General features: G+C 43.7%; 17 protein-coding genes and 5 long non-coding RNA genes across 61 annotated transcripts; 12 read left to right on the top strand and 10 right to left on the bottom strand.

Annotated features, from left to right (window-relative positions):
• Window positions 1-14,811: 14,811 nt before the first annotated feature.
• Window positions 14,812-47,142, top strand: ADNP2 (ADNP homeobox 2). Of its 6 annotated transcripts, XM_005281425.5 has the most exons (5): window positions 14,812-15,162; window positions 16,260-16,405; window positions 21,861-21,980; window positions 27,164-27,253; window positions 41,702-47,142. In XM_005281425.5, the coding sequence occupies exons 3-5, from the start codon at window positions 21,873-21,875 to the stop codon at window positions 44,648-44,650; spliced, it is 3,147 nt and encodes a 1,048-aa protein (XP_005281482.2). In that variant the 5' UTR covers window positions 14,812-15,162; window positions 16,260-16,405; window positions 21,861-21,872; the 3' UTR covers window positions 44,651-47,142. The 6 variants fall into 6 exon arrangements, with proteins under 6 accessions (XP_005281482.2, XP_005281484.2, XP_042716398.2 ...); XM_005281427.5 differs by lacking the exon at window positions 16,260-16,405; XM_042860464.2 differs by lacking the exon at window positions 21,861-21,980.
• A 9,847-nt stretch (window positions 47,143-56,989) lies between these two features.
• BLOC1S4 (biogenesis of lysosomal organelles complex 1 subunit 4) lies at window positions 56,990-75,328 on the bottom strand. 2 transcript variants are annotated; one of them, XM_005281428.5, is made up of 5 exons: window positions 75,037-75,326; window positions 71,932-72,003; window positions 67,535-67,636; window positions 62,569-62,703; window positions 56,990-57,819 (listed from the first exon to the last, which is right to left on the bottom strand). In XM_005281428.5, exons 1-5 carry the CDS (start codon window positions 75,217-75,219, stop codon window positions 57,718-57,720), a joined length of 594 nt encoding a protein of 197 aa, XP_005281485.1. In that variant the 5' UTR covers window positions 75,220-75,326; the 3' UTR covers window positions 56,990-57,717. The 2 variants fall into 2 exon arrangements, with proteins under 2 accessions (XP_005281485.1, XP_008162670.1); XM_008164448.4 differs by lacking the exon at window positions 71,932-72,003 and having other exon boundaries at window positions 75,037-75,328.
• A 51-nt stretch (window positions 75,329-75,379) lies between these two features.
• LOC103305839 (uncharacterized) lies at window positions 75,380-115,496 on the top strand. The gene is made up of 2 exons (XR_010598792.1): window positions 75,380-77,502; window positions 115,051-115,496. It is a non-coding gene; the product is annotated as an uncharacterized LOC103305839 (long non-coding RNA).
• PARD6G (par-6 family cell polarity regulator gamma) lies at window positions 99,402-199,651 on the bottom strand. Of its 2 annotated transcripts, XM_042860467.2 has the most exons (4): window positions 199,076-199,503; window positions 178,278-178,500; window positions 115,726-115,779; window positions 99,402-101,733 (listed from the first exon to the last, which is right to left on the bottom strand). In XM_042860467.2, the coding sequence occupies exons 1-4, from the start codon at window positions 199,145-199,147 to the stop codon at window positions 100,874-100,876; spliced, it is 1,209 nt and encodes a 402-aa protein (XP_042716401.1). In that variant the 5' UTR covers window positions 199,148-199,503; the 3' UTR covers window positions 99,402-100,873. The 2 variants fall into 2 exon arrangements, with proteins under 2 accessions (XP_042716401.1, XP_005281481.1); XM_005281424.4 differs by lacking the exon at window positions 115,726-115,779 and having other exon boundaries at window positions 199,076-199,651.
• Window positions 178,386-190,847, top strand: LOC135981657 (uncharacterized). The gene is made up of 2 exons (XR_010598793.1): window positions 178,386-178,523; window positions 188,549-190,847. It is a non-coding gene; the product is annotated as an uncharacterized LOC135981657 (long non-coding RNA).
• Window positions 199,652-309,308: 109,657 nt separating the features above from the next.
• SCGN (secretagogin, EF-hand calcium binding protein) lies at window positions 309,309-356,429 on the bottom strand. The gene is made up of 11 exons (XM_005281422.4): window positions 356,122-356,429; window positions 355,121-355,191; window positions 336,015-336,107; window positions 335,683-335,772; window positions 334,086-334,142; window positions 332,462-332,539; window positions 317,199-317,254; window positions 315,233-315,278; window positions 315,074-315,133; window positions 314,449-314,517; window positions 309,309-310,007 (listed from the first exon to the last, which is right to left on the bottom strand). Exons 1-11 carry the CDS (start codon window positions 356,192-356,194, stop codon window positions 309,879-309,881), a joined length of 822 nt encoding a protein of 273 aa, XP_005281479.1. The 5' UTR covers window positions 356,195-356,429; the 3' UTR covers window positions 309,309-309,878.
• A 7,002-nt stretch (window positions 356,430-363,431) lies between these two features.
• LOC135981656 (uncharacterized) lies at window positions 363,432-365,572 on the top strand. The gene is made up of 2 exons (XM_065585101.1): window positions 363,432-364,008; window positions 365,003-365,572. The coding sequence occupies exons 1-2, from the start codon at window positions 363,432-363,434 to the stop codon at window positions 365,476-365,478; spliced, it is 1,053 nt and encodes a 350-aa protein (XP_065441173.1). The 3' UTR covers window positions 365,479-365,572.
• A 16,389-nt stretch (window positions 365,573-381,961) lies between these two features.
• On the bottom strand, window positions 381,962-742,292 carry CARMIL1 (capping protein regulator and myosin 1 linker 1). Of its 9 annotated transcripts, none has more exons than XM_065581995.1 (39): window positions 742,250-742,292; window positions 660,476-660,562; window positions 635,910-636,007; window positions 538,377-538,427; window positions 529,038-529,097; window positions 527,119-527,240; window positions 524,135-524,232; window positions 523,721-523,791; window positions 523,527-523,600; window positions 516,285-516,360; window positions 511,913-512,001; window positions 507,852-507,946; window positions 502,278-502,364; window positions 497,839-497,942; window positions 494,279-494,356; window positions 494,109-494,185; window positions 490,770-490,874; window positions 484,132-484,201; window positions 477,993-478,074; window positions 477,100-477,199; window positions 476,956-477,010; window positions 465,744-465,916; window positions 464,479-464,547; window positions 460,631-460,724; window positions 456,215-456,313; window positions 453,692-453,820; window positions 453,263-453,394; window positions 447,810-447,985; window positions 442,625-442,712; window positions 436,790-436,939; window positions 411,796-411,862; window positions 411,271-411,467; window positions 406,192-406,298; window positions 404,149-404,578; window positions 397,983-398,061; window positions 394,342-394,572; window positions 391,222-391,353; window positions 387,285-387,431; window positions 381,962-382,993 (listed from the first exon to the last, which is right to left on the bottom strand). In XM_065581995.1, the coding sequence occupies exons 6-39, from the start codon at window positions 527,205-527,207 to the stop codon at window positions 382,857-382,859; spliced, it is 3,987 nt and encodes a 1,328-aa protein (XP_065438067.1). In that variant the 5' UTR covers window positions 527,208-527,240; window positions 529,038-529,097; window positions 538,377-538,427; window positions 635,910-636,007; window positions 660,476-660,562; window positions 742,250-742,292; the 3' UTR covers window positions 381,962-382,856. The 9 variants fall into 9 exon arrangements, with proteins under 9 accessions (XP_065438067.1, XP_023957872.2, XP_065438064.1 ...); XM_024102104.3 differs by lacking the exons at window positions 660,476-660,562; window positions 742,250-742,292 and adding exons at window positions 417,764-417,781; window positions 645,654-646,314; XM_065581992.1 differs by lacking the exons at window positions 387,285-387,431; window positions 660,476-660,562; window positions 742,250-742,292 and adding exons at window positions 417,764-417,781; window positions 645,654-646,314.
• LOC135981029 (uncharacterized) lies at window positions 535,547-538,102 on the bottom strand. Its single transcript, XM_065582005.1, has 2 exons — window positions 537,111-538,102; window positions 535,547-536,116 (listed from the first exon to the last, which is right to left on the bottom strand). The coding sequence occupies exons 1-2, from the start codon at window positions 537,685-537,687 to the stop codon at window positions 535,641-535,643; spliced, it is 1,053 nt and encodes a 350-aa protein (XP_065438077.1). The 5' UTR covers window positions 537,688-538,102; the 3' UTR covers window positions 535,547-535,640.
• Window positions 714,638-895,794, top strand: RIPOR2 (RHO family interacting cell polarization regulator 2). 11 transcript variants are annotated; one of them, XM_065581998.1, is made up of 23 exons: window positions 714,709-714,878; window positions 767,811-767,972; window positions 850,129-850,255; window positions 851,465-851,620; window positions 852,319-852,397; window positions 852,882-852,905; window positions 854,030-854,083; window positions 858,069-858,218; window positions 859,209-859,272; window positions 864,627-864,670; window positions 866,485-866,610; window positions 866,721-866,869; window positions 868,390-868,519; window positions 871,323-872,006; window positions 874,809-874,993; window positions 876,738-877,017; window positions 878,662-878,797; window positions 879,743-879,904; window positions 880,882-881,040; window positions 882,475-882,677; window positions 886,731-886,814; window positions 888,951-889,041; window positions 894,903-895,794. In XM_065581998.1, exons 3-23 carry the CDS (start codon window positions 850,155-850,157, stop codon window positions 895,001-895,003), a joined length of 3,162 nt encoding a protein of 1,053 aa, XP_065438070.1. In that variant the 5' UTR covers window positions 714,709-714,878; window positions 767,811-767,972; window positions 850,129-850,154; the 3' UTR covers window positions 895,004-895,794. The 11 variants fall into 11 exon arrangements, with proteins under 11 accessions (XP_005281465.2, XP_008162675.2, XP_005281466.2 ...); XM_005281408.4 differs by lacking the exon at window positions 767,811-767,972 and having other exon boundaries at window positions 714,638-714,878; window positions 876,849-877,017; XM_008164453.4 differs by lacking the exon at window positions 767,811-767,972 and having other exon boundaries at window positions 714,651-714,878.
• LOC135981032 (uncharacterized) lies at window positions 808,000-867,330 on the bottom strand. Of its 2 annotated transcripts, XR_010597986.1 has the most exons (4): window positions 866,864-867,330; window positions 865,782-865,874; window positions 825,138-825,276; window positions 808,000-809,662 (listed from the first exon to the last, which is right to left on the bottom strand). It is a non-coding gene; the product is annotated as an uncharacterized LOC135981032 (long non-coding RNA). The 2 variants fall into 2 exon arrangements; XR_010597985.1 differs by lacking the exon at window positions 808,000-809,662 and having other exon boundaries at window positions 824,916-825,276.
• Window positions 895,795-898,039: 2,245 nt separating the features above from the next.
• Window positions 898,040-904,903, top strand: ARMH2 (armadillo like helical domain containing 2). The gene is made up of 2 exons (XM_024102137.3): window positions 898,040-898,849; window positions 904,352-904,903. The coding sequence occupies exons 1-2, from the start codon at window positions 898,648-898,650 to the stop codon at window positions 904,795-904,797; spliced, it is 648 nt and encodes a 215-aa protein (XP_023957905.3). The 5' UTR covers window positions 898,040-898,647; the 3' UTR covers window positions 904,798-904,903.
• LOC135981031 (uncharacterized) lies at window positions 901,367-903,069 on the bottom strand. The gene is made up of 2 exons (XR_010597984.1): window positions 902,760-903,069; window positions 901,367-902,055 (listed from the first exon to the last, which is right to left on the bottom strand). It is a non-coding gene; the product is annotated as an uncharacterized LOC135981031 (long non-coding RNA).
• Window positions 904,904-911,394: 6,491 nt separating the features above from the next.
• On the bottom strand, window positions 911,395-921,431 carry GMNN (geminin DNA replication inhibitor). 6 transcript variants are annotated; one of them, XM_005281410.5, is made up of 7 exons: window positions 921,291-921,431; window positions 920,281-920,349; window positions 917,331-917,426; window positions 915,374-915,509; window positions 914,237-914,319; window positions 914,051-914,161; window positions 911,395-911,909 (listed from the first exon to the last, which is right to left on the bottom strand). In XM_005281410.5, the coding sequence occupies exons 2-7, from the start codon at window positions 920,335-920,337 to the stop codon at window positions 911,715-911,717; spliced, it is 678 nt and encodes a 225-aa protein (XP_005281467.2). In that variant the 5' UTR covers window positions 920,338-920,349; window positions 921,291-921,431; the 3' UTR covers window positions 911,395-911,714. The 6 variants fall into 6 exon arrangements, with proteins under 6 accessions (XP_005281467.2, XP_023957866.2, XP_008162674.2 ...); XM_024102098.3 differs by having other exon boundaries at window positions 917,331-917,423; XM_008164452.4 differs by lacking the exon at window positions 921,291-921,431 and adding an exon at window positions 921,101-921,207 and having other exon boundaries at window positions 917,331-917,423.
• On the top strand, window positions 920,464-931,050 carry LOC135981030 (uncharacterized). Its single transcript, XM_065582008.1, has 2 exons — window positions 920,464-921,362; window positions 930,355-931,050. The coding sequence occupies exons 1-2, from the start codon at window positions 920,526-920,528 to the stop codon at window positions 930,475-930,477; spliced, it is 960 nt and encodes a 319-aa protein (XP_065438080.1). The 5' UTR covers window positions 920,464-920,525; the 3' UTR covers window positions 930,478-931,050.
• A 12,924-nt stretch (window positions 931,051-943,974) lies between these two features.
• LOC135981028 (uncharacterized) lies at window positions 943,975-950,227 on the top strand. The gene is made up of 3 exons (XR_010597983.1): window positions 943,975-944,445; window positions 945,615-945,728; window positions 950,155-950,227. It is a non-coding gene; the product is annotated as an uncharacterized LOC135981028 (long non-coding RNA).
• Window positions 950,228-991,877: 41,650 nt separating this feature from the next.
• On the top strand, window positions 991,878-1,008,093 carry C2H6orf62 (chromosome 2 C6orf62 homolog). Of its 3 annotated transcripts, none has more exons than XM_005281405.5 (5): window positions 991,878-993,997; window positions 995,950-996,126; window positions 996,873-996,998; window positions 1,002,070-1,002,204; window positions 1,006,786-1,008,093. In XM_005281405.5, the coding sequence occupies exons 1-5, from the start codon at window positions 993,869-993,871 to the stop codon at window positions 1,006,909-1,006,911; spliced, it is 693 nt and encodes a 230-aa protein (XP_005281462.1). In that variant the 5' UTR covers window positions 991,878-993,868; the 3' UTR covers window positions 1,006,912-1,008,093. The 3 variants fall into 3 exon arrangements, with proteins under 3 accessions (XP_005281462.1, XP_065438062.1, XP_065438060.1); XM_065581990.1 differs by lacking the exon at window positions 1,006,786-1,008,093 and adding an exon at window positions 1,005,303-1,005,445 and having other exon boundaries at window positions 991,889-993,997; XM_065581988.1 differs by having other exon boundaries at window positions 993,423-993,997; window positions 995,953-996,126.
• A 5,279-nt stretch (window positions 1,008,094-1,013,372) lies between these two features.
• Window positions 1,013,373-1,020,604, bottom strand: ACOT13 (acyl-CoA thioesterase 13). The gene is given in 4 exon segments (XM_005281402.5): window positions 1,013,373-1,016,574; window positions 1,016,577-1,016,599; window positions 1,017,096-1,017,280; window positions 1,020,462-1,020,604. Coding segments are annotated over 4 exon segments (423 nt in total). The 5' UTR covers window positions 1,020,546-1,020,604; the 3' UTR covers window positions 1,013,373-1,016,443.
• Window positions 1,020,605-1,020,794: 190 nt separating this feature from the next.
• TDP2 (tyrosyl-DNA phosphodiesterase 2) lies at window positions 1,020,795-1,033,922 on the top strand. Its single transcript, XM_005281404.5, has 7 exons — window positions 1,020,795-1,021,200; window positions 1,021,280-1,021,365; window positions 1,022,396-1,022,563; window positions 1,024,292-1,024,383; window positions 1,024,857-1,024,975; window positions 1,031,884-1,032,054; window positions 1,033,247-1,033,922. Exons 1-7 carry the CDS (start codon window positions 1,020,937-1,020,939, stop codon window positions 1,033,526-1,033,528), a joined length of 1,182 nt encoding a protein of 393 aa, XP_005281461.2. The 5' UTR covers window positions 1,020,795-1,020,936; the 3' UTR covers window positions 1,033,529-1,033,922.
• A 7,586-nt stretch (window positions 1,033,923-1,041,508) lies between these two features.
• KIAA0319 (KIAA0319 ortholog) lies at window positions 1,041,509-1,133,179 on the top strand. 6 transcript variants are annotated; one of them, XM_065581975.1, is made up of 21 exons: window positions 1,041,516-1,042,553; window positions 1,064,475-1,064,639; window positions 1,083,136-1,083,911; window positions 1,084,991-1,085,186; window positions 1,088,313-1,088,417; window positions 1,091,278-1,091,375; window positions 1,092,829-1,092,916; window positions 1,094,057-1,094,149; window positions 1,095,818-1,095,950; window positions 1,097,991-1,098,219; window positions 1,101,302-1,101,425; window positions 1,103,017-1,103,167; window positions 1,104,411-1,104,559; window positions 1,106,903-1,107,054; window positions 1,108,598-1,108,736; window positions 1,114,889-1,115,048; window positions 1,118,824-1,118,966; window positions 1,120,927-1,121,049; window positions 1,123,834-1,123,924; window positions 1,126,062-1,126,153; window positions 1,127,369-1,133,179. In XM_065581975.1, the coding sequence occupies exons 2-21, from the start codon at window positions 1,064,591-1,064,593 to the stop codon at window positions 1,127,545-1,127,547; spliced, it is 3,270 nt and encodes a 1,089-aa protein (XP_065438047.1). In that variant the 5' UTR covers window positions 1,041,516-1,042,553; window positions 1,064,475-1,064,590; the 3' UTR covers window positions 1,127,548-1,133,179. The 6 variants fall into 6 exon arrangements, with proteins under 6 accessions (XP_065438046.1, XP_065438049.1, XP_065438045.1 ...); XM_065581978.1 differs by having other exon boundaries at window positions 1,041,518-1,042,553; window positions 1,103,017-1,103,149; XM_065581974.1 differs by lacking the exon at window positions 1,064,475-1,064,639 and having other exon boundaries at window positions 1,041,509-1,042,553; window positions 1,126,065-1,126,153.
• Window positions 1,044,752-1,050,112, top strand: LOC135981027 (myb/SANT-like DNA-binding domain-containing protein 1). 2 transcript variants are annotated; one of them, XM_065581987.1, is made up of 3 exons: window positions 1,044,752-1,046,347; window positions 1,047,551-1,048,562; window positions 1,049,553-1,050,112. In XM_065581987.1, the coding sequence occupies exons 2-3, from the start codon at window positions 1,047,986-1,047,988 to the stop codon at window positions 1,049,666-1,049,668; spliced, it is 693 nt and encodes a 230-aa protein (XP_065438059.1). In that variant the 5' UTR covers window positions 1,044,752-1,046,347; window positions 1,047,551-1,047,985; the 3' UTR covers window positions 1,049,669-1,050,112. The 2 variants fall into 2 exon arrangements, with proteins under 2 accessions (XP_065438059.1, XP_065438058.1); XM_065581986.1 differs by lacking the exon at window positions 1,044,752-1,046,347 and having other exon boundaries at window positions 1,047,226-1,048,562.
• A 2,670-nt stretch (window positions 1,133,180-1,135,849) lies between the features above and the next one.
• On the bottom strand, window positions 1,135,850-1,151,871 carry ALDH5A1 (aldehyde dehydrogenase 5 family member A1). Its single transcript, XM_005281493.5, has 10 exons — window positions 1,151,387-1,151,871; window positions 1,148,118-1,148,201; window positions 1,147,535-1,147,705; window positions 1,146,682-1,146,798; window positions 1,146,039-1,146,182; window positions 1,144,922-1,145,065; window positions 1,142,310-1,142,468; window positions 1,139,880-1,140,049; window positions 1,138,981-1,139,039; window positions 1,135,850-1,138,784 (listed from the first exon to the last, which is right to left on the bottom strand). Exons 1-10 carry the CDS (start codon window positions 1,151,684-1,151,686, stop codon window positions 1,138,579-1,138,581), a joined length of 1,554 nt encoding a protein of 517 aa, XP_005281550.2. The 5' UTR covers window positions 1,151,687-1,151,871; the 3' UTR covers window positions 1,135,850-1,138,578.
• Between the last annotated feature and the right edge of the window lie 1,562 nt (window positions 1,151,872-1,153,433).

The following is a 1,153,433-nucleotide window of genomic DNA, read 5'->3' as shown; positions in this document are numbered from 1 at the left end:
GTGTGTTAATTTTCCACAATAACCTCCATATTTTTTGAACCATTCCTCAACGGTTGCGCACTTTGAGTACAGAAGGTGGGGACCTGCAAGGATTCTAAAAATTAATGCTGGCCACTCCAGGCTTGTATTAAACTCCCAAGATTACAGCTTTTCTCTGAGCTTGGATTGGGAGTCCATGCATTTTGCAATGTCATCCTGTAATCATTAGTCTTTAAGTGGTGTTATCATTTGATGGTTATTGTCAGGCTTCCCATCGTTATCTCCTATTTGTTGTCTCGCCTTCGGGGGTGTCTGCCTCACCTCTGAGGTCGTCAATGCTGCTAACATGTTTAGCATCGGATACAATGGATGTTTTCCGATTGTCTCCTGGTCTTTCCAAGTCTCTCACTTCTTCTTGACCATCTGGACATTTGTGATGGCTTTCACACCTTATATTTTCCTGATGTATGCATTCCTCATTCACACAAACAATCTCTTACAGAAACCTTCAAAATACAGACAGCAGTATTGTATATTCAGCAGAATACATTGTAAATCAAGCCTTGGCAAATCTTATAACTAAAACAAGTCACATTGGGGCTTCAGGCCCTCAACATTCCTCTAATCTCCTTAACATAGATACAATACAAGATCCTGTCTCTTACTTACTAAAACCTTAAAACAAAGAAATGTATATTTAACTAGAGTGCCTAATAATACATATAGGAAACCATAGTAGACAGTATAACTTATCCTAAAACAAAAGGGTGACCATAATCAGTCATAAGGATTGTTCTGGTCTGTCATTCCTTTCTGCTATTCAAAAAGGGTGGCGGACAGGATGAAATCAAATCATACATTAATTCTCATAGTACATTATAAAATCCAGCTCCTACACAGAACCCCTTTGAGAGCCCAGGAAGGCACACTTGGGAATTGCTTCCTGTGGGGTACCCTCGAGCCCTTTCACACACACACACACACACACACACACACACACACACACACACACACACACACGAAAAGCTGAGAAAGAAAAAAAAAAGGGAAAACAGCTGTTGCTACCAGCTAATTAAATAACATGTGCACAAACCTCTTAAGACACAAAAATCCAATTCTGTTCTTAAAAAAGGTAAATTTTATTAATTGAAAAAAAAAGAAAGAAAATACAGCTGGGAACTCAGGCTACTGCTAGATTTTAAAAGAGCAATTACAAGAATTAAGCACCAAGAATAGCTTTCTTGAGGTCCAGCTTAAAGGTTACAAGCAAAACAAAAGCACCTGGGGTTAGCACAGAGGAATCCACAAGCCATAACGAAATAAAAGAGATAAACCTAATCAGGTCTTCCTAGACATTTCCTGATCTACTTACATATCTGGGGTTGAAAATGAGTAGTTTCTAGATATGATACTGATGATTTTTTCATACCTGGCCCAAGTTGCTTACAGCATAGCTGCTGCCCTGTCCACCTCTCCCTGGGAGAACAACCACAGATAGACAAAGGGGGAGTCTTTTTTCAATTTAAAAAGTTCTAGCCTTCCCATTGGCTCTTTTGGCCAAGTGCCCACTCACTTCCTTTTACCTATGCATAGCAGTGAGACTTTTTAACCCTTTATGGGTAGAGCAATTAGAAAACAGCTACTAAGAGGGATTTTATAGCTACTGTCTAGCTGGGTGTCCATAAAAGGGAGCGTACCCCCGCCCTTCATTTATCACACCCCCTCCCCAAATCACAGACGGTGTTGGCCAGCCTGGTTCAGGTCGGGTCCGCACCAGCTGGCATTTCTTCCTGGAGGTTTAGGAAAACAGAGTTAATAGGATACATGCACCTCTAATTTTACTACTAATTACATGAAGAACTAAACAGTATTTTCCACATTTTAAAGACTACAATGACTTAGAATACAGTGACATTTTTACCCAGCTGATTCTGGGCAACCTTCCCGAGAGAGTGCATCAGCCTCTTTGCTAGAGGCTCCTGAAATGTGCTGTATTTCAAAATCAAAGTCTTGAAGAGCTAAACTCCACCGAAGAAGTTTTTTGTTAGTCTCTTTGACAGTGTGAAGCCACTTCAGTGCAGCATGGTCAGTCTGCAGGTGGAAACGCCGTCCCCAAATGTATGGGCGTAGCTTCTCCAGAGCATACACAATGGCGTAACATTCTTTTTCTGAGACTGACCTGTGGCTTTCCCTCTCAGAAAGTTTTTTGCTGAGAAACACGACAGGATGGAATTGTTGATCTGATCCTTCCTACATTAAAACTGCTCCTACACTACGCTCGGACGCATCTGTGGTTACGACAGAAGGTTGGTCAAAGTCCAGAGCCCTTAGTACAGGGTCAGGCGTAAGGGCTGCCTTAAGCTGGCTAAAGGCTTTCTGACACTTCTCGTTCCACTGAACTGCATTTGGCTGTTTTTTCTTGGTTAGGTCAGTCAGTAGGGTGGCAATTTGGCTGTAGTGTGGTACAAATCGTCTGTAATACCCGGCCAAGCTCAAGAAGGATTGGACCTGCTTGTTTGACTTAGGGACAGGCCAATTTTGGATAGCATTTACTTTAGCCTGTAGGGGGTTGATATTTCCTTGACCCACCTGGTGTCCAAGGTACGTTACCCTGTTTAGGCCTATTTGACATTTTTTGGCCTTAATGGTTAATCCTGCCTCCCTTATGCGCTGGAAGACAGCTTGGAGGTGTTCCAGGTGTTCTGTCCATGGATCTGAGAATATAGCCACATCATCAAGGTATGCGACTGCAAATTCCCCAAATCCAGCCAGAAGGTTATCTACCAGTCTCTGGGAAGTGGCGGGTGCATTTCGCAGTCCGAAAGGGAGCACATTAAATTCATACAGCCCTACATGGGTGATGAAGGCTGACCTTTCATTGTCTGGGTCATCTAGCGGCACTTGCCAGTACCACTTAGTTAAGTCTAAGGTGAAGATGAATTGGGCACATCCCAGTTTCTCCAATAGCTCATCTGTGCGTGGCATTGGATAGTTCTCTGGGTGAGTTACAGTATTTAGCTTAGGGTAGTCCATGCAAAAGTGGATTTCCCCATCTGATTTGGAAACCAGAACCACTGGAGAGGCCCATGCACTCTCCGAGGGGTGGATTACCCCCATCTGTAACATGTCTTTGATCTCCCTTTCTATCGCAGTTTTGGCTTGAGGAGCCATCTGGTAGGGTTGGGCTCTAATTGGGTGAGTATCACCTATGTCAATGGAGTGGTACGCCCGTTCTGTCCGTTCAGGGGTGGCTGAAAACACTGGGGTGAAACTGGTGAACAGATCCTGGATTTGCTGACACTGCTTACGCCCAAGGGTTATGGAAAGGCTCACCTCTTCTATGCCACCATTACTTTTCCCTTAGTAGACTCCTTCAGGCCACTCAGCGTTGTCTCTGTCCTGGTCTGTAAACTATAGAACCTTAATTTCTCGGGAATAAAAGGGTTTTAGAGAATTAACATTGTATACTTTAGGTTTTAGGGTAGAGTCTGGGAATGCTATGAGGTAATTAACAGCTCCCAGGCGCTCTCGGACCATAAATGACCCCTCCCACAACACTTCCATCTTATTGGCCTGGAGTGCTTTCAGGACCATGACTTGGTCACCTACTCTGAAGGAACGTTCTCTGACATGTTTATCATACCAGGCCTTTTGCTCTTGTTGAGCATCCTGTAAGTCTTCTCAAGCAAGGGTTAGAGAGTCTTTGAGGGTGTTTTGCAGGTTGGTTACAAAGTCCAAAATGTTAGTTCCTGGAGAAGATGTAACCCCCTCCCATTGCTGCTTCACCAGCTGTAATGGCCCCTTAACTTTGTGGCCATAAACAAGTTCAAAGGGTAAAAACCCCAAACTGGGATGTGATACAGTCCTGTAGGCAAAGAGCAACTGCTGCAACACTAGGTCCCAATCATTGGAGTGCTTATTCTCAAATTTACGTGTCATGACCCCCAAAGTTCCATTAAACTTCTTCACTAGGCCATTCGTTTGATGGTGGTAAGGGGTGGCAACCAAGTGGTTCACCCCATGAGCTTCCCAAAGACGTTTCATGGTCCCTGCCAGGAAGTTAGTTCCCGAATCCGTAAGGATGTCAGAGGGCCAACCTACCCTGCAAAAATGTCTGCCAATGCCTGGTTCACGCTTTTAGCCCTGGTGTTGCTTACAGCTACTGCTTCCGGCCATCGGGTGGCAAAATCCATGAAGGTCAGTATGTTCAGCTTTCCTCTGGGTATCTTCTTTGGGAAAGGACCCAGAATATCCACAGCTACACGCTGAAATGGAACCTCAATTATGGGGAGTGGCTGGAGAGGGGCCTTGGCCTGGTCTTAGGGCATTCCCATCCTCACGAGACCAGACATAGGTAGAAACATCCTTGTCCATTCCCTCCCTGTGGAATGACCTCCCCAAACGGTCTTTGGTCATATTCATTCCAGCATGGCCACTAGGGTGATCATGGACTAAGATCAAGAGCTTTTCCCTATACTTAGTTGGAACTACCAACTGTCTCTGAGGATGCCAGTCCTCCTTGTGCCCACCAGAAAGGGTTTCCTGGTATAAGATTCCTCTGTCTACAACAAACCTGAACCTATTAGAAGAACTGAGAGGCGGTGGGTCGTTCAATGCCACCGTCCAAGTTCCCTTGAGGCTTTCATCCACTTCCTGCTCTGCCTAGAACTGCTCCCTTGATGCTGGAGACATTAGTTCCTCGCTGGGTTGTGGACTTGGGCTTGGTCCCACTGGAAGCAATGCAGGTGATGGGGGTGTCTCCGTCAACTGTGAACCACTCTCCGTTGGTGCACTAGGTTGTATTTCAGGCTCTGGTTGAGCTTCCTGTGCCGGTTTAGCTGCTACTGCAGGTGCAGGCTCTGTGGCACCCTCTGGTGCTGGCTACCCTGACTTGGGGGGTGGGGGGCGTTGCAACCATGGGGTGGTGCTGACTGCTCTGCCAGTTCCGGTCCTTGGGCTGATTCTGGCTGGGTTCCAGGAACTGTATCTACAACTGCTGCCATAGACTCTGGTCTGGGGTCTGGTTCCACCACCTCTGGCTGGGTCCTCGGGCCTGTGTTATCAGGGGACACAGACTGGATCCTTGTAGGAGGCTCAGGAATGGAGTTAAGTGTGGAGGCCTGTTTAGCCTGTCTGTGGATGACCATCCACACCCTTTTTGTTAGCCTCACATGGTTGGCTAAGTCTTCTCACAGCAACATGGGAATGGGATAATCGTCTTAGACTTCAAAAGTCCATATTTCTGACCAGCCCTTGTACTGGACAGGCAACTTGCTGTAGGCAAGTTAAAAGAGTTGGTCTTAAAGGGTTGCACTGTCACTTGGGCCTCTGGGTTGATAAATTTGCGGTCCACCAGGGATTGGTGGATAGCTGACACCTGTGCTCCAGTGTCTCTCCACGCAGTAATCTTCCTTCCGGACACACTCACAGTTTCCCTTCACTCTGGGGGTATTTGCGAGGCATCTGGGACTGAAGGCTCTCAGTGGCATCCCGGGGTAATGAGTTGCAGTTGGCTGGTGCTGTTGGGGCAGTTGGCCTTCACATGCCCCAGCTCATTACATTTAAAGCATCGGCCAGCTGACTGTGGGCTGCAGCGAGGTGGTTGGTTGGAGAGTAGGGTGGTTGGATGAGAGGGCATCTGGGGTCTCCCTGGCTGTGCAGAGGGCTCCTCCTTGTGAGGTGGGGCCTTGGGATGACTCTGATGGTGGGGTGTTGTCTTGGGTTGCCCCTTCTGGTATCCCCACCAACTGCTACTAGCTTTCTTCTTCTCCACCATCTCCACCCATTTGGATCCTATCTCCCCCGCCTCGATTACAATTTTGGGCTTCCCATCTAGGATATACCTTTCTATTTCCTCAGGAACACCCTCTAAGAACTGCTCCATTTGTATTAGGAGAGACAGATCTTCCAGAGATTTAACATTTGCTCCTGATATCCAGGCATCCCAATTTTTTACAATGTGGTAGGTGTGACGGGAAAATGCCACATCTGGTTTCACCTTAGGGCTCTGAACCGCCGATGAGCATGCTTGGGTGTTAGCCCCATCCTAATTCTGGCCTTTTGTTTAAAAAGGTCGTACCTGATCATGTGTTCTTTAGGCATTTCAGCTGCTACCTCTGCTAAGGGTCCATTGAGTTGTGGTCTCAGCTCCACCATATACTGGTGTGTAGAGATGTTGTACCCAAGGCAGGCACTTTCAAAATTTCCTAAGAAGGCCTCTGTATCATCGCCTACCTTGTATGTGGAGAATTTCTTGGAATGGAGAACGGTACCTGGAGGAGGAGTGTTAGGGCTACCTGGCTGACCCAGCTCTATGCACTTCAGCTCTGTCTCTGCTTCTAAGAGCTTCACCTCCATTTCCACCGCCAAGTGCTTCGCCTCTCTTTCAAGAGCTTCTCCTCCGATCCAAGCACCTTCCAAGTGCTTCATCTGTAGGAAGAAATTCCTGTCTTCCGCAGTTAGAACTCAGTCTGGGTTAAGGGCATCCCTCCATCTTGGCACCTGGATCTCAGGTTGGGGAGGGCTGACCATTCCCTCTGGGAAATCTCCGGTCCCCCATCCCCTCCCTGCATTTCTGTCATGGAGCTGCATGTCTGGGCTTGATCTGGGTCTGCCTTCTCTGTGGTGTGCCACTTTGGGAAGACTGGTTGCTCTAGGGTTTCGGTGCCCGACCACAACCTCATGCACATGGCTGCCTTACTCTAGCCTAGCTATTTCGTTGCCACAAAGCTAGAAAAAATAAATAAATATATAAATAAACTGCTTGTTGGACTCCCTGGCTTTGCAGACTGAACCCTTTGCATGCCTGTTCCCCCTCAGGCGGAAAAGAAAAGAAAAGAAAAGAAAAGAAAAGAAAAGAAAAGAAAAGAAAAGAAAAGAAAAGAAACCTCCCTGGCTTTGCAGGCTGCCAAAAGGAAAAATGTGTCCTGAGGTCTGTGCCTCTGGTTCAAAATGATCCCACCGCTCTGCCACGTTGTCAAGGCTAATTCCCCACTCTGGCACTTTGAGTGCAGAAGTTGGGGGCCCGCAAGGATTCTAAAAATTAATACTGGCCACTCTAGGCTTGTATTATACTCCCACGGTTACAGATTTTCTCTGATCTTGGATTGGTATATACTGCCACCACCCAAGTGCAGAACCCCTTTGAGAGCCCAGGGAGGCGCACTTGGGAATTCCTTCCCGTGGGGTACCCTCAAGGCCTTTCACTCCCCCTCTGGGGAAGAGCTGAGGGGGAAAAAAAAGGAAATCAGCTGTTGTCACAAGCTAATTAAACATGTGCACACATCTCTTAAGACACAAAAATCCAATTCTGTTCTTAAAAAAGGTAAATTTTATTAATTAAAAAAAAGAAAGAAAATACAGCTGGGAACTCAGGCTACTGCTAGATTTTAAAAGAGCAACTGCAAGGATTAAGCATCAAAAATAGCTTTCTTGAGGTCCACCTTAAAGGTTACAAGTGAAACAAAAGTACCTGGGGTTAGCACAGAGGAATCCACAAGCCATAACGAAATAAAACGGATAAACCTAATCGGGTCTTCCTAGACATTTCCTGATCTACTTATATATCTGGGGTTGAAAATGAGTAGTTTCTAGGTCTGATACTGATGATTTTTTCATGCCTGGTCCAAGCTTCTTACAGCATAGCTGCTGCCCTCTCCACCTTTCTCTGGGAGAGCAACCATAGACAGACAAAAGGGGAGTCTTTTTTCAATTTTAAAAAGTTCTAGCCTTCCCATTGGCTCTTTTGGCCAGGTGCCCACTCACTTCCTGTTACCTATGCATAGAGTGAGACTTTTTAACTCTTTATAGGTAGAGCAATTAGAGAACAGCAACTAAGAGGGATTTTATAGCTACTGGCTAGCTGGGTGTCCATAAAACGGAGCTACCCCCACCTTCATTTATCACAGTCCTCTGTCGATATTGTTGCATACGTAATTAGTGTGTTAATTTTTCCACAATAACCTCCATATTTTTTGAACCATTCCTCAATGGTTGGGCTATTTTTCTTTTTCCATTGAGAAGCTACCAATACCAAGTGACTACTAGCAGGAGAGAGTTTAATTCTTCATTTCCTTTTGTGTGACCATTTCCACTAGGAAGTCCCAGAAGGATTACCAAAGGATCATTTGGTAATAAATATCCAACAATTTGTGATATTTGGTTACAGATTGCATCCCAATATTCTCTAATGACAGGACATGCCCACTATATATGCATAAAATCTCATTTTTCATCAGAATTTCTCCAACATTTATACCCATTCCATCTATAGATAGATTTTTAATCTGACTGGTGCGAGGTACCATTGAAACAGTATTTTAAAGACATTTTATTTTATTGTGCTACAGACTGAGGTTGCCGGTCCCCTTTTCCAGATCAAACCCATAATTCTGGTGGTAATTTGTCTATCCACATCCTTTTCCCAATGTGCCACATATGGACACTTTTTTGTTAGAAAAGCTGTCTGCAAAGATTGATATAAATTAGTTATAATTTTTTGTCTCCTAATTGACCACTCATTGCTTCTATTAAAGTTAGCTTTCTGTATAAAACAGGTTTTTACTAGAAATTGAGAAATATATAACCTGCCTTGAAAGTACTGGTACCAGGGAAGATTGGGCCAGTTAAAGACAGTTTTGATCTCTAAATCAGTTAGAAAAGTTTATTTACAGAATAGCTGGCCAACCATGTGTATTCCCTGGCTTTCCCCAGTCTTTGATGCTCTCTGGTTCATGATTTGGGTTAAGATCTGGCTTATTTGCTCTGGGTCTCATTGGTGAGGGAAGAGAACAGAACTTATCTCTAATTTTATCTCAAACCCAGTGTAGCCTTTATTAATGGATGTGTTAAATTTCTGGAGGGCATGACTTTTTCTTAATCCATGATAGCCTAGCAATGTTTACACTGTCTCAATATATTCTTGCTCAATAGAGACCCAGTGTCTGGCTGGGTTAGAGCACAAACTCTGAAGATCAAATATCTTTGGTAATTAGGCAAAAGGGGTCCTAGAAACGTCAAAAAAGACATAAAATGTTAATAGATTAATGACATAAGTTACAATTATTGGTAAGAGTGAAAAATAATTCTTTAGATATTAAAATGTTCAATACTGGCTTGTGCAATTTTTGTAATGTTTAATTACACACCTTTAGCTTTATACATATATTGAACTGCTTACTGTTAAATTAAATAATATAACAATGGGCCAGAACTTCCCCTGGTGCAAGCTGATGTAGTTCTACTGAATAGAGCTACAATGATTTATATTAGCTGAAGATGTGGCCAATTATTATTTTTTGTTAAGTATGCTACCGTTCTCTGTGGGTTGTGTGGTACTTTAAGATTTGTGTGGTTAAAGCACCTTTAAGGTCTGGAACAGTATGGGCTGGCATTGTTCTAAACAATTGGCAGTTGGAAGCAGTTGTGGGTGGAGCTGGGTTGGAGAGTGAATTCAAGAATGATGTGGGGCTGGATGTAACTTGTGAAGAAGACCCCCTCTCACTGTGCTAATTTGACTCAGTTTGGGTGTTAACTTATTTTTCTTGTTTCTGTTGCTCTGATTCAGTTAAACTCGTTAGAGATTATTTAAGTCATATTTGGCTTATTGGATTTTGGGACCCACTACAAGAAAATCCCAGTGGATTTCTTTGACGGGGTCCAATTTGAAACAGCCAGGTGAGCTGTGCAGCAGCAATGACGAAGAGCTCTCTGGTTTAAATGGAAGAAAAAGAAAGATAAAAATGGCATGTATGGAAAAACGGAGAATTTCCAATTGGATAAAAACAGGTGAGGATTTTGAATGCTGTTTGCAAAGGCTGCAGCAGTATTTTTATGCCAACAACTTTGAAAATATTTTGTTTTTTAAAAAGATAGATATTCCCAACCATAGTTAGCTGAAAAGAGAAATTTGAAGTCCTGAAAGACTTACGTTTCACTCATGGCCTGAGTGATATAAATTATGACTACTTGATGTATTTGGGGTAAATTGGGCTTTTAAAATACACTTCCTGGCTGAGAGGTGTCAGTTTCACTTAGTAAACAAGAGAGAAGGAGAAAATATAACTGACATCCCAGCTAGTCTCAAAAAACTGCCAGCAATCTGTTGTTTTGTTAACGCCGCAAGAATCACAAATCCAGATGTCAGCAACTGAGCACATACTACCTGGGAATTCCTATAGAAGAATGAAGCTTCACTCTGCCCCAACATGCTTCTCCAACACACATCCTATGCCAAGACTGGGGAGGTTTGTGTAAGAATGATTCTGCTGGCTTTACACCAACTGACAATTTCCCTCTACTGAGAGAATTCTCTGCTAGACAATTGTGGCCAAATTATGTTCCCTTTGCACGGCTCAAGTAGAGGAAAAGGGATAGAACTGGGGCTGAGAATCTGGCCCATAATCAAGAGGAATAAAAGCTTTAGGATGCCTCCAAATTGATGTAAAATAAACCCGTTTGTTGTTACCATCCGTTATTATAAAAGTAAGTGGTCCTTCATTAGTATAGAAAAATTGTCTTACTCCCATTTCATTCAGGTGATCAAAACAGTAGTTTGTATCTATGAAAAATCCATAGTTGATGAAGTTGGAGCCTTCCTCCCCCCTTTCTTCTTCTCTTCTTCGTCTGTCTGCAACTTTTCCCCTTACTCCCTCCTCTGCTGCTGTCCTAAAAGCAGTTTACTTTTGAGAGGGGTAATTGTGACATCACTGGTGATTTGTGGGGAAATGACCTCATAACTAAATAACTTCCCCTTTCTTCTAATCTCTGCTTTTACTCTTCCTTGTCATTCTCTTTATTTAATTGCTATTCTATTTTTTAAAGTCAAATTAATTTTAGGGCTGGGGCAGAGAAGAAGACACACAGACTTAGGCCACAATCCTGCAAAGTCTTAAGCATGTGCTAAAAGTCAATGGGATTACTCAAAGTGCATGAAGTTAAGCACATGCTTACAATCTGTACAGAATCCAAACCTTAGTGCTGATCGTACAAGGTGGTAAGCTAAGCACTTCCTGAAAGGTAATGAGTGCTAACTCCCACTATTTTAAATGGGAGTTGAGGGTGCTCAGAACACTGCAGGATTCCACATGAAAAGACAAACACAGTATAAGGATGTACCAACTAGCTATTTTATAGATAATTTTAATTAGATTCTTCGTAAATAGTCCAATTTTTGAGTGCAATAACTATAAAATATTGTCTGAAGGTTAGACAAACTCAGCAATTCAATTATAATGCCTAAAGGTGAATTTAGAAGACAACTGGGGTAATTTTTCTAATTCATTTTATAATTTAGCACAACAATTATTTGGAAAACCAGATACTATTTGTTCTATTATGCTTTGTTACAACAAAATGTATGAATATTAATTATGTGGGATGTATTGGCCATTGTGCTTTTGGAAAAGTTTGTGCTTCTAAGCAGCTACAATGTTTTACTATTGACTCTTATGGATTATTAGACTATAGTCAGTGATTTGATTATAAATATATAATGTAAATCAATTACGAAATTTCATCTTTTCTGGTATTGGCAATAACAGATTTTCTTATGCGGAATATGGTATAACTTTATCAAGTATGATACATTTTCCTTTTGTTGTTAGCTTGTCTCCTTTACACGTAAATGGTTGTTGATCTCTTTTTGTTTCTACACCATTATTGAATACATACATAATAGATGATCAATCAAAATTGCAATGTGGTAGAAATTATTAGTCTAAAAATGTTATATCAATAAGTTTTAAAACTAATAAAGTGATAGTGTACTTATTGGAACACTGAATATGAAGATCAGAAATTTCCTTTACCTGTTGTTTTTTTTATAAAAGTGACTGATAACAATTTTGGTACATAACTGAATATTTTATTAGTATTTACTTTTTAACATGAATACATTGTCTAGTTCTGTTAGACTTTGACAGCTTTTTATAGGACTTGCTCAACTGATAGATTTGTATATGGTCTGTCTATAGCTGCACTGAGTGAAAGTCCAGCCCCACTGAAATTAATGGCAGAACTCCAGTTGACTTAAATGGGGCCATAATTTCATCCATTTGGGTATATTTAAAAAAAAACCCTAATTATATTAATTCATTTGTAAAGCAGTTGAAGATGAAAGTGATACACAGTGAGTCAAAGTGTTGTTATTTCTAATAGAATAAAATCATATTTATAATTTTTTTCTTTGAGTATTTCTTGCCTTTGTTTGCTATTATCTATTGGCGCATTGATGTCTTCTCTTGTGTGTAGATATCAGAGCGCGATGTCCAAGTTCCATAACCAGAGGATGTCTTCTGTATGTGGAGAGGATAGTCATTGTAAACCGCCCTCCAGCTGTGGGTGGTGCACTCTTCTTCCACATGAGTTATTGTTTGCAACGGTGTTCCTTGGTCACAATGGGGGGAGGAAACCACGCCAAGCAAGAGCATAGTTGTAGCAACTCTGGATGAAATAGAGCGTGGCCTATTAAGCCTGGTCCAGGATCTACAATCAAATGAAAAAGGAGGCAGATGCAATGACAAACTCTTCAGTTTACTTGGTGTGTTACTCTCTTTTCCACGGAAGCTTCCTCTCTGTACAGACATAGTTTTCAGCTGCTGGTAGTGCTGATCACCCATGCATGCATCTAAAAGTGCGTGAGCTACCATAGCAAAGGGGTGTCAAGAGATCAGCCATGCTATCACACCTGGTCCACAGGAGTGGGATTCCTCCCTTGAATATCAACAGACCTTAGAGTTGGTACTGTGTGTTGTTTCCTATCTGAGAATGTGGCATCTGTTAGCTGGAGATATAATCAGCTAGTTCCATCTGTTACAGCCCTCCAAGCAACTTTAAAGTAATGACATCTCATTGAAGGTCTGGCAGAGCTATCTGCACTAGCACATACTGACTGGAGGTTAGTTTATTCTTCTGTTAGCCACTAATAATACAAATGGCTGAGTTTAGCCCCCTGTGGACAAGCTGAGTGTGACGGCACCGCTAGCCTCAGAGCAGTATTCAGCTGGAGCAAACATGAGAGCCAAAATAGATGTATGAAGGAATTAAGGGTCTGTTCCCCAGGAAGTTCCCGATAGTTTTTGTATCAAGGCAGTATAGGCAGAGATCTTTATTATCAGGTGTTTCAGGTGGGGCTGGTATGTCAGTCTAGGTCGAATTATACTCCCAAATATGTGACAACTGGAGGGAATAGCCAACCTGGGGCATAGGTCAAAATAGATTGGCAAAACAATTGTTTTGACAGAAAGTAGTTGCCATTTTCTTGGTTTCACTGAGACTTATGGCTTGTCTTCACTACCATGCTAAATCAGCGCCGCTGTGATTGATGCAGCGGTGTCAATTTAGCGCATCTGGTGAAGACGCACTACATTGATGGGAGCACGCTCTCCTGTTGATGTAGTTAATCCACCTCAACAAGAGGCGGAAGCTATGTCGGCGGTAGAGCATCTCCAGCCAACATGCGCGGTGTAGACACCACATTAAGTCGATAAGTTATGTCGCTCGGGAGAGTGTTTTTTTCACACTCCTGAGCGACATAATTTACATCAACTTCAGAGACAGTGTAGACAAGCCCTTAGTCTCCATTGCTAAAAGTCACTAGGCAGAGTATCCAGGTCTTTGCTAAGATTCCCTTCAAACCTCTGGAAGTCATTTCCAATGTCAGCAATATAGGTGACATCTGTACTGTTGATGGTGATGTAAATTCTATGTTTCAACTTCATTTAAAAAAAATCTCTTGTAATAGCAGGAAACTATAATAGTGTCTTCATAAATGTATGTCTGTATCTTATAAATAGATACTGTATATCTCTACCTCAAAAGAGATATCTATGAAGAAGATATCTTTTTCTTATAGGTCACATATTCTTCAAAAAACAAGCTTGATCATAGACTTGAGAGAAGACCATAGCTGATTCAAGAGCATACATGGACATGGGCAGGGAAAATCACCTATTTGGTTAAAATTGTTAAGTATACAAACCATCAAAGAGTAAGAATGCTGAAAATCAGCTTCCTGGCCAATTGATCTACACAATAATAGATCCCCATCTGTGCTGCCATTCACCTCTAATCACTGTATTACTACATAGTTTGATGTCTCCATCACATTGTATTCTCCTCACATTTCTTAATGTCTCCCATTAGTTTAGAATAGCCTCTTGTGAACTTTCTTTTTAATTTGCTGCAGACTTTTTATCCTGAAGTGGACTCAGCCAATCAACTTTATCCATGCTTTTTTTTGGGAGAAGGAGATGTCACATTATGAATTAGTTACACAGTATTTGCACAATGAGTTGTACTGGGGAACCACATTTTTGGGTTCCTGGTTACTAGTTCAGGCAGAGTGTAAACCATGTGTGTGGAAACATTTTCTGCTTAAAGAGCTTGGACCACTAGTTTTCTCCTCCAATGGGAAACACTGTCACTTGACATGGCATAATCCTATTGGCTGCTGGATGTGGGTGGGCATCTGATAATCCTGCAGATGCAAATGAGGCTTTACCCAACATCCCATGCAAATGAAGTCAGGGTTGCTGGGTGACCACGTGGTGTTATTGATGGAGTGAAATCAGACCCCGCCCTCTTCAGGATGACGTCACATGATCATCTCAAAACCTAGTGATAGCCACCCCTTGTGCCCACTCAGAAGGACCAGAACAGGATGGGAAGGTAAGGGAGGTAACAGGTGAGTTAGGGGGACCCATAGGGGGTTCAGCCCCCCAACATTTTGCACCTTTAGTACCTAGCCTCTCCCTAGGGAGCTGATGGAGGGAGCCAATAGGAGCCTTGGACAAACCCTCTCCCTATTGGTCTGCTGCCTGGTATGCAAATGAGTACAACGTCACTTCCTGGGATAAATCGAGCGCCATTTTCTCTTTCTGGTTTGGGCTGGATAAGGAGCCAGCGGAGGCGGATGGATGGGAGCGGGGCCCTGGGGGCTCCGCGCAGAGGCTGAGCCTGAGGCGGGCCAGGACGCTGGCGCTGCTGCTGCCGCCGTTCTGTGACTGAGAGCGGGGCGCAGCGGGCGGCCCCGGGGCCGGGAGGAGGAGCCGGCGAGGCGGGCGGCGCAGCGCGGTGCGGGGCTGGCTTTGTGAGGAGCGGGAGGCGGAGGCTGCCGCGCGGACCCACGCACCGGGGAGGCGGAGGCGGCGAGGAGCGGGCGAGCTCCCCCTACAGCCTGGCCGGGTAGGTACAGGGAGCGCCCGCCCCCAGCGCGGCAGGGCTAGTCCAAGCGCCCGAGACGGACCGCGCTGCACAGCGATTGTATCCTCGGGCAGGCTGGGCGTGCTCCCCTAGGCGCGCCGGGGCACGGGCTGGCCATGCCCTCCCAGCTGGGAGCGGCAGGCGCCCAGGAGGCGGATCGGCCCAGGCAACCTAGAGCGGACCCGAGTGTCTCTATGTATATACCCCCCTCCCAGCGCAGAGCATCCTGCCCCAGCGTACATTGTACCTGCTCCATTTACTCGTCAGCCCCCCCCCCAAACCAGTACAGTGAGGAGCCCCCCCCCCGCACAAAGCCACCCCTCTTCGCTCCAGGGCTGGGGTTGGGCAGTGGGGTGGGGGGTGTGCCCTGGTCCCAGCTCCCCTGGGGGCACAAAAGGTTTAAACTCCTTGGGACTTGCAGCGTGGGATACATCCTCCACATACTGAGTATCTGGTACCCACTGGATACCCCGCATGGAGTTGATACCAGAGAAATTCCCTAGATTCCATTGTGCATTCTTGACCTCCATTTTGAATAAGCAAGAGTCACAGCATCATTGGAAGCTGCAGGTCACGTGATATTTCTGAGCATGTGTAGTACAAAAGTAGGGAAAAGGTCAGCTGAGGTAAATAACCAAAGTAGGGGAAAGGTCAGGAGGTTGTAACTCTGAGGCAAAGAAGGACAGTGAGCATGCCTGGAATGTTGATGTGTTTGAATGTTGGTACTGAGCATGTGTGAGCATGTGCAGTAGATCTGATAGTCTAGAAAGTTCTGGAAGGTGAGGTGGAGGATGCTTCCTGGGTACCCTACCCTGCATGGAGTTAGAGTGATACAGAGGGCAGTGCGCTCTTCTTCCTGCTTCTCTCCTGCCTGTCCCCCTCCCCCGCTTTCCTGCCATGTTGCACTATAGAAAAGTGCATGGGGTGTGTAACTGTAACAAGGTAATAGAAGGGATACACAGTACCTCTAAACTCAGGGGTGTGCAGTTCTGAAAAACACTCCTGCAGGCAGTGGCAGGGTTGAGCCTCAACATACACTTGTCGCCTGATCTGTTTTTGTTTTTGTTTTAAACTCACAGTAGTTAAAACCCACATCATCCAGAGAAGGAAGAGAGGTTAAAGGGAAGATGAAAGGATTGAGTTAGTTGGCTGCCTTGTTCAGAGTGTACTGCCTCTTGTGCACATTCCATAATGACTGTGAAGTCCTCTGGCCGTCAGACTTCAGGTAACACAGATGGGAAGGACAACATCCTCATTCCAAAACCAAATCTCTTCTTTATAGGCCATGCAGATGTAGTTCCCCAACCCTAACCTGTACTTTGGTTCGGGACCGCTCTAGAATAGTGGAAGGGAGTAGGCAGAGCCCTTCTGTAAGCTTGATGGTTTCAGATACATTCTAATGACATAGTGTTGTAATGTGAAAATGAGTGGTAGCTAATGTGTAAATAAATCAGGGTTGTCTTAGGGCCTATCTATGTGGGAAATTGATAGGCATATCTGTAGTAAAATAAATATGATTCTATCTTTGGGGCTTCTCTACACAGGGAACTTGACCAGCACTGCTGTAGTGGAATAACTATCACGCTGAAGATATTCTAGAATAACTCCCCATATGGACACTCAATGGAGTGTCGATATGGCTAGTTATTCCACTATAGCAATACTGGTTGTGTAGAGAAGCCCTAAAAGTTTGTTTTTAGAACAGTCTCCTCCTCCTCCTCTTATCTGGATAGCTGCATTTTGAGCTAGGGAGAGACTTCCGTGTTTAGAATATGGCAGGAAACCAAAGTTAGTGTAATGAAACTTGTGTTGTTCTCTTTAGTTTATTATACAGAGAGTAACCCTAAGGGAATATACACTCCAGAATAACAAAGCTATAATTTTAAATAGCAGTTGTTTTGCAGGAAATTTTTAATTTGATTTCCTTTCCATGCTTCAGAACTAAAGGAACAGTTTCCAATGAATCGATTTCTTAGACTGATATGTATTCCAATAAAACATTCATCACTTACTGCTTGAGAATATAGTATAAACTGTCTTAAATTATGACTAGTTTCCAATAAAACAGCTGTTAGTATTTAAATTGTTTGCTGTTTTCCTTAGCTAAGGAAAACTGTTTTGCTCACTTGAGGGGTGTGCTTGTGAAATTACAAGTTAACTTATTTTAGCTCCTTTTTAATATTTTTATGTATTGCTTAAGTACTAAGTTAATGCTTAATTTCTTTTTTCTTCAGCTGAATAACATGCAGCTGGATAAAATTGAAGCTCAAATGTGAACTGAATCTCATGTAATTTTTAAAAAGTGCCTAATAAAGTGAAAATATATAAAATCAACTGAAAATTTCAAGTACTCTTGCATTCTAAAGCAAGAGATTGGAAAAATCTCTTTTCTTTATTTACAAATCAGGACCAAAATGCAAAGTTCTACATTTTCCTTGTGACAATTGAGTACAACAAACATGAATGTTTGACATTGTGATAGCAGTTTCAGGGTAAATGCAAAATCTTGATCTGAAGTCCTCACATGTAAAGAGAATGAGTTCTTCCCCTGATATCTTGCTTTAGAATTCAAATGTGTGTGTTAAACTCTGTAGAGTTGACATATATTCTTTCAGGTTCTAAAAAGAATGATTGAACCTTCCTTCCCCCCATTTTTTTTATTTTTCCAAAAGTCTGCTAGTTCACTCTTAGAAAATGTAGTTCATTGAAGTAATCAGACTTTGCAAACTTCAGTTATAGTTTTTGATTATCTGCTTTTTTGCTTTAAATGTGAAGGGGGGAGGTTATACAGAATAGTATTTTCTTTTGCAATTGTCACCTATACAGTAGGTGTGCTCTATCTTATTTGAGAGTCTTTATATTAGTCTGTATAAACTGGAATGGAACTTGCCACATCTATATCTCCAACAGCTCATGCTCACTTTAAAGTTGACCTGCAAAAGGACTTTTTTTTGTACAGTTGTGCATATGCCTTTTTTTGCTGTTGCTATGTTTCCCTTCTTCTGTCTTACCTTTAGAAATAAGAGGACTATCAATTCTGGTCTGTCCTGATTTTGGTGGAGGACTTGTAGAGAGTCTGAAGATGAATATTGTTAGCTGACATATTAATTGAAGGGTTGAGATGTTGAATTGTTGAAACACACTTTCTTTTTCAATATGTATGTATGTTGAAAATTTTAAATAGGTGGGGAATCTTAAAAAAAAAAAAAAAAAAAGCATCCCCATACCTTCTTTAACTGTCTGACTAAAAATTCCTTCCTCAATTTCTCAGCTCTTAGCTCTGTATGCCTTCTAGGCTAGTCAGAACCCGAATTTCCAATGTAAATGTCAAGGGGGGGGGGGGGGGGAATTGCTTAAACCATTCAGCCTTTCTCATAAATCAGAAGTGCAATTTGTTTTTTATTCTCAGGTCACCTTTTTCTTTCACGGGGTGAAATTGTTAATTTTAGCTAATTTTTTGGATTCACAGATATGGTCTTCAAGCACACTAATTTTAGTTAAGTGATTCTCTGATTCATAATGTAATATTTGAACTATGTTGCTTGGAACAGTGTTCAATAGTAAACATTGTACTGGTAGGAGGAGTCTGCAGTCTTGGTGGTGTCTTCTCTTGGTTGAAAAGCAGATCATGTTTGCATGATTTAATATGGAGAATATTACTGTTCATATGCTATAAAATAGTGGAGAAAACCTCATGCTGTACTCAGGTCCAATACAATACTGTTATGGAAGTGTTACCCTAGTCAGACAATATTTAAAGGAAAAAAGTTAATGGACAAAATACCACTAAGGGCTATGTGAATGATCTAAGGACAATTCATGTGTCAAGACTGCAAGATCAGCAATAAAGATAGCAAGTACTGTAATCTCTTATTTAATAAGATTTGTTTGGATTTTGCACTTAATAATGGAATGCTTTTGGAAACTTATGTGAATTATTAATTTTTTGGGAGCTGTTTACATCCAGAAGTAACTAAAATAAACTTTGCTTAGTAATAGTTTTTGTCACTCTGCTCCCAAACATCCAGTAGCCAAGATGGTAAGACAAACTGTCATTTTCATACAGTGTATGTTACTGAATTTGCTTTGTTGACCCAGTGTTGGCTTTGGTTGGCAAGAAGCTGGTAGTTGTTAGCAAAAGATTGGCAGTAGTTCAGGATGTAACATACGGAATGTTTTGGTTAAAGATTGAAGGCTAAAAAACCAAAACAACTAATGACATGGAAATAAAAATGGATGGATAATACACTATTCTAGCTGTGAAATACTGAATATTGTGAACTGAGAAAATGAAACTGAGGACTTAGAAAAACAAGCTCAGAAAATTGGAATTCCTGATTTATGATAGAAGAAAATGTGTTGTATATTTTAAATGGATTATCGAAGTGTAGTAGATTGATAATTTGAAATCTTGCTTCCAAGCATTGTGTTAAGTACTTGTGGAATGTACATCTCTTGGATTGAAGAACTGCATCTTGAAAATTGGAATATATAAAGCCAGCTATGTTCAAGAATATTGTTTTTTCTGGATTAATAATCCCGACCTTCAGTTTTAGAAGACATTTGATTTGTTAAAACAGGACTGAAAAGTATGGACATGGGTTATTAGTGCTGTCTTAGTAAACTGATGGTTCTATCTTGGTAGATAGTTTGCTTCTTATGGAAAGTCTTTCTTCATCTAATTGATACATTGATGCTTCTGAATGAGAAGGAAGATCACCCAAATGGTGGAAGAAATATTTCCAGTGGACTTGGAACCCGTATCTTCTTGTGGCTGAATTGATCATCGTGACATCTTATCAACTGTGTTCTTGTATAGTAGACCATGGAGTCTGGTGCATATAATCTGATACAATAGTAGCATTGGTTATAAACTAGAACTTTAAAGTGTCCAAATTTCCACTTGATCTTAATTTGGAATAAGGATTTATCTATTCCCATGGTATCCGAATGCCTTCCAGAGTTTGTTTAAAAACAAAAAACCCAAGGAGACTAGCATCTGACAAATGGGGCTCCCTTTCTGTGGGGGATGAGGAGAGGAAAATAGCAGGTGGTTTTGTGTACATAAGTTATGATGCTTATTTGTTGGAAGGATTTTAAAGGTTGAAGAAATGTGTTTTCCATCTGGACTGGGATGTAGATTGGGTTTGTGTTAGCTCATAGTTTCTGTGGGAGAGAATTCCGGTCTGGGGGTCAGACCCCAAGAAAAATCCTGTCTTCTGTAGAGGTAAGCTTTATTCTGGTAAGGGACAGCTCTCTTGTTTTGAGAAATGGAGCTGTTGAGGGCACTCGAGATTCTGAAAGGTGAAGCAGGTGGGTGTTGTTTTTTTTTTTGTTTGTTTTTTTTTTGGGTGATCTGCTCCCGGACGACTTAGATTTTGGAAATAAGGACTGAGACCTTCTCTGGATCCTCACAGAACTGCGTGTGTAAGCATATCACCCAGTTCTCTGTTCTTTTAGTAACATGTTACTGAGTAGGCATGCTGCTGTATTCTGCACCAGTTTCAGTTTCTCAGGGCTGATGCTTTGAAGCCCAAATAAGTAGCATTGTTGGAATTCAAATAGGAGTTGATGAAGGTGTGTTTTATCAAAGCTAGGCCATCAGAGATGGGATTCGGTCTTCTGGCCAGCTGGAGATGGTAGAGTTTCTCCTGGATGCGGCTGTACAAGAGGCTAGAGTTAATGGGAAGCACAGAAGAAGTCCTAAAGTGCATACTTGTCTTGATGATCAGTGGGCATGTTTCTTCAAACAGAGGGGCTTGCGGTGGTGGTGGTGGTCTCTAAGAAGTAATTCCCTCTGCCTACAGCAGAACTTCTATTTTGCTGGGATTTAACTTCAGCCAGCTTTTCCTCATACATAGGTTTACCCTTGTCTGGCTTGGGTACCTGGGTGATAGTGAGATATAGTCATCCCATAAATCTATACAATGTTAGAAATCCACACAGATTTCTGCTGAGAAGCACTACTATAGCCATACCATTATTTACAAATATTTTTAAAATTCAGCTTACATTTGCGGCTTCAGCTGTCCACCGTGGTTTTGAAGTGGTGGAGTTTTGCAGGTTGGAAAACTGCATTAGTCTTGTATTACAATGTCTGGTTCCATGTCACTTAAGCAAGGTAGTGGTTGATAGGAGCAGTTGCAGGAAATCCTGATTTCATTAACAACTGTACTTAAAAGATATCTGAGCATATACATGGCAAAAAGTACTCCCCTATACACACACACGATGCAGTTTCCTTGGAGGCAGAAATAGCATCACATTTTCACTTGCATGTTATATCTCCACTAGGTGAAGTGGTTGTTTTCTAAATATAGTCAGAAGTTAGCACAATTGAAGTATTCAGGCTTCCATGCTGAAGATCACAATATAGCTACCAAACAGGAATGAAGAATAGAAATTTGGCTACTTTTTAGTCAGGGTGGGAGGAATTTGAATTTTTTTGAAATCTTGGGTTAACATAAGAACATGCATGTTTGTTTTAGAATAAGGAAGTGATCTCATAAGATCATATACTAATGAAGAACAATTTCTTGTTCAAAGCATTTTGCTTTTCATGCTGGAAAGTAGACTTCTGAGGGAAGCATTCCCATGATATTAATATTGCTATAACACTACAAAGCATAAGTGTGCATGTACAAATGTTCCATCACATTATTTTTGTCTTTCTCTTTCAGGAAAAGTGCAAAATGTTTCAAATTCCTGTTCAAAATCTTGATAATATCAGGAAGTCTCGAAAAAAGGTGAAGGGCATTCTTGTGGATATTGGGCTTGACAGCTGCAGGGAGTTATTGCAGGTAAAGAATTGAAGTAACATAACACAAACTGCTGAAACTTGAATTTAAAATTTTTGAAAAGTCTTTCACAGTTTAGTGTATATATACTATTCATCTGTCTTAGAAATTTATAATGTGGGTGGGTCAATAAAGAACTGCATCCTTACTTGGATGATTGCCTGAATCTGGCAATCTATTATAGGCCTGGAATTAGGAGTTTCCCGCAACATAAATTATTGAAACATTTTGATTTTTAGAAAGGCATGAAATGGAGGGTGCTGCATACTCTTTACTGGTAGTATTGTGTCAAAGGAAAGCACTGTTACTTAAGGAAATGTTGCTTGTTTACTACATGAGTGCTTTCCTGTATAGGACTCTTTAATTAAAAAAAAAAAAATCAACAACCAAACCACAAACCATGAACAAATGAAGAGAAGACGTGAGCAAACACAAAGGGACTAACTGCTCTGCCTTGGCATATCAAGAAGAAATCTCTAAAGGATGTACAAACTGTCAACATTTATAAACCAAGCAAAGAGAGACAGTAATCTGTTGTAGGGTTTTAGAAACTTGACTCAAGATCACTTCGGGCGGGGGGCGGAATCAAACCGTTGTGTGGCAATTCAGTATTGCATCTCCACAAATTCAAGCAGTCCATCTAGTGCACTGAGGCAATGAAGACAAATGTGACATCATTTTGTTGAGCAGAGACTGTCATTTTCTGGGGAAAGCACTTGCATGCAACAAGCAAAGAGAATCTGCACCAACAGATTAGAAAACTTAATATCAAAAAGCTGCAAATGCAATCACTTTGACCAGTTGTTAAATATGATCTTTCATTGCCTTTTCAGTATATTTATGACTTTACTTTGTCACCAGCTGAGGACTTACATTACGTCTGTAGGCGTGACATGCTCATAGGAGAAAGAGGACTAAAGCATGATTTTGTAGGGAATCTTGCTATGTTTTTACAATGACTACTATTTGAAATTGGTCATTTAAGACTTGCACGCAAAAGAAACATGCTTTGGATCACTATGCATCACTAACCCTGGAACAGTGTTGACATTTGGTTATTCTAATTAAATCTTGTCTGAGGGACTTTAGCATTTGAATAAACTTGACAAGAGAGAACACTTATGTATTTGTCCAGTAATTTACATATTCCCTCTATTCTGATACTATATTTTAATCAGAGCATTTCTCATTCCTAAATTCTTACACCTAGATCCTTTGAAGTCCAAATCTTGGTTTGATATCAATTTCTTGCTATGGAAATTATTGTAAAAGTCAACTTTTGATTGCGCTATAGAATAAATTGAGAGAGGATTCATGACTAAGACCCTCTTCAAAGCATAAATAGGTTTTTGGGAAGCATGGTAATCATGGGGGGGAGATATGGTGAGTGTGGGTAGAAAAGGGGCACAGCAAATTGAGTTATCGGATATAAAGTCCCTTGTCAAGTTCAGTTACTGATGTTTGGCTTTCTAGATAAGCTACAGCTGTTTCTGTTAAGTATGGAAGGACTTCATCAACTGGGATGATGGTTTTTAGACTTCTTGGGTTCAGTATTCTTCCATTGCAGCATAGTGTGACTTTTAGCAATCGCTAAAGCATTTTGACCAGTGTTGATATTTAATAGGTGAGAAGTAGCTTAGTTTCTCTGTATCTAGATGAAATTTTGGAAAATCCAGTAATCCATTACCGTGATAATGTTATAGAACTAACCCGCCATGTTGAGGTAACTATGAAACAGGTCTCCTAAAAAGGAAGTTTCTAGTAAGATATAATAATTGGCATTTGTCTCTGGAGGCAAGGTACGTCTGAAGGTTGGTCTCTCTTTGTAACCGGAGACCAAAAGGGCCTGTTTGTTGGCTAACAGCTTGCACTCTCATTTGGGAGGAAGACATGGGCCTTCTGTTCCAGATTTATAGTTGGATCTGCTGTACAACCATATTAGGGTGGATTAAATCATCATTTTATTTTTTTTAAAGAATATCCTTTTTAAAATTTAAATTACTTCAAAAAAATTTAAATTTCAACATGAAATGATGACAATATATGCTAAGACCTAAACTTAATATGTATTTTTTAAAATGTAAATGATTTTTATTAGAGTTAACAATATCTATTTGCTTCCAGAGCTTTAAAGAAAATGAAACCACTAAGCAGGGGGAGGTCCCTGGCTAAGCACATGGAACCAGAGCTTGTAGAAATGCTAAACAGGCTTTTTGACAGCAGTAGCCTCTTCTGTTGGGTGCAGAGAGAATATTTTCTTTCTTTCACTTTATTCAACTGTTCACTTCAATGGCTAGTTCATCCAAAGTTAAGGAACCAACTAAGAGTAGAAAAAGCAGGGAAGCTGGCTTACTTCTTCCAATCTATGAAAAAGCTAGGTGTGAAAGGATGAGCTCTACTAGTTCTAAAATCTTGAAGGACATAGTGACCAGAAACAGACTGTTCAATTTACTAACTACAGATAACACTTTATTTGCTTAATAAATTGATTAGTTCTAAGAGCAAAACATGTTTTGATAATTTTTCCCCTTCTGTATCCATACTAAAGGTAGTTTTATTTAATTACTAGAATTCATTTAAAAAGACTTTTTTCACCCAAATAGAACTTTCCACAGATCATAACTAAAAAAAAATCGAGTGAATGAGAAATACACCATTCACCATCTTTCTAACATAATAAATGAATGTGAAAATTAAATCTGAATAAATGTATGTTAAGATAAATAATTGCTTAAATAAATGTATATAGATGCGCTATATCCTCCTGGCTAGCAGGAAGTAGTACCAAATTTGGTATCAAGGCTATATCTAGTTTCAACTTACCATTTTTATGGTTACCAATCAATGAGAATAAGATTGGCTTTAGGAAAATAACTTAAGTACCAATGCAAAACAAGATTAAAATCAATTATTTAAATGATTTCCTGCTTTTAATCACTTTGATTTAAATCCGTCTATTCTGAACAATACTATGTTAACTGCGCCTAGCGTATGATGTCCTAGATGTATTGGCAACTTATTCTAACTCTTCTCCAACAGGTTAGGATCTGCAATAGGTATTAAAACAAAGCAGAAGTCAATATTCAAGATTTTTGAGCCTAAGGCCCTTCTGGTAATTGCTTTTTATAAGTGAGGGAGCGTTTTTCATTCATGAGGTACATCAGTGTAGAAAGTAAATACTGTAAAAAGTTGCACAAATTCAAGGATAACTTGACATTCCTTAGATTCTTTTCTGACTGATTACACCAGGCTATGTAGATTCCACAAATACAAGTGCTGAGCTAGCAAAATGTTAGGTCAATATGTGTCTGACAAGCTTTTCCACTTTCTTATCCATTTAACTTTTGGGAGAAAAAACTGGGGGACTATAGGATTTCTCATGCTCTACACTCTTGGGGGGGCTATAGGATTGCTCATGCTAAGTCTTTTATCTTAAGATGCTGTCCGCAGGGATTGTGGGCTTTGGTGGGAAGCTATTGAGGAAGTTTAAGTATCAGCTTTAGAATTTCTATAGGGATTGGTGGGGAGGGGGAGGAGAAGGAGCTGTTTTATTTATTGCCCGGAGAAATTTTGCAGCTTTCCCAAGTGAGGGGGAGAGTTCTTTGCTTGTCTCTTCTAGGTTGTGGGAGACCTCTCTGGGTTTGAATTGCTCTTTTGAGTTCTCGTGAGTTATTTCCACTATCTCTGGATTTCTTATTTTGATGCGCTGTTGTAGTTTTTCCTTTTTGAAACCTGGCTAACGAAACAGATCTTTACACCAGAAACTCTGACTGTGGTGCGAGTTTGAGTATATAATTCTAAAGATGCCTTTTGGCCTTCCTTTAACTTATAGGGCAATTGGGGTAGCTGGAGGCCTGGAAAACAGATCACCTTGAGCCCCCTTTTTATCTTTGTGTCTTTGTCCACGTTGGAAATCTTCAGCTGTAAAATCTTTAATCGAGAAGAATCACTTTAGTAGCAGCTGCTTGAAATTAAGGCAGACCAAAAACTTAGGGATGGGCCCTTTTGACATCACAGAAGGGAAGAAGTATGTACAAAAATTTTCTGTGGCCATAGGCATTTGTCTGAACGTCAAAGCAGAAAACACTAGTGTGAAGTGGATGCTCTGCAAAGCAGAACATAGCATATTTTAAAAAAAAAAACTTTCATAAGGTAAATATTTAATACCATGGGCTTAAGCACAAATTTCTAAAACTTACTCTAGTACTAGTTTCTGGTACTTTTTGAATGTCAAACTGGCATGTGGGATTGGTGGATAACTTCCTTTGTGCCAAAGTCTAATGGTATATTAAGTATAGTTGCCATGTAGCAGAAGCTGCAAAAGGATTGGCGTACAGAGGTTGGGGTAGAAGATGGAGATGGGTGGTGAGGGGAAAGGAACAGAATTGAACCTATGGATGTAGAGAACAAGAGACAAATGTAAACTTAGAGGATGGGATGAATTAGTTTTGGGGTGGAGGATTCAAAGGGAATCAATGCCAAACACCCATTTAAATGAGGTAAGTTGGTCTTAATCTCGGCTACAATACTCCTTTATCCTGCTGGTGAGTTATGTTTCTTGCAGACACAATAATACATGTTCTCACAACTTGAAGGACATATAGTGCTTTATTTCAAGAAACTAGTTCCTGAATGCATGGTCTTTGCAGATTAAGTGATAAAGATGCTTTGCTGAAGAGTAAAAAGACTTGGGTCCCTTTGCAAAATGACTTCTGGAGCTGAGGAGATGGAAAGGAGGTCATGGAGAAGGAGAGGAGTGGAGGCATATGCTGAAGTGATGTGGATTAAAGGGAAAAGGGAGTTTGTTCCTTAAGATTCCTGAACTTGCATAGAAGCAAATGGAATGAAGAGTAGCCCCCAAATCATTCTGAACACTTAGGATTCTCTTCTTTAAATATTTTGTTTATATTAAATAACTTGATGTGGTAGTTCAATTAAAAATAACCTAATAAGGAACAAGTAAGATCATTTTGAAATATTGGACCCAAATTTTTTGGAACTTTGAAGTTGCTTTCTTTCATCCTGATGCACAATATTGAATTTTGGCAACCTAGACCTTTTTTCTATCAGTTTATTATAATTTGAATTTTTCCCTATGTTTTAAATACATATTTTGTATATAAACTGTTCTGTAAATAAGGTGTGTGTGTGTATATATGTATATATATTTTTCCCCTCTCTTTTAGAATCTTAAAGGTTATGATCCAGGAGAAAAATATTTTTGCAACACTTCATGGAGTGATGTGTCTCCTTGGGAGTCTGTGGGCAAAAGGAAGGTATGTATGCTTGCATCAGGTGGTCTGGGCAATTAAATTGAATGTTGTTGCAAAGGATGGGATGAGGATGGGATTCAGATAAAGTCCTAATGAGAGTGTAATACTCTTACATAGGATGAAAGGAGGTGATTTCCTGGCTTCAAAGATTCCTCTTCTCCATAATAATGAAAACCTACAGAATTTCTGCCGAAAAGCCTCTTTAAGGGGAGCTGTACGTTTGTAAGGACCAGATTCTGAGTGTCCCTACACTGATGCACAAAGTGGGGGCAGTACAGGAGCCTGACCCACCCCTGTTTCACTCCTTATATTACCCAGATACAAAGTCTGGTACTGGCTAATGACATTAGCCACCACAAAAGGATAGGGAGGAGGCAGAGACCTGACTGTATCCTCCTAAGGAGTATCCTAATAGGGCAGCCCCGTCTGGAGTGCCCTCCTGCATCAGGCCACACCATACCAGATGCACCAACCTCATTACCTTCCTTCAGAGTCCCCAGTATCTCTACATAAGCTTTCTTGTCTCATGACTACCCCTTCTTGGAGCTTATGTTTATTACAACAACGTGGCCAAATAGTCCATAACAGGACTCCTGAAACCTACTCCATTTATCACCCCTGTGCATGTAATCCTTAAAATCCCATGCCACCTGGTCAGTCAATGTAGCACATACCACAGTCTAATGTTTTCTACCTCACCTGGTCTCTTCCTCCATCTTCTCCTAGGTATTGCTTCAACATCTCTCATGACTCTTCAGCCCCCTCTGGCCCTCAGGCTTTAGCTCTCTGGCTTTGAGAGCCAATAGGCATCTCCTTTCCCGTTCTCAGCTTTCAATCCTCTCCAGCCTTCTTCAGGAGACTAGCCCCTTCTCTGGCTTCCTAGCCCTCAGCCCTTTTAAGCTTCCCAACACTTGGCTCAGGAATGTCAGCAGGCTAACCTCTCCATTGGCTTCCTGATAATTCCTCCCTCTTTTCAGAGAGGACCATTTCCTGGAGATTTCCTTCCATCTCATGATCTCTGGTAGGGGAAAGCTACCAATCTTCTGACTCCCAGGCATCTCTCATCTGGCCCTTTTCCTGACTGATTCTCTTGACTCCCAGGTGTCCTCTTTTAAGCCCTGTTTAGGTCAGCTGATGAGTCAAGGTGCACTGGCCCTGCTCCCTCTTAAAGGGTCAGTGTCCCCTGTGACAGATACCAGAGGCCATAGTCCCCTGCCCCTGCATGCCAGGAAACTCTAGATGTGCCTCCTTAATACTTCCTCCTCTCCTGCCTTTAAAGGCAGGACAGTTCTTTAAAGTCAGTTGAGCTCTTTATTGCTTGTATAAACAGAATAGTGTGATGTAACAAGAAACACAGAAGGTTATGGAGGTTGTAAAGCAGGGGTCGGCAACCTTTCAGAAGTGGTGTGCTGAGTCTTCATTTATTCACTCTAATTTAAGGTTTTGCATGCCAGTAATACATTTTAACGTTTTTAGAAGGTCTCTTTCTATAAGTCTACAATATATAGCTAAACTATTGTTGTATGTAAAGTAAATAAGGTTTTTAAAATGTGTAAGAAGCTTCATTTAAAATTAAATTAAAATGCAGACCCTCCCCGGACCAGGGGCCAGGACCCGGGCAGTGTGAGTGCCACTGAAAGTCAGCTCGTGTGCTGCCTTCGGCACGTGTGCCATAGGTTGCCTACCCCTGTTGTAAAGCAATAGAAAACATGAATGGATAGATGTAGGCAACTGAGGGAGAAGCTGAGAGAATTGTGTGTGGAATGGGCTACAGTGAAAAGCACACTGTGAAATAGCCCCCACCCTTTGTGTCTAGTTAGCAAGGCAAAGGGAATCCCTTGGAAAGAGAACAGTGGAAGTGTAGACAGGGTTGACACAAATAAAATCAAGTCCTGTTAGAGACTAAATAAATTCATCCCTATGCAATGTAAAACTACAGACATAGATGGATAGGAAAGTTCCTGGAAGAAAGGACAACCTCCTTTGAACCCCCTCAAAAGATCTAGGATTTCTTGCATTATTGTTTCAGCATTACTTGAACTGTGTTTTGGTATGGATTGCTCCTATGGATGACTCCCTCCATAATGAATGCTGCTCGTCTCCCCCTCAGAAATGGACTGTTAAAGAATGCTTCATGTGTTACTATGTGAATTGCTTTGTGGCATGTTTTCATTATGCTTAAAGGTTATTGTACTACATAGCATCGGTGGGAGAACTCTGTAGCCACCTTTTTTGGAATGCTGAACATATAGGCGTCTATGGCTATGGTGCTGATGATTTGTACTGCTTGTGATTTAATAGAAAATATAGTTGTATTGTCGTCTTACAGTTTTTGTGAAGCTCTAAATCAGTTTGTAGACCACTGAATAAAAACTAATTTTAAAGAAACATAGGCTGAGCAAGGTTGTTTTTTAGTAAAAATATATTTTAAAAAAATAATGGCTTGATACTGCTGCAAGAGTTGCCAATTGAAAATGAACAGAAACGTAATACATTTTGATTTAAATTGGAATATGTGGACTAATAATACAAACTTTATTTTAAAATCTGTTCCTCCTTCACATATTGAACAGAGAGCTGACCATCAAAAACTCCTACATACAACTTGGAGTTAGATCTGATGCAGGGAAGTGGAATTGCTGAGAAGTTCGTATTAACATGGGAGCAAGTTCTTTTCTGCATCTGACGAATCTTTGTGAGTTAGCTAGAATTTTTAAGGAGTCCAGCCCAGAAGCAGGTTCCTAGTTGTCTGACACCTCTTTTAAGTCAACAAGAGAGATATTACAGGGCCATGTGGCTGAAAGGGTTATCATATCCTTTTTGGTTCCTGAACTTTTTTCCTCTCTTCCTTCCCTCTCCATCCCTTTGTTGGAGACTGATTTTGCCTCTTTGTGCAAATACCAGAGGTAGCTCAGACTTATCTGAGACTGCTAGGGCTTGATGCCACTATTTCTGCCTGAATACTAGATTCTTTGCATCCTGCAGTGCAAACAGAGCTGTAATTCAGGGCTTCTACCTTATTTATTAGCAATCTCGCTTTTAAAGTTTTGTTTTTCGACAGCGGCAACAAGCAAACTCTCCCTCAGGGAACCATGTTTTCTGGGCTCTGTTCACTGAATGGGATCCCCTCTCTCACAACATCATGACAGGAGAAAGCTAACCTGAGTAAGCCAAAGGCCAAACAGTGATGTGATTCTATGAGGAGACCACCTTCAGGGATGTAGAAGAGAAGCTCTGCCACATCTTTTGATAGTCTCTCTGCATCTTCCTGTCCCTCACACATCAGCCAGAACTTCTGGAGACACCCTCTCAAAGGTGAAGCAGTCCTCTTCAATACTGGGAGGGTGGCAAATGGGATATTTTCTTGCTGAACAGGCATCTTCAAGGCATCTCTAAAAATCCTTTCTCCTGCACTCCTTTTCCCCCAAACCTATTCTTGCTCAATTCACCCCCCACCCCAAAAGGAAATAGAGCTCAAGGATGGTCTTCCATGTGCAAATGTGGGTGAGTGAGTCAATGGGGACAGAATCTGGCTTGCTACTTGACTTCCCATCTTCTCAGGATGTGAATTTTTAGAGAATTATCCCTACATTACCTCCTCATTTGTATATCTGAAGATGAGATACACCAAGGATCCAACCACAGGTTATTTTCTGAACTAGGAAAAGGGACAGGTCTCCTAATGGGGATGAGAATCTCCACTGTAAAAGGCCCCCCAAAAAGTCCTCTAGTTGGCCAGAAAAATGTAATGATGGAGGGCAAGAAGCAAATATATATGCCTGCTCTTTGTCCTCAGCAAGTTTCAGCTCTTATCAAAGAAGGATAACTATATTGGAACATAACCCTGAGCCAGAAAGATAGAAAATGTTCTTTCTCAGCAGACATGTTTTGAAGCAACAGGGAAGAAGTGGTGGCCATCAACAAGATCCAACTAGAAAAAAGGATGAACGAACTAAATCTAAGGGAGAAAGCTCCTATCCAGAGCAAAGGTATATTTTTGCCATCCCTCTGCATTCCTCCTAAGACATTAGGGAAAATACAGCTGCCCATTCCAGTGACATCCAAAAACTACAAACCTCTTGCAAGGGGAGGAGCTCCTTTCATTCTTACCCTCAACAAAGGTGTCGGTGAAGGGGTTAACTTTGTTCTGGGGTGTGATAGCAAGGTGTAGAAACCAAATCTCCTTCCAGTCAAAATAGTATGACTGCAGCTGTATCTACGTCTTTCCAGAAATATGTCTGGAAGTAGAATTCTCTTACTCAAGTGAACAGATCCAATCAGCTTCAGCTGGGTAGATTTCCATTCTTCAGACTGGAGATGGAGCTCTAGGGAGTGCCGCATGGATACTAAGTTCCTCCACATCTCTTTTGTTAAACTCTCTTCAACTGTGTGAGAGACACAGAAGCATTCACTTATCCTGAGATTTCACACCACCCAGAGTTAAGAGCAATCGTCTGTCCTTTAGGGGCTCAGGCCTTTACTCCCTAATTATCATAGTTTAGCCTTTTAAAATAATGTTTAGGCCAGCATAGACATCAAGAAGCTGAACAGGTTGATGAAGAGAATGTATCTTTATAATGGAGACTTTTTAGCTTCTACAATCACTGCAGTCTCTTCAGGAGACCTACTAACATTGGTGGAACTGGGAACTTATTTGCATATTCCCATAGGCCCTGTCCTTGATAATTTTCAAGTTTGCCTATGTAAATCGCCACTGTCAATACAAAACATTAATCTTTGGCCTCCACTCTGCTTGAGGTAGTCAGTGAAGGAATTGCTAGTGATAAGTAGGCTAAGGGGCTCTAGGAACTCATTGATTCTTGTTTCTAGGTAATATACTCATCAGAATCTCCTCCCCAAGGATCTTACAGGCAACAGTCTGGGACACTTTCAATGCTTCAGACACAAAGTTTTATCATAAATCCAAAGAGTTCACTGGTCTTCTTTTAGAGCATTGTCCTCCTAGGACAGTGATTTTCAACCTGTAGTCCGTGGACCCTGGGGGCCCACAGACTACGTCTAAGATTCACAAAGGGGGTCCACACCGCCATTTGACATATGTTAGGGGTCCACAAATGAAAAAAGGTTGAAAACCACTGCCGTGGGAGATGGGAACACAAGGAGAGCCGTAGTCTTTGTGACACACAGCAAAGACACTGATCTCCACAATACTTGTATTACCATATGAACTCCATTCATCTTTCCTTACAATTGCTGGGCCTAATGTCTCTAGTTGCCTGCATAGAGATCATCCCGTGGATGAATATACAGATGAGATTTCTCCTTCAGGTTTGAAATCATTCCCAGCAAGAAATGCACATGAAAAGGAAAACTCTCCCCCAACTAACTTACTCCCTCTGTGGAAGTAGGAAGCCCACACAGCAAGTTCCTTCACTCAGTCTGTACTTTAAGGTCTGATTGAAAACACTAGCCTGTCAGGTTTAGGAGCCCACTGGGATTGTGTGGTTGAGGTTTGCTTCAAAGCACCAATCTAGAAATAAGTGCACCAGCTTGCCTTCTGAGAATTTCAGGCTCAACTGAGGCAAGAGCATGTTGTCCCATCAGACAACACAGCCACATAAAATGATGAGGGGAACATATGGTTCAAATCAAAACATATACAAGCCTTGCAGATCCTACCGTGGGTGCGATAATACATGACCTCCATCAGGGTCAACCAAATACAGTAGAAACTTAGAGTTACGAACGTCTTGGGAATGGAGGTTGTTCATAACTCTGAAATATTCGTAACTCAACAAAACATTGTGGTTGTTCTTTCAAAAGTTTACAGCTGAACATTTACTTAATACAGCTTTGAAACTTTACTATGCAGAAGAAAAATGCTGCTTTTAACTGTCTTAATTTAAATGAATCAAGCACAGAAACAGTTTTCTTTCCTTGTCAAATCTTTATTTTTTTTTAAATTTCCCTTTATTTTTTTTAGTAGTTTAACACAGTATTGTGCTGTATTTGCTTTTTTGGGGGGGCAGCGGGGGGCGAGGAGAAGGGGGCCTCTGCTGCTTCCTGATTGTGTACTTCCAGTTTCAAATGAGGTGTGTGGTTGACTTGTCAGTTCGTAATTCAGGTGTTTGTAACGGAGGTTCTACTGTAAAAGGATCCTGGAATACAAAAGCAGATTGGCTAACTCATCTGTGGATAGAAAATTCAGAGTTGGCTCTGAACCAAAAAATATTTCAGCTGATAGACTATCCCAGGTGGATTTTTTCACATGCAGACAAAATGCAAAAACCAGGCCCCCCATCAGAGATCATTGGGAGCAGATGCTATGGCCCACAGATGAGCAAATCTTTTTTTTTAATACCTGAGCTCACTTGCCATGTTCCACGGCAGCCTGCTCTGGCAAAAAGAATGTTGACTGACACGTATGTGCAAAACTGCCACCTGGTCCAAATTAAAGCCCTACAGGTTCAATCTTCACTCATTTCCGGGCTGGTGCTTGGCAGAAAGTTGCTCCAAGCAGTAGTCCCAAAACAGCTTAATAGATTTTTCAGGCTGGAAGGGACCCCAGAACATCTAGTCTGAACTCCTGTGTACCACAGACAATATAATTTCACTCCTATATTGAGCTGAATAACTGGTTTGACTAAAGCAAATCTTACAGAAAGGCATCCAGTCTTGATTTGAAGGCCTCAAGAGATTTTTTCAAACGATTAATCATCCTCACTTGTGTTTAATTTTTTTTTGTCTTTATTTATAATTTGAATTTGTCTGGTTCAGATTAATGTTAATTTTAGGGATGGTGAAACCACCTTCTTCTGTTTTACTTGCCCTCCTTACTAACTCTTTCCTGGTGACTTGTGTTTCCCATATATCTCCGATTAGGGGAAAGGTCAAAGTCCAGAATGGAAAAATCATTACTAAAATTTCTTTTCTGGGACCTATTCTTGTCCAGCAGGGCAGATTGGAGTTCTCCTGAATGTGTCTCTAAGGCCTCTTCAGGCTCCATGTATACAGTTAACAGTAATACTCTACCTCATTTGTTAGAGTTTTAGGAGTTTTAGATTCTAATCTACTCGTAAGAATGTTATTTCCCTACAAGTTTGGAAATACTCATCTGTGTGGGTGGAAGGAGCAAGGCCAAGCAATGGAGCCTATGAACAAGTCTGAACAGCTTTTCATATTTGCAGGAAGATGTGCTGGCCTGAACTAGGGGAGAGGTCAGCTCTACAGAGGGAATTTATCAAGTAACAAACTTTACTTTTCTATTCTGACAAATAGCAACTATTTATGGTGGGGTAGAGGAAAGAGAGTTGAAGTCCAGTTAATTGCAAGTTACTGGGATTTAGGCTTCTAAATCACTGTTATGCACTTTTGAAAATTTTACCTTAAGTCTCCAGAACAAACAAGTGCTTAGTTAGAGGAGGCATAAAGGATTTTTCTCCCCAGTCTTACCATTGTACAGTTTGTAGTGGGGAGCATCTTGCAGGAATATGCCACTGCTATAAAGGAAGCAAAAAAGAACCTTCATTATCACAGCTTTAAAATCATGGTTAAGGGAACTATTGAGAATAATGATACAATTAATCAGCCTGGCCTGCATAATCTAAATATTGACTGCTGTGGAGAGGTTTCATTAGACTTGACAGAAAAGTTCAGGCAAGTACTAGATGAATTTGCTGGGGCAGGAAACTCCGGACCAAAATGGAGAGTAGAAATCACCTCTGGGTTTGGCCCCATCACAAGAGGAGTTGCAAGAATTTCTAAAGAGTGGTAGGACCTACCACCTGAGAAATTAATTTATTCTTTTCTCAGTTTGTGAAGGCTAGTGAAAAGCAACTAGGCCTACCATCACTGAAATGGAAGGAGGACAGTGAATCTAGTGATGAAGCAGTTCTTAAAGACACAGCAGTATTTATTTCACTAGGATGTACATTCAGTTGCTTTCAGTACCACTTCCATTACTTTTCCCATGGTCCATGTGCCCTAAGTGTGGGATGGGAAATTTCAGTCTTTGAAGAATGCTATAGTTGTCCCAATCATCACTCCTTGGTGTCTTCCCACTGTGACAGTGTACCCTATAAGGCTTTATGGGGAGGGGGTGCTTATAAATGTATGGATGACATAGCTGGAATATGTTTTGTGCTGCCTGTGCCATGTAACATATCTCCGTAAAGGTTCTGGTCTACTATATCTATTCATCCAATTTGTACATATATATCATTTTCTACTCGAGGTTAAGAATATGGGCTGTATGCTTGCTTGATTTCTAAGTAAGCTTTGTGAGGCATTTGGTCAGCTTCTTTAGGAAGGAATTCGCCAGGTTAAGTACCTGATCAGGAGACACTTAGGGAACAATGCATCTTGGAATGCTCCAATCCACATGAGAAGTCTTCCTGGAGACATGCAAGATGCCATGTGGACAATGGCATCGGCCTGCAAAGACTGAGTCATGCAGGGGCATGTGACTTGCCCAGGTGACTCCAAAACTCCATCCTGGAGCTGGACTTTGCATAGGAGGGAGGAGGGGGGTCTCCACCCACAAGAGAGAGTCTATTTAAACCTGTGGGAGACCCCTCCATTTTGTCTTCAGCTGGCTAAAGAAGGAGCCTCTCCACCCCCCCCAGGATACTTGAAGGAGACTGAAACAAAGGACAGTAACTACAGGGGGTGTGAGTGATTGCTGGACTCAGGCTAAAAGGAGCTTAGCCTGTAAAAGGGAGCACTCTGGAACTGGTGAGGAAATTATCTGTATTCAGTTTGATTAGGCATAGATCTGCGCATTTTATTTTATTTTGCTCGGTGACTTACTTTGTTCTGTCTGTTACTACTTTGAACCACTTAAATCTTACTGTCTGTATTTAATAAAATCACTTTTTATTTAGTAATTTACTCGGAGTATGTATTAATACCTGAGGGAGCAAACAACTGTGCATATCTCTCTATCAGTGTTATAGAGGGCGAACAATTTATGAGTTTGCCCTGCATAAGCTTTATGCAGGGTAAAACGGATTTATCTGGGTTTAGACCCCACTGGGAGTTGGGCATCTGAGTGCTAAAGACAAGCACTCTACTGTGAGCTGTTTTCAGGTAAACTTGCAGCTTTGGGACAAGTGATTCAGACCCTGGATCTGTGTCTGGAGCCAAACAGGAGTGTCTGGCTCAGCAAGACAGGGTGCTGGAGTCCTGAGCTGAAGAATGCTATAGTTGTCCCAATCATCACTCCTTGGTGTCTTCCCACTTCTTAGGCAAAGTTATTTAAGATAGTGACAGTCATTCCAATGAGACCTAGCCTCTATTGACTTCTTTGATCCTTTCAGTTTTGGACTTTTCCTGAAGTGACTCTAAGGCCACTAATAATCACAATAATGAAATGTCAAAACTCAAGTAGTCTTTTTCTAGTCTGTCATGAAGTGCAGCTGACCCTTTTATACGATCTATTTGGAGCTGACAGTGCAGCACTACAGTGGCTTCAGAGGGAACTTGGGGTAGTGATTGACAGCTGCCCTTTCCCAAGAGACCTTGAGGGTGAGGTTCTACAGGTATCAATGCTCTTGACACTTTTATAGTCTTGAAGGCAAGAAGGGACCATCATGATCATCTAGTCTAACCTCCTGTACATCAAAAGCCACAGAACCTCACCCACCCACTTCTATAATAGGTCCATAACCTCTGGCTCAATTACTGAAGTCCTCAAATCTTGATTTAAAGACTTCAAGTTACAGAGAATCCACCACTTACTCCAGTTCAAATCAACAAGTGACCTGAACCTCACTCTGCAGCAGAAGGCAAAAAGCCCCCAGAGTCTCTGCCTTTCTGACCTGGTGAAAAATTTCTTACTGACCCCAAATATAGCAATCAGTTAAACCATGAGCATTTGGGCAAGACCCAGCAGTCAGATATCTGGGGAAGGATTTTTGTAGTAGCTCCATCTAGTGTCCCATTTCTTGCCATAGGAGATACTTGCTAATAACAGTCACAAATGGGCCATATGCCCTTGTAGGCAACTTCATTATACCTTCTCCTTCAAAAAATTTTCAAGCTCAGTCTTGAAACAAGTTGTTTTTTGACCCCACTTTCTCCTTGGAAAGCTGTTCCAGAACTGCATTCCTCTGATGGTTAGAAACATTTAGTTTAATTTCAAGCCAAAATTATTTGTTGCCCAGTTTATATCCATTTGCTTTTGTGCCAACATTGCCCCTTAACCTGGTGGTTATCCCTCAGATGTATGTATAGAGAGCAATCGTATCTTCCCTCAGCATTCATTTTGTTAGGCTAAACAAGTCCAGCTCCTTAAGTCTCCTCTCGTAAGGTATCATCTTCATTCCTCTGATTATCCTTGTAGCCCTTCTCTGCACCTGTTCCAGTCTGAATTCATCTTTCTTAAGCATGGGGGACCATCAGTATGAACGTGACCCCTCTTGTAGGAAACTGAGATACTATGAACTCTGCTGTCATCAGTACACTGACGCCCCACTTTATATCTACTCTTCAGGATACATGCTCAATGTCACCAAGCCTTTGAGAAATTGGCTCCTGGATGAAGAGGAGCTGGGTCAGACTGAACCTTGGGAAGACCAAATTGAGGCTGGATAGAAGGGGGAAGTTTTCTGCAAAATTAGCCAAACCACTGACCTCTTCTTCATCAAAAACACTTGTTCCTATATCTTTGAGTAAAGTCATGGTATCCTATTGGACTCCTTGAGCTTGGGTGTCCAGGTAGCAAAAGTGGAGAGAAATGATTCTCTTTCTACCTCCTTGGCTCATTGGACTGTGCCCTTTCTTGTCAGAGGTCCTGAATGCTCCATGCATTAGCCACTTCCAGGCTGGAATACTTTCTCCATCAGTTTTCCCCTTACCTCCATGGGAGATTGTTGGTGCTAACAGTGGCAATTTTACCACCCCCCTCCCTTCCCCTTCACACACAGGTTGGTGAAGGGAATGGAGGAGGCTAGCAAATGAGACCGCTTCTGAAACATTCTACTCAGTATTGTAGAATGGTATCGCCTTACTTAAGAGGTGTTGAACAAGTTTAGGAAGGAGAGGATCAATGTGTAAGAGGAAAGGTGCAGTGCTTCATGAAACCCTTTGGCGATGGACGCTTCTAGCCCAAATAACATATGGCCTCTTCTGGTGAGGGGAAGAAACTGGCAAAAATCAAACCACAACAGAACAAGACTGAAAAAGGAAAAAAAATACATACAAAAATGGAAAACAGAAAAAAGTGAAGCAAGAGAAAATGGAAAACTTTAACTGTTGGGAAATGCTGTTAAAGCAAAGAGTAGAGTGCCTACTTCCCAGGCCATCTTTTGGAGAAGGTAGACATCTAACAAATGAAATTTGGGAGCCAGTGGTAGAGAGGTAACCAGGGGATTCCCTAAACCCTGGTAAATTTTAATCTTTACTTTTGGTGTACACTTAAAATCCAGATTTATTGGTGCATGTTGAAAAGAGTCACTGAACTGCATTGTGTCAGGATGATCAGATAAGGGTTGGAGTTGCATCCAGCACCTTGAATTTCATCTGAAAGTGAACTAGCACCAATGCAGAGAGTAGAGCAAGGTGTCAATATATTACTGACCAGTACCTCTCAAGGGGGCAATTACATAAGATGCTTGCAAGAGTTTTTGGGTGACTTTCAAAGTCAATCTCAGGCTCATCTTATTGTTGTAGTTAAGCCTATGGGAGACAAAGGCATAGATTATTGATTCCAGGTGCATATCTATGAGGGAAGGGGTCGAAGATGTTCAGATACGAGGGAGAGAAATGTAGACATAGTATGCCTAAATAAGAGCTTGGCCAGGTACAGATTAGTCTGGTTGTCAAAGTGATGCGGAAGCAGTATTTGCCAGAGATCTACAACAGGGTGGGGAGGGTAGCTTACTACTTAAGGTGGAGGCAGATACCTAACACCACTCTATCAACTGTGAGAACTTTGTCAGGTCCTCAGCCTTTAATCCTGGTCCCATACTCTGCCACATGGTTGAGGAGCCTGATGGAGACCATCTTTGGGCTTGAAGGGCTTAAAGGTTTATGATTGAAGGCTTCTTAACAAATGAAGCACTGTCATCAAAGACTTTTTGGCCTCTCTCTGCCCTAAGAAGATTAGCAGAGGTTTTTTCCATTTTTCTGAAGTGGATGAGGGGGGACTAAGTTACTCGATGCCATCTGGCATTGATCCACCATTCACTTTACAGTGATGTACCCTAAAAAACAGAATTTTTGAGATCTGGCAATGCTTGGCAAGGCTATTAATGTGAGAATCTGCTTTGTGTAAGGCAACAATTCCCTGCTCTCTGGAGATCAGCTGTCAAACCAGGGGAGGAACAGACATACAGATTAATTCATTCTAACTCCTGCTTCCTGCTCATGAGTTCATCTTCACAGGCTGCATGAGGAGCAGCTGATTGAATCTAATCCCCAGCCAGGTTGTGGTGATTGTGCTATGCCCCAGCTTTTAAACAGTCCCCTGGAGGTACCCTTACGTGTGCCAGACTCTCAAGGGATTACATTCTTCCTTCAAGTAAGTAATGCAGCCTTAGTGCCTCTCAGACTCCACTCCAGCACTGCTTCTCACTGTGAGTGAGCTCCCTCCAGCAAGTCGAGCTGATACAGAGTCCTGTTCAGATTCTTTTGTCCTCTTCAGGGATCAGTGCACCTCAGCAAGTATTTGCAACCACACCAGGAAGTCTTTTCAAAACAAGGTAACAATTTATTAGCCGTCTGGGATAAAGAATCTGAAAGTCCTCAGGTTATCATAGAGAAACAGAGATTTAAAAACATAGTCTATACTGCTTTGAGCCATGCTGCGCCAGGAACTATCTTGGTTTCCTTTGTCTCTGTCTCATTGTCTGTCAGTCTCAGGTCAGAGCTGCTGTGTTTCTCCAAAGGCCAGCTCTTAAACACAGCCACCTCACATCTTTTCCCTTTGTTCTTCAGCTAGGGGTCTCTGCTCTGCTTGTCTGCAGAGAGGTGGGGGGAAATCTCCTTCCTTGTTTGCTAGGTGTGAGTTTCGCAGACATTGGGGTTCCCTTTGCCTTTCTAGCTCCTCCATCTATATGGGTCAGTTTCAGCCAGTCCTTTAACGATCCATTCATACCACCCGAGATAGTTAGTGACCAGAACACCTCATGTCTTCTGATTTGCCCGAGTATTTTAACCTTTCTGCACCCACTGACTACAGTCTCAACTTATGTCAGTCACTGCCACAGTCGTATCATTCAGAAAAATATTACAGAAAATTCCCCTTTTCTTACATGGGGATCATCAGTATCATCTCTTGGGAGTCCAAGACTTCCTGTCCATCCTATTAGTCTTGTTGTAAAAGTTTGTGTTTTGAGGTCCCTTCCCAGAGCTGCGAAGTTACCTTAGGATGCTTTATGAATGCAAACTTATGACATTGACTCTGCCTGGAAGCTCTGTAGTTCTTGGAGAAATGAAGGCTCATTTCTTAGGAACTACAGGATAATTCACGAGTCCCAGTATCAAAGCCTAGAAAAATGGAAATATGTGACTAAAATGGCTCTTATAGTCTTTCGGAGACTATAACAGGATTTACTCCATTTGGGAATGAAGAGTAACTTAACTAATAAACTAACAATTTTCAGCTGAAGTGCCATTGATGGAGAAAACAAATGCAATGATTCTTGTTGGAGAGGGAATGAGTTTTGAATTTTATTTTTAGTCTGTGTCAAATTAGAGAAGAATCATATAGTCAGTTTAAATGTGCATTTTTAAAGAAAGTATTTAAAAATATTTAAAGTAAAAATATTTGGTCACCATCAATATATTTTTATTGCTCTTTCCTTGTGTTTAAAGGAGGTCTAAAAGGTTTAGCAATCTCCCCCCCCCCCCGCCCCCCACACACACACACACCCTCACCACATTTTCTTGGCTTGTTTTTACTCTTAGGAATATTAAGTGTCTGGTTTTTTTCCTAGTTTTGCTGAAAGACTTGGTTGGATTAGGGATTCTGAAAAGTGGTTTGAGAGCTTTTTCTCACCCATTTGTTGAAGGACAGGGTGTTGGAATCTTTTTGTTTTTTTTCTGTGTGTGTGTGTGGAGGGGGGGGGTGCATTAGTTTAAACTTTACTTGTATAAACAGTCTGAATGAAGAATCCCTTCTCTCGATTTTCCCAGGTTTCATTTCCTGTGTATTATGTTGTCTTAATTGTTCCAGTCTCCTTGGTGGCCCAGAGTCCTTAAGGAATTGGAGTTTCTAATTTTTTTTTAAACAGAGTGAGGAAAAAAGATCCTTTCAGGCCTTCTTTATACATTATAAAGAAGCAAAAAAGGTCACAAATCCAAATACTTTGTTTTCCCATGCATGTCATCTTTAGGTATGTCTTTGTAAAGATGTCTGAACCTGTTTCTTGGGGGTACACATCTGTTGGAGGCATTTTCTTTGGCACATGATATCAACTGGCAGTTTATAGAATCCTGGTGTATTTTTGACAAGGTGCTGTTTGAACTTTTTTTTTACTTATTTTGCAGAGATACAGAACAAAGCCGTACTGCTGTAGCCTATGCAAGTTCTCCTCAAAATTTATTACTTCATTCAAGAATCATTTGCACCGTTACCATGAAGATGAAATGGACCAAGAGCTGGTGGTTCCTTGCCCAAAATGTGCATTTGCTTCTGATTCAAAAATAGTGGGAAAACACATCCGGATGTTTCACTCTTCTAATAGGAAAATACAGAACTACACAGTGAGCATTTTAGGTGGCATGAAACAATTCAGGAGTGACATTATAAACTTCACATGTCTAAAATGTCACTTTACAGACACACTGTACTACAATATGAAGAAACATGTGCTGATGAACCATTTTCAAAATTTAATAAGCACATATTTTGGCCAGAGACCAGATGATATTGAAGAGAATTTTATTGAGCACTACTGTAAGAAATGTAATGCTTCTGCAAACAGCCAAGATTCTTTAATGTATCATGTCTTAACATCTGATATGCACAGAGATCTGGAGAATAAACTTAGATCTGTGATTTCAGAACATATTAAGAAACCAGGACTTGTGAAGCAAATGCATATTGCTCCCAAGCCTCCCACAACTATAGCTGCTCCATCTTTAATGCCCACCACTGCTCCATCAAGCTCAGTTACTACTCCAACTTGCATTCAACTTGCATTTCCTCAGAATAATCAAAAGCAAACCATGGTACAGGGGAAAGCAGTTCAAAACACAGTTAAACCTCTGACTGTTTCAAATGCCTCTGGTAGCCTTACACATACATCTCCTGCTCCAGTTGTTACTCCACCACATGTTACTCTTGTATCCAGTCCGCTCCCTGTAGGTCAGAATGTTAATCTTCAACCGCCAGTTCCACAACCTGTCTTTGTTTCCCATAGGGTCCCTCTTAATCAGCCTGTCAGGCCTGGGGTTCTCCCCCTTACTCAACCTGTTGGGACCATAAATAGACCTGTTGCTCCTGGGGTTCTTCCACTTAGTCAACCTGTCAGGCCTGGTCTTCTTCCTGTTAATCAGCCTATTGGGACCATAAATAGTCTGGTTGCACCTGGGGCTCTCCCAATAGCTCAGCCTGTTGGTCCTGTAAATAGTCATGTTGGACCTGGAGTTCTCCCACTAACTAGACCTATTGCACCTGGGGTTCTCCCTATAAATCGACCTGTTGGGAATATGAATCAACCCATTGGTCCTGGGGTTCTTCCTGTGCCCCAGACTGTTACCTCAGGGGTTCTCCAGCTTAATCAGCCTGTTACTTCAGGGATTCTCCCTGTAAATCAGCCCATCAGACCTGGAGTTTCTCAAAATACCACTTTCCTGACTGCAGGACCTATACTTAGACAGTTAATTCCAACTGGTAAGCAGGTTAATGGGATACCTACATATACCCTTGCACCAGTTTCAGTTACTTTGCCTGTACCACCTGGTGGCGGGGTAGCAACTGTTACACCACCGCAAATGCCCATTCAGCTAATGCAGTCTGGCACAGTAACTCAGATATCTCGCTCTCCAGCTAGTGCACCTTCTCCTCCTGTTGTTGTGACTTCTTCCCACAATATGTCTGCGCAGGCTTCTCCACCTGCTCCTGAAACAAGCCAAGCCCTCAAACAGGCTAAGCAATGGAAGACGTGCCCTGTTTGCAATGAGCTCTTCCCATCAAATGTCTATCAGGTCCACATGGAAGTGGCTCATAAGCACAATGCAATAAAAACAGAGGAAACCCTTGAACCTGACAAGCTTGCAGTATGTGCACCCTTTTTGAGGTGGATGAAAGAGAAGACTGTCCGGTGTTTCTCTTGTAAATGTTTCCTGTGTGAGGAAGAACTTATAAAACATCTACTGATGCATGGTTTAGCTTGTTTGTTCTGTACGTATACTTTCCGTGATCTAAAAAGCCTTGTGGAACACAATAAGACTGTGCATAATGGAAAGAAGAAGTTACATGAAGACTACAGCAACAGAGGATTTCAACTAGATAATGATGCTGATGGTGACCTTATATTTCCACATTTTGACTTCAGTACAATGTTACCCAAAGAAGAACTTGGTGAAAAGGAAGTACACTTGGCAGTACTTGCGGGGGTAAACTCGAGGACCCTTGTACCTGTCTACATCAAAGTGAAGCCTCAGACAGCTGAAGTGAACAATATGTGCAGCAAAAAGGTATTTACGTGCCCCTTTTGTTTTGGTACTTTCATTAGCAAAGAAGCCTATGAAATGCATTTGAAAGAGAGGCATCATATCATGCCAACTGTACACACAATTTTAAAGTCCCCTGCTTTCAAGTGCATCCATTGCTGTGGGGTCTACACTGGAAATATGACTCTGACAGCTATTGCTGTGCATTTGCTTCGCTGCAGAAGTGCTCCCAAAGACAGCAACTCAAGTATGAAAGTGCCGCTTGAGCGCAATGAGAAGAAAGAGCTATCACTTGTGAATGGGGAAAAGCATGACTCTGTCTCTCAATCTGCTAAAAGAAAACAATCTGATCTATGCTCTGTTGCAGAGGACCAAAGGAATAAAGAACAGCAGCCTCAGTCCTTAAATGCTGGCACAGCTCTAGCTCCAGATAAAGACGTGAATCTAGGGGTAGTGCCTGTCAAACGACAAAAGGTTGAAAGCAGGACTGAGATGAAAGGACCTCCTTCAAGTGAGGACCTCCACATTCTAGCATTAGATCCTAAACAGTATGAACACAGTTCATATGAAGCTCGAAAGCAGTTTCTGGCAGATTACTTTCACAAGAGGCCGTATCCTACAAAAAAGGAGATGGAATTACTGTCCTCAATGCTATGTGTATGGAAAATGGATGTTGCATCATTTTTTGGAAAAAAACGACATGTGTGCCTAAAGGCGATAAAAAATCGCCAGCCCTCTGTGCTTCTGGGTTTCAGTATGTCTGAACTTAAAAATGTAAAGCACAGTTTGAGTTTAAAATATAAACCGCAGGATCTGTAAAAATGCTTTATAGTTTTAAAAAGAATCATAATTGCATACTTCTCAGTTTAGCAATTTATTACTTTGGTTTAATTTCTTTTAACTTACAAACTGACCTTTGCAGCGTTACAGTAGTACACAAAGCCTCGTTCACATTTTTCTGTGTTATTGAAGAAAGCAGCAGTGATCATAGAACTGAGGAAGGTAGATCCTTCAAATTTTCAGCTCCGGAATTTGTTTTAGCTTTATTTTTCTTTTGTGGAGTAGGTTTTTCCCTGCCTGCCCCCCTCCATTAGGCTTTTATACCACATGTATTGTCTTTCCTGATTAAAATTTATTTTTTGTCAGCAATGTCAATCTCTCCCTCAAAAAAAGAAAGAAAAGAGTGGGGGGGGCATAATGTTGGTTTAAAACATCAAGACAAACTAAATGAGAAAACAGATCGAATTAAAAGTATTGGTTTAAATTTCTTTAAACTCCTAATTTTTTTTCTTTTATCCTCTAAAAAAAATGATTGTGGTATTTAACTTCCTCCTCGTAACCCACCCAAAAAAGCTAGGTTTATTTTAGCAATAATAAAATTTATGCAGCAATTTTTTCCTTAAAAGAAGAGTACATGTGCCAATTACAGTTTCAGTGATGCCCAGTAGCTAAACATCTATATATTTTTGGGAGGGAGGCAGGTTCCTCTTAAGCTACTGGAATTAGGTGATTTACACTGGCTGTGACTTTATCCCATTAAAAAATAACACTCTCTAGTTCAAAGGGATTGTTTACTGTCACTTTGTAGATATGGGACACTCTCCAGTTGCTAAATTGGTACAATTTCAAAGCCTGTTGACCACTTATTGCAAACGGTGAAGTAGTTTTAGAGAAGTATCAAATTACTTTGATGCATCTTGACCTAATGTGACTTTTTATTCACATATCCTTCCTTACCTGTTGAGATCTCAGTCCAAGCAATACTGAAGTCAATGGGAATGTGTCTATGCTAACTCGAATGTGTGTTGGTTAGGGTATTGAGTGAATACATACCCCTTTTAATAACCAATGAGAAATTTAGCTTAAACCACTCTCCTTTCATAAACAGTCAGAAAGCAGTTGAAGCTAGGAGTGGATGGAATGGTAATATGGCACCTTTCGCCTGTATGTCATTGATTCAAATGGGACTTCCATATGTGATGAGTACACATTCTTGCCATCTGACAAATAGTTAATGGTTTCTATGAAATTAATTGGTCTCAAACTAGTTTCTAGTGAACAAGCGTCTACATCACAAAAAGTACCTCCCGAACTGCCACTCTTGGTAAGTGAAAGTCAAAGGATTGAGTGGGCTTGGTGATTAAACTACCTTTAAAGTGAATTAGGGATGTGATTTGTGGCCATTTGCATTACCACTGCTATACCTACTATTTGGATAAATGGGGGGGCTTTGGTTTAATCAGATTGTCAGTTTGGCACCTTCCAAAAATCACTAAAATTACTTTGCCAAACGAGGCCAATAACAGAGGCCATCCAAAGCAAATATTACAAGTGGTCTGTCCTACCACTGAACTTGTACTGATGACTTTAAACAAAGGCAAGAAGAATAATGTGCTTGGTGTGATTAATTTAGGTAATAAAAAAGTCAGCCTTTTCCTAGTCAACAAATTGTCATCCCATACCAGAGTTTTGTGTTTATTAACTTGCATGTAAATGTAACTTTACATTGAACATTTCAAGCAGTTGTATAACCGGGCATGACTTACTGTAACCATAACTATCAAAGGAAAAGCTTGCTGCCTTCCTATTTGAGCTTCTACAAACTTTAAAATATCTGTATTTTGGATTAAAAGCGTGGTATTTTCCTGTTTTTGAAAAAACGGTGAAGTGTTCTCATATACTTACCAATCCAGTAATTTTTGTTTAAATTGTAAAATACAAAAAGAAAATCCACAATAAAATTGAACCTAGTCATGTAATGCGAAGACTGAACAAAAATCCTGTAAGGGATTATTATATTTTTGAGAGTGGGAGTTGGGGGGAGGATAGATCAACAGGACCTAAAAAAATAAGAAAAATGTGATGTGTCCTAAAAGATATTACAGGATCCTAATCTGACTTATGATTTGGCTGAGTTTAATTTGTGAACCAGTCTGGAGAGTTTAGGGGGATTTAAAAAAATACTTAGAGTTCTTGACTTGGAAAAAGAAAGTCAGGTAGGCTCTATACACTATGGGCAAGAATCATCTCCGGTGTGATACCATTCATGTCAACGGAGTTACACTAGGGATTTGACACTAGATCTACTAGACCACTTAAGATGAGTGGTTTAAGGTACTGTTTATATATTACAAATAATGTTTCTTATTGGGAGAGAACTAAGAAGTGATATTAAGAGTTGATTCTTGGTGGAGGAAACAATCTAGTTTTACCAGTTTTCTTTATTGTACGCTGTCCAGGGACAATGTTAAACATTTTATCTGTTTGGCTTTTGATTTCACAGTTTCAAATAAACCAACTTTTTAACTTTTTTTTAGGTGTGTGCATATGGATGGTTATTTTAAAAACTAGACTTTGAGAGTTTGTAATGTCTCATTAACATTCAGCATGAGAACTTGACATGAAAAATTAATAATTTGGATTCAAAATAGTTATGTCTAAGCAAAACAGAAATAAAGACCTAGATCTTCCAGTTCTTCAAAAGGGGGTAGGGGGAAGGGGAGGAAACCATTGCAAGAGAGTTTGTAATAAAAGTACATTCTACCTCATCTAGGAAATCTGATTTGAGTCCACATCCTTTCCTATAAATCTAGTGCTCCAAAGGCTTGATCATGAGCCTTTGGGTACGTCTTCACTTACCAGAGGGTCCGGCGGCAGGCAATCGATGTTCTGGGATCGATTTATCGCGTCTGGTTAAGACGCGATAAATCGATCCCGGAAGTGCTCGCCGTCGACGCCGGTACTCCAGGTCGGCGAGAGGAGTACGCGGCATCGACGGGGGAGCCTCCGTGCCGCGTCTGGACACGCGGTAAGTTCGGACTAAGGTACTTCGAATTCAGCTACGTTATTAACGTAGCTGAATTTGCGTACCTTAGTCCGAAGTGGGGGTTTAGTGAAGACCAGGCCTTTAATAGCAGTGGGAGCAGGATTAAAGCCTAAGACTTTAAAATGACTGTTTCAGTCACAGACAAATAACCAACAATTTTTTTAAAAACCAGAAGTGATTGATCTAGGGAAGATCACAACTCTTACATGTGTATCAGTATATAGGGTAAGGCTTTTTAGGGAGTAGGGGGCTTGGTTCAGGAAAAACCCAAAAAGGTTTTATTAAAACAAAAACAATGCAGGTGAGTAAGCTACCACTTTCAGCCTAAATTAGATTGTGCTGTTGCTGTCCCAAAGTGTGAGACCAGCTGCTTAGGAAAGTGCTAGTCTATATTTGAAGTTATTGCCATGTGCTGAGTATAGTCATTGTGGCTGGCTTCTGCAGAATTTCCTATTTAAACAAGTTAGCTCCTTTAGCATCTCCTTTTGGGAAAAGAAACTGGCTGCTACATCTTAAGTCACCCTGCCAGATAAGTTGCCATCTTCTATCTGCTCACGGGAGCAATTTTTATGAGCATAAAAGGATAACTAAATAGTGACTGGCTCAGGGTGAAAATACTTCATTTACTTATGAACAGGTATCTCAATTAATTACAATATGCTTTCTTTGGGTAATAGTTTAGTGTGGTATCTGTATTTTTTAAGTGAAAAGACGCAGTAGTAAATCACTAAGCATAATACAACTTGTAATCAGGAAGTGCAGTATGAAAGATTATCAGTGTAATGTAACTTGGTCACAGCGTAGGTCTTGATTTATATTAACTACTGTATGTGGAAGGATAGAAAATACTACACATATGAAATGGGTTTGTTAGTTAATGGTGCATTGGGAACTTTAACTTTTGTATTGCGTGCCTTTTTAAAAAAAAAACAAGTTGTGCCAAGTTTTCATAATGTAGTTGACAATTTATTTCCTAGGGTTTTAATCCCCTCCATAAAAAAGGAAGGGAAGTAGTAGTAATAGCTTGTGTAGTGAACATTCTTCTCCTTTCTTAGCAAAGTTTTTACTAGCTAATGTGAGACTCACCAGCCAGTAGCCTTTAAATAAGATTAAAAATGTGCACTCTGAACAAACGCCTCGGCAGTATATCTCAATATGGAAGTTAAAACTCCCAAACTTAAAAATATTTTACGGTATGTGACCATGCAATTTTCAAATGTCAAAGACTTCCAACCAGTGCTTTTTCTAAGTTGGGTATAGTTCCTCTCAGGCTATGGTGACTCATGGTTATGAAACTTGAGGAATTTCTAGCTGGGATAGCTCAATATCTTCCCATTCACTGTAACAGCCCTTCCATTGCCTTTTTCTGAATTGTACAATGGTAAGTACTTAGCGCTAGTGTTAGCTGGGTGGGGAAGCACCCCTTCCCTGTCTGACTAACCGGTACCCCACTGAGATGGAGCTGAATGCAGCACAAATTATGAGCACAGTTTTATACACAAATTCATAACCACAGTCTGTATATATTGCTCATAATGACACTAAAGTTCAGAACATTACAAGCTTGCGTATAAAACCTTACTTGATGTACTAGTTTAGTACAATAACATGGATGCTAGGGATCATTAAAAAGGGGATAGAAAATAAGACTGAGAATGTTATTGCCCTTATATAAATCGATGGTACACCCACATCTCGAATACTGCGTACAGATGTGGTCTCCTCATCTAAAAAAAGATATACTGGCACTAGAAAAGATTCAGAAAAGGGCAACTAAAATGATTAGGGGTTTGGAATGGGTCCCATATGAGGAGAGATTAAAGAGGCTAGGACTCTTCAGCTTGGAAAAGAGGAGACTAAGGGGGGATATGATAGGTATATAAAATCATGAGTGATGTGGAGAAAGTGGATAAGGAAAAGTTACTTATTCCCATCATTCAAGAAGTAGGGGTCACCAAATGAAATTAATAGGCAGCAGGTTTAAAACAAATACAAGGAAGTTCTTCACGCAACGTACAGTCAACTTGTGGAACTCCTTACCTGAGGAGGTTGTGAAGGCTAGGACTATAACAGTGTTTAAAAGAGAATGGGATACATTCATGGTGGTTAAGTCCATTAATGGCTATTAGCCAGGATGGGTAAGGAATGGTGGCCCTAGCCTCTGTTTGTCAGAGAGTGGAGATGGATGCCAGGAGAGAGATCACTTGATCATTGCCTGTTGCTCCACTCCCTCTGGGGCACCTGGCATTGGCCACTGTCGGTAGACAGGATACTGGGCTAGATGGACTTTTGGTCTGACCTGGTACGGCCCTTCTTATGAACAATCAGTTAATTCAATTGCTTATTCTTTGAGGTTCAACCCCCTGTTCTCCTTTTGGGCTGTCTGGGCCCTGATTGTCACAGAAGGTATTTAAAAAATAATAATTTTTTGAAAGTTGGGTGGGCTGCACAGAAGAGTTTGGTCTATGATGCCTCATCAGTGTCTATTACCATTGCCTCCCTTCTGCTTTCCTGGTAGGTAAAATGGCAACTGTGTATAGATGTCATATTTAGAAATTCTAGGATTCTTTTCCTTCAGCATCTGAGTTGGAACCACATATAGCAGGTGTCTGAAAGTTCTTAGTGTACCTGAAACTGCGCTTATAACCTGCACTCTCCTAGCTCCACAAAGGCCCCCTAGGTGAGCTGATGGGTAGGAGAATCCTGAGCTAGGGGGCCATGCTCCCCAAACAATGCATGTGGAGAGTTAGCTGCCTGGGAAGGATCCACAGAAGCTAGCAGAGGAGGTGGTAACCTGTCTTAAACTAGCCAGTAGTGAAATGCAGAGGAAAGGGGCTGCAGTTAGGGCCAGATCCCCCAAGGTACTTAAGAACATACCTCCTTCTTAGCATATGTGCAATGTGCCTCAGGTGGCATGTGACCAGGAGTCATCACTGATGGGCTAGAGGGAAGCATGCATCTAGGCTCAGGATGCTCAGCTGTGACCCCTCTCATGGAGTTGGGGGCTGAAGCCAGGCTAGCCACCTGTTCCCGAGAAAAATCAGAGCCAGACACACACCCTTTACAACCCCATCCCATTACAGCCAAGGGCCCAGCAGCTAAGGCACTTACCAGGGATGAGGGAGACCTGTTTTTAAATAGCTGCTCTTGGAGCAGGGACTTGTACCCAGATCTTCACCTATGATAGCACCCTGACGGTCCACCAGGCTATTGGGTATGTCACAATCACTTCTGCTGGAGCTGGGCCATGCTGTATAAATAAACAATTGTTTTTGTAATTGTTGTTCTTTGAAATATGTTGGGTATGTCCATGCCCTTAGGTGTGTGAGCACCTGGTCCCCTAATGCCTGCATTTTTCCCTAGCAGTATCCAGAGGAGTAGTAACACCTGTGCCCTGGTGCCCCTCATACGCTAAGCTGAGGGTAAAATGAGTAGCGCCACTCCCACCCCCCTCCTTCAGTTCTTTTATACGGGAATCTTATAGGACGCATTCCACTGTGTTGGGGCAGGAGAGTGGGGTGTGTAATGGACATATGCAAAACATCTTGAAAAACAGTTACGAGCAGCGAGTAACCATTTCTGTCTTTGCCTACTTGCATAGGTCCATTAACCTTAGATGATGCCAAGCTGCTTATGAAGGAGCAGAGAGACTGCAGCCGGGCACAGCAGGGGTTAAAGAACACCTGTGGGTTCAGCTAGCCCCACCCCATTATACTTGCAGCCAGTGCCAGGCCTCGAGGGGGGAGAAAAGAAGGGAGCCTGGCTCAGTCAAGGGCTGACTAGGCAGGAGCTCTCTGTATGCCTGCCTGAAGGCACAGACCAGCAACCGCTTACCAATGCAGCCACTGGAGACAAATAAATCTTTGCCAGCCAAGGGGAATTTACAGCTAAGCCCCAACTGTGGGGCAACTGGACTAGTGGGGCTATGCCCCAAACTAAAAGGACATGCAGAGGAAGCAGGCCAGGAAATTAGGCCCTAAACACCCCCTCATGGCTGGGAGAAAGATCCATCTCCCCTGTTTAGAGGTTGAGCAACACAGGACCCTGGGCCAGGACCTCAAGGAGAAGGAGGGGGTCAAGTCCCCCTACAGCCACCCTAACCAATGATCTAGCAGCTAGACTCCCTGGCTACTGAGGGCCCTATCACAGTGTTTTTGATGGTGGTAGGGTTAGGTGTAGCATTAGAAGGAGGAGTGCAGGACTGTTTGCCCACATTGTCATCATCCCTTCATGTGGTAATAAGTGTGTAAAGGCTAGAAAATGTGGCAACTGAAGCCCACATCGCTGCTCTGCAGATGGCCATCATAGGGGCACTTCCCACAAATGCTGTGGGTGCTGTCTGTATTCTGGGTTAATGGACACACACTATCTCTGGGGGAGGCATAACAAACACCCTTAGCCTCATAGCACGTGTCCATACAACTGGTGAACCATTTGGAAAGCTGGTGCACTGTGACAGGCTGCCCTGTCATTCATACTGCATAGGAGATGAAGAAACCCCAAAGCGCTTTGTTCTACCAGGTAAAAAGCCAGAGCTTGGTGAACATCCACATCATGGAGCTTTTGGTCATCTTTGGAAAGAGGCTCAGTTAAATATATTGACTGATTAAGATGGAAATCAAATACTATTTTGGTGGGAAACTGGCTGTGGCTTAAATCCCACCAATCCCAGCTAGACTATATTGTTTATATACCTCTGCAGTCATGTTCATATTTTACAGACAGAGGCCTGAGGAAGGATAATCCAGGTGTCAGGATACTCAGATGTGGATGTGGGAGATAAGGGTTCAATTCCCTGCTCCACTGGACTTAGACCCAATTTTCAAAGATATTTAGGTGCCTTGTCCACATGAAATCCTGTGTGCAGCAGCTCCTTTACCAGGGCATGTAGCTCCCCCAATCTCCTTGTTGAGCTGCTAGCCAGCTGCTCTTTATTATACCTCTTGATAGAAGTGACTTTTGTAATAATGCTAGAGGGAGGTCTATAAAGGCTGATTATACTAGATTCACATCTCTGTGTGGAGTCAGGGCTCTGATAAGTGGGATGATGCTTTCTAGGCCTTTTTATGAACCTGGCCAGGGTTGTGTAGTATAAGATGGCATCATCTGAGATCAGGATGGTGATCTATGACGGGACTGCGGAATCAGTGACAACAGTGGGAGCTTCCTTGCTATCGCGCACTGAGGTGGTGCAGTTATTGGTAGTCTGGCGCTCACACTGAGGCGAGCAAGGAAAGAAGTACCAGCCCTGAGGTCACCAGCGCCTTAACAGAACCCAACATGGGTACCAACGTGTGCGCCATGTACAATAGCCTTGTCAGAGAGCTGCTGGTCTGGATGCGTGGTGAATGGATTATCAAGTGGCTCAGCAGATTTTTTTTGCAGCGGTATAAGCCCCTGGATTGGTTGGTACTGCAATGGGCCTTTGCCCTGCCATGAGCAGGGGTGATGGCTCCACTGTTGTCCCCCAATGAAATAACTGGTCACACCATTCCTTGCCTGGGTAGCAGAGTTCAAGGGTTGTTTTCCAGGAGAGTCACTAAATGGCAGTACCGGGGAGCAGCAGGCCAAAGGGTGCACTCTACCTTCAAATACCAGAATGGCTAATCTCTCAGCACAGGAGTCCTATAGCAAGGACTTTGAGGAAGTTGAAACCTTTCTGTTCTTAGGTTTTGGAGTCCAAGTGTGTTTTGAGTGCTTATGCTTCTTCAAGACTGCGCCATTGAGGGGACTCTTGCGCTGTCTGCCAATAAAGCCAGTGAGACCACGTGGAAAGAGTGGTTGACAAATGATCTCAATCCAACTGAGCCCATGTCAAGGCTGGGCAAAGAGCAACCTCCTTTTAGATGTAGCTTGAGAGGCTTTTCTCTTTGCTTCTGTGTCTAAGTCCCAGCAAATCAGACACCTGTCCCACACATTGGTCACTGGGAGAGGGAGGCTCATTTATTGGCATTGGCCTGTGACATCCAGAACAGGGCTTGAAGCCAGGAGACTTTGGCAAAAGCTCTCCGGATACTGGGCACAGCCCAGAGTCTGCTATTGGCAATAAAAATAAAAGAAAGACAAGGACTTCCAAGAGACCAAAACAAGTACCACTAACTACAAACTAGGCTAACAACTTGCTATAAGGACAAGTTCATAGGAAGAATAAGATGAAGCACAGTATGGGCTGACCACTGATGGAAAGAAGGAACTGACGGATGTGTGGGTTGGCTCTGTCCTTTCTTCCCTTGGTTTGAGGCACGAGATGCCAGGGCGCAGGCATGGTCACCCCTACAAGTACTGCTAGGGAAAACTCTCCAGCACTGGTGCACAAGGCATACACTTAGTGTAACTGACATATGCAATCACTCAAAATAATTAAATATTCATTGGCACAGGAACGCAAACTTGGGCTGCCCACATGAGCATCATAACCACAGCATCATAGACACTCTTGTGCAATGATCAGTTCATTATTTATATAAAATGGAACAGCTTCAACAGGAGAGATTGAGAGACCCACCCCAGAATACCCCATAGCCTGGTGGTTAGGACACTCCTGGGAAGTGGGAGATCTGTGTTTTGAGTCCCTGCTCCAAATTAGGCAGAGCAGGGATTTGAAATTGGGTCCACTTCCCAGCTGAGTGCCCTAACTACAGAGCTATTGAGTATTCTGGGGGTGGATACATCTGCCAATCATGCTCTCAGAACACCTACAGGATCAGGCAAGATAGATGGGGGAATGCCCTAGAGGTTCTCAAACTGGGGGCTGGGGTGGGGAGGGAGGAGCAGAGAATATATTCTAGGGTGAGAAGCTTTAGGAAAAACCACCTTCCTGCACACATTTTACTCACAACAATTAATAACTAGCAAAGCTGATTCCTCCAGCCACAATCATAGTTTTGCTTTTATTACAATGGATCGTAGGTGCTGTGTGAAGCACTACTTTACTGTTTTTAATATTTAGCAAGAGTTGCATGTTGGGTTTTTTATGGGTATATGTATGTGTGTGGCAGGAGGGGGAGCACAAACTACTACAGACATAAAGAAGGGGGCACGATCAAATAAGTTTGAGAACCACTGCCCTAGAGAACACTGTTGGGACTGGGGTGTGAGCAAGGGCTCCACGCAATGAGCTTGCTGTGGGGCAATGTGAGGATGTAAGTGGCTTTGCACATGCCCACCAACAGACATATAGGTGCCTATGGGGATTTAGCAATTTACAGCCTTAGGTGGCAGCTGAGTGGTGATTTTGAGAACATCAGTGTGATAGTCAGCAGTGACCCCCCTTCCTTAACAATCTAGAGGCCATTATGGCTACCAACGGCCATTAGGAGTAGCAGGCACCTCACGTACACAGCTAGTCTGAACTATCTGGTCTCCCCTGCCTTGAGGCAGAGGAGACCGGCTCCAAACCGGCAACCACCACTCAAGTGTTAACACGGCAGGAGTCTTTGTCTGAGTGTGTATAAAAGTTCTGTGAAATTTGTATGACAGAGTTCTTGTACCAAGGTGCAAGGCTCTCCTTTTTTCTGCAGAATAAAGCAACCCTTCCTTATCGCTGTCTGGCTGTTATTTGCTCTCAGCTAGGTGGACCCGATATTTCAGTAACATCAGTGATACCTAGATGTTGGATGTAAGCACCTAAGGAGACAGCAAGGTGCCTAAGTATATTTGTGGATGCAGGCCCAGGTTTAGACCACCAATCCCAGATAGACAGTATTGTTTATAGACCTTTGCAGTCATGGTCATATTTTACAGACAAAGGCCTGATAATCCAGGTGTCAGGATACTCAGATGGGGATGTGGGAGACCAGGGTTCAATTCCTTGCTCCACTGAACTTAGACCCAATCTTTAAAGATAGGTAGGTGCCTAATTAGGATCTATGGCTAGATCCACAAAGGTAGATTGAGCTGAGGTGTCAACTGCATGCTTTCCAGAGCTTCAGTATCAGCTCCCCATCTCTCCCTGTCCCCTCCAAACCTAACAGCAGGAGGTGAGCTAGAAGTAAGGGACTCCTAGCTCAGCTCCTGCTGCAGCAGTACTAGACAGTCCTGCGTCTATGCTGGGGAAGGTATCTGGGGAACAGAAAAATGTACTGTCTGCAGAGAAATACCCTCTTGCTGGCTGTCCCCATTTCCCCACATTCCAGGGAAGGAGAGCCAAACAGAGCTACTACAGTGGTGTGTGTGTGTAGCAGGCAGAGTTGCCTTTCACCTACTCCTAGCTGCATAAACAAAGAACAGTAATCGCCCAGCTACCTCAGGCGCACCTGCTCCTCCAACACTCCCTCCTACCCTTATCAGAGTTGAGGACTTCAAGGGATGCTGGGGCATTGGAGAGTCATGGGTTAGGGGAGCTGATGACCTGGTTGAAATCAAAGCATGCAATGACTATCCTTGTAAGAGGCATTCAGTATTGAAAGAGACAAAATAGTGTAAACTGGAGATATCTGTAAGTGGGTAGTTAGAAAAGGAACACAAAAACACGACCAGATTCAATATACAGGAAGGGGGGATGCCAAACCATATTTAACTTAGTTAAACCAACACAGCAAAGGCGGCTGAGTTTTCCTAGATGTAGGGGTAGACTGTGCCCTGGCCTGGTGAGATAAGGGACAGAGAAGACAGGTGATGCATCCATGATTCTGCTGAGCAGTTGTCCTTGCATTCCCCAAAGTACAAAGACATGGTGAGGCTAGCAACAAGAATTAGTCACTGTTGTCCCTTCCTTCCCTTTTGGGAAGGGCTACAGGTACAGCTATTCTTTCCCTTCACACCAGACTAAATGGAAAGGCTCCATTAGCCTCACTGTAGTTGTAGAAACGCATCTATGGGTGACTTTTGATTTAAATATTCTTACTGGAGATTATGATAAGGAAGAAGGAACACACCTTGACTTTTCAGTTCCTGGGGTGCATTTCAAGGATAACTGCTAGGAATAAAAAATCCTATTTGAAAATTTGATCTGAAAGTCAATGAGGTACAAATATGGTAACATATCCTATGTATACAATTCACCTTCCATACCAGAACTGCACTTTAACTGAGCATATGGTGGGTTAGGACCTCTGCTTTGTCTCATCTGAAAGATAGGACCTCCAATGAGACAGTGGGGCATTATCAGCTTAGAGAGAGGCATATCACCTACTATATCACATGCAGCACTTAAGTTTTCTTAGCTTTCTCCAATCCCCACATACCAATGAGGTCTCACTAGCTTAACTTTGGAGATCCGACGTGATTACAGCTCAAAGCCTTAATAGGTGGAAAATTCATAGAAATGTACACAACATAGGCAATTTTTAAGCCTCATTTGATCACAAATCACAATCACTTAGAAAAATCCATACAAATAAACTACTTCAACTTTAATTACATCATTTTAATTACAAGAGCTTTGGTAATCATACAGATATAATTTTGGCATTATTTACAAAAGTCAAGGCTGTATACATGTATCAAACAGAACTTCCAAGATTAGACTTTTACCCTTGAAATCCTACAGCAGTCATCACATTCCTGTTCTCATGCTGCAGAGTTTGGTGGAGTTAGCAGTTCATAGAACTGTGGAGATCTTACTCCTATGTATTTTTATTACATGCTCTCAGGTGTTGGAGCCATTCCTTGGGGACATTAATGTAGAGAGCTTTGTCCTTCTCTCATCTCAATTACCACAGGGCTACTTAAAAAAAATAGAAACATTGTGGTATAGATGTTAATACTGGTAGCAGCACAGAAATTAAAGTTTCACAATACAAAAAAAAGGACATTTCCTATTTATCCATTTTCCTACTAGAGTGTAATTAAAGATGAAAAATCAATTGCAGGAGTGCCCTTACCAATTTCTCTCTCTCTTAACCTGAAAGTTTATAGCTTTGTTTTAGGAAGACTTCTGTAATCATATATTATACACAAATAATTGAAGACTGCTTATAATACTGTCTGAAGACAGATGGTGGCACACAGTCAGGATGGCAATCTGCCATTGAGATGCATAGAAATGCAGCAACGCTGAGCACTGCTTTTGTTCACTTGCCATTTTCTCTTCTGGATTCTTGTCAACCCAAAAGCAAAATCATGAATAAGGTGGCTCACTGAGACACGGAAAGTAGTCTTCAGTCTTGAAAAGGGCTGGAGGCTCATACAGGGTCTGATGTTGCCGTGAGGAAGATGATTTCTGTGATTAAGAAACATTTTATTTGATTTTTGCCTTGCTTTACCGCTTTTTGTTCAGTTATGTAATGAGCTACATTTGCCTAAAACATTAACCTCAAGCCTTTTGTCTCTTCATAACTGACAAGAATTCCTTCATATAAACTGCATTGTTCATATAAAAATTGCTTCCACTTTACATTGTTTCTAGTCTCTGTGTCTGGAAATAGAAACACACATTTGCCAATCTAACTGGCTAAATTAAAAGGTTGCCTTACGTTAATGAAGTCACTATAATAAAACGAAATGGGAAACTTGGTTATTTTATATTCCAAAAACATATTGCCTCTCTCACTGAGTATTTTAAACTTTTTGATCAAGTACCTGAAATGTATTTTAAAGTATAATATGAAAGCACATAATTAAAGAAAAGCAGAAATAACCTGACTAGCAGACCAGAGCAACAACGCAACTTAAAGGTAACATATAAATATTTTTGAAAAATATGAACTGTAATAAAGTGATGTCCTGAATGTTCTATATATGAAGGATGATGGGGAGACACCACTGTTCATTGACTTCTTTTACTTCCTTTAGGGCAGAAATCATGATATGACAGCTAGAGTTCCACTAAGCACTGAGCCAGCTCATCTGTAGGCTTTGCAGAATATGATTTTTATTTTTTTATTTTGTATAAGTTTGATGAAAAAAAAAATGTTTATTTTTAAGAATTTCAAAAATATTTTATCTATTTAAATTCAAAGTTGTATGAAATTATGGGGTTTAAGAATTTGTTTTCATTTTTATATCTTTTAAATTTTCACAGTTGCAAGAAGTTATGGGGGATACCAGACAATAATTATGTAATGACAGCAGACATTGCTATTCAAAGAGTTAACGCTTTATAACCATTAAAACTCAAATTGTCAACACCACATGTCAAAATATACAAAGTAAGTATCCTTAAGTCAAACTAAGTTCTCAAGCAGTATTTTTCATATTTGCCTAAATTTACATGACCATTGATGGAAATCTTTTTTGTCAGTTTGTGTGTTTATAGTGAAACCAATGTTTACTGACATTTACTGATAAAAATCAAAGCCTTCCAAGCCTATTCATATGGCTTCCTGGTTTATATTTTCCAAAGGTTAAAAGATTAAATTGCTCATTTCTTTTTCTTTTCTTTCTTTCTTTTTTTTTTTTTAAAAAAGACCATAAAATGCAAAAATGTAATAAGTGTAATGACTTTTCAATTTGCATACTCACACAAAAATAAGGAGCACTATTAAATATTGGTATTGTTAAAGTTCAAAAAAGTCGGTGCAGGTACATAAGAAGGATTTTCAAATAATTAACTTCTTTCTAAACCATTTTTAAATCGGTCAAAGGCAATTGTTTTTGCCAAAGATGAAGTCAAAGGTAAGACTGATGATGCTTTTTGTATACGCAGACAAACTTCCAAATGTTCTTAAAACATAGAAAAAAACATTTTAGTTCTGCATGTTTTGGTACCTTAAATAGCAAGACAGAATTTTACAAAAACTTTTGAAAAATTGGGCTGGACAACCTACATAATTTCGTCTTAAATAATTGAAATAAATCCAACAACAAAACCAGGGAGAATTCAGTATTTCCTTAAGCTTATCCATACTATTGTTATTGAAATGTTCTGTAGCATTGAGCAAGAATTTTGATCTAAAGTGCCATTTACCACAGGCAGTTTGACAATTTACTTTATTATACCTGTTGTAATCATTAGGATTTAAATTATTTTACCCTTTGCTTTCACATACTCATCATTTTCTCAATAAACTGGTCTCAGCCATGAAGTGAACTTTATTTGGAAAGTCTGAGGAAAATCCCTTCTGACACTTGGGTTATAAGAAAACTGAACAAAACTGTAAACTGAAAGTTGCTTATCGGCAACTCACAACATATAAAGGGGAAAATGGCAGCTTGGTATGTGGCTTGCTCCTCTATGAGAAAGTCTTAGCTAAATTTAGAAAAATATCACTTCTGTCTGAAATTGTGTTTATCTAGTAAAAAGTTAGTTAAAAGTAACACATAAGATGATTATAACTGAAAAATTCTAAAGAAGAATCTCTTTCTACTTTGTGCAGACAGTTTCCGCTGGTTGCATCAGTTTTTCCATACAGCAACATGAGAGAGAAAATATTTTAAAAACATGATTATGACCACAAAAGTTGGCAGAACTCATGAGCAGGCACAGTATCTGAAACTACTTTTTACTCTTCTTTTACACTGAGTGTCCTGCTAAGTGAATAAGTATAATTATTTTTGAGTCTGCTCAGTGAGCATTTCAAATTTTAGCAGTGTAAAAAAGCCTGCCCCCTCAGTAACCTTTGGAGGTGGGAGAACTGTACATTCTTACTCCTTGGCATGACCAGTGTCCCAATAGGAGCAAAACTTCTGGGACAGTCTTAAAATGAGACTGTGAATACATCATTTAAGAACAACCAAAACTTCTTTCACATCAAGGACTGGTTAAAAGGTAAACAAACAAACAAAAAAACTCCTGGGAAGAGAAAAAAATTGCAGCCAAAGAAGTTCAGCCAAAAAGGAATGGTTCTCAGAAAGTTGTTAGGTGAAAAAAGCTAGGACAAAAGTCCTAAGATAACTAACTATACCATTCACTCACAAATGCTTGCTATAATATGTGAATTATTGTTTACGGCCCCTATCCTGCAAACACTTAAGTACTTACCTAACTTTATGCATGTGAATAGCCTGTAGGAGAACCCCATGCATGAAACTATGTTCAGAAAAGGGCTAGGTAGAAATGGCATCTCCGTACTTAAAAGATTTGGTCTTTGTTGATTGTTAGTGAAAATATTCATACTGCTTTATATTCAGTTTAGTCATACATGGCCTGCACAGTTATTCTAGAGAGACTTGGATTCTAGTTTAGCTTGGTCATCAACAGAATTATTAAGTTTCCACTACTGAACATTTATTACACTAGTAATAAATTCATCTAGTGCATAATGTTCAAGCTAGAACACAACTGGACTTTCAGATCCCGGTGTGTGGGTACAATGCTGGCAGTTCAAAAATAACCACTTTTTAACCAATGAACTGTGAAAAATTGATAGCCACAGAGACAATCAAGCACTCCAGTGCCATTTTTACAAAGTAGAACAGCATTGTCACGGTTATGAATAAAAATTTGTAACCTTAATATTGTATAATTAAGCTTTTGCATGTAATGACTTCTGTAGCAGCACAAACAGAAGGGTTAAAGGCTACTTTTATGGGAACAAGAATACAGTGGGGTCCTGGTCCATGCCTGGGGGTTCTAGGTGCTACTGCAATACAAAAAGAAAAATTGCTAAGTGGCTTAGAAACAAGCCCTGGATTGAATGAAATATTTTTCCTCTTAAAATTGCAAAGTATTTTATCACCCCCTTCTTACAAACAAGGAAAATGAGGCACTAGGAGGATAAATAACTTGCCCACAGCTGCAGAGCTAGTGTCAGAGTTGGGAACAGGTTTTCTGAGCTCTACCCTCAGCCCTGTCTAAGAGATAATGCTAGCTCTCTAGCAATGCATTCTCCTTCACCACTCTGATGCTACAGTTTGACAGCACAACTCAAGTGACTGTCATGAACTTCAAAAGCTAAAATTAATCTAACAGATTAAGTAGCCTACTTCTCATTTTTGAACATGTAATTGGCCCATCACCACAAAGGAAAAGTAATTTTATTCTCCTGTATGAAAGCCATCTATCAAGGTGCCTTGTGATCAATTTACTGTAAGTCATGTGACCACAGCATCCTTATTTATTGTTAAAACAACATGGGGCTCAGTGACCTTTTTCTCTTTTTAACACTGCTGCTGTTCTCACATAAAGTAGCACATTGAAAAAATTCCTTGCACATTTTTAGTTTGTACAGGTTCCTCCTATCGCCTTCAGGTCAGAAATCAGTGACTTTTTATTTAAGGGTTGCTCTTTTAGTGCTTGTTTTGTAGCACTTTTCATGCCTCACACAAGTTCTCTTTGGAGCATGAACTCAGGCCCTCACAAGAATTTATTCTCTTGGTTCCTCTGTTGTAAGATTATCCTTGTGCACCATACCCAGCTTGTGCAAAAACTTCAGATTTAAGCTCAGAGATAAATTCATAGATTAATAGACTTTAAGGCCAGAAGGGACCATCATGATCATCTAGTCTGACTTGCTACACATTGCAGGCCACAGAACCTCACTCACCCAACTCCTGTAATAACCTCTGGCTGAGTTACTGAAGTCCTCAAATCTTGATTTAAGATATCAAGATACATAAAATCCACCAATTACTCTAGTTCAAACCTGCAAGTGACCCATATCCCACACAGCAGAGGAAAGTTGAAAAACCTTCAGGGCCTTTGCCAGTCTGACCTCGGGGAAAATTCTTTCCCGCCCCAAATGTAGTGGTCAGTTAGACTTGAACATGTGGGTGAGATCTACCAGCCAGACACCTGGGAAAGGATTCTCTGTAGTAACTCAGAGCCCACGCCATCTAGTGTCTCATCTCTGGCTGTTGGGAGATATTTGCCAATAGCAATCAAGGATTGGCCATGTGACACTGTAGGCACTCTTCTCATACCATCCCCTCCATAAACTTATCAAGCTCAGTCTTGAAATGAGTTAGTTTTTTTGCCCCCCACTATTCCCCTTGGAAGGCTGTTCCAGAACTTCACCGTAGCCTCATTCAAAGCCTACCATTCTCGTGAGCACATTTTAAGATACACTCACCTTGACAGAAACATACTTACATTAAGAAAGGATGGTACACTGATAGTATGTAAGAATTTTTTAAAGGTATTTGGAAAAGTTCCAAGGTCTGTTTCTGCCTTTGTGACCTGCTCCTCCAGTCCAGCCACATTATTTCCAACCATTTTTACGAAGGCCTAGTTGAAAACAAAACAAAGCTATATTTATTCATCATTATGTAAGAGCACTTCCCAACAAGAGGTCTGAAGAGGTTCAGATTATGTAGAAACTAAAATATAATTGTCAGGTAACGATCCTCAAAGAGCATAAAAAAAAAATAGTATTTTTGTGCCATCTCCATTGTTGAATCTGCCACAAATAACCCACTTGTGCAACCTTCTATATGACTGGAAACTGGTAATTTGGAAGTTGAGTAGAGTAAGACAGACCAGTTTTTTTAAGAGAATATAGAAGAATATTAACATTCGGCAGGTTGATTAATGCAGTGAGAACACATATAACAACTTTCAATTAAATAAAGCTGTACAACGTTTGTTTACATAAAGTGGGATTTTGTCTTGGGGAGCAGCAGTAAACAAAATGTTATTGTACTTTAATTTGTAAAAGGTCTTCAATTGTTTTGCATAGCACTTGCTCTGAAATGCCTTCCATATCCATGAACGTCTGTGGCTCTCTCAGATGTGGACAAGAATGAGAACTCTCGGAAAACAAACGCTGAATGTCCCCAGCCCATTTGATGTTTAAAAAATGAGAAAAAAAACAAAGGCAAAATATTTTCAATATGTTCAGTAGTTAATTAAATTAAAATTAAACACAAAAGACAGCATATAAAATACTTTTTTATTAAACAAAACAATTTTAATGTTTTGATAAGAGACGTTTATGTATCAAAACATGTTGCACATTTACAACTACATGATTTATTAAATACAGGGATTAACTGCAGTCAGTGAATTAAACAGATTATCTCAGATCAGTCTGGGAAAATGTTCAAATATAACTCAGTAAAAGAGACTGGAGCTTAAGTTCCTACTCTCATTTAAGGCCATGCCGACACTAGCAAGCTTACAGAGACACAGCTGCTCTCCCGTCGACATAATAAAACCACCTCAATGAGTGGCGATAGCTATGTTGGCGGGAAAAGCTCTCCCACTGACATAGCGTTGTGCACGCTACCACTTATGCTGCCAAAACTTATGTCGGTCAGAGGTATGTTTTTTTTTCACATCCCTGAGCGACATACGTTTTGCTGACCTAAGTGGTAGTGTAGACATGGCCTAAGTCTCTTGTAAAATCCGGCTTGGTCTACACTAAAAACTCATGTCGGTATAACTATGTTGCTCAGGTATCACACTCCTGCGTGACGTAATGATACCGACGTAACCCCCAGCGTAGACAGCGCTAGGTCAACGGGAGAGCTTCTCCTGGGAGGTGCTGTAGCTATGCTGACGGGAAAAGCTCTCCTGTTGGCGAAGGTAGTGTCTTCACTTAGCCTTACAGCAGTGCTGCTGCAGTGCTGAGAGTGTAGACAAGTCCTGAGACAGTCTCTTAAGTTACTCAGGCTCACCTACTGTGCCATACTTATAAAGATTGACCTCAAACATTAGAATGGGGAGGGGGGGAGCGGAGGGAGAGAATCTTTCTTTATAGCAGCCTTTAATTCAAAGTTTTTGATAGAGGCTCATGGATTCAGCATATTCATTTTTTATTTAAATGTTTTAAAGGATTATAAGTTTATGCCTTTACATATTTTTTAATAAATACAGATTTCATTTTAAACAGGTTTATTTTTAAAATAATACACTTATTATAACGTAATGAAGAAAATAAACAAAATTATTTAAATAAAGTCCATTTTTTAAAATCAGTGATTTTTATCCATCCTGATTAAAACTGCATGTCTGGTTAACTTTCCCCCACATATCCCATCACTTTAATTCTGTTAATAGCACTCTAGTCTATTCTGCCTTTCAGTCACCATGCTATGGCATTTACTTGTAGGGGGCAGGAGCTTGTTTTACAAAGCAAGGTTTTCAGGCTTAAAAGCAGGGGATAGGGCAAAGTCTTTGCTGTCAATTTCACAGATATGGACATACAGATTCACTTGTTGCCTAATTGTTGAATACACACTAGGAAATTAATAATTGTGTGCACTTCCAGGGCACCATGTGAACTGAACAGAGCATTCTGTTCCTTCATGCTATTGCCATCTTGGATTTTATATCAATACAGTAACATTGATTAAAGTCAAAGATATTCTGAAACAAATGTGTATGTACCCCAATAACTCCCCATTCATTTCAGTTTAGAATCATCTTTTCAGGTTTTAAAACAAATCCACTGACTTTCAGTTTTCTTCACAATCCTAGCCTCCTCTTCCCCCTTCCTCTGCACTGATCTCCTGTCCCTCCACAATGAGGTATAAGAGCTTTCTAATCCACAACTCCTAGTATCTGAAACTCTTCCTGGATCTCTATTTCAAAATCATTTCAGATCTTAGCTGTTAATATTTTTCTTCACTGCCTAGGTGGGGTAACATATTCAAAAGCACCAAAGTCATTTAAGTGCTTTCGTACCACTGACTTCCACTGAGATTTAGGTGCCTACATGCCTAAATCACTTTTGAGAATAGGATTTAGGAGCCTAGGTCATGTAGGTGCTTTTGCAAAAGTTATCCTGGATCCCAATTTTCCTCTCATTCTATTGTTTAACTCTGGATTGTTTTGGGAGACACTCTGTATGAAAGACACTATCAAAAAGTGTAAGTTGTACTATTGATTTGAGACACCAGGAAAGCTAGCTGTCTTGTTCCAAGTAGTGAGAGCCAACATAAATGAAGATATTGTTCAAGAAACCTGGTGCTTTCAGAAAATTCCAAAAAAATTTATTAATTCCCCACATTAAACCTGTATTAAGATCTGGATGTTAGTTACCTTTTATAGTTTAATTTGCAAAATTTCTCATTCTCGGAGATAAAACATTAAGTAAAACAAGTTATAATACTGTACAGAATACATGTACAATTCTCAGATGCACTGTACTGGAATACTAATGTGATGAACCATACAGATGGATGCTGCACTGATTTATAGCAGTGAACTGTTTGTGTTCCATTTATTTTAATACTGACTTGTTGAATGCATTGAGACACATACACATAAATTCAAAATTTGTTTTAATGTAAGTTATGAGAACTTCCATTAAAAATGTTTTTATTATCTACCCTGCACCAAGCGTTATGTAGAATGTCTTTCTACATAAGGCTGCTCTCAAAGACTGCTGCTACTAACCTTCTAATATAAGAGAAAGGCATTTTGTAGATGGGGTGATGTGTGTGGAAAAGGTAAATTGGAAAAAAGCAGAGAACTGTAGTTCTAAAGTTGGCAGTCCACATGATTCTCAGTGATAAGGCTAGTGAAGATGCCAAACTTAGGGGCAAAATATCAATTTGGTAATTCACTGCAGTAGCAAACCAACTAACCAAAAATCCTTAATAAGATAAAAAGCACACAAGTATTTGGGGAAGTACAGAAGAGCTACATAAAAAAAAACTTCCATGAGGTAAGTGGAAACACTTTAGCTAGGGTTACTATCCGTCCGGGTTTCCCCGGACATGTCCGGCTTTTTCAGCGTTAAATGGCTGTCCGGGGGGGATTTCTAATCAAGTAGAAATGTCCGGGATTTCCCCCTTCCCCTCATGCAGAGTACAGCTCGGCTGATTGGATGGCGGAGCCTGATTGAAAGCCGCTCGCAGCCACTGGGGCCTCTAGCAGCCAGAGTCCCTCCCCCTCCCTTCTCCCCCGCAGAGCAGCACAGAACAGTGTTTGAGTCCACGTGGAGCCCGCAGCTCTCCCTCTGCCGGATGAGTGGGGGAGCAGAGGCTGCAGGGCGAGGAGGATCAGGGCAGGCAGGGGCATAGAGGCAGGGCTGGCAGGGGGTGCAGAGGCTGCAGGGGCGGGGGGTGCAGGGGGCACAGAGGCTACAGGGGCGGGGGGGCGCAGGGGCTGCAGGGTGAGTGGGGAGCAGGGGGCACAGAGGCTGCAGGGGCGGGGGGGGTGCCGGGGCTGCAGGGTGAGTGGGGAGCAGGGGGCACAGCGGCTGCAGGGATGGGGGGGTGCGGCTGCAGGGCAAGGAGGAGCAGGGCAGGCAGAGGCATAGAGGCTGCAGGGGCAGGGCAGGCGGGGGGCGCAGAGGCTGCAGGGCGAGGAGGAGCAGGGCAGGCAGGGGCATAGAGGCTGCAGGGGCAGGGGGGTGCAGGGCAGGCGGGAGGGTGCAGGGATCACAGAGGCTGCAGGGGCGGGGGGGGTGCAGGGACTGCAGGGCGAGTGGGGATCAGGGAAGCACTTAGCAACCCCCAACCAAGATCAGAGCAGGAGGGAGGAGGGGGAATGCGGGGTGCTCAGAGGAGGGGCAGAGTTGGGGCAGGGACTTTGGGGAAGGGGTTGGAGAAGGGGCGGGGTTGGGGCAGGGCCAGGGGCGGAGTTGGGGCAGGGCCGGGGGTGGGACCGGGGCCCCGTGGAGTGTCCTCTTTTTTAAATATTTGAATATGGTAACCCTACTTTAGCTCCTCTATATTTCCACTTGCTATTGGCACTGTACTTGTCATTACTTTGCTAAGAAAATAAGACAATTGGTACCATTTTTGTTGGTCTCAAGAAGTTGTGTATGCACTTCCTGTAGAGTTCTGGCATCCAGCCAACAGCAACAGTTAAACATTTGTGACTGGCACATGCAGCCAATTAATAATGTAATAATATTGGGGTCCCACATCATTACACATACTAGATCACATCTTTTGTGTGAAAACACTAGTTCACACTTTGAAACAAAAAGGCACCTTGAGAAACTGGAAAGACAAAGAAATAAAACATTTGCTCCATTCAGCATGGGAAAATTTTTGAAGCATCTGAAAGGGGTCTGCAACTCTAGGGAAAAAATCATTAAAATATGCAGTGGTACTGTCCCCTTGAGAAAAGGAATGTAAATAACGGACATCAAAATACATACCTCTAGTTTGTCAATCTTTCTATATATCTGTCTCATTTCTGTAGCTTTTGTGTGAATCTGAGGTACACTTTCATTGACTACTTGAGAAGACTCGCTTCGAATCTAAAAACAATCCAAACAAATTACATAAAGTTGAGTGAACACTATAATGACTAAATCTGTACAATAACTTTGGTATATTCTAATACTAAAGTTAGTGACATCTAGTTAAAGCCACTGGATCTTGAAGGCTGTAAACAAACCAGTGCTGGTACTGTGCCTGTTAACATATGCAAGCATACGCTGGGCTCACTTCTTAATTATTTCCAAATGGCACAGAGGACTGCCAATAATGAAAAATAGAAGCCAAAATGTAATAACTAATAATAAAATAATAAATCTTTGCACTTTCAACTCTTTTCATTCAAAGATCACAAAACACTTTACAAAGGTTAATATTATCCCCATTTGACAGATGGGAAAACGGAGACACTGAAAAGTTATGACACCAACTCGAGATCACAAAGAGCCACTGCATCTCAAGGGCATGAAGTTCAAGTGCAATTTTTATCATAGTTTCAAGAGATTTCCACCCATTTTAAGTTTTTCCTAAGGTGCCCATGACTGTAGTATGACTCCTGCCATTCAGATAAATAAAGGGAAAACTATTTTACTAATAAGAGGTGCTATTTCTGGTAGGAAGTTTTTTGTCTTTTCTCTGACTTGCTCCTTTCTCTTTCCCTTAAGTTCAACAACCAAACAACATCTTTCCCAAACAACTGAATATGCCAAGCTGCATCAAGATTTTTTTTAATATATATACTGGAGCAACATCTTATTGCAGTTAAACTTTTCTTGGAGAAGTATATAACCAGGAAACATATTTTGCATATGTGTGGTTTTGCTCTGTCTGTGATATTACAAAAGCAATATCAAAATGTGGAAAATACCTACCTCACATTGGGCATATGAGGCTACATTACTTGTAAGGCACTTTTAATCAGAAGAAGGTGCTATGCAATCTGTCGTCTCTTCTGTGGTACAACACTGAGGATGGTTAAGAGATATCTTTAGATATTCTTTCTGTCCATGGCAGACAAGCTGCAATTACTCACTGCATGTGGTTCTCTTTTTTTGGCATTTGGTTTTATGAGTGAGGAATTTAATTCTGAAGTTGTCTTATGTCAGAGGTTCCCAAACTTTTTTTGCTGTACCCTCTCTTGAGAGATTCATGTCCCATGCATTCCCCCCTCAGCACAAGGAAAGCTGGTGCCGAGTTTGGAACTGGGGGGTGGAATCCTCACATAAACAATGAATACAGGGAGGAGGCTCACACACTCTGTGTGAATCCCAGCTGCCTGGAGTGACAACTTGTGTGCGCGCATAGTGGCTCCGCCTCCTCCTTTCATGTGTGTCCACATGCTGGGTGTGAGGCCAGAACACCTGTGCAGCGCTGCCACAATGTTGATTCCTAACTCAGCCATGGTGGGAAGGGAGGATTGTGAGAGACAGAGAGAGGGGGAAAGGGAGCGAGTTTTTACGAGGCTGTGTGGTTTCTGTGGGAATTGGCTGGCAGCAGGATTGTGGCACAGCGCTGGGTGTGCTGACTAATGCTAACGGGGATCCTAGGGGTAGGGACTCTGGGATCAGCCTCATACCCACAATGCCCCAGGGCGCATAAGGTGGAGTTGGGCACCCCAGGGAATCGGACTAGCACATACTGGCTACCCTGAAGAAACAAGAAAAAAATTCTTAACTGGTCAGGGCCTCATGCGCACCTGCTAATGCGGGAGGGAGGGGAGCAGGGAAAGGATGGGAGGTATGCCCCGGAATTTAAAAAACAAACAAACAATCTCTTATATGTTTTTGGCATACACTATCACTTCACCTAAGTATAATCCGCATTATTTATATATGGATACCTGCCAATATCCAGTTCGGAATTCTGTGATTTTTTTTATTGTTACATATTTAAAATTTTGCATCTTGCTATTTTATTAATAAAATTAATAACTACAATCAGGTTGCAAAAAAGTACTGCAAGTCTGTTTCAATACTGTAAACACACAATACAATCTTATAGTCTGAAATAAACTCTGCATCTGTTAGAAATCACTAAAAATTCAGTAATGGCTATTAGTGAAGATGGTTTGGGGGAAACCCTAAACTTCTGACTTCCAGAAGCAAAGAGGGGAAGACAGGAGGGAATCACTCCATAATTGTTCTGTTCTGTACACTCCCCCTAAAGTTCTGGTATGGGACACCATCAGCAATAGGATACTGGGCAAGATGGACCATGGTCTGACTCAGTAGGGCTGACTCTTAATGATTTATTATGATAATTGAAATTATGAACAAGATGAAGTCTGGAGATTCAAGAGTGACTGAAGTCAAACAGGAACATAAAACAATATGGTACTGTTAATTAAAGTCACATCATCAGGTTAATAAGTGATAACCTAGCTTTCCTTTATTTATTACCAAAAACAGTCTTAGATCATCAGCCTGTTAAAATTCTACTTGCCCCAAAAGACTTTTTTTCCTGGACAGGCAAACAAAATATTTTTCTTTGCAATTATTACACCTCTACCCCGATATAAGGTGACCCGATATAACATGAATTCGGATATAACGCGGTAAAGCAGTGCTCCGGGGAGGTGGGGCTGCGCACTCCGGCGGATCAAAGCAAGTTCGATATAATGCGGTTTCACCTATAACGCGGTAAGATTTTTTTGGCTCCCAAGGACAGCGTTATATCGGAGTAGAGATGTATATTAAAGGTGGATTACTATCTTTTTGTGCCTCAGCAGCAGGGCCGGCTCCAGGGTTTTGGTCACCCCAAGCAGGAAAAAAGAAAAAAAAAAAAAAAGCTGCGATCGCGATCTGCGGCGGCAATTCGGCGGGAGGTCCTTTGCTCCCAGCGGGAGTGAGGGACCGTCCGCTGAATTGCCGCCGAATACCTGGACGTGCCGCCCCTCTCCAGAGTGGCCGCCCCAAACACCTGCTTGCCAGGCTGGTGCCTGGAGCCGGCCCTGCTCAGCAGGTTAATTTTCATTAACATTTTTCAAGGCAATCTTATATTATTAGAACTGAAAAAATTAAGAATAAAATCTAATTTACTTTTCAATATTTATGCTCTTTCCTATTTGCTTCTTTCTCAATGAAAACAGGCTTTTAAATCTCATTTTTGTCAATGGGCAAATAGCAGTGAATTTCATGTTTTGGTTTTCATGCACTAGCCTAATACTGTAACATTTAGGTTGCAAAGACTGCATGGGGCATGGTGATTTTTATAAATGTCTACCCCGGGGTGGGCAAACTACGGCCCGCGGGCTGGATCCGGCCCGCGGGATTGCCACCCCCGTGGTGGCATGGGCCCTGCACCACTTCCGGAAGCAGCCAGCACCACATCCCTGTGGCCATTCGGGGGGTGAGGGGGGAAGGAGGGCAGAGGGCTCCATGCACTGCCCTCCGCTGCAGGCACCGCCACCTGCAGCTCCCATTGGCCGGGAATGGGAAACCGCGGCCAATGGGAACTTCGGGGGAGATACCCGCAGGTGAGGGCAGCGCGTGGAGCCCCCTGCCCCCCCTCCCCCAGGGGCCGCAGGGACGTGGTGCCGTCCGCTTCTGGGAGCGGAGCAGGGCCAGAGCAGGCAGGGAGCCTGTCTTAGCCCCACTGTGTGCCGCTGCCACCCTGGAGCTGCTCCAGGTAAGTGGTGCTGGGCCGGAGCCCACACCCCGAACCTCTCCTGTCCTGAGTCCCCAGCCTCCTGCCACACCCCTCCTGAACCCCAACCCTCTGCCCTGATCCCCCTCTTATACCTCATACCCCTCCTGTGCCCCAACTCCTTGCCCTGAGCCCCTTCCTGCACACCACACCACACCCCACACTCCAACCCCCTGCCCTACATTCATGGCCCTGCCTGCAACTTCCCCATCCAGATATGGCCCTTGGACCAAAAATTTGCCCAGCCCTGGTCTACCCACTAGAATTCAAAGAAACACTTCCATTAGTTTTAGGGTTTGAAAAACTTATTCTTATTAAACTTATGGGCCAAATATGACTTAGAAGTGTCCCTTCAAATATTTATCATTGTACTGGCTAATACATTTTCATAAAGGAGACTTGAGATACATGCTCAAATATACATTATCAGTTACACACCTACATTTGTGCATACATCTCACCACTGTAGGCAAACTGGATAATTTTTGGGTAAGCATGCATGGTAACTGTTTGCACACCTAGACCGCTACTTTAAAAAAAAAAAAAGTGACCCTTAATGTTAATCATATGCTGGTTATTCCCATGAAGGAAAAAAAACACCACCACCAAAACCACCCAACTTTTTCAGCGTGGCCTTCCCCACCCCCAAATTGACAGTACCCATATGGAAGTTATAGAGATCAATACATACCATGTCTAACATCCCTACAAATTCATCAACCCTGGTCAGCAAATCTTCTAGACTCTTGTCTAAACTTTCTATCTGTAAAAAATACATTCAGGTAATGAAAAATATACTTTAGCACAGCAGATCTCAAACTCTGGGTAGCGACCCCAAAGTGGCTTAGACTTGCTGGGGCCCAAAGCTTCAGACTTAGGCAGTGGGATTCAGGTTATAGGCCCCCTGCCTGGGGCAGTGGGGCTCAGGCTTCAGTCCCCTCTCCTGGGGTTATGTGGTAATTTTTGCTGTCAGAAGGGGGTCGCAGTGCAATGAAGTTTGAGAACCCTGCTATAGCAGATCACAACAATGAAAAATACATCGGAGTGAAACTCCACTATTTTGCCATTTCTTAGCAACTACCACTTACACAAATGACTAGTCACAAGTTCTGTATATTAGATCTATTCATGCATAAAGTATGTAGTATATGTCAGTACACCTCTACCTCGATCTAACGCAACCCGATATAACACAAATTCGGATATAATGCGGTAAAGCAGTGCTGGGGGGGAGGGGGGAAGGAGGGAGTTCGCACTCCGGTGCATCAAAGCACGTTCCATATAACGCGGTTTCACTCATAGCACGGTAAGATTTTTTGGCTCCTGAGGACAGCGTTATATCGAGGTAGAGGTGTATAATTATATTTAACTCTTATAGGATGAATAGCCTACTGATAAAATCACCTTGAAATCTAGTCAGTTTTAAAAACCAGAGTAAAGAGTAATGTAAGGTCCCAAAATAAAAAATTTCAAATCACATTTTTGCTGGTATTTTAAACGTTCTTCCTTCCCTTGCTACTATGTGAAAGCCCAACACAGAGAAAACTGGTTAACAGTTTGGGAGAAACAGTAAAATTGGTGAGACTAAGTGTAATCAAATAGAGTGACAACAGAGAAATAACATTTTTCTCTCCAATGTCTTGGTTACAGTACTCCTGGGGGAATTCTGCACCACTGCATGCATGCAGAATTCACGTCCCCCACAGATTTCTTAGTTTCCCTCCAGAAATTCTGACAGGAAAACAAAGGAAAGCCACAAGAGTGGTCACGTGCATTTCCCCAGCAGCGTGGGTGCGTCATTTTGGGTGCCTGGAGCAGCTGGTTGAGAGTAAATCACTATGGGGGGGAGGGGATGCTGGTGATTCCTACCCTGCCCTGGGTTGGGCAGGACAGGTCTTGCTCTTCCCTCGCAAGGAACGGCCGGGTCTGGGTCAGACCCACTCCAAGAAACCTCCCCAGCTGCAGGAAGGTCCGCATCCCCCCTCCTGCTTGCCTGTCTGCCCAATCCCCTTGAAGTGGGGTCCCCCCCATACCCAGACACCCCATTGAACCTCACCCAGGACCCCCCCACCAAGATCCCCTCATCCCCCCTGAACCTGGACCACCCCACCAAGCCTCTCACACATGGACTCCCACTCCACTGAACCCCAACCAGCTGCATCTGGACCTACACCACATCAAGCCCCACTCCCATAGCACTCAGGACCCCCTCCCCGCTGAGCCCCATCCCCCCCAGATTCAGACTCCTCCCCACTGAGCCCCAACCATCTTCACCTGGACGCTCCTGCAGAATCCCACTGTCCCTGCACCTGGAATTCTCCAACAAGCCCCCCATGCACCCAGATCCCTCCCTTGTACTCAGACCGTCCCCACTGAGCCACCCACACCCAGAACACCCCATCCAGAACCATCTCCCACCCCAACCTGGATTTCCCCACAATAAGCCTTTCCACACTTGGATCAAGCTGGGTTAAGCCTGCTTGCCCACACCTGGTGAGGAGGGGCAGGGTATTTCTGGGACAGGCCCGGCCCTTGCACTGTGTCAGGACTGGGTGCAGCCTTACCACAGAGTCCATGTCCGGGGAAGGGAGGGGGGGCGCGTGTGAGGAGAATGGGGGCTGCAGGGTAATTTCCCACCTCTGTGCAGCCAGTGGCCTGTGCTCCCCAATGCCATTCTGGAGCCTCCACATTTATTTACTGACAAATAAAATTTGCAGAATATTAAAATACTGTGCTCAGAATTTTTTGGCACAGAAGTCCCTCAGGAGTATTACAGAGATCTGAAACAGGGGTTGTGACACTAGCAATGTAAAGGTCTCTTGACAGTAACAGATGAAATGTGCCGATGTACCTTCAAGGCCAATGCTTGTTGGTTCTTAACATAGATTGTGAGTTTAAACTCTCTGAGACAGAGGCCCCATCTTTACATGTACTTCTATAAACAGCAGAACTTCAAATGAACAAACACTAATGTTACAAATGACCAGTTATACAAACCAGTCTATGGAAAAACACAAATAATCACATAATGAAAGTGAGCTGATGAAAAACAAGTCAACATCTCTTGACATTCTGATGCCTTCCAGTCACTGGCAGTCCCTTCGCCGCTGTGTGCTGAGGGGCAGTGAAAGCAACACCCTGCACTGGCAACTCCTGCACCCAGCCTACGGTGAGTCTGATGAATCCAATTTTATGAATTTCTCGGTTTTATGAACTCAATCTCTAAAGTAGTTCTTAGAATAGCGGTTCGGCGTGCAGCGCCCAGCACAACGGGCCCACCAGTAAGTAACCACTGGCTTTAGGTTTTCTATCTAAATTTTGGTTTCGACCAACTCACCCCCCCCCGCCCCAGCCTTGTTTTCCAGTGGGGACCCGCCCTGGACAGGCCCAGCTTCAGCCGAAATCCGGGTTTTCCCCACAAAATAAACAACGCGGCTTTTTAAAAAGTGAAGGGGAAAAAAAACCCAGAAGAACTCAGGATTTGAGATTTTAAAAGCTGAGACATCCTCCCTCCCCCCGTTACACTTCTGCAGCTGGCGCAGCCACGCGTGGGAAGGCTCGGCCCGCGGGCGATCAGCCCCCGGGGACACGGGCGGGCTTGGCCAGGGGCAGCAGAGGGCGAACGGCCACCTCGGAGTGGGGGTGTCCGGCCCGGGTTCCGGCCTAGGTGCCTGTCTCGGAGCCGGGAGGCCCCGGCCCGCACGCGGGTGTCAGCCCACCCCCAGCGCGGCCCCGTCGCGCGGGCAGGCCCCGGTACGGGAGCGCGCAGGGGACAACCCGCCCCGCCCCCTCTCACCTGCGCGCAGAAATCGACCCCGGCCGGGAGCAGGTAGGCGGAGTAGGCGGCGGCGGCGCGGCTGAGCAGCAGCTCCGGGGGGTCGCCCTCCTCCCCGATGCCCGACGCGCTGCTGGGGCTCTGCGAGACGTTGCCGCTGTCTCCGCTGAGCCAAGCGCCCGGCGGCTCCGCCGCCTCCTCCATCCTGCCGCACCCCCCTTCGCTCACGTGGGCAGCGGAGAGGGGTCGCAAACGGCCTCTCAGCGGCAGCCCCGCAGGGTCAAGCGCAGGGGTGAAGCGAGGGGAGGAGTCTGCGCAGGCGGCTTAGGCGTGGGCGGCGCGGAGAGCGGGGGGGGGGGGGAGCCACGTGACTAGCGCCTGGCTGATGTTGGGTGCACGGGGTGCGCTGGCTGCAGCGGAGCATGGCTAGGGCCTGGCCTTTCCCTGCTGCTCGCAGAGGAAACGGGGGCAGCCGTATAGGAGCTGGGGGCGCCTGCCTCTGCCCCATTGCCCAAGGCCTTCTGCTGCCTCGGGCTAGTTGCTTTGCCTTTAGAGGGGTTGGACGGGGAGGGTGTGGCAGTCGTTGCTGGTTTTCCTCCGCCCAGGGCTCTGGAGAAGTGCTCTGAGCCACTGGAGAAGGGTAGGCAAACTTTTTGGCCCGAGAGCCATATTGGGGAATAGAAATTGTGTGGCAGGCCATGAATGCTCACAAAATTGGGGTTGGGGTGCAGGAGGTTGTCAGGCCTCTGGTTGGGGGTGTGAACTCTGGGGTGGGGCTGGGGATGAGGCGTTTGGGGGGTAGGAGAGTGCTCTGGGCTGGGACCAAGGGGTTTGGAGGATGGGAGGAGGATCAGGGCTGGGGCAGGGGGTTGGGGCGTAGGGAGAGGCTCAGGGCGTGCAGGCTCTGAGAGTGCTTACCTCAAGCAGCTCCCGGAAGCAGTGGCATGTCCCTTCTCTGTTTTCAATGCGGAGGTTCCACTAGACAGCACAGCACACTGTCCCATCTGCAGGCACTGCCCCTGCAGCTCCCATTGGAGCACGTAGGAGCCTGAACAGGGCCATGTCACAGCTTCTGGGAGCCGCGTGACTTTGCCCCTGACCCAGTGCCCTGGCTGGAGCGGGGCTGAGCCACGTGGTATGGCCTGTGGGCCATAGTTTGTCCACACCTGCACTAGAGCTAGCTATGCATGCAGGAGAACTGCCCCATTAGACTATGAGCGTTTCAGCCTTTAACTCATGGACATGTTAGCTAGTTAGATTAGCTGGAAGAAAAAGAACAAGTAGCAGTGAGGAATTGCCATGCCACATCAGACCACTGAGTTCCCTAACATTCACAGCACGTGCATGGGAGACAATACTACAGTAGCCCTTTAAAAAAACATCTTCCAGCCTACATGGAAGTTTAAACTGGCCTTTGCTACAAAGTTAGGTGCACCTGAGCTGACTTGTGTTGAGGGAATTGCACAACAATGTACTCCAAAATTTGCCTCTCAGCAAGGGAAGCATCTTCCCCCAGCCATGCAACACTATCACCTCTCCCTGCGATATAGCGCCATCATTGATCTATTTAGCTTGACAATGGGAATGTGCAGATCTTGTGTGACTTGTATGGAGCCTAATGGTCCGCCACCAGTTGCTCTACCACAATTCCTTGGGACAGCAGCTGCAGTCACAATTTTGGACTCCACAAGCCAGACATCACAGGCCCCAGAAGCCCACCCCTTTAAAGACACCTATGTATTTTTCAAATGGCTTTTTCTAATTGTCCGTCATGGCAAGCACACATCACCTCACATTCGTTGTTTGCAGCTGACCGTTTGAACATGCTAGCCTTATGAACCCACAGCTACCAGATACCCTCCTGGCTGGGGCAGGCAAGCAGTATTGAATCTCCTGGGCCTGTATGTAAAAGAGACTGCAAGCACAGCTAAGAATAGTCACAGAAACATCAACCTCTAGAAGCAGATTGCCTGGGGAAGTTCTGGCAAAGGTGTATGAGAGGGATCAGCAGCAGTGCTGTATGAAGTCACAGGAACTATGCCAGGCATATGAGGAAGCATTTGAGGAAGCAGGGCCAGCTCTAGGTTTTTTGCTGCCCCAAGCAAAAAAACAAAACAAAAAACCCCCCTCTGAGAGCACCCAGAATGCCGCCCCGGAAATTGTGCCACCCCAAGCACGGGCTTGGTTTGCTGGTGCCTAGAGCCAGACCTGTGACAAAGACAAGAAACGTGATGCTGCTCTGATTCTTTTACAATGAATTGCATGCTGTACAGAGCAGGTATCCCACCAGCCCCCTGTATGCAAACTTTGCAGAAACCAGAGGCAGAGACCCCTGCCATAAAGAGCAAGAGGGGGAAGTGGAGGCGTGGTGTAGCAGAGGATTCAAAACATGCCATGAGGCAGGAGCTGTTTGAAGCTTCCCTGGGTTATTTCAAGACCACCTGGCACATGTAGATAAGCCCACTGGTGAAGGAGAAGCAAGCTCGGGTAAGTTTGTACAGGAATTATTCTTCATAGTAATTTTCCCGTTTTGTTCCCTGAAATCTTATCTCCCACCACCAAGGGTGCTGGAGCCATCCCAAAAGTGTGTGCGGGGGGAAGGAGGGGCTGGAAGCCTGCCACCCCCACACACCCAGGTTGGGGCCAAAAACAGCCCCCTGCCCATGTCCCCTCCTCACCCCCCAGGCTCCCTGCCCAGGGCAGATGGAGGGACCCAGGCTCCCCCTAGCTGCTTGCGCAGCTCTCCCCCACTCTGCCGGGTAGAGGGGGCCTCGGAGTCTGTGATAAAGTGGGGATATTCCCTTGTTATGTTGTATGTGAGCCTATGTGAGTTTTACTGTTTTGCATGTATACTTTGTGTGCCTCAGTTTCCCTGTGTGCTGCACTGATACCTCGGTGGTGGGAATGGGTGTGTGTGTGACTTTGGCTGAGACCTCTGGGGCAGGTTGCTCCACCTGTCTGCACGTCTGCTGTGACCGGTGCCCTTCATAACCTGAGACCCAGGAGGGGGTGCAACCAGGTGACGACCAGGTGACTCTTTGCCTGGGAAGTGTGGGGCCCAGAACTGGACACAGTACTCCAGATGAGGCCTCACCAATCTCGAATCGGGGAATGATCACGTCCCTCGATCTGCTGGCTATGCCCCTACTTATACAGCCCAAAATGCCGTTAGCCTTCTTGGCAACAAGGGCACACTGTTGACTCATATACAGCTTCTCATCCACTGTAACCCCTAGATCCTTTTCTGCAGAACTGCTGCCTAGCCATTCAGTCCCTAGTCTGTAGCAGTGCATGGGATTCTTCCATCCTAAGTGCAGGACTCTGCACTTGTCCTTGTTGAACCTCATCAGATTTCTTTTGGCCCAGTCCTCTAATTTGTCTAGGTCCCTCTGTGTCCTATCCCTACCCTCCAGTGTATCTACCACTCCTCCCAGTTTAGTGTCATCTGCAAACTTGCTGAGGGTGCAATCCACGCCATCCTCCAGATCATTAATGAAAATATTGAACAAAACTGGCCCCAGGACCGACCCTTGGGGCACTCCGCTTGATAAATAATAAACCTTCTGTTTTACTGGCTGGCTGAGAGTCACATCTGACTGTGGAGTTGGGGTTGCAGGGCCCTCTGGTTTCCCCAGGAGCCCCACCCGGGCTGAATTCTCTGAGGTCAGATCCAGGAAGGTCGAAGCTGCGTAAGCTTCTGGCCCTGGCGACGGTATGCTCAGCAAGAGGAGGCATGCTCCTCCAGCGTCCTGACTGGCTTCATATGGAATAGTTCCAGAGCATTGCCTGGTTACTCCATGACAACTGGTGGTAGCAGTGGGATAAACTGCACCCCAGGGACAGAGCATCCTGTAAGTGACTAGGCAGCAGTAAAACAAAGAGGGATTACCAAGAAAAAGACGTGCTGAAGGCTCAGAGAGGTGCGGTTCCAGGAGGCGGAGGAGCCTACGCCTTAACCCCAAGAGAGAGTGGACCCCCGAGAAGGGCTGTTGCACTGAAGGGGTTCCTCCCAGGGATCATGGGGAGCTGAGAGAGCACAGGCCTGGGAATCCACGACCACTTGGGAACAGTGTGGAGATGTTCATTGTAGAAGGACATTGTAGAGCTGTGCAAAGAAAGAGAGGGATGTGTATTGGAAAGTTCACTAAGGCACAGCTGATTGCTCAGTTGGAAGAGGAGGATCACTCTAAGGAGCTGGTTCCTGACCCAGCTGGGGGCACAAGAGTGGCTGGGAGCAGCCGGGGGTCCTGGAGACCCATGTCTCTGACCTTCAGGGGGTCTCCACCAGATTCCCCGTCGGTGGATCTGAGATGGATGGAATTGGAACTGAGATTGAAGGAGTCAGAGTGTCAGAACCCAATGACCCCCTCCCTCTGGTCCCCTGGAGAGGCAGATCACCATTGTATGTCGCTAACGCTGTTGCAAGCATCGCAAAGCATTTTGGGAAGGGTTAAAGGTGTGAGTGTGGAGTGGAAGATTCCTTTGCAGGTTGCGAGAGGCGAAAGGGGGAGAGAGGAAAAGAGCAGAGAACGGGTTAACTTGACACTTCATCTAGCTCAGTCTGAGATAAGACGCTGGCCCCGGTCCAAGGTCATGGTGAGAAGTCTGCAGCAGTATTCACATCTTACCCAACCCCAGCCAGCCATGAGGAAAGGAGGACTAAGCTGAGCAGGACTGCGAAGAGTGCAATACCAAGCGAGACGGCGAAGGCCAACAGGGCGGGACAACAAGATTGCGCGTCCCTGAAGCCAGTGTGTTTTGGGAAAGCTGAGAAGGCCACAGAAAGGCGGTTTGGACTGGTACAAAGGGCACCTGGAGTAGAGGTTCCTGAACAAAACACCCCCAAAAGAACCCAGGACTTAAGAACCCTCCCGAGAGCCAAAGCAAGTCGGAGATCACAGCAGACCCTGGACGACCCGTGCACGGGACAAGAACTCCCGTCCACCCCTCCCCCTCTTCTTCTTACATTATACCCAGGCTTGGCCAGCCTCGGGTCGTGTGTGTGTGAGTGTGAAAGTGGGTTAGGGCTGGAGTACTAATGCTTTCTTGCTTCCTTTGAGTGACATGGGAGCAGTCCCAACACTCACCGCTGTTATTTTATTAATAAAGCTTTAAAATTCAGTCACTTGGTGTGCTCCTTCATCTCCTCCCCGAAAGATCCTGCGGCCTCAGCCTGATCACCTGACGCCCCAGGCAGTTTGGTAACATAAATTTGTCATAAGAGGACCATGAGAAACAGGGAAGGCATGAAGCAGAACAGCAGGAGAGACAGCGGCAGCATGAACTGGCGATGGCTGAGCTGAGAGGCAGAAGGACCCCTCCAGGGGTGATTGGGGATGGACCCCAGGGTGCCAGTTCCTCAGGGAACCTCAATACTAAATTGCTGCCCCAGGTTAAGCAGGGGACGAGGTGGGATATAGATGCCTGTCTCACGGCCTTTGGGAAGGCTTACAGTTGGAATCAGGCTGGCCCCGTGGAAGGGCTCCGGTCTCTAGCCTCCTTCTTGGGTCCCAAGGCCATAGAGCTGTTTAGCCAGATTGAGGCCGTGGCAGACGGCTCTCACTCCTGGCCCCAGCATATATGTCTGCGTGTACTCTTCTCTGCTCAGGCCCTTCGGCCCCCCAGTAGGATTGGAAGGTGGTGGTCAATGGGGAGACATTCCTGGGGTGGCGAGATCCTGGGACGGAGAGAATTGTTGTCAGGCCCCGGTGGTGCAGACTCACCAGCTGCTGGAGGACTATGTGACCTAGGTGAAGGTCCCAGGGATGAAGCCACTTGCCCTGCCTATGGCTCAGATCCCTGTGCAGACACAGGAGTATTCGTGCTGGCTGGTAGTTGGGGGATGACTGTCTCTTTGGGACACGATCCAGGCCCTGCTCCATTAATGGCTGAGGATTTGAATTTAAATCCAGGGAACCAATCGGCTGAGACTGAAGCAGTCAGTGAAAATGCAAATGACCTGGCTGGCAATAGGGAGGAGCTGCTAAGCTCAGGATACCTGCCTGTCTGTAATCAGCTCCCTGGAGCTGAGTAGGGCAGAGAGATACTCCCTGCCTCCCTGCACATGGGGCGAGGTGGCTAACATTGGCTCTAATGCTTTGAGCCCACACAGGAACAGCAGGGGCAAAGCTGAGCCCAGGGGGATTGGAGACCCCAGCTGAGTATGGGGAACCACAGCCAGGGCTGTCTTGTCCAGAGGTGCAAAAGGCCTGGGACAAGGGTAAAGCAGTCTTGAGACACCTGCCTGTCATAGAGGAGCCTTTTCAGAAGGTGGCCATGGACCTAGTGTGGCCCCTCAGCAAGGCGACCCGGTTAGGGAAAAAATACATTCTGGTGGGGATAGATTTTGGTACCCATTAGTCAGAGGCCATGGCTCTGTCCTCTATCAAGGCAGACACTGTGGTGGATGTGCTGCTGACCGTTTTCATCAGAGTGGGGTTCCCCAAGGAGGTCCTTACAGACCAAGGGTCCAACTTCATGTCAACCCTGCTCCAGTGCTTGTAGGAGAAGTGTGGGGTCTGGCACACCTGGGCCTTGCCGTATCACCCTCAGGCCAATGGGCTGGTGGTGAGATTTTATGGAACTCTGAAGATGGCCATTAATGGTGATTTGGAATCTTGAGGCATGTAGGTAAGTATAGCAGGCCTATTGTAATTATGCAAAGTGTGGGCCATTAATGGTGATTTGGAATCTTGAGGACTCCCATTAACCAGGACAATTTACTGCAGATGGCTGTTTTACCTGTAAGTCTTCTTGTATACATGTGTGCTGGCAAGTGGGTAATGAAGTCTTACAGTGACATGTGATCATGTCACCTGAACTGGAATCCATCTTTAACCTGGTGCTTTTCTATTGAGAAGGGGTGGAGGGTGGGAACCCAGAAAGACAAAGGATTCCCGCCTTATGCAAAAGATATACAAGTGGGTGGAGCAGAGAAAAGACTTTCCTGGACCAGCATCTGCTGGACTGGGACAAGTATTTACCCCACTGTGACGTTGCACTCTATATTATTTTATAAAAATATGCTAATGTAACTGGAATATGCTTCATGCAAAAGGTCTCTTGTAAGGTATCATTACAAAACTTATAATCTACTGAGTGTGATCATCCTATTTGTATAAATGTAACACTTGTATCTGAAACTAGAAATATAACTGAGGGCCTATTAAGAACTGGAGTACTTGTGGCACCTTAAAGACTAACAAATGTATTTGAGCATAAACCTTCGTGGGCTAAAACCCACTTCATTGGATGCATAGAATGGAACACACAGAAAGAAGATATTTATACATCCAGAGAACATGAAAAGGTGGAAGTAGCCATACCAACTGTAAGAGGCCAATCAATTGAGATAAGCTATCATCAGCAGGAGAGAGAAAAAAAACCTTTGAAGTGATAATCGAGATGACCCATAGAAGGTGTGAGGATATTTTAACATGGGGAAATAGATTCAATTAGTGTAATGACCCAACCATTCCCAGTCTCTGTTCAACCTAAGTTAAATGTATCTAATTTGCATATTAATTCAAGTTCAGCAGTCTCTTTTTGGAGTCTGTTTTTGAAGTTTTTTTGTTGCAAAATTGCCACCTTCAAGTCTGTCACTGTGTGGTTAGAGAGGTTGAAGTGTTCTCCCACTGGTTTTTGAATGTTATGATTCCTGATGTCAGATTTATGTCCATTTATTCTTTTGTGGTTTAGCCAATGTATATGGCAGAGGGGCATTGCTGGCACATGCTGGCATATATCACGTTGGTAGATGTGCAGGTGAACGAGCCCCTGATGCCGTGGCTGATGTGATTAGGTCCTATGATGGTGTCACTTGAATAGATATGTGGACAGAGTTGGCATCGGGCTTTGTTGCAAGGATAGGTTCCTGGGTTAGTGTTTATGTTAGGTTGGGGGGCTGTCTGTAAGCGAGGACTGGTCTGTCTCCCAAGATCTGTGAGAGTGAGGTATCATCTTTCAGGATAGGTTGTAGATCTTTGATGATGCGCTGGAGAGGTTTTAGTTGGGGGCTGAAGGTGACGGCTAGTGGCTTTTTGTTATTTTCTTTGTTGGGCCTGTCCTGTAGTAGGTGACTTCTGGGTACTCTTCTGGCTGTGTCAATCTGTTTTTTCACTTCAGCAGGTGGGTATTGTAGTTTTTAAGAATGCTTGATAGAGATCTTGTAGGTATTTGTCTCTGTCTGAGGGATTGGAGCAAATGCAATTGTATCTTAGAGCTTGGCTGTAGACAATGGATTGTGTGGTGTGTCCTGGATGGAAGCTGGAGGCATGTAGGTAAGTATAGCGGGCCTATTGTAATTATGCAAAGTGTGGGCCATTAATGGTGATTTGGAATCTTGAGGACTCCCATTAACCAGGACAATTTACTGCAGATGGCTGTTTTACCTGTAAGTCTTCTTGTATACATGTGTGCTGGCAAGTGGGTAATGAAGTCTTACAGTGACATGTGATCATGTCACCTGAACTGGAATCCATCTTTAACCTGGTGTTTTTCTATTGAGAAGGGGTGGAGGGTGGGAACCCAGAAAGACAAAGGATTCCCGCCTTATGCAAAAGATATACAAGTGGGTGGAGCAGAGAAAAGTGGGAGCCATCATGAGGAATCCCCTAGTTACCACCTGAGCTGGAACAAGGGTTGTACCAGGGGAAAAGGATTGTGCCCAGACTAGGAAGGCGTCCAGTCTGTGAAAGAGACTTATTGAAACATTTTTCAGGGTGAGATTTTATCTGTACTCAGTTGTATTACTGTATTAGGCTTAGATTTGCATGTTTTATTTTATTTTGCTTGGTAATTCACTTTGTTCTGTCTGTTACTACTTGGAACCACTTAAATCCTACCTTTTGTATTTAATAAAATCACTTTTTACTTATTAATTAACCCAGAGTATGTATTAATACCGGGGAAGGGGGGGGGGGGTAAACAGCTGTGCATATCTCTATCAGTGTTATAGAGGGCAAACAATTTTTGAGTTTACCCTGTATAAAAAAAAAACGGATTTATTTGGAGTTTGGACCCCATTGGGAGTTGAGCATCTGAGTGTTAAAGACGGGAACACGTCTGTAAGTTGCTTTCAGTTAAGCCTACAGCTGTTAGGGGATGTGGTTCAGACCGTGGGTCTGGGTTTGCAGCAGGCTAGCGGGTCTGGCTCAAACAGGCAAGGCACTGAAGGCCTAAGCTGCTAGGGCAGGAAAGCAGGGGCAGAAGTAGTCTTGGCACATCAGGTGGCAACTCCCAGTGGGTTTCTGCGATCCAACCCATTACACCCACCTGCTGTTCGCATACAGGGAAGTGCTCCAGGAACCCATGGGGTTCTCTCCTTTGCAGTTGCTGTATGGGAAGGGAGTGAAGGGACCCCTGGGCTTGTTGAGGGATGAATTGGAAGGGAAGGCCTCCCTGAATGGAGAATCAGTGGTGAAGTATGTACTGACTTTCTGGGATAAGCTCGCTGAGCTCAGGGCCCAAGGGAGGCAGAAGGTCTGCTATGACCGCTCAGCCCAGGTGAGGGTTCTCATCCTGGTGAGGAAGAATAAGCTGCAAGCTGCCTGGGACAGGCCCTTCAAGGTCATCAAGCAGCTGAATGAGGAGAATCTGCCCAACCGGGCTCACAGGCACTGAGGGGACCAGGTCAACATAATGGAGCTATACCCTGACAGGAAGAGGCTGGTACTGGCTGTGTGTGGCCAGTGGGAAGATCCCCTGGTGGGTCTCTTCTCTGAAACAGGAGCTGGCCCCTTGCTGGAATCAATTACTTTCTCGGACCAGCTAACCCCTGGTCTGCAGGCAAAGATCAGAGAGGCACTGCATTAGTACCAACAGCTGTTTTCCAACTGGCCTGGGCTCACTAACCAAGCTGTCCACTGTGTGGAGATGGGAGCTGGCCCTCCCATCAGGTGTTCCCCATTTAGAGTAAATGGGAACACAGCCCAGGTGCTGGAGGGAGAGGTCAGAGACATGCTGGTTTTAGGGGTGATCCAGCCATCCTGGTTTTAGGGGTGATCCAGCCATCCACCAGCCGGAGGCCTCTCCTGTTGTGTTGGTCCCCAGAATAGAATCATACAATGTCAGGGTTGGAAGGGACCTCAGGAGGTCATCTAATCCAACCCCCTGCTCAAAGCAGGACCAATCCCCAGGCAAATTTTTGCCCCAAATGGCCCCCTCAAGGATTGAACTCAACCCCGGGTTTAGCAGGCCAATGCTCAAACCACTGAGCTATCCCAGATGGGTTGATCTGATTCTGTGTGGCCTATCGGAAGCTCAATGCCAAAACCATATCTGGTGCCTGCCCCATCTAGGCCTGATGAAATCCTAGACAAGTTGCAGGGGACTTGGTACCCTACGATCAGAAATCTCACCACAGGCTACTGACAAGTACCTTTGGAACCAGATGCCAGGTTGAAACCTGCTTTTGTCACCACTTCGGGGCTGTACAAATCCCTGGTCTTACCTTTTGGCCTCCAGGAGGCGCCGGTCACCTGCCAGCACCAGGTGGATCAGTTACTGACGGGGATGGAGAATTTCACCCTAGCAGACATTGATGATATTTGTGTCATTAGCCAGACCTGGGAGGACCAGGGGAAGAGGGGGTTGGGTCACCTCCAGGATGCAGGGCTGACTGTAGAAGCTGGCAAGTGCAAGGTGGGGATGGCAGAGGTGTCGTACCTGGCCACAAGGTGGGGAGCGGCTGCCTAAAGCCAGAGCCGGCCAAGGTGGAGACAATCAGAGAGTGGCCTGCTCCCCAGACTAAGAAACAGGCCCAGGCCTTTATTGGGATGGTGGGGCAGTACTAGAGGTTTGTGCCCCATTTTAGCTCTGTGTCAGCTCCCGTCACTGAGCTATGCAAGAAGGGTAAGCCAGTCAAGCTGGTCTGGACCAGGCAGTGCCAGAGGGCTCTCTGCATGCTGAAGGAGGAACCGGACAAGGGCCTGGTCCTGGGAAACCCAGACTTTGACAATCCCTTTATGGTGTTCACTGATGCCTCAGACACAGGGCTGGGTGTGGTGCTGATGCACACTGATGCAAAGGGGGAGAAACACCCCATCATGTACCTGAGCAGGAAGCTGCTGCCCCGGGAGCAGAGCTATGCAGCCATAGAGAAGGAATGCCTGGGCCTCAGGTGAGCTCTGAAAAGGCTGCAGCCGGATCTATTTGGACGCCACTTCACTGTGTGCACTGACCACTCGCCCAGCTGTGGCTGCACCAGATGCAAGGGGCCAACACCAAGTTCCTGAGGTGGACTCTGTCCCTCCAGGAGTATGAGATGGAGGTGGTCCCTGTTAAAGGGAGGGAAAATGTTAGAGCTGATGCTTTGTCCCAGAGAGGGGGGCCTGAACTTCCCCAGGCCACTGGCTAAAGTGGCCCTGCTCATTTTGGTCTCAAAGGGGGGAGAGATGTGACAAAGTGGGGATATTCCCTTGTTATGGTGTATATGAGCCTATTTGAGTCTATGTGAGTTTTACTGTTTTGCATGAATACTGTGTGTGCGCGCCTCAGTTTCCCTATGTGCTGCACTAATACCTCAGTGGTGGGAATAGGGGTGTGTGACTTTCGCTGAGACCTCTGGGGCAGGTGAGGCTGCTCCAGCCGTCTGTACATATGTGATGACTGGTGCCCTTCATAACCTGAGACCCACGAGGGGGAGCAATGGGGGTGTCTGAGGTTGGGTCACTCAAAGCTGGCAGTCTGCTTGGGGGGGACTGGAAGAGGGGAAAATCCAGGGCATCTGGTCCAGGACTCCCCAAGATGGACTTGGCTGAAAGTCACTGATTTTGTTAGCAAGTTCTGTTCTACGCTGTGTTCCTGTTGAATAATAAACCTTCTGTTTTTCTGACTGCGGAGTTGGGGTGCAGGGCCCTCTGGCTTCCCCTGGAGCCCCACTCGGGCGGACTCGCTGTGGGAAGTGCATGGTGTGGAAGGGGATGCTGAATGCTCCAAGGTCATTCAAACCAGGAAGGTTGAAGCTGTGTAAGCTGCTTGCCCTGGTGACAGTATGCTCAGTGAGAGGAGGCATATTCCCAGAGTCCTGACTGGCTTCATATGGAGTAGTTCTAGAACATCGCCTGGTGACTCGTGACAGAGCCACAGCCTGGCCCTACTCAGAGCTGCACAGGCAGCTGTGAAAAGCCGCAGCGGACCCTCCACCTGCCCATGGTGCAGGGGGCCCATTGAGAGCAGCTGCTCTCCCCCCACCTATGTCCACACACCCCGGACTCCCCACCCAGGGCAGGTGGAGGGTCCACAACTCCCCCCAACTGCCCACAGCATGGCTCTTACCATGGCTAGGCTGCGGCTCCAAGGCCCCCACCCTGCTGGAGCCAGGTCGATGTAGGGTGACCAGATGTCCTGATTTTATAGGGACAGTCCCAATATTTGGGTCTTTTTCTTATATAGGCACTGATTATCCTCCTCGCCCTGTCCCGATTTTTCACATTTTGCCATCTGGTCACCTTAGGTCTGTGAGAGCTGCGTGGGGAGCCTGGGTCCCTCCACCTGCCATGGCCAGCTTCTACATCCGTGAAGCGTCCTGAGTGATCCAGCAGTGCTTGATGTACTCAGTGACCAGGTGGTTCCAGAATATGGATGTGTGCACCATCTATTGCTCCACTGCAGTTAGGGAACCCTGTGGCTACAAATGCATGCACTATTTCCTGCACATTACCAAGAGTCACAATCCTAGGTAGCAGATGATTAATGGCTGTATACACTTGGAGGACAACTCCGAACTGATTGCCCACTGATCAGTAGCAATCCAGCATTGTAAGCTTCCAGAACACAAGCACTACTCACTTCTCCCCTGTCAATACAACTCTCATTTTGGTGTCCTTGAGCTGGGGGCAAGCTCACCGCACAGATCCAGCAATTCACCTTTTGCATGCAAAAATTCTGAAGCTACGGCTTGTTATTCCCTGCACGACTATGATATTCCACCAATCAATGCTGGTTTCTCAGGGCCAGAAGCAACAATCGACTATGGAGCAGCTCCATGACTGGCAGGAGCAACCTGGCATTTTTTGTCATAATACTATTCAGTTATTGTGCTGAAACGTCTCCCCATCATCTCCATCTTGCTTCAGCTGTGCAAATACAGGAGAATCATGCATGTCTTAGCAACACCCATGAAAATTGCACTGAGCTACAGAGACCAAAAAGTGGTGCTCAGGACTGTGGGAGTTTTTAAAAAATGGCACAAAAATTATGGGACAGAATAGGCATTATGGGATGAACCAAGTGTCATGGTGGTAATTTCACCCCTAACTTCCAGAAGTCCCTGGGTGAACCAGGGGCATCCCACAAAGCACTACAAAAATGTCCCACAAGGCATTCAGCCAGATAGCATCACAGGACACAATGGGATCTCTGCCTGCTGTGCACCACATTTTATGTTGCAACCACTCATGGTGAGGACAAGCAGCACTGATGCAAGCACCCCCGTGGAGATGCACACGAGTGACATTCTACATTTGGTTCCTATACGCCAACGTCACTTGCATTGACTGAACTTTGTCGTTTAGACATGCGGGCACTGCAATATGCTCCATCTCAGGCCAAGGTGGTTGAAAAGTAACAGAGTGGTTAGTCCGACACTGCCCTATATACCCTCGGTACAGGGCATGAGATTAGCTAGGTCACGTGCAGATCAAACAGGCACTGCTACCACAATCTCCAATCAGAGGCACGTGCACACACACGTGAAGTGGGGTACCTATAGGGACAATAGATGTTTCTTTCCAGCCCAGGTAGAGGTTTACTTATGGTTTGACATGATGGTTATATATATTTATTTTTTTAAAAACCCATTATCTAATAAGCATGGACATTCTAATTACTCATAAGTGCCTGATTCCATTTTGAATCCTACTGAACACTTCGCCTCAGTGATATTTTCAAGCAGTGGGTTCTACACACAGCACAGTATACGTTGTTTGTAGAAAAGTATTTCCTTGTTGTGGTTTTAAATCTTGCCAAATTAATGTTGGTCTTGTCTTATGACAAAAGGTAAATTAAATAGGAACAACGAGTTTGCCTTCTCTGTACGAGTCATTAGTTTGTGAGCCTCACTCATAACCCCCTCTTATATCTTCTCCAATGTAAACAATCAGTCCTATGCAGGGCTGGTTCCAGGCACCAGCTGAGCAAGCTTGTGCTTGGGGCGGCAGATTCTACGGGGCGGCATTCCGCCCAATCCTAGGGAGGTACGGCCTTTTTTTGGGGGGGTTTGCTGATCTGGCCGCCCTGTAGGGGGCAGCGGCGTGGAGGAGGGGAGTGCCCTGCTGGGAGCGGTCTGCGCACTCTGTCTGCCCCAGCTGGTGCCAGATCTGGAGCAAGCCCGGCAGGGGAGCCTGCGTCCTTCCCTCCCAGCCGACCGGAGTCCTCCCGGCAGGCGGCGCGGCGGTTGGGGCGGGGCCGCGTGGCGAGCGCCCCACTGAAGTCCTGGCAGCCCCTCTTCTCTCTCTCCCCCCTGCTAGCCAGGGCACATCTGCAGCGCAGGGAGGGCCCCTGCACCCTGGCGCCGGCCGCCCCAGAGTTTTTTTTTTTAATTATTATTTTTGCTCCTTTCCTACTTTGCCGCGCCGGCTGCGGCGCAGGTTTCTTCCCCCTCCCCCGGCTTTGCCGCTCCAGCTGTGTTGCAGGGTTTTTTTTGGTTTGCTGCTCCAGCTGCCCCGATTTTTTTTTTTTTGGCTTGGGGCAGCAAAAAAGCCAGACCCGGCCCTGGTCCTATGCCAAATCATATTCATTGCTTGTCTTTGTCTCCCTTCTATTTTTGTGATATTCCTTTTTGAGACAGTAATATCACAGCTGAAACACAGTATGGATGGTGAAGGTATTGCACTGATTCATTTATATATAAATATATAGCATTGTTTGCCATTCCATATGCATGCTAACATTTTGCAAAATAAAAGTTCTCCTGTTCTTTTGCATTAAGTTCTAAAGAAGCTCTTGCTCCTACTCCACTTTTCTAGATCTTCCAGCAAAAGAAAGGGATGGCGAACTGTCCTACTTACTAACAAATATCCTTGTTTTTTAATAAAGAACTTCAAGCCTTTATGCATCATCACACAAAAGCAAAACAAAGGGTACAAAATCAATTTTGCATATTCCATGTGATATTTATTCACAATATTTTTTTCTTCCTCACCCCACGTCTTCCTAAACTGTATTCTTTCTAGAAGGAAAAAGTAGACAAGTGTGCTCAGTTTCTCAAGTGATTTACCTCAGGGCAAAAAGGAAGCTTTTATTCAATATTGAAACTTAAGATAAGGGACAGGAACTCACGATTATTGATGGCTGATGATTCAGTCAGAATCCGCTAATATGCATATGCAATAGATTATTAATATTTTAACAGACATCAGTAACTTTGAATAGCAAGAACAAGGTCAATAGTAGAAATATCCTGATGTCACATGACATTTCAGCCAGTCCTAGCTAGGATCTTTGAATTTAAAGTCTTGTTTGAAGAGGAGTTAGGTAAATGATTAAAATATCTGACGTCCTTATTTTGTTTGCTCAGTTTACCAGGCAAAAGGATGATTTTTCTGTCACTTCTAAACTCAGCCTAATATGTGAAAAGCAAGCTGTATTGTTTCTGCCACTTCTATCAGTATTAGTTGTACAGATCATCAATTAGAATTGAACTGTCAGTTCTGCTGAGGAGTTGAAGCAGTTAGCACTGAAGATATTGTATGAATATGCAAGAGCCACTTCAATTCTAACAGAAGTAAAAAAAATCTTGTTTTAGTTAATTAAGGAGACATACGTTGAAGACATAGGGTGCAGATATGCAAAGTAACATGCTATTTTTACATAACCACATACTAAATTCTCAGTGGCTATCAAACTGAGAAGCTTCCAACTACCTAGCCTCACCCCATAGCCATCAATCTCATGCGGTATTCCAGACACACAGATGTTTCTATCCTGTCCTCAACAATTGATATGCTATCACAAAACTGTCCATGGAAAGGTCTACAAAAGCCTCACTCAACAGCTGTTAGAATAATAATAATAAAATAAAAACAAAAAAACCCCACACTATTGAAAAGATGGCTGTGATATTAGTAAAGGAGGAGAGCCTTTCCTGGCCCTAGAATTAAGACTTCTCCCCAGCAGGACATACTATTAAAGTCAAGCCAAACCTGCCCATCATCCACTGACTGGGCCACTATTAACTGAGTTTTCCTTAGAGGTCTCCCATTAGAGTAGCAACTAAGCTTAACTTTGCTAAAAGGGACATCCTCAATTTAAAGAGAAAGTCATTTCTGTCTAAAACTGTTACTTACTATTGTTACAGTTAACACCTTACACTTATATAACAGAACGTTGAGAAGTCTTCTTTCTTCTATTTTTCCAGTTTGTTTACATAGGACATTTGTTAGCATTTCACATATACAGTAGTCAGTGTCAGACTTCTTGTACATAGTCAAGAGATTTTTATTTGTGTGCATCTCTCTCGGAGCGACAGTGGAAGAGAAAAGCTATTTTAAAAAGTAACCATGACAAACTACAGACATTGGTGATGGGGTGGAACTCTGAGCAGTCATACCTGAAACTACTTTTAATTCCATTTTTGAAATGATTTCAAGCTGATAGTATCCCTCAATTGTATGCATTCACGACCCAAAATGGGAATGACAGATTCAGCTCCTAGAACCTTAATTTTATCCTGTAATGAGGTAACATGGGCTATGACTTTCTTTGTGAGAACTATGCACTACCTTCAACTAAGTTGATATGATTTTCCATCTGAGTCAATCTGGCTGGCTTCTTGTATATCCAATTTTGTGGAAGCTTCCTTGAAGGAGAAGGTAGTTATCTCTGCTGCCTCAGGCACTCTTATTTGTTAAATACTTCCATTTCTGAGGTAATAGAATCCTTTTATGCTGTACGACCACTTGCTGAAAAGATTAAATTGAAGCACACAGTCTTGGCTTGTCTGCTTTCTCTACTTGCAGAAGTTTTTTCTGGAATCAGAACCATACCAATTCATTCATCTTGAAGGAGGAATGTAAACTTAAGGTTTAGAGCAAATTGGGTACAATTAGTCTAAAGCTTTAGCACCATTCCGGGACAGGTGCCTAAAGTCCCATCTACACTAAAAATGCAAGAGTTTTGATCAAGTCAGAGACCAGCCATATAATAACTGGTGCAAATGAAGCGCAGACCTGTAGATACCTTAAAACTTTCTCTTTTTCTGGGAAGTGTCATTCTTCTCATTGAGGTGTTTGCTTGAAAGCCTGATGACAATTTAGATATCAGTTGGTGCTGAGGATCCATTTTAAAACAGAAGTATTCAGTTAGTCTGCAGTTGTAACTGGACTTCAAAGTACTTCTACTCGTGCCAATCAGTCTGCATAGAAGTTCCTGATGTAAGTTTTTAATCCAATATACATTTTAACAAGCAGGACTAATTAAGAGATTTGGGACGATTTATCCTTCATTTTAGTATTTTGTAGACAATGTAGTGAACTTTACTTATAGCATCATCTACCCTTGACAAAGTATTGTTTTACTCAGAGGGGCTTCAGGACTCCAAATGCACTTTATTTGTACTCTCATGCAGCAGTGTACACCATGGCATCATATAATACATAAGTGTCGTAGGTGTTTTCTGGGAAGTCAGAGCAACCCCATCTCTATAGGGAAAACATACCACTTGAAAACAGACCTATGGAAGACAGAGCAAGCTACTCTCCTTCCAGGGGAATCAGAACAGCAACAACTGCATCCCTTATTAAAGAAAGGTCATCTATGAGGAAAAACCCAACCCAACAGAAATCAAAACAGTCTGCTGTGGCCACATGAGCACAGAGGGTCCACTGAGGAACAGAGCAACAAAAGTACCCCCAAACACAACAAAAGTGTGACCAGAAACTAGAGTCCAACTGCTTTGACATGACTGAAGAGTCAGACGTTTCTACTGAAAGATGATGTAAGGGGGAGGAAAGAAGGTTGCAGTGCAAGTTCCAAACAAGTGCCAGCACCAGCTTTGAAGACATTTAAATTAAAAGCCATGCAGAGAGCTATCACGATTTGTGATCCATGACTAGTCACATTGCTCAACCTGTCATTATTTCATGAAGAAAATAAAACTTCAGCCAGACAGAAACCCTCTTACTCAGAGAACAGTATACCTTTAAATAAAACTACTTTTATTGATAAACTGGTCTGTGACTGAAGCACACAATGGAACTGTGAGAAACTGTCTACTGCACCAGTATCCATCAGCTAAAAAATGACTACGTCTGCCAGCATACCAATAAAGTCATTGAAAGAGATTGTTGTCACAGGATCAATGTGCCATTCTTGCTGGCCTGACCAAAATAGGTACACATCTCTAAAACTGACAGCAAACAGGAGAGAATGTTAATATATATTGTGACAGACCCAGAGCAGTGGGGTATAGGAGTCTGGTAGAGGGCAAATAACTACTCATCCAGTGACCAGTATGTCTGTTCCCTGAGTGACCAGAGCAGGAGCTGCACTAGAGTAATCAGGAATCTGCTAGAACCAGTTAAGGCAGGCAGGCTAATTAGGACACCTGGAGCCAATTAAGAAGAAGCTGCTAGAATCAATTAAGGCAGGCTAATCAGGGCACCTGGGTTTTAAAAAGGAGCTCACTTCAGTTTGTAGTGCGAGTGTGAAGAGCTGGGAGCAAGAGGCGCAAGGAGCTGAGAGTGAGAGGGTGTGCTGTTGGAGGACTGAGGAGCACAAGCGTTATCAGACACCAGGAGGAAGGTGTTTGGAGGAGGCCATGGCGAAGTAGCCCAGGGAGTTGTAGCTGTCATGCAGCTGTTACAGGAGGCACTATAGACAGCTGCAGTCCACAGGGCCCTGGGCTGGAACCTGGAGTAGAGGGCGGGCCCGGGTTCCCCCCAAACCTCCCAATTGACCTGGACTGTGGGTTCTTCCAGAGGGGAAGGTTTCTGGGCTGTTCCCCAACCCACATGGTGAATCTCTGAGGCAAGAAAATCCACCAATAAGCGCAGGATCCACCAAGATAGAGGAGGAACTCTGTCACACTGGTGTGAAGAGTGGGATCTCTTGGGGCGCACAGCGTGGCGGAAGAAGGAGGGTGATTTAACAAAAAAACAAAACAAAAAAAGAGAGGGTTTATTTTTTTTCACCACAATGGATGATGTAGTGCGGGCACTGATACAAGCTCCGGCGGCCCAGCAGGAGGCTACCCGTGTCCAGGCAGCCGCCCAACAGGAGTCAGTGAGGCTGCAGCAAGAGACTAATCGCCTGCTGATGGACCAGGCTGCTCAAGACCGAGCTATGTTGCGGGAACTGGTAAACCAGGTAAAGTCCCTTACAGAGCTGAATCGCGGCCATGATGGGACGCGGCTCATACGGGCCAGCCATTGGCTGCAGAAAATGACATGGGAGGATGATGTGGAGGCATAACTTCTGGCCTTTGAGAGGACAGCCCTACGGGAAGCCTGGCCTCGAGATCAGTGGTCTGGCATCCTTGCCCCATTCCTGTGTGGGGAGGCCCAGAAGGCCTACCATGATCTGCCTGAAGAGGCTGCGGCAGACTACCCCCAGCTGAAAGCAGAGATCCTGGCCAGATCTGGGGTAACAACAGCAGTGCGGGCCCAGCAGTATCACGGTTGGAGGTACCAGGAAGACAAAACCCCACGGTCCCAATTGTATGACCTCATCCATCTCGCACGAAAGTGGTTGCAAACAGAATCCCGGAGTCCGGAAGAGATACTAGCGGTTCTGGTCATCGACCAATACATGAGGGGACTACCACCAGACCTTCGTGCCTGGGTAAGCCAGAACGAACCCTCCACCTATGACGAGGTTGTCGCCCTGGTAGAGAGGCGAAGGACAGCGAGGGAGCTTACCCGACCAGTTAAGGAAGAGGCACCCCGGGTTAAACTAGCAGCACCAAGCCCTAAAGTTCGGGTGACTGGGCCACCAGGAGGGCCCAGGTGGAAAAAGAAAGAGAGAGGCCCCATCAGAGGCCACAAAGAGTCGGAGCACTGAGGAAGAAGAGGATCGTGATGTTAGACTGCCCAAACCAAGAGACCGGGGAACGCCTAGGGCTCCATACAGATGTTATGCCTGCGGGGAGTGGGGACACATAGCTTGCACAGTGTCCCAATGCTGAGGAGCCTATGCAGTGTAACCTGGGGAACCGGGCAGATCCATGCTCCCTAATCCACCTTGTGGGGGTCTCACTAACCCCACATATGTATACCAGACCAGTGAAACTAAATGGGGTAGGGACCACGGCACTGGTTGATTTGGGGAGTGCTATCACGCTTATCTCAGGGAAGCTCGTGAAGCGTAGTCAGCTGCTGCAGGCTAAACGTACGGGTATACTAACTGTCCCATGGACATGTTAACTACCCACCATCCCAGTAAAAATCGAGATCCAAGGGAACACTACTGAGGTAGCAGCATGTGTAGTCCCTAAACTCCCATACCCGGTGCTCATAGGGAGGGACTTCCCAGTGTTTGGAAACTTACTCCCAGTAGGGGGATTGGATAAAGATGGGGACCCTAAAATTGGTGAGGCATCCACAGCAGACTGTCAACCCCCAATCTTCTCTGAAATATCCCCAGATTTGTTCTCCACTCCCAGACAGGGTAGAAAGTCAAAAAGGGAAAGAAGGGAAGCTAAGGCCTTGGGAACCCGAATACTGACCCAAAGCCAGAGGGTTGCTCTTGTAGGTAGGTAGACCCGTGCAGCTGAAAAGGAGGCCACGCAGGAGGGAGAAGCACCCGAGTCTGACCTCCACCCTAACGCTTCTGAACCAGTAGAGGCAACAGAGACTGGGCCTCTAGATCTTGGGCAGATTAGCCCCGGGAGAGGAAATTTTGGACGGGACCAGGCAGAAGACTCAAGGTATAACAACATTAGGAAGGAGGTGACTGAAATAGATGGGGTCCCCATGGAAGGAAAAACCCAGGGACCAGGACCCTACTTCATAATGAAGAAGGATCTCTTATACTGGGTTGCACCAGTATGGGGGCAGAAGGTACAGCAGATCCTAGTACCTCTGCTGTCACACTTAATACAGAAGGCTGTATTAAGTCTTGCTCATAGTCATCTTTTTGGGGGGCATTTGGGGGTAGAGAAGACCCTGGCACGAGTCCTATGACGGTTCTTCTGGCCCGGAGTACATGAAGAAGTGCAGAGGTACTGTGCCTCCTGCCTGGAGTGTCAGCTGCACAGTCCATGTCCCCACTTGAGGGCACCTTTAGTACCCCTTCCCATCATAGAGGTCCCCTTCGAGTGAATAGCCATGGACCTAGTGGGACCCCTTGGAGAAGACGGCTCGGGGCCACCAATATATACTTGTTGTTTTGGACTATGCTACTCGCTACCCAGAAGCCATTCCCCTGCGGAACACGGCTTCTAAAACTATAGCCAAAGAGCTGGTGCGGATCTTTGCCTGAATGGGACTACCGAAGGAGATAAATGGGGTTCCTTGGTCGGTGGTTATGTCGAAGCTAATGAAGGACCTCTGTACGCTGCTCCATATACATACCCTGAGAACTTTGGTCTACCATCCGCAGACTGATGGGTTGGTAGAAAGGTTTAACCGAACCCTCCAGGTTATGATAAGGAAGGTGGTAAGTCGGGACGGGAAGGATTGGGACACCCTACTACCCTACCTTATGTTAGCTATCCGGGAGGTACCACAGGCCTCAACTGGGTTTTCCCCCGTCGAGTTATTATATGGGCGTCATCCCCGTGACATACTAGATATCGCCAAAGAGATCTGGGAAGAGGAACCTAATGAGGGGAGAAATATAATAGAGCATGTAATGCAGATGCGAGAACAGATAGCCCGGGTTACCCCTATTGTACGGGAACATTTGGAGAAGGCACAGGAGGCCCAACGAACCCATTACAATCGCCAGGCAAAAGTGTGACAGTTCCAACCAGGGGATCGGGTTATGGTGTTGGTACCCACGGCAGAAAGCAAGCTTCTGGCCCAATGGCAGGGGCCCTATGAGGTGGTTGAACCCATGGGGGAAGTAACCTACAAGGTGCGGCAGCCAGGACGCAGAAAACAAGAACAGATTTATCACGTTAACCTTCTGAAACCCTGGCATGCACAAGAGGCATGCACAACCGACCAAAAAGACCTAACTCAGGAAAACAAGCCTTCCAAACAGGTGAGGGTGTCTCCCGATTTAACACCTGACCAGAAGAATGAGGTGTCTGAGATGATCTTCCGGAACCAAGATGTGTTCTCGACAAAACCGGGTCGAACAACCGAGACATATCACCACATCGTCACAAACCCTGGGGCCAGAGTAAAAATGCTGGAGTTGGGGATCATCGAAGAATCCCAGTCAGTGGTCCAGCCCAATCGTGCTGGTGCCCAAACCTGATGGCACCACAAGATTTTGCAACGACTTCTGGCGACTAAACGAAGTATCCCAGTTCGACGCATACCCCATACCTCACATAGATGAGCTAGTGGACCGTTTGGGTAATGCCCGGTACTTGACTACCCTAGACTTGACAAAGGGGTACTGGCAGATTTCCCTTGCAGAAGACGCAAAGGAAAAGACTGCGTTCTCTACACCAGAGGGTCTTTTTCAATACACTGTCCTCCCTTTTGGACTACATGGGGCCCCAGCTACCTTCCAGCGCTTCATGGACAAGCTATTACGCCCTCATAACATTTATGCTGCTGCCTACTTGGACGATGTGGTCATTCATACCCCAGACTGGGAAACCCACCTGGAGAAGGTGGAGGCAGTCCTCGATACCTTCAGGCGAGCTGACCTTACAGCAAACCCTGCCAAGTGCGCTGTAGGGTTTACAGAGGCCAAATATCTTGTCTACATTGTGGGAAAAGGTCTGGTAAAACCCCCAAGTGAACAAGTTAGAGGCCATCCAAAATTGGCCCCGACCAAGTCGCAAGAAACAAGTCCGGGCATTCCTAGGTGTGGTGGGGTATTACCGACGAGTTATCCCCCACTTTGCCACAAGGGCAAGCCCCCTGACAGACCTAGTGAAAGCCTGTGGATCTGATCTGGTGAGATGGTCTGACATAGCAGAGGAAGCATTCACAGACCTACGGACTGCCCTCTGCAGTAACCCCGTGATAGCCCTTGATTTCACCAAGAAGTTTATCCTGCAGACGGATGCATCAGAAGTAGGGTTGGGGGCCGTTCTATCACAGATGGTCGGGGAGGAGGAACACCCAATTCTATACCTCAGTCGGAAACTCCTTCCAAGGGAACAAAAATATGCAGTGGTGGAGAGAGAATGCCTCGCTGTAAAATGGGCCATGGAAACATTGCGCTACTACCTGCTCGGGCACAGATTTGTCCTCGTGATCGACCATGCCCCTCTTCAATGGATGCAGCGAAACAAGGAGAAGAACACCAGGGTGACCAGATGGTTCTTATCCCTCCAACCTTTCCAGTTCCGTGTGCAACACAGAGCAGAGAGCCGTCATGGCAACGCCGATGGCTTGTCACGTGTGCACTGTCTGGCGTCCCAAGCTGCCCAACCCCTTGGCGTTGAGCAGGGGGAGGTATATGTGACAGACCCAGACCAGTGGGGTACAGGAGTCTGGTAGAGGGCAAATATACTGGTCACTGGATAAGTAGTTTTCTGTTTCCTGAGTGACCAGAGCAGGAGCTGCACTAGAGTAATCAGGAACCTGCTAGAACCAGTTAAGGCAGGCAGGCTAATTAGGACACCTGGAGCCAATTAAGAAGAAGCTGATAGAATCAATTAAGGCAGGCTAATCAGGGCACCTGGGTTTTAAAAAGGAGCTCACTTCAGTTTGTGGTGCGAGTGTGAGGAGCTGAGAGTGAGAGGGTGTGCTGCTGGAGGACTGAGGAGCACAAGCATTATCAGACACCAGGAGGAAGGTCCTGTGGTGAGAATAAGGAAGGTGTTTGGAGGAGGCCATGGGGAAGTAGCCCAGGGAGTTGTAGTTGTCATGCAGCTGTTACAGGAGGCACTATAGACAGCTGCAGGCCACAGGGGCCCTGGGCTGGAACCCGGAGTAGAGGGCGGGCCCGGGTTCCCCCCAAACCTCCCAATTGACCTGGACTGTGGGTTCTTCCAGAGGGGAAGGTCTCTGGGCTGTTCCCCAACCCACACGGTGAATCTCTGAGGCAAGAAAATCCGCCAATAAGCGCAGGACCCACTAAGATAGAGGATAAATCCAAAAAATTACAGATTTAATTCCATGTCCTCAAGCATATCTGGCAGTGAACAGTGTAACATTGTGTTAATAAAGTAAAAGTTGCTCATTTGTATTTTTAAAAATTAGAGTGAGAAGGAATCCACATACACCTTCCAAGTCCAGAACTGCACCTTGTTAAAACTTAAGTCGTCCAAGTTTTCAAACCCAGTGCAATATTAAAGAAATGCCCATTCCACCACATTAAAAAAAAAATCAGAAAAGCTTTAATACACAATACTACAAGGTTAAAAAAAAAAAAGAAAATGACACAGCTAAAAGTAGAAAAATACATTGTAAGACAATTATATTTGTTCCTTAAACTGTTGAAGATATTACAAAATATTTTAGATTAGACCATTTTAACAATTTGTGGCATTTTCTGGAAATGAGAAACAGAATTCGGAGCAAAATTGCTTCCATTGGGTAATGGGTCCAGGTATTGACTCCCAAGTTAGTAGCTCTTAAATCCCTAAACAACATGGCAGATCCCTCTCTGATGCATCAGTGTCTGAAATATTGAGCAAACTGTTCAGAGATAGGCTAGGAAGTCAGCCAGTATCCTTCAAATAGTGTACTATAGACAGCCAGCCTTTTGTAGCTAAAGTCTTTGTGGTTTCAAATTGCCTCTAAAACACAGCAAAAAGCTCTTTCCATCAGTGATGTAGTCTAAGACGTGGTGCTAATACGTATTTAAGTCATTCATATTTTTTGTTGCCCTTCTGGCTTGTGTTCTCTAAATTCATACTACTCATGTTACCAAGAGATGGAGACAATGAAAACAACAGTCACTAAAATTGGCAATGTTCTTGTCTAATAAATATTTAAAAAAAAAAATGCACTTTTCATGTGATGGTGCTGGAGTCAGTTTAAACTCCTCTAGGTAAATCTATTTTCCTTTTCACATACAGTAACCTAATATACAAAAATGTTATAACTCAGACAGTACTGCCACTGACCAGCAGGTGGTGCTGATCTAAAAGGAATGATGGTATCAACATCCTCCTCTATGCCTCTTACTTAAGACTTTAAAAAAAAAATTACACATATACACACATCTCATCTCATTTGGTCAAAGTTTTGTTTGGAAAGTGTAAATGCAGCGTTTCCCCAACATTGCTACCACCAGAGTGGGAAACTGCTACTTTATATAGAGCTTGTCCAGGTTAGACATAACATGGCAAATAATCTGTGTAAACAAGTTAATGGAAGACCAGTATGTAATAATAGGAGGACTGATCAATTGTCATGAACTTTTAATATTTTAAGAGAAAACTGTTTTTCTCTGACCAATTTAAAAAAAAAGACCCCAAACTGACATGTCTGTTACTATTCCCAAAAATCCACGCAAACCCAAAAGAGCACCGCTGCCATTTCCTAGCTCATGGGATTTTTTCTGAAGTTTGTGTCAACTGAAAGTAATTTTAGATTTGGTGCTTCCATTTGCTCTCTCATTTTAAAACTGGGACATAAACTATATATTTATACTATTTTTCAGAATTTGAAGTAACAGTTTTACATCTAATCCCCAAAACCATGTTTCCTAGAAAGTAACATTTTTCACACCCATGGGGTCTATACGAATGTAGGTTCTCTTGTTCTGTGCGTCAGGGGTTGCAAGAGTCCAATTTGTTCCAATTGGCACTTAAGACTGAAAACACTCAGTACAGGAACCGCCACTAAAGTGTAATCACGGTTCCATCCTCTTCAATGCCTCCTCTGGGGATAACCAAACTATGTCGGGGATCAGTTTTTAAGGAGCTTAGTATTTTGTGGATGTTGCCGTTGCTTTCTCGGCCAGAGTTACTGTTGAGAGCCAGGTCTCTCTGAAGTCTGTGGCTAAGACTGCTGCCATTGATTCGGGAGAGGCTACTAGAGGGGAAGCTGTGCAGTTTGGGAATGTGCTGTGGGTCCAAACCACCCTCAATGACAATGTCAGCTTCCTCATCACTTTCCATCTCATCAGGATGGAAGTTTTGCAGCACGTGTGAGGAAGGCAAGCTGTGGTGACTAGCTGTGCTATCTGTAGACTGGCCTGAGCTGCCAGACATCCTACTGCTTCGGCTATAATTGTTCCTTTGGTTTGCTGGCTTGACAGTGATGATAAGATTGTGGCTGTTGGCGATCATCATGTCCGTTACTTGGTCAAGGGTTTTCCCAGCCACTTCAATGCCATTAACTTCCAGGACCTCATCATTAACAGCCAGCAATCCTGTGCTCTCTGCTAAGCCGCCAGGAACCATACGAGAGATGAAAATACCAGGTACTCTTTCCAGTCCATGAGGAGTTACTCTCATACTGGTCCCATCGCGGATGTAAAATCCTAATGGTTTCTCATACCCGTGTCGATAGAGCCTCACTCTTCTGTGCGTTTCAGGAAGAATGTCCACATCAATGATGGAAGACACTGGTCTAAAATCCTGAGGCATGCTGATATTAATGTGGGGACGCCTGCGAAGGTTGTCGTTGCGGAGGGTCACCAGAGCCTTCTTTTTCCTGGTTAGTGTGTTGGCCCCAAAGTTACTATAGTCCACTTCATCTGGAAAAGAGAAGATACTGTTATATATCAATGTTATGGATTATTGGTCAATCTGGAAGGTATACCTGATAAGCAGATCTGGTTCAGTGAAGTCTCTCTCCCAATATATGAATGCCAATGAATGCCACTGCTTAGCCAAAAATCTCATTTAATTTCATGTTTGTTACCACTTCAGACAATTCACTGAATTACAATTAATACTTCCAATGGCAATCATATTTTGCAAGATTCATTTTAGATGTTCAGTCTCACTCTCTGTTTTTATAGCATGAGAATACTTGCTATTGCAAGTCTGACACACGGTTCTACTCTTACAGACAGATTTTCAATGGTAGGGATGTGTATTTTATGCACACATCTCAGGTGTGCAAATACCAGATGTCCATATGCAAATTATCCACACATGCCTAACTCTGAAATCTGAATCTTGGGAATATTTTATGTCCAGGCTACAGATTTGTAAAACTGGGTTGGTACCTGGAATGAGTGTTACTCTGTGTGAAGAATGTGTTGTGTGTACATTTTAAAAGTGGTTAAATTTCCTTTGCAGTTTTATTCCAAGAATGGGAGTGACTGACTCCAATCAGCAAAGAGATGCATAAACATGCTTGGTTATGGAGTTATATATTCTATGTAAAGAGTTAATGCGGCAACTCTGAAAAATGCTCCAAGAGCCACAGAATAACAGATGTATCTAAAATCCTTACCCTAGTTCCCAATACAAATACGGTATCATATTTTAACATGCATTCATTGGAGGGATTTCCTCAGAAGTTCAAGAGGGCTAGCACTTCTCAGACATAAGTGTTGGTTAATTCTACTGTTGGAAGACAAGCCTCTAAAGATAACAAGTGGTAAACAGTGAGAGACTAATATTTTGGTAAGTACCAGTAAGCTTTCATTCTTTCCCTCCCACAGCACCAATGGTTTGGGTGTATCAATGTGTATTTGATGAGGAGTAGTCTCTCTCTCTCTGCTGGACTTTGTCAAAACCCAAAAGTGTTTGGGAAAAAAACAAGGTTTAGAACCAAATTTTACAGAAATGCTTAATGTCTGATCCTTTCTGATCAGTTTTTCAAGAGGATTATGGAGATTTATATGATGAATAATTAGAAGATGAAGACTATCAGGATGATTTTAAAGTAAGTTATATTAAGTTATCCAGCTGTTAAAAGAAACTGAAGTTCTTGGTCAGAGAAAGATCATTTATGTTATTTTCTTCTAGTTGCATAAAACACCCCATTAATGTCCAAATTCTCTGTTGCCCTACACCCCATTTGCACGGACTATGTTAGCACAAAGTGGCCACAAAAGTAGCTGTAGGGCTCTCCCCCTCAAGAATACCTCCAGTGCAAGGGGCACCTCTTGGGCAGGTTTGCAACATTTAAGGCTTCTCCCTTTTTTCTCTCATTACAGGTCCCTCAAAGCCATACCAGCTGCTCTGCTACATTACCTTAGTATGCACCATGCTGTGGCATCGTAACTACTCCAGAGCCAACCCATAGGATAAGCATTATCATCTTCCCCCCCCCCCCTCAACCCCCCACTCAGTGCACACTGGCAAAGTTATTACCTGTTAACATCTGAAATGTTTAAATTATCCAAATATTAAAAAGTCTGAAACATTGCCAGGAAGTGGCCAGAGCCAGGATAGCGATAATGTAACGATATAACTTTCTTATTCAACAAATCAGCCCCAGGCACATTCAGAGCTGCACTTATTTTACTGACCAACAGTAAAAGAAATTTTTGGTAAGCAGAAATTAGAGACTCTTTTCTGCTTCCCTCGTTGACAGAATTCTCAACTAAATTTCATCTACAGAATCTCCATCATCGTTGAGCATTTGTGAGCCAGAAAGAACCCAGATTGTCTTCAGATTCCAGAAAGTTTGCAAGCAGTTTATTGTGAGCCCTGAAAACTGAAGAAATTTGATGTAGACTGTAATGACAAGCATAGACTCTCACTACCAAGCCCCACCTCCAAAGTCAACACTTGCCGCCTCCCCTTCTCCCCCCAACTCCACCTTGCTGGTAAAATTGTTAGAAGTGCCTGAGGGAGAGGTGGATGGGTGGAAAAGATTTAAAAAAGTTCTTCCTCAACCATAACTAAAGCATTGTGGTAGCAACACTATTTTACTTCAATGAAAAACAATGAAAGTTTAAATGACTAAATTGTGCAGATTTTGGTCAAACCCAAGATTAAGTAGCAATGTTTTAATTGATATTTAAAATAGATGAAAACCAGTTTAATTTAGAACTTCCCTCTGCAGTGTTAGAACCATCCCCCCATTATGCTAGTTCATGAGAACCAGAAAGAGATTCTGTTTCACTTTACCCATATTGCAATAAACGTACACTAGTCAGAGTACCTAACCATCCACTCACTCACAATATCGACAACATAAATGGTGAAAAGTAATGTTTTTCAAAATCACTGTTTTAATACTGGAAGGCAGACTTGCAAAATTCTACTTATCCAATTAGCTAAGAAGAATCTGATATCGTAATTTTCTTTACACGTCAGTGAGTAGACCAGTGGTTCTCAACCTATTTACCATTGTGGGCTGCATATTACCTGTATGGCCCTGAGGATGTCACATGGGCTGCAGTTCTGTGCCGATTGCGCCACAAGCGGCCCGTGGGCCACAGGCTGAGAACCACTGGAGTATACCGTGCATGGACTGATTTACATGACAATTTGCAAGATTGTTTTGAGGCAATATGAATGCCACAACTAAAGAAGAGTATACAAAGACACAGATATCCCAACATGTATAGTCATGATATCCATGCAACAAGTTCCTTTAGTTTCACAACTATAAGGGCGGGGGAAGACTGAGACCTGAATTTGTTTTGCTCTTTTGACCTTCTCACGTGCACTCAGCCTACTAATCCATCTTCTGAGATGACTGCCCACATTCCTAACCTCTGAGCAGCTTTATACAGCTACCTTTTTTAATTAAAAAAGAACCTACCACAGAAATGGTTTTTCTTTTCCTCCAAACATGGATAAAAGCAGGCTTTACATTACAAATCACACAGGCTACATTCAGTGCAGGTCCACTGACTCTTTTAGGGTTTAGTATTTCATGACCAGCTTGCACTAGAAACCAAACCAATGTCTCATGGACACACTGGGATTTCCAATTTTCTGGTAGTGTCAAACAGTAGTTTTTAGCCCTGGCCAGTCATACAATATTAGTTCTTAAAATCATACCATTTTCATTTCTAGAAAACTAAAGTTTAATTTCTGGATGTTATTACCAAATGTTGTCACTCCAAAGCCCCAGGAACTACGGCAGCCATTTGGCTTTGGAGATAGAGAGATCAAAATAAGCTACAAATTAAAGTTTTCTAGAAGAGCTCAAATACAAAATACATGATGGGCGATGACATAGCTTTTGTTGGGATGCCCTGCTATCTCGCCAACAACTATACATGCAACAATTGATCTCTGTACTGCAAATTTTTCTAAAAGGGATTATTCTTGCTTTATCCTACAGGGAAGTAGTTCCATTGAAATTTGACATCGGTTTTCATGACAGCAGAATGGTGTCAATCACACATGTGCAGGATATACCAGAAAAACAGTGATGAGGGTGGAAGTGAGGAGAGTACTTACTGGCTAAGTCAGTTCCTTTACATATAAAAGTTCTCTCTTTTCCAGTTTGCCCTAGTGTGCAAGTCTCTGTCAAACTGTGGTTTATTACTGAAAGTCAGCAATAAACTGTTCAAAAGTCAAATTGTCTGTGACACTGCACTAATTACACAGGTACACAGTTAACAGGGGTTAGGAATATAGTAGTGAATAAGTTCTTGGAGTTTCTTCATCATAAAATTTCAGGAAGTACAGTAATTCCATTTTACTTAATGGAGTGGATCATGTTTGATTACTGGTTCTTAATGAGGATGAACAATTACTGGGTGAAAACTTGTAATATTCCACACAAGGCAAGCTGGCAGAATTCTCCACCCTACTTAATCATTCTGATGTGGAATAAAATTGATCCCTCTGTGGGTCAAAGAGGTCAGTGTTTCTGTAAACTTCTGCACAATGCTGAGAACATTGTCTAGAGGTCCTGTGAGTCAGATTACATAAATAAGAAAAAAAGTGACCCCTGCATGCAGCTACAGTGTAAGAATTAAAGTAAATTAAAACGGACTGATGCTATTCACAGGTGACAGGAAGGAAGAACTAGACCAGCGGTTCTCAAATTGTGGGTCAGGACCCCATTTTATGGGGTGGCATTAGACTGACTGGGGACCCAGGGCCAAAGCTGAAGCCCGAGCCCCACCACCCAGGGCTCAGGCTTTGGCCTCCGCCCTGGGCAGCAGGGCTCAGTTTACAGGCCCTGCCCAGGGATGAAGCCATTGGGCTTTGGGCCCCCCTACTCAGGGTGGTGGGGTTTGGACTTTGGACCCCCGGCTCAGAGCAGCAGGGCTCGGGTGGGCTGAGGCTTCAGTCCCCACTCTAGGGGTCGTGTAGTAAATTTTTGTTGTCAGAAGGGCATCGCAGTGCAGTGAAGTTTGAGAACCCCTAAACTATACTTCTGGGTGCTGAATCTGAACACTGGATCGATTTCTTATCGAAGTGTTATAAAGAGACTGCTTGAAGCTCTGGCAAGCATAAAATGCAATGCTTACTGATTGATTAGAGAAGTGTCCAGGATCTGACAGATCACACTGCTATCACCGAAATACAGAAGACTCAGACATGAGTTTTAACTATGCTGACAATTTTTATTTCTTGTAAAAAATTTTAAAATGTCAGAAAGAAGGGCTCCTGAACTTGTCAGTTCCATTCCATCTAACTTCCCAACATAATGCTGCACATACAGAAATACCTTGGAATTTTTCTGTAGACACCTATTATATTATTACTGTTCCTCTTTCCCATAGGGCATTTACTTTTAGTGCATTTTGCGAAAAATTCCATTACTGAGCAGTCTGTTGGACACTTGAAATATTTTTGGCTGCCCCCTCACTTAACAATAAAGGGTTGTTTTTTTTTTTTTTTTTTTAAATAGTGAGATGTATCTCACTGTTAAAATTAAGACATCTTTTTATTAGTGAAGACGCAGTCTTGCACAGGCGTTCCTGTAGAGCACCCTTCCTCGGGCATTTGCGATTACCAGGATTTTGTTTATGTTGGTGGAACTACCTCTCCTTGTCCCACAATATTGAAACCTGGTCCAACAGCTCACTCCCAAGTCTGGAAACTTTTTCCAGCACAGCTTCTAAGTTTTGTCAACGACTTCAAGCTAAAAATACATTTTTAGCAAGGAAAGCATCATCCCAAAATACAGCATGTGCGCAAATACCCATGGCACCCATTAGTTACTCCCGTAACAAATTTGTATTCTGCCTCAGGCTGACTGCTTACAGAACATAAATATTTACCTTCCTAGTGGCCATTGGGAATATTCCCCTGGAGTCATGTAATTAATTCACAAACAAATAAATAAATATATCACAGGGGAGCATATTTAAATAGCTATTTATAAGGGAGAAGATAACTGCTTAGACCATCTGGTTTTAGCCAAAAAAGTATTGTATTTCCTTAATTTACATGAAACAAGAAATTATAGACCTTCTGAAGCAACACCAGGAGCACCACTCCCATTGCTTGGACAGCTGCTTTTCATAGGAACTGCCTGCCAGGCTGAATACCAAAGCTTAGCCAGATAAGATTATATAAACAAGCTGAATTCCACAGAGAAGCAGACTGCCAGTCTCCTATAGGAACAGTTCATTTTAGACACTACATTTTCAGAGTGTGCATACTCTTGGCTTATTATTTCCTCTGGGAACTGTGGAACATTAGTGACAGCTCTGGAAAGTACTTCAAAGACAAAATTACTTCCACTAGGGAGAGCAGCACTTCAGGCAGCTTGGGAATAAGGCCAATGACTCATTAGTAGCAATGGGTTGCCCCTCAATCCAATAGATCTCCATTACTGAATGTTAAAATAAGCAGAGGTCCTAGAACAGTTTGCGGGAGACATTATGTTTAGCCCTTCAGCCCTCCTGTACACCCACCTACAAACACTATTAATATATTTTACCATAATATGGTTTATGTAAAACACATTGACCGTGTTGATTTTAGACACACTTAGGTACACTTGCACCCTAAACTCTACAGAATGAAAACAAGAGTACACCTCTACCCCAATATAACACGACCCGATAGAACACAAATTTGGATATAACGTGGTAAAGCAGTGCTCCAGGGGGGCGGGGCTGCGCACTCTGGCAGATCAAAGCAAGTTTGATATAACCTAGTTTCACCTATAACGCGGTAAGATTTTTTGGCTCCCGAGGACAGCGTTATATTGGGGTAGAGGTTGTACTGTGACATGATCAAGCAACACAGAGGTTGGCAGGAGAAACATCTTCAGCCAAATGAGATCTGGTGCAAATAGCATGCAAAGGGATTAAAAGGAAACAGACATGAGGTGAAAGGCTTAGGTAAGTTCCTGGGTCTAGATCAGTGATGAATGAGTAATTGGGGGGGGAGGGGGGGGAGAGAGAGAGAGACTAAGCTAGTGTTCAAATGAGCCTTTTAATTATTATGCTGAAGTTAAAAAAAAAAAATCATTCTCCAGTAAGCCCCAGATAAGCTAAGTTTATGGTTTGATGAAGAACTGGTTGTACTTACTGTTCTATTTAAAGTAACTTCTCAATTTTCCCCTTTGATAATACTGTACAATGTGTTCAAAGAAACTGGACAGAATAGAGTCCTATTTTTCAGATGATGGAGTAACCTGGCTGTCTTAGCTGCGCCCCACACAGAGGAGTTTTCAAACAAAGAACAGGACAAACAAATAGTCTCATTAAGTTAATAAAACAAACAATCACAGGAGAAAGTGTTGAAATTCTTGCGTTTCTCTTATATGCTTCCAACCTCAACACATCTTACATTTTATAGGATAAAAATTGAAAACTAACGTGTTTTTAGTAGTAACAAAAACTGCAAATGCTTCAGTACGCGTGTTCTACTGTATAGAATGACAACAGAAAGGGGAAACTTTATACTTGAACAGTATGGTTGGTAGCCCCTGCTGCTGATTCTGGTCAACAGCAGTTTCTGTTAAAGACAACCTGTCATGGTGATTCAATATTAAAAAGGATTTATTCACCTTTCAAAAACATGAAATGGACATTAACATGTTTGTAGAGTTTAAAATTTGAAGAGCCACAAGTGGTGCGTCTCTCTCTTCTTCTTCTCCCCCTGCCCCCTCCCCACCCCGTTTAAGCCCTGTGAACATTCTAGTCTCTTCAGAGTGGCCAACATTTTGCTTCTTGGCCTACCAAGCTATCGAAGACAAAATGTAACTATAACTATGTTAGCCTCAAGGCTTCTCTTCCTTTTCCAGCATCATCAGCAACTGTGATATTAATAATTCCACAATTTTGGGCCTTTTTTCAAGGCTGCTTGAGAATTTTCTTGCTTACAAGTTCTGGCTGGGCTGCCTGCTGTTGGTGCAGCTGACCACCAGATGCCACTCTTCTGCTTACTGAATAATCCTGTCTGCTGCTGTGTGCCGGGCCCGGTGCTTCTTCAAATGTCTGGTCTCTGACTACCCCTGTACACGCCACTTCTCAGGGGCTGTTCAGAGTATGGCCACAGGCTGATTAAGTTGTCTGAGCTTGCCCTATGAAATTGGAGGTTTGGGGAATATGAAAAGTATGCTGCCAGGTCCCTAGTCTTGTACTTCTCAAGCTTTCTCCACCTGCCGAGCCCAATGGCTGCAAAGCACTCCTCCAGCCCAGCAGTTTGGGGCTCCCGAGGCAAGAGGAGGTATTTGACCCCTAATTTAATTTGGTATCTGGAGAGGCAGGTGGCCAGTAGAGTGGTCACTATGCAATACTTCCTCTCAACGAATGCTCACACCCAGCTGTCACAGGTGTGCAGCTGTGTAAAAAATGATTTTATGTAGTCCATTCTTTCCAGTTGTGAGAAGACATTTTCTCATTGGATAAATATTTGTCCAGAAAGCAGCTTCTGTTTAAGTTTTTCTCCCCTGGCAGTTTTCGCTATCTTTTATGAAGCAAAGATAGAGGAGTTTGCTGTTACGAATTTTTAATTCAAAGCAAGAGGTCTTTCCCTGGCCTGGATTTCACACTTCAACAATAAGTGCAAAGTAATGCACAGGGGAAAAAATAATCCCAACTACACATATACAATGATGGGGTCTAAGTTAGCTGTTTCTATCCAAGAAGGAGATCTAGGAGTCACTGTAGATAGTTCTCTGAAAACTTCAACTCAGTGAGCAGCAATGGTCAAAAAGAATGTTAGGAATTATTAGGAAAGGGATTAAAAAAAAATAACAAAAAATCTTAATGCCTCTTTAAAAATCCATGGTGCGTCCAAACCTTGAATACTGTGTCCAATTCTGGTCACCCCATCTCAAAAAGGATATGGTAGAACTGGAAAAGGTTCAGAGGTGGGCAAAGATGATTAAATGTATGGAATAGTTTCCATACAAGGAGACATTAAAAAGATTAAGACTATTCAGTTTACAAAAGAGATGACTAAGGGAAGGTATTATAGAGGTCTATAAAATCATGAACGGTTGGGGGAAAGTGTTATGTACCCTTTCCCACAATACCAAAACTAGGGGTCACCTGATGAACTTAATAGGCAACAGGTTTAATACAAACAAGAGAAAGTACTTTTTCCAAACAAAGCACAACTAACCTGTGGAACTCATTGCCATGGGATGTTGTGATGGTCAAAACTATAACTGGGTTCAAAAAAAGAACTGGATAAATTCATAGAGGCCCATCAATGGCTATTAGCTAAGATGGTCAGGGATGCAACCCTATATTTGGAATGACCTTAACCGTCTTACTACCAGAAGCTGGGTGTGAAAGACTGTTTCCTTAGAGGTTTTTAAGGCCTGGCTTGACAAAGCCTTGGCTGGGATGATTTAGTTGGCGTTGGTCCTGCTTTGAGCAGGGGACTGGACTAGATGATCTCCTGAGGTCTCTTCCAACCCTAATATTCTATGATTCTATGACGGGACAGATCATTCCATAATTGCCCTGTTCTGCACACTCCCCCTGAAACTCTGGTATGGGCCACTGTCAGCGACAGGATACTGAGCAAGATGGGCCCTGGTCTAACCCAGTATGGCAGCTCCTATGTTTTCTGCTGTTGTAAAATGTTTATTATAGGCAGGAACAACCATTCTCTCTTTAAAAAGCAACAGAGGGTCCTGTGGCACCTTTGAGACTAACAGAAGTACTGGGAGCATAAGCTTTCGTGGGTAAGAACCTCACTTCTTCAGACTTGCATCTGAAGAAGTGAGGTTCTTACCCACGAAAGCTTATGCTCCCAGTACTTCTGTTAGTCTCAAAGGTGCCACAGGACCCTCTGTTGCTTTTTACAGATTCAGACTAACACGGCTACCCCTCTGATACGTTCTCTCTTTATGGCCGTAAGATGGCCCATATAAGACCATTTTGTCAGACAACTCTAAGTTGCAACAACTGAAGCAGAGAAAGTATTTTTTAAATAAAAGCATTATTCCTGCCAGGAAAACGAGAAGTTTCAAGAGGTTATATTTCTCCCACCTCTCCAAATACAGCCTTCACAGATGTGTTACTCCATTCACAGCTGACAAAGCCAGTGCAACAAGCTGATTGCTTTGGGGGAATCCGTCACCTAGTTAGCGAGAGCAGCAGGGTTCCCACACTCAGCATTACTGAGCTGACACCTGACTGGTGCCAGTTGTAGGGCACGGAGAATCACAGCTGCAGGCAGTTCTCCAGCTGGCCAGAGCCTGACAAATGAAATTCCATACTACTATGAATGCAGGCGGCCCCCTGACATTCCAGAAAGGGGGGGGGGGGAATCCCACCTAGCTGATGGAATTAAAGGGAGAGTAGTCTAACAGGGTAGTCTAGTAGTCATTTTCAAATCAAGGTGCATTAAAAAAAACCCAGACCTATAATCCTATAATTAAGTGCAATCTCTTTTCAGTGTGTAAATAGTCAATATGGAAACTGTAGCTCTGATCTAGTCCCGCCTTTAATTATTCTGTGTCTCCCAGTGAGTCTTGATCTGGAACACAAATATACAGTATGGTGCCATTTATTCATCCAAGTCATCAACTGATCAACAGATGTACCATTTTATCCCCATCTGGACACATACAAGTGCTGCATTTCTATAAGAATATACCTTTTTGAAGAAAAAGAGTGAGGGAGGACGGTATTACTATGCTGTGAAGCAAAGCTAAAGGAGGGAATCAAACTTTAATGGTTCCCTACAACCAACTCCAGTTGTAACAAAAGTGTGAACCCTATGTATTAATGACACAGTGAACTACACGTCAGTGTCCCTTTTGTGAAAAAGCATCCTGCATTACATTTTGTTTTAAAGCTACAATTAAGGGTATGTCTACACTACCCGCAGGATTGGTGGACAGCAATCGATGCAACAGGGTTCGATTTATCGCGTCTAGTCTAGACGCGATAAATCAACCCCCGAGCGCTCTCCCGTCAACTCCTGTATGCCAGCGCCACGAGAGGCACAGGCAGAGTTGACGGGGAGCGGCAGCAGCTGACTCACCATAGTAAGTCAATCTAAGTACGTCGACTTCAGCTATGTTATTCACTGAAGTTGCGTAACTCAGATCGATCCCCCCCCGAGTGTAGACCAGGGCTAAGATTTTGTGAGAGGTAAATATAATTGTTTTTCCCAGTGTTTAAAAAAGCAGAAAATACTTGAAACAACAATTCTGAAGTTTGGAAGGGAACAACAAGATGGGTAAACAGGGTTGGTAGGTGCTGCCAGGATACTGTTGGAATAATTAATTGTGATATCTGGCATCATTCTATGATCTGCACGGAAGGCATCTTTCTTAATTTGTACTCAAACAGGGAACTCTTACTCTGTGGAGAAGGCTGATCTGGGAGAAAAACAAGATTATAGAATTTATTAATATCAGAGGGAGTTTGAAGAAGCAATTGATGATTTGCAAGGGGAGTAGAAGGCCATTGGACAGCATAGGAAGCAGAGAGAGGAAAAACAGGTAGCTCATTTGAAGAGGATTTACAGTCCTCTACAAAGGTTTAAACTGCCCCAAAGAGACAGTATTGGAATGAATCAGTACAACTTTTCTACAGACATCTACATGAAAAGTTAAAAGTGGAGCTTTTCCCTTCTTTTAATCTTTTCAACTTTTCCCAGAACTGCAAAGGTTCATCTCAATGAGACCTGCCATTGTAGTGGTACTTGCCAGGAGGAAGAGCAGCATGCCAATATCAGGCCCAATCCTTCCAGATGGTGAGGCTCCCTCAAATTCCATTCGCAACATGATCGATCTGAAGTAGATCTTTACTCTTTGGGACTGGGCTCCATAGTGTGTCACAAAGTGCTAACCCATAGATAAATGGATGAGAAAAGTTATAGACTTTCAAAGATGTTTTAAAGTTCTGTTTACTGGTAAAGTTTGTGTAGAAAGTGATATTTGCAAAGAAAGGCTGCTCCAGTGGGTAGGACACTACCTTAGGTCTTGGGAGACCAGGATTAAGTCCTCTCCCGCTGTGACGTCAGGTAAGTCACTTGGCCCCTCTGTGCCTCAGCTCCCCATCCATAAAATGGACATAATAGTTCTTCCCTACTTAAAAAGGTGTTATGAGGATTAAGGATTGTGAGGTGCTCAGATACTAAAGGTAGCGGGGCCCCACATAAGTACCAGAGACAGACACAGTAAACCAGTGTTAAAGAGAGGTTCTAGTAAACAGTATTTCTCTTAGCACAGAAAGCTGCCAGCCTCTCTGGTGCATTCCTCTGCTGAGTAACGCTTCATTCATCATGAGCTAGTTGAGACAGGCAAGATGGCAGCTTCCTGTTCCTTCAGTAGTTACTGATTTTAATGTATAGGTAGTGTTTTCTCTAAAAATTGGACATTTGTATTTAACGAATCAATAAATACTTCAAAAGGAAAACTGACATGTATCTTTTTAAACATGGAAGTTTAAAGTTTCTAAAACCAAGCCTCACCTTTTTTCAGGACGAGACACGTTTTCAAGTGGTTGTAAAAGACATCTTTAATACCACATTTTACATTTTATTCTCTCTCTCTTTAAAGAATACCAACACTACAGAACAGATACGTGTCCAATAATGGTTTGGTCAGTTTTAACTATTGTGCGAAGATGGGTGTTTCCTTCAGATGTGGTACTAACATTTACATTGTTTACATAACCCTTTTCTTGTTGTTGCCATTAGCTGGCAGATTATAACCCACATATGTATACACACTACCCCTTATCTCAGAATTAAAAGGTTCCAAATTAAGTGTGGCATAAAACATTAATTACAGCATTCTTCTCTCAAGTCCTGACCTTTGGGAGCCTCCCAAACTTTGTGGGCTGAAATTAAATTAGTCACAAGATAAACACTTGTCATGGGTCAGCCTTCTAGCCTAATGGGTCTGCACAGCTGTATCTTCTCTCTAATCAGTTCTATGCAGTTGCTGTTCAGGATACGATAGGCCTTTTAAAACTGGCAGGCTAACCCCTCCACCTGCACACCAGAGGATAAATAGCGCTGCACTCCAAACTGGCAGAAAGGTTTTGACTCATTTATCATAATCGAACAGGAACACACTGCAGTGACTTACAGGAGACAAATTCCATTTCCAATCCCTTGGCTCCCCGGATGACAGCATTACAAAGGCTGGTGGGAGTGCTCAGAATCATTCAAGAACAACTCCTCAGGCAGAATAAGGAGTGGCACTGATAAGTTCCAAGAGGGAGTCATACCCAGTCATCCGCAGTTAGGAGTATAGTTGGTAGGATCCAGTGCCTTGAAAACAGGTGTGTAGAGCGTGGGAAAACCAGCAGAGGAGGAAAGAATGCTGAGGACCAAAGCGGGGGACTCCTGGGGGAGAGGAGGGTGCCACAAAGCATTGCTTAGGCGAAGTACAAGGACCACAGAGAAGTTCCATTGCTGCTCAATGTGGCCACTTATTTAAATCGCAAGAGAAGCAAAGAAGTGGTTTAAAGGAGGGGCATTAAAATTTTAATTTTTGTAAAGTGGGTTTAGTGCCACCAAATCCAAGGTTAGTTCTCTTGGGTCTCTCTCCTGAAGAAGATATGGATTCATCTCCTCACAGGCAGAAATTTCTTTTTTTGGGGTGCAACTTTTGTCTCACACAACAGAAGAAATCAGATGGTCCTGACTGACGTCACTGGTGGCACATTCTAAAGCTATTGAACTCATTTCCTTAATGAGAAATGAATCTCGTCCTGACTAAATACAATGGTATGAAAATAGATTTTTTTCTTTCTTTTCAGGGTCCAATTATTCCTGGAGAGGCACAGCCCTGTGATGGAGACAGCGTGGAGCACTGGATTGCACTCTGCTTATTTCCTCAAATTGGAGGACGATGAGGCAGGGCCATGACACCTCCACCATCACCCCCTCAGCATAGGAGAGCATGCTGCACCCAGTAAAGGAATGTAGCAGCAGGTACACATTCCCTGTGTACTGGGGAACTCCGGTAGGCCTTCTGTCTCCAGAGACTGCAGCTGTACCTAAACTTCATGTACAGTGCAGGGGATTGTTCCTTGCATGTGTACCTCTCACATACCTGCATTAGGGATCAGGCACAACCTAGCCGTGTGTGTGTAAAATTGAAATCCTGCTGGATATAGGAGGAAACTGCACGATACACTCGTATGCTCACTTCAGAAGTGTTGTTTTTCTTTAAATATGTTTAATAAAATATTTCCACACAAAAGCTGCTAGTGTCTCCCCATCCCTACATGTATTTATGACTTGTCATCGCCTAAGGGATGTGACTGACAAGTTACAAAGTACTGCTCTTATCCTTTGCTATGACAACTGGTGCATTTGAACTGATACATATGGCGGGGGGGGAGGGTCTTGTGCATAAGGGGAGGCATCAGAAACACAAACCCTTCTTTTCCTAAGAAGTTTCACAGAAGGCTCAAGTGCAATTTTTTCACCTTTTAAATAAAGCAGCGTTCCTCTCATAACAAACACTCCCTTGGATCCTGGAGCTGAGAACAAAGTAAAAAATGTTTAACTATTTTCAAAACATTAGAATAGCAATATCCTTTCAGATTATTCACAAAAAGTTATTTCTTTATATAGAGAGAGCTCTCTGACTCCTGACCAGTTCAGCTCTTTGGATTTTGTGCCATTTCTACATAAAATTTGTGCCAATCTAGCAGAATGATCAGATCTCATACTAACTAGTTGTGTGAGATGTGCCAATATTGTCTGAATGATCACGCTAATATTTTGATACTGGAGATAAAAATGCTGCAGATGCTTTCTAAAACAGACCCTTTATCTGCTTATGTTGGCACGCATCGTAATATCTGAGCACTTTGAGGATAGATGACTGGTACTGCACATGCGAGACTATGATTTTTCAAACGCCCCACAACTGCTACAGTCACACTCACTAATTTTGGTACAGCTGCTGTGGATATTTTGTGCTTAAACCATATCCAGGCACTTCTCTCCATTCCCCACAACCTTCCAGTTTATCTTCCCAGGGACAACAACAGGCCATTTAAAAACTTGCCATCTAAATTGCTCTTTGCCCAGCTTTCAGGAGTTCCACATCCTTTAGGAAAATTATTAGAAAACCAAGATTACAGTTCTCCTGGACAACTCTCAGAATAGTCCCACTGGCTACATGGCTCACCACTCACTTGTTCACATTTTCCACTTATTCTGGATGAGCAGACAAGTGGTCTTTTCAAATCCTGATGTAGGCTCTCTAGAAAACGTTCAGTGTTGTATCTAAAGGCCGCAGAGTCAATACACTAGTCTAATGGAAAGGGTTCTGACCTATCTCCCATTTTATAAGTATGTTTTCCTTCGTTTCGTACAACAGAAAGAGCATTAGATCCTTGCCTAGACATACAAATGCAATCTCCTATTGTTAATCCAGAGCCTGAGCTTAGAAAAAACATATGGGTCCTGAAAGTATAGACAGTTTTCCAATCAAGTGCTTATAAGTCCCGGTAGGTTGCAAAATATAGGTTTAAAAAGCATCCGTCTTCTCTAATTTAAGAACTGTTTCCATAGTATATATTCAATGATTCACTAACAATACTTGGTACCTCTACAGTAGTGCATTCTCCCTCCCGTTGGAGCCCCAAGCTACTTGCTATTGTTTAGGTCACTTGCTTATATCTATTGAGGCAGTACCTAGAATCCCCAATCAAAGGTCAGGGATTCATTGAGTTAGGCTCTGTACCACAACGAAAAACAGTCCCTAACCGAGGGAGTCTAGGTGTCTGTCAAAAGACATTGAGGGTATAAGTCTACACAGCAACTAGACAGACTGTGCCAGCCGACTTGGGCTGTGGGGATGTTTTATTGCTGTGGAGACTTCTGGGCTGGGGCTGGACACTGGACTCTGGAACCCTCCCACCTAATAGGGTTCTAGAACTCAGGCTCCAGCTCGAACCCAGAAGTCTACACTGCAATGGAACAGCACCGCAGCCCAAACCTCGCAAGCCTGAGTCAGCTGGCACAGGCCAGCGGCAGGCTTTTCTTTACTGTGTAGACATACCCTAAGATGGCCTGACTGAGCCAAATGGAGAAATTGGACTTCATCCTCTCTCTAAATTTGATACCTTTTGTCCAATGCATTGGGTTACTGTAGCTATGAAGAAAGAATAAAAGGGAGATCCCAGGGTGGCATGGCTTTGACAAAGGCTCAGGCATACCTGGAATTCCTGTCACCACAAATTCCATGTGTCAGTCTTCATGCCTCTCCTATCCCGAGAGACAATACTGTAAGCCCCCAAAATTGGCTATAAATGAACTCTTTATGCTTGGGATCACCATATTGGCAGGGAAAAATATAATGACTTAAAAAAGTGTCTCCAAAGACTATATAATGTCCATTGACAAACAGATCCATCTATTCAAGGTAAGTACACAGACTATGTGGAGACATCGCTGCTTTTTCATCACAATGCGTGGGAGGGAAAGAGTCCAGCCAAACCACAAAATGTATAGATTTTGGATGAAAAGTAAATGATTTATACCATGGTAAACTCTGTAAGGAGTCACTGTAAAGAAGCATATCTGACACCAGGGGGATAATCATCTTACGTAGTAGCGCTGTGCATACGTAGATCTCCAAGTGCTAAAAAAAAAATTTACTGGGCATCAGGGATTAAGTTTGTATTGCAACAGATAAATTAGCTGAAAACTGAAGAATACACAAGTGGTTGTCTGAGATCCAAGCTCTGAACAATGCAGAAGGATTGTGGGGTTTTAAAGGCAATGTAGTACTGAGGATATAGAATGACATTGACAAATTATGCTGAATAGTTTATTTTTGTTTCCTGAATCCTCACAATCAAAGTATCTAAAACTATAAAAAGGTAAGCACTACTAACAAAACTTAATTCAGACAAACTTCAGCATACAGTTATGTCCTTGTCTAACGATGGGTCTACAGAGCAATTAAACACCCGCGGCTGGCCCGTGTCAGCCTGGTCTGACTCAGGCTCACAGGACTTCAGCTGCGGGATTGTAAAATTGCCATGTAGATGTTTGGGCTCAGACTGGAGCCTAAGCTCTGGGACTCCATGCGCCGGGTCGGATCCCAGAGACCGGGCTCCAGCTCAGCCCAAATGTATACACCACAGTTTTACAGCACAGTACCCAAGCCCTGTGAGTCTGAGTCCGCTGACACAGGCCAGGCACAGCTGTTTAACTGAAGTATAGATATATCCCACAGGTCTTCAATTCCTATCGGTAGTTTCAGATCTCCACTAATTTCTCCCCTTCCTCTTCATCTCCCTACCCTGTGGGTTCCTTCTGTGAAATTGTAAGTTTCTATCCTCCCTTCCCCCTCTTCCCCACTGCCAAAAAAACCCAAAAAACCAAAACCAAACAAAAACACCAACAAAAATTTTATTCCCTTCAGACAAAGCCAGTGTTCTTTGCCATGTCTGTCTTCACCTCACTTTCTAAATATTGTTTGACAATATCAGGAATTGCAAAATTTTTATTAAATAAGGCAGCATTACTAATTCTGTGCTAAATTCCCACAGTGGAAGCCAAACGGTGACAGATACAAGATATTTTATCTAATTACACACCAATCTTCAGCAAAATGAGATTAAGAAACACCAAAGTTAGTATATTCTGCAACTCATTTCTCCCTTTAAAATATTTTAATATACATACGCTTCACTTTTTAGTGGTGTTTTAACATACATTACTTAACATATTAATTAACATGATAATATAGTCTAGTATGCCTGAGACAAATGTTTGCTTCTGTGTGTCCTGGAAGAAGTATTTCGTGTAGCATAGTTATCATATGTTAAAAAGCAACTAAAAATTGAAGTGTAGACACTCCCTTTGGGTGTCAGATGACTTTCAGAAATGAACTGGATTGTTCCAAGATGTGCAGAGGTTGCCCTACTCTGGGCACTTCCTCCCATCTTGAGCAACAGATGAAGACAGCATAAAAACCTGTAAAACCTGTCTCTTAAAAAGCTACTGAAACACTTGCCCTTGGCTGGGGGAAACCAACAACATTTAAATCCAGACAGCTGCAATGGGAAAAAGAAAGACAGGGAGAAGAGTTTTCTGGGCCTCCATTTGCTTATGGATAAAATCCTTATTAATTTTTTTTTACACACTAATCCCCTGTAAATATCTGCATCTGTCCAGTTTTTCTTCTGGATGGGTACATCATAGCATCTAGAGCTTCATGTTAAAGTTCCAACAGAAAAGCATCTCTGTGTTCCGTCAGTTCATTTTAAATGGGTCTGGCCTTTGGCCAGGGCAATGCAAAAGTTGGGCTCAGTCGAAAGGAAATGTTTTAAACTATTAACACCGCATTTGCATGCCAAACACGAAGACTGCACTTTTAAATAAGAAAACGAAAAATAAAAGGCTCCAGCTATGAATCATCTGCTTGTCTGGACAAGAAAGTTTTACAGAGAATCTGGAAAATCCTGATTCTAGGAACTCCTGAAGTTTTTTTGAACACCTGCATGGCTCTGCTTCACAGAGCATAGATTCTGAAAATATTTGTGGGGGAGGTGGACCGTATTTATTCTGGGAGAAAACTATTCAGTCCTTGGGAAAGCACTGGAGTCCTGTTTGTTTTTATGCTTCTCCAGTCAGATCAGTCAAAGGCCACTGTAACGTAAACATGCCAGACTTCATATCTACTACCTCCCCACGTGACTGGGAAACTATTTTAGCTGAGCTCTGCTCTTTAGTTAATTTTGGATTGTTGCATTTGATTAAAACATGCCCCTGTATTACACAGCCCACAGGAAGTGAGGAGGAGATTCCTAGCCTTGTAATAATGTTAGTCAATAGCTTCCAGCACTCCCTCTCCAGTACTATGCACAGAATGAACATCACATTGTTAGTCTGACAAACCGTGGGAGGATACTGGGTTGGAGACTCATCACATTGACGAGTCAGCCATAATTCCTTCACAATAGGAGCTTTCTCTAGAAGCTGGATATCAAAAAACCCTCCCCAAAACTACAGACCAGAATAAAAGCAAGTTTCCTAAACAGAGACCCAGCTCTGCCAAATCCATCTGAAATAAAACACACACACAGGCTGGTGGCTAGAGTTACTGGAGATGGGTATGTCTCTTCCCAGTAAGGACAGACTCCTATCATAACCATCAGATGACACTTAAATGTTAGCATTGAGGTAAAATAGAAGGACTGCTATTTTGGAGGCATTATTTCAGAAGGCAAATGAATACAAGTGAGTCAAATGTACATACCTTGGTAGTAATGTGCAAGCCAATGGTGATGTTTAGAAGAAAATAATATTAGGAATAGGCAAAGTGGCAGCTGCATTTACCAGCTTAAACAAGTTTTGCTCATTGAAAATTTACAACTTAAAAGACCAGACTATGACACTTCAACTCAAATGTTATTTCCATCTTAATATGTGGGTTAGAATGCTGGAAATCCACTGAAGTTGGACAGACAGACATCTAAATGCCTTTGAAAGCAAACGCCTTAGGAAAATACTAGGTATTGAGTGGAACAAATTTATAACTACTGCAGAGCTTTGTCAGAGTTCAACAACCCCTCACCTCTAAAATTATCCAGAAAGCATGGCAATATAATATTAATAGCTAGCTCTTACATTGTGCTTTTCATCAGTAGATCTCAAAGCACTGCACACAGTCTTTAATATCCTCCCAACACCCCTATAAGGTAGGGAAGTATTATCCCCTTTTTACAGATGGAGAACTGAGGCACAGAGAGGCTAAGTGATTGCCCAAGCTCACACATGAAGTCTGTGGCAGAGCTGGAAAATGAACCCAGGTCTCCCAAGTCCTAGGCTTGAGCCATCCTTCCTCTGGGACGCGTGTTAAGAATGATACTGATGTGTCTACTCTGACAGGCATGTTACTGGGCAGCTGAAGGAACATGCCAAAGGGGCTGACCAAAAGAATCTCCCCATTGAACACTACTTCAAAGGGGAAAATTTATGGGACTTGACACAGGACATGCCCAAAGTGGCCCCCTACGGAGATGGACAGTGGAGCCTTGTTTGTGTGCTAAGCAATATCGGACGATGAAGGCAGGATTCAGATTTGGAATGAGTATTGTCCAAAGTTCTTCATACGGGGGGGGGGGGGGGGGGGGGCAAACTAAGTAAAAGGAGACATTTTCTGGGATCAGTTACTCTTCTCTACTGAATAGAATGCAAATCAAAGTGGGCTATTGGGAACATCCTAGTAAATGGGACACTGAATAATTAACAGATGTGCTCTAGAAACTATTCTGGGCAGGTACTATGGTCTGTGTTATACAGGAGGTCAGACTAGATCAGCAGTTCTCAAACTGTGGGTCAGGACCCCAAAGTGGGTCACGACCCCCTCTGAATGGGGGCGCCAGGGCTAGCTTAGACTTGCCGGGGCCCGGGGCTGAAGCCAGCCCTGGGCAGTGGGGCTCACGTTGCAGGCCCCCTGTCCGGAGCTGAAGCCCTTGAGCTTCAGCTTATGCTCTGGGCAGGGGGGGCCAAACAGCAGTGGGGCTTGGGCTTTGGGCCCCCCCCACCCAGGGCAGTGGGGCTTGGTCAGGCTCAGGCTCCTGGGGTTGTGAAGTAATTTTTGTTGTCAGAAGGGGGTCTTGGTGCAATGGAGTTTGAGAACCCCTGGACTAGATGATCCCAATGGTCCTTTCTGGCCTTAGAATCTATGCAAAACGGGGGTAAACTGGTGGCAAGTAAGAAGATTCATATTGTACAAGAATAGCTAAAGCTAGGGATCATGAGTCAGGAAGTTTGGGTTCTATTCTCAATGGAGATAGGCTTACTATTTACCCTTGAGCAAGTCTCTCATCCTCTGTACCTCAATTTCCCATCTGCAAAGCTTCTTACCTTTATGAAGAGCTTTGAGTGCTATACAGGTACAACACACATAAGGAGATTTTAACTGCTAGCAGAAACTTCACTTAGAAGAAAATTCTGAAATAGTTTAGCTTAAAATGTGTTTCCCATTTAAAGGAGTTCTAATAGAGTTGTGTAACATAGTGAACCAAGAGTTAAAGGGACCAGCACAAAAACCAAAACAGTTGCATAGTGGGGTTAGTCTGAAGGTCCAAATTATATTACAGGTGTGGCCAAACTGTGGCTCTTTTACAATTAGTGTGCAGCTCCCAGAGCCCCCCATACATGTCACCCTCCCTCCCTCCTCCACCCCTGTTCTCCACCCACAAGACTGGGTGGGGGGAACTCAGGGCTTCTGCCCCGTGGCAGGGTGGTGGGATTAGGGGCTTCTGCCCTGGGGGTGGGGGGAAGGGGAGAGGCTTTAGCCCAGCAGGGGGGGCATTGGGGCAGAAGCCCCACACCCCATCAGGTACCACCCCGCAGGGCAGGTTGTGTGTATCTTGCAGCTCTTGAACTCCTGAAGATTATTGTATGCGGCTCGGAGGGTCGGTAAATTTGGTCACTCCTGTTATGTTGGAAGCTATGAGAATACTATAAAGCAGTTATTTAAGAGAAGGCTTGTTAATTAGATGTGGTCCTTAGGTTGAGTTTCACTCTGCTAATTTATGATGGATCTGTTATTCTGAGAACATTTGAATATTTTTTGTACAGTTTGTGAAGTTCTTCAGAATCCTTCATTATAGAAGTGCAATATAAAAATAAATCCTGTGCATTCTAACAAAGAAAAACCATCTGACAATTGTAGACTCTGGTAGCAGATTTCCTAAAGGTGACATGCAAAGACAAGAGGGAGTTTGTACTCTTTACTTCTTTGATGTATAAAAAGAGACCCGTTCTTCCCCTTCTTTCCCATTCTAAAAAAAAATCCTCCTCTCTCATACCCCCAGTTTGTTTTTATGTCAGGAATATCTGGGCTGGACTTCCCTACTTGCGTTGGAGAATTTGTTTTCGGGGGGGGGGGGGGGGGGGGTCCTCTGATGTGGACTGGGAGTTCTCTCAGCCCTCCACTGAAGTGGAAGAGTTTATGAATCTTAACAAAGACTTCTCCGTTTTCTCCCCAAGTAGTCATAGAACTGAATTAAGTAGGTGTTAGAAAGAAATTAGGGGATCAAACAGTCTGACTAAAAATCACTTTCTGTCTCAGTTAGGTTTGGATTCCTTAATAGCATGACGTCTGAATTCCACCAGGTCTCCAGTGGCCCATAAAGTCATCCGAAGTAAATGAGACATACACGTCTAGTGCAGCAATCCAAGCACAATATATAGATCAAATAATCTCTCAGACTCTCTTTATAGATCAAAGTACAACACTAGGCTTTCCCACCCACTACACAGGTCACTTAATAAACACCATGTATTCTCCAGAGAGCCAAAAAAATCCTCCCGGTCATTCTCAATGCAGAGGAATTGTTACAGAACCAGTGTTTACACTTCATAATCATAGTGGTGGCCATCCTGCTAAAGAGTGACATTTATGAAAGCAGTAGAAGATTATAGAATACTGGCAGTGCTACTGGAGTAAAGAAAGGAACATTTCTTATCTCTTTCTCCATTAATTTGCACTAATTTAAGACTGCAGTAGGACCTTTTCCCTTATAATTATCTGCAAGGCCTCTGAGTTACTAAAATAAATCTATACTGTATCAACTGTTTCTTCTTGGAAATGTATTTTTTCTTTCCATGTGTCTAATGGAGCTTGGAAGTAGAATGCTTCCATTTACTGTTCTATTCATGCACCATCACCACAGCTGTCTCAGCAATACAAGAAATGTTTAACAGATTCTGGTTCTAGGATTTATACAGAGCTGCTCAGAGACCTGATCTCTCCTCTAGATAATTTCTCTCTGAGGAAACCATGCTGTTAGTTGGGTGGGGTAGGAAATCATTCCTGTTTACTATTAAGCTCAGAAATTCAGTTGGAAGTCCCCTCCCAACTAAAAGTAGCACCTGGATACCACAGTGATTGACACATCAAATGCCTGGACCAATAAATATGTTAAAGACTAGCCTAAAATTGGTTAAGAATCATTAAAGTATGCGCTAATGACCATTAATGTGAGAGGAATAGGATAGGAAAAAAATATTACCTAATATTCAGGCATATTTAAGGCAGGAAGAAACATGAGTCACCTAAACTGGTACTGGAAGATCAACGTGTTTGTGTCTTGTTAACAAGAGGATTTCCCACAAAAGCAAATAGTCATCTTGATCCGATAGGTAATGCAATGTCACGTGCTATTAGACTTTACATTTGAATTGTCAGAACCCATGGCCCACCTATATATTTACAGGGTTTCATGGTCAGCTACCTAGACTAGACACTGACAGGCAAGAGGAGCAGATGTTTTCTGTCATGCTGAAGGTACTAATTCAACACTGTCAGTAAACTTGGTGCCAGTTTAGCTAAGCTCTCCACGGTATTCAAATAAAAGTTCATTTTATGACGCTGCTTCTGTAGAATTGCCAATAAATTATTATCAAAGACCATTTGAACTGGATCTCAGAGCTTTTGGCTGGAGCATTTTCTGACAGGTGCCTCAGACATAAAACAATTGTAACCTCTGGAGCAGTAAGCTGTAAGTTACCACGATCTCCGAGCAAGCAGGAGCGGTGATCTCCTTCTTGAAAACAGTACTACAAAAGGCATAGCCCCTCCCAGATCTGAGCCACCCAACGGCCCCTGCACATAGCAGGCAAAGCTCTGCCTCTGGTGGTACCAGAGCCAGCAGGACAAGCAGGGTGACTGGTATTTCAAGGGACAGCCCCTTATTTTACAGATTTAGGTGACCATCCATCCCTTATTTTAAGATGTATTGAACTGTATTAAGCCTGATAGTAAGTACCATTTTAAACATTAAATTATGATAATTTATTGTATACCCAAAGGCAGCAGAAATGTACACTTAAGAGAAAAATACATGCTATGCTGAGAGAAATGGTGTTTCCCATTAAAATAAAATGCTGTCCATTATTTTTCATGTGGATTTCCCTTATTTCCATCCAGCAAAGGGTGGTCTCCTTAGTCCCTGGGGTACAGCAACAGGGCCCTGTGCAGTGGGCAGAATCTGTCCTAAGTGTGTCCAGCACCCCGTGAGCTAGCCCCATCCCTGGTGCGGCAGCAGCAAGTCAGTCCCTCCCTGGTGACTGAGGGAGGCAGCAAGTGCGACAGAGGGAGGAAAGGACTGGAGAGGAGGGGGGGAAAAGGGTGGAGAGGAGGGAGCCCGACAGCAACATCCAGCTGCAGCCACTGGAACTGCCACACAGCTCCCAGCCCCTCAACCAACCTCCCCAGCCTATCCCCTTGCCATAGCACCCAACCCATTCCTTCCAGAGCCTCACCCCATCCATCTCCCACTAAACCCCATCCAATCTCCTGCTACTTCATCCCCAAATACATAACCCAGCCCCCCACAAAAATTCATGCCACAGCCCCCCACCCATTCCACCTCCCCAGCACACCAACCTCCATCTTCCCAAATAAATCCACTTCCTGTCACATCCCGCCAAAAACATCCCACCAAACATGATCCTACCAACCCCCAAACCCTCCTTCCACTCCCCAAAACCCCACATCCCTACCCCCAAGCCCGATTCCCCAATTAACCCACCTCTTAAAACCTCCCCTACTCCTCACCATACCCAAACCACTTCCCTTCCCCCAACCTGCCTCTTCACCCCTTTCCACTGCTCCAGCACCTTAAGTCCATCTACCCTACAGATTAGCACAAATGGCTCCAACTCCTGGCTGCACCATCTTCCTCCCCACTTCTTCAGTTGCTCCAATCCCCTATGTCTCCCCCAGGGACTTCCCCACAGGACCTCTCACCCCTTTAGCCTTGGCATTAGCATCCCATCTTATTTTTGGAATGTTATGTGGGGCTATGCCCTTTTCCACCCTTCTCTCCTCCTCCTTGTATTCTTGGGGTAGTCAGACCACTAGTGCATCCCCCTCCACCCATTCGGAGGCACTTGCCACAGCAAATCTGTGAGTGGCAAGAGCCAACGGGCTAGAGTGGGGCCCAGGCCTTCAGAACAGGAACCACCGCTGTGGTAGAATGCAGGGCAGTCTGACTCTTCAACTCCTCCTCCCCTGGGACCTCCCCTCCAAACCAGACTGGGATAGAGGAGACAGCAACCCCGTGTCCCTCCCCCACCCCATTACACGCTGGCCAGTAGGACCTGACCATTTCACTGAGCCTAGTGCAGAATATTATCACCAGCCACCTATGACAAAAGAACTGGCAAAGTCCTATGTTGCCACTCAGAGATGAATGACCTTAGTATTACAAGGCTTTATACACGACTTGCCTCCACAACCTTAGATAGGGTTTAAACAGAGCTCTAGGAATACTCAGTCAATAACCAACTACTGGTGCAAAGCCAGTAGAGAAAGAGTAAGATAGCTGAAGAGTAAGTTTAAACAAAACAACAAGGCCAATCAGCTAAGCCACAGCTGTCACTCCACTCTTTGTGATCAAGCATGTTAAGAATCTCCAAATAGGTGATCCCAAGTAGAGGGCAATACACATATAGGCAAAACATTAAAGACTTGTATTTTGGCTAACTATTGGTGGCCTTTTCATCCAAACACAAAATTTAAGTCAAACACATCCAACATGATAATAGGACATGCCTAAATTGAGCCTTTTGGCACACTGAGTCAGTTTCTCAACACTGATCCTACACCTTGCCTGTATTAAGCCAGCTCCACCCAAAAACCCATCCTTGCATTTTGGCAACCTGCCATTCACTCTGTGATGCTCCACTCCATTGTATATACTGGCAGGATGAGGGGTAAAGGTTTTGAATAATCGTTAGTAACACTGCAGCACCAGCTGCACCTTCAACAAACACTTTGAAGCCTGCTAACCACAACACAAGGTGCAAGAGTGGCCAGGAAAAGCCATAGCAACTGGGGGGACCACGTTATAAACATATGTACAAAAAACCCCAACCCCACCCCGTGGAACTAAGGGCTTGTCTACACTACAAAATTAAGTCTACATAAGACTGCTTACATTGACCTAACTGTGGAGGTGAACACGCTGCAATGCTCCTCCTGCCGATTTAACTCTCCTGCTCCACCCAATATAATAAAACCACCTTGTTGAGAGGCATCAAGCTTTTTGTGACGAAGTTAGAGACATGCATTGTCAGTGTAGACACGGAGTTGCTTATGTCACCCGAAGTAGCCTCCAGGTGGTGTCCCACAATGCCCATCGTTACCGCTCTGGTCACCAGTTTGAACTTCGCTGCCCTGCAGTGAGGTACACAGGCATGCACCCTTCCCTCTTAGAGCCCCAGGTATTTTTGAAATTCCTCTTCCTATTTGCTCCGCGTGGAGAGCTCACATAGCAACTGCCCAGCTGACTATGCCGGCTCCCTGCCACAAATGTGCTCCTGCCTGGAATACACTGGGGGTGGCGGATCTGCTGGGACTGTGGGGAGAGGTCACAGCTCCATTGTAGCCACAGGAACTTTGATACCTACGGGCAGATTGCTCAGCATGGAGGACAAGGTGTACGATAGGGACATGCAGCAGTGCCGTGCAAAGATCAAGGAGCTGAGGCAGGTGTAACAGAAGGCAAGGGAGGCCAATAGTTGTTCTGGTGCGTTGCCAAAGGCATGCCACTTCTATAAGGAGCTGCACGCCATGCTCGACGGCAACCCCACCTCTACCACCAAGAGCCCCATGGATACTTCAGGAGGAGGGGAGATTGGAAACAGCAGCTAGTGAAGTGAATCCCGAGGACGACGTGGTGAACAAGGAAGTGGAGTTGGGGGAGCATGGGGGACAGACAACAGGAACATCTGGTGCTGTAGCATACCAGGACCCCTTTTTAACTCTGGAGGGGTCTAGCTGGTCCTAGCACTCCGGCTCTGGTGCGCTTGATGCAGGAGAGGGAAGGTCCGGTAAGTACTCATTGTGCTTCGATAGTGCAGGAAGACATGAGGTAGTGCCCTGCTTTTTTAAATTCAGGGTAGAAGAGGGATTGAAATAACCAACACAGGCACAGTTTGCATCTGCTTCTCATTCCCCTGTGCAGCTAGGCAGAGAGGGCCCTGTGGAAAAAAGTTTGTTTATGCACACCGGGATGTCCCAGGAATCATCCACAGAGATCTCTAGGAAAAACTTTCCTGGAGGCACTCTGCAGGTTTCTTGAGAGGGCTACCTTGTTTCTTCCCCGCGGTAGGAAACTTTGCCATGCCAATCAGCAATTATTTCCATAGGCACTATAGGAGCACATAGGCGAGAAGCATATGGACCCGGTCTGCAGCAGCACGCATGCAGGAGGTATCGCCCTTGCCTGTGGAAAATGGTGCCAATATTCAGAATAGTGGCCCTAGTCACTTGTAGTGATACCCCTCTGAACCCCCCCTCTGAACCCCTCTTTCCCCCTGGGCCAAACTCACCATGCTTGGGCTCTTGCCATGCTGCATGCCTGCCAATGGGAGGTGAGAAAGTGGTATTTCTAACTTGTGAGTGTACTCGCAGCCTTGGTCGAAACAATAGTGCCTCTATTGTTTCTTTAGCACGTGTAGATGTGCCCTTGAGGGTCTCCTCCTGCACACCGGCTGACAAGGAGACGAAACAAGAGGAGTAAGGAAGACATGTTCCAGGACATGCTGCAATCCTCTTGTGTTTCAGATTGCGAGCAGAGAGCATGGAGCGAGGCTATCAATGAGAAACTGTGAATCGATAGCCAGGATAGGAAACGGGCAGGAGCGGGTGATATAGGATCAAACAGACATGCTGAAATCTCTGACTGAACTTTAAGCGGAACACATCTGTGCTCGTCTCTCTCTGCAGCCCATACAGAACTACCTTCCATGCCCTCCCCACGCACGCACCCCCCCCCACACACATTCCTCGCACGTTGCTGGGCCGTCGCAGTACCCCATGCACTCCACCCTGAGGGATGTGTTTCACAATGGCAGCTGGACGTACCCCCAGCTCTGAGAGCCTCACTGGCAAATGTGCTCTTGATTTTTATGTTCCTTCAGAACATAGAAATGTTTGCATCTGCGTTTAATAAAAATGTACTTCTAAAGAGAATGAATCTTTGTCTCCTTCATACGGTGGTTGCTGGTGAAATTCATAGACAATGGTAATCGGTGCCTTTGTACTGTAAAATTAGCACACACACAAAGTAATCATTACAAAGTTCATACTACAATGCAAGAAAACAATGCCTGGCTTAATGCATTACAGAAACCCACATTACTGTGGCTCTTTGTCAAGATGCTCCGTTAGAGTCTCCTGATTTGACTAGCTCCCCATTGAGCCTCTCTAACAGCCCTGGTATCTGGCTGCTCAAAAGCAGCAGCCACACAGATCCACCTCAACACTCCACTCTTGCGGAAACATCTCCCCCTTAGTTTCACAAATGTTACGCAGAGAACTGCAGGCTGCTTTGACCATGGAAATATTTTCCTCATTGAGATCTAACCTGCCAAAAAGGCAGCACCAGCAACCCTTTAAGCAGCAAAAGGCACATTCAACAGTCATTCTGCACCTGCTGAGCATGTTGAAGCGCTCCTTGCTGCGGTCAAGGTTGCCGGTGTAAGGCTTCATGACCCACGGGAGCAAGTGGTAGGCTGGGTCTCCAAAGATCACTATTGGCATTTCCATATCCCCAATTGGAATCTTCTGGTCTGGAAAGGAAGTCCCTGCTTGCAGCTTTCTGTACAGACCAGTGTTGCTGAAGATGCAGGGCGCATGCATTTTCCTTGACCACCCTGCATTGATGTCGGTGAAACAGCCCCAATGTTCCATCAGTGCTTGCAATACCATAGAAAAATAGCCTCTCTGTTGATTTACTCTGTCGCAAGGTGGTCTGGGGCCAAAAGGCAATATCCGTGCCATCTTTTGCCCCACCGCAGTTAGGGAATCCCATTGCTGCAAAGCCATCCACTATTTCATGCACATTGCCCAGTCACAGTCTTTCATGGCAGGAGGTGATTAATGGCTCTGCACACTTGCATCACTGCAACCCCCATGGTGGACTTCCCCACTTCAAACTAGTTTGAACTGATCGGTAGAAGTCTGGAGTTGCTAGCTTTCACACAGCGATCCCCACTCACTTCTTCACCAATTATAGCAGCTGTCATTTTGGTGTCCTTGCACCAGAGGTACAACCAGAACGGACAAGGTTACCCTGGTACTATTAGAATTACTGTTGCTCTGTATTTCCTGGGGAATGTGAGGTCCAAGGGAAATGGGAGGGAAGGCGTACTTTAACAGTTCTCACCATGGAAGCAGGAAAGTATCCCCTCTGGAGTCTGGACCCTGGCCATTGTGAGAGCAAAAAGCTCAGCATTTCTTGGGGGGGGGGGGAGGGGGGGGGGGAAGGGGTTGCATGGCAAAGAGGTTCCAGGACAGGTGCCTCCAGCGTCATAAAATTTGTTGGACCACCAAAGAGTGGAGCTCCCATCATGGTCCTCTTAAATACCCACTAAGCCTGTCTACCAGGGAATTCATGACTCAGTAAGGATGTACTGCAGAGCAGGTGTTATTGTAGTGGATGCACCAGTTCCATAGTCATACCACATCCCTGCATAGTGGTGTAGGCCTTGCTCCTTCCTACTTATTTATATAATCAACAGTGGTCATGGTGTCTGATCTGGACAGGAGTATCAAATAATGGGTAGAAGTGTCTGCATGCCTTGGACAGCCCGTAGGAGACTCTAGCAGATTGATATGGGGACACATGCGGAGTCCATGAGCCTTATGCTAGGTGTTCATCCAGGGGTGCTCTCCAACCTAAGAGAGATGCATGGGTAGCGAGTGGGTTTTTGGGGGCTGGGAATGGTATGCCTTCACACACACATGCATCTTTTCCCACCATGTAAGAGATGCTCAAATTTGAAGTGGGAGGGAGACTCTAAGGATTCCATTTGTCCCAACAGCATCAGGCACAAACAAATTGTGTCTGAAATGGATTTGGGTACAGTGGTCTCTGAAGGCTAGAAACCCGTCCAGTGGTAAGTATGCTCTGGCCAGGGTTGGGCCCAGAACTGCTCCACTAAACTCTATAGTCCGTGTAGGTGTTAAGGTGGTCTTCCCTACATTTACTTGAAGCCCCAAGGCCTGGCTCAGGTCTAGTAAGGTGGTCATTGCTGTGCATATTTCTTGGTGGGACCAACCAAGAGCCAGGCATATTCTCTGTGGGAGAGCTGGCTGGAGTCTGTGTCAGAATTGACAGTGGAGGCTTAGGTGTGTGGTGTGATACTGCTGGCATTGAGGAACGTGTGTACCTTACTATCTTTGTGCCACGACTGTTTCAGAGCAACAGAAACTCCCGGTACCATCAGTGCTTGCTTGATCTCCCCATGAGCTCCATGTGAACCCTGTCCAGATTATGGAGTCTCACTTGAATCTGAGGGAAGAGGCAAAGCCGCTCACTTCTTCGAGGATTTATGAGCAGACTTCCCTGCCCTCTTGTGCCTCTCCTTACTGTGTAGTCAGTTTACTGGAGTAGCACTATTCAGAGATTCAGGCCAATGAGTTGGGGAATGGGAGGGCTTTCATCTGAGCTCAGTCTCCTGGCTAGCTCCATAAGGTGTTGGCAGAGCCGGAACTCCCAAGCCTCCCTGGTGTGAGGGGGAAACAAACAGCAAACCCCACACTTAGATTAAATGTGTGACACCGCTAACCAGTAGAGGCAGGTGTCATGAGGGTCACTCACTGGGAAGACCCAGGGGCAGGCGAGGCATGGTTTTAAACCCAGAATCTTGGGCATAAGGTGCCAGAAAATCCCCCCAAATCCACAAACTAGACTTAAGCTAATTAACTATCTAAAAGTAAGAATGAAATAACTATTGACAATTATTTACAGGTAAACATCGAGTGACGTAAGAGAATATGGACACAGGAGAACAGGAAAATCCTGTCCCAGAGCTCGAGTGGTAGGAGAGGAACTGAAGAGGCGGTCGGTCCACACCACCATTTATGCCCTTGGTTTGCTAAACGAGGAGGCATAGCACGCAGCCGGGCGTGGACCAACCAACACTGCTATTGAAGAATTTCTGGTCCTGGGTGCCTGGAGCGCATATGCACCCACAGCAAACACCCGTAGGGTACGGGCACTCCAAGAACTAAAACACCCCCCCCCCCCCCAAAAAAAAAAAAAAAGATAGATTTCTGTTGCAACTGAGCTCTAATTTTTGGCTGAATTTGTGCCAAGCTTTTCAGCTGGCTTCTCTGGCTTCCTGTGGCACAGCAGCAACCCAGGTCCTGGCAGGCCCCTGCTTGATCCCAGCAGGACTAGCAATGAAGCCAAGAAACAGCCTAAAGGGAGAACTTGCTCCTCCTATATCATTTCCTGGTTAGGATGATGGTTTTATGGCGAGCCCCTCCTGCACACATCTGCTCAGTCAGGTGCAAACTGGGATGGAGAGCAGAGCAGCTGAAGCAGCAGTCCCAGGGTAGTTACTTCCTTCAAGGCACAAGTCACTAGCCTGAGCCTGCCTCATCAGCCAGTGCTGGTGACTGTGGCTCCAGCAGTGGATCATTCTTTGTCTTCTGATGAAAAGCTATGAAGGACAAAGATCCAGCAGATCAGTGAGGCGGTGGTGCTGAGCCACATTCCGTTTACAGGGCTGGTCCTTCAAGCATTCCTCCGGCTCCTTTGACAGCTCTGCTTCAATGAGGCTGTAACTAACCGTTTCCCTGGCTACCTTAGCATGGGATAGCACAAAACTCCTTTTATTATGTAATTTCACCACTAATACCCTCCACCAGTACTGCAAGGCCTCTCTCCTCAGCACAGCCAGCAAGAACAAGAGAGTGTAGCATTTCCAGGCCAAGCCATTTTGGATATACGAGTCTCCCTCCCATCCCCCCCACCAAATTAGAAAAGCTTTCCAGTGAAGCCAGGTACATTTCATCACTTTAAAACTCCTTGTCCAATTGTCACCAACCTTCCCAGAAAAGCATGGGAGAAGAAGCAGCATGCACACGTTTAAGGAAGATCGGTTTCTTTCAGGGAAAGCTGGGGGTGGAAGCAGTTTGAAAGTCTGGCTGATAATGGGAAGTTAGCAAGTTAGGGTCAGCCTTATGTTTTGTAGCGAAGGTTGTAAATAGGTGTAAGTAGCCACTGTCACTCTAGAATACAAATCCTGAAGGGTAACAACATGGTAAGATATTTAGTGTGCTTGTCTGAACTCAATAACAAAGAATTCCAAAGGTCTGGTCCTGCAGTCCTTACATAGTAAAGACTTCCTTAACCTGCAGTCCTGACTGGAGTTCAGTGGGTGGAGGACGTAGGGCTGCTCTGCATTAATGTAGGATGTCTATATATGCTACATGTTTGTCTGACTGCTGTAAGGGATGTTATTGGCTAACTACATGGAGCTAAGTCAAAAGGGTCTGTTAAGAAAAAGAAGAAACAAAACTGATTAGTAATAAGATACCTTAATGGGTTGTACAGAAAACAATTGCTAGGCTACTAATTGGAAGGGCCTACCTGCCATAGCTTCAAAGTTTAAAGACTTAGGCCTGGTCTACACTAGAAAATTAGGTCAGTTTAATTATGTGGGTCAGGGGTGTGAAAAATCTACATCCCCTAAGCAGCATAGTTAAGCAGACCCTAAGGTCCCATGTAGACAGTGCTACTCTTATGGTATATCTTCACTTAAACCATTACAGCAGCACAGTTGCAGCATTTCAATGTAGACCCTACCACGGGAGGGGTTCTCCTGCCAGTGTGGTTAATCCACCTCCATGAGAGGTGGTAGTTAGGCTGATGGAAAAATTCTTCAGTTAACCTAGCGTTGCCTACATTGGGGGTTAGGTTAGAATAGCTACGTCTGTCTCTCAGGGGTGTGGGTTTTTCACATGCCGATACAAGTTCCCAGTGTAGACCAGCCCTTATTCTGCCAGGGGTGGGGTCCTAAAATCCAAAAGACCCCTAACAACTAAAAAGTTCTTGTCAGGTGAGGAAGGAAGGGAGGAAGCACAGTTGTCAGTGGAACAGGCTGAAACAAACAGACATTTTGAAGAAGCTGGGCTACCTGCCTAACATCAGGGGGATGGTAAGCTCTAAGTAGATATGCCTACATATAAACACTTGTGTTTTTCTTAAATCTTTGTTCTCTTACATCATGCAGTGGTCCTACTGCTAATAAACAATATCTTGTTTAGGAAGGGCTGCATGCTCACTGTCTGTATCACTGGTCACAGCTGCCTGAGGGACAAACCTACAAGTACTGAACCTAAATTGGGCTTGATCACAGTTAGTACAAAAGGGGTCTGTAAATCAGTCTCTGGGTTACAAGAGGAAGAATTGCAGGATTTCACCTCAGGGAGGTGAAAGCTTAGGGCTTGTCATCTAGGAAGGTGCATTTGGAGAGATCCAGAGAGCAGACAGCAGAGCAGCTGGCCCTGTAATCATGACAAAGGTCCCATATCATTTTAAACCATATCCTCTGCAGACAGAAAGGACAACAACAGAGAGGTTCCAGAAGTCTGTCACTGCATGGATCAGTGCAACATACTGAAAAAAGGCAGGATATTTTGTTCTGTAGGTTTCTGTCGACTAAATGCTATTCCTCTACTGTTTCACAATGTAGTTATCAGTTTGGTTGGGGGGGAGGGAAGGGGACTTAATTTTTAAGAGATCTATCCTTTCATTTGGCCAAGTTTCTGAATACATTTCACAAGTTCACATGCAGTACTAGCCTGTGATGCTAGTTTAGTCTGTTAAAAAGAAATGTAAAAAAAATAATAATCCTGATTTATTCATCTGAAAGTCATTCTGTTGTTTTTCATACCTCCCAAAAGCTTGGGAAAAAGTTCCCTCGCTCCCCTTTTACATGATCTGTTTTCATTTGGCTAACAGGGATTTTCTCCTGTAGTTTTGAGGGGAGCTCAAGTAAACAAATGGCTCTTTTGTTTAAGAACTTCTCTAACCACTTTGTCTTGACAAAACACCTTTATGTTTCTGCACCAATATCATTGACTGATGCCAGCAGAGCTGAGGTAAGTGTGTGTGAAGGAGACAAAAGTTAACCGCTGCTGCAGAGCCAGTAGAGGGAGCACAACGTTGGTTGACCCCACTAAGATTAGCAGCTATTTTTCAACACAAAGAACTTTCCCCTCAGATTGGAATGGTTAAAAAAGTAGGCCAGGAAAGCCTGAATGATCCTCAAATTGGGCTCTACTACACAGCAGTGTCAAAAGCCCAAACAAACAAGAATTCTTGGGAAGAACCCCTTCCTTTGCTGCAGTAAATGTCTACAGTACAGTGACACAGCTGCAGTGCTGAGTGCCACTGTAGCATTTCCAGTGTAGACATACCCCGAGAAAGATCTGAAGTCAAAGCATCACAGCACCCAAAAAGAACAACCATTATTCCTCCAGACGGCGTGAACCTGCACAACACAAACAGGGGCCCGTGAAGGATCATCTCCAATCATGCAGACCTTGGCTCGCAGGGTCTCTCTTTTTGTGCTGGTTGCCCGGTTCTATGTACCAATCAAGAGGGACTTAAGCCTTGGCCTTTTCTTAGCCTTTGCCACTTTTCCCTTTACAATCTTTTTACAAAGCGCAGCTAGTATTGGACCCTAGTACTCTCAGGATCCAGGGTTAAGAAGCCATACCAGCACAGAGGAGGACTGGTTGGGTCACATGCCTTGATACTAAACTACAAGCATAAACCAGAGAGAAAATTCCCTTTCTTGGTATCGACTCTGCTAACATCCTCCAGCCACTCTAGTTTCAGACAGCCATTCTCCACCACCCACCCCTTCCCCCACAGTGCAGGCAGGCAGGCACATCCTTCTCTCCACCCCAACCTTGCTGGCACTGAAAATCCCATTTCCTAGAAGACTGAAAATCTTACCTTTCATCTTTAAATCAGCGTTCTCACCAGCCAACAGCGCTTACGTGGTGTTTGGTTGCTGGGAAGTTGAAATGTTATCCATTTGTGAAAAAATGGACTCTTGTCACAGTAACATATGTTAGTACTTTCTTTACGGTTTGTGGTGCCCAGCAAGACACTTGCAGATCTAGCTTTCACTTCTGGACATACATCATCTCTCTGGTCTGACTGCAGTTACAGGGCCACATTCTCAGCTAGTGAAAGTCACCAGAGCCCCACTGAAGTCAATGGAACTTCACTGATTTACACCAGCTGAGGTTCGGCTTTGCGGACTTGAAGAGTTTTAATGTCAAAGTCCGATCTGCTGCCAAGTTGCTGAGCAATTTACTACCAGTATTTTAGAGATTTATCTACTTTTCACTAAGAAAAAGCGAACCCTGCTTTTTGCTTGTATTAGAGTTCCCAATGTCAGAACCTGGTTTTTATCATCTCCTGCAATCATCTCCCTACTAACTCCACCCCCAGCACATACCAAGGGAGCCCTTGGAGTCTCATTAGACTGTGTCTGAGCCACAGAATTCAGATCTCATCTGAAATTCTACTAATTCAGGGGTGTTTGGAGCAGAGCTGTTACTTGGCTCGGGCCAATGTCTTCCATGAAGTGACTTTATATGGTAACTGGCCTGAGCAGGCTTCATAATGATCTTCCCACAGAGTATAATCCTATGCCCACAAAAGTCACCAGCTACCTAGATACAGAGCAACAGGCTCACTCACTGTTAGGGTGCCAAGTGGTTTCTTCAAACCTCACCACCAGGCCATGAACAATAGCTTGAGGATGTGAAAAAAGCCTGCACTACCCCACACTCAAACCTGCCTCTTGAGAGAGAGTACCTCAGATCTGTAATGCTCCCTGCTGTCACAGCCTAGGAAGTCTTAAAAAGATGGAGATCCCATCCCCTCTCAAAAAGTTTCACTCTCAAAGAAGGTTTGGAGCGAGCTACCCCTTCCAGTTCTTCAAGGAAAAGGATTTTTAAGCTTCTGATGTCAGAGTTTGAATTAAGCCTTGGCAAGTGCAGCTTGAAATTACCCCTAGGAAGTTATTTCCCTTCTTAGAGAAAGCACAATGTCTAGACAATCCCTAGAGAGATGAATATTCCTCTATTGTTGCACAGCAAACATCAAGGTGGTAATTTACTACTCATATAAGACAGCACAAAGCAGTCAGCTTTTTTTGATGTAACAGAGGACTGTGGATAATCCAATAGCATTTCATAAAGCTCCTTTAATGTACAAAAAAAATAAGTACCTCGTCTGGACAGCAAGCTTCTGTAACGTCCAATTTGAAGTGACAACTACACTACAGCAGGAGACAGGAAATGCCTTTTCTAGTGGATCCACAATGTTATAGCGACTACATCCATGCACCAGGAAATGAGACCATACTGCTTCCACCTTTACAGACTTCAAAATAATTTGTGGACTCTTCACTCTTACTCCATATATCCACTTATTGTTCATTCCCTCTGCTCCTCCCATCTCAACCTCTCTTGACAATTTCTAGTTTTTGGTCATTTGTGTAGTACCCTAGTTTACATGAGCAAAAGGCATACCATAATGGGAATGATTCCTGGAAGAAAATGTGTTAAAGAGAGGAATTGAAGGATGACAAAAACAGGGGCTTGGTAGATGAGAAGAGGGAGACTGATCACCATGTAAGGGGCAGCCCATGTGAAGGTACAAAGCAGAGAGTGGGAGAAGGAGATGAGGACATGGCTTGGAGGAGGGGAGAGAAGTGATGACCAAGCACCACTCACTTATACTGTGCCAGCTATGTGGAATTTCTCTTGCTCCCCTTCCATCTGAGCCATTGTCCCTTTAAGTCTCCTCACCTCAGTCAAGTTTATGTCACATTCCTCTAAAGCATCCATTTTCTAAGATAACTTGGAAGATTCTGTACTATGACAAAGAAAACAAGTAGTGTCCAATGGAAACCAGCACCCTTTTATCATTGGAATAGTTTTCTGTAAGTCTAACGAAGATGCAAGCCATGCAATCCATCTGAAAAAATAAAAAAATAAAATGCCACAACACCTTACTCCTGACAGTAATGAAGAACAGTGAATGGATGTGGACCTACTAAATTACTGGACATCAGTGTGTCAAGCATACCGAGAACAGCTTTATCTACACCAACCTGCGAATCCTTGTTACCTTATTTTCTATAGGCAAGAGCAAGCAAGCTCATTTCATGCTCGGTTACAGATTTAATCCTGCAAGATCAATACAGGTTTGCAAAAACATCTTCTAGCCTAAGCTTGTTTAAATATAATTAAGTCAAAATATCTTACTGCAAAGATACAGTGGGAAGTATTTCAGTAGACTGACACTCACGTGGCCTAAAACATGTCTGTTCAAGTTTGGAAACAAGATACAACCCACTTGAAAAGAAAACAAAACCCTGCCATGTAATCTAAAAAAATAAAGTGCATGCCTTGTTAATAATTAGAGGAGTACTAACCAGCTATTTTACCCCTCCTCCATCACCTTCATAGCCAAAGGCTGAAGCACCTCACTCTATAAATTAAGATGCTTTCATATTTGGACACATGGATGTAACAGGTGAGTTTAATGATAACCCAAGATCCACACAAGGCCTGCAGCACACAACAGTTAGCAAAACTAGAATGACCAAACCCATGCAATTCAGGGGTACCCGAGAGGAGCTATATTTCCCTACAAGCACAGATCCTATTGTTTACTTGATGCAGAATTACTCCAGCCCCACATGAGCAGCACAGACAATCTCAACTGGTTACATTTCTGACACAGAATGGAGGCTTTTAAAATATTTCACACCTCCCAAAGAGAGAGAGACTGTCCCCCCCCCCCCCCCTCCAACCTGCTTGGGTGTAGAGGCCCTGAACGAGTGGAACTAGTATGTTTCTGCTGTGGAATATCCCTTGTATACAGGGGCTCTGGTCTACCAGCACTTCTTGCAACACAATGTCCAGGGAGCTTTGGGGGCAGGGCTGGTGAATGTGCAGTTAGCCAGATCAATGGACCATTTCCCCCTTGCAGAAACGGGGAGTACACCAGCCACCAGGGCTATTGCACTACTAGGCTCTAGTACAGGGGTCGGCAACCTTTCAGAAGTGGTGTCCAGAGTCTTCATTTATTCACTCTAATTTAAGGTTTCGCGTGCCAGTAATACATTAATGTTTTTAGAAGGTCTCTTTCTATTATTATAAGTCTATAATATATAACTAACCTATTATTGTATGTAAAGTAAATAAGGTTTTTAAAAGGTTTAATAAACTTCATTTAAAATTAAATTAAAATGCAGAGCCCCCCGGACCAGTGGCCAGGACCCGGGCAGTGTGAGTGCCACTGAAAATCAGCTCATGTGCCGCCTTCGGCACGCGTGCCATAGGTTGCCTACCCCTGCTCTAGTAGCTACAGCAGAGCTGTCCTGCTTCCCTTGTCCCCAGAAACCAGCCCAGCACAGCTGACTGGGTGCAACATAGGACTGGTGGGTTTTTTTGGAGGGGTGGGGCTGGGGCGGGGGTCAAAACTGTTTTGCCAGAAGATTAGGTTTTTGATTAAAAGCAATTTTTTGAGCTAGGTGTCTGCTATCAGCCAAAAACTTCTATGGAAAAAAGTTTTGGTCCAGTTCAAGCAGTAGGCTAGTCAGACATGTTTTCTAGGACAATGGAAAGTTAACCTATGAGCTCCAAAGTACACATGTTTTTAAAGCTGATTTAGTGTTCTTGATATGTGCTTGATTGACATGCTCGCAACTGGTCCACAGGACAAGGATGCACAGGCAACGCAGCACAAGCCTTCCCCAGGATGACTCTCCTGTACATTGAAGAACCACCCCTAGAGGTGAGATGTGAGCCACCAGACTGTTCACTTTTTGGCCTCTCACTGCGACAGCCACTAAGAATGGTAGGTTCTGAGATAGGGACACCTAGAATCTCAGCTCCATGATTCAAGCTACACGGAAGCCAGAGGCTCACCGCAACAGACTAAGAACCGGGGTACACATGTTTGGCTTATTTGGGTGTATGAATGGGATGTTCTTCACAAAAGGACAGTTGAGAGGTGAAATTATCAGGAATTCTCAGCCAGTTAGTTATCAAGAGAGCCGAAAATGGTGAGGATTGTAGGTTTAATCTCGATCCTCTGTATTCATGGAAGCAAGCTGAGCAAAATAAAAGCATTTACTATGCTTGTTTATGTTGATCAGTTCTTGGGAAATGGGCCTTTAATATCTGTTTTTCCTCCCCTTTGCCTGCCTGATGTCCTTTGGCATGTTGTTAGGCATGTCTACACTTATCAGTAGATCAGCACTGCTGCAATCGATGCAGCGAGTGTCGATTTAGCGGGTCTGGTGAAGACATGCTAAATCGATGGGAGAGCACTCGCCCATCGATTTGCATACTCTACCTCCCTGAGAAGCGTAAGGGAAATGGATGACACAGTGCAGCATAGCCACCACAGTAAGTGGATCTAATTACGTCAACTTCAGTAACATTATTCATGTAACTGAAGTTGCGTAACTTAGATCGATTTATCGCGGTAGTGTAGACCAACCCTTAGAAGAGATAATGGAGAACTCCAAAACACTGCTTCAGATGTTTTCAGTTATGCTTGGTCACCATTACCTCCCTCCTCACCACCAGCCAGCCACCTCTAATGGAGCTGTTTGCTGTACAAGCAACATCTGTCTAAGGTTTAGAGTTCATGCTTGCAACAGTCACACTCTCTCCAATTAGAGAGCTTCATCTGCTCATTTTTATTTGCCAGAGATGCTCAATGCTGATGTTCTTGTGAGACTGCAGGGACCACCGAGACTGTGGAGCTGCACAGCAGGGCCTCATCTCACTTCACTCACCTACCAGGACCAGTTTCTTGTTTGGGGATGGGGATTCTCATGGATCTTTGCCATTAGCCTCATCTGGACTCCAAATGGCTGCAATACTTCTGTAGCAAGGCCTGAATTTGTGCTTTCAATCCCCACCCCTCCTGATTCCCTTTGAGATAAACGCCATAAGACATAATAGTTATTGTTAATATTTTACCCAACACTTGGACTGAACCAGGATGACCAGTATCAAAGGCATTGTTCTAACGGCACCTTCAACATTGATGCATTTAGGGGAGGGGAGCAGTAGAGCAGTATGACCACACATACAGGGAGCAGCCACAATCTGACTAACAGCATTGGCGGAGCACAAGAAAGCCAACAGTAACAGTCCGGGGTGAAAAGTAGGCCAGTACAGCATACCAGTAACCCTTTCCCTGCCCCCCCTCCGGGGGGAGGGGGGGTGGCATGGCGCAAAAGGGGCAGCTGCCCTGAGGCCATCGATTTAAAAGGGCCTGGGGCTCCCGGCTGCCACTACCACAGCAGCGGCTGGAGTCCCAGGCCCTTTTAAATCGCCATCTGAACCCCTGGCGGCGTAGGCTAGACAGTGTGGATGGGCTGGCACGGGAAGGCTGACCCCATCCCCGCCCCTTCCGCCCAAGACCCTGCCCCTTCTGGGGGCCCGGAGCGGTAAGTGTTTAATATTACTTTCACCCCTGATAATAGTTACCACAAAAGGGAGTCTCTCTCTGAGTGGGGCCATGGTGGAGTGAGAAACCAATGGCTGCAACAGTGCAGCAAGTCCACTGCCCAGCTTGCTCACACAGCATTTCTGCCACTCCGTGCCCAATCCTTAGCCAGTGTAAGTCAACATGGTTCCAGTGAAGTCAATGGAGCTGCACTAATGCACACTGCTGAGAATCTGGCCCTTCAAGAAGTCTTAGTAATTTTCAACCTGTAGGTCTAGTCAATCCCTTAACCCGAACTAGACCACTTGGACATTTTATAAGTGAAACCAAGAAGCTAAAACTTTAATCAAATTCCCTCCGCAGATAAGAAAATGGATTAATTTAAAGCTGTAAAGCATCTCTCTCTTTAGCTGGTAGGCAGGGATAAGAAATAAAGCTATAAAAACAGTTTCAAAATAAGAGATCTAGAAAGGGTAGAGAGATTTCAGTGTCAGAAGACCTGTATGGAGAACTAAAGCAGAAGACTAAAGCCATACACCAACACCAACTATTTTCCTAACCTGGATGTCACCAGGCCTGTATAAACAGAAGTGTAGAAAAAAATCAGGGGACAAATTCAGCTGGTGGGAGGTAGAGGAAATACCGCTCTTACATTCTCAGGCTATGTCTACACTACAGCGGTAAGTCGACCTATTCTACGCAACTCCAGCTACATGAACAACATAGCTGGAGTGGATGTACCTTAGGTCAAGTTACTGCAGGATCTACACCGCAGGGGGTCGATTGGAGAAACTCTCCTGTCAACTTACCTTACTCTCCTTGTCGGGGGTAGAGTACAGCGGTCGACTGGAGAGCGATCTGCTGTTGATTTGGCAGGTCTTCACTAGACCCGCTAAATTGAACACCGGTGGATCGAACTCGGGTGTAGCATAGACATAGTTATGTCTTTTTTGTACCTCCTGCCTTCTGCCCCCTTGTGTGTATGCTACACCTTTTGCACAGACCCTGGATGCCAATCCAACGCAAGTTTTACCTCTTTACTGCTTACACCTGTTTTCTGACTGACTCACATAGTCTTTCAAGCCATCATTTATATTAGTCCAGAGACTTCCATCGGAGTTGCATCCACTGACCGAGATAAGAAAGTAGCCCTTTAAGTTTTGATGACATCACAGACCTTATGAGATTGCTGCACATAGAAACACACACACACAAAAACCAACCAAACAAACAAAAAGATTCTACCCAGCATGCTAAGGCAAAGAGAAACCAACAGGGGAAACTATGTAATAGCTTTCCACTTCCTTGCCACTTGGTGGACTTTATATTAACAGGATGTTCTATGCAAACTAAAACTGGGGCTGGAGAGCCTGGGACTAGCAAGTGGCAATAGAACATTTCTTCTGTACTGGGCTTGGTTAATCCTCAACAAGTTCTCCAGCCTGGAAGACTCCACCTTCCACTAACCAAGAACTTGGAAGTAACAAAGTTTTTTAGCCTGCGAAGCTCTTCCCCCTTCCCAGCCTCAAAGTTTTCTTGCCTTTCCATCTGCTAGGAAAGAGGAAAATTACACTCTGGTTTCTGCATGGAAAGTCCTGGCTATGAAGGAGCATTGCAGTCCAGATCAGCAGCACAAAAACAGCAGCAAAACTACTTGCTTGATCTCAACTTGCCCTACTGGTGAAGCACATGTAGTGGATGGGGAGGGAGGTGTGCTACCACAAAACTAAACTGAAATAGAGAAATGAACAGTTGGGGCAGGTTTTTTTAGTTAAAAAACAAAACAAAAAAAACACCCTAAAGAGAGACTCATTAGTAGGAGACTACCAGACCTTGACCCCACTCCCCTTTCACTTCAAAAACATTCTTTAATAAAGCCACCTTGCAAGCGATTTCAGAGGAATTGGGAGGAGGGCATACTTAATAACAGAACATGCCTGGCGGGACTTTGTTCTAGCCATGTGGGGGGTGGGGAGAATCAATAGGGAGTAAGTTTTCATTTAAAAACAAACAACCATAAAACCCTTTTTAGTTGTGGCTTTAATAAAACCTTATTCATATTTATTCTTGAGAGAGGAAGGGAGGTGGTTGATCTCCTTTTACCCATTTCTGAATCCATTTTATTGCTCCCAGCACCATTGAATGGGGACTCTGCAGGTCTCTGAGCTGATTTTGTTCCCAAAGACTGGTGGGGAACCAAGAAGTGCACTGGGTGAGGAGAGGAAAACCCCTTAATGACTAGCAGTGTTTCAGAGATCAATCTTAACATCACAAAATTAAACTGAGAATGAGCAGAAACAGGTTTTTAGTCTCCCCCACTCCCCACCCCCAACAGCATTCAGACTCTCCCTCCTCCTCCATTTTCATTTCTTATGTTCTAGCTTTAAGAGAAACAGTTACCACATGCCTGACCTTTAGGAAAGGAAAAACCCACAAGCATTCTCCACCATGGTTTTTGATAGCAGATTTAAGAGAGAACAGCCGTCCCAATAACACTAAATCCTGGTTTTGCATGGAAGGTTCACATTAATCCTTCAGATGCTTAGCTTCTCCAGGCTGTACCAGGCATCAGATCTCAACACTTCTGCTTTTTGTCAATTACCTAAAGTCTATTGGGACCTTAAGCAGAGATAACAATACCATATGCATTATATGGGATTCTTTAGGAGAATGTACTGCTTTTAATAGGCTCCACACAGCAATTATCTAAAAACTTGTATAAGATAGTTATACAATGCAACAGTCAGTGTTTCTACCCTCACTATGTTCAGAGCTTGGTATCAACACTGGTGTTCGCATTGTTCCAATGTGGATGGCAGTATTAGAGTGCACACAATTAAAAAATGAACCAGAGGAAGCATGCTGTTGAATCTGTAGCCCAAAAGTGCAGCAACAAACCACCCCTACCTCTTCTATTGATGATCCAGACATCCAAAGAGTCTGGTTTTAAGACACACTGACTGCCTTATCTTGAGAAAACCTGTCAGGGCAGAATTCATTGCAATTGCGTTATCTGCTAGTTTAGATTGAGAGTGCTACACTGTATTGCATTGAAGCATTCTGCCATATGACTGTATCAGACATTAGAGATGGAAAAGATCCCCAAGGTCTGCTAGGCTACCCCTCTGCTAGACTGTCCAACAGCCATCCCCTTATATGCTGAACTGGAACCAGTGTGTACCTCATGAATGAGTTATGGAGCTAAATTAGGCCTATAAACTCCAAGCAGGCCATCAGGTACACAGACTCTAATTAGCAAGGCTGCATGTGTTTTTCATGTGCATGGCTTTTCAGTAATAAGATTGTGAGACTGTTTTAAAGTAAGCAAAAACCCCGTGTCCTCCTGGCCAGTCCACAACAGAGCAAAATTCTGTGACATTTTATGAGTTTGGTTCTATAATATGTCCAGTGGATTGTGTGTTTTTAAAATGGTTTTTAAACTATAATTAAATAAAATTGTTCTAAAGTTTTATTATCTGAGTCTGAATTTCCATTGGCCACTAACATAGTAAAAAAAGCATCCCTCCGATTTTACAAGTAGTATATATCTTGTATTTCACACTACACCATCATGGCAAAAAACTTCACCGCTAACACCCAAGCCTTACTAATCCTTTCATCCAGCTTGCCGAAACATGCATCTGCACCCAAGGCCCTCGCAACACTTGGTCCATGAGTTGAAAAGACACTTGTAGAGCATGATGAGCTATAGAACTTTTCATCCCCTACCCACAAACGAACAGGCATCTCAGGCCAGATCCCACTGGCTCACAGATAAGGATTCAATTGTGGGTGAGAGGGAGATAGACATTTGTTTCTTTACAAGTGTAAAAGGGAAATGATGTACAGCCACCACAGATGACCATAGGGATGTAAACACCAAAACAATTTAAATGCGAGTATCCCATAGAGTAGTGGTTCTCAACCTGCGGCCCTAACAGCACACAGCTGCAGCCCATGCGACATCCTCAAGGCCATACAGGTAGTATTGGATGCACCCTACAATGGTAAATAGGTTGAGAACCACTGCCATAGAGTGACATACTGATGCTGAAGCGTTCCCCTGCTTAACCAAAAAAGACTAAACAATCAGTCAAGAGAGTCTGCTATGCATTTCTAAGGCCTTATGATCACTGATTTTGTTACACACACCTAAGAGTTGAGCTGCAGCTTCCAATATAGTCAAATTCCAGCACCATTCCCAAGTTAAAGAAATTGGACTGGACACCTAATATCTAAAACCAAGTACTTTCAAGACAATCCCGCATTTCCATGCTGCAACATGGCATGTTTGAGTGGAATCTAGTTTAGGTCTCTATCCAGGGAGATTTCCTTTCCCAGAACAGACCAATGTCCTGTTTCCCATTTGGAGATAAAGGCAGCAAAATTAAGTCTTCTGAACTTAACTTGATCCAGCATTGCTGGCATCCAAGCGCTGGTTAAAAGAGTTGGATGCAACAGGTTTCAATTGCATCTGTGTTAGGTCTCAGGAAATGGATGGCAGAACTAGAGGGAGAACTTTTTTTTTTTAAATAATCCACATACTGAAAGTACTCGATTTGCTTTATCAAAGGATGAAATCATCTCCGCTTGACAACCAGTCATGCCCACAAAAAAAAGTAAGGAGCTCTCCCCTCCTCCCACTCAATTAATTCCATAGCAAACACTTTCTCTCCTACTGGATCAGATCACAGCAGAACCAACAAATAGTTGCCAAAATTACTGCAAGAGGCAAAACCCAAAGAAAACAAGAACTCAAAGATGCTGAATTTACACTTGGTTTCCTTACGCAAGTGCCCTACAGCAGGCTAAGCTGCTGATCCAGGAAACGTTATCAGTTACCACTGAGGCCAAAGCGTTGGAGAGCTGACACACACCAGTACAAGAACTTCAAACAGGAGGGTTTAAGTTACCCAACAGCCACTAATGTATCATTCGCTCATGCTTTCAAGTTTAGTGTGCACATGTGTGGGTGAGGGGATCTGGAATGTAGAGGTAAATGGATTGCCAGTAACATTCAGAATTGCTGGCTTCACCAAGATTCAAAATATACTATCAAGGTGCTGAGCACTGTCTAGGACAGAGAAAGACATGGCCCTGAACTTCATTAGACCTGACATTTTCAGACAAATAACACACTGTACACAAAGACTTTTTTTGTTTGTTTTTGTTTTAAAGTTTTGAGGTGTTTACACTTTTGCCTAGGGTGACCAGACGCCCCGATAAAATCGGAACCATCCTGATTTTGAGCTGTTTGTCCCGCGTCCCAACTGATCTCTGGTTGGGATGCAATTTTTGTCCCGATATTTTGCGGCGCCAGCAGCACTCAGCTTTTTTTTTTTTTTTTTTTTTGGGCTCGGCCAGCCGGCAGCACTCGGCTTTCCCTCCCCCCGGTGTCCCGATATTTTCTTCATCTCATCTGATCACCCTACTTTTGCCAATGGAACAACCTTCTTGCTCAAACGAATGCTGGCACAGTTCAAACAAACCTAAATGCTCTAGGAAGTGACAGGGCTCTCGAGCGACCCAAATAACCTACACGGAAAAAAGTAACAGTAAAAACGCAAGCCAAAAATATTGATACCCAAGGAAGTCTGAGCAAATCTGTTGGGTAATGGAAGATGATAAAAACCGAGTGGTGGAACACATTATGGACATATACATGGTGACAAAATGGGCCACATGCCACAGTTGTCAATGAGGACCTAATTTGCAGACAATGGTGTTGCACAAGTAACACAGCATGATCTCCGAGAAAATAATTCCACTAGACTCAGAGCCCGGAGCTGGAGTTTGCAGAGCTGGAAGTAACAATCTGCTTGTAGACTGAGCATCTCAATGCCATTCCCCACCCTTCAGAGTACAACAGCGGTATAAACTCCACAAATTTCTGATAAAAGATACAAGATGTGCCAGTGTGGAACAAGTTACTCATCGTGGGTAAATAAAGTGTAATCGAAGAGAAACCGATTGTCTGCCTGTGAGAACTGTTACTCTGTTCTCCCCCAGGAATGGATTTCCCAGGTGTCAACGAATAGAGCAGGGAGAAGAGTCAATGCAGCTAAAAACCTAACATGCTGCTCTCCAGTTAGTAAGTGGGATAAATTTAACCATGCAGCCAACATCAAGGAAATCTGTGCACATCACACACAGCAATTGGCATACTCCTCCCCACCTCTGCAAACGACGAACTCAAATTAACAAATCCTCATGACCGAGCTGATGCTTAACCACTAGTGGATCAAGCCTCTCCAGCAGAATGCACTCCAGTGATCTGAAGTGGCAAGAAAGGCAACCCACTTTGTACAGTTATGGCCCCAATACTCCTCTGCCAATGCCCAGCATAGTCATTTACACCTGTGCGAAGTGAATGCAGAACACTACAAAGACCGGAACAGGATCATTTTACATAATCACACACACTTACACAAAATGCATGTAACTACGCAAGTTGCAAAGCAGTGGAGAATCAAGCCCCTAGTGTTTAAGATGGCACTAGCCAAACACCATTTTGCTAGTGATGAAAAATCAGTACTGCCAACTCTCATGAGTATATTGTGATTTTGTGTGTGTTTTTTATTAAAGCCTCAAATGTTGGTATCAACTGCATGAGAATATCAACTTTCATTTAAAAAAGGATCTAGTCCTCCCATATTTGTGGAGAAAAGCCTAAAAAGGCAATCCAAGTGCACCCTAAAGATAAAGCACCAAGCAAAATCAAAAGATAAGAGAACCCTATCTGATTTGGGGGCATGACTCATGATATATGAACGCTTGGGATGAGGCAGTGTTGAAATCAGAGAAAACCATCTGGTTAAAATATCCTGTGCTGAGAGCATGACACACACTTATCCAACTCTCACAAATTAAGATTTATTTTTCCCCAGGCTCCCTGAACACTAGATTTACTGCATATCTTAGTCTTCCATATATCTGCCCCAATCACCCCAGGTTTAAAAAAACAAAACAAAAAAACCCTTCCACTGGTTCTTAAATTTAAAAAGAATTTCAATTCTAAATAAGAGATATTTAGTGAAACAAGTTACAATAGAAGCTACCTGAAAAGGTAGCATACCATGGAGTGCCAACTCCACGGTGCCTCTTCAAATACATTTTCAATTGGGTATGATGAGATAAATACACCCTCTTTTCCTCTTATGAAAGAGATCCCCAAGAGCCTCTTCTATGATTTTAAATGGAAGGCTGGTTTTTGTACTCTTATGACAACTTCAAGAAAGTCAGTCTCTCCCCCTATAAAGCAGAAGCACTATTCTCTTACCTTCAGGTCCTACAGAAAGACTTATAGTTACTAACCATCTGAAGGAAACTAAGACCCATGTATGAGAAACCTATTCAACCATGCTCAAAGGTTGAGAATGTGTCCAGGCCCTGCATGCATGTACACAAGGGCACGGTGACAAGTAAGGTGGGACTCACTTGAGTGCAGTGACTGCTCCTGTGTAGTGCTAAGGATGCTAGCCACCCCACAAGGACAAGGGAAAGGCCCTGTTGACCCTATTCCCTCTTTTATTGTCCAGGAAAGCTAAGATGACAGAGCAGAGAGCACACTGCAGCTTCTGAAAGGGTGAGGCATGAGATGCAACACACCTCTCAGAGGTTGCAACACCTCAGAACTCCGGCTGCAGCACCAGAACTTCTTACTGCCCCAACTCAGAGCAGGACAAGCATCTAAATAAATCAATAGGACCACCCCTGTGCTTAGTTAAAGTGCTTTGCTGATCAGGGTCAGTACAAAAGTACAACTCAAGCCTTAATATTCTCTTTTCTTAAGAGAAAATTGCTGTTTGATTAATTATAGTGAGTTTTAGCAGACATTTGTATTCCTTCCTCCCCTCCCTATCCCTTCCCCATCCACATTAATATGGCTTAGCTAAGAGTTCTGAAGTTTGTTTAAAAGTTTTAAGGAGTTAGTCAAAACACTTCAAAGGTTTCCATTTCCAGCCTCAACCTTCCATAGAAGCTTGTACTCTTTTTCCAAACCTCTGCTCCTTCACCCAGCACAGGGGAGACTTCACTAAGAAGGGACAATGATGGCCAGTTAAAGGAAGAACTCACTGCATTTCCCATTGCAGAGGGGCATTCTGAGAACAGATTAGATATAGCGGATTGAGAGAGAGAGAGAGAGAGAGACACACACACACACACACACACACACACACACACACACACAGTTTTTCCTTCTTAAGGTAGTCTCCTAAAATAAAAATACTGAGTGGCAGGATCTTTGTGCATGTAGCAATTTCAAGAAAATATAAAAAATATTAGCCTGTGGATTGCAATTCAGAAATCCTACATTTTCGTGCCAAAATAATGCAGAACGGATTACCACACCAAGGATTGTTATGCTGTATAATGTAATACACCCTCTCCTCCACCCTCTCTTTATTGAAGAGGTTTGTAGACACATTGGCATTTGACTTTCTCCCCCAAACATGCCCTACAATTCAGTCTCCAATACAGACAGCCTGATAGGACAATGATTGATTCTGTTGAGACAGAAGATTATATACACAATGAGCAACGACCACGGTAATTTGGTTCATATGCTATATAGTCAGATTGTTTGAATTACAGCTGCTGTGCACACAAATCTACCCGATTCTATTGAGGATTATTTTCCCCTTATTGAAACTAACTTCTGCACATGCAGAAAGTTAGATTTTGGGAACATCTCTGTATTGTTTTATTGGGAATTTCATCTCTCATTTTGGTCTCCATGTTCATGAGTCATGATTAAGTACTGATGTTAGCCTACTGGAAACCACCAATTTCTTCCTATAGGATATGCATGGTATGTCATTGAGTATTACGTTAAGCTTTAAAGAGTTCTCCAGCACTACAAGGCACATGGTTGTTAGCCAATCTTAAAGTAACAGAACCAGAGTCTTTGCTGTATAAATAACTGTATTAACTATATAGTGGAAGCGTACAAGTGTGAATTTACAGTTTGCAACAAATGTGTATTATTGACAACCCCAAGTGTTCAAAAACAATCACACCCCTCCCCTCACAACAATTAGATGGCTTAAAAAAAAATCTTGAGATTTAAAAATAATTTGGGGTTCTATTTGCCTTTTGTGTTTTAAGACATTGAAGATTCTCTGTTCACGTTTTCAAGTTTTTCCCTCTGCAAACATGAAGGCCAGAAAAACTTTCATTTATTAAAAAAAAAAAAAAAAAAAAGCTGAAATTCTTCCAGCCACAGGATTTCACAAGTTGGGGCTTTAAACAAAAGATACCCACTATTGTGAGACTCTGCAAGTAGGTTACGCTTGACAATATATTTCCACTTTCTTGGGGAAACCTGCACTGTACCGTTTGGATCTGCTGTTAGGATCAGCCAAAGCCCTGATAAACGGTGCATCTCCATCCTCTTTCACTTCCTACTTCTTTGCGTTTCTTTCCTTGAAAGTCTCCCCCACCTGCATTACACTCCCACCCAACCACTCCCAAGCACTTAACTGGGACTAAATTAAGCTAAAAATTAAAGCCACTTAATTATGTGCTTGACACTACAAGACAAAATACAAGGGGTAACTGAAGAGCTTTACAATTTATTAAAACAAAGTATAGTTTAAATGTAAAAATATTTCTCCCACTTCAGAAGAGCACATTGAGTCCCTATGTTGGTTTAAACCCATCTTTCCCTAAAGTGGGGTGGTGGGGGACTTGTAAAAGCAAACAATGGTAGCAAAACTCATAGGAGGCACCAGCTGTAATTACTGAGATTGTTTGGGGTTCAAACATCCCAGGGCTACACCACCTGAGTGCCACAAACCCTTTTTTTGCCCAATCATGCATTGTTTTAACCAACTGACTCGCTCCTTGTCAAGTCTGTCTCCTGCCTCTGTCCACATGAGCAAGTGGCAAAAAACGGGAAAAAAGGCTGCTAAACTTCTGAAAGTTTCTATTGATATGCCAAGCGCTGCACCAGCACACATCAGAAAAGGCCCGTCTGGGCCATCCCTCATGTGCTGGGGATTTGATTTGTTCCTGCTTAAGTGAAAAAAAGCCACAGCCATTTAAATATAGAAAAGTCGAGTCACACAGTGTCTCAGGAAAATTCTGGCCACTTAAATCATCTCAGGGGAAGCTAACTAGAGAGCAGACTGAACTGTGTATATTTAGAGTTCTCATGGACATATCAAATGGGATACAGTGATTTTACCCCCACCCCAGCCCCAACCAATGTAACTGATTGCATACATTCAAGAGCAACTCAAATCATATTTGTTTTTATTAGAATCACACAAGACTAAAGAGAAGTCACTCACATGAAAAAATAAAGGCTAATTAGGTTCACAGATGGATACATACATCAATTAAGAGTTATGAAAGAAGGATCTTAAACACCACTTGCAACAAGTTTGTTTTCTGTGAGATGGGGAACAACAGAGTTTAGTGCATCCCCAAAAAGCAAGTCCATAATAAAATTGAATTAAGGAGTGTCAGTCACTCCTGACTCAAACTGAAGGAGGACACCATTCACAAGAGATGTTTATACCACAAATTACTTCGGTACAACTTAAGTCACTCAGGGGTGTGAATAATCCACACCCCTGAGCGACGTAAGTTATACTGACCTAAGTGCCAGCGTGGACAGCACTGCCTCTTGCGGAGGTGGAGTTATGAAGCTGACAGGAGAGCTCTCTCCCATCGGCTTAGAGCGTCTTCACCAAAAGCGCTATAGCATAGACAACCTAAGTCTCATTGGAAGAGAAAGAACAAAATGGATGTGTGTGTGTGGGGGGGGGGAGGGGCAGCAGGGGTTCCTTACAGCAGGGGTTCCCAAACTGTGCATGGTCTGCTGGTACAACTTCATTCTCCAGTCAAGCCAGGGATGGAGATTGGGGGCAAGGGGCATGTGGGGTGTGTTCCCCCCCCCCCCGCATCTTTCCACTCACCTCCCGACACTGGCCCCTCAGCACATCTCCAGGGCACACAGCCCCATCTACTTGCCCTGCCTGACAGAGCCTATGCAGGGAAAGCAGATTGGTGCTGTGCTCAAGGGCTGGAGTCAGCAGGGGGCTGGAGTCAGCAGGGGGCTGAAAAGTGAATACAAGATCAGGTTGAGCCTCACTAACACATGTTCCCAGCTGGAAAAACTGTGCACGTAGAAGCAGGCACTTCCATCCCATTAAGATGCCTCTTGGTGTGTAAGTTATTTTATATTTGTATTTACAATATGTGATTCTTTTCTAATTAGTAGAGTGTAGGGTTGGGTCTTTACTTACATAGTGTAAAAATCTGTATTTCTGTGCTAAGAAAATTGAAAACAATATACTGTTCAAAGTTGGAGAACTTTTTTCTTTTAAAAATCAAAAACACTGCAATGTTTTTAAATCAATTTTGTTAATGTTGTTGTGTTGCTTATTGTTCAGTTTTTACACAAAATTGTGTTTTCCCAGTTTGAACACCATGTTTTGCTTTCAACATTCTTTTTAAAGAGTAGTTTTAGTAAAACGGTTTGGTTGCAAAGGTCTTGAAGCATATCTTTGAGCGCCTATTGCTAGTGATCTCTATCATTACAATTGTTTCCATTAAAATGAAAAGGAAACATGTACATGCCTATTGCAGCTGCACAGGTGGGCCTCAGGGAAAAAAGTTTGGGAACCCCTGCCTTACAGCATTCTAAATAAGTGCCTGAAAACTTTTTTCCCTTCACCCATATACTTGCAGCTCATGCAATCTCTGTAGCTCAGCAGGCACTGTGATCACAGCTGGGTTCTAGCCAATCAAGAGTGCAGAACAAGGCAAATTCAGCATTAAATGTGTTCATATTTTCCCTCTGAGACAAAGATTTAACCACCGTTCTGTCTCTTATACTGCATCTTCCAAGTTAAACTTCCTGTTACTGCTCTCAAGTTAAGACATCCCTAACCACTTCCATTGATGTTTATATGAGGAAAGTGTTCAGGGACTTGGGGGGGGAGGAGGGAAGAGAGGGGAGAGACGGGGGGGGCGGGGGGGGAAGAGAAAAAGCACACTGCTGTAGACGTGTCCACTCTTCAGATTTGGCTTAGGTCCTCAGTGGCTTTCCTCCTGCGACTCAGTATACATTTACATGACACCAGTGTGGTTGCCAGAGAAAGGAGGACTGTAATTGAAACCACCAAAAATAACCATTGGCAAAGACACCAGTTATTTAGCACAGACCCCCTTCAGCAGCTCTCATGGTTGTGATTCAGCAGACACTCTGCCAGCATTCCAAAATAAGGGTTCTTTTCTCTCTCTTTCCAAAGGAAATCTCAGAGCTGTACAGAACAACCTAGGAAAGGATCTCAGCACAGGGGCTTAACTGATTTACCACCACACTGCAGCCCAATGACAATAAAAATAGCCAAGTAATTCATTCTCACACTTTATCAGTTAAATCTTCATAAAGCCTCTCCCAGAGAACACTTTCCCCATGGTGAAAATAATCTCCGTGGTTATTCCTATGAGTTGCTGAGTCAGGCAAACAACTTAATAGTTATGAAATGCTTGCTTAAGTCATGCAGTTATTATATGGGGTACGAGAGATGCCACCTCCCTAGGTAACATGATTTAAAAGGTTCTTGATAAGATAAAACTTTTTTTAAAAGTATTTTATAGGTGATCTGTGAAAGAGGGAAGAGTGTTCGTGATCATTTTTGCTTCTTTATAATACATAAAGGTAATTTGAAAGTCTCCCTCCACCCCATAAAGAGGGTGCTGTGGCTTTTGCCCATATATTTCTAGTGCAAAAACAGGGATATCAAGTTTCATCCTCTCTGCTTTGCTGGTGAACTCCTGGGAAGGCTGGAGAAGTAGAGTAGGATGTCTCTCTAAACTGAAGCTGAATGGGTGGTACAGTGCAGTCATAATCAGGGCCGGCTCTGGCTTTTTTGCCGCCCCAGGCAAAAAAGCCTCCCGCCGCCGCCCCCCACCTCCCGGTGGGGAGCGCAGCAGGGGAGGGCGCCGAGCCCGGCCGCAGCCCCACTCTCCCCGACTGGCCGGAGCGCTGGCAGGAGGGCGGCCCCGCTCTCCCTGACCGGCCGCGGCCCCGCTCTCCCCAACCAGCCAGAGCGCCAGGAGGAGGGCAGAGAGCCCGGCCGCGGCCCTGCTCTCCCCGGCCGGCCGGAGAGCCGGGGGAGGGCGGCGAGCCCGGCCGCGGCCCCGCTCTCCTCAGGTGAGCGCCGCCCCCCTCCAGGTGCCGCCCCAAGCACATGCTTGGAGGGCTGGTGCCTGGAGCCGGCCCTGGTCACAATTCTTTTGAAGACTTTGCTTCTCCAAAGTGTTTTTCAGGCACAGGAGCCAAAAAAGTGTTTAAAAAATTGCAGTTTTAAAAGCATTAGAATAAAATTTACTACCCCTCAATTGCTCAGGTTTAAGTCTTTTGACATTTGTGATGTCAGAATCAAACTAGTTCAGTTGTTCATAGATTCCTCCAGCAGACAGGTGGTTGTTTTTTTGTTGCAGATGTCGTCAGGCTCTCTTTGCAGCAACCAACCAACAAACAAACAAGCTTTCCCCCTTCATGTGCGCTGACCTCAAGCTATACACTAATAGTACGGGTTCTTTAAAGGGACTCTGAGTACTTGAATTTTTAAAAATCAGTTTTTCACATAATTTAGTTTTCAGATACTTCATCCTACAAATATTGTGCCTGGTGGGGTTTTTTTATTTTATTTTAAGTTAAGGTTTTTCTGCTCCTGTGAATCTTTGTCAGAGTTTTTTTTGTTGGGCCTGGAGCACCACCATTGAATTTGATTGGGCTAAACTTTTCCTTAACCCCATTTGCTGCCTACTTGAGTTGCTGTTCTTGCTAGAGCTCTGGAAGAGTGAGCACTGAGGTTCCCCACAGCAGTGCATGACAGCGATATCATTCATACTAGTACATAAAGACAGGAAACCAACTGGTCATCAAAGCAGCAGCGAAATCAAGTACATGCAAAATGCTGTCAAAATGCACCAAGAAACCCAAATGGAAAAACAGATTATTCTTAGGGGTTACTTACAACAGAAGTTAAATTGTCAGATGGCAATACGATTTCCAAGATGATGTACCTTTAAACAATGTTCACACTAGACAATGAACCAGCGCAATACAATTTAGTGATTTCCCTCCCCCCCGATTACACTAACAAATAAAATATATGGTGCATTATAAAGCAGCTTTGCAGAACTGTCAAAAAAGTGCATTGCTCACCCTTTACTGGTATGCTAAAGAGCTAGAAATTTAACTAGCATGTCACAAAAAGCTTACCTGCCTCAGGCAAATGAGAAAGTAGGATTTCGCAAGGCAGGTATAAAGTTTTTATAGGCATGGGTTTGAAATGACTACATTACTCATGAGTTGCTAGTGGCAGTGGTTCTGTGCTTCCAGACTGGTGAACGTAGCATGCATGAAATGGAGACTGTGATAGGTTGCTTCTTTTTAAAAAGAAATCAGCAGTTGTTTGAAGCAGCTCAGCAATTCAGAGTGTCAAAAGTTGTCCTCAGAGTAATGTTAGCAGGCAGATGAGGTGGCAAAAAGCTGCATGAGAAATGTAATTGTTCACATCCATACCACCCCCACACATTGTGAAGTCCTGACCCCAAGCTCCCCCCTAGGGTGGGGTGGGGGTGGGGGGGGAAGAGAGGAAAAAAAAAAAGGGCAGCAGGATTTGGATTCAGGAGATAGGATCACATGCATCCAAACACACATGCATCCACACACATTTTCATTCCTTCTTTTTCTTAGTGCTTATATCAGCAGCGACATGCTCTTGTAACAGCCAGTGATATCAACCACAGTCAACTCAATTATTCATTGACAGAATTCCTCACCTAACCTCCCTGTTGTCTTTGACACTGGAGACAGGGGTACACCTCAAAAAGCAGGTCCAACCAGGTGTCAGCCACAGTGCATGCCAATTCTCTGGGCATCTCATCAAATAGCTGCTCCAAGAACAGTTTCCCTGTAAGGCTACTAAATTGCGTTAAGCATCACACCATCCTTGCACAATGTTCTTCATGATAGCAGGCTGCCAAACGCTACATGGACATGTTTTTACTGAAAATAAGAAGCGATGCTTTTTATAAAGGGCTCCGCAGCAGAAAATAGCTACCAAACCTCACCTACGCAGTCCTGGAACGCCAGTCGCCATGGCATGTAGACATCAGTCTACAAAAAGCAGCAAGAGCAGAGTAAGAATGAAGATGTATAACAGGAGATTTTGATGGTTTCTCAATTCTCTCTCTAGCCCTCAATCCTCTCTGCCTCTCCCATGGGGCATTCATCAAGCTCTGGTCATTCTTTTCTCTACCTCTCACTTCCTTATCAACCCTGAATTGTGCCAGCTCTCTTTCTGGACACAGAGACAGGTTGGCGCTAGAAGGAGCTATGCTGCTTTCACGGTCCAGAGGGGCTGCTTTCACCTAGGACTGACAGACTGAGCTAGTTTGGCACCTCAGCATACTCTGCTGGTATGACCACCTAGTTTGCTTTAGAAAGCAGTCTGTGCACGGATGAGGGATGGAGGTTAGGGAGGAGGGTTACTTATGAGAAAGGTGCTGAAACAGCACCGCTGGAGATAAGAGTTTCCTTATTCAAAGGGGAAGTACAGCACAGTCAGCATCCATGCACACATCTCCACACCACCCTGGCACCATGGCTCTGCCCTGACATGGAAGTGCCGTCTCCAAGGGGATATTTCAGCTTTCCTCACTGCTTATTTGGGAACCGCTGCCCTACAACATGGGTAGAGTAGAGCCAGAGGACCAATACAGAAGTAGTAGAACTGAATCTGCACCACACACTACAACCATGGAACTGTTACATGAAGTAACATCTCTCTGGACACCCCCCTCCCCTCCCAATTTCACCATGACACTTTACACACAAGCTAAATAACACTCCTTGCTTAATAGGTGATGCTGACAGCAGTTCCCCCCTTTCTCCGGCACACTGTACCTAAGCCAAGCTTTCCAGTTTGTTCCCCTTACCCACCCCATCTGGTCTCAAGCCAACACACCTTGAACTGCCAAGCTACTATCCTTGCACTGTCTATAGTTGGGCTCCCACCTTGGCTACAGCTGGTGGTACAACAGTGGGAAGCTGGAAGGAAACTGCTACTTTAGTTAAGGCCTGAAAATTATCGAGTTATCTCGAAAGCTTTCTGCTTGGCTTTCCAACCCCGTTTAGTTCTGTGCACTGCTCCAACACAGAGGAAATCTTTCTGCTGACCTGGGGGACATGGAAAGCATTTCATGCCAACAACAGCATGTCGGTGCATTGAGAACCCCATCTGTTTCCTTTGAGCATGACTGTTAAGCACACTATCCTCCACAGAACTCCAAGATTAGTAAAACATGTACAACATGCAATCTGCACTCAACCTGCAGCGCAGCTGTTCTGTCTCCTCACATTAATGCTTCGTAGTGGACTCTCCTCATATTTAGGGCTCCAATCTTAAATGTGTTACAAGAACAAAGTTTAGTAGCATTTTGGGGAAGTCAGTACATGAAAAGAAAGCTATTTCAGCTTGGTATCTCTCACAGAGACAGAGACACCCTCCAAGATAAAGGCAAATATTTGTGTTTCTTTTGATGCTAACAGAGTCAGCTCCAAATCATGGGAACTAGGTGGTGATTAACCCAGACTGATCATGCCAGTAATGGTTTCTTGTTATAAGAGGAGGACATCCAACAATATAAAAGGGATTGAGGAAAGAAAACCCTGCTTAATCCTTTGCGCAAAGGAACAAGTAAGGGGACATCGTAAGGAGACTCCAGTCAGTGCCTTTCTTCTAGATCAGAGCATCACAGTCATTTCACCCGGACCTGTAACATCTATAGATTTCTTCTAATGGAAGTATTTTATGGACCTCAGATTTCATATTATGATGGGAGTCACCAGGTGGTGCAATTACAAGTTTTTTGTCACATGAACACTGTTCAGCCTTTGAAGAAATACTGCATGGTTAGCTTTGTGACGTGGATTTGCTTTGTGGTGGAGCTACTGCAAGCAGCAGGAGGGGTTTGCGCTCTGCCTGAATCCCTAGAGCCAATTCTTGGTTTTGAGTTGTACCCTGGAAACTGGCCATTGGTGTTTGGGCTGAGATTGCACATAGACTATTGTTATCTTTCTGCAGTTTGTGACCTCCTCTGTTCAAGGACTGATGTATATAGTGTAAAACAGACAAGATGCACTAAGAAAAACCCAGACTCCCATATCACGGATTTCTTCTCCAAAAAGAAACTGCCCTGCAAGGCTTGAAATCTGCAACCACTTAGAGAGGCAACAGTATAGTTATTCAAACTGCCTTGTTGGGATTAACTTTAAAGGAGGGCCCAGATCCTGCGACTTCTTGATATCAGTACTGATTGATATCAGCGGAGATCCACATGGGTCCTTGTTTGTTTTACAGTCATACAAATCCCTTGGTATCCATTGGACAAATCTACAAGGAAAGCCATAAACTCTTTCTTCATAAGATCTGCATTTACAAGCCTGCACATGTAGGAGCAGGTATTGTCACAGCCCTCTCCTTAGGCATGAAAGGTAAAACACAACAGAGTTTATGGTGCTTTCTACTTTTAAGGATTCCCTCTGCATTCGGAGTCAAAGGCAGAAGTGAACAAAAAACTGGAAACAGATTTCTTTAAGTTTCCTGTTTTTCCCTATTTAGGGCCAAGTGTGATGATAGATAAATTGAAGAGGTCACACAAAGCCAGCAGCCATACAGAATTATTAAGCTCATCAAAAACAAGAAAGAGTCAGACCAAGTGCCAGAGGCACATTTATTTATGCAATAATAGATTAAGGGTAAAAAGAGACAATCCACTATGGTGACAAGTGTTACGGGAATGATCATTTCCAGTAATCACTGCAGATTCAGAGCCCGCTAGTACACATCAGCACAGGGTTTACACTGATTATTAACTGTGTAGGGGGAACCTTTAGGACATGCCCTTTCAGGTCCAATGAGCTGAGCTGACAAAAGGAGACTTCATCTGGTTACCCACATGAAAAAATTCTCTCTCTCACGGAACTACTTAGCAGATGAAGAAGTGACCTTTCAACTATAGCATCATGGGATTCAAGTTCAGCATGACACTGGAAATGAAAGTCTGGCATTTCTGGTGAGCAGCTTAGGTCAATTAACTATTCACCGTAATGTGTTATCGGTTTAGTTTTACAAGTAATGCCCACTCAGGAACAATTCTTGTATTAGAGCTAAATACTCATATTCCACTTCGTATACACAGCACAGCGTTTCACCCCATTACTGAAACGCATCCGCCTTTGCAGTGGTATGTAAAGTTAAACTAGGTTATGTAGGTTTCCCAAGGCCAGCCTTAGGGAAAACGGCACCCTGAGAGAACTTTTATTTTGGCGCCCCCACCCCCCATCACTCCTGCCCCCTCTCCCCCCCGATTACCTCTGGGCCCTGCTGCCTCCCCCAGTGTTTAAATTTGTATTGAAAGATGCCAGAGGCTAGAGCTCAGCCTGGCACAAATTAAGCACTGTCAGGGCGGCCTGATACTGGCAGGTGCTAGCTGGGCATCCAGCTCTGAAGGCAACGCCACCGCCAGCAGCAGCGCAGAAATAAGGGTGGTGCTGTCACAAGGGGGCTGCATCTTGCCAGAGCCCACGGCTCTCCTGCAGCCCTCTGGCCACTCCTGGCTCACCCAGGGTGCCATTTCAGATTTGGCGGGGAAGGAGGAAACTTTAACCATGATTCCAGGAACTACTTAGGCACCTGAAAACTCTAAGGTTTTTGCAGATAACTTAGGAATTAGCGGACAGGAGCAGTGTATCTAATTGTTATATAAAGAAAGAAAAAAATATATAAAAACTCCAATTAAAGCCACATTTAAAGTTTAGATGTAAATTTAGAACAATTAGGAGATAATACAGCAGAATATCCCCATCCCAAGACTTGAGATATCAGTTCTGGAGTTTTAACACAGATATTGGAAACACACATTTGATACATTGTACACTATCTTTATTAGAGATAAATAAAAATAAATAAAATGTGCTTACTTTCTCTAACAGACACACCGTGTTACTACCATTATCTACTCCATTTTAGTCAATTGTTTTTCACTAAAAACATAATTTTAACATATGTGATTAAGGTTTTTTCCCCTCTTTTATTAAGAATGGGAATTTATTTTTCTAATTGTTTTGGCATTTAATTTTACTGATCACAATCATGTATGTGATTCACTAACATTTGACTCCATCATTGTTATTGGTATCATAGTTGGAACTGCATTTATTTTCATGAAAATTTTAAGTTATTTTACAGATACAACTAAAAATACAATTTGAAAATAAGTGACCTTCATCTGCCTAGTGTCTAAAGTTATATGTTAGCTAAAGTTTTTAAACTGGCACTGCTAAGCTTAGTACAAGCTAAGGATACTATTATTTTATTGTACCACAATAATGAATGACAAAGCACAATATGATAGAAGTAATAATGATAATTACTCCAGCCAGGACAGGTTAGGCCTTTTAGAACTCACTACTCAAAGAATTAAATGTCAGCCGAAGAGAGAAATAAAATTATGAAATGCACAGACCAGTCAAAAAACTAAAATAGCAGCAGTTTGAAAGAATAAAATCAGAGAATATATGTGCATTGCAGGAAATACCAACAAGTAACACCACCACCACCACCACAGAAGTGTTGGGTGGTGAGTGTGAAAGACTGTGTGAGCTTAGGGAGTGAGTTGGGGGAGCATATGAGACCGCACGCTGCCCCTTTAAGAAAAGGCACTCACCAGTCTGAAGAAAAAGCTCCTTCAGACACAGCAGCAGCCCTGCATCTCTGTCCCTCTCTTGGTGTGCCCTGTCCCCACCCCTCCACCCTGCAGAGATAGGGTACGGGGGGGCAGGGGACACCCTAACGTAAGTGGCACCTCGCCCCCCAGCAGACAGGAAGCTCCAGGGAGCAGCTGCAGGCTTGGCTCCAAGGCAGTGGGCAGGAGCCGCTGGGCTGCAGTCACCAGCAGAGCAGCAGGGGGAGGGGCACCCCTGCTCCAGAGGCACCCCCGGCCTTCACGCAGTTCGCCCCTATGTAAGGCCGGCCCTGAGGTTTCCTGTCAAGTAGCTAAAACTAAATCCAGTGGACATTACAGGAGTAGTTTAGGTAAACAGGATGCAGGTACCCAAGTTGCTAACAGCCCTAACTTTATGAAGATGCTCCAGATTCTCCTCTGAAGGAGACCATTCCAGCAGAACAGTGGTCCGGTATCAGGGATTCTCAACCTTTTTCTTTCTGAGCTCCCCCGCCTCCAATAAAAATTCCATGGCCCACCTGTGCCATAACAACTGTTCTTCTCAATATAAAAGCAAGGGCCAGCGTTAGGGGGTAGCAAGCAGGGCAAAGCTAAGTTGCACAGGCTTCAGCTTCAGCTCTGGGTGGCAGGGCTCAGGGCCCTGGGCTTCAGCTCCATGCAGTGGGGCTTCAGCTTTCTGCCCTAGGCCCCAGCAAGTCTAATGCCAGCCCTGCTTAGCAGCCCCCCAGGGGGCCCCAGACTCCTGGTTGAGAACCACTGCTGTACGCTATATAGTGGGCACTGGTTCAATGGTGACTCAGAGAGAAGCACATCATCATCAGTTCCCGTAGCACACTCCACTTTCCTTTGGAGATCCCCATCCAAGTACTGACGAGACTGGCCCTTCTTAGTGAGAGAGAGAGAGAGAGAGATAAGAAGAACATAGGCTGAAGGAACACAGATTCAGTCCTGATTAACTGCTACAATCTTAAGAGTACTAAGGTGAACACATTGTTTTCAAGTTTTGATTTAAAGGTACAGGATCAATACTACTGTAGACTGAGCGTAACATTTTTCAGAACTATGGGAATGACTTAGGTGCCTAAGTCTCACATGCTGGTGGAAATTTTAAGATGAAATTGTATTTATCTGGAAAATAAGTACAGTGGAAGCATCAGAAACGACTCTACACCGCCCAACCTAGGTGCATTCATACTGAGCGAGAGAAACTCTCAGAGGCACGACAATTCAGTGTCACTGTTCATTCAGTCCTTGACCTCGGCTAAAACTACCTACACAGATGCGGATTTTGATAATGGCTTTTGGTGATACAAAAACCTGTCCACTGGGAACAGGGCCCCATCTCACAGTCATTAATAATTTTCCATTACAACTGTCTGACCTGATTTAGTTCTGAACTAGCAACTTAAAGGACTAACGATCCCACTACCAGCCTCCCAAGCTCGCCAGTCCCTAAAGAGTGAACAAAGGAGGCAGCCCACTACCACCCTGGAATCAGTCACTACTAGGAATAGTCTTTCCCCAGTAAGTAGAGTCTTCACAACCATCAGCTCTGTCGCTGCTTTTAGTGCTGTGCTACTGAAGCCCAAGCCCCTTCCCAGTGACACAGCCTGCTGAGAGAAACAGACAGGAACGCCCACTGGCTTTCACTCTGCAGGGGGTGCCTTGGAAAAGGAGCTTTTGCTCAGTGTGGTGGCAAAGCGTTCTAACACAGCTCGTCAGCATGGTTCAAAGCTACTTACAAGCAGCAGAAAGTAGAGACGGGCAAAATAGGGGAGAGCGCTTCATAAGAGGAAAGAAATGCAGAGAAAACTGGAGGAGTGAGAGGAAAAGAAGGATGATCCAGAAGTGTACTACACTTTGTAACAAAAATTGTTCAGCATGAGTTTTGTAGGTTACTACGAAAGTTAATTTGTTCAAAGGGACAGAAAAGCAAGGAGGACAGCAAGGTTTTCTAGGTTAATGGTTTCCTTAATATTCCTGCTGGATTCTTTGCCACTCTAAACATAGCACAGAGAAAAAAAAAGATTCAGCTGGATCATCAGAAACAGGTTCAAGAAACAGTTCTCTTGCCTCTCAATAGTTTTCCTTTTGGAACATATAAAAAGAGGCACTAGTCCCTTGCTGGTTATAACATTTAAACACTTACTTAAATCTGGAAAAATTAAATCTCTTCACACTAACGTAGGCAGAGTAGTAGTATTTGAGTCATTCAAAAATGTGGTTGTAAAAAAATCCAACGTGTAAATGCCTACTACTGATATACAATACCTAGTATAAATATGCCTCACTGAGCATCCACTTTCAGTGGCTGTTGTGTAGTGTCTATTAAGCTGTCTTTCCTTCTGAATTTTGTTGAAGGTTAGCAGAGAGCCTGGAATCAGCGACAGCAGAACCTTGAGCTGCTGTATACAGCTGCCCCTCTCTAGTCTTCCCCATAACTACAGCAAGAGCTAATCTGAATTTGTGAGGACTCCTAGAAGCAGTTAGGAATGTGTCAGGAGTGATGTCTAGTGTTTCATTATGACCTGTACGCTGCATTGCTTTCCAGCAGTAAGAAAATGGAAACTGTAGCCATGCAGAACAGGCAAAATAAATAATCTAATTGTGAGGAGGAAGTAAATCCCTTGTTTTGATTGCTGGGGAAAGGAAATATAAATATTGTGGGACGGTTCTCTAATATTGGACCTTCATTAGGGTGGATTATTTGATAGATAAACCTTCCCCATCTGTTTTAAATGGACAGCATATTTTTGGAGCTATTTCACCACCTTAATAAAAGGGAAAAATCAGGTTTTGGGTTCCTCTTTCGTCTTTTTTTTTTTTTTTTTTTTTTTAAAGTACTAAATTCCCCGTCACTGTTGCCAAGATGTGCATACATTCAAGGAGAAAAAGGGGGGTGGGGGGGGGGGGGAGGCAGAACAGTTGGGGGTGGAAGGACAACAGAAGTAGATTATTTTCTCTTTATTCTTATGTGGGTGTGAGTTATGCATAGATATTTAAAAATTGACTCATGGCATTGCAGTTGCAATTCCTTAATCCAAACTGCAAGCGTTTCCATTGTAGCCAATTTTTTAATGATATTAAGTTAGATTTCTAGCTGTAACTAGACCTTTGTAATTTTTTTTACTAGTGTATCTTGCGAACATCAATAAAGTAGTATTTTATAAAACACTGTTAAACTTAAAAATAAATCCTGGGTAACTGTAAAAAAAAAAAAAATCCACTCAAATCTTTTGCCCGTGCAGAATAAGACAGACCTTTACAAATGGTTACTTGAAAGTTTTGGTATAGGCCAATAAAAAAAAAGGAGTTTCAAAAATGTACCCAGTTCAGTAAGGCAGCCTCAATGCACAAATATTAATTATAGACTTACATTAGTAATCTAGTTTTGTAACCTGCTCTTAATTTCCTCCCTCACTTAATATTTTAATTGGACCCATAACTGCAGGCAGTAAGAATGTAAACAAGAGTCCAAACTCTCCATATGGAAATACAAAATCCTTTCAGGGAGAAGGAGAGAAGCAGCCCTGTCTTAACTTTAGTCTTCTGTTCTACTCCAGTCACTGGAACAGAGGTATACCCCTAGTTATGCCAACCACAAAATCTAAAGCTGACTGACTGTTTTGTCTCTATGCCTGACAACCTGCAAAGACAATGTTATGTCTTCTAGTGGTTTAAGGACAATTATGATGTACTCCTTGTCTTTTACACAAGACTGGTAGAGCAAGAAAACTCACTGCAGTTTGTTGCCAGGTTTAAGACGAATGAACCACCATGTTATATTGATATCCAGCTCCCAATGGAGCTGAATGGTGCAAGGATTACTCGGCTTGACAAACAAAGCAACCTCCTGCTCAGTCACATGAAGACTTCGGATGAGAATTTATTGTTGGCATCTCTTAGCTCCTTAATTGTTATAGTAACCCCACACCTACCATACTTGTCACGACTAAGGAAAAGGTGTTTCTGGGGGCGGGAAGAGGGGGTTGTTTTTTTGGAAACATGTTCACATTTTAACTAATGGTTTAAAACATGTATAGACAAGGCAAAGTGTATTATAACGTGTTAGCTGGTAAAGTGAGCCCTATTGACGAGCCTAGGTTTTCACCTCAACCAGAGACGGTGTTGTAATACAACTTGCCCCATCTATAGTAAGGTTTTGAACACGTTCATGAACTTGTTTATTTAAAAACCACATTTTTCTAGTATAGACAGACCCTGAGAGAAAGGCTCATTTTCTCCATTGCAACGTGCAGGCTCATTTAGAACAAGTCACTTTATCAAGGTAGAACACAGACACATTTTGGGTTAACTCAGTATGTTAGCCATGGTGCTTAGATCTACAGCAGTTTCTCTCAACCTGGGGGTTGCAGGACAGGTTTAGGGGGGCTGTAAGTGCAGAGCTGGCATTAGGGAGCAGCAAGCAGGGCAACTGACTGGGGCCCCCACACCACAGGAGGCCCCACAAAGCTAAGTTAGATGATTCAGCCCCAGGTAGTAGGGCTCAGGCTGAGAGAGAGAGAGAGAGGCGGGGGTGTCACCATTTTCTTTTTTTAAGTCCAAAGCGGGTCACCAGCACAAAAAGGTTGAGAAACACTGATCTACAGTGATGGGAGCAGTATTAGATCCTTGAGAGAGAGAGAATTCATAGAGATGAAGTGATTGCAAGTGGGCCTCAAAACAGCGTAGGGCAAAAATCAGTCAACTCTAGAACAGTCCTATTGCTCTCACCCTGAAGCTTTCTACAAGAGCTCTTCTCAGCCATCTTGCTAGTATCCAATTCCAGTCTCTACTCTCAGCCTCAAATACACAGCACAAAGTCATTAGAAACATAGGAACAATCATAATCGGATGATGCCTGGGGCCCAAGTAGCAAGGTATCTTTGTCTCAGAAAGTGCCAGAGCCAGCAATTCTAGCACCTTCCCCTTGAGTAGAGGTCAGTTGTGGAATGAACCTGCCCAGAGGGGGAAGTTTCACATGTCATTAGTTTGTTTCTGCTCTGAATCGTAAAGTTTTTAATTCCTATCTGTTGTAACATTGGGTGCTCTCACTATCCAGAAAAAAAGAAAACACTAATCCTACAAAGCTCTTTGCCTCAATGATCATTTGGCAATGAGGTGACACAAACTTATGCTATATAAAGATAGTGTTTTCTTGCATCAGTTCTAAGTTTGTTGCCTTTCAATTTGATTAACTATTTCCCTGTTCTCATATGAGAACAGATCGATAGAAGCACTCAATTTATCTTCTCTACACTGTTAACTTTACCTCTATCCTATCCCTTCAAACTGCAAGAGCCCTTTTGAAGTGTCCACAAAGCTCAGTTCAGGAGCAGAATCTGAAGTAATTCAAGAGTAAAAACACTATCAGCTGCTGCTATAGTATCAGGACTCCGGTGCCCTTCATTACCCCATTAGGACCCTAACAATGCTCATCAGCTGAAATCTCTCCTGTTTGCTCACTGCTCTGAAGCGGATCCATTTCAACTGCTAAAGCCATTAAGCTACTGACACCGGTGGAGTTCTTAAATGGATGGGGGTCACTCAAAGACTTCTGGAGGAACCACTGGCAGGACAAGAGATATTTCTCCCCTTAAACAGCTCCAATTATACCTCATCTGCCCAGCCACCCAGTAAGCTAAATAATGCATTGGGTAGCTGGTTGTACATTTTACTTTGAAGTAGCAAGCAAAATTAAAGTCCTGCTTTCTTACATATGGGCTTTGACAACCAACCATCATTGCTGGAGATTATCTGCTTAAAACATGAAAGACCTTAAAAAGCCCACCACCAGTACGGTAGTCAGTCCTGGATTTGTTTCCCGTTAGCTTTCTTAAGTTATGAATCTGGGGATCATGCAAGCAAGGTCATTTTGAAATAAAATAGTGCTAAATAAAGGACTTTGCTGTCAGGCACATTACAATGGCTAATATCACAGAGGGTATGCAATAGCTTTTGTTGCAAGGCAGAGACAACAGTTTAACACATTTTTCACTGTATGTTGTTGGGGGCAATGGAGTATTTTGAACAGCCTGTTAAATCAAGCCAATAATCCTGGACCTAACCGAAAGCCTACTGAAGTCAGCTCCTAACCAACACTGATGTTAGATAGCAGCTCTAACCACTACATGAGGAAAATGATCAGTCATCTTTAATGGATCAGTTTACCGTTAGACAAGAGAGTGTTTAAAAAAAAAAATTGAAATCTCTCTCAACTTTACAAAAAACAAAAAAAGAAAATGTATATATAAACAAAAATACAAATTGGTTTCTAAGAATATGGTTTCACACACTAAGTACAAGTAATTTTTCAGGCTCTTAAAAAAATCCCAAAACAGTATTGGAACCGTTCTCATCTTTCAGCCAGCTAGAGTCACTAACCTGAAAAAATAAAACCTCCCAGTGTCAAGTTATGAAGCTACCTGAAGAGTCATCCTGTCATATGGCATCTCTGCAAACACACAGCAGCTGTGTGTTTGCAGCATTTCTCTTTTAAGGCTACCTTGGGGCCCATTTCCCTGATGGGACTTGTGGATGTTTGTTCTGATAGGATCTCCCTTTAATTTTTCCATTGCTCTCCCTGCAGGGATTCCTATGGGATGGATCAGAATCGGTTAACATTCCCTTCTCTCCATGTCTCCCTGCATCAACTCAGTCTGTACCCTTTGAGAGGCGTGGGACAAATAAATGGTGGTTTTACAGTGAGCTGAAAGAAGTTTTATTCATTGATTCCAATGCTCAGTGCCTGTTGCCATTACCACATTACATGGAAAGGCTTCCATTACCCACACTTGTTGCCTTTTTAGCCCTTCCCCAAAGGCAATGCATCTGGGGACACACAATGTGCCCAGCTTCCAGCCAGGACAGTGGGAATGGGTGGAGTGAACATGGAGATGGAAGAGACAAAAAGGTCAGAGACTGCCCTAGTGACCAGTACATCAAGCAAGAAGGGACATCCCATTTTGTCTTCTCAGTGTTTCTGGCGTTTCTAAGGCACCTGTCACCAGGCCAGATAAAAACCTTATAATTTAAAAGCTAAATTACCAAGTGGGAAGAAGAAGAAATGTATCATGCTCCATACTTAATGCTGTATGATGAGCCATTTGCCCCCATAGACAATTCTTGACTCTCTTGTGCATATTATGAGCAACTCTCGCCTCTTGTCTGCTTAATGGGGGGTCTCAAGTGTATGTCAACCAGGCTACTTCATAACCGTTACATAAGTTTACCGTTCTTTTCCTGCCCTATTACATGGGCCAGGTTCCCTCACAGAGTTTGCGAGAATTCTTCTGTTGGAGGCAGCTTTCAGTGGAATGAGCAGGTTTGGGCCCTGGAACCCAAGATCCAGGCTGGATTTGAGACCTCTGCCAAAAGTTGGGCACATCTACCCAAAGGCCCTGAGTCTTCAAACTGGCTCCAGGACAGCCTGCTCTAGCGCAGCTCCAATTCAGCTGTGATGCCAGGGACTCCGCACAGCGGTGAACAAGCTTTTTGGTCCGAGGGCTACATCTGGGTATAGAAGTTGTATGGCAGGCCATGAATGCTCACGAAATTGGGGTTGGGGTGCGGGAAGGGGTGAGGGCTCTGGCTGGGGGTGTGGGCTTCGGGGTGGCGCCAGAAATGAGGAGTTCAGGGTGTGGGAGGGAGCTCCGGGCTGGGGCGAGGGATCCGCCTGGGAGTGCAGGCTCTGGAGTGGGGCTGGGAATGAGGGGTTCAGAGTATGGGAGGAGGGCTCTGAGCTGGGGCAGGGAGTTGAGGTATCGGGGTGTGAAGGCTCTGGCTGGGGGTGTAGACTCTGGGGTGGGGCTAGGGATGAAGAGTTTGGGGTACAGGAGGGTGCTCCGGGCTGGGATCAAGGAGTTCAGAGGGCAGGAGAGGGATCAGGGCTGAGTTAAGGGGTTGGGGTGCAGGAGGAGCTCAGGGGTGCAGGCTCCAGGCAGCGCTTACCTCAAGCAGCTCCCGGAAGCAGTGGCATATCTCCCCTCCAGCTCCTACGTGGAGGTGCAGCCAGCCAATGGGAGCTGTGAGGGCAGTGCTTGAGGCAGGGGCAGCATGCAGAGCGGAGCCCCCTGGCTGCCCCTGTCTGTAGGAGCCGGAGGGGGGACATGCTGCTGCTTCCAGGAGCCACGCGGAGCGGATCCTGACCCTGCTCCCTGGCTGGAGTGGGACAAGCCCTAGACCCCCGCCCCCAGCGGGAGCTCGAGGGCCGGATTAAAACAGCCTGTGGGCCAGATCTGGCCCACAGCCCATAGTTTGTCCACCCTGCCTTAGTGCCTCTGTTCTTAAGGGGGTTCCTTAGTACAAAGAGGCTCTGTAGGAAAGTTAATTCAACCTCAAGCTAAGATTGGAGCTGGAGGTAGGCTATTTGCATACCACCCGGTCCTCTCCACGTGACCCCTCCCTGCAAAACGTTTTGTGCTGGCGTAGGAACAGAAAGGGACACCACCACCACCGAGGCAGCTGTTCCCCCTACTGCACATAGGTCTCTTTTACGTATGGATAAGGCTACATTTTAGTCACTGGTATTTTTAGTAGAAGTCACAGACAGGTCCACGGGCAGTAAACAAAAATTCATGGCCCTTGACCTGTCCATGACTTTTAGTAAAAATACCAGTGACTAAAACTTGAAGGGGGGGGTTGCCCAGCAGCCCCGCTGGTGCTGGGGAAGGGCAGCCCGGGTGCGGGGGGGCAGGGCACGCACGGGGGGGGGGGTCGGCCTAGGTGCTGGGGAGGGGCACGCGTGGTTGCCAGGGCCAGCACGCTCCCTACTTGACTCCGTGCCCCCCTTCTCCCACCCAGCTGCAGCAGAGTTTGGGTGTGGGAAGAGGTTGGGGCACAAGACTGGGTGAGGTAGGCTCTGCTTACCTGGGGGGCTCCCCAGAAGCGATGACATCCCCCTCGCTCAGCTGCTAGGCGGAGGCATGGCCAGGCAGCTCTGTGCGCTGCCTCCACCCAGGGCACCGCCCCCACAACTCCCATTGGCTGCCTCACCCCGTCTTGTGCCCCAACTCCCTCCCACACCCAAACTCTTCTGCCCCAGCAGCGGCCAGTACGCCTGGCACAGGGGCTGCCTGAGCTGCCCCTGAGCCAGGTGCACTGGCCGCAGCAAAAGTCATAGAGACAAACTCGCAGCCTTACGTATGGATCACTGGGATCGGGAGAGATCTAGCCACCAGTTCTGAGTTACACACCCAAATAATCACAAGTACCTCCACTGAAGTCAATGGAATTACTCTAGATTTCCACTAGTGTAACATTAGAATTAGGCCCAAGGTGCACTGAATTTACTATGTTTTCATACTGTCTTGATTAAACAGATCATCCCACATTCTCATGTTGATTTTATGCACTATTTGTTCCATGGATATATTTAGTGGGTGGATGATGTGGTAGTTTTCACTGCATTTCCTGTTTAGAGTTTCTAATTGTAATTTCTTTGGTTAAACAAACCATAGTGTATATTGGAACATCCCAAGCTACAGTTGTCTGCCAAGACATCCATTCAATCCCTGTGCCCCACTGGAAAAAGTCAGGGAAGAGTTTAGAGTGAGGCACTGGATTTATAATAGAGCTAATCCATAACTGCAGCTTCTCATTTACGGCATTGTGTTCATTTTACTTGGCTGCCATTAGAGTAACAATGCAGCTTGTTCGTGTTTGAATATATACTAGATCAGCCAACTGTACCAAGCTATTTGCAGGGGCTGGTGTGTGCGTGCATGTGTATGTAGAAGACATTAACAAAACCTCATTTGAAAGAATGTCCATTGTATAAATTTTTTTTCTATGTTTGATCAAATGGAAGGGTAATATTTCTGAGAACAATTGAATAGTAACTGATGCACTTTTAAAGTTTTTATAGTGTCAACAAGATCGGTCTGACTTTGTAGCTCACCTTTATTCATTTTTATTTTATTCAAAAGTTTAACACAAACTACAGTATTTGGGATTTCAAATCACCCACACAATAGAGAAAACTCTTATCTCTCACACATACCTTCTTTCACGTACCTCCCTAGGGCAGAGTAAGAGTTTATTTACTCTGCAATAACTGATGTCAACCATCTAAAACTTCCTGCACTGTTGTATGGTTTTTGTAACGCAGCAAACATTTGCCACAATGTGAGGAGTTTTAGATATGTTTGACAATTATTGCTGAGTAAATAGACACTTGGGACCAGAGCCTCAGCTAGCATAAAACAGCATCAAGCCACTGAAGTCAAGAGAGCTACATGGATTTACACCATCTGAGGACCTGATCCTAATGCCTTCAGATTGATCAAGTTGTGTATTTGTAACTGTTTGCCAGTTGAAAACCTGCACTTGTATTAGTCAACCACAAATCTTTTGTGGGCTGCTACAAAAAAATCATATTAGTATCAATGCTCAAGGTAAGGCTCGTATAGGAGCCTAGTGAACTAGAAGAAGCAGGACTGGTACAGTCTGCAAAATACATTACCCAAGGCCCTTTCTGCACTACTGTTCAAATCTTGAGTCCAATCCTGCATTCCGAATGCACCCCAAACTCCCTGTGACATGAGTGGGACCTTCAGCATGCCAAGAATGCTGACTGGGTTCCTTATTAGAAAGAACCTTTCTTGTTAACAAGGTACTGACAACTTGTTTCCCTGGTCAGGGACAAGCTATATTAGCATGAGTTTGTAAAGTGACTGTAGAGCAAGTTGAGGGGGTGGAAAAGAATGAGCTGACGTAGCCTCAGCAGCCAAGTGAGAAGACAAACAATTACAACATATTTGTTTTTTTTTAATCTGACCTTATTTCTTGCATTGAATTCTCATGGAAATCTAGTACAGCTTGAAACTAGAATATTAGAAATATGAAGTCCCTCTGCCCACACAAATAATTAAATTGTTTTCATGCATTAAATATGCCGAGTTGTAAATGAGGAAAACAGATAAACACAAAAGAACATAAGAATGGCCATACTGGGTCAGACCAAAGGTCCATCAAGCCCAGTATCAGGTCCTCTGACAGTGGCTAATGGCAGGTGCCCCCAAGGGAATGAACAGACAGGTGATCCATGCCCTGTCACCCATCCCAGCTTCTGGCAAACAGAGGCTAGGGACACCATCCTGCCTATCCTCGCTAATAGATTAATGGAAGATAGCCATTGATGGACCTATCTAGCTCCCTTTTGAACCCCACTATAGTATTAGCCTTCACAACCCCTCTGGCAAGGAGTTCCAGAGGTTGACAGTGCGTTGTGTGAAAAAATACCTTCTTGTGTTTGTTTTAAACCTGCTACCTATTAATTTCATTTGGTGGCCCCTTGTTCTTGTATTATGAGAAGGAGTAAATAACACTTCCTTATTTATTTTCTCTATACCACTCATGATTTTATAGACCTCTATCATCATATCCCCCCTTAGTCGCCTCTTTTACAAGCTGAAAAGTCCCAGTCTTATTAATCTCTCCTCTTATGAAAGCCATTCTATACTCCTAATCATTTTTGTTGCCCTTTTCAGAAAAGCTGTGTGTCATTTATATAGTGTATTAAACTTTTCATTTGGCTAGAAGAGGAATGATGCTGAGCTTTTAATGAATTAGGAAATCCAATTTGTTGTCATATGTCCCCCCATGACCACCTCAGACTAATATTCCCTTCTCAGGCCTCAACAGAACAAGTGTCTATCTCCCAGTCAATTAAAAAGAAGTAGTAGTGATCATCACCAAAGGGAGTCCTGATGTAGGAAAGCTGAAGTGTGGGTCCTACACTGTTAGTGCAAAAGGGGAAGAAAAAGGACTGGCCCACTGCTCTAGTATTCTAGGGTGACCAGACGTCCAGATTTTAAAATCGGGACTGTCCCCATATTTGCTTGTTTGTCCCGCGTCCCGACCAATGTTAGGTCGGGACACTGGACAAACAAGCAAGTGCTTCGGAGCCCGGAAGTGCTCGTGCCCCCCCTCCGCCCCAACTCTGCCTCCTCATTCCCCCATTGGCTCCCTCCCCAAATCCCCGCCTCTTCCCCAGGCTCGCCATTCCTCCTCCCTCCACAAGCGCTGGAGGGAGGCCCTGGAGACGCAGGGAGAGCGCGGGGCTGGGGTGAGTGAGAGTCCGGCCTGGCCCCGAGCGCAGGCAGGACTCAGTCGGACGGTACCTGGAGGGAGAGTAGGGGGGCGGCCGGCGGGGCCAGGCGGCAGCTGTTCTCCCCCACAGGCAGCGGGACTCGGGAGCAGCCGCTGCTGCAGCTCCCACTGCCGCGGGGGGAGGAAGCGGCCATAGCGCTCGGCGGCTGCAGTTCTGGCGCCCAGGCCCGAACCCGGGCCTGCTGCGGGGACCCACCAGCGCGCACCCAGCCCCTGGCCAGTCGCATCTGGGCTGGCTGCCCAGCTGGTGCAATCCCGCAGGCGGCCCCAGGGGAATGAACAGGGCTGGGCTGCCGATACCTCCGCCCCGGGGCCGCCGCAGGATTGCGCCAGCTGGGCAGCCAGCCCAGACGCGACTGGCCAGGGGCTGGGCGCAGCCTGCACGCTGCTGGGTCCCTGCAACAGGCCCGGGCTCCAGAGCTGCAGCCGCCGAGCTTGGCCATCGGCCGCTTCCTCCCCCTGCGGCAGTGGGAGCTACAACAGCAGCTGCTCCCGAGTCCCACTGCCCGGAGGGGAGAACAGCTGCCGCCTGGCCCCACGGGCCGCCCCCCTACTCTCCCTACCGCCCGACTGAGTCCTGCCTGCGCTCGGGGCCAGGCCGGACTCTCACTTACCCCGGCACTGCGCTCCTCCTGCGTCTCCGGGGTCTCCCTCCAGCGCTTGTGTGTGTGTGTGTGGGGGGGGGGGGGGGGGTTTTCTCTGCCACTTTTTTTTTGCCCCATTTCCCCCTCCTCCCCCCCCCCCCCACGCCATGCCATGCCATGCCTCCCGCATCCTGATATTTGACCTGGGTGATCTGGTCACCCTGTAGTGTTGTGTCTGTCACCGATTTCCCTCCTCCCCTCTCACACCCTGAGCTGGGAGCGCTGAAGAAAGAGCAGAAGGATGGAGGGGTTCTGCACTGCACTGCAGTGTGGGCCTCCAACTGAAAGAGCAGTATTGCTCTAAAGATAAGCAGATCCAGCCCCTCCTCAGACAGAGAGAGGAAAGGCCACCACAATGCAGGGTGTGAAAGATAGTAAGAGATAACTGAGGTAATGAAGAAAATAACACCAAAAAGGGACCTGATAACAGTCTTCAGATATGTTAAAGACTGTTAAGAAGAGAGCAGCAATCAATTGTTCTTCAAGTCCATTGAAGATAGGACAAGTAGTAATAGGCTTCATCTGCAGCAAGGGCTATTTAGGTGACATATTAGGAAAAGTTTTCTAACCATAATGATAATTAAACTCTGGAATAGGCTTCCAAGGGAGGTTGTGGAATCCCTGCCATTGGAGGTTTTTTAAGAATAGGCTGGACAAACACGTGTCAGGGATTGTCTAGATATCGTTGGTCCTGACTCAGCACCGGGGGCTGGATTAGATGACCTCTCAGCGTCTCTTAAAAGCCCAAATTTCTATGATTAAGAGGTGATATCAAGAACAGTGAAAAGACATGTCAGGAGATTTCTAAAGTATTGGCTGACATAGGGTTTCTCAAGGCTCTATCCCAGACAGAAGAGAAACTGCTCACTTGCACACAGCAAGTAGTAAGTTTCCACAAATACCAAATACCTATTATTTTATTATTAAAATATCAATATTTTAGGGTTAAAATCCCTCTATTAATACATTCTCATGTATGGAAAGGCTAAGCCAGAGTTCTCTGTGCTCACCTTAGCTTCAGTGAAAATGCACACAATGCAAACATTCAGGTCCGGCTAAACGTTAAGAGCTTATAATCAGTTTCACTGTTTCCCCTGCATAGTCAATTTCCTGTTTCCCCTGCACAGTCAATTTCCTCTTTTGCTCCTGTGGCTCTTTCACACAACAGGGCAGAGAAACACATTTAAACTAGAAAGTGCAACCGCGCAGCTACTGAAACTGGCAGACGACTCAGAAGATGGAAACTGAAACTACTTTTAATTCTTTACCAACTATACTGCAGGTTGATGGTGTCCCCTCAATAAAAGCATCCACTCACATCTCTTCGGAAGAGACAATTGACTAAGATTAGCACAGCCTGAGACTTTGCTTTTACACTGAAGAGAAGTTGAGGCATCATTTTCCCCACTTGACTACTTTTTTGATTAATAAAATCACTGGAACAGTAATGCCCTACAGATATACTGATGCGATGACCAAGTTTAGTTAGACACAGTGCTTTCAGCAGCATATATCTAAGCTAAGCAAGGACTGCTGCCCTTTGAACAGGACTGATCTAGTGATGTGTGAATAAACTTGAACTGACACAGGCATGAAAAAGCCACAGAAGTGGTTTCTTATGACTTGGCCCACCAGTGGTGTTCACATGACTGCACAGATCTAACAGTCTGGGAACCAAATTTGCATTGTAGAAGGAAGATGCAACAGATCTCCCGTCCAGCTTCAGTGATGGGGGGTAGGCAACAATCAGGAGCTCTCGCACTCACCCCTTCCCCACATTCTTATTTTACACATGTATGAACTGAAAAAAACACTCTGGTCTTGCCACTGCCTGGCTTCTAGTGTATTTATTTCCATCCATTTGAGTGAGTGTAAGTGAATATACAAGATTCTAGGTAGTGGAGAATCCGGCCCAGGGTGGCCTGAAGTCACAAAGCAAGTCAGCGACAAAGCCACAGAAGTTTTGACTTCCAACCCTGTGCTCTAAGCTACTACCTGACATTAAACGATGGGGGATGGGGGTGGCAGTCTGTTAAAGTGATATTAAATTGCCAGTTTTGAGCAAACAATGAAATCGTGTTGCAACTCAACATTTAAAGCAAGATTTGAAACTGAAGTAGAGAAGAAGTGGTTGAAGTCATACTGCTCTTGAGTTACTGGCAAAAACTGAATCTTTAAAGATCCTTTGATTTCAGTTACTGAATTCTTTTGTTTTCAGTTAAAATCCTGAAAACTTCAGTATTTTTAATATTCATTTCCCCATCAAAAAACTTGGATGAATAAAGTGCTATGTCACATTAGACTAATCTTACTCAAACACATGAAAACCATTTAGAATAACCCTGACATCATCCTGATGTTTACACAGGATGCTTGCTTGACATCTAGTAAGAGGTTAGTAAAAACACCACATCTGAAGACACACAGCAGATTACCTTAATTCAGCCATCTGCCCTTAAAGCCATGCCTACACACAGTAACTCCTCACTTAACGTTGTAGTTATGTTCCTGAAAAATGCGACTTTAAGTGAAACGATGTTAAGTGAATCCAATTTCCCCATAAGAATGAATGTAAATGGGGGGGGTTAAGTTCCAGGGAAATTTTTTTTTGCCATACAGTACAGTACTATAGTTGGGAGATGCCCCGGCCTTACCCCACACACGCACAGCCCACTGGCACTGGAGACAATGAGGCAGGCAAGGAGGCTGAAGGCGCTGTAGGCTAGGAGAAGCACGCTGTGCAGCGTCAGCTTCCCCTACTCTGCAAGCACCAGGGTTGGGGGGCTCAACCCTCCCCCTGTCCACTCCACCCCTCCCCCAAGCCCCCACCTTTAACCCGCCTCTTCTTTCTCCCCTTTACTACGCACGCCGCATCCTCACTCCTCCCCCCTCCCTCCTCTTCCTCCTGCCTGCGGCAATCAGCTGGCTTGCAGCATTCAGGAGGGAGGGGGGAGAGGAGCAAGGACACAGTGCAAAGGCTCCCACCCTCCTGCCCATGGCAATTAGCTGCCTTGCAGTGTTCGGAAGGGAGGAGCCTGCGTGTCGAGACCTCGCTCCTCGCCCCTCCCTCCTAAATGCCGCAAGCTAGCTGATTGCCGCGGGCAGGAGGCGGGGGAAGACTCTTATCCGCGGGGTCTGCTAGCAGGCAGGAGGCGCTGCGGGGGACAGGGACGTAGGGGAGCTGATAGGGGGGCTGCCAGCTGTGGACAAAGTATGCAGCCAAACGACATTATAGCGAAGCATTGCACAACTTTAAATGGAGCATGTTCTGTAATTGAGCAGGGACGCAAGATCGAAACAATTTAAGCAAGAGGATGTTAAGTGGGGAGTTACTGTATCTCAGCATGCCTTGGATTACAGTGTCAGAACTCAATCTTTCCAAAATGGATAGATGTGCACGTGTCCCTGTTCAATAAGGGCATGAAACGGCCAGCTAAAGTTAAGTCTTGAAGACACATCTGGAGATGAAGACCTAGTCATGGTACAATATTTGGGTTTCCTTTTAAATCAAAGGACTCAAGTAGTACGTTGGCACAAGATTCTGTGCCACACCCCCAAGATGTGCAATACTGAACTTGCAGCCCAGGGAGAGAGAAGGCTAAGGGGACTTTTAAACCATTTTTGCACCCTCCCATTCCGGGTGATGTTCCGGGTACTAGAGAAGCCCCTGGTGTAACTTTGAGGAGACAGACCCCCCCTCCCCCCAGGCCTGCCTAGGTTACAGCAGTCTCCTCAGATGGCCCTATGGGCCACATTGCTGTGGTCTTTCCCCCCACAGCATGCTCCTCCCACCTCTGGCCTTCCCCCATACCATGGCTTTTGAGGGGGAGGCAGCCTTATGGCCATCTCCATCATTCCTGTGCCAGGGGAAGTCATGTAGAGGAGACTTTAGGGTCCTTGTACACTACTCTGACCCTTTTATACCACCCAGCAGGGTGGAGTGTCTCACCCTTAGTGCATGTATATCCCCTTCCCAGGCCCTTAGTCTGTTTTGGACCTTTGAGATCACAAGAACCTCTGGCGTAGGGATCGTTTCCTCTATGTATGTGCAGTCCCCATCCCTCCGTGACCATTGGATGCTACTGCAATGTGATTACTACCACTAATAAAGGATTGGACAACCCAGGGCTCTGAAGACTTAATAAATGAAGATTTTACCTTGTCTTTGTATAAAAACCCTGAGCAGCGGGTTTGCACTCGAAACAGCCTTAAAGAAGTTATCATCATTATTAATAGGAAGAAGGTCCCCATGAACATCAGCATATCCAATCATCACCTCCATGCTGGATATGTGGTGGATGTGAAGAATGAGCTTGTAGAAGTCTTCAAACTTTCCTGGCTTGTAACGATCCAGAGAGAATCTTCGGAATTCTGCCCCAAACTACAATGGGAAACAGAAAGGACGTAAGTGGACGATGCTACAATTAAATAATCAGGTTGTGCGCAATTTAATAGAGCATTTGCTGTTTTCCTCTCCCCTACACTGAACATGGCTGGACTGTGTCCTTCCAAGTCTACAGTTCCCAGATTATACTCTTGTAATAGGATTTGTATTATGCTAGAACAGACTACTTTGTAAAAATTTTATCCCTAGTACGAATCAATGCTTGTTTACAAGCTTCTTAAAGGGTCGGTTTAAAAAAAAAAAATATTTTTTGTAAAAAATGGTACATTTCAACTAGAGCTAATAAAGCAAGATTCCACTAGAACTGACATTTGAATTCAACTGTTCAATAGCAGTGTCTCTGGTGTCCCTAAAATTACTCTTCTCAAACCAAAGTAGAGAAACATTCTTCATATCCAACTTCAAAAATAGTTAATCAGCTGACTGAAGTCATTTAAAAAAATCCGCAAAAAGAACGGGAGTACTTGTGGCACCTTAGAGACCAATAAGTTTGTTAGTCTCTAAGGTGCCACAAGCACTCCTGTTCTTTTTGCAGATCCAGACTAACACGGCTGCTACTCTGAAACCTTAAAAAAAAACCTTGACATTTCCCCATCAACAGCACAATGAACTTAAAAAAAAAAAAAAAACCCTCACGAGACATTTAGAGAGGTGTTGTACAGAGTACAGTCTTTCATTAAAAAGGGACAACATCAATTTCTACATGCTCTATAGCAGGGGTTCTCAAACTGAGGGTTGGGACCCTCATGGGGTCACGAGGTTATTACATGGGGGAGTCAGCCTCCACGCCAAACCCCGCTTTGCCTCCAGCATTTATAATGGTGGTAAATATATAAAAGTGTTTTTAATTTGGGGGGGATGAGGGGAGGGTCGCACTCAGAGGCCTGCTATGTGAAAGGGGTCACAGTCAGAAGTTTGAGAACCACTGCTCTATAGTTTCTTGGTATTCAAGTCCAGGAGTAAAAGTTCTTCAGATTCCAAGCGACTTGTTATAGGTTTTTGAATTCTGCCAGTCCATTAAATCAATTTTTATGGCTGGCTAAAGAGCTACAATTTTTGTGAGATATACAAAGTTTCACATGTTCTCACTCTGACCCACAGCAGCAGTTGAAAGGAATACTGTTAATTTAAGTTTGACCCAAAACAATTGCATAAAGAACAGCTGTTATAACACTTAAGACCCCAACAGAAAAATTTCCACACTTGCTTCCTAAATACCAATGAAAACAATTCTTACACAAATAAATACTCCCCGGCAGTGTCAGAAATTAAGACACTGCTAAGAACATAAAAGGGGAACTGACCAAATAAAAGTGAAACTAGTCTCACCGATTGTGAATCCAATATACTTTCACTTTTACTAATCTATGGGGTTGTTACATAGTTTAAAAAATGTTAAGTGGGATTCTTACACTTGTCCTGCACATTGGGTAAAGGGGCCGGAGTGGCATAAAGGGGTTTAAAAGAGCCATGTCCAGCTGGCAAAAATTCCTCAGAGCCTGAACTGCAGACTGCCTTCAGAGGACTCCTCACAAGCCCTGGTGTAGAGGGTGTCCTCCAGCAGGAAGGTCGTGGCCACAGCATGAGGATATTCCAGTCAGTTTTACTGCCCCTGGGCAGCTGGTTACAGACTGCTATAACTTATGCAGTCCTACAGAACTAAGTTTACACTGGCAGACATTCTGGCTCATGAACCAGTTCAGGATTGGGAAGGCACAAGGGAGGCTTAAGAAACCTTAGCCTCCCTTCCCCTGCAAATTCAGTATTAACCCCCCTTAGAGGTGCAGCACGGAATCTCACTCCCTATGTTGTAAAGTTGACAGTCACTATCCCTTATGGAATTCAATTGAGAATGAAACCTTGGTTAGACTTTTTAGTCCAATCTCTAGAATTTGAAACTAGGATTTCATTTTCCACTAAATTTTATGGGGGGGAGGAGGGGAGAAGGGGAAAGGGTTGTGGTTTTTTTTGTTTTTAAGAGTAATTTCTTGGTTTCATCTCTATTAAAATTCTATTGGATTTTCCCACAAGGATTTAGTTACCAGCAGAGTGCTATTGCATTCAATGTTTAGAGAGAGGTCAAATGGATGTCCTGGTATAGAAGACAACTTAAGTTGAAGCTGTAAGCATTAATGATCACTTCAGCCCCAGTTGCAGACAGGGCTTTGGAGCTGTGCTCCAGCTCCAGGCAAAAAACCTGCAGCTCCATTGCTCTGGAGCTGCTCCGCACTCCAGCTCCAGGCTTCGCTCCAAAGCCCTGGTTGCAGATTCATCCCTTCTCTGCCACTGCAAGAAATGTCTGACAGAGCCCTAAGGATTTAGCCTCATCTTACCTCCCGTTGCCCGCTAGGCCCACTGAAACCAGCCTCTCTTTTCGTAACATAGGTTGATCAGTAAAGCTGGCCAGAGGACAATTCCATTTCACAGCAACTTCCAAAGTTTACACGTGTTTCTGTTCCCCATTGGAACAAATACAAAACTTTTCTAATGTTTTTGCAGAAGCAAAATTGTGTCAAAACGTTGGGCTTCAGATCAAAACCTGAGCTTTTCAATTGGGGAAAGAGTGTGTGAGCACGTATGTAGCCTGGTGGGTAGGGCACCGCCTGGGATGTGGGAGATCCACATTCAAATCCCTGCTCTGCCTGACTGAGTAGAGCTCTTCATCCCTGATCACTCTGAATCAGACAGAACAGAGATTGAACCTGCTCTCCTAATATCCCAGGCCAGTGCCCTAACCACTAAGCTAAGGAGAGAGAAGGGGTAAGCAGGTGTGTCTCCTCCCCTCCCTTCCTTCCAGACAAAAACTGTTGAAATCAACATGTTTCCTTGAAACATTTTGGCTTCACCAAAACAGCACAGTTCAATTAGACTGCAGTTTCAAAAAATGAAAGTGTCTCCAAGCTTCTAACAGAGCATCGTAAAACAGACACTAAAGAAAGCATCTGCCCATTTTAATTCTGTAGGTATTAAAAGGAGCCTCAACCCTGAACTTTGGGGGAAGTTTTGATCTGCACTCAAACTCAGGCCCATCTCTAATAAGTCAAGGTTTTTCAGTCAAGTTTCTTTTTGACTATTACTGTAAACCAGAAACAATCAGTACAGGCTCAAAAAACACCCACTAAAGCAGGGGTCTCAAACTCAATTTACCTTAGGGCCAGTGCCGGTCCTCAAATCCTCCCAGCGGGCCAATAATGTCACTGAAGATGGTGTTCACACCACCTCCCAGCCCATTTCCCACCCTTTTCCCTCGCATCCTTGGCCTCATGCCGCCCTGGCTGACTCTGCCCAGCAACTAATGATGCTGCCTCCAGGGTTGACTCTGCCCAGCAACTAATGATGCTGCCTCCAGGGCTGACTCTGCCCAGCAACTAATGATGGTTTCTCTGTCCCTCTCCCCCAGCCAATGGGAACTGCGGGGGGCAGCACCTGCAGCAGACAACCAGCAGCCTGGCTGCATGGGTCTCTCTGCCACAGCTCTGCCGGCAACAGCAGGGATAGGGAACCGCTTGCAGGGAACCGAGCTGCCAGAGGTGAATGACACATTGCTGAGTGCAACCTCTGGGAGGGTCCCAAGCAGGGCCACCCCAACCCATACGCAAAGTACCCAGCTGCGTGGGGCACCGAATTTCCTTGTGCCCTGCACAGCTGCGTATTGCTCCAGCCCCTGCCCCACCTCTTCCCCATGGCCCCCGCCCCTGCTCTGCCTCAGCCCCACCTCTTCCCGCCCCTGCTCTGTCCCCACTCCACCCCTTCCCCAAAGCCTCCGCCCCTGCCCCACTCCACCCCACCCCCAAAGCCCCCACCCCTGCTCTGCCCCAGCCCCACCCCCACTCCCGAGGACTGCAGCAGGGCCAGGCCTGCACTCAGTGGTGGCAGGAAGTGCAGCAATCCGGCCCCAGCCACATCGCCAATGAGTGCTGGGGGGGTGGTTCCCTCTTGCCCCCCAAAGGCCTGGTCCTCCCCCACCACCCCCCACAGTGGGGCTGTGTAGGGCCCCAGAATAGCTAGGCATGGCCCTGGTCCCAGGAGCAGCAACAGGATGGAGAAACGTTGGGGGGAGGGGCATATGAATCTCTCCTGCCCGCTCCCCGCTTCGGCCAGCAGCCATGAGGGCCGGATGAAATAACTTTTTTAAAAGTTTCCACGAGCCACAGTGGGGAGGTTCTCGGGGCCGCAGATGGCCCACGGGCCGGGACTTTGAGACCCCTGCATTAAAGGGTCCTCCTCTACCCCATACACAATTTGTTCTTCAAAAATTCAAGAATTCTTTTTGTTTAATTAAATGAAGTTCCAGGTTAAGACAACTTGCTCTGTGCAAGTCACTCCAACCCAAACGTCTTTGTTCTATAGTTAAGACAGCCCAATGATAACATTAATGCAGGTATGAAATAATATTGTTGATCCTGAAGCAGTGGAAATTATTAACTTTGGTTGGGATTGTGCTCCTAAATTACTTAAGTGCTTTTGAAAAATCCTGTCCTTTGATCATGGCCTAGCCCTGATGCTAATTTAAATGCTTATTTAGTCCAAAAACAACAACAAATTAAGCCGCTTGTTTATAATATGAACAGCTGGGTCTAGTTTAGATTTCAATTCAGACTACCCATCCAAATGCACAAAAGCCAAAACAAAGTAGACTCAATTTCAATGGAGTCAAAACTGCTGTTCAAACTTTCCAAGTTTGAGTGGCATGTTACTTCCACTGACACGTAGTTTAAAATGTTACTCATTCTAATGAAGGTTAATACAAATGAGTACATGGCAGTGTTTTTAGTGGAAAGAAGTTGATTACACATTCTTTTCTGCTAGATTCAGATAAGTATTCCATGCCACCAGTTTAGGTGGAACGGAGTACTGACACATTAAACTCAAGTGACAAGAATAAAACATTTTCCAATTGCAATTAAAGTTAGCCACACCTTCTATTCCACAAATTCAGGATTATTTGAATCTAAAAAATAGCAGCGTAGTAGACCAACATACTGTTGATTAAGTGCCAATTGATCCAAATTTGTTTCACTATTACTTGTTAGGTACCATGTAGGTTTATGGTGCTATACAGATAAACACGGATTTCCTACTCTAAACAGATTGCAATCTAAGGTCATGATCCCACAAACTGATCCACCCATGTAGATCTTTATGCATATGCAAAGCCCGCTGATTTCAATGGAACATCAAGCAGGTATAGTAGTCCACTCTCATGGACCCAATTGCAGAATCAGGGGCATCAGGTGACTGGTCCCACTGAAGTCAAAGAGATTACTCACATGAGGTAGTAACAGAACTACTGACATAAGCATGTGAGAAACAAGGTGGGTAAGGCAATATCATTTATTGGACCAACTTCTGTTGGTGAAAGAGAAACGCTTTCGAAGTACACAGAGCTCTTCTTCAGGCAGCTGGATGTAGCTCGCAAGCTTGTCTCTTTCACCAACAGAAGTTGGTCCAATACAAGACATTCCCTCGCCCACCTGGTCTCTCATGCCCTGGGACCAACATGGCTACAACTACACTGCAGTAAGTGTAAGTCTAAATTAAGACAAGAACACCATAAGGGGATGCTGCAGGAAGGAGTAAGAGAAGGGAAGCTGCTGGGGAGAAGAACACAAGTTTTAAGAGGTAACGAAGGGTTTTTTTTTTTTTTTAAAAAAGGTTGGTGGTAGATATTATAGTAATTTGGTAGATTAAGTTACACTGGGATATACAAAGACTACAGCACGATTGCCAATGGGTTTCTTTCAGAGAAAAAGCTTCCGCAAATGATAGACTATTCATCCTCCCTAATGAAGCTGATAAACAGTATCACTGTAATAATAGATTTCACAGTAGCACACAACTTGAACACTGAATACTTCATTGTATTCAACCATGAAGACTTTTTCTAGATAGCCTTCCTTTCCCTGTGTATCTTCCAGGAACTTGAATTCTAACTGCTTTTAAAGATAGCAAAGCAGATAGTTCAAGATGACTAAGATAAAAGTAAATGTTAGAGTTAGCACATCAGACAAAGAGAAACGAGAACTGAGACTCCACTGAGAGCCACCACCAGAACAATCCTTCTTAGAGAAAACTAATCTACTTATTAGAATGTTAGTTTATTGAACAATGAATTACAGTAGTGTACTTTGACCTACTTACCTAATGCATATATTCCAACTGATATTGCAGAAGTTGAAGTGGGAGGAGGAACAAAGGGGATTAAAGATAATTTAGTCTGACAGGGCTACCACCGACTAACAAAACAGAGAGAATTGCAAATGTTTGCTTTTCAAACAATGTATCCTGTCCTAAGATCCTTCTAAAGATCAGCCAGCCATTAGCTTGACTATTTGCTATTACAAACAGCAAAAAGTACCCAAACTAAGCTACATAGGAACTCTGGTATATTTCCATAATAAAAGAATGCCAAGAACAATAAAATAACCACCAAAGTGGAAAAGGCCAAGAGCTCTGAAAATGTGTGTGTAGTTTATGGACAGAGCAATGAAAGCTCTGTTTCTGACTCACAGCTTCTTGACCCAACCGTAGGCTATTTCTCACCATGATCAACATAGGCTGCAAAAGCAAGCAACCAACCCCAACACAAACACACATATACTAGTTTAAAATGTTCCATTCAAAACATTTATGGGAGAGTGAAAAAATGAAGCACTAAGTGCTATTTCCCTACCTGACCTTAAAAGTTTATTGCTAGCTGTGAGTTTGGACAATTCTCTCTAGTAAGACTTATAACCCTTTCAAAGACCAACATTTAGCAATAAACATGAATTACGTTAACCGCCTACTTCTCATGAAGCAGGATCTCAGATACAGAAAGAAGAACAACCTGGGCTTCAGTTAACGCCGTACGCTCCACAGACAACAGCTATCAGTCAGTGATGGCCTAATTCTGCTCCCATTAAAGTCAATGGGAGTTTTATTGTGGACTTCGACAGGAGTCTGCTCCCATTGAGTTTAATGGGGGCAGAAGCTGTCCATCACTGAGCATTCTTGAAAGTCCTAGTCTTACACATATCAGAAATTAGTCCAGAGTTCAGTTTTTAAATATGCTGAACTTCACATTACCAACAGTAATGAATAGGCCCCTAAAAGGTATGTGTGCCATGATGGGCATCGTCTCTCCATGTCAAGAGAAACAGAAGAGTAACAGCGTAAAGGGTTATTTTTTAAACTATGTTCCATTCTACAAATGTTCAGAATGCTGCTTCATTCCTTAATGGCCACCTGCAATGGTGAGTCTCAAATGCTATGGTGGAACTAATCCTTTAGCTCAAGCAGTCGTGGCTCATGCTTTTGGAGGCAGCATGGCTTAGTACACAGGGCCCTACAGTCAGAACCCAGTCTCCTGACTCTGACTATTTCCAGCTCTGCCCCTAAGCTGCTGGATGACCCTGGGTAAGTCACTGCACCGGTTTCCTTTCCCAAAGTCTGTCTATTTAGGCTGTATGCTCGTCAAGGCAGGGCCAGTCTCACTGTGTCTGTGTGCAGTGCCTACGACAATGGGACCCCCAAACTTCTTTGGTTCCTTCTAGGAGCTACTGAAATACTAACATATTGAAATACAAAGCCACTCCGCTCCCATCTACACACAAAATATTTAAGAGGTTTCCTTCTCCCCCCATCCCTACAAACAGTAGAAATATGAGGCCTTCACTTCCCTCTTTACCAGAGGACCTGAAGAATAAGGTCACATAAGGTACTTAACGTACAGAACTCCAGCTCTGTTGGCCTTCAGCTGAGCAAGGAAAGAATGCTGAGAAGACTGACTTTTCCCCTTCCTCCCTCGCTGGGAGCGCTTCTCTGGCTCTAACTCCCCGAACAGAATAAATGAACATGAACTTACACAAAAATCAAAACAAAAACAAGACACCACACCCCTACTACATGCTCTACCTGGCCAAGTCTCCTTAATTTTTTCCTTATTTGACTTAACGCTGGAAGGTACGCAGATACCATGGTGACAGATACAGCATGGGAATATAAATAAGGAGACTGGCTATCTTCATATGTGCAAATTTTTAGTCTGAGTATTTAAACTATGCAAATGCATAGTCTAAATTGATTGTGTAGAAGTGGCAGCTTCATCCAAATCATTAATTGTGGCCATAAAAATCTATCAGTCTATTACCTAATAAATTACACTTACCATATTGTGGAGCTAGTGGCAAAAAATCAACTTTCAGCAAATGGCTATTTAGTGGAACGAGTTGGAGGGGCTAACAATTTTGTAGTGTCTAGTAACCAGTCTGGTAGAAATTAAATAAAATATAATTGGGGACTGGGTAAAGCCAAACCTAATGTGTACTGAGATCACTGCCTATCATGCTGACCAATACTGTCTCACTGTTTACTTGTACTCCCCCCATCTGTGTGTATCCATCTGTCGTCTTCTACTTAGACTGCAAGCTCTTTGGGGGCAGGGACTGTATTTCTGATCTATGTCTGTATAGCGCCTAGCACAATAGAGTCCTGAGCCATGACTGGGACTCTTAGACACAATACATAATAAATAAATAATTTACACTGAACAAAAGTCTTCCATTTTGCAAACAGTTCTAGTTATTGTTGCATCAAGGTGGAACGTAGGCCCTGTCCACACCAGAAGTTCAACTAGGCTTTTGTAACAAGTTGACAAATATAGTCTGAGTTGTGTTCTCATAGCAGCTCCCCTCTCTCTCTTTCAAGGGTGGCTGAACTAAGCCCAGAAAGCACTGAAACAAACAGTCAGGCAACACAAGCATGAACAGCTATGCCACACTACTTCAGTGTGGAACAGAGCAGCAGGAGGACATGCTCACAGCATGGTGCAAGAAGCATGTGGGGCGATACACTGTAGAAGTCCTGCTACACAGACAGCTCTGATGAAGAGGGCCATACATGGTTAGTGTTTTATCACCAATGCTGAACGCAAATAAAAGCCAGTTCACCAAACCAATCACAGGAAAGCAACCAAACTAGCTTAAGCCTCAAGCAGCAGCAAGACACTTAACTGACGTTTACTAACAGAGATTGAACCATGTGGATATAAGCCACCTTTAAAGCCAACCATGCCATTTGGGGCATAGGCGCAGACTTCCCCGCTGCCCGGTGGGTGCTTGACCCTCCCCCACCCTGGCCCTGCCCCAGTCCCACCCCTTCCCCAAGGTCCCCGCCCTCTTCCCTCCCCCATTCCGTGGGTGTTCCATCAGCGCCTATGACTTGGGGTATGTCTTCACTACGCAGCTAACCCTGGTGATTGGCACCCAGGCCTGAGCACCAGAATAAGCTTAGTCTGAGTGTGAAGGTTGCCTCTTACAGGTGTATCTGGGTGCATAGCCCATGGTTCTTTGTGCTGAGATGTTTTAGGATTCTTTCCCAGTCAATTGCAAGGGAACTTGTCTGTCATTTAGGGGTGAGGGGAATTGTGGGAAGGCACAGGTGGAGTCTGCATCCTCATTGCAAAATGGGTGGGATTCAGCCTGACCTAAAGTGAAGCCTGGTCTCTAATCCACCCTTGGCCCCCCAGCCATCGCAGCTAGCTAGACTTAAAGCATCTTCAAACCTGGATCAGAGGTTTTTCTGTGCAGATGGTAGGGAGATTTGAGCTAAAACCCAGGTGAGAGCCTGCAATGAAGACACACCCTAACTGGTTACAAACTCAATTAAACCCTCTTTTACACTCTACCAGAGCCTTCCCTTTTTAATCCTATGTTTATAGCACAAACAACTATCAGAGTCATTTGAGGCTCACATCTGACCAAACCTGACTGGTAATTGGGAACAACTGTGTAGGGTGGAAGCAGGAGAGATGTCTTGAGGCAGGATGGCTATGGGATCTGAGTGCCACACCCACCTTCTCTTACACATTCCTAACTTACTAAGTGAGCCTGAAGAAATTCTGCTGGGATCAGCTTTAACCCTGTATTCTGAGGTTTGCATTCAGTCAGGGGTAGTGAGCATGGAAGGTCCATTTTGTCTTTAGCATTGTTGTCCTTAATTATATTCCTAGGGCAGAATTTACATTTTTGTTTTTTAACCACAGGCTAGACGTGAGAGAGACAGATCAAGTCTGTTAAAGAGGAATTACAAGGGACCACTGAGGACGGCAAGTGTTAATTGCATGCATGAAACAAATTATCTTTGGGGCCTGTGCAGAAGAAGAGCCCTTGCATAGCTTGAAAGTTTGTCTCTGTCACCAAGAGAAGTAATGTCTTCTATTGGACCAACCTCACCCACCTTGTGTCTCCAATATCCTGGAACCAACACGGCAACACTGAACTCCCTCTGCCAGTCAAAACTTCCATCAATTTCCATGGCAGTTTTAACTGAAGGCTGCAGTAATTCAGTTCTATTTAGGCTGTAAGCAAGTTCTCAATATTAGTTTTCAGGGGCATTCTTAAAAGTCCCGCCGTTGAAGGTCCTTACTAAAGAGGTTTGTGCCAGTGTTGCAGGAAGGAGACCAGAGACTAAAAAAAGATGAATAGTGATGTGCAAGATCATCACCAGATTGGGCCCTAGATAGATGCTAGTAGGTTTAGTCTTCTAGTCCAGTGGTTCTCAACTTTTCTAGACTACTGTACTCCTTTCAGGAGACTGATTTGTCTTGCATACCAAGTTTCACCTCACTTAAAAACTACTTGCTTACAAAATCAGACATAAAAATACAAAAGTGTCACAGCACACTATTACTGAAAAATTGTTTTCCTCATTTTATCATAGAATTATAAAATAAATTGCAACCCGCCCCCCCAGGTTGAGAAACACTGATATAATACAAAGAGCAGGATTACAAACAAGTTATTGTGTGTATAAGGGCTGGTCTACACTGGGGGGGGGAGGGGTCGACGTAAGATACGCAACTTCAGCTACGGGAATAGCGTAGCTGAAGTCGACGCATCTTATTTCGACTTACATCGGGTCCTCACGGCGCGGGATCGACGGCCGCGGCTCCCCCGTCGACTCCGCTACCGCTGCTCGCCCTGGTGGAATCCTGGAATTGACGGGAGCACGTTCGGGGATCGATAGATTGCGTTTAGACGAGATGCGCTATATCGATCCCCGATAGATCGATTACTACCTGCCGAATCGGGTAGTCTGGACGTACCCTGAGATTTAGTTTGTACTGACTTTGCTAGTGTTTTTCACGTAGCCCGTTGTACAACTAGGCAAATATCTAGATGAGTGGACGTACCTCCTGGAAGACCTCTGTGTAAGGATACGTATACCTCTGTTTGAGAACCACTGTTCTAGCCAATGGGTATCCGGCAACATTTGCAGAAACTGTATTTAACATGGTAACCACATGAATTACAAGGTGCTGCCTTCATCAGCAAAAGGTTGGCACATGGCCATCTTCCAGCAACTAAATTTTCCAATATGTACTTTCCAGTGTAGTCAGGACCCTATAGTAGTTTGTCTAAATGATATGGCAAGTACTCCATCGCACATCCTGGGACAGGACATCCCAGACCACGTTGCCTCATGTGCATTTCCTGCAGGCACTGGCTGCCCAAGGTCTCCCAGAAAAAACAGTTACACAGCCCAGGGGTTTCTGTGGTGTAAGAAACGCTACTGCATGGACAATTCAACTGTGCTTGCTGTAGCCAGGTCACAGAAGCGGCTCATGACCCAATTACAAACATCACTGTACTTGGTGCTGCCCCCATCGTAGACCCTGTACATGCGAGGAAGATGGAATCTTAACAAATCTTTCAGAGTAGGAAGGGTTTGAAAGCTTGAGCTCCTTAAAGTTTTCCACAGAGTGGGTTATGGGTAAATGAATGGGACGGTGAAAGGAGAGAAGATGCAAGACATTTCTTCCCTCCGCCATCATCCTCAAATAAGTCTGTCAAACATATTTCTTTCCCTCCACCCTCCACTGAACCTGTTGCAGATGTACTGTATTTATCATTTGCTGAGTGGAATTCCTTGTCCATTGATGCTCTCCATTTAGCTCAATTACTTGGCATTTTGCTGCTTCCAAGAGTACAGGATCTAAAACAACTGACTGATTAAGGCATAAGTTTCATAGATGTGACCACTTAAAGGAACCTTCCCAGGATCAGAATGAATGCTTACAATAAAACAGGGAAGACATTACCCTATTTGCTTGGCACTGATAGCGTAGTAGGTGCTGTATAATACACAAAGACAGATAGATAGTACCTGCCCTGAAGTGCTCAAGTGTTTTTGGGGATAAACCTATTGAACCAGTTACATAAACTGCTATTTCAGCTCACATGAAAGATTAATCTTTACATGCCAAGTGTGTTTTTTGTTTTTGTTTGACTCTGCAACTGGCTTTTGTGGAAATCCAGAAATAAAATACAGCTAATCCAGAATGACTGAAGTCAATCTTGCTTTGGCATTCTGTCTTAATTTAAGATGGCAGCAACATATTGTGGTTTTCTCCAAGACACTACTACATTTGCTTTGGATACAATCACTTCTGTTTGGAAGTTTAGAACAAGAAGTTAAATGTATTCTTAGTCACATTATTTTTGACAGAGTTCATTTTAGTTTGACTCTAGTTACCAGAGATATGGTCTGACTTCAGGAAGAATTCCAAAACATTGCATAAAATCTGTGTTAACATCCTGGAGGTTCAAAGCATCACATTTTTAGTAGTGTACCTGAACATTGATTTAAAAAGGTAAAGTTTATTCTTTTAAAGACCAAGATTTTCAAGGCGTTCTCAACTGTAGAAGGACATTATAATCTAGTATAGGCTGAGCACCCACAGGAAAAAAAACGTGGGTGCTCAACACCCACCAGCCACAGCTGTTTGGCAGCCGCCCGATGAGCTAATCAGGGGCACTGCCAAAGATCTAATCAGTAGCTGCTGCCAAAACAGCTGTTTGGCTGGGGGAGGGGCTTGTGGCAGGCGGAAAGCGGTGGGCACTTTGGGGGAGAGGGTGGAGCAACTCCCTCCTCCCCCAGGAAAACTAGAAGTCAGCACCTATGTAATCTAGGATCAAGGTACAATCGATCAATCAGGCTACTGAGCATTGACCAGCACCAATTTACATACCCATCTTGCTCCCATGGAAGTCAAAAGGGAGTAAGAGCAGTCCTCTAAGATTTTCATTCTCTTTAAAGGGGATTGGTAAAGACAAATTTGTTTTTACTGGAATGCTAAAGGTTGTAAGAGAATACTACATTATACACCCGCCCAAAAAAAAAAAAAAAAAAAAAGGTTTGTGTTCAATTTCAAAATGCTTATGTGGGCACATCATATTTCAGTTGCTAAGGTGTTTGTACAGTAGTAACACTGATTTTTTGCAGCTGAGTGTCTTTTGCACAGGCACACGTTCCCATAACAAGCAGCAATGTTAGCAGGACAAACCACAAGCTGTCTGAGTGTTTCTCCACCCTAGCAATTGTTTTTAATAGGGCAAAATTGCTGGAGGACTATTTGACTTCTGCACGTGTCAGAGATCCAAAACATGCTCTTTAATCCACAGTGTTCATTGTGCAGGAGAAGAGCACTGTTTCTAAAGAGCTGTGCTCTGTATCGGAAGGCCTGACTCTGTATCATGAGCTTAATTTTTTGTGCACTGGACACATCAGAATGTCAATCTTAGAAGCATATTAAAAATCTAATTACCACCTTTGACAGAACACTGAGTAAATGAATATTGGATTTGGATGAATAGAATAGTACATATAACATAAATAGACCTACTGTATTTATTACTATTTAAATTTTATGATTGCCTGTAATAAGTGTGACTGTTTTTTGTAGCAGGATGTTAGTCAGGATTGGGTTTTAATAAAAAGGTCAATCAACTTGACAAAACAGAACATTGTCACTTTTCCTCATATTGTTAGTAACTTGTCATTGCACCTGACACACCTGACTGCAGTGCTGTTTGCAAGGGGGTGTTATCACATCCCTAACCATAATTTAAAAAATAGTTTCATTTTCTGATAAGAGGATTTGGCAATTAAGCATCTCCTGAAGAGGTTTTTCTTTTACAGTCACTTCAAAAAACAAACAAAACAAAAACACAAAGTGAATCTATATCCACTCTAGAAAGATTGAAGACCCTTCTCCAGTTACTTTTCTGCTTGTACCTTTAGTCAAGAGGAAATAAGGTAAGGCTATGGCTACACTACAACTTAAATTGATATAAATTATGTTGCTCAGGGGGGTGAATTAGCCAACCCCCGGAGCGGGAGCGATATCACACTAGCGTTTAAGTTGAAAGTGCTATGTCAGCAGGAGAGTTTCTCCCACTGACATGGCTTAATTAATGAGTGGTGGTAGCTAACACTTAGGCCTGGTCTACAGGGGGGGGGGGGGGGGGGGAGAGAAAATCGATCAAAGATACGCAACTTCAGCTACGAGAATAGCATAGCTGAAGTCGACGCATCTTAGATCACATTAAAATTACTTACTTCACTTCCTCGCGGCATGCCGCGGCTTCCCCGTCGACTCTGCTTCCGCCTCTCGACGAGCTGGAGTTCAGCAGTCAATGGGAGAGCGATCGGGGATCGATTTATTGCATCTACACTACACACGATGAATCGATCCCCAACAGATCGATCGCTACCCACCGATCCGGTGGCTAGTGTAGACGTACCCTTAGAGTGGCTACACTAGAGAGCTTACAGTGGCACAGCTGCATCAGTGCAGCTGTAAGCTCTCTAGTGTAGCCATAGCCTTGGTGTGTGAGGATGATACACGTCTCTGACTCTTAAACAGAATCTGACAAGAGACAAACTTAAAGTATTATACATCTTAAAAACAGAACCTTCAAGAGTGACAACTGAGTCAAGTAACTTCCTTCAGGTTATTACAGACATTTTAAAAACTTACAATATTCCAGAATGTCCTGCTGGATAGAAAAGAAATGGAGACTTGTGTTCTCCATACGTATCCTGCCATTTAGGTCCACATTTGAGAAATTGTGAAAATTATTGAAAAAAATCCAAACAAAATTTTCTTATTCAGTTTTGGAACAAAACAAAACCCCAACAACCTCTTATTTTAAGAAGTCTTAAGTTTTCACCCTTTAAGTGGTAATAGTGAATGAATATCTCATGGTGGATGTAGGGATTTCTCTCCAAAAGTTTGTTTTGTTTCTAGAGCATCATAGCTATGCACAGGGTTTCACACAAGAAGAAGATAATAGGTCTAGTGCTTGGGGGGATTTTTAAATCTGAATGGAGAGGAAATGCATTAAGAGTAAGGTGTATATTTGTTTTCTAAGATGGGATCTACCAGCAAGCTGGAGTTTTTAAAAACTTAGGGAAGAGGTTGGGGGGGGGGGGGGGAGTCAGGGGGAAAAAAAAGTCCTTTTAGAATTATTTCCAGAAGCCAGTAATCTGAGACAGCATCTTCAAAAGGGAAAAGGATATTCTGCTTGCTACCAACTGACAGAGGAGTGGCTATAGAATGCTAGCTGCAGGAGAGAATAGTAGTTATGATCTGGTAAGATTACTTCAGATTATGAATTTGAAATTCCTGCCTAACCCTGGAGCTCAGAAGTTTATCTTGAGCTACAGAAGTAGATACTATCTGCCTCAATAGGCTGTGGGTATTTTGGTTTTTATCCTCTAGAGAAAACCATAGAACAACAAAAAAAAGTCAATAATGTATTAATACTTCCATATCTATCTAGGGGAAGATATTAACAGGTTCCCAAACAGGTTTCCCTTCCCCCACTATCCCATCCAGCAACAGGATATAAAGCCCTTGCTAGTTTCTTTTGGGAGGTGTGGAGGGGGATAAGGAAGAGAGAAGTCAAGAAGAACTATTAAAGATTTCAGCAAACTCATCTGAGGATGCAAGTGTATAAAGACAGCTTGTTTTTTGTTTTGCCTTATTTAGCCTTTGAGAAGACATCAGATCACCATACCATGGCAAGCCATTTGCATTAGGAAATCAGTTCTGACTTGTTTTATGAGTACTTCACAGCATTCACAACATCATTCATTTTGTTAAGGGCTTTTAGCCAGAGAATCTATAGCTTTGAATATTCCCTGTGGATAAACATAGGATATTAAATATTCAGGGAATAAAGTGGCAGATGTTGAAAAATGTTCTGGGGCCAGACTCTCAGATGGCATAAGTCAGCATAGCACCACTGAAGTCAAAGGAGCTAAAATGAGTTACACCAGCTGAAAATCTGACCTTCTAGATTTCCCATAAAGCTTAGAGGTTGGCAACACTGGGGAGACGCATGGGTCTATTTTTTATATCAATATTACAAATGAGTGATAAGGCAGGAATAGTGTCTGAGAATCAGATCACTTGCTCTCAGGGGATATTAAGAATGTGAAGTGGGGCTCAAGAGTGTTTGTTTCCTTTGAGGGCAACCATAGAAATAAGCAACTTTCTCCAGGGTTCAAGACCCTTTCTTTAGCGGTAACCTGAATCTGGAGTTAAACTTTAGATTAGTCTTAGTCTGGAGCAATTCTGCCCTTAGTTTCAATCAGGACTAAATCTGAATCAAAGGTTGCAATATACTACATTGCTGGGTGTTTATATAAACAGATATCTGCTTCAGGATAGGAGGGGATGGGTCCAGAGGAAGCATAATTAAAGTTGTCATGTGTCCCATGGCAATCTTTTTGGAGCTCCTACACATCTTGGTCAGTAAAAGCCAAAGAAAATGGTTTCAGGAACTTGCACAAAGGCACCTCCCTTCTGCATACCTTCTCCATTAACAGATTCCACCCATACAAGGTCTGCCACCAGGGAACTCCTGGATCCCAAACCAATTACACATTCTAGTGAAAGATACTGTACTGTACCCACCTGACTCTCTCTCTCTCTGACAGGCCATAGCATTAGAAGATAGCTAAGAAAACAGGAGTTCTCATACTCAACTTTCTAGTTCTCGGACAGGTTTTTGACAAGCTTCATGCTTACAAAATAAAGGTGACTAGATTCTAAGTATTTAGAAGGTTGTCTCCACAGCGCTACCAGGAACAGTTGCATTGACTAGATGGCATTTAACTCGTCTTTTTTAACCATAAGAGTCCAGCCAAACCAAACCGGAGAGTAGCTGGTATTTCCAGGCAGGTCAGAGGAACTGTCATACCAGGACAAACCAACCCAGCCTGGTATCCCACCTCCAACAACTGTGAATCATAGATGATTCACTGAAAGGTAGAAAAGTCTGCATAAATGTAAAGTACCTTGCCTGGTGTGTAATATTATATGTTGGGAAACAGTTTCTTCTTGACCCTGGCTCATCAACTTACCCCTGAAGTATCAGAATTAGCTACTTCATTCCTAAGAGCTCTGTAAAAAATATAAGAGGAACTTATTTCAACAGTGACCTTGCTACAAAAACTAATCACAAGAACTTACTACATAATTAACACATAGTGTTACTACAAACAATGGATAACAGTTGGACTAATGCATCATTAAGGCTGACAATTTAAACACACAAAAGTTAGGAAATTCAAGAGTTAAGGTTTCCATCATAACATTAACCCGGATGCATTGCATGTGTAGTATTTTGGATCACTTATGGATGTATATATCTCAGGGTTTTTTTCTGTTTGTTTTGGGAGGGAGCGGGGTTTGTCTGACATTTAAAGATTCTACCTTAAGAATGAAGTAATGTAGTTTTCTGCATTTCATTTCCTTGGCTTAAAAATAACCTCTTGACATCAGCAGTGAGACCCCTCCCCTCCACCTCACCCCCAACCTTTAAAGCCCTCCTCCCACACAAATATTATTCTCACTATATCTACCCTCCTCTCCAGAAATCTACAATCATTAAAGCACACATGCAAGTATTAGATGGACTGGTGGGATAAATCTGGAGGGTTTCTGTAGGTGAGAAAGAGGCTGTCAGGTGCTTACTAGTAGTGAGATTTAAAAAACAAAACAAAACAAAAAACAAAAAAACCCCCACAGAAAATAAACATGGAAGACTAGGTTACTGCATATTACAATGGAGAGAATTGGAGTATTAGCTTGGCCAATCTGCAGATGTTAGACATGTGTTTAACAGTAGAAGGCTTGGTTTGAAAATATGGGTCAAGTGCACTGCTTAATTACCAAGTCATACATACATTCATCTCACTGGGTCTGGAGGGTTTCTTGGGGTGGGCAGAGCACTTCTGAATACATTATGCTTTCCCAGCAAGCACACCTGGAAATAGACTGCCAGGATAAGGAGATAGACACAAAAAGTTTTCCAAGCCTGCTGACACCCTTCCAATGCTACCATACTGGTTGGAGGGTAGAAAATAAAGTGTTCTAAACCTTCATTTGAGATGCCACCTCCAAAATCATAAATACCCCAGAAATTAAGGCAGCGTCTCAAGACGCTCAACCCAACCCCACAGGCAACCATTACACATTTTGTACTTTCTCAAAGGCAGAGGTACGTGCTGTCTGAATTGAATCAAACTGTCCCATTAACACCAACTGTGGTAGATGAAGAGACCAGGACACATAACCAGGTTTACCACCATCTTAACCTTAGTGGTTTTTCAGTGAATCTAGAATGCTGCATGAAGTTTTACAAGACACTAATTTTATTCCTTGTATTTTTTTTCCAGACTTGCATTGTGACTAGTCACTGAGGATGAGTCACATGATATGATCTTTTAAAATCAGATTGCTAGAGTTTTAAATATATATTTATATTTATTTATTTCAATATTTAAGTACTAAACATTTTTTCACTCAAAAGTGCCTGGCAGGATTTTGATCAAGTTTTGAACAGAAACAAACTCACCTCTTCTTGCTGAGACTAAATGGTAGGCATTTCAACCCCAAAGGATTGTTTGAGAAAGTTACAGACACTTGGAAACCGGATTTTAAAAGCTGGATAGCCAACTCAAGCTTCGACATAGCTGCTTTGTAACATTCTAATTTTGTGTGCTATGGTCTTCTAATTTACAATTCATTCTCTAACAATAATATTTAGCATTTATATAGAACCCATAGATATTGAAGTGGTTTATAATGGTGTGTGCGTATTATCCCCATTTTACAGATGGGGAAATTGAGGCACCAGCATTGAGACTTATCCAAAGTCACATAGCATGTCAATGGGAGAATTGGGAATAGAAGCTAGTTTTCTTACTCCCAGGTACTGTGGCCCTGTTTGCTAGTCTAAAGGGTCTGAGCTACCACTAGGTGTTCAATGGAAGTGTATTTGGCATCATGCACAAGACAAGAACTTAAAAAGATCCCACTGAAATCATGTTGTTTGTTTTTTTGGGGGCTCTGTTAATTTACTACTATTATTTGGGAACCGGAAGCATTTGGAATTCTGCCTCACTTCTCTCAGCATATATTTAAGATGTTTGTAATTTATGTCTCATTACCAACACACGCCCTGTCTTTGGTCAGGCTTGGTCCTAAAGCAAGACAGGCAGGCTCACTCAAGTTCAATATTCCATAGGGGACTCTTCAGAAAGCCATCAAGCTAACACACACACACACACACACACACACACTCTGTAATAGATCAAGATGCACTTAGCCAGGGTCTCATCTTTGTGGAAGAAGGATCACCAGACAAAGTACTTTTAGCAGGATCCTTAGGAACTGAGCCTTCCTCCCAACAAAGAGAAGAAATTCACTAGATAATCAGATGATTACAAAAACCCAAACAAGTTTAAACAGGATGACAGAGTTGAAGCCGTGCAACAAACATTACAGCACTGACTCAGGCTGAGATCTGTACGTGAGCCTGAAAACTTGAGACCAGAAGTTGATTAGCCGTTCCGAAGGTAAAGGGGGAGGTGGGACTGAATTCAGATTTAATTCATCGGGGGGATGGGGGGGGGGGGAGAAGAGAAAGACAGGCTGAGGTTTTCCTCTTTTCACAGCTACGTTTACCAAATTCCACAACTTCCGAACAGGTCTATAAAGCGAGACAATGGGTCGTTTTTCCTTTTAAATAAATAAATAAATAAATAAATAAATAAAACCATCTTCCAAACGTTGTGCTCTTTCTTGATTCAGACTGAAGCAACGAAAGATCAAGTTTAAACCGAGTGGGTTCTAAAGCTGCAGCATCACCCCCACCCCCCCTTCGGGATTAAGACGAGACTGATTGAACTAACGGGCTTCCACCCCGTTAAAAACCTCGGCTTTTGTGTAAACAGCCCATCGCAGATGGGGGCAAGGGGGGGGGTGTAGTTACGGACTCACAGCGAGCCAGAAACGTGCAACCCAAAATAAAGAGTTTACACTGGCCACAAAACTTGCCCGGCGAAGTCCTCCTCATGGCAAGTGCCCTAGATCTCCAGACAAGCTGCTGTGTGAGTCCTTGCTCATTGGGGATATAGGGATGAACGTCCCTACATTTCCAGCTCAATCCAGGCGAAAAAAAAATATGAGCGCTAGAGAGTTTGAGCCATGTGATCGCAGCTACATACCGAACGCAGCTCAGCCTTTTCAAAAGTTGCCACCAGGAACAACCTCTATCCTTTGCTGCAACTTAGAAAATATTTTCAATCGCAAAGAGGGGGAAGGGAGATAAGTGGGGGGGGGGGTCTTCAGTCATTTGCAAAAGAATCCGGGGGAGAGGGGGGGGGAAGCACCGGGCTGCTTCTAGATTGTGTCCAGCCGCAGTCTCCTTACCTTACTCTTCACTTCCACCGCGCTGCAATCGAAAAACCGCAGAGTCTGAGATTTATTAAAACTCCGATTCATCTTCTCGGTCCCCAGTTTATCCCCCCTTCCTCCTCCTCTTCGCCCTCGCTCAACAAGGGCTGCAGGATCCGCTGCCTCCGACTGTGGGAAAGTTTCCCCGGGCTGCGTGTTGTTGCCGCTGCTCCGACCCTGGAATGTATCTTTCTTTGGAACGTTCAGCCGCCGGAGGTTCTTTTACTTTGTCCCAACGCTCGAATCAGAGCGCCCGCCCAGCTCGCTCTCCGGGCTTCTGTTTGTAACAATCGCTCCTCCAACAGAGCTCGCAACGCGCCCGTGACTCAATGAGAGGAGGTGGCACGTACTAGACCCCGCCTCTGGCCAACCTCCCCCTGCCATCCTCGCCTCTTTCAGTTCCCGGAGAGAAAAGCTCCTCCCGCTCCAGAGAGTGTGCTTTCTGGGCTGTGATTGGCTACTGAAATCCCTAGTTAGTTAGGGGAAGTCGCACAAAAGAGTGGGAGCTGTGGACAGAAGTAACTACGGAGTCCGCATATTAGATAAGGATGCAAACCAAAACGCGGGTGGCCCGATATTCCCCCCTCTCCTCCCCTCTCCCGCAAATTTGGAGAAGTTTGCCTACAAATCTGATCGTTGTGGTGCAAACCCATCTCTGTGTAATGTATTTACAAATGATAGTAGTTTCCCTTAACAGGCACAATTGCCATGAAAAGTTAGCAACCCCTCCCCCCCCCCGTACAATATCTAGTTACCAGCCCCAGACCATAATAACCGTCAATAATATTGCCAGTTCTAAGGTTTTGATCCTGCAAACATTTCTGCCCGGGCTTAATACTACCATAAATATTTCAACTTATTTCAATTGAAATTCAATATAACTACTCACAATAAAGTTAAGCACGAGTAAAGTGTTTGCAGGGTTCAAAAATCATGATTGGGATTTTTTTTTAAATGATCGTTTGGGTTTGGAGCCTGTAGGGTTCATGTTTTCAAGCTTTTCTTTGCAACCATGAGGGTTAAAATGTACTTGATTTTAAAATGAAAGTTGATAGTCTCATCACATAACTCAAGGAATATAACTTTAAAGAAAACACCAAATATGAAACCTGTGATAAAAATCACAAGATTTGGCAACACTGTAAAAATAAAAGGAAAATAATGATAATTTTCCTTAATATTAAAAATCACTCCAGGCAGTAGAATCAGTAGAATTTTCTTAGTTTAAATATTTTTCTATCCCATTGCATGAAAAACCAACAGAAACAAGAGAAACAGACTGATTTTACAGGGGAAATCATTAAAAAGACCATACACAAAGTGCTGGCAACTCTGTAAAGTGAACAAATTGAAAATAAAGATATTTCTTTATTCTCTCATAGTATTTTATGGCCGGGTCCTGTAAAGATTTGTGCACGTTTAACTTTACACACTGTGAGCATTCCTAATGTCGTCAATTGAAGTACTCACACTGCATAAAGTTAAGCACACTTCTACATCTTTACAGGACTTTTGTACCCTTGTAGAGTCATGGGGTATGTCTACACAGCAAGTAGCAGCCCATGGTAGTGTCAGTCGCAGAGCCCAGGTCGACAGACTTGGTCTCGTAGGGCTCATGCACCTCCACCGTAGGCTTCAGAGTCAGAGCTCCAGCCCAAGCATGAATGCTGTTGCAGGCTGTGTGAACATATCCATTGAAATATAAGGCCCTGATCCTGTAAGGTGTTCTGTGGGTCTGTAGGGGTGGACCACAAAGAACTCTTTGCAGGTTCAGGGCTAGTGTTTGCAAAGTGCTTTGGGATCTTTTGAGGGGAAAATTTTCTATATAAATTCATAAATTCATAGATCTAGGACTGGAAGGGACCTCGAGAGGTCATCGAGTCCAGTCCCCTGCCCGCATGGCAGAACCAAATACTGTATAGACCATCCCTGATAGACATTTATCTAACCTACTCTTAAATATCTCCAGTGATGGAGATTCCACAACCTCCCTAGGCAATTTATTCCAGTGTTTAACCAATCTGACAGTTAGGAACTTTTTCCTAATGTCCAACCTAAACCTTCCTTGCTGCAGTTTAAGCCCATTGCTTCTTGTTCTATCCTTAGAGGCTAAGGTGAACAAGTTTTCTCCCTCCTCCTTATGACACCCTTTTAGATACCTGAAAACTGCTATCATGTCCCCTCTCAGTCTTCTCTTTTCCAAACTAAACAAACCCAATTCTTTCAGCCTTCCTTCATAGGTCATGTTCTCAAGACCTTTAATCATTCTTGTTGCTCTTCTCTGGACCCTCTCCAATTTCTCCACATCTTTCTTGAAATGCGGTGCCCAGAACTGGACACAATACTCCAGCTGAGGCCTAACCAGAGCAGAGTAGAGTGGAAGAATGACTTCTCGTGTCTTGCTCACACACACCTGTTAATACATCCCAGAATCATGTTTGCTTTTTTTGCAACAGCATCACACTGTTGACTCATATTTAGCTTGTGGTCCACTATAACCCCTAGATCCCTTTCTGCCATACTCCTTCCTAGACAGTCTCTTCCCATTCTCTATGTGTGAAACTGATTTTTTTCTTCCTAAGTGGAGCACTTTGCATTTGTCTTTGTTAAACTTCATCCTGTTTAACTCAGACCATTTCTCCAGTTTGTCCAGATCATTTTGAATTATGCCCCTGTCCTCCAAAGTAGTTGCAATCCCTCCCAGTTTGGTATCATCCGCAAACTTAATAAGCGTACTTTCTATGCCAATATCTAAGTCGTTGATGCAGATATTGAACAGAGCCGGTCCCAAAACAGACCCCTGCGGTACCCCACTCGTTATACCTTTCCAGCAGGATTGGGAACCATTAATAACAACTCTCTGAGTATGGTTATCCAGCCAGTTATGCACCCACCTTATAGTAGCCCCATCTAAGTTATATTTGCCTAGTTTATCGATAAGAATATCATGCATGACCGTATCAAATGTAAGATGATGATGACTATAGTGATTTAGAGTCTGAGGGACAGAAAGTTTAGATGGGAAAATTTCCCTCACTTCCTCCTACAAATCAGTGCTTATTGGTCTCTCTCCCTCAATTGTCACCAGTTATTACTAACTATTATAATTTATAATTTTGTATTACAATAGCACCTAGGAGCCTCAGTCATGGACCAGGACCCCATTGTGTGAAAGACTGTACAAATGTAGGTCAAAGGACAGTCCCTCCCCCAACGAACTTACAGTCTAAGGCCTGGTCTACACTACGAGTTTATCTCGAATTTAGCAGCGTTAAACTGAATTAACCCTGCATCCATCCACACAACGAAGCCCTTTATTTTGATATAAAGGGCGCTTAATATCGATATCTGTACTCCTCCCCGCTGAGGGGAGTAGCGCTGAAATCGGTATTGCCATTTCGAATTAGGTTTAGTGTGGCTGCAATTCAACGGTATTGGCCTCTGGGAGCTATCCCACAGTGCACCATTGTGACCGCTCTGGACAGCAAACTGAACTTGGATGCACTGGCCAGGTAGACAGAAAAAGCCCCACAAACTTTTGAATTTCATTTCCTGTTTGCCCAGCGTGGAGAGCTGATCAGCACAGGTGACCATGCAGAGCTCATCAGCACAGGTAACCATAACCATGCAGTCTGAGAATCGAAAAAGAGCACCATGGACTGTACAGGAGGTACTGGATCTGATCGCTATATGGGGAGAGGATTCCATGCTAGCTGAACTACGTTCCAAAAGACGAAATGCCAAAACATTTGAAAAAATCTCTAGGGGCATGATGCAGAGAGGCCACAATAGGGACTCACTACAGTGCCGCGTGAAAGTTAAGGAGCTCAGACAAGCCTACCAGAAAACCAAAGAAGCAAACGGAAGGTCCGGGGCCGGGCCGCAGACATGCCACTTCTACGCTGAGCTGCATGCAATTCTAGGGGGGGCCGCCACCACTACCCAACCCCTGACCGTGGATTCCAAGGCGGGGGTAATCTCATCAGCTACACCTGAGGATTCTGCGGATGGGGAAGAGGAGGAGGAGGAGGAGGAGGAGGAGGAGGAGCTTGCGGAGAGCACACAGCACTCCGTTCTCCCCAACAGCCAGGATCTTTTTCTCAGCCTGACTGAAGTACCCTCTCAACCCTCCCAAGGCAGTATCCCAGACCATGAAGCCATGGAAGGGACATCTGGTGAGTGTACCTTTGTAAATATAAAACACGGTTTAAAAGCAAGCGTTTTTTAATGATTAATTTGCCCTGAGGACTTGGGATGCATTCGTGGCCAGTACAGCTACAGGAAAAGTCTGTTAATGTGTCTGGGGATGGAGCGGAAATCCTCCAGGGACATCTCCATGAAGCTCTCATGGAGGTACTCCAAAAGCCTTTGCAGAAGGTTTCTGGGCAGAGCAGCCTTATTCCGTCCTCCATGGTAGGACACTTGACCACACCATGCTAGTAGCAAGTAATCTGGTATCATTGCATGACAAAGCCTGGCAGTGTATGGTCCCGGTGTTTGCTGGCATTCAAGCAACATCCGTTCTTTATCTCGCTGTGTTATCCTCAGGAGAGTGATATCGTTCATGGTAACCTGGTTGAAATACGGGAATTTAATTAAGGGGACAGAGGTGGCTGTTCCTACTGGGCTGTTTGCCTGTGGCTGAAAAGAAATCCTTCCCTGCAGTTTGCCAAGCCGGGGGGATAGGGGGGGATCATTGGCGCTGAGCTTTTCACGTTTGGCTAGCAGGGATCTTCCCTGATACCAGCCACGTGGTGGGGGGAGGGGTAAAGCAACCATCCCAGAGAATTGGAGTGGGGGGGTTAGTTTGGTTTCTGCTGCTGCACGTTAACAGGAAAACCGCAGCACTCAACGGGCTTTGCTTGGTATTTGGGAAAGGAGGTCACTGGATATATGAAGGCTGCAGAAGCCTAAAGACAATGGCTTACCATGGCCGCATACAAGCCGAATTCTGTTGCTTGGACCTGTGTCTGTGATCTCTAACACCAAAGCCACAGACACTCAATATTAAGATGCAAAATGCGACCTTGTACCGAAATCACATGTGCTATGTAATGTGAATAGTGTTGTTCACCATGAAAGAGGATAAGCATTGTTCTGTAAAATGTATCTTTTTAAATACTTGTCTCCCTTTTTTCCCTCCCTCTCGCAGCTGCAAATTTTTCAAGCCTCCCTCCTCCGTCCCGAAGGCTATCTCAGATAAGGCGGCGAAAAAAAAGGACGTGAGACAAAATGTTCTCGGAAATCATGGACTCAACCTGCAATGAAAGAGCTCATCTGAATGAGTGGAAGGTCACCCTATCCCAGTACAGGAAAGCTGCCAGTGAACGTGAGGCCATGAAGGATGAACGTGAGGAGAGGAGAGACGCTCGAGATGAGAGGTGGCAGGCTGCAATGCTGGGGCTGCTGCGTGATTGAACTGACATGTTCCGGCGTCTGGTGGAGCTTCAGGAACGGCAGCAGGATCACAGAGTGCTGCTACAGCTATAACCCCCCTCCCCCCTCACCATGTTCCATAGCCTCCTCACCCAGACGTGTAAGAACGCAGGGGCGGGGGAGGCTCCGTGCACCCTCCCACTCCACCCCAGTGGACAGCCCAAGCAAAAGACTGTCATTACTTTGAACTTTTTTAGTGGCCTTTTCCTTCCCTCCTATCCTCCTCCCAAACCCCACCCAGGCTACCTTGTCACTTCTCTCCCTCTTTTTATAATCAATTAATAAAGAATAAATGATTTTTAAATGATAGTGACTATTTCCTTAGAAAGCAAGCTGTGATCGAAGGGGGAGGGTGGGTTGCTTACAGGGAATGAGTCAATCAAGGGGGCAGGTTTTCATCAAGGAGAAACAAACAGAACTTTCACACTGTAGCCTGGCCAGTCATGAAACTGGTTTCATGAAACTGATGCGCAGCGCTTTCTGGTGTGCTCTTCTAATTGCCCTGGTGTCTGGCTGCGTGTAATCATCAGCCAGGCGATTTGCCTCAAGCCTCCCACCCCGCCATAAAGGTCTCCCCCTTACTCTCACAGAGATTGTGGAGCACACAGCAAGCAGCAATAACAATGGGAATATTGGTTTGGCTGAGGTCTGAGCGAGTCAGTAACGTGTGCCAGCGACCCTTTAAATGTCCAAATGCACATTCAACCACCATTCTGCACTTGCTCAGCCTGTAGTTGAACACCTCCTGACTCCTGTCCAGGCTGCCTGTGTATGGCTTCATGAGCCATGGCATTAAGGGGTAGGCTGGGTCCCCAAGGATAACTATAGGCATTTCAACATCCCCAACTGTTATTTTCTGGTCTGGGAAGTAAATCCCTTGCTGCAGCCATTTAAACAGAGTAGTGTTCCTGAAGACGCGAGCATCATGAACCCTTCCTGGCCATCCCACGTTGATGTTGGTGAAACATCCCTTGTGATCCACCAGTGCTTGCAGCACCATTGAAAAGTACCCCTTGCGGTTTACATACTGGCTGCCCTGGTGCTCCGGTGCCAAGATAGGGATATGGGTTCCATTTATCGCCCCACCACAGTTAGGGAATCCCATTGCAGCAAAGCCATCCACTATGACCTGCACATTTCCCAGAGTCACTACCCTTGGTAGCAGCACCTCAGTGATTGCTTTGGCTATTTGGATCACAGCAGCCCCCACAGTATATTTGCCCACTCCAAATTGATTCCCGACTGACCAGTAGCTGTCTGGCGTTGCAAGCTTCCACAGGGCTATCGCCAGTTGCTTGTGAACTGTGAGGGCTGCTCTCATCCTGGTATTCTGGTGCGTCAGGGCAGGGGAAAGCAAGTCACAAAGTTCCATGAAAGTACCCTTACGCATGCGAAAGTTCCGCAGCCACTGGGAATCATCCCACACCTGCAACACTATGCGGTCCCACCAGTCTGTGCTTGTTTCCCGGGCCCAAAATCGGCGTTGCACGGTTGGAACCTGCCCCATTAACCGCATGATCTCCAAAGCGCCAGGGCCCGTGGTTTGAGAGAATTCTTTGTCCATGTCCTCATCACTCTCATCGCTGTGCTGCCGTAGCCACCTCCTCCTCGCCTGGTTTTCCAGGTCCTGGTTCAGCATAAACTGCACAGTAATGCGCAAGGTGTTTACAATGTTCATGACTGCTGTCTTGAGCTGAGCGGGCTCCATGCTGCCTAGCACCTTGACTATATAAAGTCATATCTGTCAACTAATAGCCAGACACATTAGAATGCATTTAATCAATTATCAGTGTCCAGTCTAACAGACAGCTCATGGGGGATGAAATCCTGACCTTATCGAAGTCAAGGGGAGGTTTCCCATAGATTTCAGAGGAGACATGTTTTCACTTTGAGTGCATCCAGCCCATACGTAAGATGAGGCTCAAAACTAGACCACTGTATTCCCAAGGCAGCAACATTACCATGTAGGCCATAAAAAGAAAACTCAGGATCAAGGCAGTAGGAACTGTGCCATCAGTCTCAGCTGAAAGTAGTTCTCTGCATCTTACACTTAAGATGAGAAAACATACAACCAGGACAAATCTGAGAGGGCGTTATTTGTTGCCCGATGGTAGTGCTACTTCTCAATTGCTTGCACCCTGTCCCCATGTGGTTCCACTGGGAAGGGCATACAAGTGTCAAGAAAGTTGTACAGCTATACAGACTGAGGCCTTGTCTACACTAGCAAGTTTCTGGGCAGTAAAGCAGCTTTCTGCATTGTAACTCCCATGATGTACACACTGCCAAGCCACTTAGTTTGTACAGAATCTGCGCAGAAACTGTGCAGTTGCAGCGCTGTAAAAATAACACCCCGATGAGAGGCATACAGATTTCTGCGCCGGGGATACAGCACCGCGGTACCAGTGTAGACTACAGGTCGATTACAGAGCTGTGACTGGCCACTGGGAGGTGTCCCACAATGCCTGTTCTCGCCTCCCTGGTCATCGGTTTGAACTCTACTGTCCTGCCCACAGGTGACCAACCGTGAGCTCCACCCCTTAAATTCCTTGGGAATTTTGAAAGTCCACTTCCCGTTTGCTCGGTGATGCATGCAATGGTCTCACCGCATCTTTCCAGGTGGCCATGCCTGCTCCATGCACCAGGCAATCCCCCGCTTGGAGCAATGCTGAGCTGCTGGACCTCATCAGCATTTGGGGAGAGGAGGCTGTCCAGTCCCAGCTGTGCTCCAGCTGTAGGAATTATGATACCTATGGACAGATTTCACAATGCATGACAGAAAGGGGCCATGACCGGGACACACTGCAGTGCAGGGTCAAAGTGAAGGAGCTGTAGAATGCCTACCACAAGATGCGGGAGGCAAACCACCGCTCTGGTGCTGCGCCCATGAGCTGTTGGTTCTACAAAGAGCTGGACGTGATACTCGGTGGTGACCCCACCTCCACTGCGAAGGCCACTTGGATACTTGGTGACTCGCGTGCCAGTCGAGAGTGGACCGAGCCAGGAGGAGGAAATCTTGGAAGAGGATGTGGAGGGGGAGGAGGACCCAGAGGCATAGGATGACTCGGAGATCAGAGATGCATGCAGTCAGGAGCTCTTCTCTACCCCGGAGGAGGATAGCCAGTCACAGCTGTCGGAGCTTGGCGAAGCGCAAACTGGAGAGGAGGCCCCTGGTAAGTGGCTTTGATTTTGGAAATCGCTGAAGCAAGTTGTTGGGGGCAGGAGGGTTGCAGAAAGCAGGCTTCTGTCTGTATGATGCGGATACCACCACATGCCTAATCTGAGCAGCAGAACAGGGTGCTGATTAACTCCCTCACTTTATGGGAATCTGCCTCAGAGATCTCCATGAAACTCTCATGGAGATACTCGGCAATCCGCTGCCGCAGGTTCTTTGGCAGAGTTGCTTTGTTTCTTACCCCATTAAAGGTAACTTTCCTGCGCCACTCTGCCATCACTGGGTGTGTGGGGGTAAGGGACCATTGCTGCACACAGGCAAGAAGCATAAAAGCCAGGGCGGAAGCCACAGTCTTGGAGAAGACCCTCCCTTGATTAGCTGCTCACTCTCAGCAGCGAGATATCTTCCATAATGAACACAGCCTGTGGAAAATGTGGGGACAGGAATGATTATAAGCCCCCCCGCCCCCACAGTGCTGGCCAAGAGCCATGTCCCTAGTGTACAGTATGGACCTGGAATACTGATTTCCCCTGCTCTTGCAGTTACTCACCATTTTGGGGGTCTTGTGGCTCATGTGTGTTTGCCTGAGGTCAGTCAGTTAGAGACAGGTATGTGAATAGTGTCTGTGTTTTAAATCAGTGGTCTGTGTGTTGCAAACAATACTGTTTCTGTAAAATGTTGCATTTTGGCTTCACAGATATGATCTTGGGAGCCCAACATCCCTCTTTGTTATTGCCGGCTGAATGGCTGCGCAGAATTAGAAAGCGGCCACGAAGAACTGAAGAGGACTTTAGCGTGAGGTCATGATGAACTGCCCGGCCGAAAAACAAGAATTGAAACAGTGGCGAGACAGCGAGAAGAGGGACCAAAAGGAGAACGCGATAGGCCAGAATGAAGCCACGGAGTGGCTCTTAAACGTTATGGAGCGCCAAGTGGACACGCTCCAGGCACTGCTAGCACTGCAAACCGAGCAGCTCCGCGCCCACCCTCCTCTGCAGCCGCTGTTGCAAAACTCTTTCCCATGCACCCCACACACACTGCCAACACACTCTTATCAACCTCCTGGTTCCAGTTTATACCCGCTGAATTCCACTCCTCCCCCGTCACAGTCCAGCCCTGCGGACTCCCAGTACTCACTGCACTCAACACCCGCCCCTCTGCAGTTTAGCCCTGCTGAAGTACAGTACCCGCTGCACTGTACTCCAAAGGAGAATGTTGGATATGATACCTGGACATACACAAATCTTTAACCATCCCAGGACCCCACCTCCTCCTGGGACCCTCCCTTCCCTCATCCCCCTCAGTGCTGATGTGTTTTTTTGTTTGTCTCTCTCCTCCAGTTGTTGTTTTTAATAAAAGAATTGTGTTGGTTTGAAAGCATTCTTTATTCCATTAATTGAAAGCAAACAGAGTCCTGCAAAGCAACAGGCAATTTTCTTACACCTTCATAGTGCATCGTCTGCACCAATCACAATCACCTCCTAGCATTGCAAGCACTGCACTCCTGAGCATAGCAACAAATATTAGTGGCTTTCAGCTTCAAATTGCTGCCTCAAGGCATCCCTGATCCTTATGGCCCTGCGCTGCACCCCTCTAATAGCTCTGGTCTCTGGCTGTTCAAATTCAGCCTCCAGGCGCTGAGCCTCAGCGGTCCAACCTTGAGTTTAACTTTCTTCTCTTCACAAATATTATGGCGCCAGGGCCGGCTCTGGCTTTTTTGCCGCCCCAGGCAAAAAAGCCTCCCGCCCCGGAGCGCAGCAGGGGAGGGCACCGAGCTCGGCCATGGGCCGCTCTCCCCGACCAGCCGGAGCACTGGGGGGAGGGCGGCGAGCCCGCCGCGGCTCCGCTGGCGGCCGGAACGCTGGGGGGAGGGCAGAGAGCCCGGCCGGGGCTCCACTCTCCCCGGCGGCCAGAGCGCCAGGAGGAGGGCGGAGAGCCCGGCCGGGGCGCCGCTCGCCCCGGCGGCCAGAGCACCAGGAGGAGGGCGGCGAGCCCGCCGCAGCTCCGCTCTCCCCGGCGGCCGGAGCTGGAGCACCGCCCCGCCCTGCCCCCCTCCAGGTGCCACCCCAAGCACAAGCTTGGTGGGCTGGTGCCTGGAGTCGGCCCTGTATGGCGCGTACAGCACGCAGCTATAAGCATAGGAATATTGTCATTGGCCAGATCCAGCCTCACATATAGGCAGCGCTCCAAAAGCACACTCCACAGTCATTCTGCACTTCCTCAGCCTGTTGTTGAACCGCTCCTTGCTGCTGTCAAGGTGCCCCATGTATGGCTTCATAAGCCATGGCATTCAGGAATAGGCGGGGTCTCCCAGGATCACAATGGGCATTTCGACTTCCCCTACGGTGATCTTTTGGTCCGGGAAGAAAGTCCCTGCTTGCAGCTTCCTGAATAGGCCAGTGTTCTGAAAGATGCGTGCGTCATGCACCTTTCTGGACCAGCCTGCGTTAATGTCTGTGAAACACCCACAATGATCCACAAGCACCTGGAAAACTATAGAGAAATACCCCTTGCGATTAATGTACTCTGTGGTTAGGTGGTCTGGTGCCAGAATTGGAATATGAGTGCCATCTATCACCCCTCCGCAGTTAGGGAAGCCTATTTGTGCAAAGCCATCCACAATGTCGTGCACGTTGCCCAGAGTCACAGAGCAGGATTCGATTAATGGCCCTGCACACTTCTGTCAACACGAGTCCAACGGTCGACTTTCCCATTCCAAACTGGTTAGCGACCAATCGGTAGCCTTCTGGAGTAGCAGCTTCACCAGTGCAATCACTACATGCTTCTCCTATGGCAGGGCAGCTCTCATTCTGTCCTTGCGACGCAGGGCTGGGGTAAGCTCATCACACCATCCCATGAATGTGGCTTTCCTTATCCAAAAGTTCTGCAGCCACTGCTTGTCATCCCAGACGTGCATCACGATGTGATCCTACCACTCAGTGCTTGTTTCCCGAGCCCAAAAGTTGTGTTCCACTGTGATCAGCACCTCCATGAATGCCACAAGCAATCTCATGTCATAGCTACTAAGCGTGGTGAGATCAATGTCACACTCCTCTTGCCTTTGTAGTTTAAGGAATAACTCCACTGCCACTCGTGATGTGTTAGTGAGAGTGAGCAGCATATTGGTTAACAGTGTGGGATCCATTCCTGCAGACCGATGAGGCAGAGCAGAGCATGCAGTACAAAAACCATGGAAAGATGACGCCAAATGCAGGCGGTAGCACAGAGATTGCTGGGATGTGAAGCAATGCATCATGGGCACTGGGACAGAACCCAGGATGTCCTGCAACCCCTCCGCCTTCCCACAACTCTTAGCAGCAGAAGAAGAAGAGATATTCTATGGGATAGCTGCTCAGAGCGTACCGCTCCGAATATCACTGCAAGTGCCGCACGTGTGAACATGCTATTGCGCAGGCAGCTGAAAAATGTGAACACATAACAGCGATTTCCCTTCAGCAGTCTCTGAGTGGTGCTGTAACTGCCAGTGATGTAACTCTACCAGTATAGACATATTCTGAGTCTTGAAACCAGCATAGCTGCATGGATTCTCAAGCAGTCAAGATACTAAGGAAGCTATTGAGCAAGAGAAAGAGATGAAAGGCAGAAGAGCATAATCACTTGCTGTGATGGGGTCTGCTTACCCCGCACTAGCCCAGACAGGGTTAAAATGAGGGAGCCCAGCTCATTCTGGGCTAGATACTGCAGAGAAAGGACCTGCCTGGGAAGTTCCTGCGGAGGGTCAACCACAGTCCCTGACTGCACCGGGAATCGAAGCCATCCACGACTGGAGGAACCCTTGGAGACAACTGGCCCTGCCGAACACAGAGGACCTGACATCTCATGGGAAACCCCAACACAGACTCTGGTAGGAAGTGACCCAGGGAGGGTGATGGAGCGGTACCTCCCCCTCAGGGAAACTCAGCACGTTTTGATAGGGCCCCCCCGCTGAGTCAGTGGCAAGCCGCTATGCCACTGTTAGGGCCCTGGGTCAGGGCCCGGTGGAGTTGGGTGGGCCCGGGCCCCCCTACCGGGGCTGCCACACCCCAACGCTAAAGACTCTGGCCGCTGCACCCAAGGGCAGCGCTACAGACTCTGGCCGCTGGGCCATGCTGCCCTGCACCCAAGGGCGGCGCTACAGACTCTGGCCGCTGGGCCACGCTGCCTTTACCCGAGGGGCGTGGACCGTCACACTTGCCCTCAGTTATCTAGGGATTTGCCATTATCTGGCTATCTCCTCCTCAAGGAAAAACAAACACACATGTAATTAAAAGACAAGTGTGAAAATATTATTATTGTTTTAGTTCAAAGTAATAGAAACTGTATAAGAAAGTCAGATATGTACATAGAACTCAGATAGTAAATTACTCTGAGTCTAGTTTTACCTCTATTGAGTCCACTTATTATGAGCTTAAAATATGTTTTCTTTTAAGTTCAATTACACTTTAGGTATCTTCGGTCTCCAGAACACGGCTGAGACACATGGGTAGGGCACCCTTCGTATTATCTATACTGCACTTGTTGTGTAGGTGGAGGACTTCAGTCTGTAGTCAGTGCTTTCACTAGCAGTAGATTCATGCCCACATACAAAAACCAACCAAACATAACCTGAATTCCTGATGCACCAAGTGTCTCAGTTTTCGCCAGCAGATTGGCTCCCCAACCTACTAACATATTTCATGCACAGGAATGTCTTTGAGTAAACACTGTTAATTCACATAATCATCTCTTTAGTTGTTTTCTTGGGCTTCTGGTCATCTGCCAAGCATTTCAAATTCCTTTAATTTCACATATCTCAGTAATCTTTACCTGTCTTTGTGATCCTTAACTATTTTCATTACTTCTCCTTCAAATGTAGAGTTCATATCAACATTATTTTCCTTATATTTCAGTTACCTTTGCTTTAACTCCTCTATCTCTACCCTCTTTCCCAAGACATGCTTCCCATGCTGTAGCCAGGAAGGGGGTGGGTATATCAACCTTACACCACACAAGGATTCCCCTATGCTCTGGGATTCTAGCTGATTGCTTTCCCCCACCAGACTAGCACAAATCAACCTTACCAGGGAGAAAGATCTTGCCCATAAATCTATCACGGACGCAGCACTGTGATACCAAAACGGCATTATGTTTAGGAAGAAAATGTTCAGATATTTCTCTTTTCCTTCAGTCTCTATAACATTTATTTATCAAACCATTAAAAGGTGTTACTTCTCTACCTTGCCTATACTATTTCATTGTGATTCTTCTTGACCAAGCAAGGGGGTTTATTCCCCTCTTGATGAATGTCTTGTTAATATTAATAACAGTCACCTGGCATGCTTTGAGAGGTGAAAATACCACATAGACTTTCATCCACTGCATATCAGATTTATTTTCTCCCATTTTGAATTAAAAAATGTTACAAACTATAAATCAGGAAAGGCTGTGGGAACTGCTATATTGATGGATCATCTTCAGTTTCTGTAAGTTGAAAGCAAAATTAAATATCACATAAAGCAGTGAAGACTTGTAATATTTGGGGGTGGTGTGCTTGGGCATGCATACTGAATGATGTGCCTGCTGGAATTATGGTCTCTCACCTTAATCTACTGCAGAGGGGAATTCCAGGGAGACTAGACAGAATAATGTCATCAAATCAATGGGAGTTTCAGACACACAAGAAAGGAGACTAGACCCTAAAAATATTTCTGCTGTCTATTCTCTGTTGGTGAAAGGTCATCACTAGCTTCTAGAGAGCCAATCTCTTCCCCTCCTTTTAGAGCTTTTATATTCTTGGCCCCTCAGAGTTTTGTCTTAACATAAAGAGCAAACAGCATTTTACTCTAAAGGGATGGGGAAACCTGACGCTTCACCACTACCAGGAAGATGAAGTTTGAGGAAAACCTCCTGTATGACTTGCCTGTAGAATACCCAAATTACAAGAAAAGAGAGGTGTAGGGCCTGATCTGCCGCGGATAAAAATTGGCTTGGAACCACTGAGTCTTGCCGCAATGTTTACCAGTAAAAAAGGGTTGGAACATGTAATACTACACTTTGCAACGTTTCCTTGGAGGGAAACGTACCGTGTTATTGAAGGACTTTGTTTTTCTCAGACTCAACTAAACAACAACACCCAACACAATGATGACTTTGGCTTTGGAACCTTTAGACATTTTGGCTCCTACATTTGGTATTGCCCTTCCTTTTCCCCTTTGTGGCTGGAATGGCACTGTGCCATCACATGGAACTTAATCTGAATTCAGTGACATCTCTGCATACAGAATCTCTGAAAATCATGATTACTTTACAGCTCTGAACAGATTATACAGCTCTGTTAATAGTGTAATTTTGTATGGATGCGAACACAAGTAGAAATTATTTAGAGAGAACAGGGCAACAGAGGTATGTCAGATGAAGTACATTTTATGGCTACATTTCTTTCTTTCAGACATCAAACAAGTCTGATTAGCATAGGAGAAATTCACAAGTACCCTGTTGCATTTCTACCATGTTATAAAGTGAGTATGTTGCCTTGTACCTCACAAAAGGTGAAGTCTGTGACATTTCTCTCCCAATAACTAGATACTGGACCCAACACACCACTTGTGTAACTGGAGAAGTACATTGACTTCAGGGAGGTGCACTTGTTGTTTGACTGGTTATTTGCATGCAAGCAACACAGGAACTTATGTACAGCTGAAACTCCAGGATCCCAGTAGCTAATTTTAGAACATTATCAGATGGAGACTATATTTGGTCACCAGGATAATTGACCTCTCTCCAAATTACCCAATTGTTAAATGGGGTACGTGATAATGCTTGCATACTTTACAAAGGTGCTGAAGTTTAACAGGGCTCAGATGGGGGTGGGTGGGAAGGCAGTGATACTCTCCTAAGCTCCACCCACAAAATAAGCTCCACCTAGGTGAATCACCAGAATAAGAGACAGCTCACAGTAGATTGTTCAAATATTCAAAATAAGTTCATGCTGCCTCTTGCCTCAGCTGGGATTTGGGGCTTGAACATACCCAAGGTTGGCTCCTTGGCTTTATCTCCTTCTTGCCTGGGTGGCGGGGGGGGGGGAGGGGGGAGGAATAAGTACTGTAGTGGCATTTCCCAAACAACCGCCATCTATAGCACCAAAATGAGATGTCACTTACAGTAAATTGTGCAGATCCATGACATTCCTTCTCCCTTCCTACCTGAGGGATGAAACAGCTATCAATGTTAACATTTAATTTATCATCATGGTGCATCTGAGTTAACCTCTCACTGAGATGACCAGGGCATTTCACACCTTTCAGAGCTATTGTTCTAGGCTCTCTGCATTCTCTACATTAGTTACACTTGAGTCACATTTTTGAGGATTTTCTCCATAGCCATAACAGCTAGAGACTAAGTTAAAAGAAAAACCCAACAAGAAAGAAATCTGAGATTCTGAAGAACAAGACAGTAGCTTCAGAGAAGTGCAGTATAGCATTTGAGCCCATATCAGCTATTTCCGAGCCCTGAGTTAATGTTTGTAATGCTCTTTGAGCACCTATATACATACAAAGTATTTTAAAATGCAGTAATATTATTAACCGCTACATAACTGATTTAAAGATAAACAGAATTACTGAGCAGAGCCAAGAAACCTGGGAGCTTCTGCCAATCACACAAGCTGTACTTTGCTTGTTTCTCTACACAGTATTCCTGGTTTTACAGTAATGCTACATAACCATAAGTTGACTAGTTGGAAATTCAATTTCTTTGTGATCTAATCAATCCAATATTATCAATTTTTTGTGCAACTAATATCTTTATCTTCTCATGAACCTCTTCTAAGTGGAGCTGTGGTTTCTGTTAGGCTTGGTCATCAAAATACAGACCAATAATAGCAGTATCACTTTTTTCCAGATGTTACTAAATTATTTAAGTTGCTTACTCTAACCAGATTTCTACTGGTTAGTGAAATGCAGAGAGTAATACTAATTTATTAATACATTGTGAATTATTAGGAAACATGCTTAAATGCATCTCTCTCTCTTTTTTTTTTTGTCCAAGCACTTACATAAATTATTTATTGAACCAATATAAGGTACTATATTATCTAACGTGTCTATAGCATCTCGCTGTGATTCTTCTTGATCTTACAAGGGGGTTTATTCTCCCCTCTTGATGCAGGTTTCATTAATATTAATGACAGCTATAATTTTTGTGATCACAGGCAGGGCCACGGAGAGTGGGTTCGGGCCCCCCAGCAAGGGCGGACCAGCTAAACAGGGCCGATGGGGGGGGGGCAGGAAGCCGGGCCCCGGGCCCCCTTCCAGACCACCGAGCCCCAGTAATATGTACCGGCTTCGCTCCTCTCGTCAGCGCTGATCGCAGGTGGGTGGAGCTTGGGCCATGAGCACAGTTTGGGAGAGTACCACTTCTTTCAGTCTGACCACAGTCTACTGTTCAGAGTCAATTAGAGATCTTTCAGCATGGCATGAGATGAAATTGATCAGAAGGCTGGAGAATCCAGAATGAATTGAAAAATATAACGGTTTGTTAACTTTTTAAAAGATTACTACAAATGAATGTTTGCAGTGTTGTTATAGCCATGTTGGTCCCAGGATATGAGAGACAAGGTGGGTAAGATAATATATTTTATTGGACAAACTTCTGTTGATGAAAGAGACAAGTTTACTGTGGCAAATTGCCGGCACTACTATGATGGGTCTCGGTGCTTTCTCTTCCGGGGGGATGCGGGGGGCGGTGTGTGTGTTCAGGGTGCCATTTCTTGCCCCTGAACTGGGATATTAACTGCCCCACTCGTGTCCTAGTGGAGAGGGAGGGACCCAGGCCCACCTTCTACTCCGGGTCCCAGCCCAGGGGCCCTAAGGATAGCGGTAAACCACTTGAACTAGCGGTTTCTTCCCCTGGGCTACTTCCCTCTCCAGCCCTTCAGCTTGGGGGGGCTTCCTGCCCTCCCGCTGCACAAGCCAGGTGTCCCTTTACCGAGGGTCTTGGTCTTCTTAGCCCACCACAGCACTTCTCCAAACTCCCCTCTGCTTCCCTCCAAACTGCTCTCTGCTCCAACACCAATCCTCTCTGCTTCAACTCCTTCCCCTGTCTGATTGAAGCAGGGTTTTTTTAATCAGGTGACTGGCTTAAGGTGCTCTAATTGGCTTCAGGTGCTCTAATTAATCTATAGCAAACTTTCTTCCCTCTCCAGGGAATAAGGCTCCCTTCTAACCCTCTCCTGCTGCCCTCTGGCCATGCTGTATCACATTACTCAGAGCTACAGAAGACCGGAATAAGAGCTCTGTGTAGCTCAGAAGTTTCTCTTTCACCAACAGAAGTTGGTTCAATAAAAGATGTTCTCACCTGCCTCCTCTTTCTACAAATAAATTGTCTGAGATAAAGACCATGCTTGTCATTACTTTCCCCATGTGCATTTTTAAAATATTAAGACTATTTTACTTTTAGCTGTCTTATCTTTTGAATTGTTTCCACAAAAACAGTGTTTAACTGCCTCACTTATTAGTAAAGGAAGAATACTGAAGTTGGTTTGATTGGGTTAATGGATATTATACACAGCACTCAGTTCTCCGCTGTTCCCTTGCTTTGCATTGATTTACAATTGTGCACCAATTGGAATCTCTTTAAAAATATGACACTAAGGCTGCAAGCCTGTTAAAGTGAATTTCCAGATGACTAATTAATAGTCCTTCACAAGAACTATTGGGCATTTCTGCTTTTAAATCACAAGTCAGCTAAGCCATTTTACTTATTTATTTATTTTTCCTAGCTAAAGACATATGCTTGTAAGGAGTTACATGGTAGATTCAAAGACTTAGTCACTGCGTAACAACAACAACAACAACAAAAACCAAAAAACCCCACACACTGATTATATGGAGAGTGTCAATATATTTATTCAGCAAGAGTTTTGATACATACCAAACAATTGTCTGTGGCTATACCTGTCTGAAAGCACTTGATTTTGTCAGACTTACCAAACCCCAAAATAATTCACAGAAGACATTTTATCCATCACTGTGTGGGACTAAACAGATTTTCCCTTTCCCAACAGACTGGCAAGGACATGTGCCAAGAATCACCTTACCTCTTTAGGGAATTCTGTCAGTATAAGTACCCATGCTAAGCAGAAATCCTCATGTGGGATCCTTGCAAGGACTTCCAGATAGGGGGACAATCAGCCTCATCTGAGACTGTAAGGAGACTCTGAAAACATTGGTTTAGGGACGCATCAGCACAATTCACACTTTATTCCCATCCCAGAGGCTGAGGTGCAGATGTTCAGCTGGAAGAAATCAGCATAGCCACACTTTGACTTCAAAATGCAGCTATGCTGATTTACACAATCTGGCCCTAAGAGAGTTTCAACCTGGTGACTTTCCCCAACACCTGCCAACATCAGATCCAGTGCTGCTAGATGTGATCCAGCCTAGAGCCTGTTCTGCAATTCTTTGAGGAGTTTTGGGTGAGCAAAAATTGCAAAATCATGTCCCTAAGAAAAACTCCTCAGGTCGCTCCTGAACCTGATTCTCCAGCCTAGTGTGCTGACCGAACCACAGGACAATGACCAATGTTTACCTGTGGCTTTCAATTAAATGTATACTTATTTTTCCTTCCAGTTTTTCCATGCTCAGAATTCATGGACTTTCTTTCGCATGTTTTCTCTTTTGCAGTCTCATAAGCAAGGCCGGCTCCAGGCACCAGCGAAGGAAGCAGGTCCCTGGGGCGGCAAATAGAAAGGGGCGGCACTTCATCCGTTATGGGGGGCGGCACATCCTTCAGTCCCTCGCTTCCTCTTCGGCGGCAGCTCAATTACTCTGCTTCAGTCTTCGGCGGCAATTCGGCGGCAGGTCCTTCACTCCCTCTCTTCCTCTTCAGCAGCAGCTTACTTGGGTTTTTCTTTTTTCTCTCTCTCTTTTTTTTTCCCCCCCGCCGCTTGGGGCGGCAAAAAAGCTGGAGCCGGCCCTGCTCACAAGCTTGTGAAATAAGAATATTTCTGTGTCTTATTTTCACGCCACTTGCCATCATTTATTTCCTGTAGGTGCATGAGTGAGAATTACTCACTAGAGTAAGGTTTGCAGGATCAGGCCCATATTTCCCTTCAATACCACCAGTGGAAACAAAAGTTTCCCAGAACTAAATAATTGTATTGCATTCCAGAATCATGCGTACGACAGTGTTCTCATCTGTTCAACAGCATTTCCAGTGAACATAACTCTGCTTACAATCCACCAGCCTATGCAGCTGAGCTCGCAGTTTGAATGCTGAGGTTCCTTTCAAAACACAGCCATTGAGGCACATGTCAGAACAGCTTTAGAGGAGCTTGCTACTCAATCAAGATCTATTGTCTTTATTAGTATTTTAACTGTCAAGATCACTGCAAGGTAATGTGGTGAAACAATAATTGCTCCATAGTTTAGGTTTCAGCTGAGCTCAATTTTGGCAGCCCCTCTAAAAACCACAAAAAAAGTCATATTTACTTCAAACTGGAAGTTTGGGGTTGGGGCAAAGGAAAACATTTTCTGTAAGGTCTCAAGTGATTTGGACAAGGGGTGCCCGAACTATGACACCCAAACTATAGGGCTGTTTGCCAGATTTTTTGTTTTTAAATCTACCTTTTGTTTACTACTTTGTAGTAAAAAAGACCACAAAGAAAAGGAGAGAGAGAGAATCTAGTTTATTGGACTCTCCTACTTGAGATCTAGTGGCCTGGACCACGCTTTAGGTCAGGGGTGGACAAACTTTTTGGCCCGAGGGCCACATCTGGGCATAGAAATTGTATGGCAGGCTATGAATGCTCACAACATTGGGGTTGGGGTGTGGCAGGGGGTGAGGGCTCTAGCTGGGGGTTAGGGCTTCAGGGTGGGGCCAGAAATGAGGAATTCAGGGTGCAGGAGGGGGCTCTAGGCTGGGGGTGGGGATGAGGGGTTTGGGGTGTAGGAGGGTGCTCCAGCCTGGCACTGAGGGGTTTGAAGTGCCGGAGGGGGCTCAGGGCTGGGGCAGAGGATTGGGATGTGGGAGGGGGTGAGGACTCCAGCTGAGGGTACAGGCTCTGGGGTGGGGATGAGGGGCTTGGGATGCAGAAGGGTTCTCCAGGATGGAATCAAGGGGTTCAGAGGGCAGGAGGGGGATCAGGGCTGGGGTAAGGGGTTGGGGCATCGGAGGGGCTCAGGGGTGCAGGCTCCAGGCGGCACTTACCTCAAATAGCTCCCGGAAGCAGCAGCATGTCCCCCCTCCGGCTCCTACGTGAAGGCGCAGCCAGGCGGCTCTGCTGTGTGCTGCCCTGTCCGCAGGCACCGCCCCTGCAGTTCCCATTGGCTGTGGTTCCCGGCCAATGGGAGCTGCAGGTGGTGCTTGGGGCAGGGGCAGCGTGCAGAGCAGAGCCCCAGGCTGCCCCTTTGCATAGGAGCCAGAGGGGGGCAATGACGCTGCTTCCAGGAGCCACACGAAGTGGCATCCGACCCTGCTCCCCGGCTGGAGCGGGGCAAGCCCCAGACCCTACTCCCCAGTGGGAGTTCAAGGGCTGGATTAAAACGGCCGGTGATTATTATATAAATTTTAAACATTCACTTTTTAATTTGGAGAATCAACTCCAACAAGCTTAATGTAGCAAGCACATCAAGATAGTGCACTTAGGCTCTAATAATAAAAATTTCTTCTATAAGCTCCAGGCTTATTTGTTGGAAGTGACTGAGGAGAGAGAGACCTGGGTGTGTTGGTCAATCACAGGATGCCTATAAGCTACCAATGTGATATGGCTGCGAAAAGGCAAATACGATCCCAGGCAGGGCCGCCCAGAGCGGGGGCAAGTGGGGCAATTTGCCCCAGGCCCCGGGCCCTGCAGGGGCCCCCACGAGAATATAGTATTCTATAGTATTGCAACTTTTTTTTGTGGAAGGGGCCCCCGAAATTGCTTTGCCCCAAGCCCCCTGAATCCCAGGATGTATCAGGCGAGGCATTTCCATTAGAGACAGAGAAGTATTAATGTCACTGTACAAGGCATTGGTAAGTCCTCGTTTGGAATACCGTGTATAGTTCTAGTCATCCATGTTCAGGAAAGATGTATTCAAACTGCACCAGTGCAGAGAAGAACTACTAGGTTGAGCAGGGGATGGAAGGGCGTATCTCATGACAGGAGAATGAAAGAGCTTGGCTTGTTTAGCCTAGCAAAATGAAGGCTGAAAGGAGATATGATTTCTCTCTATAAATACAGCAGGAGGATAAACACCAGGGAGGGTGAAGAGCTATTCAAGCTCAAGGTCAATGTTGATACAAACATGGTTATAAACTGGTCATGAACAAATTCAGGCTAGAAATTAGGCATTTTCTAATGAGGACTGAAGTTCTGGAACAGCCTCCCCATAGGAATTGTGGGGGCAAACCATTAGTTTTTAAGAGAAAGTGAGACACATTTATGAGATAGCTTGACAGGGCTGCTTGCAGTGGTGGGAGGCAGGGCTCAGCAGCCCTCTGTCTCCCTTACAGTTCACATCTTAAGTTTCTAAAAATCTTATGGTTCAGGGTGTCAGCCAGTCACCTGCAGGGATCGGGAAAGGATCCTGCTGTATTCTGGGTTGTTTATTTTTTTTTATTTAGTCTCCTTCTGAAGTATCACAGATGGCCATGGCTGGAGATGGGATGCTGGATGGGTGCTTTGTGGTAGTACAGATCATTCTCTTTGCTCTGGTGTATGGCTGGCTTGTTCTTGTTCACATATCTAGGCTCTGACTGTTTGCCATAGGTGAGGCCAGGAAGAGACTTTTCCTCCAGGTAAGCTTCGCAGTGACCTTCAGGAGGGATGGGGGTGGGCGGGGTTCATCTTCCTCTGCAGCCTAGGGCAGAGGTCACTTTGCCAGAATCATCTGGGTAGCTCTCACTTTATCAGTGTGCTGCCATGGCAGAGGCCTCAGTCCCATCTGTTTTCTGCTTGTGACGCACAATAGTTTAGGCTCCTGAGGGCTAGACTGCAGTATCTGAAATCCTGATTGTTGGGTTTTGAGTGCAGATGGTGGTGGTGGGCTGTGATCACAGGAAGTCAGACTATGTGAAGCCCATCCCCCGCCACTCCCATGGCTTCAGAGCCCGAGCGACGGCCACAACTTCAAAGCACTGGCTACACAGCTAATTTTGGAGCGCCGCTAGCCTGAGTCCAGGGAAGTGGGCTGGGAGGCTCGCTCCTGCATCCTCCAAAATGCTGCGTAGACACCCCCTCACTTCTCTCATCTGTAAATCAGGACTAAATAATATGGACCTGTCTTGTGAGATGTTAATGAATGAATTCTCGTCACGCCCTTTGAAATCCTCTGCTGGAAAGGTGCAGAACATATAGTGGTTATATAAACAAGAGCAACCTCATGTATGCACTGGGCCCAGCCCAAGGGAGTCCTGCTCTCTGATAAAGGCATCTAGGAACTACCACAATACAAATAACAGAAAGCAAATATTAAAAATACCATGACTTATTTTAAATCATGTCAGACTGCTTTAAATAAGCTCTCAGATCCTCTGTTCTGTCTACAGGCAAACAAAACCCCGCTGGCTTCAACAGCACTTCCTCCTGCACAAGGACTGCCCTCCCTCCACAGCTTAGTTGGCTGTCAAGTGAGGAAGGGGTTTGGTTTTTTTGAAAGGTTTTTACATGTTTTATGACACTGCCGTCATTTAACTACCTTCTAATAAGCAGCCTAATCCCCCGTCCTATTCCCAGAACCCTTGCTGCAGGCAACTGTGAAAGGAGGGCCTGTCATTTCAAAGGACTTTTATTGATGGTGTTAAAAATACAGCAACATCATCTCTAAGTCTTTTGAACAATAGTCCCGTCCCACTACTGTCCTGGCTTTTGTTTGTTTCTTGCTGGCATTGCATGATTGATTAGGATCTGACGTCTTTTCTGACGTTGGATACCAAATAAAACATTGGCTGGAGGCTGAATAACCAGCCTCCTCAGGAATTCTGTTGCGTGGGGAGTCAGCGAAAGCATTTTTTCAGGTGTAATTATTTGATTTTGGCCAGTTCTCTATTCCAGACTGGTAATTCGTTAGAACAGTTCATAGCTGCAGAACTGGGTCCTACTTATTAGTATCTGAGGTGCCTGAGCTAACAACCCTGATTTAAACAAGGAGCTGGAGTCAGGGTTTTCTGGGTGAGGTGCTAAACTTCCTTCACCCCAGGCGGAGTGTGATGATTTCCAGTCATACTGAAGGAGAGGAAGGATAGTCCAGTGGGCAGGGTGCTAGCCTGTGATTTGGGAAACCAACCGTTTCCATTTCTTTAGGCAAGTTGCTGTCTACATCGGCATTTAGTTTGCAGCAAGCTGGAGTGTGAATCTACCCTGCCTCAGGCACTAACCTGCCACCATTGTCAGGCACTATCCATGTGGACCCTGCTGATGCACAAAATAACAGTTCATTAATTCACTTCAATCTAGTCTGTTTCACAAGAGGACTAGATCAAAGCACATTAACTAATTGTTAGTGCATATCAACAGAATCCACACGGACAGTCAGTACCTGGCAGGACAGTGAGGGGTAGATCTACATCCCATCTTGTCGCAAACTAAATGTTTGTTTACACAGTCCCTTGGCCTCTCTGCGTCTCAATTCCCCATCTATAAAATGGGGATAATAGCACTTCCCTACCTCTCAAAGGTGTTATGAGGATAAATACAGTAAAGATTATGAGTCACTTAGGTCACTTAAACAGCTGCAGGGGCAGCAATACAGCCACACGACTTAGCACTTCAGTGTAACCACTCACTACAGCAACAGGAGAGGTTCTCCCATCATTGTAGGAAATCCACCTCCCTGAGAGGCATTAGCTAGGTTGATGGAAGAATTCTTCTGTTGACCCAGTACTGTTTACACCAAGGGTCAGGTTGGTTTAACTATGTCATTCAGGGGTGTAGATTTTTTACGCCCCTCAGCGATGTAGTTGGGTCAACAACTTTTTAGTGTAGTCCTGACCACGGGTACTATGGTAAAGGAGGATATATAAGTACCTTATAGAGAAGGTAGCTCCTGGAAGATGCACCTGCTTTCCAGACCATTTCTGGGATGAAAGATGTTACAGTTTTATGTAGTGGAAGGTTCTTACATGGTCTGTCTTTGTAATGGTTTATGTATATTCAGTGCTACAGAGCTTGATGGGGCATCTGCAAAAATACATGATGCACATAGTTACTGCATTAGACCCAAACTCCTTAATAATCACACACACAAAAACTAATAAGGTTGCAAAATCAGGCATTGGATAGTTAGGAAATGCCAGAATTCAGGTGACCTGTGCAACTGTAATTCAGGACCCCGGTGCATCTGTATTATGATACAGTTTTTAATTTTATGATCATATACTTCCCCATCCCTCGCTTATTCAGTGCACAGGAAAGATCATGCTCAATTAATGAGTAGCTATTCAGTATTTTGTTTTATGCCCATTGTTCAGCGTGTGGCCCCATTACTTATTTACTGCACACTATTCAAGTACTGCTCTGAAGACAGTTATTATTTTCCTCATGGGCTTTTCTATGGTGCTTGTCACCATAGTATCTGAGTGCTTCACAAAAAAGTTATTTTTACAATCCCCCTGTGAGGTGAAGGGGTGGTATTATCCCCAGGGTACAGACGGGGAACTGAGGCACAGAGAGATTAATGTCAAAAATATTCCCTGATTTTGGGTGCCCAATTTGAGATGTGTAGGGCTTGATTTTTCAGAGTACATGGCATTATATAGTACTTTGTACGCTCAAAACACAGCTCCCATTGATTTCAATTGCAGCTAAGAGTGCCCAGAATATCTGCTAATCAGACCCTGGGGTCTCAAGTTGTGTGTTTCTCATTTTCTGGGTGCCCAATTAGTCACCCCCTCTGAAAAGTTTTAAGTGACTTGCTAAACATTACACAGGAACTCTGTGGCAGAAAGGGATAGAATCCAGTTCTCCAGGGCAGCATTCAACTGCCTCAACCATGAGATTGTTTTTTCTCTTCCTGCAATCCTCTGCCTCACTCACTAAACAGCTTCCAACATTGGTAGTAAATGAGATATGAGGCCTACAGAGCTTAGCCTCCTTCACTACACAAGCCTGTTTCCTCCACCAAACAGGTCCATTCTGTGATCTGAAGACAGTCCCAGTCTACTCCTTGTCCCCTGAGCCCAGCTCATCCTCTTCAAAGCACTGGGGTACAAGAGAGGCGTTCAAAGAATAGGTTGTCAGAATTTGTATTTAACATGGGCAAAACAACAATATTTTTCCTTAGCCTCATTCTCAGAAACCACTGAACTATTTTGGCTGAACTTTAAAACCAAAAACCAAACAAAGCCTGAGGCAGATACCCAGCATGGAAAATGTCAGACCTGAATGGGCTAGAGTTTGGCAGGGTCTAATAATGGGAAGTGTGGGTCAACCTTAATAATAGGCTGCCTACCAGCTCTACCTGTATATACTTAAGTCTTCCATAAAACCTAGCACGCAGGCAAGAGCAATGATTGGTCAGCCTGTCCAATTTTAGTCATTCATGCAGCACGTGGCAGGAGGTCTCCATTATGTATTAATGCAGGAAGCCTGTGAGCAAAAGCAGCCCCAAAGAATGTGTTTAAAATGGAACGCAGTATGGAATAGTTGAGTGTGGGCAATAATAATAATTCTACAAAGACTGAGTACAGTTTCTAAAACAATAGTAACATGGCTTCAGGCTGCACTACAACTACTGTGATGCACCACATGCAATTAGAGTACGCCAGCTCAAAGAGTTGGTAAACAAAGAACTATGTTGGGACAAATTAATCCCAGTTGTGGAGGATGGATTTGGCCAGTTGTCTTCAAGTAGAAATAACTCCTTTGAAAACGAGACAATACCAACCAACTTTAGTCAGTCGTGCTACTAAGAAAGAATACAGCCTGTGCAATCACCCAAATCAATGAACTACGCAACACTTAGATGCTAGCACATTCCTTTTGTGGAAGGAATGAGATTTATGAGATTGCTCAGCATTTTGAAGTATGTTATAAAATGCCGTCAAAAACATTTCTCAGAGGAACAGTCACTCCTGGAAAAGCATGCCAGCTGAGAATTAATATTGATAAAAAAACATTTTTCACTGTGAGGATTCCCCTGGGAAATATCTGGTACTGCAATTTCAAATTCTTTTCGGAAAATGTGCTACCAACTGTGTGTGCTTTGAAAATATATTAAGCACAAGCACAGAAGCTGGAGAGACAAAATATAAAAGTAGAAATACTGACCTTTACTTCACCATACTTCTGCTGTGTGTAATTTGAAGAATCCTACACAGTTCCATGTGTGATAAAGAATGCAGTAAGTTACCTCCTGCAAAAGCAGCAACTACCCATGATTGCTAAATAAATCAGGCTAAAAATGCATATCCAGGGGATCTACTGGGTTTGTGGGTGGACCCACAGTCTATTCAATAGGCGGGTAAACCTCAACCCCCATGGAAGAGATTTTTTTGGAGTCATTGTGGATAGTTCTTGAAAACATCTCCTCAGCGGGCAGCCACAGTCAAAAAAGCTAACAGAATGTTAGCAATGAAAGGGATAGATAAGACAGAAAATATTATAATGCCTCCGTATAAATCCATGGTACGCCTGTAAGGATAAGGCCTTTGTCTGCAGCCATATTGTAAGGCCTAAAGCCCAAGGCCTTAGTCTGCAGCCAGATTAAAAGAGCAGCCAAGCAGCAGCCATTAGCTGTGAAGCAGGAAGTCACATCCTCCTATTCCATCTAAATGACATTAAAACAATGTAATATCAGGCTGCTAAGAAGGAGACCCCGTCCTAATGGCCCCCACTATCACCAGATAAAGACACAGATCTTAAGATGGTTAAAGAAAACTTAGTTTGGTCGCATTCTGCCTGTCAAGAAATCACTTATCAATAGTTGTGTTTGTGAAATCCTCATTTCTTCATTGTTTTGTCATTATGGCCCCCACTTCCTTATTGTTTATCAGTATGGTCTCTGATTCTATAATTGTTTGTGTGTGTTACATAATTAATTTTGCTAGGTGTATATTTATTAAGGTGGTGGGGTAGGATTGGTTAAAGAATTTTGTTACACTACGTTAGAATTGGTTAGTAAAATTTTAGTACAATGATTGGTTAAGGTACATCTAAAAAGGACTCAAATTTCACTATATAAACTGGGGTCCAAAAGGAAGTTCTTTGGGAACCAACTCAGGACACAGCCCCAAAGATCAGAGCTGCCAGACCTCAACACTCTGCCAATGACACCGTGCAGAAACTGGAGTCCCCCAAATGGACCTGATCCTGACTGGTCATCAGCAGGGCCGGCTCCAGGCACCAGGCACCCAAGCACATGCTTGGGGCGGCACCTGGTAAGGGGCGGCGGGGGGAGTGCGGTGCGGCATTCCGCGGGGGGGGGGGGGCGCTCCGGCGGCGCGGCCCGGAGCTCGGCGGGGGGGGGGGGCGGGCTCCGGAGGCCCGGCGTGGGGGCGGCGCTCCAGGGGGGGTTCCGGCAGCGCTCGGCGGGCTCCGGCGGCGCGGAGCTCGGCGGGGGGGCAGCACGGGGCTCGGCGCTCGGGGGGGGTTCTGGCGGCACGGAGCTCAGTGGGTGGGGGGGCAGCACGGGGCTCGGCGCTTGGGGGGGTTCTGGCGGCGCGGAGCTGGGCGGGGGGGGCAGCACGGGGCTCGGCGCTGGGGGGGGGGTTCCGGTGGCGCGGAGCTCGGCAGGGGGGGCAGCATGGGGCTCGGCACTCGGGGGGGGGGGTGATTCCGGCGCTCAGCGGGGGGGCGGTGCGGGAGGGCGGTGCTCTGGGGGGGGTGGGCCTGCTTGGGGCAGCAAAAAAGCTAGAGCCGGCCCTGGTCATCAGGAAAAGTTCATCTGTCTTATTGGGAGTGGTGAGCACTGTATGTGTAACGTGTACAGTCCGTTTTTGGTGATTGTTAATAAATAGAAGATAAGACTATTACTGTGTAAGGCTCTTTCACTGGTAAAAGGTCCTGCAAACTCGCAGGGTTACGCCTGAGCCCTAGGAACGGGGTAAGGGTGGGTGCCTAAATTAAGAGGGTTATGCCTTGAGCCCTAGGAACTGAGTAAAGATGGGTTCCTCTAGATTGTATGAGTAACAGAGAATTTTGTGCAGGTAACATACCCACACCTCGAATACTGAGTGTAGATCTGGTTGCCCCATCTCAAAAAAATATATTGCAGTTGGAAAAGGTACAGAGAAGGGCAACTAAAATGATGAGGGGTATGGAACAGCTTCTGTATGAGAGCGATGGAAAAGACTGACATCTCTTGGAAAAGAGATGACTAAGGGGAGATATGATGGATGTCTATAAAATCTTGGCTGGTGTGAAGAAAGTGAATAAGGAAGTGTTATTTACTCCTTCACATAACACAAGAACTAGGGGTCACCAAATGAAATTAATAGGCAGCACGTTTAAAACAAACAAAAGGAAGTACTTCTTCACACAATGCACAATCTGTGGAACTCTTTGCCAGGGGATGTCGTGAAGGTCAGAACTATAACAGAGTTAAAAAAAGAACTAAGTAAGTTCATGGAGGATAAGTCCATCGATGGCTATAACTAGGAAGGGCAGGGACGTAACACCATGCTATGAGTCTCCCTAGCCTCTGTTCACCAGAAGCTGGGAGTGGACAACGGGGGATGGATCACTTGATGATTGCCTGTTCTGTGCATTCCCTCGGGGCACCTGGCATTGGCCACTGTCGGAAGACTGGGCTAGATAGATGGACCATTGCTCTGACCCAATATGGCCGTTCTTATGATCTCATGTCAGAAGAGGTTAGAAAACAATGTGCAGAAACAGGGCCTGAACAACCCACCTGGCAACGTGTGTGGATATTAACCTGCCTCTTAGAAAATAAATACAACTAGCGGGTCAGAATACCAGCAGCACCTCTATCTGACTAGGCAATTTGGCAGCTAGAATCTGAAGAAATAAAACCTGCATGAAGAAAGTACATATTTCCACAGCTTGTAACCTTTCCTTAGCAGCACAGTCATTTAAGGTTAGTTATCTGCTTTTCTATAGAGTTATGTCAAGTTGAAAACAAATGGCCAAAATCACCTCTGGTGTAACTTCACCGATGCCATGTTTATGTCACTAGACTTACACCAGAGGCTGCACATATCAGAATGAGAAGTTACATTGTAATTTACGCTTCAGTAACCCTGGTCACTTGATTCATTACTGACTCCAGTGTTTGTTGGCAAGGCAAAATAGGACAAAAACTGCAAGATTTGCTGCCACATCCTGAAAGCACTGGCTTGGAGTTGATGAATATCAAAGTTAATATTGTTTTGTGGAGTACTGCTTCATACAAAGTAGCCATTTATTTCAAAAGTTAGGAAAAGAAACTATTGATTGTCAGCTCCAGGGGGAGGAGGGGGAGAATTCAGGAAGTGAAGAGTCTACCAGGACAAAGTAGTCAATAAAAATACCATCCAGACCCAACTAAAATAACCAGGGATAAACAGGAAGCACACCTCATTCCCAGTGACTGTGGTCTAGCGGACAGACAGGGTTGGAAGGTAGGAGTTCTTGAGTTCTAAACCTGGCTTTGCTGCTGACTCACAGTACTCTTACACCCCAAATACCAGTGAAAACAGAGCGAATGAGGCAGCGACGGTAAAGGCCAACAGAAGGGAAAACAAATTCTCTAGAGCCGGAGTGTTTTGGGGCAGCCGAAAAGGCCACAGCAAGCCGATTGGGACTGGTACAAAGAGCACCAGGGGCCCTGGATGATGACACCCCCAAAGGAACCCAGGACTTAAAAACCCTTGTGAGAGCTAAAGCAATTAGAAGATTACAGCGGATTCTCCGGATGACCTGGGCCCAGGGCAAGAACTCTGGTCCACCGCTCCCAATCTTCTTCTTATGTTACACCCAGGCCTGGCCAGTCTTGGGTAGTTAGTGTGTGAGTATGAAAGTGGGTTAGGGCTTGGGGCTCTAATGCTTTCTTTTCCCCCCTGAGTGATGTAGGAGTGTTCCCAGCACTCTCTGCTGTATTTTATTATTTTATTAATAAAGCTTTAAAATGTAAACACTTGGTGTGTTAAGTCATCTCCTTCCCAAACAATCCTGCGGCATCAGCCTGATCACCTGATGCTCCAGGCAGATTGGTAACAAAAATCTGTCACAGTACAGCCTTGGGCAACTTAAATTGGGTACATTTTCCTACCTTGAGGTCAACATTTTCAGACTTGGGTGCCTCCCTGCATTCCAGGGTGGATTGATTGATTTAAAGCACAAAACCTTCATTTAAATAATCAATTGATTTTATTCTTGTTTTACATTTGCACTTTAGTTATTTTCCGAAAAAGGTTGATTCTCATTGGTTGGTAGCCATTAAGACATGTTGATTTGTAATTAAGTATAGCCTCAACACTAAATTTGGTACTTCTTTTTGCTAACCAGGATACCTACCTAATCTAAAGATGTATAGATATAAAGCAATATCTTTTTAGACCTTCCCGTGGTGGTCCCCTGGGAATCTTTTCCAGCCACAGTAACTGACAACCACCCTCATGCTTTATTATATCACTTCCACAGACCACAGCCTAGGAGTGTTATTTACATGCTGTTCACAGTCAGCTTCCCCATTTGTTTTTGGGGAAAGGTACAGTGTTAGCAGCAGCCAGTCCAACCTTCCTTCAAGCTCCCTGGCAGGTCTTTCCTCTCTGCTTATATAGTCCTAGCTGCTGGGGTTACAGCTGAGGGGCTAGTTGGGTGTAAGTATCTCTACAGAGTTAGATGGCACCCTCTACTAACTGCCTGCCATAAAGGGCTGGTCCACACTAAGCCCCAGTTCGAACTAAGATACGCAACTTCAGCTACGTGAATAACGTAGCTGAAGTCGAAGTATCTTAGTTCGAACTTAAAGGTACTTACTGCGGGTCCACACGCGGCAGGCAGGCTCCCCCGTCGACTCTGCCTACTCCTCTCGCGGAGCAGGATTACCGGCGTCGACGGCGAGCACTTCCGGGATCGATTTATCGCGTCTAGACAAGACGCGATAAATCGATCCCAGAAGATCTATTGCTTGCCGCCGAACCAGCTGGTAAGTATAGACGTACCCTTAGTCAGGTCCCAATTAACATACAGTGGTGGGGATTTGAGCGACAGGGTGCTGAGTCAGGAGCTGACTGAGCACACCCTTTTGCAGACCAACTTCTGTTGGTGGAAGAACCAAGACTTGGAGCTACATAGAGCTGTTCTTCAAGCCAAGAAGAGAATGGTGTAGTTTGAAAACTTGTAAGAAGTTGGTCCTATAAGTGATATAACCTTACCTCCCTTCTCTGTGTCTCTTTCCTGGGCCCCAACACAGCTACCACAACACTGCAAAACACATTTATTTAAGCTGTTATATAGCTCAGTCTACATTTATTCCGATTATTTTTACCTGTTTTTATTAGGTTACAAAATGGTGACTGATGCATTTCTCACTTATTAGATGATTAAGTTTTGTCCTCATGATTAGTGTCAAAGTCTATTTGGATGGAAACTGGAATTCAGTTAAAATGCATAAAGAACGAACTTGAAAGTTTTGTTGTTGTTAAATCTACTGTAAGTGTGCTTGCTAGATACATTTTTTTTAATAATTCAGTTGGTTTTGATAAACAAAGGAAGTATCTTTAGTTTATGAATTGAACTTATTGCTCCTAGTCACCATGTTCTTTAAGATTTTACAACTGATAGATCTCATCCTCTCTCAACTAGATTTTATTCATAGATTGGAAGAGGAAAACAAGCTTTCCTGCTTTTTTGACTCCTGATTTGTTTCTTAACTTTGAATGAACTATAGGCATTGCATGGAACTAGCAGAATAAACTAAAATTAACATCCCTCTGCACCTGCAGAAGAAGCTCCCGCTGTCAAACTGGCTTAGCACTTCAGCAAACGCCAGGTGCTTACCCAGTGACTTCTACCAGCTCAGTGGTTTGACTGTCTTTAAAACATTGGCAACAAACATGTACTGCTTAAAATTAATACATACATACACACATATATAAATAAATATAAATTAAGATACAGTGATTTTAATAGATTGTAGTAAAATTAGGCCTTAACGTGAGTTGTCAATTTCAAATAGGTTTATTTTTTAAAAAGAAAAAAAGTTAAAATCCTCTTTTAAAAAAAACAAAAAAACATTCATTTTTATCCAAACCTGCTATGTTCATGTTAAGGCACATAAGTCCAAGTGGCCCATTTTTCAGAGAAGCAGAACATCCAACAGCACAATGCCCTTTGCTACTCACTTCAGTGGGCACAGGATCAGGTTTCCGTTGATTAAATGGGAGTTGTGGATGCTCAGTGCCTGTGCAAATCAGGCCACTTTCATTAGGTGATTAATACTGGGTTTAGTTGCCTATCTTCAGAAATCCGCGGTTGAAGGGTTGGCCTTAACCCCATTTTGCAGAGATTATACATTTGTTTAACACCTCAAAGAAGCATTGTGAGGATTAAATAGTTAATATTTGTATAGCACTATAAAAATGCAATAGTTTATATTACTACTATATTACCAGCCAACCATGTTAGTAGGACTAGTTAGTATTAGGCAAAATATTGACTCCTAGGAGCGTTTATGATCTCTAAGGACCTCTGTTTATGATCAATGGTGTTGGGAACAATGACTATTCTGCACATCATCATAGTTGTAAGTAGAATGAGACCCATTTGTGATGTGGTGTAATATAGGATATTGTGTGCACAATAAATGAGATCAGATATCTCAGGGGGGCATTTCACTTGTTGCAACTGGCCCCACTATAAAAGGCTGATCCAGAAAGCTTTCTTTGGTTGTCCTCAAGCTCTTCACAAAGATTTTTTTTCTCCTGTCCTGTGGGTCTGTCACTCTGGCAACTTACCTCAAATTACAAAGGCTCCGGGGCCATTGCTGACAGTTAATAGCAGTTTGCAAACCAGTCAGTTGAACAGCTCAAGGAACCTCTGTGCAGAGTCTGAATTCCACTGTTTCAGGGCCTGATCCTGCTTTTGTTGGAGTCTGTCCAAACACACTCAACTTCAGTGAAAGCAAGTCCGTCAATATCACTCCAGAACCCAGTGTGGAAATATAACACAATGCTGCTAACCCACCATGCAAATTCTGTTCCTGGAAACGCTTAAATGCAGTATAAATTTAAAGGGACTTCATCAACTTGAAACAGTCAAAAGAGAATTACTGCACCTCTACCTAGGATCTCCTGATCAGAGGTGGATAATTGGGCCCTGAATGGTTATTGCCCATTGCCGGGTAGTTTAGGTCCAAAGAGTTGGTTTAGTGGGACAAACAGGTATTACAGACCCTACTTTTAATAGAATGTTTTCATGATTTGATTAAAAATTCCATCAAAAGTTCTCTTTTGGGCTTAAAATATTGTTTGGAACTGCTACAGGGGAAAACACTGAAGTGTTGTGCTAGTACATGAGAAAAAGTGGAGTGACTAGAAACAAAAGTGAAACTGACTAGCTTATTTTCATTGTCCAAAGTGAAAGCAACCAAAAAAGCCAATAAAGAGCATACATAATGTAAAGTAAATGACTGATGTCAGACTTCATACAAAAATCTTTCAGCCGAGAAAGGATACAGGGAATACTTTAGGACGTTACAGTGAAACTAGCTACCCCCCCATTCCCTCTGTTTCTCAAGCATTTGTCCTGCAATTCCTGTTTAAAAAGTAGATGAAATAAAGAAATGCCCACTGTATCCAGAGCATTGAAACAAATACAGAGTAAAATAAAGATAATGAGAACAGAACTGTGAGCTCTTGACAGTTTTTGTTTGTAGTGTGGGGGCAGAGCATTATTTCTTACACATGCCTGCCTGGTCATGATTAGGAGGAATAATGGTAAAAACACCATGTGAGATGTTAGTCTATAATCTGCAAATTTAGTGCCTTGTACTTCACAGTCCATTCAGACAACTCCCATTAAGGAGTGTACAGGGCCCTAAAGAGAGTTTGTGTAATAGGATTTGATAGCATCTTAGGAACAAAGATCTGCTTCTTAAGTGTGCCTAAACAGTATTTTCTTACTCCCTCAGAGGTCATTGTGTGGTAATAATTGCAGAATATGTTATATATATAAACTTTATGTTTTCATGTACATCTGGTTCTGCAACACTATAAATATAGGTTTACCTGAGAGATCCAATCTGTTATTCAGGGACAAGAACACCTGCATTTCAAAAAATGTTACTGCATTTCAAAATCTGAAGAAAATAAAAAAATTTGAATGGCTGACACTTTCCCCTCCTAATTTCCCCACTTTGTCCCCCTCCCTGTGACACCCTCCTGCAACACAGCAGGAACACCTACCTCAGTTTCCCCTTTCAGAGCCCCCAATAACACTATACCAGGCTCCCCTGCTTAAATAATATCCCTCCTTGGGGCTGGGGTATTATCAAGACATAGTTCAAATAATCCCCAACAGAAGTCCCCAAACATAGCCCATATCCCACACCCAGTGTATACAGTCCTGAAAATCCCACTTTTCCCAGCAGGAATCCCCAGTCTCTCTGCTAGGAGACCATATTCACCAGGAGAACATTATCCCCCTGGCCCTCTCACTGTTCCTCTGGGTCTAGTTCTCCAGCATGGAGATGTCAACAAGTAAGCCCCATCACTACTCCCCTGCCTTTCCCCTCAGCAGGCAGCACTCTCTGGTGCTCTCTGGCTGTCAGCCCTCCCTGTCAGGGAAACCAGCTGGCAAACCCCTCTTGCTGCTTTTCTGCCTTCCACCTCCTCCCAGGAATCCCATCCAGTCTTCAGGCTCGGCAGCTCTCACCTGCCAAATCTGACCTCCCTTTCCCTGGCTACCTCCCAGACAGCTCTATCTCACCAAGTCTCCAGCCTTTAGGGCCTATAGGCCCTCTTTTAAACCCAGTCGGAATGAGATGACGAGTCAAAGGTGCACTGGCCTCACTCCCTTTTAAAAGGCCGTGCCACATGTGTCCCTCAATCCTGCCAGCTACACACCCATGTTTTACTGGGGTTTCTGTGAAGAACAGCCTGCAAGCATTAGCTTTACATTTGACTCTGCTTTAGGGTTAAACCCTGCGAGTCAGTGTTACTTATGCTTTACTCAGGCAGACTGCCCAGACTCCTGAGGTAGAACTGAGTAGAAATGGAGTCAAGTTGTTCAGATGTGGCTCTCAGTGAATTTGATTGTTGAGCTGCTTCTTCCTCGGAGTTTGTCTCTGCTTTTCTCTGATCACAAAAGGCAAGACTGTGGACCCTTGTCCTATACACCTGTGCAGGGTTGAAGCAGACATACGAGGCCCCATTTGCTCCCTGTACATTCTCTCTGCATAGCAGGTCCCAGGCCTTGCCTTCACTACTAAAAAAAAAGGTGTGTTTTCTATCTCAGGGTAACAAACGCTTAGAAATGAGGAAATACATGGTGAAGAGAAGGCACTTTGGGTTTACTAGGAGATAAACTAGGTGAGGTCAGCCCCAGGCAGGTGTAGAGTGCTGCTCTGGGAGAGTTTACCTTGCTGGAAAACTAAAATGCCTTATCATCACTGCATGGTTACCTTGGGATAGCTCACGTGTGTCAGTTACCCTGAGGTAAAAACCACAGCTTTTTTTAGCAGTGGCAACAGAGTCACAGCAATGTACAGAAAGAAGCCGCTGTGGAGCCACTACTGCCACTGCCTCTCCCTCACACGTGAGCAGGGAATGGGATGGGCCAGAGGTTTCATCCCACTACCCTCAATGCACCAGCCACTGCAGCTGAGCTGGCACAGAGGGGAAGTAATCAGTGGCTTATAAAGGGCTGGTGCAGGTTATTTGCCCCCTGGAGCAAGGGAACAAGGGACCTAATTGTGTCCAATCCATTCCCTACCCTTCTACTAGGGCAGCGTAGCTACATGCTCCCCATGTACTCGCGGTGGTAGACTGTATTGTTCCAATCTAGCCTTGAGCCTCAATCCTTCCTCCAGATCTAGCACTTACTTTGCATTTTAGCAAATTAACACTAAATGGATAAACGATATTCAGATGAAAGCATATTACCTGTAAATTACTTGACTAATTATTTTCCTCCTCTTGGGATCATTATGCCTGTGAGGCTGAAACTCAATCATTCTCACAGGCACTCTCTCTCTCTCCCAGTTTTGGCAGTCAAGTTCACCCAGGGTTTTGCTAACTTTGTCTAGTGTTTATGGGCCAACAGTTCAATCCTGCAAGATTCTGAGCACTGCATCCCCGACCCAGGAAAGCAGTTAAGCAAGTGCTTTACTAGATCAGGGATAGAGTGCATGCTAAGTAAGAAGCATTTCCCTAAGTAGATACTAAATGCATCCTCTGGAGTTTCTGTTTTAGAATCATAAGAAGAAATCAAACACTATTTTTAGCAACGTCTATTTATTCTTGTATAATTTCCCTAGCTCTTCCTGTTGAAGGTCTTTCTCTATCCAGAAACACCAGCACACATCCATCTTTATTATGTGTCAAACCCGGCTTCCCCAGCCCTTGAGTATGCTGCGGAAACTCTAGAAAGCAATGGTCTTCCTGTCATTTAAACATGCAATTGCATATGTAATTCAAATAAAAGACAACAAGCAGTAATGAAGTTACCCCTGGGATTGGCCGATACTACAGCTGCTTGGATTATTCATGGGAGGGTCAATATGGCTCTACAAAATCCTGTGTCTTGTCAGAAAAAAGAAGAAAGTAAAGAAGTCTAAATTATAAATGAAGCGGGTTCTATATTTGTATGTTTCCACTTTATGACTTCTTCCTGCATGGTTCTGATTTATTCTGAACTACTGAGACTAGCATAAGAGAAGCAGTTATTCACAATTTTATAGCGCCTAGACTCAAGAAAGTTGGCGCCAAAGCTGTTGGAAATCTGTTTAGCGATATAGCCATTTTTAAACCAGAAAAAAATTATATTAAAATAGTAAAGATGCAGAAAATGCAGAGTAAAAGCTACACATCAGTTGCTATGGCACTAAACTACCACATATGTGCCTCACTAAACAAATCCAAAACAACTAACAATGCATGTGCTAGTTATCAACCTCATCACTGCTTGTATGTTATATCCCCTTCCTCTCCATTTCTGGTTTTTGTCTTTAGATTGTGAGCTCTTCCATCCAACAGTGCATATCTATACAGCACCTAGCACATTCTGGATACTACTCAATAGAAATAATGATTGGCATTTTCCTCATGCATATGATGATATGTAACCTGCTCACCCACTAGTCTTGGGACCTTTAAAACACCATATGTATGCATACTTGACCAATTTAGGCCCATAGCAGATGGGTTTGAACCATAACTTTTGGTGCTAAGAGCATAAGTTTCTGCTACTTGAGCTGAAGAACTGAAGGTCAGATGTTTAGGTATTTAAAGATGCAGATAGGTGCCTATTGAAATAAATGAGAGTTAGGCACTTTTGAAAATCCCTCTAAGCACCTATCTGCATCTTTCAGTGGCTAAATGCCTTTAAAAATCTGGCCTAAATCCATTAGCTGGAGCTGTAGAATAAACTACTATGTTAGCAGACTCATAAGCCTCTTTGTGGACCAGATGTGTGTGTGTAACCCATGTATAGTTTATATAGAATTATAAATCTGAATATAAATCTGGTACAGAAGAAGAAAAGTTAGTGATATGGCAGCACAATGTGCAATTCTCAATTTAATCACTATTCCTTCAATACTGGGCCAAATCCTTCCAAAGAGTGCTGTCTTCTGGGAAGGATGGGCTAATCAAAGTAAAGATCCCTCCCCTTCTGCAGACAATTCGGGAGCTGAAGGGTGGGAAGCAGAGATCCCTATGACTCCACCCAGCCCACCCACAACCTTTACTTTTTGTTATCTCCTCTCCTCGGTGTCCTCTCTCTCCCGGGTAGAACTGCTGTAAGGGGTCATTGCAGCCTGGTTGCCAGTAATCTTTGAGAGACCTGCTTGAGAAGGGCAGGATCCACAGAGGGATGTTTAGCAGAGGAAAGTTCATTTTCATGAGCCCTGTCCCCTAGAGCAACTCCAAGGGACTCACAGCGGTGTGGGTGTGAAAAGCCCTCCTCTGAGTTGGTGCAGTGCAACTCCGTGTCTTCTTCCACTCTGGCCTCACCATCCTCAGGACTAGTCAGACCAGTGCGGAGCCAGCGGACATGGGAGAAAAAAACAACCTTGCTCATCTCTTACTCCTGCTCAGAAGAGAATCACGATTTGACCGATTGTTCATTTAATTGCAGCTGGTTAAATACTGTAAAAAGATTCACAAACATTTCAGTAAGGATCCTTTTCCATCCACATGGACTTGAGCCCTTTACACTGTGTGAATTCAAAGCTTTGAAACTTCTCTCCAATATTTGGGTGAACACAGATATATTCAGAATCCCGTACATGTGTTCTATATGCCCAAGAATACTTGGGTGACCAGTTTGGAAGCACAAAAACCAGTGTCAACCATTTCACAATAGGGGCATCATTTGCTATGTGGGGGCCAGTTGCAAGACATCACAGGATATAATAAAACACATATAATGTTCTATACGCTGATGTAACTTTGTCCCCACCCCTGAGATTTTCTGAAATGATGCCCCTGGTTCACAAACAGTTCACAGGCTGTCCTTTGCACACTTGTAATATTCCTGAATCTTTTTTTTAAACACTAAAGAGATTTATAAATGCTTCATGAAGCCAAAATAAAAGGCATACTCTGCAGAATTTTATATTGGACACATACTATTTGACTTGATCTACCTTTCTCCATATTTTTGCAATGCTCTAGAATCTAGAGTCTAGATTAATGTTCTTGGTTCACAATATGAGCCCTCACTTTCATAGTGTGCAACTAGGATTCTTATAAAATAGTGAGTTACATGGGTCTGACATGGTAGTTAGGCAAAGATGGTATTTACTCTTTGAACCCCCACACATATTAAAGAGTTTTGCTGTTGTACAAAGGAATTTATTTTGCACATCCCTTTAAAGGTCATGAAAGAAAATAAAGAGGATCAGTAATTGCAAAACTATCACTGTAAATGTGTTCTTATCTCCCAGAAAAGAGGCAAATGTCAAAAAGTTAGCAGAGTGAGTTAAAGCAGGCTCTTGGCAGATTCAAATTCCACCACCCTCACGTAGGCAGATGTTATGAAAGGAATTCTTTCATTTGCTTGTTCCACCAGGCATTGCTTTCAAACTTCCATCAACAGTAACTCACTGTCACAGACTGGGCAGGTTCATACACATTTTACATTTTCACATCATATGCTGCCACGTTGAATAATTTCTACAAGAAAGGCAACTTCATGTGTTTAAATAATTAGCATTATACTGTTCCATATGTGTTTTTAAAATGAAAAACCTTCCCACCTCAAACACAAAACCTACATTAAAACACAGAGCCAAATTCTCCTCCCTGTTGACTCTAATGGGTATTACACCAGTGTCAGAGGAGATTTTGGCCCAGGCTGTCACCTCTATTAGTTTCAGATAACCAGCTGGACTGTGGCAAAATGTTTGAAATTAAAAGAAAGCGTGCTGCTAAATTCTCCCATTTCTTTAGCCTTTCCTGGGACCCCCTTCCTCCAGGACCAATGTTACACGCTGCTCCATCAGCTCCATACTCTTTTTGGCCCTTTCGTCACTGAAATGCACCAGGTCTTAAAGCAGTTTTCATGAAGCAGTTTTCAAAACCTGTTCTGCTCTCACAGTGCTTTTAGCCGATGCCAGCCAGCATGGATGAGGAGAAACTTTTCTACATCTACACTACGGGGGGGGTCGATTTAATAGCGTAGCTGAATTCGACGTATCGCAGCCGACTTACCCTGCTGTAGGGACGGTGGTAAAATCGACCTCTGCGGCTTCCCGTCGATGGCGCTTACTCCCACCTCCGCTGGTGGAGTAAGAGCGTCGATTCGGGGATCGATTGTCGCGTCCCGACGGGACGCGATAAATCGATCCCCGAGAGGTCGATTTCTACCCGCCGATTCAGGCGGGTAGTGTAGACCCAGCCTTTTTTAAGGGCTGTTGTGAAACTAATGGAGATTAAGAGCCAGATCATCAGAAGAGCTATGCTGATTTAGGGCAGTTTAGGATATGCCTTAAGAATGTCTCCTATACCAAGACCTGACTCTGAGTTCGCTGACTCCAGGCTTACGCTCATGTAAGGTCACTGACATCTATCAGTGTAGATGAGCTCACAATCAGGCCCTAAGGACCAAACTGACCTGTGAATGGATGCGACTCCCTTTGAAGCCAAAGTTAGTTGCACTTGACTGGACAAGGGTTAAGACTGAGCCTAAGTCCTCAGTTTACCAATGCACTTAACCACATGCATAAGTGCTATGAACTTTATTGGGACTTAAGTGCTCTGCTGATTAGGGATGGACTTAAACACATGCTTAAAGTGCTATACAGAATTGGGGCCTAAAAGAAGAAATATTAGTTACATGAAATTGCTAGTTATCTCACTGGGGGCAAAATCTTGCTCAGCTTTCATGAATAAAGGGAGCAGGATTTATTTCGTGTCCTGCAAAAGTTCAATGCACTCAAACTACAACACTGTTTTTCCCCCCACTGAACCTGTTGGTCATAATCCGTAGGCAGCATGGCTTATAGCCAGGGTACACCAGTGTGTTCTAGGAGCTCTGAATCACTTAGCAACAGAACACAGCTCTGCTGCTGAAAGCAGGAACCTTGGGGTAATTCCCAGTTGCCAGGCACTACATTGTGGGATGTGGATAGGAGGATAGGCTGAACTAGTGCAGCTGTAGTTTCTGTAGCTCCCTGTCCAGAATGGAATACCCATTGGGGGAGGGATAGCTCAGTGGTTTGCACATTGGCCTGCTAAACCCAGCATTGTGAGCTCAATCCTTGAGAGGGCTGCTTAGGGATCTGGGCAAAAATCAGTACTTGGTTCTGCTAGTGAAGGCAGGGGGCTGGACTCAATGACCTTTCAAGGTCCCTTCCAGTTCTATGAAATAGGTATATCTCCTTATATTATATTGCAGACTACGCTGGGCCAGCCTGACTTTGGCTTCAGTGACAGCACAGTGACACCCTCTTCCTTAGGCTTCAGAGCCTGGGCTCTAGCCTGAGCCGCAACTTCAAAGCGCTGTCTCCACCGCTACTCTTAGCGCACTAACACAAACCCTGCTAGCCAGAGTGCGTTGCCCCAGGCTGGGAGGCTCAATCCCCCCCAAAATGCTCCAAAATGCTGCGAAGACATACCCAGGGTTACAGCCAACCAGCACAACTGGCACTTTCAAAGCCTGTGACAGCTGGTGATAATTACCAACTAAAGAGAACCGCCCATAAGAAGAAAATGCAGTTCTGATTATGTTTGCATTTGCGTTGTGTTTTCTGGATCCAGAAAATAGCAAAAGGAAGATTTTCAAAGGCACAGAAGGCAGCTGGACTCCTAATTCTCATCTGTACCTTTGAAAACCGCATCCCAAAATACTTGCTATCGTTGTATGCCCTAGCCCCATCTTATATCACCAATATTTCAGCAACTTTTTGGAAATATGAAAAAGACACCAAATTTTGTCTGAATTTAGGTTGTAAATAGTTTGGGGGTAGGGTCCATGTTTTCTTAACTGTACAGTGAGGTACTCAGTACTGGGTGCTGTAAACATAAATATTAATCAAAATCATGATAATTGTGGTATCTGTGTAAAAACCCAGACAGTTGTCATTTATCCACTTTATCACATATAACATTGATAGACTGCCATTGAAGCAGCAGCGAAGCACTGATCTGAACCAGTTTTAAAAAATCCCAACAAAACTGATTATTTCTGAACTCCGACCCATTTTTCAGCATGCTGTGAATTTTTACAGTCAAGTTACAAACGCCTCAAAATCAGAGGCTGTGATGGGAACACCAGCAGAGCCTTCAGTTCTAATGCAGACCAAATTCTGCTCTCAGTCATGACAATGAGACCACAAAGAAGTGTGTATGTATCCCATGAAGCTGATTGTGTAGGTGTAAGTGAAAGCAGCATTTGGCACATGTTGTGATAGTGCAGCTATATTTGGCTGCTGGTGCTTAAAAAATCCTGGTAAAGGTAGAGGGTTCATCTCATAGCTTTTGAAACATTTCTTCAATCTGCAGGTCTCCTCCTCTGAAAGGTGACTTACACTACATTTAGGTTCCATCAACCTTAGGTGGTTTTGTTTCTGGACCATTATCATTGTCTCATTTGTTGATCCCGGTGCTGATTTTTAACCCACCTCATCTTCTTAGCATCTGCGCAATGTGCCTCATGTGGCATGTGACCAGGATTGATCACTGAATTTGGTCTGCTGGTTGGATCATTAACTTCCCTGGGCCGGGACAGGCACTGACAGGGAGTGCAACATGAATGCTGATCCATGCCCCCCACCCATCCCATTACTGGTGAAAATGAGACTTCCTAGTCTAGTTTCCATTACAAGAGATGGACTGCATTATTCTGCATTTATGAAGTCTCTCACTTTATGTTCACTTTCCTCCTTCACCTCTCTCCTCAGTCCCTTCTTCTGTGGCTGATCCTGCAAAATCCTGAGCACCTTCAACTCCCATTGAAGTAAATGCAACTTTGGGGTGCTGACCCTGTGGGATTGGATCTGAGAAAAGAAAGTCAGACTGCCCTTCATAGCAGCACACTTGCAGTCAAAGGCAGGGTACTCAGTGGTATCCTCTACAGCTTCCCCTTTTAACATTTCTATGTACATCATCACCTAGTGTAGTGTAGCATTGCTTTGTCTACACACACATAACAAGTGAGATACGGTGTCTGTCCTCAGTCTTCAGAAGGAAAATCAGCAGAAGGTGCAAGTCTGCTCTTATACAGCAAATTTCCATTGCATCAATGTACTGCTGCCACTGTACTAGAAATAGAGCTACTGAGCAAATAGAAGAATGATGAAGGAACTTTTTAGTACATTGTCTGAAAAGGACCGTGAGAATGATTTGGAATAGAACTGTTATATGGAGGGAGCTGTTATAAACATACAGCTAAGGGTAGCATAAAATCCCTTCTTTACCTGCAAGGGGTTAAGAAGCTTAAATAACCTGGTTGGCACTTGACCAAAAGGACCAATAAGGGAAGAAGATTTTTTTAAATGTGTGGGGGGAGGTTTTTGTTTGTGCACTTTTTGCTGTTTTTTTCCAGCTAGAGAGGGACCAGGGCAGGAAAAAAACATCTCCTAAACCCCTACCTGAAATGAGCATTTAAGATTACAAAAATTGTAAGTAAGCAAGAAATTGCATTAGATTATTTTTTGTTTTAGCTTGTGAATTTTTTTATGCTAAGAGGGAGGTTTTTTTTCTTTTTTTTGTAACTTTAAAGTTTTGCCTAGAGGAGAATTTTTTGTGTTTTAAATTTTATTACCTGGTAAAATTACCTTTTATTCTGATTTTACAGAGATGCTTTTTTTACTTTTTGTTATAATAAAATTTTGCTTTTAAAAACCTGATTAGTTTTAGTGTTCTAAAAACCCAAGGGTCTGGTTTGTGCTCACCTTGTTTACCTATTTGGTTGGTATATTATTCTCAAGCCTCCCCAGGAAAGGAGGTGAAGGTGCTTGGGGGGATATTTTGGGGAAACAGGAACTCCAAGTGGTCCTTTTCCTAAATCTTTGTCTAACTCACTTGGTGGTGGTAGCAATTCCGTTCAAGGACAAGAAAAAAATTGTGCCTTGGGAAAGTTTTTAACCTAAGCTAGTAAAAATAAGCTTAGGGTTTTTTTATGCGGGTCCCACATCTGTACCCCAGAGTTCAGAGTGGGGAGGGAACCCTGACATGGTGGCAGCATGGTGTGTTTTATATAATCAGTAGTATACCTAAAGGTGCATGTGTCTTATTAATTCTGTTTTCTCCTAAAGCTCCAGGAACAAATCACAGCCAGTGTGGAACAGGCTGTCCAGCACCGTCTGTGATTTGGGGGGGCATGTCATAACCATACAGCTAAGGGTAGCATAAAATCCCTCCTTTACCTGTAAGGGGTTAAGAAGCTCAAATAACCTGGTTGGCACCTGACCAAAAGGACCAATAAGGGAAGAAGATCCTTTCAAATTTGTGGGGGGAGGTTTTTGCTTGTGCGTTCTTTGTTGTTCTCTCCCGGCCAGAGAGGGACCAGGGCAGGGAAAAAAAAATCTCCTAAACCCCTACCTGAAATGAGCATCTAAGATTACAAAAATTGTAAGTAAGCAAGAAATTGTGTTAGATTATCTTTTGTTTTAGCTTGTGAATTTTCCCTATGCTAAGAGGGAGGTTTATTCCTGTTTTTTGGAACTCTAAAGTTTTGCCTAGAGGGGAATCCTCTGTGTTTTAAATCTTATTCCCCTGTAAAATTACCTTCCATCCTGATTTTACAGAAGTGCTTTTTTTACTTTTTTCTTTATAATAAAGTTCTGCTTTTAAAAACCTGATTAGTTTTTAGTGTTCTAAAAACCCAAGGGTCTGGTTTGTGCTCACCTTGTTTACCTATTTAGTTGGTATATTATTCTCAAGCCTCCTCAGGAAAGGGGGTGAAGAGGCTTGGGGGGATATTTTGGGGAAACGGGAACTCCAAGTGGTCCTTTTCCTAAATCTTTGTCTAACTCACTTGGTGGTGGCAGCAATACCGTCCAAGGACAAGAAAAAAATTGTGCCTTGGGAAAGTTTTTAAACTAAGCTGGTAAAAATAAGCTTAGGGGGTCTTTCATGCGGGTCCCCACATCTGTACCCCAGAGTTCAGAGTGGGGAGGGAACCCTGACAGGGGCTTATTTTTCTTTCTATGCTAGTGCATAACTTCCATCAATATTAATAGGAAGGAGCTAAATCCAGTGGGAAAGTGAAGGGGGTCTAACAATTCAGAGCAGGAGATTGGCAGGTCGGGAGCTTTGGGCTCTGTTCATGGCTCCATAAATGCCCTTGCAAAGTCTCAGTTGCCCCACTGTTATTTCTTTTATTGCTTTCACAAATGTGTTGATTGCTTCATGTTTTGAAAGTCTATACTTTTAATTAACTTTACAGTTTTATACTATGTATACTCTGCAGCTGGGAATTCTACATTGTGCTCACATTAGCAATGCTGCAGTGGAAGAAATAAGAACAAGCAGCAAATCAAACAGCAAAATATTTTTTTTTAAGTTATGAAATAAGATTTACAGCCATCTTCTGCAGAGTAAGTGAGGCATTCTGGAGAAATCTTATTTGGGATAGAAAAAGGTTGGAAAAATCTGAAGCATCCCTCACCTTGGCCCTTCTTTTTCTCCTTGACCCTAACTTTAAAGTATGCATGTATAAAAGTTACAGGAACTTGCCTTATTCCTGTCCCTTGAAAAGATTAATACAATTACTGAAATTGTGAAGTATTTCCCCTGAGGGCTCCCAGAAGTCTCCTGTGTTGCCTTCTCAGGAAGCCTGTTTATCAGGCTAAGATACATCTGGAAGTCCTCAAGGGAAAACATAACAGCCATGAATCAGAAACTCTTAGTCACTAGAGTGACCACAAAATCAAAATGTGTCAGAAAAGTGTCCATAAAAAAGGTAGTGTCCTTCAGACACTACCTGGCAGAAACTGGTACTACCAGGAATAGTGCCACTGTCATTTCTATCAGTAGTGTGGGTGATGATTTTAAAACATTACTTTTTATTATCTGTAAAGCCAGCTGTGCTCTCTTCTGTAGAATTTTAAGTAAAAAGGGGTCTGTTGAACTGACACCTGTGGTGACCTTTTCCCTGCCTCCGCCCCCCCCCCCAAGCTTCTCGAATAGTACAAACGTTTTGCTTCACCAGAACACACATTACATAAATACAATATAATAGCACCGCATTCACCAGTCAGAACCATGTGCCCAAGTTTTGTTTCAAACGAATTTGAAAGCGAGAGGGAGTGGACATCTGGAGAGCTCTCCAACATTATTGGGAAATAAGCCAAATGGGCAAAAGCTGATAAAATTATGTTGAATGTCAGGTGCTGGAAAGCAAAACGTATAGATCAGTAGATCTCAAGTTAGAAGATAAGATGGACCAAAACTAAAATCCCCAGAGCCCTCATCTCTCCGCACAACATACTAGAAGCTCTCCAGTGAAGGGGTTACTTGTATCCTGTTGGGGGGGAGGGGAAAAGAGCATTAGATTCTCCAAACTTTGGATCTCTAGCCAACCATTCTCCCCTACCTGTACAATTGGCTCATCCAACCCCCCAAATCTGACCCAACCCACATTTTGGAGAAGTATGGACCTAGACACATGTTTTATCCACTCTTCTACATGGCTCAGAAACATGGATGACCTATGTCAAGCATAGCAAAAAGACTAAACAGCTTGCATATCAGACGCTTGCGAAAAATTCTTCAAGATGGCGAGACAGGGTGGCAAATGTGAAAGTGTTCAATCGTGCTGGTATGTCATTCAGGATAACATTGATTAGTAAGAAGAGATTCAGGTGGCTTCGAGTCTGGACATGTCAAGCAAATGCCGGATTACAGGATCCTGCAGAGCATGCTGTACTCTGAAGCTTGCAAAGGGTCTAGAAAGAGAGACAACCGCTGTGCAGATTTCGGGATGTTTGCAAGGGTGACTTACTATCCTTTGGAATCTCTGTGGATGATTGGGAAAGGAGTGCAGACCGCTCTGCAGCTTGGCGTTGCGAGGCAGACTGGATCAAGCTTTGTGATGATCGGCGTCAGAGGAGGAAAGAATTTGCTGCTTGGATTCAGAGCATTGCTAGTGCGTGACTGTGCCCTACCTGTGGACAGGACTGTCACTTGCGCATTAGACTGAGCCGCCAAAGAATGCATCGGCATTCGGCACATACGCGGCGCTCTGTAAAGAGCAATGGTGCCATTGGTACTGGATCTAGAGAAGAGTGGGAGTGAAAGGCACCGTCCAAGAAGTAATTTTGTTGATTAATGACAGGCTGCATTTCCCCCCTGTCTAAACCCTTCTCTCCTCTGAAGGTGTCTCCTGTATGACAGGGCACAGCGCTCCAGCAACCTTTCTCCCCATTTTGGGCCTGCGCTAATACAGTCAAGAGCAGAAGCCAGGCTCCTACCCAAATTTAGCCAGGAGAGGCTGCTATGGTTGCAGCATGATGTATCCCCCCTCATAGTTGAGATCATGTCCTCTGCAATACTTCCACTTCTGATGGCCCAGGATGTGAAAGACCAAGAGTCATATTCAATGAACTCCATTTTTCGGCACCTAGACACTTCTGAAAAGCCCAGTAGGTGCCCACATTCTTTTAAAAATCTGGCCTTAAGTGCCTAAGTTATTTTTGCAAATGGGACTTAGGCCTTCTAACCCTGGTATTAGCTGTTGGCCAATATATTTATGAATATCCTGGGCCAATTTCTGCTGTTGGTTATATAGCTGGAAATCTGGCCTAATACCATCTGATTTCAATGGAGTTGCTCCATTGCACCTCTGTAATTACTTGCACCTGTGCAGCTGAGAGCAGAAGTTGGCCCACTACAGGTAGTATGGGAAACAGCGGGCCTGAGCCTTCTCTTGCACGAGTGTAACTCAGGTGTAAGTGTACTGGCATCATTTGAGTTTCATGGACGTTATGTAAAATCTGTGAGAGTGAGAGAAAAACCAGATCCACCAGGCCAGATTCACATTTGCCTTAGAGCCTCTTCATGCCAGCTACAAAAACATGGTAGAGTGGGCATGAGGCTGGCCCAGTGAATAGCCCTGGAGGAGGGGTCCCCTAGGCCATGTGCAGAATGAGCTTCCTTTGCTAACAGGGGTGCTGGTGATGAATAACTGGTTAATGCTTGTAAAGTGCTTAGAAGATGATGCTATGTAAGCGCTAGACATTTTTATTATACTGCAGTATATAAAAGCTTACAAATAATATGTGCCAGATTCTTAGGCTCTTACTCGGGTTCTACTCTGTCCTTACATGGGCCTGATTTGTTTTGCATGCCCAGGTCCTACCAGGGATATAAAAAAATGTATGAAGTAATTACAGCACAAGGTGCTCTGCCAAAATTTTCAGCAGTGGCCCACTGATTTTGGATGGCACAACTATTACAGGGACCAACTTGAGACAGCTTGGACCTGCTTTTCAGAAAATTCTGAGCACCTCTTGCTCCCATTGTGGTGCCCTGACCTGCATTGTAATACCTACTGTTGTTCATACACAGTAATGATGTGCCATCATGAGGCAATGTCAGGATTTCCCTGCAATTATTTTGTAGCTCTTTACCACTCCCCTAGGTGACAGGGTAGCTTTCCAGGTGGACTACCACTGGCGTCTCTGAGCTATAGGTTCATGTCCTACAATGAGGCCAGATTCTGCTCCCTTTGCTTATGCTGAATAGTCCCTTGTTCCTAGGGTAGTCCCACTGAAATCTCTTAAAAAGAGTATGGGACTAATTCACTGTGAGAAAGGGTATTGGAATCTGTCCCTTTGTAAATATGTTATTGGCTCATCACTATGTGATTCTTAGAAGATTCCCTATTTTTCAGTGTTCTACATCTTCAGAATAAACTTTAAGGGATTTATGGGTGTCCTTTATAAAGGCCTTAAATATGCAGCTCTGACTCAGGCAAAATTCTCATTAGCTTCCTGCTTGATTGGCCTCTAAGGACCAAATATAGTTCTCATTTACAATTCCCAATGACTCTGGTGGGCCATTGGTTTTCTGTTTTGCTCTTAGGCAGGTGCAAGAACCATGACATCGAGAGGCATTACACTTGTGTAGAAGAGTGCAAAATTAGCCATGAATTCATAACAAACAAAACCTTGCAAAGTTAATATAAAAATATCAGACCAGAGAATCTTTCCTCTTGTTGAACAGCACTTACAAGCTAACAAACTAAGGTACAGTTCAACAAGAGTAAAGGGGACAATGTTTTGTTCTTATGAACAGCAAATGTTTGTATAGCTATGACTGTTTAAAATTAGAAAGAGAAGCATTTTCAAGATATTGGACTGGAGTTCATATATCAGCTTTCCCATATGTCCCTTTTTAAAGTATACGGACAAATCTATCTTTAAATAACAATATTGTCTTGAGTAGTCAATTATTAAAACTTGCAAGCCTCCCTCAGGCCCATAGGTGGCATGTTCCAACTATTTGTGCTCTGGAAAAGCCACAATGAAATGAAGAACAAAATAATGTAAAAAACAAGATGAAACAAATGTTCCTAATAGACACTAAAGAATGTGAGCTCTAGCCCAAAACTCAAAGGTAGAGTAATAGCCCAGTGAAACAGATAACAGCTTTCAGATGAAACCCAGTAATGGAATCTCATCAATTACTGCTTGTTTAATGCTAGATAAGAAAAGAAAACATGATAGCACGAAGCCTTTATGTTTTCCAGTGAGAAGCAACAACAGATTGGAAAATGAAGCACAAAATGTAATGCAGGTGGGAATTACAATAAAACCCCCCACTTGCTAGACACAGCCCAGAAGAGCTGCAAATTTTATTCTATGCAGGTTCTCATACCACGCATTTCTCCAAGCTACGTGTTAGATTGACTAAACTTTCCAAAGCAGATCAGACTTGTAAGTAATATGGGTGCTGGTGAGCTGACTTCTCATACAAGAAAGGCAAGAGGAAAAACCCAAACCAAATACATTTACTGAACAGACTTGGGCCAAAACATGAACCAGTTATTGGAACTCTCAGATGTGAGGGTTCAGATAAAAGGAGCTGATCTCTGAACCACCCCAAGTTTGCCAAGCCAAAGCCTGACCAATGAAGTTTTGCAAAACCAGAATTACCCCCAGAATTTTACCTCTCTTCTTACAATATTTATTGATTTTATTCAAATTTCTGAATGTCAGAAAGTAAATTCCTTGTAAATATATTCGACTGTGCTCAAAGAATATCAATCCCTGGAAGATATGTCTGTGATGGGTTCGGTCACCTTGGGACTGTCACCTGATGTGCTGAGACTACCTGTGAGCCTGTTTTCTCTGCCAGTTTTGGCCTTCTCTGCCTTGTTGAACCAGACACACCAGTCTGCTCCAAACACAGACCCAGGATCTGAACCACATGCCCCAAAGCTGCAGACTTAACTGAAAACATCTTAAGAAGTGCTCCTGTCTCCAGCACCCTGACACCCAGCTCCCAATGGGATTCAAACCCCAAATAAATTGGTTTTACTCTGTATAAAGCTTATACATGGTAAACTCATAAATTGTCCGCTCTCTATAACACTGATATGCACTCTATAACTCTATATGCACAACTGTTTGCTCCCCCAGGTATTAATTACTTACTCTGGGTTCGATAATAAACAAAAGTGATTTTATTAAGTATAAAAAGTAGGATTTAAGTGGTTTAAAGTAATAACAGACAGAGCAAAGTAAGTTACCAAGCAAAATAAAAAAAACCCCGCAAGTCTAAGCCTAATACATTAAGAAACTGATTAGAGATAAAATTTCACCCTCAGAGATGTTCCAATAAGCTTCTTTTACAGACTGGACTCCTTCCTAGTCTGGGCCCAGTCCTTTCCACTGGTACAGTTCTTGTTAGCTCCAGCTCAGGTAACTAGGGGATTTCTCATGACTGGAACCTCCTTTGTTCTGTTCCACCCCATTACATAGCTTTGGCACAAGACAGGAATCTTTTGTCTCCCCACTCCTCCTTCTAAATGGAAAAGCACCAGGTTTAAGATGGATTCCAGTACCAGGTGACATGGTCACATGTACTGTGAGACCCCAAGCTTTCATTCTTCCTGGCCTGACTCACAGGAAGGCTTTCAAGTAAACAGAGCCATTTACAACCAATTGTCCTAGTTGATGGGCGAGATCAAGATTTCAAACCATCATTAATGGCCCACACTTTGCATAATTAGAATAGACCAGGGGTCAGCAACCTATGGCACATGTGCCAAAGACGGCATGTGACCCTATTTTTAATGGCACGCTGCTGCCTGCCAGAGTCCCGGCAGGCAGCAGTGTGCCATTAAAAATCCTGCTCGGCCCGGCCCGCTGTTCTCCACCCTCCGCCCCCTCCCATGGGGCAGGAGGCAGAAGCTTGGTCCTGCTGGCTCCCCTGCCTCTTCCCACAGTGTGCTGGGTTCCTGCCCCTCCTCCTCCTCTCTGTCCTTCCCTCCCTGCTGGCCGATCAGCTGATAGCCCTTGCAAGGGAGGGGCTGGGAGAGGAGTGGAGTCAGCGTGCTCGCTGCTCCTGGCGAAGGCAGAGAAGAAGCAGAGGCAGGGCCTTGGGGAAGGGTGGTGGTGGAATAGGGGCATATCTCCTCCATCCCTCTGCCGTGAGCACCCCACAACCCCAGCCCTCTGCCCTGACCCCCCCTCACACACCCAGCCCTCTGCCCTGAGCCCTTGAGTCCCACACCCCCCCCAGACCCGTGCCCTGAGCCCTGCGCCCCACACACCACCCAGGCCCCTGCCCTGAGCCCTGTACCCCCCTCACACACGCACCCAGCCCTCTGCCCTGACCCCCCCCACATGCACCCAGCCCTCTGCCCTGACCCCCCCCACACACACCCAGCCCTCTGTCCTGAGCCCTGCAGCCCCGCACACCCCCCAGGCCCCTGCCCTGAGCCCTGTACCTCCCTCACACATACCCAGCCCTCTTCTTGACTCCTTCACCTCCCCCCCCGACTCTGGCACTCTCACACATACCCAGGCCCCCCACACCCTATGCTTTGACACCTGCACCCCCCTCACATGCCCCCAGCCCTCTGCCCTAACTCTTGCACCCCCCACATCCCCAGCCCCCCCACACCCCATGCACCCCCCACATCCTGACTCTTGCACCCCCCACATCCCCACCCCCACCCTGAACACCAAATGGGAGCTCCTGCACTCCCCCCCACATTCCCACCTGCACCCCTCGCACCAAATGGGAGCTGCCCAGGTAAGCGCTCCACACCCAAACCTCCTGCCCCAACCTTAAGCCCCCTCCCTCATTCTAGCTCCTGGCCAGACCCTACACCCCAACCCCCAGCCTGCTCCTTCACCCCCAGCCCTGTGCTCAGTGCACTCCCACCCTCAGCTCTGTGCAGAGAGGAAAAGAATAGGCCAGAACCAGGGAGAAGGTAGGTACCCACTGTATGTGGGCAGGACTGAGACCCCTGAGCGGCAGCGGGCTGAGCCGGTCAGCCCACTGCCAGGTGGGTCCAGGCCGCTGGCCCTGCACAGCCTGCTGCTGGTCTAGGGTTCTGGCTGCCGGACCCTTGCCAGCCAGGGTCCCGGCCGCAGTCCCAGCTCAGCCCGCTGCTGGCCTAGGTGAACAGAACCCCAGACCAGCAGTGGGCTGAGCGGGCCAGCAGCGTAAGATCAACATTTTAATTTAATTTTAAATTAAGCTTCTTAAATATTTTTAAAACCTTGTTTATTTTACAATACAACAATAGTTTAGTTATATAATATATAGACTTACAGTGCGAGACCTTCTAAAAAACATTAAAATGTATTACTGGCATGTGAAACCTTAAATTAAAGTGAATAAATGAAGACTCAGCACACCACTTCTGAAAGATTGCCGACCCTTGCAATAGACCCTCAGAGTTATATTTCATGTGTCTAGTTTCAGGTACAAGAATGATACATTTATACAAATAGGATGACAACACTCAGTAGATTATAAGCTTTGTAATGATACCTTACAAGAGACCTTTTGCATGAAGCATATTCCAGTTGCATTATATTCACACTCATTAGCACATTTTCATAAAATCATATGGAGTGCAACGTCACAATGTCCATTGATAGCAAGAAACCCAGCTGTGTTGTAATTTTTTGCACAGAACGGGTAGCCAGAATTCATTTTAGGTGAGGGACAGAAATACAATTAACAATGAGTAAACTGGTCTGCCTTAGGAGGAGAGGAGAAAAGGAGCGTGCGCCCTAAAAGTAATTTACAAGTGGCCAAAGCTTCCTAATTGGCATGGTACTATCAACACTACTTTCTGCTACTGAGCCACACATATTAAAATAGGGTTACCATACGTCCGGATTTTCCCGGACATGTCCGGCTTTTTGGGCTCCAAATCCCCGTCCGGGGGGAAATCCCAAAAAGCCAGACATGTCCGGGAAAATTGGGCCGGGCCGGCGGTGTGGTGCCGGGCCGGGCCGGGGGCTCGGGGGATGGGACGGCGGTGCGGTGCCGGGGGCTCGGGGGACGGGCCGGTGGAGCGGAGCGGGGCCGGGCCGGGAGCTCGGGGGCCGGGCCGGGGGCTGGGACGGCGGAGCGGTGCCGGGCTGGGCCGGGGGCTCGGGGGACGGGCCGGCGGTGCGGTGTAGGGCCGGGGGCTCGGGGGACGGGCCGGCGGTGTAGGGCCGGGCCGGGGACTCGGGGGACGGGCCGGCGGTGCGGGGCCGGGCCGGGGACCGGCAGTGCTGGGCTGGCCGGGGGTGCTCAGCCGGGGGCCGGCACCCCAGGGCCCGAGCCGACCCAGGCTGGAGACGCCGGGGGAGCCAGACTGGGCCGCGCCTCCTCCCCCCACACCTCCCTTACCTGCTTCAGGCTTCCCGCGAATCAAATGTTCGCGGGAAGCAGGGGAGGGGGCGGAGACGTTGGGGAAGGGGCGGAGTTGAGGCGGGGCGGGGGCAGGGCTGGGGCGGGGCTGGGGGCGGGGCCAGGGCCCCGTGGAGTGTCCTCCTTTTGGAGGCACAAAATATGGTAACCCTAATTAAAAACACATTGAACGAAACAATCCAGCACAGTGCAGCCCTCAGCATTAGGCAACCCAGTTGAGGATCTGTGCAGAGTCCTTCAGTTATGTAGCTATATGCAACAGAGCAACACGCTTATACAGATCACAGCAAAGTGGACTGTATTTCTTGAGGACTCTGCAGATTTTGCTGCACTTAAGGAGAGGTTAGTACTAGTATTAGTCAGCATAGCTAATGGAACAGTCGTCAGAAATGCATTATCAGAGCTTCTCTAACAGCTTTAACCTACCTTGGGTACTCCCGTTTCACTTTTTAGTCATACCACTTCTTGATTCTGTTTTCTCCTTTGGCTCTGCCTATACAGAGCAATGCTGCAGTAATCGCTCCAAACGTGCACTGTTGCTCTTGTAAGAAGTAGTGGGTTAGACCATTACTGTAGCACTCAGGAGTATTTTCATTGTTGTAAGGGTAATGGTATGCTGCACTGTAAACAGTTATCCTAATTTGTCACATCTTTTTGTGGATTTTTGCACCTTCTGTGCTTTAAACTAAAGAGGGGCATCATACAGGCCAAAGTTTGCTATTGTCAGGGTTAAAGGTTTCTCTGTAATCTAAACTGCAATCCATCTGGATATCTGCAGCAAAGCTCAGAAAAGCTAATAAAATAAACAGCCATGATGAGACTTTATGCTGGAAATGATATCAGTACCAGCTCTAGGAAATCATCCCACATGCTAGGCTGCTTAGAGTTCATCAGAAACTGTTCTGATGATCCTTGAATAACAAAGATACTTGCATATATGAACCTAAAACAAAGGATAGCAACAGCAGATCTCAGTGAAATCCTTGAAGCTTGCCAACAATGAAAAAAAAGAGAAAATTGAGCAGGAAGAGCAGAGAATGTATTGAAAATATTGGATGGCAGAGGGTAGAGAAATGTCTAGTCAGCTTTGATGTGGAGCAGATGTACCTCTGCATTCCACAGGAAGAAACAATTCAGAGGCCCTTGAGAAAACAAAGAGGAAGGGAAAAATATCCAAAACCTCTCATTAGCTCTAATACAGAACCACTTCAGCATGTAGGATATTTTTTAAAATTCTAAGCAAAACCTTTTTTCGAGCTAAGAGAGAAAAGAGATAGTATTACACCCTCAGCTGTGCAGAGACATTCTTTCCTAAATTATTTTGGAATTCCAGGCTCTTTCCAGAATACCCTGATGTAACCTTCAAGCTGAGGAGATTTGGTTGTTTAGCTGTTCCCAGAGATAAAGTTAAAGAATCACTTTTAATAAGCTGTAAAGGGCTTAATTAGCATAATATATAGTTAGGTAATTTTTTGTGGCCATTTTTGTATATATTTAAATGGCAGAAAATGCACACCAAGGACAAAGATAATGATGGTTATTAATACTTTAAGTTGAAATGTTTTTTTTAATGATTGTTTTTCATGATAGAGATGATAAATTCAAATCTCTATGCATGGGGGTGTTTAGAGAAGTCACAGTCAGATTATTTGATAGCTAGATTACACTCAAAACATCATAAATATCACTATGATATCATATGTTAACATTCCCATTAATCTGACCTGTCTTCTTGTGTATGTAGAGATTTATGGTTGAATCTGGGCCCTCTTAAAGTCAATGGTAAAACTCCCATTGTCTTCAGTAAGGTCAGAATTTAACCCTTAACGCATATTCTCAGTGGGCTCTTTCTTTACTGGGAGAGTGCATGTCAAAGACATAGGGAGAAATTAGGGATATATATGTATGTATATACATAATATATATGTGTGTATATATGTACACGTTATATGTTTGTCCCAAACTCTTTAACATGCATTCTTTCCTTAAAACTGGATACACACACACACAGTATATTTCAGTGAGTCAGTTCTGTTATGACACCTACTAGTTCACACAATTTATTTAAAAGACAGAAAGAAATGGACATTTAAAGTTAAGATAAATTAACAGAAAGACTTAGATTAAATCTCTACTATGCATTGATTATTACATCAAGTGGGTTTTTTTACAAGTCCTTTAAGAGAGCACGCGCTACATAGCTTGCATTTTTCTTTGTTTTTTAATAGATCTGTAACCTTGTAAGTTTGTAATTTAACCTGTTGGGGAAAAAAATTATCTCCCAAAGGGGAAATTTTTTTTACACAGTAATCAACCATTAGAGTAGCAAGATAGCTGTTGTCCATAACAGGTTTCCAAGTTATGGTTCCAGTGCCTTTGATTATTATTCATGTGTGTTTTTTTGCCCTCTGTATCATTTTTGGACTTACTGTGTGCAGTTTTGCAAAAATCAATAAAGATATAATTGAACACAGATTGCCTCCAGAGAGGTGTACACAGGAAGGGCACTGTAACATCAGGAATGCTCATTAGCTGAGACTATAATACTGAGGTATGTGTGTGCGTGCATGTGTATCTGCTTGCAGTTAGAGGGTTGGAGTTACTATACCAGACTGAGTTCCGGCAGTGCAAGGAGGCCAGATGGGGTCAGTGGTTCTCAGACTAAGGCCATTTGAGCAGTAGTGGTCCACAGAACGAAAGATTTTGAGAACCAAACAGTTGGAGATTAGGGAGGCATTGGGAGGGTCGTGGGCCCATCAGAAAAATTGCCTCCACTAGGTCTGCTCATACTCCCACGGAATTTAATGACAAAACTCCCGCTGAGTACAAAAGGAGTAGAATCTGACCCTTTCTGAGGTGTCTGCCAAACTAAAAAGCTGGAGAACCGCTATAAGATTAAATGGGAGTGGCAAAATGTTAACAGAGGGGGTGCTCCATCGTTCCAAAATATGACCGGTGTTGTTTAATATATGTATAAGTAGGGCTGACAAGTGATTAAAAAAATTAATGTGATTAATCGCACAATTAATCGCATTGTTAAACAATAATAGAATACCATTTATTTAAATATTTTTGGATGTTTTCGATATTTGCAAATATAATGATTTCAATTACAACACAGAATACAAAGTGTAAAATGCTCACTTTATATTTATTTTTTATTACAAGTATTTGCACTTTCCCCGTGGCTGGGAGTGGGAGTTTCTTTTTTGGTGGTTCAGGTTCTTTAGTTTCCGCATCGGAGTGGTGCTCTTTAAGACTTTTGAAAGCATGCGCCACACTTTGTCCCTCTCAGATTTTGGAAGGCACTTCAGATTCTTAAACCTTGGGTTGAGTGCTGTAGCTATCGTTAGAAATCTCACATTGATACCTTCTTTGCGTTTTGTCAAATCTACAGTGAAAGTGTTCTTAAAATGAACAACATGTGCTGGGACATCTTCATCCGAGACTGCTATAACATGAAATGTATGGCAGAATGCGGGTAAAACAGAGCAGGGGACATACAATTCTCCCCCAAGGAGTTCATTCACAAATTTAATTAACACATTCTTTTTTTAATGAGTGTCATCAGCATGGTAGCATGTCTTCTGGAATGGTGGCCGAAACATGAAGGGGCATATGAATGTTTAGCATATCTGGCATGTAAATACCTTTCAATGCCGGCTACAAAAGTGCCATGCAAATGTCTGTTCTCCCTTTCTGGTGACATTGTAAATAAGAAGAAGGCAGCATTATCTCCTGTAAATGTGAACAAACTTGTTTGTCTGAGTGATTGGCTGAACAAGAAGTAGGACTGAGTGGACTTGTAGGCTCTGAAGTTTTACATTGTTTTGTTTTTGAGTGCAGTTATGTAACAAAAAATAAATCTACATTTGTAAATTGCACTTTCACGACAAAGAGATTGCACTACAGTACTTGTATGTAGTGAATTGAAGAATACTATTTATTTTGTTTATCATTTTTACAGTTCAAATATTTGTAATAAAAATAATATAAATTGGGAATAAATTGAACTACTCATGCATATTGCTGGATACTGGGAATATAATGCCATTAAATACATCAATGATTTCCCCTCACCTGGAGTAGTGTGTTCATTTCTGATCACCTTATCTTAAAAAACATACAGAAGAAATAGAGGGGACTCAGAGAGGCAACAAACTCAACTGGGGCATAGAGAGAGTCTTGCATATTGAAAAAATGAAAATGTTTGGAGTGGAGACAAATTAAGGGGAGATGATAGAGATACACAAAATAGTGAATGGCAGAGAAGGGGTAGCAACTATAGGCCTGTAACAAAGATGAGAGGCAGATTTTCTTCCCTAGAGAACTTACAGTCTAGAAGCTCTACCCCCGCCCCCTTCCACAGTATATAATTAGTCTTTTTACCTCATTGCTACAAGACATCATTAAGGCCAATGATTTTGTAGGATTAGAAAACCCACGTATCTAGATAACAGGATTTCAACAGACATTTATACTGATTGTAAGAATGGTCAGCTATGTTAGCTAGGGTAATGTTTTGATTTAAGAAGTGATACAAAGCCTCATATATCAGGGCATAAGCCAACCACTCTCTGATTCGTGTTAGGAAGGAACTTCCCCCATGTGGGCAAGTCATTCCATAAACATCCACTGTGGGGTGTCTTGCACTTTCTTCTGGAGCATCGGCTAATGGCTACAGTCAGAGACAGGGTACAAGACTAGATAGATGACTGACCCAGCATAGCAATTCCTACGCTGTTAGCAGTTGCACTCGAACAGCAGAAGTCCCATTCACTGCTAGCTAAACTTGCCTGAATTAACTATGAATCATTTATTCATTTGTATTGTGGTAGTGCCTAGGAGCCCTGTTCGGAGCCCTGAGTGACTGGGGTGGTGTAACAGGTTGACAGGATTCTCCTGCTGCCTTCCCCTATTTACAGGTGCTGGAATCCTTCAGAGAGCTTCAGCGTTGGGGCAACGGATTCTGCCTAAAGTGTGGGGGGGCACGAGCCCCCACTCCCTTCATGACCCCATCCCACCCTCCTCCTCCCCCTGCAGGCCCTGCCCCCTCGCCAAGTCGGAAGCTGGAGGGGGGCAGGGCGAGAGGCTAGAGCAGCCCCCGGCCTGCGTCCCCACCCCTCAAACCTCCCATTCAGCTGAAGAGCTGGAGCCAGGCCATGGTAAGAGCAGCCTGGGCAGCTGTGGGGAGCCATGGATCCTCCACCCACCCTGGGAAGGGGGCCTGGGCCAGGGGCTGCTCTCAGGCACACCCACCCTTGGCAGGTGGAGGGTCTGAAGCTCCCCACAGCTTCCCGAGCCGCTCTTACCCAGGCCAGGCTCCAGCTTCCGGCCTGGCCAAGAGGTAGGGCCTCAGAGGGAAGAGATGGGGAAGGGGGCTGAGCCCTTGGCAAAAAGTGAACAGGTCTTTCAAAAATGGGAGGTCCGTGGCCCCTTGGCCCCCCTGCTCTGGTGCCCATGCTTCAGGGGAATTACTGATGACACAGTGGGGGAGCACAGTGGGGGTCCCCTCAAGCCCCCTGCAGACTCCGCTTCAGGTCCTTATACTGTCTTACTCCCCCCCGCCACCAGCAGACACCCCGGGGGAGGGGGTGTCCTTGGAGCAAACAAACACACACCAAGTCCTCTCCCCTCTTTCTTCCCTTCGGGAGAGGGGAGTCTGTGGAAAAATAAAGAGGAGAAAGGGTGGCAAGGAATTCAGGCAGTCTTCCTGGGCCAGCTCTTTGGACTTAGTCTAAATGGAGTCTACCTCCAGCTCCTCTTCGTGGGGCATGCTGCTCCGCGACTGGCTCATGCAGTTTCCAGGGCAGTGAGGCTTGTCTCTGTCTCTGCTGTCCAAAGCAAGACAGCTCTCTTTCTGTGGCAAGTTTTCCCTTTCCAGCTCTCCTTGCTCCAGGCAGCACAAGCCTGTTAATCTCCTCTCTGTCAGTTTGAGGGCGTGTCCTCAGAAGGTGGTATGACTCCATGCTGCATGGAAGGCAGGTGGGAGTGTGCCTGTAACTGAGAGAACGAGGGCCTGGGACAGACAGGACCTAAAGCAAAAGAACCTTTGGAATAGCCAGGCCTGGGAAGGCGAAGGCTGAGAAAGGAAAAGCCCATTCTTCAGCTGGGGAGGCCAGTGAGGAAAAGAAATGAAGTATTTGGGTCAGGGGATCTGTTTTTTTAGTTCTGTGTTTGTACAGCATCTAGTACAATGGGGTCCTGGTCCATAACTGGGGACTGTAGACACTATATGGTAATACAAATAATACATAGAATAATTTTGCACTCCTTCAGCCATGACTCTTATTTAGGGTTACCATATCTATTAAATAAAAAAAGAGGACCCTCCACGGGCCCTGGCCCTGCCCATTTCCCCATCCCCATCCCCGCCCCAACTCCACCCCTTCCCCGCCCTAACTCCGCCCCCTCCTCCCTCCCACTCCCAGCCACGGGGAAAGGGCTGCCCGAGCGCTACCGGCTTCACGGTTTGCCAGGCAGCCCCCAGACCCTGCGCCCCGGGTCGGCGCTTGCCCAGCGCAGCTGGAGCCCGGGAGGGGAAGCGCCCAGCCGGGGGCGCAGGGTCTGGAGGCTGCCCGGCAAACCGTGAAGCCGGTAGCGCTTGGGCTTCGGGCAGCCCCCTTGCCTCCGGACCCTGCGCCCCCGCCGGGCACTTCCCCTCCCGGGCTCCGGCGGCGCAGGGTCCGGAGGCATGGGGGCTGCCCGAAGCTGGTAGCGCTCGGGCAGCCCGGCTCTGTTTAAGAGCCGGGCTGCCCGAGCGCTACCGGCTTCGGGCAGCCCCTATGCCCGGCTCTTAAACAGAGCCGAAGAGTCAGGGGAGGAGCAGAGCCGCAGAGGCTCTCCGCTGACTCTTCGGCTCTGTTTAAGAGCCGGGCTGCCCCAGCGCTACCGGCTTCGGGCAGCCCCATGCCCGGCTCTTAAACAGAGCCGTAGAGTCAGGGAGGAGCAGAGCCGCCGCGGCCAGAGGCTCTGCTCCTCCCCTGACTCTTCGGCTCTGTTTAAGAGCCGAGCTGCCCCAGCGCTACCGGCAGCCCCCTTGCCTCCAGACCCCAGCTGCCGGAGCCCGGGAGGGGAAGTGACCAGCCGGCGGCTGGGGTCCGGAGGCAAGGGGGCTGCCTGAAGCCCATAGCGCTCGGGCAGCTCGGCTCTTAAACAGAGCCGAAGAGTCAGGGGAGGAGCAGAGCCGCCATTTTCCTGGACATGTTCGGCTTTTTGGCAATTCCCCCCGGACGGGGGTTTGAGTGCCGAAAAGCCGGACATGTCCGGGAAAAAGAGGACGTATGGTAACCCTATATTGGAGAAGTACACATGGCCTAGTGAATTTTCAGGGCCTCATCTGGCAAAGGTTCCATGTGCAGGACTCCACAGGAATTGCAGAATTGGGCCCTTACTATGTCAGTTAAGATTTAATTTAAAACAGTATTTTCTCTGTCAATAAATTGTATAGTCAATTGCTTGGCCACACTTTGGTTCATTATGAAATATATTCAAGAGACCAAATAACCAGTATCAGTCAAGTTTAATAATAAGATACAGGAAAAAGTTTCTATATCAGTCTCTGAAGAGCAGTCCCGTGCAGTGATGTTACCTTCACCTTACACAGACGGAGTGCTCCCCAAAGTTACCCCTCTAAAGCCATCTTTTTATACCCTACTTGTTTACCAGTAAAAGATGCAGTATTTGTCATTTGAAACTAGATTCAACCAATTGGCCTTTTATCTTGTTTTTCTGATACCGTGTGTGATGGGATCCCTTGGGTACAACCTAGAACAGTGGGATCACTGTGCTTCCTTCACTCTCCAGCCTGGGCTTTCTAGCTCACACAATGCTATGCCAGTGACAAACAGCAAAACCCCTACAGGTGCTGTGATCACTCAGCCACCAGCATGTGGAGTCCTACATCCAGCTAAATTGCATGAATGCTCCATGAGCCACTCATGAATCATACAGAGAGAGGCACCAGCCAACCACCCAGCCTTGCACCCCAGAAATATGCCATCTTACACTGCTCAACACTTCCTTGGACGGTGCACGCTCATTAATTAGTCCCCATTTCTTCAAAGAAAAGTGGACATGCACCTGCCTTTATCATCTGAGCTGAGATGCCCCAAGCACTTTAACCAAAAACACACAGTTTGACCTAAAATATAAAATAGATTTATTAACTACAGCAGTGGTCCCCAAACTTTTCTGTGGGGCGGACGCCGGACAACTAGCCGCCGAGGACCGTGGCCACCAGACAAGCAGCTGCCGAAATGCCGCCGTGAAGTGGCAACATCAACAGGCGTCGCCACCAAAATGCCGCCGTGAAGCAGCGTCATCAAGAGGTGTCACTGCCGAAATGCCGCCGAAATTCGGCAGCATTTCGGCGGCAGCGCTTCTCGACGTTGCCGCTTCTCGGAGGCATTTCAGCGGCTGCTTGTCCGGCGGACAGTAGGCAGGTGCACATGGATGCCCCGGCGGGTGCCATGGCGCCCGCGGGCACCGCGTTGGGGACCCCTGAACTACAAAGATACATTTTAAATTATTATAAGTAACAGGTATAGAGATCAAAATTAGTTACCTCAGAAATAAAAATAGAAATGCAGTCTAAATTCTAACTTTAACAGACTAAGCAAGATTTGAATCAAACTGTCTCTCACCCTAATAGATGTCACAGTCAGTTTACAGTTCTCAATACTCAGACTTAACTCTCTTTCAGCCTGGGACCAATCTCCCTAATTCAAAGCCTTTGTCTTCCAGACGATCTTCTAGGTTTTGAGATGGGGGTGGAGGGGGAGGAAGAGGTCAAATGATAATGTCACTGTCCCTCTTTTATACTTTCTTCCAGCTGCTAGAAAGATCCTTGCCCTGACATGGGGGTCAGGCAGTCCCCATTGGTCAGGCAGTCCCTCATTGCATACGTGACCTCTCTAAGGAGCCTCTGGGAGAGTGGATTCTTCCTCAATGGACCATTAATGTCTGTCTGGGCAGTGATAACTGCTGCTTTGTTGCAACTGAAAGGCTGGCTGTGGGCATTTCCCAACTTCACAACGTATTTCAGTAACACAGATAGCAATATTTCTTAACTTCACATACCATGAGACATACAATCCAACAGGATATTAAGGTTCAACAGATCAATACTTTTATAATGATACCTCACAAATCATAATTATAACAGTGGTGAATATGGGGATTCCAGCGTGATACTTTGAGGTACAAGGTGTCACACCATGGTGAATCCCTTATCTTTGTTCTGAACACACCAGGCATTTCAGGTCATGATGCACCCTTATCTTTGTTCCAGGTACATGCATTCCAGGTATTAAGGGGCATGAATACACTTCCAAGGCCTGTACCAGGATAAATAGGTTTGTGAGGGTGACTCCCTTTCCATTGCTATAAGGAAACAATTATATGTCCTGATACTGACAGTTTTCCCATCTACTTAAGCCAAAACTTACCTCAGCTAATGCAAGGTGTTGTGGGATACTTAGCATAAGTGAACAGAATTCTAACAAAAGTACAGGCCAGTCTGGACTATATAACTACTATATTGATATTTAATCTTAGGTGTAGTTAATGCTTAATATATATGTATGGTAGCCAATGTATATTAGTCAACTGCCCTGTGACAGGCAAGCAACACATTATATTTTGTTTCATGCACATTGTGATGTTTGCAGCAAAGAATTCTTCAGCGACCCATGCATCTGAATAAAATTGATTGAAGTACAAAAAATAAATAGTCAGAGATATAATTGCTTTCAGAAGAAACTAATAATGAAATCCTCCACACAAGCAAAACACAACTGCAGAAGTAAAAATGTTCAGAAATGTTTGTGAAGAATTCTGAGGCAGCACCTCTGATTGCAGCAGGGACAAAAAAGACTCCTTTGGCTACTAGCCTAGTCCTATATTTTAGTTTGTAGCTTACTATGGACTTTTCAACTGGCAGCAAGTCGAGCAGAAAGGATTGACATGGTAATTACAGACGAACACAGCCATAGCAACTGCTGTTGGCTGCAAGTTTCTTAGGCATTAATTAAACATGATAAAAGATACAAAGAGCTGGTTTATTGAACCACCTGCACAGGGGGCAGTGGCTGTCACTCATGTTTGCAGGTGGTCTTGCAATAAACAGAAAGGTAGAGTTAGATTTTGGGGGGGGGGGGGGGGGCTGATTTAATACCGGAAACTTGTAGCTGATTTAACTTTTATTTTAAAACGGGGATGTTCCTACTATGTGAATTTTCATTTTTAGTTTGAGAGGAAAACATCTGTATTATATTTTCATGCAAAATAATAAATAAAGATTGAATCCACAGCTCTGGTTTGAGCCAATCTCTCTCTATTCCTCCCCACCAACTTTGGGAAGCTTGGATTCAGATCCAAATGTTGTGTCTTCAGCTAATTTTCCATAATAGTCCTAAACTGGAACCCCAGATCTAATCTCTTCAGAAATTTGGATCCAGATCCAAAATCTTGATCCCAAATTTGAGCACCCTCAAGTCACTCTGAATTCATTGCTTAGCACTTGGCATTATTAGGCCTGAAAAATGAAAGCCCTTAGCATGAGGTGGCAATGAAACTGATTTGGCCTTTGATGGGTGCCACGATACAAACAGCAAATAATTGATTAAATTCATAATATTGAAGTATTCTGTAATCTGTAAAGGATCCCAAGACACTTAGAATTATTTCTATTGTAAACAGCCAGATAAGAGTTGTCAAACTTCCACTTATCACAGTGTTCTGTCAAAGTCTGTATTGTTGTAATTTGTGTTTGGGGGTGAGCGGTGCGGGGGTGGGAGGGCGTAGAGTGCAAGGGGCAAAAAAGAGTGAGTCATCATATAAGGACTGAAATCTAAGGAGGATCTTTAATTGGGTTTTGAGGTTGTGATTTAGACCTTAAATTATAATTGGTTACAATATTAAAACATTTAACCAGCTAAGATCTGACTGCACCCCATGGCTAAAGTTCTGTAGTTGGGGTTTGTAACCAAGTGGACTGCTCCCTCATTGGATTTCTTTTTAAAATTTATAAGGATTAATTATCTAATCTGATGATATGATTGATTTAGTGATTTAATTCTAATCTAGTATTATTGCTAATTTGTTGATTTGACAATCGTATTGCTTAATTTTTAGTTTAATTTAGTAATGTTAATAATAGTAGTTCTAGTGATATGCTTTCTTGTTTTTGCTTGCTAGTGGTTTTGTTTGTTCATTAACATTAATAAAATTCATAACAAGGACACCAAGTCATATTTCTTTGAATAAGCAACATGGGTCAGAATCTGGATGGATATCAGCCAGTACTCCTAGAAGCCTAATCAGCTCCCTCTAAATTAACCTTTGGTTCTCATAGAAGTATCACAAAAATTTACACAAGTAACAGCCTAGTTGTATCATTACATAGTGTCAGGAATCAGGGCTTGCAGCAGAGCCAGTCTCAGGGCAACCTAGCAAGTGCAGCTGGCTTGTGGTAGGCTGCTTGAACGGCTGCACCGCCTGGTTGGTGGCAAGAGTCAGCAGACTAGCTCTTAAGCCCAGGAGCAGCAACATTTGGGTGACTGTTCAAAGCAGTCACCCATGGCTGCAATAGTTCCTGTGTCTGTGTATGCCCGGCCCTGCTCCTACCTTGGACCTGGCCCTCACCCAGTCTTGCCTCGCTCCAGATAACCTGGCTCTGACCCTCAGCTCCTATTCTTGACTCCTGACTTTGGTTCTTACCCTTGGCTCTGGCATTTGGCCTCTGACTCTGGTTCTGACCCTTCGCTCCAATTCCTGACTTCTGGCTCTGGTTCTAACCCAGGGCTCCTATTCCTGGCTACCAACTCCTGCTCCAACCACAAGACATGACCATGTCCTGGTTTCTGACCCACAGCAGAGTTAAGCAACTGAATACATAGGGAAAGATCCTGATACCTTTATACACCTTGACTAGATCTTTCTCCAAGAGTAGTTCAATGAGACTATTTGTGGAGCTAGTTGCTACTTGACATGTCAGCGTGTCAGAATCTAGCTCATATTAGTAATATTAGTTACAGCATTATCTGTAGAAGAGGGAACAAGTTAAAAGACATAGGCAAGGGGAAAACAGATTGGATAAAAAATATTTTCTGTAACAGCTGCAGACTGGGATTATTTTAAAGCTACCATCTGAGAAAAAAACATGGTTGTGTCTTAATTTGGAAAATGCATAAAGACGTAAGTAGAAAACCTAAAGACAAGATAAATGAAGGTGGTTATTATATTCGGTGCAACGTGGTTAAGGTAAAGCGAATGTTTCCTTGCCAAAGTGGTGCTAGAGAGAATCTTTTTCTCTTGTATAGGCTGTTTGTAATTTTGAGATGTTTCTCTGTGACAACCCTCCATGAAAATAAAAGGTGTCTGTGTTACATTTTGAACAGATAGCTGAGAAAGGGATTTAAGGGATTAAATTGAGCAGGAGTCTGAGAGTAATCATCTTTTAAGGAAGATGGGCCATCCAGCCACCCTGAAGGTAAATAACAGGTTGCTGTCATTAGCTTTAGGAGGCTGTGGGTTACACTGTAGTCTTAGTAGCTAGCATGCTCTGAGACACACGCCGACCACGCTAGGAGAACGACACCAGATTGAGGGATGCGGAGAAGGGGCAGTTTTCACACTGCTGTGGCTCAAGAGCCATGTCAAATGCAAGCTGAGATTCTGTGTGCTCCTTACGGTCACTTATTCTTTTCTCTGGAGAGGGTCAGATGGAAATGAATGTGAGGTCCCATTTCCCACTCATTTTACACATTTGCCAGTGACAAGGTAACATCTCTGTAAAATGAGGGATTTTATAGATTGTTGGTCTTCAGAAAGGCAATACACTAATTTATCCACTCAGAAGTGATCAAAGATATATGAAAAAAGTGATGAATCCATATAATGATGCAGCAGAGCTGTGGAGAAAAGCATAGTTGATCATAAGGGACACTGCTGGAAACCTGTTCCGAGCTGTTGGGCCCAATTTTCCACTGCCTTGCTCTTTGTGTCATTTACACCTGTTCAGAGCCAGTGTAAAACGTTACCATTCAGATCTGGTAGCAGTTTACACACGTATGAATCACAGAAGTGTAGGACTGGAAGGGACCTCAATAGGTCATCTAGTCCAGTGCCTGCATTCAAGGCAGGACTACATAATAACTAGACCATCCTTGACAGGTGTTTATCTAACTAATTCTTAAAAACCTCCAATGGTGGAGATTCCACAGCCTCCCTGGACAATTTGTTTTAGTGCTTAACTACCTTGACAGTTAGGAAGATTTTCCTAATGTCCAACCTAAAGCTCCCTTGCGGCAATGACTAATCAAGGGCCAGTACAGTGGAGAATCAGGCCTTATGTTCTTATCTTCATCCTTTGCAATATTGTCTTAGAAGCTTGGGAAATTATCACTTTCCCCACTAAGTTAAGTCACTTTTCTCTTCCCCATTAAAAACAAAAAAAGGTAATATTAGCTTGCTCAGCGACTGATCAGATCATCAGTTTGCTGGGTGTAAAAAACTTTGTTTGTCTCTGTAGAAGCAGAACACAACCCATGGTAGGTTTTACAGAAAGTCATTGTTGCATTTTAAAAAAATATCTTGATGACAGAACAGCAGGCAAGTCTTTTAGACATAGTCCATTTGGGTATTTCCTCTACCAATTGTTACGACAATTCTAAGGCAGGTCATTTTCAGGCCTAAACCACTTGACAATATCTGTATCTCTTTAAAGTTCCGAAATGTGGCATTATAGGTCTAACTGTGTTATGGTACATTTGGGACATTGTGACGGGTTGGATCACAGAAACCCCCGTGGGAGGTGCCACCCGATGTGCAAAGGACTACCCCTGCTCCTGTTTTCCCTGCCAGCTCAGGACTCCAGCACCCTGTCTTGCTGAGCCAGCCACTCCTGTCTGGCTCTAACACAGATCCAGGGTCTGAATCACTTGTCCCAAAGCTGCAGGTTTACTTGAAACCAGCTCACAGAAGTGTGCTTGTCTTTAGCACTCAGATGCTCAACTCCCAATGGGGTCTAAACCCAGATAAATCCGTTTTGCCCTGCATAAAGCTTATGCAGAGTAAACTCATAAATTGTTCGCCCTCTATAACACTGATAGAGAGATATGCACAGCTGTTTGCTCCCCCAGGTATTAATACATACTCTGAGTAAATTACTAAATAAAAAGTGATTTTATTAAATACAGACAGTAGGATTTAAGTGGTTCCAAGTAGTAACAGACAGAACAAAGTAAGTCACAAGCAAAATAAAATAAAATGCGCAAATCTATGCCTAATCAAACTGAATACAGATAATCTCACCCTCAGAGATGCTTCAGTAAGTTTTTCTCAGACTGGACACCTTCCAGGCCTGGGCACAATTCTTTCCCCTGGTACAGCTCTTGTTGCAGCTCAGGTGATAGCTAGGGGATTCTTCATGATGGCTCCTCCCTCCCCTTGTTCTCTTCCACCCCTTTATATATCTTTTGCATAAGGCGGGAACCCTTTGTCCCTCTGGGTTTCCATCCCCCCTCACTGGAAAAGCACCAGGTTAAAGATGGATTCCAGTTCAGGTGACATGATCACATGTCACTGCAAGACTTCATTACTCACTTGCCAGCTCACACATATACAGGAAGACTCACAGGTAAATACGGCCATCTGCAGACAATGGGAGTCATCAAGATTCCAAACCATCCTTAATGGCCCACACTTTACATAATTACAATAGGCCCTCAGAGTTATGTTTTATATTTCTAGTTTTAGATACTAGAGTGGTACATTTCTACAAATAGGATGATCACACTCAGTAGATTATGAGCTTTGTAATGATACCTTACAAGAGACCTTTTGCACGAAGCATATCCCAGTTACATTACATTCACTTATATTTTTATCTTATATTTGTATAAAACCATATAGACTGCACAACGTCACAGACATACCCTCCCAAACTATTTTTACTACCTGTATTGTTGGTGATGCTCATTTCAGGCACAGTTCTGCACAGTGCCCTCAATTCCTGTTGAGGTTAATGGGAGATGGAAGTGCTCAGCATGATTCTCGCAGAACTGCTTAACTGCTAAGTCTCCATACTAGGAGAAAATTAAATCACTAATATTTCTTCCCTTTTGGAGATGCTGAGAAAAAGATTCCAGAAGCTCAGAAGAGAGTTCCATATAGCCCAGTAAGCCACAGGAATGGAGAAAACATCCGGTCTGCTCAACAAACTGACATCAGGTTAGGGATTACTTCCCACTCTTCAGTGGTATGAAATGAAGCCAGACTTGGATTCTCGCTTCAGCTTGTCATGTTTTCTGTTTCTCTGACACCACACAATGTTTTGCGCCTTGTTTTAAATCACACGAGAAGGACACAGATTGTTAGGGTTTAATTTGCAGCGGCTCGTTCCGACTCCACTGGAAGACTACCACAAAGGAAACCCCTGAGCCTGATTCTTTGCTGCCTTGCCCCAAGTACACTCATTTACACCTGGTTGGAGTGCCCATATTTTCCAAAGGGAAAATGGGACACCGTGTGGGTCTGGCCTGAGCCTTCCCCCTGCCCCTCCTCTGCCCCCGCACAGGTAAGGCTGGGATCGCTGGTCGCTTGAACCCTGCCTGCCCCCCTATGCGAGGCTGGGATCACTGGAACCTGCCTGCCCCCCTCATGAGCCCTGTCTCCCTCCCACAAAATAAATAAAATAACTAATATATCAACCTTATTGCTCATGTGTGATGGCTTGAGATGCCTGTAGAGAAGAATCAAACATCATAACTTCCCTTAGAATTTCCTCTATTGCTTGATTCCCTCTCATGTTTAGAGTTCACAAGGAAATCTACCACTCACCCCCTCTTCTGTAATTGGGGAACACCAGGTTATTTTTTTTCTGCTCTGAGACTAGAACCACTGCACATGTCAGTGATCACCACTACCTTCCCTCAATCACAGATTACTTTGAGACATGTCCCTCCTCTATAGCTTGAGCTTCACTCCCTTCTGGCAGAGCTTTCCCTTTGGTGGTGAGGAAGAAAGAAAGAGGAGTTACTGATGTTGTAGGAGACCTTCCCCCAAATACTTATTCTTCAAGTGCACCAGGTCACAGAGCCTGGAAATACAATTTCTAATAAGTGTACTGGCTTACTGAGGGGTGCAAGTTTTTAGCACTGCCTGGGGAGAAAATCCCCTCTAATTGGCTCCTTTCCCTGCTTGCCTACCTCCTGGGGAAGAGCAGCCAATTAGGGCTTCTGCAGGAAGCCGGTAGAGCTGTCTTCCCCGTCCCTCAGCAACCTGCAGCCATTCTTACAGGAGGAGGAGGAAGGAACAGAAATAGCCCAGCAGCTCAGGGTAGCTCTGCTCCCTCCTCCCTGCTGTGAGCAATGGGAGGGCTCCTCTCTTCCTCTTCCCTCCCTACAATACATAGCCTGGGAAAGGGGATCCTACTGCAGTTCCTCTGAACCCTGGGAGAAGGAGATAAAACCCCAAGGAGCTGCAGGAGTAGCAGAGGTGTGGCTGGGGAGGCAGAACTGATGGGGCTGGAGGGGGTAGAATTGATGGGGGCTGGAGGGGCAGAAGAGATGGAGGGTAGAATTGATGTGGAGTTGGGGACAAAATTAATCTCTGAGTAAGAGGATGGGCGGATGTGGGGGTGATGATAGACACTCCTACCACACACACATTTTTCAAACCACTTTAAGTGCTGTTTATGCATTGAGTAACTGTACTAGGGACTGTGGGTTAGTTCCCTTGCGAGACAAATGAATAAGGGAAGAGTGAGTTTTGGGGTGACGAGAGTAAGCATGGGGAGGGACATTATCTGCAACACAAGTTTATTCTCTCAGGCCCTCCAGTGAATATGGTTAATATCAAAGAGGCACTATCAGGAACAGAAGAGTAACTTCTGAAACAGTGACTAACTCTTGGTAACAGATCAGATTAATCACAGAGAGACAGACAACTAAAATGGCTCCTAAAGGTGCTGTGCAGGTGGCTTTATTCACCTTGAGAAAAATCCAGTAAGGGACAAACACAAAAAGGATATTTCACATACAGATTATGAAGACTTTTGCTTAAATGGCTCTTTCCCCATCTAACAGTTAATGCTGCTAGATTAAGTCAAAAATAGAATCAAAACAACTAAAGAAGGTGTTCTACCATCTAATCAGAGCCTCTTCAGCTCTAACCAACTCTCTGAACAAAAACACCCTCTGCTGCTTTCTAAGGTCTGGTCTATACTACCCGCCTGAATCGGCGGGTAGAAATCGACCTCTCGGGGATCGATTTATCGCGTCCCGTCGGGACGCGACAATCGATCCCCAAATCGGCGCTCTAACTCCACCAGCAGAGGTGGTAGTAAGCGCCGCCGACAAAAAGCGGCAGAAGTCGATTTTGCCGCCGTCCTCACAACGGGGTAAGTCGGCTGCAATATGTCGAATTCAGCTACGCTATTCACGTAGCTGAATTTGCGTATCTTAAATCGACTCCCCGCTGTAGTGTAGATGTACCCTGTGTCCCTTCTTTGATGTAGCTCAGAACACCTGGTGGCCTACTGCTACTTTGCGTTAATTAGCCTTCAATTAGCACATTGCGGCTACACCAGTTCCACTTGCTAATCTCCTCTCCTCTCCCTTGGAACCCCCACCTTGTACAATTAATCCGGTCTGGCCCACTGCCCTCTCCATCACTAGCAGAGTTTGGGGCAACAAGTCATTATTTTAGGAAATTAGCTCTTCTATGTATTACTCCTGGACTTTTCTGTAGTGCCCATCACTGCAATATCTAAGCAGGTTCTTCATCGCCCAATCTTTCCAGTTGTTTTCTAGCAGTGTTAGACCAACATTAGTAATAGTAGGCATCCTTCAGTCTCGAGAGACCATGTGTATGAGCACCTGAGAGGTAAAGAATTTACTCAGTTGGTTTTATGCAAGCTGGCCCACAACATTTTGGCACCTGAGGCGGGGAGCTCAAATGACACCCCCATGCCCCCTCGCTTGGGCCAAAACTTTGAAAGGTCTCAATTTTGCCTTCTTCCTGTTCAGCTCCTCTCATGGTACTGCTCTGATACCTACCCCAATAAAGGAGAACTAACAACTTAAAATGCCTTGTTCAAAAATTTTAAGTAACACTTAACTTTCAAATGCCTGATCAGCAAATGTAACTTTTCTTGTCTGCATAGTAAACACTGGCATTTTTATCTGTTTGAATAATCAAAGTGGTGCTTTCTGTGCCTTCTTAGTTGCAAAGATTTGAACTGCTTCCTGAAGGTCCACAGTCTGGGCCAGCTCATGCTCTATTGAGATGGTTGGAAGGCCGACCAGCCTCTCCTGTGTCATTGTGGAGCATAGATGTGTTTTTATTAACTTCAGCTTGGAGAAGCTGCGTTCTCCACTAGCAACTGTTACAGGAAGTATTAGATGTATGCGCAGAGCAACAAAAGAATTTGGAAAGAGGGTGGTCATCTTATTTGTGCACATATATTCCAGAACAGCCTTTGGAGTTGATCCTGCTGAAATGTATCTTGAAAGGGCTTTCAGTTCATCACCTAAATCACTCGCATCAATATTACGCACGTCATCATAGATTCATAGATTCTAGGACTGGAAGGGACCTCGAGAGGTCATCGAGTCCAGTCCCCTGCCCTCATGGCAGGACCAAATACTGTCTAGACCATCCCTGATAGACAGTTATCTAACCTACTCTTAAATATCTCCAGAGATGGAGATTCCACAACCTCCCTAGGCAGTTTATTCCAGTGTTTAACCACCCTGACAGTTAGGAACTTTTTCCTAATGTCCAACCTAAACCTCCCTTGCTGCAGTTTAAGCCCATTGCTTCTTGTTCTATCCTTAGAGGCTAAGGTGAACAAGTTTTCTCCTCCTTATGACACCCTTTTAGATACCTGAAAACTGCTATCATGTCCCCTATCAGTCTTCTCTTTTCCAAACTAAACAAACCCAATTCTTTCAGCCTTCCTTCATAGGTCATGTTCTCAAGACCTTTAATCATTCTTGTTGCTCTTCTCTGGACCCTCTCCAATTTCTCCACATCTTTCTTGAAATGCGGTGCCCAGAACTGGACACAATACTCCAGTTGAGGCCTAACCAGCGCAGAGTAGAGCGGAAGAATGACTTCTCGTGTCTTGCTCACACACACCTGTTAATACATCCCAGAATCATGTTTGCTTTTTTTGCAACAGCATCACACTGTTGACTCCTATTTAGCTTGTGGTCAACTATAACCCCTAGATCCCATTCTGCCATACTCCTTCCTAGACAGTCTCTTCCCATTCTGTATGTGTGAAACTGATTGTTCCTTCCTAAGTGGAGCACTTTGCATTTGTCTTTGTTAAACTTCATCCTGTTTACCTCAGACCATTTGTCCAATTTGTCCAGATCATTTTGAATTATGACCCTGTCCTCCAAAGCAGTTGCAATCCCTCCCAGTTTGGTATCATCCGCAAACTTAATAAGCGTACTTTCTATGCCAATATATAAGTCATTAATGAAGATATTGAACAGAGCTGGTCCCAAAACAGACCCCTGCAGATCCCCACTTGTTATTCCTTTCCAGCAGGATTGGGAACCATTAATAACAACTCTCTGAGTATGGTTATCCAGCCAGTTATGCACCCACCTTATAGTAGCCCAATCTAAATTGTATTTGCCTAGTTTATCGATAAGAATATCATGCGAGACCGTATCAAATGTCTTACTAAAGTCTAGGTATGCCACATCCACAGCTTCTCCCTTATCCACAAGACTCGTTATCCTATCAAAGAAAGCTATCAGATTGGTTTGACACGATTTGTTCTTTACAAATCCATACTGGCTATTCCCTATCACCTTACCACCTTCCAAGTGTTTGCAGATGATTTCCTTAATTACTTGCTCCATTATCTTCCTTGGCACATTAGTTAAACTAACTGGTCTGTAGTTTCCTGGGTTGTTTTTATTTCCCTTTTTATAGATGGGCACTATATTTGCCCTTTTCTAGTCTTCTGGAATCTCTCCCGTCTCCCAGGATTTTCCAAAGATAATAGCTAGAGGCTCAGATACCTCCTCTATTAGCTCCTTGAGTATTCTAGGATGCATTTCATCAGGCCCTGGTGACTTGCAGGCATCTAACTTTTCTAAGTGATTTTTAACTTGTTCTTTTTTTATTTTATCTGCTAAACCTACCCCCTTTCCATTAGCATTCACTAGGTTAGGCATTCCTTCAGACTTCTCGGTGAAGACCGAAACAAAGAAATCATTAAGCATCTCTGCCATTTCCAAGTTTCCTGTTACTGTTTCTCCCTCTTCACTGAACAATGGGCCTACCCTGTCTTTGGTCTTCCTCTTGCTTCTAATGTATTGAGAAAAAGTCTTCTTGTTTCCCTTTATTCCCGTAGCTAATTTGAGCTCATTTTGTGCCTTTGCCTTTCTAATCTTGCCCCTGCATTCCTGTGTTTTTTGCCTATATTCATCCTTTGTAATCTGTCCTAGTTTCCATTTTTTAGATGACTCCTTTTTATTTTTTAGATCATGCAAGATCTCGTGGTTAAGCCAAGGTGGTCTTTTGCCACATTTTCTATCTTTCCTAACCATGTGTCAACACTGTCTCTAGTGCCCTGCATTGCTGGAGTAAGTCTTCTTCAGGTATAGTGAGGAGTTTTGGAATATTATACAACATCCCAGATATACTGCTGTGTTCCTTGAGCTGCATGAAACTTTCTTCAACTGACTGTATTGCACAATCTAGCACCTGGTTAAAGAATTCAACTTTGAATTGTTGTTTGGGGTCTCTTATGGGATTATCCCATGCCTCATAATCAAAATGTCTTCTTCTTTGGTGACTCTTGTATTCTCGAATGGCTAGGAAAATAGCTTCAGCGTCAAGTTCCTCTGCCAACTTCTGTGCACTCGTCAGAACGTTTTGAAATCCCTCATCTGACCGGTAAGACTGTAGGTATGACTTTGCTTGGTCCAGTTGTTCCATTGCTCCAGATATATCAAGGTCAACCCCTTGGAATCTCTTGTGTACAACATTTATTTCAAACAGTACGTCATGCCACAACACTAAGCCACACAGAAATGTGAAGTTATGTATGTTTCTGGTGATTCCATTTCCCTCTGCCGCTGTTCTCCCACGAACAGTTCCTGTCATAGCATTATCCTCCATAATGGCAACTATGGCATCAGCTATCTTCCCAATTTGTTGTTTGATAGGCTTTATCGCCTCCACTCGACTTTCCCATTATGTGGCACTCAGTGGTTTCAGTGTCAGAGAGGATGTTCCCAGATGTTGCTTCAAAATTTGCCATCGATGAGTTGATGCAGAGAAAAATACACAGATGCTTTGAATTACATTAAAAAATTCAGCAGCCTCACTAGAACCTGATGCTGCATCACTGACCACCACCAAGTTCAATGAATGAGAACTGCATGTGACAAAAAAAGCTCGAGGGTTTAACTCTCGGATCCGTGTCTGCACTCCTCTGTTCTTCCCTCTCATGTTGGCACCATTATCGTAGCCCTGACCTCTCATGTCAGCTATCACAATTCCCATATCTTCCAGCTTTTTAAGAAGCACATTTGTCATACCAGCTCCTGTAGTATCATCAATGTCAATAAATTCTAGAAAATGCTCTCAGGGACATTTTCACTAGGTTCTGTTGTTGCTACAAAACGCCTGATTAAAGTCATTTGTTCCGTGATGTCAGAAAAGGCTGATGTCAGGTGTGCAGTCCAGAATAACAGAGTAATATCTTGCTGACTTCAGATCTGCCACAATCTTCTGTTTGACTTTTGTTGCCAGTAACTGTATGATCTCATTTTGAATTGTTTTTCCAAAGTAGTGGTGTGTGTACATTTCTTGGGTGGTTACTCTTCTTAGATGCTCCTGAAGTACAGCATCAAACTCAGCCATCAGCTCCACAATGTTAAGGAAGTTTCCATTGTTTGGCACATACAGCTGATCTGAAGTGCCATGCAGTGCTGGGTTTTGGGTAGCAAGCATTCCCACAATGGCAATGAGCCTTTTCAGAACATTTTGCCAGTAAAGAGACTCTGATGCAATCTTCTCTTGATGCTGATCATCTCTGGTGGCCTTTAACCTTAGTCTCATCTCAAGTTCTTTCCATGTATGGAATGCTCTCTGGTGATTTGCTGCCTTCTCATGGCATGCCAGATTTCTAGCCAGATTTTTCCAGTCCTTTGTTCCTGTAGAACCAATGTGACTGGAACATTAGACTGGAAGAGTTTGCAACAAAAACAGTGTGCAGCATTCTGGGTTTTTGAGTACATAAGCCATGGCCTCTCCACTTTGTCACCATTGGGGATTTCATGCCAGTAATGTGTTGGATGGAAACTTCTATTTTCATTGTCTTTGGGGAACATGAAGTTTTTCACTTTCTGGGGCCCATGCAGTACAAGGAAGTCCCTCAGGCTACTGCTCAAGTGGGTCCACAGTCCTGGATCATCTAGACTTAAGGAACTAAACTCAGCAGCAGCTGTTTCTTGCGCCTCCACCACACTCTTCTCTGATCTACACTTTTCTTCAGGAATGGGCCTAACTGGCTCCTACTACTTCAGTCAACTGCCTGTTCTCCTCAAGTGGGTTCAGCTCCTGTTGCTTTCTGTTATTCCCTCTCACCTTTTCTCTTGCCTGCCTGTTATGTCTCTTGTGCCCTCCTTCCTCCAGCACAGCACTCCAGCTCTGTGCATCTAGAGCAGAGAGAATACATATGCACCAGCAGCAGACACAATTTTCTACACTCTGGGTCCTAGTGGCGCCTCACCCCCCCACAGTCTGGCACCTGAGGCGGCCTCCTCAGTTTGCCTCATGGTAAGGCTAGCCCTGGTTTTATGGCAGCTATGGCTGTGGCTGAAGAGACCCACTTGAGAGAGAGAATCTCTGTCGCATCTGTCACATTTAAAGGTGGTGTTTCAACCCTTTGGGTACTGCCTGCTGTGAGCTCTTTTCTCCTCTGCTAAACTGGACTGCTTTCTCTCATAACTCTGGAGAACTTTGTTAAGCTCTTGTTCACAAAGGCTGTGATCTTGAGTGTGATCTTCCCAGTTGTCCACATCTATGTCCATTTCTTTGAGGTCTTGCTTGCACACGTCCTAAATGCAATTTTGGGCATCCTTTGGGTCTTTTTCCAGATACCAATTTGCTGTCGAGGATGTCCTTTGGGATGCTCCCATCATTCATTTGGCACATATGCCCAAGCAAGTGGAGGCACCTCTGTTTGAGGAGTGTTTGCACACTGGATACACTGGCCCGCTTGAGCACCTCAGTGTTAGTGACTCTGTCCCTCCAGGAGATTCCAAAGATTCAATGAAGGCAATGCATATGAAAGTTGTTGAGCCTCTTTTCCTGATGAGAGTATAAAGTTCATGTCTTGCTCCCATACAAAGGTGTGCTGATAACACATGCACAATACACACAGATCTTTGTGTGTTCTGTCAGTTTGTTGTTCTGCCAGACCTTCTTGCTCAAGTCTAGACATTGTTCTGACAGCTTTTCCAATGTGGATGTTGTTGAGTTCCATTTCAAGTGAGAGGTTGACTGTGATAGTGAACCCCAGGTATGTAAACTCGTTCATCACTTCAAGTTCATAGTTGTTGATCTTGATGGACGGTGCTTCCTCAACTCCTGGGCACATTATGTTAGTCTTTGTTTAGGCTTATGAGAAGCCCAAAGTCTTGACAGGCTTTGGAAAAACTGTCCATAGGATTTTGAAGGTGAGCTATTGTGTGGGTGTCACTACTGCGCCTTCAGCAAAGCGGAGGTGTTGGATGAGGGCCTCACGCGTCTTGGTTTTAGTTCTGAGTCTTGCAAGATTGAACAGCTTTCCATCAGATCTTGTGTGCAAGTACATTCCCTCAGTTGAGGAACCAAAAGCTTGTTTCAGTGGCAAGGAGAAGAAGATCCCAAACAGAGTTGGGGCAAGTACACAACCTTGCTTAACTCCGCTACGGATCTGGAAAGCCTCAGAGACTGAGCCGCTGTATTGAACTGTGCCGTACATGTTTTCATAGAAGGATCGAATCATGCTTAAGAACTTGGTGGGACATGCAATCTTTTCTAGAAGTGCAAATACTTCTACTGACAATGTCAAAAGCCTTTGACAATTACATTTCTTATAATGAACCAGAGGAGTTCAAAGCTTTTGTTACAAAACCTCAAAGCACATGGAAGATTCTTGGTTTCATAAACCTTTTAAACTCACTGTGACAAAGTTCCTCCTCTACCTTGGTGGGTCCTGCGCTTATTGGCGGATTTGCTCGCTTCACAGATCCACCCTGTGGGTCAGGAAACAGTCCAGAGACCTTCCCCTCTGGTAGAAGCTATAGTCCAGGTCAATTCCTCTTGTGTTTGATCAGGAGTTGGGAGGTATGGGGGGAACCCAGGCCCACCCTCTACTCCGGGTTCCAGCCCAGGGCCTTGTGGACTGCAGCTGTCTATAGTGCCTCCTGTAACAGCTGCATGACAGCTACAACTCCCTGGGCTACTTCCCCATGGCCTCCTCCCAACACCTTCTTTGTCCTCACCACCGGACCTTCCTCCTGATGTCTGATAACGCTTGTGCTCCTCAGTCCTCCAGCAGCACACCTTTTCACTCTCAAGGGTACATCTACACTACAGCGGGGAGTCGATTTAAGATACGCAAATTCAGCTACGTGAATAGCGTAGCTGAATTCGACGTATTGCAGCCGACTTACCCCGTTGTGAGGACGGCGGCAAAATCGACTTCTGCCGCTTTTTGTCGGCGGCGCTTACTACCACCTCCGCTGGTGGAGTTAGAGCGCCGATTCGGGGATCGATTGTCGCGTCCCGACGGGACGCGATAAATCGATCCCCGAGAGGTCGATTTCTACCCGCCGATTCAGGCGGGTAGTATAGACCAGACCGCTCCTTGTGCCTCTTGCTCCCAGCTCCTCACACTCACTTCCTCTCCCCTGGCTCCCTCTGGCTTGACTGGAGTGAGCCCTTTTATAGCATCAGAGGGGCCTTAATTAGAGTCAGATGCTTAACTGCCTCACCTGACTCTTAGCAGGTTAATTGGAGTCAGGTGGTCTATTAGCCTGGAGCAGCCCCTGCTCTGGTCACTCAGGGAACAGAAAACTACTTATCCAGTGACCAGTATATCTCCCTTCTGCTACTCTGCTATTCCCAACTGGTCTGGGTCTATCACATCACTCAAAGCCTGTGAACCTTTTGAGTGAATTTGGGCTGATTTACCATGGGGGGAAACTAACTGGTTTCAACTCAGTTTTAGTCTGAGCTTGTGAACTTTGTTCAACTTTCAAACTCCGGGATTTGACTCCACATGAACTAATGCTGGAAGAAAAGCTTGCATGAAAATTTTGTCAACTAAAACCACTGAGTTTCACATAGGTTCACAGCAAACTCAATATTCTGGCTCAAAAAATTTGCTTCCTTGCATGTTGCGCAGTTGGTTCCTAGTAGGGAATACATATTCACCATTATATTTTTCCTTATTAGAAGAGCTGTATGTAGTGGATACATACCAACATAGTATGGGAACACACCGTATGCTGTGTATGCATTATATCAATATTACGAAAATACGATCAAATAGCATAGATGTGGTCTAGTCATTAGTCCATTCCATAACTAGTGAGTCCAGGTCAGGATTTACGGCCAGGGGAGACCCAGTGTTTTGCAATGAGTCAGCACAGGCTGAATTCAGTCAATCTGCAACTAGAGAACCAGGGAGAACATAAGGGCCTGTGGGTCTCCAGCTGTCTCAATTAGGAATTTGATTTATATTCATCACCACAGAGTCCTGCTGTTTAAATGTCTCTTTGAATTATACTGTGAGAAAATCTATAATAAAGTAACTTAATGAAGTCTAGACAGGGGTTCACTCTTGCAGAAAATTTCAGGTGCATGGAAAATAGAGCTAAAGTATCTGGCATTATGTCTGTGGGAACTTTAACAAATAACCATGTATGCAGGGGATGTACATAATTCAAGAGTCAAACAACATATTTAAAAGTCAGCTTTTGCCATCAGTTACTGCACCAATATTAGTTATTGCTTGTGCCTAATGTAGGCCAATACCTTGATCTCTCACACCTGAGTGTGATAACTATTTGCAAATTGTGATTTTTGTTTTAAAGTGGACTCCTCTAATAAAAAGGCCAGCTTGGGATATGCCTTTCATTTAAGAAGTATAGCTGGGATGCTCTTCTTCTGTTGGGCAGCAAGAACAACAGTAGACCAAAGTAAAAAGTTACTGGTCATATGTATGGGTAAATACTTGCCCTATATGAGAGAAGAACAGATATTGTAACCACACAGAGATAGTGTAGCGCTGCACACAGAGACCTACCAAAACAGAAAGAGTAGTACCTGGTGCAAATGGTGCTGTCACTATAGTGTAGAAAAAAATATCCAAACCAAGCCCCAAATGTTTCCTATAATTTCGAATGGGTAAAATAAAGGGATACTGATAGTGGGATTTGAACCTGGGACTTTTGGATTTAAAAAAAAACCCAACAACCACTCTACCACTGTGTACAGGTTAGCTCCTGTATTCGAGCTCTAGATACTTGCAGACAACACTACTGCAAGAGGTACTTGGTATTTTTTCATACAAACATCTCTAGTCACATTTAAATACCTCAGTCAAACGTTCACACTGGTGATAGTAGGCAGCTGTTGGTGTTAGTCTATTTAATGAGTTTGCCTAATTAAAAAAAAAAAAGAGTCTGAAAGCAAATAATTGTTTCTTAGGCTGTCCAGAAACCAGACACAGGTTGGGTAGAGTAACTAGGTAACACAGCTAGATCCCAACAGCTTCTGCTCAGGTGAGAGAGCAAACAGCTCTAGGAAAGCAAAGTCCTCACTCACATCTGCCTCATTGGCTGCAGTATGCTTTTTTTCAGCTGCTAATTGAGTTCAGCCATACATGCAGTGTACTCGAGATGGCCCAAGAAAGGAACAGCTAAATGGCCTTGAAGGCAGAATGTTCCATTTAATGTTATGCGCTGCACATTTAATGTTATCTTCCTCTGTGGGAAGATAGCAGGACTAGTTTATTATGCCTCCTGCTGTTGCACTTAAAGTGACACTTGCAACATGATGTGCCCTTCCTAGGCTGTATCTGGAATCTGGTGATTTAGCAGGAGGTCACTGTTAGAATAGCAGTGCTTGCTTCTATTAACCTCATACCTTAAGTCATAGCTAGGTACATAAAACTGTAGAAGATGCAATGGACTGGCACCATGTAAAGGATAGGTTGGTCAATATGAAACCGTCTATTTAGGATATACACTGTGCGTGAAAGTCTGACCCACTGAAGTCAATGTGAGTTTTGTCATTGAATTCAGTGGAGCTAGGATTTCACCGTAGATGTCTGTGTACCTCAAGGAGCTAAAGATGACATATGATTAGTATCAGAGATGTACCGAGTGATTCAGGTAACACTAAGATACTGCTACATTAGCTAATGCTGAATAACAGCAAAAACCTTATGGCATCCTTGTTAATGCAAAACAAGTTAATCTTGAGTTGAATATTACAATAAACAGAATGGGAATTAATTTTACAGTGTTACCAGACAAGGATCCTCAGATGGTGTCAAGTGCATGGCAATTTCAACCAGTTGAGATTCTGGCCCAGGAGTGGAAGGACGGTGAGTATTGCAAAGTGGCCAAACATAGTAATTGCTATTTGCAGTTCGATAGTTTGATATACATTCTGCCTCTGTTGAGGTTTCTGCCCTGTGCTGCTTTTAAGGGAAGCTAGCAGCTCCGGCCATTAGACTTTGGGATCCTGTGCCAATTATTTTGGATGGCTAAGGCAGTATTTCGAGCAGCCATGACGATTTAAGATCTATTTTACTGGCCATTTGATAGAGTGTGACGAAGTGGGGATTTTCCCTTGTGAGTCTTACTGTTGAGCCTATGTGAGTTTTGCTGTTTTGCATGAATACTGTGTGTGCCTCAGTTTCCATGTGTGCTGCACCAATTCCTTGGTGGTGGGAATAGGGGTTTGTGACTTTGACTGAGACCTCTGGAGCAGGTGAGGCTACTCCAGCTGTCTGTACATATGCGATGACCGGTGCCCTTCGTAACCAGAGACCCAGGAGGGGGATGCAACCAGGTGACGACCAAGTGATTCTTTGCCCAGGAAGCAAGACAAAGACAAGGAGGGGAGCAACAGGGGTGTCTGAGGTTGGATCGCTGGAAGGTGGCAGTCTGCCTGGGGGCACTGGAAGTGGGGGAGTCCATCTGGTATCTGGCCTGGGACTCCCCAAGATGGACTTGGCTGAAAGTCACTGATTTCTGACAGTCACTGAGTTCTGGTCTACACTGTGTTCCTGTTGAATAATAAACGTTCTGTTTTACTGGCTGGCTGAGAGTCACGTCTGACTGCGGAGTTGGGGTACAGGGCCCTCTGGTTTCCCCAGGAGCCCCACCCGGGTGGACTTGCTGCGGGAAGCGCACAGTGTGGAAGGGGATGCTGAATGCTCCGAGGTCAGATCCAGGAAGGTCAAAGCTGTGTAAGCTGCTTGCCCTGGTGACAGTATGCTCAGTGAGAGGAGGCATGCTCCTCCAGCATCCTGACTGGCTTCATATGAAGTAGTTCCAGAGCATCACCCAGTGACTCCATGACATAGAGAAATGTTCTTTGTTGGCAAATTCTTTTGGATGCTCTTTCTTTTCATTATGTGACTTCTGCAGGATTCAGCAGCTGGGCTGGTAAAGAATTTGTGTGGGGTGGCGGGCGGGCATCATGCAAGCTGCTCCAATCACCCTTCTGGAATTTTCAACGTATAGCCGTAAAGATGTTGCTTTTACTACATTTCAGATCCGTGCGTGATCAGTGAATTACCCCTGTAATTACTCTATAAATATTAGTGATAGCTAAACACATTGAAAACTGGTCCAGAATCTGCTGCCTTTGGAGAACTATTTGTGTCATGGGGACATTTTAGATAAACTGGCAGAAGTCTTCCTTGAGATTACATTTGCCTGCCTCCAATACCACCTCATTGGACATTGTCCTTGTCTCAGGAAGATTAACATAGTACAGGTGGCAACAACAGTTAAGCACATTTCCATCACCTATGTCAACAGATACTAGAACACCGAGGCAAACATTGCACAAATTATATTTGACTAACTTCTTTGTGCCTTTTACTGTCAGCTCAAAACTGATAGCACTCGCATAATATAGTTAGACAGCATCTTTGTGCCTTGTATTAATATGTGTGCTGGAGTAAAGATGAATAGGAAATAAACAGAGTAAGCAAAGCCTACGACATTTCCTTGTAAGAGAAAACTGCCCTTTGGTTAATGAAACAGTGTGTGGTTTTTGCTGCATGTGTAAGTTTCCATTTTATTGATTATGTGGATCAGCTGCATGTTAATGAAATTAGATTTCAGGCAGAAATAAATACACATTTTTTGAAGCAAAACAAGATCATTCTGTAAAAATGTTGTATTATAAAAACATCAGTTGCTAAATGATGTTCAAAGTGCTGGACACACCCAAATTGATTAATCCTCAGAACATTGCTCTGGGGTAAGAAAGTGCTTTCTGACGCAGACTGTTTAAGTGACTTGCCCAAGGCCACACATTGCAGTAAATCAGTGGCAGAGCACAGCTGGGATTACACTTCTAGACCCAGCTGTGGCTGAGCACATGTACATTATTCCCACTATGGGTATCCATCACAATCAGCTGGAACAGTCTGTTATCAGCATGCATGTATTCACAAACCCAGATCTATACTCGCAGCTACTCGCAAAAATATCTGTGCCTACTTCTGCCTGAACTGCCCTCGCTGAACTGGTCTGTAACACCACTACCCTCTCCTGCTTCATACCTCTTCTCAAGGGTCACATTTGCCAACAGGCCTCTAGGAAAATAGCCATTTAATAGTTGCTGGAGGGACAGATGGAGATAGCTGGCATGTTATATATTTGTAATTATCAAAATTCCCCCCCCCCCAAATGTCTATGAAAATCATATATATTTGACTGTATTTCTCTCCCTTTGTATGATCACTTGTCTCCTTACAAGCCTGATTCCTTGTTCTATATTAGATGGGGAAAGTGGCTGTTAATAAAGGTCAGAGTCTCCATTACATAACAGAAGCAAAACTTCTGGCTGCAGAATCAGGCTGGACTAGACTCCATGGCAGCCAAAACTTAGAAATTCTGCAAAAGTTCAACTGCCCAAACCATTGGAATTACATTTTGGTCTGTCGAAAGCTCTGCTAAGTCACACCAGAAATGCTAAATTACAGTGTAAAACCAACCTACCGAAAACTTGAATTGCTTAGGGAAACAATTTTACTATAGCTTCAGTTTCCTGTGTAAGTTTAAAAAAACATTCTACATTGTAAGAGATACATACACAGCCCCTCTCTTTGTTTGAGTGAAGGGTATATGCAATCAACAATTCTTACCTTATTTAAATTAAATAGACACATTTATACACTAACCACACAAAGCACATGCATAGACAAAAGCACACATGAACTTGCACAATGTACATATGTGTGTGTGTAGATAGTTATACACATGCACACACCCCCACACAATGTAAGTGCATGTAGGTGTCTGTGTGTGCGGTAAATGCAAATTGCATCCAGAATTGTTTTGTGTGTCGGGCAGCAATTAGCACCTGTCAAAGATGTGCCTGCATTTTTATGCCTACAAATGAATTGCAAAGCTTACTGATTATAGGTGTGACTACCCTCATTTGCACCCATGGGTGCAAAAATTGTGAGCAACTCTTTTATATATGTATACATGCATATAATAAAGCAGGAGAAAAATCTTAAATAGATGGGATTTATTATTGTACAGCAAAGGATTTACTATTGTACAAAAACTGTGAAACAATAAAGCTGTGGCTTTATCACGCTTTCTGTATTCCCTTCCTTCTCTTTAAAGATCTTTTTCTTGGCTTCTTTACACTTACAGCTGTACTTTGGATTATGAATCCATATACGATCATCCCCAGTGTGCTTTTGTCCCCTGAAATATTTGCATCAAGTATGATCAGTCAGATGGCATCAGTGTGGCTTCGGCAGCATTAAGATGTAGGCCCATGTCCAGGAACCCAGCGCACAGCCTGAGTGACTCAGTTGTGCTCTGCTGTTCTCCAGGTGGCAGGATGAAAAGAATTTGTCTTCCAAGTCTGCAGAGTGGCGGCTGAGCTTCTTCACAGCTGCTAATGTGGCCCTAAAGCTGCAGTAGCTCCTCTGGCATCTGCATCCCCTTCTCCAACATGTGCAATGGCTACTGAATCCAACGACTCTGTCCCCTCTTCTGTGCCACCGTTGATATGGAGCCCTGGGGAGATGAGCTTCTTGGAGTGTGGGCGGGGAGCTTGTGCAGGCTTTGCAACTACCGCCTAAGCTCCTCTGTTGATTAAAGCCCAAATTAACAGCACTTCACAGTATTCACACAAGGTGAGCAGAAAACCTCCCCACAGTGATTGAGGATGAAAATTCACCCTAACCATTCATTATAATTAGCCAAACTGGGCTCCTGGTTTTTGTTCTACCCCATTTACAGTCATGAAAAACTATAATATACCCATGATTATCACTGCTCAGCATGCTTCCAGCTACCATAAATGTAAGATTTGATTTATATTGTTCAGCTGAGCACCATTTGCAAACACGAAACAAGCACTCACATTAGCTTGTCTGAAAAAAAGACTCATGAACCGAATAGGAGAATAACATGAACTGAAATTCAGTGCCAGCTGGCGAGCCAGACTTATGACCCACTGGGCCAATTTCATCCCTGGTGACTTCACTGGAGTTACACCAAGGATGAACTTGGCCCCAGAGCAGCCTGATCCTGCAAGGTGCAGAGCAGACTTAACTGCTCTGCATCATCCTGTAGGACTGGGACTGCAGTGATGCACTGTACTATGTACAGACTATAGACACATCAGTTCCCTGGTCTGCTAGAGATCCTCCCAGTCAATTATTGGTAAACAACAACTGCCTAAATGTTCAAATAAAGGTTAACACGTGCTTTATCTCAAAGTTTTAAAATGGTAATTACCGTAACTGGTCAGATCCTCAGCTGCAAATGGGCACCGCTACTCTGAAATCAAGGGAGCTATACCAGCGTACACCAGCAGAGGATCTGGCCTCATTGAATGCTATATGATAATGTCAGATTTATGGTCTTAAATAGAAATCCAGCTAACTTTCTTTTGGAAAGCAAAGAGCTGCACAAGCCCTGAGAGCTCAAAGGGTGGAAGCCTGATGGACATGTTTCATCTGCCCTGAATATGGCCCCTAGTCATTCAAATATACTGCATCTAACATTTATTGCAGAGAACAAAGAAACAACCGCACAGCCCATTGCATACACAGAAACATGTTTTATTCAGAAGCAACCATTCCAGCAGCTGCCTTAACTGGCCAAAACTCTCTTCAAGCAGACAGGATAAATTCTCTGGATGAGATTTTCAACAGGTCTTGTTAATTGTTCTTGCATATGTTTCCTTTTGCAAAAACCCACCTTCGTGCATGGAATAGACATTTACCTGAGCAAGCTGGGTAATTGTATCTAATTACCTACCTGGTAGTTCAAATTCTTGTTTACACAAGGAGGAGTAGTGTGGGTGGGTGGCATGCGACATACATACAAACGGACACACCCAGGAATCCAGAATATTGAGTCTAAAAGGAGCAATGACAAAGTAATACAATTTTACAAGAAACTGTCAAAAATGAAGTTAAAGAAAAACACTAACTTTAAGGTGCAACAGTATTAAGTACTAATGGAAGACAAGGAGGGGAAAATGTGGAGCTATTTAATTTAGAGCTGATCAATTGTTTATCAAATACAATTAATTTTAGTTCATTAAAGTTCCATTTATATCTGTGACCTATATCTGCATATTGGTAAATAGTTAATAGATACGGTGTCAGCAGATGGTACTCAAGAATGCAATAAATAAATAAAAAACAAACCAACCTGCAGCAGCGTCTCAGAGCCCAGATCAACTGACGGGCTCACAGTACGAGGCTAATAACAGCAGTGTAAACATTCCTGCTCGGGCTGGAGCCCGGGCTCTGAAACCTTGTGAGAGAGGTGGGTTTCAGAGCCCAAGTGCCAGCCCAAGCAGGAACGCCTACACTTCGATTTTTAGGCCGGACGCCCTGTGTGACCAAGTCAGTGGACCTGGCCTGGGCTGGAGCAGGATTTGTTTGTTTTTCGCATTGTAGATGTATGCATTGTTCCCTGAGTTTTATAGAATGAATTAAACTCGAGAACTGCAAATTGCTTCCTCTGGCACCTCTTTCCATCAAAACCAAAATCCTACTAAAACAAAACACTGCGCATGTGTGCCCACACACGCACACGCCCCTACCCTTCCTGGGGAGCAGAAGAGCGAGAGAATGAACATACAACAGATGTTAGTCACATTACTTAGTGCATGACTGGAAGACGCTGGGATAATACAGCGATGAGGGCAGTAAGAGAACATATATAGAGTAGAATGGACTAGAATCAACTCATAACAACTTCCACTCTCTATACTGATGCCATTCACAATTGTAAGGTAAGCTGAGCAAGCGCCATGGAAGTGTTTCCATGAGTATTAGTTGGAATTTAAAAGAATGGCCAGCCTCATGCTCACTTCGTTTTATTTCTTGTAACACATTGAGCAATTGAATTTTACTTGCACTAATGCACATGGCAAGTGACTGTTAAGAATGCATGTGTGAGCAGTTTGGGGTAGGAAATTACACCATGGAATTAAACAAGCATTAAACAGGGATCTGACCTGATGCTGCAAAACTAGAGTTATGCAACAGAGAGTCCTGTGGCACCTTTAAGACTAACAGATGTATTGGAGCATAAGCTTTCGTGGGTGAATGCCCACTTCGTCGGATGCATGCATTTCACCCACGAAAGCTTATGCTCCAATACATCTGTTAGTCTTAAAGGTGCCACAGGACTCTCTGTTGCTTTTTACAGATCCAGACTAACACGGCTACCCCTCTGATAGTAGAGTTATGCATTTATTTATCCAATGGAAATGCTAAAAGGGGGTGTGTCCATCCACGTGCTCAAAGCATCCTTGACATAATTTAGAAACACGAGTGCAGCAAATTAGGATCACCCATCACAAATACCACTCTCCCTCGAACAATGCCCCACCCCTACAATTACAATTTATATGATTATATGCCTCATTATTTATTTAGCGGTAGTGCCTAAGGACTCCATTGTACCTGACACCGCATTAACAACACAGGCAGTACCCAGGACAGCTCACAATCTGTGGTGAGAGAAAATTAAATGGAAGCTCTTTACCCAACCACTCTACTTCACAATACTCACATTTTTTCTAAGAACAGTGCCGCAGACCTGGTTTGCATGGCCCTACAAGGAAAAGGTTTGACATTTTCTACCTCTTCCTAAGCTAACCTGTGTGATTCAAGACCACAGATGCACCATTAAACTCACCTCCTGATGATAAAATGTTAACTTTTATAAAGCAGGAGGCAAAAACAATACCATGTGATTAATGAAACAAATCAAAGTCAGCTTTAGAGTACTGAGCACTTGCAGTGAACACTCCACTGAGAGGAGAGAAAAATAAACAAAAACAAAAACCACCTTGTAAAAAACGAGTCACATAAATTCAAACAACTAGTAAATTCCTGGAAAAAAAATACAAATATCTCACAAACAACAACAACAAAAAGGGCCGGGGGTATCTAAAGTCATTGCAAGAAATTTGTTAAGCACTAGAGATACTGGGCCTGATCCCATGTCCACTGAAGTCAATGGAAAGACTGCAATTGCATTGGATTAAGTGCTTGGTCTGACTCAGTACTTCATATTTAGAGATAGAAATGAAATGAAAACTTTGGATAGGAGTCCCCCAAGGTGTGGGCGGGGGGAGGTCTGAGGTGGCCTGGCTCCCTCTCTAATGATCAAGAAAGGAAGAATATGGTGTGATATAACACCAATGTCCATTAAGTTGGCAGTTCCTATGTTTTCTTTAATTAGATTTTTTTTTAAAAAAAAAGCAAAACCTTAAACCCCTGATTAGAAAACACTGAGCACTACACAAGATTTTAATGGGTAATTATCCACAAGAATTTGACCCACACAGCACACTGACCTAGCCCATCTGTTCTCACCATTCTTTCAATAGGGTGTGACGCATTTTTGTCCCTGACCAATTCATTGCTCTCTGTCAGCTCTCATTTTACCAACAAATTTCACGATTTTGTGGATTCTGCCATCCCCCAATCTTTGGTGAACCTGTTAATCTGGCAGAGAACATAGGAACACTCCAGGTAATATCAATGGGAGTTGGATGCTCAGCACCTCTCAGCATCCCATGTGCTTTGTCACCTAAAGAAAAGAGTTTGAGATGCTCAAAGCCAAGTAGTGTGGCTGTATTTCCTAGTCAACTTTGAAATTTGAAAGGGAGTTCCCCCTTGTCCAAGATATTATATTTATTGGGCTATTTACAGATTTCAGGCCAGGTTCTTCCTTCAGTTAACTTCAGTGGGCTTGTGTGGGTTGAAATGAAGATGAATCTGGCCTGTAAAAATTATCTCTAGTGGCTGAAGGCAATTTGAAAGCCTGCATGTAAATTTCAGCAAATCAGTCAGTGTATTTATAATGTTAGTCACAGTTTAATTTGAACTATTTCTATGATCCCTGGAAGTGTTCCTGGATAGAACGTGTTGTACTTGGGTAGGATTCATCTGCTCCATTTCAGATCAAATGTACAGAATATTTCTTAGTTTGTGAAGCATTTGAAATATGTGTATCTCTATACATTTCAAGATGTTCTGCCCCAAAGTTGTCACCTAAATTGGCCTAGATTTTGTGTAGTGTTGCTGCGTGTTGTTAAATAGCTACCATATACCTCTCCAGAGGCAGCTGCAATTCAGTGATTGGTCGAGTGATTTAAGTGTGCGTGCATACCACTACATCGTAGTTGAGATTGCATTACACAGTTCAGTTCTAACAGGAGGTTTAAATCTCACTGAAATGGCTAAAAACAAAATGTAGAATATAAATGTGGCGGGGCGACGACTCACCGGCGCGGCGCGTCCTGCTGGTTGTCTTGGGAATTAGCTCTTCCAGCCCGGAGTGCCCTCTGCAGGCAGGTGTCTTGCCTGCCGCTGGCCCCCATGTCCCTCTCAGATCCCGGTGCCCCTTTATCTTGGGGTGCTGCCCCCTGGCAATACCCCCACACTCTGGGTCTCTCCTCCCAGGGGAACCCCCACCCTCTATCCCCATCTTGCCTCAGTGGCTACTGCCAATCATCATCTAGCCCTCGTTCCCTGGGGCAGACTGCAGTCTATAAACCACTCATCATTGGCAAGGGGGTTAGGACCTGCTGCCTTTGCCTATCTCTGGGCTGCCACTGGGGGCGGCTCTATGTATTTTGCCGCCCGAAGCACGGCAGTCTGGCGGCTTTCAGCAGCGCACCTGCGGGAGGTCCTATGGTAACGCAGATTCGGCGGCATGCCTGCGGGAGGTCCGTCGGTCCCGTAGCTTCGGCGTATCCGCTGCCGAATTGCCGCCGAAGCTGTGGGACTGGTGGACCTCCCGCAGGCATGCCGCCGAAGTCTCCTTGACTGCCACCCCCACAGCGACCAGCAGGCCGCCCCCCGCGGCTTGCCACCCCAGGCACGCACTTGGTGCGCTGGTGCCTGGAGCCACCCTGGCTGCCCCTCTGCAGCCCCAGTACCTATTTGGCCCCTTTGAGCAAAGCTTGTAGCTTGGGGTTTTTCCTGGCTGGAGCTCCCTAGCTCCCTCTGCCCTTTCCCAGCACTGCTCCACCTCAGGTACCCTCTCAGCTCCCAGGCAGCCAGGTCCTTCTCTCTCAAAAAGCTAGAGAGAGAATGTCTGTGCTAGCTTCTGGCCCACTGCCCTCTTATAAGGGCCAGCTGGGCCCTGATTTAGTTGGCCACAGCTGTGGCTGCTTTCCCCATCAGCCTACCTTTTCCAGCTGAACCCCTCTCCAGGGCTGCTTTAACCCCTTCAGGACTGGAGCGGTGTGACCACCCCAGCGCCAACGGCGGGGGGGCGGGGGGAAGGGAACCAGTACAAATTACCGGGACCCGGTGGTGCTGAAGGGGGCCCAGGGCCTGGCTCCCCGCCCCCCGGCCCTTGCTGGGGGGCCCAAAATTTTTTTTTCACCGGGGCCCGAACTCACTCTCGGCGGCCCTGGACCACACCACTACAATAAACTTTGAGACTATTTGAATTTTTCATGGTGGGTTGCTGAAAAATTAATTGATAGAGAGAGAGAAATGAAAGTTTAAAAATCACCCCTTTAGGGAATTTTTCGCTGGATTATCTCAATTTGTTTTCATACCTCTTTTGGAAAAATTCTAAAAGAGTGGCTGTCAACCAGAAGTACCTGTATCCCTGAGGGTACACAGAGGTCTTCCAGGGGGGACATCAATTCATCTAGATATTTGTCTAGTTTTACAACAGGTTACAGAAAAAGCACTAGTGAAGTCAGTACAGACTAAAATTTCATACAGCCAATGACTTGTTGATACTGCTCTATATACGGAAATGTAAGTACAAAATTTATATTCCAATTGATTTATTTTATAATTATATGGTAAAAATGAGAAAGTCAGCAATTTTTCAGTAATAGTGTGACACCTTTGTATTTTTATGTTGATTTTCTAAGCAAATCATTTTTAAGTGAGGTGAAAGTAGGGCATATGCAAGACAAATCAGACTCCTGAAAGGGGTACAGTAGTCTGGAAAGTTGAAAGCCAGTGATCTAAAACACCGTAGGACCAGTCCTTTGGGTTGCTCCTTACGTGCTCATTCTGAGAATATCAGTTATATATCGATACTGTTTGTCTAAAGAGCATTTTAAAAACTTTTTAGCCATAGAAGAAAATGCAAAAGGGAAAGGCAGAGTAGGACAGCTGGCTGGGTTCACCAAATACCCCTATAGACTAGGGCAAAACTCTCTGAGGAAGGAAAGCAAAGACCAGGAGTTCAACTTTCGCCTCTTTCGCAGAGCAGAGGGTGAGAGTCTGGGACAGATCTCACAGTGAGAGCTTGACTCATTAATACAAACTGTAAAGACTCATGCTTTGAGCACTGAATGTCATTGGCTCAAATCCCCAACGCTAGCCAAATGGGAGCCATATAGTTGCAGGTGTACCATGCTGACGTTTGAATGTTGACAGAGCTGCTTCATACTGACAAGGAAGGAGAAAAGAGCAATAGGTGGATTTGCTGGCAATTTTTCTCCACTCCAGTAACTCTATGGAATTCATTGGATTTGCGTCTGTAGTATTGCCAACTCTAGTGATTTTTATCACGAGTTTCATGATATTTGATAGTGCTTGCAAAACTCTACCTGCTGAAATCAAGAGATCAAAAGAAATCTTAGTTTTCATTAAAAGAAAGAAAGAAAGAAAGAAAGAAAGAAAGAAAGAAAGAAAGAAAGAAAGAAAGAAAGAAAGAAGTTTCTAGCCCTCCTGGTTGTGGAAAAAAATTTGAAACTGTGACACAAATGCAGCCTAAAGATTTGGAAGGCAAATAAAATGAATCAAAATCGTAAAAGATATTTAAAAGAAATCTAATGATTTTTAAGCCCACCTCCTGATTTTAGGAAGCCTGACTCATGATGTTTGAATGCTTGGGCTCAGATTGCTTTGAATCGCTTCTCTGAATACACCAATATGAGAGAAGAAACAGGCCCAGTGAGCCTAACTGTGAATTTCCCATTCAGAAAATAGAGAGGATATAAAGGCCTTACAGAAAATGTTTGGTAACTTACTGGAATCTAAAAGTAAAAGTCTCCAAAAGGTTTTTTTAAACTAGACAATTTCTAATTTTTAAAAAACTTAACACACCACTGTCTGAGTGACCTTAATGGTAAGCAAAGAGTCTCCATCATCCTTTATCAAAGCATAGATGAGATGGGAAAGTAAACAAGCCCAAGATTACACTAACATTAGATGACTTTTTATGGAAACTGTTAAAAGAAAACTAAAATGAGCCTTTAAATATTGGTATAATGATGTGAGACTAATTTGTTGCTCTTGTAATAAACCATACAGTATCTACATTAAGATTTCACATGGTATAATAAGAAACAAAATATCGACTTGATTTGCTTTGAATCCTCCCCTCAATAATCAGTTCCTGCAAGCCCATGCAGGTGACACTCAGGTGAGTGCTCATGAGTTGTACCCACAGTCCTGCGCTCGCGCGCGTACACACACACTTGCCCTGGACTACAGACAAAATTGCAACAATCTAAACAGACACTTATAACTGTTCTTCAATCTTTGAACCCATTACATAAAGGGGAGCAGAGCAGTCTTTCCCTGTGTGGATTTCTCTTACGAGCAGGTCAGGCAGTAGGCAAAGATTAAAAAGAATAGATCAAAAATTGTTGGGTAAAAATGCTCATGCTTCAGGGCATGAGCCAACCACTGGCTGATGGTGTTATGAAGAAACCCCCCCTGTGGGCAGGTTATTTAACAACTGTCCATTGTGAGGTTTCTAGCGTCTTCCTCTTAAGCACCTGGTGCTGGCTACTGTCTGACAGAAGACACTGGATTAGATGGATCACTGGCCTGATCCAGTTTTGATGAAAACACCATTTTCCAATGGGAAAATGTTTCATCTGAAAAATTTCAACCTGCCCTGATCAGAGGACAATGGGAAATCATGGAGACTGAGAGCACCATCAGGAGAAAAAACATGACAATATGCACTGCAGATATTGAAAAATATGGCAGCAAGATCAACCTTTGGCAAACATTACGGAAACAGCATGTAGCGTCAGGTTTACTCCCACATCGCCGACCTCCAGATACATTTTTTTCAGACTATGTTGCACACAAAAGGATGGTTTCTATGAACACACATTACCACAATTATTTCTTTTGCAAACTCCCTAACCTGTCCACTGATGACTTCCTGGAAGACAGCTGCAGTACTGGAAAATTGTTTAAGGAATCTTAGGATGAATATACTCACCTTGAATGCAATAGGAGAACTATTACTTATTCTGACTACCTCCAAACCTTCCCTCCTCCACATACCACTACCTCCACCTGACTTCTACAGCATAATTTTCTCCTTCCTGTCCTTAAATGAGTCCTCTCCAGACCTCCTAGCCACCTTTGGAACAGGGAAAACACTGGAAATCAGCTAGCTCCTGGTTTCTCATCCTCATGAGAATTAGTCAATTTCCTAAGGATTAAGGATGGTAAATAAAAAACTGCGTTTGGCCATGCTGTCAAAGTTAGGAAAATCCTAGCCAAACCGAGAGACTGACAACAATCTGTTCAAACAGCAGCTCCAATAGAAAATTCTAACCCATCAGTGTTTGCACATTCTCTCTCTCTCTCTTTCAGAGGCTTCTAGAGCAGCGGTTCTCAAACTGTGGGTCAGGACTCCAAAGTGGGTTACGACCCCATTTTAATGGGGTTGCCAGGGCTGGCTCAGACTTGGGGCCTGAGACTGGGGCCAAAGCCCAAGCCCCACTGCCCGGGACCGAAGCCAAAGTCTAAGGGCTTCAGCCTTGGTTGGGAGGGGTCAGGTTACAGGCCCTCTGCCTGGGACTGAAGCTCTTGGGCTTTGGCCACCCTGCCAGGACAGTGGGGCTCAGGCTTCGCCCCCCCCCCCCCCGCCCTTCCTCGGGTGGTGTAATAATTTTTGTTGTCAGAAGTAGGTTGCGGTGCAATGAAATTTGAGAACTTCTGTTCTAGAGTTATCAAGCCTTACACAAGATTCTGCATGGAATTCAAAACCAGGAAGTCATGTTGTCTTTATCTTCATCAACTGAAAATAAACCTGCTATTTGGGTTATAATCGTTCACCCATTTAAAAACACAGACTGGCCTAGTGAGAGACCAGATCTGGAATGCAACTTCCCCAACTTTTCAGGGATATTCAGAAATCTGGTTTTGGTTTGGGCCCGACTCCAGTTGAAAAATGGCTGCTGGGAAGGTTAGATGTGCCACTGCGAGTGAATCTGGGTGCTGCTGCTTTTTGGGCCTCTGTCCCCACTTGGTTAAAAAAACCTGCAAAAAGAATGTGAAATCAAAGCAGATCCCTATCTCCAGGGCAGAATTAAAGCTACACTCCTACCCAGTATAAAATATGTGTTTTCTCTGGAATTTCTCAACTATGACCCAGTTCTCTTTCTTGATACTGTAATACTGTTATTTTATGAAGTTGAATAACGTGGACATAACACAAATATAAATATACAGTGACAGATGTTATATTTGGGTCTGGACAGAAATTAAAAGTTCAAATAGTGTTGTCCCCAGAGAATATCTTCAATTTATTGCTAACCACCCATAATCGGCTGCAGATCCTTCCACAGACATTATTAATGTATTAATTAAAGTAGCTCTGGTGTCCAAAAAACTCAAAGACATGCAAACAGATTCACCCTAACTTGCAGCCCTTGAAGTTCTATGGTGTTGTTATATGTACCTATTATATGTATACAGTAACTAGCTCCCACATTTGATGTGGCCAATCATAACAAACAGAGTTCACCTTTCCTGAATTTGAAAACCATGTGTTGAACTGAATATATCAATTTGATATGAGCTTCCTTCTTTGAGATCTAAAGGAAAATCAAAAACAATACAGCTGATTCTCTACCAGTGATTATTTTCTCTCTTCAGTCCCAACTAAAAATCTTTCCATTGTAAATCTGCAACTGCTGAAGGTCATTTTGAGCTCAGAGCACAGATATCAGGCCTATAGACCCCTTGGTGTTTATGTTATTGAATTAATTATATGCTGTCTAGGCTGTCCCTGTTCCTGACAATCCTCTTTCTCTAGAGAAGCGCTGCATTGCTATATAGCTGCTTAATTTGGGATACCGCTATGCCAAAAATCCTGATGTAACAGAGAAAATAAAGCTCTCAGATAAGCACTGTATCATTAATGATATCAATCAGCATAAGCAGATTATTATAGTTCTGTGTGATGCTATATACAATCACCTTTATTTTGTCATGGCTAACCAACTGAACACAGATACATTATTTATGTTTGCATATAAAGGTATGCGCGTACACACACACACACACATAAAACTGTACCATACTTAGTTATACAAACTCCTTAAATACCAGCCAGGTAATTAGCAGCGCTGTAGTTCCATTCCCAAATTCTTTAGGCCAAACTAAATCCTGGTGTAACCCCATCAAAGCCAATGACGTTACATCAGGGATGAATTTAGTTCAGTTTTACTAGAAATAGATGTTTCCATCAATCTAAAACAAATTCCCACTTCATCCTGCTGTCATTACAACTAACACCTAAGATTTCTAGCTCTGAAAGAAGTTAGTGGAAAAACATATCTTGCTCTGTTTTTTCAGTTTTGTTTACTTTGTGCAGGGGAAGGAACTTTCTGTATAGTCACTTTGATTTGATTTCCTATACAGTCAGGCAGTTTCTTTTGCTGTCTGTGTGTGTTTTTGATGCATCAACAAGGTACAGAAAATAGTAAAATGTGATTGTTAAACCACCAGGAATTTCAGGGGGCAGTACAGATAGAAATTACTATCAATTCAATTTTTGAGGGCTCAAATCCTGAAAGTGAGTCTGTGTGTAGCCCTTATGACAGGGTAGGCAACCTATGGCACGCGTGCCAAAGGCGGCACATGAGCTGATTTTCAGTGGCACTCACACTGGCCACTGGTCCGGGGGGCTCTGCATTTTAATTTAATTTTAAATGAAGCTTCTTAAACATTTTAAAAATATTTTTACTTTACATACAACAATAGTTTAGTTCTATATTATAGACTTATAGAAAGAGACTTTCTAAAAACGTTAAAATGTATTACTGGCACGTGAAACCTTAAATTAATTAGAGTGAATAAATGAAGACTCGGCACACCACTTCTGAAAGGTTGCCGACCCCTGCCTTATGAGATCAATAGGTCTCCTCACTAGTGCAAAATTCTGCCTGGACAGAGCTCTTTGAAGAACTGGGGCCTTGGATTGCAAATTGGTATTGCCCCTTTAAGCTTGGTTAAAAAAATAATCAGTAATCAATTATTAAGCGTATTTTCAAACAGGGAGATCATTTCTATCCCAGAAACAGGATGCACTGTAAAATAACACTTTGTGTGAGGTAAATTCTACTGCTTCACTAAAAAATGGCTCCCTTCTTTTTCTCTCCCAATAGTTGTAACTGGTGGTCTTTTTTTGTGTTTCCAAATGCAAGCATTCCTCAGTGAGACATAATTCTCCATGGAATTACTGAAAATACAGGTGCAACTAACAGCTGGAAAATGATAGCATTTCATTATCTGTTGTTGTAACCTAATACAAAAATGGCTTTCATAGCTACTTTACCACATGTAATTACACAGCAAAGCCCCATTAAACGTTTCACTTCATAACGGCAACTTTCTTTTCCAAATCAGATTAATGCAACAGTTACCCAACCATTTTAAGAGATAATAGCTGTAATTATGGTGTTTCTCATGATGGGTTGTTATTATAATGTGGGCAGATGTTTCGATGATATACTTGTCTGCATTAGTAGCTATTGTTTTCAATAATATCAACAATATTTCACACACACACACACACACACACACACACACACACACACACACACACACACACAAAACAAAACAAAAATCAAACCAACAAACAACCAGACTAATCAAAATATTTTGTTAGGTTTTTATGTTCCTAGTTCTTTTTGAGGCTTCTGCTCAATTAATTGCTTTCAGTAACCAAAAAGGTGAAAAGCACTTTCCAAAAGAGACACTTCTGGCTTTGCCCATGTTGTTTAAAGCAATATTATAAGAACAAAGGTTATTCTTTGGTTAAAAATTTGAAAATAAAGTGCTGACAATACCAAAACGTTATGCCTCTATAAACATCTCATCTGGTTAAAGCTTCATGCAGCGAAGAGAGGCTATCAAAATGTGTCCAAAACTGGAAATGAGATGAACAGAGCTCAGTGGGGTTCATTATCCTGGAAAATGTTGAATAGGTAACGATCAAGGGACAAGATGGCACAAGAACAATTTGCAATAGGTTGGACTCATGCGTTAAATTATGCATCTCCTATGACAGATCTCCATGGTGATGGCACAGAATAAAAAGGGGGCTTGTTAAGGTACAAAATGCTGGAAGAGGAAAGATTGTGTCTTTATAACATCATTTCCAGTGAAGCCAATGGAGGCATGAATTTGAGTTAAAAGCTCCACGAACACACATGTTGCACGGGTATCAGTTTCATACAGGCAAATGAAACTGTCAGACACAGAGTCCCCCAAACACAGTGATCAGGGCAAGTCATCCAGAAAAAGATATTAAAGACTGAAAATGAGAAAAGTTGAGATGAGCACAAAGCAATGCAGGAGCCCTGAATTTGCTCTCCAAATAATTCTTAGTGGAAAGGAAAGCAAGGCAGCAGATTTGTATTAAGATAGTTCATACATTGATTTACTCATCCAGTAGTTTGCCAAAGTTACAAAACACTTATCAAGTCATATTTGGGGAAATTGTGCATATAGATTGCTACAAGTATAGTGGGAGAGAGCTAGAGAGCAAGCCTGAGGAGAATAAAACATTTAGTAGTTCAGGATTTATGCACAACCAAATCTACCTTGGAAATTTAGATAGTAAGTCTCATTGGGTACAATGTATCCATTTAACTTTAGTAAAAGCGCACATTAAAAACAACACCATCAGGAATTCCAGTTTTCTGGTGAAATAGCAAAGGGAAAAATATTAATCTCCATGAAATAATGTGAACAAGTATTTTTGCTCACTTGCAGACATAGGATGCACTGAATTATCCAACATGGCAAGATCCTACTGGTATATTTCAACATATTTACTGTAGTTAAAGCATCATAATATATATGGTCTTAAGTTTTTGTAGTTAGATTTGACAATTTGAAGGTTTTTTCATATAGTCATTCAAATATGACTTTAAATAGTCCCGCATATGCTAATATGGAAGGGAATCTAAATTCCATGTAAAAATACTCCGCATTTGAGTGATAGCAAATGGCTAAATCACCTCATGGAGCGAAGTTGGCATGCTGCCTCCATCTGTAGCTGTAGTTCTCGGGGGAGGGGGGAGAATTGCCAAAAGAACTGCAGCTGAAACTGTGACTAACTGAAATGCCTCGGGGTGCTCATCATTTTAGTAAGACTAGAAAGGAGTCTCTGCAGGGAGGCGAATGTGTTCTTTTCATGATAAAAAGAAGTATGAAAAGACCTGCTTGCCACGATATAATTTCGGCTCATTGCTTTGTTCACCAGGGGGTTAAAAGAAGAGCATATTCTGTGTACTTTTGTGAAAGACAACTCATTAACTATTGCTATTGTGAGATTTGTAATATGGTCCCAATACCGCTGCATTTTATTTCACTCTGTCTTGATTATAATGGATCTGAATATCTGTGGGGACAGAATCCTAGTGAAAATATGGATCTCTCATATGTAAAGTTTGTGTGAAGAACCTTCACAACATGTGGTTTTCTTGATTCCACCCCACTCCTACCCACCCACCCCCATATTTTGTAGTTCTTCCAGTAGCTTCCCAAGCCTTTTGCTTTCTTGCTGCCTCCATCTCTTAGCTCCCAAGCACCACTAACCAACTGATCATCTGCCCTGCATCAATCAATTCATCCTCTGCCTCCTCCCCACCAGCAAATGGAACCTCTACCTGGCCCCAGCCAATTGATCTTGTCCTTTGTCCCTTCTACCCTCCAACAAAATGACACTGGGGCCTCTCAACCTTCTGCTCCTGGCACCATGTGTCTCAGCCACACCCTGAATTCAATCTGTTCCTCCCTAAAATTACTCCCAGCCTTCCTTCCAGGCAGTGGTTCTGAGCATCTTCTCCCTACCTCCTCCCCCAGGCTGTATAGGGATAGGATCCAGCCTATATCAGGCACATCCCTTCTTGGGCACAGGCAGGGAAGATGCAGGGGGAGCACTTGCCCTGCTCGTGCTGTGACTTCATTGGTGCTCTAACAGACCAATGGGGATGCATGTGGTGCAGAAGCCACAGGAACACTTAATGTTCCCTTCCCTCATGCACTAGCAGGGGTGCAGCTGAGCAAATGCAGCAGGACAGAAGGCCTGCAAAGAGATGCCTACTGCAGAGAACTTTGGGGTTTCCAGGAAGGCAGTGAGCAGGGAGAGAGCTTCCCCCTATGAACTCCCTCCAATGACAGGCCAAGGTCAGGCACTGGACCGTGGAAGGAGACGTTGGGTGTGGGGGGAGAAGGGAGTGAGAGTGTCAGGTGGCTGGGTGAGGGGTCAGGGCTCTTGTCTCCAAGAAAGATTTTGGCAGTTGTGTGGCAAGGGGAAAAGCAGAGTGCTCATCACAGGTTAGGGCAGCGAGGGAAAGGGCAGGTCACTATTCCCTCGTCACTCCTTTGTGTGCTGGGGCTGCAGTCACTACAGCACACAGTCTTGGACTGGCTGTTCTTTATGCAACTCGCCTTGACAGCATTTTAGCTAAGACTGGCATTAGGGTTTTGGGCCGGAGCCAGAACACTATTCCAGCTTGTTTTAATTCAGTTTAACCACCTACGAGCAGGGTTGCCATCAGTGCCTGGTTTCAGGCTCACAAAGCAATACAGAATCAAAGACACTTGGAACACAGCTTTCAATAAACCCCAAATGTGATGTCTTGTCCCTTTAAATGTCTGTGCATGCCCCCATCCCCAGTGCAAAGCCTCACTTCTGTGTTGGTTTCTGTTTTGCTGCCTGAACAATAAAGGAAACCACAGCAGATGATTGTGTTTCTATCAACGCTCTCTGTGGTGGCAGCTAGCTCCTTCTCTGCTGGGTCCACATATAATATTTGGTGATGCAGGATTTTTATCCCACGAGTGTCCAGTGCTGCCTCTGACAGAAGATGAAGCAGTAAACAAATAATACGATTTAAAAAAAGGGAAAAGTTCACCTAGAGGCACAAGGTGACAGACTGCTGCTGGGGTAGTCTGAGCCATCCAGCAAGAGAGGGGAAGTAGGCAAACAACTATAGAACAAAGTAGAAGGACTCTGCAGTTACTGACAGAGCTGTTCAAACAAAAGCGGAGAGGAGGAAATTGGCAATTAATGGCAGAACACAAGAGGAGTTTTCTGCCATTGCTGCCTAGCAAGTGCAGAGACAAAGCGGGGGCGAGGAGGAACCATATTGATTGACCACATGGGCAGGCAGAGAGACAAACAGCTTAGCCTGCACTGAGGGTCTATAGCAGCAGAGGCAGTCCAAGTACAGCCAAAGGAGGAATTCTGCAGTTTGCGATGTAAACACACAGCCAACAGAGGGTGACTGATGCAGATAGTGCGGTTACAAAAAAAGGATTTCCCTGTCCCAGAGAAGACATTCAGTAGGCATGACATCCAACAGGAGAGCAGAGAATTGGCAATTTTTGTGGGCAGCATTGGTGAATTTGATGACAACCACAAATCATGGGTGGTGTACCTCAAACATTTCGAGCAAGTTGCTGCAGATGGACAATGAGTTTCCATCTTGCTGACAGTGATGGGTCGAAAGGCACGTGGACTACTGCGTGACCTGTTGTCTTCAACTGTGCCTGGAATTGCCACATACGCTGTAATTACTGCAACAATGCAGGAACAGTTTTCTCCTATCCTATCAATGGCAGCAGAACACTATCGGTTCCATCAGTGGCATCAGGAAGTGGAGAGGCAGTAGCACAGTTCATTGCTGCTCTAAGGAAGTTGTCAGAATATTGTCAATTCAGACAAATATTAAGTGATGCCTCATGTGACCAATTAGCCTCTGAATTACACAAGGACCAGGTCTGGAAGAAGTTAGGGACTGTATCAGCACGGACATGCAAGAAAGCTGTTGAAGTAGCAGTTGCAATGGAAACTGCAGAGAAGGATTCTTTGGGCTTAAGCGTGAACTGAGCAGTTCATCTCATGAATTGGTGAGACAAAGAACCATGGAAACGTAAGGAATTTCTGTGTGGCTGTTGGGCACAAACTACACTCACTGAGAAGGCTGTTGTTCAGGACACTGCCACACCACCATCACCACATTAGCCCAAGAGAGTATGAAAAAACAGTTGTGCACCTGAATTTATAAATTGTTTAATTAGTGAGTTGCTATTCCAGGGCAGAATAATCCCTTGCAACTCAAGAGTCTGCAGTAGTCCACACACAACTTTTAGTTAGGTTCTATAGTGTTTCATGTTAGTCATGTAAACAGTAATGTGTGTGTGTTTGGAAAACTTTTTGAAGGAACATGATGTCCTGTCCCTTTAAATATTTGAGGACTCTCCCCGTCCCAAGCCTCACTTTCATGTTGGTTTCAGTTTTGCTGCCTGACCAATAAAAGCTACCACAGCAGACAGCTGTTTCTATCAGCTCAGCTATGTGGGTATATGTCTACACTACGGGATTACTCCAAATTTACAGAATTTGATTTTTGGCAACTGATTGTATAAAGTCGAGTGCATGCAGCCACACTAAGCACATTAATTTGGCGTTGTGCATCCATGTACCGAGGCTAGCGTTGACTTTCGGAGCATTGCACACTGTGGGTAGCTATCCCATAGTTCCCGCAGTCTCCCCCGCCCATTGGAATTCTGGGTTGAGATCCCAATGCCTGATGGGTCCAAAAACATTGTCACGGGTGGTTCTGCGTACATTCTCCCACTCCCTCCAGGAAAGCAATGGCAGACAACCATTTCGCACCTTTTTTCCTGGGTGAACTGTGCAGACGCCATACCACGGCAAGCATGGAGCCCGCTCAGCTCAAGACAGCAGTCATGAACATTGTAAACACCTCGCGCATTATCATGCAGTTTATGCTGAACCAGAACCTGCAAAACCAGGTGAGGAGGAGGCGGCGACTGCAGCGCAGCAACGAGAGTGATGAGGACATGGACATGGACACAGAATTCTCTCAAACCACGGGTCCCGGCGCTTTGGAGATCATGTTGTTAATGGGGCAGGTTCTATCTGTGGAATGCCAATTCTGGGCCCGGGAAACAAGCACAGACTGGTGGGATCGCATAGTGTTGCAGGTGTGGGACGATTCCCAGTGGCTGCGAAACTTTCGCATGCATGAGGGTACTTTCATGGAACTTTGTGACTTGCTTTCCCCTGCCCTGAAGCGCCAGAATACCAAGATGAGAGCAGCCTTCACAGTTGAGAAGCGAGTGGCGATAGCCCTGTGGAAGCTTGCAACGCCAGACAGCTACCGGTCAGTCGGGAATCAATTTGGAGTAGGCAAATCTACTGTGCGGGCTGCTGTGATCCAAGTAGCCAAAGCAATCACTGAACTGCTGCTACCAAAAGTAGTGACTCTGGGAAATGTGCAGGTCATAGTATATGGCTTTGCTGCAATGGGATTCCCTAACTGTAGTGGGGCAATAGATGAAACCCATATCCCTATCTTGGCACCGGAGCACCAGGGCAGCGAGTACATAAACTGCAAGGGGTACTTTTCAATGGTGCTGCAAGCACTGGTGGATCACAAGGGACGTTTCACCAACATCAACGTGGGGTGGCCGGGAAGGGTTCATGATGCGTGTGTCTTCAGGAACACTAATCTGTTTAAACGGCTGCAGCAAGGGATTTACTTCCCAGACCAGAAAATAACAATTGGGGATGTTGAGATGCCTATAGTTATCCTTGGGGACTCAGCCTACCCCTTAATGCCATGGCTCATGAAGCCATACACAGGCAGCCTGGACAGTAGTCAGGACCTGTTCAACTATAGGCTGAGCAAGTGCCAAATGGTGGTGGAATGTGCATTTGGACATTTAAAAGCGCGCTGGTGCACTTTACTGACTCGCTCAGACCTCAGCCAAACCAAAATTCCCATTGTTATTGCTGCTTGCTGTGTGCTCCACAATCTCTGTGAGAGTAAAGGGGAGATGTTTATGGCAGGGTGGGAGGTTGAGGCAAATCGCCTGGCCGCTGATTACGCGCAGCCAGACACCAGGCCGATTAGAAGAGCACACGAGGAAGCGCTGCGCATCAGAGAAGCTTTGAAAACCAGTTTCATGACTGGCCAGGCTACAATGTGAAAGTTCTGTTTGTTTCTCCTTGGTGAAAACCCACCCCCTTGATTGACTCATTCCCTGTAAGCAACCCACCCTCCCCCCTTCGATCACAGCTTGCTTTCAAAGGACATAAAGTCACTGTCGTTTAAAAATCATGTGTTCTTTATTAATTGATTATAAACATAGGGAGAGAACTGACAAGGTAGCTCGGGTGGGGTTTGGGAGGAGGATAGGAGGGAAGGAAAAGGCCACTTCAAAAGTTCAAAATAATGATAGCCTTTTGCTTGGGCTGTCCACTGGGGTGGAGTGGGAGGGTGCACGGAGCCTCCCCCCCGCATTCTTGGGCGTCTGGGTGAGGAGGCTATGGAACATGGTGGGGGGGAGGATGGTTATACAGGGCCTGCAGCAGCAGTCTGTGATCCTGCTGCTGTTCCTGAAGCTCCACCAGACGCCGGAGCATGTCCGTTTGCTCACGCAGCAGCCCCAGCGTTGCATCCTGCCACCTCTCATCTCGAGCGTCCCTCCTCTCCTCATGTTCATCCCTCATGGCCTCACGTTCACTGGCAGCTTTCCTGTACTGTGATACCGTGTCCTTCCACTCATTCAGATGAGCTCTTTCATCGCGGGTCAATTGCATGATTTCTGAGAACATTTCGTCTCGCGTGCGGTTTTTTTGCCGCCTTATCTGAGATAGCCTTCGGGACGGAGGAGGGAGGCTTGAAAAATTTGCAGTGCGGGAGAGAAAAAAGGGAGAGAAGTATTTAAAAAGATACATTTTACAGAACAATGCTTATACTCTTTCACGGTGAACAACACTATTCACATTACATAGCACATGTGATTTCGGTACAAGGTCGCATTTTGCATCTTATATTGAGTGCCTGCGGCTTTGGTGTTAGAGATCACAGACGCAGGTCCGGGCAACAGAATTTGGCTTGCATGCAGCCATGGTAAGCCATTGTCTTTCGGCTTCTGCAACCTTCATAAAAGCAGCGCCCTCCTGTCCCATACCAAGCAAAGCCCGTTGAGTGCTGCGGTTTTCCTGTTAACGTGCAGCAGCAGAAACCAAACTCACGCCCCCCACCCATCCAATTCTCTGGGATGATCGCTTTATCCCTCCCCCCACTGCGTGGCTGGCATCAGGGAAGATCCCTGCTAGCCAGAAGCGAAAAGCTCAGCGCCAATGCCCCCACTCCCGCCCCCACCACTTGGCTAACTGCAGGGAAGGTTTTCTTTTCAGCCACAGGCAAACAGCCCAGTAGGAATGGCCACCTCTGTCCCTTTAATTAAATTTCCGTATTTCAACCAGGTTACCATGAACGATATCACTCTCCTGAGGATAACACAGCGAGATAAAGAACAGGTGTTGCTTGAATGCCAGCAAACACTGGTACCATACGCTGCCAGGCTTTGTCATGCAATGATACCAGATTACTTGCTACTAGCATGGTGTGGTCAAGTGTCCTACCATGGAGGACGGATTAAGGCTGCACTGCCCAGAAACCTTCTGCAAAGGCTTTTGGAGTACCTCCAGGAGAGCTTCATGGAGATGTCCCTGGAGGATTTCCGCTCCGTCCCCAGACACGTTAACAGACTTTTCCAGTAGCTGTACTGGCTGCGAATGCATCCCAAGTCCTCAGGTCAAATTAATCATTAAAAAACACTTGCTTTTAAACCATGTTTTATATTTACAAAGGTACACTCACCAGAATTCCCTTCCATGTCTTCATGGTCTGGGATACCGCCTTGGGAGGGTTGGGAGGGTACTTCAGTCAGGCTGAGAAAAAGATCCTGGCTGTTGGGGAAAATGGAGTGCTGTGAGCTCTCCGCAAGCTCGTCCTCCTCCTCCTCCTCATCTTCCCCGCCCGCAGAATCCTCAGGCATGGCTGAGATTACCCCCACCTCGGAATCCATGGTCAGGGGTGGTGTAGTGGTGGCGGCCCCCCCCTAGAATTGCATGCAGCTCAGCGTAGAAGCGGCATGTCCGCGGCTCTGACCCAGACCTTCCGTTTGCTTCTTTGGTTTTCTGGTAGGCTTGTCTGAGCTCCTTAACTTTCACGCGGCACTGATATGAGTCCCTATTGTGCCTCTCTCCATCATGCCCTTGGCGATTTTTTCAAATGTTTTGGCATTTCGTCTTTTGGAACGTAGTTCTGCTAGCACTGAATCCTCTCCCCATATAGCGATCAGATCCAGTACCTCCCATACGGTCCATGCTGGTGCTCTTTTTCGATTCTCGGACTGCATGGTTACCTGTGCTGATGAGCTCTGAGTGGTCACCTGTGCTCTCCACGCTGGGCAAACAGGAAATGAAATTCAAAAGTTCGCGGGGCTTTTCCTGTCTACCTGGCTAGTGCATCTGAGTTCAGATTGCTGTCCAGAGTGGTCACAATGGTGCACTGTGGGATAGCTCCCGGAGCCAATACCGTCGAATTTCGTCCACACTAACCTTAATTCGAACTGGCAATGTCAATTTCAGCACTACTCCCCTCGTCAGAGTGGAGTACAGAAATCGATTTTAAGAGCTCTTTATGTCGAAGTAAATGGCTTTGTTGTGTGGACGGGTGCAGGGTTAGTTCGATTTAATGCTGCTAAATTTGACCTAAACTCATAATGTAGACCAGGCCATAGTCTCCTTCTCTGCTGGATCCAGATATAACACTAAAGTCTGTATTTCTCAGTTGTACTGTGAAGCAGAGTCAGTGTCTGTGCAGCTAGCAAGAAACTCCCCACAAGGCCCAGAGTGAACAAACAACAAACAAGCAGGAAATGTCTGTAGCGTTTCAGTTTTATTTTACTTGGTGCTTGTGCAATCAAAAAGCCCAAACCTATCACAGTCTCTAACCACATTTCCTATGTGCATCTCAAACCCTTATGACCCAGGAGCAAGACTGTTTATTTACCCAAAAGAATTAAAGGGAGGATTCCTGGCCTCAATTGAATTCAATGGAAAACTCCCACTGTCTCTAAATCTTTCTATCCTAGCTTCTAGGATTTGATCCAAAGCCCACTGAAAGTCAATGGGAAGCTTTATATTAACTTCAAAGCAATTTGGATCAGGCCTTTATGCAGCACCTTCTTTGGGTATGTCTACACTGCACTGTAAACCCAGGGTTAGTAGAACTCGCGTTAGCAGACCCTGGGTTTGTTAACCTAGGGTTTGAGCATCTACATTCTTTATAACACCAGGTTAAGAATTGTTGAACCCTAGGACCCAACCTGGGGCTCCAATATCTACGGTGTATTATGTGGTTCTGAGTCCAACCACCCATATCCCAGACTTCCTAGCACCTTCCCAAAAAGTGTCTGCTCTATCCCTTTGTTTGTGGTGCAGTGTAGGAAAACTTGACTGTCCAGAGGACAGAAAGTCGGCCCATGGGATTGTGGCCAACTCCCCGAGCACAAGTCCAGTGGGACTGCATCTAAACACTACAAAGAAACAGGGCTTGAAGCCTGGGTCCTGGCTTGATTCCAGCCCAGACCCTCCACCTCCTGTGGGGTCCTCAGACCCTAGGTCCAAGCCTTGGGTTACTGCAATTTATATGTGGACAGAAGCGGGGGGTTAAACTTGAGCCTGAGTTCAAATACTGGGCTTACATTACAGTGTAGACACCCTTTCTCTCCCCAATTTCATGTGCTGAAAACATTTTAAAAAGTCATAAAAACGCTTTTCTGCTCCCAGAATAAAATCAATAAGACAAGAAATACTTTTATTTGAAGAGAAATATAGCTGTCATCGTAGATCCGTTTAGCAACTAACAGCCATTTGAAGAAAAAGAAATTTTACAGTAGAAAATATGTAATCAGCAAGGTGGACCTCTATAAAAAAAGAAAAAAATCCCACCTTTTCACATCCTCTTGTATCAGAGGGTTTTCACTGCAATAATAGGACATAGTAGGACATAGTCAATAAATAGCCCACCAGAGCCTGCAAGGATACTGAACTACTCACATTTAGAGATGACTCAGGGGTGCTGCTAAATTAGCTTTTTTTTCAGCTATGTTTCTTTGTTGAGGTCTTTATAAACTGGTCTTGTAAAGTCACTGTAACTTTAAGGTTAGTCAATACCACTTGTTTCAGAATTTTTTTTAACAGCGACTTTTTAAACCCATTTATACCAGTGTAAATCAGGAGTAATGTCAGTGGAGTTAAACTGGTATATGATCAGAATTAGCCTCCTAGCATATAAACATGTCAACAGCATCATAGAGCTGGTGTTTAACCATATAAAATAGTGCAATATCATGGTGCAGAATTATCTCTGATATCAAAGTAATGGAAAACTAGATTAAGAAAGCAATATAATACATGATAATAGAAAGACAGCCAGAAAGACAAAGAGGCAGGAGAAGAGTGAAAGGAAAGGGATCATTATTTTGGTTGATGAACCTTTTCCCCTTGGAAATATGATGGAACTGTGGTTGGTTATGTCCTGTAGAAAATTATTAAAGACTACAATAACTTACATATCATATATAGCCAGGGCCGTCCCTAGCCAATTTCGTGCCCTACGCAGCCCCCCCATGGGGGGGTTGTGTGGGGCCCCAAGCCTCTGTGGGGGGGAGTCTGGAGGGAAACCAGCCCTAGCCTGCTCCGCTCTGTTTCCCTGGCTCCCAGCCTTGGGGGGAGGAAGGAACCGCCACCCAGCACTCGCTGGCGGCGCGGCTGGGAACCAGGGGAGCGGAGCAGGATGGGGATGCATCGCTCCACTTACCATGTTCTCAGGAGAGTGGGGGCGGGGCTGGGGCAGAGCAGGGGCGGGGGCCATGGGGAAGAGGCAGAGCAGGGGCTGGAGCACTACGCAGCTGCGTAGGGCACCAGGAAATGTGGTGCCCCAAATTTCCTGGTGCCCTACGCAGCTGCGTACTTTGCACATGGGTAGGGACGTCCCCGTGTATAGCACGTTTATAGTTTTCTTAGCTATTGAGCTTTCTGTCTGTTGTCATGCAACATGAGCACAGCTTGTTCCTCAGATGAATGAATGTGTATGTGGATAACAGTGCATCTCTGTACGCGTAAGGCATGATTGCTTGTTTACTGCCTTCCATGAAACACTGTGAAAACTCAGTTATTATTGTTGTGATTCCGTGTTGTTGTCAGAATGACAACAATCAGTTTTGAGAGTTAAGGCCCTGATCTAGCAAAACACTGAAGGACACGAATAAACACATCCCTGTTCAGCAAAGTACTGAAGCATATGAGTAGTCCCATTGAAATCAATAGGACTTAACGTCGACTTATTAAAGGTCATTTTCTGTAAATATTATATGATGAAATAGAATCAGATTATTTCAGTGCTTTGCAATGTGCAAAGTGCATTGTAGATCTAGTGAACTTCCACTTACGGGGGAAATCTTGCCTCCATGGATATGGCAGATCCTCGGTGCAACAGAACTACTGAGGTTCTACTGAACATGTCTCCTCAGCTGGTTTCTCTTTGTAAATAAAGAGGGGATTATTCGAAGGGAGAGTAGACAGTGCATTGTGGGTGTGGCCAGTGGGTCGCTGACTACATGTATCCACTGGTTGGTTACCCTGAAATGGAAGATCACAGAGTGCAGCAGATGCTACGGGACTGAGGCTCCAATAGTGTCATGGAGGCCATGGAGGGAGGGATTTAGTTCCTAGTTCAGCAAAGCATGTAAACATGTGGTTAAGACCCACTGATTTAAAAGAAATAAAGTTAAAGTTGAGCAAGTGCTTTGCCGACTCTGAGCCTTAGTCTCCCTAATGGGAAACGCTGCACGAAGCCATTTTACTCAGATTTGTGTCAAAAGAAGGATTTAGCCCAGAGTGAAATCATTTTGTGCAGTAAGTGATTTCTCTGTGAGAAGTTTCCACTGTACTCTGTAGCCTGGCATATGTAAAGCCAAGGCTTGACAAATCCACTAGGGCTCATTCTACTCTAGAGCGCAGATTGTGGCAGTATTTTATGAAGGCAGTAATGGAATGGTGTTCCCCATTTTTGATCAATTGGTAGATGTGTGGATATGGACATTGTTTATAAAAAATGCACAGGCCCCACCGGTAATTTCTTCTACTGAACAATGTGAATCTTAACACTTAATGTGCTCTGTATAAATACAGTGAGATGACAGCTAGAATATACATAGTATAGTATGATTATCGAACTATGATGTATGGCTGTCCATAAATAATGCATAAGCACCAATCTTACTGTATTTCCTTAATTGCTGTTTTTATTCTTGCACAAATAAACTGCAATCCATCCAATATTATAATGCTGTACGCACAAGTAAAGCACAATGCTCATGTTTAGAAATATAGTTACTTCACATAGAAGGCAGTCATCATAAAAATCAGGCAATGAAAGCAGCTACAGTATGAGAGCACTAATCTTACAATTTTAAGGAAAGACTCATCCTACGCCAAAGAACTGATTGTGGCAGTATTTTATGAAGGAAGTAATGGAACGACATCCCCCATTTTTGATAAACTGGTATGTCTGTGGATATGGACATTATTTATAAAAAATACAGAGGCCCCACACGTAATTTCTTCTACTGAACAATGTGAATCTAGTTATTGAATTGAAAGGCCCTTCATGCATTCTCCACTTTGTGGCATCCTGGTGCAAATGCACTTTCATTACAGCAGTGAGGTGCCTATATCTTCCATGTTCAGCACTATCACACAGATTGTTAACACAGCACTGAAAGAGTTCTACCGGCAGCAGCAAGTTCTTACAAAGAAAACATTGCAAACAATAGGTGAAGCGCATTCAAATCTATGGGTTCATTTTAAGCCCAAGACACAAGGCTAATTCAGATTTTTGAATTTTTCCATCTTTGTTCACATCACAGTGATGGAGCAGAATCTGACGGAACTTATCCAGGTCCACACCACTAATGCTGGGCTGGAGACAAAAGAAAGAATCATTGTTGGGAGAGAAAATCTCTCAGTCATTTTTCTAACAACATGTGTCAATGGAAATTGCAGAATGACTGAAGCACATGAAACACATTGAGGGGGGAGATACAAATGAAATGGAGAGAAGGATGAGGGATCTTGTGGCTCTACATAGGTGCAGTGGGTTTAATTAGATTTAAGGGAGTCTAAATAAGGAAGTCTAACATAATTTCTGAATTTGGCCCAGAGCATAAGTGAGTGATAAAAAAGTAAGAACGGCCATACTGGTCAGACCAAAAGTCCATCTAGCCCAGTATCCTGTCTTCTGACAGTGGCCAATGGCAGGTGCCCCAGAGGGAATGAACAGAACCGGTAATCATCAAGTGATCCATCCCCTGTCACCCATTCCCAGCTTCTGGCAAACAGTGGCTAGGGACACCATCTCTGCCCATCTGGCTAATAGCCATTGATGGACCTATCCTCCATGAACTTATCTAGGTCTTTTTGAACCCTGTTATAGTCTTGGCCTTCACAACATCCTCTGGAGTTCCATAGGTTGACAGTGCATTGTGTGAAGAAATACTTCCTTTGGCTTGTTTTAAACCTGCTGCCTACTATTTCATTTGGTGGCCCCTAGTTCTTGTGTTATGAGAAGGAGTAAATAACACTTCCTTATTTACTTTCTCTATACCACTCATGATTTTATAGACCTCCATCATATCCCCCCTTAGTCGCCTTTTTTCCAAGCTGAAAAGTCCCAGTCTTACTAATCTCTCCTCATACGGAAGCAATTCTATACCCCTAATCATTTTTGTTGCCCTTTTCTGAACCTTTTCCAATTCCAATATATCTTTTTTGAAATGGGGCGACCACATCTGCATGCAGTATTCCAGGTGTGGGCGTACCTTGGAATTATAGAGAGGCAATATGATATTTTCTTTCTTATTATCTATCCCTTTCTTGATGACTCCCAACATTCTGTTCACTTTTTTGACTGCTGCTGCACATTGAGTGGATGATTTCAGAGAACTATCCACAATGACTCCCAGATCTTTCTTGAGTGGTAATAGCTAATTTAGACCCCCTCATTGTACATCTATAGTTAGGATTATGTTTTCCAATGTGCATTACTTTGCATTCATCAACATTAAATTTCATCTGCCATTTTGTTGCCCAGTCACCCAGTTTTGTGAGATCCTTTTGCAGCTCTTCACAGTCTGCTTGGGACTTAACTATCGTGAGTAGTTTTGTATCATCTGCAAATTTTGCCACCTTACCTTTTTCCAGATCATTTATGAATATGTTAAATAGGACTGGGCCCAGTACAGACCCCTGGGGGATACCACTATTTACCTCTCTCCATTTGTTTCCTATCTTTTAACCAGTTACCAATCCATGAGAGAACCTTCCCTCTTATCCCATGACTGCTTACTTTGCTTAAGAGCCTTTGGTGAGGGACCTTGTCAAAGGATTTCTGAAAATCTAAATACACTCTATCCACTGGATCCCCCTTGTCCACATGCTTGTTGACCCCCTCAAAGAATTCTAGTAGATTGATGAGGCATGATTTCCCTTTACAAAAACCATGTTGACTATTCCCCAACAAATTATTTTAATCTATGTGTCTGACAATTTTGTTCTTTACTATAGTTTCAACCAGTAGCCCGGTACTGAAGTCAGGCTTACCGACCTGTAATTGCCGGGTCACCTCTGGAGCCCTTTTTAAAAATTAGCATCACATTAGCTATCCTCCAGTAATTTGGTACAGAAGCTGATTTAAATGATAGGTTACAGACTACAGTTATTAGTCCCAGGGCAGGATTAAGGCAGGGACTTTAGGGGCTACAGCCCAGGGCCCCGGCTCAAGGGGGACCCTGCAAAAATAAATCACAGGCAATGATCTCCAACTCCGGGCCACTAAAAGTCCCGCGGCACAGCGGGGCTCAGGCAGGCTGCTTGCATGCCGTGGCCCACGCCATTCCTGGAAGTGGCCAGCTGCTAGCATGTCTCTGTGGCCCCTGGTGTGGGGAGGGAAGGCAGCTCCGTGCACTGCATCCGCCCCCAGCACTGTCACTGCAGCTCCCATTGGCCGGGAGCAACGGGTGCATCGCTTGTGGGTGCGGGCAGCACACAGAGACATGCTGTCCCCCTTCCCCCCCCCCCCCCGAGGGGCCGCAGAGACGTGCTAGCAGCCAGCTGCCAGCAGGAGCATCTTGAGGCTATGGCACACACGCAGGCAGCCTGAGCCTTGCTGCGCCACTGGCCGGGAGCCGTCTGTGGCAAGCGCCTCCCAGATGGATCCTACACCTCGCACACCCTCCCGCACCCCAACCCCCTGCCCCAGATCAGAATGGCCCCAGTGGTTCATTTACATCCTTTCCCTTGGGTTTACCACATGGGTCAGGAGCTCCCCCAACTCCTGGGAGGGAAGAGAGAGACAGACAGACAGGGCTTCCTTCAACCATCCACCAAAACCCAGCATATGGCTCCAAAAGCCATTCACACCTCTGGGGGCGACACATAGGACAGGAGTTCTCCAAACTCCAGGGGTGGAAAACACAGAGAGCACCAGGCCAGGCTGAACTTCCCCCCAACCACTCTCAAACAACCTTCCCTTGCTGCCAGCTAATACAGTTAGCCCTGTAGCTCAAGTAGGAGCAGTCTGTGCTGCAGTGCTGAAGGTTCAAACTCTGATGATGATTCTAAACTGGGGTAGCTCTTAGCCGCAGCATATCTCAAATGCAGTTTCACATGGGAAGCCTCTAAGGGTCCATCTGCACAACGAGTCTCAGAGTCCAGGACAACTGACTTGGGCTTGTGGGACTCGTGCTACAGGGCTAAAAATAGCAGTGTAGACATTTGGGCTTGGGCTGGAGCCTGGGCTCCAAGACCCTCCTGCCTTGTCAAGTCTCAGAGCCTGGGCTCCAGCCTGAGCCCAAACATTTACAGTGCTATTTTTAGCTCCATAGCATGAACCCAAGTCAGCTGACCTGGGCTCTGAGACTTGCTGCTGTGGGTTTTTTTGCAGTCTAGACATACTGTAAGGTTGAAGGTTGAAACTATGTTGGTCAAAATCAAAAGTTCAAATTGCACCTGGAAACTAAATGGAATACAGTGCAGTTATAGTCTCCTGGCTGTGAGAAGCACCAGTAAACAGGCAGGGCGTTGCCTGCACTAGCTGGAGAGTCCAGATGATTTTCAGGTGTAGCTCTATGCAGAACACATATGTACTAATTCAATATGGAGATGGCAAAGACATGGACAATTATGGCCAGGGCCACATCCAAAGAAAAGATTACAACTTTCCTGCCGAGCACAAATGGAAAAAGGATCTCTGAATCTCCGCTACACTTAAGTTTTTCTGGTATAGCTATGTTGGTTAGGAGAGTGAAAAAAAAATCACTCCCCTAACTAACACAGACATGTCTGCAAAAGCTCTAGTGTAGATGCAGTTACACCAGAAATAAGTGCTCTCTTTAGCTGGTATAAGCTGTGTCCCCACTACAACAGTTTGCCAGGATAGCTATATAGCAAACCCTTTTTAGTGTAGACAAGGTCTTGGCCAGAGTTGCTATCTGCACATCCAATAACACCTGAAGACTTGATTAACACTCCCCCCCCGCCCCCCCGTACTGTGAACCACAGTAATAAAAGGTGGGTAAAACCTTGTAATTGAAGGAAGTGATGCAATCTCCGCCATTTCCTCTGGTTGTTCCACCCGCCTACTACCATCACCTCAGTCTTACCTGGAGCGAATATCATTTCAAATCACCATTTGAAACATTCTGTGTGACCCAAACAAAATATTTTCATTTTATTGTTTCTGCAAGAAAAACTGAAAAAATTCAGTTTCAGTTTGAAACTAACCACTTTTATCCCCCAGATTTTTTGGTTTGTTCACCAAATCAAAAAATCAATTATTCACTCACTCTACTTATGACTTCACTGGGAACTGAGCATTCAGCACCTCATAGGATTGGACTCCTTTGCACTCATAATGGAACTGATAAGAAAAGACAGACCCAAGTACTGTCCATGCAAGATTCCCCTTTTTCCCCTTTACCCCTGACAGCTAAATCAGTGCCCTTCAATCATTGAATCCTACATGAATTTGACCAAAGAAAAAAATGTGTATATGTACCAGTCAGAGACTGAACCTTCAACTAGTGTTTGTTGAACTGCATTGTCTGTGTAATTTAGAACATAAACTATCTTAGGCCTATATTAAGAAGAAATTGCTGGTCATTTTGAATTATACCAGACTGTGTGTCTGACAGTGTTAGTGTGACATGGACAAATGTCCAACAGTGTTCATGTGGAGACCATGAAATTAATTTCTTCTTATGATGAAATTTGATTCCAGATTTTCAAAGGTTTGTGCAAATCAGGAACATATCATTCCTATGAAAAATATGGGAAACAATAAATGCAAAGAATCCTGAAGCCACCTTGACAAGCTCCATCATATCTTTGACAAACCCATCCACTTCTGGACCTTCCAGTTCTCCTGTTTTACTCTGAAAGACAGAGGAAACATTAAAGGCATTTCACCAAGTCAGAAATATAGTAATATTTTCTACCCATCAGGTCCCAAATGCCATGTATCTGTAAAATCTTATCCTCCAAACCATCGCCTGTGATTTCTCCTCTCCCCATAAACTGTGATGACATCTTCCCTCAGCTGTTTGTGAGGCTCTTTGGTGACTACCCTACAAGTCCTGTGAAGGCAGGAAATGGCACTGACGTGTCGCTTTCCAAGTGATATAGGACAATTAGGGAATTCAGTCTCTGGTGTGCCCCACTGGTCCTGCAGTCAAAAGAGCTATGAATGGGGTTTTGAAGGTGGCATTCTGGTTGATAGGGTGAAGCATGCATGTGGTGCCAAACTGTTTGACGGACACAGAGCTAAGGCCAGCACTGCTTCTGTGATTCTATAAACACTGCTTCCCCTGAGGAAAGAGACCCCTAACAATACAGCATCACCCAATGCTACATTGCATGGGAATGAATGCGAGTCCAAATCCAGATGTGCCACTTAAACTGCAGTAGAATAAAACACCCCACAGAACTCACAACATCGTAGTGTGCAAAGATTTTCTCAAAATCGTTCTTCCTTTCTTCTTTACTACAAGCCTGAGTGCAGGGGAAAAAATGATAATGGGTTGAGGCTAGGGCTGAGTTATCTCAGTGGAAAAAAGTAGAACAAATTCATTAGAAAATAGTGCTACTTACATCCATTTTAAATTGAAGGAGGAAATTTTCCTGGAGTGCCAAAATCCTAAAAGGAGAGATCTAAATTATGATCTTTTTGGTTATCGTATTAGTTCTACTTGTCCAGAAGGCAAGAAGATTGTAGGTTACAGCGGTCTTAAGAAGGAGGTACTTTCTGAGAGATCTGTGGGTGATGTAACCATAAATCCCTCTCTGTTTGTGGGGAGTTGTAGTACGAATCCCATGGCTCACTGTTCTGAAAATGAACTCCTTTATGTTCATGACCCTTACAGACATAGGCACCGACTCCGTGGGTGCTCCAGGGCTGGAGCACCCACGGGGAAAAATTGGTGGGTGCTCTGCACCCACCGACAACCAAACTCCCCCCCCGCGCCCCCCCAGCTGACCTCTACCTCTGCGTCCTCCCCTGAGCATGCCGCGTCCCCACTTCTCCCCCTAGCTCCCAGCGCTTGCTGCCACAAAACAGCTGTTTCACTGCATAATAAGCTGTGGGAGGGAGGAGGGAGGAGCAGGAATGTGGCACACTTAGGGAGGAGGTGGGGAAGAGGTGGGGCTGGGGCAGGGATTTGGGGAAGGAGTCCAATAGGGGCAGGGAGGGGGTGGAGTTGGAGCGGGGACTTTGGGGAAGGGGTTGGAATGGAGGCGAGGCGGGTCAGGGAAGGGAGGGGGCGGGTCAGGGGTGGAGTTGGTGTGGTGCTGGGGGGTTGAGCACCCACCGGCGCCAGGAGAAGTTGGTGCCTATGCTTACAGAACATTTCCAGTGCTAGGACCAGTGGAGGCGGTTAGCCTTAAAAGCAAGAGGTATTGTCCAGTTACTCCTCTGTAACTGGATTGCTGTGCTGAATTAAAGGAAATTCTCTTTCTCTCTTTAAAGTGGAATCAGTGGAATATATATATGAGAGAGAGAGAGATCTTCTCATGGATGAATTCCCTGGTTGTGAAAAAAGGACAAAATAATACTGTCTTGAACACTAACAATGTACAAATTTCCCCTTAAAGCACTATTAAAAGCCCTTCTTTCGAGCAACTATTCCAGCTCTGGGTTTCCCCTGAGCACAGAATGCCAGTCATGTCAAATTGTGCCCTCACTGAGGTTTTGTGATGTGACAAATGACAAATGTTCACTCTGAGCTGGAGGGAATCTACTAAATTCATTTTACTAAGAGTCAGCTAGCATATGTGTTATAAGCAGACCACTTACAGAGTCATATCTAAGAGGAAGCTGGAATAATGGCCTTCCTATGGTATTTTTCATTCTCTCTCTCAATGTGTGTCTCAGAAAGTAAAGTATTAAAGAATTCTGGGTTATTATTCTCAGCTAAATGTTAATGGCAAGTATTAAAGGATTCTGGGGTGCATGGACAAAGGTGAGGTAAAGGCACAACTGAATACACACCCACACACACTTTGTAGTGGCCAAGAAGGTGCTTCAAAGGAGGTAACATGGCAGCTGAGGGAAAGTATTAAAAGATTCTGGACTGTGTGTATAGAGGCATAGTCAAGGCATGGCTGAATATATTTTCTCCTCATTAAGAGACAGCTTTAAGTATGCATGTTACAAGGGGGCCACTTTATATATATCTATATGCATAGAGGTGAGGTCAAGGCACCTCTCTCTATATATTCAGTAATGCCTTGACTGCACCTCTATACACACAGTCCAGAACCTTCTAATACTTTCCATCAGCTGCCCTGTTACCTCCTTTGAAGCATCTCTTCAGCCAGTACAAAGTATTCTAGGGCATTTTAGTGAGGGGGAGGCAAATCCTGGCATTCCCTAGAGCTCTAATGCAGCAAGCACGTGGATGCTGTAGTAACGGGGCCATGCTGTAGAAACACCTAGACAGCCTGATGTCACTTGAAACGTAGGAAGAATTCAAACTCAGGCCTCCGCAGTATAAACCATCAGCTTGCCCAGGTCTGCCACTAGAAGCTGCTAAACCATAACAGTACCATTAAAAAATACCTTGCCAGGTCATTCAGATCCAATCGTCCATCTTTATTTTTGTCAAAGATCTTCATCTAAAATCAAGGAGACAAAATTGCCATAAAATAGTAACACTGAGATAGCTGGATAAGAAAATATGAACATAGAATGGCCTAGAAAAATTGCACTGCCCTTCCCACTGTAAGGAGAGCAGTGCAGAGGGAATGCAATATTGCCCAAGTCCCCAAGAAGTGTGCTGACTACCCTAGCACACCATCTATACACCTCCTATGGTGCAGCATGCTTCTACCACACCTGATCAGCAATGGGGGGAGGGAGAGGAGAATCACTACTTCTTCATACCAATCCCTTTTGTCACAACCCACAGGTCTCAAACCAGGGCCTGCAAGGTTCATGGGAGCAGACATGCTCCAACCCTCCACCTGGCAGCCTGCTGGCAATAGCTTACCTGAAACCCATGAAGCCCAGCCCCAGTGTGAGGCTCCGCCCCTGAGGTCCAAGTGTTGGAGTCCCAGAGTGGCTAATGGACCTGCTGGCCCTAAGCAAGCTAGCGTCAGGAACAGGAAGCCATCTGAACAACTGGGTTTCATCTTGGTCCAGACTGTGCCCCCTGTGCTTCCTGCTAGCTATATCTGCTCCTGCTTCCCTTGATTGATCTCCTGGCCTTCTGACCAGTGGTGCAAGTAGAAATAATTCCTTGCTGGTACTGCAGTCATGGGAGGGACACAAGGGGGGGGGGCACGTGACCTCCCCATGTGACCCTCCATGTGACTCATCCCTGCCCCAGCCCAGGGCCCCCATGCTCTCCCCATCCACCACCCCCCTTTGTATATACAAACATCAACATGCTTAACTACTCACGTTCCCCCCAGATATGTAGTATTCAGTCTGTTTATATGGAATATGGGAGTTGGGTGAGGAGCCATTTCAGCATATGTATGACTTATTAAAAGACAAATTTTAAATAGAACTGTATCCTAAACTGCTCTATGGTATTGTACCCAAACATTGCATTTCAATGGGGGCTTCAACTTCCTTTATAGGAACAGACTCCTGAAACTCTTACCAGTCCACAAAAGTGGTCCATAATCATGCATATAGTCCCATTGTCTTCAATGGGATTGATCAAATGATTAAGGGTTTACAGGATTAGGTTCCAAATTTGTAAATTGTTCTGGATGACACTGACAATACCTGAGCTGTCAGATCAGAAGGAGCTTCATTTTAATAAAGGTGGGCAGATGTGTGATAAGTCTTAGCTCCGTTGCTAAGATGTGGAACATATTTTCAGCAAAGTTCTTTCAGATTCCTGAGGCAGCTGGTTTAAGGCCATCAGTGTCCGGCATTATAATCTTCACTTATAGTTCTCTCACCCACAAAGCTGGACAATGAGGCACTTGTTTTCTTTGTTTTGCTGCTCCAGTTCCAGTTAACAAAATGAATGTTAGACTAGTTCGGCTGCAAAGAAGAATTCTATGTACACTGGGGACAACACCTGATTCCCATCAGGCTGCAGAACTGGGCTGACATCAGAATCCAAACATCCTCTGGTCAGTGCAAGCAGAGGCATTCCTCTAATGATTTGGACTTGATGTGATGCAGTATGGATGTCATGGATAATTCATACCAATGGGGAGAAACAGAATCAAAAACATTGTTTAAACACCTTCCCTCCCTCCGCCCCCCTTGAGGACTCCTGATCAACGTAACAGCACAATACATATGCTAACAAACTTAAATAAAACCTATGTTTAAGTTTGTTAGCACATGTATTGTGCTGTTAAAGCCAGATAAAGAATGAATGCCCTCCCTAGCTGCATTCTGTTCCTTTAAGGAGCAGAGTGCAGCCCCACCCCTGGAGTGGGGGCCTAGCTCCAAGTCTTCCCGGTACCCCATACCTGCTAAAAATCTCTTGCTGGTACTGCATACTGGAAGGTACCGCTCTACTTGCACTCCTGATTCTGACCCAGCTTGATCTCCTGGCATCTGACTTGTGGTTTTTGACCACCAGTTTGTCTGTCTGCTGCCTCTGACCTCCCAATATCCTGACCCAGCCGACTCTTGACTCCTGTCTCAAGACTGCGGACTCTGGCTCTGACTTCTAGGATTGGCCACCCACAACCAAGCCATGACACCTTGTTGGTAGCTAGGAGCATGTAATACTGCCCATCTAAGGTGCAGGCACCTTCCCCACTTCCTTGTGCACCCAACACAAGTGCCAGCCACAATCTGGCCTGTTTTTGTCCAGCCACCAAAAATATGAAATGAAACAAACACATAACACAACTTCTAGCCATTCACACCTGGCACAGAAGTAAATTGTGGCCCTAATAAGTTCTTCACTAAATTAAATACCAGCATCACACTATTGTCTTTGGAAAAATGTTGGCCCATGAGGAACTTTAAAACCCTCCAGTCCTGATTTCATCATTATCCTCATCAGTTGTAATGGTTATGGCACAGCCCAGGGGAAAATGCTTCATTCTGATACACAGAAATGTCAGCATTTTATATTGTCAAAGCTGGTGGGTTTATTTGGAGCAAAGCCTGGCATCAAGAACCACCAGTTTTATTCAGGAATTTCAGATGGACAGTGTCAAGGAGTTAATCCATATAAATATGGGTGACATCTTTTGCTTAATGTAGTCAGATTGTTTCCTCCTGGTGACTCACCCCCATATATTTTATTTTATTTTGGAGTTCTTTGCCTGTCTGAAGAATAAATAAGAGGTGATCACTTAAGCCAGGAGAAAAGAGGCTTGATAGATCTTAAACATAAATAATTCATGGCAAAATGGTGTAGAAAAAAAATGATTCTACTTTTTATTGCAAAAATGGTATAACATTTCATCAAGATAGGTTGCTGTTCTCTTTCCCATATTCAGTATTGGGATAACTAGAAACATTTCTTTCATTAAACTTACTCCTTTAATGGTTATAACTCTTCTAAAAATCCAAGTGATTTTATAAGTCCTTGAGAAAGCACATGTGGTCTGTCTCCTCTATTTACACCTTCTATAATAGGCACAGTGTTCAGCAGAGAGCTCAATCCATGTGACACAGAATAGGAAAGGGTGATCTCACAGTACTGCCAGGGAAACCAAGATGCTGTTTCTAAACATCTTCCAGAACTGGGGCAACTATCTCAGAATTCAGTTCAGAGCCTGATACTTACACGGACTCCCAAGAGCTCAGTAAGTAGAGAATGTGAGAAGGGGCCAGCATGTCCTGAGAAGCCTCTATATAAATGTTCAGTCCTATTGTCAAACACATCTCCTCCCTGCATATCACTTGAGACACATAGTCTGTGGTAATACTCTTTATAGTATTAGGTTTGGATAAGAACAAATAACAGTATTTTACTGAATGAATTCTTCCAAATACTTTACCCTATATATATTCAGCATAAGGTTTTTAAAGAGTTACTCAACATTGGCCCAACTTTATTCCCACCGAAATTAATTAAGAGCAGAGTTAGATCTATGCTGAAAGCTTTTGAAAATTGTGTCACCAATTCAAAGTGATCGGAATGTACAATGGATACATAAATGTGTATTACAGTTTCATTCCTGTTTCATAAAGCCTGTTTTGTGTGCATTCACAGTTTTATAAATGTTAGAACTAAGAATAACCTTGATTTTCTAATTTTCCCTCAACCTGGAGCTGGAAGAACGAGTGAAGCAAGTCTAGTGTGGTGTGAAGCAGTCTAATGTGATTGCTCCGAGTGAGATCAGGGAGTAAAAACTTAGCCTTGAACTTTTTATATGCACAAAATTAAGGTTTATTTTGGAAGCACTGTAAATAGTCACTTTCCCCTCTTGCAGTAAATCACTAATGGTAACATTTTTAAAACCCCATTCAAAGTTAATGGGACTTAGTTGCCTAAGTCACTTTTGAAAATAGGACTTAGGTGCTTTTGAAAATGTTACTGTAAGTCTCAGGTGACAAATGTGACATGCAATAGTCACAAAAATAATATGAAGAGCCACATGAAGTGAGAGTCACCACATTCTAAAAAATACAGGGCCAAATTCATCCCTGATGTAATTCCACTGCATTCTGCCTCCCTGCAAGAGACCCAAAATATGTTGAAGACACCTTCCTAATCTTTTCTTTACAAGAAGGAACACTGTGCTTCTCACTGCATTACTAAAATCATTTAACATAGTCAAGCTATTTCTAAACTACACCCATGTTCTTTTAGGTATTTCTGTTTCACTGAAATTATTCTTTTACTTTCTACCATATGTTATAAACCTCAGAAATACTCTTGTGCAGAGGTGAAAGTAAACCGGTCCGGTCCGGCGTACTGGCAAGAAAGTGCTGACCGTACTGGCAGGGCCATTGATGGGGGGAGGAAGGGGAGGGCAAAAGGGGTAGCTGCCCTGGGGCCTGGTGATTTAAAAGGGTCCCGGGGCTCCGCTGGCTATTTAAAGGGCCTGGGGCTCCCGGCTGCTACCACACCTGGGGGATTTTGGCCCCAGCCCCACTCCTTCCAGGGCCCAGAGCTGCCCCCCCCCACACCTCGCTCAGGACCCCGGCAGGCCTGCGTACCAGTACGTTATTTCAGTTACTTTCACCCCTGCTCTTGTGTCAGCAAAAATCTCAACCTCTTTCAGGGTCCTTACATTTTTAAATACAGGCCCAATAGCACAATACACTGCGATACATCAAATAGGAAACCCGTAGATCTCTTCGGGGGAATTTCAGCCTCCATGACCACTAAATCTTTGGCTTCTCTATGAGATTGAAATAAAGATACTAATTAATACCAATTGTGATGGCAATTTATGTGATAGAGACACGTGACTGTGAGCCTAAGAAGTGTATTGAGGCCAATAACTCTTTGTGCATAGGTCAAGCCAAGCCACTACTTTTTCATTCGTATGTCTCCTAAAGTCTCCTTGCCTTCCAGGATGCCCTCAAGGAGTACATAATATAAAACATAACATAATAAGAATAAAAAAACCTCCCTACTGTAGTTATTCCCTCATCTGGGCTTTCCAGTGTGTGTTGTCTACCTTACTTCTGTTTGACTTAGATGACAAGAGCTCTAGAGTAGGAAATGTCTTTTGTATGTGTGTCATCAAATAGTCATGACCTGTGTTCACGACTACTACTATGGGCTAGATTAGAATTGGTGACCTAGGCGTGAAAGGATCCCTGGCCCATTACCATTCTCCTGAGCAGTTTGGTCCCCTCCTAATTTTAATTTGGACATAACGTTTAAATTTTATTGACTTTAAATGTGTATTTTCTAACTAATCAGCATCATTTCTTTCCCTTTGCTTCCAGCTCCCCAATCTGCCTCTTTTCTCTAGGCTCTGCCTTTGCCAAACCAAGAAGAACTCTCAGGGGCAGTGCCAGCCTCTTCCTGTGTGTGTGTGTGTGTGTGTGTGTGTGTGTGTGTGTGTGTGTGTGTGTGTGTGTGTGTGTGTGTGTGTGTGTGTGTCTGATGTGGGCTAGATAGAAAAGTTCAGGGGCTGCACTTTACATCTTGTGGGCACACATATGGGAGCACTGAAGCTCCCCTGTCCCAATGCAGGGCCCAGGAAGGGGCTCTGGCCCCTTGCTGCCTCTTCATGGAAAGGGGCCTGGAGCTGACCTGGACTCCAGACCTGCAGCTTGAGGACAGCCCAGCACACCTCACACCACCTGCTGGCTTGCAGCACAGCTCAGCTCAGTGCCTGGCAAGCCTGTTGCTGGTGCCCTCAGACTGCCATATTGTCGGGACTGGACGCCTCACGGCATCTGCTGGCCCCTGCCCACCCCGCTAACAGCAGCAGTATCTCCTGGGCTCCCAACTCTGCTGCAGCCCCCTGCCCCTGTGCCACCCTTGCGGTGTGCAGTGCCCCGCACCGGGCTGCGCACTACCATTCCACCACATGCCAATCCCCTCCTTGAATGATGCCTGCTTGTCTGGAACTCCTCCCCCATCCACACTTCCTCTCTGTTTGGGACTTTCCATCCCTTGTCCATGCTCCCCATTTCCCTAACCATGCCCCCCTTCCTCTGTTGGTGTTTCCCCCTCCGCTATGCATCCTTCCCCCGTGATTCTCCTCCCTTAACCAAGCCCCACCTCCCCCCTCTGTGATCCCCCTCCCCTCGCCTAGGTCACCTTTCCCCATCTGTGATCCCCCTCTCTTATGCACACGCCTCCCAATCTCTCGCCCTGCATGCTCCCTCCTCCCATTTGTTGTTATTTCCATGCCCCCACCCCTTGCCCATGCTCGATATGCCACCCTGACTTCTCTGCTATTGCTGGTGGCAGCACTGCCTTCAGAGCTGGGTGCCAGACTAGCTGCTGCCGCTCTCTCTGCTTTGCCTTCAGAGCTGGGTGGCTAGAGAGTGGTGGCCACTACTCCTGGCAAGGCACCCAGCTCTGAAGGCAGTGCCGCTGCCAGCAGGAGCACAGGAGTAAGCGTGGCAATGCCATACCATACCACCCTTTCTTCAATGGTTGAATTTTGTGCTGGGAGGGGTGGCTACGGGAGGGTTAAGGCAAATTTTGGGGTGGCTATAGCCACTGTAAACCCTTCCCCGATCTCCCTCATCTTTTCAAATTCTACTTTGCCTATTATAGGACCAATATCCTAAATAAGATTTCCAAATACATTTAATCTTTTGTCCATTCAGGTCAACAACAACAAAAAGTCCCACCTGAAGGCCCAGGTTGTATCTTTCTGTAATAATGATTTGCACATGAAATATGGAAAACATGTACTCGATATGGAATGGCTTTCAACAAATTAGTTCAGGTACCACATCTACTAAACTAGACATAATCCCATTACTTGGACAACTGTAGCTCATGCACATCTGCAGTGTGCCGTCTCTGCATGTATTACACATCAAATGCCTGGGGATACGTTTATTAATTAAACTTGCTAATTTCAAGCATGTGTTTGATCTAATCTGATAATTGCATACACACACAAAGCATTACAGCAGGTACACCCCCATATCATGGATCTATTTGTGTACAAACACAAATGGGAGGTTTAAATAGTTGTGGGCCTGATTTTCATTTAAACCATGTTGGCAGCATAAAGATGCCTTTCAGTGGAAACAAATGAACTGTACACCCACTTTAAAGTACCTTTACATTGCCAGAGTGGTGTAAAAGAGCATTGTGTAAATGAGAATAAGGCCCAGCAGGTTTAAACAGTATTGCATTTTTATCAAAGCTCAATGAAAAATGGATTGTTGTTTGGGAAAGCTCCTTCAGGAAAGATGCTTCCTGGTGAGGTGTGCAAGTAAGTAGTTGTGCCTGAAGGGTACAGGAGTTATTTGGCCCAATTAGCTCCTGATGGGACCATTGTAGCAGATTGCCTGCTGAGAGAATTGTTTCAATTGCTAACTGCCAGAGTTCTGCAGATGAGCACAGTCCTGAACTCACTTTACAGATCACTGAGGAAAGTGTCTCAAAAGGGGCGTCAGAAGGGGAAAAGGGAACTTTATGGAATGTAGGCAGCCCTGTAACCAGTTGTCTTTGCCTACTCAGCATCTTGAGGAAGTAATGTTGTTAGCACAGGACTATCGTCATGCTGATCCCATGTGGGCAAATACCTAGGATAGAGTGGCTGATTCAGCACCTGTCCATCCAGGCAAACAGCCTGTGTCTCAAATTCTGAGAGTATACTGCCAGATGCCAGTGAATACATCTCTGTAGTACCCTAGTGGGTTCAGACACATCTGATTCCTTGTGGAAGCAGAAGTTGGTAACTGTAGGTCACCAAGACATCAGTTTTAACCTGCTGGCGGAAATTGAAGCTGTCTCTTTATGGCAGAGCCCAGTCTTTGCGTTTACAGTGGTTTTAAATCCACATCCAAACAACCAGCAGTATGTCCATGTGAACATGCAAATTACCTGGCCGACAGGAAGGAGGAAGCTTTGCCCATCGCTGACAACACAGAGCAAACAGCTGACAGGGTGCTGCTAGAAACATTTACTCCTAATGAGCAGGTAGGTTCCCTTAACCAAGGAAGCTCAAGTCTCAATCCTCCAGAAAGGGGGCCAGGAAGGACTCACCCAGAGGGTGACCCCAAGAGGGGAAGTGGGCTTTTTGCATATGCACAGCCCTGGGGTTCGGAGACAGCTCCATAAGGGGCCTGCCAGTAACTGCATCCTTACCTCACCGAACCCTAAATATCAAAGTTCCAAAGATGTGCTTGGATTAAAAATGTATACAGGACGGAACACTGTAGTAAAAGGAAAGCCAGTACCTATGTACATGCAAAGGTACAGGAAGGAATTAAAGGACACAATGGGCATTGAACAAACCAGACTATCTAAACAGAAGGTATTGTATGACAAGATACTTGTAAACGCTCATTTGTGATGAAAACTTTGATGGTAACGTTAAACCTTGTGGTGAAAAACTTGATGTTAATGTTCAGGAGCTAGTCCTCAGATGTGGCCACAAGGAGGTGCTCCAACTGTGAGTAGTAAACCCTGTGATATGGGGGTTCGCACCCTGAGCCACTAAACAACATATAAAGTGCATAAACATACTGCAGTCAGGATACATTAGTCATAAAAACAATGGTTTTCACTTCTATATGCCTTCCATCTGATGATCTTATGAACTTCACAAATATGAATGAATTAACTGGGTGTTGTGAAACTAAGTTCTTTTACATCCATTTTGCAGAGGGAAAAAGGAAGGCAAAGAGAGACTAAATAACTTGCTCAAGATCACACAGGAAGTCTGTGACAGAGCTGACAATAGAAGCAAGCCACATCTCCTGTGCTTTAAGTCTTTCCCCACCAAATTATATGGGGAGAGATTAGGGACAAAAGCCTACCCCTATTAAAGTAAATAGGAGTTTTGTCATTGACTTCAGAGGGGCTTTCACCCTAGATTCTCTCCAACCACTAATTTCCATAGAACAAATACTGTACTTCATAATTAGTTTTTATTCAGGCAAAATCCTGTTTGAATTTTTGGTCTCAGCACTCAATTAAAGCCTTTTGGTGAATCTGATGTTATCATCAGGGGGTATTCAAAAAATGAACCACAATAACTTTGCTCTGTATGTGATTATTTCAACAGCCTATGTAACTTGATTTGTAGAAGCACAAACTGGTAATGAGCTTTCCCTGCATGCAGCATTAATACATCAGGACTAACAGCTAAAGTAGTTTTGTGAACTATAAGAATGCTAAGAACAGTCAGTGCCTTTACTTACAAGGTAACTAAGGAGTGCAAGGGGCTTCTGCATAAGAATGAAAGGTTTCTGTTCGGTCTTGAAATGACTGAGTGCTATATGGTTACAGATGCAAGGATGGTGATTTCTGTGCAAGCTTAGAAAACAGATGTAAAAAGAGTCACCTGCTGCAAATGCTGATTCAATCATTAATTGGCATCGAAGCAAATCAGGTCAGGACCTTGGCATTTGGCCCATTGACAACATTATTCTAGAAAGCCTCCCTGGACTTGATTCTCCTCTGCACTGTACTCCAAGTACACCTGTGCAAAATGGGTGTAAAATGCTATCAGGTTAGAGTGGTAACAATGTACTCCCTCTCGGCACAGGTATAAGATGTAAGGCAATGGAGAATCAAGCCCAATGATGTTGTTTTATTTACAATATCTTGCTGGCTAATAAGAAATTTAAATAAAATGGTAAAAAGGATCAGAAATAAGGTGTGGGGAGGAGGCAGTGAAGAAGTACTACTAATACAGCAGGGGGGACCTAAGACAGATAAATGAGAGAGAAAGAGATGTTAACTCAAGCACAAGGTTAATTTTAGGTCTGGTTATTATTCATCCATAGACAATACCCACTAAAGTACATACATTAAGACTAGGATTCCATGCTGAGGTTCTGACAAACATATGAGCTTGAGTCTTGTGGTTTTTGTGACTTCACCAGAACCCATAAGTCCAATTGAAGCCTCATTATGTGCAGCTGGAGAGAGATTATTTCTACTATTATTTCCAATATTTTCTCTTTGTGGTGAAGCAGTAGCAGGCATCACCGCATGTGTTTTCACTGTCTTTCTCATAAGTTTAGGAAGACTGAATATTTTCAGCCTATCAGCAAAACCTCCCATTTTCTTCTCTAAACTACGGTACCTGCCTGGTCTCCCCTGGTACCCGGCTATAGTATTCCTATGGCAGGCTGCTGTTGCTAAGAGCTATGGGTAGAAAGTGCAGTGATTTGAACTCTGCCCCTGAGAATATGCCCCCCCATAATGCTTGTTCTGTGCCAACTGGAAGAACAAATTACTTCCAAACATAATTTCCCTGAATGATGGGGAATTGCAAAATGCTATGTATCTAGCTGTACGTATATGCATACATGTGTGTGAAGGCAAATATACACACACAAAAATTAAACAGGGTGAAATTCACTCCTATGCAGCCTCTAAAAAAGCCAGCCTCCACAGCACAGAAGTGCCCTTTTAGCCCTCCTGCGAATAGGAGCTTCTTTGTTAGAATAATTATACTAGAAGCCTCGCCACCATGGGCCCAGCCCTGCAAGGTACAGAGCACTGCACTTCGACTTCCCAAAGGGCCTCAATATCTCACATGATAAGCCCCACCCTCTACAATCTATGGAACAGTCCATTGGGGGTGGCCTACTCTACAGCAGAGAGGTGCAATAAGCTTTGTTTCAGCCCATAAATTGGCACAGTGATAGCAGTGGGTTGTGCTGAACTCCCATGGTCACAGGCTGCGAATTTCATCCCACAACTGCCAGTTAATCTCCCTCACTAATCCGCTGACTTGGGCTTTGTATAGGGAGGATGCTCTCACTGCATATGGTGGTTTCCACAGAACCATATAACTTAGAGATGAAAAAGACTTGTTAAATCATCTTGTTCATCTTTCTGCCAGTGAAAGATTGTGCCCTAGACTGTTCAGAACTCCCAACTGCTAGAATATAATCTCCAGTCTAATTACAAATTATTGAGCGACCATTTTCCTTGGGAAATTGTTTCACTGTCTAGTAGGCCCTACTGTTAGACATTCGTCCTGCTATTGAGCCTAAATTCTCCCTTGCTTAATTTCATCTCTTTCCTCTTCATTATATCCCTTGAACTTTGACTGTTCATTTTGGCTCAAAAGAGTGCCACCAACACTAAGAAAATAAGCATCCTGCAGTTACATCTATTTCCATCATGACTATCTCCAATGACTTTGATGCTCCTGAAGATTGTATTTTGCCTACATAACGTGCCCTATAAACACTAGTGAAAGCACTGCCCATTTTCTATCCCTGAGGGTTCACCACTTTCCATTTGTTGTTAAGCCCTGGATCACAATCAACAGTCTTTTGATGAAGGAGCAAAAAGGATGCAAAGATCATCAAGTACTGTGAAGAAATGGAATGATCTGGTAATGCATGGCTGCTAAGCAACACGCTAAATTGAAACGCATTCCTGGAGATGAGAAAAATCCACATTACCCAGGCAGGGGTGTTCAAAATGGGGAAAAGGCTCCAATTCACATTGAAAACAGATAGAGCAAAGAAACTGCCTTGGACACTGTGGGCTTGTCTACATGAACAAGTAGTTTGCAGCAAGCAGGGGAGTCATTCGACTTTATACTAATCTCCCGCAGACTAGCTGTCCATGTGAACCCTACTGACCTGTATTAACAGTTCACTAATGAGCTCTGATCTAGTCCTCTTCGAAAGAGGGCTAGCACGGGGTAGACGCACATCCCAACTTGCAGCAAACTAAACATCCATGTAGACAAGCCTTGTGTTTCACATAGATGATCTGTGTCACTTAAGGGATGGATGAATAAAGATGAGGAAGAAGAGGGGTATGTATTATGGTACGTGGAAAGTGGTGGTTAGACAGAAATAGAATTTATAAAGCAAAGCAGCGTAGAATAAACTTCAGCAAAGTTACCATGATGCCAGTGCCTATGAAAGCAATTTCCACAGTGAAAGACAAACATTCACTGCAGTCACTCTCTGGTCCATAAGATTGTCCTCCTGACCCAGAATATGTTATAAAAGTATGCAGAGGGACAAATCCTTATGACATAGGTCGCATGGCTGTAGAGGGTGGGTGGGGAGGGCTACAAGCCCTACTCCCAAATCTAATCTTTTCCATCCTAGTGCTCTGATTTTAAAATCATTTGCTTTGGAGGCAGTCTTCCAAAGACAAGCATAGTGTTCCTAATGCCCAGAGCAGTAATTAAAAGGGGCAGGGAGAGTATCTTCACTTGTTTTGTGAGGCACCTGGCCCATTTCTGGGACCTCAGAAAATAATAGCTAACTTTTGCAAAGCCTCTGATACCTTCCTTTCATCTGGGCTGCAATTAGATTAATAGGAGCAACAGTTTGCATCACTTGATCAGTCAGATACCTATCCTGTATCTTCTCTCACAAGCAAGAAGCTATAAATACCCAGCATGGGATCATAGACTGCTTCTTTTTTCATGTTGTCAAAAATAGTACACCTATCTGTATGTTCTTTATTCACTTCTTCAGAAGCACTGGGGCCCACTCATCTAGTCACTGGCTATTTGAGATGTGTGCAACCAGCCATAGGCTATATATGCCACGATGCACAGACTTTGACGTTCCTGGTGAGACTGACACATTTTTAGGTCATCACACATTTTATTGACACCATGATATTATTTATTTATTTATTTATTTTTTACTCAAGCATTTAGGACCCCAAGTGAGATTAGTGTGCCATTGTGCTAGGCACTGTACTTATTCTGGGTCTCTGCCTCAAAGACCTTACAATCTAAATAGACACAAGTGGGAGAAAAGTATAATTATTCCAATTTTACAGTCAGGGAATTGAGGCACAGAGAAATTAAGTGACTTCCTCATGGAAGTCTGTGGCAGAGCCAGGAACTGAACCCCAGGTCAGTGCAGTAGCTGCAAGACCTCTCTTTCTCTCTAGATAGACAGGATGATTAATAATAATAATCACATTTTGCACTTCTATAGTACCTTTGATTTGAGGATTTCAAAAGACTTTACAAATATTAATGAATTAATCCCACTGTACTAATGTGGAATAGCTAAGGTTTATTATCTCCATTTTACAGATGGGGAAACTGAATCCTAGAATCTAGAGATTAGAGGTATACATTAGGTTAGCTAATCTCTCTTCCTGCCAGTGCAGGTTTGTTTCCTATTATTCCCTTACTAGAACTTTGTCTGGTCTAGTTTTAAATGTGCCAAAAGATAAGGCTTCCATCATTTCCCAAGGGAGTCTATTCCACACTCTAATGATTTGCCATTTTTTCTAACGTTCAGATAAAATTTCCCCTTCTGAGTTTCATCCCATTACTCCAGGTTATATTTGCTCCCTTCTAGATATTTACACCCTTCAAATATTTGTGGACTGTTACGATGTGCCCATTAGTCATAGCACAGTCAAGCTATACATAATTAATATTTTGCATCTTTCCTAGTAAATGAATCCCTCTGGCCTACTCATCTCTGAACTCCTTCCAGTTTGTCAACAGTATTATGGTAATTTGGTGCCCAGAACACGATATTCCAGATGCAGTTGCCTGAGAATCACAGAGAGGAGGATTATCACAGTGCTCTTTTGTGACACTACACCTCTGCATATACAGCCCGAAACTGCATTGGACTTTTCCCCCTGCAATATTGCATTGCAAACTCAAGTCTAATTTGCTGTTAGATAGCACCCTAAGTTCTTCTGGCATAACTGCTTTGCAGATTTCTTCCTCCTGATGCATATTTGCATTTCAGATTATGCATCTCCAGTTACACTAAAGCAGCCATTTTTCCAAGTCTGAAGCACAGAGATGTTAAATTACTTGTCCGAGGACACACAGCAAGACAGTAGAGCATCTAAGAATAGAAACCAGATAACTTCTGAGTCCCAGCCCCATGCTTGAATCACTAGACCATGTTTCTTCTCAACTGTATTACTATCTAACTGCATCTGTTGTGTTAGTAATCATATTATGTGCAATGGCAGTTGCTGTGTCTTGGGAAATTATGGGGGAAACTCATAGGAAGGGGAAATAAGTCAGAGGCTATGAGCCAACCATTCTCTACAAATTTCAAATTGCGTACTCTCAGGAGCGCCGCCAGCTTTTCTGCCACTCTATGCAGCGGAAGGCCCGCCCCGAAATGCTGCCCCTCACAGAGGTGGCGGAAGGTCCCGCTGCCGAAATACTGCCGCGGTTGCTGCCCCCCAAATTGTAGTGTCCTAGGCGACCGCCTAGGTCGCCTAATGGGTTGCGCCGGCCCTGCTTACTCTCCAACTGTTGCTCAGAGTACTCACCAGGGAAGTAAATCTTAATGGAGCCTTGCAAAAGCTATTTGCTACCAGAAATTTCTCCTGAAACGACTTTTATGCTAATTGTGGGGATTTTTTTTTCTATTTTCAAGTTTTTTTGCTATAAAATTACTTCTGTAGTCTGATTTCATCCCTTTTTGGGGAGAGTGGAAATGTACTGTCATAAGTGGACATGTGAGATTTGACGGTAAAACAAAAAGAAGTTAAATTAGTTCTTGAGTTAGATATAAATGGTCAAATTTGAAGTCATGGGTGCTTATGAATGTGTCCACAAACTGTTTATGAAAGTAGCATTAGTTGAAGCCTTTGATGGAACTCGGATGACATCTTCCACTTCATTACCGACATCAGAAATGAACTATTTTTCTCTGAGTTTGTTTCTTATGCTCTCTCTCTCTCTCTCTTACACACACACACACACACACACACACACACACACACACACACACACACACACACACACACACACACACACACACACACACCCCGCATACAATTTTCAAATGTGGGTACCTAAGTTGTTTGCATAAAACCCACATTTGTGCAGGCAAAATGGCTGATTATGTAAGCAGATGGGTACATACGTTATGCACACAACTACCTATTTTGCATATACAAATGCTTGCTTGCAGCCACAATGTTGTGGACACATCGTAACCACCAATGATTTAAAGGATTTGTGTGTTCTTTCCTGAAGATCAGGCTTAGATTAGTGAATTTCAAAATGCTGCTGCTTACCCAAAAGGCTGTTACTAGTAGGGAAGGAGCTGGAAAGCCTGTGAGGATGTGGGGTGAAGACGGGAACTAGCAGTGCATTGTGGGTTTTGAGGAACAAGAGATCTGAAAGCCTATGTGTGGGTAGGGAGAGATGGCATCTATGCAGGGAGAGGGAGCTGAGGGTTGGGTCTAGGTTGTGTAAATATGAAGGTACCTCCTTAGCTGAACTTTTGAACAAGTTTAGACAGAGTTTGATTTGTCTAAAATTCTAGTCACAATAAATAATACAATCTTTGCTTACCATTGTATCAGTGTATTCTTCCAGCTTTGCCTCAGGAATCATCTTTCTGTGCTGCAAAAAGAGATCTCCCAGGAAGTCCTATTGACAGAAAAGAATAGAGTAATAGACTTTACCCTTTGGAGTTCAAGGAATAATATTAAAAATTGAGGCCCCAATTCACCAAGTTACTTAAACACAAGCCTAACTCTGAGTACATGAGGAGTTCCATTGGCTTCAATTTAATTTAAATTTATTTGATCTTTTATTTTTTTTAGTTTATATATAGTGTTAAAATATATTTTAAAATAATCAGATTCTCCTGTAACAGACATAATGGAACCGTGAATTAGAGGATCAGCTGTATGAGGGGACAGTGGATTTTTTTAAGTGATATTTATTACACCCCAAACACTTAACTTTCTAAATAATCTTAAATCATTTTGGCCTAAACTCAACAAAGCACTTACGACCAGACTTTTAAAGGTGTTTAATCACCTAACTCCACACTTAAGCATATGTTGAAGTCCCACAGACTTCAATGGGACTTCAGCATGTGCTTAACTTTAAACATATACTCTCTCTCAGCATATGCATAGTGTGCCCAGCCATTTGATAGCATCATCATCAGCCAGGTGAAGAGCCGGTAGCCTGCGGTTGAAGTAAGCCAGCAGGCACTCGTCAAGGATGTGCAACATAGTCTGAAGTTAACCGCATCTACATCGCAGGTTGTTAGAGAAACCCATTTGAAACATCAGGGAAGTGTGAGATGAGGTCAAAGTCATCAGTACCATAACATCCTGCCATGCTGATAGCAACATAAGTTTCTTGCAAACAGATTACATCGGTACTGTGACGAGTGGCTAAGGACTAATGACTCTGTGTTGGCTGCTGACAGACCCTCAACATTAAGCTGAAGAATTCGAAGTGCCAGTCCAATGGCTCAGAAGTCAAAAGATGGCAATACATTGGAGTTACAGTCAGATGGCATGTGACCAAGATTCATTGCCGAATTTGTTGCCCAAGTGCTTTGCAGACCAATGATAGATTTCTGAACGTGTTGAAAAGTGAAGTGTTTGATTAAGTGCTTTGCTGAATCGGACCTGGGCTGGAAAGTAAAATAAATGTTGAGCTAAATCCTGCCCCCACCTTTGCAGGCACAGAAAACCATTTATTAATAGGCACAAAAGTAATCAGCTAGTTAATAAAATGGAACTGCTGTGGCTCTGTTCTGCCGGGGCTGGAGAGGGGAGGCCGGGCTAGGGACTGTGCACATTTGTAAGATATGGAGGAGTGCTCTGGTGGTTGTCTCCACAGCAGTCCAGAGGTGAGTTTGGGTGGGGGGGGAGGAAGGGATGTAAGCCCAGGGATGGGGGGAAGGAGTGGGACACAAAGGTGAGCTCAGGTGGTCCACAAATAAGAGGATCTACTGGCCAGTTCCTCACACAACCATGCAAGAGAACCACAGATCTAGCAGCTACAATTACAGCCAATGTGTTCTCTAGTGATTGATTGCTACAGAACAATTTTAAAATGCCATTTATCAAGCTCACAAAAAGGCAGTGGAATTACTAAAGCCAGTGGAAAGACTCCCATTGATTTCAGTGAGTTATAGATCAGGCCCAAAAAGAGGGATAAAATAACTTACTTTGAGCTCGCCGGCTGAAATAAATCCACTGCTATCAGCATCATATTTGCGCCAAATCTGGAGGGGAAAAATTGGTAAGACCACATTAATTTTGCACTTAATCGTCAAATAAGTTGATTATCTCATACAGCTCTAGATCAGATCTCATTCAGTTCCATAATTTGCATGTAGCCATATTATTGAGTACTTAATTCACTATGGACAAAGTAAAATTATCCACATACAGTGTTTTTTACTCTTATTTTGATGTTGACAGAACTGTGTTTAGCATGCTGTGGAAAAAAGGAATCTGCAATCAGCTATTCATTACAGACAGACAGTCTCTTTCTATAAAGGAAAAATATAATCAGACTGAGAACCTGATCAAAATTTTGTACCTAATTTGTGCACAAAGCCATCATGGTTGCATACTCACAGTGGTAATTTGCCTGGTCATTGTGTCCACAAACACCCAGTTTACATGTTAATCAAGATTATATATTCAGTTTGGAAATCAAGCCTTTGAAGTAGAGGAATATATTTAAAAATAAAGTTTTTTTTTAATAATGGCTTTTAAAAGCTCTCACTACCCTGGAGCTTTTCCTATAGGAGTAAGTCGCTCCATGTCTATGAAGGAGTCGTGCATAATTCTGTTTGGCTATTCACCCAGGTGGGGTATTTTTGTTTTTTGTGGGCAAGTAATTTTAATGAGCAAGTTTCCATATCTTTTGTTATAACCATCATCACAATAAAGGGTAAGCAAGTACATTTTGTCTGGGCTGCTCAATTTTCATGAGTGTTGCAAGGCTGACATAGTGTTTCTGCAGCAGGCAGCAATGCCAAGAATATAGGACCAAATCCTCCCCCAGATTTGTGAATCTGTTCAAAAGCTGGTAGATCAGGCCACTTGATTTCCCCAAATGTAGGGGAGCTCCTTGGGTGGTCTAGAGTTGCCATAATGGCTCTCACTCTGCTTCCTTCCTTGCCCCCCTTGTGCAGAGGTGTGGCAAGGAAAAGGAGGCATTCCAAGGGCATCCCTATACCCCAGTGCTCCCCGACTGACAGAATTGCACTGGCGGTCCACAGCCCCACACCAGGGCCACTTAGCAAATCCCTCAATCCACTCTAAATTGTGCCTTGGAACTCGACGGACATCTTCAGAATCAGGGACGAGTGCCAGTACCAAGGTGGCTCAAAACCTTCTTTGCCAATCCCCATTGATCTTTGTCCAGTGCACAAATGATAAAGCCGAGGATCTGACCCCAGCTCTCTAAAGGGTTAAACTGTTCAGTGGGTTGCTACAGAAACCTTTCATCTCTGGAGAAAATGGACATGTATCTTTAAGGAAGTCTGCAAAGTGCAAGCATCTACTATATGCATCCCCAGCCTATCTACGGTATCTCTGTCTTTTGAGCATTCCTACCAGAATGTTCACAACTTCAACAGCTAAGAAAATGAAGCCTTCAAAAATAACACTGTTTTCCTTACTGAACATGAACTTGTACAAAATTCCACAGAGGTCCAATATACTAAACTACTTTAAATAAGAGTCTGCTTATAGGTGTCATTCAGAATAATTGACAGCAACGTACAAGGGGTGAAAGCAAAAGACACGCACCCGCATAAACTCCACACTGTTGTCCAAGGGTGTTTCCCGTCGGAAAAGCAGCAGAAAGTTCTCATCCTCTGGCAAGATCATATATGCAAGCTAAAAGAGGCAGGTAAAGATTAGAGCAAATTTACATGACTAGTGACACTATGCAGCAAATAAAAGATGACCATGTTGTTTCCATGTAAATTACACTTTGAGCAAGCAGTTTGAAATTTACACACAACCTGGCTTATCTTTGTGTCCCCATTCCCTCCCCCCACCCCCCAACATCCCAATTATGCATGATCCATTTTCTAATTTCATTGTCTTTCAAAAAAAGAGATATTTTGGGAGTTTACCTCATGTATTTGTAAACGTCCATCTGCAGTGACATCGTAGGCAGACATGAATCGCTCTTTCACCCTCTGAAGCTTTTCCTCTGTTATGGCATCCTGCCGTTTGAAAAGCCACACACACACACTCAAACAGAATCATTTAGGGCACTAGAACATCTCCTGGATGAAATTTACTGTCCCAATTGTCCCATATATGAATGTTACATCATTTAGAATTCTCAGTGTAGTGCTTCTATTGGTCCATGCACAGATGCCACATAGGGTAAGTTTTAGAATGGAGCCCTATATGTAGCTCAGTGGCCCATAAACAGTATGATGGAGACTCATTTCAGGCATCTGGAGATGCCTAAATGTTTCAATGTCATTCTCCTTAGCCAGCTGGTCCCGGGGGCGGCGGGGAGTGTGTATTACAAGAGCTAGAATGTCCATTTTACTCTTGTACTTTACGGATTAGAGCAGTTTCCTGGGAAATACATCTTTGTACTTTTTTATTAGGTCATTTGGCTTAGCAGATGTTGGTGACATTGTAGCTGGCTTGTTTCATACGGCTATTACCAATGTGAATGGAGATCTAGAACTGCTCTGAAACTAAGCCCTGGAGGTATCAGTGTTTATGATATGGAATTTTAAGCATCCTGCATTCTTTGTACTTGCATGTCCAATGACTTATTCCCCTTTCAAACAATTTCTAGGTGGTGAAGGTGAGAAGTTGAGAGTTTAACTGTTTCTATGATTTGGCAGGTATTATACTGACTTGTGGCCAATTTAACCTGGCAACATTTTTGAACAACTGGTCTGGCTGGGCTGTACCACCTGTGATACTAAAGCAGCTACACCTTATTTTGGTTAGAAAAACTCAAGCAGAGATAGGGAGAAGAAATTTAGTGATGATACGCGCAGCATCCAAAAAGAAACACACCACAGCTGACAATTAGGATTTCCAAAGGAGATATCTCCAATAATTTCAGATAAATAGCACTAGCAAGGCAGTCTGAATAGAAATACCCATTTATGTCACACCTCTCTGCTTCCCCACTTGGCTAGTTCAGAGACTCATCATTACCCCTTCTCTGCCTACTGTGGGGTTCATATGCCTTCCTCTGAAGCCTTGTGGCCACTGTCAGACAGAATAGTGGTGGACCTTAGGTCTCATCCAGTATGGTAATTCCTAGGTTCTTATGACAGATAGTCCTAGAAAAGTGAGTCCTATTAAGAGAATTGCCATGACTGCATACCACTTGATTAAGGACAAAGGAATATTAAAATCAAAATTGATTGATGTAAAGAATGAATACCAATTCTGTCTCCCGCTGCTGAGGGTGATGAAGCCGGAGATACTGAGAGCTGCGGTCCAAGCACAGGAAAAGCTGAGCACATGGGGATGTCAGACCATGGGACTAGAAGCCAGGAACTCCTGAGTTCCAGTCCAAGTGTTGACACTACCTCTTTGTGGGGTCTGGGACAAGTCACTTAACCTCTCTGCTTCAGTTACCCTACATGTAAAATGGGGATCAAAACTACTTGCTTCACAGTAGTTAATGTTTATAAAGTGTTCTGAGGATGACAAATGTGGAACTTATTCTTAATTTAACTAATTATTATTGCAGCAGGTTTCCAAGGTTTAAACAAGGCAACGACCGAAGGACTTGTCATTGGGCCCTGAGTCAGCAAAATACTTAAGCATGGGCAAAATTAGCATTTACATCCACTTTTCATTGTCAGAGGTACAAGGCCGTAGAGAATCAGGCCCTCAATCTTTCATTCCGGAACAATCTATAAACTTCTTGCAGCTAACATGGTTGTGCTGTAGGCACAATGACTAAGGCTAGCACTGTACTATCACTGTTAACTCACAAGTCGATATTTTGAAAACTTGCTCCCTGCTGAAATGAATTACAGTAAGGACACCCATGCCTCGAATCTCACAAATCTTTTTGATACCATGCAGAATAATCAGTAGTCACGTGTGACCCAGGAACCTTTTGGTGCCAACTGGCAGAGGGAAAGGGGATTCATAGGATTTTAATAGGGATCCCCTGGGTCAGATATATGCATATTAAGTTCACCAAAGTGTGGCGTGTGAGGTCTCTAGTAAGAGACAATAGCCCACTAGTCACCCCAATCATTTCAAAATGTATGGATGGATAATAATTAAGGATTTGGAGATCTATGCTGGAAATTACATTTTCAAAGACTTAGAGTTAAGGCAGATTACCAAGAGATGACATGACTTCAACAGGTTCCTTTCAAACAGGAGGTAGCAGATCCTTAGCAACAAGAATGATTAAAGGTCTTGAGAACATGACCTATGAAGGAAGGCTGAAAGAACTGGGTTTGTTTAGTTTGGAGAAGAGAAGACTGAGAGGGGACATGATAGCAGTTTTCAGGTATCTAAAAGGGTGTCATGAGGAGGAGGGAGAGAACTTGTTCACCTTAGCCTCTAAGGATAGAACCAGAAACAATGGGTTTAAACTGCAGCAAGGGAGGTCTAGGTTGGACATTAGGAAAAAGTTCCTAACTGTCAGGGTGGTTAAACACTGGAACAAATTGCCTAGGGAGGTTGTGGAATCTCCGTCTCTGGAGATATTTAAGAGTAGGTTAGATAAATGTCTATCAGGGACGGTCTAGACAGTATTTGGTCCTGCCATGCGGGCAGGGGACTGGACTCGATGACCTCTCGAGGTCCCTTCCAGTCCTATAATCTATGATTCTATGATTCTGTCTGGTCATATGTGTATTGGACATTGTATGTCTCACAATGCAGGCCTATTTGCATACTGAGCCCAATACCCACTGCAATATTTACAGGAAGAAATAAACAGCAGGAGGGGATCCTGTTTACCAGTAAAGACAATGGATTGTGGGGTATTCCTTGGAGTGCAGAGGTGCAGTCTAGATTTTTCACATAGGAGAGAAGCTGACAGTGTGGCTTGTCTCATGAAAAAGGGATCATAGCCTGTGTGGCTGGAAAGTGTTGGTAATACTTTATTAGACACGAGGGTCTTGTTAATTAAGCCTAGGTTCTAGAATATGTTATGATTTGATTTTATTTATTTTCTTTCAGTACTTCTACGTGTTATCACTCAAATCTCTCTACTTCGTTGAATTAATTTCTTTGTTTTCACTATAAACTTACCTAAGTGCTGTATGTTAAGGGGAACAGTGGTCTGAGGTGTACCTGGTAAGATGGGTTGTACTATTCCTTTGGGAGCAGTGAATCTGTGAATACTTTGAGTGTCCAGTGAACAGGGGGTGGACACTCCAGGGAGACCTCAAAGGGCTCAGGGGTTGGAGTGTGCCTATCGCTAACCTGCAGAATCAGAGTGGGGCATGCATAGTCTTAGAGGGGAGTGCTTGTGTTGCCTGTGGCCAGTGGAGGTGACACAGACAAGGCTTCCTCATGCTAAGACCAGGTGGTATCAAAGTGCCTCACAGCCCTGGTACCCACGGGGAAGCATCACAATATGATGGTACCAATTTCCAGCTGGTTCAAAAGAATACTACTGTGTAGGATTTTTTCCCTTAGAACCTCTGCCACAGTCAGCAGTAGTTACTTTAGTAGAGTAACATCAGGATTTCATAGATGAGAGAATGGAACCATGATTAGATTATGGGCTTGCCTACACTTGAAGTGCTACAGTGGTGCAGGTGCACTGCTGTAGTGCTTCCATGTAGACACTTCTTATGCCAACATGGATGGATAGACAGACAAAACAAAAAAGTGGGGCACTTTTGAACAAACACAATACTGTTTTCTTTCACCTAAAAATTATAACTCTTTCTTGTGGTATTTAAATTGGCTTCCAGAGCAGAACACTTCCCAGGCGTTAGGCAAGCGTATCAGTTACTATTTTCAATAGCCTGGCAAACTACTCTGAAATTATCCTCCTCCATGCCCAGTAGGATAAGTTATTTTTGAAACTATAATCATCACGGATATTTGAAAAAATATGCTGTGGAATTCAAACTAGTGTTTTGTTATAAAAGCTTATTGTTCAACCGTATGTCAGCTTTTAACAACTTCACTGAATTTTAGCTATGTAAGAGCATTGATAATGAGAATAAAAATAGGATTTTTTACAATTAGCTATCTTATTGGCTAAATCGCTTAAAGATGCATCATTTGGAATGTATGCAAACCATAGCACCATTAGCTTTTGGTCCAGATGTTCTTCAGTCTGACAGATATTTCAAAGTTGCCCTCCCTCTCTATGCAGCACCATTCTCTTTCTTGTAATGTAAAAGGTAATAGGAGTCTATTCCTATCACTAAGCAGATCATTTTACTTCCAGAGAGCAAAGGCAGAGTCAAAAATGCACAATCTGGGTTTTCGGAGAGGTAGGCTAGAAGTGAAGTGTTTATATATCAAATTGTACAACATCAACTTCAATCTCCAGCTTTGTTCTTTAGCGCCGTACCCAACATTTGGAAAGACAGGATCTATTCTGCTGTTGATGCAGGGCAGTCAAGAGCTGCATTTCACCCCCACATAGGGGAGTAAGAAAGCATCTTATGTGGCTACCCTGGGGCTGCTACTCTCTCCACTGTGCAGGTGGATGGGGACTAGGGCAGCCATGGTCAGCTGTTGCAGCTGAGTTGTTGCAGAGGCCAAGTAAGTTGCTCCATGAAAAGACCTGAGGCAGCTTAGTTCCCATCTGAAGGAAGGGGGAAGCAGGGGTCAAACATTGACTCTAGGAAGCTTAAACAAATCTGAATCTACTCTGGGTGCTAGGTTTTGTTTTCACATCACTGCTGTAATATTGCTACAGTGAGGCAGTGAGTCTGGAAAGATGATAGTGTTAATATCACAGTAACAAATATTGCTGATAGTTAAAACTTCAGAAGTCTTGTGCATTTGGGAGGGGCTTACCCCAGAAACAGCAGGGAAAAAAATTCTTACCCATCAACCTGGAAGCAGAATGTAAAATACTAGAGGTCGGGGTCTGAAGACAGTTTTGGGTTTTACAGTGGAAAATGTTTAAACAAATGACATACATTTTTACTATTAGTTATAGAGCTTAACATACTTACAGATCTTTATATCTTCAAAGCACAGTACAAACATCAATTACTATCACTTAACTGTATAAATTTAATTGGTTTTCTATAATTGCCATGGTTTCCACAGACAAGATTCAAATGTCCCTAAAAAAAGTGTCTTGCCCATGCACAATTAATTTACACGGTGTGGATGTGACCTGAGGATGCATTTTCTACAGTCAGAAGATACTACTGTAGTTTGAAAGGTAACTGCTAGCCCATATTAGTGCTCTCCTCCTCCCTACCCCAAATCTTGGGTAACTTGAGATTGTTCATATTACAAGGAGAAGAAGTGAGAGAGGGATCGCGCTCCAGACTGACAAACATCAACTACATAGAAACAGAGCTACCACACTGATCAGAGCCAGGTGTGACAATAACAGAAAATGTGGAAGTGGCAGAAGTGTTAAATTACTTTTATTGTTTCAGTTTTCACCAAAAAGTTTAGTAGCAATTGGACATCTAACTTAATGAATGCCAGTGAAAATGAGGTAGGATCGGAGACTAAAATAGGGAAAGAACAAGCCGGTTGAAATACATCCTACAATACTCAAGGAGCTGAGTGAGGAAATATCTGAGCCATTAGCGATTATCTTTGAAAAGTCATGGAAGGACTGGAAAAGGGCAAATATAGTGCCAATCTATAGAAAGAGGAATAAGGACAACCCAGGGAATTTCAGACCAGTCATCTTAACTTCAGCACCCAGAAAGATAATGGAGCAAATAATTAAGCAATCAATTTGCAGACACCTAGAAAATAATAAGGTGGTAAGTAACAGTCAGCATGGATTTGCCAAGAACAAATCGTGTCAAACCAACTTGATAGCTTTCTTTGACAGGGTAACAAGCCTTGTGGATGGGGGGGATAAAGCAGTAGATGTGGTATATCTTGACTTTAGTAAGGCTTTTGATACTGTCTTGCATGACCTTCTCATAAACAAACTAGGGAAATACAAGCTAGATGGAGCTACTATAAGGCCGGTGCATAACTAGTTGGAAAACTGTTCCCAGAAAGTAGTTATCAGTGGTTCACAGTCAAGTTGGAAAGACATATTGAGTGGAGTCCCACAGGGATCAGTTCTGGATCGAGTTCTGTCCAATATCCGTTTATGTTGGACATTAGCAAAAACTTCCTGTCAGGATAGTTAAGCACTGGAATAAATTGCCTAGGAAGGTTGTGTCATTGGAGATTTTTAAGAGCAGGTTAGACAAACACCTGTCAGGGATGGTCTAGATCAGGGTTTTTCGCAACAAATTTTTTGGTGGCCTCAGAGTGACCACTCTCACTGGTGGCCGCACTGACACTTTTCCCCTAAAATACTAATTAACTTTAGGAAAAACAATTAAATCTGCACAGATATACATTACAATGATTTGGGTGTGTATTTGTAGGGTTTTTTGGCAGACTCGGTAACAAAAATAATGCTGCCTCCTCCTTCGCCCCCCACCCTCACCCCATCCAGCGCTTAGTGGGTCCTGAGGCTTGCTGTGAAAAGTGATATGTGTATTTGTTAATATCACAGCTATGAAAAGTGATAAGTGATATTAACAAACATACAAGTATAATTTTTCACAAATAGCTAGTAAGTCTGCTGTGAAAAGAGATACTTGCATGTTTGTTAATATCACTTTCCTTAGCAAACCCCTGGACCCATTAAGCCCTGGATGGGGGTGACGAAGGGGAAGGCAGCAGGGGCCAGAGGTGATGATGGGATGGATGTAGGGCCGTGGGAGGCAATGGGGGTCCGGGGAAATGGGGGGATGGATGCTGGGCTGTGGGAGGCAGCAGCAGCCCGGGGCAATGGGGGGATGGATGCAAGGCCAGGAAGGCAGCAGGGTCCTGGGGCAGGGGGAGGAGGGATGGATACAGGGCTGTGGGAGGAAGTGGGGGCCAGGGGCGAGTGATGAGGCCCACTGTTGTGTGGCCAGAGCCAGGGCCTGGTGTCTGCTGCTATGTGGCCAGGGCTAGGGCTCAGTGCCACAGCCAGAACCCAGTGCTGGGGACAGGAACTGCGTGGCTGGAGCCAGGGATCGGAGCCCGCTGCCATGCAGCCGGAGCTGTGAGTCAGCACCCAGGGCCAGTGCCTGCTGCCGCAGGGCTAGAGCCTGGAGCTGGGTGCCAGAGCCCAGAGCTGGGTGCCAGAGCCCAGGAGTGCATGGCTGGAGCAAGGAGTCAGCGCCCGCTGCTGTGTGGATGGAGCCAGCGCTCTCTTCTGCGCAGCCAGGGCCAGGGGTTGGCACCCAGAGCCAGCTCCCACCACCGTGTGGCCGGAGCCAGTGTACAGAGCTGTGGGTTGGTGCCTGCTGCCTTGCAGCTGGGGCAGGGGATCAGCGCCAGGGGCTGGGACCCATGTGGCTGGAGCCTGGGGCCAGCACCGACCACCGCATGGCCAGAATTGGGGGCCAGAGGTTGACTGAAGCTCCGTGGTCAGAAGCGGGGGTCAGCGCCTGCTGCCCTGTAGCCAGAGCCAGGGGTTGGCACTTAAAGCCCCGCGGTTGGAGCCCGCTGCCATGTGGCTGGGCCTGGAGTTGGTGCCTGTGGCCAGTGTCTGCTACTGCACGGCTGAAGCCCAGGACTGGAGCCGGGAGCCAGTACCTGCTGCCATGCAGTTGGAACCAGGGGCTGGAGGCTGAAGCCCCACAGTTGGAGGCCAGGGCCGCATGGCCAGAGCTGGGGGGGGTCAGTACCAGCTGCCCTGTGGTTGGAGCCTGGGGCCGCATGGCCAGGTTCCTGAAGTCCTGCTGCTGGAGCCTGCCACCCAAACCCCTTCCCCCCAACATGGGTCAAGAACTCACCTTGCTCCTGCAGTGTTGTGCCCCTCTCTAGAGGTGGTGCAGAGAGGCGCATCCAGGAGCAATAAGGAGGGAGGAGGAGGCGCCGATGCTTCCTCCTCCCCATCATCACCCAGGAGTCTGTCGTGGCCTCATGAAAAGCCCCTGGTGGCCACATTTGAGGAACATTGGTCTAGATAATACTTAGAGCTTGTCTACACTTACATTTTATAGTGCTCTAACTTGCTGGCTCGGACGGGGTGAAAAATCACCCCCCTGAGTGCAGCAAGTCTGAGTGCTTTAAAGCACTAATATTAACAGGCTCCCAGCACTTGGAGCTAATCCCCTCGTGGAGGTGGATTACCAGGAGTGCTGGGAGAGCTCTCTCCCAGCACTGGTGCACGACCACACTCGCACTTCAAAGCGCTGCCATGGGAGGGTTCCCGCAACAGCGCTTTGAAGTTTCCAGTGTAGCCATGCCCCCAGTCCTGCCTTGAATGCAGGGAACTGGACTAGGTGACCTCTTAAGGTCCCTTCCAGTCCTATGATTTTATGTAAAGTAAGGCTGTTAAAACAACCCACCCCCACTGGAAAGAAGGTTGTGTGGTTGGTTTTTTTTAAAATTATTAACTCGCTATTCAACAAAGTTGGTGCAAACAGAAAAGGCAAAGCCTTCATATGTCTAAAGGTTACATTGGATTTGTTTCAGAGCCGTCAATTACAGTGGGCAGTAAATGCTATAGTGGCAATACAGTTCTGACCTGAAAAGTGACCCGGGAAATAGCTTGATGGGATTCTCTGCCTATTGTCTTTATAGACTGGTGGGATGATTTGACAGCAAATAAACAGCTGTAGTCAAGCATAGTCTTTCTCAAGGGTTTGTGGTGCCATTATTGTATAGTCACCATCCAGAGCAAAATGGCACTTCAAGGTTGCAGAAGCACTTCCTTCTAACTATCCTCCCACCACTATGGGCTGCAATATTCTAGACTTGTTCTGTCTGATAACTTTATTTTTGGAAAGTTTTGAGCAAAAATGGTTCAGTGCTTTCTCTGGGCACTCTCTGCTGGCAGGGATCCCATGTATTTCCAACAGCAAGCTCAACCTGCCCTCCTCTGGGGGTGGACTTCTGTGCTAACACTGCCTGCCTTCCCCAGTAGGGCATGTGTGAGAATCCTGGGGTGCAGTAGCCTTCACTGGCCTGGGTTGGAGGTGTGTGCAAGTTGCCCATTTAATGTTGCCTATAGAATACAGGAACATTTTTAGAGATGAAAAATTTTTGCAGTCAAAACTAGGGCTGCCAATTAATCGCAGTTAACTCAAGCGATTAACTCAAAAAATTAATTGCAATTAATCGGACTGTTAAACAATAGAATACAAATTGAAATATCTTAAATATTTTTGATATTTTTCTATATTTTCAAATATATCTATTTCAATTACAACACAGAATACAAAGTGTACAGTGCTCACTTTATATTGTTTTTACTACAGATATTTGCACAGTAAAAATTATAAACAAAAGAAATAGTATTTTTCAATTCACCTCATACAAATACTGTAGTGCAATCTCTTTATCATGAAAGTGCAACTTACAAATGTATTTTGTTACATAACTGCACTCAAAAACAAATCAATATAAAACTTTAGAGCCTACAAGTCCACTCAGTCCTACTTCTTTTTCAGCCAATCGTTCAGACAAACAAGTTTGTTTACATTTGCAGAAGATAATGCTGCCCGCTTCTTATTTACAGTGTCACCTGAAAGTGAGAACAGGGTGATTGCATGGCACTGTTGTAGCCGGTGTCACAAGATATTTACGTGCCAGATGCACAAAAGTTTCATATGCCTCTTCATGCTTCGGCCATCGTTTCAGAGGACATGCTTCCACAATGATGACACTTGTTAAAAAAAATGCGTTAATTAAATTTGTGAGTGAACTCCTTTGGGGGGAGAATTGTATGTCTCCTGTTCTGTTTTACCCACATTCTGCCATATATTTCATGTTATAGCTGTCTCAGATGATGACCCAGCACATGTTGTTCATTTTAAGAACACTTTCACTGCAAATTTGACAAAATGCAAAGAAGGTACCAATGTGAAATTTCTAAAGGTATCTACAGAATTCGACCCAAGGTTTAAGAATCTGAAGTGCCTTCCAAAATCTGAGAGGGATGGGGTATGGAGCGTGCTTTCAGAAGTCTTAAAAGAGCAACACTCTGATGCGGAAACTACAGAACCCGAACCACCAAAAAAGAAAATCAACCTTCTGCTGGTGGCATCTGACTCAGATGATGAAAATGAACATGCGTCGGTCCGCACTGCTTTGGATCATTATTGAGCAGAACCCGTCATCAGCATGGACGCATGTCCCCTGGAATGGTGGCTGAAGCAAGAAGGGACATATGAATCTTTAGCGCATCTGGCACGTAAATATCTTGTGACACCGGCTACAACAATGCCATGTGAACAGCCTGTTCTCACTTTCAGGTGACACTGTAAATAAGAAGCGGGCAGCATTATCTTCTAAAGTTTTACATTGTTTTATTTTTGAATGAAAGTTTTTTTTTGTACATAATTCTACATTTGTAAGTTCAACTTTCATGATAAAGAGATTGCACTACAGTACTTGTATTAGGTAAATTGAAAAATACTATTTCTTTTGTTTATTACAAATATTTGTAATAAAAATAAATATAAAGTGAGCAGTGTACACTTTGTATTTTGTGTTTAATTTACATCAATATATCTGAAAATGTAGAAAACATCCAAAAATATTTAAATAAATGATATTCTATTATTGTTTAATAGCGTGATTAATTGCACGATTAATTTTTTTAATTGCTTGACAGCCCTAGTCAAAACACAGTGTGAGTATAATGAAGGGAATTTTGCTTCCATAGAAAGGGGCAAACAGCATCAGATAAAATAAGAATTCTCCAAACTTTGCTCAAAGTTAGGCATATGGAGATTGTGGCTATTTGAGGAGGAATCAAAAATGACACCAAGTTTGCAAGCTTAGGAGCCATTGGTAGTACGATAGTTATCGGTGACAGAGAAAGGAGGAGGGGCAGATCGCTACTGTCAATTGATAGAAATGACAGGAATAAAAAGCAGTGCCTGTCTCCAGTTTTCATTTTGGAAAAAGAAAGGTCACCTTACTCAAAGAATTAAGATCTGCATTAGATTATAATGGTGACTGAACCAAGTCTGGAAGAAGGATTTTTACCCCTTAGCTATCATCATGTGAACAATAAAACTTCAAAGACACTGGCTTAAGTCCCAATCTAGCGGAGTGCTGAGTATCTCTTGAGAGCAGCTGAGCATCCTCAATGGATAACAAAGCCTATGGTAACTGAAGGCACAGCACTTTTTAGGATCAAGTCCGTAACATGTATGTTATTAGCAAACAAAAGATTATATAATTTTACTATGAAAATATAAACAGCTGTAAAAAATATGGCCCATGGCAGTTATCATAAATCACTTGATTTAAGGACAATTCTTTTTACAAGAACATTTCTTATTAAGGATAATACTCCACAAAGTTTTGCATGGGACAATTACTGTAATTCAACCCACCATAGTAAGTACATTTTCCCCTCTTCACATCTGATCCTGTCCTTTAATTTTGTGAAAAATCCTTTAAAAATATTTCACATCAGCAATGTAATCGACATATTCGTACTTCTCATTATGATGGAAACGACATGTTCACCTTTTTATCCCCACAGTGTTTAATTTCTTAAGAATGGTTGTCCATAACCTTCTGGAAACTTGACAGTAATCTCTTTCCTTTTATCACATTTTTTTCTTTTGGGTGCCCTTGCCCCCACATTCTCTCATATTTCTTTGCTTGTTAAGAGAGCTGTGCTGCTGGTAGTGATTTATTTTAATGAAAACACAGTGATGAATCATTTGTTTTGGAAAAAATAAAATGTGCAGAGAATCACGGGGATTTTAGAACTTGATGTAAGAGTAGGTCTAATTTAGGATATGCCAACCTTGAGAGTATCACTTTAATCAAGAACAGGTCATGCCATTAACAATTACCATTCTCCCCCACATGAGGAGATGGAAAATAGGATTTTCCCCTGCAATTAAGTAAGTACATCACATGTGGGGGGGGGGAGTCTAAAGCATTGGAAGATTTTTTTGTTTTTAAATTCCCAACTTCCCTTGTTCATTGGTAGAAAAGGCAGGCAGATTGCACCATTCAATTCTGTCTGCAGCTAGCTGTCAGCGTCTGCCAAATTGGAACAACAAATCCTTGGACTAATTCAGACCTCACTTAGGATCTGATCCTTTAACAGGCTGCATGCATGCAAAGCCCTGTGTTCACATGGAGCCAGATGCAGGATTGAGATCTTCGTCAATGCAACTCCCACAGAAGCCAGTGAGAACTGAACTCATGTGAGAGCCTGAATCTACCATGTGCTAAGTGCCTCCTATGCAGAGTAACTGCAATAGCCTCTTTTTAACAAAAAAAAAGCTAGCCGTCTACTTGCACCCACAAATTGTGGGCACAAATATGTGATGGTCCAATTTATTCCTCCATAAATCTTAGGCATGTATATGACCAAGTGTATTTACAATTGATTGTGGGTGGAAAATGAACCAGTAGATATGTCCACTCAAAAGAATAGTGGGCACAAAAATGGAACTAAAGTCAGGCTGGAAATCAGGACCTATATACATATGACAGAAATGGCAACTTCCAGCAGTATCCTGGATGAACACTACTGAAGTAAGTTTAAGAATTTTAGGAGTTTACTATGTTAAAAATGCAAATGCTCATGTATTATTGTTGGACTGTATGTAACTTGTTTAGAAGGGAGACATGACTAATGTAAATTTGGGGAAGTGTTACGAGCTTCAAAGGACTACTTGAAACAATGTGAACTTTTAAAGTTAAGTGGGGTTCCCAGGAAATTTCAAGGGGGAGGCGCATGCAAATGTTACCCCCTCAAGTTATGCAAGAGCTCAGCCTTTCGAAGCTCTGCCCTGAGGAGGGGACCTTTTGTCTGCTGATCGCCTGTTACATGAGGACAAGGTCAGAGGCCCAAATAGTAGGAATGACCCTGAGATTCATGGGTGCGCTTATTCTGAGCTAATAGTTGTTACGAACCTATGGCTGCATAAAACCTCCTAGATGAGGCTGGAAGGTTGGCTCGTGATTTCTGGTAAGCTTATTAGCATGGGTGTAAGTTCTTTTAATACTTTAATATATTTTCTCTAATGTTTTCACCTTAAGAATAAACATGCTTGCTTAGGAAAGCTGCATGATATCGTGGACAATTATGCTTTTTATAGCCTGTGAACCAGCTTCAATAGGCGAGAGCCCCACATCAGACTATTCCATAGCTCAGTGGTTAGAGCACTCACCTGAGAACTGGGAAAACCCACATTCAGATCTCTGCTCCACATCAAGCGGGGGAGGAGGGACATGTAACCCGGGTCTCCCACATCCAAGTGAATACGTTAGTCACTAGGCTAAAAGTTACAAGGGAAGCTGCCACCACTTCCTATTCCCACCCCATGGAGTGTTTTTCTTGCAAAACAAACCAAACAAAAACCCCAAACCAAAACGAAAAAACAACTGCTTAGGGGCCTAGCTCCAGGAGAGCTGTGAATTCCAAGCAGTGATAGCTGCCTCCCTGCAGCACCAAACTCCCTGAGAGGGGTAGGACTCAGGCCACACCCCTCTTCTTGACATTTCCTACTAGCTAAGTTAGGCAGCACCCCGCTCAAGCCATTTCTACACTACAAAATTATGCCGACCTAACTTATGTCAGCATACAGCCACCACAGTTATTAAATCGCTTGTGTGTATGTGCACACTTTGCTCCTTGTGTTGTCGGTGTTCATCCTCACCAGGACTACTTGTATCGATTGTATTGTCAGCATGGGGCATTGTGGAACAGCTGCTGAAAGTCAGTAACAGTTGATGTAAGCAATGCAGTGTCCACACTGACATTGCGTCCACCTAGTTACATCGCCCATGACTCTATGCCACACGGGGAAGCAGTCTTACTAAATTGGCATAAAGAGGCACTTACGTCAGTGGGAGTCAAATTTAAGTGAAAACACTTCCACAGCTAGATCGCCGCAACGTAGGGTGACCAGACAGCAAGTGTGAAAAATCGGGACAGGTGGTGTGTGTGTGGGGGTGGGGTAATAGAAACCTATATAAGAAAAAGACCCAAAAATCGGGACTGTCCCTATAAAATCGGGACATCTGGTCACCCTACCGCAACGCAGCTAACATCAACGTCACCCTGTAGTGTAGACCAGGCCTCAGTATGATGGTGGATCCCATTCTTTGACAGCTAACTCTTTCTCCCATACACTGGGCATGTAGGCACCTAACTCAGAGGCTGTGGATTCCACTGGGTGCAGCAAGGTGCCTAAAAGTTAGGCACTGCAACACTGAGCATTGCAATGCCTAAGTCCCTTTGTGGATCTAGTCCTTAGCCCATCAGTATAGACTGGTAATTAGACTACAGAATCCTACCATAACTCCATCAATTTACTAAAACCTTTTGCATATGTATTAGAGAGATGAAGTGAGTGAGGTAATATCTGTTACAGGACCAAATACTGTTGGCGAGCGAGACAAGCTTTTGAGCTTACACAGAGCTCTTCTTCTGGTCTGGGAAACTAACTTAACGTGTCTCTGCAAAATACAAGGTTTGAACAGATTGTTTAGCATAAGTAGGTAACAGATTTCAAGGGACCATTCAAGGTGAAGTGGCCCATTAATCTATATCTACTTGCAAATCAAAGGAGTTATGGTAGAATTGTATGACCTGATAGCTTTTCATAGTTAGATAAGGAAAGGGGGGGTTGGATCTGGGATTTGGTTTGGCCCATTATAAAGTTAGGGGGGCTTTGCAAAAGTCAGATCTTCCTTTGCTTCAAAACACCCCCAAAAGTTCAAAGATATTTAGATTCAAGACTTTGGTTTGGACCCATCTTCACTAGTGACACATTCTGAATCCTCTTTCTTGCCCAGTGCTCGTAATCCACAAATCTGATTCTCAAGTGGCTCATAGACTCTGTCTTTAATTGTTTCCCCAGCTGCTTTGATGTGCTTGCATTTAATGTCAGACAAAGATGTAGCAGAGAAGCTGGGAAAAATAACAGAGCTACAGATTACAGTGGTCATTAGGGGAAAATAATAGCTTAGAGAGCGGAGGTTGAAAAAATATAATTATGAAACTGTTCACTATTCAAGCAGAGACAACTTCGAGAGCTGATAATGTTATTTATCACTTGTATAGCACTTTGGAAATAGTAACTAATTAATCCTTGTAATGCGTCTGCAAGGTATGTCATTAAGTGTTATTGTCTCTCTGTAGCAGAGGGTAGAAGAGGCATAGAGGTTAAGTGCCCATAAAAGGAATCAGTGTCAAAACTAGGATTAAAATGCAGAGATCCTAGCTCCCATCCCTGTGCTGATATCAGTAGGCAATGTGTTTCTTTAGGGTAATGAAAAATAGTTCCAGGGGGCCCCTTGACTTTTTACACTTTGGGAAGGGGTTCTTCACACATCAGTAGGAAGCATGTACGGAATAGGTGATGTGTACAGGAAGAAAAATGGTGGGTAAACATAATGTTATATGATAATTATACAAAAATAAGTCATTCATATGTAGTGCTACGATGCTCATGATGCTTAAGAGACAAATAAGAAAAAGTCCTTTCCCTGAGGAGCTTCCAATCAAAGCACAAAATTCTACTCTCAGACTTACTCAGCCACAGTATTTCTCAGTAGCCTCAATGGGAGATCCACCCATGCAGGGAAAGCAGAATGCTGAGGCTGACTACTGCCCTATGGATTTGAGATAATTTTGCCATTAGTTAAACAATGAGAATTGAAAATAGACCATAGATTGCAAAGCCAGAAGGGACCATTGTGATCATACACAGGAGATCAGATTATAACACAGACCATAGAACTTCTCCAAAATGATTCCTGGAGCATATCTTCTAGATCAGTGGTTTTCGAACTTTTTTTCTGGTGACCCAGTTGAAGAAAATTGTTGATGCCTGTGACCCAATGGAGCTGGAGATGAGGGGTTTGGGCTGTGGGAGGGGCTTGGGGCTGGAGCAAAGGGTTGGGGTATGGAGGTGAGGGCTGCGAGGTGGGGCCAGGAATGATGGGGTCAGGGTGTGGGAGGGAGCCCTGGGCTGGGGCAGGGGATTGGGGTGTGGGAGGGGCTCCGGGCTCCGGGTGGGGGTGCAAGTTCTGGGGTGGGGCCAGAGATGAGGGGTTTGGGGTCCAGAAAGGGGCTCCGGGTTTGGGGGGGCTCAAAGTTGGGATAGGGGATTGGGGCGTGGGGTTGAGGCACGGGCTTATCTCGGGCGGCTCCCAGTCAGCAGCAAGGCAGGGGTGCTAAGGCAGGCTTCCTGCCTGTCCTGGCACCGCAGACCATGCTGCACCTCGGAAGAGCCCAGCAGCAGGTCCGGCTTCTAGGCGGAGGCATGCAAGTGGCTCCACGTGTGTCTCACACACAGGGATACCACCCCCCCTCAGCTCCTATTGGCCGGTTCCGAGCCAATGGGAGTGCGGAGCCAGTGCTCGGGGCGGGGCCAGTGTGCAGAGCCCCATAGCCCCCCACCTAGGAGCTGGACCTGCTGCTGGCCGCTTTCAGGGCACAGCGTGGTGTCAGAACAGGTTGGGACTAGCCTGCCTTAGCTGGGCAGCACCGCCGATGGGACTTTTAATGGCCCAGTCGGTGGTGCTGACCAGAGCCGCCGTGACTCAGCGCCTTATGACCTGCAGTTTGAAAACCACTGTTTTAGATAAACGTCCAATGTTGGTTTAAAAATTGTCAAGGACGGAGAATCCACTGTGACCTTAAGTAAATTGTTCCAAACTACTCTCACTATTAAAAATTTACACCTAATTTCCAGTCTGAATTTGTCTAGCTTCAACTTCCAGCTACTGGATTGTGTTATACTTTTCTCTGCTAGATCGACAAGCCTGTTATTAAATATTTGCTCTCCATGTAGGTTCTTATAGATTGTAATCAAGTCACCCCTTACACTTCTCTTTGTTATGCTAAATAGATTGAGCTCCTTGAGTCTATCAGTATAAGGCATGTTTTCTAATCCTTTAGTCATTCTTGTGGCTCTTCTCTGAAGTTTCTCCAATTTATCAACATCCTTCTTGAATTGTGGATACCAGGGGAAGGGATGCAAGGCAACGCATGATCATATTGTTTAAGGACCATATACTGGCTCCCTCGCTGTTAAGTAGCACCTTACCGCTCCCACTGATTTCACTGAGAATCCTTTGCAAAGCAAGATACTACTCTCCATATGAGTAAGTGTGGCAGAATCTGTTCCTTAAATTTAATTCAGAGGGGTTTAATTTATGTGAAACTTTTTCTTATAATAGCAACAGTAGATATAGAAAATGAGAGATGCGGAAAGGAAAAGAAGACTGATTTAAATTAAATCATTTGAACATGTAACTTTTGGCAATAATGAGAGTTGTCATTATATACCCTGTTTAACAAAGGGAAAAAATATGTTCCATTATGAACCCTGTACACACTGGGTTCTGTGCACTACTGTTTTGGTATGTAATGCCCTATTTCATGTCATGAAACAGACTTCACATAGACCTCTGTGTGTGATCACGGGAACATAGGACTTGATGTACTGCAGCAGTCTCGTGGCCCATCTAGTCCAGTACTACAGTGGCCAGCACTAGACATTTCAGAAGACGGTGCAAGAAACCCCACAGCAGGCAAACATCAGATAATCTGCACTATGAAATTCTTCTCCTAACACCTCATAATTAAAGGTTGGCTTAAACCCCAAAGCTTGAAGTCTCATATCCCTTCCAATACTTTCTTTAGCGTTGTTATAAATCTAGATAGTCTTATCTATATAAATGTTGATCCCTCTTTGAATATTGCTAGGTTCTTGGTCTTGATAACATCCTATGGCAATGAGTTCTAGTCACAATCTGCATTGTGTGAAATAACACTTTTATCAGTTTTGAATACGCCACCTTTCAGTTTAATTCAGTGCCCTTTTATCTTGTGTTATGAAGCAGGGAGAATAGAAGCTTCCAATTTTATCTCCTTTTTAAAATTAATAATCACAGTCTTTTCAACCTCTCTTCATATGAATTTTTCTATATCCATAATCATTCTCATTCCTCATCTCTGAATCCTCTCTGTCTTTATGCAATTTATATCTAAATTCTAAATAGACTTTTCTATACATGCCAGCAATATTTCATAATAAAACTATTCTTTTTGCAAATGAAACAACAGTTCCTTTTTGTTTAGAATAATTACAAACTGGAGTATGTAAGACCCCCATTCTTAATTTTGTACGTTGTAGTCAGAAATCTGTTCAGATTTAACTAGCCTGTTTTTCCTGTCTTATTATCTGTTTTTATTTAATGGAGTTGCTTCACATCACATGTATTTGCTTTGTGTCCATTTCTTCTATTTAAAGAGATGCTGACTTTTTTTTTCTTGTATTTGACCCTGTAGTGAAAACATACTTTTTTTAATGTAATCTTTGTACAAATTCTAGGACAGATTTATTCAGTGGCAGTAGTTCTCTCTGGCATATAGTGACATTCAAAGGCAAAGTATGAACTGAAGATAAGTGGGAAAGGGAGATTTTAGCAGAAAACTTTTTGTACATTTTGATTTGTGGACAGCATAAGATGAGAAGCACTGATAAATAGTATGAAATAGAGCTAAAAAAAAAAACCCCAACCCAAACCAAACAAAGATACACAAGTCTTGATCTTATGAGCAATATGTTTGACTCCTATGTTTATCCTTTAACCACTTTTAAGAATGAAGGCATAACTCTTCATAAGCACTGGTTAAAATTAATGCAGGAAGAGTTCTATGGTAATTTTATTTCCAAAGTCAATGATCATATTAACAAATCAGCACTGTTTTGAATCAAGCATAAATACTTGCTACTTTCCCCTCCAAGACTAAATTCTGTATTAAAGAATTTCAGTTCCATTTTTATTCATCTAAATGGATTTTCCTCCAAGCTTTCAAAGAGGAGATTTGGTTTGTGCCAAAATTATAACCTTGGAGTGAGTAACAGATGTTGGACTGAAAATAAACAGTTCTAATACTGGTAGAGTTATTGCACCTGTTTCTCCTAGCACCTGTTGTTGCTAGGAGAAAATAAAACCCTTTATCTTTGGTCTCACTAAGGAAACTATCAGTCACAGAGCAAAGAGTACAAAACCTTTTTAAACGTAATTGTCTTCACATGCATGGAATTTGGTAAGTACTTACAGATGTGCCCAGTTTCTTCAGTAGATGATGAAAAAAATTATCAAGCTCCTTCCCCTCTATGTAACCATTGTCTAAATACAATTAAAACATACATGATTGAACAGACATAATTATTGCTCTAACTCTAAGCACAACTTAGGTACTATAGAACCATTTTTATGTTTATAGACACTGTGCCAAGTTGGAGCAATGTTCTCTTTATTCCTAAATAAGTCTATTCATCCTTCCTATCTTATGGCACATCACTTAAAGTTGGAAGTTGTTATATTTAATTCAAATTCTTAGCATTTTCATATTTTTAATTTTTCTTTATTATATTGTAAAGATCTTGGCCAAAAGGAAAAAAAGAAGCAGTAGCAGTAACAGAGTAGACAAATATTTTGTGCTCTGAGTGCATTCTCTGCAAGGGATATTTATTGTTAAAAAAAAAATTTCCCTTATGTAGATAAGGTCAACCCTGTGAAATTCAGGATTTCCTGGAAGGACTGATTCAGCTACTTAGTGTTGGTGGATGCTCAGTAAGTACTTGATTTAAAAAAAAAACAAAACAAAAAAACCATCGTTGGTGCGCAAAGAGAACATTTGTCCTGATTTTTGCTGCACGGTGTTAACGCTATCAGCCTGCTTGCGGGCTATCCGGGGCGCAGGCAACATCTGCCACAGCTGGCAAACACAGAAGTACGTGGTAAGTCTCAGACATATATGAAGCCCCAGCCACATGTTACATAGACTCAGGCACCACACTCACGTGCATCACACAAGCACAGGGCATGCACACCTAGGGCCGCACTCAGGGGCACCACGCCCCAGCTACATCACAGGGGGAGTCCCGCATACACAGCCACCAGGTGCCGAAAGATACCCCACGCCCAGCCACAGGGACCCGTCCTCCCAGTCCCGGGACCCCTTGCCTCGCCCGACACTCAGCGCCCCCAAACCAGCGGCGCCCGGCTCGCTCCCTTCCCGCGCCAAGTTTCCCCGCGCGAGCAAACCTCCCGCACCGTCGGCGTCGAAGCGCTGCCAGATGTCCAGGAAGCCGGCGGCGTCCAGCTGCTCCAAGGGGCTGCTGTCCATGGTGCTGCTGGGGGAGAGAACTCGCCCAACTCCCGGCGGCGGCTGGAGCGCTTTGCCCGCCTGCGGTCCCTGCAGCGCGCCGGCCGCTCTGCCTGCCGCCCCCCGCCTGACTAGGGGCGGGAGGTTTTCCAAAGAGGAGCCCGCAGGGAGACACGCCCTGCGCTCGCGCGCATGGGCCCAGGTGAGAGGAAGGGCAGAGGCCGAGCCACCGGGGGGAGAGGGAGAACTCCACTGCAAAACAGCTGTCCGCAGCTGACCCCCCCACCCCCCAAGTTAAAAATCAACCCCTCATTCCCTGGGGTCTGAGAGCTGCAGGGATGCAAAGAGAGGACACCGCTAACTACATGGGGGGCTCTTAGAAACTGCCTCCCTATTGATCCCTGCTCTGCTCCATACAGGGTGGAAGGGCAACTTAGAGAGTGCTGGCTGGGGGTATTTATTTTAGCATCTCTCACAGTGGCTCTTCCCAAGCCCACCAAAGTCACCTGCCGGTCCTGTTTAGGGGGATGTGTGTGGTCTGACTGACATCTGCATATCAGCCTGCAGTAATGACCCATACCTAGCCCTTGGAGCTGTCTGTACAGTGCTGTTGAAGTCTTGGTGTATTTTTGTGCAGTGCCAATGCTTGTTTTCCCAGTCCTCTTGCGTACAGTTTTGCAAGATTGATTTGGGTTTGCACATTTTTGTATTTTATTCAAACAAGGGTAGACCTAGAAATTCAAGTACACCTAGAAGCAGGGGGAGGATTGACTTAAAACAAGAATCCTTCATGTTGGCATTGCACAGGCATCCATTTACTCTGAAAAAGACATGTACATGGGTTTTTTTTTTGGGGGGGGTTGTCCTTAAATTATATTTTGCATGGAAAATGTGAGTTTTAATTAAAAGAAAAATGTCCTACAAGACTCCAAAAAGTTCCCTAGAAACCAAAATGATAAAAAGAATGCCAGGGTATTTACTAGGATTCTCCAACTCTTCAGTGAAATTAAAGTCACACCTGTGCTGAAGTGAGAGGGAGAATTGCACTGCCAAATATCAAAAATGGGTGCCTAATGTTTGACTGTTAGGGCCTGAGCAAGAGACCATTGAAATCAATGGAAAGACTTCCACTGACTTCAATGGGCTTTGGACCAGGCCCTTAAAGAACTCATTTGTAAGTCGCAAGATTTTCAAAAGTTCTGATACCCAGAAACTCCCATTGTCTTAATTTATAAATATATATGATTTCATTGGGAGCACTGCTGGAAATCCTGCCAGTCACTTAGCCAGATACCTAGATACAGATGGAGGAGGCTAACTTTAGGCCCCTGCTTTTGAAAATCTTTGCTTGCATTTCTTCAGTAGACATTGCCGTTCACACAGAGAACACTATACCTGCAAATTACTTGCTTTTAGTGATATCACACCTATGAATTAAAAGTTTTTAATCTGTGACCAATCTGTTAGATAAATATAACATACAGATCCATAATGGACCTATTCTAAGCTACCAGAGCCCACTAACCTTTTAGGTAATTGAATAAAACCACTTGGTTGGTTTAAGTAGGGGAAGGAAAAAATAGCTGCCATAGAGTTGAGGCATTTAATTAACAGCATGAGAGCTGTTTATTATAACTATATCACAGCCAGCTGACTGGTCTCCCCACTCTATTCTAGACAAAAGGTTTCTGAGATGTTCAATGGAATGCCTAGGCTGTAAGCAGCCTCAGCCAAAGGCCCCCACCATGAAGTGGGAGCCCCCGCAACAGGAGCATTAGGCAAAAAGACAGATAAATCAGGTAGTCTGGGGGTATCCGCACAGGTACTCTCATCATCAGGACTGGACACTCCACCATTCTTTATCTGATCACTCCTTTGGGGAAGGCTGCCTCTGCTTCTCCCTTACACATCATGGACGTTGAATGGGGTTCAGCTCTCTGGAACCCCAGATCTCTAGCCATCTCTGCATAGGCCCCATGCCTCTGCACTGCTGTAGGAGCTCATGACTCTTTCCTGCCCCTGATGGACCCACAGTTCCACCAGCCATTGCTCCTGAAATGGCTTCCTGGAGCCAGCGTTCACTTACCCTCTAAATTCCCTCAGGCTGATGTAGCAGAGTGGCAGTTCCCTGGGTATGCTCCATCACGCTGCAGGGCTGAAACTTTGTAAGATATCTGATAAGGGGCTTCTGCAGGGTAAGGGGAATGATGCAGTTCGGGAGGCATTCCTCCTGTCCATGCACACCCAGCCAGGATCCCTGTTCTATCTACTCACAGAGAAGGAGCATATGGGCCTTAAACAAATATCACTAAAAGTTATTTGCTAGTTATTTATTAACTGGCTTTTAAAAGTATGGCTCTTCCATAAATGTTTGCTCAGAGGCCATTATTGGTGACCTAGGAGACTAAACTTGGTCTTTATAAACCCATTTTAGTTGATTTAAGGACAATATTACCATATTTTGTAATCCTTATGGAAAGTGTCTATAGAATTTAATAGGGACAAAGGCAAGAAGGTTCTATAGAAAGTTAATAAGGTTTAAAATTACTCTAAAACCAACAGAATTTAATACAGACAAGAGATCCTTTCTATAGGGTTTCTTAACCAATCTGTAGAATTCTATAGCATATTTATAATTCTCTAGTACATTTTATAGGACAGTGCAAAGAACTTACAGAAACTTAATAGTTTTCTATAGGATTTCTCTGTAAGGGTATTTCCTAACTTTCTCTTCTGGTCCTGTAGGCAGCAGCTTGGCTCCCTAGCTGTGACATTACAGGAGCAAGAGCAGACAGGGAATGGTAAAATCTGCTTCCTGTTACTGCTGCTGTCCTTTCAGAACCTCCCAGAGCCCCAACAAATCAGGTCCAGGCTTAGGAGGGGAGGGAGGCAAGAGGGACCCACTTGATTCGTTAACCATATAGTCAACTATGTTTTCTAACTCCATGGTCATTTGAACCTTGGCACAGTCTGTACAGTTTGAGGATGGATGGTACTCACTCTTTAGCAACATCAACCTACCCACCCTAGAGTATTATCAGTGATCTGCCTGTGGAGGAGAAAGAACATGGACTCCCCCACCCCTTCCACATCGGGACAGACAATATTAGTATAGGAAAAACAAAGTAGTAGAGGGTAAGCTCCCTTTCCCAGTCCCCACAGCTCAGTTTGGCTCAAAGATTCAGGACTACAATTTATTCCCTCCATCTCTTAAGTCTCCTCTATGTTGCCAGGATGCTATGTTAAATGTAGGAATAGGACTCAATTAAAAGAACATATTTCCTTGTTGTTTTCAATGTTATCCAATAGCTTTATCAGTTTCCACACCCCAGTTATCTGATCATAACATCAATTCATCACAGCTCTTCCTTGCCCCTCTCCTCCAACTTCTGAAAAATTACCTTTCTTTAGCTGTGCTCAAGGGCCCCATCCAGGATTACATGAGAGTAATGAGCTGGGATCTGCAAGAATAAGTCCTCTGCTGAGGGTAAGAAATGAGAGGGAGAGGTTATGACTTTTCTCCAGATTTCATAGCCCTCCTGAGACCTAGCTCAGGAGCTGCATGGTCAGTGCTACCTGTGCGCCTTGCCTTCCATTCCTGCTTGACCATCTGTTCTGCTTCCCACCCCCATAAAGTCTAACTCCTCCACCCCGGGGCTGGTCCCCTCCCGCCACCTCAGAACCATGCTTCCTTTAGCTCCTGTTTACTGGCCCAGCCCACTGCCTGAGCAGTCTGCCTGCCCCATTCCCATTGTCAAAACTTCGATCCACACACCTGTCCATTGGTCTCACTTTTGTCTGAGATTTCAGCCTCTCTACTCAATCTGGCCAGCCATACTTGCAGCCACCCCATCCCCTTGCACTTGCAGCCACTGGAGAAGGATGTGTGGTGGGTTGGCCATCATGGAGAGAGGAGGAAGAGGGGTAGAGGCTGGCCAGGTTCATTGTACCTCAAAGAAAAGAATGGGAATGTGCCACCACACAGTAGTGGAGAGAGATGCCGTTATTCCATCCTGTCCCACCTGGAGGGAGAAGAAGCTGCAGCTGGGCACAACTTATAGTAAGTATGATGAAGATTTGCTGCTTCAGACCCCGTCTTTCCTCCCACTCCCCAGGCACCCTGGTGTTTAATCATTAAGAAAGAGGGGGTGGGTGGTAATTTGGCATATGCACACACACCATCCCCAGGGCCAGTGCTGACTCTGTGTATAGGTGGCTAATATGGTGCGTCCTTTCTTTTCCATCTTTCACTTCACAGGACCTTCCTGATCTCATCTCTGGCTGTAGCACCGGCTCTTTTACTCCATGCACTCTAGCTTCAGCTGCCATCACAACAGCATGCATGAAGTTGCTCTCCTGGGAGAGGAGCACACCCTTGCATTTGTTACACCTCCCACATCTGCTGACTCAGCTGGTTAGTCTGTACAACCTCCCCCTAAAATATTGTCCATAAAAACTGAAAAACATGATGAAGGCTCTAGGAATATCTGAGGCTGCACCTCAAAGAAACTAATTCAAGAGAAACTAACTAAAATTGAATGGACCCATAATCCTTAAAAGCATAAACAAATCCTAATATACTGTGCAGTGCCATCAGGAGATAATTTTGTTGGCCTCGTATTTTCCCTCACATATAATGATGACACCATGCACACTGGTAAAGTAGTTAAAACTTTCCTGAACAACAAAGAGGAGGCGGCAACCCTTAAAATCAAGGCTTGCTCTGTGAAATGAGCTTGGCAGTTTTAGGGCCTGATCCAAAGCCCTCTGGAGTTTTTTCAGTAACTTTCAATGAGCTTCGCTTCAATCCCGTGGTTCAATTCCCAGTGTGAAAGCTTCCACATCATAAACCACACCACCACCACCGGCCCTACGTGGCAGCCTCATCTCAAAGAGTATGAAGGAGTACTCAATATGAACTAACCTCTCTCTCGTGGAGATAGCCCCTGTGGATCAGAGCTCAGGCCCATTGGCAGGGCAGTATGAGCATGCTGGTACTGCCACTCACTCTGCTGTACCTGTTCAGTGGTAAATACGGGATACCAGTCTCCAGAGCTGTCAAACAGAAGCAGTAAAGTAACAAATACACACACAAAGGATCATCACTTGGACAGCCTGCACTCCAGACACAAATGTACTTAGGCACGTAAAGATGACAAAGACACTCCAGGAAGGTTGAGAGGGTAAAGGGAAGCAGGGGCGGCTCTATGTTTTTTGCTGCCCCAAGCATGGCAGTCAGGCGGCCTTTGGCGGCACGCCTGTGGGCGGTCTGCTGGTCACGTGGATTCGGCGGCATTTCTGCGGGTGATCTGCCGGTCCCGTGCCTTCAGCGTACCCGCCGCCGAATTGCCACCGCGGCTTGCCACCCCAGGCATGCACTTGCTGGAGCCGCCCTGGAAGGGAAGATACACAAGAGATTTGGGAAAATATCCCACAGCAATTTCTTAAGATCTGTAATATCATGGAAGACCACATGTCAGTCATTGCAAAAACCCAAGTACTAAAGATGCTGAACAATGTATAGTGATATCAACTATAAAACTATGCTCTTCATTTAAGGTGTAATTGTACAATGATTAATCCATTTGGTATAGGCTACTCAATAAGGCATGGAGTAGGAGGCCTGAAGTATTTCTTTGGGGCCAGATTCTGATACCCTTTCTCATGATGAGTAGCCACTTATTACCTGAGTAATCTCATTGATGTCAATGGGGAGGGGAGTACTTGTGGAGTAAGTTACTACTTGCTGCAAGGAAGGCTCTCAGAATGTGGCTCTTCATTTATAGCACTATTAAACACGTATTCTAAGAGGTATGCAGTAAGGCCCAAATGATCTTCTTACCACTCTGCCAGGATAATGCTGGTGGGCACCAGGGAATTCAATGTTGCCCCATTGAAGTGTCTTCCCCGTAACCAATGGAGTGGACTCTGTGTCCTTACTTATTGGGAAGGAAGCAGCTGAAGGGTCAGAGGGTGTGTATAGGAGCAGATCTGCCAGCCATCCCCTGGCCCCAGCCCTAAAGAGCCTTAGCATTCAAGAGTGGGGGACCTTTCACATAGACTTTTAACATTGTGCCCTAAAACTTACACAGCAGAACATCAGTGGTTCTAAAGTGTGTGGAGTTATATGGACCAAAATAGAGGGACTCCCAACTAGTTGCATTATTTCAGCAGGGTGCTCCTCAGAATACAATATATTTGAAGAATAAAGTGAAATGTGGATTTACCACCACCAGACTTAAAACAACATTAGTACATCTGCCGTATATTCTGTTTTCTTAATAAAGTAGGTTTTTCTTGGAGTGATTGTTTCTATGTGCAAAGCACTTCAGGTTGTGCATTCACTCCATGTACTCAGGACCAGAGAACCTCTTTAGTAGTGTCTGTGTGGTATGCACATGTGCCCTTGCCCTGCCCTGAGGGAATACAAGGGGCTGCTGGACAACCATGGTCAGCTTCGGTGCTTGTATTGACTGTCTCAGCTTCTCTCTGTAAATAGTTTTAAAACATTTTATAGGTAGCTTTAGGGATTTGTTTCATATCACTTCCATATCAGCCAAAGTATCCATCTACCTGTGATTTACCATATGCCTCAATGTAGCTGGGAAGATTCGGCACGGCATTCACTTGACATGTGTAAGTCTCTTGCCTTTAACCTGCAAAGAATGAAATCATTTCAGAAGTTCCTTAGGCTCGGTCTCATTCATGGAACGTATGAAAGGAGAGGCCATCTCCTCACGGAGGCTATTGAAATGCATCTCAGTGTGCATCCTACTTCTGCTACAAGATGAACAATGTCTCGTTGATAGCCACGTGCAAATGCAGTCAACTTTTGCTCAGGCAGCATGGGTAGCTTCCCTTAGGCCTGGTCTACACTAGGCGTTTATGTCGAAGTTAGCGCCGTTACATCGAATTAACCCTGCACCCGTCCACACTGCGATGCTATTTAGTTCGACATAGAGGTCTCTTTAATTCGACTTCTGTACTCCTCCCCGACGAGGGGAGTAGCGCTAAATTCGACATGGCCATGTCGAATTAGGCTAGGTGTGGATGGAAATCGACGCTAATAGCTCCGGGAGCTATCCCACAGTGCACCACTCTGTTGACGCTCTGGACAGCAGTGCGAGCTCGGATGCTCTGACCAGCCACACAGGAAAAGCCCCGGGAAAATTTGAATTTGAATTCCTTTTCCTGTCTGGCCAGTTTGAATCTCATTTCCTGTCTGGACATCGTGGCGAGCACAGCAGCACTGGCAACGATGCAGAGCTCTCCAGCAGTGATGGCCGTGCAGTCTGTGAATAGAAAGAGAGCCCCAGCATGGACTGATCGTGAAGTCTTGGATCTCATCGCTGTGTGGGGCGATGAGTCCGTGCTTTCCGAGCTGCGATCCAAAAGAAGGAATGCAAAGATCTACGAGAAGATCTCTAAAGACATGGCAGAGAGAGGATACAGCCGGGATGCAACGCAGTGCCGCGTGAAAATCAAGGAGCTGAGACAAGGCTACCAGAAGACCAAAGAGGCAAACGGACGCTCCGGATCCCATCCCCAGACATCCCGTTTCTACGAGGCACTGCATTCCATCCTCGGTGCGGCCGCCACCACTACCCCACCAGTGACCGTGGACTCTGAGGATGGGATACTGTCCACGGCCGGTTCCTCGGACATGTTAGGGGACGGGGAAGATGAGGAAGGAGATGAGGAGGGCGAGGCAGTCGGCAGCTCTCACAACGCTGATTTCCCCGACAGCCAGGATCTCTTCATCACCCTTACAGAGATCCCCTACGAAGCGTCCCCAGCCGTTACCTCGGACACAGAATCTGGTGAAGGATCAGCCAGTAAGTGTTGTAAACATCTAAACATTTATTTTTAACAAAACAGGAATATTAACAATTAAAAGAATGGGTTGTTCATGATTAGTGTGCCCTAGGCGCTTAACGGTTTAGTAAGGGGCAGTGCAAGTTTTGAAAAGAAATCTAGCAATGTCCGGTTTTCAGTGATTGTCCTGCACAAGCCGCTCTACTGTTTATTCCCTGCTACTGCAGCTACAGTAAAATGCGGTCTATGTGTCCGGGGATAGAGCAGTAATCCTCCTGGGACATCTCGATGAAGCTCTCCTGGAGGTAACTTGAAAGCCGTTGCATGAGGTTCTTGGGGAGAGCGGCCTTATTGGGTCCTCCGAAGTACGACACGTTGCCGCGCCACGAGATTATCAAGTACTCCGGGATCATTGCTCTGCACAGCAGGGCGGCATACGGCCCTGGTCTTTGGAGGCTTTCCCGGAGCATTCTCTCTTTGTCGCTCTCGGAGATCCTCATCAGGGTGATGTCGGCCATGGTGACCTGCTTTTAATTAGGTAGGGGAATGTTAGTGTTGGGACTGCTTTCCCGTTCCTTTACAGAACTGTAACCGCTGGTTTGCAGCCACGCGGTGGAGGCGGGAGAGGGGCAGCCGAAAGGGATCGTTCCCGGGGACAGCCGCGAGGGGGTGGGACAGGGGCAGAGTTCCCGCTTGCCGGATTGCTGGCAGCAGGGACTGACATTGATTTAAATGTGAAATGAGGCCAGTGGTAATATAAAAGTTTTAAACTGCCACAAGTGTACGGCTTACCATGTCTGCCTGCAACAGAAATTCCGTTGTGCTGCCTTGCTTCTCAAATGTGCTGTTCAAGACCCCAGGCACTGAATGCGAAGGCCGAGAATTCGACCTTGTGCTGAGTGCGCATGTGAAAGGTGCTGTGCATGGTCTTGTTCACAGAGAAAGACTATGTTCTTTGTTCACAACTACATTTATCTTTCTTAGGAATTCACTCCCTTTTTCCCATTTCCACAGCCCCGTCTGCGACTGTCTCACAACCTAGCCTGGAATCACACTCCCAGAGGCTAGCGCGGATTAGGCGTAGGAAGAAGAGGACACGGGAGGACATGTTCTCTGAGCTTATGGCCTGTTCCCAAGCCCAGGCAGCACAGCAGACCCAGTGGCGGGAGAACTTGACACGAATGCACCAAGCCAACATGGATCGGGAGGAGAGGTGGCGGCAGGAAGACCAGCAGGCGACTCAAAGGCTGCTTGGATTACTGAGGGAGCAAACGGACACGCTCCGGCGCCTTGTGGATGTTCTGCAGGAACGGAGGCAGGAGGACAGAGCCCCGCTGCAGTCCATCTCTAACCGCCCTCCCCCGCCACCAAGTCCCATACCCACCTCACCCAAAGTGCAAAGAAGGAGAGGCGGCAGAGTCCCTGCTAAGTCTCACTCCACCCCTGCAGAGAGCTCTAGTAGCAGAAGGCTCTCATTTCCCAAAATTTGAAAAGTTCTTTCCTTCCCGCCTGACAGAAGCCCACGTCCAAGTTTCACCTCCCAATGCCATGTGTAGTTGATAATAAAAAATTCGTTTCTGTTAACTACTGTTTCAATCATGTTCTTTTGGAGGAGGAGGGGAAAGGGGGTTGGTAATTGGACAGGACAGTCTCCTTTGGCAGGGTACATAGTCGGGGGCAGGCACAGCAGCAGGGCACATACACAGTGCAGTGATGCAGTGACTAGTTACCCCGGTTAGTCTGGGAGGTTGTTTTGATGTAATGTTGGGGGGGGGGGGTTGCTCTGTGACTTTGTGGCGGGGGAGGGCAGTTACAGATCTTAAGCGCCGGTCCTTAGGCAGGATCACAGAGCCACACAGCATGGGATCTGTAACCGTCCTCCCCCTGCCACAAAGTCAAATAGACCCCCCATACACACAGTCCCGATCAGGAGGGTTGACAGGCTCCGTTGAAACAAGCATCCCACCGCAGCGGAGCCTGTCAATCCTTGAGTTTAGAAGCTGCATTCGCGTCACAACACTACACCCGCTCCGCACCACAGTCTGCGTCCCAGTTTTAAAAAATTCCTGCGAAAACAGTTTTAAAGAATACGGTGTGCTTTAACAAAGTAGAACTATTTTTATTTCGACACGTGTGTTGGAGGGGGGGTGAAGGGGGTATGTAACTGGATAGGATAGTCAACATTACCTGGGTAAAGAAACGGGGGCAGGTTTAGCTTCTCAGTACACAAACTATAAAGTCACAGGTTACCCTGCTCACTCAGGAACTTTGCTTTCAAAGCCTCCCGGATGCACAGCGCTTCCCGCTGGTCTCTTCTAATCGCCCGGCTGTCTGGCTGTGAGTAATCACCAGCCAGGCTATTTTCCTCAACCTCCCACCCCGCCATAAAGGTCTCCCCCTTGCTCTCACAGAGATTGTGGAGCACACAGCAAGCTGCTATAACAATGGGGATATTGGTTTCGCTGAGATCACAGCGAGTCAGTAAGCTTCTCCATCTCCCCTTGAGACGGCCAAAAGCACACTCCACCACCATTCTGCACTTGCTCAGCCGGTAGTTGAAGAGTTCTTTTTCAGTGTCCAGGGCGCCAGTATAGGGCTTCATGAGCCAGGGCATTAGCGGGTAGGCTGGGTCCCCGAGGGTGACTATAGGCATCTCCACATCCCCAACAGTTATTTTGTGGTCCGGGAAGTAAATACCTTGTTGCAGACGTCTAAACAGACCAGAGTTCCTGAAAACACGAGCGTCATGAACCTTGCCTGGCCATCCCACGTAGATGTTGGTAAAACGTCCCCTGTGGTCCACCAGTGCTTGCAGCACCATGGAAAAGTAGCCCTTTCGGTTAATGTACTGGGTGGCCTGGTGGTCCGGTGCCAGGATAGGGATGTGAGTTCCATCTATGGCCCCACCGCAGTTTGGGAATCCCATCGCTGCGAAACCATCTATGATCGCCTCCACGTTTCCCAGGGTCACTACCTTTGGCAGCAGTACATCAACGATTGCCTTCGCTACTTGCATCACAACAACCCCCACGGTAGATTTGCCCACCCCAAACTGGTTCGCGACTGACCGGTAGCTGTCTGGCGTTGCAAGCTTCCAGAGGGCTATGGCCACTCGCTTCTGTACACTCAGTGCAGCTCGCAACCGGGTGTCACTGCGCTTCAGGGCAGGGGACAGCAACTCACAAAGTTCCAGGAAAGTTCCCTTCCGCATGCGAAAGTTTCGCAGCCACTGGGATTCATCCCAGACCTGCAGCACTATGCGGTCCCACCACTCAGTGCTTGTTTCCCGTGCCCAGAATCGCCGTTCCACGGCATCAACATGACCCATTGCCACTGTGATGTCCTCGGCGCTGGGTCGCCTGCTTTCTGACAGGTCTGTGCTACTCTCAGACTTCAGGACATCACCGCGGTGCCGTAGCCTCCTCGCCTGACTTTTCTGCATCTGCCTCAGGGAAACCTTTATGATAAGCTGCGAGACGTTGAGAGCGGCCACAACTGCAGCGATGGTCGCAGCGGGCTCCATGCTCGGAGTACAGTGGCGTCCGCGCTGTCAATGACTGGAAAAGCGCGCGAACTGTTTTCCCGCCGGCGCTTTCAGGGAGGGAGGGCGGGAGTGATGGACGGATGACGACAGTTTCCCAAAAGCACCCTCGACTCATTTTGTTACCCAGAAGGCATTGCCGGCTACACCCAGAATTCCAATGGGCAGAGGGGACTGCGGGAACTGTGGGATAGCTGACCACAGTGCACCGCTTCGAATGTCGACGCTTTCTCCGTTAGTGTGGACGCACAAAGTCGAATTACTGTCCTTAGTGTGGACACACACGTTCGACTTTGCAATATCGATTACAAAAATTCGATGCAAGTAAAATCGAACTACTCTCGTAGTGTAGACAAGGCCTTAGAGAGGTCTCTATTACGGACATCTGCAGAGCGGCAACTTGGAGTTCCATACATGCCTATACTAGATACTATGCACTAGTGCAAGCGGCTGCTTCTGATGCCTCTCTACGCAGGGCAATTCTGCAATCTGTTGTGTCATAGGACTCCAGGCATCTGCTTCCTTCAAGAAACACCACTTGTGAGTCACCTGACATGCACAACACAGGGACAATCACTCCTCAAAGAACGAAAGGTTACTCACCTTGTAGTAAAGTGAGTTCAAGATGTGTTGCCCCATATGTCCACTACCCATTCTCCTTTCCCCACTGCCTGGTTTCCCCTTGCTGGGAACTGCAGTAGACAAGGAATTAAGATAGTGGCAGTCTGCAGCCCCTTTTTTGCCCCCTCAGTGGGGAGCACAAGGAGAGTGGGGGGTATAGACAGATACTGCTAAGGAAAATTCTCTGTTCCGGGGTGCATGCGCATCCTGAAGTACGCTACACATAGGGACAACACATCTTAAAGAACTCCAGTCACTGTAAGGTGTGTAACCCATCCTTTTTGTCTTACATTTATTTTAGACATTAACTGAAGCCATAGGATTAAAGATTTACAGCATTTGAAACAAAACTAGGATTATTTTAGATTAAAATATTGCTCCTATAAACCTTTTTTGTGTGGTGCCATAATCTTAAAACAAAAAGGTCGTGTCCTGTCTGTGGATTACATCATAGTTGTAGAGATAAAGGATTTCAAAATAGTTGTTACTAAAACTAAGCCCAAAGGACTTGAAATAACTACATTTCATCCCATTGCATCATACTGATATATTTCTAATATTTTGAAATTACACCATTTTTTATTCAGAAATAGATGGAAAGATAATCTAATAATATTTAGCAGTATGAGATTTTTCCATTAAGTCTTCGTGAAGGCAGATTGTTAGTTCAGATGTTTCTTTTATTGGTTTATTTTCAAATTATGGCAATTAAACTTCAAATCACAAAGAGCCTTTTTGGTTCTTACATAGTTCTGGGATCTATTCTCATTTTGACCATATAGAACAAAAGTATTTTTATGTAACCACAATTATCATTAACTTTGGAAGACCACTGCAAAAACATATGTCATATCTGTTTTACTTAAAACTGTGAATATAAATTAATTATAAATTAATTACTAATAACATTAATGACCAGGGGTAATGAAACAATTAACTAAGGTGACAGCTTCCTCTGAATCGCCTATCTTGTTTTGTAGTCAAAACTGTAAACTCTCCGTAACAGACTCTCAACCTTGTGGACTGCAAATGTTTTGTTCGCAACCATGTTTGCAAGAAGAGAAAGTGCCTCAAATACACAGTGACTTCAGTAGGGCTTGGATCAGGCCCCATGCCTGAATAATTATGCTGGAAGTGTTTGCTAGCTGTCTTGAAATCTTTGTGGGAATGGGAGTCTTCCAATCAGGGAACAGAAGCAATCCCATGTAACTTAGGTGACCAGTCACAAAGCGCAATAGTGAATTACCAATAGCAAATTGTCAGAGTAATAATTACAGTAAATAATTTGTGAGCAACCCATAGGCTAAAATGTGTCTATTTAAAAGATTCATCAAGTAATTGCAGAAGACAAAATGTGCATAAAAATCCAGGTCTGTCTGTGGATAATTTTCAAACAGAATAAGGGGCTACATTTAAATAAATTGTTATTGGGCAATAGGACCCCCAGCTGTAACTATCAGCTTCATATTTTTGTGTCTCCAGAAGGAGAATTAGGGCCATCTTCAGCACATAGATTTGAGGCCAGAATTTGGCCCTTTGCTTTGCACAGAGTACCTGAAAGACAGTAAAAGTTGCAGATGTATGAATGAGATTAGCTTCCCAAACAAATAATTTCAGCAGCTACCCTCAGTCTTGCAATGGTTAAAGACAATAATGATGATGCTAGCATAGATACTCCTCAGCATAGTTGATTTTGCCTCCCCAATGAGCGTGCAGTGATTGCTGGTAATTTTTGTCACGTGCACATCTACCTACTCTGTGTGTATTAATATCATAAGGAGCATGAGTTTTAATTCCCAGCACTAATCGCCTCACATCATATGATTTAAATTAGAGCGGTCAGAAGTGTTTATGCCAAATGAACTGTTCCAAGCAGCTGGAGTTAGAGATGGTATGAACAAAGCATTGCAGCCTGGTAAGGGGTCTTTGAGAGTTGCAGAAAAGTAAATGCTGGCGAAGTAGATAAAAGACATACTGAAAGGGGAACTAAATCAAAATAACAGATTAAATGCACCCCCCATGAAAATCAATTTGGAGAGAAAGCTCTAGCCTGAAAAAAAGATGCTCTTTCCCCACCCCACTCTCCCCCAAAATCTAAGATGGGCACAAGCTTATTTGCAATCCTTGAGTCCCACCCTGAGTCCTGTTGTCCCCCTCCAGCACAGCTCCCAATAACACAGCTTGGGTGGGCATTTTATTTGTTTGTTTAAATGTATTATATTGAAGGTAGACATCCAGGTACTTGGGGATGGTGACCAATACAAACCTCTAAATCATGTGCATGAAGGGTGGAATGGAAGGGGTGATTGGGCTAATTAGTAAAAAGAAATGATGATCCCATTTTGACTGTAGCCACAACTTCAGTTCCAGCAAAGGATCATCCACATATCATGTGCAGTCAACAGCATTTCCAGACATCAATTTTAATCCGCTCCACTAGGCTTTTGGACCTTCCATCCATTGGATTGTATTACACCTTTCTCTGCTAGATTAAAAAGCCCTTTATTAAATATTTGTTCCCCACGTAGACACTTATAGCCTATAATCAAGCCATCCCTTAACCTTCTCTTTGTTAAACTCAATCGATCGAGCTTTTGATTCTACCACTATAAGGCATGTTTTCTAATCCTTTAATCTTTCTCATGGTTCTTTTCTGAACCCTCTCCAATTTATCAACAACCTTCTTGAATTGTGGGCATTAGAACTGGACACAGGATTCTAGCAGTGGTCGCACCAGTGCCAAATATGAGGTACAATAACCTCTCTATTTCTACTCGTGATTCCCCTGTTTATGTGTCCCAGGATCGCATTAGCTTTTTTGATCACACTGGGAGCTCACATTCAACTCTTCAGGTTAAAGTATGGGCGATCTCCCCTCCCTCTCACTGGCTTGTGGTTAGCAGCAACCCCCTCTCATCCTGGTTAGTGTGGGGAGGACTCACCAGGCAGGGAAACCTGCAGAGAGAGTCAGGGCCATCCCTAGTCATTTGGGTGCCCTACGCAGTCCCCTAGGCCTCCCCTCCAGGGCCTGGGAGGCAGGAGCTGTGGAGGGCCATGTTTGGGGGCCCCACAGGCCCAGAGAATTAGTGGGGGGCCGGGAGCAGCCTGCGCCGCTTCCCTTGCCCCGGCCCCAGCCATGTCGCTCGGGGGAGGATGCCTGGGGGAAGGGCTCCACACACCCCCACCACCACTCACCGGCAGCGGCGGGAAGTCGAGCAGCCTGGCCCCAGCCCGCTCTACTCCGCCAGCTCCCAGCCGCGGTGCTCCATTTCCCGCCGCAGGTGAGAGCCAGGGCCAGTCCTTTCCCCAACCCGAGCAACATGGCTGGGGCCAGGGAAAGGGAAGCGAAGCGGGCTGGGCTGTGTCTCTCGGCTTCCCACCGCCAGTGAGTGCAGGGGGCAATCCTTTCCCTGTATTCACCAGCGGCGGGAAGTGGGGCACCGCAGCTGGGAGCTGGCAGAGTAGAGTGGGCTGGGACCGGGTTGCTCCGCTTCCCACCACTGCCGGGAAGAGGTGGAATGGGGGCGGGCAGGGCCGGCTCCAGGCACCAGCCGACCAAGCACGTGCTTGGGGTGGCACCTTGTAAGGCGCAGCCAATCTTCGGGTGGTGGGGCGGCACTCGGGGTTTTTTGGGTTTTTTTTGGTTGGGCAGGGCGGCGCTCGAGGTTTTTTTTTTAATTTGTTTCAGCGGGGCAGGGCGGCCTTGGGGGAGTTGTTTCGGTGGCGCAGCACTATGCTTCGGGGGGAGGGGGGGGAGTTTGTTTCGGCCAGGCAGGGCGGCGCTGGGGGGGGCGGGTGTTATTTCAGCGGGGCAGGGCAGCGCTCGGGGGGGTTGTTTCAGCGGGGCAGGGCGGTGCTTGGGCCGGAGGTTGTTTCGGCGGAGCAGCACTGCTTTTTTTTTTTTTTGCTTGGGGCGGCAAAAAAGTTAGAGCCAGCTCTGGGGGCAGGCCAGGGTGGAGCAGGGGGGAAGGGTAAGAAGCAGGGCGGAGGGAGTTGTACAGGGCCCCACCCCTCCCTAGGGACGGCCCTGCCCCTTGCAGGGGGGGGGCTGGCCCAGGGACAGGGCTGGTCGCTAGGGCTGGTGCTGCCGTGTATGCAGTACGTAGCTGCCTAGGGCACCATGAAATTTGGGGCAATTTGGTGCCCCAAATTTCTTGGTGCCCCAAATTTCATGGTGCCCCAAATTTCATGGTGCCCTGCACAGCTGCGTATGCCTAAGGGCGGCCCTAGAGAGAGCAGAAGGAGAAGCTTGTCTCTGACTGAGGAGTTTCTGGGACTCCCAGTTTTGTACCTGAACCATGAGCAGCACCTGATGAGGAAGTATAGGTAGCCCAACTGAGAGTCTCCTAAATCACCTCCTTTTCTATTTTGGAAAAATCTGTCCCCTATACCCAACCATCTACCCTGGGGGAGGAGTTCCCTTCCATCACCAACAGCTCCCCCTCCCCTGGTTACTTTCTGCCCAGGTTCTTGAACTTTTTGCTGTTACACTTAGGCAACTTGCAAAGCTGCAGAAAGTTGTGGGCAGTTAAGGGAGCAAAAATCAAAAATCTTTTTGCTGACCATATGCTGATTTTTGTTACTCAGCCAAGGGCTGCCCTCACAGTTATTCTTAATGACACTAATTATTTCAGCAACCTGCTAGGCTTTAACATTCATTTTAATAAGGTGGAAGCTGAAAACTTTCCATATGGTTCTCCTGCACCAACCTCTGAGTCTGTTCCATTTAAACAAGCTAAAAAAAAAAGAAAAGCCTTTAATGTTTGGCCTCTCTGTAACATCGTCTTTCAGCAGAGATTAGAGAGTTAACTTCACTCCTCTTCTAAATTAAAACAAATTGGATTTGGCTAGGCAGCAGTCCTTTCCTGGGCAGTATCAATTTAATTAAAATGATCATTCTCCCATGCAGCTTTTATCCTCTTCAACTCAACTTGCCAAGGGGGGGGGGGGGGGGGGAAAGACTTTAAAGATTTAGTGGCTGGGGTCAGGTGTTAGGGTTCATCAGATAGGAGTAAAACTCGACACTATCATTTAGGTAATATCTCTGCTAAGGAGAAAGGGAAGACTGGAGTGCCTAATCTTTATTGTCTTGGTTGGGTTTATCAAATGCATACTCTCATAATAAGGTCCCCAGGATATTTAATGTAGAGATGTCAAAGTTGACCTCTCTGATACTTTATTGACAAAAATTCCTTTCATGTTGGAATACAGTTCTTGTATTTGCTGGCACATCTGACTCTCTTTGCTGTGGGATATGGAATGAGACACAAGGGTAGTAGGAGCTCAGGTCCTGCTACCTTGCCTAAAAGGTGCATCTTTCCTTAGCTCCCGTAAGAGGTGACTTGGAGTGGTCTTTCCCCTGTTGGAAATGTAGGGGGATGGTATTGGTGGCACAGCACTTTGGTGAAAATTGGTGATTGTTCCTGGAGCGCACACAGAAAAAAATTAATGGGTGCTTAGCACCCACTGGCAGCTAAGCTCCCCCCCTACCCCCCAGAGCCCCTGTCCACTGGCAGTCCTGCTGATCACCTCCTCCCGCTCCCTCCCAGTGCCTCCTGCATGCTGCAGAACAGTTGTCCCATGGCATGCAGGAAAAGCTGGGAGGAGGCACGGGTACGGGGCACATTTGCGGGACGGGGTGGGAAGAGGCGGGGCAGGGGTAGAGTGGGGGCACGGCCGGGGTGGAGCAGGGGCAGGAAGAGGTAGGGTGGAGTCTTGGGGGAAGGGGTTGAATGGGGGCAGGGCTGGGGCAGAGCAGGAGCGGGAATAGGTGGGGCAGGGGGGCTTGGAGGAAGGGGTGGGGGGGGGGGTTGAAGTCGGCACCTGCTAGAGCTCTACAGTGCTAGGTTTTGTACATCCACATGGAGAGTCCCTGCCTAGGAACACTTACAATTTAGACAAGACAGATCAAAGATGGGACATTTTACAGCTGGGGAACTGAGGCACAGTTAGATTAAGTGACTTGCCCAAGGTCATACACTGTGGCACAGCAGGACAGCTCACATGAGTCCAGGCCAGTGTTTTAACCCTCAGACCATCCTTCCTCTATTATTAAGCACTGGACACAGAAAACAACATGGTCTCTGGCTGTTGGAATTTTACATTGAGACTGACAGAAAACACAAAGCACAGGGAGACTCAGATGAAGGTGGATTTTCCACCCTCCCCTAATTTTGTCTCTCCCTTTGCTTTAATATTATGGGTGGCAGTGGTCAGCATTTGATTACTTTGTGGAAGAAGGGACCTTTGTGGATGGATGTGGATGAAGAGAAGCCAGTGCCTGAAACACTGGGATTGAGAAGAGATTCCCATGTAGACTCCTTTAGTGACAAAAGAAATATAACATTCCCCCAAGCCCACATTTCTTTGCCTTTTCTACAGTGCAGGAATTTCTGAAATGGAAGAAGCCTCCCAGTCATTTGTCCCATTGATCAGCCTCTCTCTACTGAGAATAAGTCAGCTTCATAGTTTATGTGGGGTGTCAGAGTTCTCCAGAAAACCTCTGAAGCAAAATCTAAGGCTTGGGAAAAGGACCATCATGTTAATTAATCTATACATGACTGAAGAGGTAGGCACATAGGTGTTGCTTTATTGGCTCAGACTAGTATCTTGTGATAAATGACAGCACCAGCTATTCAGGGGAAAGTGAAGAAACCCCAGAATTGGCAATATTATACTAACCTCTTCCATGGTAGTAGCTATTTCTGAACTGCCATAAGTTGACTGACCTATGCCCGGAAGTATGAGTGTTTATATCCTTTATAGAAAAATATTCCATGCCACTTGCTTACTTTGCTGTGCATTTCAAAAAGCACAATATGAATATATAGATAAGGGCCCAACTTTCCCCTCATGCAATCCCAATAAGTCAATGAAGATAATACTGAGAGTGGTTAGGCTCATGCCCACCAGATATGTCTAACCACTGCAGTCTTCTTTCATAAGCCATCAAACACCATTCTCATGATTCTCAAATACTCTGCCATCATTAAATGGAAAAAGTCTCTCTGGAGTAGAGCTGGTTGGGAATTTTTTGACAAAATGCATTTTCATCAGAAAATGCTGATTAATTAAAACTGATATTGTTCACGGGAAAGGGTCTGTTTTCACAAATTTCCTGTTTCAGAAAAAAATTGGAAAAAGTTGCAAAATTGACAACACCTCATATTCTGATATTTTCAAAATGAAAAAAACTTCTGTTTTCCAAGGTAAACAACTTTTCATTTCCAATTTTAAGTTCATTTACAGGTTAAAAATGTAAAAAAGGGGGCAATTTTTTTTTTTTTTTTTTAGATTATAGGAATGAAATCTTTTGATTGACTCCTCCTCCCCCTCCCCCCTCTTCACTTTTCGGTTTGTCAAAATTTGAGATTTTGACTTTTTGTCTCAATTCAGGATGGGAAATTTTTTTGAAATCTCAAATTCTCAGGGACAGGATAACTGTTTCCCATCCAGCTCTCTCTTGAGCTGCTGCTACAGCAAGCAGGACTAGCAGAATATGGGCAGGCAGAAAGTAGAAACCAGGAGTCCAATAACAGGGTCCCAGATGAGGAATCTGATTTGGGTTGGGTAAGAAAGGAAGGAAGAACAAAGAGAGAGAGAGCAAACTCAGGCTCCACCTCCATTTCTATTATTTTTATTAAAATATATGCATACAGTACTGTAATTGTACATGCTCTGTACAGAGTAAGACACATTCCCTGCTCCAAAGAACTTACCAAGACAGAGGCAGAAGACAATATAGAGGAAAATAGTTCAGGTTATTAAGTGGCTGGAAAGATTGTTGGTGAAAACAAGCTAAGGAAGATTCCTTGAAGAACAGAGTTCTAAGAGATGTATGTTCAAATGCTGCTGTGACAGTCCCTATCTCAGCCAAACACATGGGGTTTGAACTGGGGACTTTCAAAGCTAAAAGCTTGAGCTCAAGGGCAGGGCCGGCTCCAGGGTTTTGGCTGCCCCAAGCAGCCAAAAAAAAAAAAAAAAAGCCGCGATCATGATCTGCGGCGGCAATTCGGCAGGAGGTCCTTCGCTCAGAGCGGAGTGAGGGACTGTCCGCCGAATTGCCGCCAAATAGCTGGACGTGCCACCCCTCTCCGGAGCAGCCGCCCCAAGCACCTGCTTGCCAGGCTGGTGCCTGGAGCCGGCCCTGCTCAAGGGCCACAGCTTTCCAGTTGGAGTGGTAAATTCTCATGTTCTGCTGATCAGGCTCAGAGGGAGACCTATCTCACACACTCCCCAGTGGGTTATGCTACCAGACAGCGACACAATACATCAGAGATACAGTGTAGTAATAAAACATTTAGCACTCATCCTCTTCCTAAACCCTATAGAAGCAATGGTGGCCTGAGCATAATATTAGGATCCAGGCTCTGATAGACTCTAAGGCCAGAAAGGACCATCATGATCATCTAGTCTGACCTCCTGCACATTGCAGGCCACAGAACCTCACCCACCCACTCCTGTAACAGACCCTTAACCTCTGGCAGAGTTACTGAAGTCCTCAAATCATGATTTAAAGACTTTATGTTACAGACAATCCACCGTTCATACTAGTTTAAACCTGCAAGTGACTCTGTGCAGGATGGGGCATGGAAGGCCAAAAAACTAAACAGAACTCCTCACTGAAGTCCCTGCAGGCTACACCTACAACCTTAGACTGTTTAAGACTTCACAGAAACTACTTTTTCAACATCTTTAACATCTGCAGAAGAGTGCTGACAATAAACCTTTGAATATTGCACAAAATAACCCTAAGCATGCTCTCTGACACAAACCACCTGATTTTCACCTTGTTGTAACATCACTCTAGCTGCAGGAGGAACTGCAAGCCAAAAAGTTAGCCTTCAAGTATTTTACCAGACCAGCTAAGGTTAGGTTCTGGTGCCATTCTTTTTCAGATCTGGGTCAGTCTTTCACCCACTGCCTATAACAAACTACCAATGATGAGTTTGCCAGCTGCAGATGTATACATCTACCCTCCCTGCTCAATTCTGTTTCTGCTCTGTTCTCATATGCAGGAAGCCATGTGAAAATTTACCAAACTTCTGCACTGTAAGCTGGCCTGGGGACCACAGGATATTCTCTGCACTATCATGCAGGAGAATGCATTCAGCAACTGCTGGTTTCTTGTTCTCATAAGGAGAAGAGAGTGTTGCCACGTATTGCACAGTCAAAGCCATCAACAAAACTGACCTGCTCAGAAGAGTGCTACACTACAAATAGGTTTGGAAGGATCAGATTTGTCAGCAAATGTTATTTTTTCATTGGTTTGTGAGTATACGATAAAATCATTTCCCTCTATAATAAGAAGAATGTACAGATACACAAAGTAAGAAAAATGCTTGAGAACTTGCTAGAGTTTGATTTAAGGATATTTACCATGTATACTTTGACATGTGATATTGACAATTTTGGGTTTTAATAGTTGGAAAGCTTTAACGTTTTGAATCACAACATCTGTCATTAAATAATTGTCCGACCCCCATAATTTTCCAGAACAGTGAAAATGTACAATCAGTAAAAAATGAAAAAAATGAAAAAAGCAATCTAGAACTTTGCACAACTACGAACACTTAAATGCATGGAAATAAAAAATTGCTTAAAAATATTATCCATAAAAATGTTTAAAAAATAAAAATTGAATTTTGTCAGGCCTAACTATACCCCATCCTTGGCTGGAGAATGCACTGAAGGAGTTAAAGATTTTACTAGAGGAAAAGAAGATTCCCACCTGCAGTGAGCACAGTGTTTTAACCTGCTAGTATCGAACAGTGCCTACTTAAGTAACAATGCATACATGGCCTTAAGAGCAGGAATGCCTGGCTGCTTTGATGAGCTTATACTTCTTGGCTAGAAATAACTTACTGCATCCCCTCTCCTGTAATTCACTGTGGGAAGTTAGCTACAGGTTAGGTGTTTCTTCCGGAGGTTCAGAGGTATTGCGACTAGTGAGAAGGGCAGGAGATGGCAATGAGATGGAGAGAGAGAAAAGAGTAAGGGGGAAAAGAAGCACAGGGATGCAGAAAGATGGGGTTTCCAATAATACGAGGTGAGATGAGGAAAATCATAAAAGGAGAGGAGGACTTTTGATCTACTGAAATATGGGTTAAAATGCTGAAGTGACCATAAAAGCAGAGTTAGTGGGTGTTAATGGACACACACACACAGACACGGGTGAAGGTATTATAAGCAATTATCCAAGTATTGTGGCCTACAAATTTGTCATCCTGCAGACCAACTGGCAACACCATTTGGGCATTTAACTGGGTTTAGGTTGCTTTTATTCAGACATAGCCACACTGTACCTCCCGTGCTCTGTTGAACTTAATCTCGGCCCAGAAGTTTGGGATTTCTTTTTTTCATATACATGGTACAATTTAAAACGGTATTAGGACTGAAGAATAACTGCATGAAGTAAATAGTCAAGGGCATTGTTTTTGACAATATTTACATTCTAAGCAAAGAGAAAAAACTATTATCCAATTTGTACAGAAATTTTCATCCAGAAGAAACCCAAATAATTTAGCAGACTCTTCATAGGGAGCATTCAATTACCATATCACTGAAATACAGCTGCTTTCTGTGGGGTGTAAAGGACTGTCAATCCAACACTGTACATAAGCATGAGAGACTAAAGTCTTCTGTACAGCCACATAATGGCAATGGCAGTGCAAGTTTTCCCGCCCTGCCTCACCCCTGAACAACAGGGGTTCACTCACCAGGGACAAGATGGTTTCTTTGGTCTCCATGCCCATTCAATCTTTGGCCAGTATACTGAGACTGCTAGCAAGAGTGTAATTAGCCTGTTGCATTGGTGGTTTGTGACCTCGCAAGTTATTGGCCACTGAACCACTGTTAGCTGGTGACAACTTCTGGTCACTACTCACCTGGGCTGTATTTGTCGGTAACAATCTGTGCCACAAGTTTTTCCCTTAGGAGAAGGGAAGAACAGCTTCACTATTTAAAAGCACAGGATACATTTTAGATAGGCAGAGTGTAATTACCAATGCCGGACTATAGTATCCCAGGGTTAACACTTCTGGTCATGTGAAAAATATTATGGAAGCTTTAATGACCAGAACTGGTCAGGACCACACTTTTATGCCTCATCTGAAAAACATTCCCAGTCTAGCAGAACTTTTGTGATGTTTTCTTGCAAAATTCTATTCAGTAGGTACTGTGCGTGTAACAGGAAACAAAAATTGGATAATCTCATCAGCATTATTCAATTAAATGGAGAAATAAAACAGCTCTCAGTGACAGCAAGGGCTTGTGATGTGAAAGGGGCACTCAGGCAAAGTAGAAGATTTATGTCTAAGGGGCCAAATTAATCCCTGGTTCATTCTGGGATAGTGGTTTTGTGGGTCAACCAGCCTAAAAATAGGATTTCCAAATGGTCGCAGTTCTCCTTTTAGAAAGCAGATATTCACCACCGAGATCCCATCCTACATATGGGAATGTTTCAAAACACTAACAATTTATCATCTAATCTCTAACCTACTGTTTTGGGGGGCAGATCATTGAGAAAATGGTGTTGAAGCAATTCAAGTCACATCTTGATCTGATAGGTATGTTTGATCCCTGTGTTTTCAGATAGGGAGATGTTCTTGTTATCTGTGATCTCCGTCTAGTGATGGACACATGAATAGTGTCATTGCTGATGGTTAGACCAATCAGCAGCTTTTGCTAGCATTGACAATATGTTTTTGTTGACTTTTTTGTAGAGCCTTTAAAGAATGGATTTTGGGAAGGGATCCGTAAGTGGGCTCAGTCCATCCACTTTGACAGGTCTACTCAAATCATAAATGCTAAGATCACCCCTACTAATTCTATCCACTGGCTCCCTCCTTCTCTACTACATCAAAGATGAGCTTCTTGGGCTTATCTTTAAAGCCCTTCACAACTTACCCGTTCCCTACTTGTCTGCCTCTATCCTAGCATGTCACCCTCTCCCCTTTTCTACTCCGCCAGATTCCAGCATCCATCACCTACCTGTTTCCACTCACACCTTCTCCCTTTCTTCCATGTCCCCACTTATGCAGAGAACACCCTCCCAAAATCCCTCCCTAGAGCCTCTGCCCTCTTGAAGACCCACTTGTACTTCTACTATTATATTTTCACAATAAATCACCAGCTCTTCATTATTTCTGAATTATAGTTTAAAAAATTCTTTTGCCTTGAAATGCACACAGTCACGTTGCAACCACATGTTCCAATCACTGTGACCCTCATCTATGGTCAATCTCCCCTCCAGCTATTTATTACATCTTTATGTTGCATATTGGGTTAGATTGTAAACTCTTCAGGACCAGAACTTTCTTTTAATAGGTGTCTATACAGCACCCAGCATGATTCTTATTAGGACCTGTGCACACTTTTTAATAGTTGAGAGGCAGTGTGGCCTAGTGGATAGGGTACTGGACTTGGAGTCAGGAAACTTGAGTTCTAATTCTGGATCTGCCACTAACCTATTGTGCAACCTAGGGCACATCATAGAGCAGGGGTGGGCAAACTATGGCCCGCGGGGCACATCTGGCCCTCCAGCCGATTTAATCCGGCCCTCAAGCTCCTGCTGCTGCGCTCCAGCCAGGAGTGGGGTCAGGGGCCACTCCATGTGCATGTGCCCCGGCTCCCGGTAGCAGCAGCATGTCCCCCCTCTAGCTCCTACATTTAAGGGAAGCCGGGGGCTCCACACGCTGCCCCCACAGCTCCCATTAGCCAGGAACTGTGGCCAATGAGAGCTGCAGGGGCGGCGCCTGCGGATGGGGCAGTGCACAGAGCCACCTGGTTGCGCCTCCACGTAGGAGCTGCAGGGGGGACATGCTGCTGCTTCCGGGAGCTGCTTGAGGTAAGCGCCACCCGAAGCCTGCCCCCCTGCCCCCCTCCCATGCCCCTGCACCAGCCCTGATCCCCCTCCTGCCCTCCGAACCTCTCAGTCCCAGTCCGGTGCACCCTCCTGCAGCCCAAACCCCTCATCCCCAGCCCCATCCCAGGGCCTGCACCCCCAATTGGAGCTCTCACCGCCCCCCGTGCCCCAACCCCCTGCCCCAGCTCTGATCCCCCTCCTGCACCCTGAACTCCTCATTTCTGGCCCCACCCCAGATCCCGCACCTCCAGCCAGAGCCCTCACCCCCTCCTGCACCCCAACCCCAATTTTGTGAGCATTCCTGGCCACCCATACAATTTCCAAACTCAGATGTGGCCCTCAGGCCAAAAAGTTTGCCTACCCTATTATAGAGTCATAGAAATTGAAGGTCAGAAGGGACCACTTGATCAACCAGTCTGACCTCCTGTGTACCACAGGCCACAAACATCACCCAGCACCTGCATACTAATCCAGGGCCATGGAGAATCAGGCCCCCTGGAAATACAAAATATGCGCCCAATCTTACAAACACACAGGTGAGTGACTTTACTCATTGAAGCAGCCACAGGGAAGTCAGTGGAATTACTCATGTGAGTAAAGTTGCTCACATGCTTAATTCTTTGTAGAATTCAGGCCCTCTGCTTGTAATGCAGTTCAGAGTACACAAACTGGATGTAACTGGAGGCTATTTGCCTGTGTGAAAGATGATTTACCTGAAGGTCATGAGCAAAGCCATCAATGTATGTGTCCTCAAACAGTTTTATAAAGAAAACTATGAAGCATTTCATGTCCATCCGCAACAGGAAGATGTGTGTTACTATGGACATTTTAAAGCATTTTTTTAAAATTGTAAGCCTTGTCTATAATGACACACTAACATCATTCAAACATATGAACCGAAATATGATAAATAAAATAGCTTTATACCTAAAAACAGAGACTGATATTTCAGTTGTAAAATCATTTTTATTGGTACAAATATACATATGAATAAAATCGCTTCAACCTGTAATGCAAGTGAATGTCTGTGAAATATGCAAAAACAAGCAGAATTGTTTTTACAGGCATCAAATTATCTTTCTCTTAGAATTACACATTAAAAGTAAGCTAATATGCAGACAGAACTTAAGAAGGCCTCTAGAAAACACCAATATTAATAAAATGTCAATTGCTCTCATTCCAATCAACTATATACATTAATGTATGAATGCGGAAGCATAAGATTTCATTCAGATTCTTCTGTGTTGTGCTTTCTGACAGTACACAAATGTAAGCATTTGAGTTTTATGTACAACACAACAGGAAGAAAGAAGGTCCCTAGGGGAGAATTTAAAAACCATACTCAAGCATCTAATATATATTATTTATACAAATTATTTGATTAGTGTGCTCTGTTAATATAAATTACAATGTGCAATTTCATACCGCAAGAATATATTTATAGGTAAGTCACGTGCAGATTTGACACATTTCCATTCAGCAGTACAACACATTACCTGCTGTACAGTGTATTAGTGTAAGACAGTGTCCAGTTATTTGCTTTGTTTCTAAAGGCCCTAATGCAGGGTGTTCTTTATAGCTGCTTCAGAGAAATTCAAGTAGAGTACATGATATAATTGCTGGCTTTAGCAAAGGCATGGAAGGGGAGGTCTGAAATCATACATAACAGAAGTTAAAGACCAAATCAATGCATACTGAGTGTACTGTAAATCATGATCATTTAGGTGTATACACGAAAATGCATCCAGGGTTAAACAATGGCTGGTAAGTAGAAGGGTCATTGATTGTTGTACCCAGATTGTTATGAAGGATCTTGCACTACCAAGCATTTGTACTGATAACTAAACAAAAATAAATTCTTTATCTGCTTCTTCTCCAGAGTCACTGGACTTGCTTCCCTGCTGGCCATCTTTACTTAAGGACCTCTGTTTTAGTTCTTGGTATTCATGGGTCTGGTGTCCAGGGCTTCTTTTTGGAGCTGTATAAAATATGGAAGCAGGTCTTACTAATGATTTCACAAGGGGAAAAAAAACATTAGCACACTTGGGTCCTGCTCCTACTCCCAGTGAACTCAATAGAAGCTTTACCATTTCCCTCCAGTGTGACTGGTGTGTGCCCTTTGTTATTAAAACTAGAAAGGGGAGGGAGGAAGAAAAGGAAAGGAACTTTGTACCAGTGTCAGTCTGCAAACAGGGAAGGTTTGGTTTGAGATCTAAAACAAAGCACTGTGCTGTATACAATTAAAATGATGATTTGGATAAAAGTTTCCTAAATTTTATAATTGAAACACTTAACAAGTCAATGTCATTTCAAGATTAGCACTTTCTCCAGGTGTACATGTGTCTGGTACGATGTACCCACAAGTTCTCAGGGACACTCACAATAACCCCCAAATCAGTAGTTTGCATTATCTATCTATATAAATAAATTTGCCCTTCTGTTGTGTCATTGGATGACTGTATTTGCTTTCCAGTGATTCAACAGCATGAATGCATCCGAGAACAGAATTTGGCCATTAGCACTGAAGTTTAAATATCATACCATACCCAATGGAAAATATGAAGGACAAAGTTGGAGTGAAGAAGGAAGAGTGGTAAAACTAGCATACTAGATCTAGCAAAATTAGATTGAAAAGTACAACTGCTGAACTACAGCATATTGTCAATTAAGTGGTAGTGAAATCACCACCTATTTAAATGGGCACTAAATGACCTCAGCCCAGCATTCTAACATCTTAAGGAGTCAGAAGTATTTCTCACAATGTATAAACAGTGAAACTGGTTTGAAAAGAACTTTTTTAATGCTAGTGAAGATTTCTGATCTGACCGTTAACTAAAATGGCTGTTGAAATGAATGGGAGTTTTACCATTGACCTTAAGGGGAGTGGAACTGGGGCAATGCTGAGCACTTGAAGAAAATGCCACACTTCACTTTAAAATGACATTTTAAACATTTAGGAGACCCATGGGGATGACTCCCTTTGTTGCAAGTCATCTCCTCCCACCCTATTAAACAAAACATTTTAGTTAAAATAGCTTCTACTCTTAGCATCATCAAATCTGTACATCTTGCTTATCATTTAGGTTGCTTACATTTGCTGTGAAATGTACCAAGGCACCATCATCTAGCATAACCTGAAGTCTTCCCACACATTATTCATCTAAAGCCTTATCTGAAAAATTGCCCACTTTGTCTGTACCGGTGCAGTCCCATCTGTAGTAGAGCTAGTGTAGACAAGGCACTGGTAGCTGTTCGAGTCTCCCACTCCCATGTTGTACAGACCTGCTGTGAGTAGATTTGGCCAGCAGTGCTTAAAATGCTAACAGCTGCCTGCCTACACTAGTTTTGCCAGCACTACTAGTGGGGACGGAGCTGTATAGCCATTAGCAGCAGTGGAGAAGTTTTCAGAAAGAAGCCTAGTGTAGACAGGATGACATATGCAGAAGTGTTAAATAAATAAATTTAAATAAATTTTAAATTAATGGAGATATCCCATCTCCTAGAACTGAAAGGGACCTTGAAAGGTCATCTAGTCCAGACCCCTGCCTTCACTAGCAGGACCAAGTAAATTCCAACTCCATTCAAAGATTGTATTCTCTCCAAAGCTTTCCATGAATACCTTCCACATGATCAAACTGACCATAACAATTTGTACTCCTATTGTTTGAATGGCACCTAGGGCATGGAATCTGGGCCTAATTCACCACACTGTCCAAGCTTCATTTGGAACAGGAGTGTACAGGGGGCAAAGGTGCCTTTTAAGAAATGTTTTGCCTCCCCGTATTTTGAGGTTATCTGGGACCGGTTCACCCCTGGTGTAGCCTCAAGTCTGCTCTAAATTGTGCCAGTTTTTAAACGGCTACACTGGTTTGCTACACTGACCAATAACACCTACAGTGCAATGTGCTCCTCTTCAGTGGGACTAGGTGGTGCAGAGCTGTCCTGCTAACCCCAGCAGAGGTATTCCCTGAGGTCTGATTCTGCTAGACATACAGCCCCTTTACACTGCCACCAAGGTGCAAAGGGGTAACAGCACAACACAGAAGCTGGCCTCATGTCCTTATTCTCTCTATAAAGTTCCATGCTATAGGGTTATATAAAAATGCTAACAAATAATGACATTATTGCTACTGTACAAGTTTTATTTAGACCACCAATAGCACATTTCTGGATCTCTAGTGTGAGGGAAATTAAAAAAAATAAATACCCTGCACCACTAGGGACAACTGCACGTATCTCACACAATTCCACTTACACATGCAGTGCATCTTGCCTGCCCCGCTATCAGTGTGACACTCCAAACGATGCTATCCAAAATATGGAAATAAAAGTAAGTAGCAATTATGCAGCAATTTTCATCCACAGGGCAAACATAGTCATCCCACGTTTGCAGATGGGGAAGTGAGGCAAAAAGAGACTAAGTGCCTTGCACATGGTCACACAGCGAGTCGGTGGCAGAGTTGTTATAAAATCCAAGCCTCCAACTCCCAGACTCATGATCAATCCACTAGTGCGCAGACTTCAGTAGCTGAAAAAGTCTGTTATAAAGAAATGGGCACTATGTCCCTTATTACTGTATTTCTTTTAAGACTCCAAGAACTGTCAGACTGCAAACATAAAAGTATCTCTTGATTTGCCAAATCTTGCAACATCCTGCTCTCTCATGTAGCAAATGTCATGCTAAACTGATATATAACAGTGGCTAAGTCCCATTTTCAAAAGCAACTTAAATGAGACTTATGCTTCTAAGTTTCTTTTGAAAATTGGACTTAGGCACTGTTGAAAGTTTTACCCAGACATATCCTCTCTCCTACTGTGCACTCACACCTTTGCCAAAGGCTGAAACTCAGCTTACCGTAGCAGCTATTTTATTCTGTGCCATAACATTATGGGACTGGGAAATTTATCCAGAATGGTGCTGACATATTGCACTGGACATGTAAACCCGGATTCTGCAATCAGATTTGTACAGGCAGATCCCTGCACCCTTGCAGAGTGCCACTGAAGTCAAGTCAATGTGGCTCTGCAGTGACACAGGGATACACTTGCACAGATCCCATTGCATGACTGGGCCTTGGATATTCACCATCTAAGATAACCATCTTAAAGCTGGACCTAATATCAAGAATGTGGAGAATGCAAGTTTGATTATGATGGGGACAAAAAAAATATGACTCACCTAAAGGGGAAGTCTCAAATTCAAGTACATTAAGTTTGATTCCTCCCAAGAGAAAAGATCAATTTGCATGGTAAGACAGAAAAAAAGTCTATTTTCTTTAAAGAAAGAAAGAAAATAGCACAAGTAGTGAAAGAAATACAGACAGGGTATGAAATGATCACACGAGATGTAGCTAAAAAAATGTAGATGAATGAAATTGTACATTAGTGTCAAAATACCTTCTTAAACCAAGTCATTTTGAATCACTTATATTAATCAGTTATGAGAGGTAATGAGAAGCACACATTTTGAGAACAATAGTTACTATAAGGTATTTTAGAAATAAACTATTTTCATAACTTGCTTGAAAGCATGTATTTCAATAATTTTACAGTAAATTAAAGCTACTCCTCAGTAAAATCTTAAGCACGGAGCAGAGTTTGTTTTTCAGTTTAAGAACCAATACTCCAGTAATTCTAATAAGGTTCTGTATCCAAATAAACAGACTACGCTCTCAAAAGGTTCAGTGAGTGATGTGCTAAAACTGGCACTAACAACATTCCATCTAAACTGGGCACAGCCATGGCTAGCCTGGGTCAGCTGACCTGGGATTGCAGGGCTCGGGCTGTGGGAGTATAAAATAGCAGTGTAAACTTTCAGGCTTGGGCTACAGCTCAGGCTGAGACCATGCAAGGGGCAGGGACTCAGAGCCCGAACCTGAATGTCTACTCTGCTACATTTACGCCACAGCCTGAGCCCTGCAAGCCCAGTCAGCTGAGCAAGGCTTAGATGCTTGGTGCTGTGGGTTTTTTAATTGCAGTGTAATCCTCTCAGTCAGAGAGCTTCAATGTGCATTGTGATAGCTTTCAGTGCTTGTCAATGTGGAGAGAGAATGCACACACTTTGGATAACATCTGCCTTTAGAGAAAGAGGTTCCAGTGGGAGCACAGAAATGATGGATGTCCCATTAGATTTAGCCCTCTCATTTTTTGGTGGCAAACCAAAACACCTATCAGTTTACCTGCTGTTATTTTCTATATGCATCTTTACCTTTGTTAGTGCCAGTTGTTAAGCACTGTGCCAGTGAAAAATGAGAATGGAAGGTTCTAACCAGTTGTTGGCTGTGACTTCCTGTGCCCAAGTGCATTCACCTCCTCTTCTGCACTGGTAGAGTACTGCCTTGAAGCTCTTTTCCCTCCACTGGCTGGCTTGTCAGAGTCATGATCTGTATCTCTTTTGTTATAGTCTCCTGTTTGCTCTAGCAGGGAAAAGGGATTAATTTATATCCCCCAAACGTTATGTATAAGCCACATATGGAAGGTAATGGTTAATAAAAAGACAATTTTATCTTATCCACTCCATATAATCAGTAATATGCTCTGTAGTATGTTACTCCAAGGTAGTAGTCTACAGAGTCTGATGCATGTTTAACTTAATTGGCACAGTTATCTGCATTTGTTGATATTACAGAATTCAGCAGCTAATCTATGGAAATGCAATGTAAAAAGAGGTGTATTTTGTGATTACCCCAAATAGTGTAGTTATGTTAATGAATACAAGAGGATTTTATAATCTAAGTAATTTCTACCTGCCTTCTCAATGGATATAATCATGTTTACCAAGCAACAATTTGGGCAGATTTGCAGCGATTTACCAGTTTAAGGAATTAGTTAAGCATGCTAGTCTGAAAAGAGGCACAGAATAAAGAAACAGGAGTAACTGACATGAACAAGTACCGTAGTAATAAATGAAAAAGATAACTGGATAAAAAACCAAACAGAAACATAATTTTCTATGTTCCCCAGGCAATTCTAATTTAAATAACTGATAAATGGTCTATTTTGTGTGAGAGATAAATCACAGACTTAAGGACCGGGAAATCCTATTTTTGCAATCACAAATTATTTGTGAACAATGTTCTCAGTCTTCCATAGTTGCAATAAAAACCGTCTATTAGATCATGTCTCTTGTGGAGTCAACATATAAGACAGCAAGGAGTGGCGAAATCATCAGCATGGCTGACTCCCTTTAAGAACAAGAATTTGTGGACTATTTTAAATAACCCTACTTATTGACATACACAAACATACAGTAATTCAAAAACTTGACAACTGCCTTAGATAACTAAACTTTATTTAATAGTTGTAATCCTCTAGGTCTTCACTATACAGGAGTAAGTAAATACGGGGGTAACTGTATCTATTTATCTGAAGCAGAACTGGTGAGATTTTAAGGGGCACCACTGTATCTCTCAATGTTAACTTCTCTTTCTCCATATCCAAAGCCCACAGAAGTTAAGGGAAAGAGTCTCATTGACTCCATCAGGACCCATATGCATATTCCAGCACTATCAAAATGGTCAACTCAGATCCCGCTGGGTTGAGAGAAGCAGTACCTTACAATTGCCTGCTGATGTAGATAGCCAGGCACTTCTGGAGTGCAGGAGCACTCCAGACACAATCGCTTCTCTTCACTTCTCTAACATGCCCCCTTTGCTGAGTGGGGTTGGCAAAGGAGCAGGGTATTCAGACTTCACATGAACTGGGAGCTGTCCCACATCTTCTTACCCGATGTTATTGCTACATATATGTGGTAACAAGCTAGGGTTACATTTTCTGGCCACTTTCTCATCAATTTGTAAGCTAAAGCCTCTGTTTTATCAGGAAGTAACGCAGAGACTATCTCTACTTTCCAGTGTGAGGCAGGGACCATGATAAGCATTTCCAGGTCCCAATCCTTGGGTCCAGCGAAGCTGGTCTCAGTGCAAGACCCATGGAGTATGGGGGTAGGAAGGAAGTTTTCACTATGCTACCTTTGCAATCTCCCAATTCCCAGAGCTGATGGGGGCCGATTTGGCCCTGGAGACAGTTAGAGCAGCTCCCTAGGGTCCATTACACTGCTCATGGATTGTTGCATGCTCTGGCCATGCTCCCAGCATAACGCCAACATAGAAGGAGCGCAGGGTGGGGATGTAAAGCTAGCTACGCCAGCTTTACACAACTCAGGGACTCCCCAGTTGCCCCACTGGGACAGCTTTATGGTTCCTTTGGGCTGCCAGTGTGGCACATAAGGGCTCAAGTGTGAGTCAAGATCTGGATAGAGACCCTTTATACTGGTGATATTCTGTTTTCCTGAGCAGTGCAATATTGTGTTTAGTCCACGAGCCTCCACAAGCTATGACTGACACAAGGACATCCAGACAGCCTGGGCGGCACCTCTAGGAGGCACAACACAGAACTTACAGCCAAGGGGGATGGCGGGGAGTGGAAAAGTGATTTTAAGCCACCTTTATGTCCTCTTGATCCTGCGCTGCTTCTGGGGTTGAAACAGCACCTGGAGTATTTCAGACAGCCCTGGGGGGCCTAAGCTATGGGCATTGTTCACAATCTCCATAGTACTGCCATGCCCCCTCCGGCACAACCTCTATGCCAGGATTCGTAAGGGGGTCCTTGGAAGACAGCCTGGCTGTCTTCTGCAGTGCCTGTGCCAGAGGAATTCTCTCTTAGCTGGAACTCTTGAGCCCTTTTACACTGCTCTGGCCCTTTTATCTGATTTAAAGGTATGACTTCTGCACTGTTTCAAAGACCCTGGTTTGTATTAGCTGGTGATCTCCACAAAGATAATGAGAGTTGCATGCAATTTACTGTGCTGAGCTGGATTTCTATGGATATGTCTACACTGAGACGTAAGCCTGTGCTTGAGTGCAGCTCAAACCCAACAGCCCTTGCATCTACACTGCAACTGCACTAACTCGGGTCTCAGATCCAGGGTCCCAGTAACCTGCAGGGCTGAAGAGTCCAAGCTCAAATTAAGCCAGGACCGAGGGTCTGACCCTATCACTTTGCAGTGTAGACACAGCCCCTCTTGATTAGACTCCTGGAAGTCAACCAGAAGTATCACACAATTCCCTGGGAAAACTTCCTTAGTCCTGTCTCAACAACATGCAATCTACTCTGCTGAAAATGGCAGCCAACCCCCTTTTGCGAACAGCAGCAGCTCAGGTCAATGTTAACCCATTCTCTTCTGATCACCGATCTGCAAGCACACTATCAGAGAGCCTTCTGGGCTTGGAACGGAGAGCAAACCAACCAAGCCTTTTGCAAAGTGAATGTGCAGGACTGGCAGTAAAGTTTTCCCACAGTGCACCATGGGCTAGAGCAGCCACATTTCAGGGATGTGATGGGGAATGTTAGGGACTCTGGGATATGGTTACTTTGACTCAGATCCGCGCACTGCAGTGTGGACACCAAAGCCCTAAGTTCGAGCACAGGTTAGAAAAGGCTTAATATAGGGTTAAAATATAATGTACTCAAGCCCAGGGTTCGCTAACACGGATCAGTTCTCCAACACAGTTCTCGAACACTGCCCCGGGCTTACATTGCAGTGCAGACATACCCTGTAACTCCCTTGTCTCCCTACTCCCAGCTCCTCTAAGAGGAAGCCAATTCAGTGCGACACACACAGCACAGCACAGCAGCAACAGCTGGAATCCAAAATGTGAGGAAAAGAGAAGAAAGTGGTTTACGGAATCCCCTAGAAACTCGGAATGTTCAGAGTTCTTGCCCAAGCACCCTGACATACTGAGCATGTGTTTGACATGAACTCAACAGAGTGCAATGATCCCAGAGGGAAGACAGAGCCACCAAGCAGACTAGAGAAAGAAATTTAACCACTCCAACCAGCTCACCAAGGTAGCCACATTTACCTTTTTGTGAGCCTGATTTTAACTGACCAAAATATAATGTAGATGACACAGTGTCACTTACTTCCTGTTTCTATTGCTGTGGTTTCACTGTGAAATGGCTACATTATATTATATTAATATTGACATTGGATTTATTTCTTCTCTTTTGATAAAACTGTATGAAATAAGACAGGAGGGAAAATACTGACCCATGAGTTATCACACACCATTTTCCTGTTTCCTATCCCAAAGTACAAAGCAAAGAAACCAGGAAATCATGTTTGGTTTATTTTGAAGAGGTACTCATTAACCGAGTCAGGCCAGGCAAAGGATATTGGGAAAGTGACTATATCAACAATCTTACCGTCTTGAGAAAATGATCTGATAGCGGGCTGGGGGCTGCTTTGACCATCTTTTTCTTTCTCAGAAGGAACTTTCTTTAGCACAGGTGGAAGCAGAGCAACTTTAGGGGAACCAGGAGACTCTGGGATGTCCTCTGTGGAAATACCACACACACAAGCAGATACATTATATTTCTTGCTAGACAGCTTTCAAGAATACCATCCCCATAGCAGACAATTCTAATGAACGATTTAAAAAAACAATACACAACTAACATGCAGGATATATTCAGTGTTTTAGCTATGCTAGAATTTGGGGCAAACAGGAAAAAATGTTTAGGAAGTCTAAGACTCATAGATTCTAAGGCCAGAAGGGACCATCTTACAAGGATAAGAGAGAATCCTTGATGGTACTCAACCCTTCTGGAAGAATTTTACTAGCTAGCAAGTTTAATCAGGAGGTATAAATTAGTGAAACTATCCACTAATATACTGTAGTTAATTGTTTTGCTACAGCTGTTGATTATCTTGTAGACCTGAATTTCAACTCCTAATGTGTTGATTTATTATTGAAGCACAAATAAAAATCTGAAAAGACCAACCTAAATTTATTGTAGGGCTAGAAGAGAATTATGCAATTAATAAAGAAAAGTTAAAGAAAATTATTCAGAAATTTCTTTCAAAATTGTTTTGTCACACTGATATTTTTAATCATCTTGACAATGTGACAAACTAATGAAGTTTAAATTACAAAAATAAAAGCAAACAACTTTCATAAGTAGTCTACAGAATTCTATAGTTCTGAAGGGAATACTATAGCTTCTTCAATACACCTCTTTAAAAAAAAAATCATTTCTGTTTTGAACTTTGAAGAAATCTCCAGGTATTTTTAATTATTTTAAGCAATTGGATAACTGACAGACACTCTCTCAGTGGTCTGATGTGCATTATACATGCCATATAAACACAACAGTGATGTTTTGTATGTAGACCCCATACAGATACAATGTCTGTCATGAACTAGGTACCTTTCATTTGTTTGGTAGTGAAGTACTATATAACGGCACTGTTTAGAGTCAGTATGCTTATGAAAAACACCCAATGAAGGAAATGGTGCATTGGTGGAGGTGGGAGAAGTAAGTTCTTAGGAAACATTGACTGATATCATGTGTATGTTTAGAACATGAGTTCATTGAAACAAGTATTGGAAAAGAATGGGGTTTTGTCTTACCAATGAGTGGCCATCACAAAGGAAACTGCAATTTTGGTCTAGACTAAGGAATGAGATAATCCTCCAAATGCTACTTAACATTTGAACTGACAAAGCTTGTGGGCTGTAGGTATCCCAGGGCCTTCTCTACACTAACATTTCTAGGCAAAAATTGACCCAGCCTCACCAGTGGTAGCGATGGTCGAGCACAAGTGTAAACAGGGCTCTGGTTATTGCATTACCACAACGGGGTGGTAAAAATGCCAAGAATTGCTGAAGCCTGCTATACATTAACTCTCACATTTCTGCTACCACTAGAGGATCTGAAACAGTGGTAGCAAAGATGGGGAATATCTGCTCCCCTTCAGGGCACAGCCTGGGACATACATCTTTTGTAGGAAACATGAGCTAGGAGGAACAGACAGCTTTGGAGCTGCAGGTAGGTTCAGACCTTCCTCCTTTTCAGATATCTTAAATTCTACTTTAAACTTAAGCAGAAGACTACACAAGTGATGCCTTCCTGTTGTACACATCTAGTGGTGTTTACTTGAAGGCATATCTTACTTTATGACTGACTATAAAATAACCAATACAAATATATTAAGACAACCTAAAGGCTGGATTCAAAGTAGCAGCTGTGTTAGTCTGTATCCGCAAAAAGAACAGGAATATTTGTGGCACCTTAGAGACTAACAAATTTATTTGAGCAAAAGCTTTTGTGGCTGTAGCCCACGAGAGCTTATGCTCAAATAAATTTGTTAGTCTCCAAGGTGCCACAAGTACTTCTGTTCTTTTTGAAAGGTTGGATGGTGATCTGGTACCTGCGAGAGAGGGAGAAAGTAAGTCCTAACCACTGGTGAGGCAGGAACAGGACTAGGCAGGTAATGGACAGAGTACGCAATCAAGGGCAAGGAAGAGGCTGCAATTTCCCTCTGCAAATGGTTCTTCTCTAGGGCCAGCAGGTACCAATGCGAGCATGGGAAGAGCCTAAAGATTTGAAAGGCATTAGGGGTGGTTACAAACATGCTTTCTAGGCATTAGTAAAAAGAGTGTTTGTCATAGCTGCCAGGCGAGTCAGAGTTTCCACAGTTTAATTCTTTTCACTCTCAATGTCCATAACTTTTTGGGCAGTTGCATGCTAGTGGATAGGCAGGTAAACATGTAGGAGACTAGCTGAATCATTAAACTTTATCTCCATTTATAGTCTTGAGATAATACCTGAACAAGAGGTTAGCAGAGAGTAGACATTATCAGTGGCTCAAGGAGCAACTCTTCATGATTATGAAAGACCAAACCAATGGATTTGGAGTGAGAATAATAATTCCTCCAGTCAATACAGGGCAAGAAAGGAAAAAGAGATAGTGGCACACGGCTTCGTAACATTTAGGAAAACAATCCAAAGACAAAAATGAAGAATCTAAGTACAGAAGAGGTTTATGTATATTATATGGTGTGATGGCTAATTGCTGAAAGGGCTGAGAGAAGCCTACAAAAGATCAAAAAATTAAACATTTTTGTATTTAGAGTCAGGGGTTTTGAGTTTAGAGAAAATACAAAGGTAATTGGTTTAGTCAGCGCCTAACACAATGGGGCTTCCATCCCCAAGTAGGGTCTCTGGATACTTTTATAATAAAATAATATCTAGCATAAAATAGCTCTGTGACTTTCTATAATCTGTCATTATTTCTATTATTTCTTCTCAGAATTTACCATTACAAATCACAGTTCTGGTCATTAAAAAAAAAAAGAAGTTAGGATTAGAGGGGGGCGGGGGAGGGGAAAGCAATTCAAGAGCAAATGACAGAAAAATCTCTCTCTTTGTGTCCAATTTCTCTCCAGGATTTAGTTATTAGCATTTCCTTTATACTTCACACACAAACCCTGTTCACACATTTTCTTCCAATGGGATCAACGAGCCAGAACAGCTCCTCACCGTTGCGAGAGGCAGAGCGTGGCTTCTGTGGAACTGTGGGACGTCCCGTCGGGCTGGGCTTTGACTGCACTGGGGGTTTTGGACTCGTGGGCGTATTGGAAGAACATCTAGCCCTTGCACCAGCTTCAGCCTTTGGTTCAGTTTTTGGATTTTTTTCCAAGGACGCCATGACAGAGTCACCTTTACTCAAGGCAAAACGATTCTCTGGGAGGGTCTGGTGGAGTTTAGGCACTAAAATAATAATAATAGTAACAACAACAACAACAATAATAAATAAAATGTCCTACACAAAGCAGAAAGCATGCTGTAGCAGTATCCCCACAGGGCAAAGCCTATCGTTGGCAGAAATTCACACACAGTAGAAAGGTAGTGATGGGAGAACTCTCAAGACCTGGAGTTCAGCAGTGGTTCAATGAGCAGCCAACAATGTGTTTGTCAGGCTGTATAACTCACTCATGAACAGGCCTGGCTGTCACCACCTTCTTGGGGTACTGGGGAGGTGGCTAGCTCGCCCCACTGTCCCTCCATTGTCGGCAGGAGCTGGTGATGTGGGTTGCCACAGCCCCACTTTGATGGGATATTTTCTCACACTTTCTAATCCAAAGGTTTTCTTTCAGTCCTTCCCTTTGATATCCCCCATTCCTCTCTGGCAGCTATCAAATCTTCGCCTTTCCCCAGGTATCTCACCCGCTCCTGTGGTCCCTTTCATTTGCTCCCTTGGATGTCTCTGTCTCTCTTTCCCCCTTCTCTCTTGCCCTAAGGGTGGAATAAAGCCACGGGCCAGTGGGGGGTGGGTGGGGACTGAGGCTACCATCTCTTTCCGTGACTCACTCTTGCACTGACATGCAGAGATGGGATTTCAGCAGGGGATCATTGCACAACAGAAGAGGAGCAGCAAAACAGGCAGTCTCTGGCTGTCCAGCATCATTGAGAACAGCGCTTCTAAGGGCCAAAGCTGAAAATCGCTGCCAGGTGTTTTTTTTCCTGCTAAAGACTAACAGTGGAATCCAGGACACAGGGAAAAAATCCTGAACTGATGGTGAGTATATGTGCATGTTGCTGTTTTTTTGTTTTTAGCCCTTTTAGATCAGATTTGAAATCTGTTAGCAATGGCAGCCCTATTTATGCGACTCTTTATTTAGTAACTCTGCATATAGAATACACTGTTACACATTTATTAGCAAGCTTGCCAGCACATTATTTATACCAAGCAAAGACTGAATGCATTTGCACACAAATCTCACTTGCTTCCCAGGATTTAAATCGAATACAGCTAGAGCCAGCTGTGCAAGCTGGTATAAAGCTTGCAGGACACTAGTTTGCAAATAAGCAAACTGCCTGCCCTAATTTCCTTCCTTCCTCCAAACCGTGGGAGGACTCCAGGAGGCTTATATGCACATGGTTGTGCAATCAATCTTTGGATTTGTATGCGTACTGGGTGACAGCATTCTTCACCTTTAGTGATTAACAATTTGTATGCTAGGGTTGCACATAATTCTTGTTTCACCTAAATTTAGGCTGCCTTGGCTTTCTGACAAGGCAAAACATGTGCCCACAGATGCTGACTTGGCCTAGCTAACTGCTATTCCAGTTCAGAAAACCTACTTGTTACAGTAGTGCTGAGCACAGGAATTCTAAGTGCAGTGTGTGGGGAGGAAGAATGTTGATATAGTCAGTTGCAGGCCAATCTCCAAAATGTTTTTCCAGCTTACGTAGTTGTTTTTCAGCTCCGCTGGATTTGAGTTGTGGGCTAACCAAAAGGATTGCGGTGCATGCATGTGTGTGCAATAAATCTTTGCACTGTAAGCAAAACAGCAGAAGGGTTTCCACACTTTTCTCCCCACACTTGTATGCGTGTGTGTGAGAAAGGGAGAGACTGGCTAACACTCAGACAGCAGTTTCTGACATGAACTAAGAGAGGAAAATATTCTGTCTCTGAATCATACACGGTCTTCTGTTTTCTCAGTAACATCCAGCAATTTCCCTTTAACTCCATTACTTGCCTTTCTAACCTCAGGCCTGTTAATATTATTAGAACACAGTAAGTTGATATAAATTAAGCAAAACAATGACAAACTAGAACTGCAACAGGAGCAGCCGGAGGGAGTTCCTTACAGCGGTGAAATGAGAACTGACAGTTAGAGGCAGGAGGGGCTGCTGTGCACACACTGCACTGGGGTTGGGGAGGGGGAAATGTGTCATTTACAGGAGTGAGCAGCAAGGAAAAATGGAGATCAACCGCCCGTTAGCTCTCAGTGTGCCCACTTTCCATGGTCCTCCAACCTCAGATCTGTCTATCTTACTGGAACAGAGACAGCAAAAAAGGTTCCTCCTCCAAAAGATATTAGACTGTGATGCCAGGATGATTTAAAAGCATTGTTTCATGGGGCTCTCTCGTACAATCTCTCTCTACACCAGCTTCTACACCACATTTAGGAATGGTTTGGAAACCATAAACCGGTTTTCAACACGACTGGTCAGCCAATGTTTTTTCGAACATGGTTTGTGAATTCTTTTCACACACTTTGGCCACACTGTATTTTATACACCTGAAATTCCCAGAATCACTGTCCAAGAATTAAAACTGGATTCTTTAGCATACGCAGAGACTTCTTCAATATTGGTTTCAGTCCAGTTCCTAGCAGAGTCTTCACATCATCTAAAACACCATCAAAACTGGCACCAGCTGGCACCCATTTTAACAGTCTCAGCAGAAAGTCCAAGAACTGTACAGGTGTGGAGACTAAATAACCCCCTCTACCATGGTGACCAGGCATGTTTCAGGCACGGTGGCAGAGCAGTGTGGGGAACCTTGAACCGCCGCTGCCTGTGATGGATCTGCTCAGTGGATTAAGCACTTCCCTTCCATGGCTATCAATCCAGCACTTTCTTGTGAGCACTATAAACCAGTGGTTCTCAACCAGAGGTAGAAGTCTTCCAGGGGGTACGTCAACTCAGTTAGATCAGGGTTTCCCAACCTAGGGTCCATGAGTCCCAGGGGAGTCACAGGATGGGATTAAGGGGGTTGCTAGTGAAGGGCTGGTGTTAGGGGGTGGCAAGCAGGGCAACTGCCCAGGGCCTCATGCCATGGGGGGCCCCATGAGGCTAAGTGACCTGCTTGAGACCTGAGTGGCGGGGCTCAGGTTTCCGACTCCTGAAAGGGGTAACAATAGTCTGGAAAGATGAGAACCACTGCCATAAACTCTGCAAAATGAACTCCTGGTTTATGACAGGAGAAAACATCCTTTTCTCTCCATGCACATTGTACTTGCTGCCTCCTGATCTTCAGTTTCAGCTTTGCTGCCACGGTTACCAGTGAACACCCTCTTAAAGGGCCTGGGGAAGAACGTGTACACGAGTTGTCACCCCACCCACACAGAACAGTGTCTGAGTGAAACAACTGGCCATCAACCCAGCACTGAAACTGACTATACATGAAGTGCTGTCAAGTGCAGAAAGTAAATGAACTAGAAAAATGGCTCTCTCCTCTAATCACTTTTCAGTTATGCTAATCTTAACGGGTTGCTTATAAAATAGTAGCCACACAACATGCAGCTGGAAGTGTGATTTCAGGCTGAGAGTGTTCAATTTATTGGCATTACAGGAAGTGCTGTACGCAAGGAAACTCAAAACAACTGTACCTGTACCACTGCCATCCAGCCGTTCAGAGCTCACTGTGGTATCGTGAGAATCCCTGGGAGCCACTTCGTTCCCGAGTCTCTAAAAAAGAGAAAGAGAATCCCTCAAAATTATCTATAAATCACAAAACTCAGTGGTTCATTACAAAGAAGCTTATATCCAGAAGTTAAAAATTGCAGAAAGAAGCTCTAGTAATTATGCCTGGATGTGTTTTTATGTTTCTGGTTGCAGTTTTGGAAATCTCCTCTGTGGGAAGGAGACCACAGCGATTTTGGTTACCAGTAAGGCCATAGAGCTGGCTGAGTCATGACAACATGCTCATTAAGTGACAAACCTGCCAAGGAATAATGAGAGTTGGAATCGGACAGTCCAGTTAGAAACTGTTCTTTTCCACTCAGGATGACCAAATGTATTATTGGCGTTAAATGAAATAAAACGCTGGATAAAATTAAAGAGTTTATCTGCTCTGGGCAGAAACAGAGACACCTTTCTAAAGATCCAAATTTTGAAGCAAAGATTGCTGAACTGGTCTTAGTTTAGTTAATATGAAAACCTATGTGCACGGGGGGAAATGTCTTGGAAATCTGAGCTGAATCCAATAAGTGCCAGTTCCTTCAATATTTACAGACTGAGGTTTTTAAAAAGTTAGACTTCATAAGAGCTGCTGGGTGCTCAAAACCTTTGAAATATCAGATCACTTATTTAGGTGCCAAAGTATGGATCCTGAACCTAACTTCATGCACACATTATTAAAAATCTTAACCATGATATCTTTGCCTCAAGGGGAAAAAAGTTATAAGAGATAAATCTGTAAATTATTTGACCCATATTATTGTCTAGAGGCCAAGTGCACTAGGAATATGCATATATCCCTTTTCGAGAGGATCCTGTTTATACAGTGGTACAAAAATCAGTCTCTGGGATTATACTGTTCCTTTCAATACCCTCCTCACTCATATGAATAGAGCAAAGAGACCAGAAGAACCATACAGAGCACACAAGTTACCTGCAAACCAGCACCAAATAGGAAGGCTGGTACGCAGAAGACTAGGCGTAAAGTGTGAATCTTAAATTAAAAAATAAAATACATTTTGCAGGTAGCTCTGATCTTGGTTTAAATTTGCCATTTGAAGATAACTCTGAAAAGCAAACAAATGCTTTGCATAGTTATTACTATTTTCAGCATTATAAAACTGCCACATTCATGACATCCTATTGTCATCAGGACACCAATGTGGTATGACTGGCACTGAGATGATCCTGTCTTTACAGTAGCGTCCAGAGGTCCCAACCAGACACTGTACAAACACATACTGAAGACAAACACTGTCCCAAAGAAATAACAATCTAAATGAAGACCTGATGCATCATTTAGGTAGGAGAGACATAGGAGGAAAACGGAGGAAGGAAGACAAGGGTAACAGTGATAAGAACAGATAGGGAGGCTTATTCTAGCTATATGAAAATTAGTGGGTTTAAAGTAAAAAACAAACCAAAACACAGTATTTTAGGTATAAATAAATAAACAAACAAAAACTATTAATATCAGTTATCCCTGAAGGCCACCATGTCTTGCCATTGTCAGGTGCAACTTACTATAGGTATCATGATAGACTTGGCTGCTTATGAGAGCTATAAAAGACAGTACAGTGGGCTTCATGGATTAATTGGTACTTCCATTTTGCTGATGCTCGAGTCTAATGGCTCCCAAAACATTTTAATGAGGAAGTGTCTCATATATTGTATACAAAGGAATGGAATTATTCAACATTTACTCCACCTATTTAAGAACTGGCATGGTCATTGCATTTCCCCACATTTCCACAGAGGGCTTGCCAACACACAGTTTTTGGTTTAGAAACTGATCTAGTTAAAGCAGCACAATCCTTTAGTGAGGATACGATATATTAGTACAACTGCATCCACAATAGGGGGTTTTACGCTGCAACTATATCAGTATAAATTCACTCCCTGGCTGAAATAGTTAAATCAGTTAAAAAATTGTGCGTAGAGCAGGCCTAACCATGGACTGGTTCCAAGTGCACAAGTCCCATATAAGCTAAAAGGTCATTAAAAAAAAAGCGAAAGCCAGCCCACTGATGTAGAAGTGTTGTGCTTTGTAGCACTGTATAAGAGATCCAGGTTCATTTTCCACTCCTAGTTCTCTTGATCCATGGTCTATTTTGACTAAATTCTCCCCCAAGCCACATTCTTCTGTCAACGAGCCCTAAGGGTGTCTCTCTCTCTCTTTTTAAAAGGGAAAAAAACTCACCAAATTTGTGGGAAAAATTAATTTTCTTAATGTAGGCAAAGTCACTTTGCATTCAAGAATATAATTTGCTTTTTCACCATGGATTGTGAATTTTCATTCATACTTACAAAAATATTCATTTTTCTTTGCAAGTATTGATGAGGTAAAAAAAATTGTGCATAGCTGTGTAAATGTATTATTAGATTTTGTTTTACCCTTTAGATTGATGTTTGGAGTTCACAAAGAAATCCACTTTTATGTCTTGAAATAATATATAGATTTATTAACCTAACTGAAACAAATACAAATATTTCCAAGTGGTCATTTTAATGTGTTGGTGGTCTCATTGTTTATCACCGTTTCTATGGTAACAGCACCATTTGACAGGTCCACATTATAGCTCATATTAAAGTAGACATAATAATCTTTCAAATGATGTATCATGTGCATGTGTATAGAGAGGGTACATTAAGTTAACCAAATCAGCAGCATCTGTCTGGTGCTTACTAGGAGGGGCCGACAAATATACGAAGCATCGTTTGCACCAGAGCTATGCTAGTCTTGCTGCAATCTAGGTCTGTCCATGACTAATTACATGAATATGTCATATGTAAAATATTTACTGCACTACACACACAAATATTTATTTGGCTCCATAAAAAAGGAGGGCAAGACAGGAAAATGTAGCATTTGCACCTGAGAGTGCAAGAATTCTAATAAAAGCCTTGATAAATAAACAGGGCTGTTAAAGAGCTTGGTTGCCTGCATATCTTGCTAAAAGATATTTAAATATTCAGTTCTGCAAACACTAGATGGAGCTAGATGATCTTTATATCTGGAGAAAACCTCGAAAAAACACTGATTTCAACTCATTTATCTTGTGACATTAGTGCCAATTCACACATCAAATTCACAGCAAAAGAAAACAAAAAAGCTTTTGCCATCTTTTCATCTACTGTGCACCTGCTCATCATTTGTAACTGTAATAAGACTGTAGAAGGTCATGAATGAAGTAGTAAATTCCTTATGGCTTTGTTTACACTTTGGATAGATCTGAATTTAAAAAACCATCTGTATCTTTAAGAAAAAATTAATTCACTAACATCAGAATCCTGATATATCTGAAAACTTTAAGGGAACTGGTGATCCATCATTTAAGTTATGAATAAAAATGAGAGATGGATTCTCCCATAACAAAACTAGTAGAGATCTCCTGGATTACTCCGAGTATTCAACTTTTGGTCAAAATGAAAACAAAGCTATTACATATTTCAACCCTGCATAATATACATGAACATTAACCTTCTGAGCATTAACCGTTCCTTTTTTGTGCAACACAGTACAAAGACTTATTAATCTTAAACAAAGATAACTGAATTTCTTTTTTTGTACAGAAATCCTATTTTAATTCAGCTTTCTGACCACCACTTTAAAAAAAAACATTGCCAGGTCAAAAATGGCCCTACGGGTTATGTCCACACTGCAATTAGACACCTGTGCCCATCCTATGCCAGCTGACTCAGGCTTATAGGACTCGGGCTAAGGGGCTGTTTAAATTGCAGTGTGGACTTCAAGTTCATGGGCTGGTGCCTGGGCTCTAGGTGGGAGGGTCCCAGAGCTCAAGGAAGTTTACACTGCAAAGAGACAGCCCTGTAGCCCAACCCCTGGAAGTCCTAGTCAGCTGGCACAGGCTAGTCACAGGTTTTTATTTGCAGTGTAGACATACAAAATGTAAAGTTGGTAAAACCCTAGCTCTTACAAAAATCTAAAACCAATACAAAAGTTTCAGCATTTTTTTTTTTTTTTGAAAATTCCAATGTAAATATTCCCTCCTAGTCCCCAACGTCTCTCTGCAGTATTTACACCATTGGGCAAGTGAATGGAAACTAGAAAATAATTACAAACAAACTGAGTAGTCTATTTTCTTTTCCAAGCTGAGAGAAATACAAAAAGAGTAAAGAAGCAGCATAGCTGAAAGTAAATAAAAATGTTAGTACAAAAGGTGATGACCTACTCTTTGTTCAATTTTTCAACCAATGCTACCTGTGTTAACCCACTGACATGAGAAGTGCTGTTACCTAACAATTTTTCAAAAAATTACAACATGCTGGTATTCCATGACTATAATCTTTAGATTATAAAACCACTGAAGCAAAGATTCTGTTTTCAACAGCACCAAGCACACTGCTGAATTGAACAATTAACTAATAGCACCGTGGGTTATGAAAGGTTAAGGGCCAGAATGTGATATTCTGACTCACATTCTATAGTACCTTACTCCTCAAACAGTCCCTCAGAAATCAATGGAACTAGTCACAGTACAGTAAACCCTTATATAAAGAACATTTATACAGACATTTTTGACATAATGCAGTTTTCCTTTAGTGACCCATTTTTATGTTGCGCGCACTATTCTTATATAGTGTGCGCGTTCACGGGAGGGAGTTTGGGCACGGGAGGGTGCTCGGGGTGCCGGATCCAGAGGGCGCTCACCTCAGTTGGCTCCCCGTGCCTGCTGTTCCTGGCAGAGGTGGAGGCATGGCCAGGTGATTCCCCCACAGTCAGCGCTTGGGGAGGGACGGGGGCAGCACACGGAGCCTCCTAGCTGTGCATCTGCCAGGAACAGCAGGCACAGGAAGCTGCTTGTGGGGAGGCGCCCAAGGTGAGTGCCCCCCGGATCCGGCACCCCGAGCCTCCTCCCACGCCCCAACCCTCTGCCCTGAGCACCCTCCAACATGTACAACTTTGTGATGTCTGGGAACTTAACCCTATTTTTCCCATTCATTCTTCAGTTCATATAACGTTCTTTATATTACACACGATTTTCTAGGGACATAACTACTGTGTTATATAAGGGTTTACTGTACTACTCAATATGAGTCAGGATGCCAGGATCTGGCCCTAGATGGGAAAGGAAATTTCTTTTGTAAAAAAATATAAGATTTTTAACTTGAGTGTCCCTTTAACAGCCCTTGGCTATTAGTGCTACAGGAATGCCTATAGATTAATGCAGAATGGCCTCATCTGACAGGCTAAGAAGAGTGTTCAATGCATTATAGTTTAAATCCGAAGAAGAAAGGCAGTTTTAAAACTATTGCGCTCAGTGACAAAACTAGGTTTATATGGGACATACTTATAGGAAGGTTACATGTTAAGCTATACAAAGACACTGCTCCCTGAACAGTACTGAGAGCAGGGTTCTTTGTTCAATTCAATATACTGTGCTATTTGCTCACTAAAAAATAGAGCTGAAATCCACATTGTGACCAAATAGATAGTTTCCATCTCTTGTTTCTATGATTATTTGTATTTTAAAGGCATAAAGATAGAATAGGAATGATTAGATGTGGTACAAAAGAGTTTGTAATAGGAGTAAAGGGATGCAATTAAACAAAAGAAAATTGAAACCGAATGTCAGCAAATATTGTCTGAAAGGGAGAATTATTCCCCTGCACAAAGTAATTCATTTATAGTACAGTGCAAATGGTGGAAGAACCATTCCTTAACAGACCCATCCCCCCTAAACAGAGGGGGCCCACCCATCTACCAACCTGGCTAACTCGTAAACTCACCCCTGACTGTAGGAAACAATCCTGCATAGGCAGGGGATAGGGACTAACTGATCTTTCCCAGCTTTAATTCTATGATACAGATTTCATTTACGTGCCAGTGAGTCACCCATCACATATAACGTATGACACCTGAAGAAGAGCTCTGTGTAAGCGCAAAAGCTTACTTTCTCACCAACAGAAATTGGTCCAATAAAAGTTATCATCTCACCCACATTGTCTTTCTAATATAACATAGCTGATATGTTAAATGTTAACCTCTTACCCTTCTGTGCCTTTATGGGGCATAGTACTTTCCTACTTTTCATCAATTAGAGTCACCACAAATCAAAAATAAGTCACCCTCACCTTCTGTGAAGAAGCTGCTCTCCTTTCCTGCTTGGCTTTCATTTCTGCTAGGAGTCCACTGCCCATCACTTGCACCCCATACCTACGCCCTCCCTGTGGGCTGCCTTTGTTGTCACCCCTCTCCGCTTTTGCAGCATCCTCTGGTTGTATCTCCTCTAGAGAGTCTGGTGTTTTTAGTTCCTCGGCTCGCTCTGTGCTGCCGTTCTGTTCAGCTGATTTTAGCTCTTTCTTAGTAGTGTCCACAGCGGGACTTTTGACAGCACCCTTGGGTGACGAGGGCTCTTCTGCCACCAATACAGTCTGAGGACGTTCAGATTTGGATCGAGATTTGATTAAGTTGAGAAACCCACTTTTCCGAGAATCTCTTTTTTTCCTTTCATCACCCACTTCACTGGACTCATTGGTGTCTGAACGTTTCATTGACGATCTCCTAATAAAACAGACACACAGACAAATGTTCATATGTTCTTTGTTTTTTTCCTGGAAAAATACCTGTTTTTAATAGTTTCAAAGATTTCTCTTGGGCAAAGCTAACCGTTTGCATCATCAGGAAGTTGCTCTGTGCCCAGTTATTATCCACTGCTTATACATTAGAGATTAGTTACTATGATTGATGCTATTGGCCAAACTCCATTAAAGTCACTAAGAACTGTAGGGCTAGCATTACTCATTGTGCCACAGAGGCAGGTCAGCCACTTAGGACACATATTTCATTCATTTATTTTTAGGGATATCTCTGGCCTGACTACTCCTACCCCTAAACTGCAAGTCGCACCAGAGTGGCTCTAATTCAGTTATTCCTCCAAGCATAATTTCAATGTGTCTGCTCTTTTAAGGATATCCTCACCCCCAACAAATAGCTTGTAGTTACTGCATCATGACCCAGGTACTGGACAAAACACAGCTTTGGGGAGCTGCCCCTTTTAGAACTCCAGAACTCTGCATCAACAACCAATGCAATTCTGATCAGCCACGCTCCCAAACCTACCCAATTCACAGCTTTTCTGGGAGAATGGTACTTCAGGTGGAAACATATGCTTGCCCTGAAAAACTGTAAAATACTGATATGTTGCTGCCCTCCATAAAACGAAATCACTGGTAATACAAGAAAAGTTGAAAGGTATACATAATTTGTATAAAAATCCCATAAATACTGCGGATAACAGTTTTTCAAAACATTTCTTTTTTTAGCTAACATGATTTCACAGCTACTTACTGGATGTCATGTATGGTTTCATATTTGCAATCGTGAATTACTGCCATCTGCTTGTCATTTCTTATATTTAACACTTCCTTTCCCTCTCTCCTCCAGCCATTTACCAATTTACACTTACTATTTACTTAAACATTTTACTTTTATTTACTTAATGTCAAATATAGCAAATAGGTCATTTTAGGTAGTCTCGAACAAGCTTTTGTTTGTACATTCACACTAAAAAAATCAGAACGTCTTACTGTTGGCTCTATAAAATATCCATCTAGTTTACACCCTTGTAGGCTGGATTTCTTGCGACGTGAGATGTAGAAGGCAGACCTTTCGGATTGAGTCATACACAAACACAGAACATTGCAATTTTGTAAAGCAAGTGTTTAATTTATATGTATCAATAAACATAAATGACTTCCCCATGTCATTTATGGAGGATAACAGTCTTGACTAAACACACAATAAAAATTCAGGGCCAGACCCTGAGCCAGTGTGAATTGGTATAGCTCCAGTGATGTCATAATAAGTGATGTCATTTAAGGGTATGAAGAAGTCAGTGGAGCTATGTTAACATACATCAGATGATAATCTGGTTCATAGTGTATATTAAAAGCAATTTATTTCAAAGTAAGCTTTTTAAAATGAGTAATCAAATTCACTGATATACTGGGCTATTATGATATAGTCTGGTTTTGACAGTAGCTATACAAATTGGAGACCTGAATATTAGAAAAAGAAGTCAAATACAATGTATTAACTATAAATATTCTACCCTCAGAAACTATCAGTAAGAAAACATGGTCTTTACCTTGACTCATTAGAGGATTTGAACTTACTTTGAATCCATTTTTGTCACTTTCTTGGTGAAAAATTCATCAACACCTTCATCCACTCTACCCATGAGGCCATTCTGTTCTCCTTCCTGAGGTGTTGACCCACACACCTGATAAAACAAACGTAACATAAGCAACACAGCATGGCAGTAAGAAATCTCACTTTTCAAAGATGCTGTAAGGCACAAGGATAAATATGAAATTAAAGAATAGAGAGTTATCTTAACAGTGGTTAAGGAAATATATAAGTTGTAAAGAAAGGCCCCGACTAACAAGGAGAAGGAAGGCCTTGAAAATAATAAATTATAAGGCCATAAGGAATGAAGAAGTGAGGATGTTTGGTTCAAAAGATTAACTAATGAGATAAGGGCAAGTTTCTAAAAAGAAGGCCTCTGACCAATACAGGTGATTGCAGATGGGCTTAAAAGAACCAGTCTTAGAATGAGCCAACCTGGCCCTTCCCAACCCATACACCAGAGTTAAAACCTTTGTGAACTCAAGTGCAATGGAAAAAACAGACAGCAAGAAGGAGGGGAAGAAAGGCCTTGGGAAGAAAGGAGGTTGTAAATCTTCCCTGGATTAAGACTGGAAATAAGGGTGAACTGTCTCCAACTGGTTTTTAGCTCCAGTCAGTCATTGGCAATGTCATCACTTGTTTGTTCAAGGGTATGAAAAAGTAAAACTCTTATAGGGTTCATTGCTAATACCTGCCTGATCATGTTGGAGCCAACCAATGTGGATCTAAGCACCCCTGGGTGTAGCTCATTTGTAAGTATCTTGATCAAAAACGTATACATGTTTTGTTAGCGTTTGGATGTAGTAAGTTGCTTTTTAGGCATGTTTATAGAGCAATTGTACAGTTATCATTTGGCCTTTGGATTTAATAAAGACATTTATGGTTAAATTAGTGTCTGGTGGTTTCCCATATTAATATTAATAATTTCACATATTATTAATAATTCCAACAAGGCCAAAGCTCAAATGCCTTTAAATTGTGTAAAAAGAGCAGTTATTTAGTATTCAAGCACACTTTTTTGTTAGCAGTTTTTCCAAATGGCACTCCTGATTTGTGTATTTACTGTAGATACTGGTAGAGACAGAATCTTTGTCAGCTGTTGTTCATCTGGTTTAGAGAGAGGTGTGAATTCTAGTGGTCTGAACACAAAATTAGGAGCCAGAACTCCAGTGTACTAATTATGCCGCTAACAGACTGCCTCTGTGGCCTTAGGCAAGGCACTTTAGACCAAAACTTCCAAACTGAGTACCAGATTTAGATGACTAACTTTAGGCACCCAGCACTGACTTTCATTGAGAGCTGAGGTCCAACTCCTCTTTGTGCCTTTGAAAAGTAGATCTTAAAGCCAAAGCCAAAAGGGAGAGATTATCCAACTTGGGTGACTCTGTCACTGGAGTATTGTACAGATCAGTTAGTGTTTGTACAGCTCTCTGAAGATGAAACACACTAAATATTATGGGAGGGATTCTCTCCCTGGCCTGGCCCCTGTATGCGGCTCTTCCGTAATCCCTTTCTGCTGCCAAAGTTCCTTATGCAGGAGGGGGAGGATACCCCCAATTTAAACACTGCATAAAGCCTCTTTAGATGGCTCTAAAGAGGATCCTGCAACAACCCCAGTATAGGGTTTGTTCTTGGCAGTGCCACCACCCACAAGGCAGTGCCAGGAAGTTGCCTTAACTTAGATGGTCTCCCTAGGAGGTCTAAATTACATCAGGGAATGCTCCAGCCCCAAAATCTGGAAAACATAAAAGGTGGCACAAAGCCACCTTAGTCCCTCTGCACCTGAGATCCAGGTTCTGTGTTTCTAAGGGGCCAGGACAGATTTTCATCTTACATGTATGAGAGAACAATTACTGTTAATATCAAACCCTTCCTTATTAAGACAAATAAGACAGCAGCTTGAATATGAACTAATGTATTGATACATACATGAAACTTTCTGGTTCCTGAGTTGCTGAGTCATGTGATGAGCTTATTGTTAATCTTATTAGATTACAAAGACAGTAACTAGAGCACTTATATACCTCTGCTGTGGTACTGTATTCCTCATTTGAAAATATAAGTCCTTTTGGTAAAACTGCATTGTTTCCACTTAAAACAGAATGTGTTCTTTTTTAATAAGGGAAACATCTTTTTCAAAGTAGCACAGTGATGACTGTTCTTTTTCTGAGAAGAATTTGTCTAATTGGAAATGTCAGAATGTATGTAACAATACATATACTGACATCTGTTTTTGGACAACATCAATTTTTATTGTCTCTGGATGTAAATATTAACTCATCAGTCAAAAAAATCTTGATATTGACTTCAAGAGAAGTCAGAATCCATTTAATGTTGGCACTGAAACTCTCCAGAGAATAAGAACAAATATTTAAGTATCAAAGCCAAGAGCGTTTCCTGAAGGAGGCAGGGATGTAACATTCTGAAAAAGAGGTAATTAATGTGGGGGGCTGGCTCTATCTGACATTGAGTCTGTCTGGTAAACTGCCAGCAGAAGACACACACGAAAACCCCCCAAACCACAAGCCTGCAGGTGTGCACTGACAAAGACAGTGAATTGCTCAAAACAGCTCGTTATATGGCAACAAAAGTCATGGCAGAGGTAAACATAAACAGAGGCAGAGGATTTAGCAGGGAAATTAGAGGGCAATTATTGGGCCCTGACCAAGACCAGAACTGCCCACCTAGGGAGGGGAAGGGCTGATGATTACAATAAAGGGGAAACGCAAAAGGATTTCGATGCTCACTTCTCAGGATGTGGGGGAGGGAATGAGTGTGGTACAGCTATGCTTCTGCAGGGTGTAGTTGAGCTTCTGCTACAATAAACAGACAACTGTAACTGAAAACTCCAGTCTCCATGTATCCCTGTGTGTCCGTTGGTCGTGTCTGAAGACATAGGATACCCTAATGCATGTCCATCTGTCGTGTCTGAAGGCATGCCCCAACAACTAAAATTCCACTGAATACACTGATTGGATCACTAACAATATACAAACCACAGGGCCTAATCACCATCAAAATAACCAAGGCACAGAACGATTTTACAGATGCATACTGTAATGCCAGTTATTGTTCAATACTGCAATAATACATTGATTTCTGCATATTTTATACTTTACTCATCTAATGCTGAGAAAATTGCATCCAATATGTAAAATATGTTCAGCAGAGAAAGTGGTCTTAGACTTGTTGGCTTGTTCTTTAACACCTATAACTACAATGCCTCAGAAAAACTTGGGAGAAAAGACGTTTTTGTTAAAAATTTAGCACTCTCACCCTTTCAGGTAAGGGGGAGGGACTGCTTACACATACAAGGCTTCAGATTCTTCTAGTAAAACCAGGGAAACGCAGACCTGTCACTCCTAATATAACTGGGGTAAACAAGCAGGAAACAGAAAACCACACTTTTCTCTAAGAACACCTGAAAGGTGTGATGTGTCCGTCCCCACCCTCTAATATACAGCGTAAAATAATAAATAATGGCAACAAAGTATCCCCTCCTCTTTTGCCGGGTTTGTGCAAGTAAGAAAAAACAAATGCCTGGTCATCCAAATGTGGTCAATGTTCTCAGAAATACTGTATTGACATAAGGAATAACACTTTCTTGTTCTTCATACACAGTGATCAAAGCTTTTCAAATACAAGATACTATCTATGCTGCGTTTCACATTTCCATGCCAGGTAACACTGCACTAAAAAACCTCAATCCATCCTTCTCCCCTTCCCCCCCCGCCCCCCCAACTAGACAGCAGGGTCCTCCAATTCTGAAAATATATGACTGTATGGAAGCAGAAGATAATGGAACTTGACTCTGCCTGGAAATAGTGTCTACGCTTAGTTTTCCATAACAGCAGGTATATTCTCAGTACCAGATGAACTCAATTACCCAGATGTCACAGGACACATTAAATAAGTTGAGACGACTGGCGGAAGTTTAGCAAGTGGGAGAATATGACTCAGTTTAGTATGACAGATTTGGAAAAACAAGGCTGTAGTGTACTACAGTTGAAGGGCCAGCTAAATTTCTGTCCCCTCTGCACTGCTCTGTCAATGCAAAAGAGATGGCAAGTTGGCTTAAAAAAGACCCAAACAGCTGGCTGTGGTTTCTTGTGGCACAGGGGAACTCCTGAGTGGCATAAAATTCTACACTATCCACTCTTGGCCCTTCCCAGCATAGGGAGTATTTGGTCACAGTGATTTCTGCTCTGGAAATCCCAGACCAGTGGAAGGGTCTCTAGGAGCCTGTTACCAAGTAGTATAATTTGGAGCAGCTATGAGGCTGCTCCAAGTTGCAGCAGGGGCCAAATTGGCCCCTGGGCTGCCTCTTGGATTAGGGGTGCTGACAAGTGGTATAACACCATCTCTGCCCTCCTCAAGGATCTAGCCGTATAGCCTTAGATGCAAATTCTGTCTGTAGAGAGACATGCCAGAGAAAAAGCAGAAATGGGGATGTTTACTGAGCAAAAAGACCCACAGAGACCCCATGTGTGTGTTTAACTGTGCTCCAGAGGAGCTCTATTGGCAGCAGTGAAGTAGGTTGTATTTTTAGGTGCGGTCAATGCCACAGTGCGTGATCTGTTATTATTCAGATCCACTGGCTTAACCCCCGTCTTGAGTACGGGGTCACAAGTGGCTGCAGAGGTTATGGAATGGTTCTACTGAGAGCTGCTGGAGACAGGAATACATGCCAGTTTACTCAGGCTTTGTGCAGAAAAAGAAGGATTTCAGTGTCGCCAAGTCTCACGATATTTAGTGTTTTTCCTGGAGCAATGTGATTATGTGAGAATCTCAGCTTTCATTTAAAAATCAAAAGAAGATTTTTATCCCTCATGTTACAGAGAAAAGCTTGAAAAGGTAACCTGAGTGCACCCTAAAGGCTAAAAAACAGAGGCAAAGAAAAAATATATTTTTAAATCTCAAGATTTTAAAGACACTCTGATAATTGGGTAGAGAAGGGGGGGCTGACATGCTTTTTGAGTGCTTGGGGTTGGCAAAAGTGGGATTTAATCTTTATTGTAAGAAACAGCCAAGTACTTAGATCCTCAGCAATCTTAATTGTCACTCACTGATGCTTGGCTGGGCTGTTGTTTTTTATTCCTTTTAGGCCTTAATTTTGTAAAGTGCTCCAGTTTTCTCCCTTCCTCGGATGGCAGCTCTGAGATGAATCCAGAAGTTCGTTTATCCGGTCTGCTGGAAAGGAATGGAGGGTCTTCTATATGGATAGGTACTTCTTCCAGTGCTTTATCCAGGTCAAATTCCATTTCTAAGAGCAATCAAAACCTTTAATGAGGACTTAATATGGTATTTTAAACAGAAAGTAATGACATCATTTGCTTTAGGGCGGTAGCATGTTTGTGAAAAAGGTGGACTATACCTAATAAATGTTTATTTCTGAAGTGTCTCACCATAGAAACTTCAAAAAACAAAATAAATTCGTGGGACCACAAACTGCAGTCCAGAGTGAGAGTCTTCTGCATTTTCAAATACAGGAACACTTTTCTCACCTTCTGAATGTAAGGAAGTGGTTTTAGTAAATTATAAAAAAAAAAAAAAAGAAGGAAAAAAAAAGAAAAGAAAAGAAATCCACTTACCAAAAGCCCTAGATACAGGCCGGAGCATTCTACTGTGGATGCTTTTCCTTTTAGACTTAGGAGTCATCTATGAATAAAATAAAATAAAATAAAGAGGTGCCTATTTGGATAGAAGAAATAGTTCAGTGTAATTCCTACCTTTAAAACCAACAAATCAGTTCACAAGGCATGTTTGCCTTGTAAATACAGGGAGGAACAGATTTTTTTTCTTCCTAAATACTTAAAAAAAGAAATCTGACATTTCACTGATATGAACTGATTGTACACCAATGAGGCAGGGCTAGCACTGAGCCTAAAACATCCAATTGATTTCAAGCTTGACATATAAGTATCCCTAAACTTTACAAACATTAGTAAAGTGATCCTCGGCACAAGTGAGGCAACTTTATCTCAGTTTTACATTTGGGGAAAGTGAAGAACAAGGAGTTAATTGAGTTATCCACTACTCCACAGTAAGTCCGTGGCAAAGCCAGAAATAGATTCCAGTTGTTCTGACTTCTGTTGCAACCACAAAACCATGCTTTCGCAGTTCACTTATCAATGATACCTTATTGAAACCAATCAAAAAAAATTAGGCATATAGGTCTTTTGTCATCACCCTAAGGTTCTCCATGTCCCTTACTACCACAAAAGAGTGTCTCTTTTAAAGCCAATTTCACTTCCTCGTCAGCCAGATGAATTGCTGAGTGTACTGCAGTTTTTTGTTTAGTTTGTTAAAAGCAATTATTTTTTCCTGATAGCTAAATGCTCTATTTGCACACAGCACTTTTGACATTTAGTTGCTTAATTACTACTCTGGATTATACACTGGCTTGGCAGAATTCAATTTTTGTTTTTCTAATTTCAGTGATTAATCTTGATTTTTGTTTTTATTGTTACAATTGCTGGAAACTGAGGAGTGTTGTAGGGTTGGGGTTAAGGCTGCACTGAAAGCAAGGCTCCCAGAACTGACAGAGGGGCTTCTGCATGGCTGAGGGGCCCAAGACACTGGGGTACAAGATGCAGGAGAAGCTGCATTCCTGACCCCGCAGAACAGAGACCCCCAGCCAGGACTGCGAGGACAATGACGAGCTCCATCCATGGGGTGCTGCTGAACAGTTTCGGCCCAGGGATGGCTCCCATACTCCTGGCTGATAAGGGAGCACGGCTGTCAGAGTGGGGATGCAGAGGAGACCCCCAGCTAGGACTATGAGAAGAACAATGAGCACCCTGCAGCAGGGAGTAGGGGGTACCCGCAGCTGAACGTCTCCTGCTTAGGGATGGAGTCAGTCAGAAGTATGGTGGCCTCCCTCACAGCCAGGGACTTGTTCTCCTCCTCACAGCTCTGGCCAGGGGTCTCTGCTCTGCCCTGACAGGACTGCAGCCTTTCCCACACCTTGTGCCTGCAGGGATTGGGTGTCACCGGCCCTGCAGCAGCAGTACAGGGTGCTCTCTCCAACCCTGCTGGTCACAAACCCACTTCTTCATTCACCATCCAGGAGCGTGGAAGACATCCCTGGGTGGGATGCCCTTCAGCACTGGGGGTGGCCTCCCCCGTGGCCAGGGACTTGACTGCCTTGTGGCCCTTGCCAGGCATCTCTGCTCCACTGGGCCAGGACCACAGCCTTCCCCACACCTGCCAGGATTAGGTGTCACCTGCCCTGCGGCAGCACAGGGAGCCCTCTGCAGCTCTGCTGTCACGGACCTGCTCTCTCTCTCACTCCAGTGACAGCAGGACTGCAGAGGGCTCCCTGTGTTGCTGCAGGGCTGGTGGTACCTGATCCCGGCAGGTGCAGGTGGGGGTAGGGAGAGGCTGCGCTCTTACCAATTATATATTTTTTCTTGTCGATTTCAGTGTATCAGGAAATTGAATCCTGCCAAGCCCAGTTCCGGATTCCCCAAGAATATGTAGTACTATTAGAAGATATAACACCGGGACTTCTTTAAAAAGTGGAAACCTGCTTTTATCAGCTATATCTCTGGCAATGTCATGGTTTCCACAAGTATGGGTTATAGTCACAGAATATAAATTCAAAAATGTATTTATTGAATGTATACATTATTATTAGATTACTTCTTCACTCCTGGATTAAAGAAAATGTTGTGTTAAGGAAACAACTGCCAGACTTAACACTTCACGTTGTTCATTGAAAGAAAGCCACATTTATTTTGCTCTATGAAGTATCCTGAAAGTTCATATGGTAAGAAAGGCTTTTTGCAATGGATAAGGCATGTATCAGCAATTCTGAGCCTCTCATGTAATTTAATGTGGATAAAGAAACTAAACTATAAAGTGTGCTTATCTTCTGAGAAGTCACTAAAAAAATGACAACTTCTTACTCACAAATCTGTTTTCATTGAGTGTCATCTGCTTGCTTTAGTGGCATACATACATTTCTTCTACTTTTTACTCCTGTGAATAGTAGAATATCTACACAGCTGAGAGCGAGTCAGCAAGCTGGATTCTATTCTGGCTCATGCACAATCAACAGAATTGTTAATGAATTGTTAATCAGGTTCTAGGTTCAGAAATCTTTAGACGATGCTTGAGCCAGAGAGGGCGTTACCTAGGCACCAAGACTTCAGAATGAGTTTGCAACTCCTTAAAAAAAGTTTTCTAGCTTTTTAATTATAGGAAATTTAGTGAAAAATATAATTAGATAAAATAAGGACAATTCAAATGATTTATAGATGTGTGCATGCAATATATATGCACACACATACTTCAGTTGTCTGCATTAGTATTTCCATCTGAACGGCTGTAATTTTGTACTATTCAGACCTGGACAAAATTATAAGAGATTTTCATATTAGCATTAAGTGGTTTACCTACCTCCACTTGATCAAAAAATAAAAGGAGAGGCCAGAGTATATAGTAGTCTGATTGTATCTTTTGAGCAACAGAGATGTTTTCCAACTATTATTATATAAAGTATTGTCTGAAGCCAACGTGCCTTTATGTGGCAGGGAGTTTCCAATTCCAGAGGATGTCATATTTGACACACATCAATAAATAGTATAGTTTCATAAGCAACCAGGAAGAAGTCATCAGCAACACCTTTTCCCTTGTCATCTGAGCACATTTAGCATTTAAGTCATGGAGTAACAATAAACGTGAAGCCCCAGAGTGCTGTTTTATTTCTGACACTTTTCAGAGTACAGCTGCACTTCAAATTGAAAAGTGCTTCTGTAATGCACCATAATACAGAGCAAGTGGAAAGAACAAGCCAGGAGCTCAGACACTACAGTGATGAGCACTATAAAATGGCTATCAATAAAATAAATACAATTTTTATATCAAGATTCATCAGCCAGGCACAGGCTCCATCAGCAGCTTGATGAAACTGTACAGAACTGCTCAGCTAAACATGTAGTAGACAAGAGTGAATGCAATTAGTGGACCAATGGACATCCCCACAGTCGTACACCAGAACAGCTGCTTGTCCACTCCAGCAGAATCTGAATGACAAGCAACATCTGCATCCAAACCTGAAATGGTAAAAGGCATTTCAACTCTAATGAGCAGCTGAAGCCAGTTTAGCATTGAGTGGGGTCAGCAATTAGATCACTATTCCTAGTTCCTGGTTGTATTTGCAATTGCAGCCTATTCCTCACAATAATGTATCTGTGTGTATTCTGGTCTGATTGCTGTTCTTTGTGGTGATGTAATTGGAAATCGGATCCCCAAAACTGATGAGTTCATGCACTGAAGATCAGAAACAGTGACAAAAAAACAGGTTGGTAGGGGATTATCCAACATCTCATCAACTGACATTTGCATTCACGAGGAACGACAGACACTATTTCAGTTTGAACAGATCTTCTTGGAATAATAGTTGGGCTCTACAAGAGCTGCATAGCACTAGAATGCCAAATCGGGGCACCGATACATAGCTGCATAGGACAAGCACTAATATTCTTGCACGGATGCTCCCAGCCAGGCACTGGATGTCATCTTCACCGAGATGTCATTGGAAGGGGAGACTATGACCCATGATCAGTCTCAGGCTGGTGATCATGTGTCAATCTGTGGACATGAACCATCACTAAAAGTTCTTTGTCAGCTAAGCAGGACCCACCAACCGCAGTGTTGCCAGGGCTGGAGGTGGAAGCGACAGCATGAGGAGTGGCTATACATACAATTTTATTTGAAAACTTTTAAGTTGTCTAAACCATTTACATTTTGTACAAGTAACAAGATGGGCTTCTTACCAAGTGACCTTTCTGGATCACATGCGCAGCAAAATGGGTCAAAGCGTTGTTTTAAACATGCCAGTGTGCTCTTTTTAGAGGTTATTATAAGACTTAATCTCAACCAGTGTGCGATATCCTCTGGCAGTCCAGGATGTTTCATTACTACTGAGGACATGTGAACTTCCGGATCGTGAGCTCTCTCCCAGCCTGAGACGGTGGGCTTGCATCCTATTTCCTAACCAGAGGCTGTTGAGACTTCCCTATGGTCAGGCCCCTTCTACCTTCTCTCAACAATTCTCTGCCTCTGGCAATGCAAACAGAGGAGCGACTCAGTTCTTCTGCCTCCTGTTACAATCCTGGCTTTTACAGCCAAATTTTGGGGCTGCAGTGAGTGACATTTCCTCCCCAGATTTTACTTGAATGGGCAAATGCACTGAGCTTTTTCTGGCTCTCTCCACCCTCGCCCACTCTTCCCAAGTATGGTGCAGGTGGCTGAATGGAACAGACAAAAGGCTAAGGGTCGCTCTGTCTATGAGGAGACCCACATAGAAGCCACACACAGAGAGTTTTGCTACACTTACTCCCAAGTCCACAAACCCTTGCTCCACCAGGGACAGGGGCTCAGAATCTAGATAGCATGTTCAGGTCTCTGTGTCCACCCACACCAGTTATTTCCCCTGTGGAGGTGTCCCCATATAAGTGGGTCAGCCCTCTTCAGTGCAGGGACCCAACAAACTAAACCATGCTCACTGATTAAGGACTCTTTAATGGGAGGGTCAGATATTCCCATGAAGCTCCCCTGGTCCAACCTGCCTCTGAACTTCCAAGTCCCATGCCATTTTCTGAAGTAACTGAGTTACTTTACCAGATCCCTTGCCTTCTGACTCTAATTCTTCCCCTTCTGGAATCACTTGGGGCTATCCCCCTACATTTCCTTTCCAATTATATAACTAAATGTGGAGGAATGCTAGGGCTTGGGGGAAAAACAACTAGAACCACATATAAACACTCAGGGCACTTTTCTAGGTTTTAGAAAACAATGTGTGGTAAGCAGCAGAATGTTTTAATCTTTATAAAATAGTCATGTAGATTAGAACAACTGACATAACTCCCAATCAGGATACAGCACTTTCCAAATTTCCCCCGCCCCTCCAAAAGTTTTCAAATTTGATCTTGTTCCAACCACAGAAGCCCAGTGATTTGCCCTCTCTCCCTTCATGCCCATTTTACTTTTCAAAAATGTGTTTAAAAAACCCACAAAACACCTACATATGCATTTCCCACTTGCGAAGAAGCAGAGAAAGAGACAGTGTAGGAAGTTAATTGTGAGACCAGCATTCATAAACTAGGTACTATTCAACGTAACAAAGGAAAACAAACCAGCCAAAACACGATGACCTAACGGGTCTCTTCAATCTCAGATTTCTATGACTGGAAAATCTCAATTTCTGCTCACTGTAAGATGTCATTTCATTAAGATGGACTTGGTTTCAATACCAAACTGAATGAACAGAGTTTTCTTGAGCAGTAACATTTTTGTTTGTACCTCTTTCATCAGCATTCTGCTTCATTTAGTCTTAAAGTCCAGGGCTGTTTTAAATTCATCAGATGTTATGTTATCTCAACCTTCTTGTAAAACCTAATCTCATCTCTAAATTGCTGCGTATTTCATTCAGTAACTGAAGATGGATGACACTACAATCTCCCAGGAGACTAGGAAGGCAGCACAGAAGCAAATGGAGCACAAAAACATAAACAAGTAGGCCAGAAAAAGCAGAGCTAAAAAAATACTTACACTTGTACAGCAGAGAGTCTCCATGCAGCAAAAAAAAGAAAGAAAAACAGAATATGAATGGAGGGAAGACAAAGCAACAGCAGTTCCCAGGGAGAGAGGCAAACTAAAAGTCACCAAAAGTAAAGAAAACTACAGCTGAAACTCTTACAAGTCTTAGCAGGAAAGGTGATTTGCAAAAATGAGATAAAATCCCTTCACACAGAGAGGCATGGCAATAGCTTTCTCTTCTCCATATTTGGATGGGATAGTTAACCAGGGATGTGATCTCTGGCTAAATTAAGACCTGTAATTTTCAACCAATGCAGCTCCCCCAATGATAGCAACACCTGCACTCTGTCTATGCTCAGGCTTCCCCTGTTGCTACTACTAGTGGAGTTTTACTCGTGGCAAACTGAAAATCTGATTTTTCCTCGTGTGAACAAGGCTTCCAAATTAAAGCCTTTAACTTTATCACAGAGAGCAGCAGAGCAAAGAAAACACACAGATTCCCTTAAACGATGTCATGACTACCGCGTGAATTGGATTTAAGTGAGGGAAAGCTGTGCAGAGTCACCCTCACTCTCTCGTCCAGGCCTGTCTGAATCCAGTGGCACGCCAATGTCAAGAATGTTTGGAGACAAGTTTGGATGTATGGATGGCCATCAGGTCCTACTGCACTCGAACTTATGGCCTAGGCTGTCCACACAGCTCTTGCCATCCACTTTCACAGTTGGGGAGATGGGCATATCTGCTTGGCCACCTGGTCCACCAGAGAGGACTTTCCAGAGGGAGTCAGGAATAGCTGTCCACTCTGGCCAACAGTCACAGGTAGTACTATCTACTGTTACTTACGGTAGAAGGCGTAGCCTGACCTGTCTTGAAAAGCTTGGACCACGCTTAGTCTGGAACCTCACCTCAGACCTGTTTGTCAAGGGTGGCCCTACCAGGAGTACAAGACTCTGGACGATGTAGTTCTGAGGGTCATTGGGACGGACAAGCCTCTCTACCACAACAAGGTAACAGTCCAATGAGAGGATGGGATGTAAATTAGGTTCACCTTAGTCTTAAATATGGACACTAACATGCAGAGTAGAGATCCAGAAGTAACAGTTCCATAAGAGAGTTTAGAGTAAGGAAAAAGTTTCCATTTAATACCACCATGTCTTCAATTTTCACAAGAACTTCTGCTGTAATAAAGTGCCACAGATATTTTCATCTTCTTCAGACTGAAAAGTTAATACCTTCAAGTATCCTGTTTAACTGTACTGTGATGAGTATTGCTTTATAATGGTTAATATGCTGTCCTTTAGCTTGCCAAGAAAAGGCGAGCCCCGCAACAGAACGCTGTATTCTTAGTAATGTGAAGTTCATTGTTTAGGTTTTCAATGGACAGAAAGGCAATTATATTATTTTTCTTTGTGTTTTTATATTTTCTGCAGTAATCATCCCCTTGTCAGGCAGTTAATTTCCTTGAAGTTACCATCAGCTACATGTCTCAAAGACAGAAGTGCTTCTGAAGGACAAGAACAAAATCCTCACATAAGCACCATGTCTTTTATCTCCTCGCTTGACTCAGAAATCCCATTTGACTGCAGTGCATGCAATCTTAGTTTTATCCTCAGCTGAATTCTTCTCCAATATTTGTCTGGGCAAACCTGCCTGTTATGATGGCTGCAACATTGGTTTTGTATGCCAGTCCTCCACACTTCTGCTGGAATCCTCTTCTGTACTTTCATTTCATCTCATCTTGACGGACTACTTTAACTTCATTCTGTAGAGTTACCCCAAAGTCCTGGTTGTCCAGAATCTACCAGGGGCAGAATCCCTCCTTCTCAGACATATATGGCTACCCCACACTTATCCTGAAACATCTCCTCTGGGCACCAAATCATTTCACGATCCAGGTCAAACTGCCCCCCCCTTTCTTTTGTGAAAGTGTCCATAAAACTTGCGGCCCCCCCCTCACCTCCCATCCTGTTTCTTGAGCCATCTCTCTCTATTCCCCTAAATTCCCTCTGCCGGGGATTCATCTTTGTCCCTTATTAGGGTTTGTGGTGGTGGGAAAGCCTGCTCTCCCATAGTTCCTGCCTTCTGGAACAGTCTTCCTGTTCCTCTCCAAAGCACCTCTTTAAAACTCCTCTGGAAACTTGTATTTTCATAGATGACATGGGAAACATTTTAGGCTGGGGATCATGACTTGCCTTAGCTCTATAGGGTGCTAATTATTTAAGAGACTTTAGTGCACTGCTATAGGTGCTAGGCTGTTCAGTGAAGTGCTACTGTGTTAGACCTCCTTAGTGGAATGTTAACTATGTGGTCTGGGGTGCAGATGCCATGCCGCACATGGAGCCTTAAACTGGAGGATCTGGTCCATTATATTAATAGTTGTGAATAGCGCACAGAATTGGGATGGAAGTAAAAGTTTTCTGATTGCTTTCCTCTTTTTCTTACTAATCTGTTGAAGTAATGAAAGTGCTGTTTTAAAGCATATTTATTTTATTTTCATAGATGCTAGAACGGAAAACACCCTCGCGCTTTTCCATTGTCTGTTAAATACATATTGAGTGCCTTCATTTTGCACAGACATTACCCATCACTTGTTCTGTCTGTGGTTTGACGCTAACTTGAAAAACAACATTAGAAATGCCCTACCCCCTTAACTTTTTTCAATATTTTGTTTTTTTGGCTAAAAAAATCCCCAATGAATATTATGTAGTTCGGGCCCAAAATGTTACCTGCCTTGAAAGTGTAGAATCTTTTGAGAAACATTTTTCCAAAACTAAAGACCTCTTTCAATAAATCTCCCACAGTGGCATTTAGAAATCAAACTACAACAAAACCCTTCTTTATAGCCACTATTCCTGGTAATGCTCTGGTACTGCCGCATAGGTACCTAGAGCAATCAGCTGAGATTAGCACCTCAGGAAGAGACAGCTTTCAAAGAGCCTGCAATCTAAGGCCCTGGGTCCAACAAAGACTTATGCAAATACTTAACTTTCAAGGTTTGAGTACTCCCATTAAAGTCGACAGGACTACTCACACACTTAAAGTTACAGTGTACTTAACAGCTTTGCTGGATTGGGGTCTAAAGAGACAAAGCAGATAAAAAGGAGACATTATAATCCTCATTTGACATATGGGGAACCAAGGCACAGAGACTTGCCCAAGGTCATGGAGGAAATTGATTGCAGAACTAGGGACTGACTCCAGATCTAGAGTCCCCTGTAAAATGCCTCCCTCTTCATCTGTCAAAATAAGTACAAGTTAAAGTAACCCAACTCCCAGAGTAAGTGGAGTCACCATTACTGAAGATAGAGCACAAAAGAGCATGTAAACCTCAAGGAGCTTCATTGAAAATGAGAGTGGGAAGGAGGAGAGGGGAAATTGCCAAATGGGAATAAACTGGCAGAGAGAGAAGATTTATTTTCAAGGATTTAAGATGTTATAAACAGTCAGTGAAATAACATGCATTTTTTAAAAAGGGGTTGGCAACGTCCTTTTAACAGCTTATGCAAAAGAAAAGTTTAGTAAAGCATTTTACCAAAATCCCTGCACAATTCCAGTGCCCTAGGGAAATGACCTTCAAGGCTGCAACACCATTCCATCAATCACCATTTTCCACACTTACATTATTCTCAAAAGAGCACAATGGTTAGAGACATTACACCTCTGTAAATCATGAAAAGCGTATCAGTACTCATTGGGTTGAGTAGTAAATAACTATCCTTCCTTGGACCACTGAGTCTTTGGGTGGGTAGGTGGCTAACCCATCCCTATAGAAGAATCCAGAAACAAGACAAAAACAGAGTGGTGGCTAATACTTTCAACTGCCAACAATTTATATCGTATTTTAAAGAGGTAAATTCTTAGCACAAAGTGCAGGGATTTAGCCAAGCATTTCCCATTTACACTGATCATAATCCTTAAAGTCGACCCTGGAGTACCATTATCCTTGAAAGTAAAATGGAATATTACAATACATAACCGTTAACTAAATATCTGGCATAACATTCAACAGCAAAGACACTAATGCATTGTTTAGACATCAAGAGCCAGGTCCTCAGCTGGTGTAAACTGGCATAGCTCCACTGAATTCAGTGGAGTTATGCTAATTAATACCAACTCAGGATCCAGCTAATTAATACCAGTTCAGGATACAACATCAAAGTCACTTCTTGTATTTCACAACATATTTGCTCTCTATACATAGGGTAGAATGGGTTTTATGTTTGCAAAATGATATGTGTATTACAAATGTAAGGAATGTATTTGTTTTATTTTTTTCAAGAAGTCAAATTATTCTGGTGAAAGTACACGATTCGTTCATTTTAGACTCCTCTAAACTGGGTTGACTTTTAGAATTATTTTGTATAACAATGGCCTCCAAAATAAAAGCATAGCAATGTAATAAGATAAACTTAGCAGATATGTCCTTGAGTTTAATTTAATTTTACTAACCAAGAAACCTTCACTTTGTTACTTGCCGAGATATGGCTCAAATGAACACTAAGAAATTTCAACAAAATGATAGATATATTTTAACTAGTAATACTGCTTCTACATCTTTACTTTAAGCCACATAATGCCAGCTATTAAAGTACGTAAAGGGAAAAATGCCAAAGTTTCTGTTACAAGGAAGAAAAAGCCTGTATGGAATAAATTTAACAGTTCCTGAAAGTATTTATAAGCTGACAGTTCTTCATCTTGCGTAATTATCCCAAGGAACCACGTGTGTAGAACAATTTGCATCTGGTTCAGAGCATACATCCAGTCTCATCTATTTTGTAAGGGAAAAATAGATACTGAAAAAAAAATCCTGAAATCTCCATTTTCTACAGAATTATTCAGAAGTTTGAAATCCAGGGTGGGGCTAAGAGCCTCTTGTACAGCAGTCACCCTTCCTCACATAAAAGACGGTTACTCACCGTTGTAACTGTTGTTCTTCGAGATGTGTTGCTCATATCCATTCCAATCAGGTGTGCGCGCGCTGCGTGCACGATCGTCGGAGAATTTTCTACCCTAGCAACACCCGGCGGGTCGGCTGTGGAGCCCCCTAGAGTGGCGCCTTCATGGCGCTGGATATATACCCCAGCCGACCCGGCGCCCCCTCAGTTCCTTCTTGCCGGCTACTCCGACAGTGGGGAAGGGGGGCGGGTTTGGAATGGATATGAGCAACACATCTCGAAGAACAACAGTTACAACGGTGAGTAACCGTCTTTTCTTCTTCGAGTGCTTGCTCATATCGATTCCAATCAGGTGACTCCCAAGCCTTACCTAGGTGGTGGGGTCGGAGTGAGACATTGCTGTGAGCAAAACCGCTGATCCGAATGCAGCATCGTCCCTGGACTGCTGTACCAGTGCGTAGTGAGCTGCAAATGTGTGGACTGATGACCAAACTGCAGCTCTACAAATGTCCTGGATCGGAACTTGAGCCAGGAAGGCAGTCGAGGAAGCTTGGGCCCTCGTTGAGTGAGCGGTGAGGTGCGGCGTCGAGACATCGGCCAGGTCATAGCAAGTCCGGATGCAAGACGTGATCCAGGAGGACAGGCATTGTGAGGAGACCGGTAAGCCTTTCATCCGGTCGGCCACTGCAACAAAGAGTTGCGTCGTCTTTCTAAACTGCTTTGTGCGGTCAATATAGAAAGCCAGGGCCCTGCGTACATCCAAAGAATGCAAACGCTGGTCTTGGCGAGTAGCATGTGGTTTAGGATGGAAGACTGGGAGAAATATATCCTGATTCACGTGAAACGGTGAGACCACCTTAGGAAGAAAGGCAGGATGTGGACGAAGCTGCACTTTGTCCTTATGGAAAACCGTGTATGGGGGCTCGGATATTAGCGCCCTGAGTTCAGAAACGCGCCTTGCTGAGGTGATGGCTACGAGGAAGGCTGTCTTCCAGGATAGGTACAGGAGTGAACAGGTGGCCAGTGGCTCGAATGGAGGCCCTGTGAGCTTGGAGAGAACCAGGTTGAGATCCCACGTCGGAACGGGCTGACGTTGTTGTGGGTACATCCGGTCTAAGCCCTTGAGGAATCTAACGACCATCGGGTTAGAGAATACCGAGGACGCGAGTTCCCCTGGGTGGAAGGCCGATATAGCGGCCAGGTGAACCCTAATTGAAGATATCGCCAAGCCCTGCTGTTTTAGGGATAGGAGATATTCCAATATGAGAGGAATAGGTGCCTGTAACGGGGACTTGGCTCGTTGTTCGCACCAACAGGAGAACCGCTTCCACTTGGCCAAGTACGTGGTCCGTGTCGAAGGCTTCCTACTGCCCAGCAGAATCTGCTGGACAGAGTGCGAGCATTGTCGCTCTGCCTGGTTCAACCATGGAGCAACCACGCCGTGAGGTGGAGTGATTGTAGGTCGGGGTGACATAGTCGGCCGTGGTCCTGAGAGATGAGATCTGGACACAACGGAAGCGGGATCGGTGTTTGAACCGAGAGCTCCAACAGTGTGGTGTACCAGTGTTGCCTCGGCCACGCTGGAGCGACTAGAATTACTTGTGCCTGGTCTCTGCGCAGTTTGAGCAGCACCTTGTGGACCAGAGGAAATGGAGGGAAAGCGTAAAACAGGTGGTCTTTCCAAGGTAGAATAAACGCGTCCGATAGAGAGCCCAGAGCTCGCCCTTGTAGGGAGCAGAACGCGTGGCACTTCCTGTTGGCTCGAGATGCAAACAGGTCTACCTGGGGAAATCCCCACCTCTGGAAAACGGAATAGATGATGTCCAGACGAATTGACCACTCGTGCGTCTGAAAGGACCTGCTGAGTCGGTCCGCTAGTGTGTTCTGGACTCCAGGAAGAAACGATGCCGTGAGATGGATCGAGTGGGCGATGCAGAAGTCCCACAGGCGAATGGCCTCTTGGCATAGAATCGACGAAAGTGCTCCTCCTTGCTTGTTGATGTAAAACATGGCCGTGGTGTTGTCGGTGAGAACTAACACACAGCAGCCACGTAGGAGATTGAGAAATGCCTGGCAAGCCAGGCGCACCGCCATCAGCTCTCGAACATTGATGTGCAGGGCTAGTTGGGGTGCGGTCCACAGGCCCTGGGTATGGTGTTCGCCGAGATGGGCACCCCAACCCAGAGATGAAGCGTCTGTGACCAGGTGCAGGGAGGGTTGCGGGGCGTGAAACGGCACTCCCTCGCAAACCACACTGTGATCCAACCACCAGGTGAGGGAGGTCAAGACCGAGTTCGGAACAGTGATCACCTTCTGCTTATTCTTACTCTAAATGTTACCCAATTTCTGTTATTTTCATTTAAATTCAGTATTCTAGTCCCCTTTTTCCTTTCCAATGCATATTAATTTTTATATGGATTCTGCCACATTTACTCACATGAAGCAACATCATACTGCACCAATACCCCCACCTTTTCTAACGGGACTATACATGGAGTAAGGTTCTTCTCAACCTGAATAAGGGTGGAAGAAATGGAATATTAGCTGTTCCTGGTTTTCCTCTCTATATACACATGACTTTGTTTTAATAGAATCATGTTAATTCACCTCCACTTTAAAAAATGGCTAATTTCTTCCTCCCATTATAGACATCCTCTTTTTCCTCTTTCCCTCCTCCTCATGTGAGCCACTATTCTCTGCCCACACTGAAAAAAAGAATCAGACATCCTCCTCTCATTCCTGGCAAAGCACAATTTAAGGTAGAAAGCAAAGTGAGTTCACATGGACTACTAGGAGTAGGATAGAATTGTGTGTCTCCTATTTTTAAAAGGTACCATAGAAATCTGGGGCCAACTAGGTTGCCTTGAACAAACCAGATATATAATCTGCGCCAAAAAAATCAAGTGAGACACTAAAGGAGTTAAAAAGATGTGAAAAGGCCCATGCTGCAAATCAGTACAGAAAGCTCCTCAACCACTAGAAGAGGGAGAGCTTGCTAGACCAGTGGTTCTCAACCTTTTCAGACTACTGTACCCCTTTCAGGAGTCTGATTTGTCTTGCCTACTCCCAAGTTTCACCTCACTTAAAAACTACTTTCTTACAAAATCAGACATAAAAATACAAAAGTGTCACAGCACACTATTACTGAAAAATTACTCACTTTCTTGTTTTTACCATATAATTATAAAATAAACCAACTGGACTATAAATATTGTACTTACATTTCAGTGCATAGCATATAGAGCAGTATGAACAAGTCATTGTCTGTATGAAATTTTAGTTTGTACTGACTTCGCTAGGGCTTTTTATGCAGCCTGTCGTAAAACTAGGCAAATATCTAGATGAGTTGACGTACCCCCAGAAGACCTCTGAGTGCCCCCAGGGATACGCGCACCCTTTGCTGAGAACCAATGTGTCAGACATTAGTTGAATCAGAATGTCCTAACTTATGAGTAAAACCCTCCACTCGAAAATATGCAGTGCAGTAAAAATCCCACAAGGAGTGAGCCAATGATGATGATCATTGGACTCGCTTAAAAAACCCACAAGAATGAGCCAACAATCAAACTGGCAATAAGTGACAGGAAGTCAATATTAATAAGCTAGATACCACCATAAAACAGACAACTACACATTCTTCTATTACAAACCTGAGCTTTCTGGGGAAAAAGAAAGGATCAGACCTGAGGGATCACGGGCAAAGCTCATGACACTGAAGTGCCTTAAGGTAAAAAATATCTAATATCAGCACTACACGATTCATGTTCTAGACAGAAAACTGGAGGCACTTTTTTCATCAGGTGTAATTGATTATTACTGAAAACAGTTTCTTGCATTCTGACTTTATTTTATGACAGGCGAATAAGTAGCATAGATCAAGACAAGTAAGGTAGAATCTGACATAGAAATTTGAGCTAGATTTAGGAAAGCAAACAGTACCGCTGTGTACCTGAATTGTCCAATACTACGATTTTAGTGTTTCTTCTCTCAACCCCATAGAGACTGAGAACAAGATTTTAACAAGTCTTGTAACTTTGGGCTCCCAACACCTTAAAGGAGCCTGATTTTCAGAGGCTGGGTATGCAACACTTAAAGTCAGGTCTCTTTAAAGTTTCTCACGTTCGAAACCCGAAGTCATTAGTGACTTTTGAAAATTATAGCCTAAAAATGTAATGGGTATGCAGGTCCAGCTTTAGCTGTTTTGCCCCTGAGGGTGGAAAATATTTTCAGTGCCCAACCCACACAGCAGCAGGACCAAAATAAATAAATAAATAAAGGCTGGCCAATCAGAAGAGAGAGAAAAATAGCACAGCAGGATGGTGGTGCACTCTGGAAGTTGGCAACCAGGACCACCTTGCTTGCCCACCCTGTGGGTATGTGTGGCACTCTGTACCTCAAAGAAGCACCTTGGAACCCCCATATTCACCACTGTCACATATAATTATGATGTGTTTTGTACAAAGTATGCCTTGTGAGGTATCATTTTACAATCTGATCTGTTGAACAGGAATATCCTGTTGGATTGTATGTGCTATCATTGTATGTGCAGTTATGAAGTTTTGCTATGGGTGTGCTACTGAAATATATTGTGAGGTTGGGAACACCCACAGCCAGCCTTTCAGGTGCAACAATGGAGTAGCCAGACGCACTGATGGACCATTAAAGGGAATCCACTCTCCCAGTGACCATCTCAGAAGACTTCTCAGAGAAAGCACACAGAAAATGGAGTCTCCTTGACCCACGCCATAGCAAAAGATCTTTCCAGCAAGCTGGAAGAAACTATAAAGAGGTGAAGTGACATCATGACTTGGCCTCACTCTCCCCACAACTCAACACCTAGAAACACATCTGGAGGACAAAGACTTTGAACTGGGGAGGGAGGTCCCAGGCTGGAAGGCAGTTCCAGCCTGTGTATTGAAGATCTGTGACCTGTTTGTACCATCTATCAGGTGAGACACTGCTTGATTCAAATCCTATTTTGTTTGTAGAACTCAGACTGGAAATTTACTTTTATTTCTTAGGTAACCATTTTGATTTCTACACTTACTACTTATAATCACTTAAAATCTGTCTCTCTGTAGTTAATAAATCTGTTTTATATTTTACCTAAAACAGTGAATTTTGGTTAAAATGCTTGCGAAATCTCAGCTCAGTTTACAAAGGCTACTGTTTGTCCTTTCCAAATCAAGGGAGAGGCGGACTGGGTAATGAACTTACACTGATCAGGCTTCTGACCAGGGCAAGACGGTATAGTGCTGGGGTGTAAGGCTGGGGAACTAGGGGGAACTGACTGGAGCCTCTCTATTGTTGGTTCATGAGTGGCTGCAAAGTATTCATGTAACTCAGTTGGGTGTATCCCTGCCTGTGAACGTCTGTGTAAGTGCAGTACTTGCCAGAGGTTTGTAGCCTGGCAACAGCATCACAGAGTGAGAGGGAGCCCAGGTTGGTGGGACAGATGGCTCAGCAGCCCACACTGCACCCCGGGAAAAACCGTCACAATATGTATTGGATAATCACTGACAGAAGTCTTGTAACCACTGGTGGAGTCAGAGTGCAAAGCTATATACAATGGCATCCAGTAAAAAGTAACATTAGCATAGCAGTTGCATAAAATTTATATTAGCATATTCCTAACGTTTGAAAATGAATGGGACATCTACAGGATTCTGCAAAACTGTCAACTTTCCTGCAAATTCCGACTGTCTTTTGATTTCTCAGATGGCACTGTATACCAGGGAAAAAAGCTTATAGACACAGAATCATGGATCATGAGTCCCAGGAGTGTCTCCAGAAGTTGTCCTGAATGTGGGGGAGGCAGAGGTATCATTAGCCTGCCTGCATTGTTTACATTGATCTTCCTGTGAAGTAGATTTGCTCTATCAATTGTGATCGATCCTCCCTGGATTCCAGGAATGCCCTCATATGCCACTGTGCCAGATTCTAAAGTGACTTCTTTAAAGTGCTCTGGGAATCAGCACACAGGATTCTTGGGTGTATGTGCAGGGGACTACTTGTGAGGGACTATGGGTTCACAATGTGAGAAAGATTGAGAACCCCTGGATTTAGAGTCAGTGGAAAAGTTAACCAATCCAGGACCCATAAGGAGTGGTACAAAATAATGCCATGAGACAATATACACTTTTTAAGCTTTTCTTTATCTGCGCAACTCCTTTTCAATCTGGAGAAACTGCAGAGCCAAAAGTCTCTTGCTTGAACTATACCGCCACCAAAAAAGCTAGATCTGCAATGCCTAAGCTAGAACTGGATGCACATTACCTCCTCTAGATAGTAGTGCTCGCAAGAAGCTCCACTTTATAAAAATAGTCTGCCTAATAGTTTTCCAAAAATTAAAATCTCAAAATCCTTCAAAACCATGCAGCCATAACCTCCAGAACAGACAATAAGGTGGGTGATAGAAATAAATGAGGGCTTGAAGCAAAGTACTAATGATGTGATAGATGCCAGATCTCATCACTGCTAGCGTATACAAGCAGTAATACCATTCATTATTTCTATTGCAGTGGTACACAAGGATCCCAAGCAAGAATTAGGACTCCACTGCACAAACAGCAAAGAAAGTCCCTGTTCCAGAGAGCTCCCAATGTAGGATTCAGTCAATCACTCAGCAGGTGAATAAGCAAACAAATGGGAAGTGAGAAGCCAGGGGTGTGGGAGGACAGGTTATCAGTGAAGAGTCACGGTAAACACATTGACAGTCACTAGCTTTGTTCTTATCTGCCCCAATCAACATGGCATCACAGCACTTTCCAAAATTGTACAAGATATATTGCTCATTCTTTTCCTTCCACAGTCAGAAAGGGCTGGATTTTTTATTTTTGGTGCTTTGTGAATGTTTTATTTAAATGTGTCATTGTGGGAAATGTAGATTAAAGACGTGTGTTTTATATTTGGCTCTAAAAGCAGAGAAATATACGTTTGTCTTATCTTCCAAGACTTCCAAGATCACAGGTCTGTTGCTGAGCGCTGAACCTATATGCTAGATCTGGGTCACAATTGCTCTTTAGCAGGGCCGGCTCCAGCATTTCTGCCCCCCAAGCGAAAAAAAAAAAAAAAAAAAAAAGCCGCGATTGGCAGCGGCAGTTCAGCGGCAGGTCCTTCGCTCCTAAAGGGAGTGCAGGACCTGCTGCCCCTGAATTGCCGCAGGTGCCGCCCCTCTCCCTTGGCCGCCCCAAGCACCTGCTTGTTAAGCCGGCCCTGCTCTTTAGCATATCCCAAAGCAAGTGCTATCTTTCCCCTAGTCTTCTGTTCCTTTATAGAAATTGTTCTTTATCTTGCAGTGTCACTGAAAGACTACAATATTAAGCTATTGCTTACATTTCATTGAAGTTTCCTACCCGTCCTTCATTTTCCTATAGAGCCACCATTGTATATTTATAGTATTAAAAAAGCAGATTTGATATTCATTGAGGCAGGCCATTTTTATTAGCTGTGAATGTAACCATTTATCAGCAGGCGGGATTGAACCTGGGACCTCTGAACCTTAGCGCATTAGTCTCTACTGCATGAGCTAAAAGCCACACAGCTCTTGGCTAAGGCTGTAGCAGACTCATAAATCTCTAATTGGTCTAGGTGTCACTAGAGGGGGACAGAGCACCACACCCAGCAGGCATGGGTTACACAAACAGTGAATTAATAATTCACAGCCCAAATATTTCAGTCTTTCACAGGAACATTATTAAAAGGATTTCACAAACAGATACATATGCTACAACCTGCACTTCTTTGAAATTTTTTGAAATAATTTCCTATTAATCATTATTATTACTATTATACCTGAGGAATGTAAATAAACAGAAAGTTTCCCCAGAGAAAAGCAGACAATCTTACACTGGCCTTACACTCTGTATTACTGAGAGTAACACTGCTATGTTGTTGGAATGGGTATTTTCAAGATCACTAACATGTGATAGTCTTCTAGTACAGGATATATTCCACTCATAACTTCTCTGCTTTTTAAATAATAGCTCAAAAATGGTAATTTCTTAATATTCTAGGGACAAAAAATATTCAAATAGCTCAATAATTTTCTTTGAAATATAGCTATATTTTGTCCATTCTAAAGAAGATCAGCTTTCAAGCATCCTTTAAAAACCCCAGTCCTGAGGAAGAATAACTCCTGTGTTGAAAGAATAAAGGATGAACAAACAATGTACATACTGTATTTTCTGGCGTATAAGACTACTTTTTAACCCAGGAAAATCTTCTCAAAAGTCGGGGGTCGTCTTATACGCCGGGTGTCGTCTTATAGGGCGGGTGCTGAAACTTCCGAGCCGAACTGGAGAATCTGCGGTCGCCGCATATGGTGGGGGGAGCTCAAAAACGGCCGCGGCCGCATCCCCACCCGATGACGAGGTGAGGGGGCGCTTCACCGGGAAGGTGTAAGTGAAGGGCGGAGCAAGCTGCAGGCGTCCGGGACGCCCGGGGTACGGAAAAAAGAGATAGAGCGGCGCTGTGCCCAGAAAAACACGCCTCTTTCACCCGTCTGGCCCGCCCTTGTATCCTATTACCGTACCTCCTTCTCTGCCTCTCAGATCTCGCTCCTGAGGACTGCAGTGAAGCGGCACAGGCGCGCATGTGCGAGATCTGAGAGGCAGAGAAGGAGGTAATAGGATACAAGGGCGGGCCAGACGGGTGAAAGAGGCGTGTTTGCGCTACCGCTCTGATAGTCTTGGAGACAGGGAGGGCTGGGCAGGCAGGGAGAGCTGACCAATCCAAGCAGGCTTTGTATACAACAACCAGCCAATCGCCGGTAAGGTACATCGCTTGCCGTGATTGGTTGGTTGTTGTATATTGGGTACCACATACAGTACAGCACCAGTATCTGTACCTGTTCATACAGTATAGCACCAGTACATACAGTACAGTATACAAATGTCCAACAGTCAAAACCCCATCATGTCTCCACCAGCAAGAAGAAAGAAATATGAAGCCAGTTTCAAACTTAAAGTTGTAAACTTTGCCATGGAACATAATAACTGAGCTGCTGCAAGACAATATGGAGTAACAGAAAAGATGGTTCGGGACTGGAAAGCAAATGAAAAAGCATTAAAGAGTATGCCAAGGGGTAAGTGTGCATTGAGAAGAGGCACTCCACATTGGCCAGAACTCGAAAAACATGTAGCAGACATGGTGAATGAGCATCGCCAAAACGGTTATGTAGTGACACGAAATAAAATACATTTGTTTGCACTTCAGTGGGCCAAATCTAACCCAGATCACAGCAACAGATTTAAGGCCACTGTATCCTGGTGTACTAGATTCATGGGAAGGCATAATATGGTACTGAGGCAAAAGATGAAAATTGCCCCAAAATTACCTGCAGATCTTGATAGCAAAGTAAATAGTTTCCATCGATACGTAATACAACAGCGCACTAAACATGGCTATGCGTTAAGTAGTATTGGAAATATGGATGAAACTCCAATGAATTTTGATATGGTTGGAAATAAAACTGTCCATCAAAAAGGTGAAAAAACAATTTTAATTAAAACAACAGGACATGAGAAGTCCAGTTTTACAGTGGTACTAGGATGCACAGCTGATGGCGCCAAACTGAGACCAATGATTATTTTTAAAAGAAAAACAATGCCGAAATTCAAGTTCCCTGTTGGTTGTTTTGTACATGTGAATGAAAAAGGCTGGATGGATGAAGAAGGGGTAAAGCTATGGCTTGATAATGTATGGAGCAGGCGACCAGGTGGACTTATTCAAAAATGTAGTCTACTGGTGTGGGATATGTTCAGGGCTCATTTAACTCCCAGCACCAAGCAAATGCTTGCAAGACTAAACACAGATGCGGCAGTTATTCCTGCAGGATTGACATCGTTGGTACAGCCACTGGATGTGTGCCTAAACAAGCCATTTAAAGATCGCATTCAAGAACAGTGGAATGAATGGATGGTTAGCGGCGAAAAGTCATTCACAAAAGGAGGAAACATGCGTGCTCCACAGTTGGATGTTTTGTGCAAGTTTGTCATAAAAGCCTGGAATGATATTGATGCAGAAACAGTAATCAAGTCTTTCAAGAAGTGTGGCATATCAAATTCATTAGATGGTATGGAGGACGACTACTTGTGGCAAGATGAAGAGGAAGCCGAAGCTGAGACCACACCATCTGATACGGAATTCGATCCATACGATGACTGCCTTACAAATGTATCACAAGATGTCATTGATGTACTTATGATATCAGATGACGAACAGGAGGATTTTGAAGGCTTTTAAAGGGAAACTGTCACGCCAGCAAAACCTGTAAAAATACCGTAGCTTGCAGTTATGATGGGCGTTGCTAACTCGCCAGGGACTTGCCCGGCATTTGCTCTCTCTCTCTTGTTTGTTATCTTCCTCCTATCATCATCAGTTCCAGTTTGGTTGACAGCTTAGAAAACAAACAGCATGGCAGCTCCGATGGGTTTATTGTCTTATCCTTCCTTTCAGCTTTAGAGTGAATTAGGAAAAGTTTAATCCACTTGCACTGTTTTATGTTTACATGTTTGATGACAAACAGCCTTATGTTTATAAGTGACAGTTTTCCTGCTAAGTACCTGCATGTCATAAGCATTTGAATTAAAATTACCATATTGAAATCAAATCTGATGTTTTTTTAATTTTTTTTTGGTGTGCGTTGGAAGAGGGATAGTCTTATACGGCGAGTATATCCCAAACTCTATATTTTAACTGGAAAAGTTGGGGGTCGTCTTATACGCCCAGTCGTCTTATACGCCGGAAAATACGGTAGTTGCCTTTTGTAGGGAAAGTTAATCAGTCAGTCTGCTGAAAAAATTAGATATGCAGATATGCTTGATATTCTACTTAGGTTAAAATGGGTGATTTATTTTAAGCCAGTGGTAAAATGCATCATTGCTTAAAAAGTGTCAATTTTGTCTCACACTTCTAGAAAATTTGAGAAAACGTATAATTTTATTAAGTTAAGTCAACCTTCATTACTGACTCAAATCTTTCAAAAAGTTTGTGCCTATTCCTTTCATCTGAGCAGACTAAGTGGCCTTTTGCATAAAACAACAAAGCTGTCACATTCAATCTTACTTACACACAACTTTGATCATAATAGGCCTTTAGATAAATACAGATCTAATTAAATTTAGACAGCTATGATAGTTGCAGATCAGGGTAGCATCAACTTACTATCTTGCAACTCAGGGAGATCAGAAACTCCCAGGTCAATAATGATCAAGCTAGCCTGTTCTGTATTGGACCATTCAATCATTCCCAATGTTCTCCAGAATATAGTGGCAAATTCTCCTGCGGCTGACAAGTCATTCAAATTATTGGTTTGTGGCCATAATGACATGTTGGCTAGGAATCAAGTCTGAATAGCTTCTGTAGCATTGTAAATGTACAGTATTAAACACTTTCTAATTCTTTACAGGCAGATACTGAAAATAAAACTCAAATCTCTATTTTTAATAGTCATTTTCAAAGCCACATTCCTTGCACTCCTTTCTATTCTGTTGTCTGATACAGAAAGTTCATAGATGAATAGCAACTCTCTTCTCTGGACTGGGCTGGTGGAGATCTCTCCTCATCCAACCACCTTCCCTCATCCTGATTGTATCTAAATATATATCTCACAGGACTGCCTAAACACAGCAGGGTCCCATTTACAGATGGACGTCAATTAGCCCCTCTAGAACATTGGCGGTTTCAAGTTCAACACTTATATTTCCCTCTCCAACAATTCCTTGGCCTCCTCTATCACAGGTGTCTTTGGAGCTCCTTGGGGAAAAGGGATAGATGTTAGTGAAAGCCTGGGCTGAGATTCAGACTGAACACCAAACCCAAATTCAGCATGAATGAGTTTGAGATCTGAAGAGAGTATTTCACACAGCTCTGGTCTGTTGGAGCATTTAGGCTGTCAGCATAAAAAAAACTACTTTAAATAGATGTTTAAGGGACTAACGAGCTAATGATCTATATAATTAACAAAGTTTTAGAAGTTGGGGTTAAGCAACTATTTCTCATTCAATGCTAATAAAATAAACTAAGTTATGGTTCACAAATCATGTGCATTTTTTATTCCCTCTTAGAACCTTTCATTAATATATTTGTTTCTTGCATTGACTAATTTCCAAAGTTTCATTGATGCATATAAAAAAGGGTCCCACAGGATGAACTTTTCTAAACTAAACATAAATGGCTTTGGGAAAACTATGAAACTGTAATATAATGGAAACTTTTCTTTCACCACATTCTATATCCAAATTTTTTCAAGGGCCATGTCTGAAATATATACAGAATTCATACAGCTAAAATAGACCCATCTGGAACCAGCCATGATATAAGCTAACCTGGATGGAATGAGAAGCTAAGATATCTATTCTTAGGACACTTACAACAACATCAACAAACTGACACCAGCACTATGCAAGGCTGGTATGCCCACATTACTGAGTTTGTATAAGAAGTGGCCCTGAGAGACAAGTGCAATCAATACCGCAATGCACAATGAAGGCACCTGGTTTGCAAAAACAGCCCTTATATGAATTTCCCAGCTCAGGAATATATATCTGAAACTTGATACATTAATTTTTGAACAAATGGAGTTTTTAGCACCATGGGAGATCAGAGCTCCTGTATACAGTGTATTTATTTGAAATATAATTTCATTCCCCTCAGAAAGTGGATGTCAATGAGAAGCAGAACCACAAAAGGGGTTCAGCCATGTGATTAAGTTGTATGAATGGAGAGGAAGACAGGGATATTAAATACTCTTCAAAACAGCTGCTCTAGGTAAGGTGCAAACAGTTAATATTCAATATGTGACTTCATATTTTCCTTTTTTTTTTTTTACATGAGTAAAGAAAAAGATAAAAGACTAGCATGGTCCCCTTACATAAATTGTACGATGACAGAAACAAAGGCAATGTTTGCTTTAAAAAACCCTACCCGGAAAGCATTTTCATACTGAAAGCACAATTCTAAGAGCAGATATTTCAATTACCATAGATTTCTGCATACTAATCTGATACGTTTAAGTTCATTTACAGGCACAATCAATATTGTGCTAAAGTGTGACGTGTCTTATGACGCTGGCCCTCAGGGCCACCATTAAGTGCAATCGTTAAACACCTAAACTGATGGTTGGCTGCAGAACGCTTCTGGAATTCAAGAGGATTGGTGATGAGAATCTTTGATGACTCTTTTAAAGGCCAATGCCCCAAAGGGAGGAAAATGGGATTTGTTGGTGTTTGAGATACATGCTGCCTCAAAGCAAACTTTGGTTAGGTGCCAGGCATGGGAGCGAATACTATAATTAATTTAAGTTGCTGCTTCCAACGGATGTCACCTCTACAGCAAACACCACACTGAGCAAAAAAATGTCCACAATGAGTTGGAAAAGAAATAGGGTAAAGAATATCAATTACAGTTTGCAGCCTACTGAAGTGCATCTGTGAAGATTCAAGATATGGCATGGAGACTAGAGGTAATTTATTTAAAATGTTTATGCAAACACTATATAAAAAGCTTCAAAGTGATTTACCAGCACTAGTGCCATTGCATTTCAATGAGATGCAGGTGCATCTTAACTTAACTCTTAACTCATGCAGGTGCTTTTGAAAATCTCACCCAACACCATCATTAGTTCTACACCCTTTGTAGTCCTATTACATGTGCAAGAGCTTCAGACTTCATCCATATATATAAAAATCATCTGCAGTTCATGGCCATCAGCATAACAGAGGCAGAGAGAAGCATGTTGTGACAGGAAATAGTGTGCCAAAGTAGCATAGTCTGATTTATCGCTGCCATCACGGCGCCATATACCAGCACCTCTGCAGAAGAGGTATCTGTTATATTAGCAGTATTGTATGAACATGGGCAAGTGATGTTATCTTGTAAGAGAAAATCTCTGAATATGAAAATAAATATGAATATGAATAAGAAAATGGATAATGGAACAAAGAAAAGGAAAGATTTTTCCTTCCACTCATCTATACCTGGTTTGGATAATGTTTTGTTCTGCCTACTACAATTATTTATTTTTATTGAGCCAAATTCCTAATTTCATTCCCCTGATATAATAAAAACTGCCCACTGAAATTTGCATAAGGACCTTTTCAGATTAGATTTTTAACCAATGGACTGAAGAAAAGTGTCTTACCATACAAGTGTCTAGATCCTCCAAACGTTCTATCTCAGTCAAATCCTCTACTGTGATGGTGGAGCGCTTAGTTGGTTTCTCTTCAGCTAATTCAATCTCCAGTGACTCCTGATTTGGAAGTGTCTTACCACGTCTGGTCAAATGGTCAGCCTAGACAACAAGGATCAAGAGATGAAACTACTGATCAGAAGTCTTGAGGGGGAAAAAAAACAAACCCCACAACAACTAGCAGAATGGTTGTGCACTGCAGGTGATGATAGGTGGTGAACAATGGGTAAGCTCAACTCTGCATCTGGGCCCCAGCCTCCCCATCTCCCTGCAGAACTATCCCCTCATCACATAACACTGGATAGTGGGGAAGGAGGAGGGGAGAAAAGAGGGCTAATAGAGAATCACACAGTAAGAGACTCTGCTTATCTGGACTATGGAAATAAAAACACCCAAAGGAGAGAAAAAACCTCATACCATATTGAACATTTTAAAGCCATTTCATTTAAAAGCTACTGTAACAAATGTACAAATTGCTAGTATACTCAACCAATGAAAAAAAGTAGGATTAAATGATTTTCACTAATAAATGTAGGAATCACAAGTGCTGCCTCTTTTCTAATATAAAAAAAATTTGCAGGCAAAATGGGGTAATTATTTTGGACCTCATTATGATGGATAATGATGAATAAATCACTGGACTGGAAGCTAGTGGCTGCCTACGGCTCAGTGATCATGATCTGATTACATTCAATATGGGCAAAACAGAGGACAACACTTGGTGTTTTAAAAGGGCTAATGTCTCACGGCTGAGGAAAATCATGAGCAAAAATGATTGGGATGCTCTTTAAGAAGAATTCTTTAAGAAGAGTTTATTAGATGGCCAAACGGCCATGATTCTATAATCAAGAAAAAGGACAACTTTGGGTAAATGTAAATATTATATCTTTATAATAAATAATGATATCTAATAAATATTATATCTAATTGATGCCTTCACTTCTCCGCTGAACCAGGATGGCATTTACTCAAAGTTATCCTGTTTTTCTTTTAAACAAATGGAAAAAAGGGGAACTAGATAGCAATCAGTATAAATTAGAAATTATGAAGTGTAGAAAATTAATAAGGGAAGCTAAAGACATCAGGGATAAATCTATGTCTGGCAGGGCTAAGGAGGAGTTTTTAAAAAAAGTATACTAGGAAGAATTATTATTATTATTATGGAGATATCCTATCTCCTAGAACTGGAAGGGACCTTGAAAGGTCGAGTCCAGCCACCTGCCTTCACTAGCAGGACCAAGTACTGATTTTGCCTCAGATCCCTAAGTGGCCCCCTCAAGGATTGAACTCACAACCCTGGGTTTAGCAGGCCAATGCTCAATCCACTGAGCTATCCTTCCCCCCCAAAATAAAGAAAATAAATCTAAAAATGGTGTAAGCCCATTACTAGAAGGAGATATTAAAATGGTTAATGATGCAGAAAAAGCAGAAGTGTTCAATAAATATTCCTGTTCTATATTTGGAAAGAAGTAGGATGATGGACTCATATGACATGAGGATGATGAAGTACTTTCCAGTCCATTAGTAACAAAGGAGGATGTTAAACAGCACCCATTCAGGATACATATTTTTAAATCAGTAGGCCAGGATCACTTGAGCCCAAGAATTCTAAGAGAGTTGGCTAAGAAGATCTCTGGCCCACTGAGGTTCAATTTTTAATGAATCTTGGAATACCAGGGAAATTCCAAAACACTGGAAGAGTATTAACATTGTGCCAATATTCAAAAAGGGTAAGTGGGACTACCAGAGTAACTATAGGCCAGCTAACCGGACATTTATCCTAGGCAAAACAATGGAAAACTTGATATGAAATTAAATTAATAACGAATCAAAGAATGGGAATATAATTAATGCCAGTCAATACGGTTTTGAGGAAAATACATCTTGTCAACCAAACCTGAATTCGTTTTTTGATGAGATGACAAGCTAAGTTGATAAAGGTAACTGCATAAAAGTAACAAATACTTAAATGAACAGGGCAATCATACAGAGCAATCCACTCTGAGCCCATTCAAATAAAAGACATTTTACTACAGACAAATGCAAAGTCATATATTAAGGAACAAAGAGTGCTGGCAATATCTACAGAATGAGAAACTCTACCCTGGAAAATTGACTCTGAAAAGGACTTATGGTTCAAAATGAACATGCAATTGAACATGAGCTCCCATTGTGATGCTGTGACAAAAAGGGTTAATGACATCCTTAGCGACGTAAACAGGGAAGAAGTGAGTAGGAATACAGAGCAGATTTTACCTTTGTCTACAGCATTGGTGAGACCGATACTGGAATACTGTCCACATTTTAAAAAGATGTTGACAAATTAGAGAGGATGCAGAAGAGATACATAAATACGAGGACTGCAGAGCAGTGCTTCTCAAAGTTGGGCCGCCACTTGTTCAGGGAAAGCCCCTGGCGGTCCGGGCCGGTTTGTTTACCTGCCGTGTCCGCAGGTTCGGCTGATCGCGGCTCCCACTGGCCGTGGTTCGCTGTTCCAGGCCAATGGGAGCTACGGGAAGGGCGGCCAGCACATCCCTTGGCCCGCGCCGCTTCCCGCAGCCCCCATTGCCCTGGAACAGCGAACCGCGGCCAGTGGGAGCCGCTATCGGCCGAACCTGCGGACACGGCAGGTAAACAAACCGGCCCGGACCGCCAGGGGCTTTCCCTGAACAAGCAGCGACCCGACTTTGAGAAGCACTGCTGTAGAAAACTCCTTACAGGGACTCTGGCATGGTCTATACTCGAAACTTACATCAGGATAGCTATATTGATCAGGGGTGTGAAACCTGCAGTGTAGATGCACCTGTGCTGACAGAAGAGTGCTTCTATCAGTATAGCTAACTTTGTTTGGGGAGGTGATATTCCTACATTGGCAGAAAAACTCCTTCTGTCAGTGTAAGCTGCGTTTATATTAAGGGTCTATACTCGCATGGGGTCTATAGTATAGACATAGCCTTAATCAGCTCAGTCTATTTTATCTAAAAGAAGATGGAAAACAGACTTGATTACAATATAAAAGTACCTTCAGGGGGAGAAAATACTGTGTTTTAAAGGGCTTTTTAGTTTTACAGAGAAAGGCATAACAAGAACCTGGAAGCTGAAGTCAGACAAATTCAAATTAGGCACAAATTTTCAACAGTGGGGGCGATTAACCATTGGAAAAAACTACCAAGGCAAACGGTAAATTCTCCATGTCTTCAAGTCAAGATTGGATGCCTTTCTGGAAGATATGCTTTAGTCAAACACAAATCATTGGGCTCAGTACAGGGGTAACGGTCTCTGAAATACAGCAAGTCAGATTAGATGATCCAATGGTCACTGTTGGCCTTAAAATGTATGAAACATAGTGCTCAAAATGTTGACCTGAAAACGTTCCCTGCTAATGTTAACACTGGGAGAAAAGTATGCGTTACAAGCAATATAAACCACAGAGGTGTATCCGTTTAAGATGTTTGTCAATACAGGATCTTATTTTGGATTTGCCTTATGATGAATTGTCAATAGAAAATGTCTAAAGTTAACATTTTAAAGATTGTGAGCACATTCATATGGGAAGCATGACAAGAAGATGAGGGTGTGAAGGGAGAACACTGAACTCCGTTTCAGTCCAGGATCAGAATGGAAACTGTGTGGGTATACTCTGCCTACAAGATTCCCACCAGTTGATTGCATAGGTTTTTTTAGGATTGTCTTTTTCTGTGTGCTTTGCATGCAGTGGCACCTTTCCCTACTAAGAACTGATCCAATATATTTTTCTGAACCAAGCTGTCTGATTGCTGGCCCAACAATGTTCACAAACATCAGTGCAGCCATCTGGGAACTGAGAGGCTGCAGTGACCAGCGCATGCTGTCACTGATGGTGCTGAATCTTCTTTCACGTTCAGCTGTGGAATAGGAATCATTCCCATTCCATCTGCAGTCGCCTTGGGTTCCTCTGATTGGCATCTGCTGACTGGTTTCCAATCAGGCTCTCACACAGGGTCTCTTCAGTTCAGATTTAGGGGCTTTTATCTGCTCCAAGGTCTTGTGTTGGGTTTATCTGGCAGGTCTCAGGTCTGGGGTTTCTGCTGTGGTCCTCCTCCTGCTTCTCAATTCAACCCAGCCGAGAGCTGTTGCTGGTTATTTTCTAAACAGTCAGTCCTCATGCAGTAATGGTGACTCTGGCCCCTTTGGGGTAGCAGTAATGGTCCTCCTTGGGGCAACAGTCTGGTAAGAAATCAGATCTCTCTCGTGCTTCTGTCTCTGGATCCTGCCTTGGGCTTAGAAGAACTTTCAGGATGCTGCTGATGTTTGAATTTGGCAGCAAAGATCCCTGATTGGTCACTGATGCAACAGAGTCATTTGCTGACAGGCTGGCCCAAGATAGTGGCCAGCAAGTGATTAAAAAAACATTTGTGACATGTTGTATGCCCACTAAATACCATAATCAGAGACCTGGTTTCAATGTAAAATGAAATGTCACACTACACTTAGTATTGTGTATGATTTTAAAGCTCTAACATAGAATGGGAGATAGATTGACCTTGGGCTTAATTCGGGTTAGGGCCATTTGAATTTGTTTGTTCCTAAAGCATTCACACTTGAAACAAAAGTTTCTGTTTGAGACTAGCCTTTCGTAATCTCAGAAGGGACTCTACATGAATCCTCAGCTGTTTTTAATAATACTTGGTATAAAATTTCCCCTACATGTAACATTTGTTGCATATTTAATAAGCCTTAAAATTAACGTTTTTAATGTTATTCTCTCTCTTAACATGCCAGTGATATAGAAAACAAGGTAGACCGAAATCTAACTGGATAGTTCCCATGTGGAACTACTGCGTGTTTCTTCAGATGTCTGTACATTCGATAGCTTTATACTTTGAGCTACAAAGGAGGCATTTCACAACAGCAGGAGCACCAATAATAGTAAAGCAAATCTGTCTTCTATTGATAATGATGCAATCTATTTCCCTGACAAAAAATATGGATGAGCAAAACAAAGCAGTGACAAAGATGCTGCCAATGCTGCTCCTACGCTTGGAATGTTGACTCACAGTGGAACTTCTGGAAAGTTTTGGAAATTTGTTTTTTTTGCTATTGCTGCCACTCTTTTTATACAACCCTGCACAATCCAGCATTAGCTCCTCTCACCCTCATCAAACTTGGGTCTGAGTCCAATAATCTACTTCGCTCTCCACTAAAAATAACAATTAATGTACAGGAGCCCATAAGCTGATCTGTAGACATACAGCAGTATATCTTCTTTAATCTTCAGGAAGCAGGTACATCTACAGTAAGTGGTTGACAGCAGAACATCTTCCAGTAAATAGCTGAACATTTTTATCTTCTACATAGATACACCTTCCAGTCCAAGACCTCACATTTCTGAAGTAGCCTCAGAATATGCACAGGTTTGGGAAGTAAGGTCTCTACAGCTTGCTCCACAGTCTCCTAAAGAATGAAATCTGACTTTATTTCAATTGCAACGCCTAATGTCTCACTACGACAGCCAGTAGTTGTCTCCTTAACTAGTGAATATATGTTCTTGCAAAGCCGTTTTTGGTTTCAGATCTGATAATTCATGCAAGAGATAGTAAGGCAGCTAAGTAATGCAGCCTCTTCTGTGGCTGTTTTCTCCTTAAACCAGGACTATTCACCCTATGACCATGTTTCAAATGATGCTGCTGATGAAAATTAGGCAGATTTAGAAATGTAGCTGTGAGAAGAAGAAAGTGAGCAAGTCATGAATGCTGTGGTGGTGGTGGTAAGACACCCTGAACTACTCAGAACTGTGCAAAAACTCACCAGTTTATGATGACAATGTGAAAGTGCATCCAGGATTTCATCCACAATTCGGTCAGATAGGAAAGAGGCCACAGTCAGCTTCACTTCACTGTGTGAACATTGAAAATGAGAACAGAGTAACTTTCAATTCACACAAGAGAACTCTGCCATCCCTTACAGCACTAGTTCTATGGTGTGAAGATTACCTGTGAGCCTGCTACTGTCTTTGAGAATGAAACACAAGAAGGTGCAAGTAGAAGGACTGAACCCTTCAGAAATAACTCTCAGATCCTGCAATACACACAAGAATTTCTGGACCATTTTCAACCTGCTTCTAACATTTTTCTAATGGCAGAAACAAAAACATCTGGCTAAGGGACAACTTAATAAGAACCATATGGTCAGACTTGCTTAGGAACAATACATGCGTTGATGTTAGAGAAGACAAATCTGGTTTGGAGTGAATTCAGACAGTCTTACCTGTTTAAGGCTTGTTTTACCTAACTATTAATCTTGCTCTGTCTCCTTTTTGTACCCTTCTGTCAGCTAAATGGCAACTGTATTGTTTCTGCAACCTGCCATCACCATTCCTGGGCTGCAAATTGTCTGTGCTTTTGCTTTAAATAACTAGTTCCTGCCTTACAAATTTTGTTTCAGCCAGTCCATGTATTTAGCATTCAACAAGAAGGTGTGGAACACAGACTCGCTACTAGATGTAACACGACATCAGCACTGTGTACACTGGGCTTGCCCCTTCACTGCAACATGTATGAGTGACTATACTCGAGTTACCCCACTCGGGCATGCTTAGCTCAAGTTAGAGCAGCCACGCTGCAAAAACACACTCAAGTCACACATAGTTTGTCTACCCTGCAGCTGGGAATGAGCCTCCCAGGCCAGGTAGACAGACTTGAGCTGGCACGGCTCAAGCTACCGCACTAAATATAGTGGCGTGGACACTGTGGCTCAGATGGCAGCTCTGGCTCTCACACCTAACCGAACCCCTGGAACTGAGCTCAGGTGGCTAGGCTGAGTCTCCGTAGGAGCCACAGCGTCCACACTGCTAGTTTTAGCATGCTAGCTCAAGCCCCTCTAGTGAGCGTCTGTTCGCCCAGGCGGGGAGACTCACTCCCAGCTGCAGTGTAGATATACCCATAGAGTGACTTGATTAGTACAGTGATTGGATTAGCAGTTGAGCTAACCTGAGCTGCAGCTGCATCCCCAATCCATTACTGGCTTGTGTGTCAGCATCCTGTCAGCTTCAAACCACCCCCGCCCCCAGCAATGGGCCAGCTAACAAGAATTTAAAACACCACTTCATTCGACTTAGAAATGTGTGTTTGTGGATGGGAATTGGGTTGTGGGCTTGTTATACCTCAAGCTAAAACTGCAGTGAAGACAAGCCCACAGAAACCAACATTACATTAGATTTGTACTTGGTGTTGTGGTTTACCACTGCCTCTTCATGGAAATGAAACTTTTTTTTTCAGCTTTGACTGTCATCACACATCTTTAGATGGTGACCATTATGTCTACACACACACAGAGAAATGTTTCACTATTTGTTTTGATGTTAGTAGCAGTAAGTATTCCCAGAGTGCAGAAGTCCCCAGAATTATACTAATTAATGGAGCCAAATCTTGAAACAAACTCTAGGTAACCAACCAACATGCTGTGGGCAAAACACATGTACATCGTCCCTTTCGTAGATATTAAATGATTAACCCTTTGATGGCTTGAGTCACAATTTCCCTAGGTTAAAGGTCTCACAAAATGCAGAATTTAAAATTGCCTGCAGCAAAGATTTATTTGATCTCTTACTCCCTTTATTTTCTTCCTTATTTTCAAGAAGAAATCTCACAGGGAGGAAGAAATACAAATTTTCTATTGTGATTAAATTTGTTTTCTGGCATGTCCTAGGTTCATTTTTACAATATAGTAATACCCTACTAAATAGAGAGATCGGATTACAATATTTACTGTATAATATTTCCTCTAACAAAAGCTCACTGTTGTAATGATTACAACTTGGTCTCTGATATATTAACATAGCAATGATTTGTAAACCTGTTAAACTTCCTAAATGAATAAATAGATTTAAAAAAAGTTTTCTGGTTGCTTTTGGTAGGTCTTGTTTACACTTAAAAATTGTATCGCTTTAACTGTGCCAGCATAGTTAAAGAGTTAACACACATCCCACTCCCTTGTGAGGATGCAGTTTAACTCATATAAAAATGCTTATTCTAATATTGCTTATTCTGGTTCGGCAAAACAAAATAAGTTATACCAGTATAAAGTGCCTTATAGCAGTATAGCTGCATCTACACTAGGGCTTTACTGGCATAATGATGTCAACTTAAAAAAAAAATCACCTCCTACCCGCATCTGACAGTTATATGAGTAAAACTTTTTAAGTGCAAGCTAGGCCTTAGCATAAACAAAGAAAGACAAGTGTCCCAATAAAGAATTTGCTTGCTTTAATAGATGGCTTGGCTCTTGGCTTTGTGATCTTTTCCTAATTGCATAAATCAGTATCAACCCACAAAACTGTTTAAGTTAACACACAAAGCTATGTTCCCTTTCTCTTTGTGTGCAATATGTACAAGCAATAATAGCAAAGATGGCAATGACATAATAATGGAACGTAAATGTGCCTGGTATTTTCAAAGGAGCTTCTGGGAATGCGCCACCCAACTTCTATTATAATTCAATGAAGTTGGGTTCCGAGCTCCCATAAACTCCTTTTGAGAATCCAATCCAATAATAAGAGTTTCTGGTAAGAAAACAATGAGAGGAGAATTGGTCTGTATGTCTCCCGACCCATTAGATGGGACTTCCTTGTATTATAGTGATGTGCAGTGTTAATAATATAATGTAGAAGAACATATGGCTGATGTGCTTGAACCCCCCCCCCAGCTATTTACAACTTGTAACTCTAAAAAAGTCCTTTTATGGCCTTCATTAGTATAGAATCATAGAATATCAGGGTTGGAAGGGACCTCAGGAGGTCATCTAGTCCAACCCCATGCTCAAAGCAGGACCAATCCCCCACTAAATCATCCCAGCCAGGGCTTTGTCAAGCCCGACCTTAAAAACCTCTGAGGAAGGAGATTCCACCACCTCCCTAGGTAACCCATTCCAGTGCTTCACCACCCTCCTAGTGAAAAAGTTTTTTCTAATATCCAACCTAAACCTCCGCTACTGCAACTTGAGACCATTAACTCCTTGTTCTGTCATCTGGTACCACACTGAGAACAGTCTAGATCCATCCTCTTTGGAACCCCCTTTCAGGTAGTTGAAAGCAGCTATCAAATTCCCCCTCACTCTTCTCTTCCTCAGACTAAATAATCCCAGTTCCCTCAGCCTCTACTCAAAAGTCATGTGCTCCAGTCCCCTAATCATTTTTTTTGCCCTCCGCTGGACTCTTTCCAAGTTTTCCACATCCTTCTTGTAGTGTGGGGCCCAAAACTGGACACAGTACTCCAGATGAGGCCTCACCAATGCCGAATAGAGAGGAATGATCACGTCCCTTGATCTGCTGGCAATGCTCCTACTTATATAGCCCAAAATGCCATTAGCCTTCTTGGCAACAAGGGCACACTGTTGATTCATATCCAGCTTCTCATCCACTGTAACCCCTAGGTCCTTTTCTGCAGAACTGCTGCCTAGCCACTCGGTCCCTAGTCTGTAGCAGTGCATGGAATTCTTCCGTACTAAGTGCAGGACTCTGCGCTTGTCCTTGTTGAACCTCATCAGATTTCTTTTGGCCTAATCCTCTAATTTGTCAAGGTCCCTCGGTATCCTATCCCTACCCTCCAGTGTATCTACCACTCCTCCCAGTTTAATGTCATCTGCAAACCTGCTGAGGATGCAATCCACGCCATCCTCCAGATCATTAATGAAGACATTGAACAAAACCGGCCCCAGGACCGACCCTTGGGACACTCCGCGTGATACCAGCTGCCAACTAGACATGGACCAATTGATCACTATCCTAAAGTCAAAGAATCAGAAGGTGTAGCTAATTCAGCAATACCTATGTTTTCAGCTGCTCATATTTCATGACATTTCCTTGGGGGGCTGAAAATTTCCATGATTGGTCTCAAAGCAATGGTGATTTTTTTTTTTTTAATGTGAGGGAGGGAGGGATGGACGGAGGGAAGATTGGAAGAGAAAGAAGTTTCATTCATCTACTCCTGAACTTGACAAGAGTAATGGGAAAAAAAGAACACGCTTCCCATTTAAAAACATAATCTAAATACACTTGTTTAGCCATGGGTATTGAAATTTTACTGCATTCTGAAAAGCTCACATACCTAAGTTTTAATGCTTTACAAATAAATTTCTCTTTTCCCATTGCAAAGATACAACCATTACAATGCAAAATGACATGCTTTTGCTGTTAACCCTGCCTAGCAGAAAATTATCTCCATCGAAATGATAGCAACCATAAAGTTTTAAGTTTCTTACCTCCTGAACTTGACCATATAGTACATCTTGTATATGCTCTGATGTACATTTAATAAAGAAGAATATAATAAAACTAACTTGGAATCTCATCTTTTGGAAATAATGAATTACAAGTAGTTTAAAGTACTATACCTGCCTCTGCATTCCCCTTCCAAATTTAGAGGCTAGAATATCCTATTTTCAAATTTTTAAATGTGTTTGTCTGATCCTTGTTACTGTGCAAAACAACCCCCCACATAAAAGGGTTACAGTGACTTCTGACTAAATAGGGAGAACAACAAAACCGGTAACCCACAATGTGCCATCAAATGCCCAAAACAAAGGAGGTGGTAAAGTGGACAGTAGTATTTGTTATCTTCCAATTTTCTTCAGTTATAGTAATCTTAGGCATCAGCAACAACAACAGTAGGTAACATTTTTCAGACATATGATTTTTAAGTTGATTGTGTCCCTTAAAGCCACAGAAATAATGATGAAAATAGGCATACCAAATACTACATATGTGCTATATGATGCAATTAACTTTGTTGTAGAAACCTAAATATTTGCATTTTCTGGACCAAACCAATTGGCCTGTATGGTGACATACCAGTATCTATATGTATTTTTATGCAGGAATGTTCAGAAAACATACTGATATACATATACACAAGCAATACAGAAATACAACTCAATACATGGTCTTTAACTATCTTCAGAATATTTATGGACAGGTTTCACAGTGCTTTTAACATACCTAATTTTATTGAGGATATCAATTCCAGACTGCTCCAAGAGCACATTTTTAACAAAGGTACGTGGAATGGAAATCTTCTCTGTGCTGGCCTCAATCAGGTCTTGCCGAATGTGGGTCTTCTTTATCACATTCGGGCAAAGATTCTCAGCTGCGTCCACCATAGACTCAAGCAGCGCCTGTAGCACAAAGTGAGAGAAAACAATAAACAGTCCCTTAGAAAATCCACAGCATCTTGGATGGTTGCTTTAATTGAGGGAGAGATCACAGCACTGTGTACTTTCAGAGCACTATACAAGTATTTCGGAATTAATCTATTAAATTAAAATTGAAAGCATTTACACAACAAAACTAAGAGGAATAACGTGCCTGTTTTAATAACCAAACACACTTTTTTTTTTAAATGTAAAAGTTACAAATAACCAAATATAGTTTTCTCTAATTACCAGAACAATACATCTGTTCCCATTGCGCATTCAGCATTACCTCTGCAGTTTTAAGAAGCAAAAGAAAACTCTGTTGTAGAAGTCTAATAAACCCTCCAAAGGTCAGCTAATCTGTGCTCTGAATCACAATTTTCTTTCGCAGTACAACCCTCCTTGTTTAAAAGGCGTCAAGAATCTCCTCAGATGGGGATCGCGAAAACTTTGAACATTTGTATGTCCCTGGAATTTCCTAGCCGCAGGAATTTCCTATTTCAGAAATAGGCAGAGGTACATTGCCTGAGAGGCGTTCAGGAATCTACCGCAAGAATATCCACTATATATATAGACTGTCAAGCGATTAAAAAAATTTATCGCGATTAATTGCGCCACTAAAAATAATTTTATTTAAATAGTTATTTAAATATTTTTGGATGTTTTCTACATTTTAAAATATATTGATTTCAATTACAACACAGAATACAAATTGCACAGTGCTCACTTTATATTATTTTTATTACAAATATTTGCATAGAAAAAAACAAAAGAAATAGTATTTTTCAATTCACCTAATACAAGTGCAATCTCTTTATCATGAAAGTTGAACTTACAAATGTAGAATTATGTACAAAAATAAAACAATGTAAAACTTCAGAGCCTACAAGTCCACTCAGTCCCACTTCTTGTTCAGCCAGTTGCTCAGACAAACAAGTTTGTTTACATTTGCAGGAGATCATGTGGCCCACTTCTTATTTACAACGTCACCTGAAAGTGAGAACTGGCATTCGCATGGCACTTCTGTAGCCTGCATTGCAAGATATTTACGTGCCAGATGTGCTAAAGATTCATATGTCCCTTCATCTTCTACCACCCTTCCAGAGGGCCTGCATACATACTGATGACGCTTGTTTAAAAAAAAATGCGTTAATTAAATTTGTGACTGAACTCCTTGGGGAAGAATTGAAGGTTCTCACTTTCAGGTGACATTTAAATAAGAAGCAGGCAGCATTATATCCCGCAAATGTAAACAAACTTCTTTGTCTGAGCGATTGGCTGAACAAGAAGTAGAACTGAGTGAACTTGTAGGCTCTGAAGTTTTACATTGTTTTATTTTTGAGTGCAGTTATGTAAAAAAGAAAATCTACATTTGTAAGTTACACTTTCACAATAAAGCGATTGTACAGTACTTGTATGAGGTGAACTGAAATACTATTTATCTTTACAGTGCAAATATTTGTAATAAAAAATAATAATATAAAGCGAGCACTGTACACTTTGTATTCTGTGTTGTAATTGAAATCAGTATATTTGAAAATGTGGAAAAACATCCAAAAATATTTAATACATTTCAATTGGTATTCTATTGTTTAACAGTGCGATTAAAAGTGTGAGTAATCACAATTAATATATATATTAGGGCTGTCTATTAATCACATTTAACTCACGCAATTAACTCAAAAAAATTAATCATAATTAAAAAAATTAAAACCTATGCCCAATTTTTTAACCCCCGCCATCCCCCTCGGCCCCCCCCCCATTTTTTTTTTTAAAGAAAGAAGCGCTTTTGTGCTTCCCTGTTGGGAGTCTTCCTTCCACATGGGCCTGAGAGCAAAGTCAGACATGTGTGGACTGATCCCCACTGTTGCTAGTTCTCGCAATTTTATCGCAAGTCTCAATATGTTAGGTGTTTTTCTTAAAGCCCAGCTCCTGGAATCAAGTGATTACACATGAGAATCTCAACTTTCATTTACTACAAAAAAAGTTGCTAGCCCTCGCGGTTGCAGAGAAAATCTAGAAAATGTGAACACTAAAATTTCCAAAGGAGACAAAAAGAAACTAAAATCTTATATACATAGGGTGTGTGGGTCATGATTTGTAAGCCAATCACATGAATTTTGAGGCCTGACTCAAGACTTGTGAATGTGTGGGCCTGGCAATACCGTCACACTCCTCCAGACTCCCTCAATTTTTCCACATCCTTCCTAAAGTATGGCGCCCAGACCTGGACACAGGACTCCAGCTGAGCCTCACCAGTGCCTAGTAGAGTGGAACAATTCCCTCCCATGGCTTACATACAACAATACTGTTAATATACCCCAGAATCATATTATCCTTTTTTGAAGCTGCATTCCACTGTTGACTCATATTCAATTTGTGATCCACGATAACTCCCAGATCCTTTTTCAGCAGTACTACGACCTAGCCAGTTATTCCCCATTTTGTAGTTGATTTGATTTTCCTTCCTAAGTGAAGTACTCTGCACTTGTCTTTACTGAATTTCATCTGGTTTAATTCAGACCAATTCTGTAGTTTGTCAAGGTCACTTTGAATTGTAATCGGGTTCTCGAAAGTGCTTGCAACCCCTCCCAGTTTGATAACATCTGCAAATTTTAAAAGCATATACTTCACGCCATTATACAAATCATTAATGAAAATACTGAATTGTACCAGAGCCAGGACTGACTCTTGCGGGATCCTACTATATACGTCCTCCCAGTCTGACAGCGAACCATTGATAACTACTCCTTTGGTTGTATGCGTACCTTATAATAATTTCATCTAGGCCCCATTTCCCTAGTTTGCTTATGAGAATGTCATGCGGGACGGCGTCAAAAGCCTTACTAAAATCAAGATAAGGTCTCTTCTGGCCTTAAAATCTATGAGTCACAGGCGTTTCTGAGGAGGTTTGGACGAAGCAGTCCCCATGGCCATATAAGAGTCTCTTCTCTTGCTTCAGGATCTTGTCTCCTGCCTGAAGTCTTCATTGGCTGAATAAAAGAACTGTTGGGTTCCTTGCATCAGCAGGTGACTTTGCCTGGCAGTGATACTCTGCAGGAACTTGCAAAGTATTTTCTAGGAGCTCAGCTGTGATTTCTACTTCCCTGGCTGACTCACTAACTTCAAATTGCTTATTTTTCTTCCACTCCTCCCTTCACCTCCCCTACCTTCTGTTTCAGGGAAAAAACCCATTTGTTCAAAGGTAGGGTGATCAGATAGCAACTGTGAAAAAAATGGGACAAAGGGTGGGGGGTAAAAGGCACCTATATAAGAAAAAGTTCCAAAACCAGGACTGTCCCTATAAAAATGGGACATCTGGTCACCCTATTCAAAGGTTCTTTGGTGACCTTTTCCAGCGTCCACTGGCTACTTCCTGAAAAGGTGTGCTCTTGTTGCTATGGGAACTGAAGTAAAAACCAGAACTCAAAAATACTTCTGGCACAGTTTCTGTCCTGAGGACAATATTGCCAATAAGGCTGATTTACATAAGCCTCCTATCTAGGTTCACAAACAAATGGTAAATGACAAGAAAATTCTTGAACCAGTAGAAACAATCCAAGAAAACAAAAAAATGATTAATCCCCTTCTCAAATTAAAGAAAAGAAAAAAAAAAAGTCTTCAGCCTGACCTGGAAGATTGACACCTAAATATATACAGAGGAACTTTATTTTATAGCTACCTATAAGGCACCTAGCAGACCCCTGGTGCTATACAAATAATAGAAGTAATTGTAAAAGGATACTAAACTTGATCTAAAAAAGTGACATTTGCTTTAAAGATGTGTAAGCGTAAATGCCTCAATCTTAAACCACAATACAACCAAGCAATGCTTCTGTAAATGAAATTCTAACTGTAGCTTTTCTTTGACAAGGCTGTTTAAAATGCACAGGACCTTCTTAAATGCATCAGTCCTGCACAGAGAACAGAACAGATTATGCATATTTCAATGACTAAGCCTGGAAATTCTATAGTCAAGAACCCTGTGGAGAGATTAGCTTCACCTCTACAAGCAGTTATACAAAAAGAGATTTAAAATAAAAACTGATACACAGAATCCTCACCTTATTACACATAAAGGGGAGAGGGGAACAAAATAGTCTATAATCCACAACATTTTCCTCCTCATTAACTTTTTTAATTTAGGAAAAGTAATTAGTAATGTGCTATTATTACTGCTCTTCATTACATTCCCACTGACTAACGCATTTTATTTTTGTCTCAGAAGTCTAATCTGCATTTTCAGATTCTTTGATAAATTTAAATATAGTCAAACATAGCCTGGCTGCTTACTGGTGAACAGGAGTATGGTATGAATGGGTTAATCCCGCCCCCTCCCCAACAACATTCTTATACTTTTCAAATGTTCCTTCACAGAATTACAAAAATCTTCCATCTTGCCCCTTTGCTGGACCTAATGCAGATCTCCTTTTTTAAGATCTGAACTATGTGGGATGCACATCTCTTCCTCAGCTCCTTTAACTATATCACAGGACCTAGTGTATAGTTTCAAATGATTAAGCAGGTGGGAAGCTCTGACTGCAGATCGTTAGGGATTAATTCCCATTGGAAGAATTGTAGGTTTGGTAAGAACATTTAAAAGGATCCCCTTGAAAAGATGGACAGCAACTAACTAGTCGCTCCTAGAAGGAAGCCTTGAGGTAAAGACATGCAAGCCAAAAGACAGAAGTGAAATTGGTGGGACTGATTTACAGACCAAGTTTCTGCTGATAGACCTTCCCCAGCAGCGGAGTCTTCACAGCATATGCTGCTCACAACTTCCGCTCCATTGGGGGCACTCGGACTGGCAAGTACATCCTATAAAGTTGCTAGGGACCTTCTAGGGTGCCTGGGAGATTCACTCATTCAGCATAACTCTCCTGCAGTCTCAGCTGCAACCTAAAAGTTGCCCTCCTCTGGCAAAACCACAAGACAGGGTGGAGGTGCCAATAACTGGCTTGATACAAGGTGGTGTATCCCTCCTCCTTTTCTTTCTGTGCCAAACATTTAAGTTAATTTTGTACTTCTTACTAAGAAAATTGTCTTAGTGATCAGCCACCCAGGCAATAAGCACATCATATTCCAAAACTAACATCAAGAATACAACTGAAGTTTGATGGGTTTTCTAGTTCTCATAACGTGCTTGAGATATAGTCTTTTGTTCACAATAGCAATGGAAAATCTTGATGCAATTGCACACCTCTGTTTAGTTATCATTTGTATATGCAAGGTATATTAGAAAAAAACATATATGCAGACCTTAAGTTGTTCATCCACAACTCTCGTGACTTCCCCAGCCATGGATTCCAGTGTCTCCTGTATCGGATTGGATAATGAGCCATTCACTCCTGCCCAAGAAGCTCCACCGAGATGGTACAGATTTGGTAATAGCTGTAGGATAGATATTATAACTTTTAAAGTTAGCTTTCATCCAACTACCTTCAAACCTGAACAAACTGATGGAAATGACTACATTCATTTCAATATTATAAGTTCATTTTTTAAACAATAACCAGTTCAGGTAATCTGAAAAACACTCATGTGATACATTATTATAGGCCCTGGAAAAAGAGAGGGACTTTGTATGTATTTAAGTGCTTTGCTGAATCAGGGTTATAGTTCTTTTATGACACTTTTTATACTAGCCTCCTCAGCGTAACCAACGCTTAAATGCTCAGAAGGGCTTACTGTTTTGGAGTTCTTAGCATCCCGCATAAGCCTTTCTGCAGATTTCAGGTCTTCCTGTACCGCATCCACACCACAATTTCTTAAGGAGTTGAGATGATCTTGCACTTTAACACATATTCTGTCAATCATCTACTCAGAACAAAAGAAAAAAATGAAGAGGAAATAGCAGATATAAAAATAGACAAGGGGTTAAATTGCAAAGAAATGATGCTGAACAAACAAAAAGTTAAATATCGGTCTTTGTGGGATTCAGCCCAGATTCCAAATCAAAATGAACATGGTGGGAATTGCTGTTGGGATGCAAAAGCTCTAGAAATGCATGATCGGAGTCTGTGTGTACACATATGTTCCTGGTTTAAAAAAATTACATATATTTCTTAATATAGTAAAAAAACAAACCACTGCCATATTCTTTATTAATTGTTATTATTATTAATTTTGTTTTTCCCCACAGCTGTAAGTTATCTTTTTAGGGTTGGGGTGGGGTTGTTTTGTTTTTTGGCACGGCATAAAAACTTACTGACCGACCTTAAAACTGAATTGTTCCAAGAACTTGGACAGTAACACTAAGCTCCCCCCACAACCAATTCAAACAAAGCAATGATTTCTATTGTCTGAACAAAACATTACTGTGTAAGCATTGGGAATTTCTTTAGCAAACTAGAGATTTTCAGTCACAAAGAATACTCATTTGGGATCTATGGCTACCAAAGCAGAAAGCTGCACCAGATCTTTCACAATGCACTATATCAAGCTTTCAATATGTATTTGTATCATATGCTCAATACTTGTTTTCAATACAAAATATTCCAGGCACAGAGTGGGAAGGTAGTGTAGGTGTGCCTTTATGAGATGCGCAAGACAGACCAATATGCCTGGCAGGCACGAGCGACGACGTGTTCTGTTTAACAATCACTTGTGACTAAAGGAATTGGGGGTGGGGCCAGGAAGCACTTATAAAAGTACATGGGCAATACAGAGAGTTTAAGTGAATTCATTAAAATTGGCTATTATCTAATATGTTGAAACCCCTACCAAGTACATGCATGATCATGTAATATTTGCAGTTTGAAAAATGTTGAATCTACAACTAGTACAACAGTGTGTCCGCAGCACCTTCCTTCTTCGCTGCTCTATAGTGCTTCTCCTCTTCAAAGGACTTTACAAACAACTAAATAACTGTTAGATTGGGGGGGAAGTTCCACTGCTTGGATAATTTAAAAACTGGACTGGACAATCAACAGAGAATATACTGGGGGAATAATCATGCAGTGACACAGGACAAACTAGATGATTTACTCCTGATCACATACCACAGAGAAGTAATTTATATATAGCATAAAAATAGTGAAAATGAACTTCCTAGAGGTTCTGTAGTTACACACATTTATATATATTGAAGAGGGTGTGTGCTTTTATTCCAGAGAAAAAAAGGTAAACGATTAAGTTGTAAAAAGATCTAAACAATGTCACAGGAAATTATTTACATGAAAAAGATGGTAATGGAATAGATGAATGACAACTAAAATAAAATAAAAAGGCATTGCCTTTGCAATTTTTAATACCAGTACATCCTTGTGCATCATTTTGTCTGTCAAGAGAGTGGAAAATTGTTTCAGGCTCTAATAATACAATGTTGTCACATCTGCTTTGTCACATAATGGAGGGAGAAGAAAAAACGTCAGAATCAAAATTCAGAAAAAGATTGTAAAGAGAACGTAAGGAGAGGCAATCGTTTTACGGATTTCACTAAGGATTAGAACAAGTGCCTCTCCACCCCCCTTTCCTCTAGGCTGCTCTGCTCTTCCATTTGCTTTGGAGTTTCACTGGAATACCAAGCGGCTTAGACCGTTTCAAAGTAAACTCCATTTTGTCACATTCAGTTTCTGCCAGCCTGCTCTGGTGGTGTATCGGGGATGTAAACAGCCTATCAGAAGCCAGGAAAGACTTGCCCGGGGGTAGGCACTGTGTTGGGCTGCCAAGGATCACCCTACACCCCCTTTGCTGGCCCTCCTGCAAACTCTAGTGTAGGAGGTATGCCACGGTGGGAGGTGCCAGAATTATAGCCCTTGCCATCAAAGCCACCCTTGCTTCTGTTGCACTAGAGCACCACTCATAACTTCCTAAGTTACATCTGGGCCTTTTTAGCCCATGCAGCAGCCCAGAACCTGGAGGGCACAAAGGGAGCTTAAAGTCACCCTTTTCCTCACTTCCCCTAGGCTGAACCTTCTGTGCTGCACCTCCTGGAGGCACAGCAGAGAATGCGACACTCACTCTCTCGCGCGCGCTCAATTTAGGTTTTTGCACAGCATGTGTCCGTGTAGTACGTAAGTGCTTCTGCAAAAACATGGTTTTTCTGCAGCGTCCATAATACAGAATTTGGCAGTGACAACCTTTTTGAAAACCAACCAGGCTGTAAAAGCCAAATGCTTCTTTCAGTTACGCTGGTGTAAATAGAACAATTTGGCCCTGAGGCAACTGTTTAGCACTGGAAGAGCTATCAGCAAAGCACAAGGCTCTCACCTGTTGTGTGGTGCTGGTGACGATGCCCTGCTGCAACCTGTATGCCTGCTCCTGTAGGTATTTTCTGGTCTCATGATTACGAAGCAAGTAGTTTTCTATCTAAAAGTAAAAGTCAGATTAGGATACTGCTTCTACTCTCCCCATCTTTCATTTTCAATAGTGTCAGTACATTAAAAAAAAACAGGATAAGAGAAATAATTGCCTTTTAATATAATCTTGCTCATAGGACTTAAACTTTATTCCATAGGGCCCAGCACTGAACAGCATGTATGGAAACATTCTCTCACTTGCAAGGCTCAGGCTACAACTATGTAATGATTTCTGACTTCTTTCTCTCTTTCAAGTGAACTTTTACAATCTAGGTGCTGATTCAGAAAGGTAGTTAAGCATGTGAGTAGTCACACTGACTTCAAATGGGATTGTTCACTAATTTAAAGTTAGGCATGTGCTTAAGTATGTTGCTGATTTGGGGGTCTTGAAGAGTTATAAAATTAAGAGCTATTAGGAGCAAATAAACAAATACACCTCTACCCCGATATAACACGACCTGATATAACACGAATCCGGATATAACGCGTAAAGCAGCGCTCCGGGGGGGGTGGGGCTGCACGCTCCGGTGGATCAAAGCACGTTCGATATAACACAGTTTCACCTATAACGCAGTAAGATTTTTTGGCTCCCGAGGACAGCGTTATATCGGGGTAGAGGAGTAATAAAACACTTAACCCTTTATCCACCTCAATATATACCTAACATTTTTCCATGCGATATTTAAATATTCTATGTAGTCCGCTGCAACTAGGAAACAAAGTGACAACATATTTTCATATCACACAGATAAACCTAAAAAAAGCCATTGGGAAAAGTGTGAACAAATAAACTTGCAGAAAAATAAAAAAAAATACTGCTTATATAGGTACATCTTTTTATGGCAGCACTTCTATGCTACCATAGCTAGGGCTCTCAGCTGTGCCATGATAAACTCCTGCTTTACAATATTGTATAAAAATCATTGATTTCAAGTTACAAAATTTCTATCAAGCATCCTGGTGCATGAGCATATTTTGGTTTAAAAAAACAAAGCAACAGAAATTGAAGTATCTATTTGGACCTTAATTATTGGTGCACTAAAATGTCCCTGTGATGGTGCACCCCATAATGCTTTATGGAAATATGCTTATAAATGTATATATGACATAACTGGAATATGTTTTATGCTAGATATACCATGTAGCATATCTCTGCAAAGGTTATGATCTACTGGATATATTCATCCTATTTGTATGCATGTATCATTTTTGTATTCAAAGTTATGAATATTGGCTGTGGACTTGTTTGATTTTAAGTAGCCTTAGTAAGGCATTTGGTCAGCTTCTAAAGAAAGGAATTTGCAAGTTAAGTGCCCCATCAAGAAACACTTAATGGACTATGGATCTTGGAAGACTCCAATCCACATAAGAAGTCTACCTGTGGACATTCAAGGTAGCATGTGAACAATGGCTGCCACCTGTAAGTTCTGAGTCATGCCTGGACATGTGACTTGCCCATGTGACTCCAAAATTGCATCTTGTAGCTGGGATTCTACAAAGGGGGAGGGAGGGGGACTATCCACCACAGAAAGTCTATTTAAGCCCCTGGAAACCCTCAATTTTGTCTTCAGCTGGCTCAAGAGATAGCCTCTCCACCCCCAAAGGATACCTGAAAGAAACTGGATCAAAGAACAGTAACCAAGGAGGGGTGAGTGATTGCTGGACACAGACTAGGAGGAGGTTAGTCTGTAAAAGAAGCTTACTGGAACATCTCTGAGGGTGAGAGGTCATCTGTAATCATTGTCTTACTGTATTAGGTTTAGACTTGTGTGTTTTATTTTATTTTGTTTGGTAATTTACAATTTGTTCTGTCTGTTACTTGGAACCACTTAAATCCTATTTTTTGTATTTAATAAAATCACTTTTTACTTATTAATTAACTCAGAGTATGTATTAATACCTGGGGGGGGGGGGGGGGGGGGAGGCCCAAACAGCTGTGCATATCTCTATCAGTGTTACAGAGGGTGAACCATTTATGAGTTTATCCTCTATAAGCTTTATACAGGGTAAAATGAATTTATTTGGGGTTTGGACCCCATTGGGAGCTGGGCATCTGAGCATTGGAGACAGGAACACTTCTTAAGCTGTTTTCAGTTAAGCCTGCAGCTTTTAGGTGACGTGGTTCAGACCTGGGTCTGTGTTTGCAACAGGCAAGCGTGTCTGCCTCAAACAAGGCAAGGTTCTGGAGTCCCAAGCTGGCAGGGAAAATGGGCTCAGAGGTAGTCTCAACACATCAGATGGCAGTCCCAAGGGGTTTCTGTGATCCAACCCGTGTCAGTCCCATTTTAGGTGTTTGCTTCACAACATCTATAAGTTGTAAAATTTGCCTTGGTGTTCTCTTTACCCATTTTGTCGATGAAGTCTTCTTGATATGGCCGATTATTCATTTTTACACATTTAATGTTTGAAAGTTGTCTAAAAGGGATGAACTATCATTTTTCTCTCTCTTTAAAACATTGTCTTTAACACCATGATGATCTATACTAGAAATTAGAAGCATACAAGATACTATACACATTTCTTTTTACAACTATTCAATCTACTGTGAAAGGCTCAAATGACAACTTAAAGGATAATGGATATTTTAAAGTAGAGATGGGTCAATAACTAATTTTTCAATTCACTGTCAGTTCTGAAAAAAAAAGTTCATATTCGATGAAACAAAATTCCACTATGAATGACCACAAATAGGCATTGGGCCAGGGGAAAAAAGAGCAAAATGACTCTAGCCTGGTGGTGGGAAACCCATGTTCAAGTCCCTGCTTCAACAACTAATTATTTATACAAAGTGAAATAGCTTCAACAGGAGATTGGGAGAGCCCCACTCAGTGACTTGGGAACTCTCCTGCAATGGTGGAGACTCAAGTTCAAATCCCTTCTTCACATAAGGCAGAAGTGGCAACTGAACCTGGATCTCCCATATCTCAGGTGAGAGCTCTAACCACTGGGCTAAAACTTATAAATTGGCCACCACCACCACCTTTGTTTTGGGGATGGCATCTAAGTCCCCCCAAAACAACATTTGGGCCAAAACTATTCAGTGAATTCATGTCAAATTTGCAAATTATTTTGGATCCACCAAAACAGTATTTTTCAACAAATAAACTATTGACCTAAAAAATTTCACCCAGATCTACTTTAAAGATGACTGTACATTTTTGTTTCTTCATGATGTATAAAAAAAATGCCTGAAAAGTTGTTTATTAACAAAAGAAATCTAACAAACTGAGGTCTTGTATACCCTGTGAACAAATGGTTAACTGAGAAAAGAAAATACTTTATATACAGTGCATAAGTAAGCCGTACAACTTATTGCCACAAGATAACATTGAGGCCAAGAGCTTCATTAGATTTTAAAAAGATCTCTCTTTCTCTTGATAAAAGGAATATCCACTGTTATAAAAATATTATAATCTGTCTAATGTAAGGGATATAAGCCCATAAGCTTCAGGTTTTAAAAAAGCAGAATTCAGACCTCCATGTACATCATAAAGGAAAAAAGCGGTATTTTTCCTTTTGAAGGTCACTTCACTGCAAGCTTTTTGGCTCATAAGGATCACATACTTATGTTACTTAATCACAGCTTTGAGAGTTTTTATGCCCCCACCCTTATTAAAAAGTTGCAGACCATGGTTTTTTCCTGATAGACAAGATGACTCCTTTAGAGCTTGCATGACTGACTGTGTTAAAACCCAGTGGGGAGTTCTATAATCCATGAGATTTGGACAGCTACAGACAATTTTTTTGCCAACATAGTCCTTATCCAAAAGATCACTTCAGTTAAATTAATTTTTGATGATGATGGTGTGTGTGTGTGTGTTGTGTATATGTAACATGAACACATCAAGTAAATTGCTGATATCTACCCATGAAAATGAAAAACGAGTTTACATTCCACAACAGCCTCTCTCAATCTTTTGTCTTGTACTGTGCTGAGCACTCTCCATGCTTCAACAGCAATAAAATGCACATAACCATCTAAATTCATAGAAACGCGCACACACGCCAATTTCTAACCACACACGCATGCACAAAAACACACACACACACACACATTTACTGTTTAATCAGTATTTCCTTATTTTGTGGTTCTGTTATTAAGCCATTGCATTCTATGTCTCTCAGTTCAAATGAATCTTTTTGAAGACAGAGTCTTCCATGCAATTATGATTCTTGATTACCATAACCTGTCCAAGTGTTTATATGTGTCCATATAAATGAAATACTCAATGAATCTAGCAAAGAATTCTTACTCAGCCAAGCATGAATTCACAACCACTTGAAGTTATTACTCATTTTTTCTGAGAGTGAATTGTATATGCAATACCTTTTGCAGCGCCTCTTCTGTTTTTTCAGGGTTTGTTTTAAGTGCTTGAGAAGCATCATTCATAGGTATTGGCATGAACCTTAAAGTATAATTCCTAAAACAAAACAAAAAAAACCAAATCTTTACTATAATGAGAGATGGTAAGCTAATTACTACATATAATTATAAGGAGTAAAGTCGCAAATAGAGTCAGCTCCTAGTTTTTTTGCCAATAATTTTGTCCCTGATTTTGCAAACACTTGCACATGTCTGTAACTTTACTTTCATGAGTAGCCACACTAAAGTCAAGCACATGCATATTTGCAGGAATGGAACCTTACTCTTCTTTCTAGTTAGATATAGGGGGAGATTTTCAAAGACACTCTGAAAGTCAATGGGAGCTGGGCACTTAACTTCCTTTTATGCCTTTGAAAATTTTCCTCCTATATCTAATTAGAGGTATAAAGATATTTATACACTAGGGAAAGATATGGACTTTCAATGGGAGTTGGATGACTACGCTGCCATTTATGTTTTTGAAAAAACTTTCCCTACAGGGGTTAGGTTACCTTTTTTCTACTTACAAGAAAAATCAGGAATTATCAGCTCCCATTGACTGGAGATAATCAGAAAGAAAGAGAGAATTCTACAAACAGCTTTGAAATTCACGATTACTATATATGTAGCTACTTGAGCTACAACTAAATTGCTGCATTTTTCTTTAATAGCAATTGCCAAAATGTATCCAGCATCAACCACAACTCAGTAGTATTTTATATAATTTATTTCCTACATTTTATTGTCTTATCTTTCAAAAGAATTGTCCATACCACAAAAGCTTGTGTGTCTCCATGTGCTATAGAATAGTCAATAACTGGCCCTCCATCAGGATGAACTATTTTTAAATGTCAGAGATAACAGAGCTCAAGATGGATAGTTGCTATGGAAGCTCTCGATTGCCTGACAGGTGAAAGTACCTGGCAGGGGAAAAAACTGTCTTTTTTTAAAAACCATGTGGATTTCGAGCAGCTGTTTGTCCTTTAATATAGCATGTTCAGTGCAGTCTAGAATTACTAGCTCATATGCTACAATCAATAAGCAAAGGCTTGAGCCACCTGGACTAGAAAAAAGATATGAAGCACAAGGAGACTCCATGGGCATAATCATGAAGCTAAAACTTTAGATGAACAGCATCCTATGAAAAATTCTATAATCCATTTATTTCCCGACACACAAAATTGTTCTGGAATGTTAATTTATTTTCATCTCTGAATTAATCTCTAGGGGGAAAAAAGAATTTAAAGCCTGCATGAAACTTTGATCATCAGACCAACCAATATTTATCCTCACACTCTACTTTTCTTTTCTTGGCTTCCTTTGAAGTCTCAAACATCGCTTCATGCTTATTTTCCTTCTTAAAGCTCCATTTTTCTCTAATAACAAGAACAGATTTCCATAATAACTCATTAATCCAATAAAGTCCAGTTCCAGGTTTAAAACGTGTGTTGCTTTGCTTATCCAGTGTATTATTACGCGCCCTACCAACAAAACGTAAACAATTCTTTTAATATAGGTTTAAAGAGAAGCACTCAAAGGCCAGGAAATGCTGAAGTGAAGGATGCCCATAGAACCTTATCTCTGCCCCTTTGTATCACACATTACAATAATCTTACATGATATCGTCATATGCTATGTTTTCTCCAGGACTCCTGCCCCATACTGCAATACTGCAGTAACAGTTTAACATCTTCACTGTTTATTCTGCTCTAACAGGAATAGGTTTATGGTTAGTTTACACTTCCAGTCTTGTGATCTGAACTTGATACCACAGGCAAGGGAAGAGTTCCAGCTCCCCAGGGTACGCACAGCACTTGCTTCTCATCCTGCAATATTAGGCTTGGAAGTTGAGATATTTCTATTATAAGTTCTTATGGAAAGTCCTATAAAACTGAGTACCATAGAGTTCTACAGAAATTTAGGCTCCGATTCAGCAAAGCACACAAGCCAATGCTTAAGTTCCATTAAAGCCAATGGAATGCAAGTATGGGCCTTGTTGAATGGGGATAAACAACTACATTCTTAAGTGCTTTATTGAACCAGGGCCTTAATCGAATTCTATAGAAATTACTCAACATTTTATATAAAACTTAACAGACAATGGTATCCTTTCTGAATTTCTTTTGATTGAGCCTATAGAATTGCATAGCAGAAATATAATTTTCACAGGACCTTCACATAAAAGGGGGAAATATATGTAATTTTGATGTTTTAAAAATGCATGTGTTATATGTTGCTTTCCCTCCATATCTCGTGCAGACGCATGGTACTACAGAAGCATGACTTTGCCAGTGTAGGGATACAAAAATATAGTCTCAACAACGTTTTTAAAAATATCTAATATTTTTACAGTACATTCTGTTAAGGGTGGCATTTATCTTCTCTGAGAAAACTAGCAATGTCTCTTGTATTTCTGTGAAACATATGGAGTAAGATGTTCCCAATATGTCTTTGAGATGGATTTGTTTAAAGGCTAATTGTTTTCAGCAAACATTGACAGAAATCCCAGTCTTCAGAGTTTCAAGCTTCACTGTTCATGAGTTGGGTTGTGATACTGTCTGTGGTATTAAAACATTAGAGATGACAGACGATGACCTAAGCTTCCACGCTAAGTAAATGAGATGTAACCTCTATAAAAAGCAAGGGTACGCTATCTGCCCTGTTTATTTTTCCTGTCTAGTTCATTTCCTCTTGCTTTAAGATCCCGCTTCTGTTTATTTACTTGAGCATATCTGAAGGGAAAAAGCACCTGATGTTAACCAGAAAATATTACATATTTTTCCTATCAGACTTCTCCTGTAAATGCATGTTGCTGCTCTATAAAGAAGAAAGGTCTGGCAAGCTGATAAATGGCCTTTCCAAGTTCTGTTAATTATTCACTAATATCGCTGGAATCACTCCAAAATTACTTTCTTAATTATAGACCACTAATATGAATTTCCTCCATCAGTACAACTGATTCCATTTTGAAATGGAGCACAAACTGAAACAACTGAGGGAAATGAATGCATCCTATACCAATAACAGCAATCTGGTTGATGAACTGCAAGAGTTATGATTCTACAGAGGATTAAGATACTACCTCAAATAGCTGTACATTTTTGCCAGACATCCTGTCTGGAGACTAGTAATTGTCTATTATCTTCACCTTCAAAAGAAACTCTTTGTTCCCCTGTCTATATGAAAACAACTCCAAACACTGCTTAATTTAAAATCTGCATTTTTCTCTGAAAAACATAATAATCACATACAGAAAAGTGACAGAGATGGATATAGATCAAAGTGATTCAGCCTGTCATTGCTAACAGATGCCACTGCATCAGTGATCTCAATGATCCCAAAATTACACACCTTCATAGGGATTATAATGAACAACTGCAGTTCCCGAGACCCTCATTATTAGCTTTTACTTGATGACTACACAGACCAAAATGCTGATTTTATGGTGATGACTACTGGACACAGAGTTTCATTCAGACAACTAATTGCTTTTAAAGCACAAGTTATGACTGCTAAGAACACAGAACAATGGCGAGAAAAGAGTTTATACAACCCCCTCCATATTTTTAACATTATTACATGGTGCCTACCACTGGAGCATGGAAGAAGGAATGAAAGAGCCATTTCTCTCCCTTTTGAGCTCAGTGTGAATTCACAAGCTTTACTTTAGATTTAGTCCCAACAGGCCCAAAAATGAGAGGTGCTGAGCATCCTTAAATCCCATTGTCTCCCAGGTGAATTGCAGCTGCCCAGGACTGTTAGGAGATATTTCTTGATTTCCTCTCGCATCAGTTATCTTCCTTTAAACTTACTTTTCCAATGCCACTGCTATGTCCTGGAAGCCCTGTGCGGTGATATTATTCTTATCGCATATTACGGTTCTGTTGGGAAACAAAATTATACAAAGCTCAGAGACTGAATTAATAAAAGCAGCTTTCCTTTTTAAACAAACTGAACAGAGTAGTAATCTATAATGCAGTTTTGTATTGTAAGGTTACACAGTTGTGTGTGTCCAAAAATACACAGTAAAGGGCAAAACCATTTAGAAACATAAATTTAGCTATTCATTAAAACCTTAGAATAATAGAAATAAAGGACAGAGTTACTAGGCTATTCTGTCTACCTTGCTTCCAATGTAGAATTGATCCCTGCATTATATTTTCTATTTGTAATAAATCAAAAGCAGCAACCTCACTAAAAATGACAACACACATTGATCGCTATTAATTTAAACCTACACAGTCAAGAGATTTCTCAGTTACAGTACCCCCACCATATTTAAACTTTCCTCTTTGCAGACATGCACTGCAGTAGCCTTTCATTACAGCAGGGGTTCTCAACCTTTTTCTTTTTGAGACCCCCCCACAACATGCTATAAAAACTCCACGGCCCACCTGCACTACAATAACTGGTTTTCTGCATATAAAAGCCAGGGCCAGCGTTAAGGGGAAGCAAGCAGGGAAGTTGCCTGGGGCCCCACGGCTCAGGGCACCCCCTGAAGCGGAGTTGCTCAGGCTTCTGCTTCAGCCCCGGGTGGCAGGGCTTAGACTTTCTGCCCCGGTCTCCAGCAAGTCTAACACTCGTCCTGCTTAGCGGACCCCCTGAAACCTGCTCATAGCCCCGACAGGGAAAACCAAGAGGAGCCACAGAAGATGCAGTTCTGAAATCCTGCTAGTTCCGAACTTTAATTAAAAGGATTTAGCTTTTGCTTGAGGGATCACGAAAGGATTGTATCAATTCTTATTCTGTCTAAACTGGTTCCTCCACCCCCAACTGTGATGGGTGTGGTCAAATGATTTACATTAAACTTAAGATAGCCACCTTAAAGGAGAATTTCCAGACTTTTGTGGTTTAAAATTCTCATAAATAAATGTATTTATTTGTAGAGATTTTTGCAGGGAGAAATTACTTTATTTTTATTTTAAATAAAAAGGATGGTGATTGGGAAACTGATAACCCTGCAAAGTGACTTCCCTGTCAGTTGCATAAGAGAAAACAGGAGAAAGGGAGTGCTGGAAACAGGCATTACAACATTATTCAACATACGATCTTTCTAATACAAATAAGGTTTTCATACCTGAGCTTGGTGTTTATCTGTAGGGCTTTTGCTAGCATCTTTGCCCCCATGTCTCCCATTCCATTTCCACTAATATCCACTTTTGTAAGAGAAGTATTGCTGCCCAATGCATTGATAATTATGGTAAGCTCAGTCTTCAGCTTGGAATCTGCCAGGGATAGTGACTGCAAAGGCTGTGGAGTATATAAACAATGTAAACAACAAACAAGAGCTGAGAATGCATTCTAGTATACATCAACTAAAAGACGGTTCTTAGGGCTCCCTTACAAATTAGTGAACCTCTCAAAGGGGTGAGGTGGAGGGCAGGGGGGACACTATGTATCAGATTCATCTCTGTGTTTACTGTAGCTATTGTAACACGACATGGTGAACAAACAATGATTTGAGATCCTTGAAATACAATTAGAACTAGTCAAACAATCTGACAACTTTATTCCTGAAGTTTATTGCTTTATTGCTTATAGTACAGACCTGTTTACGCGCGGATGTCAGAAGTCAAGCCGTCACGACTGTGTGTTAACGGACCGCGGGATAAGAGGGTAATGCTGAAAAAGTGTCTATGATTCATTTAGAAAAAAACTGCTGCTATTTTCTGCTCTTTCATGCTCACATTTTTTTTCTTTTTTTGAAGTCCGTCATTTGCCGCAGATGAAAGATTTCGATATTTTCCACATTTTGCTTCTCCATAGGTCTTACAACAGTTCTATAGCACTAAGGGCTTCTGTGGACAAAATTTTGATCTTTTCAACAACATCCTCCTCCTCGTCGTCATTGTCATTTAGGCCTGCTTTATTAGAATTCTTGCCATTACTTTTGCGTTCCAACGTAGCCTCGCAGCCTGTTAAAATTTCTTCCTCGGACAGAAATTCTGAAGTCGGGCAATCTTCATCCATCTCCAGCCACTCGGTAATGATTTCCGGTGACGTATCCAAACTAAAATCTTTTATCATTTGAAAGAGAAGTTTACCTTTATCCTCTTTTGTCTGCGTGCGTGTTTGTATGATGTCTTCTTCCAAAAATCCTTCAAAGTCTGGCTCTGAATCAGTGCCACTGCTGCAGTTTTCCGAGTCTGAGCCGTCTTTGACAGAAAAGGCAACATCGAGAACCTTCATCCAGCAGTTTTCAATGGACTTTTGTTTTACTCTGTCCCAAGTTTTTTTTTTTTTTTTTTTTTTTTTTTTTACAGACGTGCATGACACGATCGCCGAAATCAGCTCCCATTGATAATTGTTTTTAAAATTCTGAATAATGCCCTGGTCTAAAGGTTGAATTTTTGATGTTGTGGTTGAATGGTAGGTATAGCACTCGAATTTTTCCATCTCTCAATACCAGTGATTCAGCTGGAGGATGGGCTGGACAATTGTCAAGTAGCAAACGTGCTTTGGCTTTGAGTTTCTTTGACAACAAATGCTTACGAACAGCTGGAACAAAGCTGTTGTGGAACCAGTCATCGAAAATGTGTCTCGTCATCCAAGCATTTTTGCTGTTAGCGTACATTACTGGCAGTTTGGCTCTACTGAGGTGATTAAAGCAATGAGGGTTATGAAAGTGGCCAATGAGAAGAAGGGTAAGCTTATGACTGCCCGTCTTATTACTACAAAAAAGAAGAGTCACACGATCTTTTATCTTTTTAAATCCAGCTGTTTTCTGTGTCTCGTAATTAAAGGCTAACATCTTATCAGGTAGCGGTTTTGCAAATCAAGCTGTTTCATCACAATTATAAAGTTGTTCTTCGTGGTAGTCTTCATTTTGTAAAATAGATTTTAACTTGGTGGGAAACGCGTTCACGGCCAATTCATCGGCTGATTGGCTTTCTCCAGAAATCGATACCTGAGCTATGCCATGACGCTTTTTAAAACGACTTATAAACCCCTTCCTGGCTTGGAATGATTCATCCCCCTATTAAATTTCCCAATTTTGCTGCTTGGGCTTGAAGAATTAGCCCACTTAGTGGCATTCCTTTCAGCCTTTCCTGAGCAAACCACGTGCGCATGGCTTTGTCTATTGTGGGTTTTGCTGAATAGCGCACACGTTTTTGCTTAAGCCCCACAGCAAAATCGATATTTTGTACAAAGCCATTCAGTTTAGATTAGTTTTTTAGCCATCCTCAAAGTAGATTTGGCAATCCCAATATCTTTTGAAACTTTGGCCTGGGTTTCTCTGCTATTTACTCGATCTATTGCAGCTAGCTTTTCTTCTACAGTGTAGGAATGCTGATGCTTGCCCTCTGCCACTATATTAGGCCTACGGTTAAAATTTTCTAACGTAGTATATATACTGTATTACTATATAACTACAGTACTACTGTATATATTATATCTCTCTCTAGCGTGACAATGACTAAGTGTGCGTCATATGTCTTTACCAATATCGGTAAAGACGTACAACACATTTCTGCTCCGCACTTCCTGTCGATTTCTATGTCAGTGAGCAAATCTGTAGCGCTACATAGCAAGTTCCTGTACCGCATGTTAATGAGTCTCACGTGTTAAATAGGTAGCACTGGGAGACATGGCACTACTGCGCTTTAAGCGGATTTGCGTGTAAATGGGTCTGTACTGGATATTGTTTTACTACGGCAGCCTCAGCATTAAGAGCTTGGGGGTGTACATCTATTCCTTTAAAAAAGACTGTGTGGGTGACAAGTCTGAAATTAAGAGATTTCTCTTGTAGACACGCATAAGATGACTAGAAAGATCACTGTGATTATTGTACATTGCATGATTATGCTCCATTTAGATACTTTTAAAAAAATGACACATACTACTGCAACTGCTTCTTGTGGGCCACGATGAAGCACAGGTATACTGTGGATCCTGTATATTTACTCTAAAGCCATATACTAAAAATGTCTTTTTAAAAACATACATCCAAAACACAGATTCATTTTTGTCTTCTCCCCATGGCCCCAAATAGCCAAAGGAAGTAGTTTATGAATTATAACACAAGTCTTTCCATCACCTTAACCTTGCTGAGGCATCACAACTACTAAAGACATCCAAGAACTATAATACAAAGTTGATGATGTGTGATAACTTAAAATACAGTAACTCCTCACTTAAAGTCGTCCTGGTTAACTTTGTTTCGTTGCTGATCAATTAGAGAACATGCTTGTTTAAAGTTGCGCAATGCTCCCTTATAACATTATTTTGCAGCCGCCTGCTTTGTCCACTGCTTGCAGGAAGAGCAGCCCATTGCAGCTAGCTGGTGGGGGCTTGGAACCAGGGTGGACCGGAAGCCCCCCATCAGCTCCCCTAAACTCCCTGTGCGGCAGCCACCCAGTAGACTATCAATTGCTGGCCCGTTCAGGTGTCCCTCCCCCCACTTCCCTGTTCTGCGCCTGCCCTCTGCCTTGGAGCTGCTCCCGGGAGCCTCCTGCTTGCGGTGCAAGGGGGGGGGGGAAGAGGGGTGCTAATGTCAGGGTGTCCCCCTTCTTCCGCTCCTGTACCTCATCTGACACCTGAAGCCAATCAAGGACTGACTGGAACTAGTTAAAAGCCTCCCAGTTAGTCAGTGAGGTGCGTGTGTCAGGAGCTATAGGAGGGAGCCGCGCTGTTGGAGGAACAAAGCAGCACAAATCTATATCAGGTGCAAGGAAGGAGGCCCTGAGGTAATTGTGAAGAAAATAGTGAGTGGGAGCTGCTGCGGGGAAGTGGCCCAGGGAATTGTACATGTCCTATTTCCAAAAAGTCAGCTTCCATAGCTGCTAATTTTAGGATCCCTGAGCTGGAGCCCGGAGTAGAGGGCGGGCCCAGGCTCCCCCCTCCCCTCCCTGATTAATCACTGATACAACAGAAACTGTGCAAGGGAGGGTTGCTTCTCCTCACCTCCCTTGCTGGCTTATGATGAAAATAGCTCAGTAGATTGTGACCCTTGCCTCTAGAGAGAGAAGGACTATGTGGAGGGTCACAGTGAGCCTCTGAGGCTAGCAAAATTCGTCAGGAAACACAGGACCCATGGAGTCAAGGACAGAACTTTGTCACAATATATATATAAAAATATAATCTTTTGTCTGGTAAAAAAAAATTTCCCCAGAACCTATTCTTTTGGGGAAATTTGATTCACTTAACATCGTTTCACTTAAAGTAGCATTTTTCAGGAACATAACTACAACATTAAGCAAGGAGTTACTGTATTTCCCTTTATTCAACAGTCACCAAGTTTATAACCCTTCAAAAAATGAATACCCCTTTTAGAGACCAAAATGCTTGTACAGTACCTATCACTACGTGTCCCAGGCCCTTTGTCACTACTGTATGACAAGTAACAACAAATTATAACCAAAAAGCATGTTGCATTTTGATGTATCTTTACAAAGAGAGAATGTATAAAGATTTGGAGGCATAGGGAGTTTATAGTTAAAGAGACTAACACTGACATGGCAATGCACTGATTATTTTAAATGACAGCTATCAAATAACTGTTAATTCTCTTAGTGCTTTCCTGTTCTATTCCCTTATGCAGTCAGAAAAATATTAACTTCACATTGGAATGGTATTGGGACTGGATGCACACGTTTAATTGAGGTACTAAGTGCTTCTGTGACAGAGTCACAGCAGAAAAAAAAAGGACACATGAACACACTAATCATTCTAGCAGTACTTGCTTAAGCTACCCCACTGACACCAAGTAAAACAGAAACGTAAAATGCAGGGGATCATCACTACATACAACTTTAATTATTTTTAAAAGGAGAAAATTCAATTGTTGTGGAGCTTCATGTATAGTAAATGGACCATTTCTGAACAGTGATTGATTAGCCCAGCAGTTTTCTTGTCTTGAAAAGTTATTTTCCTTTTAAACTTTGCTTAGGACTTGTAAGCTACATTTGTTTAGTTTTATAATTAGAAAAATAACCTTTGTGAACATAAAAATGCACACTTGAACTTTTCACAGTATAAGCCTGGAGACATTTACCTCCTATTAAATGAAATTAATACCATCACAGCATCCTTGGATTACTAAAGAATTGCTAATCTGGCTAGAGTGGTCGTAACTCTAGTGATTTAACATATAAATTAGACTTGTTAGTGCTTGAATTATACATTTTTCAGAATAGGGGAAAAATTATTATACATTACAACCATTTTGGAGCCTGACCCTGCACAATGCTGAAGGTCTCCTGGAAGGTAATGAGTAGGGCCCTACCAACTTCACGGTCCATTTTGGTGAATTTCATGGTCATAGGATTTTTTAAAATCTTAAATGTCACGATTTCAGCTATTTAAATCTGAAATTTCATGTTGTTGTAATTATAGGGGTTCTGACCCAAAAAGGAGTTGGGGGGTGAGGATCACAAGGTTATTGTAGGGGGAGGGAGGTGTGGTACTGCTACCCTTACTTCTGCTGCTGATCCCGGCGCTGCCTTCAGAGCTGGGCAGCTGGAAAGCAGCGGCTGCTGGCCGGGAATCCAGCTCTGAAGGCAGAGCCACTGCCAGCAGCAGTGCGGATGTAAGATGGCATGGTATGGTATTGCCACCCTTACTTCTGTGCTGCCACTGGTGGGTGCTGCCTTCAGAGCTGGATGCCCGGCCAACAGCTGCCACTCTCCAGGCCACTCTGCTCTGAAGTCAGCGCAGAAGTGAGGGTGGCAATACTGCAACCCCCCTAAAATAACCTTGTGACCCCCCCTGCAACTCCCTTTTGGGCCAAGAACTCCAATTTGAGAAACGCTGTTCTCCCCTGTGAAATCTGTATAGTATAGGGTAAAAGCACACAAGAGATCAGATTTCATGGTCTGTGACATGTTTTTCATGGCTATGAATTTGGTAGGGCCCTAGTAATGAGCACTCTCAACTCCAACTGGTCAGATCGTCATCCTTCTTCGGATGTTCCCCTAGTTCCCCTTCTCCACGGCATCAACTTCAAGCTTCTTGTCCTTACTTTCAAAGTCCTACAAAACTCCAACCTTTTTTGAATGGCACTGCCCTCCTTCCACCTCAATGATGCCAACACAGATAATCCACTTCTCTAATTTTACTATAACTGTTTCTATGCTTTCTTCCTTGCCAAACTCTCAATGCATAGAACGCCTGCCCTGCGCTGATACACTCGAACATCACTTTCTCATTTGAATCCCTTCCCCTGAGATAGTGACAAGAAATGAGCCAACCAGGACATATAAACATAGAGTATAAAAATGCCTTTATTTCTTCATGCTAGCCAATAGCCTTGAGTGAGTAGCTGTGTGACCTTATTTCTGTTACCCTGTCTCTCCACCTATAGCTACTCTCGACTGTCATGCTAGCCCCACGTTGCTTGATGTCTGAAGTTGATTAGTTTGCCAGCTAGCTCCTCATGATGGAGTTCTTGTCTTTTATCTGCATTATGAACAATCTGATATACTCGAGTGCCATAAAGTAATTAATAATAATAATACTTGTGTCTCCCGCTGGCTGAGGAATGAAGCTCATAACCCAAACTGATGCCCTGTGTGGGAATGAGTGATTTCATCAAGGCTTGCAGGAACAAACCCATTCATAATGGCCCACCTCTGAAGCTGAGGCTGCTTCACTTTCACAAGCTGAGAGGGCAGTTATGCTTTCTGGTATTTTTGTTTATTTTCTTAAACAATTATCAATGTATTCAAAATTTTCAGCATTAAGTTAGGGAGCTCACCAGTTGCTTTGAAGAGCCTTAGGCTATGCAGTCAGAACTAGAGCATGTTGGGAATTATTTTTACAAAACGTCTCACATTGGAAAATGCCAATTCACTGAACAAAACTGTTCACTGGAAAGGGTCGGCTTTGACAAATTTCCTGTTTCGACATTTTTTTGAAAAAAAAAAAAAGCCATTTTGACATTTCTGAAATGAAAAATTTCTGGTTTTCAGGTAGAAACAACTATTTGTTTAGAAATTTAAGTTTATTTATAGCTTTTAAAAAGGTCAAGAATCAAAACAATTGACCCAATCTGATTTGGAGGTGGGGGGGGCTGGAGATTTTTGCCTCATGAAAATTTTCAACATTTTTGCCATAATTTGCAATTGGAAATTTTTTCCAAATCCTCACAGGATGGGAGAACTGTTTCCTGCCTACCTCTATTTAAACACTGAAGGGAGAGTTTAATAGTCTGAAACAATCCCTTGCAACATAATTCTTCAGCTATTTATACATATGGTATTGCCATGTTACAAATATAGACAGCATGTTATTTACAGCGTGTGATGCATTTAAACTCTTTCGTTTTCACACTATTGATAGAGAAGTAGGTGAATTACTAATTGGCTTTCTTGTCTCTCTCCCCACCACTACTGAATGAGTAATGAGTTTTAAAGTGATTTGATATCATGAGTGCAGAAATTCAACCAGGAGTAAACATTATTCTACACAATCAAAAAGAAGAGATCAGGTGTTAAATATGCATGAGAATGCAATATCTGAATTGAATATTTCTTTAAAAAAAAATCCTATATAAATAGATGTGATTCTGCACAGACCATAAAAACTTTTATTCCCCAGCAGCATCCTATGATTTCAGATGCATATTGGGAGCTTGATATCAAACATACACTTTCTTCTTTCCTGCTGCAGAAAATGGATGCTGAACTGCTACATTAAACATCTTTTAAATTGATCTTATTCAGGGAGGGAATAGGGAGAAAAACATTTCTTATAGTAAAGAATGCAATTAGAGACCATATTACATTTGGTACTGCCACACACTTGCTAGATACACTCGGAAGGTTATTATCGAATTCAATTTATTTAATCTAAGAATACAAATGCTTTAAAAAACACAAAGGACCCAATCCTGCAAGGTGCCGAGAGTCTCCTATGAAGTGCTGAGCACCCTTCTCTGCCACTGACACCAGAACTGAGGGCATTCAGCCCCTCATAGGAGGTTCAATCATCAGTTTGAGTAATGTTTAGCCAGCAGTGCAGCATCCATTTTTCTGCAGCGGGAAAAAAATAAAGTATGATAATTATACAGCCTCTGAAACCATACTGCTAGGAAATAAAAGTTTTTATGGGCTGCGCAGTACAACATCTATTTATAGATTTTAAAAAATGTACAATTCATGTATTGTATTCTCATGCATCTTTAACACCTGGCCTTTTTTTGTTTTTTTTAAAAATGGTATAGAAAAATGTTAGTGGCTGGTTGCATTTCTACAGTCATTATACCAAACTACTAATCATTTAAAGTATTTCATTCATTATTCATTCAGCAGGGGAGAAAAAAACAACAATTCATCTCCTGCTTCTCTATCAATGGTATGAAAACAACTGAGCCTTTAAAACACTACACAACTAAGTGACATGCTCTCTATATTTCAACACAGCAATACCTCTGTTTTAAAGTAGTATAAATATCTGAAGAATTATTTTGCAGGGGGTTCTTTCAGATTATAAACTCTCCTCTCAGTGTTCTTAACACCAGGAACTACAAAACAGCGGATACTTAACTAATGGTTGAAAAAGATTAACAGTTATGATTAAGAAAAACGAAAGAGCTGAAAATGAGACGATCATTTTACAATATTGGTAAGCGTGTGAAAGTGAAGATGCCTCCATTTCAGAAGTACCTCAGCATGGACGGAGAGTCATTCTTAGAGTCGATCTGAAACAATACGTTCACACACAGGACAACAGAGTTTGGGCTTATGAGCTAGATCCTTCTGATGCTAGAAGACACTTTTATCATTGTTTTCGGCACCCATGAATATACCAGGCACCTCAGAATGCAGATTAATAAAAAGATCCCTGCCCTGAGAAATTTACAAACATGATGCAAAGAGAGAGATAATAAAACAGTAGGGCGGGATTGGGGGGGAGTAGACACAGGATTACAGAAATAAGACCATATGGTTCTGCAGTGAAGATTAGTTCACAGCACAAAGAAGAGGTGGCATTTTTTCAAATGTCTAAATGAATGACTTCATTGGCTCACTTCCTTTGTCACTGGAAAAGAGTGTTTGAAGGCAGGAAGTGACTTAAGCAGAGCCGTCCCTTGGGTACGGCGAATCGTGGCGACTGCTCTGGGCCCCCCCGGGCTTTGGGGCCTCACCCCCGGGCCAGTGTGATTGGCTGGCAGCTGAGACCCCGGGTGCGCGGGGCTGGGAGCCTAAGGATGCTGCAGCACCCCCTGCACCCGTAGTTCCCACACCTATGGTGGGGCCTGATTTGTCCCAGGCTCTGCATCCTCCTAGGACTGCTCTGGACTTAAGAGAGGGTGAGGGCATGTTGTGTATCAGTTCAGGAGGGACATGGAAGAAAGCCTGAAGATGGCTGTCAGATGAAGTCAGATAAGTAGGAAGGGGAGGAGCAGTTATACAGGGCCTTAAAATGAAGACACGGATCTTGGAGTGATGCTGATGAGGAGAGTGAGTCAGCACAGGGATTCAAGGAGTGTTATGCCTGGTCTACACTGGGGGGGGGGGGGGAATCGATTAAGTTACACAACTTCAGCTATGTGAATACATGTAGACTACATGCGATAAATCGACCCCCACTGGATCGATCGCTGCTTGCCAATCCGGCGGTAGTGTAGACATACCCTTAGTCTCTGCATTATGTTTGAAATGGAGAGTACAGTAAAGGAGCCAGGGTAGGCAAAGAGGAGAAGGCTATAACAACAATCAAGGCAGGAGATAGTGAGGGCCGGAATGAGAGTTTCAGTTGTGTGAACAGATATGGCCAGAAGAGCCATATAATTAGACCAGATGGACATAACAAAGACCTTAGAAGGAACAAATGGCAAGATTTGGACATCATGTAGATGTGCAGAGTGAGGGAGAAAAAAAAGAGTTGAAGATGAACCCCAGGTTATGGGCCCCAGTGACAGGGAAGATGGTGTTATGCTCACCTGCAACAGAGTATGGGGGAGTGGATATGGTTTCAGAGGAAAGATCATGAGTTTATTTTTGGCCATGTTAAGTGTGAGTTGATGGCAAATACCTGGGAAGAGATATTAGAGATAGAGGATGAGGCACAGGGTTAGAGGGAGGGAGGCGGGGTGGGAATGGAAAAGTAAATTTGTACAGAAATGGGCAGTGGAAGCAGCGTGAAGTGATTAAATTACCCACAGTAAGGGAGAGGAGGCGGGGGCTAGGACAGAACCTCGTGTTACCCATATGAATAGAGGGAGTGGGAGGAGCAGCTGAGAGGTCAAGAAGGATGAGGATGGAGTAGAGGGTCCGAAGATCTGGCCGAGAAATAATCAGTCATTAGAAACCTTGGCAAAAGCAGTTTCAGTGGAGTGGAGCAGACAGATGCCAGATTGGAGTAGCCCAGAAGGAGAGGAAATAGAAATGGGAATAAAGGAGGTGGGCCAGTAGCTGGAGTCAAGAGTCAGTTATTTTTGGAGGATGGAAAAAGCAGAGCATACTTGTAATCTGAGGGAGACAGAGAAGAGAAGGGACTGAAGGTGATAAACATGCTACAAAAACCTATGTAGAGCAGAGCAGAGAGAGGTCAGCATCCCCAAGAAATCCCTTCTGGCCAACCCAGGTACACCTGCATATGGCAACGGGGGGGCAAAGTCCAGTTAACAAAGGTTCCTTTGGAATTGGGGGAAGGGTTGGAAAGGAAGACTGTAGGACAGGATGCCAACTGAGCATTCAATGCAAAGACACATTAAAATTACCCACTGAAGTACTGTACTGAGAGAATGGCGTTTCCCAAGAATGTGGAGAATAATAAAATACAAAGGAAAAGCTTGCTTTAATTTCTTCTAGTTTTCTTCAGTTTCTCTTGGGTGAAAGATTTTGGTAGGCGGATGCAGCAATTCTGTGCGCTATTGAGCAAAAATGTCATCATCAAGAACAGTATGAGGAAATACCCATTCTGTATTCTGCAAGTGTTACCCCTCCCCACCCTACCCCCCAAAAAACCTAGGGTTGCAATCTTCTATTGAGAAATGAAAATGTCTAAAAACTGTGCCGATAGGACTGTGTGACAAAGAAAACTAGGTTAAGAACTTCAAACATTTTGGAATAAATTATTCTTCCAATGTGCATTTCCTATTACTGTATAAAGAGAGTTTTGAGCATGCACTATGTGAAAAACAGATTCCCCTTTAGTTATATGTAATCCTAATTACAATTTAAAGCTAATTTCTTATTTAACAAAACAAATATCAGAACTAACAAAATGTTTTTTTATAATGTCAAAATAACAGGCAGCAAATAAATTCACAGTAGTAAACCAGGAGTAAACTGCAAGGATGGTGCTACATAAATATGCATTACAGTAAGGTAAAGGGTACTCACTGAATCCTCATCTTGAATCATCTGTACTAAATTATCCAGTACAGGAGTAAGATTTCTGCAGGGCAAAAAGTGATGGAGACAATTAAATCAGCAGCTTTTTGCTATCAATTTTGCTAGTATTTAAAAAAATAATAAAAATCTTACTTGGATTTCATGTTGTTAAAATTTTTGCCCAACGCCAAGTGTCTTATTGATCGATTTTTACTAAGCCAGATTACAAGTGTTGAGAGATCAGATTCTAGGCCTGTGAGGAATCAGATTAAATGCAGAATTAAAAACACACTCCTTTTGCTAGATGGGGTTCACCTGAGTGACTTTACACCAACACACCAATTTAAATGACTCTGGAACACTTACTTTAAATTCTTTTATTTTTAAATCTTTTGGTCTCCTTTCATTTTCCATTGTTCCACAAGGCAACCCTATTGTTTGTGATCAAACCATTGAAAAGCTCTCTGCTAATCAGCAACTGCATACACAGCAGAAAGAGAGGACGAGGATTTAATCCCTAAACCTCAGTCCACCAGAGAAGACAAGAACAAACATTCTTCTCTTTGTTAAGCAATGGAGGTCTTTTCTGTTCTTTGGCTTTGAGAATTAGAGGAACATGCTACTTTGCTAGCCTCAACAGTTATATGTACCAATGTGCTCTTGCAGCCTCCAGACACAAAGAGGCTAATGTAAGAAGCTTGTGAATAAACCAACCTGCTAAAACAGGCTGCATTTCATTCTGTTCTTGGGTGAGAAAATGAATATGCTGCAGCCTGCCTACCATATTGATAAAGGTAATGGTTCAGCTGATGAAACTTACTAGGCACTGGATAACTTTCGGATTCAGCTATCATAAGCTTAAACAAAGCAAGGACTCATTTTGCTTGATGCCATTCTTAATAAAATCTGTTACAATATTGAAAAAAACCACACAAAGCCCTACAGCACATAAACATTATTACATCATGGGATAAAATGTTTTAAATCACCTTTCTTAATCAGCTTCAGGGAATGCATTACCTTTCACCCCCTTTACATGTACTTACCATTGTCTGAAATGTCTAGGCTGGTGATATTGTGTATTTCTGCTATGCACCCTTCCAGAACTTGTGCACCTCCAGATCTCAACTAGAGACAGACAAAACATCTGCAACTAATTAAGGTATTTTGATAACACAGAAAATAGCAACAGGAGCTTTGTAAATATAAATGGTACCACATAGAGCAAAAATAGCAGCAACATTATAACTTGTTGACATTAATGCTACAGCCTACACAGAAATCATCTGTACACTAATCTCTCATGATATGCATATAATAAAAGAGTAAAAATATTGGACAGAAGTTTAACCAGGGATGGGTTTTAATGGTATTGACAAACCCCCTTTCATCCTTCAAGCTGGCAGAAACTTCGAGGTTTTGCTCCTTGCCTTATTGTAAAAATGTTTGAGTGCTTTTAAGTTCCTATTGGGAAGAATGGATATCAATCAACGTCAAAGCCAAAGATATTATGCATTCCTTTCCATCCTTGAATTCCAGAGACAGTCTTAGGCTTGGTCTACACTAAACCCCCAAATCGAACTAAGGTACGCAACTTCAGCTACGTGAATAACGTAGCTGAAGTTCGAAGTACCTTAGTTCGAACTTACCTCGGTCCACACGCGGAAGGCAGGCTCCCCCGTCGACTCCGCGGTACTCCTCTCGTCTAGCTGGAGTACCGCAGTCGATGGCGAGCACTTCCTCTTTCAACTTATCGCGTCCAGACAAGACGCGATAAGTCGAACCCAGAACTTCGATTGCCAGCCGCCGAATTAGTGGCTGGGTGTAGACATACCCTTACAGTAAGAGCCTTCTGCTACCTCTAAGCACCAAAGCAAGGTGCTCTGTTCAGCAGAGAGAAGGGAGTTGGTGATAAGGAGCAACAAGTCAAGGATCAACAGGGGGTTGGGTCTTTTTGACCAATCATGACTTTTAAAAAAAATTTTATAACAGTTATAATAGTTAATAAAATCATAACAGCTAGGATTAGAAGATGAGCTTTTCCTTATTTCAAAATGGGCATGAGGAAAAACATTAAGACAGAAAGGATTACTTGTGTGGTTTAGAGTACTGCATTATTAATCTGAATTATTGCAGCATATTAAAATACAGTTTCAAGATTCAGTGAAATGTCTGAAAAGGCTTCAAAGGGAAGTACAATATCAGGGATACAAATTATTAAAACCACAGACTTTAGAAGGTTATTAACTCTTGACCATTTCTATGAATTGCATACTCAAGTAGTAAAGTAATGTTTTCAGGGAAGGAAAAACATTTTCATATTTCTTATTAACGCAACACAATCACATCTTCCCTACATAAACATCACCCAGAGTAGGACCACTAAAAAAAAAAAAGGACAGCAATGATACATTTTATATTTGCAAAACATTTTCCACTCCAAACTATTTTCTGGTTTTCATGAAACCAAAAGACAGGATTTATAAGCACAAAGCTGCCATTTTACCCATCGGGGGGCGGGGGGGGGAGTAGAAACCAGTGTCACTGTTATGTTGCTATACATAAAAAAGGGACAACATTTCACCTCATTTGTAGATTTGACCAAATATCCTGAATCAAGTCGGCAGATTTTTGTGAATATTCTCTAAGCAAAAATGGTCCTTTAACCCAGCTCTAATCCAGATTCACTAATATTTTGCAGCAATATTTTTCAGTTCTAGCAATTTTTAAGAAAGGTTGTAGACTTCTCGTCGGTGGACAAAGAACTTAGTGCCCCAGTTTGGACTTTTATTACAGTGATTGGCCCAAGCTGAAATATTAAATATAAAATATTCCTAACCAAGAAGGATATTTTGTACACAGCCCCTCTTTTTTCAATGGACTGAAAGAAAACCCCGGACCCAAACCCTCTTGGAACTGGTAGAGTTAAAAATCTAAATCTGGATCAAAATTTGTGCAGCTTTACTCCATCTCTAATTTACTAATAGCATTTGTAACACTTGCAGTATGCGTGCCAGAATCATTCCACTTCACTTTGGAATTTGCTCAGTGACTCACACACTACTAGACAACCCTTTTACACAAGCTGCCACGTTAATTATTGTTAAGCCAGTGGAACTGACAGATTATATTGACTCAGCCTTTATTTAATTTGTCTTTTTAAAAATATGGACATTTTAGAGGCAATATTATAAATTTGGCTTTGCTCGGACTTGAACTCGTGTTAAATAAAAAAGATAAAGAAATGTTTGTTAAAGTTATACTTTAACAAACACTTTTTATTAGCTACATTTCAACAGACTGTCTGTACTCATAGAATTCCTTTTTGGATTCGAAAAGCCTTATAAGAATCTCAAAAGAGATTCTGTATCGATCAATAATATGGTACAATTTCTCTGCACCAAAATTACATCCAAAATAGGGCTTAAATGCTAATTCTGTGCATGCTTTAAATACACACAGGAACAATTTTTCAAGGGCAGCTTTTAAGTTTGCATCCACAATTTTATACACCTCTACCCCAATATAATGTGACCAAATATAACACGAATTCGGATATAACACGGTAAAGCAGCACTCCAGGGGGGCGGGGCTGCGCACTCCAACAGATCAAAGCAAGTTCGATATAATGCGGTTTCACCTATAACGGGATAAGATTTTCTGGCTCCCGAGGACAGCGTTATATTAGGGTAGAGGTGTATTTGCAATCTTTAGGGGACTCAAATATGAGAATATTGATGTCTACTTAATGTAAGTATAAAGAAACATTTGATCCCAAAAGTCACAGAGAGTCAAAATTATATTATTTGCTCCCACAAAAGACAGGTGTACAAAAATAGAGATTAGGGTTACAGTCCGATGTAAACTTGACCCATGACAGGATATAAAAACCCACATCCTGTGTCCATACTTCTGAGATCACAAATACCAGTACATCACATATTAAGAACCAGCTCTTCAGCAATAAAAAGCAGAAAGCACAGCAGAAGCTATAATGTACCAGTATGTGGGGAGTGAAAACAAAGCTGCTTACTGATTCAACGGTTAATATGCTGAAGGTAAGGCATGGAGGGTACTTACACAGTGACCAAGCTAAGGGAAGCAGAAGGGAAAAGAGTGAAATATATCAGTGCTGAGCAGGTAAAAATAAAACTGCAGTTTTCATAATAAAATTAGCAATATAAAACAATCAAGCTCTGGATTGGAGTTAGTACACCAGAAATTTGATGTGCAGGCAAATAAAAAGAGAAAAAAGAGGAAAGGAGAAATTTATCTTTCCATGCAGAATTAAGGCCCCCGGCCCTGCAGCCTGGATACAACTTTGCAAGAGCAGGGAGAAGGAAGGACAAAGGTGGAAGCATCAGGGCTTCCTGCCTCTTCTTGCTACACCCTCACGGGAGTTGGGAGAGGGGAGGAAAACTGGCTCACAGGCTTTATTGCTGGGCAAAGGCTGCGCTGATTTCATCCAGAGCGAATCAGTGGTCTAAACCAGGCCAGGGTGAGCCAGTCCCAGCTCCTGTCATGGTGCTTCCTACCCTACATTATGGATGAGATTGTTGCAAGCATAACTTTTTTTTTTTTTTTAAAAGCACAAGAGGATGGATGAGGTTTAGTCATAGGGAGACAAGCCAGGGCAAGGGAGTATGGAGAAATGTCAGTTGACGGACTGGCTCAATTTTCTCTTTTACAGCTGTTTTAAGTTCAGTTTGTCTTGTGGGAGGTAATCCTTCAACTAAGCCAAGCAGGAAGCCTATTTAAGTCACCAAAAGGCAGAAGAGAACATCTTCTCCTGACTGTGGCATTACTCCTGGTATATTCTTCCTCCAATGTGGCAGGAACCATAGCACCAGTACAGGCTTGGGCAGTTTAATTAAGACAGACATGGGTGAGAAAGGGGCCGGCCTCTCTGCACAAGATGTGGAAGAGGGCTCAAAAGGTGATAGGTATATGCCATGATCAGACTTGGCTCAGTGTCTAACATAGCATGGCCCCCAACTGAGGGGCTTCCCTCGACCCCCAGGACCTGGTGGTTGAGCTTTCTTCTCTACTGACTGCAGAAATTGCCTAATTCAATAAATTGTCCCCATTAATGCCAGTCCTTAAAGCCATGTCTGAATCTTCCTTCCTGTGAACTCCAGGCAATTATGTATGTAATTTACAATCACAAAAGTCAACTGCTCTTCCAAAAAAAAAACAAAAAAAAAAAAAAAAAAACCACCACACCCCAGGACTCCATATTTTAAAAAAATGGACTTAGAAACTACATCTCCCTCCCTCTTCCTGACTTGAAAGCTATCTTATTTGCAATTTACACACTACTGCTCTTTAAAAGAAAATGGTTTCAAAAGAACACAATAGATTGAAACAAAGTACTAAATGCATTCAAAAATAGGTTGAGTTTCCCTCATCAGGAAAGCTCCTAATGTTATTCCCACTCTTTACTGTGTGATCAAAGGGGACACAACAACATAAGACAAGGATTTCTGCACTTCAATTATGTTCATCAAGTTGAGCTCTCTCCTATGTAGAGGGGAAGAGCCAGATTTGACAGGCCCAGAAATTAAGCATTGTCAAAAATACTTTTTTATTTAAATCTTGAAAAAAAAATCCACCAGTTCTCACCAAATGAGAGCTGCCAACTTTTCTTTTAGGAGACCCCCCAAAACCAGACTCTGGGTTATCTGATTATTGGATGTGCAGCTAGCGAGCTGAACCTCTGCTCTGTCAGTGTGCTTCACTCTCGAGAAGCACTTCAGAGAGCAGGGTTTTTGTTCATTTCAGTGCTCTGACTGCTCACAAAAAATCAATCAGACAGATGGGGACGATGCAACGTGAATAGGCATGTCATGTGAAAACACACACAAACCGAAACAGCTCATGAGGTCTCATTTTCAAGTCAACTAGCCTCAACTTTTCCTATCCTCTTTTCTCAACAAATCTCCACGAATTAATTCCCTTTCTTCATACTGTCTGCCAAGCATAGGCATAGTTTGACTTCTATACTTGGGGGGGCAGCTCCAGTCAGCCCAACAGGACTACATATCGGGGGTGAGGGGTGGGGGACAAATTCCACGCCTGCCCGAGGCTTGCAGTTTGGGAAGGCAATGTCCCCTGTACCTCTCCCAAACTACACCCATGCTACCAAGACATTATGCATCTGGTCCAGAGATGCAGATATACACCTTAGTTTGAAATTGACACAAACAGCACTCCATACGTATCACTATGGATGCCCCTCCGCTAGGACATTCAAGTCACCTTTACAAAAAACTGTGGGTCCTTTCCTCTGGGGTTTTCACTGCTAAGCTTAGGAGGATCAAAGTTCAAACTACTCTTTTGTTCTCATATTTGTTTGCAAAGCCCACACAGTTGGGAGTGAGTGACTCTCCTCCTTTCCCCAACTTCTTCAGTGATCTTTTACCCTATGCAGCACTCATGGGAACCATTCAGTGAATGCAACTGGGTCTTGATCCTGAGCCATGCGAAGTAGTTCTATGAGATAGAGTGCTCAGCACACAGCACGCTCCAGCCTGCGGAAAGGGCAGAGAACTGAAGCAAAGTAGTAAACTCTAGCTTCAAACTTCCAATGGATTATTATAAACAAGGGTGCTTTTTTATTTATTTATTTATTGTGGAAAAATTCAAAGAACATTTGGACCATGCCTCTTAAAGTGAAAGAGACGTTTAAATAATCTCTTATCAGAGGTTCCAATTGGGACTAGAAAACCAGAGTTTTCTGAGAGTGAATTTGGGAGGGGGCGCAAGTCTCAAAGAGAAATTGGGAAGAAGAGAGTCAGACTGTAGAAAGAGCTTCAAGATATGCAGCTTGCTCCCACCCATTCAGCTCAGGCTGCCTGTGGTTTAGAAAAGCCCACCTCACATTACAATACATTACAACTCCATTTTAGAGAGGCTGCCATGCCTCTAACAATGCAGTGCTCTGCGTCGTCTAGAAAAATCTTTGCAACGAGCATTACCAGACAAGCCCACTATCGGTTACTACTAATAGTTTTACTCCTATTTAGTTGGCATAATATATAGAGAGCAGCTCATTTTTTTAAAAAGAACGGATCCTTTCTATATCTTTTAACTACAAAAGAGGAGCAAATGGTTCCATTTATCTGAGGAAAAGAGTAATTCTAAGTAATTGCCGCTTTCCAACATGTTCTGATACATTATTCTTACCTCACAGCTACTGAGATCTAAAGACACCTCTTTCAGGTTCGGATTACAAGCCAGGCCTAATAAGAGTGCTCTGAAAAAGATCAAGATTAGAAGCATTATAAAACCCAAAATTCACAACAAAACCCAAGCAGTAACAGCTCCAATAATTCAAAGAGCCATATCAAAACAAAACACAGCAATTATGTTACTCTTAAATGGCAAAGACAGTGTAACTCATTACATTACCATTAGAGCCCTGAAGTGAATTCAGAAGGGATGTAATGCAAATAAATACACAGTAAAACAGATCGTGTTCATCACAGACAAATTTCCTGCCTTTTCATTAGAAGAACATTAATGATTACAACATGGGAGAGCTATCAGGGCCATACAGTGCAAACTATTTCCCCAAAACTTGCAGGAAAAATATTGGGTTTTTTTTTGTTTTGTTTTTTTTACGTGTATGGTGCACTGGAATCATGCTGCGATTAACCTTAGAGCAGACGAACAGTATTTTCCCTTTGAACATAGTATTTAGTTTTTAAAGTTAAATGTCAATTACTTGAAAATCTACATTTTCACTTGGCAAAGGTACACTGCATTATACAGTCTTACTTTCATCACATAAACATAGCCATCATCACAGCATGCCAGTCATTGCCTGGGGAGTCCTCACTCACCGTAGCGCATGATGCCATTGTCAATTCACAACATGGCACAGACCAGGTGACGTCACAGCCTAAAGGCAGGTGAATGAAATGACCTTCAGCTTACTCACATACATGCCACTAATGCTGCAACTCCTTTTCGCAGTTTGAACAAGCAACTGCTAGTCAGTGGTTTCTACATAAAACTTCACCCATTCTGTTCCCCCTGAAGTATGGCATTTCAAAGAAGTGTCAACATATAGACAATTCTCAGTTTATCCATGCTGAGAATTTCAAAGCGCTATTCCAAACAACATGGGTACAACATTAGCTTTAAATTGCATGATACGTAGAAGCAGGACTCCAAATTGGAGGGAGAGGGGGAAGTTATAGAACTGAAATCCTCCAGGGTGGTCTCAAATCCATCCTTAATATATAGCTCCACTGTTATCAACAGAATTTCACCAGGGATGAAATTGGCCCATGTAGCTAAATGCTACTGTTTGTATTGGGACCTTAGTACTAGCAAGTATGTAAGTATGTGTGCTTCTGAGAGCACCTCAGACAACTACTAGTGGCTTTGTATGGAGGAGGCTGATGTTAATCAGTTATTCAACAGAAAGATAGAATAACTTTTTTTGCCTGCCCTTCATTTCAGTCAGGGTCAAGCTAACAGAATCCGAAGAATCATTGAGAGACAAAACAATCCTGTTCTGCTGAGCCACGTGCCTCAAAGAGACCAAGTGCACTGCAGACAATGTGTAAAGCCTGGTGTGCTGAGTACGAAAGCATCAGCGAATCAAAATTTTCATACCGGAGCCCAGACAATCCTTTATATCTGCCCCTCGATCTGAGCGGTAGATTCAGTCCTTTTCTATTGATTAATTCATTTATTTTCATTTTAACAGCCGAGAAAGTAACTTTGAAATATTGCTGCTCAGCGACAGCTTCCTAAAGCTTCCGTTTTCTGTCCAAGCTCCCGCTCCATAAAAACCTCTCTGAAACACGCAGTTATGTGATCGCGTGAAGGTCTGACTGAGAAACTTCCTAAATATTTTTAGATCACATACCATTAAAGTGCAGGTCTACTCTAAAAAGCTATGTAGACATGGCACACTGCCAGCGCTGTAAACACCCCCCTAAGATCTTAGAATCAGCGTCAATTCTTTTCTTCTCATAAATTATGAGCAGTAATAAAAGACACTGCAGGCCAAATGTTGCCCTCATTACAGCTGTGCAACCCCACTGTGTTCTAATTATGCCCTCAGTAACACCTGTGCAACCACTCTCTTCAACGGAAATGCACAGGCAAAACTGAATGGCGCACTGGAAAACTGCCAGAGTTCATGTTCCAGGATCTTCAGCTCCGCAGCAGAGCGCCCGCCCGCCCCCCGAGTTCTGGCTGGAGCATGAGTTCTCCAAGCTGCTCGACTCCCAGCTCCATGGCAGTGCTGCCAGGATTTCTGCTGCAGAGTGGGGAGCCTAGAATTTGGAAAGCCCAGGCTCCATCTTGAGCTCCAGGGCACATCAGGGCTGCCAGGCACTCTGCTGTGGAGCTGGGAGCATGGAAGTCCTGGCACAGGCTACAGATCCAGGGCAGTCCAGTTTGCCCAGTAGCCGGGAAGACCGTAGCAGGGCTGCCCGAAGCTGCAGACCCTGGGAGTCCAGGCAGTTGCTGAGACCATTGCTATTTAGCAGCAGTGAAACCGTCAAGCTGGTCAATTTCACATATTGCCTTTTGGGATCACCATGTTTCAATGTTTCTGAAACTAAATTTTTAGAGGGGTGTGGGGGGCAGGTTTCCTTGCTTATGGTAAGTTTAATTAACATTTGGTTTCATTCCGATTATAAACTAAAGCAAATTCTGACATACAGAAACTTCAAGCAAACTGAGAACCCTGGATGAAACGGTTACATCCAGCTCTAGTAAACATATGTTCAATCACTAAAGCGGGCAGATATAACTGAATATGTACAAGCAGCAGATCTATTGCTTAATGTGGCACCATTTTCACAGCAACTTTTCAGAGAATGTCGTCTAGCAGTACAACAGAGGACTGGAGTCAGGACTTTAAGGCTCTATTTCAAGTTCTTCCACTGGCTTGCTGTTTAACCTTGGGCAAGTCACTTAACTTCTGTGCGCCTTAGTTTCACATTGTAAAAAGGGAATTTTTCCCTCCTTCTCAGAGCTGTTGCAAGGTCTATGTTTGCAAAGCGATTAGATATACACAGATGAAAGATGATAAAGAAATATTATTGGTATTGTATACCATGTTACTTCTCAAATTCCCTTGATTTACCTTCATTTCCAATTTATGTAAGTAAGTTATCTTTTAGAGACTTCTGTAATAATTAAAGCCCAGTACGTCTGAAAACAGCAGTTTCAGACTTAATCTTATAGCCTCTTCATGATTTAAACCAGAATTTTAGGGCTTGTCGACATGGTGGGGTGATGTGCCCTATGGAGGTATAATTCTAAAGCAATGGTGGGCAAACTATGGCCGTGGGCCAGATCTGGCCCATCAGGGCTTTGGATCTGGCCTGCGGGATTGCCACCCCCATGGCGCTGCAGGGCCCGTGCCGCTCCTGGAAGCGGTCGGCACCATGTCCCTGCAGCCCCTGGGGTGGGGGGGCGCAGAAGGCTCCACGCGCTGCCCTCGCCTTCAGGCACTGCCCCCCACAGCTCCAATTGGTCGGGAACGGGAAACCGTGGCCAATGGGTGCTTCGGGGGAGGTACCTGCAGGCGAGGGCAGTGCACGGAGTCCTCTGCCCCCAACCCCCACGAGCCGCAGGGACGTGGTGCCGGCCGCTTCTGGGAGCGGCGCGGCACGGAGCCTGCCTTACACTTGCTGCACACCACTGACACCCCGGAGCCGCTCCAGGTAAGCAGCCCCAGGCTGGAGCCCACACCCCGAGCCCCTCCTGCACCCCACACCCTAACCCACTGCCCTGAGCCCCCGCCGCACCCCACACCCCTCCTGCGCCCCAACCCCTTGCCCTGAGCCCCTTCCTGCACACCACACCCCCTCCCACACCCCGCACTGCAATCCCCTGCCCCAGCCCTCCATTCATGGCCCTGCATGCAATTTCCCCACCCAGATGTGGCCCTCGGGCCAAAAAGTTTGCCCACCCCTGTTCTAAAGAGCACTAATGTGTTGTGCATTAACTGGTCTGCACAAACACTGTTGGTTTGCACTATGTTAAAGCGCACTGGGGAACATTTAGTGCACACCAGCAAGGTCTACATGGACCAATTAATGCACAACACATTTGTGCACTTAAGAACTCAGAGCTCTGTAGTGCTCATTACCCCACAGTAGACAAGCCTTAATTTTATGTAAGATTTTTTAAAAAAATCATATTTCAGACAAAAATGCTAACAATCACACTGAAAACATATTGAGTTCCAAGTACCATCATGGCTGAAACACTTCAGCTCACACTGAGAGAAAACCGTAAACTAAAGAAACAACACGATAATGAAACAGCCAAACAATTTTATTGCTTTAAATAAAACAGAAAGGGGGTTGCAATAAATAGTACCATACTGCTGAAAGTAGATAATTAAATACCATGTGGTGTATTGTGAAAAGGGTTTTTTGAGAGCATCTTTAACAAATTAGGTTCCAATTCTGCAAACACTTAGGAACATGGTTAACTTTAAGCCCGTGAGTTGTCACATCCAAAGGTTAAATTTGCAGAATTGGGGCCTTTGGTCTTTTTTACTCTATAGGGACATTAAAAGGTCTCATGGCATTTTTCATAACAACATTTGCTCCGTGCTGATGGCTACACATCCACCATACAGTGAGCATCCCCGTGGGTTAACTATAACCAATATGTTTTTCACCACCATGCCTTTGCCTACACTAGGTGGTAAGTAGTGTTCAAGAACACTAATTAATACAACATTTTCCCAGTCTAGGCAAAGCCTAAGACAGGATATAACAAAGGAGAACATAATAGAGGGAATGGAAAGAACGGAAGATAATGGTTACACAGTTCCTCAGGCCGGTTCATTAACCACGTCTTATTTATTTATCTCATCTACTCTTCCCTCCCCTGTATCAATTTGTATCTAAAAAACAAACTATGTTATTCTTTAGCTTATGGTATTTGCTGTGATTTCCCCCCCCCCCCCATCCTTTCCACTTTTCTTTCTCTCCTGTGTTGATTCCATCCCAGATTTTTCCTCCAACCCTAACCCATTCACTCCAAACCCTCTCCCTCCACCTCACTGATTTAGCCTTTAAGCTATATTAAATTCCAGTCCATTAACTAACCACCTATTAAGTTACTGCCTGCTTCCCACATCTCCCTCCACAATAGACCACGCAGGTCAACTCACGGTCTCTGATTACACTGGGATTTAGAAAATGTTAGCTAATACACACATTCAAGAAGTCTAGTGTAGACAGAGCACTGTGTGGCAATATTAGCTAGACAAGTAGAAACCTAGGGGAGAGCCTAGGCTTTGTAACAGGGTTGGCTGATACCTGAGCACCCACTCTTTATTGCGGTCTCCTGCTGCTCTTTATAGGGCAATCATTTTTGATCTCCCAGGTGTGGTTCATCCTGTACTTAGGGTTGGCCAGCCCTCCAGCCCTTAAAGGAAGAGCCACCCTGTTACATGCCTCCCCCCGCTTAGAACCTTGCCCACCCCGGGGAAAGTTTTACCTGCAGCAATACTTTCCCCCCAACCATCCAATTCCACTGTTGCCGACAACATGATTGTGGGGCCTGACAGCTCAGATTCTCTAGCATAATGAGCGGGCGATCTCTTTCCTCTAGAGTCATCTGATGCTCCTCTGCTAACTGCTCCCTTCCTTGTAGGGCCTGCCACTTCTCCTTCAAGGCAACAAGTTCCTTCCGATCCTTCTCCATCAGAGAAGCTTCTCTTCCCAGTGCTGTATTGCCCTCTTGGCAGCTCTAAGAGGGGCTACCATGACTGCAATGTCCACTTTCACCGCAGCCTCCGTGTTCGTCCGCTTCTCCCAAACACTAATACAACCCTGCCGTTCTCGGGCATCCTCCCACTTTGATCACATTCCCAGCAGTCAACTCTGGCTTTAATTCCCCCTCTCCTCAATCACAGTTCACCATCCCAACTGGTTTCTCTCACTTCAGGCAGACAGGACTGACACGCTTCTGGGAACACACAGACTGTTCCACCCTTCGACTCTCCCTCACTCTTCCTTGTCTGCAGGGCTTTTCCCTTCCCACAGACCACATTATTCAAGGGGAAGACCTTCTTAATGTGCTCTACCTTGCCACATCTAAAACACTGGGATGGAGCCTTACTCTGGGTTCCTGCCCTCTCATGCTTGTTTTTTCTTATGCCTCTCCCGGCAGTACCAGTACTCAAATCTGTTGAGCCATGATCTTCCACACTGGAAGCACACAAAGACATTCCTCCTTCGCAGGTGGCGGTGGTCTCTCCGCAACACCTTTGGGCCCCAAACCCAACCATCTATTCTTCCTGCTGCAAGGCCGACGGTGCCTTCTGCTGTCGCTGCCACTACTGCTGCTCCTGCAGAAGAACTACACGAGTCCACTGTGCTGTTCAGCCAGCAGACAAATGGCTTCCTCCAGTTTCTGCATCTACTTTCCCCCAGGGCTCCTGCTTCTCTCTTTGAGAGGAGGGGGTCCCCGCAGCAGGCTATGCCAGAGGTCACAGGGTTGGCTGACTCCTGAGCACTCTTCATTGCAGCCTCCTGCTGTTCTTCATATGGCAATCACCCTGATCTTTCCCAGGTGTGGCTCATTCTGTGATCAGGGCTGGCTAGCCCCCAACCAGTAAGGGTCAAGCCAGGCTGTTACATTCCAACTCTGCCAGTTCAGCAGGGGGGATCATTATGAAACTCACTTTCTCAGTGACGAACTGTAAATGGCGCTCTGAATAATGTGCAGAAAAGATCTGCTTTCCTCTCCATTTTCAGGATTAGACATGTATATAAATAACCATGCAAACTGTGTCTTTAAGTCACAGGAAAAATCAATGCAGCACTTACTTTAGAGGCTCAGGAGAGAGTTTAGTCCCCGAAAAACTGATTTGCATCAAAGCAAGTGAACTGCTAAAAAACTGTTTGAAAGACGGGGGAACTTCTTTTCCTTTCCTGTAAATTAGGGGGAGGGGGGAGCAGGGAGAGAAAAAGCAACATTTGAACATCCAACAGATTGCCAATTCATGATGTCAGGGTCAGCAGCACTCTTTTTTTTTTAGTAATTAATGTACTTCTTCTTTAACAATCATATCTAGGTAGCTTTCAATTAGCTCAAAAACAAAAAGCCGTCAAAATGGAGACAACAGCATTCATCAATGTCTCATTTCTTATTCAGAAGGTATTACCAAGTAATGGCTCCTTGGTGACCTACATAAAATAATCAGGTGACTTCAGCCCAGTTACTAGTCGACTGGCATTCACAACACCAGGAGAGAAGCAAAGGGTCAAAATTGTTATGAGAAGGAAATAACTTTTCACCCCTAGAGATAGTTATTGTTTAACATTTGAATGTAGTACCAAGCAATAGGTGTGCAGAAGTGATGCCTCCAGGTTAGAGTTGAGGCATATTGATCTGGAAAGACAGGGCAGCTTACACTGCTATTTCCTGGGATATAACTGCTCTCCAGAGAGAGGATTCTGCCTCCAATGCTGTCAGTCAATATCCTCAAAAGGACTACGCTCAATAAAAAAAAGGAAAGGGGAGGGGGGGAGAATAGTCACCACTGACTTCCAATAATAATAAAAAAATACTATCTATATAATGTGAAAATTGGGTTTCAAGAGAAGCAAATGTACTCAGGCCATTCTGGTATTGATTCCTATTGTTTTTATGCTCCAATTTCAGTATTCAGTGGGCACCATTGCAGACTGAATATCTAAAGGGTAGAATATCTGCCACTCTTTTTAATAAATAGCAAAACAACACCATGGCAGAGTCTGAATCCCCCCAAATAAAAATAAAAGCAATGCTTCATAAGAAGCTCTCAAAAGGCTTCATAAGAGTAACTTTCACAAGTCTGTAAAGTGGGCCTGTATTCTTTTTACAGAGGGAAGACAGGCCTGGAGAGGGCAATTGACTCTCTCAGAGTCAAAGAGCTGGTCGGGGCAGAACTGAGTACAGAACACCACAAACCTCAATTCTCTTCTTCTAATCAGTGTTTTCTTCCTTACTAAACTATGCTTTCAGCTGGATTAGGGCCTCATATTATGTCCATTAAAGTCAATAGAAGTTTTTCAGTTTATTTCAGTGAATATGAGATCAGGCCCCCAAAATTGAGATGGTCAGAAAGATACAGAGGAAATATTTTTTTCATCCAAATTGGTCAACACATTGAAACAAACATTTCATAGAGACTGTTCAATTTCGGCAGGCTTCCACTGGAATTCTGCCTAGTTTTCTGCCAGCCGCCTGGTGGGCTGATAAGGAACCAAGCCCGCCTGGACACTCGAGGAGCCTCAGCTGTTCAGCAGCCTGGGCTCCCAGGGTCCCCCACGCTGGGGCAGCCTGCAAGATGCACTGCCTTGGAAACAGGGACCCCAGAACTTCCAGGGTCCCTGCCTCCATTCCCTTTCACAGAGAATTTTCAACTTTTTGGTTTTCGTTTTGCATTGGAACAAAACCAGATTTAGAAATATTGAAATCCTCTGTTAAACGAAATTATCTTTTTATGCCTAGCTCTACCCTAAAAGAAAGGGCTATTCTGCATCTGGGGAGGGGGGAAGAAGGGAGAGAGAGAGAGAGAGAAAAAAAAAAGCAGCTAAGAATGCACTGAAAATTAAATGTTTAATTTTTTAGCTAACACTGATTTTCAGTGCAGTTCTGGAATATTGTGCCTATAAGCAGATAAGTCAATTCCTTTGGTACAGTACTAATGCTTTTTGAGAACAGGAACTTTGTGTTCCTCGGTGTTTGGAAAGAGCCTAGAACAGGATGGTAACAATAGTAATGCAGGTAGACACCTACACTTAGAATTGCACAAGAATTTCAATTCAAAGGGTCATTTTCAGACAATTACAGGTGACAAAGTTTTATCTTTAGGATAAAATTTTGCATATTTGGGCTCAGCTTTCAGGAGTGGTTTTGGATTTTGTTCTTTTGTTAGTTTGAGGGGAAACTTCTGCCATTTCGGGGGGCGGAGGGGGGTTTAAAGCAATATGCTTTGGCTATTAAATTTTTACCTTGAGCAAGTGCCCAGGGTTTTTGTTTCATGATAAACTTATAGTCTGCCAACATTTCACTGGCACTGTGTGTATGTGCAAGTGTAACCTGAGTGGAGTTAATTTTCAATGTGCATGTGGGTATGGAAAGAGTCGGGATCAGAGCGAGCATATTATGCAGGACAGCTTGTTCTACTGCTGTCTAGCAAATAGCTCCACGTGAGGGAATGGAATGGAAAGGAAAGAGTCAGGGCTCCAAAGGGTATGGGAAGGAACAAATAGAATGAGGCAGGGCTCCACTTTATTGAGCCTATGGCCTGACTGAGGCCCCAGTCCAGCAAAGCACTTAAGCACATGCTTAACCATAAGTAAGGGAATAGTCACATTTCAAATTGCACCTCCTACCCTCAGTTAAGTATGTGTATAGGTGCTTTGCTGAGTCAGGATCAAAGTGAGCATATTATCATAGAATATCAGGGTTGGAAGGGACTTCAGGAGGTCATCTAGTCCAACCCCCTGCTCAAAGCAGTACCAATCCCTAACTAAATCCCCAAATCCCTAAATGGCCCCCTCAAGGATTGAACTCACAAGGAGGGAGGGATAGTATTATATATATTATATTATATAATATGATATTATATTAACCTATTACGTAGGTTAGCTTATTCCAGTGGCTCTCAACCAGGGGTTATGGGGCCATGAGCAATTTTTAGGGGGTCTGCCAAGCAGGGCCAGCATTAGACTTCCTGGGGCCCAGGGCAGAAAGCCGAAGCCCCTCCGCATGGTGCTGAAGCCCAGGGCTTTGAGCCCTGCCACCCGGGGCAGAAGTCTGAGCAACTTAGCTTTGCAGGGCCCCCTGTGGCGTGGGGCCCTGGGCAACTGCCCTGCTTGATACCCCCTAACGCCGGCCCTGGCTTTTATATGCAGAAAAACAGTTGTTGCCCAGGTGGGCTGTGGAGTTTTTATAGCATGAAAGAAAAAGGTTGAGAACCCTTGGCTTATTCTACCACTGTCTAGCAAATAGCTCCATGTGAGGGAATATACTTCGGGGATAAATAACACCTCTGTCACATAGTGCTTAATTGAAAGTCTAAAGCTGCTTCCTCATAAGAAAACTGCTGCAGAAGTGCAAAAAAAGAATAATAGAATATTTCCAGGAGTTGGAAATAACTATATTTAAACCCATACCTGTGAGAAAAAACTGTTCTGGACAGGCTGAGGACAGCTAGGTGCTGAAGGCATCCGCGGAGGAGAGCTCCACACACCTGAGAAATAAAGAGGAAGGTAGGTTTATATGCAATAAACCTGTTGGTAATACTAATGGTGTTTTTTTGAATTACCAAAAGAAATAAGATTACCATGTCTAGTGCGCACTCCGTGTTGGATAAATCCAGATGAACAATGGCATTTGGCTGGGCCAAAAAATTATACAGGCTCTTCAAATGAGAAAAAGAAAAAAATATACGAATATTATGTTTTCTACATATTACACAGAATTATTTTTATTTTCACTCTCCACAAACTTCAGACATTTATTTTTAATTGGACTCCAACAGTTTTGACTGAAGGTATTTTCTCTTAATGGATGTAATCTTCTAGCCCTCAAAAGTAAAACATTTCTTAAAATGACAGTAAAAGAATGCTGCCTGGATCACATTTACCACATAGTATTCTTGACATGCATAACTTGATTTATCTTGAGTAGCTGGCAATTTGCTACACATTTTTCAGAAAGCGTTAATTAATTTTAGTTCAAAATAGATTGGAATGCCATCCAGATTGCAACCATACTCCAAAAAGGCTAATCAGTTTTGAAAGTTTAAGTGAACCCTTTTTACTGCATTAGGCCAGCAGCTAATTTGTGTCTGAACCTTATAATTCTGACTAGACTTTATTAAAATACACATATTACCAGTGTCTTGTGGCAATTCAGAGATATTATAAGATAGGTCTGATAACATAATATTTTAATGAATGCCATCTATTATAATATTAAGGATATTTTACCTATGCTCTAACACCTGTTACATCAGACATTTATTTTTAATGTCTAGGAACCATACAAATTAGAGATAAGAAAAGTTGCCCCTCCTTTACAGAAGTGCTGATCCCCCCCAACTCAAGAGAAGTCAAGATGAGTTAAGAGTGCTCAGGACTTTTGAAAAATCAAATCCCTACAATATTAGGTCATCTAGCCCCTCTGGTACCAATGCATGAATGTTCCCGACAGTAAATTTCCCAGTGCTTTGCTCAGGGCTAGTCTACACTGGCAACGCTAAAGCGCTGCCGTGGCAGCACTTTTAAGTGGCTTGTGTGGTGCTCTAGAAAAACCACCTCCACGAGGAGAGCGGCTCCCAGTGCTGGTGCACTGTCTACACTCTCACTTTACAACGCTGAAACTTGCTGTGCTCAGGGGAGTGTTTTTTCACACCCCTGAGAAAGTTGCAGTGCCGTAAATTGCCAGTGTAGACAAGCCCTCAGTTTAATTTTAAATTGCAAACAATGGAGCTTCCATCACTTCTGTTGGAAAACGATTCCATAATTTAACAGATCTGACTGTTAAAAGTATTTTCATGGTATTGCACCTAAGTTTTACATTGCTAAAATTAATGTAATTAATATACTAGATAAATCCTCTTGTGCCACTTAAAAATGTCTCTTCCTTCTGGTGTTTGCACCCTTTAAAATACTTGCAGCCAGCTATCACTTTCCCTTTAACCACTGTTTGTTTGAGCTAACACACTCATTTTATTATAAACTCTTTAAATATGTGGTTTTAAGTAAACCACTTTATTCTCATATTTAATTTTTGCTACTTCTCTAAAGGCTCTCATTTGTCAACATTCTTCTAGTTCTCCACCTGAGAGTTCTGCTCTCTTAAGCACAGGACGATGTGTTTTGTAAATGTGTTCATGAATCTCTAACAGATACCAAGGAAAATGGGGGGTGGAAATCACATAAAGCCATAAGGCATTTTAATTTGTATACTAAAAGTGCGTGTCAAATGAAGATGGACTCTTGTAATGCTTATTTTGAATTCCTTAGTCTTCATTTCTTAGGTATCCCAGCCTGGACACTGAGGATGTGTGAATAAGTGAGACTGGGATGGATGTGATGATGAAAGTCTGAATAAAATATTATTTTGAGCCTGATGTCCTTCACCACACAGAAAATGAAACAGAGCTGGACTTCACTGGCGGTGACACAAAAGACCAGACCAATGGACTCTCACTAAGAGCTAATTCCTCAAAGGCTCACGAGTTTCCCCTATTCTGCCCCTAAGACTGTTTGAGATTCAGCCCACTTATTGGCAAATAGCACCATTTGTCCAAACAGCCTTTTTATAAATGAATCTGTTGCTGCTTAGCAGATAAGCGTCTGTTTCTCAGGTTCCAAAACCCATGTACGATTATTTTCAGCTTTCAAACTAACCATAAGATAGACAGAAGATAGGTTTAATTAATTTGAATTTGGTTACTTTAATGTGGACAATTTTTGTATGTCATAAGACCACCAGAGTTTGACACAATTGACAGTTTTCTGACTGATCAGTAGAATCTGAGGACTTGGATAGGAGCAAAGTGAAGTGAATTAGTTTAGCTGCGTGGGATGTTTAAAACTTCATTTGCCTTTATACTAGTGTGACACTGTATAGAAGTAAAGATGACCATGTGTACACTAAGGTATTACCACTGTTGCACAATTGTGATAGATGTTATGCAAAGTATGCCTTGTAAGGTATCATTGGAAAAGTTGTGATCTGTTGAACAATGTTATCCTGTTTATATGCATGTATTATCATTGTGTATGAAATTATGAATCCTTGCTATGTGCTTGTATCTCGAACATGTTGCATCTCAAAGGCCCACCAGACAGATTTACATCTAGACCAGCCAGCCATGGTTGATGGGCCATTAAGGAGAATCAACCCTTCCAGTGAGCCCCTCCCAAGGATGCCTCAGAGAGCAGGAGCACTTAGACGATGGAGGCCCAGTGACCCAGCAGGACATGTAGAACATGTGATCCCTGACTCCATGCACATGGACTTGGGGGTAATCATCATTCCCTTAAAAAGAACAGGAGTACTTGTGGCACTTTAGGGACTAACAAATTTATTTGAGCATAAGCTTTCGTGGGCTAAAGCCCACTTCTTCGGATCATTCCCTTGCCTCTTTCCTGCTCCACATCTCTGGATTATGATTTCTAACAAAGAAAAGCTTTGAACAATGGGCTGAGGACCCCAATATTTGGGATGAACCAGAGAGACTTACTGCAAGCTGGCAGATTTAACATCATTGCTATTATACTGATCTACAAACTCTGAAATGAATTGTAATGTATATGATTCATTTTAATCTCTTAATAACACTCTCTCTTTTATATTAATGAAACTTTAGTTTTTAGTTACTAACGGATTGGCTACCAGCGTGGGTTTGGGGTAAGAGCTGAAGTATATTTTGACCTGGGGTGCGTGTCTGGTTCTTTGGAACTAGAAGAACCAAATATATGTGATTTTTGGATTTAATAATCATTTATGACAGAAGTCTGGTTTTCTGGGTGGTACCTGAGGGGCTAGAAGTCCTGCAGGGGACTGTCCGTGGCTTCAAAACAACTAGTATAGTATTTTGGAAGCACACATTTGTTACTGGCTTGGTGAAATCTTACGATTCAATATGCCGCCAGTTTGGGGTACATGCCCTGTTTTCTGGCAGTCTGACTTGAGACTGGCACTCTTAGCTGCGTCCCATATCAGGCAGCGTCACAACTGGAAGGCAATGTTATCACTGTGTCATTTTAATCACCATTAGAACTTGACTTAAACGAATAAAATATCACCCACAAAAAATCCCCCTTCTCCCCCCCACTACATTAAAGATATACATTTTTTTCAGGAATCAGAAAAATAAGGAACACATACGGCGAGATCATCACCCCGCAGAGCATTCCCTGAGAGGTCAAGGTAGGTGAGAGTGTTAGCAATCAGCTGGTTGGCACTCAGTGACTGGGAAAGGCTATTCACCCCTGCAACAAAATGTCAATATTCAACTTAGTTGGGCTAAATAAAGAATTAGCATAAACCCTGTAATGACAAAGTTTCAGTGAACACACTGTCAACTATCAATGATCTCCTGCTATCAGTATTGTTATGATTTATTTTTCTCCTACAGGGCCCACTCTTGCAAGGTGCCAAACTCCCTCAACTCCCATTGACTTCACTAGGAATTCAGGGTTCCCTACCATCTAGCAGGACCAAGCCCTTAACCTGTATTACCAGATCCTTAGGAACAACCTTCTGATACATTTACTGTACCATGTACTTGGCTCAATTCTAATGGGATTTTACATTACTTAAAATATGGTTTGTGTGTAAACAAGGATGTTTAAATAAAAACATCCGCAGAAGGCAAATACATTAACAATTATAGTTCACTACTAATTCAAAGGCAGTTGACAAGACATAGAAGTTCAAACATTTAAATTATGTATTCACCGGTAATTTCAGAAAAATATTTGGCTAACTAAGATATCATGAAATATATATTTGAACACACTGATGTACAGTATTAAATCCTGTTCAGAACAAATAAATATTTTTGGTATTAAAATGAAAAATTATGTGTCAAGAACCAACAAATCAGCATTCCCTTCAAAGGGGTTCCTAAGCTATTTAAAACAGAGATGAAGTGGACACCTTCAGCCAATGTAACTTGCATACTAAGCATGAGAGCTTATTACTGAACTCTTGAATCATTCTGGATGGCTGTAGGCTACTTCCCAATCAGTAAGTACCTGAGAAAATCCATTAGACACACAAGCATCATTGCCTCCTATAATAGAAGGGTGGCTTTTATTAAGCGCTTGGTCAAAGGAACAGAGAAGACAAGTGCTTTGAACTGCTGAGCAACAGTTGGCAGCTTTCCAGACAATTCATAAACACGGATTGGCAACAGATAGAAGTGCCCATCGTTCAGGTTAAAAATACGTTGCAATTCTTAATGCTAGAAAGGACATAGGTTTGCCAAGGAACATACGATGAAGAAGCTGGCAAAATCAGGAGCCACAGATGTCTGGAAAACTAGAGCACCAAATCTAAACACCAAAATATTAAGATGAGATCAATATTAGTAGCATGATTGTTGGCTTCAAGGATTATTTTTGGAAATGGGCCTCTCTCTGAAAAGAGTTCGTATGTGTTACTATAGCTGCCAAGCTTTCAAATTTTCACTATTCACTCTGCAATTTTATTTTATTGTTAAAGTAAGTCTTTGTTACTAAACACATTCCACCTGCAAACTGCAGGGCTGAAACATTGTACATACAAAATGCAAGTTTTTTAAATCTTTAACAGATCTACCTGGCCACAATGGGTTCTAGCCATGTGCCCATTTTAATGAGTGATAACAGCAGTTGTTACTATACGGAAGTAGAAAAGAGCAGTGCAATGAGCATGTTCACACACACACACACACACACACACACACACACACACACACACACACCTTGCTAGATCCCATCCGAATAGCAACAGTAGCATATGATTCAACAGCAGCAAATGATATTGAGAACTAGGATAACGAAGCAGTGTTTGAGCTAGTTAACGTTGGGGAGCACTAGGGTAGAAAGTAGAATCTCTCCTCCTTTAGGGTTTTTGTTTGTTTTTAAATGAATCAGTCTTTCATTAACTACAAAGCCACTGGTTCTGATCTAAAGCCCAATGATATCAATGGGAGCCTTTTCATTGACTTCAGTGAGCTCTGGATCAGGTTCAAAAAGCTGAGATTTAATTGATCCGAGCACATGGAATTTTCTGTTTGACTCAAAGCTCCAAGTTGCTAAACCTCTTTTAGAGCTTCTCTTATTGTATACTGTGCTATTAACAGAGATCCTACTTCAGTCTGAATGAAGCCTATAATGTTGTTTCACTGCACTCAGACCTAACAACTGTTAGGAACTACGAAACACCATATTTAAAGAAAGATCATCTGGCAAGTTGCTGCCTGCAGTTCACTTGTCAATCTCACAAAGGAATCTCAAATGAAATGTATTTGTTAAGTAGTAAGGTAAAACAATAAGGAAGAAGTGAAAAGCACTGTAAGTGCTGCTTATTATCTCCCTAAAACAAAAGACTGGAAAAATCCACTTGTCCAGTTGCCCAGGACTGAATAGGAAACTTTCCCAAGTGAGTCCCAGCACTCACTTCAAAATTTAGGCTTTTATTTAAAAAATAGTTCTAACCTTTATGGTTTCAAAAATAACCTTCAAATGCAAAACAAGGTTAAATTAATGCAATGCTGTCTCTTTAAGTCAGGGGTCCCCAAAGCGGTGCCCGCAGATGCCATGGCGCCCGCCGGGGCGTCTAAGTGCGCCCACGTACTGGTCAGCGGACAAGCATCCGCCGAAATGCCGCCGACAAGCAGTGTCATCCAGAGGTGTTGCCGCCAAAATGCCGCCTCTGGATAACACTGCTTGTCAGCGGCGACAACGCCTATTGATGTTGCCCCTTGTCAGCGGCATTTCGGCGGATGCTCATCCGCCGCCACGGTCCTCCGTGGCTCGTCGTCTGGCGCCCGCCAGACAAAAAAGGTTGGGAACCACTGATCTAAGTCAAGGGAGGGCAGACTGATAAAAGGAGCTGTAAAGACAGCCACAAAAGCAGTGAAGAGGAGACTGTGTGGAGATATAGAGAGGCAAGAAATTCACTGTTTTGAGGGCACCGCACATATAGATAAACTCTCATTAACAGCAAGATAAGTCATATCATTAGGCTAGGCTTTTTAGTCAGAATAGCATGTTTTCAATAGGAATATTGAAGGGCTGCTCTAGCACAATATCCAGTGGTAAGGTCTTAGTCTCTGCAGATTTGAGAATCATTGCAGTGCAGTCTGCATTAGGATTCTTACTAGGTCATCATTAGGCATGAAAGATGGACTCTGCTTTTGTTTTAAGACCTTTTTAAAAATAAACCACAAAAATCCCTTTGATTTTGTTCATTGCTTCAATATTCTGTCCTTGCTGATTAGCATTTGGTTGAGCGGTCTTGACTAATCTGACAACTGTTCTTGAGATAGGTGGAAACAGATAGAATATCCCATAGACCTAAAAATCCAAAGCATTGGTAGATGCCATTGGACCAAATGATGGAACTTCAAGTGAGGAAGAGTACAGGAGGTGACTCAACATACTGGAAGCTGTGTGCACTTTTGCCAGGGTTGGATTTGGTCCAAAGACTTGAGTAAATATTCTGAGTTTTCTCCTATCCCAAGAATAAATATCAGGGTGGTCAAAATTCCAAGAACAGAGTACTAACACAATGAATGGAACTAAAGTTTTATAAGGTTTTAAAGAACCAAAAAATCCAGCAATCATGCCCTGATGACTGGGCTATGGTAAGAATCATAATGCAAAACACACTACACAACAATAAATGTCAAATCAATTTAAAGGTTAATCACTAGTAGCAGGTCCATTTTCAAAGGTGCAGAATTGCCTCCACCCACAGTAGTTTCATGAGCCATCTACTAAAATGGTATGCTGAAGAAATATGTTGGATAGAGCGTTTCTTAAAAACAGATCAACTTCTGAAAGTTAGAAACATGTGGGGCTCCCACATCAAAGAGCAACATCTAAAATGGTAACACAGCTTGGCTTACTGTTACAAGTGAAGTGATAGTTAAAGGATGTTCTGTCCCATCTGGTGGCACCAAGACCACTTAGAGATTAATGCATTTACTCTCTCTTAGCCTTATCTAAGAGCCACATGGCTTCTAGCTCATGCATTTAGCTCCAGAGGCCCCAGGTTCGATCCCGCCTGCCCATGACCAGGGTCTGTTGGTGTTACAAGTGGGGGCTCATCCGGGATTTCAACTGGGAAGTCTCTGAAGCTCAGGACACGCTTCCTCAGTAGGTATGGAACCCACACACCTCCTGCGTGTGGTGTTCTGTCCCATCTAGTGGCACTGAGACCACTTAGAGATTAATGAGTTTGCTCTACAGCCTTAGCTAGGAGCCATATGGCTTTTAGCTCATGCATTTAGTTCCAGAGGCCCCAGGTTTGATCCTGCCCGCCGACGACCAGGGTCTGTCAGTGTTACGTAAGTCAATGGAAAGCTTTCATCTAACTTCAGTGGGATTTGGATCATGCCCATAATTGAAGAGCCTACTATGGCTAAGAGATAAGGTTCAGATACTCTCATAATGTCAGCCATATAAGTAGGTAAGTTAGACAGAGTGTAATAATCAAGTACACAACAAATTATTTTACAATTATATAATGACAGGATCCATCACTACCAAAAACGTTTTGTTTTACTCATTCACCAAATAGAGAAAAAGTGCAGGGTTAAGTATAAAACATACCTTTAGGTGACAATGAGGTTTTAGATAAATTTAAATGTTTCAGTCCCTTCGGGAGTTTGGCAAACTGGATACTTAGAGAGGACACACCTGTTGGGGGGGGGGGGAGGGGGAGGAGAGAAAAAGAGCATAAAAGTTTGTAGCTTTTCTGACGAGAGTGGCTTTCAGGATTCTGAACCACAGCTAAAATCTGAGACCACACAGTGAAAGTAAACGGAGTGTAGGCTGTTCAACTCCTCACATATACAATTCAGTTTCTTCCAGGGTTGGCCCAAAGATGTATACAACAACCACCTCCTTTTTATTTTAACATGCTTAAAGCTATGCAGTGCGTGCTTAAGTTTTTGAGGGCCAAGGGTCAAAGAGAAGGTAACATGTGCCAGGATGTCAGCAGATGGATAGTTTGAGAGCTTTATGGTTCCGCCACAGGAAAACGATAATGAAGCTAAATACAACAGTAGTGAATGTGCAGCTTTCCAAGTAATAAGAATCTCTTTGGGTCTATTAGAAAAAAAGGTCAAGGTTCAATGGAGTTTAGCTAACCTTGACCTCTCTTCCTAACTGAGTCAAACCCTTTCTTCATTAGATAAACAGGCAAAGGCGTTGCTGAAAAAGGACTGGAGTATTTTGTACAGCTGAACTAGTAGTGCAGAGCAGGATGAGTTTTTTGTATAAAATAAATTCTGATGCAGGTAACGTAGCAGAGAACTTGCTCTAGGAATCTGAAGCCTCCATTCTAGTCATAATGGTCACTTATCTCATTTAATTAGACTGAAATATACACTGGCCTTTATACAGTCTCAAAAATCACATAATGGACCATTTTCCCGAATAAAAAAAGAATTAGGGTTCTGGTACCAACTACATTACTCAGCACCATTTTGCTGAAAGAAAAAACGCAAAAAACAATTTCTCACTTTAACTGAGGTTCTGCATTCCATAAATTTATTTCCCATTTTAAAATGGGTGATGGAATATTTAAGGAGACACCTGCTCAGTAACGATCGAGGTAATTTATACAATATTCATTACCAGAATAAATCTATCAACAAGTAAATTGCAGCAATGCGATGAGGTGTGAAATACACTTTTCTGTACCAAATCACAGGTTATAATCCAGGTAAGCTTCCCTTGGGGGAACATACATCTCTTTAAAAAGAATAAACTTGCCTCTTGTGCCAAAACCCAAAACAGATATTTAAAAAAAAAAGCTAATCCTGACATTCTTACTTCAATGGACATATAAATATAGAAAAAATATTTCTCATATTCTTTTATCTATCTATCTTAAACACCTAAGTGGTTATACTTCAGACATTTGTGGAGTTTTTGTTTCAAGGTCTTTTTGTTGTTTGTAAAAGTGTGGTTGGCATGTATATTGCCGATACATGTAGCTTCCACAGACTGTCCAAAACTCCAGGCCATATTTTGTATATATGGCCAAGTTGTTGCTATGAAGATGCATTACTTTGTCTACTGTAAAAATACAATAGTAACTGGATGTATTCACCAACTTATTGCAAGAACGAGTCAGGTTATCTTATGAGAATATGCAAGTAACTGCACTTCACCTTTGTAGGAATTTATTGTTAGAGAAAACAAAGTGAAAAATACCTGGGATTATATTTAACAAACATTTGCTTCTGGAGAAATTTCAAGGAAGCACCAGTTGACAATGTTTTAAACATTTTATTAACTAGTGAAATTTATTTTACATTTCCTTCTATTTTTGCTTGAAAAAAGAGGTGGTTATTTTTGTATGGATAAGGTGTCTATCACAGGGCTTCTAAGCAATGTACCATAGACTCAATACACCACACTAAGATCAGGAATAAAAATCAACCCCAACTGAAAGCAGAAGCAAAATATTTCACTTGACATAAAAATCCATGTAAAGAATCTCACAAACTTTGCAAAAAACTTTAAAGATGATGCAGGTATAATTTTGGACCTGCTAACCCTGGGTCAGATTTAATTTTAGTGACGATTGGAGTGGGATCCTTGATACATTTTCTTTCCTAACTACACTTTACAAATCTCTGCAGCTCCACTGAAGTAAGAGACTCAAGTATTAAACTTTTTTAAGCTACTGTCTCAGGATTTTATATTCTCTGGCAGGTCCTCTCCACTTCTTGGTTGGAGCTGGTTCTCTGCAGGAGGCTTAAAAGCCAAATATGATTTTGATGTCAAAAGGGCAGAGAAAAGGAGGGAAGGCAGTACGGGGAGAGTAAATACTGTTCTGTTGCACCTGGGCTATTTATTGGAGAGTAGCAAATATCCTTTCCCCTTCTCTCACACTATAGCCAACAAAGTCTCTAATCCAGTCAGCACCACCCACATTAGCTGCTGAGATCTTATAGCAGGGGTGGGCAAACTACAGTCTGCGGGCCAGAGCCATTTTAAGCCAGCCCACAAGCTTCCACTGGGGAGCAAGGTCTGGGGGTCAACCCCGCTCCGGTGCTCTGGCCGGGGGCCACAGCACGCGGCTCAGCCCTGCTCTGGCCGGGCGCTCTGGCTCCTATGCGCTCCAATGGCCCCCTCCCGCACTCTAATGGGCCACCTGGCTGTGCCGCTGCATAGAAGCTGGAGAAGGGACATGCCACTGCTTCTGGGAGCCACCTGAGGTAAGCGCAGCTCTGAACTTGCACCCCGAGCCTCTCCCCATGCCCCAATCCCCTGCCCCAGCTCTGATCCCCCTCCCGCTCTCCAAATCCCTCGATCTCAGTCCGGAGCACCCTCCTGTACCCCAAACCTCTCATCCCCAGAGCCTGCAACCCCAGCCAGAACCTGAACCCCTGCCCTAGCCCTGATCCCCCTCCCGCCCTCCGAACCTCTCGGCCCCAGCCCAGAGCATCCTCCCCTACATCCCAAACTCCTCATCCCCAGCCCCACCCCAGAGTCCGCACCCCCAACCAGAGTCCTCACCCCCTCCCACACTCCAACCCCAATTTTATGAGCATTCATGGCCCGCTGTACAATTTCTATTCCCCGATGTGGCCCTCAGGCCAAAAAGTTTGCCCACCCCTGTCTTATAGCCTCATCAGCATGAGGCCCTGGGAACCAGTGAGCTAGGACCTAGGAAAAGATAATAGTAGAGAAAAACAAATGCAGTGGAGCCATTCAAGTCTTGGATAAGCAGGAGGCTAAATTTTTTTAATCAGTCTGCCCCTTCTGGCAACATACAACAAAACTGGTGTCAGTTCCAGTAACAGAGCAGGAGAGAAAGACCAAGCTGCAACCAGGAATACAAGGAGAGCTTAATAAAAAGACAAAGTGCAGAGATGTTTTGGAACATTAAGGTGTTTAAAGGAAACCAAGGGTGAAATCCTGGCCCCATTCAAGCCAGAAAGGCCAGGATTTCATCTCTAGACTGCTAATACACTCCATAGGTACCTCACAAAATCTTAACAGTGCAGTGAAGGGAATCCAAGCATGATTTAACACATTGTTCACAGTACAAAACCATTACACTCAGCACTGTTTTTTTTTTTAACAGAGACTAATTGTTAAATCTCAAGTAAACAAAATAATCTTTTGGCATTATCTGCACACAAACACCTGTTCTGATCTTCTATTCGAGTAATCATAATCATTACTCGTTCCCTCCCTTATCATTCACATAACTGTAAACTACTACTAGTATTGAATACTCTGATTGTTACATAATAACCGGGGTAAACTCCCAGTTCCTGTTGATGTGACAAGTTAAAAACAGAGATGTTTTCCATATTCCTTATCTGCAATTAACTATGATTTTGCATACATCTTCCTTACGACAAAGTCATATTGTTCCCTCCATTCGCACACACAATCTCTAGTACAATTTGCACACACAAGATACCAGAACCCCTGAATTCCTGCTTAGGTCTTATTTTGAATGTAATGAAATGCAACATTTGCTTACTGAAATTATATTTAATTTCTCTGCAATTTAAAATAGACAAGTAACTTATTTAATTTCTGCATTTTTAAGAAAATTAAACTTAACTGAATGGTCAGCTGAAAAGATTTAACTAAGAAACTAGTCAAAATCCAAGTTTGTATGCTCATAATTAACTATTGTTTTGCCTAAATTTTCTCCTGTATGTCATTACTTCTGTCTGTTTTGAACTGTTCTCTTTGTAGCATGTGAAATACCCAGCCTGACTTATAGACAAAAGATCTTCCATTATATCAAGTCTGCTTATGCTTTTGTTTTTTTAATAAGAAAGAAACACAGTGAGCTTTCCTTTTAACCTACCTAAATCCAATTCTTAAAAAACAAAAGCAACAACTTGTATAAAATGTGATAGCCTTTTTCCTCCTCATGACTATTTATTGTAAATAAGTTAGTGTGGTTACTACAAAGAGTTTTGGCTAGTCAAAAAAGGCTTTTCAAATTATATGGAAATGTTCACGAAAAATATTCCTGTGGTTTGAAATTCTGATTTCTCAACTAAACAATTTGAAACAAAAAATGGTGTTGATTCATTCTGAAACAAACTGAGTGGAATCTAACTAAAACACTTTCAAATTTGTGAGGTGAGCACCACACACACCTTTCCCACTGTATAGAGAAAGGGAGAGATGGGGAGACTACCCACCCCCATTCATCTTCCAGTGACAAGTGAACATTTTTTGTTTTGAATTGTTTCCTCAAACACAATATGAAACAAAAGGTTTTACAGAATAGAATTCCTATTTTTCAAGCAGCCCTATAAATGATGTATTAAGGGTGTGATCGTGAGAATGCCCTGTGCATGGAATGCTTAAGTGAAGTAAATGGGAAATCCATAAGCACGGTGCTTCCAGGATCAAGCTTAGACTGAAAATTTTATTTTAATTTAAAAATACAATGTTCAGTTTTTAGGGTGGAAAGAGAAGAAAGAAGGGATGGGCGTGACTTGAGTCTAAACTGAAATCACTCAGAAATTAAGGCCTAGATTCAGCAAAGCTGAATCTTTAAGCATGTGCTTGTCTCTCATTGAAGTCAACGGGATCGTTTTGCTGAAAAGGGACAGACTTACATAGATACTCAGTGTAAGGGCTGAGCTGACTGGGGTGAACTGTTTACAATATTGAGCACTAGAAGGGAGCTCAAAAACTGACAGCTTCAATGCACTTAGAAATATTTATATAATCACAGATGAATTAAAGAGGTAGTTCTATCTGCTAGAAAACATCTGGAATACATAACCCAAGGAACAAAGTTGTGTGTCACTCTCAGATGGTCCTTAAACCAATTCTATTACTTTTTAAAATATAGTATTTGAAACCCTTTCTTCTCTCTCCACCCCAGGCACAGTGTTTCTCCACTGTCAGTTAGCTCAAAAGTGATCTCTGTGAAGCCAAACAAGCCCAACTTTAATTAAATTCATGGTTACACTAAAACCATTCAACACCTATTGGTAAATCTCAAACTAATAGACATTTGCAAACTAAAAAAAGAAAAGCAATTCGCAGTGACCTATGAGCAACAGATATTTACGATGCAATTACACCAAGCACAATGCTCTGTTATTCAGGCAAAGGGGAATGAAGTAGCACTAATCCTCTTATTTTGACTGTATAAAAGGAAAAATGTAAATGTTATAGTACCTCTGTCCTCAAGAGGGTTGCTAGCAAGGTTAATTGTATGAAGTCCTGAGTTGGGATTATGGGCTAGGGCATTGGCCAGTTTCTGTGCAAAATCTCTGCAAGAAAATAAAACAAAAGATGATGATTATATTATCTCCTGCATTAACACCATATTCAGAGGCTTAAAATGACCCAATTACTGGAAAGAAAGGAAATGGCCAAATTTGCCAGTTGCAGACATGTACAGTATTTCCCTTAGTTTAGTCACATCTATTTGCACAATTTGTTGTTTTTCAACAGCAATCTTTTATTTATACATTATCCAATATCACACCAAAGAATGCCCATCCATAGCTCTGAGTGCCTTTGAGATTATATATATATTATCAAAAAAAAAAAAACACAGCAAAATAGGAGTTCTAAAACAAACTGTCCAAAGCAGCCCAATTTCTCCCTCTGACCACATCATTTGATCATCAGTCATGTGATAAGTACAGTTTAATCACTAGCATGCTTTCCCAGAACTCCTGCCCTCATGTGCATCGGTTCTCCATTGTACCTGCTCAAACAAAGAGGCTTTGCAGCATATCCAGAAGGTCAACAAACAGGGACTATTTCTGACCTTGTGGCATAGGTGCAGGGGGTGCTGTAGCACTCCGTAGCTTGAAGTGGTTTCCATTATATACCAGGGTTTACAGTTTGGTTCAATGGCTCTCAGCACCCCCACTATACAAATTATTCCAGCATCTCTGCCTTCTGGGAGAGGAGGGGAGATAGAATTCCAGAAGAAAGGGGCCCTTATGGACAACACTCTGCTCACTCTCTTTTATAATCAGGAGGGTCAAGCTCAGGGGCCTTTGCTGATCACAACTGTGGCAAAATAGCCCAGGAAGGATCTAAGCTGTTTAGGTCTCTGCAGGTCTAAACAAACCCTCTAGACTCCACCCTGAAACCAATAGGCAGCTTTTAACCACTAACTCTTGGTTCAATCTGCTCTCTTTTCCTTACAATAGAAAGCTCTTATTTCCTGTAACCAAGAATGAGAGACAACATAGCTAAATACCTCATTAATTTTGTCAAAAGACAAGAACTCACTTAAGGGCAAATCCTGCCTACAGAGCACAACCTAAGTGATTGTTCTGTCCACAAGGGGGTACATAAGAACCAATAGAGCAGGAATCCTCTCTCTGGATATGGAGTAGCAGCGGAGCCCTGAAACTGCAGTCACCTCAACAGTGTGTGGCCAATGATGGTCATGTGCACGTTTGAAACAGTGAAGTCCTGGGAGGCTTTTTTTTTTTTTTTAAATATTGGGGAGAAATGAACAAAGCGGATGTCAATAGGGAGCAAGTAACCACACCCAACAGTTTATCGCAGGCAAGTCATGATCATGGGCTGACCCAAGACAGTTTCATCCTCAAAGGCAGGTGATATTTGAGCACAGACACTCACTAAGGAGAAGGTGCTGTGTATTGGCAGGGCCTATACTGTTTTGAGCTTTAACAACTTTTAACAACTAATTTCTTTCTTCATTCTTCTCTTATCCCTTAGCCACTATTATCACCACAACATTTTTGTCTGTCTCGGGGCTTGATTCAACACTCCACCCTAATTTATGTCCCTTCCTCATACTGCCATACCCACAGACCAAAATTTCCTAACATACCCCTCCTTCCCTTTAGTGATGGATGGGTGGCACTGGCCAGGAAACCATCCAGCCAACTCTGCCAGATTTCTGCCAGCAGACAGGCCCCCAAGCACAAGGGTTATGCTCCTGTGGCTATCTTCTGCCACTTTAAGGTGACAAGCCTTAGCAAACCAGAGAATCCAGTCCTCTGATTATTATATGCACCCCATTCTTCCAATGTGGCCTACTTAGTTAGTGTACCTTATTTCAGCCAACTCACTAAGCTTCTACTGCACTGTCCTTACTCGTCATTCTTCCTTTTCAACTAAAAGTCAATATCCTTGCTGGATAAGTTCTGTCCCGATTACCCATCTAAATAGTTATCAAAATGCCACTTTCTGCTTTACATAGGGAAACTTCCCAAGGAACAAAGAGCGATCTCTCCTCATGTTTGTTAGGATTATACAGCAGCGGTTCTCAACCAGGGGTATGAGTATACTTGGAGGTACACAGAGATCTTCCAGGGGGTACCCTCAACTCATCTAGATATTTGCCTAGTTTTACAACAGGCTACATATAAAGCACTAGCAAAGTCAGTACTAACTAAAATTTCATACAATGGCTTGTTTATATTGCTCTATACTGTACACTGAAATGTAAGTACAATATTTTTTTCCACTTGATTTATTTTATAATTCTATGGTAAAAATGAAAAAGTAAACAATTTTTCAGGAATAGTGTGCTGTGACACTTGTATTTTTATGTCTGATTTTGAAAGCAAGTAGTTTTTAAGTGACATGAAACTTGGGGTACACAAGACAAATCAGTCTTCTGAAAGGGGTACAGTAGTCTGGAAAGGTTAAGATCCACTGTCTTACATATTTGGGATAAAATTTTCAAAAGCACATAGAGTGACTTGTGTCTCATTAAAAGCCAATGGGACTTAGGCACTTTTCAAATTTACCCTTAGTAGCATTTCTCAACTCTGACTATGGAAGTGGTCATAACTCCCTAAAAATGCTTTGCCTGTAGCGTATGCCAAGTGAGGATAACCAGTATCAATGGGATGAATACATTTCTTCCCAGCAAATAGACATTATAACCTGCAGAACTGAGAAATACACCTTTACAGGGACAGATAGCTAATGCTGATCACAGCAGAGAGAGACAAGGTCAACATGCCAAGTACTCTGAATGTATATGATGCCACAAAATCAAAAGTCTCAGGGATGATTGTCAGTCAAGCTCTCTTAAAGTCAAAACCAGACCTATATATGACAAGTTAATGTAGGCAACGTGCCAGGACAGTCAATAACCTTATAATCGTATCAAATTGTTTTTACTGTGTAAAATGACACAAAATATGAAGAAATTAATGATACAGTCAGTTACTTGTTACATTTTGAATGATGGACATTAAGGCACTGAACTGGGGATCAGGAGATGTGTTTAATTCCAACCTCTACCACAAACTTGGAGTGACCTGGGGAAAGTCACTTACTCCCTAGTGCTTATGTTTCCTATTTGTAAAATGAGGATAATATTTCCTTTTTCCCACCCTTCTGGTTTGTCTGTTTAGATTAATAATTCATTGGAGCAAGGACTGTGTCTTACTATCTGAATATACAACTCCTAGCACAATGGGGGGTTAGGGCAGCTATACGCCACTCCAACTCTAATATGGAGCACACAATGTACTTCTAAAGGGCCACAGCAAATCCTAGTTGACAAGTTTAACTTTTGGGCTAATTCCTAGAGATTGTAAGAATTTGCTGCCTCTCACAAGAAATGGAGGCGGTTAAGGTACTGAAGTAGTGCTGGAGCATTTAAGCGTGAAATCGCATTATTTCTAAATGTCTTCATTTTTTATGACTACTGTAAGAGGTTTATTTTTTGTTTGCTTTTTAAGTACCACAAGTAAAAGTACAGAGAAGTATATTTTCTAGTTTGAATATTAGGATATATTCATTCTATCTTAACAGACAGTGTCCGCCACCAACATAAAAAAATCCATACTGCAATCTGTTGTCCAACAGGATTCCTTATTATAGTGAAGAAACCGAACATAGTGTTTTCTAAAAGAGCATCAAGTTTTTCATATCAATGTTGGCAACTAAATTTTGAGAGGAAATCGTGAGTTATTTAAGGTTCAAATGACTTCTAAAACTGTCTGTTCTGCACAGCTACCAGCTGTTCAGCCAGCTTCCTCGTTTGTAAAGGAACAAATAAGTATAAGTAACAACCTCATTTTCACAGGTGCTAACCCATGTAGCCCCCAGAGACTCCAGTGCAGTTTATGAACACTTACAACCTCTGAAAAATATGACCATGAGCTCTTTGGAACAGGGTGGTAATTTTTATATTAGGTATTTTACCAGTTCTATCACACAGTCTACTTTCTATGGTCCTATGGGTAAATCATAACTAATGTAATTTTTTTTAAAAAATTACTTACGTTCTAAGCCCGGCATTCTCTAATACCAATTCTTCCAATCGATTGGATCTACTCACCACTCTCAGGATCTGCTCACAGACATCAGTGGACTGCCATGAAAACGATATAACAATATTACTAAAGCAAAAACATTCTTACATCACCGAAAATATACAGCTGTAAGCTAGGAATAGCCTCACGTAATGAAGCCTTGGCCATAACTGGATCTCCTAGTCACCACAATACAAAAAATAATAATAGTAGGAGAAGCCTCCAAAACCCAGTAAGAGGATGTAAGATAGCAAAATTCATTTGGGAAAGATTCTAAGTGGGAAATTGGTATGTGAGAGGCAAACTAACAGAGACTCACTCAAGGTGTAGGCCAACAAAACAGGACAAAATCTTATTTCTGACAGAAAAACTGTGTGATTAATAATATTACTTATTTAAAAACTTTGTGTCCATGATAATCTTTTACAGAACAGACATAATTAATAAGCCTAAACTAGAATGACCACAAAACCAGAAACAGGAGTATCACAATGCAGACCCACAAGGGACACATTCTGGCTGCAGGCACTCCATGAAAGAGCTTTGTGGTTGGGGAGTGTGCTCCAGGTATTTTAATGTGGATCCTGCTAACCCACACCGAGCCATTACACACCCCACCATGTTTACATTAGTCATATTTTGTAATAAGTAATTTGCATGGGCAGCTGTGGGATCCACGATGAGCCATAACATTAGAGTAAAATAAAGCTGCTTTTATGCTATTAATTTGCTAATGTTGGAGAGGATAAAGGTGAAGAGAGAAATTTTGTAGTTTTAAATTTTTACTTCAGCTGTGATCCCAAGATCAATATACAACAAATAATACTATCGCCTCACTTTTATTTTATTCTTTGTTTTGCTTTTGAACTCTGGTCCCCCAACACACAAAATCAAGGTTCCATTAGAGGTCTGAAGCTGAGCTTTTGTCATGACCATGACAGCTAAGATGATTTTGCTCAGGCCAATAAATCATTCCCCATTAAAAGTGCCCCCACGACACTTGTATTGGGGTCTGAGAGTCTACCTGGTGTCTGACCCCACAGTTCAATCAATTTCTAAAGCTAAATTTCTTAGCCTTTTAGCTTTTCAGTCTAGTTCTCAACTCATTTAAAAAAAAACAACAACTCTACAACACAGAGGGGAGAAAAATCTACTTTCAGTCCTCCTTTTACATTATGCAGTTTGTACTGGTGTTTTAAGGACTGTCACTTCTCTATCACCACAGGCATTGATCTGCACTCTTATATTTTACAAAAAGAACAGGAGTACTTGTGGCACCTTAGAGACTAACAGAGACTAACATTAGTCTCTAAGGTGCCACAAGTACTCCTGTTCTTTTTGCAGATACAGACTAACACGGCTGCTACTCTGAAACCTATCTTATATTTTAGTAACTGAGAATATGATCAATGTTGGTATACCAGTGTGATTACAAATGAGTGGTTTAATCTGTTTCTGAGAAAGGTATAGCGGTGTCTACCAAAGACAGTGTCATAGTGGGAGATGCAAAGAGCAGTACATAGTATTGATTCTGGATTTGTTTTTCTTAAACTGGCTTTCAGTAATGTCATTATAATATGGATTTAGCAATCAATCAGCTTTTGTATTATCCTCCGGATATTTTTGACTGCCAGCTTGAGTGTATGGAATTAAGGAGTTACTATAAGAAGTGGGTTTATTTTAGAGCTGTACAAAACTTGCTAATTGGATTCAATCAGTTTCAGCAAATCAAAGACACTAGGTTCCGTTTGCTAAGATTGCATCTCCTGTGGTTTGTTTGAAAAGTCTTATGTTTGTACAAACCCCAGAACTCCAAAGAAACCTCAAGAAAATCCCAGCAAAATAAAACCGTTTCCTAAAGAAACCATAGTTGCATCACGCTTTCCCTCTACATATATTCTCTAAAACACCCCTCCCCAAACACGGCCCCATGTCCCTCCTCATCCCCTTGCCCCACCAGCAACCCCTTCAGGTGCCTTTTTGGTGGGCCTCACTGAGCTTTACTACGTGCCCAAAGCTCTCAGGTGGTTGACTGAAACCATCACTGGCTCACTCCCAGATTTTCAGGGGATGGACATCAAATAAGCTTGTTGTTATTAAACCCCTGCACACAAACGTCTATATTGGTGTCCTGAGAAAAGTGCAATGTCTGACAGCAACCCTAATCAGCTCCTGGAACAGGAAATAGTCCAAGCACTGCTGGTTTTGAGGTTTCCGTGCTAAAAGGTTTCACACCACTGTAGTTAGCCCTTTGCTTTCATGATCACTAAGCTAATTGTCACTCAAATTGAGACATAATGCAGATTGTACTGGTGACAGAACAAAGAGTAATGGTCTCAAGTTGCAGTGGGGGAGGTCCAGGTTGGATATTAGGAAACACTATTTCACTAGGAGGGTGGTGAAGCACTGGAATGTGTTACCTAGGGAGGTGGTGGAGTCTCCTTCCTTGGAGGTTTTTAAGGCCCGGCTTGATAAAGCCCTGGCTGGGATGATTTAGTTGGGAATTGGTCCTGCTTTGAGCAGGGGGTTGGACTAGATGACCTCTTGAGGTCCCTTCCAACCCTGATATTCTATGATTCTATGACAAGGTGGGTGAGGTAATATCATTTTTGGACCAAGTTCTGTCAACTTCCTACCTTGTCTCTCTAATATCCTGGGACCGAAATAGATACAACTACACTGCATATTCCAATTGAGAGTCAGACAAGACAGTACTAAGTAGAACTGGTTGAAAAATTGGATATTTTACCCCACAGAAAATTTTGACAAAATGAAGACAAAAGCTTAGTTGTCTAAATTTTCAACATAAAATTTTGATTTTGGCAGAAATGCAAATACCCAAAGATTTCAGATAAAAAGCAAAGATTCCAATTTAAAAATGCTGCTGTAGTACCTCATGGGAGTTGTAGTTTGGATACCTTATGCTCCCACTCTCCTCTATAGGGCAGGTTCCCTAGTCAGAATACGTCTCTCGTGATGCACCACAGTCCCCCTCTTGGTGAGGGGTGCATCACTGGAGATGTAGTCCAGCTAAGAAGCCAGGCCCACAGAGGAGAATAGGGACATGAGGCACCAGAACTTCAAATCCCATTAAACATTGTAGTGACGTGTCCATATCAAACTATTTGATCGTTAGTAGAAATAGTGCAGTCTTTGGGTGCTTGGGTGTGGGTTTTTTGGTTTTTGTTTGATTGTTTGTTTGTTTTTAGGAAGAAAAGTGGAAGTTTTCTACAGAAAGCAGACACTTTTTGTGATTTTTTTTTAAACCAATTTTCCATCACAAACAATTTTGATGGAAAATTTTTGATCAGCCCTAATACTGACCACGCTTCTTTGAATAGCTTTAACAATATACTTCAGTTGAGACTTGCAATACTATACTATTTCAATTTCAGTCCTGAGCCTCTGAAGCAGAGACTACCAATTGTGCCACATTCTTTGGTGGTGGTTTTATGATATGTACTAGACCAAGATAACCCAACTCAATTCCACCTCACTTTAACGTCAGGATTTGAAACTAGGTCTCCAAAGAAGAAAGGAAAGTGCACTTTCTACATTTATTCTTAAAGCTATTTTCAGATACCACAGCTTTCAGGACATCACTAGCGATCAGGTTTTCATGTAATGTGACACTACTGAGGGGAAAGCTACAAGCAAATTTTTGAGGTCAATACATTTGCACCAATTCAAATTTGGTCCTTCATTTTTATGATCCACAGAATCCAATTCTCGATATGAAGAAAGATTTTTGGGCAGGCTTGAAAAACAATAACTACATCTGGGAGAATTAACCTTAACATTTTAAATAAAAAAGTTATTTTGATTTATTAAGTTTAAAGTCATCCAATAATCAGCCATTTTTAACAGTTTCTTCCAGTCCACCTTGCTGGTTTGGGGGAACGAGGTAATTATCTTACAGGATTACATATTTATTATTAAATCTGACTGTCTTCACTCCAAGAAAGTGGATGCTTCTTTTCATCAGGATGTAATGCAGAGTGAGAGGAAAGACTACTTTCAATAGTGCAAGAGCAGTGCAAACACAATCCAAATATTCCCCACCCCCCAAAATGGTTTCTTGTTTAGTCATACAATACTGCTGAAAACAGCTAAAAATAAGCAATGAAGTATTTTGTGGCATCACTATATCAAATAAACTTTGTAAACTTTATTAACTAAATGTTATTGCAAGTTGATTTTTAGAAAAAAATATTTTCCAGCAGACTGAGTCTACTCAGCTTTCCATTGATAAATAAATGCATCTTTCTGAGAACGGTTACAGTGTGCTATAAAATACAGCAAAGCCAGATAACACTAGATGCACCTTCATTTTATTACTTACTAATTTCAGATCCTTAGAGGACAGCTTTGTAAACCACTGATTGTATTCCAGGGCAGCAACTATAGGTATTAAGTCTCTAGAAAAAGAAAAATGTTTTTAAACACTGTTCACACTTATTGTCAAGTTTCGTCAGCTGAACACTTATTCTTATATACTTAATTTACTTTGACTCTTTAACAGTCAATTATCAGGATTTTAGAAAGCTCTGCATTCTAAAAATACAAATAGTGGAGAGGGGAAATCAATTGGATTTGGTATGACTTGCCTTAATTTTAATATGAATTTTTTGACTGGTCAAATAATATCCATATGAATATTTAAACAGGAAATTGTCTGAGCTGACATCCCTAGTCATACCACTACTTTTTCTTCAGCCTGTGACATATTTAAGCTTCTTAATCACCATTAATTATAGTTGAGCATGATACTAAAAGCTTTTTGGCAGCCTGATGATTTAATATAAATCTGTGACTGACTAATTCTAGTCAACATCTCCTTGTCTCTTCTCTCAAGTCATATCCCCCAAGGAAACAGGGGCCGTGCAAAAGGATAATGTAACGTTCAGCACAAACCCTCTCCTAATTGTAAAAGGGATTTCACAACTGAAATTCTAAATGATTCCTGTTCCCTTATTCCAAGATTCTTAATTTGATCTGCTCTACTTCTGTTAGTTTCTCCACAAATAAACACTGGTAAAGGCATGCTGTTAAAAACCTTTGCATGCAACCCCGGAGCAGAGTAACATATCAAATATTATCACAGCATTTAGTATGCTACGTAGTAATACTCAGCAGTCAGATAATCTTCCCCTCCCCCACATTAATACATATGGGGGGGGGACACAAACTCACACACACAAATCACTCTATAAACCCTTGTCTTGCCCAGTAGAAACTAGGACATACAGTAGAACCTCACAGTTACAAACACCTCAGTAATGGAAGTTGTTCATAACTCTGAAACGTTTGCAAATCTGAAGAAAATGTTATGATTGTTCTTTCAAAACCTTACTTTAAATGAAACAGGCCCAGAAACAGTTTAACTTGGGGAAAAAAAATTTAAACTCCCCCCCCCCCCCTTTTTTTTTTACTCCGGGCTGGTTCTAGGTTTTTTGTCGCCCCCAGCCCTGGGCTCCCGCCCACCAGTGCTGACTCTGCCTGCTCCCCCCTCGCCTCCATCCGGTCTGGCGCTGGCAGGGTCGGGGTAAGCAGCGGTGCTCCCGGGCCACGCCTCAGCCCAGGGTCCCTCCAGCCAGGGCTCCCGCCTCCAGGACCGGCCGAGACCCGGGGGACCACCCCGGCAGGGGGCTGAGGAGCCGGGGCAGGGTAGCCCCAGAGGGAGCAGAGTCCTGGAGAGCCCAACGCGGGCCCCGCACGGCAGCGCCCTGCCCTCTATGGCCCCGCTGCTGCTGCTGCTTCTGGCCGCCCTGCCGCAGTCCCTGGACGGCTTGGGCTGCTTCGCTCAGCCCCGACTGCGGTGCTGGGGGGCAGCCGCCCTACGGCATCTGCAGGCAGCTCTGTGTGTCCAGAGGGGCGGCCCCCGCCCGAGTGTTCCCCCGCTTGGAGCCTGCCCGGCCCAGCCACAAGGTGCAGGTGCTGCTCCCTCGTGGCGTGAACCGCAGTGGCCCCAGGGCACGATGCACTGCTGCAGCCAGGGCCGGCTCTAGGCTTTTGCCGCCTGAAGCAAAAAGAAAAAACAAACAAACAAAACAAACAAAAAGATGGCCAGAATGCTGCCCTTGAAAATGTGCCGCCCCAAGCACGTGTTTGGTTTGCTGGTGCCTAGAGCCAGCCCTGTCTGTAGTAGTAGTTTACTACTAATACAGTACTTTACTGCATTTGCCTCTTTTTTTTTTTTTTTTTTTTTAAAGTCTCTGCTACTGCCTGATTGCGTACTTCTGGTTCCAAATGAGGTGTCTGGTTGGCCAGGCAGTTCAAAACTCTGGTATTCGTAACTCTGAGGTTCTACTGTAGCTACTGTATATGTAAATATTCTAAATCTACCTAGTGCTAGTGCAAACTGAACTTCAATCTTCATGGGGCACAATCTGTAAATATTAGCTTTTTTTGACTGTTCTTTCCCAAGCTTTCGATCCAGGAGCATGCACTGGGCAGGCATCTTCTCTGTACACACAGCTCCTCTTTCCTTTATTTTCCCCCCCATTTACCTGTTTTATTTCAATCATTTTTGGTGGGGATATTAAAAAAGTGGAGACTCAGATGCACCTGTGATTCTAATGAATGTTTCAGACAAACACTGACTAGACTATATTCTTTCAGGAACTGTGGCTTTCTATATTCTGAAATATAAGGCCATCTCTAACACAATAAGAGAATGACGATGTGCAGCAAAATAATGTTGTACACCAACTGTAAAGCTAATATACAAGAAGGTTATTTGTATAGTCTAGTTTAGATATAGAAATATGGTACACCACAAGGAATGGGCCTATCGCCCATGTTGTTCAATATATACATGAAGCCTCTTGGTAAATTCATTTCCAAACATATAGTACAGTATCATCGGCATGATGATACAGAAGGATTTATCTCTTGTCCAACAGCTTCTGCAATTTTGGTCTCAGCTGTGAAGTAGTATTTGAATATTGCTAGATGTATAAATCAGGACTATTTCACCTTCAAGCCTGGAAAAACAGAAGTCTTGCTTTCGAGTAGAGGTCATCTATACAAAACAAGCTTGTTTCTCCTGTGTGACTCCACTTGATGGGATTAGTATGAAGGTAATGAATCAGGTTAAGAACCTTGGTGTCTCTTTTGTCATTGCCTTGGCCTTGGAAAACTAGGCATGGGACATGGTACAAACGCAGATTTATTTTTCTGTTGTGCAATTTGTCTCAGATACACATATTTATACCATATGTATATATATGAACTTTGTGGTTAGAAGAGCAACTGTTGCAATTCCTTCTTTTCAAGGTTTTCAGTAGTGCTGCTCCATCAACCAGCTACAACTTATTCAACATGATTACTCACTCATTTGAGCTATCGTGATCCTAAAAAAAATCCGTTTTTAAAAATATTGTCTGTCTATAAAGCGACGGATGACTCTAAACTGACACTGCTGATTTATAAATCCTTAATTCCTGCCCCTAATTATATTCAAGACCTACTCCTATCAACTGATATGACTGGTATCAGTATCTGCGCTCACACAACTCAGCTGTTTAGGGATCCCATCTTCCCACCCATCATGCGTGAAGATGGCAAGACAACTACTTTCTACTGTGTAGAACTTGCTCCCCATGGAAATTTACCTAATTTCATCCTTCACATTTTCGATGAACCTTAGGGTATTTTTGTTTAATTGTATTTGAAAAGGTGCTTCTGAATGCTGTCAGCCCTACGTCTATTACTTTACCTCATTTCCAATCCCTTCCTTTCCTGTTCTTAATTCTCTTCTCCACCTCACTCATTCTTGAGATTTCGATTTAAAAAATGATATTTTATAATATTTTTATTACTTTTTTTTATTACATTGTGTATGCTGTACAGTGACATCAGTGCTTTTGCTGGGAAATGAGAACGAATGCTAAATAAAATGATTAATTATTGATCACTTCCAAAAATAGAGATTTTCCACAACTTTTCTTCACTAATTTATATTTAGTTATTTATATTTACAAGTTAGTGTGTTAACTACTTCGCTATTGAAAAATAAAAGGTTATTTACAAAAAGAATACTGTATACAACACAAAAGCATTAAAGGAAATGCAGAAAATCTCAGTAAGTCTCAACAATGCCAAGCTTTGCCACCGAATTCATGTTTTTCAACACCTTTGTCCCCGGTGTGTTTAAAGGTGGTGAGAAATCTAAATACTGAAATATTTTTAAAACAAAGAACACAAGTTTCCAATTGAAGGTTGCTCACACTTTCCCCAGACAATTCATAGATTTATGGCAAGTTCAAGCATACTAAAATATATGCTTCCCAAGTGAATATTCTGCTGCTAAGCTAAGCAAGCTCTTTGCACTTTATTTTATTTTTTTTGGGTAGGTTAAACAATTTTCTGGTTCACAGCACAATACACCTTCGAATAAAACGTAAGAAGGAGTATTCCCATGTGGCGAACTCTGTTATACAGTGCTACTGTGTTAAACAACCTTGGTTCCCAAACTCTTATCTATAATTCATGAAATTTTATGCTGACCTCTAGCAGAAATGTGCACCTGCAAAACAGGTTTAACAGAAATATTTTACATTTCAGGAAAAATATAAGCATTTGTGCAGTGCATGGAATGCATGGTAATAACACTGAGGTAGGGTCACCACTTTATTTCCTATCACCATGACATATCACTGTACTGTTACCTCACAAGACAGGGTGCTGAGCTACAATAGTTTTCATAGCATTTTAATGATCCTGAAAGTCTGGTCTGTAGGATGTATGATAGTATTGTAAAAATCAAGACTCTCACTAACGTTGGTAAATTAATATTATTGTTGCTTATTCATAGCACCCTCAGTGTTCTAGACACATTACAAAACACATACAAATATACTTTTTGCCCTGAAAATCTTATTGGGTCAGACTGGGATCTCAGATCTCATAACTAATATCTTTAATTGAGACTATAAGATCTTGGCTTCCCAATAGTTTGTACCAGCATTTTAGCAGGTTTCCACACACAAATTCTCTCTTATCTAATTTCCAAATCTTGGGATGCTGCAGTGGTCTTGTCCTGTCATCACAAAAGGCTTTGTGACTTGTCAATGTCCCTTAATAACTATTGGATCTTTGATCTGGAGCAGTAATAGGCCATCTGCTAGAAATTATCATCATCTTAAAATGATATTCTGATTCCCTAGCTATTAATCTTTGGACCACAAAACTCAATGTTGCATTCTCTGGTGCATCTTCTGCAACACAACTGCATGTGCTCCAATAAGCCTGTTAATCAATTCTTTTCAGATCTTAGGATGCTTGGCATCCAAACCAGCTGATTTGTACCATACATGCTTCAGTTTTTCAAGTACTACTTTTATCTGCACATCAATAGATAATACTTTTACAGGATCTTCCTTACTGACTAATGGTTCAAACTTCTTTTCCATATAAGTAAGGAAGCCATTTTTAAATAATTTTTTCATAACCTCATCTCATTTACTGATGAACCCCGACATTCTCTCTGGTATTTTTCACCAGCAATACATTTTAAACTATTATGCTTCTTTGCCTGTTTGGCTTGTATGGAATGATTCTGCTTTTTTGCTGTCCTTATCTTGCCTCAGGAAACCTTGACTGAATATTCTTATTTGCCTGCCTCCTGCTTTTCCCTTTTCCATTATAAGATTTTAAACCTCAGCTTTCTGGCAGATTCTTATTTCTTTCATGCTTCTTTCAGAGAAACTGCAGTCTGCCACACCTTAATTATAGTGTCTCAATGTTTCCCTGTTTTCTTCCAGACCGGTGGAATTTAAATTAAATATTTCTTCCCACTGCATCTTACATACTACATGTATTCAAAATTAGCTTTCCTGAAAACCACTGTCCTTATACTGCTGCATTCAGTGAACCAAATTTCATACTTAGCAGAACTCAAGCAGTTCATACTCCGTTTCCAAGCTCCCCAATTATTCTCAATTAGAGAGAGAAAAACAAACAAACTATCAGTGAGCACATCCAGGATGACTTCCATTCCAGCTGAAGTCTCTACTTTCTGAACAACAGATAATTTCTACATTTTCTGCAGACTGTTGGCAAAACTAATTTCCCCTGCTCTACGCAAAAGGGGAAGGAGACTCTGCAGGAGCAAAGTCAACACAGTTTGACTCTTCACTTTATTTAGGAGATGTAGAAAGGAACCTTCAAGTTGTCATGCCTCAGACAGAAAAACATCTATTGGCTAATTTCATGAGTAAGTCAAATTTAAAAAAGGTGAACTCAGATGGAAAAAAACACAAACTCACTGCACTGCCCTTGTGGAAAAAATGTAAGTAATTAAGTACGCTCCAAAATGAACTATGCTCTGCATGGCTTTTGTGCTGATGGGGAAGAACAGCTTTGTAGACGCTAAACTGAGGGGTAAAACCACTCCATCAGGCAACCCCCAATTGACAGCTCTCAGACTATCTCCATTTTACATGGGAAAGGATCAACCCTTTAGGAAGGACTAGTTAAGATGAAAGGAGAAAATTATGACTTTCAGAGTATTACTACTACTCCTGGGAGAATTCTGTGCCACTGCAATTCTGTGCCACTGGGTACATGCAGAATTCATGTCCTCTGCAGATTTTTTTTTCTCTGCAGAAAATACATTCTGCTGGAGAGGCGCTGCAGTTATGCCTTTTGTCCACCAGGGGCTGCTGTGGTGTCAGACGGAGGGCAGTCAGCTCACCAGCTGGAGCAGCCAGCAGTTCATAGGAAGGAGGAGAAGGTGCATTCCTCACAGCACCCTACCCACAGGCATGGGACATGGGAGGGGGGGCAGACAGAGCAGGACACATGGGGCTGCAGGGGGGGGTCACACAGACTGGGATTCAGAAGAGCTAGTGGGGGGGACAGACTGGGGCAAGGACTGAATGGGAGTGGGGATGCAGAGCCACATGGGGACTCGGGGGTGGCTGAATGGGGGTGCACAGACACATGGGGACAGGGGGAGGAAGGGTAGCTGAGTGGGGGTGCAGGGACACATGGGGATGGGGGAAGGGGGTGCAGGGACACATGGGACGGCGCAGATGGGCCTGACTGAATGGGAAAGGCTAGGAGTCAGTCAGGGTCTGCATGGGGGAGGCTTCCTAACGACCCCTTCCTCCTTCAGCCCCCCAAAAATCCCCTGTTCAATGCTTTTCCCACCCACACCCAACACTACTCCAAGTTCACTCCCAGGCTCCTTCCCAGCAATTATGTCCCTCTCCTTCAGCTCCTCCATTGCTCCTGACTCCCCTAAGCCTTTGCACTGTTTCTGAGGGATGCGGGAAATCCGTTTCTGTATTGTAGTTTAAATGAATTATTACTCAAAGTTCTGTATTAATATGCCTAGTAAGGAATCTATTTGTCAAAAAACATTTCCTGAATCTTTTTTGTTTTCTGTATTATTACAGACATACTTGCTGACAGGTATTTTGAAAAAAATTACCAAAATAATTGAAACTGGCATGATTATATTGTATTATTCTGACAAATAAAATATGCAGAATTTTATAATATTGGGTGCAGAATTTTTAATTTTTTTATGCAAAATTCCCCCAGAAGTATATTATATTTATTGAACATTGTTCACCTGTGGTCAAGATGGCTGAAGTCTTGCAAATTCAACTCCCTGGTATCTTGGGTCAGATAGATTGTATCCACATCCTGTTGTAAATGCACAAAAACACATCTTGGGAAAACTGTTTTTCTTAGTTTCGCAGTCTGCAGCTTCTCATTTTTTGTATAGTTAGCTGAAATAAACCTCAGTGTGAGATACATACTTACCCACTGTACCTCTTCCCTATATGGAAATCCAAGCCAGTCACAAACACATGCATACATTTGTGAAAATCCCCCTGGAAACAAAATAAAAGAACACTTTTCACTACAGCAAACAACAACAACAGGATGCACAATGTTTCAAAACTCACCCTCATTCCCTCTCAGAAACTTATCCATTATACTGCAGGCAGAAGCTGAAACAGACCAAGACTATAGTATGTTGTCTATCACATACGGCAGGTTGCAATGAAGTTTTAAAAATAGCATCTTCATCCACCAATCAGGAGTCTACTCTGTGCTAATTACACCTTAAAACTAAATTACACCTTTACTAGGTTCTGCCAGAAATAGAATTGAACTTCCTGACGCTGATGATTCCAACTTTTTTACATTTCAGCTTTAAAATTTCATTCTTACCACAAGGTCCCAGTTCTGTTACAGTCTGGCTATCCCACAGTGCCTGGAGATTAGCCAGTCTTTCTGAGGGCTCCATAGTTACTTTTTTCATGATTCTCCTACATGCAAGAGGGAAGAAATGCTTAATTTTAAAAAGTTTGTACATGTGTATCCACATATATATCACACACACAAATCTTACATGTGTTTTAAATATAATCTTATGTATGTGTCATATGTTTGTGCACATAAAGGAAAATATTAGCATCTTTAATACACCTCAAGTCTATTCCTCAAACCCAAATGTAAAGCTGCAGAAACAGTAAAGTCAGGTCTGTACTACAGACTTATATCAGTGTCACTATGTCACTCAGGGGTGTGAAAAATCCACACCCCCTAGCGACAGTTATATCGACCTAACCCCTGGTGTAGACAGCACTGTCGGTGGGAGCGCTTCTCTCATCGACACAGCTACTGCCTCTTCTGGGGATGGATTAACTAAGCTGGGGGGAGACGCTGTCCTGTTGGCATGGGAGCATCTTCACTTAAGCACTGCAGCTGCGCCGATGCAGCATTTTAAGTGTAGACCTGCCCTAAGTATTTATTTTTCCCTTCTCCTGTCCAGTGAGCTAATCCCAGGACTCCTGGAGTGATCTATCCCATTTCCCTCACACTAGCAAGGGCAAACGACGCAAAGCCATGGTTCACTGAAGCAACGTAGCCTCATGGCATCTGTCCACTAATTCAAGGCCCCCAAAACAACAGGGCTACCATGTTCGACTATATAGTCATTACCACCTGAGACCATGCTGCAACTGTGTCTCTTTTTTTAGACACAGTCTTCAACTGTAGTTTTTATCGTGCATAGCCCTTCTGACACCAAAGGCTCAATTATTCCTGTTCTGTACCTGGCTCATCTCTTGCTCCCATTATTTTACATCACCAATGAGAGTAATGGCCACACTTCCAATGCTGCTGTTTCTACAGAGCCACATGTGAAAGTTTCTGCTGAAATATTAAATACTGTGCCAAAGAGCACGAGGACTCCTGAAGGGCTACATGTACTCAGGGGATCACACTTTGGCTACCTTGGTTCTAACCTCTATATTCAAATAGTTTTCCTTCCTCGCCAAAAAAATTAGCCCCTTTGCCTTTATTCTTAAGAAATAATATCATGTTTGTCTGAGGGGAAGAACAGACGTGTATCTTCCCTCTGTTCAGTAAAACTCTAGAATAAGTTGGCAACAGGTGCTAATGGCGTGATGCATCAATTGCTTTCCCCTGCAGACCTACGAACGTCAACTTCCTTGGCATATAGGGTATGTGGTTACAAAGCCCTTTGGATGGATTCTCGTCTGACCTCAGTTTTACAACAGCAAATATTCATTGACTTGACTTTGAGAGTCTGTTGATTGACACCAGTCTGACAGCAGAATCACACCTGGCTTTCCTCCCCTCCTCCCCACTGAACCAAGATCTCTGTATAGTTTCACAAAATGCTGCAGCAAATGTCACCAAGGCAGCCCAAGAGAAAAAGGTACGAAGTCCAAAATAATTAAATAAGATGTTGAGAGATATGCAGCTTTGAAGTCCCCTTCCTTCCATTCCCTTTCTCCATTTTGGATACAGTATCTCTAGCTGTTCCTGCTAACAAATTGCCTTATTATGAGCCTGAAGAAGGATTTTAGTCTCCTTCATGGTAAACAGTAGTGATGCCTTAGAGATTTAAAATAAGAAAGGAAGAAAAAAGTACCAGTTTAAATTTAGTGACTATTTCCTACTCAACCTACAGGAAAGTTGAGTAACACAGGATGCAAAGTGGAGAGAAAACAATAAATGACTTCTGCTGTGTCATTTACATTTTTCTGGCATGTGAGTACACCTCTACCCCGATATAATGCAACCCGATATAACATGAATTCGGATATAACGCAGTAAAGCAGCGCTCCAGGGGGGCGGGGCTGCATGCTCCGGTGGATCAAAGCAAGTTCGATATAACGCGGTTTCACCTATAACACAGTAAGATTTTTTGGCTCCCAAGGACAGCGTTATATCGGGGTAGATAAACTATTACTTGTGAAAGTGTTTGTCAAGAGGAAAACTATATTTTATGGGAGCATATATATGTTTGTTGTTTAAACTCTTGGGAAATTAGGAGTAGTAGAATGGAGAGTAGCAGAGTGATAAGATCTGGGAGGCACCAACTAAAATGGGGCAGGGAGAAAGACAAGGAACCAAGTGAGAACAAAGTGAAGAAAATAAAAGAAAAACTATTCAGCATTGATGTAGGATGAAAGAATGCAGGAAAGGAGCATGGCAGAGATAGGAGAAAGGAATGATTGGGAAAGATGAAATACTGAAGCAGAGTAGAAAATACAGACAAATTTCTGAGGACAAGTGAGAACGACAGCAGTACAGTTGTTTTGCTGAAGGTATATGATTTAACAACTGGGCTCCCAACTGTTGACGTTTGAAAAATGATGAATGTCATAGTCCTCCCTCCACTCCCCATTTAGCTTTTAGCCACGGATAAGGGCCTGGAAAGAACTAGCTAACGTCACAGTTGTTTAGTGACAACCATTAGGGAAAAGAAGTTACTGAAAACAAAGGGCTGGACCCTCAAATGTGCCAAAGATCTGTGAAGTGAGGGGGCAAAAAAAGGTGACCTTAAGGCACCATTAGGCCCTCTTCCAATCCCTGGAACTGGAGAGATGAGTCTGGCACCCAGTCTCTCAAATGGCTGTTAGGTCACTGGGAATCTCCAAAATATAGCATGCTCCAGCCATGCCTGCCTCTACGCAGACTTCACACTAGTTAAGGATTCTTCCGTATTACTACAAAGGAGCTCAAGTGAGGGTCAGGCCCTGGCCCAAAATGTTTCTTACATCTAAGTTATGTTCCTAATGAAAGGTGAGGACCAGAGGGCAGGGAACAGTGGCTAGTCAGCCTACCTGAATGATCTGGTGAGCTATATGCATTACAGGTGTCCAAAAATGAGTACCTACACTGGAGACAGACCAGGGAATATTTTCCTGAGGCACGTTCCAATGTGTGCCATCACTTCATTCACATCTTCTGATGAAGCCATCTTCATGGAAATGCTGCATTTCTCTGTTTCAACAATCAGCTACATAAAATATAGATCAGAAAAAAATATAAGCATTGTAGAATTAACTTCCAGTTAAAGAAATCTTTTGAATAATAATGGTTGAATGTTAAACATATGCTTATATACACATTGATTATTACAATGATGTGACAAATGCTCCAAGTAAGAACTACTCTCCAATACTGGAAGGAAGTTTATATTCAAAGTTTTCTTTTTCTTTAAGCCAAATGTCTTCCACCATCACAGCATGAAAGTTTTAAAATGACCTGATCCCAACTGACAGGTTTCAGAGTGGTAGCCATGTTAGTCTGTATCCGCAAAAAAGAACAGGAGTGCTTGCGACACCTTAGAGACTAACAAATTTATTTGAGCATAAACTTTTGTGGGCTAAAACCCACTTCATCGAATGCATGCAGTGGAAAATACAGTAAAAAGATATATATATATATACACACACACACACACAGAACATGAAACAATGGGTGTTACCATACACACTATAACAAGAAGAACAGGAGTACTTGTGGCACCTTAGAGACTAACAAATTTATTAGAGCATAAGCTTTCGTGGACTACAGCCCACTTCTTCGGATGCTGTCATTGAGTCAGCTAGTCTTCATCTACAGATCTAAATGCTTAAACATAATTAATGTAAGTATTGCTTAAACATATCAAAAGATTTAGGTAGCATGATATGCTGGTTGAAAGCTAAATTTCCTCCCCCTCTTTCTGCCATTGAAGAGAGGCACTTTACTTGTGAACCCTGCATAAATGCCACACACACACACACAATCAGTTATCTGTTCTCTCATCATCTGCTCCTATTATAAATAGGATGACACCTTTTCAAAAATACTGCTATTACATTTTAGCATCTTTCAAAAAAAAAAAACTCAATCCCCCCAAAATAAAAACACAACATACACAGTTTGATAAGTGCCTCCTGATATCTACTTAAAGAAAAACATCTGCAGTTTTCCAAGAAAATGAGTACATAGAGAACTCAAAAAGCTAGACTGAAAACATCAAATGTTAAATATGCAGTTCTGTGGTGTTCAAATAAAAAGTCAGTAGCACCCTTTTCTAACAACCTCTTCAGAAACCAACACACAGAGGTATGATATTGTAACTTACATAGACTGATACAATTAGATTTGAGAACTCTGGACAAGATGCTCAACTTCCCTGCTGAAATTAAACTAATTCTGTGTATGCAGATAGTTGTAGCTGTGTTGGTCCCAGGAAATTAGAGAAACAAGATGGCTGAGGTAATCTCTTTTATTGGACCAACTTCTGCTGGTGAGCGAGACAAGCTTTTGAGCCAAACAGAGCTCTTCAAGTCTTGTGTGTAATTTAAGCACCACTATTTGCCTGTGTTTCCAATAAAAATCCATAGACTTGCAGGGTATGATGGGATGAATAACCTCAGAACATCATTGTTCTTCGTTATTGCTGAGAAAAATATCACATTTTTATTACAAATGAAAACTTACATCCAATTAGTTCTGTTCCAGCTGAGTTATGAAAGGGATGCATTTCTTATCTTCATCCCACCCACACATTTCATTCCTACACTTGACTTTTTAAATTACTATTATTATTGCTAGGCTTTACAAGCAGTGAGAACATAAGAATTCAAATGTTCACTGTGCTTACTAGATGAGAACCTCTACATTCAATAGTATGATCTGCTTGATCAGAATGAAGGTTTAAAACGAAGTAGAAAGAAAACAATTTCATTCTAATTAGAATACTCCTGGCACTGCAGATCAGAACTTCACAATACTAAATCCTTTAGGTCTTGAAAGCACTCACCTGACCTGGTTTACTGGAGGTTACTCCTTGGATTTCTAAGTAGCTGAAAGTTAGTTCTAGCTGTAATATAAAACAAGTGCAAAATATAAATACCTTGTTTTCATTTTTAAACATTAACCAAAACATATGAAAATGCCACATTATTCACAAGTTAAGCAAGAGGAATGCATCCAGACTGATTAAACAAGAAGGTTAATAGTAACTGTGTCTCAGCTGTAATAACTTTATTGTGTACAAGTAAATATTTAGTACAGTATATTTGATTACATTTTATATTAAGGGTGTATTTCTAAATAACTTTTTATGGGTTAAAAATGACTAGTAGAAGTTTCAAGTCTGTTACCTGACTGAGTAGTATGCGTTATAAATAGTTCTAAGCGCATTAGTACAAAATGTTATCGATATTTATAAGCAACTTCTTGACCTATTATACTCTAACAAGTTAACCATTTATTAATCATTAATTAAACCTTTAGGAGCTATTTATAAAAGCACTCTTCATAAATGTGACCATTTATTTTATGGAAATAATACCTAAACAGGCCTATAATAGCACATAAGACACTTTTTATCTAGAGTAATCTTCCTCACAGACTATCATGTTATAGTTTTCACCAGTGAATAGATGGGCAGCACAGTTTAAAGCCATTCTGCTCTCACTCAGGATTTTAGGGTTAAAGGCTAAAATTCAATGAAAGTTTCTAATTATAACTCATCACTTCTGTCCTCCAAAGACATGAGCAATAACCAAAAAATGTTTGTACACCTCTACCCCGATATAATGCTGTGCTCGGGAGCCAAAAAAATCTTACTGCGTTATAGGTGAAACCGCGTTATATCGAACTTGCTTTGATCCACTGGAGTGCACAGCCCTGCCCCACCCCCGGAGCACTGCTTTACCGCCTTCTATCCGAATTTGTGTTATATTGGGTCCCGTTATATCGGGGTAGAGGTGTATTCAGTTTAGTGAAATCCCCCCCCCCCCTTTTTTTTTTTTTTTGTTAAAAGTGGTTTTTCACAAAAGGGTGAACTTTCTTTCCAATCATTTAGCTGAAGAGAGGGACAAAGAATGTGCACCACATTAGGAAACAATGTACAGCAGCATCATAGCATGAAGCAGCCTGGAAAACTACACTTACTGTTCATGAAAGGTGCTCCTCAACCAGCAATGGAAAGGTCCTTTATTTAGCCACAGAACAGATGCAGCCCAGGCAGTGGCAGTGCAAGCATTTCCTCATTGCTCACACCAAAGTATCTCATTTTGCCATGGAGAGATCACCTTGTAAGAAATTCATTCATTTCGTGCCCAATCTCATCTGAGACTGCCAGTTAATATCAGTTTTTGTGATGTGGACATCTATCTACTGTATCTTCCTCTACATTCACATAGGTCAGCCAGTCATCAGTGATCACTAGTGACATACACTATATTCAAACCACACATTTAGCAGTGCAAGTCTCCATATCCCATTGCCAGTCCAATACCGAGTCACCCAGTTCCCTAGAACCTAGGAACATTTTAAGAGTCTATTTAACACATTTCACAGTCAGGAGCAGAGTGTACATCTATTTACCTAACAGACCATTATGGATCTTTTAGGAGCTACATCTAAATTGTTCCTACTTTGCACATTATTTATCCAGCAGCTTCTGATGGCCCCAGTACAACTATGTGTTGCATGTGTGTTAACTTAGTATATTCACACTAACCTAAAACAGCTCTTCAAAACAAACAAAATTCTATACAGAAGAAACAGATTCAAAAAGCTGGTCCTGCAAAGAACGCTTTTTGAATATCAGTGCGCAATAGCTAGGTGTGGCAACACCTCTATAATTAAGATTGGGTTGTTATTTTTCCACTTCAAAAAGGAATTCAATGTTGTGCACGCGTGTGTGTGTGTGTGTGTGTGTGTAAGTAATACAATAAATCTTTCCAAAATGTATAACAAATAATTTGTGAGTCGAATTTTCCCAGATTGTCAAGTATACATGTTAATTTATGAATTAAAAATCATTAAAAGAGTTATTCGGTTAGCTAGCGGTATCCTAGGAAGGATAAACACTATTCTGAGTGTTTCACCTTTTTAGGATATCACTGGCTACCAGCCATCTGGGTTTGTTCACTTTCAAACTTTCCACATAGCTAAAACTCACTGCAAACTAATACCAAATGTACATTTGGAATCTTGAACCACCAAACATATCAGACACCAGATACTTAATCTGTGCATTTATGTCAACATTCAATATTTGCTAATGTTGCTAAGTTTGTAATACAGAGTGTGTATGTGGTGTGTTTCCTTCTCTATTAGAGGGAAAAGACAGCTCCTTGTGAATGTGTGGAGTCTGTCACTATATGTGGAAGTGTGCTGTGCTGCAAAGAGGAGTCCATAACTTAACTTTTTTTGTGTTAGGCAAATGTCACATTTAACCATTCTTCATCTCTTTAATTATATTCATGTGCATGGAATAAAATTTCAGTGTCAACTTTGTGAGCTGTTCAAGACGAGTTAATGCTTAGAATTCTATACAAAATTAATACAGTAACATCAATACTGAAGTTCTCAGGACATAGTAGATTTCATAGAAGTTCCTTGAAGGAACCAAGGTGTTGAGTGTTTGTAACCTTTCAATTCCTCTTTCAGAAGGTCTGTGTAAGGGAGAGATGTCTTCACATAGCAAAAATAAAGTCTTTTGCATCATTTGAGGAGTGGAGGGAAGGAAATATTTGATCAGCCATAAATAAAAGAAAAAGATTACAGCAATAAATTTAAACTGAAAATACAAATCAATTACATCCTCCTCCAGTCTACGTTGCACTTTTCAGGACAAGTAAATTACTCTACCACTTGCTCATAGTTATTGTATTAAATAATCACAGGTTATAATACTATCCCAGAAAAATGTCATATGTTCTCTTGACTTCATCTAGCAAAGTAGCATTGAGAGAGATGAGGAGTCACTGAGCTCATCAGCAACGTTAAGATCCTGTGCATCTTTTAAAACTTTCTACGTTTTAGGAAGTCAACTGTAATGCATACCTATGCTAGTAAAGAAAGATGCTCTCAACAAGCATACTGGCTATTGAAACAGAAAGAATCCAAATTCCAAAAGAAATTGTGTCTGTGAAGAGCTGCTTTCATTTGAAAACTATTTATCCATTTCACTTATCGATGCCACCACTTTCATTAGCCTAGAATACAGATTTTAGGCTTTGATTTATTAAAAAAAATAAAAATAAAAAATACAGCACAATAAACCCCACAAGATATTATGAAATAAAGCCACCAAAAAGACATTTTTAAAAATGTTTCCGGTGCTAAATTAATACTATGGCTATTTCCATTGATTTTTGTCTGCCATTTCAATTCTCAGAACATTAAATGACACCATTTCCACTTGACATGAAAATTTGCAGCCCTCATTTCTTTCCATAAACATTGGGGACACCAAAAGGAGAGTCTTAGCCTTCAGTACATGTTTTCAACCTGGATATGAGGGAGAGGAACACTTTCCAGCACCAGTGATTATCATTTGTTAATCTTTCTGTGTATATGTGCATAACTCAGCAGAACATGAACATCTGCCAAAAGAATGTTAATGGACTCTGGATGGGAGGAGAGATTATCTCCTGATTCAAAATCATCCTGCTCCACACAGAAATGTTTTGTTCCTCTGCCATGACAATCATTCCAAATTGTCATGGGACTGAAATAAGTATTTCATGGCCTTTATAAGGTAGGTTGGCAAAATGCCTCTCATAGCAAACTATGGTCTCCATGGAAAACAACAGCAACTGAAAACAGTAGGATTCAGAACACTCCACATCATTTCTAATTTGGAGTTTGAAATATAATCCCTTTTGAGATCAGAGAGACAACAATTTAGAATATGTCTATACTGTAATCAGAAGTATGATTGCAGTGTGGGTAGGCATACCTACACGTTAGCTTAAATCTAGCAAGGGTAGCTAAAATACAGTGAAGATGCAGTGACACAGGCTTCAGTGTGGGCTGTACAAGCAAGCACTTGTGTTGATAGCCCATGCTGCCACACTTTCACGGATATTTTTTAGCCACACCAGCTAGATCAAACCTAGAGCAGGTATGTCTCCCCTAATTGCAATCTCACCCACCAACTGCAGTGTAGGCAATACCCATAGAGTAATGCCATCAACTTGTCTGGGAACTAAGGCCTTGTCTACACTACGAGAGTAGTTCGATTTTACTTGCATCGAATTTTTGTAATCGATATTGCAAAGTCGAACGTGTGTGTCCACACTAAGGACAGTAATTCGACTTTGTGCGTCCACACTAACGGTGATAGCGTCGACATTCGAAGCGGTGCACTGTGGTCAGCTATCCCACAGTTCCCGCAGTCCCCTCTGCCCATTGGAATTCTGGGTGTAGCCGGCAATGCCTTCTGGGTAACAAAATGAGTCGAGGGTGCTTTTGGGAAACTGTCGTCATCCGTCCATCACTCCCGCCCTCCCTCCCTGAAAGCGCCGGCGGGAAAACAGTTCGCGCGCTTTTCCAGTCATTGACAGCGCGGACGCCACTGTACTCCGAGCATGGAGCCCGCTGCGACCATCGCTGCAGTTGTGGCCGCTCTCAACGTCTCGCAGCTTATCATAAAGGTTTCCCTGAGGCAGATGCAGAAAAGTCAGGCAAGGAGGCTACGGCACCGCGGTGATGTCCTGAAGTCTGAGAGTAGCACAGACCTGTCAGAAAGCAGGCGACCCAGCGCCGAGGACATCACAGTGGCAATGGGTCATGTTGATGCCGTGGAACGGCGATTCTGGGCACGGGAAACAAGCACTGAGTGGTGGGACCGCATAGTGCTGCAGGTCTGGGATGAATCCCAGTGGCTGCGAAACTTTCGCATGCGGAAGGGAACTTTCCTGGAACTTTGTGAGTTGCTGTCCCCTGCCCTGAAGCGCAGTGACACCCGGTTGCGAGCTGCACTGAGTGTACAGAAGCGAGTGGCCATAGCCCTGTGGAAGCTTGCAACGCCAGACAGCTACCGGTCAGTCGCGAACCAGTTTGGGGTGGGCAAATCTACCGTGGGGGTTGTTGTGATGCAAGTAGCGAAGGCAATCGTTGATGTACTGCTGCCAAAGGTAGTGACCCTGGGAAACGTGGAGGCGATCATAGATGGCTTCGCAGCGATGGGATTCCCAAACTGCGGTGGGGCCATAGATGGAACTCACATCCCTATCCTGGCACCGGACCACCAGGCCACCCAGTACATTAACCGAAAGGGATACTTTTCCATGGTGCTGCAAGCACTGGTGGACCACAGGGGACGTTTTACCAACATCTACGTGGGATGGCCGGGCAAGGTTCATGACGCTCGTGTTTTCAGGAACTCTGGTCTGTTTAGACGGCTGCAACAAGGTATTTACTTCCCGGACCACAAAATAACTGTTGGGGATGTGGAGATGCCTATAGTCATCCTCGGGGACCCAGCCTACCCGCTAATGCCCTGGCTCATGAAGCCCTATACTGGCGCCCTGGACACTGAAAAAGAACTCTTCAACTACCGGCTGAGCAAGTGCAGAATGGTGGTGGAGTGTGCTTTTGGCCGTCTCAAGGGGAGATGGAGAAGCTTACTGACTCGCTGTGATCTCAGCGAAACCAATATCCCCATTGTTATAGCAGCTTGCTGTGTGCTCCACAATCTCTGTGAGAGCAAGGGGGAGACCTTTATGGCGGGGTGGGAGGTTGACGAAAATAGCCTGGCTGGTGATTACTCACAGCCAGACAGCCGGGCGATTAGAAGAGACCAGCGGGACGCGCTGTGCATCCGGGAGGCTTTGAAAGCAAAGTTCCTGAGTGAGCAGGGTAACCTGTGATTTTATAGTTTGTGTACTGAGAAGCTAAACCTGCCCCCGTTTCTTTACCCAGGTAATGTTGACTATCCTATCCAGTTACATACCCCCTTCACCCCCCCTCCAACACACGTGTCGAAATAAAAATAGTTCTACTTTGTTAAAGCACACCGTTTTCTTTAATACTGTTTTAGCGGGAATTTTTTATAACTGGGACGCAGACTGTGGTGCGGGGCGGGTCTAGTGTTGTGATGCGAATGCAGCTTCTAAACTCAAGGATTGACAGGCTCCGCTGCGGTGGGATGCTTGTTTCAACGGAGCCTGTCACCCCTCCTGATCGGGACTGTGTGTATGGGAGGTCTATTTGACTTTGTGGCAGGGGGAGGACGGTTACAGATCCCATGCTGTGTGGCTCTGTGATCCTGTCTAAGGACCGGCGCTTAAGATCTGTAACTGCCCTCCCCCGCCACAAAGTCACAGAGCAACCCACCCCCCCCAACATTACATCAAAACAACCTCCCAGACTAACCGGGGCAACTAGTCACTGCATCACTGCACTGTGTATGTGCCCTGCTGCTGTGCCTGCCCCCGACTATGTACCCTGCCAAAGGAGACTGTCCTGTCCAATTTCCAACCCCCTTTCCCCTCCTCCTCCAAAAGAACATGATTGAAACAGTAGTTAACAGAAACGAATTTTTTATTATCAACTACACATGGCATTGGGAGGTGAAACTTGGACGTGGGCTTGTGTCAGGCGGGAAGGAAAGAACTTTTCAAATTTTGGGAAATGAGAGCCTTCTGCTACTAGAGCTCTCTGCAGGGGTGGAGTGAGAGTTAGCAGGGACTCTGCCGCCTCTCCTTCTTTGCACTTTGGGTGAGGTGGGTATGGGACTTGGTGGCGGGGGAGGGCGGTTAGAGATGGACAGCAGCGGGGCTCTGTCCTCCTGCCTCCGTTCCTGCAGAACATCCACAAGGCGCCGGAGCGTGTCCGTTTGCTCCCTCAGTAGTCCAAGCAGCGTTTGAGTCGCCTGCTGGTCTTCCTGCCGCCACCTCTCCTCCCGATCCATGTTGGCTTGGTGCATTCGGGTCAAGTTCTCCCGCCACTGGGTCTGCTGTGCTGCCTGGGCTTGGGAAGAGGCCATAAGCTCAGAGAACATGTCCTCCCGTGTCCTCTTCTTCCTACGCCTAATCCGCGCTAGCCTCTGGGAGTGTGATTCCAGGCTAGGTTGTGAGACAGTCGCAGACGGGGCTGTGGAAATGGGAAAAAGGGAGTGAATTCCTCTGAAAGATAAATGTAGTTGTGAACAAAGAACATAGTCTTTCTCTGTGAACAAGACCATGCACAGCACCTTTCACATGCGCACTCAGCACAAGGTCGAATTCTCGGCCTTCGCATTCTGTGCCTGGGGTCTTGAACAGCACATTTGAGAAGCGAGGCAGCACAACGGAATTTCTGTTGCAGGCAGACATGGTAAGCCGTACACTTGTGGCAGTTTAAAACTTTTATATTACCACTGGCCTCATTTCACATTTAAATCAATGTCAGTCCCTGCTGCCAGCAATCCGGCAAGCGGGAACTCTGCCCCTGTCCCACCCCCTCGCGGCTGTCCCCGGGAATGATCCCTTTCGGCTGCCCCTCTCCCGCCTCCACCGCGTGGCTGCAAACCAGCGGTGACAGTTCTGTAAAGGAACGGGAAAGCAGTCCCAACACTAACATTCCCCTACCTAATTAAAAGCAGGTCACCATGGCCGACATCACCCTGATGAGGATCTCCGAGAGCGACAAAGAGAGAATGCTCCGGGAAAGCCTCCAAAGACCAGGGCCGTATGCCGCCCTGCTGTGCAGAGCAATGATCCCCGAGTACCTGATAATCTCGTGGCGCGGCAACGTGTCGTACTTCGGAGGACCCAATAAGGCCGCTCTCCCCAAGAACCTCATGCAACGGCTTTCAAGTTACCTCCAGGAGAGCTTCATCGAGATGTCCCAGGAGGATTACTGCTCTATCCCCGCACATATAGACCGCATTTTACTGTAGCTGCAGTAGCAGGGAATACACAGTAGAGCGGCTTGTGCAGGACAATCACTGAAAACCGGACATTGCTAGATTTCTTTTCAAAACTTGCACTGCCCCTTACTAAACCGTTAAGCGCCTAGGGCACACTAATCATGAACAACCCATTCTTTTAATTGTTAATATTCCTGTTTTGTTAAAAATAAATGTTTAGATGTTTACAACACTTACTGGCTGATCCTTCACCAGATTCTGTGTCCGGGGTAATGGCTGGGGACGCTTCGTAGGGGATCTCTGTAAGGGTGATGAAGAGATCCTGGCTGTCGGGGAAATCAGCGTTGTGAGAGCTGCCAACTGCCTCGCCCTCCTCATCTCCTTCCTCATCTTCCCCGTCCCCTAACATGTCTGAGGAACCGGCCGTGGACAGTATCCCATCCTCAGAGTCCACGGTCACTGGTGGGGTAGTGGTGGCGGCAGCACCGAGGATGGAATGCAGTGCCTCGTAGAAACGGGATGTCTGGGGATGGGATCCGGAGCGTCCGTTTGCCTCTTTGGTCTTCTGGTAGCCTTGTCTCAGCTCCTTGATTTTCACGCGGCACTGCGTTGCATCCCGGCTGTATCCTCTCTCTGCCATGTCTTTAGAGATCTTCTCGTAGATCTTTGCATTCCTTCTTTTGGATCGCAGCTCGGAAAGCACGGACTCATCGCCCCACACAGCGATGAGATCCAAGACTTCACGATCAGTCCATGCTGGGGCTCTCTTTCTATTCCCAGACTGCACGGCCATCACTGCTGGAGAGCTCTGCATCGTTGCCAGTGCTGCTGTGCTCGCCACGATGTCCAGACAGGAAATGAGATTCAAACTGGCCAGACAGGAAAAGGAATTCAAATTCAAATTTTCCCGGGGCTTTTCCTGTGTGGCTGGTCAGAGCATCCGAGCTCGCACTGCTGTCCAGAGCGTCAACAGAGTGGTGCACTGTGGGATAGCTCCCGGAGCTATTAGCGTCGATTTCCATCCACACCTAGCCTAATTCGACATGGCCATGTCGAATTTAGCGCTACTCCCCTCGTCGGGGAGGAGTACAGAAGTCGAATTAAAGAGACCTCTATGTCGAACTAAATAGCATCGCAGTGTGGACGGGTGCAGGGTTAATTCGATTTAACGGCGCTAACTTCGACATAAACGCCTAGTGTAGACCAGGCCTAAGTCACCTAGATCCCATTAGGAGTCCTATGAACTGTGCAGTTACAACACCTCAAGTTATTTGTAATGCAATTTTTAAAAGTCTAAGTTCTCCTTAATGTTTCATCTATGTGCTCACAAAACCATTAAAGAAGGTCATTATTGAAAAAGCATTTCTAACAACTTTACACAAAAATTACTACTCCAATCCTCAGATCTCTTTTCAGATGCATAAGCACTGTCACCAGTAAGTTTACATCACTGCAATGCATGAATATGATGGCAAAACAGGTACTGAAATAAAACAAACTTACCTTGGTGGGAATGCGGGATGTCAACAAGAAGGCCCGACATGATGTAAGCACCTAAAAAATGGAGAGCAAAAGCAGTGTTTCATATCTACAGGGACAGCACTCAGAAATATTAGTGTCTTTCGTAAGAATCTTTCTTTACGAAGACTTTTACTGCTTCTCATAACTAAGTAATCCAAGGCATCAGATGAACAAGTGACTTGCACAAAGTCACACTGAGTCAGTGGTTGACTGTTTAAAAGACAGGCTTATATTTTCCAACAGATAAAAATGAGCAGAACTGAACAAGATAACTTCACAGACAATAAGGACACTAATTTCGGGCTTCTTTGGTGTCCAAGGGCCTGATCTTGCAAACACTTACTACCCAGATGTAGTACTTATCTAAGTCAAATAATCCCATTGAAGTGTATGATAAGGATTGTTTGCAGGATCAGGCCATATAGACCTGATCCAGCTCTCACTGCAGTCAGTAAGAGTCTTTCCATTGACTTAAATGGGAGCTGGATTAGTCTCTAATCTAGTAGACCAGTGCGAGGAGAATTTTGTGATCTGGTTTTCTGTAAATAGGCTACTATAGGAATCTTAATACCAGCTAGACAGAATATATTTAACTAAATTGAACAGTAACATCTTAATTCCATTCTTATGAAATTTTAAAAAGAAATCAATTTGAAAAGTGAAAACACCAGGAATGTAAAAATGCCAGTATTTGAGTGGAACACAAATAAGTCCAATGTATATAAAATATTAGCATTATGAGAGATTATGGACAAACATTTCCCTTCAAATAAACCCAGTGGATCTCTAAAGTAACAATGCATGTGTCTCCCACCGATGTCAATGGGAAAGAATTTCTGTGCAGGTAGGTAAAACGGAAAATTGGAGTTGAGATTGAACAGACAGATCAGAGAGAACACTAGCTTCGAGAGAAGATTCAATGTTAGTAAAGTTTTTAGACATTACCTCAAGGAGAAATACTATAGTATGAGCAACAAAAATACTTTCAAATTCCAGTAGCACTTTCCATCCAATCGACCTTCAAGCGCTTTACATAAACAGCAATAAGTTCGGCCTCACAATACGCCTATAGACGTAGGTAAGTCAAATGTACCAGATTTCTGTATTCATTTTCATTTCAGATGGGGAAACTGACCCACCTTGGGTCCAATGACCTGACCAAAGCCCCACCTCCAGTGAGTGGCAGACCTAGTTATAGAATCCACATTTCTTAGATACAGTCTTGTACTTAAACCATTAGACTGGCATCTAACTTCAGATGAATAGCTTTAATAAAAACAAATAAAAAAACCCATTTTCTATGCATATTATGCTAGCATCAGCATGAGAGATGAACCAAATATCCAGAGCCAAACACGCCCCGAACTTTGAGAGTTTGAAATCCAGATCTGAACTTGAATCTACCTCTAGTGCAGCTAAGGTTGCCAACTAGGGATGTAAATAGTGGCTAAAAAAAGAAACCATTTAACCTATTGAAATTCAATCCGTTAAATGGTTAATGGGAAACTAGGGGTGTGGGGGTGCTGCAGTCCCCCCTCCCCGACATTTTACATGGGGCACCACTGCCCTCGCCCCCCCCCCCCACCTCGTGTGCCCGGGATCCCGCTCCATCCAGGGGCGGCAGCGGAGTTTAATCATTAACTAGAACCGATAAGAATCAAGTTTATCAGTTAACCGGTTAAACTTTTAAATCCCTATTGTCAATCCTCCAGGATTGTCCTGGAGTCTCCAGGAATTAAAGATTAAATCTTTAATTAAACATTGTGTCATGTGATGAAATCTCCAGGAATTCATTCAACCAAAGTTGGCAACCCTAAGTGCGGCCCATGTGTGGAAGGCAATCCTAGCAAGTGGCGGTAGACTCCAACTTATGCCAATTTACAGTAATCTACTACTTTTGACCATAGCAGACTGTGCAACTCAGAGATATGAAAATAATTAACTTCATATAGCTCTCACAAAAACAACGAGGAGTCCTTGTGGCACCTTAGAGACTAACATTTATTTGGGCGTAAGCTTTCTTGGGCTAAACCCCACTTCATCAGATGCATGGAGTGGAAAATACAGAGGCAGGTATAAATACACAGCATATGAAAAGATGGGAGTTGTCTTACCAAGTGGAGAGTCAGTGCTAACAAGCCAATTCAATTAAGGTGGAAGTGGGCTATTCTCAACAGTTGACAAGAAGAGAGGAAAAATCACTTTGGTAGTACTAATGAGTTCAATGTAGTCAAGGTGGCCCAGTCTTTATTCAGGCCTAATTTGATGGTGTCCAGTTTGCAAATTAATTCCAGTTCTGTAGTTTCTCATTGGAGTCAGTTTCTGAAGTTTTTTTGTTGAAGAATTGCCACTTTTAAGTCTCCTTTTGAGTGTCCAGGGAGGTTGAAGTGTTCTCCTACTGGTTTTTGAATGTTATAATTCTTGATGTAGGATTTGTGTCCATTTATTATTTGAGTAGAGACTGTCCGGTTTGGTCAATGTACATGGCAGAGGGGCATTGCTGGCACATGATGGCATATATTACATTGGAATATATGGACAGAAATCTGACATCAAGAATTATAACATTCTAAAACCAGTAGGAGAACACTTCCATCTCCCTGGACACTCAAAGTGGCAATTCTTCAACAAAAAAACTTCAAAAACAGACTCCCAGGAGAAACTGCAGAATTGGAATTATTTTGCAAACTGGACATCATCAAATTAGGTTTGAATAAAGACTGGGAGGGGATGAGTCACTACAAAAACTAATTCCCCCCTGCTGATACTCACACCTTCTTGTCAACTGTTGAGAATAGCCCACTTCCTCCTTAATTGAATTGGCTTGTTAGCACTGACCCCCCCACCCACTTGGTAAGGCAACTCCCATATTTTCAAATGTTGTGTATTTATACCTACCTATTGTATTTTCCACTCCATGCATCTAATGAAGTGGGTTTTCGCCCATGAACGCTTATGCCCAAATACATTTTGTAGTCTCTAAGGCCTGGTCCCCACTAAGTCCCCAAATTGGACTAAGGTACGCAAATTCAGCTACGTTAATAACGTAGCTGAATTCGAAGTACCTTAGTCCGAACTTACCGCGGTCCAGACGCGGCAGGAAGTCTCCCCCCGTCGATGCCGCGTACTCCTCTCGGCGAGCTGGAGTACCGGCGCCGACTGTGAGCACTTCTGGGATCGATCTCAGAACATCGATGGCGTGCCGCCGGACCAGCCGGTAAGTGAAGACTAGGCCTAAGGTGCCACAAGGACTCCTCGTTGTTTTTGCTGATACAGACTAACACGGCTACTACTCTGAAACATATAGCTCTCAGTCTCACATAATCTGAATTGTTGAGCAGCATTAGTCATGTCCATTCTGTAAGAGACACTCATCAGTTGACTAAACACCTACAGACCCTGTCTGGAACACCTTTGCTGTGACTTGATTGAAGGATTCCAGACTTCAAAAGAAAAACCTGCCTTGTCCACTATAGTTCATTTCTGAACAGAGAAAATCTCTGTCCCCCTCTGTGCTAAGTGCACGAACTGTGAGCACACCTCCAATATCTGAGACAGAATAGGTACATCTCATCCATATCCCCCAGTGAACGACCCTACTTACCAAAGAGCTCCACTGGCAATTCTGGTACTGCAGAGAAGATATGGCATTAGGAGATGTTTGACTACCTTCAATAGCTAGACGCAGCAGGGGTTGCTGTAGGAGCACCCAATTGGGGATGAAAGGCCAGCCTCACCGCTGCTCACCAGCAACAGCTCAACTAGAAAAATGCCTCAGGAGTGGAGCGGGCACCGGGGGGGGGGGGGGGGAGGGGAGGGGGGCTGGCTCTTGGCTATGGCATCTTCCCTGCCTCCTTTTCTCTGCCCCTGGCTATCTAGTCTCGGGGTTAGAGTTCGGAGAGTAACTGGAGCAGGGCAACTCTTGGAGAGCTGCTTCCTTTACTTACATTCTAGCTGCTGGCCTACAAATCATGTAGATACTGTCAACGCATTTATAAGCACACGGGGACACCTCAGTTACATTAAAATTGTGCCCCACAACCTTGTTTTAACAGATTTGCCTGCACAGATGGACCCAAGCTGTGTTATAACTAGATAGCATGGTTTCTTTAATGTGGTTATAACATACCGCAATTCTACCTATGCAGGCAAACCCAAGCCATGCTATAACAAGGTTGGAGCACAACTGAGTTGTAAATGGATACCACAACTCAGCTATAACTGTAGTGCAGGACACAATGCTTGCCCTCAGAATGTAGTCAGTCTTTAAATGTACCCAGATCTCAGACTGAAATACCTGTAAAAGTCACCCTGCCAGAGTGCCTGCTTGACTTAAGGAGCTCCTATTAAAGGCATCACTTCAAAAGGGTACTTACTCCCAGACTGCTCAAAAGCCCTTCTACTTGAAGGGTAACATAGTACAGAGAGAGAGATTTCCATTCCGCCAAAGTTCAGAATTCCACATTTCTTACTGGCGAAACTGTTACAAATGTAATTACAAAATAATAAAAATTTGATTGCTTTTAAATTACTGTTAAACAAAAAGGTCAATTCTGTTACTTTAAAATGAATACTCTAACTTAACTATAGCAGAGCTGGTGCCCCACTGTAATAACCAACTTGAGGAGAACAGTGTTGACATTTATCACAATTGTGGCCTTTTGAATCCATGAGTATGCAACCTGACCTTTCATATAGCTGACTTGAGTTTAGGGCTTTCTGACATTTTTTTAAACATTTCAAAATTTTGTGTGACATCATCTAAATTCCTTTTAAGTAACATTGTTAACGCTTAAAAATATACTAACATCTTCCCTAAGACAACTTAAAAGAGTTCAAAAATATATGAAGACAATCTTAGAAACACCAATTTTTACCCTTCTCTTATTCCTTGAAGGTAAGGCCACAGTGAAGAAAAAATTAGATGATGTATGGGCTAATCGTTGTTCTGTGGAGAAGGTTCTGTAGAGTTGGTACTGATTTTTAAAAGGACAATATAAAAAGGATATTTTGTTGTTTTTCAAAATCACAGTCAAAGGGTGGCTGGTCCTTTAAGTGGAGATGGGCCTAGGCTCACACTGCTCAGCTAGCTCCCAGCTGAGACTAATCCAGTGATTAGAGAAACCTGCAAGTGGCTCAGTTGGAAGAGGGAGGTTGGCTCCAGTGGCAGGCCCTGGAGCAAGAAAGGGAAGAGACACAAAAGGGGAAAGGACTCCGGACCCATGCAAAGACCCTGGTTCAGGGAAAAGACCAGATTCACGTGTACAACTTATGTTGAACTGTTTTACTGTGTTTGAAGAATAAACTGGGTCCTGAAGGAAGGGTTTTAAAAGACTTTGGGCATGGCGTTAGTCTTTCCTGGGCTAGGGAGACAAGCCATCTGCCCTACATGCATATACAAAATATGTTTGTACAGTGCCTACCACAATGGGGCCCCAGCCTCTAGGAATATGTCTATACTGCAGTGTAAGCCCCGGGTCTGTAGAACTCAAGTTAGCAGACCCTAAATTGGTTAACCTAGGGCTTGAGTGTCTAAACTCATTTGTAACCCCAGGTTAGGAATTGTTGAACTCAGGACCTGGGGCTCCAGCATCTACACTATATTATGCTGGCCTCAGTCCAACCACACGTATCCCAGACTTCCTAGCACCTTCCCAAAATGTGACAGTTCTAGTCCTTTGTTCGTGATGTAGTGTGGCAGAACTTGACTGTCAACCAATCTTGACTGTTCAGAGAACAAAGAAAGAAAGTCCATCCGTGGGATTTTGGGATGCTTTTGGCAGATTCCCAGAGCACAAGTCCAATGTGGCTGTGTCTACACTGCAAAGCAACAGGGCCTGAACTCTGGGTCCCAACTTGACTTAAACTCAGACCCTCTACTCTAGGGGGTTCTGGGACCGTGGGGCCAAGCCCTGGATTAGTGTGATTTGTGTAGACAGAAGAGGGGTTAGGCTTGAGCCTCAGTTTGAACCTTAGGCTTATACTGAAATGTAGACATATCCGATATGCTACCATAATACAATAATTGTAATCAATATATATTTCAATTGTGTAATTGAACATTTCTTTAATATGTATGAAATACTGATTTTTGCATGAACTAATGGAATTTAGATGATATGGTTATTGAATTATTTTTATTATTCTAATCTAAAAGATGTTGCAATTATGAAGAAACACCTGAAAATAATGTGCACTATTTTTAATTTAGCATCCTGCTAAAATGCCTGCCTTTCAGAATACTGTAAATCTGTTAAAAATGCCAGTAAAGTTGAGTTTGTGCCTCACATTAATGTCAGATAACAAAATGTTCACATATTCCACTAAATTAGCCAAAACATGTATATTTCATTTATCCGTAACCAATTCAATTTGTTCGGTCACAAATTCATTAATAAAGTAAAAGGTATTACATCATCTTTTCAAGAGAAAAGCACACACTAGATAGGGATATAGAGTACTGTAGATGTAATGACTAGTAGGATAAAACACGTAAGATCACTGTGTGAGGATGTGTGTAATTTACATGATAGAGAGCAAAGGAAGTAGATCATGAGACAGGATGTTATGCAAAGCACATAACTAGACTCTTGCTCTAGGGGCATCCAACTCACTATAATCTATCATCCTACTCTTTTTCCGAAGCCATATTTGTAGACAAGAAAGGATTATTGTTTACATTTTAATGCCACCATCCCCACACAAATGATTTCTAAAATGTATTTATTATCCTTAATTCCATAGCTTTCCCTAACTAATGTCCAGATACACACAGTCCAAAATCATTGTGTATCTAGAAAAGATCTGCAACTGCAGTTGCACAATAAGCAGACATTTTAAGATATGTTATAATGTATATTATACATCTGAGATTAAGTCTGGCTCCAACGCACTAAAATTGGTTTAATGGGTATTTTCATGATTAGGATCCTCAGAGAGACCATTTTAACCAATGATTTGCTAAAAAATAGTTATTATATTGGACTGATTTATTTACTTTTATAACAAAAATAGAGTATATAAACAATGAAATAGATTTCTGGGATAGCCTAAAGAAGATTTAGGGAGTTTTCTGGTTTTAGCACCGCCTCGGAGCCCCACAACCCTGCAGGGGATGAAGCCCTGCCACCCAGGGCCCCAAGCCCTGCCATCTGGGGCTGAAGCCAAAGCCTGAGCAACTGAGTTTCACAGGGCCTTCTGTGGTGTGGGGCCCCAGGCAGTTGCCCTGCTTGCTACCCCCGAACACCAGCCCTGGATTTTATATGCAGAAAAACAGTTGTTGTGGCACAGGTGGGCCGTGGAGCTTTTAATAGCGTATGTGTGTTGGGAGGGTGCTCAGAAAGGAAAAAGGCTGCAGGCTAAGGGGAACAATTCTTCTTCTTAATCTAGGTCTAGTGTTTCCCAATTTATGTAACATTTAATCGCATTCTTCACCTTCTTTAATCAGTTTAGTCTGAATAAGTGTACAGGGAGTCCTCGGACTTACGACACAACTGGTTCCTTACAATTGCGTCGTAAGTCAGAACGTCATAATTCAGAACTGCAATCTACTCCATTGCGGGACCGAGAGTCGTAAACTTAAAACCTATAGTCACAAGTCGAATCGGGTTGTCAATGTAGAAGCGTCGTAAGTGCCGTTCGTCGTAAGTCGAACGTTGTAAAGTCAAGGACTGCCTGTACTGTAGCTCAATTCAGGGTATGTCTAAACTATGAAGACTATACTTGCATTGCCATTTTGCTGTAGCTATGCCGGCATAACGCCATAGAGAAGTGCAACCTGCACCAACAGAAGAGGCTTTTCCATCAGTGTAGAAACACCCCTGCCCCCTCTACCTCCCCCCACCCCCAGCCACAATAGCTACATCGATGGAGGAATCCATCCATCAGCATAGCCACCCTGGGGGGGTCTTTTCACACCCCTGACCAATGAAGGTATGTCGGCCTAACTTACGTGTAGATCAGGCCTTATAAAAGGCCACCTACTTAGTATAGAAATAAATTCAAATGAGAAAATTAATTTGGAAATATTTACAAAAACCAGTTATTTCTGTACAGATTCATTCTCTGCAGAGGTCACTGCCTATTTAACAAAATTAAATGATTTTGCCCCAGTAACTAACAACAACATTGATGACAGACACCCTCCCTCCCCCCAAACTAGTACATCAACAAAACACTAATATACAGATGCATCTTGTGTTATGTTTTCTTTCTAGGTTTATTACCCATTTTTGCAATCTTGTCTGATATTGAAATTTGCATTTATGGAGCCCTGCTAATGTTATTGTACCAAATTAACATAACACACTGCATCTATCAGTCTTGGACAGATCATTAGTGTAGCACGGTTTTACACTAATTTTGCATTTTTATCTAATAATCCACATCAACTCAGGCCACCGAATTTATTGTATACTTAAATGGTTTGTAATTCACAAGCAAATTAAATACATAATTCTTTTAACAATCTTTTCCCTCTGGAGAAAACCTGAGACAAACTTTACAAAACAATCTGTGTATTACTTAAGGACAAAAATAAAACAAGTAAAAAACCTATGAAGATTAAAATAGGAACACAAAAAGGTTAGACTATATGTTGATTCCAGTTGATATGCACCCTTTGAACCTTCTGTATTTTGAAATATGGATGCAATAAATTATAATGGACTAGGCTAATGTTTTTGTTTCACTAAAATAGAGTGATTTCAAAAGAAAATGAGCACAAAATAAGCTATATAATAAATATGTAGTGGTCAAATTTTGTAGTTTACCATCTCTTACCCTTTTATACGAACTCTTCTGTTACCTCACTCCTGCCATTAATTCAACATTAACTAGTTTCAATCACTTTCACTACATTTTACTTGAAGGAAGAAGAAGGGGGGTGTATTTGTGATGTGCTTCCTTATTTAGACTCTTTAGTAAAACGCCTACACAAATTTGTTTCATGTCCTCCAATATTTGTATTTTTTTTTAAATAAGCTTTTTAAAAAACGTAACTACTCTATTGTTTTATCTTGAACTCATCCTCAGTAGTTTCCCTGCAGGATCTAAACCGAACAGCAATGTAAACAGTGTTTGTTCTGCTAATAAGTACTGAACTTTAGATCTAACGATTCATATCATCTAGCCTTACTAAGCCACCTACTCTCCCCTCTGAGAAGCCACCCAGGATTTTTGATTATGGTACATTTGATTGCATTCCTAATTTTGTAAATACCTAAATACCAAAGTGACTGGGCTAGATTAGGTTTAGAGAGTGTAAGTGGTTACAACTCCCAGTTGTGCCAAGGCTGAATTTGGCTCGCATCATTTAGTCCAGTGTAGCATTAAAGCAACACAAGTGATGAAGCTTTCATGTCTTCCTTTGGGAGAATATTCAACAGAACACCACTTCTTCCCATCAGAAAGTTTCCCTTCATTTACCCTTTACTTTTGAATGAATTTATAGTAATCTACTCCTCCTTTTATTGGGTTAAATAATTCCTTTCCCTCCTTAGTGTTTGCACTCTTCAAATATTAGAATGACGTCTCCTCCTCCCCTCCCATGCTACTTACTTGGCACTTAGCCAAGCTACAGATACAGGCCTTCTCTAGACTGGGAGTTTGCCCAGATTACTGTCATTACTGGTCAATTACCAACATAGCTACACCAATGCAAGCCCCTGGCATGGGTAGGCAAAGCAACTTTTTGCACCAATGCAAATAACTCCTGCGTGAAACTGCAGTAAGCTCCACAGACCATGTCTGTCCACATCAGAGATTGCAAAGGTGCGGTTACACTGATGGCTGCAGTCAGTGCAAAAGCCCATTACAGACAAAGCCTAATTCCTCTTCTTTCCCATAGGAAATTCCATGTTGCCTTCTCCCTTGCCCCAATCATTCCCATAACTCTTTTCTGAAATCCCTTAAACTCAAGCATAATATTCCTGGCATGGATCACTGGAAAGTTGTATGGAGAGCAACTAACCTCTCTCTGCATTTTTGCAGGCCACCTCTGGATGCCATTCAAGCTTGCATCACCCTTTATTATTGCCATATCTCATTACGATTTGACATCTAATTTACTGTCTGCTCTCGCCGCTTGATCTCTTTCTGTATTGCTACATTTTCTTAATGGGAGGGAGAAGTGAGAGGGGAATAGTTTCAGAGGAAACTGATTTTTGCATATTTGCTATGCAGAAGTGAGGTTAAATATCAGTCTGTGGGGGATCACATTTAAACAAAGAAAAGACAGAAGCGTCGTAAGAACTCTTTTAATGGATGTGACAAGGAGCACCACAAGGTGGCACCCTGGTGTTCCTTAAGGGCCTGATTACACATGCACAGCGCAGAAGCAGGGCTGATATACTGCTGAATTGGGCCACCCCTGAGAATGCTCATTCACAATTTAAAAGGGACCTGCAAAGCATTTTAAAAAACAAAAGTTCAGTCTGGAGGGTGAACGTTTGACAAAAGTTATCAGCAACTGAAAAATGGCCCTTTAGAATGGAAATGCTTATTAAACGAACTACTGCACAGCCGTTCCTTCGTGATCCAGCTGTAAGAACACCTTGCGCTTTATAAACATTAATGAACGAATCCTCACAATATCCCTGTGAGGTAGCTAGAAAGAACTGTCACCATTTTAGAACTGGGAAAACTGAAGCACAGATGTTCAGTGATTTGTCCAATATCAAAACTCAAGTGAGTGCCAAAGCAAGGAATGGAACCCAGATTTACTGACATCCAGTTCTGAGGTAATAATCTTCAGACTATGTTATTTCTCAATGACAGTGACCTACACTTGAGAACAGTTTTCAACAACCCTGTTAATCAAATTGTGTCCTGTTTACACTTGGTGCAAAGAAGTGTTAGTTAAAAAGTTTTTTTTTTAATGTAAAACATTTCCCCCCACTAATATGGGCTTATGTTACCAACAAGACCTTACTATGCTCTACCAGTAAGGATTCAGATGACTCTAGGGCCTTAGCTACACAAGAAAAGCTAGGATCCAGATTGTAGCACTTCCACCAATGGCACAGCTGCTTCACTGGTAACAAAAGCTAGAGCTCAGGTGTTTTTACCATGAACTACTGAGGAGATTTCATGACACAGCGATCAAGATGACTGAGACAGGTCTACTATAGTATCAGAGGGGTAGCCGTGTTAGTCTGAATCTGTAAAAAGCAACAGAGGGTCCTGTGGCACCTTTGAGACTAACAGAAGTACTGGGAGCATAAGCTTTCGTGGGTAAGAACCTCACTTCTTCAGATGCAAGTGAAGAAGTGAGGTTCTTACCCACGAAAGCTTATGCTCCCAGTACTTCTGTTAGTCTCAAAGGTGCCACAGGACCCTGTGTTGCTTTTTACAGGTCTACTATAGTAATTTAGCACTGTGCAGCCACACTACAGGGCCTTGTCAACATTAGCATTTTTTCTTAAAATTTCTTCACCATTCCTGCCACCTGTGTGAGATAAATTACAAGCTATCACTTGACATTTGTAAGGATTTTCCTGGTCCCATTTGCAGGCGAGGGGGTTCTGTATGCGATCTGGATCTTCTTGTGTGTTTAGTCTACAGAGATCCTGCCTAAAGAAAAGATGGGATGAGTTGTGCTTCTCATCCTTAGGGAGCAGCCTGCTTTGTGTCTCTCTGGTTTTGGTTCTTGTGTGCTAGGGTTCTGGATTCTAAGACGTTAAAGTAGTGCTACATTGCAATCTTCCAGCAACAGCATTCTAAATTTTTTATCTAACTTCTCTGTGTATGCTGTGAACACAACCCTGTGCAGTTCCAAGGTTTTGTAACCTGATGAGGGTTAGATGACAAAATAGTTAGAACACAGAGCAGCAGCTGGGATTTTGTCTACACTGGTACTCCCGCTATTGCTATTACTGGTGGAGCTCGCCCTGAGGTAACAACAGTGGGAGGGGAAAAGCCTAGTGTAGACTTGGACAAAATCTTCCTTTGAACATATCAATGAGGTACACAATTACAGAAATATTTTCCCCTCACATAGCCCTGCAGGATGTATAAGATAGCTTGCTGCTGTATTCTTGATATGTGTTTATTTCTGCTTGTGAGCAGCCTAAAAACGTATTCAACCACAAAACTAAAAATGTCTACCCATCTACCCATTCTTTGGCATTCTCATGATCTTCCCTCTCTATATATACACATACATTATATATACCAGGAGTTCTCAAACTGGGGGTCGGGACCACTCAGGGTGTCACAAGGTTATTACATGGGGGGGTCGCAAGCTGTCAACCTCCACCACAAGCCCAAATTTGCGTCCAACATTTATAATGGTGTTAAATATATAAAAAAGTGTTTTTAATTTATAGGGGGGGTCACACTCAGAGACTTGCTATATGAAAGGGAAGAACAGGAGTACTTGTGGCACCTTAGAGACTAACAAATTTATTAGAGCATAAGCTTTCGTGGACTACAGCCCTTGAGAGCCACTGATATATAATATATATACACACACACACACACACACACACACTTTACAAATTCTTGTCTTTTGTACTGCTGCCCAAGTTGCAGAAATAAATGGCATTACACAGGTGTGAGAGTTTCCCACGTATTAGCCTTTTTTATAGTCCATTCCCTGAAGCTTAATTACATAACAAGGCTGGAATTGTGGTACTGACTTTCAATTCTAAAAACCCCAGCCTCTTGCCCTTACAGCTTTTTATGCTTCAGATTTTCATGATCATATGCATATATGCTCTTTTATAGAAAAAATCATCATCATCCCCAGCTTAATTTGTGGTATGGGTAGTAACATTTTCTTATGCAGAGGTGGCACACTTTCCCACTTTTGATTTAAGCCGTTGCAGGTATTAACGTTGGAATGACATTCAGTCATGGTCATTACGTCCTTCTTCGTATACTGAGCCTCTCTCCAGGTTTATGGGCAATTGACAGCCTCTCCAGCTCATCAGACTAGAAGCCGCCTGGTGTGCTATATAATGTTGCTGTTTCTACACTGAGATGGCTGGAAATAGATTTTGCTTTTAGCAGTGTTTTTCTCCCCCATTCTACTTGCATCATTTTAAGAAATGTCAGATTTAGTACTTTGTACATGACACTTTCTCTCCTCAATGAGAAAGGGTTTACACACACACACACACACACACACACACACACGCGTATGGTATAGTATGCACACAGCTGTTATGCAGAGTTGCTGAAAACAAAAAACAAAACCCTTCACCCTGCAGAGGAGTTAATGAGAATTGTATTTGTTCCACAATGAAAGAGTTTTAGAAAGTAACTCTTTTACACCCATTCCTGTCTGCTTTTAGTAATCAATAAATGTCTAGGAGTTTAGTGCAAAGCAACAGAGGGTCCTGTGGCACCTTTAAGACTAACAGAAGTATTGGGAGCATAAGCTTTCGTGGGTAAGAACCTCACTTCTTCAGATGCAAGTAATGGAAATTTCCAGAGGCAGGTATAAATCAGTATGGAGATAATGAGGTTAGTTCAATCAGGGAGGGTGAGGTGCTCTGCTAGCAGTTGAGGGGTGAACACCAAGGGAGGAGAAACTGCTTCGGTAGTTGGATAGCCATTCACAGTCTTTGTTTAATCCTGATCTGATGGTGTCAAATTTGCAAATGAACTGGAGCTCAGCAGTTTCTCTTTGGAGTCTGGTCCTGAAGTTTTTTTTTGCTGTAAGATGGCTATCTTTACGTCTGCTATTGTGTGGCCAGAGAGGTTGAAATGTTCTCCTACAGGTTTTTGTATATTGCCATTCCTGATATCTGACTTGTGTCCATTTATCCTCTTGTGTAGTGACTGTCCAGTTTGGCCAATGTACATAGCAGAGGGGCATTGCTGGCACATGATGGCATATATAACATTGGTGGACGTGTAGGTGAATGAGCCGGTGATGTTGTAGCGGATCTGGTTAGGTCCTGTGATGGTGTTGCTGGTGTAGATATGTGGGCAGAGTTGGCATCGATGTTTGTTGCATGGTTTGTCCATTGTGATGGATCTTTTTCCACTATGAACTGAAATAGGACTACCAATTTTTTTCTCCTAGCTAGTGAATAGTTATCAGATGGTAACCACTACAGCTGGACAACAAATTTCCATGACACTATTTCTTCAACAGAGAACAGATTTTTTATATAAAGGAATTTTGCATTAAAAAAAATCTGCTTTCATCAAAGGAGTTAAGGTTTTCAAACAAACAAAACTTTTTTCATTTTCTTTAATTTATTTATTTTGGCAAAAACCTAAAAAATGTCAAAGAAAGTATTCTAGAAAAAAGGGGAAAATGTTCATTTTCATGAAAAAAAATTACAGGCTAAAAATATAATTTCCCCACGAGCTCTAATGGCAATTTTCACTCATTGTTGACCTGGGTTGAATGTGAACTGGCAACACATGTTTAATGATTTTTAAACCTGTCACCAGCTCTGCATTCCCTTCCTGAACAGCCAGATTTAGGTTGATTTTCGTAATCAGAAATTTAAATGAATATTTACAATATGAAGAATCATCTCGACCTGTGTGAAAAACAAGTCTCCCCTCCTTTGAACAGGTACGCTTCTCTCCTCTATCAGAAGGGGAGGAGCACACAACAGAATGCACCTGCACAAGAAGGACAAAAATGGAACCATCCCCATCCAGAACTTTTAAGATGTTACTTCCCCACTCTCCTCAGTCCAAGTTATTTATCCTTCCTCTCCCTGGTAGAGGAAGGGGGGCAGTAAACTTTCCTAGTGGCTCTGATGAGTTCATAACCTGAGCCTTTGTTGAATTCCCTCCTCCCTCCCACCCCCAATACAGTTTCACATTTCATCTGGAAAACTATGCTTTTAGCACAGTCCCTCCTGGAGCTGTGCTGGGGCACTGGATCAACTCTGATTTTAAGGGGTGAGTAGCAGCTACGGAGTCAAACACAACCATCTCATGCAGCCCTTATGCTATACGTTGGAGGTCTCCCATTCAAGTACTGACACAGCCTATCTTTGCTTAGGTTATGAGCTTTAATGGGAGCACAGGGTGGGTATGACTGGATGATACCCCTTTGGATATGTCCTTCAATTTATAGAAATAAGATGGCTGGAATATCACATATTCCCCCTCTGCAGAACACACACTTTTCTTTGAGGGCTCAATCACCACCTCTTCCACAGAGTGGAAGAAAAAGAACAAACTACACTGTCTCTCTCTGGTAATTATGTACCCCGAAATTTCTTACTTGATTAACAGTGAGAACTGAAGATCGCTTAGATAGCCCTCCAATGGCTCAACCAGTGCTGACCCCACCCACCACCACAGTTTAGTAATAAGTAGCAGCACCTCCCATGGAAAACATACAATAGATTCTTTGTCTGGCATTTTATTCCTATATACCATGAAGGTCAAAACAACGAGGCTTCAACAATGGACCTATTCCCCCATGTAGGGTAAACACTACATGTTGACTAGACGCCTTCTCTTATCTGACTGACACAGAATTTTACCAGATTATCTCAGTATACACACTACATCTACCTGGTCAAGCTTTTTATACTGTTGGGAGAAATCTTTGTGCGTAACTTTATTAGGCCAATTTCAAATATTCGGACGGTACCACTGATGGCTGAATTACTTAAGTCCCCTTTTTTCTAATATCTAGCTAAAAGGAATTCCAGTGTTCAGGAACCCCTACATTTGAGAAAATCACTTGGGTGTTTAATGCCCAGGCCAGGCCAGGCCAAACCAACAAACAAAAAACCTTTCAACTCACGCCCCACCTCTCACACATTTTCTTGTCTGCCTGTGTAGCTTGAACTTCCTACAGGGAAAAATGTCAATTTATTTACAGGATAATTATTATATTGTAATTATTTTTCTTGAGTAGCAATGTATTATTTGTCTAGCATTGTTCCATGCAAAAATGAGACTAGCCACACCAAAACTGAACAATATTCCATCTAGTCTGGTCATCTATGACAGCAGCTGATACTGGAGACTTCTAAGGATGGCATAACATTGCAGTAATGCTCCTAACTGTGCAATAACTTCCAGACCCCAGCTTGTATGATCAGTTGAAATAAGAGTATTGATATGTCTTGTAATTGCAATTTCAAGTGACATTTATATAAACTGTATATATAAATTACTAAACTGTTTTGCCTGAACTTCAGCCTATAGCAGTGAGTTCCAAATTTATATATTCTATCTTTTTTCCCTTAAATATTGCATTGCAAAAAACCTAAAAGTTGCACAGTAAAACACTTCAAAGTCAAGAAATGAAAGGCTGTACATGCCACCTTGTGCCTTATATTAGTCTTTAGTTACAAAGCCATCTACTTTTTTTATTCATAATATTTTTGACCCAAGCTGTGCCTATTCAATGTGCACCACACAAAACACACACCTAGCAAAATGCACAGTGTATATGACCAAGCCCCCATGGAAGTTAAAAAAATATCCATTTCCAACAACCTAAATGCAGGTCAAACTTTCAAGAAAATGGCAGACTCTGCTTCATTATAAAAGGGAAATCACAGTCCCTTAAATCTAAGCACAGCAGAGAATTCTGCTCTGAAACTTTAAGTCAGATGCAGGGTATAAAAGCATATGTACTTTACTTGATGCTCGGGACCTGACTATTTTCTCAGTGTGATCACCATTTGGAAGGCTCAAATGTTTTATTAACTGCTCTTGCCTTTGACAAACTAGTTTGAATTGAGTTTTCTTTCAATATAACCTTCAGATGATCATTGTGTGAACTCTGCACAGCCCATGACGACGAAGTGGTTTCCCAGGCCAATTCTGGGGATGACATCTGTTTTCACAAGCATTAAGCCAGATGTCCTTAAAGCTTCCTAACTGTAGCCCATTTAAACATTGGACAGCACCATCAATTTATTTGTTTCATGTTAATTTCTCATTACACTGAACTTGAATCAGAAGCCCTCTAATTCAGCTTACCTGATATACCTACATAAACTACAAAAGGGTAAAGCTAGCTGGGTCTTCCTGGAACTTTACTGTTTACTATCATTTCATATTTTATTTTTAAAAGGAATTTCATAGAGGAGAGGTCCATCAATGGCTTTTAGCCAGGACAGGCAGGATGGTGACCCTAGCCTCTGTTTGCCAGATGCTGGGAATGGGCAACAGGCAGTGTATCACTTGATGATTACCTACTCCGTTCATTCCCTTTGAAGCACCTATCGGAAGACAGGATACTGGGCTAGATGGACCTTTTGTCTGACCCAATATGGCCGTTTTATGTTAATTTCTAGAGGAGGAAAAGCCAAGGCCTCTTACGTTTGGTCTGTAAAAGAAGTAATGGCCTTGTTCGATTAGGATATTAGTGGGTTTGCAATGTTTGGTGCAACTCCTTGTTGGCCAAGTCAGCTAGGAACCGTAGTCCGGTCCAGGCATGTGTAAGGATATGTCTACGCTGAAATTGGAAGATGAGTCTGCAGCATGTGTAGCCATACCTGAGCTAGCTCTGATCGAGCTAGTTCACTAAAAATATCAGCGTGGCCATGGTGGCACATGCAGCGGCATGGGCTAGCCAGCCGAATGCATGCCCAAAGTCCCAGGTGGGATCGTACTTGGGCAGCTTGCCCATGCCACCAACCGTGCCACCATGGCCACACTGATATTTTTAACTAGCCTGCTCAATCAGAGCTAGCATGCATATGCCTACATATGCTGTCCCAATTGCAGTATCCATTAGGCTTTTTTCTGAAAAATGCCCCACTGTTACTAGTGTAGCTCCACCAATTGTAGAAGAGGAACAAGAGCTAACACAGATAAAAGCTCCAGGAAGCCCCTAAATCTGCTCCTCACAATATACGCAACAGGATGGTTAAAAACGCTGGCACCCCCATCCATTAGAGCTGCACCATTGTTGGAAATGTTGGGAACATTTTCAGGAAAAAAAGCTTGTTGTAGACAAGGCTGAGAACCTTATATATTCAAGGTCTGCCCTATGATGCAGGGTATTCACACACAGATTTTCTTCACATTTGCTCAAAGGACAGTAAGTTACTATTTAAACAAAACCAAAAAACCCCAAACCATCAGCCCCTTCTAGAAGGGCTGTTAAACACAGCTGTATCCAAACAGGTTATCACCATGATGGTTTGGGCATTAAACAAGAACGGGACTAAACAATGTTAGAATTATCATATTCCAGTTTAGACAAGGATTGCTGTACTTTTTTAAAAATTACAGTTTCTTTGGTTTTTAATTCTGTTTTAAGATGATCTGACCCCATTCACTCCTGATAATCATTTACTATTCTATATATAGCACTTTCCATCCAAATTGCTTTAAAAACTTTTAGCTAGAACTCCATCTAGCTGCAACTTTGGCCTTGTCTACACCTCTACACACACACGTTTATTTAAAGGTGTGATTTTAAAGCGATTTAGCTAAAAAAAAGTGTACAGTCCCACATGAACACTTACTTTAATTTAAATATGGTTTATATTCATTTAACTTCTTCTGGTAAATTTATAGGAGCAAGTTAAATGGATAAGCAGTTGCAAAGGATCTACATGTATTCACACATGGATTTGCAGTGGTTTAGCTATACTGGTTTTTAATATGACTATTTCCCCTAGTCTAAATCTTCCTATCGTGACTTGTCACTGCTAGAACTCATCAAATACTATTGGTATACAATCAATAAATATATAATCAATGAATAATGGTGGTATGATTTACCAAATTATCTTATCCAGTATTTGATCTTTTTTTTACTAATGCTCAAGAACAAGCGATCGATCAAAATTCATTGTTCATTCAATGTCTGAACTGTCAATTAACATTTTAAAAATCATGACCCGTTTGTGAGTAATTTGCTACAAGAAAGCAGGCTACATTTATCACCTGTAATGAATAATTGACCAGTTCTAGAGCAGTTGCTCTCAACCTTTCCAGACTACTGTACCCCTTTCAGATGTCTGATTTGTCTTGCGTACCCCCAAGTCTCACCTCACTTAAAAACTACCTGCTTACAAAATCAGTCATAAAAATATAAAAGTGGCACAGTGCACTATTGCTGAAAAGTTACTTACTTTCTCATTGTTACCATATAATTATAAAATAAATCAATGGGACTATAAATATTGTACTTATATTTCAGTCTATAGAGCAGTATAAACAAGTCATTGTATGAAATTTTAGTTTGTACTGACTTCACTAGTGCTTTTTATGTAGCTCCAGGCTGGGGCAAGAAATGAGGGGTTCAGTGCGTGGGAAGGGGCTCAGGGCTGGGGCACGGGAGGGGATGCGGGCTCCAGCCAGACAGCGCTTACCTCAGGCGGTCCCAGAAGGCAGTGTAGCGGGGCTAAGGCAGGGGCCAAGGCATGTTCAGCCCCTATGCGGAGGCGTGGCCAGATGGCTCTGTGCGGTGCATGCTGCCCACATCCGCAGGTGCCTCCCCCCCAGCTCCCATTGGTGCTCAGGGCAGGGCCACCACATGGAGACTCCCTGGCCCCTGCACCTAGCGACTGCAGGGACATGTCACTGCTTCCGGAAGCTGCGCGGAGGCAGGACAGGCAGGGAGCCTGCCTTAGCCCTGCTGCACCGCCAACCTGACTTTTAACAGTGACCGAAGTCACCAGGGTCCCTTTTTGACCAGACGTTCTGGTCAAAAAACGGACGCCTTACAACCGTAAGCGCAGGTCAGAAGAAGAACTCTGTGTAAGCTCGAACGCTTCTCTCTCTCACTGATAGAAATTGGTCCAATAAAAGTTATCTCAACATCTTGTCTCTCTAATTTTTAGACTGTATGCTTTTGGGAGCAGACACTGCATATTCCTTTATTTCTGTGCAGCACTTAGCACTATTTGGGCACTACGGTAAAATGAATAATGAAGCAATTTGCTTTAGGTAAGCGTGAGGCAGTACATGAGCTATCACATGTTGCAATGTCTTGCTAGGACAGTAGCAGTGTTGCCAACTCTCACGATTATGTCATGAGTCTCAGAATAATTATTGTTGTCCTTAAAGCCCTGGCTCCTGGAGTCCAGTGGATATGTTATGATTTCAGCCTTCATTCTTAAAGAAAAAAAAGTTTCTAGCCCTTGTGGCTGATGAGAAAGCTTCAAAATGTGACCTCCCAGTGGACCCTAAAGGCTCAAAGAGCAGAAGGCAAATAAAATGAACACCCAATCTATTCTTTTTACATAATCTCAAGATTTTTGGTGAACCTGACTCATGATCTTTGAACATTTGGGGTTGGCAATAAAGGGTCTGGTCAAAGGAGATTGAAAGAGTTCTCATGACACCATCCAAGGAGGACAGGGGACCTGCCAAAGCCAGCAACAGGAGGGGGCACTCCCTTCTTTCTGAGTTTAGCAGAAGAAGGGGAACTGTGGCTCCCCACCTCCCTCTTTACTTAAACCTTTCATAAAGGGCTGGTCAAAAGCCCACTGAAACTACCATTCAATGCAATCTCTTCATCATCTTGAATAGGTTTTCTGATCAGGTTCTAAAATAACTAATTCCCACTCTCCTGCATGCACACTAAGTGCAGGAAGGTGGAAGGAGGGTGAGGGTGTAAAACTTCCAGCCAGTGAAGCCAGATTAATAGATTTTAAGGCCAGAAGGGATTATGATGATCATCCAGTCTGACCTCCTACAGAACATAGGACAGAGAATTTCAGCATCAAGCCCATAACTTCTGGCCCCTAAATGAAAAGTGTCCCAATTTTCAGGAAATGAGCACTGGCAGTTCTCATGACCATATATGGAAATTGTGGGTGCTCTGCATCTCTGAAAAAAGTCAGGACACTTATTTAGGTGACTAAATATGGATTTTGTGCTTAACTTTAGGCACCCAAATTGAAAAAAAATTGCCAAAATAAATATTGCAAATATTACTGTACTATTGGGTTTATCACTCAAATGTGAGGTGTATGCTTGAAGGGTTCCCTTTCAAACTGATAAAATTGACTGAGAAAAAATTGCACATTTTAACTTTCCTAGGAATCACATGAAAATCAACCCCTACCCCAACTCCTTTCATAGTAATGTCACAACCCACTTCAGTGGAATAAATCAATATCCTGTGAAGGCCATGAATCACAATTATTAGCAAGAACAGTACTGCATCCCCTCAAGTTCTGCAGTTCACAGCATGACCCTTGAGGCCATAAAATTTCTTTTATCCTGAATTTATAGTGAATGAAATTCAAGAGAAAATGCCAATAATTCTGAAATGCCCCCAAAGAAGCATTTTGAGACTTGTAGACCTGAGGCTCCATGGAGCCTACTTGTCTGGGACCATTTCTGCTACAGCCATGAAGTGGTAGAACAAAACTTAACAGGTGCTGCAATCTTTTGGAGATCTTGTGCGTGACAGAGAGGTCAGCAAATGGAAATATAATACCAACTTAAAAAAAAAAAAAAATAAAAAGAGAGGGTGGGTCACAAAGCCACATTTTCCTTTCCAACTCACATTTAATAGCAGCAGAAGAATCCTCCCTTAAAGCACTTTCAGAAATCACATCCTGAATTCACTGTCTTGCTATTACAAAACACACTCCCTGTGAGTTTTATACATACACAAAGGATGACAACTTTCTTAACAAACAAAGCACTACACTATACTAGACTACAGGCCTAAGTATTACATCTTACAATAACAATACTGCAGTGGTTTGTGTGATTACTGTACAAGATTGTAGGGTTTTTTGTAATAATGCTAGTATTAACTTCAAATATTATTTGCCTTAGTCCTTCATAACAGGTATTGTGGAAAGATCACACGTCACAGGGAACTGTATATTTTAAACTGTAATGGAAACGTGGGGATTTTTTTTTTTTTAATCTGACAATACATAGGGCCCGATCCTCAGCTATTGTAAATTGATGTTGCTCCTTTGAAGTCAATGGAGCTATGCTGATTCACACCAGGTAAGGATCTGGCCCATGACTTCAAGTGACGATGTAATGACAAGAGTTAATGATATCACTAACACCTAAATCAGTGTGTTTCTGACACTGCTTTGGAAGTGAGTGATATTATCAACTGCAGCCGTGAAAGTGAACCCTGAGTCTGTGTTAAGTAAAGGAGATTGTCTAAGTATTTTCTGTTACTGATTTGGGATCTTAAACAGCTTTCATTTTACCTTTAGAAAAGGGTTTTTCCATACTTTCCATTAGAAAGTGATCACAATGTAAGTCATTATAGAGTCGTCCAGATAACACAGCCATGCAGAAAACTGTCTCAAGCCACCCAACAGTACCACCAATGGTGGGATCTACTTCCTCTTTCCGTCTTGTTCACCGGAATTAATTGATATCTTTCAAAATTCAGTTGGAACCAATAAACCATGACTAAGCAGCAGAAATCCATACAACAATCCAACATGAATCAAAACGCTTTTCATAAAAAGCGTGAGTAAAATGCATGCCTTATGTAATTCTATTATTATTATTCAACTATTTTTATTACAATGGCACCTACAGCATCTCTATCAGGTGTTCTTAAAACTACAATACCCACCTGGGGAAGTGAAGAAAAACAGACTGACAGAGCCAGAAGGGTACCCAGAAGTCACCTACAGGACAGGCCCAACAAAGAAAGGAACAGAACATCACGAGCCATCACCTACAGCCCCCCAACTAAAACCTCTCCAGCACATCATCAAGGATCTACAACCTATCCTGAAGGATGATCCCTCACTCTCACAGACCTTGGGAGACAGGCCAGTCCTCGCTTACAGACAGCCCCCCAATCTGAAGCAAATACTCACCAGCAACTACACACCACACAACAGAAACACTAACCCAGGAACCAACCCCTGCAACAAACCCCATTGCCAATACTGTCCACATATCTAGTCAAGGGACACCATCACAGGACCCAACCACATCAGCCACACCATCAAGGGCTCATTCACCTACACATCTACCAATGTGATATGTGCCAGCAATGCCCCTCTGCCATGTACATTGGCCAAACTGGACAGTCTCTATGCAAAAGAATAAACGGACACAAATCAGACATCAAGAATTGTAACATTCAAAAACCAGTAGGAGAGCACTTCAGTCTCCCTGGACACTCAATAACCGACTTAAAAGTCACCATTCTTCAACAAATAAACTTCAACGAGAAACTGCAGAACTGGAATTAATTTGCAAACTTGACACCATCAAATTAGGCCTGAATAAAGACTGGGAGTGGCTGGGTCACTACAAAAAATAAATTTTCCCTCTGTTGATATTCACCCCTTCTTGTCAACTGTTGGGAATGGACCACATCCACCCTAATTGAACTGGCCTCATTAGCACTGACCCCCCACTTGGTAAGGCATGTGCTGTATACTTATACCTGATTACTGTATTTTCCACTTTGTGCATCTGATGAAGTGGGTTATATCCCAAGAAAGCTTATGCCCAAATAAATGTGTTAGTCTCTAAGGTGCCACAAGGACTCCTTGTTGTTTTTACTGATACAGACTAACATAGCTACCCCTCTGAAACCTGTCAGCAGTTAAAAGGGAGATTATGACCATAAACACATTTTTATTTGCAAATTAAAAAAAGTCACCTATATCATCCACTGTTTCATGAAAGGAGGTCTTGTGCATATTGGATAAAACGACTTATGAAACAATAAGAGGAGTACAAAATTAGGCACTCAGCGGTAACATGAAGGGGAGAATAATATGGGAACGCAAGGCTTGATATTCTGGGTATTTCTCAGGGAAAAACATGCAAGAGAAAAACCAACAAACCACCTCACACCTTTCAGGCCTTCTTTATATAACAGAAACCAAAAAAGGGCACAAATCCATATTTTCCTTTGTGGTTTGCCTTTAACTTTATAATTAAAAAAACACTATAAAGCACTTCTGTGTTTTTCGTCATTTACAAAGCAGGCAGCAGTCCATATGACATTTATTTGCAGCACTTCCAATCAAGTTTCCTAGAGAAAGCTGTAGCAAATATTGGTAGTAGCTGCCTTTGGACAGTGTAAAAAGCTAGTACAATGTGTCACTATGGTGTTTACTTGGGTTAATCAAAGTATTAAATGTTTGACACTGTTATACCTGTAGTTTTATTCACCTTTCCATGAAAACAATATATACCTTTTTCCTCAGTAATGATATGTTAATAATAATGTTGCATTTAATAAAGCCATTCCCTTTCACAGAACAAAAACTGTAAATGTTCTTTTCAGCAAGGTGGTCTACTAAATTACTATTTTAATAAGACAACTTAACAGAAAAGCAATCTGCTCCAGGCAGGGCCTATGTTTTATACATCTGTACAGAACCATGTACAGCTATGGTTCTACAGCAAATAAAATTAATAGACCATGTTGCCACAGTTATAGGGCTAGCTGCACTTGTGCTCTGTCTGGTCTCTTCAGTGCACGCCTTCAGATGTACCAAATTCACAGTCCATTTTGGTCAAGTTCATGGTCATAGGATTTTTAAAATAGTAAATTTCATGATTTCAGCTATTTAAATCTGAAATTTCACAAGTGTTGTAATTGTAGGGGTCCTGACCCACAGAGGAGTTGTGGGGGGGTCACAAGGTTATTGTGGGGGGGGGGGAGGTTTATGGTATTACTACACTTCCTTCTGCACTGCTGCAGCCGGTGGTGCTGCCTTCAGAGCTGGGCAGATGAGAACGCTGGCTGCTGGCCAGGAGTCCAGCTCTGAAGGCAGCGCCCCGCCAGCAGCAGCGCAGAAGGAAGGATAGCACGGTATGGTATTGCCACCCTTAATTCTGTGCTGCTGCCTGCAGAGCTGGGCCCTCACTCAGCAGAAGCCACACTCTGGCTGCCCAGCTCAGAAGGCAGCAGCACAGAATTAAGAATGGCAATACCATACCATGCCATCCTTACTTCTGCGCTGCTACTGGCAGGGCACTGCCTTCAGAGCTGGGCACCCGGCCAACAGCTGTCGCTCTCCGGGCGCTCAGCTCTGAAGTCAGCGCTGAAATAAGGGTGGCAATACCACAACGCTAAAATAACCTTGCAACCCCTCATGCAACTCCCTTTTGGGTCAGGAACCCCAATTTGAGAAACGCTGGTCTCCCCCATGAAATCTGTATAGTATAGGGTAAAAGCACACAAGACTAGATTTCATGGTGGGGACCCCAGATTTCATGGTCCTTTTTCATGGCCATAAATTTGGTATGGCCCCACCTATGATGGAGACACAGATAGTCCTAGCTCCTTCAGACATCTTCAGCGCCGTCTGTGAGTCTCAACAACTTCTCAGCAACAATTGCCTGACCTCTGCACAGAGAGGGAGTGTTTTTATCTGTTTATAGTCCTTTTAATCTGCTGGCCCCCATCACTGGCAAAACAAGCTGTGTAACTTGGCTGGAGCCTGGAGGTAAGATCTTGACTGAAGTATTTACTGGGCAGTAGCTTATCTCAAACTATTGTTTCTATTCATTTTTCCAACAGCCTGCTATTAAACCAACATATTCATACAATAAATATCCCATCATTTAACCCAACACAGTCATGCAATAAATATCACAATAACCTGGTCTACAGACAGAATTCATAAATTATTACAGGGCAGCTCCACATGCATCACACATCAAAAATCCAGACTTTATAATTTTGAGAAAACATCCTTAACAGGAACCTTCGGTCCAGCTTATTTGTTTTAAAATTGTACCACCTGGGATGACCCTATGAGCTACATAGTAAGGTTCTATACACCGTGAAGGAGTGGGATGGAGACAAACGGGAAAATTCCAGACCAAGCTTTGATCATTAGAACCACGATAATCAGAGCACTAGACCCATAGGCTACAGCCACTATCAGACATCACAAGACTGAACTATAGTACATGCTCTAGGCTATTTTGAGCATTCAGATATTTTTCTGACAGACAAGGATAATGCAAGTTAATGAGCCTATCAAATAAAACACAGTGATGGTACACTAGCTAAACAAAATACACCTCTACCCCGATATAATGTGACCCGATATAACGCGGTAAAGCAGTGCTCCGGGGGAGCAGGGCTGCACACTCGGGTGGATCAAAGCAAGTTCGATATAACACGGTTTCACCCATAACGCAGTAAGATTTTTTGGCTCCCGAGGACAGTGTTATATCGAGGTAGAGGTGTAGCTTGTTACATTACCTTTTCATCAATGTAAAGTAGTTAGGGAGATTTAGTGATGAACATCTCTCAGTCTCGAGCACTTGAATAAAGCTGAAGAATATTATGACTAAGGCTATGATTTAATCATGAGTATTTTTAGTAAAAGCCATGGACAGGTCACGGGCAAAAAACAAAAAATCACAGCCCCATGACCTGTCCATGACTTTTACTAAAAATACGCATGATTGAATCTCGGGGCGAGGGCCGCTGCTCCAGCCCCCGCCAAAGGGGGAGTCCCGGGGGACCCATTGCTGCTCCAGCCCTCGCCAAAGGGGGAATCCCGGGGGGCCTGCCGCTGCTCCCGCCCCCGCCAAAGAGGGAGTCCCAGGGGGCCCGCCGCTGCTCGAGCCCCGGCTGAGGTGACAGCCCCGGGGGGCCCACTGTGGCTTCGGCCCTCGCAAAAGGGAGAGCCCCGGGGAGGGGCCTGTAGCCGCTCCCAATGCTGGTGGGAAGGGGGGAGCCCCAGGGCCAGCCGCATTGGCAGCTGCTCAGGCAGTCCCCGGGGCCAGCTGCCTGGGGCTGCCAGAGTAGTGGCCAGTGCCACTGGCTGCGAAACAGCCCAAGCAGCTGCCTGCAGAGCCGCTCTAGCAGCAGCTGGTGTGGCTGTCCCCAGGGCTGCCTGAACAGCTGGCTCCAGGGCCAGCTGCTTGGGCAGCCCTGTGTCAGCCACACTGGCCACTGCAGAAGTCACGGAGGTCGCAGGAAGTCACTGAATCCGTGACTTCTGCAACCTCCATGACAGACACGGAGCCCTAATTATGACCTATGTCAAGCCAATCACATTAATCCTTTTCTGCTCTGACCTGAAGAAATGCTGTGTAAGCTCAAAAGCTTGTCTCTTTCACCAATCGAAGTTGGTCCAATAAAAGATATTACCTCCCCCACTTCGTCCCTCTGTACTATAGTCAGTTATGGTGGTGAACTACTTATCTCTGATCTGCAACATTATGGGCAGAGGGGTGGAGTCCATACGGAATTCTGCTTCATTCCACCCTCTTAGCATTTTCAAATGCATGTCTGCAGGGCATGGGGACTTCAATGTTACCATTGATCTTGCTGTACCAAGAACAATGAACTATTTGTACTTAGGAGGCTGGTTAAATTCAACATTATAGTTAGTCACAGTTTGTTTACTCAGTGCCTATTGCCATGGGCAGATGATTCCTTCTTTGAGGAGAGCAAGCTGTTACCAGTGCTTATCAATTATGGACCCCACTCCTATTCCCTAAGAACCAGCCATGAAGTACTCAGGCCCACCCCACAGGTGGCTGAGCACAACACTAGATATCACCCAAAATCTGAGCAAGAGTAACTGGGTGGAAACCAACTAACAAGGGCAGTGTGTATATCATCTCTTGCCTTCATAAAACCACGACAGAAGCAGTCGTGTCCACATTTGAATGATCTTATGCAGAAAATAAAGTTAACTCTTCCACACTTGGCTCTCTACAGAACAAAGGCAGCCCAGTTTAATGACACTGCTTACAACTCAGAAAATATCAGGTCAAGATTTTGCACATGCAATGAGAACAAAACTTCTCCACCTCAACCATTGCTACAGCATAAGAAGAAAACACATTCTATGGCCTTGTCTTCACTGCTAAGAAAAGGTGTAAGTTACCCAGAAGTGAAAATACATGTGTGAGATATCCCAAGGTAAAAACACAATGAAGACCAGACACTCAGTTTTACCACAAAGTAAACTAAGCGAGGTCATCATTATGCCTCCACCCGTATTTGACCTTGCCTAATTAACCTTGTGGTAAAGCTGAAGTGCCTTGTCTTCATAATGGTTTTATCTGGGGATAGCTCACACGTGCCAGTTACCCAGAGGTAAAAATACACCTTTTCTTAGCAGTAAAGACAAGGCTTATGGCACAGTCTGTCATTCTCAGATGAAGTTTTCAAGACACCATTACTCCAGTAATACATCAGAGGGTGTCTTCACTGAAGAGTTAATGCAGGCTCTTTCGCGGGTGTTGCCCCAATCCAGCTCCTGTCCACAAAGAAAAATGTTTTCATCTGAGTGTGGTGATACTTTACAACTGAGCTACCTGGCCCATTCTGGGGTGTAGGTAAAAGCCCAGGCACTGCTTTTACTCTGGTTGGTAACACATCCAAATTCCTGTGAGGATGCAGGCTAAACCACTTGAGTGCTGACTCTCCTCCAGTGCCTTCCCATACTTTCCCCTGTATGCCAGGAGGTCAGACAAGTTCTCCTACAATTTACTGGGAGGGAATCCTAGAGTGGCTCAGTTTATTGCAGCACTAAGAACCATGAAATATGACCCCACAAGTCCTATTGACACTCACAGGGGAGTGTTGCGGTAGTGTGGACACAGTCAAATGGACACACTTGGGTAGGAATTTGTAGTGTGGCCACTCACATCTGGGTACCAATCACTTGAGTTAACATTGCAGTAAAGCCATACCCTGAATGAACATGAATTTTGCTTCATTCAGAATACTAAACTCACTTCATTTGACCTAGCTTTCTGATTGATAAATACATACCTACATATCTGTGCGGAAGGAGGAGGAAGCAAAATTTAAGATACGTAAAACACTTGTACAGAAATCTTTTTAAAAGATGGATTAAGGTGTTCCAACACCGGTTTGGTGAGCATTTAAAAAAAAAAAAAAAAAAAAGCCACACAGATGGTTTTCTCCCCTGCCATTTCATCTGTCACAGGCCATTTGTAAACTGTGTCAGTCTGTGAGCATGATACAGAGGGAGAAGGTTTCTGGGTGCTATGACAACACATGGTTATAATGTTCCATTATATCACTAGCTGTGTGACCCAGTCACTGAACAGCAATATCTTTCAAAGCTTAATGGAAGGATGGTCTTATAATTAAAGCACTAGCCTAGGATTCAGAAGGTACGTGCTCAATTCCCAGCTGTGCCACAGACTGTTTGACTTTGAGCAAGTCACAATTCCAGTGTGCGTCTATTACTCATCTTTAACACATGAATCATAATACTTCCTTTCCCACACCTTTTGTCTTGGGTATTTAGATAAGGTCTTTGGAGCAAGAATTATCTCTAACTATGGCCTAGTCTACACTCGGGGTGGGGGTGGAGAGCTGGAGGGAAATCCATCTAAGTTACGCAACTTCAGCTATGTGAATAATGTAGCTGAAGTCGACGTATTTAGATCTACTTACCGCGGTGTCTTCACTGCGGTAAGTCGACCACTGACACTCTCCCGTCAACTCCACCTACGCCTCTCACCCTGGTGGAGTACCGGAGTTGACGGGACAGCTTATCGCATCTAATTAAATCAACCCCCGCTGGATCGATCGCTGCCCGTCGATCCAGCGGGTAATGTAGACACGCCCTTAGTGTTTGTACAGCACCTACCACAATGCGGCCTTTAGGCAGTACTGTAATACCACTCATAATAATAATACTACTAATAATAATACAACTAATACTTCTTGTAGCTTAATTGGGACCATTATTTTCTAAGGGTAGATCATGGAAATGGGTCTAGCAGTCAGGTAAAGAGCCTGATCTCAATCTAGAGAAGATGACAGAACCCCAACAATGGTTTAACTTCTACTATCTTCAGTATTATATCGTGCCCACCAAAAAAAACATGATCAGGTCAAGATGAAGAATGCTGAACAAGTAGATGGAGCTGCTGAGCTTTTTGCTTGTCCCTCCAAGAAAGAAGAGAAAGGAGTAAGTAGGAGAGAGAGGAATAACCCCACTGGGTGGAGGAAGATGAGAGAAAGCAAATTGCTTTGAACATCATCAAAAAGAGACACATACTAATCAATTTGCAATAGTTTGATGTGATGAATTTGTTTCATGACTTGCACCTATATGGTGATAGAACACCATACCTCAAAACACTAAAATGTCAGGGTGTCGCCAATTATTTTATGGTTCTCATACACCATTTACAGACCAAGCGTGTCTTTCCAGCTCTGCATATTTGAGTGCCATTGGTATTTGTTATTTTCTGTGTCCTAGACTTTTCACATTAAAGCCTAGTCCTTTCCAGTTCCCGCCTTCAGCCAGTGAGTGCTATTAAAACTCAACATTTGCCACCCTCCACCATATTCAGGAACCTGGTGTTACTTATGCTGAATTTTTACTAGTAGGCACATACTTCGTTGCAACAGGACAAATGCTCAGTTCCAGCTATGTAGAAAAGCTTTCTGGAACTATGTGTGTGGAGAGTGATAGAAGATACAGGTACAATGTCAAAGGCTATAGCTCACTGCAAAACAGTTACCTATATCATTTAACAAACATGACACCCTTAATAGTACATTTCTCAAAATCATGGTTTATTTTGTGAATAGCCTACCTACAGTATCTGAGCCTGATTCAATAATAGCTTAACCAGCCTCAGTAACATCTATTTAGCCATCCTCCTGTAACCAAATCTGTGACACTACATAGTTTGCATGCTCACATAATTACACGTAAGTACTGCACTCCCAGAAAAGAGCACACACAATCCTTATTCCTTTTATCTACACCAGCAGTAACTTGTCTTTTCTTAAGCATCTCATCTGGCTCCCATCATTATAGATAGAGGTATTGACTTCAACACAACCTCTTCCACTTATCAAGATGTCAATTCAAGTGCCTCTAATACTGTGGTACATTTGTTTCATAAAGCATTGGGGAGAAAGAAACAGAGCACAAAGGTCCAATACCAAGGATGATCTATTATGTCTCTCAGACTTAACAAAAAACAGCTAATTTAGAGTGAACTCAGAACAGGTACTTTTTTTTTTTTAAACATGGATCAGTCAGAAATCTCACCGAAGTACATTTAACAGTTCCCCAAATTTATAGTATAGGATTAAGAGACTATCCATTGTAAATTATCTCTACCCTATTTTGCAAACATGAAATGGTTAGCAAAATTTGAGAATCTTCACATTTCAGAGCCTGGTAAAATAAACATTGTGAATCTAAATTTTAGAACAAATATGCACTAACTGAATTACCGTTGTAAAATGTTCATAATTTGTACTCCATCCCTCCTGCTGTTCTGAGATTCCATCAAGTGAAATGTCAGAGAAATGCCGCAAATCTACATACAGTAGATAGAGGATTCCTGCAATGCATCTCCTGTGAACTTGTGTTTATTACAAATATAAGAGAAGGAATATTTCACCTTGACTAACCAATGAAAAATAATTTACCAAAAAAAAATTCATTTCCTAATATGCAATATTAAATTTGTCATGTGACAGTTTACATGGACATGTAATATCCGAATACTCAGTTACGGTCCTGGTTAAAAATATACCAATAGAATATTAAGATACTTACTCCTGACAGAATTCTGTACCAAAAAATTAAAAATTTTGTGCCAAAAAAATTAAAATTCTGTGCACAATATTTTAAAATTCTGCAAAATTTTGCATATTTTGTCAATAAATAAATGTGGAGGCTCCAGCATGGCAGTGGGGAGCACGGGCCACTGGCTGCATGGAGGTGGGCAATCACCCTGCAGCCTCTCCTCCCCCAGGATACAGACTCAGCAGTGAGGCTGCATCTGACCCTGACACAGCGCAAGGGTCAGGCATACCCCAGAAACCTCCCAGGGCCCTTCCCCTCTGCACTGGCTGTACCAATATAGTGAGTGAGAGGGACAACATGCTACATGCACGCCCAATCTAGCCCCCAATCTGGATGTGGGGCAGGTAGGCTGAGCCGAGCGTGAAGGAACTTAGAGTGGGGAGATCCAGATGCGGGGTGAGAGGGTTGTGTGTGGGGCAATCTGGGTGCGGATGGCCTAGTGGGGAGTCCGGGCGTGGATCTGGATGTACAGGGTCTCGTGGGCGGGGGTTCTGGGTGCAGGTGGAATGGAAATCTGCAGGGGAGTCTGAGTGAAACGTTCCCCCCGGAACTGGGGTACCACTGAGCACCCCTAACCCGGAAGCCTGGGATCCCTTTACACTGTACTGCTGTGTCCAGCCTGCCAAGCCCTCTCCCAGGCTCCAGCCTGCACTTTCACCAGTACATATGCAGGTAGGGACACACCCAGCTGCAGTTACATGCATATGCTGTGATCAGTTCTGCCTGGGGAGGCTTCAGCTAAGGGACTTCCCAGCTACTCGGGCATGCACCCCCCTCTGGAGTGTAAACCCAAACTTATACCATCTTGCGCTGCACAGGGAACTGTACAGTATAATTCATGATATTCGCCCTCTCCCTCAATGTGGAGAGGAAATATACAACAACTTTCTATCCCAAGTTATGACTCCCACTGGTTTTAGATAAAGCAAAAACAAGTTTATTAACTACAAAAAGATAGATTTTAAGTGATTATAAAAGATAGCAAATGGATCAAAGCAGATTACCTACCAAATAAACAAAACACACAAACTAAGCTTAAGATACTAAAGAGATTGGATATGAATAGCAAATCACCCTAAGTGATGATACAAACAGGTTGCAGATTCTTAAGGAGCAAGCTGCACTTACTTACAGCTTAAAATCCCCAGGTGTTCCATTCACAGGCTAAAAATCCCTTTAGCCTGGGTCCAGCACTTCCCCGAGTTCAGTCACTGTTCCTTATGTGTTTCCAAGAGTCTCTTTGGGTGGGAAGTCAATGAGGAACCACGATGGTATCACTCCCCTGCCTTAAATAGCTTTTGCATATGGCGGGAATCCTTTGTTTCAAAGCTTGGTTCCCATGACAGTCAGTGGAAAAATACTGCTATTCCAAGATGGAGTCCAGGACCAGGTGACCTGGTCACATGTCCCTGTACTGTTGCAGCAGCCATGATTCGAAGCTGTCTGTAGCGTCCTCAGGAAGGCTCCCCAGTGGGAGATAAGCTTCTTCTAAGGCCTATTGTTTTCTCCTAATGGCCCTTCAACCTGAATGGGCCCTTCCCAGCCAGCCATTTAGACTGAGAACCTTTTGCCTAGTGGGCGTTACACATAAGTAATACAGATACATAGTTAATATTCCTAATTTCATATACAAAAATGATACACGCATACAAATAGGATAATCATATTTAGTAAATCAATCTTTCCAATGATATCTCACATGATCTATCTTGCATAAAATACATTAGAATTATGTCAATCATATCATAATATTTCTATGAAGAATATGGGGTGCAGTATTACCGGGGGTGGGGATTCAAGTATGGGGGGATTAATGGGGAGGGTGGTCTAGGTGCAGGCTTGGGGGTCCAGATGCAGGGGGGAGGGGCTAGGCGGGGGTCCAGATGCAGGGGGGTAGGATTTGGTGGGGGGCGGGTCCGGGTGCAGGCGGGTTGGGTGAACTGGTAAGCAGCACCTCATACAGTAACTCTTCCCCCCATGGCTAAGGAGTGATGGGAGCAGGAAGCTGGGGGCAGGGGGAGAGGTGTGCAGAGCCTCCTGCAGCTGAGGGAGGTTTCTGTGAGTAGGTCTAACCCAGACCCAGCCACTCCTTGCAGAGGAAGAGGAAGTCCCATCCTTCCCCACACCCATCCCAGCTGGGACTAGCAACTGAGCCAGGCGCAGGGTAGGAGCCACTATTTCATTAATACTGTTTATCAGCAAAACTTTACCCGTTTCCTAACATGGAGGGAAGAGTAGCAAAGATGGGGTCATGGGCCTGTGGTAGAATTTGAAACCCTTTTCAGACACTTACAATCTTACATGGGCAGGTGGTTTGCATCAACATCTGACCGTTACCAACTAAATTTGTGTTGGATAGGGATAGATTGGGGTGGGGGCAGGGTGCTGTACCTTTATGCAATTCCTAATAGAGTAGTTTTAAAGAGAGTCTCAATTTTTTGTGCTTGGCTCTCTCTACCACATGTTGTCTACATTAGAAATTCAGGTCTTGACTACCTGGGTACTTTAGGGTTAACTGAAAAAGTGGGGGTTTTGATCTCACAAGAGACTGAAAAAGTGAGAAAGTACATGGAAGAGGGAGCTTAAGTGATTAAATACTAATTATCAGGGTGGATAAAAATCAATGATTTTTTTTTAAATAAAAAAATCAGATTTTTTTAAATTGGATTTTTTTGATAAAATGCTTTTTGAGGAAATAACCTAAAGTTTTAATTAAGCTACATTATAGCTCAAAGATATCTCATCATGGAATAGGGATTATAAATTCTAATTCTATAGTATGAGACAATATATTCATGTAATGTTTAAGAAAAGTTTTGTAAATGAGTTCCAATAGTTCATGGATTAGGGACCCAATCTTATGGGGTTCCAGGGGCTTCTGTATAGATAATTTAGGTTAATTTTTTTTTTATCTACTCAGTGGGACTCAGTGCTCAGCCTAGAAGATACCATCAGACATGCTTAGTTTTGCAGTTCTCAAACTGTGGATTTGTGTCTCCAGAGATAACATGCTTGTTAACAGCAAAAACGTTTTAAAATAAATAAATAAATATAGAGAGGTGAGAAATAACTGACCTCTATCCTATTGTCCCTCTGCAAATTTATGTACACAGAGTCAATCCATTACATCTCTCTAAAAGTGCAAAGTTCCAAAAAGTTCAATGAATAGAAAATTGTTGGGGGTGGAATAGATCTGGACAAGGAGAAGTCTGGAGATAAATGTGAGAAGGGAGGGACAGGCAGTAGAAACAAAAGTGAAACTGTTTGAGCAGCATATTCCAGAAGTCTTGAGGTATTTCTGAGTGTAGCCTTCATTGATTTGAGAACTACCATACCATTCTCTCACTAGAAGAGAAAACCTATAATGGCAACAGGCCATAAAAGAGACCCACTTTGGGAATATTTTAATGAAGTTCCTCTACCTGTGGGTAAGACAGGGATGTGTGCAAAATGCAAACAGCGCAACAAAGAAATGCAAGGCCTGGTTGCCTGAATGAAACAACATCATGAGAAGTGTTCCTCCACAGGAGGAAGCTGCCTTGAAGATGATGAAAGGAACATGTCTGAACATGCAGGATGTTCAGGTTGGTAAACTTTTTTATTTCATACTCCTTCTTAAGGACTGCCTATCTTCTTTCTAGACTATTCTTGAATTCTCATGTTTGAGCAAAAAACATATAGTAGTTACTCTATGGTACTATCATTTTAGATGCAGTTGTGATAAAAAATAAATAGCTGAAATAGGCAGATCTTTTTACAATTTCACCTTTAAAGTAGTACTGAGTGTCAGTGAATGCAATTAGTAATACTAAATAAACAATATAGTAAAAATTAAATAACAGCATTGATTTAAAAAGAACAGGAGTACTTGTGGCACCTTAGAGACTAACAAATTTATTAGAGCATAAGCTTTCATGGGCTACAGCCCCCTTCCTCGGATGTAGCCCACAAAAGCTTATGCTCTAATAAATTTGTTAGTCTCTAAGGTGCCACAAGTACTCCTGTTCTTTTTGCAGATACAGACCAACACGGCTGCTACTCTGAAACCTAGCATTGTTTATATTGTTTAGGAGAATCCATCCTCAACATACAGGATTCTGAACACTATCCACCTTCAAGATCACCATCATTTTCTATAGTTTCAGAGTTATCTGCCAATTATAGTGTTTCAGTCACATCATGTATATCGCATAGCCAGAGTATATCAACTGTAGCAAAAAAAAAAAAAAAAAAAAACTCCATAATCCAGAAACAGCCATAGATAAATTTGTGATAAGAACCAGCAGATTACAAAAAGAGGTAATTGATGAAAAAATTGTCCCGTTTAGTTTATGCAACAAACTCTCCTTTCCCCATGATTGAGAACGCACACTTCATTAACATGGTTCAGTCATTAAGACCAGGATACAGTCCATCCAACAGAGCAAATGTCGCAGGCAAATTGCTGGATAAAGTTTATGAAAGAGAAATTGAGCAGGGTGCAAAAGGTCTAGAGGGTAAAATTGTTAACCTGAGTCTTGATGGGTGGAGCAATGTCCACAATGAACCTGTTATATGTGCTTGAGTGACAACAAAAGAAGGGAAATGTCTTCCTTACAGAAACAATTGATACATCAGGCAATGCACACACAGCAGAATACTTACAAGAAGTAGCAGTAAAAGCTATAACAAACTGTGAAAAAAAATTCAAATGTCTAGTACGCAGCTTGGTCACAGACAATGCTGCAAATGTATCCAAGATGAGAAGAATTTATTTAGGAGAGAGAGAAGAGAGTCACAAGCTAATAACATATGGTTGCTGTGCTCATTTGATGCACCTCCTAGCCAAAGGCTTCAGTGTTCCAGAAATAAAGGCTAATGTTGGTGAAATTGCAAAATACTTCCGTAACAACCACTTTGCAGCAGCTGCTCCTGAAAAAAGTGGGAGGAACCAAGCTAAGACGTGCGCTGGAACTCAGTAGTGGACTGTTTTGAGCACTATATCAAGAACTGGCCTAATCTGATGACAGTTTGTGAACAAAATCGTGAAAAAAATAGATGGCACTGTCACAGCCAAAGTTCTCAACTTAAGAGAAATGCTGAATACCCTGAAGCCTATTTCTGTAGCCTTGAACAAAATGCAGGGAAACAGCTGTTTTATTGCTGACGCTGTTGAAATTTGGAAGGAACTGAGTGAGATCTTAAAAAGATAAATATGCAATGACAGAGTTAAATTACAAGCATTAAAAAAAAAAATGGGACAAGCACTATCTCCAGTTCATTTTCTTGCAAATATTCTCAATACTTGGTACCAGGGTCAAACCTTAACTGCTGAAGAAGAGAAGTTGGCTATGACAAGGGCATCCAGCAATCATCCCTCCATAATGCCAACTATAATAAACTTCAGAGCTAAGAGTGAACCATTCAAGAAATATATGTTTGCTGATGATGTTTTAAGGAAAGTCATACCAGTGAACTGGTTGGTGGAAGTCACTTAAGCACTTGGATTCAGAGACTGTTGAAGTGATAATCTCTCTTTTAACAGAAGTAGCTTCTTCTGCCGGTGTAGAAAGACTATTTTCTTCCTTTGGACTAATTCATTCCAAATTGAGAAATCGTTTGGGACCTGAAAAAGCAGGAAAACTTGTTTTTCTTTTCTAGATTATGAACAAACAGTAAAATGAAGGTGAAGACGACTGAGTTAGCTGCAGAAGCCAATATTTTAAGTTTCTCATGTTGACCTGGCTGACACAGTCGATTTAATTTTTGTTTTTTAAAATATATTTCATTTAACTATTTTAGTTAAAAACCAATTTTAACAAAAACAAACCTGATTTTAAAAAACTTGAATGTTTAACTAAATTCAAAAATTCATATGCTTTTTTTGTTAAAATACTGTATGTTTGCTGTTGAAGAAAAAAATCCAGACTACATAACATTGTTGTTTTAGTTAAATAAAACAATTTAAATGTCTGTCTGGTGATGTTCTCCTCCTAATACAGCATGGCAAGAAAATCCTCCAAATATTAATGATTAACCTGTTGAATTGGAGATACACCTTTATCCCGATATAACGCGACATGATACAACACGAATTCGGATACAACGTGGTAAAGCAGCGCTCCGGGGGGGCGGGGCTGCGCACTCCGGCGGATCAAAGCAAGTTCGATATAACACAGTTTCACCTATAACGTGGTAAGATTTTTTGGCTCCCGAGGACAGTTTTATATCGGGGTAGAGGTGTATTTATGAAGTCATTGGGAGCTGAACTATCTACTTCAATTACCTTTGGTAAATGAAATAACCAATCATTCATTTTCTGATATAGCTGTAAAACTAACCTGAAAAGTTTTCAAAATAAATCACTTTAAAAATGTTTAGTGTGTACCTTCTAAAAATGAAACCTACATCTATCTCTGAGTTGTGAAGAATATGAATTAAGGTTATAACAACCAACAAGAATGCACTTTTATGTAGAAATCCATGATTAAATCGAGTCTTCCTGACTAGTGATTTAAATCAAATCCACCCTGCTAATTCTTATAATCACTTATTTAACTGCAATACTTAACACACATTTAGGTGAAAGCACATCTTTCTTAAAGATTCGTTTCAATTAACATGTTAGAAAGCTTGTAGTACACATTTCAGATTTCCAACAAAACTAAGCAAAAGCAGACTTGACATTCCTGATATTTCCAAGGTAAAAAACACAAGTGAGAGCTTCCCTTTTTCTTTACTTCTTTATATTTCATGAGGTAAGAAACGACACAAATCTATTTTTCTCCTATGTCAGCTTTACATAAATAAAAATTACTCTAAGATGTTAAATCACACCACATACATTTAAAGCTCTATTTTACCAAAACCAAATAACTTTTAAAATGTAAATAAAAAACCATTTGAAACCTTGCAGCAATGTCAGGAGTGAATACCTAAAAATTGACCTTCAGTGCAGGACTGGCTCAATGTGTAATGCGAAGGGCATGGTTGCAACATGTGCCAGCCTTGTTCTGAGTGGGTGGGGCTCCTCAAGGCACATGTTTATTCAGCCTGCTTTCAATTTCATAGGCCTCTAAGAGGTCTCTGATCTCAGCTGGGGCCTCTAAAGCACTACTGTAATGCAGATAAATAAGTGATACTCTGATCTCAGTGGTTCAGGAGCGAAATCAGCTATTAACATTACCCAAAAGAGCCACAGTACAATATACCTATTGTAGTTGATAAAATAATAATACTCGGTCAGTCATTGTGCTGTGAGAATAATTTAATACAGTAAAAGCATCCTGATTGTTTTAATATCATGTCTTGCCATAAATAAATAAATAAATAAATAAATAAATAAATCTGCAGGAGACACATTAAAGAGCCACTTGTGGCTTGCGAGCCTCAGTCTGAGTATCACTGAAATAAACACCAACAAAGAAGGAGATCTCATTGAAATGTCTTGTTGTTTGAAAGCCCTAGTCAGGCTGCAGCTCAGTGAAGTATCTAACTCTTGTTTTCATCTATCTAGGCAATGTCTACAGACTATGCACTGTCTGCTCATTCCACGGAGCTCTTCAGATCACAATTTTGAAAATGTGTGCCGTGACTCCTGATCACCCGTTCCAAGTAAACTGCTGCAGACACAAATTATTTCCCATTAAACTGAAATAGAACAATCTCCATCAGTCAGCACAGAGCAATACTGTACAGTTACATGATCGTTTTCATTAACCATACAATCTCTGCACTTTCATTTACCACTACTACCTCAGAACTCACGATGCAGAGGCCCACAGACATAGCTCCCTCAACAACTCAGCATTAATTCCACTTAGTAAATAAATATTTTAAGGTGATCTACAAAGAAAAAAATGTGGACCTGGGTCTTTATTGCTTTTATAGGATGGATGTTTAAAAGACAGCTTGAAGGTTTTTTGTTAACTCTTCTTTCCTCTCTTGTTTTACATTAACATAATAAATTCAAGTGTGGTCTACTTGGTTTTTCCTAGAAGACACTATACTTTATTGTAGAATTGGTAGGATACCAAAGATGCCATATATATTAAATATGCTTAAAAGAGGAAAAGCAATTTTTATCCAGACGATTTAACACTCTGATTTTAGTCCAACACCTTTTAACTCAAACACCTGAATACCTGGAAGAAAAGCTTTGCTAAAAGTTCAGGACACATGTCCCATTACAGGCTAACAAATTCACATTTGACACCTTATTATTTAAAATTTATATTGCATTAATACCTAGAAACCACAATCAGGACCACAGCCATACTAGCTAGCACTGTACAAACAACCGTTTAGACACAATCCAGCCCAAAGAGCTTAGAATATATCACGTCTTCTTAGACTGTAAGCTCCTTGAGCATGGATCGTGTCTAAACGTATTTGTACAGTCAAGTCTAACAAATTTTATATGGATGTTTTATTTTGACATTCCTTGTATTTGTGAGATAAAAAACAAGCAAAAAAGCGCTTTCCATCACTCATTTGAAAACCAAAAGAAAAAAAAGCACACACACACACACACACACACAGCTTCTTTACACGTCATAAAGATGCCAAGAAGGACACAAACCCAAATTTCTCCTCTTTAATGCAACTATACCTTAAAAAAAGGTTTGCTCTTGAGATCTTTCAGCATAATTCTGCTAAGCACTTATACTGAACTTCACATTTTTCAAAGCTTGATTCAAATATTACTACACTCATATTCAAATCCCCTCTGGGGAAGAAAAGCATTATTATCCCATTTTATAGATGAGGAAATGGATATGAAAGCTAAGTCACAACTGCCACTAGAATTTGAATGTCTGACTTCCAGCCCTACGCCTATCTCTAGAATCAATGCAGCCTGTTTATTTAACCCAGAATATAGTTTGCATAAACAGGAAAATACACAAGTTATTTTCTAAATACACTCTACTTCCCCCTTGCATGCTTTTATAGTCCCATTCTGCTGACCATTTTCTCCTCTCCGATTTTTACAAAAAGCCTTGTTTGTGGTTGCCTATTTACTCCTTCCTAAATTATAAAGCAAGAACATCATTGCTCTACAGGCTTGTCTACACGCAAACGGGAACCAAATAACTAAAGCAGTTTTAATTCACACACTAGTTATTTTGTACCCTGCGGGTGGGAGGGTCCCAGAGCTTGGGCTGGCCCAAGCCCAAATGTCTACACAGCAATACAACAGCCCCTTAAGCCCAAACCCTGTGAACCTCAGGCAGCTGACCTTGGGAAGGCGTGGGTTTTTAATTGCAGCGTAGACATACCCTTAGACCAAAGGTCTTCAATCTGTGGGGGGCACCCCCCCAGAGGGGTGCGGAGTAACATTCGGGGGGGCATGGCTGGGGCCTGGACCAGTCCCCACAGGGGGTGGGGAGGGAGCGCTCCCCAGCTCTGCTTCTGGCCCCAGCCACCGGCCCCACCCCTCCCCCCAGCTGTGGCCCCAGCCTCAGCCCCCTTACCCCTGTCCACGGCCCCCCCTCCCGGAGCCGCAGCCCCACTTCCGGCTCGGGGAGGAGTGGAAAGAATAGGTGTAAGGAAGGGGCGGGGGATAAAAACTTCGGGGACCACTGCCTTAAGACATTTAGGATATGTCTACATTGTGATAAGAGACCTGTGGCTGGTCCAGGTCAGCTGACTTGAGTTTAAGGGGATATAAAATTGCTGTTTAGAGCAGTGGTTCTCAAACTATGTAGGTCAGGACCTCAAAGTGGGGTCGCCACAGCTGGCTTAGACTTGCTGGGGGCATCATCCCTGGGCGGCAGGGCTCAGGTTACAAGCCCCCTACTTGGGGCTGAAGCTCTTGGGCTTCAGCTTTGGCCCTCCTGCCTGGGGTGTTGGGGCTCAGGCTCTGCCCACCACCCCACCTAGGGCAGCAGGGCTCGGGCGGACTCAGGCTTTGGTTCCCCCTCCCCCTCAGTTGTGTAATAATTTTTGTTGTCAGAAGGGGGTTGCAGTGGAATGAAGTTTGAGAACCCCTGGTGTAGAGGTTTGGGCTGGAGCCTGGGCTCTGGGACCCTCCAGGGAAAAATTGTTTTAATAATACAGTAACTCCTCACTTAAAGTCGTCCCAGTTAACACTGTTACGTTGCTGATCAATTAGAAAACATGCTTGTTTAAAGTTGGGCAATGCTCCCTTATACGTCATTTGGCAGCTGCCTGCTTTGTCCACTGCTTGCAGGAAGAGCAGCCCGTTGGACCTAGCTGGTGGAGGTTTGGAACTAGGGTGGACCAGAAGCCCCCCTATCAGCTCCCCACTCCCCTAAGTTCCCTGTGCGGCAGCTGCCCAGCAGGCTATCAATTGCCAGCAGTTCAGCTGTCCCTCTCCCCACTGCCATGTGCTGCTCATGCCCTCTGCCTTGGAGCTGCTCCCGGGAGTTCCTGCTTGCTGTGCAGGGGCGGAGGGAGAGGGGGAAGAAGGGAAGAGTGTGTTCCCCTCCGCTCCTGCTCACCCCATCTCTATAGAGCAAGAGGGGACACGACAGGGCTCAGGACGGAGGGAGCTTACTAGCAGTAGCTGATGTCTCAACTTGCTGATCTACTTAAAAGGGCAGTGGACTGACAGTGGGGTCAGCATACTTAAAGGGGCAATGAGAGTCTCACTCTCACACACCGTGTATGTCTCTGTCTCTCTCTGCCATGCTGTCTCCCCTCCCTCCTTGCGTGCTGCCTTGTAGAGTGTGAGGCTACATTAACAACAACGGGTTAACCATTGAGGGCTCAGCCGAGTGCTAGTTCATCATTTAGCAGTAAGGTATTCCCTGGGAAATATCCCAGCCTCTTCTACCTTCTGACTTCACCACCTCAACCAAGCTTCACAATCATCATCACTGTGTACAGTATTAAATTGTTTGTTTAAAACTGTGTGTGTGAGTGTGTGTGTGTTTGTGTCTGTGTGTGTGTGTCTGTGTGTGGAGAGAGAGAGAGAGAGAGAGAGAGAAAGTCAGTCTCTTGTGTGGTGAAAAAGATTTCCCTGACCCTAACCTCCCACCTATCTACATTAATTCTTATGGGGAAATTGGATTTGCTTAACATCGTTTCACTTAAAGTAGTATTTTTCAAGAACATAACTACAACGTTAATTGAGGAGTTACTGTATTGAAATGTTTCATCTCAACTTTTATATAAAAATATTTGACTATATTTGATATTTATAATTTTATATCTATATGAAGTCAAATCTAAATATTTTGACACTATCAAAATATTTCAGTGGTCCCGAACCCACATTTTTCAGCGTTTTGTTTTGTGAGAAATTTCTAAATTTCCGCTTTTCATTCTAAATCAGAATGAAAGTTAGTTTTAAGAAATGTTGGCATTTCCCATGACATGGAAATTCTGGTTCCCGACCGGCTCTATGCACAACCCTCATTATGAGTCAATGTTTTATACCTTGGAGAGTAACTATCATTCACCTGTTTCACAGATAACATAGAATTTGCCAGTGTTGCCAATTTTCACAATTTTATGTCTCAGGACACATGGTGTTTTTCTTAAAGCCCCAGCTCCTACAGTCAAGCGATTACATCCGAATTTCAGTTTTGTTTTTTAAAAGTTTCTAGCTGTCATGGTTGCAGAGAACTTGATATGACCCAAGTTCACCCTTAAGGATCAGAAACCTGAAGGTGAGGAATCCAATGCTGTTTTGTTTTTTAAATCTCATTAATTCTAAGGCCAATTTCAAGATTGTGGGACCTGCCTCATTACTTCTGAAAGCTTGCTCTTGGCAATACCGAGAATCCACATCCCTAATATAACTTCATCCACTTTGCCACAGTATTTTAGAAATAATATGCCAAATTAGGTACTTCTGTAACCCATACTAACTCCATGTGGCTGTGTGTCATCCTTTGGCAGCTAGACCACATATAGAAATTTATTTCTCTGCTTTTGCTTCCATACTATGAGCTCTGGATCTTTAGCTCAAGGGATAACAAGCTCATAGTTTCACATTCAGAGGATCCCTCAAACAATCCAAACAGGATATTATTACATTTGGCTATGCTGACTGTAACCACTAGACCACAAACTGGTTCCACAGCCAGGAACAGAAACCCATAATCCAGATAACCAGTCTTCAACTGCTATGTGACAAATATTTGTCTAACCAATTGGCAGCGTGTGTGTTGTATCTCCTTTTATGGGCTAGTCCACACAAAAGAGAACAGCATGCTTTCCACTACAGCTTACTTTCATCTGTGAAGTAGAAGAGGAATCTTCTGTAGATCTGAAGGTTGTGGGTTCAAACCCTGAAGATAACATATATGGGATTGGGGGGGGGGGGGAGGGGGACCTACCACCACCTTATTTAGACGTCTGTGTAAGGCCACTGGAGCAATTGCTAGAATTATTTTATATTGCAGGACACCGTATTTAGAAGTGACTCTAGACTTTGCATGAATATTGGTTTTACTGTTGTATTTCTAGAGTGAGGAGATTTAGCTAGAGCGTGCAGAAAGTTTAAGATTCTGACTGTGTAAGCTCCAAGAAGGTCAGAATTTCACATAATCAACTTTTTTTTCCACAAAGTAAGCCTCATTCTCAAGTACTTATTTGGGGACAGGCCTATTAGTGCCTGAAGGGAGCAGGGAGAGTTCAAATATCAGAAGACAGACCCAACAGATTTATTTTTCTAATCTCACTTATGATTTTTGAACTTTTGAGATTGGCAATACTACCTTCAGTCTGGGGATACTTTTTTTTTTAAAGAATTAATATTCGTTCATATTTCTGGTACTTAAAATGGAATAGTCACCGAATTTAAATCTTCAGTAACATGCATTCCCTCTGACAAGATTTGAGCCAAAAAATTGACAAAAGACCAACACCCAGCCCACAACTGTCCTGAAACCTTCAAATTAAAGCTTCCTCAATACATGACTATACAAGGGAGCAGATCCATTTAGTCAGCTGTTACCTTTTTCCTCTGCCACCTTTTTGTCCATACTGGCAGTTTAAAAAAACAAATGCATTGTTCAGCTTGAAGCTGGACATCTACGAGCACAGCCAAGTTTAAAATTCCTTAATTTAAAAATAATTAAGGCTGAAAATGCTGGTGTGCAGTAGAAAGAGCAGCTCTGCTTTAATATACGAATGATGCAGGGTGAAGCCAACATTATAGAGCTTACTTGAGCTAAGGTTAAAAATTATCCAATAACCTCTCTGCATATTCCGGTGATGAAAGCTCCGCAGTAGTGCTGAAGTGCACAGCTTCCAGCCTTTTATGTTTCAGAAGTATGCTATTTTAATTTAAGTGTGTGCACTATTCAGCTGGATACAAATGTTTAATTATTGTAATTATATGCATACGTACTTTATCACTGGTTTTTCTAATGAGGCTGGCAGTGTGATAGAAGCTTGGCATTTTATTCACTGTTTAATTTCCTTTTTTTATGCTTACTGTAACAGCTTGCTGAATGAGTAGTGAAGCAAGACTCTGATAAACAACAAAGGAAGTGGCACAGAAACACAGATCCTAATGGGCATTACACATATCCAAAAAAGCCTTGCTTGGTGCAGCTATCCGTGGGAGGGTGGAAGGGGGTGGAATACAAGCAGGGGATCCCAGGGTAACCTATTGGTCCGTGAACAGATACACATTTATCCACTCTACTTACATTTCCCCTGCTATAGGAAGATTTCTCTTTTGGAACTGCCTCTTTGCCGGCTATCCTGGGCACCCGCAAAATACTGCTGTGGAGAGTCGCATGACCACTCTTGTGGCTTCCCTTTGCTTCCCCGTCAGAAAGTCATTTTTCAGCAGGGAAGCAAAGAAATCCATGGGGGACAAATTCTGTGCATGCGCAGTAGCACAGAATTCCCCCAGGAGTACATATAGTATAAATGGGTACATCTGGTTTGAAAGTCTAAATAATTTCTAGGAGGTTAAATCTGGCACAGGATCAAGGTTATCCCACATATATATCCACATTTCAAAAATTCCGTTCAGGGAGGATTTTACACAGGGCAGGATCAAGATTCTCTCAATATTCCTGCAAAACCTGTTAATGAGTGGCAGCAACAGGGCAGCAGCAGAATGAAAACATGCAGTCCTGCAACTAGCCAGAACTTCATGCTTTTTTACTCTGTAGCTCCTACTAGATTTATAGGACACAAACTCTCAGAAGGACATGTCAAACTAATTCCTCCCACTTCCCCACACAACACTTCTAGCAACAAGTACCTACCCCATAATCCTCACCAGGCCTGCCAGACTGAAAGTGACTTTCTGTTTCACTCTGTTCCTGCAGCTTTCAGCAAACACTGAATGCCAGTGTCACAAGTAAACTAGAACAGAAGAAATGTCTCGCTTGCTAACACTTGTTTTTCCAACTTGAAGTGGAAGTAAAATGTATCCAGGAAGTCTTCATTAAATAAGACTCCACTAAAAAAATACTGTCTAAAACCGGCATCAAGTTGGAAGGAAAGGTGGCTAGTTTTATATGTAAAAAGATTCTTCCCACACTGACCAGGCACTATGCTTTCACAGCTTCCCATTCACTAATGAAATCCTGGCAAAAAGTCTCCTGCTAAAAATAAGGTCTGCCCACTATCATTTTCACTGCCTGCCTGGAAAGCACAACTTAATTACTAATTTATTAATTCAGCTCACCACATGGACTCAGCAGCTGAATGCCTAATTAATTGAAAAATGAAAAGCACCAGTGCTGATTTGTCAGCTTTAGCAATCTTGAGGCAAGATTGCTGGAGGGCAAAAAGAGTTAGCAGAGCTGTCATAGGAGACAGACTAGGCTGACATTTATAGACTGTGTGACACTCAAACTTTTCATAGTACAAACTTATTCTAGATTAATTTTTTATTTTTAGCACAGCTATCTGGTGCAGACTACATGTAACAGAAAAAAATTCCCCTCTTCATATCACCTGTGACATTTTTTGCCAGATTTTAATTTACCTAAGACATTGAACATTGCAATAATCACAGGACAAAACCCATCCACCAAATGCAAAAGTCAGGCAATGAGATCGCTTGGAGAAGAAGGAAGGTCCTGTGGTTAAATCACTGGATTGTGACTCAGAAGAGAGATTCTGTGCAACCTTGTGCTGAGACTGTGACTTGCCCATCAGTAGAGTGTCCTTTCCTTACAGGGATGTTGAGAGGATAAATTCATTAATGTTTCTGAGGCACTCAAATATGATGGTAATAAGCACCATAGAAAAGCCTATACATTAAACGAAATATTCTGGCAAAATTGACAGGCTTATTTAAAAATTAAGATGGAGCCACTACATTCCTCTAAATAACTCTGTTCCATTATATGATAGATTGATTTATGCTCCCAAATCCTGAGGAAAAGAGAACTCAGTTAAATAGGTCAACAGGAAGTTTAAAAGGCAAGGCACAAAATATCCCGAGGTCCTAGAAGAAGTGCAGCCATGAGAAAGTGCTCATGAGGAAATAAAAACTTCAATTTTGTGAACAAATGGAGAAGAGAAGTATCATTGATAACACTGGTCTACAATTTTTGAGAAGTCGTCTGCTTCAGAGATAAAATGTGCTATTTATTATGTATTTTGATGTGCTGAATTCAAATATGACAATTAAAACAACTGATTGGCTACTGTTTCTAAGATATTTAAGTTTTTACATTTTATGTCTATATATATCGTGTAGATAGTAGAGTTTTAATCATAAATTGTAAACCTAGGTCTTTTCATGTGTTTATGGTTGCTTTACATGATAATATTTCACCTGTCCTGTTTATGTAACATTTTAAAAATCAGCAAAAGGGTTATATAAATAAAATTTATTATGAAACAAAAGGCAAAAAACTATGATGTACATAGTTTAGTCCTATTCAGTTCTACTCAGCACTTCTTGGCTTGTCTCTTGTATTCATTAAATGGAGCATCTCTTGTCACTGTCCAGCAATAGTCTGCAAGCATTGATGGGCTCCATTTGCCCTGATAGGGTTTCTCCATTGTTGCAATGTCCTGGTGAAATCGCTCGCCGTGCTCGTCGCTCACTGCTCCGCAGTTCGGTGGAAAAAAATCTAGACGAGAGTGCAAAAAAGTATCTTTAGTGACATGTTGCAACCAAGGCTTTTGTATGGCTTGAGGAGGTTTTCCACCAACAACCTGTAGTAGTCTGCCTTGTTGTTTCCGAGAAAATTATTGCCACTAACTGGAAGGCTTTCCAAGCCGTCTTTTCCTTGCCACGCAGTGCATGGTCAAATGCATCATCTTGAAGAAGTTCAGAAATCTGAGGACCAACAAAGATACCTTCCTTTATCTTAGCTTCACTTAACCTTGGAAATTTTCCACAGAGGTACTTGAAAGCTGCTTGTGTTTTGTCAATGGCCTTGACAAAGTTCTTCATCAGATCCAGCTTGATGTGTAAGGGTGGTAACAAAATCCTCCTTGATTCAACAAGTGGTGGATGCTGAATACTTTTCCTCCCAGGCTCCAATGACTGTCAGAGTGGCCAATCTTTCTTGATGTAGTGGAAATCTCTTGCACGACTATCCCATTCGCAGAGAAAACAGCAGTACTTTGTGTATCCAGTCTGCAGACCAAGCAAGAGAGCAACAACCTTCAAATCGCCACAAAGCTGCCACTGATGTTGGTCATAGTTTATGCACCTCAAAAGTTGTTTCATGTTGTCATAGGTTTCCTTCATATGGACCGCATGACCAGCTGGAATTGATGGCAAAACATTGCCATTATGCAGTAAAACAGCTTTAAGACTCGTCTTCGATGAATCAATGAACAGTCTCCATTCATCTGGATCGTGAACGATGTTGAGGGCTGCCCTCACACCATCGATGTTGTTGCAGGCTACAAGATCACCCTCCATGAAGAAGAATGGGACAAGATCCTTTTGACGGTCACGGAACATGGAAACCCTAACATCGCCAGGAGATTCCACTGCTCTAGTCTGGAGCCCAACAGCTCTGCCTTACTCTTGGGTAGTTCCAAATCCCTGACAAGGTCATTCAGTTCACCTTGTGTTATGAGCTCTGGTTCAGAGGAGGAGGATGGGAGAAAATGTGGGTCCTGTGACGTTGATGGTTCAGGACCAGAAGTTTCATCCTCTTCCTCTTCTGACTCAAGTGAGAATGATTCTGGTGCATCAGGAACCGGTAGTCCTTCTCCGTGGGGTACTGGACGTATAGCTGATGGAATGTTTGGATAATGCACAGTCCACTTTTTCTTCTTTGACACACCTTTCCCAACTGGAGGCACCATGCAGAAGTAACAATTGCTGGTATGATCTGTTGGCTCTCTCCAAATCATTGGCACTGCAAAAGGCATAGATTTCCTTTTCCTGTTTAACCACTGGCGAAGATTTGTTGCACGAGTGTTGCAGCATATGTGTGGGGCCCACCTCTTGTCCTGATCTCCAATTTTGCAGCCAAAATAAAGGTGATAGGCTTTCTTAACCATAGTGGTTATGCTGAGCTTTTGTGATGCAAAAGTCTCTTCACCACAAACATAGCAGAAGTTATCTGCACTGTTAACACAAGTATGAGGCATCTCTGCTCACTTTGGCTAAACAGAAATGTGTCCCTTTGCAAAATCAAACACTGACAAATAAGAGAGCATGACACTGTATGATTTCTAGAGCTGATCTAGGGCAATTTGTTCAGCAGAGTGATGTAAGCTTTGTTACGATTGCATCATCCATGACTTCTAGGAATAACATGATGCAATTCATATCATGTATGACGCAATACCAGCTTCAGATTGCATCATTCATTGTTTTGCCTAAAAGGCAAGTACTGTCCAAACCCAGTCATAGATTTATTCATAGATCCAGTCAAAGATGTATTTTAGTCATTTCTGGTTTACATTGAGATCCCTTCCCTTTATAACTCACTTATCCTCCGCCATTCCCAAGTCAAGGGTCGTATATACTGACCCAATAGCATATCTTGAAAACTAGAGCCAATCAACAATTTTAAGCATCATTTTCGTTCTCAGTGACCCGGAATTAGTAAAGTTTGACTACATTTATTTCAGAAGCATTTTGGCTGTAGAGCAGAGTAACATGCTGTGTATTGATAGAAGAGGTCGAGAGAGGAAGGCTTAGTTACCCCTTCCAGTTGGGGTATGTATGAAGACAACTATTTTCTTAATTTTTTAATCCTTCAATTCCTGCTGCCTCTCTGTATCAGTGACTTTTGCAGCACTATGCCTCTACTTGAAAGGCTGGACGACAGCCTTATATGACACTATTCTAAACACAAAAAGAATGAGGATTACTTGTGTCACCTTAGAGACTAACAAATTTATTTGAGCATAAGCTTTCGTGGGCTACAGCCCACTTCATCAGATGCATGCAGTAGAAAATACAGTAGGAAGATATATATATATATTGTGTGTGTGTATACACACAGACACACACACACACACAGAACATGAAAAAATGGGTGTTGCCATACCAACTCTAATCGAGACTAATCGAATAAGGTGGGCTATTAGCAGGAGACAAAAAACTTTTGTAGTGATAATCAGGATGGCCCATTTCAAAGAGTTGACAAGAAGGTGTGAGTAATGCTCAAATAAATGTGTTTGTCTCTAAGGTGCCACAAGTACTCCTCGTTCTTTTTGCTGATACAGACTAACATGGCTACCACTCTGGAACCTGAATTCTAAACAGTTTCACAGAATGTTCCAGTTCTAACAGGGAGGAAAATTAACAAAGTGGTCAGCTGCAAAAGAGGATTAAAATGGGGGCAGAAATAAAAGCTGTTTCAGACCCAAAAGGTAGGCAAGAAGGATCTTAAAGCCATCTGATGAGACTGACTTTGTGGCTGCAAACCTGACTACACTTCAAGTTCAAGGAGTCATGGGAAGGGATAGGAGAATTTATATGGAAATGAAGGAAAAAACTGAAATTCCGCAACCAACTGACATTGGTTTATTTTTGTTTCCAAAGAGCAATATTCAGTGTATTACAGAAGCCAGCAGCACAGCTCCACTACCTTCTTATATATTTAAGCAACATTTACTTAGCATTTTTTTAAATTTTCCACTATAAGAGACTGTGTTGATTCATTGCTTAGTCATAAGGAAACAGCTTTTTTAAAAAACAAAATTTGCAACCTTTGATGTTTTATCAGTTACATGTAAAGGTTTGATGCTCTAGTCAGTGCTTCTGTTACTGATGCGCCTTATTCTTTCTTTTCTTTTAAAGTCTTACCTAAAACTTTAGTTTATTTTTTTCTTTTCTATGTCATTGAATAAACTATCTATGTTTTTTGGTTTGTAGAAATTAATTCCTTACTGCAATTACAGCATTAAATCTTCTTCAGTAGACTTAAGCTATACAAGATTTGTTGATCTCATTCTGTGTCTTCTATAAGAACATATTAATCAGTTCAGAAAGACCTTTCTGAAAAGTTTTCCATTTTAAAAAAGCTTCCAGTAACTGTTAATAATGTAGCAATGGCTATAAAATTATCAGTTCCATAGTATAATCAGCAGAGCACTTAATTCTGAGTGTCTTTCAACTGATTTTTAATAATGAGTTGCATAATTCTCCCATCCCCAGCACACAGCTTGGAAATATTTAGCAGCTGGATTTTCTTTTTAAGAATGCTAAACTGTAACGGATAGCATGAGGATGAAAACAGGTAAATTTCCCAACCCAACCGCTTTTAATGCAGGAGTTAAAGATGAACTGCAAAATGTACATACAAAATTGTACCTACTTTAGCAACAAGTGAACCACCACTAAAAGGGTAAGAAGGGTATTCAAAAGAGACAACTGGAAACTCATTTCTGCCTCACTTTAGGTCCCCAGGATGTATCAGGATATGAAATAGCTACCACAGAACCACCCTGCAGACAGTTGGAGAGAGGTTGGGAATCCAATAATTTTTTTTTATTATATTATCAATCTTTGTAAGATTTGTTTTCTATTGATCTATACCAGATAGATAGATAGATAGATAGATAGATAGATAGATAGATAGATAGATGCAAGTGATTTTTAAACTTGTTTATTGTGTGAATGCTCATTTTAGCCTTGATCACACAGGGATTTAAAACATGCTGCTGAAGTGAGTAAAAATCTATCATTGCTATCTCTTTCCCAGAAGAGGGAGAGGATTCACTTACTATATTCAGTGTTCCTTCTAGACCCAGATGAATCCTCAACTAAATAGAGACAGGAACCAGTTTAAACTAGATTTAAACGAAATAATCAATTTTGGTTCAGTGTACTAAAAGGAACTAAAAGGGAAGTGGTCAAGGGTGAAACAGATACCAGCAAGAGGCCTACCCATTTTGCCTGGAAGGCATGCTGCTTAATCAGAAGTGACTCAGCAGCAACAGGAAAGATAAAAGGATCCGTGATATCATTTCATGCAATGGGAACAATTTTTAGCAAACTTGTAAAAATCTCACAGCTAATTCCTCTTATTCAGCTTTTAGAACAAGAACTAACTCGTGCCCAACTGCCATGAACTTTTACAGCCAGCTTTTTGAGTTTTGTTATCAGCATTACCATACTCATAAATAGGGTTACCATTCGTCCGGATTCCCACAGACATGTCCGGTTTTTTGAGCTAAAAATAGCGTCCGGGGGGAATTTGTAAATGTCCGGACTTCCCCTCCCCCCATGTAGAGCGCGCGCGGCTAACAGGGCAGCCCGCTGGATGGTGCCACTTACATGGGGCTCCGACAGCCAGAGAGAGCCCCTCCTCCACTTCCCCTGCAGCAGAGATCACTCCCTCCCTCCCTCCCTCCATTCGCAGATGGCCTCCAGCAGTGTGGAGCTCCGCCCCTGCTCCTCCTCCCCTGCTGCCCAGCGTGCTGGGACGAGCGGCAGGGTAAGGTGGCCAGGGGGTCGGAGAAGGGGCAGGGAGGTTCTGGAGGGGGCAGTCAAGAGACCGGGGGGGGGGGGGGTCGGGAGTTCGGGGGGGCTTTCTGGGGGTGTGTGGATAAGGTTTTGGGCAGTCAGGGTACAGGTAGGGGGTAGGGTCGTGGGGGCAGTTAGGGTGGGGGGTCTTAGGAGGGGGCAGTTAGGGGACAAGGAACAGGGAGGCTTAGCTAGGGAGTGGGGTTCTGGAGGGCAGTTAGGGGCAGGGGTCCCAGGAGGGGGCAGTCAGGGGACAAGGAGCAGGGGGAGGGTTGGGAGTTCTGAGGGGGGCGGGAAGTGGGAGGGAGTGGAAGGGGCAGGGGCGGGGCTAGGCTAGGGCGGGGCTCCTCCCGTACTCTTTTTTGCTTGCTGAAATATGGTAACTCTACTCATCAAACATGGGTTCAAACAGTAAACTTCACAGAAAAATGATTAATGTGCTTATATTTAGAAATCATGTTTGTATTTTGCATAGAAGTATCATTGGTAAATGTTCTTGAACACACAAGGAAGGCCCAACCCTGCTGACACTAAAATCATTGGGAATTTTACCATTGATTTAAGCGGAAGCAGTACTGTGCCTCTAGCACGCAATCATATTGCAAAAAGAACAATTATTCAAATTTCCCTCAGGCATTGCACAGCCATTAAAAAGTGTTTGGTTTGGAACATCTGTCATAATGTCATAAGAAAGCAGCAAATGAAACTTGCAATTTTTTCCAAAAACTGAGGGAACTGAAAATGCCAATATCTTTACCCAGTCAATCATTGTGCCACGTTTTAGATTAAAAACAAAGTTTTAGATTAACAACAAAACTAAACCAAAAAACCCTACACATGTAAGGAAAGAAGGCAGGTTAGAGAAGATTAGATAGCTCAGAGGGGACCTGGCTTCATCTTTTGCTGGCGTACAGAAGATCTCTCCAACTCCTGAGCCAATTTCTCCTTAACAGCTGCATCCTCCGTTTCCTCTCTTCTATTCCGCCTTTCCCAGGTTCCTGGAAATGACCTCTTGAGCCTTGCTCGACTGTTCCAAACAATTTCTAGCCTCTCAATGAGTGATGGGGAAGCACGATTGAAACAACAGGTTCGTTATTACAATATTGAAATATTGGAATCCCTACCCTGACCACAGATTTAACTCTTTTAAACAGATTGCTACCCCTCCCTATTCTTCCTGGCTTTTGGGACTGTCTCTCTCTTTCATCCAAGGGCAGGGCTGGCTCCAGGCACCAGCTGAGCAAGCTGGTGCTTGGGGCGGCAGATTGTTTGAGGCGGCATTCTGCCCAATCCTATGGCGGCACGGCCACTTATTTTTTTTTTTTTTTTTTTTGTTGCGCTCCGGCCACCCTGTAGGGGGCGGCAGTGCGGAGAAACAGAGCGCCCTGCAGGGCAGTCCTCTTCCTTCCCTCCCCACCGACTGGAGCGGAGCCCTCGCGGCAGGCATCAGGAGGCGGCGCAGCGGGAGGGGCCGCGTGGCAGCGCCCCTGCTGTAGCCATGGCCGCCCCCTTCTCTCTCTCTCTCTGTTTACTACTGTTTTCCAGGTGCTGAACTAGGCCACACTGAATTCTAAGAAAGCTTGTGAATGCTAGTAATGTGCAAAATTACTATTACTCTACAGCTATGCTTTATGGAAAAAAAACATTTCATTGGAGTACTCCACCTCACCCTTAGTTTATTTTTTTAATCTGTCTTTCAGTAAGCATAAAGAGCCATTTCTCTACTGTACAGATTTATTCAAAGCTCTCCTAGCATGACTTGATCAATGTTAAACCCTTTCATGTAAATTCTCATGCAATTGGTTTTAACTGCTAAAAAAAATTAATCATTTACAAACATGTGATGTATTCCACCAAAAGTAAAGATTTTTGAAGCAAACAATGACAGTTGGATCAATATCTGAAGTTACAGTAAAATGAGAACCAAAGGGCTGCAAAAACAACATATTACATCTTATATTTTTATCATATTTTACAACTTGATTTACAAAATTACACTGCTCTACAGCCAAAATGCTTCTGAAATAAATGTAGTCAAAACTTTACTAATTCTGGGTCACTGAGAACGAAAATGATGCTTAAAATTGTTGATTGGCTCTAGTTTTCAAAATATGCTATTGGGTCAGTATATACAACCCTTGACTTGGGAATGGCGGAGGATAAGTGAGTTATAAAGGGAAGAGATCTCAATTTAAACCAGAAATGACTAAAATACATCTTTGACTGGATCTATGAATAAATCTATGACTGGGTTTGGACAGTACTTGCTTTTTAGGCAAAACAATGAATGATGCAATCTGAAGCTGGTATTGCGTCATACATGATATGAATTGCATCATGTTATTCCTAGAAGTCATGGATGATGCAATCGTAACGAAGCTTACACCACTCTGCTGAACAAATTGCCCTAGATCAGCTCTAGAAATCATACAGTGTCATGCTCTCTTATTTGTCAGTGTTTGATTTTGCAAAGGGACACATTTCTGTTTAGCCAAAGTGAACAAAGATGCCTCGTACTTGTGTGAACAGTGCAAATAACTTCTGCTATGTTTGTGATGAAGTGACTTTTGCATCACAAAAGCGCAGCATAACCACTATGGTTAAGAAAGCCTATCACCTTTATTTTGGCTGCAAAATTGGAGATCAGGAAAAGAGGTGGGCCCCACACATATACTGCAACACTCGTGCAACAAATGTTCGCCAGTGGTTAAACAGGAAAAGGAAATCTATGCCTTTTGCAGTGCCAATGATTTGGAGAGAGCCAACAGATCATACCAGCAATTGTTCTGCATGGTGCCTCCAGCTGGGAAAGGTGTGTCAAAATAGAAAAAAAGTGGACTGTGCATTATCCAAACATTCCATCATCTATACGTCTAGTACCCCACAGAGAAGGACTGCCGGTTCCTGATGCACCAGAATCATTCTCGCTTGAGTCAGACGAGGAAGAGAAAGAGGATGAAACTTCTGGTCCTGAACCATCAACGTCACAGGACCCACATTTTCTTCCATCCTCCTCCTCTGAACCACAGCTCATAACACAAGGTGAACTGAATGACCTTGTCAGGGATTTGGAACTACCCAAGAGTAAGGCAGAGCTGTTGGGCCCCAGACTACAGCAGTGGAATCTCCTGGCAGGTGATGTTAGGGTTTCCATGTTCCGTGACCGTCAAAAGGATCTTGTCCCATTCTTCTTCATGGAAGGTGATCTTGTAGCCTGCAACATCATCGATGGTGTGAGGGCAGCCCTCAACATCGTTCACGATCCAGATGAGTGGAGACTGTTCATTGATTCATCGAAGACGAGTCTTAAAGCTGTTTTACTGCATAATGGCAATGTTTTGCCATCAATTCCAGTTGGTCTTGCAGTCCATATGAAGGAAACCTATGACAACATGAAACAACTTTTGAGGTGCATAAACTATGACCAACATCAGTGGCAGCTTTGTGGCGATTTGAAGTTGTTGCTCTCTTGCTTGGTCTGCAGACTGGATACACAAAGTACTGCTGTTTTCTCTACGAATGGGATAGTCGTGCAAGATATTCCCACTACATCAAGAAAGATTGGCCACTCTGACAGTCATTGGAGCCTGGGAGGAAAAGTATTCAGCATCCACCACTTGTTGAATCAAGGAAGATTTTGTTACCACCCTTACACATCAAGCTGGATCTGATGAAGAACTTTGTCAAGGCCATTGACAAAACACAAGCAGCTTTCAAGTACCTCTGTGGAAAATTTCCAAGGTTAAGTGAAGCTAAGATAAAGGAAGGTGTCTTTGTTGGTCCTCAGATTCGTGAACTTCTTCGAGATGATGCATTTGACCATGCACTGCGTGGCAAGGAAAAGACGGCATGGAAAGCCTTCCAGTTAGTGGCAATAAATTTTCTCGGAAACAACAAGGCAGACTACTACAGGTTGTTGGTGGAAAACCTCCTCAAGCCATACAAAAGCCTTGGTTGCAACATGTCACTAAAGATACATTTTTTGCACTCTCATCTAGATTTTTTCCACCAAACTGCGAAGCAGTGAGCAACAAGCACGGCGAGCGATTTCACCAGGACATTGCAACAATGGAGAAACCCTATCAGGGCAAATGGAGCCCATCAATGCTTGCAGACTATTACTGGACAGTGACAAGAGATGCTCCATTTAATGAATACAAGAAACAAGCCAAGAAGTGCTGAGTAGAACTGAATAGGACTAAACTATGTACATCATAGTTTTTTGCCTCTTGTTTCATAATAAATTTTATTTATATAACCCTTTTGCTGATTTTTAAAGTGTTACATAAACAGGACAGGTGAAATATTATCATGTAAAGCAACCATAAACACATGAAAAGACCTAGGTTTACAATTTATGATTAAAACTCTACTATCTACACAATATACATCGACATAAAATGTCAAAACGTAAATATCTTAGAAACAGTAGCCAATCAGTTCTTTTAATTGTCATATTTGAATTCAGCACATCAAAATACATAATAAATAGCACATTTTATCTCTGAAGCAGACGACTTCTCAAAAATTGTAGACCAGTGTTATGGACCAGATCCTATAAGCACTCCATCACTTAACAATTATCTTCAAGAACTCATGGAAGATGGATGTGATCCAGGATTAGAATAGGGCAAATATAGTACTCATCTTCAAAGAGAGGGAAAAAGGAGGACCTGCATGTGACAATCAGGGTGCAACATCTCAAGGGGAGAACAGAAGATTTAAGCCCCCAAAACAAGCAGCCTAACCAACTGACTGCACACTGTATTAGCAAATTTTAAAAATATATCAAGTAAGCTCTTCTAAGAAAGGTTGTAATGGACTTTACTAGATTTTCCAGAAAAAGGTGCATACACTATAAGGCATAAGATTTGGTGGTTCATTATGGTAGGGAGAGAAAGTAGAGCAATTACTAAACCTAAGGGTTTGTCTACACAGCTTTTTAGAGCGAATGGGAGTGAATCTCCCAGCCCTGGTCAACAGACTTAGGCTTGCCCTAGTGTTCTAAAAATAGCTGTGTAGAAACACTTTGAAGTTGTGGCTTGGGCTGGGGGCTTGCTCTTGCTCACTCCAAAATGTTATATAGACACCCCTTAAGGACTTAGTAATTACCCTACTTTTTTTCCTTCCCTACCACCCTGCCCTGTAACCAGCCACTAAATCTAATATCTGAAGAACATGCATCCCCCTACCCCGCCCCTTTTCTTTTTCCTGGCAGCTCCAGTAAAGAACCCCCACACACACACAGCTAGGGCATATATGCAGCCTAGTGTTTGATTTGTCTCTAATGGTTATAGTGTTTTATCAGAAGGGAACAGTATCTTCCAGAAAAGAATAGACAAATTAGAAAGTCAATGTCATCTTGTGGATTTAAATCAAGCTGGGAAGTAGGAATTCCTAAATTCTAATTCTGTTGGATCTTGGGCAAATCTTTTAACCCCTCAGCTTTAGTTTACTCATCTGTAAAGTATACTTCATACTTTCCTACCTCCAGGAGAACTGTGCAAATTCATTAGCTAATGTTTGTACAAATCTTTTATTAATTTATTTAGTCTCTCTGTGCCTCAGTTTCCCATTGTAAAATGAAGGTAACGACATTGCCTACCTCACAAGGGTGTTGCAAGGAGAAATCCATTAAGATTGAGGCACTGCAGGCTATATGAGTGAATGAGAGAGAGACAGACCGACAGCCCAACATACTGTAACTCACATAACTAAAATCACCTCTTCACCCCACTGAAAAATATACAGGCACTCTCAGTGTTATCCCTCAGGCAATGGTGCTTTTAAAGGGCTCACACCTCACCCTGACGGTGCAACTGCTGGGAGATGTTGGGCAACAATGATGCCTGAAAATAGTGATCCCAAGGTGGAGAACCTTAGGACATTATTTAAACCGCCCTTTGGGACAGCTACAGATACATCTGCAAAGGAGAATGTACTCTTTGGAGCATCACCACATCACTAAATTCCATTTTGAAAAAGTCTACATATTAAAAGGGATTCACATGTCCCAAAATAACCAATCATCCTAAATCCCAACAGTTTTGTCAGACAAATTAATTTAGGGCTAGTCTACACTGGTAACGCTAGTGTGCTTTAACATGCCTTGTGTGGTCGCGGCGCAGCAGTGGGAGAGAGCCCTCCCAGTGCTCTTAAAAAAAAAAACCACTTCAACGAGGGGCGCAGCTCCCTGCGCTGGTCCACTGACTACACTGGCACTTCACAGCGCTGAAACTTGCTGCGCTCAGGGGTGTGTTTTTCCACACACCCCTGAGCGAGAAAGTTGCAGCGTTGTAAATTGCCAGTGTAGACAAGCCCTTACAGTGAACTGACAGTTTTTACTTTCACTAAGCAAAGTTTTGTTACTGAAGTTGTGCGACACGTTTGATTGTAAGGGTAATGCTATCTAGTTAACAATAAGTACAACACAAGTCTCTAGAACACATTGCCTTTTGGATGTTTTATGAAAGTATCACACAAAACAGCTTAATCTTATTTTCTAGATAACACAGTTTATGATAAGACCTCATTTAGTATTCATAATACTATTAATTTATCCTGGTTATAAATCCATTGAACCAAAGTCAATATAATTGGTTCAATCTTACAACTGGAGAAACCAAACAAAAAATCAATGGACATTCAGCATGCCAAGCAGATTTCTCTATAACATCTTCCTAAATTATGAAAAATCTAGACAATTTAGGGATTAGCATTCTGATTTTTAATACAGTATAGAAGTAAAGGAGATAGGGGAAAGCACAGCTCTCTGCAGCCACTAAAAGTCCAGCCTGTCTGTCATTACTAGTTAGAGCTTATTCTTTCCTCAGAGGCATACTTCTCCGATGTGATCATAATGTGACCATCTGATGATACGCTGACAAATGACTTTACCCAACGTATGAATGCACTCCGTGAATAGGCTGGATATTTATAGCTTCTCTCTCAACAAATTTTCTAAAGAGAGATCCTTAATGAAGCATATCTTTATAATAGCATATTTTTTTTGTCAACAGCATTAGAGAAATGTGCAAAAACTATACTTCTACAAAGATTTTCTTTGTGATAGGGTGACCGTGTATCCACTGAGCAGTTACATGGATGAAGATTTGTATTTACTAGCGTGTACATTAATAACTCGATTGACAGTATTTTTATATTGATAAATACAATCTTCATATATAAATTATTACATTGTGGGGATTCCTGCCAGAACTGGAGAGAATTAATTAACTGCCAAGTGAGCATGTAACAGGAAAACTAAAAGATAAACTAGGTACTTAACATTGCAGAAATTCTCCCATCTCCTCTTACACTTACTTCTACACTTTAAGTACCGTACTTTCTTTTGGTGGGAGGGGTGTGTAATCTAGTGTTTGTAAAAGAGAACTATTAATTCAAGGCACAGTGTATGCTGGCAATATTCCTCCATACAGCTCCACCAAAAGCATGGCAACCCATAACTCTCAGACCTTAGGCCTTATCTACACTACACAATTTTGTCAACAAAACAGAGGAGGTGCACATATTGAAATGCTCCTCCTGCTGATGTAATTCCCCTGCTATGCCGACATAATAAAACTACCTCAACGAGAGGCGTAAGGCTTATGCTGTAGAGACATTGCATTCCTTACATAGGTTGTTGGTGGTCATTCTTGTCTATTTCATGGCTCGTGAAATTGACAAGAAAGCCGCCTCTCGACTCCCAAGCCAGACTGCCACCCAGGCTCCCCGCAGGGAGCCCTGCTGCCCCCAGGGTCCCGGCTCCCCACTGGGAGCCTGGCAGCTGACTAGACTCTGAGCATGGATTTCCACACCAGAGGCAAGAAGCCCCGGGGTGGCTTCCCCTCAGCTGGGAGCACGGGGGCGAGAGGCACTGTTGGGGGCGGGGGCAGCTGGATTCCCGGTGGGTAGCTGCGTAGTGCTGAGAGCTCAGTCCCCGACATTGCCCCTCTTCAGTCGGTGGAAGCACTCCTGGTTAGGATGTGCACCATCAAGAGAAGGAGAGTAGTGTGGACATCAGCCATTGCAGCAATTAATGTGGTGGCTGTAAGTCGACCTAACGTAGGTCAAATTATCTTTGTACTGTAGACAGACTTACTGTTCAGCCTCTCTTGACACAGACGGACAGTTATGCAAAAGAAATTTGTTTTCCTGAATTTTGCTTACTTCAGTCATGATTGCAAATTCTGCTTCACAGGTTAGGAAACATTTTCATCTCCATGTTTAGTGAATGAACTCCTAAAACTTGCGTCTGATGAAGTGGGCATTCACCCATGAAAGCTTATGCTCCCAATACTTCTGTTAGTCTTAAAGGTGCCACAGGACCCTCTGTTGCTTTTTACAGATTCAGACTAACACGGCTACCCCTCTAATACTCCTAAAATTTGACAACTTAATAAGATAAGGATGATGAGAATATGGTATGTGGTCTCACTGATTACTTCTGAAATAACTAGTAGAGGATCAATAGTCAAGACATGGTACTTCCCCATTTTTAACTATGTATGTCAAGAAAACAACCCAATATTTCTTCAAGACATTTTCCCCACAACATAGGATAAAGTGATTCAGAAAATACTACTCGGTCCAAAAAGACCTTCTTATTTTTGATCCTCGAAGATAGAAAGGCAAACCACTCATCCTAGCATTAGATATTATGGGCCAGATTATCAAAGGTACTTCAGTATCTAAAGATGCAGAGAAGTGCCCAGTGGAATTTTTAGACACATCTAAGCAGACTAGGCCCCTAACTACCACTGAGTTCAATGGGCACTAAGTGCATTAAGTAAATCTGGTCCTATATGAAAGCATAATACCTATGGATAGGTAACCTATATAATTCTTAATCTCAAAGTCACAGCTCTATATAGTGACATAGTGCTAAATTTTATAGCACAGGAGCCCTGCAGAAGTTCTCAAGTTGGTAATTCTCTCATGCGCGAGGTAAGTCTCCAAAATCCATCTTGTGTGTGACATCACCATAAAATAAAGCGCCCATACTCAAAACACAACTAACATTTTACCAGGAAATCGTATCTAATTGAAAATCTGTGCAATAGCAATTATGAGACTTCACACATTAGTATTAACTTCACACATCGTATCAACATAAAATGCGCATAACTCTGGGTTTATACACCAAACTTTAAATGAACTCACAAGGCGCATCCAAAGCGCATATGTACTTCATCAAAACGCCCATTGGCAGTGCATGTAAAATACTGTTTTTTACAATATTTATATTCTGTGCAAACTTCAAATAAAGGCAAGAGTTCAGTGGCATGATCCAGATGCTCTTGGGTCACCCTATAAACCCACTTTAACTGGCTGACCAGACCAGGCTGACAATGGTTATCCACCAGACCCTACTTACTCTGAAAGTCTCCACATGCACCCCAGCAGCCCTGACATACTGCCCACTCACTACAACTCAGCCCCACAGGCCATAGCCCCCACCATGCCCCACTCACCCAAACCTCCTGGCCCCCAACCCTCACTGCCCCCAACACTCCTCACTCACCGCACAGCCCACCAACAACTTGCCCCCCCAGCCAGTCATCCACTGCCCCCACAATCTTCCTGGCCACTCACTGGCCCACACCCGACTCCAGCTCAGAGTTCCACTTCCATCCTGCTCCTGCCGATCTCAGCCATCCAGCAACTCTGCTCACTCCCATCGTCTGCCCCACACTCTCACAGCACAGGCCAAATTTGAGTGACAAATGAGATTGCAACCTGGCTCATGAGGTCCCAGCACCACTTAGGATTCGCCAGGGAGACAGCCCCTCCATCATGCAGAGAGGAAGGCAGGCCAAATCTGAGCGATGCTGCAACCCTATAACCCGGGTCACAACACCACTTATTTAAATTGGGCCCGGCTGCTGCTCCCACCCCCATCAGGACAGAGGGGCAGCCGGGCCAAACTTGAGCGGTATTGTGACCCCATGAGCCAGGTGAAGTGCTGGAGTGCAACTCTGTCCTGGATTTCAGGTCTTGGAGCGATGCTCTTGACTGCTCCAGCAGTACACCCTTGGCTCGATACAGTTTCCCACATGATCTAAAATATCCGTGTTTGGTTAGACATGAAGTAACAAGGTCTTCTTACCGTAGAAGGAAAGCGTTCATAATTTGTTGTACGAGGCTACATACGCCCCTCTGATGTGAGCATCCTCAGAGAGAAAAAAAAGTGTTGAGAATTAGGAAGAGGTTATGATAAATTGAGATTTCATACTGTTCAGAGTCAAGATACTATACAGGAGAATACTCTAAAGACTGCAGTGTCTTTTAAAAGCTCTTTCCTAAGGCAATATGTCAATGAGTTAACTAAGGGGACATTATAAAACATTATACCTGCTTTTGGTGGTATTACTCTGTTCCTTCCTAACAGCGCTTTTCCCAGAACACAGACACAGTTCTCCCCTGCAGGACCCTGCATGGGTCGTTTTAAAGACTATGAGAGAAGAAGACAGGGTTACCAAACTCCTGTGCCACGTTTAAAAATGCTGATCTTACTCTCTAACTTCAATGTAGGCTCAATCCTATGCCAAATAAGAATTTGGCCATTGCCTTAAAAGGGGCTAGAATCAGACACCATCCTAAGGTACCAAGGAGGCTGGTAAGCATTGCCCACACGTTCCACATGGGTTGCTTTAACATTCTGGTTCTGTACCAGCACTACTCCTTGTTTTGAATTCTATTCCTTTGCTAATACAACATACTGTATCATCCGTGTTAGTGTGGCTGCTGGGCATTCAATGGTTCTGATGGCTTTTTCTGCAATAACACTGGCTCCTTTTCCTGATTGCTATGGTGAATGACATTTTACACATACTCCCCAATTTGATCCCTTGCTCCCAAATTAATTATTGGCTGCGATGTGTGATAGTACAAGTCAGCCCTCGGTTTTGCTTTCTGCAGCACTGTTTATACAGTGTGACTCATCTAATAAATGCTTTCTGTGTTGGTGTTCTTCCATGTCGGACTGAATTTTGCCCTCTATTTACACCCTGTATAACCCTACTCATTCTAATGGGAGTTGCACCCATGTATGTAAGGGCAGCATAGAGCCCACAATCTTCAGAATGAAAAGAAGGATGTGGAAAGACCACAGGGTGGATGAGAACAATTTCCTTATTTCACATTTCCCACGTCATGCAAACAGTGCAAAGCCTTTCCTGCCAGAGATGCTTTAACACACAAATAGACTTTTGAGGAGCAAAATTTGACACCTCTGAATGAACCCAGTGGCAAGAAGCTCTGAAAATATACCAGGGGTGTATACCCCTAGCCTTGCCCCATAAGGGCTTGAAAACTGCCCACTGCAAGTTACCAATTTTAGATGCTTCTTCCACCTTCTGACCTTTTTTTCCCTATTATAATACTTTAACAGCATGCAAATATAAAATACTCAAAGATTCACTACAACGTCTCTTATTAAATCACAACAAATACTGCTTGCAACTGATATCTAATCAGAACGAGAAAAGAAGCCAGGTTTTTCATGAAGTACTGAAAGGAGAAAAAAGATCCTTTTCTTTCGAGACAGAGAGAGAGAGAGTGCGTGTGAGCGGAACAGGTCACAAGGGTCCTCCCACCACAATCCCGCCATCTCCAGGAGAGAGGGAAGATGTTGGTCACCACTAGCCTACCTCCAAAAGGCAAAGAAACAACCAACCAACAGCTCAGCTCTCCATTCCTTGATAATCCTGTTGGGTCATAGGCAGGGGAGGATGGAAGAAAACAGCAACAACTTAAGGACTAGAACCTGGCAACAGACATCACCTCACATGCATATTATTTTACATTTCTCTTCAATTAACTATTTCTGATACTTGTTGGCTCTATTACCTCTTTGGATCAAATCCTTTCAAATCTGTGAGACAGTAGGTGCCATTCACTGAGCAACCACATTTGAGAAATACTCTAATTGCTGAGAAACAGGAAACAATCGAAAATCCAGGAACTTTAAGGCTAAGACTAAGAAGGAAATAGCCCATTGTCTGGCAATTTAGGGAAAAATAATTTTGGGGAATCATTAAAACACCATTAACATGCAACTAGCAAGCAGAAAGGAGGAGAGTAACAGTAATAAATCAAAAATTTTTGTGCACAGTATGGAAAAATAATTATATTTCTTGAGGGGAGCTTCCACAAAATAAGGTATACAATGACTATTATATTTACAATAGATTACTACATCTCCCAGGATATTGCACCTGAACAAACATTCTGTGACTACAAATTAGGATTCCATGGCTTAATATGGTAATGCCAGACTCACACCTTGGACTTTCAAAACGGCCAAGTGTATTAAGTAGGAGTGGGTAAGTCACTGATTCAGTTGCTGGCCTCCAAGGGTATGTCTACATTGCAATTAAAAACCTGCAGCTCGGCCATATTAGTTGACTTAGGCTCTCAGGGCTCAAGCTAAGGGGCTGTTTAATTGCAGCATAGATGTTCGGGCTTGGGCTGGACGCTGGATTCTGGGATGCTGCCAAGTGGGAGGGTCCCAGAGCCCAAACATCTGCACTGCAATTAAACAGCCTGTTAGCCTGAGCCCCAGGAACCTAAGTCGGCTGGCACAGGCCAGCCGCGGGTGTCTAACTGCAGTGTAGACATACCCCAAGAGACTATGGTGCTAAGCAACATGCAAGAACTCACAGCATGAGAAGAATACAGAACATAAGTTTAAATCCATTCAGGGAACAAAATAACCATTCCCACAAGATCATTCCTATCTAGTTAAGCTGTTACTTAGAGTGAGATTAGATACAATTTTACATGTTTTTGGACATTTGGGGGAATAATTTGCTGTGTTCTGTTCTCAGAGACAAAAGCAAACCTTCTGCTTATGGGGGAATAATAAAAGAACTAAGAGGTACCTAGCCTGGGGCACTTAGTCCAAGGAAGAGGGCAAAATACTGCTTCCCACCATCCAAAGGGCTTTGATAAGATGTTGTCTGTGGTTATTAAGGAACAGGATGAAGCATGGTGACCACCACAAAAAAAGGAGGGGAACAAAGGTCACAGACTGGTTGCATTTATCCCACTTTATTTGCAAGCCATTGTTTACAATAACCTCGTCAAACTTTGTTTCCAGCTCTTCAGCCAGATTTCCCACACACAACTATACTTTACTTCTCATTCTATGACTGGCAATTAATCTCTGATGTAGAATCTTGTCAAATGCCTTTACATCACTGAATCTCTTTTCTCTCTACTGTGGCAGAGAGAGTCTCAGGGCTTTTCTACACTTACCGGGGGGATCGAGGAGCAGCGATCGATGCATCGGCGGTCGATTTAGACCCGCTAAATAGACCGCAGATCACTCTCCCGTCGACTCCTGTATTCCACCAGATTGAGAAGCGCAAGGGGAGCCGATGGGAGAGTGTCTCCCATCGACATCGCATAGTGTGGACCCCACGGTAAGTAGATCTAAGCTACGTCGATTTGAGTTATGCTATTCATGTAACTCAAATTGCGTAGCTTATATCAAATTTTCCCTGTAGTGTAGACAAGGCCTCAGACATGTAAACATTGGCTTTCCCCTCTACTAAAGAATACAAACAACGGGCTTGTCGTCACATACAGCAGTGCGGCTGTGCCACTGTGGTACTTCAGTGAAGATGCTCTCCTGTAGACGTAGCGGTATCTATACTGGGGATGAGGTCGGTATAACTATTTCGTTCAGGGGTGTGGATTTTTCACACTCCTGAGAGATGCATTTATGCCGATATAAGTTTGTAGCGTACACCTGGCCCAAGTGGCCACTCGCTTTCTTCGCCAATGCCTTCACATTCCAGGAATGAATTCTGTACTGGAAATTTATACAGCAGGGTGGCGCTTATGAGTAAAAAGCTCAATTTCTATTTCCTGACATCTAAATCCTCCCATCCCTGATGGTAATTTAATGTGCTGTATCCACTGTTGGGGGGGGGGGGGGGGGGAGAGAGAGAGAGAAAAAGAGAGAGGCATCTTCTGAAGCTGAAGCATTGCTCCACAGCCAGCTTCTTGGCAATGAAGCCTCTTCCCTGTCTTTACAACCAGCCAAAACAGAAAAGAACTACTTAAGGGGGTTCCTGGCTCTCAGCACTTCATCCTAGAGAAGAACAACTCCCAAAGTTTGTCTCAAACCAATAGGCCCTCTCCAGTGAAGCACAGAGTGCTACCAACCAAGATGTTTAGATCACAAATCTCTATTTGCACAAATTCAGTTTCAGGAAGATGGAGCTTACAAAAGTAAAAGACAGGATTCATGCTCTGTAGCCATTTTTTAAAAGGCTACATTCAAGTTAATATAGTAAAATGATTTCATATGTATCTTTCAAGGCCACTTTTGAGAAACAAGACCTGCAATATTACAAATAAAGTTCTTGGTGTTTTAACAAAAACACAAGTAAGCTAAGTATTTAGCTTGCCTTATAATTAAATGTCTACCTCACTGCCTAGCAACAAATCGGTATAGAGGTTCGCTTGGCGACAGAATTTGAATTCAAAGTTACAGGTAATATTCACAGCAGAAGAAGATGCTGCAGCCATCCATTCTTCATTTTAAATATGCTCACTTTTTTTTCCATTTTTAAAAAAAGAGCCATCACAACGATTACCAGATTTGTCCTTTTTTTATAATCTCACACTGCATTATATTTCTTTAAAATTATCATTTTGAAAGCAGGAACTACAGATTATATGTCTACAGCTTCTATAATAAAACATGCAGTCTTATTGAGTATACACTTATGTTTATTAGTCAATCAATACTTTTTTCTTTTTTTTTTAATTCTGACAATACAACAGCAAACTGAAAAACAGGATCCTTTCTGAAAATTGCTCTTCAGGCATTCTATGGAAATTGTCATTATGCTCAAACTCCTTTCATACTCAACACAAAAAGATTTGAGCATCTTACTCACTGACACAGTCCTGTGGTTTATGTCAATAGCTCAATTCTGCACTTGATTTGACTCTCTCTTTGCAAAATAAAGGGGGGAAAAAAGAAATATGCCCAGAGCTCAAGCACTCCCTCTGGTCCAAAGCGTACCTCTTTCAATGGAGAATCACAATTCAAACAAATCCATAATCACCCATCCTGCTGAGTCTGCGCCACCTCTACTAAAATGCTAGAGCAATCACATCTTAGATCTTTTCTAGTTGAAAAGCTGGGCTGCCAAAGGGAAAAAAAAATCAAATTGCACCACAGTTTTTGTTCTAAACTTGTGACAGGCTGCTGCAGCTAGGAGGTAGGATCCCTCTTGTTACGAGAAAGATGGCTGCAGGTAGAGGGCCTTAGGACGCTGGAACTTGCACCCCTCATTTGGTCTTACTAAATCCAAACTTGATGATCTTCTAACCATGCTGCAAAAGCCACTTATTTGATAGGAGCTTGGGGGAAATGAGAGGATGTTCCTGGATACAATGGGGGTGAGGGGATTTATTAGCTGGCTGAGATAAACTGCTGTCTCCATTTGATTGTTTCATGCTGGTGGAATTTACTTACTATTTAATGTTGTTGAACAGTTACCGTTACCGCAAGGGGCTCAGAGCTTCTGTATGGGCCTCTTATTATTAATATTGTTAAATCCAAACAAACAAAAGTCTTAGGAGATGTGGCTATCAACAAGAAGGGATTATGGAAAGGGGAGCCATTTGTACACAGTGGATTGTCCTTTTACTCCCTTGTCACTAGAAGAGCCAATACAATGAGTTCCTCCAGTTACCAGTAATTCTGAACAATCACCTTCCCTCTCACCCCCCACCTCACCCATTCTTGTAGGAGAATGCACTTCATTAAACCAACCTTTATCTACTCTGGGATTAACACCACTCTGTCAGAAGCCAGATTTACAAAGAAATAACATGGTCTAAACCCTTCCAACAAAGATAGGGCCACTTGCTTAGGAAACACTCCCATCCAGAAGAGTTGCAGAAAAGCAGTAGACAGCCCAATAAAACTCCTAACCACTCATTTTCAAAATGTGTTGTTGCTAAAACTACTGAAAAAGAAAGCAAAAACAAAACACACTTCCACATGTCCACAACCTTTCACTTGAATATTTTAATGATTTCCCTTCGGAAATGCTCAGGCCCCTTGCATGTTTGCCTTCCACGCCTATTTGAGAAACAGGGTTTTGTTGACAAGAACATTCCTATAAATAATTTTCATAGTCACATGCATGAGTCTTCACTGAAACTGAATTTGAAGTTCAGACAAGCAAGCATTTGTGCCAGTGTTGCTTGCACTTTAATCCTTGTTGGTTATGGAAATACTACTAATCTGAATTAGCAGACCACATAAAATGAAGCATTTGACTAATGAACAATGCACACATGCAGTGAACTATTCACTCTTGGTCCTTAAAATTTTAAGGAAAAAAGTATCAAATCACATTGAAGAATTAATACATTTATAGATATTTCAATCTGTTGGCAGGGATTCTATGAGCAGAGAGAGGAGCCAAAATCATCAGATAACTTATTAGTTGCAAATTATTCACAACTATCATTGTAACTTATGCATTAACTTATCTGTGACAGGTTCGGTCACAGAGACCCCCTTGGGACTGTTACCTGATGTGCTGAGACTACCTCTGAGCCCGTTTTCTCTGCCAGTTTGGGCCTCCAGAACCCTGCCTTGTTGAGCCAGACACGCAAGCCTGCTGCAACATAGATCCAGGGTCTGAACCACGCCCCCAAAGCTGCAGATTTAACTGAAAAGAGCTTTAGAAGTGTTCCTCTCTTCAGCACCCAGACTCCCAGCTCCGAATGGGATCTAAACCCCAAAGTAATCCATTTTACTCTGTATAAAGCTTATACAAGGTAAACTCATAAATTATCTGATAGAGAGATATGCACAGCTGTTTGCTCCCCCAGGTATTAATCACTAATTCTGGGTTAATTAATCATAGAATATCAGGGTTAGAAGGGACCTCAGGAGGTCATCTAGTCCAACCCCCTGCTCAAAGCAGGACCAATCCCCAGACAGATTTTTGCCACAGATCCCTAAATGGCCCCCTCAAGGATTGAACTCACAAGCCCGGGTTTAGCAGGCCACTGAGCTATCCCATAAACAAAAGTGATTTTATTAAGTATAAAAAGTAGAATTTAAGTGGTTCCCAAGTAATAACAGACAGAACAAAGTAAGTTACTAACCAAAATAAAACAAAACACGCAAGTCTAAGCCTAATACATTAAGAAACTGAATACAGGTATATCTCACCCTTAGCGATGTTCCAATAAGCTTCTTTCACAGACTAGACTCCTTCAGAGTTTGGGCCCAATCCTTTTCCTTCATACAGACCTTGTTAGTTTCAGCAGGCATCTTAGGTGAAAAGCAGGGGATTGGACATGACCAGGGCCGCCGAGGGCGGGTTCGGGCACCGATGAAAAAAATTTTTCGGGCCCCCCAGCAAGGGCGGATCGACTAAACAGGGCTGACGAGGGGGGGGAAGTCGGGCCCCCTTCCGGACCGCCGGGCCTCAGTAATTTGTACCGGCTTTTCCCCCCCCCACCGCTCGTCGGCCCTGGACCTGACTGGGACCCCTTTGTTCTGTTCCACCCCCTTTTATAGCTGTGGCACAAGTCAGGAATCCTTTGTCTCTCTCTGGGTTCCCCCTCTCCTTCTAAATGGGAAAGCACCAGGTTAAAGATGGATTCCAGTATCATGTGGCATGTTCAATGTCCTGTGAAACTTCATTACCCACTCGCTGGCACACACTACATAGGAAGGCTTACAAGTAAACAGAGCCTTCTACAACTAATTGTCCTAGTTAATGGAGGCCATCAAGATTCCAAACCATCATTAATAGCCCACATTTTGCATAACTACAATAGGACATTAGAATTATATTTCATATTCCTAATTTCAGATACAAGAAAGATACATTCAAACAAATGGGATGAACATACTCAGTAGATTATACACTTCGTAATGATACCTTACAAGAGATCTTTTGTATGAAGCATATTCCAAGTTACATCATATTTACACTTATAAACATATTTCCATCAACATATGGAGTGCAACGTCACATCATTCAGCAATATCTGCACCACTAAAACTAAACATGCATCTTCATTATCCTAAGCTGCTGTAGTTTCAGGCCCATTGTGGGTGGAGAGGAACAACATGCACCTCATCCACCGTGCAAACAGCACTGAAAAGGTATCCCTTAATTTTAAATGGAGTAGTAGCTTCTACTAGATAACGAACACTGATTACAGAGTTACCGGAACCACAGTCTTTAGATACATGTTGGTCATGGGATCCAATGATTTATTTCTGATTTATTTTAAATATTTCAGCTTTTGGACACCATCCCTGTTTTATAAGGAGACATCCCAACCCTGCTGGGATTTGCCCACAATTTCACCACTAGGGCATAGCAGTACCTGAGTACGTAGAGCAGGGGTCAGCAACCTTTCAGCCGTGGTGTGCCGAGACTTCATTTATTCACTCTAATTTAAGGTTTCACGTACCAGTAATATATTTTAATGTTTTTAGAAGGTCTCTTTCTATAAGTCTATAATATATACCGGTAACTAAACTATTGTTGTATGTAAAGTAAATAAGGTTTTTAAAATGTTTAAGAAGCTTCATTCAATATTAAATCAAAACGCAGAGCCCCCCAGACTGGTGGCCAGGACCCGGGCAATGTGAGTGCCACTGAAAATCAGCTTGCGTGCCGCCTTCGGCATGCGTGCCATAGGTTGCCTACCCCTGACGTAGAGGATACGGTTTCTGACACCCTGAGGGGATTGACAGTGTCTGCCATGTATACACCTTACCCCCTTTATATCAGTCACGGGAGCTAGGCAGTGGTGTCGTCCTGAAGCTGAAGGTACTGGAATGTCACTAGAAGGGGCAGAGATTAGGGGATGAGGTGGGGAGCAGAGGGTTTACAGGACTGGGAAGGGTAAGGTGTGAGGGCTGCCTAGGGCTCAGGCTACCCGTTTCCAGCATGGTGGGGTGGGGGCGATAGGGAGAATAAGGGCCAGGGCACAGGCAGGCGGAGCAGGGGTGTGGAGGTACAACTAGCCCAAGCTGGTCTGGGTCGCATCCCCCTGGGCGGTTAACCTAGCAGGGCCTGGAATCTCAGGAAAGTTTCTCCTGTTCACTCCTGGCAAGCGGCACCTCCAGCTCCAATTTCAGCCGCTGCCCAGGAGACAATCCCCCCATTTGGGGGCTGTAAATAGCAACTGTCCCCACTGTATGTGCCACCATACACCCTGCTGTCCTGCAGGATCCTGTCTGTCCCTGGCCACCTGCCCCAGTGCCTCTGTTCACCTAACTGACCCGCTCTTGTGCCCCCACCTTGCTAGTCCTCCATGCCTGTTGTCCTGCTCATCTGTTCTTCGGTCTCAGCTGGTTTGTCCTTTTGCCTCTCCCCCTTTACCTGTCCCTTAGTAAAAGTTTCCTGGCCAGAAACGTAGAGCAATCAGGGCCCAGTATTCTATTGCTGCTGCTGCTCAGTGCTCCTGCAAGCAGCAGCCTCCCACCCTGGGAGCGTTCAATCTGCCCTGCACCCACTGCCATCACCACTGCCGAGCGGCCACTTTACATAAGAACGTAAGACTAGCCATACTAGTGCTCAGCAAGCTGCTGCCGGCTGCACTGCTGGGCATGCTCTTCCAGCATGGCCAGGGCTTCCACATGCCTGCCCGGCTGCCTTTGCTGCCGCCGGTACCACCCTGCGCGTGCCTAAGACTAAGAGCCCTGCGGCCCGCTTGGGCAATTTAAAAGGGCCCGGGGCTCCCGGGTCCTTTTAAGTTGCTCGGGCCCCATGGCAATTGCCCCCTTTGCCTCCTCCCCCCACACCCACATAGGCAGGCCTAAATAAGCCTAAGGCCACAACTTCAACTCTTTCCTGACTACATCAGCCTTTTGATTGGTCTCCAGAAGGGAACCCAAGCTCTGTCACTCCCTTATCAGCCTCATCTCACCCATTTAGAGAGAAACTATCTAACCTCAAGGCCAGTGCTACAGTCTGCTATACAAAAGCTAAGGAGCAAGAAAGAGTTCAGCAGGCTGGGCAGCTCTTCACAGGCCTGAACTCCCAGGAGACGATGCTTCTCCAAACAGGCTTTCAGCTATGTTTTTGAGGAAGGGCCAATTATTCCCCTATCATAAGGCAGCTCCCATAGTAAATATCCTTGGTGTCGTGACAGCCATTGGAACCAGAAGCCAGAGCATGTCTTCAGGCAGCCTCTGTTGCTCTATGTGCTGCTGCTGACCCAAGAAAAAGGAGAAGGGCCCCAAATCAGATACATTTAAAAACCAAAGAAAAATTAAAATATAGACCAAGGTCAGCCTATTATTTACCATGATGCTCGTTTACCAAGAAGCAGGATGAGCCAAAAGAAAAAAAAAAAATAATAATGTTGGAAAAAAGCAGGTTCAGTGAAGAACAATTTTTTCCCCCAAGCAGAATAAAGCATGGCCTTTTCTATCACCTGTTGTGATTGTAGTAGAGATACAAATATGATTGACATAAATACACATACAGTGATGGACAGCTGATCCAACAAAGCAAAAGAAAGAAATACAAGGAACTTCTACAACAGTAATAAAAGGGAAGCAGAAGATACCTAATCTCAATTAAGGGAACTAACAATGCAATGGACAATTCAATGCTTAAACAGGGTGGAACTCAGGAAGGAGACCAGAATCCTTGATTTATTTGTAATTTTCACTGTTTACAAATGAAAAAGACTACTAAGACCAAAAAACTTTGCCAACTTGGGTGCCTAATAAGTTGGGCACCTTAAAAGAAAAGGAAAAAAAAAGTGAGCTGGTTTTCAGAGTGGCTGAACAGCTATGGCGGAAGTCACAACTAAATCGGGCTATTTATCATCGCTTAGAACACAAACCTATATTTTGCATATTGTCTACTTTTGTTTTTAGCTTTAAGCTGCTAACAGGGGACGCCACGAGAAGGTAGTAGACAAGTTTCACATATGTATCTTGTTGATTTGGAACTGAATACAGCCAACCATGTAGTTAGTGGTTGCCTTAACCACACATTAGCCAAAGCTACAAAAAGGGCTCGAACATGAAGGGAAGAAACAGTGGCGTCCAGGCAAGGATCCTTGCACTGAATCCAAGAGCTTTCTTCATGCCTTGTGGCTGCCATTCCCACAGCCTGGTTGTGTCAGATGCAGCGTCATCTTCTTTAGAGTCAGTATCTCTCTTCAGAATACTGCAAAGAATATACTCCTGTTTTCAGCAACAACTATCAGGTGGAAGATCCTCACGGACAATATTAATCTGACCATTAAGCCGCTAAGTGACACTCACTGGGAGAGCTGCACTGACAGCATAAGGTGACTTGAGGTTTACGATGCCCTGATGGAACTGGCGCGGTCGAGTAAAGCCTAAGGCGGAATCAGACACAAGGCGCAAAGCCTGGCAAACCAGTCCACTTTCTTCAAATTTCGGGTCTCAATTGTGGTTTTGCACGATATCCTGTTCCAAATAAACATTGTAAGCAAGGCATTACAAAGTCAGTCAATGGACATCGCAATTGCCACTACTTTGATGAAAAACTGCCTTGGCGCCTACAGAGACAACGGATTTGAAGATGCCATCACTTCTGCCAAAGAAATGGCAGAAAACTTAAGAGTTGAGCCTGTCTTCAAGAAAACTCGTATTCATCGGAAGAAGAGACAGTTTGGTTACAATGGCAGAGATGAGATGATAGGAAGCTTGGAAGAAAAATTCAAGAGGTCGGGTTTTTTTGCTCGCTCGTTGACACTGCATCAAGAAAAGTATGGACAAATGAAGCACCATGAAAAGACCTCAAGGGTTTTGTATGACCTTAGTAAGATGCCGGGGGACAGAAATTGTGCTCTTGAACAATTGTACGGACCTTCAGCGGACGCTGACACATGGAGAATGTTCTGACGTCAATGATAAAGACTTCTGTGTTGAATGGGACAATATCTGTCACATTCTGCCACACAGGAAGCACTCTCCATTCCAAGATCTCCAATTCATTCATGATGCAGAGCTGAAGGACAATTTTCATAATGTGTGGATAGCTTGGAGGATTCTGCTCAGGCTGCCAGTCACAGTAGTGAGCACAGCTTTTCAAAGCTCAGGCTCATTAAAACATATCTTTGATCGATGATGGCTGACCAGAGACTGACATTACTTGCTATTTTATCGCTTGAAAATCCCATTGGCCAGTCTCTGGATCTCTCTGATGCTGTGCTTCAGTTCATGAGGGCAAAGGCGAGAAAAGCGACTATAGAACTAAAGGACTCGGGTTAACATTCTAAGGCTGTCACCTACTGTAGCACTATTTAATACTGGTGTACCCAATGTTGGTGCACAGTTCAATTTCTTGATGTTAGTACATTTCAGTTAGTCTTAAAAATTAAAAAGTTTCTATAAGCTTAGAGGAAATGAATTTATTTGCCTATATATAGCACGAATAAATACAGATTTTCGGATCCTAGCATGCACATTTGCCATCCAATACGTCCAGGATAAATCATGCATGCAAATCGTGCATCAAAATTGTGAAATGGACTACAAATGCAACAAAAAAAATAAAGTATTTTAAAATTTAACAAATGGGGGGGGAGAGACAAAGATGCTCCTCACCTGGGATGCCATTTGGTCGAGGGCCAGCCCTAACTGCAACACCATGCCATCCTCAATGATGCAGCAGTTAGAGGTCTGAACAATCTAGCCATTGATTTCTGACAACTGAAAGAAGAAGGTGACCATTTATTTAGTCATCAAAATTTGGATTTGTGTCCCTAGTTTAATCACCCAAGCTTGAAAATTTGGACAAACATGGATTTTATACAGACCACACTAAATAAACAATTGAATCTTTGTGACACACACAAAATACCCAATTTTATGTATGGAGTAATATCAGTGCTCAGGACCTAAAACGTATGCAGGATCATAGAGTTTCTCACACTTAGTCTCCATGTGTTTACGTACTCCAATGCCCAAGGGAACAAGTAGAGCAGGGGTAGGCAACCTATGGCTCGCGTGCCGAAGGCCGCACGCGAGCTGATTTTCAGTGGCACTCACACTGCCCGGGTCCTGGCCACTGTTCCAGGGGGCTCTTCATTTTAATTTAATTTTAAATGAAGCTTCTTAAACATTTTAAAAACCTTATTTACTTTACATACAACAATAGTTTGGTTATATATTATAGACTTATAGAAAGAGACCTTCTAAAAATGTTAAATGTATTACTGGCACGCGAAACCTTAAATTAGAGTGAATAAATGAAGACTCGGCACACCACTTCTGAAAGGTTGCCGACCCCTGAAGTAGAGAGAGTACACAATATTTTTAAGTTGACTGTATTGATAATGTAGAATTGAATTCGGGAACAGTATCTGACATTATTTAAAAAATTAATCCTTCCAAACTATCTAGATGGTGTGTTCCTAGCTGGTTGCAGTACAGTGAAAAGGATTTTATAGCACTTTTCAACCAGAAAGAAGTGTGTTTAATAATGAATAAATGAAACAGATAAAGCTACAAGGGCTACAGCATTTCAAACAGTGAGCAACAACAGGAGAATCTGCTCAGACAAACAAATCAGCATACCAAAACCTAGAGATATGCGTGTTGTCTAGGGAAACCACACATTTAGCAAATGAACTGCATCTTGATTCAAGAGACAACATGCTGGGTTCAGAAGATTTGATTTCGCTGCCTCTTCTTGTTTCAGCTACTACATTTCCCTTATAGTGAAATAATTTCAAAGTTTAGTGATCTCTGTCACTTATTTTTTTTAAAAGGTGTAAAACTAGATCTTTAAAAATCAGTGTGATTCAAAGTACTGCAAGCTGAATACATTATATATTGTATATGTTGCTACACTTTGCGTTTATTTTATACATATATATACACACACACATAGATATCACCAAAACCTTCAATGTACACATGGACCTTATCTATATGAAAAAAACCCAATAGTATCCATATTAAAGCAACTGGTATCAAGAGCACAGTTGTACAGTGGTAACAACCATGTAAGTACAAGTGTAGACAGGGTTCAGGAGTTCTTACCACTATGTAAGAATATAATCTGCTCGGGACAGGTTTTCATGACATGGTGATAAAAAATAATTAATTGAATAAAAAAAGAACCCTTTCTACACAAGCAATTTAACACTATTGCTAGCTGCTGCTGTAATCCAGGTACTAAATTTTCTTGTTTAGATGCACCTAGGATGGCCCAACCCTTAAACCTAACACCCAGCCCAAATAATAAAGATCCATGTAGCAACCGATTCTCTAATCTTGCCCCTCTCTCTGCCTGCAGAGGAAACTCAGAGCAACACACATCCATTCCTCTCCCCCCACTGTGCACACCTAACAATACGTAGGAAACCTCTTCTTTCATAGAAAGGGCTAGATTTGACCATTACAGGACAAAATCAACTTTCAGTCACATAAGTATGAATCCGAATCAATTTCATTTAACTGATAGTTACTCTCAATTTGTACTGCTGTAACAAAACAGAATTTGACTACTACAAATATTTTTGTTTGTTGGTCATAAGAGAAGCATAACATTTATGTACCAAATTACAACTACAGACAAAGTTTCGATTCTGCCTTCCTAATACAATAGTCAGATTACCCAAAGATCTATTATGCATAACTTCCTCTACCCAAGGGAGGGTCAGATTCCCCCAACATCCATTAAATTACACTGAAAATTCCCTTGATTATTCAGAACCTTGATTATCCAAACCTATACAGTGTCCCTTAAGTGACATGGATAATAAAGACTGCAATGTAATATAACAATACAATTAAAAAGCTTCCCAAAGATGGATCTAGCCCAGTGGCTCAAACTTTTTACTGGTGACCCCTTTCACATAACAAGCCTCTGAGTGCGACCCCCCCCCCTTATAAATTAAGAACACTTTTTAATATATTTAACACCATTATAAATGCTGGAGGCAAAGTGGGGTTTGGGGTGGAGGTTGACAGCTCATGACCCCCCATGTAATAACCTTGTGACCCCCTGAGGGGTCCCGACCCCCAGTTTGAGAACCCCTGATCTAGCCTCTACATATTTTAAGTATTTCTGCAGTACCTTTCATTATATTATTAAAAGCCTCAACTCAGAGATTGGGATCAAAGCATTAATACCCAATCTGAAACGCATCTACAAACCTAGACTATCACTGAAAAATGTTTAAGAATGGGTTAGACACACATTTGTCACGGATGGTTCTAGGTCTAGGAGGTATATTTGATGCTTCCTCAGTGTGAGGGGAAAGATGTAGATGACCTTGTGGCCCCCTCCAGTCCTACATTTCTATAATGTCTTGTGCTGTCCCTGCATCATCAGGTCTCCCAAATATTTTACTTCTCAGCAACTTCTCTCCTGGAGACTTACCAGAATTAAAATATTCCTCCTGCAAAAATACTAAAAAGCCTGTCGAGATCAGTGGTCATATACTGATTTTTTTCTAAGACAGCCATACCTGAACAAGAAATAATTCGCTTTCACTTCCATAGCAACTTTACCCAACGATATCAAATTACTTTACAAACAATTAAGCCACACAACAGCCCTGTTAGATTGGTATAACGTTCAGACTAGTCCCTTCTGCTTGATCCATAGAAAATATATTTTGGGGGGGTGGGGGGGGGGGGTGAGAAGAGAAAGCAAAGCACTATTGAGGCAGCTTGTTTAATTCCTGTCAGGCTTCTGTGTGAAAGTCTAGTGGCTGAGCCAGCTTTTCCTGTCTCTGCTCCAGGAAAGGCAGCTCGAACAGTGCACCACTTCAGAAACAGGGATGTGTAAAAAGTTATTTCTCTTCTTGTTGTCAATTCTGGTAAGCCTGTGTGTCCCTCTCTTGCAAATGCTGATGCACTTTAAAAGCGATGCCATTAACATCCAAAAATAACCAGGTAGGCAAAAGCCCTATGGTTAAGGCAGAGAATGCTATTCAGAAAAACGGTGCCACTTCCAGCATCCTCCAGTGCTCTTACAAATCCAAAAGGCTGGTCAAAAGAAAGGGCTTCTTTTCACAGAGCAATCTTTTATTCTCCTCTTTCTCCAAATTGCTATAGAACTAAGCCAATTAATATGGTTTCTAATAATATTTTAAAAATTAAGTAGTGCCATGCAAACTTTTATATTTTGCAAGATGGAGGCCTAGAAATTCAGAAAGAAATGTGCAAGTAGGTCCCTATCCTCCTTCAGAACTGCTCAGTCAACACCCTAGATCTTCAAGCAGCCAGGCCCAATTCCCCTATGAGGAGAGGGGGAAATAGTCGTCTGCCTCATTCTGTTAGCAGAACCCACTAAACCCTTTCTAAGCAGGCTTTACACCCGCCAACAGACAGGAAAGGGTTGTTTCAAGCAAATACTGCCAATATGTTACAGACAGCATCACTTTCCTTTCCCCCCTATGGGGAGTGTTGCAAATCTGGAACACTTACAAAGACGAAGGTGGTATGCTGAGGAGCGGAACTGCCAGCTGTTTCCTTAAATAATGCATATCTCCTGGAGATCAGTTTTCATTTCAAACAATTGTTTACAATATTTTCTGGGAGGCAGGAGTAATCAGAACGCATACCTTAAGTAGACTAAGTCATTCACTGAAGCAATTCCAGTATTAAATGAAGAAAAAAATTAAAAATATATTTTAAAAAGGATACAAATTTTGGGCAGGTTTAGTTAGTACCCTTTAGGCTATAAAACTGATAAGGCTCAGAACCTCTCCCACCAAACACACATCCAGATATTGACCTCTGATGGTATGTCTACAGTGCAATTAGACACCTTCGCCCGTGCCAGCTGACTTGGGCTCTGGCAAAGGGGCTGTTTAACTGAGGTGCAGACATTCAAGCTTGGGTTGGAGTCCGGGCTCCGCAGGGTCCTAGAGTCTGGGCTCCAGGCCAAGCCCAAACGTCTACACCAGTGGCTCTCAACCTTTCCAGACTACTGTACCCGTTTCAGGGGTCTGATTTGTCTTGAGTACCCTCAAGTTTCACCTCACTTAAAACCTACTTGCTTACAAAAATCAGACATAAAAATACAGAAGTCTCACAGCATACTATTACTGAAATATTGCTTCCTTTCTCATTTTTACTATGTAATTATAAAATAAATCTATTGGAATATAAATATTGTACTTACATTTCAGTGTATAGTATATAGAGCAGTATAAACAAATCATTATCTGTATAAAATTTTAGTTTGTACTGACTTTTCTAGCGGTTTTATGTAGCCTGTTGTAAAACTAGGCAAATATCTAGATGAATTGATGTACCCCCTGGAAGATCTCTGTGTACCCCCAGGGGTACGCATAGCCCTGGTTGGGAACCATTGGTCTACACCACAATTAAATAGCCCTTTTGGCCGAGCCATACAAGCCTGACTCAGGGCTTGTCTATACTTACCGCGCTGGTTCGGCGGCAGGCAATCGAACTTCTGGGTTCGATTTATCGCGTCTTGTCTGGACGCGATAAATCGAACTCAGAAGTGCTCCCCGTCGACGCCGGTAATCCTGCTCGCCGCGAGGAGTACGCGGAGTCGACGGGGGAGCCTGCCTGCCGGGTGTGGACCGCGGTAAGTTCGAAGTAAGGTACGTCGACTTCAGCTACGTTATTCACGTAGCTGAAGTTGCGTACCTTACTTCGATTTGGGGGTTTAGTGTAGACCAAGCCTTAGTCACGGGTTTTTAACTGCACTGTAGACATTCCCCGAGAGACCATAGTGCCCTGTCAACTTCCATGGTTCACTCACCCCCAGGTCCTCGAAGGACAGACCCCCAAATGAATCTGAAAGACTTTCCTTCAGGAAGAATGCCAGATTTCCTCACAAAAAACACTCAAAAAGGTCTACCACACCGGAGACCCTCCATCTAAAGCAGCTTTAAGCAACATTCATGAAAGCAGCACACAAAAATCCATAACATTTTGATTTAACAGACCTTCTAAAATATACAAACCACAGGAGCTCAATTTAATGGCCTATATGGGATAGATTTCAAAAGACAATATTCCATTTGGAATATTTAGAGATAGTCACTCAGCATTACAGTTTGTACTTTTGGTAAACTATGTGTTTCAGTGGGAAAAAATACACACCCTAGAGAGGCCTGCAATGAAGTATTTACTTGGTTAAACAACTCCTTTATATATGTAAATTATTGCTAAAGGCTGCTTCCTGGACTAGGAAAGTGCATGTTCCAGCTAATGTATTAGCAGAGGTCATATCTGAACAATGGATTAAACAGCAAAGTAGATTCAATGTTAGAGTTAATCTTACAGGCACCTAAAAGCTTTCAAACTTCCATGTACAAATGACAACATTTAAAAGTTGAGAAATAGCAGTGTTAGCATTTTTAATGTTTTACATTAGAGAAAAGAAGCCACTCTCTTCTCTTTACTGTTGAAACCAAAAAAGCGTCCTCCCTGAATCAAAGCCAAGGTTAAATACTTTTCTTGTCAGTCAGTTACAGATTAAAGCATGCTTTCCAAGACAATCAGCTGTTCAGACTTCATAGTGGGCACAAATATGAAAGTGTGAAAAAGAATACTAAAACAAAACCCAAATTTAGCCAAGCAAGCATTAAAAATGAAGACACCGAATCCTTTCTGAGGGGTGATACACAGACTACATGTGATAAGGGTCACAATTATATTCATTCTGGGAAAAGAAAGTAGATGTCCCACATTCATCATATCCAAGACCCTGTTCTCACTGTAGGAGACGATGATGCATGTGAAAATAGGGGTAGAACATGACTTCCCAAAGCAGTTGCTCAGATAGCAGACTGGACAAAGTGACATTATAAAATGGTTCCAAAAAAACATACAGGTTCTGGGAGTCTTAAACACAATGTTTTAAATTGCTTTGGCCCCATCCAGATCAGCCAGCTGTATTTGAAGTCAGTTTATGGTAGCAACATGTTTTAATGTAGTTTTCAAAACTATCTATTCGGCAAAAAATGTTTACACACACACACACACACACACACACACACACAATTTGTATCAGCTCTGAGCCTCGCTTACACAAGAGTATTGTCAAGATTAATCAATGTTTGCAAGACACTCTGAAGAGTAACAGCACTATATAAGCACTAAGCATTTTTATATTAGAGTAGGAAAGGAGAGTCAATGTCTCCCTCTTGCTCGCATCCCTCCCGTGCATCACTCTTCCAGAACCGTCTGCCCAAGTCTCTATGACATTACTGTGACTTTGCTTGCTGCATTCCAAGTTCTTCTCAATATGAAGTGATGTTACTACACATTTGTGAACAGGAAAGCCTGTTCTCTCCTTGTCTTCTGTACAGGGACGGCTCCAGCTTTTTTGCCGCCCCAAGCGGCAAAGAAAAACCTGATTGAGCTGCCGCCAAAGAGGAGAGAGGGAGTGAAGGACCCGCCGCCAAATTGCCGCCAAAGATCCGGACATACCGCCCCTTTCAATTGGCCGCCCCAAGCACCTGCTTCCTTCCCCGGTGCCTGGAGCCAGTCCTGCTTCTGTAGCTTCACTCATAGGCACAGCCACTTGCATGTCAAGCTGTCACGGAGTCCCCGGCCGATGCTCTGGAACTGCTCCCCACAAAGCCAGTCAGGACTTTGGGGAGCCTCCTCTCTCTCGGAGCAGACCGTCTTCAGGGCAAGAAGCTGACACGGCTTCACCTCCTGGGTCTCTCCTGGGAGCATTCAGCATATGCCCCTCGTTCACTTCCCACAGCGAGTCCGCCCCGGCGGGGTCCTGGGGAAGCCAAAGGGTTCTGCACCCCCCACTTCGCAGTCAGACGTGACTCTCAGACAGCCAGTAAAACAGAGGTTTATTAGATGACAGGAACACGGTCTAAAACAGAGCTTGTAGGTACAGCGGCGAATGGGACCCCTCGGCCAGGTCCATTATGGGGTTCAGAGAGCCAGACACCCATGTCTGCCCTCACTCCTAGTCCCCAGGTAGCTCCAACTCTGAAAGCCCACTCCGGCCCCTCCTTCTCCCGGCTTTGTCTCTTTCCTGGGCCAGGAGATCACCTGATCTCTTTGTTCACCTTTAGCTATTACCTTGCGGGGGGGGGGGGGGGGGGGGGAGGGGGGGGGGAAGGGACCCTGGCCATTTGTTGCCAGGGAGACAGAGTGTAAGTGATTTATGCGCACTGGCCTTTCCCCACCACCTAGAGACTTAAGAAATACATAGGGGAAACTGAGGCACACACACAGTATTCAGAGGAAACATTAAGAACAGTCCCACTTCGTCACACAAGCTCCCCCATCTTTGCACTAACCTATTGATTCTCACCTCATTTTGTTGTCATTGAAATCAAAAGATTAATGAATTTTCCATCTGTCTTCCTTTTGGACCATATTCAGATACCCTTACTGTGAGAAGTATCTTACTCAGCAACTGATTTCACTGAGACTACTTGAGGAATAAGGTACTTCTGAAGGTGAGTATAAGGTCATCAGAGTCTGGCCCTTATTTTTCAACTTTAGTAATCCTTTGCCAATTTAAAAGTTACAAAGGAATCCAAAAGCTCTTACTAATAGAGGACACTAGTAGTACCTACAGGGACGGGTACTTTAAAAATGCGGAGAGATTAGACAGACTCTACAAGAGCAGAAATCAGCTTGGGGACTTCTACTATCAGTATGAAGAACATTTAGCAGCATCAATTATATTTAAGAACTACTTTTAATATCCTTGGCATTTAATTACTTCATACGGCATTAAAATACCACCACCACTAGAGAAAATGGATAAGAACAGCAGGCAATGTACAGTAAATATTTTACTAAAAACTAGACCATTGAGTGCCCCTCCCTCATTTTTCCTGTCAATGACTGAAGAGAGTATCTCAGAGCAACAAAAGGCATTTTTCATGGTATGCTGCACTAACTTGCTCAATTAGTGAACCTAGTGGCCTAGTTCAAGCTTACTGTGTCCTCCACATCCCTTTCAGTAAAGTGCACCACCACTTTATGCAAGGAAAGTTCAGGTTTTTACATTAAGTAGTTTCAGGGCAAATAACAAGTGCAAGGCCCATTTAAAAAAAGCTTTAAAACACCAACTAACTACTAGTGGGGAGAGAGAGAGAGAGAAGAAACTGGCAATAAAATTCTTTTTTCTACTCCATCCTCTGGCTTTTATGCAATCGTGTTGCAACATTCACTATGAGCTCAATTCAGCCACCCTTATTCACAGATATCAATGCAGCTCTTTGCTTGGTAAGATGCTATTGAAAGGTGTCAGAATCAGGCACTCTAGAAACAACAGGTCAATATTCAGATCCTGTCACCTGACTTTCCAACAGTCAGGTTCCAACGGTAAGTATTTGCCATAGGGTACTGAGATTTGGGATAACAGTTAATTATTTAATCTCATTCTACAGTTTGGAGGAACATTATGTGCTCTGTGTGAATATTAACCAATAAAATGGAATGCTGGAACAGTTGGAGGTGTCTCTCAGAAACACCACTACCTCTCCGCTTCTAATTAAATCCCATGAACAACACTGTCCATTATTTATGGTGTGGCATCAGAGAGACATGCTGCAATGACTAGGAACAACAGAGTTGTGTTGAAGCCTATTCGTGTTACTCAGAAAACTGGCAGCCTGAATCAGGGTTTCAAAGCTTTTACACACGTTCATTCTCCTGCTGGAAGTGTGATGTCAGACAATATATACCAGCTTTTATTTCCCTTTAATAATAATGAGTCTTCTGAATATTGTTATCAACTGAAGATATTACAGTCCAAGGGCTGGTCCACACAGTTTTTGCATACCATTTCAGTTTAGAAACCATTATAGCTAGTAATCGATGTTAGACAATATAAGTTACTAAAATAAGAGAGATTAAAATTAAACACTTTATATAGATATAAATGTGTCCACACTAAGGGTTTACAACAATTTAACTATTTCCATTGCTATTATAGTTAAATTGGTACAAAAACAGTATGTAGCCCAGTCCTGGCAAGCTAGAAGTTGAACCAATTTGCCTACTCTTCAGTGGAAGAGTTTCTCTGTAGACGGCTAACGAGAGGAAAGGAAGAATTGGACTGAAATGCCATGACACAGACATTTTTAAAGGGCTGTCCTACCAATTCCTTGGCCCTGGACTAGGCAGAGCAAGGAGCAGAGCAGCCAGCATCTCAGAAAAATGGTAAGGAAATTCAGCTAGTATAAACTGATGTACCTCTATTGCAGTCAGAGGAGCTATGCCAATTAACACCAGCTGAAGGCTGGTCAAAGAGTTAACCAGGAATCCCTCCCCTTCTTATTCGGAGGGGAGGGTTAAGAGAGGCAAAGTTGTGTTACTCCTCTCCTAGAAGTAGGGCTGGGTTGGAAAGAGATGCAAGGAGGCTGCCTGTACACGTGTCAGCAAGTAGAAAAGAGCAATATCCCCCAAAGCATCCAGGAAGAGGAAGGCAATCTGGGTTCCCCATAACGTAGTGTCCCCTGGACTTCATAGGGAAAGCACCAACAATTTGATACAGGGCTCAGTTAGTGGCCAAACTTCAAGCAGATAATTAAAAAAAAAACCCACCATCATTCAGTATTTATGGCAAGATTCAATGGAAATTGACCAGCATCACCTAACATACCACAGACTTTCAGTTAGCTCCTCCGAAGATGAGTTTCAAGAGAAAAGCCAATGGGGGGTGGAGGGGAAATCTTCCCAAAAATAATAAAAGGAAGGGAAACACATTACCAGTGCTTAGGTCCACTATTGGAGGGGTGGGGGGTAGTGAGAGCCAGGTACCACCCAGACATTACAAATCCATTATGATTCACCTAAAGAAAACGCAGAACCAAATATGGGATATCTTAATTTTGAAAATAAATATATAAACAAAAGCATATAGACTATTTTAAAATGCCATAAACCACAACACAGATCTTGGCTATGTGATATCCACTGAAGAATAATGCACTACCAGAAATGGAACAGTCACATAACTGCACTATGTTGGCAACTTTTAAGAACCTTGTAAGGCTTATTTATTGTGAACACCAATGAGAGAAGGAATTATTTAGGGGTGAAATTATTTACATCAGGATATAATTTCATTCAATTGTTCTTCGTTAAAAAATGGTTTTTCTAGTATTTACCCTACATGTTCCCAATAGTAATGTCTATTAGGCCATGAAATAGTCTTCCTGTGAAATGATGGAAGCCTATTGCTTAGAATATTTAAAAGTAGACTCCGGGGGAGGGGGGCGGAGGGAGAAGAGGGGGAGAATAAAAACAAAAAAACACTAAGCAATGGACTCTAGGAAACAATACAACATGGGGACCCAGGAGAGGGACAAGATGAGCTTCAAGGTCATTCCCATCTCTATCATCTATGATCCCTATACAACAATACAAAGATGTTAAGTTTGATTTATTTGATTGTGTTGTTTGGAACACTTAGGCTATGCCTACACTGTAAGTGCTCTAGTGTAGACATAGCCTTAGACACAAGATGAAGCTATACCCTTTACTCTTGGATACATTAATACACTCAGTACAGTATGCGGGAAGAGGGCGTGATTGTTTAAAAAGGATAGTGTTATTGTAGAGACAAGGTGGGCGAAGTAATAGCTTTTATTGGACCAACTTCTGTTGGTGAAAGAGAAAAGCTTTCAAGCTTACACAGAGCTCTTCTTCAGGTTTGGGAAAGAATGAGTGTCACAACTAAATACAAGGTGGAATAGATTGTTTAGTGTAAGTAGTTAACATGTATTATAAGAAACCATTCAAGGCGAAGTGGTCAGTTAACATCTCCGCAGTCATAGACACAAAAAAAGTAGTTAGTGCATTACAGATTGCTGTAATAAGCCATAAGTCAAGTGTCTTTATTAAGTCCAGGATTTTTAGATGAGTTACCAAAGTTATGAATTTAAGCTCCCAGGCTCATCTTTTGAAGGTTTCCTTTGAAAATGAGGACTGAGAGGGCCAACATGGATATGTTTGTTTGTTTTTCTTTTAGCATTTTCCTGTGAGAGTTCATTCAAGAGCATAGTGATTGTCTCGTTTCACCCACAGTTGTTACTGCAGGATTTAGTGTCTGGATGAGATACACCACATGTTGTGAAGGCATACGTAGAACTCATGGATCTTGAAAAGTGTGTTGTGGGGTATATTGATCTTCATAGCAGTGGATGTATGTCTACAGATCTCCCACCTGTTATGGCAAGGACTGGGGCCACTTTGACTTAATGTGTCCTGGTCTGTGGGGAACTTGTTTCTGATGCTGAGCTTGGTGAGGCTGGGGATGTTGTCTGAAGGCCAAAAGAGGTGGTCCGGGTAAGATTTATTTCAGGATGGGGTTCCCATCGAGTAAGGGTTGTAATTGTTTAATGATACCCTATATAGGTTCAAATATGGGGTGGCAGATAACTAGAGGTGTACAGTCAGAGGTGTGTTATTTTCCATACTTCCGAAGTAGGTACTCTCAGAGTATTTGGATGGCCCATTCCATGATGCAATCTACTTCTCTGGTGGAGTATCCTTGTTTGGTGAAGGTAGTTTTAAATCTATTAAAGTGTCTGTCCCAGACTTTCTCCTCAGAACAAATTCTGTAGTATCTGAGTGCCTGGCTGGATAACAGATTTATTGGTGTGTTTGAGGTGATTACAGGATGTATGGGGTGATTGTGGTGATCCATGGGTTTCCTGTATATAGTTGTCTGTAGGGTTCCATTGCTCATTGTGGTGTCCAGGAAGTTGATACTGAGTGTTCTAGAGAAAGTTTGATGGATGGGTGGTGGTTGCTGAAGTTGTGGTGGAAATCTATGAGAGTGTTTAGGGCGTCTGGCCAGAGGATTAAAATATCATGGATGTATCTTTGGTCTATAATTGGTTTTGTGGTGCATTTGAGTTTTCTGTGTTGAGAAAAATCAAGAGAGAGATTCTATGAACCATTTGGACACAGACTGAATTCCTACCTATCTTTATTCCTGACAGCTTTTAAAACAGTAAAATGAGGCACTAGAGATCAGCTTGTGTTTACATTTTCACTCTCCAGAACACAGACAGGAGTGTGTGCAAGTCTGAGTGATAGCACAGAAGTAGATACTTGGTGTGCGTTAAGGAGAATAAATGAGTGCTAATTGCTCACTGTCACTTATGTCTGGTGCCCACAACCAGAAGAAAGAAAATGCAAATGAGCTGCTATTCTGGTGTAATCATAACACTATGCTCTCAAATTGCTCATGCAATTGTCTATTCTGGAGTCAAATATCCAAAATACAAAAACCAACCAAAAACCCCAATGACCACAACCACCAAAACACAACGCACCAAAAACAACCAACCAATCACAGCCAGAAAACCAACAAACAAAAACAAACAAAAAACAAACTGACTCCTACTTTCCTTTCATCCTCATAGGCATGCACTAACATAGCTGTCATAAGGCTCAGTTCCAGGGAAACCGAGGGGAAACAGTATTATCCTAAAAGAACCTTCACATTTAACATAATTATCACACAGTCATTATTATGTGACTTGAGAAAGACAAGGTCGGTGAGGTAATATCTTTTGTTGGACCAACTTCTGTTGGTGAAAGAGACAAGCTATCAAGCTCCCCTAAGCTCTAGAAGAGTGTGCTAATAAAATTTGCAGATGACACAAACTTAGGAGGATTGCCAATACAAAGGATGATCAGAATATCATACGAAAAAGATTTGGACAATCTTGATAACTGAAGTAACAGAAATGGGATGACATTTAATAGTGCAAAGTCATGCACTTAGGGCCTAACAATGTTTTGCTATAAGCTGGCAATGTATCAGTTGAAAACAAGAGAGGAGGAGAAAGACTTGGATGTACTGGTCAATTTTAGAATGACTAAGTCACCAATGTGATCTGGCCATGAAAAAGGCTAATACAATCCTAAGATGCATCAGGTGAGGTATTTCCAGTACGGACAGGGAAGTGTTAGTACCATTGTACAAAGGACTGGTGAGATCTCATCTGGAACACTGTGCACAATTCTGGCCTCCCATACTTAAGAAAGATGAATTCAAAACTAGAACAGGTGCAGAGAAGGGCTATTAGGATAATCAGAGGAATGGAGAAGCCACCTTCCAGAGGAGACTTAAGAATCTTGGCTTGTTTAGATTGACCAAACGAAGGCTGATTGCTCTCTATAAATACATCACAGAGAGAAACTCCAGGGAGGGAGAGGAGTTATTTAAGTAAGGGCCAATGCTGATACAAAAACAAATGGATATAAACTGGCAATCAAGGATAGGCTTGAAACTAGACAAAGGTTTCCTCCACATCAGAGGAGTGAAGTTCTGGAGCAGCCTTCCAAGAAGAGTAGTAGGGGCAAAAAACTAACATGTTTCAAGACTGAACTTATAAGTTTATGGAGGGGGTGGTCTTACGAGATTGCCTACAATGGCATATGCCCACCTGCGACTGCTATTAGCAAATGTCTCCAACAATGACAGTAGATAGGGAGGGCTCTGGGTTACTACAGAGAATACTTTCCCAGGTATCTGGCTGGTGGGTCTCACCCACATGCTCATGATCTAACTGACCACCATATTTGGGGTCAGGAAGGAATTTCACCACAGGTCGGATTGGCAGAGACCCTGCGGGTTTTTTGCGTTCCTCTACAGTGTGGTGCATGGGTCACTTGCTGATTTGAACTAGAATAAATGGTGGATTCTCTGTAACTTGAAGTCTTTAAATCAAGATTTGAGGACTTCAGTAATTCAGCCAGAGGTTATGGGCCTATTACAGGAGTGGGTGGGTGAGATTCTGTGGCCTATGATGTGCAGGAGGTCAGAATACTAGATGATCATGATGGTCCCTTCTGGGACAAATATTGGACGAGGATGTGGAGGGGGTGGGAGACCCAAAGACAGAGGACGACTCGGAGGTCAGAGACGCATGCAGCCGGGAGCTCTTCTCTACCCCGGAGGAAGCTAGCCAGTCACAGCTGTCGGAGCTTGGTGAAACACAAACAAGAGAGGAGGCCCCTGGTAAGTGGCTTTGATTTTGGGAATTGCTGAAGCGAGTTGTTGAGAGCAGGAGGGTTGCAGAAAGCAGGTTTGTGTCTTGAGGTTTTTACCCACGAAAGCTTAGGCCCAAATAAATCCATTAGTCTTTAAGGGAGTCTAGTGGCACTTGTTGTTTTTGTAGATACAGACTAACACGGCTACCCCCTGATACTTGTATAATGCGTGTACCACCACATGCCTAGACTGAGCGGCAGGACAGGGAGTTGATTGACTCCCTCAGTTCATGGGAATCTGCCTCAGAAATCCCCACGAAACTCTCATGGAGATACTGGGCGATCCACTGCCGCAGGTTCTTTGGCAGAGTTGCTTTGTTTCTTGCCCCATTAAGAGTAACTTTCCCATGCCACTCTGCTGTCACTGGGGTAGGGGAGGACAACACGGGACCACTGCTGCACACAGGCAATCCGCATAAGGGCCAGGGCAGAAGCCTCAGTCTTGGAGAAGACCCTCCCTTGAATTCCTGCTCACCCTCAGCAGCGAGATATTTTCCATAATGAACACAGCCTGTGGAAAATGGGGGAATGATTATAAGACCCCCCCTACAGTGCTGGCTCTCCCCAAGAGCCACGTGCCCAGTGTACAGTACAAGCCTGGAACACTGATTTCCCCTGCCCCCGAGGTTACTTACCATTTTGGGGGTCTTGTGGCTCATGTGTGCTTGCCTGGAGTCAGCCAGTTAGTGACAGGAATGTGAATAGCGGCTGTGTTTTAAATCAGTGGAGTGGCAGGACAGCGAGAAGAGGGACCAAAAGGAGAACGCGGTGTGTCAGAACGAAGCCATGGAGCGGGTCTTAAAAGTTATGGAGCGCCAAGTGGACACACTCCAGGCACTACTAGCACTACAAACCGAGCAGCTCCGCGGCCGCCCTCCCCTGCAGCCGCTGTCGCAAAACTCTTTCCCATGCACCCCCCCAGACACCGCCAACGCACTCTTATCAACCTCCTGGCTACAGTCTGTACCGGTTGCATTCCACTCCTCCCCCGTCACAGTCCAGCCCTGCAGACTCCCGACACTCAACACCCGCCCCTCTGCAGTTTAGCCCTGCTGAAGTACAGTATCCGCTGCACTGTACTCCAAAGGAGAATGTTGGATATGATACCTGGACATACACAAATCTTTAACCGTCCTGGGACCCCACCTCCTCCTGGGACCCTCCCTTCCCCCATCCCCCTCGGTGCCGATGTATTTTTTTTGTCGCTCTCCTCTGGTGGTTCTTTTTTAATCAAAGAATTATGTTGGTTTTAAAGCAATCTTTATTCCATTAATTGAAAGCAAACAGAGCCCTGCAAAGCAACAGGCAATTTTCTTAAAGCTTTATAGTGAATCATCTGCACCAATCACTATCACCTCCTAGCATTACAAGCACTGCACTCCCGAGCATAGCAACAAATATTAGTGCTTTTCAGCTTCAAATTGGTGCCTCAAGGCATCCCTGATCCTTATGGCCCCGCGCTGTGCCCCTCTAATAGCTCTGGTCTCTGGCTGTTCAAATTCAGCCTCCAGGCACTGAGCAAGAGCGGTCCAAGCCCTGAGTGAAGCTTTCACCCTTCCCTTCACAAATATTATGGACCGTATAGCTATAAGCATAGGAATATCGTCATTGGCTAGGTCCAGCCTCCCATATAAGCAGCACCAGCGAGCCTTTAAACGGCCAAAAGCACACTCAACAGGCACACTCTGCACTTGCTCAGCCTGTTGTTGAACCGCTGTCAAGGTGCCCAGTGTATGGCTTCATAAGCCACAGCATTAAGGGGTAGGCAGGGTCTCCCAGGATCACAATGGGCATTTCGACTTCCCCTATGGTGATTTTCTGGTCCGGGAAGAAAGTCCCTGGTTGCAGCTTCCTGAATAGGCCAATGTTCCAAAAGATGCATGCATCATGCACCTTTCCGGACCAGCCTGCGTTAATGGCCATGAAACGCCTACAATGATCCACAAGTGCCTAGAAAACCATTGAGAAATACCCCTTGCGATTAATGTATTCAGTGGCTAGGTGGTCTGGGGCCAGAATTGTAATATGCATGCCATGTATTGCCCCTCCACAGTTAGGGAAGCCCATTGTGCATCCACAATCTCACGCACGTTGCCCAGAGTCATGGTCTTTCAGAGCAGGATGCAATTAATGATCCTGCACACTTCCATCAACACAAGTCCAACAGTCAACTTTCCTACTCCGAACTGGTTAGTGACCAATCGGTAGCAGTCTGGAGTAGCCGGCTTCCACAGTGCAATCGCCACACGCTTCTCCAGTGACAGGACAGCTTTTCCACCACAAACAACCCTGGTCAGAACAGCCTCAGATCTTTTTTGAGTTGCACTGGCTTGTAATAATCCTTTTGGAGGCAGGGTGGGGTGGTATGCTGATGGTGCTCAATAGAACACAGCACACTCAAGCCATGCACCCACCCTCCAGAATCACCTCATACATCAGAGAAAAAGAGGGGCTGGGATTCCTCCAAGATGGGGGAATTTCCAGTGTCTCACTTAGGGCAGCTGTAGGTGCACCTTGCTCTGTCAGAATAGAGCAAGGGGGACTTAGGGCTGAGGTTCTGGCCCTAAATTCTCGAGAGATGATCCTACTCTCATTGAAGTAATTTTGAGGTTCTTGTAGCTGACTGACAGTTTGCAGGCTGCAAGCTGGAGATCAGCATTTAAGGTATAGTAGAACTTCAGAGTTACGAACACCTCAGTAATGGAAGTTGCTCATAAATCTGCAATGTTCATAACTGAACAAAACGTTAAGGTTGTTCTTTCAAAAGTTTACAACTGAACATTGACTTAATACAGCTTTGAAACTTTGCAGAAGAAAACTACTGCTTTCCCTTTTTTTTTTTTTTTTTAGTAGTTTATGTTTAACATAGTACTGACCTGTTGCTTCTTTTTTTTCCTATCTTTGCTGCTGCCTGATTTGGAACCGGAAGTACACAATGAGGTGTGTGGTTGACTGCTCAGTTCGTAACTCTGGTGTTCACAACTCTGGGGTTCTACTGTAAGTCACATTCACCATGTTTATTGCTTACATCATTATGACAAATTGAAAATAATGGCAAGTGGAAACAACGGAAGCAAAAAGCTCACTGTAAAAAGTGAAAAATAGCTCGTCACATAAGTCACAACTTCACAAGATCACAGCTTTCAAACTTCAGTGCCTAATGTTATGCTCCTAAATCCACCGTACTTTGAATATATTTTCCATTGCAAGGCCATAGGTCTTGTGCATTTAGCCACCTGCAAAGTACAGTAATTTTTAAATAATCTCATTTTCTTGAAGAATTGCGTATTTTTGTATTATTTTACTGTCAAGGAAGGATAAAAGGTCTTGTAATTAAAACACTGCTTTGGGAGACAGAAGACCTGGGTTCTGTTCCCAGCTTTATGACACACTTCATCTGTGATCCTGAGCACATCACTTAACCTCTCTGGACTGGTATAGACTGTGAAAATGAGTGGTGTTTCAAAATATGTTAACCCTTGGCTAATATATTTTTAAACATCACTGTTTTAATGCACACAGACCTATGCTAAGAGAGCGGTAAGGTTGCAAAGTCAAGCACTCCAAAGTTAGGAAATGCCAGAATTAAGTGCACCCTTAAGTCAGCCCCCTTGTGCCTATATATTATGATACAGTTTTAATTTCATGATTACATATTTTTTCCCACTGGACTCTGCCTCATTCAGTGCACAGGATGGATGGTGCTCAATTAATGAGTAGCTATTCAATATTTTGTTTTCTCCTCATTGCACACTATTAGAACTGAAGCATAAAGAGATTAAGGTATAAAATGTCCATTAATTTTGGATACCAAATTTGAGGTGGCCAATACCTGATTGTTTAGAGTACTTAACATTATATAGCGATTTTTATATTCAAGGTACAGCTCTCATTGATTTCGGTTGCAGAGTGATCAGAATTTCTGCAAATGAAATCTCAGAAAGAAGAACACCATTAGTTATCACCTGGGGAAAATTTGGTTTTAGTAACTTGCCCAGCATCACACAGCAACTCTGTGGCTGAGGAAGGGATAGAATTCAGTTTCCCCAGGCAGCAAACTGCCCAAACCACAAGACCACCTTTTCTCTTTTTGCAAGCCTCTGCCTATACAATCCTGATCGCTGTGGGCCTCCCTGGCCACCGCTGACATGCAACCTAAGTCAGCTGAATGACAAACAGCCAGTCCACCTCCGAACCACGTCCAGGAAACATCTGTATGCACTCATGCTTCATACTATTCACTTTACCGCCCTCAGGACCTGCCCCGATACCAAGTAGCATGTTGCCACCAAAGGAGGGCAAAGAACCCCAGGGGACCCAGTCTGCACTCAACTCTGGTCCCACGGCCCATCAGTGACATCACGTGGTGGTGGCTCCTTCACAGAACACGGGCATGTACTTGGCACGGTTCATAAACTCCCGACACTTTACTTTCTGCAGCAAGAGGGACACCCCCACACAGTGCATCAGGTTACAGCCCCTCGTCCAGCTCCTCCAGAACTGCTTACTGAGGTTCTGACAGTTTTTCTCCCCACAGCTCCTGTCCTAGCACACTCCATCCATGGCCCCCCAAAGTCACAAGACCTCTTCGTCAACCTCCTTCTCATACTGGCCAAGTGAGCCATCCATCATACCAGGAGAGGAAGCTGGACGGGGGAGGAGAGGTGTTCTGTGGGGCCTATTTCCGTTCCCTTATCCATTCATGCCTCCACACAGAGTCCACTGACTCCTTAGACACCTATGAGGAGCAGTGGGTGCTGTCTGGGATTCTCTGCTTGGTGTCCCCCTCTGGAGCCCTCATTAATAACCTTTGACCTCACTTCCAATGATGCTGTATTTTTATTTGTTGTCCTGAGAAGTCACTAGTAGCCTGGTATCAGTTGTTCCGCCCCCTTGGCTGAGGGAGCAGGCTTTTAGTTTTGGATGGACCTATCCCTGATTTATACCTTATGATCTTCACTCCCATTACTGTTTTTTCATTTGTTGTCCCCAGTATTCAGTTGTCGCCTGAGTTCATTGGCACCTCCTCGCTGGTTAAAGGGAAGGGTCTTTAGCTATGGGTGGGCTTAGGCCCACTGTCTCCCAGAAACCACAACAGATACATAACCCTGATCCCCGTGAGCCTCCTCTGCCACCCACGATAAGTAATAAGTCGGCTGAATGACATCCAGACAGACTATCTCCGAACCATGCCTAGGAAACATCTGTACGTGTTCATGCTTCCTACCGTCCACTTCCTTGCCCCTCATGTCCCACCCTCACACCAAAGTGGCGGGACCTGCAGCCACCTGAGGAGGGAGAACTCCAGTGGGCCAGCCTGTACTCCACTGTGGTTCCACGGCCCACCAGGGATATTAGTTGGCAGCTCCTCTTTGGAGCCATGATCTTGGCCATGTACCTGGCACAGTTCATAAACTCCCCCAACACCTATTCTTTCTGCAGCAAGAAGGAGACTCTGGCATACCCTACCTAGATTTATGTCAGACTGAAGGCCAGGGCCGGCTCTGGCTTTTTGCCCTAGGCAAAAAAGCTACCTGTCCCCTCTCCCTCCCCCCCCCCCCCCCCCAAGTGCGGCAGGGGAGGGCGCCGAGCCCAGCCCCGCAATCCCCGACCGGCCAGAGCGCCAGGGGGAGGGCAGCGAGCCCAGCCGGGGCTCTCCGCTCTCCCTGGCGGCCAGAGCACCGGGGGGAAGGTGGAGAGCCCCCAACCGGCCAGCGCGCCAGGGGGAGGGCAGCGAGCCAGGCGGGGGCTCTCCACTCTCCCCGACCGGCCGGCGCGCCCGGCTGGGGCCCCACCGCACCGCCCCCCTCCAGGCGCCGCCCCAAACACATGCTTGGGGGCTGGTGCCTGGAGCCAGCCCTGCTGAAGACCCTCTTCCAGCTCCTCCAGAACTTCTTATGCAGTTCTGGCTGCCTTTCTCCCCCCACCTCCTCATTTATGCATACCCCATCCATAACCCCACCACATCGCAAGACCTCCTTATCAGCTCCTTTTTCTGTTCATGCCTTTGAGCAGAGTTCCTCTAGGCAGTGTGCAATGGGTACACACCTTCCAAATTCTGCGAGAAGCGAGGCTGGGGTCCTACAGACAACAGCTTCCTTCAGTGGTTCATCCCCAGAGCACAGTCCATCTTGTGCAGTGAATGAGATATTTTTATATAAATGTTCATACACTTGTGTAACTCATAAAAGGGGTAGATGTAGCCAGTCATAAAACATTAAAATCACCAGCGGAGAGGAGACTAGATTTCAAAAGAGACAAAATTATCTGAGTCATCACATTTTTAGAAGTTTTACTCATGTCCTTTCAAAATTTCCCTTACAGTTGAAAGCCTGACATTCTTTTCCTGCCATGTACTTTGTGTAGGTGGATAAAAACGGTCACTGTGCAGACATGACATAATTTAAGTTTATACACTTAAAATTTAAAAAATTCATACATGAAGTCACAAAACTTGGAAAAAGAAATATAAAACCTGCTTCACGCAGACCCAGGCTAATCTTAACACTATTATTTTTAAGAGTATTTTCCATTAATCCTGAACAGTAGGACAATATTTCCACAGTATATTCTGCTATTGATAACAATAATTATTCTATGTAAGTCAAAAGTCAATCAAATGTTACTGCTTCAAAGAATCTGTCAGCCTGCTCTGTAAATATGGCTTTCAAATAAATAGTGGCTATCAATCAACATTCACATTCCCAACCTAATAGAAATTGTAGGCCCTAGAGTTGCGTATAAAAAGATCCTTGGACAGATGTTACGCAGAAGATATTTCAAATTTCTTAAGTAGTTGTTCTCACAGAAAAGTGGACTATTATCAACATCAATACTGCCCAGGAATAACCAACACACTTTATGAAGACAGAATGCAAACTATTCACACATTTAGATTTAAGAAATACTTGTTTCCAAAACACAAATAATACCAACTCAGTGCCTCTTGTCACAGAACTATAAGAACCTGCTCTTGGCAACAAAACTTCCAAATCTATGCCAGCTTTACGGATACAATGCAACCTGTTTCAAAATATCCTGTAAAATATTATAGTAGTAAAGCGCAGTCAAGAAAGTAACAAATACTTTCCTCCTGGATTGTATTTTCTAAATGGATAACCTACCTAATTCTCAATTACTGAGGGACAATCTCCTCTCATTGATATATTTTGCTTTCCACAACCAAATATCTGTAAAACTTTTCATGAGTGATGTACCCGAGTATTTGGATTCTAATATCTAAATTGTATTGTTAAATCTAGTCACCTAAATTTGGGTTATTGCTGATTATGTACTCTATGTATCATATGACTTTTGAAAACTAAATTTATATTTGTGGATAATCTAAGCACTATACCCAGATGTACAGACACTCTTTTCCCAACCTATGTGTTATATAATTTTTTTAACATTAGCTTTAATAAAATTGTTAAATCTGTTCTTACAGTCCTTTGTATTTCGTTATCCTTCTCTGCTTCTCTCCACATACATGTATCAAACACACTGGCAAATGAAGGCCCAGGGGTTGTGATGGGTTGTTGTTGTTGTTTTTTTTAAATACACATCCAAGTATGCAAGGGCAGAATATGTACCAGTACCATCACATTACTACAGTTCTCTGCTTATCTAAAAGGACAGACATATTAGCCTTGAGAAAACAGGAAAATATATTTGAATGAGATTAACTTTACTTTTTCCTCCTGGACAGTTTTAGAAATAATGATAGGGTCACATACAAAGAACATTTACTTTTAACTATAATATCCTCAACCTATGCAAAACAAACAAATACAAATAATAGATTAGTCTCTTAAAAGACTAGACAGTGTTAGTGTTACACTCTTTGGCAGTGTCATAGCCTCAAGAGAAACAGGGTGTTTGACACAGTTTAAAAATTCTTAAAAGAGATACAATTCTTTATAGGTTTGACCTTTTGTTTCTTGCTCACTCAGAATTCCCACTGATGTCCACAAGAGTTTAAGGAACACAAGGAATCCACAAACGGTCCCCTTTATTTTGAGATATGTTCACACAATAGTTTGTCAGACCACAACAAGAATGACTTATTGGAAGTTCTGACCAATAACCTAGAGATATATGCACAGTTTTCAAACACACAAGGCAAGAAAATAGAGAAAACAAGTGACACAGTTCAGAGTACACGTGGACAAATTTTCCATGGGTAGAATTAGTTTCTTAACAATAGTTGAAATGAGATTCTCCTAAATGTCTGTCTACTTTAATTAGAGTTACTATACTGTACTTACCAATATTTTGTTATCCACTTTATCTCCCTTGGTTTCTAGCTTTACTTTTTTCTTCACTGAAATTTTAATCTTCCTCCCAATAACATCCTTGATACTTTCTGAAATAATGAAGAACACCTTAATCAATATTTCCATTGTCAAGTAGAGATTAAAAGAAAACAACATTTTCAAACTTTCAGGGAAAATTCCTCAGTTTTATTGTATTAACTGACATTTTTCTACCCTGCACTTCTCTGTTGCACTCATTTAATAGAGGTTATACACGCATCAATCTGACTCCAATAAAAAAAATAAAGCCACATTTAATTTATGAGAAGTTTGTCATATACTCAGCTATTTAATGAACAAGTCTGTTGTCCTGAGATTAGACTTGTACTGAAGTCTTACTCTGCACATAGCAGTAATGTCATTTCATATTTCTCTACACCAGAGGTTCTCAAACTGTGGCCCATGGTCTGCGAGCTCCATTCAGGTGGTCTGCAGTTAGTTCCCTCTAAGGTGCACGCCTGGGCGGCCGCACACAGAACAATGAAGGGCCACCCACCTCATTAGTGGAGACACACAGGCGCGGCTCCACTAATTAGGTGCCTGGACACTGGAAAAGATGCACATGTAAGGTGAGGTGGTGGCCTTGGGGAAATAAGGTGTAGGTGGGAGGGGGCAATGGGGGAGGAGGAAATGGGGGGGGAGGGATTTGGGAAATGCAGGGCAGTGGCGGTCAGAGAAAGAGGCGATTTTCCCCAGCTCCAGGGCTGCGGCGAGAGATGGCCCTCCTCCCCAGCCCCAGCTCGGGGGCTGCCACGGTGGGGGAGACAGGGCACATCCATCACATTAGAAAGCTAAGACTGCTGATATTAAAATAGGAGTTGTGCGCTTTTATTTGTAGAACAAAAAAACATTAATAATTATGAAGTTATATAATATACACACACACAGTGCTTTTATCCAAAGCGCTTTACAATAGTTAGCTAACGGTACAAACAACATTTGGAAAGATCATTAAGTGGTCCGTCAAGACCTTCAGCAATTTTCAGGTGGTCTGCGAAAAATAAGTTTGAGAACCAATGCTCTACATTCTATTGAGATAATAAAAATATCCCCAAGACAAGTCACTTTGGGAGCACTACTTATTACCTGGCTAAACCAACTATGTGAAATACCAAATGGCTCATTCTTCATTACTTGAAAACACTATGAACAAACTTATGCTCTCACTTCATCTGAAAACCCTGTTGAAGTCAATGGACACGCTGTAGCAGCACAATTCAGACCTTTATTGTTAATATTTTGGTGGTCAGATGGCTCTAATAATAGAATACAGAGTTTTCCACACCTAATTTACGATGGGCATCCAGTCCAGTTCCACATGTTAACCCCTGACCACTGTACAGAGGCTCTGTGAAATGCAGTACTGGTTTCAGTCCAAGGCCTAGTGGTTACATATGAACCTCATGGAACCAACACCCAACCTTATATAATTTACATCATTTTTGACATTCTCAGCATAGCAACCAAGTACTGAATGAACATAAAGACCAAACTAGCCTCTCTTCTCTTAAGGCCTCAACCCTGTCCATGAAGTGGTGTCAGGAAGCTTACACTATTACTGTCACTGGTGGACAAAGAGAGGAATTCAGCCACAAGGGCAGTCAACTATCACCTCTGATAAGTATTACATTCACTTTTCTTTTTTTGAGAGAGAGAAAAAATGGTACGGGGGGGGGGGGTGGTGAGAAAGCCTTTCAAACATACATAACTGGTACTTTTTAAAGGGGAAATTTATCAACAAACATGTGGACAAGGGCGATCCAGTGGACATAGTGTACTTAGATTTCCAGAAAGCCTTTGACAAGGTCCCTCACCGAAGGCTCTTACGTAAATTAAGCTGTCATGGGATAAGAGGAAAGATAGTTTCATGGATTGAGAACTGGTTAAAAGAACGGAACGAAGGGTAGGAATAAGTGGTAAATTTTCAGAATGGAGAGGGGTAACTAGTGGTGTTCCCAAAGGGTCAGTCCTCGGACCAATCCTATTCAACTTATTCATAAATGATCTGGAGAAAGGGGTAAACAGAGAGGTGGCAACGTTTGCAGATGATACTAAACTGCTCAAGATAGTTAAGACCAAAGCAGACTGTGAAGAACTTCAAAAAGATCTCACAAAACTAAGTGATTGGGCAACAAAATGGCAAATGAAATTTAATGTGGATAAATGTAAAGTAATGCACACTGGAAAAAAATAACCCCAACTATACATACAATATGATGGGGGCTAATTTAGCTACAACTAATCAGGAAAGAGATCTTGGAGTCATCATGGATAGTTCTTTGAAGAAGTCCACACAGTGGCAGTCAAAAAAGCAAACAGAATGTTAGGAATCATTAAAAAGGGATAGAGAATAAGATGGAGAATAGCTTATTGCCCTTATATAAATCCATGGTACGCCCACATCTTGAATACTGCGTACAGATGTGGTCTCCTCATCTCAAAAAAGTTATACTGGCATTAGAAAAGGTTCAGAGAAGGGCAACTAAAATGATTAGGGGGTTGGAACGGATCCCATATGAGGAGAGATTAAAGAGGCTAGGACTTTTCATCTTGGAAAACAGGAGACTAAGGGGGGATATGATAGAGGTATATAAAATCATGAGTGGTATAGAGAAAGTGAATAAGGAAAAGTTATTTACTTGCCAGGGTCTGGAGGCTGCCCGGCAAACCATGAAGCCGGTAGCGCTCGGGCTTCAGACAGCCCCTATTCCTCCGGACCCTGCACCCCCAGCCGGGCACTTCCCCTCCCGGGCTCCAGCTGCTGTGCTCCTCCCCTGACTCTTCAGCTCTGTTTAAGAGCCAAGCTGCCCGAGCCAGCGCTACGGGCTTCGGGCAGCCCCCTTGCCTCCGGACCCTGCGCCGCCGGAGCAAAGCAGCTGGAGCTGGGGAGGAGAAGTGCCCGGCCGGCGGCTGGGGTCCGGAGGAAAGGGGGCTGCCTGAAGCCGGTAGCACTGGCTCGGGCAGCTTGGCTCTTAAACAGAGCCGAAGTCTGAGTCAGGGGAGGAGCAGAGCAGCCGCGGGAGAGGAAGTGCCTGTCCGTATTTTTCCCGGACATGTTCGGCTTTTTGGCAATTCCCCCCGGACGGGGGTTTGATTGCCGAAAAGCGGGACATGTCCGGGAAAAACCGGACGTATGGTAACCCTATGCAAATCTGTGTACACAGAGTCAATCCCTTACATCTCTCTAAAAGTGCAAAGTTTCAAAAAGTTCAATGAATAGAAGACTGTTGGGGGCGGAATAGATCTGGACAAGGAGAAGTCTGGAGATAAATGTGAGAAGGGAGGGACAGGCAGTAGAAACAAAAGTGAAACTGTTTGAGCAACATATTCCAGAAGTCTTGAGGTCTTTCTGAGTGTAGCCTTCATTGATTTGAGATCTACCATACCATTCTCTCACTAGAAGGGAAAACCTATAATGGCAGCAGGCCATAAAAGAGACCCACTTTGGGAATATTTTAATGAGGTTCCTCTACCTGTGGGTAAGCAGGGCTGGGTGCAAAATGCAAACAGCGCAACAAAGAAACGCAAGGCCTGGTTGCCCGAATGAAACAACATCATGAGAAGTGTTCCTTCTCAGGAGGAAGCTGCCTTGAAGATGATGAAAGGAACATGTCTGAACATGCAGGATCTTCAGGCTGGTAAACTTTTTTATTTCATACTTCTTTCTTAAGGACTGCCTATCTTCCTTCTCGACGACTCTTGAATTCTCATGTCTGAGCAAAAAATATAGTTGTTACTCTATGGTACTATCATTTTAGATGCAGTTGTGATAAAAAATAAATAGCTGAAATAGGCAGATCGTCTTTTTACAATTTCACCTTTAAAGTAGTATTGAGTGTCAGTGAATGCAATGAGTAATACTAAATGAACAGTATGGTAATAATAATTAAATAACTGCGCTGACTTATTTTGTTTAGGAGAATCCATCCTCAACATACAGGATTCTGAGGACTATCCAACTTCAAGATCATCATCATCATCTTCTATAGTTTCAGAGTTATCTGCCAATGAGAGTGTTTCAGTCACATCATGTATATCGCATAGCCAGAGTATATCAACTGTAGCAAAAAAAAAATATATATATATATATAGCTACAGTATATCACCTGTAGCAAAAGGAAAAAAAACTCCATCATCCAGAAACAACCATAGATAAGTTTGTGATAAGACCCAACAGATTACAAAAAGAGGTAATTGATAAAAAAAATTGCCCATTTTGTTCATGCAACAAACTCTCCTTTTCCTATGATTGAGAACCCACACTTCATTAACATGATTCAGACATTAAGATCAGGACACAGTCCACCCAACAGAGCAGATGACGCAGGCAAATTGCTGGATAAAGTTTATGAAAGAGAAATTGAGCAGTATGCAAAAGGTCTAGAGGGTAAAATTGTTAACCTGAGTCTTGATGGGTGGAGCAATGTCCACAATGATCCTGTTGTATGTGCTTGTGTGACAACAGAAGAAGGGAAATGTCTTCCCTACAGAAACAATTGATACATCCAGAAATGCGCACACAGCAGAATACTTACAAGTAGCAGCAGTAAAAGCTATAACAAACTGTGAAAAAAAATTCAAATGTCTAGTATGCAGCTTGGTCACAGACAATGCTGCAAATGCATCCAAGATGAGAAGAAATTATTTAGAAGAGTGAAGAGAGTCACAAGCTGTGCTCATTTGATGCACCTGCTAGCCAAAGACTTCAGTGTTCCAGAAATAGAGGCTAATGTTGGTGAAATTGCAAAATACTTTCATAACAACCACTTTGCAGCAGCTGCTCTGAAAAGAGTGGGAGGAACCAAGCAAACTCTCCCACAAGACGTGCGCTGGAACTCAGTAGTGGACTGTTTTGAGCACTATATCAAGAACTGGCCTAATCTGATGACAGTTTGTGAACAAAATCATGAAAAAATAGATGGCACTGTCACAGCCAAAGAGAAATGTTGAACACATGCTGAGTACCCTGAAGCCTATTTCTGTAGCCTTGAACAAAATGCAGGGAAATAGCTGTTTTATTGCTGACACTGTTGAAATCTGGAAGGAACTGAGTGAGATCTTAAGAAGAGAAATATGCAATGACAGAGTTAAATTACAAGCATTAAAAAAACAAATGAGACAAGCACTATCTCCAGCTCATTTTCTTGCAAATAGTCTCAATACTCGGTACCTGGGTCAAACTTTAACTGCTGAAGAAGAGGAGTTGGCTATGACAAGCAATCATTCCTCCATAATGCCAACTATAATAAACTTCAGAGCTAAGAGTGAATCATTCAAGAAATACATGTTTGCTGATGATGTTTTAAAGAAAGTCACACCAGTGAACTGGTGGAAGTCACTTAAGTACTTGGATTCAGAGACTGTTCAAGTGAATCTCACTTTTAACAGAAGTAGCTTCTTCTGCCGGTGTAGAGAGACTATTTTCTTCCTTTGGACTAATTCATTCCAAATTGAGAAATTGTTTGGGACCTGAAAAAGCAGGAAAACTTGTTTTTCTTTGCCAGATTATGAACAAACAGGAAAATTAAGGTGAAGATGACGGAGTTAGCTGCAGAAGCCAATATTTTAAGTTTCTCATGTTTACCTGGCTGACATGGTCAGTTAATTTTTTTTTTTTAATATTTCATTTAACTATTTTAGTTAAAAACAATTTTAACAAAAACAAACCCAATTTTAAAAAACTTGAATGTTTAAATTCAAAATTCCATATGCTTGTTTTGTTAAAATATTATATGCTGTTGAAGAAAAATAATCCAGACTACATAACATTGTTGTTTTAGTTAAATAAAACAATTTAAATGCCTGTCTGGTGATGTTCTCCTCCTAATACAGCATGGCAAGAAAATCCTCCAGATATTAATGATTAACCTGTTGAATTGGAGATATTTATGAAGTCATTGGGAGCTGAACTATCTGCTTCAATTACCTTTGGTAAATTAAATAACCAAACAATCATTCATTTTCTGATATAGCTGTAAAACTAATCTGAAAATTTTCAAAATAAATCACTTTAAAAATGTATAGTGTGTACCTTCTAAAAATTAAATCTATACTTATCTCTGAGTTGTGAAGAATATGTATTAAGGTTATAACAACCAACAAGAATACACTTTTATGTAGAAATCCATGATTAAATCAAGTCTTCCTGAATAGTGATTTAAATTGTGATTTATATCATTTTGATTTAAATCAAATCCACCCTGCCAATTTGGGATGAACATTTTTTCAAAATACGTGACATTTTTTTCAGGAGGAGAATTCTGTTTTCCAGACAGTGGTAGTCAGACACTCAGTCCCTCCAGGCCACATGGCTGCTGTGAGAGGAGTATTGGTGGTATCTCTACAACTTTACCCAGCCTCACCCTAGCCTTATCTTTTGATTCCTCCTCCCCAGTTAATAGCTCCAAATGCTTCTGCCCTGTTCACAGCTTTGTCAAGCAGCAGCAGACTGAAGTTGACTTGATTCTTGTCTGTTTCACACAGGGTTTTAAAGAGCAACAGTGAAACTGATTTACAAACTTGTCCATTTTACAGGCTGTTGACTGGGAAAGCTATAAAGGACCATCAGAGGCACTGGAGTAGAGACTCAGGAAAAATTCACAGCACCAATTCACACTAAGGTTCTTTTTGTAACTAAGAGCTAGAAACTTGTTTCAAATACAACATTTTACAGAATTCCCCACATAAAGAAAGTTTCCTACCCATCACTAGCAAGTGCATTTTTCAAGTCATTTTACAGACCAGAAATCTGTGGCAACAGGAAGCTAAGGCCCAAATTTTCAAGTACTCACTTATTTTGATTGGGCACCCAGAAATGGAGACAATCTGAGACACAAGCACCTCTTAAACCAGGCTGCAAGTGTTTCAAAATTAGCACAGACAATTTTGAATATTGTGTCCCAAGTGACCTGCTGAAGGTCACATAGGAAGCATGTGGCAGAACTGGGACTAGAATTCAAGCTTCCAGATTCCCAGTTTAGCCATTGTGTTTTACCCATTAAGTTTTGCTCAATGTCCTTTTCACAGAGCTCTCAGATCACTAGGGAATCCTGATGGTCTAGCAAGAAAATAATTTTTTCCTCCTTATGAAATACTCCACTATGACCAGAGTGTTCTCGTCATCATAAATTAGGTAAGCAAACAAAAATACGAATTAGACACAGGGCACTAAGGCCCCCCAATACTATATGCTGATCTGTGTGAACAGAACCCTGGACCCATGCAGAGCCCCACTGCAGTATATTTGGCTCTCAGTGAGGGGGGGGGGGGGTGGCAAGCAGGCCAGTTTCCCAGGGCCTCACACCACAGGGGGCTCTGCAAGGGTAAGTTACATGCTTCAACCCGGAATGATGGGGCTCGGGCTTCAGCTCTGCCACGCTGGGCACCGGCTTCAGATAAGGATCACAAGTGAAAAACAGGAAGACAAATCAGCCTCCTGAAAGTAGTACAGTAGTCTGGAAACTACCTGAAAGCGGTACAGTAGTCTTGAGAACCACTGGCATACACTGTGTCAAGGTTGCTATATATAAACGGCAAGCCTTGAAAGGAGTAGCCTGTAGATTCAGCATGGAAAGCAAGTGATTAAAGGACTGTTGTTTTTATTTAACTTGCAATAGCAAGTCTGCCTATGTAGATAAGCTTGCAAGATCAGAGCAAAATTCTGAAATCTGACTCAAGTTAGTGTCAGATGTTGGTACTTTATGGTACAATCTAATGTCTTATTTGTGGAAGTGGTGTCATAATGACTCAGCTTTGTTCCATGGTTCTCTTAGCATAGGTGACACACCTTAACCCATCACATATTAATTTATAGTGGAAATCCATTTACAACATTAACACATGCTAACTGCTCAATAGTTAAATACATTTGGCTGTTTTAAAGGCAGGCCAAAAAAAAAGCTGATGGTTCAAAATGTTCTCTGTCTACACCTAGCCCCACCACCTACTATACTTTTAATTCATGGCGTAGACGCTCCCAAGTAGCTTTAGCACCACTTGTGATGAGTTGTGATTTGTGAAGAGTAAAAAACATTAAATACTCTTTTTCTTTGTACATTACCTTATGCACTGCATTCCCAGAGAACTGAATTACAAAAAGATATATATGCTGGAATAAAATGAAGCGTGTGCTCTAACATGTCAAAAGCTAGGAAAATGTCAAAGTTAAGGCTCTCTGAAATATCCTCCCTCCCTCACACCTCTATGCACACGTATTTCAAAAAGAAGAACAGGAGTACTTGTGGCACCTTAGAGACTAACAAATTTATTAGAGCATAAGCTTTTGTGGACTACAGCCCACTTCTTCGGATGCATATAGAATGGAACATATATTGAGGAGATATATATACACACATACAGAGAGCATAAACAGGGGGGAGTTGTCTTACCAACTCTGAGAGGCCAATTAATTAATTAAGACAACTCCCCCCTGTTTATGCTCTCTGTATGTGTGTATATATATCTCCTCAATATATGTTCCATTCTATATGCATCCGAAGAAGTGGGCTGTAGTCCACAAAAGCTTATGCTCTAATAAATTTGTTAGTCTCTAAGGTGCCACAAGTACTCCTGTTCTTCTTTTTGCGGATACAGACTAACACGGCTGTTACTCTGAAACGTATTTCAAAGGGCTCCAAACAATTGCATATGGCACCATAGCTATGCATAAGGGCATAGAAGGAGATGGAGAGGTTAAGAGTAGTTTTAAACTATAAATTTTCTTGCTCTTGCAAGTTAAATAAAAACAACAGACCTTTAACCGCTTGCTTTCCATGCTGAATCTATAGGCTACTCCTTTCAAGGCTTGCCGTTTATATATAGCAACCTTGACACAGTGTATGCCAGTGGTTCTCAAGACTACTGTACCGCTTTCAGGTAGTTTCCAGACTACTGTACTACTTTCAGGAGGCTGATTTGTCTTCCTGTTTTCCACTTGTGAGCCTTGTCTGAAGCCTGTGCCCTACATAGCAGGGCTGAAGCCAGAACCACATCACCTGGGGCTGAAGCATGTAACTTGCCCTTGCAGAGCCCTCTCTGGTGTGGGGCCCTGGACAACTGGCTTGCTTGCCACCCCCTAACGCAACCCCTCTAAACCCATCCCGTGACCCCTCTGGGAGTCACAACCCCTAGGTTTAGAAACACTGATCCAGAGGAGTTGAGTACCCCCTGGAAGAGCTCGGTGTACCCCGTCGAGAACCACTGCTGTACGCTGTGCTGTCATGAAGGCCCATGTAGAATGTCACTATACGTTTCCAGGGTGGGGACATGCACTGTCTACTTTTCAGCCACTGAAATGGTTAATGCGGTGTTTTCACTCCGGTTTTTGTTGGCTTACAGCTGCTGAACGCACGGGACTGGGCTGCTATTTCTAGGGCTTCAAAGGCTGTAATCCCCCCCAGTAGCAAATCTCTCCAGCAGCAATGCCAAAAAACAGGAGCCGCAGCATGGCTTTCCCTCGCTGACTTCCCCTCCCCACCCTACCTTCGCCCTCACGGCACCTTCCCCACCACGCCTCCCCACGGCACGGCTGGGGCGGGCAATGACCAGCGCCACCCGCCCGATGGCCTCAAAACTTCCCCACCTCCAGAAGGCTCAGACCCCCCCCCCTCCCCGCCGCCATGCCTTCCCCCACCCTTACAAACAGACGTGCCCCCCAAACACACACCCACACCCGGAGGGGAGAAACGCGGGGCTCACCTAGCAGCTCCCGGGGCACCTCGGAGCTCTCGTCGCTCATCGTGGCCCGGGCGAGGGGCGGCGGCGCTGCGGCTGGCTGGCGAAACTACTTCGCTCCCTCTTCCCCGCGCCAGCAAAATGGGGGCGAGAGCGGCTGGTTTGCGGGGGAAACAAGTGGCTGCGCTGGACGAGCTCAATGGGTTATTGCTACATGGCTCCTCCTGGCTCCGGTGCCGGGGTCTTTCCAGGGGCGGGTCAGCTAGGAACGCGGCTCCTTCCTTCTTCGCTCCCCTGCAGTCCCCTCCTCCTGCCGCCCTCTGTTCCCGGCTCCCCCCTTCCCTCCCCGCCAAGCGGGCACCTACTGGCCCCGAGGTGCCAGCGGAAGGCGTGGGCGGAGGTGGAAATGCCTCGCCCCCGGCCGGTCCCGCACGGCTCGCAGCGCAGCGCAGCGCAGCGCAGCCCAGCCCCGGGGAGGGCTCTACGCAGCCCCAGCCAGAGCCGCTCGCCTCACCTCGCGAGAGCGATCAGCGGCCGGGAAGCTCCCGCACTCCCACCCGCGAGGTGCCGGGGGAGAGGGAGCCACACGCGCACGCCTGCCAGCCGCCAAGAACATCTCCTTCAGGGAGACATGTTGGCAGCCCTGCCCGCCGCAGGGAGAGTTTCTCTGCACACACCATGCGCAGAGGGAGAGAGGACAGATTAGGGGCATTAAGCAGCCCCTCCTTGCTTTCGCTAGAGTCACATAACCTGCAGAGACAGAGAGACCAAGGGGGCCATCTGCTGGTTGGGAATGGAGGAAGGCGTTTGGAGGGATTCCTGTTTCCCAGCCTCTTTCCTCTCTTCCAAAAAGCTGAAACAGGAGGCAGATGCGGGAAAGGGACCACCAGCTGACACAAACACATGCCCTGCAGGGGTCCCAGACTGCCAGTCACTTGGGAGGAAGAAGACCACCTCACCAGAGATCTAATTGTGAAGCAGTTTGAATTTTGAAAGCCTCTCCAGCCTCTAAAAAATGATTTTGCAAAGGTGTGTTGCAATCAGACATTTCTCATATTGCTCATACAGTGTCACACTCCTAGATGGATCATGTGGCTTGCATAGTTCTTTAATCAAATGTGGGTGCTTCTCACTCTAGTCACCAGTTCCCTCCTATGACTTTGGGCAAGTCACTCATGCCTCTCTTTCCTCCCCTCTTAGCCTTAATCTAGCTTGCCTATTTGGATCCTAAACTCTTTGAGGCCTGGACTGTCTCTTACTATGTGTTTGTACAGCACCTAGTACAACAGGGTCACAGTCTAGGTTGGGTTCTCTACCATAACACAGATAATAAAAGTGATAATTTAGAGTAAATATACCCAAATAAATGGAGATATCCTCTCTCCTAGAACTGGAAGGGACCTTGAAAGGTCATTGAGTCCAGCCCCCTGCCTTCACTAGCAGGACCAAGTAGTGATTTTGCCCCAGATCCCTAAGTGGCCCCCTCAAGGATTGAACTCACAACCCTGGGTTTAGTAGGCCAATGCTCAAACCACTGAGCTCTCTCTCCCCCTTAATCATAACCCACCATCATAACTTGCACCCTGGCATTGTCAGCCTCAGCAGAGAAGCCCCAGAACTGAATGTATAAGGAGACTGAACTCTCCCCACTAGTGCTGGTATCTCCCTGTCAGAACACAGGCCTAAGGTGGGACAGCTAGCTCCATTGCTGTCCTTGCGGCATCTGATTGTGGATCAAACTCACCAGTTAGCTGGGTGTCAAGTCAGGACCTTTCAGGATATCACCTTTTGCTTCATTCACATAAACAAAATTAAAAGATTTTGTATTAATTACACTTTTGTATTAATGACACTTTTTCATATTCAGTCATCACAATTTGACCTTATTTGCACTAGCATGGTACCTAACCATTAACACCAATGGGAAACATTGCAACAATGCTAGCACCAGAAGTGTAATACTGGTGTAGGCCAGGTGCACGCATTTTCCCAGTCCTGCAACTGATTCCACATGGGAGAACCCATTTGCGATCATGAAGTCAGTGAAGTTCTGTGTGGGAGCAGGAATCTGCTCATGCAGACCCAGTTGCAGGATGGACCTCTGATAGAAGTATTTACCCATGAGTAAAAAGAGTAATGAAATTGCTTTTGCTGATGTACTCTCTGGATTTGTATTCCAGGAACTTTGCTTTTGTTTGTTTCTTTAAGGTTTATATGATAGAGTGACTGTGATCATGAAATCAGTTTTTCTTGTCTGCTGCCTGGGAAAGTGATTGCCAAACCTGGATCAGTTTAAACCTTTAATGAATTGGATAACCTTTGATCCAAAGTTCATCTATCTCTTTCTCATTCCCATACCTTATCTCTCTAGGGAAGGTCAGTTGGTTTTGCACTTGTTCTAAAGATAAAGAAGGGATGTCATTATTGTGGGTTGTTTCCCAGTCTCAGAGAGAAGGAAAAGCAAAAGTTTTCCAGTTTGTAGTAGACAGAAAGGAATCAAACATCCCTCCTTTCCTAGTACTAAATAGATAACATCTTAAGATATTTTTCTCATTACACATTTATGTTGAGAATTTTGTGAGTGCATACCAATCAAATTACAAAATATATAGCCCTTGAATAACCTAATTATACATATAATTGTGTATACATATGAAAACAAGGACAGAAGATTATATGGGGTGGGAGGGAGGAGGTAAAACAGCAATGGGAATACTGTAACACTTTTAGAGTAGCTAACTAGTGGAAGCCTGTAATTTCATTGAAAGGATCATTTTCACTGCAGCAGGATCCTGATTGGCTGTCCCACATCCTGAAGGGGTGGATTAATACATAAAGCTCATATTTCAAACACTCTGAAAATAAGTGACAGGTTTTGGAGATCAAAGTTATTTATGTCTAATGAGGAAAACTGAAATACATTTCACAAGAGCAACAGCAGCATAACTCCAAGAAGCTTATGTTTAACAATAAAACACAGCAAATAAGGATTACTGCATGCCTTTAGGAGAAACAGAACTTGCTATTTGAAATAGTGAGTATTGGTTAATCTGTGACCACACATTTCCTCACCCCTACAACACCCACCAGTTATCCAAATAATTTTTGAGGTAACCATACTACAAAACAAACATGCTCACTAACATAATGGATGAAATTAGCTATATGTATCTCTCAGAAAAATAGCCAGTGCAAATCTGTAAAGTACAAGAAAAAGTAAACTAGAAGGACATCTACCAATAGCAAATGAGGAAAACATCTGAAGAAAATATAAAGCAAATAAATTTCATTTATCATCTTCCACCTCCTCCCCTAGTATCATATACCCCACTCATTCCAATTTTGTTTATTAGATATGCATTTTGTATAGTTTCTGAATAATATATTTAGATCTATTGCACCCCATGCATGTTAGAGTGAGCATGCATATGCAGTACCAGGGTAAACAGGCACCATTAGGCAGAAGAATGAAAAAGAATTCATAGTTTCAGACATTTTAAGGCCAGAAGAGATCATTAGATCATCTAGTCTGACCCCCTATGTAATATAGGCCACATAATTTCACCCATTTATTGCAATAGATCTAAATATATTATTGGAAATAGTGACCATAATACAATAGCATTCAACATCCCTGTGGTGGGAAGAACATCTCAACAGCCCAACACTGTGGCATTTAATTTCAAAAGGGGGAACTATGCAAAAATGAGGGGGTTAGTTAAACAGAAGTTAAAAAGTACAGTGACTAAAGTGAAATCCCTGCAAGCTGTGCGGGCGCTTTTTAAAGACACCATAATAGAGGCCCAACTTCAATGTATACCCCAAATTAAGAAACACAGTAAAAGAACTGAAAAAGAGCCACCGTGGCTTAACAACCATGTAAAAGAAGCAGTGAGAGATAAAAAGACTTCCTTTAAAAAGTGGAAGTCAAATCCTAGTGAGGCAAATAGAAAGGCGCATAAACACTGCCAAATTAAGTGCAAGAATGTAATAAGAAAAGCCAAAGGGGAGTTTGAAGAACAGCTAGCCAAAAACTCCAAAGGGAATAACAAAATGTACATCAGAAGCAGGAAGCCTGCTAAACAACCAGTGGGGCCCCTTGATGATTGAGATACAAAAGGAGCGCTTAAAGACGATAAAGTCATTGCGGAGAAACTAAATGGATTCTTTGCTTCAGTCTTCATGGCTGAGGATGTTAGGGAGATTCCCAAACCTGAGCTGGCTTTTGTAGGTGACAAATCTGAGGAACTGTCACAGACTGAAGTGTCACGAGAGGAGGTTTTGGAATTAATTGATAAACTTAACATTAACAAATCACCGGGAGCAGGTGGCATTCACCCAAGAGTTCTGAAAGAACTCAAATGTGAAGTTGCGGAACTGTTAACTAAGGTTTGTAACCTGTCCTTAAATCAGCTTCTGTACCCAATGACTGGAAGTTAGCTAATGTAACGCCAATATTTAAAAAGGGCTCTAGAGGTGATCCCAGCAATTACAGACCGGTAAGTCTAACGTCTGTACCAGGCAAATTAGTTGAAACAATAGATAAGAATAAAATTGTCCGATACATAGAAAAACATAAACTGTTGAGCAATAGTCAACATGGTTTCTGTAAAGGGAAATCGTGTTTTACTAATCTATTAGAATTCTTTGAAGGGGTCAACAAACATGTGGCAAGGGGGATCCAGTGGACATAGTGTACTTAGATTTCCAGAAAGCCTTTGACAAGGTCTCTCACCAAAGGCTCTTATGTAAATTAAGCTGCCATGGGATAAAAGGGAAGGTCCTTTCATGGATTGAGAACTGGTTAAAAGATAGGGAACAAAGGGTAGGAATTAATGGTAAATTCTCAGAATGGAGAGGGGTAACTAGTGGTGTTCCCCAAGCGTCAGTCCTCGGACCAATCCTATTCAACTTATTCATAAATGATCTGGAGAAAGGGGTAAACAGTGAGGTGGCAAAGTCTGCAGATGATACTAAACTGCTCAAGATAGTTAAGACCAAAGCAGTCTGTGAAGAACTTCAAAAAGATCTCATAAAACTAAGTGATTGGGCAACAAAATGGCAAATGAAATTTAATGTGGATAAATGTAAAGTAATGCACATTGGAAAAAATAACCCTAACTATACATACAATATGATGGGGGCTAATTTAGCTACAACAAGTCAGGAAAAAGATCCTGGAGTAATCGTGGATAGTTCTCTGAAAATATCCACGCAGTGTGCAGAGGCGGTCAAAAAAGCAAACAGGGTGTTAGGAATCATTAAAAAGGGGATAGAGAATAAGACTGAGAATATAGTATTGCCCTTATATAAATCCATGGTATGCCCACATCTTGAATACTGCGTACAGATGTGGTCTCCTCATCTCAAAAAAGATATACTGGCACTAGAAAAGGTTCAGAAAAGGGCAACTAAAATGATTAAGGGTTTGGAACGGGTCCCATATGAGGAGAGATTAAAGAGGCTAGGACTCTTCAGCTTGGAAAAGAGGAGACTAAGGGGGGATATGATAGAGGTATATAAAATCATGAGTGATGTGGAGAAAGTGGATAAGGAAAAGTTATTTACTTATTCCCATAATACAAGAACTAGGGGTCATCAAATGAAATTAATAGGCAGCAGGTTTAAAACAAATAAAAGGAAGTTCTTCTTCACGCAGCGCACAGTCAACTTGTGGAACTCCTTACCCGAGGAGGTTGTGAAGGCTAGGACTATAACAGAATTTAAAAGAGAACTGGATACATTCATGGTGGTTAAGTCCATTAATGGCTATTAGCCAGGACGGGTAAGGAATGGTGTCCCTAGCCTCTGTCTGTCAGAGGGTGGAGATGGATGGCAGGAGAGAGATCACTTGATCATTGGCCACTGTCGGTAGACAGGATACTGGGCTAGATGGACCTTTGGTCTGACCCGGTACGGCCTTTCTTATGTTCTTATGTTATTATGTTGTATTGAGCCCAATAACCTACATTTGACTAAAGCATATCTTTCAGAAGCAATAGTGCCTGTGTAACACCGACAGACCCTGGTCATCAAGAGGTGGGATTGAACCAGGGACCTCTGTGTATGAGCCTCTAATGCAAGGGTCGGCAATGTTCGGCACGCAGCTCGCCAGGGTAAGCATCCTGGCAGGCCGGGCCAGTTTATTTACCTGCTGACGTGGCAGGTTCGGCTGATCATGGCCCCCACTGGCCGCGATTCCCCGTACCGGGCCAATGGGGGCGGCGGGAAGCTGCGGTCAGCACATCGCTCGCCCGCGCCGCTTCTCGCCGCCCCCATTGGCCCGGGACGGCGAACTGCGGCCAGTCGGGGCCGCGATCGGCCGAACCTGCCGCGTCAGCAGGTAAATAAACTGGCCCGGCCCGCTAGGGTGCTTACCCTGGCGAGCCGCATGCCGAACGTTGCTGACCCCTGCTCTAATGCATGAGCTGAAAGCCACATGGCTCTTAGCTAAGGCTGTAGAGCAGACTCATTAATCTCTCTCTCTCTCTCTCTCTCTCTCTCTAAGGGCATGGCTACACTGGAAACTTCAAAGTGCTGTCGCGGGAACGGTAATCCACCTCCACGAGGGGATTAGCTCCGAGCACTGGGAGCGCGGCTCCCAGCACTTGGAGCCTGTCTACACTAGCGCCAGTTAGAGCATGATAAAATATAAGTGCAGACAAGCCCTTAGTCAGGGGTTCTCAAACTGGGGGTTGGGACCCCTCAGGGGGTTGCGAGCTGTAAGCCTCCATCCCAAACCCCGTTTTGCCTCCAGGATTTATAATGGTGTTAAATATATAAAAAAGTATTTTTAATTTATTAGGGTGGTCGCACTTAGAGGCTTGCTGTGTGAAAGGGGTCACCAGTACAAAAGTTTGAGAACCACTGCTCTAAGTGGTCTCAGTACCACTAGATGGGACAGGAACACCACACCCAGGAGGTGTGTGGGTTGCACCTGCAGCCTTACACACATTATGCACGGGGCATACCACCGTCAGCTGGGCTGCTGGAAGCAGGGCGAGGCTGAGCAGCCCCTCGGGGGAACCCTTGGTGCAGGAGCTGGCTTCAAGCAGGAGCGCCGCCAGCTTTTCTGCTGCCCTAGGCAGCAGAAGGTCCCTCCCTGAAATGCCGCCCCCCACAGAGGCAGCAGAAGGTCCCGCCGCCAAAATTCCGCCCCAGTCGCCGCCCCCCAAATTGTAGCACCCTAAGCGACCGCCTAGGTTGCCTAATGGGTTGCGCCAGCCCTGGCTTCAAGGCAGCAGTGAGGAGGAGCAGCACTGGCCACCCCACTGGTCACTCAGGTTTGGCCCCACAGTCTGCCATGATGGAGGGACTATGGGGCCAAATCTGAGCAGCGCTGTAACCCCTGGGCACCATTTCGCAATGTCACTCACTCAGTTTTGGCTCTGCCAACTCACCCCACACACCCCTGCATCATGCCAGAGCCAGATGTGAGTGAGCAGTGGGGTGGCCAATGCTGCTCCTCTGTGTTGCTGCTGTGGGGCTGGCTCTTGCACCAGAGATTCCCCTGGGGCCTACCTGGCCCCACCCTGATTCCAGTAGCCAGAGTCCCCTCTGCTCTGCCTGTAAGACTCCCTCAGCAACAGCCTCAAGGCTTTCTACAAGTACAGACAATGGGGTGAATGCCTGCATGGGGAGCCAGTGGGGAGACGGTCGGAAGACAGCCCTGGGGGAGGGGATGGACATGAGGGGGTTCAGTTGAACATCCCATGTGCAATATTTTGGGGGACTTCCATATACGGAAGGGCAGCTCATCTTCATTTAAAGATTTCAAGAAATGGAGACTGTACCACGTCCTTTGAGAGAACATTTTCACCTACTGAGCAACAGAATCAGTCAGGTTGAATCAGTGACCATCTGCACACAGAGCATGACGCTTTCCAGTGCTCCCCTCAGCCACTGTCCAATTTCTGTGTGAAGACAGATTCATTATTATTTATATTTGCTGTGTATTTAGCATGTCCACAGAACAAGAAAGAGGTTAACTTTCCCTTCACCCTTCTACAGAAGCCTTGTAACACGTGAGAAATGCTGCCGTGATTCCTGCCTGTAAGACAGAAGAACAGAGTGGATAATTGCATTTTGACTTGCTGAGAGGAAAATGCAGCCTTGTGGATTTCGACAATGAATAAAAAAAAGGAAGCGATTTTTCATTAACTGAGCTTTTCAAGGAAGAATAGCGTCCCCCACCCACTAGCAGAGAAGAAGACCTCATCTATGAAGTCACTTTAAAAGTCCTCTAAAGGGATAATTGATTTGCCTGTCATTGAATAGGCTATAGTGGATATTTATTATATATATATATATTAAAAGACTACTTCAATTATTGTAGTTTCTGACACAATGATAACTGCCAACGAGAGCAGTGGGCTGGATCATGTATGACTTAGATGGCTGAACAGAGCACAGCAGCTTGCACAGCTTATATGTACTGATGATAACAGAGCAGGAAGGAATCGGGAACTTCAGAGGACTTTGATCAGGGAGACGATTGACACAAAGAGAGGAAATCAGTGTAGTCAATCCAGAACCACAGCACTAGTACGTAAAATTAAAAATTGTTTACATAAAGTAGGTTGTCAGGAATTTGCCTTGGTTTCTCAGGGTTATTCTGTCTGGCCACACCAATAGAATTTCACATTCTGTATCTACATTCACTACATTTCATTTCAGTGTTCACATTTTCCCCATCTTTCTGTTGTCCCTGCTGTGAGCACCATCTAATCTGAATCCTCCCTCCTGATGAAAATGAAGTCAGTGCAACGTGAGTTGATGCCAAACCATTGATATTTTATGTCATAGGATAGAGTTCCATATTCGTAACTGTGTCCTACATAGGAACATCTTTGCACCACTGTGTCACAATATTTGCACTGAAGCATCTTGATGTTGTGCTGAGAAGTGACAATGTAATATCATCAAGAAACGATGCCACTCCCACTAAAGTCAATGGAAAGACTCCTATTGAATTCAGTGGGAGTTGGATTGACCTTCAAGTCACATTGTCAAGTTAACATGTGGCAAAGCAACATCATGATGTAGAAAATCATGTGAATTTGAAACATTTACACTGTAAGTTAGCTTGGCAGGATATGGGACAGAGCCATAAACATCAGACTGTCCCAAGAATATCAGCATGGATGGCAACTCTCCCTGAATGTGATAGAGCCACAGGGACAAATTTTCCCCCCAAAATCACCAGTGCAACCCCATGGATATTGTTTACTATAATGGGTTTAAATAGGATTAGCCAATGACAAAATTTGGCCTACAATATTAGTCAGTCAGACTTGACCAATGCAGGAAAATATTTCTTTTCTAGCATTGGAGTTTTGGAAATTAAAACATCCACAAAGATGGTAACACCCATCGGTGCGGAGCTCAGTGAAATATCACATTCAAATCACTCATGTGCTTCCAAATATATCCAAGTTCAGAAGTTTGTGAAATTTGTCAAACCACTTTGTTTCATCTCAGTATTCATCTCTGGCTTTTTTTTTAATTTTTACACAATAATTTATTTTGTTTAACTGCCTAGATTTGGCATCACTCTTAAACATAACATTTGGAGCCCACACTTTGCATTTGTTTAGAAATATTGTAAAGACCCCAGTGATTATGGATGATTTGCCACAAAACATAAGGCTGAAAGAGACTGAAGACAAACAGCTAGTTTATTGCACAATAAATAAATATGTCTTAAATTGGTGAATGATGATGTGCCTGCTTTTTGTTTAACCAGTTACAACAATATTGATAAGGAAAAATGCATGAACTCAATCAATCATTGATTTGGCAAAGGAAACAAAACACTTGCTAACAGACTGCTGCCTTTATCTGTGAATGTGAGTCTTTTCAAACCCTTTCTAGATGCTCTTTTGATTATTTTGGTACTACGTATAAAGCCTATTTTGTCTTGATTTTAAATATGCTGAATATAAATAAAGCAGCAGAGATGTATATTTTGATATGGCATACTCTGAAGACAGCATTAAGAAAAGAATTACAAACAGCAGCTGATGCCTCATGAAAACCTTTTAAAAAGTCTATTCAGAAGAATTTCTGGTTATACCACTGTATTATTATATCATTAATTTCTGTATTCCAGGATCATTGTTTCTCAAGAGCTCATCTGCTTCTGCTGCTTAGTTCTCACATGAAGGTATGATCCTTTGCATGTTCCATCACATTTGGTTACAATATTATAATATCTATGGCTTCAATTTGGGGAATAGACAGCCAAAGCTGACAAATTCTTAAATGGAGAGCCCAGTTCTCCTCCACCTTGTACCATGTATTGTCATCTACCACTGCATAAAGTACTGTACCCTTAAGAAGATATTCAAATCAGAATGGTAGCATTTTACACACACTTTGCACAGGTGTAAATGAGAATGCAAGTTGCAGGGCAATGGAGAATCCGCTCCAAGAGCTACAAAGGGTGCTCAGTGGGAGTTGCAGCTGCCTGACCTATTGGTCATTTTAACTTAACTTCCCCCATTTTTCAGGTCTGTGAAGTTACCTCCCCTTTCCCACTGCAGACCTCCACTGTGTGAAATGCCTTAGCGTGCATCTTTCTTTCTCTCCCATTGACTATGATGAAAATGAAAAAACATGGCTTGATCGGGTTTCTGTCAGTATTGGGAGATTAACTATCCCTCAGAACTAAGCTGTTGAAAAATACTCTGTCTGAATGATTTTTACTCTTTAAAATATCTGAAAAAAAGTTTTCTCCAGATTTTTTTCATGGCTAGTGAAGCAGGAGAGGTGAGCCAGCCCAGTGCAGAAAAGAACCGGAATGCTCCTGACCCTCAGCCCAAATTTCAAACTGAAACCTGAGCCCCTCTCTAGGGTCTAAAAGTTTGGGTGAATTCCTCTCTCTCCCTCTCTCTCAGACTCCCAACCCAACAAGTCTCCTACCATTGCAAATATTTATCTTAGGGTCCTAATAAGCATAGCAACTTCTGCTGATTAGTCTACTCTCTTTAAATCTCACAAAGTCCAAAGCTTTCCCAGGGCAATGAGTTCTGGGGAACCTCTAACCTAGGAAGTCATTAAGCATGCCACATGTCAACAATAGCCTAGTTCAGAGACTTCTAAGCTTGAATGACTTCCTTGACCCTCTATTACCAATGTGATATAATCAGAGACAGGGGAAAGAGAATTGGGGATGGGGGACAAAAGTCTGTTAGAATTTAGGGAGCGAGTGTTGGTGATAGGAATGGGAAAGAAGAGGAAGACCTGAGCAATTTTAGAGTAATTTTTTATAAAGTTCTGAAAAGATTAGATGCTTATCTAAACCTGGTTGAACCACAAACCCTTTGAGTTTCACCCATCATTAAGCAAGGAGGATTGCCTTGTGGTTAAGATACACCACAGGATGTCAGAAGACTTGTCTCTCCCTAGCTCTGCCACAGGCTCCCCATATGACTTTGAGCAAGGTACTTCAATTCCTCCAGCTTCAGTTTTCTCATCTGAAGAATGGTAGTAACATTTGCTTACTCAACACAAGATACAAGAGGCTACACTCATTCATGTTTATTCAGCACTTTGAGATTCTGGGGTGCAAAGTACTATAGATGGACAAATGCCTTATAATTATGATAACAGGAGATATCAGAGAGGCTCTGCATATGTACACACAGGGGTCCTTCCATGCAGAGCTCATTGTAGCATTGTGGAGCTAATTATTATTTTAATAGCACCCCAGTCCTACAATGGCCCCAGCATAGGAGGAGCCTTATGCTTATGCAGAGCCCCAGGAACACCTCCTGTCTTGCAGCATACCACTTGGTTGTCTCTCCAACTTAAATGGAGCTCTGTAAGGGCACAATGGTCCACCCAAACAAAGCTCCGCGAAGGAGTGAGGCCTCAGTTCTTCTTCAAGAGATGTCCCTGTGGATTCTCCCCTTCTGGTGATGGTGCATCCCTGTGCCTTCCCTCAGAGAGTTTTGCAGCACTGCCCTTGCGGTGCCTACCTCGTGCACTGTTTGTGCTTGAAGTAATGCACACACAACCCAGTTGCCTCAGTTCCTTCTCAACCGTCCCCGGGCTGATACGGAGCTAAGCAGTCCTGTTGAAAACCTTTAGTTTCAAATAGATACATTTAGATTTATTAGTGAGTTAACATAGACTATATAGGTTAGGTTTCAGTTATTAGCTTTACGTCCCTTGTTTTAATAATAATAATAATAATAATAATAATGCTTGTTTTTATCCTGTAGTACAGTTAGTATTAGGTTGGAAAAATGCCTAGCTCACCGGGTTTTAAAAGATGCACGACATGCAGAGAGGCGATGCCTGTGTCAGACGGACACACTCAATGTGTTTGTTGTCTGGGGGAATCTCATGTTCCCCAGAAATGTGTGCTTTGTAGCAAACTGAAGGCTAGGGGAAGAAGGGACAAGGAGCTGAGGCTTAAACTTATATTAATGGACAAGTCCTTGAGACAGCCTCTGACCCGGGACAAGAACCCTCTTCTCAGAACGGGTCACCGGTTCCCTCACCACCCAGGTTCCCGAAAGCCAAAAGGCCAGTCAAAAAACGGCCATCTTCCTCATCTCAAAGAGAGCAGACCAGCAAAACATTGTTGCCGACTAGATCGCTCTCATCGCTGTCGGACGCACCATGGCATAGCACCTATGATACTCCAGGCACCTCCGGTACCCACCGCTCCGGTGCTGAGGCTAATGGCTCTAAGCTGCCTGCCTCCACCATGGCACTGTCAGTACCTCCAAAGGAGACGGCATTGGCAACTGCTCCTGTTTCAAGGCTGCAGACTAATGCCGCTAGAGCCACAGCACCAACACAAGTGACAATGGCACCAACTCAGCATACCGCACCACCAGAGCAATCTGCACCCTGCCCTGCGGCACCGACACTCTCAGCATCATGCCATTTTCTGCACCACAAGGATTTGTTGATCTCCTCGACTCTGGAGTCCCCTCTCATAGGCACCAATGTCTCACTGAGGCCAATGATACCACACCAACAGCTGTCTCCCATACCATCACAGTTCTCCAGTGATTAAGATGAGGAGGTTACAGAGGTATTCTCCCCTCACCATTCTTCCCCGATCAGGACACCTATTGCTGCTGGACCATTACGATCACAATCCACATATGCTCACGGCATGCCACCTTCGTATGGCCACCCATGGATGGGACCACCTATACCCTTCCCTGGTCACTGGCCATATTGAAGTCCCTGGGGGTCTTACAGAAGATACCATAACAGGCACCCCAAACCACGTAGGGAAGATGCCAGATCTCTGCCTACACCTTTGGAGACTGTAGCGGTGGACATGTGGGAGGAACCCATGGCAGAGTAAGAAAAGGACACTGCTCCCGACACCTCGCCACCCAACAATAATTCTTCCTCCTCACCGGATGAGGCTATTGTGCCTCCTCCACCGACAATGGCATATGACTTTACCCACTTCCAAGACTTGTTCAAAAGAGTGGCTAATGAGCTTAAGATTGCTCTGCGGGAAGTGCCGGAAACTCAACATGAGTTAACTGACATCCTACAGACATCTTCCTCCTCCAAGATAGCATTGCCAATCAATGGGGCTATCATGGAACCCGCCAAGACAGTGTGGCAAACTCCAGCCACAATTCCACCAACTTGCAAAAGGGCAGACCGAAAATATTATGTTTCCTCGAAGATATTGGAATTTCTCTTCACACACCCAGCACCCAACTCACTGGTAGTGGAGGTGGGCAACCAAAGGGGCAAACAGCATTTTCGCTCCACCCCTTTGATAGAGACAGTAAGAGGTTGGATCTCTTTGGCCGCAAAGAATACTCATCATCCACACTTCAATTTAGAGTCTTAACTTATGTGGCATTACTCACCAAATACGACTACAGGAACTATGGCAAATTTATGGACTTTATTAATGACATCCCTGAGGACAAGAGACAAAATTTAAATTTCTAATCTCTGAAGGACAGATGATCGCACATGAGGCTCTTCAGGCCTCATTGGACGCAGCTGATACTGCAGCCAGATCCGCCGGTATGGTTGTTGTCATGCAATGCGCCTTGTTGCTTAACTCCTCAACATTTCCACGGGAGATACAGAGTAGCTAGATACCCGACATACACACAGCAACACCAGTGGCCTACAGCAATGACAGACAGAGACCACAATGACGACGCCCTCCGTCATCAGCGGTGTCTCAACCTACTTTCTCTAATAAACAAATGTGAAGGCTTGATCGAGGGTCTGGAAGACCTCTCCCACATTCCGGCACTTACACCATCCACCCAGCTATTTGGAGACCATTTGCTCCCATTCTACCTGAAGTAGGCAAGTATCACCATGGACAAATGGGCCTTGGAAGTCATCCGATCGGGCTATCCCATTCCTTTTCTCTCTATACCCCCCAACCCACCCCCATCCCCATTTCGCCTCAGGGACCTCTCTCACAAACACTTATTATGCCAGGAGGTAGATCATCTCCTCCAACTGGGGCAATGAAGACCATCCCTGTACAACACAGAGGGAAGGGGTTTTATTCCCATTACTTTTTAACCCAAAAGAAAAATGGAGGCTGGTGACCCTCAACTGAACAACTTAATTAAAAAACAAAAGTTCAAGATGGTCACCTTAACAATACTAAGAGCAGGAGGACTGGTTTTCAGCCCTTGACCTGCAGAATGCTTATTTTCATGTCACAATACACCCTGCACACAGGCATTTCCTCAAATTTACTTTGGGCACAGACCACTATCAATCCAAGGTACTACCTTTTGACCTGTCAATAGCACCTTTTCTCCAAGATCCTCGCTCTGGTAACAGCACACCTGAGAAAACTGGGAATAATAATATTTCTTTACCTGGACGACTGTCTCTTGAAGTCACACACCCATCTAGACACCATTCGGTCTACCCAGATTACGATGGATTGTTTCCAGAGTCTCAGTCTACAATTAAAACATAAAAAAAAAAAAAATCAACAATACAACCAACTCAATGGTTAGAATTTATCAGCGCTTACCTCAATTCCACTGCGTCGAAGGCGTCACTTCCACGAGACAGGTTCAACACCATAAATGAACTTATATCCACACTATGCAACAGTCCACAAGTCACAGCCCACGAATGCCTACAACTATTAGGCCACATGGCAGCGTGTACATTTGTGGCCAAACACACATGCTTACACATGCATTGCCTGCAAGGATAGCTAGCGACTGTGTACAGACCAAACAAACACAGAATAAACATACAATTAACAATGCCTCCCAAGGTCAAAGACTCACTCACACAACCTGCACGCTGGGATCCCATTCACACAAGACCCTCTGTCATAGATGATCACAACGGATGCCTCCCTCATTGGGTGGGGAGCACACATACAACATCGCACAATTCAGGGACTATGGTCCATAACTGAGACAAGCCTACATATATACCTGCTGGAACTTTGTGCTGTCCGCAATGCCTGCCTCCACTTCCTGCTGTTCATAAGAAAACAGAACATAAGAGTAATGACCGACAACATCGCTTGCATGTTTTACATAAACAGGCCCGGGGGAGCCCGATCACATTCACTATGCGTCAAGGCTATCAGACTCTGGAATTGATGTATCCAACACAATAGCCATATCTCAGCTTCATATCTACCTGGATGCCAGAACACTACAGCAGACGAACTCAGCAGATGTTTTCCCCATGACCACCAAAGGGAACTGAACGATACAATACTGCAAGGCATATTCCAAAAGTGAGGTCACACACAGATAGATCTATTTGCGACTGCCTGCAACACCAAGTGTCCGAAATTCTGCTCCAGAGCAGGTCTGGGAAAGCTGTCCATGGGAGATGTGTTCCTGATCAGTTGGAACACAGACCTTTTCTATACATTCCCACCAGTACCCATTGCTACCCAGAGTAATACAGAAAATAAAAAGTCAGAGTCATCCTAATAGCTCCCACATGGCCAAGACAACCAGGGTATCCATACATAACACGGATGCCGGCACATGCTCCAATCACACTCCCTCTCCACACAGACCTGACAGAATGGGAGGGTCAAATACAACATCCGAACAGAAAGATGCTACATCTCAAGGTATGGCTTCTCTATGGCTCTCTAATGACAAGCTAACTTGTTCTGACCAGGTCCAGAGTGTGCTACTCCACAGTAGAACCTACACGTAGCACCTACTTATATAAGTGGAAGAGATTTACAGCATGGTGTACTGCCAGACAAACTAATGCAACATCTGCACCTCTCCCATTGATATTAGACTACCTCCTGGAACTAAAACAATCTGGCCTCTCCATTAGCTCAATGAAGGCACATCTAGCGGCTATCACTGCCTTTTCACCAAAAGATAGACAACTCTACACTCTTTGCCCACCCAATCACCAAACGATTCCTCCGGAGCATTCAAACTCTCTATCCAGATGTTAGACCACCCACACTACCCTGGGACTTAAACTTAGTCTTAACAGCCCTGACTCGGAAATAGTTTGAACCTTTAGCAACCTGCTCTTTATTACACTTGTCCGTTAAAGTGTCATTACTAGTAGCAATCACATCAGCAAGATGTGGTAGAAATCAGGGCGCTCATGGCAGACCCATCATATGCAATCATTTTTAAGGATAAAGTCACATTACGTACCCATCCAAAATTCCTACCCAAAGTACACTCGTCTTTCCACGTTAACCAACCTATACAACGTTCAAATTTCTTTCCTAAACCACACAAGAACTCGTTCAAAGCTACGATGCACACCCTGGACATTAAAAAAGCACTGGCTTTCTACTTGGACAGAAAGCCATTTAGAATTTCACCGAAACTCTTTGTATCTATCGCTGAACGCTCCAAAGGTACCTCCATATCCATGCAGAGACTCTCTAAATGGATATCTGGATGCATTCACCTATGTTATCAATTAAAAGGCCCACAACTGCAATCAGCAATCAGGCACAGCATTTCTAAACAATATTCCCCTTATAGATATATGCAAAGCCACCGCCTGGGCCTCTGAACACACCTTTGCCAAACATTATGCAATCACACAAGGCCCTAAAGTAGATACTCGGCTTGGCCTAGTGGTACTATCCACAGTAATCTTACCAACTCCAAAGCCCCTACCATCCTAAGATGGCACTGATCTACAGTCACCTGCAGAGGAGCACCCATAGGGACAGCTCTCAAAGAAGAAGAAGAAGAGGTTACTCACCTTGTGCAGTAACTGAGGTTCTTCGAGATGTGTGTCCCTATGTGTGCTCCACTACCCACCCCTCTCCCCTCTACTTCAGAGTCTGAAGCAAGCTCTGTGGTAGAGAAGGAACTGAGGAGTCTGGGTCGCATGCGCGAAACGTCAAGTGCCAACGACGTGCGAGGCAGGCACCGCGCGTGTGCGACCCATACGGGCACTGCTGCAAAACTCTCCGAGTGAAGGTGCAGGGACACACCATCACCAGGAGTGGAGCACCCACAGGGACACACATCTCGAAGAACCTCAGTTACTGCACAAGGTGAGTAACCTTCTCTTATCATTTCTAAAGCACCCAAAGTTGTTCTAGATGTGTTACCGAACAAAGAGAGAGATATGATCCTTCCCTGAAAAACTTAGAAACTAATTTTAGATCAGGGGTCGGCAACCTTTCAGAAGTGGTGTGCCAAGTCTTCATTTATTCACTCTAATTTAAGGTTTCGCATGCCAGTAATACATTTAACATTTTTAGAAGGGCTCTTTCTATAAGTCTAGAATATATAACCAAACTATTGTTGTATGTAAAGTAAATAAGGTTTTTAAAATGTTTAAGAAGCTTCATTTAAAATTAAATTAAAATGCAGAGCCCCCTGGACCAGTGGCCAGGACCCGGGCAGTGTGAGTGCCACTGAAAATCAGCTTGCGTGCCGCCTTCGGCACACATGCCATAGGTTGCCTACCTCTGTTTTAGATGTAACTCAATGAGTGGAAGTAACAAACTGTAAGAAAAGCAACAGAATGAGAAAAGAAAAGGTTAACCATAAAAAGAGCACACGGTTACCTAGTTACTATTAGTAACATACCTCTGTTTTAGTGCATGGCAACTTATGCACATAAGTCTCAGAACATTAATGTGAAACTTTCCCCTTCTTTTGTGGGTTTGCATCTTATTTCCTTCTTACAGCTGGAACCAAATTTATAAAATAATTTCATATCACAGTATTGTAATGTAATAGGAATTTACTGGCAAACTGAAATTCTTATTTTCCAGCCTGTCTGCAGCTGAGTCCTGAATAACATCAGACAATACAGCATAGCTAACTAACAATGATGAAGTTGAAATTACTCTAGTTATCTCAGATGCATAAATGTTACCAGTAAACTTTAGGAAATTATTTTTTTAAAAACCACTACTTTTTACTCATTTTTGTTGTTCCATTTGCCTGCTTTCAGGTACAACACAAAATAATGTGCAATTGCATGATCACCAAAAAAGTTTCTCTCACACTAGTGTAATATTTCCAATAGTATGTATGCATATGTTGCTTATGCAGATTTTACCTCCTTGAAAGCAGTCAAATTAGTTTCCTTTCAGAGCATAGATCCTACAGGCTGTAATTTCAAACCTCATTTTCAAATACTCAGTGCCAACAGATCATTAGTTTGGTGCAAAATGACACCATTGTACCAAGTGTTGTAAGAGCTTCTAGGCCAGTGGTTTTCAACCTTTTTTCATTTGTGGACCCTTAAAATTTTCAAATGGAGGTGTAAATCTTAGACCACAGATTGAAAACCACTGTTTTAAGCAAAATCCAACTTTACCTAAAGGAGCTGCACTGGTTGTAGGGAGCAGTTCCCGGACACATATCCTGCACAAAAAGTGCACTAGTCCTCTTTTGTCTCTTCTTTGCAGCTGTTCTGAATTACGCAATTGACAATCTTCAAAAGGACATCTGCAGAACTATTTGAAAAGCATTCTATCTCTGAAGGCTTACTGCAAAGACAGAAGTCCTTGAGGAACTCATATATGAAGCCCTTTTTGCATATGATTGTACTCTTCCTAGTCAAAGTGAAAGTGACCTACAGCTTATCCTTGACACATTCTCAGAGGCAACTAAACAGTTTGGAATCACCTAGAAAAAACTAGAATCTTCTTCCAACACACCCCCATCAACTATTACCACTGAGCCAAACATCACCATCTATGGTAAAAAAAATTAAAGAACATCAATCACTCTACATATCTTGGCAGTACCATCTGAAGTAATGGTTCCCTGGATCAAGAAATGTCACACAGAACATGAAAGGAAAGCCAGGCTTTCAGAGGACTTCACCATAGGACATTCAACCAGCATACCATCAAACTGTCAACAAAACTTATGATATACAATGCAGCAATGATAGCATTCCTTTTACATGGGAGTGAAACATGGACAGTTTACTACAGATATATCAAGCAACTTGAAAAATTTCACATGCTGCCTTTGCTCTATTCAGAAGATCTGCTGACAAGACAAAGGGTCAAACATTAACATCCCTGAAACAGGCAAAACAACCAGCATCAAGACAATGCTCAATTTATCAAAGCTCAATTTATATGGACAGGTCATGTTATCAGAACAGGTGAAGACTAGACCTGTCAATTAATCATAATTAATTCATGCCATTAACTCAAAAAATCAGTCGTGATTCAAACAATTAATCGCTATTAATCGCAGTTTTAATCTCACTGTTAAACAATAGAGTACCAATTGAAATCTATTAAATATTTTTGGATGTTTTTCTACATTTTAACAAGCATCATCAGCATGGAATGGTGGCAGAAGCATAAAGGGGCATATACATGTTTAGCATATCTGGCACATAAATACCTTGCAATGCCAGCTACAAAAGTGCAGGGCCGGCTCCAGGAACCAGCTTAACAAGCAGGTGCTTGGGGCGGCCAAGGGAGAAGGGTGGCACGTGCGGCAATTTGGGGGCGGCAGTTCCCTCACTCCCTCTGGGAGCGAAGGACCTGCCGCCAAACTGCCGCTGCCAATCACGGCTTTTTTTTTTTTTCCCAATTGCTGCTGCCGGTCGCGATTGCGACTTTTTTTTTTTTTTTTTTTGCTTGGGGTGGCGGAAATGCTGAAGCCGGCCCTGCAAAAGTGCTATGCAAATATGCAAATGCCTGTTCTCATTTTCAGGTGTCATTGTCAATAAGAAGTGGGCAGCATTATCTCCCGTAAATGTAAACAAACTTGTTTCTCTGAGCGATTGGCTGAACAAGATATAGGACTGAGTGGATTTGTAGGCTCTGAAGTTTTACATTGTTTTGTTTTTGAATGCTGTTAGGTAACAAAAAAACCCTACATTTGTAAGATGCACTTTCATGATAAAGAGATTGCACTAAAGCATTTGTATGAGGTGAATTGAAAAATACAATTTCTTTTATCATTTTTACAGTGCAAATATTTGTAATAAAAATAATATAAAGCAAGCAGTGTACACTTTGTATTCTGTGTTGTAATTGAAATCAATATATTTGAAATTGTAGAAAACATCCAAAAATATTGAAATAAATGATATTCTATTATTGTTTAACAGCGTGATTAATCGTGATTAATTTTTTTTAATCGCTTGACAGCCCTAGTGAAGACAGAATAATGAAAAAATCCTCTCCGATGAGCTGAAACTCAGAGAGCACAAGAAGAATGGTCAATGTAAACACTTCAAAGACACTCTTAAGCAAAATCTAATTTCATGCAGCATAATATGAATATCTTTGAAAACACAGCCAAGGACAGACCTGAATGGAGAACTATCATCAATAAAAGGTTGTAAACTTTTTGAGAAAGACATATGAAAAACAGAGAGAAAAAGGGCCAAGTGTCATGCCAAGTCTTCAGTGGGAGCCTACACATTCCTATGTGACATCTGTTCGTGAACTTGCTCCTTGCAGATTGGACTATACAGCAACAAGAGAACACACGATGGACAGCCATATTGCTCCTTTGCTCAGGAGCAGCATGTGCATGTAACTAAAGCGTGCTGCTCACTGCAGCATTTGTGGCCAGCTGGTTTGGAAAGTAGAAGAGATGCTGCCATTTTACTTGCTTGGAAAGGAAGGAGAGGAAGTGCCCTCACCCTCTCCTCCCACAGGGGACCAGAGTGCAAGACTAGCCCTAGAGAGCTTGATCCTGCTGCACTGAAGTCAATGGGAGTTTCACCACTGACTTCAGTTGGACCAGGATCAAGCCCAGGGTTCCAAAGGAGTATTTCGCTAAGAACCTACAGGAGGAAAACACTTCAAAGGCAGAAGCTCCAGTGCAAGGACCAATATGAAATAAAGATTAGAGCTGATTTTAACATGTGTAATGAATAAGTTACTCATTTTATATTTTTTTCTTTTTGTAAATTATCTACAAACAGATCATAAAATTTCTGAATTTATTAAAAATTGTTCACAAATTTCTTCAGAAAATAATTGATGGATTGCAGACTGCCATGTGTGAACATATAGATGCAATTTACAATCTCCATTCCACTGTTTGTTCTTAGTTACATAACTCATCCAATCAAAAAACAGAAACAATACCATATGACTTATGGATGTGACCAACGTGGCGAATTTTTAATTTGTTTGATTGTAATATCCACAATTTGCATGGTGTTGGTCAGTTACATAGGTCACATGGTAGTATTTCTGTTCCCTGATTGTTACATAAATCATCCAAACCAACGCAATGTGAATTGCAAATTTTACAATCAAAAATTTGCTTTTAGTACTAACGGCTCAAGTGTTCAAATGTTCACTGAAAACAAATATGAAAGGATTACTGCCCTGGATTCAAAATTCACTCATGCATTTGATTGACTATTTTCAGAAAATGCTTTCCCCCAGTCACTCGGCAATCTTTATTGTCACTATAATGCACACAAGTTCTCAAAGCACAAGCACATCATCATATTATATTTTGTGTGATAGAACAAAGCACAGTGGTTCATTCATAAATAATTTCCTTTATCTTCATTTCAATGGAAAGACTCCAGTTAACATCAACTATCTTTAGTCAGGCCCTAAATGGTTAATGCAGTGATCAGAACTCGTACTTAATTATCATCTTCCTTCCCTGTCTTATTTCACACATCTGCTTGTTTTTCCTTTACAACTTCATTCTTCCTGTTCTTTTCATTGTGTATTATAAGCTGCTGGTAGTAATCTTAGCTCTTCAACTGACAGCAAAATTATGAGGTGCTCAACACACGACGACAATTCTCTTGCTCTGGTGCTAGTTCATTTGCACCACAGTCAAGGCCTCAACATCATATTTTCAACGCGTTAGCAGGTCTTTATTGATAGGAGACATTAACTCCACATTTATCAGCAGGAGGTCAAAATGATTTTTTTTGACAGTCTGTTAAATTCTGTACTTCGAAAAATTATGTTGGTTTCCAGTGTCAGATATCTGGATTGTCAGCTCAGTTAACACACAAAAAGATAGAAGAGTTGCTGCTAGCAAGGTGTGAAATGCAAATTGAAACAAACAGATATGCTTTTTGCCTTTATAGAAAGGTCATGCTAACCTGATTTTGTTTTTGCGGTGTGCTTTTAAGAAAACACTTCTGTATCATGATGTACACGCACAGACTTCAGAGATCATTTTCCTATGGTAAGAAGGTATCATAGAATCATAGAATATCAGGGTTGGAAGGGACCTCGAGAGGTCATCTAGTCCAACCCCCTGCTCAAAGCAGGACCAATCCCCAACTAAATCATCCCAGCCAGGGCTTTGTCAAGCCTGACCTTAAAAACCTCTAATGACCTTAAAAACCAAGACAGTACACACAGTACTGAGCAAGATGGGCTGGTTTTTGCCTTTGGGTATGTTTTTACATAGCGATGCCTATCTAACTGTAAAAGCCTAGTAGAGACACAGGTAGTGTTTACCTGATGTAACTAATCAAGATCAACCCTAACTAGTTTCATCAAGCCAAAAACTACTGGGCCTTGTCTCCACTAGGATTTTACACTGAGAGAGTACTGTCTCAGTGTAAAAATATACAATAAAGGCATAGCCTCTTTCACTTATCTGTATAGTACATTATACCTGCTGTCAGGATAAATAACAGTTTCTTTGTCGCTAAAGATATAGGCAAGTACTTGTTATAAAATACTAAGGTTGGAGAATATGAAGCCCTTCAGGAGTCTGGTAATGGGACACGGTCTTTTTAGTTCAGCCTAGTTCCCTTAGTTAAATCACCCGGAGGATGGAAATGACCTAAAGTTCTCTCAGAAGCCCTGCATTAAGTGAGTTGGGGGGGTCAACTGAGTTTCTAGTAGGCACCTGTCTACATTACAAGCATCATCACATCAATTGGTACTCTTGGCGGTAGTCTCAGCAGAGAGGCCAAGAACTGAATGGAAACTGAGCTATTTTCTCAGCCTTAAATGGTCCCTGGAGGTCACAGTTGAGTCATGTTGATCAGGCAGTATGGGGAAAGCTGGTATTGCTGCTCTTGTCCAGTGGATAAATAGAGGATCCTTGATTTTCAGTCCTGTCCGTCTGGTATTATTCACCAATAATACATTTAAATAACCCCAAAGCTTACAACAATCAAAGGCAGGGTAAAGAGAATTAAAGCTTGAAATGTCCTTGGTCATCCTGCAGATATCTCTAAACAGCAGGTATATTGTACAATATAGGCTACAATACTCAGGTTTAAAGGTTTAGGTTAAAAATGGAAGTTCAGGAGTTAACTTTGAACCCATGTCACCATGGTCAGGGCCCAAGAAGAGAAAGTGTCAGAACAGCTGGGCTCTGCAAAAAGATTATCGAAAGTTCAGAGGGTGGGAGGGTTGCAGGGTTGTTAGTGCACAGGTCAGATGAAAGGAACAAGCCAAGTCAAAAGGGGCAGGCAGGATGCAGGGCAGTGAACACCTCTCTTTTCCTGACCAGTTAGCAGTGCGGACTGGACACAGAAAGTGCAGCCTGCTGCATTATCTTTTCCAACAGTGGTACAGTGGATCTGGTGTGTTGGTTACTCCAGGAATCCTTATTTAGTGTGTGTGGGGGGAGCGGGGTAGGGGGGTCGTTTGGGAGGATTATTTTGCAATCTTCAGTGCTGCATCAGAAGGAATCTGAACTTAATGTTCTTTTATAGGTAAGAAAATATAGGTTATCAGCACTTCATCGTGAACATGACTATAATAAGACTCTTGATGGAGCTTATTTACTTGCTACCTGCACACTAATGGGCTTATGCCTGTTTTGTCTCATCCCTTCCCTGGAAGCCTGTTGCTATGATTTAAGAAAAAGGAAAAAACAAAGTTCTGACTTCTCCTCATTTTTCCTCTCTTCTATGACTGCACTGCACCTACCTGACAAACTCATTTCCTTTTTCAGCAATGGAATTGGGTCTTACTATGCAATATTTCTAAAGTGAGGATGATCAGCCTATAAAGAGCTCTTCCTCTGGGTTAAGGAAAATGTGCCATTCCTAAAGTCTTGCTGTTACACATACAGCAGGGAACAGAGTCACAGGAGCTATTGTACAAATGCTTTGGTGAGGCAAAGAACTCCCATGGGTAAGGCCCTACCAAGTTCACTGTCCATTTTGGTCAATTTCATGGTCAGATGATTTTAAAAATCGTGAATTTCATGCTTTCAACTATTTAAATCTGAAATTTCACGGTGTTGTAATTGTAGGGGTCCTGACCCACAAAGGAGTTGTAGGTGGTCACAAGGTTATTGTAGGGGGGAGTTGCTACTGTTACTTCTGTGCGGCTGGTGGTGGCAGTGCTGCCTTCAGAGCTGGGCAGCTGGAAAGCGGCGGCTGCTGGCTGGGAGCCCAGCTCTGAAGGCAGAGTTGCCGCCAGCAGCAGTGCAGAAGGAAGGATGGCACGGTATGGTATTGCACCCTTACTTCTGCGCTGCTGCCTGCAGAGCTGGGCCCTCAGTGAGAAGCCACCGCTCTCTGGATGCCCAGCTCTGAAGGCAGCAGCACAGAAGTATAATAATAATAATAATAATAATAATATATGGAGATATACCTATCTCATAGAACTGGAAGGGACCCTGAAAGGTCATTGAGTCCAGCCCTCTGCCTTCACTAGCAGGACCAAGTACTGATTTTTGCCCCAGATCCTTAAGTGGCCCCCTCAAGGATTGAACTCACAATCCTGGGTTTAGCAGGCCAATGCTCAAACCGCTGAGCTATCCCCTAAAATAACCTTGTAACCCCTCTGCAACTCCCTTTTGGGTCAGGACCCCCAATTTAAGAAATGCTGGTCTCCCCCGTGAAATCTGTATAGTATAGGGTAAAAGCACACAAAAGACCAGATTTCACAGGGGGAGACAAGATTTCACAGTTTTTCATGTCTGTGAATTTGGTAGGGCCCTACCCATGGGTTAGATTCCTCTCTGAAGCAATACATGCGGAAGTTGCTCTGTCCCTCAGGTGACTAGCAGAAGGCACTCATGCTGCAGATGCACATTCAACCTTAAAATGCACAGGGTTGCCAGGCTGCAGCGTTGTGTGAGATTAAGTTGTTCAGTAAAATCCTTTATAAACCTATACAAGAAACTACCCTTATTAGGCAACCATTTGTCTTAACAGATTTAACACCCTCACTGAGTCACAAATCTGCCCCACCATCAGAAGGCCACCTCTTTAGGAACCTATATTTTCCAGTTTCCTTGAGTAGTTGTTTAAATTACAGTTCTATTCTAAATAAAGAGCCGGTACACAGCACAGCAGGGTTTTGTGTTTATTGTCTCACAATGATTTCTACATTAAATATATTCCATTTACGAGGGAAAGTGTTTTCTCTAACTGCCAACCTGGCTAATGCAGCCTGGGCCCTGACAGTCATGTTGGAGTCTTTCCATCTCGTGCATCAGCACCAGTAATAAAGATTCTGCAGGCAAAACTAAGACCTTGGCTACACCTGCACCAGCTTCAGATTATGCCCCCCCAGTGACATGTGGCTTACTCCATTGTTTTCAGTAAGATTACACTGGTTTAACTGACTGGAATTTAGTAAACAATCCTATTAACAAAGCACTACATGGAATACAATCTACACTCACTCTTAGCTTTTCTGCTGCTGCAGACTACCAGGAGTAAAAAAGCAGTGAAAAAGCTATTTTTATCACCAGTAGATAAGACTCTGAATAAATTCTGCGTACGAAGATGCCATTTTTACATAGGCACTTTCCAGAATAGAAATGCACTACGAGAACAGTTCCCCTGTGAACTGGACACAAAGGGACAATTCTCTCCTTCCTTCTTTCCCGAACTAAAATGGCACCCTGCTCAGAGACAAGAGACCCCCCCCAAAACAATAGTGATTTGATATTCTATGTGTAAAACTCATTTCACACTGACCTTGCTCACCACTTGGAAAATACAGCAGAGTTGAAGGAGATTAATAAAAATTACAGCGCATTTTTTGAGTTTTCCTACTGGTGATTCTGCAACACTCATAGTGAGTAAGACATTTACTCACCCAAATAATCCCATTGTAATCAGCGGGACTGTTTGTGTAAGTGCTATCCAGAGTGTAAAACTATGGTTTACAGTTTATGGCCCTCTATTAATCATGGCAAATGGGAAAAAATGTCTCATGTGTTTCAGTTGGACTGAGCAAACTAATAGAGTTTCTGAAGCCTGCAACAACAAATAAAGATGCTGTTTATGTAGGGTTAGTTGGCAGGAATATATTTATTTCTGAAAACAGTGGCCACCTAATGTAAGTGCCTAAAATGGGATCCATTGGGTGCTGAACTCTTTTGAAAGTCTGACACAATGTTTTTTTCTGGATGAGATACCTTTCACTGTTCTGTCCCCCATTATCCAAAAGATATCCACATTTCTGACTTTATCTCTCAGCAGCTTTTAGGGAATTGCTTTTTAATCTCATTGTCAATTGGAAGCATGTGCTCTAGAGTAGAGCTAGTCGGGAATTTTTAAACAAAACTTTTTTTTTGGTCAGAAAATTCCAAATTTATTGGAACCAAAACTGTTCACAGGAAAGGGTCAGTTTTGGTGGATTTGTCATTTTGAAAACAAGTTGGAAAAAAGTTTCAAAATTGTCAAAACATCCCATTTTAACATTGCTGAAATGAAAAAAATCAGAACTTTTTTTGGTTCAAAATGTTTTTTTTTTCATTTAAGCTATAATAAAAAAATTTAAAAAACAAAAAAGGTCAAATCAAAATGAAACCTTTTGAAATTATCTAAAACAAAATTTTGATTCACCCGAGCTATATTATTTATTTATTTATTTTGGATTATCAGTATGAGAAGAATTTCAAGATTTTGACTTTTTGTTCTGTTCTGAGAAATTCAAAAATTTTCCTGGGACAAGAAAACTGTTTTCCACCCTTTATTCTAGAGTCTTATAAACTGTTTGGGTCAGGTGCTGTCTCTTACTATGTATTTGTACAGTACTACCAAAATTGGGCCCCAAACTTGATGGGGCCCTCTGAAAGTTAATGTATTATAAATAATAATACTAATAATAGAATAAAGCGTTGTTTAAATTATTAGACATAGGCCCAAGTTGCTAAGTCTGGATCTGAACTCCCCAAGAATTGAAGGGGGAGGCTTCTCCAATCCAGGGTGTTGGTTTGTGCCCATCTTACCTTTATTGGTTCTTCATTCTGCATATTCCTAATTGCTGTGGTCCCTGGAAGCGCCTTAAAACTTTACTACATTTTTATATGAGAACAATAATGTTAAACTGTTCTTCCTGTGGGTAAGGAATGACACCTAGTGGCCAGATATTGCCCAAAGAAATAAAACAACCTCTCTTTTTTGGACTGTCTCTGTAGTTTGAATTTTCTCATAGAACAAGCCCTTCTTTAATCACATATTACTTAGCTTCTTTAAAGAGCCACGTAAACCCTTGCAGGTATAAAGCTATGTTTTTTCCTATTGTTTCCCCACATTCTTGTCTATAATGATTAACCCTTCTCTAATTCAGAAAGGAAGAACTATATTTGCTTTCAAGACATGTTTTTAAAAACCAGCCACAGATTGGGGGTAAATTTGTATTCTCCCCTCTCCCTGCTGATTGCCAAGGGGATTCCTTGCCCTAGTGGGAGACTTCTCTTTGACTAACAGCTCTGTTTTAGAGCCGTCAGCCATGACTGCTGGCTCCAGGCCACTCAGGCTATTCAGTGCTGTATCTCATTGTCTCTCTCTCAGCAGAGGGAGAGCCCATCCCCACTTCTCTGCTGGAATCTTGGGAAAGGCATTGCCTTCTCCACTGTCATTCCCCAGGGCCTGGGCTGGCACCCATGGTACCAACCTTGCACTGAGATCCAAATTGGTGGACTTGTGTGCCAATGTAGATCTCATTGCTGGATCTGGGCCTAAATCAGTGGATAAGAACAATGACCACTTGGATTATGGGACTGGACAGTTTTGCCCCTGGAGTAAACTAGAGCAAGTCTAGAGCTGTTCTGGCATCCAGTCTGCCCAGCCACACTGCACCACACCTTTCTGCCAAGGGGTTCAAGGAAGAGATAAGAGAGCCACTCTGCCAGCCAGAACTGGTGCTAGCCCACTGGGGGCCCTAAGCAGGAATATTTCCGTCCCCCATACTAAAACAGGCAAGTTCTTATCATAAAAAGCAAATGGGGGGGGGCACTTGAGCTGCACGAGCCCCTAAGCAGTTGCTTACTGTCTGCTTATGCTTAGTGCTGGCTCTGCTGCCAGCTCTATAACATGTGGGGAACCTCCCCACTCTGGAGGTATTTACAATGGCTGGTTTAGCTGGTTTTAAGGCACAAAGGGGATCAACAGAACAGAGCATCAGGGTCCAAGGGTCCGTTAGTATAGTATATTAGCAGTATAGGATTCAGAATGTCCTTCACTATTCATTTCCTTGCTTTTAAGTGCCTGGGTTTTGTAAATGATGTGATAGACAAACCACTGCTGTCAATTAACAACGCTAGATAGCTTTTGACACAAAGTCTTTAGGTTTTGGAGTATCCCAGGTTTTTACCATCCCTCTTGGACACTCTGTACCTCAAAGAAGCACCCTGGAAGCCCTGAATTTACCACTGTCATATAATTATGATATATGCCCTGTGAGGTATCATTTTAAAAGTCTTGATCTGTTGAACATTAATATCCTGTTGGATTGTATGTGCTATCATTGTATGTGAAGTTATGAAGCATTGCTATATGTGTTACTGAAATATGTTGAGGTTGGGAGATGCCCACAGCCAACCTTTAAGTTGCAACAAAGGACCAGCCAGATGTGCTGATGGCCCATTAAAGGGAATTCATTTTTCCAACAGCCATCCCAGAGACTCTTCAGAGACAGTACTTATGCAATGGAGACTGCTTGACCAATGAGAACTGCCTGATCCCCATGTCAGAGCAGCTATCTTTCCAACAAGCTGGAAGAAAATATAAAAGGAGGAAGTGACATCACCACTTGGCCTCTCTCTCCCCTCCTCCCCCCAACTCAACACCTGGAGGAACATCATTCTGGAGGACAAAGACTTTGAACAGGGAAAGGGTGGTCCCAGGCTAGAAATGGAGTCCAGTCTATCATTAAGGATCTGTAACCTGCTTGTACCATCTGTCAGGGTGAGACACTGCTTGATTCAAATCCTGTTTAGTTTGTAGAACTGAGACTTCACATTTATTTTTATTTCTTAGGTAACCAACTTTGATCTCTACAGTTGCTACTTATAATCACTTAAAATCTATCTTTCTGTTGTTAATAAACATGTTTTATATTTTACCTAAAACAATGTGTTTTGGTTGAAATGCTTGGGAAATCTCAGCTCAGTTTACAAAGACTAGTGTGTGTCCATTCCACATTGAGGGAGTGGTGAACTACTTAATGAACTTACACTGGCCAGGTGGTACAGTTTGGGGTGCAAGGCTGGGGAGCTGGGGGAAAAGTGGGTGGAGCCTCCCTCTTGATGGTTCATGAGTGTCTTGGAGGTCATTCATGTAACACAGTTGGGTGTATCCCAGAGTGGTGCATTTGGAGGGCTCAACAGTCCCACAGTCCAGGTTGTAGCCAGAGCAGCCTGTCAAACCCTGCGACCCTTTTTATTATTATTTATTTGCAATCATAGTGCCCAGGAGCCCCACTCATGGACCAAGATCTCATTGTGTTAGGCCCTGGACAAACAGAATGAAAAGACAGTCCCTATTCCAAAGAGCTTATAATGTAAACATAAGACAAGAAACAACAGATGAATACAGACAGACCAATGAGAAAGTAGAAGGAAACAATGAGACAATATTGGTCAGCATGACAGGCAGTGAACTCAGCACACCAGCAGCCTAGCCCTTGTCAAGTGTTTTGTAGGTCTCATGGAAAAGGAGAGTTTTAACAAGGGTTTTGAAGGAAGATAATGTGTTAGTTTCGATGATGCTTATGGGGAAGTTCTCCCACAGATGAGGGGCAGCATGGAAGAAAGCATAAAGGTCCTTGTTTGAAAATGTAACAAGTGGGTGTTGGAGCCAACCTTTCAATAATGAATGAGAGATGATGAATTGGGGATAGGTGGTGAAGAGCTTTGAAAGTAGAGGCAAGTAGCTTATGGTCGATCATTTGCATATACAAAAGTAGGATCAGTTAATTGAATTTTTAAATAAACTGGCTGGACAGACCAGCAGATTATTATTACATTAGCAGTGTAAGAGACATTAGGCAAGGTAGTAATATCTGTTGTGGAGACCAAACTCATTCAATACACCTGACAAGATATGCATATTTACCGCATAGCTCAGTTAGCCAAAACACTGCTATAAGTGCTATAAATGGTAACAGTAAAGTAAGTCAGAGATCCAGGACTGGAGTTCAGGTCTGATAGTGTCACAACCAATGCCCAACCAAGTAGGCCATTGTGCATCCCTTCCAAGTCACTGAACTTCTCTATGTTTGTGTTACTCTTCTGGGAAGTATGGCTAATAATTATTGCTTTGCAGATGCTTAATGATTATTATCTGTAAGTCTTGACATCTTACTAGCCCAATTTCAGAGGTGGCCTAACTAAATTCAGAAATTTGAAGAAACTTGCAGGAGAAGCTGTCACAGGATGCTCCTCTCACCACTTGTCTGGTGCCTCCTTCTGGTCACTCTGAGAATTAGCTCTTGAGGTCGACACCCCTGCCCACGGTTGTACACCATCACCCCATCTCTCTGCTCTGCAGCTCCTCTCTCATCCAGGAACCACAGCATCTTCTTTGTGACTCAACCCTCTGGCCAGGTCACACAGCGTTCCCCCTTCCAGGGTAGTCCTTCAATTCTCTGTCATTCCCAGAGTGACCCAGGCAGTCTTCCCATTCACTGCCCCACTGGTCTATGCCATGCCCATGTCTTGTGGTTCATCTCGGTGTTAATTCCTGCATGGTTCAGCTTCCTCTCTGGGTGTCTCTCTCCTCCCCCCAGTCTCACCTGCCTCTTGGTTTTTTCCACAACTTCTATAGACTCATTATGGACTTCTGTTTCTTCTTTCTTTTCTTTCCTCAGGCCCTTGCCTTTTTCTTGGCAGTATCTCTTTTATCTGTAGGGGCAATATCGCTTTATATGGCCCTTCTCCCTACACCAAAAACAGGTCCTCCTCCAACCTAACTGCTTATTGCGTAGGGCTCCCTGGGCCCTTGCCGCTTGGTAAGGCTCTTTTCTTCCATCTACACAGAGGCACTCGTTTTTCAGGTGCCCCTTGCTCCCACACCCGTAACATCTTCGGGGTTGGGCTTCTGACCTCCTAAATCCAGAGCACCTTTCCCATTCCTGGTCCTTCTGCTACTTCCCATCTGTAGGATCACTACAAACACTGCTGTTGGCCAGCTACCCTCACCAATATAGTCTTGTAAGTATACCTGGGCCTCACACAATGTCTGATGTTTTTTGAGATTCTGTCCCCATGTGGCATGGGCCTGCCTGTTGTTTCCCAGCTCCCTACTGTGGGAGTGGCAACTCCAGCATCTACTCTGATGCGGGATAACTTCCCTCAGCCACAAAAGCCTCTACTGCAGGCATCTCCATCTGCACTCCTCCCTGGGGTACTTGTCCTGTACAGTCTACCTTTGGCCCTTTGTATCAGGGCGACCGCCATACAGAGTCTCTCTCACAGTCCTCTTACATCAGAGAGACTATCTCATACAGCCTTTTACTCAGTATACAGTCCTCCACAGAATCCCCTTCCCTCAGGGGTGACCAAGTGCCCACATACTCCACCAAATTGTCACAGGCTGCTCCTCTTACCGCTTATCTGGTGCCTCCTCCTGGTTACTCTGGGAATTAGCTCTCAAGGTCAATGCCCCTTCCCACAGTTGTACACCATCACCTCATCTCTCATTCTGCTCTACAGCTTCTCTCTTGTCCAGGAATCACAACATCCTCTTCCTCACTCAGCCATCTGGCTAAGTCACACAGCATTCCCTATTCCAGCGTACAGTCCTTCAATTCTGTCACTCCCACAGTGATCAGGTAGTCTTCCCATTCACTGCCCCATGGGTCTATGCCATGCCCTCAGTGGCTGGTAGAGGAACACAGGCCCTCCCTCTACTCCAGGTTCCAGGCCAGGGACCCTCAACCCAGCAGTTCTGGACTTTCCTCCTCCAGCCCTCACTGCTCCCTCCCTGGACTGCTTCCTACAATTCCTAGCTCCCCTTCTCTCTCTGGCAGTGCCAGCTCAAAATCTTCCTACCTCTTCCCAAGGAGTTACTTCCATTTCCCAGCAGCAACCCCTGTCTGTTGCCAGATTCCTCGCTTTATAGGCCCCACCTGTTCTTTACCAGCTGAACCTGCTTGCGATCAATTTCCTGACTCCCCGTCCAGGTGCAGCCTGTGGAGTTAATAGACCTACCTGGCCACCTTAATGCCTTCCAGTCCTGTGTGGGGTGGACATCCCATCAAAGAAATATTGTTGTCTAGGGGATAAAATGTGAATCTAACACCTTGGAATTTTGTTCCTGCCTATGCTGCAAACTTCCCATGTAACCTTTGACAGCCTGTTAGATTGTCTTGTTCCTCAGTTAGCCCATCTGCAAAAAGTATGGACCTATGACCTATGCACATTCTCCTTAGGCCCAGAGACCATGCTGGCTGTAAATGCAGGAAGAGGAGGTATTTCACCAGAACCTGGAATTTTATTACTTGCATTACAGTAGCTCCTAAGAATCTCAGTCAAGGACAGGGGTCCCATTGTGCAAGGTGCTGTACTGACAAATGACAAAGGCAGTCCTCACCCAGAGAGCTCACAATCTACATGTCAGGCAGGAAGCAAAAGGTGGCAAAACAGGCAATAGGTGAAGAGGTGCGTTGGGAAGATGTGATAATAAAGCCAACAGAGTTAAGCAAAAAAGCACTTCACCACTTGCCTAGTCAATGCCAGATAGGAGTGGTTTGCAGGCATCATGGCACAGGTAGGGTTTTAGGAGGGATTTAAAGTGGCAGCTTTTCAGATTTTCCCCATGCAGCAGGGTTGTTGTGGAAAACAGAAGTATATTTTCACTTTTGAAAACCCATTTGGGCCATTTTGGAGGTTGACAAAGAAAATATTCTCTGTCATTGGGCCAGATTTCCAGGCCCATTCTGTCTGTGCAAAGCAAGTAGTGCAACTCACCTAATACCAACTCACTAAGCCTTCTGAGGATTCTCCTTGTACTGGAAAATAACACAGGAGAATATTTCTGAAATGGCTGAAGAAAATTCCTCAAGCTGTTTGTGAGTTGTGGGCCATTAGCAAAATTTCACTGACATGAAACGTTTACTTTTGTCTAATTGTTTTGGTCTCCCTTAAATTCATAAACAGCTTGGCACAATCCCTTTAAACTTTTCATACAGTTAAATCCTTGAAGTTGCTTCTATATCACGCTCCACCCCAGCCCCTAACAGATGGGTTGTTCTGGGGGAAATGGATATGTCTGGGCATCTCTATACTCTGGAGATCCCTGGCTCCTAAGGAGTGTTGGGCAGCTGGCATTAATTAGAGCAGCTCTACAGCTATTCTAACTTGGACCAGGAGTCCAGCCTAACAAAGATCAACCTCAGGATTCAGGGACTCACCCACATGACATATACACTCTTTTACATATCCCCTCTGAATTTGTCCCTCCATCTGTAATTTGTCCAGTTACTGGGTTGTCTGATTATTACTTTAGATTAGTTCACAGAGTAATTATATTCCAGTTTTACGAGGGGAAATTGGTGTTCCGAAGATTAAATTTCTCTTGTTGCACCTGAACGGAGGCCTACTACTACTTCCCGGGTCGGACAAACCCATCTGAATAGGCATGATTTTAAAACCTGAACCTTACCTATGGGTTTGCAATGAGATTCAACCATGAGAAAGCCAGTGACCAGACAGTCAATGATACTGAGCACCTGCAACTTATATTGAAGTCAATAAGGGCTGCAAATCAGGCCCTTGGGTCATTCAAATGCAGACCTTTTCATACTTCAGAGCTTGCAAACCCATCCAAACCCAACTCTGATATAAAAATGTGTATTTCTACTTTTAACCAAATTTGGGAAGATTTGCACAGCCCACATATTTAGCCTGTGTATAATCCACCTGGTTCATCATGCATTCTGCCATTGTATCCTCACTACATTTCAGAGGTTCTGCAGCGATGATGATAAAGCCTGTAGATTTTTCATGTATTACCTTCCCAGCTGTTTTCTCCATTCCATCTCCGTTAGGTGACGAAAAATCTATGTCCAAAGTGGTTTAATAATATTAGCCAAATCATTCCACACAGTTGGAACTAGTCCATTCAGAGGCTGCTTAATGTTTTGAGTAATTTTGTTGATCAGAATACTAATTAAAGACTGGGCTGGTCACATCTAATGAATTGAGTGTTGTGAACATACTAGGAGTGGAAAAATCTTCACTTTTTTCTTTTTCACAGGTTACCAATGGTGCAAAGGGCCATTCAGTTACATACATTAAATTCTACTACCCAATTTTTTAATTTACCAGTTCCCTACATGAACAGAATGAGAGTCGGGGGGGGGGGGGGGGGAGTGTACTTCTGTTATAAGGGAGAGAAGAATCCATCCCTACCTGTTTTCCCACTGCCTGAAGGAGATCTTCAGCCAAAAGCACTAGTGTAATCTCTAGGCCTAGGAGACTACATTAGTGCCTGTGGCTGAACCCAATTCATGTCCTTGAACCCAATTCATGTCCAAATAATCTTATCCGCAGTGCTGGTGGAAAACGCCTGCTGGGAACATTATGTATCACAAAACTCTAGCTAAAATTAAAATACATTGGGGTCTGTGTGTAACAGCTTCATTGTGAGCCCAATTAATAAATAAATCATTTTTGAGTTCGGTAACTTTCTTCAACTATCACCTCTTAGCTTGGTTTGGGTGAGAACCTTCATATTTTTATTCACTCAACTACAAACTCAGTACTTGAGTAAATTAAAAGAAAATGCAGGCAAGATCTTATTAGAGAGCCATGCCACACCTTCCATTTTTAAGCAAAACTTCTCATTGACTTCAGTGGTGAGTTCTTCTGATAAACAGATGGCACAATGCAGTCTAATATTGTCACAATTGTCCTTTAATAGTCATCTGCTAGGCCTGAGCATATGCAGTACTCTCACATGCATTACATTCAGCATATGGGCTATTCCAAACAGAACAAAGTGCTTTGCTTTTGTTGAAATTTGTAACTGTAAAAGTTCCCATTATAGAGCTGAGAGATAATAAAAAAGAAGAGAGAAATCTATAACTGGAATTTAGTTCAATTCTGTGTTCCTAAATCAGAACACATTCTTCTGCTGGAGTTAACACAGCGTATTTGCAGCCTCGCTGTCAACATAAATGCTTTATTTTTCCAGATACTTTTTAGTTTTGTTCAAAAAACATAACAAAACAACAACAGGAAGATCTATGTCCACTGTGTCTGAAATTCCTATCTGCAATTTCCTACCTTGTATCTATGGGCTGAAATCAGGGAAGAATAGAATTTTAGCTCCCTAAAACAGATTGCCCTCGGTCATGTCTGGAGCAACCACATGAACATCAGTTGGGGGTAACTGTAGGGAGAGAATGTTGTTTTGCGGCATCTGTTATCGTGACTTCAGAATTTGGTTGTCACATTCTTATTTAGGTTTTGCTGCCCTCCGCACCCACTTGCAGGGTTTATTCAGCTGTAAATCGGACTGGGTTTAAGCATAACCAGTGTAAATGGTCAGTCGGAGATCCCCTGTTTTGGGCCCATCACAGCAGCTTGCTTTCTCCTTCTCTGGCACTAGGATCAGTATAGAATGACAATTTTCTACCAGAGTCTCCTCTCACAGCACCACAGGAGATGGAGTCAACTCCTGGTGTGATCCTCCATGCTGGTAGCTTGGAGCCCTGACATTTTTTGTGACTCTGCAAACAGTTAGACTGGCCCTAGGTATGTGTTAAAGTCCCTTCACTTCCTGTCATAGAAAGATCTGGTAATATTTCTCTACATAAACATCATCTTGACAACAGGGCCGGCTCCAGGCACCAGCTTCTCAAGCAGGTGCTTGGGGCGGCCGCTCCGGAGAGGGGCGGCACATCCAGGTATTCGGCGGCAATTCAGCGGACGTTCCCTCACTCCGCCTGGGAGTGAAGGACCTCCCGCCGAATTGCCGCCGCAGATCGCGATTGTGGCTTTGTTTTTGTTTTTTGTTTTGGCTGCTTGGGGCGGCCAAAACCCTGGAGCCGGCCCTGCTTGACAATTTGAATAAATTTACATTTTCAGCATAGTCAGTTGAATCAGGGATTTCTGTCGTTGCTAGAACCCTGACTATACAGATAGTTTGTGATCTAATTTGGTTCTTTTTCAGTGGGTTCATCATGAGTCTGGGTCAAATAAATAAATATATAAAAAATAATAAGACCAGATGCTGCTTTGTGTGAAATCGGTTTTCACTGATGTCATTTTTAAAAATTGTTTATGACAGTCTTACGTAGGGAATTATACTTTTATGATGAACTGAGCTTCATTATCGGAAACATTCCCAATGAATTAAGAAACCATCTACTTTGGAAACCACTTGGGCTGGAAAAGCTGAGCACACTTCCAGCTTCAGATAATTTCCCCCCATTTAGGTAAAGGTCTGATCCAACAAGGTAGTGAATATCTACTAATCGGTGCTTAGCACATTGTGAGATAGCTGTGACACACTGTAAGCCAAAATAACACCCTGAACCCCCATATTCACTACTGTTATACGATTATGATTAAGGCTACATTTTAGTCATGGGTGTTAAAAAGCCCCTTAATGATACTGTGCCCCAACTGGTACCTGTAAATAGACTCAAGGCCTATCATAGTAGAGTGGCCGGGGTAAACATGATCTGTTGTGTCGAAGGGGAAACTGAGCCACACCCAGTCACTGATTTGATGGCTGGATGCCAAGATGGGTCAACTCTGGGGAATATGGAAATCTGTAGTGAGCTGACACCAGTCAAAAAGGAGGAAGTGTTATCAGTGCTGCAAAGGTACAGTGAGGTATTTTCCAACAAACCAGGGAGGACACACTTGCTGACCCCTAGAATCCTCACAAAAGGAACACAGCCCCCACTCTCCTCCCTTCCAGGCCCTACAGGGCCACCGGCAAGGTGAAGGAGCAAATTCGTGCTAAGATACAAAGCATGTTGGACCTGAGGGTGATTGAGGAATCTGACAGTGCGTGGGCTTCCCCTGTGCTTTTGGTCCACAAAGGGATGGCAGTGTAAGATTGTGTGTAGACTATAGGAAACTCAATGCTGTCACGGTAACAGATGCATACCCCTTGCCGAGAATTGATGACATGCTGGATGTGCTGAGCCAAGCCAAGTACCTCAGTACCTTTGATCTAACTAAAGGTTACAGGCAGATCCCTTTGGAGGGGGAAGCACAACAAAAATCAGCTTTTATCACTGATATAGGGCTCTATTAATTTACGGTGCTACCTTTTGGTCTGGTAAATGCTGGGGCAACCTTCCAGAGACTGGCCAATAGAGTGTTAAATGGTTTGCAGAATTATGCTAGGGCATACATAGATGACATTGCTGTATTCAGCAACACCTGGGGTGACCACAAGGAGCACCTGGGAATTGTGCTATCAAAGCTCAAAGAAGCTGGGCTAACTGTGAAACCTTCTAAGTGACTGCCCCTTCTCTGGGACACTGGGTGGGTGGGGGCAAAATATCTCCCGACCCTCTTAAGGTGGAAGCCATCGTAAAATGGCCTGTACCCCAAACTAAAAGGAAAGTCCAATCCTTCATAGGCTTGGCAAACTATTACAGGAGGTTTGTGGAGGGGTTCAGTGACATTGTATCCTCAATCACAGACTTATGTAAAAAGCATCAACCTAATAAGGCAATTTGGTCAGAGGCATGCCAGAAAGGCTTCGATAAGGTAAAAGCACTCTTGTCTGTGGCGCCTGTGCTGGCCAACCCTGACTTTGATATGACTTTTGAATTGTGTACTGATGCATCAGACACAGGGCTGGGTGCTGTGCTGATACAGACAGGGGAGGGCAACAAGAAACATCCCATTGCCTTCCTACGCAAAAAGCTGGCCCCTACTGAACAGAATTACTCGTCGTAGAGAAGGAGTGCTATGCCATTGTGTGGGCCGTCAAACAACTAAGGCCTTACCTCTTTAATAGGAGGTTCGGGATTCTAACTGACCATTCATCCTTGGCATGGCTCAACCGGACTAAGGACACAAACTCCAAACTGCTATGCTGGAGCTGGTCCTGCAGGAATTTGACATGGAAATTATGCATATTAAAGGAAAAGAGAACTGGGTAGCATATGCCCTGTCCAGAAAAGAGGACTTTTAGGTATACTGCCTCCGCCATGGACAGTGTCCATCTCACAGTATATTCAGGAGGACAGTGTGACGTTGCACTCCATATGCTTTATGGAAATATGCTAATGAATATGACATAACTGGAATATGCTTTACGCTAAATACCCATTGTAAGATGTCATTAGAAACCTTGTAATCTACTAAGTGTGTTCATCCTATTTGTTTGCGTGTATTATTTCTATATCTGGAGTATTAATCTGTATTAATCACTTCTATATCTCTATATTAGGAGATATAAACTTGTATCACTGATGTAAACATATTAAGTGGAAGCCATTAAGGGTACTCCAGAAACAATTAGTTGTAAATGGCCTTAGTTACTTGAAAGCCTTCCTGTGTACGTGTGGGCCAGCCCATGGGGAATGGAGACTAGGGGTCTTACAGTGACATGTGACCATGTCACCTGATAATGAAATCCATCTTAAATCTGGTACTTTTCAATTGAGACGGAGGGGTGGGGACCAAGAGAGAAAAGATTCCTGCCTTGTGCCAAAGCTATAAAAGCGGATGGAGCAGGACAAAGAGAGGCTTGTCATGAGAAAACCCCTGCTTACCACCTGAGATGTCTGTTAGAACTAATAAGGACTGTACCGGGGAAAGGATTGGGCCCAGACTAGGAAGGAGTCTAGTCTGTGAAAGAAGTTTATTGGAACATCTCTGAGGGGGAGACATTACCTGTAATCAGTTTCTTAATGTATTAGACTTAGACTTGCGTGTTTTTGATTTATTTTGCTTGGTGACATACTTTGTTCTGTCTGTCATTACTTGAAACCACTTAGATCCTACTTTTAAAACTTAATAAATCACTTTTATTAATAAACCCAGCGTAAGTGATTAATACCTGGGGGAGCGAACAGCTGTTTATATCTTTCTATCAGTGTTATAGCGAGCGGACAATTTATGAGTTTACCCTGTATACACTTTATACAGAGTAAAATGGATTTATTTGGGGTTTGGATCCCATTGGAGTCTGAATGCTGGAGACAGGTAACCTACTGAGTGGTTTTCAGTTACGTCTGTAGTTTTGGGGGTGTGGACCAGACCCTGGGTCTGTGTTGCAGCAGGCTAGCGTGTCTGGCTCAACAAGACAGGGTTCTGGAAGTCCCAAGCTGGAAGGGAAAACGGGCTCAGAAGTAATTTCAGCACATCAGGTGACAGTTCCAAGGGGCGCTCTGTGACTGAACCCATCACAATGGGTATTTTTAGTAAAAGTCATGGACAGGTCACAGGCCGTAAACAAAAATTCATGGCCCATGACTTGTCCATGACTTTTACTATATACCCCTAACTAAAACTTGGTTGGGGGGAGCTGCGGGTGCTCTGGGAGAGTGGTCAGCTGGGGGAGGTGGCCTGGGACCCCACTAGTGCTGATGGAGGGATGGTTGGCGGGGCTCACAGGCTCCCTACCTAGCTCCACATGTCCCTGCAGCTCTTAGGCGGTGGTGGAGTCAGGGGGCTCCGCATACTGCTCCCGCCACAAGCACCAGCTGTGCAGCTCCCACACACCTTCCAACCCATTGCCTCTAGCCCTGAGCCCCTTCCCACACACCCAAACTGCTGCTGCTGGCCCAGAGACTGCACAGCTCGGGCAGCCCCTGAGCCAGCACCAGCCACTGCAGAAGTCACAGAAGTCATGGAAAGTCACGGAATCCATGACTTCCATGACCTTCGTGACAGACTCGCAGCCTTAATTATGATATGTTTTGTACAAAGTATGCCTTATGATGTATCATTTGAAAAGTCATAAGATTTTGAACATTATTGTCCTGTTAAAATGTGTGTATCATCATTGTATATGGAGTTATGAGATTTTGCTAAATGTTTGTTACTGGAGCATGTTGTAATTCTGGGGAACACCCACAGTCTAGCTCTTCAGAGATGAAGGGGTGGCCAACACCCAGCCAGCTGCTAAGAGACCAGTGTCTGTTTAATCAGCCATTCACCATCAGGGGGGTTGTAATCAAGAAATTTACAATTTACCTGAAGGACAGTCGGCAGCTCACCTATGCCATGGAACAGCCTGACTCCATGACACTGCAAGGACTTTTCCAGTAAAAAGGCCCAGAATATAAAAAGAGGGAACAAAGACCCTGTCCACCTTTCTCCTCCCCCACGTCTACTGAAACAAGATTGCTTGAAAGACTTTGAACTGGGGAGACTGGCCCCAGGCTGGGAAGGGTATCTGGCTGTTACCTGAAATTGGGCCAGCTGGTAAGCTTAGGGAGGACTAATGACCCACCAGAGTTTGGCAGAAAGCAGCACATTTATTATACTGATAGCTAAGCTCAAAAGAAGGAGGGGGGTGTCACACTCACACTCACATACTCACGCTCCCAGGACAGGCACGGCACTGGAGATGTCAGGATCCTTCAAGGTAAGTGTCCCACAGCGCAGCGATGGATGGTGCAATGAAGGTAAGTCTTCCCGAGGCACGATGAAATGCAATGTGGTGAACCACTGGCCAGGTGGTCCGGGTGAAGGGCCTTCATGGGAGGTACAATCTTGTGAGTGCACTCCCGAGCACATGGGCCCTTCCCCTATTAAGGACCTGCTCCTCATGGCCTGCAACTAGAGATGACTAGAGAAAGTCCACCTCGGGCAGTGTCCATGCATAGGGCATGTGATCTCTGCCTAATCAGAGTCCCAGACACCTTCTCTACTTGGGAGCTCTTCTCATCTTCCAGCTGCTCAAGCAGCCCATTCATCCCACAAGCATTTCATGAGGGAGAGGGAGGGGGAAAGCCACTTCACAGGTATTCAAAGAGGGAGAGGAGACAAAAAGGAGGGGGATGTAACAGACCTTTTGAACCTACAGGTTATACAGAGCATAGTCACACAGAGCATACAGATCACTGCTGCTCCTACAACACTGGCCTGTGTATTAAAAACTGTGAATTGCCTGCAACATCCAGGGGGTGAGAAAAGCTGTTTGCGTCAAATCTTAGTTTGGTCAATTTTAGGAAACAGCTTGCAATTTTATCTTTTATTTCTTTTTTATAACCAATTCTGATCTTCTATGCTTATACCACTTATAATCACTTTAAATATATCTTTCTGTAGTTAATAAACTTGTTTTAATGTTTTATCTAAACCAGTGTGGTTTTGACTGAAGGGTTGGGGAATCTACTCAGGTTACTAAGGCTGCTGCATGATAATTTCTTTGTTAAAAGGACAGACTATGAACTTGTATTTCTCACTAAGTAACTGAGCAGTACAAGACCCTACATTTCTGGGGTGCAAGGCTGGGACTAGGGATATGTGGGTGTTGCCCTATATGTAATTCAAGAGTAGCTGGGCATAGCATTCTGGTATATGTCTGGGAGTGACTTGCATCCTAGAGGCTGGGGAGAATGGGCAGAGTGGCAGCTCATACGGCAAAGCAGGGCATAGTGTACACCAGACTGGAGAATTAAGGGGGCACAACTATCCTACAATCCAGAGTGAACCCTGGGAGATGTCACAATAGGACCCTATTAGCCTTACTTTTAATCAGCTATAGAAATGTAGCCAATTACCATAAATGAAGACCCTGAAGATCAGGAACATGCCCTTGATAGATCACGAGTTACTCACTTTAAGTGAGCTCTGAAATAAAGTAAGTATCAGTACACCCATCTTTTCCTATTAATATACTATTTTTATAGTAAGACATTTCTGTGCTTCTGGAGTTACCCTGGTATACTTTACATAATAGCCTGAACCACAGTAATGTCAAGGGTAAAAGATTTTGCTGGTTTTGAATCCTTGTGGTATTGAGGTGTATTGTTGAAGAAGACAGCAGAGGGCACTGCAGGCTACTTTAAGGTTGCTGATTAGGAGACATTACTCATTGTTTAAAACAAAATTACATCCATTATGCTCAGCATTTGAAAAGATCACAGAATAACAAACATTTCATAGCCTGTTCACTGTGAGAAAAGTATATTTAACCATGAAAGGTATTATGTAAAATTTCTGTTAGTGCTAAATATGAGATATGGAGTAACCTGACATTTGGAAGAGTTGGATACTGAATAAGAACCAGAGTTTGTTTGTTTAAAGGTTATGCACTCTCAGGTAGGGGCTGTGAATGAAAAGTATCTCAGATACCCTTGTCTACCATGGTGCAAACAATAAATAATAATTACCCAATCTTAATGTGCCAAATCAAACCCTATAGTGCAGGGGTCGGCAACCTTTCAGACGTGGTGTGCCGAGTCTTCATTTATTCACTCTAATTTAAGATTTCGCGTACCAGTAATACATTTTAACATTTTTAGAAGGGCTCTTTCTATAAGTCTAGAATATATAACTAAACTATTGTTATATGTAAAGTAAATAAGATTTTTAAAATGTTTAAGAAGCTTCATTTAAAATTAAATTAAAATGCAGAGCCCCCCCTGGACCAGTGGCCAGGACCCAGGCAGTGTGAGTGCCACTGAAAATCAGCTTGCGTGCCGCCTTCGGCACCCGTGCCATAGGTTGCCTACCCCTGCGATAGTGGAATTCCATGGAGAAAGTGCTGATTTGGATCTCAGATCTGTAGCTCAAGCTTATCTCTAAGATCATTTACATTTTGCAGACAAAATTCTCTGTTGATTTAAATTGCCACAGCTCCACTGAAGTGAAGAGTTTTGTGGTATTGGGTATTTTACTTTAAGGCCCAGCTCCTGAAGTCAAGTGATTACATAAGAATTTTAATTTTTAAAAAATTAATTAAAAAAAAAAAAGACACATCTAATCCTCATAGTTACAGAGAAAAGTTTAAAAATGTAACCTGCATATGACTTAAAGTCTCAAAACCAGATGCAAATAAAGGAACATTAAAAAAAAAAAATCTTGTGATTTTTGCAGGCCTGACTCAGATTTCAAATGTTTGGGGTAGGCAATACTGGGGCTGTCAATGGAGCAGTGGCAATTTACAGCAGCAACGAGTTTGGCCTTGCATTTCTGAAGATACTGCTGGCAAGAGCAAAAACACAAAAACAGCCCCCTTCCCCCCCCCCCCCCCCAGAAAAATAATCAAGTGCATCAGAAGCAGGAAGCCTGCCAAAAATCACTGGGGCTACTGGATGATTGAGGTGCTAAAGGAGCACTCAAGGAAGATAAGGTCATTGCAGAAATGAATTATTTTCCTGGGTCTTCACTGCAGAGGATATGATGGAGATTCCCACACCTGAGCCATTCATTTTAAGAGACAAATATGAGGAACTGTCCCAGATTGAAGTGTCAATAGAAGAGGTTTTAGAAAAAAAAATTGATAATACAGAAAATACATTCTGCCAGAGAGGCGCTGCAATTATGCCTTTCACACACCAGGGGCTGCTGTGGTGCCAGAACAAAGGGCAGCTGGCTCACTGTAGCAGCCAGCAGCTGACAGGGAGAGCACAGAGGCTGCTTTTTTCACTGAAATATGCCTGCAGGGCCAGGTGAGGGGGGCATGGGATATGGGATATGTGACAGACAGACAGATTGAGATACAGGCGGCTGCTTGGGGTCACAGACTGGAGTTCAGAAGGGCTAGTGGTGGGGATAGACTGGGGTGGGGGCTGAATGGGAGTGGGGGTGCCGGGACACCAGTGAGGGCTGGGGGGTGAGCACAGGGCAGTGGGTGAATGGTGGTGAGGGGTGGCTGAGTAGGGGTGCAGGAACAGGGGCAGATGTGCTTGACTGAATGGGAAAAGCTAGGGGTCAGCCAGGGTCCACATGGGGAGGCTCCCCAACTCCCTAACAATCCCTTCCCAACAAAACCAAAACAAAACAAAAAAACCAAACTGTTCCCACCCACACCTAACAACCCTCCAGGTTCACTCCCAGGCCTTCCCAGCAATTACTTCTCTCTCCTTCAGCTCCTCTGATACCCCTGACTCCATCAAGCCTCTGCACTGCTTCTCAGAGATGCAGGAAATACGTTTCTGTATTGTAGATTAAATGAATTACACAAAGTTCTGTATTAATATGCCTAGTAAGAAATTTATTTATCAAAAACATTTCCTGAATATTTTTTATAGTCTGTATTGCTACAGACCTACTTGTTGACAGGCATTTTGAAATAAATTACCAAAATAACTGAAATTATATTGTGTTATTTTGACAGATAAAATATGCAGAATTTTAAAATAGTGTGCTCAGAATTTTTAATTGTTTTGGCACAGAATTCCCCCAGGAGTAACCAGCTGACTGGATGTTAGCTAATATAATGTTGATTTTTAAAAGAGGCTATTAAAGGCCAGTAAGCCTAACTTCAAGACCAGGCAAACTGGTTGAAAGTATAGTAAAGAACAGAATTATCAGGATTTGTTGGGGAGAGTCAACACGGCTTTTGCAAAGTGAAATCGTGCCTCACCAATTTATTAGAATTCTTTGAAGGGCTCAAACAAACAGGTAGACAAGGGTGATTCAGTGGATATAGCGTACTTGGACCTTTCCAAAAGTATTTGACAAGGTCTCTCCCCAAAGACTCTTACACCAAGTAAGCAGTCATGGGAGAAGAGGAAAGATCCTATCATGGATTAGTAACTGGTTAAAAGATCGGAAACAAAGGACAGGAATAAATGGTCAGTTTTTAGAATGGAGAGAGGTAAATAGCAGGGTCTCCCAAGTATCTGCACTGGAATCAGGGCCAGGGCCGCCTTGGGGGGGGGGGGGGGGAGCAAGTGGGGCAATTTGCCCCAGGTCCCAGGCCCCACGAGCCTTGGCTGAGAATCCCTTCACTGGCTACTCACCCGGCGGCGGTCCGGGTCTTCGGCGACATTTTGGTGGCGGGCCCTTCATCAACCTCTCCACCCATCTGTTACCTTCTCTTCCCTCCCACCAGGGGCGGCTCCAGGCACCAGAGCAGCAAGCGTGTGCCAGGGGCGAGAGGCGGCCTGCCAGTCGCTGTGAGGGCAGCAGACAGGCAGTCTTCGGCGGCATGCCTGCGGGAGGTCCGCCGGTCCTGCGGCTTCGGCGGCAATTCGGTGGCAGGTATGCCAAAGGCACGGGACCGGCAGATCACCCGCAGAAACACCGCCGAATCCACGTGACCAGCGGACCGCCCGCAGGCGTGCCGCCGAAGGCCGCCTGACTGCTGTGCTTGGAGCGGCAAAAAACATAGAGCCGTCCCTGCCTCCCACGCTCATTCTTCTTGAAAAACAAACAAAAAGCCATCATCCACCTACTATACAGCACCACAGCTACATCAGCTTTGCCCCCTTTCATTGCTCTATCCCAGTGGTTCCCAAACTTTAACAACCTGTGAACCCCTTTCACTAAAATGTCGTCTCGTGAACCCCCTAAAAATGAATATTTCCAGGGATTTTCTCCTTTACCTGAGTATAAATTATAAAAGCAGTGATCTTGGAAATATAAAATTTGTTTTGATGGCATGCTTATTGCACACTATTTATGATTAATTATTATTTATCATTACAGTATTTTTATTACATTATGAAAACGGCAACACTCTTCCAAGATCTCACTTTCGTAACTTGTATCACTTTGAATAAGCCTATTATAAGACAAGGCTCCTATGTTTCATCAAGGAGTATGAGATGTGAGACAGCATGAAGGTATTTAAGAAGCCAACTCAAAGAGTCCTTCCTACACAAGCATTCAGGTCTTGAGCAGTCCAGGCAAACAATGCACGTTACAACAAAGCTTAAACTTGTTCTTCATAATATTTTAAAAATAATACTAGCTGCCTATTTAATTTTAAAAACAGCAAAATATATCCACCTCCCTATCCATTTCTTATAAGGAGTTTTGAAGTTTAAATCTCCTCAGTGTGATAGATATGCTTGCTTTGATCTGCTTAGCTCTTGGAAGTCCAGGGGCTCCAGGCTGATGTCCCCATGCCGGGGTTCCTAGGGACAGGAAATCTAGCCAAAACCACTTCACCCTGCTGTGCAGTTATCAAGACACATTGCAGTATCAAATTTCTTTTTTTCATAGAATCATAGGGGTGGAAGCAGTGCTTAATTTGTGCCAGGACTTGATTTCTGATTTTTAGACCTTTAATTATTTTTCAGAGTGGCAGCCGTGTTAGTCTGTATCCGCAAAAAGAACAGGAGTACTTGTGGCACCTTAGAGACTAACAAATTTATTAGAACATAAGCTTTCGTGGGCTACAGATGCATATAGAGTGGAACATATATTGAGGAGATATATATACACACATACAGAGAGCATGAACAGGTGGGAGTTGTCTTACCAACTCTGAGAGGCCAATTAAGTAAGAGAAAAAAACTTTTGAAGTGATAATCAAGCTAGCCCAGTACAGACAGTTTGATAAGAAGTGTGAGAATACTTACAAGTGTTTGTAATGGCTCAGCCGTTCCCAGTCCTTATTCAATCCTGAGTTGATTGTATCTAGTTTGCATATCAATTCCAGCTCATGCTGTTCATGCTCTCTGCGTGTGTGTATATATATCTCCTCAATATATGTTCCACTCTATATGCATCCGAAGAAGTGGGCTGTAGCCCACGAAAGCTTATGCTCGAATAAATTTGTTAGTCTCTAAGGTGCCACAAGTACTCCTGTTCTTAATTATTTTTGTTGCTCTCCTCTGGACTTTCTCCAATTTGTCCACATCTTTCCTGAAATTTGGCACCCAGAACTGGACACAATACTCCAGTTGAGGCCTAATCAGCGCAGAGTAGAGCAGAAGAATTACTTCTCATGTCTTGCTTACAACACTCCTCATACATCCCAGAATGATGTTTGCTTTCTTTTTTCTTTTTTTTTTTTTTTTTTGCAAGTGTTACACTGTTGACTCATATTTAGCTTGTGATAAAACTATGACCCCCAGACCCCTTTCCGCAGTACTCCTTCCTAGGCAATCATTTCCGATTTTGTATGTGTGCAACTGATTGTTCCTTCCAAAGTGAAGTACTTTGCGATTGTCCTTATTGAATTTCATCCGATTTACTTCAGACCATTTCTCCAGTTTGGACTCTTCTGCAGCTAGCTGGATTCTCAAAATAGCAACAACTGCTAGAAACAACTTCTTCAGTCTATGAGTAGCTGGGATATCATGCCCCATCCTATTTACATGCTGATTTACTAATTGATTGTTCAAGGTCACGCAAACAAGAGGCATCTATCCTTACTACCCTTTTGTTTGCCACTAACATCAGTAACTACCTACTATCAGTTCATACTATAAACAGCAGTAGTATGATTCCATTATAACAACTCCAGGGGAGTTCTCTATTAATGCTACTGTCATTTGAAATTGAAACGCACAAGCTAGCTCTATTACAATGCAATTATTTCTCCTCCCCCCCCCCCCCGCACCATCTTCTATCAATTCTCTTCTTGGGTCTTGACTGGCTCTTTTATTCTCTCTAAAGTGTGTGGGTGAAGAGTCACAGTTATGAGGATAATGACTTTCAAACTTTTCTTCATGTCATCTATGTTACACAAAGTTACATCAATGCTGGACCTACCAATCATTGCTGGGACCACCCTTACCAAAGAGACGAATGACACTCACACAATGAAGCTGGTCTGTTAATCAATGCTCTACTTATTGTATCTATCAGGGATAGGCTTGCACAGGATAGTTCAGATGTAGGGCTGAAATGTATGGCTTGGAACCATCCCTTGTACCGACATATGGTTTTCATTTTTTAAAATCACATCAAAAGTGCAACAGGCCTGCCTGACACAAACATCAATTAGCAATTGTCCTGATATTTTTACAACAAAACCAAACCCATTTTCTTGATTGTACAGGGTAGAGCCTGATAACAACTTTGTGATTTCAGTTCAGTTCATTACAACTGAAAAGAAGAACCTAGTGAATTAACAGGCCCAAATGGTGAAAGACCTGAAGCCAAAATTCTATATTACTTTTTTTGTTGGATAGTTCATTGAAGCCCATCCATTAGACAGGTACTGTTTTATATTTTACTCACTACTAAACATTTGTTTTATAGCAGCTATTTGCAACATAAAGGGCTAGAGGGTTATTGGTGCATCATGTCCATGTCAAGTGCCAGGAACAGCTTTGATTCTGGTTAGCTGCCAAATCTTAATTATTTTATTTCATGACTAGTAATTAAAATATCATCCATACAGATCTGAAAATACTGTGACTGGCCAAAAACTTGGCAGACATAACTCATGCAGTAGGTGAGGAACTATATTGCTGAAGAATTATCAACAGTGATACAGAAAGATTACAGTTGGCCAGGTTTGTTATAACTTTTCACAGCAGCCCCGTTAGAGCTTCTTGACATGAAACTAACATCACATGTCAGGAAACTTAGATGCACTCCACATAACATCCATAGATCCTTTGGTATAATAGCATTACAGTAGCTTTGATATTTGTCTCCAAAATAACAACAGAATGCAAATTAAAATGAAAGAGGGAAGGGGCATGTTATCGATCACACCTTACTGAACCTTCAAAAATGAAAGTACACCCCGTACAGTTTAGTAGAGACCAACCCACAGCTCCTTAGGGTCATAATTTGACAGTGGATGTGTTAGTTCAGGGGTGGGCAATCTTTTTGGCCTGAGGGCCACATCTGGATGGGGAAATTGCATGCAGGGCCATGAATGTAGGGCTGGGGCAGGGAGTTGGGGTGCGGACAGGGCCGGCTCCAGGCACCAGCTAAGGAAGCAGGTGCTTGGGGCGGCCAATAAGAAGGGGCGGCACGTCCAGGTCTTTGGCGGCGGGTCTCTCAGTCCCTCTTTTCCTCTTTGAGCTGCCACCGAAGTGCCAGTGAAGAGGAAGAGGGGAAGTGAAGGACCCGCTGCCGAAGTGCCGCCGAAGAATGGAGCGGCATGATTGAGCTGCCGCTGAAGTGCTGTCGATCGGCTTTTTTTTTTTGCCACTTGGGGCGGCAGAAAACCTGGAGCCGGCCCTGGGTGCGGGAGGGAGTGTGGGGTGTGGGAGAGGGTGCAGTGTGCAGAAAGGAGCTCAGGGCAAGTGGTTGGGGCACACGAGGGGTGCAGGGTGTATGAGGGGGCTCAGGGCAGGGCATTGGGGTGCAGGGAGAGGTGTGGGGTGTTCGAAGGGGCTCAGAGCAGGGCATTGGGGCACAGGAGGGGTGCGGGGTGTACGAGGGGACTCAGGGAAGGGCATTGGGGTGCAGGGAGGGGTGCGGAGTGCAGGAGGGGGCTCAGGGCAGGGGGTTGGGGGCTCACGACGGAGGGTTGGGTGCGGGAGGGGTATGCTTTTATTTAACAATTGATTTCTCCCCAAATTTATCATTTTGGGATTTTTTAATTGTCAAATATTTTTTTCATAAAATAATTCATTTTTGACAAAATCCCACTTTTCTTTGATAAAACTTTTTCAATAAACAAAATTCAACCATCACTAGATTAGTCTGTCTGACAGTCTTTGTTATGGCAAATGAATGGATCCCAGCCCATTGGTACATAGTACAATTCTTTGAGGTAATTTTCTATTCATCCTTTCTTTTTAGATCATTTTCAAATAAAAACTTTTTGACTGGAAATCATTCTTGACACATTGCAGACAAAATGGACAGTAAACACAACTAAGGTAAGTTGTTTTACCAGAAAGAGCTATTAGTATATCCTGTTAGCATAGCTGAAACATTAGCTCATCTTAGCTCCACTTTGGAATGTAAAAAGAATGATCTTTGCTACTGATGAAGGAACAAATCTGTCATGTTTGTGGCAGTTATGACAAAAATTGAAATTTTGCAATTTTCCAAGAAAAGTCTTAACATATGGCAAGGCATATTGTCAATCTGAGCGTAATTTTTGTAGTACCTTGCTAATGCCAACCTTATAAGGGGGGGGGGGGGGCGGGAAGTGTGACAGCAAAATATATAAAATGTTTTTGTTTCCCTCACAGTAATTTCATGGAGACTGGCAATGCCACACTCAAAATTCTGCATGCAGCATAGTTGGCACTAGGATTTACAAAAATAGCTGCATGAAAAGGAACACTTTCAATTTACAGTACTCTCTAGCTACTTCATTATATCTAAGCACCGTCAGGTTTATAGAACAGAGCTATGAATTGATTTACATGGACTTCTGAGACACACTGTATTTCTTTCCCTTGTAGAATGCAGGACCAAGGCATTTTATTTTGAGGAGACTTGAATATATTTCAGATAAAGATGTGGGTGAATTCAGTGTTCTTAAAAGGTGCAAGTCTATTTGAACCTTGGGTTGGTGGGCAGAGCCTGTCAAAACAGTGAAAGGCTGTGCCTGAGTTTATCCACAGAACAAGACAGCAGTTGTTCAATTTTTGCCACACTAACACATCAATTAGTCCCAGTTTTGAACTGAAGAGACCAACCCTGACCATGGCTCAGTCTCATGCCCATGCAATCACAAAGTCCTCTGCTGATACTGCCATCAGTGGTGCCAGTTAGTGCCACTAAAGTGGTGGTTTCTCAGATATAGACACCTGCCCAGTGGCATTTAGACTTGGACCATCAAGACATTTTATGAATAGTTATATCTAAATTGTATATTGTTTATTCTATGTGATGTTCTATGTCATATGTAAAAGTTTCACTAGTTTAAGTTAAATTAATTTTTAAACCAATATAGTTAAACTGGTGCGAATTCCTGTGTGGACACTTATTTCTGTTGAAGAGTCGCTTATTTTTGTTTAACTTAAACTTGTTCTCAATTGACTTAAATTAAAACAAAACAAAAAAAAAAGCCACTCTTAAAGTGTCCGCATAAGGGATTGTGTTGGTTTAACTCATATCCGTTTAAATTCACAACTTCAGTAATACTGGTACAACTTTTCCATATAGATAAGGCCACATAATGGTTTACTATGTCCCAAATAAGCTATGTTAGTTTGTTATACTTGTCAGAGAACTGGTAAAAAAAGTGCAAATTACAGTACAGATTTGAAATACTCAATGGGTGCTTTATCCTGCAGCAGGTTTACATTCAGCCTTAAATCTGACTTTTTGACAGGTACGTGGGGATATGAGATCTTCTCATGTTACATTTGAAAGGGTCATGTCTGAAAAACAGTATTTCTGGTAGTGAGGTCACCTTGTCAGCCAATTGGCTTTGGACTTCTCTTTGATATTTCTGTAAAGGACTGCTATTAGGTACAGTACTTCCAGAAACCATCATATGAGGGAAGATTGGGAGGACAATACACTTCACTTATAAAAAGACTTACAATACATTCATTAGTACAGGATATTAATCAAATTGAATTGCTCCAACTCTAGTTGGTACTTCCTTAAAAATGTAAGTGGAAATAAACAAAAAGATAAATGACATTTATGACTGTCATCTCACTTTGCACAGGGTCTGAACATCTCATGAGCTTGTCACTGTAGCTGGACAGAGTTCTACAATGGTCTCAGACAGAGAAAACAGAATGCCAACTATAGGATCACTTCCTATACAACTTAAGACACAGAGAGGAAAGATGGCCTTGTGGCTAAGATACTACATTAGATTTGAGGAGACCTGGGTTGTGTTCCTGGCTCTGTCACAGAATCCTGTGTAAGCTTGGATAAGGCACCATCTCTCTGTTACTTAGTTCCCCATCTGTAAAACGAGGATACTAACACTTTCCCTCCTCGCTGGGGTATGAGATGTTCAGAACAATGACAATGGAAACCAGAGAGATACAGGGAAGCATAGAGGATGATGAACAACACGCTTTGTTAGGGTACGTCTTCACTACCTGCCGTATCGGCGGGTAGCAATCGATTTATCTGGGATCGATATATCACGTCTCGTTAAGACGCGATATATCGATCCCCGAACGCACTCACTGTCGACTCCGGAACTCCACCAGAGCGAGTGGCGGTAGCGCAGTTGACGGGGGGAGCTGCGGCCGTCGATCCCACGCCATGTGGACCCCAGGTAATTCGATCCAAGATACTTCGACTTCAGCTATGCTATTCGCGTAGCTGAAGTTGTGTATCTTGGATCAATTCCCCCCCCCCCCCCCCCGTGGTAGACCAGCCCCTAGACCTGTCATATTTCCCCAACCACACAGAAGAACAGAGCCTCCTTCTGATCTTAAAGGAAAAATGTCTCTCAGCAGTTAGGAGGAAGAGGAGATAGAAGACACTATCGCTTCATTCTTCCATGATGTCATATTGACACATGAGGACATTGATTCTCAGTGACTCAATAACTATATTAAATTGTTGTAACTCATTTGCAATTTTCTGGTAAAATATTTTAAATAGGTGACTTCCATCTTTCACATGTGATTACTTTTTTCACCACAAGAAAGAGAATTAATGTCAAATATAATGAGTGACTTGCCTTCTTTCATAAGTATTAACATGCACATAATCAGTCATTTACAGGTATGGCATAATATATGTGATTTCATCCCTTTTGAAAGCAATGAATAACCAGTATTTCTTCTCTTTGTCCTTCAAATATATATGTGAGTCAGGGATAATTGTCTCCCTTGTTCTCCCAAATGCAACAATGATGCAAGCTCCCTCTCCCACATGTTTTAGAAGTGCACATTAACCCTCCAGTCTTGGCAGTCCACAACTGAGATACAGCATACATCCAGTTTATTTCCTGTGTCTACATCATTTGCCTTGTTTGGTTTCAAACTCAGCAGAACCCATTCTAAAGAACTTTTTTTTTGGAGTAGGAATTCTACGTATATGGAAGGATCACATCTTCTCTACAATGGTCCTTTTGGTCCCAGTTTATTTGGCAAATGATTTCCTTGAGTATCTCATGTTTACATTAAGAGACAAAACTAAGGTGTACCTTAATACACAGGGTTTCTGTCTCATCCTCAGTGACTTTCCAGCACAGGACATGTATGGTACTTCAGCTATTGAGAGGCCTGACCGACTTGCTGGACTCAGCCTGTAGATTCACACCTATTTTCCCCCCAGAATCATATCCGTTGTTTTCACTGGGATAGATCCATTAACATAGATTAATCTCCCTCCCATCAATACAGATAATATCACATCTTGAATGAAGCAATTAGTAGGTCCTGTCTGACTTGCAACCATTATTTTCCAGGACTTGTGCATTTGTTATCATTTGAATGGTCCAGTCAATATAAGTGTTGACATATAGGACCTATAAAACCCAGTCAGTATATTAAAATAATAAAATAATAATAATAATCAGCCGAGCAAATAAATCTAGTCCAGAATTTATAGTATAATTAATTGTTTATACAGATAATTACACACTGAAGGGCTCTCTAGGTGTTCTATAGAAGTAGTGTAATGACTGTGTAGGCAAGCGCAGCAGATATCAGTTTACCAACAGCTCACATAGATATTAGAAACTATTTTTAAAAAAAGAAGTAATGCAGGCCTTTCTACTTGGGCAATCATCAAAAAGACGTAGGTGGCCGGGGCTAAACTTGCTCACACCTTAACCTCCCATTCTGGGTTACTTAGGATTCTCTTTCCTCATCCCCCTGCTATCCCAAGATCTCCCCTGTGACATTGCAATCTATATGATTTTATGAAAGTATGCTGATGAGTGTGAACATAATGTAACTAAAATATGCTTCATGCAAAAGGTCTCTTGTAAGGTATCATTACCAAGATTATAATCTACTGAGTGTGATCATCCTATTTCTATAAATGTATCACTCTTGTATCTGAAACTAGAAATATGAAATATAACTCTGAGGTCCTATTGCAGTTATGCAAAGTGTGGGCCATTAATGGTGGTTTGGAATCTTAATGGCTCCCATTAACCGGGACAACTGACTGTAGATGACTCTGTTTTACTTACAAGTCTTCCTGTATATATATGTGTGTGTGTGTGTGTGTGTGTGTGTGTGTGTGTGCTGGCAAATGGGTAATGAAGTCTTACAGTGACATGTGATCATGTCACCTGAACTGGAATCCATCTTTAACCTGGTGCATTTCCATTGAGAAGTAGGGGTGGAAATAGGGTGACCAGATGACAAAGATGAAATATCGGGACACGGGGGGGGCGGGCAAGCAAAAAACAAAAAGCCGGAGCACTGCCTCCCGCCCCGCCGCCAGGCGGCAATGGCACAGCCCCGTCTCCATCCAACTCTCGGCTCCATCCCCTTGCTCCCGGGCCCAGCCTGGGCTCCGAGCTGTGCAGCTGAGCCGCGCTCCGGGCCCCTCCTGCAGCTCCCGGCCCAGCCACTCCCGGGCTCTGTCGCACCGGCCCCGCAGCAGAGGCTGCTCCACTCCGCCCTGCCTGGGACACTCACCCCCCGCAACCCCGGGCAGCCCCTCTCCGGCCGCGGGAGCTCGGGGACCCACCCGGGCGGGGACAAACCAGGCAGCCGGGCCTGGCCCCTCCCGGCAGGAGCGTGTCCACCCCACACATGTCTCTGCCCCTCGCCTGGGCCCTGCCTGTTCCGTGCTGCCCCCAGACTCACCATGCTGCCCCAGGGGCTGCAGGGCTGGAGCAGCCTCCGCGCTGTGCTCCCTGCCCCGGCCCTTCTGCAAATCTAGGAGGGACGAGGAATGCCGCGTGCTTGGGGAAGAGGCGGGGCGGGGATTTGGGGAGGGATCCAATGGGGCAGTGAAGGGGCGGGGCTGGGGGCAGGGCCAGGGCAGGGATTTGGGGAGGGATCCAATGGGGGAAGGAGTGGGTGGAGTCGGGGCGGGGGGGACGAGAGCCCCTCCGTGCTCCACCTGTGCGCCGGAGTGGAGGGCAAAATTGCTTGTTAGTCCAGTGATGCGGGACAAACAAGCAAATATCAGGACACTCCCGATAAAATCAGGACGTCTGGTTACCCTAGGTGGGAACCCAGAGGGACAAAGGATTCCTGCCTTATGCCAAAGATATATAAGTGGGTGGAACAGAACAAATTGGGAGGCAATCATGAGAAATCCCCTAGCTACCACCTGAGCTGGAACAAGGGCTTTACCAAGGGAAAGGATTGTGCCCAGACTAGGCAGGCATCCAGTCTGTGAAAGAAATTTATTGAAACGTCTCTGAGGGTGAGATTTTATCTGTATTCAGTTTTATTACTGTATTAGGCTTAGACTTGCGTGTTCTATTTTATTTTGCTTGGTAATTCACTTTGTTCTGTCTGTTACTACTTGGAACCACTTAAATCCTACTTTCTGTATTTAATAAAATCACTTTTTAATTAACCCAGAGTATGTATTAATACCTGGGGGAGACGGGCAAACAGCTGTGCATATCTCTCTATCAGTGTTATAGAGGGCGAACAATTTATGTGTTTACCTACAGGGTAAAACGGATTTATTTAGGGCTTGGACCCCACTGGGAGTTGGGCATCTGAGTGTTAAAGAGATTTTAAGTCCTGAAAGGACCATTAGATCATCTAGTCTGAACTCACACAGACCATAGAATTTCATCCAGCTACCTGTGTATTCAGTCCAATATTTTGTGCGTTTAACTAAAGCATATCTTCCATCTTGCCTGAACAGTACAGAATTGGGCTGGTCAAGCTCAAGAAGTTATCACCAGAAAAATCAAGATGGAATTATACCCTTTTCATATACTAATGATTATTTCATTCTGAAACATTAAATAAAGAAAGTTAACATTTAAAAACAGGGGTCGGCAACCTTTCAGAAGTGGTGTGCCGAGTCTTCATTTATTCACTCTAATTTAAGGTTTCGCATGCCAGTAATACATTTTAACGTTTTTAGAAGGTCTCTTTCTATAAGTCTATAATATATAACTAAAGTAGGGTTGTATGTAAAGTAAATAAGGTTTTTAAAATGCTTAAGAAACTTCATTTAAAATTAAATTAAAAGGCAGAACCCCCCAGAGCGGTGGCCAGGACCCGGGCAGTGTGAGTGCCGCTGAAAATCAGCTTGCGTGCCGCCTTCGGCACGTGTGCCATAGGTTGCCTACCCCTGATTTAAAAATAAACCAGAACAATTCACTAATAACGACAACATAAATAAAGCAGTTGGTCAGTAGGTGGCACAAGAACAGCACATCATGAATATACAGAAACTATATGCAGTTTTTTATCCTGAGCCATCATGGATTTTTTCTATACAGTATTTATGAACTCTGCTACCTAGTGATTTAACTGCCCCACTGGATTACTGCCATTTCAACATGATGAGTTGTTGGATAAATGGAAATGCTCACTGGCATTTCTGACCCACAAGTCACTCACACATACAGTATACTGTATATTATTGTTGCCACTTTTTGACCCGAGTGGCTAGTCAAAGTTTGGAGCCCAGGAGATGTTCTAGTTGGGGGGATAGAAATTGGTGACAGTCAGGTATGTGATGCAGTTTTGTTTATATACAAAGAATGTACAAAGTCCTGTGTCTCTGAATGCAGAACGAATCCAATAGCAGGAAACAGTTTATTTTGCTCACAGCACCAAGAACATTCTTTTCAGTCTGCACCCCTAACCCAAAAACCTCTTCATGCGTCCAGGATCAGACACCAAGCTTCCAGTAGCTTCTTCAGGCTTTGTCTCACACACACGCATGCGCACATCCCACACACACCCCTGGTCACAATACCCAGTGGAAGCTCCCTGCGCCCATGGTACTAGTTTCTGGGCAGACTCAGTAAGCCTTGTTTTAGGTGGACCCCCTTATGTTCCTTACAACTATCTTAGGTGATGGGTGCCTTCACACATCAGTTTGAATCAGATTTTAACTCAATCCAATTTATAACATTATAATGACATCCGATAGCATCATTATAGTTTAGCAGCATTTTTCTAGCATTTTTTATTATAACTCCTGGTTCTAAGATTGAATCCAACACCCCGAATGAAAATGGATGTCTGGCATGTGTGTTAAAGTACAATGCTCTGACATTCGGCTCACTAGAGGTTTGCCAGCCTGAAAAATGATGATTTTAATTTCTCTAGCTCCTTCAATCTGAGGCACTCAAGGCACTTTCTGAAAGTGGGTAATTTAAGCCTCCCAATAAATCAACTCTGCTGATAAAAGAGATTCACTAAGAATGAGGCTATCAAAAGCATGCTAGGGAAAGAGCCAAGAGTCATGTCAGAAGCGGAGGGCTCAGTTTGAGATTATGGACTTCACTACTTGCAGGAAGGTATCTTTGTATAAGAACTTCTGCAACATGGAACATAAAGTAGAAAATTAAATATGGATAAATAATGTGAAGATTCTAGGAATTGTGCCAAGGAAAGAGGACCAACTTTACTTCTCAACTGTCAGGACATAAACATGGAACACAGATGGGGCAGAGACGAGTAGCACAAGAAAAATACTGTCAGAAACTCAAAATGCTGTGAGACTCATTTTTTTTAGCAAGGATTGAACCTGTAGTCTTTCGCTGATGGATCCAGAAAAGGATAACTGAAACAGCAAGGAGTATGCAGGAGATCCTTGTGAGGGATAAAGTACAGTTTTCCAATGAGCAAAACCCTGCAGGTCAGCCCAGAAGGAAAGAGATACAAAAATCCATTAAGAAATCACTTATGGAGTCAGTCACTTGGTCAGACATTCCCAGCCAAACTGAAAGTATCCTGCTGAATTAAGACTTTCATTTTCTGGCATACAGGATAAGAAAAGCACTCAAGGACAAAAAGTAATTAGATCATATCTCTGACGTTCTTTAAGTCACTTTTAAGTGCTGTGACATAGAGGCTGATTGGTGGTTCACTGCATGTGTCAGCAACTCCTATCAGACCTGACAAACACCTTACACATTGCTGTCATAATATTAATCTATAGTGTCTTGTAAAGTATCGAATGAAAGTCAGTAACACACTGGTGATTAATATCATTGTAAAATGTGTGTATTAACACTACATAAGGAATTATGGATAGTCAGTGATATTATGTTTTAAAGTCTGTAACAAATCAAAGGGAGAAACACATTTTCTACCAGACTGGAGGGACCATCACTATCTCCCTGTCTTAAATGTAAAACACGGCTGCTAGTCTGAAATCTAATGTAAAATAAACATTGTGGAACCAACACAAAGGAAGCCACATCTGCATATTAAGTCAACAGGAAAACAGGTTGATGGGGTGATGTGAGGTCAGCATGGGAGACCAAGGTAACAGGGGTTGACTTGTCTTTAGAATCAAAACAATAAGTTTTGGAGAAATATAAGGTGAAGCAAAAAGACAGTTAGTTATCCATTTCACATCTTGAATACTGAATGCGGATGTGGTCACCCCATCTCAAAAAAGATATATTGGAATTGTAAAAGGTTCAGAAAAGGGCAACAAAAATGATTAGGCGTATGGAACAGCTTCCATATGAGGAGAGATGAATAAGACTGGGACTTTTCAGCTTGGAAAAGAGACGACTAAGAAGGGATATGATAGAGGTCTATAAAATCATGACTGGTGTGGAGAAAGTAAATAAGGAAGTGTTATTTACTCCTTCTCATTACACAAGAGCTAGCGGTCTCCAAATGAAATTAATAGGCAGCAGTTTTAAAACAAACAAAAGGAAGTATTCTTCACATAATGTACAGCCAACCTGTGGAACTCTTTGCCAGAGGATGCTGTGAAGGCCAAGACTAAAGCAGGGTTCAAAAAAGAACTAGATAATTCCATGGAGGATAGATCCATCAATGACTGTTAGCCAGGATGGGCAGGAATGGTGTTCCTAGCCTCTATTTGCCAGAAGCTGGGAATGGGAGACAGGAGATGGATCACTTGATGATTACCTGTTCTGTTCATTCCTTCTGGGGCACCCAGCATTGGCCACTAACGGAAGACAGGATACTGGGCTAGATGGACCTTTGGTCTGACCAAGTATGACCATTCTTATGTTGTTATATGTCCCGTGACTAGGGTTGCCAGTTTTGGTTGGACATATTCCTGGAGGTTTCATCAGATGACATAATCTTTAATTAAAGATTAATCTTTAATTCCTGGAGACTCCAGGACAATCCTGGAGGATTCACAACCCTACCAGTGACAGGGGCTGGATGCTCCAGGGGAATGCTTTTCCAGGGGGCTTGGGAACTGGGATGCACCAAGTGTTACCTACAAGGCAATGTAAGTGCTGGCAGAGTCCTGGGAAGTTTGTCTGGGTGTCGCAGAGTGTGAGGGACTCAGGGCTTCCTGCGATTCACCGTGACTCTCAGCCAGCCAGTAAAACGGAAGGTTTATTGGATAACAGGAACACAGTCTACAGCAGAGCTCGTAGATACAACCAGGACCCCTCAATCAAGTCCTCTTGGGGAGCGCAGGGAGCTTAGACCCCAGCTTGGGGTTCCTTGCGTTGCACCTCCCAGCCAAAAAACTGAAGACGTCCCAAAACCCTCCAGCAGCTCTCTCCCCCGTCCCCTCTGCCCTCCTCTCCTTTGTTCAGTCTCCCAGGCAGAAGTTGTCACTTCCCCCACCCCCCTTCCTGGCTCAGGTTACAGCTCAGGTAGCTCAATGTAACTCCCAGGCTGCATTCCCAGGTCAAATCCGCCCTGCTCCCTGCTCCGTCACACTGGGATGTCACACAGTTTGGCCCCAGCAAGTCCCACTGAAGGGTAACAAGGTCATCTGTAGTTCTGGGTGCCCCAAGAAAGTGTCACATCTTACTTCCATTGATTTCAATAGGAGTTTTGCTATTAATTTCAATGGAAGGAGGATCATGATGCCACTAGTGAGCATGATGTTGGGGATAATGGTGGTATGGAAGTGCATTCAGACACACACAGTTCTACCAACATTCTCAGAAGTAGTCTCAATTCACACACCTGAATATAATAGCATTCTTTGTGACTGGATACTACCTCCCTAAAAAAAACAAGAATGCCTTTTGATATTCTCTGTGAATTATAGTACAGTCACACCTCAGTAATTTGAATGGAATGGAAGACATTAAATTAATTTAGACTATCAAGGGTTTGGTTAAGTAGCGAGTTTTTAAATGCAAAAGCTTCACATCAGAGATGCTTTAGGCCAATTTTTTTTGAAGTACTCACTAATTTGTGGTGCTTAAACTGAAACATGTTGGGCTTGACTTTCAGAAGTGCTGAGCACTCACGAATCCAGTTGATTGCTCCAATCCCTCAGACAGAGACAAGCGCCTACAAGATCTCTATCAAGCATTCTTAAAACTACAATACCCACCTGCTGAAGTGAAAAAACAGATTGACAGAGGAGTACCCAGAAGTCACCTCCTACAAGACAGGCCCAACAAAATTTTTAAATTTGTTAGTTTGTAAGGTGCCACAAGTACTCCTGTTCTTTTTGCGAATCCAGTTGAAATCATCAGGAGCAAGAGGTGCTCAATAGCTTAGGAAATCAAGTGTTGATGTCTCAAACTGGGCGCTTAAAAATGGAAGCATCCAAAATCAGAGGCTGCTCTTGAAATTTGGATAATCAGATTTTGGGTTAATTGAGGTTTGAATAGATATGTTGCTGAAACCCTGGAGAGTGGGATTTTCAAAAAGATTCAACCATTGGCCTAACTCTGTTCCAGGTGATGTCAAAGGCAAAACTCCCATTGACTTCAGTGAGAGCAGAGTTAGACCAACACTCATTTTTGAAAATTCAATCCAGAGTGTTTTAGGAATTTGTCAGTAGGGAAAACATGGCTTTGCATAGAGCCTGACCCTAATTTTTAACCTTTGCTTTAAGAGAGTAGGGGTACGTCTATACCCAGCCGCTAGTTTGGCGGCTGGCAATCGAACTTCTGGGTTCTACTTATCGCATCTTGTCTGGACGCGATAAGTCGAACCCGGAAGTGCTCGCCGTCGACTGCGGTACTCCAGCTAGACGAGAGGAGTACCACGGAGTCGACGGGGGAGCCTGCCTGCCGCGTGTGGACCGAGGTAAGATCGAACTAAGGTACTTCAAACTTCAGCTACGTTATTCACGTAGCTGAAGTTGCGTACCTTAGTTCGATTTGGGGGGTTAGTGTAGACCAAGCCTGAGTCTTTTTTTCTATATGACTAGATCAGCAAAAAGTGTTGATATGCCTCAGTGTTTTACTGGAAAACTGAATAGTTAAGGATGTCCAGGGCTGAGTATATTATTGGTAGAGACAGGAAATATATTGCTTCCTAGCTGTCACGGAGTATTGGGGGACTCAGGGCCCTGCACCCCCGGCTTCCTGCGATTCACCATGACTCTCAGCCAGCCAGTAAAGCAGAAGGTTTATTTGGATGACAGGAATACAGTCCAAGACAGGTCTTGCAGGCACAGACAACAGGGCCCCCCTCAGTTAGGTCCAGCTTGGGGTCCCAGGGCATGCCAGCCCACCCCCCTTGGGGGGTCAGAGCCATCTCTGCCTCCCAGCCATCTCTCCAGCCTCCTTCCAGCACTCTGCCTTCAGCGACCCCTCCCACAGCCTTTGTTCAGTTTCCCGGGCCCCGGAGTCATCTGACCTCCAACCCCCTCCTGGGTTCTCATGTTACAAGCTCAGGTATGTTCCCTTGGGCCGGCTCCCATCCCCCGATGCAGACCATCCTAGTCACACTCCCCTGTCAGCATTCCCACACCCCAGCAAGAACAGTCCCAGTTCGTCACATCTCTCCCCCCTTCGAGACCGAACTGAGCGGGGTCACTTTAGCCAGTGACCTGGGGAAGTTCGAACCTACCCCCGTTCCCATGGATGCCCCCGCATCCCTCCAGTTCCTTGGTGGGAGTTACACCAGGCCCCTTCCGTTCCACGCCCCCCCTTAGGTCGGGGGTGCTTGATGGCACTCGCAGTTCGCATGTGGGAAGGTTTATGCGGCCTGTGCCCTTTTCCCACCCCCATACCTCTGGGGTTCCAACTGGGCTGTGGTCTTCTCCCAGCGCTCCAGTCTGGAGGTCTGTGCTTTGGGCTCTCTTGGTTTAGAGCCGCCCTTTTAACCTTGGCCACCCTCCGGAAAGGATCCTTTATGCTGGGCAAGGGTCCTAAAGCTGTTTTCCCCTTGTCCCAGGCCTTCCTCCCCCTCTGACAGGGGTCACAGGATCCGCAGTACTGTCGGACAGTAACAAAGACCCCAGGCCAGTAAAAGCTCCGTAGCAGCCTCTGCTGGGTACGCCAGGTTCCCTGGTGCCCTGAGAGGGGAATATCATGGGCCCGGCACAGCAGCTGGCGGCGATACTTCTGGGGTACCACCAGCTGCCTCCTGATCCCCCCTGACTCCATTTTCCCTGGGGGAGCCCATTCTCGGTACAGGAACCCCTTCTCCCACAGGAATCTTTTCCGGCCACCTCGTCCCATGGTCTGTACCGCATTGAGGTCGGCCAGGTCCCTTATCTTCCGCAAGGAGGGATCTCTCTGTAACTCGGCCTGGAACTCAGCAGCTGGGACGGGGATGGCCACCTGCTCTTTCTCGCCCGCTGGGTCCGAAGCTGCAGCCTCCCTGAGCCGCGTCCCTGGGCGTTCCCTCCCCACCAGGTTAGGGTCCTGCGCCTCAGGCAAGGCACCCCCCCCAAGGCCAGGGCGCAGGGCCCCTCGCCGGCTCTGACTGCGGGTCACAACCAGTGCCTTTTGGGGGTTGCTTGGCCAGTTCTCCAGGTCCCCCCCCATCAATACCTCAGTGGGCAAATACGGGTGTACCCCCACATCCTTGGGGCCCTCCTTGGCCCCCCACTTCAGGTGTACCCTTGCCACGGGCACTTTGACTGGTGTTCCGCCCACCCCCGTCAGGGTCAGGTAGGAGTTGGGCACCACCTGATCTGGGGCCACCACCTCGGGCCGGGCCAGCGTCACCTCTGCGCCCGTATCCCAGTATCCATTGACCTTCCTCCCATCCACCTCCAGGGGAACAAGGTACTCTCTCCGGAGGGACAGCCCCGCGCCCACCGTATAAACCAAAAACCCTGAGTCTGGGGCATCCAGCCCCCTAGAGGAGCTGGCCTGGGGCCCTTCTCTCTCTTGAGCAGTTGATAAGCTGCCAGCCCCTCTTGCGTGAGAAGCCTGCCCCTCGTCCGTCTGGGCCTCTACCAAGTTAACCCTATGCGGGTTCGGTCTGCTCAGTCTGTCCTTGAGCTTGGGGCACTGGGCCCGAACGTGGCCTCTTCGGCCGCAGTAATAGCAGCTCATGTCCTGTGGGTCCCCTCGAGCCGGTCGGTTGTCCCTGACGCTGGGCATTCCCCGTGGGAGGGGATTCCCCATATTCCCTCTTTGGGAGGTCCCAGGGTGACTCTCTCTCTGCATCACGGCGGGCCTGTTCCTTTGGGGCTCCTCCCTGCCACCCCCTGACCGGCTCTTTACAAACTCATCAGCCAGCTGCCCTGCATGTCGCGGGTTCTCTGGCTTTCTGTCCACCAACCACAGCCTCAGGTCGGATGGGCACCGCTCATACAGTTGCTCCAGTACCAGCAGTTTAATCAGGTCCTCCTTCGTCTGGGCCCCACCAGCCCACTTGCTGGCGTATCTTTCCATGCGGACGGCTAGTTGCAGATATGAGATCTCAGGGGTTTTATCCTGACTCCGGAACCTTTCCCGGTACATCTCAGGAGTCAGCCCAAACTCACGTAGCAGGGCCTTTTTGAATAGTTCGTAGTCCCCTTTCTCTGCCTCTCCCAGTTGGCGGTACAATGCCACGGATTTGGGGTCCAGTAAGGGGGTAAGGACCCGGAGTCTGTCCGCGGGATCAACCCGGTGCAGCTCGCAGGCCGTCTCAAAGGCCTCCAGGAAGTCATCCATGTCCTCCCCCTCCTTATATGGGGCCATGATGCACTTATCAAAGCTCCGTGCAGTCCTGGGTCCCCCCTCACTCACCGCAGCCGGGGGTTCGCTGCCCCTCAGTCTCGCCAGTTCCAGTTCATGCTGTCTTTGTCTCTCATTCTCCTCCCGTTCACGCTGATGCTGTCTCTCTTTCTCCTCCCGTTCACGCTGATGCTGTCTCTCTTTCTCCTCCCGTTCATGCTGTCTCTGTCGTTCACGATCCTCCAGCTCTCTCAGTTTTAGCTCTTTCTCCCATTCCAGCCAATTCCGCTCCACGGATGCCGAACGTCGCCGGGAGGATCCTCTGCTGGCCGGCGGGCTTCGCCGGGGGGATCCCCTGCTGGCCGGGGGGGTCACGGCGCCTTCGGTATTTGCTGGGCTCCTCCCCACCCTTCCCCTAGGCATAGGAAGGAGGGGTCTCGGGAAGCCCTCAGCAGCCGGCTGACCACTCCCAGCTGGGACAGACACTGGTGCCTGCGCTGCATTTGCCAGGCTGCTTCCCTGAGACACAGGGATCAGTTCATTCGCGCGATCTTCCGCCTCCAGCTGGGCAATGAGCTGTTCTTTGGTGAGCCTCCCAATGCGCAGCCACCTCTGCTTGCACAGCTCCACCAGGTCGCTCTTAAGCCGCTTGGCATACATCTTCCTGCTGGCCACTCACCGGCCTGTGTGCTCACAGCTCCCCACAGTTCCCAGGGGGACCCCTAGTGTGCCAGCCCTTCTCGAGGTCACCACCTCTCTGCCAGGGTCGAGCTGCAGACTCCTCCGCCCCTGGGACCACTCGCTGCGATCCCCCCGGGGGACCCTGTTACTGCAAAAGTCCTTCTCGCTGGTCACACACTCCCAGGGGTAATAACTGTCTCTCTCCCACTCTTCAGCAGGCCTGGTCCCCGTCAATCCCCCTTCGTTTTACTGCTCCCCAGTCACTTACTGCAGGAAGCGCCGTCCACGGGGTGCAGTAGATCCCACCGCTGCCACCAGTTGTCACGGAGTATTGGGGGACTCAGGGCCCTGCACCCCCGGCTTCCTGCGATTCACCATGACTCTCAGCCAGCCAGTAAAGCAGAAGGTTTATTTGGATGACAGGAATACAGTCCAAGACAGGTCTTGCAGGCACAGACAACAGGGCCCCCCTCAGTTAGGTCCAGCTTGGGGTCCCAGGGCATGCCAGCCCACCCCCCTTGGGGGGTCAGAGCTATCTCTGCCTCCCAGCCATCTCTCCAGCCTCCTTCCAGCACTCTGCCTTCAGCGACCCCTCCCACAGCCTTTGTTCAGTTTCCCGGGCCCCGGAGTCATCTGACCTCCAACCCCCTCCTGGGTTCTCATGTTACAAGCTCAGGTATGTTCCCTTGGGCCGGCTCCCATCCCCCGATGCAGACCATCCTAGTCACACTCCCCTGTCAGCATTCCCACACCCCAGCAAGAACAGTCCCAGTTCGTCACACTAGCTAAAAAGAAAAATTCCAACCAAAAAAAGAATGGATTGCCAGACTGCAGGAAATGTGAGAAATAGATAAACTTATTGCTGTTCTTCATAGCCAACTTGAAGCTTTTATTTCTACAATAGTTGGATCCCTTGGAACACTGCTGTGACCACAGAAAATTTAAATCTCTTGATTGCTTTAAATGTTAGTATATAAGATATTGCTAAGCCTCTTAACTATTTTATATATTATATGAAACATTTGATATTTCATTTGTTGTTTTATTTATTCTGCTGAAAGGTTCAGTTAAGAAAGATTTTTAAAAAAAAAAGAAGAACAGGAGTACTTGTGGCACCTTAGAGACTAACAAATTTATTAGAGCATAAGCTTTCGTGGACTACAGCCCACTTCTTCAGATGCATATGTGGGCTGTAGTCCACGAAAGCTTATGCTCTAATAAATTTGTTAGTCTCTAAGGTGCCACAAGTACTCCTGTTCTTCTTTTTGCGGATACAGACTAACACGGCTGCTACTCTGAAACCTTTTTTTTTAAAGTGGTTATGTTTGATCCTGGAAACTTTGTGGAGTTTGACAGCCTTTACTTTTTAATGATCCAAAGTTTTTCTTGCTGATTTGAGATTCAAAGTAACACAACTGGGTGTGACTTGGCTCAGCAGTTTCCATTTTTACTGTGTAATTGAAGGTCTCTTTCTCCACAGTAATATTTCAAAGTAAAATGCAGAGAGACACACATGCTGCTACCCTTTCTTTTGATTCTGACATTTCACGTTCATTTACAGAAAAATAAGATGGAGGGAGGGGAAAAAAAGTCACACAATTAAGCTTTACTCAATTTCTTTTTGCACCTTGGTTCCAGATAATTTAATGCAAATCAGCCATCAAAATGCTACGTGTTATAAATAATAATACCAATGATTATTTGGAACCACTCAAGTGTAGAATTAATCTCTTCTGCCTACACTAAAGTAAAAAAATATATGTTCAAAATGCCTTATTCCAGGGTTTGATAAAGCTTTTTGTGTTTAAAAACAAGAAAAGAAAAGAAGAGGAGGAGGAACAGCAAATATGTGAGAAAATAATTTATCATCAGCACAAGCAAAATGTATTTGTCCTCTTAGGGTATTTTCCTTGAAACAGTACATAATTCATCTCTCCTATTGTTCTTATTTCCACCTTTCCTTATGATTATAATAAAAACATTAAAGGCAATATTTAGGTTTGAATATACAAAAATATACGAAAGAAGACAGCCATACCTGTCCACATCTCTCATTTCAGATCCAATTTTACCTCCAACCCACACATGACTACTGTTATTTATCATTTATTATTGTAAATTATGTATGTCAGAACAACTGTGAGTAGTTCGTGAAACAGGTTATAGCAACCTAGAATTCGAAATAAAGAAGTTAAAGTTGCCTTAACCAGCGTTCCTTTTGTCCCTCAGTGAGGGCCTTTTTGTCCATGTTATATGGGTGTCTCAGCTGGTTAAAAGCTAGGGAATGAGGCCAGGATGGATGTTGCTTGCCTTGAAGGGTTAGGGACATTTTTCCTTATATACTTTGCATGTGCAAACGTACTGTAAACACAAAAGGTGAAATCCTGATCCGACTGATGTAAATAGGATTTGCTGTTGATTTCAATGGGGCTAAGATTTCACCCTCAAAGTCTATTTTAAAAAGTAAGCAACTGAAATAGATAAGTGTGACAAATCAGTCACATACGTTAGAGAGACATAAAAGACCTGCTAGATCACCTAGTTCATATTATGAGAGCAGGGTTATTCCCTACAATATTAGCTCTTGTGGAAAGGTTTCTCTGAGCTGTCTCAAGATACAAATACAGTTTAAATAGAAGTTCAAAAGTTTAATATGCCTCTCATTTTGTATTTCTTAAGTTTCATAGCAAAATCCTTCATCACAAGGATAATATGTATTTTATTTATGGGTCATTTTATGTCATTCATCACCTTAGTTTCTGAGCACGTCTAAATTCAAATAAGCGAGTGAGACTTGGCAAAATTGGTTGTAGATCTACGCCTACTTGGGCTTACACTCTGAGTTTAGCCTTGACTTTCTGGGGTCAATGAACTAGAATGGGCCAGGACTCAAATTCCAGATTCAACCACTACTCAGCTTCCTAGCTTTCAAAATCCAGTTATGGATTCACATCATGACTTGGGTCCATCTTTAGACTGAATGCCCAAAAATGACATGCAGTGAAAACACTGCTGCATCCAATTAGTGTTATGGTGAAAGCGCAATTTTTACTCAGTTACATAATGAAACAAAAATCAGCCAATGGACCTTTTGTGAACCTGGTGTGAGTTTCAAGCTCCTAGGGAAACCTGAAACCAAGCAAGAATCAGGTGGTCTGGAGTTTCAATGGCTACATTTTGCACAGCTCAGAATTCTACTGCTTAATTGTAAATGTTCAAGCAACAGAACATTAGATAGGGAACAACTTCACAGTTGATGCACCTGGGGTGTAAGCTGCCACCCTCATCTTCAGGGAGACTCATTATTGATTCTTTTTAAAAAAAAAAGTTTCTCCCTCAGCTGATGATTTTTCCTGTTATAGAGGGATTTTGCTGGTGACAACACACCCAAGTAAACATATTCATAGGCATAGACAACTGGGGAGGTTTGCCCCCCTACAAATTAAGGGATTGCATTAACAATGGAACCATTGAGTTTGGAGCTCATTTTATTAAAGGGGGACAATTTTAGTCATGGTTCAAAAAACTTCTCATTAAAGCAATATTCAACCGTATTATAATAATAACAATTAATGGAGATATCCCATCTCCTAGAACTGGAAGGTATCTTGAAAGGTCATCAAGTCCAACCCCCTGCCTTCACTAGCAGGACCAAGTACTGATTTTGCCCCAGATCCCCAAGTGGCCCCCTCAAGGATTGAACTCATAACACTGAGTTTAGCAGGCCAATGCACAAACCACTGAGCTATCCCTCCCCCGTTATTGTTTAACTTTAACCTCCGTCCCCCCAGTAAATCACGTTGCCTGTGCCCGGGGATGCTGGTAAACTATATAGCTCGAGACCCAGGTTTTAGGTACAGGGTTAGGTACTTGGATTGTAAACTCTGCAGGGCAGGCAGGACCCGTGTTCTGTGTTGGCACAGCGATGCCCTGACCCAGGCCTGGGGTGTGCGTGTGCTGCTGCAGTACAGCTGGAAGTGGAGGCAGGAGCCAAGCTGGCAGGACACTGGGCAGGGAGCCCCCTCCCCCGCTGCCTGCCCGGGATGAAATTACGCGCCCAACAGCTTCATGCATAAAACATGAGCAGTCCGCGGGGCGCTGCCGGCCAGGGCTGAGAGCCGCACGCCGGGCAGGCAGGTGGCTCCCGGGCACAGCCGCCTTGGCGGGTCACGGGCTCCGGACGGGGATTTATCTCGCCCTTTCTCCGGGGCAGCTGCGGCCGCCCCCAGGAGCGCCCCGCGCAGCTGGTCATGGAGCTACCGCCGCGCCTGCACTGGGTGAGGACCAGGCTGTGGAGGCACCGGGCTCGGCGCCGGCAGGTCTCCAGTAAGTGCTGCCGGGGGGTGGGCGTGCGGGGGGGCTCACCTTCTTCCCTCCCTCCCTCCCCCGCGCCGGAGTGATGCTGAGCACGGGGGCAGCCCTAAAACTTCCCGGCCCTGGGCTGGCCCGTCTGCGTGCCCCCAACCCCTTACCGCAGGCGAGGGGCAGCAGCACTGCCTCCCAGAGGGGCCGGAGCATGCACCATTTCTAACCCTACAGCGGCACGGGGCAGTTCGGACGCTCCCACAGCTGAACTGCTCGCTTGGGGGGGGGTCTGGAATCAGGTCAGTACTGGTGGGAGTGGTCAGAAACTTGGATTATTTTATTGCACCAGGGGAGAAAGAAGTCGGGGGTGGGGGAAATCCAAAAGAATACACCCCTCAGTATGGGATCAGCTGTACTGAACGGATGGGGCCGGTCTGGGAACCTAACAGACAGCAGCCACAGCGTGGAGAACATCCTCAGCCCTGCCTGCCCACTTCTTTGGTTGGTGGAACTCAAGCATAGCACAGAGCTGACATGGGCTTTACTGGAAAATGCCTGGGGGATTGTGTTCATCGTTCATTATTTCATGGCGGCCTTGGTGGAGGTAGATCACTTCCTTGCCATGATGACTATCAGGTGCTGAAGTGGCAGCTGCTTTAATATATTCAAAACTGCTTCTGTCTGAGATGGTCTTAGCCTAAGTGACAGGTCATACTAGTTTATCCCAAGCTTCAAAGACTCCCTTTTAGCTGGCTCACAAGAGGGAACAGTGGCCTTTTGGTTCTATTGAATCTCTGCAGCAATGTGTATACATACAGAAAACTGAGTAAGCAGAGCAGGGATTTCTTTAGTATGTGTCTGACCACTTGTTGACAGACAACAGAGATGTACAAGGGAACAAAGAAGGGATGACAAACTATCTCTGTTCATCTTAAGGTTATGGGCCTAGTATGGCAAAAGAGAACTTAACTGAAAATGCCTACCTAGTGGGACACACTACAAAATGTTAAAATACACTACAATAAAAACAAGCTATGTGCCAAGTATGGGGCCTAGAAAATCGATGTCATTTCAATATCCTAGTTTATTATAATTATCCTGAAATGTCAGAGATACCAGGATCGATCCTGCCCCATGAATACCACACTCTCACAGTTATTCTCTTGAACATTATATTGTCACAGAAGCCAAATCAGAATTTAAAATAAGAACCTTTCAAATTCAAAGCATTATTTCTAGACTTAAGAAACATTAATTTCAGCAGAAGTGTTCTACATTCCTACACTCTTTATTTACTGAGTTAATCATTGGTTCTGATCAGTCACCTGTTGTATATTTGCTGTTGTGCAAGTACTTATGTAGTGCAAATATTTATGCATTCCATGGCATTATGGTCAATTTCTATTTTCTAGTCAGAAGAAAAAACAATCCTGTTTCACCTTTATTTAGGATTATATTAATCTTTTCAAATTTAAATTCCCTATTATTTACAATGAAAGAATTGACAAATAGTTTGGGAATTATTTGGAAACGTCTTAACACAGGCTGCCCATTCATACTCCTCATTCTGATTAATAATTATCCACTTGCCCTAATTCAGTTGGCTCTTGAGCTAGTGGTAATAGTGCCAAATGCATCTAACCCCAGTTTATACAAACTGAAAGAATGGGAAATCGGAGAAGGGGAGATACGCTGAATAATTAAAAGAGGTTTCTTTGGTTGGGAAAAGTGCTCCAGCTTTGGGAAACATTGTAGCACAGAAGAAAGAGGGGGGTTTAAAATGAAAATGGAAATAAAAATTTTAAGAGAAGAAAAGATGGGAAGCTTGGGTGGGTGATTTAGGAGAGAGGTACTAGACTGGAATATTTTATTATTAGGTTACTAGTTTGAATCCAGACTGAGACCATAGTAACCAAAAGGGGTTCCTTTCTGTGCCTTGAGTTAGTGATCAGGATTGAGGCACTGGAAAAACTTACATTATTGCTAGATACATTGTACCTGTTCTGTTTATAAATATCCATTTTATAGACAACACACACACAGTATGCAGCAAGGAAACTATCACTGTTTGGTTTCTGATGTCACTAGAATCCCAGCCTTCCACAATGGCCTCTCTTTAAAAATGTAGTCATCCAGGAAGATAGACTGAGGATTTTGCTGTGTCCTATCAGGACCCAATTATTGTGATCACCATTTTGTATGTGGTCCTCTGAGGAGAACTTCCCAGAGGCACAGTTTAAGCTTTCTGTTATAAAAATGCTTCTTTGCGTGAAAGAGCATTTTCACACTGTAGGAAAGCTTTTGCATTGAAATTGTAGCTTTGAGGGTCAGACTAAGGGAATTTAATAAAGCAAATAGGATGGATTTTCTGTGACTTTTAAAATCTCAAAGACTTCTGTTTAATTTTTGCCTCTTAACACAGGCAAATGTACATCGTTTTGCTTGCATTGGTAAAATCAGAAAGTAAACGTTACTTTATTACACTGGTGTTAGAAAAAAAAAATCCTGTTTGTATCAATCAGGGAAACTGAGTTAAAATGCTGCTAGCAGCAACCAGTCTGATGAAGCTAGATTTAGCATTCTTTAGACAAGCCTGCATAACAATTTTTTGCCACTCCTCCCCCAAATGTGATTGAATCCTGACCATTAAAATCAGGTAACTGCACAGGGCTGGGGAAGTGGTTTATATATAAAGGGTCAGGTGTAGCACAGAGGGAGTATTTTTCTCCCATTACTCTCCCTGATGCAGAATGGGAAATCACATCCTTTTGCTGGTTGATACAGATGGCAACATTTTATAACAGTTTTGCAATGGTCAGGGATTGAAAGAATGCTATGGCCTCAGCCTTTGAAGGGTTTGAGGGTATTCTGGTGAATTATATCGTATTACAAAATCAACTATTAAATTCTCATCCCTCAGTGAAGTAGATAAGTATTATTATCTCTATCTCACAGATGAGGGAAATTAAAGCAGAAATGTTAAGTGACTTATCTAAGGCCATAGAAGCAGTCAATATCAGAGCTTTTATTCATCCGATCGCGGTCAATATCAGAGCTTTTATTCATCCGATTGCGGCTCCCATGGTCGCGGTTCGCTGCTCCAGGCCAATGGGGGCTGCTGGAAGCGGCGCGGGCCAAGGGACATACTGGCAGCAGCTTCCATTGGCCTGGAGCAGCGAACCGCGGCCAGTGGGAGCCGCGATCGGATGAATAAAAGCTCTGATATTGACTGCTTCTATGGCCTTAGATAAGTCACTTAACATTTCTGCTTTAATTTCCAAGTGACTTATCTAAGGCCATAGAAGCAGTCAATATCAGAGCTTTTATTCATCCGATCGCGGTCAATATCAGAGCTTTTATTCATCCGATCGCGGCTCCCATGGTCGCGGTTCGCTGCTCCAGGCCAATGGGGGCTGCTGGAAGCGGCGCGGGCCAAGGGACATACTGGCAGCAGCTTCCATTGGCCTGGAGCAGCGAACCGCGGCCAGTGGGAGCCGCGATCGGATGAATAAAAGCTCTGATATTGACTGCTTCTATGGCCTTAGATAAGTCACTTAACATTTCTGCTTTAATTTCCAAGTGACTTATCTAAGGCCATAGAAGCAGTCAATATCAGAGCTTTTATTCATCCGATCGCGGTCAATATCAGAGCTTTTATTCATCCGATCGCGGCTCCCACTGGCCGCGGTTCGCTGCTCCAGGCCAATGGAAGCTGCTGCCAGTATGTCCCTTGGCCCGCGCCGCTTCCAGCAGCCCCCATTGGCCTGGAGCAGCGAACCGCGACCATGGGAGCCGCAATCGGCCAGACCTGCAGATGGGGCAGGTAAACAAACCGGCCTGGCCTGCCAGGGGCTTTCCCTACACAAGCGGCAGCCCCAGTTTGAGAAACACTGGTGTAGAGCTGTGTAGGCTCTATGCTTCTGTCAGAGATGGGGAACAGCAAGGAGGGCCATACTGGTTTATGGGATTTTTTAAAAAGGTGCAAAAATTATGGGATATAGAGGACATTATGGGACTGAGACAGTTGCATGCTGGGAAATTGACTCCTTGCTCCCAGTCAGTCTTGCATGAGTTGTTTTGGCCCCACCATGCATTGTCCAAACTTCCCAAAAAACAGTGCTCTGGACAGTGGTGGGTTGCATACTGGGATACCTACCCCTGGGACACTGCACTCTGCATTGATACAAGCACTCCACTGCTGACCCAAGGTCGCAGGTGCACAAACAATATACTAACTGCAGTGGCTTTATGCCGATGTAACTTGCGTCAACCAAAGTTCCTAGTGTAGACATGTCCTAAGTGTGCAGTAAAGGTTCAAAATAGATTGTATTTGCCACTATTCACTACTATTGTCTTCCCCTTAATTGTTAGTGGTAATATGGTAGGCTTTTAAATGTATTTGCTTTTTTTTTGGGTAGAGTTTATGAAATATTAGATACAAGGTCTGTCTTTTGTCTGTTACATAAAGGGAATGTTCTTTGAAAAAAATATAACATATGCAGACAGTTTCATGAAGTTCTGATTTTGTGTGGGCAGTGTTTCAACTTCAAGGGGTCTATTCAGAATTTATTTAAATTCATACATTTTCAGGAATGTCAAAGGCACAAATCTGTGTCTTTTCAGGACCTTTAGTGTGTAGAGAAAAATATCTAAGTATGACTAATGTTCTACCATTGTCATTCAAAATCTGTTTTCACTGAGCATTTGTTATAGATGTACTCATATTATGCTAACGCGTAGTTGTTAAGTAAATGTAAAATTATAATGGATTTGCATGCTTATTTTGCATACAAATTAGAGTAACAAGAATTTCATATTGCAAAGACCTCAGGAGTGTTTGTGTGTATGTTTTAAATATCACCTCCAATAAAGGTGCTCAGCTGTTATTAGAACTGTTTCAAAGGAGTTGGAAACGCTTTCTTTTTACATATTAAAATCAGGGAATTTGAAAGCAGCCTGATGTGCTTGCAACAAGCCCTCTGAGAGTACAGATGGTGATGAACAAGCATTATATGTATTTTTATAATATGTAGTTACTTACAGACAATGAAATGTAAAATTACCAAGGAAATATGTAAGTTAGCAACAACCTGAGCAAGAAAGCAAAAAAAAAAAAAAAAAAAAAAAAATCTTCCAAACAGCTTAAAAAAAACCCTTAACACCACAAGTACATTTATGTGTTTTGTTTTTCTCCATCTTTTACTGGGTTATGATGTGCCCCATAATTATAGCCTTCACATATTAAAAACGCTGTTTTCCCCCTTTTAAAAACAACAGAACTTCAATAATTCTAACTGGAGTTATCTGCAAACATGATCATTCTCACAAAGCTACTGTGGTCTCACCCTACTTCTCAGGAAAGATTTAATAGCAGACTGCTGTAGCGAGACCTCATATTATAAAGGCTTGGCCTAGACTAGAAAATTAGGTTGGTTTAACTATGTTGATCAGGGGTGTTAAAAATCCATACCCCTGAACGGTGGTGTTAAGCTAACCTAAGTCCCTGTATAGACAGCGCTAAGTTGGAAAAATTCTTCCATCGACCTAGCAACTGCCTCTTGGGAAGGTGGGTTACCAATGCCGATGGGAGAACCTCTCCTGTTTTCACAGGTAGTGTCCACTCTGAAGCACTACAGTGGCACAGCCGTGGTGCTGTACTGTTTTAAGTGTAGACAAGCCTTAAGACATCACTATTTTTGTTAACTATGCTACAGAACCTGTTACAAATGTACTATGGGATATTGTCATAACCACTTGAAACTAGACTATAATTGTCAAAATAAATTAATAGCCACAAAGATGTGCATTAACAAGGGTTTCCTATATGCATAAAGCAATGCCTGTAAAGAATCAGAGGCAGTGTAAGAAAGTCTCTGCATTGTCATGAGCCATTGTTTCCATTTATGTGCATTAGACTATGTTGTGTTCACAACAGATGACTGCACTACTCAGTTGGAAATGAGAGGCTGAGGATCAGTGATCACTTGGTTTTCTGAACATGTCACAATTGCATAAACACCTGTGCTAAATAGCTTTGTGGTAAACCCCTACATAAAAGCTTATAGGGTGAAATTCACATCTGGGCAGAGGGTCAGCACAAGGGCTATGCATCCCTTAAGTCCCCACTTAAGCCCTAGTGTGAGGTAATATATAGGCCTTGTGCTGGCCTCCTGCACAGGGTGGTTTTTCACCCCGAATTAATTATAGCTGACGTGGAGACTTTCACAGAAAGTGTTCTCCCAGGTCAAGGGTGTGTCATTGGTGTGAACACAACACAGCGTGCCCAGCTTGTTCCACTTTCTTCCTCTGATGTGTGGGAGTGACGTGCTGTTTGTGTGTGTGCCTGCACATGTGTACATACATACATACCAGTACCTTCTACTGAACAAAATATATATCAGACTTGCCCTTATCAGTTTGTGGTTATGTCATGTAGTGGGTAGCATGAAAAAGGAGTGACATCTAGAGTTCAGTCCATGGAAACATAGTAAAGTCATTCGGGTGTCATTTTGGAAGAAGGTTTCAAAAGAAGGTGGTCAATTAGAGGCAGTCAAAGGCACAATAATGAGTTAGTTGGCCAAAAGCTATTTCTTTGGAAATATGGAAACTGCACTCCTCAATGTAATAGTTGTAGACCTGTGCCAAATATGTGTTTGTGGTTGGGGTGGTTACTGGATCTGTGAAGATAGGTGTGGTGATCTGTGGCTTTCTTGTCCGTAGGGTTCCATAGCTGAAGCGGATTGTGTTATCTGAGAAGTTGATGCTAGTGTGGGAGTGTTCCAGAGAGAGTTGGATGGATGGATGGTGGTTGCTGAAGTTGTGGTGGAAATCTATGAGGGAGTTTAGGTAGCTTGTCCAGAGGATGAAAAATATCATGGATGTATCCACAAAGGACCATCTTCCTCCAGAAACTCTGGAATACTAACAACTTCTCATGCTTGCCACCAAGCAAGGTCACCTCCTTATACACCAACATACATAGCATTGCTACTTGCCTCAAAATACCTACAAGACAATGAACAACTCTCAGATATCCACCCCAAACACACTGCCAGACTTGCCCATTTCATCCTCACCCATAATTATTTTACCTTCAACAACAAAAACTTAGTCCAAACCACAGGAACAGCCGTAGGTACTAGGATGGGGCCCCACTATGCCAGCCTCTTCATGGGCCATCTTGAGGAAAAAATTCTGGACAAATACACCACAAAACTAGTGACATACCTGAGATATTTCCATGATATTTTCATTCTGTGGGCAGACCGCTTTATCTTCCTCATAGGTTTCTGTGGCGGGTTGGATCACAGAAACCCTCTTGGGAGCTCCCACACTATTACAGGAGGTTTGTGGAGGGGTTCTGTGACGTTGTATCCCCAATCACAGACTTATGTAAAAAGCATCAACCTAATAAGGTCATTTGGTCAGAGGCATGCCAAAAAGGCTTCAACAAGGTAAAAGCACTCCGGTCTGCCGAGCCTGTGCTGGCCAGCCCTGACTTCGAAAAGCCTTTTGAATTGTGTACTGACGCATCAGACACAGGGTTGGGTGCTGTGCTGATGCAGACAGGGGAAGACAGTAAGAAGCATCCCATTGCCTTCCTGAGCAAAAAACTGTCCCCGTCGAACAGAATTACTCTTGTCATAGAGAAAGAATGCTATGCCATTGTGTGGGCCATCAAACAATTAAGACCTTGCCTTTTTAATAGGAGGTTCAGAATTCTAACTGACCATTCACCTTTAGTATGGCTTCACCGAACTAAGGGCACAAACTCCAAACTGCTATGCTGGAGCCTGGTCCTACAGGAGTTTGACATGGAGATTACTCAAATTAAAGGAAAGGAGAACTGGGTAGCAGATGCCCTGTCCAGAAGAGAGGAACTTTAGGTATACTGCCTCCGCCATGGACAGTGTCCAAGTCTCTGGCAGTAAGTTCAGCGGGAGGGTGTGACAGTATACCCCATAAGGCTTTATGGGGGGGGTGCTTATAAATGTATGTATGATATAACTGGAATATGTTTTGTGCTGCCTGTGCCATGTAACGTATCTCCGTAAAGGTTATGGTATACTATATCTAGTCATCCTATTTGTACGTGTATATATATAATTTTCTACTTGAGGTTAAGAATATGGGTTGTATGCTTGCTTGGTTTCTAAGTACGCTTTGTGAAGCATTTGGTCAGCTTCTTTAGGAAGGAATTCGCCAGGTTAAGTACCTGATCAGGAAACACTTGGGGAACAATGCATCTTGGAATGCTCCAATCCACATAAGAAGTCTTCCTGGAGACATGCAAGATACCATGTGGACAATGGCTTCGGCCTGTAAAGACTGAGTCATGCAGGGACATGTGACTTGCCCAGGTGACTCCAGAACTCCATCTTGGATCTGGACTTTGCATAGGAGTGGGGTCTCCACCCACAAGAGAGAGTCTATTTAAACCCATGGGGGACCCCTCCATTTTGTCTTGAGCTGGCTAAGGAAGGAGCCTCTCCCCCCTCCCCCTCCAGGATACTTGAAGGGAACTGGAACAAAGGACAGTAACTACAGGGTGTGTGAGTGATTGCTGGACCCAGGCTAAAAGGAGATTAGCCTGTAAAAGGGAGCATTCTGGAACTGGTGAGGAACTTATCTGTATTTAGTTTGATTAGACATAGATTTGCACATTTTATTTTATTTTACTTGGCGACTTACTTTGTTCTGTCTGTTACTTCTTGGAACCACTTAAATCCTGTTTTCCGTAGTTAATAAAATCACTTTTTACTTAGTAATTTACTCAGAGTATGTATTAATACCTGGGGGAGCAAACAACTGTGCATCTCTCTCTATCAGTGTTCTAGAGGGCGAACAATTTATGAGTTTGCCCTGCATAAGCTTTATGCAGGGTAAAACGGATTTATTTGGGTTTAGACCCCATTGGGAGTTGGGCATCTGAGTGCTAAGGACAAGCACACTTTTGTGAGCTGTTTTCAGGTCAACTTGCAGCTTTGGGACAAGTGATCCAGACCTTGGGTTTGTGTTGGAGCAGATGGGAGTGTCTGGCTCAGCAAGACAGGATGCTGGAGTCCTGAGCTGGCAGGGAAAACAGAAGCAGGGGTAGTCTTTGCACATTAGGTCGCAGCTCCCAAGGGGGTTTCTGTGAGCCAACTCATCACAGTTTCCACCACAACTTCAACAATAGCCACACATCTATTAAACTCTCTCGGGAACACTTCCACACTAGCAACTTCTTGGACACCACGATCAGATTCAACAATGGAACCCTGCAGACTGCTATATACAAGAAAGCTACAGATCACCACACCTACCTTCACAGATCCAGTAACCACCCCAAACACAACAAGAAATCCATTATCTACAGCCAGGCACTCAGATACCACAGAATATGCTCCGTGGAAAGTCCAGGCTATATATCTTTACACACTTAAAATCACCTTCACCAGACCAGGATACTCCATCAGAGAAGTTGATCGCATCATCATGGCACCCAAATACCTCAAGGGAACCTGTTTCAATACAAAAATAAAACCCACTCTTATCACACACCCCTAGTTGTCACCTGCCACCCCCCTCTGGAACCAATACTGGATATCATAAAACAACTACACCCCATACTGGCTGGGAACCCTATCTTGAAAGAAATATTTCCTGAACCTTCTCTTCTGACCTTCAGACAACCCCCTAGCCTCTCCAAGCTCATCATTGGAAGCAAGCTCCCCGTAGACCAGTACACATCAAAGTGATGCCAGACCCTGCCAGAACAACAGATGTAAAACCTATAGACATATCTCCACTGCTACAATGATCAACCCCCCCCCCCATAACACATCTTGCACTTACAAGATCCATGGGTCCTACGCATGCCTATCAGAACAGGTGGAGTATCTCATCCAGTGCACTAAATGCCTCAGCAACTATGTGGGTGAAGCCAGACAAACACTAGTCTTTCGAATGAACTCACACAGGAAAATGTGGGTGAACTTTTCACAAAACTATCACTATATCTGACCTCTCAGTTCTCATTCAAAAAGAAAATCTGCACAATACCTTCAAAAATGAGCCTGGGAGCTTAAATTCATAACTTTGCTAGACACTAAAAATCATGGACAGAATAAACACACTGGATTTATGGTTTACTGCAACAATCTATAACCTACTAACAATGCCTCTCCCAGCTGCCTTTTCCACTGCCCTTTCCCCCCCTCCCTTCCCTTTCCCCGCTATGACTGGAAGGATGTTAATGGGCCCCTTCTCCTTGAGTGTCCCTTGAAATATGTGCCAACTACTTATGCTAAACAATCTGTTTCACCTTGTTTTTAGTTGTGACACTCTGAATAGGTTTCCCAAACCTGAAGAAGAGCTCTGCATAAGCTCAAAAGCTTGTCTTTCTCACCAACAGAAGTTGGTCCAAAGAAAGATATGTCACCTACTTTGTCTCTTTGATTTGTGGTGTTCCTTTTCATTACTTGTCTGTGCATTCAAGTTTAGTTCTTCAATGTGTCACTCCTTTGAGAGCAAAAGGATTAGTGGAACATTGAAAAGACCCACCTTGTCTCAGGACCAACATGGCTTCAACAACATTGCATAACACAAATTGACAACCAGCCAAATTCGTTATATTGGGGTTTTAAAGACACGAAATAAGACTAAGAAGCCATAAAGCAATAGTGCAGCGTCAGAGAGGAAGTGAACTCTAAATTGATTGTTTGAAAAACTCCAGAGACGAAAGCGATAAAAATAATGACTGAACATACATTTTAAAAGCCCCAGAAGGACCATAACCAATCTAGCCTCCCTCAAGGAGACCTGCACCCAAACAATAGAGTGGAATGCATTCTTCCATTTTTATGACCAATCCCATCTTTAATTTTTTTTGCAGGTTACAACATTATGCCGTTAGTATTAAGCCCACTTGATGGAACTGAAGAGCATGTGGTCTTTGTAATTTAAAGCTTTTATTTTAAATCACAGGATTCTGAAATTATATTCAGAAGTCATCTTCCAGAACTAGTATAGGAAGTAGGACTCACTAGAACTGAGTCCCAGTAGCTCAGAAAGGAGACTGACACTGGTCCTGGGGAGAGGTCAGACAATAAGTGTTTCTAGTAAGCCCTATACCCAGTGATGGAATGTAGCTTTTTTTCCCCCTAAGAGATGCACATGCATTACTCTCCTTAACATTAATGAAAATTACACATGACCCAGAGGGGAGAATAGCCTCCTAGTAAAGTACAAGTCTTTCCATGACATAATTAACACCAGAAAAATACATAGCTTTTTATTTAGCATTGCTCAGTTTTTGATGTGAGAAACAAACACTTCCTCATTTCCACATCAGTCATTCTCCAGAGCGCCATTCACTAGGTGCTTTGATGTTTATGATAATTGAATCTCTTTGCTTTAGAAGATTTGACACCATTTACTTCAAAGCAGCAGTCAACTCTATATGCATTCAGTAGGTGCCGATTAGTATTTATAAATTGAGAGAGAATGAATAAATTTAGCTGTAAATTTTAACTATACTGATAATTTCAAGACGTTAGCTCAATAAAACAATTTATTGAAAAAATTGACAAACATGTTCCATAAGTTGGCAAGACAATGTAGAATAAAAATAAAATAAAAGCTTGTCATCAAGTTTCAAAACATCTTGAGCAATTAGTAACTGTTAGACAAATTGCATTTGGTATAAGATATAAGAATAAAACTCACTGTATAGATTGTACATTTTTAAATAATAAAATTTCAGTTAAACTAGACCTAGTTATTTAAAATGAAAAACCTACAAGATTAAAATTGAACCCAAATAATAACAGTGCCTACAAACATATTATTTTTCAGACCACAGAAGTGCATTCAGACCAAAAAACTTGCATTATATGGAATTAAGGGCACATGTTAAGGAGTTAAAAACTGGTTACAAATAATCTTCAAATGTAGTTGTTAATGGGGAGTTATCAATGAGCAGGGTCCCACAGGGACTGGTTCTTGGTCCAATGTTATTTTTATTTGTGATCTAGATGATGACATAGAATCTTGACTGGTAAAGTTTGCAGATGACAGAACAATTGGTGGGGATAATAGATACTGTTACAGAGTGATGTGAATCAGCTATTTAAATAGTCATAATCCAAGAAAATGCATTTTAATATGCCAAAAGTGAGGTAATACATCTGAGAACAAGGACCACACGTTATATCTACAGGATGGGAGACCCTGTCACTGCTTTTCAAAACGCAAAAGGATTTAGAGGTCATTGTAGATAATCACCTCAACATGAGCTCTCAGTACAGTGCTATGGCAAAAAAAGGGATAATGTGTTACTTGGGTGTATAAAAAGGAGATATCAAGTAGGGAAGTGCCCCTGTACGCAGCATTGGTAAGAATGCTACTAAAATACTGTCTTCAGTTCTGGTGTCCACACTTCAAGAAAGGAGGGGAGATACTGGAAAAAATTCAAAGGAAGACCTCAAAATGATCCAGGGGAAAACAAGCCGTATGATGTGAGGTTAAAGGAGCTGAACTATTAACGGAGAGTCTCTATGTCCTAGTAAGGAAGAGCGGATGGAAGATAAAACACGGGAAGGATCTGATGAAAAAGAGTTAAATGAGAGTCCCATTCATTTACATCGCGTAATGGCAGACAGCTGAAAAGTAATTTTTAAGTGCTTAAATACAAATGCTAGACATCTAAACAATAAGATGGGTGAACTAGAGTGCCTTGTATTCAATGAGGATATTGATATAATAGGCATCACAGAAACTTGGTGGAATGAGGATAATCAGTGGGACACAGTAATACCAGGATACAAAATGTATCAGAAGGACAGAACAGGTCGTGCTGGTGGGGGAATGGCACTATATGTGAAAGAACGCGTAAGAGTCAAATGAAGTAAAAATCTTAAATGAACCAAACTGTCCGGATAGTAATTCCACGCTTGAATAATAAGAATATAGCAGTAGGGATATACTACCAGCCACCTGACCTGGATGGTGATAATGACTGTGAAATGCTCAGGGAGATTAGAGAGGCTATAAAAACAAAAAACTCAATAATGGGGATTTCAACTATCGTCATATTGACTGGGTACATGTCACCTCAAGAAGGGATGCAGAGATTAAATTTCTTGATACCTTAAATGATTGCTCCTTGGAGCAGCTAGTCCTGGAACCCACAAAGGAAGAGACAATTCTTAATTTAAGTGGAGCACAGGATCTGGTCCAAAAGGTGAATATAGCTGGACTGCTTGGTAATAGTGACCATAATATAATTAGATTTAACTTCCCTGTGGGAGGGTGGAGGCGGGGCGGGGGACACCACAGCAGCCCAACATGGTAGCATTTAATTTCAGAAAGGGGAACTACACAAAAATGGGGAAGTTAGTTAAAACAGAAATTAAAAGGTACAGTGCCAAAAGTGAAATCCCTGCAAGCTGCGTGGAAACTTTTTAAAGACACCATAATAGAGGTTCAACTTAAATGTATACCCCAAATTAAAAAACATACTAAGAGAACCAAAAAAGTGCCACCGTGGCTAAATAACAAAGTAAAAGAAGCAGTGAGAGGCAAAAAAGGCATCCTTCAAAAAGTGGAAGTTAAATCCTATTGAGAAAAATAGAAAGGAACATAAACTCTGGTAAGTGAAGTGTAAGGCCAAAAAGGAATATGAAGAACAGCTAGCCAAAGACTCAAAAATTAACAGCAATTTTTTAAAGTATATCAGAAGCAGAAAGCCTGCTAAACAATCAGTGGGGTCACTGGACGATCAAGATCTAAAGGAGCACTCAAGGACAGTAAGGCCATTGCGGAGAAACTAAATGAATTCTCTGCATTCTTCATGGCTGAGGATGTGAGGGAAATTCCCAAACCTGAGCCATTCTTTTTAGATAACAAATCTGAGGAATTGTCCCAGGTTGATGTGTCATTAGAGGAGGTTTTGGAACAAATTGATAAACTAAACAGTACCATCTGTTCCTGGTGACTTATTCACCCAAGAGTTCTGAAAGAACTCAAATATAAAATTGCAGAACTACTAACTGTGCTATGTAACCTATCACTTCAATTAACTTCTGTACCAGATGATTGGAGGATAGCTGATGTGACACCAATTTTTAAAAAGGCTCCAGAGATGATCCCGGCAATTACAGGCTGGTAAGCCTAACTTCAGTACTGGTCATACTGGTTGAAACTATAATAAGAACAGAATTATCAGACACACAGATGATTGTTGGGGAAAGTCAACATGTTTTTTGTAAAGGGAAATCATGCCTCACCAATCTACTAGAATTTTTTGAGGGGGGTAAACAAGCATGTGGACAAGGTTGATCCAGTGGATATAGTGAACTTTGATTTTCAGAAATCCTTTGACAAGGTCCCTCATCAAAGGCTCTCAAGCAAAATGAGCTGTCCTGGGATAAGAGGGAAGGTCCTCTCATGGATCGGTAACTGGTTAAAAGATAGGAAATAAAGGGTAGGCATAAACGGTCAGTTTTCAGAATGGAGAGAGGTAAACAGTGGTGTCCCTCAGAGATCTGTACTGGGACCAGTACTATTCAATATTTTCATATATGATCTGGAAAGAGGGGTGGCAAAATTTGCAGATGATCTAAAACTACTCAAGATTGTAAAGTCCAGAGCAGACTGCAAAGAGTTACAAAGGGACCTCACTAAACTGGGCAACAAAATAGCAGATGAAATTCAGTGTTGTTAAATGCAAAGTAATGCACACTGGAAAACATAATCCCAACTATGCATATAAAATGGTGGGGGTCTAAATTAGCTGTCACCACTCAAAAGCGAAATCTTGGAGTCATTGTGGATAGTTTTCTAAAAACATCCACTCAGTGTGCAACGGCAGTCAAAAAAGCTAACCGAATGTTGGGAATCATTAAAAAAGGGATAGATAATAAGACAGAAAATATCATGTTGCCTCAATATAAATACATGGTATGCCAACATCTTGAATGCTGTGTGCAGATGTGGCCACCCCATCTCTAAAAATGTATTGGAATTGGGAAAGGTACAGAAAAGGGGAACAAAAATGATTAGGGGTATGGAACAGCTTCCATATGAGGAGAGATTAATAAGACTGGGACTGTTCAGTTTTGAAAAGAGATGACTAAGGGGTGATATGATAGAGGTCTATAAAATCATGACTGGTGTGGAGAAAGTAAATAAAGAAGTGTTATTTATAGGTCTGTCATTTAATCGGTTAACTCACGCCATTAACTCAAAAAATTAATCATGATTAATCACAGTTTTAATCACACTGTAAAACAATAGAATACTAATTGAAATTATTAAATGTTTTTGGATGTTTTTCTATATTTTCAAATATATTGATTTCAATTACAACACAGAATACAAAGTGTACAGTGCTCACTTTATATTATTTTGATTACAAATATTTGCACTGTAAAACTGCTAAACAAAAGAAATTGTATTAGGTGAATTGAAAAATATAAGTACTGTAATGCAATCTCTTTATCATGAAAGTGCAACTTACAAATGTAGATTTTGGGAGGGTTGGGGTTACATAACTGCACTCAAAAACAAAACAGTGTAAAACTTTAGACCCTACAAGTCCACTTAGTCCTACTTCTTGTTCAGCCAATTGCTAAGACAAACTAGTTTGTTTACATTTACAGGAGATAATGCTGCTGGCTTCTTATATACAATATCACCTGAAAGGGAGAACCGGCTTTCGCATGGCACTTTTGTAGCTGGCAATGCAAGGTATTTACGTGCCAGATATGCTAAACATTCGTATGCCTCTTCATGCTTTGGCCACTATTCCACTTATTTTTTGTACATAATTCTCATGAAAGTTGAACTTACAAATGTAGAGAGATTGCACTATGGTACTTGTATTAAGTGAATTAAAAAATACTATTTCTTTTATTTTTACAGTGCAAATCTTTATAATAAAAAATAAAGTGAGCACTGTACTCTTTGTATTCTGTGTTGTAATTATCAGAGGGTAGCCGTGTTAGTCTGTATCTACAAAAACAACAAGGAGTCTGTCCTTGTTGTTTGTGTTGTAATTGAAATCAATATATTTGAAAATGTGAAAAACATCCAAAAATATTTATATAAATACTATTCTACTATTGCTTAAGATTGCAATTAATTCTGCAATTAATCAGGATTATTTTTTTAATCACACAATTAATCGTGATTAATTTTTTTAATCACTTGACAGTCCTATTTACATCCTTCTCATAACACAAGAACTAGGTGTCACCAAATGAAATTAATAGGCAGCAGATTTAAAACAAATAAAAGGAAGTATTTCTTCACACAATGCATAGTCAACCTGTGGAACTCTTTGCCAGAGGATGTTGTGAAGGCCAAGACTATAACAGGTTTCAAAAAAGAACTGGATAGGTCAATCAGTGCCCATTAGCCAGGATGGGCAGGGATGGTGTCCCTAGCCTCTGTTTGCCAGAAACTGAGAATGAGCGACTGGGAATGGATCACTTGATGATTACCTGCTTTGTTCATTCCCTCTGAAGCACCTGGCATTGGCCACTGTCAGAAGACAGGATACTGGACTAGATGGACCTTTGGTCTGACCCAGTATGACCATTCTTATGTTCAACTTATTCAGCTTATCAAACAGCAGATTGAGAGATGACTTGATCACCATGTCTAGATACTTACACCTAGAAAAGAAGTCTGATAGTGCGGGGAGGGTTCTTCAGTCTTGCTGACAAGGCAAAGCAAGATCCAGTCGTTGGGAACTGAAGTTGAATAAATTCAGCATTAAATAAGCAGCAGTGAAGGTGTTTAAACATGGGAACGGCTTACCAAGAGAGGTGGTGGACTCACCACCACTTTAAAATGAAATTAGATATCTTTCTAAAATATATGTTTTGAGCCAGGGAGAAATACTGCAGTGTGTGTGTGTGTGGGGGGGGGGGGGAAGACAGGGAGTGGTTCAGGCTGAATGGTCATGGTGGCCCTATCTGGCCTTGCAATCTGTCAATCTATGATACTCCTATTCATCCTCTTCCTTTATGGGTCTTGGGGAGAGCAGGATTGCCTACGTTGCCCTCAGCATTCTCATAACACTTGTAGCTCTTTATCATCATGCCTACAATCTGAGCTCATGCTTCAGGGCTTTAGATGGCTGTCTGCAGTGGTCAGTGAGGATTCACCCTCCCAGTGCACAGTTATCAGTGGGGGCAAGAGGGGAGGGGAGGGTCAGGAGCAGGAGCCTTCCTCTGAAGCTTAGAGATGGGATACCAGTTGGGGTGGACCAGTGCTCTGATGTTGTATAGAGAATCCCCTGTTTTAGATGCTCGGCTGATGTGTCTTGCTCATGTGCTCAGGGTCTAACAAACTGATTGCCAGAATTCTCTTCCCCCCCCCCTCCCCCCATCCCCACCCCAGGTGGGATTGGCAGGGACCTTGTGTTTTTTTTGCCTTCCTCTGCAGCATGGGATGCAGATCGCCTTGTGGGGTCATCTGTATGCATCTCACCTAATCAATTCCCTGCCATTGCAAGGGCCTCGAGCACTGGTGCCACTGCAGTCTCTCCTGTGCTCTGCCCATGGCACACAGCAGTTTAGTTTCCTGTTGTTTAACTGAAGTCATGGGGCATCCAAGTTAAATTCTAGGAAACTGTTACATTTGAATAAAAAAGGACAGACTTACGGAAGGTTTTGCAGTACGTGCAGCACCTCTGGCAGCTGGGATTTTTTCAGTGCAAAATTGCATAGGCAAAATTGCATTGAATTTTAGAAAATACCTCATTTTTAAACACATAAGTTAACCACAAAAGCCCTCACGCTGACTAATTATTTTACAACATGTTCAGTAACCTAGTCTGCATATGGTAACAGGCCTGGTGCTGCCACTGCTGATGCCCTGAAAGCATCTGCCTTAACATGTTCCACTAGTAGTGGTGCTCCACATATGTAGGAATAGGACCGAGGTGCATACTCTGGCAGTTTTTAAATGCCTATGGGGGGAAAAAATAGAACTTCTGTACCGGTTCCTACATCACTGGCAACTTGAAAGTGAATCATAGAAAAAAAATGACACTTCTGGCACTAAACTGGGATCAGGACTCTGGGGGGGAGGGAGGGAAGGAAAATAGTGCTTCTCTACTGAGCTCTGTCCACAAGACAAGCTCCATGTACTTGTGATGACAAAATGAGACTCCACTCTCAGTTGATTGTGCAGACATTGAAAATATGGTCATGCACGGTCCACTGGGTGCCTCAGGCAAAGCTCCTTGGGCTTTGTTCGCTTTTGGTGGAGCTTAGTTGCCCCATTTGGGTCTGCAGGATTGGCTCTACCTTGTTAGAGTTCAGATGCTCAGCTTCTCCCCTGCCCCGGGCTCTATGCTCCCTTCTGACCATTTGGCTCGATGGGTCAGATTGTGGGAGGGAAGTGATATCTCCCAAGCACCACCCACTCATGGCACCAAAATGAGATGCACTCCCTCTCCTTTAGTTCTGATTGTTAGGTTGGGGTGCCCCTGCAGCTCCTGGAGCAGCCCAGAATTGGGAGGGCACAAAAATGGCTTAAACCACTTTATTCCCGCCCTCAGCCTGGACCCACTGCAGTCAATATCAAAACTCCTATGGAGTGTAATGGGAACAGGATCAGAGCCTTTCTTTTAAAAACAATAGCAGTGTTAAATTGCTCACTTCAAACTTGAAACAAGCAGAAGCCACTTTGACTTCATTGCTGCTCAAGCTGAAAAGGAAATAGAGAATGGAGTGGGAGGCTGTGGGTGGGGAAGGATGGCCAAGTAGCCTATATTTAGATGATATCTGCACAGCTTTTAAAACGGGATTTAGACTTCAATGGGAGTTTGCCTGTATAACAACTTCAGTATCAGGCCATTCGCATTTACTTTTACGGGAACTCTATTGCAGCTGTTCATGTTACATTCAGTCCCCACTGTCCCCTTTGAAAAGCTTTTGTTATGCTGAGCTCATTTCTGAACCTGATGCGTACATGGTGTGTATATCGGTTGTTATGACAACACACCCTAACCCTTAGCCTGGGCTTCTAACAGAGGGCAAATGTACTTCTGAAGAGAAGCTTCTAAAAAAATTGCTAGGTGACTCTCTCTTCCATGTTCAGAGAGAAGGTTCAGCGGGTCAATGAAAACATTTATAGGTGATATAGAAGGAAATACATATTTGGCTAAAGATGGAAGTACAGCTAAAAAGAAGCTGTTATTCCTTGCTTGCAACAATTGTTTCTCAGTCTGGCATTTAATATTTTTGTCATATCAATATAATTATAAACCCCTCTCTCCCCCCCCCCAATATTCCAGACACATTAAGGAATAGAAATGTCAACACATGCAACTAAACCTTTTTATTATTTATTCATAGAATAAAAGGAATTTAATGTTAGGTAATTGGTGGTGGCGTTCCCATTCCTGATTCGATTAGGACAAAGTGCTGTACAAAAAGAAGACAAGGTTCCTAGCAAGATTAATTAATTATTGTAATTCTAGTCTACTCTTTCTAATAGAGTCCTTACCCCCACAGTGCTTTTAATAGGTATTGCTGTGTAAAAAGGATACAGTACACTATGCATTACTACTTTGTGGTAGTAAAGCCCACTAACTCCCTACTTGGTTCAAATTCTGGAGTCCTCTTTCAAAGCATACTAAGTTTGATGCAGGCGGAGTATGTGTTGACTAGTGTTTGTGTGGACACAATGTTGCTGTGCCCTACTTTAGTAGCTCCACTACCATCCCACACTGCTTTGTGGGAATCTGTGACCAGTCTGTCTAGCCCCTGTGTATTTTCCACTGCTCTGGGTAGGGCCGGCTCTAGGGACCAGCGCACCAAGCATGTGCTTGGGGCGGTCTTTTTTAAGGGACAGCATTCCGGCCCTTTGCGGGCAGCACTTTTCAAGGGGCGGCACTCCGTTTTTTTTTTTTTTTTTTTTTGCCCTTTGGCGGCAGCACTCCATCCCCCCCCCCCCTTTTTTTTTTTTGGCTTGGGGCGGGAAAAAACCTGGAGCCAGCCCTGGCTCTGGGGTCAAGTTGACCAGATGTTCCCTCCCCCATTTAAGAACTGGCATAGGGCCAGGATCAGCCCATTTGCTCCTGGATTTGGATATATTAGCACTGCAATGACATTACTCCAGCAACATTCCACCATGCCTTGCACAGGCACTTGGAGCTGATGCAGGCAGCTCCTGCAATAAGAAAAACGTATTGAGATCTTCTCAATACATGTGGCCAAAAAGGGTCACAACCAGGCTGCCTACCAGTGCCATAAAAAACAAACAAACAAACAAAAAAACACAGCCAGGAAAAAATGTACAGAAAACCCAGGAATGACAGAAGGAAGTCTGGTGCTGCCCATTTGACCTGTCCATTTTATGAAGAGCTGAACAAGATTTTTTGCCAGCACGCCACTACAGAGCCCAACGCCCTTGCAGAGAGTGGACGTCTCTAAGAACTGTGCGGAAACCGGAGCCCTAAGGATAAGGGTCATTGGAGAAGTATGAGGATAATGGAGAGATCACCCTGAACCATCAGGATCTCTTTGGCTGTCAAGCAGGGGTGCTGGAACAATTTTTATAGTGGCGGTGCTGAGAGCCATTGAAGCAAACTGTAAACCCTGTATATAATGGAAACCACTTCAAGCCAGGGGGTGCTGCAGGAACCCCTTGTTCCAGCACCTATGCTCTTAGGAGCCTGCGAGTAGCCATGTAGAAAGCCAGCCCGATTTCTAGCCCAAGACACAGGAGAAAAATCCTATTGATCTTATCAATGGGACCTTGTGATGTAAATATCTATCTTCACAACTTACTATTATTATGCTATACTTCTGTGCTAGGTTCTGTTCCGGGTGTCCCATGGCTGCTACCATTTTGGGTGGGTATGAACTAGGAGACTTTCCAAGTCTCCACCTCCCACTGCCCTCCTTCCCCCAACATGGTCCCCTTTCGTTCTTGCCCCCCAGACGTGTTTTCAAAATGGTAGCTGGATCAGCTAGGCAGTTGGCGTCTATCTTGTGCTGAAGCCCTGACCCCTAGCTATTTACAAACCTATGCCCTCTGCTCTAGCTGCAACCTCTGCCTTCCCTCCACTTGCACAGCAGATTCAAATAATGATACTATTTAGTTGTGCAAAATTCAAAAAAGTTGATTGTGGCAGTTTACAGAAAAAAAATTAGCTTGTATTCAGTTTATAGGAGGTATATGTAGGCATGGGCAATTGCATGCCCTAAAGGTATTAAGGCTACTGGTCCCTGCTAAGGCATATATGTCTGTAATGGGATTTGTACCAGAAAATAAGTTTAGTTTCAGGATAGCATAGCTGTACAGCTCTTGATGGCTTTTTGCAGGCTTCATAGAAAAAGATCTGGGGTGGTTAAGATTTCAGCCAATCAGTACAGAATCTGATTAATTTTTCCTCTGCACTCCCAGCATGTCTGTAGGGGATATGAAGCAGAATCAGACTAAGAAATTGCGCAGTTTTGTCTGGACATTGTGCAACATAGCTGCACAGTCATTATCCCTAGCATAGCTCACAATTCCCTTACACTCCTGCAGCACTTCTGGTGGGGACCATCTTGGTGAATAACTTCACAGCAGAGCTCGCTGGTGTGCCCTTTGCCTTTTTGAATAAGATCATTCTCTGTCTTCTAGTCACCTACTTCAGTGTAACATCACTGAGAATCTGGACAGCCTGAAGGGGAGGTGGAGAGGATGACTATCTCACCCCAGTGACCTCATTAACTCTTCTGACCTCATACAAGTACCTCCAAAGCACCCCATGAACTGAAGAACCAAAACCAGGAATATAAACAACATTTCAGTGTGGTTCCCATGCACACATGTACCATTTCTGAGGTCTCCCCAAGACTGGGATGAATCTCAGCAGACAGAATTCAGAAATAGCTTTAAAAAAAAACCCTCTTTGCTTCTGTGGAAATAGCTGTAATCTGTACAGTAACTGCCTGTTTCCCCCTCTACTGTTCTGCTTGCCACATGCGGAGGACGGGGATGGATTACTTGATAATTGCCTGTTCTGTTCATTCATTCTAAAGCACCTGGAATTGGCCACTGATGGGATAATGAGCTAGATGGACCATTGGTCTGACCAAATATGGCCATTCTTATCTTCTACTGCCTAGCCATAGCATCTGCAGTGGCAAGACTCCCAAGGACAGGGCCTTTACCAATGACTGAGTGGCTGGCCAACCTGAGGGGGAAGAAATGGAGGTCTAAGGATGAGACGTTTGGAGGCATCCTTACAGACTTGTGTGTAAATTAATAATAATAAAAAAAAGTGTGTGGTGCAGGGGGGGTGGGGGGTGGTGGTGGTGGAGGAGACTATAGAGAGCTGGAGGTACTTCTGATGTCAGAGACAGTCCAAAAGACAGAACTGAAATTGCCTTGGACAGCATTGCCATGACTTGAGACACTGGAGGAGGACAGGGACATGCAGAAGTAGCACCTGGAGGCAATGCACAGGCAGAATGCTCTGCTGTAGTGCTTGCTATTAGGCCTTCAGACAGTGAAATCCCTCAGCCAGGACCCAGTCTCCACCCCATTAATGTCTGTAGTGATTCTAGGGGCACCTTTCATTAAGTTAAACAGGCCTGAATTCTGAAAGATCCTAGCACTCTGCACCTTTCCAGACCACCCTGCGTTTATGTTGGTGAACCTGCCATAGTGGTCTACCAGGCCTTGTAGCACCAGGAAGAAATACCCCTTCTGTTTATAAACTTGGGGGCCTGATGCAGGGGCAAATGATAGGCACTTGCGTCCCAGTAATTTCCCCAATACAGTTTGGAAACCCCATGCACGTAAAGCCATCAGTAATCTGAGCATTACCAAGTTTTATAACCCAGCTCAACGATATACTCTGCATGGCAGCAACCACTTGCATGACAATGGCCATCTACTGACTGCTCTGAGGATTAGCTCCTCCAAGGTCCAAGGTCCCCTTCTGGCACTTGTTTGCATGCTCTGCTGTGCCCCTCTCTCTCTTTGACTCAGAGTGCTCTCTTCTTCATGGCTTGGCCCTCTGGCCAGGTCAGTCCTCCCCTTCCGGAGTAGGGAAGTCTTATTAGACAACTGTCCTAGACAGTCTTCTGCTGCACTGCTGTCTATGCCACTTTCCCAGTGACTGGTAGGGGAACTCTGGCCCACCCTCTACTCTGGGTAGAGCACAGCTCAGACTAAACTTGGGGTGACAAAGTGACCTGAAGCAGAACTCTGTGTTGCTCAAAAGCTTATTGTTCTTACCAGCAAAAGTTGGTCCAATAAAATAAATTACCTCACCTGCCTTGTCTTTCTAATATCCTGGGGCTGACATGGCTACAACTACACTGCATACATGAAGTCAGACCTGACAGCTATCAGAGAGTGGTTGAGGGCAAGGATAACAGTCTTAGAATGGTGAAGGACCTTTTTCCTGTGAGCTGAAAAGAGGTTACCTCTGGTTACTTAGAGACACCTAAGTCAAATTAAGGGCTGCTGGTGACCTTTAAAATCCCTCTTCAGGTGAGAGAGGAGGAGGAGGGAGAAGAAACGAGCTGCAGCAGAGTTAGAGGCAGCAGCAAGGAAAGGTTTCCCACAGATGGAGGGAGGACTGTTCTCCTCCCTATAGGGGAAACATTGAGTTTACTTCTGTTTGGGGAAGGGCTGGTAACCAGAAGCCAGCATAAAAAGTTAACCCTCCAGTAGGGGGAAGAGAGATATTTCTTTTGTGTTGTGGAGTTTTTGATTTTTGCTTGTTTATGAGAACTACACGGGCCTACCCTGAGGCTCACCTTATTTAAAAAAAAAAAAAAAAGTTAAGAATTAAAAGCCTCAGAGGGGAGAATGCGGAGGCTGACATGGCAAAGGCTGTGCCTTGCCACACTGGGTACAGCAACATCAGTCATAAGTGCATTGGCTGCAGTCTCTTATTGTGGATGTCTAGACTCAACTGGGGGGATGTGGGGGGACACTACCAATAAAACCTCAACTGCATTGAAAACCACACTACCTTAAAACTAGATTTTCCTAGCAGCTTTTTCAGGATGGATGCTTCACCTGACTCTGGTTTGCTGTACATTCAACAATTCAAAAGATGTGGCCCAGGGAAGAAACTGGAACTGAAAGCTAACCTTGGATTATACTTCTACTAATTATTTTGCTGGAAGCTCTTTGGGGAGTCTAAAAACAAAGCAGTTACTGAGGGCTTTAAATAAGTCGCTCTCTCCTTCCAGTGAAGGATGCTTCAAACTACCTTATCTCAGAAGGTGCTCCCTTTAAAGCTCCAGGTGCCAGTGCAGAGCTTACACATTAGGAAGAGGCCATTATTGCCTTTCCTGAGAGTTGGAAGACCAAGGCTGTGATTCTCTGGAAAAAAACTCAACCCCAAAGCTTCTCATTCTTTTTTGGGTTTCCCAAGTCTAGGCAGATTCCCCTTCCCTACCTCTGTGGATGGATGCTTCAAGGTGGGCCTTTATCTGGGAGTGAACCTCCTCAGAAAATGGGTGCTTAAGATAATCAGGGAAGGATATACAATAGAACTCGCCTTTTGTCCCAGGGACAATTCTGTCCTTCTCCCAAAGGAAGTTAAAATAAACCCCATAAATAATCCCTCCATAGCATCCAAAGATGATCGAACCAGTGCTGTGGAATGACATTTTGGAAAGGGCACAGGATTGTTTGTGCTACAAAGAGACACAATGGCATTCAGCCCTTTTTAGATTTTGGGTCCCTCAGCAACTCCATAAGGAGATCAATATTCCAGGAGGAAATACTTAAATCTATAGTTACAGCATTATCTTCCCAAAACTTCAGAACATGAAAATAAACCTCTTGGAGATCTCCTGAAAACTTGGCATCTAACTTATTTCAAAAGGGAGACAGAAGATAATTTCTGGCAAATCAGACACTAGCACACCTCTCCTAAAATAAAAATCTGATTCTACTCCTGCACTGGTTGGTCTTGTGGATTCTTGCTTTGCTTCTAGCCAGCAATTGCAGCAAATCAGTATTTAAAGATCTTGGTTCAAATCCAGTACTAGCATCTCTTGGAGGATCCATTATTTAACAGCTATCTGATGTTGGATCCAGAGAAGCTGTTTATCAGTACAGATTCAGGGGGAATGTGTCTGGACTCCTGTATCACTCAGAATGTGGAGGGAGAAGTAGGGCAGAGAAGGGAAGGGATGTGGCCCAAGGAGGAGACATACAGTATAATTATGCTATGGATCTCAAGCTCACTCCTCCATTTCTAGCAGATATTTCTTCAGAAACTATATAGCTGCTAAGAAGGCAGCAAACTTTCAGCACTGGTTTAAAAAGTAGTCTTAAGTATTTCCTTGTTACCCCCTGCCTTTAGCAAGAGAGAGTCTTGCTTGTGGTAACCGGGTATTAGCTTCTAACACCATCCTCTCAGCCACTCAAACACTCTACTGCAGGCTATGCCAGCCCTGTCTTTGCTTTGCAGGTTAACAAAAGGGTCACTTCAGTGCCCAAGTCCCCTCAAAGTATTCTTCTGTGATATCCAGCCCCTGACATTGGCTACTCAGACATCCCAGATCCTTTGCCCACAAAGGAGCGGTGTACCTCAGTTCACCAGTTAAATCATTGCTCCTGTATAATGCACAGCACTTGTAATGAAACAAAGGAAGATTTAAGAAAGAATAGAGATTCCACTAAAACAAGAGAGTGTGATGGAAACAAATGGTAACAATACAAAATAAAATGCAAAGTAGGGCTACTCTTATTAACAGTTACCTTTCCTATCTAATAAAGTAGGTCACCCGCCCCCCAAAAGTTCAGTTTGTTGCAGAGCTGGCTAGCTTCCCAGGAGCCAGGATCCAATCGTTCATGAAAAACCCCTCTGCTCAACAAGATGTTTCCTCAGTGAATGGATACAGAGTGCCTCTTCCCACTCTGTTATACTGAAACAGTTTTTTGTCTCATAGACAGGGCAATCCCCCTCCCTGTTATAATAGTCCTTTTTTTTACCTCCACAAGGTTTTGGTTATTTACAGTTGTCTTTGATGGCTTTCTATTGACTGTTTTGAGATGGGGCAATGGTAGACAATAGAACTTTGCACTACATTACCAACTAACCAGAGAGGGTTGGCAACTCCGGGGAATAGGCCATCACTGAGAAATACCACTCCCTGCTGTCTCTTTTTAACATTAAGACCATAAGGACATAAACTTCAATATAATTTCATTATTCCTTAAATATTATCCATACACACATGATTAGGAGCATCAATAAGGTGCAAGTTTTCTTACATGTTACTCTTTATGGACAAAAACCCAGTAAGCAGTGTATTTGATGTAATGAGTTTGTCAGGTTTGAGATCAGAGATGTTTGCAAAGAATAAGGGATCCTTTGCCGAGAGGCCTTTGTGTCACAGGTGGTCCTAAGACCAGGCTCAAAGCAAAGATTTAGTCTGTGTCCAGTTGCCATGGAGATGGGGAATGCCCACTATGAAGACTATCTGACATGAGGGTCTGGCTGGAGAATCTTGCCTACATGCTCGGGGTTCTACTGATCACCATATTTGGGGTCGGGAAAGGAATTTTCCTCCAGGGTAGATTGGCAGAGGCCCTGGAGGTTTTTCGCCTTCCTCCGCAGCATGGGGCGGGGGTCGCTAGCTGGAGGATTCTCTGCGACTTGAAGTCTTTAAATCACAGGATTTGGGGACTTCAACAGCTGAGTCAAGGGAAAAGGGGGTGGGTCAGCTTTTGTGGCCTGCATCATGCGGGACGTCAGACTAGATGATCATAATGGTCCCTTCTGACCTTAAAGTCTATGTAAGGTACTAAAATGAAAACTCACAAGTATGGCAGAATGTCCCCCTTCTTCAGAAAAATGCTTTCATGTAAACCGCGTGTATAATTGTTTGCTACAAGCAAAATAGATTTGATGATCAGAGTTTCCTCACAATATTTGTTCCCCATTTGTGTTGCATAATGCAATTGCTTTTTACTCTATTTTATATCTTCACTAAAAATGAAAAACATTAAGAGGCTGAAAACAAGACACACTGAACTCAGAAAAAGGATTCTGAAATATTGTAACTCAGAGAATTAAAACCCTAGCTAGATCCAAATTGTGGCAAATTGCCGGCACTACTATGATGGGTCTTGTGCTCTCTCTTCTTTGTGTGTGTGTGGGGGGGGGGGGGCGGTGTTCAGGGTGCCATTTCTTGCCCCTGAACTGGAATATTAACTGCCCCCCAGTGTCCTAAAGGAGGAGAGTGGAGACAGAGGGACCCGGGCCCGCCCTCTACTCCAGGTCCCAGCCCAGGGGCCCTAGGGATAGTGGTAAACCACTTGAACTAGCAGTTCCTTCCCCTGGGCTACTTCCCTCTCCAGCCCTTCAGCTTGTGGGGGGCTTCCTGCCCTCCCTCTGCACAAGCCAGGTGCCCCTTTACCTAGGGTCTTGGTCTTCTTAGCCCACCACAGCACTTCTCCAAACTTTCCTCTGCTTCCCTCCAAACTGTTCTCTGCTCCAACACCAATCTTCTCTCTAACTCCTTCCCATCTGATTGAAGCAGGGGGGTTTTATCAGGTGATTGGCTTCAGGTGCTCTAATTAATCTATAGCAAACTTTCTTCCCTCTACAGGGAATAAGTTTCCCTTCTAACCCTCTCCTGCTGCCCTCTGGCCATGCTGTATCACAAAATGAATAGATTCCCATGTAGAACAATCTGGTACCAAAAGTGCTTCTCATTTCCTACACCATGTTCTTTTGAGTGTTATGATTCTTAGGAGAAAATAACACCTGACTGGGAAATAGCAGTCAGCGCCGTTAGATAACTGGATCTCTGATTGCCTGCACAGGCCTGGTGACTGTGAACACGGGTAGCCAAATTACCTACTACCCTGAGATTGGCTCCTGTCTAATCAGTACCTATTTTCAAACACTTATTCCTGGTCTTGGCAGAACAAGAAAAATTACAGGGAAGCAAATCAATATGCTAGCAATAGTGAATGGTCTTGGATACAAAAGAAGAGCTACTATTATACAGACCAAACACTTTTTTTTGGAAGAAGTGCACTGGTAGGAGTGAGAAGCATGTGTGATAAGGTATGGAGAGAAATTATCTGCTCTAGTGCTCTCTTCACGCTTGTCTGATTTATGTCTTATTACTGCTGCCCAAGCTTTGGCTATGTTCTTGAAGAAGCTTCTTTTGTTTTTATCACTTAAAGCTCCTGCCTGCACTCTAATCAGCCCAAAATCATTTCATTTGGTTTTTAAGTGGTGTAATCATCATCTTTTTCCCTCCCCATTATTTACCATCTTTGTTCATTTGCTAAATATCCAAAGATGCTATAATTATAGGTATTGAGGAAACTGCAGAACTATTCTATAGGAGGTAGATGCTTCTGTGTATCAGCTATTCATTTATACTATGGGGATGTCACACACTCTGGCATTTTACTGTACAGACCAGGACAATGATACTATTTGTGCTTCAGCGTTAAGCACATGCATAAGTTTTTGCAACCTCAGGGCTTTGATCTGTTCAGGACAGTAAAAATTACATTTTTATTGCACTCCTAAGAGAATTGTGCATATCAGGGAAAATAATAAAACTGAATCATACAATTCCAGCTTAAAACCAGTGAGTGCAGAGAAGGAAGAAGTGGGTTTGAATAAGTAGCCTGTTCCCATTTGAGTGTCAGTAGGGAAGCTATTGTATACCTGGGTTTTTGACGTGGCAAAAGATTTCCAGTTATGTTTCTGGACATCACAATCTCTAGCTACAGAAGAACATAAATTATAGCTAGGACAGTAAGACTAAGCAATGAAGTGGCACAATACAAGATAATGGGAGAAATCTTGGCTCCCTTGAAGTCACTGGGAGTTTTGTCATTGTCTCCACCTATTTTTTTTTTTTTTTTGCTGGGTGGTGGAGTAGCATTGTATATTAATGATGAGGTAGACTGTAAAGAAATTAGAAGTGATGGAATGGATAAGAGTCTGTTGGGCCAAAATCACTTTGGGGTAAGAAAGCTACTAGAGTTCCCCTAATATAGTGCTTGTGGTGTGTTACAGAGCACCAGGATCTGATTTGGATATGTATAGAGACCTCTTTAATGTTAATGAAATAAATACTACTCAGAATTATGGGAGACTAACTTCCCAGATATAAATTTGAGGACAAGTGCTACTAATAGTAGCAGAGCCCAGATTTTCCTGGATGTGGTAGCTGACAGATTTATTCACCAAATAGTCACTAAACCAACAAGAGATGGTGCTATTTTAGATTTAGTATTGGTAGGTAGTGAGAACCTCATAGAAGAACTGGTTGTAGGGAACAACCTTGGTTTGAGTGATCATGAGTTAATTCAGTTTAAACTAAATAGAAGGATAGACTCTTGTTGCAGATCTATTTTTTGTTTTTTATTTCAAAAGCGCTAACTTTAAGAAACTAAGGGAATTAGTTAGGGAAGTGGACTGAACCAAAAAACTCAGGATCTGAATGTGGAGGAGGCTTGCAATTACTTTAAAGTCAAAGTTGCAGAAGCTATTTGAAGTCTGCATCCCAAGAAAGGGGAAAAAACTTCATAGAGAAGGGTTGCAGACCAAGCATCTCAAACAAGTGATTAAGAGAAAGCCTGCAAGGAATGGAAGATGGGATGGATCAGCAAGGGAAGCTACCTCTTGGAGGTCAGAAAGTGCAGGGAAAAAAGTGAGAATTGCCAGAAGCCAAGCAGAGTTGGACCTTGCAAACGGATACTGGGAGAAAACACAAGGAGGAGGGTGCAACAGGGGAGGCCCCTGATTCATACTGAGAAAGTAGGGCAATCAGCTAGTTATCTTAGGTGCCTGTACACGAATGCAAGAAGCCTGGGAAACAAGCAGGAAGAATTGGAAGTCCTGGCAGAGTCAAGAAACTATGATGTGATTGGAATAACAGAGACTTGGTAGGGTAACTCACATGACTGGAACACTGTCATGGATGGATATCTACAGTTCAGGAAGGACAGGCTTGGAAGAAAAGGTGGAGGAATTGCACTGTAAGTAAGAGTATGATTGCTCAGAACTCCAGAGTGAAACTGGAAAAAAAGCCTGTTGAGAGTCTTTGGGTTAAGTTTAGAAGCAAGAGCAACAAGGGTGCTGTCGTGGTGGGTGTCTGCTATAGACCACCAGACCAGGAGCATGAGTTAGACGAGGCTCTCTTCAGACAACTAACGGAAGTTTCCAGATCAAGGCTCTGGTTCTCATGGGGTACTTCAATCACCCTGACATCTGCTGGGAGAGCAATACAGCAGTGCACAGACAATCCAGGAAGTTTTTGGAGAGTGTTGGAGACAATTTCCTGGTGGAGGAACCAACTAGGGGCCATGCTAGTCTTGACCTGCTGCTCACAAACAGGGAAGAATTGGTAGGGGAAGTAGAAGTGGGTGGCAACCTGGGCAGCAGTGACCATGAGATGGTTGAGTTCAGGATCCTGACAAAAGGAAGAAAGGAGAGCAGCAGAATATGGACCCTGGACTTCAGAAGAGCAGACTGACTCCCTCAAGGAACTGATGGGCAGGATCACCTGGGAGGCTAATATGAGGGGGAAAGGAGTCCAGAAGAGCTGGCCATATTTTAAAGAAGCCTTATTGAGGGTGCAGGAACAACCCATCCCGATGTGCAGAAAGAATAGCAAATATGGTAGTTGACCAGCTTGGCTTAACAGAGAAATCTTCAGTGAGCTTAAACACAAAAAGGAAGTTTACAAGAAGTGGAAACTTGGACAGATGACTAGGGAGGAGTATAAAAATATTGCTTGAGCATGCAGGGTGTAATCAGGAAGACCAAAGCACAATTGGAGTTGCAGCTAGCAAGAGATGTGAAGGGTAACAAGAAGGGTTTCTACAGGTATGTTAGCAACAAGAAGGTGGTCAGGGAAAGTGTGGGACCCAACCTAGTGACAGATGATGTGGAAAAAGCTGAAGTACTCAATACTTTTTTTGCCTTGGTCTTCGCAGACAAGGTCAGCTCCCAGACTGCTGCATTGGGCACCACAGTAGGGGGAGGAGGTGGGCAGCCCTCAGTGGTGAAAGAAGAGGTTAAGGATCATTTAGAAAAAGCTGGACATGCATAAGTCCCTGGGACCGGATGCAATGCATCTGAGGGTGCTGAGGGAGTTGGCGGATGTGATTGCAGAGCCATTGGCCATTATCTTTGAAAACTCGTGGCGATTGGGGGAGGTCCTGGATGATTGGGAAAAGGCAAGGAATCCATTTTGAAGCACTTGGAGGAGAGGAAGGTGATCAGGAACAGTCAACATGGATTCACCAAGGGCAAGTCATGCCTGACCAACATGATTGCGCCTTTGATGAGATAACTGGCTCTGTGGATATGGGGAAAGTGGTGGATGTGATATACCTTGACTTTAGCAAAGCTTTTGATACGGTCTCCCACAGTATTCTTGCCAGCAAGTTAAAGAAGTATGGGCTGGATGAATGGACTATAAGGTGGTTAGAAAGCTGGCTAGATTGTCGGGCTCAACGGGTAATGATCAATGGCTCGATGTCTAGTTGGCAGCCGGTATCAAGCAGAGTGCCCCAGGGGTCGGATTTTTGGCCGGTTTTGTTCAACATCTTCATTAATGTTCTGGATGATGAGATGGATTGCATCCTCAGCAAGTTCGTGGATGACACTAAGTTGGAGGGAGAGGTATATATGCTGGAGGGTAGGGATAGGGTCCAGAGTGACTTAGACAAATTGGAGGATTGGGCCAAAAGAAATCTAATGAGGTTCAAAAAGGACAAGTGCAGAGTCCTGCACTTAGGACAGAAGAATCCCATGCACAGCTACAGGCTGGGGACCGACTGGCTAAGCAGCAGTTCTGCAGAAAAGGGCCTGGGGATTACAGTGGAGGAGAAGCTGGATATGAGTTAACAGTGTGCCCTTGTTGTCAAGAAGGTTAACGGCATATTGGGCTGCATTAATAGGAGCATTGCCAGCAGATCTAGGGAAGTGATTATTCCCCTCTATTCGGCACTGGTGAGGCTACATCTGGAGTAGTGTGTCCAGTTTTGGTCCCCCCACTACAGAAAGGATGTGGACAAATTGGAGGGAGTCCAGCGAAAATTATTAGGGGGCTGGGGCACATGATTTATGAGGAGAGGCTGAGGGAACTGGGGTTATTTAGTCTGCAGAAGAGAAGAGTGAGGGGGGATTTGATAGCAGCCTTCAACTATCTGAAGGAAGGTTCCAAAGAGGATGGAGCTCGGCTGTTCTCAGTGGTGGCAGATGAGACTTTTGCTTCTTGTTCTGTCAAGTTGCATTGGGGGAGGTCTAGGTTGGATATTAGGAAACACTATTTCACTAGGAGGATGGTGAAGCACTGGAATGGGTTACCTCGGGAGGTGGTAGAATCTCCATCCTTAGAGGTTTTTAAGGCCTGGCTTGACAAAGCCCTGACTGGGATGATTTAGTTGGGGTTGGTCCTGCCTTGAGCAGGGAGTTGGACTAGATGACCTCCTGAGGTCTCTTCCAAACCTAATCTTCTATGATTTTAAGTGGAAGCATGGGGGATGTGGTAGAGATTAAAGATTATCAACCCCTAAACAAATACTTTGCCTCAGTTTTCAATGAGACTAATGAAGAGATTAGGGGTAGTGGCAGGGAGGCTAATGGCAATGAGGATATGGTGGTAGAAATTACCACATCTGAGGTGGAAGTCAAACTCAAACAGTTTAATGGGACTAAACCAGGGGGCCGGGATAATCTCCATCCAAGAATATTAAAGAAACTGGCACATAAAACTGCAAGCCCAGTAGCAAGGATTTTTAATGAATCTGTAAACTCAGGGATCGTACACTATGACTGGAGAATTGCTAATATAATTCCTATTTTTAAGACCAGGAAAAAATGTAAGCCAGGAAACTATAGGCCTGTTAATTTGACCTCAATTGTATGCAAGGTCTTGGAACAAATTTTGAAAGAGAAAGTAGTTAAGGACATAGAGCTGAACGGTAATTGGGATAAAATACAACATGGTTTTACAAAAAGTAGATCGTGCCAGACCAACCTGATCTCCTTGAGAAAATAACTGATTTTTTTTAGAGAAAGGAAATAAAGTAGATTTAGTCCCATTAATCTACCTGGATTTCAGTAAGCCATTTGATATAGTTCTGCATGGGAAATTTGTTAAATTGGAGAAGATGGGGATTAATATGAGAATCGAAAGGTAGATAAGGAATTGGTTAAAAGGGCAACTACAATGGGTCATATTGAAAGGTGAACTGTCAGGCTGGAGGGAGGTTACTAGTGGAGTTCCTCAGGATCGGTCTTGGGACTAATCTTTTTTAAGATTTTTATTACTGACCTTAGCACAAAAAGTGAAAGCACGCTAATAAAATTTGCGGATGACACAAAGTTGGGAGTTGTTGCCAATATGGACCAGAATATTATACAAGAAGATCTGGATGACCTTGTAAACTGGAGTAATAGAAATGGGATGAAATTTAATAGTTCAAGGTCATGCATTTAGGGACTAACAACAAGAATTTTTGCTATAATCTGGGAATTTATCAGTTGGAAATGACAGGAGGAGAAAGATGTGGGTGTATTGGTTGATCATAGGAGGATTATGAGCCATTGATGTGATGCGGCCATGAAAAAGGCTAATGCAGTCCTAGGATGCATGAGGCGAGGTATTTCCAGTAGAGACAGGAAAGTGTTAGTACCGTTATACAAGGCACTGGTGAGATCTCATCTGGAATACTATGTGCAATTCTGGTCTCGCATGTTTAAGAAAGATGAATTCAAACTGGAACAGGTGCAGAGAAGGGCTACTAGGATGATCCGAGGAATGGAAAACTTACCTTGGTCAGACTGGCAAAGACCCTGGGGGGTTTTCACCTTCCTCTGCAGCATGAGGCATGGGTCAGTTGCAGTTTTAAACTAATGTAGCTGGTGGATTCTCTGTAACTTGAAGTCTGTAAACCATGATTTGAGGACTTCAGTAACTCAGCCAGAGGTTAGGGGTCTATATCAGGAGAGAAATACCAGTAAATCCATGTTATAGGTACAGGGTCACTCATGGCATGGGAGAGTCAGGTCCCCCACAGAAAAAAAAAAAGCACAGCAAGGATGTAGAGTGTGTTGATAAACGTGCAGAGAGAACAGCAATGCGCCACCATTTTCCCCTGTTGTGGATTACTGGACAGATAAGCTGCCTTCGGGACATACTTCTCTATTTTATGTAAGGGGGATTTGACTGAACCAATGCTCATGAGAGAGAGGAACTGAGAGTGTCACCTAAAGTTCCTGCTAGTAGTACATCTCTAAACATCAAAGCAAGATGTGGTGACCTAAGCAATTAACGGCTGAGTAGTTTTCTTTTAACCATAGTGGCCACTAAGTGGCAGCATGACTTAGAGCCTAGCCTGCTGAAAGGTTTGCGCTGAATTCACAGAATGAATCAGAATTGAGGAGCAATGTAAAAGTTTAGGTAATAAAGGGTGAAGACAGCAGAGGAAGTCCAGCCAGATCCTTTAAGTAATTTCTTTAGTTGCAACAAATCATACTTGTTTGTAATTGTCCTTCTTTCACTCAAGGATAAATGCTCTGTACACAGCTGGTTGTTTGTGAGGGTGGAGGTATGGTAAGGGAAGGCAAGAGTTCAGTTCTTGCGAGTTTTTTCTCATTTTGAGCACCGAACCATGTCCCTGAAGGAGGTATCTCTGACTGCTTGGAAGATTTAGTCTTGACTTTGTTTTTTAAAAGCTTTGCTAGGCAGTGCTATGCAGCAGCACCATTCTTAGCTATTTCATTCATTTCCTTTAAACTCAAACAGGTATGTTATTTCACCGTTCTGTTAAAGTTTCTAATGCCTATTTAAATTCCCACCATTTTGAGTAATCTCTTGTCTCCCCCACCCTACCTCCATATGCTTCCTGAGGAAAATCACTGTCAAGTTTTTTTAATATTCTGATTTTCATTTCTTCTCATGACTTTAGGAATTCCTTGTCACAATCAGAAGCTGATGAGAGAAAGTATGATGGTAGATTCATATTTTCTAAGGCCAGAAGGGATCACTGTTATGCAGATGGTTAGATTAAAGGATCACACAGGCCATAGAACTTCCCTGGAATAATTCCTGTTTGAACTACAGCATATCTTTTAGATAAACATCCAAACTTAAATACCACCAAATACAAGATCTGTTTAAAATACAGAGAAACCAACCAGATGTGTGGTTGCTGAACACCTATGTTCCTTTGGGGAAAAACACAACAAAATATCCCATCTGAATTTAGAAGTAATAAAAATGGTTTTACTGTGGCATATCTAATATTGCTTATATAAGAGACTGGTAATGCATTGACTTCAATGGCAAATGCTGCAGTCATTATGGGACATATTTTCAGAAGAGTTCCTACGGACAGATTTTCATTTACAGAGCACCCACAAATTGGGACCAGATTTCTGAAAAAGTTCAAAATGCAGTAGCTCCCATTGTGACACTTATGGCCATACTGAGCTCTTTTGAAAAATTTGGCCACTTATTTTGGTGCCTAAATAAGAGTTGAGCTCTTCTGAAGATCTGGACCTCCCTATTGTTGGAGTTAAACACTTGTGAAAATCTGACCCTGTGAGCTTAGCCCACACAGCCTTGGATAATCACATATTTTATGAAGATAGAGAATGTTGACTAGAACACCAGCTGTGTCCCCTACCCTATTTGAGATGTGCCAAAGAATTTTTAATTTCAACTTGATCCGCTGGGCAGAAGAAATTTCTGTTCAACATCTGAATTAAAGGATAGCAGCTCTAACCTCTGGTTTCAGTTAACCTTACCTACATATCTGTTCTGATGCAGCCAAAATTTTCTGCCATAAAGCTAAAAAGTTCTACAAACAGAGCCATGGTGGTATGGTTCTGAAAATCAGGAGTTGCTTTGTCTCTTCTTGATCCCAAATTATTTTGTTGGAATTAGCTTCAGTTTCTTATTTTGTGTGTGCGTATGCATACGCGTATTGAGTTTCCATAAGAAAGGAGTTCCTTCAACAGCTGTTTCTCTCCATTTGTGAAAATGCCCTACATTCATAGCTAGACTGTTGGCATTTCTAGCTCCCTTCATATAAGCTTTCAGCAATTCTCAGCTGTGCCACAAAGAGGACTTAATTTGGTGCCTCAGAATTTTAGGTGTCAAACAGCTGTAACAGAAACAGAAGTAGATGGTATGTCTTTGTCCTTCAAATACATTTTGGGTTTTGTCTGATGTTCTCCAGCCCTGAAATTCCAGCTGCTCATATCTGTGGGCATTCCTTTTGTAAAGAAAAGACTGAGTACTTTTTGATGGGATTTTAAATTCTTTCCTGAATCAGTTTATATTCTAGCCTCTTATTTGGTTAACAAGCTCTTACATATCCTAGTTTTCTTGAAATATGAAAGAGCAATGTATTGAATATTGAACCAAATTCATTGCTGATGAAAGTGTCCACAATCCCATTAAAGTGAGCAAACCAAGATGGATTACCGTAATTTGGGGAAGTACATTTCCTATCATGCTCTTAGAGGGTGATTTTCACATTTCAAGACAGATCATGGGGCTTTTCTACTTGATATCAGAAGTCACTTTTAATGCCACTGCTTAGATAATTTATATAGCATATTTCATGCTGATAGAACCAAAGAACGTAACATGTTGCATAGATATTGTTGAAATGCAGCCACCTCTACAGTGCAGTAGTCGACCAGCTCTCAACAGTGGTGAATGGAGAAGAGAAATTTATTGTTCAGAACCCTAGGAAAAGAATCTAGGCATGCAGAACAGACAGGAATTTGGGGATTTTGAGGTCTCAGCCAAAAGAGACACACAGACTATGTCTACACAAGGAGCCAAGTATGCACGCACACAAGTGATATGTTAACTGCTATGGCTTCATGCTGACCATATTGAGCTCTTTTGAAAAATTTGGCATCAACCTAAGTTTGTAGTGGAGACATGGCTTAAGTCAGCACTACCAGGGTTTGAACTTGTTCCAGAGTGCCTAACCTGAGGCTGAGAACATTAAGCCATTTGACAAGCTCACTATAGGCATAGCAAGTGTAGAATAGTAGAGGAAGATCCTGGTGGTAGTGAGAGAGAGTTAAAAAATTACTATTTTACCACAGTCTGTATGTATTACACCTCCAATTAAAAAAAAAAAATACCAAAAAGTAGTAAAAAAAGTTATTGATCTGCAAATCCCTGGAAAATCTAGCTCATCATCATCTCAAATGAAGCAACAACAAAAATGCACCTAGACTACATTACACCATGTCACATTTATGGTCAAACAGCATCTTCAACTCAGGCTCCAAAAATAACTTGTAACAAGGACCTTGATGAGATAAACAAGCAATCTATCCCTATCAGAGCTCATCTATTATACAGAGGAAATATGCAAACCATTTACAGTAAAAGCTTTGTTATCCAGCATGTTGGGGGAATGGAGATGTGACTTACACTCCATAATATTTTATGGAAATATGCTTATGAGTGTAAATGTGATGCAAAAGGTTTCTTGTATGGTATCATTACAAAGGTTATAATCTACTGAGTGTGTTCAGCCTATTTGTTTGCATGTATTATTTCTATGTCTGGAGTTAGGAGAATAAGATATAAACTTGTATTACTGATGTAAACACATTAAGTGGAAGCCATTAAGGGTGCTTCATAATCAATGAACTGTGAATGGGGTTGTTTACTTGCAAACCTCCCTGTGTACCTGCAGGCTAGCCCTGGAAGAATGAGGTCTTACAGTGATGTGACCATGTCACATGATACTGGAATCCATCTTAAACCTGGTGCTTTTCCATTTAGAAGGAGGGGTGGGGATCCAAAGAGAAAAGTTTCCCGCCTTGTGCCAAAGCTATAAAAGGGGGGAAAGAGAACAAGATGTCCCAGTCATGAGAGAGCCCCTGCTTTTCACCTAATATGCCTGCTAGAACTAACAAGGACTGTACTAGGAAGGAGTCTAGTCTGTGAAAGAAGCTTATTGGAACATTTCTGAGGGTGAGATTTACCTGTAATTAGTTTCTTAATGTATTAAGCTTAGAGTTGTGTGTTTTGCTTTATTTTGCTTGGTAACTTACTTTGTTCTGTCTGTTATTACTTGAAACCACTTAAATCATACTTTTTATTCTTAATAAATTCACTTTTGTTTACTAATTAACCCAGAGGAAGTGATTAATACGTGGGAGAGCAAACAGCTGTGCATATCTCTCTATCAGTATTATAGAGGGTGGACAATTTAGGACTTTACCCTGTATATGCTTTATACGGAGTAAAACTGATTTATTTGGGGTTTGGATCCCATTGGGAACTGGGTGTCTGGATGCTGGAGATAGGTGACCTGCTGAGCGGTTTTTGGTTAAAGCCTGCAGCTTTGGGGGCGTGGTTCAGACCCTGTGGCTGTGTTGCAGCAGGCTACTGTGTCTGGAGTCCCAAGCTGGCAGGGAAAACAGGCTCAGAGGTAAATTCAGCACATCAGGTGACAGTCCCAAGGGGGTCTCTGTGACCGAACCCATTACAGGGTGGTGCCAGTTATTCAAAAATTCCAGTCAACTAAGAGTTATACTTACCAATGAAATACCAATTTTCAAAGAATTAGACTACAATAAAATGAATAACGTATAAAATAGTATACAGGTACTCACCAATCCAGTAGTAGTACTGCACTGCAGAGTGGTTGGTTTCTTGAAGCATTTAGGTGTATAGAGGTAAAGTTTTCTATACAGTAGGTTGTCTTATGACACTACATATCCCTATAGGCAGCACATGGCCTACACCCAGATCACTAAAAATATACTGAACATAATTTAATTTTTCTTTGATGATTCAGAAGCACTTCAGGATCTTGCAGTGCCTCGGGGTCGTCATTATCAACATCCATTACCATTGTAGATGTAGAAGGTGTAGGAGACTGGGCTGAATCTGTAATGACCCTATTACACACTCTGGAAGCTACTTTTTTGAATAAATCCCTGGTACCAGCTTGCTTACTTCTGCCTTTTTTGCATAAAAGTAGAGTGCAGAATGTGCAATTGCATAACCTCCTGGGCTGTATCCTAGTCCCGGTTACTAGATTGAAGATTTGTATTGGGAGATAAAAGCCAGTTAATAGAGCTTTCTGCGGGATAGCACAGCTTTTACTGTAATTAGTAAAGAGTCCTACTGGGACAATGACTGCAGTTGCAGGAGCAGCCTTTGCAGTTCTGTGTTGGTACCTTTTGATTCCCTTGTTGACAGCATAGTCTTGCTGGGATTGCTAGTTTACTGTGAAACAATGTGCTCCTGCTAGGACATTCATACCAATCTACAACTTGTACTGCTTGATAATTGTACTCAATTGCTATCTTTGCTCAGTGAGACATTTCTAAGAAGCAATTAATTAGCGAATGTAGCACACTCGGTACCACCTATTTGGGCTGTTGGTCAGAATACTCTGCTGTTTTGTAGCTAGGGTTTTGATAATTTCTTGATGAAATATGCTAGTTGAAACATGAACTGTTCTGGCTTTGGTTCTCTCATAGTTCTCAATAACCTTTCTAGTAGAGTACAAGATTTCATTTCCTCCTGGAACATGTACACTAGAAAAAATTGCTGCTGATAATTCAGATAGACTAGATATTGTTAACACTTTTTGTCACCACTCTACCATAAACAAACATAATGAAGTTATTTTAGTCAGTCACCCCCATTAGAATCTCATTTATGGTAGCTTGAGGTTTGTCCATTATTACGATGTACAAAGAGCACCTTCCTACAGAAGCACAGCTCCTACTGCCTCACCCAAGGGCAGGCTCCTCTTTCACCTCTCCTGCCTCCTATGGACCAGGAAGATTCTAGATAGGCCTTGTCTACACTATGAAATCAAACATTGCTGACACCAATAGTCAGCCACAGGTGCAGCTGAACTATTGCTGAACATTAGAGCTGAAGCTGCAGCCAAGCAAAGCAATGTTCAGTGTCACCTGTGGCAGGCAACTAGTCTCAGGTGTGGTTCAAGTTTTATAGTGCAGACAAGATCTGAAGGCTTGTGCTGTGGCAATGCACATAGGATGTCCTGACAGTGAGTTTGAGCCACTGGATAGGAAACTTAACTGGTGGCTAAACACTAGAGTAGATTTAAACAGTTAATGCCTATCCCAGTTACCTCCACTCCTAACCCATTATTATTGTGAGATTGAACGGGATCTCACAAATTACAATGCTCATTTCACTTCAAAGGGGATGTTAGACTCAAACCTTAATCTCACCAGAGAAATGTATATTTTGTTTCCTTAAGTCATTTATGTCCTGGTTCCATTATTTAGATATGTGACAAGTCATTAACAAAAATGACTCCGGGGGCAGGGGGGGGGGGAGAAGAGAAGAGGGGTTCTAAAATTACTAAGATTAAAATGTTATGCTAACCATCCTGGTCAAGAATGGTAAAAAGACAAATGTCCTTACTCTACATACTGCCTCAAAAAAAGTATATTCAATGGTTTGTTAAACAATAATAGAAGTCCTGAGGTCTATTGCTTGGATACACGGGCTTTAGTCTTCAATTGTGTCCTCCATCCATTGGGTGCAGGTAGGAGCCATTAGCAGCTTCCTCTTCTTGAGAGCAGACGGGGCCAGTTTGGCCCCTCAGAATAGTACAGAGCAGACCCAGCGCTCTTCTACATTACACCCAACTATCCACCAGCTGGGGATTACCCGTGTGCAGCACACTAAACTGAAGGGGCTGCAGAGTGGTGGAGGAGCCAGCTACACCAGCTGGCCACTCCATCATGTCAGGTGAAATCCCCATTTGGGGAGATCCAGCTAGTTTCTGACCCCTTTGCTCCATATTACGGGGCTGAGGGTTGATCCCATTAAATAGAGAGTAGTATCGTTAAATGGTGTGTTCTGTCTGATTATCCCACTTTTGTGAACAGTCATTTGCTTCAGAATAAAATGGGTGTAATCCAAGTGTGATACTGAAATGTTTCACTGCAAGAAATACTTGAAAGAAATAATTTGCTTTCAGTGGCACTGTGACGGGGTTCACTCAATACTCTGGCGCCTCCTGACAGCTGTCCTGGGGACTAGCTCTGTTCACCAATGTGTCCTCTTCTGCTGATCTTTTGCCGCCACCACTTCTGCTCCTGGACCCAGGTCATTCTCAGGACTGCAGCGTCCTCTTCACGACACAGCCCTCCGGCTGTGCCACACTGTGCTTCCCCGCTTCTCAGGGGACAGTATCGCAGCCTGCTGTCCAGCCACTTCCCTCAGTGGCTCCTGCAACCAGTTGTCTGCTACTTTCTCAGTGGCAAGGTGGGGGACAAGGGAGAGACCTGGGCCCACCCCAGAGACCCTGTAGATGGTCACGACTTGCTGCATCCCCTCCGACTCCTCAGTAAATTTCCTTGGGCCACTTCCCCATGGCCCCAGCATCCTCTTTGCCCTGGCCTCAGCCTGCAGATCCCTGCAGCCTGCCAGGAGCTACCTTTAGCTCCCCAGTTCTCTGGCTGCAGCACTACTCTGCCCAGGGTGCTCGGTGCCTTTAGCTTGCAAGGCAGCCAGTCTTTCTTCCTCCTCAAGCTCCAGGGAGTTACTGAAGCTACTCTGCTCTGCAGCCCTTCTTATATGGGCTAGCCTGACCCTGATTGGCTGCTCCTCGCAGCCTCTCTCTAATTTGTGGCCTCCTGTGCAGCCTCGGTAGGGCTCTATTAACCCCTTATGGGCCAGTGAGGGGCAGAAGCCTCATCACAGGCACGATCATGTACTTTGGGTACTTCAGGTCTACTGAAAGAGAATGAGAAGGAAAAGAGCTGAGAGGTTATTTTTATATGGGTCAGCAAAGAAGAGTATGGAACACCTTGGTATTTACATAAAACAGATAGCTCAGTCATTTGTATTAGTTTGATGTCTGCTTAAGCCTTTAATCATTTTCCTGCTCGTTTAGAACAGAGCAAAAAGTGTTTTCCATTAAGCAGAATGTTTCTTCTCAAACATGGAATTTCATGAAATCACTCACTTTGTTAGTTGTGATTTTTAGTCTGGATTAGGTTATTCCCTCAAAGGGCATTTTGTCCAGTTCTTAGAGCCAGGAGTTCATTCTAGTTTTTCTGTGTTCTGCCACTGATTTGCTCTGTGACTTTGGGCCTCAGTTTCCCCATCCATAAAATGTTTAGAATACATACTTCACTGGTGGAAGATGTTATATAAATTCAAAGTATCATCAATATTATATTAAGTAGAAATTAAAAGCACTAATTTTTGCATCTGCCAATGTTCTGTACTTTCACAAATTCTAAATGTACAAAATACATTGTCCTCTTAAAAGTTCTGCTTCCAGAACCATAATAAATAGAAATGATCATTTTGATACCTGAAGGTTGTATGAACATTAAAATGTGCTAGTATAAAAAACTTCACTGAAACACTCCCTAGAGGGACTCATTCCCATCCCAGCAATTTGAGATAGAGATTATGAATTCTGATGACTAACAGGGAAGTCATTGTTTTCACAGCTTCAGACACAGAGCATTAGCAAAGCTTTGATTAAAAAAGCACTTCCTAATCATGACATCAGAGCACAATGATTTCATATCATTCGCATTTACTCTCCTGTGTAGTGGTTTTGTATTATTTATTTAGTTTTTAATTCTAGGATAAATAGGCCGGCTCATATTCTCAGATTACTGAACAGATATCTGTGTAAGATTCACAACTCTATATTCAATATGAGTTTTGGGGGGCCACTCTTGTTGGCATCCTTTTTAAGGACAGTAATGCATGAATTATGTGGGCAAAATCCTCACTTTGTACCTCATCCTGCTGCCACTGAAATCAATGAAAAAACTCCTATTGCCTCAACAGGAGATGAGGGAGCTTGCACCACTCAGGACAGTCTGAGAATTTTCTGTCATTGGTCCTCTAGCTCCTTACTTAGATAAAACTCTCATTAATTTCAGTGGGGTCTTCTCCTGAGAAATGACTGAATGGGGACAGTAAGATATGGCCCTATAAAAAAGCTTTTGAATGGTATTGTATCCTGTATGTTCCAAGACCTATGTCCATATATGATAGGAGGGATCTGAAAGATGTAAATGGTTAGAACCTTCATACTACTAAAACTTTATTAAAGCAATAGTGCAGCTTAATCAAACTTAAAACGTTATTTTAAAACCTCTTGCAAACAAATGTTCTGGGTCCAGTTACAGTCTCACTTATAATAGGGTAAATCACAAGCAATGCCACTGAAGTCAGTGGAGTTAACGCAGTGTAAAATTGGCAGGTATGTGATATAATCAGACTCTCTAGTTGTACCACAAATGCTGCTGGCTTCAGCTCTCAAAACATTTATTCACTGGGTAATGTAGGATTTAAGAGTTAAACAGTTTTTGGAATACTAGAGTAACTGCTAAATTCAAATCAGTTTTGATGAATTGGACCAATCTGTCTTTCATCTGAATCATCATTATGGAACACATTTTAAATAATTTGAATTCATTTCTCTGAATTCTCTTGTGTTTCATTACATCTTCCTGTTGCAAAAATGATGATTTGAGTTAGGCCTGGTCTACACTAGGCGTTGATGTCGAAGTTAGCGCCGTTACATCGAATTAACCCTGCACCCGTCCACACTGCGATGCTATTTAGTTCGACATAGAGGTCTCTTTAATTCGACTTCTGTACTCCACCCCGACGAGGGGAGTAGCGCCAAATTCGACATGGCCATGTCGAATTAGGCTAGGTGTGGATGGAAATCGACGCTAATAGCTCCGGGAGCTATCCCACAGTGCACCACTCTGTTGACGCTCTGGACAGCAGTGCGAGCTCGGATGCTCTGACCAGCCACACAGGAAAAGCCCCGGGAAAATTTGAATTGGAATTCCTTTTCCTGTCTGGCCAGTTTGAATCTCATTTCCTGTCTGGACATCGTGGCGAGCACAGCAGCACTGGCAACGATGCAGAGCTCTCCAGCAGTGATGGCCGTGCAGTCTGTGAATAGAAAGAGGGCCCCAGCATGGACTGATCGGGAAGTCTTGGATCTCATCGCTGTGTGGGGCGATGAGTCCGTGCTTTCCGAGCTGCGATCCAAAAGAAGGAATGCAAAGTTCTACGAGAAGATCTCAAAAGACATGGCAGAGAGAGGATACAGCCGGGATGCAACGCAGTGCCGCGTGAAAATCAAGGAGCTGAGACAAGGCTACCAGAAGACCAAAGAGGCAAACGGACGCTCCGGATCCCATCCCCAGACATCCCGTTTCTACGAGGCACTGCATTCCATCCTCGGTGCGGCTGCCACCACTACCCCACCAGTGACCGTGGACTCTGAGGATGGGATAGTGTCCACGGCCGGTTCCTCGGACATGTTAGGGGACGGGGAAGATGAGGAAGGAGATGAGGAGGGCGAGGCAGTCTGCAGCACTCACAACACTGATTTCCCTGACAGCCAGGATCTCTTCATCACCCTTACAGAGATCCCCTACGAAGCGTCCCCAGCCGTTACCCCGGAGACAGAATCTGGTGAAGGATCAGCCAGTAAGTGTTGTAAACATCTAAACATTTATTTTTAACAAAACAGGAATATTAACAATTAAAAGAATGGGTTGTTCATGATTAGTGTGCCCTAGGCGCTTAACGGTTTAGTCATGGGCAGTGCAAGTTTTGAAAAAAAATCTAGCAATATCCGGTTTTCAGTGATTGTCCTGCACAAGCCGCTCTACTGTTTATTCCCTGCTACTGCAGCTACAGTAAAATGCGGCCTATATGTCCGGGGATAGAGCAGTAATCCTCCTGGGACATCTCGATGAAGCTCTCCTGGAGGTAATTTGAAAGCCGTTGCATGAGGTTCCTGGGGAGAGCGGCCTTATTCGGTCCTCCGAAGTACGACACGTTGCCGCGCCACGAGACTATCAAGTACTCGGGAATCATTGCTCTGCATAGCAGGGCGGCATACGGCCCTGGTCTTTGGAGGCTTTCCCGGAGCATTCTCTGTCTGTCGCTCTCAGAGATCCTCATCAGGGTGATGTCGCCCATGGTGACCTGCTTTTAATTAGGTAGGGGAATGTTAGTGTTGGGACTGCTTTCCCGTTCCTTTACAGAACTGTAACCGCTGGTTTGTAGCCACGCGGTGGAGGCGGGAGAGGGGCAGCCGAAAGGGATCGTTCCCGGGGACAGCCGCGAGGGGGTGGGACAGGGGCAGAGTTCCCGCTTGCCGGATTGCTGGCTGCAGGAACTGACATAGCTTTAAATGTGAAATGAGGCCAGTGGTAATATAAAAGTTTTAAACTGCCACAAGTGTACGGCTTACCATGTCTGCCTGCAACAGAAATTCTGTTGTGCTGCCCCGCTTCTCAAATGTGCTGTGCAAGACCCCAGGCACTGAATGCGAAGGCCGAAAATTCGACCTTGTGCTGAGTGCGCATGTGATAGGTGCTGTGCATGGTCTTGTTCACAGAGAAAGACTATGTTCTTTGTTCACAACTACATTTATCTTTCTGAGGAATTCACTCCCTTTTTCCCATTTCCACAGCCCCATCTGCGACTGTCTCACAACCTAGCCTGGAATCACACTCCCAGAGGCTAGCGCGGATTAGGCGTAGGAAGAAGAGGACACGGGAGGACATGTTCTCTGAGCTTATGGCCTGTTCCCAAGCCCAGGCAGCACAGCAGACCCAGTGGCGGGAGAACTTGACACAAATGCACCAAGCCAACATGGATCGGGAGGAGAGGTGGCGGCAGGAAGACCAGCAGGCGACTCAAACGCTGCTTGGACTACTGAGGGAGCAAACGGACACGCTCCGGCGCCTTGTGGATGTTCTGCAGGAATGGAGGCAGGAGGACAGAGCCCCGCTGCAGTCCATCTCTAACCGCCCTCCCCTGCCACCAAGTCCCATACCCACCTCACCCAAAGTGCAAAGAAGGAGAGGCGGCAGAGTCCCTGCTAAGTCTCACTCCACCCCTGCAGAGAGCTCTAGTAGCAGAAGGCTGTCATTTCCCAAAATTTGAAAAGTTCTTTCCTTCCCGCCTGACACAAGCCCCCGTCCAAGTTTCACCTCCCAATGCCATGTGTCGTTGATAATTAAAAAATACGTTTCTGTTAACTACTGTTTCAATCATGTTCTTTTGGAGGAGGAGGAGGGGAAAGGGGGTTGGTAATTGGACAGGACAGTCACCTTTGGCAGGGTACATAGTCGGGGGCAGGCACAGCAGCAGGGCACATACACAGTGCAGTGATGCAGTGACTAGTTACCCTGGTTAGTCTGGGAGGTTGTTTTCATGTTATGTTGGGGGGGGGGGGTTGCTCTGTGACTTTGTGGCGGGGGAGGGCAGTTACAGATCTTAAGCGCCGGTCCTTAGGCAGGATCACAGAGCCACACAGCAGGGGATCTGTAACCGTCCTCCCCCTTCCACAAAGTCACATAGACCCCCCCATACACACAGTCCCGATCAGGAGGGGTGACAGGCTCCGTTGAAACAACCATCCCACCGCAGCGGAGCCTGTCAATCCTTGAGTTTAGAAGCTGCATTCGCGTCACTACACTACACCCGCTCCGCACCACAGTCTGCGTCCCAGTTTTAAAAAATTCCCGCTAAAGCAGTATTAAAGAAAACGGTGTGCTTTAAAAAGTAGAACTATTTTTATTTCGAAACGTGTGTTGGAAGGGGGGTGAAGGGGGTATGTAACTGGATAGGATAGTCAACATTACCTGGGTAAAGAAACGGGGGCAGGTTTAGCTTCTCAGTACACAAACTTTAAAGTCACAGGTTACCCTGCTCACTCAGGAACTTTGCTTTCAAAGCCTCCCGGATGCACAGCGCTTCCCGCTGGTCTCTTCTAATCGCCCGGCTGTCTGGCTGTGAGTAATCAGCAGCCAGGCTATTTTCCTCAACCTCCCACCCCGCCATAAAGGTCTCCCCCTTGCTCTCACAGAGATTGTGGAGCACACAGCAAGCTGCTATAACAATGGGGATATTGGTTTCGCTGAGATCACAGCGAGTCAGTAAGCTTCTCCATCTCCCCTTGAGACGGCCAAAAGCACACTCCACCACCATTCTGCACTTGCTCAGCCGGTAGTTGAAGAGATCTTTTTCAGTGTCCAGGGCGCCAGTATAGGGCTTCATGAGCCAGGGCATTAGCGGGTAGGCTGGGTCCCCGAGGATGACTATAGGCATCTCCACATCCCCAACAGTTATTTTGTGGTCCGGGAAGTAAATACCTTGTTGCAGCCGTCTAAACAGACCAGAGTTCCTGAAAACACGAGCGTCATGAACCTTGCCCGGCCATCCCACGTAGATGTTGGTAAAACGTCCCCTGTGGTCCACCAGTGCTTGCAGCACCATGGAAAAGTAGCCCTTTCGGTTAATGTACTGGGTGGCCTGGTGGTCCGGTGCCAGGATAGGGATGTGAGTTCCATCTATGGCCCCACCGCAGTTTGGGAATCCCATCGCTGCGAAGCCATCTATGATCGCCTCCACGTTTCCCAGGGTCACTACCTTTGGCAGCAGTACATCAACGATTGCCTTCGCTACTTGCATCACAACAACCCCCACGGTAGATTTGCCCACCCCAAACTGGTTCGCGACTGACCGGTAGCTGTCTGGCGTTGCAAGCTTCCACAGGGCTATGGCCACTCGCTTCTGTGCACTCAGTGCAGCTCGCAAGCGGGTGTCACTGCGCTTCAGGGCAGGGGACAGCAACTCACAAAGTTCAAGGAAAGTTCCCTTCCGCATGCGAAAGTTTCTCAGCCACTGGGATTCATCCCAGACCTGCAGCACTATGCGGTCCCACCACTCAGTGCTTGTTTCCCGTGCCCAGAATCGCCGTTCCACGGCATCAACATGACCCATTGCCACCGTGATGTCCTCGGCGCTGGGTCCCCTGCTTTCTGAGAGGTCTGTGCTACTCTCAGACTTCAGGACATCACCGCAGTGCCGTAGCCTCCTCGCCTGACTTTTCTGCATCTGCCTCAGGGAAACCTTTATGATAAGCTGCGAGGCGTTGAGAGCGGCCACAACTGCAGCGATGGTCGCAGCGTGCTCCATGCTCGCAGTGCTGTGGCGTCCGCGCTGTCAATGACTGGAAAAGTGCGCGAACTGATTTCCCGCAGGCGCTTTCAGGGAGGGAGGGCGGGAGTGATGGACGGATGACGACAGTTACCCAAAAGCACCCTCGACTCATTTTGTTACCCAGAAGGCATTGCCGGCTACACCCAGAATTCCAATGGGCAGAGGGGACTGCGGGAACTATGGGATAGCTGTCCACAGTGCACCGCTTCCAATGTCGACGCTTGCCCCGTTAGTGTGGACGCACAAAGTCGAATTACTGTCCTTAGTGTGGACACACACGTTCGACTTTGCAATATCGATTCCAAAAATTCGATGCAAGTAAAATCGAACTACTCTCGTAGTGTAGACAAGGCCTCAGAAGGCATTAATTCATATTTTATTTATGCTGCTTCTTTCCTCTCAGATATATGAATGATGAAAGATGAAATGCCATTGTGTATTTAATTCTTTTTTTCATGGGGATTAATAGTTAACTATTCTCTGTAAATTTCTATTTAGCTTCTAATAACATCTGTGAGAATTAAGCTCTGTTTAAATAAGGGTTGTATGCAGTGTTGTTGTAGCCATGTTGGTCCCAGGATATGAGAGAGACAAGGTGGGTGAGGTAATGTCTTTTATTGGACCAACTTCATTTGGTGAAAGAGACAAGCATAAATAAGGATTAGCAGTTTTGCTTATGCTGCTGAATTCCTTGTGCACCGTGGAACAATTGCAATTTTAGAGCTGTAAAGAGGACACAAAAATCTGACTTGGTCTCTCATAGATGGATCTGAACTAAGCCCCCCCTCCCCCAACATCTAATCTTTAGGTCTAAATGCTGTACCTCTGTAATGGGCAAAATCAAAACTCTGGATCAGAACCTTCCAAAAAGTTGGAGATTTTTGAAATCCAACCCCAATTATTTCCAAGCTTTAGGGTGATTAAATTGAATGTTTGAGTGGTGGCATCTGGGTAGGAAATCAGATCCAAATTTTTGATCAGGGCACAGATTAAGTCTTGTTTGTTTTGCACTACATGGAGGTAGGTTTTTCTCTCCTAAATACTTAGCATGAATTATTTTATCTGGCAATATATTTTACAAATGATCAGAACAAATCTAGTACAGTATCTATTAATCCTTCTGAACCAATCATAGTTTGTGCTTTTGCTGACAACTCTTGAAAGAGTCATCACTCCCTTGATGAAGGGAATCTGCCTGTCATTTCACTGGACAAGAGAAATTCAATACCTAAATCCCTGTACAAGCAGAGATTTATTATTTTTATCATGTAGAAAACATTGGTAGTAAAAACAAACAAGTCTGCTTCCATCCCTTCCATAATGAACTCTCATCTCATCCTTCATCCACCACAAAGAAAAAGGAAAGCATAAATAAACCATGAAAACATGCCTTGTAGCTATGAGTGACATTTTTAATCACAGGAACACATAGTATATCAGATTAGTGAAATCCAAGGGAACTCACTGAAATGAATTTCAAGGAAATGCCATAACATTTCACTGAAAATTCACATGAAATTAGGTGCATTGTTCCAGACACACCACCAGGTTGTTAGGAAATTGCTGTGATGAATACAGTGTTCTCACAGGTTTATCTGCACTGCAAAAAAAAAAAAAAAAAAACTCTCTGCAGCAGCAAGACTTGAAGCCTGAGACAACTAACTTGGGCTTGAGCTATGGGGCACGCTGGATTTCAGAGCGCAGGCTCCAGCCCAAGCCTGAATGTCTACACTGTTATTTTTAGCCCCATAGCGAGCCCTGTGGAGCTTGTTTGTTTGTTTGTTTTTTGCTGTATAGACATATGGAGCAGAGGCACAGAAAGTAAAATCTGTTGGCCTGCTGCTGTTGCACTTGGAAATTCTATGGGAAATCTGTACATGGAATGGCTACAGAACTGCATCCTGACATTTCTGCCGTCTCACCTTATCGTGTGAGATGGTAGGTCACCAGTGCCCCTCAAACAGGTGGTCGTTAGCCTTTATTCAAGCAACCTCGCTTGATGGTGGCAGTCTCACCAACTATTGCCCTGGCTCAAATTTTCCTTCGCCCTGGAAGCTTATTGTGAAGAAAAGCCAGTGGTGGTTGGAATTTTTAGATTTGCTTGACCCCTTTCAGTCTGCCATTAGGCCGAGGGATGGCACGGTGGTTTAGGTAGCCGTTGTTTTGTGCATGTGGTTTTTTATTAAGATCTGGCACTTGTGGCTGAGGAGGCTGTTGTAACTTCACTTTCTCTCTTTAGATTGCTAAAAAGTCTGCCTGTCACCATGGGCAACTGCCATTTTGTGAGGCAGAATTGATGCAGCTCGTTACAGAGGAGACATCATGCTTCCTCAGAAAAACTTTAATGTGACCCGGAACTGGCTCACTGTGAATTGAAGTGTGTGTTTGGTAAAATTTGTCAGGGAAGCCAATCGGACATTAAAAACACTATTGAACAGAAATAGCCTAAGAACCAAGTATAAGGTACAATATATTGATCCGTTGAGTGGATTTATGCACGTATCACCTGCTCTTATTGCTTCTTTAACCGTAGCTGTGGAGTTAATAAAAATGAGGGAGAAACAGACTTACAGGGCTTCATTCTGCCACGATTTACACTCCTGCAACACCATTTAAGTCAGTGAGGTTACTCAGGACAGGGTAGAATTTGGCCTATCCTGTTTACAGGTCAGCTGGTCTCAATCCTATACATCTCAGTACACAGGGATGCTATTTAATGACTAGCTGTATGTGTTTTGGAGGGTTTCACTGTCCATGAAGGTTTTGCATGTCTTAGGGAAATCTCTTGTTCTTTCACTAGTTCTTCATTTAAATTGGTTGTACCATATATCTGTCATATCCTCCTGACATGCCCATAATTATCACTGGTGCGCCTCCCTCTCCCATGTAAAACATACATGGAGAGGGATTGTAAATGTAAACCAATCATGAGGTTTTCGTACTACAGTAATTCAACATGAAAATTTCGCTATTTTTAATATATATGTGCAGAGTGGCAATGATTATATTAAATCAGTCATTCCTGCCTTAATCTGCATTAAACATGTAGTTTCCAACCTACTAAGGTGTCATCTCATGTCTGTATATGACAGCATACATGAATGAGATTACTAGGTATAGAAGAGGATGCATGAGCTGGTGTAATTTCAACATTTTAAAACCACTTTTTGTCGTAAAATAAGATGAAAAGGCTGCAATAGGAGGAGCTGTTTCTTGGCAGAATCAGTCACTTCGGTTGCAGTGAAAATGATCGGTTGTTTGCTCCAAAATGTCCAGTCAAAGGCTAGGTCCATGCTACCCGCCCGATTTGGCGGGTAGAGATTGATCTTCTGGGATCGATTTTTATCGCGTCTCATCTGAACGCAATAAATCGATCCCAGAAGCGCTCCCCCGTCGACTGCGGAACTCCTGCTCGCCGAGAGGAGGAAACGGTGTCGACAGGGGAGCTTGCCTGCGCCGCATGGACCCGCAGTAAGTAAACTTAGTTCGATCTAGGAAACGTCAACTTCAGCTACGCTATTCTCGTAGCTGAAGTTGCATTTCCTAGATCGATCCCCAGCCCCAGAGTGGACCAGCCCAAACTTGCCTTAAGACAGCGTGACAGGGACACAAGTAATTCTTACTTGTGGAGCAGTCCAACAGATTTCAGTGACTGTTTCAAGTAAACTACTGCTCAGCATGAACACTGATGGCAGAATCTGGCTTTAATGAAGGTGGTCTTCTAACAGAAATGAAATGGTGTCAGGCCCCTGGTCTTTCTGGGCCATGTTTACAAAAATATTCAGATCCCTAAAGATACAGATAGGTGCTTTGAAAATCCCACTAGGCACCTAAGTCAATTAGGCATCCAGGCCCAGTTGCCCAAATGTGCTTAGGTGCCGGTAGGAGGTATTGGCCATAACTCCCCAGGGCCACCCGGAGGATTCAGGGGGCCTGGGGCAAAGCAATTTCGGGGGCCCCTTCCATAAAAAAAAGTTGCAATACTATAGACTACTATATTCTCGTGGGGGCCCCTGCGGGGCCTGGGGCAAATTGCCCCACTTGCCCTCTTCCCCCCCCCCCCGGGCAGCCCTGTAACTCCCCTCAGTCTGGGAGAGAGGCCACGTCCCCTCCCTCTTATAACAAGCAGCCTTCGAGGCCCTGGCTCAGTAGATAGGACCAAGCAGCCTGTAGTTGGAGCCCTAACCCCAGGCAGGGCGCAGGCCCCCATGCAGGCCACAGCACCCAATGAGCTAAGGGTGCAGCACCAAACAGTCTGGGGGTGCAAGCTCACAGGCTAAGGGAGCAGCACCGAACAGGCTAAGAGCACAGTCCCTAAAGTGGAGCACAGCACCAAACAGGCTAGGGGCGCAGCAGAAAGCAGGCTGAAAGTCATAGGCCCCCAGGGGGAACTCAGCACCAAACAAGCTAGTGGCGCAAGTCCCCAGGTGCAGCACAGCACCAAAACTGGCTAAAGAGGGCAGCACTGAACAGCCTAAAGGGCACAGTCCACCAGGAGGGGTGCAACACCAAAGAGGTTAAGGGGCATATGCCCCCAGTTGGGGCACAGCACCAAACACGCTAATGGCACAAGTCCCCAGTTGCGGTGCAGCACCAGACAGGCTAAAGAGCACAGGCCCCTAGCAGGGGCACAGCCCCAAACGGGCTATCACCTGATGCCCTAACTCAGGCAGATGGCAGACAAATGCAGGCCTGATAGCCTAAGGTTTGTAGGCTGCCACCCTAGGGTGGGGTTGGCTGCAGGGAGTTAGGGGACCCAGGCCCACTCTACTCCACTGAGTCCTAGCCCAGGGCCCTAACATAGAGTTACCATCCGTCCGTATTTCCCCGGACATGTCCGGTTTTTGGGTCTCTAAATAGCTGTCCGGGAGGAATTGGTAACAAGGTTAAAATGTCTGGGGTTTTTTTTTCTCCCTCGCCTCCTTCCCTCCCTTCCATGCAGAGTGCGGCTGCTGATTGGGCGGCTGGGCCGATTGACCTGCTCCCATTGGCCTCCAGCAGCCAGAGCCCTCCCCTGCTCCCCCCTCCCTCTGTCTGCAGCCCTGTGTAACAGACAAACCGACCCACCAGGCAGCATGTTTTGCAAACACGTGGAGCCAGAATGGTAAGAGGAGTCGGGGGGGGGAATCAGGGAGTGGGGGAGTGTTGGATGGGTCCCTGGCCTCCACCTGCCACCCCTCCTCCGTGCGTCCCCCCCCGTGGGCCCCTCCTCCCTGCCTGCCTCTCCCTTGCCTGCTTGTACTGCCAGAGCCAGCAGCAACTGCTGTCTGCTGCCCCTGGGTCCTAGCGTCCCCCATCCACTAATGGGAAGACAAGCTGCCCTTACCCTGCCCTTCCACCCTAGCCCTGAGCCTCTCCAATGCCCCAAACCCCTCAGCCCTCATCCTAATCCTCTGCTCCATTCCTGAGCCCCCTCCTGCATCATGAACCCTTCATCCTCAGACCCACAGCCCTCACCCCTGCATCCCCTCCTATCCCCAAACTCCCTCCCCCCTTCCCACACACCCCCTCCTGCCCTCAAACTCCCTCCCAAAGCCTGCATCACCTCCCTTTGCACCGCCTCCCACCCCCAAACTCTATCCCAGAACCTGCACCCCTCCTGCACCCTAATCCCCAGCCCAGGACTGCACACCCCAGACCTCCTCCCCCCACCCAACCCCCCTCCCAGAGCCTTAGGCAGGTGGGGAGGGGGTTCTGGGCACCACAAAAATTTCTACAAACCTGCCACCCATGCGAGTGGATAAGGGTTGGGGCAGACAGGGGACAGCTGGGTCCTGGGGGGGGCAGTTAGGGTGGGGGGTTCTCAGCAGGGGGCAGTCAGGGGACAAGAAGCAGGGAGGGATTGGGTTCTGAGGGGGGCAGTCAGGGGGTGGGAAGTGGGAAGGAGTGGATGGGGGTGGGGTGGGGCGGGGCTTCCCCCCCCCCGTCCTCTTTTTTGATTGTAGAAATATGGTAACCCTACCCTAACAGTGGTAGATGGTTCCACCATTGGGTCTGAGGGATCCAGCCAAAACATGCTGACCAGTCTTCTGGCCACACAACGGGGGGGGGGGGGGGTGGTTCCTCCCCTTCTGTCTTGGAGAGAGGCCACATCCCATCGCTACAGTGCCTATCTCCCCTGACTACAACGGGCATTAGGTTCCTAACCTGTTTAAGCACTCTGTAAATCCCACTAGGATCTGGCCCTATTCTCAAGAAGATAAGCTGAGTGGGAGCTGTTGTCTGACTCCACTCAGTTGGCTGTAGGCCTCTTGACTTTTGTGCAGCTGCAGAAGCAGCAGCCTAATCACATCTGCAGTTCAGCTAGAAGCCACAGGGAGTGATTTGAGAACCTGTGCTCCCCAATTACTAGTACAAGGAGATCGTTAATGCTAATTGGGTTTTGTTTAACTTTCCCACTTAAAAAGCAAATCCCTTCCAAATGTGACTGCTTTAATATACAGAGCACATGTTTGTAGAGATGAACTATTGCTTTAAAATGGCTTTTATTTTTGTGAAATATGTGGATCCAATACACTTTGCCTCCTGTTGTCTCAGAAGGTAATTTTATTTCCAAGGATGGCCGTAATCAGTAATAATGCAGTGAATTTAAAGTAATGAAATATTGTATGCCCACTTGTTCTTTGTGCATGCAATCATATAGCTATGGCTCTCTGATTTTACAGTGGGTTTTTCAAAGATCAATAGCATCCATTTTTAGTGGCTCATTCTGGGTTTATTAGCAGAGGCAAACCCTGCTTCTCTGCAGTCTTTTATGGCCTTACAGGATTCTAAAACGAGTGAGCCAAATTCTGCCCAAAGAGAAAAGACACACATAAGCAAAGAGTAAAAAGCTATTTCACAGTGAAAAGTTTAAATAATTTAGAATAAGTGTGTGTATACAGTTGGCAGTGAAGTTATTCATTCATGATGAATCTTATCCAAAGCTTACTGAACTCAGTGGGAGTCTGATGATTGATTTCAGTGGGTTTTGGATCGGACTAAGGTGACACCAGCTGAGAAGAGTATAAATACCTATAAGGGATTATAATTTGTGTCACTAGCCTCAGATAAACTTCCACCTATCACAGTCAAGCATAGGGTCAGTATGCCAATGGATCCATCTCTTTTTCTAAAAGAGATGCTATTCTGTGTCCAGGGCTCAGTACACAATTGCAGAAAAATCTGAGCCTGCTTCTTTATCCCATTTCTGAATATTCTTCAAATTCTTCCCCAGAATTCTGCTTACAGACTGAGAGAATCCAAAAGTCCTTTTATGTTGCTCTTGAAATAGAATCCTCTTCTTGTTGAAAATTAATTATTGAGTGTTCCACTGCTTTATAATATATTTATGTGCCTCTCTCTTTTAGAACATAGAGTGTTGTTTTAAACAAAGCTCAGGCAAGAGAAGAGCCCAGTTTTGCTTTGTGGGGTCTATTCTCCCAAATAACTCATGAGGGAACACTATCTGCAGGCAGATCTAATGTACCCATTATTGTGGTAACTAAGTGTCATATATAAAATGGAGAGTAACATTTCTATAATCTTGATTTTCAGACACAGGCTTCCATGTGTGCATGAACAATATTGCTTAATAAGCTTTTCTCATAAGATAAAAGTGGGCTTTGTACAAAAGTATGTGTGATGCTGGCAAACCAGGTGCCAGTTCTTGCCAAGATCTAACAAATTAGCTAAGAACGAACAAATTCATACCTGGAGACCAGACTAGTTCACCTGTATGTTAGTCTTGCTCAAAATAGGTATTAGTCTTGCTCAAAATAGGTATTAGTCTTATAAGAATGTATTTAGTAATCAGACTGTATGAAATGCTTGTAAGTTGTTGCATGCATTAATCTTACGTGTAATGTTGGTATTCCATGCTATAAGAAAATATGTTAAGTTTTACTTTATAACTTTGAAAATGTTTGCTCTGAACTTGTGAACCCACACATGGGAATTGTCCCCACACCCACACCCATCCAGAAAGACCATCAAGGAACATTGCAGTACAAAGGATTGGTTAATGGCCCTATTGCACCTTGGAAATGCTACGTGCAAGGAAGCTTGTCCTGTGGACTTGGAAGCTGAATGAAGGAAATAAAACAAATTAGCATGAAAATTTTCCATCTCCCTTTGCTGTTTGAACTCTGACAGGGCCAGAGACTCTAAAGTAAGCCAGAGATTCTCAGCGGTTACCCCTAGGTATGTCCTGAAAGACACTTTGAATTGACAAATCACTACAACTCTGTCATTCTTAGGATTTAGATGGTAACTCATTTGTGTGTGTTTGCTTGCTTTAACCTATAAAGAATTTATTTCTTTTTCCTAGTTCATAAACTTTTAGATAGCTTATTACAGGATTGGCTACAGATGTTGTCTTTGGTGTACAATCTAGAGTACTAGTTGATTTGGGATAAGTGACTGGTCTCTTGGGACTGGAAGCAACCGGAATATTGTGATTTATGGTGTAAGTGACCATTTATCACTAAATACAATTTGCCTCTGTGGCACGAGAGACTGCAGCCCAAGGCGGGGTGGGCAAACTACGGCCCGCGGGCCACGTCCAGCCCATCAGACCTTTTAATCTGGCCCTCAAGCTCTCTCTCGGGAGCGGGGTCGGGGGCTTGTCCCGCTCCATGAGTCTCCCAGAAACAGCGACATGTCCCCGCTCTGGCTCCTACATGTAGGGGCAGCCAGGGGGCTCTGCACGCTGCCTCCACCCTAAGTGCTGGCTCTGCAGTTCCTATTGGCCAGGAACCATGGCCAATGGGAGATGCAGGGGCAGCACCTGCGGACGGGGCAGCGCACAGAGCTGCCTGGCCAGCGCCATGCCTCCGCATAGGAGCCAGAGCGGGGACATGCCGCTGCTTCTGGGAGCTGCTTGAGGTAAGCGCCACCTGGAGCCTGCACCCTGACATCCTCCTGCGTCCCAATCCTCTGCCCCAGCCCTGATCCCCCTCCTGCCCTCCAAACCTCCTGGTCCCAGCCCGGAACCCTCTCCTGCACCCCAAACCCCTCATCCCCAGAGCCCTCTCCCCTCCCGCACCTCAACCCCTGTCTGGAGCCCCCTCCCGCAACCTGAACTCCTTTTTTTGATTAAATTACAAGTTTGGCTGATTAAGGTAATTGTGTTGATGTAATATACCTAAACTTTTGCAAGGTATTTGACTTGGGACACCACCACCTTTCAACTGAAAAATTCTTAACAGTACAAAATTAACATGGCACATAGTAAATGGATTAAAAATGGCTAACTGACAGATCTCAAAATGTAATTGTACTTAGGAAAGCATTGCTGAGCATGTTTGTTTCTAGTGGGGTCCTGCAGGATTCAGTTCTTGGGCCTATGCTATTTAACATTTTTATCAGTGACCTGGAAGAAAACATGAAATCATCACTGATCAAGTTTGCAGATGATACAAAGATTGGGGAAGTGATAAATAACAAAGAGGACAGGTCACTGATGCAGAGTGATCTGGAGGGCTTGGCAAACTGGACAAAAGCAGACAATATGTGTTGTAAGACAGTCAAATGTAAGGTCATTCATTTAGGAACAAAGAATGCAGGCCATATTTACAGGATAGGAGACTCTCTATCTTGGGACGCAGTGACTCTGAAAAAACAGCTGAATATGTATGATGCTTCAGCCAAAAGGGCTAAATGTGATCTTTGGATGTATTAACGGGAATATTAAGTGAAATAGGGAGGTTATATTACCTCTGTATTTGGCATTGTTGTGACTGCTACTGAAATACTGTGTCTGTTTCTGGTGTTCACACGTCACGAAGAATGCTGAAGAGTGTTCACAGAAGAGTCACAAGAATTATTAAATGATTGGAAAACATGCCATATAATGATAGGCTCAAGGTGCTCAATCTATTTAGCTTAACAAAGCATTAAGGGTTGACCTAATCACAGTTTATATGGCGAACAGAAATTTGATAATGGGTTCTCCATCTCTAGGTATTACAATAGACAATGGCTGGAAGACAAAACTAGACAAATTCAGACTGGAAATAAGGTGCAAAATTTTAAAAGTGAGGATGATGACCCACTGGAACAATTTACCCAGGGTTGTGGTAGCTTATCCATCAGTGCAGGGCCTTCCCTACCCATACGCAAAGTACGCAGCTGCTGTGCTCCAGCCCCTGCTTCACCTCTTCCCCATGGCCCCCGGCTCTGCTCCACCCCCACCCTGCCTCTTCCCACCCCTGCTCCGCCCCCACTCCACCCCTTTCCCAAAGCCCCCGCCCCTGCTCCTCACCCTTCCCACCTCTTCCTTCCCCCGCTCAGCCCCTCTCCTGCTCCCCGAGGACTGCAGCAGGGGGCGGGCCTGCATTCACCAGCAGCAGTAAGTGGAGTGACCCAGTCCCCTCCGCTCCCCTGGCTCCCAGCCACGTGTCCGGTGAGTACTGGGGGGCAGTTCCCCCTGCACCACAAGGCTGGGAGCCAGGGGAGCAGAGCGGAGCAGGCTGGGGCCAGATCACTCCACTTCCCGTTGCCCCGTGAGTGCAGGGTTGGGCCTGCTCTGCAGTCACCGGGTGGCAGGAAGTGGAGTGACCTGGCCCCGCTCCACTCCACCGGCTCGTGCTGGGGGGCAGTTTCCCCACTGCCCCCTCAAGCCTGCTCCTCCCCCCCGCCCACGGAGTCCTGAGGCTCCACAGAGCCCCCCGCACAGGGGGGCTGCGTAGGGCACCAAAATGGCTAGGGATGGCCCTGCATCAGTGGCAATTTTAAAATTGTGTTTGGATGTTTTTCTAAGAGATATGCTTTAGTTCAAACAGGAATTAAATTCAGGGAAGTCCTATGGTCTGTGTTATACAGGAAGTCAGACTAGATGATCAGTGGCCACTTCTGGCCTTATAATCTCTGAATCTATCAGTCCACAAATAGTAACTGAGTACTTTCCAGTAGTGCGTTATGCAACATGACTAACATCTGTTATGCGTTTGTTCTCTCATCCTCTCCCCAGGGTGGAGTGTTTTATTTTGGTAGGTTGTCTTTTATGCACACATGCATGCACAGGTGCACACACACGCAAAACACATTACTGTATATTTATGTTAGACAAGAGAAGGGTGAAGAAGTGCACCCTAACCTTGGAACAGAAGGTGGTGAGATTTGTGATAGTTCCTGTGGGAGTTCAATCCACAGTCTCAGACTGGCCCTTGAGAAAGTTCTATCTCCTGCACAGACTAGTTTTACCCCAGAACCCTACAGGGGACTGGGATCCCATGGGTCCTGCAGGACCCGCTGCCATAATAGCAGGAGCGGGTAAAATTTACTTTCTTGCAAGCGGGATTGGGTGGGCAAAAAAAAAAAAGAGTGGGGTAATTTGCGGGAAAACACTACATCTCTCGTCAATTTGTCAGAAATAGAATTTCAGCAATGTAAAGCAAGTTTTTCTTTTTTTTAAAAAAAGATGTTAATACTTAAATTTAAGTGAGGGTTAGAAAGAGATTTGATGTCTATTATAACAGGAGTTAAAGTATTTTTTTACGTTTAAGCAAGATTTGTTTTATTCTTTTAGGGGCAAAAATTGTGTCTGAATTCCGTGTGTGTGTGTGTGTGTGTGTGTATAAACACACACACACCAACCAACCAACCATTTTGGGTTTTTTTTTGTTTTTAGTAGCCTGGGGGAATCTGTCTCTCTTGGGGGATTTTTGGGATCTAAGGTTTTTGCAAGTGGGAGCGGGATAAAAATGCAAGAAACAATGCAGGAGCGGGTGGGAGTGTGTATTGCAGGAAGGGAGCGGGATTAGAAAAATAGTCCCACTCAGGGCTCTACTTTACCCTTATTGTAGAAAGTTCCATTGTGCCAGAGGAATGAAGTTGTCAGCCATGGACTCTTCATGCACAAATGTTGGCTGGTTGAGACCCCACTGACAATCAAGCTGATTATGTCCTAAAGATAGGGTGACCAGACGTCTTGTTTTTAAAGGGACAGTCCCATATTTATGCTGTCCTGCAGGTGTCTTGACTTTTTCTTTAAAATGGGCAAATTGTCCCGTATTTTCTGCCCCCCATCCTGTAAGCATGATCTGAGCATGCCTAAACCCCAATGCCTGTCAAACCCCACAGCAGGAGGACCAGATGCAGGCCATTGATAGGTAGCAGAGCAGCACAGACAGACAGTTGGGTACACAGGGAAATATAGGATGAGCGTGAGCTGGAGAGAGAGAGAGCCAGACAATTTTGGTTGCTAAGTTATGGGCTACAGAAGCAGTTGAACTGGCTAAGTGCTTAACTCCTGAAAAGAATTCACAACGGATCCTGGGCAGAGGGAGGTGCCTATCTCTGGCCTGTCAGCCAGGCACACCAGGTCAGCTGCTTAGGCGTCTAAGCCTCTCCTCACATCTCTCCCACTCCCTCACCTCAGCAATTTACTTGATTCTAGAAAAGAGTAATTCAAGAGCTGAATATCTGGGTTCAATCTTTTCCTAAGTCAAAAGATTCAAGTCGAAATAGTAAATTTGACAGATTAGTAGGGCCAGATGTTTGGCTGGTGTAAACTGGTGTAGCTCCCCATTAAAGTCAATGGAGCTGTGCCAATTTACACTAGCTAAGGATCTTGCCCATTAAATGTGCACAGCTAAGAGCTACTCTACCCACTGGGCCAAATTTTCAACAGTCGTGCTCACAAACTATAGAATACAGCTGTCTAACCACCCAATTTACAATAAAACTTGCAGGCACAAATTAGAGGCCAGACTGAAGCTCCTTTTAAAATGTGGCCCATTACACAAGACTCAGATGGAGACAGAACATCCCTGAATATGTCACCAGCTGCTTTCCTTCTCATCTCTTCTTTGAATGGCAACCCATTTCAAACAAGCAGACTTCATTTTCACATTTCTCAGACTCAGCTGTGTTTTTTGAAACCCTGTTTCACTGAGCGGCAGCTTAGCATTCAGCCTGGCACCCATTCTAAGAGCTTTAAAAAAGAGGAACAACCCTGACAATAAACGTGCCATTTGAGCGTATTTCATTTCTTTAAAACTAACTGTTCACATTACATCTGCACATTTTGTTAATCTACAAAAAAATGTAAATAGTATTTGACGTATTGGTGTCATAAATCATTCTGTTTTATGCCCCCGAGACAGAGGGAGCTATGCCACAAAAGTCTGCCTCCTCTCATTTATTAAACTGTTGCTTAAAGGATGTAGGTTTCAGTTCAGGGTTCATCTTTTTAAAGAAACCTCACCCCAGAGTTTTCCCCAGAGCCTGACCGAGGGGTGTTTTCATCTTCTACCCCATGCATTCCTTATGTTGAGAGCCTCCCTCACCTTTCAGTTAGCCTAGGACAGTGGCTCTCAACCTTTCCAGACTACTGTACCCCTTTCAGGAATCTGATTTGTCTTGTGTAACGCCAAGTTTCACCTCACCTACAAACTACTTGCTTACACAATCGGACATAAAATACAAGTGTCGAAGCACACTGTTACTGAAAAATTGCTGACTTTCTCATTGTTACCATATAATTATAAAAATAAATCAATTGGAATATAAATATTGAACCTACATTTCAGTGCATAGTATATAAACAGAGCCGGCTCTAGGTTTTTTGCTGCCCCAAACAAAAAAAAACGTCTGAGAGCGCAACTGCTGAAGCAAAAAAAAAAAAAGGGGTGTCCGGAATGCCGCCCCTGAAATTGTGCCGCCCCAAGCACGTGCTTGGTTTGCTGGTGCCTAGATCCGGTCCTGTATATAAAGCAGTATAGTATATAAAGCATTCTCTGTATGAAATTTGAGTTTGTACTGACTTCACTAGTGCTTTTTATGTAGCCTGTTGTAAAACTAGGTAAATACCCAGATGAGTTCATATACGCCCTGGAAGACCTCTGTGTACCCCCAGGGATACATGTACCCCTGGTTGAGAACCACTGGCCTAGGATGATATGGCCAAAAACAGCTCAGTCACACAGGTGCAGCTCCCATTTCCTGCAATAGGAGTTGTATAGTGTTTAATGAGAGCAGAATTTGGTCCCCAATGAACATTTTGAGCCAAATTCAGCCTGGCTGTAAGCAGCTGTAACTCCATTGCTTAGTAAAGTGGCAAATACAAGTGACTAACTACAACTGCCTTAGAGCAAAAGATTGGAGAGGTCTGAATTTGGCCTTTTAGCTTGTATAAGCAGATAGCTGATAATATGAAAACCAGCCTTTTTTGCTGATTTTTATAATGTCATGAGCAGCTGCTGATAACTCAGCAAGACCTGAAACATCTTATTTTGTGTTTTGGGGAAGGGATGATGGGGATATGGAGGTATTTGCATTTCCTAACTTCCCCCCATTTGGGGAAGAGGGGCATAGTGAGATTGCTCCCTGGCTTCTTTCTATCCTTTACAAAAATCTTGGAGAATAACCAGAAAGGTATTTAAAGTTTTCTCAGAATGGCATTTAGAATTTCCAGACAACCGCTGCCACGAGAGAGCCAGTCTACAAAAAAAGCAGGTGATTTTGGACCGCTACCAAAACTGCTCCAGACAGAATTCTCTATGGGGAAGGAGAACAGTTCAGAAATTGTTCCTAATTAGTTCAGCCCACACTGTGAAATCACAGCAGAGTGGACAAGTACTTGTATGTGTCAATTTAGACATCCCCATTCTGTTTCTTGCACCTTTTCCAACCTGCTTATTGCTTGTAAAAACGTAGGCTGTGGGATCTCTTACTCAGGTTCTTCATACAGTATGCTGCTGATAGGCTGATTTTCGTATTGCTAGCTGTTTTGTTAATTTTGGTAATGACATGATCAGCCACTGATAATTCAGATAGACCTGCAACATCTTATTTTGTATCTTGTGTGTGTGTAGGGGGGTGATGGGGATATGGAGGTGTCTGCATAATCTTATATTCAGGGACGGATTTAGTCTTGTGGGCATTGGGATCAAATGGAAGATTTTTCACCCCACACTCAATTGCTCTCTCCTTATTGGCGACAATAGTGATGCCTAACTGCAAGCCCCTCTTATCAGTCAGTACTATAATGAGGTAAGGCACAGTAGAAAGCAGCGGTAGTTTCAGTAAATGGGATGGGGTTGACTGGCCTGTACAAGCCTTTCCAAGAAAAACGAGGATGCATTGGCAAGGAACAAAATTCAGTCTACACTCATTACTAAGAGACAAGGCAAAGACTCAAACTACTGCTGCATTCGTGTGACAGGAACTCCCCCAGTTCAAGATTAGGCCTTTCACTGCTTCAGTTTGCTTTCTTCCCAATCAAGATACCACACCACTAGTGCCTTTCAGGTTAAATCTCCCTTTCTGAGGTCTGGTTTATTAACATGAAAACAACACTTAAAAGCAAACCTTTCAGTCTTCTTCCCTGGGCTCAATTCATCCTTTCAATTCATAATAGGCTTTAGCATCCTTATAACCCTCCTTCCAGGACTTCCCATTCCTTTTAGTCTTTCCAAGCTAAGCTTGCCCTCCTGCCGTTCTCTCAGCTAATGCTTCTACCCTACTGCACCTTGCAGCTCTCTTCCCAGGCCCTCTGCCTGGGAACGCTGACTTTCTAACCTGCTCTCTCACAATCCTCAGCTAACCACATGCAAGCCTCTTAAGTCACATGGTCCCTCATCCAGGACCTTCCTGATTCCTCAGTCCTATCAAGTGGGAAGCAATTCCCATAAAAGACTGGTCTTGTAACAAGCCCACTGGTGCATGTGTGCTGTTATAATACCCAAAGATCTGGGGAGTAGGAGTTAGAATGATATATCTGACAATGTGGTCTGTTTAACCCCAATCATATCTTAAAGGCAGGTAGAGCAGGTTGGTGTTAATGTTTATAATAGAACAGAAAGCAAGATTAAGGGAGAGATTCCCTCCCCCAATCCAAATGCTTTGTGTTACTCAAATTAAAATTCTTCAGATTGGACGAGTGTTCTCTGTCAGAGCAGCTTCTTTGCTTCCCACTCCTGGTGGGCATGCATTGTGCTCTGGCTAGCCTTAACTGGAGAATGAGGATGGTCGCTTAGAGACCATCTTCACATGCTGTAGCTTAGAGCAACCCCAAGACTGCTCTAACCTACACAGGGGCTGTGGTTGGAGGTATGCAACAACAACAACAAGTAGACAGCTGTAACCTGCTGTGTGCTGGCCCATCCCTACATTCCTGCACTGAGTGGCTCTTGGTGCAGGAAAGAATCTGGCCCTAATAGTGTGATTGTCCTAAATAATGATTTTCCTTCTATCTTGGGATTTAGATGGGCAAGATGGAGTCAAAGTAAAAAATGTACTGCAAATGGCTTTTCTTTAAAACTTTTCAAATACAGATGGAGCCATAAAAACATAGTAACAGGAATATGCACCAACATTTTATTCTTCTTTTTTGCAGTTCCTTGAAATTGCTACTTTGCTATTAATGCTTGGGCTGAGATAGCCAAGCATGCATTGGCTTTGTCATATCAGTCATACCGCTGTTCAGCACTGGAGCAAGAAATTTGCCCCGGGGGAATCAGCTAAGTTAATGCTTATTTCATATTGCTGAGCCAGTATTATTTTATCTCACGGTCACCATTCTCTGCAATGTCAGTGCTATAACATGTTGATAGCTTTTTAAAACTTGTAGTCAAGATTGAGCTATTTTTGGCACAGCCTGACACGCTGACTGTACCAGTGCTGCTGCCGATATCCCTGCTGGGGTTTCTCTGCACAGGTGGGACGCTGGTTCAAAAGAGAAACTTCAGGGAGATGCAGAAGAAAAAAATAATTAAAATGTCACATTTGGGGGAAATCCTTGTTATTTTTAACCATATATTTGGTTATAGGCTCTCTCAAGCTAAGCAAGGTCTGGCTGGGTCTGTACCTGGAAATTAAAATGGAGGTGGCTGCTGCAGGGAATGGTTTTAAGTGATTCAGTAGGTGGCAAGCTTTCTTCTGGGAAAAGTGGCTAGGAAAAGTGCAAATATGGTAGCAAGGGGCACTGTGTTTTCTTGTAAAACCAAGATCCTGACCACTTATGGTCAACAAAGAGCTACAAGTACTTTTTGGCAATAGTAGGAATGTTACCCAAAATGAAATTTGATCAGGACACTTGGGTTAACACCAGTCTGTCTAACTACATGCCCAATTGTGGTTTTATTTGAGGAAAGCTGTTCTTGACTCCTTGACCTAAAACACTGTGTAGGATTGTTGTGTGCTGTGAAACTATTGATACACTTAAGTGGTTCTGAGGAAAGTGAACCTACCATTTGTTCAGCTCACAGTTAAAGTTTGCAAAACCTTTGGAGATTTTTCTGGATGAAAGATGCTATTGTATTATCGTCTGTCCGTTGACTGCTTGTACTTCTTTGTGAGATGTTTTTTCTGTTTCCCATAAAACCTTTGTAGTTCATGTTTTAAAATCACCAAGCCAACACCCCTTCTCTTGCCGATTTTCCTTTGTATTTTAGTTATCACCCTTCAGCTAAAAATAAAATAAATAAAATGCATCAATGCAAATATCACTGTTTACACTTCTGCAAGCTGTGGTAATCATGCTGTTTCTGAATCTTCCATTGCTTCACAACATTGCAAAATAGAGTTACATTGTTTAAAAATCTATTTTTCTATCCTAGCCCATAGGAGTGACAGTGAAGCAATCCCTACAGGAGAGATACTATGACCCTAGGGTACATCCAGTTCCTGCACGCGTTCTGTAGCATTATGTCAGGGGGAAGTCAAGCAGGGTGGGGATGCCTTGCGGTAAGGTTTCCTTTACCACAGGTTCCGTTCCCATGTGCCCTCTTATCCTACTGGTTTCAGAAAAGAGAAGTAAACTCTGCTGTTGCAATTATTCAGAGAACTCAATCTACAAAGTGGCATCAAGTGTATCAGAAAGTGGCAAATACAAGGACAATGGAATTTTTGTAAGGACTCTCAAAGCATTGCCGGAAAGTGAAAGTATAAATGTAATAGTCCATATCATATAATACTTTATGCTTGAAAAACCCATTCACCATTCATATTGTATTTGAAAGAGCCATAGAAAGGGGCAGGAAAAGGTACAAGGAGGGGTAAATGGACAAGGAAAAACAATGGGGACAAGCAGGGGGGATTACATGTACACTTCAGGATGAGATGGTTATCTGCTAGTATCACACCGCAGTATGAAAAAGCTGAGAAGAGAAAGAAGCCTGAATGAAACCCCGGATTTGAATATCCAGTATTTGGGAAAGTTTGGATTCTAATTCTAACTCTGCAGCTCAGAACCATCTCTAGGTGGGAGGTACATTTATAGCCCTCTTAAAATCAAGTGGAGTTCAAAAATCACAAAACTTAAAAGTTTCCCTCTCTCTTTTTAGGTCTGCCTGTAAACCAGGTGCAGGTTGAGCTTAGGTTTGTGCTGGCTTCTGTCAGTATAGATCAGGGGTAGGCAATCTATGGCACACGTGCCGAAGGCAGCACGCGAGCTGATTTTCAGTGTCACTCACGCTGCCCGGGTCCTGGCCACCGGTCCGGGAGGGCTCTGCACTTCAATTTAAATTTAAATGAAGCTTCTTAAACATTTTAAAAACCTTATTTACTTTACATACAACAAGAGTTTAGTTATATATTATAGACTTATAGAAAGAGACCTTGTAAAAATGTTAAAATGTATTACTGGCATGCGAAACCTTAAATCAGAGTGAATAAATGAAGACTTGGCACACCACTTCTGAAAGGTTACCGACCCCTGGTATAGTCTCTAGAAAGTCTAATGGGGAGGAGTTGCAGTGCATGAAAGTGTCTGCATCTTTCTGTCCACCAATGGGTTTGTATGGGCCATCCCAGCTCAGAGTTCACAGCTCTGGCCAAAGTACGACTTAGAGAAATGAACACTCCCCTCCGTAGCTTCTGCTAGCAGGACTTCTGTGAAACCTCAGCCAGAAAATGAAGCTACCTCCCCTGGCCTCCAGCACCTGAGGAAAACCCTAGAGTGTGGCAGCAGCAAAATTGTCCAACTAGGGCACAGGGGGTCCAGGGAGCTCAGGAAGGGACAGTTTACATCTTCCATGCAGCTTCACTGAATCTGTCCCATTATTTACAAAATACATATAAACATTTTATGTAAGCTTTTACATATTTCACTCCTTAAAAGTATAACCTTCAGATACATAAAGCACAACAAAGTAAAACTCTGACTGGCAAGTTTCTGCACCAAAAGTTATACCACTTTCATTAAAGCGCATTAATTAAAAGCGCTGTGGCATGTCCACACTGTCTTCCACTGGCGCCATTGTTATATTTATAAGAAGCACACGGGATCTTTTCAGGAGAAGGCAAAAACACTGCATTTACTGAAAATACAACAGTTAGCATATGCTTTTTAGTCACACGCACACGCGCGCACACATGCACACAAAGTCCTGCCAGTTGATGTTTATAGTTACCAGTCTGTTGTAGCTCGAGTCAATATAATGGCCAGTTAGACTGAGCACGAGTGAGGAGCTGGGCTCTTGTCGGTTGCGATCCGATGCTCCGAGGCTTTGCAGGACTGAACCCAGAGTTCCATGGCAAAACACCCCAGCTTTATAGTTGTACATTCCCATTTGAGTCCATGCATTTTGCAATGTCATCCTGTAATCATTAGTCCTTAAGTAATGTTATCATTTGATGATTATTGTTGGGCTTCCCATCATTATCTCCTATTTGTTGTCTCGTCTTCGGAGGTGCCTGCCTCACCTCAATGCTGCTAACATGTTTAGCATCGGATACAATGGATGTTTTCTGATTGTCTCCTGGTTTTTCCAAGTCTCTCACTTTTTCTGGACCATCTGGACATTTGTGATGGCTTTCACACCTTATTTTTTCCTGATGCATCCATTCCTCATTCACACAAACAATTTCTTACTGAAACCTTCAAAGTTATACAGACAGCAGTATTGTATATTCAGCAGAATACATTGTAAATCAAGCCTTGTTAAATCTTATAACTAAAACAATTCACGTTGGGGCTTCAGGCCCTCAACATTCCTCTAATCTCCTTAACCTAGACACAATACAAGATCCTGTTACTTACTAAAACCTTAAAACAAAGAAATGTATATTTAACTAGAGTGCCTAATTTGTAATACATATAGGAAACCATAGTAGACATTATAACTTATCCTAAAACAAAAGGGTGACCATAATCAGTCATAAGGATTGTTCTGGTCTGTCATTACTTTCTGCTATTCAGAAAGGGTGGCTGGCAGGATGAAATCAAATCATACATTAATTCTCATAGTACAATTAGAAAATCCTGCTCCTCACCATAGCGTGTCCACCTTGCGGTACTTGCATTGCCAATGAGAGCACTGCACTATGGGTAGTTATCCCACATTGCAGCTCTCCCCCTTCTACTGCTAGGTCTTGTGGGAAGACACAGGGGATTGTGGTGCATTATGGGTCTGGGCTCAATGAACTGCTTTCCGTCCCAGCATTCAATGTGCTTCCATCTTCAGTTCGCAGCATTTTTCAACGTCCCTTAGTGCTTTCCCCACCACAGCTCTCTGCAGGAATGGATCCTGCACTACTCTGCTAGCTCTCACTAGCACATCACGAGTGGCAGTGGAGTTTTTCTAAATGTTACAAAGGCAACGGCAGTCACAGTTGCCTGACATGGTGTCCAACGTGGACAGCAACAACATGAGATTGCTTTTGGCATTCACAGAGGAGCTGAATGCTGTGGAACGTCGATTCTGGGCTCGGGAAATTAGCACAGAGTGCTGGGATTGGATAGTTATGCAAGTCTGGGATGATGTGTAGTGGCTGCAGAGCTTTCAGATGCGGAAAGCCACCTACATAGAACTGTGTGCTGAGCTTGCCCCAGCCCTATGGTGCAAGGACTCCTGAATGAGAGCTGCCCTCTTGGTGGAGAATCGCGTGGCAATCGCCATGTGGAAGCTGGCAATTCCAGACTACTACCAGTCGGTCGTGAACCAGTTTGGAGTGGGGAAATCAAGCACTGGTGCTGTGTTAACACAAGTGTGCGAGGCCATTAATCACATCCTGCTGCAAAATACCGTGACTCTTGGCAACGTGCGTGACATTGTGGATGGTTTTGCAGACATGGGTTTCCCTAACTGTGGTGGGGTGATAGATTGGACACATATTCCAATTCTGGCACTGGACCACCTTGCAACCAAGTACATCAATCAGAAGGGGTACTTCTCTGTGGTTTTGCAGGCACTTGTGGATCACCGTGGGCGATTCACTGACATTAATGTGGGGTGGTCTGGAAAAGTGCAGGACGTATGTATTTTAAGGAACAATGGTCTGTACAGAAAGCTACAAGCAGGGACTTTTTTTCCAAACCAGAAAGTAGAAATGCCCATAGTGATCTTGGGAGACCCAGTGTACCCCTTAATGCCATGGCTCATGAAGCCATACACGGGAAACCTAGATAGCAGTAAGGAGCGGTTCAACAACAGGCTGAGTAGGTGCAGAATGACTGTTGAATGTGCATTTGGCTACTTAAAGGTGCACTGGTGATGCCTATATGAAGGCTAGACCTGAGCAAGGAAAATAGTCCAATGGTTATAACTGCTGATTTTGAGCAGCCAGATATCGGGCCTATTAGGGGGTGCAACGTGGGGCTGTATGAATCAGGGATGCCTTGAAACAACACTTCCAACAAGAAAACCAGTAATGGTTGTTGCTATGCTTGGGACTGTAATGATTACTTAAATCTGGTAGCCTATGAAGCAACTGTGATTGTTAAGGCCTAGGATTCATAGATTCATAGATTCATAGATTATAGGACTGGAAGGGACCTCGAGAGGTCATCGAGTCCAGTCCCCTGCCCGCATGGCAGGACCAAATACTGTCTAGACCGTCCCTGATAGACATTTATCTAACCTACTCTTAAATATCTCCAGAGACGGAGATTCCACAACCTCCCTAGGCAATTTGTTCCAGTGTTTAACCACCCTGACAGTTAGGAACTTTTTCCTAATGTCCAACCTAGACCTCCCTTGCTGCAGTTTAAACCCATTGTTTCTGGTTCTATCCTTAGAGGCTAAGGTGAACAAGTTCTCTCCCTCCTCCTCATGACACCCTTTTAGATACCTGAAAACTGCTATCATGTCCCCTCTCAGTCTTCTCTTCTCCAAACTAAACAAACCCAGTTCTTTCAGCCTTCCTTCATAGGTCATGTTCTCAAGACCTTTAATCATTCTTGTTGCTCTTCTTTGGACCCTTTCCAATTTCTCCACATCTTTTTTAAAATGCGGCGCCCAGAACTGGACACAATACTCCAGCTGAGGCCTAACCAGAGCAGAGTAGAGCGGAAGAATGACTTCTCGTGTCTTGCTCACAACACACCTGTTAATGCATCCCAGAATCATGTTTGCTTTTTTTGCAACAGCATCACACTGTTGACTCATATTTAGCTTGTGGTCCACTATAACCCCTAGATCCCTTTCTGCCGTACTCCTTCCTAGACAGTCTTTTCCCATTCTGTATGTGTGAAATTGATTTTTCCTTCCTAAGTGGAGCACTTTGCATTTGTCTTTGTTAAACTTCATCCTGTTTAACTCAGACCATTTCTCCAATTTGTCCAGATCATTTTGAATTATGACCCTGTCCTCCAAAGTAGTTGCAATCCCTCCCAGTTTGGTGTCATCCGCAAACTTAATAAGCGTACTTTCTATGCCACTATCTAAGTCGTTGATGAAGATATTGAACAGAGCCGGTCCCAAAACAGACCCCTGCGGAACCCCACTCGTTACGCCTTTCCAGCAGGATTGGGAACCATTAATAACAACTCTCTGAGTACGGTTATCCAGCCAGTTATGCACCCACCTTATAGTAGCCCCATCTAATTTGTATTTGCCTAGTTTATCGATAAGAATATCATGCGAGACCGTATCAAATGCCTTACTAAAGTCTAGGTATACCACATCCACCGCTTCACCCTTATCCACAAGGCTCGTTATTCTATCAAAGAAAGCTATCAGATTGGTTTGACATGATTTGTTCTTCACAAATCCATGCTGGCTGTTCCCTATCACCTTACTACCTTCCAAGTGTTTGCAGATGATTTCCTTAATTACTTGCTCCATTATCTTCCCTGGCACAGAAGTTAAACTAACTGGTCTGTAATTACCTGGGTTGTTTTTATTTCCCTTTTTATAGATGGGCACTATATTTGCCCTTTTCCAGTCTTCTGGAATCTCTCCCGTCTCCCATGACTTTCCAAAGATAATAGCTAGAGGCTCAGATACCTCCTCTATTAGCTCCTTGAGTATTCTAGGATGCATTTCATCAGGCCCGGGTGACTTGCAGGCATCTAACTTTTCTAAGTGATTTTTAACTTGTTCTTTTTTTATTTTATCCGCTAAACCTACCCCCTTCCCATTAGCATTCACTATGTTAGGCACAGCTAACTGTGCCAGTATAGCCCACACTCCCTCTTGTTTCCGACCCATCTCCCCGGTCTCCATGTTCCCCACTTACCTCTGGGCTTTGCTCACCTGTCCCCGTCAATGCAAGGGACTAATAAAAGTGTTGATTTGCATGGTGCCATGAGGTATCATCCCTTGTGGGGAAAATAAAGAAAGAATATTAATAAAAACACTGCTTTTATTGACAGAAAAACCACACCAACACACAGACACACACAGCCATCTACACAGTTGTGGGGGGCGGAGGGAGAATTGGGAAGGGGGATGATTTTCATAGTTGAGTATAGGTCCAGCTTTCATTGGAACAGCTGTCTGCGGGGGTGGAGTGTAGAGGAAAGCGCAAAGTGCCAGAAGGTGGAAAGGAATGCACAGGGGGAGTTTGGGGAGTGCATGGGAAAGAGTTTACAATGCTGTGAGGGAGAGGGCGGGCACACATTTGCTCAGTCTGCAATGTTATGAGAGTCTGGAGCATGTCGGTTTGACAACCCATAACTTTAAATCAGCCTCTCTGTGGCATCCCTGTTGTAAGTATCCTTCTCTTCTCTTTCCTGCTTTTCACTTTCCCTCCACTTCTTGTGTTCAGTGTTTTCAGCCTCTGACTGTTGCAGCATGATCTGGAACATATCTTCCGTGTTCCGTCTCAGCCAGTTTCCTATCTTGCACAGATGCTCTGCTGCTGTAGGGCGGTTGTTTCTCAAGGTGAAATCTGGAAACACATAGCTCTACTGTTTATTGTGAACTATTTTCAGGTACACACAGAGCATTGAAACAGTAACATTAACACACTGCTGGTAACATACCTATCACTTTCTCAGTGACCCTAGGCAAGCACACATGAGACAGAAGACCCCAAGTAGGGTGAATGAACTCCGGGGCAAGGGCATTTTTATTGCACTGAAGCAATCTGAAAAGATTGCAGGTCACTTAAGGGGTGGCAACACTCTAAAATGTATCACCATTTTCCACAGGCGGTGGTCACTATGAAAGATATCTCAGTTCTGAGGGTAAGCAGGGAAGCAAGGGTGCATCTGCTACACGCTTGCGGCTTCTGCCCCGGTCCCTATGTTGCTCGCCTGTGTGCAGCTTTGGTCCCTGCCCAAGTGATTGCAGAGTGGCGTGGGAAAGTGTCTTTCAATAGGGGAAGGGACAAGGCAGCTCTGCCAAGGAACCTCTGACAGAGGATTGTTGAGTACCTCAAGGAAAGTTTCCTAGAGATCTCTCTGGAAAATTCCCATGAAATCGCAGAGTGCATAAACTCCCTGTTCCGCCGTACTGCCTAGCTGTGCGGGGAAATGCCCAGCACATACAAGCAAAGCCAGCCTTCCACATGTCTCTGCCCTCAACCCACTTCAGAACTTCACAAAGCAAAACCACTTACCAGGGGTCTGCTCTCCTGCTTCTGTCTCGCCTGAGAGCGACTGGAGAGACTGGCTAGACACTTCTGGAGTACAGAACTGCACCTGACTGGACACATCATGGGGTTCCCCATCTTCAGACTCCACCTCTTCATCAATGACTTCCTCCTCTGGGTTAGGTACACTTTCCAGCAGCTCCAGACCCACTGAAGTATCCATGGTGCTTTTTGCAGTGGAGGTAAGGTCGCCACCTAGGATACCATCCAACTCCTTATAAAAATGGCAGGTCTGGGGTGCAGCACCGGAGCGACAGTTCGCCTCCCCCGCCTTGTGGTACACTTTCCTCAACTCCTTTACTTTTGCTCAGCATTGCAGCGTGACCCAGTTATATCCCTTTTCCTGTAAGCTGCATGCAATCTGGCCATCGGTATCAAAATTCCTATGGCTTGTGCGCAGCTGGGACTGGACAGTCTCCTCTCCCCAAGCACTTATCAGATCGAGTAGCTCTGCAGTGGACCAAGCAGGGGATTGTTTCCTGCATGGAGCCGCCATGATCAGCTGGGAAGACGCGATGCAAGCTCTGCAACACCAACGAAACAGGAAGGGGACTTTCAAAATTCCCAGGGCTTTAAAGGGGGAGGGGCAGATGGTTGTTTACCTAGCATCAGGGCAGCCGAGTTGAAAGTGCTGACCAGAGTGGCCAGGATGAGCATTGCGGAACAGTGTCCGGAGGCCAATAATAGCACAAAAATCAAGAATGGTGTCCACGCTAGCCCTACGGCACTAAACCCTCAGCGCAAAAACACTTATGACTCTCATAAGGGTGATTTTATTGCAGTGCTAAAACTGAGGCGTTTCGGCGCAAAAAGTCGCTTGTCAGTGTAGACGCCACTGTTGTTTCAGCAGAAAAAGCTGTTTTTTAGCGCAAAAACTTGCAAGTGTAGACCAGGCCTGAGCCTACACATGTTGTGTGTGCATTAAGCCAAGATGTCTTTAGAACTAGGCATGGGTGAATATATTTTGCCTAATTTCAACCCCATGCAGACTTAATGGATTTGAAATCTGCACTCAAATATAATTGGGTTCATGTTCCTGTAGGGATTGTGGGGTGGTGGGAGTGAAAAGAGTAGCAAAAAGGAGAGGGAAAAAACATCTAATAATCTGATAAATACAGTGTTCGGGGAAAATATGAGGACCCACTTACGACAGCTTTTTGGAGAATTCTTCTCTCCTTTATACACAGCACAGATTTCCATTTAGCTAAAAAATCTGGTGGGTCTTTTAAAAAACCGAATATCCCCCGTCAAAAAAAATGGGTTTAAAATTATAGGAAAAGAAGTTTCACAAATGCAAAATAACTGGGCAAGAAACAATTCTGCCAGGCTCAACCTTAGTCAGAACCCCTGAATATCTGTAGGTGAACATAGCCTAATTCCCACTGAGACCTCCATCCCCTTCAAATGAGTAAACAGCTAGAACAAAAATTATGGTTAGCTTCTTGACGTTTCAAAGGGGATATTAAGAGCAAGAGATTTGAAACTGTAGGAATATTCAAAACAAGACTATACAAGTTGCTCAGAGTTTTGAGTAAACATTCTTTCTCCTGTGCTGATTGCCTGTATGCTCCAATTCCCTCTCCTTTCCCCCCCCCCTCCTTTGGTCTCTTCACCGATCAGTGAAAGTTGGGCTCCTAAATACCATGGAGGATGTAGGCCTAAGTGCCTAGTGCCTGCCCAGACTTCAGCATGAGGCTAGATGCACACAGTTGAAACTAGTCCCACCTTCCTGAGGACATGGTATACCAACCAGCATGGAATCTTGGCCCTTCCAAATCCTGGAGTGCTAGGTAGTAATTCTGCCCAGGGATTGGGGAGGTAAGGAGGGAAGAAGAGTATCAGGGGGTAGCCGTATTAGTCTGTATCTACAAAAACAACAAGGAGTCTGGTGGCACCTTAAAGACTAACAGATTTATTTGGGCATAAACTTTCGTGGGTAAAAACCTCACTTCTTCAGATGCATAGAGTGAAAGTTACAGATGGGCTCCCTAGATCTCCTTCCTGCCCTGGTGGACTCACCCAGCACTCAGAGTGGACATGTGTTTAGTGGTCAGTACAGTGGATTATACATTTTCTGTCAAAATTATTTTTAACAGAAAAAACAATTTCCACAAAATCAATATTTTCAGCAGGGAAATTTTGATTTTACTGAAAACTTTTATTTTTTTTTCTGAGGGAAAATATCAAAACAAGATATTTCAGCCCAAACGGAAGTATTTTGTGTTGAGTCAGTTCAGCCTTAGATTGCATCTGCCCAAGGTGCAACAGTTCCTCATGAGGGCTGTAGTTCGGGTGCCTCATGCCCCCCTTCTCTCCATCCAGCAACTACCTTTTCCATTATGCTCCACACCGTCCCGTAGGAGCAAGTCTTGTGGCTTCATGGAAGTTGTACAGTTGTAGTGGATCATGGGAGATGTAGTCCAGCCAGGAAGCCTTGCCCATACAGGAGAATGAGGGCTTGAGCAGTACTTGATTTGTGCCAGGGCTTGCCAAGGCTGAGCCCTGGCAGCTCTAGGCTTGGCAGTTCATAGCTGTGGCACCTCTGAGCTTGCTGCATCAGTTATGAATGTAAAAAAATTGCTTGGGTCCTGGCACCTCTTTCATTATAAACTAAGCAAGGAGCACAGACCACTCCTCCCATCAGGCACTGCGGCACAATACGGAGATGCAATTTAACATGGAACGGATTAGAAATGAAATGTTTTGACATTTTCAGATTGATTTGGTGAAACTTCTGGTTCCGTGAAAAGTTTTGATATTGCTACTTTTCATCACAATTTGAGATAAGAACAAATGCCAAAATATCAATTTGTACTCAGCTCTACTATTCAGTACTAATTAGCTAACAGTCAATACTGAATTGGTTTAGTCAAAGTGAAAAATTACAAAATATTTCTTCCTCACATTTTCCCTGGCTTGGCAAATGGCTTCTCTGAAAGAGGCTGGAACTTCCCCAACAAGACCAGGGTCACAGCTGGAGAGCCCAATCCTCTGCCACTGGAGTCAGGTGGCCTTGACTACACTTGGAAAACACGTTAGAAAACATTAACTAACATCATATTAACTTGATTTTTTTCCTGGGTGGAATCTGATTAACTATGATCAGCTAAGACATTTTTAAACACAACTGGGCCCCATCTGCATGACATGCTGTCATTTCTAACATCATGTTTGCTCTAGCACCCTTTCTAACATGGTGCATCTTCCCAGTGCATTCATAGCAAATGGGAGTTTTCCCATTGACTTCAATTAGAGCAGGGTCAAGTACTTAGAGGTTTTCTGGATCTGAAAGCTCTAACTGCTGATATGACACTCAAAATATTGGTCACACAGGAGTTTTGAATTACATACTGAAATTAATGCTCAGTAGCTATTGTGGCAATATTATAACATCTCACAGAGGCTGATGTGACCGGTATCTTTTTCAATAGGTTGCAAAAGAAATAAGAAACAAAAGCAAACAGAGTTAAGGTTGCTAAAGGAGAGCTTTTCTATAAGCTGCTTTCTATTACTTCTCTGTCCACGCTCCCCACCCTTGTTTTTAACACTTCGCTTGTCACCCTCCACTTTTTGTTTACAGGCTATTTGAGGATGGGCGGTAAGTTTCTGTGATAACAGGCATCAGATGTGGTTATGTCGGAAAAAAAATGAGTCTTTCAGTAATTGCTGGAGGGAAGGGAGTGTGCTGAGTTAACCAACAGGTGACAAGAAAAGTAACAAAGTTTGTAAACATATCAAAGAGAAAGATATAAAATGCTTCTTGAATAGGGAGGGAACGAGAAAAGTTGCTGCTTCAAAAGGAAGGGAAGGGGCAGCTGTTTTAGCTTAGATGCTTGAGATCAGAAAAAACAAATACATTGGCTGATAGAAAAATCCCAAATACAAAACAGCCAAAGAAGGGGGCAGGGAGAACAGGAGATAGAGCAGAACCACTGCGATGTAGATCATTTTCACACATTAAAGCATTTCATCTTGAATAGAGAGGTCTGATTTTCCTTTTGAGACAGGTTTCTGCGTTGTACATGATCCTGTCATTTAGGGGAAGACAGTGTGGCAAATGAGAACGAATCAAAAAGACTTTTCTTTGTGTGTTTGAAGTGGAAGTTGAGTCATTATTATTCATCACCAGGCTAGTTAGTGCTCATTCAGGTGACAGTTATTTACTGGAAAGAAAACAGCTTTTGATGCCTTTTAATTCCTGAAAATAAAAGAAAAAAGGGCTGTCAACGTAACAGGCATCCGGATGGGGCGATTGAAAACCATGCACAAGGAAATAACTTTAAATCCTAGGGGAAATGAAGTACAAAAGGAAAGGGCTACAATAACCAGGTCAGTTTTCCTTGTTCCTTAGTGTTTCAGAAACTTTGTTAAACGGCTAAAACTTTCTATGCTGAATTTACAAATGAGACACATAGGGCAGTACACAGAAGTTAGCATCTTTTTATAGGGTATTTTCCCCTGTTATTTAATTTTAGGGCAGCTGTGTATTTTGAATAATCCCGTGTTCCCATGTATGACATCACTAATGTTGGGGTTTATTTGAATCAAACACAGAAACCTGAGTATAAAAGTGCAAGACTCTTTTGCCCTACATTAGTCCTTTATAGGTTGAAGTCCTGGCCTCATTAAATTCAGTGGGGCCCCCAGGGGTATGTCTACACTACAACTGGGAGCGAATCTCCCAGCCCGGCGAAACAGATGCCTGCTAGCAGCACTTGAGTGAGCTTTCTAAAAATAGTAGTATGGAAGTTGCAGCTCAGGCAGTGGCTTGAGCTAGCTGCTTGAGTCCAAGCCTGTGCCGGACTCCCTGGATCTGAAGCTGGGTGGCTAGTCCAAGCCACCTCCCATTCTGCAACCTCTACACTGCTATTTTTAGTGTGCTGAGCTGAGCTAGCACTAATCTGTCTACCCGGGCTAGGAGGCACACTCCCAGCTGCAGTGTAGACATACCCTTAGTGTTAAAGGGAAATGATAAGGCAAGAGTTGCCTTAGCTTAGGGTTACCCTACGTCCTCTTTTTCCCGGACATGTCCGGCTTTTCGGCAGTCAAACCCCCGTCCGGGGGGAATTGCCAAAAAGCCGAACATGTCCGGGAAAATGGCGGCTCTGTTTAAGAGCCGGGCTGCCTGAACGCTACCGGCTTCGGGCAGCCCCGTGCCTCCAGACCCTGCGCCGCCGGAGCCCGGGAGGGGAAGTGCCCGGCTGGGGGCGCAGAGTCTGGAGGCAGGGGGGATGCCCGAAGCCGGTAGCGCTTGGGCAGCCCAGTTCTTAAACAGAGCCTCCAGCGGCTGCGGCTCTGTGTAACTGACACTGTGTCAGTTACACACAGCCCCGGCGGCTGGAGGCTCCAGCCGCCCCCGCTCTGTTTAAGAGCCGGGCTGCCCGAGCGCTACCGGCTTCGGGCAGCCCCGTGCCTCCAGATCCTGCGCCCCCAGCCGGGCACTTCCCCTCCCGGGCTCCGGCGGCGCAGGGTCTGGAGGCACGGGGCTGCCCGAAGCTGGTAGCGCTCGGGCAGCCCGGCTCTTAAATAGAGCCGCGGGGGCTGGAGTCTCCAGCCGCCGGGGCTGTGTGTAACTGACACAGTGTCAGTTACACAGAGCCCCAGCCGCTGGAGGCTCTGTTTAAGAGCCGGGCTGCCCCAGAGCTACCGGCTTCGGGCAGCCCCGTGCCTGGAGACCCTGCGCCGCCGGAGCCCGGGACGGGAAGTGCCCGGCTGGGGGCGCAGGATCTGGAGGCATGGGGGTTGCCCGAAGCCGGTAGCGCTTGGGCAGCCCGGCTCTTAAACAGAGCGGGGGCGGCTGGAGCCTCCAGCCCCCGGGGCTCTGTGTAACTGACCCAGTGTCAGTTACACAGAGCCCCAGCCGCTGGAGGCTCTGTTTAAGAACCGGGCTGCCCGAGAGCTACCGGCTTCGGGCAGCCCCCTTGCCTCCGGACCCTGTGCCCCCAGCCGGGCACTTCCCCTCCCGGGCTCCGGCGGTGCAGGGTCCGGAGGCACGGGGGCTGCCCGAAGCCGGTAGCGCTGGGGCAGCCCGGCTCTTAGAGCCTAAGAGGAGCAGAGCCTCCAGCTGCGGGGGCTCTGCTCCTCTTCGGCTCTGTGTAACTTATACAGTGTAAGTTACGCAGAGCCGCCGGAGCCCCGGAGGGAAAGTGCCCGGCTGGGGGCGCAGGGTCCGGAGGCATAGGGGCTGCCCAAAGCCCAAGCGCTACCGGCTTCACGGTTTGCTGGGCAGCCTCCAGACCCTGCGCCCCCGGCTGGGCGCTTCCCCTCCCAGGCTCCAGCTGCGCTGGGAAAGCGCCGGCTGGGGGCGCAGGGTCTGGGGGCTGCCCGGCAAACCGTGAAGCTGGTAGCACTGGGGCAGCCCTTTCCCCCTGGCTGGGAGTGGGAGGGAGGAGGGGGCGGAGTTAGGGTGGGGGAAGGGGCGGAGTTGGGGCGGGGCTAGGGGTGGGGAAATGGGCGGGGCCATGGCCCGTGGAGGGTCCTCTTTTTTTATTTATGAGATATGGTAACCCTACCTTAGCTGGCGGATTTTAATTCTCAAATCCAGATGCGGTTCTGGGAGTCCTGCCACAGAACTTCTGTTTTTAAACAAATAGATGCAATCCAGGAAGCATTTTAATGCATAGAAATAAATGTGCACCATTCCCTTCTGCTCTTCACCATTTCTGTTTCTCCTTCACTTCTTCACCCTTTGTTTTTTTTTCTCTCCTTCCACCCATCATGGTAGCTCAACTGATTTGATCCTCCTATCACTCCTACTACTTCCTGAACATAATTTGTTCTTCTGGAGGCAGCATTTAGAAGTGCTGTGGATTTTCTCCTGCTAATCCTTTCTCTTGGCTGTCGCTTCTCTTTCCCCGAAGACTGATTCCTTCCCGCTGCAGCTCCACTCCACCTCACTTTTCCTATTCTCACATCTCTCTGCTGCTGATATTGTGCTGATTTATTTTCTTGTTCCTCCCAATCCCACCCTCCATTGCTCCTCTACTTGTCTTCCCACAGCGTTGCCTCCCATCCTTTTCTTCCTTCTTCTGTGTATTATTTGTATTACAGTGGTACCTAGAGGTGCCAACTGAGATCAAAGATCAAGCCCCATTGTGCTAGACATTGTAGAAATACATAATAAAAGACAGTCCCTGCCCTGAAGAAATTATAACACCAGGGCCTGTCTGCACAGGGCGTTTAGTCCATACTAATTCGAGTTAGTGCAGATTGAAAATGCCGGTGTGCACATGAAACAAACCCTTAAATCCCTAAACTTCCTAGTTGCTGTGAATTTTAGAGTCGTCTTTTCAATGTGTACTAAATTTGATGCAAATTGAGTTAGTGCAGACTGCGGTTCATGTGGACACACTGCTGCTGCTCGTTACTTTGGTAGTCCTCCAATGGTTTCCCCACACTGCTTTGTGGGCATCCATGAGTGACCTGTGTGCCCTCCCCTGCTTTGGGGTCCAGTTGACCAGATACCCCCTCCCCCATTTAAAAACTGGCACAGGGCCAAGATTGGCCCATTTGCTGCTGGATTCCAATATATCAGCATTGCAATATTACTACTCCAGATTCCTCACAACATACATCGAGCAGCCTCTTGGAGCCATGGTGAGATCTTTGGTCTCCTCACCATGTGGGAGACATGACAATGCAGGCAGCTCTTGTGGCCAACCACTGCAATAAAAAAAATACTGTTCAAGGAGATCTCAAAGTAGATGGCCAAAACGGATCATAACTGGGGTGCCTATCAATGAAATATAAAGAACAGACAGCTAAGAAAAATATACAGAGCAACCAGCGACGACCTCTCCATTTTATGAAGAGCTGGATGGGATTTTTTACTTAATACCCTTATGGAGACTTGAGCCCCTGATGGTGAGCAAGAGTCACTGGAAGATGAGGAAGACAGTGAAGGGTCTCGTCAAAACCCAGGACCTAGAGCGTGGCTGTAGAGGAAGCCAACCTGATTCCCAGCCTGCAACATAGGAGGTAGATCCTGCCAAGGGGTTCTTAGAAAATAAGTACCGGTATGTATCTTCTGTCAGTACAATTTATTATTATGCCACATTGCTGTGCTATCTTCCATTCTGGGTGCCCAAAGGTTGCTGCCATTTTGGGGCAGATGTAAGCTAAGAGCTGTTTCATGATTTTACAATCACTAGGAGCAAAATTTATAATTTTTTTTTCAAGCTTTATTTTTGTCTGAGATGTTCTGGCGTAACTTGTGCATTTGAAACCATTGAAAAGTTACATAAAATCTGCAGTGCATGCATGGTACACTGAAGAATTTATTTTCACAGAAATATAAAAGCACAATCACAAGACAAAATAAAGAGTGCAATAACATGCCACTTCTACCATGCATAAAAGCAACAATGTGCTTTAAAATAGGCAATAATAATAATCACTACTCATATTTGCTCATAACTCACCTATTGGATGGTGAAGTGAATGAATTGCTGTTTAGTGTTTTTGTCATTAAAGGGTATGGCAGAATGGTACAGCCACTATACTAGCAAGATGAAAGTCAATTGGCATCACTGTCTTTGCAAGAATAATAAGTCCTAATAGGAAAAAAAAAAGTGGGAAATTACTTCTCTAAGGTTCCAGTCCTGCAAACAGAGACATGAATAATTGTACTCATGTGAGCAGTCCCACTGAAGTCAGTAGGACTATTCAAGTGTATACACTTAAGCACCAGTTTTCTTCTATCAGGCAAAAACTTACAAGGCGAGAGGACAGTCAGTCAGTCAGGCATAAGATTCCCACAGATTCCAGGAATGAAGATTTGCTTCAATAATTCCGATATGAGAGAAGTGACATGTGGCAGATATAAAAATTAGAAAAATCGTCAGGGTTGGGTTTTACATTTAAATATTTCTGATATTCAACTCTAAATGAGATTTGACTTTCGGCTTTATCGGTGTTCTAATTTTGTACCCCTGCTCAGAGCATTAAGTTGGTTAGTATCTTAGGATGGTGATGCACCACAAGTGGTGACTCAAGGGAGCTTAACTATGAGGGCAGTATGTCCCCACGGTACAGCCCCCGATGCATTGTTGTTAATGAGACGATGACTACAGCTGAGTTCAGTGTTAACTATATCTATTCAGCATGTACTAATTTTCAAACGCAAGGAAAAACTGTTATGGGTCTTAATATGCTAATTTTAAAAGTGTCCACTGAACACATGACACCCATGAAGCCTGGTGGTATACTCTAGTTGAATTGTCCCTGTAGTGAAGTTGAACTTTTCTATAGAAAGATGAATGCAAATTACTCCCTGGTTCTGTCATTGCCACCAACAAACATTCACATTCATATGCAAAAACATCCCCACACTCATCTTTTAAATTACATGCATGCTGGACAATGTTGCTTTGGAACAGTATTCACTGCAATCAGGCTATGAATGCAGTCTGCATTCTGATCTGAGTCTGTTCTGTCTGCATCTCCTCTCTAGGTTTCTTCTCTCTCAGCAAAAAGAAACACCCCACCTCAAACCCAATCTCAAAGGCTATGGCTAAAAACAAGAAGCCTTATTCATATGAATGAGGCTGTTTTTGTAAGTGCAAATGCGGAAGCTGCCACCACCAAAATGTTTAGGAAACTGGTGAAAGGAAATAGCCCTCTTGTAGCCTAGAAACTAATTCAAGCATTCAGCTCTGTAGCAGCTATCTCTGGCTGAGCTGTGGCCACGATGCAGCACCTAGAGGAAGATCTGACTATTCTTGGAGAAGCAGATGATGTCTTCTGTGAAGGTAAATAACCTTTTATTAAGCAGATCTTTTTAATACACAGACGGAAGACAGGTTTGTACTTAGCTTGTATTCTGTGTCTTTGGTAAAAGTTGAAGTTCTCCACTGGCTCAGGACAGCCACTAGGGCTCACAGTGATAGGGTTGAAAAAGACTTGCTTTCTCTCGGTAAAATAATGGGAACAAAAGCTTTCTGGGTGCAAGATAGTGAGTGAGACTCATATTAACTAGGCAGACAGGTTACACAGCGAGGATGTTAGCTCAAAAGGGAAAGCAAAGGGGGAGTTACATACAAAAGTGCATCCTTTGATCTAAAAAGTTACACTTTGCAAAGTAAGCAAATACAAAGGGCCCTGTGTTCAGTGATTGACGCTGTGGGCCTGATTCACCATGGCCATAAGGCTTGTGCTGTCACTGGCACCAGTGCAAAAGGCTACTAAATGAGAATGGAAATGTTTTACACCCACTTCGCACTCACTCTCCATTGCTGTAAAGGATTATACCAGGTGGAGGCCAATGAGAATCAGGTCCACAGTCTCTCTCTCTTCTCCCACCACTCCCCACTGGCTTAGACACAAAGGATTTGATCCTGCAAGCCCTCCCTGCACAGAACTCCTGTTGTCTTCCATTGGAGTTCAACACACAGAGGGTTTGCAGGATTGGTCTCAAAGATTCGTAACCATTAAACACAGCTGCAACATAGTTTCAGCAAACTCAGTTTAAACAGAGTTTGGCTGGTCACTTGGGATGGGGCCAAACCAAGTTATTGTAGCCTGAGTAAAGACTAGACCAGAGAGGAGAACACATTTTAAAATCCTGGCTTCAGTGATGTGCTGCCAATATTTGAATAGGTTTCCCCACAAATATCCTCCCACCCTTACGCTGTGACATATCCCTATGCCAGACGTGCAGTGCATTTGCAGAGGCAGGCTGAGAGGTCAGAGCATTTTATTCACAAGTACTTTCTAATAATCATAGCCCAGGAGGGAGGCAATGCCACCCAGCAAACCAACTTACACTTAGCTGGAAATGTTTATGCTTTGTACCTGAAAACTATACTAAGTATACAATAACGTAACGCAAAGTTCAGTTTGTGCAGTTTGGAAGGAATATAAATCCTCCTGCTTCAGGGCTTAAATGAACCTCTAACTATTGGGGTTCTGGAGGAAGGTTTCCCCTGGGGGCAGCCTATCCCATAATTACCTACTGTAGGGTTTCTTGTACCTCTGAAGCAGCTGGTAGTGTCAGGCTACATCACTGGTCTGATTCAACAGGATTCCTCTGGGTACAGTTTTCAAAAGTGCTTAAGACCCATTGGAAGTCAATGGGATTTAGGCTCCATAGCCACTTAAATGCTTGTGAAATTTTTGTCCCATGTAATTTGAAATGTGGGGGGTAAAAGTGAACTTTTTTTTTTTAAATACCTGCATTTGATATCAAATAATCCAGTCCAAAGACAAACACACAGCATTCATGCAATCCTTGTGGACACCATGGCTAAATCATCTCTAGCAGGAATGACTTCTCGGGAGCCAGCGAAAGGCTGGTTACTGGCAGCCAGGGGAATCATCATAACTAACCTTCCCTTTAGTTTAGTGGCAGACTTAACCAGAGGCCCAAGAGAGCCCCCAAAAGTCTTCCCAACATATCACTGGATGGTTGTAACATGATCTGACCCTCAGCCACATTGGTGGCTAGATGGTAGTAGGAACAGGTTCCCATAGTTGGGGGGGTTAAAGGCCCATCTAGATGAGGCCCCTCTCTGTGTTTTTCCCTTTGTCCTATTTCCTTTCTTTTGAGTGAAACACAGTGTTTTGCTTTTATTTTCCAAAGCACTTGCTAACGCCATTCATGGCCTCAGTGAGGGCCCAGTACACTCCCATAGAGTGAGCCGTGCTAGCCAGTGAGGAGCCATCTTCTGAGTCTCAGAGCATTTCCAGAGCAACCTCCACTTGCATGGAAAAGAGAGAACCAAGGGGCAGCACCCATCAAAGGAACCAGTAGCAGCGTGGTTCCATCAGAGTAGTGTTACCAGAGGTTAAAGGAGGCCAGAATGGAAACAGGGCCAGCACATGAGTAACACTGCTCCTCCCATGTCTACTAAGATTCACAGATACCTACAGATTTTGGAGGCTGGACCCACTGCAAAACCCACCATATTCTAGAGAAAAGAATTAGGAGACAGCATTAACCAGTCTCCTATACTGGTTAATGCTGCAAAGGACCTGTGTCAGCATCAGGGCCAGCGCAACCCATTAGGCGACCTAGGCGGTTGCCTAGGGCGCTAATATTTGGGGAGCGGCGGCCGGATTTTCAGCCGCCCCGGTCGTCGTCGGTATTTCGGGGGCGGAACCTTCCAACGCCTGTCGGGGGCGGCATTTCAGGGGTGGGACCTTCCGCCGAATAGGGCGGCAAAAAAGCTGGTGGCGCTCCTGGTCTGCATACATTTGTTTCCTGTAATTCTATGTTCCCCTGCAGTAATGGGATACTCAAAATATCTGTAGCTTCATAATTATAGCAAAAATATGTCCAAAATTTCCCCCCTTTTAAGCTGTGAAATGTTGGTAATATTTTTTTCTGCAGCGTGGTAAGGAATGTCTATCACAGGGGAGAGAGGTGACCTGCAGCACATGGTCTGACAGCTAAAGCTCAGCCTGAAGAGACAAATGAATCAACCAACATGTGGATTTAGAGACTTTTAAGGTCAGACGGGATCATTGCGACCATCTGGCATGGCCTCCTGCCTAATACAGGCTGTAGGACTTCCCTGAATTAATTGCTGTTTCAAGACCAATAACTGTGGTTGAACTAGAGCAGAACTTGTAGAAAAACATCCAATTTTTTTTTTTAACAAGATTTCTAGTGATGGAGAATCGACCACAACCGTTGGTAAATTGTTCCAGTGGTTAATCACCCTCACTGCTAAAGATTTGCATCTTATTTTCATTCTGAATTTGTCTAGCTTCAGTTTCCAGAGATTGTGGATCTTGCTATAGCTTTGTCTGTCTAGCTTTGAAGAATCCTCTACTATCAAATTCTTGTTCCCTATATAGAGGATCAAGTCACCTCTCAACCTTCTCTTTGGTAGGCTACATAGATTGAGCTCCTTGAGTCTATCACTATATGCCATATTTTCCAATCCTTGAATCATTCTCATGGCTCTTCTTTTGCCCCACTCCAGTTTATCAACAACCTTCTTGAAGTGACAAAGAGTCCTGTGGCACCTTATAGACTAATAGACGTATTGGAGCATAAGCTTTTGTGGGTGAATACCCACTTCTTGAAGTGTGGACTCCAGAACTGGACACAGTATTCCAGTAGGAGTCACACTGGTTCCAAATACTGAGGTAATATAACCTCTCTACTTCTATTTGATATTCCTGTTTAAACATCCAAGAATTGCATTAATCCTTTTGGCCATAGCATTAGACTGGGAGCTCATGTTCACCTCATTATCCATGAGGATCCCCAAGTCTTTTCCAGAGTCACTGCTTCCCAGGATAGAGTCCCCCATCCTGTAAGTATGCCCTGCATTCTTTGTTCTTTAACCTTAACTTTGGCTGTATTGAAATGAATATTGTTTGCTTGCTCTAAATCAATGACCTGGCCTCTTTATTATGTGCCACTCCACCAGTTTTATATCATCTGCAAACTGTATCAGTAATGTTTACTTCCAAGTCACTGATAACAATGTTAAATATGTAGGTGCAAGAACCAATGTCTAAGGGACCCCACCAGAAACAAAACTTGCTTATGATGATTATTTCCCATTTACAATTACATTTTGTGACCAATTAGCTAGTTCTTAATCTATTTAATGTGTTTCTGTATCATTCTAGTTTTTTAATCAAGATACGGTGTAGAAAAAAGTCAAATGCCTTACACAAGTCTAAGTATATTATATAAACACTATTTCCTTTATCAACCAAACTTGTAATCTCATTTTAAAAAAAGATATCAAATTAGTTTAACAAGATCCATTTTCCATAAATGCATGTTGATTGACTTTAATTATATTACCCTCCTCTAAATTCTTTATTAATCAAGTACTTATCAGCCATTCCATTATTTTGCCCAGATTCAATAATTGCCTGGGTCATCCTGTTTACGGTTTTTAAATATTAGTACAACATTAGCTTTCTTTCAGTCCTCAGTGTTCCAGAGAACTCCTTGGCCAGCTCTTTTTAAATTCTTGGATGTAAATTATCCAGATGTACAGATTTTAAAATGTCTCACTTTAGTAGCTGCTGTTTCACATCCTCCTTAGTTACTGTTGAAATGAAATGGAAAGTATATCATCATTATGTAATAAGAATATATCATCTGCTTCTTCCCAAACACAAAACAGAAATATTTATTGAATACTTCTGCCTTTTCTGAATTATTGTTGACAGTTCTATCATTTCCATTGATAGATTTTCAGAAAGTCTTTGAGAAGGTCCCTCACCAAAGGCTATTAAGCAAAGTAAGCTGTCATGGTATAAGATGGAAGTTCCTCTTATGGATCAGTAACAGGTTAAAAGAGAGGAAACAAGGGGTAGGAATAAATGGTCAGTTTTCAGACTGGAGAGAGGTAAATAGTGGTGTCCCCCAGGAGTCTGTACTGGGACCAGTGCTATTCAACATATTCATAAATGATCTGGAAAAAGGGGAAAACAGTGAGGTGGCAAAATTTGCAGATGATACAAAACTACTCAAGGTAGTTAAGTCCAAAGCAGACTGCAAAGAGTTACAAAGGGATCTCACAAAACTGGATGACTGGACAAGAAAATGGCAGATGAAATTCAGTGTTGATAAATACAAAGTAATGCACACTGGAAAAGATAATCCCAACTATAAAAAATGATGAGGTCTAAATTAGCTGTTACCACTCAAAAAAGAGATCTTGGAGTCATTGTGGATAGTTCTCTGAGAACATCTGCTCAATGTGCAGTGGCGGTCAAAAAAGCTAACAGGATGTTGGGAATCATTAGGAAAGGAATAGATAATAAGACAGAAAATATCATATTGTCTCTATATAAATCCATGGTACGCCCACATCTTGAATACTGTGTGCAGATATCAAAAAAGATATGTTAGATTTGGAAAAGGGCAACAAAAAATGATTAGGGGTATGGAACAGCTTTCGTATGAGGAGAGATTAATAAGACTGGGATTTCTCATCTTGGAAAAGAGATGACTAAGGGGGGGATATGATAGAGGTCTATAAAATCATGACTGTTGTGGAGAAAGTAAATAAGGAAGTATTATTTACTCCTTCTCATAATACAAGAACTAGGGGTCACCAAATGAAATTAATAGGCACAGGGCCGGCTCCAGCATTTCTGCCGCCCCAAGCAAAAAAAAAAAAAGCCACGATCAGCGGCGGCAGTTCAGCGGCAGGTCCTTCGCTCCTAGAGGGAGTGAGGGACCTGCCGCCCCCGAATTGCTGCAGGTGCCGCCCCTCTCCCTTGGCCACCCCAAGCACCTGCTTGTTAAGCTGGTGCCTGGAGCCGGCCCTGAATAGGCAGCAGGTTTAAAACAAACAAAAGGAAGTATTTCTTCACACAACACACAGTCAACCTGTGGAACTCTTTGCCAGAGGATGTTGTCAAGGCCCAGACTATAATAGGGATTTGGTAAGTTCCTGGAAGATAGGTCAATCAATGGCTATTAGCCAAGATGGGCAGGGATAGTGTTCCCCTCTGTTGCCAGAAGCTGGGAATGGGTGACGGGGGATGGATCACTTGATGATTACCTGTTTTGTTTATTCCCTCTGAAGCATTGGCCACTGTCAGAAGACAGGATACTGGGCTAGATGGGCCTTTGGTCTGACCCAGTATGGCTGTTCTTATGATGGATCAATACCATTATTAGGATTCCTTTTGTTCCTAATATACTTAGAAAATTCTATGTGATACAGCTGAGGGGTCCAAAATACACATACAAGTGTATGTCCTGAAAGAAGATCTTATAATTAATTTCCTTATTCTTGCACTTATATGCCACCTTTCATCTCAAAGGACCCTAAAGAGTTTTACAAATGACCACTTTGAAACACTTTGCCCATCAATGAAATGCAACCACTTCTGTGTGAAATACAGCAACTTTTTAACAGTGCACAGACAGGAATCAAAGAATATTTATTCCACTTAAAAGTACAGAAGATCATTTATATAAATTCTTATATGGCCTTCATCATCCTAGTACCTAAGCAATCACCAAATAAGAATTTGGGCAGAGCATTAAATTAACACATCTGCTCTTGAGGATACGCTATTTGGTTTTTAGTGACTGTAAGTGTTTGGGATTTTGTGTTTATATCTCTTAGAAATACAGCACCTCGAACAGCACAATGCTCTCTAACACCATCATGGGGTATGAGTACACTAGAAGCCAGACCATACCCTCCATATGACCTAGATTTTCCTCATCTCCCATTCATGTACGAACTTAGCAAGCTCGTAGCCCCATGTACTTCCACATGTAGTTAGCAATTATTAATATATCTAAACTTAGAACTTAATTACAGTTATTACCAAGTCTTTTAGACAGCTACTCCACACTAGCCTGTACTCACTCATGCTTATCTCCCTCTCTCACCGCTGAATAGCCTGTCTGGTTGCACTTGGGGTAGCTGACCTACTTTTCAATAGTTTCCACAAAGCTACTACAAAATCCTCTTAATTCTTCCAGAGTATGAAAAAGCAAAAACAACCATTTTTGATAATATTTAGTAAACAAGAGATCCATTTTAGACAGTCCACAACTATATACATGAAATCCCAGAGGTCCTTTCCCTGCCCAGAGCTGATTTGCTTATTGGGTCATGCAATCATTCTCTCAGCATTGCCATCTATTGAAGAGCTCCTTGCAGAATTGTAATTACATTGTGCACAATATGTTTAAAAAATGTATATGAGTTTGCTTCCTTGTGAAAGTCCCTCTTTGAAGAGATAAGCAATTTAGATTTAAGTTTCATGATTGGGGTGAGGTTAACCTGAAATTAGGGCGCAAATAATATGTTTGTGGTAGGGAAAAAACTAGGAAAGATCCTTCCTATGATTACTGTCAGTTTAAAAGACAACTTTATTTTATTATTCACAAAAAACAATAACTTCATTCAATTCTAGTTAAGGTAAAATAATCTCTTCCTTAGCCAAAAATATTCCTTACCTGATTATAGTTTTCTCCAATGCACAAATCTTTGAAAACCTGGAAAATCCTAGTTAAAATTCCACATGTAAAAATAAATGATTCAAAAAGTATAAAAATGTACAGCTGAGGTAACACATATGACCTTAACTCTGCCCCCTTAGTACCACATTGAGACAAACTTATTAATTCATACAACCATCATACAGGTTCATCTCTTTAGTGACCACAAAAACAAATAATTTGCTCTTAATGACCTGCTGTGAAGCTTTTCTCAAAGTGGCACTTCTGGGCCTTATGTTCTTTGGGTGACCAGAACCATGCAGTTGAATACTTTTGAATGGAGTGAGAGGGGGACTTTGTCAAGTAGAACACTATCTTGGAATTTTCAAGCAGTTTGTATCTTTTGAGAAAATGGCAATATTCTGTTGAGGACTTTTTGGTTAATTTTTTGGTTAAGTTTATTCCAAATGTAATTCCAAATTAACAAAGAAGTTTGCATGGGAATTCCCTTAGTTTATAAAACAATGTTTCAATATTGCTAACTGGCTGGAGTCCTTAAAGATATTGTAAGCCCTGCAGGGCCTGAGGTGAAACTCTCAAGCACCACAGAGACTTTGGCAGACTTTGCACGCCACTTGGGAATGAACCTCATTCCTACTTAGACTGCCTCCTGTCTTCACATGTGGCTTCCTCTCCCCCATTCCCCATAAAAACTCCTTGCCCCACTCATAGGGGTTGCATGTTTCTGCTCCTTCCACACCACAGAGTGCATCAAATTGATTCATGTATTATCAAACTATGGTGTGTACACTTAAAAAAAAGACATGCGTTTCAAAATTATTTGCATTCATTGTGGGTAATTCTCTATGACCCTATATTTTCACAAAAACAACTTTTAGGAAGTGAGGAAATAAGTATTCAAACACCAAGGACGTATTACTGAATATTCTTTACTGAAGACCAACCTCAGTCAAATGTATGAACCATGGGCCTATTCTGTTCTCATACTTCTGGGACATTATGGACAGTTTGTACTGAAAGCGGTTATCGCTCATCACCAGCCCTACCTATCCCTTCAGCTTATCTTATGTGCCTATAGAAGGAGAATGCTTATGGCACACTGAGCTGTAGTGACAAGAAAGAAGAATGCCCAATAGTTCATCACCAAGGCAACATTGTTTTCTTGCAGAATATATATTTCTTAACTGAGTTTTTTTAGCCACAGGCCCAGATTTCAGCACATTTAGACAAAAAAACTTTTATAGACCTTGTTATAATTCAGAACAAGGATGGATTTTTAAAGTATGTGACATATAACGTTTTCATTTTTTAATTTCTTTTTTGTTAAACCAACTCTTCATTAGCCTGTTTGTTACACCAGTCATTGCTGATTGCGGTTAATAGATGTAAAGGTAACAGAACTAACAAGGAGTCTGCTCTGGTTTTTAGTTCAAGGATCCACAATAAGATAGTTAGACAGGTCTGCTCACCCTTATCTCCTCCTACCCCACCCCACCCCCAACTCAAGATGGTTTTTAAATTTTCAAAACCCATCCTGTGACAGTGGAGTATTATTTGTATCAGTGCATTAAGCTTTGTATTTTAAGTAGAAGTGATTGATTCTTTAATGATGATGGTACACCTCTACCCCGATATAACATGAATTCGGATATAACGTGGTAAAGCAGCGCTCTGGGGGGGTGAGCTGTGCACTCCCGTGGATCAAAGCAAGGTCAATATACTGCAGTTTCACCTATAACGTGGTAAGATTTTTTGGCTCCTGAGGACAGCATTATATCGAGGTAGAGGTGTATTTTTTTTTTAAAATAATTCAATCAGAGATTCTTTCTGCACTGTTGTCTCCCTCTTTTTTTAATTAAAGATCTTTGATGTTGTTTTCCTAACTCTGCCTTGATGCCAGCCTAACTGATTTTCATGATCGACATTATTTTTGGATGGATAATAATAGTAATGAGAAAATCAGGCCACCTAAATTAGTAGCATTTTGCCAGCCTTCTGAGAAGAAAGCAGGGTACATATAGGCCAGTGAAGCAACTTACTAGATGTGCTCAGACAACATTTCAGGCTGCCAAAACAAGTGCCTTGTCAAAATTTGAACCAACATTGCCTTTCCTTCTTATCGGCTTTATCTAATATTTGTAGTTCCTTGTCTCAGTGTACAGCTCATTAAAAAATATAAGGGCTCTAGTGTCAAATCAAATTATTAAAGTCCTAAAACAAATTTGGAGTGATTAAAACAGTCACTTAGCATATATAACTTTACCCCTTTAACAATTCAATGCAGTTTCACAGCCTGCTGTGAACACACACCCATACGAACACATGCTAACCATGTCATTGTGGTTGGTGTATTAAAGGTGTGGCACCCAAAAACCCACTAGGCCAGGAAGTTCAAAGTTAAGGCTAATGCTTAGTTCACATGTTTGTGCGGAAATGGAAAACGGTACAACAGCATGAATTAAAGACAGAGAGCAGAACTGTCAAACACTTGACAGTGTTAAAGTGGCACATAAATGTGGAAAGTGAACCCTGTCTCACAGAGCTATTTAAACTTGATTTTCAGTGGCTTGCACGTAACAGCATGATTTCTTTAGGGAATCCCTACATCTGATTTTAATCTATGAAGTGTGGCCTGGTCCCATAGAATTTGAGTCAAAATTTCAAAAGCTGCAAACTGTGAGTTGCATTGGAGGAGGGCAGCTGAGTTAGTCAAGAGATTTGAATAGGGTTCCCATTATGGCTTCAGTTGAAACAATCCCATTTAAGTTTTGAACATCACCATTTCATAGGAACGACCTTCCAAAGGCTAGGTGGATGTGTGCTCTCGAGAACATTTCGCATGCAATATGAGAAAAGGTATTTATCCCCCAAACCACCATCTACTTTCTTGTACCCTAGATTATAGTCATTTTTCCAGTGATGCTAATGAAAAACTCGATGAAATAGCCTGAATTGTAAACTTTCATAAATGTGAACATCCGTGAATTAAAAACGGGCGGACACTGACATAGTCTAACTTAATTGCCTGTAGCCTGGCAATTAAAGAGTTCAAAAGCCCAGGCTTTCAAAAAAATGGGTGCCTAAAGTTAGTCTACTAAATCTTAATTTTCAAAAGTGCTGAGCAGCCATTGAAATCAATTGGGAGAAAAAGAACAAAAAGGATTGGGTCATAGAAAAGACAGAGTGAAATAAAGAATGGGGCTTTCACAAGTGCTTAAACAATATAGGAGCACAAGTTCCACTGGAAGTCAGTTCCACCCTATGTAAATAAACAAACACTAAAATGTGGCAGCAGGAGAAAATATCAGGGAGGGACACAGAGGAATTTAAAAAATTTATTAAGATGATGTTTAAAAAAGTACAGAGTTTAAGCATAGAAGTTTCTGGTTATCAGGAAATAACATACAGATTATCGAGAGGTGCAAAGTTGGTTTAAGATCGGGTGGCATAAGGAATACATAATCTGCAGTATCCCCGATTGGGCTCATTCTCGTAGTCGAAGAACGATGTCACTCCGGCTCACGCCTCCTAGTACTGTTGGTGGCCGGTGATGTGTTCAATTTAGGTATTCCTGGACCATCGGATGGTGTCTGAGACCATGAGGCGCTGCATGAGCCGTGCGTAGCGTCGACTGATCCCGCAGGTCCGCAGCACATGCTCATTGCACGGGTCCCAGGCGCCTAGAGCTCCGATGATCAGGGTGTCCATCTGCACCTCCAATACACTAGGCTGCATCTGCACTTAGAAATTTGGCAAACTCCTGCTATTAGCCTAGCACCAGTGCAGCTCAGGTGATGCTAGCAGCGGTGGCAGTGGTATTGGAGAACAGCTGCTTGCCATTTTGCCAATACGTTGCCTAATCCTGCACCTTCTTATCCATAATGGTAACCAGTCTACATCAATGCTCCTACAGTTGCTGGACCAATGGTGGGAGAACTCTCTAAAATTCTTGCTGTAGACAAGGTCTAGTGGTGATGATCCCAGTGAACAAATTTGTTCATGGAGTCTCATTGTCTAGACCAGGAGCGGGCAAACTTTTTGGCCTGAGGGACGCATCAGGTTTCCAAAATTGTATGGAGGGCCGGTTAGCAGAGGCTGTGCCTCCCCAAACAGCCAGACCAGGCCTGGCCTGGCCCCGCCCCCTATCCGACCCTCCTGCTTCTCGCCCCGATGGCCCCCCTGGGATTCCTGCCCCATCCAACCCCCCCGTTCCCTGTCCCTTGACAGCCCCTAGAACCCCCGCCTCTGACTGCCCCCCACCACCCCATCTAACCCCTCCTCTCATTCCTGACTGCCCCCTCCCGGGACCCCTGCCCCATCCAACCACCCCTTCTCCCTGACCTCCCCCAGAACACCTGCCCCTAACTGCCCCCCACCGCCCCATCCAACCCCCCCTTCATTCCTGACTGCCCCCCTGTGACCCCTGCCCCCATTCAACCCCCTTGTTTCCCGCCCTTTGACCACCCCGACCCCTATCCACAGCCCCGCCCCCTGACCACCACCCCGAACTCCCTGCCCTCTATCCAACCCCCCACTCCCTACCCCCTTACCGCGCTGCCTGGAGCACCGGTGGCTGGCAGCGCTAGAGCCGCGCCGCCCAGAGCACCAGGACAGGCAGCCGCGCTGCCCGGTTGGAGCCAGCCATGCCACCACGCAGCACAGAGCACCGGGTCAGGCTGGGCTCTGCAGCTGCACTGCCCCAAGAGCTCACAGCCCCGTCGCCCAGAGCATTGTGCCAGCGGCGGAGCGAGCTGAGGCTGCAGGGGAGGGGGAACCGCAGGGGAGGAGTCGGAGGCTAGCCTCCCGGGACAGGAGCTCAGGGGCCGGGCAGGAGGGTCCCGCGGGCTGGATGTGGCCCACGGCCCATAGTTTCCCCACCTCTGGTCTAGACCCATGTTAAAAATAGGACCCTGAATGCATTCCACTGCTTCCAAAAAACAATGTACCTAAAACACACTTATTCAGAACACTGCCCATAATCAGCTCATTATATGACCCTCCTTCATTAAGTGAAAGTATATAGCAGAGATCAAAATTATAATCAAATTACATTCACTTTACAAACAGGTAGTTGCAACACCTCCAATTTCATCATCCCAGGCTCTCCTTTTAGGTGGCCTGTCTTCCTTCCTCTCCTCTTACCAAACCTAAGAGGAAACAACAATAAAATTACAAGTTTTTGTGCAACTATTTCTGTGCTACCCTGAATTCCAAGAAGCTGCTTGTGAAAGTGACTCTCCTTTCCTGAAATGTCATGGCACTTTCTTCTTAGTATATAATCTGAAGTTTTAAAACCCCAGTGCTAGGTCACCATTCCAATAACTGGAACTCTTGGAACCCAAGAAATTCAGCAAGTGTCAGTCAACTCAGCAAGAAACCTAAGGGTTCTTTAAAGCCTCCCATTATGGAAGAGTCCTTCAGAAAATGACAGCCTTTCAACAGGGTTTTTTGAACCAGCCTGTAGAATTTAATAGAGAATTCTATCCCCCTCACAGAGAATTCTATAGGATGGTTCAAAAATTCTATAGAAAGGTTATCCCTATCTATTAAATTCAATAGGTTTTCAGAGTAATTTCTATAGCACCCTATTGGAGTTGTTCCTATAAAATTCCGTTTGACTTTTCCATCAAGCTCCTTACAGTGTGTGAATAAAGACACTGGTTAGTTTAGCACAGACTCCCTGGAATCAATGCATTTCAATATTTTCATTAATAACTTGGATAATGGAGTGAAAAGTGTGCGAATAAAATTTGTGGATGACATCAAGCTGGGAGGGGTTGCAAGATCTTTTGAAGATAGGATTAGAATTGAAAACAATCAACAAATTGGAGAATTGGTCTGAAATCAACAAGATGAAATTCAATAAAGATGAGTGCAAAATACTTCACTTAGGAAGGAAAAATCAAATGCACAACTACAAGATGGGGAATAACTTGCTGGGGAGTAATTCTGGCTAAACAACAAAGTAAAAGAAGCAGTGAGAGACAAAAAGGCATCCTTTAAAAAGTGGAAGTTAAAACCTAGTGAAGAAAATAGAAAGGAGCATAAACTCTGGCAAGTGGAGTGTAAAAATATAATTAGGAAGGCCAAAAAATAATTTGAAGAACAGCTAGCCAAACACTCAAAAAGTAATAGCAAAAAATTTTTAAGTACATCAGAAGCAGGAAGCCTGCTAAACAACCAGTGGACGATTGAGATGCTAAAGCAGCACTCAAGGATGATAAGCCCATTGGGGAGCAACTGAACAATTTTTTTGCATCAGTCTTCATGTATGAGGATGTGAGGTAGATTCCCAAACCTGATCCATTCTTTTTAGGTGACAAATCTGAGGAACTGTCCCAGACTGAAGTGTCATTAGTGGAGGTTTTGGAACAAATTGATAAATTAAACAGTAATAAGTCACCAGGACCAAATGGTATTCACCCAAGAGTTCTGAAGGAACTCAAATGTGAAATTGCAGAACTACTAACTGTGGTATGTAATCTATCATTTAAATCAGCTTCTGTACCAGATGACCGGAGGATAGCTAATGCAACACCAATTTAAAAAAAAGGCTCCTGAGGCAATCCTGGCAATTACAGGCCAATAAGTCTACCTTCAGGGCCGAGCAAAGTGGTTGAAACCATAGTAAAGAACAGAATTATCAGACACATAAATGAACATGATTTGTTGGGGAAAACATGATTTGTAAAGGGAAATCATGCCTCACCAATCTACTAGAATTCTTTGAGGGGGTCAATAAACGAGGACTAGGCTGATTCAGTGAATATAGTGTACTTAGATTTTCAGAAAGCCTTTGACAAGATCTCTCACTAAAGACGCTTAAGCAAAGTAAGCTGTCATGGGAGAAGAGGGAAGGTCCTCTCATAGATCGGTAACTGGTTAAAAGATAGGAAACAAAGGGTAGGAATAAATGGTCAGCTTTCAGAATGGAGAGAGTAAATAGTTTTGTCCCCAGGGGTCTGTACTGGTACCAGTACTTTTCAACATATTCATAGATGATCTGGAAAAAGGGGCAAATAGTGAGGTGGTAAAATTTTCAGATGATACAAACCTGCTCAAGATAGTTAAGTCCAAATCATACTGCAAAGAGTTACAAAGGGATCTCACAAAACTGGGTAACTGGGCAAAAAATAGCATATGAAATTCAGTGTTGATAAATGCAAAGCAATGCACACAAGAAAACATAATCCCAACTATACATATAAAATGATGGGGTCTAAATTAACTGTTACCACTGAAGAAAGACATCTTGGAGGCATTGGGGATAGTTCTCTGAGAACATTCACTTAATGTGCAGTGGCGGTCAAAAAAACAATGTTGGGGATCACTAGGAAAGGGATAGATAATAAGACAGAAAATATCATATTGCCAATGTGATCCAGCTGCAAAAAAGGCTAATATTCTGGGGTATATTAACAGGAGTGTCGTATGTAAGATATGGAAGGTAATTGTCCTGCTCTACTCAGCACTAGCAAGGCCTCAACTGGAGTACTGTGATCAGTTCTGGGCATCACACTTCAGGAAAGATGTTGTGTAATGGGACTCATCACAGTAGTGCCTCTTGCTGGCCATCTTGGGGATTAGCTCTGCAGATTGGTACACCCTCTCCCGATAGTGCCTCACCCACTGCCACATCTGTTCTCTGACCCACGTCACTCTAGGGACCGCGGCATCTTCTTCATGACACAGCCCTCCAGCCATGTCACCATCTTTGCTCCCCCCTTCCGGGGGTTTAGTACAGCAGTCCAGCCACTTTCCAGTGGCGAGTGGGGGGGACCCAGGCCCACTCGCTACTCCAGGTCCCAGCCCAGGGACCCTCTGAACCGCAGTCACTTGCTGCGTTCCTTTGCCTTGACTACTGCTGCATTTCCCTGGGCCACTTCCCTGCAGCCACAACACCCTACTCAGTCCCAGCAGCCCATGTGGAGCTCCTTCTGTACTCCCTGGGTCCCTGTCTGCACTGCTCTGTCCAAGGTGCTATATAGTCTTCCTGCCTCAAGCTCCAGGCGGCTACTGATTCTGCTTTGCCCTGTGACTCTTCTTATATGGGCCTGCTGGGCCCAGATTGACTGCTCCTCACAGCCGCTCTCCTTTTGGCCACTTCCACACACAGCCTCCCTAGGGCCCTATTAACCCCTTACATGATAGTGTGGGGTGGACTCCCCATCACATGTGGACAAACTGAAGAGAGTCCAGAGGAGAGCAACAAAAATTATAGAAGATTTAGAAACCCTGACCTATGAGGAAAGGTTAAAAAAACTGGGTATGTTTAGTGTTGATAAAAGAAAATGGGGGGTGGGTGGGAGGGGAACACACCTGATAACAGTCTTCAAATATGTTATGGGCTGTTATAAAGAGGACTGTGATCAATTGTTATCCATGTCCACTGAAGATAGTGGGAGAAGTAAGGGGCTAATTCTTAAGCAAGGGAGATTTAGGTTAAATATTAGGAAAAACTATCTAACTATAAAGGTAGTTAAGCTCTAGAAATGCTTTCAAGGGAGATTGTGGAATCCCCATCATTGGCCATTTTTAAGAACAGGTTGGACAAATCTGTCAGGGATGATCTAGGTTTATTTGGTCCTGCCTCAGCACAAAGGGGCTGGACTTGATGACTTTTTGCGGTCCTTCCAGACTTACGTTTCTATGATTCTATAATTTTTATATCTCATTCTTGTTTCACCGTGCTCCACTATGGTGAAACCCTAGTTCTGGGATGCAAATGGGCCTGAAGTTGATATTAAAGGCATATTATTGATTAAAGAGTGTTTATTGTTTAAAAAATAAAACACTATGTTCAAAAGCAATCTCTCCAAGTGTATATTCCGAGTCACATCTGAATTTACTGACAAAAAGATGGTTTTTGCATCTGTTAGCATCACAGAGCTAATACAGCTACAGGAAAGCGAGTGGGATTCTATTGTGCCTCACACTTCATCAGCAGAACTGTCATCTGAGCTCCCGTTGCTGAATCTTTATTGCTGGTGATGATGCAAAAACCAGAAAGACCACAACTTGGTTTTCATAAACTCAATTTCTCTGCTGGCATATGGAAAAATCGTCTTTTAGTTTATAAACAGAATCAATGCGGGAGTTTTGTTCAAGTTGGGTTTGCAGTATCTGGTCATAATTCAGAAGTCACAGAGAATAAATATGGAAACCCACATTATAGTTTTTATCATTTTTTTTTTACTGTAAAGTCATTTTGAGCTAAGAAGATGTGTTCTAATTAGCTCTTGCAGACAGGGACACTTTAAATAATTGTATAAACCCCAAAGAGCTTCTACAAGATCTTCTTAAACACTTATTGACATTTATGTTGAATGATGCCTGTCAAGTGATACTATTTGTTTGATAATAAATGAGGCTCTCTTAATTTAGAAAAAAACACGTTGAAATGGGCTGAGACAAAAGCTCTCAGAAGCATCTAAAACAAAAAAAAGGTAGAGTTTTGCAATGCTGTTAAATTCACTTTTAGCACTGTGTGTCCTTTTTTTTTTTTTTTTAGAAAAAATATGGACTAGTAGGTAGTTGTGTGATCTACTACTCTGCTCAGCCCCCTCTGTCTGGGTAGCTCTGTGCCATTTCTGTTCCTGACACTTGTCATGAACCAGGAAGAGTTAGCTTAATCAGAGGCACGAGCCACTGATTAGTGCTGGGCTGCTGTCACTAATCACTTCAAATGCTGTACTGAAAATAGTACCCATAGGTCATACATTGGAAAATGATCCTCACTGCCATTCAACCTCAGCCATGCAGTCATGCCAAATGCCTAATTAACATGATTTCCTGGTTTGCATTAAATATCCTTTGTTTGTTTAATTGCAATCCACTGACAGACCCGCTGATGTGGTATGAAAAGCTTTCCTAGGTCTGCTGGTGAGATGCATGGTGATAGTGCTGTTTGCCCTCGAGAGGAAATGGTCCCTTTCCCTTCAATAATAACATTAGATTTGTGCAGGTGATTAAACATCAGTTTCCATGAGAAAGCTGGAACCCACCAATTCTCTATTCTCCTGCCATCGGATGTTAGGAGAGTTCAGATCAGGATAAATAAACTGTTGTCTGCTGTGGTGTCTCTATTTAACCGTTTAGCAGATGCAGTTTAGGATCATTGCTTTACAGAAGCTGAAAGGTTATTGCATCCAGAGAGGCATTTCACTCGCACAGCAGTTGTGCACTTTTACATTTGCTATTTTTAAGCCATGGAAATACGCACTGACAAGTGTATTAAAAAGAAAGCAACAGCTGTAGCTTAGTGGTAGTATGGTTATGAAACAGGTTCTAATTTTTGTTCTGAATCGTGACTAAATGGCACTACTAGAGGTGTGTCTACATTGCGGACATGCCCTAGCTCTGCTAGAGCTAGCACACTAAAGTGTAGCTGGGGGGGAGCAACATGGACAGTAGCTGGGGCTAGTTGCCCGAGGGGGTCTGAATGAATTTGTACTCAGACAGCTAACCCAAATTAATGCCTGTGCTACCCTGCTCTTTTTACTGCATTAACTTGAGCAGAGCTAGCCCACGTCTGTCTACCCACACTGGGAAACAGGCTCCCAGGTGCAGTGTAGACATTACCTGTATTGGGGTGATCAGTGTAAAAAAAATAATAATGGCAATTCAGCTGGATATTAAAACACTGAGGGCTGAGCTCTGCTGAGTTACACCAGTGCAAACCTGGAGTCAATTCACTGATTTCAGAGCTACTGGGGATTTACACTGGTAGAACTGAGAGCAAAATTTGGCCCAGCGCATTCGTCACACAGGCTCAGCAGAAGTGTCTGTGATGCATTATCGTGTTAGGGATGTGCATGAACCCAAATATCAAACATTGGGGCTCTCATACATGGAACTGAAGCATTTTAAGTGTAGACCTGCCTTAGTTATCCAGCACAAATCCTTCCCATAAGCCAATTACTAACAAACAGTGGAACAGTCTCTCTTGGGAAAAACAAACAGGATACTCAGCACCTGTAGCTTTAGACCTCAGATTATCACATTAGCTTTGAACATCTCATCACGACTGATTTTTGGCTGTCCAGTAAGACACAACGAGTTTTCAGCAGCTTTTCATGCATATTAATTAGAGAACATGGAATGCTTTAAAAAAAAACAGGAAAATACAGGATAAAGGCACAATAATAGACATACATAGGTACACACACACTTGGCATGCACTTAAAGGCTGCTTGGCCTTCACTGGTTGCTAAGCATTATGAGAAATTGGAATGTACAGTTCAGTCAAGCCCTCTTGTGAGCTTTTTTCATTTGCCATAAAAAACCTGCACATAGGAGGGGCAGATAGCACAGAATGTGAAGTGTGGGATTTTGAAAAAAATAGTACTTAAATAGGTTCACATGTTCTCTCCCTGTTGACCCAGCCCTAAAGTTGCACAGATGAGGGCAGGAAAGCATATGTTTGCTTTTATATCTACTGACATTCATCCTTACAAGTTGCGATTTTCAAATCTCCATAGGTGTGCACAGCATTCTTCAGACAGCCACAGATGGGAGAGTCCCTGCTCTGAGGGCTAATGATCTAAGATCACGCTGGATACAGTACAACACAAAAGAGCATGGGGAAAAGCAAGCATAAGCTAGGGAACATGCAGCTCCTCCCTCCTCTACTAAAAGCTGAGGGAAACTCCCCCTTCTGTCCCAGCCTTGAGTGAGCAGCACTCCCCCAGACCCTCACAGTTCCCTCTTCTAATTGGCTGATACAGTGGGGGCTCCCTCACTCCCCTGCCCCCAAGAACACACACACTCCCATGTCAATCTACTTAACTGTGGCAAAGGAATTACTGTGAAGCTGTGGACTGAACACAGGACTGGGATTCAGGAGAACTGGGTTCTAATTTGACTCATTGCAGAACCTTGGCTAACTCACAGAATTGCTCTGTGCCCTAGTTATAAGATGGAATAACAATGCTTGCCCAACTTCATGAAGTGCTTTAAGGGCTGCAGGTGAGAAGCACTACATGTGCAAATGCTATTTATTATTACAAGAGAAGGTAAAACATTTCAAATGACGAGTACAGGTGAGGTAGCAACACAGTAAAGGGGAGGAAATAGAAGATGCACATGGGTTATTGGTTGCACGCAGTGTGAAATCTGTAGGTTTTGTGAAGCTTTGTGGAACAAAGGATGCTTGGTATATGGCAATTGGGAGGGCATGCCAGATGTACAGGGCAGAGCAAGAAAAGGGATGAAGATGGTAGTGGGAGGAAAGCAAAAGAGCAATAAGGGAGGGCAGTGTAGAGAATGGGGGGGGGTTACTGGATTATTATTATATGGTTACCTCATGGATACCAAGGTGAACTTTCCCCCTCCCAATCAAACCTGGAAGTTACAGTCCTGATTCTTGACCATATTTGGTCACCTCTTGTGAAAAGGGGGCTGTCACACTTTAGGGGAAGTTGTTCCTTGAACCTCTTAGTTTCTTTGTGAGCACTTCTTTCAAGTGACAGCACCTACACTTCTCTCAGAGTGGAATCCCACAATGTATTCATGATTTTAGACTGAGTTACTGGGTTATAACCCTCCTGTTTACTCAACCATTTTTTCTTAGCAAACCCAACTGCCCTTGGCTTTGGTCAGAGACTTCCCTTCAGGACCCTGTGATCAGTATGAAAATGCAGTGACTCTGGGAGACAGCCTCTTCAAAGCAAAGTCTTACTCTTTTATCTACGGGCACATAGCAAACAGGGAGGAAAAGTGTTAACAAAAAAGGCCTCTATGCAGATTGTCTTATCATAGAAGATTAGGGTTGGAAGAGACCTCAGGAGGTCATCTAGTCCAACTCCCTGCTCAAAGCAGGACCAACACCAACTAAATCATCCCAGCCAAGGCTTTGTCAACCTGGGCCTTAAAAACCTCTAAGGATGGAGATTTCACCACCTCCCCCAGTAACCCATTCCAGTGCTTCACCACCCTCCTAGTGAAATAGTGTTTCCTAATATCCAACCTAGACCTCCCCCACTGCAACTTGAGTCCATTGCTCCTTGTTCTGTCATCTGCCACCACTGAGAACAGCCAAGCTCCATCCTCTTTGGAATCCTCCTTCAGGTAGTTGAAGGCTGCTATCAAATCCCCCATCACTCTTCCCTTCTGCAGACTAAACAAGCCCAGTTCCCTCAGCCTCTCCTCATAAGTCATGTGCCCCAGACCCCTGATTATTTTCATTGCCCTCTGCTGGACTCTCTCCAATTTGTCCACAACCTTTCTGTAGTGGGAAGCCCAAAACTGGACGCAATACTCCAGATGTGGCCTCACCGGTGCCAAATAGAGGGGAATAATCACTTCCCTCGCTCTGCTGGCAATGCTCCTACTAATGCAGCCCAATATGCCGTTAGCCTTCTTGGCAACAAGGGCACACTGCTGACTTATATCCAGCTTCTCATCCACTGTAATCCCCAGGTCCTTTTCTGCAGAACTGCTGCTTAGCCAGTCGGTCCCCAGCCTGTAGCGATGCATGGGATTCTTCTGTCCTAAGTGCAGGACTCTGCACTTGTCCTTTTTGAACCTCATTGGATTTCTTTTGGCCCAATCTTCCAATGTGTCTAAGTCACTCTGGACCCTATCCCTACCCTCCAGCATATCTACCTCTCCCCCAGCTTAATGTCATCCATGAACTTGCTGAGGGTGCAATCTATCCCATCGTCCAGATTATTAATAGAGATGTTGAACAAAACCGGCCCCAGGACTGACTCCTGAGACACTCTGCTTGATACCGGCTGCCAACTAGACATCGAGCCATTGATCACTACCCGTTGAGCCCGACAATCTAGCCAGCTTTCTATCCACCTTATAGACCATTCATCCAATCCATACTTTTTTAAATTGCTGGCAAGAATACTGTGAGAGACTGTATCAAAAGTTTTGCTAAAGTCAAGATATATCATGTCCACCGCTTTCCCTATATCCACAGAGCCAGTTGTCTCATCGTAGAAGGCAATCAGGTTTGTCAGGCATGACTTGCCGTTGACGAATCCACGTTAACTGTTCCTGATCACCTTCCTCTCCTCCAAGTGCTTCAAAATGGTTTCCTTGAGGACCTGCTCCATGATTTTTATCTAACAACTTAGGCTGGTCTAACTTATCACAGACACCCCAAAATCTGGGAGTGGAGAGATAGAGCCTCCAACCCACTCTTAGCTTCAGGGCTGAGGTATTTAATGCCTTCAAAGTCCTTTGTTTCACTTTTCCCACTTGGATTCCCTGCCTCGAGCTTGGCATTACCAGCCTGTTGGTCAGTGTGTGGTGGGAATAAATCTTCAGAGGAACTGAGACCTGTATGGTTTGTTGATTATCAGTGACTGGACTATCTACAATCATTGACAGTAATCAGATAGACAGCAGTTCCCATAAGTCATTTTAAAAAATGCCGATACCTGCCACATTCTTCATAAGGGCCCTCACAGAGTTTTCCTCGGATTGTCCTTTTTAGGGGGGCAAGGCTTTCCCCCCATTAAATGACCCCAGGGTTCACCCCCCAAATCCAGTGGGATCCCTTCAGATCCCTGTGAATTTGCTGAAGGCAAAGGCAACTTGTGAGAGGCAGACTGCATGGCCCTATTTTCCCTTTCCAGCTTAGTGGCAGTGCAGTGCAATGGAGCTGGATGCCTCAGACTCTCCTGCCCCTTGCTGCCCTAGGGGTTCTATGGCTTGGAGCCACAGGGACCAGGGGACAACAGAAAAGTTAAGACACTTTTCAAGAGATTCGCCACATAGCTTACAGTGTCTGTTTGCCAGCAGATGTGTCCAGCCCTTGTGAGAGACAGAGCTGCATACACACTGCTGGTCTGAGCACAGGATTTAGGCACTCTTGAATTCTCATCTCTCCTCTAGCCCTGACTCACTCTTTAGCCTTGGGGTATTAGTTGCAAACTATGTGGAACAAGTAGGCTTTGAGCAGCCTAACAGGTAATTTAAGATTCATTGCCTCAGTTTCCCCAACTGTAAAGTGGGGGTGAATACCACTCAGGCTTGTTCTGAGTATTAGTGTTTGTAAACCACTGTGCATCTGCCAGGTATTATGAAAGAGTGTATTATTAATGGAAACATGCGTGCATTGCAGCTTCAGGTTAATTTTAATGCAGAATACTATGGAGAGGTCACTCTAGTTTAGTAGAGTAAGCAAGAATCAGTTTTGCTTCTGCCACTTTGAGATTTGTACTTAGGACATAAGTGGTGGCCTATTTTTAACATAACAGCAGATTACACTGCAGCAGAGTGAATAATTTATAGGTATGGTAGCACTATCCCAATCACAATACAATGGCAGCTTTTAGGCCTGCCTAATTATGGAGGGAGGCAGCATTCTCCGGCATTTTCCACTGAATTAGCAAAACAGCGGACGTGAAATGACTGATTCTTTCAAAAGCAGGAGTGCCGGGGTCAATGAACATTCAGAAGGACAGTGGGGCAAAGAAGATTTTATCCAGAGCTTTGTTAAAACTATGGAGACTCTTTGCGGTTTCAGCAGGCTACAGCATTAGGAGCAGGGTCATTATCTGTCTGCATTTGCTACTGCAAAATGATATTGAGAAGTCCCAGAAGGACAGATTAGATCTCCCTGGCTTATGCCACAGATGGGATAAAGAAATATTTCATTGGAAAGAAAAGGAGGTTTGGAACTGAGGAAGTATTAGTTTCTGTAACACTAAGTTCTAAAAACGTCCTGAAAGAGGACATAACAAGACTCAAAGGAAGTTTGCAACACACTGGATATATGCAGTAATTGCTAACTATCCATTTCAGGAGTGTTAGTGTCAAGGTGAGATATAGCAACTAGAACCCAGCACTGAGAATCTTTAACAAATAAGCCAGGCCGCCAGATTCACTGCCTGTCACCCACCCCCTCAAAAAGATTGAAATGGACTCAGAAGCGTATTAAGTAGACATGAAGGGACATTTATAACTTTTAACAAATATTCCCTCTCCTCTTCCCCTGACACTCTGCAGCCTGAAGAGCACAGCTGCTTTTCTCAGGCAGCAAATTCTCTGAACTGCATCCAGAGTTCAGTTCGCTTGAAATGTATAACATCTATTACGGCTTTAATTGAATCTCGAAAAATTTGCTCTCATTTCCACTATTTTTCAAAGCTGTAGCATCCTATTTAATTTCTATATACAATGTGAATAAAATATCTTCATTATTATGACTTGAAATGGATTAAGACCAAGGGGCAATCAGATTCAGCAAGCTGCATGTTTTCTAGAACATATACTCTCGTGTTTTCATTTGTACAAGCTGTAATAGCAGGTCCTAATTTTGAAACCCGCTTATTCTTTGCTGTTATTTAAACTCACTTCTAAAGTACCATTCTTTGTGAAAGATCACGTGTCATCTCTGAAAAATATTTACATTTGAAAGGGTGAGTTTCATCCATCATGACACACTTAATCAGAACGTATAAAGATGTAGATATTAAGGGACAGTGTCAATGCTTGCATGCTGCAAATTTGATTAACCCCTCAAAATTGTATTTGTCTACCAAATCTACATAATTGTTTGCGGGTTCCCCCTACCCCTCAAAAGAAATGTTTCCATGGTTAGATTTAGGAGTCACTTTAAACAGCGTATTGAAGGAGTCTGCCCAATGCACAGCAGCTAAAAATGTTAAAGGATAGAAACTAATACGGGAAATACTGTGCAGACTTTATATTGAATGATACCTAAAGTATTGTGTCCAAAAGCTGCACTGGAAAAATGAAAAAGGTTAGAGATCAGTACTAAATGTGCTTAAAGATCTGTCAGGGTTGACATATGAAGAGAGATCACAATAACTGGGATTATTTACGCTAGAAGAAAGAAGATTTGACTTGAAAGAAATATTCCAGAATTTGACTTGAAACCTGGTCATTCCTTTCTTTATATCCTGCCCTATGGTAATGCAAGAAAGAAGGCTCAATGGCTAAAATGTAAGGTTCCCTCTTTTCACTTAGACTCACCTTTCTAGTGTTGTCTTTACTCTACACTTTACTTTAGTGTGTCTAAACTGGGGACTTGATCTTGCAGATGCTACCAACTATAATGCACACTACTGCAAATGGGCCTTTGGCATCAATGAACTACTCTTGATAATAAATGCTATGATCAGTCATATGTATCTGTAGTATGAGGCTCTTGGATTATAAGCTTTTGGGGGGATGGACCAGTCTTATTTTTTTCTGTATAGCACCTAGTGCATTGTTGAGTGCTACATAAATAATTCCAAATAAAAAAATAGATCTTCCTGCAGCAGACTGTGGAACTCATTGCCACAGGAAGTCATCAAGTCAGATACAATGGCTGGATTTAAAATTACATGTGTAATTACATTTGCTGAGATAAAGACAATCAGATCTCATGCATAAGACCATAACATGAATGTCACAGGGATCAGAAAGGAGTCACCTATATGCAGCATTGCACATTTGGCATCAAGTAGTGAGTGGGCCAGGACTCAGGACTAGATTGACCTGTAACCTGCTGCAGTATGGCAGATTTTATTATGTTTATTCTATAAAAATAAGGTCAGTGGCTCATCATTTATGATTACCCTATTGCAACAACGACTGTGTGTTCAGCTAATGGAAATAGATGTCAATTGCTAGAGTTCATTCTAGAAAATAGAGAGATTTTTAAGAGTATAAAACATACTTTGACAGTGCCCTTTTAAACATAGCATATTAGAAATGAATAAATTCAAGCAAAAACCACCTCATTATTTTATATCAAAATAGATCCCTGTATACAAAGAGGCCACATAAAAAGGATTGTGCTATACTAGTTTAGGCAAAAAAAAAGTCACTTCTATTTAAATAATCAATATGTAAGAAACCAAAACCCAGTTCCCTGGAGAGGTGGGGAACTGCATTACAGAAATGTTTGTAGGGGAGGATGCCAGAGTGATCAGCTGAAAGCAGAAAGAAAAGCACAGCCCTCGCTTCCGATAGCTAGTTAAAACTATCTGTCAAGCAGCTGTTCTATGAGCCTCTGCTCCCAGCACACATGCCACTAACCAGACACTGCTCTGCTCCCCTCCACCCACCTCCCCACGCTCTCAGTACACACATTCCCTCTCCTCGCCTCCTGTAACTTTATCAGGGGAAATAGTGTAGTTGCTGCTTCTTCTCGGTAGAAGTGTGAGTCAGATCAGAGACAGTGGCTGAAGACAAGCTGGTGACTACATCACCCCCGCCTCCCTCCCCCCCCCTTTTTTTAATCTGAAACACCAACTAAACCAGAGTTGCCTGTGAACACAACAGAATACATCCAACTAGTCAGATCCTAGTGTACTTGTTATGAAGCTCTACTGTACAAGAGGAACTTTGGATTACAAACCAGTGCATTCAACAGTCCTGCCATGAATGTGAATCTCTATATTTAGGTAGGTACTTGGTTTGGTTTCTCCCACCCCCACCCCGATTTTAATGAGAAGTGTAAACCTGGATCCTTCTGATTATCCCTGTGAATGATGTTGGTTTGGGTGCTGTAGTTTTGTGCATTAGCTGTCTACGGTGTGTTAGAATCTCTAGAAGTAATTATGGTTATGTTTCAACACATGCTTTCCTAACTGCCAATATTAAATTACAGATAAGATGGATGTTATCATTACTATTAAAATAGATGTGTGAGATTAGCGTGACACTCCAGTACAACATGGAATTTATGTGTGGAGCTCAAAGTTGTAAAATGAATTGAGCATCACCGAATCTGTGACTGTTTTCACCATGTCCGTAAAAAGTGGTGGATTTTAAAGTATGTATATGCCACATCAAGAAAAGTGCTCAAGAGTAGGGGAAAATTATATAAAAAGTATATAATGTTTTCACCCCTCAGCTAAGAGTGAACTTGTATGTTATGTCTCCATGGCTCAGCAGTCACAGGTCAATAGTGTGAAACAATCCACTGAGTTTGGAGAAGTTGTCCTTGGTATTTCTACCTAGGCTACCACTGCCAACCAGTTTGCCCTAATGAGAAGATAAGATAGTAGGGACCTAAATGGAAAGGAGAAATATTATAAATAAAAAATTTAAATTGTAAGAGATTGCAAGTAACCAAGCTAGTAGCTGGAGGATTTTCTTTTCTTTCTCTTTTTTTTTTTAAAGGCTGTTGTCACAAAAGCAGTTGCTGTACCAAGCCTATAGTCTATGAAGGTCCTAGTGCACTGGTGTGAAGTTTTAGGGAGAGAGAGCTTGAAACAATCTTTTGTGTAGCTGTAATCTGTGCATTTGAAAAAAACCCTTTTGTTTGTGTGCATTCTTTAAGGATCTGACTAGCTGTGCCAGGAAAAGTGTTTTAATCATTTTTATTACTGCATAGAAGCTTGTTTCTACCCAGAAGACATCTCAGAATTCCTTTCAATTTTGTTTTTCTATTTCCAGCAAGCTTTTATGGTATTATCAGTTTGAGAAAGGATTGACCCTCTTAAACTCTTCTCCCTTTAGCCTTGGGGCAGTGCCCAAGCCAAACCAGTGCAAACATACTGCACTTTTGCCTTGCACCACATTTTACCTTTACATGCTCTGTGTACGCTCAAAAGCTTGTGTCTCTCACCAACAGAAGTTGGTCCAATAAAAGATATTACCTCACCCATCTTGTCTGGTCACAAAAGGTCATTCTAATCCTGTCTTCCTATCCTAGCTGATCTTTAAACTTTTAAAAGGCTGTTTGGCAGCTTTCTGGAAGATAGCGTTTGTTTTTGTTTATTTGTTTTGCCATTTTGAAGGTTAAATATAAAGGTATTTGACAAAACTGCACATTTTCAAACATCAGTTTTGCATTATTTAATCCGACTATGCATTTTGCCATGCTGATCTTAATTACTGTGTTTTAGCTGCTGTCACACAGCAGGAGACTGCAGGAAACACTCCCAAATTGGAAGCATTATCATCAGTATTCTCCAACAGCTAATTAGTATTCAAGAACAGATCTCTCGCATTGAATAAACAAAAGGCAGGGGTGTGTCCAATGAGGGTGGCATTGGGGGATGAGGAAGTTGCTTCCACTGGAAAAACTCCACTGTGCTAGCTGCCAGTCATAGCTGAGAAATCTCTTAAAAGTGGTTCTTCATAAGAGGCAGAATATGCTGCACAGGGCTACTGTGGTCCACATTGTCTTGTCCATATTCAAGCAGGGCTCCCTACCGAAAACAACGGGGAGTTCTGCTTTAAATAAATAGGAAAATATGGCAAAATAACTCAGCACTGATGGTTTCAGAGTAGCAGCCGTGTTAGTCTGTATCCGCAAAAAGAAGAACAGGAGGACTTGTGGCACCTTAGAGACTAACAAATTTATTAGAGCATAAGCTTTCGTGGACTAAGAAGTGGGCTGTAGTCCACGAAAGCTTATGCTCTAATAAATTTGTTAGTCTCTAAGGTGCCACAAGTACTCCTGTTCTTCTTTCAACACTGATGGGTTAGAGTTAAATAAATGATACACCGTAGCTGTAAAATACAACAAACATATCACAATTTGTTCTGTAAATTCAAAATCCCTGCAGCCTGCAAAGGTGGGGGCACTGCCTACCATACTCGTCACTACAGATTAACTTTGACAACCTGGACTTTAAGTCTTTGAAAAGCCACATATTGCTTAAGATATATAAAAATTGTTACTTGACACTGAATTACCTTTTTGTATCCAGGCAACATTTTCTTGACAGTGTGTTCTGGTGTTTGGAGCAGTGGACTGAGACTCAGGGCTCTTGGGTTCCACTGCTGATTCCACCAAAGGCTTCCTCTGAAATTTTCTGTGTCACAGTTTACACCACTGTAAAATGAGAATATAGGGATGTTATGAAACTGAATTAATATTTGTTAAGCACTTTGGGGTCTTCAAAGGAAAAAGACTCTTCAAGGAGCCTGTGGGTGACCATCCCAGCATATGCAAGTAAAATGGTTTGCTGCTGTTACTGCTTTTTGTATCAAAGTGTGTGACAGTTTCATTCATCTGCAAATGCTCAAAGTAACAGCTGCACAAAGCCTGGCCTTGATCATATGCTGATACATCTTATTATATTATGCTGAGTGGAACTGCTAGCACTGTGTTCATGAAACTTAAATAGCAGCCTTTTGCCCTGCATATAAACCTGATCAACAGGATAGATAATTTTCCCAATACATACTGACTCAGAAATGGGCCACAACTGCCTTCTTGCCTTCTAACTAGGAAGGAGTAGGGATAAAAGTAAAGCAAGTATTTATATGCACACCACTTCTTCCAGAAAAAGAGGGAAGCCTGATCTGGCTTTATGCTTTATGTGCAGCAGTGGTTAGCAACACTGTACACTCAGGAACAACTCGTTTACTGGGGTAATTTTCGTCTGCCAAACTAAGCTGCTGGCTGAGAGAGAGACAGGCAGCTTGTGTTTGTGGTCATTCAACCAGCAAAGAATACCAGCTGAAAATGGACAATGAAGGAACTGAATGTAGCAATGCCTTAGAAGCATGCACACACAGCTGGTTCATAGATGTAGATGGGGATGTGCAGTAGTGTCATACAGGCTGTTGTCATAGTTATATAGTTACTGGATGATTCTATTAGTGAAATGCTAAGCATTCTGGGTGTTTTCCCTTTTAGCAGGAGCTTGGTTTCTCAATGAGATTCACTCTGCTTCACTTCTCATCACCCGTCTCATGATTTCTTTAAAGGAAATTTTATTGGTTAGAGAATCTGAATATTATAATGAAGAAAAGGGCCAGATTTGCCTCTTGCTCATGCCAGTTTGCACAAATATAGTACTAGTGACTTCAACAGAGTTATTCCCGATTTGCAACAGTGGAAGCCAGCAAGGAGAATCAGGCCACAATGAGTTAAAAAGGTCTTTTGATGAAAGTCCAAATACAACTCTACCCCGATATAACATGACCCAATATAACATGAATTTGGATATAACGCGGTAAAGCAGTACTCGGGGGGGGGGGGAAGCTGCGCACGCCGGTGGATCAAAGTATGTTCAACATAACGTGGTTTCACCTATAACGCATACGATTTTTTTTTGGCTCCCGAGGACAGCATTATATCGGGGTAGAGGTGTACTCTGGATTTACACTGGGAAGAAACCCCACTGATGGCAGTGGACTGACCTCAGATTTACATTGGTGTGAACTGAAAGCAGAACATAACCTCCTTCCAGAGGTATAAATCCCAGACCGAACGCACATCCACAGCTGTAAATCCCTTTGGAAGGTGGGTGAGTGGATGGTGGTGGTGAAAAGCTCTCTCAGGCCCTGCAGTACTGCAAGACCAGTGGCTGTCCGGTGCTCTCCCTGCAGTGAAGGGTGCTGGTTGGGGGAATGTGGCTAGAGCACTCAGCAGATAATGTTTTCATACACTGAAACCCTGTCAGCAGGACACCTATTGAGCTCTAAGCGAGCAGCTGCCTGTTTCATTAGCAGTAAGTGATGCAGCCAGGAGAGTTGTAGGACAGAGATCTTTACTGAGCAGAGGGGCCTTTGCTTGTCTGGTGGCAGCCTGGTGACCCGTTTCCATTCCTGATTTTTCAGGTCTCACACCAAACTAGTCTATCCTGAAACTGACTCTCTTTCTCCAGTCCAACCCCCTCATACTATAGTCTCCTTTCCTGGTACAGCTTGCACGAGAAGATAGAGGGCAGCAATGCAAACACCACATATCTTCCCCTGGGGGTGAATGGTGCAGCAGCTCTCCCTGCAGCAGGAATGTGGGGTGGGGGGGGAGGAGGGGAGAGGAGGAGGGGCTGCAATTTCCAATTCCTTATGGCAGCAGAGTAAGTCAAGTCCACTTTGGTATCAACTGCTGCTCACCATCAATAAAACAAACACTCACTGCAAAGAAAAACACACGCCGCCTTCTGTACATAGTAATAATCAGTACCTTGCAAATATGTGTGGTGAAGGACCAGCCCCTGCTCCTATTGAAGTCTATGGTAGTGCAGTGGGAGCAGAATTGGGCCCCCAAGGCAGTTTCCATGGGATTTAGGTTCAGAGCCCTGAGAGTGAAAGTACAAATTGCAGCTTTTTAAACCCTTTGATATTGAAGTGAGGGGCGGTTCTGAACAATGCACAAGCCCACTCATGCCTGATGCCAGATTAATTAAGGAGTAGCAGAAACACAACCAAGATCTTGCTGCACTCGGGCATTGTTTAAAAAGCAACCACCAGCACAGACTGTCTAACAGGAAGTTATGGAAAAAAGCAGGCAACCCAAACTCTTCATTAATTGCTTTTGGTACTGCAGTCTGCTACCAACAATTACAGGTGCTTGCCTTGGTCTTTTTTACATAAGCTCTGGGATTAATGCCCTCCTTAGGATGTGAATTCTTTAAGCATGAGCAACAATAACCAAAAAAAAAAAGAGCTAATTTATTTTTTTTAATTGCCTTTGTTGTTGTTGTTGTTGTTGTTGTGTTCTCTAATTTTGTGTAAACACAAAAGAAATGATAGATTAGCCACAAAACACGCAGGCATCTTTCTGCTTTTCAGTAAAAGGAACAAATTGAAACTGACAGTTCCCTGGAACCAACGCAATACATGAAGCATTCACAATACTATATTTTATCTCCCAGCCTTTTAAAGCATCGGAAGCACTATAGTCCTTTAGTGCATATAGTAAGTTGACCTTGACTGACAGAGTCAGCCACCTAATTTCTGCTATCCCACTGCTCACAATATGTACTCATCAGACACTCAAACATTCAGATTAACTACAGTAGCTGGAGCTTCTGAGGTCAGCTCAGCCTGCTGGTAACACCATATCTGTTTCTAGTAATCTGATTTTTCAGAGGGAAATAGCAGTTTAGCCAAAGCACCTAGGAGATTCGTCAAATTTAACCTTGTCCAAAAGACGCCATTAAATAGAAAATTGCTAAACCTCTGTCAACTAAAGCAGCTTTTGGATTTGCAACAGAATTTGATCAGGGTGTATATGACAAGGTGCTGGGGTTAGCCTACACTTTAGCTTTGAGAAAAGATCATGCTGGTTTGGTCAGTCAGGACAGACATTATTTAAGTCTCTCCATTCAGGCTAATCAAGGGGATGAACTTACTTACAGTGAATCTATTGGAAACAAGCAAGTCAGCAAATAGCCATAGGAGTGTTTTGTTTCAACATATGGAGCAAAAGCAGGGATTTTCCTACACCCACCCTGAATTCCCCCATCATCACCTCCCCAGTGGTCAAACCAACCAAGATGAAGAACATACCAAGACTATACCAACATGTCATCTGAAGATTCAAGGGTTGGATCTACATCCAAACAGCCCAAAGCACAAATAGAGCTACCTACTGAATAAACAGTGTCTCTACAACTTGAAGGCAGTTCCCGAAGTTTGTTGGTCAAACTTTTCCCGTTTATTGAAGTTAGAAAAGATGGCTACTAATGCACCTCTTGCAAAAAAACTTACGAAGAAGGAAAGCTTCCGACTGCTACAATTGGTAAAACTGGAGGAGATTGGTTTGCCAGATCAATCGGCAAAGCCAATGCTGACAAACTAAATGAAAAGTCTGCAAAACACCAAGCCTCTGGTCCCCATTGATGTGCAGAAAGCCTTATAAGCTAGTCACTCTCATAGCCAATTTTAGAAGTACTTTATGAGGCTGTTAAGAATGCTGGGAACACAACACAGTTTATGTGAACAAACATGGCTCTCGCATCTTACTTTCTATTTAAGCAAGAGATACCACATACTACAAACAGGAGGCCAATGTTAAAAGGCATTGTCACTTGTTAACCCTGAAGTTGGACTCTGGTTCCGAACAAGACCATCAAATGCTCACTATCTTTCTGCAAGAAACTCAGCTGATTGGCTAGAAGCATGCAGTGCAACAGTAAAAGACACAGCAACTGAAAAAGTGAAGAACTCTCTCTCACTACAGTAAAAAAATTTGCCTACATGGCTGATAAATGCGCCCATGCAAATTGGCGTCAAGTATTAACTCATCGTGTATATTATCTTGATGTCGGTGATAGACCGATAGATGCATTTCTAGATATTCAGGTTATTAGCTGCGTCTGTGACAACCTACATCTTAGAAGAGTCAAATACTTGTAAACTGGAGCCCAAACAGATGGCTGCTTGTGCATTTGATGGAGCTGCAAACTTCTCTGGAAGACATGATGGAGTACAAGCTTTGCTCAGAGAAAAGCGTAACCCTAATCTCTCCTATACACACTGCAGAGGCCATTTTAATGGAGCTGCAAACTTCTCTGGAAGACATGATGGAGTACAAGCTTTGCTCAGAGAAAAGCGTAACCCTAATCTCTCCTATACACACTGCAGAGGCCATTTTAACTTCAGTACCTGGAAAGATAATGGAGCAAATTATTAAACATTATAAGGTATAAGTAATTTAATAATAAGGTGATAAGTAACAGTCAGAATGGATTTGTCAAGAACAAATCGCATCAAATCAACCTGATAGCTTTCTTTGACAGGGCAACAAGCCTTGTGGCTAGGGAACAAGCAGCAGAAGTGGTATAGCTTGATTTTTAGTAAAGCTTTTGATACTGTCTCCCATTACCTTTTCATAAACAAACTAGGGAAATACAACCTACATGGAGCTACTATATGGTGGGTGCATAACTGGTTAGAAAACCATTCCCAGAGAGTAGTTATCAGTGGTTCACAGGCAAGCTGGAAGGGCATATCGAGTGGGATCCTGCAGGGATTGGTTCTGGGTCCGGTTCTGTTCAATATCTTCATCAATGATTTAGATAATGGCATAGAGCGTACACTTATAAAGTTTGTGGACGATACCAAGCTGGGAGGGGTTGCAAGTGCTTTGGAGGATAAGATTAAAATTCAAAATGATCTGGACAAACTGGGGAAATGGTCTGAAGTAAACAGGATGAAATTCAATAAGGACAAACACAAAATACTCCATTTAGGAAGGAACAATCAGTTGCACACATACAAAATGGGAAATGACTGCCTAGGAAGGAGTACTGCAGAAAGGGATCTGGGGGTTGTAGCTATACCAATTCTTCCGCTCTCCTCCATGCTAATTAGGCCTCAACTGGAGTAATATGTCCAATTCTGGGTGCCACATTTTAGGAAGGATGTGGACAAATTGGAGACAGTCCAAAGGAGAGTAACAAAAATGATTAAAGGTCTATAAAACATTACCTATGAAGAAAGATTGAAAGAATTGGGTTTGTTTAGTCTGGAGAAGAGAAGATTGAGAGGGGACATGGTAACAGTTTTCAAGTACCTAAAAGGTTGTTACAAGGAGGGGGGAGGTAAATTGCTCTCATTAACCTCTGAGGATAGGATAAGAAGCAATGGGCTTAAATTGCAGTAAGGGAGGTTTAGGTTGGACATTAGAAAATACTTCTTAACTGTCAGGTAGTTAAGCACTGGAATAAATTGCTTAGGGAGGTTGTAGAATCTCTGTCATTGGAGGTTTTTAAGAGCAGGTTAGACCATCACCTATCAGGGATGTCAAGATAATACTTAGTCCCCTGCACTTGAGGCAGAACAGAACTAGAAGACCTCTCAAGGTCCCTTCCAGTTCTATGATCTACTCAACTAGCACTTGTACGAGCTGCAGAATCTTCAAAGGACATTTAAAAAAACATAAATTTAATGTCTGTTATACTCTTTTTTTTTTTCAACAAGAGTACAAAAAGACTGAACATCTTGGGGGGCAGGAATGTCATACAATGAAGGAATGAAGATTGACAAACTTTTTTTTATCACTAGTGGCTCGACCCACTCTTTGTGCTATGTTTCCTGGGATTAAAGAAGTAGGATTCATCTCTTGCTACTCCCAGTCAACAACAGCTACAGTTGAATGTTCTTTTTTTTTTTTGGTCATGGAATAGAATTTTGTGTGCTGAAAGAAGTTGCTTTCTGCCTGATCATGTGAATGAACTAATGAGCATATCAATTGAAGGACTAGAAGTACCAGACACAAGAAGCCACCAAAGATGAACACACTGCATACAAGAAGTTTATTAACAGAGTTGTGCAAAATTATAAGGAACCAAGAAAGATGTAGATGTAGTGCTTCATGGAATATTTCAGTAGCCAACTTGTGTTATTTTGAAACATGAGTTAAATCTAATAAAATGGTTGTGAAACATTTTTCAGTGTTTACTAGGGTGCCATACAGCCCCCTTTTGCCCTCATGGTCTTAGCCCTTATCCCCCTGCAAATTCGAACACAATCCCCTAATTTCAATTCAGGAGGAAAATACTGGAGCAAAGTTAAGTACTGCCTCTTTTCTAGAACATCATCTCCTGATGTAAGCATCCAAATAACCAAATTATTTTCTTAATAAGGTGGCTTTGTTTTTTCTTTTATCACATATTACAGAGTACGTTCCTAGAAGACTACAGCACAATAGCAGGAAAATTATCATTTACAATAAACACTTTTGTGTTAAAACCCTGCCCCAAAAGCCCCAGAATTTCTTGGAAAAAAAGTTACACTTTGGTATGAAATGTTCATGCTTGTTCTTAGTCTATGCATAGGAAGGTAGATGTATCTATTGTACAGAAAGTCTAGTGAAATGGCATTTGGCCGTTTTTGAGTTATCCAGGCATGAAAGGGCATTTTTTATGCTTTAGTAATTTTATGTTCCCAGTTCATGTTCAATTAAAAAAATTCTTTGTTTTAAAATTTAAGACATGGCACATGTAGGGCTGTACTCTGTAACTTTTCATAAAGTCCAAATAAATAGACTTTGCATAGGGAATCCAAGTGGGGTTTGCAGGCATAATTACTGATCACACTAATGCACGCACCATTGAATTACAGTAGCAACAACATCCAGTGTGCACTTTCCTACCATATACGTAGGGTTTTAGCTAGGGCAGAGGTCGGCAACCCCTGGCACGCGGCTCACCAGGGTAAGCACCCTGGTGGGCCGGGCCAGTTTGTTTACCTGCTGCATTGGCAGGTTTGGCCGATCGCGGCTCCCACTGGCCGTGGTTTGCCGTCCCAGGCCAATGGGGGCAGCGGGAAGTGGCGGCCAGCACATCCCTTGGCCGCGCAGCTTCCCGCAGCCCCCATTGGCCTAGGATGGCGAACCGTGGCGTCACTGTGCTGCTGAAGAGAGACTAGGCTCCACGGTGGGTATGGGGTCCCTCTGAATGGCCTCTCTTACTGAGCACAAACTCTAGCAGTCCCACTTTGTTTAGGACTTCCTGGAGGGGGCAAGGTAAGAAGTGTGTGATTAGGTACACTTTGCAAAAAAATTAGTTGGGGAAATAAGAACAGTCTACAGGACCATGTGACCTTTTCTTTACTCATTTTAGTGCTCACTGAGTGCACTTATTTAGATATATACACAAATACACAAGTGTGTAAATCTGGATAGCCACCCATTGGAATATACATAGCTCCATTTATTTTGGTTATTAGACATTCAGATAAAGCTGTCAGTCCATTCCTCTGCCAGTGCAGGACCCACATGCTAGGTAGAGGACATTCTAAGAATTAAGAATACTAAGAATTAAATCAATACTAAAATTTAAGAATGGTATATTCAGGATACTCAGATTTCAAATACTGTCCTCAAATAACCATGTGCTACTCCCACTGAAATCAGTGGCGATGTACCTGCATCTCTGTATGTGTAAGTTGGCCCACAAAACCTTTGTTTCAATGTGTTCTCATGTCAGTAAGTGCAGGTGCTGAACTCTCTGTCTGTTTGAATCCCACATGTCTCAGCTGAAGGCAAGAAAGGAATCTCAGTCCTCCTATATGTTATGGTTTCTTTTCACTGGGCAATTATCCAGTGAGGGTTTTCTTTTCTCTCCCCTTTTCTAAATCTTCCCATTTAAAAAAAAAAATCTTAATGTAAGTTTAGTGTATTTACATACATTCCCTGTAAGAACATGGCCTGGAGTCATCACTGCCTTGGCCTTTGTGAGGTCATTTACATCTGTGTGAAGCTGGTGTAAAATGCTACCATGTCAGATGGTAGTGTTTTACACCCATTGTGCACAGGTGGAAAAGACTACACAACTGCAAGGCAGTGAAGAATAGGACTGGCCAAAAACTTTCCATGCAACTGTTCTAACAGAAGATGGAGTTCTCAACTAAATGAATTATTTTGCAAAGTGTGTGTCTGCTTTCCACAGACAATTTCAATTTTTTTCATTGAAAAACACAAATACCCTAAAACCAAAAAGTTTTCATCTGAAATCTAGTTGAGTATAGGGGAGTGGACTAGATGCCTTCTCGAGGTCCCTTCCAGTCCTATACTTCTATGATTCTATTTTGATTCAGATATGTCATCACAGTGCCTCATGGGAGTGGTAGTTCAGTTGCCTCACGTTACTATTCTCCTTGGTGGGCCAGGATTCACAGCTGGACTTCATTTTCCATTATGCACCGCCTCCTTTCTTCAAGAGCGGAGACCCTGGTGCATCATGGAACATGTAGTTTGAGCAGGGAGCCCCACCTGTATAGGAGAAGGGGAGCATGAGGCACCATGGCAGTATTTCTGAATTAAAAATAAATATACTTAATATTTTGGCCAAAATAATTCAGCTTTCAAAATTAATATCTTTTGCAGAACCTCCACACAAGCTCTAGTGGAGAATCAAGCCAGTACATTCAATGTGTATAAATTGCAGAAATTGAGCAACATATACATTCATACAAATCACTTTATTTTTGTGTGTGGATGATGGAGTTGCTGTGGGAACTTCACATTTGAATTTCCTCACGTCTGTGGTTTTAGATTTTTCACTCATTACGCTGATATTACTTAGTTCTAGCACTGAACATGGGACTAAAGGAGGGCTCCTTGAGATATTAGCATTATCAATCAGTTAGAATATGGTTCCAATGAAGAATCTATCTGTGAAGGTATGGATATCTCATCACTGTAGCATCTGAGCACTTCACAATCTGACGGTTGGTGTTCCCATGTAATCACCATTTAAACAAGTCTAGCTACATTCACTGGCAAAAGGGCAGAACACAATTATCTATGAGCAAACAGCGCATGGAGCAAATGGTTAAACAACCTCTTATGACCTTTTACTACCATATGAATCTGAAAACTCTGCAATCCCAGCAAAGGAGAGAAAGAAAAGGGTGAGGGTACTGGAGTGCAAGCCATAGTGTGATTCCTATATGATCCTTAACAGCATACCAAATTCACAGTGAATGTTTTTAATGACAGAATGTGAGAAAATAGTGTTATAAATTCATGCAGCCTTAATTTATGCAAGGGAAAGTTATTCAGATAAATACCATGCAATTCAATAATAATGAATGCAGTGAGATCTGATTAATTCATGCTTGGTTTATCCACAAATCTCTATATATCAAAGATTTTAGTAGTAACCATAGGTGCTAGAACTGGGGGTGCTGCCACATCCCCGGCTTGAAGTGGTTTCCATTATATACAGGGTTTGCAGTTGGTTCAATGGCTCACAGCAACTCCACTATACAAAATTGTTCCAGGACCCCTGGTAGTAACTAATCTTGTAGCATGTACAAAGTGTACTGTTGGCTTCTTAACCTGAGGGGGGTTGTTTTTTTAAATCTGCATTACAAATAGTTAGCTGACTGTAATTACCATAGCAAGAACTAAATCATGTTCCCAAGATTATCTGTCCACGTGCCATATGTAAGTAGAAGAAAATACAAAGGCAGATAGACAAAAGGGCCAAAATATCTTTCAGTAACACAAGTGCATTGGTGTAACACAGATAACTTAAGTGCAAGTCTGATTATAATGAATTTGGGGGGCGGGGGGGATTGATTTTGTCTTTTCTTCTTAACTAACTCCCTCCTGTTTGCCCCAAGGAGCAGAACTGGGGTGAAGGAAAGGCCTTTATGGAAAAGACCTATAGAATTTAATAGAAAATAACTTTTCTACGGTTTTTTTAACCATCCCTCAAAATTTGATAGAGAATTATATCCCTGCTACAGAATTCTATAATTCTATATGGTTCAGAAAACCTGTAGAAAGGAGATGGAGATCATTTTCTGTATAGTTCTACAAGGTTTGAAACTAATTTCCATAGGACACTTGGATTTCTTTAATATTCTCCTGGCATCACCTCTATGACATTCTGTAAGACTTTGGCTGAAGTCTGCATGCTAACAGGGCTTGCTGGCAGATGTGTGGGAGGTCAGGGTATGCAAACTGTACCTTAGTGTTGAGGTCATTCTATTACACTACTGCCTCCTACATGTTTCAGGATTTAACAGTTAAAATAAAGAGGGCCATGTGACTAATAACGACCAGTGGGATTTTAAAGACAAATCCTAATGTTTTATATATCTGTACTAAAACCCCCAAACTCCTCTAATGTAACATTCAGGTTATTGATATAAATTCTCAGAAACCAAGAAGTGAAAAAGTTAAATTTGAATGCACAACCTGAACTCCTCCCTACCATGCATGTACATTATTATAATACAGTGTTTAACTGCAAGATTACGTAACATAGATAAAGTTTCTTACGCCCGTATCCTGTAGCCTAAAGATGAATAAACCAACATATAGGTGCTATGGAAGTAAATAATACACTGCTCTGATGTGTTTTTATATAGGTGCTATTGAAATGGGCACATTTATTAAGTGTTGGAAAGATTAAATCAAATATTTTGTTGTAATATTCATATGTGGTACAAGAATAAATAGCTATAGGGTATGTTATAAAGGAAGGCTGATCCAGTGGTTATAGCACTAGCCTAGGACTTGAGTTCAGTTCCCTGTTCCATCACCGACTTCCTGTGTGACCTTGGGTAAGTCACTTCGCCTTTCTGTGCCTCAGTTTCGCATCTGTAAAACGGCAATAATAATGCTTCCCTACCTCACAGAGGTGTGGCGAGGATAAATTCATTGAAGATTGTGAAGTGCTTTTAGCTCTACTAATGAAAAGCACTGTATAAGAGTTAAGTATAATATGTTGTCCTAACACACCTGACAATGTGCCTTTAACAACAAATTAATAAGTAACGTATCATTGATTCACCCAGTGAAACAGAATTACCATATTAAATGGCTGATGCTTTTTAATTAATCTCTCATCATTTACTTTTTACAGAGTAGCCATTAAGAGTCTTTATCATTTTACTGACTGAAAGACCTTGAAAATATTTTATGCTCTGTTCAGTGATGAACCTATTTATTTCTCTACTTTATCTTACTTACACATTGCTGAAATGTATACTGAGTACAAATGCACTTTGTTTATTCTGGATGGAAGAGGATGAATAAGTTTCTATTGCCAGAGCACTACAGTAGGTAGCTTGGCCATTCTTCCTCTAGCTAGCTCCGATTACTTTCTCACACTCAAAAAAGTGTGGTCACAGTAACCCCATATCAGTACACTGCCATTGACACCCATGAATGAGGGGGTTAGAGAGCAGAACTACCACCAACAGGCAGGAATAACAAAGCTGCTCTCCCAAGAACCACTTCATCTTAAATCCACCTCTTGTTAGTTTGCTCTTCCTGTCAACATCTTCCCTTCTATTCCCTCCGTGTGTAAATGACACCTTTGTTTTATACAGCCACTGAATGCAAAATCTGCAAAAGTTGCACTACCTTACCACTTAATGCTTGGTATGTAATTTACAATTATTGTTTAACATCACCATGGATGCAGACTTCCATTGGAGTTGTGCCTATATCAGAGCTGACTGGCCAGTTGTTTCCATAATTAACTCTTTTGTCTATTGCTTGATACTTTTGATCAGTAAAGAACATTACCTGCACCAACTGTTTATTCCTAGGATCATCAGTAATGTCAGCATTTTCAACCTGATATAGAACAGACTTTTTTAGGCATATAGAATTTGTGACAGTAGATCCAACCGTCTGTCCTTGTTATCTGGTTAGCTGAAGGTGAAATTCCATATAATGCATCCAATTGTAATAGTGCTTGTTTGGGGTGAGTCAGGTAATTCCTTCAAGTACCATTCATTAGTTTGGCCCCTCAAACATGGGTTCACTATACATATTGGAACAAATTCTGCCCTGTTTGTTACAGTGCAACACTATTAAAGTCACCTTTCTGCGCCTATGTCAGTAGTCTTGTGTGGAGTCAATGATGGGTGGAATTTGAGCCCAAATTAGTAGTTCTTGGCATGATTTTTAGGTTTGTTCTTTATTAGTATTAGTCTATCCATCTACCTACCTAAGGTATTAACACTGGTGCTTGGAGTAGATATATTTTTTTTCCATTTTAAAAAGCACTTTACAGATTCTGTAACTGACAAAGATCAATCCATGATCAATACAGCCTCATTTAAGATATACGTAAAAATCATTATTCAATTATATCTAAAAAAGCTTGATCGCATATGAAAGATAATTAATAATAAACTGAACTAACAAAAGAATTTGGCAAATTTATACAAATATATTTAAAAAACCCAAAACAAATGAAGCTGAAAATTCAATCCAATCCAATGACACATCCTGCTCTCTCAATTACACTCCTATAGCCCCAATGGACCAAATTTTGCTTGTTTATATCAGTATAAATCCAATGGGATTACCCTGTATTTCTGATGGTGAAATGGAACAGAATCAGACACATCAGTGACTGTATTTCATACTTTGAGTCCAGATGTCAATGTAAAACAAATGTAGAAGCCAAAAAAAAAAAAAAAAAAGAGGGTACTTACTATGAACCCATCTGTCATGTGGGAGCCACTTAGTACCTACAGAAAATCATTTTTCCTTGCCTAGTTACAGCCAGATAACTCTGTTTTGTGTGCGTTAAACCAAGGTTAAGGAACACACGGGGGAAAAAAATGCTGCCAGTATTTCTTTGAGAGCAAAGCAAGCAGGGGAAAGGGCAGTTTATGCTACAATGCCAAAGAGAGCAGGCATGTATTAAGCACTCCAATAAAAGGAGTGAATAAAACAATGGAGGGAACCACAGGGAATGAATTAATAATGGTACTACACAAAAACGGGGACAAATGCTGCTTGTCTTGCTTGACATCAGTCAGAGTTGCATGTTAGCAAGGCAAGCAGGTTCTAGCCCCAAAGGTATATTTTATCATAATTTGAAGGGGATATTGTCAGGTTAAAATTCTAGCACCGGTTCTGCTCTCATACTGGTATACGTCAGACCTAGTTCTTCTGCAGTCAGTGGACTTACAGCAGCATAAAACTAGTGAGTGTAAGAATCTGACTCCACTCCCCCCCATATTTTTAAACCCAAATTACTTGACCATATTGCTATTAACTTGGATTATTAAAATGAAATTTTTCACTTATTTGTGCTTTGTGTGCAAAGAAGTAAGGTGAGTTCTGTAAGGACCACTGATGTTTAGTCTGAAAAACAGGAGTCCACCAAAAATATTTTTTACAATGTATATAATAAAATACATCATCATCAAACACTTCTGACATGGAGACTATTTAAATTGAAAAAGGAACACAAGTCTTCAGATAAATCACCCCAAATACTAATATCTTCAGTGGAATAAGAAATGAGATCAGAGCCCCCTGGATGATGAATAAAGGTCTCTCTGAAAAGATGTTCTGTATGTCAGTAAGGAAAGGCAGAGTTGGCTGATACAAATTAGCCTAGCAATTTTGTTTCTGCTGGAGATGGGAGAAGGTTTCTAGCAGCCTTCCTTCAAACACCTACTGTTGTTGGAGGCAGCAGAGGTGAGGATAGCAACAACCTCCTTCCCCCCCCCCCCCCCATCGTGATCCAGCAGCAACAGTCAGAAGGAATGAGCTCTCTTGTTTACAGTTCAATCTCTATAATGTTGGTTTTCCACAGCAATATTGCTGAAACCATATGAGCTCACCTAACTGTTTTTCTGCATACTCAAGTTAACATTATCTCACAGCTCCTACCAGCAATGCACCAGTAGATATAGTCCTGGGATGCGTGTTGCTTAATATATATCTGCAGTTATTTAGGAATATCTCATTGCTTTTCTTTGGATGGAACAAGTGCAAATGATTTTGTTCTGGCAGCCAAGTATGACTCGTCAGATGGTGCTCATGTGCCTGTTACCCAGCAGAAGAGAACAGCAAGCCAATCACAAAGACCATCACAAATCTTAATACCTGCCACTCCAAGTGCAAGGCACACATATTTGACCTTGCCTTCTGCAATATAAACACATTGCAACATGTATATTTAAAAAAAAAAACCTATCTCAACAAGACACACCACTAGACACACTTCCCCCTCTACGGAGGAGATAAAAGAACAAACAACATGTGACCAATGTTAGTCATTTTGCTTAATGCACTTCTGGAAGGCACTCAGATACTACAGTAATGAGTGCAGCATAAAAACCTATATGGAATAGAATAGGAATAGGAGCAGACTTTAAACTAGGTTCGACAGGAGCAGGAGACAAAATCCCACAGGTAAATCCAAAGCATGGACACCTGGGTGAAGGGTTGGAATCTGGGGGAACATGGGAAATCATAACATGGACAAAGAAGGGACAATAGGGAACATGGACAGGAAATCTAACAAATATCTGTATGGCCGTTCTTATGTTCTAATGCAAGAAGTAGGGGAATAAATAGGAAGAACTAGAAATACTAGTGAATAATCACAATTATAACATAATTGGCATCACAAAAACTTGCTGGGATAATTCACATGACTGGAATGTTGGTATAGAAGGGTACAGCTTGTTCAGGAAGGAAAGGCAGGGAAAAGGGGAGGAGGTGTTGCCTTGCATATCAAAGATGTATACACTTGCACTGAGGTTGAGCAGATAGAAGTGGGAAGCAGACCCACTGAAAGTCTCTGGGTAAGGATGAATGGGGTAAAAAACAAGGGTGATGTCATGGTAGGGTTCTACTGTAGACCACTTAACCAGGAAGAAGAGGTGGGTGAGGCTCTTCTTAAACAATTAACAAAATCATCCAAAGCACAGGACTTGGTGGTGGTGATGCAGGACTTCAACTACCCAGACATCTGTTGGGAAAATAATACTGCCAGGCACAGATTATCCAAGTTCTTGGAATGTATTAGAGACAGCTTTTTATTACAGAAGGTGGAGAAAACAACTAAGGGAGAGGCTATCTGGATTTGATTCTGACAAACAGGGAGAAATTTGTTGAGAATCTGAAGGTAGAAGGCAGCTTGGGAGAAAGTGATCATGAAATGATAAAGAGTTCATGATTCTAAGGAATAAAACAGAATAAAGACACTAGACTTGAAGAAGGCAGACTTTAGCAAACTCTGGATTGGTAGGTAAGATCCTGTGGGAAGCAAGTCTAAGGGAAAAAAAGAGTTCAGGAGAGTTGGCAGTTTTTCAGAGAGACATTATTAAGGGCACAAGAGCAAACTATAACGATGTGAAGAAAAGACAGGAAGTATGGTAAGAGGCTATGCTGGCTTAACTAGGAGCTCTGCAATGACTTGAAACTCAGAGTCAGACAAGTGGAAATTAGGTCAGATTACAAAGGATGAATATAAAAAAGCAACACAAGTGTGTAGGGACAAATTTAGAAAGACCAAGCCACAAAATGGGATTAAACTAGGATATGAAGGGTTACAGGAAAGCATTTGATAAATATGAGACTCAAGAGGAAGACGGGAGAGAGGAAGGGCCATTACTAAATGCGGAGGGAAAGGCAATAACAGAAAACACAGCAATGACCAAAGTGTTAAATGCCTTTTTTTGTTTCAGTTTTCACCAAAAAAGTTAGCAGTGATTGGACGATTAACATAGTGAAAATCAATGTAAATGGGGAAGGATCTAAGGGTAAAATGAAGGAAAAACAAGTTAAGAATTACTTAGACAAGCTAGATGGCTTCAAGTCAGCAGGGCCTGATGAAACACATCCTAGAATACTTAAGGAACGGGCTGAAAAGATCTTTGCACCATTAGCGATTTATATTTGAGAACTCGTGGAGAAAGACGGAAGAGAAGGGCAAACATAGTACCTATCTATAAAAAGTGGAATAAGGAAAACCCAGGGAATTATAGACCACTCAGCTTAATTTCAATACCTGAAAAGGATAATGGAGCAAATAATCAAACCATCAATGTATAATCACCTAGAACAGCGTTTCCCAAACTTGGGACGCCGCTTGTGTAGGGAAAGCCCCGGTGGGCTGGGCCAGTTTGTTAACCTGCCCCGTCCGCAGGTCCAGCCGATCGCGGCTCCCACTGGCCGCAGTTCGCTGCTCCAGGCCAATGGGAGCTGCTGGAAGCAGCAGCCAGTACGTCCCTTGGCCAACGCCGCTTCCAGCAGCTCCCATGTCAAACCAACCTAATATCCTTCTTTGACAGGATAACAAGATTTGTGGATAGGAAGGAAGCCATAGATGTCATATCTCGAGTTCAGTAAGGCTTTTGATACTGTCTCATATGGCCTTCTCATAAACAAGCTAGAGAAATATAGCCTAGATGAACCTACTATAAGTTGGATGCACAAGTGGCTGGAAGACCATTCTCAGGCTTTGTCTACACTGGCAAGTTTCTGCGCAGTAAAGCAGCTTTCTGCGTTGTAACTCCCGAGGTGTGTACAGTGCCAAGCCACTTAGTGCACAGTTGCAGCACAGTAAAAAAACAAACAAACAAAAAAAAACCAGCCCAACGAGAGGCGTACAGCTTTCTGCGCTGGGGGGTACAGCACCGTGGTCGATTACAGCGCTGTGATTGGCCTCCGGGAGATGTCCCACAATGCATATTCTCGCCTCTCTGATCATCGGTTTCAACTCTACTGCCCTGCCCTCAGGCGATCAACCGTGAGCCTCACCCCTTAAATTCCTTCAGAATTTTGAAAGTCCCCTTCCTGTTTGCTCAGTGACGTGTGCAGTGGTCTCAACGCATCTTTCCAGGTGGCCATGCCTGCTCCACACACCAGGCAATCTCCCACTTGGAGCAATGACGAGCTGCTGGACCTCATCAGCATTTGGGGAAAGGAGGCTCTCCAGTCCCAACTGCACTCCTGCCATAGGAATTATGATACCATACAGATTTCACAATGCATGACAGAAAGTGGCCATGAGCGGGACACACTGCAGTGTAGGGTCAAAGTGGAGGTGCTGCGGAACACCTACCACAAGGCACTAGAAGCAAACCACCATTCCAGTGCTGTGCCAATGAACCGCCTCAAGTTTTGGTTACAATAGCTATATGTTTGAAGAAAGTGATTGGTGTTTGTTTTCCTTTCTAATGATATCTTCCTCCCCCACTCCCCTTTTATATACAAAACATTTTTTTGCAAGGAAGTTCCAAACATGGGAGTTTTGTGTGTCTGTTCATTTATTTTACCTACGATAAGGCTCTTGGCACACAATATTTGCTTACATTAGAAGTCCAGAAGTGACCGCCGCCTTTTAATCCCTTGTGATAGGGCATACAAACCCCACACTGGTGAACAAGGGGTTAAGGAACAGCTCTGGGCTCAGGCGGCCCTGGGCTACTGCACCTGTAAAGTCTACACACGCTGGAGGTGGCATTTAAAAAGGGAAGCATAGCAGTTCAGAAGGAAGCAGGTGGTGGAAGGGGGTAGATCTCTGCTCTGAGCTCTGGGAAGTAGTGCCGAGGAGCTCTCATTGCCTGACACCTGGCAACACAGAGTCCTGATAAAGCCTGCAAAGGAGAGATTGGTGACTGATTGTGAAAGTCAGAAACTTTATTTGTGGTTTGGTTCTTTAATTTAGAGTGGGGGTGGGGAGAAGGGTACTTAGGTAGAAAGGGATCCAGAGAAGCAGCTGCTTAGCACCCCAAGGTGCAGAATTTAGCTGTCCACCATTGCACCCTGGATTAGAGCCCAGTGGAAAGCGTGGGTGTAGACTCCTGACCAACTCCCACAAATGGGACAACGATAAAAGCCTTTACCTCAGTGGAGAATCTAGCAGGGGAAGGCCCTGAATGTTCAAAGGCCCAGACCTCAAGTTCTAAGGTGAACTAAGGTGGAAGCCCTGAAGCTTGTGAGGATGCTGAAAGATTTCTCTGTGACTGGACTTTCTTTTGGTATACGCTGAAAGGCCTGAACTGGAATGTGTGATCCAGCCAGAGGGCTGAGCCACCAAAGAAGGGACAGACCCCACAAGATTGACATCACCCACCTTTCCAGTTATAGTTCTGAGAGGGAGACAAACTGCCACACCTCTGCCTGACCAGTAGGCAGCACCGGTGGTGTATGCCCCTTTACGCCCCTATTGAAGTAACCGTTGACTAACTAGCAATGTCACAAATGGTTAAAATCATCTCTTTCACAAAGGGACAAGTAAACTTTCCATTGACATAACACAGAGAGATGTTAAAGGATCCACTCCAAATAAATCAGTTATCCCAAAAGAGACAGTCCGAAAGAATCCTTGGTGAATAGCCAAGACTCCAAATACACAAATCACTTCAGCTGTGGAAAACACAGTATCAATCTGGTCCAACTGCCATTGAAATTAATGGGAAGATGCCCACTGATTTCCGTGAGACTTGGATAGGGTCTAGTACACCGTATATCTTTAGTAAAAGGGATAAACTCACAGGGCTAAATTCTAGGCCAAATTCTATCCTCAGTTATGACTTTGTTAGATGTCAGCATCCCCTTAGGACCTTTCTGTCTTCCTTGGCAGAAGAGTACTGTATTTGGCTACTTGTGTGAACCTCAGATTTAAAAATAGCCGAACTCTTCCCCTGCTGCAGCAGAGAAAAAGATACAAGCCAGATGTATGTGGCAGTCCAGAGGGCTCTACATGCAGTTTTCTCTTATGTTCACACTTAATAATTGTTGTGCTTGTTGGTGTGCCTTCCTGACTGGCACTGCTACTGCTAGCCCTGACTTTTCCTGATGATGGACACAAGGCCAGTGGTCCGTGTTCCTGTCAGCAACCTTTCTGAAGCTACATCAGTAGTTGCCCATCTGTTTGCAGGACCATACACGTGGCCCTGTGCCTTATGTAAAGATGGTTCTATACAGTCATTGGCCCTGGGTGCAGATTCCACCTGCCTTCATATCTGGCCTCAGTGTAGTCACCTCGCTCTAAATTCTGGGGCTAGATCATGTATCTCCAGGCAAGGGAGTTTGCTGGTGTCTGAGCCCCGCTATCTCCTCTCTCTTTTAATTTGTCCTACTCGCTGCTGCTGCTACTAAATGATCACTTATTTGTATTGACGTAGTCTGTTTGAAAATCACTGGTTTTCTCACTGTCCTATTTATGGTCTTTCTGCCTCGATTATTCTAACTCCAAAACACAGGAAGTCAGTATATATCAGGTGGCTGGGGGAGCCTTCCCAGTGCCAAGATAGTTATTTGCCTGTTTATATGCTCACTTGCACATGTATACCCACAATAGGTCCTCCACAAAAATGTAGGTGAACAAAATGCAGTTACCTAAATTGTTCAGGGGAAAAACAAACAAAAAAAGGTACAAGTGTACCGCCACTACTGTATCATCAGTCAGATTTAGCAAACACGTTTGTGAGTATATTTACCACTCTCTTAGCTCAGGTCTAAGTAAACACTGGTTATCAAATATTCTGGCATTATAGAAAACTAAGTCCATACTCATACTGGTCGAAAACGAGTCCTTCTATAGAAGGACTATTCCCTCCAATATCTTCCCTTCTAATTATCTTAGACCCAGCTGCTTCACCACTGTTTCTATAATGAAAGGAGAGATGGAGCTTTTATTTCCCCAGGGACAGAGACATTGTCAATTATCGGCAGTTTCCTGCTATCATCTGTCACTGAGAGGGGGGGGGGGGGAAATCTGTTCACATTTTTTCTTCTGTAGAGACTGTGCTGATGTACAATTAGTGTAGGCAATACTAAGTGTATTAAATTATACTAATCTACAATGTGTATTTATATTTGCTTTAAGTAGATCATTTTAAAATCAAATACCAGTGATGCATCAACACCACGGCTTGAAATATAAGAGCATTAATTGATTTAGAACTAATACAGAATTCTTAAACCTTAATTGTATTTTGATCTAATCTTATTTTCAAAATACACTTTCTATTAAGAGGGGGAAAAACATCCCACTTGTAAAGTACATCAGTATATCAGGTAACTATTACATTTGGAATTAGGAATTCAGTCATCACAGAGAACAAACAAAAACCTTCTCAGTAATTTTAATAGTCATGGGATCCCACTGAAGTCAATAGATTTGCCTGAGTAAACTCTTGAAGTTGGGCCTTATGGTAATTACGGTATATTAATGAACATACATGATGCTTCTCTTACAGGATCAAGTCCAATTTACAATACACCAAAAAGGGAAGTCGGGATTTACTGGCTAGGAATTCATTTTTTCTCTACGTAGAGAATGTAGGGCATCCTAATTGTTAAATAATTCTCAAGTCCTTGGATGTTTTTGTTTTCAGTTATTTTCCCCTATTGCTAAGATTTCCCATGCTCCATTCAGCAACCCCTGAACTTTCCTTGGACCTACTCTTGCTTCTATTTAAGTCAGAGGCAAAACTCCCATTGACTTAAAATAAGTTATACTTACACCTACTGCAGTTGGCACCAAAAGATGATTGATCAAAACACAAAAGGTTTCCCTTCAATAGAGACCCCAATATAGATATCATTAGCAGGTCTGTGAGATTGTATCTTTTGTGGTTCTCTCTTGTTCACACCTTTCAGTAATATGTTATTTGTATTTAGCTAACATGTGGCTGTCTTATGAAATTCAGGGATGATATCTTTCAAAGACTGCCTGTTAAATATATGTTAATGAATTATTTAAAATATTTAGGGGAAATAGACAGTATTATACAACTATGTAAACACCCATTACCTGAAATACACTTGTTAATTCTAAATATTACAAGTAATCAGTCGATATGTAACCTATACACCATGATTGTCTAAGCAAATCTAAACTAAATGGCTACTGCTGGAGAGAATGTGTGAGAGTCTGTGGGGCCAATTGAAAATATTTAGGCTTCAGTGAAATCAGCTTAAATCTGAAGTATAGATAGTGTTTTCAATTTATAAAAGTACAACTCTGAAGTCTAATTGGGTTTTGCAGACCCACCATCAATGTTTAAAATGATTCAAAGAGACTATTCCTTTGACAGTCCCAGCTCATGGGCTGTATTGGAATCTCTGCTGCAGAGAGGAATTTCCCCCCCCCCCTAAAACACAGGAATAATCACAAGTTATAAAATTAGGAGTCAAATCCTCTCAAATGACTGGTATGTTTTCCGCCTATACTAACAGACTCATCGTAAAATGCTATTTTATTCTGAAAAGTGACTCAATTCATGGCATTGTGGGGAGTCTATGTTTGTTGTCTCTGTTACTCAGGGCTGCCCAGAGAATTCAGGGGGCCTGGGGCAAAGCAGTTTCGGGGGCCCTTTCCATAAAAAAAATTGCAATACTATAGACTATTATATTCTCGTGGGGGCCCCTGTGGGGCCTGGGGCAAATTGCCCCACTTGCCCCCCCCCCCCCCCCCCCCGGGCAGCCCTGCTGTTACTCCCATTTGTAATTTGCTCAGTTCAAAAATAAAAGGATGTTTTCTTTCTAACTGCCAGATCTGAGAGGCGAGTTGGATTCTTTCCATTTCATACAAAGACAAAGCAAAAGTAGATGTAGACAGGTCTTAATGTAATCATCAATTGTATTTGTTCCACACTTCATGTGGATTTCACGAGCAGATTCACAGCTAATAAATCAGCACGAAACATGAAGAGTAAAGTTGGTCAAAATATTTTTAACAAAAAAAGTTAAGTGGAAAATAACCTTTTAAAAATCTTTTATTTCCTTTTTACTGATGACAACTGAAAATATTTGTGTGTGTGTGTGTGTGTGTGTGTGTATCTATGAGGAAATATTTTTGTTTAGACTGATAAATATTTATTAAATCAACACATTGTCACACTAAGGTTTTTACTCTTTTGTGGCTAATAGGGACCTGATGGAATAGATAATTGTTGTAGTGTGTGTTAGCATTTTGACTAGAGTTTTGAATTTGCAGTACCTCATCAGATATTGCCCTAGTCCTCATGACTAATACCAGACTTAGTTGTTTTGTTCTGCTTATTTTTTGAGGAATGTTTGATAATATGTATAAATGTTACTGCAGTTGAACCCAGCTGACTGTCAGAGGTGTTTAGCTTTTACCTTCACACCATCTCTAGAGTCTGTCTGGGGATGCGCTAATCATCATGTCAAATCAGGCAAACACTGAACAATTATTACTGATTTGAATCTGTTTTTAAAGCAATACAAATTGCAGCATGCAGCACACAGATTAGCCAGTTTAAAGTCATTTGAGAAAATAGAGAGAACATCTTAAACTTGCAGCATGGTACCCGAAAGTACTGTAATCAGATTGTTCCCCATTATGTCTCTATTGTTTCTCAGCTGGGTTTGAACTACTTGACTCAGACTCTAATCAATGCTTAGACTCTACTGTATTCATATATGGGAGTTTGATCCTGTAAGGTGCTGAGTGGCTCTTGCCAGGTACTAAGCATCGTCAAGTGGAAGCCGAGAAACTCTGCTCACTACAGGAGGTGCCCAGTGTCTTGAAGGATTGGATCCTAACGTAGGGCCTGATTCTGGTCTCAGTTAATCTGATGTCAAGCTGGAGTATCTCCAGCAATACATAGAGGAACTTTATGCCATTACGTAAATTAGATCAACATTTTATTCTTATTAATAGTTACTGCTCTACTTAATAAGACAGCATTACAGGTCTAACGAAAAGGCATTAATATAAGATTTCATGCAGTTCTGGCACAGACACAGATGTACAGAAGGCATCTGTGAGAGGGGGCATGGCACAAAGTTTTGCAAGTTTCGTATTCCTAAAATATTACACTAAAATGCTATTCATTCCTTTTCACATGTGCCCTGCACACATCTGAAGATTTGGCTAATAAGCTATAACCAGTCTAATACCTAATATGTGTTCTGTATATTGAAGGAGCATACTGTGTATTAGAGTACATTTAGTCCATTTTAAGGCAGATGCTCTAGGTTCCTGCTTACAAAAAAATAAGACTCACAAAGTTCATTAAGATATTAATGGAGCTTCTTAGGGCTCTTTAACAAAGATCACAGTTATCTAGTAGTTATGGTAAAGATGAAAGATGGTCACAGCCTGATGCAATTACAAGGCCAGCATATCACAAAACCAAGATCATATCTACTCTGCCTTGACTAACCATGAGAATCCAATCAGTTCTGGCTTTTGAAACACAAAGATCAATGCTGGCTGCATCACACAGAAATCTTCAGGTTAGTAATAGTGACAACATTCCTGGGGCTAGAAATACTTTTGGCCGAGCTTCACAAAGTTACTTGTAGAAGCACCTCTTTGTGCTAAATAGAATTCCCTCTGAAATTGTATAGGAGAAGTCAAAGCCTTCAGTGGTGATTAATGAAATCTTAAAGAGTATTTGGCCATTTTAAGGTTACTAATCAAAATATAACTGGGCTGCCTGTGACATTTCAAAAATAGAATTAATTTTTCTTCATCTAGTGCATTTGAAATGCAGTAAGGATAAAGCTACTACATAGCTCCGGTGCCTATTTTTAGTAAATTCATTTAATGCTTGTGAAAGGTCATAGATTATCAGCCCAAGGAGTAGTCCTCTTCCCACCGGACAGCAAGAACAACATAGTCTGAACCACAATGCCTTGCCTTGGTGTTTCAGTGTTGTTCAGCAAGCCTACGGTTAAGAGAGCCATTCAGTCTCCCTGACTGCCCATTCAGCCCCTGCCTTTCTGCTGAGGTTGCCAAAGAGTCAGTTGTGCTAGACAGGTGTCCACATAAAAAAATACTACTAGGAAATTAACTGAAATCTCCAGTTCATTTCACTGAGGATGTTGAATGGGATAGACAACATTCTTGCCACAGAAGATAGCAGAGACAGTCTGATGAATTGACAGTGCACTTTCCCTCTCTATCACCCCACACAGATATTATTCTATTCCCTTCCCTTCCCAGAGTTCCTGCAATACACCCACATTATCTCCCCCTACCCCTATCTCTCTCTGCAATAAGACGCTAACAGTTACTGAGATAAGGAAAGCTAAGAGGACAGGTTTAGGACTACTTATATTTTTCAATGAACCCTCATCATTGTCTTTGTAATAATACCGAGCCCATTTAATCTTCAGGGTATCTCAACACCTAGTAATCCCTATGAAGTAGGTAACCATGTATTCCGATTTCACAGATGGGGACACTGAGGCAGAGGGTTTAAATGACTAGTCCCAGGCCAAAGGGGTAGCCTGTGTCAGAATTAGGATTAGCCGTCAGAAGATTCTGGCTTCCAGTCCTGTGCTGAAACCAATGGACTACATTTTTCTCTGTAGCCTGTGTTTTCACATCTAGAATGTCATTCTTTCAAGAAAGCTGCTCTTGGGTTGGTCCATAGATATTATCCTGGAATTCATGGAAGATGTGCAAATTGCTAGAGTTTAGTTCTGAGAAGGGCATTGCTTAGTAAAGTGAATAAATCAACTGCAAGACTCTAACCATCCCTTGTATTTTCCATGAGAATTAAATAGAGAAAATGCCTTTGCAGACATTCCTGTTGATGTTCTGAAAACTGAGCTGTCAGTATAAACAGACTATCAAGAGTCAGGCTTGTAAACATCTAATCATCTCATGACTCTATTCACCTTGTGGGATTCATTTACCCTTTATCACTTCTGATGAATGCAGTATCCTCTCTGTCTTCAACCTGTCTGTAGCTTACCACTGTCACTAACCTTTGTTCTGTTATCTTGCAGGAATATCTTCCAGGCTCCCGGAAATCATGTCAGTAGGATCACATTCATTCTCCCCAGGTGGTCCCAATGGGATTATTAGAAGTCAATCCTTCGCTGGCTTCAGCGGTCTTCAAGAAAGACGATCCAGGCAAGTACCATCTTTTGGGTGGGGGGGTGAGGGGTGAGAGAGCTTTCAGCTCAAGAATTGAAACTCGCTTTGGAGACTGGAAGATTTTTGGTTTCTGTCCTCAGAGTTGAATCTGTGTGCTGTAGGTTAGACTGTCTCTGTTTATTCTCCCTGCAACTCTGCTGTCTTGCATGGAGAATAAAGAATGAAGACACCCTGTCTCTTCACTGCCGGGAATCTATTGGGCTTTGTTTTTATTAATATAGGGTTCATCCTCTGGCCTCATTCTTAGAGGAATTTTGCTGGTGTTTCAGAGTATAGATTTTAGTCTGTTAAATTATACAGTTATGTGATTTTTTTTCAACATGTAAAATGTCCAGAACTGTCTGAAACCCACCCCCTCCCCGGCATCAGAACCCCAGCCACAACTTCAAAATGCTGTCTACGCAGCTGTTTTTTAGAGCGATCGTGCAAGACCCACTAGCTTAGCTGAGTCTGTTGATCCAGGCTGAGAAGTTCGCTTCCAGGGACTGTGTAGACATAAGTTACTGTTAACTTGATTAAATCCTGCTTTTTTTTTTTTTTTTTTTTTTTTAAGCTTTCAGTGAAGCAGGGAACAAGAAGAAATAAGAATTCAGTGGGAATTTTCAGAAGTCATATGAGAGAGTGTGATTCATATAAATATAGTAAAATCAATATTTATTTGCAATAGTGCCTAGAGGCTGTGGATGAAATAAGAGCACAGTTGTGCTGTGCATTGTACAAATATCAAGACAGCGCTGTTTAGTAGCATATAGGTTTTGTATTATTAAAAATTGCCTTTGTTCTCACCAACTAGGTGTAGCTCAGGCATTGCTGCAGGGGACTGGACTAGAAGACCTCTCGATGTCCCTTCCAGTCCCATGATTCTAGGATTCCCTAGCATTGCTGGTTGGGACAGACCCAGTATCAGATGTATAGAGCTGTCTGCCATGAGAAAGCCTCAGGCATAAACTATTGTTTACCAATTACCAGACAGGCATTCAAGTCTCAGCAACTGGAACATTAGATGCTGGTAGCCTGAGCACAAGACTGCTCAATACAGCTCAGACCTATTAACCTGTAAACAAACAGTCCTCCAACAGGCACTACTATAAGAAGTTTGCTTTCAGCCAAAAGAGATAACGTCAGGCAATAGTCCTTTGAGATCATTGTGATTTATAGTGTTTTCCTTTCATGTCCATTTTGCAGGTGTAACTCCTTTGTTGAAAATGCCTCTGCACCTAAGAAGCCCCAAGCAAAGGTGAAGAAAACGCATAATTTGGGGCATAAGAACAGCACCGCCTCCAAAGAGCCCCAGCCTCAAAGGATGGAAGAGGTCTACAGGGCCTTAAAGAACGGATTGGAGTAAGAGAATTTATCACTGGATGTCTGAAGCTTTCTTTACTACTTGAGAGTGGAAAGCAATGGGTCATGGGAGTGGGGAGCCTCAGTCATTGTAGGGTAAATCTGACTGCTGACTTCTGCTCTCCTGTGTTAAACCCACCTGTACACAGAAAGCAAAAACACACTGAGCGAAATCCTGACTCTTTAAAGTCAATGGCATAACTCCCATTGACTTCAATAGGGCCAAGATTTCACCTCTAGACTGTTGCTCCAAATTTGCCTCCCATCACATAGGAGAGTCACACCACACAATGTGATACAAGATAACATCACAAAACAGAATAATGCCTTTGTTAGATAGGTACAAGGACAGTGATTGGACAGAGGCAGCCCACAAACTAAACAGCAGCTTAGTTCTCACAAAACCCAGCTGTTAACTGTACTTGAAAGCATTAACCTGTTACTCAAGAGCTAAAGAAATGCTCCTATTGCTTGTTTAGTTGGTGTGGAGCATGAGGGTTGCACGTGCAAAGGACTAGGGAGATATGGAGAGTTTTTATGACAGTCAGATCACTATAAACATGTACTTGTTTAAGTCAGTATATGGTGAGAATAGCTATTTGTTACACAAATATTCCTTTCACAGAGGTCAGCAATCAGCACCCTATGTACTGAAATGTAGCAGAGTTCATGATTCCCTTTCTGGTTTATCTTTACAGTGAGTATCTGGAAGTTCACCAGACAGAGCTGGATAAGTTAACTACTCAGTTAAAAGACATGAAAAGAAACTCACGGCTGGTATGTGTTATCCGACAATTCAGATGATAGTGTTCTATACTACTTGCACAGATCAAGGGTAACCTTTTCCAGGTATTGGAGGAAAAGGGGGGCAAAGGGAGTTTTAAAGAAAAGCAGTTCTTCTAGGGTTGCCAACATTGTATTTCAAAAATAAGGGACTGTTTTTTTAGCACCCCAGCCCCACTCCTCCTCCCACTATCATCATCACCAATAATAATAATAAACAGTACTCGCCTACATTTAGCAGGGGTATTTCTTGCTGGTTTTTGCAGCACTCAGCAACTCCTGAACTTGTTGTACAGAGATGAAAAAATAAGGGACATTCCTTGTACTAAGGGACTGTTGACAACGCTAGGTGAGCTCCCACCCAGGATCCTGTTTGATATTTCAGCTATTTAAACATAATAGGGCACTGGGGGAGTGTATCATTCAATGGAACGGTATGACACAGAAGCTAATCATCATCTCCCTTTCTTTATTGCAGGGGGTGCTGTATGACCTAGACAAGGTACGTTACCCTCAGGGGCAGTAGTGCTGCAAAGAAAACATTAAAAGTTGAGTGATATGTACCCAGACCTGGAGACAACTGGCACAAAGAGCTTCTCAGAGCCTGATTCTCTAATCAGACACCACCACTGAGGGGGAGAGGCAGGCAGGATTTGCCACTGACTTCAATGGGAAAAGGATCAAGTCCTGAGGGGTCAGAAACAATCCTCAGAGTGTTCAGCAAGAACCTGCTGAAGGCAGGTTACACACAGAATGGTAACCCCCAAAACAGACTCTAGAGAAACATATAAAGAAAGTCAGTAGAGAACTATCTCTGATAGCTACTGCCTTGGCACTTGCTCTGGAGTGTGGACGTACATCTGCCACCTCTTCATTTAGCAAGAGAGGGCCAAATTTACTGCTAGGGCACTTCAGTGGAGTTGTTCCCACTTATACCAGTGGGCCACCAAGTCTTCAGAGTATTTCTAGTCTGTACACTCACTACTGATCCTGCAAAAAGCAAAGGCCTTCAAGCTTTTGAGTAGAGCTGGTTGAAAAATGGCAGTTGTTCTTCTCAGGGAAATGTTTTAAAAACAAAACAAAACAAAAAAACAAACTTTAATGACAACGAAGGGGAAAAAATGTAAAAACCAAAACATTTTCAGTTTTCAAAGAACTTCTGGTAATACTTTGACATTTTGAAAACCAAAAACTGATTGATGTAATATTTTATTTATTTATTTATTTTACTGAAAACCAACACATTTTAAATGAACAATTTTCAGGGTTTTTTTTTATTGAAAAAATATTTTTAAATTAAAATTTGTCAAAAATTTGTATTTTGATCAGAGCCATTTTTGGACAAAATAGGTTGGGATGGAAAAAATTCAACCAGCTCTACTTTTGAGTGAAAGACTAATTACGTTAAGATAAAGCACCTGATCTGAGGTTCATGTACAAAAACCTCTTCAGAATGAAAGAGAGCTTCACAGTTTGGAAAAGAAGAGTTTCTTTGAAGCTCACAGTGGCTTGAGACAGGAAAACCAGCTAAAGAGAAGATTTCTCAAGGAATCTATATAAAAATACAATCATCTGAGCTATCGGGGGAAAAAAACTCTCATTCCTCTTTTATTTATTTATTTGCAGCAAATCAAAGCGATAGAAAGATATGTGAGAAGGCTGGAGTTCCACATTAGTATGGTAATTAACAATTCTATCATGTTTCTTCTATATCTGCTTTTATATTATTAAGAAAACCAACCATTGCCTAGTGCAGGGGTCGGCAACCGTTCTGAAGTGGTGTGCTGAGTCTTCATTTATTCACTCTAATTTAAGGTTTCACGTGCCAGTAATACATTTTAACATTTTTAAAAGGTCTCTTTCTATAAGTCTATAATATATAGCTAACCTATTGTTGTATGTAAAGTAAATAAGGTTTTTAAAATGTTTAAGAAGCTTCATTTAAAATTAAATTAAAATGCAGAGCCCCCCCTGGACCGGGCAGGGTGAGTGCCACTAAAAATCAGCTCGCGTGCCATAGGTTGCCTACCCCTGGCCTAGTGTGAAAGCTTCCACACCAGAGGGACCCACTTCGCTGCCTCTCCCCGAGGCAGTTAAAGTACTGCAATGACTCCTGAGACAGAAACAAAGAGAGGATTTTAAAAAGCTTTAAAACCTCTGAGGTTCGCCAGTTCTACATGCACACCAAACACTCCCACTGACAATGGGTGCAAAGGAAATGCAGCGTCAGGCCCTTGATGGGTAAGCGAAGATCTCATCATACATTTACTTTAAAGATACAGGCAAAGGCACACTTGCACCTGCAAGAAGTTTAAGTTCACAATTTGATCTACTGCATGTTAAAAGTCTCACAGTCAGACTGCGAGTGTCCTCTGGATTTCAACACTAGTTTTTACACCATTTTATTCCACTGGGCCAAATTCTGCTCAGTTACACCAGTATATACTTGGAATAACTCCATCCAAGTCAGTCGGTGTACTCTAGATTTACACCAGTCTGCCTTAGAATCAAACCCACAGTATATTTTCTTTTAGTCATTAATATATCTACTAATTAATATTTTTCCCAACTTGACAAAATGATGCATTTATATGATAGATGAAATGTCTACTGAGATTCATTTAAAAAACACACACGCTGCTTGTTATATACAAGAGTGACCAGGCATACAAAAAACACTTTAATTTCATTGTTCTCATAATCACGCAGCTCGAAGAAAACATTTAAGAAATACAGAAGGTTGAAATTTTCTGTCCAAACAATACACTTCCTTGCTGGTAACCTGCATGTCAAAATTATAGTCTAAAGCACATTTTCTATCTAAATCCTTCCTACGCCATCCACATCCTGCACAGAGATACTGGCTTCTGTGTTTATGAAGAGATCTTAAACACAAAAGGAACTAATAAAAACAACTCTACTTGCTCAGTATGTTAGTTCACTGCTCTATAACCCATGGTGACAAATAAATAGACATTGTGTGAGAGAGTTTTATAATAGCCGATCTTAGGCAGCTATAAATGGTTTTTAAAAGGATAGAAGCAGAAGAATCTTTCAGAACAAGGACAAACTATGCTGTCTTCTGATAACAGCAATGCCCTATCAATGCTAAGTACTGTTGTCATTCTATACAGGAAACAAAGCATGGAAAACAGGAAGTGTAGTAACAGGTGGCAAATCTTTACAGTGGCAGATGAATTCATCTTAACCAGGCTCACATGTGCAGACACAGAGTCTGAGCACAGGGGTAGGCCCCACCCCGATTACGGACATAAATAGCAAGTGACAAATATTTATAGCAGCTCTTTAGAATGGAGACTAGAGGGTTGCTAGCTGGAAAGATTAGGTGTAGAGGGCTTGCATCTCAGATAGGCTTGGTTTGTAATTCTGAAGTGTTAATAAAGTTACCTTTTCTTCCATTAATCTTTGTTGAAGTATTCCATTTGTAAACTGCCTTCTGTTTTAGTTACAGGTCCCTCAGATAAATTAAATCTGCCATTATGAACCCAAATCAGCCTTGTTAGCCTGATTTTTACACTTCAGTTTTTGAAACTGTGATGGAGGGGGCTCAGAGGGGGTATACTCAATCACACTTCTTGTTTCCCATTAAATTGGGAAATAGGCAACAGCATTTTTGTTAGAGATAGAGCTGAATGGGAAATTTTGATTTAGGATCTGAACATTCCTAAAGTTTGGGGATCCAGGTTTTGGTTCAGGTTAATTTCTAATGTAGATAAAATAAAATCATGGTGGCAGGTAGCATATGAAGTCAAGTTAACACAAGTTTTGATAGAGGCAAGTTCTGCTGTGAAAGATCCATGACTGAGCAGCGTTAGGATGCAGTGCATGATCCGCTAGAAAAAAAGTGGAATATATAAAAACTGAATCTTGTCCACTGTTAGCAGGAACAGTGGAAAGAACTAATGTGACAACCTCCTTGTACTTTTAGTTTCACAGGAAAAAAATCCAACTCTTAAAATAACTTCGTTTTACTAATGAAACTATTAGATTCCGCTCCTGCAGCTGGCTGCTGAATCTGAACAAGTGGAAATCCCACTGCTGCAAGCCCCCAGCAAATAACTCGGCTATAACAAGTGTGCACATGAAGGATAAGGTTTTAAAAGAAAAGCACAGTTGGGGCGTTGGATAAGCTTATGGAATTCTTAATAGCATATGGAGCTTTTTTCTTCTAAAGTTATGATCTAAACCTGGCCCACATTCCTAGATAACTAGGACCAAACTTTCCAAAAGTGATTAGGGAGTTTTGGGTGCCCAATGTGAGACATTTTCAAGGGGCCTGATTTTCAGAGTTACTTTTGAAAAACTTAGCCCAAGTTGTTACTATCTAATGGATATTCAGTCCCTCTAATGTCTATATGAAATGAGTTAAAGGCCTCTGTCACAGTTTTAGGGTAACTGAACCTGTATCCTCCCCACCCCTGTGGCCCACTCCAAGAGTTTTAAGGCTGCACAGCCCCCTTACACTCGGATATCCCCAGCAAGCCAGTCTGTCTAAAGGCCAGTGCCTGAGCTTTGCTTTCTCCTCAAGGGCTATTGCCAGCAGTTACAGGTTACCACACAGCTTTTTCTCAGCAAGCACCTTTATTGCTTTAAGGTAAAAGCATTACACATAAAAGTATTAATAAATAAAAGCTCCTGCATGCAGGCTAAAAGCTTATCCGAGGTCAACCGTCAGTCTTTTAGAGCCCTAGTAGGTCAAAGTCCTCCCAACCCTTCTGCAAGGGTTGGTCCTGCCCTGGGACAGAAGGTCCTGTCCGTTTGCTGGATCAGAAAGAAGGCCCTGAGTCAGTTCAAGCTCATCCTTTTATACCAAAAGCCTTTCCTTTGTCTCTTAGTCTCTGGAAAACCCAGCTTGAATCAGTATATACAGATAACAGCAGGGGGTGGTACCTCTCTAGAGTTCTTTGGTTTCAGTGATTCACTTTAACCACCTCTCACTGTTTTTAGTCACTGGAGGAGCTGTCGTAACCTTCCCCTGTGGAGCAGAACATAATCAATCATACATAAACCATTCATCGCTGTCATGCAATATTGTCCCCAAAAATATTGCATGCAATTGCAATATCTGTCACAGACTACATCCAGGTCTTGGCGTTCACACTGCAGGACTCACTGCTGACACTACCTGGCATCAGCATAGTGGCCAAGGCTCTATTTGGAAACTCAGCTACTTTCCCACTGCTAGAAAGAATTCCTCCACAACAGGGCAGTGGTATGTTGGGAGGAATCTTTCACTGCCACTATTGTGCTGTCCTTGGTTTTGAGACCAAACAGAGGACATTACTACTCCCCAGGGCTGTCAAATCCAAGCTCTTTTATAAGCTTGAAAGTGATTTTTTTAAAGAGATTTAGAGAGTTCTACAAATCCCAGATAAAAATGGAAAACAGTAGCTGGAGGTCTGCAGAACTAAAGTACAAATTGCTGAGTCTCTGTTGTCTTGATGAAGTTTTACAGCAGAGGATGTTTTTCCATATTGCATCCTTTTTAAATGTAATGTGATGGCATCAAAACTACAGTTGTTTATCCGCTGGTGTATCTAAAAAAAGATTTCAGAATTGTTCAGTTCTATTTCCTTTTAATGGAACCTATTTTATGATTCCTTTGGGTTTCTTTATTGTAATGTGCTTTCATTGTTCCTGCTAGGTGGATGAGCTGTATGAAGCCTATTGTATCCAAAGACGTCTTTGTGATGGCGCCAGCAAAATGAAGCAAGCATTTGCAATGTCACCTGCTAGCAAAGCAGCTCGAGAGAGTTTGTCTGAAATCAACAGAAGTTACAAGGAATACACAGAGGTATGTGCTGCTCTGTGTAGTCCAGTCCTGCACTGCTTGACATCAATGGGAGTGTTCCCATAGATTTCAATGGCAATTTTGTCTGAATAAAGACTGCAGGATCAGCCCCTACATCAATGCAGCTAATTACTTTTCACTTTTGAAATATTTGACTGATTAGAAATATTATGGGACTATTTTGTATTTACTTCCATGGGGCAGTAGGAGACCTGCAAATACAAGCTTGTCACTCTGTCAGAGATGGATGGAGAGGGCACAGTGACATCACATTGTAATACCACAATATCTCCATCTAAACATGCACCCTGGAGCCACTGTTCAGGAAAAGGCATAAGACTGTACTCCAAATAAACTCTTCCCAATTCTGCAGATTTCAGTACATTATGGTTTCCATTAGCCTAGAACCCATTTGTGTGAAGACATCTGCTGCATCTTTTCTAATCTTACTCAATATTATCAAATCTACTTTATTAATGTATTATTGCATCATGATCTGGAAAAGCTATAGAAAGGTGCGACAACCACCACAGCTCCTAGGTAATAGGAATCTCCTTAAATACAGAGAATGCATTGGGAAGAGTCCAATGCCCCTTTTCTCATAGTGTGTTCCACATAGCTCAAAGCATAAAAACATGTTGAGATTCACTTTGGCACAAATCCTTGGCTGGAGGGAGGGGTGGGGAAATGATCAGCTTACACCATGATGGCTGAGACTTCGTTCTGCCAATGCAAGGATTATAATGCAACAAAAGAACAACATTGGGCCAAATTCAGCCTTTGTGTAAACAGGCTTGGCTGACCTGAAGTCAATAGAGCTGCATCTGTCTGTTCCAGGGCTGACTTTGGCATATTGATTTTAATTTGAGACACTTATTTTTATCTACTGAACATTGTGGGATCTTTTCTTTCTAAACTATTTCTTTTTGTGTGTGTATTTAAAAAAAAATGTGGGAGGTTGGTCTGATATCAATCTTCCGTTTTCCAACACAGAACATGTGTACCATTGAAGGAGAGCTGGAAAACCTACTGGGGGAGTTTTGCATCAAGATGAAAGGTAATTGCCCTCCCTCCCAACCCTTCTGCATGAACAGACTTGCCAGAGCTCTCTGTGTGTGTTCCTGAGAGCTCTAAGAGCAAAAGCTCATTTAGGTTTAATGTATGAGAGGTTTGTTTTTCCCATCACATCAATTGCTGAGCCTTCAGAATCCTGACTTACACCCACACCCAGCAGAATTGATCATACTAGTTTGATGCTCACATCTGTACAGTGAGCTTTTCAAAGACAATTCTTCTATTTTTGAAGGAGATGGGGTAATTAGACTGCATTGCTTTGGTTATCAAGATGACTGTGTGATGCGGTTTCTAAGGCAACTATCTTTTGCCTCTATTTCCTCTTATTCCTTCCATAAGTCTGCTAAGAAACTATGTCAGTGGCTGTGGATCAGAATTGTAAAATGTTTTCTTATTTTGATACCAAGTTTGAAAGTCATTTACCTTTGCAGAGATTGATTTGGGGGGGGGGGTTGTTTTTGTTTTTTTGAGTAAAAATTAAAAATAGAGAGTAGGGGCACCTTACTTTTGAAAGACCCACCTAGCTCAAGGGTGTAATCTATGTTTCAGCCATAAGTCCTGTGTTTTTACCGTGGTCTGATTTCCTCCTACGAGATTAATGGTTCTGAAAACAATAGAAGCACTTTTGCACAGATACAACCTTTAACAGGTTCAGTGAATTAAGTCTTGTTTCAAGACTCAATGCTTGAAGTAAAAATTGGAAAAGAGCTTTTTAAAATTAAATTCTACTTGTCACTTTTTCTTCACTCGTGTCAAACATTAGCACTAAGATACTCAAGAAAACAAGATCTTTGTTTTGAAAAATTCATAAACTCCTTATGTATTTTCCTCACTTGATGTTCCTGTCCACACTAAGTGAAAAGACATTGCCAAAAATATCAATTGGAGTATCTTGAGCTTGCAGTACCTGTAAAAAGGCTTTGCCTTCCATGTGCCACTCTCTCCCAGGCATTTTACAAAGATTGGTTGTATCAGTAGGTTGCAACATCTTAGACAAGATCTAGATTTAGCCAAGACCAAGCTGAATTGATTCAGCCTACAATAGTTTGCCCCCAGTGGAGATGGGAAGTGACAAGTGTTGCAATTGTACTCACTTAACCACTCCTAACTCCATCCAATGTCTCCCATTTAAAAGCCCCTGCTCGCAGCAATAGTGCTGGGCACTAGCAGAGAGGCAGTCTGGTGTTCCAGAATGCACTGATACAACCAAGGCTATAAGACATGCCATGAATGAAAAGCGTTGGTTCTGTAACAAATAAAACTGCTGTGTGTATACCCTAAACCAATTAAAAGAACAGATGATGCAAAAAGCTACTTCTAGGAGTCAGCATCCCTGCAAGACTGATGTGTGCATAATGAGATGTTTGTGACATCACTGTTGATTGCAGTAGAAATGATTATTGTCATAAATGGCATAACTTCAAAGACCTGACCCTTCATTTCTTGCACACCCTAAGCTTCCAGTGAAATCAATGGGATTTTATGGCAGCCTGATTTTTCATTCCATGCACATCAGTGAGGAATAAGCATCAGGAACAGATTACTTAAAAATCCTGATTACATGCAGAAACCCTTAACATAAAAGAATGGGAAAAGAGAAATGATAAATGATGCATCATGAGAATTTTCTCTGGGAAGTTCAATGCAGGTCATACAGCAACATTGTTCTAACCCTAGGATCCGAGGGTGGAGCTGAAATATACATTTCTGAAAAGCTTAAACATCCCCAGTCATTTCAGTGCAAATCACTTTTATTTTGTGTCATGCATTAATAACAATGAAGTAACACCGTCTCCTCCACTTGCACTGAATGAACAATAATGTCAGAAGGTAAAGAGACTTAGCTCTATTTTCATAACATACAATGTTAAAAAAAATCATGATCGTTTTACGAAGTAAGGACAATGGCCGTGCCAGCCTTCCATTCAGGATTAACTCCCCCATCGAAAGGAGGGGTACTAAACATCACCACATGTGTGCCATGGAGTGCCACCCATCTCCAGTACTCTAGGTGCTGTCACAGCCCTAAGTGCTGGGGGATGGCACACAATCAACTAAACTAGCCTCCCCGTATTCCTCTCCCAGCCTCTATGGAAATATACTTTGATCAAGCTGTAGCCGTTTGAACAACAACAGAGGAGAGGCATGGCCCTTCCAGGTTAGCCTAGTAATACCAAGAGCTACAGTACTTTCATACTGCTTTTCAGACTTGCTATCCCTATCACTCCCTTCTGTGTCCCTTCACTCAAACAAATGCTGTGAAGCTGGAGCTGCAGTTTTAAACCACCCTCTCCCCCCCCCTTTCTACTGGGCTGAAGAAAATGTTTTTATTTGCATCAGATATGTTCAGTGATGCTGCCCAGCAGAGACCAAGTTAGCTGATACAAGCATGGGAGCAGCAGCAGCATAGTGCTAGTAAATGTAAATTATTTATAAACAATAAATAAATTAGAAAGTGGGAGGCAATAGGAGCCCTGACAGAGGGCTGCTTTGTTCTTCTGCTCCCAGTGTTCAGGGGAGAGTAGAGGATATGCTGTGTTCTGTTCAAAGAACCCACTAAAGAAGTGAAAGGAAAAAGTCTGGGTCCAGATTCTTAACGCAATGACCAACTATAGATCAACCAGTAATAAAAGAATTGGGTTTACCTGCAGTAGGTTGGATCTAAACACCTCTTGTTTTTTAAAAAGAGGGTTTGTTTTGTGGGTACGGCAGCGAAGACTGGAACTCTAGAGTCTTGAGTTTGATTCCCTGTTCTGCCACAGATTTCCTGTGGGACTTTGTGTTAGTCACATAGGCACAGATCCTCAAAGGTATTTAGGCACTTCACTCCCTTTGAAATCCATGGGAGTGAGGTAACTAATACTTTTGAGGTATTAGTTTCTCTGTGCTGCAGTTCCCCATCTGTAGAACAGGGATAATGCTTCCCTACCTAACCAAGGTGTTAAGAGGATACATTAATTTGTAAGCTACTCAGATGCTATAGTGATTGGGCCCATATAAGAATTGTTTAGGGTGATATAAAGAGGTGTAATTAGGAGTAATGAGATGAAATAAAGTTGAAGCCCTTTTTACGCCAAATATCAGCAATAGCTTCCCAATAAGGAGATAAGAGAGTCTGCAGGAAAGTGGAAGAAGTTCCCTCATGTGAGACAATTTAAATTAGGCATGTGAAAAAATAGCAGATGTGTCCGGTAGCTGTAGGGAACAGTCTGGCATGGGCAGGGAGAGGGACATAATTGGTGTGTGTAGCTCGACCTCCTATGCATTTATGAAGAGAAGGTATCTTAAAAATAGGAACAGAAGTACTTGTGGCACCTTAGAGACTAACAAATGTATTAGAGCATAAGCTTTCATGGACTACAGCCCACTTCTTCATAGGGTGACCAGACAGCAAATGTGAAAAATCGGGACGGGGGTGGAGGGGTAATAGGAGCCTGTATAAGAAAAAGACCCAAAAATTGGGACTGTCCCTATAAAATCGGGACATCTGGTCACCCTACTTAAAAGAATCCTGCTCTTTATAATTTGTATCTCAGTTTGGTAACTGTTTGCAAGTAAATGTAATGCAGTTATCAGTGACGCCAACTCTTATGAGCTTCATGATAATATCAGATATTATTCTTAAAGCCCCAGCTTCTGAAGTCATATGGTTACATGGGAATCTCCACTTTTTTTTTAAATACAAAGCTTTCAGGCCTCGTGCTTACAGAAGAAAACTTGAACCCTGAAGGCTCTGCAAAAGGCAAATAAGAACCCCCCAGATTGGTTACAAATAATTAATCTCATTATTTGTTTGAGGCCTGACTCATGGTTTTTGAGCAGTTGTTGGGCTGGCAGTACTGGCATTCTCTGGATTTTTATATCAAATGGCAAATACTTCTTAAATGTAGGAAGAGCTCTTACTGAAACAGTAAATTAGGCTTGTGAAGGATTGCTGCCACCTACAGACAAGACTTGAGAATAGAACACGGTATTATTGGAAGCCTGAAAGACACCAGGTTTATGTACTTGGTGACCACTTCACTAACTGCCTCAAAGCCAAGTTCTCTCCGTACAAACTAAGGTTGGATTCTGCTCTCAATTACATTAGTGGAACTTAATTGTTGTCAGAGAAGTGACATCAATATAAATGAGCAGTTTTGGTGTATAATCTTGGTTATGGATGAGTGTTCTCTGTGTGTGTGTGTGTGTGTGTGTGTGTGTGTGTGTGTATAAAATACACCAGGCAACATTGCATATGGTATTGGAATCAATTTACTTGCAGATCTAAGTTTTCTTTGTGCAATTCAAAGTGTGTAGTCCTAATGCTCCACTGAATATTTGCATTTATTAGAGATGTTGCAATTATGTGCGTGTCCAAGAGCAGAATTTGACCCAAAACATGGCATGGCACGTATCTCATGCCATTTATGTCAATATACGATGCTGCGTGTTGCTGAATGTGGTGACCTGTTTCAGTTTTATCAGGAGTTTATAATTAAATTCACCATCTGATTGTGTGGCATAACAAATATCACTGGGCAAAAAATAGAATGAAAAAATGCACTGTCATTTGCCTATTACCAGTTTGGATAGTGAATATACCAAACAAAAAGCAAACTAGCAGACAGCAAGTTATCCAAGATCTCTCTAGCATGACTGTTGTCTACTTGCATTACATTCAAATCGTTTTGTTCATTTCACATGATCACCATTTATAATAAACCATGACACAGAGATCATGAAAAAAGAAAGAAGTTGTAAGTGTAAGCTTATGTCATGTCTCCTTTAAAGCTGTTTGGTTCTTGATGCAGTTTCCATTTCTTGGGGCTGTAGTAGTGGCTAAGAAATGCATTTCCAATCCACCAGAAGAAACTTGAGATTTGGGGCTTGTCTTAGTAATTGATTTGTAGCCCTGTACTGAAGAATTTGAGGGGCTAGTAGGAAGTTTTCATAGCTAAAATCCAGCCAGGAGCATAAATCAGACATTCAAACACCAAACAACCAAATCCGTGATTGGGTTACTCTCTCAGCTACCAATGCATCCTACTCTCATGTTGCCCAGCAACAAAAAATGAACCCGACAGTTTCTCTGCCATTTGTGGGATCTTTATAGAAACCAGAGAGGCAGCCTGAATCTCAAACAGTAAGAAATACTGGTGGGTTCAATTCGCTCAGAAAGGATGTACAAAGTGCTGATGCATATGGCATGACTGCACTGATGCCATAAAAGGAGTGGTAGGGTTTTGATCAGGTCTTAAGCATTCAGTTTATACAAGTAAAGGGAGCTAGAAAGGGAAGAAGGTGTTAAATAAAGAGTGTCTTCTGAAAATGATCTCAAATGTCATTTGCTCTTAGGTCTGGCTGGTTTTGCTCGTCTTTGTCCTGGAGATCAATATGAGGTAAGTATCATGTCAGTTTCTTTAGTGTAAAATGGGGGGGCGGAATTTCCATCACTTTGTACATGATCCTGAAAGTAACTTATTGTGGTGACACCTCTGGAAAGAGCTGCTTTCCCCTCATGTATATAGCAAGAAAGGCCCCACTGTTGTCTTTATGACTGAATGTGTCAACAGTGAAGACTTCAAGATCAGGCCCAAAGTACTGGATGATGGCTATTAAGATAACAATAGATCTGTCTTTAGCTTTGTTTTGGAAAGAAATCATGTCTCACAATACTTTATTTTTGGCATAAGTCTCCAATTCCTCTAGGCAGAAGAGGCCTCATTTATCCAGTCAGTGCAGATTGAATAGACCAAATCTATTGGAGCAACACTATGTCAATGGGACATTAATACCAGCGCAGAATATATATAGGAATGACAGAACAGGTTGTGCTGGTTGGGGAGTGGCACTATATGTGAAAGAAAGCATAGAGTCAAATCTAGTAAAAATCTTAAATGAATCAAACTGTATCACAGAATCCCTATGGATAGAAATTCCATGCTTGAATAATAAGAATATAGCAGTAGGAATATACTACCAACCACCTGACCAGGATGGTGATGGTGATTGTGAAATGCTCAGGTTGATTAGAGAGGCTATAAAAATAGAAAACTCAATAATGGGGATTTCAACTCCCCCATATTGACTGGGTACTTGTCAACTAGGACAGGATGCAGAAATAAAGTTTCTAGACACCATTAATGACTGCTTTTGGGAGACAGGATACTGGACTAGATGGCCCATTGAACTGACTCAGTATGGCCATTCTTATGTCAACTTTAATCAGATTCAGATCAAAACCAACCAGAACCTTTCAGAAGTTAGAAGTAGTTTGATAAAAGATCCCCCCCCCCCTTTTACCAAAACCCATTTATTAATCCACCAGTCACCATTTCTTATTTGCAGTGACAGGTCCTCCATAGGGGGCAGACAGCTCACTAGCTAGGGGCAGGTTCTCTCTATAGAAGACTGGCCAGGCAGCCTAATTCTTCCATACCAAGATCCTCCAGCTAGGGTGGCCTGCTGTTCTCCCTGCTTTAAAATATAGCATTAGGGGGCTTCACTTACATTTATGCCACAGAGTTCACAAAATCTTGGAGCATGCAGGATTCCTCTTTGTCTTCCCAAGAGAATCTGTCAGCCCCTAGAGAATCCTGGTGCCTGAAAACAGAGGTAGACAGCCAGCCCTGTGAGTCTCTCCCCTAGCTAAGGAGATAATAGAGCAGATAAGTGAAGCTGTGGTCTCTTGGCCAGAGGAGGTTGTGGGGGGAGGAGAGAACGGGACTCCCCATGCAACCTAAAGTAATTCGGACAAGCTTCTCACAAGCATATCAACTTGTGGTGTTTTTGCAAATCTGACCCCTGAATCTTTTTAGGTGTCTTTTGCAGTGATGCAATATTACTAATGACATCACCATCTCTTTTTTCTCAGCCCTAGCTGCTGAGAGGGAAGGGATTTCTGGTATTAAGGGGTTGCCTTCCCTTTCTGCCCTGGGTTCTGGATCGGTAGGAGCAAGTATTTCTGCAAAACATCTAGTGCTATATGAGCAGGTTTACATTATGAAATGAAAGTGAAAACTCAGTGCAGTGTCCCTTCAGCATAGACTTTCCTCCATGTTTGGTGGAAAGCAGAGTTCAGCATTCATAGCATCTATTCTTCAGGTGTATTTCAGAAACTGCCCTTTTCCTCGTATCTTTGTCTGACATTTGTCTGCTGAGAACAGGTAGAGCTTGCATGCCAAGGAACTAAGAGGACTTTTCTTTCTCATAGATTTTCATGCGGTATGGTCGCCAGCGATGGAAATTGAAAGGCAAAATTGAAGTGAATGGCAAGCAAAGCTGGGATGGAGAAGAAATGGTTTTCCTCCCTCTTATTGTTGGGCTGATCTCTATTAAGGTAAACACCCCAATTTGTACAGTCTAGCCACCTGCTGCTAAAAGCTGTCCATAAAGCTGAAATAGAATATGAGGCCCTGTTCCGAATACTACTGCTCTTTACCCTTGCAGGTCTCAGAAGTTAAAGGACTTGCTACTCACATTCTAGTGGGAAGTGTTACCTGTGAGACAAAGGACTTGTTTGCAGCTCGGCCTCAGGTGGTTGCTGTTGACATTAACGACCTTGGCACTATAAAGCTGAACCTTGAAATTACCTGGTAGTAAGTAGAACCGCTTTGCTTTTCAGTGGGTCAGCAGCGTCTCAAAGCCAAGTAGAATCTCATATCCTCTTGTTTCCCTGTTGAAGAGCATTGGTAGACAGTGATGACTCCCTGCTTTACCATAGACTTCCTGTGTGACCAGAGGCTAGCCACTAAAGGTACATCTACACTTAGGGCGGCATGTAGAGTATAGACACTGCACGCCCAGCTAACACAGGTGTAAACCAGCAATGTAGACAGTGAGGCACGACTTACTTGAGTAGAATAATGTAGACTGCCCTACATGCCTGTATCTTAGGGTGTGTACCCTACATGGCTCTCTACCAGGGTTGCCAAACCTCCAGGAATACGTCCAACCAAAATTGGCAACCCTACTCTCTACAGGCCCTGGCAGTGCCTCCCATGTCTACACTGCTGTTTTTAGCAGCGTAGTGTCCTGTTGCCGCCGCGCTGCCAGAGCCTTTTCCTGTCATTTATAGCTACACACCACAGTGACGAGTGTGGACACAGCTTGTCTCATTGCAGTGTGTAGCTGCACATACTCTACATATCGTTTCAAGTGTATACAAGGTCTTAGTGTGCTTGTTCAGTTCTCTACCTGTACAAAGGGTAGAATAGCACTTCTCCACTTCACAGAGGTGTTATGGGGATAAATACATTAAAGACTGGGGCACTCAAATGCTACACTCAAATGATGAGGGGCACATAGGTGCCATACAGATGTTGCCTCAAATTCAAACATCTGAGGGCAAAATTGGGCCCTTATTAGATGCATGAAAAATCTCAGTTACACTGGTGCAAATTTTAGTGGAGATTTACACTAGCATAATAACCAAGAACAGCATTTGGCCCAGAGCATTAAAAACTAGCCTTCACATGCTTGACACATTGCTTCAGGGTAGTGGGAAATCCCTTGACATGCTCACCCCACAGCAATAAGCACAGGATGATAGAGCAAGGATTCAAAGCAAGATTTTATGGCATTTTAAAGTTGTATCTACCCGTCGTCTCTAAACAAACTCTGAAGTATTTAATTTTTTTCATTTGTGTATGTTATATCTTACAACGCAATAAAGCATTAACCCAATCATGACAACTGCTGTATTCCATTGTGATGTAACAGCTCTATTAATAGTAGAGCACCTTACTCCTAATTATTTTTGATACCTGTCATCTCAAATGCAAGAAAATTCTTCATGCTGTAGGAGTCACATCGTATTAGCATACATAAAATTATTCCTGGCAGTGGACTGCTTTTTATCCTGAAGGAGAATCGCACTTCTGAGCTAACTGTCTAATGAACAAGATTTTCTTTAATGTTTCACTTAAAAACTGAATTCTCCTTTTTAGATTTGCTGCTAAAATCCATTACTTTTCTTTTGTGTCAGGTGCAGATTATTCTAATGAACTAAATGAATAATAAAAAAAGAAACAATTTCCCTGTAATTGTGATGCAGTCTCATTCTGCCTAAGGTGGTGATTATTTAATTTAATTAATTTATTTATTTAATTTATTGCAGCCCATTTGATGTTGAGGACTTGACCCCATCCACAGGCAATGCGAACAAGACATCTGCTCTTCAAAGAAGAATGTCCACGTATAGCCAAGGGACTCCAGAAACTCCTACCTTCAAGAATCACTCATTCTTTGTAAGTTAAGTTTGGCCTCACATAATTATGTAAAGAGATCCTCACTGCATCATCAAAATAGTAAATGCTTAATTGCTTTAAAATGCATTTTTCCCAGCTTCATCATTATGCCATGTTAAACTCTATGAAAAGCAACACACTTCCAGCTGTTCAGCCTAGAAGTAAAGCATGTTTAGGTTCCTGTAACCCTAAATATAATATGGTCAGTTATTGGATCCCCATTCTTCTGCTTGTAATATTTGAGGCGACTTTATACAATGTATATCTATTCAGCGATAGCAGTTTAAAACAATTAGAATGATCCTAGTTTGTGGTTTAATCTAACTCAGGATGAAATTCACCCTTATGCAAAGAATCTGCACAAGGCCAAGGTGCCATTTAAGTCCCACTTAAACCATATTTTGATGGGTTAAGTAGGATTGAAGTAATGCATTGGCCTTGCACTGAGGTGAATTTCACCCTCAATTAATATCTTTAAAGCTGGCCATTTAAGTGCTGTAACTATGATGCATTCAACTAACTCCCCCTTTTGCTTTAACTGCTGAAGAAATGGCTACATCCTCCACAAGGCAGGCCGCAGTTGTCAGTTTTAGATGCTCTGCAAGACACTTTCTTTGACAGGCTGCAGCGCAGTCGCTCTTTCAGTGACCTGCCATCTCTCAGGCTGAGGCCTAAAGCAGGGCTAGAGCAATATGTGAGTTTTGCTGGGGGGTGTTTGTGCGGGTGTGTGTAATGAATGATTGTTTCAGTGCTCACGTGGCTTTCTCATTTCCATGCATGCTCTGTTTGATCTTTAGCATCACAGATCATCTAGTTTGCTGACTGGTTGCAAGGGAGTGACTAGGAGTATAAGCCCAATGCTGCTCTCAGGAAAGCCAATAGCAAAATTCCCATTGACTTCAATAGGGTCAGGATCACAGCCCCTATCTAGGGATGGGGCAGAGATTCAGCTACAAATGAGAGTCAGACAACCCGTCTTTAGGGATGCAAAGTTAGATTGGTCGAGGCTCTATATTTTTCTTGTAATTTGACTTCCAGCACTGAAAGAACGCTTAAAAATGTATATATATTGGAAAAAAGCAAAAAAACCAAAACAAAAAACAAAAAAAACAAAAAAACAGAACTTAATATATTTAGACTTAGAATGAAAGATACAAAGAGCTCTGGGCAAAAGTTCAGTAGAACTTTGGATGCTTTAATCTTATAAACTAAGATGGTGTATAAATGCTTGCAGCTTTCTTCAGCAAATTGTCAGCAAAATATTTGTCATTTTTCATCTGTGTTGTGTTCAGATGTGAGTTGTGAGCTAGTTTGCCGTGCAATTCAAAACTTTCTAGGGTAAGGACTACGTTAAATGACAAGCGTTATACTGTAGGCTTTCAATGTCATTCTGAAGAGATTCTTATACTTCCCATTTTGCTGTGATTTTTTTTTTATCCTTTTAATGTTCTGCATTTCATTTCCCACTATCTACTTTAAAGACTGGTTAAAATAACAGAAGAATTTGTTCTACACTTCCAGGATGGCTCAAACCTATTTATAGTGAAGAAGATGATAGAGGTTTTTTTTTTTAAGGCCACATTATTCATACTAACGGAGAGTTAAATGTGAGATATTCATACATTTTGCTCCTTTTTACTGATGCCTTGTCTAACCAAAGGCTATTTTTCACTTAAAAAAAAAATGCATTCTGGTGAAATTCTCAAGTCAGATCTGTATGGCAAGTTTTGGCTCCTAAATTTTGCTCCCCTACAATGTATAAAACTCCCATGGAGGTCAGTGAGAGATGTGCACATGTGTAAAATGTGGAGAGCGGAGATCCACTGCATAGACCTAAATGCCGAAAATTCTGTCCGTCTATATACACTACTGTCTTCTACCTGTCAGTTTGTCAGAGAACTGGTGGAAACAGCATCATGCAAATTCTCTGTTATCATTGATCTTCTATGTCAGTGGTCTCCAACCTTTTTATGCACAAGAGCACTTTTTAAATGGGAGCTGCAGGGACGGTGCTGGGGGCGGGGGCAGCGCACGGAGCTGCCTCCCCCTCCCTCCCAGGGGCTGCAGGGCCGTGCCAGCAGCCAGCCACTTCCGGGAGCAACATGGGACCACGGCAGGCAGGCAGGCAGCCTGTCTGAGCCCCGCTGCTTCGCTGGACTTTTAGCAGCCCAGAGATCGCGATCAACTGGCAGAGGCTCCAGAGGCGATCGATGCATTGGTGACCACTGTTCTGTGTGACCGATGTTCACCAGTTACTCTTTGTATAACAAATACATTAAATTTTTTGTCAAAAGTATTGCATGAGTAAGATTGTGTCCCTGAAAATCATGTAATATTAAACGTTAACATGAGCTAGTTAAACAGTTTTGTGATTCTAGGATATTTTTTATTGCTTTAGAAATGGAAAAAACAAAACAGGAAGTCTGAGCAATCATTAAACGAGTACAGACCTGCACAAAAGAACTGTAACAATACAACAATGAACAGAGCTTTTCTATGTGAAGTAGTAAACTGAATAATGCAAATTAAATTGCTGTCTGAGAATTAATCCAATTATACCTGTTCAGATCTTACTGTTGTGTCACGCTCAATAGTGGGCTCAGTTTAGTTTGCTAACAGAAAAGATACTGACCAAGTTTCCCAGACCTGATGTAGCAGGTAGCACTCCCACTGAAATGCGCAGGAGATGTGCCAGCTTATGCCAGGGCTGAATTTGTGTGTCTCTTTCTCTTTTACACAGACGTGTATCGTGTGTGATGCATACCTTGTGTTTTATTTTTACAAGTTTACATTATCTTTGCAGTCCAATTCGCCAGACGACATCTTTGAAAATGGTATGGCAGGCACGGAGAAAAGACCAATATCTTTCAGCTTTGGCGATATACCCAATGGAGATTGTGCTCCCCCAGCCATCACTGTAGATTCTGCCTCTGCCCTTGACCCTTCCAGTCCTGAAATTACTGTCACACCTCCAGAGCACAAATCCTCAAAAAACCCAACGATGGACAGTTCCAGCACACACTCGTCCCTGGACTCTACACCTGAGTCAAAAGACTTGAAGTCACAGCCAGAGCATACACCAGTACATGAGAACAAGAAAAGTTCCAGAGTAGCCTCTGAAGTTCACCAAAAGCCTCCAGGCCCTGGGAGTGATAACCTGTTTATAGATTCTAGTGTCCCAGTGTCACTTCTACAGGAGACAGATGACGTGTCAGAGTTGAAACCGGTGGAACTGGACACCTATGAAGGCAACATTACCAAACAGCTGGTAAAAAGGCTCACCTCCGCAGAGGCTCCAATGACACCTGAAAGGCTGCAGTGTGAGGGATCAATAAGTGGCGAATCAGAAGGATACAAGTCTTATTTAGATGGAAGCATAGAAGATGCCTTTCAGGGGCTTCTCCTAGCCCTTGAGCCACATAAGGAGCAGTATAAAGAATTTCAGGACCTGGACCAACAGGTGATGCATCTGGACGATATTCTCAAAGTAAGTATATTTTCAGAATACATCAACATAAAGAAAATCTGAATGAGTATGAGCGGCCCGATTAATTGTAAACAGCAAAGTACAATTTTTTCAGTCTGCTATCAAGAGCTCACTGGGAAAATACCTAAAACCAACTGATTCGCTCCAACCTTGATTGACCAACCATGTCTTTAGAGAGGCACATTTTAAAGCTTTGTTGTTTGCAGTTTGGTTACTATTCCCTTACGTTCTTGAGCAATTTGTATTTTAATTTAATTAGAAAGAAGCTGAAAAAGTAGTGGGGTACCATAATCAACAAATAATTGAATAAATTTCTCCCACTGCAGGAATTACTTAGTGAAACTTTGACCTGCGTTATGCAGGAGGTCAGATCACAGCAGTCCCTTCTATCCATAAAAATCTACAGGCCAGATCCTCAGCTGCAATAATTCAGAATGACTTCATTGACATCAATAGATCTCTGCCAGTTTATACCAGCTGAAGTTCTGGCCCTATAACTGGATGAGGGGAATTGTTCAAAAATGTCTAGGTGGCTTAGGAGCACAAGGTCTACTGAAAGTTACTGGGACTTGTGCTCTTAAATCATATAGGCTCTTTTGTAACTAACACCCCTAAGTATCTAAATCATAGAATCACAGAAGTGTAGGACTGGAAGGGACCTCGAGAGGTCTTCCGGTTCAGTCCTCTGCACTCAAGGCAGGACTAAGTAATGGTACAAATCCTGTAATTAGTCTAAGAATGAGACTGAAGCTAAATGGAAAAAGTATTTTACATATGTTACAGTACATAATGTCTTAACCTTAGATTTGTTTCACAGCTCTTCACTAATCACTGTGATGCACATTTTTCCCCACAAGAAGATATTCATGATTCTTTATCGTGAGGACAGAGTTAATTGGGAATAACTGCTTTCAAATGCTTCATATTCCTATGCCAGGTGGTCTGTTGGAATGATCTGAGTAGTGTAGAATTAACCACATAATTGAAGAAGAGCATAACTAAGGAAAGGAGGGAGAGGTTGTCCTTTTGCGTTACCATTTTAACATCTGTGTTTCCATTGGCATTTACAGCTACATGATACTTTTCCAAGTTAAGTGCTTTTCTGACAGCCCGTTCCTCCTGCTCTGACTCCCTGAACTAACTCCGAAGTGGATTTGTACATGAGAGACTACCAGTATCAGTTATTTTTGAACTTCCCAGCTGCCCTGCTGCTTGTGCAAATGAGGTCAGCTGTCAGAACAGTACTGAGGCACGGGAAAATACTCATTTTCTCTCTCAGTGAAGCATATCATACAAAGGAACAGAGGGGGGATGCATGTGCAGGTGGAATACTTGGACTCTTGAGACCACTGCTTCTTTGAGATCGCCATTCAACCTGTTAATTTGCTTGAGGATTGAGACTGGGGGTCACTAACCGAGTTGCTGGACTTCACGTTCAAAAGGTCAAGACAGAAGCTTGTTCTAGCTGAAGAAAGCTTCTCTTGACTATGGCAGCAGGAAGAGAAAATTGACAGTGCAGTTGCTACAGTTTTATTTTGTATAGAACAGGAAGCTGAGTTACTAGCCCATCAAACATGTAAACTGAATGAAAGGCTGGATGACACATACCTATCTCACAGGGGTGTTGTGAGGATTGTTTGTTTAATGCTTATACAGCCTTTGAAGGTGTAAGATGCTGTAAATGCTAAAGTATTAATATTATGTACAGATGGCATAGATGCAAAACTCCAAATCATCCCAAGCTGTGGGCAAGTGTGGTTTTGGAATCAGATCTGAACTTCCCAGTTAGCTCATCACTCACTAATGGGCTAAACCAGAACTCTGAATCTTAATACCAACTTTTGGGAAGGTTCGGTTCTGGAACCATACTTTGTGTCTTCGGGCCGTCTCTGATGATGATGATGATGAGTATAGCTAAAACTGTAGAAATTCCTGTGCAAAACTGCTGGAGCTGATCCTAAGTCAAGTTACCAACTTACACTCTGATCTTGCAAGATGGTCCACACAAGCAAACATCTGTGCCCATGCAGAGCCCCACTGACTTCAGCGTGGCTGCACACAGAACACAAGGTCTGCCTGCATGGATCACTTTGCAGGATTGGGGTCTTAGATATTTCTTACAGAGGCCATGAAGCTTTACTTACACTTTCTCCTTGTTGATCTGAGTTTCTCACTCAGTTCCTCCCTAGTGATGAAAAAAAGGCATCTCCTCTGGTTGGAATTGTTACTTTCTGGGTTATAAAATTGCCTTTAGGGATCTCCTTGATTATGTTTATCATTAAAAAGCACTGTCTCCTGGGGTGTCCAGTACCACGATATCTGATAGACTAAGGTCTTGCTTTCCTCTTGCTTCCAGTCCTGTACAGTAATCTGGAGAGATGGGACCAAATTCATACCAGATTTAAACTCCATTGGAGTTATCCCAGGAATGAATTTGGCCCAGTACAGCTTAAATGAATGCATGTAATTAAGCTTCTGTACCTAAAATTACTGCTATGGAATGTGCCTTACGTTTTCAGCCTCCCACATGTTAATTAACACACTGTCCTCTTTAAGGCCATCGAAGATCTTTTCACTTGACCTTAAGTGAAATGTAGGACAGAGTTGAACCCCTGACATGTTTTCTCTTTGGAGCTTTTTCAGTGTGTAGACTTTGACTGTATTTCTTATGAAGGTTTGAAATTAATATAATCCAATAAAATTAAGTTTTAAAGCATATAAAAAGTTGTAAACTTCAATGTTATCCTTTTTTCAGTAGTTAAATATATTTTTGGTGTTCATTGGTTTGTTCTGCCTTTGCAGTGCAAGCCAGCAGTAAACCGAAGCAGGTCCTCCAGTGTCAGTCTAACAGTTGAAAGTGCTTTAGAAAGCTTTGATTTCCTGAACACCTCTGACTTTGATGATGAGGATGGTGGAAGTGATGAGGTTTGTAATGGTGGAGGAGGTGCTGACTCAGTATTTTCAGACACTGAGACTGAGAAGACTAGGTAAGTCAATAGTGACAGCCAGCTTGCGGTTCTCAAGGCAAGCTGCTACACTAGTTCTTTGTCACTAACAGAGGATCCTGGTGCACACGTTATTCAAGGAAGATGAAACTAGATAATTGAGGTTATAAATCAAGAGGTTTTCTAGTGGTTAACAAACCTGAAACACTCCAAATGCAGGTATCAATTTTTCTTGTTCAAACAGCTATACTCTGTCCCCCAAAAGGGAAGTGTAATAAATTGGCACACTAGAGATCAATATCTGCAGAGCTTCTTCCTTGATATAGGTTTGGACCTGGTTTTCCTTGGTTTGGATTTAGTAACTAATTCCTCTCTGTTTTTCCTCCCACCCCTGTCTTTTCTCTCTAGCCCAATGAGTCTTTGCAGTGGATTAGGATTGTCAGTAACAGTAACACAGGGCCAGATTTAAACAGCATGATGTAGGTTTCCTTTGGAATGCAAGAGTGATGACTGGTACTTGTTCATGGCCCTGCATGTTACATGCCCTCATTCCACCACTGTCTTTGTGAGAGAAGTAGTTGTGTGTTTGTTATGTGCTGTCATGTCACCTTGTGAAGCTGACTGTGTTTTATCATTAGATCCTCATATATACATTTGTAACCTGAGGAGAACTAAAACATGACCCAAAAAGTCTACACACTGCAACTATGACTGCAAAAGGAGCAAAGAACACACAGCAGTCTCCTAAAAGGGAAGCTACATTTCCCACTGCCCATCATAGCACTTGTAAGGGATTTTCCAGCACAACAAGCAATCACCATTCTGCCATTGGGGGGGGTGCGGAGGGAAAGAAGAGGAGAAGAACCACCTCATTGTATACTTCCCCCCACCCCCCCAAAAAAACCTTGGACTTAACGTGGAAATAAATTATATAAGTTACGTTGCTTGCTAACCTAGGCATTATTAAATTCATCCTGCTCCTGCTGATGTGAATGACAAAACTGCCTGCAGAGTCAGTGTATATGTATGTGCTATGGTGCACCATGTATAAGCACCATAGCAATGAGTTAAGTGAATTCGCTTAAAATGAAAAGGTTTCCTTTTTTTCCTAAAGATGACTTTGAAAGCAGCCTCAGTTCCTACTCTGATTTTAGGTGAATTTGAATGCATAGTTTAGAGCATCCACCTAAAGCAGTGCAGGTGCTGTGATTTTTAAAACATGTAAATGTGTTTGCATCTTGGAAATCAGAATCGAGCCCTACTTTCAAACCATGAGAGAACATTGGTGCAACAACAAGAAAATGGAAATGATTTAAACACAGTGAGAATAAGTATTATCATGTGGAAAAAATATGGTGAACTGTTTGTTATACACACTATGCCTAAAACAGCAGATGGAACCCTCATGTCTCTTATTCCAGCCATGTTTTCTTTTACTGACAATTAAATCTGGTGCCTGCAAAACACTGATAAATTAGTTCTTAATGGTTTAATTTTTGAGAAACCACAAATCAATAATGCAGTTTAATCCAGAACAATTTGGTAACTAATAATGTCAACAGATGAAAAAATAACAAGTGCTAACAAGGTCAAATTTCAAAGACTTCTTGGTGAGTTCTCCACAAAAGAGGCATTGTTCTGGAGAAACAAGTAGACCACTGTGGAAGCAATTTGTCTTTTAAATGTGTACAATCATTCCACATTCATTACACAATGTTACTGCCAAGTTAAGATATGATGTATTCATTAAAAGGTTTCTGGCTTATCAAGGGCTCTTTGGTTACAGATCACTGCTTGCAGCAATTCTTCTTGTGCCTGATGTTAGTCATTTTGAGTTAACGTGCTCTGTCTGCATGAGAAGAAAATCGACTCCTTACCCAACCTCCTGCATTAACAGTTACAGGTCAGATCACCCAGAAGCCAGAGGGCACCTCAGTGAAGCTTTGACTGAAGACACAGGAGTTGGGACCAGTGTAGCTGGAAGTCCTCTCCCACTGACCACAGGGAATGAGAGTCTTGATATCACAATAGTTAAGCATTTGCAGTACTGTACACAGCTCATTCAGGTACAACTGCTCTTTTTGGTTATATTTTTATAATATTCCTAGAGGCATTTGTGTGCCAGCTACTTAGGGTTTAAATTGGCTGGTGAATTTAGTACTGGGTGAAAGCAAGGCAGGAGTACTGCTAGATTGAGCCACTTGAGGGGCTGGCTGACACCAAGAAAGTTTCTGCAAATGTAGCTCTTCAAATGTGCCTCAGTCGTGACCTGCCAGACCTCTGTTATGCCAGTCCTGGCCCTCTTCTGAGCTGAGCGCAAGACTTGCAACTATAGGGCAGTTGTGACGTGAACTACTGGTGTGCACTACAGAAAGTGCAGACCACTCAATTCACTTTCCCGTTGGACCCAAATCCTGGCACTGATCCTGCCACTGACTTCTACTCCACACTCAAGAGCAGCTGCAGGTCAGCCTTGTTATGTGACTGAAGATTTCCAGAGGTGACATGGAAGCCCATTCATTCACTGTTAACTCTAGCTAAACCCCAGGCCATTGGAAGTCAACCAAGATGTGTGTGTTATTTAAAAGCAAAAGGTATTATGGGTATAAAACCAAGATGATTCTTTAAATGCAGGGATTGTAAAATGTTACCTTTGCTTTGGACCCTTTGTGCGAGCACAGTGGAATGTTGCACTGAAGTGCAGTCTCTGTGTGAACCAAGTCTGGATAGTTATACATTCCAGGAAGTTTTCCCTCCCTCACCAAAGTAAAAGCTTGTCCCAGGATCTTCTGCTTCCTGAAGGGTGCCTCCTTTGGAGAACATCAGTGTTTTCCTATTGTATTGGAATACTGTATATTGGAGCTTCATTTACTGCATTAGGCTCTTCATTCCCACACAGAGAATTAACATCTACTTCCAGTGGCCACGGGCTCACTGCTAGAATGGAAATCAAGTCCTGCTTCTGTCATCTTGCTGATTTAGAAAGCTAAATCCCAGCCATGTAGAATAAGGAAGAGTATTGGTCTCAATACAGGAGTAACTGCATGAAATTCTATGGGCTGCACATGTTATGCAGGAGGTCAAATAGATGATCTAATGCTCTCCGTAGAGTTTAAGACTAGGGCAAGGAGTTAGGTGCCTAAAGCAGCACTTTGCTATTTAAATGAGTATTTAGGTATTTCAGTATAGGCATAAAAATTGGGCCCCTAAGAAACAGTGTGCAACAACTGCAAAATATACATGCACAGAAGCTTTAAGGAGATACTATGCAGTAGAACCTCAAGAGTTAAACACCAGAGTTTAAAAACTGACCAGACAACCCCACACCTTATTTGGAACCGGAAGTACACAATCAGGCAGCAGCAGAGACAAAAAAAAACAAACGCAAATGCAGTACACTGTGTTAAACGTAAACTATTAAAAAAAAGGAAATGAGTATTTTTCTTCTGCATAGTAAAGTTTCAAAGCTGCATTAAGTCAATATTCAGCTGTAAACTTCTGAAAGAACCATAATGTTTTGTTCAGTTATGAACAACCTCCATTCCTGAGGTGTTTAACTCAGAGGTTCTACAGTGCAACCAGTTTCTAACTGCAGTTCTTACAGATTAAAAATATCTGTATTCAGATCAGACTATTTCAGCAAGATGAAACATCTTCAGGACTCTTAGTAGGGTTCAGTAATTTTTTTTTTTTAATCCTTGTTTTATTAGCAAATTGTGTTCTCCGGTAAAACTCCATTTGTTGTAAGAAACCTCCTGGATAAACTGTCCAAGGAGATCGTAGTAGTGGAGAACCTTGCACAGATCAGCAGTGAGAACATGGGGAACATCATCTCTGTAACTGAAGGTAAGTAGCAGTATGGGGGCTTGCTCTTTGGAAAGGCTGGGCATATGAATGTGTGTGTGTGTAAGTCCTCCTAAGCAGTGATTTGTCTGACTTTTAGTAAATTCCATTGCACTAAATGTTGAGACAGTTGCAAATGGACACTGACTGGTATCAGTCAACAGATGGTGGCAGGACACCTCAGGCTGGGCTAAGGGTAGGATATCCAGAAAGGCAAGGGGAGAAGGGAGAGATGCTCATTATTTCTAATGTGCCTCCTTTCCTCTACCACACACAAAAAAGCAGATGGCTGTAATAGTAAAGGGTATTGCCAAAGCAACTGGTGTGGCGTCTCCTCTGAGAAGCCAGATTCTTCCTCTACCTCTCCTTGTCCAGAATGCGGAAATTATCTGGGGGAGCTCTAGTTTACAGGATCAGAGGCATGACACAGTCTCTCAATAGTTTGTCTAGGAGACTACTTTTAATTATCATTATTGATTAACACTTAGCAATTCTGTAGCATCTTTAAAGAGTTTTACAAATATTATTAACTCTCACAAGCCCCGTGGACTAGGCAAATATTGTTAGCATTATTCTGCTGATCAAGAAACAGAGGCAAAGCACTTTTGCCCCAAAAGGAGAGTGTGCCAGAACCAGGTTTAGAATTCTGGAGTTTGTGGTTCCCAGTCCTGTGTTCACACTATTACCTCACATCTCTTTGGTACTTAATGGTAATTAAATAACTATTTTCCAGTTCCCAATACTGGATCAAAAGCAATTTTGCTTTCAACATTTGGGAAGCCAAAACACCTTAAAAGCTCTAAGAGCTAGCACTTCCTGTGCATTGGGAAGTTGACTACTCAGCAGTGGGGTGGGAACAAGTATTTATCTACCCTTATGTTTTTGTTATACTAACACAGCAATCTGATCTCTGCGATTTTGTTTCACTTGTTTTGTTTTCCCCCCCAGCAATTCCAGAATTTCATAAAAAGCTATCACTGCTGTCTTTCTGGACTAAGTGCATGGGTCCCACAGGGGTGTATCATACCTCTGCAGACAAGATGATAAAGCAGCTGGATGTCACTTTTGCCACAGCTGTGAATGAAGAGTGCCCAGGACTTGCAGAAACAGGTAGATTCTTCAAAAAACAAAATTTCTACCCACAAGTCAAGGTGGATCTGTCTTGTAGTGGGCTTCTGAAAAACGCCAATATGCGGAGACCAAGTTTTGCTTATCTTCAGTTACAACTTTTCAATCCCACAGAAGTCAACTGGGATGTGTTTCAAAAACCTTACCTGAGAGTAACTGATTTAAATGTTTTTGCCACAACTTATAAAGTCAGAAGATTTTGCCCAAAATCATAAACCCAAAGAAATTAACTGTTTTTAAAGTCCACATGATTATTAAAATAAAAAAGGATGACTAGATCTGATAATTTATTAGTTTAGTCAGATATTAGGGGGAAATTCTCTGTTTGCACTGCCCATTTCATTCTCTTGCCTGTTCTGCCTGCCAAATTCACACTGATGTCAATAGAAGCTTTGCGTATGAAGATAAAATAGCAAAAGATCCATGCTCCAGGCCAACTCCTACCCCTAGGCAATTTCATTGACTTCCGTGGTATTACAGAGGTGCAACTGGGCACAACATTTGGTCCTCTGTTTAATAATGCACTGTCAGGTGGAGAGAAAGGATGGTTAATGGACAGGGTGGTGCATTGACTTCAAGAGTTTCAATTGTTGGCACAGCCACAGACACCCTGTGTGATGTAGGGCAAGTCACAAACTGCTCAGTCCCCCTTCTGGAAGTTGGCAATAGTTCTTCCCTACCTCAACAGTTTCATCAGGATAGAATCTACTAATGATTGTGAGGAGCTCAGATATTACACACATGAGGACCAGAGAGAGAGGACAATGTTGCCCTTAGTGAAGATTAGAAATACTGATGCTGGGATGTGTCTGTCTTTTTTTTTTTTTTTTTTTTTTTTAAGTTCTACCTTTCTTTCATGTTTTAAAGTGTTGAACTGAGTTAATTGCAGTGTTTTCTCTGCCTAAAATTTTTTGCTCTTGTTAATACAATGTTCCTTTGTCTTTTCCTGCTACACGTAGTATTCAGAATCCTGCTGTCTCAGATCCTCGACCGAACAGAACCAGTCCTCTCATCCAGTCTGTCCTCTGAAATCCTAACGGTTTTTCAGTATTACAATTATTTTGCCAGCAACGGCGTTAGCGACCTTGGAAGCTATTTGTTGCAACTTGCAAAAGAAGGTAGAGTGTTTAAGTTCTGGCTGGTAAAAAGGAAATGTATCAAGGTGCTTTTGAGCATCAGATAAAACAATTCAGCTCTTGGGCTGATTTTTCATTAACCAACAGGGAAAAGAGGGAAACAACTGCCTTGGGTGTTTGAATAGGATTGCAGTGGCACCTGTGTATACTGAAGAAAGGGGCGGGTATGTCCAACTGACACTCCCACCTCCCCACCCTTACATGCTCATGAGTATTAAAAACAAGTGTATAGAAAGAACTCTTTTAGGGCTGGATGGTACTGTTGGTTTGGTCCCAAAATTTGGAAGGTGCCGAGTGCCCACAGCTTTTACTGATTTCAGTCTCTTTGTGCCCATCATCCCTTTTGGGCCGATCTCATGAAGTGCTGAGCAAGTTGCGCAAACTCTGTGCCTTGCCAGAAGTGCTCGGCACTTCAGAAGACCCGGCCCTGTGAACTCAATAGGGCAACAGAAACTTGGCACCTCTTGGGACCCAGCCCATCATGCTCTAGACTTTCGCTCCTGGAGACGTGAATTTCAGTTGTTAATCTAGTGCGTCTGAAATGGAGTTTGAGGGGGGACTCCTAGTCCCCTGTTCTACATGTCATACTAGCACATCTTGGCATAGCTGCCAGCTTTTATTCAACAGACGCTAAAGGACTGGGATAGGAGAGATGTTCAGTACTGAGGCACGTTAGCAGGGGCTGTCAGCAGAGATGGACATAAGTGGGCAGGAAAAACTGGCACATGATGTCCTTGGTACCAATATATAGCAGAGGAGAAGATCTGACTCAAAGCAAAGCCTTCCCCCATAGTGCTTCCACAGGGCTGTGTGGAGAAGCTTGCACAAAGCCTGCTCTCAATATGGCTGGCTGAAGCCAATGCTATTAGACACTCACTCTCATGAGTCTAGTCACTTTTCTAAAACAAAACAAAAACTAATAACCAATATAACATCACTATTACTATAATCTGATATCAGTGTCCAGTGTAAACTCCATTCAAGAGTCATGTGGTCTTAGATATGGAAAGTGCCTAAGGAAAACACACCTCAAACTCAACTCTCCCCGTAGGATATTAAAGTTTCCCTTGCTACAATCCCTGATTAGAACGTGGGTTTTCTAGCTGCGGTAAGATTTGATGATTTTACTTTGGGCTCGGAATAAGATACCTAACATCCCATTTAGCACATCCACACACATTACTCCTGTGGAGAACGTATGCCAGTTCTCAGCAAGAGTATCTGGGATACACAGCCCAAAAAGTAAACCACTCCAAGTCAGAGCATTGCAATGCTGGCAACTCAATGAAGCAGGAATTTTTCACCTCTCCTTTGTGCCAGTGGATAGCTGTTTTAAGTGGAAAGGAGCAACATAACACCTGGGGAGAATAAATGAACAAAAGGAGAATATTGACATCTCTTTCTTTTACATTCTAGCCTCAGTGGTTCAGAAGCTGCAGACATTAAAAGATGAAAAACTGCTACAGAATATAACTGAGCTAACCTCCAGCAGTCTTCCACCTCAGCAGGAAATACTGAGGTCCTTGGCTTTACTTCTGACTGAAAATAAAAATGAAATTGGCGAGGCTGTGACATTACTCTTGTCAGCTTCAGCAGAAAACAGGCATTTCAGGGAGAAGGTAGGGGACAGAGGAACCATACCTAACTGAAAAAACAACGTACAACATAGACCTATATAAGCATGTTCTGTCTAATGTGTCAAGTAACTTCTCAGAGTCTTGCAGAGTTATTGTAGCTATGTTGGTCCCAGAATATTAGAGAGACAAGGTGGGTGAGGGAATATCTTTTGATTGGATTATTTTATTTGGACCTGAAGAAGAGCTCTGTGTAAGTGCAAAAGCTTGTCTCTGACCAGCAGAATTTGGTCCAATAAAAGATATTACCTCACCCATCTTGTTTCTCCAAGTCTGACATAATATTCAAACATGCAGGTATGCCTATTGATACCTGTCACAGTAATATCTGGTCACTAATTTAAAACTATTTGGTTTGCATTGTATTCTCCAATCATCTATCTTCTTTCAGCATTAGTGGGTGTGCTGGGTTGTTTATCTGGTGATTATTGAAATGCGGCCGGGCCATTCTTCAAGCACTGCCCTTTTGGAAAGAGATGAGGTCTGATATTTTGCTTGGAAGGTGGCAAGATCTGGGCAGCATCCCAATTTCTAGAGGAAAGGAATTGCTGATGAGCAAACAATCAGCTTCATGGTCCCTAATTAGGTGATAAAAAGAATTTGGATCTAGTTTAGATAAAACATGATTTGAAATTAAGGCAGTATAAACAAGTGAACTAAAGAGAAGGGAGAGGTAATGATTGACTTTTGTACCTGCAATACCCTTCCCCATTTCTGCTGCTACCCCAGTGAAAGTTCATTCTTGGGTTCTCTGGTTGTGAGGAGGGGGCAGTACAGGAGGAGGGTGTGATGGGTCCGGAGGGGGTGGGGACGGCAATCCAGATCAGTGAGAGGTTGCGTCACCATTTGCCCTGCAACCCAGGGTGCGCCTCACAATGCTTTGCTGTTGTAGTTCCCAGCCTAGACTGCTCACAACCAGCCTACCAACTTGCAGGTCACAGCCTGAGTGTGTGTTAAACAGCCCTTGTTCAGTGGCTCTGACCCCAGCAGCTTGTCTATAGCCCCACTCTGCCTGCTAGCAGCCATGATTACAAAACCAGCAAAGTGACCCCAACAAGCTCCCCATCCCAAATTTCCCCCAAGTCGTGTATTGTAGAATATCCAGCCCTCTCCTGGACTGTTCAGAGAAATAAGGTCCATTTGTTCCTCTAAAAACATAACCTACCGCTTCACTGGGGTAAATACACCCGTTCATTTAACACTGCACTGAGTTAGTTCATAGTAAAACTAAAACAAATGTATGAATTATAGGTCATAGGTTGAGTGATGCCAAGTAACTGGGATAAAGTTAGAAAGGGTCACAAGCAAATGAAAGTGAAAATATGCATCTAAACTTAGCAGAGTAAGACACGGGTTTTGTTCAAGATGGTTTCTCTCACCAGTCTTGACTAACTTTTTCTCAGTCAGGACCTTCTTCAAAAGCATAAAGGGCTGGTTTCTGTAGTCTTCCTAGGTAAAAGATCTTTGCCTAAGTAGGCTTCTCACCTATAGTCAGTTCCAGAGACTTCAGCCCCAGCTTGGTTAAAGGACCCATCTTTCTTAGTATGCCAAGAGCTCTGTTCTCTTGTTTTTCTAGTCATGGATGCCAAAGATGGTTTCTGTCCTTGCTTATATCTTCCAAAGTTCTATGACTGTTTCAAGATGCAGGATGAGCTCATGCCATTATTCCCGTCCTATGGGCTTCTCACCCCCCTGTATGTAAATGGGGCTTCCATTGTTTTGATTCCACCATGCTTAATTTATCTAGAAGACTGGTGTAATAGGTTCACTACTCACTGCTGGCATACCTCCTCATGGCTAACCTGGGGATTAGTTTGCCAGTGGTTGGATGCACTTTCCTACAGTCACTCAGCCTGTTGTCTCAATCTCACACTCCAAAAACCAGGGTAGTAGTCTTCCTTGTGACGCAGCTGCTCCCTCTTTGTGACTTGGCCCTCCAGCCAGGTCACTATAGTCCTCCCCTTCCGGGGTCTGTCAATGTCTCTCTGGATACGCTATTCCAGGTAGTCTTCCATCCTATGTCCAAGGCTGTGGCACTTCCCCGGTGTCTGGTAGGGGAAACTGGGCCCTCCATCTACTCCAAGTTCCAGCTCACAGACCCTATGCTCCACAACTATGGTCTATTTTCTCTCAGACCTGGTTGCTCCTTCCCTGGGCTCTGTCCTACTCCCTCCTTCTATCTTTGGGCACCTCTGGGGTTGCCACCTGTCTGAGCTTCCTTTGCTCCCCCTGGCTGCTTTCCTCTTGGGCTTCTTGCCAGATCATGCAATCTCTAACATACTTTTCTCCTATCAGAGAGTGACTGCAGATTTTCTATCTATAGCCCCCTTCTGGTGTTAGCTTTATAGAAGCCCTGGCTGTTCCTGCCCAGGTGAGCTTCATCCTTAATTAAGCATTATGGAGCCCTGGCTTCCCTCCAGGTGCAGCCTATGCAGTTAATTGGCCCATCTAGGCTACCTTAATCCCTTCAGGTCTGGTGTGGGATGAACACCTCATCACAACAGATAAACAGGCCCTTCTCTCCTGCCTGGGAGGGAACCTGTTTTTCCCCAGATTGGAAAGCCTAATATCAATGAGTATCAGTAATGCCTTATGTAGTGTTAGTGCGTATAATTCACAATGATATTAATCACCAGCATGTCATAAAAGATCTCTCTGTACACTTTTATAACACAGTACTATTGTATACAATCAGTTGATTCAACTGCTTATTGCTTGAAGTCCCACCCACCCACTGTCTTTAGACTAGTAAACCTTTTACAATGTAGTCTTTGACAAGTAAAACCCACACCAAGCTTCACTCTCCTGCTGGGTGTCTCCTATCCCACTTGTTAGTGTGAGGTTTACCTCCCCCCGTTATTAACTTGATGGATCTGTTTAGGTGATATGTAAATACATTCTCATTGTCTTTCAAAGTACTTTGGAAGTAACTCACAGGTAGGGAAAACATGTTCCTTTGTCTAGTGCAGACCTGTTTACCAACTCCTCTGGAATGCTTGGTTTAAACACACTTTAGTCATAAGTCTAGCATATACCTTTACCTGTGTACACACAAGCATATTAATCAGTCAGTTATTAGTTTTCAAATGATACCTCACAAGACATGTTTTGTACTAAGATTATTACAAGAGTGTCGAGGGGGTGAATACAGGGGTGCTTAGTGTCACAGGGGAAATGACAGAATGCAAAAGAAGGGGAGAGAAAAATCCTCACTCCTTTTGGTCATCTTCCTCTGTTCCTCTATTCCCTCTTTCCTCAGTCTCTCTATATTTTATCCTCCCTCATTTTCCAACTGTGCAATATCAGTGCTCTGTACTACCTTGTCCCTCTTCTGCATGGACAAAAAAAAAAATGTCCCCTTCTCCTAGCACAGGCCTGCTGCATTTATGTCTGGTTCACTGCTAACGGGAAAAGGCAGCATGGTGCTTGTATCAAAACAGCCTGGAATTCACTAGGAGGAGCTGCCTGCTCTTGAGATTTGCGACTAATGCGGATTCTTGTTTGTTTAGCAGTGACTGGAACATTTCTAGAACTGAGCTGTGAACTTGGTTTAGCAGGTTCTGATAGCTTTGTGATAGTCATTTGCATTCTCTCTGAGGTCCAATCCAGCGTAGGTCACTAGTGATCCAAAGTCATTACCACCCCTGGGCCTAGGGGGACCACCTTGAAAGGGGAGAGAGCAGTTCAGTCTCCATCATGACCCACTTACTTCCTGGTCTCTCTGAGAAACTTCCATCAAGGGCACCAATTATTTTTGATTGCTTTAATGTGCACACTTTCTTGCTAAGAACTGGACCAAGACCACTAGCTCTTCCCACATACATCACAAAACTTGGGCTGGATTTCAATCAGTGATATACCCCATTATCATATCCAGATTACCCAATACACGATGATTTTTCCTTTTTGTTCCTGTATCCACATTGTTAGGTAATTTGGTTTCTGTGTTTGAAAATGTAGTGATACATACATTACTTTCACTTTTCTGCTCAACACCGCTACAAAACATCTTAATTGATGTCCTTCTCTGTTTTCCAGGCTTTAATTTACTACTGTGAAGTGCTAACACAGCCTAACCTCCACCTACAGAAAGCAGCTTGTATGGCACTGAAATGCCTTCAGGTAAAATGTGAAGCAATCAGTTGTTGAACTTTGTTCTTGCATTGAACTTCCATGGGAGAACAAAGTAAAGATTCTATTCAATACAACAGCGGTTCTCAAACTGTGGGTTGGGACCTTATTTTAACAGGGTCCCCAGGGCTGGCTTAGACTTGCTGGAGCCCAAGCCCCACCACCCAGAGCCAAAGCTGAAGCTCAAGGGCTTCAGCCCTGGGTGGCGGGGCTCAGGCTTCGGCTTCAGCCCTGGGTGGCGGGGCTCAGGTTACACGCCCCCTGCCTGGGGCTGAAGTCCTTGGGCTTCAGATTTGCCTCCCACCCCGAGCGAGCGCTGGGGCTCAGGCTTTGGCCCCCCCACACCCAGGGCAATGGGGCTCAGGTGGGCTCACTCAGGGTTCGGTCCCCGCCTCCTGAGATCATGTAGTAATTTTTGTTGTCAGAAGGGGGTCGTGGTGCAATGAAGTTTGAGACCCCCTGCAATAGAGCCTCCTGAGCACAGAGATGCACATACAGCAAGACGCAAACAGCAGCAGCAACATGAGCGTTGCTTTATATTTTGTATTTTGTGCCCTGATATTTTACAAATGGCTTGTTGGCCTGATTTGTTTAGAATCTTGGTTTTTAAAGCAATCAGTTTCGGATGATTAATTATGCATCAGTCTCTTTGTGCCTTGATAGAAAGGATCTTATTTATCTTAGGCGATAGAGGGTATGTCCTACCTGGAAAAAAAAAATCCAGAGTACAGAGTCTTGGTAGAGGGGAAAAAAATTGTTGTCTTGAGCAAAATTATAATGGACATAGCCAAAAATTGTAAAGGGGGGAAGGGCCGCGGGGAGAGAGAGAGAGAGATGGAGATATAATAGCTGTTCTCAATCCCTGAACCCTCATATGGTCCCTGAAGTTAGGTATCTGCAGTAAAAAAAAAAAGGTAATATTTCATGAGATATAGACATTACAGAGTGGTGATCCCTCTCGAAACTGCCCTCCGGAGAATATAACTGTACAGTGTAGCCACATATCGGTCCCTGTATCCTTATGTGCATATAGCAATATCCTCTAGCTATTGTGGGACAATCCACCCTCTGTAACTATGACCTTCCAGCTCAAACAAGAGCCATGCAGTGATTATGCGCAGATGCCCATAGGACATAAGGGCATTATACCATTAATACTACTAGAATAACTGGTTCTAAAGGGCTCTTTAATCTAGCAGAGAAAGGTATAAAAGAACAAACGGTGGAAGCTGAAGCCACACAATTCCAATTAGAAATAAAGATACATATTTTTAACAGTGAGGCTGATTAACCACTGGAGCAAACTACCAAGAGATCAAGATTTGGGGACTTCTGGGAAGATATGCTTTAGCCAAACACAAGTTATTGGGCTAAGTACAGGGGTAGCTGTGTGAAATTTAAAGGCCCATGTTATACGGGAGGTCACCCTGGATGATCTAATAGTCACTTTAAAAATCTATGAATCTGTGAAGAACCTGCCTACAATGGAAAATGGAAACACTTGAGATTTTACTCTTAGCTGACCTGCACACCCACCCTAACCTTAGCCCTACCCCGTTGGCTGGGTTTTTCTGCTATTCTCCTCCTGCAGAGGAGATGGGAGAGAATGAACCAGGATAGATAGTTATGTTGCTTAATGCGCAAATGGAAAGTGCTCAGATACTACAGTGATGGGTAAAGTATATAAGAACCAGAAGAGAAGAAGAGAATCGCTATTTGGAAAAAGACATCAAATTAAACTTTTTAAAAAAAATTAGAATAAGTCATCTCATACTTTGGAGCCACATAATCTATGTTCCTTTAAACACCTTCTTTCTGGTGTGATGGGACAGCACCCATCTCTGTTCCACTCATGACCACTTTCACAGTTGTAGCACCCATGGCAAGGGCAATCACAACTGTTGCTCTGTCCAAAGGTCTGAGATTTTTGCAGCAGAAGTACAGAACAGAGTTACTCCTCTCTCTCTGGGAAAGCAACAAATTGAGCTCAAACACAGAGATGCAAATCACTGTTTGTATGTGTTTGGGGTGGGAGAGAGATGTGGAGAAGGAGGTTTATGTATACCCACACAAGAATACAAATAGATAGTAACTGGTAATGTCAACACACATTTTTTCACTTTCTAGGCTACTGAAAGTATTAAAATGCTAGTTACGCTCTGCCAATCTGACAATGAAGAAATCAGAAAAGTAGCGGCTGAAACCCTTCTCTCTCTTGGTGAGTTGTGTGTGTTTTATTTATTTTACTGTTGTATGTGTTAAGTATCTACTTAACACAGCCAAGAAGCATACACATTTTAAGACAATAAAAATACAGCTGGATCTGTAGACTCAAACAGCTTAAAAAGAAACCAAAAGAAATTGGACCAAAACTGGGGGAGGAAGAGAAAATCATACAAAAAGGAGGAAGAAGAGAAGCTAAAAATGGTTGAGAAGGAACTGACCCTAACAGAAATACCTTGCTGGCAACCTGGACCACAAATATTAAAAATTCCATAAAGGCCTACCCTGTGCAAAGTAAGATGAGAAAAGGGGTAGGTTTTCTAACTTAGTGTTTCTCAACCTTTTTGATACCAGGGACCAGCTTGCTGCCTTTGTAAACTGTGTCAGGGAGATCTCAGGGACTGGCACCAGTCTTCGGACCAGTCGCTGAGAAACATTGATCTAACTTACACCTTCTGACGTGGCCCTGTTGGTGGGGGGGGGGGGGGTTTCCCTACAACTCTGCTCCCTTGTGCCCTCAGCCAGTAAATTACACTGACACATACTCACCATGACACAAACCAGCATGTTACTAATCCCTCTATATAGCCCCAAATTTGGCCTTCTTTTCTCAAACCCAAATAAAATTAACCTTGGGTCAGAAAGCAAGAGCAACCAAATCGATCTCATTTCCCTTGCAGATCAATGTATATAGGGTGGGGAAAAGTATAGAGAAATAAAAGGGATATTAATAACCAGAGCTCTTGGGAATGCTGGGGTTCTGCAGGCAGGGAATCCAATCCCCGCTGAACTTCTTTCCAGAATCAAAGATACAATTTTCTTAACAATTAAATCTCTAGCCCTCGCAGCTATGAAGAAACCCTTCCAAACATGAACAGTGTACAGTATACTGATGGTCTTTTTGAGTCTGCAGACAACTGGAAACAATAAATCTGTGAGATGTAAACTGGCCTTTTCATCTCAGTAGGGTGTTAATTGTTAACTGTTCCACTGGTGATCATTTCAGCAGGAACATCCAACCCCAGATTGCCTCCCACACCTCCTCAGGGGCCAAAAGCTTGATCTGTTCTCTGCTCAGCTGGCAAAACTTCCCTTTCCACCAGATAGCTGCTGCAATGCACTGGTACAGTGTCAATTAAAAAAGCCCCAGCAGCACTCTGAAAAGTGAAAATGTGGGGAACAGCTTAAAATGTAATACAAATGTTACCACCACTAGGGCTTCTGCACTGACTGGAATATTTCCATATGTCATTAAAAATAAATTTCTTAATTTAAATGAAGCTGCAACAGAACTTCAGCTCTGCTTCCCCAGGGTCCAGAGACCTTGCCACAGCGTACCCCGGGGCCATAGCTATAACAGTTATACTGGCAACCTTGTCAGGGAGCAGGGAGATTAAGATTTAACTAGTTCCTTGTGGCTCATAGAGGTGATATTCTATGAAATTCACTCTGCACACACAGACTGTATGAGCAGATGCTATTTAGTGCAAGAGGGACAGTGACAAACTGGAGTCCTGCGGGCAGTGCTGCTCTGTCCCCCATTATTGCTATGACAGCTCGTGAGCTGGAAGAATGGTCACAGACCTTTTTTTACATGTTGCAAGGAGTTAAATTCCCCTGACCCACACCAAGCTCACCCTCTGCAGGGCCATCATGAAGCCTCTTTGATAGTCCACAGATTCCCCTCACTAGCTTTCCTCCTACATAGCCCCACAGCAAGATTCAACTAGAGTAGCATAGAGGACTTTGTGACCCTCTGCACCATAATGATTTTCACAATAGTGTCTCTTCTCTTGTAACAGTGCACTCACTTCTCACTAACCAAGCAGCTATTTTCATTACAACTGGTGAACTAGTGTTTAATAAAGGAGAGACACGCTGAGGATCTGATCCAGCATTCTTTATGCACCTGAAACTGATGTTCACAGAAGTTTTGAATATGAAAGAATGCAGGATCAGGCACAGAGGGGCACATCCAGCCTCCACCTTTGTGGATGTGAAGTCCTCTTGGTTGTTAAATCGACTGGGCCAGATTAATTTGGGCGGGGGGAGGGGAAGCAACTGTGTAGATCCCTCCATTCTGCCTCCTCGTGGCAGGCAGATGTTGGGGGTTTAGTCAGTCGTTAGGCTGGAGTAATCACTAAAAGCAGCTCTGCAGTTACTCTGTGTCAGTGGGGAAGGGGAGATTCCTTTTGCCCGTACTCTTTCCCATGGAGATACCCAGGACCTAAGCCCACTATTGCAGAACAACTGAGTATTTGAATGAGGCTAGATGCACCACTTCAGCCAAAGTTACACAAGTTCTTCAAACACTCTTTTCAGTTTATCACACTCACTGACAAGCTGCATGGAAACTTCTTAAAGACACCATAATAGACGCTCAACTTAAATGTATACCTCAAATTAAAAACCATACTAAGAGAACCAAAAAAGTGCCATCGTGGCTAAACAACAAAGTAAAAGAAGCAGTGAGAGGGAAAAAGGCATCCTTTAAAAAGTGGAAGTTAAATCCTAGTGAGGAAAATAGAAAGGAGCATAAACTCTGGCATGTGAAGTGTAAAAATATAATTAGGAAGGCCAAAAAACAATTTGAAGAACAGCTAGCCAAAGATTCAAAAAGTAACAGCAAAAATGTTAAGTACATCAAAAGCAGGAAGCCTGCTAAACAACCAGTGGGGCCACTGGACGATCGAGATGCTAAAGGAGCACAGAAAGGGGATAAGACCACTGGGGCGAAACTAAATGAATTCTTTGCATTGGTCTTCACAGCTGAGGATGTGAGGGAGATTCCCAAACCCGAGCCATTCTTTTTAGGTGACAGATCTGACTAACTGTCCCTGATTGAGGTGCCATTATAATAGGTTTCGGAACAAATTGATAAACTAAATAGTAATAAATCATTAGGATCAAATAGTATTCACCCAAGAGTTCTGAAGGAACTCAAATGTGAAATTGCAGAACTACTAACTGTGGTATGTAACCTATCATTTAAGTCAGCTTCTGTACCAGATAACTGGAGGATAGCTAATGTGACCCCAATTTTAAAAAAGCTCCAGAGGCGATCTCAGCAATTATAGGCCGGGAAGCCTGACTTCAGTACTGGGCAAACTGGTTGAAACTATAGTAAAGAACAGAACTATCAGACACATAGATGAACACTATTTGTTGGGGAAGAGTTAACATGTTTTTTATAAAGGGAAATCATGCCTAACCAATCTATTAGAATTCTTTGAGGGGGTGGGGGTGTCAACGAGCATGTGGACAAGGGTGATCCAATGGATATAGTGTACTTAGATTTTCAGAAAGCCTTTGACAAAGTTCCTCACCAAAGACTCTCAAGCAAAGTAAGCTGTCATGGGAAGGTCCTCTCATGGATCAGTAACTGGTTAAAATATAGGAAGCAAAGGGTAGGAATAAGTGGTCTGTTTTCAAAACAAAAAGAGGTAAATAGTGGTGTCCTCCAGGGGTCTTTATTGGGACCAGTACTGTTCAACATATTCATAAATGATCTGGGAAAACAAAACTACTCAAAATAGTTAAGTCCAAAGCAGACTGCAAAGAGTTTTACAAAGGAACCTCACAAAACTGGGCAACAAAATGGCAGATAAAATTCAATTTTGATAAATGCAAAGTAATGCACATTGGAAAACATAATCCCAACTATACATATAAAATGGTGGGGTCTAAATTAGCTGTTACCACTGAAGAAAGACATCTTGGAGTCATTGTGGATAATTCTCTGAAAACATCCATTCAGTGTGCAGTGCAGTCAAAAAAGCTAACAGACTGTTGGAAACCATTAAGAAAGGGATAGATAATACAGAAAATATCATATTGCCTCTATAAATCCATGGTACGCCACATCTTGAATACTGCATGCAGATCTGGTCACCCCCTTTCAAAAAAGATGTATTGGAACTGGAAAAGCTACAGAAAAATGATTCATGGTATGGAACAGCTTCCATATGAGGAGAGATTAATAAGACTGTGACTTTGCAGCTTTGAAAAGAGATGACTAAGGGGGGATATGATGGAGATCTATAAAATCATAACTGGTGTGGAGAAAGTAAATAAGGAAATGTTATTTACTCCTCATAACACAAGAACTAGGGGTCACCAAATGTAATTAATAGGCAGTAGCTTTAAAACAAACAAAAGGAAGTATTTCTTCACACAATGCACAGTCAACCTGTGGAACTCCTTGCCAGAGGATGTTGTGAAGGCCAAGACTGTAACAGGGTTCAAAAAAGAACTAGATAAATTGATGGAGGATAGGTCCACCAAAAGCTATTAGCCAGGATGGGCAGGGATGGTGTCCCTAGCCTTTGCTTGCCAGAAGATGGGAATGGATCACTTGATGATTACCTGTTCTGTTCATTCTCTCTGGGACACCTGACATTGGCCACTGTTGGAAGACAGGATACTGGGCTAGATCAGGGATTGGCAACCTTTGGCACGCAGCCCATCAGGGAAATCCACTGGCAGGCTGGGACGGTTTGTTTACCTGCAGCCTCCGCAGGTTTGGCCGATCGCAGCTCCCACTGGCCACGGTTCACCGTTCCAGGCCAATGGGGGCTGCGGGAAGCGGCAGCCAGCACATCCCTCGGCCCACGCCACTTCCCGCAGCCCCCATTGTCCTGGAACGGCGAACCGCGGCCAATGGGAGCTGCGATCGGCCGAACCTGTGGAGGCTGCAGTTAAAGAAACCGTCCCGGCCCACCAGCGGATTTCCCTGACCGGATGAGTGCCAAAGGTTGCCGATCCCTGCGCTAGATGGACCTTTGGTCTCACCCAGTATGGGCGTTCTTATTGGCTCACCAAGAATTCATGCTATTATTGGATATGGTATTGCTTGAGACACAAAAAAATCCTTAACCCAGGGTTGTTTGTGTAAAAGATCACATTGCCACTCTGACCTGCCTTATGGCACATGGAGACCTCATTCACTTCTCTGAAAGCACATGCAAAATATTAGTTAGATTGGACATAATATGATGAAGTTCAAACAGAAAACAATAATGAAAAAGGAAAGCTGATAAGACACAACAAAAGCACTGCTTACTCTTTTCTATTTGTGACATAGGTAAACTTAGCTTGGAAAGACAGACCATTTAGCAGTACACCTGTGCAAACAGCATCACATGATCACAAGGCTCACCTGCTTCATCTTTGCTCCAAACAAATCTTCTCCACTTAGCCCAAACATTTTGTAATGCTATTCAGACCATCTGCAAATCCATACTCCTTAATTACAGATCTGTAGCTCTCATTAAAGATTAAAGTATATCATGTTTTAATTTACTCAAATCCTTCCTTTGCCTATTTATTTTGATTATTTAAGTGCCCACAATTTTACACAATTCCATATAAAACTGAAACGTTACTACACCATCAGTGAATTTAGTAGATTGCCTGTACAAATAAAATTTAAAAATTACACTCTGGCCACCATGCTATTACATATTAATCCATCTCTTCTGAAAATGTGGTGTGAAACTGATAGCAAGAATTTTTATATACCATGCAAAAACATTTGGTAGAAGATAGCTTTTTGAGAAGACAGACAGTGGAAAAGAGTAGGCAATGGTGTTCCAATATATTTATTGCAAGTAAACAGTATGTGGATTATCTACTACCACAGAGATGCAGAGTAAAAGTTTTTAAGGAATAGTTTGAACATTCACAGCACGCTCAATTTTTGTGGCTAATTTCTTAATTTGCACTGAACATATGAAAGTCCCTGTAGAAAAAGTCATCAGCAAAGCAATTCTTTCCACAGAAAGGAGTGCAGGGTGTGGGATTTTGTGTACACAAATGATGCAACGTTTTATTTATACTTTACTGTTTTGTGTTCAGGTGAAGATGGGCGACTGGCATATGAACAGCTGGATAAATTTCCTCGGGAATTTGTTAAAGTTGGAGGCCGTCGGGGGACTGAAGTTGCCACAGCTTTTTAGACTCAAGATAATCTGCCTAACAGTTAACAGTCATTATGACTATTCACATTAATTGCAACGGTGCTGTAATTTAACTGCTTTAAAAACAAACAACCTTTTGAAGAATGCTAAAGAATGTCCAGAAAGTTAGCAACTTATAGACTTTTTAAGGGGGAAAAAAAAAGTGTAAATTCCAGTTATTGAGTTCCTATTGGCTTTTCTTCCTAGCTTATGATGGAACAGTTGTATGTCAAAGACAATGCTTCTTCAAGTGCTTCAGAGTAAATGATGTAGTTGCAGTAAATCATTCTCAGCAAACTTCTAAAAGATTTTAGAATTCAGCATCTTAATATTTTTACACAATTTTGCACTTGTTTTATTGAAGTTGTTGTTGTGTACTTTTGAAATGTGATGCTGCATCTAAAAAGGAAAAGTAGGGAGCAAACCAAGTGGAGCTACAAAGCAGCTTTCTCTCCACATTGCGCTAAGTGTTGGATACCGTGCAAGGTTCCTAGCAGCATTATAGCAGCATGGACCGAAACTCAGCTACCCAGATCTATTTTACCGATGAAACATAGATCAAGTTTCTTCAAATCAAGTTTTGCCTCCAGAAACAACAGGCTGTAAACCCCAGGAGATGTTATTTCACTGACTCATTTTAAATGCCTCTGCGCTGGTCTTTTATTCCTCCCTCTCACCCTCCAGTAATGAACCATGATTAATCCAGGGATTTGCTTGTGCTGTCAAGCAATTACGTAGGTTTTACAAAAATAAATGGAAGGTTACATGTGCTCATTGTTCAAAAAGAAAAAGTGAATATAATACAATTGCATGAATCCCTGAAGCCATTTTTGTTTCCTAGGTTACAGGAAGGAGTGGGCTACATGCACTCTGGCTAGTGCATAGCAGCTTGCTATAGAGTAATTTCAGTATAAAGAATTAAAGCAAACTAAAGAGGACCTTGGAGCTTTAAAGACAGGGTGCAAATAAAAGCGTTTCCTCCCCCTCCAACTCCAAGTATGAAAGACTGAGTGATTCAAACTATTGATTGTAGCCCTTAAGTTACACTCACCTCCTTCTGTTAACTTAACAGAAGAGCATTGTTGTACTATAGTACATCTGACATGAAATACTATTTAGATGTTAATTAAAACATCCAGCTTCTGATAGACTATACAGAAAATGATCACTAATAGTTGACTTCAAAAAGAAGCCTTGTGCGCCAAATACATTGGCAGACAGTTTTTCTGACTGTGAATGTTACCAACAATGTACATACAGCTGTATATTTATAAATATATATATATATTATAAATAAATATATATATATATATTCTTCCTTTAATTAAAGATACATTTGTACAGTCTAAAATATTTACTTGTTTACTGAAGGAAATAGGCTCTTTTTACAGAAGGTTAAATAATCATGTCATGGTTTTTATATCGCAGCTACTGCATGAGCAGATTCTCCCATCATGTTCTTTTGTTCTGACATCTGCTTATTTTTTGCCTTCTAGCTTTGTGACAGTTGTACTCATATTTCCTATCACATTTAAGTTATAATAAAGAATATTTTTAATCACTAAATACATTGGTCCAAACTATAAAATGTGTGTGCTCAACCTTCTCCATTGTGAGGACTAAATAACCTTAATACACATTTCTCAGGTTTTTGTCTACACTGGAAATTGGCCCCCAGCACCAGCCATCAGTGGCCGCTAATCACTGTAGCTGTCCCAGGGCACAGCCCATCCGTTGTGGACAAGGAACGCCTCAGTTCTCAATGGTGCAACTCCCTTCAGGCTGGCACTGGGGCAAATCCCCAAAATAGTTAATTAAGGTCTTAGTTTGCTACTTGTGGCAGCTCTCTTTGTGCAGTAGGATGGCTCCAAGGAAACAATCTGCTAGTAGAGATTCACTGTTGTACTGATGTACTATCATGAAGGTATTTCATAATAACATCTGGGGAAGGGGTTACTAGTTCTGTTTTAACAGGTCTTGTCTCCACTACAAAATTAATACACAACTTTGAAAAGTCTAGTTAAATAACAATGCTATCTACTACTTTGCAATTAGCGTAGCCAAGGGGAAGTCCTGTTCAGCATCATGTCAGCGAATCATGGTTAAACCTTGGTGCAACACTACCTAAGTGCTCTGTTTTTCACTACATCCAGGAGTCCTTGGAAACATGTGAATGGGGCTGGGCCCCTGTATTCTGTTAATTTAGAGTTTTACACAGTACTGCAGCTTCTCATGGAATTCAGTTGCAAAAATTGCAATGCTAGCTTGTTTTTTTTCCTCTTTTGCCTTTTCATGGGTGACTAGATTTGTAGCCCTAAATTTCTGCTGGCCAGGAGACGCTATAGTGACAGATTGTTTTAGTTATTAAAACAAAAAACACATACAAAAAAGGCAGAAAAAACAAAGGGAAGAAAAATCAGCATGGAAAGGTGGAGGGGTATGATTAGCTGAAGTCAAGGAAATATGGAGCCAATGATCTAATGCAGGGGTCAGCAACCCTCAGAAGTGTTGTGCCGAGTCTTCATTTATTCACTCTGATTTAAGGTTTTGTGTGCCAGTAATACATTTTAACGTTTTTAGAAGGTCTCTTTCTATAAGTCTATAATATATAACTAAACTATTGTTGTATGTAAAGTAAATAAAGTTTTTAAAATGTTTAAGAAGCTTCATTTAAAATTATATTAAAATGCAGAGGCCCCCGGACCGGTGGCCAGGACCTGGGCAGTGTGAGTGCCACTGAAAATCAGCTTGCATGTCGCCTTTGGCATGCGTGCCATAGGTTGCTCTAATGCTAGTCTCCAGTACCCACCATCTACACAAGGCATTTCAAGCCAGATTTATTTAAGGTGTAGAGCTTTTTCACAACACTAGACCCAGGGTGGGGGGAGTAATCATTATGTGATTGGTATTATCTGAATTTCTGCAAAGCAAAATGAGAAATTATTTTAATCGTGTTTTAAATAAAAACATTATTCTGGAAATATAATAGGCTTGTGTCTGGTTTCTGTTGTTCCTTCCCTCCCTACTCTAAAATAAGTGTACAGCCGCTGGTTATAGCATGCTGCACACATTGTTTTAAACCAGTGGTTCTCAAACTATTATACTGGTGACCCCTTTCACATAGCAAGCCTCTGAGTGCGACCCCCCCCCCCCTTATAAATTAAAACCACTTGTTTATATATTTAACACCATTATAAATGCTGGAGGCAAAGTGGGGTTTGGGATGGAGGCTGACAGCTCACCCCCCCCCCCCCCATGTAATAACCTCACGACCCTCTGAGGGGTCCCGACTCCCAGTTTGAGAACCCCTGTTTTAAACCAACTGAACACATTTACATTCAGACATCTGAAGATGATAATGTGTTACAATGAAATGGGGGCATTAGGGCATAGAACATTCATTTGCTAAAATAAATCCTCTGATGTCATCAGATTCTGTGTGACAACAAAGAGCTGCTTCCATTTTTCATTCTGTTTATTAACTTTATTCTAAAGTGTTGCTTAGTTACTAACCTGAATGATTTTCTTCAAAATCAGAATACTGTTGCTTTCCAGCTGTTTCCTATTTAATTTCAGAGCACACAGATTTCTACACACACTGAAGAAAGTCATTAAGGACAACTTCTTGAGGAGTCACTGAAAGTATGTTTAAGAAGCTCCAAGCTTGTTATGAAACTTACATCAAAACCTTTTTCTCTTCTGTGAAGGAAGAGCCCTACACTCCAACTGGCAGCATTTTTCATAAGCAAAAAATTGTTAGATATGGCACCAATTTGAGGAACACACAACTACCCCTGGAACAGAGAGCTGAAGCTGCAAAAAATATTGGACTGCTAGCGTACACAGGTAACAAGGCAAACTGGCTGGTTGAAATATTTCTTCTGCTTTCTTGTTTGCTATTTCAGTATAATTTAAACCTGCAGTTTCATATATGTGCTAAAATAAGGCTAGTGTTTTTCAGGCCCAATATATTCAGATTCTATCACTGGTAATTTTATCCTGCCAAACTAAATTCCCACTGCAGTTTAATTGGATATCAAGTTCTTCTCTTCATCTGCTAAGTAGTGTTGCTTTTGTAACACAGCTGCATTCCATAAACGTGTTTCCTATTTATTTACCACACAAACCATAAACAGCCTACAGTATGTATAGGAAGTAGTTTGCATATATACTAGATGTAGTTTGTGTGTATACACACAGAGGATGTGTCAAGTGACTATCACTGATTATATATATTGCTAATTCTTACATAGGATACTTTTAATGTGTGTATTAAATTTGAAAAGTATGTGAGGATTCTTGGGATAATATATTGTAATAAATCCAACTCTGCACTTTTAGAGCATATTTCGAGTGCTTTGTAAACATTTTTAATTAATCACAACACCCCTGTGGGCATATGCAAATATTGGCCCCATGTTTCAGATACTGAAATTGGTGCATTGAAAGGTTAAAGCCCAGATCCTCAAAGGAATTTAAGTGCCTAACTGCCATTGAAATCAATAAGAGTTAGGTACCTAAGTTTTTGAGGATCTGGGTCCAGGTGGCCTGACCAAGGTCACAAAGCGTGTGGCAGAGAGAGGAGGAAAACCTCTATGTTTCATCTCCCAGTTCTACAATTTAGGGTACATCTATACTTGCAAAGTTACAGCACCGGCAGTTTTAGCACCGCTCAGAGAGCGCTGAAGGAAAACCACTGTTGTGTGTTCACACTGACAGCTGCCTGCGCAATAGCATTTTCACACTTGCAGCACTTGCGGTGCTATTCGGAGCGGTGCACTCTGGGCACCTATCCCACAGAGCACCTCTTTCTCTTTTGCCACTAAGACTTGTGGGAAGGCGGAAGGGGTCACAGGGCATCCTGTTCCCTGTCCCAATGCCCCATAATGCATTGCTTCGCATCCCAGCAATCCTTGTGCTTCTATCCTCATTTGGCATCATCTTTCAACGGTTTGTGTACTGCGCACCCTCTTCTGCCTCTTTCTGGCTGCAGGAATGGATCCCGAACTGTTGACCAGAATGCTGCTCGCACTGACCAACACATCACGAGTGTCAGTGGAGTTATTCCTTAAACTACAAAGGCAAAAGGAGTGTGACATTGATCTCGCCACACATACTAGCTATGACACGAGAACGCTTGTGTCATTCACGGAGGTGCTGACCACAGTGGAACGCTGCTTTTGGTCTCGGGAAACAAGCACTGAGTGGTGGGATCACATTGTGATGCATGTCTGGGATGACAAGCAGTGGCTGCAGAACTTTCAGATGAGGAAAGCCACATTCATGGGACTGTGTGATGAGCTCACCCCATCCCTGCGATGCAAGGACATGAGAATGAGAGCTGCCCTATCGCTGGAGAAGCACGTAGCGATTGCACTGTGGAAGCTGGCTACTCCAGACTGCTACCAATCAGTCGCTAACCAGTTAGGAGTGGGAAAGTCGACTGTTGCAGTCGTGTTGATGGAAGCGTGCAGGGCCATTAATTGCATCCCGCTCCAAAAGACCGTGACTGTGGGCAAGATACGTGAAATTGTGGATGGCTTTGCACAAATGGGCTTTCTTAATTGCAGAGGGGCAATACATGGCACGCACGTTCCAATTCTGGCACCAGACCACCTAGCCACCAAGTACATTAATTGCAAGGGGTATTTCTCAATGGTTCTCCAGGTGCTTATGGATCACCATGGGCGTTTCACAGACATTAACGCAGGCTGGCCTGGAAAGGTGCATGACGCACACATCTTTCGGAACACTGGCCTGTTCAGGAAGCTGCAAGTAGGGACTTTCTTCCCAGACTAGATGATCACTGTAGGGGAAGTTGAAATGCCCATTGTGATCCTGGGAGATCCCGCTTACCCCTTAATGCCGTGGTTCATGAAGCCATACACGGGGCAATTTGACAGCAGTAAGAAGCAGTTCAACAACAAGCTGAGCAAGTGCAAAATGACTTGAGTGTGCATTTGGCCATTTAAAAGCCCGCTGGCGATGCCAGTAGGGGAAGCTGGACATGGCCGATGACACTATTCCTATGCTTATAGCCGTGTGCTGTACGCTCCATAATATTTGTGAAGGGAAGGGTAAAAGCTTCTCTCAGCACCGGACCACAGAGGCTCAGCACCTGGAGACTGAGTTTGAACAGCCAGAGACCAGGGCTATTAGAGGGGCACAGTGCAGGGCTATAAGGATCAGGGATGCTTTGAGACAGCAATTTGAAGCTGAAAGCCACTAATATTTGTTGCTATGCTCAGGACTGCAGTGCTTGTAAGGAGGTGACTGGTGCATATGATGCAAGAAGGGGACATAACATAATTGCATATTGCTTTGCAGTCTCTTTTTGCTTTCACTTAATAGAATAAAGATTGCTTTCAAACAAACACAATTATTTTATTCAAAGACAACAACCAGAGGAGAGAATCAAATGAAAAAAAAAATCATCAGCAGGGAGGGGGGAAGGGAAGGTCTCAAGAGGCGGAGAGGTCCAGGGACGACTACAGATTTGTGTATGTCCAGGGATCATACCCAACCTTCTCCTTTGGAGTACAATGCCGTGGGTGCTGTACTTCAGCAGGGATAAACTACAGAGGGACGGGTGTTGAGTGCAGTGAGTCCACAGGGCTGGACTGTGACCAGGTAGGAGTGGAATGCAGCGGGTACAAACTGGAGCCAGGAGGTTGATAAGAGTGTGTTGGCAGGGTGTGTGGGGGTGGGGGGAGGAGAAGGGGACACACATGGGAAAGAGTTTTGCGACAGCAGCTGCCGGGGAAGGCGGGCAAGGAGGTGCTCGGTTTGAAGAGCTAGTACCGCCTGGAGCATGTCCGCTTGGTGCTCCATAACTGATGAGAGCCGCTCCATGGCTTCTTTCTGGTGTACTGCATTCTCCTTTCGGTCCCTCTTCTCGCTGTCCTGCCACTCCTCCAATTCCTTTTTCTTGGTGGTGGAGTGCATCATAACCTCACGCATAAAGTCCTCCTTAGTTCTTCTTGGATGCTTCCTAATTCTTTGCAACCATTCTGCCGCCGATAAAGAGGGAGGCTGTGCTCCCAAGGTCATCTCTGAGAAGTTTAAATGCAACATTTTACAAAAGCAGTATTGTTTGCAACACAGACAACACTGTTTCAGTGCTTTAAAACACAGCCAGTACTCATACAGCTGTCACTAACTGGCTGACCCCAGGCAAGCACACAAAAGCCACAAGACCCCCAAAATCGTGGGTAGCCGCAGGGGCATGATAAATCGTTGTTCTCGGACCCTGCTGTACATTGGGCAGGTGGCTCTTGGGCACTTGGAGAGAGCCAGCATTGGAGGGTGGGCCTGATAATCATTCCTGTCCCCACACTTTCCACAGGAGGTGATCATTATGGAAGAGATCTTGCTGCTGAGGGTGAGCAGGGAATCAAGGGAGCGTCTTTTTCAAGCCTGCAGCTTCCGCCCTGGCCCCTTTGCAGCTAACCTGTGTGCAGCAATGGTCTCCCTCCCCCTCCCCCGCCCCATGAGGACACAATGGCGTGGGAAAGTTACCGTTAATAGGGCAAGAAACAAAGACGCTCTGCCAAGGAACCTGCAGCAGCAAATTGCCCAATATCTCCATGACAGTTTCCTGGAGATCTCTGAGGGAGATTCCCAGGAAGTGAGGGAGTGTATCGACAGCCTGTTCTGCTGTTCAAACTAGGCATGCGGTGGGAGACAAGCCTGCTTTCTGCAACCCTCCTGCCCCCAACTCCTCGTTTCAGCAATTCCCAAAGTCATATCCACTTACCAGGGGCCTCCTCTCCTGTTTGCACTTTGCCAAGATCCGACTGCTGTGACTGGCTAGGCTCCTCCAGAGTAGAAAAGAGCTCCTGACTGCACGCATTTCTGGCCCCCAGGTCTCCATAGATGAAGGGCAGACGAGGAGCAGGTCCCAAGCCTCGGGGGGGGGGGAGGGGGCCCGCCCAGGCCTCCACGGGGAGGGAGCTGGGGGGGGGGGGGGGGGCTGGCCCCAGGCCTCCACAGGGGGAGGAGCAGATCCCAGGCCTCGGGGGGGGGGGGGGGCAGGGCTGGCTTGGGGAGCAGGGGGGGAACTACCCCCCAGCACTCACCAGTGGTCTGGCTGCAGCTGGGTCACTTGCACTCTCGCCGCCGGTGAGTGCAGCCCCGGCCCTGCTGCAGAGCTCAAGGGAGCGGAGGTGGAGCTGGGCAGGGCCGGGAAGAGGCGGGGCTGGAGCAGAGAAGGGGAGGGGGGCCTTGGGTTAGAGCCAGAGCTAGGGCTAGAGCAGCACGCAGCTGTGCAGGGCACCAGGAAATTTGGGGCACCAAATTTCCTGGTGCCCTACACAGACGCATACTTTGCATATGGGTAAGGACGGCCCTGCCCCACTTCATCCAAGATTGCCTCCTCCTGGCTTGGTCCACTCACGACTGGCCCATAAACCAACAAAGTATCCACAGGGTCCTTCGCAGTGGAGGTGGGGTCACCACCGAGTATCACATCCAGCTCTTTGTAGAACCGGCAGCTCGTGGGCACACCACTGGAGCGGTGATTTGCCTCCCACACCTTGTGGTAGGCATTCCGCAGCTCCTTCACTTTGACCCTACACTGCAATGTGTCCCGGTCATGGCCCTTTTCTATCATGTATCTAGAAATCTGTCCGTAGGTATCATAATTCCGACAGCTGGAGCGCAGCTGTGACTGCACTGCCTCCTCTCCCCAAATGCCAATGAGGCCCAGCAGCTTGGCCTTGTCCAAGTGGAGGGAATCACCTGGTGCATGGAGCAGGCCTGGCCACCTGGAATGATGCACTGAGACCACTGCGCAGATCACCGAGCAAACAGGAAGGGGACTTTCAAATTTGCAAAGGAATGTATGGGGTGGGGCTGCCGCTTGGTCATCTGAGGGCAGGGCAGTAGAGTTCAAACCGATGGCCAGAGAGGTGAAAACAGGCATTATGGGACACCTCCTGGAGGCCAACTGCAGTGCTAGTCACCATTGTATCTATGCTGGCAGCGCAGTGCTGTAGCTCCGGCGCAGAAAGCTGTAGCCTCTCGTCGGGGTGCTTTTTTTAGAGCGCTGACTGTGTGCAGTTTCTGCGCACTAAGTGGTATGGCAGTGTGTACACCTCAGGAGTTACAGCGCTCAAAGCTGCTTTATTGCGCACAAACTTGCCAGTGTAGATGGGACCTCAGCCTCATGGCTATCCTTCACCTATACAGTAGTTTCCTTAGTGGCGCACAATGGATTGGGTATGTTCCAACACAAGGGAACTAATTTAAAGGTTCTGTGGTAGCCTTAGCTCAGAATTTCCAATGTACATGCAAATGATTAGTAGGTCATTGGCTAGTTAGAGATAAAGATAGCTTCTTCAATTGCAGGTGGGCCAAATGCTGGAATGCATGCAGCAGAATACATCCAGGACCTAATTGATATCTTGCACATGCCAGATACTTCAGCAAATGTGAGGATCCTGGTGCTCCAAGGGCTGTGCGGTATTTGCTATATAAATTACAGTAACCAAAACAAGGTAAAAGATCTAAATCTTGCTGAAGTTCTTCTTGTTTGTCTCATTGAAGATGAAAATTCATCCCCAGCTAGCAACCATATTACCATGGTTAAGTTCTGGGTTTGTTACCTTCTGACTGTCCTTTGTTGCAACAATATCCCTTACATCAGAATATTCCAAGAATTGGGAGGTCAACTGCTGGAAACCAAGCTGAAAATCCTGTCTAGCATGGAATGGTCTGGCTGGCCAGATAATTATGCAGAAGTACTATTTTCCCTTTTGGGGTTTTACAAAGGTCAACTTACTTCTGGTATTTAAAATGAAATAACCCTCTCAAGGATTGTTATAATCTGTGAACTATTTACATGGCATAATAAAGAAAATGAAGACAAATTAAATAATGTCACTCTTCCTCTTCCCCATCCCCCAAGAACTAGTTTGGAATTAAAAAAATTAACAGGACCTAGCTCAGCTCCTATGCTCACCCATTATTCACCCTCTCCCCTCACTCGAAAGTCAGGACTACATTACAGAACAGGTAATCTGCCATCAGGTTCATTTTCCCCAGCCAATGCCTTACTAAAAACCTTTCTTCTCCTTTCCCTTCCTGACACACCCTGCACAGTCACTTCAAAGGATTCCAGACTAATACTCTCTTGAATACTCGGCTGGAGCAGGGGTTAGTGTGACCTTGGTGCACCATAGCCCCAACAGGATGTGATATGTCTGAAGACGCTCGTCAGCATATTGATTCAGCAGAACTTGGGGAAGTGCACATTGCTTTTTTCTAAAAGGCCTGCTCCTATTGACATTACAATAAACGGGTAGTATCAGACTCTAAAGGAATACTAAGGCTAGGTCTACACAACCCGCCTGAATCGGCGGGTAGAAATCGACCTCTTAGAGATCGATTTGGGACGCGACAATCGATCCCCCGAATCGATGCTCTTACTCCACCAGCGGAGGTGGGAGTAAGCGCCATCGACGGGAAGCCGCAGAGGTCGATTTTGCCGCCGTCCCTACAGCGGGGTAAGTCGGCTGCGATACGTCGAATTCAGCTACCCCCCCCCCCCCGTAGTGAAGACCTGCCCTATGATACATCAATATTAACCCACACACACACCTATTATCCCCTGCACTGGCTCAGGAACCTTTCAGGAAGCTAGCCTCTCTCTACTACCCACTCCTCGGTGCATGCCTTTACAATAAACTAGGATATTTGAAGAGAGAGCAAGGTCTTGAAAACATGAAGCATGAGATTGATTTACAAAATGTGCGCAGCATGGCAGCTGCTTTACAAACATGTATAAAGATAGTCCCTGTCCTGAAGAGTTTACCATCATAAGACTGAATGCTCCAAACAATTACAGATACAAGTAGTCCCAATGAACAGAGCCAGGACTGTGAATCTTTTTAAATCACATGGAGATATCAGAGAGCCTCTCTGTCCCAATCAGAAACCTGTTGCCAGGCTCTCTTACAGACCTTCTAGGTCAATGCCTGCCCTATAAACTGAAGAGCATTTTCTGGGAAAGGTCCCCCTCACTGCTGTACATGCTGGGTACAGCTCATAAAGCAGGAAGTGCTTTGGGAACCTCTCCCATGAACCTTTTCAAAACAACTGCATCTGTTTTGATACAGTCCTTTGAAAGTATATACAGTAACTCTTCGCTAAATGGTGTAGGTATGGTTCCTGAAAAATGCTACTTTAAGTGAAATGATGTTAAGCAAATCCAATTTCCCCATAAGAATTAATGTAAATAGTGGGGCTTAGGTTCCAGGGAAATATTTTTAACCAGACAAAAGGCATTATATACATACCGTACAAGTTTTAAATAATTTTAAACAAACAATAGTGTACTAATCAATGGATGACTGTGAAGCCTGCTTGAGGCAGAGGCACAGTGGGGTTGGGGCACAGGGGCTTGCCCAGCTCTGCCCACCCGGTGCTCCTGCCAGGGAGCGGGGTCGAGGGCTTGCCTGCTCCCCGGCTGGAATGCCAAGCCCCCGCGCCCCAACCGGAACATCAGACAAGCAGAATGGGGCAAGCCCCCATGCCCCAACCCCACTCAGCAGCAGAGCTGGGCAGGAAGAGCATGGCAAGCCCCCCAGCGGAATGCCAGGCAGATATAAGGTTGTATGGCTCGCCCTGGACCGCCTAACGGAACATTGCATGAGTATGTTCTCTAATAGATCAGCAACCTAGAATGAAACAATGTTAACTGGGACGACTAAGTGATGAGTCACTGTATTAAATTTCGACTCAGCTTCCAGATGTGCACATCTAGCCTTAAACTTGTTTAAAACAGTGGCTCATTTGAGCAACTAGGGCCACCCCTTCTCCCAACACAGACACACTTACGCATTGATCACTGATGAACAGATAAACTTTAAGGTGGTGTGGTTGAGGGTTTTTTTTGTTTGTTTTGTTTTTAATACTTTGCTCATCTAGATCCCAAAGTGTTTTATCAAAGGGGAGAAGGAGCATTTGAAAGGCCTTAAGGCTGTAAGATATGGCTATATCGGATACCATTTCCTTGATTCCAGTGCTACTGGCTTTCTATGCTCACACACTAGTAGCCTTTTAAGGATCTACTGCCTGATGTTTGAGAACAGTAGGTGAACAAGCCATTGCTATGATAGGAGCAAGAATGTGATATTCACTCCCTCTACATGTCAATTGCAATCCATCATTTCTCACCTTTAAAGGCAGCAATATTTGCTTCTTCTCTTGTCTCACTATTAGGCTGGCCTGCTCTGATCTCTTACCTTTCTCTCCCCCGCCTTTTCCTGATGATCACTGTCTTTTAAAATTATGAAGATGATTTAAATTGTTTTCAAATACTGTATTTCATGTTGTATTTGACATGAAACATTTTTGTCCCAAAAATACCACAAATTGTAAATGCAGACTAAATGTATTCATTTATGATTGAGATGTTTAACTTGTTGAAAACTTGCTTGTGACAGGCTGCATACATCTGAGAAAATACAAGCCAGTTTCTACCCTCCTTATAACACACACTTTATATAAAGAAAATACATAACGTGTATGGCAGGTACATTCAGGGACTCTACAAAAGTGAGTCTTTTTACATCTAACACATGTAAGAGCTGTACACAGTGTTTTGTTATATTATTTCATTTATTTTTTTTGGAGAAAATTCAAATGGTAAATTATGACTAAATATTTTTTAACATTAATTTATTTGATTTCAGAAACAGAACTCACATTTTCAGATCACAAATTATGTAAGTAGGAGGTACAGTAAAGCAAATTTTCATCAGATTTGATGAGGAAAACTGCTTCTCATTGTGCAAACATTTGAAGCTTAATCTGGCAAATACCTGATTAACTTTACTATGACTCCCATTGAGATCAATGGCACTACATTTGAGATCTTCAGATAAGTGCTTTAAATGTATGCACTATTAAACACTTCAGAGTCATAAATATTACATAATCTCTGCATTGTGAAGGAACAGTGAGTTAAGGTAATCAATCAATTGTTGATCATATAGGTCACTATTAAGTATTGCTATTGAGCAATGGTTTCTAGCTTCCATTTTAAGTGAGACTGATAGCTGCATTAAACCCCTCCCACGGAGTATTTTCTGTTTCAAGAGCTAGATAACTCAGTTCTGTAGAAGATATTTTTTTAGTTGATTAAAGCAGTGGTTCTCAACCTATTTACCACTGTGGGCCACATATGCAGTTGTGTTAAGTGGGCTGCATCCAATATATATATATATACACACACACACACACAGTAACTCCTCACTTAAAAGTCATCCTGGTTAACATTATGTTGCAGATCAATTAGAGAACATGCTCATTTAAAGTTGCACAATGCTCCCTTATAATGTTGTTTGGCAACCACCTTCTTTGTCCACTGCTTACAGGAAGAGCAGCTGTCATAAACATACAGTTAAGGGTCGCATAAAATCCTTCCTTGCCCTGTAAAGGGTTAAGAAGCTCAGATAACCTGGTTGGCACCTGACCAAAAGGACCAATGAGGGGACAGGATACTTTCAAATCTGTAGGGGAAGGTTTGTGTTTTAGTGTTCCTTTGTTCTCTCCCCATCAGTGAGAAGCCAGGGCAGGGGAAATACATCTCTCTAAGCCATATCTGAGATAAGCACTTAATATTACAGAAATAGTAATAGCAAGGAAATATGTTAGATTATCTTTTGTTTTAGCTTGTGAATTTTCCCTATGCTAAAAGGGAGGTTTATCCCTGTTTTTGTAACTTTAAAGTTTGGCTACAGGGGAAATCCTCTGTGGTTGGAATCTTTTTGTTACCCTGTAAAGTTATCTTCCATCCTGATTTTACACAGGTGATTCTTTTAGGGTTTTTTTTTTTTTAAACAAACTTCTTTTAAGAACTTGATTAGAACACTGAAAAACAGAGACCCAGGGGGTTTGATCTGTGCTCACTTTGTAACCAATTGGTTAGGCTATTATTCTCAAGCCTCCCCAGGAAAGGGGGTGTAGGGACTTGGGGGGATATTTTGGGGGAGGTGGGGCTCCAAGTGGCCCTCCCTGAATGTTTAAATCACTTGGTGGTGGCAGCGATACTAAGGGTAAGGAAAGAATTTGTGCCTTGGGCAAGTTTTTAACCTAAGCTGGTAGAAATAAGCTTAGGGGGTCTTTCATGTGGGTCCCCACATCTGTACCCTAGAGTTCAGAGTGGAGAGGGAACCCTGACAGCAGCTCATTGGACCTAGCTGGTGGGGGCTTGGAACCAAGGTGGACTGGCTGTCCCCCCCCTCCTCCCCCCAATCAGCTCCCAGTCCCCTGTGCAGCAGCTGCCCAGCCAGCTATCAATTGCCAGGCAGTTTAGCTGTCCAAGTGCTGCTCCAGCCCTCTGCCTTGGAGCTGCTCCTGTGAGCCTCCTACTTGCTGTGCAAGGGGGTGCTAATGTCAGGGTGTCCTCTTGCTTCCCACTCCTACCCTCCCTCCCCTCCCCCACATCTCCACAGATCAGGGGGAACATGACAGAGGGAGCTTGCTGGCAGCAGCTGCTGTCTCACCTTGCTGATCTACTTTAAAAGGCAATGCTCTTAGAGTAGGGTCAGTGTAATTAAGGGGCAATGCACATCTCACACACCCCACACCCTGCATCTGTCTCCCCTCCCTCCATTTGTGCTACCTTGTAGAGTGTTAGGCTACATTAACCCTTGTATTAACCCTTGAGAGCTCAGCTGAGTGCTGGATCATTTAACAGTAAGGCATTCCCTGAGAAATATCCCACCCTCTTATTTCACCACCTCAATCAAGCTTCACAATCATTGCTGTGTACAGTATTAAATTGTTTAATACTTACTGTATATACACACCTCTACCCTGATATAATACGAATTTGGATATAACCCAGTGAAGCAGCACTCTGGGGGGGGGCAGGGCTGCATGCTCCAGCAGATCAAAGCAAGTTCGATATGACGCGGTTTCACCTATAACACGGTAAGATTTTTTTGGCTCCTGAGGACAGCGTTATATTGGGGTAGAGGTGTATAAAATATAGCCTTGTCTGGCAAAAAATTTCCTGGGACACACCCACACACACCCCCCATTTACATTAATTCTTACAGGGAAATTAGATTCACTTGTTTTACTTGAAGTGGCATTTTTCAGGAACATAACTACAATGTTAAGCAAGGAGTTACTGTAAACACAAAACCAACCATCTGTATGGCCCTGAGGATGCTACAGGAGCCATAGCTGTGTGCTGACTGGGCCCCAGGTTGAGAACCACTGCACAAGAGTTTATTTTTAGGTAAAATGCAAATCTTATTTTAAAAATTCACCATCACTTATACCTACCACTTAGTTGTCAGGTTTAGTTTATTAGATGTGGGCAATTGGCAAATATTCTAACAGAAGTCAATTACATTTCAGAGTGGTCCCTTGTTAGTAGAATTTACACACTTATTCTGGTTAAGCATTTATATTGCAGTAGTAGCCACGACTACTAATGGGTTGGGCTCTAACACTAAGGGTTGTACAAACAAGTTAGTGCCCTGGGGTAGGGACTAATGAGGTTTGACTCAGACATAATACAATTATGATTTTCTTTTTTGCTTTCAGCACTGACTGCAGCCATTTCCCCCTCCCCCTCTTTTAGAAAGGCCAATATATCCCCCCCACACACACACACGTTTTGAAAAACCCACTAGGTAAATAGTTATGTTTTCCTCTTCCTGGAGCAGAAGAGTGAACACTCTATGAACTACTTTTAACACTGGAGAGAAGTGTGTACACAAGCTGTACCTGGATTCAAGGAGTATCTACTAGGATAAGATGCAGGAAGTGATTACAGGTGTCTGGTATCAACACTAGTTCCCAATGGATATTTATCCTATCTTCCTTTCTCCACAGAAATCTGTAGATTTCCTCTTCATGCAGCTTAGTCTTTGCCAGAAACGGCAGGGGACAATGAAGTTAACTAATCCATCCATACAAGATACTCCCCAAATAGCTATTTTGTTGGGAGTTCACTACATACCAGAACTGCAACTGTAGCCTATACAACTCGCATCACGAAAGACAGCAGGAAAATCCATGTGAGTGTAGCTTGATGCTGCCAAGCCCTTCTACAGACAGAACAGAACCACCATAACTAGATCCTATATCTTAATAGCCCACCTGTAGATTTTACAATTCACCCATAAAGGCTTGCCTAGAGAATGGTTGACCTTTAATTCTAGTTTGAGACAAAAGACGTTCTAAAACCAGTTATACAGTACTTAAGTTTGTATTACACTGAGCAGTTCCATGAGGCATTAACTAAGAATCACTTTATCAAGTGTTATGCTGTATGTTCATGTTTGCTCAGTGACTGCCAGACTTCTATATCTCCCAGAGTATGAGACCTTAATCTGTCCCGCATGCACCATGTTTTAAGAGGCAGAGTGTTTTGGTAGAGTTTAGTTTATTTATCAAGTACACATTCTCATGTCAAAGCAACAGATACTATTTACACAAGTTAGAAATACATAGTATTTCCATTTCATAGAAGTGACCAAATTCAGTCTGTAATACCTTGTTTAGGTAGTATACAGCTATTTCCATTGCTACATATTACCAGTTAAAACCCATTGTGAACTTTTAAAGCTTCCACAAGACTTGTAACTTATCTGAGGTAAACTTTGGCAGTATATTCTTCCAACAGTCATTTAGCAATTAAGATAGGAAGCTATGTGCACACTGGCCACTCAAGTTTGCCAAGCCGTTTTCACAGACTTCTAGCTTTCTCTGCAGATGAATCTGTGGCATTCTCCCTAGAATCACATGAGACCTGTGAAGGCAACTCTTCAGAATCACAATCTACATCACCCTCAGAATCACTCTCTTCATCCTCCTGCTCAAATTCCTCCAAGTCTAGATTTTTCAGTGACTCAAGGCCATCAGGTGCCTGCCCAGTTAGTCTCTAAAAGATACAGAAGAGAACTCTTAAGAATGTGTTAAGTTGTGTTTCTATAAGGATGCACTTTTATTTCCATAGAAAATATTGATACTAAGTTTAGAGTGCGGAGTCTAAATGGATTCTGTTTTACTGATCAGTCATGTATTAGCTAAGCCATCAAGTGAAAAGGTTATGCGTCTGAGTGACAAAAACCCTGCCTACTAAAAAGCAGAAGCTCTCACCCCAAAAATGCAGTCTACAATTGCAAGTTGCACCTGGCTTGCTGATATTAAGGTCTTCCAGATTTTCCAGGCAGCGGAGGCAAAGTATTAACCAAGAGATGAACTTTTTGATAAGGTACTGTTTGGGATTAAGTTTATTACTATACCACATTAATATTGTTTCCTTAGTTCCACACAATATATTGCAGTGACAAAAGTAAAGTTTATGATGTCAGCTTTACAAATAGTTTAACAAGCTGCCAACCAGAAGCAAAAAGCTCAGTACTGACCTGTTGGTTCTTGGTCCTAGAGGAGCAGATTGCACAGTTTTGAAGATTTAAGTAACCCAGAACAATTTGTCTAAGTTATTTCTCTTTATCAGACATTATAACAGCCAGCTTTAGAGCATTCAAGAGTCAGCTAACATCTGAAGTTGGGCCCCATTTAGACAAACTTAAGTATTGCATTACGAATAACAGCAACCTTCACTATTCACATCAGTTCAGACCAAAGCTTTTCCTTTATCCCTCTTACAGTAATTCTGGGGGTGATCTTAATCTTCTAGGACAATAAGTGTGGAAGGAATAAATCTATGTACAAGAAATGTTATAACAAGAGTTTAATTATCCAACTGGAGAAGCACCACTGTGCATATACTTCAGTCTCAGGGCTTGTCTATACACAAATTAGACTAGTTAAAAATCAGTGCAAAGCCCTGTGCAAGCACCTATCTTGATTTAAACTTGGCTTATCAGTTTAGCTTGTGCCTGTAAGCTTACAAGTACAGACTGTACAGATATACAAATGTCTACATTGGGTCTCCACTGGTACGACCTCTTTAATTATGTCAGTGCAAACATTTAGATCAGGCCTTTGAAAGAATTCATCAAGATTCCTAGGCTGAAGTCCTCAATCTTACTCAGCACAAATACCTTTTTTAGGGGTACTACAACTTCAGAATCCCCCTAGAGTCACTACATAACTCATCGGTTACCCAATTTCATATTGGAAGCACTCCAGCCAAGAGTCTGAAGATGCTTCAATCACCCACAGTTTACCTTCCAAGAGCCACAGCATCTGGCTGAACAATTACTGTTACAATCTGGCCCTGTCCTTCTGGTCAGGGAGTGTGCTGAAAGTGGACCCAATCCTGGACCCTGGTATGCTTCAAATCCTCTCTAGATCTGGGGGGTTGACCCACAGATTCTAGCTAAGGCACACTGGCACAGACCTTGTCTGAGAGCCCCTTCTTGGGTTGTGGGTCTGGGGAGTCCAACTACCTTAGTCCATAAAACCAGTGCCTCAAGCCTTCTGAGCCCCCTGTTGCTTAAACAGGCTCCCCCAGAGTTCTACCTTGTTGTAAGTAATTCTGGCTCCCGGTTTAATCCTTTTGGTGACAAAGTGGCAGAAGGCAAGGAACAAGATTTTCCGAAGAATGTAACCAGTCACTATCATTTAGAAAAAAGCCCCAGAGAACTCTGAAAGGCAAGAAGTCCTGAGACACCCCCAGGCTTATCTTATCATTGTGTGTGAGAGGTCTTGTCTGCCTTTTAAGCAGAGTCCCTTCCTGCCTTCTCTTCAGCCCATTCTGCCTACATGTGGTGGTGGATACCACCCTTCAATGTAGTGTCTTACTCCAGGTATGTGTCCAGGCTGAGAAACTTCATCTCCTTCCTTACAATCAGAAGGGTCATTGTTATATGGATTGGACAAGCTGATTAGGGAAATCAGCTTTGTCTTGATTGCTTACATTGTGATTCCAAGTCACTCACTCACCTAGATGTCCAGCACTTGCAGCATAGTAAACTGACCTTATGATCAGATACTTTTTCTATACAGAATACAAAAATGTACTCAAAACAGAAGTCATGATTTGATACCTGTGATGTAAGTGACAGTGGAATGTTTAACACTATGGATTGAAAACCAGTCATGTGAGTTTACCTCAATCATGTTTGTCATGTACTGCACATGTTCTGCAAGTAATACCAGCTCATCATTTTCTTCTTTTAGACGGGCAATTTCACCATCTTTCTGTTCAATCTCTTTGTGCAGCTAGAAAAAAAGATGAAGTTTTATATAGGACTAGCCAAGAGAAAAAGTGAAAAGGTATTTAACCTGATGAACTACCTTTTCATTTTCCTGAAGCACTTCATACAGTGCCTTCCTCCTCTCTTCAGCCACTTCCTTCCAATACCGCGAAGGAGGATTTTCTGTAGGAAGAGTTTAAAATGAAAAACTCATGTATCTCTTATGTAAATAAGCCTGGAATTCAAGACGATTAAAATATAGAGTAAATTTAAATATAAGAGTTCCATATGTTTTGAGTATTTGTCATTTCAATATTTTCTACAACCCATTCTGACCTGCTAAAAACCACCGAAGTGGTTAACAAATGAGCTTAGTAACTTGAGACATTTGATTTGGCATCTGGGTCAAATTCAGGGTTATACTAATATGCTTGACATAACATTTTCTGAAGCTGCTTCAATAAGTGTCACAACATGCACTGCAGAATGGTCCCAAATGCAAGACATATTGAATCTAGCCACTTCTGCAATGAGTAGCAGCAGAATAGGCTCGGTAGAAGTAGCAAAGGCTGACCACTTCCAAGACACCAATCACATAGCTTGAACCCAGATAGTCTCTCACCTATTTTAGAACAATATTTAAAAAAACTGGATCAGGCTACCTGCTTAATTTGGTTGGCAAGTGGTAATATGGCCTGAATTGTGACAGCATGCTAAACTAAAGTACAATTCCCAAAGTTGAAATGCTCTTGAGCCTCACATACTGCTGGGCCAAGTCACCTTAAGTGACAGTGTAAAACTGTTAAACTTTGCATAGATCTGTGTAAATGATGCTTAAGAGGATGTGCTCATTAAAATGATTAAGTGTTGCTACCTAATGTTGGCAAGGGCCAATTTAACAATTCTAAGCCCATTATACCTCTACCCCGATATAACTGTCCTCAGGAGCCAAAAAAATCTTACCGCATTATAGGTGAAACTGCGTTATATTGAATTTGCTTCGATCCGCTGGAGCGCGCAACCCCACCTCTCCGGAGCACTGCTTTACTGCGTTATATCCAAATTCGTGTTATATCGGGTCGCGTTATATCGGGGTAGAGGTGTACTTGCTTTTAGTAGCATACCAAAATTAAGTAGTATTGAGATATACACATGAAGTTTCCAGCAATGGCATATTGTTTGAAGTATATATATTTTGAAGTATAAATATATATATTCTTAAAGTAAGAAAACATACTTTTTACCATGAGATCAACAGCTTGAGTGACTTTTAGATTTTCATTTTTCTGTTCTGGGTCCACAACCTCAGCTTTGCAGGTCTTTGCAATTAGCTGATCACTCCAAAGTTTCCTTTTGATTGAACATTTAGCAGGCTGTAATACAATAAGTTTGGTTTTCTGAGATGCTATTTTCTCCTTGACATTTTACATGTCTTCATATGCTTGCAAACTCATCTAAACTATACTAACTGCAACAGATGAAGTTTCTCCTTAACTTAATATATGGAGATATCTATCTCAGAACTGGAAGGGACCCCAAAGGGTCATAGAATCATAGAATATCAGAGTTGGAAGGGACCTCAAGAGGTCATCTAGTCCAACCCCCTGCTCAAAGCAGGACCAATTCCCAGCTAAATCATCCCAGCCAGGGCTTTGTCAAGCCGGGCCTTAAAAACCTCCAAGGAAGGAGACTCCACCACCTCCCTAGGTAACGCATTCCAGTGTTTCACCACCCTCCTAGTGAAATAGTTTTTCCTGATATCCAACCTGGACTTCCCCCACCGCAACTTGAGACCATTGCTCCTTGTTCTGTCATCTGCCACCACTGAGAACAGCCGAGCTCCATCCTCTTTGGAACCCCCCTTCAGGTAGTTGAAGGCTGCTATCAAATCCCCCCTCATTCTTCTCTTCTGGAGACTAAACAATCCCAGTTCTCTCAGCCTCTCCTCATAAGTCATGTGCTCCAGACCCCTAATCATTTTTGTTGCCCTCCGCTGGACTCTTTCCAATTTTTCCACATCCTTCTTGTAGTGTGGGGCCCAAAACTGGACACAGTATTCCAGATGAGGCCTCACCAATGTCGAATAAAGGGGAACGATCACGTTCCTCGATCTGCTGGCAATGCCCCTACTTATACAGCCCAAAATGCCGTTAGCCTTCTTGGCAACAAGAGCACACTGTTGACTCATATCCAGCTTCTCGTCCACTGTGACCCCTAGGTCCTTTTCAGCAGAACTGCTACCTAGCCATTCGGTCCCTAGTCTGTAGCAGTGCATGGGATTCTTCCGTCCTAAGTGCAGGACTCTGCACTTGTCCTTGTTGAACCTCATCAGGTTTTTTTCTGCCCAATCTTCTAATTTGTCTAGGTCCCTCTGTATCCGATCCCTACCCTCTAGTGTATCTACCACGCCTCCTAGTTTAGTGTCATCTGCAAACTTGCTGAGAGTGCAGTCCACACCACTGGGTCATTGAGTCCAGCGCCCCCTGCCTTCACTAGCAGGACCAATTTTGCCCCAGATCCCTAAGTGGCCCCCTCAAGGATTGAGCTCACAACCCTGGGTTTAGCAGGCCAATGCTCAAACCACTGAGCTATCCCTCCCCCAAACTTCTGTACCTATAAGCAATAGGTAATCTGTATTTCAAGTGTGGCACAACTTCTTGCCAACAAAAAACCTCACAAAACATTTTCACAGCCCTCGAACAGCTTTCTTGCACTAGCAGTATAGGTTTGATGTCCAAGAATTTCTTCTCAAGTGCTTTCAAAGTATTTGAAATATTTATGCTAGATTTACTATTCAAAGCCAAATGATGTACCTTAAACTGTATAGTAATTACTTGTTACAGTTAATGGATATCATATGCAATTTATGACCTGATTATAGTCCTTTAGCCCTTCTACATTAAACATGATAGCATTTAATTACTGTTACAGATTGTGTTGTAGAGCAGTGGTTCTCAAACTTTTCTACTGGTGATCCCTTTCACATAGCAAGCCTCTGAGTGAGACCTCCCCTTAAATATATAAAAACATGTTTTTAATTTTTAACACCATTATAAATGGTAGAGGCAAAGAGGTGTTTGGGGTGGAGGCTGACAGCTCACGACCCCCCATGTAATAGCCTCGTGACCCCTTGAGGGGTCCCAACCCCCAGTTTGAGAACCCCTGTTGTAGAGTTATTACATCTTAGTACTTACTTCATTTACCCTGCCAACAAGGCAACCTGCTGCTGAAGGCTGAATCATTTTAAGAGTCCGTCTTGGGGCTGAGTTTGCATTGTCTGTGCAGTACTTCTTGAAAAGAAAAAGTTTTAATACAAATCAGCTAAACTCCTGGATGGAGTAGGGTAATTTATGAAATTTCTCATGCCACATTAAGGTAATGGATTAAACTTTCAATCCACTTGTCTTTCCTACAGACAGGATTAACAAGCTTTGTTTTAATCTAGTTGAGGGTTTATTACACTACAATTACAATATAGTTTGTATTTATAGCAAAGCTGAATCTTAACTGTTTTATAAAATGCTGAAGACCTGCATAAGCCTTATCTTGGTTAAGACACGGTCTCATTTACACTACAAAGTGGAACTATTTTAAACAGGTCAGGTAGCAGCTGTGTTCTAACTGGATTCCCAATTCAGCTATTATAGTGCAAGTGTTCTGTTTAAACTCGCAGATTATACTGGCCTTTCACCACAGATGAATGCTTCTGTTCTTTGACAACTGTTTTGTGGTATTAGGGCGATATTTTTTTGGGGTCAAGGTGATTTCACCAGTTTAAACTGGAAAACATACACAGGTAATTATGTAAGGTTCATTTTTTACTATCTATATGTAAATGGTTCTTAAAGGGCTGTATGCATTTAACAGAAGCTCTGCTTCAACCATTCATCAAGATGTGTCTAGAATTTCCTTGCTTGGGGCATAACACACTGATCCAGGAAGGCTATTGTTTTGTGGAACAGGATATTTATCACCTTTCCTTGTCCTATGTCAATACCTATTTCCTGCATTAAAGCTTTTTAAACCATTAGTTACACTGCCACCATGGGACAGTAAACAATGGTAGACAAACAGGGATAGCAAGAACACAATACCGTACAAGCGTGAGAAAGTTACTAATTCACACTGTACTTCACATGACAAGAGTTCACCTTTCCCACGGTAAAATTTCTGCCACCAATTATCTTGGTGTTGAACTAGAGGACAAATGCCAACTACTGTGGGAACCAGCATTACAGATACTATTTGCAGCTACTGAAGACTATGATTGGTCAATGTTCCCCTGGCAAAATGCAGTTTTTAATACTATGCCAGGTGCTTAAGTTAACCCATTGTTCTTCATATTTGAGATAACCAGTGAAGCATCCACAAAAGTGAGTCAGCCAGACACTCTAAAATAAGATCATGGCGATATGCTTGCTAAGATGATCCCAAGAATAAATGTTTAGTCATGGACATGTCTGATCATTTTCACTAAAACTGACTTTAAGGGTACAGGATTAGTCTTCACACTCTAACACTGAGCAATTTTAAAGTTCCTGTAAGTTTCTTTGGGAAGGACAGGGATGACAAGAATACAGATCTTGCACTATGCAGAATGAGGAACATAGGATTAAGTGCCACTCAACATTATAATACCCACATTACTTCCAGGTGACTTTTACCCCCATGTCTTCCCCCAGACTGACATCCAGGACTTCACCCAGCACACCAAATAAAGTCAAGACTGCTACAGGCTCTTAAGGAAGTCTTATACTTGTTCTGAACTGTCCAGAATTTGGATACTCCCTGGATTACACTAATATCGTATTAGGTATATCACTGATCTACTCTTATATTAAGAGTAAAAAAAAAATCTCTAAATAAAACTGTTTTAGATTTGGATTTAAGACTGACTACATACTGGGCAAATTTGAAAAAAAGATTAAAACAATGTTAGTGGTAGTAGGGTACTAACAGCACAGCATATTACATTCCCTACTAAAGCCAAGGACGATGTGAAGACAGCCCTTTCATCTGGGCTGGACATTGACCTTGGAAGGTCATCTGAAATCCCCACTCGGTTTACAGAGGTTACAAAAATAACCCAGCAACTTATCTTAGGCACCGCATTTTGAGTTTTACATGCTCTAGAGTTTCCAATGTGGGGAATTTTTTGAAGATTAGTATTATGGCTGTTCTACTCACAAGTCAGACATTAATAACTTGGTCTGCATTTAGCAACAATTTTATATGCAGAGCATATTTGAATTAGCTACGGTATGCATCCAAAAATACTACCTGAAGACTAAAGCAATGGTCAAGTGCCCAACTTCATGTGTTCAGTCTTATTCTAATGATTTTTTCCCCAAGCACGAAAATAAGAGCATTACTTCAGAAAACTGCAAAACAGATTTCTTTTAAAATAAGGATCTTAGTTTAGAGTGATCAAACCTAACTTAAAATGAGTTAATTTCATAATATAAGTAGTCTCATATGGAACTGATTCTAAAGCCCCCTATTTCTTGTGGTTTATTTTCTTTGCTGTTTAAGACCCATGCCAATAGGGGAAGCCAGCTACAGGGCTGGGAAATGCAGACTTGAAAGAGTTCTCTAATCATCAGTTATACTATTTTATGTATTATTGCATGATAACCTGTAAAACTAGTATAATTAGCTTTATATTGACTGGGTGGTATAGGGAATTGGCAACGAGATACAAAGCCAGTAGGTCACCAACTCAAGTGTGATCCAGGTTAGTAGCATTTGAAATTTGCCATATACAAACTTGTGCCTGGAACAAAGTGCACATACTTAAAAGATCATTGAAGCACTGGGAGAAAACTCAGTGCGGTCCAAGCTGTTTGTAATTCTTTATCCCCAGGGTGGCATATTTTCAATGTCTTTGTGAACTATGTATCTGCTCTGCAAAAAAAATATGGAAGGACTGAGTCACCAGAGCATCTAACATCTTTCATGATAAGAAAGTCACATGATCTCTTTTTAGTTAGCATTATAAAATGGTGTGGATATAAAGAACTGAGCTACATCTGGAGTGATTACAGATGACCACGCAAAGTCTGTGATTATAATCTGATCTATTTGTTTTTACCTTCATATAACACTTTAAAGACTTGAGTAATGCTGCTAAGTCAGGTTACAAACCTTTATAGTTCCTGAGGCTTTTCCTGCATCCAATTTCTGCTTCATACTGAAATTCATCTGACTACAGAGCTGTGTTTTATACCAATGGAGACAAAGACACAGGAAAGCAAATGTATTAGTCACAGCAGAAAAACACAAGTTCAGTTTGCCCCGTGGCACGCACGTCTGTCAGAACAAGCCAGCCACAGGCTCCCACCTTCCCCAGCTCAGCTTCATGAGCCCGTCGCAGCCATCAGTCTCTTGTAATGGGCAAAACGGTACGTGCCGCTGGCACGTTTGAGCAGCCTGCTGCCCCCCTTCCGCCCGTTCACACCACGGAGGGGCTCCTCGGGGCAGGCGCATGGATCCTACCCCCCCCCAACCCCGCGTGCGAGGGGGGCCGCGGGGGCTGTTGTGCGGGGACGGCAGCCCCCAAGCGCTCCGAGCTCGGAGGACCCGCCCGCTGCTCATCTCCAAAACCGGGCCGCGGGCTCCAGGTCAGGACCCAGACAAGAGCCCTTGGACATGCGGCGCCCGCGCCGAGGCTCCGCAAGCCGCCAGGCGCAAGCAGCGGAAAGCCCCGCAGGTCACCCCCCGCCTCCGCGGGACCGCGACCCACCTGCAGCCCTCCCCGTCCCCCCCGTGGCAGGGTTACCTCCCCGGCCAGGCCCCCGAGGACCGGGACTGACGTGCCCCCTTGGCCTCTTGCCGCGGCCTCAGCCCCTGCACCCCAGCGCGCCCCAACCCCAACCACCAGGCCAGCCCCGCCGCAGGGCGCGAGCCCGCGCCAACCGCCAACCCCGCGACACCGCCCGCAAAACGCCGAACTCCCTCCCCGCACCTGTCGGGAGAAACCCGCCAAAACCCGAACCCTCAGCCAGTCCCGCAGCAGAGCGCGAGCCGCTCCACCCCCAATCGCGCGAGACCGCCCGGAAGACGCTGAGCCTCCCCCGCCCTCACGTTCCTCTCCCCCCACCGCGGAACCCTGCGCCGCCAGCGCCCAGCAGGGGGCCCAGCGCCCCCAGACTCACCCGACTCCTCTCCCGCGCGTGCCTCACGCTGCAGCCGTCCTGCCGCGCGCTGCCAGGAAGCGCACCAGAGCGGTCAGTAGCTCCGCCCGCGGGCCTATAAATAGCCACCGACTCCGGTCACGTGCCCTCTCGTGACCAGCTTTCCTCCCGTGAAGCCCCGCGCGGCGCAGGGGGGTGGGGTCGGTGAAACCGTACGTCCTCCCGTCGCCTCCCCACCCCCCAATCGTATCCTGTTCCTCCTTCCCCGCCTATCCCGGCCCAGCAGGCCCTGCGCGTCAGTGCTACGCCCCGCCCGCGGGAGGAGAAGGAGGGGGCGGAGCGCTGTTGGGAGGCGGGGCAGTGGTCGGGAGAAAGGGGACAGGAGAGGGGAGTGTTGTCAACTTTCTACTGGCACAAAACCTGAACACCCTGGTCCTGTCCCTCTTCTGAGGCCCCGCCCCCTCTCACTCCATCCCGCTCCCTCTTCCCACACTCACTCACTTGCTCATTTTCAGGGAGCTGGCTTGGGGGGCTGGGATGGGGGCAGGGGTGAAAGTTACTTAAATTGCTTACCCGTAGGCATGGCTGCCAGGCCTTTGGGCAATGGGGGGCTTAGCTCTGGGCCACCACAAGAGGCAGGGCCCATGGCACTGGAACAATTTTTAGGGTGGGGGGGTCCTGCGCTGCCCCTCCCCCCCACCACTATCTGTACCCCTCACCACCCCAGGCTGGGACCACAGCTGGGGCAGCTCCGGAGCCTCCCTGCCGGTGGCAACAGAGCCCCAGATAGCAGCGGGGGCTAGGGTAGGTCGGGGGCAAATGGGGCTTCTTCTCCAAGGGGCAGGTATTACAGTATTGCCAGTTTTGGGTGATCAACAACCATAAGCCAGCCCTCCTCCCTGTCCCCCGCCACCACAATCACAGGTTGTAGTTTTTATCTGTCCTTTGACTTTTGCACTCCCAGATCCCATTGTGTGTATTTATTTCTCTTTTTTACATAGGAATTAGATACAGTGCTCCTGTCAGCTAATTTCTAAACGTTATTAGCTGCAAAAAAAACCTTAGCATTTCCAGGTGCCTAAGTAGCCCCTGGCTGGAATAACAGTTAAAGTTGCCTCCCACCAAAATCTCGGTGTGTGTGTGAGAGAGAGAGAATTTGTGTTACCCACTCTCCCAAATGTGTTCAGTAAGGTCATTTTGATCACCTGCAGCTAGAGCTCTTAACCCCCTCTGCTCGTGTCATACCCAGCAATGACTCCTGTCCTCCCAATCCATTAGTTCCCAATCCAATCTCCCCTCTCATTAGTTCCATCCATTTACAAGCTGATTAACCTTTTGTGGGCTTGGCGCCAAACATATTTGCGGGCCCCCATGGGTGCAATGGGCCATACTGGGGGGGTCGGTTTCCAGAGCGAGAGTCCAGCAGTGGGCAATGGGCCATGGTGCCCCGCTCTGCCCAGCAAAGTGCGAGAGCACTGTTTACAAACCGGCAGCAACGAGATGCACACTGGCCAGCCTGACCCTGCCCTTTGGGGGCAGGCCCACGCTATGTGCCATGATGCCCCCTTGCTATGCCCAGCGCTCCCCCGCCCAGAGACCCCACCACCACAACTGCACAGCGCCCTGCACACCACCACCCCCTGCCCAGCGTGCCCACAGGGTCCCAGACAGAACCTCCACTGCCCAGCACCACTTATACTCCCAGCACCACAACTGCACAGTGCCCCACAAAGACCCCCCCCACTACCCAGCACCCCAGCTCACAAAGACTTCCCCCATCCCTCCCCTGCCAGCACCCCCCCACAGACCTTTCATTGCCCAGCACCCCAAAACAAACAAACCTCCCCTACCCTTCACTGACCAGCACCCCCCCAAAACCATCCAGAGACCCACTCCCCCATGCCCTGTCTCACACACCACACTCATCGGCCCCACTAGGAAGTGACTGTGTCTGCTAGACCAAGCCGGCAGAATGTCCTGGGTGAGTTGGGCAGTGCTCCGGCCCATTGGGAGCAGCAGCACGACCAGCCAGGAGTTCCAATTGCCTGGCGGGGCGGAGGGCATGCTGCTCCCAACCCCACTGGCTGAGACCAGCCCGGCCTCTGCAGCGATACCAGGCAGCTTCGCCCAGGGAGGCGGGTGAGGCCCCACAGGTGGCAGGCAGTAGCTGGAGCTGTGCTGGGGAGCGGGGCAGACCCCTAAGATGCGACCCCCTGAGAGCGCACACTCAGCCACACCCACAGGCCCCGCAGCCAGCAGTCCTGCCTAGCCCGCATGGCAGAGCTCGGCTGCTGGGCACACAGCAAGGCCCAGGAGCTAGACTCCCCCGGGCGAGGGGCCAGATCTGGCCTTGTAGATGGGTTAGATGGGTACGTAATGGGCCCCTTCCCAGTGTGGACCTGGCACCATTAGCACCATTGTAAACCCAGAACTGCCCACCTAATTACCCATCAAAGCCCAGTTTAGTGCCCTTAACCTCACCTGTGCTCCTCCTGGGGTTTGTGAGTCCCGGCGCACCTTCAGCAGTGGCGGGACTGAAGTCCCAAGTCCCAGTGGGGTTGAAGCCCCGAGTCCCAGCATGCCTCCCACTTGCGTCGGGACTCAAGGCTTGAACCCTTTGGGGGAGGCTTCAGTCCTGGCACGCCTCCCGCAGAGCTGAAGCCCTGATTTCAGGTGGGGCTGAAGCCCTGAGTCCCATGAACATAAGAATGGCCCTACTGGGTCAGACCAAAGGTCCATCTAGCCCAGTATCTTGTTTTCCGACAGTGGTCAGTGCCAGGTGCCCCAGAGGGAATGAACAGAACAGGTAATCATCAAGTGATCCATCCCCTGTCACTGATTCCCAGCTTCTGGCATGAGTCCCGGAGCACCTCCGGCAGGGCTGAAGCTCCGAGTCCCGGCGCACCTTCTGCTCGCACCAGGATTCGAGGCTTCAGCGCTGCCTAAGGCGTGCCGGGACTTAAGGCTTCAGACCCATGGGGGGCTTCAGTCCTGGTGCACCTCCTGTGGGGCTGAAGCCCCAATTCCAGATGGGGCTGAAGCCCAAGTCCTGGTGTGAGTCTCAGCGGGACTGAAGCCACGAGTCCCAGCGCACCTCCAGTGGGGCTTAACCCTGAGTCCCAGTGCAAGTGGGAGGCTCACCGCAACTCATGGTTTCATCCCCGCTGGAGGCGCGCTGGGTCTTGTGGCTTTAGCCCTGCTGTGGGGGCATCAATCAGTCCCTGCATGCCTCCCGTGGGGCTGAAGCCACAAGTTCCAGCATGCCCCACGGTCCGTTGAGAAGTCTCTGGAGGTCCGGATGGACTGCAGGCTTCCTATTGACTACCCGTGGACGACACCAACCCCCGAGCCCTCTGAGTGTCTGCCTGCAGTGTCCTGCTCCTCATCCACTGGACACTCACAGAATTCCCAGGTCCTCTACTCCCAAAGGATCAGTTTACCACAGCTCACCTGTTATGCTGTAGAACACAGCTTCACTTAACACCAAGCACTTAGATTTGTTTGTAGAGAAAGCAAGAATATGTCTATTCAATAAAGAATAGATTCAAATGATAGCAAGCACAAATGTTGGAAACAAAGGGTTACATATAAAATAAAATCATAACATGCTTTCTAGAGCCTTACCTTAACTAACAAGACATTGTCATCTATGGAGAAACAGTTCAACCAAAATCCTTCCAGGCTTGGTATACTTCACAGTGAACACCTGTTTACAGTCTGAGTAAAATGCTAATCAAGTGATTGAAAAGTCACACTTTCTGGAGCCAGGCTAGGCTGTGATCTTCCACTCAAGAGACAAATCAGGCTGTCCTCTTGCCTTCCAGTGTAAAGATGCAGAGGGTCTGTCCCTACAAGTATAGTCCAAAAACCATCATCTTCACTTGCAAACATGATAATCCCTGTTGCTTGTCTTTTCCTTTCTGGAATGTCTCCTGGAGACTTTGCAATTACTTGATTAGCACTTTACTCAGATTGTAAATAGGCATTCATTGTGAAGTATACAATACTCAAGTTACATGTAGCCAGACAGATAAATAAACATCTTTTGCCTGAAAGAAACCAGTTCCTCACATTTTTGGTGACCAGCCCCAAATCCCCAGATTTTAAGAACATAATTTTCAGCATATATACATAACTCCTTACATATAATTCATGCATGCAATTCACAATGATTATGAGGACCAGTGTGACACAGCCTTTCCGTAGAGACCTTACGTGGTACTCTTTGGTGAACTAGTATGTAGATACCAGATCCAGGGGATCCCTGTAATCCTTATGCACCCTTCTGCCCTTTGCCAGTCGGCACCAGGAGGTCCCTGGGTCACAGTAACCTTCTTCCCTTCTTCTAATTATTAGTAAATTCCTCTTTCTTCTCCTCCTGAAGTATTGTCCTGTGTTTTGTCTTGTGTTAGACTTGTCTTATTTGGATCCATTAGGGTATGTCTACACTGGCAGAGATACAGCACTGGCAGTTACAGCGCTGCTCAGAGATCACTGAAGGAAAACGGCTGTTCTATGTTCACACTGTCAGCTGCCTGCGCAATATCGTGTTCACACTTGCAGCACTTGCAGTGGTATTCGGAGCGGTGCACTCTGGGCAGCTATCCCACAGAGTATCTCTTCCTCTTCTGATGCTAAGAGTTATGGGAAGGCAGAGGGGGTCGGTGGGGCATCCTGGGTCCTGTCCCAATGACCCGTGATGCATTGCTTCACATCCCACCAATCTCTGTGCTTCCATCTGCATTTGGGTCATCTTTCAATTGTTTGTGTACTGCATGCTCTGCTCTGCCTCTTTGGTCTGCAGGAATGGATCCCGCACTGTTGACCAATGAGCTGCTCGCTCTAACACGTCACAAGTAGCAGTAGAGTTATTCCTTAAACTATAAAGGCAAGAGGAGTTGTTCGACTTTGATCTCGCCAGGCATAATAGCTACGATACGAGATTGTTTGTGGCATCCACAGAGGTGCTGACCACAGCGGAACGCTGCTTTTGAGCTTGGGAAACAAGCACTGAGTTGTGGGATCACCTTGTCATGTACGTCTGGGATGACGAGCAGTGGCTGCAGAACTTCCGGGTGAGGAAAGCCACATTCATGGGACTCTGTGATGAGCTCTCCCCAGCCCTGCAGTGCAAGGACACGAGAATGAAAGCTGCCCTGTTGCTGTAGAAGCATGTGGCAATTGCACTGTGGAAGCTGGCTACACCAGACTGCTACCGATTGTCGCTAACCTGTTCGGAGTGGGAAAGTCAACCATTGGACTCATGTTGACAGAAGTGTGCAGGGCCATTAATCTCATCCTGCATGACATTGTGGATGGCTTTGCAGAAATAGGCTTCCTAACTGCGGAGGGGTGATAGATGGCACTCATATTCCAATTCCGGCACCAGACCACCTAACCACCGAGTACATTAATCGCAAGGGGTATTTCTCTATGGTTCTCCAGGTGCTTGTGGATCACTGTGGGCGTTTCACGAACATTAACGCAGGCTGGTCCAGAAAGATGCATGATGCATGCATCTTTCAGAACACTGGCCTGTTCAGGAAGCTGCAAGCAGGGACTTTCTTCACGGATCAGAAGATCACCAGAGGGGAAGATGAAATGCCCATTGTGATCCTGGGAGACCCTGCCTACCCCTTAATGCTCTGGCTTATGAAGCCATACATGGGGCACCTTGACAGCAGGAAGGAGCAGTTCAGCAACAGGCTGAGCAAGTGCAAAATGACTGTTGAGTGTGCTTTTGGACATTTAAAGGCCCACTGGTCAGGGGCGACTCCAGGCACCAGCGCAGCAAGCACGTGCCTGGTGCGGCAAGCCGCGGGGGGCGGCGTGCCGGTCGCCATGAGGGCGGCAGTTAGGCCACCTTTGGCAGCATGCCTACGGGAGGTCCGCCAGTCCCGCGGCTTCGGCGGGAATTCGGCGGCGGGTACGCCGAAGGTCCGGGACCGGTAGATCACCCGCAGAAACAACACCGAATCCACGTGACCAGCGGACTGCCCGCAGGCACGCCGCCGAAGGTGGCTTGACTGCCGTGCGTGGGGCGGCAAAATACATAGAGCCGCCCCTGCTGCTGGTGCTGCCTATTTGGGAGGCTGGACCTGGCTGATGACAATATTCCTATGCTTATAGCCGCATGCTGTACATGCCATAATATTTGTGAAGAGAAGGGTGAAAGCTTCACTCAGGGCTGGACCGCTGAGGCTCAGCGCTTGGAGGCTGAATTTGAACAGCCAGAGACCAGAGCTATTAGAGGGGCACAGCGTGGGGCCATAAGGATCAGGGATGCCTTGAAGCAGCAATTTGAAGCTGAAAGCCACTAGTATTTGTTGCTATGCCTGGGAGTGCAGTGCTTGTAATGCTAGGAGGTGATAGTGATTGGTGCAGATGATGCACTACAAAGCTTTAAGAAAATTGCCTGTTGCTTTGCAGGGCTCTGTTTGCTTTCAATTAATGGAATAAAGAATGCTTTCAAGCCAAAACAATTATTTTATTAAAAAATAACAACTGGAGGAGAGAGACAAACAAAAAAATACATCAGCACTGAGGGGGATGGAGGAAGGTCCCAGGAGGAGGTGGGGTTTCAGGACGGTTAAAGATTCGTGTATGTCCAGGTATCATAGCCAACCTTCTCTTTTGGAGTACAGTGCAGCGGGTACTGTACTTCAGCAGGGCTAAACTGCAGAGGGGCGGGTGTTGAGTGCAGTGAGTACTGGGAGTCCGCAGGGCTGGACTGTGACGGGGGAGGAGTGGAATGCAGAGGGTATTGACTAGAGCCAGGAGGTTGATAAGAGTGTGTTGGCAGTGTGTGTGGGGTGCATGGGAAAGCGTTTTGCGACAGCGGCTGCAGAGGAGGGTGGGCACAGAGCTGCTTGGTTTGCAGTGCTAGTAGCGTCTGGAGCATGTCCGCTTGGCACTCCATAACGTTTAAGAGCCACTCCGTGGCTTCATTCTGGCGCACCGCGTTGTCCTTTTGGTCCCTCTTCTCACTGTCCCACCACTGCTTCAGTTCTGTTTTTCGGCCAGTTCATCATGACCTCACGCTGAAAGTCCTCTTCAGTTCTTCGTGGCCGCTTTCTAATTCTGCGCAGCCATTCAGCTGGCGATAACAAAGAGAGAGGCTGGGCTCCCAAGATCATATCTGTGAAGCCAAAATGCAATATTTTACAAAAGCAGTATTGTTTGCAACACACAGACCACTGATTTAAAACACAGCCATTATTCACATACGTGTCACTAACTGACTGACCCCAGGCAAACACACATGAGCCACAATACCCCCAGTAACCTCAGGGGCAGGGGAAATCAGTGTTCCAGGGTTGTACTGTACACTGGGCACGTGGGTCTTGGGGAGAGCCAGCACTGTAGGGGGGCCTTATAATCATTCCTGTCCTCACTTTTTCCACAGGCTATGTTCATTATGGAAAATGTCTCGCTGCTGAAGGTGAGCAGGGAATCAAGGGAGAGTCTTCTCCAAGACTGTGGCTTCTGCCCTAGCCCTTATGCGGTTCACTTGTGTGCCGCAATGGTCCTCTCCCCCCACCCCCCAGTGACAGCAGAGTGGCATGGGAAAGTTACCCTTAATGGGGCATGAAACAAAGCAGCTCTGCCAAAGAACCTGGAGCAGCGGATTGCACAGTATCTCCATGAGAGTTTTGTGGAGATTTCTGAGGCAGATTCCCTTGAAGTGAGGGAATCAATCAACAGCCTGTTCTGCCGCACAGACTAGGCATGTGGCGGTATGCCCATCAGACAAACACAAGCCTGCTTTCTGCAACCCTCCTGCTCCCAACAACTCACTTCAGCGATCCCCAAATCAAAGCCACTTACCAGCGGCCTCCTCTCCTATTTGCACTTCGCCAAGATCCGACAGCTGTGACTGGCTATCCTCCTCCGGGGTAGAGAAGAGCTCCTGGCTGCATTAATCTCTGACCTCTGCATCCCCCTCCCCTTCCACATTCTCATCCAAGATTTCTTTCTCCTGGCACGCCCGACTGGTACACAAGGCACCGAAGTATCCACAGTGGCCTTTGCAGTGGAGATGGGGGAGCCACCGAGTATCGTGTCCAGCTCTTTGTAGAACCAGCAGCTCGTGGGCGCAGCTCCTGGGCGGTGGTTTGCCTCCCGCACCTTGTAGTAGGCATTCCGCAGCTCCTTCACTTTGACCCTGCATTGCAGTGTGTCTCGGTCATGGCCCCTTTCTGTCATGCATCATGAAATCTGTCCTTAGGTATAATTCCTATGGCTGGATGGGTGCAGGGTTAATTCGACTTAACGCTGCTAAATTCGACATAACCTCCTAGTGTAGACCAGGCCTAAGATGAGTTTGAAAGAAAACATATACACTGCAATTTTATATTATTGTTAGAAAATATTTATATAGTGCTATAAACGTACACGTGTATTACAGATAACCACGCATTACCTGCCACAAGAAGTATACAAACTAAGGCCCTAATCCTGCAAAGACTTATACATGCACTTAACTTTAGCATTTAAGCATACAGCCCTGATTTTTGCTGGCATTCATGCAGCATGCGGTCTTTCTCTGTCTCCGAAATCCTCATCAGAGTGATATCACTCATGGTGACCTGCTTTGAATTAGGGGAATGTTACTATTGGAACTGATTGCCTGTTCCTTTACATAACTGTAACCGGCAGTTTACAGCCACGCGGTGGAGGCGGGACAGGGGCAGCATACAGGGAACTTTCCCGGGCACAGCCACGAGGGGGGTGGGACAGAGGCAGAGTTCATGCTGGCTGGATTGCCAGCAGCAGGAACTGGCCAATGCTAGGAGCATTGCTTGGAACTTGAAAGGAGGGCACTGCTATAAATTAAGCTTTAAGCAGCCAAAAGTCTACGGCTTACCATGTCCGCCTGCTAGCCGAATTCCGTTGTCCGGCCCCGCTTGTGTGATCTGTACAGCAAGACCCCAGGCACTCAATGGGAAGGTCGAAAATTTGACCTTGTACTGAGTGCACATGTGATAGGTACTGTGCATGGTCTTGTTCACAGAGAAAGACTATATTCATTGTTCGCAAAACTGTATCTTTGTGAGGAATTCACTCCCTTTTTCCCATCCCACAGCTGCGAGTGTCTCCTGAGCTACCCCGGCATACATTCCTCCCAGAGGCTGGCGCAGATCAGGCGACGAAAGAAAAGGACACAGGACGAGATGTTCTCAGAACTTATGGGCTGCTCCCGAACTGAGGCGGCACAGCAGACCCAGTGGAGGGAGAACATGTCGCAATACCAGTGATCACACAGTGAACGGGAGGACAGGTGGCGGCAGGAAGATCAGCAGGCGACTCAAACGCTGCTTGGACTAATGAGGGAGCAAACGGACACGCTCCGGCGCCTCGTAGATGTTCTGCAGGACCGGAGACAGGAGGACAGAGCCCCGCTGCATTCTATCTCTAACCACCCTCCCCCGCCACAAAGTCCCATCCCCCCCTCCACCCAAAGTCCCAAGAAGGAGGGGCGGCAGGGGCTGTGAAAACAGTCACTCCACCCCTGCAGACTGCTCAAGTAGCAGAAGGCTCTCATTCCCAAAGATTTGATAAGTCCTTTCCTTCACTCCAAAAGCACCTCACCCAAGCCTCGTCCCAGTTTCATCCCCTAACTGTGTAGTTGTTAATAAAAAATATGTTTCTGTTAATTACTGTTTCCGTCATGTTCTTTTAGAGGAGAGTGTGTTTGAAGCGGGGGGAAGGGGGTTGGTAATTGGAGAGGACAGTCACCTTTACCAGGGTACAGACACGGGGGCAGGTTCAGCAGAAGGTCACACACACATTGCAGTCACTAGGCACCCTGGTCAGTCTGGAAGGTGGTTTTCATGTTCTGGGTGGGGGGGGCCTATGTGAGTTTGTGGCGGGGGAGGGCGGTTACAGATCTTATGCAGCGGTCCTTAGCCTGGATGACAGAGCCACGCAGCAGGGGATCTGTAACCGTCCTCCCCCGCCACAAAGTCACATAGCCCTCACACACAGAGTCCCGAAAAGGAGTGGTGGCAGGCTCCGTTGAAACAACCAGTCCACCACTGAGGACTGCTGTAGGAGCAGGAGCCTGTCATTCCTCAAGTTTAGAAGCGTCCTTTCCATCACTACACCCACTCCCCACCACAGTCTGCGTCCCAGTTTCAACACTTTACCACGAAATCCTTAATAAATAATAAGAAATAATAAGATAAAATAATAAGAAAACGGTGTTAATGAACAAAGTTTCATTTATTTTCTTTTTAAAGGTGTGTTGGAAGGGGGGGAAGGGGGTTGGTAACTGGAGAGGATAGTCAACATTAACAGGGTAAAGAAATGAGGGCAGGTTCAGCTTCTGTTTAAACAAACTTAATAGTCACAGGTTACCCTGCTTACTCTGGAACCTAGCTTTCAAAGCTTCCCGGATGCACAGAATGTCCCGCTGGGCTCTTCTAATCGCCCGGCTGTCTGGCTGGGCGTAATCAGCAGCCAGGCGATTTGCCTCAACCTCCCACCCCGCCATAAACATCTCCCCCTTGCTCTCACAGAGATTGTAGAGCACACAGCAAGCTGCAATAACAATGGGGATATTGGTTTCGCTGAGATCAGAGCGAGTCAGTAAGCTTCTCCATCTCCCCTTCAGACGTCCAAAAGTACACTTCACCACCATTCTGCACTTGCTCAGCCGGTAGTTGAAGAGTTCTTTTTCACTGTCCAAGGCGCCTGTATAGGGCTTCATGAGCCAGGGCATTAGCGGGTAGGCTGGGTCCCCGAGGATCACTATAGGCATCTCCACATCCCCAACAGTTATTTTGTGGTCCGGGAAGTAAATACCGTCCTGCAACCGTCTAAACAGACCAGAGTTCCTGAAAACGCGAGCGTCATGAACCTTGCCCGGCCATCCGACATTGATATTGGTAAAATGTCCCCTATGGTCCACCAGTGCTTGCAGCGCCATTGAAAAGTAGCCCTTTCGGTTAATGTACTGGCTGGCCCGGTGGTCCGGTCCCAGGATCGGGATGTGAGTTCCATCTATAGCCCCACCGCAATTTGGGAATCCCATCGCAGCAAAGCCATCTATGATCACCTGCATGTTTCCCAGGGTCACTACCTTTGAGAGCAGTAGCTCAACGATTGCGTTGGCTACTTGCATGACAGCAACCCCCACGGTAGATTTGCCCACTCCAAATTGGTTCGCGACTGACCGGTAGCTGTCTGGCGTTGCAAGCTTCCAGAGGGCTATGGCCACTCGCTTCTGGACAGTCAGGGCTGCTCGCATCCGGGTGTCCTTGCGCTTCAGGGCAGGGAACAGCAACTCACAAAGTTCCAGGAAAGTTCCCTTACGCATCCTAAAGTTTCGCAGCCACTGTGATTCATTCCAGACCTGCAGCAGTATGTGGTCCCACCAGTCCGTGCTTGTTTCCCGGGCCCAGAATTGCCGTTCCACAGCATCAACATGACCCATTGCCACCATGATGTTCACGGTGCGGGGTCCCGTGCTTTGTGAGAGGTCTGTGCCCCTCTTAGACTTAATGTCCTCACCGAGCTGCCGTAGCCTCCTCGCCCGATTTCTCAGCATCTGCCTCTGAAAAAGATGGATGATAAGGTGCGAGGTGTTGACAACGGCCATAACTGCAGCGATGGTCGCAGCGGGCTCCATGCTTGCGGTGCTGTGGCGTCTGCGCTGTCACTCACCAGAAAAGTGCATGAACTGATTGCCCGCCGGCGCTTTCAGGGAGGGAGGGCGGGAGTGACGGTTGAATGACGACAGTTTCCCAAAACCACCCTCGACACATTTTTTGCCCCAGCAGGCATTGGGGGCTCGACCCAGAATTCCAATGGGCAGCGGGGACTGCGGGAACTGTGGAATAGCTGCCCACAGTGCACCGCTTCCAATGTCGACGCTTACCCCGTTAGTGTGGACTCACAAAGTCAAATTACTGTCCTTAGTGTGGATACACACGTTCGACTTTGTAATATCGGTTCCACAAATTCGCTTTAAGTAAAATCGAACTACTCTCGTAGTGTAGACGTACCCTTAGCTGATGATTGCACTTACTTCTATAAAGCTGTGTTTGCATTTATAAAAAGAATTAAAGTGTCAGGGGAAATTTATGTGGGCAGGTGTCCACACAGATCTGGCTTTAGATATAGAATTTGTTGGTGCTTCCCTACACTCCCCAGAAAGATCAAAAGAAAAAAGTTTGAGAACTTGGGGTATGTCTACGCTACGGGATTAATCCGAATTTATATAATTGAATTTTGGAAACAGATTGTATAAAGTCGAATGTATGCGGCCACACTAAGCACATTAATTCGGTGGTGTGCGTCCATGTACCGGGGCTAGCGTTGATTTCTGGAGCACTGCTCTGTGGGTAGCTATCCCATAGCTATCCCATAGTTCCCGCAGTCTCCTCCACCCATTGGAATTCTGGGTTGAGATCCCAATGCCTGATGGGGCCAAAAACATTGTCGGAGGATATACCCACATTCTGGGTATATCCTCCCCCCTCTCCAGGGAAGCAACGGCAGACAACCGTTTCGCGCCTTTTTCCTGGGTGAATAGTGCAGACGCCATACCACGGCAAGCATGGAGCCCGCTCAGCTCAAGACAGCAGTCATGAACATTGTAAACACCTCGCGCGTTATCGTGCAGTTTATGCTGAACCAGAACGTGCAAAACCAGGCGGCAAGGAGTAGGCTACGGCAGCACGGCAGCGAGAGTGATGAGGATATGGATATGGAATTCTATCAAATCGCGGGACCCGGTGCTTTGGAGATCATGCTGTTAATGAGGCAGGTTATAGCCGTGGAACACCAATTCTGGCCCCGGGAAACAAGCACAGACTGGTGGGACTGCATAGTTTTGCAGGTGTGGGACGATTCCCAGTGGCTGCGAAACTTTCACATGCGTAAGGGCACTTTCTTGGAACTTTGTGACTTGCTTTTCCCTGCCCTGAAGCGCCAGAATACCAAGATGAGAGCAGCCCTCACAGTTGAGAAGCGAGTGGCGATAGCCCTGTGGAAGCTTGCAACGCCAGACAGCTACCAGTCAGTCGGGAATCAATTTGGAGTGGGCAAATCTACTGTGGGGGCTGCTGCGATGCAAGTAGCCAAAGCAATCACTGAGGTGCTGCTATGAAAGGTAGTGACTCTGGGAAATGTGCAGGTCATAGTGGATGGCTTTGCTGCAGTGGAATTCCCTAACTGTGGTGGGGCGATAGATGGAACCCATATCCCTATCTTGGCACCGGAGCACCAGGATACCCAGTACATAAACCACAAGGGGTACTTTTCAATGGTGCTGCAAGCACTTGTGGATCACAAGGGACGTTTCACCAACATCAACGTGGGCTGACCGGGAAGGGTTCATGATGCTCGCGTCTTCAGGAACACTAATCTGTTTAAACGGCTGCAGCAAGGGACTTACTTCCTGGACCAGAAAATAACCATTGGGGTGTTGAAATGCCAATAGTTATTCTTGGGGACCCAGCCTACCCTTTAATGCCATGGCTCATGAATCCATACACAGGCAGCCTGGACAGGAGTCAGGAGCTGTTCAACTACAGGCTGAGCAAATGCAGAATGGTAGAATGTGCATTTGGCCGTTTAAAAGGTTGCTGGCGATCGTTACTGACTCGCTCAGACCTCAGCCAAACCAATATCCCCATTGTTATTTCTGCTTGCTGTGTGCTCCACAATCTCTGTGAAAGTAAGGGGGAGACCTTTATGGCGGGGTGGGAGGCTGAGGCAAATCGCCTGGCCGCTGATTACGCGCAGCCAGACACCAGGGTGATTAGAAAAGCACACCAGGAAGCGCTGTGCATCAGAGAAGCTTTGAAAACCAGTTTCATGACTGGACAGGTTACAGTGTGAAATTTCTGTTTGTTTCTCCTTCATGAAAACCCGCCCCCTTTATTGACTCTTTCTCTGTAAAGAACCCACCCTCCCCCTTTCCCCAGCTTGCTTTCAAAGGAAATAAAGTCACTATCGTTTAAAAATAATGTATTCTTTATTAATTGATTATAAACATAGGGAGAGAACCGACAAGGTAATCTGGGTGAGGTTTGGGAGGAGGATAGGAGGGAAGTAAAAGGCCACTGAAAAAATTCAATATAATGACAGCCTTTTGGTTGGGCTGTCCACTGGGGTGGAGTGGGAGGGTGCACGGAGGCTCTCCCCGCCCCGTGTTCTTACACGTCTGGGTGAGGAGGATATGGAACATGGTGAGGGGGAAGGGAGGTTATACAGTGGCTGCAGCGGCAGTCTGTTATCCTGCTGCCGTTCCTGAAGCTCCACCAGACGCCGGAGCATGTCCATTTGATCACGCAGCAGCCCCAGCATTGCAGCCTGCCACCTCTCATCTCGAGCGTCCCTCATGAACTCACGTTCACTGGCATCTTTCCTAAATTTAGATACCGTGTCCTTCCACTCACTCAAATGAGCTCTTTCATTGTGGGTACATTCCATTATTTCCGTGAACATCTCGTCTCGCGTCCTCTTTCTCCGCCACCTTATCTGAGATAGCCTTCGGGACGGAGGAGGGAGGCTTGAAAAATTTGCAGCTGCTGGAGGGAGGGTTGAAAAAAAGGAGAGAAGTTTTTAAAATGATACATTTTACAGAACAATGCTTATACTCTTTCATGGTGAACAACACTATTCACATTACATAGCACATGTGATTTCAGTACAAGGTCGCATTTTCCATCTTAATATTGAGTGCCTGTGGCGTTGGTGTTAGAGATCACAGACGCAGGTCCGGGCAACAGAATTCAGCTTGAATGCGGCCATGGTAAGCCATTGTCTTTCAGTTTCTGCACCCTCCTTTCCCACATACCAAGCAAAGCCCATAGACTGCTGCGGTTTTCCTGTTAACCTTCAGCAGCAGAAAACAAACTAACCCCCCCCCCCATCCAATTCTCTGGGATGATCGCTTTATCCCTCCCCCCACCGCGTGGCTGGTATCAGGGAAGATCCCTGCAGAAACCAAACTAACCCCCCCAACCCCCTCTCCTGCCATGAATTATCTGGGATGATCGCTGTACCCCTCCCCCCACCGCGTGGCTGGTAACAGGGAAGATCCCTGCTAGCCAAACGTGAAAAGCTCAGGGCCAATTCCGCCCCCCCACCCCGCGCTTGGCTAACTGCAGGGAAGGATTTCTTTTCAGCCACAGGCAAACAGCCCAGTAGGAACGGCCACCTCTGTCCCCTTAATTAAATTCCCATATTTCAACCAGGTTACCATGAGCGATATCACTCTCCTGAGGATTACACAGCGAGATAAAGAACGGATGTTGCTTGAATGCCAGCAAACACCGGGACCATACGCTGCCAGGCTTTGTAATGCAATGATACCAGATTACTTGCTGCAAGCATGGCATGGTCAAGTGTCCTACCATGGAGGACAGAATAAGGCTGCACTGCCCAGAAACCTTGTGGCAAGGCTTTTGGAGTACCTCCAGGAGAGCTTCATGGAGATGTCCCTGGAGGATTTCCGCTCCATCCCCAGACACATTAACAGACTTTTCCAGTAGCTGTACTGACTGTGAATGCATCCCAAGTCCTCAGGGCAAAGTAATCATTAAAAAACGCTTGTTTTAAAAGCAAGTTTTATATTTTAAAAGGTAAACTCACCTGGGGTCATGGTCTTGGATACTGGCTTGGGAGGGTTGGGAGGGTACTTCAGTCAGGCTGAGAAAAAGATCCTGGCTGTTGGGGAGAACGGAGTGCTGGGTGCTCTCCGCAAGCTCGTCCTCCTCCTCCTCCTCCTCTTCCCCGTCCGCAGAATCCTCAGGTGTAGCTGATGAGATTATCCCCGCCTCGGAATCCACGGTCAAAGGTGGGGTAGTGGTGGCGGCCCCCCTAGAACTGCATGCAGCTCGGCATAGAAGCGGCATGTCCGCGGCTCTGACCCGGAGCGACCGTTTGCCTCCTTTGTTTTTTGATAGGCTTGTCTGAGCTCCTTGACTTTCACGCGGCACTGATCTGAGTCCCTATTGTGGCCTCTGTGACATTGTGCAGTCTATATGGTTTTATAAAAACTTGATAATAAGTCAATATAATGTAACTGAGATAGTTTTAGAGAAAATACGGTAATAAGTGAATGTAAGTAACTGGGATATGCCTCATGCAAAAGGTCTCTTGTAAGGTATCATTACAAAGCTTATAATCTACTGAGTGTGATCATCTGATTTGTATAAATGTACCACTCTTGTATCTAAAACTAGAAATATAAAATGTAACTCTGAGGGCCTATTGTAATTGTGTAAAGTGTGGACCATTAATGATGGTTTGGAATCCTGATGACTCCCATTGTCTGCAGATGGCTGTATTTACCTGTGAGTCTTCCTGTATATGTGTGTGCTGGCAAGTGAGTAATGAAGTCTTGCAGTGACATGTGATCATGTCACCTGAACTGGAATCCATCTTTAACCTGGTGCTTTTCCAGTGAGGGGGGGTGGAAACCCAGAGAGACAAAGAGTTCCCGCCTTATGCAAAAGATATATAAAGGGGGGGAAGAGAACAGAGAGAGGGAGAAGCCATCATGAAGAATCCCCTAGCTACCACCTGAGCTGCAACAAGAGCTGTACCAGGGGAAAGAATTGTGCCCAGGCCTGGAAGGTGTCCAGTCTGAGAAAAACTTACTGAAACATCTCTGAGGGTGAGATTATCTGTATTTAGTTTGATTAGGCATAGATTTGCGCATTTTATTTTATTTTGCTTGGTGACTTACTTTGTTCTGTCTGTTACTACTTGGAACCACTTAAATCCTACTGTCTGTATTTAATAAAATCACTTTTTATTTAGTAATTTACTCAGAGTATGTATTAATACCTGGGGGAGCAAACAACTGTGCATATCTCTCTATCAGTGTTATAGAGGGCGAACAATTTATGAGTTTGCCCTGCATAAGCTTTATGCAGGGTAAAACGGATTTATTTGGGTTTAGACTCCATTGGGAGTTGAGCATCTGAGTGCTAAAGACAAGCGCACTTCTGTAAGCTGTTTTTAGGTAACCTGCAGCTTTGGGACAGGAGATTCAGACCCTGGATCTGTGTCTGGAGCCAGACGGGAGTGTCTGGCTCAGCAAGACAGGGTGCTGGAGTCCTGAGCTGGCAGGGAAAGCAGAAGCAGGGGTAGTCTTTGCACATCGGGTGGCAGCTCCCAAGGGGGTTTCTGTGATCCAACCCGTCACAGCCTCTCTCCATCATGCCCTTGCAGATTTTTTCAAAAGTTTTGGCATTTCGTCTTTTCGAACAAAGTTCTGCTAGCACTGAATCCTCTCCCCATATAGCGATCAGATCCAGTACCTCCCGTACGGTCCATGCTGGTGCTCTTTTTCGATTATCGGCCTGCATGGTTACCTGTGCTGATGAGCTGAGTTATCTGTGGTCACCTGTGCTCTCCACGCTGGGCAAACAGGAAATGAAATTCAAATGTTCGCGGGGCTTTTCCTGTCTACTTGGCCAGTGCATCCGAGTTCAGATTGCTGTCCAGAGTGGTCACAATGGTGCACTGTGGGACAGCTCCCGGAGGCCAATACCATCAAATTGCGGCCACACTAACCCTAATTCGAAATGACAATATCGATTTTGGCGCTACTCCGCACGTCGGGGTGGAGTACAGAAATCGATTTAAAGAGCCCTTTATTTCGAAATAAATAACTTAGTTGTGTGGACAGGTGCAGGGTTAATTCGATTTAAGCTGCTAAATCTGAGTTAAAGTCATAGTGTAGACCAGGCCTTGGAGTAAGCAGGTGTAATTCCTAATAAAGACAATAGCAATTCTGAAATTTTACTCCAGGGCTGAATTTGTCCCTTAAGGTGTGACTGCAGCTGGGTAGGCATATCCATACCAGCTTTAATCTAGTTAGTGTGGTTGAAAATACAGTGAAGACACGGTGGCACAAGCTTCGAGTCCAAGTTCACCCAAAACCCTGGGTATGTACTAACGTTCCTAGCCTGCACTAGGATCTGTGCTGCACATCTTCATAGCTACTTTTGGCTATGCTAGTGCGGATAAAACTCCTGTTGATATGTCTACCCGAGATGCAATTACACCTTCAATTTCAGTGCAGACATACCCTCAAAGTTAGATACGTTGTAAAAACTAGGCTTTAGCATCCTTTAGGAGTCCACTAGATGGCAGTGTAACATCAATTTGCTTAACATTTCAGTTCCTTTGGTCAGAGTATTATTTTATATTATGTTCCTGTGCATTCAACAAACAACTTTGTAATTTGTCTCTTTCTCTGTGTTATTTGTTTGTTTTTATAAGGTTGCAGTCTTATTAAAATATCCTCAAAGAAATTATCATCATCCATACACAATCTTCAAAGTAGTTAGTCACAATGCATGCCAGTTTATCGCGATCCCCATTGCTGTTAATTAACTCTCCCCTGAGCGTCCATGATAGCCTCCTCCTTGTTAAAATGAGAGATTTTCCTACAAGTATAGTGATCCCTCATGCTTCAATGGAGAAATATGAAAGGAGAAAGCTGAAAAGTGCCTTTCCCCTCCTAGATTTTTCTTTAGTTTAGAATTGTGTGAATCATTAAGCTGTCTCTTGGAACAGTGTTAGGGCCCACGTCCTCACATACAACGGATCTCTAACGTGCCATTTTACTTTGAGAAAATCTATGTAAAAAAACCACAACTCTGTTCTCTCTGAGTATTCAGAGACATAGCTGCTGACTTCAGTGACTAACATAAATTTTTAGTCCGACATCCACAGAGACTTAGGCATTGCAGCACCTAACTTTAGGTGCCTCGCAAATCATAGGGACAATACTGTGATCCACAAAGCCTGAGTTAAGTGACTAGGATCCTATACAATGAATGAGGGATAGTTGCCTTAGATTGTGATCCACAAAGCCAGCACTCTAGTGGGGGAGCTGCCTAAGACAGGCAATGGGAGATGCCAGGAGAGACATATTAAGCCCTGCCCCTCTCACAGAGATAAGGCCTAAGACCAAGCTGCAGAGAGGTGCCTAGCTCTGCCTGAGATACATAGATGTTTGCAGGATCAGGGTCTTAAGTCTGACACGTGTACAAAAAGAGCCAGAGGAGATGGATTGCAGATACACCTTTCTGCTTCCCCCTCAGTACCTTAGAAATATCTTGTTTAAAATTAGTGCAATATTTGTCTTAATCTAAACAATTGAGACTAGGGGTAAAATTTTCAAAAGCACCTCAATTACTTAGGAGCCTAAATTTTCCCCAGAACCACATTACTCCGACTCTTTCTATTCCATTAAATAGCCTATAACATAGGGTTACCATATTTCAGCGAGCAAAAAAGAGGACGGGAGGAGCCCCGCCCTAGCCCCGCCCCTGCCCCTCCCACTTCCCGCCCCCCCCTGACCTCCCAACCCTCCCCCCGTTCCTTGTCCCCTGACTACCCCCTCCTGGGACCCCTGCCCCTAACTGCCCCCCAGGACTATCTAAGCCTCCCTGCCTCTTGTCCCCTGACTGCCCCAACCTTTATCCACACCCCCACCCCCAGACAGACCCCTGGGACTCCCACGCCCCATCCAACCACTCCCCACCCACTGACAGCCCCCCCCCAGAACTCCCAACCCATCTAAACCCCTCTGCTCCCTGTCCCCTGACTGCTCCAATCCCTCTCCGCACTCCTGCCCCCTGACAGCCCCCCCCAGAACTCCCAACCCATCTAAACCCCTCTGCTCCCTGTCCCCTGACTGCTCCGATCCCTCTCCCCACTCCTGCCCCCTGACAGCTCCCCCCCAGAACTCCCAGCCCCCTACCCCCCCCCGCTCCTTGTCCCCTAACTGCCCCCTCCTAAGACCCCCCCCAACTGCCCCCCAGGACCCTACCCCCTACCTGTACCCTGACTGCCCAAAACTTTCTCCACTCCCCCCAAAAAGCCCCCCCCGTTTCTTGACCTCCACCTCCAGAACCTTCCTGCCCCCTGACCTCCTTACCCTGCTGCTCAGAACAGAGTGTTGGGCTCTGTGCAGCCGAGCCGGACACGTGGCTGAGCTCCCCTGCACAACAAAACCCGGTCTGGCCCTGCACAACAAAACCCGGTCTGGCCCTGCACAGTGCTGCTGGACTGGGCTGCAAGGGAGCTGCTGGCTCAGAATGCAGGGCGGATCCGGCTCCTCTACAGCTGCTCCTGAGTCCAGCCCGGGACTTCCCTGCAGCCCTCCAAGCCACTCGCTCTGCTAATCCCGGACATTGTGAGTGCTTTACAAATTCCCCCCGGACGCTATTTTTAGCACACAAAAGGAGGACATGTCTGGGGAAATCCGGACGTATGGTAACCCTATATAACAAGAAATGTATTTATGTTTGCTCTTTCCAATATGGCGGTTGCCCATGCTGCCTGATTCTGCTTGCTTCTTAGAACAGACAAGTGAACATTGTTCCCCATCTTTGCTCTTCCCCTCCTGCTGAGATGAAAGCCCCTAAAGATGTGTATGCATATAAAGAATTTTACTCCTCAAAGGCTTCAGGGCCACAGCCACCCAATAACATATGAAATCTTCATTGGAAGTGGAGGAAGGAAGGGAGGAGTAAAACATACCAACCAATATACTTGGGTTGTGGGAGGCAAACAGAGGATCTCCCACTCTACCTACCATATTGCTCTACCATGAATAAAAATGCAAGAACATTATCTTTGCTGAGCTAATGGGGGGGCGAGGCTCTACTTAGAAGTCATTAAGAAGTGTGGAATGGGAAAAATAGAATTTCACCTAGGAAAGGACCAGGTACATTGATAATATAGCCAGGGGTGGCGAGTTATATGGGCCCATGGTGCCCATGTTCCAGGAATATTCAGGGCCTGGGGGCCCAGCTCCACCAATGTTTGGGGCCAGATCTCTCCCCGGGCCCCACATGCCACCCCCACGTGCCTCCCCCAAAGCATCTCCCAGCCCTGCCTGCCACCCCCGGGCAATTTAAAAGGACCTGGGGCCCCCCAGTCGCCGCTGCCACCACCGGCAGCATAGCAGGGTTAAGGTGGCTTCCTGCCCGGCCTGACTCCGCGCTGCTCCCGGAAGCGGCCAGAACGACCTTATGGGCCCCAGGGTCTCCGCATGCTGACCCTGCCCTGAGCGCCAACTCCGCAGCTCCCATTGGCTGGGAACTGTGGCTAATCGGTGCTATGGGGGCGGTGCCTGTGGGCAGTTGTGCACGGAGACCCCCGCCTAGGAGCCACTGCCAGAGGGGTGTGTAGGTCGCTTTCAGGCACGGACCAAGGTAAGCGCCACACCCCTCATTCTCTCCTGCACCCCAACCCCCTGCCCCAGCCCAGAGCCCACAGCCAGCACCCAAACTCCCTCCCAGAGCTCACAAACCTCACGCACCCAAACTTCCTCCCAGAGACCAAACCTCCTCCTGCACCCCAGCTCCCTGCCCCAGCCCAGAGCCTGCACCCAGCACCCAAACTCCCTCCCAGAGCCTTAGGCAGGTGTGTGCGGGGGTGAGGGGGGGCACTTGAACCCGTTCTGGGCCCCACCAAAAATTATACAAACCTGCCACCCCTGACTATAGCCAGAGCAGCTTCCTTGTACCACTGCTGTACTAATTTTGATGGAATAAATAGGCCTAGAGTCAAAGTTATTAACATGACCCTGTCACTGTACAACACTAAACAATTAAACATGGTTCATGGGTTTGAGGACAGAGACTTCGGACTGTTTAGTTCCCTGGCAACAATTTCATTAAAATCTGTTTATAACCTTTTATTAAAGATACAGAAAAAGAAGGAAAAACAGTTAAAGCATTTAAAAAGCAAAATATTACGTAAATCTTTTACTTTAATAATATCCTTTATTCATTTTCCCTTTATGTGTAGAGAATATATATGAGGAAAACTCCTTGTCTGAGTGTCTTTTAGATGTTATTAAAGATGGTAATAACTGTCATTTCTGGGGAAAAGACAGTTAGCTGAGATGGATTGGAGTTGTTGTTAATGTTCTATCTTGCTTCCTTTAAGACAAAATAAGACAAATGCACAAAAAAAGAGAGAGAAAACAGCCAAGATGTAAAATGTCTCTTCTGCTGACTTTTACTTGCAACCTTGCCTCTGGAAAAATACAGGCGTGGCTCACAGTCTTATCAGCCACTCTTAGGGTTACCATATTTTGTGCCTCCAAATGGAGGACACTCCACGGCCCCGCCCCCAGCCCCGCCCCCAGCCCCGCCCAACCCCGCCCCCTCCCCAAAGTCTCCGCCCCCTCCCCTGCTTCCCGCGAATATTTGATTCGCGGGAAGCCTGAAGCAGGTAAGGGGGGAGTGGGGGGAGGAGGCGCGGCCCAGGCTGGCCCCCCGGCGTTTCCAGCCTGGGTCAGCTCGGGCCCTGGGGTGCCGGCCCCGGCCGACCACCCCCGGCCCGCCCAGCACTGCCGGCCCCCGGCGGCCCGGCGCACCCCCCCGGCTCCCGGCCCCCCGCGGGCCCGGCTCCCCGCCGGCCCAGCTGACCGGCTCCCCGCGGGCCCGGCTGACCCGGCTCCCCGCGGGCCTGGCGGACCCGGCTCCCCGCCGGCCCGGCTCCCCGCGGGCCCGGCCGACCCGGCTCCCCGCGGGCCCGGCCGACCCGGCTCCCCGCGGGCCCGGCTCCCCGCGGGCCCGGCCGACCCGGCTCCCCGCCGGCCGACCCGGCTCCCCGCCGGCCCGGCTCCCCGCGGGCCCGGCCGACCCGGCTCCCCGCCGGCCTGGCTCCCCGCCGGCCCGGCCGGCCCGGCTTCCCGCCGGCCCGGCTGACCGGCTCCCCGCGGGCCGGCTGACCTCCCGATTTTCCCGGACATGCCCGGCTTTTGGGGATTTCCCCCCGGACGGGGATTTGAGCCCCCAAAAGCCGGACATGTCCGGGAAAATCCGGACGTATGGTAACCCTACGGGTGGGGGTGTGGGGTCTGGGAGGGATTAGGGTACAGGAGGGGATTCCGACCTGGGGCAGGGGGTTGGGGTGCCGGGTGTGAGGTCTGGGAGGGAATTTGGGTGTGGGAGGGGGTTCCAACCTGGGGCAGGGTTTCTGGGTGCGAGCTCCAGCCAGGCGGCACTTACCTCAGCCAGCTCCTGATCAATGGCACACGGGTGCTAATGCAGGCTCCTGACCCCTGGTCTCCCTCCGCTGGCAGGCTCTGAGCAAGGCCTGCGCCGAGAACATGGATGACGAGCTCTCGATCCTGCTGACAGCACCCCCCAGCACAGACAAACTCCAGCACATCTTGGAGGTGAGCAGAATGGGGAGGGGCAGCAGGGGTTTTACCTTAGCCCTGGGGACTCCTAGAAAGAAGAGACTGGAAAATCCATGTTTCTATTGGATCCTTCCGAGTATGCATTTGTGATATAAACTCACTGGGTGACCTTGGGGTAACTCACTTCCCCCTTACGGCATCAGTCTTCTCCACTATCAAATCTACACTGGGGAAGAAGGACAGAAGCCCCGACAATCACCTTCACCTCTGGGTGTCTGGTCCTGGGAGCCGAAACCAACTGGACTATCTGCCCCATCTCCTAAACTGCCCTGTCTTTCCCTCCTAGGCCTGGTCCTTAGTGCTCAACCTGGCCCCTTCCCAGCTTGTCCCTGACCTTTAAAGGACTCTCCAAGCCCCTCCCATGCCTGCTTCCCTTGGGGTCTCTCTCCTGGCTGAGCACAGGCTGCCCTTCTATCTCTCAGCAGGCCTGGGTCCTAATCACAGGCTGCGTCTTGTCACGTGACCCCCACACTTATTCCCTTCACCCTAGGGAGCTGCATCACCTGGGCCAGGTGCAGTTGAGCTCCAACCCCTTTCCTGGCCATCTCACCCTGGGACAGGTTGAAACTGGAAACCTGTGGGTAACAGTAACTGGTTGCTCGCAAAGGTGCTGAAGACACAATGGAAGAGGAAATCCTTTGGCCTGGATTGAAATTATTCCGACTGAAAGTGAATGAGAGAAAATAGGTCCAGAGTTCTCTTCCTAGCAGCAGAAAATGTAGCGATTGATAGAGGTTCAGGTCAGAAAGGACCATTATGTGCATCTAGTCGCCCCTCCTGTATAACTCAGGGCCTAGAATGTGACCAAGTGGTTCCTTCAGCCAACCATAGCATGGGACTGAGCCAGAGCATGTCTTTTGGAACGACATCCACATGCAGGAGAGCCAGCTGGCTACCAGAAAATCTCTCTTCTGCAGTGACGTGGGGTTAAGGGACACGGGGGAAAAGACATGGAGGCTGTGACTAAACTTAGAGCAGCAAGGCCAGGAAAACCAGGGTTAGGTCCCAGGCCTGGCTATCAGATCTACTGTTTTCTATTCCTGGCTTTGGGACCATGAGCGAGTCTCTGCACCGCTGGGTGCCTCGGTTTCCCCAGCTATCAAATGGAGCTAATCAAGGTTTTGTTTGTTCTCCCCATTTTACAGGGTGGGAAACCGAGACACAGTTGGGACCTGTCTACACTACAGGTCTGTCGTGCGTTTGTAATCTGCTGACCCCCACATGTTGTTCAGAGCCTATGGACAACACAGCTCCTAAAGGTACGTTTGTTCTGTGCTTATCCCCTATGTACCAGCAGGGCTGGACAGCATTTCTCACTGTGATGTGGGGAGCAGGTCCTGGGTACTAAGGGTCTGAAGAAGCTCTCAAGGACTAATTTTTTAAAATAATTGTTATCAATGAATTGGGAGAAAACATACAATCACTGCGGATAAGATTGGGGGGTGACAAAATACAGGCAGAGTGGTAATTCCTGATGGGGAGAGGGCAGTGATACAGAGCGATCTGGCTCATTCGGCCAGCTGGACCCATTCAAAGAAAACAAGTTTGAGCAGAGCCCAATGCAAGGTCCTATGCGTGGCAACAAGGCACGCCGGCCACACCTCCAGAATGGGGACGTGTATCCAGGAAAGCAGTGACTCTGAAAAGGATTTAGGGGCCAGAGTGGAGAAGCCACTCAACATGAGCTCCCAGTGTGATGCTGTGGTGAACAGGGCTAAAGCCATCATTAGACGAAGGAGCAGAGCCGTGAGTAGGATAGGGAGGTGACACAGCAGCAGTGAGACTGCTATTGGAATACTGCCTCCAGTGTTGGTGTCCTCCTTTGAAAAAGATGGTCCTAGAAATTGGAGCTGGGGCAGCAAAGAGCCACCAAATGTTCTGAGGGCTGGAGAAAAATGCCTTCTAGTGAGCTATTGAAAGAGCTCAACCTGTTTAGCTTATCAAAAGAAGATTGAAGGGGACTTCATTGAAGTGTTGATGTGCCTTAATGGAGAGAAAATACTGGGGATTAAAGGGCTCTCTAGTCTAGCAGAGAAAGGCAGAACAAGACCCAATGGCTGGAAGGTGAAAAGAGACAAATTCCTATGACAAATAAGGCACAAATATTCAACAGCGAGGATGATTGAACACAGGAAGAAGCTACCAAGGAAAGTGGTGGATTCTCCATCTCTTGATGTCATTAATAAAGACTAGATGCCTTTCCGGAATGTGTTTGCCCCAAAAGTAGCTATTGTGATAGACAGGAGGCCTGTGATATGCAGGGGGTCAGATTAGATGCTCTAACTGTCTCTTCTGGCCATAAAGTCTACTCATTTCTGAGAAACCGAGTGTAGCATTGGGAGCAGCTTGTGATGTTTTACTGTCTAGCCGGCTTGCTTCCTAGAATGAACACTCATTGAGCGGGGTGATCCCCAGAGAGTAGCTCAAACCTCCAAAGTGTCTGCCCTGTGGCAGGACATTAACACTGCAGGGGAGGGGTGGGTGTGGCAGTGACATCACAAAGGCCTTTTGCAGGACCTCGGCCTATTGGCCAAAGGTGCAGGGGAGGTGGTGACCTCACAGAGGGATGCTGACATCAGCCAGGCAGGACAGGGGCGCAGGGCCAAGGAAACCTCAGAGACCCCTGTGGCTTTGCTTCAGCAAGTCTCCTCTCGAGATCTCTCTTTGAGGTCTGAGAGAGTATTTGGGTTCGTGTATGTGAGCACCAGGAGGAACCTCTTTTGAGTTTTCTCCTTTCTTTTTCCTGATTTCATTAGAAATCTGACGTCCCTGTTTAGAAGGTAAGAGCCTCCGAGAGGTTTGGAACCTGTTCAGTCTGCTGCATCTGGCTCCAGCTGAATTTTAGGCATGGAAAACACTAGCTTAAGGTGGCCAAATTTTATTCCCCACCTGGGATTTTGTCCCTTAGAATCTCTGGGGACATTAAGGTTTGTCCTTTTTCTTTTACCTTTTCCTCTATCCCTCCCTCCTTTCTTTTCATCTCTTACTTCTTTTGTCCTTTCCCTGTTCCCCTCCCACCACCAGGAGGGGTGTGTGTGTGTCATGGGGGTTGCTCTACAACTCCCATTGTGGGAGGTCCACCGAAAAATGTGGGGCTGAAATAGTGCTCAGACAGTGATCCCCAGCGGTGACCTGGGCCATCCTTTGGGCTCTCTGGTGAGAACCCTCATCCTCCCGCCCCTCGGTCTCTACCCTGATTGGCTGAGCAGGGGGTTATTGACAGGGAGGAGACTCAGGTCCCTGTTGTTTTCTTTTAAGACCAAGTAAATAGTCATAACCAGTCATATGTTCGACAAATTTTGCTGCGTCTCTGCAGTTCATTCTTTTCTCTAACATTCCAGTTCTCCTAAAATACTTGCTGAATAATTACTATGAACTCTTGCTGGTCTGGAACTCACTTGAGAGCACTTTATTCAGGTCATTCAATGTCTGAAATTCAAGATCCGATGGTTAGTTTGAAAATCAGGGCTCTTGGGTCCTATTCCCAACTCTGCCACGGACTGGCTGTGTGACCTAAGACAAGTCAATTCTCCTTTCTCAGCCTCAGCTTCTCCCTCTTTCAAGTAGGGATAACAATCCGCCCTATTTACCTCCCGGCAGGTGGAGAATGGGGATCTATTGGAGAGTGTCACTAGGAGCAGTGCATAAGATGAGGTGTCCTATCCTGTTTACTCAGATCAGATTAGGACATAATAGAATGGCTGAAATAGTCTATTTTATTTGTATTTTATTATGTTGCAATTGTTAAAAGCAGCACCTACTTAGCTCAGACTGAAACATCTTATCTAATTTTTGAGATCTAAGTATCTCCTCTTTGTGTAGCTCAAACCTCCAAAGTGTCTGCCCTGTGGCAGGACATTAACACTGCAGGGGAGGAGTGGGTGTGGCAGTGACATCACAAAGGCCTTTTGCAGGACCTCAGCCTATTGGTCAAAGGTGCTGGGGAGGTGGTGATCTCACAGAGAGATGCTGACATCAGCCAGGCAGGACAGGGGCGCAGGGCCAGGGAAACCTCAGAGTCCCCTGTAGCTTTGCTTCAGCAAGTCTCCTTCTCGAGGTCTCTCTTTGAGGACTGAGAGAGTATTTAGGTTCATGTACATGAGCGCCAGGAGGAACCTCTTTTGAGTTTTCTCTTTTCTTTTTCCTGATTTTACTAGAAAACAGACGTCCCTGTTTAGAAGGTAAGAGCCTCCGAGAGGTTTGGAACCTGTTCAGTCTGATGCATCTGGCGCCAGCTGAATTCTAGGCATGGAAAACACTAGCTTAAGGTGGTCGAATTTTATTCCTCACCTGGGATTTTGTCCCTTAGAATCACTGGGGACATTAGGGTTTGTTCTTTTTGTTTTACCTTTTCCTCCATCCCTTCCTCCTTTCTCTTCATCTCTTAAGTCTTCTGTCCTTTCCTCTGTTCCCCTCCCACCACCAGGAGGACTCTGTGTGTGTGTCGTGGGGGGTGCTCTGCAGTGGGAACAGGGACAATTCTCCAACTTTGGGCAGTCGAGAGCCTGGGTGAGATAAGGGGCGTTAAAGCCCTTTGTGAAGGAGAAAGGGGAGTTTCACGGTGTTGAGCACCAAGGAATTCTAAACTTTGCTAAAACATCTAGTCTGCAGAAACCAGAAATGGTTGGGGCCACATTGTAACCATTGTCTTTTTTAAGCCCATTGAGGGATGTGAGTCCCACCCTTTTAGGTATCTGGGGTGCTGGGAGAAGAGAAGAGGTGCCTGTCTCCATTTTATGGCCTCAACAAACTAAGTGCTGTGCCCCAGTTCTCGTCAGAGATCCCTGAAAAAGAACGTCTTCCCATCCATTAACATACCTGGAAAGATACTGGAACCCCTTATTAAACAATCAGTTTGTCAGCACCTACAGGACAATTTGGTTCTTAGGACTAGTGAGCATGGACTTGTCAAGAACAAATCATTCCAAACCAATCCTAGCTCCTTCTTTGGCAGGGTTACGGGCCTAGTGAAGTAAACAGTAGATGTGATCCATCTTGGTGTTAATAAGGACATTCTCACAAACAAACTAGGGAGATGTGGTCTAGATGCAATTAGTATAATATGTGTGCACAGATGGTTGCAAGCCCGTACTCCAACAGCCCAGAACCAAACACTCCTTCTCCTGGGCAGTGCGCTCCGACCTCTAATGGTCAGATGCTGCTTAGCACTGTCAGAGCAGCTTTTGCTGGGGGATTCTCCCAGCACTTTCCAATAGTGGGAAAGTATGAAATCCCCATTTGACTGCTGGGGACAGAGCCTAGAGCGGGGAGCAACTTACCCAAAGTCCCACAGGTCAATAGGAAACTCAGGCGCAGGGCTGGGAGTCACTGCCCCTCCCACTCCCAGGTCACCGCCCAAGGGTGGCTCCTCTGGCAGAGGTGCGGGGAAGGGTCACTCTCTCCTGGCTGGGCTGTTCTTTTCACTCCAGTAACATTGCAACGGCTTTGGGGAGAGGCTCACTCCCAGGATCAGATACAGGAGGGGCAGCAGGGTCCAGGGAACAGGGGCTATTCCTGCCCTGCCACTGTCTGTCTGAGAAACCTTGGCCTTGTCATTCCCTGGCTCGGTGCCTCAGTTTCCATTCTCGCCAGCCTGTGCCTATTTCCCTGCAGTTTCACCTGCGTGTTGGTGCCAGTCCCATCCCCGCACTGCACAGTCTAATACCGGCTCCTCTCTCTTGCCAGCACTATGACACCTGCCGTGGAGCCAGAGCTGGAGACCCACCTCCTCCGAGCTGCCCTGCACGCCGTCTTCACCAAGGGCATGGAGAAGGACACCACCCAAGTGCAGGTAGATCATGCTAAAGTCATGGATTGAAGAGCCAGCTGTCATCCTGCCATGAGTCCTTGCTAATTGCCTGCAGTGGGATGTGAATGAGAGAGGCCAGGATATGTGTTTGGGGGTCTCACCAGTGTTTCCCAGAGACCCCACTTCCCATCCTGTGGCAGGTGTAGCCCCACTTTCCCTAACTCTGACCCATGGCTCTCCCTTGCTTTCAGGATCTGCCTAGGGTCTTGCCAGACCTCCTGGATGCCATGCTGGGGAACCTGCTGGCAGAGTCCCCAGACACCGACAGGCTCCAGTACATCTTGGAGGTGAGCCCGATGAGAGAGGTGGGGACAATTTTACCTTCACTCTTAGATCCATTTTCCAGTCTGTCCTCCTAGCCGGGCCCCAAGTGGGCATCCTTGGTCAGGGCAGTCAGTGCAATGCCTCCTTTCCCCACAGCACATTAACTACTAGATCGTGTCCACGGTGCCGCGAGAGAGAGCCAGGGCCGTTAAGAGCAGCACTGCCCTGCTCAGATTCACCATCACCCTCCCTGAGTTTGACGTAAGTGACCTCTGACCCCAGCTTCCTGACTCCAGGCGTAGGTGATCTGGCTCCGACGGGCTGTAGGATCTGCTGCTGCAGGGGCTGTGGGTTAGGAGTGTTCCTCTTGGGGAGGCAGAGTCAGAGCAGAGAGTGAGCCTGGCTTGAGTCAAGTTCTTCTTGTCCTAGTTAAGTGGTGACTCTGGGCTTTTAAGGGGACTGTGCTCCAGGTTCATGCCTCCCTGTCATCCTGGAGCAGCTGGGGAAGCAAGTCCTCATGGAGGGCCCTGCAGAGGGGCTGAGGGGAAGCAGAGTCCTGGCCCGGGGGGGACTGGGAGCTGACAGGAAAATGCTGATGGAGTCCCCTCTCCCTCTCCCGTCCATTAGAACTCAGCGGAATTCCCCAGGATGGGTCACCACATGGCACAGCTAGCTCTGTCCGTCAGTGACCCAGCCAAGGACATCAGCCGGCAGGCCAGGGAGGGGGTTTACCGGCTCTACCAGCTGCTGCTGCACCAGAGGAGTAAGGAACCCAGCTGGGAAATGGCACCCGCTAGAAGAGTGAGACTGGGACCCCAGCCAATTTCTCTCAGATTGACCCCGGCTGGAGGATGAGTCTCTCTATCTCTTTCTGTGTTCCACACCACGCCCTGCAATTCTGTTGGGCCGGGCACGCAGCGAGGACTCTGCCCACTGTGCAGCCACCAATGGGATTGGAAGGACACAAGCCCTGCAACCAGAAGGACAAATGTGTGTGTGTGTGTCTCTCTCCCTGTCACCTACTCCCTCCTGGGGGAAACCCAGCAGCTGATGGGGGACAAGGTGAGCAGCTGCATTAGACTCAGGAGATTGGGGCGCGGCCCAGGCCTCATTCCCATCCTGTGGCCATTCGCTGACCTGGCACAAGAAGCCTGGTGGGGAATGAAAGGGAGAGCAGGTGCTCCTGGGAAGGGAGATGAATTCACCTCCATGAGCAGGAGCGAGCCAGCTTGTCCCCGGAGCAGCTCCAGCCAGCTCTTTAGCCAGGCTAATTAATGACAAGCTTTGCCTCATCCCAGACTTATGTTCTTAGGACAGGGTGCTATCGCTCTTGGGAAGGGCAGGAGAGTCCCCCAAGTGCCCTCTGCGAGACTCTCCTGTCCCACAGGGCCGCACCCAATTCCTAGTGGTCTGGTGTCTGTGTCACCCGAGCCACCACCCAGAGTTGCTCCCATCACTGGCAGCCTGGGAGGCCAAGGACTGACGGGTGATGGCGTCTGACCAGGCAGGGCTGAGGCACATGGGCAGGGGACGCTTGCCCTGCTGCTGGCAAGGCTGGACCCGTTCTGGAGAGAACAGGAGGATTCAGTCAGCAGTAGGGTTACCATGTCTAATAAATAAAAAAAGAGGACCCTCCACGGGCCCTGGCCCCGCCCATTTTCCCACCCCCTAGCCCCGCCCCAACTCCGCTCCTTCCCCGCCCTAACTCCGCCCCCTCCTCCCTCCCACTCCCAGCCATGGGGAGAGGGCTGCCACAGCGCTACCGGCTTCACGGTTTGCCGTGCAGCCCCCAGACCCTGCGCCCCCGGCCGGCACTTCCCCAGCGCAGCTGGAGCACGGGAGGGGAAGCGCCCACCCGGTAGCGCTGGCTCGTGCAGCTCGGCTCTTAAAGTCTGAGAGGGGAGGAGCGGAGCAGCTCAGCTGGAGCCCGGGAAGGGAAGTGCCTGGCCGGCGGCTCGGGGTCTGGAGGAAGGGGGGGTGCTGCCCGAAGCAAGTAGCGCTGGCTCGGGCAGCTCGGCTCTTAAAGTCTGAGAGGGGAGGAGCGGAGCAGAGCAGCCGCGGGAGAGGAAGTACCCGGCCAGCATTTTCCCGGACATGTTTGGCTTTTCGGCAATTCCCCCCGGACGGGGGTTTGATTGCCGAAAAGCAGGACATGTCCGGGAAAAAACGGACGTATGGTAACCCTAGTCAGCAGGGGCTGCCGATCCGTCCCATTCACCAGGGCTGCCATCCTGCGGCTTCAGCATTACTGGCTGGGGTGACTTGGGGAAAGGTCTCAACCTCCCCACATCCCACTTCACTGCTGCCAGAATCCCTCCTGCCCCCCCCCCCCCGCTACAGTCCCCTCCCTACCCAACCTGCATGGGGCTGGAGGAGAGGGGTCTGAGAACTTGAGCTGTGGATTGGAGGTGGAACAGCTGTCAGGGGCACTGAGGGGGAAGTGGCAGGAGCTCCCCGTACAAGGAAGGGGGTTGCCACTGGAGGTCACTAGGAAGGACAACAAGACTCCATCCTGGGGGTCAGGAGGGGAAATCCATCCCTCAGAGGTGGGCAGAGGCTGGGTGGAAATGCTGCTGGTTCCAGGGGCCGTTAATCCCCCCTGATTCCTCGGAGGCGTCTGAGTCTCAGACAGGTTCTCATTCCCTTGCAGCAGGAGGACGTCACGGCCAATGTGATGCGCCAGCTCCGTATCATGCGGCACTTGCGCCAGGTGCCCGAGGAGCTGCAGGGCCTGTGCCTCCCAGGACACCAGCAACTCCCGCTCTCTGCTGCAGGTACTGCTCTGGCTCTCTGTAAATGGGGAGCTAGTGGAAGGGGAAATGGAGCCCCCTGGCACTCACAGAAACCCTCTCCCCTCTCTGTGGAGCAGGGTCCTTTCCTCTGCCCCCAAATTCCTTCATCTGGGACAGGAGCTCTTTCCCTCACACCCATTCCCCTCCCCTCTTTCCTTGATCTACCCCCATCCCATTCCCCCTGCGCCCAGGCAGAGCTCTGCCTGCCCCATATGGTGCAGAAAGGCCTGTGATATGTAGGGGATCAGATTAGGTGCTCTAACTGTCTCTTCTGCCCATAAATTCTACTCATTTCTGAGAAACCGAGTGTAGCATTGGGAGCAGCCTCTGCTGTTTTACTGTCTAGCCGGCTTGCTTCCTAGAATGAACACTCATTGAGTGGGGTGATCCACAGAGAGTAGCTCAAACCTCCAAAGGGTCTGGCCTGTGGCAGGACATTAGCACTGCAGGGGATGGGTGGGTGTGACAGTGACATCACAAAGGCCTTTTGCAGGACCTCCGCCTATTGGTCAAAGGTGGTGACCTCACAGAGAGATGCTGACATCAGCCAGGCAGGACAGGGGCTCAGGACCAGGGAAACCTCTGAGTCCCCTGTAGCTTTCCTTCAGCAAGTCTCCTTCTCGAGGTCTCTCTTTGAGGACTGAGAGAGTATTAGGGGTCACGTACGTGAGCGCCAGGAGGAACCTCTTTTGAGTTTTCTCCTTTCTTTTTCCTGATTTTACTAGAAAACTGACGTCCCTGTTTAGAAGGTAAGAGCCTCCGAGAGGTTTGGAACTTGTTCAGTCTGATCCATCTGTTCCACAAGTCCTTCAGTCCAATCCACTTCCCTAACTAATTTCCTTAATTTTTTAAAGTTAGCCCTTTTGAAAAAAAAAACCCTAGTCACAGATCTATTTTTGTTTACCCTTCCATTTAGTTTAAACTGAATTAGCTCACGATCGCTCAAATGAAGGCTGTCCCCTACAACCATTTCTTTTAAGAGATCCTCACTACTCACCAAAACCAAATCTAAAATGGCATCCCCTCTTGTTGGTTCAGCAACTACTTGGTGAAGGAATCCATCAGCTATCACATCTAGGAAAATCTGAGCCCTATTATATTACTAGCACTTGTCCTCCAGTCTATATCTGGGAAGTTAAAATCTCCCATGATCACACAATTCCCATTAGTATTTACTTCATTAAAAACATTGAAGAGGTCTCGATCCCTATCCAAATCAGACTCCAGTTCTAACAGACAGCAACCCCCCCCCCCCCCCCCCGAAAGGCAGAGATAGAGCCCAGGAATCGAGATGGTGGGGAAATTTCATTGAAACCGTTTCTGACCGAAAATCCTATTCAAACTAAACCAGTTTGTTTCTTGAAATCATAACAAGTGGCAATGAAAATTCTTTGTCACAATGTGTTAAATTGTCTCGTCGCACTCAAAGAGGAGACACTTAGATCTCAAAAATTAGATAAGATGCTTCAGTCTGAGCTAAGTAGATGCTGATCTTAACAATTGCAAAATAATACAATACAAATAAAATAAACTATTTCAGCCATTCTATTATGTCCTAATCTGATCTGAGTAAACATGATAGGACACCTCATCTTATGCACTGCTCCTAGTGACACTCTCCAATAGACCCAGCAGTCCTTATTTCCAGGCCCCTTAACTAACCACTGCTGCACACTCCCTCCCACAGCTGGCAATTACAACCAATCATGTCCGGTCCCCCTGCTTTGAGAGGGAGTGTGCTCCGCTGGAGAGACTTCCCTCACGGATCACAGGGGGAACTCAATCCTGCCAACGATGCCAATCATAAATGAATCTACTCATCGTTAGGTGCCCCCCGGCAGCCAGGCATGGCATCACAGCCCTCTCGCTGGGCTAGCGTCCCCCATCCATGGTCGCTCCAGCACCACGGCAGTTTCTCTGCCTGGTAACTCCGGCCAGGTCACCACCTTTAGTCCACCCTTCTGGAGCCCAGCTTGCCTCACACTAAAAGTCCAAAGAGGTCTTTCCACAGACAGAAGTCCTTCTGCCATCGCTGGGGCATTTGCTCTGCCTGTAGCCCCCTTGCTGGGCTTGGGAACCCTCTCCAGGTGCGTGTACGCCGCCTCCTCTGGGGCCGGTAGGGGAACCCAGTCCCACCCTGACATTGATAGCAGCTCAGGGCCCTGGACCCAACAGCTAGGTCTGCACCTTTCTCTTTGCTGCACTTTTCCAACCTCTCTTCTCAAGTTCCCCTCCAGGCTTTCCTTGCTGCTCTGAACTTCCTACCTCGTTCTTAATCCTGTTGCTACCCCAGCTGGGCTGTATCACCACTGAAGTCTGGCTCTTTACGGGGGCGGATATGGTGCCTCTCAGTTCGGGCTCATTCTATAATCAGCTTTCTGTGAGTGCCGGGGGCTCCATTTCCCCTTCCACTAGCTCCCCATTTACAGAGAGCCAGAGCAGTACCTGCAGCAGGGAGCGGGAGTTGCTGGTGGCCGCAGAGGCACAGGCCCTGCAGTGCCTCGGGCACCTGGCACAAGTGCCGCATGATACGGAGCTGGCGCATCACATTGGCCGTGACGTCCTCCTGCTGCAAGGGAACGAGAACCTGTCTGAGACTCAGACGCCTCGGAGGAATCAGGGGGGATTAACGGCCCCTGGAACCAGCAGCATTTCCACCCAGCCCCTGCCCACCTCTGAGGGATGGATTCCCCCTCCTGATCCCCAGGATGGAGTCTTGTCCTTCCTAGTGACCTCCACTGGCAACCCCCCTCCTTGTACGGGGAGCTCCTGCCACCTCCCCCTCAGTGCCCCTGACAGCTGTTCCACCTCCAATCCACAGCTCAAGTTCTCAGACCCCTCTTCTCCAGCCCCACCCAGGTTGGGTAGGGAGGGGACTGTAGCGGGGGGGGGGGGGGCAGGAGGGATTCTGGCAGCAGTGAAGTGGGATGTGGGGAGGTTGAGACCTTTCCCCAAGTCACCCCAGCCACTAATGCTGAAGCCGCAGGATGGCAGCCCTGGTGAATGGGACGGATCGGCAGCCCCTGCTGACTGAATCCTCCTGTTCTCTCCAGCAGGGCCGGCTTTAGGAAGGGCGGGGCCCAATTCAAACATTTTTGGCGGGGCCCCGGCAGGGATGACAAAAAAAATAATGTAAAAAAAAGCCTTTCATTTCTTCCATGTATTATTTACTTTCCATAACTGTATAAATAATAAAATTATACATTAAGTACATTGCATCATATATGCTGTTGATCAGTTATTAATGAGCTCCGTTTCACATGTGTGGGTCCCCGCCACTCCCTGGGGGTGTGCTAGGGTGACCAGATGTCCTGATTTTATAGGGACAGTCCCGATTTTTGGGTCTTTTTCTTATAGGATCCTATTATCCCCTACCACCTGTCCCGATTTTTCACACTTGCTGTCTGGTCACGCTAGTGGTGTGCACATGTGTGGGTCCCAGCTGCTCCCTGCCCTCCTCATTGAAGCAGGTGTGCAGGGTCACTGCCCTGGGAACTGCAGGGCACCAGTGGACATGGGGCTGGCTGGAGGCAGGGCAGGGGCTCACTGGAGGTAGGGTCTGGCTGCAGGCAGGGCAAGGGGTGCGGGGCTGGCTGGAAACAGGGGTGTGTGGGGCTGGCTGGCTTTGGGCAGGGCCGCAGGGGGGTTGCGGCAGGGGTTGCCTGGAGACAGGGCAGGGGGTGCGGCAGAGGCTGGCTGTGGGCAGGGGGTGCAGGGCTGGCTGGAGACGGGGCTGGCTGTGGGCAGGGCAGGGGGTGCAGGGCTGGTGCGGGGACGGGGTGCAGCAGAGGCAGCTTTAAATAGCCCCTGAGTCCCCCCGCTATCCCAGGGCTCTGGGGGCTATTTAAAGGGCCCAGGGCTCCCCTGCTTCTACCGACCCGGCCCTTTAAATAGCCGCGGGAGCCCTGGGGAAGCAGCGGGGCTCCAGTGGCTATTTAAAGGGCCAGGGCGGTAGAGGCAGCGGGAGCCCCGGACTTTTTAAATAGCCCCCAGAGCCCCGCAGCCCTACCCCAGGGCTCCAGCAGTGGGGGTCTGGTAGCAATTTAAAGAGCCTGGGGCTCCGGCCCCTGCTGGGAGCCCTAGGTCCTTTAAATTGCCCCCTGGGGAAGCCGGGCCACCCTGGTACAGCGCACCGGCTCTTGCCGGTACACCGTACTGGGGCTTGGGCCCGGGGCCCGATTCAGGGGAATTGGTTGAATTGGCCTAAAGCCGGCCCTGGTGGGGGTATGGCCACAGAGCCGCAGGGAGGGGAACCCTGAGGTGTGGCGGCTGGGTGGGTACTGGGAGTTCCTCCTGAAGGGACGGGGGTTGGCCAAGGTCACTCAGCCCCGGGGTCTGGGAGGGGGACAGGCTGAGGGCACTCAGAGCCCCATGAAGTGGGGGGGGGGGGGGCTGAGGGGAGGGACTGGCCAGGGGCACTCAGAGCTCGGGGGGGGGGCTGTCCGGGGGGGCACTCACAGCCCCAGGAGGTGGGTGGGGGAGGGCACACAGGATTTCAGGAATTCCCTGGCAGTGAAGAGCTGCTGGCGGCAGGGAGGAGCCAGCCATGACAATCCCCACTTGGGATCCCTGGTTGGGCTAGTGGCTATGGGGGCCCGTGGCCAAGCTGCAGCGGAAGGTGACCTGAAGGAAATGCCTCGGCCTCGGCCTCCGGCTAGGAAGGGCCTGGGCCAGACAATGACCCACCGCGCAGTGTCCCAGTTCCTTGCCCCACACCTGCGGGGCACGGCCCCTCCTCTGTAGGGAGGTTGGCATGTACCTTAGTGCTGCTTCCTCCATCCCCAAAGGCCTCTCCCAGCCAGTCTCTGGCAACCCCTGCCGTTCAATACGCACATTACCCTGCTGTGACATACCCGGGTTGGGGGGGGAACCCCTCGGGGATGGGGGGGCTGTCACACAGCTGGGCAATTTAACCCAGCTGGGCAGGAGTGACTGTCTCCCTGGAGCTGGGGTCTCAGCCCAGGTGTCTCTCTGCCCTTCCCCCTAGTCGCCCCCGGGCGAGGTGGGAGTGCCCCACGTTGCGTTCCAGCCCCACATTCGCACCCACAAGTGCTGGTGGGTTCCAATCCCAGCTGAACACGCCCACCCGGCCCTAGTGCGGAGCAGAAGGGCCCAGCGCTGCCCCACAGACCCTCTGGCTCTCCGAGCCCGCTCTTACCCATCACCCCAGCACGTCTGGCCCAGGCTGAACGCTGCTGCTCTGTGCAGAGAGGCTGGCACTTCTCGCTACTGCCGTACGAGGGGCTGCTACCGACTGCTCCCCCTAACCCCCGCCCTGCTGCGCTCTGGGGATGTTGCCCTGCTGTGGAGCTCTGAGGTGTCTTGAACTGGAATTTGTTTGGAAAGAAACTGCTAAGGAGCCTTATCAGCCCCGGTCAGAGAGTACCTGGGAGCCTGCCTGGGTCGGGCGGGTCTGGTACAGCCTCCCCCCAGATAAGGCTCTTCCCTGGACCTGCCACCCATTGGAATCTGGAACGATTCCCTCCGAGGTAACACCCGGGGCAGCCAGGGCAGGGCAGGGCATGGCCTGCTCCCCTGGAGCGTTAGGACTTTCAGGAGTCAGAGGTGTCAGCGGAGCAGGTTGTGATTGTACGTTAAAGCAGTGAAGAAAGTTGGGGGGACAGAGGAATTGGGTGCTGTGGCCCCCCCATGCCTGGGGCCTATTTGAAAGGCAGCTGTCACACTGTCCCCTTTATCGGGAGTGCCCACTACACCCATCTCACGCAGTCCTCGGCACGAGAAGGGGGAGCATGTTCCCAGCTGAACGGCGTTCGTCCAGGACTCACCGACCCCTATTCCAGGATGGGGGAGTGACCTGAGAGAGAGGTCACCATGTAGCCTGCAATTATCAGTGGCTTCTGGATTCCTCTGGGAAAGGGTTAACCAGGGGCTTAGTTTAGTCCACACTTGGCTTTCTCGGCAGTGCTGGACTCTGGTGGCAGGGAGGTGTCCAGCTCGCACCCTTTCACCTGGCAGGGAAAGTGCCCTAAAGGTTAGGATGTTCTCACAGGCTGTCGTAGTTACTGGGACCTTGGCAGGGAGGATTGGTGGCTTGTGGGGCATCGGATACCTCCCCTCCTCCTAGAGCTGTGCAGTAACCAGAACATTACCCCCGCGAGGAGAGGGTTTCGGGGACCCTGGGATCTTGGGAGCCAGGGCTTCTCTCAGCAGCCTGGAAGCCCAGGCCCCCCATCAGCCTGTCAAGCAGGTGGGCAGGCGGGCGAGCTGGCAGGGAGCTAAGCAGCTTTCCGTGCTAAACCTGCCTGCTTTCTGTCTGAAGGTTTGTCCAAATCGACGTGTTCCCACGAAACGTTTGGATTTTGACAAGCTGGCAATTTCTGATGGAAAAGCGGTTCCACTGGCAAATTCTGACCAGCGCCTCTCCTGACCGCACAGCTCCCTGCATCTTTGCTGAGCGTGGAATCAGAATGGACTTGACACAGGTGGTTGTGCCCTGGGATGCCATCTCAGGCCAGCTCCCTCAGTGCTCCGGCGCTCACATTCTCCTAGTGGTGACGTCTGACCCTGGGGAGATGAAAGGCCTCTGCGGGTTGTTTCCTGCAGTGTGAGCTTTGGCTGCAGGCTTCTGTCCCCAGCCATGGCACGAAGGAATCTGTCTAGCCAAGCTGGGCGTCCTCCCTCATCTGTGGTCAGAGGTCACACGGGCCCTTCCAGTGACAAGGTGGCAGCATCTGGCCCTGGGAAAACAGACATCTGCTGTGTGCTCACCTCAGAGATTTCTTTCTTTCTGCAAACTGAAGAGGCCTCTCTCCTGTAGCCTCAGCAGAGGCTGCGAGGAGGCCAGCAGACCCGGTGGCCCCCTGCAGACTGGGGGAGGCCCTGACCAGTAGCTCTAAAGGCCAGAAGACCCCACAGGACAGGTGGGGAATGGGACTGTGACGTTACGTTGCTGTTCCATGGTTCCTTTCTCCTAGGGTTACCATATTTAAAAAAATAAAAAAAAGAGGACACTCCACGGGCCCTGGCCCCGCCCCAAGTCCACCCCTACTCCGCCCATTCCCCCAAAGTCCCCGCCCTAACTCCCCCTCCTCCCTCCCAGCCACACGAAAAAGGCTGCCCAAGCACTACCAGCTTCACGGTTTGCCGGGCAGCCGCCAGACCCTGCGCCCCCGGCCAGCGCTTCCCCAGCACAGCTGGAGCCTGGGAGGGGAAGAGCCCAGCCGGGGGCGCAGGGTCTGGAGGCTGCCCGGCAAACCCGTGAAGCCGGTAGCGCTCGGGCTTTGGGCAGCCCCTATGCCTCCGGACCCTGCGTCCCCGGCCGGGCACTTTCCCTCCTGGGCTCCAGCTGCTCTGCTCCTCCCCTGACTCTTTGTCTCTGTTTAAGAGCCAAGCTGCCCGAGCCAGCGCTACGGGCTTCGGGCAGCCCCCTTGCCTCCGGACCCTGCGTCCCCGGCCGGGCACTTTCCCTCCTGGGCTCCAGCTGCTCTGCTCCTCCCCTGACTCTTTGGCTCTGTTTAAGAGCCAAGCTGCCCGAGCCAGCGCTACCGGCTTCGGGCAGCCCCCTTGCCTCCAGACCCTGCGCCGCCGGAGCAGAGCAGCTGGAGCCCGGGAAGGGAAGTGCCTGGCCTGCGGCTCGGGGTCCGGAGACACGGGTGCTGCCCGAAGCCAGTAGCGCTGGCTCGGGCGCTTGGCTCTTAAACAGAGCCGAAGTCTGAGTCAGGGGAGGAGCAGAGCAGAGGGAGAGGAAGTGCCCGTCCGGTATTTTTCCCGGACATGTTCGGCTTTTTGGCAATTCCCCCCGGACGGGGGTTTGATTGCGGAAAAACCGGACGTATCGGTAACCCTACGTGACTGGTGCCCGGGGCCGGGGGCGCAGCTCCAGCCCCAGGGGGATCCAAATCCGGACAGTGCCGGCTCCCCGCAACGCGCTGGCGTCCACAACCCCCGGAGGGCGCCCCCCAGCCCTGCGATGGCTGCCAAGCGGTGCCCAGAGACACCCCCGACCCAAAGGACAGGGGCTCGCGCCCCCCCTCCTCCGACGGCTTGCTGCCTCACGGGGCAGGTTGGTCGCGTCGCAGGGGCCGCTGGGAGTTGTAGTTCTCGGTCGCTCCCCTCTCCCGGCTCTCCCTGGAGCGTGAGGCCCGGCCGGACTACAGCCCCCAGCATGCCCTGGGCAGGAGCGAGTGTCGCACCGAGATGATGTCACAGCGGGCGACCAACACACACAGATTCGGAGATCCTAGCCTCCCTATTTCCCCGGACATGTCCGGCTTTTTGGCAATTCCAAAAAGCCGGACATGTCCGGGGAAATCCGGATGTATGGTAACCCTAGCCACTCTGAGACTTGGCAAACTAATATCAAACTCAGGCTGTTTAGGGTATTGCTTTTAGCTGCTTTTATAGTCATGGGCTCACAGCAGTGTTGCAAAATACATAGTGTTGGCCAGCTAAGCCAAATTCTCATTAAACAGAAGTGAAAAGGAGAAAGATATGAAAGTAGGGTTACCATACGTCCGGATTTCCCCGGACATGTCCGGCTTTTTGGTCCCCAAATCCCCGTCCGGGGGGAATTGCCAAAAAGCCGGACATGTCCGGGGAAATCCGGACGTATGGTAACCCTACTTTCATATCTTTCTCCTTTTCACTTCTGTTTAATGAGAATTTGGCTTAGCTGGCCAACACTATGTATTTTGCAACACTGCTGTGAGCCCATGACTATAAAAGCAGCTAAAAGCAATACCCTAAACAGCCTGAGTTTGATATTAGTTTGCCAAGTCTCAGAGTGGCTAGGGTTACCATACATCCGGATTTCCCCGGACATGTCCGGCTTTTTGGAATTGCCAAAAAGCCGGACATGTCCGGGGAAATAGGGAGGCTAGGATCTCCGAATCTGTGTGTGTTGGTCGCCCGCTGTGACATCATCTCGGTGCGACACTCGCTCCTGCCCAGGGCATGCTGGGGGCTGTAGTCCGGCCGGGCCTCACGCTCCAGGGAGAGCCGGGAGAGGGGAGCGACCGAGAACTACAACTCCCAGCGGCCCCTGCGACGCGACCAACCTGCCCCGTGAGGCAGCAAGCCGTCGGAGGAGGGGGGGCGCGAGCCCCTGTCCTTTGGGTCGGGGGTGTCTCTGGGCACCGCTTGGCAGCCATCGCAGGGCTGGGGGGCGCCCTCCGGGGGTTGTGGACGCCAGCGCGTTGCGGGGAGCCGGCACTGTCCGGATTTGGATCCCCCTGGGGCTGGAGCTGCGCCCCCGGCCCCGGGCACCAGTCACGTAGGGTTACCGATACGTCCGGTTTTTCCGCAATCAAACCCCCGTCCGGGGGGAATTGCCAAAAAGCCGAACATGTCCGGGAAAAATACCGGACGGGCACTTCCTCTCCCTCTGCTCTGCTCCTCCCCTGACTCAGACTTCGGCTCTGTTTAAGAGCCAAGCGCCCGAGCCAGCGCTACTGGCTTCGGGCAGCACCCGTGTCTCCGGACCCCGAGCCGCAGGCCAGGCACTTCCCTTCCCGGGCTCCAGCTGCTCTGCTCCGGCGGCGCAGGGTCTGGAGGCAAGGGGGCTGCCCGAAGCCGGTAGCGCTGGCTCGGGCAGCTTGGCTCTTAAACAGAGCCAAAGAGTCAGGGGAGGAGCAGAGCAGCTGGAGCCCAGGAGGGAAAGTGCCCGGCCGGGGACGCAGGGTCCGGAGGCAAGGGGGCTGCCCGAAGCCCGTAGCGCTGGCTCGGGCAGCTTGGCTCTTAAACAGAGACAAAGAGTCAGGGGAGGAGCAGAGCAGCTGGAGCCCAGGAGGGAAAGTGCCCGGCCGGGGACGCAGGGTCCGGAGGCATAGGGGCTGCCCAAAGCCCGAGCGCTACCGGCTTCACGGGTTTGCCGGGCAGCCTCCAGACCCTGCGCCCCCGGCTGGGCTCTTCCCCTCCCGGGCTCCAGCTGTGCTGGGGAAGCGCTGGCCGGGGGCGCAGGGTCTGGCGGCTGCCCGGCAAACCGTGAAGCTGGTAGTGCTTGGGCAGCCTTTTTCGTGTGGCTGGGAGGGAGGAGGGGGAGTTAGGGCGGGGACTTTGGGGGAATGGGCGGAGTAGGGGTGGACTTGGGGCGGGGCCAGGGCCCGTGGAGTGTCCTCTTTTTTTTATTTTTTTAAATATGGTAACCCTAGGAGAAAGGAACCATGGAACAGCAACGTAACGTCACAGTCCCATTCCCCACCTGTCCTGTGGGGTCTTCTGGCCTTTAGAGCTACTGGTCAGGGCCTCCCCCAGTCTGCAGGGGGCCACCGGGTCTGCTGGCCTCCTCGCAGCCTCTGCTGAGGCTACAGGAGAGAGGCCTCTTCAGTTTGCAGAAAGAAAGAAATCTCTGAGGTGAGCACACAGCAGATGTCTGTTTTCCCAGGGCCAGATGCTGCCACCTTGTCACTGGAAGGGCCCGTGTGACCTCTGACCACAGATGAGGGAGGACGCCCAGCTTGGCTAGACAGATTCCTTCGTGCCATGGCTGGGGACAGAAGCCTGCAGCCAAAGCTCACACTGCAGGAAACAACCCGCAGAGGCCTTTCATCTCCCCAGGGTCAGACGTCACCACTAGGAGAATGTGAGCGCCGGAGCACTGAGGGAGCTGGCCTGAGATGGCATCCCAGGGCACAACCACCTGTGTCAAGTCCATTCTGATTCCACGCTCAGCAAAGATGCAGGGAGCTGTGCGGTCAGGAGAGGCGCTGGTCAGAATTTGCCAGTGGAACCGCTTTTCCATCAGAAATTGCCAGCTTGTCAAAATCCAAACGTTTCGTGGGAACACGTCGATTTGGACAAACCTTCAGACAGAAAGCAGGCAGGTTTAGCACGGAAAGCTGCTTAGCTCCCTGCCAGCTCGCCCGCCTGCCCACCTGCTTGACAGGCTGATGGGGGGCCTGGGCTTCCAGGCTGCTGAGAGAAGCCCTGGCTCCCAAGATCCCAGGGTCCCCGAAACCCTCTCCTCGCGGGGGTAATGTTCTGGTTACTGCACAGCTCTAGGAGGAGGGGAGGTATCCGATGCCCCACAAGCCACCAATCCTCCCTGCCAAGGTCCCAGTAACTACGACAGCCTGTGAGAACATCCTAACCTTTAGGGCACTTTCCCTGCCAGGTGAAAGGGTGCGAGCTGGACACCTCCCTGCCACCAGAGTCCAGCACTGCCGAGAAAGCCAAGTGTGGACTAAACTAAGCCCCTGGTTAACCCTTTCCCAGAGGAATCCAGAAGCCACTGATAATTGCAGGCTACATGGTGACCTCTCTCTCAGGTCACTCCCCCATCCTGGAATAGGGGTCGGTGAGTCCTGGACGAACGCCGTTCAGCTGGGAACATGCTCCCCCTTCTCGTGCCGAGGACTGCGTGAGATGGGTGTAGTGGGCACTCCCGATAAAGGGGACAGTGTGACAGCTGCCTTTCAAATAGGCCCCAGGCATGGGGGGGCCACAGCACCCAATTCCTCTGTCCCCCCAACTTTCTTCACTGCTTTAACGTACAATCACAACCTGCTCCGCTGACACCTCTGACTCCTGAAAGTCCTAACGCTCCAGGGGAGCAGGCCATGCCCTGCCCTGCCCTGGCTGCCCCGGGTGTTACCTCGGAGGGAATCGTTCCAGATTCCAATGGGTGGCAGGTCCAGGGAAGAGCCTTATCTGGGGGGAGGCTGTACCAGACCCGCCCGACCCAGGCAGGCTCCCAGGTACTCTCTGACCGGGGCTGATAAGGCTCCTTAGCAGTTTCTTTCCAAACAAATTCCAGTTCAAGACACCTCAGAGCTCCACAGCAGGGCAACATCCCCAGAGCGCAGCAGGGCGGGGGTTAGGGGGAGCAGTCGGTAGCAGCCCCTCGTACGGCAGTAGCGAGAAGTGCCAGCCTCTCTGCACAGAGCAGCAGCGTTCAGCCTGGGCCAGACGTGCTGGGGTGATGGGTAAGAGCGGGCTCGGAGAGCCAGAGGGTCTGTGGGGCAGCGCTGGGCCCTTCTGCTCCGCACTAGGGCCGGGTGGGCGTGTTCAGCTGGGATTGGAACCCACCAGCACTTGTGGGTGCGAATGTGGGGCTGGAACGCAACGTGGGGCACTCCCACCTCGCCCGGGGGCGACTAGGGGGAAGGGCAGAGAGACACCTGGGCTGAGACCCCAGCTCCAGGGAGACAGTCACTCCTGCCCAGCTGGGTTAAATTGCCCAGCTGTGTGACAGCCCCCCCATCCCCGAGGGGTTCCCCCCCCAACCCGGGTATGTCACAGCAGGGTAATGTGCGTATTGAACGGCAGGGGTTGCCAGAGACTGGCTGGGAGAGGCCTTTGGGGATGGAGGAAGCAGCACTAAGGTACATGCCAACCTCCCTACAGAGGAGGGGCCGTGCCCCGCAGGTGTGGGGCAAGGAACTGGGACACTGCGCGGTGGGTCATTGTCTGGCCCAGGCCCTTCCTAGCCGGAGGCCGAGGCCGAGGCATTTCCTTCAGGTCACCTTCCGCTGCAGCTTGGCCACGGGCCCCCATAGCCACTAGCCCAACCAGGGATCCCAAGTGGGGATTGTCATGGCTGGCTCCTCCCTGCCGCCAGCAGCTCTTCACTGCCAGGGAATTCCTGAAATCCTGTGTGCCCTCCCCCACCCACCTCCTGGGGCTGTGAGTGCCCCCCCGGACAGCCCCCCCCCCGAGCTCTGAGTGCCCCTGGCCAGTCCCTCCCCTCAGCCCCCCCCCCCCCCCACTTCATGGGGCTCTGAGTGCCCTCAGCCTGTCCCCCTCCCAGACCCCGGGGCTGAGTGACCTTGGCCAACCCCCGTCCCTTCAGGAGGAACTCCCAGTACCCACCCAGCCGCCACACCTCAGGGTTCCCCTCCCTGCGGCTCTGTGGCCATACCCCCACCAGGGCCGGCTTTAGGCCAATTCAACCAATTCCCCTGAATCGGGCCCCGGGCCCAAGCCCCAGTACGGTGTACCGGCAAGAGCCGGTGCGCTGTACCAGGGTGGCCCGGCTTCCCCAGGGGGCAATTTAAAGGACCTAGGGCTCCCAGCAGGGGCCGGAGCCCCAGGCTCTTTAAATTGCTACCAGACCCCCACTGCTGGAGCCCTGGGGTAGGGCTGCGGGGCTCTGGGGGCTATTTAAAAAGTCCGGGGCTCCCGCTGCCTCTACCGCCCTGGCCCTTTAAATAGCCACTGGAGCCCCGCTGCTTCCCCAGGGCTCCCGCGGCTATTTAAAGGGCCGGGTCGGTAGAAGCAGGGGAGCCCTGGGCCCTTTAAATAGCCCCCAGAGCCCTGGGATAGCGGGGGGACTCAGGGGCTATTTAAAGCTGCCTCTGCTGCACCCCGTCCCCGCACCAGCCCTGCACCCCCTGCCCTGCCCACAGCCAGCCCCGTCTCCAGCCAGCCCTGCACCCCCTGCCCACAGCCAGCCTCTGCCGCACCCCCTGCCCTGTCTCCAGGCAACCCCTGCCGCAACCCCCCTGCGGCCCTGCCCAAAGCCAGCCAGCCCCACACACCCCTGTTTCCAGCCAGCCCCGCACCCCTTGCCCTGCCTGCAGCCAGACCCTACCTCCAGTGAGCCCCTGCCCTGCCTCCAGCCAGCCCCATGTCCACTGGTGCCCTGCAGTTCCCAGGGCAGTGACCCTGCACACCTGCTTCAATGAGGAGGGCAGGGAGCAGCTGGGACCCACACATGTGCACACCACTAGCGTGACCAGACAGCAAGTGTGAAAAATCGGGACAGGTGGTAGGGGATAATAGGATCCTATAAGAAAAAGACCCAAAAATCGGGACTGTCCCTATAAAATCAGGACATCTGGTCACCCTAGCACACCCCCAGGGAGTGGCGGGGACCCACACATGTGAAACGGAGCTCATTAATAACTGATCAACAGCATATATGATGCAATGTACTTAATGTATAATTTTATTATTTATACAGTTATGGAAAGTAAATAATACATGGAAGAAATGAAAGGCTTTTTTTTACATTATTTTTTTTGTCATCCCTGCCGGGGCCCCGCCAAAAATGTTTGAATTGGGCCCCGCCCTTCCTAAAGCCGGCCCTGCTGGAGAGAACAGGAGGATTCAGTCAGCAGGGGCTGCCGATCCGTCCCATTCACCAGGGCTGCCATCCTGCGGCTTCAGCATTAGTGGCTGGGGTGACTTGGGGAAAGGTCTCAACCTCCCCACATCCCACTTCACTGCTGCCAGAATCCCTCCTGCCCCCCCCCCCCCCGCTACAGTCCCCTCCCTACCCAACCTGGGTGGGGCTGGAGAAGAGGGGTCTGAGAACTTGAGCTGTGGATTGGAGGTGGAACAGCTGTCAGGGGCACTGAGGGGGAGGTGGCAGGAGCTCCCCGTACAAGGAGGGGGGTTGCCAGTGGAGGTCACTAGGAAGGACAAGACTCCATCCTGGGGATCAGGAGGGGGAATCCATCCCTCAGAGGTGGGCAGGGGCTGGGTGGAAATGCTGCTGGTTCCAGGGGCCGTTAATCCCCCCTGATTCCTCCGAGGCGTCTGAGTCTCAGACAGGTTCTCGTTCCCTTGCAGCAGGAGGACGTCACGGCCAATGTGATGCGCCAGCTCCGTATCATGCGGCACTTGTGCCAGGTGCCCGAGGCACTGCAGGGCCTGTGCCTCTGCGGCCACCAGCAACTCCCGCTCCCTGCTGCAGGTACTGCTCTGGCTCTCTGTAAATGGGGAGCTAGTGGAAGGGGAAATGGAGCCCCCGGCACTCACAGAAAGCTGATTATAGAATGAGCCCGAACTGAGAGGCACCATATCCGCCCCCGTAAAGAGCCAGACTTCAGTGGTGATACAGCCCAGCTGGGGTAGCAACAGGATTAAGAACGAGGTAGGAAGTTCAGAGCAGCAAGGAAAGCCTGGAGGGGAACTTGAGAAGAGAGGTTGGAAAAGTGCAGCAAAGAGAAAGGTGCAGACCTAGCTGTTGGGTCCAGGGCCCTGAGCTGCTATCAATGTCAGGGTGGGACTGGGTTCCCCTACCGGCCCCAGAGGAGGCGGCGTACACGCACCTGGAGAGGGTTCCCAAGCCCAGCAAGGGGGCTACAGGCAGAGCAAATGCCCCAGCGATGGCAGAAGGACTTCTGTCTGTGGAAAGACCTCTTTGGACTTTTAGTGTGAGGCAAGCTGGGCTCCAGAAGGGTGGACTAAAGGTGGTGACCTGGCCGGAGTTACCAGGCAGAGAAACTGCCGTGGTGCTGGAGCGACCATGGATGGGGGACGCTAGCCCAGCGAGAGGGCTGTGATGCCATGCCTGGCTGCCGGGGGGCACCTAACGATGAGTAGATTCATTTATGATTGGCATCGTTGGCAGGATTGAGTTCCCCCTGTGATCCGTGAGGGAAGTCTCTCCAGCGGAGCACACTCCCTCTCAAAGCAGGGGGACCGGACATGATTGGTTGTAATTGCCAGCTGTGGGAGGGAGTGTGCAGCAGTGGTTAGTTAAGGGGCCTGGAAATAAGGACTGCTGGGTCTATTGGAGAGTGTCACTAGGAGCAGTGCATAAGATGAGGTGTCCTATCATGTTTACTCAGATCAGATTAGGACATAATAGAATGGCTGAAATAGTTTATTTTATTTGTATTGTATTATTTTGCAATTGTTAAGATCAGCATCTACTTAGCTCAGACTGAAGCATCTTATCTAATTTTTGAGATCTAAGTGTCTCCTCTTTGAGTGCGACGAGACAATTTAACACATTGTGACAAAGAATTTTCATTGCCACTTGTTATGATTTCAAGAAACAAACTGGTTTAGTTTGAATAGGATTTTCGGTCAGAAACGGTTTCAATGAAATTTCCCCACCATCTCGATTCCTGGGCTCTATCTCTGCCTTTCGGGGGGGGGGGGGGGGGTTGCTGTCTGTTAGAACTGGAGTCTGATTTGGATAGGGATCGAGACCTCTTCAATGTTTTTAATGAAGTAAATACTAATGGGAATTGTGTGATCATGGGAGATTTTAACTTCCCAGATATAGACTGGAGGACAAGTGCTAGTAATATAATAGGGCTCAGATTTTCCTAGATGTGATAGCTGATGGATTCCTTCACCAAGTAGTTGCTGAACCAACAAGAGGGGATGCCATTTTAGATTTGGTTTTGGTGAGTAGTGAGGATCTCTTAAAAGAAATGGTTGTAGGGGACAGCCTTCATTTGAGCGATCGTGAGCTAATTCAGTTTAAACTAAATGGAAGGGTAAACAAAAATAGATCTGTGACTAGGGTTTTTTTTTTCAAAAGGGCTAACTTTAAAAAATTAAGGAAATTAGTTAGGGAAGTGGATTGGACTGAAGGACTTGTGGAACAGATGGATCAGACTGAACAAGTTCCAAACCTCTCGGAGGCTCTTACCTTCTAAACAGGGACGTCAGTTTTCTAGTAAAATCAGGAAAAAGAAAGGAGAAAACTCAAAAGAGGTTCCTCCTGGCGCTCACGTACGTGACCCCTAATACTCTCTCAGTCCTCAAAGAGAGACCTCGAGAAGGAGACTTGCTGAAGGAAAGCTACAGGGGACTCAGAGGTTTCCCTGGTCCTGAGCCCCTGTCCTGCCTGGCTGATGTCAGCATCTCTCTGTGAGGTCACCACCTTTGACCAATAGGCGGAGGTCCTGCAAAAGGCCTTTGTGATGTCACTGTCACACCCACCCATCCCCTGCAGTGCTAATGTCCTGCCACAGGCCAGACCCTTTGGAGGTTTGAGCTACTCTCTGTGGATCACCCCACTCAATGAGTGTTCATTCTAGGAAGCAAGCCGGCTAGACAGTAAAACAGCAGAGGCTGCTCCCAATGCTACACTCGGTTTCTCAGAAATGAGTAGAATTTATGGGCAGAAGAGACAGTTAGAGCACCTAATCTGATCCCCTACATATCACAGGCCTTTCTGCACCATATGGGGCAGGCAGAGCTCTGCCTGGGCGCAGGGGGAATGGGATGGGGGTAGATCAAGGAAAGAGGGGAGGGGAATGGGTGTGAGGGAAAGAGCTCCTGTCCCAGATGAAGGAATTTGGGGGCAGAGGAAAGGACCCTGCTCCACAGAGAGGGGAGAGGGTTTCTGTGAGTGCCAGGGGGCTCCATTTCCCCTTCCACTAGCTCCCCATTTACAGAGAGCCAGAGCAGTACCTGCAGCAGAGAGCGGGAGTTGCTGGTGTCCTGGGAGGCACAGGCCCTGCAGCTCCTCGGGCACCTGGCGCAAGTGCCGCATGATACGGAGCTGGCGCATCACATTGGCCGTGACGTCCTCCTGCTGCAAGGGAATGAGAACCTGTCTGAGACTCAGACGCCTCCGAGGAATCAGGGGGGATTAACGGCCCCTGGAACCAGCAGCATTTCCACCCAGCCTCTGCCCACCTCTGAGGGATGGATTTCCCCTCCTGACCCCCAGGATGGAGTCTTGTTGTCCTTCCTAGTGACCTCCAGTGGCAACCCCCTTCCTTGTACGGGGAGCTCCTGCCACTTCCCCCTCAGTGCCCCTGACAGCTGTTCCACCTCCAATCCACAGCTCAAGTTCTCAGACCCCTCTCCTCCAGCCCCATGCAGGTTGGGTAGGGAGGGGACTGTAGCGGGGGGGGGGGGGCAGGAGGGATTCTGGCAGCAGTGAAGTGGGATGTGGGGAGGTTGAGACCTTTCCCCAAGTCACCCCAGCCAGTAATGCTGAAGCCGCAGGATGGCAGCCCTGGTGAATGGGACGGATCGGCAGCCCCTGCTGACTAGGGTTACCATACGTCCGTTTTTTCCCGGACATGTCCTGCTTTTCGGCAATCAAACCCCCGTCCGGGGGGAATTGCCGAAAAGCCAAACATGTCCGGGAAAATGCTGGCCGGGTACTTCCTCTCCCGCGGCTGCTCTGCTCCGCTCCTCCCCTCTCAGACTTTAAGAGCCGAGCTGCCCGAGCCAGCGCTACTTGCTTCGGGCAGCACCCCCCCTTCCTCCAGACCCCGAGCCGCCGGCCAGGCACTTCCCTTCCCGGGCTCCAGCTGAGCTGCTCCGCTCCTCCCCTCTCAGACTTTAAGAGCCGAGCTGCACGAGCCAGCGCTACCGGGTGGGCGCTTCCCCTCCCGTGCTCCAGCTGCGCTGGGGAAGTGCCGGCCGGGGGCGCAGGGTCTGGGGGCTGCACGGCAAACCGTGAAGCCGGTAGCGCTGTGGCAGCCCTCTCCCCATGGCTGGGAGTGGGAGGGAGGAGGGGGCGGAGTTAGGGCGGGGAAGGAGCGGAGTTGGGGCGGGGCTAGGGGGTGGGAAAATGGGCGGGGCCAGGGCCCGTGGAGGGTCCTCTTTTTTTATTTATTAGACATGGTAACCCTACTGCTGACTGAATCCTCCTGTTCTCTCCAGAACGGGTCCAGCCTTGCCAGCAGCAGGGCAAGCGTCCCCTGCCCATGTGCCTCAGCCCTGCCTGGTCAGACGCCATCACCCGTCAGTCCTTGGCCTCCCAGGCTGCCAGTGATGGGAGCAACTCTGGGTGGTGGCTCGGGTGACACAGACACCAGACCACTAGGAATTGGGTGCGGCCCTGTGGGACAGGAGAGTCTCGCAGAGGGCACTTGGGGGACTCTCCTGCCCTTCCCAAGAGCGATAGCACCCTGTCCTAAGAACATAAGTCTGGGATGAGGCAAAGCTTGTCATTAATTAGCCTGGCTAAAGAGCTGGCTGGAGCTGCTCCGGGGACAAGCTGGCTCGCTCCTGCTCATGGAGGTGAATTCATCTCCCTTCCCAGGAGCACCTGCTCTCCCTTTCATTCCCCACCAGGCTTCTTGTGCCAGGTCAGCGAATGGCCACAGGATGGGAATGAGGCCTGGGCCGCGCCCCAATCTCCTGAGTCTAATGCAGCTGCTCACCTTGTCCCCCATCAGCTGCTGGGTTTCCCCCAGGAGGGAGTAGGTGACAGGGAGAGAGACACACACACACACATTTGTCCTTCTGGTTGCAGGGCTTGTGTCCTTCCAATCCCATTGGTGGCTGCACAGTGGGCAGAGTCCTCGCTGCGTGCCCGGCCCAACAGAATTGCAGGGCGTGGTGTGGAACACAGAAAGAGATAGAGAGACTCATCCTCCAGCCGGGGTCAATCTGAGAGAAATTGGCTGGGGTCCCAGTCTCACTCTTCTAGCGGGTGCCATTTCCCAGCTGGGTTCCTTACTCCTCTGGTGCAGCAGCAGCTGGTAGAGCCGGTAAACCCCCTCCCTGGCCTGCCGGCTGATGTCCTTGGCTGGGTCACTGACGGACAGAGCTAGCTGTGCCATGTGGTGACCCATCCTGGGGAATTCCGCTGAGTTCTAATGGACGGGAGAGGGAGAGGGGACTCCATCAGCATTTTCCTGTCAGCTCCCAGTCCCCCCCGGGCCAGGACTCTGCTTCCCCTCAGCCCCTCTGCAGGGCCCTCCATGAGGACTTGCTTCCCCAGCTGCTCCAGGATGACAGGGAGGCATGAACCTGGAGCACAGTCCCCTTAAAAGCCCAGAGTCACCACTTAACTAGGACAAGAAGAACTTGACTCAAGCCAGGCTCACTCTCTGCTCTGACTCTGCCTCCCCAAGAGGAACACTCCTAACCCACAGCCCCTGCAGCAGCAGATCCTACAGCCCGTCGGAGCCAGATCACCTACGCCTGGAGTCAGGAAGCTGGGGTCAGAGGTCACTTACGTCAAACTCAGGGAGGGTGATGGTGAATCTGAGCAGGGCAGTGCTGCTCTTAACGGCCCTGGCTCTCTCTCGCGGCACCGTGGACACGATCTAGTAGTTAATGTGCTGTGGGGAAAGGAGGCATTGCACTGACTGCCCTGACCAAGGATGCCCACTTGGGGCCCGGCTAGGAGGACAGACTGGAAAATGGATCTAAGAGTGAAGGTAAAATTGTCCCCACCTCTCTCATCGGGCTCACCTCCAAGATGTACTGGAGCCTGTCGGTGTCTGGGGACTCTGCCAGCAGGTTCCCCAGCATGGCATCCAGGAGGTCTGGCAAGACCCTAGGCAGATCCTGAAAGCAAGGGAGAGCCATGGGTCAGAGTTAGGGAAAGTGGGGCTACACCTGCCACAGGATGGGAAGTGGGGTCTCTGGGAAACACTGGTGAGACCCCCAAACACATATCCTGGCCTCTCTCATTCACATCCCACTGCAGGCAATTAGCAAGGACTCATGGCAGGATGACAGCTGGCTCTTCAATCCATGACTTTAGCATGATCTACCTGCACTTGGGTGGTGTCCTTCTCCATGCCCTTGGTGAAGACGGCGTGCAGGGCAGCTCGGAGGAGGTGGGTCTCCAGCTCTGGCTCCACGGCAGGTGTCATAGTGCTGGCAAGAGAGAGGAGCCGGTATTAGACTGTGCAGTGCGGGGATGGGACTGGCACCAACACGCAGGTGAAACTGCAGGGAAATAGGCACAGGCTGGCGAGAATGGAAACTGAGGCACCGAGCCAGGGAATGACAAGGCCAAGGTTTCTCAGACAGACAGTGGCAGGGCAGGAATAGCCCCTGTTCCCTGGACCCTGCTGCCCCTCCTGTATCTGATCCTGGGAGTGAGCCTCTCCCCAAAGCCGTTGCAATGTTACTGGAGTGAAAAGAACAGCCCAGCCAGGAGAGAGTGACCCTTCCCCGCACCTCTGCCAGAGGAGCCACCCTTGGGCGGTGACCTGGGAGTGGGAGGGGCAGTGACTCCCAGCCCTGCGCCTGAGTTTCCTATTGACCTGTGGGACTTTGGGTAAGTTGCTCCCCGCTCTAGGCTCTGTCCCCAGCAGTCAAATGGGGATTTCATACTTTCCCACTATTGGAAAGTGCTGGGAGAATCCCCCAGCAAAAGCTGCTCTGACAGTGCTAAGCAGCATCTGACCATTAGAGGTCGGAGCGCACTGCCCAGGAGAAGGAGTGTTTGGTTCTGGGCTGTTGGAGTACGGGCTTGCAACCATCTGTGCACACATATTATACTAATTGCATCTAGACCACATCTCCCTAGTTTGTTTGTGAGAATGTCCTTATTAACACCAAGATGGATCACATCTACTGTTTACTTCACTAGGCCCGTAACCCTGCCAAAGAAGGAGCTAGGATTGGTTTGGAATGATTTGTTCTTGACAAGTCCATGCTCACTAGTCCTAAGAACCAAATTGTCCTGTAGGTGCTGACAAACTGATTGTTTAATAAGGGGTTCCAGTATCTTTCCAGGTATGTTAATGGATGGGAAGACGTTCTTTTTCAGGGATCTCTGACGAGAACTGGGGCACAGCACTTAGTTTGTTGAGGCCATAAAATGGAGACAGGCACCTCTTCTCTTCTCCCAGCACCCCAGATACCTAAAAGGGTGGGACTCACATCCCTCAATGGGCTTAAAAAAGACAATGGTTACAATGTGGCCCCAACCATTTCTGGTTTCTGCAGACTAGATGTTTTAGCAAAGTTTAGAATTCCTTGGTGCTCAACACCGTGAAACTCCCCTTTCTCCTTCACAAAGGGCTTTAACGCCCCTTATCTCACCCAGGCTCTCGACTGCCCAAAGTTGGAGAATTGTCCCTGTTCCCACTGCAGAGCACCCCCCACGACACACACACAGAGTCCTCCTGGTGGTGGGAGGGGAACAGAGGAAAGGACAGAAGACTTAAGAGATGAAGAGAAAGGAGGAAGGGATGGAGGAAAAGGTAAAACAAAAAGAACAAACCCTAATGTCCCCAGTGATTCTAAGGGACAAAATCCCAGGTGAGGAATAAAATTCGACCACCTTAAGCTAGTGTTTTCCATGCCTAGAATTCAGCTGGCGCCAGATGCATCAGACTGAACAGGTTCCAAACCTCTCGGAGGCTCTTACCTTCTAAACAGGGACGTCTGTTTTCTAGTAAAATCAGGAAAAAGAAAAGAGAAAACTCAAAAGAGGTTCCTCCTGGCGCTCATGTACATGAACCTAAATACTCTCTCAGTCCTCAAAGAGAGACCTCGAGAAGGAGACTTGCTGAAGCAAAGCTACAGGGGACTCTGAGGTTTCCCTGGCCCTGCGCCCCTGTCCTGCCTGGCTGATGTCAGCATCTCTCTGTGAGATCACCACCTCCCCAGCACCTTTGACCAATAGGCTGAGGTCCTGCAAAAGGCCTTTGTGATGTCACTGCCACACCCACTCCTCCCCTGCAGTGTTAATGTCCTGCCACAGGGCAGACACTTTGGAGGTTTGAGCTACACAAAGAGGAGATACTTAGATCTCAAAAATTAGATAAGATGTTTCAGTCTGAGCTAAGTAGGTGCTGCTTTTAACAATTGCAACATAATAAAATACAAATAAAATAGACTATTTCAGCCATTCTATTATGTCCTAATCTGATCTGAGTAAACAGGATAGGACACCTCATCTTATGCACTGCTCCTAGTGACACTCTCCAATAGATCCCCATTCTCCACCTGCCGGGAGGTAAATAGGGCGGATTGTTATCCCTACTTGAAAGAGGGAGAAGCTGAGGCTGAGAAAGGAGAATTGACTTGTCTTAGGTCACACAGCCAGTCCGTGGCAGAGTTGGGAATAGGACCCAAGAGCCCTGATTTTCAAACTAACCATCGGATCTTGAATTTCAGACATTGAATGACCTGAATAAAGTGCTCTCAAGTGAGTTCCAGACCAGCAAGAGTTCATAGTAATTATTCAGCAAGTATTTTAGGAGAACTGGAATGTTAGAGAAAAGAATGAACTGCAGAGACGCAGCAAAATTTGTCGAACATATGACTGGTTATGACTATTTACTTGGTCTTAAAAGAAAACAACAGGGACCTGAGTCTCCTCCCTGTCAATAACCCCCTGCTCAGCCAATCAGGGTAGAGACCGAGGGGCGGGAGGATGAGGGTTCTCACCAGAGAGCCCAAAGGATGGCCCAGGTCACCGCTGGGGATCACTGTCTGAGCACTATTTCAGCCCCACATTTTTCGGTGGACCTCCCACAATGGGAGTTGTAGAGCAACCCCCATGACACACACACACCCCTCCTGGTGGTGGGAGGGGAACAGGGAAAGGACAAAAGAAGTAAGAGATGAAAAGAAAGGAGGGAGGGATAGAGGAAAAGGTAAAAGAAAAAGGACAAACCTTAATGTCCCCAGAGATTCTAAGGGACAAAATCCCAGGTGGGGAATAAAATTTGGCCACCTTAAGCTAGTGTTTTCCATGCCTAAAATTCAGCTGGAGCCAGATGCAGCAGACTGAACAGGTTCCAAACCTCTCGGAGGCTCTTACCTTCTAAACAGGGACGTCAGATTTCTAATGAAATCAGGAAAAAGAAAGGAGAAAACTCAAAAGAGGTTCCTCCTGGTGCTCACATACACGAACCCAAATACTCTCTCAGACCTCAAAGAGAGATCTCGAGAGGAGACTTGCTGAAGCAAAGCCACAGGGGTCTCTGAGGTTTCCTTGGCCCTGCGCCCCTGTCCTGCCTGGCTGATGTCAGCATCCCTCTGTGAGGTCACCACCTCCCCTGCACCTTTGGCCAATAGGCCGAGGTCCTGCAAAAGGCCTTTGTGATGTCACTGCCACACCCACCCCTCCCCTGCAGTGTTAATGTCCTGCCACAGGGCAGACACTTTGGAGGTTTGAGCTACTCTCTGGGGATCACCCCGCTCAATGAGTGTTCATTCTAGGAAGCAAGCCGGCTAGACAGTAAAACATCACAAGCTGCTCCCAATGCTACACTCGGTTTCTCAGAAATGAGTAGACTTTATGGCCAGAAGAGACAGTTAGAGCATCTAATCTGACCCCCTGCATATCACAGGCCTCCTGTCTATCACAATAGCTACTTTTGGGGCAAACACATTCCGGAAAGGCATCTAGTCTTTATTAATGACATCAAGAGATGGAGAATCCACCACTTTCCTTGGTAGCTTCTTCCTGTGTTCAATCATCCTCGCTGTTGAATATTTGTGCCTTATTTGTCATAGGAATTTGTCTCTTTTCACCTTCCAGCCATTGGGTCTTGTTCTGCCTTTCTCTGCTAGACTAGAGAGCCCTTTAATCCCCAGTATTTTCTCTCCATTAAGGCACATCAACACTTCAATGAAGTCCCCTTCAATCTTCTTTTGATAAGCTAAACAGGTTGAGCTCTTTCAATAGCTCACTAGAAGGCATTTTTCTCCAGCCCTCAGAACATTTGGTGGCTCTTTGCTGCCCCAGCTCCAATTTCTAGGACCATCTTTTTCAAAGGAGGACACCAACACTGGAGGCAGTATTCCAATAGCAGTCTCACTGCTGCTGTGTCACCTCCCTATCCTACTCACGGCTCTGCTCCTTCGTCTAATGATGGCTTTAGCCCTGTTCACCACAGCATCACACTGGGAGCTCATGTTGAGTGGCTTCTCCACTCTGGCCCCTAAATCCTTTTCAGAGTCACTGCTTTCCTGGATACACGTCCCCATTCTGGAGGTGTGGCCGGCGTGCCTTGTTGCCACGCATAGGACCTTGCATTGGGCTCTGCTCAAACTTGTTTTCTTTGAATGGGTCCAGCTGGCCGAATGAGCCAGATCGCTCTGTATCACTGCCCTCTCCCCATCAGGAATTACCACTCTGCCTGTATTTTGTCACCCCCCAATCTTATCCGCAGTGATTGTATGTTTTCTCCCAATTCATTGATAACAATTATTTTAAAAAATTAGTCCTTGAGAGCTTCTTCAGACCCTTAGTACCCAGGACCTGCTCCCCACATCACAGTGAGAAATGCTGTCCAGCCCTGCTGGTACATAGGGGATAAGCACAGAACAAACGTACCTTTAGGAGCTGTGTTGTCCATAGGCTCTGAACAACATGTGGGGGTCAGCAGATTACAAACGCACGACAGACCTGTAGTGTAGACAGGTCCCAACTGTGTCTCGGTTTCCCACCCTGTAAAATGGGGAGAACAAACAAAACCTTGATTAGCTCCATTTGATAGCTGGGGAAACCGAGGCACCCAGCGGTGCAGAGACTCGCTCATGGTCCCAAAGCCAGGAATAGAAAACAGTAGATCTGATAGCCAGGCCTGGGACCTAACCCTGGTTTTCCTGGCCTTGCTGCTCTAAGTTTAGTCACAGCCTCCATGTCTTTTCCCCCGTGTCCCTTAACCCCACGTCACTGCAGAAGAGAGATTTTCTGGTAGCCAGCTGGCTCTCCTGCATGTGGATGTCGTTCCAAAAGACATGCTCTGGCTCAGTCCCATGCTATGGTTGGCTGAAGGAACCACTTGGTCACATTCTAGGCCCTGAGTTATACAGGAGGGGCGACTAGATGCACATAATGGTCCTTTCTGACCTGAACCTCTATCAATCGCTACATTTTCTGCTGCTAGGAAGAGAACTCTGGACCTATTTTCTCTCATTCACTTTCAGTCGGAATAATTTCAATCCAGGCCAAAGGATTTCCTCTTCCATTGTGTCTTCAGCACCTTTGCGAGCAACCAGTTACTGTTACCCACAGGTTTCCAGTTTCAACCTGTCCCAGGGTGAGATGGCCAGGAAAGGGGTTGGAGCTCAACTGCACCTGGCCCAGGTGATGCAGCTCCCTAGGGTGAAGGGAATAAGTGTGGGGGTCACGTGACAAGACGCAGCCTGTGATTAGGACCCAGGCCTGCTGAGAGATAGAAGGGCAGCCTGTGCTCAGCCAGGAGAGAGACCCCAAGGGAAGCAGGCATGGGAGGGGCTTGGAGAGTCCTTTAAAGGTCAGGGACAAGCTGGGAAGGGGCCAGGTTGAGCACTAAGGACCAGGCCTAGGAGGGAAAGACAGGGCAGTTTAGGAGATGGGGCAGATAGTCCAGTTGGTTTCGGCTCCCAGGACCAGACACCCAGAGGTGAAGGTGATTGTCGGGGCTTCTGTCCTTCTTCCCCAGTGTAGATTTGATAGTGGAGAAGACTGATGCCGTAAGGGGGAAGTGAGTTACCCCAAGGTCACCCAGTGAGTTTATATCACAAATGCATACTCGGAAGGATCCAATAGAAACATGGATTTTCCAGTCTCTTCTTTCTAGGAGTCCCCAGGGCTAAGGTAAAACCCCTGCTGCCCCTCCCCATTCTGCTCACCTCCAAGATGTGCTGGAGTTTGTCTGTGCTGGGGGGTGCTGTCAGCAGGATCGAGAGCTCGTCATCCATGTTCTCGGCGCAGGCCTTGCTCAGAGCCTGCCAGCGGAGGGAGACCAGGGGTCAGGAGCCTGCATTAGCACCCGTGTGCCATTGATCAGGAGCTGGCTGAGGTAAGTGCCGCCTGGCTGGAGCTCGCACCCAGAAACCCTGCCCCAGGTTGGAACCCCCTCCCACACCCAAATTCCCTCCCAGACCTCACACCCGGCACCCCAACCCCCTGCCCCAGGTCGGAATCCCCTCCTGTACCCTAATCCCTCCCAGACCCCACACCCCCACCCGTAGGGTTACCATACGTCCGGATTTTCCTGGACATGTCCGGCTTTTGGGGGCTCAAATCCCCGTCCGGGGGGAAATCCCCAAAAGCCAGGCATGTCCGGGAAAATCGGGAGGTCAGCCGGCCCGCGGGGAGCCGGTCAGCCGGGCCGGCGGGAAGCCGGGCCGGCCGGGCCGGCGGGGAGCCAGGCCGGCGGGGAGCCGGGTCGGCCAGGCCCGCGGGGAGCCGGGCCGGCGGGGAGCCGGGTCGGCCGGGCCCGCGGGGAGCCGGGCCGGCGGGGAGCCGGGTCGGCCGGGCCCGCGGGGAGCCGGGTCGGCCGGGCCCGCGGGGAGCTGGGCCGGCGGGGAGCCGGGTCCGCCAGGCCCGCGGGGAGCCGGGTCAGCCGGGCCCGCGGGGAGCCGGTCAGCTGGGCCGGCGGGGAGCCGGGCCCGCGGGGGGCCGGGAGCCGGGGGGGTGCGCCGGGCCGCCGGGGGCCGGCAGTGCTGGGCGGGCCGGGGGTGGTCGGCCGGGGCCGGCACCCCAGGGCCCGAGCTGACCCAGGCTGGAAACGCCGGGGGGCCAGCCTGGGCCGCGCCTCCTCCCCCCACACCCCCCTTACCTGCTTCAGGCTTCCCGCGAATCAAATATTCGCGGGAAGCAGGGGAGGGGGCGGAGACTTTGGGGAGGGGGCGGGGTTGGGCGGGGCTGGGGGCGGGGCTGGGGGCGGGGCTGGGGGCGGGGCCGTGGAGTGTCCTCCATTTGGAGGCACAAAATATGGTAACCCTATGAAAGTGTGTATGTGTGTGGGGGGGGGAGGGGGGGAGGGATGGGGGGAAGGAAAAGGACGCACACACGAGGGGGTGACAGCAGAAACCCAGTGTCACACTCCAGGTTGTGTTCATGATTTAGCTGAAGTTGGTGGAGATGGTGATGTCATCAGTTCCCTCTCCCTGGATGATCTAGTCAGGAATCTCTCAGGATCAGTATGATGAAGGTCTAATGATGTAACAGTGGATCCTGGTGTCACAGGAGATGGTCAGGGTGGTAAAGTCCACTTCTTCCAATTCACCCACCCTCCAACCTGGTGTACTGATCCCCCACCCTTCCCCCAAAGTCTTTATTTATTTATTTATTTATTTATATTTAAGGATCCCAAAACGGGGAAGATGAGCAGAAAGCCCATCCCCGCTATATTTTGTCCACGAGTTAGGCCTAATTTCCAGTACACCAATTCTGGTCCATTAATTCCCTTCTCCTCTTGTTTACCAGTCATGATCTTAATACAGTCCTTGGATGGCATCAGCAAGCCTTTTTGTTTGGACTAATCCAGGTCTTTCTGATTTTAACTTTTGCTGACTTTTATAAACAATTGTATGTAACAGGCTGAGTTAGACTTTTGTTACCTTCACAACTAAGAGCACAGGCCTCTATAGAACATTTCCTCTCTTTATGAACTAAATTTACTTGATATCAGATGTTGGTTCATAAGCTACAATTGTAAAACAAAAACCTTATTTTAGGTTTAGCATATAAGAAAAAGTACTTAGTTATATTTTAGGTTTGCAAATTCTGTATCCCAAAATTGCTGTCTTACATGAACAAAACAACAAAAACCACATCAACATCAAAAATAAAACAGAAAACACACATATGGACAAACAAAACAATCACAAACATAAATTATCACAACAAAAAATTTGGTGCTGCAACAGCCCTTTCAGAGCATTTGACACTCAATTCATAGTTGATACAGTAGCAGTCCTGAATTAAAATAGCATTTTGATAACGAGGGGTAATCCCGGATTCTCTTTTAGTAAAAGTCTGTTTTAGCAACTTAACCTTCAAAAGATTAAAAGACTTCATTTTTACCGCTTTTGCTTTCTTTAAAATTCCTTTACATTAAACTATGAAAATTATTCTAATTACAAAAACTACAATTCTCAAAATAAACAAAAGAAAAACAGAATCAAAACAGAATATTTTAAAAAGTTTAAAAATTCATAAGTATAAAATGAATTGTTAAATGATCTTATTTTTTTAAAACAAGAACATTAACAGTTTGCTTTGCATGTTTAACCTAAACAAGATCAACATGTTCAAGGATTTTAAAACAAACTTTTGTTTCTCAAAACAACTGTAACCTCTCTAGCATTGTCTTAAAATAAAGTTTGTGTTGACTGGATTTAACATGATGCAGTATTACACAGTCAATCTGAAGCATAACCATATTGAAGTATTGAAAGCCATGTGGTCAGGAGAAATATTGAGTGATATTGTGTAAAGCTCTCCCTCATAGGCCCTTATGCCCAGATCCACAATAGGATTTAGGGCTTGTCTACACTTCTCTGAAGTTCAGACTACGGAGGTGTGAATAGCTGTGTGCACCACAGCTGTGCTGTAACACCCCTGTGTGGATGCTGTGGGTGTGAACTAAAAGATTCCAAGTTCACGATAACGTAGTCCTCTTCCTCTGGACTACATCAATGCAAACTAGGAACCTTTTAAGTTGCACCCACAGTACCCACATGGAGGATATACAGTGCAGCAGTGGGTGTGCATTGCTATTCACATACCCGTAATCTGAACTGCAGGGCAGTGTATACATAACCTTAGGGACTTAACTCCCTACTTTAGGCACCTAAGTAAAAAAAAACCCTGCTCAACTAACACCTGTAGGCATCTAATTTTTTTCCCCTGGGCACGTGCACAATGCCTGACACTAGGCATCCAGATACTTATATCATGCATAAACCCCAACAATCTTTCCTGTTGAAGATATTTCACTTTAGATAAATAAAGAATCATTGATGCAGGAGGACAGGATCCTAGGTCTCCTACCTCCTAGATGAGTGTGGTAACCAGCAGGCTATAAAGGCATTCTCATTTGCATTCTCTCTCTATTTAATCCAAAGTGGAACAGCTTCAACAGGAGAGACTGCGCGAGAGCCATACCAGAATATCCCATAGCCCAGGGCACGCTCCTGAGAGGTGAGAGACCCCTGTTCAAATCGTTTCTCCCCATCAGGCAGACGGAGTAAATTAAACCTCTCTCCCATATCCAAGATGATTGCTCTAATCACTAGACTAAATGTTATAAGTAAATTGGTGGCATCTCCTCCTCCTCTTGTGTTTCTTTCAAAAAACAGCTTAGGTGCCTAACTCCAGGAGAGGGTTCATGGCTGTGGATCCCAAACAGAGATAGATACCTCCTTCTGGTCTGGATTTAGGCACTTTAATCCCAAAGAGGGGTGGGGTTTAGGACACCCTGTCACTGGTATCTGCTGTTGGCTATTTTAGGCTGGCAGCTGCCTATACCATGCTGGCTTTTGTGGATCCCTTCTTAGGATCCTCTCTCTCCATTCATTGTATAGGTAACCTGGGAGCCTGGGCTTTTCGGATTCCAGTTTTTTTCAGGTGCCTAAAAATTAGACATTGCAATGCTCAGCACCCACAACATCTAAACCCATTTGTGGATCCGGACCTTAGTTCATCCTCCATTCATTAAGGTGCTATGAAAACATAAAGAAATATGCTTAGCATTACCATTTAAATGAAGATGTTGGTACATATCAACTTTTCTCTGCCATATGATCTTCTTCATCATTGGTGAAGTTCATCATCATCATCGTTATCATGGAAAATCTCAAAGGAATGTGGCCTCCTTGCAAATTGAGCAAACCCAGATCAATCTCTGGCAAGGGACTTAAGGTGCTCTGGTTGTATATTCAGTTTATGTCCATCACTGGCAATCTTATTGTGCCACCGAAACGTTTGATGCCCATGTGATCGCCAGCTGTGTAGCAGCATTCTACACGGAATTAATTGGTCTTCCATTCTAATGATATGTCCGTACCAAGAAAGCTGTTGAAACTGAATCAGTGCTGATGGTGGAGATTGTTGAGTTTGGCTTTGAATATCCTTATTTCTGATGGTGTCTGGAGCAGCTGATGAAGACGATGAGAATTGAAAACATCAATCTGGTGATCTGCAGCCTTCCTCAACACCCACATTCACTGCTGTACAGCAGAGTTTATATAAACATGGTTCTATAGATTTGCAGCTTTGTAGCAATCTTGATGTCACAACGTCCCCACAGCAGCTACGGAAGGACCCAAAACATGGCAGCAGCTGCTGCTATACTACCATCCACATCTTTCGAGCAGCCACCAACACTATCTATGACGCTGCCCAAATATTTAAAATTTGCCACCTGCTCAGTGTCCCAACCGGATAGGTTAATTCTGAGCTGTTTGTAATCCAGAGCTGGAGCCTGCTTGATGGTAATGGCTGTGGTCAGATGTTGGCTGCGTGTGTTTCATTCAGTGTGCTGTCCCAGCTCTGCGCAGATAGCGGAGATAGCAGACCTCAATTAAACTGCCCAATAAATCCACAGACTCGGTTTTCAGCGAAGGCACCCAGCCAGGTTGATTGTCGACGAATCACGGTAATAGCACCTGGCAGACTCTACAAGGATACTAAGGCATATATGCTCATGACAATGGATGCAGCTCAGTCAGTGGTGGGACTTTCCACTGCCCCCTCGGCTGGACAAAGATAATCCCTCTGAGATACATCTTTATACCCTGATACAAACAAGAAGTACTTCCCTTTTGTCACAGTTAGTTACTGCCCCTGACATCACTAGTTATCACCCTTTATCTTGTACATATTGGTTTGATTAAAAGATTTCTATTATGTACTGTCATCCTGACCTTATCTTTTAGGAGGGGTCACTGTTATCCTTGGGGAATGTTTTTGTATGATCCTTGATATCGGAATGTTCTGGTAACACTTGATATTGGGATGTGTTTGTGTGAGCACTCTGTGACTAGCACTTCTTAGGAATGTGTATTTCTGCATTATCAGCTCTGTTCTTGCCAAATTCTGTGAGCAGGGCCTGCCTCTTGTTCACAGCCTGACTTTGCTTCATATGAACAAAGTTTTGACCACTACTTTAGTTCAGGCCTCGTACCAGGCCTCTGATACAAGGGCTTATGTCTCAGGCTCTCTTCCTATTACTTCCCCACTTTTTATGTCTTTTACCCATTGGCCCGGAAAAGCATAATGCATGGACTGAAGATGACCCAGTGGACTAAACACTGTTATGTGGTTACCTTACTTTGCCATTCACACATTCATGCCCCAACTGTCACTTAGTTTGCACATTCCCTTGTACGACCAATGGACAGATTTCATTTTTTAATTGTTTTTAGGCAATTAGTTTTTAGTCCTTATGACGGGCCTGGGAATGTTAGGCCTGGGACTTTGGTTGTATGTAGTTTTGTGATTGAGCCTTGGGGGCACTCTCAGATAATTAGTATATATGAATAATATAGATATTTGTATATATTTGTGGTGTATATGGGCATATATGTATAGTATGTATGTGCACCTATAACACCACATTATATTTAAGCATAACAATTGTTTTCCAATTTGGTATTGTGATTTGGCCCTTGTAGTACTGCAGATAGCAACACACTCCTATTAGGGCATTTACAGTTACCACCTGTATTATTATTGGTAGTAGGCTAAGTGTTTTGAAATACTGGGATAGGCATTATTACAGTGTCCCACAGTGCTATGTATATGAGAAGTAAAACAGAAATTTGGAGTAGTGACACTACAAATGAGGCCTTTATATATAAATGTCTTGTAATTAGTTACTACCCAGTACTGTCCATTCATGTTATAGGTTACCCTTACTGCTGGTTGTCACTCTGATAAGCTTTACTGGGCAGGAAAAAATGTGGATAACCAAATATAGTTTTGGTTAAGGTCCGACTGATGTTATAATGACAAACATTTGACAATCTAGGGCTAATTAGGTACTCCTATTTAAACTGCTTGTTTTACTCCTAAATACAGGGGTATTGTTAGCAAGCATTGCCATAAAAAAACATCAGAGGAGATCAACATTTTCTTGAAGCAATGATGTGTAAAGGCATAAACATAAACTATTTTCTCATAAACAATTTTCTCACAGACACTGTGAAGGGAGAAGGTGAGAGAGACACTTTCACCCCACCAACTCCTTTTTACTGTGGTACCCCAGTTGTCCCACATATAGCTGCAGAACAATGAACTGATTGTCCCCCTCAATTATGGTTTGCCATGCAGTGTATTTCAGGGCAGTATGGCCTGGTTCTCCAGCTCCTGACCAAGGACTCACCCCTGTAGGATCCGAATAGATACACCCTCCCAGTTTGAGAGTGAACCACTGATAACCACTTTTTTAATACAGTCTTTCAACCAGTTATGCACCCACCTTATTTCACCGGCATCACATTTCCCGAGTTTGCTTATGAGAATGTCATGTAGGACTGTGTCACAAGCCCTACTAAAATCTAGATCTATACATCTACTGCTTTTCTCCCATGCAGTAAGCCAGTAATCCTGTCAAAGAAAGAAATTAGGTTGGTTTGGCATGATTTGTTCTTGACAAATCCATGCTGGTTATTCCTTATAACCCTATTATTCTCCAGGTGCTTACAAATGGATTGTTTAATAATTTGTTTAATAATTATCTTTCAGGTATCAAAGTTAAGGTGATTCATCTTTAATTTCCAGTGTTTTCTTTGTTCTCCCTTTTAAAGAAAGGTGCTATTTACCCTTCTCCAATCATCTGGGACCTCACCTGTCCTCCAGGATTTCTCAGAGATAATTGCTAATGGTTCTGAGATTGCTTGAGATAGTTCCTTAAGATCCCTAGAATGAATGTCATCAGGCCTTGCTGAAATGAATACATCTAAATTATCTAAATATTCTTTAAACTGTTCTTTCCCTGTTTTGGCTTTCATACCTTCCTCTTTGTTGTTAATATTACTGTGTTAAGTATCTGGTCACTATTAACCTTTTTTGTGAAAACTGAAGCAAAATAGCCATTAAACCCTTCAGTTTTCTCAATGTCATTAATTGCCCTCCTTCCCTTGCTAAGTAGAGGACCTACCGTTTCCTTTTTCTTTCTTTTGCTGCTAATATATTTAGAGAACCTCTTCTTCTTGTGAGTTGTTAGCAGACAATGCCAGGAGCCTTGGCTCTGAGGATGCTGCCTTATCTCCTGTTGATCCTATCAGACTGGTTTGGATCAAAGGGGTAAAAGTTGGGAACTCACAAGAACAAAGGAACTCTGGAAGGATTAAAAGAAACCTGTCTCTGAAGAGATGGGGGTAATTATTTGGGGGAACCAAATTGAGACAGGCACTCTCTGGGGTGTTTGAAAAAGTTAGGCCTGTCTAATTTACCATCAAGAAATGATAAACCTTTACGTAAGATAAACATATGTGTAGTCTGTTTGCTGTTTTAAAATACTTTTTTGCTAAATGCTTTGCTCCTGTTATTGTATTTTGGTTTTAAAAATTCTGTCTGTTTACTGTATACCTCAGGTCACAGGCTCCTGAAGGAAAGAATACAGGTACTTGAACTAAGTTAGACCTGTTGCGTAAGGATGGTTGATCCACAGTATATTGTAGATCAGGGCCTGGCCTAAGAATGGGAGAATTGCAGAATTCCACCCCAGAAGAGGTAAATGCATGAGGCCTGACCCCTGAGGGGGAGCACTCAGAGGGACCAGAAAGGAGACAGATTCAGCTAGCTCTGTAACTCTGACAGTGGCTGCTTCTGAAATCTAATTAATAATGAATCACCTATGCTTAGAATAAGAAATAACTGTATAGTGTCTGTTATCAATTGTTGACTTTATAATGGCTTCTACTCTACTTCCTCTCTCTTAACCTGAAAAGTTTCAGAGTAGCAGCCGTGTTAGTCTGTATCCGCAAAAAGAAGAACAGGAGGACTTGTGGCACCTTAGAGACTAATTTGTTAGTCTCTAAGGTGCCACAAGTCCTCCTGTTCTTCTCTTAACCTGGGTTTCCTGTTCAGGATCAAAGGTCTTGGTTGAATGGGAAACTTCTCTTTTGTAATGCAAAAGAAGTTATGTATTGGTTGGCCTTCTGTCAAATTTTCCAAGTGCTCCCATTTTGCTGCCTTTGTTTAGATGAGCTGGTTGCACAACTCTTACTGAAGGTATAAGATTAGACAGGTTCTGTGACTGTTCCTCCTCCCTTTTGTGGCACCCGCAAAATGCTGAGTAGGCATGCAAAGGCAATTCCTGCTCAGCAATTCTTCTTACACCACTGAAATTGAGGCTTTGTCTACACTGCCACTTTACAGCGCTGAAACTTTCTTGCTCAGGGGTGTGAAAAAACAGCCCCGATAGCGCTGCAAGTTTCAGCACTGTAAAATGGCAGTGTAGACCAGGAGCGCCGCCAGCTTTTCTGCCGCCCTAAGCGGCGGAAGGTCCCGCCCCGAAATGCCGCTCCCCACAGAGGTGGCGGAAGGTCCTGCCGCCAAAATACCACTGCGGTCGCTGCCCCTCCCAAATTGTAGTGCCCTAGGCGGCCGCCTAGGTTGCCTAATGGGTTGCGCCGGCTCTGGTGTAGACAGTGCACCAGCACTGGGAGCCGCGCTCCCAGCGTGGGTAGCTACTCCCCCCGTGGAGGTGGTTTTTTTACAGCGCTGGGAGAGCTGTCTTTCCCAGCTCTCCCAGCGCTGATGCTGCGACTACACAGCCACCTTAAAGTGCTGCCGTGCTAGTGAAGACATACCCTAACAAACCTATCTGGGGTAGCCTTTCATAGGTCAGTAGCAGTCCAGGTTTGGAGTAGCCCTTCATAGGTCAGTAAGGTCTTGTCTTGCATTATTAATGCTGGCTTGCACTGGGGTTAGCAGATATGGGAGTTCTAGTGTAGACAAGGTTTTGGCTGCTAAGATGTTTATCGGCACTATTGTTCATGGCTAAATAATGCTTTACTGAAAACTGTAATGCAAGTCAAACCCTACCTACACTACTGTTCTCATTTTGGGTAATATTGGTTCACAATTATTGGAAATTTTTCTAAAAATTCCCTACTATATACAAATTTATATTTGTACCTAGGTGTCTAGGTACAAAGTGATGCATGTCACTTATAACTTTTAATGTCGCAAGTTCTAAATTAATCGAAGTACTGTGGAAAAGATCAGTTTTTCAACAGTTCTCTCATATTTCTATTGACTAGTAAAAAGGAAAAACTCTTTAGCTCATACCTGTCATGAGCTTTTTTTGTACAATTATTTGAGAATTAACTGTCCTAGAACAGGTTTTCAAGATTTTCAAACTTTTTTTCTGGGGACCCAGTTGAAGAAAACTGTTGATGCTCACGACCCAACAGAGCTGGGGATGAGGGGTTCAAGGTGTGGGATGGGGCTCTGGGCTGGGGCAGGGAGTTGGGGTGCAGGAGGAGGTCAGGACTCTAGGCTGGTGGTGCAAAGCTCTGGGGTGGGGCCGGGGATGAGGGGTTTGGGGTGCAGGAGGGGCTCCAGGTTTGGGGGGGCTCAGGGCTGGAGCACGGGATTGGGGCACGGGGTTGGAGTGAGGACTTACCTCCGGCGGCTCCAGAGGCAGGCTTCCTGCCTGTCCTGGCACCACGGACCATGCTGCACCCCGGAAGCACCCAGCAGCAGGTTCGGCTCCTAGGCGGAGGCGTGCAAGTGACTCCACATAGGGTGACCAGATGTCCCGATTTTATAGGGACAGTCCCGATATTTGGAGCTTTGACTTATACAGGCGCCAATTCCCCCACCCCCCACCCCCGGCTCCTGGTTTTTCACACTTGCTGTCTGGTCACCCTAATTCCACGTGGCTTTCACCCACAGGCACCGCCCCCCCAGCTCCCATTGGCTGGGAACCAGTCAATGGGAGTGTGGAGCCGGTGGTCAGGGTAGGGGCAGCACACGGAGCCCCATGGCCCCCCTGCCTAGAAGCCGGACCCACTGCTGGCCACTTCCGGGGCACAACACGGTGTTGGAACAGGTAGGCACTAGCCTGCCTTCTGCCGACGGGACTTTTAATGGCACGGTCAGCGGTGCTGACCAGAGATGCTAGGGTCCCTGGGTGCTGAGCAAGGCGATCCAGTGCCTTACATGCCATGATCCAGTACTGGGTCGCAACCCGAACTTTGAAAAACACTGTCCTAGAGGATACTGAGTAGCTAAGGAATTGCTGACAATATAGTGCCACCAGGGCCGGCTCTAACTTTTTTGCCACCCCGCCCCCAGGCAAAAAAAAAGAGTGCCGCCCCGCCATACCCCCCCCCCCCCCCCGCGAGCACCTCGCCGCTGTACCCCCCAGCACCACGCACCCGAAATCCCCGCCCCCGAGCACCGCGCAAGCCCCCGGGCTCCCCCCCAGTGCCCTGCCGCCCGAAGCCCCGCCCCCATCCAAGGGCCATGCCACACCAGCCCCCGCCCCCCTCCAAGCGCCGCGCCAACCCCCGACCCCCCTCCCGAGCGCCACGCCAGACTCCGCCCCCCCATCCGAGCGCTGCGCCAACCGAAGCCCCACCCCCCCGAGTGCCGCACCGCGGAAACAAAAAAACCCTCCAGCGCTGCCCCTACGAACCAAATAAATAAATAAATAAAAACCCGAGCGCCGCCCCGCTCCAAGCACATGCTTGGTGGGCTGGTGCCTGGAGCCGGCCCTGAGCGCCACCATACATCGTTTGGATTTTATGGTTAAAGAGTTTCCCATTCTCCCATGTTAGCCCTCTAAAAGCTTATTTCTGATTCAGTGATTTTGCAAGGGGATTAATACACGTCCTGGCCTTTAGCTGCCACATACAGATCCCTGTCCATTAACATAAAGTCTTTCTACCTTAGTTATGTTGCTCACAGAGTTTAATATCGACAAATGTTACTTCCACACTCTCTGTGCCTACCCAGTCTCATACCCACTGTCCCGACTCTCATGCTGCACTTCAAAATCATTTCAGGGCTGGTACAATAGCATTACGTTGTATTGAGACAAAATAAACACCACAGCACCAGGATGGGTCTTGGATTCTTACACTGATGCACCCCTTTGCAGGTGGTAGGGTGACCAGATGAGAAGAAAAAAGAACAGGAGTACTTATGGCACCTTAGAGACTAACACATTTATTTGATCATAAGCTCTCGTGGGCTACAGCCCACTTCATCGGATGCATACAGTGGAAAATACAGTAGATATATATATACACAGAGAACATGAAACAATGGGAGGAAAATATTGGGACATATGGGGGTGGGGGTCGCCGGCACAGCAAAAAGCAAAAATGGAGTGCTGCGAAATATCGGGACAAAATGCGTCCCAACCAAACATCGGTCGGGACGTGGGACAAACGCCTAAATATCGGGACAGTCCCGATTTTATCAGCACGTCTGGTCACTCTAGCAGATGGTTAGTGGCTATCTACTAGGCTGCTGTCTGTACATTATGTAACAGGGGATCCTTAATTCTGTGCAGCAGCCGTGTTAGTCTGTATCCGCAAAAAGAACAGGAGTACTTGTGGCACCTTAGAGACTAACAAATTTATTAGAGCATAAGCTTTCGTGGGCTACTGCATCCGAAGAAGTGGGCAGTAGCCCACGAAAGCTTATGCTCTAATAAATTTGTTAGTCTCTAAGGTGCCACAAGTACTCCTGTTCTTAATACTGTGCGTTTTTTATAGTGGTACAAGGGAGGGTGGGTATGGAAAAGTTACCAAAAAAAGTGTTATGTAATTTATGGACAGCCCCTTCCTCCACGCTACCCTATGCTCTTGGAGCCACAGCCCAGTACTAGGTGTCTCCCCGGCCTTGGCTGCCAGGATCTCAGCGCCACTGACTGCAGTTTGCCCTTTAACTCTTGTGTACAGCTGCCGGACCGCCCTGAGCGATGCGCAACGACATGGGGCCGCCTCCCCCCACGCCTGGCTCTCTGCGGGCGGAGGATGCCGCGGCCGCCGTCTGGGCGCGCGGCACTGTGGGGCGGGAAGGCGGGGGGATGCTAACCCTACCCTGGGCCCCAGCGATTGAAGGCAACGCCCGGAGCCCCGCCCAGAGCCAAGGGCGGGGCATGGGGCGAGACCGAGACGCCCCGCTCCCCTCCCCCTCGTGTCCCTGTTGGGGGAGGGGCAGCGTGGGTCAGATTGAGCAACTCCATCCGGGTCCCCGAGCGGGAAGCAGCGGCGATGGCTGCGGGTCACGTGCGTCGCTAGAGCCCTGTGACCTGCGCTGAACTGGGGGGGGACCCGGGTTCCGTACCGTAAAGCGATGCACAGCCTTCCCTCCCCCTCCCCCGCTTTCCCTGTCACGTGCGTGGCATAAGCTGGCTCTTCCCCCCTGCCAAAGGCACCACTAGCTTGGCCGCTACGGTGGGCTCACTGCTGGGTCTTAGGCTCACGCCCCCCCGCAGAGATGGGAGATGGTACGTGCCAGCAGAGCGCGCTTGCGCAGTGAGTCCGGGCGGCGTCTGGTCTCTGACTCGGGCAGGCGCTGCCATTTTAAGTTGTTTGTTCTCGCTCCGTCCTGTCGCTGCCAGTCGCTCCCGGGCCTCAGAGGCGCCTCCGCTCTCGCCGCCGCTGAGAGGAAACGCCGGGGCCGCCTGGGCGGTGCGAGGTTTCCCCACGCACCCGCCGCCGGGACCCGCCGCCATCGCCTGGTCTTCTCCGTAGGAGCCGCTAGCGCAGGGACCCGGCCTCCTCCTCCCTCCTCCGCTGCCGCCTCCGCCACCATTTCCCCTCCCCCGGCACCGGGGCGCTGAGCTAGACTATGGGGACCACGCTGGGGCTGAGCAGCGGCAGAGCGGGCGGCCCGGTCACCGTGTCCAGTGCAGCAGGGATGGGGGGGCTCGGCGACTTCGTGGCTTTATCTTGACATGGCTCCTGCCCGTGCTGCTAGCAGCGCCGCCGCCTCCACTGCTCCTCCTGCGCCCGCCGGCTGCGGGTAGCGAGCGGGCCTCGGTTTCTGCCTGAGTCTCTCCGTCTCCTGCTTGGGGGGGATTTGGGGGTGTTTTTTTGAGAGGGGAGGAAAAAATCGGTGGGTTTCTTTAACCTAGTCCGACGACTTTATTTTGGGTTAAAACCCTTTTAAAAGCCCCAACCCCCTGGAGAAAAAATGGCTGGAGTGAGGCAAAAATAACCTTAAAAGGGTGGTTTTTTGTTTTTGTTTTTGTTTTTTTGTGTGCAAAAAATCTGCCACCAAATTTTCAAAATAAACGGGGGGAAATTGGTAAAAATTTGCACCTCCCCCCACCCCCCAAATCTGTTTTTAAAACAACCCACCGGCCTCTCCATGTCTGTAAAGTCGCTACCATGAAGTGAGAGGGGGAACCCCAGGCCACTGAGTCGGTGCCTCGCTGCCCTGGGCACAGGCCGCCCGCCGCCGCCTTGTGTAGGGAGAGGCCCAAGGGGAAGTGAAAAGCATCGGCCATGCCTAGCCCCAGCTAAATCGGGCTCCCTGCGGAGCGCAGCGGCAGAGAGAGGAGGATCCCCGGGGGATCAGCAGCCCAGGGAGACTGTGGGGTGTTGGGGAATGTAGGACTCTCACCCCGAGGGGTGGGGAGAGTCGGGACCGAGGTATCAAGTCGTGTTTGAGTCTCTAGGTGAGAGAATATTGTCCCTTCGACCACACCCACCCCTCATCTATGGCCATCATGATCCCTCTTCTCCTTGGTAGCGGCAGCCTTAGGGCGATGATGTGCCTGATGATGAGCAGGATGAAATTAGAAATGACTCCGCTGTTTTTCCTCTTTGCTCTTCTGCAAACCAGCGCCGTGTTATTTGTAGTTGATGATTTTGTTGGCAGGGAAATCTCGTACCTCCCGGGACGTGCACTCCTCTTCCTCTGCACTCTCTTCTCTGCTCTCCATCAAGTGTAATAATCCTAAAAAAAAAAAAAAAAGGGGGAACATAGCAATAGTGGAAATCTGAGAATAATAATCAGCAGAGTCATGAATCTGGCTGGGGTAAAACGCAATTTGTAATTTGTTTTTTATATATATATTTTTCTTTTCTTTTTTTTTTTGTAAGCAAGGCAAAAATAACCCCACATGGATTGGGCTTGTGCCAGTTGCTTTTTATTGTACACATAAATCGTGATAAGATTTTTTTTTTCCTTTTCATTCTCACCCACTTATTTGTGTGGTTAAACTCTTCACACAAGCATATTTTCTTCAGAATTTTTAGGTTTTGTTTTTTCTTGGTACTGTTGCAGAATCGCCTCTTGTCCAATCATGGTTGGACGATTACATATTTTGTTTCTTGACCCCTCTAATGTGATAGCGTCATAAAATATTACCTGAGGTGCGTTTTTTTGGGTTACATTCGCGTTTTATCTATTCAGTCGTATTAGCGGGGATAAAATGACTTGTTTCTGTTGTACTTGAGTCTTATGAAAAAGTGCCCATAGTTTAGTGACAGTTTCCAAAGGCTTTAGTACCACCTGTGTTACAAAATGGGGGACCCAAACTCCCGGAAGAAACAAGCTCTGAACAGACTTCGAGCTCAGCTTAGAAAGAAAAAAGAATCTTTAGCTGACCAGTTTGATTTCAAGATGTATATTGCCTTTGTATTCAAGGACAAGGTAACTTCATTTTAAAATCTTTTTTGTCTTGTCTGTTACCATAGGATTTCAACTCTAACGGTTAACAGTTATTTTGCAAAATGATCGAAGGTCAAAAATGAAATTTAAAATCCATTTGTCACCATACTGTCTTAAAGTTTGCCTTTAAGTGACTCTGGCTTTCATTTGTCATGTGCTTGCACAGGCTTGTAACATAATGGTTGCAAGCTCATCATTGGGACACTTGCATCCAAATAAATCTTTTCCCAGAGTGGGAGGGAATTAAAAAGTAAAGTATGTAACTTGTCTATGAAGCCTAATTTGGGGCCTGAATCAGATGCTAATGTGCTTATGAGAGTCACAGTTGTGACGGAGAATTGGCTGCAACAGCTACTGAAGTTATCACCTTTATCAGATTAAAACAGAAGTTGGTTGTGACTTCCTTTTAAAACACCTCTTGAAATGGTACAAATGTGCATGGATATCTGAAGCTGCCGCTGTCATTCTTGAAAACAAGTTTTTATTTGTTTGGCTGCAGTGAACAGAACTTCTGGATGTTGTCATGTTTGTCCTTGGATAACTCATCTATACCTGCATTTGTATCTTCAATGTGGGTTCTGTCTAACTGTTGGCAGCTATTTTTTCACTTTAATATTTGTAAAACTCTTTGGTTCACTTAGAATTAGATTGAATTTCTAGGATAATTCATTAAATTTAAACTAGTTTGACGTACTAAACTAGGATGAAAACTTTTAACTACTGCAGTATGTGTTTATTCCAGGAATGAGGGAGGAGGCTATATTCCAGAATGTGATGCTAAGAAATTGAGCAGACTTAAGACACATTTTTTAGGCCATGTCTACACTAGCACTTAAGTCGGCAATACTTTTGGTGCTCAGAGGTGTGGAAAAACAACCCCCCACCCCCGAGCGACATAAGTTTTGCTGGCATAAGCGCTCATGTGCACAGCACTGTGTTGGTGTGGTGGGAGACGCTCTCTCTGTCGTCATCGTAACAGGGCTACACGAGGGATCTTACAGCAGCACAACTGTATCGATGCTGCTTGTAAGAGTAGACATGGCCTTAATCTGCAGTTACTTTCTGAAAGCTCCTTCCCTGAACTCCTTGAGATGGTGTTGACAAGCCTCTAGCTCTGAATCTAACTCCAGTTTTGTGAGAGTGATACCCATCCATGGCAAATAGTATTCAGAGTTTGTCTAGTGATGATGGATATGCAGGTCTCCCCTGTTCTTCCTGGACAAATTCTACACTACCACCTGCTTCAGTATAATGTGTTGCTTAGGGGTGTGAATAATCCATACACATGAGCGAGTTAAGTTACACTAAGTCAGTGGGAGAACTTCTCCTGCGACATAGCTCCTATCCCTCATGGAGGTGGAGTAATTAAGTTGACAGGAGAGCTCTGTCTGGCTTATACTGCAGACGCACACTGTAGCACTTCTAGTGTGGACTCACCCTTAAAATTGTTCCCAAATTGGATCTGCTTCCCTTCTACTGATAGTGGAGTTCTTTTAGTAGGGGGAAAGAGACGCTTAAATTTCCATTTGTTGGAAATTGACAACTTTACAGATGTGAAATGCCTTTGATTAACTTGGTTCACCAGCAGAAATCTCTATCTAGAGCTGTTGCCAAGACCTCAGCTGTCAAATTTTGACAAAGTTCCAGTCCTATCAATGCTTGTGCATGTGTTTAACTTGAAGCATGTGTGTAAAAAAGCTTTTGTGGGGATTGGGGCCTGTCTAATAGAGCTCTTTGACTTATTCTCAGTCTTGAAGAGTTTTACAAACAACTTAAGACTGAGTTATGACTCCAAGATGCACCACTAATGCAGTGCTTAAGCAACACTAGCACTGAGGGGAAAACATGCAGGCTTTGAAATGTTGTTATAATCACAAACTGCTTGGAAAAAGGATAGAGCCCTAATGTGACTACTGTTTTTTTTCTTTTTTTAGAAGAAGAAGTCAGCACTTTTTGAAGTGTCTGAAGTGATACCAGTCATGACCAATAATTATGAAGAAAATATCCTGAAAGGTGTGCGGGATTCCAGCTATTCCTTGGAAAGTTCCATAGAGCTTCTACAGAAGGATGTAGTACAGCTTCATGCACCCCGCTACCAGTCTATGCGCAGGGTAAAGTTATTCCTTAAACTTACTAGTTCTTGGCCTGAATTCTGAACAATTGTGAGCTGTTCTTACAAATCCTGGGCCCAATCCTGCATTTCTCCAGTCTTTTTTTGAACTAGAATTTTGGGTACATAAAGAATGGTGAATTATGGGTACAGGTTGGGGGCTGAACTGAGATGTGGCACGTGCTTATCCTGGAATCAGATTTACTTGTGTATTTGTGTAATTACTGAAACTCTCCATTTGTACTTGAATGGGACAGATTATATATTTAGAAATTTGAAAGTTCTTCCTGCCAGCCTTGTCCTCTTCTAGTGGGCAAATATTAATCTTCAAAAAGCAGTATTTTTGTGGGATGGCTAAATGCTTATTCCATTTTTAAATTAATATTGAAATGAATGACTCAGATAATCCATGAAAAAATTATAATCTTCTTTGAGATTAGAAGTTGCAAAAGGAGGAACTGTTATGTAACACTTACTTTGCAGTAGCATGTAAAAAAGCCAACTAGGTCTCCATGCTAGCTCTTGTGCACACAGAAAATTTCTCCCAGTTCTTGTCCCAAAGCATTTGCTTTCTCAGACTAGACATAACAGGTAGATCAGATAAACTAGTGGGTTAGGATGGAAGAATGTGGAGACAAATTTAAGAATTGTGAACATTGTTACTTTATGTAAAAGTGAATATCTGCTCTTGCATTGATCATGCTGTAAGAGTAATTTACAAGTGATCCACTCAACTCCTTCTTGCAGGATGTAATTGGCTGTACCCAAGAGATGGACTTCATTCTTTGGCCTCGGAATGATATTGAGAAGATAGTCTGTCTCCTGTTTTCTCGGTGGAAGGGATCTGATGATGAGCCCTATAGGCCTGTTCAGGTATTTTGTAAATTTAAAAAAAAAACCAGTAACTTATTTGAAATGTTAAGATTTTAATATTTCCTGTGAAATACCAACTTGTTCCTTAGGCTCTTTGTAGCAGTGTATAGTGAGCTCCTGCCAATTTAATGCTATTACAAACATAATGCAGGAGAAGTCATAGCAGCTAGGTGAATGTGCAAGCAGCTTCAGCTTGCCATAGGATATGAGAGAGGATTTTTAGTTCAAGTATTGTCAAACTACTCCTCTTTGGTCCTGAGCTTGTGCTCATTGAAGTCCATGGTAAAGCTCCTATTGACTTCAGTGATGCAGGATCAGGCCTTTACTTAGCATAAATATATTCTCTTTTGAACTAGAATGATAGTGAGCATGTTGTACATGTTGCTTGTATATTAATTTTCATAACCAATAAATTGGTGTCAGGATACTAGTGATAGCTTATAAATGCTTGAGAATTTATTGGCCACTTCTGTTGTTACAAAGCAGCTAAAATATTGAATGCATACTTTCTTTTGTTACACATACTAAAAGTCTCATAGACTTTAAGGTCAGAAGGGACCATTATGATCATCTAGTCTGACCTCCCGCATGATGCAGGCCACAAAAGCTGACCCACCCCCTTTCCCTTAGCTCAGCTGTTGAAGTCCCCAAATCCTGTGATTTAAAGACTTCAAGTCACAGAGAATCCTCCAGCTAGCGACCCCCACTCCATGCTGCGGAGGAAGGCGAAAAACCTCCAGGGCCTCTGCCAGTCTACCTTGGAGGAAAATTCCTTCCCGACCCCAAATATGGCAATCAGTAGAACCCCGAGCATGCAGGCAAGATTCTCCAGCCAGACCCTCATTGACCATTGATACTATTTACCAGCGATGGCACTTTGTTGACTAATTGACTAAAATCACATTATCCCATCAAACCATTCCCTCCATAAACTTATCTAGCTTAATCTTAAAGCCAGAGAGGTCTTTCGCCCCCACTGTTTCCCTTGGAAGGCTGTTCCAAAATTTCACCCCTCTGATGGTTAGAAACCTTCGTCTAATTTCAAGCCTAAACTTCCCCACGGCCAGTTTATATCCATTCGTCTGCCAATACCACTATTAGAATCTGAAAGATATGCAATTTCAACTTTTGTGAATGTTAGAAGATGCAGAAACTGGAATTGGACATTCCTGTTTTCAGTACAATCCAAACTTGATTACTTCAACCTTTTTTAGATAATGAAAGTTCCCCTGATAAATGGAATTGTTAATGTTTGATAAATGGAAGAGGGGAGCGACTAAAGTTTAGATGCTAGTGCTCTTTCATTTCTTGGCTTGAAGTTAATGAGTTATTATATACATGTTTCACAGCCAGCCTTAGCTTATTACATTCAGATATTGAAAATACTTTATGCTCTCTGCTCCTTGCTATTGCGTAACAGGCAATAAGCAATTCCAAGTGTTGTGCTGCCATCAGTGATGCAAAGGTATTCTAACAAAACAAGATGAAGTTCCTGTTAGACACTGGGTTGAAATGGAACCTTTTGTCTAAATTTTTTAATGTGTCTGTGTTATGGTTAACACCTACGATGTCTGAGTGAGGGACTACATAATTCCTTGAGTTTACTAACTTCTTTGTCAATACTTTTAAGTGTACAGTCAGCATCACTTCCCGTTTGTGTTTCATAAATAAGCTGAGTGAGAACCAAAAGGAAAATTTGATTGTAAAGCTGCAAACTGGAAAGGAAAGCCAGCAGAGTATCTGAAACTGCTTGCAACTCCACTTTTTATTTAAGCAGCCAGCTGTCTTAATTTCCGCTACACTTGAGACACCAGAGAGCAAGATTAGTGTTTCCTAACGAAAAGCGAACAAACTTTGCACAGATCTCACTTCAGGCTTCGAGTTAAAGAGTTAAATATACCATTCTTTTCTATAAAATCTAAATACTCTTAGATTTGGAAAACAGTGATAAGGAAAACAGTGTATGCTTTACTGTGCAGCATACATAATAGCCACTAGTTTTCTGCAAAAATAAGTTTTTTTTTTTTTTTTTTTTTTTTTTTTTTTTTTTTTTAGAATTCTACTCAGTATATTCTTAAAACTGAATGCATCTGCAACTAAGGGCTTGGCTACACTTGCGAGTTAACAGTGCAATAAAGGAGCCCCGGACACACTAGCTCACTACCTGTCCACACTGTCAAGGCACGTAGAGTGCTCTGACTCTGCAGCTACAGCGTTGCTGGTACTCCACCTCAGCGAGTGGAATAAGGTTTGCTGCGCCTCCGCTGGAGTGCCGCGGCACCAGTGTGAACAAGGTGTTGCATTACTGCGCTCTGATTGACCCCCGGAAACATCCCATAATCTCCTTAAGTCAAATGGCCACTCTTCCTTGTCATTGTTTTGAACTTGCTGTAGAAATGCGGATATGCCCTTTCAAAGCTCAGTTTTTGACAGCTGGCTGCTTATCTGCTCCGGGACAAAGAAATGCTGCTTGCTTTGAGTGAGTGAGAGAGGCGGGGGTGGGTGGGGAGGGAGATCTGCTGTCTGAACTTACAAGACAGCATGCGGACATGCTCTCAGCCCCCCAAAAACCCACTCTCTCTCCCTCCACATACACACAACACACTCCCTGTCACACTCCACTCCACCCCACCCCCTGCATTTGAAAAGCACATTGCAGCCACCTGCATGCTGGGATTGCTACCACAATGCACTGCTCTTTGTGGCTTTGGAAGAGCTGCTAATGTGGCCGCCAGTGCGCTTCCAGCTGAGAGTGTAAACACTTGGCAGCATTTTCCCTGCTGCGGTCTCTGAAGGTTGGTTTAACTCCCAGTGCTCTACAACTGCAAGTGTAGCCATGCCCTAAAAGTGAACTGCCGAGAAAAGTGCTTGTGCCCTGTAATGCTGCTTAACAATGTGTAAATTGTCTAAAGTCTAAGCTTCTATTTTACTTGACAAATACCATGACATTTCATGATAGTGAGGGATGTGCCCCATGAAGACTTCGATCCAGTTTTTAACTGGCCCACTCACAATGAGTAGAATCATAAGTTGCTGCTTTCCTAGCTCTCGGTTGAAGGGGAGATGTTGAATATATTTCTTGACATCTCCCAGATGTCTATAAAATTTCTCTCTTGCAGCAGAATACTCAAATATCCCCGTCTTCCTCAATTGAGGGTTGGGAAAGTTGCTCAGGTGTCAAATTATCCAAGTCACTACCCTGTCAGTTTTTCACCTACAGCAAACCAAAAAAGCCCAAGGAGGGCAAGGACTTAGTTTAACTTTTTTTAACAGCATTGACAAGCCTTGGAAGAAGTTGTCTGCTCTACAATGTATAAGTGACCCTTTGCTATGCAAGTCACCTTCAAAAGGGTGCTGGCATGGTTTGTTTTTTGTTTTTTAAACTACTTGGGATATGTGTGGTGTGGTTTTTTGTTTTGTTTTTTTTGTGGGTTTTTTTTGTTTAAACGACTTAGATTTTGTTACTTTATAAAACTTCTAGGGATCTATTAGAACTTAAATTAATTTTTTAATGCATCCTAAATGCACAAATAGTGCTAGTGCATGAGAATCAGAAAGTGAAGTACTGTAAGCACTATTTTTCTTGTCTAAGCTGAGTAAATGCGCAAAAACAAACAAAGAAACAAAAAAAAACCTGGCTTTGAGAATGTAACTACTAAAGTAGCAGTTTTAGTAGTTCAGGGTGTAAAAAGAAATCTGTTTTTGTTAAAATGTTTCTTAATTTGACAGCCTCTAAAGCAATGCTAATGTCTCTTGCATTTGTAAATAGTTCTTCCATTCTTGATGTAATTTGATGCCCTTGAAATTGGTAATTTTTATCCATACTCTCTTACTAGCTACACACTGCAAAAAGTCTAACTCTTAAGGTCTGGTGTAAGCAGACTTGCACAACTTTAGCTATATGTGCATGTTTAAACTAGGGTTACCATATTTCAACAATCAAAAAAGAGGACATGGGGTGCTGCCCTAGCCCCACCCCAGCCCTGCCCCCTCCCACTTCCCACCTCATTCAGAATCCCCCTAACTGCCCCCCAGGACCCCACCCCCTATCTGGCTCCCTGCTCCTTGTCCCCTGACTGCCCCAACCGCTCTCTACACCCCCTTCTCCCGACAGCCCCCCCAGAACCCCCGACCAATCTAACCCCCCCGTTCCCTGTCCCTTGCCTGCCCCCCCCCCAACCAGGCCGAGGGAGAGCTGTGGGCTCCACGTGCAGCCAAACAAATAAGGCGCTGCTTTGTGGGGGAGGAGGGAGCGGGGGAGGGACTCTGGCTGCTAGAGGACCCAGTGGCTGCGAACGGCTTTCAATCAGGCACAGCCGTCCAATCAGCCGTGCCGCACTCTGCATGAAGGGAAGGGGGAAATCCTGGCCATTTCTACCTTATTAGAAATCCCTCCCGGACAGCCATTTAAAGCTAAAAAAGCCGGACATGTCCGGGGAAACCCGGATGGATGGTAAGCCTAGTTTAAACTGATATAGCTAAATGGGTGCAAGTTTGCTCAGATAAAGTTAAGGAGCAACACTCATCAAGCAAGATAATTAATCCATTTGGAGTTCTTACAAGGATACAGTTAATTTGAAAGTCAATTTCAAACCGATATTTTTAGGTACTACACACTTGGCCTACAGTTGCATTGTCATTTTTTATCAATTGAACTTCAACTTTTTAAAATATTTTTCTCTCTTCTCCCCCCCCTTCATAATTGACACCCATATTTCAGGAAAAACTGACAATACTCTGAAGTGCTGTCAGGTGTGCAAAATAAATAAACCTAGAGCTTTTTTTTGTTTGTTATAATAATGCAGCTTGCTCATGTGCCTCCGCACTGCTTACGTCTCTGTCCAGTAGCAGAATGAAATGTACCTCTCTGGTCACGTTCTCCACTGTTTACAAACCTAATGAGCAGCAGTAAAACTGATCATAGTGTCTCTTCCCCCAAGCTTAAATCTGAGCAGTAGAGAGGGATCAGCTCTGGATTTTATGAGTCTGAACCTACTCAGATCAAACACAGAATGTTAGTAATTTAATGTGGTAAGCTTTGTTTGTAAACACTGCCTTTATTCCTGTACAGGCCAAGTTTGAATTTCATCATGGTGACTATGAAAAACAGTTTCTGCATGTTCTGAGCCGAAAGGACAAGACTGGAATTGTTATCAACAATCCTAACCAGTCAGTGTTTCTCTTCATTGACAGACAGCACTTGCAGGTAAATTTGTCCTCTTCACACTTTTCAGAGCATAGTTTTAAGGACCTGGAATATTAAGTCTTAGCTTATGAGACAACACTTTATCCTTTTGTAAGCACATGAAAGGAGAATAATTGTCCAAGGGTTTATAAGTGATCTAGTTGTAAGTATTTAATTATTTAAGTTTACATGAACAAAATTGCCGTGGTCGTATGCTTGCTATTATGTGGTGGTACAACAAACCACCATTCTGAAGACTTAAAGATGCAACAACTGGATGTAAGCAAAAAATGTTGCCAAATAAGATTGATTCAGGGCTTTTTTGTTCTGGAATCTATTGGAAATAATTGCTAAAACAGATTCCTTATATTTTGAAAAATCAAAGCAATTTTGGCTTAATCCTTTTTGTAGTTTCATTAAGTAACTTAACTCACAACTTACAGTTGGAATGAAGAATTATTGGAAGAACAGTTCAGTGGTTTCATAACACTTTCATCTTCTAAACATTGCAGATCTTGTCGAAGACTTAATTCTTATACATACAAAATGGTCATTGTCAAAAATCCCTCCTACTCAGGCCAATGATCAGTCAGAGGCCTATTTGGAGCCCTGCCATGTTTCTCATATCAAACTACAGAAACATCTCCATTAGACAGGAATAGTATCCTAAATAGCATCCTCTTTTAAAACATCTAACTATTTTCAAGGCGCTCAATTGCCTGAATTCCTAGAATCCTAGAACTAGAAAGGACCTCAGTCTTCTAGTCCACTCCCCTGCACTCAAGACAGGACTAAGTATTATCTAGACCAGTGGTTCTCAACACATAGGCTGCATGCGGCCCAGTCATCACATAACTGCAGCCCATGTGAAATCCTTGGGGCATAAAAGTAGTATATTTTGTGTGGATGTGGCCCACCTAACACAGAACTGCATATACGGTACACAGTGGTAAATGGGTTGAGAACCACTGATCTAGACCATCCCTGACAGGTGTTTGTCTAACCTGCTCTTAAAAATCTCCAATTATGAAGCAGTTTAAAGAAGTTTTACCTAATGTCCAACCTAAACTGCCCTTGCTGCAATTTAAGCCCATCGCTTCTTGTCCTATCCTCTGAGGTTAAGGAGAACAATTTTTCTCCCTCCTCGTCCTTGTAATAACTCTTGTATACTTGAAAACTCATGTCCCCCATCAGTCTTCTATTCTCCAGACTAAACAAAACCATTTTTTTTCAATCTTTCCTTATGGGTCATGTTTTCTAGACCTTTAATCATTTTTGTTGCTTTTTGGACTTTCTTCAGTTTGTCGACATCTTTCCTGAAATGTGGCACCCAGAACTTGACACAGTTCTCCAGTTGAGGCTAATCAGTGTGGAGTAGAGCAGAAGAATTATTTTTTGTCTTGCTTACAACACCCCTGCTAATGCACCCCCCCCCCCCCAAAAAAATCCCAGAATGAGGTTTTTTTAACATATTTAGCTTATGATCCACTGACCCATTTCACAGTACTCCTTCCTAGGTAGTCATTTCCCATTTTGTATGTGTGCAACTGGTTGTTCCTTCCTAAGTGGAGTACTCTGCATTTGTCCTTACTGAAGAGACTCAGTGTACATATAAGATAGACTATAGCTCTGGCGTGAGAGCCACGGTTGACAACTTTTGCTCCTGTGGCACAGTGGAACACTGTCTCTACAATAAGGGTAAAGCTAGGTTGTTTAGGAGACTGACCTTTGTCTGGAGCTGGCCCAAGACTGGAATGTGCTCTTTAAGGACCATTACAAACCTCACCACCTTAAGTAGCTTGAACTTGGAGAAGTTCTTTGACTTTGCTTTCTCTAGTATACACATGTATTTGAAAATTGCTGTGCATGCTTGTCCCCCTGAGGAGAAGATGAGAACAAACATATGACATGTTAGTCATGCTGCACTGGAAGGCTCTCAGGTTCTTATACCATGCTCACTAGTATCTATGTAGAACTGAATCTGTCTTCCATTGCAACAGCCCCCATTCTTGCAGGTTTTAAAACTGATCATTTTGTCCAAAAGCTAGGTAATGAGCTTTTTAACAATTTTTTTGAACAGCAACAGTTAAAAGTAGGATTACTATTGCTGGAGAAGGACAATACCTTCCACAATTAGTTATGTTAGCTATAGACTGAAGAAATTGCTAAATCAAACTAATCACTAAGTTTATATTTTGCCATTTATGTTAACTTACCTAGAAGCAAGAGTTAGTGTTAACAAATGGTTGCCATCACAGAATATTGAGACTGTTTTGAGATCAAGTTTTTTCCATACCACTTGTGAGAGTAGATGTCAGGACTTTATATAAGCTGGCAGGGCTTTGGAGCTGTGCTCCGGCTCCGCTCCAGGCAAAAACCTGCTGCTCCGGGCTCCGCTCCAAAGCCCTGTAAACAGGGACAACAAGCTTTGTGGAAACTTAAGTCTTTGCTCACTCAACTCCTCCTTTAGCAGACCCCTTTTTCAGACCAATCCCTTGCTCTAAACCATTATGTAAAACCTCATGGAAGAGGAAGCCAGTGACTGTCTGTCTGATTTCCATATACAGTAGCTAGCACGAAACAGCTAATACAGGTTGCCTCTTCTCTTTCATAAGACTACGATGCTGGACTTGGAAGAGTCTCTAGTTTGAGAAGTAAAATTTCCGTGTGTGTGTGTGTATCTAGTAGCCTAACCTAATTTGTCTCCTCTTCCAACTAATCTAGAGGAGTTTTCACTAAGTTTTCTTCCTTTGCTCACCACACCCTCTTTGATGCAGAATTTCAAGGAAGGGAAGAGTTGCCACCCCCCCCTTCTCTTGGCATCTTTAGCTTTCCAGGCCCTTTCAGGTTTAAGATACCTGGTGTAAGAAAATAATATAACTAGTCATTGACTCACCAGAAGCGTTGCTCAGACCACTGCTTTGCATATGCCCTGCTCAGAAAACAGTAAGGCAAACCCTTTAAATTAGGGCTTCCTCAATGATATAACCTATGCCAGTTTCCTCCACCAATAGTTGGATTGCTGTGATCTGTAACTGCCTTCTTGACTACTAAATCTCTTTTGCCTTTCTTAATGGTATTTCCCTTGCTATCCCAAATATTGTCTTTGGTCAACACAGCGGTGAAGTTGAGGAGGAAAGCGGAGTGTTTCTTGTGTATAGGGAGAGAGATCCCAGCCCAATCTTCCAGTGTTCCAGGAGGCTACTGGTGACTTGCAAATCCCTAATATTGTTCCCCTTTCCCTACAGCAGAAACCATACGTGGAACTTTGAAAATAGATATCAAGTTAGAAATGTATTACATTTAAATGACTAATGCTTGAAACAATTCTGTTTTGTTTTTTAAACTGATCAAACTGGCATAACCATGGCAGGAAAAAAATCCAAATTTAAAGTTAGCGAACAATAGCAAGTACTTTCTTATTGGGTGGCTGCTGCAATAACCTCAAGCAGGGCTGACAATTCAGGATCCAAAGACTTCTAATTTAACTGTAACTCTCATTTGTTCAAATATCAAAAGAGGGCTACCTTTCTAAACTCACTTGTAAAACCTCTGCTGTTCCAAATGTAACTTCTTTTCAGAATTCCCTTGAAATCCTTGGGTTTACCTCAATGTTTCCTAAATAAATACTTATAAATGTTTGGGTTAATTTAAAACAACCAAAGAAAGCTGGTAGTTCTGGACAAGCTCTTCATGCTTTGGACTAGAATCGCAATGCATGACCACATGAGCTACACAAACCCCAAAAGGTTGCAGAAGCCTACCTCTATACCACATCTTACCACCAACTTCTCCCACCCTTAATTTAGAACAGCTTTGTGTAAACGAGGCAAACTCAGCAATCTTGAGGTTGAAAACAGGATCTTATTTTAATAGCTTGTTAAATGCAACTGACAGAACAGGAAGCAAGTACAGTATCTATTTGAAACTATTGGAGGAAATTGGGGAATTCTAATTATCCAAACTGTTTTCTGGCTAGGAAACACTGTAGCTACCACCTTAGTCTCAAAATGCCAAGTGATCTTCAGCAGATCCTGACTACTCATAGTCATGGGGAGCTCAAACAGTGTACCTTAATATTGGGGTATTGATTTGGTACTGAAGCAGAGAATAGTGCTGCCTCTCTATTCTGCATGCTGACCATGACCAGATTATATTCAATTTAGTTTGAGAGCTGAGATCTCAGCCTGAGGAGATGTGGCGGTGTAGTTTCCCCATGTAGAGCTGAATAACTTATTTTTGTATGAAAATATATTCTGGTGAATCTCTTAATTGTTCTAAAGCTAATGTTAAATCTTCACACACTAAGTCTAATTTGTTAGCCCCTCTTTCAAAGACACTATACTACTTGTCAAATTCCACTCATGGTTGTAAAAACTTGTTAAATAGTTTGACATTGTTCAATATTTTGATCAGACTGCATACACAGAAGGGGTTGAAGCAGAGTGGTTATAAGAATCTTTCATTTATTTGTAGGGATTGTTTTGAGTGGGGAAGGGTAAATATTAAACCTGTGCAAATGTAACTTTTTGTTTGACCACATGTTAGGTCTGAACAAACTAAATGCTTTTTTTTTCTTTTCTTCTTTTTTCCCCCTCCCAGACTCCAAAAAACAAAGCTACAATCTTCAAGTTATGCAGCATCTGCCTGTACCTGCCACAGGAACAGCTCACCCACTGGGCGGTTGGTACCATAGAGGATCACCTCCGTCCTTACATGCCAGAGTAGGGTACTGGCCAGCAAAATGGGGAAGATCACAGAATGCAGCAGTGAATTCTCACTTTCCTCACCACTTCATTCTTTCAGAATTTAGAAGAAAATGGACTCATGTTCAGAACACTATACATTGTGAAACTTTATCATCCTGGATTATTTTTTAATCATTTGTATCAGAACTTTACAATTTTTTTAAATGTTTTCTGCATGGACCTTGTGAAAGAGAGGATGCTCTGCATATTTTTGCATTGTGTCAGCATCTTACTAAAATGTGAAATGAAAGGACTGTTGTACACTGAAACAAATGTATCTGAAAGCACAAGGTGATCATTTGGTGGTGGTGTTCCCATTTGTGCTGATCATGCCCCTAACATCTAATGTTAGTCATCAGTATTTGGAGGGTGAGAAGTGAATGTAACGGGTATAAAAGCCTTATAGCTTTGCTGTTAATGATTGTATCAGAGAGCACTATCCTATTCATTCTAATGAACAGAAAAGTGGCTGTTACAATAGAAATGTAAATGTGGGGAAAGAATTCTTATAAGGAAAAAAGCATCTCATTCAGTGTAGGCATTTCTTGCCTTTTTTTATTTTGCTGGGCCATGTTTAAGTTTACTGGCACTTTCACTTTTGGATCTTTCCCCAAGTTGCTGTATAACTGTATAAAAAAAGTATTCTGTTGAGTTGGATACATTTATACAGATTATGAGGCAGACCTGGAGTCTGAAGTAGTTAAAGCAGCTAAAAGTAAAATAGTAGCTGCAGAAACCATGTTCTTGGTAGAGAATTATTTTTTCTTGAGAGTTGAGACTTGTAAACTTGCTGGCGAACTGCAGGAAAATACTGGTTTCTAAAACATTTCTTATGGAAAACCCATTGAGGGTTTTTGAAATAGACGTTATAAAGCAGTTGTGAACTTCACTGTAAAATAGTGTTTGGAGTGTCAAAAGTTGGTTCTGGCAGAACATTTTAAGACTGTGCAATGAAATAAGGAAGACTACTGTATAGTTTTGATGACAAAGAAGGCTTTTGCTTAAGGGTTGAGTACTTTACTGGAGTAAATCTGTATAAGCCTGCTCCCTTTGGGTAAAACTAGTGCTTACCTGTTTAAATTTGTATTTAGCTTTTGTTTGGAATTGGAAAAATTGGAAATTAAATAAATTAGGTGAAAGATGACAATTAATTTTATGCAAAGCTCATGCGTTTAATTACTTAGCTCATACTATTTTCTTACAATATGTCATCCACAAATATTTCAGACTGAAAGCTTGTAGAACAATCTAAGCATTGCCACTAATTTTCACTAGAGAGACTAAGACATGTTCTCAGCATCTGATATGGTTATGGTAATATCAGTCTGGCATTTAAAAATATAGTGATGTGACAACATTAATATTAAACTAGCGACCAAAAGCAGCTGAATTCACTTAAGGGCATGCTGGTGTGCCAGAAGCACTGTGAATTCTACTGATTTTCCCCCCACCCCCCTTTTTTTTTGTCCTGGCAAGTCCCTCAAAAGGGAAGGGCTGTTGAAGTGAAATTACATAATTTCAATTTATTAAGAAAACATTGCTTCCTCTTTTCCCTACTTCTGTTTTAGGGCCTGATCCTGAAAAATGCTGCTAGGCATTTGGGAGTACTTGAAAATTGGTATTACTGTCAGTAGTGCTGGTAGGATCAGTTCCTAACTGGTAACTGTTTCTTTTCAGTGACCTGTGAGACAAATAGCAACACCAGACTACAGCTTGGTGAAACTTCGGTTCCACTTCTAGAATATTGTCTTTAGCAGTCTTGTTTGAATACTGTAACCTACTAATGAACTGTTCAAGGTTGCTCATGTGTTGTCTTGGGCAATGCATCTTGGGTGGAAATTAGTGTTTCACTCTGTCCTTGATCAAAATAATTATAGGGTGTGGCATTGGCCATCTCAGTTGAGATTCTGGTCACTGACAAGCAAATGACTCAAAGGATAAGAGTTAGTCAGGGAATTGGTGTTTCTAATTATAGAATCTTTTAAGTCATAAAAGAAAGTCAAGATACTGGTTTATGAGGACCTCTCCAGGTTTATCCACAGTGGCCAGATCCTTCATCTTAATTTAAAATTCTGTTCCAGAAAGTAATCTGTACTCAATTATATTGCTGCTGTCTTATGGATTTGTATGGGAATCTTATAGATGTATAGGTATCAGACCTACATTATGTGGCAGAACTCAATTTAAACAGTAGTATACTCTGAAAACACTTCCCATTCCAAGCTATACATTATTTCTTACACTCTTTTTGATAAATTAAATCTATTATATATCACTACCAAACTTTCAACTTTCTGACAAGTAACAGAACTGTAGAAGTTTGTCAGGAAAGGAGAAAGGGAAACCGGTTTTAATAGGTGGGTTGGGATGTCATTGTAGCCTTCTGACGCCCAGGGAAGGTGTAGGAGGCTGGCTTCCCTTCAACCCCTCCTTCTCCCCCCCCCCCCCCCCCCCCAGTATTTACGAAACTTAAATCTCTTGCTCTGAGAAGGGGATTCACCATCTTTCCTCTCCTCTTGGGAAGGGCACAAGAGACCTTGCATTTTGGAAGGATGTTGAATTTCTCACATTGACAAAATGAGGCAGAGTATCTCCAACTATGGAGAACATTGAATATTCTGGTGTTAAAATTCCCACCCTATGAGAGCAGTTCATGTCATTGAGCTATTATTTTTAGGTCATCTTTGGGATCGTATCCTGCTAGGTGTGTGAGCTGATACAATCTTCACAACTCTAAAGGCTAGGGTTCATTTTATTAAATCTTTTATGAAGCATAATAGTGCTAACTTAAGTATGTGTAACAGTTCTGCATAAACACCCAAAACATACCTTTTGAAAAGGTTGAGCTGTTTATTTAATATTCTTTGACACATGTACACCTCCCTTCTATGTCCTTAAACAGTCTAACAGGAAAAATACGAAATTCTGTGAGGCTGTTCTCACTATCCATGTTGTAGCAAGAGTCCTACTTGATTCTTGGTAGGAGAGTTCTCTTGTGGCTTTTAAGTCTGAATGTGATAGGAATTGAAACCTGGGCAGGGATTTGGGTACAACAGAGCAGACCGGTTAGAAGTATCTGTGGTTGGTCCAAGTTTTCCATGTATCTTGGCAGTAGAAAAGGATGCTTGCAGAAGAGGATGCTTACCTACCAACTATGGAATATATGAATTTATGGGACAAGCACTTTATAATCCTCTTAAGCTTCAAAATGCCAAATCTCCACTCCTAACCTACTCAGTAGCATAGCTTTTTGTCCAGATGAAGAAACCGGTAAGTAGTTACTGTGGCGTACCAAATAACATGAGGAAATAGTTGCATTTAGGGTGGGAGAGAAGAGTGGGTCTGAGAAGGGTCTGGAGCCAGGAGCTTACTGAAGGTTGAACTAGGTTTTTACATCTTATCCACCTACTGAATAACTGATACTTTATTCCTCCATTATACTTTAAATAAAATCCCTTCCCCAGATCTTTACTAGATTACACTTAAATTGCTACAATAAATGATGCATCATAGGTCAAGCAGCTGTAACACATTTACATAACACTTCTGTTATTAAGCCCATGCTTCCAAAAGTTCATAACAATACTAAATTAACTGGTGTTGCTGAATTTTTACATGCCTCAGCTTAATTTATTGAGCAGAAAGTTTTTAATCCTGTTAACAAGGCTAATGAAAAGTAGAAAGTTTTGCTAATTTTAACTTTTCAGACTTTTTTTAAACAGCTCTGGTAGTTCTGTGGTGTAAAGTAACACTATGAAATTAAGCAAGATGATAGTGCTGGGAACAGGGATGGGCCTTTGGCTATTCTTGTGAAAGTCCAGTCCTAGATTTGATAGTTACAAACCACAGAAATTTCTACTTGCATAGAGAGCTTATTGGATGCTCCTTCATTTTCTGAAAGTTTCAATTACACCACCCATGTTCCAAAGCAATTACATAGAGATGAAATCTTCATAAGGGGGAGGGGGAGAGATGCAAAATGGAAATACTGGATTGGGAAGATGATTGAGTTCTTCTGTAGTACTAGTGCCTGGTATTAATTGTGTGCACTTCACAACCATTATTACTGAGCAAGGCTTGTATGCTTACACAGTTCTCTAATATGGCAGATGCAAGTGTTATTTACAGTCAAGTTGCCTCAAACAGTGTCATCTCCATATGCTTGAGTATGTTGTCTGCAAAAATGGGGCTATTGCTGCATATGTAACTTACTGGTTCAGTGCATTACACAGTATAGTACACCAGCTAGCGGAGTTACTCCTTCAGCTCAAACAGTCTAGATCTGTTCTGTGGATCTGAAAACCCTGGGTGTGAATCCCACTGATGAACAATGCAGAGGATCATCTGAGTTCACTTCATACCATTTTTGCTCCCTCAAGGGTCCTGTGGGAAAGAGTATGATTAGGCAATGAAAGGCCGCGTCCTAATGCATATATAAAATGGTAGTAAATTAAGATTGCGTTCATAATATTTTAGTATTTTACTTTGAAATTAATGTTCTTTTGAGGGTTTTTTATAGTTATGTATATGGAGAAAGTCCATGTGTCTTGTGCCTCAAAGTAAGTGTGGGAATATGTAAGGTTAACTTTCATAGATACATTTTAACCAAATGTGCAAACTGTATAGATTAATTATTTCCCTATTTTTAATTGGGTCTAGAATTAAGGGAAGATATCATTCATCCTCAGCTTCCTGTAGGGATTAGGGTTTTTCCTTTCCAAAAACCATTTCTGGCCTTAAGGCAGCAAGGGCCACTTTTTTGTTGCAGCAGGCTTCTCACTGCCTCTCTGTGCTGGTTCCACCCTCCCCTGCATTGGAATACTACAGACCTTAAGAATGCAGAGGAGTTGAGAATTATAAGAAACTTCTTTGAGGTGTAAAGACTTGGGGGGGGGGGGGGTGAAGGGTTGCTGAGAATAGTAGTTTTAGTGGAAATTCCAAGTTCTGAAGCCCTGCTTGCCAGTGGTTGGACACCAGAGGAAGATTCCTCCACTTTGGCCATCACTTATGGAGCAGATTTTTTGCCAGTAGTAGCAAGGGCTTTAAGTGGACTAGTAATACAATTTTTCAAAGTGTAAAACTTAGCTTTTTGACTTGGGTTTTTTTTTTCTTAGCAGCAGTCTTTTGTTCTATAGCTTTTGTGAAAAACTGTTTTTAGTTTCAGCACAGGAGATCTTGCAAAAAACTTATAAGGCCAACAATGGTTACAGTGCCCAGCCCTGTACTAGCAACATCCTAAAGTCATGATTTATGAAGCATAAGCACAGAGCCATTCAAATGATCATAATGTTCTCCCACAACTAGGGAACTACAGAAGTGTCAGTGTAAGTCATTCACCCACTTGTACAAGAAAGGGAACTTCAACCTAGAAGTAAATTGGAACCAGCTCTATCCATCAAGACCTAACTAGAATTTAACTTTAGTCCCTACTTTAGAGAGAGGGGCAAACACTCATTTTCTCCACTAGGCTGCTCTCAAACTTCTCTAAAGTATGGAGTTCTTAAACTTTCACAGCATGGAGATCGCATCTCAATAGAGAGGTAGGTTACTTCCAGATACCAAATTTAGGCTCCAGTCCTGCAACTTGCTCTGCAAGGGCAGATGCTTATCCTCAGGTCCACTAAAGTCAATGATGCAGATTAGGTTTTAGGATTGGAACCCTGAGGCTATGTCCACACTATCCAGTTTTTAGCAACAGGGCTGTGCTGCTACAGCCATGCAGCTAAAAAGCACGCAGTGTAGCTGCTGTTTGTCTGCAGGAGAGAGTTCTCCTGCTGACAAACTTCCACCCACAATGAGCTGCGTTAGTGTTGGCAACAAAGCGCTGTTCATGCCAGCGCTTATAGGCAAAACTCATCTTTCGGGGTGTGTGGATGCGTTTAACACCTTTGAATAACAAAAGTTTTGTTTTTCACTTGCCACCGTAGACAGAGCCTAAATTGTGAAATAAATGATCAGGCCAGAATGCTGCTGTTTTGTGCTCTTGATTAATCTACCTGCACTGAAATTAGTGTATACCTTGTGTTCTTAATTATTTACACAGGGTTTCCATTGAGATGCTGAACTAATAAATTTTCCTGCCTTTACTCCTTCATAGTTAAGGACAATGTCAAGGTTGATTGGCCTAAATTTAACCAACTTTTTCTGTCTAGAAACCCTGTAGAATTCTATATGCAGATATTACAAAAATAACATTGTAGGACTCAGAGTGGTAGCCGTGTTAGTCTGTATCAGCAAAAACAAGGAGGAGTACTTGTGGCACCTTAGACTAACACATTTATTTGGGCATAAGCTTTCGAAAGTGCCACAAGTACTCCTCGTTGTTTTCATTGTAGGACTGTTTGAATCAAATATGGGTATGTTTATTTTAATTATGAATATAATCAGAAAGGCAGGAGTTCCTGAACTGGAGGAAAGTAAAGAAAAACTGGTAAGCAAACATAGTTTTCAGACTTTTTAATGGTCATTATCAGTTAGTTGACACATTGACAGAACACGAGAAATGAATAGAAATCTGCATTTTTACAGTTTCCAACCAGCTCTAATGCTGGAAAAAAATCTTAAGTGTAGCATGCAACTTAGCAGGTTAGTCTTGCGTTCCTAGCCATAACTTTAGCTAGACACTTGAAAGGTCCAAAAGTATAACTCTCAATCTTTTGGTGTGTTTGCTGTTATAAACCCAAGTAGAGAATAAGCTTTTATAGTGATATTCAAAATGAATTTGAACCATTCAGCTCTGGCATTTTTCCACATGCTGGTTTGTCATTTTTACTGACATCTGATCTGGAATTTCTCTTTCATAGTTACTTGTTACTGCTATTATACTGAGGTATATATGACTAACCTGCACTCAGTTTCTGGTCTCTTTACTCAAAATGACTAGTCCCTTATTTTGAGTAATCCCTGCCATTTCAATAGGGGAAACCTATTCAGAATAGGGATATCAGAATCCAACTCTGAGTGCAATCTAAATAAGTGCAAATTCTATTTTACTGAACAGGTTACATGTATAAAGTCAAACTGTCTAAAATATGATGACAGTCTCATGGTATGAATGAATAGCTGATACACAGCATCTACCTCCTAGAAAAAAATTCTCAACTTTGTCATTAATTCCTATAAACATTTTAAATATCCACAGATGTTATAAGGAAGAATGTAGATAAGTGAATAAAAATGATCAGACCAAGTGAAATTATTGGGGGCTAATTAGGGCAAAGGAAATGATGAAAACAAGAGGCTTCATGAGTACAGCCACAGAGCTTAGGTAGCAGTAATCACAAGATAAGTCAGAAAAGCATAAAGATAACAGTAATGCAGATAAGTTCTACATACGTCATTACACCTGCTTCTTACTCTAGAGCAGTGGTCTCCAAAGTGGGGCTCAATTCATGTACCATAACTTTTGAAAGTAATGAGATTCTTAAAAACACTTAATGACTATCTCAGCAAGGTAGTACAGTGTAGCAATGCCTATTCCTCAAGGTTTCATCACATGACAATCTTTAATTCCTAGAGACTCCAGGACAATCCTGGAGAGTTGGCAACCCTGGTCACGTAAGGGTCTGATTTTGGTCTACAGACCAAGATAGGTTCTCTAGTCAAGTATCTCATATCTCTCTTTCCCCGCCCCCCATTTATCAAACTGCATAAACTGTGAGGGATGTAAACATTCAAAGATGCTTTAAAATGAGTTATAACAGCTTCATCCAAAACAAGTGGCCTGCTTAACAACATTTATATCCCCATTTTCTTAATTATTCAACAGGGACTAAATGCAACATAAATGACTGCATTAGAATTACAGCAAAGGTAAATGCTAATGGCCTGATCCTGCAGTCATTATACTCCCATTGAAGTCTAAATTCTGTTTCCAAAGCTATGCAGATGCCTTCTGAATACAGACCGGCTCATTCTCTATTCCATCACCAACATAAGCAGCAATGAAGAAAATGGAAGTTTTGACTGATATGACTAGAGGATAGTGGCTAACCTGTTTACTGCAATAGTTCACATCATTGATGAATTTCTAACTCTAGTCATAGAATTGATTAATTTTGTCAACTTTTGCAAATAAAATATTCAGTTAATCATTTCCCCCATTATTCACTCATCTCCAACAGTAACAGTGTTTGATTCCATGTGGGAAGGGCCTATGTTTTTATTAGATGGCATGGTAGAGACAGAGCTTGATTTGTTTCAGTGCACAGATAGGCAATAGCCTACTTAAGACAAAGGTATATAATTGCAGAATGGCAGATTTTCTTTGTCAGTTAAAACAAAGTGGGTGCAATACTATTAATTAAAATAAATTTATTTTCACTAAATGGTTAGTGTATGATCGTTCTGTAAACCGAATAGATACTGATGACTGGAAAAGTTTTTTTTTTTTTTTTTAATGAATTAAATGGCAAAAATAGGAAAGATTTTTTCCATTTTACTGTATATAAAAAGCAAGAACTGGATGGGTCAATTTGTCTTGGCAAGAATGTCAGACTTTTTAAATACAGAGCCATGCCATATTTACATACATTAATTTAAAAAAAGAGGTGGTATGGTCATTTTGGAAAAAGTTGACCCCCTTGCATTTTATATTAAAGAATAAAAATGTCAGTGATAACTCTCTATACTATTACTTGACCTCATACACTTTAAGGTTTTGGCTGCCCCTAAAGTTATTCTGGAAGTGTTCTTTGCTTCAGAATGGTTGTGAAATTTTCAACACCTCACAACCCTCCTGATTGCATTTTGTGATGCACAATCCCACCCCTAGAGGTCATGAGCTACTGAGGATGAGAAACACTGCTCTAGCACAGTATAACTATACAACTTTCCACATAGAAAAGAGTTTCTTCATCTGGGCTGAATGAGCTTACTTAATGTAGGAGTATGAGAGCTTTTATTAAATGTGTACTTCTTGAATAGTTATTGAATTTTTTAATCAGTTAGGCATTTGCCAAATATAAAGACTTACCTATGTTCTCAATATATTACATTTCCCATTTGCAAAATAGTCTTATTCCAGATTAGTAATTTAAAACAGCAATACTGCATTTGTAACACCTGTTACTTTAATATCACTTTATAGCATAGGACAAAAAAATGCAGTTGGTTAGTTGCTTTGGTTTTTGAAAGGTTATGAACTGACAGCCCTGGAGACTGGAAACATGTTTGCATGAGAGAGGTACAGAATGGGGAGCAGAAAGCTTCCCCACACAGTCCCACCAGTGAGCCTGAACATTGACCTTATCTTCAGGCTCAAAAAAAGTACATTGTTCTCCATGTCTCTTCAGTCCTTGGTCTCTCTACCAAGACTGCAACAAGCTCAGAAGTGGTGCCAATTACAGTGTGAACAATTGTCCACTAGGAATGGGACTGAGACCAACTCATTTTACATAGATCATTTAACTGCTTTCAGATCGTGGTAACTTGATACAGCTTAAATTAGAAAAAATAATTCAATGCTAGCTTCTGAAGCACAAACTTTCCTTTTTAGATATCATTTTCTTATATTAATGTCCTAGGTATTTTGTATGTCTGCCTTGTGCTACGAACTTTCCTGTTGCCTTGTTTGTTACATCCACGCTGGCAAAGGCAAGCCTTCTTCCTTGTTTCAAAATCTGAGCAGTGATCAATATCTCTTCCCAATCTTAGCAGCAGACATGTATCTTGAATAAAAAACAGAACAATCGTTTTATACAACATGCTACAACTCAGGGAACAGTCATCTGTTTAAAATAATTTTTTGAAGGAGCTACCAGAGTCAGTTTGCAGTTAACCCGTTGCACCTTTTCACAAGCCTGAATCTTGCAGCTTCTCCTCGGGCAGAGTTCACACTAATGTTCCCACTGAAATTCCACACATGAGAAGACTTTAGAATTTGGACTTTGTTACCTAAAGATAACTAAGGCATTAAACCAAACGTAATAAAAGAGGGAGCTTAAAGAACATTAGACTGCCTCAAATTAGTGTCTCGACCACTTGATGATATTCCCAAACAGGATCTATACTGAGCTTATTAGAAGTTGTTCTTTCAGACTGCAGTTTGTCACTAAAGTGGTAGCTAGACCATGGAAGAGAAACTTAGCAGAATCCAGGCCTTGTTAGTAGAACACATCAAACATTAAGATTTAACATTTGACAGTAAGCATGTTCAATACATACGTAATGTTCATATCCACACTGACCCCAGGCATTCCTCTTTCTGTGTACAACAATGCTGCTGTTGACACTACGTCTACCAGTGTGGCAGTCAAACCTCCATGCAACGTGCCACCTCTGTTTGTGTGCTCTTCCTCTATTTTCATTTCACAAACAACCTTTCCAGGAGTTGCAGAAAGAACGGTCATCTGAACAAACAGAAATGAGGAACAAAATTCTATTAATTCAAAATCTCAATAAGGGGAAACATACGGACAATTACAAGTCTAGTGATTGCTCTCAAAGTAAACAGATCAACTTGAAAGTAAATCTTGGTTCAGTTTTTAGACTAATGAGGGGAGGAGAAAAATAAAGAACTAAAACATTATGGTTTAAGTGTCAAGTCAGATGTTTCTATAAATCTCCAGTTGCAAATTGTTTCCCTAGGGAAATATATACCTCCTATAAAAAAAAATATGCACACTGTATGCAGTGTTGGGGTGCCATGTCGGTTCCAGGATATTGAAGAGACAAGATGGGTGAGTAATGGCTTTTACTGGACCAACTTCACCTAAAGAAGAGCTCTGTGTAGACTCAAAAGCTTGTCTCTCTCGCCAACAAAAGTTGATTCAATAAAAGATATTACCTCACCCATCTTGTGTCTCAAATATGCACTCCGTCAGTTTATTGTAATCATCTTGAGCTTTCAGGAGTTGTTTGAGACAAACTCTACTGAACTCTTATTAAAAATGGAAAGTTGACTTGTCTGACTTTATACCTGACATAAAGCTAATGGAAAGTTACTACTAAGTGTTTGCTTTGATTTTTCCCCACATGACATTGATGGCTAGCACAGTTGCTCAGCCTCTTGTTGACAGAATGAGAATCAGCAACACATGAGTAATCCTTAAAGTGAAGCAACGTCAGTTAATATTTAAATAATGGAACTAAATCAGTATTTTGAAAGGAATACTTTGAAATGTTAGCCCAACATATTCAAGGCTTCACCACAGGAAAATTTGCTATTATAATTACACTAGTATAACTCACTGTGTTGAACTCTTATTCTGAGAATAAAAATGCCCACATGGGAAGATATTGAGTAACTATAGCAGAATAATTATGTGGGTAAATTTCCCCATGCAGACAAGCGCCAGGAGGAGAGTTAATTGATTCTAATGCCTAGGAGTTGTTAATCTACAGCATTTAAAATACATTCCCCTAATTCCAGTTGGAACAACTGAAAGTTTTGCATATTTCAAAAGTGAGAACAATAGACATAAGGTGCCCACAAAACTGGAAAAAGTAGTTTCTGTAACTATATTCATCCCTGCAAAATTATTTTTTAAATAGATCATTCAAAGTGGCTTTAGGATGAAATGTCATAGAGATGGAAATATTAAGTTATTTCAGTAAGAGATTCTTACTATACATTTGGAAGTAGTAATATTTTACTAAAGATGGCATATGTATGTCTATTTTTGAGGAATATATTCATAACATTATCAGTTCACTATTGATTGGTATCACCGAAACAGTATTTAAAAAAACCCTAAAATGGAGTCCAAAGATACGTCTGTATTAGAAACATTACAGTGGTGTAGGTGCACCACAGTAGAGAAGACATTTAACTACAGCCATTGAAGGAGTTCTTTTGTTGCCGTAGTAAATCCACCTCTCCGAGAGAAAAATTCTTCCATCAATCTAGCACGGTCTACACTGGGGATTAAGCCGGTTTAACGATGTCTCTCAGGGTGTGAATTTTTTACACCTCTGATCAGCATAGCTAGGTCAACCTAAATTTTAGATGTAGACCAGGCCTCAGCTACTGCTATAAAGCCCCTTTTTACAAAACAGAGAGGTATTATAGCTATTGTGAAATAACATTTTAAACAACCTCTCCTGTGTTATCACCTAGTCTGAGGAGAAGAATACTGGTAATACTGTAATATTAAAAATCCTAACCTGAACAATCCAAACCATCTGTCGCTCCTGACCTTTACAAAAGCCTCAGGGGACAACATATTTTGGAAAGTCAGGGTTCTAGAAAAACAATTTTACTTTCAGTACAAATGTCAGATGGAGGCCTAAATACAAATACTGGATATCACGGCATCAGACATCGGGTGTTCAGAAAGTCAGGATTCTGTCTAAACATTTCATTGCATCCCACCCCTTTTTCTGTATACTGGCTAATCAGGACTAGATCCTACAAATCCTTATTCGCAAGAGTAGGCCTAAATCATGCAACTGGTCCCACTGAATTCTCATCTGAGGAAGCAGTACTCATGTGAGAGCTTGGAGGATCATACTCTTTGGCCTTGATTTTGCAATTGCATCTCCTAGAATGGACAGCCCTCTTCCACAACCCTATGGATTTAAATTGAGAAGATCCCACTGGGATTTTAGTTTGTAAGCCTCTCAAGACAGTGACTGTGTGCTGCATATATATAGGCTTAGAACAGTGGTTTTCAACTTTTTTTCATGCGTGGACCTCTAAAAAATTTCAAATGGAGGTACAGACCCCTTTAGAAATTTTAGACATAGTCTGCAGACCACAGGTTTTAAAACACTGTTCTATATTAACACCAACCTTTCGCTGACTCCTTAGACATAGGATATGTCTTCACTACCCGCCGAATCGGCGGGTAGTAATTGATCTATCGGGGATTGATTTATCGTGTCTCGTCTAGATGCAATAAATCCATCCCCGAACGCGCTCCCCGTCCACTCCGGAACTCCACCAGGGCGACAGACGGAAGCGGAGTCGACGGGGGAGCCGCGGCCATTGACCCCGTGCAGTGAGGACGGGAGGTAAGTCGATCTAAGATACGTCGACTTCAGCTTCGCTATTCTTGTAGCTGAAGTTGCGTATCTTAGATTGATCCCCCCCTCCCCCCAGTGTAGACCAGCCCATAGTCTATAGACCCACAAGGGTCTATAGACTACAGGTTCAAACCCACTAACTTGGATGGATTGGATTTTTACTGATAAAATATTTTCATCCATAATAATCAAAATTTACAGATAAATAAAGCAAGAAAAATGCTGTTAGAGAATTTAGAGTATGATTTCAGATTGTTTACTTTCCATACTTTGACATGTTTTATTGACATGAGCTTTAACTTTTTGAATCTTAACAGCTACATTAAATAATCATTGTTTAACCGCCCCCGTAATTTCCCACAACTGTGAAAATTTAAATGTAGAAAGATGCTTTAAAATAAACATTAATACTATCCATCAAAATTATCCAAAAAAAAAAAAAAAATCAAAGACTGCCAAACCTACATATCTATATCCTAAATTGCTGATACACTTTGGAGGATGCACTCCTCATATAACAAATGCTATGCAACTGCCAAGCATCAATCCTACCTACAACTATACCTTACTCAACACCCGATCAAAGTTGGATGAGCTCAGCAGGCTTTTCATCATCTCCCGGAAGGAGTGGATCGTGAGGGAGCTCATGGTTTAAAGGCTGGTTACGACGTCCTTTTTCCGTAGAGTGACCGCCGTGGGACACCTGCTCCTACCAGCTGGGAAGAGTCCCCTGGAACTGGGAGCACCTAGTGAGTTCCGTGGGGCAGGGAGCAGCTGCAGCAACAAGAGGCGGGTGACCTCCAAAACACGCAGCGATTCACCACGTTCCACAGGCCGAACGTTCGCGGCTCTTGTTCCCACCTTCACGGAAGTCACGCGCTCGCGGGACCCCCGTGGGGCGGGGCTTGAGCTCGCTGCCCCCCTCACCCTCCAACGCCGAGCTCGGAACGTGCGTCTGTTAGCAGGGCCGCTGGGATTGGGTGCGTGCTGCGCAGGCGTGTTGCCTGGAGGCGGCCGGTGGCGGGCAGCACACGGGGCTATGGAGGGGGGGAGCGCAGCGGAGGGGCTGCTGGAGCAGCGGCCCGAGGAGGAGAGGAGTCTGCAGCCGGAGCCGCCCTCGCGGCCCCAGGCGGAGGCGGAGGCGGAGGCGCTGCCCGGGCCGCAGGAGGAGGAAGAGGCGGAGGGGGAGACGCTGCCCCTGGCGAAGCGTAGGAAGCTCCTGTGCGCCGAGTTCGCCTCCATCACCAGCAGCGACCTGGCCCTGGCTCGCTGCTGCCTGGCGGACAACGACTGGCACATGCAGGTGGGGCGCGGGACGGGCCCGGGGCGGGCTGGGGGCTGCCGCTGCGCCGGGCCCTGACTCCCGCTCCTTTGCTTTCCAGAGGGCGCTGAACTCCTACTTCGAGCCGCCCGTGGACCAGCGAGACGAGGGCGGGAGGACCCCGGCCCGCTCCCCGCTGGAGACCTGGTGAGCGAGGCCGCGGGGGCGGGGGCTCGGGCTCGGGCTCAAGCTCGCAGGGAAGGCGGCACTGGCAGCCGCGCCCCGGCCCAGCACCCACCTCATCTCCCTCGGGCCCCCCCCCCCCTTGGCCAGCGCCTTGCAGCTGCAGGGGAGGCTCCGCGGCCAGGCTCTGCGTCGTTAGCGTTGCTGATGCTGCTCGTCCCCCGCCGTGAAGCCCCTTCCCAAAGGCGAGGCGCGTCTCAAAATCCACCCCCGTGTGAGGCTCGCAGGCTCTGATTGCCCACCCCGTGCATGGTGTGTGTCTGTCTATCAGTGAGCTGCCTGCCCCCAAGTCCGGTTTGTTTCATATATTCCTGCACAACAGCATATGTACGGAGTCCCCTAGAATCATAGAATATCAGGATTGGAAGAGAACTCAGGGCATCTAGTCCAATCTCCTGCTCAAAGCAGGACCAACACCAATTAAATCATCCCAGCCAGGACTTTGTCAAGCCGGACTTTAAAAACCTCTAAGGAAGGAGATTCCACCACCTCCCTAGGTAACCCATTCTAGTGCTTCACCATCCTCCTAGTGAAATAGTTGTGTTAAGATGGTTTCCACCAGCTTAACTTAAATCACAATCAAGCCCTTTAAAAAACCGAAAACATTAATTACAACTACATACTAAACACATCTCAGTGGTTTGAGCATTGGCCTGCTAAACCCAGGGTTGTGAGTTCAATCCTTGAGGGGGCCATTTAGGGAACTGGGGTAAAAATCTGTCTGGGGATTGGTCTTGCTTTGAGCAGGGGGTTGGACTAGATGACCTCCTGAGGTCCCTTCCAACCCTGATATTCTATGATTGACGCATATGTTCTCAGTCAGTGTATTTAATTTAGGTGTTTTTAAATTAGAGATTAATTCATGTTAATTTTTGCAGTATGTTCAAATAATTTTTAGTTGGGGAGGTCTAAAAATGTCTTGCTTTAGAAGATGGAAGTTACTGCAGGGGAATGCTCTGTTTACTGAAAGCAACTTTTTAAATATTCTTCCTAGCATTGACTTGACTGCTGATGTTACTACTAGTAGTGCTGGAGTCAACAATGCAGACTGCAGGCAACAAGAAGACGACAGCAGGTTCTCTTTACTTACCTGGAATATTGATGGTCTGGATCTAAGAAATCAACAAGACCGAGCTAGAGGAGTCTGCTCTTATTTAGCATTGTAAGTATTGTTATCTCCTTTATAAGTCAGTTTAATATTTGGACTCTGAAGTGTCGTATCTTATTTGAAGTATCTATAGAATGTATACCCCCAAAGTATCCAAGCACCAAATACAGATATACTATAATACAGAAATTTGATAATGTGTGTAATCCTAAACTAGTTTGACTAGAAGCTGTAATTTGGTTGGCCAAAAGAGGTTCAGAACCTCATTTCCCAAAATATGCAGGCTTTGATACTAAAAGCCTTTTTGTCAGCTAGTCACTGTAACATATAACTTTTTTTAAATAAGAATAATTGATACTAAATGTCGAGCTATAGTAATGAGTCAGGAGGTTGTGGGATTGAAATAATAGATTATAACGTCAGGAAATGCAAATGCTGTGCTTCCAGTGACAGTATTAACTTGACCATGTTGCACAACTTGCATTATTTTATGGTGTGTAGTCTAAGACAAAGCATAAAAAGGTCACTCTCAAAAAGAAAAACAGGAATACAAAATCCTGATTACATATAAAGTGGCTGAGTTGACATTACTGTTCTCTTGTTTCCATATTACTTGTAATTTGGACTGTGCAATCTGAACATGAAACATGGGGGTTGCATTTATTTTCCATATTCTTTTAAAAATGTTAGCAGCTAAATAGTCCCATTGCATTGGAGAAAATTTTTCTTTGCTGAGGTGAGTGGGATTGGGAACAGGGAGTTCCCACCTTAAAAATGCTGCTGTTCAACAGTCTTCAGTTGATCTATTGTGATGGCTTTGCAGTGGATAACTTTAGAACCATTTGTGTAAAATGAAAACCTAAAATTTGCAGGATAGGTAGAATGCAGTAAAAATAGTGAAGACACACTAAAACTGCAGAGTTGATGACTATTTTTAGTTAAATCTGTGCTTACCCGTAAAATGGATGGATTACACTCACATAGGTGTAATCCTTACCTATATTGGTTTAGCTTAATATTGTAATTTAGCAGTGCAAACTAAACCAATTTAAAACAAATTAACCCTTTAGATACTTTTTAATTGGTTTATCAGGTCAGTTTTAAATGGATAACTAAACTGGTGCAATTTTTCGTGGATAGACAAGACCCTGTTTTCCCTTCATGCAAATTATCCCAGTACCAAACCCTTTACCTGCTTGGAGCATGTTTACATAAAAATAATAGTGACAGGCTGCTGCCTGTGTCCTGTCTACATGAATGCTCCCAGTGTTGCTAGTAACAAGAGAGCCACCGATAGTAGTGCAACAGAAGGAGATTTTAAAAAAAGGTCTAGTGTAGACAAGTCTAAGGAGAGCAATTGCCCTTTACCTGGGAGATTGGGTGTTGATATCACAAAGGTGATGGGTGTTAATTGGACTCTCCTAGAAATCTTAGGTCTTCTAAATATGCTCTGAAGCTATATTTTCAGTCCCTAACTGAAATTCCCCCATGTGCATAAAATTAGACAGATGCTGTGAGATCAGATCTACGTGAGGAAATGAGGCCCCCTTATTAGTAACTTGTTGGTAAAATACAGATTTAAATCTTTTTTCCCTCCAAATATAGTGGCATGTTTACATGCCAACAAATGTGACAGAGCTTCTTTGGAAACCATTGTAGCCACTTTGCATGTTTAAAAAAACCAACCCTACACCCAGAACCTTACTCTTTACATTTGTCATTACAATGCAAAAAACTGTCTGCTTTAAAAGTTGTATTGTAAACTTGTCTTGCTGATTTCAGATACAGTCCAGATGTGGTGTTTTTACAGGAGGTTGTTCCACCATACTTGGGTTACATACAGAAGAGAGCAGTCAGTTACACAATCATTCCAGGTAAAAAAAAAAAAAAAGGAAGGCCTAAAAAATTGAGAAATCTGCTTCAAATGGATAGAAGAAGCAAAAAATGTTATTGTTTTCTACTCACTAGCTTGTTAATACTCCTCTGACCATTGGTAGAAGCGAAAAGGAAAAAAAGGAGGGGAAAGAATCAGTGAAATGGATTTCCTTGGCTTCTAAATTCTGGAATCTAGTTTGATGCAAATTATAAATGAATATATTAACTGTCACTTTCTTCTGGCTTTTTTTCTTTTAGAAAGGCAGATTTTAAGTTTAAGGACAGAGTCAAAATTAATTCATTTTTTCCGATCCTTTACTGTTAAGGAAAATAGCTACATGTATGGATTAGGATAAGAAATGTGCACCCTGAAAAGATCTCTTGAAAATATATAATTCTTCTGTATGAAGGGATGGATGAATACAGTGTATGCAGCACTGAACTTTTCTTTCATTTCCTTATTCCTCTTTAGGTAATATAGGTGGTTATTTCACTGCCATAATGCTGAAAAAATCAAGAGTGAAGTTTTTAAAGCAAGAAATAATACCTTTCCCAACAACTTCCATGATGAGAAATCTATTAGTTGTGCATGTAAGTGGGTCACTATATGTTACAAAGCAGTTGAATGTCTAATTTAAGGGGACAAATCTTTGTTAGTCTGGAGTTAAGGTTGTAAATATGGGTACTAAATTTGAAGGGAAAAAGCATCAACAGGACATTATAATTTAAGAGAAAAGATAACGTGAAAAGTAGGACATTTAGATTTTAAGTCTCCAATAAAAACACTAAAAAGATGCATCAAACAATTTTAACTGTACTCTTACACAAACCCACGCTCTTAACAAATCATGCTACCCCCAACAAATGTGTATTATAGAGGTCACATTACTCCATTTTCCTGTACCATTCTCAACCCACCATGTGTCATGTATTCAGAGATTATCCCTCACTTCACGCTCCCTCAACAAGAGAGACCCTCAGTGTTGTACCTCTTAGGTTTCATATACATACCAAAGATCTATGAAATTCCACTGCACCTTCTCATTGAATTTTCCCCACATCGGACACTGGTTGTTGTTTAACCATTTAAATGGTTAAACTCCGATCCTGTGGTAAGTCTATTCTGCTGCGGTCTTCTTAACCCTCAAATACTCTTGTCCTTAGTCTGAGGGTATGACTACACTACAAAATTAGGTCGAATTTATAGAAATCGGTTTTATACAGTCGATTGTGTGTGTCCCCACATAAAATGCTCTAAGTGCATTAAGTCGGCGGACCGCGTCCACAGTACCGAGGCTAGCGTCGACTTCCGGAGCGTTGCACTGTGGGTAGCTATCCCACAGTTCCCGCAGTCTCCGCATTCTGGGTTGAGATCCCAATGCCTGATGATGCAAAAAGAGTGTTTCGGGGGGTTCTGGGTACATGTCGTCAGGCCCCTCCCCCTCCGTCAGAGCAACGGCAGACAATCGATTCCCGCCTTTTTACCTGGGTTACCTGTGCAGACAACATACCACGGCAAGCATGGAGCCCGCTCAGCTCAGCTCACAGTCACCATATGTCATCTGGGTGCCGGCAGACTTGGTACTACATTGCTACGCAGCAGCAGCTAATTGCCTTTTGGCAGTAGACGGTGCAGTATGACTGGTAGCCGTCATCGGCTATCTGGGTGCTGGCAGACGTGGGGCTTCATTGCTATACAGCAGTAGCTCCTTGCCTTTTGGCAGTAGATGGTGTATTACAACTGGTATCCATCCTCTTCGTATTCCTCAGTGAGTTTGTTCAGAGGCACCTGGGCAGACATGTTTTGTCTGCTGGAGACTCAGTCCTGCCGGCTGTCCTATTGAACCGTCTTGACGATGATGGCTAGCAGTCGTAGTACAGCATCTTCTGCCAATCAGTCATGTGCACCATCTGCTGCCAGCTTAAGACGTAAAAAATAGATGGACCAGATTTGTTCTGTATTCATTTGCTTCCCCCTCCTTCTGTGAAATCAACAGCCTGCTAAACCCAGGGTTTTGAGTTCAATTTTTGCGGGGGCCATTCTGTGTGACAGTTGTTTGTGTTTCTCCCTGATGCACAGCCACCCTTGTTGATTTTAATTCCCTATACCTGTAAGCCATGTCGTCACTCACCCCTCCCTCCGTCAGGCAATAGTTTCGCGCCTTTTTTCAGTCCAGACGCCATAGCACTGGGATCATGGAGCCCGTTCAGATCACCGCAGCAATTATGAGCACCATGAACACCACGCGCATTGTCTGGAGTATATGCAGAGCCAGAACATGCCAAAACAAAACCAGGCGAGGAGGCGATTGCAGCGTGGGGACGAGAGTGATGAGGAAATTGACGTGGACATAAACCTCTCACAAGGCACAGGCCCCAGCAGTGTGCAAATCATGGTGTTACTGAGGCAGGTTCATGCCATGGAACGCCGATTCTGGGCCTGGGAAACAAGCACAGACTGGTGGGACCGCATCATGTTGCAGGTGTGGGACGATTCCCAGTGGCTGCAAAACTTTCGCATGCGTAAGGGCACTTTTTTGGAACTTTGTGACTTGCTTTCCCCTGCCCTGAAGCGCCAGAATACCAGGATGAGAGCAGCCTTCACAGTTGAGAAGCGAGTGGCGATAGCTCTGTGGAAGCTTGCAACGCCAGACAGCTACCGGTCAGTCAGGAATCAATTTGGAGTGGGCAAATCTACTGTGGGGGCTGCTGTGATCCAAGTAGCCAACGCAATCAAAGACCTGCTGATATCCAGGGTAGTGACTCTGGGAAACGTGCAGGTCATAGTGGATGGCTTTGCTGCAATGGGATTCCCAAACTGTGGTGGGGCGATAGATAGAACCCATATCCCTGTCTTGTCACCGGAGCACCAAGCCACCGAGTACATAAACCGCAAGGGGTACTTTTCAATGCTGCTGCAAGCCCTGGTGGATCACAAGGGACGTTTCACTAACATCAATATGGGATGGCCGGGAAAGGTACATGATGCTCGCGTCTTCAGGAACTCCGGTCTGTTTCAAAAGCTGGAGGAAGGGACTTTCTTCCCGGACCAGAAAATAACCGTTGGGGATGTTGAAATGCCTATCATTATCCTTGGGGACCCAGCCTACCCCTTAATGCCATGGCTCATGAAGCCGTACACAGGCAGCCTGGACAGGAGTCAGGACCTGTTAAACTATAGGCTGAGCAAGTGCCGAATGGTGGTGGAATGTGCATTTGGACGTTTAAAAGCGCGCTGGTGCAGTTTACTGACTCGGATAGACCTCAGCGAAGCCAATATTCCAATTGTTATTGCTGCTTGCTGTGCGCGCCACAATATCTGTGAGAGTAAGGGGGAGACATTTATGGCAGGGTGGGAGGTTGAGGCAAATCGCCTGGCCGCTGATTACGCGTAGCCAGACACCAGGGCGGTTAGAAGAGTACAGCAGGGTGCGGTGCGCATCAGAGAAGCTTTGAAAACCAGTTTTGTGACTAGCCAGGCTATGGTGTGAAACATCTGTTTGTTTCTCCTTGATGAACCCTCCGCACCCTCCCTCCCTCCCTCCCCCCGGTTCACTGTACTTCACTGTAAACTAATCACCCTCCCCTCCCCCCTTCGAGCACCGCTTGCAGAGGCAATAAAGTCATTGTTACTTCACATTCATGCATTCTTTATTAATTCATCACACAACTAGGGGGATAACTGCCAAGGTAGCCCGGGAGGGGTGAGGGAGGAGGGAAGGAAAAGGACACACTGCAGTTTAAAACTTTAACACTTATTGAAGGCCAGCCTTCTGATGCTCGGGCAATCATCTGGGGTGGAGTGACTGGGTGGCCAGAGGCACCCCCACCGCGTTCTTGGGCGTCTGGGTGAGGAGGCTATGGAACTTGGGGAGGAGGGCTGTTGGTTACACAGGGGCTGTAGTGGCGGTCTCTGCTCCTGCTGCCTTTCCTGCAGCTCAGCCATACGCTGGAGCATATCCATTTGATGCTCCAGCAGCCGGAGCATCGACTCTTGCCTTCTGTCAGCAAGCTGATGCCACCTATCCTCTTCAGCCCGCCACTTGCTCTCTTCAGCCTGCGATTCAGCCCGCCACCTCTCCTCTCGTTCATATTGTGCTTTTTTGCACTCTGACATTGACTGTCTCCACGCATTCTGCTGTGCTCTGTCAGCGTGGGAGGACATCTGGAGCTCCGAGAACATATCATCCCTAGTCCGCCGTTTTCTCCTTCTAATCTTCACTAGCCTCTGTGAAGGAGAAACATTTGCAGCTGGTGGAGGAGAAGGGAGAGGTGGTTAAAAAAGACACATTTTAGAGAACAATGGATACACTCTTTCACGTTAAATTTTGCTGTTCACATTACACAGCATGTGCTTTCGTTACAAGGTCGCATTTTTCCTCTTATAGTGAGGTTTGGTGTGAGAGATCACTCACGCAGTGCCAGGCAACAGATTTTGGCTTGCAGGCAGCCATGGTAAGCCACAGTCTTTTGGCTTTTTTAACCTTCTTAACATGTGGGAATGGTTTCAAACAGTAGCGCCCTCATTTCCCATACCAAGCACCCGTTGGTTTGGCCATTTAAAATGGGTTTGCAATGTAAAAGGAGGGGCTGCGGTTTCCGGGTTAACATGCAGCACAAACCCAACTACCCTCCCCGCACATCCAATTCTCTGGGATGATCACTTCACCCCTCTCCCCTACCGCGTGGCTAACAGCGGGGAACATTTCTGTTCAGCCGAGCAGGAACGGGCACCTCTGAATGTCCCCTTAATAAAATCACCCCATTTCAACCAGGTGACAGTGAATGATATCACTGTCCTGAGGATAACAAAGAGAGATAAGGAATGGATGTTGTCTGCATGCCAGCAAACACCGGGACCATACGCTGCCATGCTTTGTTATGCAATGATTCCAGACTACGTGCTACTGGCCTGGCGTGGTAAAGTGTCCTATCATGGCGGACGGGATAAGGCAGACCTCCCCAGAAACCTTTTGCAAAGGCTTTGGGAGTACATGAAGGAGAGCTTTCTGGATATGTCCCTGGAGGATTTCCGCTCCATCCCCCTACACGTTAACAGACTTTTCCAGTAGCTGTACTGGCTGCGAGGGCAAATTAATCATTAAACACGCTTGCTTTTAAACCATGTGTAATATTTACAAAGGTACACTCGCCAGAGGTCCCTTGTGTGCCCTCAGGGTCTGGGAGCACGCCTTGGGTGAGTTCGGGGGTTATTGGTTCCAGGTCCAGGGTGATAAACATATCCTGGCTGTTGGGGAAACCGGTTTCTCCGCTTCCTTGCTGTGAGCTATCTTCATTGTCTTCATCATCATCTTCCTCGTACCCTGAACCCGCTTCCCTGTTGCGTGATTCTCCATTGATGGAGTCAAAGCACATGGTTGGGGTAGTGGTGGCTGCACCCCCTAGCATGGCATGCAGCTCCGCGTAGAAGCAGCATGTTTGCGGCTCTGCCCCGGACCTTCCGTTTGCCTCTCTGGCTTTGTGGTAGGCTTGCCTTAGCTCCTTAATTTCCACGCAGCACTGCTGTGCGTCCCTGTTATGGCCTCTGTCCTTCATGGCCTTTGAGACTTTTTCTAATATTTTGCCATTTCGTTTACTGCTACGGAGTTCAGCTAGCACTGATTCGTCCCTCCATATGGTGAGCAGATCCCGTACCTCCCGTTCTGTCCATGCTGGAGCTCTTTTGTGATCCTGGGACTCCATCATGGTTACCTGTGCTGATGAGCTCTGCGTGGTCACCTGTGCTCTCCACGCTGGGCAAACAGGAAATGAAATTCAAAAGTTCGCGGGGCTTTTCCTGTCTGCCTGGTCAGTGCATCTGAGTTGAGAGTGCTGTCCAGAGTGGTCACAATGAAGCACTGTGGGATAGCTCCAGGAGGCCAATAATGTCGAATTCCGTCCACACTACCCCAAATCCGACCCGCAAAGGCCGATTTTAGCGCTAATCCCCTCGTCGGAGGTGGAGTAAAGAAACGGTTTAAAGGGCCCTTTTTTTTTTTTTTTTGGACTTAAAAGGGCTTCGTCGTGTGGACGTGTCCAGACTTAATTTGATTTAACGCTGCTAAATTCGACCTAAACTCGTAGTGTAGACCAGGCCTGAGTAAGTTGAGAATAGGTATGGATTAAGTTGTCCTCAACTGCTGGTAGACCTGTAAGGTATACAAGGTCTGGTATGTCCCCAGCTGCAATATGCACTGGTGTTGTAGCTGTGTCAGTCCCAGGATATTAGACAGACAAGGTGGCTGTGGTAATATCTGTTATTAGACCAATTTCTGTTGGTGACAAAGACAAGCTCTTCTTCAGGTCTGGCAAATATACTCAAAGGGTATGTCTGTACTGCAATTAAAAACCCGTGGCTATCCAGTGTCAGCTGACTCAGACTTGCAGGGCTTAGGCTGCGCGACTGTTTAGTTGCGGTGTAATTTGGGCTTAGATTGGAGCCAGGGCTCTACAACTCTGCAAGCCTGAATGTCTACATCTCAACTGAACAGCCCCTTAGCCTGAGCTCAAGTCAGCTGGCACGGGTCAGCCATAGCTTTTAATTGCAGTATAGACATACTCGGGTATCCTAGCTAAGTACAAGGTGGAACAGATTGTTTAGCATTAGTAGTTAACACATATTTCAAGGGACCATTCATGGTGAAGTGGCCTGTTAATACCCCTTCTGACGAAAGGGTTTAGCTGTCATACTTGCCAGACCTGAGCTTTTTACATAGAGGGAGCATAAGATGACAAGAAAAGAAGGGCAAAGTTAGATTATTTGGGATACCTTAGCTCTGCATTTATATACTTTAAGAAAACCAAAACCACCCAGATAGTGTAAACTAGAACCTAAACTTTTGACTTTCCTGATAGGCAGGTGTGTGTTGGTTTTTTAAAAATACATCTTAATTTTTTCCCTTTCAGTTACTGATGCATATTTACAACCTTTCTGTCTTTCAAATAGTTGTATATACACCTCAGACTTTTCAGAAAAATATTCTACCTTGGTATAAGATAATACATGTTAAATTTTGGGCAGACTTGTTTCACTTGGGTTGGAGTAGAGGTCAGCATTGGCTTTTTAACCAAAAGCCATCTTCAGTATTAAGCGTGGAGTGGTTAGCATGGCTCTGGAATAAAAAGTTGAAAATTCTGCCTCAGAGAGGAACTCTAAAAACAGTTGCCCTTGTCTTGCTCAGCAAAATATTCTGAAAGATTTTAGGGTGAGGAGTATTTCTTGCCATATATAAGCTGTGAACTGAACCAGATTTGAATTCTTAGTTAAAAATCAATGTTTAAGCCTGCTGCTAGTGGCACATTCACTGTCAAAAACCTCACTTATGACAGCAGAATTATAGAGGCCCAATATCAAGTTGTAAATCACTTCTATCCTGTATAACAGCAGTTTTAACAAGCAGAAGAATGTTCCTGTTTAATATTTGAACAGTATGTTTTTTCTTTGGCCTTCAACTTTGTTCCATGACATATGATTTAATGTTTCTCTCTTTGTCTAACAGGTGAATATATCTGGTAACGAACTCTGCCTTATGACTTCCCATCTAGAGAGCACAAAAGGTCATGCCAAGGAACGCCTAAACCAACTGAGGCAGGTGTTAAAGACAATGCAGGAGGCATCAGAGTCAACTACCGTTATATTTGGAGGGGATACAAACCTAAGAGACCATGAGGTGAATAGCAGTAAACCACTTAGAATTATTTTGAGGACAAACCACTATGGTGAACTCTACTGGGGGGTTTTGTTTCCTTTCTTTTTATAGGGTACAGTGACTTTCCCATAAATCAGTCATACATGACAGAGATGTTGAGCTTTCTACCCTCATACATGCACGGGTGTGCCTCCTAGGGTATTTCTACACAGCAAAGAAAAACCCACGGCTGGCCCGTGTCGGCTGACAGGACTCAGCCTGCGGGGCTGTTTCATTGCTGTGTAGACTTCTGGGCTCAGGCTGGAACCCAAGCTCTGGGACCTTCCCACCTCATAGGCTGCTATTGCTTGGGCTCCAGCTGGAGCCCAGACATCTACACAGTAATGAAACAGGACTGAGTAGTTTGGCCTGGCCAGTCAGGAGTGTCTAGTTGCTGTGTAGATATACATGTAGTGTCCCCATCCATTAAGTGAAAGTGGGACAAGTGAGGTTGCTGCCAAGTAGAAGTTTATGCTTGATTGTGCATGTTTACTTTGGAGCAATGTTACAGCTGAAGTGACGTCAAAATTAAGAGATGATGGTTTTTCCTCCCCAATTGGCTTCATGTTGCTCCTCTAAAGAAATACACGCAGTCTTTTGTGCAAGCTGTAACTTTTAGAAATATCCTAATTCTGGGTGCCACATTTTTAGTTGTCCAACTTTGGAAACCTAGCGCTCAATTTTCAGAGATGCTGAGCGCTGACACTTCAAGTTGAAATTAGCAAGAGCTGTTGGTGCTCAGTACTTCTGGAAAGTCAGATCCTGTGTGTTTAAATTTGAGCACCCAAAAAATGGAGGGACTGAAAATAAGGTCGCTTTTGAAAAATTGGTTACCGGAATAACAACTGAGGGTGTTAGTATTACTAAAGGCCCAGTCTTGCATGATCAGGTTTAATCACTTAAAAATGCAATGGTTTCTTACACACACTTTGGTTTGGAAAGTGCAACATGAACAGTAAGTGTTTTAAGTGGTTTATATTTTTATATTTCTGAAATTCTTGAGGGGCTATTCTATTCTAAATTGTGGTTTAGTAGTTGTGATTTCCTGTTGTGGACGGTGCTGTGCAGAAAAACGATATGCTGTAATATCTAAATTCTAGGTTCAGCAAATGATTGTCATGCATATTACATTAGAGGCATTAGTGGGTATAATGTTCCATTTTTCTCTCTTTAGGTTACTCAAGTAGGTGGCTTACCTAACAATATTTTGGACATATGGGAATTTTTGGGCAAACCAGGGCACTGCCGTTATACATGGGACACAAACTGCAATTCTAACCTGGATGCAAGTTACAAATGTAAGTTCCGATTTGATCGCATATTCTTCAGAACTGCAGCAGAAGGGGGACAAATTATTCCAAGGAGTTTGGACTTAATTGGACTAGAAAAATTAGACTGCGGTAGATTTCCCAGCGATCACTGGGGTCTTCTGTGTGATTTTGATGTGATACTATAAAGAAAACAAAGCTTTTAAAGTCTGTGTATTATTGCAAAAGCTCTTAATTTTTTTAACCTTTGGATTTCACAAAAATTAAATTCTAAGCTTACATAAGATTTATTTTACAATCCTAAGGAGTTTTACCCACTCATTTAACATCTGCTGGGATGACTGTATAGTAAAAAGCCAAAACCTTTTTATTTTCTTTGTATGCATTCTAGCAGACTTTTTTTAAAAATATATTTTAGTGTGGCAATAAAGTACAGAAATACAAAATAAAATCCATTTTTAAATGGATGAGACAAAAACAATCTCAAATATAATCCATCAAAGAATTAAAGCATTGTCATTCACGCTCTTTTTCTTGTATCACTTTTTGTTGTAATAGTCTCAATAAATAGATTGTAAATTTTTTTAGTGTAAATGTCTTGTTTCTTTCGTGGCTAATGCCATAATCACTGTCTTATTTCTCATAAGGCACCTAGTATCATCTCGCGTAACTCAGGACATTTCAGTGTAATTCAGAGTTCAGTCTTAAAGGATAACATAGGCATTTTCAGAAGGATGAATAGATTTAAACAAAACAAAAAAAAATAGTTCAATAAACAACTGAAATATTTCACAGAATGGCTTTAAAAACTGGAGATATTGTATGATAAACTTCTTCAGTCATCCATCTTACAATAGACATATGGAAGTTATGCTCTTGGGCTTTTAAATAGCTCACTTCATCAATCTAGATATGAGGGAGAGGCATGTTTTAAAACACGAGAACAAATGTTGGTAACTTTTGAAAATTATCTGTTGTAAGATTTCTTAAATCTCTGGAGTCAATTTACCTTTCTGAGCATTCCTCCTTCATCTAGTGCACTTCTGCTGCCACATTTTCATCAACAGAATGTTCTCTTCTATGTAAAGCTGGAACAGTCAGAAAGTGTAATTGAATTTTATTTCATGCTCTCCAAAAGAAAGAGCAAACAGAAGAGGTTTGTTGTTTGTTTTGTTTTTAGGGTGTGCATAATTAACCGCTTGAAAGACATTTTATGGAAGTACAAAGTATCAAGCTGTGTGATAACTAAGGGCTAAAGTTCAGAATTCTGAGTGAAGGTGGAGAACACTGTGGCACTATGGATATAGCCTTTTATTAAATCAGTTTAGCTGAACTTGTGGGTAATGTACATCATTCCAAAGATGAGGGAAACTTCAGAGATGGCAAATGCATGCAACACCTCAGAAAAGGGGATGTAAGGGAATCTAAATTAGTGTTGCGTACCGTGAGGGGTAAGAAGCAAGGGCCAGATTTTCAAAGGTATTTAGTGCCTATAGGTGTAGACAGGGAGTTAGGCACCTAACAGGATTTTCAAAAGCACCTACGTGCTTATCTGCATCTTTAGGCAATCAAATACTTGAAAAATCTGGCTGTATGTCTTGTGTAAGCACATACATAGATCCCACTAAAATCAGTAGGATTAGTCATGTGCTTAGACGAAACACAGGTGTAAGTGTTTGCAGGATTTGGGCCTTAGTCTCTGCCCTGGGTTTAACACTGAATGTTCAGGACACAGATTCTGTTTCTGTGGGACTCATCCATGAACTTTGAGGGTATGTCTACGCTGCAGTTAGACACCCACGACTGGCCAGTGTCAGCTGACTCAGATTCGTGGGGCTTGGGCTAAGGGGCTGTTTAAACATGTTGATGTTCAGCCTTGGCCTGGAGCCTGGGCTCTAAGACTCTGTGAGGTACCTCAATTAAATAGCCCCTTACCCTGAGCCCCAAGAGCCTGCAACAGCGGGCATGGCTAATTGTAATGTAGACATACCCTGAAAGGAGCAAGGCCTAATATCCTCAGTATTTGCATCTTCCATTGACTCCAGAGGAGCGGTAGGTGCCCATCACCTTAAAAAAATCACTCTTAATACCTAAAGAACGTGAGTGATGTAGCTATACTGCCCTAATTTCTTAGTGCAGACCAGGCCTAACATGCTTGAAACCATGTTAGCTGACCATGTTGTAGCTTAAGGGGAGCCTAGGGTGAGAAACAGTCATGGTGAAGATGACCATATTAAGGAATCATATACACTACAGTTAAGGCTATGATTTTGCCACAGAGGTCATGGAATCCATGACTTTCAAAGACCTCAGTGACTTCAGGGTCCCCCTCCCTGCCCGTGGAGGCTGGGAACTGTGGGGTCCCCCTGCTGCCTGAGCTGCCGCAGGTGGCGGGGAGGGACCTTGCTGTTTTGGGCCCCCTTGGGGAGTGGGGGGACCATTGAGCTCTAAGCCCCCACGGGCGGTGGGGGGCCCCCGGAGCTTTGAGTCGGGGCCTCTACAGCTGCCCAGCTGCTACAGGCGATGTGAGGACCCCGTATCTCCCCATTTTGTCATGGATATTTTTAGTAAAAGTCACAGACAGGTCACAGGCTTCTGTGAATTTTTCTTTCTTGCCTGTGACCTGTCTGTGACTTTTACTAAAAACATCTGTGACAAAATCTTAGCCTTAAAACTTTGCAGGTCAGGATAATAGCAGTGATAATTCTGCTAGTTTGTAGTAAGTCTCTCTGGTTCACCCATTCGATAGGGGGTCATCAGTCCATTGTTCAAAGCTCTCCTTTGTTAGAAATCATATCCAGAGATATGGAGCAGGATTGAAGACAAAGAGGGGGAAAAAAAAAAAAAGTGATGTCACAGTCTCCTTCCCATGCACTTTGCCTAAATGTATAAATGTTACTGGCAAAAGATGGAGCCTTAGATCACATGTCCTTACATGCTTTGCCGAATCTCTGGGTGAGCTGATTGTCCTTAATGGACCATCAAGCTGGCTGGCTAGCATTGATGCAAATCTGTCTTGGGGCAGATCTGTCTTGGGGCATGTTTGAGATACAAACAGCCTATATTTGTAACTTCAGATACAACGATGATACATGGATTTAAACAGGATAATAACACTTAACAGTCTATAAAAACTTTCCATCGATACATTACATGACATACTTTGTACAAGATTTATTGCAATTTTGTAACAGCGATGACTGTATTAGGGTAATTAGTTATCTTCCTCTTTATACAGCATCACCCCAATTATTTTGTTTGAGGTAAAAAAAAAAACAATTTATAATTATCTATCTGCCTTAATGAAGGATAGTATGATTTTATGGAAGGAAGGAATGTACTATGTCATTCTAACCTACTTGGAAGCAGAGCAGCAAGCAATCAAAACAAGGCAAGCTTGAAAAAGACAAAATAGAACACCTGAAATACTGCCATTGGCTTTCAAAAGTTTCCACAATCTCTGGAAAGTCAAAATAAGACTATATCAAATAACATAAAAATTACTCCCCCAACATCCTCCCCATAAAGCTCATAGGTACCTCTCCTGGCTGAACCCAACAGCTTATATACATAATGCAGAAATTTTACCATCATTTTTGAAATATGGTGTTCTTAAAAGTAATTAAATAGAAATTGAACAATCTAACAACAATAAAACACTTCTACGTAGGCGCTATCAGATCTCTCAAACTGAGATACCTGATAACCCCCAAACTCCCTTCTCCATTATAAGAACCATAACCCATTAGAAAAAAAAAATCACATTTTCCCTAAATCAAAGCAACACAGCTCAGCACGGCCAGTATACCACTTAGTTGTGATGAGAGGTGCACGTTAGAACCAAGCTTCCAGAGTAACTCCGAATGTTTTGGAGACTGAACTGTACTGATGTCATATACTGATTAAATTAAGTAATTCATTGTGGAGGACTAAGTAACCTGACCAACTTCACATAGAATTTTACATTTTGAAGCTCTAGCAGTCCTCAGATACTATTACTGCATACAGATTCTCTTATTTCATCATGGTTATGAAAGGCAGGACCTTGCTCAGCCAGGAAATGTTAACTCGACTTCTACCACCTTAATCAAAACTGCTTTCTGTCATGTTCTTCCCTTGCACAGCATTTCTGGAGCTACAAATTTTGACTGGGCAATAATTGCTGTCATTGGACCTCTGCAATCAGGACTATTTTCTCTGACACCTTTGAGTCTGAATGTGACCAGCTGCAACTTGTTCCTGTAATGGGGTGGGGTGGGGAGAGAAACACTTTGTTGAAAAATTAAACACATTGAACCAGATTCTCCTCTTTGGAGAAAGAGAACACATAGCAGCAGGAAGCTTGGGAAATTGCATCTTTGTTTCAGTAGGAGGGTGGGATTTGCCCCCTTGAAGGATGAGCAGAGGGTTTCTCCCTCTAACCCTGTGAATGTCTCGGGAGCACTAAGCACACCTGCCTAGGCCATCCAGAAGGTCGTTGAGCATATAAGTGAAAATCTACTAATGCAACAAGGCAGGATTTGTGCAAATATGTCTGCCACATTTATTAGAGGGTGCACCAAGCTGTTTCAGGTGGTAAAGTCAGGTTTACGTATCTATGTAAAGCAACCAGAGCAGTATTTCTCAATCAATGTGTAGCAACACCTCTCTCCCCCCACAAGGCACTCAGGGTCAAGAGGCACTGAAAAGGTTGATTATTCTTACTTTTACAGTAAATGTAAGGGAGTAATGATAATTTTTTACTTAGAATAAGGGGCTGTCAAGCTGAAGAGTCTGAAAAACACTGACCTAGACAACCAATACAGAGAATCACAGAACTAGAAAGCAAAACCAGCAGCACAACATATTTTGTATAGCTTGTAATTTTATTTCTATGAATGCTAATTGGTTAATCCCCTTAGACCCCACTCAGATGTTTTTAACAATATTCAATATTGCAGTTTGGAGACCTGTATTCCTAACTGTCTCACAAAGCAGGCACCAGCCTTAGTTGGTCCTCTGGAAAAGTATATATGAAGCCCCAGGAAATGGCATCTTCCCAGGACCAGCTTACAGTTGGGAAAACAGAAAGGGAGGAGGTAGAAGGGAAGAAAAAAGGCAGAAAACAATTTCCTGTACACTGAAAGATGAAAATGTGTTTGCCTTTTAGGGCACTCTTTTTAACTGGTATACAGTACTTACATAACAGTGAGCAGTTATAGGTGCCTTAGAGAAACTAAGTAGGCAAAATAGAGCTTGGGAGGTAGAAGAGAGGGTTTGACAGGTAGGTGGGTTGGAGCAGAGTTATACAATATATTTATAATTAAATACTTGAATTTCAAATCTCTTTGCACTGTTACTTGAAAGTGAAGCTACTTGCTTAAAATGTTAAGGTAAGTGGATTTCTTTGAGCAAAACCAGGTCTGTTTTCTGTGGGACCTGGTGTTGAGCAGAAATGGGCTGGTTTAAGAATGAAAATGAACCAACTATTTTGGAGTGAATCTGTGAAAATTCACATTTCTGCAGATTTTCAATGCAAACATGCCATAGCCATTGAGCTGAAAATGCAAATGAAGCAACATTTAGGGAGTGTGAAATCTCATGAAAAAATGGTGACTATTTTAGTGAAAAACTCCATAAAACAAAAATATTGTGATTTTTACATAGGTATTAGTTGGAGGCACTTGCCCCTAGGGCACAGGGATTTGTCACCTGGGAGGGAACAGTCTCTAATCACTGGAGTTGGGAGAATTTTGGCAGCTGGTGGGGGAGGTTTGGATCATGGAGGGGGGAGGGTCATCCTTGAGGACTAGAAAGATTTGGGCTCCAAGTTCATCTTTCCAGGGTGTGGGGGGTTGTAAGTGCATGCTAGAAGTCATACACTGACAGACTGGTCCTCGAAAGTGTTGGACCTTGGGCAGCAATATATGCGACCTCCAAGTTGTGTTAGGTAGGATCCTAACTGGCTCCCAAGCTCTCTCTTTTTCTGGTAGGCTCAGATGGAGATATTGGATTTGACTCCCTGGCACCTTTCCAGATGGTCATGTCCATTTTTTTTCAATCTGTGACAAAGTTAGGCTAATACCTCCCTCTTTCCCCACAGTCACATTGGGAATTTCAGTCAGATGCTGTCTGATCCATTACTCCTATTCCAAATTCATAAATCTGAATCATTATTACAGGCTTAAAACTCAGAGGCTCAGTACCTTCAGATTTTTGCTGCATGTGCTTCCTGCTATTTTATCTGCAGCTGCAGAACCTGGGTCCAGTCAAGTCTGTGGAAAGATAAAACACTTCTTATGATAATCCTATGTGGGATAAAATAACCAAGTTGAAGCTTGTCAGGGACCAGAGTATTACTGGTACTGATCATCATAATACTAAATTTTAACCCTCTTGTATCTGCATTCCATCTTCTGTTGAAGCAAAAATTCAAATCCCACCAGGGTCAGCTTGAACCTTCATCTTTTTTAGGTATGCATATGCACATTATCTAGCTATCTATGTGTGTGTTTTCCACGCAGTTTACTGTCTCTATGGTGTCTGGATGTGACCTTAAAACCAAAGTCCTGTCTGCTTTGATGAACAAAGTTTACCCTGGTATCATTGGGTAAGATTTCTCTTACCACAACTCTTTTCTGCAGGGTACTGTGTGCCAGATGGCTACCATGCTTTACCCTGAAGGTAGCTGCATTTCAATGGTGGTGTGTATATATGGTTTATGAAGTGCTTTGGTATGAGATTTGCTATATTATTTATTTGATGTGACAATTTCAAGAGTTGCCATCTCTTGCAAATTTTATCACAAGTCTTCTGCTAGCTGGTGGTTTTCTTAAAACCCCAGCTTCTGGAGTCATGTTAATTTGTGAGAATTTCAGCTTCCATTTAATGGGAATAAGTAAGTTTCTTGCCCTTGTAATTATGGAGAAAAGCTTGAAGGCAAACAAAAAGACCCCCCTAATAACTGTGAGGGAGGGGGGCTGGCTGGCTCCTGGCTTTTGAATGCCTGAGGTTGGCAATACTGCCTTTTACAGATGGCAGCTCCCAGAGTGCATTTTGCTCCATGTACATTATTGGACAGTGAAATAACTAATACTGCGTTAAGATTGAAATTTTACATGTATGAAACAGGGATTTCACATAGGGACTCATTCCCCCTTTCCCTCCCACTGTAGTTTCAGTTACCAGACAGAGCCACTGCCTTGCCCCTCCCCTACCTACCCAGACTGCTTCCTGCCCCTCCCCCTGAAATAGGGCGACCAGATGTCACGATTTTGGGGGCTTTTTCTTATATAGGCACCTATTACCTCCACCCTGATTTTTTTTATACTTGCTATCTGGTCACCCTACCCTGAAAACCCTATCTTCCCTGGACCTCTCAAAGGGCAGCAGCAGAGGTAGGCAATCTCCTCTTGTAGTTGTTGCTACACTAAGCAAAATGTGGGAACCCCTGGGGATTACTGGCAACTATATTCTAGTTGTTCCCCCCTAGGCTTAGTGTAGTGTAGCAGTGCAATGAGGGAGGGAGAGCGTGTGTGTGTGTGTGTATAGGAACAAGGGGAGGTATGGCCATTTTCTCATCCCCCTACTCCCCAAAAAATCATGGGCATGGAGGAAGACATTGTTCTGCCTGGCTGACACTAGCAGAAGATACAAGGTGGAGGAACACAGCCACTACCCCCTCTCCCACTTCCTTCCCAGACCCTGAAGACCCAGGGAGGAGGCCTCCCTGTTCTCCTTGAAGGCGGCAGTGGTAAAGAGGTATTGCTAGGGCTGCTGAGGGGAAAGAGGATATAGAACTAAGGGTCCCCCTGAGTTTTGAGTCCCTTGTATTTAAGCTTCCCAGCAAACTGACAGTGTTCATTCCACAGTCACTTCTCCACGAACTGAAATCTGCAGGTTATACCTATCTCATAGAATTGGAAGGGACCCTGAAAGGTCATCGAGTCCAGCCCCCTGCCTTCACTAGCAGGACTAAGTACTGATTTTGCCCCAGATCCCTAAGTGGCCCCCTCAAGGACTGAACTCCCAACCCTGGGTTTAGCACCACCCCTAGGATTATGGACCTGACCCCAGCTTGCAGATGGGGGATAATCACCATTAGTTTCCTTTCCTTTCACCCCACACTGGCTTTGATGGTTGTCTGCTGAAGACTGAGCTCTGTTGCTTGCAAGCACCTTTTAAAAGCCCAGCTTTGTCACACACACTTCCATTTTGTGTCTTTCAAATAGTTAGAGCAGGGGACTGGGAAACCAGGCTTCTGGGTATTATTCCCAGCTTTGCCTTGGTCATGCTATAGCACTGCCCTGTGCCTCAGTGTCCCTGTCTGTAAAATGGGAAGAACAATAATATTTGTCCACCTTTGAAAGGGGGTTGGCTCCCTGGAGGAAAAGTCAACTTGACTGTTAGTCTAAGTGCAGTTTTAAGCAGAGATGCCTCTGAATCAATATCCCAGCAGGTTTGAAAACCCAGGACTCTGAGGGATTTATAGCTTGTCTGTTTCTCTTGGGGCGGGACCAACTCCCCACCTTTGAGGAGCTGGGAATCTGCATCCACATCTGCTGCTTATTATCGACATTATTTTTAAACATCTGCTTTAAGGCGTGAAATACCCTCCCCCGCCTACACTGCCTAGAGACCCTCCCACTTTCCACCCCTCCGCTTCTTGCACCGTGAACCCACCCACCCAAACCCTGCACCACGGCTAGAAGCCCACCCGCTCTTTACACGGCTCTGAGGCCGGTCTGGGCGGGAGCGTGACACGCTACTGCGCGAGCCCAGGGCAGTCTCCCAGCGCCCCGCCTCCCCTGCTGGTCTGCCGGGGCTCTCCCCGGGAACCCCGGCAAGGGCTGGGCTGACGGTGCAACCTACAGCGCGCACCCCCACCCCCGGGCTGCCTGGCGCGGGGCTGGGATACGGCGCTAGGGGGCGTCTCCGGGCGGTGCTGCTGCGTTAGCATCCGCTGCTGCTGCTGCTGGAAGGTGAGCGGAGGAACAGCCGTTGCTGTCTCGCTCCTGCTCCTGCAGCCGCCGCGCTGGGGATCCGGGCAGCAGCAGCTCCCTGATTCAGCAGCAGGAAGAAGACATTAGGCATCTTGGCCTGGTGCCTGGCTCCCGCCCCTCCAGCGCACACGCCTCTCCTCCCGGCTGGCTTCCGTTCGATCGATGGGGCAGTGAAGGATGCTGCCAGGCCCCGGGGAAGCGACAGCAGCAGCATCTCCATCAGCAATCTCAGGTACGGTCATCATACCTGCCCCGCTTGCCTATAGGTGCTGACGAGCGAGTTAACTCTGTGTGCAACGCATGCCTCGCAGATGGCTGTTATAGATACAACAAAGGATGCTTTAGATGCTAGCACTTGTTTGAGCTTGGGAGCTGATGCGTTCAGTGTTATTTGGGTCTGCGTCGGTGCTGTGCAATAAGTACCTCGTGCTGCATAAGCTAATTGTTGCATAGATCAGTTATTTATTTGAAAGGGTTAGGAAACTATGGAATTTCCCATCTCTATCCCCCTCTGGCTGTAAACCTTCAATAACTTCCCAGCCAGAGAATGGCTGTTCTTCCTTGTTCTATATATATTGCCTGGAAATGTGCATTACTTTTAAATATATTATGACAACCAGTTTATATTGATTGAGAGCTTTAAGTGATTTTATGGTCTGCACCCTCCAAGAATTTCACAAATATATTACTGGTCTTGAAAACCAAGACTAATTGGCTGCACTTGTGCATCTCACAGCAACAAGGAAGGAAGGAAGGAAGGAAAAATAAATATGCTCCTTAGCAAATATGTTTTCACTCTCTGCTCTTAGGAAAATACCTCCCTCCTCCTGCTGAATTAGCACACAGCAATATAATGCCTATGTGTAAAGAAATACTGGACAAAGTGGTTTTATTATATGACTGTAAGGGTCATTTGAAAAAAATAAAGGAAATGCTATAGCAATTGCTCAGTGTTGGAAATAAAACATTACTATAATGTATGTGGCAAATGTGTATCACCTGTTGGACTTGGAAGAAAAACAATTAATATGTATTCACTGCTGTAGTGAGGGCATTTCTTTTCAATTTCCACTTAGGTTAAAAAGGGTCAAAATGGAAAAGTCTCTTCCAAATGTTGCTTTGGAAGTATGCAGATGTGAAGGAGCTGAGAAATCTCATTACTGCAAATGGAAATTAGTAATTTGCTACTGAAGTGCGTGCTTTTGTTGTAAATATGTATTTATGTTATGGTGAGCACTTAAATATTTGCTAAGTGAAATGTTTTATCCCATTTCAATCTAAGAAAAAAATCATTATCATAATTTCATTACTAGCAGAGTTTGGGTGCTGTGTAAATAGAAGGGCTTTACAAACACAAAAAACATTTTTCTACCCTAAAGAGCATACAGTCTAAATCAACAACCTATGGATGAAAAGGTGAGTTGGAAATTAAATGCAACACAAGCCTATTTTTTTCTTCTTCTCCCAATCCATGTGTGTGTTCATTATTTGTACTACAGTAATGCTGACCAGGTCTCTTCTACTACATGCTGTACAAACACAGATATATGTAGTCCCAGTCCCTGTCCTGAAGAATTTACAATCCTAGCCATTTATGGATTAAATTCTCCAAGACCGGGACTGTGTCCTATCTTTGTTTGTACAGCATCTAGCACAAGAGGCCTGACCCTGAGCAGCATAACTGTAATCCATATAATAAAAATCCAGGATTGTTACTCTGTGTTTCACTCTGGAGCCTATGATGTCTGTACAGTCAGTGATGGAAACAACTACAAGAATGGTTGAGAGCAGCTTTTGTTCTGAACATCACCAGGCTAAACCATCACTCTGATTCACCATCATTTACTGTCCAACTTTTAAATTCTCAGCCATTTTGATTTTACGAATTACCCCATGCGTTTTTCAGCTACAGTAAGGCATGTATCTATGCGTGCCCAGAGTCCTAGACCATTATGAGATCAGAGGTAATTTAACCTATCACAAGTGTTATTTTACAGCTAATTTACATGCAACCATTTCATTGGGTGTATGAGAGACTGCCCAGATGATGGATAACCTGGCCCAGATGCCACACCCATGTACCCAAATACCACCTACACAAATCTCCCAGCACAACCCCCCCAGACACAAGTCAACACAGGCAGCAGACACAATAACCCCAAACATCCCTCTGAAGCATAGAAAGTCTTTACAGTCAGTGTTAATCAATGGAAATAAGTACAAGCATAGAGGACGACTCGTTGTGTTTAGAATATCACCATGATTCAATCATCACTGAGATTCGTGGTGTGTTACTGTCCAGTTTTAAGTTTTCAGCCATTTTTGGCTTTTTTACACACAACTTTATGAATTATACCTGTGCAACGGCATAGGCTTTCAGCTACTAGTACAAATATATATATATACACACTAGCACAAATATATTCTGCTTGTTTGCATAATGCCCATTCCATTTTATTAGCCTCTTCATTTGGGAGGTTGACTATTCAAGTGGATATTCCATAATTTTTGACCTGCCTCAGGACAATTGTAATTTCTTATTAACTTTGTACCACACTCATCTTTCATACTCAATAGTCCCTGTAAAAAGCTAATTTAGTAGCTTAGACAATGTGTGCAGAACCTCACAAAGGATGGGAGATGGGGCAAATTGTGTGAGAGGGTGGTGTAAGTGAGAGGAATAGAGTATACACACAAAGCCCTGGGGTTATGTGCTACCCCTGAGTGCAAAGGAAAGGACGACATAGAAAGGCCCTAATTCAGTCTACACCATTAAAGTCAATGGGAGCTTTGCCATAGACTTCAGTGAGTGTAGGATCAATCCTAAAAGGGGAATAGCCTAAGGAATAAGAGTGTGTTCTGGAAAGCACCCTTGCAGTTTATCCTTCCCCACCCTCCCCCCAAAACAAGTGCTGGACACGCAAGCAGTGAATAAAGCAACAGCCACTGGATGCTCTCATTTCCACAGGGAAAATGCCTGGATGCAATTCTGTCTTATCTCTATTGATTGTGTGTGGTTCCCTAATCAACTATGTGGGATGCATATCTACATTGACTTTATCAGTGCTACTGTGTGTGTCTTACTATTGCTATGTATCCAGTGGAGCTCTCGTCATGCCTGGCCTCTCTCACATTGGGGAGAATGGCTATCCATTTGGATAATGTGGCGGGCACAGTTGTTGGTTATGCTGGGCATTGCTGCTGGTTCCATTGCATGTTTGCTGCATGGGCATTGCTTATAGAACGTTATTTTCTGAAGATATGTAACTTTATGTGGTGTGGTTGATTGATTGTTTTGGTATTGTTACTACAGTAACTCCTCACTTAGTTGTCCTGGTTAACATTGTTTCGTTGTTACATTGCTGATCAATTCGGGAATATGCTCGTTTAAAGTTGTGCGATGCACCCTTCTAACGTTGTTTGGCAGCCGCCTGCTTTTTCCACTGCTTGCAGGAAGAGCAGCCTGTTGCAGCTAGCTGGTGGGGGCTTGGAACCAGGCTGGACTGGCAGCCCCCTTATCAGCTCCCCGCTCCCCTAAATTCGCTGTGCAGCAGCTGCCCAGCAGGCTAGCAATTGCCAGCAGTTCAGCTGGCCTTCCCCCCACTGCCTTGGAGCTGCTCCTGGGAGCCTCCTGCTTGCTGTGCAGGGGAGAGGGGAAGAGGGGGGCTAATATCAGGGTGTCCCCCTCCCCCCTACTCCTGCTCCCTGCTTGCCCCTTCTCCATATAGAGCAGGGTGGGGACAGGACAGGGCTCAGGATGGAGAGAGCTTGCTGGCCACAGCTGTTGTCTCAACTTCCTGATTTTTTTTAAAGGCAATGCACTTAGAGTGGTGTCAGCGTACTTAAAGGGGCAATGAACATCTCTCTCTCTCTCTCTCTCTCTCCCCCACACACAGGGTGTGTGTCTCTGTCTGCCATGCTGTCTCCCCTCCCTCCAGTCATGCTGCCTTGGAGAGTGTGTGGCTACATTAACAACAATGTGTTAACTCTTGAGGGCTCAGCCGAATGCTAGTTCATCATTTTGCAGTAAGGCATTCCATGGGAAATATTCCACCCTCTGACTTTACCACCTCAACCAAGCTTCACAATCATCATTGCTGTGTACAGTATTAAATTGTGCGTTTAAAACTTATACTGTGTGTGTGTGTGTATAGCACATACATACACACACACATTCCAGGGAAATTTTTTTCATATATATATATATATATATATATATAAAATAAGGTTTTTGTTTGGTGAAAAAAATTTCCCTGGAACCTAACCCGCCCCCCAATTACATTAATACTTATGGGGCAATTGGTTTCGCTTAACATCGTTTTGCTTAAACACAACTACAACGTTAAGCAAGGAGTTAATGTACATTGTATGCTTATTGGGATCATAAGCATTGCCATACTGGATCAGGACAACAGTCCAATATCCTGTGTTCTATAGTGTCCAGTACCAAATGCTTTAGAGGAAGGTACAAAGCCCCCATAATAGACAATATGTCCATGCGAAAAGTTACTTCCTCAACTGAGGCAGTTAGTGGTTGGCTTATTCTTTGATAATTTGTATCCTTGTCTATTTTAATGGCATATATTCCTGTTATTTTTACAAATGTCTAATCCCTTTCTGAACACTACTAATCTCTTTGCCCCAATTATATAAAGTAGCAGTGAGTTCCACAGGTTAATTATGTTTTGAGTTTTTAAAAAAAGGTTCTTTTTTAATCACTGCCAAGGGCACACCCAGCTCTGGTTATGGTGCTGTGTGACAGGGCTGGCTTTAGTAAGTGCGGGCCCCGATTTGAATAACCGGTGGCGGTCCGGGTCTTCGGTGGCACTTCGGCGGTGGGTCCTTCACTCGCTCTGGGTCTTCGGCGGCATTTCGGCGGCGGGTCCTTCAGTGCCGCAGAAGACCTGGAGCGAGTGAAGGACACGCTGCCGCCATGCCGCCGAAGACCCGGACCGCCACCGGGTGAGTAAAAAAATTAAAAAGGCGCCTAAGTTAGGCGCTCTTCTTTAGGGCGCGGGGCCCTCTTAGGCACGGGGCCCAATTCGGGGGAATCGGCCTAAAGCTTCCTTTAGCTTCATTGTCTTCAAATAAACACTTCTGTTAATCCTGCGTGCCTGTGGCTATTTATGATATGACTGTTGTTTTTTGCTCCAGTTGATTAACTGTATGGATCAATTGCTTCCTTGCCTGACCTCTGAACACCCACATATTCTCCATTTTGCCCCTCAGAATGCTGTTGTGTTATGCATCTCTTGCCTCGCAGCACCAGTGCCAGTGGAGTCAAAGGCCTGGTCTACACTAGGAGGTTATGTCGAATTTAGCAGCGTTAACTCGAATTAACCCTGCACCCATCTACACAACGAAGCTATTTATTTCGACATAGAGGTCTCTTTAATTCGATTTCTGTACTCCTCCCCGACGAGGGGAGTAGTGCTAACCATGTCGAATTAGGGTAGGTGTGGATGGAATTAGACGCTAATAGCTCCTGGAGCTATTCCACAGTGCACCACTCTGTTGATGCTCTGGACAGCAGTCTGAGCTCGGATGCTCTGACCAGCCACACAGGAAAAGCCCCGGGAAAATTTGAATTCCTTTTCCTGTCTGGCCAGTTTGAATCTCATTTCCTGTTTGGACATCGTGGCGAGCTCAGCAGCACTGGCAACGATGCAGAGCTCTCCAGCAGAGGTGACCATGCAATCGCTGAATAGAAAGAGGGCCCCAGCATGGACTGATCGGGAAGTCTTGGATCTGATCGCTGTGTGGGGCGATGAGTCCGTGCTTTTGGAGCTGCGATCGAAAAAACGGAATGCGAAGATCTACGAGAAGATCTCCAAAGCCATGACGGAGAGAGGATACAGCCGGGATGCAACGCAGTGCCACGTGAAAATCAAGGACCTGAGACAAGGGTACCAGAAGACTAAAGAGTCAAACGGACGCTCCGGATCCCAGCCTCAGACAGGCCGTTTCTACGAGGCACTGCATTCCATTCTAGGTGCAGCCGCCACCACTACCCCACCACTGACCGTGGACTCTGAGGATGGGATATTGTCGACGGCCGCTTCCTCGGACATGTTAGCAGACGGGAAAGATGAGGAAGGAGATGAGGAGGACGAGGCAGTCGACAGTGCTTACAACGCTGATTTCCCCAACAGCCAGGATCTCTTCATCACCCTCACGGAGATCCCCTACCAACCCTCCCCAGGCGTTAACCCGGACCCTGAATCAGGGGAAGGATCAGTCGGTAAGTGTTTTAAACATGTAAACATTTATTTTGAACAGAACAGGAATATTAACAATGGGTTTTTCATGATTAGTTTGCCCTAGGTGCTTATCGTTTTAGTCCTTGGCAGTGCAACTACTGCAAAAGAATCTAACAATGTCCGGTTTATCATGATTAGTTTGCCCTAGGCGCTCTACTTTTTAGTCCTTGCCAGTGCAGCTACTGGAAAATAAGGTCCATATGTCCGGGGATAGAGCTGAAATCCTCATGGGACATCTCCACGAAGCTCTCCTGGAGGTAATTGGAAAGCCTTTGCATGAGGTTCCTGGGGAGAGCGGCCTTATTGCGTCCTCCGTGGTAGGAAACTTTTCCGTGCCAGGCTATCATCAAGTACTCTGGGATCATTGCCTCGCAGAGCATGGTGGCATACGGCCCTGGGTTTTGCTGGCTTTCACACAGCATGCGGTTTTTCTCTGTGTCAGAAATCCTCATCAGAGTGATGTCACTCATGGTGACCTGCTTTGAATTAGGGGAATGTTAGTATTGGGACTGCTTGCCTGTTCCTTTACAGATCTGTAACCGGCGGTTTACAGCCACGGGGTGGAGGCGGGAGAGGGGCAGCATACAGGGATCTTTCCTGGGGACAGCCGCGAGGGGGTGGGACGGGGCAGAGTTCATGCTTGCCGGATTGCCGGCAGCAGGAACTGGCCAACGCTAGGGGCATTGCTTTGAACGTGAAAGGAGGGCACTGCTATAAATTAAGCTTTAAGCAGCCAAAAGTCTACGGCTTACCATGTGAGCCTGCTACCTGAATTCCGCTGTCCTGCCCCACTTGTCTGATCTCCACTGCAAGACCCCAGGCACTGAATGCGAAGGCCGAAAATTCGACCTTGTCCTGAGTGCGCATGTGATCTGTGCTGTGCATGGTCTTCTTCACAGAGAAAGACTATGTTCATTGTTCACAAAAATGTATCTTTGTGAGGAATTCACTCCCTTTTTCCTATCCCACAGCTGCGAATGTCTTCCAACCTACCCGGGCATCCCCCTCCGAGAGACTGGCGCAGATTAGGCGGAGAAAGAAAAGGACACGGGACGACATGTTCTCAGAACTTATGGGCTGCTCCTGAGCCAAGGCGGCACAGCAGACCCAGTGGAGGGAGAACATGTCGCAATACCAGCGAGCACACAGCGAACGGGAGGAGAGGTGGCGGCAGGAAGACCAGCAGGCGACTCAAACGCTGCTTGCACTAATGAGGGAGCAAATGGACATGCTCTGGCGCCTTGTGGATGTTCTGCAGGACCGGAGGCAGGAGGACAGAGCCCCGCTGCAGTCTATCTCTAACCACCCTCCCCCGCCACAAAGTCCCATACTCCCCTCACCCAAAGTCCCAAGAAGGAGGGGCGGCAGGGGCTGTGAAAACTGTCACTCCACCCCTGCAGACTGCTCAAGTACCAGAAGGCTCTCATTCCCCAAAATTTGTTAAGTCCTTTCCTTCCCACCTCACCCAAGCCCCCGTCCCAGTTTCATCCCCTAACTGTGTAGTTGCTAATAAAAAATACGTTTCTGTTAATTACTGTTTCTGTCAGGTTCTTTTAGAGGAGAGTGTGTTTGAAGGGGGGGGGAAGGGGGTTGGTAATTGGAGAGGACAGTCACCTTTACCAGGGTACAGACACGGGGACAGGTTCAGCAGAAGGTCACACACACATTGCAGTCACTAGGCACCCTGATCAGTCTGGGAGGTGGTTTTCATGTTCTGTGTGTGTGTGTGTGTGGGGGGCTATGTGACTTTGTGCGGGGGGAGGGCGGTTAGAGATAGACTGCAGCGGTCCTTAGCCTGGATGACAGAGCTACGCAGCAGGGGATCTGTAACCGTCCTACCCTGCCACAAAGTCACATAGCCCCCACACACAGAGTCCCGAAAAGGAGGGGTGGCAGGCTCCGTTGAAACAACCAGTCCACCACTGCAGACCGCTCTAGGAGCAGGAGCCTGTCATTCCTTGAGTTTAGAAGTGTTCTTTCCATCACTACGCCCGCTCCCCACCACAGTCTGTGTCCAAGTTTCAACACTTTACCGCGAACTCCGTAATAAAGAACACGGTGTAAATTAACAAAGTTCCATTTATTTTATTTTTGAACGTGTGTTGGACGGGGGGAACGGGGTGAAGGGGGTATGTAACTGGAGAGGATAGTCAACATTAAGTGGGTAAAGAAACGGGAACAGGTTCAGCTTCTCTTTAAACAAATGTAATAGTCACAGGTTACCCTGCTCACTGAGGAACCTAGCTTTCAAAGCTTCCCGGATGCACAGCGTGTCCCGCTGGGTTCTTCTAATCGCGCGGCTGTCTGGCTGGGTGTAATCATCAGCCAGGCTATTTGCCTCAACTTCCCACCCCGCCATAAAGGTCTCCCCTTTGCTCTCACAGAGATTGTGGAGCACACAGCAAGCTGCAATAACAATGGGGATATTGGTTTCGCTGAGATCGGAGCGAGTCAGTAAGCTTCTCCATCTCCCCTTGAGACGTCCAAAAGCACACTCCACCACCATTCTGCACTTGCTCAGACGGTAGTTGAAGAGTTCTTTTTCAGTGTCCAGGGTGCCTGTATAGGGCTTCATGAGCCAGGGCATTAGCGGATAGGCAGGGTCCCCGAGGATCACTATAGGCATCTCCACATCCCCAACAGTTATTTTGTGGTCCGGGAAGTAAATACCTTCCTGCAGCCGTCTAAACAGACCAGAGTTCCTGAAAATATGAGCGTCATGAACCTTGCCCGGCCATCCCACGTTGATGTTTGTAAAACGTCCCCTATGGTCCACCAGTGCTTGCAGCACCATTGAAATGTAGCCCTTTCTGTTAATGTACTGGCTGGCCTGGTGGTCCGGTCCCAGGATAGGGATGTGAGTTCCATCATTAGCCCCACCGCAGTTTGGGAATCCCATCGCGGCGAAGCCATCTATGATGACCTGCACGTTTCCCAAGGTCACTACCTTTGAGAGCAGTAGCTCAACGACTGCGTTGGCTACTTGCATCACAGCAACCCCCACGGTAGATTTGCCCACGCCAAAGTGGTTCGCGACTGACTGGTAGCTGTCTGGCGTTGCAAGCTTCCAGAGGGCTATGGCCACTTGCTTCTGGACAGTCAGGGCTGTTCGCATCCAGGTGTCCTTGCGCTTCAGGGCAGGGGACAGCAACTCACAAAGTTCCAGGAAAGTTCCCTTCCGCATGCGAAAGTTTCGCAGCCACTGGGGTTCATCCCAGACCTGCAGCACTATGCGGTCCCACCACTCAGTGCTTGTTTCCCGGGCCCAGAATCGCCGTTCTACAGCATCAACATGACCCATTGCCACCATGATGTTCACAGCGCGGAGTCCCGTGCTTTGTGAGAGGTCTGTGCCCCTCTCAGACTTAATGTCCTCACCGCGCTGCCGTAGCCTCCTCACCCGATTTCTCAGCATCTGACTCTGAAAAAGGTGGATGGTAAGGTGCGAGGTGTTGACAACGGCCATAACTGCAGCGATGGTCGCAGCGGGCTCCATGCTCACAGTGCTGTGGTGTCCTCGCTGTCACTCAGCAGAAAAGTGCGCGAAGTGATTGCCTGCCCGCGCTTTCAGGGAGGGAGAGCGGGAGCGACGGTTGAATGACGACAGTTACCCAAAACCGACACATTTTTTGCCCCAGCAGGCACTGGGGGCTCGACCCAGAATTCCAATGGGCAGCGGGGACTGCGGGAACTGTGGGATAGCTGCCCACAGTGAACCGCTTCCAATGTCGACGCTTGCCCCGTTAGTGTGGACTCACAAAGTCGAATTACTGTCCTTAGTGTGGATACACAGGTTCAACTTTGTAATATCGGTTCCACAAATTCGATTTAAGTAAAATCGAACTACTTTTGTAGTGTAGACATACCTAAATTCATCTTCAGTTCATTCTACAGCACCTCCCGAAACCCACTGGTATATTGCCACCTCTCTGAGGCCACTCCTGGAACTGCTTACTACCTACATGTGGGGCACATCTTCTTTTGCCATGCTGTTGCTTATTGGTAGTGGATGGTGCTTTATGTTTGGCCTGTCAATCAAGCCCTGGTCACCATGGATATCTTCATGTCCTCTGTCTTATCCACTTGACCACGTTTATTATAGTTTTGCAGCCTTTTGATAAACTGCAAAATGTCCTAAGACTAGCAGGCTCCATGCAAATTGTCCACCCCTCTATTAACTGCACATAATGTGATTTACTTTTTCAGGCACATTGCATGTAACATTTTCCATACTGTGATGGGATGATGGGGAATACTAAGATCCATTTTAGCCTTGAAAAACTGTCAGAAAATTTACTATCACAGGCATGAGATATACTTCTCTAGCCTTTCCCAGGATAACTGCTGATAATGAATATCATAGTGATATTTTGCTTACTTATAACAAAGAGAAACAAAAGATATTTGCCCTGGTTGAGTGGGTGAATAAACTTTTTTTGCCAAGGTAATGTATCTAATCTCTCTCTCTCCATCCATACACAAACTCAGAGTCAGAGCTCGAAAGGTATGTGTGAAATTTAGCTGACAGGAGTCATGTCTAAAAGCAGCTGCAAGGAACTCTGGATGGTGGAATAAGTATTTATGTCTAAGTTACAGGATTTTGTTTTTGCTGGCAATGCCCTGCAATATCAAAGCAGTCCTGTATTGAGACTTTTCTCCTCCAGATCACTTGACTCAATCTCCATCATTGGCTAGATGGTCCATATTTTTAGTGTCAAATATAATGAATCAGCTATATGGGCAATAGTATGTAATCTTACCTTAGTCACATGAGCCCGTCTCAGCCAATCAGACAGGCTATAATAAATATGTATATTTAAGTACTTATGTAACTTCAGAGTCTGTATTTTACAACATGAATCCTTCAGTGCACTCCCTAAATATAAAAACATGATCGATTCCCTAAAATTAGGAGTATTCATTAGTTAACAGGTGCATATGGCTTTGAATACCAAAAAACGGTTGCTCATATTTTTGAGCAAGCTATATGTTGTCTGACATTGTCAAATAATAAAAATGACATAAAACATCTTATGTTCATAAAAAGGGGAACCTCACTTTTATATTTAAAATGAGGTGATTGCCAGAAAACTTCTGCAGTAGAACTGAAATTTTAATGTGAAGTGTTTTCATATGTAAACGCCATCAATGTTTGTAGTATTATTGCCAATACCATTTTAAAGTAAAAGCCAAAATTTTCTTGAATTGCTGACACTGCAAACCGAACCAGAAAATAGAGCTGTTTGCTTTTTGGATTTGTGCTCACTATCTTTCAGGCTAAAATGTTTTAAAGTGTGTGAATTTTGGATGTCTCAATTTTGGGGCACTCGCCCTCTGATTTTCTGGGTGCTCAGCACTTCTGCAAATCAGAGTCTAGGAGTCTCAAATGGGGTGCTCACAAACTCAGGCATCCAAAATAGGTGACCACTTTTGAACATTTTGGCCTTGACAGGTAATGGAGTGTCAGTCAAAAAGTAGGTTGCAGATAAGTAGTTGATTGGTATGATGCTTCCTCAGTGTGCCCAGGACTGTGAGTCACCTTATCACTCACCTGCCTTTGATGAGAGGAAGTTTTGCTTGGGCTGAACTGGGTGTGAGCTCCCTGATACCACCAGTCAGTTGGCTTTCACCCTAACAGTCTCCTCAGGTCTCTGCCAGACCTTACTTTGCTTTGCAGGTTAACAATAGGCGCAACCAAATCCCCAAATTCCTTCACGATGTCTGGACACTCACAGAAATTACCAGACAAGCTGTCCCAAAAGGAATAGTGAACACACCGGCTTCTACGAGTCAAATGAGGATCCGCTCCAATATAACATCACAGCACTGAGATATATTTATAGTGAAAACAATCATCAGTTTATTATCAAAGGCTAAGATTTGAGAGATAGTGAGTAAGGATAGAAATGGAAACAGAAATGGTTACATATAAAACCGTATAACACTGTTCCTAGAGTCTAAATTTAACGTTAGCAGGATAAACCTTTGTCTAAAGTAGTTTCTCTCACCTAAAGAATCTCCCAGCGTCTCCAACTAACATGGCTGGGATCCCCCTTTCATGAATGCAGAAAATGCTGTTCTTTTTGCTTCCTCAGTGAAGGATCAAGATGTGTTCTTTTGCCTTCTCCTTATATCCCCCAAAGTTCATTGTTTTGTCCACAGAGTCAGGATGGTTTATTCATTGGTGTGCTGGCGCCATGTTGCCTTTACATCCTCATGTTGACATCGTCACCGTCTTCCGTTGTGTTGGCTTACAATGCCTATTTTACCTGTGACCCGAGGCAGACAGGTGAATATGCATCCTTTGTCTAGTCAAAACCTGCTTGACAACCCTGCTTTGATTCAGACTTTAAAACACATTTTCCAGTGTACATACACACAACTCCTTAAATGACATCCATCCATACATCTCATAACAATTAGGATCAGTATGACATAAGTTTTTATTAGAGACTTTTCTTGACCCTCTTTGGATATCTACTATGAAAACACTGTGTTAGATGTGGTTAGTTTGTCAGACCTGTCAGAAGATACAGTTACAGATCAATGAACCCTTTGCCAATTGGCATTGGGGGATTCTTTAGGTCACAATCAGACATTATATAACATTATTGCCAGCCCTAAGTGTTCAAATGAGTTGGGCTCCAAAAAATCATGACATTAGCTTAACAATCATGGGTGAAATCCTGTCCTGTTGAAGTTGAATGGGACCAGGATTTCATCCCCTGAGATTTTATTTTTAAAAGATATTAAGTATTGGATTCTTTTTATTTGCCTTCTAGCTTTTGAGTCTTTAGGTTGTATGTTTTCAAACTTTTCCCCGCAGCCATCAGGACTAGCAACTTCCTTCTTCTTTTTCTTTTTTGATCACCTGATTTCAGGAAATAGGACTTTAAGAAAAATGGCAAAAATCATCAGATTCGTGATCAAATCGTGAGAGTTGGCATAATTGAGTAACTTGTTTTTATTTTTAAGGTCTTAAAACTTGATTGTAAAAATATGATGATAGCTGCAACTTAGTCTGTGTCCCTAAGAGTGAAGTTTTGATTGCATCTAATAAAAGACCATGTAAACCATTTTGACAATATAAAAGCGCACCAAAAGAAGTGCAAAAATACTCTAAACTAATCTGATCAGAGATTGTATTTTTAATATATAATATATGCAATATGTAAATATATTTATATATATATATATAATCTGAACTAAGTAGTGTTTTAATAGATATATTTAATATATATAATATATGTGTTCTCTTTATTTTAGTGCTCATGAAAGGTATCAGTCTTGGAGACTGATACTTTCTGTTCATGCACAGGATGGGAAACGGCAGTGCAAACTTCCCTTGCCCTGTCCCACAAATGTGTCCCAATCTGGCCTGCAAGACCTCTGATATGAAAGGGTAGTTCACTCGCTGTCCTCATTTAGATTTTGGCTTCTATGCTGAGGGAGGCAGCCAGTTGTGGCTATTGCTTTTTGTGATGAGGACCCATCCACTAGGAATTGAACTGAGACCATGTCCATGCAGCCTCATCACAGAGGCCATTGATCAGCCATCAGGCAGTCATGGCTTTCAGCACTGCAAATATGAGCTGAATTCATACCAAGATCTTTGAGGCGGTCTGTCCCATTAGCAATCCCTTGAAACCTGTTTTTTTTCCTCTTTAGTTTGATATTGACAGTACATTTTGAAAATTGACAACTGTATTCCCCTTCATAATGGAGCTTCAGCAATGATACAGAGAACTAATAGGAGATACCATTTTCAGACAAAAATCAAGAATGTGTGGAAACCAAAAGATCTGTTGATCACAGTCCCAATTGATCACAACAATCCATCAGTTTTTGTCCTCAGGTGCCTCCTTTCTAAGATTAGGATTTATGCCAAGTGAGGATTCAAAGTGCTTTGGCATCTTTGCGTCTTCTATTGATGCATTTATTGAGTTCAGCTCATTTTTACCACATTGCATGAAGTGCTCTGGCATGTGCATACACGAAGTGCTATGCAAATGATATCTGTATTGCAATTTAAGTGGCAGCAATCCTGAATGATTTCGACTTGTTTCCAGTCACTATATATGTCACACTGTGGTGTAAATTCTGGTGCTGACAATGGCAATAGACAGTTCATTGATAAATTTTTTACTGTAAACTGTTCTTGGTACTGTGTAACCTTTTTAAGTGTCTCATTATTAGGAATTCCTTTGTTGCTCGCTGTATCTGCAGGAATTATAACAAAGTCATTTGTTATTCAGGTAGCTATCATATCTGCTTAAGTATTGTACAGTAAAATGACCCTTTAAATGAATCATTACTTTTCTGCTTTAGCTGTGTTACTTGCATTGGATAGCAGTGATGAGTGTTTGGGCATATCACACAGACAAGTGACCCTGCAGTCCTTCAGTACAACGTAATAGGGTATTTTTAACTGGGTAGTTGTTGTTTTTTTTTCATAATTATTTTAGTAATCCACTAGGATGATCAGAGGAATGGAAAACCTGTCGTATGAAAGGAGACTCGAGGAGCTCTGTTTGTTTACCCTAACCAAAAGAAGGCTGAGGGGGGATATGACTGCTCTCTTTGAATATATCAGAGGGATAAATACCAGGGAGGGAGAGGAATTATTTCAGCTCAGTACTAATGTGGACACGAGAACGAATGGATATAAACTGGCCGTGGGGAAGTTTAGGCTTGAAATTAGACGAAGGTTTCTAACCATCAGAGGGGTGAAATTTTGGAACAGCCTTCCGAGGGAAATAGTGGGGGCAAAAGACCTCTCTGGCTTTAAGATTAAGCTAGATAAGTTTATGGAGGGCATGGTTTGATGGGATAACGTGATTTTAGTCAATTAGTCAACAACATGCCATCGCTGGTAAATAGTATCAGTGGTCAATGAGGGTCTGGCTGGAGAATCTTGCCTGCATGCTCGGGGTTCTACTGATTGCCATATTTGGGGTCGGGAAGGAATTTTCCTCCAGGGTAGACTGGCAGAGGCCCTGGAGGTTTTTCGCCTTCCTCTGCAGCATGGGGTGGGGGTCGCTAGCTGGAGGATTCTCTGCGACTTGAAGTCTTTAAATCACAGGATTTGGGGACTTCAACAGCTGAGTTAAGGGAAAGGGGGTGGGTCACCTTTTGTGGCCTGCATCATGCGGGAGGTCAGACTAGATGATCATAATGGTCCCTTCTGACCTTAAAGTCTATGAGTCTATGAGTCTAGTTGGAGTTCTGAATTTGACTGGCAAAATTGACTAGAATTAGGCTATAATAACCTACAGCAGTTATTAAACAAGGCATACAGAACTCCATACAAATTGAACAGACAAAGGATCAGAATCACAGATATGTACTGAAATTGCAGTAAAGAAGGTTTTGTCTATAACCCTGGGTCCCCATTTTCAAAAGTGGGTGCCTATTGTTAGGCACCTACATAAGGGAGCTGATTTGCATAGGTTTTGAGCCCCAGTAAATCTCATTGTCTTCAACAGCAGTTGTGGATAGTTTGAAAATTAGCTCCTTTATTTAGATGCTTAATATTAGACACCTAAGTTTGGAAATGTTTACCACTGTTACACCATCCTTTGGCATTAGAATTATGCCTGCTTGTGCCCCAGATAGTTTCCTTGTGATACTAGTGGTGAGTGCTGCTGTCATGGTTTTTCACCCTTCTGTTCTGTGTTAGTCAGAGATGCCAGGGGTTACTGTAATGGTTCACTTGGTGGAGAAGTTCTACTTGAGGTAACCCTTTTTCTGAAGGATTGTTTAATGCTGTATTTAATGGAAAGATTCAGTTTGAAATTGTTTTTTGTTTAAAAAAAAAAAAAAACAGGACAGTCTAATAAGTAGGAGGTTTCATTTACTGTATCTTCCTGTTTTTGGGAAGGGACATCATCAACATAAAATCTGGCTAGTTTTTTTTTTTTTAAAAAGAAGTGTTTCAGATATTACTTCTACCTATTCTTCTTCTGTCAGCATAACCCAAAGTATGCAGGGTTCCTGGCAGTGGAAAATCCTCCCTGAGGTGATGTTTACTCCTGGGGGAATTCTGCATCACTGCATGTGCACAGAATTCATGTCCCCCGCAGATTTCTTTGCTTCCCCGCAGAAAAATGACTTCTGACAGAGAAGCAAAGGGAAGCTGCAAGAGCGATCATGTGCCCCTCCCCGGCAGCATAGGCAAGTTGGTTCAGGCACCTGGGGCAGCCAGTAGAGACATAAATTACTCCTGGGGGTGAGAGGGCTGGGCAGTCATGCATGTGAGAGAGAGAGACACTGTCCCTCTCGCTTGCTATTGTGACACGCTTGGCGTGGAGGGGCAGGATTTTGGGGGGTTTCTGAGGAGGTAGGCATGGGGCAGGCTCTCTCCCCTCTGGCAGAGCAGAATGTAGCAGTCTGCCTGCTTAGTGAATTGTTCCCATTGTCTTTGTGAATTCCCACGGGAGTATAGAATAGGTGTAAAAGTTTTAAGACTCCTTTACGTTGCCAGAGTGGTGTAAAGGACAGAATGGCCTTATAAATGCTTAAGGTACTTTACTAATTAGAACTGGTCTAAATTTTTGGACTGAAAAAATTCCTATCAAAATGTGCTCCATGAACTGTTTGCTACTGATCTTTCTGGAGATGGTCAGTAGCTAATATAAATTGTGAGTTTGATTCCCCATCCTTCAGTTGCCTATGATGTAACCCCGAGCATATGGCTACATATATTTGTTGACTAATAACTAGAAATAAAGGGTCAAACCTATCTGCATTACTATTGGGCAAGAGGGTTTGGGGATTTTCTCCAGTACTCCCCACTCCCATTCTCCATCCATTGTATTATAGTTTAAATAAATTACCAAAATAATAGAAACCAGCGTGATTATACACTGTTATTTTGACAAATAAAATATGCAGAATTTTGCAGAATTTTAAAATATTATCCGGAAAATTTTAATTTTTTGGCGCAGAATTCCCCCAGGAGTAAAGATGTTGCTAATGAGCAAGGTATTCAGAGTCCTGTCATTCCACTGGCGGTCGGTCTGAAGTTCTACAGAGCTGCTCTGTGACTATCCTAACCACACACTCTTTCCAGTCTTTGATTATTTTACCTTGAAGGTGAACTGTTCTCACAGATGATGCAAGTACCATCAATACCAAAGGTGACTACATGTGAAGATTCTGAGCTTTCCTGTATGGGCCTGACTGAGCCCAGTGGGGGTTTTGTCACTAATGTCAATGGGAGGAAGATAGGGCCTGGATATGGTGCCTTATGCTATATTCACCACTCTGCAGACCAAGGATTTAGATGTAGTCCCTAATCTAGGTAATCCAGTCTGTACAAGTTTTTATTGTTCTAACCCTGGGGTAACTTTTATGTGTAGGGAATGTTAATGTGTTACTGCTTGGCTGGTCCCTTTCTCTCTCTAACAGGGAAAATGATTTTAGTCTATGTTAAAACCCAGGAGGATTGAAATACAGAGAAAGCTTCTGGGGGAAATTGAGTTGTTATTATTTTTTGTCCTCTGAACAGGCCAGTGCTGGAGGTCTGCCCTGCTGCGGAGCATGTTAAAAATCATGAAGTGGAAAGGTTTGTCTCAGGGTCCCAGGTACAGAATTCCATTTGGGTCAAGTAAAGCTGAAAGCTGGCTCAGAAAAAAAATAAGTGGTTTTCAGTGTAAGGCAAAATATACCTCTACCTCGATATAACATTGTCCTCGGGAGCCAAAAAATCTTACCGCATTATAAGTGAAACTGCATTATATTGAACTTGCTTTGATCCACCGGAGTGCGCAGCCCCCCCCCCCCCCCCCCGAGCACTGCTTTACCGCATTATATCCGAATTTGTGTTATATTGGGTTGCGTTATATCGAGGTAGAGATGTATATTTTTACTGTCATATAAACTTTCATACAGTCCATCTTGAGCAGCTCTTCCTCTGAAATGTGAATAAGATTACAGGTCTGACTTAAGCCAATGAAAGCCAAGAAAATTCAAAGTTAATTCTGGCAGCATTATCTTCTCTGTTCACATCATTATGAAAATGAAAAGGCTCAGTGATGTGTGAGTGCAGGACAGAGATTCAGCTATAATACCAGATCCCCTGGCTTTGATTTTAAACCAGACTTTTCATCCACATCATTTTTTAAATATATGCATTTATTGATTTATAACATCAAGGTAAGCAAGCTCTGATGTAGTGTGTCTGATGTCACTTGTATGTAGACAGTATACTATTGTGGGGTAAATCAGAGGGGTGAAGGTACATGGCATTCCTATGAAAGAAAATAGTTTAATTTTAGTGGCACATGTCTGCAGAACTTGCTTAACCCCGGAATCCTTCCCCACGGCTACACCCTGCCTCCCTCTGGAGAGTGTTCAAGGACCCAGTTATTTAGACATTTAAAGTCATTATTATTTATAAACAGGTTTTCTATTTTTTTAATGGAGGAAAGGCTGCACTCTTAGTATTAGCATTATACACATTTTGGATCTGATATTGCGCCCACTGACATCAAAGGTAGTTTTGCAATTGACTTCAGTGGGAGCAGGCTTTGGCGATTTTGTTACATAGAAAGTAAATAAAAATAGTTACCTGTCATCAGAAAAAAGCACTGAGTAAAGCAGGTGTCCTGTAGGGTAAAACCAGTCTGTATTATAATGCACATGCAAGTTGGGTGAAATTAAGTTTTTGTCGCCTTTTTAATGTTTATCTTTGACATCTTACTTTAATACTTATAAAGTAGTTTTAAGAAAACCTAATTTTCTAGAAAGATACAAATTCTGTTGTATAAACAACTCTATGTTTCACAGGTATCATGAGCAGGGTTTGAATCCAAGAGATTCAACAGTGCAAAGATGTTAATAATTTTTGCTAAAGCAATATCTATATTAGTTAGCATCAGCATCAAGCTGTTAACCTCTGTGAACCAGCCAGTAAAGGGGGAATATAGTATAGGCGCCAACTTCTGCTCGCGCCGGTGGGTGCTCAATCCCCCTCTGCCCCCGGCTCCGCCCCGACTCCACCCCTGTCCTGCCCTGCCCCCATTTCAACCCCTTCCCCAAAGTTCCCACCCCAACTCCACCCCTTCCCTGCCCCTATTCCAACCCCTTCCCCAAATTCCCACCCCGGCCCCGCCTCCTCCCCTGAGCGTGCCACGTTCCTGCTCCTCCCCCTCCCTCCCAGTGCTTGCTGGGCTGCCAAACAGCTGTTTGGAGGTGGCAAGTGCTGGGAGGTAGGCGGAGGAGTGGGGACACGGCACTCTCAGGGGAAGAGGTGTGGGGGGGGTTTCCCTGTGGGTGCTCCAGCCTCGAGCACCCATGGAGTTGGAACCTATGTAATATAGTACAGTGAAACAATGGGTTATGTATACAGGAGGAGGTCCATTTTGAAGCCATCTTAGAATTGGCATATTATTTATGAGAGGCAGTGTAGCTAAGTGGCTAAGTCTTGGGTCTTGTATTAGAGACCTGAATTCTATTCCCAGTTCTGCCCGATATGACCTTGTGGAACCCTTACTTACTCTTTCTGTAAAATGAAGGGACTGATACTTACCTCCCTTTGGGGGTAAGGGTGTAAGGCCTTGCTTAATAACTCTGTATACTTCACAATCCTTATTATTAACACCAGTCAGAAGAAGAGGTGAAACTTGACCCTTTGTTTTGATTCCCAGTCCAATGCACCTTTCCCTAGGCCAGAGGAGCATATGTGTCCAGTCCATCCTAAAGAGACACATCTGATTTGTGGGACTGCTTCAGGAAAGCATGCCCAGAGGTTAGATTTTTAGGATCAAGCTCCTAATAAGTTTTTCTGCACATGCACAAATGGCAGTTTTCTGTGGCTCATGACTTGTCCAGTTCTGGATGGATTTTTATCGGCACAGAAAGATCTCTCTCTGACTCTAGGAACCTATCCCTCTTCCAGATTGCAAGTTTCTGTTTCAAACCCCGAGGTGCTGGGGGTTTTTTAAGTTGTAAAAATTTTTAAGGTTGGCAAAACTTCCCTGTTATTCTCAAAAACAGCTGAAACATCCTAAAGAAATTAAACCTGAAACAGAGACCAAACATGGAAAGTTTCAGTCCCAGTAGCTAAAGTTTGACAAAGTTATAAGTAGTTGAACTTTGGGGGTTATAATGGGAAATGGTTGGCAACTTTAATAATAGGAATCACTGTCCCTAACTCCTAAAATGTAAAATGGATTAAATAATATTTGCTTAGCTTACAGGTGTCTTATGAAAATTAACTAATGCTTATAAGTGTTTGGAGATCCTTTGAGAAAAGGTGCTGCTTAAGAACAAAGTATCCTTATTTTCCTTCTCAGTTAAGCACGCTGGACCAGATTAATTCCTAATGTAACTTCATTGCCCTATGTGGAGCTACACCGGGGTTGAATTTAGTCTATTTGAATAATTACAAAAACCCAAACACCCCAGCTTTGCACAAGCTTTTGCAGTCCTAGATTAAAATAAAGATTTTTTTGTTTAATAGTTGACGCTTACCAAAGGATGGTCAGAGTGGGAAGAAGTAGTGGATTAATACATTTTCATCCTGTTTCTAGGAATTTCTTTTGGAAGGGGAGTTGTAATTGCAAATATCAAAACACTCTTAAGCATAAAGTAGTGTTGTTTTGTGACAGATAGTTGTTCTTTCCTTGGTTTTGTATCACTTGAATAACTCAGGATAACCGTTTTGATGCTTGATGCCATGGAGTCTCTGTAATAGTGTGTCTCTCAAAAAGGAATTTTATTGCTTGTTTGGCAGAATTAGGCTTATAAATGTCAAACAATATTTTAAAATGAGTGTTGGGCTTCTGAAAAGTGAATAACCTTCCACAGTTTTGCAGGCAGCTTGCCAAATTCACTGCTTTTCACATTTGGGACTTGAGATTCTCAGCAAAATGTTTTTCTGCTTTAACCTTCCCCTTCTCCAAAACTGCAGATTGTTTGTGGGGACCCTGGTGATTCTTCCTTTCCTAATGAATTGGTGCTGCATGGCCACTTGGATTGTATGTGGAGCAGATGAAGACCAACTGGAATCTGGAGCTGTTTCAATATCTACCCTGTTTAGATCAGCCTGTGTAAAAGAACCATGTCAAAACAGCTCTCTTCTTCCTGTATTTCTCCTTGTTTTGTAGCAGGCCAGTCACTTGCCATATATAAGGCCAAGTTGTAAGGGTCACATCAGTAACCAGCTCAGTGACTGACTTGTAAAGGTAACAAACTCCAGTCATTCACTGACTATCAAAGGAAACTATCTGTGGTTCTCTGTACTGAAAGGGCTATACCCAAGTGAAAGGTTCAGCTCCCTTCCCTCATGGGGTATGCCTCTGTATCCTTGTATGCATAGTAAATTGTAGCTAAATAGCTGGCTAAATAAAACTTGTTTTTCTTTCTCAAATGGGATGTTGGAACGAGTTCTTCCCCATTAAGCCCATATGTTAGTTGCTCCGGTTTCATGGAGGAACTTTGAGTGTCCTGAGAAGAAAGGTCTTCTTCCTGAAAATCCCAAAGAGGCCCTTGTTTGCCCTACTCACACAAGAAGTCCCATAAATTAACAGACTTATCTTTGAAGCCTGGAATTTTAATATTGAAGGTGTTTTTAATGGCTCCACAGTGAAGGTTGCATTTCACTTTCCACTTACGCAGAAATAAACTCCCTTTGTTCAATAAGTGCATAGAGGGGTTACTGGTGTTTTGTAGATCCAGGAACCCAAGAGTGTAGGCTATTTCTGTACCTTCAAAGCACAACAGTTACAGGTAAGTAATTCTTTATCTTCATTTTGCCCAATCTCCTATTTCATCCATCACACAGAAGCTGGGGAAGTAATTGTGAAGCCTACGTTTATCCTCTCTGCTTGTGCTGTGACAGTCTAAAATGCTAACGTCTAACCTACTTCTTCCTCTGCTGTCTATTACAGCCCTTCAAGGCTCCTGCTAGGTACTAAACAGTATTAGAGGAAACCTATACTAAGGTCATATATCATCTCCAAACAGCTGGCCAGAAGCCTGGTTGTCACTGCCTGCCCGGTGTAGAATGGCATTTGGGCTCAGCACTCTGTTCTTGTTGCTGTGGGCAATAACAGGTAGGAGTTTACTTCTTGTATTAATGTCTGAATCGTGCACAGTGAATGAGGCAAACGTTACTGATGTTTGTAATAAGAATAGGCTGAGGAAAGGAGACTGTTGCTGTTCCTCACTAAGAAGAGTTCTGGTGACATAACAACTCTATATCTGATAGCAGAAAGGCGACTTTATACAGAGGCTGTTCAAAACTGATTTCTGGCCACTACAGATAGGGTGCAAGTGAGGGTGAAGGAAAGGTTCCAAGAAACCCTTCCCTATCTATTCTGGGTCAGCCATAATTAGGTACAGGTGCTGGGGCATGCAAAGGGATCGGAGCACTATAAGAGGCATATCTAGGTATGGGCAGGGCCATATGCACCAGCAACACTGTGGTAGAGAAGAAGCACTGACCGCACCTGTTGTTTAGATGGAGCAGGCCCTCACAGGTGCGTATGAAAGGCACAGTGTTTTGAAGGATGGATGCTTTCAGGCCTCAGAACTGAGGCCTGATCAAACCACTAGTGCATGGAAAATAAAAATGCATTTTTTCAGGTAAGTAGATGTTCTTTTCACAAAGACACAGTTTAGGGAAATGCTACCAATTCTCTCCCACCCCCCAACCACCACTGGTGACTTTTTTTTTTTTAAACTATAAACAAACAAATGAAAAGTAGTATAGATTCTCAGTACTACCTCGTTATCATCCGTCATTTTATCTGTAATGTTGGCAGTGTTAGAACAGACACTACAGAGCAAAGGTTAAATGCACATATAAGGTCTTTATTTTGCCAGAGGGCTAACAGTTTTTGGAATTGTGGCTGTGGCGATACTGGCAGAATCTACATTATTGAATTCCAGTAATGTAAATAGAGGAATTATTTGGACTCCAGCAAGTCTTTTGAGATACAAGCAGGATTAGCTGCTTAATAAGGGAGATTCTTGCTAGTATGCCTAGTTTTAATAAAACTGCTGAATTTGGGAATGAGATGGCATTAACTCTGGGATATTTTGGTGGTGAGTCTAGAACCATCCTCTAGAATACTGTGAAACTGTCGTACCGAATATCCGTTGAGGGGAAGATGTGCCTGTTTTTGTATCGTAAACAGTGGATGCATGTGTCTATTCATGTAGTCAATCCTATTTAAGCCATATTTGAGGTCCTGATATGTGGCCCACACTGGTATTCTTTGGTAAAGAAAATTTCAGTGGGAGCTCATTGTGTGAAAGGAATAATGAATTTGACTCATTAAGAGTGTTATCAAATTATAGGAGTGTATAATAATGGTTCTAGTTAGTTATTACTAGGCTAAAAAGTCCTTCATGACATCTAAAAAGACTTGTTCATTAATTATGTCTTGTTACCCTGTCTCAATTATTTTTCCAAAGCAAACCTGTTACCCTATGATGTGAGAGATGAGTATGTATTCCAAACTTCTCTCTGTCCCTGAGGCAATAGTTCTGAACAGTAAATTAGGGGTTAATGAATGTTGTTATCATATAGCCTTTTATGCTGGTTGTGTGCCTTCCCTCCTCTGCACACTTCCATTAACTCTGGCAGAAAATTCAGGGGCACTATCCCTTTCAGTGCCCTGCCAAGACAGTTCAGTAAGGGGTGTGGTTCTATAAGGTGCCGTACACCCGAACTGAATTGGAGGGTGTTCAGCATCTTCCAGAAGATGCTCATTGTAATAAGTCAGTGTATGCTCACTCAGTGTGACAGTGACATAGTCTTTTGTAATACCTTCCAGGTGAACTGTCTGTGGCTCAAGAAGCTTGTTAGATGTTTGTGCTAAAAATTTTAGCTTTTCTGTCTCATTCTCTGAACTAGTGATCCTCTAAACTAAGAACTGTGAAGTGTGTTGCATTTTCCTAACAGTCTTAAGCATGGATTTGTTAAGTCTCCCAGGGCTATTTGAGCTGACTCTTTCACTAGCTCACTTGACTTTGCATGATAAGGGCTTGATGCATTAAGAGAGAATAGTAGTGTTTGGAAGGTGCTAAAAAAGAGGCAGAACAGTCCTCTCCTTTGTCAAAGGCTTTGAGATGAGCTACCCTGATCTGTACGCTGGATGGTTCTATTTGTGTTTTTATTAGTTGGCTGAATGTTTTTTGTTGAGAGCATTTTTGTTTTTTGTAAAGGGAACATATAACAGCAGACACTGAGGTCAGTGGGTACTGACCCCTACTGTGTGACCTTATGTAACACTGACTCATGTGATGAATGACCCAGGTGTGGCAATGAATATTGGTGTCGTACTATCACTACTATGTATCATGCCTTTGACACTCAGCACCTCCCATGCTTGGGTCAACTGGCCTCATGAAACTCTGGTTGCAACTTATAATTTCTCCTTGTATCTCACTAAGGCTGTGTCTACACTACAATCTTAAATTGACCTGTGTGTGCCCTTGTTGCCAAGAAGGCTAACGGCATATTGGGCTCCATTAGTAGGAGCATTGTCAGCAGATCGAGGGAAGTGATTATTCCCCACTATTCGGCACTGGTGAGGCCACATCTGGAGTATTGCGTCCAGTTTTGGGCCACCCACTACAGAAAGGATGTGGACAAATTGGAGAGGGTCCAGCAGAGGGCAATGAAAATGATCAGGGGGCTGGGGCACATGACTTACGATGAGAGGCTGAGGGAACTGGGCTTATTTAGTCTGCAGAAGAGAAGAGTGAGGGGGGATTTGATAGCAGCCTTCAACTATCTGAAGGGGGGTTCCAAAGAGGATGGAGCTCGGCTGTTCTCAGTGGTGGAAGATAACAGAACAAGGAGCAATGGTCTCAAGTTGCAGTGGGGGAAGTCTAGGTTGGATATTCGGAAACACTATTTCACTAGGTGGTGAATCACTGGAATGGGTTACCCAGGCAGGTGGTGGAATCGCCATCCTTAGAGGTTTTTAAGGACCGGCTTGACAAAACCCTAGCTAGGATGATTTACTTGGTGTTGGCCCTACTTTGAGCAGGGGGTTGAACTAGATGACCTTCTTAGGTTTCTTCCAAGCCTAATCTTCTATGATTCTATGACTTACAGCCACGGCATTAATTACTGTTGTGGCTGATGTTCACAGTACCTTCCTCCTGTCAGTGGTGCGCATCCTCGCCAGGAGCACTTCCACCGACTGAAGAGGGACAGTGGGGGGACTGAGGGCCAGGGCTCTCGGCTCCGTTCAGTTCCCCACCGGGAGCCCATCTCCCTCCCCCGGGAGTTCTTGCCTCCCCACTCCCATCTGAGCTTTGATCTCGCCTCCGGGGTGTGTTATCTGCACCCGGAGTCCAGATGGCTGCCATGCTTCCAGCGGGGAGACAGCATCCTGGTGGGCAGCAGGGCTCCCAGTGGGAAGCCCAAGCCCGGAGCGGAGGCCTGGCTGGGAGCCAGAAGCCAGCTTTCTTGCTGGAAGCCATGAAATAGACAAGAATGATCACCAATATAAGGAACGCAGTGTCCACAGAGACACTGCATCGCCCTAACTAAACCAACATAAGCCTTACGCTTCTTGTCGAGGTGGTTTTATTATGTCAGCAGTAAAGGGGAGTTATATCGGTGGGAGGAGCATTTCTGTGTGTTCACCTCCACAGTTTTGTTGTTGAAAGCTGACTTTTGTTGACAAAACTGTGTAGTGTAGACAAGGCCTTAAGTATGTATGAGTCTCTTATAATGTAGTCCAGAGTTTCCCAAACTTGGGACGCCGCTTGTTCAGGGAAAGCCCCTGGCGGGCCAGCCTGTTTACCTGCCGTGTCCACAGGTCTGGCCGATCGCGGCTCCCACTGGCCACGGTTTGCTGCTCCAGGCCAATGGGAGCTGCAGGAAGCGGCGGCCAGCACATCCCTCGGCCCATGCCACTTCCCACAGCTCCCATTGGCCTGAAGCAGTGAACTGCGGCCAGTGGGAACCGTGATCGGCCGGACCTGCTGCGGACGTGGTAGGTAAACAAACCGGCCCGGCCCGCCAGGGGTTTTCCCTACACAAGCGGCATCCCAAGTTTGGGAAACACTGATGTAGTCTATTGCCACTGATATAAATCTATTAATTGATGAAATCATTTTGTGTTGAATGAGGTCTAAATTTATTCTGGCCATGCTAACTATCAAGAGTGGTTGTGCTAATGCATTCCAAAATTGATTTTATATTTATTTATATCTCATATAACTATAAAATGCCATTCCAACTGAACTAAAGCAGGGAATGTACAGCTGTCTCATTGATAAAGACAGCATGCATTGGTTACCATCCTAGACACAACTGTTTAGTTGACAGTGCAATATATTGGATTAAATTCAGTATGGCACACTTGCAGAGACCTACTCCAACCTGACATCACAGTAATCTTATAAAATCATTTTATTGCAATTCATTTCTACTGGCGTAATAAAGCTCAGAGGTGCCATAATGTCTGACTCGCAATATTCGGTTATTGCATTTTCATGCTCTGCTACTTTGTTCTGAGATTAGCCTTTATAACAAAATCACAAAGATAGTTTAGTGTGTAGTCACAATTACAGGTGTTGTAGAACTCCCATCTCCTTGCTCTGGGCAATGCAGCCCTGCGTGCATAAAGCAACCTCTCAATGCCATTTACAAAGGCGCCATTCCCGTTTCTCTGTCTAATAACACACTTCTCCTGAGATTCCTACAAGCTGTAAGTTCTCCGCACACTATTGCCAACCTTATGTGCTCAAAAATCATGAGTCAAACCCCAAAATATCACAATGAGACTAAAAATCTGGTTACTTTTGATTTGCTTTCTGATTTTTGATGCTTTAAGGTTCATGTTTTTAAAACTTCTCTTCACAACCGCAGGAGCTAGAAACTTTTGTTTTTTAAATGAAAGACAGGATTTTCATGAAACACATGATTCCAGGAGCTGGGGCTTTAAGAAAAACTCCAAATATGCCGAGAGTCACAATAAAATCCTGAGAGTTAGCAACACCGTAAACAAAATGTGTCATTCTCTTCTGATCAATTATTTTGTAAATATGGCACTTTCCTCTGCAACACAGCTCCTTTCTTCATTTGTGCAAAGTCATAGCTGCTGTCTCTAGTGAGTAAAGGCTATTTTTATAGCTGTTAGCATTGTGGAGCCAACATAGCTTATTGAGAGGGGCCTAGAGTCTATTCCTTCTTGAGATCATCAACAGAATTGTTTACTGAGTTCCAATCAGGTACAGCTGTGCAGGCCTACTCATTGCAGTGAGGTTTCACAAGTGTCACTGAGGGCATAATTTTCAAATAGTGGGATTGTCCAGCACAACAGCTGGTATAATTTGACCCGAAAGCAACAATTTAAGAGTTTGATGATGTCTGGAGAGGAAAAGAACCTAGCTTGACTTTCAGGGTCTAGGTTGTATGTGCAGGACTTGGAAAGACCAACTTTTTAGTTGTTTGAGTTCGATATTAAACTTATCAAGAGATAATAAAAACTGAACACTGTTAGGGGGCTTATTCCTTCACCCTCTGACTTCCCTGGTCCTTCTCACATGAACAGAGAGCAACAATACCCGAAGTCCGAAGGTGCAAACAATTCAATGTTTATTGGGGTGAACTTTCAGCAAGCATGATTCCAGTTTCCTTCCTCAGTGTCCCCCTTTCCAGCTCTGACACCACAGAGCCATTCCAGCTCCCATTCCCTGTTCCCATTCCCCCACTTTGCAAAACATGATCCCAATTCCCCCACCCCCAGTCCCTGTTCCCATTTTCCCCCCCCTTACTTCCTGATTGACTGCAGACTATATAGTAAAACTTGAGTTCTGCTTAGCTATACTGTAACCAATTATTTTACTGAAATTTAACTAACCAATCCTGACACATTGTAACACGGTTATTTAACCAATTATATTCCAACACCTTAATTGGTTTACACCCAACAAAATTAATTATACAGCAGACAGAAACAATCACAGAACCAGACAGAGACCATGCAAATACATACAAAACAATACAGAAGCGAGGATTTCACAACTACATCTATACAGACTTAAAGGTCTTCCAGGTGTGTCTATTGATAAGTGAGTTCTTACCAGACAGAAAACTATCCAACTAAATTTCCTTTCAGATCTTCTAGGCTCTTCCCTTTCTCTGGAGGTGATAGGAATATCTGGACAGCATTGTATTCCTAACAGCCCGATAGCACCTTATTTCAATGTGACTAGTTTGGAATGTAAGGATGTGACCATACATTTCCCAGTTTATGGCTGCCTCTGCAGCTTAGCCAAAGGCCTTAGCCTAAGAATCAGGCCTCAGACTGTCCCTTACACATACAGAGAGTGATTTTGATTCTTTCTTTTATACCTCTATAACTAGCTAAGTGATAAGAATACACCTAAATTCTTTAAGTATAGGCCTTTGCAGACAGGCCTGAATATCTATATCAACAAACACCACAATCCCATTTTAGAGTCACTTTTCAGAACAGAACTGCGCATGAAGCTATTTCCTCCTCTGGATTTCATGGTGAGTCCTGTCTCTGCAGCATCAGGCTTTTTAGGCTATAGGATTTCAGGGAGGGACTGTCTTTGTCTATGGGCTTTGTACAGCACCTACCATATGGACATATTTTAAGTATATTTCAAATTGAATTAATTACTCACCATTCAGAAAAAAAGGAGATTACATCTACTTAAGGTATTGATGTGGCCCCTGTTATCGGAGCATCTCCGTCTGTAACGTAGTTACCTTCACAACACTCTGTGAGTTAGGGAAGTACCTTTATCCCCAATTTTACAGCTGAGAAACCGAAGCAAAGAGAGAGTGAGTGATTTACCCAGGGTCCTACAAAAAATCAGTAGCAGAGAACTGGACCTGTGTCTCTCAGAACCCTGCCCAGTATTACATAGGGATACTGGGGATGAGGCGGGTAAGTAGCCTCTTTCTTCCCAGAGCATAAACACAGCTGCAGGGAAGGATTCCCACCAAGTGGTCAAGAGAGTACTGGGGAGAAATTGAATCCATCTACTCCGCCCACCAGTACTTCTTGATTTATCAGCAACAAACAGGGACCCTGGCAACCTGTGAAATGAAGATGAACCATCAAGTGAACCATCAGGATCAGTGAACCAATTAGAGAGGCTCAGCAGCTGATCCTGGGCCCTATAACAGAATTGTAAACATCCCGCAGACTGCAGCTCTAATTACTGTAAAAGCTTTGCAGCCCATTGTTCGTAAATCTAATTGCAATACTCTTGGTTTTGTCCTGTGTCAAGGATTTGCTTTTATGTAATTTTAGCGTTTTTCTCTATTTGCTCTCCCCCTCCCCCAGTGTTTAATCTGCAATTAGAATGGTCTCTGAAGCAAGAAACAGGCCTTCTGCTTTCCCTGAAGTATCTCTGTGTAAAAGCTTACAAGATTTCAGGGAGGGGGAAGCTCTAAATAACATGGAAGCAGCCTGCGGAGAGAGAATGAAATCATATTCCTTATGTACAGAGGTGTACGCCATCCCCCCAGAAACTGATGCAGTGACACTTTAGATTTTGATGAACTTCTGGCTAATCTGGCTTCTCTGGTTTTGAGGATAGTGATTTTTATAGGTCCCTGCTAAGGCTGCTGGAGTTAAGCCTTTGTCAGCATTTATGTTATAAATCCTATTCTTCAGAGGCTTATAACTCAGCTGTGAAAATTGGCTCTGGTTTGAAAGTTGGAATTAAAGTTCTCATCTTGGGAGACAGCTATTTTTTTTTATTATTTCCAGAATCTCATCAAAAGTGTCTCAGCCCTTTATGATGCTGGAGAAGGATAGTAAAATACAATATTTTGCACTTCTATTGCATCTTTTCTCTCAAAGGCTCCCAAAGCTCTGACCAAAATAAACGTATACATAACACCACTAAAATGCAGCCACCTCTGGATGTGGAAGCCAGCCAGTGGTGTGGGGAGAGGAGATTTTTGGCCCAGGATACTGGGGCAGACCCCACCTTACCCTACCCTTATGAAAACTAACACTGGATCTTCTGTGTTCATGTAGATTGTGCCCATGTGACCTCAGTTAAGGTCTATTTCAAAAGATGCTCATATAGAAAACTACACAGAATTCAGTGTATCTACCTTGGAAGGATGAAGAGCTGAGTCACTCCTTTGAGAATTTGAATTTGTGACTCCAGCAAGCCTGGGGATTGAAAACTAGCTATGCCGTAAATGGCTGGAAACAGCCCCTCAGCTAGAAATACCTGTTTGCAGTTTCAGCTTGTTTTTCTTGTGCATTAGCAGGATTTCTGCCTACAACTTTAAAATCTACGGCTAGCCGGGCTGAGTAGTGGCAGCATAGCCTTGCTTGGGCTTTGAGTCCGTCCCACGTTTCCCACAATGGCAGGAGTCAGGAGTGCTGTGTGTGTGAAGAACTCAATAGTTCCGCAACTTCACATTTAACTATGGTTTGTAACCTGCCCTTTAAATCGGCTTCTGTACCCAGTGACTGGAAAATAGCTAATGTAATGCCAATATTTAAAAGGGGCTCTAGAGGTGATCCTGGCAATTACAGACCGGAAAGTCTAACATGAGTACCAGGCAAATTAGTTGAAACAATAGTAAAGAATAAAATTATCAGACACATAAAAGAACATAAATTGTTGGGCAAAAGTCAACATGGTTTCTGTAAAGGGAAATTGTCTTACTAATCTTTTAGAGTTCTTTGAAGGGGTCAACAAACATGTGGACAAGAGGGATCCAGTGGACATAATGTACTTAGATTTTCAGAAAGCCTTTGACAAGGCCCCTCACCAGAGGCGCTTATGTAAATTAAGTTGTCATGGGATAAAAGGGAAGGTCCTTTCATGGATTGAGAACTGGTTAAAAGACAGGGAACAAAGGGTAGGAATAAATGGTAAATTCCCAGAATGGTAACTAGTGGTGTTCTCCAAGGGTCAGTCCTAGGACCAATCCTATTCAACTTATTCATAAATGATTTGAAGAAAGGGGTAAAAAGTGAGGTGGCAAAGTTTGCAGATGATACTAAACTGCTCAAGATAGTTAAGACCAAAGCAGACTTTGAAGAACTTAAAAAAGATCTCACAAAACTAAGTGATTGGGCAACAAAATGGCAAATGAAATTTAATGTGGATAAATGTAAAGTTATGCACATTGGAAAAAATAACCCCAACTATACGTACAATATGATGGGGGCTAATTTAGCTACAATGAATCAGGAAAAAGATCTTGGAGTCATCGTGGATAGTTCTCTGAAGACTTCCACGCAGGGTGCAGAGGCAGTCAAAAAAGCAAACAGGATGTTAGGAATGATTAAAAAGGGGATAGAGAATAAGATGGAGAATATATTATTGCCCTTATATAAATCGATGGTACGCCCACATCTTGAATACTGCGTACAGATGTGGTCTCCTCATCTCAAAAAAGATATACTGGCACTATAAAAGGTTCAGAGAAGGGCAACTAAAATGATTAGGGGTTTGGAACGGGTCCCATATGAGGAGAGATTAAAGAGGCTAGGACTTTTCAGCTTGGAAAAGAGGAGACTAAAGGGGGATATTATAGAGGTATATAAAATCATGAGTGATGTGGAGAAAGTAAATAAGGAAAAGTTATTTACTTATTCCCATAATACAAGAACTAGGGGCCACCAAATGAAATTAATGGGCAGCAGGTTTAAAACAAATAAAAGGAAGTTCTTTTTCACACAGCATACAGTCAGCTTGTGGAACGCCTTGCCTGAGGAGGTTGTGAAGGCTAGGACTATAACAGGGTTTAAAAGAGAACTAGATAAATTCATGGAGGTTAAGTCCATTAATGGCTATTAGCCAGGATGGGTAAGGAATGGTGTCCCTAGCCTCTGTTTGTCAGAGGGTGGAGATAGATGGCAGGAGAGAGATCACTTGATCATTACCTGTTAGGTTCACTCCCTCTGGGGCACCTGGCATTGGCCACTGTCGGTAGACAGGATACTGGACTAGATGGACCTTTGGTCTGACGCAGTATGGCTGTTCTTATGTTCTTATGCTCAGTCTCCAGGAGATGGGACTGCTTTGAGCTGTTCCCCTAAGATCTCCTCTGCCACAGCCAATTCTGACTGGCTATGGTGAGGCCAGGGCCAAGAATGATGGAGAGGGAGTAAGTGGGATGGGGGCGGAATCTCAGAGCATCAGCTTGACATCAAATCAGTTTCTTAAAGGGACAGGGGTTAAAATTGACCTGCTCTTCCTTGTCAGTGGTTCCCCATTGCAGTCCTTAACGGCTGGATTAATTCCATCTGTTATTTCTCACTTAAAATACAGAAAACCCTCCTGCTGCACAGCTTACTGTTAGACCCAATGACCAAACCAGTCCATGTGCACTGTCATCGTAATCATGCAAGGGCTTCCATCTACCCTATAAACAACCCTGATGACTCCCAATATATTACCATGTAATCACCAGGCCACACACAATTTTGTGCCTAATAAATTACCACAATCTCCATGCCATTCATGCCTCAGTTGGCCTATGAACCTGACAGTGAGAGAATAGGAAGCCTCAGTTAGTTTTTGTTGGAATCCTTCTGCCCAGTTCAGGTGTGCTGTCCCATGCTGCTCAGGTAAAAAGATCGTTGTTATGATTTCAGGCAGTGAAGGCAGAGAAGTAAAGCAGGAAGTGTGTGGCGCAGGGGAACCTTGCAGCTCAAAGAGGGGCTTAGGGGATTCCTTATAAGGAATAACTTTACGAAGTGACTGTAAAAATGGTGCCTTTTTACTCAGCAGATCTGCTCCCTCCTGCATATGTATGAAGAGCTAAGTCTGCTGACTTTAGTGGGGGGAAAATTGTATATATTAATTTGTCCTAAAGTCAGCCCAAAACAGCTCTGGGAGTGTGAGTTTATTCTTTACTGGTTTACACATTATCAACAGAATTATTAACATCTGTGATAGGGCCACTTGTGCAACTCCATTATCTCCAAATTATGCCTCACTTATGCCTGTGTAAGCCTGCTGTAGGTATAAGGTAGCACAGATGTAGGTGTATTTGGCCTACAGAACCTTTACTGCTGGTAACGCTGCATGAGCCAGAAAGCTCACAGCATGACTTTGCAGCGCTGGCAATTAGGAAAACCATCTTTTTAACTGTAAACTGAGCACACATGATCTGTAAGTCATTCAGGCACTATAAATGTGGAACTGCTTGATGCTATTTTTGCACAGTCACTTTCCAGAGTGGAATGGCATGTTACTTTCTGACCGCAATTGATTGTAGGCACAGTTTTTTAAAAAACTGCTTAATTTTATGCCTGCAGTCAATTGGGGTCACAGTTTTGCAGGCACAAGTGTTAAAACGTGACCATCTAAGTACCTAATTTTTCAGGAAGTTTCTCACAAATCAGATAGACAGACATCAAAATTCTCTCACTTGGGAACACTATGGAGTGCAGATGGGAAAACTGGAAATCAGACTGAGTTGCCTTTGAAAGCAGGGCTTTCATATCCCAGCTGAAACCAACCAACCAAGAAATGTAGTGCTGAGGCTGAAACTTCATCCTTGCATCATCCAGTTGTGCCCAGTTACTTCTCCAGACTCTACAGTGGGCCAGTTGGTGTTCCTGCTGAAGCCGGTGGAAAAGCTTCCATTGACTTCATGGGGCTTTGGCTTAGGCCCCGTGGGCTCAATTATTTCTTGCAGGAGTGATGCATATCACTGCATCTCTTGAAAAATCCGCTCCCGTGCATCCATATGGAAGGGCAGCAGCTGACCTTCCAAGACACTCAGGCCAGGTCTACAATATAAACTTACATGGGTATAACTGTGTCGCTCAGGGGTGTGAAAAATTCACACCCATGAGCAACGCAGTTATACTGACCTAACCCCTGGCATAGACAGCGCTATGTCAACCAGAGGGCTTCTCCCATCGATATAGCTAGCGTCTCTCGTAGAGGTGGGCTAACTCTGCTGACGGGAGAAGCATCTTCGCTGTAGTGCTACAGTGGCACAGCTGAACTGTTGCATCTTTTTAAGTGTAGAGCTTCCCTCGGTGATGCGTGTTGCTCAATGCTGGGCACCACTGAACTTCTTGAGCTGATTTTCCGATGGTCAGATTTGACACTGTTTGTGTTTGTTTGTTTTATTTTTTGGCCAGATTTGACATTTGCGGGAGCTTGGGGTACTCGGCATATCTGAAAATCAAGCTACTTACCTGTGCTGTAATGCTTAGACATAACAAGGTGAATGCCCGCTTATGCAGGGGAAATTGTAAAAGATCTAAAACATAGGTGTTCAACCTGGGGGCTGTGAACAGGTCCAGGAGGGTTGTTGCTAATCTTCCTTTCTGAATGAATGAATTAGAAGGGGTCCTGAAACTTCTGCTTTTGTGACATGGAGACACCGTATAAAAAAGGTTGAGAATCACTGATCTGAAACAACTACCAAGATTGAACTATATTTTGACAGGTAAAAGTGATCCATGCTGTACCTATTCTGTGGGTAAATGGAGGACTTCAATCTGTCGGAATGTCAATCCACCACGTTGCATCAGCATGAAGTTCACTTATAAAAATATAGGCCACGGTTTTCAAAAGTGACTAGTGATAGGAGAGGCAGTAGAGCCTAGTGGCTAGATCAAAGGCCTGGGACTCAGGAGACCTGGATTCTGTTTTCAGCTCGCCACTGATCTGCTTTGTGATGTTGGGTAAGTCACCTCATCTCTTTGTGCCTCAGTTTCCTCCACCAGTAAAGTGAGGGAAGTGATGCTGATCTCCTGGGTAAAATGCTGATGACCAGTGCTATATAAGGGCTGCATGTCATTATTGGTGTTACTGTTTGGGTTGCCTGAATATTTGGGTGCCCATCTTGAGAAACCTTAAAGGCACCTGATTCACAGAAAGTGCTGATCATCTAAGTAACTAGTAGTTTTTGAAAGTTTGGGCTTTATACCTATTTTTAATGAAGGGTTGTTTACTTCTTATTGTACACGAACCTGAGGCACACTTTTGTGTTACCCTACAAGCGGTTTTGTTGTTTGTTCAAGTTCCTGTTTGTTCTGCTTTTATTGAAGTGGATAAATATGTCTAAATCACACAGCAGTTAAACTGGTCTCCTACCTCCCAGGCCTCTCCTTTACCCATGAGCTCCTGCGTCTGCCCTGTCAGAAGCTGGGTAGCACATTTAAAGTACTGATTTATGGTAAGTGTTTTCATAGACCTCTGCAACAGCATCCCTGATATTCTCAGAGGTGAATGGGAATGTGGAGGAACTAATTATAGTGTACTAGGTGTGGGAGAGAAGAATGAAAATAAGTGTGTCTCCTGGGGTGCTGATAAGCTAAAAAATCACACGCTGTTGTAGTTATGTTGTACAGGAGCTGTTATTTTACGTTCATGTTCCCTTGAATAGAGGTCTTGCTGGAAGTGTCAAATACAGGCACAAACAAAACCCCAGCACTGTATTAAACTGTCTAGCTGTAGTCAGAAAAGTGCTGCTGTAAATATGACAGGGAGGCATTTATGCTCTATTAGTACCTTATTAAATGTTGTCCATTTGCAAGTCAAAAGATTTATTTTTCCTCTAAAGTGCCAGCACTGCAAACTCAGGGCCAAATCCTGCCTTGCCATCTCTCTGTCATGCTGTGGGGGGAACAGTAACAGTCGAGCAGAGGGTCTGTCTGCCCAAAGGCCGGTGCTGACTGGGGATACCATACTTTGCAGTGCACCTTATCCTTGCTCGTTCACTAGTCTAGCAGAGTAGGATTTGATCCTTAGCTTGAATGTCAGATCCCTGGTTGTTTTCTTTCTGACTCTTTTACCATCACCAGTGATAAAGATTCTGTCATCAGAACTCGGCTGACGTTTTTGTCGATGCACGAGGCAGAGTAGAATCCAGCTCACTCTTCCAAAATTGTGTGAGTTCCGCAGCACTAACCATGACATCTTGGTTTCATCAGTTAAGTCAGGAAATCTGACTGAAAACCATGTTAATAAGAATGTGTGCCATTTTTACATAGCAACTGGATTTTTGAGGAGACTATTTATACAAATAATCAAATCTGAAGAGGAATTTTTTTACACTGGAGCAAACTTGAAACATAATTCCTTTTACAAAAAGTAATTGACTGAGCTAAGTATTGTCTGTATTTGTGCTCGATTGAAAGTCGTCCCCCCCCACACTTCATCCTACAATGATGTCATAATCCTGCATTCATGACCTAATAGTCTCTTGTTATGGAAATAACTGTGATGTCACACATGCAGCTCATGATGTCACAGCAAGATCCAGTAGTAAAGGAATGTTGTGTTGGAAGGAGCAAGCTCCTGGGAGGAAGCAGGAGCTAATGATTAAAGCAGGGGACTAGGAGTCAGATTAGATCACCTTGGTATCTGAGCACCATCATGTGGTTCATTAAGTGATGTGACTAACATCTGACATATGTGGCGCTTTCCTTCTTTCTTACCGGAATGAAAATGTGTGTGTTACTTTTTGAATTTGATTTTAAAAAGTATGTGTCACACTGTCTGGAGTGGTGCAGGACAATGCCTGGGTGACTGCCAATGTCAGGGTGGACTGTCAAAAGCAGGGAAGACACCCCAAACTAGTTGTATGTTCTATAACTAGATTTCACGAACCAAGTAACAAATGTGAACTCCTGAAGCACTCTAACAGTCTTACAGTGGAGTCAAACAATTCTCTTGGCACTTCAGTCTATCTTGCTACCCAGGGGGAGGAGGGGTGGCTGAGTGGGGGTGCAGGGACACATGGGGATGGGGGAGAAGGGGGTGGCTGAGTGGGGGTGCAGGGACACATGGTGATGGGGGAGGGAGAGGCAGCTGAGTAAGGGTTCATGGCCACATGGAAACAGGGGAAGGGTGGTGCAGGGACAATTGGGGATGGGGGCAGATGTACCTGATTGAATGGGAGAGGCTAGGGGTCAGCGAGGGTCTACATGGGTGAGGCTCCCAGCCTCCCTAATAATTTCTCCTTTCCCTCCCCCCCCAAGCGCCCCGTGTTCCGTAGTTCTCCTACCCACACCCAACAACCCTCCAGGTTCACTCCCAGGCTCCTACCCACCAATTATTTCCCTTTCCTTCAGCTCCTCTGTTACCTCTGACTCCCCCAAGCTTTTGCACTGCTTCTGATGGATGCTTGAAATATGTTTCTGTTCTGTAGTTTAAATGAAGTATTACTCAAAGTTCTGTATTAATATGCCTAGTAAGGAATCTATTTGTCAAAAAAAACCCATTTCCTGAATCTTTTTTGGTTGTCTGTATTGTTACAGACATACTTGCTGACTGGTATTTGGAAATAAATTACCAAAATTGAAACTGGCATGATTATATTGGCAAATAAAATATGCAGAATTCTAAAATATCATGTACAGAACTTTTAATTTTTTGGTGCAGATTTCTCCTAGGAGGAGTTGTAGTAACCTGTCAACACTGAATGCCTCTCAGGGCTAACCCAGGTTGACCCTGGGAATCCCTGCTTTTGTTTCCTAACTCCAATCCTTTGAGAGTCCAAACAGCAAAGAGATGAAGAATTTTCATGTCAGCTCTAAGAACAGGAGTACTTGTGGCACCTTAGAGACTAACAAATTTATTTGAGCATAAGCTTTTGTGGGCTACAGCCCACTTCATCGGATGCATAGAATGGAACATATAGTGAGGAGATATATATATATATATATATACATACAGAAAACATGAAAAGGTGGAAGTTGGCCAATCAACTCTAAGAAGCTAATTAATTAAGATGAACTGTTGTCAGCAGGAGAAAAAAAAACTTTTGTAGTGATAATCAAGATAGCCCATTTAAGACAGTTTGACAAGAAGCTGTGAGGATACTTAACATGGGGAAATAGATTCAATGTGTGTAATGGCTCAGCCATTCCCAGTCTCTATTTAAGCCTAAATTGATTGTATCTAGTTTCCATATCACTTCAAGTTCAGCAGTTTCTCGTTGGAGTCTTTTTGAAGCTTTTCTGTTGCAAAATTGCCACCTTTAAATCTGTTACTGAATGGCCAGAGAGGTTGAAGTGTTCTCCTACTGGTTTTTGAATGTTATGATTCCTGATGTCAGATTTGTGTCCATTTATTCTTTTGCGTAGAGACTGTCTGGTTTGGCCAATGTACATGGCAGAGGGGCATTGCTGGCACATGATGGCATATATCACATTGGTAGATGTGCAGGTGAATGAGCCCCTGATGGTGTGGCTGATGTGATTAGGTCCTATGATGGTGTCCCTTGAATAGATATGTGGACAGAGTTGGCATCGGGCTTTGTTGCAAGGACAGGTTCCTGGGTTAGTGTTTTTGTTCTGTGGTGTGTGGTTGCTGGTGAGTATTTGCTTCAGGTTGGAGGGCTGTCTGTAAGCGAGGACAGGTCTGTCTCCCAAGATTTGTGAGAGTGAGGGATCATCTTTCAGGCTACGTTGTAGATCTTTGATGGTGCGCTAGAGAGGTTTTAGTTGGGGGCTGAAGGTAATGGCTAGTGGCGTTCTGTTATTTTCTTTGTTGGGCCTGTCTTGTAGTAGGTGACTTCTGGGTACTCGTCTGGCTCTGTCAATCTGTTTTTTCACTTCAGCAGGTGGGTATTGTAGTTTTAAGAATGCTTGATTGAGATCTTGTAGGTGTTTGTCTCTGTCTGAGGGATTGGAGCAAATGTGGTTGTATCTTAGAGCTTGGCTGTAGACAATGGATCGTGTGGTGTCCTGGATGGAAGCTGGAGGCATGTAGGTAAGTATAGTGGTCAGTAGGTTTCCGGTATAGGGTGGTGTTTATGTGACCATCGCTTATTAGCACAGTAGCGTCAAGGAAATGGACCGCTTGTGTGGATTGGTCTAGGCTGAGGTTGATGGTGGGATGGAAATTATTGAAATCATGGTGGAATTCCTCAAGGGCTTCTTTTCCATGGGTCCAGATGATGAAGATGTCATCAATGTAGTGCAAGTAGAGTAGGGGCATTAGGGAACGAGAGCTAAGTCAGCGTTGTACTAAGTCAGCCATAAAAATGTTGGCATACTGTGGGGCCATGTGGGTACCCATAGCAGTGCCACTGACTTGAAGGTATATATTGTCGCCAAATGTGAAATAGTTGTGGGTGAGGACAAAGTCGCAAAGTTCAGCCACCAGGTTTGCTGTGACATTATCGGGGATACTGTTCCTGACGGCTTGTAGTCCATCTTTGTGTGGAATGTTGGTGTAGAGGGCTTCTATGTCCATAGTGGCCAGGATGATGTTTTCTGGAAGATCACCGATGGATTGTAGTTTCCTCAGGAAGTCAGTGGTGTCTCAAAGATAGCTGGGAGTGCTGGTAGCGTAGGGCCTGAGGAGAGAGTCCACATAGCCAGACAGTCCTGCCGTTAGGGTGCCAATGCCTGAGATGATGGGGCATCCAGGATTTCCAGGTTTATGGATCTTGGGTAGCAAATAGAATACCCCTGGTCAGGATTCTAGGCATGTGTCTCTATGGATCTGTTCCTGTGCTCTTTCAGGGAGTTTCTTGAGCAGATGGTGTAGTTTCTTTTGGTAATCATCAGTGGGATCAGAGGATAATGGCCTGTAGAATGTGGTGTTAGAGAGCTGCCTAGCGGCCTCTTGTTCATATTCCAACTTATTCATGATGACGGCAGCACCTCCTTTGTCAGCCTTTTTGATTATGATGTCAGAGTTGTTCCTGAGGCTGTTGATGGCATTGTGTTCAGCACGGCTGAGGTTATGGGGCAAGTGATGCTGTTTTTCCACAATTTCAGCCCGTGCACGTGGACAGAAGTTCTCTATTTCCTTCTTCCAGAATGCAAGCTAATGGGACGAGCTTCCTTGCATGTAGCACCTTCCCAGGTGAGAGGGCCATTAACCCAGCCTTTGTATGGTGATGTTTCACAATGGCCCACTTAGTTTTGATAGTCCTCCTTGATGGGCGGGTGAACCACTCCTTCTGCCTGGGTTCACAAGTTCAGAGCAGGCATTTTTACAGTTCTAAAGCAAAAGTTACATACTGCCGTATAGCATGGGATACAGACATTACAAGTAAAATTAATGCAGACAGCAACTTACAAGCATTTTGTATCTCCTAAAGACTGAACACATCTTACAAGTCTAACACCTGTCTTGAACAATACTAATATACATGTGAGCTGGTCTGGTTTCCAGCTCTGAATTTGTCAGTGCTCAGCCGATGACTACAGCCTTGGCAAAAGTTGGCATCTGGTCTACTAGTGTCACAACATGTATGTTGTGCCATCAGGGTTCTTATGTTCCCTGCTCTGCTACTGGCTTGCTGTAGGATGTTCGGTGAGTCATGTAACTTCTTTGCCTAGCATCTGTATTTGTAAAATGGGATAAGAGATACTTTGTAAGAAGTTTTGAGACCATCGGATGAGAAATGCTACCTGAGTGTAAAATATTATTCTTAATGCACACACATATCTTCAAGAATTAGCAAACCTTGTAAGAAAAATAATGGCAAAATTTGTGCATGGTAAAAGGATTTATAATTAATCTAATATGGTTTACATTTTTGCCCTTTTGTATGAAAAGTCCCTCCAAGGCACGATTGTTACTTATACAGCTGTGTGATTGTAGTTCTTTGCCTAACGTCAGCATATGGTGTTTCAGGGTATTTCTGTGAGCAGTGCACGGAAGGAGCCACGTACTCGGACGCAGTGATATCTCCTAATTTAGACACCACTAAAATCATGAGAGTTCCCCATGCCATGTCGATGTCAGACTGCACAGCGGCTTGCTGCGATCTTTCGGGTTGTGACTTGTCCTGGATGTTTGAACGGCGCTGCTACATTGTGAACTGCCAGCATAAAGAAAATTGTGAACCTAAGAAAATTGAAACAGTGAAGTCTTACCTTACGTTTGTACTTAGGCCTTCTCAGAGGCCAGGTGCATTTCTAGGGTATGGACAGGTGCTGCCAAATATGGTTCACTCTGTGGGACTACAGGGTGAGCCCTCTGAGGAAGTGAGTAACCTGAAGGAGCTGTCTTTGCTGAGTAAAGACCACAGCTTTGAGGAGATACCTGAATACACTGGTGACTACAGGGACTTGGAACAGGACCCCTTTCAGCTGAGCATCAAGCACAAACAGAAAGAGAGCACTGATTACACTGACTGGGGCCTCATGGTGGCCAGTGAAAATGGCTTCAACTCTACAGTAGCTGATACCGAAGACGACCATGAGGATTTGGCTGAAAAGCAGAGGGAAGGCAGTAGACTGGAAAATCTCATGACTAAAAGTGGGTCCAATTCAAACTCTGTTTCTATTGAACATGCCAAGGAGAAGCTGCCATCTCTTGCTGAGATGACACCATTCCCAGTGGAGTCCACTGAAAGCAAAGCAGCTAGACAACCACCTGTACAAGCCAGTGACAACCTGGGGAAAGAGGTAGGGCTTCCTCAAGATCCCAGAAGTAGTAGTGAAGTGTGCACCATAATGTTCTGCTTTGTAGGCCCTTTTCAAATCAAAATAGATTAATATAGTATCCCCAGAGGAAATCAGTGTTTCGTTGTCCACTACTATCATGTGACAGTATAAGAAAATACTGTGCTCTTTACAAACAAACAGCCCTTCTCCTGGCTAACGTAATTGCAATGCAATGCAATGCGACTTAGATTAAGGGAAGGCACTCAGATAGCTATCAGACAATGAGGAGTAAAGCTTCTGGTAGTTGGGTATAGGGATTCCAGTTTAAACTTTCAGACTTGTCGACATGGATCTGGGTTACAATGTGTCTGTGGTATTCTGGCTTTCCGGCCTTCAAAATGCATCTTCCTTTAACAGCTCCACATGCATTCTAATGTGCACTAAGGCAATGCGGTCTAAGGGAGTATGCACAGGGTGGGGACTCAGAAATTCCTGTGTTTGAATCCAGGCTGTGGGACTGCGTCAGTGTGTGGCCTTGCCCAAGTTATTTCAAGTCCCGGCCTCTGTTCAATAAAATAAGTCAGTGTAATGGGTATACTAATACTTTCCTATGTCCTTGGTGTGTTGTGGTGATTTATTATTAGTTGTGTAGTGCTTTGAATATGTAAAGCACCATATAAATGCTAAGTATTATTAACGGACATTAAAAGTTACAGGAAACACTGCTTTTAACCCGAGAAGATCAGTGTTCAGGTACTTATGAGTAGATAAGGATCGTTACCCACAAAAGTGGACACACCCCCTGCCCTGAAAAGCTTAGTCTTAAATTAAAACTAGACACAAGTGAATGTGACAAACTATATGTTAATAGCCATATCTTTGAATTGTTCTGCATGTGGAAACTCCTGTTGAGGTTGAAAGCAGTTTCTTAAAAATATGCTGGGAGAATGTGGGCCTTCATTGGTCATGTTTTTCTTCATGATCAGGATATCCCAATGACACACATTGCTGGGCTCAGTTTATGCATTATAAATAATGTATATCTGAATAGGAAAAATGATTGATTCATAATAATTTTACCCTTCTTGTTCCCCTTATAGGTTCTAACACCTTCCCATAATCCTCCTTCAGACAATCTGGAATCTACCCAAGCTATTGCAGAGAGAACTCAATTCCCAACAACAGCCCCCTGGAGTCTGACACAAGATGGGATCACACCACTTCCAGCTAGTTCTGTCATCTCTCAGGCCACTGTCATGCAGCAGGTCCCATCTCCCACCACTGCTGCTAAAGCAGGTAACTTTTTTCTTCAATGCAGAACTTTTAAAAATAAAATGAGAACTGTTGACTCCTCCTAAGGCAAATAGCCCTACTCTGATGCCCAGACAGTGCTGACACTGAGCGCCATGTTGGTGGCTCCAGTCGTTTCTGATTACCAACTTCAATGGGGCAGTGCAGGTTTTTACCAAAACACAGCTTATCAGCACTTTAAGATGGTGACACAGGTTGCATGGGGAAAAACCCCTGAAAGCCAGAGTTCATTGGTTTATCTTTGGCAATGGATAGTATGGAAATGCTTAGAAGGCGCTCTCAGTTGAGAAGGACTGGCTGTGAAATGAGCCTCCAGAGGCGAGCAGGCTAATTTAGAGTCTCGCTACTTTTACAGCGTGCTGCAATCCTGGCCCTGTTTGATTAAAGCTTTCTCACTCTGGGTATATCCACACTGCACTCTGAGCCAGGTCCTGGGAGACCCAGACTTGTGGACAAAGTGTTTCCAAGTCCACAATTCGTTGTCCTCATTGCATTGTAAGCCTGGGCTTACAGTTGCTGGAACCGGGTCTCACAGCCATGTTATCACGTCCATACTGCACTACTCAGCCCTTCTGACTCGGGTATGTGGCTTGAGCTGCATCCACGCTGCAAAACGACAGGCTTGGACCCAAGTCACAACAGTACTTGGGCTCTGACCCACTCCCCAGCAGTGCCCTAGGACCCAGTCCTGAGTGTTTGCTGACCTGAGTCAGACTGGTTTGCTTGTGGGCAGCAGTGGGGCTTGGACTCAAACGTGAGTCAGAGCCCAGGCTTAATATGCAGTGTAGTCATTTACTCCCTACCTGCTATGGAGATGACGATGATGATGTCAGTGTGCAAATATATTTCCAAAAGTCAGTGTTTTGCTCAACTGTTAGAGGGCAAAACTTGAATTCAGCATGGAGGAGACTGGGAAGAAGGGGAAAGCCTGAATGTGTGCTGTTTGCTCCACTCTGCTCATGAGAGTGCCTGGCAGAAGAGCCCGGCACATCTCAGTAGAGCCATCAGGGCAGGGATTTTTGCAGAATTTCTCTCTTGAGCCAAGCGTAGCCAGCCTGGACCCAAACCTGCAGGAACGCAGGACCCTGAAGCAGGTGTCAGTCTCCCCTACCATGACAAAGGAAAAAAAGCTACAAAGGGTCCCCCTGAGCAATGGGATGAGCCCCACCTCAGACAATGGTGTGTGGCTTCAACCACAGGCCAGGCAGCTTTTTCTCTGCTCCCTCCTGCCTCTCCTCAGTAGCATCCAAGGGAGGGAGAGGGCTGAAGAAGACTCAAAATGGGACTTGGGAGAAGTCAAGGGGCAGGTAGCACTGAACCTCCCTCCCCCTAGTGTTTCCTCAGAGCTGCATCTTTACTTCATCCTTTTAAGATTAATCAAGTGCTGCCATGGAACCACAATGTGGTTCTTAACGCACTGACTTTGCATCCCTTTGAGCCCCTCAGGAAGGTATCCCTGTATTTCCTCTCCACCAAGGATGCCTTCCTGATGGACATCACCTCCACCCAGAGAATGTAGAGTCTGGGGCTTCACCTATTGAGAAGCAATATAGCACATTCTACAATGAAAAGGTGGTTTTCAAAAAGACCCAGCCTGTATCCCAAAAACTAACTCAGTTTTTCAGAACTGAAGAAATTGTGATCCTGTCCACCCAAGAGAGAAGCTCTGGCATACATTGGATGCTCGTGGAGACCTCAGCTCTAAATCAATTGCATACAGGCCTTTTGCAAGTTCAGTGCTTGATCTGCTCTCTATCATCCAAAGAAAAGAGAGCATCAAAATCTACTATTTCAAGATGGTTGGGATAGTGCATATATGAAGCCTTTCAGACAAGAACATCTCCAGCAACCAGCATCAAAGCCCACTTGCCAGAGTGGTAGCAGCTTCCTGGGCTGAGAGATCTTCTGCACCAGATGATGAGGTCTGCTGGGCATACCTGCTCAAAATTTACAAACGACATTTGGGCATCAGCAAATGCAGCCTCTGGTAGCCGGGTGCTCCAGGCTGCCGTCTCTGAGTAGTGGGGAAGGATTATAAAACCCTAGGTATATATAGTTCTGTTTGACTGAACCCTGCCTGAAAGTGCACTGCTACATAAATCCCATTGGTTAAAGGATCTGTGGACCTTGTAGATTGAAGAGTGGTTTGAAGGAAGAGAGGAAGAACTCTTTGTGGCCAAGAAGTGGAAGACTGTTCCTAGTGGGAGGGCAGCATGAAATAAGATGCAAAGCATACGGTCACCTTTTAGCCAAGCTGTGTTTTTTCCATGTTCTCCTGCTATTTTCATGGACGTTGAAAATGTGACGCTATGAATAACCTATTAATCATGTCAATTGCGGCATCATGCCAACCTGTAAAAAGTACACAGTTGGTGGAAAAGCGAGCTCCTATTGCATTAGTAAGTGTTGTTGTGTTACTTTATTTGGTGTAATCTTTTTTAGTTCTGACTCGGCTGGTTGTGATTTCTTTGGAATGCTTCCAAGAAGCATTAGAAACTGTTCAGAAGCCTGTTATCAGAATCACTGAGAGTTGTTTGACTGATGACTCAAACACATTTGATTGAATTTAGGGCTGAATTGTGCCTTTAAGCACAACAGACACAGTTGGGTTTGGTGGTCTGCGTAGAGCTATAGAGGCAGAGCAGATGCAATCAGAGGCATCCTGCAGGAAAAAGAGTGCCTCAGGGCATGCTAGGGAGAGTGCATGCAGCAATAGCACTTACCTGTAAAAAAGAGTCAGCACTGACCTCCGGGTGTTAGCAGGTCTGCAGGAACTGACTTCTCCGAGTCTGCCTGGCTATGCCTCTCAAGATTTAGACTGCTTCTTAATTTGCTAACTGGTTCCTGGTCTGTATTCTGGAAGCATCATGTAAAACAAAAATGAGTTAATTCTGATTTCATCTTCAGGGGGAGCCAATCTCAAGTGTAGGCTGGTGAGAGAAGATTAATCCGTAATCAAATTTATCAAGAAAATGTAACTCTTCCCCATCTTTCCCCAGAAAGTTGTCACATGATGTACAATAAATATGCAATCCCTATTACAGTTTCTTTTTCAAATCAGTTTCCCCTTATTCTGTTTTTTTAAAAATGCAATGCTTTTATCTTCTTCAGATCCAGTAAAAGAACTCGTGGTGTCAGCTGGAGATAATTTACAGGTGACTCTACCAAAAAACGAAGTTGAACTGAATGCCTTTGTTGTGCCACCACCCCCAACAGGTGAATTTAACAATCTTTTCAAACAAGGAGACATAAAATATTGATATATCAACACAGTTTGGCGCTGAGGCTGTACGTACAGCCACAGCTAGGAGGGGATCTAGGGGGCAGAACTTCCCCTTCTAATCTGCGGAGGCAGTTCTCTGTGGCACCAGCTGCGGAGGGGCATTTTGAAGGGGTTTTTAGAGATTAATGGAGGAATGGAAAACCTGTCTTATGAAAGGAGACTCAAAGAGCTTGGCTTGTTTAGCCTAACCAAAAGAAGGCTGAAGCGAGATATGATTGCTCTCTATAAATATATCAGAGGGATAAATACCAGGGAGGGAGAGGAATTATTTAAGCTCAGTACCAATGTGGACACAAGAACAAATGGATATAAACTGGCCATCAGGAAGTTTAGACTTGAAATTAGACAAAAGTTTCTAACCATCAGAGGAGTGAAGTTCTGGAACAGCCTTCCAAGGGGAGCAGTGGGGGCAAAAGACATATCTGGCTTCAAGACTAAGCTTGATAAGTTTATGGAGGGGATGGTATGATGGGATAGCCTAATTTTGGCAATTAATTGATCTTTGACTATTAGCGGTAAATATGCCTGATGGGATGTTAGGTGGGGTGGGATCTGAGTTATTACAGAGAATTCTTTCTTGGATGTCTGGCTGGTGAGTCTTGCCCATGTGCTCAGTTTAGCTGATTGCCATATTTGGGGTCAGGAAGGAATTTTCCTCCAGGTCAGATTGGCAGAGGCTCTTGGGGTTTTTCACCTTCATCTGCAGCAGGGGACATGGGTCACTTGCTGGAGGATTCTCTGCACCTTGAAGTCTTTAAACCATGATTTGAGGACTTCTAGCCTATGTTTGAGCTATTTGGGGGTTTGTTACAGGAGTGGGTGGGTGAGATTCTGTGGCCTGCGTTATGCAGGAGGTCAGACTAGATGATCGTAATGGTCCCATCTGACCTTAACGTTTATGACTCTGATTAGTGGGTGTGTTTTTTGTGTTGAGCATGCAGATTAATTAACCATCTCCTCCTCTGGAGCTACACTGATTTACACTAGGGAGGATCTGGACTAATATGTCCATTTACACTATCTGCTGGAAACAAATTTAGGCTGAGAACACTAAGCTGAACTTTTCTTAATGCTGTTGGCTCCTGGTGCAAAGAATGAAATCTTTGTGCATGAGTGTTTAGCACCAGGACAGTTCAGGAGCTGGTGTCAGTGACCGTGAGGAGAGTAAGTACTCATGCTAAAATACCTGCAGAATCCCTTAATTTGCATCCCTCTTCCCCCACCACCGTTCATATCACTGAGTTACAGCATGTTGCAGCAGCTTGACACGTACTGTATGGAGCAATGATTCAGATCAGACTCAAACATCAGAAGTTTTCACAGGGGAGAGAGGTAAATAGCAGGTTCCCAGAAGGATTTGAGCTGGTACCAGTGCTGTTCAACATATTCATAAATGATCTGGAAAAAGGGGTAAGAGTGAGGTGTCAAAATTTGCAGATGATACAAATTACCCAGGATAGTTAAGCCCAAAGCTGACTGTAAAGAATTACAAAGGGATCTCACAAGACTTGATGACTGCCATTTTCCTGCCCAATGTTGATAAATGCAAGGTAATGCACATTGGAAAACATAATCCTAACTATCCATACAAAATGATGGGATCTAAATTAGCTTTTGCCATTCAAGAAACACATCTTGGAGTTATTGTGGATAGTTCTCTGAAATCATTTGCTGAATGTGCAACAGGAGTCAAAAAAGCTAACAATGTTGGGAACCATTAGGAAAGGGCTAGATAATAAGGCAGATAATAGTATAATGCCACACTATAAATCTATGGTACACCCACATCTTGAATACTGAGTGCAGTTCTGGTCATCCCATTTCAAAAAAGATATATTAGAATTGGGAAAAGTACAGAAAAGGGCAACAAAATGGATCAGGGTATGGATCAGTTTCCATATGAGGAGAGATTAAAAAGACTGGGGCTGGTCAGCTTCGAAAAAGCCGACTAAAGGGGGATATGGGAGAGGTCTATAAAATCATGAATGGTATGGAGAAAGTGAATAGAAAAGTACTATTTACGCCCTTCACATAACACAAGAACCAGGGGTCACCCAATGAAATTAATATGCAACAGGTTTAAAACAAAAGGAAGTACTTCTTCACAAAACATGCAGTCAACCTGTGAAACTCATTGCCAGGGGATGTTGTGAAGTCCAAAAGTATAACTGAGTTCAAAAAAAGAAGAACAGGAGGACTTGTGGCACCTTAGAGACTAACAAATTTATTAGAGCATAAGCTTTCGTGGACTATAGCCCACTTCTTCGGATGCATAAAGTGGGCTATAGTCCACGAAAGCTTATGCTCTAATAAATTTGTTAGTCTCTAAGGTGCCACAAGTCCTCCTGTTCTTCTTTTTGCGGATACAGACTAACACGGCTGCTACTCTGAGTTCAAAAAAGAATTCGATAAGTTCATGGGGGATAGTCAATCAATGGCTATTAGCTAAGATGGTCCGGGACGCAACCCCATGCTCTGGGTATCCCTGTGCCTCTGAGTGCCAGAAGCAGGGACTGGATGACAGTGGATGGATCTCTCGATAATTGCCCTGTTCTGTTCACTGTCTCTGAAGCACCCGGCATCGGCCGCGGTCTGAAGACAGAATACTGAGCTAAGTGGACCATTGGTCTGACCCCGTATAGTCGTTCTTATGTTTTTATTAAGTCATTGCTTCTGACTATATTATTTTGCACTGTAGACATTCAACGTCATTTCATTGTTTCCCCATGTGTCTGTATAGTTGTTTAAATGGAAGGCAAGGCTAATAAGTACTGTACCATTTTTCATTCCCAGAAACAGCCTACAGCTATGAGTGGAGCTTGATCAGTCACCCTGCTGACTATGAGGGTGAAATGGAGCGGAAGCGTACACGGACACTGAAACTCTCTCAAGTAAGCGAGATTGGGTCATTACAAAACCTAAGCCTAATTTCCCCAATACTAATTTCCCCCTACTATTACTCCTACCTTCTTGTCAACTGTCTGAAATGGGCTACTCGCATTACCACTTCAAAAGATAGTTTTCCTCCTTTGGTATCCTGCTATTAACTGAATTGTCTCATTAGACTGACCTCACACTTGGTAAGGCAACTCGCATCTTCTCATGTAGTTATACCTGCTCCGTATTTTCCACTCCATGCATCTGATGAAGTGGGTTCTAGCCCACGAAAGCTTATGCCCAAATACATTTGTTAGTCTCTAAGGTGCCACAAGGACTCCTCATTGTTTTCACTCTCATAACCGCTGCATGAGATTTTTTCAGTCTGGATTGGAGGCATCTTTGATTTGGTATGAGTACTTCAGTTGCGCTTCCCTCAGCATGTTATCAGATTGGCTTTAGGATTGTTGGTTTATAAATCAATTCTAACTGCTATCCAAAAAGCTACATCCTCAGCTAATGTGAATCAGGAGAGCTCTGCTGAAAACCATGGAGCTGTTACATGTTCAGTTTACATCAGCTGAGGATCTGGCCTAACATTCTTCAACAGAAAGAAAAAGTTGGTGAGCTATAGCGTTAGAGTGAAATGGGACCCTCCTGTCCTTCTAATTTATATGTTCTGCATCCCAGAGAAGTTTATTCTTGTTTACTGACTGTTAAGGCTCCCTTGTTTCCTCTGCCCATGTCAGAGTCTTCACTAGGCATATAAAGTTTTTCAGAGGAGTCTGATGATCTTTTAGGGCAGGGGTTCTCAATCTTTTTCTTTCTGAGGCCCCCCCAACATGCTATTAAAAACACCACGGCCCACCTCTGCCACAACAACTGGTTTTCTGTATATCAAAGCCAGGGCCAGCATTAGGAAGTAGCAAGCAGGGCAACTGCCATGGACCCCACACAAGGGGCCCTGTGAAGCTACATTGCTCAGGCTTTGGCTTCAGCCCCGGATGGCGGGGGCTTGGGGCCGCGGGGCTTCGGCTTTCTGCCCTGGACCCCAGAGAGTCTAATGCTGGCGCTGCATGGTGGACCCCTTGAAATTTGCTCATGGCCCCCCAGGGGACCTTGGACCCCTGTTTGAGAACTGCTTTTTAGGGGAAAGTAAATGTGTCTTAAATGGCTCCTTCTCAATCCCCACCACTGGGCAATGACCAGGTAGGGTGACCAGATGTCCCGATTTTATAGGGACAGTCCTGATATTTGGGGCTTTTTCTTATAACCCTCCCACCCCCATCCCGATTTTTCACACTTGCTATCTGGTTACCCTATGACCAGCACACTTTGTGCATGCCTTTATAGTTGGAGGCCTGGATTTCAAGTCACTTATTTACAGTCTGACGGGCAAATCTTTAAATGTTCAGATCTCTGTGACATTCCTGCCTGTAACTGGAAACACTCTTTTCTATGCTTCAGCTGTCAGTAGGCCTCTATGCCTTCAAAGTGACCGTTTCTGGTGAAAACGCATTTGGAGAAGGATTTGTAAATGTCACTGTCAAACCAGGTAAATCAGTTTGCCGGAATAGTAACTAAATTTTTCAACACAAGGGCTCGTTTACCACCTTTTTAAAAAAAAAAAAAAAAAAAGCTTTGTTAGTGGGTTAAAAGAATAAGTAGTCTCCTAACCCCCCACACACATTTGTATTCAGTCCCACACATTTCTTCAGGGAACTTTTTTCTAAATTGAATTAAGTGCAGTGTGCAGAATCCCAAGCTGTTCCAGAGCTCCATGCACCTATGGGGAGGGGCATTATTTCACCTGTCTGTCTCCCTGTAGACCCCGTTTCCCCCTCTCGCCCCCCAATAGTGAGCCGCTGAGGGCTGTTGGGGGCTGAACTGGCCCCTTCCACAAGTTAAAGCAGCCACAGCACTGATCTAACTTAGGCCATTTGGAACAGTCTCCAGCGTAGGACTACTGGAGCACAGTGCACTCTGACCTAACATCCTTTCCCCTGCTCTGCCCTACAGTGCCCCAGAAGGTACAGCAGGTATTCTAGAGCTGCCTGTGCTAGCTTTGTCACTAGGGCATTCCCCTACATCAAGGGAATTCCTAGATACTCCAATGGGGTGGCCTTAAATCCACTTAATGTTGCTAGAGTGGCCCACAGGGGACTTGGCCTGGGCTAAGGCTCTGGACCAGTAGTGGTATATGAGCATATCATTCTTTCTCCCTAATCACTCACAGTCTGGCTCCTAAATTTAAGGTTAGAGGGACTGTTGTTTTACAGACCTGCAGTATGGCTCCAAAACTGCATGGGTTACTTCATGTATCCAGCAAACTGCATTGCAACTCTCAAAATTTGCAGGAAATCAATTTTCTGGTAGTGTTAGACAATATATTGAGCAAAGCTGAGTGGCTTTCTCATGTTTAATTATCTAGCTCATAGTTCTTTAAGAAAACACCATTTTAAGTGCTGTTCTTTAGCTTCTCATCATAGAAAATAATACATTGTTAGGTGCAAAGTTTCTATCTGATTTCACACAAAACCTCCATTATTTTCTCCACTGCCTAAGCATTACTCTTCCTGCTCACTGGTTGGATGTTGATTTGCCTATAGATTTGGCAGATAGCAATCTCAGCAGAATAGAGTTCTATGCACAGGTCTTCTTTAAACGTAGTTTTCTGTTCCTCTTTTTCATACAGCAGTCAGAGTAAACCAACCACCCGTAGCAGTTGCTTCCCCCAACGCACAGGAGGTGTCTTTGCCTACAACTTCTACCTTCATTGATGGCAGTCGTATGTACTGGGCAACTCTTTGTTTTTATGCTATGATCCTTATATAGAATTGTAATGTTGTTGTTTCTTATGGATGGTAAATTTAATTTATTACCACCATCTCCAACATATCATATAAGAGTCTCGGTACTATATGTTTATAACATTACATCCTCTATCTCTGTCCTGCTGATGAAGTGACACTTGGTTATATTGTTTGTCAGGAAATTTGAGCCCCATTGTTTCTGTTCTAGTTTTTGTTTACCTTTTATTTTTTTAAAATTTAAAAGCTTCGCTCACTAGATCCATTTTCAAGTGGAAAGCAACATGGGCATAGACTTTGGCCTTAATTCTCCACCACTTTGCAGTCATTTATGCCTGGGAATGTGAGTGGGGAATGCTATCAAGTCAGCATTCGTTCACTCTTACTGGTGGTAGTGTTTTACATTCACTTTGCACAGGGATAAGATCCTGATTCACCTAGGTACTTAAGACATGCCCAGCTTCAAGCATGTGAGTGGTCCCACTGAAGTCGATGGAACTACTCATGTGGTTAAAGTTAGGCATGTGTTTAAGTACCTTGCTGAATCAGGGCATATATGACTAAACAAGGTGCATGGCAGGAGATAATCAGGCTGAACATGTATAAGATGTGAGGCTGAATGAAGTTAGTTATGGAATAATCCACTCTTGAGCTCTCTTTCTTTCCTTCTACTCTCTTCACCCACAGAAAGCTCAGGCAATCAGACTTCACATAATCAAGTTGCATGGGGAGGTTGGGAAGATGAAATGCATCCTCCAATTTGGGGCCAGGGTGCAGCCCCCTCAGCTGCTTCTCCACTTGAGCAGTGTGTTGGGGGCCATTGGACCCACAGACATGCTAATCTCATAGCCTGTCCTTCCTCCAGTTCCCGTTGTCATCCGTCATGGCAATCTGTTCAGGGCCAGTATGGAAATCTCTCCATGTGACATAGGGGATGCTGAGACCTCTTCTACAACCGCTTTTCTTACTCTTCACAGCTTCAGTATAGAGTTAAGCTTTCTGAAGGCTCCTGCCTGCCTTTGCTCCTTCTGCTTTGTGTTGAATATCACTCTTATTCTTCATCATCATCTGAGCCGTTCTTTCTGTTTTTATTGGTGTTATTTAATCACCAACCCTTGGGCCCCAATCATGCAAACACTTCCACACTCGCTTAACTTTACATGCACAAGTGGTCCCATTGAACACACAAAAGCCAATGGAACTACTTGCATATTTTAAAATTTAAGCAGGATTGAAGTTTAAATAGATAGCTACCCTAAGTGCTGGAGTGCAATTACCTATGGTCTCTTTGGTATATTATATCCTTTCATGATTTTTTTTCCCTTTTAAAATGGAATAAGGAAGCTAACTATACCCCCTTCTAAATGTAATTGCTGTATTATACACTTGTTGCCATTTAAAAAAATCAACATTTACCTCAACATAACCAGGAGTTATCATATTCTAAGTATAGGGAAATACTGCTGTGTGTCAGATGTTGTGGTTTAATACTTGTCAGCAAATTGAGATTGCTCTGTGTATTCATGTGTGTGTGAACATGTCTGAAAAGATAAATATAGAAAACCAATTAAAGTTTCTTAGTATGAGAGTTTTTAATATTCATAGCGTTAATATGGGACTCTGGTATTTTTCTTTAATTGGTGTAGAAAGTAGAGATGACACTAAGATATTGAGCTACCACTGGGAGGAAATTAAAGGTCCCTTGCGAGAACAGAAGGCATCAGCTGACACGCCTGTTTTGCACTTGTCTAACCTTGTTCCCGGAAATTACACTTTCCGGTAAGTGGGCTGCTTTCCCTCCTCCTGTGTCTCAAGTCTCACATGATTTTTTCTTTTTGTATGTCCTTTGGAGCAGGAACCAACTTTTTGTTCTATTTGCACGGTGCCTGGCACACTGGGGTTCTGGTCCCTGACTAGAGCTCTTAGGTGCTATGGTAAAACAAATAATAAAACAATATTCTTTGTGGTGATGTTTGCCTCCTCAAACAGAGGGCTATGTCTTTGACTAATTATTCCCCTCAGTTTAGCTTGTTGCAGAATCTGAGAGAGTAGGATAATGCAGAAATACTTACACGGATTTCACACGACTGACATGTTGCAGCAAATCAAAATTTGCTTTGCAGCGTGGTGTTATGCAAAATGATACGTCAGAAAAGCATTCTGGTGAGTCAATATTGCAAGAATCATTAACTTCTTCAGTAAAGCCTTTTCACTGTTACCATTTGCCTCCCAGCATAGCCTGCTGAAACTGGAGCCAATCCAGGTTTCTGTGCAACAGCAGAGATTGCCATTGTAATTCTGAGTGCTTGTTCAGTATGATAAACTCTCCATTTTCTAGCAGCTTTTAGTTTAGGGCCCTGTCTTGCACTCCCTTTATAGGCAGAACTGTCATGGACTTCACCGGGTGATTTGCCCGCTAATGCGAGCCCTAAATTTAATATAAAATTGCTTCTTAACATAACAGAACATCATTGAGGTGTTGGAACTTAGAGTTCACATACATGTGTGTAAAGTGTGGTGCTCTATGCAAGCTTTGTGTGCTAATACTTGCTTAGGTCCATATTGTGTTCTCAGTTATGCAGATGTAAGTCTGGAGCTGCTCTAATGACTTCATGAGTTACTCCATATTCTCAGGGGTGTAAATGAGAATGGAAATTGACCCATTGCCCATATTGGGGATGCTTCTAGAATCCCTTCCGAATAAGGATCTTAAAGTGCTCTTCATACAATAATTAATTAAGTCTCAAAGGACCTATGTCAGGTGACCATTTATTATACGCATGTACAGGTGGGGAAACTGAAGTACAGAGACATTAAAGTGACTTGTCTAAGGTTACAAAGGCAATTTGTGGCAAAGCTGGGAATAGAACTCTGAGCGCCTACCTTCCAGTCCTTTTGCTTTCACTGCAAAGCTATCCTTCCCCTCATGATAGAATCGCTTTACACTAGTTTTGCCCAATTTTGTGGACAGCTTCAAAGTGCACTCCCTCTAAGTGTTCCCTTATGTACATTAGATACACCCGAATTCAGTTAAAGATGTGTTCTGATACCACAATGAGGAGCACGGTATAAATGCCTAAACCAGGTAGCTTTACCTCAGAAGTTCATTCACTTGTAGATTTAGATCTCAATCATAATTTAACGTATAATGGGATTTCCATTTTGTTTATTGTTAGCAGTAATATAGCTTTATACTTCATTGTTTTGGTATTGTGACTTAGCCTCCATTGACATTGTCTTCAAAAAACTTGGAGGATGCTAAATCCCACTAAAGTAAATAATTTTAGTTCCACAAAGGAAAAAGAGGACACTATGAATGTTAATTACTTCACCTCTGCTATGTCTGGTATCTAATTTCAGAACTTCTCAAACAATCTTTTCTTCAGTTATTAACAGGAATTAGATGGGGAGCTAAATCCTTGGGTTCTTACTCAGTAAGTGTTAGGAATTTGGGACTTGGGATGAAATATTGGCTCTGTTGAAGTCAATGGGAGCTTTGCCATTGACTTAAATGGAGTCAAAATTTCACCTGTGGTCAAGAACAGGGAGAGTTTAAAAATTTCAGGTATATTTTCAGTATAGTGCAAGGCAGTGTTTGAAAATCGTTGCCGCATCATTTACCTAAGACCTGGATTTCCTTTGTAGCAGTTGATCACATTAGAAACACTTTACATCCGCGTGGGAAAGTGCTCTTGACTTTGCTTTGTTTTAGGTGTTATTTTTGCCATCTCCTGCTGCAGGAGAAACCTGGGCATCTGAACTCAGAACTTGGCAGAAATCCAAACTAATGAATTTTCAATATCCTCCTTCCTCCTGTAGGTTAACAGTAACTGATTCAGATGGAGCAGCTAACTCCACAATTGCATCTCTGACAGTCAACAAACCAGTGGATTACCCACCCATTGCCAACACAGGACCAAATCAGGCAATAACTTTGCCCCAAAACTTCATCACGCTTAATGGAAACCAGAGCAGTGATGATCATGAGATTGTCAGCTACGAGTGGTCGCTTAGCCCCAAAAGTAAAGGCAAAGTAGTAGCAATGCAGGTAAGCTTACTTCTTGTTTAATATCAAAAGCTTGTTTTATCTTTGCTTCTAATTTCAGCAAATAAATACCTAGAAATTGTCACTCACCACATTTGCTAGTTGTTACTTAAAACATATTGTTACTCCTTTTGACTCATGCAAAGTATGCAGTTCTTGTATTAAATTCTTTTTAGAGTCTGGAGATGTTGTTTTAATTTATTTTGGCCATGTTTGATTTCTGTGAGCAGCTCCATTATTTGTTCTCTCTTGGTTCAACAGGAATACCAGCTCCCAGTTTCTCTCCTTGCATCCAGCTGTTAACAGCAGCATTATCCCTTCTGCCTCAAGCATTCAGGGTCTTGCAAGTTGTTTCCATTAGGAGGGGAAATTGATGGTGGAGTCAGGTATTTCTCTGACACAATCCTGTTTATGTACAAAGAATGTACGCAAAGTCCTGTTTCCCTGAACACAGTAGGGACAGATCAGAGGACAGTTTCTTTGTTCACATTTCCAAATCTCTTTCCAGCCAGCACTCTGCCCACTCTCACTTGGCTTTTTTCCAGGGCCACATTGTAAGGTGACGAGTCATCCCTGAACTAGAGTCTGATTAAGCCACATGCACTGACAGGGCCGGCTCCAACTTTTTTGCCACCCCAAGCGGCGAAGAGGGGAAAAAAAATAAAAAAAAAGATAAAGCCGCGATCGGTGGCACTTCGGCGGCTGCTCTACCATGCCGCTTCATTCTTCAGCGGCAATTCAGCAGCCGGTCCTTCCCTCTGAGAGGGACTGAGGGACCCGACACTGAATTGCCGCTGGAGACCTGGACGTGTCACCCTTTTCCATTGGCCGCCCCAAACACCTGCTTCCTGCGCTGGTGCCTGGAGCCGGCCCTATGCATTGATGAGTCATTCCGTTGCTAGGCTCCAGCCAGTCCACAAGCCAGGGACTGGCCTGGTGACTTTCAGGGCAGGTATATATGCCTCACAGGAGGAACAGTAGCCCAGTCTGCTCAATGTCACTCCAGGGCTTAGAACTCTCCCCTACCTGCCTTAGTCTGCTCCAGCCCTGTTCCTAGTCCTGCTCCAGCCATGGTCTTGCTCCATCCCCATTGTGGTTTCTGACACACATTACCAGTGCTTCCCTTGCTGGCTGCTTCTCCCACAGAGAGAGGGGGATTCACCAAACAATACCGAGCCCCCTATGTTTGCATTCAGTCCCCAGTGAAACCCCTCCACCTACATAGATCAGCTTCTGACCAGCCTGGCATGTGGCCTATCGTTTGCGTGGTGGATCCTATTGTTTCAGCTCTCTTACTCCAAAAATAAGCTTAACTGCTTTTTACATTTGTCACGAATAGAATGCAGCTTTTAGATCCATCAGCTTCAGTCCCTCAACATTCATCCTAACAGTATCTTCCACTCTCACTAACATTGTACAGTCGTGTTGAAGTTAAGCCAATTTACTCTATTAATTTTTATGGCTGTTTCCCTTTTAAGAACTCACTTTAATGAAAATTATCCAGGGCTTTTTGCACTCTGCAAGGCCACAGCTCTTCACTCTGCAGTGAGTTGACTTAATTAATTTCCAGAGCAGCTGAACCACAAGCCACTTTTGTAGGATACGTGGGCTTGTCCATGTTGAAAATGAGGATGCTTCAGGGCTTGCCAACACTGTTTTTGTATCACTATAATTATATTAGTTTAGAAGCTGATTATAATTAAATTGGTACAAACCCTTCATATGGACTGAGTTATTCCCAGTCATATAAGCAGCTTTCTACTGCTATAACTGTTCATAATAGAAGGTTGCACTGATTTTTAGCTATATTGATTTCTAAATTGATTCAGTGGTACAGAAACTGTGCAGACAAGCTCTAAGTCTGAGAAATTGGGTGTCTGTACAACCTGTAACTATAGCTCTGGGAGTTACTACAGCCCAAAGCAACTCCCCTGTGTGAATGGGACACTGGCTTAATATGTCTAATGGGTTCATCAATTAGCTGATGCTAAAATGCGAGGGCATGTTACAATTTCTGCTCAAGAACTGGGAATAGTCTTCGTGGCTACAAAGCTGAGGATGTGAGGACTGTTGCATTTGCCAGTAGCTGATTTTTAGTACAGAAATGAGCTCTGGTTAATTAATAATAAAAATTACACTTTAGATTGTTTTAAATGACATCTTTATTCAAAGACATAGGTGGTGCTGCATCATAATTTGCTATGGTATGCATTGTTATGATGCCACAAACGATCACTTATTAATATGGTGGTTGGGAGGTGAGCTATAAAGGGCCCTTTACACACTTATATTTAAATATCGGATTACCATTAATTGTGTGGTGAGCATTATGAGAGAGTACCTGATGGGCAATTTATCTCTAGGACCAAATCCGATCCTACTAAAGTCAGTGACATAACTTATTATGATATTAGTGATATTAACCTTCAGTGGGTCCAGGATTTGGGCCTTCTGTATTCTAAATATTGTCTTTGTCTTCTAGTGAAAATATGAATAATATACAATAAACAATATAATGTTATAAGATGTCTTACTGATATGAAATAGATACCCAAACCTATATTATCTTCCCAATATGAATGCAATCTGTTTTTGCATTTTAATGACATTTTAGTTAAACTATGTGTTCATATTAACTGAGAGAAGCTGTTCTTTTTACAAATATTACATTTAAACAGCTTTGCTGTGTTTAAATAAAAGGACATATCCTCAAGGAAATGAAACAAGTTGTAATAATAATGATCATAATTTAACTTGTTAATTATGAATGTAAATGTCACATGTGCGCCACAAGAAATTATTGTTGTTCATTGCCATTGTTTTGAAAACAATCAGCAATTATAGCAAAATAAGAAATTTTAATTTGACTACAAATGAAATACTGCTGTTTGCATACGCGAGTCTGAATAGTGTACCTGAAATTTGCTTTTAAATGTATTTTTCCCTTGAGACACATTTGAGCAGACAAAGTGTTTATTGTTGTTAGTTGGCTACTATACTAAGTTGTATTGTTTAGACCATTTTGTACCTTTTTTTCTTTTTCTTTCTTCATCTCCTATAATCCTCTTTTTTACCTAATGACTAGGGAGTGCGGACTCCATACCTCCAGTTATCTGCAATGCAGGAAGGAGATTATACATTTCAGCTGACTATTACAGACTCAGCGAGACAGCGGTCCACAGCTGAGGTCACTGTGATTGTACAACATGGTAGGTAGACTGGAAACAGCTTTAGCTTTGTAGCTGATACATCAGCATCATAATTACAGCTGTTCTTGAAGGCCCTGCTTACCTGAGTCGCTTCTGCATTGAATCTCTCAGCTGGCAGGCTGAGTATCCAATGGTTGCTGCATCAAAGACTCTCTTGCTTTTTCTTTTAAAGGTGAACAGCAAAGTGAAAAATAAAAATAGACTAGAGCACGTCTGTTTGTGCTGAAAGCTCCCACTAAGCAGACTGCATAAGGCATTCAGCACAACTGACTTTTGGAAAGTTGAAATGCAGTTCTGTGCTGAATTTCCTGCACAGCCAGCCCGCTTAGCGAGGTCATTCGGCACATAAATCAGTGCTTCGCTCAATTTTCGTTTTGCTCTGCAGTTCACCTTCAGGATTCCTTTTTGTGGTTTGAATTCTCAATAGGCTTGCTTGATAAGTGTTGCTGGAAAACTGCACTATGAATGTTCAAAGATTTCCCCTTTCAGATTATCTTCTGGATTTGAAGCTGACTGGTGGACACCCCAAATGGTCTAGGTCTCATCAGATTCTCATGAAGGTTTTCTCTGGGTAATGCGATTGCCAGACTCTAGGCCCCAGCAAGGTGGAAGGGTCCCAGAGTTTGGGCTGTAGCCTGAGCCCAAATGTTGGCACCAGAATTAAACAGCCTCATAGACTGAACCACGTGAGCCCAAGTCAGCTGGCACAGACCAGCCGCAGGCTTTTAACTGCCACGTAGACATACCCCGAGAATAGAGTTCTATGCAGATGACCTCGCTGCAGTAAAGCTCTACTATAGCTATTTACTGCAGTGATCAGGAACACACATCCCAAATGCAGCCCATGTCTGTGCCTTTAAAATTGAAAATTTTGGTCTAAGGATGACCCAATATCCTGGGGAATGGGATCGTGACTGTGACGTAACGGTATCAGCAAGGATTGAAAGGAGAATCGTATGAAACCCATTTCCATATTAAATCCTCAGCTGGCATAAATTGGCATAACTCCATTGAAGTCAAAAGCATTTTGCTGATTAAGATCTGGCTCAAGATTCCTTCTTTTATAATCAAGGGCCATTTTCATGTTAGTGGAAGTCAGTGGACTTCCACAGGGCTGGATGCATCTGACCCCACGTGACCACTAGGAGTTTAAGTGGAACACAGATAAAGTAGGAAAAAATACCCCGATGCTGATGGGGGCAAAGCATTTTTAAATGTTATGTATGAAAAGATGCAAAAGCTCTTTAAGTGTGATTGTGCCAGGAAAAGTGACTGTAAAAATGGCACTGGTTGGGGGGAGGAGAACTCCACATGCCCTGCCCCATTCTGAGCACTCCCTTAAATGCCAGACAGAATCTGTCCCACTGTAGGGTTTCTGCAGAACTACTTACTAACACCCTGGAGGATCTTGCAGACTCTTTTATAAACCAGACCCTGGGGATCCTTGCCTTTATATTCTTTGAGCAAGTGTGCATAGCTTATCATATAAAATCTAAATCTCTGTATTCATTAAAAATGGTCCCAGTGATTGATAACCCCCACAAGTGACTGATTAGGAAATATGTTGTATTTTTAAAAAATATTTTTACAGAAAATAATACTCCTCCAGTAGCGGTGGCTGGTCCAGATAAGGAATTAACATTTCCAGTAGAAAGCACTACACTGGACGGAAGCAAAAGTCATGATGACCAAGGCATTGTTTTCTATCACTGGGAAAATATCAGGTATCTAGTAAAAATGAGGTTAGTCCAATTGCTTGGCTGAAAGAGTATCCAACCCCATTATAAAGGAGTTGCAAGACTGAGAATAGCCTTGGGGTTCATGCTGCTTTGCTTGGCGGAGGATGGGATTGAAACTTTATGGAAGTGAGAATATGTAAAGGGTTTAAACAGAGCAAACTAATACCCCACAATGTTGACCGGAAAACCCTTCAGCCTGTTTCTTTCACTGTAAACCAGCCCTGATCCTACAAACACTTACAAATTTGAGTAACTTTACTCACACGAAAAGTACCACTGTTTGTACGCAGCCAGGAGGGTGGTGGGAGGAAAGGAAGGATCGTGTTCTGATACTGGGTCCCTCTGCCTCCCCACCTCAACCAAAATATGAAAGCAAAAAGGCATTGGATTTCCTGGATGCCATGTAATGCTGTTGCATCTACGCGCCATTCTGCTAAGTGGGATTAGCAGCATGTCTGGTAGTGGCCTACAGGAATGTCAGATTCAACTTGAAAGCTTGTGAGATTTCTGCCTGCGTCCTGTCATGAGTCATGGCAGATTAGTACAAACAAAAGTTTGTAAAAAGAATGGCAGGAACTCACTCATCTCCCATTAAAAAGTGAACAAGAGACTTGCACATCTGTAATGTACACAGTTACCACTGTATGTTCCTAGACTTCTCAGTGAATACAGGGGACTGAATGATAGTTTAAATCCCCAATATGTTAGAGTCCAGGCTTTCATCAACAGACTGCACTGGACTGTTTCTATGTTTAAGTATTATAACTTTAACATCTATGGACAGTGATTTACAATATTTTTTACAAAACTTTGTAATTGCATTTGTATGTAGCAAGTAACAGATACAAACTCATTCAGCTATCACACTTGTGACACAACAGGCACCTGATTTGCTGGCGCTCAGTATATTTAGTGACTGTGTGGCACTCCTATGTTTACAGCAAATGTGTCCTTAAGTGGTGTTGAAATATTAAAGCAGGAGAGTGGGAATCAGTATTCCTGGATTCTTTTCCTGCTCGTGACTTGATGTGTGACCATGGGCACCTCTGCATGCCTTAGTTTATCTGTAAAACAGGTATAAAAATTCAAATTCTGTGAGCCAAATTCATGCCTGGTGTAATTCCAGTACAGTAGGTGCTTAAACACTGTGGTTATAAGTGCTTCATAAATGCAAATAGAATGAATGACGGAGTGACACGAAGGGGAGAATTTGTCCTGATTATTTTCCTGTGGTGTTTTGTTTCAGTGGGCCAACCACTGTGCAAATAGGAAACATTGACAAAGCAGTGGCAACTGTAAGTGGTCTACAGGTTGGTACCTATCACTTCCGACTGACCGTGAAAGATTACCAGGGATTAAGCAGCACAGCTACACAGTCTGTTACAGTGAAGGAAGGTAAGCCAAATCACCTCTTCATGTGCAAAGCAATGTGATTTATGTTGATCATTTAGAAAATGGGAGGAAATTAGTACAGAACTAGATTACAGGTTTGGTTTCAAGGGAACTCGGAGCACCTACTGGACTAAAACCAATATCTAATCAAGAGATATTGTTTATGTGACTGTAATATAATTACTTTTAGGACTTTCTTTGTGTTAATTACATACACAAATAATACATGTGTTAATTGTTTAATAAATGTCCACGGGAATGTGTTAACCTCAGCATGTATCCTTTTTGAATAGAGTAATATTGCACTCTCACAGAGTTAGCAGCCGCTGCCTGTGTGGTTAAAGTAATACTCAAGAAACACAGGCTCAAGTCCCAGCTAAAATCTCACAGTAAGTATATGTTTGTTCTTCTATAGGACAGAGACAGAGAAACAGTGTTTTGCCCCACACTCATCTCTGCAGAAAACCCTGCTGTAGTTACAATACGGTTTGTCTGCTGTTCTGCACTATATAACAGGAGTGGCCCAAGTACAACTCTGGAGAGAAATGCAATCTACACTTCACCCTGCAGTTTACATTCATCTTTAATAGAGAGATGCAGAGGGTGGGGGTGGCCAATCCCAGCATCTATTGTTCCCTCTTGGTCTGAATATCTAGGGGCCGATGATCTCCATGGGTTTGCATCCCTGTGTTAAAGATGCACTCTGTTCTATTGCATGCAAATCAGCTGAGGCCCTTATTGGAAAATTTGCTTGTGTGTATTCTGCCAAGTTATTTGTTTGTAGCCTTACCTGCCATTCCACTCTGTAAATATGGCACCTTCTTACACAACAGAGCTGGCTTTTGTAACAAAAATGTGTTTTTAAGGCTTTTTGCTCTGGCTAGCACTGCAGTGCCAGCATAGCTGGGGGAAGATCTGGTCTCTCTTCTTCATGTGCATCATCAACAGAACTGTCAAGTATCCAGCGCGGCAGGGGAGGGCGGCGAGCCCAGCTGCGGGCCACTCTCCCCGACCGGCCGGAGTGCCGGGGAGTGGGCGGAGAGCCCGGCCGGGGCTCCGCTCTCCCCGGCGGCCAGAGCGCCGGGGGGGAGGGCGGAGAGCCCGGCCGGGGCTCCGCTCTCCCCGGCGGCCAGAGCGCCGGGGGGGGGAGGGCGGAGAGCCCGGCCGGGGCTCCGCTCTCCCTGGCCAGAGCCGGAGCGCCGTGCCGCCCCCCTCCAGGTGCCGCCCCAAGCACAAGTTTGGTGGGCTGGTGCCTGGAGCCGGCCCTGCAAGTATCAGAGGGGTAGCCGTGTTAGTCTGGATCTGTAAAAAGTGACAGAGTCCTGTGACACCTTATAGACTAACAGACGTATTGGAGCATAAGCTTTCGTGGGTGAATACCCACTTCGTCGGACGCATGTAGTGGAAATTTCCAGAGGCAGGTATAAATATGCAGTCAAGAATCAGTCTAGAGATAACGAGGTTAGTTCAATCAGGGAGGATGAGGCCCTACAAAAGCAGTTTCTCCTCCCTTGGTGTTCACACCTCAACTGGTAGAAGAGGTCCTCATCCTCCCTGATGGAACTAACCTCATTATTTCTAGACTGATTCTTGCCTGCATATTTATACCTGCCTCTGGAAATTTCCACTACATGCGTCCGACGAAGTGGGTATTCACCCACGAAAGCTTATGCTCCAATACGTCTGTTAGTCTATAAGGTGCCACAGGACTCTTTGTCGCTATCAACAGAACTGTTTACCAAATTCCAGTTACACATCCAATCGGTGACCTGTGCAAACTCACTGAAGGCAAAGGAGCTGCACAGGTATTGCTGAGGGCATAATTTGAAGACAGCATGGCTGCACAGGTGCCCCTAAGGACCTCATATGAGCTGTGGAGGCTGTACAAGCGGTGATGATCAAGAAGAGAAGAACCCAGCTTGACTCTCAGATCCCAAGTTGAGTTTGAGGCTAGCACTTGTGGGGGAAAAAAAACTTTTTCCTTGTAAACTGAGAAAATCTAATCTGGAAATTGAGACAATAAATATAGAACCCCACAGTACCATGTTTACAGGGTCAATTTTCAAAGTGGGAGTACCCTTCAATAGTAATCCTGTCAGTAATGCAGCTGTCGGCCGTAACTGCTTCATTGACATCAGTAGAATAGTCTGCCTTCTCTCAATGAGGCTGAATTTCACCTATTCCCTTGCTGACACTTTTGAACAGAATTATTTTTCTTGTCTTTGACTGTCTGAAACCGAGGATTGTACTATGGAGAGGCTGTGTGTGTTTCTCTGCAGTTGTGTGTCATTTATATCTTGCACCTTTTGAGAGAAAATCCTCCTGCTTTACTGTCTTTGTGGTTAGAAAACAACATTCCTCCCCGGGCTCATGCAGGAGGCAAACACGTTCTTGTGCTTCCGAATAACTCTATTACATTGGATGGCTCACGGTCTACTGACGACCAAGGGATTGTATCGTATCTGTGGATTCGGGATGGCCAGAGCCCAGCCGCTGGCGTAAGTATTTTGAAAGTATTTAATTGGGGACAAAATCTGCCCTCTCTTGCATTCATGCAAGCCCTCTGACTTCAATGTACCATGCTGGCAGATGTGTCCAGTCAGTTGCTATAGGGTTTGGTGTTACATCTGGTTTTATTTCACAATTCTATATTAATAAACTGGTACAAGGGGTAAATGGCACTTTAATTACATTTACAGAGTATACTCTGTTCGGAGGGCCAGAGCAGTGAGGACAGAGATGCTAACGACACTAGATAAAGAGCTTAGAAATATGGCCATGTGATCGTAAAATGAGATTCATCTGGGAAAAATACAAGCTAATGTGCCGGAGGGAAAATAATGTGAAATGCAGATATTCAAAAAGGAGGAAGATCATTGGAAAGCAAAAGTGCTGCTAAAGCCTGAGGAATGATGGAAAGCAGCAAATCAGATATGAACTTGCAATGTGAGATGGTATAAGAACCCAATCTGGTTTTATCCTAGACCAAAGAGCTGATGATCTAGCTCAATAGGACGCTGGTGGAACTACCCCCAGAATGTTGAGTGTGGGTCAGAGCTCTTCGATATCAGAAAAATGGTGACAAATTGGCAGGAACTGAGGTGGGGGGGAAGGAGGAGCAAAATGATTATGGATCTGAAGGGAGTGATTAATGTGAGAACATTAAAAGAACTAAATAGGCTTAGCATAACAACAGCAGAGAGTGATGATAAGTCTGCATATAAAGGGCATAAACACCAAGGAAGGAGAGGAATTGTTTAGAGTCCAAGGAGGTAGAATTAAGAATATGGGGATAAAATTGAAAAACAAAAATGTAGACGGAATCTTCTATTTTTCAAACAAATGTGCATCTAAGTACTGTATGTCTGCCTTGAACACACAATCTCCTTTTACTAGCGTTATCGAAGGTGTCCACACTGCATGGGCATGTACACAGCATTAAGGCTATATCTGTGCTGCAACTGGAGGTGCAATTTGCAGTTTGTGCAGACATACCTGTGCTATCTCTAATCTAATTAGCTTGCTAAAAATAGCAGTGAGGGGGCGCAGCGGTGTGGCTTGTACAATCCATGCTGAAACCCACTGTGCTGTGTCCTCACTGCTATTTTTAGAGAGCTAACTAGATTAAAACTAGCACGGGTTTGTCTACACAAACTGCAGATTACACCTCTAGTTGCGGTGTAGACATAGCTTAATTAACACCTCCCATACTTGCACTGGTCCATTGTAAACCCTGGGAAGGATTCTTTCAGGGTGGTCCCTTTGTTTGTTTTGAAGGTCCGAGGGCAAGCTTTGTGGTGGATTCTCTGTTGCAGAAAATTGTTAAATCAGGATCGGATGTTTTTCTAAAAGATGTGCTCTAGGAATTATTTTGGAGAAGCTCAGTGGCCTGTGTTATACAAGAGCCAGACTGGATAATCACAGGGTCCATTCTGGCCCTGGAATCTATGAATTCACATTCTGCAGCTAGATTGATGTACAGCTCGCAAACTTCTGTCCTTTCAAGGAGTTTAACCCTCTGCTGCTATCTTTATTTTGCAGGATGTGATTCATGGCTCAGACCATGAGGCAGTTCTGCAGCTAACCAATCTTGTGGAAGGACTCTATACTTTTCACTTGAAAGTCACAGATGCTAAAGGAGATTCAGCTATTGACGCTGCCACTGTTGAAGTGCGGCCTGGTATGATCATTAAAAGGTCATCTATAAGCTGTGTATACCTCCACATTCTTTTCTTTGCTGCTGGCAAGATCCTGTCAAGTTAAAAGTCATGGATCTGATTCACCACCACCTTGCATTGATATTTACACCTGTTTAAAGTGGGTGTAAAATACTGTCATCTGAATTCTCCCTTTACGTGCATTGGTGATACTATTGTACGTCCACTTTGCACAGGTATAAATGCTTGCACCCTTTTCAGTCCATGGAGAATCAGGTCCCATAGTTTTAAAAAAAAGTTGCTTTCTTGATTATATTAAGACACCTTTTCTTTATTAAAACTGAAAGATGTATCTACATTACTTATTTTCCATTATTTGTTTCAGTTTTGCATTTCAGTCAGTTTGGACAGTGCAAAAGGACTAATCACTTTTACTTTTAGTCACTTACCGCTCAGTTACACTTCCTGGTTCTCACATCCAGTTGCCATGTTTGGGTGCAAAAATGCTTCCACGGAATCCTCATTTGCTTAAATAAGACTTAATTTCAGTTGGAATTCTTTATATATATATATATATATATATATTATCCATCCACAAAACTATCCATCCCCAAATAAGTTGTATTAAAAAATTTAAACCAAGAGAACATTTCAATTGTTATATATATAAAAATGTTCTCTTGGTTTAAATTTTTTTATACAACTTATTTGGGGATGGATAGTTTTGTGATGAAGGCATGAGGCGGGTATTTGGGAGATCTTAATTCTAATCCTGGTTCTGCCACCGATTGCCTGTGTGATTGTGGCCAAGTCACTTAGCCTCTCTGCCATGTTTTCTTGATCTGTACAATCAGGATAATACTTACTATGTCACTGGGTTGCTGTGAGGCTTGCGATGTTTGTAAAGCCCTATAGAAGGGCAAAATATTACCTGTTTTGTTCATTCCCTCTGGGGTACCTGGTATTGGCCACTGTCAGAAGACTGGATACTGGCTTAGACGGACCTTTGGTCTGACCTAATATAGCCATTCTTATGTTCTTATTATATTTAACAAAACCTACAATTATCGAGTTAAATTTGCCTCAAAAATGTGTCAAACTTTTCTGTCCCAAGTTTATATTCCTCATTTAGACTCACTTAAACACATGCTGTCCCAGTAATGATGGATTTAAGCACATGCTTAAGTGCTTTTCCTGACTCTGGACCTTAAAGACTGATGAGACAGCATTTAGGGAGGCTTTTAGGAGAAGGTGATCATAGAATATCAGAGTTGGAAGGGACCTCAAGAGGTCATCTAGTCCAACCCCCTGCTCAAAGCAGGACCAATTCCCAGCTAAATCATCCCAGGCAGGGCTTTGTCAAGCCGGGCCTTAAAAACCTCCAAGGAAGGAGACTCCACCACCTCCCTAGGTAACGCATTCCAGTGTTTCACCACCCTCCTAGTGAAATAGTTTTTCCTGATATCCAACCTGGACCTCCCCCACCGCAACTTGAGACCATTGCTCCTTGTTCTGTCATCTGCCACCACTGAGAACAGCCGAGCTCCATCCTCTTTGGAACCCCCCTTCAGGTAGTTGAAGGCTGCTATCAAATCCCCCCTCATTCTTCTCTTCTGGAGACTAAACAATCCCAGTTCTCTCAGCCTCTCCTCATAAGTCATATGCTCCAGACCCCTAATCATTTTTGTTGCCCTCCGCTGGACTCTTTCCAATTTTTCCACATCCTTCTTGTAGTGTGGGGCCCAAAACTGGACACAGTATTCCAGATGAGGCCTCACCAATGTCGAATAAAGGGGAACGATCACGTCCCTCGATCTGCTGGCAATGCCCCTACTTATACAGCCCAAAATGCCGTTAGCCTTCTTGGCAACAAGAGCACACTGTTGACTCATATCCAGCTTCTCGTCCACTGTGACCCCTAGGTCCTTTTCAGCAGAACTGCTACCTAGCCATTCGGTCCCTAGTCTGTAGCAGTGCATGGGATTCTTCCGTCCTAAGTGCAGGACTCTGCACTTGTCCTTGTTGAACCTCATCAGATTTTTTTCTGCCCAATCCTCTAATTTGTCTAGGTCCCTCTGTATCCGATCCCTACCCTCTAGTGTATCTACCACGCCTCCTAGTTTAGTGTCATCTGCAAACTTGCTGAGAGTGCAGTCCACACCATCCTCCAGATCATTAATAAAGATATTAAACAAAACCGGCCCCAGGACCGACCCTTGGGGCACTCCACTTGAAACCGGCTGCCAATTAGACATGGAGCCATTGATCACTACCCGTTGAGCCCGACGATCTAGCCAGCTTTCTATCCACCTTACAGTCCATTCATCCAGCCCATACTTCTTTAATTTGGTGACAAGAATACTGTGGGAGACAGTATCAAAAGCTTTGCTAAAGTCTAGAAATAACACATCCACTGCTTTCCCCTCATCCACAGAGCCAGTTATCTCATCATAGAAGGCAATTAGGTTAGTCAGGCACGACTTCCCCTTTGTGAATCCATGCTGACTGTTCCTGATCACTTTCCTTTCCTCTAAATGTTTCATAATTGATTCCTTGAGGACCTGCTCCATAATTTTTCCAGGGACTGAGGTGAGGCTGACTGGCCTGTAGTTCCCCGGATCCTCCTTCTTCCCTTTTTTAAAGATGGGCACTACATTAGCCTTTTTCCAGTCATCTGGGACCTCCCCCGATCGCCATGAGTTTTCAAAAATAATGGCTAATGGCTCTGCAATCTCACCCGCCAACTCCTTTAGCACCCTCGGATGCAGCGCATCCGGCCCCATGGACTTGTGCACGTCCAGTTTTTCTAAATAGTCCCGAACCACTTCTTTCTCCACAGAGGGCTGGTCACCTTCTCCCCATGCTGTACTGCCCAGTGCAGCAATCTGGGAGCTGACCTTGTGCGTGAAGACAGAGGCAAAAAAATCATTGAGTACATTAGCTTTTTCCACATCCTCGGTCACTAGGTTGCCTCCCTCATTCAGTAAGGGGCCCACACTTTCCTTGATTTTCTTCTTGTTGCTAACATACCTGAAGAAACCCTTCTTGTTACTCTTAACATCTCTTGCTAACTGCAACTCCAAGTGTGATTTGGCCTTCCTGATTTCACTCCTGCACGCCTGAGCAATATTTTTATACTCCTCCCTGGTCATTTGTCCAATCTTCCACTTCTTATAAGCCTCTTTTTTGCGTTTAAGATCAGCAAGGATTTCACTGTTTAGCCAAGCTGGTCGCCTGCCATATTTACTATTCTTCCTACACATCGGGATGGTTTGTTCCTGCAACCTCAATAAGGATTCTTTAAAATACAGCCAGCTCTCCTGGACCCCTTTGCCCTTCATGTTATTCTCCCAGGGGATCCTGCCCATCTGTTCCCTGAGGGAGTCAAAGTGTGCTTTTCTGAAGTCCAGGGTCCATATTCTGCTGCTCTCCTTTCTTCCTTGTGTCAGGATCCTGAACTCGACAATCTCATGGTCACTGCCTCCCAGGTTCCCATCCACTTTTGCTTCCCCTACTAGTTCTTCCCTGTTTGTGAGCAGCAGGTCAAGAAAAGCTTTGCCCCTAGTTGGTTCCTCCAGCACTTGCACCAGGAAATTGTCCCCTACGCTTTCCAAAAATTTCCTGGATTGCCTGTGCACCGCTGTATTGCTCTCCCAGCAGATATCAGGGTGATTAAAGTCTCCCATGAGAACCAGGGCCTGCGATCTAGCAACTTCTGCTAGTTGCCAGAAGAAAGCCTCGTCCACCTCATCCCCCTGGTCTGGTGGTCTATAGCAGACTCCAACCACGACATCACCCTTGTTGCTCATACTTCTCAACTTTATCCAGAGACTCTCAGGTTTTTCTGCAGTATCATACCGGAGCTCTGAGCAGTCATACTCCTCTCTTACATACAACGCAACTCCCCCACCTTTTCTGCCCTGCCTGTCCTTCCTGAACAGTTTATATCCATCCATGACAGTACTCCAGTCATGTGAGTTATCCCACCAAGTCTCTGTTATTCCAATCACATCATAGTTCCCTGACTGTGCCAGGACTTCCAGTTCTCCCTGCTTGTTTCCCAGGCTTCTTGCATTTGTGTATAGGCACTTAAGATAACTCAATGATCGTCCCTCTTTCTCAGCATGAGACAGGAGTCCTCCCCTCTTGCGCTCTCCTGCTTGTGCTTCCTCCCAGGATCCCATTTCCCCACTTACCTCAGGGCTTTGGTCTCCTTCCCCCGGTGAACCTAGTTTAAAGCCCTCCTCACTAGGTTAGCCAGCCTGCTGGCGAAGATGCTCTTCCCTCTCTTCGTTAGGTGGAGCCCGTCTCTGCCTAGCACTCCTTCTTCTTGGAACACCATCCCATGGTCGAAGAATCCAAAGCCTTCTCTCCGACACCACCTGCGTAGCCATTCGTTGACTTCCACGATTCGACGGTCTCTACCCCGGCCTTTTCCTTGCACAGGGAGGATGGACGAGAACACCACTTGCGCCTCAAACTCCTTTATCCTTCTTCCCAGAGCCACGTAGTCTGCAGTGATCCGCTCAAGGTCATTCTTGGCAGTATCATTGGTGCCCACGTGGAGAAGCAGGAAGGGGTAGCGATCCGAGGGCTTGATGAGTCTCGGCAGTCTCTCCGTCACATCGTGTATCCTAGCTCCTGGCAAGCAGCAGACCTCTCGGTTTTCCCGGTCAGGGCGGCAGATAGATGACTCAGTCCCCCTGAGGAGGGAGTCCCCGACCACCACCACCCTCCTCCTCCTCTTGGGAGTGGTGGTCGTGGAACCCCCATCCCTAGGACAGTGCATCTTTTGCCTTCCAATCGGTGGAGTCTCCTTCTGCTCCCTTCCCTCAGATGGGCCATCTAGTCCACTCTCCGCATTAGCACCTGTAGAGAGAACATGGAAACGATTGCTCACCTGTATCTCCATTGCTGGTGCATGGACGCTCCTCTTTCTTCTTCTGGAGGTCACATGCTGCCAAACCTCCTCACAATCCTTCTGTCCCTGCTGCGCCTGCTCTGAATCTTCAGAACATTGTGGCCGTAGAAGCATCTCCTGACGTCTGTCCAGGAAATCTTCATTTTCCCTTATGCAACGCAGAGTCGATACTTGTTTCTCCAGCCCTCGAACCTTCTCCTCCAATATGGAGACCAGCTTGCACTTTGTACAGACAAAGTCACTTCTGTTCTGCGGAAGAAAGACAAACATGGCACAACCTGTGCAGGTTACAACAGCTGATCGCTCACCTTCCATATCACCGTACTCTTAGGAGCTTCCTCAACTGTTGCAGGAACTACTCGGAGAAACCTGCAGATGAAAGCCTCAGTGCGCTCTCCCCACGCGAACTCCCAGGCAAACTCCTGCTGTTAGCCTCTGCTGTTCGCCGCAGAGTTTGCCTGGGAGCTGTGATATCAGGCTTGTTTTACATGGATCACATATAAATGAGTGTGAGTTCACTCTCAGGGTTTTAAGGACTGAACTCAAGCACTGTGACTTAACTCAGTGGCTCTCAACCTTTCCAGACTACTGTACCACTTTCAGGAGGCTGATTTGTCTTGCGTACCCCAAGTTTCACCTCACTTAAAAACTACTTGCTTACAAAATCAGACATAAAAATACAGAAGTGTCACAGTGCACTATTACTGAAAAATTACTCACTTTCTCATTTTTACCATATAATTATAAAATAAATCAATTGGACTATAAATATTGTCCTTACATTTCAGTGTATAATATATAAACAGATCATTGCCAGCATGAAATTTTAGTTTGTGCTGACTTCACTAGTGCTTTTTATGTAGCCTGTTGTAAAACTAGGCAAATATCTAGATGTACCCCCTGAAGATCTCTGCGTACCCCTGGTTGAGAACCACTGACTTAACTAACTGGGTCTGGCCTCTTTATACATGAGCAACCCCTGCAGGACTCGGCATTAGCTGAAAAGGTTAATTGATTCTTATTCCTGTTTGTAGAAACAGTGCTGGATTGTAACTAACTGGGGTAGAGGGTAATGAGATAGAAACTTAGATATTTTGGTATGTTTCAAAATTAACTAAGTACCCTTCCAAGTTACTATTTCGCCCATAAAGATCAAGGGTAGGGGAATCTGGATTACTAATCACACCCTTCATTCAATACTGAAATATTTACCAGTCTCTGGAAAAAAAACCCAGTGTGTTTTTGTTTTCTCAGACCCTAAAAGAAATGGTCTGGTGGAGTTGATTTTGCAAGTTGCAGTTGGCCAGCTGACTGAGCAACAAAAGGACACCCTGGTGAGACAGCTAGCCGTGCTGCTGAATGTCTTGGATTCAGACATCAAAGTTCAGAAGATACAAGCCTATTCAGATTTAAGGTATGCAGATATCAGGATGTGTGAGATTATGGAGGTGACAGCCCCCCTGTGACATCATAAAATAAAAGTTAAAATATTGTGATAGATGCTAATGGGTTGCATGTTAGGGGTCACTTGTGTATAAGTACCTAGGGAAACTACAGTAACTGCACCCAGAGAGTCATTAAGGGATATTGTACGGCTTAAAGCACTCTTCTTTGCCTGGGCTGTTAGACCTTTCTGAGTTTCTTTTGCGCTGCAGAGAAGCTGCAAAAATTGTCTCACCATCTTTTCCAAATCTTGCAGTCCAAGGGGGAGTATTGGACTAGGGTTTCCCAGGTGAAAAGTGATGAGGCTGAGGGAGGAAAAGAGGCACCAGAGAGAGGGGCAGCCCAAGGTAGTTGCTTCTTGGGACAGGGCTGTTGAGCCTTATGTGAGCTTTTTGCAAAAGGGAGATGTCTATGTGCCATTTTTTACCAGCTCTCTTCAAGGAACTAGGACTTGTATACATTTTATAAATAAGCTACACTGAGGCCAGATCTACACTAGAAACTTTTGCTAATTTAGCAATGTCAGGGGTGTGTGATGAGATTGATTTTTTTTATATATATATATATAAAAAATAGATGACAACATTTCTATACGAGCAAAAGCTTTACTATAGGTGCAGTTATGATGGGATAAAAGTGCTTTTGCCAGTATAATTTATTTTGCTTGAAGAACTGATATAAGTTATACCAGCAAAATACTATAAGCAGATTTTGCTTTCAAGATGGCTTTTTCACTGACAGTCTTTTATGGGGCTGCAGGATGGCAGAAGTTAGATTTTAAAAGACAATTTTTACTTTTCAAAACTAGTAAATGAGCTTGTGATTCTTCTTGACTCTGCCAAAGCTCATCACTAGTAGCTTTTTGGCAAGCTGCATGGAAGAGTAAAGAGAAGTTGAGAGAGATTTCCCTGGAGCATATGTTTTAGCAATAGAAGTTCTTCTACAGGTGGTAAAATCCCTGAGGTAGGAATGTGGAACTGGAGAACCTCATTTTAAAAAACCTCCCTGCAGACCCTTCTTTCACATCTTTCCCTTTATTTCAAAGAGACGGCATTTCTTTATCTTGATGTCTTTGTTTCATTTACTGTCTTTTTGTCCTTCCAAAGGCTAGATGGAGTGAGACAGACAGACTGTCACAATAAGCAAATGTTTCATTAAACAAATGTACTTGTCTGGCCGAGGTCTGTATGATCAAAGCTACTTTTTGTTTCCCCTCTAAAATTTTTGATGTCCCAGATGCTTTAGATGGTTTTTCACAATCAGTATTGGGGGATCTCGCCCCCTGGGAGAGCAGAAGCTCACTGAGCATGCTCAGCAGTCTACCTGGCTTCTGAGTAGCCTGGAGAAGTGTGTATATATCGGGGTGGGCAAACTGGCCTGAGGGCCACATCTGGGAATAGAAATTGCATGGTGGGCCATGAATCCTCACAATTGGGGTTGGGGTGTGGGAGGGTGAGAGCTCTGGTTGGGGGTGCAGGCTCTGGGGTGGGGCTGGGGATGAGAGGTTTGGGGTGCAGGAGGGTGCTCCGGGCTGGGATCGAAGGGTTTGGAGAGCGGGAGGGGGATCAGGGCTGGAGATGGGGATTGGGGCGTGGGGAGAGGCTCAGGGGTGCAGTCTCCGAGCGGCGCTTACCTCAAGCAGCTCCCGGAAGCAGTGGCATGTCCCTTCTCCGGCTCCTACGCGGAGGCACGGCCAGGCAGCTCTATAGGCTGCCCCATTCGCAGGCACCGCCCCTGCAACTGCTATTGGAGCACCGGAGGGGGCCATTGGAGCATGTAGGAGCCAGAGCGAGGCCATGCCGCAGCTTCTGGGAGCCGTGTGGTGCAGCACCCAACCCAGTGCCCAAGCTGGAGTGCCGGAGCGGGGCAAGCCCGAGACCCAGCTCCCCAGCAGGCTCTAGTTTGCCCACCCCGGTATATAGGGCCCTACCAAATTCACTATCATAGGTTTTTAAAAATCGTAAATTTCATGATATCAGCTATTGAAATCTGAACTTTCAGTGTTGTAATTGTAGGGGTCCTGACCCCCAAAGGAGTTGTGGGGGGGGGGGTTGCAAGGTTATTGTGGGGGGGGGGGTCGTGGTACTGCTACCCTTACTTCTGTGCTGCTGCTGGCGGCGGCACTGTCTTCAGCAGCAGCGCAGAAGGAAGGATGGCACGGTATGGTATTGTACCCTTATTTCTGCGCTGCTGCCTGCAGAGCTGGACCCTCAGTCAGCAGTCGCCGCTCTCTGGCTGCTCCACTCTGAAGACAGCAGCGTAGAAGTAGGGGTGTTGGGATGGTGTTGCCACCTTTACTTCTGCGCTGCTGCTGGCAGGGCGCTGCCTTCAAAGCTCAGCACCCAGCCAACAACCGCCGCTCTCTGCCTGCCCAGCTCTGAAGGCAGCACAGAAATAAGGATGGCAATACTGGGGGCCCGCCCCCAAATAACCTTGCGATTCCCCCTGGCAACTCCCTTTTGGGTCAGCACCCCCAATTTGAGAAATGCTGGTCTCCCCTGTGAAATCTGTGTGGTATAGGGTAAAACATACAAAAGACCAGATTTCCTGGCGGAAGACCAGATTTCACAGTTCATGACCTGTTTTTCATGGCTGTGAATTTGGTACGGCTCTACGTATATACCATGGATGCATTTGAGTGGCAGATTCAGAGCAAAAAGACTGGAAATGGTTGTACACAGCTTTCAGTGTAGCTTGCACATCTACTGAGACCTGACAATGCAGTTGATGGAATCTATTGAGATGACTAGTCTTTAAACTGTCTTCCTAAATTAACTCATCAATCTTTTTTTTTTTTTTTTTAAATCCTTTTTGGAATCTATTCAGATCTCTATGCACCTCTCCAATTTAAAAATACACTATTAGAAAATCTAATACCATCACTACAGTATTTCAAACCCCAATGACTAATTTCCAAGTAAGACTCCCCCCCACCCCACCCACCCCAAAGCATCCCACCCAAATGCAGCATAACATGACATAATGATTTTAGATGGGCTCTCTTTTGATTGCCAGTCCTCCAATACCTTGATCCAGTCTTCTCAGTGATTGCAATGGGTGTTGGATCAGAACTTAGATCAGGGATAGGCAACCTATAGCACACGTGCCAAAGGCGGCACACGAGCTGATTTTCATTGGCACTCGCACTGCTTGGGTCCTGGCCACTGGTCCGGGGGGCTCTGCATTTTAATTTAATTTTAAATGAAGCTTCTTAAACATTTTAAAAACCTTATTTACTTTACATACAACAATAGTTTAGTTATATATTATAGACTTATAGAAAGAGACCGTCTAAAAATGTTAAAATGTATTACTGGCACGCGAAACCTTAAATTAGAGTGAATAAATGAAGACTCGGCACACCACTTCTGAAAGGTTGCCGACCCCTGACTTAGATGCTTTTGGGAAAGCAGGGTAGGATGTGGGAGGGGGCTTTGAAGTGGGCCTGGAAGTTTAACAAATGGGAGGACGAGGGAAGGAAGAGTGTGTCCCCCTCTCCTCAGCTTTCTCACATGAAGCTGAGAAGCTAGAGAACTGTTATTGCTCCTGAACTGCATGGTAATGCAAGAGCCATGTCACTGTGATGAATTTGGTTAACCCGGTGGCAGATTAAATAATATCTATACACCAAAGACAGCGATTTTAAACTTCTAATTTCCAGAGTATGGGCTCTTACAATCAAATTGAAAAATATTAGTTCCTTGGACAACATAAATCTTAATTTTGTTTGTGCGTTCTCTCTGCAGCACAGCAGTTGTATTCTATGTGCAGAATGGGCATCCTTTCAAAGTAATAAAGGCTTCAGATGTCGCACGGATGCTGCACGTGCAGCTGCTAAAGGAGAAGGCTGACTTCCTGCTTTTTAAAGTTCTGCGGGTTGACACAGCTGGTACGTTCTGCCTGCTGCTTCCTATTTTTGAGTTTTACAGCCATCAGAATATTAATTAGCATAGCAACATGGTACAGTATGCAGGAGCTTCCTTTCTACACTGTTTTGCATTTGGTTTTCTGAATGATGAGGCTGATAATGCTTGAAATATCTGTTTATCTAGGACAGACTTTTGCCAGTTACTTGCTTTCCTTTTAAAGATACAAGTGGCAAAGAGTATGACGGCTGTCAATCATTTTGTAAACTAAGGCTCATTTACTGTATACTAGGAAATATACTCTGTTGGGAAACCATGTTATAACACTATACTATCCCAGCTGTGATATAACCAGAGGTGAAAGTAAGCCAGTACGCCCCGGTATGGCATACTGGCAAGAGCCGGTGCGCTGTACTGGAGCGGCCCGGCTTCCCCAGGTGGCAATTTAAAGGGCCTTGGGCTCCCAGCAGCGGCTGGAGGGGGAGGGCACTTACCGGTACAGGGCGGGTCGGGGCTGGCTCTGACCCCCCCGCCCACTCCCACCCCTTCTGCCAGAAGCCCCGCCCCTTCCGGGGGCAAGAGCCGGCCCCAACCCAGCCCGTACTGGTAAGTCCCTATTTCTACTTTCATCCCTGGATAGAACACTGTTTGTTCTTACTCTGTGGATGGGACAAAAGGTGCTGTAACCGTAATATAGAATTTGTGTGTTATCCCTGGTTCCTTTGAGGTTGTTACTCTATTCTCCAACAGAGTTATAATATGATTCGTTCCCATCTCCCCAGGCGAAATGGTCAGGCCATCATTGTATTATAAGCCAGTCCCCTAATGTGGTAAATATTCTGGTGAAGACAGGCCCCTCGTATTTCTTCATAATGAGAGATCTTTTCACAATGATGGTTGGGCTTTCAAGCCAAGTTTCAAGTTTTAATCTGCCATAAAGTTGCAGTGCTGCTGGGAATTAGAACACTTCATGACACTGGGGCATTACAGATCTGAATTTGTTATAATTTATAGCCAAAGGGGAGTTTTTTGTTGAGGATCAGAATGCAAGGGAAGAGATATAAGCTCTAGCTCATTGATTAATATGGCTTATTTTTTAATTTACTCCGCGAGGAAAAAACTACAGCTGTTATACTGTAAAAATTAAGTGTTTTTTCCCCCACTTTGAAATAGAAGAAAATGAGGTATAATTTTCAAATTTGTATTCACTTCATTTTTAGTTACATAGCAGGTTTTCAGGCAAAAAAAAAAAAGCTGCTACAAGTTTTATGTATTTTTTTTGGAAAGCAATTTATTTTGACTGTTTTATATTTTGATAAAATACACACATCACACTACATCTTGGTGCGTTTACAACGATTAAAAATTAACTATATGAATGCTGTGCCCTAAGAAGTTCTGATGGTACATTTATTTCAGGTATTTGTATGATGATCATTATTCTGGTGTCTGGGAACACTAATATTTCTCAAGTACTCAGGAATTCTGGAGACTATACACCATAGAAATACCAATAAATAATACAGAAACAAATAAAACTGAACTCCCTGACTCAGGTCGATCTCCAAGTCTAGTGTCAGTAAATTAACATTGGCTCCCTGGCTGGCTATTCAGTTGGATAATATATTTTCATCTTTCTGATCCCACCCACCAGGCTGCTGGGCCTTTAAAGTAAATCTGCCTAACTCAGACCCCCAACAAATGACTGGCAGATTAGGAACCAGCAGTGGTTCAGTTTATTAGTGACAGTTAAAGCAATGGTTTGGGGTATATTTGTCTACCAATGATTCATGGAAACACATCAGTGAAATTTTCACGGTTGGATTTCTAAGTGACCTTTTCATTTGTCAGTCGCTGCACTGGAGTTGTGGGCAAGAGAATGCACCATGCACCCTCCCGCCCCCACGTTAGTGCCTCAACAGAGTGTGCTTTACAAGTTGCCCTTTTACATTGTAATTATCTTCACCTTTGTTCTGTTCTTAGTCTGCCTTTTAAAATGCTCTGGACATGGTCACTGTGACCCCATCACAAAGCGTTGTATTTGCTATCAGCTGTGGATGGAGAACTTGATCCAGCGTTACCTGAATGATGGAGAGAGTAATTGTGGTGAGTTTGGATGACATTGTGACATGTTCCAAGAATGATTTCCCTTTCCTGTGTGTAGCAGTTCTGTAAATGTATCTATGAATATTACGCATGCTGAAAAACAATGAACAATACACGCAACTGTTCTTCCAGAACCAACCAACCAAAAAAGGAAATGCAGTCATATGACATGAGAGAAGCAAGTCCATATGGGTTTCATCCTGCATGGTGCCAAGCACTCTAGCCCAGTGGCTCTCAACCTTTCCGGACTACTGTACCCCTTTTAGGAGTTTGATTTGTCTTGCGTACCCCCAACCCCAAGTTTCACCTCACTTAAAAACTACTTTCTTACAAAATCAGACACGGAAATATAGAAGTGTCACAGCGCACTATTACTGAAAAATTGCTCACTTTCTCGTTGTTACCATATAATTATAAAATAAATTAATTGGAATATAAATATTGTACTTACATTTCAGTGTATAGTATATAGAGCAGTATAAACAAGTCACTGTATGAAAATTTAGATTGTACTGGCTTCACTAGTGCTTTTTATGTAGTCTGTTGTAAAACTAGGCAAATATCTAGATGAGTTGATGTACCCTCTGGAAGATCTCTGTGTACCCCCAGGGATACAGGTATCCCTGCTTGAGAATCACTGGCCTAGCCTGATCCATCAAAACACTTAGGGACTTGCTTAACTTGAAGCACATGAACAATCTCATTGACATCAGTAGGATTTCTCATGTGCTTAACTGAAAGTATGTGCATAATTGCCAGATGGGACCAGAGTGCTCAGCACCTTATAGGATTGACCTTGATGTAGCTGCTTCTTTAAAGGGGAAATTTATTTTTATGTAACAGGCAAAGCTTAGAAAAAAAAGACAGAGATAATGTTAGTGTAATGTATATTGCAGGAAATTCGGTCTCCTTTCTCCAATTCTTTTCCCCCTTGGCTGTTTACTAAGATTTATTTTTCCCCAAAACAGTTTGTCAGAGTTCCATTTTGTAAGGTGCAGAACACCTCACTACCACAAACCGCAGTCAAAGTGGAGGGAACTCAGCAACTTGCAGGACATTTCACAGGCCTGGGCACCTCCGTGTGTGTGCTGTGACCCCATTACTGGCATTAGCAGTTACATGCACAGAATGAAGGAAGAATGCACCTCACAGTTGGAGTTGTATTACTTGTGGAAATGGAGAAAATTTGGAAATGAATAATGAAAGAAAATTGGGGGGCTCTCTGGCTGTCCAGCCCCTCAATATTACACTGTGGAAGATGATCTGCATGAGAGTTTAAAGTGATTGAGAATCTTCTAAATAATACTAGACGGTGTCATTAAAAAATTTTTTTTTTCAAATTTTGCATAATGGTTTTAGGAAAAAAGTATAAAAATAGCTAAATGTTACTTCTGGGACATTTTGAAATTATTTTGGACCAGATGGATGTTTCTGTAGATAATCCTGGTACTACACCTGCAGTTGCTTGGGAGTTTCTGATTTCTGCTCAGGTTAACAGGAACAACACAGAGATAACACTCTACAGCATTCTGGCGGATGTGTTTTGTGCAGCATGTTTTAATACGGTGTCCTAGATATTTGTAGCAGTAGCTACAAAATGCTTGTGTTTTATACTAAACAGTCTCATGAGTTTTAAAAACCTGGCTTTTTTATTTAACCACTTTCACCATTTTCTTAATTTTCTTTATCTCCCATGTATTACAGTTATCTCTGGAAAATAGAGTTTAGTTGTCACTGATTTACTTTTTATTGTTTGACAGGACTATCACTCCTTTGTTAGGCATACCCCTTTGACATCCTATTTGAAATCTCCTCTTCTATACTTAATTTAATTAAAAATTTCTAATAGCATTCGTTTAGCCAAAATACAATTCTATCCTTTGCATGGGACAGAGTCTCCTACTCTTATGTTGAGAAATACATTACTCCTCAAGTAGTCTGATTGATTGATTAATTTCTATAGCATCACTCGAGGAATAAGATACTACTCCCCATGAGCAAGGGTATCAGAATCTGGACCCATGTGTTTTGTACATAGGATTGCCAACTGTCTAATCACACAAACCCAAACACCCTTGCCCCGCCCTCTGCCCTGCCCCTTCTCTGAGGCCCTGGGCACTCCATCCCCCCCCTCACTCACTTTCACCAAGCTAGGGCAGAGGGTTGGGCGCGGGCTCTGAGCTGGGGCCAAGGGATTCAGAGTGTGGGAGAGGGCTCTGGGCTGAGCCTGGGGCAGGGGGTTGGGGTGCAGGAGGGGGTGAGGGGTGCAGGCTCTGGGAGGGAGTTGGGTTCAGGAGGAGGCTCCGGGTTTGGGCAGGACGTTGGGGTGCAGGAGGGATCTCCCTGATCCTATGATATTTTTTTCAGTTTCTTCATATGAAGGAATTCTTTTTCTAACAGCACACTATCATCAATCACGTGTCTTATCAGAGCTGTACTGTACAGAAGGTGCATAAAGGTACACGTCTCACTTGGGTGAAATGCCCAAGCTGGAAAGAACCCAGTTTGACTTTGAGATCTCAGGCTGAATTTGCTAGGCTGGCAGGAGAAAAAATATATCTTACTTACAACCTGTGACTATTTGATCCGGAAGTCTAAGTCTCAGCAATGGTAAATAGGGACCCTGGTGATGTCATTTTTACAGATTCCCTTTTAAGAGAACAACACTCAAGTTCCAGTCAGTCTTAATGAAAAATGAAGCCGCACTCCACCTCATGGGATCGGTTATTGAGACAGTTACATTCATGATACCTTTGCACATCACTCTCTTGTTTTATTTTCTAGAATGGAGCATACTCTACGTGACAGTATCCACTTTCATTTTGGTTGTGCTCATGGTGAGCTTAGCGTGGCTCTGCATCTGCTACTGCAAGAGGTATGTGTTTTGTATTGTTTTCAGTGCAGTGTGTTTAAACGTGACGTCACTGCACCTCAGCATTAAACCACTCTGCTAGTCTCAAACACTCTACTGTCCTCTGTGGATATTTTTCTGTCTTTGGGTTTATATACTTACCCCACTGAGAAGCAGGACCTGTCCTTTGCCTGAGGTGCTCCTTGACACACTTTAAAAATACAGTTATAAAAAGAGACTACTACTGGAACCACCCACCACCTCTCCACCTAATAATTAACGTATATCCTAGTCCAGCAGCTGAAAACATATTTAAGATCTTTAAAATCCTCCCTCTAGAATCTTCCCAGTCTCTCACACCTAGATAAAGCCATATCTCCTGGAGGTCACTAAACTAGGGATGTTTTGGACCTGGAGGAAGGAAATTATAAAGCAGAGGGTACTTCATGGAGAATGGCCATAGCTCGGCAGGTTGGGTCTGGCTTAGGTCCAAAGAAACTAGTCTGTACAAAGTATGCTAATGCTGTCTATCCCAGGAGCTTCTCCCTGCTTCCAGCTCTTTTTTTTGTCTGCCTTATTAATATGCTTTTTCTGATCTTATTATCAATCTCAGGTGTGGCTACACTAGAGAGGCTACACTGATTTAGCTATATCAGCATCACTACTCCAGCATATCCCCTTAGTGTAAAGCAGCCTACTCTGATGGAATGGATTTTTTTTCCATTCGAGTAGGAACTGCAGTAGCTATGAATGACAGTAGCTATGGACAAAGAAGCATTCTTCTGTCGACATACCTGCATCTGCACTGGGGGATAGATTAGCATAGCTAATAGGTCCAGGGTGTGATTTTTTTTTTCCCGCCCCTCACCGACATAGCTATGTCGACCTAACTTTTAAGCATAAATCACGTGTCAGCAAGACAATCAGTAATTCTCTCCCAACTAACGTGTTTGTCCACTTGGTCCTTGCTGGTGCAAGTCATTGGTGTGAATGTTTTGTTGCTTATCAAACTGCCCAGTAGAGAGACAGTTTGTTTTGATGAAACAAAAAATGAATTGTCTGGGTGTTTAGTCTTCCCCACAATGACATTTTGAGGATAATGAGACATACAGGATATTGTTTAAAAAGCTGTCTCCCTTGGGCTGCTTTCTCTGACACGGGGGTGGCCATTGTTGGACCTCTGAGACTGGCATGTGGCAGGGACTGGTGGAACTCCTGCATGGAACTGGGGCTCATCTGACTCTGTCCTCCCTTGCCTCAGACTCTGCAGAGAGCATCTGACTGGTCCAGAGATCGACGTGGAGAGAAGGGGCAGGGACTGTGGGGGGGTGGGGTCAGAGGTAGGAGATATCCTTGGCCCCATGGGGTTTATAAGTAAATGATGGCATGGCTTCCAGGGACTGGATTGTTTTTTAGATACCTTTATTGACATCTCAGATTAAGTCAGCCTGTCTGGAGAGTGCAGAGTCCAAATTATTTTTATTACTATTTATTTATTGAAATTGCAATAGTGCCCGCTACGTGCTTATCAAACAGGGGAGGTCAGTCCCTGCCCTGAAGAGCTTATCATATCAAAAAGACAGACAGCAGAAAGGTGTGGGAAAGGGATACAGCATACAAGCACATGTGTCTGACGAAGTGCGTATTCACCCATGAAAGCTTATGCTCCAATACATCTGTTAGTCTATAAGGTGCCACAGGACTCTTTGTTGCTTTGTAAATGAACAAGTAACTCCTAGGATAAATCCATTACATAAATTCATAGTGGAAACCCAGATCTGAAATCTGCTCTCTCTAAGGGCTAAACCAAAATGCTGGGTCTGGACACAGTCCTAAGCTTTGGGAAAATTTTGTCCTGGAACCAAACTGTGTGCCTCAGGCCCATCTCTAGGTAGTGTAGAAGTCTGTTTCCTAGTTAAGCAGGCCCACTTTTGTCCACCATCTGCATATGAAAGGAAGACTTGCACTTAGTGGTGCAGATTCTGCTCCCATTTACATCAGCATCAATCAGGAGTGACTCTTTGAATAGGTGGAGTTACATCTGTGTAGCGATGGTGTGAGAGCAAAATTGGCCTCTTTGGCTGTCCCTGTTCAGTGTATGTGTGTGAATTTATTTACTGTGCATGAGAACTTGATTTACTGGTGGTAACTTTCCTTTTAGCAGAAAGAGGACAAAGATAAGAAAGAAAACCAAATACACTATCCTAGATAACATAGATGACCAGGAGAGGATGGAGCTAAGGCCCAAATATGGTAAGATTTATTTTTTAATTGGGACCTTTCTTAGCAGTGGATCATTAAACTCCTATGTTTGTCTTAATTTTTGTTTAAGTTATTTACTACTTCTCATAACACAAGAACTAGGGGTCACCAATGAAATTAATAGGCAGCAGGTTTAAAACCAATAAAAGGAAGTATTTCTCCACACAACGCACAGTCAACCTGTGGAACTCTTTGCCAGAGGATGTTGTGAAGACCAAGACCATAACAGGGATCAAAAAAGAACTAGATAAATTCATGGAAGATAGGTCCATCAATGGCTATGAGCCAGGATGGGCAGGAATGGTGTCCCTAACTTCTGTTTGCCAGAAGCTGGGAATGAGTGACAGGGGATGGATCACTTGATGATTACCTGTTCTGTTCATTCCCTCTGGGGCACTTGGCACTAGCCACTATCAGAAGACAGGATACTGGGCTAGACCCAGTATGGCTGTTCTTATGTTATGTTCTTAATTTTATAGCAGTTAGGTACAACATTCTCTTCCATACATATTTTCTTCATTTTAAAAGAAAACATGCAAACAACTTTTAACTTTGTAACATGTTAAAAAAAAACAAAAAACAAAACAAACGCCCCTCCCTCCCCCCCGCTTTTCTAGCTAATACATAGCAATGTTGCATTGCCCAAATATGTCCCATTTAACTTCAATGGGCTTTGGAACATGCCCCTAGTTAACAGCTTCCATTCACAATGAAAGGCTTTTAATTTTAATTTCCCTCAGTCTAATGGGGGGACACTTGCAGTGGAGGAAAACCTCCTGAACAATAGACATCCTAAAAAGTAATGAATTCACCCAGGAGCACAGAATTTTCGTGGTCAATCTTAGAGCTGTGTGTGTGGATAGATTTAATTGATTGGTTCAAACTGTTAGAAAGGACTGTGCTGCATGATGAGATGCTTTAAATGAATTGTGAACATCTGTAGTAAAATAGAGGCCGAACAAGGCACAAGGCGCCGGCTGCTCAGATAGTATCAATATGTCAATCTCCATTGCGGTCAATGGAGTATCTGGCCCCCAATATTTAGTGTTTGTTTGTATAATCTTTAATATGGATGGTGGTCTAAATAGTTACTCTTCGAGGCAATGCAGCCCAGCATCACTGACTTTGCACAACACTACACTGGGGAGAGGTTACTAAATTTAAAAGTAAAACTTTCCAGAGAATCTTTTGGTTTGATATTTTCAGGTATAAAACACAGAAGTACAGAACACAATTCCAGTCTGATGGTTTCAGAGTCCGAGTTCGACAGCGACCAGGACACTATCTTCAGCAGAGAAAAGGTCGGAAGAGAGAATCCTAAGAACATCATGAATGGTTCGGTCAAAAATGGAGTTTCCTTCACCTATAGCTCGAAAGACAGATAATTGAATGAGTGTAAAATGAAAGGACGTGCTGATTTGACACACCAAGAAAGTGTTGATCCACCTTTTGTTTTTCAAAATCAAAAGTTCCTAAAATTTATCCTAACAGCAGATGAAGTAAAATTCCAGTACAGTGATGGGGGGATTAAACAGACTACTAACTCTTGTCATTTGATGTAAGAAGCACATTTAATTCCTCCTTTGCTCTGTGCTGAACTTTTATGTATAAGTGTCAGCAGACACTTTTCCTATAGTAGACCAATGAATCACAGCTATGACCCCAGCCAGGAGTGTTTTGTTACGAACAACGGTGACTGTCTGAGGCTTTGAGCTATATACAGGCTGTGTCTTTACTTTGTTTCCATCACTTGGAGGAGCACTGTTATGTTATGTAGCTCATGTAAAACTGTAAAAGCCAGAATTCAGCGTTTCCCTTCTAGCTGCAAAGAGAAGAGTTTGGCTACAAGCTCCGTCTTCATATACAGTTTTTAAGTTGGATACAGAAAGGGGAGGTCCATAGATAGCATTTTTAATACATAGTATTTGCCTCTACGCTCTGCTTTATGACTGTGGTTTTTAGGGTAGCACGCCTCAGGTGAAAATGCCTCTGTTTTCAAGGGATGTTTACTATCTAGCAGTTTCATTTAATCAGCTGCAAGCTAATGTGATACGTTTGTATCCTATACAAAACATATGCCCCCTATATTTATGTCGAAAAATGACGGCAGCACAGAAATCCTGCTTTTTATTCTCTTCCGTTATGATGACTGAGGCATGTATTTCTGTTCCCTCTGGGGCCTGAAGACCCAAGCCAGGGGTATGTAATAAAGAGGAGAGAGGGGCAGGGAGGACTTAGCACCTGCATGCCTCCTGCTATGTGTTGAGCACCCTAAACTTCCTTTGGCTTAAATGGGAGTTTAAGGGGCTCAGGACCTTTCAAGATTGGACCCTTAATGCACTTAAATTGAGATGGACACTAGACTATGTCGGCCGGGGAGTGTTAGAATGTGTCAAGGCTGTTACTGAGCAAAGGCTTGTAACAAAGAGCCATATAGGAAGCAGGAGCTTTGATCACACAGTAAGGATTGGTTAGGGCTGACTGACACTTTTACTTGAATATTAGAGGGGGTTTTTGTTTACTCTTTGCTAGGGGGTTGGCTGTCGTGGGTCAGGAAGAAGGGCAAGATTCTGAGTTTTGAGTTCACTGTTGTTCATAATTCAGCACCCAGGTACTATTCAGGGGTGCCATATTTGAAGCGCCCATCACGTCCTTGAGATCTGTGTAAGGAGAACCCAGGACTTCATTTGTTCATGGCTACGGTGGTGGGGGATACAGACCAGTCAGCTTAACTTCAGTACCCAGGAAGTTAATGGAGCAAATAATTAAGTAATCAATTGGCAAAGACCTAATAGATAATAAGGTGAGAAGTAACAGCATGGATTTGTCAAGAACAAATCATGTCAAACCAACTCAATAGCTTTCTTTGACAGGGTAACAAGCCTTGTGGATGGGGAAGCAGTAGATGTGGTATGTCTTGACTTTAGTAAGGCTTTTGATACGGTCTCACATGACCTTCTCATAAATAAGCTAAGGAAATACAACCTAGATGGAGCTACTATAAGGTAGGTGCATAACTGGTTAGAAAACCGTTCCCAGAGAGTAGTTATCAGTGGTTCAGTCAAGCTGGAAGGGCATAACAAGTTGGCTCCCGCAGGGATCGGTTCTGGGTCCAGTTCTGTTCAATATCTTCATCAATGATTTAGATAATGGCATAGAGAGTATATTTATAAAGCTTGTGGACGATACCATGCTGGGAGGGGTTGCAAGTGCTTTGGAGGATAGGATTACAATTCAAAATGATCTGGAGAAATGATCTGAAGTAAATAGGATGAAATTCAATAAGGACAAATACAAAGTACTCCATTTAAGAAGGAACAATCAGTTGCACACATACAAAATGGGAAATGACTGCCCTAAGAGCTAAGAAGGAGTACTGCAGAAAGGGATCTTGGGGTCATGGTGGATCACAAGCTAAATCTGAGTCAACAGCATAATACTGTTGCAAAAAAAGCAAACCTCATTCTGGGATGTATTAGCAGGAATGTTGTAAGCAAGACATGAGAAATAATTCTTCCGCTCTACTCTGCGCTGATTAGGCCTCAACTGGAGTATTGTGTCCAGTCCTGGGTGCCACATTTCAGGAAAGATGTGGACAAATTGAGAAAATCCAGAGAAGAGCAACAAAATAACTAAAGGTCTAGAAAACATGACCTATGAGGGAAGATTGGAAAATATAATCCCAAGTACACATACATAATGATGGATTATAAATTAGCTGTTACAACTCAAGAAAAAGAAACCCAATTTTTTCAATGTGCATTATTTTGTTCTTATCTGTGATGAATTTCATCTTCCATTTTGTTGTAATTCTTTGCAGTCAGCTTTGGATTTAACTATATTGAATAATTTTGTATCATCTGCAAACTTTGCCACTTCACTGTTCACTCCCTTTTCCAGATCATTAATGAATATGTCGAACAGCACAGATCCCAGATCCTTTGGGACCCTGCTGTTTACCTCTCTCCATTGTGAAAACTGACTATTTATTCTGAACTTTTGTTTCTGATCCTTTAACCAGTTACTGATCCATGAGAGGACCTTCCCTCTTATCCCATGATTACTTAGTTTCCTTAAGAGCCTCTGGTGAGGGACTTTCTGAAAATCCAAGTACACTATATCCACTGGTTCACCCATATTCACATGCTTGTTGATGCCCTCAGAATTCTAATAGATTGATGGAGGCATGACTTGCCTTTACAAAAGTCTGTCTCTTCCATAACAAATCGTGTTTATTTGTGTCTGATCATTCTTTTCTTTACTATAGTTTCTACCAGTTTGCCTGGTCAGTGACATTAGGCTCACTGGTCAAGATCTCCTTGGGTGCCCTTTTTAAATATCAGTGTTAAATTAACTACCTTTCAGTCAGCTGGTGCAGAGTTTCAGTGATAGGTTACATACTACAGTTAATAGTTTTGCAATTTCTTATTTGAGTTCCTTCAGAACTCTTTGGTGAATACCATCTGGTCCTGGTGACGGATTACTGTTTAATCTTCTATTGACACATCAATGTGGGATAGTACTTCAGATTTTGTGATCAAAAAAGAATAGCTCTGAAGTTAGTATCGCCCCTACATCCTCTGCAGTGAAAATCGATGCAAAGAATTAATTTAGCTTTTCTGCAATGGCCTTGTCTTCCCTGAATGCTCCTTTCGCATCTTGGTATTCTAGTGGTTCTGTTGTCTGGTTGGGAGGGTTCCTGCTTCTGATGTACATCAAAAAATTCTTACTGTTAGTTTTTGTGTCTTTAGCAAGTTGCTTCTCAAATTCTTTTGTGGCCTGCCTTATACTTGAAGACGTAACCTGTCAGAGTTTGTGGCACCTTTATCTTCACTATGATTAGACTTTCAAATTTGAAAGGATGCCTTTTTGCCGCTAACGGCCTTCACTGCTCTGCTGTTTAGCGATGGTGGCATTCTTTTTGTCCTCTTATTATTTTTTCTGATTTGTGGTATAGATTTATTCTGAGCCTCTGTTATGGTGGTTTTAAAGAGTCCTCATTCTGCTTGCAGGCATTTGACCCTGTGACAAATCCTTTTGATTTCCATCTAACAAGCATGCTCATTTTTGTGTAGTTCTCCTTTTTAAGTTAAATGTTAATACCTTTTTGACTCTAAGAATTTGTGATATCAGATATTAATATCCTCAGTGGTCCTTAAGTCTAGCATGACTTTTTTTGTCAGGCATTCAGGACTGAATATAACAAGCCCTGAACTTTGGATCAGTGTAATTTTTATTTCTAATAATGCTGAATTCCTGGAGTCTCTGCCCAGGCAATTCCCAGAACTGGGAGGGCAAGGCTATTAACTGGTAGGGTTAAATGCATTGGTGGAACTGAGTGGGGAATTCTGCCTATTTTTATGGACTGTACTGGACTTGAACTCAAGATCCACTCTGACAGACAAAATAAAAATATTAAAAATGCCCCGGGTGCTGGGAGCTACTCAGAAAATTCCCACACTTAATATACAAGCAGCTGAGGGTTGAGATGCTAATGCTCTACACGAAAGCATCAATACGTTAATAAGGACAACCATGGCAACTATGTTCTTGCCTGCATCCCATCAAAGTTAAGCCCTGAGTGCAGTTGATATATTGAAGATTCTCACACTCATTACTGGAAGAGGCATTTAATAAGTCCACAAACTAATTGTTGCGTGGGGGGCATCCATACTTACAGAACATAAAACTATGCCACTATAAGCAAGCCAAAACCGTTTTTTTTTTGTTTTTTTTTTATCTTGGTAAAGTGCTTCTGCAGTATGAGGTGAAATTTAGGTGGACATATCTGATAAGAACAGTAAAAACAAAACCTCTATCTTCTAATTCAACCCCTGAGCTGTTGCTGATTTTGTTAACTGTTGTTTGACGGTCATGACCAAGTTACATTTGACAAGCCCAGTCATCTCATCTCTTGTTTCACACTTGTCAGATATATTTCCAACTCCCTTCTGGGAGGACAAAAGGAACTTTAACAGCCTCATTGTCAAGTGCACCAGATACAGCTGTAGTTCAGGCATCCCCCAGGTCCCCCGTGTTGCCAGACATGCTTGCCTATGTGATGCTAATTTTATTTTATTCAGCAGATTGTCTTGAGGAAATGGAAAAGCACATGCTCATGCAGGGGGATTCATCTGCAGAGAGTTTAACAGCACAGTGTGTATTGTCTCCATTCTTTATTCTACCCCTTCAAACCTGAGAGCAGCTCAAAAATGCTGGAGCTTAACATTCCTCAGACAGCTCTGGCCTTCTTCAAACAATCACAGGCCAAAACCTTCCGTCCCCCCATTTAAGCAAAATTCCTGTCAAACTTTGTGGGTGTATTCCCTGTATAACGAGTGTGGGTTTTGGTCTTTGCTATGTTGAGACGATAATGGAGTAAGTTATAGTGACCTTGAGTTTCGGGTGGCGATGGTGCAGAGAAAATGACGACTGTCACCTGCTGGACAATTTATGGAAGACTGGTCTGAGAAATAGAGATGAATAGTGAGCATCCCTCTAGTCTAGAAGAAGGGCGAGTGGGATAAGAAAGTGGGGAAGGGAGGTCCTAAAGCATAAGGAAGAGTTGTACTTTAGGATTCTGGACACAGCTCAGTGTCAGATCCAGGTGTAGCAAGGGAGAAAAAAGCCCAAAGGTTTGAAACTGATAGTACTTTAAATGAAAATACATTTCCCTGTAGCATAGGCAATGAATTAAGTGCAGGTCAGCCACAAATCAGTACTTTGCCTCTGTATAGAAGCATAGTGTCCTGTGTGGGGGTGAGCTATTGCAGACTTTCTAATAGATTCATAGATTTCATAGATTCATAGATTATAGGACTGGAAGGGACCTCGAGAGGTCATCGAGTCCAGTCCCCTGCCCGCATGGCAGGACCAAATACTGTCTAGACCATCCCTGATAGACAATAGGAATCTGTCTCTGGAAAATGTTATATATTGTAAATGATAATATATTATAACTGGAACCATTTCTGAAGTGATTATGTAGCCTTCCTAATAAAGATCTGTCTTTCCTTCTATGAGGCTCGGTCATGTGTCCTTGTGGATGTTGCATTCTTCTGTATCTGAGGCTCAAGTCTGAGGTCAGAGCAGTATAGTAAAAACAATTACCTGCTTTAGCTTTTCTGTTCATACGCCAAACCATAAGAGTTAGTTTAATTGTTTTTGACCCTTCTTTGTGCTGAGGGGCAAGGAAAATATGAGAGGTAGGAATGAGTTCAGTATATTGAAGAAGAGGACAAGGAAGCCAGAAACTCAAATTATAATTGCAGCTCTCAGAGAGGGGCTGTCTATACTAGAATTGTGCAAATAACTGATTTTGTTGGTTTGCTAGCAACTACATAAAAATCAGGGGGGGGGAAATGTTTTGGGTCAACCTGACAAAGAAATGTTTCAAAGTTTTCAGTGAATGGAAGTCAAAAGATTTCATTTTGTGAGACTGAGCATTTTTTTTCGGGGGGAGGATCAGAGTGTTTATTAACGTCTTTAATAAAATCAACAGACACTTCAAATCAAAGTGTTTCACTAGCTGTTTAAATAAAACCTGCTTTCTTTATCACGAGCTACGTATTGTTATAACAGAGTGCCCTTTTCAGATAAAGGGGCTACGTATTGTTATAACAGAGTGCCCTTTTCAGATAAAGGGAATAGCCCCAGCCATCCCCCTGGACATGGGGGTACAAGTGGCAACTTCATGCCTTGCTACAGGTAAGAGGATGGAGCACTTATGATTCTTAAGTGTTCTGTATAGTGGCATGGCCTGTAGCCTTCAGAACTGTATAACACTTAAGCAAGCATAATCCTGCTCCTCCCTTATACTAGGCATTTCCAGCTCGGCCAGGAGTTCTGCACTAGGGTCAGCTGCAACAAGTTTTGTCCATCCAGCATTGAAAAGTGACTTTGTTAAACAATGAAAACATAAGATTCCCTATTTTTGCCTCAGTTACAGATCAGATTTGTTTATAAGTAAAATGTCCTAATGACAAGGCATGCAAGCTCAGCCTGAGATGTGAAAACCAAGTCAAGCTCTCCTTGTCCACATGCCATTGGCTATGTTCTGCCTTCATTTACACAAGTGCATCTCCATTGTTTTCAAGAGGATACATGTGTAGTTAATTGTCTTCCACAGGGTTGCATTTGATCCTATAGCTTAATTAAAATTCTGATAATGAACAGAAAGGAACAAGACCACAGCTTCCCCCCAGATGCTATGTCTCTGTAGTACTAAAAGGAGTAAATAAATCCCCCACTCTTTTAATCCATCACTACAGCAGCCAGTTATGATGCTGAATACACCCTGGGAACAGAACTGCTGAGTCAGCAGGAACTACTTTTACAGTCACAGTTTCGCTCTGAATTGTACTTTCAGGTAGGAATATGCTGAGGTGATCAAGACCGCATGACCTGATCCAGTCATTTGGAGACCAATGCTGCCTCAAAGTTTCCTAGGAAAAGGGGTCTTGTATAGGAGATGCTACAGATAACAGCTAAACTTTATCCTCTGAGTTGTGTATGCCCTACTTAATTCTCTATGAAGTTGGTCTTCCAGACATCTCAGCAGAGGGAGAAATAGAACGTACCTTATGATGTCAAATTGTAGGGTTAGGGCCAAAATCATTTCCCTAGGGCTACCCCAAATGAAAACGGCCGTTATAAGATGGAAGGCTAGCCTAGTGCCAAGTCACTGATTACTGAGAGCTCCTTATTCACAGGATTGCAAAATTTCCTACAGGGAACACTTGCACGATAGGATGAAGAAATTTACCAGTTATTTCAGACTGGTACCCTAGCAGACAAGCCCATTGGCGAGTTTCACAAAACTAAATCTGTAAAAACTGAAATATGTCTCTATGAAGAGGGCAGACTTTCCACGTTTTCCTTAGGAAGTGAATATGCAGCAGAGTGCAAGCTACTTGGCTCGTGTAAGATAGTTGTTTGATTTGACAGTGAGGTGTACAAGTCTAAGTGCAGTGCAACATGCCAGCTACTTTCTCCAAGCAGAACTCAAGTTCTGACAAATACTAGGCAAATTTGACAGATTAAGTACTACAGATGCGTCTACTACTATAATCACGCTGAATGCCACACAATATAGCAATGCACTTTTTATTGCCTCTGCAGGACCAACTTTCTAGGAAGCCTTAGGATCAAGAGCCTCCTTCACTTATTTTGCTCAACTGAACTAAGTTGGTCAAGGCAGCATGTTGGTGGGGAAATGCGTTACTTAAAAAGCATTCCTACGGTGGTCAGAAATGTTCTTGTGCCTGCTGGGAGAAAAAACAATGCAGACCTAAAAAGCTACTGGGTGTAAACTCTCTCTTGTGACAGGTCCACCATCCTGATTTAAGAATGTCTGATGTATTATTAGTTCCTGACCACCCTAGTATTTGTAAAATGCTTGAAGATGCTCAGATGAAAGACAAGTGTGCAAATCATTGCCTTTTGAAGTGACGTAACTGTTTGATAAATTCAAGAGATTGCCATCTGGTGGTCTAAACTCCTGTCACTTACAAAACAGCCTCTGTTGAATGTACACAGCATGCATTTCTTCCACTGTTTGGCTTATCTGAAATAAATGAAAACTAATGCAAATCTACGGAACCTGGACTTAAACAGCAATTGAGTATTAAATAGCCTAATTAACTATCAATTTAACACTTAAAAATGAATGCACACAATGTCCAATGCTTTCATAGGTTTTAGATATTTATTACTTGAAAACACAGTTCAGTTTCTTTGCTAAGTAGTACACGTTCTTTGAACACCCACACACGTTACATTAGAAAAACGCTAGACAATGACAAACTAATCATACACATACTTGAATTATTACATTTTAGTTTGTCTTTTGTTAAAGGATCACAGTTTTTGATAAGAGTACAACATTTGTAAGAAAGATCCATTTGTGCTCTTTGATGTAGACATTACCTAGACAACCATACATATTCAAACACTGAAGTCCAGGCATGGAGGAAAACTTGACGAACTTTTTTTTTTAAAGTTAACCCAAGATACTGTTAAAGTTATGTAACAAAAGGTTTGTGCTTCCTGTTGTTGGACACAGTTTAAAGATATCTTATGCTGGGTAAAGAGTAAAAATTTACTCAAGTTTTATTTAATTCTATTCAGAGAAGAAAATCCAGCCTCATAAAACAAGACACCAAGATTTTAAGACAACCAACAGTGTTGCATCTGACATGGAGGCAACCGGTCAGAGCAGTGCAATTTGAGTTTCTGACTGAAATGACAGATGGGTCCACCTGTCTAAGGTACTTAAAAAATTGCCTGTGTGCTTGCCGTATTTAAGCTATTGTACTTTGGGATGTAGCAAGTACTGGCTGTATTTTTGTGCAGCATCCTCTGCTGTATAAGAAATGGATGAGTAAGATACCTTGTTCTAGCTGCCCTACTTTCATATATGCCATAACACAATGCTCTCAAAAACTCAGGACACTATGTATGCTCATCTGCAAGAGTTTAAAAAGTGGTTAATATAAACATCTGTCTTCTCCTTATTAACTCCAAAAGCACACACTGCAGTTGATAAAGCCTCAGGGCCTTCATTTTTATATGTATTGCATTAGGGACTTCTGTAAGGGCAATGAGTGTCCTTTCCAAACCTTGTTTGTGACATCACTTCAGCACAATGCACTCATGCATTTTACATGGACAGTAAAGAATATGCTCCAGCCACACCCAGTGTAATACAAAAATCATCTGAACATTTAAAATGTTGAGTAGCAATTAACACTACTCTATGTGCGCTTGAGAAGGCTCTGTGAAGCTCCGCTCCACCTTGCTTTTCTGTTAAGATCAAGTGTCATTCCAAAAATAATTTCCCCCTACCTTGGTTTAATTGAATACCATTGCCTATTTGACAGGGTACATTCATCTAGAGAGAGCGGTCAGCTCACTTTCATTCTGTAATTAAATGTAAAAGTCTCGCTAACCAGCAGTTAGCCAAAAATGAAAACTCACAACTTCTACTCCCCAGCCTCTGAAAAGCCAGTTTAAAATTTTCTATAGGATCTTCTGAGGAAGTTTAGTTTGGTGAATAAAGTGCTTATTTTAAGTCAAAATAATGTTAATACACCATTATTTGCTTCACATTAAGGAACTTTTACATCACCTTTTAATGATGCTTTCAGTTGAGGCTACATGGACTAAGGGGATGACATACAAAGTCTGCCTCTGAAGACCTATTCAATCCTTATTAGGTTGTAAGTTAGATGAGTTTGGGGTTTTGTCCCACTCTGCAATGGACATCTGCCCATGTGACAAGGAGTCCAAGCTAGGGCCTGTCAGCATTTAAGGCACAAAGCTGCAGGAGCACTACAGCCTGCTGAGGCTCTGTAGTTGAGCACGCTGGACTGGGAGGAAAGCACTCCTTGAAAAACTTGGTTGGCAACATTTATGTTGCTGACCATTCTCTTCCCTTTCCCAGGTGGGGCCATACTGGTCTTGCACAGGGAAATGAATGGATTTATATTGTCATGTGGAGCTCATTCGCATAAATCTTGCCCCTCCCCTCACCCCCAACAGCTCAGCAGAATGTCCCTGCAACATGCATACAGTGCTCTCCTTCCTCTGCTATACACTAAGCTAGCCATCCCCCAAGCTCCACTGACTCACTGTGCAACCAGTTTATACAGACTACTGCGACTTACAGCCCTTGTTTACGTGGTAGCACAGGTTGTGAATCTGTTCCTCAAACTACTAAGCTCTTAGGCATAAGTTAAGATGTCTGCTCTGGAGAGGGCCAAAACTGCAACAGCAGGCGGTGATGCAATTAGCAGTGATGTGTACTGACACAGCTGTGCACTAGCCTGCAAGAATGCCTGGCTCCAGCCATTACTACTAATTCCTCCCCTTCACAAGCACCAAGTTCTTCCGCAAACTGTAATAAAAGTAAGCAATTTGAAAAAGTTATATAACAACGTTAGCAAGTTGAGAATTAAGTACATATCTGGCACAAAAACATAAAGAATAGGCTACCCTCTCCAGTCCCTACACAGCTGCATGAATATTAGGAGAGACAGCAGGGGGGGGAAATTGCCGGTGTCCTCCAGAACAGAAATTATGATCTTCATTATGCAAAAACCTCCAACTTCTTCCTGTTTACATAGGATAACCCAAATAACAGAAGCAATTCCTCCCTGCTCCCGCCCCCCCCTCCCTGACCTAAGAGGCATTATCATCCAACTATTGGGTATTAACTAAATCTATGTAATTAGTAATATTTGTGTTTTACAAGTAGCAGCACAGAGCTACATGAAACATCTCTCTCTACATTTACTCACACAACAGCGTTACTTGGTTTTGAAGAGGATAACAGCCACATTAATATACAGACAGTCCACCTGAATCAGGCCATTATTTTCCAGGCCTTTGTGGATTTGTGTCATTTTTGCAAATTATTATAAGCCTCCAAAACAGACATACTTTATTTCTAGGTACTCATCAATACCATATTTTGAACCTTCTCGTCCTAAGCCAGATTGTTTCACACCTCCAAAAGGACACTCCACTGAGGACACTAGTCCTTCATTAACACCAACGATTCCAACCTCCAGCTGCTCTGCAACTCTCCAGATCTGGGCTGGGTCTTGAGAATAGAAATATCCTGCCACATGAATGTAAAAATATATTGTCAAAATAGAACAAAAATCAAAAGGCCATGGCAGCAGAAGTTTTTGGGGAAGGTCCTTATTAGCCAACAGAAATAATCAAACTGAAATTCTTCATCTCATGCAATTGCAACCCTAAGCTCAAGGGTGTAGCTGCACAGTGGTGTATCGGTCTGAAAAGGGAGAACGTACCTGCTAAACCCACATTGGCTGAATTTGCTATAGCAACAGCTTCTGCTTCGGTATCAAACCTGCCAATATAAAGAAACAGATACCAGTGAGACCTGCAATCAACATAGCGGGGGGGGAAAGAAAGTAATCCTTGCTGCCTTCCTGTTCTCTGGATACTGAGAAGCAGCCTCACTGCAAATGGGACGAAGTGAATGTAGGTTTGTTCTCCTTGGTATATTTCTGATGTTTATTATTCAATTTTCAGTCTCAAGCTTTTGCCATTTCCCTCGAGTTACATTAAATTTTAAAATGTGTTAACACTTGTCAACTAATGTGGTTTAAATACGCCATTCACTTCCCTGTCTAGACAAGATCTCACATCTGAGAAAGATTAGTAAATCTTCCCCGCACTGAGTCTTACCATGTTCAATCATACTGGGGAAGGGGGGCGGGGGGAAGACCTCAGAGAAAAAGACTGCTAGAGAGGGAAAATTGTCCAAAGTGTACTTTGGATCAGAGAAACATAGAACTATTAGGTCATGTGACAAAATGCAAAAGCTCTCAAGTACCTTAAAGGAGCATGAAAATTGATGGTCTTTACGGTTATCCTCCCTCGCTAAACTGCAGGTGCCATTTTACAAAAAAATAATCTTGCTGAATAAAAGTTAACAGGTTAAAATTACAGGTACACTTTTAACACGTAAAAATGAGAGAGAGAGAGAGAGAGAGAGAGAGAGAGAGAGTGTGTGTGTGTGTGTGTGTGTGTGTGGTAATCTCACCAGAAGCCTAAAAGACCTAAACAAAATCTGTATTATAATAATAATAATAATGCAGATTGTATACTTATTCACATGAAATAAATCCTTTTTTTGAGTTTACTAAACTCTCTCTCTGTTAATCTGAAGAATGGATTATCTTACTTGATAACTGGTGCTAAGGGACCAAATGTCTCTTCTTGCGTGCAAAGCATGTTTGTTGTGACGTTGCTGAGCAGAGTAGGCTCAAAGAAATTCTTTCCAAAGCTGTGTCGTTTCCCTCCTGTCACGATGGATGCTCCTTGAGAAACCGCATCGCTAATGTGTCTCTCCACCTGAGATGAGCAAAATAAGAGATACTCAAGCTAGCATTTAGTGGCAAAGGTTTGGTCTACTTTTCCTTGAATACACAAGATTCCCCAAATTAAACAGGGCATTAGACAAAAGGAGTTTATGCTGCACCTTATTTAGAGGACTGAGACACTGCTTAAAAACTCCCTTTTTGCTGAATTTTCAGCTCTCCTCCTGAACTTAACCTGAATTTTAGCTTTACAAACCAGGATCACTTGCAATGCAGGGCTGAAATTCAGTAGATTTACACACATGCTTAACTTTATGGACACTTATTAGTCCTGCTGAAGTCAAGGGAAGTACTCACAGCGTATAAAGTTAAGCACACGTGTAAGTCTTTGCAGGATCAGGGCCACGCATTCATGGTCAGCCTCGTCAGAGAGAGATACAAAAGACCATGTAGTGCTTAACTACTGACAGAAAAAATATTCTATCTCCGGGCTTGTCTACACTGGCAATTTACAGCGCTGCAACTTTCTCACTCAGGGGTGTGAAAAGCGCCAGTGTAGATGGTGCCCCAGCGCTGGGAGCTACGCCCCTCGTGGAGGTGGTTTTTTTAGAGCGCTGGGAGAACTCTCTCACAGCGCTCCGTCACGACCACACAAGCCACGTTAAAGCACCGCCAGTGTAGACTAGCCCACAATAGCAAGTCTTCAAGATGGTAGCGGAGAGACCATATCTCCATCTATACGCTAACGTAGACAGAACGCACATTAAGCTAACATCTATGAACACCAGCCAGGGTGGATAAAAACTGATGATTTCTTTTTAAAAAATTGATTTTTTAAAATTTAAATCAGATTTTTATTTTTAAAAACAAGACCTTAAAATTAAATTTGAATTTATGGTAACCTACGGTAAGGCCTAAACTTACTACAGTCTATTCAAATAATTTTCAAAGATGAATTAAAAAAAACCTACTTTACATGAGTGTGTCATCTGCAAATTTTTGTAAGTTAAAGAGTACTACTTTTTAAAACGTAAACAGAATTGGGGTCAATTCAAGCTTTATAAATATGTCAATGTCATATGGTGCATTAAATATCTATATTATTTTCAATCTTTACAACAGACTGAATGTGGTATTGACATTTTTCCTAATACAAGTACTTTCAGTTCCTGTTATACAGAAAAGCTTTTTCCTTCATTTTACTTTTGGATTCAGTTTAGCAAGCTGGGGCAGAGAATATATTTTCTTTCTTTGGATTAGTTCATCCAAATTAAGAAACCAACTGGGAGTTGAAAAAGTAGGAAAGCTTGTGTTCCTCTTCCAATCTATGAACTATAAGACAAAAAAACCCAGGTGGGAGAAGATGAACTCTACTAATTCTAAAAATTAGTAGAAGGAGATGGGGCCAGATTTTCAAGGATATTTAGGCACCTAAAGATGCTGATAGGCACCTAGTGGGCTGTAGCATCTTCACACTATCTAATAAATAAATGCAATGCCACTCCTCATTTTCCATATAATAAAAAAAAATGTAAAAATGAAGAATCTGAATGTATGTATGTTAAGAAATATAACTACTTATATAAATGAGAATGCACCTTTCTTTAGGAAAATACCTAAAATGTACAAATGCAAAACAAAATTAAAAAAGTCACCCTCCAAATTCAGAGCCACCAATAGTTTTAGCCTTAATTTGAGCCTTAATTTGTTTTTCTGATTAGTTTTGATACACAAAAACAGACTGTTCAAAACAAACTCTGTCATGCTACCTAGAGACATGAATACACCCAATGCAACTCCCACAGTCTGTTAAGCTTTTGCAAATGTTCTCCAGAAAAATACCAATCAGAATATAATTAGGAAGAAAGGCTTGCTCATGGTAGATTATTCCCTTTTCTTTTCCTAGTTTAACAAGGCAATGATGGCTGTAATTACTCCTGTTCACATCATTGTGGGCTTTGACGAGAGAATACTTTCTGCAAATACAGAGAGACAAAGTGGGTGGGGTAATATCGTTTGTTGATGAGACAGACAAGCTTTTGAGCCACACAGAGCTCTTCTTGAGACCTGGGAAAGGTACTCCCAGCATCAGCGCAAAATGCAAGGTGGAACAGATTGTTTAGCGTAAGTAAATAGCATATATTGTAAGGGACCATTCCAGGTAGAGTGACAAATATAGTCTTACAAAACAGGTATTAGACAAAACTGGGTATACAATGTGTTTAATACTTCCTAAAAATATAAATTACAATTTCAAAAGTGAAATCAGTATATTTTGATATAGATATACATACCTTTCCCACTGCTTTTTCATTAATTAATGGCCCCTGGGTAGTTCCTTCATCAAATCCATTTCCTACATGTAGCTCTCTTTCAATGGCTCTGGCAAATTTTTCCACAAATGCATCGTGGATCCTTTTTTGCACCAAAAACCGGTTTGTGCAAACACATGTCTGAAAACAAACATGAAAGAATAACAAAAGACAAAGCTTAGTGCTCTTCCCACTTTTTACAGCACAGTAACTGATTACCATTACGATTCCTTCCATGCCTTCTCTTCACCCACAAAGGCTGTTACCAAGGTTTGCCCTTCTCTCATTACAACACTCTGAAAATCAAACACTAACAAACTGCAAGTGTTTCCCTGAAACACCTCACCCTGTAAGCATGTGTGGATCTGCTAGAAAAGGGTTAAATGGGTGCCGCTGATTCTCTGATACATGTATCTACCAGAATACCAGGGAGGTGCAGTGGGAGTTATCCTCTAATCAAAGGATACAGGTTAAGTAGTAGACTCCGCATCTAAGTGAAGGTAGGAGCTGACATTTCTATCTTATTATTGTTGTCTTTGTTAAGATAGCCAAATCCCACATGAAGAAGGAGAGTCTGGATTTTACAAGTTGGATTTGTAGATTGGGGGAAGAACACCTGTTCACTCTGACCCTTTGTTCTGTCCACACCCTCCTCTCCTGCTGCCTTAATTACTACAACCTTTTGCTTGATGTTTTCCAACACATAACTGCTAATGCAGGTCAGACTGCATTATCCCCTTTGAATCCCTTTGGTAACTTTCTATATCAAGTCTAAATTCCTTATCCTTGCATATAAGATCCTACACGGCTGTGTCTTGGTTTATATCTCAGGTCTTGTTTTATGTTGTCATGTCCCTATTCACCACTTTTGTTCTACCAAAGAGTCCAGCCTCATTACTTTACTCATTTCCTTCTCCCAGGTTAGTATTTGCATTTTCTCTCATGCTGTCCCCTCACTTTGACTAGTGAAATTATTTCATGCTAATCAGGCCCCTTTCAAAATCCACCTAAAACTTGCTTCTTCTGCAAGGTCAATGACTACTAACCCACATCAGTCATGTGCCTTCTCCACATCTTCTAGGCAGTGTGCACCTCAGAACAACTATTGTCTTTAATGGTGCCAAGTGCACTGAACTCCAATGTAAGTGCCAACTACTCTGAAAAGTAACTCTAAAAATGGCAGATTTTTGCCATATTTGTTTGTCTTATAACTATTTTCATAATCAAATGTGCTCCATATATAAGCAGAGAAGCCTTTTTGAACTACCAGCCTTGCAAACTCAACCTGGGCACACAACACCATTCACTGTTTTTCCCAAGATACTGCTGATATAATTAACACTTAAAGCAATGTAGAGAGTGCAGGAGGGGTTGGTTGTTTTTTTCCCACTTGACTAAGATCTTACAGGATTGGCTCTAAACCAACTTAGTGAGCTGTACACACTCTGTTTTAGGTGTTAATGACAGCAACTGTGTCTGGGGAGAAACACTGAATCTTGACACATAAAGGAGATATTATTTCCACCTCTTTATCTTAAACTGTTTGTACCATTTATAAACTAACCCTGAACACACATGCACAGATAATGAATGGTTAAGGATAATGAACTTGATTTTAAAAACTTTTCCATCTGGTTAAACACTTTCACAATGTGCTATTGCTCATCCTTCTCTCATTTCCATTTTGTAGATGTCTAACTCAGGTATGGGACCTGACTTGATTAGAAGAGTGGTTCCTAATCACTGGCACTCGAGATTAGTGACTGGTATTCAGGCTAGTGGCTGCCACTGAAGCCTCTGTCTTGGGCCTGCATGTACCTTATTAAATTATCTGAATTTTAAGCTACAACACAGTTCAATCCTCTGGGAAAAGGAGTTTGAACAACCCTCAATTCCAATGCAAGTTTGATTACACACAACTGAACAAGGGGCAGCTGGTGCCAGAACAGAGGCTGGATTTCAGGTTTGTCATTAAGGTAGGGGACAGAGAAGTTACTGGCTCCAGGAAAAGGGATATGGAGACATGTCACTACTGAAAACGACTTCTCCTGCGTTCTTTGCACCACCCTCAACTACCACTAACTCCACTGGGCATCCTAGGGGCACAAGGAATACAGGATTAGGTGCACATCCTTACAAACAGGTTTGGTTGCCCAAAAACTGTGAGCCACTAATTTAAAACAGAGCTAAATACACTTTGTAGTGTCTACTTTAATGGCCTGAGAGTTGTCTTAACTCTGTTCCCACTCTTCAGGAATTCGTGTGAGTTTATTGCCTGTGAAATGTCCGTATGACAAAATCATCTGCAATGGATACCCTTGTGGGCAGTTTCAGCACAGAGGCCACTAAACTGGCATTGTAGACTCATCTTCTCAATACTATAGGTAATGACTGAACTGTGCTGCCATGATAGTGCTGCTATCTGTGCTTTATCTGTTCAGTGGATAGGGGACTTCGATGTCCAGGGCTGTAAATCCAGCAGCTTTCCTTTCACAAGCAAATAAAGTTAGGCAAAAATATCTTAATCACAAAAAATATGGCTCTTTCATGCTCCAAAAGGTGAAATAGGCAAGGTAGAAAAATAATTCTCTCACCTGCCCCGAGTTTCTGTATTTAGAAGCCAGAGCTCCTGCAACAGCTCGGTCCACATCAGCGCTGTCAAACACTATGAATGGAGCATGCCCACCGAGCTCCATGGAAACCCGCTTCACGGTGCCAGCAGCATGATGCAGCAGTACCTACAAGTATGCAGCAGACACCAAACAGAGTAAGTGTGTAAGTAAGCAGTTCACTAACGAATCAGAATTTAGAGGCAGAGGGAACTAACTCTGGTGGGGGTTGAACTCCCATAATGAACCTACAAGTTCGCCACAGAGCCAAGAGTCCATCTTTTCCATTCCCTTGCCAAAGCAGGCAATCCTGTCCTACATTGAAGTCTCCAGTGGAAAAACTCCCATTGACATTAATAGGGCCAGGATTTCACCCAATTACTTTGTCCAGCCTATATTTAACTAGAACTCAAGGAAGAGTTTCTTCTACTTTCCCTTGCAAGATCATTCCACAGTTTAATAAAACTTGCTGTTAAGATTTTTCTCCTGATATCCAGTTTAAATTTTCCTCTTCTCGCTGTCATCCCATTCCTCCTCAGACCATTTTAGAAAATCCCCCTTCCTTGTTAAGGTGAATCTTAACTCCTCTTAACCCACACACTAGTATCTTATTCCTCAAATAGTCCTACTGATTTCCATGAGACTACTCACAGAGTAAAGGGAGTAGAATCTAGCCTTAAGTAAAGGTTTCACCTCATTAACCCTTCCCCTCTTTCAGTAATGCACTTCATTACTAAGCAGCACATTCTAATGTGTTCCCACTAGAGTCAAGTCATCACATAACCTGAAACAGCAGTTTCTGGAGCTGAACTTTCCTGAGTAACTGCTCTTCATCAAATTACAAACTGCAATGATGCACATTACCACTGTTCTAAAAAGCTAACAGATACCAGATTAAATGGATAGCAATTCAAGGAAAAGTACTTAACAGGATCAGGGATTTGTGTGAAGCCCTCAACAGCCAGAAGGGAAGAAAGTTTGTTGCAGTGTGGGGAAGAACCACCCCAAAGGAAAATGTTCTATATACACATTTCTCTCCTCAAAACCCTTCCCCTTGCTTTTCAATAAAAACCCTTCAAACATTCACTGTCTTGTCATGTACCTTTCCTGTAGCAGTGGAGCCAGTAAAAGATATTTTTGCTACCAAAGGATCGGTGCACAGAGCTTCCCCCACAGCTGGGGTTTGTTGTTGGGAACAGGGGACAACATTATATACACCTGCTGGAATTCCAGCCTGGTTTGCAAGCTGCAATGAGAAACAGTGAATATGCAGTTACAAAATAATATACTTTGTAGAAGGATCAGTTAGGTAATATTTTTATATTCGTACATGTATTTGTAAATTTGCTCTGAAGACATAAGCACTGAGTCGATGAGAGCTGAGGGTACTCAGCACTTCACAATATTGGGCCCCATAAACATTACATGTTGGCATTGCTATTTACACACAAATAGGCTATTGCTGACATCAACTAAAGCAAAGATATTCAAAGTTAAACCTGTCTTTTGCAAAGCTAGGCCAATGCTGGGAGATACTCCTACTATGCCCATAATATATTCCAATGTTTTTATTTATTTTAAAGGTACCTATTCAATCTAAACCACCTACTTAACAGAATAAATTTGTACTCTCTGTGTGAGATTGTGGCCAAGAGTTATGTTTGAATGCCCCTTCACTTCTTGTTTACAGATTGCTACTGTAAGATACAGTCCATTGCCAGGGTAATACCAGTGCAAAAGCTCACCTCACCAAGTGCTAATGCTGATAATGGTGTGTCTTCTGCAGGCTTCACCACCACAGTACAGCCTGCTGCCAGAGCTGCACCAACTTTTCGTGTAATCATAGCGCTGGGGAAATTCCACTAGTTGGAGAGAAATATACAATGAAAAAATCAGAAAAGCTGCATACTTCCCTCTCTGCCCAAATAACTGGCTATTTTTGCAACTTCTAGCAAGAATCAAAACAAACCTTGTATAAGAATGAGAGTTTGCTTTACTTTCACAATTAAATACTTTTCAAAAACTGAAAAGGGGCGAAGAGGCAGCATTTATAAAAGACCGTGTATATAATGCCACTACCAATTATCTTATGCTCTAAAAATTCTACTAATTAAATGGCTGAGAGATTTCTACATCAGTGAGAAACTGGTACTGACTATAGAAACTCAAAAACTTCAACCTTTTTTTGGGGGGGGGGGACCTACTGCTAAGAGTAGGTGGAGAAAAAGTATGAGGAAACAAATCTGTACCCCTAGGAACATGAATACCAAAAACATGGCATGTATTTTCAGTATGAAGAAGCCATTATTTGTCTCATGATACGTAATTCAATGAAGAAACGCATCCAGATCAGGGCTGTAACTTTCTAATATCTTATCCAGAGCCTGTGCTCTGTCCTACGTGGCTATGCAGGGGAGTAGAGCGCACCCAGAACAAATGAGTGGGGAGCAGAAAAAGGGCTTTCTTTTTTGTGTGTGGGGGCAGAGATTCGAGGGGTATTCTCCTGGGCAGTGGCGGTCTCTGCTACCCCATTCTCAGAGCTGAGCTAAAAGCCCTAAGTTAGTCCTTAATCAGTCTGGCAGATCCAGATGCACTTACAGGCGTGATAACGGCTGCCACTCCAACAGGCTGTTTCAGCACCAAGAGCCTTCGATCTTTAACAGAAGGTGGAATGATGACACCATAAATGCGACGAGCTTCTTCTGCAAACCATTCCAGGAAGGAGGCAGAATAAAGAATTTCACCTTGTGCCTCTTTCAGAGGCTTCCCCTATGATTAAATCACAATGCAGAAATACTTCAAAGAGACCAAAGTGATTGAAAAAAGTCACTTAGGTCATTATTTTCACTCTTATTATTATTTGTATAACCACGGCACTTAGGAGCCCTCGTCATTGTGCGAGGCACCATAAATGGCACTTTGATTCCAGGTTACAGACATTTCGGACAGAGTCTGGGCTAAGGATTTATAGGAGTCTTTCCATTACTTCAACAGGGCCCTACATTACTTCAGGCCCTACATGGTAAATTTGATAGCTAATGTATCTTTCTTGCTTAAGGCCTGGGAGTTGTGGGTGCATACCACCACTCAGGATAAGACTCTTTGTTGCCAAAGGAGTCCTTTGCTGGCAAAGAGGCCTAAAAGATGCTGAAATTAGTACATTTTTACATGTAAAACTCACATTCTCTGCTGTAATTATCTTAGCAAGGTCATCTTTATTCTCCATCATCAAATTGTACCATTTGCGAAGTAACGCACTTCTCTCCTGGGCAAGGAAAAAAAAATTTTTTTAGCAAAGCTGACATTGTTTTAAACATAGATAAAAATGTTACTACACTGAATTAACTTAATACTTTATGTATAAGTGAATGTGTGCTGTTCAAACAGAAAAAAGATAACTGAGTAAGGATGACATGAATTCAAAATTGTATTGGAGGGCTAGTGATGCCAGTATAGACAACGGTCCCTTCAGTCGGGTAACTTGTCTCTGACAGCACCAGGTGCTTCAGAGGAAAGTCTTTCCAGAGTGGAAGTTTCTTCCTCAAGTTAGTTGGTAGATTATATCCTCAGGCATGAATGTTTGTGTGCGTGTGTGTTACTATTTGTGTACAGGTCTACCTCTTTTGAAACTAATAAGCCCTTGGCCTCAATATCTTGAGGCAGTCAGTTTCACATGCTTTAGATGTATGTAAAGGACTACTTGCTTATAAACAGTTAATGAGAACAGGAGGACATGCTTTAAAAAAAAAAATCACTTTTTCTAAGGCAGTGGCTCTCAACCTTTCCAGACTACTGTACCACTTCAGAAATCTGATTTGTCTTGTGTACCCCAAGTTTCAGCTCACTTAAAAACTACTTGCTTACAAAATCAAATATAAAAAAAGGGCTGTTGATTAATTGCAGTAAACTCATGCGATTAACTCCAAAAAATTAATTGTGATTAATCGCAGTTTTAATTGCACTGTTAAACAATAGAATACCATTTGAAATTTATTAAATATTTTTGGATGTTATTCTACATTTTCAAATATATTGATTTCAATTACAACCACAGAATACAAAGTGTAATGCGCTCACTTTATATTATTTTTGATTAAAATATTTGCACTGTAAAAATGATAAAAGAAATAGTATTTTTCAATTCACCTCATACGAGTAGTGCAATCTCTTTACCTGAAAGTGCAACTTACAAATGTATGTTTTTGTTTGTTTGTTACATAACTGCACTCAAAAACAAAACCATGTAAAACTTTAGACCCTACAAGTCCACTCAGTCCTATTTTTTCTGCAGCCAATTGCTAAGACAAACAAGTTTCTTTACGTTTATGGGAGATAATGCTGCCCACTTCTTATTTACAATGTCACCAGAAAGTGAGAACAGGCGTTGGCATGGGACTTTTGTAGCTGGCATTGCAAGGTATTTACGTGCCAGATATGCTAAACATTCGTATGTCCCTTCATGCCTCAGCTACTATTCCAGAGGACATACTTCCATGCTGATGATGCTCATTTAAAAAAAATAATGGTTTAATTAAATTTGTGACTGAACTCCTTGGGGGAGAATTGTATGTCTCCGGCTCTGTTTTACCTGCATTCTGCCATACATTTCATGTTATAGTAGTCTCGGATGATGACTCAGCACACGGTGTTCATTTTAAGAACACTTTCGCAGCAGATTTCATAAAATGCGAAGGAGGGACCAATGTGATATTTCTAAAGATAGCTATAGCACTCGACCCAAGGTTTAAGAATCTGAAGTGTCTTCCAAAATCTGAGAGGGACTAGGTGTGGAGCATGCTTTCAGAAGTCTTAAAAGAGCAACACTCCGATGCAGAAACTACAGAACCCGAACCACCAAAAAAGAGAATCAACCTTCTGCTGGTGGCATGACTAAGATGATGAAAATGAACATGCATCGGTCAGCTCTGCTTTGGATTGTTATCTAGCAGAACTCATCATCAGCATGGATGCATGTCCTCTGGAATGGTGGTTGAACATGAAGGGACATATGAACTTTAGCACATCTGGCATGTAAATATCTTGCAATGCTGGTTACAACAGTACTATACGAATGCCTGTTCTCACTTTCAGGTGACATTGTAAAGAAGAAGTGGACAGAATTAGCTCTTGCAAATGTAAACAAACTTGTTTGTCCGAGCAATTGGCTGAACATGAAATAGGACTGAGTGGACTTGTTTTACATTTGTTTTGTTTTTGATTGCAGTTATTTTTTGTACATAATCCTACATTTGTACGTTCAACTTTCATGATAAAGAGACTATACTACAGTACTTGTATTGGGTGAATTGAAAAATACTATTTCTTTTGTTTTTTACAGTGCAAATATTTGTAATAAAAAATAAAGTGAGCACTGTACACTGTATTCTGTGTTGTAACTGAAATAAATATATTTGAAAATGTAGAAAACATCCACAAATATTTAAATGGTATTCTATAATTGTTAAACAATGTGATTAGTCGCACAATAAATCGTGATTATTTTTAATTGCACAATTAATCACAATTAATTTTTTTAATCACTTGCCAGCCCAAATAAAAATACAAATGTCACAGCACACTATTACTGAAAAATTGCTGACTTTCTAATTTTTACCATTTAATTATAAAATAATGCTATTGGAATATAAATATTGTACTTATATTTCAGAGTACAGTATATAGATCTGTATAAACAAGTCATTGTATGAAATTTTAATCTGTACTGACTTCCCTAGGCAAATAACTAGATGAGTTGATGTACCCCCTGGAAGACCTCTGTGTTGCCCCAGAGGTGTACCTGTACCCCTGGTTGAGAACCACTCTTCTAAGGTATGTGTAAGGTGACCTGTGGCCTTCAAGCCAGTTTTTAAATTTAATGCACCACCTACTAACTGCCTCCACTAACCCTCCTTCTGTATTTCATATTATTGACAGACCTGTGAGCGGCAATACCTAGCGGTCTGTCAGAACCTCACTGAGCTGCACCTGCTGCAAGCCACCAGTCCCTGCCCCAAAGCGCGTGTAGGCGAAGTATGGGATTAAATACACCACCCACAAGAACAGAGGCAGCTGAATCAAGGCCGCGGGAGCTCTTTATTTGAGCGCAGTCCCTCCGTGCAGCGTTGGCAGGAAGGCTCCGACCCTGCACGGGGCTCTGCCCACCCGGGGGCCAGCCGGCCTGGTTCTGCTGCAGTCATAGCCTCAGACGCGGGCATGCCATGGGCGCACCTGGAGAGTAAATCACACTCTGCCAAGGTCCTACCGTGCCCCACTCACCCCCGGGGGGGCCTGACTGCAGCAGGGGCCGCCCTCCCCCAAAGCTCCCGTCGGGCCCCCTGCTCCATGGGGTGGCGCTTCTCCCCTGGGCCGGGCTTTCCCCGTCTATCCCCATCCCCTTGCCGGGGCCCGCTCCCCTCGCCTCCCCCCGCCGCCCCCGGGGCTCTCACTCACCTTGGCGGGGGCTGCGCTCCAGCCGGGCCCGGCCTCCCATGCGGCTCTCACCGCGGCCCGGGCCTCGGCCACGCCGCAGTCCGCCACCCGCCCCAGCTCGGCGCCGCTGGCCGGGTCCAGCACGGGGAAGGCGGCGGCCGCCTGCACCCAGCGGCCTCCCACGAAGCCGCCCGAGCGCACCAGGGAGCCGGGCAGCCGCGGCGGGGCCGGGCCGGAGCCGCTGCGCCGGAGCGGGGCCGGGAGCAGGCGCTGGGCCGCCCGCAGCAGCAGCGGGGTCCGGGGGAGCCGCCAGCTCGCCATGGCAGCCGGGCCGGGGGAGCGAGGGGCGGGCGGGGCTCTGCTGGCAGCCGGGCGCTCTGCAGCGGTCGGCCCCCGGGGCTGGGTGCGGCACAGCCCGGGAGCCCCCGAGCGTGCGGAAGTCAGGCCCCGGAACACCAGCCGCTCCCCAATCGGCAGGCCTGGCCCTGCCCCTGCCCTACCTGTAACAGTTACTGATCTGTAATGAGTTGTAAGAAACTACTATGGTAAAAAACAGCTACCTCATGTAGCAAGTGCCTGTGGATAACAGTTTGTCCCCTGCACTCAAGGCAGGACACAGTATTATCTAGAGACCATTCCTGATATGTGTTTGTCCAACCCACCCCTAAAAATCTCCACTGATGGAAATTCCCTACCCTAGGCAATTTATTCCAATGCTTAACCACCCTGACAGTTAGGAAGTTTTTCCTAATGTCCAACCTAAGCCTCCCCTGTTGCAATTTAAGCCCTTTGCCTATCCTTAGAGGTTAAGGAGAACAATTCTTCTTCCTCTTCCTTGTAACAACCTTTTACGTACGTGAAAATGGTTATCATGTTTCTGTCTTCCCTCATAGGTCATGTTTTCTAGACCTTTAATCACTTTTGTTACTCTTCTCTGGACTTTCTCCAATTTGTCCACATCTTTCCTGAAATGTGGCACCCAGAACTGGACACAATACTCCAGTTGAGGCCTAATCAGCACGGAGTAGAGCAGAAGAATTACTTCTCGTGTCTTGCTCACAACACTCCTGCTAATACATCCCAGAATTATGTTCCCTTTTTTGCAGCAGTGTTACACTGATGACTCATATTTTTCTTGTGCTCCACTATGACCCCCAGATCCCTTTCCACAGTACTCCCTTCCCAGGAAGGCATTTCGTATGTTGTATACATGCAACTGATTGTTCCTTCCTAAATGGAGTATTTTGTATTTGTCCTTATTGAATTTCATCCGATGTACTTCAAACCATTTCTCCAGTTTGTCCAGATCATTTTGAATTTTAATCCTATCCTCCAAAGCACTTGCAACCCATCCCAGCTTGGTATCGTCCACAAACTTTATAAGCGTACTCTCTACGCCATTGTCTAAATCAGGGGTCAGCAACCTTTCAGAAGTGCTATGCCGAGTCTTCATTTATTCACTCTAATTGAAGGTTTCGTGTGCCAGTAATACATTTTAACGTTTTTAGAAGGTCTCTTTCTATAAGTCTATAATATACAACTAAACTATTGTTGTCTGTAAAGTAAGTAAGGTTTTTAAAATGTTTAAGAAACTTCTTTTAAAATTAAATTAAAATGCAGAGCCCCCCAGACCGGTGGCCAGGACCCGGGCAGTGTGAGTGCCACTGAAAATCAGCTCGCGTGCCGCCTTCTGCACATGTGCCATAAGTTGCCTACCCCTGGTCTAAATCATTGAAGATATTGAACAGAAATGTATCCAGAACTGATCCCTGCAGGACCCCACTTGTTATGCCCTTCTAGTATGTCTGTGGACCACTGATAACTACTCTCTGGGAACAGTTTTCCAACCAGTTTTGCACCCACCTTATTGTAGTTCCATCTAGGTTGCATTTCCCTAGTTTGTTTATGAGAAGGTCATGTGACACAGTATCAAAAACTTTACTAAAGTCAAGTTATACCACGTCGACCACTTCCCCCCATTCACAAGTCTTGTTACCCTATCAAAGAAAGCTATCAGGTTGTTTGACAGGATTTGTTCTTGACAAATCCATGCTGACTGTTACTTATC

Source organism: Chrysemys picta, chromosome 2, assembly GCF_011386835.1.
Source record: "Chrysemys picta bellii isolate R12L10 chromosome 2, ASM1138683v2, whole genome shotgun sequence".
NCBI classification, from domain to species: Eukaryota; Metazoa; Chordata; order Testudines; family Emydidae; genus Chrysemys; species Chrysemys picta.
Note: the sequence above shows the minus strand (reverse complement) of the source record. Positions and strands in the feature narration are given on the sequence as shown.

What these genes read in the sequence shown, in the direction of transcription:
- ADNP2 (XM_005281427.5), top strand. Translation starts at nt 21,873, where the DNA reads ATGTTTCAAATTCCTGTTCAAAATCTTGATAATATCAGGAAGTCTCGA. An exon ending in GCTGCAGGGAGTTATTGCAG is followed by an intron (nt 21,981 to 27,163) that starts GTAAAGAATTGA and finishes CCTCTCTTTTAG; the next exon opens with AATCTTAAAGGTTATGATCC. An exon ending in AGTCTGTGGGCAAAAGGAAG is followed by an intron (nt 27,254 to 41,701) that starts GTATGTATGCTT and finishes CTTATTTTGCAG; the next exon opens with AGATACAGAACAAAGCCGTA.
- BLOC1S4 (XM_005281428.5), bottom strand. Translation starts at nt 75,219, where the DNA reads ATGGAGGAGGCGGCGGAGCCGCCGGGCGCTTGGCTCAGCGGAGACAGC. An exon ending in GAAAGATTGACAAACTAGAG is followed by an intron (nt 62,704 to 67,534) that starts GTATGTATTTTG and finishes GTTTTCAACTAG; the next exon opens with GCCTTCGTAAAAATGGTTGG. An exon ending in GTGTACCATCCTTTCTTAAT is followed by an intron (nt 57,820 to 62,568) that starts GTAAGTATGTTT and finishes TCTTAATCACAG; the next exon opens with AAATCATCTTCCTCACGGCA.
- PARD6G (XM_042860467.2), bottom strand. Translation starts at nt 199,147, where the DNA reads ATGAATCGGAGTTTTAATAAATCTCAGACTCTGCGGTTTTTCGATTGC. An exon ending in CGGTGGAAGTGAAGAGTAAG is followed by an intron (nt 178,501 to 199,075) that starts GTAAGGAGACTG and finishes TTCCCATTGTAG; the next exon opens with TTTGGGGCAGAATTCCGAAG. An exon ending in AACGCTGCTTTATTTAAAAG is followed by an intron (nt 101,734 to 115,725) that starts GTGAAAAAATTG and finishes TCTCTTTTCCAG; the next exon opens with ATGAAGTGGACTATAGTAAC.
- SCGN (XM_005281422.4), bottom strand. Translation starts at nt 356,194, where the DNA reads ATGGACAGCAGCCCCTTGGAGCAGCTGGACGCCGCCGGCTTCCTGGAC. An exon ending in GACGTTTACAAATACATGAG is followed by an intron (nt 335,773 to 336,014) that starts GTAAACTCCCAA and finishes TGCCTCTTTTAG; the next exon opens with CTTGCATATATGATCTTGCC. An exon ending in ATATGATGGAGCTTGTCAAG is followed by an intron (nt 310,008 to 314,448) that starts GTGGCTTCAGGA and finishes TTTTGTCTCCAG; the next exon opens with CCCAGCATTAGTGGTGTGGA.
- LOC135981656 (XM_065585101.1), top strand. Translation starts at nt 363,432, where the DNA reads ATGCAGAGCTCTCCAGCAGTGATGGCCGTGCAGTCTGTGAATAGAAAG. An exon ending in ATCTGGTGAAGGATCAGCCA is followed by an intron (nt 364,009 to 365,002) that starts GTAAGTGTTGTA and finishes CCATTTCCACAG; the next exon opens with CCCCGTCTGCGACTGTCTCA.
- LOC135981029 (XM_065582005.1), bottom strand. Translation starts at nt 537,687, where the DNA reads ATGCAGAGCTCTCCAGCAGTGATGGCCGTGCAGTCTGGGAATAGAAAG. An exon ending in ATCTGGTGAAGGATCAGCCA is followed by an intron (nt 536,117 to 537,110) that starts GTAAGTGTTGTA and finishes CCATTTCCACAG; the next exon opens with CCCCGTCTGCGACTGTCTCA.
- CARMIL1 (XM_024102104.3), bottom strand. Translation starts at nt 645,693, where the DNA reads ATGAGCGACGAGAGCTCCGAGGTGCCCCGGGAGCTGCTAG. An exon ending in TTCCCTGGTCTGTCTCCAGT is followed by an intron (nt 524,233 to 527,118) that starts GTAGGTACTCAT and finishes TCTTGCATGTAG; the next exon opens with GAGAATCATGAAAAAAGTAA. An exon ending in TGATTCAAGATGAGGATTCA is followed by an intron (nt 465,917 to 476,955) that starts GTGAGTACCCTT and finishes TATACTCCACAG; the next exon opens with CCTTTGCAGTCACTATCCCT.
- RIPOR2 (XM_008164453.4), top strand. Translation starts at nt 714,803, where the DNA reads ATGGAGCTACCGCCGCGCCTGCACTGGGTGAGGACCAGGCTGTGGAGG. An exon ending in GTTTTGCATCAAGATGAAAG is followed by an intron (nt 859,273 to 864,626) that starts GTAATTGCCCTC and finishes ATTTGCTCTTAG; the next exon opens with GTCTGGCTGGTTTTGCTCGT. An exon ending in GTTGCAACTTGCAAAAGAAG is followed by an intron (nt 881,041 to 882,474) that starts GTAGAGTGTTTA and finishes TTTACATTCTAG; the next exon opens with CCTCAGTGGTTCAGAAGCTG.
- ARMH2 (XM_024102137.3), top strand. Translation starts at nt 898,648, where the DNA reads ATGTTTAAGAAGCTCCAAGCTTGTTATGAAACTTACATCAAAACCTTT. An exon ending in TGGACTGCTAGCGTACACAG is followed by an intron (nt 898,850 to 904,351) that starts GTAACAAGGCAA and finishes CTTCAATTGCAG; the next exon opens with GTGGGCCAAATGCTGGAATG.
- GMNN (XM_005281410.5), bottom strand. Translation starts at nt 920,337, where the DNA reads ATGAATTTCAGTATGAAGCAGAAATTGGATGCAGGAAAAGCCTCAGGA. An exon ending in TGTTGATCTCATGGTAAAAA is followed by an intron (nt 914,320 to 915,373) that starts GTATGTTTTCTT and finishes CTCTTCCTACAG; the next exon opens with AAAATCCTCCTTCGCGGTAT. An exon ending in TGCTTCAGGAAAATGAAAAG is followed by an intron (nt 914,162 to 914,236) that starts GTAGTTCATCAG and finishes CTTTTTTTCTAG; the next exon opens with CTGCACAAAGAGATTGAACA.
- LOC135981030 (XM_065582008.1), top strand. Translation starts at nt 920,526, where the DNA reads ATGGGCAAAACGGTACGTGCCGCTGGCACGTTTGAGCAGCCTGCTGCC. An exon ending in CCAGGAAGCGCACCAGAGCG is followed by an intron (nt 921,363 to 930,354) that starts GTCAGTAGCTCC and finishes CCCATCCCACAG; the next exon opens with CTGCGAGTGTCTCCTGAGCT.
- C2H6orf62 (XM_005281405.5), top strand. Translation starts at nt 993,869, where the DNA reads ATGGGGGACCCAAACTCCCGGAAGAAACAAGCTCTGAACAGACTTCGA. An exon ending in AGCCCTATAGGCCTGTTCAG is followed by an intron (nt 996,999 to 1,002,069) that starts GTATTTTGTAAA and finishes ATTCCTGTACAG; the next exon opens with GCCAAGTTTGAATTTCATCA. An exon ending in TTGACAGACAGCACTTGCAG is followed by an intron (nt 1,002,205 to 1,006,785) that starts GTAAATTTGTCC and finishes TCCCCCTCCCAG; the next exon opens with ACTCCAAAAAACAAAGCTAC.
- TDP2 (XM_005281404.5), top strand. Translation starts at nt 1,020,937, where the DNA reads ATGGAGGGGGGGAGCGCAGCGGAGGGGCTGCTGGAGCAGCGGCCCGAG. An exon ending in CGCTCCCCGCTGGAGACCTG is followed by an intron (nt 1,021,366 to 1,022,395) that starts GTGAGCGAGGCC and finishes TATTCTTCCTAG; the next exon opens with CATTGACTTGACTGCTGATG. An exon ending in CAAACCTAAGAGACCATGAG is followed by an intron (nt 1,032,055 to 1,033,246) that starts GTGAATAGCAGT and finishes TTCTCTCTTTAG; the next exon opens with GTTACTCAAGTAGGTGGCTT.
- KIAA0319 (XM_065581973.1), top strand. Translation starts at nt 1,042,499, where the DNA reads ATGCTGCCAGGCCCCGGGGAAGCGACAGCAGCAGCATCTCCATCAGCA. An exon ending in AAATGTCACTGTCAAACCAG is followed by an intron (nt 1,092,917 to 1,094,056) that starts GTAAATCAGTTT and finishes TTTTTCATACAG; the next exon opens with CAGTCAGAGTAAACCAACCA. An exon ending in CACTGTGATTGTACAACATG is followed by an intron (nt 1,101,426 to 1,103,016) that starts GTAGGTAGACTG and finishes ATATTTTTACAG; the next exon opens with AAAATAATACTCCTCCAGTA.
- LOC135981027 (XM_065581987.1), top strand. Translation starts at nt 1,047,986, where the DNA reads ATGCAGAGCTCTCCAGCAGAGGTGACCATGCAATCGCTGAATAGAAAG. An exon ending in ATCAGGGGAAGGATCAGTCG is followed by an intron (nt 1,048,563 to 1,049,552) that starts GTAAGTGTTTTA and finishes CCTATCCCACAG; the next exon opens with CTGCGAATGTCTTCCAACCT.
- ALDH5A1 (XM_005281493.5), bottom strand. Translation starts at nt 1,151,686, where the DNA reads ATGGCGAGCTGGCGGCTCCCCCGGACCCCGCTGCTGCTGCGGGCGGCC. An exon ending in AGATAATTACAGCAGAGAAT is followed by an intron (nt 1,147,706 to 1,148,117) that starts GTGAGTTTTACA and finishes ATTTAATCATAG; the next exon opens with GGGAAGCCTCTGAAAGAGGC. An exon ending in AGCCAATGTGGGTTTAGCAG is followed by an intron (nt 1,138,785 to 1,138,980) that starts GTACGTTCTCCC and finishes TTCATGTGGCAG; the next exon opens with GATATTTCTATTCTCAAGAC.